Genomic DNA, 1,049,793 nt, shown 5'->3' on the forward strand with positions numbered 1-1,049,793 from the left:
TTGAAAATTCCGGGCTAAATAAACTATTTTGGGACAAGGTTTTTTAACAGTTCTGAACGTTTATTTTCACTGATTCTTTTGTGGGTGATTTGTGAGACGCTAAACTTTGATAACATGTAGGCCTATGCATTTTCAGTATTTCAACATAACTTTCTGGAGGGTTTAACCTCTACTGTACTGTAGCTATCGAAATCCTAACGTAAACAATGTGAATCTGATAGCACATAAACAGGCTAAATGGCCTACATTTCAAACATATACGTATAAGCATGCCCCATCAAATTTCTTAAAATATGTTTATATATTTCTGTAAAGAAACTCACCTTTGAAGTAGCTAATTTCCAGTTGAAATCCAATGCGTACAAGACGGTGTTGAACCCCTGCAAAATCTCTTCTGAAACCCCAATTTGAGCGATGCGTTGAAATGGGCATGCGCAAAGTTGTTGCTCAGGGGCAGACTGAGGGGCAGGTTTGCTAAGGAAGAATTGTAATATTCTGTGATGACTTGTCTTTGGAAATGAACCTCTTAAGAGTCGCTTACCTTTTGGTCACATTTAACAATTTTGTATCCCAAAAATTATTGGAGCACAAATTTGCATTGTGTGTCATACAGCTTTGGTGTGCTATACAAAGAATGTTTGCTTAATCATGTTACACATCACACATTGATTGCTTTTGTACATGTTTATAGTAAAGAATGAAAGACTAAATTATATTCCAGATTCAGTCTTATTTATTAAAGCTATGTTTCTGCATATGAGAAAATTGATGACCAATGACATGCTGGGGCTGAGCTGCACATGAATTACATGCATTGTCTACATTTATACGTGCTGGGTGCAACATTTAATATTGTGTGTGATTGAAATTAATGTAGACTATGGGTACATTGCAAAAGTGTCAGAACTGAGAGCAGTCCAGTGTGATCTCTCCATCTCTGGATAAACCACTATATGCACTCGAGATCCGTTGTCCTGCGACCAAAGAGCGACTTAGCCGCAACTTAACCCATGGTACCAAAATTAATGTATCCAGCCGACCAAGGTACAACGACACGGCAACGTTGTCCACGGGACCAAAAATAACGTAACCAGCCGACCAAGGTACAACGTCGCGGCAACGTTGTCCACGGGTCTAAAAATAAGGTAATTAGCCGACCAATGTACAACGTCGCGGCAACGTTGTCCATGGGACCAAAAAATAACGTAACCAGCCGACCATGGTACAACGTCGCGGCAACGTTGCCCACGGGTCTAAAAATAACGTAACCAGCCGACCAAGGTACAACGTCGCGGCAACGTTGTCCAGGGGACCAAAAAATAACGTAACCAGCCGACCAAGGTACGACGTCGCGGCAACGTTGCCCACGGGTCTAAAAATAACGTAACCAGCCGACCAAGGTACAACGTCGCGGCAACGTTGTCCAGGGGACCAAAAAATAACGTAACCAGCCGACCAAGGTACGACGTCGCGGCAACGTTGTCCACGGGTCTAAAAATAACGTAACCAGCCGACCAAGGTACGACGTCGTGGCAACGTTGTCCATGGGACCAACTGGCAACATTCCCTTTATAACGTTGCCACGACGTTGCCAGAAGGTAACGTCGCGGGTTACCAACTGAGCACTTACTGGCAACGTTGCCGCAACGTCATGTGTTAGCTGGGGTAGCTACTTTTCGAGTTCGGTTTTCCGTCACTTCAGAATCACGATCTAAAAGGTCTAAAAGTGCTAAACCTTCACCATAATTCAAGAGTAGTGTACTTTCACAAACCCAATCATTAATTCTAGCTTAAAATGTGTAAAAACAGGACTTACCAAAAGTGGCTGCCTCCAACACGGCTTTCACGGGACTCCAGTTGAAAACAACAATGGCCGCCGAAAAAGAATTTATATTCGTAACGGCGAGCTGCGATTGGAAGCGAAATGAAACAGGGGCTAAAAAACGAGGGTGGGGGCTTGGTCAGCACACAATTTCAATAAAGCATGCGTGTGTCAAGGGGCTCTGGTATGGAGTCAAATTAGGGTCAATAATAATTTGCAGTCGCAGAAAACGATTAGCAGTCGCAGAAAACGATTAGCAGTCGCAGAAAACGATTTGCAGGAGCAGAAATTGTTTTGCATCCGTACAAAAGTGTTGTATTATGCGAATTATTTTTGACGAACACATTTTTTTACGGATGCAAATCGTTTTCTGCTCCTGCAAATCGTTTTCTGCTCCTGCAAAACTTTTTCTGCTCCTGCAAATCTTGTTCTGCGACTGCTAATCGTTTTCTGCGACTGCTACTCGTTTTCTTTTCCTGCTTATCGTGTTCTGCTCCTGCAAATATTTTGCCGGGTCAAAATCGGGTCAAAAAGGTGTCCTATCAGCACGTTGCTTGTTGAGTATGGCGAGTAGCCAATCAGAATGCTGATCACCGACAAATTTAGATTATGAAATTAGGATGCATGTTTGACTGTGGGTAACATTCAAAATGATTTTCGACAATCTTACAAACGTTGTTAGTGTGAGGAAGATCTCGAAGCGTGTAGTCAACCTTTGTGTGATCCATATCTGCTGCGGTCGGTGATCAGCATTCTGATTGGCTACTCAACAAGCAACGTGCTGATAAGACACCTTTTTGACCCGATTTTGACACTGCAAAAGATTTGCAGGAGCAGAACATGATTAGCAGGAGCAGAACACGATTAGCAGGAGCAGAAAACGATTAGCAGGAGCAGAACACGATTAGCAGGAGCAGAAAACGATTAGCAGGAGCAGAACACGATTAGCAGGAGCAGAACACGATTAGCAGGAGCAGAAAAGATTAGCAGGAGCAGAAAACGATTAGCAGGAGCAGAAAAAGATTTGCAGGAGCAGAAAAAGATTTGCAGGAGCAGAAAAAGATTTGCATCCGTAAAAAGTGTTTGTCAAAAAATAATTCGCATAATACAACACTTTTTTTACGTATGCAAAACAATTTCTGCTCCTGCCAATCGTTTTCTGCTCCTGCAAATCGTTTTCTGCTCCTGCAAATCGTTTTCTGCGACTGCGAATCTTTTTCTGCGACTGCAAATTATTATTGACCCTAATTTGACTCCATACCACAGCTGCCTGCTAATGCATGCATAGTCTGTGTTTGATGTGATGCTAGTTCGGGAGTTCGATACTTAAAGGCCAACTTTTTTGGCCTTTATTTGAGCGTAAAATAGTTTTTTGAGCCTTGTGTAAAATAAAAATGACAGTTTTTTAATTGGTTAAACCTTGTCTAGTGAAAGTGATGTATTTTTTTCTCTTTATTTTTCAGCCCCACCCTTACGTTTCTTATCCTGGTTTTCCATCGTTATTCTTCTCCCGGTGTTCCCGATGGCCATGGCTATTCCGCGGTGGTGGATTTTAAAGTCATATCATTTTAAATTCTCGTGCTGTCAGGGGGTGCTGCAGCACCCCTAGTTCCCGCAGCCATAGGCCTACATAAATGTATGTATTTATTTAAACAAGTTTGAAGCTCATGATTCGTAGCCTACCCGATGTTTCTGGTTGGACTTGGACCTCGGTTGACGTGTCTGGCTCTGGCACACGCGTTCTTTTAGTGCCTTTCTGAAGCCACGCTAACATAATTACTTACAAACGAAAGTGGTTTAGTTTCTAGGTTTGAAAGCAGCAGTGAAAAATCAGTTTTACTCATGCATCAGTTGATGCTGTCTACATAACGTTTTCGAATCTAGCGTACCGGCACGCAAGAAAAGGTGCCGGTACGCTTAAAAGTAAAATGTAGAGGTGCCGGTACTGCGTACCGGTGAGTACCGGCCCACTTCGAGCATGTCTACAGAGAACCAATGTACACCCTGCAACATGGGCCTTAAGGATTGGGGCACATGCACATTTGCAGATACTCTGAACTCGTTCTAGAGTTGCTTTGATGGGCTTAACTTCAAAGTGCCAAAGTCAACAAAGCATTATGTCCTGAGAATGTAACCACATCTGTTGGGAATACAACTACTAAACAGGAGTAAATCCTTGATTCATACTGAAGATAATTAAATTCCACACACACACACAGGGTCCTGTCTTCTCCCCGGTCAATATACTTATGCAATGTACGTATTCTATGATTCATTTCATTATTTTATTCTATACTCCATTATACATAAATATCAAAGTTATCTGAGGAAATCTAAGTTCAACTGTAATCAGTTATACTTTATTTCATGTCATCATCCCAATAAAAAAAAAATCTTTGTGTGATGTGGGATGGATGGGGCTGTGGAGGATCCACCGCTTCCTGCTCTTCTGCTGCTGGTGGTGAACCTCTATGGTGGATGGATGGGCTGCATGAGGATGCTTCCTTTGGTGTGGATGGGCATGCTAGGACGAACTGTTTTGTATTGGACATGATTCAAAACATTGACCACACTCCAGTGGATCAGATCATCTTTCATATACCTGTAAATACTGCACATGCCTGTGTGCATGCCAATTTTGTATGTGTCTGACACCACAACGTTCTGGAAAAGTGAAGTTATTCTATTCTATTTGCTATGGCTTTTGCAGTCACTCAATCTCAACCACAAAAAGGTTTGAAATGGCTGTTCTATAGCCTAATAAACAAGAGTTGGTCGAATTTTTTAATGTTTTATTAACCAAGAATTGTTAGACATTACAATTTAAATACGTTCTTAGTTTCTTTACTTCAAATATGTTCTTATTTAACAAAATTCTCCATTTCAAATTTGTACTTTAACAAAAAGTTTATCCATCTCTAATGTGTTCTTATTGAACAAAAAGTTCCTCCATTTCAAATTAGTTCTTATAACAGTTTAACAAAAACAGTTTCTTCATTTCAGATTAGTTCTTAAATACTTTCCATTTCAAATTTTCTGAAGGCAAAAGGGGTCCAACTACTAGCAAGGTTTTCCTAAAGCGGTTGGTGAGTCTAGGAAAGTAAATAAACACATTGTCGTCAGGTTCTTAATTCCTGATTTCACTTTGATAATCCTCCATGCTGTTGCCCGAAGAGGTTTTTGAGTGCACTTTCAATGTCTTCATTGTCAAAAGTGTTTGCTTTAGTTTCGTTAACATCTTCTACAAAGGCAGCTGTGAAAACATTTGATCCAGAAAATCTCAGTTCAATATCTTCCTTTTCCAATAGTTTTGCAACCAAAACGTCCGGTTCTACTTTAGTCTGGCTGTCAAGGTTTAGTAGGCTACGTAGTACAGTGTCTTCTAGTACTATTTTGCTTGTTCCACTTTCAAATTTAACACGCAGAATTGCTTTAATTATCGTTGCTATGTCTTTTGTTCGACAATATGCCGCACATTCCTTACATCTTGTCATCAGTGTCTAGAAGTTCACACTGGTCAACTGGTGATTAAGTGGACAAAGGTGGATTATAGTTACCTCAGCGATTATTATTTTTGCTAGTCTGGTTTGGATGTCGTCCACAATTGGTGCTGCATCAGCGTCGTGTTCTTCCAGCATTGTGACGGTGGATTGAGCTGTTGTGGACAAGCATGTCACATTTTGGAAATTTCTGACGGATGCGTTTGTGATGGTGTACCATTTCTCAGTTGAAAGTGTGTCATTTCCCCAGACAGTCAGTGACATGCTTCCCGTGCTGTCTGCAATGTTGAAGGATCTTAGATGTAATTTTTCCTGATTTCGAGTGAACGCATCCTTCTCTTCCCTAAGTGAAACCAATTTCACTGTCACGTTGACCTGCAGAAGTAAACAAAATGTAACTACCAAATCTATTTTCTCCCGCAACAGTCTATGAATACACATCCTTTTGTAAATAACCATCAGGTTTGATACATCTTGACGGATGTAAAAAAAATATACAAACTATAGGGCCTATTGGTTTAACCATGTGTTGCGAATTGTGTTAATGCATTTTTTTCTGTCCAATTGGCAGTCTATAGGCCTACTGTTGTGCATCAATAAGTTCACCATCTTACAAATAAACTCTTATGTGAGTGGTTTGGTCTTGTCAAGTATTTAAATACTATGTATAAAAATAAATAAAATAAAAACTTACACGCTGATATTGACGTGGGTCAGTCAGAATATTTTCCAGGGTTTTTTCTTGAACCTCATCACGTTGGCCTATCCCGCTATCAAATGAAAAGTCAAGTGGCCTAATACACTGCAATTTTACTGACGTATTTATGAGGATGTCAAAGTCTCCAGTTCTTTGACGAGATGGGGAAAACTTGATATCGCACAGTTTAACTGGTGTTCTTAAGAATAAAAAAATTAAGTTAGAAGCAAGCCAAAGATTATGATTTTGTATAGTATGTAATTAACACAACTTACTTGTCTTTTTCTGCATTGCGGAATATGTTATGACGGTGGATATCAAAAACCACAAGTCGGGTATTTTTGTTATCCTCTTGAAGGATAGCAGTAAAAAATCTTGTCAGGTATTTGCCTTTAATTACTTCTGAAACTTGATGGACATATCCTTCCACTTCATTTTTTCTCCGCTTCTCCATTAAGCTTGCCTATTTAAAAAGGACAGGTTAATTATCCTTTGGTAACATTTTACATTGTTATGTCACACAAGTATTGCTTTTGTTAATCATTTTATAGACAACCCTTCAAGTATAGGTATGATACAAATGTACAAATGATAAATCTGAAAATGCACTAGCCTACCACACTTTTTAAAAACTAGATAAACACATCAAGAAGTTTGTGTGCTTGACAATGTTCAATGATCTAAAAGCCTCAACCTGGTGCGGGTTTGAAAATGTACAAATACTAGGTGGTATAACATATCTAGGAAAAGTGAAGAATGCAGGGTCGTGGAATGTAATCAAACTTGTGCAATGATACCAACCTTTTTTCTTTTAAAGTGCACGTTGTGTTGTTGTGTTGTTGTCCTCCTATCTTCTTATCTCCTTACTGCTTCGTGAAAACTCCTATCTTGTGCTGATACAAACTACGTTAATTGATTTCACTCAAGCTGCTTTATACGTCGGGGCGGGTGAGGTGCTGCACAATTAACCTCATACGGAATATTTGTGCGGTAGTCAATAGTATGAACCTGCAGAGCCGGAGACCCCCCGGAGACCCCCCCCCGGAGACCCCCCGGAGAGCTGCAGTTTCAGTTCAATTAACCTCATACGGAATATACGCTACTGACTTGTGGGAGGAAGCAATGTGCCGCGAGGCATCCAGACTGTTGGAAACAAGAAGTGCTGCACAATGCCAAACCTGGCCCAACCATAGACCGTAGTCCATGTGCCAAACCGATAAAGAAAACTCCCAACTCAAAGAAGGATAAGAAGAACTTTGACGAAACTCAGGTAGGATGCATCTTGGTATGTTTCAAGAAAATGTAACCAGTAGCCTGTGGCTAAGTAGCTTATTTAGTCATTTTAGTCTTTAATAATGTATGATAATATTTATAAATCAACTGTCAGTGAAATTGTAGGCTAATATTAAGTAACTAAGTGATGTCAATGACATCAACCATAGGCTACATATTGCATATCAGAAAGCACTGTTTCTAGTGTTTATTTGAGAAATACCAATTGCCCCGTAAATTGCCAATTGCTACTTAGCTCTATGCTTATTAGTTCTAATTGTTGGTTTGGGGCTTATCCTAAAGTTGAAGTTATTTAGCCTGTTGCATAGGGTATAGCAATTTAGGACACTTTTGGGGTAGATTACCAAGAAAACCACCAGAAAATCTGTAGACTGCCTTAAGTGATACTTTTAGGACTTGGTATGGATGTCTGCTATATTTCTATAATGAAACTATGATGCCAAGTAAAATAGTTTAGAAACGTTGGACCTTCAAATACACAGAGAACCCCTATCTTACTCCAGTGACACGTTCAGGTAAATTGGACGGCTTGTAAAATAAAATGAGACAGTGATGGTTAAAAAGGGCACCAAATAACTAAAATAAACTAGTTTAATTGGTTCAAACACCTCATCAGGGATTGCATTTATGCTCATTCAGGGGGAGCATTCTTTTACCCCTGAATCGTGCCTGAGCATTTTCAATGGGTTGCTATCTTGCTCCATGCCTTGCTGTAGAGTTTGAAGAACTCAGATTTCGGCAGCTTCAGTGCTGCTGTCCCTCAGTTCTTCATTGTCCCATCTTACCTGATTTTGCTGATTTCACCCCATCCCAAATTTGTCTAGCATTTCGAAAACTACTAGTAACGTTACTTCTGTTCCAGATAGGCCTACTGAAGTTGTGACTGCCTGAAGTTGTGACTGCTGCAGTGCTGTAAGGAAGGTAAGCATTAGTTACTGATGACAGTGGTATAGCCTACTGTCTATCAGTAACTGCAAGCAAGATTTAGACTTAAAGGGGCAAAGGTGTTAAGCTGCTATGTAGGCTAAATGTGTTTGGGTAATTATTACATTTCAGGAACATAACATAACTAAATATTCAACCTATTTGACTTGGGATTATTTGTAATGATAATGAGTTGGGTATTTTTTCATTCATCGATTCCTGCTCCATCGTCTTGATTAGGCCTTCCTCATTTACCTCCAAGAACATCTTATGTTTCATCATTTAAAGTGTTTATCAGGGTTGTGGCAGTATTTTATAAGTAAGGTTTGCTTATTTGTGACCAACTGACATGATATAGTAGAAAAGTTAATAGTTAGTCAGTCGTGTGGTTTGTCAGATATCACTGTTTCTGATGTGTTTTCTCTCTGTATTATAGATGCCACGTCCCAGCAGACGGTCAAAGGCAGCCAAGCAAAGGGTGGCTGCCATGACGCTTGCGCCAGAGGCCAAGCAGATACCAAATTCCGACAACCAACCGACTTTACCAAACTCTTACCAAGCCTACCAAATTTGCCAAATTCTTTCCAAACTTGTGAAAACTCTCCAAAGAACTCACTGTCAACTAATATGAAAAACTCTCCAACAAAATCACTGTCAAATACTGTGAAAAAACAACCTGTTACAAGTGATGATTGTTTGTCTTTGACTAAACCTGTTGATTTTCCAGAGAGATCTGCGTTAATGGGATCCTTTCATCAAGGTCATCCACAGTTTGGAGATGCACAAAACAAGCAGTGTGGTGCCATCAGTCTGACTGCAGTTATGAGGATCAAGGCAAAAAGCGTGTTGACTTGGAATACTCAAGATTTAGATGATGTTTTGGTGAAAGGGACTTGCCTGTATAGATCAATGAGAGCTCAGGGTAAGATAAGAGATCATGTCAGAGGAAGAGGTTACATTGCTGTGTCTGAACTGCCAACAAGACATAGATTGTGGAATTCAGATTTCAGAATATACTTTTATGATTCTTTCACTGGATTTGTTCATGTTGAGGATTACGACCATGCTGTACGTGATGTTGCCATGCCATTTGATGTAGCATTACAACGAACACTGTTGAGTAACGATGCATGTCTCTTAACCATTTGTGCTAATACATGTGCTATTGTAAAAGAGGGAACATGGTTTGCACTTATTGATTCACACGCTAATAGAGATGTTAACAAGAAACGACACAAGTCAAGTATTGTTGCTTATTTTAGCTCTGCTGAATCTCTTTACAGATATGTTTTTGACTTTGCAAGCTCAGTTGGGGAAATAACACCACACTTTGAGATAACTGGAGTTGAAGCAGTCATGATGGATGTCAGTGCAGAGCTGCATGGAATTCCTAATGATGCAGGTACGTCTTCCAGTTACATGGTCAACACGGCAAGCTCTCCAAGCAGCAGCCCGCTGTACAGTGATGTTGTGAAAGGAAATGGTAAGGTGCACAAACAACAGGTAAAGTCAAATGCTGTAGTGTCAACTATTGGGAACGGCTCAAAAGATCCTGTGCAGACGAAATCTGCTGCCACTTCCGATGTATTCTCAAGCACAGCACTCTACAGTGACGTTTTGAAGCGAAAGCGTAAACCTATCAAGGTTTGTGATGATGGGTTTTGTATTGGTGTTGCAAAACAAAGTGATGACATGTCTGAAGTATATGCTGCTAGTTCTGACTTAAACGCAAAGCAACACAGTGCACAAAGTAAGACATACAGCCGGGACGACAATGTCATTCAACCTACATGTATTCTTGAAAAGCCTCTTAACGACTCTGTACCAGAGAGTAAACCTCAGCGTCAACCGAATAATTCATTCCGTCTTAGGAAACGAGCCAGAGATATCACTGCTAGAGAGATGGTGTCCTCAACAACAAAGACAGACATACCAACATTAACAACAACCCCCATTCAAACAAATCAGGCAACAGATGATGTCATTATTAGCGATGTAAGAGTTCAGGAACAACCTTTTAAACCTCTAACGCGTCAGGATCAGGATGTTTTGTGCGCACGTTTAAAACTTGCTAATGAAAACGTTCAGACTACTGTAGCAACAAACGTTGATGTCATGGGTTGTCCTTGTAAAATAAAAAGTATAAAGCCGGATGGAAACTGTTTCTATCGTAGCCTATCTTACAGCATATGTCAAAATGAAGAGAAGCATCTGAAAATTAGACGGGCTGTCGAGAAACACCTTAAACAGAACAGTTCCAAATTTGAATTGTATTTGAGAGATGAGTACACATCTGTACAGGACTACGTGACCAAGTCAAGAATGTATTACAGTGGTTCGTGGGCAACTGAGATGGACATTTTTGCTGCAGCTGACTTTTTGGAAACAACTATAATGACTTTAAATGGTGGAAGATGGAATGCGCACCGACCAACAACTACAGATCCACAGTCATGCACAGAAAATGGTATCTTCTTGAACCACACAGGCAACCATTATGAAGTTGTACAATGTGTTAAACAAAGAGGTGCACTAAATGTTTGTGCAGGAATGTGTCAGCCTGGAGAGATTGATCATTTGAAGACACGTTTAAGAAAAAGGAAATTGAACGACGGACAAAAGTCTGTCAAACAGGCCAAGCGTGAAAATGAGAAGAGAAGAAACACAACGTATAAAAAATATAAGCTGGATAATTATTTGACCAAGTATAGGACAAGTCGTGAATTTGAGAAACTAAGACGTGAATACTCTAAAAGTAAATATAGGAAGAATCTTGACTTTAAAGAAGGTGTACGAGAATACTCTAAAAGTAAATATAGGAAGAATCTTGACTTTAGAGAAGGTGTACGAGCATACTCTAAAAGTAAATACAGGACAAATCTTAGCTTTCAAGCAACTGTGCAAGCATTTGCTAAAACCAAATACCAGACGAACAGGGAATTTCAGTCTTTTCTCTGTGATTATGGTAGTAATAAATACAGAAGAAATATAATATTTCAAAATCAAATCAAACAGCATAACACAAAGAAGTACCAAGAAAATGAAAATATCCGTTCAAATAAAACTCAAAGAAGCTGTGAGGACTATGCAAGGTGGCAAAAGAGAAAAGAAAACCTTGATGTCGCCATTAGTCATTTCCGCCAACAAGTCAGCAGAGGTCCAGAGTATGTATGCTGTGTGTGTCACCGTTTACTTTTCCGAAAACAGGTTGTTGAGTGTAAAAGACCTTCCTATGAAAACAAAGGACAGAACATTGCTGCACTGGCTAACAGGTGTATAACATGAACATATTTGCATGCGTGTGATGTTGAATGTGAGCATGGAAACCATTTGTGTGACAATCCATCAAGCAAGTTGTGGATTTGCTATACATGCCATCGAAAAATACTTGGTGGAAAACTTCCAGACCAGAGCGTTGCCAACAACATGCATTTGGAGGAAATCCCAGTGGAACTCAAGTGTCTCAACTCTTTAGAGCAACATTTGATCGCACGTCATATTCCTTTCATGAAATTGCTGTGTTTGCCCCGTGGTCGCCAGAGAGCTTGTCATGGCCCATGTGTCTCTGTTCCTATCAATAACACAGATGTAACAAACATACTTCCAAGACATGAATGTGACGACAAAATGATAAGAGTAAAACTGAAGAGAAAATTGACATACAAAGGGCATTATGAGTATATGTATGTCCATACTGACCGTGTCAGAAATGCTCTGAAATATTTAATGACGCACAATAAATGGTATGATGATGTGAAGTTCAATGAAGACTGGATTAATACTTTGAATGAAACTGATGGTGCTGAGAAAGAGGCATATAACAAAGATGAAACCGTAGAAGAGAGTGATGAAGAGAATACTCCTGAAGAGCCACCAGAGGAAGATTTGACATATATTAAAGGACAGAATGGACTTTTGTCAGATACATCATTACAGCCGGTTGATCTTGGTTCAGAGATCATTGATCAGCATTTCCAGGACATACTAAATGTGGCACCAGGTGAAGGCAACAGTCCTGTTTGGTTGCTATCAGATCAAACCAATGAAGCAAAATGTTTCCCTGTCCTCTATCCTACTGGTGGGTCTACTTTACATACTAAAAGAGAGGAAAAAATAACCCTGTTACGTTACATGAATACACGCATACTCAATGCAGATGGTCGTTTCGCACAGAACATGGACTTCATTTTTTATGCACAGTACATATCAGAAGTGAATCAAGTTGTGTCTAGTGTTTCAGTCGCATTACGCAAAGGGGAAGGCAATTCTCTGAAAAAAATGACACAAGACATGCTAACAAACTCAGACTCACTACGTCGAATATTACATAATAACGAAGGATACAAGTTCTTAAGAGGAATTCGTGGCACACCTCCATTCTGGATGTCAGTACAGAAAGACCTTTTTGCCATGATTAGACAACTTTCCATACCCACTTTTTTTGCATCTTTTAGCTCTGCTGATTTGAGATGGCCTGAAATGCTGAAGTCTATCCTAAAGATAGAAGGAAAACAGTTAAATGTTAATGAACTTGACTGGTCTGAAAAATGACTTATACGACGCAATCCTGTCACAGCAGCAAGAATGTTTGATCACAGATGGCATTGTTTTCTGCGTGATGTAATCATGTCTCCAGCTGAACCCATTGGGAAAATCAAAGATTACTTTTACCGTGTTGAATTTCAACAACGTGGCTCACCACATGTCCACTGTCTTTTTTGGGTTGAGAATGCTCCAAAGATTGACAAAGAAAGTGATGCCGAAGAAGCACATTTTATAGATACATACATCACTTGTGAGACTCCACCTGAGACTGACACAGAGCTTAATGAGACTGTGAATTGTTTGCAGAAACACAGCACAAGACATTCCAAGACATGCCGTAAGAAAAACACAGTGTGCAGATTTAATTTCCCACGACCACCATCCAACCATACTTTTGTCACAAGAGGAGGTAACTCAGAGGACTTGAATGGTGAAGATGAAAATACAAGTGCAACTGGAATTATGAAGAAAGTCAAAACTGCGTTGACAAAGCCTGATATGAATTTTAATTCAACAGATGTATTTTTTGAGTCTATTGGAATTGATCAAGGTTTGTTTGAAAAAGCATACAACATATGTTCCAAAAAGAAGAGCGTTGTGCTAAAGCGAAGTCCAAAAGACATTTGGGTAAATCAGTACAACAAAGACTTATTGCGTGCATGGCAAGGCAATATGGATATCCAGTATGTCACAGATGCTTTTTCAGTAGTGGTCTATATACTGACGTATATCACAAAAGCAGAACAAGAAATGGGGCTGCTGTTACAGCGTGCACAAAATGAGGGAATGAATGGAAATCTTGATGCAAAAGCAGCATTCAAACAGCTGGGAAGCGTATATCTGCACAACAGAGAAGTTTCAGCCCAAGAGGCAGTGTATCGATTAACACATATGCACTTGAAAGAATGCTCTCGTCAAGTACAGTATATACCCATTGGGGAGAAAGAACCCTGTTAGGATGAGTTTGCCTTTGCACATACTCCAAAATAAATCTCAACATCAAGGGAGTGATGATGAAAACAGTCTTTGGATGACCAATGCAGTTGAGAGGTATAAGAACCGACCGAGGACAGCACAATTAGAAAGTCTATGCCTTGCCAGTTTTTGTTCTGAATATAGAGTACTCTCAAAGTCACAAGTTTCCACAGAAAAAGATTCAGATTACATTATCAAGCTAAACAACAACTGTGGATTTTTGAAGCAGAGGACCCGAACTGAACCTGCTGTTGTGAGGTATCCCAGATTTTCTCCCACAAAAAACCCAGAAAAGTACTTTCATTCGTTATTGCAACTTTTTTTGCCATATTATTATGACTGTCACCTTAAGCCGGCCCAGTTTGATACATACGAGGATTTCTACAAGAATGGTGCAGTGAAATGTGGCAGTGATATCCAAAGAGTGCAGTTAATTGTTGATTCTAACAAAGCTTTATTCGAAAAAGAAAGCGATGAAATCGATAAAGCAAAACAGTTGCTGGAAGACAACATTGACTTAGAAGATGCCTGGGCTCAAATATGTCCTGAAACTGAAAACGAGTGTCTTCATTGTTTAGAACTGATGAAAGATAAGGTCATGCCTGATGACGATGATGATGAGGACCTCATTCCAGATCTGACAGCACGCCCACAAACCACATGTACTCTTGAAACAAATCATGTGACAATGCCCAGAGAGGATGCACTGCGTTTACTACGGTCATTAAATGAGGAGCAGTCTGCAATATTCTATCATGTTCGTCAGTGGTGTTTAGATAAATTGCTTGGACAAAATCCTGAACCATTTCGATTATTTATTACAGGTGGAGCAGGAACAGGGAAAAGCCATTTAGTCAAAGCAATACATTATGAATCCTCTAGAATGTTATCTCAACTTGCTGAAAGTCCAGATGATGCCACTGTCATTTTAACAGCATCAACAGGTGTGGCTGCATATAACATTGGTGCGGCTGCATATAACATTGGTGCAACAACCATTCACAACACATTCTCCATCGGTGCCAATATCAGATTGCCATATCAACCTCTAAGTGATGATAAAGTCAATTCTCTACGAACCAAAATGGGCAACTTGCAAATTCTCATCATTGATGAAGTGTCCATGGTTGACCACCGCCTTCTGGCCTACGTTCATGGTAGACTGCGTCAAATCAAGCAGACTGGCGATTACTCTGTTTTTGGAAAAGTCTGCATTGTTGCTGTGGGTGATTTCTATCAATTGCCACCTGTAAAAGGCACTCCTCTCTTTGCTGATAACAACGGAGCCAACTTGTGGGAGAACAACTTTGAAGTTGCAGAACTAACCAAAGTAGTTAGACAACAAAATGCAGACTTTGCAGAAATGTTGAATCGCCTGAGAGTTCGTAAAAAGAATGAACCTCTAAGCAGCCATGATGTTTTCACATTAAAGCAGTGCGGAACTGGTGAAGAATGTAGTGACATTCACATATTTGCAACAAACGCAGAGGTTGATGAATATAACATCCAGAGACTGCAACAGACCTGCCCTGACGCAATCAGTATACTGGCACAAGATTTTGTCAGAAATCCTAAAACTGGAAGAATGGAACAGAAAGTGGGCTTTCACACAAACATTTTTAATTCCTGTTTGTCGGATTGTGTTTCATTGGGTATTGGAGCGAAAGTGATGTTGAAGAAGAACATCGATGTGTCCGATGGTCTTGTCAATGGAGCATTTGGAACAGTTGTCCACATCAGTAAACGTCAACAAGATGATGATTTACCCACAGCTATTCATGTAGAGTTTGATGACCCAAATGTTGGCAAGATTCAGAGATCAAAATCAAATGTGAGGTTTTCTGAACGTTCAACGCTAATTGAAGTAGAAGAGGATAAAGTCACAAATGCTGGTGGTATACGCCGTCAATTTCCACTCAGACTGGCGTGGGCATGCAAGTCCAAGGACTCACTGTTGAAAAAGCTGTTGTATCACTAAAAAAGATTTTTACTGCAGGGCAAGCATATGTTGCTTTGAGTCGTGTGAAAACTCTCAGTGGACTGATAATTGAGGACTTGAAAGAGTCAACCATATATTGCAATAACAAAATAGACATGGCAATGAAAACCTTGACTCAGTTTACATTTGAAAAGTCTGTTTTCTCTAATGTTAACTGTACATATACACTAGCACTTCACAATGTACAGAGTCTGAAAGCTCATTTTGAAGATATTCATTCCCATAAAACTCTAATGAAAGCTGATTGTATTTGCCTAACTGAAACATGGCTCATAGGCACTGAAGATTTACCAGAACTTCCAGGATTTCGCTTCAACCACAATCCAAGAGCAAACTGTTACGATGACACAGAGCCACTCTTTACAGAACTGAAACAACAACAAAGAGGTGGAGTTGGTATGTATTATTCCGACAAGATTGACATGAACGTTTTGATTCCAGAACAATACAATTTAGAATGTTTGTATTTTGCAAAACCTCATGTAAATGTGACAGGTGCTGTGTTGTACAGGCCTAGCTCTTATCAAATTGACGTGTTTCGACAACAGCTGTTAAAGGTTATCTGTGAACTTGAGAAGCATCCAGGGAAGAAAGTTATCATGGGAGACTTTAACGAGGATGTCTTTGTATCATCTACAATTCTAAAGTTAATGGAACAACATGGATACACTCAACATGTGCAAGCAGCCACAACTGAAAAGGGTACACTAATAGACCATGTATACATTAAAGGCACAGAAGATGTTATTGTTGAAGTTGTGCAGACGTACTACAGTTTTCATGAAGCAATACTAGTTTCCTTTATGTAAATGTTCTTAATTGATATTTAAGATTGTGACCATTTAAGATACAGCCCGTATGTGTTCTATATAAGACCATTTAGATATATGATTTATGTCAATTACCGTCCACGTACTCAGGTTTTGGGGTGGGGGTGGTTGCAAGGAGAGCATAACATTGGACGGCTCCTTGAAGGGGGTGAGATGGGTATATATAACAGACACTGGGAATTAAATTATGAATTCATTGAGGCAGTGCAAATATACTTTTTTTATACAACACATTGTTAAATTGTAGATAGATCTTCTGTTTAATTAAGAATGTTAAACTTAAAATAGAGTTGTAAGTGTACTTTCTTAATTTAATTTATTTTCCTAAACTTTATACTATTTGGTTTCCATGTGTATTTTAATGTTTTGTATTATCGAATTTGCTTGGTTGTATTTTATTTTTCACCAACATGTTGCTAAATATTACTGTTGAATTTGTGAAATCAACCATATAACTATGGATTGGAAATTATTTAATGCTTGCGTTTGGGCTACAAGAGATTTTAGATAATTTTAGAAAATAAAGGAATTCAGGAAACCTTTGACCTTCTGAACCACGAGAGCAGAGGGAGCACCAGTCATGATATCTCCAGAAAGACACAGTGAGTATATTTGGTTTAACAGACAATTTTCCCCCCCAATATGGGTATGCTAAATCTGATCAGCTAAATCATGTGCAAATCCGTATATACAGTATTATACATCCTTAGTTAATGGGTATGTTGATGTCTTTAACCCGAATTCTCACACATATAGGGAAGCAATTTTGCTAAGTTTACATCTCTCTTCTAATTCACAAGTTTGAATGACCGTACAATTTTCTCAACCGTACAATGACGCTTCTGGACATAATAATGAAGTCAACGTCATCTCTGTCAGCATTGAACAGCCAAAGCATTGTGCCAAGTAAACCACATTCTGAACATTTAGCCTCTACAGTAAATCTGGCAAGCTACAACTCTTCATAAACTACTTTCACCTAAGAGAAGGAGTAGAAAACAACTAAATACACTGGAATCAAAGAGTTTGCAATTGTTTCTATGTTTTTACTGTTAATCCCATCTCCAAAAAGAAGCAATCATGTGAAGGATAATTTTTTTTTAAATGTCAGTGAATGGCAAATGACTGATATGAGGGATCGTTTTGTGTAAGAAACCACTGCACTTGTAAAATGCCTATTTTGCATTGTCTTAATATAGGCAATGTTAAAACGTGTCTAAAAGGTGATCATGCTTTTCCATGCCTCAGTGATGGTAAGAATGTTCATGTAGGGCGGCTGTGTCTCAAAGGATAGAGAGGATCAACCACAAGGTTGGTGGTTTATTCCCGACTCCTCTTCAAGTGTCCTTGAGCAAGATGCTGACCCAAGTTGCTCCTGATGAGCTGGCATGGACATTTGCATTGTAGCTCCACCTGTGTGTGTGTGTGGCTTTTATGCCGCTATGGTATAAAATAGCCATATAAATGCAGTCAATTTACCATGTACATTTCTAACTTAGCTCAAGTAAGATGTATAAGATATATTTTTGTTCTATACCACTAACTGTGAATCTAACCTAGATTATTTAACCCATGACTAGATCATTTGCACTGTATCAATTATATAATATTGATAGGCTACTATATATAACACAAAAAGGCTATTGCATAGTGTGATATTTTACATATTCCGTATACTGTTATATCTTTTGGTCTGTTATTTTCTTTTTTGCACCTGCAATAAATACATTATTTAGAGTATAAATATTGTATTTTAGAGTTTCTCTTCCCTGGAACAGATTTCATGTTCCAACCGAGGGGGGCTGGCGCTATCTTGGTGTCTAGGGCTGCATCAAATACCCTTTTTTGCTCTGCTAAATTGCAGCACTAGTCCACACTTGACCGGTGGGGGACCTCATTCTAATATTACTGTAACTGTAATATTGTGTACTGTAACCGATGTTAGTTTCCTCAAGGATCACAATGACTCTTGCTTAGAGACTTGTTGCTCTTGTGGTTAGTGGTAACTGATTTAAATTTTTGTACTCGCTGTGATATATTGTTTTTATTATTGTTGCTTGCTTTTTTCCACAGGTACACTTGCACTTATAGCAGTTCATGTTGTTTAATTGTAACTTGTTTAACTACATGCTCTTATGGTTCTTCCCTTTGGCACTTATTTTGGTTGTTCACAATGTGTGCTTCATGTTTTGGCTACTCGCAATGTTTTGTGGCTATCTCGTTGTTATGATCAGTGACCTATGCACTTTGTAAAGCTCTCTCTTGGAAGTCGCTTTGGATAAAAGCGTCTGCTAAATGAATAAATGTAAATGTAACTGTTCGTTTCTCCTTGCATTCTCTAATTCCTGCTCTCCTTTCTCTGTCCCCCCTCCACACATCCCCTGTGGTGTAGGGGGTTTGAGCTGTCAGCACCTGCCTGGTCGTCGGTGGACATCGATCTGTGACAGTCTGCCATCTGTCATCAAGTGGACACCAGTCTCCCTAACGGACAACAGCAGAGTTGCTGCTTGCAGCTATATTTGGTGGCCAAGCCACGAAGCGGCGAAGCCACTTAAGTGTTTCTACATTTTCTTATTAGGATTCCTCCGTAAGGAGGAAACCTATTGTTATTGTTAGTTTTATTGGGTGTGCTTTGCCTTCGGCAAGGGCACAACCTTTGTTCTCTCACATATATATTATTTTTATTATTCTTTTTGCCCCCCTAAAACTCAGTCAATATTTGGCCTACATAGACAACCTAGGTGTCAAAAGTTTCGTCTTGGTAGCGATTGAGTTGCTTCTATTGGGATTTACGTTCTGTTGCATGGTTTAAGTTGAAATTAAGTTTTTGTGGCGAAAAGTGAAGCTAACGGTGGCTAACTTGCTAGCCAGAGTCAATGACGCTACTTACGTCACTAACGTCATGAAAACTCGCGTGACTACCTCTAGCAGAACATTAGTTTAGCAGCTTGTTAACTTCTGGGAGATAGCTAAGCTAACTGCTTTACTGCAAGGCAGCTGCAGAAACGCCACAAGCAAAGAGGCCAGGGTGATAACTATTTACTATTTCAGTGAAGCATTAGCATGACATTAGCCTCTGTTGCCCGGGCAACACATACCACAGTGGTCTATGATGCATCTGTTTTCAATCGTTAAAATAAACATTCCTCACAAATACATTTTCTTTGTAGGATTTATTATGACATTACATTACAAGTAAACGATTTGTTGGTGAAATTATCATTACCTGTGGTTTCAAACCAGTGTTGCTCATTGCAACGCTGTAGCCTATGCGAGACACACGACAAAAACATCTAACTTACACAGCTGTTTAGGAAGTCAAACGGCGACAGAACATGTTCGGCACTCCCTGTTACTTAAATCAAAAGTCTTTCAATAGGTGAAACTATCTGACTACTAACCTGAACTTCATTGCCACAGCCTAAACTTTGTCAATCTGTTCATGAAAATAATTAATTTCAGCCTAAACCGTACAACGGAACGTTTAATCGAATTCAACCAACGCAATCGCTACCAAGACGAACACAGCAGTAGTCTAGTACTGTACTGTAGTAGTACAATTTACCGGGGAAGCTTCTCCACACAGGGCTATATCGCACTTGGCGTTGTTACTGACAATGATCGCTACCAGTGAGCTTTTTATGAATGAGCGATTTTCCACTAAATAAATGTCAAGCTTATTTACGTTTTTGGGGGCATTTTTTCAGTTAGCAGATGGTAATGTTTGAATCGCGATTCCATCTTCTACTGCCGGTAACGTCGTAGAATAATCTTCAAAGGGGGTTCTTTATTAATGAATGAATGCAATATGAGTAGGCTAAATGCCTGAAAATATCACGAGAAGGGAAAACTTAAAAGGACGTTTAAGTCATAGAGATTAGGTCAATTTTTACACCGGTCTGCCAAATTTATTCGTTTTGATTCAGCTATGAGGCTGCCTCTTGCAGGGGAAATGAGAAGACATATTTCATTCTACACTTCACTCGTATTTTGAGTTGTAAATGAGCAGCAAAAAAAAGATGCTTTTAAATCTATGTAATCTTTACAAATAATAAGTAGGCCCTATGCATTTTTATATAAAATATACAGAAATATCAGTTGTAAAAATGTCATAACAGACCCCTGTGCAACCGACGCAAGCAAGCACACCCTACAATTTCCCCAGAAATTGTACCCTCTCTAGTTGGGTGTGCTTTGCCTTCGGCAAGGGCGCAACCTTTGTTCTCTCACATATATAAAACTCAGTCAATATTTGGCCTACATAGACAAAGTAGGTGTCAAAAGTTTCGTCTTGGTAGCGATTGAGTTGCTTCTATTGGAATTTACGTTCCGTTGCATGGTTTAGGCTGAAGTTAAGTTTTTGTGGTGAAAAGTGAAGCTAACGGTGGCTAATTTGCTAGTCACAGTCACTGACGTTACTAACGTCACTACGTCACTAACGTCACGAAAACACGCGTGACTACCTTTGGCAGAACATTCGTTTCGCATCTGTTAACTTGGGGGATAGCTAGGCTAACTATAGCTTTACTGCAAGGCAGCTGCAGAAACGCCACAAGCAAAGAGGCCAGGGTGATAACTATTTACTCATTTTACTTTGTGATATAACACACAATAGTCATGTGTAATGTACAGTATAAGCTGATATTATTAAGGAAGTACATCTACTTTCGGAAACAGTAGTCTACTATTTCACTGAAGTATTAGCATCATGACATTAGCCTGTGTTGCCCGGGCAACACATACTACAGTGGTCTATGATGTAGCGTTATCTGTTTTCAAACGTTAAAATAAACATTCCTCACATATACATTTTCGTTGTAGGATTTATTCTGACATTAGTAAACGATTTGTTGGTGAAATTACCATTACCTGTGGTCTCAAACCAGTGTAGCTCACTGCAACGCTGTAGCTTACGTGAGACACACTACAAAAACATCTACACTACACAGCTGTTTAGGAAGTCAAACGGCGACAGAACATGTTCGGCACTCCCCTTACTTTTATCAAAAGTCCATCTAACTACTAACCTGAACTTCATTGCCACAGCCTAAACGTTGTCAATCTGTTCATGAAAATAATTAATTTCATCTTAAACCGTACAACGGAACGTTCAATCCAATTCAACCAACGCAATCGCTACCAAGACGAACACAGCAGTAGTCTAGTACTGTGCCGTAGTAGTACAATTTACCGGGGCAGCTTCTCCACACAGGGCTATATCGCATTTTGCGTTGTTACTGACAATGATCGCTACCAGTGAGCTTTTTATGAATGAGCGATTTTCCACTAAATAAATGTCAAGCTTATTTACGTTTTTGGGGGCATTTTTTCCGTTAGCAGATGGTACTGTTTGAATCGCGATTCCATCTTCTACTGCCGGGCAACGTCGTAGAATAATCTTCAAAGGGGGTTCTTTATTAATGAATGAATGCAATGAGTAGGCTAAATGCCTGAAAATATCATGAGAAGGGAAAAACTTTAAATGACGTTTAAGTCATAGAGATTAGGTCAATTTTTACACCGGTCTGCCCAATTTATTCGTTTTGTTTCAACGATGAGGCTGCCTCTTGCAGGGGAAATGAGAAGACATCTATTTCATTCTACACTTCACTCGTATTTTCAGTTGTAAATGAGCAACAAAAAAAGATGCTTTTAAATCTATGTCATCTTTATAAATAATAAGTATGCATTTTTATATAAAATATACAGAAATATCAGTTGTAAAAATGTCATTAAACGGACCCCTGTGCAACCGACGCAAGCAAGCACACCCTACAATTTCCCCAGAAATTGTACCCTCTCTAGTTGGTATATGGTACCTCGGCTCCAATATGTTGAGGAAGTATTGGAAGCCCTTGTTGTCTATAACACTGTAGGGATGGATATCTCTACAAATAAAGAAGGCGATGGCTTCGGTTATTGTCTTAAAACGAGCAGAGCTGTTAGCCAGTGGGGCATGAAAAAAAGTTGCAATACTTTGCTCACCACTCTACTTCCTAGGGGTACCGGTGGAGCCACTGACTAGCCCTGAATCCGAGGGGGAGGCAGACGTCTCCACACAAATGCCATGTAGCCTCTTTAGGTGAGGCTACCTAAATTAGCCGTGCTGCCTGTGTAATTTAGCAGCACGACATATCTTGACAATTGCATGGGTCGTCGAATTGCTCATCTTTTTGGAAAATCCGAGTGTTGCCAAACCTTGGATTTATTGCAATTCGTAGGACCGTGTAACGCCTGGAACACACTGGCTGCGAAGCGCTGCGATTAGCTGCAAAGCGCCCGGAAGTGCCACCTTTTTTCCTTCGTTGCTCATGTTATCAAATTCGACAGGCCACACAGGCAAAGCGTGATTGCCTGCAACCTGCAGCAAATGTTTCGGCAGCTGGTCGAATTTTTTCGCGAGACGCTTGCGAAATCGACTGCAGGATGATAAAATACACCATATTAGTTTATATATTTGAATAAAAAAACATGTTATTAAGATTTTACGACATTAATTGTAGACTGCGGTGAACATTTTTAAAGTTGTAGACTTTATAATATTTTTTTTAATATTACTTTGGAGGCCTACGGACTTTACCAATAATCACCCTATATAAAACCCAATGTTGGTAACGAACGGCCGTTTCATGTGGTTTCCCTGATAAAAACGAATGAAAATAAATGGATTGATCTGTTGAGCCAGCATGCCCGTAGTTGTTTTGTTTGTTTAAGAGAAACGAGTTGTCACACGTTGCACACAACACACGTGTGCAGACATAGCCTACCGAGAGAGAAACCCCAAATAGATTTTGGAAATCAGCTGAGAAATTCAAGGAAATGGACGACATCAAATTAATTCTCGAACTTGAAAAGCACAGGGAGTTGTACGACCCCCAGCACCAATTACAACATAAAGAATAATCAAAGCTGGGATGCTGTTGGGGCGGCTGTTTTAATAACACGTTTCCTAAATCAGGCATGTAAACAGGTCAGGGGTAAAAAAGGTGAGAACGATACAGCGAACCCCCGCCCCTCTGGGGGGGTCCGGGGGCATGCTTCCCAGGAAGAAAATTTCTTAAATTTTAAAGTTAAACGCATCAATCTAGTGCACTTTGAGAGCAAAATTAACAGGCTAGATCAATGTAGAAAACCTCTCCCCACTCTGTTCCTGATTGGCTGTGAGGTTTAGGCATTAAGAGTGACGATTGGTTCCAGACAGAGCCATAGAAAAAGAGAGTTGCGACACGCTTTGATCTCGCCGACACGTGATCACGTGGTTCATGTAGCTCGCTGTAGTTCCAAAAAAACCCACTGCTGTCAACCGGTTTGAATGGTTTTCAATGAAGCTGGCCAACGGAAGTCGCTTTCTCAGGCAAATGATGAATGAAACAGGCTCGGTTAAAGAAATCCGATATTCTGGCTATCTTCAGCAGACTCGTATAAAGGCAGTCCTCCCTGACGTGTTTGGTGTAGAATGGAGTGAAATACAACATTGTGAACACTCACTGCCAGTGAAACACAGGAAAAAAGCTAGAGCTTTTTTGTCACGTGGTTCCGTTAGCTCCCTGTAGTTAAACAAAACCCCCACTGCTGTCAACCTGTTTGAATGGTTTTCGGCGGGACAGACAGCAGCACCATCTCGATTCACGGACATTTTCGGTATATTAACACATAATGTCAATTGGTTACTAGTGTGTTGTATCATGTATGTCTGATACTTTATTACTTTATTCTGAAGCAGAGCTAGAAATGGCTATGCTAGCTGTACCATACTGTACATACCAAACAGTGGCCTAATGAGGACTATATTGTTCCACTTAACGTTTAACCTTAGACGGTTGAAGTAAATGGGTCTTGTTAAACGTTTTTTTATTCATGACCTATGACCTGGCAACACTGGTTGTATCCATGTGTTGTTGCTAACGTGTGCTGACGTTGTGACGTTGGCACTGAGTACCCTTTGTTGACACAAGGCACTTTTTGCCACAAAAACTTAAGTTCAGCCTAAACCGTGCAACGGAACGTAAATAAAAATACAAGCAATTCAATCTCTACCAAGACAAAACTTTTGACACTGACGTTGTCTATGTAGTCCAAATATTGACAGATCCTTATAGGGCCAAAAATAATAACTAGAAAGGTACATTTCCTGAAGAAAATGTGTGTGTTTGCTAAATGCAGTTGAAACGATTTTGTTTTGATGGCTTGAATAATGAAGGTTTTACAAAGATTTTAAAAGAGGTATGTGCTTTAAAAACAAAATGGTGAGAAAAAGTATTAAAAGTAGGCCTATATCTGTCATTGTTATGCATTGCAATATTTTCTTACTGTTGAAAAAAAAGTATCTTATTTATTTTCATACAATTAAAAGGGTTAAAAGTATTAAAGAATGAAAGACTGAGAAACAGAAAAAGTTTGAAGTTAGAAATATAGTATATAATATATAATATAGAAGCAAATATAGTGATGAAGAGTATATTGCATACCAGTTATAAATATCATAGCAGACAAAAGTATGTCAGCAGTACGAAGGTAAAAAAAAGTGTTGCTTTGAAACCAAAATGGTGAGACAGTGTTAAAAGTATATCTGTCATTGTTATGCATTGCAATGTTTTCTTGCGGTTGAAAAAGGAGAAAAAAGAGTGATGAAAAGGGTATCTTATTTAATTTCATAAATGTTAAAGCATTATGTTAGAGCTCAATGCTCTTAACCCTTGTGCTGCCTTCGGGTCACATGACCCAAAGGTTCACAACGAACCATCATTGTGTTGCGACAACTTTACCCAATACAAAAACAAATCAATTTATTTTAACCTTCGCGATGTGGGGGGTCTGAGAAAGCCCAACGGTTAAAAGAAAATGCTTCACTTTGTTTTTGTACGCGGTAAAGTTGTCGCAATACGACAGTGGGTCACAATGACTGATGGGTCAGAATGACCCGAAGATAACACAAGGGTTAAGACAGTCAACCCCATCACCCTGTGTGACTCCCCAGTCAACACTGTGGAGTCCTTCCGCTTCCTGGGCACTATCCTCTCCCAGGACCTCAAGTGGGAACTGAACATCAGCTCCCTCACCAAGAAAGCACAACAGAGGATGTACTTCCGACAGCAGCTAAAGAAATTCAACTTGCCAAAGACAATGATGGTGCACTTCTACACACCCATCATTGAGTCCATCCTTACCTCCTCCATCACCATCTGGTACACATTTGCCACTGCCAAGGACAAGAGCAGACTGCAGCGTATCATCCGCACTGCTAAGAAGGTGATCGGCTACAATCTGCATACCCTCGAGGACCTGCACACCTCGAGGACCCTGAGTCGAGCAAGGAAGATTGTGGCCAACTCCTCCCACCCTGGACACACTCTGTTTCAGCCACTCCCCTCCGGCAGAAGGCTGCGGTCCATCAGGACCAAAACCTCAAGCCACACAAACAGTTTCTTCCCATCCATCCGCTGCTGGCCTCTTCAACAAGGCCAAGGACTCACACTGACTTGACCACTTATCACTTTATCTGCACAAGACACCTTGCCATATTGCGCCATGTTGCCCTATTTGTATTTGTACTATAGCTATTTTATATTTGATTGTATTCTTAATTTTTTTTACATTTTTAGCCCCTTAGTATTAGTTAGACTTGTACACTTCTTATTTAAGATTCTTATATGTTAAATGTGTGCACCTTCCTGCCACAGTAAATTCCTTGTCTGTGTGAACTTTCATGGCGAATAAAACCCATTCTGATTCTGAAAAGTATTAAAGATGGAAAGATGTAGAAACAGAAACAAGTTTGAACAGTGGAACAGTGAAGAGCGTTGGCCAATCGGATTGGTTCTTTGTTTCTTGTAACGTAGCAACCGTTGGTCATTGGCAACATTTCTAACCTAGAATCTAGGTTTCAGGTTCAAGATGGGGGAGAAACTAATCATATGTGCCTGCACACCCAGTCCTGTTCAGACACTTAATTTAAAGATGACATCAAAATAATAATCCATAGTGCAGGGTTGCTGATGTTGTTGTTGTTCCTGGTGAGTTTTTTATACTTTTAAATTCAATCTCGTCACATTACGTGACTTGGTTGTGCAATTGCAAAAGCTACTCTAACTCAGATTAAAATGCTGCTGCAAAAAAAGATGAATTATTGTGGGTAGTAGATAAGATCATGCTACATCCAGCCAGTGGATTATTTCTTGCATCCAGTGCCAGTCCTTCCTATAGGCGACATAGGCAGCTACCTAGGGTGGCATGAAGAGGGGGGCGGCATTTTCCGAAGTGCATCCATTAATGAACCCTCCTGCACTACCAGCAAAGGGCGCCAACCGCGCCACGTCATATGTATGTTGTGGTTGGGGGGGAGGCACCCCCGGGGGGGAGGGCGGCACCCCGATTTGTGCTCCCGGGGGAGACTAGTGGACACTACAGCGTAGTGGTTTGCTGCACAAACATGGAATGACCCACAGGACAAGCTCAGGCTTAATCGTATAAATAATGTCACATTATGTTTTAACCCTTGTGTTATCTTCGGGTCATTCTGACCCATCAGTCATTGTGACCCACCGTCGTATTGCGACAGATTTACCGCATACAAAGACAAAGTGAAGCATTTTCTTTTAACCGTTGGGCTGTCTCAGACCCCCCACATTGCAAAGGTTAAAATAAAATTATTTTAATTTGTTTTTGTATTGGGTAAAATTGGGTAAACACAACGATGGTTCGTTATGAACCTTTGGGTCATGTGACCCGAAGGCAGCACGAGGGTTAAAACACATAATTTTCTGTCCCTATCTCTCCACCTATTTGGGATGACCCTGTGGCTTGTACTGTACTATGTGTATTAGGGGTTCACCGATACCAGTATCAGTATTGGGCCCGATACCAAGTTCATGTACTTGTACTCGTAAAAATACCCCCGATATCAAAGACAGATACCTCAATGGTAATTATGCCCTTTGACGGTTATTGGACACTGAAATTTGGGCTTTAACCCTTGTGTTATCTTCGGGTCATTCTGACCCATCAGTGATTGTGACCCACCGTCGTATTGCAACAACTTTACCGCATACAAAAACAAAGTGAAGCATTTTCTTTTAACCGTTGGGCTGTCTCAGACCCCCCACATTGCGATGGTTAAAAGACAATTATTTTTATTTGTTTTTGTATTGGGTAAAATTGTGTAAACACAACGATGGTTCGTTATGAACCTTTGGGTCATGTGACCCGAAGGCAGCACAAGGGTTAAGTTTGTGATAAGCACATAAAATAATAATGTTTTCATTTGAGTAACAATAAAGAAGCTGTCCTACATTCATTAGGCTCACTGTGTTGTGCTTGGAAAACTGCAACATTTTAAAAATAAATCTAATGTATAGGTATCGGTAAATACCAGAAAAAAAATATTGGTACTCGTACTCTGCCCTTAAAAAATTGTATCGGTGCATCCCTAATGTGTACTATTGTTTCCTTGTTACTTGGTATAAACAGTACTACCCCTAACCCTAAAACCTTATGGAAGATATTTTTTTATCTCCTTTATTATTCCCAACAAACACATGTTCTATGGATTATAATAAAGACTAGATTGCACCCTTATCTGATTTTTTTTTTTCTTTAACATTGGAGCCCATCTAGGCATTTTCTTTCTAGCTGTCTATTTGCCTGTGTTTGCCAAGCTTAACAATTCACCCTTACAGAGACAGTAATGTTTGGCTGATAAGGTTTATGTTGTATTACTACAACCCCAATGTGAACAACATTAGTCTATTCTAATATATGTACTAAACATAACATGGTGTTAATAATGCAGTCAACCAAATAAATGCATTTTCAATACACAGCCTTAAACATTGCAGACTGCAACTTAAAGGCTATCAGTGCAGACGTTGGAGGGACATAGTGTCTATTCACCTCTACGTCATGCTGTCTATGACAAAAAAAATCGCTTTGAAAGAAGAGGACGCATGCACTTGCAGGAAGTCAAGCCAACAGCTGATACTATACATTTTCAGCACCATGGACAGGGTCATTCTGCATTGTGAGCGGTTAGCGACGCATATAAAAGGATTGAGCATTACCCTCTCTGCACAATCCCATAGCAGGATTACAGCTGCAGCATGAGCAATAGAATGGAGCACAAATCGGGCTCTCCAAATAGGAGAACTCAAAGAAACTATTTGCAGTACCATTTAACCCTTGTGTTATCTTCGGGTCATTCTGACCCATCAGTCATTGTGACCCACCGTCGTATTGCGACAGATTTACCGCATACAAAGACAAAGTGAAGCATTTTCTTTTAACCGTTGGGCTGTCTCAGACCCCCCACATTGCAAAGGTTAAAAGAAAATTATTTTAATTTGTTTTTGTATTGGGTAAAATTGGGTTAACACAACGATGGTTCGTTATGAACCTTTGGGTCATGTGACCCGAAGGCAGCACGAGGGTTAAGATCTGAAATCCTCTCTGCATCGCGGAAAACTTCAGTGACACCCATGCCCTCACCTCTGTATAGAGGCAATGCAGTGAATGATGACTTCGATTTGGGACCGGTGAGCCTGGATCTTGCTAACCCTTTTTCTGTGGTGTTACAGTTAACGAAAATGAACGAGAAAGAGCAACTGCATGGACTAAACGACCGCTTTGCTGGGTTCATAGAAAAGGTGCGTAATTTAGAGCACCAGAATCAATTACGAGAGAGGGAAATCGAGGACATCAGACAAAAGGCGCAATCCCCCTCTGTGGCACAAGAATTCGAAGTGGAGCTCAGGGACCTCAGAAATCTAGTTCAAGACATTACCCTTCAGAAGTGTCAGATCGAAATGGAACACGAGAACCTGGAGGAAGATTTTCAGATCTTGAAGAAGAAATATGACAAAGAGGCGTGTAAAAGATCCGATGCCGATAACAGCTATGTGGTGTTAAAAAGGGATGCGAATGACGCATACCTGGCAAAACTTCAGATGGAAAAGAAAGCTCAGTCTCCCGTAGACGAGATTACGTTCCTTAAAAAAAGACATGAGGTTGAGGTGTCAGAGACGGTCGCCCAGATCAATGAGGCTCAAGTAAAGGTGAAATCACACAACTCTGGAAAACCAGACCTTAGTGCGGCTCTCCGGGACATCGGGCACAGCTGGAAGGTCATGCCGTATCTGACATCCAGCAGGTAGACGAATGTTTCCGTGCTCAGTTTGTAAAATTGACCAAGGCGACTGAGAGCAACAGAGAAGCGCTGAAAGCCACAACACTCGAAATCCAGGAGAACAGAAGACGCCTGCAGGGAAATAACATTGAGTTGGACTGTGCGAAAGGCACAAAGGAAGGTTTGGAAAGGCAACTTCGTGAATTGGAGGAGCGCCACAACAAGGAAATGATTCATTATCAGGTCAACTTTTATTTTGAAGACACATCCATAACCAGCATGAATGTATTATTGTATATTAAACATAGTCACTTTATTTTAGAAAAGAAACATCTTAATCCAGCTATTTTCTTTTTTTCATCATAGGGCAGGTCTCAAAGAGAAAGGAGAGATTTGAAGACTAAAATCAAGCATGTTTCCTCAGAAGTAGGCATACTCAATCATATTTATATTGTGTTTACAGGATGCCATTAAACAGCTGGAAAATTAGCTTATTAATGCCAAGTTTGACATGTCTGGCCACCTTAGAGAATATCAGGACTTGCTAAATGTAAAGATGGCACTGGATGTTGAGATCCTGTCTTACGGGTAAACCACATCAACACTCTGGAAAAAGTTTGAGCACAATGTAATTTATAGCAGTTATGTTTTGTTCACATGCACATTGTTCATGTCAACCCCTCATGTAGGAAACTCCTGGAGGGTGAGGAGACCCGCTGTCATGGAAATTTTGGAATACAGTTATAATATGTGTGTTTTATATGAGGAATGTGTTTTAAGGGAAGTCTAAAAGTTTGTTAACCCTTGTGTTATCTTCGGGTCATTCTGACCCATCAGTCATTGTGACCCACCTTCGTATTGCGACAGATTTGCCGCATACAAAGACAAAGTGAAGCATATTCTTTTAACCGTTGGGCTGTCTCAGACCCCCCACATTGCAAAGGTTAAAAGAAAATTATTTTAATTTGTTTTTGTATTGGGTAAAATTGGGTAAACACAACGATGGTTCGTTATGAACCTTTGGGTCATGTGACCCGAAGGCAGCACGAGGGTTAAGAAGCTTAATACAGTGACAGTTGATTCAACCCATTTGGTAGAGATGCCATTTGCAGTTTTATAACTAGGAGACGTGAAGTCTAAGAGACGGGAAGTCTGGGTGACCTGAGAGAGTTCTTGTCACCTGGGGAGGATGAGACAGCTGGCCTGGAGACAATGTGGATTCAATTGTATTGTTAACTGATCAAACTGCTCTGACCCTTCCTGTAGACTTGTTTGAAGTTGCCCACACAAAGGACAATTGACCATTTGACTGATCAACTTCTGTGGCTTTAGTATCTACTGATTTGGGGAGAGATGCCAGATCAAAGGACTGTGGGACAAATGGTACAGAGATGTATTGTTTCAAACTGTCACTGAATTGAGTTAGCCAATCATAGACTTGGTTACATTGATGGATTGACCTTATAGAATGCCATTTGATCTAACGTTTATATAAGGTAGCGTTTATGATTGTTCTTCATCACTCTGGCGAACGACCTGTGGCTAGCACCTCCTTTGTTATGACTGATCACAAAGTACTTTGTTAAATCTTGATTTGTACAAGCTAAATAAATTTATTGTAACCGCCATCTCTTGACTATTCAAATTTACACAGTGCCACTAGAATTCTTCCATAACACCCGCCTGTCCACCATGTCAGGTACCCACATCTCTATGCCGTACATCTATCACCAGTCCCCAGTCTACACCTTACCATGCCTTTCCAGGCAAGGGGGCCAACTCGCAGGGCAGAGCCCCAGTACAAATTTGTTGAGGAAATCATAACCGAGACCACCAGGGAGGTTGCGATATCTGAGTTCGAAGAGTCTGGGTCAGAGGAGAACATTGGCGGAGAGGCAGGGGACCAAGGGGAGGGTGGCGAAGCGCAGATGGGGAGCAGTGATGGGAAGCAGGGGAAGCATGCAGATGAGGAGGAAAGTCCAGAAGAGGAGGTTGAGAAAGTGACTAAAGTTCAGAAGGTAGAAATATCATCACAGGATATGGAACATGCAAATCCAGACAGCTCTGGTGAGGGAGAGGAAAACAAGGAAGACACTTATACACCAAAACAAAAAGACAACACTGTCCCAGATGTAAAACGTCCAAGAGAAATCAGATCAGAGGTCATCATGAGCAACGGGGAAAAGGAGAAAGGTGACACAGCAGATGCTGAAAGTGAGAACAAATATGGATATGAAGATCCACTGAAGAAAAAAGAAACCCAACCACAGGTTCTTGTGAGTGATGACGACAAAGATATGCTCCAAGAGGACAGCAAGTCCACTAAGAGTAGGCTAACCAAGGAAACAACAGAGTCAACTGAGTATAAGAAAGCACAAGATTTCACAACCAAAACACCTGAAAATAAGGAAAAAGTCACAGAAATCCGCAAGAAAGTAGAAAGCCAGAAAAAAGAGACTGTTAGTAAGGGGATGGCATTGTCAGTAGATGACAGAACAGTAAGTGAAGCAAAGACATCTCCCAATTCAGATGAGAATGAATAGATCAGCAGTGAGAGTCAAGCTAAAACAGGTCTGATAGAATCTCAAGAGTTAGAGAAACAGGTAGTTGCAGCTGTGGAAAACAAAGACCTGAGCAAGGTGGTGCCAGACAGCACCAGAACTACAAAAATATTAAAGATTGTCAAAGAACCTGAAAAGGTGAGAGATCCTAAAGATGCATCTTCAAACACAAAGAAAGCAATTTAATCTGAACATAATGAGGTTTCTATATCCAAGACACCTGCAGAGAAGCAAGATTTCTCAGCCAAAGCGAAGACATATGATTGGAGTGCAAGAGAAGAGGAACAATCAGTGGAAAACACCCTTGCTGAGAGAATTGTAAAGAAGTGAAAGAGTTGACAAAAATATTCCAGGGTCAAGCTGTGACTTCCGAAGACAAAGCAGATTCTAGCAGATTCTAACACCTCTGTTTAGAATATCCATTGGGAGGGACAGGTGATGGTTTCCTGTGGAACTGCATGATCAATACAAGCACAGGAGACAATATTAAAACCTCTTGCATATGCTTGGCTTTGGAATATTAACCAAAGCTAATGTTAGGCTGTCTTTTAGTGGATATGTTCCTCTCCATGAATGCAAGTTGGAAATCTTGAATGTGCTGAAAAATAAATGCTACTTGAAGTTCAGTCCTTTTTAAAGCTTTTAATTGTGACCAACTATATATTTCATGTATTCCAGAATGCAGGTTTACTCAAGAGTGATTATACAGTACCTTCCACCCAAGTCTTTATCAAATAGAGCAAGTGTCAGCACACCAACCTTGTAATCACAGTTCCCATTTACAGCTACACGACACCTGAAGAGGTGACCTTGACCACAAACATCAACTTTATTATGCAGATTAAAAGTCTGCTGACAAAATTCTTCGATTGCTTGATCAAACATCGCTCGACTATCTTATGGTTCCATGGTTTTCCTGACATTCCAAATAAGTCATCTTAGGACACTAAAATAGCAGACTTTAAAGTGACAAACACAAATGCAGTTCAAATACTTTATTGAAAAGTTAACACATAAGGACCTCCAAGGTTTCCTGTGAGAATGTCAGTTACCCTGTGACAAGATTGCCTGAGAGACCACACATCACATCTGGAAAATGATCCAGTTGAGCATTATTGTGAACCATAACACCTCAGGTCATGCCTGCAAACAGTAGAAAACAAAACAAAGTCTGCCTGGTTGGCCAAGTATTCAGGTTCCCCAAAACATACAGGCTACCAAGTTTAACCACCCCAAAACTACTTGGTTTAGTTTAAGGGAGGGCTCCGTGTTCATCTTTGAAATAACATGGCGAGACATGGGCAAACCATGGTACAACACAGCTTAAGCTCGTTCTTGTGTGCATTGAAAGAAAAAAGGTCCAATTGAATAAAAAAAATAGTTTTGTATACTCATGTTCTGAATACAAGTTTCAAATGGGAGATGTGAAGACAGCCAAGGGATATCAGATCTATGGATGATCAAATCAGAAGAAAGGTTATGTATAAACCCAAGCATAACCATGTACTTATGTTTTACCAAAATAAAACATGTTTCAGGAATCAACACAAAGGAGCCACAGCCAACCATATGGAGACGTGTAATTCACTGTCATGGAAATGCTATATGAGGATTTGTATTAATTGTTGACCCACTGGAGAGTGTCTTTGGATGGAAACATTTATAAAAGCAAAACAGATTCAATTGCAAGAGCACCTCTAGATGAAAATGAGTTTGTTGTAGCCTTTAAAACTGTCCCTCCCAGACTTCCCATTGCTGGTTTGAGATGGAAACACATTGATGCCAGATTCTTCTGATTCCCTTGTCCACTTTACCACAAAAAGTGCTTAGGCCTCAAGTTCCAAACCGAGACCCAGCTTGTGGCCTCCAGAGTTGATGCTTTTACCATCTACAAGGGCAGACAGGGTGAGCTTCACACCTGGTCAGGAAACAGGAATGGATAACATCAAGTCAGGACTATAATTTGGTGGGAGCTAAGAAGTTGTGTTTTTAAATAAGTTAACCCATTTTGCTAACTTATCTTCAAAGTCAAATAAAAATGAAAGCAGTTATATCTTAAACCATAAGGCAACATATGAGATATGTACCACAGTGCATTGACAGGTTGTATTTTAGAATGGAGCACAATTCAACAATGCACATGTAGACCACCCCTGATGAAAACAAGATACTGTACATACTAAACGTTTTGCCTCCAGGGCCAAAAACGTATTTATTAGCGAGCCACGTACTAAGCTAATGCTTCAAGCTTCTCTGATGCCGGATTCTGCTTCTAGGGTGTAATACTCATGCATGCATAGTAGAGGGTTTTCTATAGATAACCTACTACTACCACTACCTACAACTATCAGTGTGAATCAGGTTAAGAGCTTGAGGTCAAAGAGACCCGAGTAGCACACACTAGTGCTCCACACTGAGGTTACCTTTGGAATGAGTGATGAGAAGCATACAATCCTGGGTAAAGTAAACATAAATCAGGCATATTTGAGCCATTAGGCATCACACATGAGATGGCTTACCTGGTCTCAGTGTTTGGGTGTAGCCAACACCAACAAGGCTGGTGTTGTTCACTTTAGCCTGAAAAGACAAAAACAACGGGATCATCCTCAAGATAATCATGGCTCGTCACTGGCAAAAGCAGCCTAATTCACTATTGCGCTTATTCAGTAGTACTCACACTAATAACAGCATCCTTGTCCATCTGGTACTTGGCGGCAATTCCAAAGCGTGTGCTGTTGCTGCCTGCAGTCCAAGCCAAGTTGACCGCCGTTTCGAGCTTGTTGCTCACCTTCTGGTAGATGGAGCCTCCAAATTCTGATCCATCATTTCTATATTAAGGAGTCATTTAGGAGAATAGAAAAGGATGAAGTGTGTGCTAGTCCCCAAAAGCACAGTAATTTACTCATGAAATTGACATGCATGAGATATTTCATATAGTGTCATTGATAAAATGACCTAATATACACACACACATTGTACGTACTGATGCGCAAAAAATAACTATCAAGTTTTAAAAGTCTGACATATCTCACATACACATTGGTGTGCAGCTGGAAGTCTCCGGTTTTGTAGCCAATGGCAAAGTTGTTTTGTGTCATCTTAGACTTGGCGGTGTCAAAGGTCATCTGATAGCCAGCAAGCCAGCCCTCGTAACCAACCACAGCAGCTCCGTGGATGGCTGGACCAGCAAAGTCAAAGTCAACATCACACCCCAGGTTGACATACTCGCGCTTGTAGGCAGTCTTGACTTTGCCACTCTTCTTGCTGTTGGAAAGAAAAAAATAAAATCTTAAGCAAATAGTCAACAGGGACCTACAAGAACATCCGACATGTTGACATGAATTACATCCAGTTACAGAACACAAATTCAACCTACTGTCCACAGCTAAAATACTATCAGTTTCTTATGATCTACATCCAATACTAATGCATTTTTCTAAATGAATTGAATTACAAGTAGCATGAGCTTCTAGCTCTAACTGTTTATAACTTAGTTATCAGCTATGCAGGACAGAATGACAAGTGGACATGGCAGTTCCAACATGACAACCCCGTACCCAACCCCATACACATAGAGACGAAATGTTAATTCCCACATAAAATGACATGCCCAAATACTTGATTTTGGGAAGAACCAGTTTGAGTAAGGAAAGGAAAAAAATTAGATTACAGTGAAACAAAACTGTATGCATGGGAAGCAGATTACAACTTGCAATAATATAAATACATATATTTTGACTGGATTCAGTCAAATAATTCTACAATCGTTTTTACAGGGGCAACAATGTAAAATATAGCAAACAAGCTTTTGAATGGTGAGTACTTATTTTATCTTGCATATGAGAAAGTGCATCACCTACATTCACACAATGGTGTAGAAGTGCACTCCCCTCACTAAGAACCATGGCATCGCATCCTTCCTTTGAGGTCTCAAGTCACACCTCTTGAAGCTCCATCTGGATTAACAATTTTAGATTTGGCCTGAGGGCACCGGAATCTGCACATTACTTTTAGTGATACTTGTTAATAGGTACACTACCATTCAAAAATTTCCTTATTTTTCAAACAAAAGCACTGTTTTTTTTCAATGAAGATAACGTTAAATTAATCAGAAATACACTATACATTGTTAATGTGGTAAATGACTATTCTAGGTGGAAACGTCTGGTTTTTAATGAAATATCTACATAGGTGTATAGAGGCCCATTTCCAGCAACTATTACTGTACGTGTTCGAATGGTACATTGTGTTTGCTAATTGCCTTAGAAGACTAATGGATGATTAGAAGGATTAGAATTAGAATGCCAAAGGTCTGCAATGTTGTAATTGCTGCAAATGGAGCATTATTTGACGAAAGCAAAGTTTGAAGAACAAAATTTATATTTCAAATAAAAATAATTATTTCTAATAATAATAATAATTAACCTTGTAAATGTATTGACTATATTTTCTATTCATTTTGAAAGTTATTTGATAAATAAAAGTGTGAGTTTTCATGGAAAACACGAAATTGTCTGGGTGACCCCAAACTTTTGAACGGTAGTGTAATTTCTCTGTATGTTGTTTTTGAGATCCTGTTGTACAACTGTCTTGGTCAACTGTCAAAATTGTTTCATGTTGTACTTAAGATAGTACAGTTCAAAAAAATAGAGTCTTGTGATATTGTAGTTGACATGCATTTGTTGGACCATGCTGAGATGTTATTTTGCACTGTTGCTGATAGTGACAGACGGCCCTGACTAACCACTAACTGCCTCTACCGTTAGAACTTCTGATCCTTGACTTTCTAGATGCACTATTTGTTGGATAAAAAAAATCCACTAAATCAATTAAATGTAAATGCACACTTGACTGGCCTTGAAAGTTCCATTTGAGGACTGACCACCACTCACCCAGACATGTACAGACCTCCTAATCATGTGTTGTATCGGTTGTGGATTAAGTCCTTTAAGAAATATTAGTGCAGAGCAACTACAGGAATCAGATAATCATATGCATAAGTGTTTCCCACACAAACTAATTTGTGGCGGTGCGCCACAGAATCAACACCGGCCGCCACATATTGCGTTTCGTTATTCTTTAAAACATTTTGTTTACGCTATTTAAAACACACAGCGTATTCGTTCAGCTGTATTTCCTTTCCCTGCTCTCCCTCCGTCTCTCGGTCACTCACGCGTCTCTCTCACATACAGACACAGTCCAGGGTTTTTCCTGCATAGAAAATGTTGGCGCACGCCAAAGCCGTTTTCCGAGCGCCAATGACATATCCCGAGCGCCAAAGGCAAAAAAAAAGTCTGCGATGAAGAAAAGAAAAAAGCTGTGTTCATCACGCGTGCAATGCATGTCAGCGAATATGTTCTCAATAGTATGTTTCAAGTAGGCTACAGCCGAACCCTCGTTCTGTTTTGATCAATAGTAATCGAGTTGATAAGCGTCTTCTTGTCTGATCAATACGCAACTGTGAGGTGCGCGAATGGACAGAGTGGCCACTAAACGTTGTTCCACTGCGAGGGCCAGCCCGACGTGCACGAATACACCTGTACAAATGCAAATGAAATTTCCACTCAAAATGCTGACAAAAGTTTGATTTACGATTTCCAACGCAGCCTCCATTGGTATTCTTAACCTGGAATGATAATATATAGTGCAGTGTTTCCTCTATGGCTACATTTCTGCCGCCACGGTATCAGAAATCAGGCTGTACAAAATTTTAGGCCGTCTATCAGCAGTGATTGTTAGAGTGCATGTCGGAGAATTGCACGGACACGCGCTTCACACCGCAGTTGAGATTGCGTGAGTGCGTCCTTGAGAACTGTAAGTCGTATAACTTATGTTGTCAGTTCATTTAAGCCTGTTATTGTATAAGTCTATAGTTCTTGCAAATTTAAATCAAGTTAACTGGTGATTTTCGTTGTTTGGTAGGCCACTCTGAAGCATGTACACTGCCTGCTTCATTTGATCTTGATATGCTAAGCATTCTGTAGCAAATAATAACAATAAACCCACTTTTTATTCATTAAAACTACTTCAGCATAATAATGCTCCTAAAATACAAACCTGAGCAAGGGCAGCAATCGCTATCGAATCAACAGACAACTTAGCTAGCAGGGGAAGAATACAAACAACGAAAATCACCAGTTAACTTGATTTAAATTTGCAAGAACTATAGAGTAGATAAGGGAACTCATTTCTATTCTTCCGTTTCTGGCAGATAGGACTTGAATGGGGTGTGAATTTTGTATAGGGTGTTAAATGTGTGCATTTTGGGTTGGGCAAATTATTAACGAACAAACGAAGGAATTATTTTGAACCCCCCCGATCTGACATGGAACACCCCCTCCCACCACAAATTGCTTTCTAATCTGCGGGAAACACTGCATAGACATAAATGCATGATGGTAGAGAAACTCATCTTACCCAGTGTTGGGAGAGAATGTTGTGTCAAATGTCAGCTTCAGTCCCTTAGAAATCTGGAGGCAAAAAAGCTCATATTAAATAAACCGACTTATTTCGTCCATCTTAAACTATGAGATGTTTGCATGTTTCAGACTTGTGACCAACCTGGTCTTCAACTGTGATCTCGGTCCCCAAGGTATTATCAGTGTTCCACTTCTCTGTGAAGGTCAGGCCATACTCTGACCTCTTGTATTTGGTTTCCAGGCTCCCGACCACTTTGCTGGTGTCAGTATTGGACGAACCAGCAGTTTTGAATTCCTGTTGAAGACACCACACAGCAAACAATTTAACATGGACAAAGCATTGATGAGAACAAATTATCTGTTTAAAAACACAAACCTAAATGTTACCGAGTCAGATAGCTATTGTGATAAGTTTCAAAGTTCCAACTCCATATGCTCCCAACATAGGCCTACTCATAAAATGTGCACAGGATATTCCTACCCTCACGTACATTACATATATATATATATTTTATATACAGGGATTTAGTGGAGGCTAAACAAACGCTGTTTACGCACCTCCCAAAATTCCGAAATAGCGTTTATCCACCTCTAAATAGCGTTAATGCGTGTTTACGCACATATAAGTTCCCTGCGCCTCGTATTCTGTCGTTGGAATAATCCAAAATAAATTTGGTGTAATTTTAAAACACCAAAGACTTCATATTGTTGAACATATAAGCGCTGTAGTCTGAATAATTTCATCTGCGCTGTATATGGTCTGTGACCCTCCAATCAATGCGTTGCGGCGGCGGCGACACCAATCAGGATCCACGAAGTATGTAAACACATACACGTTGAGGATTAGCCTACCTGTTCGAAATGGATTAATTAGCCATGGATATCAGACGATTTTTGAAGAGACCATCTATTGCTCCCACTCCTACAGATGCCCGCAAAAGGCCTCAAGTACAACGTAAGATCAATTCACGTTTGTAAACGTTGTTTTGGTTCGCACAACATCGCATTAAGACAGGGACAAACGCTAGCGGCTAGCCTACTATTAATAACGTGCTTTCAAATACGATGATGCAGGTACAAGCCAACCTTACCGGTTCCATCTAAATAGGCCTAATGAAACGTAATCATAAATAAATAATACAATTCATAGTTTACCCACTAATTTTAAAACGACACCACTGATTATATACACTGACTGTGGAACAACCTTAATAGTTTACATAATCATATAAACCTGCTCTTCAAAAGGTCATCTCGCATTTAGTGGTACACAAATTTATATTGAACAGGTAAATTAACTGGTTCAGACAGCTCCTATTCACCAGGTACTTACATAAACAGATGTAATCTAACAAATCTCCACTGTTTTGGACTTGATTGGTGTGCTTTTATAAATGTTAGACAACATTAATACATCTTATGTCCAAACTCACCACTCCACTGGCCGACTTGGTCTTGACATCAAGTTTGACCAGGCCGAACCCTTCAAACAGAGAAGATATCATTGCATGAACCACATAACATTAACCAATTATTCCAATTGAAACTAGAGGGGGTACAATTTCTGTTTGCTTGCATCGGTTGCAGATGGGTCCCTTTATGAACTGTAATTATTACAACTGATATTTCTGTATATTTTATATATAAATGCATTTATTATTTATAAAAATTACATAGATTTAAAAGCATACATTTGTTGCTGCTCATTTACAACGCAGAATACTAAGCAGGGCTCAACTTTAACATTTGTGGGTTTGAAACTTACTGGCCCCAAGACAAATTTTACTGGCCCCCCTTCCAAAAGTTGTAATTTATAATTGTTACATGTTAACATGTTTAACCATTTATTAAACACATCCTGGATATAAAAAGAACAAAAATGAAATCACATTTCTAGTGATAAAAAATAAAAAGGTAAGTCAGCAAAACAATTGACTTTTAACCTCAAACATGACGTGCTCTCTTCCCTGATGACAGCCATCTCTGCACAACTCTGTCTGGCAGAAACTGAAACCTCTGGTCCCTCAATGCTAATATATAAAAGCTTCCATAGCATTTCATCAGTATGATACCAATTACCCAAGTTGACACCATTCTTCTGCTGCAGTTCAATAACCTGGGGGAACGAGGTGAACGGCTGGCCCGTCTTAATTACGTGATATGCCGTTGTTATAAGTCGTGCAATAACACGATGGGCATCTACATTTAAATTCCTGACCAGCATGGTCAACGGCCTGGAAGATGGATTGTCAACCATCCGCTTAGCTGTCACGCAAACCAGGTGCTGTCTGCTAGCATGGCTGGTCAGGGATTGCTTTCTAAAATTGTCGGTGCCTGTGTAAAAAGATCTACTTTTGTCCGCTTTAGACGGGAACATACGACAGACAACAGTGCGTCTTCTTCGTTCCATAAAAAGTTGCTTCCGTTTGAGCTCGTAGTTCTACTTTGCTGCCATCTTCACTTTGTCTCGCAACAGTTATAAAAAAATGTATTGAGATTAGAGAATTACAATTTGACAACCACTCGTCACTCACTACTCAACTCTTGATTTGCCAACTGTGCGCCCCACGGGCTGCAAAGTTATTTATGGATTTAGCAGTTAGCAAAACATATGTATGGAAGCAAATCGTTACCAAAATTAAATGTGGCTGCATTATTTGACTCAAATGAAATTAGTAATCAATCATCCTATTTGCATTTTAATTTTCTTCTTCAAGAGTGCTCAATCTTTCACTTAATTAAAATGAATAAGAAATAGACATTTGAGATTTAATTTTCAAAACATGCCCCAGCAAATAGATACCAAAATTCAATTTGAAATGTAAAATTTGAAAATTCAAATGCATTTCCAGAAATGCATTTTCATTTTAAGAACGTGGCTGCAAAATCATGACCACAATTCAAATTCAAATGCATTTCCAGAAATGCATTTTCATTTTAAGAACGTGGCTGCAAAATCATGACCACAATTCAAATTCAAATGCATTTGCAGAAATGTAAAATGAACGAAAAAGCATTCTGAGCGGCGCAGCAGAGTAACGTCAGTAACCTTCAGCTCCTGAAGTGGAATAATATCACACTGTTGTAATTATGAAAGATAGAGAATGAGTATGGATTATATGATTGAAGTATGCCTTTTAATCACCTTTATACTTTTATATGTTACACTACTGGAAAAGCCTGATGCAAAGCCATTGATTGTTTAGTATTTCCCCTAAGATATAGAAGGAAAATTAAGCCCCAAAAGTGTTATTTTGGATGATTGGGGCTGGGTGTGAAAGAAGGCTATAAGATCAGGTTCCTACCATAGAAAACAACAAAACGCCCAGTGTCTGGCCTTCAAGGTCAGAGTAAATCTAAAAAAAATAGATGATTTCTCTATGCATGTAATTTGAAGCCTCTAGAGAAAGAGACCAATAGAGTGTAAAATGAATTATGCATTTGTGATAAACAATATTGTACCAATAGCAAATGTACAGAACTGATAAGGTTTTGATATAAAAGGTTATGTCCGGAGAATATTTCTCAGTCTGATTCTGCAGAATTTGGCTCACGTTTGAAAGGAATCACCCTGTTTGTATTGGATTCTGATTAAACACTTTGCATCAAACTCTGGAAGTTTTTGTGCTGTTTTCAAACTTAGAAAAATTAACCCAAGGACTTAGTACTTTGATTTTCTTCATCACTCCCTGCTGACCGAGCTACCCATCTTGTTCGGTAGGGGGTGGTGTGCACATCTGCATTGCATTACATTGCAAATGTGCCGGGAAATTGATTGAATTGCCGGGTCTTTAGAGGACGCATCACAGACTGAGCAACTTGATGTCAAACAATGACTAAAACAGTGGCAGAGCTACTATTAATGTGTAAATCTGTGACGGCAGAGTATGCAGCCAAGCTCTCTATGACTTGTTCTACTCGGTCACGGGCATCAGACTCAGATATATTATTAGATTCTACCTGCTCAGCTAATTCTAACAGTGTTTGCACAATTTGAGGGAGCGCCATGATCTGTGATGCGTCCTCTAAAGCAGCGGTCCCCAACCTTTTTTGCGCCACAGACCGCTTTCCTGTAAGACTTATTTTCACGGACCGGCAGGGACGGACTGGGAGGAAAGATAGGCCCTGGACAGCTGCTCTGCTAATGCATGCACATTCTGGGTTTGATGTGATCCTAGTTAGTGACTTCCACACCTAATGCGATAGTTTAGTTGATTTGAGCGAAAAATAGTTTTTGGAGTTTTATGTAAAATAAACAGCCGTTTTTTCAATTGACAAAACCATGTCTAGTGAATGTGATGTATTTTTGTCTCTTAATTTTTCAGTCCCATCTTTAAGTTTCTTAGCCTGGTTTTCCATCGTTATATTGTTACTAGCTAGCTTTCGATGTGTCAGTTCCACTGTTGTGTGTGACTATAAGCTACGACAGTGACACCCGAAGTGCGTTCCTTATATCCAGTTCAGGCCTATTCCATAATTTTGTTTGATTGCTGTCACGACAGAAAATCCCGCTTGATGTTGGAAATGGAAGCAGGGTTTTCAGTGCTTTAGTGGCGATCTCAGGATAGCCTTCATCCAAAACACCGATAGAGTTGTTGTCTCAAACAGGCTCCATTGAGTGGTAACTATCACTTGTCATGTGTCAAGAGGAAGAGACGCGCATGATACCGCTCAATAAAGCCCACAAACTTGCTAAAAAATGAGTAAACACGCATCTTTGCAGAGCTTTTTTGCTCAGGGGAAAAGGCCCGCGGAGAAGGAGAGAATCAGGTCATTTTTGGAAATGCATTTTCAAATTTTACATTTCAAATTGAATTTTGGTATCTATTTGCTGGGGCATATTTTGAAAATTAAATCTCAAATGTCTATTTCTTTTTCATTTTAATTAAGTGAAAGATTGAGCACTCTTGAAGAAAATTAAAATGCAAATAGGATGATTGATTACTAATTTCATTTATGAGTCAAATAATGCAGCCACATTCTTAAAATGCAAATGCATTTCTGGAAATGCATTTGCATTTGAATTTTGGTAACGATTGCTTCCATACATATGAAGGATGTTAAGTTTTACAATGCTCATTTTTTTTCCAATCAATAATTTGCAGTGGCCCGATCGGGCCAGTGAGTTGCTAGTTTATCTGTCCCGAAGTTACTTTTAACTGGCCCCGGGCCATCGTTATTGTCGAGCCCTGCAAGAGTGTAGAATGAAAAACAGTTGTCTTCTCATTTCTACGGTGGCCGACATGTGCAACCGTGCTGCAAACTAAGAAAACACATGCAAAGACAAAACACAAGCAAATTAAGAAAACATCTTCATTAATTTGACAACACATGCGCAGCACTCAGCAAACGCGCTGCAAATACACACAACACAACCTCTCTGGCTGGTCTAAATAAGTGTGTAATCTTCGGGTGTTTTGCTCAAGCTTGTTCAGACAACAGGTTATTGCTGCGCTTTTGAACACCACTTGCATATTTTCTTTTACTCATGTCTCTACCGTCATCTAGCAAAACGTAATGATTAGCATCATAAAAAAAAAAACTACCATGAAGAAAAATAACAATGGTTCCCAGTTCCCCTTGCCCGGACGAGGGTCACCGGGCCCCCCCCTGGAGCCAGGCCCGGGAGTGGGGCTCGATGGCGAGCGCCTGGTGGCCGGGCCTTTTCCCATAGGGCCCGGCCGGGCACAGCCCAAAGAGGCAACGTGGGACCCCCTTCCAGTGGGCTCACCATCTGCAGGAGGGGTCATGGGGGTCGGGTGCAGTGTGAGATGGGCGGCGGTAGGGGTGGAACGGTACATGTATTCATACCGAACCGTACGGGTGTCACGGTTCGGTGCATGAAATTACACAGAGAATACACGGTATAAAAATAAATAAATAAAACTTGTGTGCAAATTAATTAATGTAATGCGGAACTACTGTTAGATACTCGTGTTCTTTCGGGACATCTAATCTGAAGTTCTGATTGGTGCCGCCGTGAGTCAGAGATAGGCTAGCTAGCAGCACTAAGGATGACTATGGCGAGTGGCGGCGACCCACTAGAGATAGAGGACCCACCGACCGTTTTAAGATTGCAAGTTTGGGAAAACTTCGGTTTCCCATTCAGTTACAGTAGTACAGGCGAGAGAGTTGTGGATAAGACGAGCACTGTGTGTCGGCGTGGTTCAGCAGTTATGGGCAGTGACGTGCAGTCTGGGTAGGCACTGCCTACCCTGCCAAAATTCAATCGTAAACATTTTTATTAAATCATTTTATTTAATAAAATTGTATTTTTACTGTTTATTCTTGTGATTTATATATGCAGTGTGTGTTATTGCAATTGTTTAGACGTTACGATGACGAATGTAGCAGTTACGCATAATCAAATACACAAAATAAATTAATTGTAGAATAAGCAGTGCTTTTACTGTCCGTTCACTGCGGATGACAAGCGAAAAACTCACTTGCGCACTTCGATTCTGTATTCTTCATGTCCTGTAGGCTACCAGTCAAACGTTTGGACACATTTTCCCATTTAAGTGCCTAGCCTCTTACTGACATCACCGCACATCACTGGTTGTGGGGTATGTGACTGGAAATACATCTAACATGCTAACGCATTTGGCGTGTGCTAAATTACAAAAAAATATCAGACGCCATCACCCAGGTGTGCCAATCACTGGAACGAGACAAATTTTTTTCAACTTCTCCCTACAGTACTTAACCAGCCATTAGATACAAAAATAGGGCCAAATAAATTACTAACGCAATCGGAATTTACATGTCTTCTTCAATGCCCCGTATTCACTCGTAGAGGAACCTGGTTTGTTTTGCTTTTCCCTCCGTTGTACCGAACTCGTACCGAACCGTGATGTCTGAACCGCGGTATAAACCGAACCGTGACTTCAGTGTACCGTTCCACCTCTAGGCGGCGGCCGAAGGCGGGGGCCTTGGAGGTCCGATCCTCGGCTGCAGAAGCTAGCTCTAGGAACGTGGAACGTCACCTTGCTGGCGGGAAAGGAGCCTGAGCTGGTGCGCAAGGTAGAGAGGTTCCGGCGAGATATAGTCAGCCTCGACACATAGCATCAACTCCGGAACCAGTCTCCTGGAGAGGGGCTGGACTCTCTTCCACTCTGGAGTTGCCCTTGGTGAGAGGCGTCGAGCTGGGGTGGGAATACTTGTTTCCCCTCGGTTCGGCGCCTGTACGTTGGGGTTCACCCCGGTGGACGAGAGGGTAGCCTCCCTCCGCCTTCAGGTGGGGGGACGGGTCCTCACTGTTGTTTGTGCTTACGCACCAAACGGCAGCTCAGAGTACCCACCCTTTTGGAGTCTCTGGTGAGGGGTGCTGGAAAGCGCCCCTCCCGGAGATGCCCTCGTCCTCCTGGGGGACTTCAATGTGGGCAATGACAGTGAGACCTGGAGGGGCGTGATTGGGTGGAACAGCCCCCCCAATCTGAACCAGAGCAGTGCTTTGTTGTTGGACTTCTGTGCTAGACACAGCTTGTCCATAACGAACACCATGTTCAACAAGCATAAGGGTGTCCATATGTGCAATGTCTTGGAAAGTCGGGTGAGGAGAGGGGCGGAGCTGTCAACTGATCACCACCTGGTGGTGAGTTGGCTACGATGGCCCAAACATAATGTGAGGGTCTGCTGGGAACGGCTGGCAGAATCCCCTGTCAGAAGGAGCTTCAACTCCCACCTCCGGGAGAGCGTCGATCATGTCTCTGGGGGGGGGGGGGGGGCGAGGACATTGAGTCCGAATGGGCCATGTTTCGGGCCTCCATTGTTGAGGCGGCTGACCGGAGCTGCGGCCGCAAGGCGGTCGGTGCATGTCGCGGCGGTAACCCTCGAACCCGGTGGTGGACGCCGGAGGTGAGGGATGCCGTCAAGCTGAAGAAGGAGGCCTATCGGACTTCATTGGCTGGTAGGACTCCAGAGGCAGCTGATGTGTACCGGCAGGCCAAGCGGAATGCGGCTTTGGCGGTCGCAAAGACCCGGGCGTGGGAGTTCGGCGAGGCCATGGAGAACGACTTCCGAACGGCTTCGAAAAGGTTCTGGACCACCATCTGGCGACTCAGGAGGGGGAAGCAGTGCACAGTCAACGCTGTGTATGGTGGGAATGGTGCGCTGCTGACCTCGATGGGGGGACGTCCTGGATCGGTGGAAGGAATACTTTGAAGACCTTAATTACACCAACATGCCTCCAACGTGGAGGCAGTCTGGGGACATCGGGGGGGGGCCCTTCTATCTCTGGGGCTGAGGTCGCTGAGGTGGTTAAAAAGCTCAGCGGTGGCAGGGCCCCTGGGGTGGATGAGTTCCGCCCGGAGTTCCTTAACCCTTGTGTCATCTTCGGGTCATTCTGACCCATCAGTCATTGTGACCCACTGTCGTATTGCGACAAATTTACCTCATACAAAAACAAAGTGAAGCATTTTCTTTTAACTGTCGGGCTGTCTCAGACCCCCCACATTGCAATGGTTAAAAGAAAATTATTTTTATTTGTTTTTGTATTGGGTGAAATTGGGTAAACACAACGATGGTTCGTTGTGAACCTTTGGGTCATGTGACCCGAAGGCAGCACGAGGGTTAAGGCTCTGGATGTTGTAGGGCTGTCTTGGTTGACACGACTCTGCAACATCGCGTGGACATCGAGGACCTCTGGACTGGCAGACCGGGGTAGTGGTTCCCCCCTTTAAAAAGGGGGACCAGAGGGTGTGCTTCAACTTTAGGGGATCACACTCCTCAGTAGGGATGGGTATCGAGAACCGGTTCTTGTTTAGAACCGGTTCCCAGTTAACCGATTCCTTGGAATCGGCAGCCAAATTCTTTAACGTTTCTGCTAACGGTTCTCTGTGCCGTTGCGCATGCGCAAACTTTTATAGTATATTCAGACTGCAGCAAACATGGCAAAGACGCAGAAGCATTCAAAAGTTTGGTTGTATTTCACACGACAAAATGACAACAACACCACTTGTAACGCGTGTAAAAAGTCTATTTCGTCAAAGGCAGGAAATACAACAAATATTGTAGCAGAGCCAACAGACAAACCACGTACCATCACACCTTTCCAATACCCTCGACAAGGAGAAAGGGGGTTTTCCCCCTTGTCCTTATCTCCAGAGCAGGAGCTTCAAAGCTTCATGGGGTCAGAAGGTAGACCAAAATGGCCTTACAGTATGGAGACAAAGGATTTTAAGGAAGAACTAACTTTTCTGGATTTACAAACATATTCTCAAGGACTACATGGCTCATGGACACTATTTCAATGTGTTATAATGTATGCTTTCCCTTTAATGCTGTGTTGATATAATTTGATGTTTTAATGTAACTTCCTTTCCTGTTATGATAAATCAGTCAATCTTGATATCAAAATGATTCTAATCTACAAACTAAACCATTTATTTATGTTGTATTGTTATATTTTGAAGTATAAGCAATACATGGACATTTGAAATAGCTGAACTCTGAAAAGTTATCAACCACTTCACACCCATACGTCAATCTCAGGATGGACGCCCTGGTGGGAGTAACTGACCAATCAAAGAGTTCACCTCCAAAAGGATACCCCCTTTCGCAAGGATTATAAAACCTCGACGCACAAGCAATCCTTGCTTTTTCGCAAGGATTCACCGGAAGTGTTCGCGACACATCTGACCTATCCTTCTCAATCAGCAACCCACTGGACCACTAGGAACTTGAACGAAAGATTCCTTTGCTCTAACCGTTTGACAACGACGAACGGAACTTTGACTCTTCTTCTTCAAACTGACTAACAGTAACTGCGATATTGCTACATTTCTTACTTGTGAACATTGGCATATTGGGATTTAATTTGTTACGTTTGATTTTAGTTTGCAAATGATTTAACCTAACTTTCGTTAGGATTAGTTAACATACTCTCCCATTGTTCTCCAGAAGCTCTCTCTCTCCCTTCCCCCTCCCCACGCGCTCTCAACCTACCATCTTGTACCAACCCTCATCATAGTTTAGGACCTACTGTATACAGTTCAACTCAACTCACTTTCAACTAACCTATAACTTCTCTGGTATTTGTTCATTATAATTACATTTCCTTAAATAAATCATTGTTTATAATACTCGCGTTATCCCTCACATTATCTGATCTGCTCTACTTTCATAGAAATTCACTACTTAAGATTGGACTGATTATTACGAAGGCTATTATTCAATAAGGTTTCCTCTGTCCCTTTAACAAATAAGAGGTGGTGCCCCCAAGAACTACATACTTTATTATAAATTAAGTATTGCTAATCTTAAACGAGCAAACCCCGCTACAATATGAAGAAGCAATTGAACACACAGCATGGAATGAAGTTACTGGAATGTCATGTGTTCGATGCATGCAGCAGCGCAACTAACGTTCGTGCTTCATCTCTAACTATCCAAGGTAGAGCTAAACTCCTCAAAAGTGATCACAACTACTTGTCACTGTGTGAAGCAATTTGCCTTTATTGTGTATAGTCGATTAAGTTATCTTCTGTCCTGTCGTTTAAAGCATACATTTTAGCTCCGGCATTCCTCTCCCATTATTGATCACTTCACGTTAATTATCGAAGTGCGCGTGTTATCAGCAAAAGTTTGCGTTGTCGTGTTAACCCATTATTAAACTTCGCATATCGATTTTTAATCCATTATTAAACTTCGCATTTTAATTGTTTAACAGAATGGCCGATGTTTGACACTGTCATATTATATGATTTGACCTTGGCTGAAAATGGAAGATTCTATAGCTAAGCTAGCGAAGCTAATAGAAGTGTAGAAGAAGAGCAACGGAAAAATGTAAATGTGGGTAAATTGTTTTGTGGGACGCATGTCATTGATGGACTGGCACATCAAACAGGTGTTACTTTAGATATGTGGGAGACTAGTTTTTAAGGGAGATAAGGTAGGTTGCGTAAAGTTAGATTCAACCCTTAAATCAGGGAGGGGAGAGCAGTACCGTAAGCCTCATCCGTACTTATTGATACAATACAATTAGTGTTTACTTTTTGTCCATCATAAACAAACAGAAGTGTTCAAATCAAGGTATTTGAAAAAAATGGGCAATGCCAATGTCACAACAAGCACCTAACACCCAAGCCCTGTTCAAGGTTAAATACACCCCAAAGTGGCCAAAAATTAACATTACAGCAGTAGCGCCAAACGTGACAAACATTTGCATTTTTGTGTTCTCGATTTAACATCATTATTTATAACGAAGTACCGGACACCGTTAGCTCGCAATGTACAAAGAATGTAAGTCATATTTCCCGCCCTGGCTAGAAGCAGAGCTCTGTGACGTACAACAATGGTGTTCTTAAAGGGAGCTTGACAGCCTCTCAGTGCCACAAAACTCAAGGCTTAAAGCGGTGGAACGTTATTTTTTTTTAACCTAAAATCACACCTAAAAACTGGATTTGTGAGAAAATTAATAGAGGTAACTGAAATCTGACTTCGGATTAGTTTAACCCTCGTGCTGCCTTCGGGTCACATGACCCAAAGGTTCATAACGAACCATCGTTGTGTTTACCCAATTTTACCCAATACAAAAACAAATTAAAATAATTTTCTTTTAACCTTTGCAATGTGGGAGGTCTGAGACAGCCCAACGGTTAAAAGAAAATGCTTCACTTTGTCTTTGTATGCGGTAAATCTGTCGCAATACGACGGTGGGTCACAATGACTGATGGGTCAGAATGACCCGAAGATAACACAAGGGTTAAGTTACGTTAGGTTACATACGGAATGGAAAAACAAACGGAGCAAAACTGATAGGAAACTTTCGGTCTGTCCCCCCTATACTAGGTAGTCACGCGTGTTTTCGTGACATTAGGGACGTTAGTGACTGTGGTTAGCAAGTTAGTAATTTCAGCCTAAACCGTGCAACGGAACGTAAATTAAAATACAAGCAACTCAATCGCCACCAAGACAAACCTTTTGACACCAACGTTGTCCATGTAGTCCAAATATTGACAGATCCTAGCAGGGCTCTAGAGTGCAACTAATTTGGTCGCACATGCGACCAAAATTTGTAAGGGTGCGACCAGAGCCTGTTTAAGGAGAGCCTGGCCACTCCCTATTAAGCCCCATTGTACCGAATTTTGTTGCAGTTCCACTGGGAGTGATCGCGGTCGAGTGCAAAATTAATGGGAGTCTATGGAGCTAAACGGCTAAATTGATCTCTTTCACCTGATTGTCGTTGAGAAATCTCAGATTTAATTGTAGTTTTTGCATGTTCAACATGGATTACAGGTCGAAAGTTGAATGAACGAGTACTTATGTCCTTTCAATTTCTTACAGGGTAAGTCGTTGTTGCCCATAACACGCTAGCATTCTGTTAACGAATGCTGATTGGTTAGTGAAGGACTGACTACGACTAGAGATCCCGCTTGATGGCATCCGAAGCAGAACCAGAATGTCAGAGCATTAGCAACATTAGCAACAACATTAAACCAAAACTCTAGCATGTGTATTGACAGGGAGAGCCTCCCCTGTCAGCTGTGTTTTCAATGCCTCGAGAGAAAAATGGAAGTGACCAGAGCTTGCCGTGAAGCAGTATCTCTGGCCGTACAATGTGTATGACGTCAATTACATTTTAAAAGGCTTTTTATAACAGAAAGGCAACTTTAAAAAAATCTAACACCCAGCAGTGTATTTTTTTGCCTCCCCTTTCGTATTCAGAATTCAAATTACTAGACAAAAAATTATATCCTGAGAAAAGTGGATTTTTACCATAGACCTCCATTCATTCTGCACTCGGCCGTTAGCGCCCTCATATGTAACTAGAGTGGAACTGCAACCGGTTCATAACCCGGAAGTTTCCCAAGAGTGGCAGTTCTCCCCATATTAGACATTCTCTGGTGTGAATAAAAATCTTAGGTCGCACCGGTGCACCTAATGCCCTCGCATCCGCTGCCTTTCCATGAACGAAGCGTTTGTTCTCCTTTGACGGAACTCACATATGGTTGGATCATATTGTGGACTAAACCAATCAGAGAAAGATGGGGAGGGTATTTGCCTCTGATTGGCTGTGGTCCAGATATTCCTGTAGGCCTACACCGCTCTGTGTACTGTGTGATTGAAATTGCGACCTGAGCACCAGAGAATCAGTTACGGCAATCAGCATCAGCAAAATAAACGAAAGAAAAAACAGATGACGAACAATGAAAAGAAAGACCCATAGAGTTTTTTCTTTAAGAAAAGTAGGCAGGCCTGGTCGCCCCCAACACTCTCCCCGGTCAATGCTCCGACAACAGCCCAGACATGGAGCTACTTCAGCCACCAGTCTCCCCAGTCCCTGGTAAGATACTTCCAGGGAGTCCTTCGTCTCAGTGAGTCCTTCGTCTCAGTGAAGCACTTTAAAAAAATATATTTATTTTTAAAAGTTTTTTGTGCTTCAAATTTAAAAAAGTATTTACCTACAACTTATTCTTGTTTAAAATCATTTACATAATATATATGAATGTATATGGAGCGTGATAAAAAGGTGACCTTGAAAATTGGGTGTTAAAGGCGACGCAAGGAAAAATTTGGGGCCACCTAAATTTTGTGCTGGTGCACCTAAATAAAAAAGTTAGGCGCACCAGTGCAACCAAGGCAAAAAGTTAGTCTGGAGCCCTGTTATGGGTGGGAAAATAAATAATAAATAAATAATACATATATATGAGAGAGAACAAAAGATTGTGCTCTTGCTGAAGGCAAGCACAACCAAATATCCTGTAGCTCTCTATATTATGTAGGAAGCATCAAACCACTTGTTTTTACCATTTATAAATTGTCACTTCGATGCCTACTTTAGAATAAAATAAAGGTACCATAGCCTTTGTTGAAAATATCCTTGGCAGATTTGCCCAGATCAGCATATGAGGGAGGCACAGCCATTCTACCTGCAGAATGAAAAAAGAGTTATTAAGCAGTCTAATGATCCTATACCTTACAATAACGGCATCAGACCTAGGCACAACTTAAGTAGACAATATTTCCAGTTGAGTTTGATAATGGCTGTGTGAACCCTTAATACTTTCTTCATTAATAACTCAGCGTTGGGTGGAAGAAATCATTACTGAGGTAGTTATTTGAGATCAGAAGGCCAGGTTCACCTGCTCAAAGGGTAAGGGGTAATGCAGTTTCTGTATTGCAGATGACAGAAGAGCTGGTAAACAGACGTTCCAGCGAACTTTTCTTTCCCAAAATGAATAAGTGTAGTGTACATCTACCACTAGCACAAGAGCTTGCGTGTATCAGACATTATATTAGTGATTAGAAAAGTTAGGCAGTAGTTAACATAAGTTTCGTTTAGGTGCATGTATGATATCTAGGGAGTTAATGTTCCATAGCTGCAGCTACTATTGGCGACGCAGAGCAACTGGCTCGCTTCATGTCAAGCAGTGCAGTGGGCAAGGTTAACAGGAAGCCATTTTAACATAAAAAGCTAGCAAACGTTATTTTGAAATGGCCACGTTCAAAACTGTAGGAAATGTGTCGAGAAAGATAGTAGACGTAAATACGTTTCCCTAAACAGAAATACAAGCGACTGCATATGCAAGTCTTATGAAATTACAGAATTCGGTTGAACTCAGCAGCCAGTGTTCCTTGAAAAAGCTGTAGTCTAACTGTGTAGCAAAAGAAGCTGTGTATTTGATAACAAGGTGGCCATGCTGGCATATATGATTGCACCGAAACCCAAAAACATTAGGGATACCCTTGGGGTCAGTCGTTTTTAACACATCGTCAAATCATCTCAGATATGACATGTGCTTCGGTTCGGACGCGCCCGTACTTTCTAGGCCCTGCTCTAGCTGCACTAGCTAGAAGTAGTACTAGCCGACTGTTGGTAGGCTACTACAGTACAGTAGCAGTTAGCTGCAGACAGTGACACACCTAGCTTAGCTTGATGTTAGAGCTTTCCGGCAAGCATGGTCATGCACTGCGACAATCGTTCCCCATAAGAGTGGATCAACAGTGGCGTGCAGGACTTTTTGCGTTGCTTACCCGTTGGAAATTTGTCTTGCGGGTTAACTAAAGCGACTTTTATCCTGGTGTTTCTGACACCACGGTGCTGTTTTTTGCTTCACCAGTTGGAGGGCGAATTGAAGGAGACTGCAATGTAACTCCAACCTATCATTATCATCCTAGACATTCAGGACCCCTCACAGGATCACAGCGCGCCTGCATAGAAATAACATTTTAGCAAGTATAAACTGGAAAGGGTTAAAGCTTTTACAACGGTAACTAGCTCTATATGTAAAACTAAGTGAAAACAGATTTGTAGAACTAGTGCACAGTGCCCGTGATGCAGTCGGTGTGATTAAGATGTCTGTGAAACAAATACCAGGGCTGCCAACTTTTACAAAAAGCTCGCGATAGCTTCACACACACACACACACACACACCCAGTACCATGCAAAGTTTCACCTTGATATGTCAAAATATGACTGAATTACAGCTGTTTGAACTTGGACCAAATCTGACAATGCTCGCCATTGGAGAAACGGCTTTTTTTAATTATCTAATTACTGAACTTTGTGAAATCCATGTCTGGCAATGGCTCAGATGTTGTGCTGGTAAGCAAAGGGTTGTAGGTTCATAACCAGTCAGAGGCATAGTTTTTATTTTTTATTCTGACAAAACAGTTTCTAGTCTTCCGATCAATCCTCCGGTTGTAAAACATAGCAATGCGTGTTTATTTGAGCCCATCACAACACTCCAATCATCTGTTTAGCAAGACTGTGTAAACCACTGCAAAACAAGCCAGGTTCACCACAGTAGCTAGCTACTTGTAGTCTACGTAGGCATAGTGTCATATTTACAACCAAGTTAGCTCGAATGAAGTATATTGATTGTTCAGGTGGATCCATTGCCTGCCGCAAATTCATTTCAGTTACCTAAGCCAGAACACATCGCCACTGATGCTAGGATTTGAAATTCCCTTCCAAACAACTTTTTTAAAGCACTACGAGTAAGCTATTCTTTACAGCAGCAACTCAATCCCAATGTCCCGTTTTTATAGGAAATGTACATATCTTGATTGTGGACAACTTTTTCTTCCCCAATCTCAACGAACAGCCAAACACAGCAACAAGATTGACATTGTTTAAAAAAATTACCACAGTAACTTTCTCACTTCTTATGCTTCTAAACTCCATCAATCATTAGCGCGTCTGAAACCGGAAGCTTTCATGGGCCAAATTTAATAAACGAAAATTCTGGAATGTTCATCAAAAAAGGTCTATAGACATTCTATACAAATTCAAAGTTTTACACATTGCTGGTAACATTTAGTCTACACTAAACACTTGAACAAGGAGATAGTCTACGAATAAAGAAGATAATTATTGACGTAAATTAGCTTTTCTTATCTTTTGACATTTACATCAACGGCCTAGTTTGTGTTTTTTGTGCAATACCGCAAACTTCATGTCCTCAACAATAGGTGGCGCATCACCTTTTCAACATCTGGCAAAGCTAAATGAAGAAGTAGTTCCAGTCAAGAACACGAAGAAAAAGAAAACGAGAAACGAGGTAGGTCATCAGTCCCAATTTGTGTTTGGTAAACGAAAGTTCTTAAGAATACTATTCTTGCTTCTTCATAATTATGAAAACGAACTATATAGCCTATTTGTACTGGTTATTGTTACAAGTTAAACACCTAGCTAGTCTAACTAGTGCTACAGTACTGTATTTCGATTTAGCTAGTAGGCTACACAGGGGTGTCAAACTCATTTTAGGTAAGGGGCCACATACTGCCCACTTTGATCTCAAGTGGGCCAGACCAGTAAAATCATAGCATAATAACGCGCACATAACGACAATATTTCTTGATGTTTAAATCATTGGTGAAGGTTTTTGATGATAAACCCTATTTTAAGGTCTTTCTACAATAAACTAGAAACATAAAGACCAAAAACTCAGACATCAGCCCACTGTTTATCTGCCTGGGCTCTCCTCTGCTGATTCCCTTGCTTTATGACGCGTTTGACGTCAAACGCGTCACAAAGCAAGCAGCGAGCGCTGCTGCCTGTGGCAATAAGCGCTTCCGCCTCCGGAGCAGACATCGCATTTACGCTGTTTTTGAAGCAATTACTGGATCGATTAAAAAAAAATCCTAAACGTTTCTACTCATAAATGTGGATATTCTTAATAGAAATTTGGATTGGGAATAGCAGTTACTTTTATAGAAATGCGATTTATGTCTTTATGTAATTTTCAAACTTAGCAAAGACATCCAACGGGCCAAACTGGACTCCCTGGCGGGCCGGATGTTTGACACCCCTGAGTAGAGACTTACACCTTAATGCTATCAAATGTTGGTTGCAATAAACATTGAGAAAGTTTATAGTTTTTGCAGCTTTGGCTACCTTTCATAGAAGGGAGACATACGAAAGAGTAGATTGTTTTCTTCAAAATAAGGTATATTTTGTCAATTTTAAAACATATACATTTTGAGAAATCAAGTTGAAAACATGTTGATGATAATCCCATATGAATGCATTGAAATCTGAACGATCTCATGAGAAAGTGTTTTTTCCTTTGTAACTTTTTCCAGCATGTCAGCACCACACTGACACTTCCTGAAAAGCTATGTTAGGTGGAAAAACGTAATCAGTCAAAACTAATTTTTTTAATCGAAAGACATACGTTTTGGGTTTTGTATGGGGCCATTATTGTATCAAAACTATTCACAAATGCACAGCACAATACACAAATGCACAGTACGATTCACAAATGCACAGCACGATCCACAAATGTGTACAATCCGCGATCCACAAATGCGTACCACGATCCACAAATGCGCACTGAGCCTATTTGTTTGCTTATTTTCCTACTTGTTTGCCTATTACATGTAGTTATATTGTTCTTCAATAGCTTTTCCTGTTTTTCAGATGCCACTTAAGAAGAAATGCAAAAGAGGGCGTAACCTCAAGGCTGCTGATGCTGCATGCAGCGCCTTGTCTGATTTTTCTCTGTCCCCTGCTCCCAATTCTACCCCTTGTGATACCCCTTCTGTATCCCCAACCCCAACTTTCACTGACTCTGATTTTACTCCTCTTCCAACCTCTCGGTCATCTGTCTTTAGGCCCTGTGACTCTCTTTCACAGTCTGTGCCTGCCCAGAGGTGGGAAAATATCTCCCACTCTCTTTCAAGGACCAGTGGTCCTCTTCAATCTATAAGGTGTGCTCCAATACCACACTGTTCTTATGGTGATCTTCACCATAAACCAAACTATTATGGGGATTCAATCCATAATGAACCATGCTCTGAACCATGCGCTGAACCATGCGCTGAACCATGCTCTGAACCATGCACTTATATTGTGCCATCTAACTCTGTAACTCCAAGTTGTATTAACAGGTTTGTACAAGGATCTTTTCATCAAGGACATGTTATGTTTAAAGAAAATGCAGGTGTACAATGTGTGACAAACAGTTTAACAGCAATTCTGATGAATCAACTGAAAGATGTATGCACATGGCAAAGTAGTGATGTTGATAATATTCTTGTGAATGGAAACAAGATGTACATATCATTGCAGAAATACAGTCAGATAAACCATACTCATCTTTTTGTAAGTGATTTACCAACACATCACGTGCTGAATAATGTTAATTTCACATTGAATCTTGGACAAGCGTTTTCTGGCATAGTAGGACAACATGATTATGATCCACAATTGATAAATGTGTCGATCAGCCTTTATCAAGCACTCCAGAGAGTCCTAATAGATGACAGCTGATTTTTGACATTGAGTGAAAGTACTTGTGCCATTATTAAATACGTCAATGGTTATGCAGTGTTTGATTCCCACTCACGCAGCTCTGATGGCCTTCTTCATCCAACAGGAAAAAGTATTGTGTGTTTCTATCAAACTTTTGAGGATATGTACAGTCAGCACATTAATAGACTTGCATGGTCACTGAATGCTTTTGGAGAATCTTTTGAGGTAACTGGAATCAGCGTAACAACGAGATGTGAAGACGGTGACACTACAGCACTACACAGGTCTAATAGACGGAAACGCAATGCAAATGCCATCAAACCACAAGTAACGACAGAGGTGTTTGTTGATGTGAATATTAATGTTACCGAGAGCACTTTGGAAAAACAAACAGAGCGTGGTCATGCATTGCCATCGCAAAATGATACTGATGATGTTATAGTTGGTGACGTGACTCTGTCAACATGGACGTTTAATCCCTTGACATGTATTAATCAAAGTGCGTTATGTTCACAGTTAGATTTGCAGAATGTAAATGACAACCATGCTTCAACCATTATTCAACAATGCACGCTATTAAGTTTTCCATGTGAATCAAAAGTTATCAGAAAAGATGGAAACTGCTTGTTCCAGTCACTGGCTATGGCAATTTGCGGCAATGAAAGCCCTCACATGAACATTCGCAAACATGTGGTAAGACACTTAATGAAAAATGAGGAAACATTTAAAAGGTTTCTGAGAACTGAATATACCTCTGTAGAAAAGTACATACCATCTTCCCGAATGATGTATTCAAACACGTGGGGCACTGAATTAGAAATAATAACAGCAGCAGATCTATTCCATACCGACATCTACACATTTAATTCTGACCACTGGAACATCTACAAAAGTATTTCAAGAATGAGTGAGGAGACCATATATTTGAACCATGTAAATGGAAACCGTTATGAAGTGGTAACTTGTATAACAGATAAACACTGTGAAGGTGCATGTGCATCATTTTGTCAAGCAAAAAACCCTATGCCAAAGTGGAATATGAATTTGCGGAAAAGGGAATTATCAATCAAAGATAAAGAAATATATGAAGTTATTGATATTCCATCAAAATCTGCCACAGGTATAATACAACAATCACAATACACAAATGATGCAGGAACCAGATATGTGAAAGCCGCCCATATAAAGGAAAAATATAATGAAGACAATACATTTAGAAAAAAATGCATTTTGTTACTACAGAAATTATATGCAAAAAATGAGAAATACAGAAAAACAAAAATGCTGTCCAGCCAAGAGAAGTACAGAACTGAATAAGAGTTCAATTTAAAAGTCAAACAGTACAGCCAAACTAAGTATAGAACAGATGAAGACTTTCAATCTAAAGTGAAACAATACAGCCAAACCAAGTATAGAACAGATGATGACTTTCAATCTAAAGTGAAACAATACAGCCAAACAAAGTATAGAACAAATTATGACTTTCAATCTAAAGTGAAACAATACAGCCAAAAGAAGTATAAATGTGATGCAGTTTTTCAAAGCAGAATAAAACAGCAAAGCGTGCAAACATATGTTGATAAGAAAAATCAGAAACTTTCCATGGATTTTGTCATAGAGTCATTTAGAAAAAATGTCAAAACAGGCCCTCGATTTGTTTGCTCAGTTTGTCATCGTCAGCTTTTTCGAAAACAAGTTGTTGAATGTAAACATGATCGGTATAGTAAAAATGTTGCTTTGGCTAAACAGTGTATTACAGATACATATTTACAGACTTGTAATGGAAAATGTGATGACAATTGTACAAAACATATTCCATCATCTAAGCTGTGGATATGTCACACATGTCACCGTAAACTTTGTTCTGGTAGAATGCCTCAAGAAAGTGTAGTCAAAAACCTTCTAAATTAGACTCAACTGTTGCAGTTCTTGATAATAACAATGATAACGTTGTGCCAATACAAATAGCTCTTGAACCAATCAATTCAACAAGCACTGGTGAGGACAAAACTAATAAGAAAATGGACAGTGATTCTGAAACTTATGAACCTGAAGAAGAGTTGACATACACTGAGCAAATACATGGGCTGTTTCTAGATACATGTTTACAACCAGTAGATATTGCTCAAGAAGTTTTGAATCAACATTTTGACTCTGTGTTATCAGTAGCTGTATAAAATGAAAATAATCATCCCATAAGACTGTTAGAAGACACTACTAATGAAGGGAAATGTTTTCCTGTGTTATACCCAACGGGAGGTCCTACTTTTCATGAGTCTCGCGAAGAAAAAATAAGCCTGTCAAGATATTTAAATACACGTTTACTTAATGCTGATTGGAGATTTGCTCAGAACACAGACTATATATTCTATGCTCAATACATATCAGAAGTACAACAAGTTAATTCAAATGTTTCAATAGCATTGCGCAAAAGTTCAGGAACAGAACCAAACTACAAAGATGATCCCAATATACTAACTGATGCAGAATCCTAAAGACGGGTATTTAAAAATGACGAAGGTTACAAGTTTTTAAGACCAATACGTGGAACACCCCCTTTTTGGCAATCTGCCCAGAAAGATTTGTTTGCTATGATACGACAACTAGGAATTCCAACATGGTTTTGTTCATTTTCCTCAGCTGACATGCGCTGGCCTGAAATGATGACAACACTCAGTCATGAACAAAATAAACATGTGCCTATAGGTGAACTGACTTGGTCAGAAAAATGTGCATTGTTGAAACAAAACCCAGTTACAGCTGCAAGAATGTTTGACCACAGATGGCACAGTTTCCTAAAAGATGTGATTATGTCTCCAGAAGCTCCTATTGGACAAATAACTGATTACTCTTACCGAATTGAATTTCAAAACAGAGGCTCCCCTCATTGTCATTGCTTGTTCTGGGTGAAATCAGCCCCTCAAATTGACAAAGACCTTGATGAGAAAGTTGTAGATTTCATTGACAAATACGTATCTTGTGAACTGCCTTCTTCAGATGACGAAGAACTGTATGAAATTGTAAACACTGTGCAAAAACATAGCACTAAGCATTCAAAAACCTCTGAAGAAAACTTTAATAGTCATTCACAACAGCCAGATCAATGCAATACTGAAGAATCACAAGCAATAAATGAGGAACAGGAATTGAGAAAACTCATGACACCAGACATTGATGAAAAGATTTTGAAATTAATCAGAGCAAGTTTATTAAATACTGACCACACATTTGAATCTACAGAGGAACTCTTTGAAAGCATCAACATTTCTCAATAGCTCTTTGAAATAGCAAACTCAAAACTAACGAATAAAACAAATGTGGTGTTAAAAAGAAAACCTGGTGACATTTGGATGAACCAATACAACAAAGACCTGTTACGAGCTTGGAATGCCAACATGGATATTCAGTACATTGTGGATGCATATTCTTGTGTTGTGTATATCATTTCATATATTTCCCAAGCAGAAAGAGAAATGGGATTGTTACTAGATAAAGCACAAAAAGAAGGAAATAAAGGCAATCTGGATGCTAAAGCTGCGTTCAAATCACTCGGCAGTGTTTACCTTCATAATAGAGAAGTGTCTGCACAAGAAGCAGTATATAGACTAACTGGAATGCATTTAAGAGAATCCTCACGAAAAGTAATGTTCATACCAACCGGAGAACACCCTATGCGCATGACTTTACCTCTCAGTATATTGCGAGAAAGGAAAAACAATGACAGTCAACAAGATACTATGTGGATGACAAGTGTAGTAGACCGGTATAAACATAGACCACAATCACCACCGTTTCAAAACATGTGCCTTGCCACGTTTTGTTCCGAATATCGTGTCTTGAGTAAAAGTGAAGTTCCAAGTAATCCAAAAGAAAGTACATCTGTTGTCGAACTTCAGGACAACTATGGCCGCATTAGAAAAAGATCACATACAGAACCATCTGTTATTAGATATGCAAGACTCTCACCCACAAAAGATCCAGAAAAATACCACCACAGCCAGTTGCAACTGTTTTGGCCTCATTATAAAGACTGAGTTGAAACCACATCCCTTAATGTCATATGAAGATTTTTACAATGTTGGTGTAGGTGCCATATGCACATCTAATGATTTTGGGATACAGGCCTCACTATATAATTGTTTATGAAAGGTATTTAGTATTAAGTTCATGATTTGATTATCGTTATTTATATTATTGTATAGTATATGTACTATTTAGTATTCATTCATTTCATGATTTACCTCCATTGATATATTGATTGATAATAGGTGCCTGTAGCTTTAAGGGCATTGTTTTGGTTTAACTGCGCTGCCGTAGCTAGGCAGTATATGACCTGTGGATGGCACGAGAAGTGAAGGAGTCTCACGGTTTTTCTGACCGTGTCGTGTCGTGTCGTGTGAACTTGTTAAGACAGTTAGTCAAGGATACATTCTAAGTTTTACATTACATTAGGTGGATTATTTAATGTTTGTTAATGTCTTTGCTACAAATAAATATTTAAAATTCATCTACATTGGAAGACACACCTTTTTGGAAAAGAACACGCGTCAGCCATAGGCTCCACTACGAATATAAGAAGTTTTATTGGAAAACCCTACAGTTGGGATTGTATATGAATTTAATGAAAACCAAGACACAGTTAAAGCAATTGTTGACAACAACAGGTCATTGTATGAACACAATTCTGACAAACTAGACTATGCACAATCTGTTATGGAGCAACAGGGCGAATTGGACAATGCTTGGGCACAGATTTGTCTCCAGTCTGAAATGGAACGCCTTCAATGTTTACAAACCCAGGTGACCATTGACCATGAAAATGATTTACAGTATATTTCAGAAAATATTCCAGATTTGACAGAAACTTTACCTACAACTGGTAACATAGAAGTCAGAAAAACGTTCATGACTAAAGACGTTGCTTGGAACATAATGAGATCCTTAAATGATGAGCAAGCACGCATTTTTTATAAACTACGTCAATGGAGTGTAGAAACAGTATGGAGACAAAATCCACAACAAATAAAACTTTTTCTTACTGGTGGAGCAGGCACCGGAAAAAGCCATTTGATTAAAGCCATACATTATGAGTTGTCTAGAATTTTAGCACAAACATGTACAAACCCTGATGACACTACTGTCCTATTAACGGCTCCAACTGGAGTTGCTGCATATAACATTGGCGCTGCTACTATACACAATACATTTTGCATTGGCACAAATGTGCAATTACCATACCAGCCATTAGGCGAGGAAAAGATTAACTCTTTGAGAGCTAAACTATCCAATTTAGGACTGCTGATCATCGATGAAATATCAATGGTAGACACCAGACTCTTTGCATACATTCATGGGAGACTGAGACAGATCAAACAATGTGGAGATCATTCTTTGTTTGGCAAAGTTAGCATTGTTGCTGTGGGAGGTTTATATCAGTTACCACCTGTGAAAGGAAAACCACTTTACAGTGATATGCCAGGACTGAATATTTGGAACAATCACTTTGAAATTGCACAGTTGACCCAAGTTGTGAGACAAAAAGATTCTACTTTTGCTGAGTTGCTAAATCGCATACGTGTCCATTAAAAATCAACTCCTATGTTCCCTACAGACATTGAAATATTGAAACAGTGCAAAACAGGAGAAAAAATAAACGTGTTGCACATTTATGCTACCAACAAACAGGTTTGCGATTATAACTCCAAAATGCTGAGTTCAGTTTGCCAAAATGATTGAAGCACAAGACTTTGAGCGTAATTCCAAAACTGGACATATGGAAAGAAAGAATGGCCACCACATTAACGTTTTTAATACTTGTCTAAAGCCAAGTGTCTGTTTGGGCATACAAGCTTGCATCATGCTGACTAAAAACATTGATGTTTCAGATGGACTTGTTAATGGTGCCTTTGGGACAGTTGTCCAAATAATGTATGATAATGACAAATATTTTCCATTTGTAATACATGTTGAATTTGATGACAACAAAATTGGACAGCACCAAAGAGCTAAAATACGCAAACTAAATAATACTACACACAATATAACAATCATTAACCCTGAAGAAGAGAAAGTATTTAACAATGGTGGCATACGGCGTCAGTATCCATTACAATTAGCATGGGCTTGTACCGTTCACAAAGTTCAAGGCCTAACAGTCAACAGCGCAGTCGTTAACTTGAAAAAAATATTTGCACCAGGACAAGCTTACGTAGCTTTGAGTCATGTTTCTTCTCTGTCAGGCCTAGTAATTGAAGAATTTAAAGAGTCAGTTATTTATTGCAACAACGACATCAACAATGTTCTTTCAACAATGCCTCCTTTCATATCTGACAACCTTTCTTTGACTTCACCCTTGTTCACAATTGCTTTGACAGATGAAAACATTGTCAAAACAAGTCAAGTCAAAACCCCATGCAATACAAATCTTGAATCATTAGTCTTCCACGTTCCACAGTTCAAATACTTGCTGCAGTTGTATACAGGCCCCAAACATACCAAGTTGACTTATTCAACGAAAATGTTTTACATCTTATTGACGAAATGAATACTTTTCCAGGTGGAAAGATTATCATGGGGGACTTAAACGATAATCTTCTCAATTCTAAAACAATACAAACATTATTTTATATTTTATTGTATAGTTTATTTTAATCTAATTCCATTGCTAGTTATGTACCCTTAGTTTGCTAGTTATGTACCCTTAGTATAGTTAGTCCTCATATTTAAATTTTAGATTCCTATATGTTTAATGTCCAAGCACTTGTCCTCTCCAAGTTGGACTATTGCAACTCGCTGCTCGCTGGTCTCCCAGCATGTGCAACCCGCCCTCTTCAGAGGATTCAGAACGCAGCGGCCCGCCTGGTCTACAATCTACCCAGACGCTCCCATGTTACCCCGCTCCTCATCTCTCTCCACTGGCTACCTATCATGGCCCGTATCAGATTCAAGACCCTGGTATTGACCTTCCGAGCAGTGAACGGGACTGCACCCGTCTACATCAAGTCTCTCCTGCAGCCCTACACCCCCACCCGGCACCTACGGTCTTCTTCAGACAACCGCCTGGTGGTCCCACCGCTCAAGACCGCCCGGTCCCAACACAAGCTCTTCTCCTGTCTGGCCCCCCAGTGGTGGAATCAACTCCCCACTTCCATCAGAGACACTGACTGTCTCTCCACCTTCAAGAAAAGGCTCAAGACGCACTTGTTCCGGGAGTACAACGGTACTTAGGAATGGTTCGCTTGACCCGATGTTAGTTTCCTCAAGGATCACAATGACTCTTGCTTAGAGACTTGTTGCTCTTGTGGTTAGTGGTAACTGACTTAAATGTTTGTACTCGCTGTGATATATTGTTTTATTATTGTTGCTTGCTTTTTTCCACAGGTACACCTGCACTTATAGCAGTTCATGTTGTTTAATTGTAACTTGTTTAACTACATGCTCTTATGGTTCTTCCCTTTGGCACTTATTTTGGTTGTTCACAATGTGTGCTTCATGTTTTGGCTACTCGCAATGTTTTGTGGCTATCTCGTTGTTATGATCAGTGACCTATGCACTTTGTAAAGCTCTCTCTTGGAAGTCGCTTTGGATAAAAGCGTCTGCTAAATGAATAAATGTAAATGTAATGTTTGCACCTTCCTGCCAAAGCAAATTCCTTGTCTGTGCAAACTTTCATGGCGAATAAAACCCATTCTGATTCTGATTCTGAACACTTCGAAAAACACAATTACAATCAATTAGTTGACTTTTCAACCATTGATGCTAACACTTTAATAGACGTATATACCAAAATTTTCTGATTTCATGTATCTTTTGAATTGTTGTCAACATACTACAGTCACCATAATGCTATTCTTATTCACATAAAGTAGCAAACCAATTTTCAGCAAAACAACAGATGTTTAACCAAAACTGACAAATTACTATTATAATTACTATTACTATGACCTATTTTACAATGTGTGCATGTATGCATGTCCATATTTTGTCCACTTTACACTTATCATTTCAATAATCCTCTGTAAAAATATCTTCCCAAACAACATCCTGGGGACTACAACACAACCACACACACACACACAGCCTCTCAATCTCACATACAAAATATTTACATACATACAGTTGTTTGCAATGTTTTGTGTATTTGTAAAAGGCGTTCAACCGTGTTCCTCGGGGGCTCATGTGGGGGGTGCTCCGGGAGTACGGGGTACCGGATTCCCTGATCGGGGCTGTCCGGTCCCTGTACGACCGGTGCCAGAGTTTGGTCCGCATTGCCGGCAGTAAGTCGAACCTGTTCCCGGTGAGGGTTGGACTCCGCCAGGGCTGCCCTTTGTCACCGATTCTGTTCATAACTTATATGGACAGAATTTCTAGGCGCAGCCAGGGCGTTGAGGGGGTCCGGTTTGGTAACCTCAGGATCGGGTCGCTGCTTTTTGCAGATGATGTGGTCCTGATGGCTTCATCGGGCCGTGACCTTCAGCTCTCACTGGAGAGGTTTGCAACCGAATGCGAAGCGGCTGGGATGGGAATCAGCACCTCCAAATCTGAGGCCATAATTATCAACCGGAAAAGGGTGGAGTGCAATCTCCGGGTCGGGGAGGAGATCTTGACCCAAGCGGAGGAGTTCAAGTATCTCGGATTGCTAATACACGCGGCCGAAATGAGTTTTCTCCGCAGGGTGTCCGGGCTCTCCCTTAGAGATAGGGTGAGAAGCTCGGTCATCCAGGAGGGGCTCAGAGTAGAACCGCTGCTCCTCCGCGTCGAGAGGGGCCAGTTGAGGTGGCTCGGGCATCTGATAAGGATGCCTCCTGGACGCCTCCCTGGTGAGGTGTTCTGGGCACGTCCCACTGGGAAGAGGCCCCGGGGAAGACCCAGGACACGCTGGAGGGACTATGTCTCTCGGCTGGCCTGGGAACGCCTCGGGGTCCCCCGGGAAGAGTTGGTGGAAGTGGCCGGGGAGAGGGAAGTCAGGGCCTCCCTGCTTAGGTTGCTGCCCCCGCAACCCGACCCCCGGAAAAGCGGCAGATGATGGATGGATGGAGTTGTTTGCAATGCTTTTCCCATGTGCACACTGAATCTTGTGCATTTAAATGTTTGACTACATGCAACCACCCAACATCTGAATACTTTCCAGCCCCCGTACCATATCAGGTGAGTTATATTACACATTATGTAGTGAGTGATTATGTGTGATTATCAAGTGATTATTTTTTTTAAATAATTATTGTTTACTGTAAAGCTCACATTGTAAATATTTGTTATATATTTCAGCAACTATTCAACTTCCATTGCTTTCATCATTCATCAATCCTGGTCTGGCAACACTAAAACAACGCCAGTGAGTTATTGTGTTACAACCACATGACAAAAACTACTCATCACATATGTGCTAATTTACCTACTGTATAGAGGATAATTGTAAACATTTGCTATTGTCACAGGTGCACATTTTAATGTCATATTGTTTACTTTATGTTTTCACACAGGCCAACCACAATGATCACAATCAATGTAGCACAACTCCATGGAACATCAACAACTGAATGTACAAAAGTCAAAGAAGTCTTCAACCCCTGGAGTTAAATTCACAAGGATGCTGATGGACTGTTCTTCAAAACCAACACTCTATTGAATGACAATGACAAACCTAATAGTGGACTTTTTCAATGTCAACCTCTGTAAACCTTTCTCATGCATGGGAATGTATTGCACTCAGCATAGCTAATCACACAATTGGAACATACAACATACACAATGTTTCTTATTTTACTGTGACACCATACAATATGTAAACAAATAACTAATTTACCAAATTGTACACTTCACATACATTCCAAAATAATTGTATTCAAAACAATGTTATTATTTTGTTTTAAATTGCATTATAATGTATGTCTCTCTATTTTTGCCTTCAAATATTAAACATCCTTCTTAAAGCCCCTTTTCCTGTTTTTATTTAGGATTCATTCTAAAATGGTCAACAACCAACACCATAGTCTTCAACTAAGCCAAAATTAACACCCACACCACATAGTGTACACCATTGCCCATAGGTGATTCAACAGGCCACATCCAAAAAGTATGCTTTCTCAACATTGATCAGACACAGCATTTTTCTAAATTTTTATTTTTGTTCATTATGTTTAAATTTTCACTGTATGCACCTACCCACCAAAGTAAATTCCTTTTTTGTGACCACTTACTTGCCGATTAAACATGATTCTGATTAATTGTTTTCTCCATGTAGGGCCCAATCCCAATGTCCAGCCTAAACCCTAAACATCATGTCACCTAATAAGTGATTGACTGCAAGAAGCTGCAAGGGCTCAAAAGCTAGAAATTGGAATGGGACAGCACTTCGGCATTTATCTGGAACGCTGGAATTTATCAACAAAGGACAAACTATAGCCTACACAGGTCTGACTATATTAACCATAAATGCAATTTGTGTTTAAAATTACACGTTAACCTTTATTAGGGGCCAAGCAGCGTATCCTGACAGATTAGAGGGAGACGTGATTTTCTTTCCATTTCCAAAGCCCAAGACACAAGAGGAACGGTGCCGACGGTGGATTAAACAGTGTGGGAGAACCCACTCCCAATTTAATTTAGCGAACATCAAGAAAATATGTCTGCTTCAATGTAGTGTCGAAACGAACGAGGCCGGGCTCACTGCGAGCATGCATGCACGGCGCCCTTCCGACGCCCTCACCTATCTCGCGCGTGACCCTACGCACTCGGCGCTCGGGGTCTATCGAATTTACATAGGCTGCGTGCGCGAGAACGCACGTTTGGTTCTGAGTTGGTCAGAGGCTCCCTTTCGAGAATCCCTGCACCCAACCTACCACGGTGTTGCGCTGGGCTTTGAATACAACATCAAGAGATCTTTATTACAGCAAATGTTTTTGGCCTTCCCTGGCAAACATCACTCTTTGTCGATCACTTATTCCTTTGTTATATTTCTAATTCATAACAAAATGGAAAAAAGTTCTAAAACATTTGCAAGCTTTTGCTAATCCATCCCGTCTCAATACACATATGGAAGCAAGTTCTAACACATCCTATGCAAATACACCAATTATCTAGTAAGCATTTATATTCATTATTTCTCCAAGGTGCATTCAAACAAAGGAGCCTTGAGGATCCTTTGACAGTTGCAAAGTTAAGCTGCTAGCGAACGATATCTAACAGAAAACATCCCCAAACAGTTATGGTCCATGTCAACTAGTATTATTACCATAGGGCTCTCAAGTTTTGAAGACAGGCAAGAATGACAGAATGATAAAAGGTGGATCCAAAATCCATTCGAATTTGAGAGTTCTTAGTATGTTCGACTTCATGCCGGCGGCGCTGCCTTGAAGCTGAGATTGCTATTGGCTGCTTCAAGTCAGCCGGGCTGCAGGCGGCTGCAGGCAACGCCGGCGCTGCATGAAGTCGAACGCATCTTTTGCTTGAGTTGACGCTTAAAGTGCGTTCACACTGCAGCGACGCAAATCGCTTGCCATCGCTCGCCTTCCCACAGTTCACCACGCTCGGGGGCGTTTCAAACAGATTAATGTAGAATTTAGTTGTCTAAAGTCACTGTTGTAGTTGTCATGGCCAAGTGTGCAGACTTGGGTTTACGTACTCGCAACATCGATCAAAATACAACTTGTATACAAAATACAAAACTGTTTAATAGACATACACGTTGACATGTGTAAAAAACGTTTTATTATATTACTCGAAGTCTGTGCTAATCGATACAGTAGGGAGTTCCAGCCGGGCTAGCTAGCTAGTTACCACAGAACGAAGTTACGTAATGTGACTAGACTGAATTTGAAAGTACAAGCACCAACAACTTGGGCAACCTTGCGCCATGCATCGTTTAAAAAAAATTAACATGCTCAAGCCTTCGGCGAGAGCACAACCTTTGTTCTCTCACATATATATTATTATTGTGAGAATGCTGTTCAGCATTCTCACTATTGTTTTTCAACTTCTTAGTTCTTCCGCCATTTTTTGGCCTTTAACTCGTTCTGCATACTTTAACCGATTCCTACAACTTTTGTATCAAAACGTTCAGCTCCTTCAGGAGATGATGGCTAACGTAACTACGTAACTACTTCAGCATACTTTCAGCTAGAGACACCATTCAACCTTTAAAATGTTCACAAGACATTCAGCTATTCCCAAATGATTCAGCTTTTTCAAATATTCAGCCAATTTTGAATTATGACAGTTTGAAATACATTAAAATGTTTGCTCCTTCTCGATTTTTATGAATAAGCAGCCAGCAGAGTGGCACACTCTGCTTGCTGCTCTTTTTCTGATATTCAACTAAATTGTCAAACAAATTCCTCTAACGTTCATATAGTTTAACTTACAGAAACAAGTTATACCTTAAAATGTAGGAAAATTTGTCCTCTTTCATCCAATGTAACTACTAAAGAGCTCACATTTACAGATTTTCAGCTATGAGCCTTGAAGCGAGAGCAGCCTTTCAAATTCTCTCACTAACTTCAATGGAGAGGTGAGTAAAATCAGTCAGAGAAAGCAAGAAGGAACAAGATTTTGAAACTGCCGATAGAGTCGTATTTCTGACCGCACAGACATATAAAGGACATCTCTGGTTTCGGCAGAGTCTTGGGTCTCGGAAAATATCCTTATATTTTGGATTGGACGTACAGTTTTGCGTCTAGGTCAACTTGTTTGAGGTGTGGATGCTAGGTAAATGTTCGTTTTTCTCTCTGCCTAGCTCGTTAGCTATCACAGCTGCGCCATCACCGTGGCAACCAAACAAACAAGCACCAGGAAAGCAAAAGGAACACGTTTTTGAAACTGCAGGTAGAGTCGTATTTCTGACTGCACAGACATATAAAGAATATCTCTGGTTTCGGCAGAGTCTTGGGTCTCGGAAAATATCCTTATATTTTGGATTGGACGTACAGTTTTGCGTCTAGGTTATCTTGTTTGAGGTGTGGATTCTAGCTACATTTCTCTTATTCTCTGCCCTCAGCGCGTTAGCAATCATAGCTGCACCATCACCGTAACGACAGACACGCACCACTCAGTCTCTCACACAGGTGATTGGTACGTTTACTTGACCATGAGAAACACGATTACTAGCAATTGTCGGTTTATGCCAATAATACCATTACTCCGTTTACATGTGTAATTAGTTATGCGATTACTCAATAAACACGTCTACATGATTCTTTTTTATTAATCGTTGTATGCTCCACGGACAAAACTTGCACCATCATCCTTCTGCAACAAAGTGTCGCCGTGTCTTCCTGTATCGGTCCTACTGCTGTATGTTTCATTCCATCAACACATTGAATCCAACTAAGAAAGCCGAGTAAACGCATAGGCTACATCTGCTACTGCTAATACTATCCCAACTATAATTTAATCTGTTAAAACGATAATATTCTTGTTATGACTAGCTAGCCTACTTCTTCTGTTTAACAGTTCAGCTTTCAGCTTCTCCCACATTGTAGGCTATTTTAGCTATTAGCTTTGTTAAGATGATGCAGTTCAGCTTCCACACTGCCTCTTTTGTGTGACTCACACATTTTTGAAATTCATTTCAGCTTGCGGGTATTTTCTCATTTCTCACTTTTATACTTTTTAAAATATTAAGGTTTTTGTGCAAATTATTCTCCCTTTAAAAGTAATGGTAAATCCTTTCAAATCATTGTTGGAATGCTGCTCCAGCCCCTTTCAAAAATACCTTTCGGTTGCTTTGAAGCTTCAGCTTATAACTTTCTACAAAATTTTCACTATTTTCAGCTTTTTTAGCATGGTCAGCTATCCCCATTCAGGTTTTCAGCATTCTCACTGCTGTTTCGCAGGAACAGCCGTTTCTAGTTTTTATTTCTTTTTGCCCCCCTAAAACTCAGTCAATATTTGGCCTACATAGACAACGTAGGTGTCAAAAGTTTTGTCTTGGTAGCGATTGAGTTGCTTCTATTGGAATTTACGTTCCGTTGCATGGTTTAGGCTGAAGTTAAGTTTTTGTGGCGAAAAGTGAAGCTAACGGTGGCTAATTTGCTAGCCACAGTCACTGACGTTACTAACGTCACTACGTCACTAACGTCACGAAAACACGCGTGACTACCTTTGGCAGAACATTCGTTTCGCATCTGTTAACTTGGGGGATAGCTAGGCTAACTATAGCTTTACTGCAAGGCAGCTGCAGAAACGCCACAAGCAAAGAGGCCAGGGTGATAACTATTTACTCATTTTACTTTGTGATATGACACACAATTGTGATGTGTAATGTACAGTATAAGCTGATATTATTAAGGAAGTACATCTACTTTCGGAAACAGTAGTCTACTATTTCACTGAAGTATTAGCATCATGACATTAGCCTGTGTTGCCCGGGCAACACATACTACAGTGGTCTATGATGTAGCGTTATCTGTTTTCAATCGTTAAAATAAACATTCCTCACATATACATTTTCGTTGTAGGGTTTATTCTGACATTAGTAAACGATTTGTTGGTGAAAAAACCATTACCTGTGGTTTCAAACCAGTGTAGCTCACTGCAACGCTGTAGCTTACGTGAGACACACTACAAAAACATCTAGCTTACACAACTGTAGGAAGTCAAACGGCGACAGAACATGTTCGGCACTCCCCTTACTTAAATCAAAAGTCTATCTAACTACTAACCTGAACTTCATTGCCACAGCCTAAACGTTGTCAATCTGTTCATGAAAATAATTAATTTCATCTTAAACCGTACAACGGAACGTTAAATCCAATTCAACCAACGCAATCGCTACCAAGACGAACACAGCAGTAGTCTAGTACTGTACCGTAGTAGTACAATTTACCGAGCAGCTTCTCCACACAGGGCTATATCGCATTTTGCGTTGTTACTGACAATGATCGCTACCAGTGAGCTTTTTATGAATGAGCGATTTTCCACTAAATAAATGTCAAGCTTATTTACGTTTTGGGGGGCATATTTTCAGTTAGCAGATGGTACTGTTTGAATCGCGATTCCATCTTCTACTGCCGGGTAACGTCGTAGAATAATCTTCAAAGGGGGTTCTTTATTAATGAATGAATGCAATGAGTAGGCTAAATGCCTGAAAATATCATGAGAAGGGAAAAACTTAAAATGACGTTTAAGTCATAGAGATTAGGTCAATTTTTACACCGGTCTGCCCAATTTATTCGTTTTGTTTCAACGATGAGGCTGCCTCTTGCAGGGGAAATGAGAAGACATCTATTTCATTCTACACTTCACTCGTATTTTCAGTTGTAAATGAGCAGCAACAAAAAAAATGCTTTTAAATCTATGTCATCTTTATAAATAATAAGTATGCATTTTTATATAAAATATACAGAAATATCAGTTGTAAAAATGTCATTCAAAAACGGACCCCTGTGCAACCGACGCAAGCAAGCACATCCTACAATTTCCCCAGAAATTGTACCCTCTCTAGTTTTTATTTGTTTTTGTATTGGGTAAAATTGGGTAAACACAACGATGGTTCGTTATGAACCTTTGGGTCATGTGACCCGAAGGCAGCACAAGGGTTAATTGATGTAGTCAAGTGAGCAATCAGCCTCACACTATAGCCTAGCCCAGCGTTATAATTTTGACGTATCCTAACTATGTTGTGTTTTCAGGAATCAAGAATGCAGGGGGCCAAAAGATCCAAGCTGGAGTTGGTGGGATATTTGCACCAAGTGTCCCCCATATGCAACCCAGGCCAGTCAAAAAAGTCCTATTTTACAGTCATGCTGCAGGTGGCCACAAAAAATTCTCGAGTGGTGGTGTTTTCTCCACAAAAGCACCAATGGTATCTTACAGCGGCAAGAGACCGGTGAGTTTTTAAGAACTGAATTGACTGGGGATATTATTGAAGATCAATGTTTTTATATTAATTAATGTATGTGTTGTGTGGTTTTAGATCTCCTATCAAGTTGGAGGACGTGGTGTTAACCACATCAATACAGCACGAAGGTCAGACAGATCTTGGCCAACAAGAGGACCAAAACCACATGCGTCTGCCATCTCAACTTCAACTATGACATGTTGGCAGACGAAAGTGTTCCAACAAGAACACTTGAAGAAGTAATCAATGAGTCGCGAGAGTTTCAAAAAGTAAGGTATTTATAGGGTTGCACACAATTTAGAACTTGTAACACAAACACTATCTTTTTTTTGCAAAGGGAGGGTTTCATGTCAAGTTGGGTTTATATATGAAGATGAGTTAACTCAGTTTTGCACAGTATAGCCTAGTGAATTCAAATGAATCATATTAAGTTAAACATGCACATATAAATAATTCATACATAGTCCCTCATAACAATAATTCTGTGAGCTAATTTGTATCACATTTTGTATCTGTAGGTAACCGTCTGTGTTAAAGTTATGGATGAGAGGGAAAGGGGAGAGGCGACTACACGCAACAAGAAGACTTTGCCAAAAACTGTGTATGCTGTGTCTGATGTAACTCGGTCCATTTCACTCAGTGTGGGGTGACACTCATTTGAAAATAGTACAGTGGTACACTGTCAAGGAAGCGTCTGTTCGGCTGTTTTTAGGCAAAACTGTCCTAACTACAACACCAAAGAGTTTGATCACTGAAGCCAATGATGCTGGACCAGCTGTACCTCCACCAGAAGATGATATGGAAAGAGTAAGTGGCGAAATAATCAGTGGAAATGTATTTTTTGAGTATGTTTGTCAAAACCGCCACAGTTTAACAGAAGTTAACACAGCTGTCCTTGTGACAAAATGTGAGAAATGTAATATGTTTTGAAAAACTAAAAAATTAACAAAACGCATCAGAGGAAGTTTTACCATGGACACAAAGGGAGACAGTCAGACATTTTCTTTAGAGGAACCTGTTCTGCGCCATATGTTGGCTTTGAGAGAGGATGTGGCTTATCAGTCAGGCCAGCTTGTTGATATGCTGTTGTAATATGATGTTGCACAGGTTCATTTTCGAGGACCGCAAGTTGTGGATGTTGTGCTTGGCTACCATGACAGTCCAAAGGATGCTGTAGGTGAAAATGGTGATGGTTGGTTTGAAGATGTGCCAGTGTAAGCTGTATGGCATAGTTTAAGTGTAAAACACTTGTTTATATTTTATGGTGCCTAGTTTTAGTGAAGTGTAAAACACTTATGTTGCATGTATACAGCTGTAGGTATATCATACTTTTATTTTCTTCCTACTGTGAAGAATAAGTTGAGGACCATTGAAGACTTTTTTGTTTATTTTTTTGAATACAGAAATTAAGCACTTACCATCTGGGAGTAAAAAAAAATACTTTAAGTATTTTGAAAAATTAATGGCTGTCCAATCTGTGCAGATAACATGTTTATGTGAATGAGAAAAAAGATTGTGATTGTTATCCATGTAAGGTGCACACTTTTTTTGTTGAGCAGTGGTCTTCTCACAGTTAATTTGACTATGTAAAAATAAATGAAGGAAATGTATTTGTTGTCCTTTTACAGTTTTTCTCGATTGCTAAGACACAAATGGTATGTGTAAGCAGGGGCGTAGCCAGAAAAATATTTTTGGGTAGGCCTAGATAAATATGGATAGGCATCTTTTCTGTTTTTTTACTTTGCGATGTGCACCCGGTGCATAATTTCTGAGATATTTTCGTTTTTGGGTAGGCCTTAGAACAAATTGGGTAGGCCTGTGCCTACCCGTGGCTACGCCCGTGTGTAAGCCATCCTCACAAAACCATTTGCCAGATCCCAGCAGAAAGACCATGTACCCCAGTCTTTAGACACAATTTACCTTTGACACATTTCTCAGGTTTGTTCACACTGTTTTGCAAAAGTCTAAACACCTCAATTGTCACCATTGTCATTCAAAAAACATTGCCGTTTGTTAAGTAAACTCAAACCAGCTCAATTCAAACACCCTTAACAACCAATTATCCATGTGTAAACACTAACAAGCAAATATACTCAACGAGCAATCAGGGGTTTGGAATGAATAAAAAGATTTGACAAAAATTGTAGGAGTAGGCTTTTAAAGGTTTTTGCTAAAACCGTAAATTGCGGAAAATCTATAGGCCCCTATACCCGGAAATTGACGCCAGGGTGTGCGTTGACCTCAGCTTAAGGAATCCAACGATACCTAATTTTTGACAATCGGACATACGTTCAAAAGCATGGTAGTGTCAGATTCACAACCAAGTTAGCTCGAATGAAGTACGTATATTGATTATTCAGGTGAATCCCTTGCGCAAATTCATTTCAGTTACCTAAGCCTGGACACATCGCCACTGATGCTAAGCATGATTTGAAATTCCCTTCCATGACAAGTTATGGCACCCCAAACAACCTTTTTAAAGCACTACGAGTAAGCTATTCTTTACAGCAGCAACCCAGTCCTCCCGTTGTCCCGTTTTTATGTCCCATATATAAATAGGACTAAATTACAACTGTTTGAACTTTAACCAAATCTGACAATGCTTGCCATATGGAGAAATGTCTTATTTTGTGATACAAAAACTGAACGCGCAACCATCTAAATCTGTGAATGGCTTAGTAGGATGAGACGCAGGGCTGCTATGTGAAGGGTTGTGGGTTCTAATATAGCCAGAGCCCTAAACTTTTTCTTTTTTTTTCTGACAGAAATTACAGTTTCAAGTCGGATTAACTAGAAGTGTAACTATCTCTATGTCAATTTTACAACATTTTGCCATCTTGAAGGAGGAATCCGCCATTGCTGCTTGCAGCTATATTATATGTTATATTTGGATAAATAAACATGTTATTAAGATTTATATATACTACGTTAGTTGTGGGCTATAGCCTATCACTTAACACACAACTTCTCTACGTTGGTAAAAAAGTTGTGAAGTTTGGCACACTCATTGGGGACAGTAGAGCCCGACCGATAAAGGATTTTTAAGGCCGATACCGATACAAATATATATATTTTTTTTATCCGATATATCTTATCCAGAGCGACTTACAGTAAGTACAGGGACATTCTCCCCGAGGCAAGTAGGGTGAAGTGCTTTGCCCAAGGACACAACGTCATTTTGCACAGCCGGGAATCGAACCAGCAACCTTCTGATTACTAGCCCAATTCTCTAACCGCTCAGCCACCTGACTCCAAATGATGATGACATCCCCTTACATTTACATTCAGTCATTTAGCAGACGCTCTTATCCAGAGCGACTTACAGTAAGTACAGGGACATTCCCCCCAAGGCAAGTAGGGTGAAGTGCCTTGCCCAAGGACACAACATCATTTGGTTGGCATAGCCGGGAATTGAACTAGCAACCTTCTGATTACTAGCCCAATTCCCTAACCACTCAGCCATCTGACTCCCAAACTCCTCCCCTTCATCCTCCTCCTTCTTTCTCTGCCAGGGAGACTGGATAAGAGCGTCTGCTACATGTAAATGTCTCATACTTGGGCACTCTAGCACCACCAACGGGTCAAAGTTGGAGTTGCGTCTACACAAGTAACTTTTGAACCGCATGTCCGATTTCTTGGATCAAGCCGAGTTCAACGCACACCATGACGTGAATTTCCGGTTATATAGACGTTCCGCCATTTCCGGTTTTATCAAAAACCTCTGAAAGCCTACTCCACCTACAATTTTGATCCTCACAACCGTTTGTCCGTGAGACAAATTCAGCAGAAAAGCCGCCAAACAGGAAGTGAAGTCATATCTCAGCAGTTCTTTGAGGCAGTGACACCTAATTTGGTAGACAGTCTCAGAACCTTATTGTGAGGATGTCCCCCAAAAATTGTGCCATGTGACTAAAAGGGGGCGTGGCCGGAAGCATAAACGTGTTTTGGCTAATAACTGTTGAAGTGTTTACCTTAATAAAGTCATTTCTTTGTCTCTTGATGTCTTGTGAGATTCCAAGCCTGACCTCGATAATATTTCAGAACCACCGATTTGACGCGACCGCCATTTTGGATTTCATGGAAAAGTGTAAAAACCTTTTGCACTCCCCAAATGTTATGTTTACCAAATTTGGCACAGATAATCTTCAGACCCAGCTTCACAAAGGTGTCAAATGGATTTTCCATTTTCAGAACCATTTGTTCGGTAGAGCCGATCAAAAGCGGCAGCAAAGCCGCCAAACAAGACGTGAGAACATATCTAAGCAACCATTTGTCCGATTGTCACCAAACTTAGGTTCCATCGTTCCTACGAAGAGCAGAGGGCTGGGGTGCTATACCAGAAAAATCACTGGTATGTTGGTAACTTGGTGTGTTGCATGAGTGCAACAGGTTGTTGTGACTTAACTGTTGCACAAGTGCTATGGAGGCTGTTGAAGGATTCATTTTCTATGTGTCTATTCCAATATGTAATGATGGTATCCAATGACACAAATCTGTGTTCTAGAAAGAGTGGTCTGGAGTCGCAGAGGTCCGATAATATCAGCTTTAATGCAGCAGTTGGAAATCAACAAGTACAGAGCTCTGGGGTTGTCTAAGTTTCCCTACCCGCAACAGAGTTTGGGCTGGTTCACGAAGTCCAACTGGCTATCTTTCCCTGCCCCAGCATATTATATACAATGCAATTGAAACACAAGTATCAAAAAGGTTTCAGCTTGTTCTCTCGTGCGTCAGGGAGTTGTTCTTGCCTACGCGTCCCACCTGCTCGGGTGCCGTCTCCACCCGGTTTCAAGGTTGTTTCTGAAAATGAAGAGATAGAGACACAAAGAACAGCCTGCTTCCCACACCCAGTGTGAGACCCAATGTTTGAGCCTGAGCACACTTCTAAGTTCATAACTTTAATAAGCACAATGCATAACTTTAATAAGCACAATATATTCTTTACTGTCCTGCTCTGGACTGCTTGGCCCCTCCATTGCTCATTGCAGCTACATTTATTATATTTGTTGGAATGCTGCTAGCTACATTAGTTATTCTCTCTGCCCAGCTCGTTAGCGATCACAGCTGCTCCATCGCCGTGGCAACCAAACAAACACGCACCAGGAAAGCAGAAGGAACACGTTTTTGAAACTGCAGGTAGAGTCGTATTTCTGACTACACATACATATAAAGAATATCTCTGGTTTGGGCCGGAACTCTCTGGACTCCCTCTTTTCAGCGTCGGGGTCACCATTTGAAGGATTCTTAATTCTATGTGTCTATTCCAATATGTAATGATGGTATCCAATGACACAAATCTGTGTTCTAGAAAGAGTGGTCTGGAGTCGCAGAGGTCCGATAATATCAGCTTTAATGCAGCAGTTGGAAATCAACAAGTACAGAGCTCTGGGGTTGTCTAAGTTTCCCTACCCGCAACAGAGTTTGGGCTGGTTCACGAAGTCCAACTGGCTATCTTTCCCTGCCCCAGCATATTATATACAATGCAATTGAAACACAAGTATCAAAAAGGTTTCAGCTTGTTCTCTCGTGCGTCAGGGAGTTGTTCTTGCCTACGCGTCCCACCTGCTCGGGTGCCGTCTCCACCCGGTTTCAAGGTTGTTTCTGAAAATGAAGAGATAGAGACACAAAGAACAGCCTGCTTCCCACACCCAGTGTGAGACCCAATGTTTGAGCCTGAGCACACTTCTAAGTTCATAACTTTAATAAGCACAATGCATAACTTTAATAAGCACAATATATTCTTTACTGTCCTGCTCTGGACTGCTTGGCCCCTCCATTGCTCATTGCAGCTACATTTATTATATTTGTTGGAATGCTGCTAGCTACATTAGTTATTCTCTCTGCCCAGCTCGTTAGCGATCACAGCTGCTCCATCGCCGTGGCAACCAAACAAACACGCACCAGGAAAGCAGAAGGAACACGTTTTTGAAACTGCAGGTAGAGTCGTATTTCTGACTACACATACATATAAAGAATATCTCTGGTTTCGGCAGAGTCTTGGGTCTCGGAAAATATCATTAGATTTTGGATTGGACGTACAGTTTTGCGTCTAGGTTATCTTGTTTGAGGTGTGGATTCTAGCTACATTTCTCTTATTCTGTGCCCTCACCGCGTTAGCAATCATAGCTGCACCATCACCTTGGCAACGACAGACACGCACCACTCAGTCTCACGCAGGTGATTGGTATTAGCTGATTAGTGGAGTCACAAGACAGAGTTTGATAGTATTTCAACCTAATACAATTTACAAGAGGTGACTCTGCAGGTGCTGCTAATATCTCCTTTACTACTATTGCTAATGGAACTGTTTTATTCTACTACGCCACTGAGTGCGTTTACTTGACCATGAGAAACCCGATTACTAGCAATTGTCGGTTTATGCCAATAATACGATTACTCCGTTTACATGTGTAATTAGTTATGCGATTACTCAATAAACGCGTCTACATGATTCTTTTTTATTAATCGTTGTATGCTCCACGGACAAAACTTGCACCATCATCCTTCTGCAACAAAGTGTCGCCGTGTCTTCCTGTATCGGCCCTACTGCTGTATGTTTCATTCCATCAACACATTGAATCCTACTAAGAAAGCCGAGTAAACGCACTCAATGCACACATCTGCTACTGCTATTACTATCCCAACTATAATTTCAGCTGTTAAGACTATAATATTCTTTTTATGACTAGCTAGCCTAGGCCTGCTTCTTCTTCTGTTTAACAGTTCAGCTTTCAGCTTCTCCCGCATTGTATTTCAGCTCTTAGCGATGATGCAGTTCAGTTTCCACACTGCCTCTTTTGTGTGACTCACACATTTCTTGACATTCATTTCAGCTTGCGGGTATTTTCTCATTTCTGTATTTTCTGCAATTTAAGAAAAATAATTTCATCTTCAGCATTCCAACGCATTTTCAGCAGGAAATGCCTTTCTAGTTATTATTTATCTTCTATTTCTTCCGTGGCACCTTTCAGCGCCTTCAAATCTTCAGCTATTAAAACCGTTCAGCTATCAAAAAATTCTGCAGTTTCAGGCCATGGGTGCTATGACTTTTCAGCTTTGTACCTCTTATGCTTGAATTAATATAAATCAATATTCATAATATTTTTAACATGGGTTTCCAATGGAGTTTTCTTTCAAATCCTCTCAAACTTCTTCAACTTCCAAATCTTTCAGCTAGAGCCACCATTTAAACTTTAAAATGTTGACAAAACCCTAAACTATTTTTTAATAATTCAGCTTTTTGATATATATTCAACTTTTTTCAATATCACTGATTATGTTTCATGACTTTTTCAAGCCGTTTCTGACATTTACATGGGTGTGTACGTGAAACCCTAGAGTGCAGACTGAAACGCTTACAGTGCGTGTCCACTGCAGCGACGCGAATCGCTTGCCATCGCTTGCCTTCCCACAGTGCACCACGCTCGGGGGCGTGTCAGATAGATGAATATAGAGTTGTAGTTCTCTAGAGTCACTGTTGTAGTTCGTATAACGTCATGGCAAAGTGTGCAGACTTGGGTTTACGACGTACTCGCAATATCGATCAAAATACTACTTTTACACACGTTAAGCAAAAATCAGATACACTGGCTAGCTGTTGCACGATTTTGTCTACTGCACACAATACCGATATCATTTTTTCCCAGTAAGATTGTAAATAATTGTATGCATAGGCCTAGCTGGAATTTGATAACCACACCCTGTATTCAGAACCAACAAATTACATTCCCTCCCGCTCTTTTATATATTTTTGGAGGGAATACATTGGTATAAATATAGACTCAGTCCAATATAGTCCAATGTCGGTGGCTATGGACGGAACAGTGACGGCGGGACCCTGGGGAACTTTGCATTTGGTGAGGCCCTGAAGTATGGGACCCTGGACCTCCCAGAGAAATGCATCCTCCCTGGAGCAGAGCCACATGGACCACTGCCACACGTCTTCGTGGGTGATGAGGCCTTTCCTCTGCGGAGCGACCTCATGCGCCCCTTCCCTGGGACAAACCTCGCCAGGGAGAAGAGGATGTTCAACTACCGCCTCAGCCGTGCCAGGTTGACAGTAGAGTGTGCCTTTGGCATACTCTCCAGCCAGTGGAGAATGTATCGGCGCGTCATTGGTGTCAACCCGGCAAAAGCGGAGGCGTGTGTGAAGGCCACCTGCATCCTCCACAACTACATCCGGAGGTCCAGGAGAGGTGCCAGGGGATGTCCAGCAGCCAGTCCTGGCCAGGAAGGGTCAGCAGGTCTCCAGGAGGCTCCACGAGTGGGCAGCAACAACGCTGCACGTGCAGCAATTCGTGTGAAGGACGCATTCACTGCATATTTCAATGCAGAAGGTGCAGTGCCCTGGCAGCAATCTGTTGTATAGCCCGTCTCATTAAGAAACAAAGGCTCTTTTAAGAGCCACCCACATTAATCACAAAAAAAGCATACAGTTCCAGAATGTTCTTTTCATAAAATATGAGCTTAAATCATAGTTTTTCTTATCATTATTAATTTTCACAACCAACAATTCATAGTAAATACCTAACAGCCCATTCAATAAAAGAAACACAAAGTTTTGTCAGTGACATTTTTTTTAATTACATGTCACTCTGTGTGGCCTGCCTCTCTGCCTCAAAAAACATGCGGTGAATGTTGAACTTTAATTCGGACCGCATAGCTGGTGGCAGTCTTTTGAGTGCAGGGAGAAGGCTTTAAAAAAAAAGCTCATCCTCGTCCTCTGCTTGAGGTGGTGGAAGAGGAGCAGGTGTCTGGGCCTGCTCCATAGCACCAAGCATCCTCTCCTCGAATTCGGTCAGCCTCTGTTTGCGCACCCTCTTTCGGCCAGAGGATGCTGGGGGCTGGCTAGTGGTTGCAGCTAGGGAAGCTCTGGCCTCACTGGCAGGGGTTTCTGGCTCGCTGTCTGGCTGTGTGGCACTGGCTGCTGTCTGCTCTGCATCTTCACTGGCCTGGCTGACTGGGGATGTGGTGGCAGGCCTCTGGAAGTTGCTGCTGGAGTCCCTGTACTCCATAAATGGAGCCAGGTACCCCATCACAGCAGCATACTTCCAAGTTTTGTGATTGGAAAGACCTGCTCAACTCTTTCTCCCTGTTCTTCTCCCTCTTGTAGCTGTCCCTCAAATTCTTCCACTTTTTTTTGCAAACCTCAGCTAGAAATACATTATTTGAAAACTGTTTAATAGACCTACACGTTGACGTGTAAAAACGTTGTATTATTACTCGAAGTCTCTGCTAGTCTGTCGATACAACTAGGGAGTCCCAGCCGGACTAACTAGGCTAGCTAGCTCTAGTTACCACAGAACGAAGTTACGTAATTTGACTAGACTGAATTTGAAAGTACAAAATACCCACCAGGAGCACCAACACCTTCGGCAACCTTGCGCCAAGCATCGTTTTTTTTATTTACAGCTCTGTACGAATACAGAGATGTGTCGTACAACACCGGGTAAGCAGCTACACAAGCAATTATTTTCTCCTCCATTCTGAAACTGAGAGCTAGAAATGTTTACCATGGTTGCTACGTTACGAGAAACAGGAAAACAATCCGATTGGCCATCGCTAGCGAAAATCGCTCCTCATTTGCATAAAGTTGAGAAAATCTCAACTCGAATCGCTTGAATCGCGTCGCTACCCACAATGCACCACGCAAGCGATTCGCCTGGCTCCATTGAAAATGAATGGAAAACATGTTGTCGCTCGCATTGCGTCGCTGCAGTGGACACGCACTGTTAGAGTGGAGGCCTGAGCTTCGGATGTTGTTGAAAAAATATTTCTAGTTTGCCAGCATTGCCACAATTTTCGCTCTTCATGCTTCGTTTTTGGATCAATAGATAGCTAATTTTGTGCTGGTCGTAGACAGTTGTCTGTTGAATCCAACAGACGTACACATTTGTTCAGAGCCCCACGAAAGCGAGACAAAGTCCAACTCTCGCCCCATAGAGACCAATGCAAATCTGGTGACAAAATCGTCAGAGAAAGCAAAAAGAACAAGATTTTGAAACTGCCGGTAGAGTCGTATTTCTGACCGCACAGACATATAAAGGACATGTAGTGGAAAAATTCTAGTGGCACTGTGTAGATTTGAATAGTCAAGAGATGGCGGTTTCAATAAATTTATTTTGCTTGTACAAATTAAGAATTAACAAAGTACTTTGTGATCAGTCATAACGAAGGAGGTGCTAGCCACTGGTCGTTCGCCAGAGTGATGAAGAACAATCATAAAACCCTGCCTTATATAAACTTTAGATCAAATGGTTCTTCTGATGGTCAATCCATCTATGTATCAAACTCTGTGATTGGTCAGCACTGCTCAGTGACAGTTTGACTCCATACCAAGTGTCCCACAGTTCTTTGATGTGGCATCTCTCCCCAAAACAGTAGATAGTAAAGCCACAGAAGTTGATCAGTCAAATGGTCAACTGTCCTTTGTGTGGGCAACTTCAAACAAGTATTTAACCCTTGTGTTATCTTCGGGTCATTCTGACCCATCAGTCATTGTGACCCACCGTCGTATTGCGACAGATTTACTGCATACAAAGACAAAGTGAAGCATTTTCTTTTAACAGCTAGGCTGTCTCAGACCCCCCACATGCAAAGGTTAAAAGAAAAATATTTTAATTTGTTTTTGTATTGGGTAAAATTGGGTAAACACAACGATGGTTCATTATGAACCTTTGGGTCATGTGACCCGAAGGCAGCACGAGGGTTAATTAACACCACTCATGGAACAGGAAGGGTCAGAGCAACTTGATCAGTTAACAATACAATTGAATCCACATTGTCTCCAGACCAGCTGTCTCATCCTCCCCAGGTGACAAGAACTCTCCCAGGTCACCCAGACTTCCCGTCCCTAGACTTCACGTCTCCTAGTTAGGTGTTATAAAACTACAGGTGGCATCTCTGCCAAATGAGTTGAATCAACTTTCATTGTATCAAGCTTCTCAACAAACTTTTAGACTTCCCTTAACCCTTGTGCTGCCTTCGGGTCACATGACCCAAAGGTTCATAACGAACCATCGTTGTGTTTACCCAATTTTACCCAATACAAAAACAAATAAAAATAATTTTCTTTTAACCGTCGCAATGTGGGGGGTCTGAGACAGCCCAACGGTTAAAAGAAAATGATTCACTTTGTTTTGGTATGCGGTAAAGTTGTCGCAATACGACGGTGGGTCACAATGACTGATGGGTCAGAATGACCCGAAGATAACACAAGGGTTAAAACACATTCCTCATATATAAAACACACACATTATAACTGTATTCCAAATTTCCACAACAGACATCTCTGGTTTCGGCAGAGTCTTGGGTCTCGGAAAATATCCGTATTTTTTGGATTGGACGTATAGTTTTGCGTCTAGGTTAACTTGTTTGAGGTGTGGATTCTAGCTACATTTCTGTTATTCTCTGCCCTCAGCGCGTTAGCAATCATAGTTGCACCATCACCGTGGCAACGACAGAAAGCCGAGTAAACACACTCAATGATAGGCTACAGCTATTACTACCCCAACTATAATTTCAGCTGTTAAAACTATAATATTCTTGTTATGACTAGCTAGCCTACTTCTTCTTCTGTTTAACAGTTCAGCTTTCAGCTTCTCCCGCATTGTAGGCTATTTAAGCTCTTAGCTTTGTCAGATTTCAGCATTCCAACGCATTTTCAGCAGGAAATGCCTTTTCTAGTTTTTATTATTGTTTATTTTCGCCCCCCTAAGGATCAGTCAATATTTGGACTACATAGACAACCTAGGTGTCAAAAGTTTCGTATTGGTAGCGATTAATTGCGTTGGTTGTATTTTTATTTACGTTCCGTTGCATGGTTTAAGTAGAAATTGCGTTTTTGTGGTGAAAAGTGAAGCTAACGGTGGCTAATTTGCTAGCCACAGTCACTGACGTTACTAACGTCACGAAAACACGCGTGACTACCTGTAGCAGAACATTCGTTTCGCATCTGTTAACTTGGGGGATAGCTAGGCTAACTATAGCTTTACTGCAAGGCAGCTGCAGAAACACCACAAGCACAGAAGCCAGGGTGATAACTATTTACTCATTTTACATTGTGATGTGAAACACAATTGTGAAATATAATGTACAATATTAGCTGATATTATTAAGAAAGTAGGCCCACATCTACTTTCGTAAACGGTAGTCTACTATTTCACTGAAGCATTAGCATCATGACATTAGCCTCCCCAGCTAACAAGGGACGTCCTGAGGACGTTCGGTGACGTTCCTATTTGGTCCCCTATAGGTTATACCGTGACGTTATCCTTAGGACGTTGTGTGGACGTTATTAAAGTTCCTAAAAGGTCACAATTTAGTCAGTTATAGACATTTATTTTTCAACTTTCAGGTTGCTTCCAGGAACGTCCCTGGTTGGTTATGATACGACGTTATGTTAAAAAATTTCGGGGACATTCGGGACGTTCCAGGAACGTTCCAGGAACGTCCCTGGTTGAATATGATATGACATTATGTTAAAAACTTTTGGGGGGTTCCAGAACGTCATTCGTTGGTCATAACCTAACCATCTAAATTCCAAACGTGACGTGTGATGTGACTTGCTCGAGCTATAGCCTACTGTCACTGTGGAAACTGTACAGCATTAAATCAATTGTTTATGTATGGTACCAATAACTTGCATTTGAGTGAAGTAATACATGAGTAATAAATAATTTGGGGGATGTACCATCACTGAAACAAAACATCTAAGCTGGATCCAGCCTATCCAAGCACCAGCTGCGTCTCTAGAAATGTTCCATACTAGCCTATTACAGCACATCTCTCGCGTACGTCACCGCTCGTGACGTGAAACCTGTTGTTGAGTGAAGTCGTTGAGAGACAGCAAAACTTTTTGATCCAGCATCCTTCATTTATAGCTATTACTATATAGGCCGTGTGATAATCAATTTGTGTAAATATATCTTCAACTTAAGTTTTAGTGTTGATAGTATGGTTCTTTGTTATTGTGTTTTTAATAGTGTTTTTTGTGTAGTTGGCTAGTTTAGAGTAATTTAGGGCACTCCTGTGAAGGTGGGCCACCCGAAGAACAGAATTTGAGGTAAATATGTTTTAGTACAAACTTTAGCTCTACTATATAGTTATGTATTTGTATGTTTATCCAACGTGAAAACGAAAATAAATGTACATTAATTTCTAGCCAATTTGAGTTGGCACTGGTTTTCTAATTCGGCTAAATTGAGACGTCGTACAGTATCGTCTTAATATGTACAGTACAGTAGCTAACAATCAGGCCAGTAAAGATTACCCCCGCAGCCCCCGCACCGCGGGGGGGCCTCGCAGGGACGTTTTTTTTATTTATTTATCCAATTTGAATTACATGGGATGTCTTATTGTCTTGTCTGTGTTTCCAGAGTTGATATAAAAATAAAGGAAAGTATATTTAATTGTGCTTTCTTTGTTAGCTAGGTAAGTGACATGACGAAGTAGGTCAGATGGTCACACAGACCGGCGAGCCCGCTGCAAATAGGTAGCTAACTGTAGCGTAGCGTAGGAAAAATGAAACGCACATTTAAAAGCGGTGCCCAAAAGCGGCATTCAAAACAGAACATTTCTGAATTAAATGCCAAACTTCCCAAAATTACAAATTTCTTTTTAGACCAGCCGGTGAAGGATGCACTCATCTGCCAGAAGAGACAGGTATTGTACTGTTTGCTATAGCTAACATTACTGTACCACGTAGCTAACGTTAGCATATACTTTGACAGCTGTACTGCTCTGTCTGTGTTGTGCTTCCTAGCGTTAACAGAGCCTCCTTTCCAAGAGCCAGGAAAATCAGCCTTGCTCCTTTATTGACTTCCTATCAAGCTGACAACATTGAAATGGAGTGAAACTACAAAAAAAAGAGAAAGTTGAAAAAGTGCTTAATTATAAAATATATTACATAACTGACATTATTAGCAAACATGATAACGTAACGCTATGCGACAGTAGTATCGTGCAGTTGCAGCGATTGCGTTTGACTATTTAAACATACAAAAAACAATCAAAGTTCAGTTATATACATATTATGATCGTGTAAAACGTACAGTCATTGCTTTCTACAAGATTCACACGACAAAAAATTGCTCCATTTATGATTTAGCGAACACGCTAATAATAAAACACAACTCCATACTATCAAGTGTGCCTGATGTAGCCACGGCCATCAAATTATTTCTGACAATACCCGTGACTGTCGCAAGCGCTGAAAGGTCATTTTCCAAGCTGAAACTGATCAAAACATATCTCAGAAGCTCCATGTCACAAGAGAGGCTGTCAGGTCTGGCCATCCTTAGCATAGAAAATGAATGTGCGCGCAGTTTAGATGTAAAGAGTGTGGTAAAAGACTTTGCACACAGATTTGCTAAAAGACGCGCACATGTGTAGGCTATTCACCTGCAAACCGTTTTTTTCTTATTGAATACATTTTCCTCACAAGACAAGCTTGAGTTTTGATATCTTGCATTTATTACACGGCTCTTCAAAATGTTCCAAAAAGTTCAGTTGATCGCGTCGGGGTCCTGTTCGTCCCGTCGGTATTTGTATTACATTATCCGTTACATATGTGGTGGGGGGGGGGCCTCTCAGGCTTATTCTGCGGGGGGGGCCTCATGTGTTTCCGTTATGGGCCTGCACTCATAACATTATTCGTGGTTAAACTAACTGAACAGAGGCTGGAACTAACAGTTTTAACTAAGCAGAGACCAGCATGAATACATTTACGTAGATGTTAAGTCCTCATAAGTCATCTTAGACACAGCCTTAGGACCAGTTTTAGACAATTTATAAAGCGACCGTTAGCATTGAGGCTAATGGTCGCTAACCGTTATTAGCCAAAAGCAGTCAAGTAACCGTGGCTCACGAACAAGATATTTTTGCAGTTTGTTGCTTTATTTGTATACGGTTTAAGCCTAAAACCAGTTATGTAACCCTTTTGAACAGCAAAAGGGTTCCACATCTCATAAAATTTGCATTGGCGACAGACCGAGTTAGAGGGCTATTTACCTGAGCAGACATTCAAGAAGAAGAATGTGCGTCGCTCGCAGACCATGACGCAGATACAATTAATGTCACTTGGAAAATCTACATACATTGATGCATAGACATACGTTTATGCATTGATGACCGTGTAGTGCAAATGTTTATCCCCCAGCTGGTCGAGAAAGATGTCCGCCCTTCCTGGTTCTGGTTCTGATGGAGGTTTCTTCTTTTCACAGCCTAAAGTACCTTTAGTGAACTTTCTCCAAAATATATGCAGTATTTTTAAAAAAAAATTGGGTTCAGTATTGTTCCGGGTGGGGCGATAATTGAGGTTGCGCACATTCAGACCCTCGTGTGGAAGTCTGTTACAGGGGAAAGCTGCATTCCTTCATTCTCCGTGAATGAAATTAATCAACATTGTCTATTTTGCAAAGTTTTCAATAACATGTATTTCTTTTGTGACCTAAGATTGCCTTTTATTACTTCCGATGATTTGTACCGTGTTAAATATACAAATTAATGTAATAAAATATGCAATTTGTGAATGGTTGTTTAGTCGTCGAGTAGAGGCTAACTGGCTAATTACATTCTGTAGGATGACTGTTGTTCTGCCCCTGTACTGTGTGTGATTGCTCCACTGTGTGTTACAGGTATGTTTTGCCTGTGTGTTAAATTACTTAACCTGTCATGTACTTTATCATTGCCCTTTCTGTAAATTATTACACTATACGATCAAGTGTTGTAGCATGTAGGCTGTAATGGGCTAACGGTGGGTAGCTTATAATCGCCTACACACAGCTATGTGTTACGCCCTCGTGTGGAAGTCTGTTACATTTAGTCATTTAGCAGACGCTCTTATCCAGAGCGACTTACAGTAAGTACATGTGAGTCAGGCGGAGGGCACGCTTTGCATTAGAAAAACGACTCCATGACATTGCAGACAACTCTCAGTTACCAGAACAGGCGGTAGAAAACAGGGCAGACCCATGTGTTAACACCAATGACAGCGATGGCAACCATGATTGTGACTCTACTCAGGTTGAGGATGACAATTCAGATGACCATCACACAGACATAGAATGGGGGGAAGAAGAAATGGTCTGATGCTGACACTGATGAAGAGCATGTGAGCCTTTTGGACAGCTTAGCCAATTGGGCTGTACAGTTCAGTATTTCTTTGGTCGCGCTCACAGCCCTCCTTACCCTGTTGAGGGTATTCCACCCAGAACTGCCAAAAGATGCTAGGACTGTCCTCAAAACTGAAATTAATTACAAAATACAAGAAAAATGTGGTGGGTTGTATCATCATACAGGTATCTTGGCAGCGCTTCGTAACACCTTATCTCAACATATACGCAATGTTGCTGATGGCTTTAAATTCAAGCTGCAGATTAATATTGATGGGTTACCACTGTTTAAAAGCACAAATATTCAGTTATGGCCTATTTTAGGACTTCTGTTAAGTGTTCCAATGAAGGAACCTGTTGTCATAGGCATTTTTTGTGGCAGTAAAAAACCTTATCCAGCTGAAGAATTTTTGCGAGACTTCACATGTGAGTTACAACAGCTACAGAGAGGTTTTGATTTCAGTGGGAAAAAAGTGTTCCTTGAACTGGTTTCTGTTGTGTGTGATACACCTGCTAGGGCATTTGTAAAAAACACAAAGGCTCACAATGGATATCACGGATGTGATAAATGTTCCCAGCCAGGTGTTTACATTAACAGACGAATGACTTACCCTTTAAATAATTACATGTTACGGACTGACTCATCATTTTCAGAGAGAGCTGATGAGGATCATCACCATGAAGTACCTCATGGATTTTCTAATTTAGATGTTGGTATGGTAACTCGGTTTCCCCTTGATTACATGCACCTTGCATGTTTAGGTGTAATGCGACGATTGCTAAACATTTGGCTGAGGGGCCCTTTGATGTTTCGTTTGTCCTCTAGTCTTGTTGACAGGATTTCAGAAAGTCTAACTCAGATGCGTAGGTATATACCAGCAGTTTGCAAGGAAACCACGATCCCCTCGAGAATTAGATCGTTGGAAAGCTACAGAGTTCAGACAATTTCTCTTGTATACAGGCCCTGTTGTTCTGGAACCATATTTAGACAGTAATTTATATAACAACTTCATGTTGTTATCTACAGGTATTTCAATCCTTGTCAGTCCACAGCTCTGCTCTATGTATAGTAAATATGCAAACACGCTGCTCACCACATTTGTTAGTCATTTTGGGGAGCTGTACGGCAGAGATGCCTTAGTGTATAATGTCCATTCCTTGGTCCACCTGTCTGCAGATGCAGATGTGCATGGTTGTTTGGACACTATCTCAGCTTTTCCATTTGAAAATTACCTTCATAAACTGAAAAGGTGTGTTAGAAAGCCTGAATTTCCTCTTGCTCAGGTAGTAAGAAGGTTATCAGAGGTTCAAAAGATCTTCAGCATTGGTTGTCAAGAGGGTCTAAGAAGGAAACATTATGTTGGACCTGTTCCTGATGGCCTTCAAGCTGAAACACAGTACAGAGAGCTACATACTAAAGAATGGGCAATGAAAGTGTCCACAGGCGATAATGTTTTTGCTATAGGCAGAGATATCTATGTTTTACATAACATCACTCAATCTGTGGAAGGAATTTATGTAGTATTCAAAGTTCTCAAAAATTGAAAAGTTCTTCAACTATCCCATGGGCTCAGATTTTCTTAGAACATTTATTGTGTCTCAACCAACAGGACCTTTTAAGGTAGCTAAAGTGTCAGACATCTCCTTTAAGTGTGTCCTCTTACCCTATAAAGGTTTGTTGTCATGCCTTTTTTACACATGCATAGTGACAGGGCATAGCTGGAGTGGTGGGTATAAGGAGGGAGGGTGGGGAGTTTGAGTAGTGGGAGACTAATGACTAATAATAAGACAAATGACTGCCAAGACCAACAGAAAAAACAGCACATTTACTCCAAATGAAAAAGGGCCACAAAGGGTTCTGGATACTTGTGAATTTTAATGATGTATGTATCTTCAACGAAAATGGTTGTTAAGACGTACAGAAACTAACTACAATAAGTGCACTCAATACGTGTTGAAAGTCAGACTCTAACAACAATACCTAACGACTACAAAGACAGACAATTAATGAATGGAAAACATTTTGGGTTATTATTTCCAAAGAAATTATGAAATAATGCTCATTTTAATCTGTAGCATTTTCTTTTTCAGATGTATATAGTTGTGTAATTTACTGAAACAAAAACAGTAAACATTATATCAGACTCGTGGTTTGAAGATGGTATGACTTGGTGGCCAAACTACAAAAGTGATGAACGCATCAATAGAGCTGTCCAAAAACGTGAGGAACCAGGACCAGACTGGAAACAGTATGATGTTCGAGTCCTCTTAAGAGCTGGTACGGAATCATTTAGAAAGTTAACTTAATAAGGCACTGAAATGATTAAATCATGAAATATTTGAAAGTTTACAGTTTATTATTTACTAACAATTCAGATTTTCAAAACTTTTATCAGGTGACTACATGAAGGCAAAAGAAAAGCTGAGGGTCTCACTGATCTGTAACACTTCAGAGTTACAAACTGATGACGAGGAACAAGTGATTATGAGGAAAAGAAAAAGTAAGCCAAGGTAAGAGAAAATCTGAGGGCCTCACTGATCTGTAACACTTCAGAGTTACAAACAGATGATGTTTTTAATTAGGATAAGTAATGAGCCAATGTTTTTCAATTCTAAACTAGTTTTACTACATGCTCTTATGGTTCTTCCCTTTGGGCACTTACTTTGGTTGTTCACAATGTGTGATTCATGTTTTGGCTACTCGCAATGTTTTGTGGCTATTTCGTTGTTATGATCAGTGACCTATGCACTTTGTAAAGCTCTCTCTTGGAAGTCGCTTTGGATAAAAGCGTCTGCTAAATGAATAAATGTAAATGTAGTTTTTATGTTGCACATACCAGATTGTTAGCTCTTTTGCTTTGCTTGTTAGGATCATTTTTGGTGATACAGACTCTGACAGTGAGGCAGATGAGTGGAACAAGAGAAGACGCACCTCCACTCCATTGCCTCCTATTCCTCCACCTACCCTCAATGAAGTTTGCCAGACCACTACTAGACCTCTGCCAGGCCCGAGGCATACTACAGCTCCTGCACCACTTGTCCCTAGCCCTCCACCTTACATTCTTCCAAGTCCTCCACACCACTTCTCTGCTGGAAATCGTCCAGATTTGAAGAGGCAATCTGACCTTGGTTGTGACACAGATAGGCCTACTTCAATAAACAATTTCATATCAAATGTCTTTGTTCTTAATGTGCTCAATTTACCTACCTGTCCTCAGCTCCAATGTCACTGGTTGACACCCCTACGCGTCTGCCCTCAAGTCCTGTGTGCCGGATCTCTGCCACCCCTCTGTCAGATGATGGCCAAGACCACCTTTTCGTCCCTAGCTTTAGACTGGGGAAGACCGGCACTGGACCGGTTCCTTGCTCTGGTACAATCATTTTAAAACAGACTGTGGCCATATAAATGGTTAAATAAGTCTATATGAAAAAATATTTGTACTTACATTATGTGCTCTTTGAAACTAAACCCTGGTCCTTGAGGGCTGCTGTCCTGCATGTTTTAGATGTTTCCCTGCTCCAACACACCTGATTCAATTAAATGGTTTGTTATAACGACCATTGATTCGAATCAGGTGAGCTGGATAAGGGAAACATCTAAAACATGCAGGACAGCAGCCCTCGAGGACCAGGGTTTGACACCCCTAATATATATCATACTTCATATGATAGATGGATAGATAATGAAGAGAGGAATAGCATGTAACAGCTAAAAGTAACACTTTTAATTGTTTCTTAACTCTTTCTGTAGCGGCTCAGCTGCACATCTTGACCCTGCTGGAACACATCAAGCAGCAGCAAATGCAACTTTCTGCTGCTGTCAACAGTCTTGCTGCAAGAGTGGGTACAGAAACTCCAGTGGCTGAGATGCCGGACAATATGAGTTTCCCACTGGCCACCATGTCTGAAGTGAAGGAGTTGGAGGAGTGGCTGAAAGACTCAAGGAATTCTCATGCTAAGCAAAACATGGTATAAAGCCAACAACTTCATTGTCTTTTTACATCATCACCTTTAAAGCGACATCCATCACTGCTGTTTAGTCCAGTGGTTCTCAACCCTGGTCCTCAAGTACCCCCTGTCCTGCATGTTTTAGATGTTTCCCTGCTCCAACACACCTGATTCAAATGAATGGGTTGTTATCTAGTTATGCAGAAGCCTGTTAACGACCATTCATTTGAATCAGATGTGTTGGAACAGGGAAACATCTAAAACATGCAGGACAGGGGGTACTTGAGGACCAGGGTTGAGAACCACTGGTTTAGTTTACTGGGTGTTAATATTGTTTAGCTGGTGTTGAGTGCAGGTTTCTGTTCAGATAAACCCAGCATTTGATGCAGAATTGCAAACTTCATGGAGTTCACAAAGCAACATTTTTAGACCTGATTCCTTGAGCCAACAAAACTGTGCATAATTGTAGCAAATATTTTGTCTTTTGATCTAGAAGAAACCTTTTTTTTTATCTTGTCAGATTTCTGCGCTTGGTGCTGTAGGAGGACAGAACACCAAGAGAATATCCTGGAATGTTCTATCAAAGATTTTCTCTGACACAGTGGCCAAAAGAATTAATTGGAAAGGAGTAAATGGCAAAAAATGCTTCAAAGAAATGCTCACAAGAACTCTGTTAATAAGTAAGTATTGTAAAATACAGTAAAGTAGCTGTCAAAACAATGGAGAATTAGCTGGAATAAGTGGAACATTCAGAATCTGTTAGTGACAGTTTATTAAGTGATGGACAATCTCCCTCAACAGAAGCTGTAAGGAAGAATCATCAGAGTGCACCGGACAGTGAGATTGACTCTTGCGCCATAAGATGGTTCAACCTGGCATCTGACCGGGGAGGCGGCCGCAAAGACAGGGCGATGGCCAAGGAAACATCAACCTCTTAAAGTTTGTGTCTTCTGTCTAACATTGTTCATTCCTGTTTTATGTGTGCTTTTAGTATTGTTAAAGTGAATCATTAAACTAGGACATGGTTTTCTTCCTCTTATCCATTTGATTTAATGAAAGATGTTTATTTGTATTTTATTTTTTTATATAAATGTGTGTTTTTTTTAATGTTTTAATTTTTGAGAATGTACATATATTTAAACTAATGGCTTGAAAATTAATAAAAGTTTTTGATTTGAAAATCTTCGTTTTTTTTTCCTTACTGAGAACTAACTGAGCATTAACTAACATATATGGGGAATATAACCTAAATAATCGTTGCCGTTTTGGAACTGGCCCAGTGTCGGTCCGGATGTGAACCACATCCGTAAAACGGATTCGCGCCAGTATTGGCCCATTGTGCCGTTGGACACCGGCCCGAGTCCGTTTTACGGATCTGATTTTTGCTATCTGGGCAGGGACAGGGGTTGACTGTTGTTCTGCCTGTGATCGCTCGACTGTGTTACAGAATTAAACTCGATGACAGCACAAGTCCACGACTCATCATCTTCTACATCACCATTCAGCCGACCACAAAAAGACACTATAATTGTTATTAATGTAGCAGACCTGTTAAAGTCCACTACACCTGCTTCAACACACCTGATTCAGATGAAATTGATCTATTCGAAAGATTGTTATGGACAAGCCTGCTAATGATCAAGGTTATTATCGTTAACGAAAACTAACGAAAAAACGAAAACGAGGTGTGATTTTTTTTTTCGTTAACTGAAATAAAAATAAAAACGAGCCTTTATAAAAAAAACGATAACCTGAAACTGTATTGTGTCTTTACAAAACGAACTAAAATAAAATAGAATTATAGAGAAAATGTCTTTAGTTTTCGTCTTTGTCAATGGATTGTCAATTTATTTCATACAGAGCCAGTCTATCTTCCGCTGTACCACTTTTAGTACACGCCCCTCGTCTGGTATCACGCCGGCAAAAGTCGGGAGAAAGCCACAGAGTCCTACTTGAGATTACTTCGAACAGTAACATGCTGTTCGTGGCTGGTTAGGCACTGATTCTTTCAGAGTCAGATTTACAAATATGTAAACCCAATACAGTATCTTAAATCACCATTCAGCTTGCACATTGACTACTGGTTGTTATTCCTAATCCTATCAGCATTCTTTACACACACATAGGTTAGGTAGCTACATACAGTTTGCAGCTGCTAGCTTGTGATGAACTCGCGTTAATATATGTGATTATGCACCCGTGAATATGAACACTTTCATACGAAGTTGCACAGGCACCCTGAGGGTTTTTACCTTTTCCCATTATAATTTTAGGAGTTAAATAGAGGAGACTATAACATCCGCTAGAAAACTAGCAATTATTTCATGCAAATTGAACTCTTCCATTTATATTGATTAAGGTTATTAAGTGTCCTTAGCTAGCTAATCAGCTAGCATAGCAACTAGATAACCATAGCAGGAAATGACCAGGAAACACAACTTTAGCTGCAATTTAAGTTTAATTTCTCAAAATCAGCTCACCAGTAAAAAGCAGTCTTGGGTTGAAAGTGACGATTTTGATTATAATAATGCTCGAAATGATTGGAATCATGCAGAAATTAAATTTATAGCACAGATCAGTAGAAAAATATTTATATATGCCTCCCCTGCCCCCCCCTGACGGCACGTCCTTGTCATAGATGTCAGTTTATTTCATACATAGCCTAAATCTATTTTAGTACACGCCCCTCGCCTTCAAACCGAGGTGAAATCAGTTTCATATTCGAGATTCAACAGACATTCATATTCTGAAATATTGGTGTTTTTATTGATTTATTGGCTATAGGTTAATCAATAATCAACTTTATCACCAAACCAAAGCTTGGACAACTTGGTCAGCTAGGAGTAGAAGAATGTGAAAGAGGTCTGAAGTTTCTATGTTCATTTTTGACAAAGTTATTGAGGAAATACTGAAATATTGGTGTTTTTGTTGATTTATCGGCTATGTGTTAATCAATAATCAACTTTATCACCAAACCAAAGCTTGGACAACTTGGTCAGCTAGTAGTAGAAGAATGTGCAACAAGTTTTAATTTTCTATGTTCATTTTTTACAAAGATATTGAAGAAACATTCTGACTGTCTACTCTTTTACCCCGGTCCCTAAATATGACGCGGAGCCTGAACGGAGGTACGAATATGAATGTCTGTTGAATCTCGAATATGAAACTCATTTCACCTCGGTCGCCTACAATCATGGCGGCAAAAGTCGGGAGAAAGCGACAAAGTCCAATTTGGGATTATTTTGAATATGAATGTGTCGCAAATAAGAGCAAGTGCCTTGTAATGGAAAATGGAAAGATATGTGGAGTATTTATCAAGGGGAAAAATCCCACAAATCTAAAAGTGCATTTGAAAAGCTTTCACAAGCAGGCTAACGTAGCTTACCTTGATAAGCTAACGGAGAACGCCCAGCCCCCCTTCCCCGAAACAGCTAACCCCAGGCCAGGCAGCAGCATGATGGAGCACGAGACAACCGTAGGCCAGAAAACTGGGGATGTTTTTGAGAGTGGGATGTCTACACGACTGTGTGAGTCGATTGCCTTCAAAAAGTTCAGCACTTCACTGGAACCAAAATTCAAAACACCTGGAGCTGCAAGAGTCAATAGCCTTATTGGGGCTAAGATGGATAAGGCAAAGCAGAAATTGAAAGAGATCGTAAGGGAGACGAGGAAGCTGACCCTATGTGTAGATGGTTGGAGCAAGAGAGGATTAACAGCATCTTTCATGGGTATCTCAGCTTGTTTTTATCATCCGCCTGGAGGCCAGGTTCACCACGCTCTGCTTAACCTGCACCGAATAGAGCACCCACACACCGGCGAGACCATTGCCCGCTGCATTGATCAGACATTAGATGCATGGGGTATAGGAGAAGACAAGGTGCTGCTCATTGTGACCGATAACGGCTCCAACATCGTCAAGGCTGTGCGGCTGCTAGGGGATAGAAGGCGAGAGCAAAGTAGCGAGTCAGAAGATGGTGATGTTTCTCAGGCTCAGCCAAGACGTGCTGGAGACGGGCAGGATGAAGTGTCAGAGTCGGATGAGTCGGACGCGGAGGGTGAGGAGAGTGGAGGCCTTGGTGAGTACCAACAGTGATTTGCTCTGAAGCCACTGAAATTAATGCAGCTTGCCTTCAAACAATGCTGTTCTGCCCAATTAGCCTACATCAGTAGCCAACAGTATGAAATAAGCCTACTCAAAATGTTCATGCTGGGGTCACAGCAATTTTCCAACCCAAGTAAAATACACCTGTAAGGTATAGCCTATTTTGCACTTTGACATCATAGTTATTGTCATTTCATATCATTTCATATCCAAGATTCAAAAATTACATGGAGACACAATATTAAACAATGTGTCATACTGTGGAAAAAAGTAAGTAAGCTTACATAAATATGATCCCTGCTCTAGAACCTAGGGTGAGTACAGTCAAAATCCCTAATGAATCAGTTTTTATTAAATCAAATACACAGCTTAAGTTGGATTTTAACAGAGCTGTAAGACTATTTTTTGTGCGTTTAACATTTGATGCTTAAATTATCTGATTGTTTGTCTGTTTTCTCTTTTTGCTTCGCTAAGAACTTGATGAGGAGAACAATAAGTTCCAAAGAATGCCATGCCTGGCCCACACCCTTCAGCTTGCACTGAAAGATGCCATGAAGCACCCAAGTGCTGATTCCGTCATAGCAAAAGCAAGAAAGCTGGTACACGCTGTGAGAAAATCGTCAGTGGCAAATGAAGGGATGGTCAAAAGGTGTGGCAAAACTCTGGTCCGGGATTGTAGCACACGCTGGAACAGTACTTTGGATATGCTGAGAAGACTGCTGGAGACCAGATCTGAACTAAACCAACTGCTTGAGGATTTGGGCATGGACAATCTTCTCACAAGCGACTGGGCTAAGATGGAGAACCTTGTCAAGCTGCTTGAGCCCTTTGCAATTCACACAGACCAGCTTCAGAGTGACAGCCAGTCACTCTCACAAGTAGTGCCATGCCTGCTCAACATTGAGGCACACCTGCTGACGACTACTGTTGGGAAGCAATTAGCTCAAGTGCTGCTGAAGTCCTTGCGAGAACGTTTCGCTGGCATTCTTAGCCCTGATTCCACACAGTTTGATGCTACACCAGCAGGAGCCTGCCTAATGGATCCAAGTGTTTCGCTGGTTCTTCAGTCACGAGACACAGAGCCACTGAAGAAGGCAGCACAGTCCTTTGTGCAGAACCTGGCAGCTCAGTATAACCCAGCTACTGCTTCTCAGTTAGATGTTGCCACTGGCACTGCAAGGGCCACTCAAACTCCAACAGGAGCCTCTCCTGCTGTCCTTCAAAAATACCGCTTCCTTGCATCCCGTATAGGGCTCAATGTGTCATCCACAAATCAGCCTAATATGACCGATAGACTGTTGACCGAAATGAATAAATATGTAAACGACGTCAAACAGGGTGTGTTTAATGAGACACCATTGCAGTTCTGGAGGTCAAGAGAGGCGGTCTATCCAAACCTTGCCCCTGTGGCATTAGATCTTGTAAGTGCCCCTGCCTCGCAAGCCTTTGTGGAGCGCATCTTCTCTGTGTGTGGACTGCTGTCCTCTGGCCTGAGAAACAGAACAACCACATCTCTGGAGCAACGTGTTTTCCTCAAGATCAACAAGAAATTGTTGCTTGACTGAAGTACACCCATCACACGTACACGCACACACACACACACACTTGAAAGCTGCTGAATCATGACACATATTTCCTAGTTCTTTTGTGGATGGCTGTTCATCTGTCCTAAATAAAACCATTTAAATGGTATGTTTTGTTGAGTTTTTATTACTTATTATAGCTTGTATCTACAATTCATTTTGAGCATTTTGTTTTGGAAGCAAAAAATGAAGCTTCCCTGACTGCGCCCCCCCCCCCCCCCCCCCGGTCTGTTACATTCTGAGGTAAAGACTAAAACTAATACTGAAACTAATAAAAACTAAACTAAAACTAAGCATTTTCAAAAAATAAGAACTAAACTAGCAAACCCGCTTTAAAAACTAATTAAAACTAAACTGAAATTGAAAACAAAAAGTCAAAACTAAATAAAAATAAAAACTAGTGAAAAATACAAAACTATAATTACCTTGCTAATGATGCACCGATGTGAATCAGGTGCGTTGAAGCAGTGAAACATCTAAACATAACTTGCAAGACAGCGGCCCTCGAGGACTGGATGTGGATCTTTCTTCTGACCTGCCCTCCTTCTGCATTAACCTCCCTGATCTCAAAGGCTCTCCCTGGTTCAGCCACGTCTCTACCTGGAACTCAGTTAACTAGCATTCCTCAATCGTCTACTCGCCTGCAGATTCCTGCATATACACTCCTGTGAGTCCCAATCCTTTTCATATCCAAATAACAAACATTATTTTGGTCAGTCCGCCAATTTTCATGTGTCCAGGCTCACCTGAAGAATGATCTTGATCGTGCTGTTATCAGCCGCTGGTCTCGGATTCTCCTGCAATCATTCTTTTGTCTCACTGTACAATAAATCTTTAAAACTTTCAGAATGCCTCACAGGTTTTTTCTTTTCTTTCTTGGGAGTCCTTCTGGCCATACTTGTTACATATGAGTGTGCTAAAACACTACAACTGAATCAAATTCTGAACTTAATATTTTATTATATAAATTATTTTATTATTGGGTGTGCTCAAGCCTTCGGCGAGAGCACAACCTTTGTTCTCTCACATATATATTATTATTATTATTATTTTTTTTTTTTTTGCCCCCCTAAAACTCAGTCAATATTTGGCCTACATAGACAACGTAGGTGTCAAAAGTTTCGTCTTGGTAGCGATTGAGTTGCTTGTATTGGAATTTACGTTCCGTTGCATGGTTTGGGCTTAAGTTAAGTTTTTGTGGCGAAAAGTGAAGCTAACGGTGGCTAATTTGCTAGCCACAGTCACTGACGTTACTAACGTCACTACGTCACTAACGTCACGAAAACACGCGTGACTACCTTTGGCAGAACATTCGTTTCGCATCTGTTAACTTGGGGGATAGCTAGGCTAACTATAGCTTTACTGCAAGGCAGCTGCAGAAACGCCACAAGCAAAGAGGCCAGGGTGATAACTATTTACTCATTTTACTTTGTGATATGACACACAATTGTGATGTGTAATGTACAGTATAAGATGATATTATTAAGGAAGTACATCTACTTTCGGAAACAGTAGTCTACTATTTCACTGAAGTATTAGCATCATGACATTAGCCTGTGTTGCCCGGGCACCACATACTACAGTGGTCTATGATGTAGCGTTATCTGTTTTCAATCGTTAAAATAAACATTCCTCACATATACATTTTCGTTGTAGGATTTATTATGACATTAGATTACAAGTAAACGATTTGTGAGTGAAATTATCATTACCTGTGGTTTCAATCCAGTGTATCACTGCAACGCTGTAGCCTACGCGAGACACTACAAAAACATCTACACAGCTGTAGGAAGTCAAACGGCGACAGAACATGTTCGGCACTCCCCTTACTTAAATCAAAAGTCTATAACTACTAACCTGAACTTCATTGCCACAGCCTAAACTTTGTCAATCTGTTCATGAAAATAATTAATTTCAGCCTAAACCGTACAACGGAACGTTAAATCCAATTCAACCAACGCAATCGCTACCGAGACGAACACAGCAGTAGTCTAGTACTGTACCGTAGTAGTACAATTTACCGGGGCAGCTTCTCCACACAGGGCTATATCGCATTTTGCGTTGTTACTGACAATGATCGCTACCAGTGAGCTTTTTATGAATGAGCGATTTTCCACTAAATAAATGTCAAGCTTATTTACGTTTTTGGGGGCATATTTTCAGTTAGCAGATGGTACTGTTTGAATCGCGATTCCATCTTCTACTGCCGGTAACGTCGTAGAATAATCTTCAAAGGGGGTTCTTTATTAATGAATGAATGCAATATGAGTAGGCTAAATGCCTGAAAATATCACGAGAAGGGAAAAACTTAAAAGGACGTTTAAGTCATAGAGATTAGGTCAATTTTTACACCGGTCTGCCAAATTTATTCGTTTTGATTCAGCTATGAGGCTGCCTCTTGCAGGGGAAATGAGAAGACATCATATGTAATTCTACACTTCACTCGTATTTTCAGTTGTAAATGAGCAGCACAAAAAAAATGCTTTTAAATCTATGTAATCTTTATAAATAATAAGTATGCATTTTAATATAAAATATAGATATATCAGTTGTAAAAATGTCATTCAAAAACGGACCCCTGTGCAACCGAAGCAAGCAAGCACACCCTACAATTTCCCCAGAAATTGTACTCTCTCTAGTTTATATTACTATTTTAAGTTTTCAAACGTAACAAACGTAACAAACGTTAAATTCTACTCTAATGGGGGGGGAGGGTTTTTGTACCGCCACCATTTGTATAATTTTTCTCCCTGCACATTTTACGGTGACATAAAGCCTGGCTTTTTCCAGGCAAGCCTCGAATGGCTCCCACAAACTCTCCTGGATGTCCAGGAGAGCTCCGTTGGACAGCAGGACCTCCAGCTGTCCTTCTGTGCTGCCCTCTGCGACACCCAGGACCTCCACCCCGACTGCCTCCTGTGTCACGGTCACCATCTGCCAAAAGAAATATTACTTATGTCTCATGACATCTTGCGATCAAATAGTAAACTCTTTTCTTCCTTTTTTTTCATTTCAATTATATCACTTGTCCCTTTATATCTGCATGATACATTTCAGTGTTGAAAACCACAACCATTTACATGGCTTAATGAAATATACTCAAAGCCCTGTCATGATCTGCTCAGGAGATTAATGCCTAACAAGGACACCTATGGTTGTATACCTAATTTTGGATACCTAATTCAACACATTCAAGTTTTTTTTCACATTATCCTGAATGTTGGTCTGTATTAACTACACATACCTCTGTTAAAATAGATTATTTTACATTTATTGCATTGAATTTAACCCACATTTATTTCCATCAATGTCCTTGTCAATAGGAATTGCGATTTACCTTTATGTTGGTGTGGGCCGTTGACTGCAGCTGACCCCCTGCAGTCCTATTTGTCAAATGAGAGAAGCTATATATGCTGCCAAGCACCAGCTCCTCAACGGCAGCATCACGCCACAAGTTGATGGTGACATCAGATGTATCCTGGAAATAACACAGAATGATATATTAGAACTACATAAGAGTTCTACTTTATATGTATATGTGTATATATATATATATATCCTATGCTTTGAAAGATGAAGATCTGGAGGTAAAATGGATAAAGATTGAGAAGAGTCTAATTGATTTGGTAATGCTAAAGCCTGAAGTCCTAAAAGAAAACAATGAACAATAGTTTTGAAAATCATGATAATGAATTTAATTCAGTATGTGTAACCATGTCTTTGCTTTCTGCTACAACACTTTTATAATTCAACACAGACATTCTGATATTGAGCAGGTCCTTGCCTTCACTGATATTTGTTGATCTAAAGATATTACAGTAAACGTATTCAGATATTTAGCAATCCAACAAACCTCCGACGTGTAATTTAACTGCTAAAGTTTCAGCTACTCCCACTAAGCAATGATGTGATATATTACATGGCTATAGTGAGCAACACACATTATAATGCTTTAGAAAAAGCAATTTCTATTGTGTTTGGCAGGAAACTGTTTAAATGCTTGGCACCATGGAGCTGTTTGAAAGTATGTATGACAACTCTTTTTCAAGGATGATGAAACAGGCAATTTAGCATTTTTTAACTGAAGGGGTAGTCCCTGTCTCATCCTCACATTCTCATGTCTTACCTGCCGGAGCTTCAGCTCTCTCAGTGGCACCTCCTCTCTCCCTCTGCGGACTTTTTTCACAGCTGAAAGCTGACAACAACAAGGTACATCACTTACTGATCTAATTAGACCTAAACATTTCACTGTGACATTTAAGTAAAAAAACATTTATAATATCGGTCTGGTTAAACAAAAACTACAGAAGATCCATTGTTTCAGATTCTTACTGTATTACTTTGTCTACCTAAAAACGTAATATCTCTGAATTACAACAGGATAAGCTAAGTACACAGACTGAAACTACTGGGAATGTAAATTTAGTGTATTACGCTTATGAACAGAATCAGCATACTTGCACAATGTCCCCCTCCACTGTGAGGAGGCCCTTGCTGTCCTTCACCTTCTCCAGTGTTGTCTTTAACGACGGGGGACAGAGGAGGGCTCTCGCCTGCTCCATAAGCCCGTCCTTGCAGACAACAGGCGAGCTCCTAAAGAACTTGGTGTCCCTGGTCACTAAAATAAAGTAAGGAGGGGACTCTCCCCGCAAGGAGTGCCCCCTCATAATGTAACTTTTCCCCTCCGTGATCTTGGAGGAGAACTCCTCAAAGATGGTGATTTTTGTCACCGTCTCCCCGTCCGTGATGGCCACAATTGTATTCGTCTTTGTGGTTTTAGCCACCGCAGAGCTCTGCCTGAACTCCCACGCGATGACTCGTGCCTGATCTTTCATTAACAGGACCTTGATCTGGAGCTCAGGGGGCCTGTAATACGGGCTGGGTTTGGTGGTGCAGAGGGTCGCTGTCAGTGCCATTCTGTAATTACAATAGAAAATAATGACTTGACATGTGACTCATGTATTATGTACATGAGTCACATGTCATATATATACATATAACATATAACACACATATAAACATATAACATTCTATACTGAGTTTCTATTACAAACTCAGTTTCTAATAGAACCCCCGTTTTATATCTCATTTTTCTGACAATTAACTTTTGTAGAAAGAGTTATGAGTGAATAAATCGAATTTGACAATTAGTTAAAGTCCAACGTATGTCGGCGTAACTGGGAGGCTATTTAAGTTAGTTTGTAAAAAATTATTTATCTTCTAACTGGCGTTACCGAACTATAAGGCCCTCGAAAAATCTTAGTAATTATTTTTATGTGAACTGTACTTCAATAGTTAACGAAACACATATAGCGTTAAACAGGTTTTGGCAAGAATGAGTTTTGAAAAAACGAACTTATTACTATAGCCCTTTCCTGCCGGATCATTCAAATAGCCTATGGGAAATAAAATTCCCACGGTTCCTGCTTTAACCCGTTAAGGAGTAGCGTCACACATATGTGATCGTTCGAAAGCGGGCCCCACAGAGTACCGTCACACATGTGTGATTCTGAACATTCCAACCGACTATTTTCCGATAGACAAAAACGATATGACAAACGGTATAGTATGGCTTCAAAATTTACAATTAGGAGGCTAACAAGTAACACTAGCAGGTAGTAGCATTGCTACGAGTATTATGCTAGGTTGCTAGGTAACGGCAGCTAACTAAAACTAGCTAGCTTCCGTTTTGGAAAAATAACTCACTCTGGTGGAAGCGTCGGTAATATTTAGAACTCACTCCTTAATTAATAGGCTTTGCCGTGCGCGAGAGAATGTGTGTAATGGCGAGAGATTTATTTATTTTTATGGCGAGAGATTTATATGATTAGGCCCTATACTAATATGCCGTCATAAAACTTCACATATGTGATGAATATTCAGCTTTGGAGTCTACCGGCTAAAAATTGCTTTATCGTCACTGGAAGGGTAAGTTTAAGTGTAGGCTACTAGTAACGTTACTACTAGTAATGTCAGTGTTATAACTTGTATAGCTAAAGCGTTAGCTAGTCTGTAACGTTTGCCAACGGTTAGCTACTAACGTTGGCTAACGTACATTATATCAGTGCACTTTTCATCACAAAAATGCCATTACATCTTTATTAGAGGCAGCATTACAATAGGAGCAACTAGCTAACTCGTAACGACTGGCGCTCCACTCTGCTCTCCACTCGGCTCCACTCTCCATTTGTACGACGTAGCAACAGTAACTAAGTGATCATGCGCGTCTGAGTCCGTAACCAGGACAACAATGACGTCAAATGGCAATGACAGCAACTGTCATTCTGATACTTTTCTCTCTAAACGTCTTGGTTGTACAGTAGCTCTAGCTGTTAAAAGTAGCTTCTGTAGAGCTAGACTAGAGCAGTAGCCTTCACCTGTCCAAAAGTAGCCAATTCAGCTGTTTTGTATTTTCTGTATCCTTAAAGGGGCGACACCACTAGTGTGTGGCATTCCTATTTAGTGCTATCGATAACATTGTTACTGTATACAAATTAAGACGATACGACGTCTCAATTTAGCCGACTTCGCCTTCACAGTTGGAGCTACTGTAGTAGTACCAGTACTGGCCAGAAATTAATATACATTAATTTTCGATATCCCTAGCTATTTCACGTTGGATAAACATACAAATAGCTCTACATACATACAGGTACAGTAGAGTTAAAGTTTGTATTAATCGGGTGTCTGTCCTTCCCACCTTCACAAAAGTGCGCTAAATTACAGTCTAAACTAGCTAACTACACAAAAACACTATTAAAAACACAATAACAAAGAACTATACTATGAACACTAAAACTGAAGTTAGATATATTTACACGAATTGATTATCAAATGGTATTATATAAAGGAAGGATGCGGGATCAAAAAGTTTTGCTGTCTCTCTCAACGACGTCTTCACTCAACAAGTTCACGAGCGTTGACAGGGACCCAACCAAGTAACCAGGCAGGTCCGCGAGAGATGTCCTGGAATAGGCTAGTATGGAACATTTCGAGAGACGCAGCTGGTGCTTGGATAGGCTGAATCCAGCGCAGATGTTTAGTTTCAGTGATACTACATTACTTTTTTATTGGATTATTTTTTACATAAGGACATTCACTTGACAACAAATCATCTATGGCAGTGGTTCCCAACCCTGGTCCTCAGGGCACCCTGCCTGTTATAGATGTTTCCCTGCTCCAACACACCTGATTCAAATGAATGGTCATAAGCAGGCTTCTGCAGAGCTGGATAACGACCCTTTCATTTGAATGATGATCCTTAGGATCCTTGGGTCCTAAGGACGTCCTAAGGATAACGTCACGGTATAACCTATAGGGGCCAAATAGGAACGTCACCGAACGTCCCCAGGACGTCCCTTGTGAGCTGGGATCAAGCCAACATTTTTATTGAGAAATACAATTTCACATTACAAGTTGTAAATTACTCATTTTACAAGCACGTATGTGTCACAATAGCCCTGCTCTGTTCATATTAGAGAACTAGGGTTTTTTTACGATGTGAATAAATATATTATTACTTAAGCCAAATCATCCTTTATCAAGGTGATTTCAGGCAGCCATTGTTTACAAAAATCTTCTCTGTCCACCATACCTCATCAGACAACTTAATTTTTAACCACTTTAATTACAAGATGGAGGAATACTTTGAGTAGATGGAATATCCACAAATCTGTGGGCAATGTAGAACAGAAGACAGATTAGAAATATCATATTTTGATAAAAAGTTATGACCATTCTAGTGATTAGTGGAAACATGGGGGAAACTGGAATTCCTCTCCCCCAAAAGTAGCTAGCGCTATGGCTGGATACTCTAAATAACTAAAAAACGTTCTTCCACAATCGACCGTATTGGCCAAACAAGGCATGTACATTTATCTGAAAGTTTACATAATCTAGCTAGTTCATGTTGCTTTTCTAAGTTTCACAGAAATCTGCTAAAATCGAGGCTAAACAGTGCTACTTCTGTCATAGCTGCCTGTTACAAACGGCCAAGCCAGACACGTAATTATTTCCTGAAATAACTCACGTCACTCCCACAAACACATTCTTCGTACGTAAAAAGTTAAGACTTTTAATTGACAATATTGACAACACATATTAAAGATCCTGTAAAGTGGACCTGGAAACGAGTTTTAAGTTCGCCACACCACAGAATAATGTGTTATTAACTACCCATCCAAATTCGAATGAAAAAATAACACCGACAAGTATGTTAAATTAGGCTTTGAAATCGTGAAAAAGTGAGCAGTCTTCTCTCCTTGAGACTGGGGGGGGCGTGTCGCCTGAAGGAGCTGAAGCTCCGCCCCTCGCTGCCTAGTGCCTACCTCCGACCCAGATAATGGACGCTATGTCAAGCCGAACAAAACCGTATAGAATTAGTATTTATTTGTTCAATGAGTGAAACATACAGATGCATATAAATGAAATGTTCCCCTGAGCTGTAACAGTAAAAATGGACACCAGAGACAGCAGAGCTCTCCAACTAGGCTACTTCTAACACATTAGCTACCATTTCACCAAAATACCATCATTCTACACCGAGTAGCCTAATATCAATTTAGCGGTTTGCACTAACTCATAGCAGAGATACCTCTGGAAAAGTTATCTAGTATAATTATAACAAGCACACAGAACTGAGTGATGAACTGCTGGCGGCGGTGGATGGTCCAGGTGCGACCGGAGGATGAACGGCCGGAGGGGCGATGCTCGGTACGGCTCCGCGCTGCAAGAGAAGCCGTGTGTTGGTGAACCCCGTCTGTCTGTGGTCCATGTTAAAACTGTCCGCTGTGAAATGGTCAGTGCAGAGGCGGCTGTTGGAGTTTATCCGAAGCTTTCCATGAGCGTGTCTCTTCACAAAATCTATCCACCTATTTTTCCTTTCATTAGCAATAGTGAACTTAAATGGCGTTGCAGCGCAACTGTAGTTCTTGCATCCAGGGAAGATGCAGTTGCGGGTGGTGGGAGACATCCTGAAGCTAGCTAGCTAGCTGATGTAGGCTACAATAACAGTACAGCAGGAGGAGCCATTCGGTGATCTGACGTAGATAGGGCGAAATGACGTAGATAGGGCATTTTTTGGCTCCGGCCATTAAAACCTGATCTGAAAACGGAAGAGAAACTGTTCTTCGGTTTAACTCCACATTTCAGTGTGACAAAGTTTTAGCGCTTTGCACATGCTTTCAGGAACTCATTTCACACGTATATAATGTACTTAGAAGCAAAACATGGAATTTACTTTACAGGATCTTTAAGAAACTTGTCTTTACTCATAATATCGTCTCCGATTTCAATCTAACACTGTAGGGAATCTCCCATGGTATCCTCTCTGGCTCCGCCTTGGAAAACAATGGCTGCCGTTGCTGACGATACATTTATTTTCCCCTCCAAGTAACCCCTTAACCAATGGTATGTGCTTTGAGCTTGAATTGTCATGAATATCTAGCAGTTTTCAGAAATAAAATGATTTTACCCACCTCTCCATTGAAGTTAGTGAGAGAATTTGAAAGGCTGCTCTCGCTTCAAGGCTCATAGCTGAAAATCTGTAAATGTGAGCTCTTTAGTAGCTGAAAGAGGACCATTTTTCCTACATTTTAAGGTATAACTTGTTTCTGTAAGTTAAACTATATGAACGTTAGAGGAATTTGTTTGACAATTTAGTTGAATATCAGAAAAAGAGCAGCCAGCAGAGTGTGCCACTCTGCTGGCTGCTCATTCATAAAAATCAAGAAGGAGCAAACATTTTAATGTAATTCAAACTGTCATAATTCAAAATTGGATAAATATTTGAAAAAGCTGAATCATTTGGGAATAGCTGAATGTCTTGTGAACATTTTAAAGGTTGAATGGTGTCTCTAGCTGAAAGTATGCTGAAGTAGTTACGTTTGAAAGAGGAGGAAGCTTTTTAATGATTTGAAAGGATTTACCATTACTTTTAATGGGAGAATAATTTGCACAAAAACTTTAATGTCTTAAAAAGTATAAAGGTGAGAAATACCAAAAGTCATAGCCAACATCTCCTGAATGAGCTGAACGTTTTGATACAAAAATTGTAGGAATCGGTGAAAGTATGCAGGACTAGTTAAAGGCCAAAAAACTAAGAAGTTCTCACAATAATAATAATAAAGAGAAACAGGAAAACAATAGTGAGAATGCTTAACAGCATTCTCACAATAATAATAATAAATATAGCTGCAAGCAGCAATGGAGGGGCCAAGCAGTCCAGAGCAGGACATGGCCTCCATGGCACTTTTGCAACAAGCAGGTCACAACGAGCTATTGCACTCATGTGACACACCCAGTTCGTTTGAAATATCTGTTTCTGCTCAGAAAAAGCTATCATGAATAAAAAAAATTAAAAAAGAAGTGGCTGTGACCTGTAGCACCACCTACGGTCGAATATGGGTCCTTTGTGGTGTGGGAGTTACACTTGGCCTGTACTTATAACGTGCAGTAACTTTATCCGCTTCTTGGCTTTGGTCAAATATATTGTTCTATACACCAAGGTGATTCCAAATTAGATTTGCTGTAACTGACAAACAATTTTAAAAATCCATCAGATAACTTTTGTCAGGCCAAAATGTATTTATATAACAAACACAAAACGACAAATGTTAGACTGACAATCTTTAAAAATAGTAATCACATAATCTTACTGTAGTCTTGATGTATACATTGTTGATGTGATAAACAAGTCAATTCAAGAAGTGGTGAGTGGAACATGTTCTTTCATGGCAGCAGTGGTTGAGAATATACAATTAGCAAAGTTACATAGTGTATCATTTTGGCCATCATGCAACTGCTGTATAGTAGCTTATATGATCTGTTTCTTTGTACTGCGCTGTTCCCAGGTCTTGAGTAGGATATCGTCAACACAAAGCTGTGTAGTTGCACTCTGTAGTAATCATGTAGAGCTTAGGCAATGATGTGGTCTCTTGTTCTGAAGTAATGGAAAAATCATTGAGGCATCAAATGTATATTCAGTATATTTGTTGCTAATACATATTATGTTTAAGTTTGAAATAACTCTGTCAGCAAACTTACTGCATCCTGTAGGGTGTTTTGAACAATCTTTGCAGGGTTTCTTTCCAAAAGGTTCCATTAGGTGATACTATACTATAAATGATATAAAGCTGTAGGTTATAAAATAGAATAATCAATCAATAATGTATTATAGCAGTATTTGACTTTGCCTTTGGGCTGTTGCATACCCACCATGTATTCCCTTCTTCTGACTGCATTTCATCTTCGGTTTCTGTTGACAGGTAGGCTCAGGCTTCATAGCCGCTGTTATGTTTTTTACATGTAAGTGTTCATGTGCTCTGTAATAAATGAGTGAAGGTTTCATACGTGATTTTAATTTAAGGACTGCTGCAATTCTCAACAGATTGTCTTTAGAAATGTGTATGGTCTCACATGCATATTTTGACCTTTGTGATGAAGCCGTTTGTATGTTTGACAAACTGATATGATCCTGCAACATACTAAAGCAACACAAACATTCAATAGGAATATTGATGCATATATTTGAGTAAATATAGTTGGATAATATGTTTGCAAATCATAACAGTGTATCTAGACTTACTTGTTTCTTTAGGACGTTGGGAATCTCAGAAGACCACAATGGATAATAGTTTGTTGTTCACAAACTAAATCTGAAAGACCTAAAAGTAAAACAATGGAAATTATACAGATGTGCTTATTAACTTCAATTCATTTAACTGGAACTTGTACGAAGTTCATACTTACACTTGATAATATTAAGGAATTGTCCCTGTAGTTGGTGTTTAAATTGATCAGCCATGTTTAAGATACTGGTGGTTGTTATGATCAGACAAAAAAAACAAAGTCTCTGGAAGATTTGTGGTGCATCTTCCGCTCATGTTTTATCCAGGAATAGTCAAACTGGCAACAACAGAAAAAAACAGACAATTAGAATAATTGTAAAATTAATAAATATACTTCATATGTATGTTTATATCAAAGGCTCAGAAGTTACAATTATTTTTCTGTATTTTATGGTGGAGGTAAGCTTAAGAAGCTTACACTTCTGATTCAGTGACATGCAAATACACACGTGTTGATTTAATTCTCATATTCAACCACAGCTGATGTAGTAAGGTGCTTTGAGACCCTGACCTTTTTGTTGCACAGAGGACTACTTTGTGCTGTGATCCCAACTCAATGTTTTGTGGGGTTATGTGAAAAGACAAATATACACAGTAACAATAACATTGGACAAATTGCTAAATGAAATACACATGCATGAAGATAAAAAAATAAATGAATAGATAAATAATGAATCGTCTAGTCAGAAAACTCACCAAACACACATTACAATTATAATAGTAAGTAGTCTTAGATCAGGGGTGCCCACACTTTTTTGGCTTGTGATCTACTTTTAAATTGACCAATTAAAAATGATCTACCACAAAACATGTTCATAAATAGAGACTGTGCATGGCTAAGAATATAATGTATAATTAACATAAGTTTAATTTCAAGAAGAAAAAACTGAACCTGAGGCCAAGACAGGGTAAAGGAAACCTCTATGGAGCACATGAAATAATATTTTTTTATTTATGATTTCCTTTTTTTTTTATGACTTTTTTGTTTTTTTTGATCGACGATCTACCACCATAAGCTTTTCCGACCGACGCATTGGGCACCCCTGTCTTAGATTATCTAATAAAGTAAAGTTTATTTGCGTAAAATTAAATAGTTGACATCCCTATGCTACCTCCCTGCATCCCACCACCCCCTACATTAGAAGACGGATAAAATATCCATGTAAATTTCATAACTGAATGTCCAAATTTAGTGGATAGAAATAATGATGGCATCATGAAAGCTGTAGTATGTCTGCACCACTTTAACACTGACATCAACTCCATCTTTTACATACACATGATCAATTAATGTACCTTTCTCAGTTGTGGCTTTCTGTACACACTGGCTGTATCCATGTTGTTCCATTACATTTACAATGGTAGACGATGTAAAAATGTCCTCATTGAAGTCTCCCATAACAACTTTTGTACCAGGATGTTTCTCTAGTTCTGAAATTATATTCAGTAGCTGCTTTCGAAATATGTCAATTGTGTACGAATTAGGTCTGTACAAAACGGCAGCAGTACAACCTACATGTGGCACAGCAAAGTATAAACACTCTAAATTACAAGTCTCTGGAAGCAAAACATCAGCTATGCTTTTTTCTGAATAGTATATTCCAACTCCACCTCTTGTCTGGTGTTTTAATTTGGCAAAAATAGGTTGACTGTTATCATAACAATTAGGTCTTGGGTTGTTCTTAAACAAAAAACCTGTCAACTGTGGTGCATTGTCTGTATTGTCAGAACTTAACCATGTTTCTGTTAAACAAATGCAATGAAGATCCAGAAAGTGAGCACTGAGGCTCTGGACATTATGAAGCGCTATAGTGAATGTAGAGGGGTTTATCAATCTGTCCTCTTCCAAAATGAATGCAGGCATGGTGTTAATGGCCTCTTGAATTTTTTCATTGGAAAATATGGTAGACTCTTTGAAATCCTCAATAATTAGTCCACTGAGGCTTCTTACCCGACTCAGTGCAACATATGCTTGTCCTGCAGCAAAGATTTTTGCAAGTGAAACAACAGCTTTGTCCACTGTCAGTCCTTGTACTTTGTGAACTGTGCAAGCCCATGCTAATCTAAGTGGAAACTGACGTCTAATGCCACCATCATTTGTCACTTGATCTTCCTGTAGTTCTATTACTGTACCAGTTTGGACTGATGTCGGGTGTGTTTTTGACCGTTGACGTTTTCCAACTCTTGCGTCATCAAACACCACATGAATAGCAGAGGGGAAGCCATCAGCACCATCTGATTTAGTTGATATCTGTTCAACTGTTCCAAATGCCCCATTAACAAGACCATCAGACACATCAATATTCTTCTTAAGCATAACTCGAGCACCAATACCCAGTGAAAGAGATTTTGACAAACATGAATTGAAAACCTTTTTATGATGTCCAACTTTCCTTTCCATTCTTCCAGTTTTGGGATTTCTGTTATAGTCTTGAGCGTCTATAGTGATGGCCCCAGGGCAACACTGATGTAGTCTTACGATATTGTATAGATCAACCTCGTTGTTGGTAGCAAATATGTGAAGTGCAATGGATGGCTCTCCAGTTGCACATTGTTTTAGCATTTGAATATCGCTGGCACTTAGTTTCTCCTTTGTATGTACCCTTAGGCGATTCAGCATCTCTGCAAAGGTCGCATCATTCTGTTGTCTTACAATTTTAGTCAACAGAGCTATTTCAAAATTATTTTCCCATAAGTTAACTGTTTTCACATCACTATACAGAGCGGTCCCTTTCACAGGTGGCAACTGATAGAAATCACCGACTGCAATAATGCTTACTTTCCCAAACAGGGAATAGTCTCCAGTCTGTTTAATTTGACGCAATCTCCCGTGAATGTAGGCTAAAAGGCGATGGTCTACCATGGACATTTCATCAATGATTAATATCTGTAAATTAGCCATTTTAGCTCGCAAAGAGTTGATTTTCTCATCACCGAGAGGTTGGTATGGCAATCTTGTATTTGCACCGATTGAAAAAGTGTTGTGAATGGTTGCAGCACCAATGTTATATGCAGCCACACCAGTTGGAGCTGTTAAAGCCACTGTGATGTCATCAGGGTTTTCTGACATTTGAGACAAAAGTCTGATTGATTCATATTGTATTGCTTTAATTAAGTGACTTTTCCCTGTACCTGCTCCACCAGTAACAAACACTTTTAATGGTTCTGGGTTTTTCCCCAAAATTTTGTCCAGACACCACTCACGAATCTTATAGAAAATGCTAGATTGCTCCTCATTTAAAGATTGCAGTAAGTGCAATGCATCCTCTCTTGACATTATGGCATTATTACTTTCAATTGTGCAAGCAATTTGAGGTTTTCCTGTGAGATCAGGGATATTTTCGTCAGCATCATGTTCATCCATTATCACCTCATTTCTTAGCTCAAGACACTCGAGACATTCTTTTTCTGTCTCAGAACAGAACTGAGCCCATGCATCCTCCAGTTCACCAATTTCTGCAAACAGTTGTTGAGCTTCATCTATTTTCTCGCTTTCCTTTTCAAAATTGGCTTTGTTAGCCTTAACGATTGATTCTACAGTTTGTAAGTCTCCACCACATGTTACAGGACCATCCCTGTAGAAATACTCAAATGACTGAAAGGGATGCGGTTTCAACTGACAGTCGTCATAGTATGGCAAGAAAAGTTGTAAGAGGGAGTGAAAGTATTTCTCAGGATCTTTTTGGTGTGCAAATCTTGGATATCTGACCACAGCAGGTTTTGTTCGTGTCCTCTGTTTTACAAATCCAAAATTATTTCTCAGTTGAATTATTCCACTTTCTTTTGCTCCTTTGTCTGCTGGGACTTCTGACTTGCATAACACTCTGTATTCGGAACAAAAGCTTGCTAGACATACATTTTCAAATGCATCTGTACACGGCCTGTTCTTATATCTGTCCACTAGACTTATCATCCACAAATGTGTGTCTTCATCAGATTCATTTTGAGCTTTCTTTTTGAGAACATTCAAAGGCAAACTCATTTTAATTGGATTTAATCCAACAGGAATGAATTCAAGTGCATGTTTGTTAACCGATACACAGCCTCTTGTGCACAGATTTCTCTGTTGTGTAGATAAACACTTCCGAGCTGTTTCATTGCCTCTTTAGCATCCATGTTACCATTACAACTCTCCTTTTGAGCTCGTTCAAGCAACAGTCCCATTTCTCTCTCTGCTTTTGTAATATAACTTAGAATGTAAACAACACAGCTGAAGGCATCAGTCACAAACTGAATATCCATGTTTGCATTCCATGTGCGCAACAAGTGTGGATTATATTGGTTGAGCCAAATGTCATTTGGATTACTTTTAAGAACAATACTTGTTTTTGTGCTACATGTCTTGTATGCAAATTCAAATAAACTCTGGGTTATTCCAATAGCAGAAAATAGTTCATCTGTTGAATTGAAACTGATGTCACCATTTAAAACGGTTTGTTTGACTTTTTCCAGAATTTGCTTTGCAAGTTCATTGGCACCTTCATCTTTCAAGTCTTCTTTATCTACTGGTGTAGTTATAAATGTGTGAGAAGAAACCGGACGTGGGAAATTGAATCTGCACACTGTTTTCTTCTTTCTGCATGTCTTTGAATGTCTTGCACTGTGCTTTTGTACACCATCAACAATGTCATTAAGTTCTACATCATGTCGAGACGGGTTTTCACATGTGATGTAACGATCAATGAATTCAGTATCTCTTCGTCTGTATTTTTATCAATCTGAGGAGCATCCTCAACCCAAAAGAGACAATGAACATGGGGAGAGCCTCGCTGTTGAAATTCAACACAATAGAAGTAATCTTTTATTTTACCAATAGGTGCTGCGACATGATTACATCTTTCAGAAAGCAATGCCATCTGTGGTCAAACATTCTTGCTGCTGTGACAGGGTTTCACTGCAAAACTGCATTTTTCTGACCAGTCAAGGTCTTCCACATTTATTTGCTTCCCTTCATGTCTGAATTGTATTGAGCATTTCTGGCCATCTAAGGTCAGCAGATGAAAAGCTACAGAAAAATGTTGGTATAGACTGTCGTATCATGGCGAAAAGATCTTTCTGAGCACATTGCCAAAATGGCGGTGTACCACGAATAGGTTTTAAAAACTTATATCCTTCATCAAAGTGCAATAGGGTCGGAGGTAGGCACTAGGCAGAGAGGGGCGTAGCTTCAGCTCCTTCAGGCGACACGCCCCCCCAGTCTCAAGGAGAGAAGACTGCTGATTTTTTCACTATTTCAAAGCCTCTGCTCTTAGAATAGTCACGCACGGACTGCTGAAACTCAGGATGGGTGGCATATTTTACCTTAGAGTATTCCTTCAGTTTTCTGAAAAAGTTTGTTAGTTTCATATTTTTCTTTGCTTGTTTCTCTTTTATAACTCCTGTAGTTTTCATCAAAATTATATTTAAACCTTTCAGTCTCAACCTTCATTTGCTTGTAGGTCTTGTCAGTATGATATTTTGTAGTGGCAGCTTCCTGCTTAATTTTTCGAATTGTCATATCTGTCTTGTACTGTTCTCTCTGTTTATCAGCTTTGGACATTTTATAGTTCTTTGTGCTCTCATTGACCTTAAATCTTTTCCGTAAATGCATTGAGGTGTTCTGTTGTTTCTCGACATCACATATTTCTGCACAAACACTAACATTACCTCTACCCTTCACACATGTGACAACTTCATAATGGCATTCATTGCAGTGGTTCAAGTAAATTGCATTGGAACTTTGAACAAATGTTGCAATGTCACCAGGGATATAATAACTGGGATAAGCATTCCATCTGTCAACATTAAAAGTCATGATGGTTGTCTGTAAAAGGTCAACTGCAGCAAAGATTTCCATTTCTGTAGCCCAAGACCCTGAGTAATACATACGTGATGTTGACAAGTATTGCTCTACTGATAGGTGTTCATCTCTCAAGTACATGTCAAACCTTGTACTGTTTTGCTTTAGGTGTTCAACTACAGAACGTCGCATTTTCAAATGCTTATTTTCATTACCACATACAGCGTATGCCAATGATCTGAATAAGCAGTTGCCATCTGCTTGAATAGTTTTGGTCTGACAGGGACATCCCATGGGCCCAAAGTCAATGGTTTCATTGAATATCTCTGTGTTGTCATTGGGTGCATTCAAGTGTTTACACAATGCAATCTTATCTGTTGTTGTAAGAGGTTTAAAACATAAACCTGGATTTTTACTGTCAAAAATTATTACATCTATTGTCCCTTCTTGTGTTCCAGTAGATGCATTTTTCTGGTTCTCATTGCACCACATTCTGGCTTCTCCAAAACACACTGAAGTTTGACTTTTTTGCTGTAACTTTGGTACATTTATCACTGCTTTACCTTTATCACCATGGGATTGTTGTTTACCTTGGAACAGTCCATTACACTCATCATCACTTAACCTCAATTTACCATTACCTTGCTGCACCTCCTGGTTAGCTGTCAAAACATAGTTTGGGATACTTGCTTTACGTTTACCTTTCAGCACCGAACTATAGGATTGAAGTCCGTCAAACAACTGAGATTGCTTAGATGAAGCACCAGTGACTTCAGAATTACCTTTCAACACAGAACTGTAGAGTGGACATGTGTCAGAGGATGTTGATTGGCTAAATGAAGCACTACTTGTCAAGCTTACCTTAGCACCGGTGACCTCAAATTGTGTTCTGCCAGAGTTTAATGAAGCAGCAAGGTTAACAACATGTGTGTACAGCATTTGAATGTTATCATAATAAGCCACAATGCTTGTTCCTGTACCAAATCCACACACACCACGACCACTGCGCTGATGAGAGTCAACAACCGCAAACCAAGAACCTTGTCTTATAACTGCACAGATGTTTTCCTTAATATTTAGCAAACATGCATCAGACTGCAGAAGTGCTCTCTGGAATGCTTCATCAAGAGACATGGAAACATCTTGCAATGCCTGATCATACATGTCAATTCCAACATAACCGCTGTAGGATTCCCCAGATCTTATTGAAAAGTTTTTGTTACAGAACGTTTGCATTGTGGGCAATTCAGCAACATAAATGTAACCTCGACCAGTTGGATCATTGATCTTTCCAAGGCATCTCATGTTGGTATACAGCTGATCTCCATGTAACAGTACACCATCCAGATCATGTGCTGTCCATGTCAACACATTCTTTAACTCACTCATCATTATTGCAGTTAAACTATTCAGTGCGCATTGCCTGTTTCTGTTGTAACCAAAGCGCCTGTCACCTTGATGAAAGGAGCCTCTTATGAAATTTATCTGAGGAAAGTCAACAGAGTCTGTTACATAGACAGATTAATTAAGATCATTGTCAAAGGTTTTGCCAACAGAATTGCCAGAGTTCAGACCAGAGTTCATGCCAGAGTTAAATCCAAGTTTTAATCCAAGTTTTAATCCAGAGTCCATCTTTTTTTTCAGAGGAGAAACAACCTCGTCAGTCATGTCAATTAACACCTTTTGTTTAAGGGGAGGTTTAACCCCGTCACAGGGAGCCTTTTTATGGTGAGGAGGCATAACCTCAGGGTCTGTCAAGTCAAGAGAGGTTTTACCAGTCTTACCACAGTGCTCAGCCATCTTCTTCTTGGCTGCCTGGGATCTTCTGCTGGGTCATGGCATCTGCAACACACAAAGAAAGAGCATCAGTACTGTTAAGTCTAACATACCACTAAACTACTATTAAACTATTTCATATATGCATACAGGATATTTATGTACAGGGATGCAAACAGGTAAGGAAATGTACGATGAAAATTGGTTAGCAATTTCGCCAAGCAAATACCAAGAAATAGGTTGCTGCAGTTCGTCTTTCAACTACAGTTGCAAAATCTGCGATGGGACTGAGCTTGAATAGCTTCTGTGACTTTTTGTAGTACAAAATTACTGTCAAACAAAAGGAGATGCAGTCTTTCGACAGACCCTCCAATCATCACGCGGAAGCCCAGCGTCCAGGCCAGCCCACTCCTCCATTCACCCCCAGAGACGCTGAGCGTCCGAGGCGGGACATAATCTCAGCATTCATCCAATGACCGTATAGTTTCGATGCACTGAAAAAAACTGGTAAAAGCAGCCCCATTGAAGTCCATGGAAGCTGAGCTTCAACAGGGAAATGCACTGTGACGCTACGGGAATGTATGAAAAGGAAATCAGTCAGTCGACCTGCTAATATATGTAGCTGATTCTGAAAGAACTCGTCTTCGATATGAACGTGTTCTAACGCATTTAAAATGTTAACACAATAGTAAGTATTTGACGATTAATTTTTTGAAATTTTAGGGGACGCTGAGCTTCCCTTGCAGTCTTAAAGAAATCGCCACTGATTGTAATACATTGTAACACGCACCCCTAGCCAGCCACAATGTCAAATAAATTGGAACATGCAGTCTAGCGTGCACACACACAACCCAGCGAACACATATATACAAACAACTCGATTGAACAATTTAATTATCTGGCTGTGGCCGCCTACTGAAAAGAACATAGGCTAGATAATCAGTGTGGGACTAGTTTAAGTCCACTCGTCTACTTTTTTGAAGGCAAAGTCACGAATCAAATCGTTGAAGTCAATTTGGCGAAGAAGGTCAAACTCGTTTGACATCACCTTCATGCGAAGCCATTGTTGTCTTGCATGCTTTGATACCGGCAACGAAACGTGACGCTAAGAGAACGTGGACTTCACTACAGGTGGGTAAATGCATCAAAAATATGTATTATTATTATTTAAAAAAATTATCTCCCTTGCCGGGGCCCCCTAGTGGCCGGGGCCCGGGGCAGCAGCCCTTCCTGCCCATTGCACAAACGCGGCCCTGGACCTGATCGACACTCCAAGTGTATTATACCCGGGAGAAGTTTGTCTTTTGCAACCTACATGCACAGTTGTATGGAGGACCAAACCTGCCAAAATTAAAAATAAATGAATAAATAAATAAATGTATAAATAAATGTATTTATACATAAAAAAATGTAAATATATAAAAATAAATGTATGAAAACATCTTAATTACGTATTTATTTATCTACATGGACATTTATTTCTGTATTTATTTATTTCTGTGTACATTTATTTCTGTATTTATTTATTTCTGTGTACATTTATTTCTGTATTTCCTTGTCCTTAAGCTAATGAGGTAAGCTGTCAATCAATGTATGTCACGGTGTCACCTTAACCCCATTGGTTGATCGGTATCAGAGTGCGAAGATGGACTTTCCATGCCTGGGTTTGCTATGACTACCTTAGTAAACAAAAGACTGCACACACGCAATAGATAGCGAGATATGAGAGTTTTGGCTAGCTAACCTTGCTAAAAAAAGTGCTAGTCAAGATGTTTAACTTTTTCGCGTTGATCGCTCTGGATACCAATTTGTACCATTTAGCTGCCTGCAGAGTCATAAAGAGAAAGAGTTGCGTCAATTGCCTTTACGTTCATGGTACTGTACTGTACTGTAGGCTAGTTAGAACTAGAGCGAGCTAGCATCAGTTTCAAACACAGCAGCATCGTCGTTGAGGAACAGTTGTACTGTACTGTATGATGGAGTTGTGCCAAGGTAAGAATGTGGAAGTTCTTGGCCCATTTTCTGGCATCTAGTACATTTAACATTTCAGTATCTTAAAGTGCCGAGATTTTTTGATGCTAGCTAGACATATAGAAGCCAGAACGTAGCAAAAACAATGTGCTACGAAGTGAGTGATGACCTGTTTATGTAATGATCAGTGTAGCTAGCTAATTTAGTGCACTATTTATATTTATTGAGAAACTAATGCCTACAAACAAGTTTGTGTGAGAGGAAAGCTGTATTTAATTATTAATGAAAAGGAGGCCCAGTGCCTTGGAGGTGGATGTCAGACCACTGGACGAAGGAGCGCTGGATGGGAGACCACTAGTTGAAGGAGCGCTGGATGGGAGACCACTGGATGAGAGATTTCTGGATGAGGGAAAATGTGATGGAGTGGGCTGTCTTATATTTAAACCACAGTATTTTTGTCATTACTATGCTTTTAATTGTGGTCGTTATTGAGTTATATTGAGTTTGCTCCTGTTGACTTTAGCAAACCACCTCTTTCTCCTCTCACTATCAGCTGGGAAGCCGTAGCCTACATCACAACTCCCTATTTGGAGCATGCAATACATCCCCATGCATCACACCCAACCATTATGAAATCCAAGATGCTAGGTGCAAGACCAAGACAGCGCGGTGTAGACAAAAGCGTTACCTTTATTGTGTCACCCTTTACACTCTTTTCATAGCAGAGACTAAAATAACGTGTACATATTTGAATAGTCATGTTGACTATCATGTAGTTGTACTGTAGCCTTTCACAACCAAGTCCTTGAGGTTTAATCATTGTGCACTACACATGCATAAAATGATACTATATAGTAGGGAAAGATTAAATAAAGATGCAGAACAAACTACTTGTTTCCAAGTTACATTTAATGACAACACATGAAGGGTATGAAGAGATTCTTAAAGAGATTCTTGAAGACATTCTTAAATTGGAATACAGCTCCTATTGCATCGGTTGATTTTCCAAATCCTGTTGATAATGACATGTGCAGCACGCTCCCTTACAAATGCACTGCTTGAACTATGAGTATCGGTGTACCTCAGTAAATTAGAATATTGTGAAAAGTTTGTTTATTTTGATTAGTAAATTCAAAAGTTGAAACTCATATATTATACAGATGCATTACACGCACAGTGAAATACTTCAAGCGTTCATTTTAATTTTGATGATTCTGACTTTCATCTAATGAAATCCCAAAATTCAGTATCTCAGAAAATTAGAATATTACACAAGACCAATAAACCTAAGGATTTTTAATACAGAAATGTCAGCCGACTGGAAAGTATGTTCATATAGGCATTCAATACTTGGTCTGGGTTCCTTTTGCATGAATAATTGCATCAATATGGCATGGAGGCGATCAGCCTGTGGCACTGCTGATGTGTTATGGAAGCCCAGGTTGCTTTGATAGCGGCCTTCAGCTCGTCTGCACTGTTGGGTATGGTGTCTCTCATCTTCCTCTTGACAATACTCATAGAGTCTATGGGTTCAGGTCAGGCAAGTTTGCTGACCAATCAAGTGATACCATGGTCATTAAACCAGGTTCTGTTACTTCTGGCAGTGTGGGCAGGTGCCAAGTCGTGCTGGAAAATGAAATCAGCATCTCCATAAAGCTTGTCAATGGAAGGAAGCATGAAGTGCTCTAAAATGTCCTGGTAGACGGCTGCATTGACTTTGGACTTGATAAAACTGTGGACCTACCAGCAGATTACATGGCTCTGCAAATCATCACTTGGAAACTTCAAACTGGACTTCAAGCAACTTGGATTCTGTGCCTCTCCACTTTTCCTCCAGACTCTGGGACTTTTATTTCCAAGTGAAATGCAACATTTACTTTAATCTGAAAAGAGGATCTTGGACCACTGAGCAAGTCCTTTCCCTTTTCTCCTTCGCCTGGGTAAGACGCTTCTGACGTTGTCTCTGGTTCAGGAGTGGCTTGACACGAGGAATGCGACAGTTGTAGCCCATGTCCTGGATACATCTGTGCGTGGTGGCTTTTGATGCACTGACTCCAGCCTCAGTCCACTCCTTGTGAATTTCCCCCAAATTCTTGAATGACCGTTGCTTCACAATCCTCTCAAGGCTGCAGTTATCCCTGTTGCTTGTGCACCTTTTTCTACCACAATTTTCCCTTCCACTCAACTTTCTATTAATATGCTTGGATACAGCACTTTGGGAACAGCCAGCGTCTTTAGCAATGACTTTTAGTGGCTTACCCTCCTTGTGGAGGGTGTCAATGATTGTCTTCAGGACAGCAGTCTTCCCCATGACTGTGTAGCCTACTGAACCAGACTTAGAGACCATTTAAAGGCTTAGGAAACCGTTACAGGAGATAATCAGCTGATTAGAGTAGGACATCATGAGTCTACAATATTTAACTTTTTCAGTCAAATGTTCTAGGATACTGAAATTTGGGTTTTCATTAGCTGTAAGCCATAATCATCCAAATTAAAAGAAATAAACACTTCAAATGTTTCACTCTGTGTGTAATGCCTGAATTTCACCTTTTTCCATGATATTCTAATTTACTGAGATTCACCTGTGTCGGTCTAACTGCAGAGTATAGTAGTATAACCATGCTTATAAACTAGACCGCACCATTTCAATGATATGCAATCTACATAATGTATTTGTGACCTGCTAGGGAAGTTACCCGGCTACTTATGTAATGTTACAACACTGGATTAAAATCAAAATGATTAGAGCTACGTATAAATTCATTTACACAAGTTTCTTAGTTTGACCCGTCTGACACACTCGTCGACACGAGTGTGGATTGCTATGGCATAATGCTTGTCTGAACGTCCTGCCCCGATCCCGCCCTGATCCCGCCCCAATCCCGCCCCCTAATTAGCTTAAGGATGAAGAAATACAGAAATAAATGTACACAGAAATAAATAAATACAGAAATAAATACAGACAGAAATAAATCTATCAATAAATATATTGCATACATAGAAATAATTTTACAATTAATTTACTATAGTCTTTTATTTTCTACGTAATTTATTTCTGTCTGTATTTATTTCTGTATTTATTTATTTCTGTGTACATTTATTTCTGTATTTCTTCATCCTTAAGCTAATTAGGGGGCGGGATTTATGACTCTGCAGGCAGCTAAATGGTACAAATTGGTATCCAGAGCGATCAACGCGAAAAAGTTAAACATCTTGACTAGCACTTTTTTTAGCAAGGTTAGCTAGCCAAAACTCTCATATCTCGCTATCTATTGCGTGTGTGCAGTCTTTTGTTTACTAAGGTAGTCATAGCAAACCCAGGCATGGAAAGTCCATCTTCGCACTCTGATACCGATCAACCAATGGGGTTAAGGTGACACCGTGACATACATTGATTGACAGCTTACCTCATTAGCTTAAGGACAAAGAAATACAGAAATAAATGTACACAGAAATAAATAAATACAGAAATAAATGTACACAGAAATAAATAAATACAAAAATAAATAAATACAGAAATAAATGGCCATGTAAATAAATAAATACGTAATTAAGATGTTTTCATAAATTTTTTATATATTTACATTTTTTTATGTATAAATACATTTATTTATACATTTATTTATTTATTTTTAATTTTGGCAGGTTTGGTCCTCCATACAGTTGAGCCAGCTTGACAGTCGTGTGATGTAGGGTGCAAATTGGTCTATTAGGCCCAAGCCCCCACCCCTCGCCCCTCGGCTTGAAGCATTTCTTGTTAGACTTCCGGCTCTTCCGGTCGTTTTTATTCCATTAACTCCAGTCAACATTTACAAAACTATCTCCCCAATAATTTGTGTTCGATTCTCGAACCTGGCTCATACTACTAGCTTTTTCATAGAATAATTTTTCCTGATTTTTGCTAAGTTTGAAACCAATCCGAAATGGGTAAACTAGCACCCCGTGTATTTGCTTACGTCAATAAAAGTTGCCTGCAAATGTGCTCGCGGATACTAACAGGGCACGAGCACAAAAGTTCACATTGGCCAATAGCCGATTTACCTGGAGCTCAAAGAAATGGCTTGAGTTGCCTGCCCTGTTGTAGCAAGTTTAGCAAATGGTTGTCACACGTACATGAAATGTTGTTAATATAGTTTATTCCCGTTATTTTAAAACAGATTTGATTTTTCGTAAAAACGTTCATGACATGATGGCAAATATTATATTATGTTAAGCATGAGCATAGATTGTTGACATGTATATCTGGAGCAAAGACGAAGATTAATACTTTAACTGATAACCACAATAGGAAATGATATATATTTAAATAATATTAGTCTTGCCTTCAGAAGCTTTTGTTAAACACACTCATTATTCTTTTTTTGATCTTGTCATCAAGCCAGACTGCTTTTGTGGGACAAGTGACTCTGTTTCACCCCCACTTATATCTGATGGAAACGTCTTGTATATAGTTCTGTTAATATTCCCCTTTCAAAGGCACATGTTGAATAAAGTAGACTATATTTTAGACACACTTCTCAATTTATTACATTATTACCAAGTCTTGTTAGATCACGTTATATCCATTAATAGGCGTTTGGTTTTGTAGGTTGAACATATAAAACACAGGCCAAATTTCTACACTGATGTTAAATTGAAGGCAGTGTGAATTTTGTGGCATTTCGTTTGAATATAAAGTTGACAGTAAGCTATGGTAAGTCTGCATTATGGAAGATTTCTGTTACAAAAATAACTTAAGCTTTCTTTGCCTGACGGACAACGACGGAGCTAAGTGTTCATGTTAACAGTTTATTTAATCCGATACAATGCGTTGGAAATCATACTCATATCACAAAGAAAAAAAGCAACATATGTGATGAGTTCCATCTAGAATAGCCCTATAGCCTATTTGGCCCTATAGCCTATTTCTAAAAACCAAGTGAAAGGAATACTATACAGTGACAGCATACATTTCCGTAAAGTTTGCATCATGTCTCTGATTCTTATCGGACTTGTACCCCATTCTGCCACTGCAATGCCTTAGCTCACACGCTCGCAACCATATAAATCTATGCTCGCGACTGGTTGTCGCAAAGTATGACGTGTACAGCTAGTTGCAAGCGTGCACAAGGTCTCGGAGCTAGGGAAAAAAAGAGCCACTGGTTAAAGCTAGACCGGAAGAGTCGGAAGTGGAAAGATGGAGCGGTCCAGTTTCGCGCTCTCGCTTGCCTCACTGCGCCACTGAGCACTTTTCATAGAAATGAATGGGGACGCCATCTTGGAAGACAAAAGTTTTTTTTTTTTTTTATTATGCAAGAAGAAATACAACAAATAAGTAGCCACATACATAACAAAGAAGATACATTTAAAAAAATATATATAAAAAAAATAAAAAAGAAAAAGCCAGATAATGCATAATTAAGTCAAAGTAAGTTATATTTCTTTAGGATAGCACGTTTTCCCTGCTTTTGTATTTAAAATGTTGCATAAAGACATAGTGTACATGTTAAAGTCATTAATAAAGTGTGTGAAATTTGGCTTGGACAATGACCACTTACATTTATGAATATGAAATTTACCCATCAGAATCAGTAGTTGGATAAAATAAATACAATCCGAATCAACATCTGGATTGATAAAATAAAAAATTATATCAAAGCTATTAATTGTTATAACATGACCTGTTATGTTATGAATATGACGAACCAAAGCAGACCAAAAGGATTTAGTATAAATACAATTGCAAAACAAATGAATAATAGTTTCATCCTCAGTAACACAAAAAACACATTTGGGATCAATATTCAGTTTAAATCTCTTATTCAAAAGGTGTGTCACTGGATATATCTTGTGTACAATTTTAAAGGACACTTCTTTAACTTTGTTGGTAATGCAAAATTTGTTAGAAATCTTCCAAACTTTCGTCCAGTCTATATCTTCAAAAACAGAAGCCCAATAAAATCTTGAATTCGGAAGGGATGATGCACACACTAAATTCCGAATATATTTATTACAACACCTTTCTTTCATAATATTAAACTTACCTAAAAATATGTCAGATGTGGCATACGTGGAGTATTGTGTAGGTGAAAATTTTCGGAGAAGCGCTAAAACCCCAAGTGGTATCGCATCAAACACAGTAGTATATTCTTCAGAAAATCTTTATAAGAAAGTAATACGTTATTGGCATCTAACAGTTGAAAAACATAAATTATATTGTTATCAAACCATTTGGGTAAAAATAATGATTTATTTTTGTATTTAATATCCTTATTATTCCAAATCATATATTTGTGTGGTGAAAAGTTATGTTTGTAGGCCAGAGACCAAGCCAACAGTGCTTGTTTATGAAAGTTGGATAGTTTAATGGGGATTTTAGTAGTATCAAAGTTACATTTTAAAAGGAATTTCAGACCACCGATTGTTTTAAATATATATTTTGGGAAGATGTGCCATATGCTGTTTTGATTCTTAAGGTATCTAATAATCCACATTATTTTAAAAGTATTATTTAGCGTATTCATATCTAAGACAGCTAAACCACCCTGCTCAATAGTGTTTCTTGTAACTGCTTTACTGAGGTAATGTGTTTTATTTCTCCATACAAAGTTATACAGTAACTTGTCAATTTCCTTAATGATTGTTTGAGGCATATCTAGAGAAAGTGAAACGTAGACAGATCTCGAGATACCTTCAGCTTTTGACAATAACACTCTACCATACAATGACAAGTCTCTTAACAACCATAGATTAAATCTTTTCTTATTTTTTCTATTTTATAATCAAAATTTAAATGGCATCTTTGTTTCTCATCCTTACATATGTTAACCCCCAAATATGTGACCTCTGTTTTGACAGGAATGTTTGCTATCTGTAAATGATTGCATTCTTTAATTGGGAATAGTACCGATTTATTAACATTCATAACTAGACCAGATGCAGCAGAGAATTCCTCAACACATTCAATAGCCTTAGTAATCTCTTCCTCACAACTAATGAATAACGCAGTGTCATCTGCCAATTGACACAGTTTCAGTTCCTTATCGCTAAATTTTATACCGACAAAGTTGGAGTTCTTAACGTGAAGAGCCATAATATGCATCGCCAGTAAAAACAAACATGGAGAGATTGGACAACCTTGTCTAATGCCACGATTTATATAAAATCTCTGTGACGTTCCATTAGAGAGTTTGACCGAGCTAGAGCAATTTTTATAAAGGGTTTGAATTGCATTCTGAAAGTATGTACCAAAACCAAAAAAAGACAAGCTTTTCATAATAAATTGGTGTTCTATCGTGTCAAATCAATAAAAAAGATAAAGCTATCAACCGGTATTAGATCACTATAATCTATAATATCTATAATAAGTCTGATATTATTACAAATATGACGCCCCTGCATGAACCCAGATTGTTCCTCATCAATAATAGAATCTAACCCTGTTTTTAGTCTTTTAGAAAATATATGAGCAAATAATTTAGCATCATTATTTAAAAGGCTAATTGGTCTCCAGTTATCTATATACACGGGAGTCAGATGGCTGAGTGGTTAGGGAATTGGGCTTGTAATCAGAAGGTTGCTAGTTCGATTCCCGGCTATGCCAACCAAATGACGTTGTGTCCTTGGGCAAGGCACTTCACCCTACTTGCCTCGGGGAGAATGTCCCTGTACTTACTGTAAGTCGCTCTGGATAAGAGTGTCTGCTAAATGTAAATATACAAGTTGTCCTTATTTGGTTTCGGAATTAATACAATTAAACTCTGTTTCATTGAGGTAGTAAGTTCCCCTTTAATCATCGATTCTTTAACCTTTTCATAATCCTGTTAAATTTGCCTGAAAACGCCTAAACAGCATACCCAAAGTAAATTGAAAGCTGTTCTTGAACCATTTGGAGTACATGCATGTAAATGATCTCTTTTGAAAGCTGACACTCTGAAGTTATTTCCCCTGTTGTCAGGACCCCTGTCAGTCCTACTGGTGTTGAGTAATAGAAGCTTGAACACAAGGAAAGTGAAAGTTTCTATTTCCGCCTAGATTTTGTTTTGAAAACAGAGGCCTGAAGAGGCCTAGAGGTGGTAGGTATTAGCTGGAAGACTAAATTGGACCACAGGTTGAAGCCTTATCCAATTCAAATCAAAAGTCAAACATAATACCACAATATATTCATATTTGACACATGTTTTTATAAGAGTACATCCAGGTGTTTTCTAAAAGGGCCTTTTGGAGACTCCAAAATGACCCTTTGTAACCAAGGTCAAATACTTAGGATAAAAAGGTATTATTTTTCATAATTGTTATCTCTAATGAAAGGTGGTACTTAGAACTATCATATATAATAGCTAAATCCCTAATTAGTATTACTGAAACACAAAAACTGAAGCATGAACACATTGGAGTGCTTTATCTGATTCCCAGGATTGGCGCACAAAGAACACTGATTCTGTCAACCATATTGCGCAATCGACTTTTATTTTGAAGGCTCCACAGACACATACAAATGAGGTATTGGCATTTTCTAGCTGACTATTTTTATTTTGCTAATAAAAGGATCCATATTAGATAGGAGTTGGGAAGATGTATATAACTTTTCATAAAAAATCCCAACAAAGTCAGAGATTTTCTTTGGGTCATCACAGAGGGTATCATCAATCATGAGTTTAGAGATAGACGCCAACTCGCCAGTTCTCTTTTCTAAATTGAAAAAGTATCTGGTATTTTTTTCACCTGCCTCCATCCATTTTTGCCTAGATCTAATAAAGGCTCCTTTAGCTTTGTCTTCATAAATGTCATTTAGTTGAGTGTGAGGGAATGACCAAGAAGGCACACGAGAACTGAGTAGGGTGCAAAATATTCAGGGGTTTATTACTTACATTTGAACGGATGGAACACATGGACAAAGTAAATAAAACCGAGTAGTGAAGATAAAAACAATACATGAGAACCAACCAATGCCTCATACGCACAGAGGTCTTCCTTCTAGGTTGGTTCTTCCTTTCTCCCCTCTGCTTGCTCCTCTCACAGTGATATAAGCCTGGGCTGCCACAATAAATATAGGGAGGGGACGCCATACATCCTCCCACTTAATAATCGGAGCAAAATTGGAGCAAACACCCCTACAGGCCAGACAGGGATGGGAGCTTCCCATCCACTCTGGAACCCCATTTAACCCTTGTGTTCTCCTCGGGTCGTTCTGACCCATCAGTCATTGTGACCCACCGTCGTATTGCGACAACTTTACCGCATACAAAAACAAAGTGAAGCATTTTCTTTTAACCGTCGGGCTGTCTCAGACCCCCCACATTGCGAAGGTTAAAAGAAAAGTATTTTTTTTTGGTTTTGTATTGGGTAAAATTGGGTAAACACAATGATGGTTCGTTATGAACCTTTGGGTCATGTGACCCGAAGGCAGCACGAGGGTTAAGCATCATGTTTTCCAGTCAGACACCCTTTACTGGAACACGGCATGATGATCAAAGAAAGAGGTAACAAAAAGGCTGAAACTAAACAAACAAAGATATGGTAAACCAAAGGCAATAAAGTTGATATGAGAACTAAGGAACAAAAGCTATGTGACGTGTGTTATTCATGTGAAGACAGTTGTATGGTGTTGCTGAATGTTAACATGTACATAAAGAAAATAAGGATGTTTAAGTCCCTGTGTGGGCCGCTGTTAGGCGTCCATCACATTGAGTTTGTAAAGATGATAGGTGCACAGATTCCTGATGTAATAGATTAGTCTTTTGGGAATAATCCATAATATTTTTTACGGTTTCAAATTCTTTTTTCCTTTTATTTTCTGCCAACCTTTTCCCAGTTACAATGGCTAATTTTCTAATTTCATATTTCATAAGTTCCCAATGATTTCCAAATGACTGAACTGTTTCTGATAGCTTCCAATATTTATCAATTATTTCTATTACCTGGGTCCTGAAAATATTATATCCTAACATGGCTTTGTTAAATTTCCAATAACTGTTCCTAATTGGAATATTTAAATGACTCAAGGTTCAATTGAGACATCAACAACTGAGTCTATCAAAACATCAGAAACCAACCAGTAGTCGACACGAGATTGGTTAGAAAGATTTTTGTTACTCCAGGTAGTCTTTTTTACTAGGGTTGTTATGTCTCCAAATGTCTCCAAAACCCAATCTTAACCCTCGTGCTGCCTTCGGGTCACATGACCCAAAGGTTCATAACGAACCATCGTTGTGTTTACCCAATTTTACCCAATACAAAAACAAATTAAAATAATTTTCTTTTAACCTTTGCAATGTGGGGGGTCTGAGACAGCCCAACGGTTAAAAGAAAATGCTTCACTTTGTCTTTGTATGCGGTAAATCTGTCGCAATACGACGGTGGGTCACAACGACTGATGGGTCAGAATGACCCGAAGATAACACAAGGGTTAAGCAAATATTCTTAATTGTAGTACCCGAATTATCCACTCTTGGAGGCCATCTATCAGTATGACTATCCAAAACCGTGTTAAAGTCTCCACCCCAAATCGTTTTGGTATTTGGAAATTTTGATGTCATAATATTAATTTGGTATTCTATGTGAGAACAGTTATTATTACTGGCATATACATTAACCAAAATAAAATTAGATTGGTCAACAGTTACTACTAATATAATCCACCTTCCAGCATTATCCTTCGTGTGTGTCAGTATTTTACCTCTGAAGTTACCCTTTAGAATAGCAACCCCTGCTGACCGAGTACTGCCATGTGAAAACCATACATCATTCCCCCATTGATTTCTCCAAAAAACCTTATCAGTGCAACTGAGTTTCTTGAATAAAAACAAAATCAGTGTGCTTACCTTTACAATATATAAAAAAAGATTATTTTCAGCATATTTTTTAAACCTCTGGCATTAACAGAAAATAGAGAAAGACATAAATAAAACTTTACAGAAAACAACAAAAAGTAGTGACTATTTAGAACTTGCTTACCTTTTAAGTAGGAGGAAAGCGGATGTAACGTAGTACACAAAACCTTAACTTAATGCATATTCTAAGTTAGCATGTGAAAGTCATCGAATAGAAATTATACATCCTATCATGTCCATCTGATACATTGGTATTGAAAAATATCTGTAAATGACCATAGGTCTACCTATATAAATCTCTTAAACGTATCAACGTGTGCAACCGTATAGAAAAAAGAACCTGAGAACCCAACTCGCAAAGACCTCCTATCATACTGATTATTTATGGCGTATTTCTTTTCTACCTTCTTTCCCATCTATGAAGGTTTTGGTGCCTACGAAGTACGCTTTGAGACCCTGTTCGCGTGCCGCCTTGACTGCTGGCCATAGCTGATTCCTTGATTCTTTGTCGGAGGACGTGAGATCTTCCTTGAATTGCAGACCATTCTTCAGGAGGTAGTTATTTTTCTTAGAACCTTTCCATATTGAATCCCTTGCCGTTCTGGAGGTGAAACGTATGATGACAGGACGTGGTAGTTGTCTGCGACAACAGTACCTTTCTGCAGATCTCTTTCGTTTTTTCTTTAACATTCTCTTCTGGCCCTTCGACCATACCGACAAGTCTGAGGCACCATCTACGGCTATAGCGTTCAGCCTCATTAGACTTATTTACTAAATCGGCGATTGTCTTCTCGTGTTGTTCTACCTTCTCTTGTAGATGGCTGTTCTCTTCTTTAACAGTCTTAACCTCTTCTATCGTGAAGTCAATGGTTTTTTGAAGATTGACAATGCTAACTGCGTTTCTTTTCACCATGTCTTCAATATGGTCAGCTCTTTCATTGATTTTGGCCGTGAGGATGCTGATAATGTTATCCTGTACATCACTCAAAGAGGGTTCACTTCTCTTCTTCTTTGGAGCATTCTGTTTGATTGGAGTGACTGGGGAAGAGTCACAAACGCCACCATCTTCAGCACTACAAGCATAAGAGTGGATATCCTTGACCTTTCTTTTTTCCAAAGCGATAGCGGTCTCCATATCTTCAATCCCGTCGGGGCGTTCCATTATAGAGATTTGGATTAGCCAAATATGCTAGCAACAAACACGTTGATATCAAAAGCTATCTTAAAAGATGTATAGGCTGTTTTAATGTATCAGAAAGTGGCAATTTATGACTTACAGATGAGTATTTTATGCAAACATCAATTTACAAAAAATTACTACGGTATATCCAAGGAAAAAAGTTTCAGCTCGACATAACACAACTTCTCATACCGACGCCATCTTGGCCCCCTTGGAAGACAAAAGTTGCTTCCTCTAGTTATATTAACTCTGAGTTCTCCCCATAGACATAATCAATCTTTATTATGTATATGGTTCTCCCTATATTAGACATTGTCTGGTTTTGTAAATAAATTAAACCAGGTCGCACAATAACGTTTATTTGCACTCGCACAAATGCTCCCAAATATATTTTGAGGTAGCACAGATACAATTTCGGGAGCATTTGGGACCAAAATGGTCGCAATTTCGAGCCCTGTTTCAGGGAGAGTTCACGTGGCCGTGAACAATGCGTTTTGCAATTGTGGATCGATATGATGTATGTTCCACCCGTCGGGCTGCTTACGAATGCTAAGTAGTAATCTCGACGAGTATTCTGACATGTGCTGCTTAGGTCTAAGTAAGGAAGTCGGGTGAATGTGAGTAATGGGAGGGACTAGCGAGTGTTAAAACGAAGTGGTTTAAAGTTTTTCTGTTTACCATTTTCAGAGATCACTACAAGGAATGGAGGGATAACCTACTTGGATAGTCGTCCTTAGATCATAGTTGAAAAGCGTCGATTTTCAATTAGAAATCATCATGTGTGATGCATAATTTCTACAGAACATGCGTTGAACTGGTGAGTAGTCTAGATATTTCCTTCGCTTCACTTCCTTCAACACAATACGTACAATCCCACTAAATATAGGCTACACAACCGAAAACGTATATGTATTTATGGCCGTGACTAAAGTAAGACTTAATCTATATTGCTTTTACGTAATGAGCAATAGTAGGGCCTACACAAAATAAACACAGAGAACAGATTTAAAGTAGGCTAGGTTATTGAGCTTAGCTGCCTGATTTATTAGGAAAGAAAGACTATAGCATGTATCGCATACTAAATGCATTTGTGTTGTGTATCAACTTTAATAAATACATACATTTTTTACAATTATGGTTTAAGTTTGATTGTAAAGTGTTTCCTCCATCACTTGGCTACAGCACAGACGCTAGATCAGCTCTTTAAAACTCACTTTTTTAACTTGGTCAGGAGACCTGGGTTACTCATATTGTGTAACAATGACATTTATCGGTGAACCGTGAGGAGTAGCTTTTTCTGCGGAGTTGCTGTGGCTAGTCATAAGGTTATCCTGTGACACCATACACCGTATATTTGGCCACTTGCTTTACTGTTATGGTGTCACGTGGCCATTTCACAAATCAGTCATGGATCGCATAGGCTACATGTCCATTTGTGTATTGGAGTTTTTCTTCCAAAGGCAGGGTTTTGTGACACAGTTCAAATAATCAATTAAATAACGCAATAAATTCACCAAATTACAATCCTTTGTAATCAGGTCTCTTATCATCCTGAAATTACAGACCATTACAAAGCCTATTCGATCAATCAGGATTTTATTTCCATTGGATACAAACAAAGAAAGTGACTTGAGTGTATTCAACATTTTATTGTGAATGATAATGTGAGGCAAAAAAATATAGAAAACTATTTTCCGCTCAAATTAATGTAAATTATTTGGCTTGTGTACATAACGTGTGAGGATTCTCTTTTCACATCCCAAACTTAGTTCAAATAAAGCCTAGTCAATGCCCATGTTAGGTTTGTGCTAAGCCCTGAATGTTAACGTCTGTCTACGCCCCTGGTGCAGACTGGTTTATTATTCTTAACAATTTCACACAAAGCAGAAAGAAAAGCAACAATATGCCTGTACAACTGTAAGCATATATTCACAGTATTATGAATGAATTGTGGTTTATTTGGTAGCATTTCGTACTGTCATATTTTACGTATTGCATTACTGTATAAAGTTAGTGGTTAGTGGTGGAGGTGCGCTATTTGATAAATGTTCCCCCTACCTCGGGCTTCCAGTAGGGAGACCTGAGGCCAACATATCCCCCACCCCCCTCCCCATCTTGTACTTCTGAGTTGGAGACCTGCAGGCAGCCTGCCTAGCTCCCAAACTAGAATCAGGGCGCCCACTCTGACCAGGTGAAATGACCCACAGTCCCACACAGTGACATTATTGACGTGATGTGCCGATTTCTTTTTTTGGTGCGGGTGCCCTTTGCCACCCCCGGCAAGATGCCCATGTCGCCTATGCCTAAATACGCCACTGGCTCTGAGTTAGGAGTAACATATGCACAACAAAAGTGCAATGCACTGTAACGTATACTCATGCACAGCTGAGTGCTTCTAAGTAATATCCCCATGATCGAGACAATGTGTATCTACTTTCAACTTTCAAAACAACTCAAAGTCTATGGATATTTCCACTGTCACAAAGGCTTCAGAGGGCCTATGCTTTGAGTGGTCAATTAACATAGCTAGCAAGTGTACTGATTTATTAGCAGAGTAGATTCTCTGTGTAATTGAGGGAGTCAGGTGGCTGAGCGGTGAGGCAATCGGTCTAGTAATCAGAAGGTTGCCAGTTCGATTCCCGGTCATGCCAACTGACGTTGTGTCATTGGGCAAGGCACTTCACCCTACTTGCCTCGGGGAGAATGTCCCTGTACTTACTGTAAGTCGCTCTGGATAAGAGCGTCTGCTAAATGACTAAATGTAATTGAAATGCCAATGTTGGATTTTGGAGAATGAATCAGTCACATTGCCATGAGACACTGTAACTAAGAGCCCACTAATCTGAAAGGAATTTGCCATCCTTCTACCACAGATACAAACAAGGACATGTCACAAACTGTGGCTGTAACTTTAGTCTAGATGCCATTATTAACCCTTGTGCTGCCTTCGGGTCACATGACCCAAAGGTTCATAACGAACCATCGTTGTGTTTACCCAATTTTACCCAATACAAAAACAAATAAAAATAATTTTCTTTTAACCTTCGCAATGTGGGGGGTCTGAGACAGCCCAACGGTTAAAAGAAAATGCTTTACTTTGTTTTTGTATGCGGTAAAGATGTCGCAATACGACGGTGGGTCACAACGACTGATGGGTCAGAATGACCCGAAGATAACACAAGGGTTAAAGACACATCCACAGCACTTTCACAGTTCCCATGCCAAGAGGCCCACAGGCATGGGGATACAGTTAAGGTTGAGGGATGTATAGATTCCACTGAGTGTGAAACAAGGGAAACCATTGTTGAATTGTTTCTTTCTCTCAGAAATGGGTAATCTCGCCATGACATCCTCTTTTAGGCTGTGTAAGATGCACTTATCATGACCTTTAAGTATGTCATAGGTGATGTACCTTAGCCATTATAGGGCTCAAAAAATGTTTTTTTTTTAATTGGTAGCACTGGTGCTCCCAACTTAAAGAAGTTAGGAGAACCAGCAAATAGTTTGGAGCACCCACCAAAAAATGAGTCAGTCTTTTCAGCTCTTAAAATTTTGAATGTGAGTTAGCTTCCTGTCACGTGACAACGGAGCGCAGTGTCAAAGAGTGATTGACGGCTTATTTTAACCAATCTCAAATCTGCATTAAAGTTAAGAACGTGAAGATGAAGTTTAACCGTAAAGTTGGATAGAATGGTAGACCGGTCAGAGCGTTTTGTAGAGAAATTAAAACGGGTCGCATCATAACAATTATTTGCACTTGCACAAATACTCCCAAATATATTTTGAGGGAACACAGATACAACTAGAAAGGGTAAAATTTCTGGGGAAATTGTAGGGTGTGCTTGTTTGCGTCGGTTGCACAGGGGTCCGTTTTGTAATGACATTTTTACAACTGATATTTCTGTATATTTTATATAAAAATGCATACTTATTATTTATAAAGATCACATAGATTTAAAAGCATATTTTTTTGCTGCTCATTTACAACTCAAAATACGAGTGAAGTGTAGAATGAAATAGATGTCTTCTCATTTCCCCTGCAAGAGGCAGCCTCATCGTTGAATCAAAACGAATAAATTTGGCAGACCGGTGTAAAAATTGACCTAATCTCTATGACTTAAACGTCCTTTTAAGTTGTTCCCTTCTCGTGATATTTTCAGGCATTTAGCCTACTCGTATTGCATTCATTCATTAATAAAGAACCCCCTTTGAAGATTATTCTACGATGTTACCGGCAGTAGAAGATGGAATTGCGATTCAAACACTACCATCTGCTAACTGAAAATATGCCCCCAAAAACGTAAATAAGCTTGACATTTATTTAGTGGAAAATCGCTTTCATAAAAAGCTCACTGGTAGCGATTGTCAGTAACAACGCAAAGTGCGATATAGCCCTGTGTGGAGAAGCTGCCATGGTAAATTGTACTACTACAGTACAGTACTAGACTACTGCTGTGTTCGTCTTGGTAGCGATTGCGTTGGTTGAATTGGATTTAACGTTCCGTTGTACGGTTTAGGCTGAAATTAATTATTTTCATCAAATCAAATCAAATGTATTTGTATAGCCCTTTTTACACGCAAGCATGTCACAGAGGGCTTCACATATGCCCATAGAACTGCCCCTCAACCAACCTAAACCCTCAAGGAAGACAAGGAAAAACTCCCAAAAAACTCAACAGGAGAAAAAAAATGGAAGAAACCTTGGGAGGAGCCATTCAGAGAGGGATCCCCTCCTCCAGAGACGGTTGGTGGGAGAGAGGAGCAGAACACAGGCTAAACATAGTCATACAGTGTCGATGGGTTTTTAAAACACCAAAATCCATTATTCAACTTTATAGATGTAGGACAGGACCGGGAGACTCGCGACCAGGTCCAGCGTTGGCTGACCGACGACCAGGCAGGTGCTGACAACTCAAACCCCCCACACCACAAGGGATGTGTGTGGGGGGGGACAGAGAGAGGAGAGCAGGGATTAGAGAATGCCAGGAGCAGCTAACAGTTACAGTCATAATAGAATGAGATCCCCACCGGTCAAGTGTGGACTGGTGCAGCAATTTAACAGAGCAAAAAAGGGGAATTTGATGCAACCCCACACACCAAGACAGCGACAGCCCCCCTCATTTGGAACATGAAATCTGTTCCAGGGGAAGAGAACTCTAAAATAAGTTATACTTAAAGAATAAGGATGGAAACAACCCGTCCCCCGTTGCCTCCAACTAGTAACATACTTACCTTTTAATAGTCGTAGAATTGACTAAACAATAACGTTTTTAACCTAATTTTAAACGTCGAAACAGTATCAGACTCAGATGGATAGCTTGAATTGTGGTCACGATTTTGCAGCCACGTTCTTGAAAATGAAAATGCATTTCTGGAAATGCATTTTCATTTGCAAATTTTACATTTCAAATTGAATTTTGGTATCTATTTGCTGGGGCATGTTTTGAAAATTAAATCTCAAATGTCTATTTGTTTTTCATTTTAATTAAGTGAAAGATTGAGCACTCTTGAAGAAGAAAATTAAAATGCAAATAGGATGATTGATTACTAATTTCATTTGAGTCAAATAATGCAGCCACATTCTTAAAATGCAAATGCATTTCTGGAAATGCATTTGCATTTGAATTTTGGTAACGATTTGCTTCCATAGCATGCATCGTCATCGTCGTCCATCTGACTTTAGCCGAAGCAAAGCTATAGAGAGGATGCATTGGGAGATTTCCTATAGTAAGCTAGATACTGCTTCAAATTGAAAACGGAGAATATATTTGAGTAAAGACAAGTTACTTAACATCTGTGTTCAATATCGTCAATTAAAAGTAAAAACTTTCCAGTTACGAAGCGTTTGTTCGTAGGATTAACGCCAGCTGCAGCAAACACTACAGCCCCGGTTTGGCTGTTCGTGACGGTCAGCTATGACAGTCTTGAGCCTCGATTTTTGCAGATTTCTGTGAAACTTGCTAAAATAAAAACGATCTAGCTAGATTATGTACACTTTAAGCTCAATGTACATACCTTGTTTGGCCAATTTGGTCGATTGTGGAAAATAAATCGAACCGTTTTTAGTTATGGAGAGCCATCGCGCTAGCTCGACTATAGGAGAGAATAACAGAAATTTAGCTAGAATCCACACCTCAAACAAGTTAACCTAGACGCAAAACTATACGTCCAATCCAAAAAATAAGGATATTTTCCGAGACTCTGCAAAACCATAGATATCCTTTATATGTCTGTGCTGTCAGAAATACAACTCTTGGCAGTTTCGAAAACGTGTATCCAATCCTGCTTTCATGGTGCGTGTCTGTTTGGTTGCCACGGTGATGGCGCAGCTGTGATAGCTAACGAGCTAGGCAGAGAGAAAAACGAACATTTACCTAGCATCCACACCTCAAACAAGTTGACCTAGACGCAAAACTACACGTCCAATTAATAAAATGAGGATATTTTCCGAGACCCAAGACTCTGCCGAAACTAGAGATGTCCTTTATATGTCTGTGCGGTCAGAAATATGTCTCTACCGGCAGTTTCGAAATCGTCTTCCTTCTTGCTTACTCTGGCGGATTTTACCCACCTCTCCATTGAAGTTAGTGAGAGAATTTGAAAGGCTGCTCTTGCTTCAAGGCTCATAGCTGAAAATCTGTCAATGTGAGCTCTTTAGTAGTTACATTGGCTGAAAGAGGACACTTCTTCCTACATTTTAAGGTATAACTTGTTTCTGTAAGTTAAACTATATGAACGTTAGAGGAATTTGTTTGACAATTTAGTTGAATATCAGAAAAAGAGCAGCCAGCAGAGTGTGCCACTCTGCTGGCTGCTCATTCATAAAAAATCAAGAAGGAGCAAACATTTTAATGTATTTCAAACTGTCATAATTCAAAATTGGTTGAATATTTGAAAAAGCTGAATCATTTGGGAATAGCTGAATGTCTTGTGAACATTTTAAAGGTTCAATGGTGTCTCTAGCTGAAAGTATGCTGAAGTAGTTACGTTCGAAAGAGGAGGAAGGTATTTAATGATTTGAAAGGATTTACCATTACTTTTAATGGGAGAATAATTTGCACAAAAACCTTAATGTCTTAAAAAGTATAAAAGTGAGAAATACCAAAAGTCTGAACGTTTTGATACAAAAGTTGTAGGAATCGGTGAAAGTATGCAGAACTAGTTAAAGGCCAAAAAACGGCGGAAGAACTAAGAAGTTGATATAACTAGAAACGGCTGTTCCTGCGAAACAGCAGTGAGAATGCTGAAAACCTGAATGGGGATAGCTGACCATGCTAAAAAAGCTGAAAATAGTGAAAATTTAGTAGAAAGTTATAAGCTGAAGCTTCAAAGCAACCGAAAGGTATTTTTGAAAGGGGCTGGAGCAGCATTCCAACAATGATTTGAAAGGATTTACCATTACTTTTAAAGGGAGAATAATTTGCACAAAAACCTTAATATTTTAAAAAGTATAAAAGTGAGAAATGAGAAAATACCCGCAAGCTGAAATGAATTTCAAAAATGTGTGAGTCACACAAAAGAGGCAGTGTGGAAGCTGAACTGCATCATCTTAACAAAGCTAAGAGCTAAAATAGCCTACAATGTGGGAGAAGCTGAAAGCTGAACTGTTAAACAGAAGAAGTAGGCTAGCTAGTCGTAACAAGATTATTATCGTTTTAACAGCTGAAATTATAGTTGGGATAGTAATAGCAGTAGCAGATGTAGCCTACCATTGAGTGCGTTTACTCGGCTTTCTTAGTAGGATTCAATGTGTTGATGGAATGAAACATACAGCAGTAGGGCCGATACAGGAAGACACGGCGACACTTTGTTGCAGAAGGATGATGGTGCAAGTTTTGTCCGTGGAGCATACAGCGATTAATAAAAAAGAATCATGTAGACGCGTTTATTGAGTAATCGCATAACTAATCACACATGTAAACGGAGTAATCGTATTATTGGTATAAACCGACAATTGCTAGTAATCGTGTTTCTCATGGTCAAGTAAATGTACCAATCACCTGTGTGAGAGACTGAGTGGTGCGTGTCTGTCGTTACGGTGATGGTGCAGCTATGATTGCTAACGCGGTGAGGGCACAGAATAAGAGAAATGTAGCTAGAATCCACACCTCAAACAAGATAACCTAGACGCAAAACTGTACGTCCAATCCAAAATCTAATGATATTTTCAGAGACCCAAGACTCTGCCGAAACCAGAGATATTCTTTATATGTATGTGTAGTCAGAAATACGACTCTACCTGCAGTTTCAAAAACGTGTTCCTTCTGCTTTCCTGGTGCGTGTTTGTTTGGTTGCCACGGTGATGGCGCAGCTGTGATCGCTAACGAGCTGGGCAGAGAGAAAAACAAACATTTACCTAGCATCCACACCTCAAACAAGTTGACCTAGACGCAAAACTATACGTCCAATCCAAAAAGTAAGGATATTTTCCGAGACCCAAGACTCTGCCGAAACCAGAGATGTCCTTTATATTTCTGTGCGGTCAGAAATACGACTCTACCGGCAGTTTCAAAATCTTGTTCTTTTTGCTTTCTCTGACGATTTTGTCACCAGATTTGCATTGGTCTCTATGGGGCGAGAGTTGGACTTTGTCTCGCTTTCGTGGGGCTCTGAACAAATGTGTACGTCTGTTGGATTCAACAGACAACTGTCTACGACCAGCACAAAATTAGCTATCTATTGATCCAAAAACGAAGCATGAAGAGCGAAAATTGTGGCAATGCTGGCAAACTAGAAATATTTTTTCAACGACATCCGAAGCTGCCCTCCACTCTAAGCGTTTCAGTCTGCACTCTAGGGTTTCACGTACACACCCATGTAAATCTCAGAAATGGCTTGAAAAAGTCATGAAACATAATCAGTGATATTGAAAAAAGTTGAATAGATATCACAAAGCTGAATTATTTAAAAATAGTTTAGGGTTTTGTCAACATTTTAAAGTTTAAATGGTGGCTCTAGCTGAAAGATTGAGGAAGAAGAAGGATTTGGAAGTTGAAGAAGTTTAAAGACGTTTGAGAGGATATGAAAGAAAACTCCATTGGAAACCCATGTTAAAAATATTATGAATATTGATTTATATTAATTCAAGCATGAGGTACAAAGCTGAAAAGTCATAGCACCCATGGCCTGAAACTGCTGAATTTTTTGATAGCTGAACGGTTTTAATAGCTGAAGATTTGAAGGTGCTGAAAGGTGTCACGGAAGAAATAGAAGATAAATAATAAAAATACGTTGAATAAAGATTCAAAGAACAATACTTGGAATGCTGAAGCAGCATTCCAACAATAATAATAATAATAAAGAAAAACAGGAAAACAATAGTGAGAATGCTTAACAGCATTCTCACTTCTCATTATTTTTGAAAGGGGCTGGAGCAGCATTCCAACAATGATTTGAAAGGATTTACCATTACTTTTAAAGGGAGAATAATTTGCACAAAAACCTTAATATTTTAAAAAGTATAAAAGTGAGAAATGAGAAAATACCCGCAAGCTGAAATGAATTTCAAAAATGTGTGAGTCACACAAAAGAGGCAGTGTGGAAGCTGAACTGCATCATCTTAACAAAGCTAAGAGCTAAAATAGCCTACAATGTGGGAGAAGCTAAAAGCTGAACTGTTAAACAGAAGAAGAAGTAGCCTAGCTAGTCGTAACAAGAATATTATCGTTTTAACAGATTAAATTATAGTTGGGATAGTATTAGCAGTAGCAGATGTAGCCTATGCGTTTACTCGGCTTTCTTAGTAGGATTCAATGTGTTGATGGAATGAAACATACAGCAGTAGAGCCGGTACAGGAAGACACGGCGACACTTTGTTGCAGAAGGATGATGGTGCAAGTTTTGTCCGTGGAGCATACAACGATTAATAAAAAAGAATCATGTAGACGCGTTTATTGAGTAATGGCATAACTAATTACACATGTAAACGGAGTAATCATATTATTGGCATAAACCGACAATTGCTAGTAATCGGGTTTCTCATGGTCAAGTAAACGTACCAATCACCTGTGTGAGAGACTGAGTGGTGCGTGTCTGTCGTTACGGTGATGGTGCAGCTATGATTGCTAACGCGCTGAGGGCAGAGAATAAGAGAAATGTAGCTAGAATCCACACCTCAAACAAGTTGACCTAGACGCAAAACTACACGTCCAATCCAAAATATAAGGATATTTTCCGAGACCCAAGACTCTACCGAAACCAGAGATGTCCTTTATATGTCTGTGTGGTCAGAAATACGACTCTACCGGCAGTTTCAAAATCTTGTTTCTTTCGCTTTCTCTGACGAATTTTACCCACCTCTCCATTGAAGTTAGAGAGAATTTGAAAGGCTGCTCTCGCTTCAAGGCTCATAGCTGAAAATCTGTAAATGTGAGCTCTTTAGTAGTTACATTGGCTGAAAGAGGACAATTTTTCCTACATATTAAGGTATAACTTGTTTCTGTAAGTTAAACTATATGAACGTTAGAGGAATTTGTTTGACAATTTAGTTGAATATCAGAAAAAGAGCAGCCAGCAGTGCTGCTCATTCATAAAAATCAAGAAGGAGCAAACATTTTAATGTATTTCAAACTGTCATAATTAAAAATTGGCTGAATATTTGAAAAAGCTGAATCATTTGGGAATAGCTGAATGTCTTGTGAACATTTTAAAGGTTGAATGGTGTCTCTAGCTGAAAGTATGCTGAAGTAGTTACGTTTGAAAGAGGAGGAAGCTTTTTAATGATTTGAAAGGATTTACCATTACTTTTAATGGGAGAATAATTTGCACAAAAACCTTAATGTCTTAAAAAGTATAAAAGTGAGAAATACCAAAAGTCATAGCCAACATCTCCTGAAGGAGCTGAACGTTTTGATACAAAAATTGTAGGAATCGGTGAAAGTATGCAGAACTAGTTAAAGGCCAAAAAACGGCGGAAGAACTAAGAAGTTGATATAATAACTAGAAAGGCATTTCCTGCTGAAAATGCGTTGGAATGCTGAAAGATGAAATTATTTTTCTTAAATTGCAGAAAATACAGAAATGACAAAATACCCGCAAGCTGAAATGAATGTCAAAAATGTGTGAGTCACACAAAAGAGGCAGTGTGGAAACTGAACTGCATCATCTAACAACGCTAAGAGCTGAAATACAATGCGGGAGAAGCTGAAAGCTGAACTGTTAAACAGAAGAAGAAGTAGGCCTAGGCTAGCTAGTCATAAAAAGAATATTATAGTCTTAACAGCTGAAATTATAGTTGGGATAGTAATAGCAGTAGCAGATGTGTGCATTGAGTGCGTTTACTCGCCTTTCTTAGGATTCAATGTGCTGATTGAATGAAACATACAGCAGTAGGGCCGATACAGGAAGACACAGCGACACTTTGTTGCTGAAGGATGATGGTGCAAGTTTTGTCCGTGGAGCATACAACGATTAATAAAAAAGAATCATGTAGACGCGTTTATTGAGTAATGGCATAACTAATTACACATGTAAACGGAGTAATCGTATTATTGGCATAAACCGACAATTGCTAGTAATCGGGTTTCTCATGGTCAAGTAAACGTACCAATCACCTGTGTGAGAGACTGAGTGGTGCGTGTCTATCGTTACGGTGATGGTGCAGCTATGATTGCTAACGCGCTGAGGGCAGAGAATAAGAGAAATGTAGCTAGAATCCACACCTCAAACAAGTTGACCTAGACACAAAACTTCACGTCCAATCCAAAATATAAGGATAATTTCCGAGACCCAAGACTCTACCGAAACCAGAGATGTCCTTTATATGTCTGTGTGGTCAGAAATACGACTCTACCGGCAGTTTCAAAATCTTGTTTCTTTCGCTTTCTCTGACGAATTTTACCCACCTCTCCATTGAAGTTAGTGAGAGAATTTGAAAGGCTGCTCTCGCTTCAAGGCTCATAGCTGAAAATCTGTAAATGTGAGCTCTTTAGTAGTTACATTGGCTGAAAGAGGACAATTTTTCCTACATATTAAGGTATAACTTGTTTCTGTAAGTTAAACTATATGAACGTTAGAGGAATTTGTTTGACAATTTAGTTGAATATCAGAAAAAGAGCAGCCAGCAGTGCTGCTCATTCATAAAAATCAAGAAGGAGCAAACATTTTAATGTATTTCAAACTGTCATAATTAAAAATTGGCTGAATATTTGAAAAAGCTGAATCATTTGGGAATAGCTGAATGTCTTGTGAACATTTTAAAGGTTGAATGGTGTCTCTAGCTGAAAGTATGCTGAAGTAGTTACGTTTGAAAGAGGATGAAGCTTTTCCTGTTTACGCTCCTGTTTCGCCCGCGAGACAAAAATGCTGCCTCCCCCTCCCTCAGTTACGACGCACTAAATTCTAACAAATATATTTTTTAGACGCTACACATGTTATACATCGTTGGAAAGCTACGATTCTTGTGCTTCCATTGAAATAAACCAATTCAAGATCAAGTCGCAATAGCAAGCAAAGTCAACGTCTTTTTCCGGTGAACATTCCTTCAACAATGCCAAAGAAAAAAGTTGTACTCACCCTAAGTTGTTCAAATAGGTCCAGGTGTGCAAATCATGCCATCAAAACTTGATCTGCGTAAGTCCCAAGGGTTCAAAGTATCTAACCATGTAAAGTAATTCGTCCAAATACAATGTTTTACGTTCATGAATAGCCATTATCCTTTGTTTCATTATGCAAGTTAGCCGACGGAAGAAACAACTTGTTCACATAAAAGTGTTATTTTCTCCGGTTAGCAACGGAGTATTTACAAAATGAAGGTATCAAAATGTCCGTTGAACCCTCCCCTTTTGATTGACACCTTGTTCGACCCAATAGGAGCTTCCATTCCCCGTTGACAGCCCTCTAAAGCCAACTAGGTCTGTGCGTCCTGCCCCCCCCCGCCCCCCCCCCCCCCCCCCCCCCCCCCCCACACTCGTTCTAAACAAATTTCTCGAACTGGCTTCGACTGGCTCTGAAATTAGCTCGTTAGCCTTGTAGCTGACAGCTAGCTGAAAATGCCAATACCTCATTTGTATGCGTCTGTGGAGCCTTCAAAATAAAAGTCGATTGCGCAATATGGTTGACAGAATCAGTGTTCTTTGTGCGCCAATCCTTGTAATCAGATAAACCACTCCAATGTGTTCATGCTTCAGTTTTTGTGTTTCAGTATTACTAATTAGGGATTTAGCTATTATATATGATAGTTCTAAGTACCACCTTTCATTAGAGATAACAATTATGAAAAATAATACCTTTTTATTTGACCTTGACCTTGGTTACAAAGGGTCATTTTGGAGTCTCCAAAAGACCCTTTTAGAAAATTCCTGGATGTATTCTTATAAAAACATGTGTCAAATATGAATATATTGTGGTATTATGTTTGACTTTTGATTTGAATTGGGTAAGGCTTCAACCTGTGGTCCAATTTAGTCTTCCAGATAATACCTACCACCTCTAGGCCTCTTCAGGCCTCTGTTTTCAAAACAAAATCTAGGCGGAAATAGAAATTTTCACTTTCCTTGTGTTCAAGCTTCTATTACTCAACACTAGAAGGACTGACAGGGGTCCTGACAACAGGGGACATAACTTCAGAGTGTCAGCTTTCAAAAGAGATCATTTACATGCATGTACTCCAAATGGTTCAAGAACAGCTTCCAATTTACTTTGGGTATGCTGTTTAGGCGTTTTCAGGCAAATTTAACAGGAACATGAAAAGGTTAATGATTTGAAAGGATTTACCATTACTTTTAATGGGAGAATAATTTGCACAAAAACCTTAATGTCTTAAAAAGTATAAAAGTGAGAAATACCAAAAGTCATAGCCAACATCTCCTGAAGGAGCTGAACGTTTTGATACAAAAATTGTAGGAATCGGTGAAAGTGTGCAGAACTAGTTAAAGGCCAAAAAACGGCGGAAGAACTAAGAAGTTGATATAATAACTAGAAAGGCATTTCCTGCTGAAAATGCGTTGGAATGCTGAAAGATGAAATAATTTTTATTAAATTGCAGAAAATACAGAAATGACAAAATACCCGCAAGCTGAAATGAATGTCAAAATTGTGTGAGTCACACAAAAGAGGCAGTGTGGAAACTGAACTGCATCATCTAACAACGCTAAGAGCTGAAATACAATGCGGGAGAAGCTGAAAGCTGAACTGTTAAACAGAAGAAGAAGTAGGCCTAGGCTAGCTAGTCATAAAAAGAATATTATAGTCTTAACAGCTGAAATTATAGTTGGGATAGTAATAGCAGTAGCAGATGTGTGCATTGAGTGCGTTTACTCGGCTTTCTTAGGATTCAATGTGCTGATTGAATGAAACATACAGCAGTAGGGCCGATACAGGAAGACACAGCGACACTTTGTTGCTGAAGGATGATGGTGCAAGTTTTGTCCGTGGAGCATACAACGATTAATAAAAAGAATCATGTAGACGCGCTTGAGTAATCGCATAACTAATTACACATGTAAACGGAGTAATCGTATGGCATAAACCGACAATTGCTAGTAATCGGGTTTCTCATGGTCAAATAAACGCACTCAGTGGCGTAGTAGAATAAAACAGTTCCATTAGCAATAGTAGTAAAGGAGATATTAGCAGCACCTGCAGAGTCACCTCTTGTAAATTGTATTAGGTTGAAATACTATCAAACTCTGTCTTGTGACTCCACTAATCACCTGTGTGAGAGACTGAGTGGTGCGTGTCTGTCGTTGCCACGGTGATGGTGCAGCTATGATTGCTAACGCGCTGAGCGGAGAGAATAACAGAAATGTAGCTAGAATCCACACCTCAAACAAGTTAACCTAGACGCAAAACTATACGTCCAATCCAAAAAATATGGATATTTTCCGAGACCCAAGACTCTGCCGAAACCAGAGATGTCCTTTATATTTCTGTGCAGTCAGAAATACGACTCTACCGGCAGTTTCAAAATCTTGTTCTTTTTGCTTTCTCTGACGATTTTGTCACCAGATTTGCATTGGTCTCTATGGGGCGAGAGTTGGACTTGGTCTCGCTTTCGTGGGGCTCTGAACAAATGTGTACGTCTGTTGGATTCAACAGACAACTGTCTACGACCAGCACAAAATTAGCTATCTATTGATCCAAAAATGAAGCATGAAGAGCGAAAATTGTGGCAATGCTGGCAAACTAGAAATATTTTTTCAACGACATCCGAAGCTCCACTCCACTCTAAGCGTTTCAGTCTGCACTCTAGGGTTTCACGTACACACCCATGTAAATCTCAGAAACGGCTTGAAAAAGTCATGAAACATAATCAGTGATATTGAAAAAAGTTGAAAGTTGAAGCTGAATTATTTAAAAAATTTAGGGTCTTGTCAACATTTTAAAGTTTAAATGGTGGCTCTAGCTGAAAGATTGAGGAAGAAGGATTTGGAAGTTGAAGAAGTTTTAAGAAGTTTGAAAAAAGGATTTGAAAAAAAACTCCATTGGAAAACCATGTTAAAAATATTATGAATATTGATTTATATTAATTCAAACATAAGAGGTAGAAAGCTGAAAAGTCATAGCAGTCATAGCCTGAAACTGCTGAATGTTTTGATAGCTGAACGGTTTTAATAGCTGAAGATTTGAAGGCGCTGAAAGGTGTCAAGGATTGTGAGAATGCTGTTAAGCATTCTCACAATAATAAATATATATGTGAGAGAACAAAGGTTGTGCTCTTGCCGAAGGCAAGTAGCCTGGCTCTGCCCTCCTACGTACTTCCGCATTTTATTTTTGCTTCTGTACATAGGTCTGGCCATGAGGTACGTAAGTCAGATTTTTCAGGTTGATTTTCTACCGGCGAATCAGCGAACAGAGGGAGTGGCTGAGAACGATGACGTTGATGTTGTGTGCTAGTTTGTGTTGTAGTTCCGTAATGGCGGCGGAGAAAGATGCGAGCAAAGCCATTCGGTCCGTTGTGGCAACGCTGCCAAATATCCAACAGCTAAAGCCGGAGCAAGAACAAGTTTTGCTGAGTTTTGTTGGTGACCATGATGTTGTGGCCCTCCTCCCCACGGGGTTCGGGAACAGTTTGATTTTCCAGCTACGGCAGCTAGCTCTGTTACAGTAGTGGTGAAGGAATTGGCTAAGGCGAACGCTAGCGATTGGTTATGGCAGATCAGAGTGGCTCTGGGCAGATCCAATAGTTTTAAACTTCAACAGAGTACCCGCCTACAAGGAAGTCAACGCTTGTCAATGGAGCGAGGCCAGACTCTCTGTACAAATGCTATGTACGAGAGTCTGGTTAGGACCAGGCTAGAAGGCAAGCACACCCAATTACAATTTCAGGAGCATTTGCAACAAAAATGGTCGCAATTTCAAGCCCTGCTTTATCACAGAGTGGTTAGAGAGGTAACAAGTCATGTGAGCATAAGGCAAAAATGTGTTTCATATGATAAGCAGTGTTCTTCCATATTCCATATATTTATTTTTCTTCATCTTTCTTCCTCTCTCTTTGTGGTGTCAGAATTACTTTTATTTCTTCTTTCTAGGTAGGGACAGTGTTTTAGCCAGTTGGACCCATTGCAGCTTTCCGGTCTATGCACTATGACTTGCAGTAAGGGGTAGTGGCTTAGTGTTGATATTCCTGACAAGTACACCACAGTTATAGGTAGGTGCGTATGTGTGCTTTGTCTTTTATTTGAGTATATTTTGGGCCTTATAGCCCTTGTTGTTACAATGTTTTAACCAACATTTGTTTTTGTTTTTTTGCAGTTACCCTCAGCTCATTCCCTTAAGATCCTGCCCCCCTCACACATACACACACACACACACACACTCTGTCTCCCCCTCTTTCTCCTCCTCCTTTTGGTCCCTCTGTATGTGCTGTCTTCTCACTGTCTGTGTGCATTGTAATGGATGGTGTGGAGGACAGTGTCAATTCTGCCTACGTGCCTGTTGCTCTCCACTCTCACATGTCTGAGGACGAGGAGGCTGAGTGCCAAGGCCCCGATGAAGATAGGGCTCCACTGTTGCCCAAACACCCCACAGGGCCTCTGGCTGTTCGTCATAGCCCAGAAGACTCGTACTGCATGGTATATGCCATATTCTTCCTCATGGGAATTGGCTCCTTACTGCCGTGGAACTTCTTTATCACAGCTAAACAGTACTGGCTGTTTAAGTTGAGCAATGGCTCTGACCCTGCTGGACACATAGAGCCTCGCTCTGACCTCAGCGTAAGTTTGAACGTATAGTCTGTAACTCTCTTACACAACTTTCTCTGTTGCATGTGCATGTTCAGTCCATGTTCATGTCTTTTCACATCTCACTCAGGTCCAGTTGAATGTGATTATATTATAGGGTGTATATTGAGGAGCAAGTGAGGACATTATTCTAGGTTCACTGTTATTGCCAATGGAGCTGAGGCTGCTTCAAATAAAGTTGATTGGTATGATAAAGATGGGTAGTTGCCCATATATGTTTTTACCAACCTTTTTTCTTCCTTTCAGGACTATTTTGAGAGTTATCTAGCCATCGCCTCTACTGTGCCATCTGTGCTATGTCTTATACTCAACTATCTGCTGATTAACAGGTCTGTTGTCTCTTGTTTTTGTTACTGTTTATATACAATATAATAAACATAATCAAGCTGTGGCATTAAACCATTATGCAGTATACACTATCATGTGATTATTTGTATTTCTCAAATCAAGAAATGACTGCATAATGTATGTAATGCGCTTGTCAAGTTCCCTTTTTAACATGTAGTTCTCTAACAGCTTAAATAAATATAATGAACAAACATTTGTAGCAAAGAAGAAGAGGAATTTAAAAAACTAAATGAAAATGGTGAGAGCGACTAGATTCAACCAGTCTCACTGTAAACATATGCCTCCATGCTAAATTGCACATTCCCATTTGCATAAACTAAGTTAAAGACTAGTCTTGTCCTAACCCTAAGGCCCAGTTTTCCAGGCATGGATTAAGCCTTGTCCTAGCCTAAAACGTTTTCAATGGAGATCTTCATAGAATCTTTAGACTAGTTTTAATCCATGTTGGGGAAACTGGGCCTTAAATTGTCAGGTTAGACTTGTCTAATTAAGCCTGTCTGTTGCATATATAGTAAGACTGACTTAATTTGGGGTAGAAAAGTTAGCCACCTCTCCCCTTGGCTAAGCCTGTGGTAAGAGCTTTGTTACTATTCCAATGTTCTGGTGGTAGGTCATTATCTTAGCATAATTTATTAGAAAAATAATTTAATTGGTTCATTTAAGTGCACAACATTTTTACTGGGTCTGCTTTTCCACAAAAATGACATTTTATTAAACGAGTGAGTAGATGACCATACAGTGCATCCAGAAAGTATTCACAGCGTTTCCCTTTTTCCACATGATACAGCCGTATTCCAGAAATTGATTAAATTCATTTTCCCCCTCAATTCTACACACAATACCCCATAATGATAACGTTTTTTAAATATTTGCAAATCTATTACAAACTAAAGAGGGTACAATTTCTGGAAGTGTGAGGTGTGCTTGCGTCCATAGCAGATGGGTCTGTTTTATTACTTACATTGTACAACTAATATTTCAGTATATTTAAAATAATTATGCATAGGCTTAGTTATTAGCCTATTTGTAAAGATTGCATAGATTAAAAAAAGCATACATTTGTTGCTGCTCATTTACACTTGAAAATACTAAGATTGAAGTGTAGAATGAAACCGGTTTTTCTTCTAATTTCCCTTAGTGCAAGAGGTAATGGTGATAGGCTTTCTGGCAGCCTCACAGTTGCATCAAAACGAAGAAATTGGGCAATCCTGTGTAAAAATGGTCGTAACCAACTATATTATGACTTAAACTTCCCCCCCAAGTTTTTTCCATCTAGTGATATTTTTTAATATATTTTATCTACTCATATTGCATTTCATTAATAAAGAACCCCATTTGAAACAAGATGATTATAACAACGTTCACTGGCAGTATCTTTGCTGGAATTGCGATTCTAGTACCTCCTGCAAAATGAAAATATGCCCCCAAAAATATAGCCTAAGCTTGAAATGTGTTTCTGGAAAACTGTCTAATATAAAAAGTTTACTGGAAGCAATCATTGTCAGTAACAACAACAGGAAAATGTGACCATTTGGTCGCAGTCTACAGCCCTGCCTGGAGAAGCCAGCTGTGCTCCGTTTTGTTCTTAGTTTCAAACTTCATCCCCGGTTAGTTGTACAGATGAGCTAGCTAACTGCTAGACACTACTGCTGTGTGGGAATCGCTGGAGCTAACCAGTCGAAGGGCGTACAATAATACAGGGTGTAGAAATCTCAGCCTGGAAACATAGCTAGCCACATGTTATCACCCTGGCCTTTGCTTGTTGTTTTTCTGCAGCTGTCTTTCCGTTTTAGGTAGCTAGCCTAGCGAATTTAGGCAGAATCCCAATACTCTGTCTTACCCCTTAGTTTTGCGCGTTCACGTGAGAGTAAGTGGTGTCCCAATACTCTTTTTGATCGAGGGGTAGGGCTAAGACGAAGGGGGTATACACCCCTTAAAACCAAGTGTTTTCGGGAGCTTACTTGAAACCTAGGGGTATGTGAATCCTGCTCAACCTACAACAATGGCGGACAGATCATCCAGAGAGTCCCATAAATGCAATATTTTCGGCTTAAATAATTGATTAAAAAATTATGACAGTTTTGTTTTGTGCTCTACACAGTCCTGTATGTATATGTATTTGCAACCATGTTCTTAATTGAAACGTTTTAAAAAATTGCTATTTTGCTACGCTAACATTACATTGCTGATTTGCACAATAGTCCCGCATTTCTCTGATTAGCCTTGAATGGACTCCATGCATGTCTACAGTTTTAACTAAACTCCTAAATTTCGTTTGATATCAGTGCATAACACTACTTGCTTTGGAGACATCGATATACAGTACTGTGCAGAAGTCTTAGGCACAATAAAAATAAAAAAGGTTAAGGAAAAATGCTTTAAGAAATAATGAAATAAAAAAATGTAACAAAAAGTTTAGCACAATTGCACTTTTATACTGCTGCACAAATAAAATAATTATATTACATATATTTCTTTGATTAAACGTTGCATTCAAATCTGATACACAAACGAAAAAATGCAGCAACATTACATTTAGATTTACTATAATTCTAATTTATTTTTACTACAAATAGGTACGGTACAAAACTTTCTGCATCACTATTAGTATCCTCATCTGCCTCCTCACCGATGAGACACCAGAGATGTCGCCTACTAATTAATAAACTGCTTTGCGCAATTCCTGTGCTGTTCTTAATTACGAATTAAATAATAATAGCTGCCCTCGTGTACACACCGCCCTCATCGAAACATATAATTCAAGAAAAGCTGTAGCATTTAATTTAGAGCCTCTAAGAAACAGTATAAGACATTATTTGTGTAAAAATCTTGGGTGCCCAAGACTTATGCACAGTACTGTACGTAACCAGAACCAAGTGGTGTCTCATTTCATAGGGCTAGGGGTAAACTAAGGGCTAGGGGTAAGGGGTAGGGGTAAGAAAGAGTATTGGGATTTGGCCTTAATGTTCTACAATAGGTAATCACCCGTGGATTAGTGATGTTAGTGACGTTAGTGATTGTGGGTAGCTAGTTAGCCACAGTTAGCTTCACTTTTCTCCACAAAAACTTAAATTAAACCTAAACGGAACGTAAAATCCAATACAAGCAACGCAATCGTGACCAATATGGACATTTTAACACCGACATTGTCTATGTAGTGGAAAAACTGAACGTCGAGTTAGGGTGGGAAAAGAAATGATTATAATAAATATAGCTGCAAGCAGCGATGAGGGTTCCTCCGCAAAATGGCAAAATATTACAAAAATGTCCATTGTAGAAGGTCAAGAGTTGGACAACGAGAGCAAAACTACTTCATGTTTGGCCAACAACAATAGGCTGAATGGGGATTTGAACTCATGAGCATAAGGTTACAAGTCAGTCTCTCTATCGTCTCTGCTACACACCAACTGTTGAGATTGTTGACTATTTTTTATGAATAGAAAGGGCAGTATTAGCTTTGGTCAGCTTTGGGACGAAGGTTAAGAAACGGTTGACATTTCAAGGTAAAATTGCATGAAATTGCGCATGGTACATCAGAATGATGTCACCTTGAAGCCAATAAGGTTTGAAAAACCATCAGTCAAAATGATATTTGATGTATTGACACAAAGATATTGAGGCAATGTGGACATTTACATAAATACACCCCTTTCAGACATTTTGTATTGCATTTCTCATTCCATTTCACCCTAATATAAAGACACATCTGCCCGGCCCGCACACTATCCCCATCCATGCTGTTTCCCTCTCCCAGCGCAGGTCACGCCAAAGGAGAAATGCTGCAGCAGCTGCATGAGGTTTAGATGTAGTCCAAAAATTGCCTCCAACAATCAAACATATTAACCACAACTCTGTTTTCAAACTTTCTCAAAGATCACTTGAAAACCATAGCTATTGACTCTCTTTTTGAGTAGATCTCTTTCCAGAACCTCAGTCAATCCACAATAACCTCGTAGGCAATGCGTCTTTCTGCCTTGAAGCTGCGTGCGCATCATCATCAAGACCCCATCTATATGTAAAGATAACATCCAAGCTAACAATTTCGCCAAATCTGACTGCAGCTTTGTATACCATATGTACTGTGTTATGGTTGTTTGAGTTAAACAACTTGCTAAATGAATTAAATGTCAAATCCAACTATAAATGTATAAAAGAGTTCCAATAAAATCTAAATTATTTTTACATTTACATTTATGCATTTAGCAGACGCTTTTATCCAAAGCGACTTCCAAAAGAGAGTTTTACAAAAGTGCTTAGGTCAATGATCATAACGAGATAGCCCCAAACGTACACGCCGGCAACAACTCACAGCCTAGCAGGGCAGGGGCAAAGTGAGCTTGAGCGAAGTTAGACGGTGTTTGCACAAGTTACAACCACTATGATGTAAAGGGAATTGTGTACTGAATGTAGAGAACAGAAATTGAAACTTAAGTATCGATCTTATCACGCCAGTATCAATCAATAGGCTACTGATACCAACATTGGTATCGATACTATCGGTCTTGAGATCGATTCGCCCACCCCTATGCTGTACCATCTCGCCGAGGATCGTGAACACATTTTCATTGATGTCTGTGTCACACCCAATAAACAACGAAAAAATGACATGACATGACACTCAAAATTGAGCTCAGTTGCATCCTGTTTCCACTGATTCTCCAAAAACATAAGAATTCTAAAGGCTGCAAGGCAACCGTCAAAGATCTAGAAATCCCAGTTTCAACAGTTCGGAATGTTATCAAGAAATTTCACAGTCATAAAAGTGTTAAGACAATTCAGGACAAGAAGAAACACAATGAGAGAAGTCTACGAAGATTGGTGCGGATTGTGGAAAAAACACCATGCACATCTACAGAGCTTCAGACTGACCTGGAGCAATCTGGAGTGGTGTTTCAGCTCAAACCATACAACGCACACTAAACAAAGTAGGGCTCCATGGGCAAAGACCAAGGAGGAAAGACAAATGTTTGCAAAAACTTTCATAGAAGAGCCATAGTCTTTCTGGGATAATGTTCTATGGACTGAAGAAACCAAAATGGAGCTCTTTGGGAATGCAGTGCAGCAGTTTGTTTATAGGAGACGAAATGAAGCCCATAAGGAAAATAACACCCTACCTACAGTAACACACGGTGGAGGTTCCATCATGCTGTGGGTATTGAATGCATCAAAGGAATAATGAAATAAGGGGATTACCAAGGCATCTTAGAGCGAAATGTCTTACCCAGTGTCAGACAACTAGGTTTGAGTCGAAGGTCTTGGGGCTTCCAGCAGGACAACGACCCAAAGCACACATCCAACAGCACAAAAGAATGGTTGAAAAGGAAAAGATGGACTGTTTTAAACTGGCCAGCAATGAGTCCTGACCTAAATCCCATTGAAAACCTTTGGAGAGAGCTGAAATCTGCCATTTCAAAGAGGAATGCAGCAAACTTAAGAGCTTGAACACATAGCAATGGAAGAGTGGCAGAAACTACCAGCAGTCAGGTGCAAGAAGCTTCTTGATGGCTACAAAAAACGTTTGAAGGCTGTTATTGTTGGCAACGGTTCTGCAATCAAATATTAGTCAGGGGTGCCATTAATTGTGTCTGGGGTATATTTTATGTTTGTATTTTTTATTTCACTATAATGCAGGCATTTTTGTGTGTTCACTAACTTTGGACATCTAATTAAAATATTGATGATACAAAATTGGTTAATTTGCATTTTATTTCTAAAGGTATTGTAGCGTCATGAGAAGAGCCGACTAGGGCAGGCAAGAGTGAGGCAGTGCTACAGGGCGGGAAGGACAACGCCAACACAGGTTCCACAGGAAGATGGCACTTTATTTTCCAGGAGCAGACTACAAAAAATGAAACTCAGGCAGATTCCTTCTCCAAACTTCCACAGTCCAACAAAAATCCACAAAAGTTAGACAAAAACGACTTTCCCCTTCAACGCCGTCCTTCACTCACCAAAGAGGGCTTACTATTCAACCTGCTGCTCTCTAGTCCAATCTAACCAGCCATGTGCCCACTGTCTCTCTGGTTTCCCTCCCCTGCTCTTTCCCCTCCCCCCCTATTCTAGTCCTAACTTAATTAGGTGGCTTACACATCTACACCTGTCCAATTGGTGAGGGATTCTGGGAGATAGTGTGGGCCACTGCCACCATTTTGGGGTGTTGCCACCTCTCTTGTCTAGGAATGTAACATCCCTCCACTACCTGTCCCCTTGTGATGTCACAATATTCTGTACTTAAAATTTTGCCATGACTGTACTTCATAATCTATCTACACAACATTGATAAATGTTTTTTTTAGTATATTACAATAAATTGGATACCAGGATTGACTGATTTATCATAACATGAGAGGAAGTTACATTTAAACATCAAATTAAATCACACAAAGTAAGAAGCATACATTATCACACATCCATTCCGATCATACCTGAAGTGTTCATGAAGAGTGTAGTCCTTGAGAAATGTTTTGTACATCCATAAAGTTCAGTATTGGATAGATCCCTTTGTTTGATCCAGAGTTTCTCTGAAGTAAGGAGAAGCTAAGAAGGGTGTGCCGTTTGGCTGGCCCTTCTCCCTCCCATGGGGAGAAGGAGACGCCAGGTCTAGTATAAGCACTTTGAAGCTCATCCAAAAAGATAGTGACATTGTATGAGGCGTCATAATGCAAAGTCGGGGGTTCTTGTGCTAATGTGGTTTGCAGTACCGTGTCTTACTGAGGTGCTCAGATTATCATCATGTTGAAGGTTTGACTCGCATAGATCACATACTCGTATAAATAATATTTTATATTGTAGTAGTTTGCAAGAATTTCTGCTTATGACCAAGCAAAATGTGTATATTCATATTTATGATACACTTTGTATAATTTGCGCTACATTTGCAATTCACTTCCTTTAAATTCCACAGCTTAACTTCCCATGGAAAGTTTCTGTAAATGTTCCGCCCCTTTGCAATCCTAGTCACAAAATGGGCAACCTCATGCTGGGTTTCCACCACTCAGCAAAAAAGGCATTACTCCAGGCAAAGGGGTGAATTTTAATTATTTTATTGATTTTAACTTAACATTTTTCACTTGCTGTCTACCATTTGTCTCTTCAAGGCTGTCCCCCGATGTACGAATCCTGTCCTCCTTGTTTGTAATCTTGGTGGTGTTCATTGTGACCACTGTGATGGTAAAGGTGGATGTGTCAGCCTGCATCAGCCAGTTCTTCACTGGGACTCTGGCCAGTGTGGCCCTGGTCAGTGGAGCCTCTAACCTCTTCTCTGGCAGTATGTTTGGAATCAGTGCACATTTTCCTATGAGGATATCGCAGGCTCTTATATCAGGTAGGCCTAATGCCCTGACAACTAATCTATTTACCATATGATATGCCATCTATTTAAACATAGATGGCATATCAAAACCATTTAGAGTTGACTCAATCTATCAATCTCAAGTGTAATTTGCTTCCAATGCCATAGCTTTTATTGTGATCCTCTTCTTCTGCCAGGCCAGGCAATGGGGGGCACCATAAGTGCTGTAGCATCCGTGTTGGACCTGGCTGTTGCCAAGGACGTGACAGACAGTGCCTTTTTTTACTTCCTGACTGCTGATATGTTCATCCTGCTCTGCATCATCATGTACCTGATTCTGCCTAAGCTGGCTTATTCACGGTCAGTATTAACAAGCCAGCAGGCATGCACGCGTACACACACACATACAAACACACAACATGACTCATGCTGTTGTGCTGCTGGGGTTTATTGCTTATGCTCAGCTTCACAGAGAGTGCTGGAAGAGAAAAGAGGAAGCAGGAATATAATGGCTGCGAGTCGTGTCCTGTTTAGGTCTACAAAACCACAGTTGGGTGAAACCTGGCACATCCCCGAAACTGCGGCACCTGCGTCTGGCTTGATCGAGGCTATGTGTTTTGGGGTTTTTCTACACCTTTTTTTTTGCGAATATGCAGCATTATGGAAAGACATTTATATAACACATTCCCTTGGCCTTGTTTTGACCTCAATCGGTATCATAACATCAGTATCACCCAAAATGCTTAAGCACACAATTTAGTTCCCAGGACAGCTAGTGTATTACATGACATCATCATACAGCAAACTCATGTATAACTGTGTGCAGTGAACTCCTTATTGTAATTAATTGGAGACACAGAGGATCTGATCATGGATACATGCTGCAGACTTTATGCAGTCAGTCCTACCCTTAAAATGTTAATCTGTCCATGTACTTTTGGTGCCCTAAAATATGGGTAGTAAGTAAAAAGGGTATTTTTATTCTCTTTAGGTACTACATGTTGGCAGGTTCATGTACCAGTCCAGGAGCTCTCTCAGAGGGATCTCTGCCCCAGGAAGACGCTGATGGGTTGAGGGCATCTGCAGGCACAGTGCCTCCTCTACGGCCCATCCTGAGGAAAACTTGGGTACTGGGTCTGTGTGTCTTTTATGTGTTCTATGTCTCCATCATGGTCTTCCCTGCTGTCTCCTCGGGCATTCAGTCAGTGCACAAGGATACAGGAAGTCCCTGGACTAACACTTACTTTGTGCCACTCACTAGTTTCTTCCTCTACAATGTGGCAGACTTCTGTGGGCGGCAGGCCACCTTCTGGCTACAGGTGCCTGGTCCGACCAGCAGGTGGCTTCCTACCCTAGTGGTGTTGCGTACCATCCTGATCCCCCTCCTTATGTTCTGTAACTACCAGCCCAGGGACCACCTTCACACAGTACTGTTTACCCATGACCTCTTCCCTGTGATCTTCACCTGCCTACTGGGTATTTCTAATGGCTACCTTGGCACCCTGCCTATGATCTATGGGCCCAAGGTGGTGCCACAGGAGCTGGCAGAGGCCACTGGGGTGGTCATGTCCTTCTTTCTAACTCTAGGATTGGCATTGGGCTCAGCCTTTTCAGTGATCATTGTCCACTGCATTTGAACTTGTGATGGAGGACTTCTTTATGAAAAGCAATACTACTGTACAGGAAATGTATTGTAACACCAATAACACAAAACCTTGTTATTGGTTATGACTAACTTGGCTCTGAGGGCATAAAGGCATTGAAATGATGAACTCTAAATTCATACTCTAAAGGACCCACTTCGGGCTATTATGTGCAATTTGCCAGGGCCGTACCAATTTTCCTGGAATAAGTGCTCCCTCTTCTGGTTAGTTCTTGGTGCACGGTGAACCAGCCAAGCGCGTATCATGAGTATGTGAGATGTATCTTCAGAGAACCCATGGAAGGGACTACGGCTCATTTCACGCCATAATGCAGTTGTATGCATGGGTGTATTTTAATGTGGTTATGAATATCCAAAATGGATACCTGTTGGTCATTTCAACAGATGTGTTAGGTCTGGTCTGCTGGTGTAATGAATGTCCTGATTTTATTATGGAATTTCACTCAGTTTAATAAAACTATTCCATCAACACGTTTTTGAGTGTGCTTTTCTTGTTTAGACTTAAATAGGGCTGACTGAATGAACACCTCCATTTAACGTAGTATTTGCTATGAAAAATTACTTATAGACTGAACATTCTAAATGTATAAACACGTTACCTTGATGCGGTGCCTATGTATAATTGTTTACACTTTCAGAAATAAGCTCACTTTGAATACCCTGTATGCAGAAAGACTCACCCCTCTCTTACTACTACCATCTAAAACAAATGAGAAACAGGAGCATGAAAGAAAGCAGGGTGAATCTAGTAGCAGAGGTGAAATCAGGTGGAAATATCCATGTTCTCTTTACTTATCCAGCCATGTAGAAACAGGAACCCGGAGCTCCATTCTCAAGTTGCTGCTCTCTGCAGCCTTTTCATCTAGAAGCAACCAGTGGAGTCTGGTAATTCACTGAGCAGGAATTTCCTATGCATGTAAAGTATGGTGTGAGGGAATTAAGTTGTATGCGTGATATCCCCTCAGTCAAAAAAACCCACACCATGTACTAATTCAGTCTATCAGAGTTAATCATGTGATGTGACTTACACATCGAATTAACCTGGGTGCTGCATGCATATCTGTGCCAAAATTGTGTGTACTTTCTGTAATAAACTAGGTGTGACCCATGTGATTAATATCTTTGTTGATGATTCCATTTGAGGCTATTCAGGCAATACATGGTGGTAGGCACAGCAACACTTGCACAATACTCAATTGCAATTGACTTCACTCATTCCATAGAGAGAAATATCTAGTGTCTCTCATTAAACCAGCATGGCGTACAGCACAAAACAATACTCTGCCAACCAATGTTGGCAGAGTATTGGGTTAACCCTAACCCTTCCTGGATGGAATATTCTTAGGTTTATTCTTATGTTTGACGTACATGGGCCAGACGTGACCATCGAACAGACCTGGGGGGTCTGGCACAGCGTAGTTCCTTGAGGTTCTATTAACAAGCATGATTCAACCAAAGGTGTCTTTGTCACACCATTACAATTCTATTTGACATTTTGTTTGTCAAAATATGATCAAACCTCTGATCTCTTAAAAGGAATACAAATTGATAGCCTTGCACCATACCACAGATAAAAGGTAATTTATCATGAGTGAAACTTTCAAAGTCAATCTTGTAGACAAAGTTGAATCAAAGTATTTGATGAATACAGTCCTCAGCTTTGGGAAAATACCAGTTGAAGACTTCCAAAGCTGTACGGCAGGGTTTTAGCAGGGTGTACAGTATCTTAATGAATCCAAAGGACATGACCCATCTTGACTCTTGTATCTGAAATCCAATACAAATGTCTGCTACTGAAAGACAAATCCCATTGGGAGAACTTATTAGTTAATAGCTTTACGAAAACGGCCAACCCCTTTTCAAGGTTACTGGTGAATAAAAACAAGGTAATTAGACATAACCTAATTTCTTCTCCACTCTCACCTGTTTGAAAGCAGGGGACTCACTTTCAGCACAACACATCGTAGATCTCATAATGTAATCATCCTACCTGCTTATTATAAACATTTCCTTGGGGCTTCCAACTTTGCATTCAGCCTCAATGCTGCAAAGTTAGGCAGCAGAGCCAACACTGTTACAAAGATCAAATTGCCCCAAAGTTCTGGAGGGCCTGCAACAAGTTCTACTTAGTCATACAATATATAGTCCAATTTTTATATTTCATCACTATGATCCTTTTTTGTATGTAATATGCTTTTAGCCTAAATAAGAATGCATAAGAATAAAATAACATTCGGACCCATTGAAATAAGCTCCTTATGCACCTAACAACAAGGGTATACAATTCAACATTTTAAGAAATTGAAAAATACTTCAGTTCAGTACAAGTAGTTCCGTTCATTCATCGGCTATCCAGAATATTTTGCAATGTGTAACTGTTCTTCTACTCTTTGAGATCATCTGATCAAAACTAAATATAATTTGTAATATCTTCTGTGCAATATAGTGTTTGTTAAAACAAACATCTTGGATAATTAATAATCTTCTGCAGTGGCAATTCCCAAAGATGGTGACATTAAAATAGTATTAACTGAGACTTTGTATTTAACCAATGGAAGATATCACTATAAACTGGGAATACGATCAATCCAGAAATCCAAAACATTTGAAGACAGAGATATCAGAACCGTCTAATACCAGTCCAATTCCCAACCCAACACTTATTCTCAAACACAGACATTTACCACACATGCTGTAACGCATTACACTTGTTACTGTATTCACAGTTTGTGTGGCGTAACATTACCATTACCTCTACTGATGCCCATGACAAGTAATTGTTATAACCCTACCTTCATCTCCCACTTTTTTCAGCTGTAATGTTCTTTATTTGTTTGCATCATTAAACAGGCAAAATAGTTTGCCTTGGTGAAACTTATTGCAAGTGTGTTTGAACAGAGTCTGGTGGGGGTACCCAAGGGGAGACTGATGACTGACTCAATATGGCCCAAAATCACCACCTCAAAGGAAAAATCTATCACCAGGAGTTGAAAGTGCATCAGGTCAGCAGACTAGAACAGAAATTGATTTGGCAGACAATAGTAATTCTACAGATGCTATGCTCACTGTTTTACTGTGATATAGAGAATGAGGGTTTGGTATACTGTTGATAAATGGGCTTTAGATTATGGAATTATAAGGACTCTCATTAATGTTTTCACATATGTTGAGTAGACATAACCATACTTGATAGCTTTTCCACGCCTCACAGGCTGTCTTTCCTTTGAATTAATGATAAGCTTTGTCACAGACTATGAATATGCTGCCATCAGTGCCACCATAAACTGACCCTTTCACTTTTTCTGCAAGAGTTTGACTAGAAAAGTCAACTGACAATGGTCAAACTTACATCATGAAAGGTTGTAGTTTTGCACCTTCAGTAGATAACTAGAAAATTGCATTGTGTGCAGTGCATTAACATGCTGAGGAAATGTTAGATAAAGCAGGGGAGGCTGAGCAAACAGAAGGGAGAGGAAGATGGCTTATTTCATCATCCTGGATGCGTTTTAAATTCGGGAGCCTGTGATGGCACAGATCTTCTATTTACTAAAGACTTTCAGTGTTAATTGCAAAGTGTATGTGATTGCACTGTGAATGACTGACCAGAATGAAAATAGCTCTTTCATATCTCATCCAAGAAAAGGGCCACAACAGTTGCCTAAAGGAACAGCTGTTTCTGGGTTTGCTGAATTAATGCAGTCATAGAGTATCTTGATAGGGAATGCATGTGACACTAATCAGAGTATCTGAATATCTTGAAAGACCATTTTTCTCTGGCAGAATTCACAAACTGGTAATTTACTTCACTGCCATCTCTTTTTTTCTAATTGCAAATCAGTCCTACTTTTATGGCTGGAAAGAAAACATTGTTTAACCCCCGGTAGACTAGTCCCTGTATGAAAGACGTCTTCATAGCTTTTACTGTCATGGATGCAGATAGCATTTCTAAATAGTTTACCTATACCGTATTTCTTCGAATAAACTCCGCCCTCGAATAAACGCTGCGCCAAAAATGAACGTTGTGTAATTAACGCCGCACCAAAAAAATCTGAAAAAGGTTAATTAATTGGTTAAATTCAACCCCAGTATTTATTACACATGTACATAACTTTCTGCACAGCTTTCTGTTTGAAAGCTAATGTGTATGAACGTTTTGGCATGTTGCTTCAGATTTCTACACAATGTAGAACACTTGTACATGAGACAGTTGTACTACCTACGCACACTTAATTCATTGCCAATGAGAAAGGGAGTTGCCGCACTCATAGACAAACAATAGACAAGGAGGTCAGCGGTAGTAAATGAAACATGCGTTTTAGCTGCGTTTTAGCCGCGGCGTTTATTCGAAGAAATATATGGTATTTGTTAGGTAGTAGTTTTTTAGGTAGTAGCAGGTGTTGTAGTAGCAGGCGCCTGGCGCTAGATGGCAGGACGGTTACATAGTTTTAAAGTTGCATTCAGATGAAACATTTACACAGAGCTGTCCTGTAGGATAGACATTTATTCGTTTAGTTTGGTTAGTTATGAAGATATCTCTGAAATACAAACACACACACAAATATCCGAAGACATGGAGACACGGCATTATTATTTTTAAATTCTGACTTGTTCACAGATATGTCTGAGCTTTATCTACAAAAATACCATCGCAACTGTAACAGCCTATGAAAGAAAATGTATTATGTCATGATTCGCATATATGATGATGCGCTCATCTGATCATCTCGGCTACACAATGTACCGTAAATCAACAAAAGAGAAAGATCACTCGAGTGATACTGAGTAGTTAACTAATAGTCAACTATTAAAGCCAAATCGATCGTATTCTTTAGCAAGACCCCTTGGAACAGGTTCTCATTGGAACAGGTTCTTCTGATTTTGTTTTTTGCGTTTGAATAGCGCATCTATTTGCACTTCTCGGTCTCTGTGTCAATGTGTTGTAGTCAAGTCTACCCACTCTCCGAGAAGCAAGCACTTGGAGTGTCTTTTCGTTCCCCTGTATCCCATATGATGGTTGAGTCCGGCTTTCCGTTAGATACAGGCGTCTTCTATTCCCGCTGTTACAGCATCCTAGTACACATCCTGTCTCTCTTCAGATCAAGAAAATCTGTTCGGGTACCCGCTCAACAATTTCGTATCTCTGTATAATTTCTTGATGATATGAGAGCCAATATAGGCGAAACCCAGCAGCATAGGCGTCACATCGTTTTGCCAAAGCTGGATCTCTATGCATTTTTTTGATCGTTGAACAAGACCTAAGAAACCGGTGGCTGTGTGGAATAACAACGAACATGACTGCAATGGGGACATTTAAGCATATCCTGCTTATTTTCGCAGGTCTAATTACCGCAGCCAACAGTAAGTTTGACTAATTATACTAAATATAACCCTACGTCTCTTATAATTATTATGTCTCGTTTGATAGGCTCGAGTCGAGTGGATGTGATTACCTGGCAGTAATTACTTCCAAAAACTTGAATGTATTCATTCATGTACTCAGTTTGAGCGAATGCTTTCAGTACGTGCTCACCTTCACTGCTGTGTCATGGCCATGATTTTGTATTGTTCTGGTATTATCTTGATCATTGACATTATGTTAATTTGGGCTCATACGTAGTAGCCTGTGAGATCTAACGGTCGGTCTCATTCCTTTATTTCCGTGGGAGACTGAAATGCCGTTGCACAAGACAGAACCACCCTCCATGCATGTTACTGGTCACTTTGAGGCACCTATGGCTTTAGGTGTTGTTAAATACATATATTAAACAACAAAACGTCGGCCCACGTCAGGTTTGCGCTGTTGAAGATTATTATTTAATTCATTATGCACAATGTACTTTTTTTTTTTTTTTACTATGCAGTGCGTACACGTTTTGTTTAAGCCTGTAGGCCTATACTTTATAAGAAAATATTTGATTGGACTGTCATTAGTCCACAGTATACATTAGAATGAGGATACAGGATATTTGTCTTGATCTAATTGTAGATATTTTGGCAGCGATGAAATACCTGGGTTTGATGTCTGCGTCATGTTGGTGCCTGACAGATAAAATGGATTTATGTGAGGAGAAAGGGGGGTTAAAATGGGTTATAAAGCAGAGCCCATATTGGCCTTGGACACCAATGAGGATTGGTTTTAAGTTTGTGTTTCTGAGATCTGGCTTCAATACTTGTCACACTGGTATAGTGATTTAAATGGGTCTACAAAGTCAAATGCCTCATTTTGGTATATGGAAAAACTGGTTGGCTACCATATAGGTCATAGATAAACACACAGACAGATAACTTAAATTAAAATGACATGGTCATGACATGAATACCATTAGTGATATTAAGATTAAACTCATATTTAGATTTTATTTTGGATTTTGGTCATTCGACAGTGTTGTATAATTGAACAGAGATGAGAAAGAGCTTTGCTTTAAAGGTTAAACAAATACTAAACATCCTTTCTATCGAGGCTAGCTGTTAAGTTGTTAAACACTGGTGGTAACTTCATTTGCCCACTCAACACAGCCGACCTCATGCAAGTTTGATTGTCCAAGACAGATAGATAGGTGCTGACAATTAGATGACATTGAGCCGTTGCCAAACTACAAGACATTGCGAATCAGTCAGGGGTACAAGGCTTGCATGCAAATGTGACATTCTAGACCTTGGAGGGAGGAACTGACTGCAGCCATAGCAGGCCACTGTTTATGGAAACAAGACAGTCCTTGTGGGTTGGTGGAACAACCTCATTAAAAGTGTCATCACAAAAGATTAATTCCTGTTCAAAATGTGAATTTAAATATTTTTCCACATATTGGACAGCCTTAGAGATAACAAATAATGTATAATAATAATAATTCTGCTGCATCACTGTTTCCAAGGACTTGTCTTGTTTTACATGTGTTGAGACCAGCCTTAATGAGGAATGGTCAAGCATAGAATAAGCAATGGCACAACAAATGCATGAAGAGAGATTACGGCAACAGAATCTGAAGTATTTTACACTGTAAAACTAGAATGAAGAAATTAGAATGCTAGTTATACATACACAGACATTCCATTGAAAGGCATTGATTAGCAGCGATGCAAAGTTAAAAGCCAAAAGCATCAATATTTTTTGCGACAGCTGGCTCTGTGGTTGGAAGCGCTCGTAATTTCTGTTCAGAGATGGGTCTACTCTCGGTATATTCCAGTCTCCAAGACACTGTCAATTACAGCCGTCTGCAAACTATTATACTCCAGTCAGTTATTTGGGATACTTGGCTGGATGTTGGAGGTCATTGTAGACCCCTCCCATTCTGAATAGAACAAATAAGGTCATTAACATTTCAAAGCTACCAGAGTCAGCAGAAATTAAGTTGCTGTTTCATCTATGAATGTGATTTTAAGGTTATGGAGATGAGCGGCAAAACAGAAGAAAGGCTTGATGGTTTGAAATGGGGAAGAAGTGCATATTAAGTAGTTGGCAGGTCGACATGGTTAGGAGATATGCTATTTCGGACTTGTTTTACACCAATTACTGCTGTTTGGTATTTGCAGTATTTGACAGCTAGATTGGTTTCCATACTAAAATGTTCATATCTGAGGAGTAGAAATTTTGAATAGATCTATCAGTCATATGTTCAGTGGGGCTCACAGCCATGTGCATTGTGGTGACTTGGGAAAAAGAGCTATGGTTGCATTCTTATCACATTCATGTTTAATGCCCTTTAAACAGAAGCTGGTTTCTGAATACACAACTGGGATTGTGAAATTTTACACAATGTCACCATACTGATCTGTCAAGAGTGTGGGAATCCATGGTGGGAAATTCTATGAGCTAGTGCAATACAGTATAGGACTGTAAATGTGATGCAATAATGCAACAAAGCAGTGAACCAACCTGGGCAGGACATGACCAATGGCCTAGCCTGTTTGCAAACTTTTGCTGTGGTGGAATGTCTAATATGAATTTAAAAATTCAGGCTCAGAAGTAAAATAGTATATTGTGAGTTCAACATCATGTTTTAAGACGTATCGTCTCTCAGGACTTCCCAGTTCAAAGAGCAGGTGGATCACTATTCTCATCATACTGCTCAAGTTAATTGTCAGTAATTCTGTGTAAGGTACTGCATGACAATATGCTAGAAACAATTATAAATATATCTTATGATACTACAAAACACACATACAATTTGACAAGACTTTACATTAAGGTTACTTTAGTAACAACACAGGGCTTGAAATTAACTTTTTTACTTGGTGGCACTGGTGCTCCCAACTACGACGGCGTATTAGGGCCAGTGCAGGTAAAAGAAAAAAATCGGAGCCGGAGGGGGGGGGGGGGTAATATTCCAAGATTAAAGATGTAAATTTGCAAGAAAAAAGTCTGAGATTCTCAGAGTTGATAAAAGTCACAAATTTGCGAGAAAATAACTCATAAATGTGCAAGAAAAAAACTTGGACATTCTCCGACATTATAAAGTCAAAAATATGGATTTTTTTTTTTTTTTTACAAGGAACCTCATCGCTTCACTTTGCATGGTCAACCTCGTCACAGCACAGATGCTGCCGTTTGCCATGTATAAAGCCTGCAGTAATGGATGACCTGATCAAATTATACTTTTCAATAGGTTTGTGGTTCAACAGGACACAGCCAAGACGCTGCGCTCTTTGAGGATCAATTAATTTGAGGATCTGTCTTGTGTCCTGTTGAACCACAAATCGAATTTGATTTGCCCGTAGATGTAACCAGCGATATCCTTGCATATGTCCATTGCATTGTAGTTCCTGATGCACAAAAGCTATCACCTCATCCAAATAAGTTTATGTTTTCTTCTGAATAGGCCCAAATCACGACAATGTCTTTTCAAAGTCTGAATGCTGATTACAATCTGGTGATTCTGGGCTAAAATCAAAAATAAATAAAAATGTCCTTATTGCTGAATCCTATTGAAAAGTATAATTCAGACTTGTTTTCTTGCAAATTTGTGACTTTATAAACTTGGAGAATCTCAGACCTTTTTTTCGCAAATTTACAACTTTAATCTCAGAATATTACCTCCCCTCCTCGGATTTTTTTTTTTACCTACCTGGCCCTAATATGCCGTAGTAGTAAAGGCTATAGGGGACCCAGCAAAATAAATGATATTTATAAGACATGTAACATCTATCAAACTAAGAGCAAAAATAAAATGGTATGCTGTATATCTACCCATATTTCAAATAGTTTTTTTAGATATTATACTTGAGAGGGATCTCTGAATGTATTGGTCACAGACAATTATTATTTAGTTTATTTTCCTCACAAACTTGTTCTTCGATGCATGAATAAGCTATAGCATTTGGATGATCAACAGAAACTATTGGGCCTATCGCTTTCTCCCTTCATCTCTTTCTATCTCTTTCTTTCTCATCCCCCAAATTTCCTCAACATGATCTAAGTGATTTCACATGAGGAAATGGCTATGCTTTTGGACAATCTGAAAAGAGAACATTTGTAGCCTTAGACAAGCCAGTTTTGTTTTCTGTGGTTCTGGCAGCAGAGATGCATTGACAGTAATTGGAGACAGAGATCTGAGGCGAGAGAATCTCAAAAAGAAGAGCTTCAGGAGCATCTTACATAACACTTAAAGAAAATGCCAGAAACCTAATAAAAATTCAATAAAGGGGCAAAATGTTGCCAGAAATAGTAGTTTCCAGGTGCTTGGTATTTGAAATTTACCTTCTGAAGGTGATTTCTACTGGACTACTGGCAACTCTAAACTTTAGTGGAAATGTTTACAACTCTATCTTACATTTACATTACATTTACATTTAGTCATTTAGCAGACACTCTTATCCAGAGCGACTTACAGTAAGTACAGGGACATTCCCCCGAGGCAAGTAGGGTGAAGTGCCTTGCCCAAAGACACAACGTCATCTGGCACGGCCGGGAATCGAACTGGCAACCTTCTGATTACAAGCCCGCTTCCCTAACCGCTCATCTGGCATCTTAGGCAACATAACATGGTTAGCTATACACAAAACATGGTTGCGATGTAATAACAGTCTGACATGTTTGCCAGCTGAAATCTTTCTCTGACACATGGAGTCTACCAGACCAGGATTTAAAGATCATGAAGATACCATCCACTCTCAGTCTTTTAGTGGCGCTATTTAATACATTACAAGATAAGCCTTTGATAACTACATGTATCATTTTGTCATTTGAAAAGGAATTCATTTCTATTTGCTGTAGCTAAGATGTAATGGTGCATAAAGGGTATGCCAACAAGGGGCAGGCTTGAAGGCCCCCTGTGGTGAAGTACCCAGATCCATCAGCTATAAAAAGCTGTTTGTTTTTGTCAGGGAATTGACTTTGAAAGTTACAACCTTTTCTTCGTGTTTTAGATGTATTATTTTAATGCCTGGTTAGCTTTGAGGCCTACTTCAGTGGAATTTAATGCCCAGCTAGTATGCCTTTTGTGAGCTTTAAACAACAAATGTTTTAAGTTTATTTCTCAGTGTGATCAGTTACCTTATGAGTCTGATTCAGACCTCATCATTGTTAATGTCTACATTGTGTGAGGAACTACAGGAACACAACCTGTGTGTTAAAATTACCAGAACAAACCTGTTGTTTTAAGAGGTTTCAGACCTAAGCCAGCGATTGGGTTCCCTATTTGTAATGACCTGTCAGAAAAGGATGGATGGGTTCATGTGGGCTATTTCTAAATTAAATTCACAGCTGCATGTAAATTGTTGCATCAAATGTAAAGCTAGAACTGGTTCATCAAACTGAGCTTGGCTGCTGTTTGGGATGATAAAATTTGAAGGCAGGACTGAGGTTATGATTGATGTTAACCTGTGGTCAGCTGTCTAGCTGCTAACTTAATTTATGGTCATGATTATGTAGATGGCCACACACCAACTGCTCTGTTTAACAGATTACATCAATGACTGGAATGATGACAAAATGGATGGTATTATACCACCAACATAAATAATCAGCTTTCCTCCACCCCCAAATCACACACAATCCTTGTGTTTACAACGTCACCATTAACAGCACAGTGTCCCTGAGGATGGCTGTGTGGAAGAACTGTCTTACTGGGTAGATCTATCATTGGCAGTGCCAGCACCTATGACTAAGACAAGTTATGAAAACCGGTTCCCTGCTTTTATATTGTAGAAATGGATCCCAAACAGTCATGTTAAAATAGGCATGAAGGAGAGACCCATACAGTGGCTCATGTCTAACTGTGTTGCCTCTACACTTCCGTAGAAAGAGATGACAAAAAAGGGAATGAATGGCAGAATGATAATACCCTTGAAAGAGGGAATGTTGGGAACATAGAGGCACACAAGTTCTATGACAGGTTCTGGGATATGATCGATATATGGAAGTCTGAACCAAAGGGTCTGATGTGGTGGCTAGTGGACTACGTGATTGTGTTGCCATTGCTGATAGTGAGAAAAATAAATAGATAGATGTGGAGATACATGTTTAAGGTTGGAGTTTTCATTCATCATTTAGTTGAGTCTTTACCGGGATTTTGCATAAGGTTTTTACCTCGAAGGTGTTTCCCGGCTTCCTCTGATTGCTTAACATGAGTAGGCCTTGATTAATTACATTTCTAAGAATAGTTGGAAGTGGAACATGGAAGAATGGGATACTGTGGTTACAGCTGATGGAGATTGCTGTTGGCTAAATCTTGTATTTATTTAGGAGATTTCACAGTTTAATCCATTTGTTGTTATTTTAAACCAGTGGGTTATCAATGACAGGAGCCTGACACTACAAATGTTTAAATAGTATATAGGGAAAGACATAGTGCTAAAGGGAGGATGTTTTAAAAGGCATCAAGCAGTTCATGTTGCTGTATATAACCAACCATCAAACCTCATCTGAGGGGAGAGAACAGGGCAGGAATGGAATGGGGGAGTGGAAAGAAAGGGAATGGAGGAAGGGGAAAATGAGAGAAGAAGATGAAAGAAAGTTGGGTGGTAAGAGGAGAAGAAATCTCAGGAGAATGGGTAAAGAGAAGGATTGGAAGAAGAATGCAGTTGTGAAGCTGAACCTAGTGGCATCTCCTTACTACACTTGGACTTGGAATAGAGTTGCAGTGCGGAAAGGATTGTGGGAATGTTCCAGTGATTAATGACGTTCCAACACCTCCTGCTGTTAGGAGACACAAATACTCTCTGGAAGAATGTCTAAATTATAGATATTTACAAGATGCATTTCTGTAGATCCCAAGCCTTACATACCATTTGACATGCGTTGCCTTGATGTTTACCTTGACCCCTAAACCACTGCTTTGCTGGTGTTGTGATTGTCACAGTGGTTAAAGAAACAAAACACTTGACCTTACAGTCATTTTTACAGTGTAAATACATATGTAGGATGTAGGTCTGTTTCTCTGAATTATCTGGAAGACTGGACTATCAAGAGGTGGGCTAAGGCTGACTTGAGGGACGAGAGGGCTTGAGTCACCCAAAGGCCTTGCAGTACATACAGGAAAGAGAAAGAAGATGAAAATAGGTCTTGGAATCAAAAACTGACAAAGCTCATCATATGAAAGCAGAGTAGCAATGAAAAAGAATTTTTAAGGAATTACAAGCAAGCAGTTATATCATTGGGTCTGGGGTGCTGGGTGCGATGGTTTAGATATCATTTTCAGCTTGAAGTTCAGCGGAAAAATCCTACTTGTGTTTTGAGCCTAGATCAAGAATGTGAAGCCACGGTAGAATGTCAAATGTGTTTAGAGCCCCCCTGCTGCTGTATAAAGAGAAGATCATGTTTACTCTTTTACTCTCCTCATCCACCTAATAGTCCAGCAAACTGTGCACATCTTCTGGCGGTTCACCTGAAAAGAGAGATAGAGAGAGACAGAGAATGACATTGAACCCATGGATTTATGAGTCAGGCCAAGTAAAGATGAACATGTTGGAAGACAGGAAGAAAGCCTATTCTTAGGAGTTGCTGGTGTTAACAGGCTCTGCATCTGCTGCAGATCACACATGCACTCACACACACAATGTTCTCATATCAGTGTGTGTGTGAGAGAATATGGTTTTATACTGCAGAGGAGGAGACACAAATAAAGACACTGGAGATACAACTGCACAAATGAGACTGGCTTCTTTTTTCTCTCTCCCACACCGTTTCTCTCTCTCTTTCATATGTATATACATACATATATACTAGGGGTGCAACAATTCAACAAGCCCACCGTTCGGTTCGGTTTTTTGGGTCACGGTTTCGGTTTTGTTTAGAAAATTAGGGGGAAGAAAAAAACATTACCATTTCAGTGTTTTCTCTGTATTTTCGGTGTATTTTCTGTATATCCGGCTAAGTGGGAGGTCCCGAAGCGCAGAAGGGGGGTGGATCCAGCGACTCAAAACGGGGGTTGGAGGAAACCGGAAAACCGAACACAAAAAAATACTGCTTGTACATCAGGGCAATGTATATTTTAATTTCAGAACATGCACTGCATGGGTGTGAAACTTTAAAAATAAACACAGCAACAATCGTTTTTACAAGCAGCAATTATCCATTGGATTAAATTAACCAAAAAACGCACTGGATGAGACAAACAGTCCATCATGTGACCATGACCATGTAAACAGCACAGGCTACTTGTGGGACTTATTTGAAAAAGTTAACCACATTTTGTCTTTTTGACATTTCTTCCTCTGAGGGAAACGAGGCTAACAGCTAGCCTACTCAACCAGCACAAACGCAAGTGTCACTTAAAGTGCCTCCCCCTCTGTCTTAACCTGAAAATTCACCTCAAAATGCATCGAAAATGCAAACACAAGATTTTTGTGAAACTTCAATGGGGGATAAAGACTAACAAGACATATAACAACATTAAACACTACACAAAAAGTATTATTTTTTCTTTCATTTAGGCAAATCATTTTCCATAGTGACAAAAGGTGCCTTATCCAATAAAAAAGGTTCCGGAATAGCCCTGGTTAGCATACTTTACACATGCCTGGCTTCGTATGATTTGCCTCTCTCCAGCAGCGTTGCCAACTCCTCAGTAACAGTGCGTTCACACTGCAGCGATGCGAGCGACAACATGTTTTCCATTCATTTTCTATGGAGCCAGGCGAATCGCTTGCGTGGTGCATTGTTGGTAGCGACGCGACGCGATCGAGTTGAGATTTTCTCAACTTTATGCAAATGGGGAGCGATTTTCGCTAGCGATGGCCAATCGCAGTGTTTTCTTGTTTCTCGTAACGTAGCAACCATGGTAAACATTTCTAGCTTTCAGTTTTTAAGATGGAGGAGAAACTAATCGCCTGTGTGGCTGCATATCCAGTCCTGTACGATACGTCTCTGTATTTGTACAAAGACATTAATAAAAAGAATGAGGCCAGATGCAGGTTTGCCGACGTTGTCGGTGCTCCTGGTGGGTTTTTTGTACTTTCAAATTCAGTCTCTCGTCACATTAGTTACGTAACTTTGTTCTGGTAACTAGCTAGTTACAGTAGTAGCCCGGCTGGAACTCTCTGGTCGTATCGACAGATTAGCATAGACTTTGAGTAATATAATAAAACGTTTTACACATGTCAACGTGTATGTCTATTAAACAGTTTTGTATTTTGTATACAAGTTGTATTTTGATCGATGTTGCGAGTACATAAACATCAACTACAACAGTGACTTTAGAAAACTACAATTCTACATTAATCTGTTTGATACGCCCCCGCACGTGGTGAACTGTGGGAAGGCGAGCGATGGCAAGCGATTCGTGTCGCTGCAGTGTGAACGCACAGTAACGGTGCGTTCACACTGCAGCGGAGCAGGCAGCGCGGGGCGTCGGCTTCCAATTCATTTTCAATGAAACCAGGCGTTGACGCTCGCGTAGGGCATTGTGGGAAGGCGAGCGGAGCGGAGCAAGTTGGATTTTCTCAACTTTATGTAAATGAGGAGTGTGAAAACGCTAGCGTTGGCCAATCGGATTGGTTTCTTGTTTCTTGTAACGTAGCAACTGTTGCTCATGGTAAACATTTCGAGGTTTTACAATTTCAAGATGGAGGAGAAACTTATCGTATGTGTCTGCACACCCAGTTCTGTTCAGAACAAAGTTACATAATGTGACAAGCCTGAATTTAAAGATTACATTAAACTAATAATACATGGTGCAGAGTTTCCGACGTTGTCAGTGTCACGAGTGTGTTTTTATACTTTTAAATTCAGTCTGGTCACATTACGTGACTGTTCTGTGCCGCTGCTAGCTTGCTAGCCCAGCCTACAAACAACTGGTTGAGTGACCGGTGGCGTAACGTGTATTCTACTGTAATCTTGCACTAGTAAAATTTTTGTATTTTTACACAAATGTTGTGTAAAAGTGGTATTTTGATCGATATTGTGAGTACATGAACCCAAGTCTGCACGCTTGGTCATGACTACAACAGTGACCTTAGAGAACTACAACTCTGTATTAACTTTTCGAACACGCCCCCGAGCGTGGTGTACTGTGGGAAGGCAAGCGGTGCAGCGCGTAAAAAAAACGCTGCAGTGTGAACGCACCATGCATTATTAGTTTAATGTAATCTTTAAATTCAGGCTTGTCACATTACGTAACTTTGTTCTGAACAGAATTGGGTGTGCAGACACATACGATAAGTTTCTCCTCCATCTTGAAATTGTAAAACCTAGAAATGTCACCCGATACAGTATGAATCAGTCGATTCACTGATGTGAATCGACTGATTCACTCGGGTGGAAATGTTTACCATGAGCAACAGTTGATCAAAATTACAGTTCTCTCTACAGTCAGAGCTCGCGCAAGAAGGTGGAACGTAAGGGAGATACCCTTTCCAAAACGTGTAAGGGCGTAATAGTTTGTGAAAGACCCAGAGAAACACAAATATCCGACGAGTCAAAATCCCAACAATTTTGGAATCCCTGCCGGACGCTTTTTTAAGGTCTCGAAAAGCGGACATGTCCGGGTAAAAGAGGACGTCTGGTCACCCTATCTTAGATGATATTAACCAAGTTTTGTCTCAATAGGGTATAACTTCACTTCCACTTTGGCATGCTGTCTGTCAAATTTGTTTGCACATTATTCAAGCATTATTCCATAACTTTTTGTCGGCATGCTCTGACAATAATCTGATTCGATTTTCGTGAAAATCGGAGCAACGGCCTAGGAGGAGTTTGGAAAAAGTTGGTTTTTCAGAAAATTCAAAATGACGGAAAGGTTTTCATGATGGAAAATGACATCATAGGGTGCAATGAAATTGTCTTGATCCAAGGAATACAACGATAGCCTGGTCCTAACCAGACCCTCGTACATATCATTTGTACAGAGGGTCTGGGATCGCTCCATTGACAGTTAACTTCCTTGAAAGCGGGTACTCTGTTGAAGTTTTAAACTATTGAATCTGCCCAGAGCCACTCTGATCTACCATAACCAATCGCTAGCGTTCGCCTTAGCCAACGCCTTCACCACTACTGTAACGGAGCTAGCTGCCATAGCTGGAAAATCAAACTTTTCCCGAACCCCGTGGGGAGGAGGGCCACAACATCATGGCCACCAACAAAACTCAGCAAGGATTGTTCTTGCCAGGCTAATACAACGATACCTCATTTTATAAAATTGGTCATTTGCTAAACACACTTCTAACTTTGACCCATTGGTGGTGCTGGAGTGCTCAAGTGGTAGAAATGAAACTTGGTGACGAGGATCAGGAGACTTTTTACCATACGGTTCTAGGGCCTGCCATAGACTCACATGGCAGAATGATAATAATAATAAAACAAAACAACAAAAACAAAAGGTGCCTTTGCAGCTTCGCTGCTTCTTCCCTAATAAAACTAACAAAAACAATAGGTGCCTTTGCAGCTTTGCTACTATTTTCTAGCATTGAATTCACAGGACTGCCATAAATTGGGAAAAATATAAAATACTTAGGGTTAGGGTTAGCTGCACTCTGCTGAGTGACAAGGTTTTACTCTACCTGCTGACTGCAGCCATGCCAATGTTATCACAGTAGCCACTCTTGAAAGTGTCTTTGCTTTGTTAGAGTAAAACTCCAACTGTGTTAGAGCAGATACCACCTGGCGTAGCTCTCAGTAAACGGTGTTGGGTCATAATGGAAGGTAAGAGTACTTCAGCCAAATCCCACCACCATCTTTGGGACTGAACAACAGGTCGAGAGTGATCAGTCGATGGGAGGGACTTTGTGAGTGGTATTCTGTGTGGAATTCTATGATTCCGTGTAATGCACATTTCAGTGTCTGTGTGTGAAGTTATTTAGTAGATTCCATCTTTTGACCAGGGTGATGGAGCCGTTTGACTGGTCCTTGTCCAACCCTTTGAAATGAAATTATGTGTCAACCGGAACTGTATTAATTGAATGAGAGGTAAAGCGTTGTTAAGCTGACTCACCTCTGACCCTGGGGATAATAACAGCCTTAATTGGTCCTCTGTCCTTACTTACTATCAGTGCATCTCTCCTTGAGATTCTTTTGCACACAAAACAGTCACACATAAACTCACAAGCACAGTATACCCTAAGCACCGGCTGCCAGACCGATGTAACAGAATCTGTTTAGACTGGTTTCTTTTTTCCAGCCTGAGCCAAAATTCTGAACATTCGATTTGCTTTCTTTGTTAGAATATGATATTAATATGCATATTCATATTTTTATGAATCTTCATATTAAACCATACACCTTAAATGTTTATACCATATTGAAGAGAAGAACAAAAAAAAAACAGTATTTGTGCTCAAATGAATGCGAAAAAAATGTGCGTGCTCGCATTAAGTATTGATGTCCTTGCCAAAGCTGATATCAAACTTGCTTACCTGAACTGTTGTATAGTGGGTTAAGCAAGGGGAGTTTCTATAGCCTAGTAGTGCATTATGCGCAGCAAGCTTGAAAGAAAAAAAGGGATATGAATAGGGGCCTGTTCCCCAGTAGAGTTGTATGTCTAACAACGCCTTTGTGATTACTTAAGGCAAATATCCTTTATCAAGGAGATTTCAGGCAGCCATTTTTTTTTACAAAGATCTTCTCTGACCGCCATTCTTCATCAGACAACTTCATTTTTTTTAACCACTTTTATTACAAGATGGAGGAAAACTTAGAGAGTATGTGAAATTTACATAACTCCGTGGGCAATGTAGAACAGAAGACAGATTAGAAATATCATCTTTTGATTAAAAGTTATGACCATTCTAGTGATTAGCGGAAAATGGGAAAAAACTTAATTCCCCTCCCCCAAAAAGTAGCTAGCGCTATGGCTGGATACTCCTCTCCATAACTAAAAAACGATTTTCTTCCACAATCGACCAAATTGGCCAAACAAGGTATATACATTTATCTTAAAGTGTACATAATCTAGCTTGTTCATGTTTTTTTTGCAAGTTTCACAGAAATCTGCAAGAATCGAGGCTAAACAGTGCTACTATCAGAGTGCAAATTATACAGGCCCATTCATATATCTCGGACCTCTTAAAATTGCACGCACCCATCAGGTCACTGAGGTCTGCGGACAAGCTATTTTTATACACTCCCCGATCACGCTGTATACGCACAGGGGATAGGGCTTTTGCAGTTGATGGTTCTTAAGGCCGCAATATGCTTCTGCGTCTCCGTTTACGGATGGGCGGGCGCACGGATACGCACGTATACGGACGGATAGACTGCGTTTATGGTTCTCCGTAGGCTGTGGGTGCTGAAAACAATTCACCGCCAGAAGAGTAGGTGGCGCAACTTTTTTTGTAAATCGTCGTGGAGTGTTTATTTACCTAGGTTATCGAGAAGTCGGAGCAAATTTACAAATTAGCCGTTTCATCAATAAAATACGCACATTTTCAGCAACTACACTGCCCATTTCTTGTCACATTTTAATTCAGATGCTGATTTACATGTACTGTTTAGCTGAAATATGAATTGTGAAAACTTACAGCAATGGCGGTCAAAGGATTCTGTTCGTCCTGTTTATCCCGGCAACCCCGCCCCCGCCCCTGACGCAAGCGATTCTTAATACTGACCAATCACAGCCAAGGGGGTCTCCGTAGCTCTCCGTCGCTCACGACGGATAGTTAGAAAATTCAGGAGGTGCACGTCGAGCTCTCCGGGGCTCTCCGAGGGCTGACGGAGAGCTCGTAGAGGGCGTTCCTCGGAGAAGAGGGCGTTCCCATGTGTCCGTTTTTCGAAAAACGCAGAAGCATATATAAGCCTTAAGCTGTGGAATCAGCTTCCCCTGTCTATTAGGCAGGCTCTGTCTTTGTCTATTTTTAAATCCAGGCGTAAGACCCACCTTTATGTTCTCGCGTTTCCCACCACTTGAGTTGTGCTGTTGCTTGTTTTTCTGTTGTTGACTGTTTTGTATTTTGTTTTACTGTGTATTTTATAGTGTTTTTTTTTTATGTATTTGGATTACTGTTTTTGTGCTTTTGTTCGGCACCTCCGTCAGCCTTGCTGTGTTGTGAGTGTGCTTTATAAATAAAATGTACTTACTTACTTACTTACTTATACAATGACAATCGGGGGGGTTAACTTCTTCTCCAGGGCTTAAAGTAATATTTACGATTACAATTACAACGATATATAAATGTATCGACCCCCCCGACCTGTTTTTTTTACCTCTTTTGGGGGGATCCAAGTCTTAATTAGGGGGGCCCCGTAATTCGAACCCTGGCTACTATCATAGCTGCCTGTCATGAACGGCGAATCTGAGTCACGTAATTCTTTCCTGAAATAACTCGCAAACAAATGCTTTGTAACTAAAAGGTTTTGACTTTTAATTGACAATATTGACAACACATATTAAGAAACTTGTCTTTACTCATAATATTGTCTCCGATTTCAATTTGAAGTGGTAAATCTAGCCTAACACTGTAGGCAATCTCCCATTGGTATCCTCTCAGGTCCGTTTCTGGTTCTGGTCCGTTTAGGCAAAAAATGGCTGACGTTCCTGAAGATACATTTATTATTTACTCCCAGTAACCCCTTAACCAATTATATGTGCTTTTAACTTATTTTCTCATGAATATGTGGCAGTTTACAGAAATAAAATTGGTGATTGGACGGCGAAGATATTAAGTTGTGAAATTCTCCGCTCAAGCAAACAGCGAAGGACGATCATGACGATACATTTATTATTTCCTCCCAGTAACAGCTTAACTAATTATATGTGCTTTTAGCTTATTTTTCTCATGAATATTTGGCAGTTTACAGAAATAAAATCGGTGATTGGACGACAAAGATATTAAGGGGTGAATCATGGGAAACTGGTTTCCCATATTTGAATGGTCCGGCTGCAAAGTGTTAAACTAATCATTAAAAATGTGCTACAATGAAGTGCATCTCATGCATTCGTGCATTAAGTTCTAGAGGTCTGCTTCACATAATCTAGTCACATGGCTAAAATGTGGATGTGTGGAATTTCAGCTATTTCACAGTTTATTTTTTACCTTTACCAGGTAATAATTGGAAGCATGCAAAGGGATTTTAAAAAGTAGACTTACTCACTGTACCTGCCATGAAGTTGGGCAAACTTTTGAATTCAAAAAGTATTAATCATCCATAATTAGGAAAGCTCAGGTACCTTCTGTTAAGTTCTACACAGCAGTCACTCCCAATACACTGTAAAACTAATATCTTTTCAAACACCAAAACAAGTAACTGAATGGAACGGACTCTTGGAACTTTTAACTTTGCTACTGAAAAACATTGAGGATTATGAAACAGGACACAGTGTTTTTTAAGACCAGTATAACAACAGATGTAATACACAGCTGTTCTGTGACTGGGAAACCAAGTCAGGTTTATGGTTAAAACACTACAACACTACAGGAGTGTTTGGGTGCAGCACTTAAACTCCTAAAATAATTTGTTAGTTTCTCTTGAGTTTCTAAATTCAAGTTTCAAGCCCTGTTGTTGTTTATGTGTTTTACAAATAGGCTAATGGAAATGGACATCCCAGCTCTACATTATTTTGTCTGTTGATATACTGTAGTCTTTATTTGTCATTGTAAGTTCAAATGTAAAGTGCAGTGTTGTAGTCAAGACCAACTAAACCAAATCTTCTCATACATGGTGTCGGAAAAAATTATGTTCAACCTTAAAAGGAAGCCATATCTCTTTGATAAATGTTTGGTCTGTCTGGTTTTAAGAACTATATAGATGTATAGATTGTTGGATGCCTGCCTGTCTATGAATATGGGGTGGGGAGAAAGGTTTTGGGATGGGGGGGGAGGAGGAGAAGGAGGAGGCCATACTTTTTTTATATCCCTGCAAATCTATGATCTCTTCAAAGAAATAGGGTGGGGCAACGGGGTGAAAAGTTTACAACTGTGTATTTTCATTTGTGATGTCTGTACTTATGTACGTATGTTGTAAACCAAAAATCAATAAATACAATGTAAAAAAAAAAAAAAAAGACCAACTAAACCGAGACCAAGTAATGACCAAGACCAGAGTGTATGGACACCAAGTCAAGACCAAGACCAAGGCAGGGCGATACCAAGTCAAGACCAAGACCAAGGCAGGTCGAGACTGGGTCAAGACCAGACCACTCAAAATACACAAGCAGTAGGGGTTGACTAGGTAAAAAGTTCCAAAATCTGGCAAGCAACTGAAACTAACACCCTGAAACATACAGTATGTTACATAGCTAATACTCGCTAAATCTGTTTGTGTAATGGAGGAAGAGGTTTCGGAAGAGTTTTCGGAAGAGTTTTGGTACAGAGCGCAGATTGCAAACGTTAGGTAGCTAGCTTTGCTAGCGTCACTTACGCCTAGCTTACCTTTTTTATGTTTTCTTTCTAAATGCTGGTTTGATGTAAGTTTGATGTAGGCCTAGTCCTAGCCGTCTCAGTGATCGTCTCTTTGCAGAATTTACACAAGCTGTGTGTTTTCTTTTACATTTACATTTAGCAGACGCTCTTATCCAGAGCGACTTACAGTAAGTACAGGGACATTCCCCCGAGGGTGAAGTGCCTTGCCCAAGGACACAACGTCATTATGCATGGCTGGGAATCGAACCAGCAACCTTCTGATTAATAGCCCGATTCCCTAACCGCTCAGCCATCTGACTCCCCTTTTGGAAGTTATTGTAAACTCTTTGTGGTTCAGGTAACCAAATCTAATTATAGCAGATTTGGCCAACATCTTCAGACAGCCACTTTTTCACCTATCTTCCTCATTCACTTTTGAGGTGCGAGGAGGGGTGATGGGTAATTTCAAATGAGAAATTAGTTAAAGATGCGGTAAAGCAAATTCCATGATTTGCTTCTCAGTACATTATATACGTGTGAAATTAGTTCCCGAAAGCATGTGCAAAACGCAAAAACTTTGGCGCACTGAAATGTGGAGTTAGACCGTTGAAAAGTTTCTCTCCCGTTTTCAGCTCAGGTTTTGTATAGGCGGGGCCAAAACCCAACCTATCTACGACACTGAGACCTTCAAAATGTGAGACCAAGACAGGGTCTGGATTAGCCTGGTCCTAACCAGACTCTCGTACATTGCATTTGTACAGAGAGTCTGGCCTCGCTCCCTTGACAAGCATTGACTTCCTTGTAGGCGGGTACTCTGTTGAAGTTTAAAACTATTGGATCTGCCCAGAGCCACTCTGATCTGCCATAACCAATCGCTAGCGTTCGCCTTAGCCAATTTCTTCACCACTACTGTAACAGAGCTAGCTGCCGTAGCTGGAAAATCAAACTGTTCCCGAACCCCGTGGGGAGGAGGGCCACAACATCATGGCCACCAACAAAACTCAGCAAAACTTGTTCTTGCTCTGGCTTTAGCTGTTGGATATTCGGCAGCGTTGCCACAACGGACCGAATGGCTTTGCTCGCATCTTTCTCCGCCGCCATTACGGAACTACAACACAGACTAGCGCACGACATAAACATCATCATTCTCAGCCACTCCCTCTGTTCGCTGATTCGCCGGTAGAAAATCAACCTGAAAAATCTGACTTACGTACCTCATGGCCAGACCTATGTACAGAAGCAAAAATAAAATTGAGTGGAAGTACGTAGGAGGGCAGAGCCAGGCTAGGTCTGGAGTAGGCTACTACAACACTGGTAAAGTGTCATGTTCATAGACCACCATACTGATTCTAATCTTCTAGTTTTTCCAATTGCTGAGTTTTTACATGTTTCTTTTTTACATATTTTACATGACAATTGAAGTAGAATCTTACACGTAGAATCTTACATAGCTGTAATTCATTTTGCATTCCATATTTGGAACTGTCAGTTGCTCTAATTCAAACTGCGTTGTACGTACAACCTAGAGGTCGAACAATTTATTTTAAATTTTGTAAAATTTGACATTAAACACTTGGAACATGTTCAGACTAACTTACCTTAGAAGAGTGGGTAAGATGGTTTTATTTGGGGTAAAATGGTTATCACAGTGTGCTTGGTGACGCTAGGCCCAAAACCCAACCTATCTACGTCACAGCGACCTATCTACGTCAGATCACAGATGGTTGCATTCCGTTACTCAGCTGGTACGATGCAAAGACAAAGTAATTAACACATAAAACACTCTGAGACTGCAGGTAGGTCTGTTCTGATATCTGCAATTGATTTAGCTAGTGTTGCTGTTGTTGCTAAATTCAATAAATTAGAGGGGGCGGAGTTTCAGCTCCTTCAGGCGACACGTCCCCCCAGTCTCAAGCAGAGAAGACTGCTGATTTTCTCACGATTTCACAGCCTAATTTAACATGTCTGTGGGGTTTTTTCATTCAAATTTGGATGGGTAGTTAACAACACATTCTTCTGTGGTGTGATGAACTTAAAACTAATTTTAAATTCCACTTTACAGCATCTTTCAGTTATTGGTTGCATTTGACAAATAAATTAAACAATGCACAGGCAATTTAGTGATATTCCCGCAATTGTGGTCTTGACCGTTCTGAAATAACATCCCGAGTCCTCTTTGTCCGAGACAAGACCGAGTAAAAATGTGTCCAATTCCGAGACGACACCGAGACCTTCAAAATGTGAGACCAAGACAGGGTCTGGAGTAGGCTACTACAACACTGGTAAAGTGTCATGTTCATAGACCACTATACTGATTCTAATCTTCCAGTTTTCCCAATTGCTGAGTTCTTACGTTTCTTTTTTACATATTTTACATAACAATTGAAGTAGAATCTTACATGTAGAATCTTACATAGCTGTAATTCATTTTGCATTCCATATTTGGAATTGTCAGTTGCTCTAATTCAAACTGCGTTGTACGTACAACCTAAAATTTGACATTAAACATTTACATTTAGTCATTTAGCAGACGCTCTTATCCAGAGCAAAATTAAACACTTGGAACATGTTCAGACTAACTTACCTTAGAAGAGTGGGTAAGATGGTTTTATTTGACGCTAGGCATACAGAGAGAGTATGTCAAAATATCTTTATGATGCAAGTTATTCTACAATTTTCTTTCTCAATAGTGTCTTTCTATTGTCTGCTGAAAAAACTAATTAGTATCCCTCACACACACACACACACACACACACACACACACACACACACACACACACACACACACACACACACACACACACCAGGCACCAGTGCTTATATCACATTCTTCTGGAACTCATTTGCTTACATCAGAAGAAGTACCTAGAACATAGTTATAGACCTTGTTTGAATGACAGTGTTTCTTTGGCATATCCTGGATCTAAGTGAATACATATCTTATTAGCATCTTATCAGCAGCCCGCCCTTGACTGTGTACAATTCTGAGGCGTAAACTCTTCATTGAAGAAGGTTCTATTGTGTTATTGAGAGAGCTGTCCCTTACAGCTCCTGATTGTGTGAAATAATACTCATACAATAATGGTTGTTGGGAGGACTTCTTTCTGAGAGGTTGGGTTGAGTAACTAAAAGGGTACAGTCTTTTAGCTCTGTAATGCAGCAGGAATTAATTAGTTACAACCATGTGGAGTGGTTATGGTAATCAGACAATATGGTATCAGAGTCAGAGCAGGAAATAAAGAGGTTGTGACAGATATCCCACACGTCAAGGCCAAGCAGTTTGTGTTCTCAGCTGATATGGATCCACAGCATTACACACTTTTTCATCTCATCTGCCAACAGAGAGAAAGTAACATTGCCATCAAATACTTTTCTGATTGACAGTACTTAAATATCTAGCTAAAACCATTAAGACCAGAAGCCTCATGCTTCACCAAGGAGCAGAAAAGCTTGAAAAAAAAGTATCCCTCTTTGATTTTTAATAACTGAATGAAGAGGATGCTGCTCATCTACTTTATTCATACCCCTGCATTTGAGCTGTATGTTGACAGGAACACTGGAATAAAGTGTCATAACAACAGAGGCTGTTCCTGTGAACTGTTGTCTCCCACACATAAACCTAAAATGGTTATCATTAGACCAAGTGAATCATTTTAGTTCAAGAGGCCCTAGGGCATATACCATGGTTGTTTAACCTGGATAATATTTAAGAGGATTGTCACAGTTTGAAGCACTTATAAAATGTACATGAAATAGCCATCTCATGAGGCTATCCATATTTAATCAGGACAGTTTTTTTCAGAGTGGAAAGTTTATTTTATTCCAAAACTAATAAGCTTATGGGTCCCAAAAGACACAACTTTGGCAGATACTAGTAGTATGACATGTCACTGAGGTTTGAAACCATCATGGCATCTGGGTTGGAAACGTGTTGGACACAGGTTCCAAACCATCTCAGTTTGACCTCCTGTTACTGCTGCTGATCATGGTGTAACTACATTGGAGTAATCTGGATCAGTTTGTGTACATGAGTGTTTAGTCAGTGCCTCCCCAGCTCAGCTGTCCATATCTGTAGTTTAGGGGGGCGAAGCCTGTGTCCAGGCACCATCTGGCTCAGAATAGATATCAGAGGAGACCCATACACCACGTGCTCCTGTTCCCAGGGGTTAGTTTCGCTGGCTGGACATCATCTGCAGCCTTAAAGCTTTCTGTCTTAATGATAGACTAACCTGGGACCAACAGAAGACAAGCCTGTCAACCACAAGCTTGTTCATAAGAATGGGGCCAGAAATCAACATTGATCAAAATGTAATTTTCCAGCTGTGACATTCGTTGGTGCCATAACTTTGGCCAGCCATCGGGATAAAAGTCAGGGAAAAGACTAATACTTTGTGCTTTTATTCATATTTACAAATGTGTGCCAATTTCTAATTCACAATGACCCACTTCCTAATTCTTAAACTTTTCAGAACAATTGAGTCCCTTTTTTCTATTCTAGTAGCACCTAGTGTAGGCTACTAACTAGTTAACTATCTTACACTTGTCTCAGTCTCTACAAGAAATGCTATTAGTTTCCATGGAGACCAGTTTTTGCCATAGCATCAAACACAGGAGGAATTCACTGTTTTCAGTAGATAAATATAGTCAGAATGGAAACAACCTGTTCTGTTAGTCTTGTCATGAGTTGGAGATCTGACAACACTTCCTTCAAATGAATTGACAATGACTGATGTGGAGGATGACAGTACACACTGACATGTAGATGCAAAACATTATGAAGGTTGTCAAGTAAGGGATAATGCCCAACGAGGTGTCCATTATTATAAAATAATGGACGATATGGAGGCGTGAACCGTTTGACGCGCGTCGGATGGTTGCTTCTGCGTGGTCCAGCATGGCCATATGTAGGCCCTACTGTCGGCCACAGCCTGAAGCAGCGAGTTGAATAGCAAATGGGATGTGAGATGATTGCATCAAAGTTGACATTCTCCAAGCAATAAATATAATTTGACAGTACTAGCGCACAGTGCCCGTAATGCAGTCGGTGATTAAAATGTCAGTGAAACACACAAATACATATTACTTGAACAATAGATGGTGCACAGTGCCCGTGATAAAATTGGTGGCACAGAGATGCACACACAAACATACACACACACAGATTACTGGAATTATAGATAGGCAGGTCTGGACTGGGACAAAAAAATGGCCCTGGCATTTTTGCTCAGACCGGCCAACCACAATCGGTCGGACACCACTGGAGCCTGTTAAGAGATGTGATTGGGCCAGCCAAGTGTCAGTATGGAAAATTAACCAATGGGCCACTGTCCCTGCTTTATGGGCCGGTCGTTGGCAAATTTTACGTTTATTAAAAAATAAATTAAAAATAAATTAAAATTATATAAAGATTTATATATATTAAATATCATATCGCCCCCAAGTGCGTCGGCCCACCGGGCATTTGCCCGGCATGCCAGATTACCAGTCCAGGCCTGTAGATAGGGCACAGTGACTGAGATGATGTCGGCGACACACATTTTCTGGAATTATATGTATGGTTGATGTAAGATTAGTTAAGTTCCGAAAATGTTTATTCTCTTCATAAATCTTTCAATAAATTGTAAACGGGGGTTAGGGTTAACATTCGTTCACTTCTCGACTGTGTCTGGGGTACGACTCTTTGGTTCCCTTTTCACTTGACTGTTGCTTAGCTCAGTAGAGGAAGCCGAAAGGATTCGTTCACCTCTCGACTGTCAGCCTATGCAGGTCACGCGAAAAATTATCCAAACAAATGATTCGTTCACATCCCGACCGTGTCTTCGGGTAAAAGATTCATTCATCTGTCGACCGTGTTTTCGGGAAAAGGATTTGTTCATCTCCCGACTGTGGCCGTTTATCAATCCATGTTTTTTTCCGTTATTGTGTTCTTGTGACCTCGTTTGACGTCATCTTTCATTGTCCAAGTAGGGTTCCAATCCAAAGAACACAAGTTACCAAGAACTCCAAAAATAGCCGGAAGTGTTCTTGATCCGCCCCTTTTATCGAGGATGCATCGGATGGTGACTTGGTCAGCAAGAACGCATCAGAATTCCCAGAAGTCATTGCAAGAACACACGCATCTCAAATCGTTCTCCGTCCTCGCAGTCTTGCAAGACCGTTCTCGCAAGACGCTTGGCAAGAACGTTCTTCTCAAGAACGCAAGTACGTTCTTAACGTTCTTCGGATTGATAAATATTGTCTTCGGGTACAAGTCTTTGGATAATTTTTCATGTAACCTGCATACGCTCAATACTGGTTGAGAAAATCGAAAGGATTCGTTCATTTCCCGACCGTGTCTTCGGGTACGAGTCATAGACTTATATACAGTAAACACATCGAGCCTGCTCTTTAAATATGGCGTCCCCATTCATTTCTATGGCTGTTTATCAATCCGACACATTTCCTTGCCTCCACCTCTGTTGTTAGAACCTCGATCTCACAATCTGTGAAATGTTTCTTTTTTGTGTGTTTAGCCATTTTAATTCAGACAAAGAAATTACCTCAGGGGTGCATTTATAGGTCATCTGCATATTAATTTATGGGAGGAGGCAAGGCGGGGTCAGCGGCTCGTTCACGTGCGGTCAATCTCACTTTGATTGTGATTTATAAAGGGTATGGTGCGCAGGACCTGGCCTACGACTGTTTTTTCCATACACGTGAATATTTCTGTGCGTAGGTACTTTTCAAGTTTTGGCCGTACGCCATCTTCTGTTATGTAAGCTGCGCAATCTTTTATACATGAGGCCCCAGGACCCGGCTTTCTTGACTTTTCCTAGATATGTGTTGTAGCGGGGTTTGCTCGTTTAAGATTAGCAATACTTAATTTATAATAAAGTATGTAGTTCTTGGGGGCACCACCTCTTATTTGTTAAAGGGACAGAGGAAACCTATTGAATAATAGCCTTCGTAATAATCAGTCTACATTTACATTTAGTCATTTAGCAGACGCTCTTATCCAGAGCGACTTACAGTAAGTACAGGGACATTCTCCCCGAGGCAAGTAGGGTGAAGTGCCTTGCCCAAGGACACAACGTCATTGGCACGGCCGGGAATCGAACTGGCAACCTTCAGATTACTAGCCTGATTCCCTAACCGCTCAGCCACCTGACTACTTAAGTCTAATCTTAAGTAGTGAATTTCTATGAAAGTAGAGCAGATCAGATAACGTGAGGGATAACGCGAGTATTATAAACAATGATTCATTTAAGGAAATGTAATTATAATGAACAAATACCAGAGAAGTTATAGGTTAGTTGAAAGTGAGTTGAGTTGAACTGTATACAGTAGGTCCTAAACTATGATGAGGGTTGGTACAAGATGGTAGGTTGAGAGCGCGTGGGGAGGGGGAAGGGAGAGAGAGAGATAGGCTTCTGGAGAACAATGGGAGAGTATGTTAACTAATCCTAACGAAAAATAGGTTAAATCATGTGCAAACTAAAATCAAACGTAACAAATTAAATCACAATATGCCAATGTTCACAAGTAAGAAATGTAGCAATATCGCAGTTACTGTTGTCAGTTTTAAGAAGAAGAGTCAAAGTTCCGTTCGTCGTTGTCTAACGGTTAGAGCAAAGGAATCTTTCGTTCAAGTTCCTAGTGGTCCAGTGAGTTGCTGATTGAGAAGGATAGGTCAGATGTGTCGCGAACACTTCCGGTGAATCCTTGCGAAAAAGCCAGGATTGCTTGTGCGTCAAGGTTTTATAATCCTTGAGAAAGGAGGGGTATCCTTTTGGAGGTGAACTCTTTGATTGGTCAGTTACTCCCACCTGGGCGTCCATCCTGAGATTGAAGTATGGGTGTGAAGTGGTTGATAACTTTTCAGAGTTCAGCTATTTCAAATGTCCATGTATTGCTTATACTTCAAAATATAACAATACAACATTAACTAGAGAGGGTACAATTTCTGTGGAAATTGTAGGGTGTGCTTGCGTCGGTTGCACAGGGGTCCGTTTTTGAATGACATTTTTACAACTGATATTTCTGTATATTTTATATAAAAATGCATACTTATTATTTATAAAGATGACATAGATTTAAAAGCATTTTTTTTTTGCTGCTCATTTACAACTGAAAATACGAGTGAAGTGTAGAATGAAATAGATGTCTTCTCATTTCCCCTGCAAGAGGCAGCCTCATCGTTGAAACAAAACAAATAAATTGGGCAGACCGGTGTAAAAATTGACCTAATCTCTATGACTTAAACGTCATTTTAAGTTTTTCCCTTCTCATGATATTTTCAGGCATTTAGCCTACTCATTGCATTCATTCATTAATAAAGAACCCCCTTTGAAGATTATTCTACGACGTTACCCGGCAGTAGAAGATGGAATCGCGATTCAAACAGTACCATCTGCTAACTGAAAATATGCCCCCCAAAACGTAAATAAGCTTGACATTTATTTAGTGGAAAATCGCTCATTCATAAAAAGCTCACTGGTAGCGATCATTGTCAGTAACAACGCAAAATGCAATATAGCCCTGTGTGGAGAAGCTGCCCCGGTAAATTGTACTACTACGGTACAGTACTAGACTACTGCTGTGTTCGTCTTGGTAGCGGCATAGGCTACAGCGTTGCAGTGAGCAACACTGGTTTGAAACCACAGGTAATGATAATTTCACCCACAAATCGTTGTGTAATGTAATGTCATAATAAATCCTACAACGAAAATGTATTTGTGAGGAATGTTTATTTTAAAGATTGAAAACAGATGCATCATAGACCACTGTAGTATGTGTTGCCCGGGCAACAGAGGCTAATGTCATGATGCTAATGCTTCAGTGAAATAGTAGACTACCGTTTCCAAAAGTAGATGTGGGCCTACTTCCTTAATAATATCAGCTAATATTGTACATTACATTTCATAATTGTGTTTCACATCACAAAGTAAAATGAGTAAATAGTTATCACCCTGGCCTCTTTGCTTGTGGCGTTCCTGCAGCTGCCTTGCAGTAAAGCTATAGTTAGCCTAGCTATCCCCCAAGTTAACAGATGTGAAACGAATGTTCTGCTAGCTACAGGTAGTCACGCGTGTTTTCGTGACGTTAGTGACGTTAGTAACGTCAGTGACTGTGGCTAGCAAATTAGCCACCGTTAGCTTCACTTTTCACCACAAAAACGCAATTTCTACTTAAACCATGCAACGGAACGTAAATAAAAATACAACCAACGCAATCGCTACCAAGACGAACCTTTTGACACCGCCGTTGTGTATGTAGTCCAAATATTGACTGATCCTTAGGGGGGCGAAAATAAACAATAAATAAATAAATATATATGCGAGAGAACAAAGGTTGTGCTCTCGCTGAAGGCTTGAGCACACCCAATAAATGGTTTAGTTTGTATATTAGAATCATTTTGATATCAAGATTGACTGATTTATCATAACAGGAAAGGAAGTTACATTAAAACATCAAATTATATCAACACAGCATTAAAGGTAAAGCATACATTATAACACATCAACTACTGTCATTGAAATAGTGTCCATGAGCCATGTAGTCCTTGAGAATATGTTTGTAAATCCAGAAAAGTTAGTTCTTCCTTAAAATCTTTTGTCTCCATACTGTAAGGCCATTTTGGTCTACCTTCTGACCCCACGCTGGGCCAGAAGCTTTGAAGCTCCTGCTCTGGAGATAAGGACAAGGGGGAAAAACCCCTTTCTCCTTGTCGGGAGTAGGGGAAAGGTGTGATGGTAAGTGGTTTGTCTGTTGGCTCTGCTACATATCCCCCTGCTGGCAACGTCCGATGACTCGACGTTGTTGGGCTGTTGGCACGTAAGAAGAGCAGAGAAAAGACAAACACGACACTATGACAGCATTTCTACTGTAAACATTGGCATGAGTGGACACTAAACAATGTAGGAATCAATGGGCGCCAACTTGGGTCCTATTACTACGTTTCTTAGAATGAAAGGAAAGAAAAGAGAGAGAAGTGGAAGTGGGTGCCTTGACTTCCTGGAGTCATGGTTTTATTTGTCAGGGGCCAGGGAAGGTGGCTTATGCGGCGGTAGCTCTAAGGCATTCCTTTTGACAGTACCTCAAAGTAAATCATGTTGGGTTTCTGGTAACAGATTTAAGAAATAAAAATATGAATATTGGTAGATTGGTGGAGCCATATTCGTCTTGTGACGGTGTTTGCCTATTATTTTGGTTTAGAGGAGGGTTTGTTTTTGTGACTTTGAGACACTTTGGTCAAGGCACCTGTTGTGCACCTGTTTCATCAGCAGTTTGACAGGGTCAGGTTGCTGGTATAAGGCCAGGCCTCTGTGCATGGCCTGTTGTCCGCGAGTAGCGGTGTTTTCTTCCGGGGGTTGTGCCACCTTGTCACAGTTGGGGTGCTTATTCTGGGATGCTTGTCGGCCATGGTAGGTTTTCCTACTTTCTGCACTCTCATCCAGTTGGCATCATGTGACTTCTTTTGGACCTGTGATGCTTCTCGTCGCAGGTGGGTTTCTGATGGCACCCGACGGTCATGGCGTTGTGCTGATTCTCTTTGAACCTTGTGTCTCGATGGGTGAGTGGCGTAGCTCTGGGGCGGTCTGGAGCGGCCATCTAACCCATGGATCGGGTCCTCTTCTGAGAGATGTGGATCAGACGTGGGATGTCCCCCCCCCTTCCACTGTGAAGACTGTGTTCTGGACTTCAGGGTGAGGCAGTGGATAGGGCTTCTTGACGTGGGTCCACATCTGGTTTTGTTTGAAGTCAATGAGGGGTTTCAGTCTGTTGAGTAGATCGTGTCCAATCAGCAGTTTTTCAGTCTCAAGCGGAGAGACATGGATGGGGTGGATTAGGGACATTTCCCCAAATGTTAGCTTCAAGTACAGTGTCTCTGTGACTGGAGCTTTGTTTTGGGTGAAGCTTGTGATGTTGAATTCACTATCTTCACTTTTAATCCATCTTCTGTTTGATCTGGCTATTCCTTTTAGCTGAGCGGCCATGGTGGGTGCGATTAGGCAGATTTCTGCACCTGTGTCCAGCAGTCCTTCGCAGGGGACTTCATCTTCAAGGGTGACTGACACATAGATCCGGTTCGCTCTCCCTTTCCTGGAGAGGTCTCCTAGAAATTTGTGTAACTGTGGGGCTTGGAGGGATGTTGGTGTCGATGGAGGTCGTCTTATTGTGGGTTTGTTTTGTTCTTTTCTCGTTTGTCCTTTTTCCCATCCAATGAGGAGCACCTGAGGTGACTTTCCAGTGTTGGGGCCTTCTAGTCATGCTGGTTTTGATGGATCTTTTTTCTTTTCTTCATTCAATTGTCTTTGTAGGTCGATGAGGCTTTTATTTATGATTTCCATGTCCTCTTCATGTTTATCTCTTTTTTGTTGGTACCCTTGGTGTTTGTTTGTTTTTTTATAGTTGTCCTGGGGTCGTCCAGGGTTGTTGTGTTGTTGTCTGTCATATTCGTTTTGGTATTGTTGGGGTCTTGTTGAATAGTCTCTTGCTTGATGGGAGTGCTGGGTGTAGCCGTAGTTATTGTGGCGTGATCTGTTTTCGTTTTGGTATTGTTGGGGTCTGGAGTTGTCTCCATTTTGATGGGTGTGTTGCTTGTAGGTGGGTCTGGGTTCATAGGGTCTCTGGAGTTCTCTTCCTTCTAGTTGTAGGTGTGAATCTGATTCCACCGCATAGACGTTTTGTTCTTGAGGTTCGTTGTTCGTCCATGATTTATATGCCAGGTCTCTTAGCTGCAGAGCAGTCATGGATTCCTGGTGTGCAAGGGCCATCATGAAGGTTCTTATGGATTGGGAGAGGTTGTTTATGAACATTGACTTGAACATGGGAGTTTCTTCTCCTCCAGGTTGGTTTTCTGTTGCAAAATAGGCTTTTCGGAACCTCTCATAGAATACTTTTGGGTTTTCGTTTGCCTTTTGTCTTGCGTTCATGGCGGCAGTGCAGCCGGAGCTTTTAGTTTCTGAGTGCCACGCCTTGAGGGTCCGGCAAGCCATGTCATAGCTGTGGTGTTCTCCAGCTGGTTGCCTGTCAAGCAGGGCTCTGATTGAGCTGGAAGAGGTGCTCTTCAACAGGTACAGCTTGTCTGCGTCTGTAGCTCTAGGTAGGCGATCAAGATTAAAGTTCAGTTGTTCCAGATACATCTCAATGCTTTGAGTGGGATTGTCTGGATCGAACTTTTCTATGTCCCTGCTCAATTTCAATAGCAGATTTAGTGACACTGCTGGTGGCAGGTCATGCATTTCCCATGCATTTTGTGGATAGGCTGAACGTGAGGGTTCATCATCGTTATCCCATCTGTTTGGGGCTGTGGTCTGAGCGCGTCGTTCAGGTTGGGATTGTAGTTCCATTTTCTGGTCATCCCGTTTCCTGCTCAGCTGTTCCGCATCTTCTGGTCTCCTTCTTCCGTCAGTGTTTGGATCATCTATGGGCTGGATTGTGGCGGTCGCTTTGTACAGCTTTTGAAGGGTAGATAGTTGTTCAGTTCTTGCTTCAAGTAACTCGTCCCTCATTGTCCCCCGATCAGCTGTGGCGTGCGCGAGATCTTGGTACAGGAGTTGGATTTTTGTGTGGAGAGCGTGCCATTCTTCTTTTAAGTGGTCGTAGTCTGCTATTTTTCCATTAGTTTCATCCAATACCTTCTCTGTGTTTTTCAGTAGTGATGCTGAGTCCTTGTTGCTTTTCTGAACCCCCTGCATTTCTTCTTTCAGTTCTTCCAGTTCCTTTTCTTTTGCCTTGAGGGCATCCGTGAGGGTTATTTCTTGTTGCGTTAGCTGTGCTTTAGCTCTATACAGTTCTTCAGACAGGCCGCTGGTTTCCTGTTCCCGTCGGTCCTGTTCTCTTTCTTTCGCTTCGAGGGCATCTTTGAGAGTTATTTCTTGTTGCGTTAGCTGTGTTTCTTGTTCCGTTAGCTGTTTTCTAGCTCTATCCAGTTCAACAGCCAGGTCGCTGGTTTCCTGTTCCAATCGTTTCCTGTGCTTTTGTTCTCTTTGTGCTGCCTTGAGAGCATCTTCTCGATCCTGGAGAGCTTGTGTTCTAGCCGTTTCCAGTTCTTCAGACAGGCAGCTGGTTTCTCGTTCCAGTCGTCTTTGTTGGTCTCCTCCTTTCGCTGTTGTTCTGAGAGCGTTCATGAAGGCGTTCATGAAGGCCATTTCTTGTTCCGTTAGCTGTGCCTTAGCTCTATCCAGTTCTTCCGACAGGCCATAGGTTTCCTGTTCCAGTCGTCTCCGTTCTCTTTCTTTTGCTTCGAGGGCATCCTTGAGGGTTATTTATTTATCTTGAAGAGCTTGTGCCCATTGCGTTTCGATTTCTGATATCGATAACCTGAGTTGTGCAGCATAGTTTAGACCGAGGCTGGATATGCATTTGATGGTTTGGTCTTTGTTCAATACTTGGCCCACATTTTGTGCAACCACTTCCAGGGTTTTCCTGGTGACCTCTTCGAAAGGTAGTCCGGTCAGAGTTTCCACATATCCTGGATTTTCTTTCCTGGATAGGTAGACCATCAGTTTCTCAGCTTCCGTGAGGTGAGACATGTTTGGTTCGGCTACTGGAAGTTATTAACACAATGCTATTGTGATAATGTCGATAGGCACTTTAGTTTTGTAGTGGTTTTCTTTTTGGTAAATTCTTTTTTTTATTTTTTTTTATTAATATTCAAAGATTAACAATCAAAAACGTAAATTAATATTCAAAATTAAAATTAATATTAAAGTCACCATCCAGGATCAAAGATTCAAATAAAATTAGTTTTAGGCCTATATTAAATCTTAATTTCAGTAATCTTGTTATATTATCTATAAACGATTAGAGAATTTAGATTGGGTAACTGTTGATTTGTTTTAGCCTAAACTGGACTGAGGAAAGTACAATGTATTTAAATAATAGAGCACATTACATTAGCCGGTTTAGCTTGTAGAATCAAACAGATAATGAACCAAATTGTTGCTGCATCTATAATGTAGCTTTAAATTGGGCAAGGGTTTTACATTCACCTCGAATTGAATACAAAACAGTAAAGCTTTTTTCGAAAAGCTAGGTTTATCAATTTAAGAATTGTTTAACAATATTGTGGCAGTACAGGCTGCGTTGTTCGGCTACTTCCAAACAAAAGTCCTTTTGGACTGATCGCAGATAGAGTGGGCAAACCAAAAATAATACACTTTACGTTTAATTATTATTTAGTGATTGTTGTTAAAGTTGGATACTGATGAGGGGTAAATAGAATTACAGTTCAGTATGGTCAACAGCGCCGATATTCTGAAAACTTCCACTTTTAAGTGCGCGGAATGAAAATCAAATTACAGGTCTTTGTTGACGAAAGGTAACTATTTCCGGTTAAGCGACAATAAAAGTCCTTAAATAAGCAGCTTCTCCTGTCTCAATAATTATTTTACTGTTACTTTACTGATTCTAGAAAGTTGAGTGTTTACATTAATGTTGAATTATGCAAAACAATATGAAGCTTTTTCCGAAAAGCTAGGTTAATCAATTTACCAATTGTTTAACAAGGTAGAAGCATATAGCTTAATGTAGAGAACTGCGTAGTCTCCTTCAAAATCAAAGTCCTTTTGGACTGATCAATGTCTGTTATCTTCCTATAACTAGACAATGGCAACTTATCAGTTGCTTGGTTGATTTACTCAACCCAAATGGCCAACACTACTATAATACACCTTTCGAAGCGTGTATGGTACCAATATAAGTAGTGGTTATTGTTGTAATGGTTCTTTTGTTATACCACCAGGGGGGAGCTCTAGTATAAATTCACACCAGTTTAGCACTTCCTCTGATTCTCGTATGCATGAGGAAAGTACCTGAGTATACCCTATATGGCACCTCGGCTCTTTCATATAAAGCTACCGCTTGATATATCCTTCTTCGTGGTCCGTGTCCTTGGCTAGGTTACCACATATTTTGGCGACAAGGTAAATTGGAAGATGTTTTTTTACATTCCGTGTTGTTTGTTAGCGTTAGCTAAAAACAGTGTGCGAGTTAGGCGGCTATCTCCATGAGTGGAAGCAGTGAAGAGGAGCTTGGAGACGGGAGCCAACAGCTCAGGGTACCAGTGGCGGCAGGAGAGCCTCGTGTTCAGATGGCTACGTTTGGGACGATCGGTGAATTTGTGGAGGGGGACGAGGACTGGACGGAGTATGAGGAAAGGTTGGGACACTTTTTCGCGGCTAATGGAGTTACAGAGGAGGCTAAACAGCGCTCAATTCTCCTGAGTGTGTGTGGGGCAAGGACTTACAAATTGATAAGGAACTTAGCCACACCGAGGAAACCGGGGGAAATTCCATATGCTGACCTGGTCAGGCTCGTTGGGAACCACCACAATCCAACGCCATCGGTAATAGTCCAGCGGTTCAAATTCCACAACAAGTTTAGGAAGTCAGGTCAGTCTGTAGCTAACTTTGTTGCAGAATTACGGCAGCTATCAGAACATTGTGATTTTGGGGCAGTTTTAGATGACATGCTCCGGGACAGATTAGTGTTCGGCATTAACGATGACGCCATTCAGCGCCGGTTGCTGGGGGAACCCCCACCATTGAGTTTCAAGAAGGCACTGGAAATGGCGCGAGGGATGGAAGTGGCGGCGAATAATGCCAAGGACATTCAAAGTGGTCAGGTGGGATCGCCATCAAAAGGCTGTGCACCACGTCAAGAGAGAGGCTGTCAAACCAGCAAGGAGAGTTGAATGTTTTAGGTGTGGAGGGGCACACTATGCAAATGATTGCAAATTCCAAGAAGCTGTATGTCATGCCTGTAATAAAAAGGGACACTTAGCGAAAAAATGCAGGGGTGTTGAAAATAGGCCGAAGAATGAAAGATGGATAAGCCAGCAGAATCAAGCGCCCACCCAGTATCTTGAAGGAGATGAAGGAGAGGCAGCCTGTGCCTTCAACATGTTTGCTGTGGATACCAATGAGGAACCGTCCATGCCCTATTATGCAACAGTGACTGTCGAAGGAAAGGACATAATGTTTGAAATTGATTCTGGGGCTACAGCATCAGTCATCAGTGAGGAGACCTACAGGAGGACATGGGGACACAAGCCACCTCCTATTAAGCCATCAACACTCCGACTAAGGACATACACAGGTCAGGCTATACCTCTTGTGGGGGTGTTGGATGTGAACATTTCAGCTGGAGGTCAGAGGGCTCAAGGCAGATGTGTAATAGCCAAGGGTAAGGGGCCTAGTTTATTGGGTCGGGACTGGCTTCGCAAAATTAAACTGAATTGGCATGAGGTTAAGTATGCTCACACGACAGAGGACATTTTGCAGCGCTACAGTGAGGTGTTCAGACAAGAACTGGGCACACTTAAGGGCGTGGCGGTGAAGTTGCATGTGGACCCCGAGGCAGCGCCACGTTTCTTTAAGCCCAGAGTGGTGCCCTATGCCATGAAAAGCAAAGTGGAGGAGGAGCTGGAACGTTTGCAGGTGCTTGGCATCGTGGAGCCTGTCCAGTTTTCAAGGTGGGCAGCGCCCATCGTTCCGGTTTTGAAGGCAGATGGAACTTGATTTGCCAACTGTGCGCCCCACGAGCTGCAAAGTTATTTATGCATTTAGCAGATAGCAAAACATATGAAGGATGTTAACTTTTACAATGCATTTTTTTATTGGGGGAGATAGTTTTGTAAATGTAGACTGGAGTTAATAGAATAAAAATGACCGGAAGAGCCGGAAGTCTAACAAGTAATGCAATACCAGCTACATCCACCGGGGCCGTTGCTTCAAGCCGAGGGGCTAGGGGTGGGGGTCTGTCTCTGACTCACGGCGGCGCCAATCAGAGCTTCAGAGCTACAGATTAGATGTCCCTAAAGAACACGAGTATCTAACAGTAGTTCCGCAGTACATTAATTAATTTGCACGCAAGTTTTATTTATTTTTATACCGTGTATTCTCCGTGTAATTTCATGCACCGAACCGAACCATGATGCCCGTACCGTACGGTTCGGTATGAATACATGTACCGTTCCACCCCTACTTTAGAGTATTCAAAGGTATACTTTGAAGTACTTTAGGAAGTATACTTCATAAACTAAAAGTGCACTACACAGGCTACTTTACAGTATTCAAAAGTAAGACTCAAATACACTATAAGTGTACTTAAGGTGTACTAAATGACCTAAAAAGTGGGCCTATTCAGTTTACTTAGTACAAAAATTGTATATAAATAAGTAGTGCTAGTATACTTTAAGTACCATGATAATAGTATACTTTTTATACTTAAGTATACTTACAAATTAAACTTCTTTTTTGTAAGGGTATCCAAACAATTTGCTCTCATTTTTGCAATACTTGGACTGTGTTATGACAATAAATGAAGAACATTACATGTTTTGCAAGTATAACTGGATCTAATTAGACCATTGAATGTTTATGATGTCCCTCTGTGTTTGTTTATACTTTTCACTGGTGAAAACAACGGCATCTTGTCAGCCGACTATAAAATGTTGATATGTCGGGCTACTAGACCAACTGCAGTCTAGCCTAACCCGCAACATGTTTGACATTCTTTAGCCAATAAATTACATTTTGCTGAATGATTGAAGGGCTAGACAACAAACACTCCAATGAAATAATCACCGACTAACAACACGGAAATAAATGACAGATTACCGAAGACACGTTCATTTTAAGAGTGCAATAAGCGCCATCTAGCGATCATTACATGTCAGTAACAACGTCCCTGTCTGTAGACTCATGGGTCAATTTGACTCCTAACGGCGCCTCTAGTAGGGCAATGTGACTCGGCTTTTAGTGAAAAGGTCTAAAATCTTTGAAGTCGAATATCTGGGCTAGAGCTTTCCAGGTTTACCAACATTCAGATACGCGTATCTTCTTCAACTATTTTCAGATTTCAATGTATGACACACATCATTTGAAAGCTTACAAGCCGCACTTTCACAATTTGTAAGAAACTGAGAAATTACCTCTGCCGACAATGTCCCCTTTTTATCAGACTGTGTGAATTGACAACTGTTGCACATATTCCATCCATAAATTAATGTCACATTGACCTATGGACTTGGTATGTCCCACACATGAGAAGAACACTACTTCAGTCAAGACACTCACGTGATTGATTTAACCATTTATTCATATACATGAGAATACCAGCCCAATACACCAACCATCTCTCCGGTACACTTCTCATCCAACGGCGGGCAGATACCTCTAGAGCAGCACTGACACTCTAGCGGCCCATCGTCATTGAGCCCAGGATGTACACAAAGGCAGCACAAAGTTGGCTATGTTGGAACACAGGATATGTTATCTAGTGGGAAGGAAACAAGGTGTGTGTGTCAGCAGCATGCTGTTCCCTGGCCGGTATCCGGGGTATCTCCTGAGATACCTCCAGAAAGATTGCTAGTACATGCAGCATGCATGCGCATTTGGCAACAGAGATCCTACGGAGATATTCTAGCATTGTGATGATCCGGCAGCCTTCTCATCCATACAGGGCAGATTTATGCTACCTCTACAGGCCCTCTAGCGCCGGTCGACAACCCAAAGGATGTACGCAAAGGTGCCTGTGTGCGCAGACATGGGATGCTACATGAGGATGTGAGAACAAATGTGTCAGCAGAGCATCTGCTGTTCCCTGGAAGTCCAGGGGCCAGTTGTTCAAAAAGTTTAATCTGGATCAGAATTATCTGGATTTTGAAAACCCATGTTTTGCAATCCAGGATCAGGTAACCCATTTTACATTTGTACTGGGTTGGATCACCCTGATCCAGATACAAACTTTTCAAGATGACCAAATTCCCAGTGTTGTAAATGGGACTACGTATAACAATGTAGGCCAATGTAGTAGGCTAGCCAAGTAAAGTAAAGTGTTTTGATTTGAAGACACAGAAAATGTCAATATAAAACAATCCAAACAGTCAGAGCCATCATCTGACCCACAAACAATTGAAAACAAACAAATATACATTCTTCTCAAATACAATGTAAATATTTTGAACATGTGTTTCAAAATCAGAAAAGGCTAAATGACCAATAGTTAACAAAATTAAAGAACTTTCAAAGTTAGTCTTTGGTTGTGGAGAGACCAGCTTTTTGAAACTCTCCTTATAGGAGGTGTATCTCAAGTGGGGTTTTGGTTTGCTGAAGTTGGGAAAGAGTGATTTGTTCCTCTGCCATAATAATCTGTACTTCTACTCTTAAATAAACGTATATGAATTACATGCTTTATTTGACCAATTTCAAGTTTTATTAGATTTTGTTCCTGAAATCCAACTTGAATCCACCCTTCTGCTGGGATCAGAATTATCTGGATTTTTTAGATCAAACGTCCTTTTAAAAAATAAATCCTACTAAAAAGTTTTGAACAAAACATATTGAAGGTTTGATCCAGATCAAAACCTAGGCTGTGTCTACTACCGCGCACTTATGCACTTCGAGCACTGACTTTCAGTGCTTAGGGTGCTTACACTGACAGAACCAGCAGAATTCAGTGCACTGAAAGTACCCGGATGACGCACTGCAAACGGTCAAAAAATGCAGTGTACAACGATGGACACTACTCGCCCTAAACGGGCGCCATATTGGCTACGTACCGGAAGAGGAGGAGCCCTTTCGGCAGCTTTTCATTTCATTTCTAAAATAATGGCCGACGAAATGACTCGCGAGCAGATTCGCCTTAGATTCGCGGGTGTCACAATCAGATTTGCGTCCGTCACTTCCCGCCAAGTGGTTAACTTAAGTGTTCCATTTGAGACAACACTACTCAGCGACGGAGTGCACTACAGATGTAAGTGCACTGTATTGCAGTGCACTGTATTGCAGTGTACTTAGTAAAGTGCGCGGTAGTAGACACAGCCCAAGGCTGGATTACGTGATCTAATCCATTTTTGATTTTATTTTTGATTTTATTTTGAACAACCCATTTACACTGTGGATTCTGATGGCTGTCTTAGCGCATCAAAGCACGTCTGCGGATCACCACAGCTACATGGAGATCCGAAGAGACATTCTAGCATTAGAAATGTACGAAGCCACCCAGCCACAGGATGCATGCGGAGCACATTGGTGGCCGGAGGTCTCAGACCCGCTCGGCTTGAGCGCTTGTTCAGCTTGAGCACTATGCCTAGAGTAATCGAATGCAAGCCTCTGTATTGTGTACCAGCTGCGTAAACATTGCCCGTTATACAGTCTCCGTTCTCAAGCGTTCATGAGTTTCTGCGCTTCCACGATTTCCGGCGCGGATGTGGACACCAGAAGCAGAGGTGGCCGCCCCAATCTGGAAGGAATGTGCCGTATAAAGCCCCAGGGACAAGCCACAGCGCTCGCACAGAATTCTGAGGCGTTGCATGAGCCACGATTTGGTCATGGCCTTGCCGGCTGCGTCACTGGTAAACATGCTCATCAGGTGTTGCCCGGGGGTGTCATAGCAGGTACCGGCACATGAAGGAGAGGGGACAAAAGGTACAGTTAGCTTGGCCAATCACAATGGGGGTGCCTTTACATGTCACATCAGTTTTGCAGTGCTTCCGTATAACAGTGAACGTCCCACTTCCCATTATGAAATCGGACATGCATGGTGAAATCGCAAGACGAATAGAAAGTAGCGCATTTAGAGGGGCATGGCCTATTCACCATTCCGCAGAAACCCGTGAGAAATTGTGTCGACATAAAGCCTGAAGCACGTATCAGAGCGGACACTACAATAGTTTGTGCAGTAAAGGGAGAGTGATAGGAAGACGTTTATCTTTGCTTTTGGGCCGCTGCTTCCGTACACCGCTCATGAGAAGATGGATAGACGGGCTCCCCAGAAAGCTGCATGATGAAGGATCCGCACACCGAACGTACAACTGGACACCTGCCACCAATGCTTTGATGGACAATGGTTGCAGCTTGCCTGACTCGAAACGGTGCAACATGAAAACGCACAGCACGGACATGTTACAGGCAGAGGGCTCACAGAACGCACCACAGCAGGTTTAAGAATATTGAAGCCAGGCAGAGTCATAGGATTTTAATGTGGAAGCGCACACACCCGACCTCATGTAGTGACAGGCGGATAATAGCTACGTGCTGCTGCAGAATCGGAATCAAAATCAATTGCCTTGAAACCTACTGAGCTCCCGACACTGCAAAGGCTGGCTTCAGTAACAAGAGCTTCAAGACAGTCTACACTATAGGAAGCACCTTGATGCTGTACCTAGACATACGCATGTGAAATTAATTCCATTGTCACAGCAGCTGCCAGATTAAAGTCTAAAGATTACTCTAACTATAATACAAGGCAGCAACCTAACCAGACCCATTATGAGAAGTATCAAAAAAGAACTAGATGAAAATAATTTTATAATTTCACCTGACTGGGGACAATTCATCAAGCCAGGCAGGAATAATGATGTCTAATAAACTGTTGTTGGGCTGATAAAGTCAGCTTGACTGCACTCCTAAGACGTTAGGCAAAATCAACATCCATGAAAGAAAATTCAATTTGTTTGAATTAGAATGCAGTGCAGACAACAATGTTAAAGGGAGTCAGGTGCTGAGCGGTTAGGGAATCGGGCTAGTAATCTGAAGGTTGCTAGTTCGATTCCCGGCCGTGCAAAATAACTGTGTCCTTGGGCAAGCCACTTCACCCTACTTGCCTCGGGGGAATGTCCCTGTACTTACTGTAAGTCGCTCTGGATAAGAGCGTCTGCTAAATGTAAATGCAATTCTAAATGAAAGTCTACCACCTTTTCCTATCACTATTACAGCTGAATTCACAACTTCACTTCAAAAACAAGAAAAGAAGGACACATCAACACTTTAATAATATGCATGTCTAAAATCTAAGCTCTTGCTGAACAACAGACACCTAAAGAGTGACAGATGACTTGGGGATACTCCTCTCGGGAATTTTGTAACCCCGGGGAAACACCAGCATGAACCCATGTGACAAACCTTTTAGAGTGACTGTGTATGGACTGAACAAGCCCCATTTGTTTGGCACTTACTATATTTGAATTATCACTGTCAACACTGAGACCACAAATCCTCAAGCTGTTCACTCAAGCTGGACCTGGTGATTACATCTACTTGTACAGCAATACATATATCAACACAACATTCAGTGGTCAGAATTATTAACACAAGCTAGAAGGAGCTTTGTGATAAAGAGCTTGAGGGATTGAGATGGTCAGTCTTATGAATAATAACAAGGCAGAGGTAGCTGAAAAAAAGCTAGACTGAGCTGTGTAGGTAATGGTCTGTATTATAAAGCAGAACTGAGCAGGTAAGTGGCTTGACAGTGGTGTTGTTTTTGAATCCGGGATTCCCATGCAGGCTTGGAGGCGATGAGTCGCCACCGACTGATAAGAGCATGTGTCATGCTCTCACACATGCAAACCATCTCTGTTGCCAGGCAGCAAGCCAATAATGTCTCAGTGATGAGGTCATGACATTATTCTTTAGATGGTTCCCATAGCCAGACCTCACATGGTAAGAAAAATTACTCACATATTGTAACTTAAATGCCACAGGTCAAGTAGATGCTGTCATCGTTGATCAAGAATGTCAGACCTGTTATGAAATGTGAAATTGTCTCCAGAAACTGTAGAAATGAGACAACATGTGTTTTGAGAATACTGACTGTAACCATTACAGGATTATCTGTTGGATGAGGCTAAACTGGTCCTCTGTGATGTAATTACAAAGAGATGGCTCCTCTGTGACTGACACCACAGCTACTCTAAACACTCTGTGACCCAGAAAGCAGCATGCACCCCTCACAGCTCAGAACGCAGCTGTGTTTGACAGAGTTTAGAAGAACATCTATCTGAACTTGTTGATCACTGAAGGAAAAAAATAATATGAAGTCTTACTGCAGTAACCCGATTAACAAGACAGCAAAAACACATACAGCCCCTCAATCTTCATTTTTCTTGCACTTATTTGATACAGAGCTACTTTAGCATTAGTCTTCAATACTGGCAATCTCTGTTTTAGAGGCTGGTTCTACGATACCCATGATATTTACAGAAATGACAGCGACAGGACTTACCACACTCTTAATAAACTTGGTTTACAATTAGTTAAAACAATTGCTCATGTGGCTCAACATGGTGTCTCAGATTGAAGAGTAGGATGTCACAGTGTCTGCCTCAGCATTCACCGCGTGACAAAGCACTTGATTCTCTGGCATTGTCAAGGTGCAATCTGCTCTGAGCTCAAACAAACACTGAGCACTGTAATTCACATGTGAATATCAACCTTCTGATGCACTTTCCTACCTTGAAAGGCTAAGAATTTCCATTTAGTCTTCTTTCATCCTGACCACAGCTGTGCCTATATAGTCTGTAGGGAACACACTCCAATTCAAACAATAATGCAATGCAGTATGCTTTCACAAATAGGGATGGGTATCGAGAACCGGTTCTTGTTTAGAACCGGTTCCCAGTGAATCGATTCCTTGGAATCGTTAGCAAAATTCCTTAACGATTCTGTTAACGATTCTCTGTGCCGTTGCGCATGCGCGAACTTTTATAGTTTATTCAGACAGACTGCAGCAAACATTGCAACTAGGAAGAAACGTTCTAAAGTTGTATTTCACACGACAAAATGACAACAACGCCACTTGTAACGCGTGTAAAAAGTATATTTCATCGAAGGGAGGAAATACTACAAATATGAAGAAACATTTGAACACACAGCATGGAATGAAGTTACTGGAACGTCATGTGTTCGATGCATGCAGCAGCGCAGTTAACGTTCGCGCTTCATCTCTAACTATCTAAGGTAGAGCTAAACTGCTCAAAAGTGATCACAACAACTTGTTACTGTGTGAAGCAATTTGCCTTTATTGTGTGTAGTTATCTTCTGTCCCGTCGTTTGAAGCATACATTTTAGCTCCGGCATTCATCTCCCATTAGTATTGATCTTATTGGTCATTTCACGTTATCGGGGCGGCGTGTGTTATCAGCAAACGTTCGCGTGTCCCATTATTAAACTGAGCATATTGATTTTTAATCCATTATTAAACTTAGCATTTTAATTGTTTAACCTTTTAATAGTCCTGTTAAATGTGGCTGAAAGCGCCTAAACAACATACCCAAAGTACATTGAAAGCTGTTGTTGAACCATTTGGAGTACATGCATGTAAATGGTCTCTTTTGAAAGGTGACACTGAAGTTATTTTCCCTGTTGTTAGGACCCCTGTAAGTCCTACTGGTGTTGAGTAATAGAAGCTTGAACACAAGGAAACTGAAAGTTTCTATCTCCGACTAGATTTTGTTTTCAAAACAGAGGCCTGAAGAGGCCTAGAGGTGGTAGGTATTTGCTAATTTCAGAGCCAGTCAAAGCCAGTTTGAGAAATTCGTTTAGAACGAGTGTGTGTGTGGGGCGGTGCAGGACGCACAAACCTAGTTGGCTGTAGAGGGGAGAATCGATAAGAGAATCGATAAGGAATCGAATTGATAAGCAGGAATTGATAAGGAGTCGGCATCGTTAAAATCTTATCAATACGCATCCCTATTCACAAACCATCCTTAGGACACAATCCTTATTTTCTTTGTTTGTGTTCAATTTTACTGAAATCTCTTCTTTATGTCACTAGTTGCTAGACTGAATTGGAGTGACCGTGACTCATGCTGTAAGGTTGCATGCTCATGAAAAGAATGTAAATGTAAGAAAGGATACAATTATAATTTTTGTAGTTTGTTTGAGAGGGAGATGACTGCATGGGAGATATGGCACAATATTTAGCAATCTGTAGTCTGTGAATCAAACAGTTGAATGTAATCAGGGCTGGAGTGGGTAATCGGAGAATTCCCGGTGGGCCGCTTCACTTTTGGGCCGAGGATTTTGTTGTTGTTGACATTTGTCACGTTAGTCTATCTTCTCTTTAAGTATGCTACACACGTTCCGCATTCTTACACTGCAGCCTCTGCATGGGTTATATACCATGTGAGGGAGTTGTCCCCTTCCAAATAGAGTTGGTTGGGTCCAAAGCCCGTCTTTCCAAAAAGTTTTCTCAGATAGGCTACCGATAGCTGGGCCGGGCAGCCCTACCGTAATGATACGTGTCAGGGAGGATGGATGGGAGGAAGAGGCCAGGAGGGGCTGAAAAAGCCAGGTTAAAAAAAAGAAAGGCATTGGAGGAAGACGCTGCCAAATGTTCCAAGCTTACTGATTCATTTTCAAGAGGACAAACACAAGTGGCAACTGGTATTGAGAGATATAGGCCTAATGATTAGCATTAGCAACGTAATTGTGTTGCGGCCTGGGGAAACCCTTCACATGGTGAAAATTTGAATTTCTGGGTGGTATACATCTTTGGAATGGCACACTACACACTTTCCTGAATACAAATATGTTTAAGTCACTCAGATATCTTTATCACAACTGAAGTTACATCATTTTAAAGTTGACCTGTGTCAAAAAGTGATAAGGGAGAAAACTGCATTCAAAGATTCCACTCCGTTTCATTCTAATTCTATTGTGATGCATGAGGGAAACACCAACACTCAACTCGACTGTTTCAAACAGATTGTCAATCTGTTTACATTAGTAACTTCTCAGCAAGTTATTTTAAAGTTTAACAGCCTGACTTCATTGATCAGTTGTTTGGGGCTGCTGCAGCACTCAAAAGAGCAGGCAAACTGGGCATTTGATTTGACATGGCTTGAAACTCTTGCTAGCTAACATGTCCAAAAGCCGTTGAAATGTTTTTCATAAGAAATCATATACTATTTGTACATTACAATTAAGTTTAGGATGTTAACTATACAACACATAAAAAATCAAAATTTTGACAGAAAACTGATTTTCGATCTTTTTTGGCTTATAGCCAACAATGAGCGTCCGCGACATCCGACGGGTTCTTGCAGACCGCCACACAATTCGGCTAATATTGTTGTAGCGATGTCAACTACGGCAGCTTATTGCTGCCACACCATAAAAAAAAAGTTGAGCAGTATCACGTTATAACGTGATACGTTTCTGGTTATAACAAGATGTTTATTATGTTATAACAAGTTATTTTCACGTTATAACATGAAACATATTACGTTATAACGTGGAACTTATCACGTTATAACGTGGAACTTATCACGTTATAACGTGAAACTTTTTAAGTTATAACAAGATAAGCTATCTTGTTATAACGTGTCACGTTGTAACATGAAGTGCTGGGTAGACGCCCCTTCCCCCAGTATCCGGTTGTGAACTGTGCACTAGTTATTGGCACTTATGGTCTTTTGCAATGAACTACCATTACCATGGCCCAAAACACTGACACACCACTGTTGAGATTTCTACGAAATCGCGGTGTACCAGAAGAGTACCTCTCACGCATGGAACAAGAACATGTAAGTACATGTTTACTTAGGCCAGTTCTTGTAAAAACCTGTATTGTATTCCTTTATTCCAATGTTATGTGGTGCCTGGTTAGCATAAGTTAGCTAGCCAGCCAGCCTGAGTGGCTCAGTCCAGTATGTACACTTTTATTTTCTAGGCGCTGGCTAGATGAGAAGGTCACGCAACATAGCCTATAGGTTATGTAAATACGTTGGATCAGCTGTGTAGTGTTGGTTAGGGTAGCCTACTGCCATCACCAGAGTGAAAGTAAGCCGGTGCTTCAAGCACAAATTGCTGAAGGCGATGTTTGATGTATTGTTCCCATACGTGACTATTGGGAGTCCAGGACTGATGCGCTTTGCATTGCGGATACATAATAATAATCAAAAGGAGTTAAAAGTGCGCAGATAAAAACTCACGGCTCCAGTAGGCCTACAGTTATTAAGGGCAGCCAAACCCTGCCAGAACACCACCTACGTGGTGTCTTTCCTTTCGGTGTGTGTGCATGAGGGTGTACATAGTGTGGTGGGGGAGGGTGTCCCAGGTCTTCCCAGTTTTGTCTTGAGTTGTAATAATATTGCATGTCTCCACAGATTGATGCGTTGATCATTGACTGTATGGACGATGAGACTCTGGCTGGCTACATCCCTGCATATGGCAATCAAATAGCAGCAAGACGCTTCTGTTTGGAAAAACAAGGTCCAAGTGCAAAACAATCACAAAAACATTCACTGTTTGAAAAACTAAAGAAAAGCATGGGTATCGGTGAGAATGATGATAGGAAATCTGAATGAGGAGGCTTCTGCTTAAAAAAAAAAAATGCTTTGCAAAAAACAGATGGGCTGAAAAGACCAGAAAAGTTGAGTTAGGGTGGATTCATGAAGGTAAACCGGTAAGAAAACGCAGAGGAGGGGGAACAAGGAGCCTCGATGTACCCAAGGAATCCAAAAAAGATTACATATTACAGTATGCTAAAGACCTTTTTTCCCAAATGGGCAAAGTAAATTTGGAAGATGTGAGACACTCAGTCATGACATATTAGACTATCAAGAGGAAGCTGTATTTGATGAAGATATCACAGTTGGGGAACTATACACAGCACTAGGAATGGGAGAGTTAAGATTCTACCTGTGTACTAAGCCTGACAGATGAGGATGAAGGAGGATATGATGGGGAAAAATCTGATGTAAACAATGATGTACAACTGATAGACACACATGAAGAAAATGAGCAAGTTACTCAGACCGTTGTCATCCTGTCACCAGATTGTAAGGAAGTTGATGCGACTGCATTATCAGACACATCTGAAGTGATGTTTAGCCCCTTCTTGGAGAACCCATGGCTTGTCAACTGGATGACACTTTGATACACTTTGAAGAAGATGAGTTGTTCATCACATCCATCATGCTTCCCCCAACAAGCACAGCACCCATTACTGCAAACACAGTATCTATAAGTGACGAAGCAAACAGTCCTACAGCTTCATATGATGTTGCATGTGTCAACATCAAACTTCACAGGGTCGATCTTCTTGAGGAGATGATTAGCCAGTTCAAGGATCCAACACTCCTCAAACACCCCCTGAAATACACTTATATAGATGAAAGAGGAGCTGACGCAGATGGTGTCTACAGATGTGTATGCAGCATTCTGGACAGAGTTTATGGACCACACAGCTGATGGGGAAGACCGTAGGGTTCCATCACTGTCTCCTAAATGGCAGGAAGAAGAGTGGAAATCCATTGGCCGAATTCTACTAAAGGGATTTCAAGACCATGGATACTTTCCCTGTCGTCTTGCCCGTCTTCACAGTGGCACTTATTTTTGGTGAGAATAAAGTTTCGGATGAAATGCTGTTTGAAAGTCTTCTCCTGTACATAATTCAGTCAGATAGAGATCTGATAACTACTGCATTAAAGGAAGATCTTTTAGATGAGGACAGGGATGAACTACTTGATCTTTTGGACCTCTTGGATGTAACAACGCTTCCAACACAAAGTAATTTGAAAGGCCTCCTTCTAAAAGTGGCACACAAGCAGTTAATCCAAAAACTAATATATGCAGCAGAAAAAAATTCATTAGTTGCTAGCCACTTCCTAAAAGAAGCGTTTGTGAGGCCACAAGAAGTACTACAAATGTATGAGGATAAAAAGCCAACAACAATAAAGCTTTTGATGTTGCTGCAAGCGTCTCCTAAAACTCCAGCAGAAAACCAGAGCTACCGTTTCCTGCAACAGTACATCCGAGGACTGGATGATGCAGGACTCAGAAGGATGTTAAGGTTTGTCACAGGCTCAGATATTATTTGTGTTAACAAGGTTGAGATCCTGTTCACATCAGTAGACGGACTGGCACGACGACCAGTCGCGCATACATGTGGGCCAGCTCTGGAACTGCCTTGGACATACACTTCCTACCCAAAACTATGTACTGAACTGGACAGTATACTGGCTGCTGAAAGCTCCTACACGTTCAGCATACTGTAGCTTAGGTCAGTAATAAGTTCATCTTTCTGGTACCAAGTCATACAATGAAAAGCATTGTTTAGTTCAACATGTACATGAGTTACATGAGTTCAGGGCCGGGGTGGGTAATCGGGAGAATCGGGAGAGTTCCCGATGGACCGCTTCACTTTTGGGCCGGTGGAGGAATTTTTTTGTTGTTGACATTTGTCACGTTAGTCTATCTTCTCTTAAAGTAGGCTACACACGTTCCGCATTCTGACACCTCAGCCTCTGCATGGGTTGTACCATGTGAGGGAGTTCTCCCCTCCCAAATAGAGTTGGTTGGGTCCATAGCTGACTTTTCCAAAAAGTTTTCTCAGATCGGCTACCGATAGCTGGGACGGGCGGCCCTACCGTAACGATACGCGTCAGGGAGGATGGCCGTAGTGATGGCATCACTAGACAAGGTTTTACCAATTGAAAAACGTCTGTTTATTTTACATAAAGCTCAAAAAACGATTTTGCGCTCAAATAATGGCCAAAGAAATTGTGCGCGCTCGGATTAAGTGTAGAAGTCCCTATCTTGCATCACATCAAACCCATACGTCCTAAATTGGGGCTCCGAATGTTTACAACGTCTGGCTCCGTGCCTGATTAACACTCGGATCGTTAAGCAGTCTCAAAAATGGTATCAATATAAAAAATAATACGATCCATTTCTGTAATCATGATACCCCCCAGAAAGGTTCACTGCACCCCCAGTCAAAGCAGGCTGCATCCGGCCCTGTTTGGTATACAAAAAAAGGGCCGGTCTTGGGCCTGAAACTCCCGGGCTGAAAAGTGCCCCCACTCCGGCCCTGCATGAGTTATAAGATAAAGCCATTGTTACATAAAAAAGGAAAATTCGGAGGGAACATGTATTTGTGAGTATTTGAATGTATCAAAATGTATCAATAACAAAGACAAAGGGATAACTTTGGGTAGTATAATGCACTCCTGAAAATTGGATGTTGAGTTGTTTTGAACAGTTTCATTAAATTAAAGTTTTAAAATAGGTAATTAATAATGCAGCATCTGACTTTTGTTTTTGAGGGTACTGTTTGACATTTCAAAGTCTAACCTGTTAGAGAAATGTTTACCAAGTATGTTGAAGCAGTCTGGTACCTGTCTGTGCTGGTTTTGCACATAATGTTTTATAGAAATACACACGTTTTATAAACTGTTTGTTTAAAACACCTGGGGTCTCATTTATAAAGCTTGCGTAAGCACAAAACAGGGCTGAAAATGTGCGTACGCCACTTTCCACGCAAAGGTGCACATTTTGGAAACAGTTGGAATTGGCGACGCAGATGACCGTACTGTAGTCAGACTGCAGAAAGTCAATGTGGGAAGAACGATTATTCGTAATATTTATATATTTTGTTTTCCTCACACACGTTTTTTTCACTCGATTTCATCATTATCTGAAGATTAAATCCATCAGTGTTATTTGCGCTTGTACTGAGTGATAATTGTTCAATAAACACCTTGTACAATCCAACTCTCCAAAATTCAGCGCTGTCTGTCTCACCATCAGATTGTCCATTATGGGAGTGCAGGAGGACGAAAACACATTGTATAACTACATATATTTTTTTAATACTGTGCATATATTATCATATGTCAAAAACTGGAAATACAGTCATTAAGCTCCCGCGCAATCACTACACTCTACGCCCTCGTTATCAGTCCAGACTTCAATAGACTACTGTTCATAACAAAACGCTTTGGTTTTCAAATGTTATCTCGACTCGCGGTATCACTGGCACAGTTGACGCCACTCGCACTGTTTTTTTTATTGGTGATCCACCGGCCACCAAATAATGTGGTTTTCGGGCCTCCGCCAATAGGCTAACAGTGTCTGAGAAGTTGTCATGCGCTATGATTCACCGTAAAAAACAATCGCATGCCAGGGCCATTAATATACTGGATTAGCATTCATGAGGTGCTTTGCATTGACCATTTATGGTTAAAAATGGGCGTGTTCAGGGCGGGGTAAAATGCAGATTCACGTACGCACACTTGTGGGTAGTCTGTGATTTATAAAGGGAACATTGCTTACAGGTGTGCGTATGCACAGTTTTATAAATCAGATTTTTTTGGGTGTACGCCATTTTAGGCTTTTGGGCGTACGTACACTTTTAAGAAGAATTTTACGCAGTTTTATAAATGAGACCCCTGTTCCTTTTAAAGCTGTTACCCAATGAGTTCCTAAAGATAGCATTAAGTCCTGTGTGTGTGGGGGGAGATTTGTATTTGGACTGTTATTGCTTTGTTGTCCTAACTTGTTTTCGTAAAGTGTTGACCTTAACAGCAGTCTATGGTTTTAGACTTTTGGGGACACAAATCTATGTGATATTGTAATGGTTGCTCTGCATAATGATATTATAATTAACTGGAAATAAATGCACAGTTGCACTTTTCAAACTGAAGAATGAGTCATTTTTGGTCTGTCAAAAAATTGTGTGGGGGGGGGGGGCATGAGGCATGAAATCATATCAAGAGTCAATGCCACTCTATATAAGAAAATAAAGTTACTTGATCTCTAAATTTGTTTATTTTTTACAAAATACTTCCATTTCATTTATTTTCAATTTAGCAGTTCACAAACATCAATAAGTGAGGCTGATAGTAGTTTCACTGAATATTGTCATCCCACATTGAACATTGAAACCAATCCGCATTGGAAACGCAAGAGTTTATGTATTTGTCCTCACAAATTCAGTAAACCGTTCAAAACTAGCCAAGGTATCAGTTTACATCATGCAGCCCCGCCTTAATGCTCCTGAGCTCTTGGGGTAATTTATACATGTTTAAGGATGTATGCTCTCAGGAAGAGATACAGCTCTATGGCTTCATCTGCTGTGGTAGGTGAGAGTAAGAAGTTCTCTGCCATTATAAGGCAACATAAGCTGAATACAGTTTCATCGCAAGGAAATGGTCCTCTCAGTTGGCATTCTTGTTTGCAAGCCTCCACTGCTTCCTGAGAAACCCCTTTCAGGTGATCTTGTCCTCCAAATAGACGAGGGATAGTGTACATTAGAATTGGACGTCCACTTGGAGCTACTGCATGTCTGCTGTTGCAGATAATGTGGGTATTCCACAAATGTGTGACTTGCTGCAGCTCTTCCTGTAGAAGGAAAATACAGGCGATAACAAAGATAAATGTAATGCTTTTCATTTTGGTCAATATAATACATGCAGTTAGCTACATACTCTCTCAGACAAAAAAGAGGGTGAGTGGGAGTATCTCTCAGACACGCACTCACACAGGGACAGAATAAGAGGTCTTTGACAGACCTAACCTACCTTGATGATGTTCAAACAAGTAAACAATACAAGTTGCTTGTCCAAGAAGTCTCCTGAGAAACGGTCATTGTCTTTTAGTTCCTGGAAACGATTACTTATCCAATACTGGGCATGATGCGTTCTTAAAAAGCCCCACCAGCTTTCGATCCGTTGGTTGTGATTACTGGACCAGGAAATGTAACTATTACTGATGTGGCGATCCGTACTCCATTGTAAGAATCTCTGCATCTCTGCCATTGTGACATTTTCTGTTACGAAATCTGCGCAAATTCTGGCAGCTGTCCCCATCCTCTTCTCAACTTCTGCTATGAAATAACTAGCGATGATTTTGGGATTGTTGTTTGTTGAATAGGCATGAAGCCAAACCATAAGTCTTGAAAATACATCAATTGCTCCATTTATGCATATACCATATGGCTTTAGTTCGTCATACGAGTCAACGTGCCACATAAAATTAGCCCCAGAGTTAACGTACATGCCTCGCCTCAGGCGATTTCTCTGTCTTTGCTCAACACCACGGGGGTCTAGAAACTTTAACAAATGCCTCACTGTACTTTGGGTCACAACATATCCATCTTTGATGCAGTTTAGATGGTGTAGCTTGTATCCATTAAGCCTCCTGTGCCCCTCCAGCTGATCATTGAGAAATTATGCTACCTCCAGTGTCGGACTCAATCCTTCTGTACAGTCGCATGCATTTTAAAATTATTCTTAATGTACACATACTTATCGCAATATCATTCGCCATGTCTCAGCCCAAGCATGAAGTAAAACTTAACCAAGTCTTGTAAATGAGCCATGTTCCTCAATTTATCCCTTCTCTGCACACCGGATACTAACTATTGAAATAATGTGATAAGTTTGTTTCACGTTATAACGTGATAAATATGTTTCTTGTTATAACGTGATACGTTTGCATCACGTTATAACGTGAAAATAACTTGTTATATAACATGATAAACATCTTAACAAGAAACATATCATGTTATAACGTGATACTGATCCGTTTTTTTTTCTGGTGTGGCAGCAATACGCTGCCGTAGTCAACCTATTCGCAAGCAAAATATTACATTTTATAAAAATATTACCCTTTTTGTATCACCCAATATGATAAAAAAAAAGAAAAGTGGGCCGGTCTTGGGCCTGAAACTCCCAAGCTGAAAAGTGGCCTCACTCCGGCCCTGCTGCCATCCAACTACTACATTGATATACAATACTGTCGTAACATGATGGCAATTCATTAAAACTGTAAACTACAACCTAGATGTTTTATTAATCTAGAATTGTTTTTCATTGCATCTCTGTGTGACAGTTTGAAGACTTTGACAAGCCCAACTGTTGTTAAATTTAGTGTACATCTGGCCTAGTGTTCATTATGCACTGATTGTATGTTCATAAGGCAGTAACTTGGAAAGTAGAACATCATTATCAATCTCACCTTGTCAGAGTGCATCCATCTTCAGCTAGTGCTTGGATACTGCTGTCCAGATGTGAGCTGGCAGGACAGGGTAGAGTGTTTTTTATGGAATATGTTTGTGCGTGGGTGTGGACGTACATTTGTATGCGCTCCTGTGTGTGTGTGTCTAAATGCAGGGAAGTTAAAATTGTGCAATAGACTACACCAGTCAACAGGCTAGAAATGAGACAGACTTCAGTCTATAATGGATGAAGTTGTATGTGGGTGGTGTGAGATGTATTTTCTCAGTTTATAGTCTTGTGTGAGACAGACCAGCTTGAGGACAGGATATAGAATTTGATTTTTCCTATGGGAACTGTAGCGGAAAAATTCTAGTGGCACTGTGTAGATCTGAATAGTCAAGAGATGGCGATTTCAATAAATTTATTTTGCTTGTACAAATTAAGAATTAACAAAGTACTTTGTGATCAGTCATAACGAAGGAGGTGCTAGCCACAGGTCGTTCGCAAGAGTGATGAAGAACAACCCTAAAACCCTGCCTTATATAAACTTTAGATCAAATGGTTCTTCTGATGGTCAATCCATCAATGTAACAAACTCTGTGATTGGTCAGCACTGCTCAGTGACAGTTTGACTCCATACCAAGTGTCCCACAGTTCTTTGATGTGGCATCTCTCTCCAAACCAGTAGATAGTAAAGCCACAGGAGTTCACCAGTCAAATGGTCAACTGTCCTTTGTGTGGACATCTTCAAACAAGTATTTAATTAACCCCACCCATGCAACAGGAAGGGTCAGAGCAGCTTGATCAGTTCATCTATCTTAAACTGCTCCCTCAGATCACAATAACAATACAATTGAATCCACATTGCCTCCAGACCAGCTGTCTCATCCTCCCCAGGTGTCATAAACTGCAAATGGCATCTCTACCAAATGGAGTTGATTCAACATTCATTGTATCAAGCTTCTTAACCAACTTTAGACTTCCATTAAAACACATTCCTCATATATAAAACACACACATTATAACTGTATTCCAAATTTCCACCACAGAACATGGTGACTGGCTAGCTATTGGAGCATGTCCATATAATAGAGCTTAACGGTTCAGTAATTGACAGTGTATTAGAGGGAACTGTAAGAGTATTAACTTCAGTCACCTTAAAGGGCTTAGGAGTTTCCCTGATTGACACAGTGTGATCTGAAATGTCTATTGAGCCCCTCATTAACAGTGAGAGAGTGAGTGTTGATATTCAGAGGGTAGAACCCTCCATTAATAATGGTCTCTTATCAACTCAAAGTACTGTATCATCTGCATGCATCTCACTTTGCAGTTTCAATGATCAGAAATAATAATAAAATAAAATTGAATTAACCTGTTTACGCTCCTGTTTCGCCCGCGAGACAAAAATGCTGCCTCCCCCTTCCTCAGTTACGACGCACTAAATTCTAAAAAATATATTTTTTAGACGCTACACATGTTATACATCGTTGGAAAGCTACGATTCTTGTGCTTCCATTGAAATAAACCAATTCAAGATCAAGTCGCAATAGCAAGCAAAGTCAACGTCTTTTTCCGGTGAACATTCCTTCAACAATGCCAAAGAAAAAAGTTGTACTCACCCTAAGTTGTTCAAATAGGTCCAGGTGTGCAAATCATGCCATCAAAACTTGATCTGCGTAAGTCCCAAGGGTTCAAAGTATCTAACCATGTAAAGTAATTCGTCCAAATACAATGTTTTACGTTCATGAATAGCCATTATCCTTTGTTTCATTATGCAAGTTAGCCGACGGAAGAAACAACTTGTTCACATAAAAGTGTTATTTTCTCCGATTTATCAACGGAGTATTTACAAAATGAAGGTCTCAAAATGTCCGTTGAACCCTCCCCTTTTGATTGACACCTTGTTCGACCCAATAGGAGCTTCCATGCCCCGTTGACAGCCCTCTAAAGCCAACTAGGTCTGTGCGTCCTGCCCCCCCCCGCCCCCCCCCCCCCACACTCGTTCTAAACAAATTTCTCGAACTGGCTTCGACTGGCTCTGAAATTAGCTCGTTAGCCTTGTAGCTGACAGCTAGCTGAAAATGCCAATACCTCATTTGTATGCGTCTGTGGAGCCTTCAAAATAACAGTCGATTGCGCAATATGGTTGACAGAATCAGTGTTCTTTGTGCGCCAATCCTTGGAATCAGATAAAGCACTCCAATGTGTTCATGCTTCAGTTTTTGTGTTTCAGTATTACTAATTAGGGATTTAGCTATTATATATGATATTTCTAAGTACCAGAGATGGGCCAGAGATAACAATTATGAAAAATAATACCTTTTTATTTGACCTTGACCTTGGTTACAAAGGGTCATTTTGGAGTCTCCAAAAGACCCTTTTAGAAAATTCCTGGATGTACTCTTATAAAAACATGTGTCAAATATGAATATATTGTGGTATTATGTTTGACTTTTGATTTGAATTGGGTAAGGCTTCAACCTGTGGTCCAATTTAGTCTTCCAGATAATACCTACCACCTCTAGGCCTCTTCAGGCCTCTGTTTTCAAAACAAAATCTAGGCGGAAATAGAAATTTTCACTTTCCTTGTGTTCAAGCTTCTATTACTCAACACTAGAAGGACTGACAGGGGTCCTGACAACAGGGGACATAACTTCAGAGTGTCAGCTTTCAAAAGAGATTATTTACATGCATGTACTCCAAATGGTTCAAGAACAGCTTCCAATTTACTTTGGGTATGCTGTTTAGGCGTTTTCAGGCAAATTTAACAGGAACATGAAAAGGTTAAAGACCTGGACACTGGTTTGTAATAAAGAAACTGATGTTTATTTATCTCTTCATTACATGACAGCTACTAGGTTCTATTGAAATATCTGGAAACTTCCACACTTCATTCTTCCCATCAACAGATTATACAACAGTGAATCATAAGATAAAGCATGATTAGGATAAGGATATCTTTCAAATGGGAGAACTTGAAGATGATGTTCTCTTCTATAGGGAATGTCTAAAGGACAAGGTTCTCTTCACAGAAGATGGCTTGAGGACCATTGATCAATACTCAACAACAAAAATCTCTGACCCGAGATCAAGGCCTGATGCAAGCAGTGATAGAAAAAAGGTTCAGTTACTACAAAACTTTGTGTTTGTCAAATGACCTTGAGTGAGAGCCCTTTCTGACTCCCCTTTGTGCATGGCAAAGTAAAAGGCTGTTCAGGCACACCATTGATGACATTATACTGATCTTTCAGTATTTTAAAGACGTTGACATGTTTGAAGTGTTCATTTTAAAAAGGGAGGACAGAGAAAGGTGGGTTGAGAAGGGTGGGTAGAGCATGGCATGTTGAGAAAGGTAAACTTTCAGGTCGAACATATCTCTTAACCCTCGTGCTGCCTTCGGGTCACATGACCCAAAGGTTCATAACGAACCATCGTTGTGTTTACCCAATTTTACCCAATACAAAAACAAATTAAAATAATTTTCTTTTAACCTTTGCAATGTGGGGGGTCTGAGACAGCCCAACGGTTAAAAGAAAATGCTTCACTTTGTCTTTGTATGCGGTAAATCTGTCGCAATACGACGGTGGGTCACAATGACTAATGGGTCAGAATGACCCGAAGATAACACAAGGGTTAAGAGCGGTGTATAGTACACGTTTTAGCGTGAAATTGTCTCCAGATGTAATCTGTATAAACATTTCATATGGTATGCATGTGGCAGTGGGGGTTTTGATTTAATCTAACTTCCTCCATCTAAACAGTATTGTTCGCATTTTCAGCATCATCATCATTTCAACATAATTGACAGTGTGCTGTCGAGCTGCATGTTGGTCTTGTTGTCTTTGAGTGGTTTATATGGTCGGCAATAGGGGAATCCTGCAGGGCTTAGTGTGGAAGCAAGGCTCTAGAATCCTCTGTTCTGGTCTGATAACCTCCTAAGACCACCCAAAACCAGCCTTTAACACCCTTCAAGTCATTGTGGATGCCTTCAGGATTAAATAAAATGTACCCTCCTCTATCTCTATAGAATCACACATGGTGATTCTATACTAAAGAGACTCAAGATAAAGGGTGGGGTGTATATGTGTGTTTGTGAATGTGAATGTGTGGTTCTCTATAGTATCTGTCAGCATGTGTGTTTATGTGTTCATTGGTGCTTAATATATGGGTAAGGGAATATCTGTCGGTAATTCCTTTCTGACAGACTGTCATGGCCACCTTATTAGTCATGAACATACCACAATTACTCACATATCTGTAATGATCGGCACTTCATTTAATAATGTATAAATATAAATATTAGACTATCATTCAAAATGATTTTCTGTGAAGGAGTCTGCATAATATTAATGCAATGTTGTTAGCTGGCAATCTACCATGAAGATATTTTGACTAATTGTTACATGAAACAATGGGTGACACTAGTAAGACTATGAGACTAAAATGTAACATTCTTCTATAATTGGCATGAGATGGATCTATTAAAGCAGGGGTCACTAATTGGCGGACCGCGGTCCTGACCAGGACCAAGGCGGTTCCCTATCCGGACCCGGACCTATAACCGATATATTATTATGGAATTAATTTTGATGGAACGTTTAAACCGGCACATCTTTTTGTTCATTTGGTTTCTATCTTCCGTGTCCAGTCCAAAGGTCCAATCAGGAACTGTTTTACTGTCATCACCATGACAACTCACTCACTCAACGTTGGCCGCAACCTGTGGGTCACGCAGGTTATGTGTGTCATTTGCAACATCGCAGGCTAATCGATTTGCTAACGGTACCTGTTTCTTCCTTAGCGAAAGACATGGCGTGCTTTTAACCTGACAAAAAGCGAAAAGTCAATCGCTAATTTCAGACAAGTATGCATTTGTGCTGCCGGTATTGGACCTTTTGGGTTTCTAATTGAGTACCCCTGTATTAAAGGTAATCAGATGTGGAAAATTTCTGGTTTATCTGGGACAAAGTGGTTTTAAATAAGACAGTTTCAATCTTGAATTCATAAATAAATAAAGGATATATCTCTAGTGGATATACAGTATCTTTCTCTGTGTGCGCATGTAAGCACCTACGTGCAGCTCTATGTAATTACGCCAGGCATTTTTTATATTGTAGAGCCTAAACATGTTCACAATGCCGTAAGAGTCTCTGCCTTCTTCCAGTGATGAGTTTATGTGCTCACTCCACACACAGGAGTTAAGATACCCTCTCCTCACACACTCCTAATGTTGAATCAGTCATGAGCTGATGTTCCATGTTCATAAGTAGTAAAAATGTTACTCGCTTTTGTCACTTTTAATATATTTTTATTGTCCACCTTTGTGTGCTTTATCCCCAAGTTTCAATGCAAATATAATGTAAACAGGTCTATACATTTAGTCTGTTTAATGATGTGGGAAGTTGTTTGAAAATGTAATACCTTTGTAATAAGCATGCATTTGAAATCCCTCCCCTAAAATTTTAGTCGCTGGTGTTATGACATTGCATAATATTTAACACTGAATTTTACTGAACAGTGGCTGATGTAACCATGGAAACGTAGGATTGAAGCAGCCTGTGCTGCAACTTTGTTCTTGTGAGGCAGAATCCAAGTTGCACTGCAAACAAAGAAATATGTACCAACACTTACCCCTACCCACACTCCTTTCACACTATACATCCATACTGCTCTCATACTCCTGCTATACCCCACAAAATACCACATTTGCTAGTCTATCCTATTCTGTAATGCTACAAAAGTACCATAGGCTCTATAGACTATAGTGTGTCTAATACAGAAATTGAAGCAGTTCATTTGTGATCTAAATGACTGCAAATCACGAATCGAACCAGCGGCCTTCTGATTACTAGCCCGATTCTCTAACCCTTCAGCCACCTGACTGTTTGTTTGTGAGAGAGTGTAAAGTGGGTTAACACGTGTGACTAGTGTGTGTGTACTGTGTGTGTGTGTGTGAATTTGTTTGTATGAGAGAGTGTAAAGTGGGTTCTTAGTTCCTACCTGACTGACTGCATGTGTACTAGGAAATCCCTTGTTGGCCAAATACTGTAGCTAGTTTTGTCATTCAATAGCAATCACACTGAACTGAATTTGGCATCAACAACATAACTTTGAATAGCCTACCTTATTCTAGACAAATAAGTGTTTCCCACACAGACTAATTTCTGGCGGTGCGCCACAGAATCAACACCGGCCGCCACATATTGCGTTTCGTTATTGGTGGCCAAGCCGCAAAGCGGCGAAGCCACCTTAAGTGTTTCTACATATTATTATTATTGTTAGTTTTATTATTATTATTATTAGGGGCCAAGCAGCAAAGCTGCTACTGTTATTGTTAGTTTGATTATTATTGGTGGCCAAGCCGCGAAGCGGCGAAGCCACTTAACCCTGTAAGACCCAAACATAAAAATAATGTCAACATTTTTTTTTTTTTTATTCAGATGATGCTGTAAGAGTCTTCCAATGAAGATAAAGAAGGATTAATTCAAAAAATATGTTTTTGTAAGTTTTTAGGGAAACGTTGTAATAATGCAACGTTGGGCCTATTTGGGAGCAGAATTTCAGCATTTGCTCTCAAACTGTCAAAACAAATACACAAAACAACTAATGGTTAATTTGGAGTGTGGATTGCTTACATAGCACTATAACGGTACATTTAATTAATAATAATCACCCAACAGTCATATTTTGATGAATCAGAATTTATGAAAAATAAAAATAAAAATTGATAAATATTATAAAAACAGAATGAAAACTTGAAAGACCACGGGGTCCATTGTTCATGTGCAATGGTAGTCCCAAAAGCAGTTCCTTTCTTCTGAAAAGCAGAGACGGAGATTGCACTTTCTGCAGAGCATATTAGAATATCCTTTTATGCAGTGTCTGCAGCGTCCTCTCGTTGTCTTCACCGGAAATGTGCGACCATGTCCCTGCGCACATCCGTTGGTGGTTCACATGCCCTCTTGGCTGGGACCCCATTTGGTGGACCCCATTACCTGAGGATAGTCACTTCTGAGCAGTCACAGGTCTCTGGGGTGTCACAGTTATCGATGTCAAAGGGCTCCCACTGGCTGAATATGGCCACCCTCTCCTTGGTGTGTTGACAGCTGTGTTTGTCAGGATGAGAGAGGAAGCTAGTTGCGCCTGAAACAGTCTCCTGTTCAACATCTTTTTCTTGGGAATATTGAGAGCCTTGCAGTCCCGTTTGTAGAGGAGACAGGAATTGATCACAGCAATGATAAGTGTGCCAGAAGATATAACTATCAGCGGCGCAATTTCATGAGGAACTTAGATTTGGCTCCAAATGAGTCCAGCAAATCCACACCGCCCATGTATTTGTTGTATGCACCCACAATATGAGGTCTCTCAACTTCAATGTAAGATTTGGTGGCTTTGTTCCAGCGTTGAATCTTTTGCACAGGATCAATGCCAGCAAAGGATGACAAGTGTGACTGCCCTGTTGTCATATCACTTGACAGCGCATATGTTGTGGTTTGGTTGGCTTGTGTTGGTTTGCTCGATGTCCTTACCATCATCATCATTAGTTGGACAATCATTGGGTCTCTGATTCTTTTTCCATTTCCTCAACATTTTCAACCACCTGCTCGTCACTCGAATCACTGGTGTCTGATTCCATGTCAACATCACTTTCTCCATTTTGGATAGCATCAATGACATCATTCATACTGAAGTAAACTCTCCTTGCTGGTGTCATTCTGAAATGGAAATAATAGTTAGAGTATGTTCAAGTATACCTATACCTTATTCATGCAATACATTCCACTGAAGGCACACAATACTGTCTGGCTAGCCTAATGTGCTCTCTACTTAACATTCTAAAAGGAAGATACAACCCCCCAGACCTCTTACATCCCCATATTGCAGAACATTCACACCTGTCCCTGAACAATGCACCATACATGCAACCCCCACATTCCAAAACATTTACACTTGTCCCTGAACAACCATCCTCCAAAGCATTCCACAAACAGTATCTGCCTTGTGCAACAAGCAGATATTTGGGCAAACAAACAAAGTCCAGATTAAAAAAAACAGTTGACTATATTTAACTTGTAACATAGAAATAACATTGATTTAAAAATCTTCAAATCTGGTCTAAACTGAAAAGTATAACAAATAACCCATTTGTAAAGTGTGAATCATCAAATACATTATATTTCTGTAAGTATTTATCCTATATCTGAACATTCGAGAAGTGTAATGTCTCCATGTAGAGTGCAAGGTGCAATTGCTATTTTAGCTACCATTTTGACCCAACGTTGTAAAATTACAACAAAGACAAAACAAGCTGAAAATCAAATGTGATGCATGAATTCCACAATAACTTAGTATTTACATGAACTACATATTCTAACAACAATCACCCAAAAAATTATTTCATGGAATTTACTTACTTTAATGTTGATATATCCAGTCTAATGAAACAAGGAGATTCGCTTCCAGGAAAGTTGGCTGGTGGAATGAGTTCATGGCCTTATAGCCAGATCTATATACACATTTAGTATCTAATGGCATTGCAAGGCAATACAATAAGACCCAATGGCTATGAAAATGTGGTCTTTCAAAAACAAAATGGAAAATGTGTTTTTTGGACAACTAAACTTAAGTGTTTCTACCTTTTCTTATTAGGGTTCCTCCGGTAGGAGAACCCTATTTAGGATTCCTCCGTGAGGAGGAATCCTAAATAGGGTTATTGTTAGTTTTATTGTTAGTTTTATTGTTTTATTGTTTTATTGTTAGTTTTATTGTTTTATTGTTAGTTTTATTAGGGGCCAAGCAGCGAAGCTGCTATTGTATTGTATTTGTTAGTACTATTATTATTATTGGGTGTGCGCACGCCTTCGGCGAGCACAACCATTGTTCTCTCACAGTGTGCGAAATACCCGTCAATATTCGGGGGGGTCCCCATCTCTCGATTGTTGCGCAATACCGATCTAAATTTGCTCAATATGCAGTAGGCAGGGACGGACTGGGATTAAAAATAGGCCTTGGACTTTCATCCAGACCGGCCCACCAGAACCGGCCCCGTATACGACACCAAAGTGCCCTGCTAATGCATGCACATTCTGGGTTTGATGTGATGCTAGTAGGGAGTTCTACAGTTAATGCGAGCGCGCATGGCGCACGAGCAGAATTTTTTGGGCTGATTTGAGCGAAAAATGGTTTTTGGAGCTTTATGTAAAATAAACATGGCGCTACCGATGGTCAGTCCGCTACTGGCAGTAGGTATAACATTACAGTAACTATTTTATGGATGCAAGCCAAGACAATCAGTCTATAGCCTACATGACAACACACACACGCACACACTTAACCATTTTTGATAATCCGATATGCTATTATTCTAGTATTCTACTATTATTCTATATGGTAGGCTAGTATTCGTAAAGCAACACTGACATAAGAGGTTGCATTGGCTAAAGTTGTTTGGATGCACGTTGTTTTATAACAAGGAGGCAAAGTTGTGCATTACAATGCAGACATGACAATGATTGGCACCAATCTGGCGCATTTACAAGAGCAATTAACTGAATAAATGCCAGGTATAGCCTATCGGAGACAGTTGCGGTCTTTCCATGCGCCCACCTGCTTCGTTGACCAACCAGCCGGCAAGTCACTTGTGCTAGCAGCAGTAGCAGCTAACGTTACCTCAGCACCTGCTGCGTCTTCGGAGCACTCGGCCTCGTTTCTTCTGGGGAATCACTGGGTGGGAGATGATCCTCTGTTCTGGTAGTGAGTGGGCCCACTGTGCTAGCTGCAACAGCATTGTCATTCGGTGCCTCTTCATCTCTGAGTGCCACCTTTTTGGATGTGAACCCAAAGTGTGTGAATGATACACTCTGGTTAGCTTTCACTTGCTAGCCATTGACTTCTCAACGTTTCTGTTTGGCGCACAGGACTGGCTGGAGAGACAGAGTCCGGCCCAGCTGCTTTGCGGGGATTCTGCCTCTTGAAAATTCTGTTAACTTCACCCTCCTGAATGGAGAGAGTCGTCACTGTAGAGGGGGGTGGGTGGGAGGCCTCCTGGGTGGGAAGGGGTAGTTCAGGACTGTCCAATTGTCTTTCAAATCTGCAGTAGAACTCATTCAGGTCGTTGGCCAGGCGGGAGTCGTTAGTGGAGTGGGGGGCTCTGAGCTTGTAGTTGGTAATCTGCCTGAGCCCTCTCCAGACAGAAGCAGAGTCGTTTGCAGAGAATTGGTGTTTTAGTCTCTCCGAGTACAGTCGTTTAGCCTCCCTCACCGCCTTGCTAAACCTGTTCTTCGACTCCTTGAAACTGTCTCTGTCCCCACTCCTAAACACGGCCTCTTTCGCTGACTTCAACCTTCTGAGTTTAGCTGTAAACCAGGGTTTGTCGTTGTTGTAGCTCACCCTGGTGCGTGTTGGTATACAGCAGTCCTCACAGAAGCTGATGTATGATGTCACAGCCTCTGTGAGCTCATCCAGACTATTGGTAGCAGTCGTGAACATGTCCCAGTCAGTGCAGTCCAAGCACGCCCGCAGATCCTCCATAGCTTCACTGGTCCACTGTTTCAATGTCCTCACAGCAGGCTTACAGCGCTTTAGCTTCTGCCTGTATGCAGGAATCAATTGGACCATGGTGTGGTCAGAGTGACCCAGTGCTGCTCGGGGGACCGCATGGTATGCTTTGCTGATGGTAGAGTAGCAGTGATCCAAGGTGTTTCCTTCTCTGGTAGGGCATTTGATGAATTGTCTGTATTTGGGGAGTTCTTGAGTGAGATTGCCTTTGTTAAAGTCGCCTAGCACAATAACCAAGGAATCCGGATTTTCATGCTCCAGTATCTGGCTGGCGAGCACACGTTGAGCCTCGTTGACGCTAGCCTGCGGAGGCATGTAGACGCCAACCAGAATGAATGATGCAAACTCTCGTGGCGAGTAAAAAGATCTACAGTTAATAAAAAATGATTCCAGATCAGGAGAACAGTGCTGCAGAATCACTGTCACATCCTCACACCAGCCACTGTTAATGTAAAAACAAATACCACCGCCTTTTGTTTTGCCAGAGAGCACAGGGTCATGATCCGCTCTCAGCAGTTTGAAACCTGCTAGCTGTAGCACAGAGTCTGGGATCAGTTCACTCAGCCACTCAGTCAGTAAAGATATTGACCCAAGTCATGTATTTTTCTCCAGTAGAAAAACGCAAAGAGACAACATTTTGTTGTATCACGAGTGGTGGAGGTGAATAACCCTGCTTTAGCTCAGCATGCTGTAATCACTCATTGGCCCGAACCTAATATATGACCACTAATAGCATGTTTACTGGGCTTTAATAAAAAGGTAATTTTCTGTTGCTTTTACAGCCCCCTGGGGAGACACAAATAACTGGGTATTAATCATAGCAGGACCCTTTCTTTCGTCTTGCATGGATTGATACACTTGTTTATTCAATGCCATCTATTTCAATATCTGACCCCTGCCATGGTTGTTATTGAATCCTAGAGTGGGGATTTATCGAGCGTGGTCCCTCAGCTGGCAACTGCAGTGATAACGTTAATAAATCAATAGAGAGGGCTATCAGAGGCACAATTAAGGCAGTATTTCATGTTGCACACAACAAGGTGTTCCTGTGCAAGGGCAGCCTTTGTGTCTGTCAGTTTAGACTAGTGCATTCATCTGTATTAGCTTGACACTGCTCAACTCACACATCTCATCATTTTTGCATGGGGTGGAAAAAAATAACTGTTTGAGGAAGACACGTAGTCTATTTTTAGTCCTTATGTCCTTATGGGGCTCAATACAAAAGCAGCTAACCTGCATGATCTCAAAATCATTGCCAATTTTGTCATTAGAATTTTCCACCACTGTTATTGTGTTAATAACTTTAATAGTGAAATCAGTAAATATTAATAAAATACACAATAATAATGCCAGGAATCTTGGTGTGTGTATCAGTGTGAGTATCTGTGTATTTATGTGAATGGGATTTTAGGGCAGCGAGTTTTCCAGTTCCGGCTAGTCCGGTCTTGCGCAGAATGGCTCGCCTTTTTTATTTTTATAGACAAATTTAAATACAAAATTGGCAATGTACAAACAATATTAAAAAAGAACAACTTTCAAAAGGCAGACACAGTTGGAAATTACAATAGTAGCAGCAGTGAAGTCTCAAATCAAGATACAAAAAAGAAGAAACATTTATAGCAAAGTAAGTTGTTGCAAGGAGCTATAGGGTACAATTAGCTACTGCAGTAGCTTTTTCATTTGAGAGGGTACAAAGAGAAATAGCAAAAGCTTTCAGGTCATTAAAAAAAAACAAGGAAAGGATGGAGGGGTCTTCAAAAATCTGCATTTATGAATGAAGAATTTAGCAAATACAAAAAGGTTATTGACCATTAAGTGTTGTGAATCTTTTTTCAATACACCAAATGTAATTTGTTTGTATTCAAGGGGGTTCACATTCGTAATAATATATGAGCTTTTACTGTACAACTGTGACCAAAACAACTTTGAAAAATCACAAAAGAAAATATGTTCTGTGGTTTCAATATCAATTCCACAAAACTGACAAGAGTTTTATCCAATATCAAACTTTGAATTAAGGAATTCTTTAGATAAGTATATAGCCCATCTTTTCCCAAAAGTTTTCTCAGATAGGCTACCGATAGCTGGGCCGGGTGGCCCTACCGTAATGATACGCGTCAGGGAGGATGGATGGGAGGAAGAGGCCAGGAGGGGCTGAAAAAGCCAGGTTGAAAAAAAGAAAGGCATTGGAGGAGGACGCTGCCAAATGTGCCAAGCTTACCGATTCATTTTCAAGAGGACAAACACAAGTGGCAACTGGTATTGAGAGATATAGGCCTATTGATTAGCATTGGCAACGTAATTGTTCGGCAGCCTGGGGAAACCCTTCACATGGTGAAAATGTGACTTTCTGGGTGGTATACATCTTTGGAATCTACAAACTTTCCTGAATACAAATCTGTTTAAATCACTCATATCTTTATCACAACTGAATTTACATATTTTTTTAGTTGACCTGTGTCAAAAAGTGATAAGGGAGAAAACTGCATTCAAAGATTCCACTCTGTTTCATTCTAATTCTATTCTGATGCATGCGGGAAACACCAACACTCAACTCGACTGTTTCAAACAGATTGTCAATCTGTTTACATTTACATTTAGTCATTTAGCAGACGCCCTTATCCAGAGCGACTTACAGTAATTACAGGGACATTCCCCCGAGGCAAGTAGGGTGAAGTGCCTTGCCCAAGGACACAACGTCATTTGGCACGGCCGGGAATCGAACCAGCGACCTTCTGATTACTAGCCCGATTATTTAACCGCTCAGCCACCTGACTCCCTGTTTACATTTTTAAGTTTAATGAAAACGCCTAAACAGCATACCCAAAGTAAATTGAAAGCTGTTCTTGAACCATTTGGAGTACATGCATGTAAATGGTCTGTTTTGAAAGGTGACACACTGAAGTTAATTCCGCTGTTGTCAGGACCCCTGTAAATCCTACTGGTGTTGAGTAATAGAAGCTTGAACACATGCAAACTGAAAGTTTCTATCTCCGCCTAGATTTTGTTTTGAAAACAGAGGCCTGAAGAGGCCTATAGGTGGTAGGTATTAGCTGGAAGACAGAATTGGAACACAGCTTGAAGCCTTACCCAATTCAAAAGTCAAACATAATACCACAATATATTCATATTTGACACGTTTTTGTAAGAGTACATCCAGGCGTTTTCTAAAAGGGCCTTTTGGAGACTCCAAAATGACCCTTTGTAACCAAGGTCAAATACTTAGGATAAAAATGTATTATTTTTCATAATTGTTATCTCTAATGAAAGGTGGTACTTAGAACTATCATATATAATAGCTAAATCCCCCATTAGTATTGCTGAAACACAAAAACTGAAGCATGAACACATTGGAGTGCTTTATCTGATTCCCAGGATTGACGCACAAGAAGTACAGCTTGTGTCTATCTATATTACGCCCGGGACTTTTATTTTGAAGACTCCACAGATACCTAGCATGTTGGGCATTAGCATTTTCAGCATCTCATTAGCTACAAGGCTAACAAGCTCATTTCAGAGCCAGTCAAAGCCAGTTTGAGAAATTCATTTTCCCACGAGTGTGTGTGTGTGTGTGTGTGTGTGGGGGGGGGGGGGGCAGGACGCACAGACCTAGTTACATTACATTTATTCATTTAGCAGACGCTTTTATCCAAAGCGACTATCAAGAGAGAGCTTTACAAAGTGCATAGGTCACTGATAATAACAACAAGATAGCCACAAAAACATTGCGAGTAGCCAAAACATGAAGCACACATTGTGAACAACCAAAGTAAGTGCCAAAGGGAAGAACCATAAGAGCATGTAGTTAAACAAGTTACAATTAAACAACATGAACCGCTATAAGTGCAAGTGTACCTGTAGAAAAAACAAGCAACAGTAATAAAAACAATATATCACAGCGAGTACAAGTTGGTGGCTGTAGAGGGCTGTCAACCGGGCATGGAAGCTCCCACTGGGTCAAACAAGGTGTCAATCGAAAGGGCAGAGTGTAGCGGCCATCTTTACACTCTCCGATTGTAAATATTTGAATCACAGCTCTTTGTATGAGCGATAGTGCGTGAGAGAGTGCGAAAATTGAAATGGCGGAGGAAGAATGAAGCAACAACTTCGTGGCTAAGTTGTATATAATGTCGAACTCCTCGACTTGTTAGATAGTTTGGACCTTTGGGAATGTAACCAGTCAATTTTTGTTCGGATTATTTGCATACCTGGACCAGGCGAAACCTTTTAGGGTGAGTAGAATAGTGTGCGTTTGCTTTGTTGACATATTTGTGACTGGACAAAGACGTTGGTAATACTTGCTGTTGCGACTTGATCTAAATTTTGATTAAATGGTTTCCATAAGTACAAGTACAAGAATCATAACCATCAAACGATGTATTACATGTGTAGCAGTCTAAAAAATATATTTGTTAAAAGTGAGTGAGCAGTAACTGGGCGAGGAGGGGGCAGCGTTTCGGGCCCGCGGGCGGGCCCAGACCGTAGTCAGGTTAACAGCCAGACTTCATTGATCAGTTGTTTGGGGCTACTGCAGCACTCAAAAGAGCAGGCAAACTGAGCATTTGATTTGACATGGCTTGAAACTCTTGCTAGCTAACATGTCCAAAAACCGTTGAAATTAACTGTTTTTGATAAGAAATCATGTACATTACAATTAAGTTTAGGGTGTTAACGATACAAAACATCAAAAATCTCTGCCCGCGGTATTAGAAGATGGCAACGTCGTTATTCCAGCAGAATCCAGAGAGGACCACGAGTGTCTGAAAAGAAAGTTTCAAGAAATATGTAACCCTGAAACAAACATGATAATGGAGAGGCACAACTTCAACACCAGACACCAAAAACCTGGCGAAACAATTGAGGCATATGTGAGTACACTGAGAAATCAGGCTAAAAACTGCAATTTTGGTGCACTGGAAAACAAACTGATAAGAGACAGACTGGTCTGTGGAATAAGTAGAGACGGTGCCAGACGCACACTGCTAAAAGAGACTGACCTAACACTGTCCAAAGCAATACGCATTTGCCAAATTAGCAAACTCACTGAAAAACATAGCAAAACCCTCTCCACGCTAAAGACTGCGACAACCGCCAGTGTGGATGCTGTAAAAAAAAAACAAAGTCTACAGCAAAATGAAGCGCACTATGAAAGAAAATTCAGCTATCTACAACTGCCGGAATTGTGGGGGAACCCATCCAGCGAAACGTGACCAGTGTCCAGTTTTTGGCCAACAGTGCCACAACTGCGGGAAGCAGAACCAGTTCAAGAGCCAATGCAGGTCTACCAAGTCGAGCAGACCACACAGACAGGTAAACCAGCTATATGCCGAAACAGACTCCGGCAGTGAGACTGAAGACACATTCACCATTGAAGGCTTGTCCTTGCATGATGATAAAAAACATTTTTACAGGGAAGGACATTGTTTTGTGACTGTTAATGACAAACAACTAAACCTAAAAGTGGATACAGGGGAGAAATGTAACGTTATATCCCTACACACATACAAACTTTTCAGGCACACTGAAGAACTGCACATGCCAATCAAGCAGGTCAATCTTGTAGCATTTGGCGGATCTATGATCAAACCAGTTGGCCGAGTGACATTACCATGCCAGCTAAATGAACAGCTGTACAACCTACAGTTTCAAGTGGTGAAAGACAATGGGCCTCATTCTCGAACATTTTCTTAAGTTTCTTCTGAAATGTTTCTTACGGGCTTCGGAAAAACAACGTAAGAAAAATACATCCGCCAAATTCATGAACGCTTGAAAATGTGTTCCTACGCAGCAGAAGTTTTCTGAGCTGTGCTCCCTCGAAAGAGTTTTCTTAAGTTGAAAGCGCGTCCTCGTGCTCCTGAATTTGCATACATACACGCCCGACAGCTCCTTATAAGGGCACGCAATAGCAGTGACGTATGCAGTCAGAATCGACACAATTAGGAAAGCAACAGGAACGCACGTTATGTCCAAACGAAAAGCAATTGTGCCATATTGTATGCCTAGGGTGCACATTCGTCCCTTTTAAATAGGTCGAGTGATCAGTGATAATTGGATGGCCTTGTTGAATTTATATGATGTTCAAGTCCAAGTGCAATTTAACGGTTTTATTTGTCACATACAGCATCATACCAGTAAGATGAGCAGTGGAATTGTTCTCCACTGGATCTAACAGTGTGCACACTAAGCAAGGTAAATTATTATAATTATTTTAATCCGAGGATGTCTGCAGAGTTGATGTGAACGCAATCACCAACGATTTCTCACAAATTAATTAACACGTCTAACACGGAGAGTTTTCTTAAATGCAATTCCCCTTGTGGTTTTTTAAGGAATCGCATTTGAGACAACTCTGGCCGATTTACGACTGCTATTTCGAGTTCGGAAAGTCTTCTGAAATTCAGAACAAATCCCAGATGAGAAACCTTTCATGAATGACAAATGTTTTCCTAAATCCAATTCAGAAGAAATTCCTTCTTAAATTCTTCTTAACTGCGTTCGAGAATGAGGCCCAATGTTCACTCCATTCTTGGCCTACAGGACAGCATACATATGAAGCTGGTCACCTTCAGCAGTGAGGTATTCCACCTATACTGTGTAAACGATCACACCCTGTCACAAAAAAATAATTCAGGAATATGCAGACCTATTCAAGGATTAAGTCGGTGACTTACCTGTAACGTACTCAATGAAGGTAGATCCAGAGATAACACCGGTCGTCAGCCCTCCACGTCGCACCCAGCTGCGATGCAAAAAAAAGTGGAACAAGAGCTCCAAAGAATGCAAACTTAAGTAATTGAACCGGTGGATGAGCCCACAGAATGGGTTTCGAATTTGGTGGCCACACACAAGAAGGAGACAGGTAACGTGCACATCTGCATAGACCCCAGAAACCTACGGATTGGACGGATCATCAACAGAATGCTTTTGACAGGCTCAAGACCTGCATCAGCAGCCCACCTGTACTCCAGTACTATGACGTGAGGCAACCAGTGACACTCACCTGCGATGCATCACAATATGGTTTAGGGGCTGCTTGCCTCCAAGAGGGGAATCCCGTTCTTTTTTATTTTTTCAAATTTAGGATCGGGGGTAGACTGCCCCATCACCTTGAGTGTGTCAAGGGATTATTCTGCCCTTCACTTGAGACCACACTCTACCTGAACAGCTCACAAATCATTCACCCATTGATTACAGAGTCAGTCTCTCTGGTGGTTTGCGGTTCCGGCTCGGGTACCTGCTTAGTGTCTGTTGGGGTATTGCTGGAGTGTCAGTGGGGGTGATGTCTGACTGACCGGATGGAGGATTGTCCCCCTCCCTGACTGGGGTGGAAGCCTCCATCTTTTTACCTGTGTCAGAGGGGTCTGGCCAGCTGTCGGTGCTGAGTGTCAGTTGTTCATCAGCTGGAGATTGGATGACATTGGGATGACCAGACAACATTTGATCTGCATGCCGGATCCACCTATGTGTTGATCCAACACTGATCTGGTAGGATACTGGGCCCGCCTGAGATGTAACAGTTCCCGGTGTCCACTTTTCCTCCCCCTTCCGGTAATCCCGGACCAGGACTGGATCGCCGACGGCGAACAACCTAGCTTTAGAGTGCACAGCTCGGTAACTGCGCTGGGCGTCTTGCGCCTGATCCACCACCGCAGCCACACTCGGTTTCTGCAGATCCAGACGAGTGTGAAGCTTGCGGTGTAAAAACAGCATAGCTGGTGCTTCCTTAGTAGTTAAATGGGGAGTGTTCCTATACTGCAGCAGAAAAGCCTCCAGCCGCCTCTGAACTGAGTACGTCCCCTTGGATTTAAGAGAATGCTTGAAAGTCTGTACAAAGCGTTCAGCCAGACCGTTCGTTGCCGGGTGAAAAGGTGCAGAGCGCACATGCTTAATGCCATTTGACTTTAAAAAGGTGGCAAACTCCTCTGATGTGAACTGTGGCCCATTATCACTGACGAGCACCTCTGGTACTCCATAGTGGCTGAACAGACCTCTTAGTGCCTGGATAGTCTTCGCTGAAGTGGTTGCTTCCATTAAGATGACCTCTGGCCACTTGGAGTGGGCGTCAACCACTACGAAAAACCTGCAGCCCTCATATGGACCAGCAAAATCAACGTGAATACGCTGCCATGAGGCTGTGGGCCATAGCCATGGGTGAAGAGGAGTGAGGCATGGTGTTTTCTGCGTGCGCTGACAAGGCAAGCAGGTCTTGCATTTCTCATCGATTTGGGCATCGAGGCCCGGCCACCACACGTAGCTTCGCGCCACGGCTTTCATCTTAACCACTCCGAGGTGCCCTGTATGAAGTTCCTCTAACACCTGTTGACGCAACTTTGGAGGCACAATAACTCTATTACCCCACAGGAGGCAGCCCTGACTCGTTGTCAGCTCATCCTTCCTTACTAGATATGCACTTAGGCTACTGTCAGAGCCTTTGGTGGCCGGAAAACGGCCAGTTGACACCATCTCCATGACTTGTGTGGGGGGTTTGAGTTGTCAGCACCTGCCTGGACGTCGGTCGGCCAACGCTGGACCTGGTCGCGAGTCTCCCGGTCCTGTCCTACATCTATAAAGTTGAACAATGGTTTTTGGTGTTTCAAAACCCATCGACACTGTATGACTATGTTTAGCCTGTGTTCTGCTCCTCTCTCTCACCAACCGTCTCTGGAGGAGGGGATCCCTCTCTGAATTGCTCCTCCCAAGGTTTCTTCCATTTTTTCTCCTGTTGAGAGTTTTTCTGGGAGTTTTTCCTTGTCTTCCTTGAGGGTTTAGGTTGGTTGAGGGGCAGTTCTATGGGCGTATGTGAAGCCCTCTGTGACATGCTTGCGTGTAAAAAGGGCTATACAAATAAATTTGATTTGACTTGTGAAAGGGTGATATCCAACCTGGTTTCTCTTCTTACATCAGTACAGTGAATTGGTAGACATTCTAGGTGGTTAACAAGGAACGTGTCAATTGTCTCTGGTTTTTCCTTATGTTTCACCGGAAGCGGCAGGCGAGACAAACCGTCAGCGTTGCCATGGTCAGCAGCACGTCTGTACTTGATAGTGTAGTTATGTGCTGCTAGTAAGAGTGCCCACCGCTGCAGTCTCGCTGCCGCCATTGAAGGAATTGCCTTGCTAAGGCTCAGTATGGTCGTCAAAGGACGGTGATCTGTGAGCAACATGAAGTGCCGTCCATACAGATAAGAGTGAAAACGCCTGACTCCAAAAATGATTCCCAAAGGTTCTCGTTCAATTTGGGCATTATTTAGTTCAGCTTTGCTCAGCGTTCTAGACGCGAAGGCTATGGGTCTTTCTTCCCCACCTGGCATTCGATGGGAAATGACCGCTCCAACCCCATAAGGCGAGGCATCACAGGCAAGTATCACCGGAAGTTGCGGATCATAATGGGTCAAGATGCTCTTGCTAGAGAGCTGCTCCTTCGCCTTGCGAAATTCCTCCTCACATTCCATTGACCATTCCCACTTCATGTCTTTGTGCAGTAACCCATTTAAAGGGTGGAGAAGCGTGGACAGATTCGGAACAAATCAAATTGAATTTATTTGTATAGCCCTTTTTACACGCAAGCATGTCACAGAGGGCTTCACATACGCCCATAGAACTGCCCCTCAACCAACCTAAACCCTCAAGGAAGACAAGGAAAAACTCCCCAAAACAAAGCGGCCATAGTAATTAATGAGTCCTAGGAAAGAGCGCAACTGGCTTGTATTGGTCGGCACTGGAGCATCCACTATGGCACAAATTTTGTCAGGTGACTTGTGAAGTCCTGTTGCATCAATGATATGGCCTAGGTACTCTAGAGAGTCTCTGAAAAACTCACACTTCTCCTTCTGGACTCTCAGTCCGAACTGTTACAAACGACTGAGTACAGCCGCCAGGTTTTCCAGATGGTGGGCATCATTTCGTCCTGTGACGAGGATGTCGTCCAAATAGCAATGAGCACTGGGGAGCCCTTGTAGTACTTGGTCCATGATCTTTTGAAAAATTGAGGGTGCAGATGTAATTCCAAATGGTAAACGATTGAAGCAAAACATGCCCTTGTGAGTGGTGATTGTGAGAAATTTCCGCGAGTCTTCGCTCACCGGCACCTGCAGAAACGCCTGTGATAGATCCAGCTTGCTAAAACGAAGCCCTCCAGACAGCGATGCAAACAGATCCTCAATGCGAGGTATTGGATAATGTTCAACGCATAAAGGTGGGTTTACTCTCACTTTGAAATCCCCACAAATTCGTACGCCCCCATTCTTCTTTATGACAGGGACGATGGGGGTCGCCCACTCACTGAATTGTACTGGGGAGATCACTCCCTGTCGGAGCAATCGTTCAATCTCCGCTTCCACTCTTGGTCTTAATGCGTATGGGACTACACGCAATTGACAAAACTTGGGCTGTTGATCCGGTTTTAGTGTCAGCGACGCTTGCGAGCCTTTCAAAGTTCCTAAATATTCCCTGAAAACGTTTTCATGGCGATTTAGGATGTTCTTAAGAGTCTCCTTATCTTTGTGCAGTGTTTTCACTGTCTTGATTTCACACCACTGCAGATTTATATTCCTTAGCCATTCACGACCAAACAGTGGCAGTGCTTTCCCTTTCACCACATAAGGGCAATTGAACTTTCTGTTTATTCAACTTCACCCCTACCTTCAACATTCCCTCGGGAAGCAACAACTCTCCTGTGTACGTTCTCAACACTACATCCGTCTTGCGTAACTATATCTGGGCGAATTTGGATTTGTACAGCTCCAGGGAAATAAAAGACACAGCTGCTCCGGTGTCAAGCTCCATATCAATTACATGGCCTTCAATCTTTGGCCTAATAATGATCGAAGAAGAGGCTGCATTGCCTTCTCTTACTGCCCTCACCACCTCACTGTCGCTAACCACTGCTGAAACCATATGCAATCTTAATTCCGAGTCTGAATCTGAAGCAGAGTCCCCTTCACTATCAGATGAGTTAGCCTCAACCTTATAAATCTTTCCTGTCCTACCAGTTCCATGCCTTTGTTTACTCTTTGCCTCAAATCTTTGCTTTGTGTATTTCTGCTCACTCCTTTTATCTTTACATACCCAAGCAATGTGGCGTGTTTTCTTGCAATTGTGGCATTGCTGTTCCCTAAAGTAGCAATCCCGTTCGTTGTGATTTGTCTTGCCGCATCGCAAGCATTGGTGCCCTTGTGACGATGAGAATGACACAGCGTGCACTCTCAGCGAACTTTTCAAATTCTGAGCTTCTCTTGCCACCGCTTCCATCGACATTGCAGTGTCCACAGCACGCTGGAATGTGAGCACTTCCTCAGTCAACAATTTCCTTTGACTATTTTCATTGCTTAGTCCAGACACAAGTCTATCTCTCAAAGCATCCAGCAAATGAGCGCCAAAATCACAATGTTCTGAGAGCTTCTTCAGAACAGCCACATACTGTGCAACACTCTCCCCCTCCTCCTGATTACGTTTGTGAAAACTGAATCTTTCCGCGATAATAATGGGCTTCGGAGAAAAGTGAGCATTTAGGGTGTCCACTATATCCTTGTATGTTTTAATTGCTGGTTTTGCAGGAGCTAGCAAGCTCCGCAGCAATCCATACGTAGTGACCCCCATTACACTCAGAAAAACAGCCACCAGTTTCACTTGAGGGACCTCATTAGCACTGACAAAATGTTCAAACCTCTCGACATATGTCGACCATTGCTCCGTGGCTTCATCGAAGGCATCAAGGCGTCCGATGAGCGCTGCCATTTTCGCAATCGTTCCCTTTGAATATCGCGTTGAGGCCCAATCACGTCTCTCTCTTCCTCATCCGACGGCATGAGTAGGTTACCTTTCTCGTCGCCAATTTGTAGTGACTGTCCTAGTCATCTATAGGACACTTTGTACAGCAGCAGGATGTGAGACAATTCAGAGTAACGACCGACCACGCTTTATTACAGTTCCACACTGGTTTATTTCTTAATGCGCACATCCACTCTTAAACATACGATAGCCCCCTACTGGTGTGGTGTGTCAATACTAAACCCAATACATCACACTGCTCAAGTTTATTGAATCCAAAATTTCAGAAATAATACTTTGTTCTTCGAGATCTGCATAATGTTTTATTCTGTTGACAATGCATTTAGTTGTGGGACACTCATAGTTACTTTTAAGTAAACCAGATCATATTTACATTTCTATTATAAAACTGCTGTTAGTACAGAAGTGTGTGATTCTATTTTTCTCATGTTCAGGAGCTGCAGCTAAAGAAGGGGGATGTAGATAGCTGGGATGTAGATACTGTTTAACTGTTTGACCCTAAAGTGTTACCGTACTGTGAGTGTGTCTCGCGGGATTAACTTCACGTTAGGGGTGGGCGATATGGCCAAAATCTTCTATCACGGTATGAGTAATTTTATATCACGGTTACAGTATATATCACGGTATAGTAATTGTTCTGTAAATTCAATTAAGAAATGGTACAAAATAACCATACTTCATCATCACACTCGATTATTTATTACAAACAAAAACATCTGCCTCACATGAGACAACACTTCAGTTAAAAACAAAAGACTCAAAAGTTACGAGTACGAGCGTTCCGATTGGCTGATGTGCAGTCATGCCATCCGCGTGGTGACCTACTCACAGCTCAATACGGATCCGTAATGACCTCCAACGAAAATTTCAAAATGAGCGAAAGCGATCAGTCTGAGTTTTACTATCCATATCTAACTTCGGTTTCAGTGTATCAACCACGTTAAAGCTCGGTCGATATGTTAAAGCCTCAGTTTGATATTTCCCGGCATGACCTCACTCTCAGTAAGTAGTTAGCCTTCACTAGTCATCCTAGATCAAGAATGCTAGCAACGCCACCAGTGTAATTTTACAACAATAATTTTACAGCATGAGACATAAAACTTGAACAACAAATCGAATTGGATACCTGCCGAATGGGTCATCAAATATATAATTAATTAGCATCGGCATGAATGTAGTCCGCTTAGACAAAATACACTCCACATCGAAAATTCCGTCAGACCAACGCAAATGTGCTTCAAGGTCAAACGAAAATAGCAAATCAAATAAAAGTTAAACTACAATTCTAAATATCGCAAGAATGCTATTTATATGATGGCTTATATACAATACAACAACCAGACATTTAATTGACACGTGTAATACAAAAATATAGTAGAAAAGTATACCGCGGTTGAAACGGTATAGCCAAATTTCTCCCAGTAGACACATTTCTACCGTTGCACGGTATATACCGTCATACCGCCCAGCCCTACTTCACGTGATTGGTTATATTAGGTGTGTTCGACATGGACTGCCGCTGCATGAAACGACAGGCGAGAGTAGCCGCTTGCAGTCGGGGAGGAGTTAAAAACGGTTCTGTGAAGTCGGACATTCCAGCTTCTCGTAGTTTGCTGAGTTGATGTCAGTCATGGCCGATCAAGCGCTGTTTGCTTACTTTATTTATAATTAAACTTAGTCTTTCCGTTAGTGAAGAGGTGGACTAAAACCCTTTCTTCAACACATTTTTTATTCAATTAAACTGTTTGGTCCGGATTTGAGCATTGGCGAACTTGAAGGTTTCAGAATAATTACAAAACAAGCGTCCAAGTCGTTGACCGTGTCGTGTGTGAGTCTGGCCAATCATGAAATACCTGTGTCGTCATTAGAACCGGTGCAGTTGCTCTTGAGAAAATGCGCTCGGCTACACAGCCGACAGTTCTCGAATCGATCTCACGGTACTTTGATGGCTACGTCACAGTGACCTAGCCTCAGCGCTGTTTCAAGTCGGACAAAAAGTCTAACCAGAAATCACTGTTTCAAGTCAGCCGCCTGCGGCGCTCCATGAAGTCAGTCCATGTCGAACGCACCTGTTGTTAGCTAGAACTCAAGACAGATTCTTATGTGTTAAACTGTGGTCGTAAATAAAGAACGTTCTAACTTTCATTTGGATGCTTTATTACGCAAACAGGCCTGAAAGTGAAATATTAAATGTAATTAAAATATTAGCCTTTTTGTATCACCCAATATGATACAAAAAAAAGTGGGCCGGTCTTGGGCTTGAAACTCCCGGGCTGAAAAGTGGCCCCACTCTAGCCCTGGATGCGGGGCATTGAAATCAACTGTCCTTGACGATCCGGGTACCTTCCTATGTAGCCATAGGAACCATGGTAGTATGCTTTCTTCCCTGCAGCTCTAGCCTCACTAATCCTCAGCCATAATGCAGCGCGGGCTTCACGATCTTCTTAGATAAATCTTCGGTGAACTTTATTCCCCTGAGTTTACAGACATCCGAGACTTTAGTGGAGCGCCAGAACTCGTCTCTGTATTTCCGCATGCAGAACTGAGAACTCCACGTAGGTTTGAAGGAGGTCTTTCTTTTTGGCACTGAAGCCCACGCAAGTGGTAAATTGTGACGGTGGGCAGGAAGGATCAAAAAGGAGGACATGCAACAGCGGTCTGGACAAAGGGCTGGAAAACCGGACTGTCCGGATGAAATCCGGACGTCTGGTCACCTTTCTTCCATGACGTACTCGTGATCAGCAAGAGCATCCAATGTTTTTGTAGCCACCCCTTTTTGTCCTGGAATCACTATTTTCATGATATATACTTATATATCCTGAAATATATATATACTTATATATACTTTTTTTGCTGCCATCGCACAAATGCACACTGAGGCGTAATAATTGGGATGATAAAAGTTGAATTCTAATATAAATTCAAGATTTGCTGGAGAGCCAAGAAACTTACATGTGCCGAGCCCGCCATCTTGTTCACCTCCACAATGGCTTGCCTTGCTCCGAGCTCCGAGACTCGTGCACGCTTGCAACTAGCTGTACACGTCATACATCGCGCTCTGGCAAGCGTGTGAGCTAAGGCATTGCAGAAGAGTCAGAAAACTTGCAGAATGGGGTACAAGTCCGGTTAAGAATCAGATACATGATGGGAGTTTTTCCTTGTCTTCCTTGAGGGTTTAGGTTGGTTGAGGGGCAGTTCTATGGGCATATGTGAAGCCCTCTGTGACATGCTTGCGTGTAAAAAGGGCTATACAAATAAATTTGATTTGATTTGATGATGCAAACTAAATCAAAATCAATTCTATCACTGTATAATATTCTTTATAATATACTTTTACTTGGTTTTTAGTAATATAAGGCTATTCTAGATGGAACATACGTTCCACATATGACTCAGACTCACCACATATACGTTGTTCTTTTTGCTTCGTGTTTTTAGTATGACTACTTAAGTAGCCTATTGTATCGGATTAAAACAAACTGTAAACTTGAATATCTGGCTCCTTCGTTGTTGTAGCTCGGCAAATAAAGCTAAGTTAAATAGTCCTATATTTACAGTACCAGTCAAAAGTTTGTACACATTTTTCCTTGAATGGGAAAATGTGTCCAAACTTTTGACTGGTACTGTATGTTACTATTATAATGATCATGAGTGTTGCTTTACTATTACTAGCTTACTGTTATTGTTAATGCCATCATTATGGTGTTAACTGACTTAACGTTGCATAACCATAACAATATTGTGGTTATCAGACAATCTTCGTCTTTGCTCCAGAAGAACATGTCAACAATCTATAATGACGCCACAATATCACTAATTATATTCGGCTATAATTGGGTGTGCTTTGCCTTCGGCAAGGGCAAAACCTTTGTTCTCTATCATATATATTTAGGGGCCCAATAGTAGGGAACCTATTGTTATTGTTGGTATTCTTATTAGGGTTCCTCCGGTAGGAGGGAACCTATTGTTATTATTGGTATTATTATTATTTTTCTTCTCCTTGCGCCTCAATATCTCAAAAAGTCCCTGGTCATAAATTTTCAAATTTGGCACATTGATACTACATCCAAGTGGGTACCCCCACACCAAATATGGGCCACATCAGACCATAGGGGGCGCCACAGGCCACGCCCAAAAGTCACATTTTCAAAGTGATGGCATTCCCACCTCATTGCTCCAATTCTTCTGAATCTTGGTGTGCATGCCTCATTTTTCATGAGGAACAAAAAAGCATCAAGGACCCATAAGGTCCGCCATGATGGATTTTCCTGTACAGTGATAATTTTGGAAAACCGTAAAAATTCCTCTTCTCTTGAACCAAAATCTAATTGACTTGAGATTTTGTACAGATATGTATCATTGACGTATTTAAAAATGTTACTTAAGACAATTGAATCAAATACAAAATGGCTGACAGGGGTGTATTTATGTAAATGTACACATTGCCTCAATATGTTTGTGTCACTAAATCAAATGTATTTTGGAAGGATGGTTCAAACTTAATAGGCTTTAAGGTGACATGCCCCTGAAGTACCATTTCACCTTGATATGTCGAAATATGACTGAATTACAGCTGCTTGAACTTCGACCAAATCTGACAATGCTTGCCATTGGAGAAACAGCTTTTTTATTATCCAATTTTGTGTATTCCATGTTCTGGGAATGGCTCAATTGGCTGAGATGTTGTGCTGGTAAGCAAAGGGTTGTAGGTTCAAAACCAGTCAGAGGCATAGTTTTTAATTTTTTCATTCTGACAAAACGGTTTCTAGTCTTCCGATCAATCCTCCGGTTGTAAAAACATAGCAATGCGTGTTTATTTGAGCCCATCACAACACCCTGATCATCTGTTTAGTGAGACTGTAAACCACTGCAAAACAAGCTAGGTTCACCACAGTAGCTAGCTACTTGTAGTCTACGCATGTTAGAGATAACTCTAATGGTTAGCTCTAATGAAGTAAATTGATTGTTCAGGTGGATCCCTTGCCTGTTGCGCAAATTCATTTCAGTAACCTAAGCCAGGACACATTCCCACTGATGCTAGGCATGATTTAAAATTCCCTTCCATGACAAGTTATGGCACTCCAAACAACCTGTTTAAAAAAACAATGAGAAAGTTATTCTTTACAGCAGCAACCCAGTCATCCCGTTGTCCCGTTTTTATAGGAAATGTACAAGCAGTTTCAACTTAGGCTGAATCTAACAACGCTTACCACAGGAGAAACAGCTTACTTTTTTACACAGTAACTGAACATGACAATATTCAACACTGAGAATAGTTCAATGGGCTGGGATGGTGACCTGTAAAGTATAAGGTCGTAGGTTGGAATCCAGCCATAGTCTTTTGGCCTGTCATTATTTGTATTATCTGTTTAGTTCAACAGGATGACATCTTTCTGAAGTACCACAAACAATTTCACCTTGGTATGTCAAAATATGATTGAATTAAAGCTGTTTCAACGTTGGCTGAATCTAACAACGCTTACCAAAGGAGAAACACCTTACTTTTTTATACAGTAACTGAACATGACAATATTCAACACTGAGAATAGCTCAATGGGCTGGCATGGTGACCTGTGAAGTATAAGGTAGTTGGTTGGAATCCAGCCATTATCTTTTGGCCTGTCATAATTTTGATTATCTGTTTAGTTAAACAGGATGACATCATTCTGAAATACCATGCACAATTTCATGCAATTTCACCTTGAAATGTCAACCGTTTCTTAACCTTTGTCCCAAAGCTGACCAAAGCTAATACTCTGCCCTTTCTATTCATACAATCTCAACAGTTGGTGTGTAGCAGAGAGGATAGAGAGACTGACTTGTAACCTTATGCTAATGAGTTCAAATCCCCATTCAGCCTGTTGGCCAAACATGAAGTAGTTTTGCTCCCTTGTTGTCCAACTCTCGATCTTCTACAGTGTACATGTTTATAATATTTTGCCATTTTGCGGAGGAACCCGCATCGCTGCTTGCAGCTATATTTATTATTTCTTTTTGCCCCCCTAAATCTCAGTCAATATTTGTCCTACATAGACAACCTAGGTGTCAAAGGTTTCGTCTTGGTAGCGGTTGAGTTGCTTGTATTTTTATTTACGTTCCGTTGCATGGTTTAAGTTGAAATTACATTTTTGTGGTGAAAAGTGAAGCTAACGGTGGCTAACTTGCTAGCCACAGTCACTGACGCTACTAACGTCATAACGTCACGAAAACACGCATTAGCAGAGAATGTCTAATATAAACAGGCTCTGACATTAGTTTAGAAGCTCGTTAACTTCTGGGAGCTAGCTAGGCTAACTATAGCTTTACTGCAAGGCAGCTGCAGAAACGCCACAAGCAAAGAGGCCAGGGTGATAATAACTATTTACTCATTTTACTTTGTGATATGAAACACAATTGTGAAGTGTAATGTACAATATAAGCTGATATTATTAAGGAAGTACATCTACTTTCGGAAACAGTAGACTACTATTTCACTGAAGCATTAGCATCATGACATTAGCCTCTGTTGCCCGGGCAACACATACTACAGTGGTCTATGATGCATCTGTTTTCAATCGTTAAAATAAACATTTCTCACAAATACATTTTCGTTGTAGGATTTATTATGACATTAGATTACAAGTAAACGATTTGTTGGTGAAATTATCATAAACTGTGGTTTCAAACCAGTGTAGCTCAATGCAACGCTGTTGCCTACGCGAGACACACTAGTAGCTAACAAAAACATCTCCACAGCTGTTTAGGAAGTCAAACGGCGACAGAACATGTTCGGTACTCCCCTTACTTAAATCAAAAGTCTTTCAATATGTGAAACTATCTGACTACTAACCAGAACTTCATTGCCACAGCCTAAACTTTGTCAATCTGTCATGAAAATAATTCATTTCAGCCTAAACCGTACAACGGAACGTTACATCAAATTCAACCAACGCAATCGCTACCAAGACGAACACAGCAGTAGTCTAGTACTGTACTGTAGTAGTACAATTTACCGGGGCAGCTTCTCCACACAGGGCTATATCGCATTTTGCCTTGTTACTGACAATGATCGCTTCCAGCAAACTAATTTTGAATTAGCCATTTCCCCCTAAATAAATGTCAAGCTTATTTACGTTTTTTGGGGGCATATTTTCAGTTAGCAGATGGTACTGTTTCAATCGCGATTCCATCGATTACTGCCGGTGACAACGTTGTTACTTATAATAGCTTGTTTCAAGGGGGTTCAGCTTGTTTCAAAGGTGGTTCTTAATGAATGAATGCAATATGAGTGGGCTAAATGCTTGACAATATCACTACTGTAGAAGGGAAAAACTTAAGGTGACGTTTAAGTCATATAGCTTAGGTTCATTCATTCTACATTTACATTGTCATTTAGAAGACGCCCGTATCCAGAGCGACTTACAGTAAGTACAGGGACATGCTACACTTCACTTTTTGTATTTTGAATTGTACATGAGCAGCAACAAATGTAGGCTATGCTTTTAAATCTATGCAATCTTCATAAATAATAAGTAGGCATTTTTATATAAAATATACAGAAATTTCAGTTAATAAACAGACCCATCTGCAACCGATGCAAGCAAGCACACCCTACAATTTCCCCAGAAATTGTACCCTCTCTAGTTAGGATTGTTATTGTTAGTTTTATTATTTTTTCTATTTTTATTCTTGTACCATGGGAGTCAATGGCAGCCCCTAGAACCCTTCGATAACTTTTTGTGAAATTTGGCACACTCATTAAAGACAGTTCCTTCTATACCTAGACCAAGTTTCATGTCTCCCATTAGACCACTCTAGCACCACCAACGGGTCAAGTTTGGACTTGTGTTTACACACGCAACTTTTGAACCGTATGACTGATTTTAAAAAAAACACACCCTATGACGTCAATTTCCGGTTATATAGATTTTCCGCCATTTCCAGTTTTATCAAAAACCTTTGAAAACCTACTCCTCCTACAATTTTTTTCCAATCTTCCCCTGAATTGGCACACATCATCGTCAGAGCAACCCTCACTCAGGTATTACTTTTATATTTGATTTTCAAAACCGTTTGTCCGGTACAGCCAATCAAATTTGGCAACAAAGACACACCAACTTGCTTAGTGTGCACACTGTTAGATCCTGTGGAGAACAATTCCACTGCTCATCTTACTGGTATGATGTTGTATGTGACAAATAAAACCTTTAAATTGCACTTGAACATCATATACATTCAACGAGGCCATCCAGTTATCACTGATCACTCGACCTATTTAAAGGGACGAGTGTGCACCCTAGGCATACAATATGGCACAATTGCTTTTCGCTTGGACATAACGTGCGTCCCTGTTGCTTTCCTAATTGTGTCGATTCTGACTGCACACGTCACTGCTGTTGCGTGCCCTATAAGGAGCTGTCGGGGCGTGTATGTATGCAAATTCAGGAGCACGAGGACGCGCTTTCAACTTAAGAAAACTCTTTCGGGGAGCACAGCTCAGAAAACTTCTGCTGCATAGGAACACATTTTCAAGCGTTCATGAATTTGGCGGATGTCTTTTTCTTACGTTGTTATTCGGAAGCCCGTAAGAAACATTTCAGAAGAAACTTCAGAAAATGTTAGAGAATGAGGCCCAATGATCGCTACCAGTGAGCTTTTTATGAAGCGATTTTCCACTAAATAAATGTCAAGCTTATTTACGTTTTTGGGGGCATATTTTCAGTTAGCAGATGGTACTGTTTGAATCGCGATTCCTGAACATAATAACATTCATTACGAAATTGTTAAATCTGCTTTAAAATAACGTAAATAAACTCTATAAACAACCGTCACGTATGTGTGCAACCATTTGTAAAACTGGCTACAGAAGGGCAGGCAACTGTAGATTATCAAGCCCTTTCTCCTTGTGCTCATTCAGATCAGGTAAATCAGCGATCGGCTAATGTTTCCCTTTTGTGCTTGTGCCCTGTTCGTACCCGCGAGTACTGGCTAGCTAATAGAACGACAATATAAAGTGGATACTTTCAGTATAGATTGTTACATAAATCAATGTGTTTACTGATGTCAAAACTGCCTGCACATTGCAAATGTGCACAAAACTCTCAACACAAAATCAACTACGACATTATAATCACCAGTGCGCATTACGGACATGGGCACTATTCCGACCCCTTAAAGGGGTCATTGATTGCAGAACCGAATTTACCTTGTCACAGTTGAATAACGACAGTTCAGTGGGTAAAATGGACATACAGTGAACCTCAAAGCCCATTGACACCTCTTTCCTATGTAAATCTCACAATTAAAAATTGTAGCTATAAAACAGTCGCAGTGTTTCCCACACATAGACTAATTTGTGGCGGTGCACCACAGAATCAACACCGGCCGCCATATATTGCGTTTCATTATTATTGTAAATGTTTACATTATTTAAAACACGCAGCGTATTCGTTCAGCTGCATTTCCTATCCCTGCTCTCCCTCCGTCTCTCTGTCACTCACGCGTCTCTCTCACATACACAAACACACACACTCACAATGTCAGCACACGTTAGCAAATGTTAGCAACGACGCATAGCCCTACTTACCCGTTGTCATGGAGCCGACCAGGTAAATTGTTATTTAGCACTAGCGTTGCTACCTGCATATATACAGAAATTGTTTACAATATTTTCAGGCTTCAACCAGTGATGCTCAAGCAGAAAGACAGGGTCAGGGAGAGAAAGAGATAGATTTGTTAGGCATTGAAGAAAGAGTAGGAGTAGAGGACAGCATCCAACATGCTGCGGTGATAGAGCCAGCTGAAGCAACAGGTGAGGTGGACAAACAGATGTAGAAACAGGCAGATAAGAAAGCAGATCTCAGGACAAGGGAACTCATTTCTAATCTTTGGTTTCTGGCAGATAGGACTTGAATGGGGTGTGAGACACGGGGTGACCCCCCACAAATTGCTTTCTAAACTGTGGGAAACACTGAGTCGGTTTTGAAAAATCCCCTGTTGTGACGTCACAACGGGACTCCACCTTTTTTCGCTCTGGTCTGTACCTTTGTCACGCTCCAAAATTTGCTGCGCGCTGCTTTGTGTACTTCCACAGAATTACAAAGAAGAATGTTTTTCTAGCATATTGAAAATGGACTACGTTGGTAAATGCAGTGTTCCAGGCTGTACAGGGAATGCTGACACTTTTCAGAGTCTTCCTACGGAACCAAACACTTGCAGGCTGTGATGTTTGTCTAAGAGAAGATCCCTGTGCAGTTCGACCCTCAATTACACATTTGCTCGAACCATTTCACGGAGGACAGTTTTGAATGAAAACCTTGGACAATTTAAAGAAGGATTTTCTAAGCCGCTGTTGCTGAAAAGGGGTGCTGTTCCAACCGTATGCTCATCACAAACGCAAGCTGTAAGTATGATTTTGTCGCTAACAGTTAGCCTATTAGCAATGCTAACGTCTCCTGTATCTTGCATAGGTAGAATGCTAAATACGTTTCTAAACACATCAACATACCTTACTTGGCAAATGACTCTAGCTAGACTAGCTGTAGTCGGCATTAGAAGGGAAGCTTCCGAAAAAATAGCCAGAAAACGAATAGCAGTCTATCCTATTGCTAACGCCTGTCTAGATTATCTATTTGAAAGAACTGGAGGAAGGCAGGCGCTAGATACAGGATACGTTAGCATTGCTAAATATAGCTGCAAGCAGCAATGGGGTGGCCAAGGAGGTCAGATGACCCAGAAGAAACTTTAGACATCCTCAGAGTGTTCCGAGTACACGCAGCAAGATTGGCGTGAATCCATCAAAGATTTGCTGAGATACGACACAACTTTCTGTTTGGCGGCTCTGCTGCCGATTTCGATTGGCTGTACCGGACAAACGGTTTAGAAAATCTAAAATCATTTTGATAGTTTGTGTGAGGATTGCATATACTATAGCTTGTAGCTTGACTACAGGTAGCTAGCGACTGCGGTGTATCTGGCTTCCTTTGCAGTGGCTTACAGTGTCGCTAAACAGAGAATCAGAGACATGACAAGCTCATCGGCTTTGGCTGGATTCGAACCTCTGACGTTGCCGTTGCCAGGACACCAACTTATCCTAGTGAGCGATTCTCAGTGCTGCAAATCACAGTTCAGTTACTGGGTAAAAATATCAGCAGTTTTTCCTGTGGCAAGCGGTTGTCCGATTTGGCCCAAGTTTAACCCTTGTGCTGCCTTCGGGTCACATGACCCAAAGGTTCATAACGAACCATCGTTGTGTTTACCAAATTTTACCCAATACAAAAACAAATTAAAATAATTTTCTTTTAACCTTTGCAATGTGGGGGGTCTGAGACAGCCCACGGTTAAAAGAAAATGCTTCACTTTGTTTTTGTATGCGGTAAAGTTGTCGCAATACGACGGTGGGTCACAATGACTTATGGGTCAGAATGACCCGAAGATAATACAAGGGTTAAACAGCTGTAATTCAGTCCTATTTTGACGTCAAGGTGATTGTGGTCTGAAGATAATCTGTCCCAAATTTGGTGAATATTTGATATATTTTGTAGGAGGAGTAGGACAAAAACGTTTTATTAATTCATTCAAAATGGCGGCATCAATTCGGCTGGTATCACAAGTTAACATGTGTCAGACATGGGATCGCCCCCCTAGAGGTTAGAGGACACATATCTACAAAGCACAATAAATCTGACTCTTCTTAAGTATAGATCCCCTGAGAATGAAACATTATCATTACCATTGTACTGTTAGACAGCTACTGTGGCATACCTGGCTTCACTAAACAGATAAACCAGTATCATGACATGCTTGATGACTGTGGCTGGGTTCGAACCTATGACCTTGCACTTCAGAGGAACCCGTCTTATCCCAGTGAGCTATTCTCACTGCAGGGAAATGCTGTGTTCAGTTACTGTATAAAAAAAAGTAAGCAGTTTCTCCTGTGGGAAGCGTTGTCAGATTTGACCCAAGTATAAAAAGCTGTAATTCAGTCCTATTTTGACATGTCAAGGTGATTGTGGTCTGAAAATGATTTGATTACATGTCCATGAAAATAGGAGCAACGGCGAACGAGGAGTTTGTTTTTATGAAAATTCCAAATGGCCGACGCCCAAAATGGCAGACACGGGACAGTGTGATATATTTTGACTTAGTATGCCACGTAGAATCAGAAGAGACCAATCTTGTGATTTATGACAAATCTTTTCAGAAATTATGATGCAAGAAATCCGATGCACTGGCTAGATGTAGCATCACTATATCGACAAAGCACAATATATCTGACTCTGAGTATAAATCCCCTGAGAATGAAACATTATCGTGACCATTATGATTATACTGCTCGACAGCTACTGTGGCATACCTGACATCACTAAACAGATAAACCAGTATCATGACATGCTTGAGACTTTGGCTGGATCCGAACCTACGACCTTGCACTTCAAAGGAGCCTGTCGTATCCCAGTGAGCCATTTTCAGCGCTGGGAATTGCTGTGTACAGTTACTGTATACAAAAAGTAAGCTGTTTCTCCTGTGGCACGCGTGGTCAGATTTGGCCCAAATTGTTGCCCCAACAGCTGTAATTCAGTCCTATTTTGACATGTCAAGGTGATTGTGGTCTGAAGATAATCTGTGCCAAATCTGGTGAATATTGGATACATTGTGTAGGAGTAGGAAAAAAAGTTTCATTCATTCAAAATGGCGGCCTCATCAATTGGTCTGGTATCATGCGTTAACATGCGTCAGACACGGGATCTCCTAAGATATCACGAGACATAGGAATCACTTAAATACGACAAACAAATCAACAGTTATTGGTCAAAACACAGTTTTGCCTATTGTAGCGCCCCCTAGAGCTCAAATGACCCTACCTTTTTCGGACCTCTTAATAACAGGGTCATGAATCCATACACCAAGTTTGGAGTCAATGCATCAAAGATTCACTAAGATATGACCTCACTTCCCTTTTTCCGGATCAGTTGCTGAATTTGATTGGCTGTAACTAACAAACGGTTGCGAAAATCAAAGCTCCAGGGGATAACTTTTGTGAGGCTTGGTCTGAAGATCATCTGTGGCAATTTTGAAGAAGATTCGTCAAGAATTGTAGGAGGAGTAGCGAAAAAACGCTTTTCGTTAACATTCAAAATGGCGGAGAATCTATATGACTGGGTATGACGTCATAGAGTGCGTTGAACTTGTCTTGATCCAGGGAATCCAATGATACCTAATTTTGGAAAATGCGGCATATGGTTCAAAGGTAACGTGTGTAAACACACCTTCAACTTTGACCCATTGGTGGCGCTAGAGGGTTGAAAGGGGAGACATGAAACTTGGTGAAAGTGATGAGGGGACAGGTCCCAAAGAGTGTGCCAAATTTCACAACTTCTGAGCATGTGGTTCTAGGGGCTGCCATAGACTCCCATGGCAGATGTATAATAATAATAATAAATATAGCTGCAGGCAGCAATGGCGGGTTCCTCCTCAGCATTGCAAACCATTACAAAATTGACATGACACAGACATTTATTTCATACATGTACACAACATTTCAATACAATTGGATCAATGGCTGATTTGAAGTCATTTTTTGAAATTCTTCACAAATTGTCACTGTAGAGAAATATCCATGCTGCCGACATTATGGGTTCTTGAGACTTCTTTGTTCCCCATTGGCAATAAGGCATGCGTACCAACTTTTAGACATTTTGGACTGACAGGGTTAAAATGCCACCCTTTTGAAAGTGACAACTTTGAAGCGTGTTCTGTCAGGCCACCTGTGCTCTGGTCAGGCCCATCATGCAGAGATCCATTCTTTAAAAGCTTTGATTACAACAATAACTTTATGAAAGTCAGAATACACTTTAGTAAAGGACGTGTGTAGTTTATGTACTACTACTGCTTGCTCTGCCCACACACTTTCCCCATCCATGCTGTTTCCCTCTTTGCCAGTGCGGGTGGTGCGGTGGCCGCATGAGGTTTAGGTGTAGTCCAAAAGTTGCCTCCCACAATCAAAACATATTAACCGCAACATTGTTTTCAAACTTTCTCAAAGATGGCTTGAAAACCACAGATATTGACTCTCTTCTTGAGTAGATCTCTTTCCAGAATCTCAGTCAATCCAGAATCAAGATTAGCCTCATAGGCAATTGGTCTGGTCTAGGGCACAGCCCACGTTCAGCTCCTTGCAAGTATAGCCTGTGATAGTAAAATGGCCGACTCTCTGTTCCCATTAAACTACACAGCATGCACACTCAAGGTGACCAACAAGATTATATTAACTAACAAACAATGGCCGGGTTTCCCAGATTCGTTAAGAAGCTCTTAACGCTAAGAGCTTCTTAAGAGCGTTCTAAGAACGCTCTAGAACGCTCTTAGAACGCTCCTAAGAAGCTCTTAGCGTTAAGAGCTTCTTAACGAATCTGGGAAACCCGGCCAATAACATTACAAACATCTAACTGAACGAACACAACAACTGAAATCCCTTGCGTAGCTGTTGTTTTTTTAACATGCCGCACTGCATGCTGGGTACCCAAGAGCGCTGACGCTGATTATCTAGCTGTGCTCCGACTGCGTGATATGACGAGATGCTAGTGGTGCGCTGAGGTCTCAGAGTCTCCTGCCCGAGTTCAAGTTCTGCCCGATTAGCAAGATATTTTTACTAATGTTTTGTTAGCAATTGAATGGTAATGCAAGCTAGCTAAAAACAATGTTAGTTAGCTTGGCTAAACTGGTTTTCATAGCAACAGAAATCAACAAATCAGATCAGTCGAACTTTATTCAGAAATGGGGGGATGGCGGGAACATTAAAGGTGTAGGTACAGTAAAAGTGAAATGGAACGCGTCTTTCTGCCTTGAAGCTGCGTGCGCATCAACAAGACCCCATCTATATGTAAAGATAACATCCAAGCTAACAATTTCGCCAAATCTGACTGCAGCATTGTATACCATATGTACCGTGTTATGGTTGTTTGAGTTAAACAACTTGCTAAATGAATTAAATGTCAAATCCAACTATAAATGTATAAAAGAGAGTTCCAATCAAATCTGAATTTGTTTTAAACCTAGAGGTTTAAAAGGTTACCTTTGCCTAAACTGACATGCACCAACTCAGTTTCAACAGCCATTTACACATTTAGTCTCTATTTGTTACTCTATTCTTAACCCTTGTGTTATCTTCGGGTCATTCTGACCCATCAGTCATTGTGACCCACCGTCGTATTGCGACAGATTTACCGCATACAAAGACAAAGTGAAGCATTTTCTTTTAACCGTTGGGCTGTCTCAGACCCCCCACATTGCAAAGGTTAAAAGAAAATTATTTTAATTTGTTTTTGTATTGGGTAAAATTGGGTAAACACAACGATGGTTCGTTATGAACCTTTGGGTCATGTGACCCGAAGGCAGCACGAGGGTTAAGGCATGTTTAACTTAATGTCTGCACCTCTCTGTCACCAACTGTCTCTGCAGTGGGGGCTTCACAGGGTGTCTACAGGTATAAACAAGTTAAATGTAAGACCTTTTAATACCACTTCCAAATGAAATTAAAGACCAAACTTACGATGGAAATACAAATCAAAAGTGGAAATATACAGTCATCTTTCCAAGTAAACACTGATGTCTGTTCAATATGAACAGTATGGTAAAATGACAATAATCGGTTGAGTTTAAGAACATTGACTAAATGTGTGTAATGCGGAAGGATAACACAAAAATGTAATTGCTGTCCTAAATTATACTTATTATTACACTAGGGTGGAAATGGTGGAGCAGAAACTAACAATTCAATGAATCCCATGGAAACAAAGGCAAATGTGTGAGATGTACTGATGTGGAGCACAAATGCTCCAAGAAGCAGTACTTTTCTTGAGTGGTTTTTATTCAGATGAATAATCATTGGATTCAGGTCAAAAGTCTATCACTTGAACTAGTTTCATCACTTAACCCTTGTGCTGCCTTCGGGTCACATGACCCAAAGGTTCATAACGAACCATCGTTGTGTTTACTCAATTTTACCCAATACAAAAACAAATTAAAATAATTTTCTTTTAACCTTCGCAATGTGGGGGGTCTGAGACAGCCCACCGGTTAAAAGAAAATGCTTCACTTTGTTTTTAAATGCGGTAAAGTTGTCGCAATACAACGGTGGTTCACAATGACTGATGGGTCAGAATGACCCGAAGATAACACAAGGGTTAAGACACAAAGTCAGCAGCTTGGCATACTGGCACATGGAAAGGATTAAACATTTAGACTTTCATCAAAGTAATGCTGGCTTGTCCTTTTTCATCAATGTCCTCAAAAAAGCAGGCTGCAGAGCTACTGTGTCTGTGGGGTGACTGTCTCTGGAGGGCTGGCAGGCAGGGGCAAGCAGGGCCTGCAGGCAGGCAGGCAGGCAGGCCAGCTGGATCAAGCTGTTCTGGGGTCAGGGCTGAAGAGAAGCTGTCCAGCTAGAGAGGGGTAGTCCAGCAAGGGGTCTGTGTGGATCTCACCATCCTCGAGTCTGTTGCATCCTCTGTTGAACTCTGTTGAGCAGGCCTCTGCATGACCCTCCAGACCTGTCAAAGTGAAGAAAGGGTCCATGTCAGTTGTGAAAAATGAAGCTTTTCCCATCTACACTTGATACAGACTTCAGTTTTGACTGTGAAATGCAGTGTCATTACTTGAACTTGAATCCAAATGTGTTGACGTCATGGAGACCCATGCAGTCACTCAAAACACAGGTTCGATTCCAGGCTCTGGCAAGAGTATTTACCTCTAAACTGGTCAATATATACACATCTGACAAAAGACCAGCTCGACCTTTGCTTGTAAACAGTGATTCTGACTGTAAGAGACCTTTAAATAGCCTGACTTACCGAAATTGGCAAAACTAGCCTGGCTAACGTAGGTCGCTTTCTCAGGGCATATGACGAATGAAACAGGCTCGCCTTGAAAAAGTCTCCCTGCCGCATAGGCTTATTACAAAGACTTTCACGCCAAAAATCACCATTATGAGCCGACAGGTCTGTGGGGAATTGCTTTTTCTCCTAAAGGCTGCTCTCCTCGACCTTTTTGATGAACAATTCGCCGAGATGCAAAATGACTCACTAATTAAAAACACAGAGGAAAAAAGCTAGAGCTACAGTAGCTACTTTTCGAGTTTGGTTTTCCGTCACTTCAGAATCACGATCTATAAAGTCTAAAAGTGCTAAACCTTCACCATAATTCAAGAGTAGTGTACTTTCACAAACCCAATCATTAATTCTAGCTTAAAATGTGTAAAACCAGGACTTACCGAAAGTGGCTGCCTCCAACACGGCTTTCACGGGAGACGACTTTCACGGGACACGGGAAACAACAATGGCCGCCGAAAAATAATTTGTATTCGTAACAGCGAGCTGCGATTGGAAGCGAAATGAAACAGGGGCTAAAAAACGAGGGTGGGGGCTTGGTCAGCACACATTTTCAAGAAAGCATGCGTGTGTCAAGGGGCTCTGGCCCCTTGTGTGTGAGAGAATGTGGAGCACGCGCGCACAGGAGCAAAGGGAGAGAGGATTTGGGGAAACAGCCCTAGAAATTAGCCAAGCATGCTTGTTTCAAATATTCACTAAAAATCGAGTTTTCATGTTACAGTCAACTTTTTCTCAGATTTGTGTACTCAACATTCTCAAGAGTCTTCATATGAACTAGTGATTGAATCAGAGTATCAGTTTTTGGCCGGCGGATGTGTAAAGCATTATTTTAGCATTAGCAATAAATTCAATTTGCTTTATATCAATCATTTTTAGAGGTATGAAGTTGCCTTTGCACATGTTAACATGTTGTAGTGTCTTCCACGTGACATACCAAGTTTGGTGTTGATATCTCAAAGATTTGCTGAGATTTGACCAAACGTCCTGTTTGGTTGCTTTGTTGCAGATTTTGATTGGCTCTACCGGACAAACGGTTTTGAAAATCAGAAATCCCTACGATAACTTTTGTGAGGCTCAGCCTGGATATCATCTATGGCAATTTTGAAGAAAATTCGACCAAAAATGTAGGAGGAGTAGGGAAAAAACGCGTTTCCTTAATCTTTATTGTACAGACAAATTCAATATGGCGGCCGTTATAGCTTCTTGAGGCTTTTTTATTCCTCATGAGAAATAAGGCATATGTAATGAATTTCAGAATTTTGGGACTTATGGCCTGCAAATGGCATCAATTTGAAAATTGACATATTGGGGCGTGGCCTGTAGCGCCACCTATTGTCTCACATGGCCCATGTTTGGTATGGTAGTTACTAATGGTCTGCAGTTTCAACATGCCAAATTTCACAACTTTTTACGGTACTGGTCTAGGTGCTGCAATTGACTCCCATGGGTAAAACATAATAATAATACCACCAATAACAATAGGGTTCTCCTACCGGAGGAACCCTAATAAATATAGCTGCAGGCAGCAATGGCGGGTTCCTCCTCAGCATTGCAAACCATTACAAAATTGACATGACACAGACATGTATTTCATACATGTACACAACATTTCAAGACAATTGGATCAATGGCTGATTTGAAGTCATTTTTTGAAATTCTTCACAAATTGTCACTGTAGAGAAATATCCATGCTGCCGACATTATGGGTTCTTGAGACTTATTTGTTCCCCATTGGCAATAAGGCATGCGTACCAACTTTTAGACATGTTGGACTGACAGGGTTAAAATGCCACCCTTTTGAAAGTGACAACTTTGAAGCGTGTTGTGTCAGGCCACCTGTGCTCTGGTCAGGCCCATCATGCAGAGATCCATTCTTTAAAAGCTTTGATTACAACAATAACTTTATGAAAGTGAGGATACACTTCACTAAAGGAAGTGTGTAGGTTATGTACTACTACTGCTTGCTCTGCCCACACACTTTCCCCATCCATGCTGTTTCCCTCTATCCCAGCGCAGGTCATGCCAAGGCATAAATGCGGCAGCCGTATGAGTATTAGAAGTAGCCCAAAAAACATACCATACACAGTCACACTGTTTTCAAAACTGAAACTGGTTAGAAGACCATGGCTATTAGAACTCTACCTGAATTGAGCTCTCTCTAGAGTCTCAGTCAAACAACTGTCAAGAGTCATGTAGGGAACTGGACCAAGGTATAGCTAATGTCCAGCTGTTAGCAAGTGTACCTTGTGATGGTACAGCAGCTTAACAATACTTTGTCATGGTCAGACTCTCTGATCCCATTAAACTACACAACATGCACAATCAGGGTGACCAACAGTATTAACTTAAGTAAAAAACAATAACATTACACACATTTAAGTGAACGAACACAACAACTGAAATCCCTTGCACAGCTGTTGTAACCAAACTATTTTCCACAGCTATTTGCGTTTTTGGTGTGCACTGCATGCTGGGTACCCAAGGGCGCTGACGCTACAATATTTATTATCTAGCTGTCTTCCGGCTGTGTAATATGACGAGATGCTAGCGATGAAAACATGAAAGCTTGTCTTGGGGGGTCATGCATGTGATCTCACTACAAGCTTTTGATTACACGTGAGGACTGTTAGCAAAGTATTTCTATTCGTGTTTTGTTAGTGATTGAATGGTAATGTCAGCTAGCTAAAAACAATGTTAGTTAGCTTGGCTAAAATGGTTTTCATAGCAACAGATATCAACAAATCAGATCAATCTAACTTTATTCAGAAGGGGGGGGGGGGGGGTGGGAACATATAAACTAGAGGTGAAATGGTAGGCATTGTTCTGCCTTGAAGCTGCATGCGCATCCTCATTGTTTGTAACCACCAACCCATCTATATGTAAAGATAACATCCAAGCTAGCAATTTCGCCAAATTTGACTGCAGATTTTTTACACCATATGTACTTCGTTATGGTTTTTGAGTCAAACAACTTGCTAAATGATTAAATGTCTGTTAAATGTCAAATCCAACTTTAAATGTATAAAAGAGAGAATTAAACCTAGAGGTTTAAAAGGCTACGTTTGTCTAAACTGACATGCACAAACTCAGAGCACTGAGTTTCAACATCCATGTACACATTTTGTCTCTATTTTTTACTCTACTCTTTAACGCATGACTATGTTTAACTTAATGTCAGCACCTCTCTGTCATCAATTGTCTCTGGAGTGGGGGATGGGGGCTTCTTATCCAACAAATTACATCCCTGAACTTTTAAAACATATCAATGGCCTACTACAATTGTAAACATCCTTTGGCCTTCCCATGCTGGGAAGAAAACTACAGTTTTTCTTTGATTAAACGTTGACCTTGAATAAACGCTGCACCAAAAATGAACATTGTGTAATAAATGGCACCTTCGATTAAACGCCTCCCCACAAAAATCAGAAAACGGTTATTTAATTGGTTAAATTAAAACACAGTATTTATTACACAAGTAATTTACAAGTGTAGCATACTATTATCCCATGAAACACTGGCAGGCACAAGTGTCTTTCTTGCTACAGATTTATTTGAAGCTTTTTCTCCAAATCCACCGTTAAAACTAAACTCACGCTGTAATGAGAAAATAAAGACCACTTTAGCTTAATATGAACATGCAATGACATGCGCAGCATGTAAATAACATTCACCAAAGTCAAATACAGACACAAAACAACATACTTTGTTGGCTGCATGCTGTAGCCTACACAAGGGAATAGAGGTTTCCTTAGATTGCTAACAACCTCTATAACAACCTTAAACTTATCACTTAGAGTGAATGTGCATAAAGCTCCAGGACCTGACAACATCCCTGGCTGTGTTCTCAAGGCCTGTGCTCCTGAACTGGCAGGTGTTCACTGACATCTTTAACCTCTCCCTGTCGCAGTCTGTCGTCCCCAATAGGTTCAAGGGGGCCACCATCATCCCAGTCTCTAAGAAACCATCAGTGAACTGTCTCAATGATTACCGCCCTGTTGCCCTGTTGTGATGAAATGCTTTGAGACGTTAGTCAAAGACCACATTACATCCTGCCTGTCACCTGCATTAGACCCACTCCAGTTTGCAAATAGGCCGAACAGGTCTACAGATGATGTTGTAGCTTTGGCCTTGAACACTGCTCTCTTTCACTTGGATCAGAACAACATATACGTGCGGATGCTCTTCATCGACTTCAGCTCCGTTTTCAACACCATAGTACCATCAAGGCTCATCATAAAACTACAGGACCGGAACATCAGTCCTTCCATGTGCAGCTGGACAGGACACAGGCAGTACGGCTAGGTAACATCACCCCACCAGTCTAACACTCAGCACTTGTGCCCCACAGAGTTGTGTGTTAAGCCCACTGTTGTACTCTCTGTTCACCTATGGTGTGCAGCCACAAACAGCTCCAACACTATCATTATGTTTGCTGATGACACCACCATTATCGGCTGCATCAAGAATGGTGATGAGTCTGCCTACAGAGCAGAGGTGGCAACAATGACATCCTGGTGTCAGCATAACAGCCTGTTGCTTAATGTAGCAAAAACCAAGGAGTTGATAGTGGACTACAGGCGGCTGCAGGGAGAACATGCACCCATTCACATCGAGGGCACAGCTGTGGAGAGTCAAAAGTTTCAGATTTTTTGGTATCAACATCAGTGAGGATCTGAGCTGGACCACCATATTGGTGTGGTTACAAGGACAGCGAAACAGAGGCTCTTTTTTCAGCGGCGACTGTGGAAATTTGGCATGGACTGCACTATACTGACCAATTTTTACCGGTGCACCATTGAGAGCATACTGACTGGTGGCATTACAACATGGTTTGGCAACAGCACTGCCCAGGACAGGAAGACACTACAAAGAGTGGTCAAATCTGCACAGCGTATTACAAGGACTGCATTACCATCCATTCAGGACCTTTACAGCCAGCGGTGCAGGAGAAAGGCCAAGTGGATCATTTCTGACCCTAGTCATCCCTGCCACAGTCTTTTCTCCCTCCTGCCTTCTGGAAGGCGATACAAGAGTATAAGGTCCTGTACCAGCAGATACAGGGATAGTTTTCTCACACATGCCATCAGGATGCTGAACTGTCCTTGAAATATCTTTTTGCACTACAATTTTTCTTATTTTTTCTACCCTTTTTCCCCATTCTTTAGTATTGAATTTTTTTATTCTGCAAGTTGAACGGACATTGAGCACAAAGAATTTCATTACTTATAAATGCTGTTTATGAGTATATGATAATAAACTTGAACTTGAAACTTATCAGAGCTTTAAATTGTCTGTGCTTCGCTTGCTGTTAGGTTGTCGACTCTCTCACTCATGAGCGTCCCAAAAGGCCTTCAAAATAAAGTCACGTAATAATTCTGAATACAATTATATAATTCTAAATTAAGACATTGCTTGAAAAAAAATTATACATTATTATAATGCAATTGCGACAATTGCATTCAGGCCTATAGATAGTTACACATATTGTATACAATATGGCGAGGTAGCTGACTTAACCATTCCTGAATGTGCTTTTCATCAACACCAAGTTTGCGTGCTATAGATCTGTTGCTGGTGGTGAGTGCTTTCTGCACAGGTTTCTGTTTGAAAGCTAAAGTGTAAGAATGTTACAGCATGCTGCGTCAGATTTGTACACAAAGTAGAGACACGCGCGGCATACATTTTACACTGGGCTTTTGTTTGACTTCCTTGTCTATTCTGTGTTTGTCTATGGCTGCACTGCAGCTACAATTCACTGAATCTCTCTTACCAATTAAACGTTGCCCTTGAATGAACGCCACCCTCGAATAAACGCTGCACCACTAACTGCTCTATTAAAAGGGTTCACTATGAAGCAAACCATTCTAACAAAATAATAAAAACATTTACAATGATTTCAACAAGAAGTCTCTCTGACTTGACAACTCTCTAAACAAGCAACTTTCCAAAGCAATCTCTGAAACAGCTGACCAGTGTGGTAATTTTATGTTGACAACTAAACCGCTGATTGGAAGTGCGCGGCTGATTGCCAATCACGAGATAGGGAGACTGATAGCCAACCGCCAACAAACGCTGACTAGACCATACCTGCATGCAGCGAATAGAAAGAAAGAGGGGAGAAAAGAAAAAACACACAACCACAACTATACAGACTGAATTAGGACATTTTAAACATGGGTCCGTAACAAAGACGTTGTTAAAAATGCTCATTCACATTCATTTTTCTCAATTAATCTTATCACTTAAACACACTGGTTTAGCATTTTTTCCCACAAGGAAGTCTAACCTCAACAGTGGATCCTTGGTCCCTGGATCTCTTGCTGGAACATGGCATCTAAAAAACACATAGAAAAACCATCAAAAACTATGAAATGTAACATACCACACTACTGCTTAACAATTTCATAGTCTTACATTATCATAACTTCATACTCAACAGTTCTAGTATACAGACCTTTAAGAAAATATTGAAAGGGTTAGGATTCTCAAAACACCAATCTCTGTACTTAAAAAAAATATTTAGACATCCATTATTTACCTTTATTCAATTTACACTGTCTACATTCAAATTTAAGTCTGTAAAATGTAAACATAGAGAAACGGACTCGACTATAAATACAAATTAAGACCAATTGAGAACAATTTATCTTGCAAATGGTTTTTACTTTAAATTCATGTTTCACCAAAAGAATCATCACAGTTTAACACAAATAACCAAACCTTACTGTTAAAATACTGCCAAGCCACTGACTCACATTAGAAAATTAAAACAAATAAACATAGCCTAGAAGATGTACCTGTAGGTCAATTACATAATCAAGAGCATGGAGTAGGAATGGATGGATGACAAAATACCCCGCCGAGCCCAATCCATTAAATATTTCCTACCCATAAGTTAATTTCCTGAAATGCAATAATTCACCAACATTTTGACAATTTCATGCTCCAAACTTTGTGGGAACAGTTTGGAGATGGCCCCTTCCTGTTCTAACATGACTGTGCAACAGTGCACAAAGCAAGGCCCATAAACACATGGATGAGCGAGATTGGTGTGGACGAACTTGAGTGGCCTGCACACAGTCCTGACCTCAACCCAATACAACACCTTTGGGATGAATTAGAGCAGGGACTGCGAGCCAAACCTTCTTGTTCCACATCAATGTTGGACCTCACAAATGCACTTCTGGAAGAATGGTAAAACATTTCCATAAACCTCTTAAACCTTGTGGAAAGCCTTCCTAGACGAGTTGAAACTATTATAGCTACAAAGGGTGGTCCGACATCATATCCTATGGTTTAAGAATGAGATGTCACTCACGTTCATGAGCGTGTAAAGGCAACCGAGCGAATACTTTGGCAATTTAGTGTATAAAATTGATACAAATATAAAATGTTATCAAGAGATGGGAAATCGTGCAGCATAGTACAACATGCCGATTACAAACGTATTGTAGCTCTATAGGCTTTCAATGGAACTCCTAAACGATCAAACCATGAACCCAAACAAAGCTAGCAAGCAAAACAACCATGGTACCATTGCTACTTGTTTAATGCTAGGTAGCTCTATCTGTGCAGCAAACTAGGCTACCTAGCTACAGTTTGGAAAAGAATAACTTACGATGTGAAGACCGTAGAAATAGAACAACCCAACCGCATAGTTACGCACAGTATACAAATTTCAAACGCGTCTCACAGAAGCAAGTATAATGTTAAAGATTGTACGGCTTGCTAGCCTGTAATACTGCCTGTACAAAGAGAAATCCTTAGCTCAGCTAGCCTAGATAGATTAGCTGCTATCCTGTTTACAACAGTATAAAAGTCTTCAAGTTATCATACGAATACAAACGCTAAAATACATGTTTTGTACTGCCGTTGTAGGCTCTTATTACTCACTGTCAAATGTAACAATGAAAATCTCTGAGGGCTGCAGGAGTCTCGTCAGTCGTTGTCTTCAAGTCTTCTCCAACTATAAAATGGCCTTCTTCTTGTGCGTCGTACCAAGCTCGCGCGTGTGTCAAGGGGCTCTGGCCCCTTTTGTGTGTGAGAATGTGGAGCACGCGCGCACAGGAGCAAAGGGAGAGAGGATTTGGGGAAACAGCCCTAGAAATTAGCCAAGCATGCATGTTTCAAATATTCACTAAAAATCGAGTTTTCATGTTACAGTCAACTTTTTCTCATATTTGTGTACTCAACATTCTCAAGAGTCTTCATATGAACTAGTGATTGAATCAGAGTATCAGTTTTTGGCCGGCGGATGTGTAAAGCATTATTTTAGCATTAGCAATAAATTCAATTTGCTTTATATCAATCATTTTTTGAGGTATGAAGTTGCCTTTGCACATGGTAACATGTTGTAGTGTCTTCCACGTGACATACCAAGTTTGGTGTTGATATCTCAAAGATTTGCTGAGATTTGACCAAACGTCCTGTTTGGTTGCTTTGTTGCAGATTTTGATTGGCTCTACCGGACAAACGGTTTTGAAAATCAGAAATCCCTACGATAACTTTTGTGAGGCTCAGTCTGGATATCATCTATGGCAATTTTGAAGAAAATTCGACCAAAAATGTAGGAGGAGTAGGGAAAAAACGCGTTTCCTTAATCTTTATTGTACAGAAAAATCCAATATGGCGGCCGTTATAGCTTCTTGAGGCTTTTTTATTCCTCATGAGAAATAAGGCATATGTAATGAATTTCAGAATTTTGGGACTTATGGCCTGCAAATGGCATCAATTTGAAAATTGACATATTGGGGCGTGGCCTGTAGCGCCACCTATTGTCTCACACGGCCCATGTTTGGTATGGTAGTTACTAATGGTCTGCAGTTTCAACATGCCAAATTTCACAACTTTTTACGGTACTGGTCTAGGGGCTGCCATTGACTCCCATGGGTAAAAAATAATAATACCACCAATAACAATAGGGTTCTCCTACCGGAGGAACCCTAATAACAATAGGGTTCTCCTACCGGAGGAACCCTAAATATAGCTGCAAGCAGCAATGAGGTGGCCAAGCAGTCGAATGACCCATAAAACATGTTGTACATCCTCAGAAGAGGGTTACGAGTACACGCAACAAGTTTGGTGTGAATCCATCAAAGATTTGCTGAGATACGACCCAACTTCCTGTTTGCTGGCTTAACGGCACATTTTGATTGGCCGTAACGGGCAAACGGTTTTGAAAATCCAAAAAACATATGATGGCTTTTGTGAGGCTTGGTCTGAAGATGATCTCTGCCAAATTTGGTGAAGATTGGAAAACATTTGTAGGAGGAGTACAGAAAAAACGTTTTTTCAGTAATTCAAAATGGCGGCCGCATCAATTCGGCTGTTATCACAAGTTATCATGTGTCACACACGGGATGTCCCAAGATATCATGAGACAAAGGAATCACTTAATAAAGGCAAACGAATCAACAGTTATTGTCCAAAACACATTTTTGCATCCTGCGGCCACGCCCAGTGATCACATGACACCAAATTGTTTGGACATCCTCAGATGAGGGTTGAGTCATCATACCAAGTTTGGTGTTGATTTCTCAAGGATTGGCTGAGATATGACCCAACTTCCTGTTTGGTGTCTTTGCTGCCGATTTTGATTGGCTGTACCGGACAAACGGTTTTGAAAATCAAAAATCTTTGGATAACTTCTGTGAGGGTTGCTCTGACGATGATGTGTGCCAATTCTGGGGAAGATTAAAGAAAAATTGTAGGAGGAGTAGGCTTTCAAAGGTTTACGATAAAACCGGAAATGGCGGAAAATCTATATAACCGGAAATTGACGTCATAGGGTGTGTTGAACTCGTCTTGACCCAGGGAATCCAACGGTACCTCATTTTTGAAAATCGGTCATACGGTTCAAAAGTTACGTGTGTAAACACAAGTCCAACTTTGACCCGTTGGTGGCGCTAGAGTGCTCCAATGGGAGACATGAAACTTGGTGAATATAAAGAGGGGACTGTGCTTAATGAGTGTGCCAAATTTCACAACTTTTTACCATACGGTTCTAGGGGCTGCCATAGACTCCAATGGCAGAAGAAGTGTAATAATAAATATAGCTGCAGGCAGCAATGGCGGGTTCCTCCTCAGCATTGCAAACCATTACAAAATTGACATGACACAGACATGTATTTCATACATGTACACAACATTTCAATACAATTGGATCAATGGCTGATTTGAAGTCATTTTTTGAAATTCTTCAGAAATTGTCACTGTAGAGAAATATCCATGCTGCCGACATTATGGGTTCTTGAGACTTCTTTGTTCCCCATTGGCAATAAGGCATGCGTACCAACTTTTAGACATTTTGGACTGACAGGGTTAAAATGCCACCCTTTTGAAAGTGACAACTTTGAAGCGTGTTCTGTCAGGCCACCTGTGCTCTGGTCAGGCCCATCATGCAGAGATCCATTCTTTAAAAGCTTTGATTACAACAATAACTTTATGAAAGTCAGAATACACTTTAGTAAAGGACGTGTGTAGTTTATGTACTACTACTGCTTGCTCTGCCCACACACTTTCCCCATCCATGCTGTTTCCCTCTTTGCCAGTGCGGGTGGTGCGGTGGCCGCATGAGGTTTAGGTGTAGTCCAAAAGTTGCCTCCCACAATCAAAACATATTAACCGCAACATTGTTTTCAAACTTTCTCAAAGATGGCTTGAAAACCACAGATATTGACTCTCTTCTTGAGTAGATCTCTTTCCAGAATCTCAGTCAATCCAGAATCAAGATTAGCCTCATAGGCAATTGGTCTGGTCTAGGGCACAGCCCACGTTCAGCTCCTTGCAAGTATAGCCTGTGATAGTAAAATGGCCGACTCTCTGTTCCCATTAAACTACACAGCATGCACACTCAAGGTGACCAACAAGATTATATTAACTAACAAACAATGGCCGGGTTTCCCAGATTCGTTAAGAAGCTCTTAACGCTAAGAGCTTCTTAAGAGCGTTCTAAGAACGCTCTAGAACGCTCTTAGAACGCTCCTAAGAAGCTCTTAGCGTTAAGAGCTTCTTAACGAATCTGGGAAACCCGGCCAATAACATTACAAACATCTAACTGAACGAACACAACAACTGAAATCCCTTGCGTAGCTGTTGTTTTTTTAACATGCCGCACTGCATGCTGGGTACCCAAGAGCGCTGACGCTGATTATCTAGCTGTGCTCCGACTGCGTGATATGACGAGATGCTAGTGGTGCGCTGAGGTCTCAGAGTCTCCTGCCCGAGTTCAAGTTCTGCCCGATTAGCAAGCTATTTTTACTAATGTTTTGTTAGCAATTGAATGGTAATGCAAGCTAGCTAAAAACAATGTTAGTTAGCTTGGCTAAACTGGTTTTCATAGCAACAGAAATCAACAAATCAGATCAGTCGAACTTTATTCAGAAATGGGGGGATGGCGGGAACATTAAAGGTGTAGGTACAGTAAAAGTGAAATGGAACGCGTCTTTCTGCCTTGAAGCTGCGTGCGCATCAACAAGACCCCATCTATATGTAAAGATAACATCCAAGCTAACAATTTCGCCAAATCTGACTGCAGCATTGTATACCATATGTACCGTGTTATGGTTGTTTGAGTTAAACAACTTGCTAAATGAATTAAATGTCAAATCCAACTATAAATGTATAAAAGAGAGTTCCAATCAAATCTGAATTTGTTTTAAACCTAGAGGTTTAAAAGGTTACCTTTGCCTAAACTGACATGCACCAACTCAGTTTCAACAGCCATTTACACATTTAGTCTCTATTTGTTACTCTATTCTTAAGGCATGTTTAACTTAATGTCTGCACCTCTCTGTCACCAACTGTCTCTGCAGTGGGGGCTTCACAGGGTGTCTACAGGTATAAACAAGTTAAATGTAAGACCTTTTAATACCACTTCCAAATGAAATTAAAGACTAAACTTACGATGGAAATACAAATCAAAAGTGGAAATATACAGTCATCTTTCCAAGTAAACACTGATGTCTGTTCAATATGAACAGTATGGTAAAATGACAATAATCGGTTGAGTTTAAGAACATTGACTAAATGTGTGTAATGCGGAAGGATAACACAAAAATGTAATTGCTGTCCTAAATTATACTTATTATTACACTAGGGTGGAAATGGTGGAGCAGAAACTAACAATTCCATGAATCCCATGGAAACAAAGGCAAATGTGTGAGATGTACTGATGTGGAGCACAAATGCTCCAAGAAGCAGTACTTCTCTTGAGTGGTTTTTATTCAGATGAATAATCATTGGATTCAGGTCAAAAGTCTATCACTTGAACTAGTTTCATCACTTAAGACACAAAGTCAGCAGCTTGGCATACTGGCACATGGAAAGGATTAAACATTTAGACTTTCATCAAAGTAATGCTGGCTTGTCCTTTTTCATCAATGTCCTCAAAAAAGCAGGCTGCAGAGCTACTGTGTCTGTGGGGTGACTGTCTCTGGAGGGCTGGCAGGCAGGGGCAAGCAGGGCCTGCAGGCAGGCAGGCAGGCAGGCCAGCTGGATCAAGCTGTTCTGGGGTCAGGGCTGAAGAGAAGCTGTCCAGCTAGAGAGGGGTAGTCCAGCAAGGGGTCTGTGTGGATCTCACCATCCTCGAGTCTGTTGCATCCTCTGTTGAACTCTGTTGAGCAGGCCTCTGCATGACCCTCCAGACCTGTCAAAGTGAAGAAAGGGTCCATGTCAGTTGTGAAAAATGAAGCTTTTCCCATCTACACTTGATACAGACTTCAGTTTTGACTGTGAAATGCAGTGTCATTACTTGAACTTGAATCCAAATGTGTTGACGTCATGGAGACCCATGCAGTCACTCAAAACACAGGTTCGATTCCAGGCTCTGGCAAGAGTATTTACCTCTAAACTGGTCAATATATACACATCTGACAAAAGACCAGCTCGACCTTTGCTTGTAAACAGTGATTCTGACTGTAAGAGACCTTTAAATAGCCTGACTTACCGAAATTGGCAAAACTAGCCTGGCTAACGTAGGTCGCTTTCTCAGGGCATATGACGAATGAAACAGGCTCGCCTTGAAAAAGTCTCCCTGCCGCATAGGCTTATTACAAAGACTTTCACGCCAAAAATCACCATTATGAGCCGACAGGTCTGTGGGGAATTGCTTTTTCTCCTAAAGGCTGCTCTCCTCGACCTTTTTGATGAACAATTCGCCGAGATGCAAAATGACTCACTAATTAAAAACACAGAGGAAAAAAGCTAGAGCTACAGTAGCTACTTTTCGAGTTTGGTTTTCCGTCACTTCAGAATCACGATCTATAAGGTCTAAAAGTGCTAAACCTTCACCATAATTCAAGAGTAGTGTACTTTCACAAACCCAATCATTAATTCTAGCTTAAAATGTGTAAAACCAGGACTTACCGAAAGTGGCTGCCTCCAACACGGCTTTCACGGGAGACGACTTTCACGGGACACGGGAAACAACAATGGCCGCCGAAAAATAATTTGTATTCGTAACAGCGAGCTGCGATTGGAAGCGAAATGAAACAGGGGCTAAAAAACGAGGGTGGGGGCTTGGTCAGCACACATTTTCAAGAAAGCATGCGTGTGTCAAGGGGCTCTGGCCCCTTGTGTGTGAGAGAATGTGGAGCACGCGCGCACAGGAGCAAAGGGAGAGAGGATTTGGGGAAACAGCCCTAGAAATTAGCCAAGCATGCATGTTTCAAATATTCACTAAAAATCGAGTTTTCATGTTACAGTCAACTTTTTCTCAGATTTGTGTACTCAACATTCTCAAGAGTCTTCATATGAACTAGTGATTGAATCAGAGTATCAGTTTTTGGCCGGCGGATGTGTAAAGCATTATTTTAGCATTAGCAATAAATTCAATTTGCTTTATATCAATCATTTTTAGAGGTATGAAGTTGCCTTTGCACATGGTAACATGTTGTAGTGTCTTCCACGTGACATACCAAGTTTGGTGTTGATATCTCAAAGATTTGCTGAGATTTGACCAAACGTCCTGTTTGGTTGCTTTGTTGCAGATTTTGATTGGCTCTACCGGACAAACGGTTTTGAAAATCAGAAATCCCTACGATAACTTTTGTGAGGCTCAGTCTGGATATCATCTATGGCAATTTTGAAGAAAATTCGACCAAAAATGTAGGAGGAGTAGGGAAAAAACGCGTTTCCTTAATCTTTATTGTACAGACAAATCCAATATGGTGGCCGTTATAGCTTCTTGAGGCTTTTTTATTCCTCATGAGAAATAAGGCATATGTAATGAATTTCAGAATTTTGGGACTTATGGCCTGCAAATGGCATCAATTTGAAAATTGACATATTGGGGCGTGGCCTGTAGCGCCACCTATTGTCTCACATGGCCCATGTTTGGTATGGTAGTTACTAATGGTCTGCAGTTTCAACATGCCAAATTTCACAACTTTTTACGGTACTGGTCTAGGGGCTGCCATTGACTCCCATGGGTAAAAAATAATAATACCACCAATAACAATAGGGTTCTCCTACCGGAGGAACCCTAAATATAGCTGCAAGCAGCAATGAGGTGGCCAAGCAGTCGAATGACCCATAAAACATGTTGTACATCCTCAGAAGAGGGTTACGAGTACACGCAACAAGTTTGGTGTGAATCCATCAAAGATTTGCTGAGATACGACCCAACTTCCTGTTTGCTGGCTTAACGGCACATTTTGATTGGCCGTACCGGGCAAACGGTTTTGAAAATCCAAAAAACATATGATGGCTTTTGTGAGGCTTGGTCTGAAGATGATCTCTGCCAAATTTGGTGAAGATTTGAAAACATTTGTAGGAGGAGTACAGAAAAAACGTTTTTTCAGTAATTCAAAATGGCGGCCGCATCAATTCGGCTGTTATCACAAGTTATCATGTGTCACACACGGGATGTCCCAAGATATCATGAGACAAAGGAATCACTTAATAAAGGCAAACGAATCAACAGTTATTGGCCAAAACACATTTTTGCATCCTGCGGCCACGCCCAGTGATCACATGACACCAAATTGTTTAGACATCCTCAGACGAGGGTTCCGAGTCATCATACCAAGTTTGGTGTTGATTTCTCAAGGATTGGCTGAAATATGACCCAACTTCCTGTTTGGTGTCTTTGCTGCCGATTTTGATTGGCTGTACCGGACAAACGGTTTTGAAAATCAAAAATCTTTGGATAACTTCTGTGAGGGTTGCTCTGACGATGATGTGTTCCAATTCTGGGGAAGATTGAAGAAAAATTGTAGGAGGAGTAGGCTTTCAAAGGTTTTTGCTAAAACCGGAAATGGCGGAAAATCTATATAACCGGAAATTGACGTCATAGGGTGTGTTGAACTCGTCTCGATCCAGGGAATCCAACGGTACCTCATTTCTGAAAATCGGTCATACGGTTCAAAAGTTACGTGTGTAAACACAAGTCCAACTTTGACCAGTTGGTGGCGCTAGAGTGCTCCAATGAGAGACATGAAACTTGGTGAATATAAAGAGGGGACTGTGCTTAATGAGTGTGCCAAAATTCACAACTTTTTACCATATGGTTCTAGGGGCTGCCATAGACTCCAATGGCAGAAGAAGTGTAATAAATATAGCTGCAAGCAGCAATGGAGGGGCCAAGCAGTCCAGAGCAGGACATGGCCTCCATAGCACTTGTGCAACAATTAAGTCACAACAACCTGTTGCACTCATGCAACACACCAAGTTTGGTTGAAATATTTTTTTGCGTTCAAGAGTACTGATAGTTCAAAGTTATTTTTCTGGTATAACACTGCAGGCCTCCTCTGCTCCTCATGGGAACGATGGAACCCAAGTTTGGTGACAATCGCGCAAATGGTTGCTGAGATATGTTCTTGCGCCTCGTTTGGCGGCTTCGCCACCGCTTTTGATCGTCTCTACCGAACAAACGTTTTGGAAAATTGAAAATTAATCTGATTGCTTTTGTGAAACTGGGTCTAAAGATCATCTTTGCCAAATTTGGTAAACATTGGACAAAAATTGTGGCGTGCAAAAGGTTTTTACACTTTTCCATGAAATCCAAAATGGCGGCCACGTCCGTTCGAATTTTATGAAAAGTTATTAATAGTCAGGCTTGATATCTCACAAGACATCAACAGACAAAGAAATTACTTTATTAAGGTAAACACTTCAACAGTTATTAGCCAAAACACGTTTATGCTTCCGGCCACGCCCCCTTTTAGTCACATGACACAATCTTTGGAGGACATCCTCAGAATAAGTTTCCGAGGCGGCCTACCAAATTTAGTTTCACTGCCTCAAACAACTGCTGAGATATGACTTCACTTCCTGTTTGGTGGCTTTTCTGCTGATTTTGATTGGCTGTCACGGACAAACGGTTGTGGGTATCAAAATGCTATACCATAACTTTTGTGCGGCTTGGTCTGAAGAGCATATCTGGTAATTTTGAAGAAGATTTGACAAAGATTGTAGGAGGAGTAGGCTTTCAAAGGTTTTTGATAAAACCGGAAATAGCGGAAAATATATAAACCGGAAATTGACGCCATGGTGTGCATTGAATTCGGCTTGATCCAGGGAATACAATGGTACCTCATTTTTGAAAATGGGTCATACGGTTTAAAAGTTGCGTGTGTAAACACAACTCCAACTTTGACCCATTGGTGGCGCTAGAGTGCCCGAGTATGGGACATGAAACTTTGTGAATTGGACCAGGGGACTGTCCCCAATGAGTGTGCCAAATTTCACAACTTTCGACCAAGCGCTTCTAGGGCCTGCCATAGACACCCAGTCTTAAGAAGTATAATAATAATAATAATAATAATACTAACAATAACAATAGGTGCCTCGCAGCTTCGCTGCTTGGCCCCTAATAATAAAACTAACAATAACAATAGGTTTCCTCCTTACGGAGGAATCCTAATAATAATAATAAAACTAACAATAACAATAGGTTTCCTCCTTACGGAGGAATCCTAATAATAAAACTAACAATAACAATAGGTTTCCTCCTTACGGAGGAATCCTAATAATACCACCAATAACAATAGGGTTCTCCTACCGGAGGAACCCTAATAATAATAATAATAAAACTAACAATAACAATAGGTTTCCTCCTTACGGAGGAATCCTAATAATACTAACAATAACAATAGGTGCCTCGCAGCTTCGCTGCTTGGCCCCTAATAATAATAAAACTAACAATAACAATAGGTTTCCTCCTTACGGAGGAATCCTAATAATACCACCAATAACAATAGGGTTCTCCTACCGGAGGAACCCTAATAATAAAACTAACAATAACAATAGGTTTCCTCCTTACAGAGGAATCCTAATAATAATAATAAAACTAACAATAACAACAGGTTTCCTCCTTACGGAGGAATCCTAATAAATATAACTGCAAGCAGCAATGGCGGATTCCTCCAAACATTGCAAACCATTGAACAATGTATATTCTTTACAAATTGTCACTGTAAAAATCCATGCTGCAGACTTACCAATGGAATACCAAATCTGAAATGCAATACCATCAAGATCCACAAGGGCTTTTATTTCAAGCCAAGGAGTGAAGGGAGGGGGCTTGGTGAGCCTACCCATTCCAGAAAGCCTTGTATCTTTGTGTATCAGGGCGTGGCCTGTAGCTTCACCTATGGGTGATATTGGGCCATTTGTGGTGTGGTAGTTACTCTTGGCCTATACTATCAATGTTTCAGGATTTTGGGAACTTTTTACCATTGCACACATAATCGGAAATGCAATACCATCAAGATCCACAAGGGCCTTCACTTCAAGCCAAGGAATGAGTGGGGGCTTGGTCAGCCTACAACGACATCAACGACATCCGAAGCTGCCCTCCACTCTAAGCGTTTCAGTCTGCACTCTAGGGTTTCACGTACACACCCATGTAAATCTCAGAAACGGCTTGAAAAAGTCATGAAACATAATCAGTGATATTGAAAAAAGTTGAATAGATATCAAAAAGCTGAATTATTTAAAAATAGTTTAGGGTTTTGTCAACATTTTAAAGTTTAAATGGTGGCTCTAGCTGAAAGATTGAGGAAGAAGAAAGATTTGGAAGTTGAAGAATTTTAAAGAAGTTTGAGAGGATTTGAAAGAAAACTCCATTGGAAACCCATGTTAAAAATATTATGAATATTGATTTATATTAATTCAAGCATAAGAGGTACAAAGCTGAAAAGTCATAGCACCCATGGCCTGAAACTGCTGAATTTTTTGATGGCTGAACGGTTTTAACCCTTGTGTTATCTTCGGGTCATTCCGACCCATCAGTCATTGTGACCCACCGTCGTATTGCGACAAATTTACCTCATACAAAAACAAAGTGAAGCATTTTCTTTTAACTGATGGGCTGTCTCAGACCCCCCACATTGCAAAGGTTAAAAGAAAATTATTTTTATTTGTTTTTGTATTGGGTAAAATTGGGTAAACACAACGATGGTTCGTTATGAACCTTTGGGTCATGTGACCCGAAGGCAGCACAAGGGTTAATAGCTGAAGATTTGAAGGCGCTGAAACGTGCCACGGAAGAAATAGAATAAGAAGTTGAACTAGAAAGGCATTTCCTGCTGAAAATGCGTTGGAATGCTGAAAGATGAAATCATTTTTCTTAAATTGCATAAAATACAGAAATGAGAAAATACCCGCAAGCTGAAATTAATGTCAAAAATGTGTGAGTCACACAAAAGAGGCAGTGTGGAAACTGAACTGCATCATCTAACAACGATAAGAGCTGAAATACAATGCGGGAGAAGCTGAAAGCTGAACTGTTAAACAGAAGAAGTAGGCCTAGGCTAGCTAGTCATGAAAAGAATATTATAGTCTTAACAGCTGAAATTATAGTTGGGATAGTAATAGCAGTAGCAGATGTGTGCATTGAGTGCGTTTACTCGGCTTTCTTAGTAGGACTCAATGTGCTGATTGAATGAAACATACAGCAGTAGGGCCGATACAGGAAGACACGGCGACACTTTCTTGCTGAAGGATGATGGTGCAAGTTTTGTCCGTGGAGCATACAACGATTAATAAAAAGAATCATGTAGACGCGCTTATTGAGTAATCGCATAACTAATTACACATGTAAACGGAGTAATCGGGTTTCTCATGGTCAAGTAAACGCACTCAGTGGCGTAGTAGAATAAAACAGTTCCATTAGCAATAGTAGTAAAGGAGATATTAGCAGCACCTGCAGAGTCACCTCTTGTAAATTGTATTAGGTTGAAATACTATCAAACTCTTGTGACTCCACTAATCACCTGTGTGAGAGACTGAGTGGTGCGTGTCTGTCGTTGCCACGGTGATGGTGCAGCTATGATTGCTAACGCGCTGAGGGGAGAGAATAACAGAAATGTAGCTAGAATCCACACCTCAAACAAGTTAACCTAGACGCAAAACTATACGTCCAATCCAAAATATAAGGATATTTTCCGAGACCCAAGACTCTGCCGAAACCAGAGATATTCTTTATATGTCTGTGCAGTCAGAAATACGACTCTACCTGCAGTTTCGAAAACGTGTTCCTTTTGCTTTCCTGGTGCGTGTTTGTTTGGTTGCCACGGTGATGGCGCAGCTGTGATGGCTAACGAGCTAGGCAGAGAGAAAAACGAACATTTACCTAGCATCCACACCTCAAACAAGTTGACCTAGACGCAAAACTATACGTCCAATCCAAAAAGTAAGGATATTTTCCGAGACCCAAGACTCTGCCGAAACCAGAGATGTCCTTTATATTTCTGTGCGGTCAGAAATACGACTCTACCGGCTGTTTCAAAATCTTGTGCTTTTTGCTTTCTCTGACGATTTTGTCACCAGATTTGCATTGGTCTCTATGGGGCGAGAGTTGGACTTTGTCTCGCTTTCGTGGGGCTCTGAACAAATGTGTACGTCTGTTGGATTCAACAGACAACTGTCTACGACCAGCACAAAATTAGCTATCTATTGATCCAAAAACGAAGCATGAAGAGCGAAAATTGTGGCAATGCTGGCAAACTATAAATATTTTTTCAACGACATCCGAAGCTGCCCTCCACTCTAAGCGTTTCAGTCTGCACTCTAGGGTTTCAAGTACACACCCATGTCAATCTCAGAAATGGCTTGAAAAAGTCATGAAACATAATCAGTGATATTGAAAAAAGTTGAATAGATATCAAAAAGCTGAATTATTTAAAAATAGTTTAGGGTTTTGTCAACATTTTAAAGTTTAAATGGTGGCTCTAGCTGAAAGATTGAGGAAGAAGAAGGATTTGGAAGTTGAAGAAGTTTAAAGAAGTTTGAGAGGATTTGAAAGAAAACTCCATTGGAAACCCATGTTAAAAATATTATGAATATTGATTTATATTAATTCAAGCATAAGAGGTACAAAGCTGAAAAGTCATAGCACCCATGGCCTGAAACTGCTGAATTTTTTGATAGCTGAACGGTAATAGCTGAAGATTTGAAGGTGCTGAAAGGTGTCACGGAAGAAATAGAAGATAAATAATAAAAATAAGTTGAACTAGAAAAGGCATTTCCTGCTGAAAATGTGTTGGAACGCTGAAATCTGAAATTGTTTTTTTTAAATGGCTGAAAATACAGAAATGAGAAAATACCCGCAAGCTGAAAGCTGAAATTGATTTAAAAAATGTGTGATTGATATGGAAAAATTCTAGTGGCACTGTGTAAATTTGAATAGTCAAGAGATGGCGGTTACAATAAATTTATTTTGCTTGTACAAATCAATATTTAACAAAGTACTTTGTGATCAGTCATAACGAAGGAGGTGCTAGCCACAGGTCGTTCCCCAGAGTGATACAGAACAACCCTAAAACCCTGCCTTATATAAACTTTAGACCAAATGGTATTCTATAAGGTCAATCCATCAATGTAACCGAGTCTATGATTGGCTAACTCAATTCAGTGACAGTTTGAAACAATACATCTCTGTACCATTTGTCCCACAGTCCTTAGATGTGGCCTCTCTCCCAAACCAGTAGATAATAAAACCACAGGAGTTCACCAGTCAAATGGTCAACTGTCCTTTGTGTGGGCACTTCAAACAAGTATTTGATTAACCCCACCCAATGCAACAGGAAGGGTCAGAGCAGCAGATCACAATAACAATACAGTTGAATCCACAATACACAGACAGCTGTCTCTTCCCCCCAGGTGTCATAAACTGCAAATGGCATCTCTACCAAATGGAGTTGACTCTTCTTAATCAACTTTAGACTTCCGTTCCTCATATATGAAACACACACATTATAACTGTATTCCAAAATTTCCACGACAATTCCACAATTTTTTGTTTTTTTTGTTTTACAATAGCATAAACCCAAACAATTAATCAAGAAAAATTAAATTCAAACATTAACATAAGAAATGCTAGTCTCAAGACAAAACCCATTGTACCCCGTACACCACAAAGTCCAGGTTGTCGGAACGGATGCCATCTTCAGTTGGCTTGTAGACAAACTTCTTTCAGTCAGTGTAGTCGAGTCCAACCAATTTCAAACGACGATCAAATTGCTCAGGGCAACTTTCAACGACACTGCACTTCGCGTACAGCTCGGAAATTTCCTTGGTACTACGCAGAACGCGTATCCTCTGCTTCCGTCTCCAGACAAGGTGCACGCTTGCAATGGTTAGCGTGTATCCACGTTGCTCTCCCCTCGATCTTAACCGCCGGATTAGTCGTCAGGAGAATCTGGTATGGCCCCGTCCACCTTGGGTTTTACCAGGCGTTTCAGGTCCTTCACCACGATCCAGTCATCTGGTATCAAATCATGCAGCGGTCCAGTCATAGGAATAGCCTCCTTCACCTGCCTGTGAATCTCACACAAAATAGACTCCAAAAAGGTTGCACAGTGATAAACAAGCACATTCTCACAGAGGTCAGTTAAAGGTAACTGACTTCTTGTCGTCTGACTTAGTCTTCAAAGTTCTGTTCTCTCATTCAACTGAAGTGATTAACCTGTTTACGCTCCTGTTTCGCCCGCGAGACAAAAATGCTGCCTCCCCCTTCCTCAGTTACGACGCACTAAATTCTAAAAAATATATTTTTTAGACGCTACACATGTTATACATCGTTGGAAAGCTACGATTCTTGTGCTTCCATTGAAATAAACCAATTCAAGATCAAGTCGCAATAGCAAGCAAAGTCAACGTCTTTTTCCGGTGAACATTCCTTCAACAATGCCAAAGAAAAAAGTTGTACTCACCCTAAGTTGTTCAAATAGGTCCAGGTGTGCAAATCATGCCATCAAAACTTGATCTGCGTAAGTCCCAAGGGTTCAAAGTATCTAACCATGTAAAGTAATTCGTCCAAATACAATGTTTTACGTTCATGAATAGCCATTATCCTTTGTTTCATTATGCAAGTTAGCCGACGGAAGAAACAACTTGTTCACATAAAAGTGTTATTTTCTCCGATTTATCAACGGAGTATTTACAAAATTAAGGTCTCAAAATGTCCGTTGAACCCTCCCCTTTTGATTGACACCTTGTTCGACCCAATAGGAGCTTCCATGCCCCGTTGACAGCCCTCTAAAGCCAACTAGGTCTGTGCGTCCTGCCCCCCCCCGCCCCCCCCCCCCACACTCGTTCTAAACAAATTTCTCGAACTGGCTTCGACTGGCTCTGAAATTAGCTCGTTAGCCTTGTAGCTGACAGCTAGCTGAAAATGCCAATACCTCATTTGTATGCGTCTGTGGAGCCTTCAAAATAACAGTCGATTGCGCAATATGGTTGACAGAATCAGTGTTCTTTGTGCGCCAATCCTTGGAATCAGATAAAGCACTCCAATGTGTTCATGCTTCAGTTTTTGTGTTTCAGTATTACTAATTAGGGATTTAGCTATTATATATGATATTTCTAAGTACCAGAGATGGGCCAGAGATAACAATTATGAAAAATAATACCTTTTTATTTGACCTTGACCTTGGTTACAAAGGGTCATTTTGGAGTCTCCAAAAGACCCTTTTAGAAAATTCCTGGATGTACTCTTATAAAAACATGTGTCAAATATGAATATATTGTGGTATTATGTTTGACTTTTGATTTGAATTGGGTAAGGCTTCAACCTGTGGTCCAATTTAGTCTTCCAGATAATACCTACCACCTCTAGGCCTCTTCAGGCCTCTGTTTTCAAAACAAAATCTAGGCGGAAATAGAAATTTTCACTTTCCTTGTGTTCAAGCTTCTATTACTCAACACTAGAAGGACTGACAGGGGTCCTGACAACAGGGGACATAACTTCAGAGTGTCAGCTTTCAAAAGAGATCATTTACATGCATGTACTCCAAATGGTTCAAGAACAGCTTCCAATTTACTTTGGGTATGCTGTTTAGGCGTTTTCAGGCAAATTTAACAGGAACATGAAAAGGTTAACACAATGTTGAATCCTATCAACACCAAAATAACTTCCTTAAACAAGTGTGACCCATTATCATTACATAACCTAAAAGAAAAATCCCATCGAAAATAATCTAAATTAACAAAAGCTTGATCACTGAGCCCCTGAGAAGTCTAAAACTTCTTCACATCAACAATCATTAAACAGTATCACTTCTCCAAAAATTGAACTCTACAAAATCCATCTATCAATACCCAAATAGTTTCTCTAACCTTAACTGTGAAGCTTATCGTGTTTAAATTCCTTTTCTCATAATACTTGTCCCACATATGAAATACTGACAAAAAATGACTATGCATCCATTACAAATCCTCTTGTATGCTAAAATAATGGATTCTTGTTATCACACAAACTGTAGAGGCATGATCTTTCCATGTGTTAACCCTCGTGCTGCCTTCGGGTCACATGACCCAAAGGTTCATAACGAACCATTGTTGTGTTTAAACAGTATCACTTCTCCAAAAATAATTTTCTTTTAACCATTGCAATGTGGGGGGTCTGAGACAGCCCGACAGTTAAAAGAAAATGCTTCACTTTGTTTTTGTATGAGGTAAATTTGTCGCAATACGACAGTGGGTCACAATGACTGATGGGTCAGAATGACCCGAAGATAACACAAGGGTTAAGACAAAAGAAAATATAAACTCTCTCTTTTTCTTTTTAAACCTTTAAATTCACAATTTAACATAAACCCGTAAAACAAAACCTTATTCTTTAACTCCTCAAAAGTTTTATCAAAGCATGTAATGTATACACCTTTGAATATTCCTATATTTACCAGCTATCTCAATTACTCTTTGTTAGTGAATCAACTCAAATAAACAATCGCGCATTTCAAAACTTGAATCAAACAAACCCCTCTGGAACAAAGCAAAAAAAACTCTCAACCTTTTTTCTCTTTTTTGCTTTTAAACAACACAGATGGTTGGCGTTTACCATCTATTCACTTAATTTTGCTAAAGTATAACTTATCCAATCCAATTAGAACTAATTTATGAACCAGGGGTCCAATTTCTGCATTTTTATGGATACCATCACACATCACAGATTTTCCGCTCGTAAATACAAGTTCTGGTCTGAAAGGCTTCTACCTCCCTGTTTGGCTAGGAATTTAGAACAAATGTTAAATCATACATTTGTAAACCACCAAACTTCGAATTCATCTAAACGGACACATCTTTCACCATTAATACTCACATAATTATGCAGAATTATACCCTCTGGGATCACCTTTGTAAGACTCAACGTAACGGGACTCTTTTAGCCCCCACCTTTCCTCGGAATTTCTGAAACTCATTTAAAATGTCCTCAAACAAACAAAACCTTGTTAGCAAATGTCTCAAAATACTCATCACCCAACATATTTCAAAAATAACCAAATTAATATGTAAAATTCGCTCCAAATGTATCTATTTCTCTAAATTTGCGTCTTTGTAAATTTCTCAACTTCCGTCTGCGCATGCGTCATGCGGTTACTCCTGGATCTCAAATGTCAAGCTGCAATTCCTTTACTAGCCTGTACCCGCCTGTCGGTCTGTTAGTTTGTTAGCCAATGTCGTTGCCATAGTTGCAAATTCAACTTCCTGGACTCTCCTTTCTCTCAGGACAGAACAAAATGCACTTCCACGTTTTCACCATTAGCCATTAACCAACAGTCACAGCCTGGATTTTCTTTACAAGTCTATCAACCATTAGTACTATTTCAATTTCCATATAAAAATTAGGCTCCGAAATCTACATATGCACCTAATATCACTCGTCAGAGAATGACAGTTTACCCATGTATTAGCATTCTGGTTGGACAAAGCTTCAACTTCAAGTCCATTTAAATAGGTAAATATGAATACCACCAAACCCAACACATTTCAACAAATCATCTCAGCGGCAATAAACACACATATGTAGCACCTTTGCTCTTAACAACAATCGCAATTCAGTCTCTCTAACTAGTTCCCCTTGTATACACTTCAGTCCCTCGGACTGGCTCAATCTTTCTAATCACTTCTTCATAACCCTTTACATATTTCTTTAAACAACAGTCATATCTGTGAACTCCCACAAAATTAAAAATAAAACCATCGAACATTTCCAGACATAAACAAAAATATTCCTTAAACAACATAACATTTCCTTTTGAACACATAACTTTATATAAAAGTTTCAATAACCCCGGGATTGTAATTCTTCAAATGAATATCGCTTTTGTTGCCAAAACTGGCCTTTTACCAATTATCCTACCCAAAAACTAAATTTCCAGCGCATTATTCAATAACGAATCAAGCTCATAATATAGAAAATCGGTCTGTACATAATTTCCAAATCAAGAGTATGGCAACTCACAATATTTTCTTAAGTTTGACAAAGAAACAGAAACACACATCTGTTTTCCAACCAATATACTTCTCAATTCAACGTCAAATTCTCTATAAAATGAGTGATTTTTTTTGTTTTTTGTTTTTTTGCACTCATGTTTGGGCCACTGCACGCAGAATGAGCTTCACTGAAAGAATCAACTTCCGCTAGGCTCAAGCGCATGCGCCTCTTTTCAAGTGGAGAATTCAGTCAAAGAATTAACATGAGCATTTTTAAAACAGAATGTCTCCGTCTTCAAAAACAAATGCCTTCTGGCGGTAATCAGACCGATGTAAAGTCTAACATCAAATATATAACGGTTAACACAGAGTTGTAAAACAATATAACAAGTCAATCGTCTCTCCTCTACTAACAGTGTCATAACCGATAAACATTGTACGTCACCAGTTCGGAACTCAACTTCCGGTCACGAACCCCTCTGATTTGAGAGTTCGCTCACAATTTCTAGAAAACTTTCAACAAAGATGACACATCTCCGGACATTCACGTACATTTTGCTCAAATTCCCACAACTAAAGCACGCATTTTGGATTGACCTAGCAATTCGTGTTGGCCTACATGTTTTTCAACAGCATGTCAACACGCTCTGCATCAGCTTTGACCATAGCCCACAACACCACTTATTCCAAACACAACAGGGACTCAAACCCTTTGTTCCGGAGAGGACTTTAACCTCTCCTTCTTTGAAACACAATGGCAATTGCAAGTCAAGGCACAAGCTTCAATCTTTGCGGGAATCCAAAGCAAATTTATAAAGATGGCAGATGTCAGAAGATATCTGACCTATCTCCATCCAATCAGAAAAAGCTCTCCAATCAGGCTAAAATCTATTCTTTTCTCCACTTAAAAAAAAATTGTGTATCTATTTCTCTCCACGAACCTATTTCGCAATACAATAAGGTCCTTAAAACAAAACGACTCCACTCTCGAAAATCCACATTTATCAATCCATATTTGCATTTGCAATAAACTATCGTTACCATACTTTTGTTTCATGTAATCAATGTTTAGACAGGTCAATTCTGCCTCCAGACCATTCATTTTTAGAATTACAATCCATAAACGATAACCAACAACGGAAAATAAAGACACAATTACCCCTTTTCTTTTCTAAAAACAATTAAATTCCGACTTCACAACTTTCAATGAAAATAACTGCACAATAATAAATTACAAATATTCAAACCGAAAAATAATTAAAATGTTGAAAAATAATTAAAATTTTGATTTTTGTAATTTGTATATAGGTTGAATAATAGACACCATTAGTTACTCATACTTCTTTTAACCTAAAAAAAAAACATAACTTGCAATTAAAACAAAAAATGAACACGCGTGTTGCAAACTTAAAACCTCTACTTTGAAATTTCACAGGCCCATACTTCCTAACTTTTTTTTTTTCTTAAACACTCAGCTGACTAGTATACTTTTCTCTCGGGACTTAGAATCACGTTTAGGCCGTAAATAAATAAGAACTGTTATGACCACCAAAGCCAATACAATTTCTCAAACTATCACTAACCCAACGTATTCTAATCCTAGGGTCTCAAAAGACACATAACACGATATAACATGTGAATTTATCACCCTTTTGTGCGCTCGTCAGCACACTTTCCCTGCATGCTTTTTTACGACTTTCACGTAAAGGATAAGTTCTCCGGCCTTACCCGATTAATTTGTACGACTTGCACGTACAGGACAAAAGCTCTCCTCCGGTCTCTGCCCTATTAATTTCGTACGACTTGCACGTACAGGACAAAGCTCTCCTCCAGTCTCTGCCCTATTACTAACTAAACCGAATTATTGACCATAGTCTAAACAACACACATTTAGACAACTCAAATTACACAGTGGCCAAAAAGGATTTCTCACCGGTTCTGTCAGGATCCCGCGTCAGCCACAAAACGTCCAACGGGCGTCCCCCCTGGCCCTGCTGTCTCACGCATGGCGGAAGGAAAGGCGGCTTTTGCCGGAAGATCAATTCGCTGAACGCCGTAGACCAATGAGGATCCCCATACGGGCCACCAAGTGATATGGAAAAATTCTAGTGGCACTGTGTAAATTTGAATAGTCAAGAGATGGCGGTTACAATAAATTTATTTTGCTTGTACAAATCAAGATTTAACAAAGTACTTGTGAGTACAAAGTAAGTGTGATCAGTCATAACGAAGGAGGTGCTAGCCACAGGTCGTTCGCCAGAGTGATACAGAACAACCCTAAAACCCTGCCTTATATAAACTTTAGATCAAATGGTATTCTATAAGGTCAATCCATCAATGTAACCAAGTCTATGATTGGCTAACTCAATTCAGTGACAGTTTGAAACAATACATCTCTGTACCATTTGTCCCACAGTCCTTAGATGTGGCCTCTCTCCCAAACCAGTAGATAGTAAAACCACAGGAGTTCACCAGTCAAATGGTCAACTGTCCTTTGTGTGGGCACTTCAAACAAGTATTTGATTAACCCCACCCAATGCAACAGGAAGGGTCAGAGCAGCAGATCACAATAACAATACAGTTGAATCCACATTGTCTCCAGACCAGCTGTCTCTTCCCCTCAGGTGTCATAAACTGCAAATGGCATCTCTACCAAATGGAGTTGACTCTTCTTAATCAACTTTAGACTTCCGTTCCTCATATATGAAACACACACATTATAACTGTATTCCAAAATTTCCACGACAGTGATTCACACAAAAGAGGGAGTGTGGAAGCTGAACTGCATCATCTAACAAAGCTAAGAGCTTAAATAGCCTTGCAGGTATTTTGGGTCATTATTTGACTTGCTATTTTTACTTTGTCTAGGTCAGAGTTGGTGAACTCTGATAGCGTACAAGAACTCTGGTCGCGTGAAGTATTTAAACAAATATGTAAAACAATCTGTATTCTTGATCTGAGGCAAAGGATCTGTTAACAGAGAATACGGCCCATACTCTTGACCTGGGGAAAGGATATGTTAACAGAGTGTATGGTTTTATATATACAGACCAGGGGTGAACCAAATGTATGTGTGTTACTTGTAATCCTACTTTTATTAGTTATTTTATTGTAGAATCTTGGTTTAGTAAATTTGGGTCATTATTTGACTTGCTATTTTTACTTTGTCTAGGTCAGAGTTGGCGAACTCTGATAGCGTACAAGAACTCTGGTCGCGTGAAGTATTTAAACAAATATGTAAAACAATCTGTATTCTTGATCTGAGGCAAAGGATCTGTTAACAGAGAATACGGCCCATACTCTTGACCTGGGGAAAGGATCTGTTAACAGAGTGTATGGTTTTATATATACAGACCAGGGGTGAACCAAATGTATATGTTACTTTTAAGATGCATGTTTAAAGTTGGTTTCTCTCTTGAACAGAGATCTTATTGGGATTTTTATTTTTGTTTTAATTGTTTATCACTTGTATTATTGTTTTTATTGATTTTATGTAAAGCACCTTGAGCTGCAATTCTTGTATGAAATGTGCTATAAAAATAAAGTCTAACTTACTTACAATGCGGGAGCAGCTGAAAGCTGAACTGTTAACCCTTGTGTTATCTTCGGGTCATTCTGACCCATCAGTCATTGTGACCCACCGTCGTATTGCGACAACTTTACCGCCTACAAAAACAAAGTGAAGCATTTTCTTTTAACCGTTGGGCTGTCTCAGACCCCCCACATTGCGAAGGTTAAAAGAAAATTATTTTTATTTGTTTTTGTATTGGGTAAAATTGGGTAAACACAACGATGGTTCGTTATGAACCTTTGGGTCATGTGACCCGAAAGCAGCACAAGGGTTAAACAGAAGAAGTAGGCTAGCTAGTCATAAGAATATTATAGTTTTAACAGCTGAAATTATAGTTGGGGTAGTAATAGCTGTAGCCTATCATTGAGTGTGTTTACTCGGCTTTCTTAGTAGGATTCAATGTGTTGATGGAATGAAACATACAGCAGTAGGGCCGATACAGGAAGACACGGCGACACTTTCTTGCTGAAGGATGATGGTGCAAGTTTTGTCCGTGGAGCATACAACGATTAATAAAAAAGAATCATGTAGACGCGTTTATTGAGTAATCGCATAACTAATTACACATGTAAACGGAGTAATCGTATTATTAGCATAAACCGACAATTGCTAGTAATCGGGTTTCTCATGGTCAAGTAAACGTACCAATCACCTGTGTGATAGACTGAGTGGTGCGTGTCTGTCGTTACGGTGATGGTGCAGCTATGATTGCTAACGCGCTGAGGGCAGAGAATAAGAGAAATGTAGCTAGAATCCACACCTCAAACAAGATAACCTAGACGCAAAACTGTACGTCCAATCCAAAATCTAAGGATATTTTCCGAGACCCAAGACTCTGCCGAAACCAGAGATATTCTTTATATGTCTGTGCAGTCAGAAATACGACTCTACCTGCAGTTTCGAAAACGTGTTCCTTTTGCTTTCCTGGTGCGTGTTTGTTTGGGTGCCACGGTGATGGCGCAGCTGTGATGGTTAACGAGCTGGGCAGAGAGAATAACTAATGTAGCTAGAATCCACACCTCAAACAAGTTAACCTAGACGCAAAACTATACGTCCAATCCAAAAAATAAGGATATTTTCCGAGACCCAACTCTGCCTAAACCAGAGATATTCTTTATATGTCTGTGCAGTCAGAAATACGACTCTACCTGCAGTTTCGAAAACGTGTCCCTTTTGCTTTCCTGGTGCGTGTTTGTTTGGTTGTCACGGTGATGGCGCAGCTGTGATGGCTAACGAGCTAGGCAGAGAGAAAAACGAACATTTACCTAGCATCCACACCTCAAACAAGTTGACCTAGACGCAAAACTATACGTCCAATCCAAAAAATAAGGATATTTTCCGAGACCCAAGACTCTGCCGAAACCAGAGATGTCCTTTATATTTCTGTGCGGTCAGAAATACGACTCTACCGGCAGTTTCAAAATCTTGTTCTTTTTGCTTTCTCTGACGATTTTGTCACCAGATTTGCATTGGTCTCTATGGGGCGAGAGTTGGACTTTCCCAGCTAACACAGTTACGTTGCCCTTACGTTGCCGCAACGTCACTCGATGACCAAACATACGTTGCCGTAACGTCTTTGGCGACGTTGCGGGACCGTGCATCTGTGGGACGCCAGAACGTAACCGCAACGTAATCTTGTGACGTTGCCAGTCCGTAACCGCGACGTCGTGGCAACGTTATTTTTCCGACGTTGCCAGTCTGTAACCGCGACCTCCAAGCAACGTCATTTTCCGACGTTGCCAGTCCGTAACCGCGACCTCCTAGCAACGTAATTTTCCGAAGTTGCCAGTCTGTAACCGTGACCTCCTAGCAACGTCATTTTCCGACGTTGCCAGTCCGTAACCGCGACCTCCTAGCAACGTAATTTTGTGACGTTGCCAGTCCGTAACTGCAACGTTAACTAAGTAACCTATATTTCTCAATTCTACTGCTTATATTGGGGCGGTTCATATGCAGACCTCATTTGCCCCAAATGCTACTTGTTCTTGTATAATAGGCTACATGGTAGCCAACTTTAGGAGGTTTGTGTGATGTGTAGCCTAACTCCAGCTAATCATAAACAAGGCAGCATTTCCATGTAACATTGTCATTTTATTTCAAACAAAGTGCCAAACAGTGAATTAACCCTTGTGTTATCTTCGGGTCATTCTGACCCATCAGTCATTGTGACCCACCGTCGTATTGCGACAGATTTACCGCATACAAAGACAAAGTGAAGCATTTTCTTTTAACCGTTGGGCTGTCTCAGACCCCCCACATTGCAAAGGTTAAAATAAAATTATTTTAATTTGTTTTTGTATTGGGTAAAATTGGGTAAACACAACGATGGTTCGTTATGAACCTTTGGGTCATGTGACCCGAAGGCAGCACAAGGGTTAAGTAACTGTGAAGGTGTGCTTGCATCTGTTGTAGCTGGGGCCATTTTCATTTGTTTACTGTATCACCTCCAAACCTATTGTTTTAACTAATATCAAACATCCAAACATTTGTAGAAAGACAATTTTTTTCATGGGCGGTAGACTACATTGAAAGGATTCTGTTGCGACCAAATCCATTGATTCACGCTATCCACACTTAGAACTGGAATCCCAATGTTACAATAATGGGTCCTGAGGCTAGACCAGTTGAGAACTACTGCTCTACAGGATTTATGATTATCATTTAATACCCCTCTCGTGGTTTATTGCTTTGATAATCTATCTGTCCCACCACAATACTAGCTCAACAGCACAAATTGAGCTCCGGAAGTTTATGTCACGCAATCCCAGCATGCACCGGTCATCGCCATTTTGTCAGGAAAGTGGAGAGCCAAGTGGAGCGCCAGAGTGTACATACATATATACTTACATACATATTATACATAGTTTAATTAGCTGCCTATTTCAATAAACGTTGATTCAACATGGTGGATAGCTGCTGTGCGCCGGGATGCCTGAACCATCGGGGAAAAGATAAAGGGAGAGCATTTTATAGGATTCCTAAGATCCAGAGAGAAGAACCCCATAATTCCTGACAACCACCCATGGCTTCAACTGAGGATCATTCAGTCTCTTGTAATGACTTATCTGTAATAAATATGTAATGGCATTTTTGTGATGAAAAGTGCACTGATATAATGTACGTTAGCCAACGTTAGTAGCTAACCGTTGATGAACATTGCTAACGCTAGCTAGCAATTTGTAGCGGTAGACTTCAAAGCTATGGAGGATTATAGGGGCCAAAACTAAAGAAATAAATACGTAAATAATTAAATGGTTAAATACTTGGATAAATAAATAATTATATAACACAAAGATTAAATAAATGACTAATTATATAATTTCATGCCTAATTGACATACAAAATAGATATATTACAAATTAAATGAGACGCAAAATATATAAATGTTACATGTTTTTGTGTGTATATATATATATTTACGTTTTCATGTGTTCAAATTTATTTATTTATAATTACATTTATTTATTTATACTTACATTTATCCACGGTGAAACTTTAGGGCCGATATCATTGCTATAATTTCAGCGAAGCTCTCAATATGATGTTAAAAAAAAAGTGAATTGGCAGTTGCCTCCATCTCTTCAGCTTCCGCCAAAATTTCGACCACTGTAGCATGCAATATTTCATTCATTGAATCCACACTAGGTGCTCGTTGAACCACCAATCAGAGGCTTTAACCCGCCCCCTGACTTGGTGACGGGGGACGACAGATTTATTTTGCTGCAGAAAGTTAAACCGTGGATAAATGTAAGTATTAATAAATAAATGTAAGTATAAATAAATAAATTTAAGTATAAATAAATAAATGTGAACACATGAAAACTTAAATATATATGTATACACACAAATACATGTAACATTTATATATTTAGTGTCTCATTTAATTTGTAATTTATATATTTTGTATGTCATTTAGGCATTATATTATATTAAGCTTTGTGTTGTATAATAATTTATTTATCCAAGTATTTAACCATAAAATTATTTAATTATTTATTTATTTAGTTTTGGCCCCTATAATCCTTCATACAAAGCTGAATATGCATCACTAATCCATCTGATTGCATCCATTTATATCCCTCCAGGCTTTTGTAGGCTTTCAAAGACTCTCCAGAGTAGGACGAATGAAAGTTGATAGAGAGTTGTAGCTAGTCTAAATATCTGGATACAGAAGGTCAGGGAAGCCTTCCGTTTCACTCGTAAAGGTCGTAAAAATAACTCCGGGAGCATTATATGGATCACTAATGTTTAATCGATCAAGTTTTGCTTTATAGCTGCCTATGTCTTTTGAATTAAAGTGCGCAGTGAACTTGGACAGGTTGAAATCCGTGCTGGCGCCGTTCATTTTTGCCACTACTTTCCTGCCAAAATGGCGACGTAAACAGTAAAGTCACGTGGCGTCCGGAGCGCTATACAAGGAAAACAAAGCTGACAAAGTATTAGGCTAACTAACTGGTTGGGAGCTGGTTGGCTACCAGCTGGTATCCGGTGTTGTGTCCCTACTGGTTCCCGAACTAACTGGTTTCAAAGCTGTGCGTGCACCTATCAGTCTGCCTCTATCACCAGATTCGTCACAAATTCACAAACATATTACTGGCTATTTTCAAGTCGGATGTCATATTTGCTGCGGCGAGTATGAAAGTATAAGCTACGTACGCGCTACATTACCATTCACGACAAAATAAATGGAGACAAAATAAAACATTTGCAGGCTCGCATGAAGTGGGATTCGATCGCACTAGAGAAAAAACACATAGTACACCAAAGCTCATTGATTTACGATCAATCAGCTCTGAAAAGTTTCTTAAATCGTTACGTATTTATGAACTACGTTGGCCTTCAGGTAACATCTTGATTTGGCTTCTTCTGAATTGACTGGTTCCCATAGACACTACCCGAATTTAGGCTACTAATGACGTATTTGGGGTTGTTTCGAGACAATAGCCGTATTTTCCACAACATCACAGCTCCTTCTGACACCACATATTAAAAATTCATACTAAGAACGTCGTTGCTAAGCCAGACAATACGATCAAAATACGCGTAACACAACATGGAAACATTCATTTCCTATGCGATTTCGTGTAGCCTATGGCTGAGTGTTTCTTCGCTATATCTTTTGAAATCAATTCATTTCATAATTTTATATTCTAAACAAATGTAGTGAGCACTACATTACAGCCATTCACGCCATAATAAATGGAAACTAAGAAAATAAAAGATGCGAGTGGGATTCGATCCCACGACCAAAAACACATCCATTGTTGTAATCCATTGCATTACACTGCAAGCTACTGAAGCACATAGGTATATTAGGAATTCAGTCCCAAATGTATTAACTACGTTGGCCTTCAGGCAACATGTTGTTTAGTTTTTTGTGAATTAACTAGTTGCCGTAGACACTACCCGAATGTAGGCTACTCATCACGTATTTGGGGTTGTCTCGAGGCAATAGCCATATTAACCACGATATCACAGCCCCTTAATGACACCACATATTGCAATGTAATACTTAAATCGTCGCTGTTAACCCAGACAATACGATCAGCTTTAATGCGAACACTGCCGAGTAGTATATGCAGCGCTTGACATTAAAATGTTTGCTCACCAGCCACTGTGGCTAGTGATTTTCCAAAATTACTAACCACTCAGTAATTTGGTGCAGCAATTTTGATGTTGGGAAATTAAGTTTTATTTGATTAAAGTTGACTACGGTTTGCTACAATATACTTGAATAACTAGTTTTACAATCCTTTCACATGTAAATGACCATTGTCAACACCCAAATCTAGATTACATAAAATGTATATGTACAAAATATATGAACTAAACTGAAAAAAACCCACAAGCAAAACTTTGTCAACTTAAATATTTATAACATCATTATTGTTGTCTAATCAACTCCGATTCGCAAATGTCCTACAAACAAAAACCGCGTTGCAAAAACGAAAGCACGCAAACCAAAAACGCTGCAAATACATAAACGCGTTGCAAAAACGAAAGCACGCAAACCACAAACGCTGCATCCAGTTTTCACAACAGAAGTTGTGAGCATAATGTACCATTTTGCTCACTTGGAGAAGCCGACTGTGCTCCGTTTTGCTCCTAGCTTCAGACCTGACCCCCAGACCGGTAAGTAACCTACATTTACATTTATGCTTTTAGCAGACGCTTTTATCCAAAGTGACTTCCAAGAGAGAGCTTTACAAAAGAGCATAGGTCACTGATCATAACAACGAGAGAGCCCCAAACATTGCGAGCAGCCAAAACATGAAGCATACATTGTGGAAAACCAAATAAGTGCCAAAGGGAAGAACCATATGAGCATGGGTTAAACAAGTTACAATTGAACAACATGAAACTCCCCACAAGAGTGCAAGAGTGTACCTGTAGAAAAACAACAGATCAACAGTAAAATATTTCACAGCGAGTACAAGAATTTGAAACCGTTACAACTAACCAACGAGAGCAACAAGTTTCTCAATACGAGTCATTGTAAGGCTGAGCTACTTGTAGTACATCCGAACTTGTAAGGCTGAGCTAACTAGCTCTAGCTCTACTGCTGTGTGTGATTGCTAGAGCTAACTAGTAGGCTACAAAGGGCGAAAATACAGGGTGTTGATATCCATGGGCGGCGCTAAGGATGGGCTAGCAGGTGCTTCAGCACCCCCAACAAAGACCAAAGCAGCCCGATAGCACGCACCCTCAAAAATAATTTCTGGAAAATCCGATCACGAAATCCGACACGGAGCAGTCCGCGGATGCGTTTGCCGCGGATGCGTTTGCCGCGGATGCAGAGACTGCAGCTTGCACAACTGCAGTTCCATTCAAATCAGCATCACGAGTGGCCGAGTGTTGCTCATTTATTTATAATATATATAGTATATATATAATTGCGCAGTTCCCCCTGTCAATGATAGCACCCCTCAGCACCTACATTAAAAATTATCTGCCGCCGCCCCTGTTGATATCACACTCTGTGGTGTTTCTGCAGCTGTCTCTGCAGTTTTAGCTAGCTAGCTATCTCCCAGAAGCTAACAAGCTACTGATCTGATGTTCTACATAATCGCTTGCAGGTTTGTGACGTTGTGACATTTGTAACTAAAGATAATTATTATTTTTTGTTTCCTTTGTCAACAGTGAAGTCCATCTATTATGTCAATTTTACAATATTTTTCAATTATGAGGAGGAATCCGCCATTGCTGCTTGCAGCTATATTTTATATATTATATCGTATACAGGCTTAATTTTTCTCTCAATAAGTAACCAGTAGCTTATAAAATACACTTGTTGATTATGTCACAACTAAAAGTGTGATTTCTTTTTTGAAAGGCGTAAGCATACAAATCTTTTCTGCTCCTTTGAAAATCGGGTTTCAAAGATACAAATATTTTCTGTACTAATAAAAATCGGATTTCTATGATGGCGTATTAGGGTTCATTGTAGAAAAACAAATCTAAACATGGAGCTGGGGAACAGGGTAATATTCAGAAAAAAGGTAATTTGCATGAAAAAACAACAATGTTTTCTGAGATTAGTCACAAATTTCCTCGAAAAAAATTATGAGATTCAAAAGTCTTTTTTTTCTATCGTCAAGGCACCACATTGCTTTCTTTGCAAGGTCAGCCTCATCACACCACAGATGCCGCCGCTTGCTGTGTATTAGCTTAAGTACGGATGCTCAACAAAGCACCCCTAACACAAATTATAACAGGCTTGTGAGACATGACAAAAGCACAGGAAACACTTTCAAGCTTGAATGCAGAGAAAAGTAACACAGAGACATAAATACCTGGAAATTAACCTAGGCACAGGTGAAACGCCTCAGTTCATCAATTATACAATCAAGTATACAAGTGTTTTCATTTTGAGCAAGGTATTTTTATCCTTTGGGTACTGAAATAGTAGCTTCTGGCATGGCTACCCTTTATGTAGCAGATAACTTATAAATGTTTAATAAATAGCTTATATACATTTTAGATCAGGAATAATTAGCGCAGGATTCGTTTATTTATTGGAGGTTTGAACCAAAGAATTCCAATGTACCTACCTGTACTTATAATTGGCAATAATCTTGAACTAAGACATGGACAGTTCTCACTTTTGATTAGGTCACGCAAAAGTCTTAACTAACAGTTAGTAAATGCTTTACAAAAAGCTTTAGTAAGCATTGGTTGCAGCATTAGGAAATCATTTATATTAAGGACACGTTAATTAAAAACACGTGTGTTGTATTGTTGTTAATAATGTACTTCTGCACTCTAACAGGTATGTTAATTGTTTTTGAACAATTTACTGATGCTTTCTAAAGGATATCATGTACTATTAACAGCTTCTTTACCACTGGTTTGCAACTATTAAAATACTTACTGTACATATGGTAAACAAATATTCTTATAAATGGCAATATTAATTAAAAAAAATATATATATAACAATATTTTTACATGCTTAATGTAGTGTTTGATAATATCTCAGTAATGATTTAATAGTTTATTTTTCATGTTTAAGCGGCAATTAATTTATTATTAACTAATACGTTGTAAATGCTTTATAGTATTTAGTTATTATAAAGTGTTATATAATAATATAATAAAACAGTAACTTACATTAGTTTTTTGGATGGTTTTGAACTTTTAAGTCTAGACAGTTAAAACATGCCTGCTTAGCTTATTGTTCACATACTCCAGTGTAGTTTTTGATGTGTTCACAGAGAGAACCATTTCTGGACAAGAGTGACTGGCACAAAGCCAACGTGTTAAACCATTATATCACGAACTTGATTAGGAAGTCATTTAATATAAATACATTTTGAGTATCTACATTCTGTGTTTATTCGTGAATATTAAGGTTTTAGTTTTAATGTTTGGATTCCGTGATTCGTGGAAAGCAAAAATCATATTGACCTACCACAGAGGCACTGTTCACTCACCTCTTAGGTTCACTTAACAATAGTTAAGGCTTACATGTCTCTCTATGAGGTGATGAGTAGGATAAGGGTCAGACTTAGGTGGCAAGAGTATGGTTTGATGTTTTCATGGATTGTGAGATGTTGATGTTTATACTCCTTGACGGTGGTTGGGGGTATTGTGATGGCATAGTGAAAGAGTATAGTGAACGTTGAATTGGGGTACCATGTCTGAGTGTGATGAATGAGTCAGCTTTTGAGCAGGCCTCTCATTAAGTTGTGCTATCCCTTCACAGTGTGCAAATGTGCTGATTTGTGCAGTTTTACACTTCACGTGAACAGAAAGGCATGTCTTCGACTGTCCTGCAAAACTCTCAAGTCTACAGAGACGATAGGAATAGCAGCTCACTAAAGGTTGAACAATGGGACATTCTTCACATTAGGGCAATGCTACAACGTGACTGACAGTGATGGTGTCTCTTCTGTTGACAGGCGTAATCATAGAACCAGCAGTGTGTATATTACCTCCTATAAATTTGTCATGGAAGCAGGGTTTTTCCTGGGTCAAAATGGGTCTTCGGTGCTCCAACAAAAAAAAATATATGTGTATATATATATGCTTAGCCTGCATGTTCTAAATGGCATAAATGCTGCCAATTAATAATTGATGTAACAACTTATTGTAAATGGTCAGTAGCCTATATAGCCTATCGATTAAGGTAGGCCACTCTGAAGCATGTACACTGCCTGCTTCATTTGATCTTGATAGGCTAAGCATTCTGTAGCAAATAATAACAATAAACCCACTTTTTATTCATTAATTCATTCAAAACTACTTCAGCATAATAATGCTCCTAAAATACAAACCTGAGCAAGGGCAGCAATCGCTATCGAATCAACAGACAATTTAGCTAGCAGGGGAAGAATACAAAATCACCAGTTAACTTGATTTAAATTTGCAAGAACTATAGACTTATACAATAACAGGCTTAAATGAACTGACAACATAAGTTACACGACTTACAGTTCTCAAGGACGCACTCACGCAATCTCAACTCCCAAAATTTTCTCTATGCAGGAAAAACCCTGGGAAGAATTTAGGTAAGGCACATACTGTATACCTCATGTCTGTTTTTCATGTGCAGGTCAAACTTGTGGTGGTGTGGTTCAAGGTCTAAATGGCACCATTGAGAGTCCCGGCTTCCCCCATGGCTACCCAAACTATGCTAACTGCACCTGGCTGGTCATCGCAGGAGAGAGGAACAGGATACAGCTCTCCTTCCACACCTTTGCTCTGGAGGAAGACTTTGACATAGTCTCTGTCTATGATGGACAGCCGCTGCCTGGCAACTTGAAGATGAGGTACGTAACTGCACTTCTTTTGTTCGTGCTTACATTTTTACATTTTATTCATTACCTAGTGCTTCATGCGAGATATTCTTCTATGTTTACTGAATACAACCTAGTCGTAAACCTACTGTTTGTATAAAAGTAAAATAAAAAAAGGTCTGGTCTTTGAAGAGAGTTTTATATGGTTAAAAGCCTGTCCACATTTTAAGTGGTATGGTAAGTCCTGCTAGAGGGCTCAATAAAATTCTCCCTTATCCTCTTCAAAAGAATAATTGATATCTTCATTATGAAGAAGGATTATGATATTAAATATCACTCAATTTAATCAAGTAATTAAGTCATCTTCTCTATCACCCTATTTAAGAGAGTGATTAGCCATGATCCATCCTCCCATCTTTCAAAACAGATTATTTTATGGAGTGACACAATTCATAATAACTGTATTATGAATTGTTTCATAGGATTCACATCCATACTAATCTAACCAGGGGTACATATCCACACTAACCTAACCCAGAATTCATGTTCATACTAACCTAACCCAGGATTCATATTCATACTAATCTAACCCATTTTGGGTTCTCAGGGCTGTAGCTATTGTGTGTTACCAATTGGCTAATTAATACTGACAGTTACTTTCTACTGAGTGGATGGCCACATCTCTGACCACCAGGTGTCAGTGAAACCTAGACTCCTGTGCTTTATCATAATTACATGCAGCATACATATAGAACAGAATAGCTTACATTCAGGGAGGGAAATAGGGCAGGCAAAGATGACCAGTGACTTGAACAAATCCAGCGCTGGGGATAGGGAGTCAAGCTAGCATCACTAAGTCACCTTTGGTAGGATGGGGAAGTGTCTCTGCCCTGTTGGGCCTATTGTTGCGCTCAGATAATTCTATACGCTGCTTTCTATCATATAAATATTTGAGGAGAGAAAGATAACTAACATTGTATGCCATAAACTGCATCTGTGGTCAAATATGATTAAACTAGCTCTTCAATAAATTGTTCAAATCTTTGACCAGTTTTAGCTAATCCCACTGATCATAATATAGGGTCATATGTGATATTGAAGCTAGTATTAGTATTTCCACAACAGAAGTGTGAGAATGAAGGGAGAGGTACTCTATACGGTTGACTAGTAAAAATGGACAGGGTAAAGGTGGCTGCATAGTATGGCTCCAATTAAAACCCTTACTGTACTTTTCTGGAAAAATACAGTTATAATGATGAGCAAACAGGGAATATGGAAATACTGCCATTACCCTTAAATGTAGACTTGATACAGACAGAAGTCTCTTAATTTCTTTGAGAGTTCTGGGTGTGATAGCATTGTAGAGTGCAGTGTTAGCAGCCTGGTGCACAGACAATTTACAACAGAGCTTGTGAGCTTGTCAGCTTGTAATTGCTTCTGCCACATAATATGTACAGAAAAAGAGCACAAACTGCAAATCCACAGACATCATCGCAGTGAAGAGGTCCATGGTGAATGCCACATTGTACAAGGCCATTTTACAGCTTCACTTCCCTTAATATTCTGTATCAGAATCTCCTTTACTGCAATCAAGCCTTGTACTGTGAATCCACCTGGAGTAAGCAGAGATGTTATCCAACATACTCAGCCATGCTTTCTGAAGCTGGCTTCTAGGACGTCCACCAGCAATCTCAGGGGAGTGCTGTAGGCTTTGGGGCCTGTTGTCTTCTAGAATGAAGTTACCCTAAGGGAGAGGCTCAAGGCTGGCGTGGGAGGGGAACATACTCCACAGATATCCCAAGGTAAGGCTGTGCTGAAGTTGAGGTATTCTGAAGCTAGGACTAGTTTAGTTTGACTGGCAATATACTGATGTTGCTTGTCCAATAATGCCCTAGTAAACTAGGGCGCTGTAGCGGGCACTGTAGCGGGGTGTGGTCGTTGAAGAATAGATATACTTAATTTCTAATTAAGTATTAGTCGGGGCACCACCTCGAAATTGGTTTAGGGAGATCGAGGAAACCGAGTTATTATGCATCCTATCAGTATCATGAAGGAATTACTTTGTTCCAAGCGTAGAGCGGATCAGATAACATGAGGGAATAGATTACGCAAGTAAAAATTATACACAATGATTCATTGAAGTAAATGGAAATATAATGAACAGTACTGGATATATTTGTTATTGGTATTTGTAAGAGTTTGATAGGCTAACAAATTAAACAGAGCAACAAATGATGGATCAGATGAAAAGAACGGGACGTTCGTCGTACGTCGCTAACTCAGCTGGATTTGATTCTTGACAATTTGTCATGATCTTGGATTGTTAGGTTCTTTGACGCTCATCCTGGACTTGATGTCAGCAACAAGTCTGTTAGCTTAAACTTCCTCGGGAGCAGGCTTATGTTATTTAAACAAGATTTGATTGCGGCTTTATAAGCAGAGGCAGGGCTCCACAATAACGATGACCTGATGGCCCGGGGCCAGTAAAAAGTTACGTTGGGACAGTTAAACTAGCATATGTTTTGCTATCTGCTAAATGCATAAATAACTTTGCAGCTCGTGGGGCGCACAGTTGGCAAATCAAGAGTTGAGTAGTGAGTGAGTGGTTGTCAAATTGTAATTCTCTAATCTCTATACATTTTTTAACAACTGGCGCGAGACTGGCGCGAGACAATAAAGTGAAGATGACAGCAAAGTATAGCTACAAGCTCAAACGGAAGCAACTTTTTTTATGGAACAAAGATGCACTGTGTCGTCTGTCGTATGTTCCCGTCTAAAGCGGACAAAAGTAGATCTTTTTGCACAGGCACCGACAATTTTCGAAAACAATCCCTGACCAGCCATGCTAGCAGACAGCACCTGGTTTGCGTGACAACTAAGCGGATGGTTGACAATCCATCTTCCAGGCCGTTGACCATGCTGGTCAGGAATTTAAATGTAGATCGTGTTATTGCACGACTTATAACAACGGCATATCACGTAATTAAGACGGGCCAGCCGTTCGCCTCGTTCCCCCAGGCTATTGAACTGCAGCAGAAGAATGGTGTCGACTTGGGTACTTAGTATCATACTGATGAAATGCTATGGAAGCTTTTATATATTAGCATTGAGGGACCAGAGGTTTCAAGTTTCTGCCAGACAGAGTTGTGCAGAGATGGCTGTCAGCAGGGAAGAAAGCACGTCATGTTTGAGGTTAAAAGTCAATTGTTTTGCTGACTATTACCCTTTTATTTTTTATCACTAGAAATGTGATTTCATTTTTGTTCTTTTTATATCCAGGATGTGTTTAATAAATGGTTAAACATGTTAACAGAATAACACAACTTATAAGTCTTTGGTTTTGTTGTAACAATGATAAATTAAAACTTTTGGAGGGGGGGCCAGTAAAAATTGTCTTGGGGCCAGTAAGTTTCAAACCCACTGGCCCGGTGGGGCCAGTGCCAAAAGAAGTTAATGTTGAGCCCTGTGAGGTGATACAGAGGCCTGTCCCATAAAGTTTTTTTCGAGTTCGAGTTTACCGAATAGGTCAGGCTTATGTCAGTTAGTCCGACTCATAAAGCCAGCTTAACGTAGTTCGAACTCAGTTACTATGGCAACTTATGCTGCGAAACTAGCCTGGTCGGGGGCAGGCTAATTGTCAGGCTAAGCCCATGTTGTTGCTTAACCAGACGTTCCTGTAACACTGACCCAATGGGAAAAAGATGATTTACCACAGACATTCTCTTTTTTTTTTCACTATCAGTTCAATATGTAGGCTACATTTATAGAAAATCAACTTAAATACATTAGACTACAACATTTAGCCTACTGAATTAAACAATGATGAACAATGATTTCAGAATGATACAAACCTACATAGCTTACGTTAAACGTATGGCTATATGGTAGTTTGTGATTTAAAATGTTTAGGCATCAGGCATAGGCCTATATCTCAATCTAAATGATCCCAGTATAATTATCATAGCTACATAATTGTTAACAGTAGCCTACAATTGCAAAACAAACCTAAATCCATACATCTATCCTCCATTTTCCAGACCAAAAACCATGTTAAAAAGTTAGGCTACTGGATAATGTATTGATTAATAGTAGGTTATTTATTTAAAACAATGTCAAAAAAGTCAATTTAGATGTTTTTTAGTTCGGTTTTTTTAATCAATGAAGTAAAGGTCTATAAAAAAGGACCTTGACCTATGTCAATCATGGCGTGTCATTTTATTTTGATGAAGTGGTGGATGAGGGAGCTGTACACGGCTCAAAGGGAACGTTCTTACGTTCACGTGGCTGTCACGTGGCCGTGAACATTGAGTTTTGCTGTGGTGGATCGATATGATCCATGTTCTACCTCTCGGGCTGCTCAAAAATAGGGTTCACGCGCAATTATCTTGACTTCATGAATCTGACTTGAATTAGTCGGATTGCGTGAACTAGAATTGTCCTTTATGGAACCGCTTTAGCCCCGACTGACTGAATTCAAGTCAGGTTTGGGATTTAAGTCCAGCTTTTTTGAGCGGCATTTATGGAACAGGCCTCAGGAAGTCTGTCACAGCCACGTCTTGTCCGTTTTGACGACAAAAACCTGTTGCGGAAGGTGCAAGGATAATTAGCAGAATTTAACATGAACCCGAATGAATCACATATTGCATGATAGACAAGATCCTTTAGCACAGCACAATACTATACTTTTGGAGTTTTGGTTCTATAGTGAGGGTGTCATTTACATCATTACTTTGTTGGAACCACATTAAATTATATGACATTAAAGTTCATAAACAAAGTAATTATGAAAATACAAAAACATATAGGCCTAGCCTACTGTAATAAGCAATAAAACATCTAATGTAGTCACAACTATACATTTAACTTTTACTTTTTGCCAGGCCTCTCTCCTGGAGAGTAAGGTTATTTATATAAATTTGACTTACTGAAACCTGCAAGAACCCTGCATGGACTCCGAGTGGGCCATGTTCAAATACTCTGTTGTAGAGGCGACTGGCAGGATCTGTGGTCATAAAATCATCAAACAACCTAAGAACCCGCTGGTAGACACCACTGATGAAGGAAGCTGTCAAGCTAAAGAAAGCTTTTTGGGTTTGGTTGGCCCAGGGGTCTTTGGAAACAATTGAGCCGTTGCTACGAGCCATCCGATCCCGGTATGACTAACACTAAACACGTCTCCAGTGTATGTTGGACAAAGTTGCCCCTTGTCTCCAATCCTGTTTGTGATATTCATGGACAGGGTCTCAAGGTGCAGCAGGGGTGAGGAGAATTTCCAGTTTGGAAACCTCAGAATTGAGCCTTTGGATTTTGGCTTATGTGGTTCTGTTGGCTTCATCAGACCGTGACCTTCAGCATGCAGTGGTTTGCAGCTGAGTGTGAAGCAGGGATGACGGTCAACACCTCCAAGTCTGAGGTCATGGTTCTCTGCCGGAAAACAGTTCACTGCTCCCTCCTGGTTGGGAGTGAGCTGATGCTCCAAGCAAAGGAGTTTAAGTATCTCAGAATCTTGTTCACGAGTGATGGGAGAAAGTAACGGGAGATTGACAGGTGGATTGATCCAGCGTCAACAGTGATGCGGGCATTGTACAAGACCGTTGGAAGGAAGAGGGAGCTGAGCCGAAAGGCAAAGCCAGATTTACCAGTCGATCTACGTTAACCAACCCTCACCTATAGTTAAGACCAAAAAAAATAGATTGTGGATACAAGCGGCCGAAAGGCATTTCCTCCATAGGGTGGCTGGGCTCCGCCTTAGAAATGAGGTGAGTAGTTTGAACATCTGGAGGGAGTTTGTAGTAGAGCCGCTGCTGTCGAAACAAACCAGTTGAGGGGGTTCTGTCATTTGACTAAGATGCCTCCTGGGCACCTTCCTTTTAAGGTTTTCTGTGCACTTCCAACTGGGAGGAGCCCCCTGGGTTGACACAGAACTCCCTGGAGGGATTATATATCTCATCTGGCCTGGGAACGCCTCACAATCACCCAGGAGTAGCTGGAAAGCGTTGCTGGGGAGAGGGACGTTTGGAATAGGCCTACCCTGCTAAGCCTGCCACCGCGACTCGACCCAGATAAGCAGATGAAGATGGCTGGATGGATAAATTACATAAATTGAATCAGTTGAAGATTTTGTCAGTGTTGGGAATAATTCCACTACTTTTAGCGGTAACGAGCATGTAACAAAGTATTTTTTTAAATCAAGTAACGCAGTTACAATTACTGAAATTTAAATGAGTTTCTTATAAACTAGTGTAATAATTGGACCAATACGCTGTTCCTATTGGTCCAGAAGACGTTCTCAAAAGTTAATAAATCCGTTTATATACCTCCTGAAAGTTCGCAGAGGTAAATAAACCTTTTTACGGACCTAGCAACAAGCGGTTGCCTTGGAGATGTAGCCATTGACCTTAACAACGTGGCATCTGCTCGGCAACAAAGTAGCCTAAATTGCCTTAAAAAAAAAAAAAAAAAAAAAAAAAATGGTTTTTGCGGGGGTCCGAAAACGCCCCGCAATTGCTTCCCGTTTTAAAGAAGTATCTGAAGCAGACAGAAGAAGAATTGATGTTGTTGATATGTTGCCTTGGAAATGTAGTGACATCACCAGTGCAAGTGCAGCTGATTGCTCTGACAACATGGCGTCTGCTCCAGATTCGACCTGTTTGATTTGTGATCTTCCTACGTATTGTTGTAGTATATAAGAAACCAAATGTTTACTCCTCGACAAGTCAGCAAACGCTTTGTCGCCTCGATTTGTTAAAACGATTTGTTTGTAAACCTCGACCTACGGTCTCGGTTAACAAACGTTTTAACAAATCTCAGTTTACAAAGGCGTTTGCAGACCTATCGAGGAGTAAACATTTGCTGTTTGTTACTCGCGTTACTCTCGTTTGTGAAAAATGAACACTTGCAGACAAGAAGACAAGATATGCCTACTTTAGCTGCTTCTGATCTGACATCGTAGGACCTTGGTGGCGCAATGATACACCAATCGAATCAATCAATGAGCATTAAACCACATCATGGCCGACAGTGCGGATAGAATGAGCTTTCTCTCCTGGAAGAATGGAAATTACTTTTCCCTGTCGAAATTCAAGACAAAAATGTAGTGGTGAGTTGTAAATTATGTGCAGGTGCAAAGAAGCTATCCACAAATCTAAGAGTAGCAATTCAAATCTTATGAAGCAGCTGTTGAAACAACACGCGTCGAAAAGCTAGTAGCAGAAGACCCCGGCCATACAGATGCTGAAGGCGCCACTCCATGCAAACAACCAACCCAGCTAACACAGTTACGTTGCCCTTACGTTGCCGCAATGTCACTCGATGACCAAACATGTTGCCGCAACGTCTTTGGCGACGTTGCGGGACCGTGCATCTGTGGGACTCCAGAAGGTAACCGCAACGTAATCTTGTGACGTTGCCAGTCCGTAACCGCGACGTTCTGACAACGTAATTTTTGTGACGTTGCCAGTCCGTAACCGCGACCTCCTAGCAACGTAATTTTGTGACATTGCCAGTCCGTAACTGCGACGTTAATTAAGTAACCTATATTTCTCAATTCTACTGCTTATATTGGGGCGGTTCATATGAAGACCTCATTTGCCCCAAATGCTACTTGTTCTTGTTTAATAGGCTACATGGTAGCCAACTTTAGGAGGACTAAGTTTGTGTGATGTGTAGCCTAACTCAAGCTAATCACAAACGAGGCAGCATTACCATGTAACATTCAGTCATTTTATTTCAAACAAAGTGCCAAACAGTGAATTAAAAACTTCTGCCAGTCCCCTCTATAGGTCATGTCTGTTGGCCCTGACAATGAAGCACAAAATAAGTTAGTGTCCTATCAACATAATTGCATGTGTGAAAGGGGCTATACAAGTCATAAATCACATCTAAAATAATATGCATCATCAAAAAAATATTATGGGATTCTAGTTTTTTGTCACATAGCCATGTGAAAGGTTGGATATGGATGCTGCAATCATGATTCATTCACCTTGCTTGTTTTGAATGGGCTGCCGGGGCGTGTTTGAGTGTCTCCGCTATGACGAGCTCCACAGCCTTCTCTCCCAGTCCCGTCTTCCACTTCATCACAGCGTCTGCAATTAGAAGTCATGCGAGACTTATTGTCAGCACCAATTTGAACGCTGCGTATAAGCCATAGTTCATGGCATCTCCAAACACCTACCACTCTCTTTCGGAACTCCAGCACCTAAGGCCCTCCTCAAGGTCTTGGAGTTCAGCCTGTGTTTGGGCCACCTGTGTGTCTGCCCTGTAGTCGCCTGAATAGGAGAGCCTCTCGCTGGTTCTCCTCCAATGTCTCCATCTTCCGGAGCATAACCTGTAATGGGTCTGTAATTACGGACAAGTAAAACGAGTTTACAAGAGTTTGCTTGATTGGCATACACTGTGGTTCTTCTAGATTAGCTGTAACATTGATGGAAATAACAAATGTTACCTTGAATGGTCTTTGCCCAAGATGGTACAGCTGAATGGGGTATACAAAGCATTAGTATGACAACATTTGTTGTTTTGACAAATATGTTTCCCCCACGATCAGAACAACTTAGGTATGCCTTACAATGAGTTGGAAATGGTTTGAATATTTTTTTGTGTCTTATATTTGCACTTGCCTGGCTGCCAGCTGTTTTCCTGGGCCCCCAATGGGTTCTCCTCCACCAGACCAGAGTTGACACCTAGGGGTATTGCATTTGGTGATGCAAACGTTTTAAGTCATGCTTTTGCTTCAAAACATAGCCTTTAGGGTTGCCATGGCTCATACAATTATTGTAACTGTTATAAACGGTCATTCATCACTTTACCATCATTTCCCAGGGACACAGTGCTAGGCCGTGTGACGGTGGTAGGATAATCTGTACAGAAATGAAAGTGGAATGTAGTTTATGTACATAGTATTAGCATATTGATATTAAAACTAATAAACTTAATCCAAAAACAGATGTCATGTACAACTTGGAAGAATTAGTGACATGATACTCTTATAGATTTAGTATACTTTTTTAAAGGTCCAGCATTGGGCTACAATCCCAACCAGTCCTTCTCCACGACATTATACATCCTGTTATCAAGATATATCCTGTTATATAAGTCAAGCGCTTTTACAGTAAATTGTTATTGCATCGGTGTAAACAGTATTCCTCAAAAAATGTAACATACTCATTTCATGAAGAAAAGCCATGAAAACTTTTTTCTCCAATGGGAATTCTAATTGCACCTCTGTGCTAGCTATAATACTTAGGAGTAATATAGATAGCAAAGCATTTCGTAACTCACTCAATTAATTTAAGGTGATTTTGAATTAGATGGCTCAAACATAAGGTCCTTACTAAGGAGCGACAACGCAGTTTTTTATAACGCCATGACCGACTGTGATCACAACGTGATCAGCCACGCGCTAGCTCCACAGTCTTTGAAAATTCAGGACTAAATAAACTATTTTGGAACAAGGTTTTCTAACAGCTCTGAACGTTTATTTTCACTGATTCTTTTGTGGGTGATTTGTGAGACGCTAAACTTTGATATCGTATATGCATTTTCACTATTTCAACATAACTTTTTGGAGGGGTTTAACCTATTAGCCTACCTCTAGCTAGCGAAATCCTAACGTAAACGTGAATCTGATAGCAGATAAACAGGCTAAATAGCCTACATTTCAAACCTATACGTAATAGCATGCCCCATTCAATTTCTGCAAATATATTTATATATTTAAAACTATTTCTGTAAAGAAACTCACCTTTCAAGTAGCTAATTTCCAGGTAAAATCCAATGCATGAAAGACGGTGGAACCCCTGCAAAATCTCTTCTGAAACCCCAGTTTCAGCAATGCGTTGAAATGGGCATGCACAAAGTTGTTGCTCAGGGGCAGACTGAGGGGAAGGTTTGCTAAGGAAGAATTGTAATATTCCGTGATGACTTGTCTTTGGAAATTAAACTCTTAAGAGTCGCTTACCTTTTGGTCACATTTAACAATTTTGTTTTACAAAATTATTGGAGCACAAATTTGAATTGTGTGTCATACAGCTTTGGTGTGCTATAGGGCTGTCAAAATTGATCAAAAATGACGTTTGAATATTCCCTTTTAAAAAAACATATATTCGAATATATTCGAATTTCTGGTTGCCCATTAGGCACGTCAATAATAGCACACATTAATACAACGAGATACAACTACTTGTATACTGTAGGTAGGCCTAATTTATTTAAGTTTAAACATATTTAACAACATATTACCTACACAAAAAGAAGTAAATTAACTAATGGCCAAGACCGCAGACCTTGGCCTCTCGCTCGCACACACGCACTCTTTCTTTCTCTCTCTCTCCTGCACCGTCGCGCTCTCTGCTACTGTGATAATAAATGACCAAATCATACAAACTGTCATGATACATTATTTTAATGCAGGAATTTCTTTTAAAATAGTATCTGCTGGTGCACATGTCATGCACTAACCTACATGAGCATATGATACGTGTTTGCAGTGGACGGATAGCCCCCCCCCCCCATTGAAATGAACGAATGACTCGAAAAAAGATTTGTTCATTTTACTGAACGAGATTCAAAGAACCGAGTCAGTAAAATGATCCGAACTTCCCATCACTACCATCTTCCACGCAAGTCAACTGTCAGCAGTGACGCTGAGGCGCGCGCGCGCCACCCGCAAAGCAGACAGACGCGCCGCTGCTGCCGCGGTTGTGTTTTTACTTTTTTACATTCGAATATTAATTTTCACATTCGAATTTCTGTTTTTAATCACTATTCGAATATATATTCGAATATAGAATATTCGTTGACAGCCCTAGTGTGCTATACAAAGAATGTTTGCTTAATCATGTTACACATCATACATTGATTGCGTTTGTACATGTTTATAGTAAAGAATGAAAGACTAAGTTATATCAGTGAAGTATTTTATTTATTAAAGCTAATGTTTCTGCATATGAGAAAATTGATGACCAATGACATGCAACATTTAATATTGTGTGTGATTGAAATTCATGTAGACTATGGCTACATTACAAAAGTGTCAGAACTGAGAGCAGCAGTGGCGCCTTAATGCACAGGCTTACCTGGGCTTAAGCCCGGGGCCTCGACCAATCAGGGGCCTCTTAATAATAATACAAAATAATAATGACGATAAACGTCCGTACTCGCGGTGTCATTACTCTGCTCTACAGTGGCATCTGGTGGTGTATGTGGAGGGAGCCCCCTCCCCCTTATCTAAACAAAATGTAACAAAATGTAACAAAAACTAGAGAGGGTACAATTTGTAGGGTGTGCTTGCTTGCGTCGGTTGCAGTTGGGTCCATTTAATATGAAACAAGCTGAACCCCCTTGAGACAAGCTATTCTAATAACGTTGTCACCGGTAGTATTTTTCAGATGGAATCGTGATTCAAACGGTACCATCTGCTAACTGAAAATATGCCCCCAAGCGCAACTTTTTGGTCTAAGTCTAGAGCCCTGCGTGGAGAATCTGAATTGTGAAAAAATTGAGAAAAAAACATCCATAGCCCAGGGGCCTCAAGTGCTATTAAGACGCCCCTGGAGAGCAGTCCAGTGTGATCTCTCCATCTCTGGATAAACCACTTATAATGCACTCGAGATCCGTTGTCCTACGACCAAAGAGCGACGTAATGGCAACGTAACCCATGGTACCAAAATTAACGTATCCAGCCGACCAAGGTACAACGTCACGGCAACGTTGTCAGAGCTCAACACTCAGAGCGACAAAATTGTCTTGGGGCCAGTAAGTGGCTGTCAGCAGCCACTTATCTGCTAAATGCATAAATAACTTTGACATCAGACATATATAAAAAATATATAGATAAAAGCTTTCTAGGTGTAACTGCACACTGGATTAATCCGAACAACATGCTACATGGGAAATCAGCCCTGGCATGCCAGAGATTCAAGGGCCGACATAGCCTACGTATGACATTATTGCAACCGAAATAGACAACATCCACTCATCCTATGGCCTATCTTTCAAAGTGACAGCAACTGTTACTGACAATGTCTCTAATTTTGTCAAGGCGTTTCAAATGTACCAGCCAACTGAGTCAGACACTGAAGATCATTTGGAGGAGGATGAGGCAACTTTTACAAACATTGGGGATGTGCTAGATAATGCTGTCGATGTCACGACGTGGTTTTACCCCCGCATCACTGATGCGCATCGCACACATTGAACCTCATCTTATGCACTGATGTCGATAAGTGGCTAATGTCATATCCGGAAACGAAATCTATCTACAGAAATGCTACCACAAAATGCACAGGGCTGTGGAACAAGGCAAGTCGGTCAACGGTGGCTTCGGAGATTGTCAACGACGTTATTGCTAAGAAGCTGCTTGTACCTTGCACCACCAGGTGGAATTCGTTCTATGATGCGGTAGCTCGAATTTCTGAGATACCTGTGGCCAAATTGAATACAATATCCTTCCAACTTCAGATGAAATGCATCAGTGAAAGGGAACATCACCTTAAAGAGTATTGTGTTGTGATGTAGCCACTAAAGGCCGATTTAAACTTCTCCATTTTTACGGAGACGGACACAGGGAACGCCCTCTCCGTGCCCTCTCCGAGCCCCTCGGAGAGCTCTACGTGCACCTCCTGATTTTCCTGACTGTCCGTCATTTTACGGATACCCCTTGGCTGTGATTGGTCCGTATTAAGAACCACTTGCGTCAGGGGCGGGGGCGGGGTTGCCGTGATAAACAGGACGAACATAATCCTTTGACCGCCATTGCTGTAAGTTTTTACAATTCATATTTCAGCTTAACAGTACATGTAAATCAGCACCTGAATTAAAATGTGACGAGAAATGGGCAGCGTAGTTGCTGAAAATGTGCGTATTTTATTGATGAAACGGCTAATTTGTACATTTGCTCCGACTTCTCGATAACCTAGGTAAATAAACACTCGACGACGACTTACAAAAAAACGTTGCACCACCTACTCTTCTGGCGGTGAATTGTTTTCAGCACCCACAGCCTTCAGAGTACTATAAATTCAACCTATCCGTCCGACTCCGTCTGTCCGTAACGGAGTCGGAGAAGTATAATTCGGCCTTTACTGTGGCTCTTGACATTCTGCAAGGAGAGGACAATTGTTTTTACGGAACACTCTTGCCCGCTCTGGAGACGTTGATGTCTAAGACTCTGGAATTAAAAAAACACCTTGCAATCCTTGATGACCTACCAGAGGCAATTGTTCAGGTAAGAGCTGCTATTTTATTTTGCATTTATATTTATCCAATCAATAGCTCAGTTGCATTTATTTGTGTCTAGATAATGTGACGTATTTATAAGTGCAGGTCAATTTAGTAGTGACTGCTCTGTCAGATTTATGCTATGCCAAATATGCATATTGTATAATACACTTGTTGTTGTTTTAATACTCTTGTTATGTCTTTTGTGTCTGGTTTTTCAGGCAATCAAAACAATATTTGCACGTGTTCTTGAGGATAATGATGCTTTACTGGCTGCTGCAACCCTACCCAAGTTCAAGTTACGTTGGCTGCTTGACCAGGAGAGGAAGGACCTGGAAAAAGCAAGTCTAGTAGCAGAATTCAGAAAATATGTCCCAGAGCAGGATGAGCACCCAGGGGAAACCCCAACAACACAGCGCCGGTCATCTACCAAAGAGGATTCATTCTTTAGCTTTGACGAGAGTGAGGAGGATTCCTATGTCTCTGTTGAAAATGAAGCCACAGGGATGGATGCTCTGAATCAGTTTCCCATAATAAAGAAAGTATCACTTAATGCAGCCACTCCATCCAGTGCCCGATGGAAAGACTCTTTAGCCTTGGGAACCTGATTCTCTCCAAAGAGGAATAGGCTCTCAGATCAAACGTTTGAGAAGCTTCTCCTCTTGAGGTACAATAACTGGTTTGAGAGCTAGCAATGTTGTGGCTACTGATCAGAGGTGAGAGATGAGACTTGTTAGCCCATTTTAACGTTTGTTGAGAATCTAATCTCATCTCTATTTAGCTTTGCCTTATGAGGCATGTTTGTTAAATCATTTTGTTAACCTTTTGTTAAATCACATATTCAATTATATGCAGCACCTCAAGGCACCTTTGTTTTCTCTTTTAATTAGCCTAGTGTTAATACTGTAGGCCAATCACTGTTATTTCATTGGGCCAAATGTGGTAAAAAATTTTTTTTAAATGACTGAGACAGTTATTTTGTATCAAGTTAAGTATTAAAAGGGACTTTTGTACTACTGCTTGATTTGAAGGCCTGTTGCCCTGTTGATTACAATAAATAGGTCTAAAAAATATGTTTATTGTGTTTGACTGTTCAGTACTGTTCATATTCATTACATTTAAAAAGCAGCCATAAAAGTAAATTAAAAGTTACTTTCCCTAGTAACTAATTACTTTTAATATACAGTAACTGGTGAAGTAATTCAATTACCTTTAAAAGAAGTAACTAGTAACTGTAACTAATTACTAATTTTCCTTTTGTATCATCGGGCCTCTGATTGCTGATATGGACAAATTACTCAATGCAATTTTCCCACCCACATGAAGGAGCTGGTCTCACCGACTTCCAGATTCATTGTGTGAGACCAAATTCTTAATTTTTGTCTAGCTTTAAACAATAGCGTTAGACTATTGTAGGGTTGGGGTTACAGTGCCTTAGCTGTATCCTGGAGCATTAGCTGGTACCCCAGATCCTTTGTCAGGGTTCCCACGCTTGCCTTGAAAAAGAATTCCATGCTACCTCCTGATTTTCCAGGTACCATATTAAGTGATGATCTATAGGCCCCAGAAGCTTTCCGCCCCCATCCGCGCCCCCCTCCCCTCACACACACACACACAACCCCCTAGGACACCTGACTACTTACTTGATTTAAAAGATGTGCCAGTCAAGTCTACATTGTAAATTGTAGATTATGGGCCCTATCTTGCACCCAGCGCAATTGACTTTGTCAACAACGCAAGTATCATTCCTAGTTTGCACTCGACGCAAAGCGGGCTTTTCCCTCCACAGACGCACATCGGTAAATTAGGGAATGACCTTGCGCTCCCGGGGGTTCCGAGAAAAAAGGAGGCGTGTTCCGGCGCAAACTTTCCCTGGTGCTATTTTGCAGTTTCAGAAAAACAATTCCGGCACAGACCAGGAAAAACGTCTGAAAACGTCTAAAGTCAATGGTGCATTTTTCAAATGCTATTTTAAGGGCGCATGCTTGGCCCGTGCGCACTGCTGTCGAGGCCAGGGTCTTCTTGGTACTGCGAAGCTACTTACATTGTTTTGATTTATTGTATGGCTGTGTTACATTTCTTTCATGTCAATGATTAAAAAGATTTTCATGAGAAATCTCTATGTATGTGAACTTGATTTGTAACAATTGTGGCATTTTCCTCCCACGCCTGTTTAACCGAAGCTAATTTTGGTGGGTTTCTTCTCCCATCAGAATCAGAAATCGGTTTATTCGCCATGTAGCCTTTGTAACACAAACACAGAATTTATTGTGGCAGGAAAGTGCAAACAATAAATATATACGGGTCTTAAATTAAAGATCCTGTAAAGTAAATTCCATGTTTTGCTTCTAAGTACATTATATACGTGTGAAATTAGTTCCTGAAAGCATGTGCAAAGCGCTAAAACTTTGTCGCACTGAAATGTGGAGTTAGACCGAAGAACAGTTTCTCTTCCGTTTTCAGATCAGGTTTTAATGGGCGGAGCCAAAAAATGCCCTATCTACGTCATTTCGCCCCATCTACGTCAGATCACTGAATGGCTCCTCCTGCTGTACTGTTATTGTAGCTTACATCAGCTAGCTAGCTAGCTTCAGGATGTCTCCCACCACCCGCAACTGCATCTTCCCTGGATGCAAGAACTCCAGCTGCGCTGCAACGCCATTTAAGTTCCCTGTTGATAATGAAAGGAAAAATAGGTGGATAGATTTTGTGAAGAGCCACGCTCATGGAAAGCTTCGGATAAACTCCAACAGCCGCCTCTGCGCCACTGACCATTTCATGGCGGACAGTTTTAACATGGACCAGAGACAGACGGGGTTCACCAACACACGGCTTCTCTTGCAGCGCGGAGCCGTACCGAGCATCGCCCCCCCCGGACGTTCATCCTCCGGTCGCACCTGGACCATCCACCGCCGCCTGCGGTTCATTACTCAGTTCTGTGTGCTTGTTATAATTATACTAGATAACTTTTCCAGAGGTATCTCTGCTATAATTAGTCCAAACCACTAACTTGATATTAGGCTGCTGTCTCTGCTGTAAATGTTTACTCTTGTGTTACAGCTCAGGGGAATATTTCATTTATATGCATCTGTATGTTTCACTCATTGAACAAATACATTCTAATTCTATACTGTTTTCTTTGGCTTGACGTAGCGTCCATTAGGTTCTTAGGTAGCTTACTTGAGAGAGGCGGCGCCTTCCAGCGAGGGGGCCGAGCTTCAGCTCCTTCAGGGGACACGCCCCCCCAGTCTCGAACAGAGAAGACTTAAGCCCAATTTATTCTTATGTCGCAGACACTTTTGAAAAGGTCGCCGACAGAAATGACGTCTCGGTCGACACTTTTAACCGTCGCTTAGAAGTGTCGCCTACCAGGAGAAATTTCTACTGGCGCGGATGTCGTCACATAGTGAAAAATTAAAATGGTCAGTTTCTCCGATTGATCACCTAGGCTACAAAGCGTTAACAATGTAACCATAGCTATGAATGTAACGGTTCTGTTTACGTCACGCGAACCTTGAGCACAGGCGACTGTTTGCCGAAGTATAAATGCAGCTGCCTGAGCGACACTTTTTTTTTTCCGTCGGCGACCATTTCAAAAGTGTCCGCGACCTAAGTATAAATTAAGCTTTAGCCTTAGACTTATTTTCTTACGATTTCAAAGCCTAATTTAACATACTTGTCTGTGTTTTTTTTTTCATTCGAATTTGGATGGGTAGTTAATAACACATTATTCTGTGGTGTGGTGAACTTGAAACTCGTTTTTAATTCCACTTTACAGGATCTTTAAGTCTTTGAGAACGGGTTTCTCAAGCCAGGTGGAGCATTAGACCAGGAGCTCATCTCCTGTTTCCAAAATGCATCACAAACTGCTTGAGAAAGCTGTTCTACAATGATAATTGGTGATGAAAATAAATTATGTTCAATAAGATGTACTTGTGTTTATTAACTGTTTATTAGATTAGTTAGCTTGGCTGATAGAGCTGTGCTGACGGGCTTGCCTCGGTTACATCAGTGCTTGGCCCGGCATCTTCCGCATTAGCTAAGGGATGCTTTGCGTTTAGGTGGTATTTGAGACTGGAAGAACTCCTACAGTAAACTAATTCCGTATAGCACAAGGTGCAAACAACCTTAGTCTTGTTGAGGTTTCCATTGGGAAGCTTCTTAAAAATAAATTTTCCCTGAAGCCAACCTAGGCGGCTTCATAGCTGCATCCATGTTAGCAAATCACGTTTGATGTGATTATTTCATACACAAGGCATACACACAGGTTCGAAGACTCGTTCTCTCCCCCTACAGTGCAATTCGGCTAGGCATACATCCGCGCTAAAATATCAAGGTGAAAGTCATCATAGCTTGCGTAGTATAGACCCAGCTCCCAACCTAACTTTGAGAATAGATTAACGGCTATATTTTTTTTATTGCCCATAAGAGTCTCACGCCGATAACGGCCCACCACTAATTTAAACTCAAGCTTGTGTGGTGCGTCGCTGGCTTCAGTGCCACAGCCTAAACTTTATGTTAAAAGAAACATTCTCACAAATGTTCCTATTTAGTAGCATCATAAAAACAAAACATAACAAAATAGCTAAAAGTAGATGTAAGAATGAATGTTACAAAATTGATCAAGACTAGACTGGTCATGTCAACTAGTATAGACGTAATGTCACAGCCTAATGTGAAAATGTATTGGTAGTTAGCTAGCATTGCAAGCTAGCCAACACTCGCTAGTTAGTTAGCAAGCTGAATGTTAGCTGAATGCTAGCTAGCAAGTTGCAGCTAGCTAGTTAGCAAGATTGCACTGCTTACTAACTAACGTTGATAAACCCAGGTTTACCACACAGTTAAAACACAGCTACTTACATTTGAGGATAAACTTGAAAAGAAGTTTCACTGTAGATGTCAAGGCTCCCGTGTTGGCTGGGAAATGCATGTATTTGACCCCTTCTATTGAGATCGCGAGTAACGTTTCTCGGTTATTATTCCCGAAGTCCACCAATCCGAAACTATACTTTTAAAGTACATATCACCAGGTTGCCTGCAAATTCCAACATCCAATATACCAGATAGGATGCCAAGAGCATGCTCTACAACATGGGACCATCCATTTCGATATACAGTAAAAGCTGTTCACATGTAAAGGGTTTTTATAAACTAATCTTAATTCTGTGCTCAATAGTAATTTTATTACTATTTACACATCATCCAATAACATTTTCCAGGACAACTGTTTCAATTTCCATGTAAGTGTTCACTTTTGCTCAGTTTCCATTACTTTTCCAAACCTGGAAAATGAAAAAATAAATTCCATGTTTTCCAGGTACCGTGGGAACCCAGTTTGTGGTTCCATGTTCTTGGCCAATGATTTAGATATAGATGGAGATAGACAGACAGTAATATAGAAAAATACAAAGTAGTTAAGAGAGAGATGTGTGTGTATGTGTAATAGAGATAGAAAAGGAGAAAGAAAGATAAAGAGATTGTAAACTGGTCTATAGGATATTTGACTTCGGTGCAGGGGTGGTGTGGAGTATGTATTTGAATCACAAGGTCTTTGTTGTGTGTGAATGTATACGTGTGTGTGTGACTCCTGTGATTGATGCAGTAGCGCTGAGAGTCAAGGAGAGTCTTGCCTGCTGGGCCATGTGATGGATCTACCAATATATTGTGACTACAGCACTAGAGGCTCCAAAGCATGCTCACCTTAAAGCATGACAGATGGCACAGATGTTGAACACTGATTATTTAGCCTGCTCATGTATATACTAGATACACACCCAATATTAGAGCATAGCAACCCATTTATGGAGAGCACCATCCGGATATTATATGGTAAACTGCATTTCAGTGTAGTGTATGTGTGTATGTGTCTACATCTGTGGCGGCTGGTGACTCAAAAAATTGGGGAGGATAGGAGGGTTTTGTGTTTCTTTACACTAGTGGGCTACTTATCTCTACTTTCTTCTGTTCTGTCACGTGTGTGCAGCAGAGAACGTGGATCCATATGCAGGAGAGCAGGCAAGCAGGATCAAAAGAACAAGGATTATTAAATCAACCCAAAAAAATAAAACATGAAGAGCAGACTACTCACACGATGGGACCAGACCAAAAAAAGACAAATGATTAGACACTACACCAGCGAAGCAACCATAAATACTAAAGGACTAAACTAGACACAGGTGCATGGTACTCATTGTAACACAGACACTTAGCAAGACACAGGTGCAGTAAATCTCTTACACTTAATAAGACAGGGAGAACACACTGGGTTCTTATGTTCAAATATAGAAATAATCAGTCTTCCAATTTAATGCAAACTCACTATACAACTAAGGTAAGGTAATGCAGTTATGTTAAGTCCCTATCTTTTTATCCCTATCTTCCATAAATATTTTTTTGATATCATATACCATATTACCACAAAAAGGATGGAAAAAAGTGGCCAGGTGAACAAGATGGAAAGATCTAATCACTGTAGGCATTTGATGGAACTAAACCTTGTGTGTGCGTAATGTGTCATTGTTGAGGAGTGGATGCAGCACCTCCGTACGTTGGAGTAAAAATTTTAGACACCTCTGATTTAAAAAGGAAAAACAAAAAACATTCAAATCTGGAATTATTAAAAACAAAACAAAAATTAAGTGTGTTATGAGTTATTCTGCCTGTGGGAGGGTTCCACTCACTTGCAACAAGCTAATGTTGCGTTAGCTGTGCAAGTATCCAAAAAACAGGAAAAATAAATCTGAAATCTGTTTGTGTTTATACGTGTATTGCTGTATACTCTGTCTGTGCTTCTGTTTGTGGTAAATCAACAGGAGGAAGGGGACTGGCTTTGAGCAAGTGATGTGTGTGGACTTAAAGTAAAACATTGGAAAAATTGAATTTGTGCACGGTGGGGTTTGTTAGGGTTAAAATTTGTGTTTTGGGGTTAGGAGCTAGGGTTCGGGTTCAGGCAAGGTTTTAGAGTTAAGGTTACACCAGAAGTCCACCCAGGAATACATTTGCATTTATTCATTTAGCAGACGCTTTTATCCAAAGCGACTTCCAAGAGAGAGCTTTACAGAAGTGCATTGGTCACTGATCATGACAACATTGCAGGTAGCCAAAACATGAAGCATACATTGTGAAAAACCAAATAAGTGCCAAAGGGAAGAACCATAAGAGCATGTAGTTAAACAAGTTACAATTAAACAACATGAACCTCAAAAAGTGCAAGAGTGTACCTGTAGAAAAGCAAGCAACAGTAAAATATTTCACAGCGAGTACAATCATTTTAAATCAGTTACAACTAACCAACAAGAGCAACAAGTCTCTCAATAACAGTCATTGTGATCCTGGAGGAAACTAACATCAAGTCCAGCAAATCATTCATAAGTACTGTTGTACTCCTGGAACAAGTGTGTCTAAAGCCTTTTATTGAAGGTGAGGAGACAGTCAGTGTCTCTGATGGAGGTGGGGAGTTGATTCCACCATTGGGGGGCCAGACAGGAGAAGAGCTTGTGTTGGGACCGGGCGCTCTTGAGCGGTGGGACCACCAGACAGTTGTCAGAAGAAGACCGTAGGTGGCGGTGTAAGGCTGGAGGAGAGACTTGACGTAGTCGGGTGCAGTCCCGTTCACCGCTCGGAAGGTCAGTACCAGGGTCTTGAATCTGATACGGGCCGTCATGGGTAGCCAGTGAAGGGAGATGAGGAGCGGGGTAACATGGGAGCGTCTGGGTAGGTTGAAGACCAGGCGGGCTGCTGCGTTCTGAATCCTCTTGAGAGGGCGGGTTGCGCATGCTGGGAGACCGGCGAGCAGGGAGTTGCAGTAGTCGGGAGCCAGATGGCTGAGCGGTGAGGGAGTCGGGCTAGTAATCTGAAGGTTGCCAGTTCGATTCCCAGCCGTGTCAATTGACGTTGTGTCCTTGGGCAAGGCACTTCACCCTAGTTGCTTCGGGGGGAATGTCCCTGTACTTACTGTAAGTCGCTCTGGATAAGAGCGTCTGCTAAATGACTAAATGTAAAATGTAGTCCAACTTTGAGAGGACAAGTGCTTGGACTAGCAGCTGGGTGGAATGCTCAGACAGGTATCTCCTGATCTTCCGGATGTTATAGAGGGTGAATCTACACGACCGGGAGACTGCAGCAATGTAGGCTGTGAGGGAGAGCTCATCATCCATGGTAACCCCGAGGTTACTGGCAGAGGATGAAGGGGTCACCGTCGCAGATCCCAAGGTAATTGAGAGATCGTGGGAGATGGAGGGTTTGGCAGGATGATGAGAAGTTCTGTTTTGGTGAGGTTCAGCTGGAGGTGGTGCTTGGTCATCCAGGCGGAGATGTCTGTGAGGCAGGCCTCGATCCTAGCTGAGATCCCCGGATCAGTCGGGGGGAACGACAGGTACAGCTGCGTGTCGTCAGCGTAGCAGTGGTAGGAGAAGCCATGGGAGGTGATGATTGGTCCAAGTGAGGTGGTGTACAGGGAGAAGAGGGGTCCAAGGACAGAGCCCTGTGGGACACCAGTGGAGAGCTGGCGGGGGCCTGACACTTTGCCTCCCCAAGAGACCTGTAGGATCTTCCCGACAGGTAGGATGAGATCCACTGAAGTGCAGTGCCAGTGATGCCCATCTCAGAAAGTCTGGCAAGGAGGATCCGATGGCTAACCGTATTAAATGCTGCAGGAATAGTAATAGTAAACTAATAGGAATTGTAAACTAAGGGAAAAATATACTTGTGAGGACATTTTCTTGGTCTTGTTATGTCTTGTTTTTATTTTCTTATAGGGTGTTAGGGTTAGAATTACATTAAGGGTTGGGGTTTAAGTTAAAGTGGGATAGTTGCAGGGTCAAGGTAAGGGCTAGGGTTAGGTTTAGGGCTAAGGAAAACTGGATTTGAAGGAGTCAAAATCATTGAGTCAAAAAACTAAATTTGAAATACAACCTTGTGTGTCTCACCTCCTACTGAGGACAGGCTCTTTTTGTGGCCTGCTCTTGTAGGTGTTTTGGTACCATAGGGTTAGAACCTATTACCTGTCCATTAAGGTGACAGGTGAGCCTCAGTGTGCGGTTTTCCATGAGCATGGTTCTGATGTGTACAGCCCCTTACATCTCCATGGCTAAAATAGCCGACATCCACAACCATTAGAGATGGAGCAGATCAGGCACTTGATTCTTTGCAGGGTTAGCAGGTATGTGTGCGTGTCTAGCTCTGTTTGTGCGTGCATGTGCGTGTATTGAAAGGTATAAAAGATGCAGGGCTGCCATATCTCCAGCCAACACAACAAAAGATTCATACACTACTCAATTCTGAAATGAGAAACACCGAATGGCATGTAGAACAAACAAACAAACAACAAATTAGTGGGAATGTCATTGGACATAACAATAGGGAAAATTAATGATTGATTAAAGTACTTACTAGAGAGAAGACCAAAGTGGTGTGGCTTGAGGTAATGCTATTCCACATTGACATGTAGAATGTGATTTTAACAGCAATGTAATGTTGTTACATGATATACACGATAATGTGTATTATAATACACATAATATTATAATATCTCTGTCTGTGCAGGTTGTCAGGGTTCATGTTGCCGTCTCCCATCGTCAGTACAGGATCTGTCCTGGCACTCTGGTTCACCACAGACTTTGCTGTGAGCGCCCAGGGCTTCAAAGCCATCTATGAAGGTGAGTGAACATCAGCTGCTTTTGATTTTCCATCATGTTGCCATAAGGAATCAATAATAGCTTGTGTGGTTGCTGTCATATTCACTTTGATACCAGCCACGCAATTCCTGACAAACCTTTGTTATCTGCAAAAGTCGAACCACATATATGATAATTCACCCCAAAAAGATGTTGCCTTTTCCTCACCTTTTGAATAAATGGCTCTTTGTGGCCAAAGATGTAATGAACTGACACTACAAGTATTCTATTTAACTGTGTCTGTTTCGATGGTGCTTGTTTTTCATTGACCCAAAGGTTACAGCATAAGGAGATTCCAGTAGCTGTTTGTGCAGATCCACTTGGTTACAGTTATAATATTCTGGGGCTGTTGACCCTTCAAACCACTTTGACCTTACACTGTGTTTGTTATTGTTGTGTTGAGCTTGCTTATAAGCAACAATGTTGAGCAGTCATTCAGTAGCTACTGTAAAGTACTGCATATGTGAGAGTTTGAGGGTAGCTGTGTCAATGCACGGTCATGTTGCAGCTCGGCATCTCTGCTTAGAACATCTTAGGTGGAGTTGGCCGAGTATGAAGAGCTTCTCATCTATTTACCATGAGGTCTAAATATCTCGGGTGTTTCACCTGCTAGGAAATAGACCTGAGACTAGAGAATCTCCCTCAGGAGAGCAGCTGCATGAATGATGCTCTAGCATGGCACTTAGCTTGAACCTTTCTAAGGACTGCCTTGTTGATGTTTTTACTCTGCTCTTTAAGGGACACATACCATACAGTAGATTAGCCATTGCTATGGTGTTGTGATGTGCCATTTAAAGTCACTCTTCTGCATGTATGATATACTGAGGCCTATTGTCATGTGCTAAGACTGAAAAATGGCTTGTCAGAGAGAAATGTACATTGCATTTTATAGAAAACAAACTGTCCATGGGGATAAGTACATTTGTGTAGAGTTGGCAAACAAACGACACATCTCAGTTATCAAAAGTCAAAAACATTCATGCAGGACAGTATAATGGTTTGTGTCAAATGTTCGTTTAGATATCCAATGTACATTTGTTTAGGATATACAGAACTAGTGTAAAATAATGCTGCTACGTCATTTGACAACACTTTACATAAATCCCTTATCCCTTATATCCCTCCCCCATACTGTTCCTTCATACACTTTTTTTAATAACCTTTACTGCTAACCAGTGATGCCGGTAAGTAACGCGTTACTCTAATCTGACCACTTTTTTCAGTAACGAGTAATCTAACGCGTTACTATTTCCAAACCAGTAATCAGATTAAAGTTACTTGTCCATGTGACTGTGCGTGACTATTTTGTCATTAATAGTAAAATATATATTTGATTTCTTCTTGCGTCTCTGAGAGTGAAGTCGGGGGCCGGTTCTGGTGGGCCGGTCTGGATCAGATCCAGGGCCTATTTTTACTCCCACATATACGTAAACCACCTCCGTGGATGCGGGGGTCGCGAGTCACTGGCACCATTATTTTAGGGGTCGTGGGCTGAAAAGTTTGAGAACCCCTTATGTAGCCTATGTGACAATTAAGTCACGTTTTCAGCATGAGGGTCACGTCACGTGTATATACATAGACCTACCACACAGCGACACAAACAACAATGGAGGAGGAGAGAGAGAGATGCGCATTTTCGAGTTGGAAATACAGTCCAGACATCCCAAGAGACTCATTTCCGGGAGGTGGCTTCCCCCCCCCCCCCCGGGACGCACACGCAATCAGGACGCGTGATATGCACCTGTTTCGAACAGAAATGACCATTGCACAGTCTCGCGCTCGCTCTAAATACAAAATCCCCGAATTCCGGCGGAAGATTGTATAGCATTTGCGGTCGTCCGTGAGCCGCTATTGAAATGCGGGAGACTCGACTTGGGATGTCTGACAATCACTATTTTGAGTATTTGTCAGCTAAAGATTGAAATATCAAGGTTCGTTGAACACTCTGTGCTGGTGGCGACAAAGTGCTATCAAGCTACAAAAACAGACGTCAAATTTGAAGAAACATCAATAAAGTGAGTGTTGGCAAAACCGGTTGTCATTTTTATGTTGTCGGCAGCTGCTGAATGTAACTAATAAAGTAATTTGTAATCTAATTTAGTTACTTTTAAAATCAGGTAATCTGTAAAGTAACTAAGTTACTTTTAAAGGAGTAATCAGTAATCAGATTACTTTTTCAAAGTAACTGTGGCAACACTGCTGCTAACACTTAACACCTCCCCTTAATAAAAAGTTTTGCCCATCCCTTTCTCTTTTTTATTTATATTTTCTCTAATTTAACCCTATTAATAATAAAAGTTCTGCCCCAAAGCTTATTTTAGCATCTGCATTTTACATTACATTTAGTCATTTAGCAGACACTCTTATCCAGAGCGACTTACAGTAAGTACAGGGACATTCCCCCGAGGCAAGTAGGGTGAAGTGCCTTGCCCAAGGACACAACGTCAGTTGGCATGACCGGGAATCGAACTGGCAACGTTCGGATTACTAGCCCGATTCCCTCACCGCTCAGCCACCTGACTCGACCCTTATTGCCACAACTTAAAACAAATGGGGACAGATGGGGTATGACAGCACATTGCTTTTTGCACTGCATCCCAAATTGTATCTTGTACCATTTGTATTTTTTAAAATATTTGTATTTTTATATTGTAAAAACTAATTAATAATAATAATAAATGTTATATTTATTGTACTTTTTACTTTAATTCTAATTCCACTTAGTTACTGCTAGTTATGTACCCTTAGAAATAGTTAGTCCTCATATTTAAATTTAAGATTCCTATATGTTTAATGTATGCACCTTCCTACCAAAGCAAATTCCTTGTCTGTGCAAACTTTCATGGCGAATAAAACCCATTCTGATTCTGATTCTGAAGGCTTAACCTATCAGCTACTGAGTAATTGGGACACAAAACCCCAACTTAGAATGATTAAAATATAACTAATAATGAAATAATAATGTCCAACCTTTTTTCTGATCAAATAATGATGACCATGAAACAAAAAATAAACTTTGACTTGATGATCTTGGGTACGTCATCAGACCATGGTAAGTGTACAGTGAGCTGCCACCTATCTTCCCTCAACTACATGTTACACATGAAGAGGATACAGGGGATGTGTAACAGATTATGAAAGGGCTGTATTGGGACTGAGCGAGATGCAATCTTTTAGCTTTGCCACCTGTAATGTCTGCAGACCCCGGTCAATCCAGTTGCCCATTTTTTTTATGTTTAATTTACAGGTTAACGTCTGAGGTCTGGAACAGGTCTACCTGTAACAAGAACTGCCAGAACTTGCACTAGTGGGGGCACTGCTGAGTGTTAGCCTGTATACTATGCAATATGAATACTACTACCGAGAATCTCTGCTGACAGAAGAGAGCAATGGGTCTTGTGTTGCATTCTGGTTAAATGTCACTTGTCCTTCTATGATGCAGTAGTGTGTGTGTGTGTTCAACCCTGGGGATGCCCATCCACCAGGAGAGTGACATTAATACGGTGGTCTGGGCTCTGTGCTCTGTCTGTACAGAAAAGGATCTGTCTTTAGAGATGAAAATTGCTTCAATGCTGTTGAAATCAGATTGACGTCAGGCTTAAATTTTCATTTAACAAAACGGTACAAAGGAATTTAACTCTATGAGTTTTCATTAATCTTTTAGGTACTGTAAGAACAACCAAATGCCAATATTTTGTAACACCCATGGCAATGATCCATAATATGTTTAAAGAAGAATAGTGTAACAGTTTGGTAATGTCTGCAATGGAAATGAACAGTTAACATTTAAGGAAATTAGTTATGTTATCAAGATCCTTGTGGTGCAGATTTTCCCAGCAGCCTGTGCTTTTCTGCATGGAATTACTCCCATTACAACAGATCAATTGTAATCAATGTAGTCTTCTGTGTTCTGCTGTGTTGTGTGCAAACTACTGTAGCAGCATATGTACATCACTTTATGCTCTCAGAAAGAGGTCAGCCAACCCTGGCTGGCTGAATAGTATTGATAAGAACAAGATAAAACACTTCCACAATTCAATTCCACATGAATCTCCTCCAGTTTGATTCCCCATTGTCAAAGTTACAGCAGCAGCACATTAAGTATTTTAGACAAAAACAGAATTTCAGATTTAGACCCTTGGTAGTGAGAAAGAGCTGAGGTATTTATATGTTCCTGTAGACATTAAGCTTCCATGTCACAGAATGATTAATTGTTGGAATGCTGCTTCAGCATTCCAAGTATTGTTCTTTGAATCTTTATTGTTGGAATGCTGCTTCAGCATTCCAAGTATTGTTCTTTGAATCTTTAATCAACTTATTATTTTTCTTCTATTTCTTCCGTGGCACCTTTCAGCGCCTTCAAATCTTCAGCTATTAAAACCGTTCAGCTATCAAACAATTCAGCAGTTTCAGGCCATTCCTGCTATGACTTTTCAGCTTTGTACCTCTTATGCTTGAATTAATATAAATCAATATTCATAATATTTTTAACATGGGTTTCCAATGGAGTTTTCTTTCAAATCCTCTCAAACTTCTTTAAACTTCTTCAACTTCCAAATCCTTCTTCCTCAATCTTTCACCTAGAGCCACCATTTAAACTTTAAAATGTTGACAAAACCCTAAACTATTTTTAAATAATTCAGCTTTTTGATATCTATTCAACTTTTTTCAATATCACTGATTATGTTTCATGACTTTTTCAAGCCGTTTCTGAGATTTACATGGGTGTGTACGTGAAACCCTAGAGTGCAGACTGACACGCTTAGAGTGGAGGCCTGAGCTTCGGATGTCGTTGAAAAAATATTTATAGTTTGCCAGCATTGCCACAATTTTCGCTCTTCATGCTTCATTTTTGGATCAATAGATAGCTTATTTTGTGCTGGTCGTAGACAGTTGTCTGTTGAATCCAACAGACGTACACATTTGTTCAGAGCCCCACGAAAGCGAGACAAAGTCCAACTCTCGCCCCATAGAGACCAATGCAAATCTGGTGACAAAATCGTCAGAGAAAGCAAAAAGAACAAGATTTTGAAACTGCCGGTAGAGTCGTATTTCTGACCGCACAGACATATAAAGGACATCTCTGGTTTCGGCGTAGTCTTGGGTCTCGGAAAATATCCTTATTTTTTTGATTGGACGTATAGTTATGCGTCTAGGTTAACTTGTTTGAGGTGTGGATTCTCGCTACATTTCTGTTATTCTCTGCCCTCAGCGCGTTAGCAATCATAGCTGCACCATCACCGTGGCAACGACAGACACGCACCACTCAGTCTCTCACACAGGTGATTGGTATTAGGTGATTAGTGGAGTCACAAGACAGAGTTTGATAGTATTTCAACCTAATACAATTTACTAGAGGTGACTCTGCAGGTGCTGCCAATATCTCTTTTACTACTATTGCTAATGGAACTGTTTTATTCTACTACGCCACTGAGTGCGTTTACTTGACCATGAGAAACCCGATTACTAGCAATTCTCGGTTTATGCCAATAATACGATTCCTCCGTTTACATGTGTAATTAGTTAGATTACTCAATAAACGCGTCTACATGATTCTTTTTATTAATAGTTGTATGCTCCACGGACAAAACTTGCACCATCATCCTTCTGCAACAAAGTGTCGCCGTGTCTTCCTGTATCGGCCCTACTGCTGTATGTTTCATTCAATCAACACATTGAATCCTACTAAGAAAGCCGAGTAAACGCACTCAATGATAGGCTACATACCGAGGTGAAATCAGTTTCATATTCGAGATTTAACAGACATTCATATTCGTACCTCCGTTCAGGCTCCGCATCATATTTAGGGACCGGGGTAAAAGAGTTGACAGTCCGAATGTTTCTTCAATATCTTTGTCAAAATCCACCATACAAACTTCAAACTTGTTGCACATTCTTCTACTACTGACTGACCAATTTGTACAACCTTTGGTTTGGTGATAATGTTGATTATTGATTAACCCATAGCCAATAAATCAATAAAAACACCAATATTTCAGTATTTCCTCAATATCTTTGTCAAAAATGAACATAGAAACTTCAGACCAGTTTCACATTCTTCTACTCCTAGCTGACCAAGTTTTCCAACCTTTGGTTTGGTGATAAAGTTTATTTTTGATTAACCTATATTGCCAATAAATCTATAAAAACACCAATATTTAAGTGTTTCCTCAATATCTTTGTCATAAATGACCACAGAAACGTCAGACCTGTTTCACATTCTTCTACTCCTAGCTGACCAAGTTGTCCAACCTTTGGTTTGGTGATAAAGTTGATTATTGATAAACCTATATTGCCAATAAATCAAGAAAAACACCAATATTTCAGTATTTCCTCAATATCCTTGTCATAAATGACCACAGAAACGTCAGACCTGTTTCACATTCTTTTACTCCTAGCTGACCAAGTTTTCCAAGCTTTGGTTTGGTGATAAAGTTGATTATTGATTAACCCATAGCCAACTTTATCAACTTTATCACCAAACCAAAGCTTGGACAACTTGGTCAGCTAGTAGTAGAAGAATGTGCAAGTTGAATGTTGAAGTTTCTATGTTCATTTTTGACAAAGATATTGAGAAAATACTGAAATATTGGTGTTTTTATTGATTTGTTGGCAATGGGTTAATCAATAATCAACTTTATCACCAAACCAACGGTTGGACAACTTGGTCTGCTAGGAGTAGAAGAATGTGAAACAGGTATGAAGTTTCTGTGGTCATTTTTGACAAAGATATTGATGAAATACTGGAAAATGTGTGTTTTTATTGGCTATGGGTCAATCAATAATCAACTTTATCACCAAACCAAAGCTTGGACAACTTGGTCTGCTAGTATTAGAAGAATGTGCAACAAGTGTAAAGTTTCTATGTTCATTTTTTACAAAGATATTGAGGAAATACAGAAATATTGGTGTTTTTATTGACTTATTGGCTATGTATTAATCAATAATCAACTTGGTCACCAAACCAAAGCTTGGACAACTTGGTCTGCTAGTATTAGAAGAATGTGCAACAAGTTTGAAGTTTCTATGTTCATTTTTGACAAAGATATTGAGGAAACACTGAAATATTTGTGTTTTTATTGATTTATTGGCTTTGGGTTAATCAATAATCAACTTTATCACCAAACCAAAGCTTGGACAACTTGGTCAGCTAGTAGTAGAAGAATGTGCAACAAGTTTGAAGTTTATATGTTCATTTTTGACAAAGATATTGAAGAAACATTCTGACTGTCTACTCTTTTACCCCGGTCCCTAAATATGACTCGGAGCCTGAACGGAGGTACGAATATGAATGTCTGTTGAATCTCGAATATGAAACTGATTTCACCTCGGTAGGCTACATCTGCTACTGCTATTACTATCCCAACTATAATTTCAGCTGTTAAGACTATAATATTCTTTTTATGACTAGCTAGCCTAGGCCTACTTCTTCTTCTGTTTAACAGTTCAGCTTTCAGCTTCTCCCGCATTGTATTTCAGCTCTTAGCGTTGTTAGATGATGCAGTTCAGTTTCCACACTGCCTCTTTTGTGTGACTCACACATTTTTGAAATTCATTTCAGCTTGCGGGTATTTTCTCATTTCTGTATTTTCTGCAATTTAAAAAAAATAATTTCATCTTTCAGCATTCCAACGCATTTTCTGCAGGAAATGCCTTTCTAGTTTAACAAAATGTCCTTGAGTTCCCTCTATCTCAGCCCTTAATATTGACTTTCTCATTAAACATATCATTTCAAACCTTTATTGAAAAGATTCAAATAAATGACAAAGCTTGTAGATAACAGGCAGCTCCAGCAGAGCGCAGCTCCAAAGATACAAATCAATTAATTTCCCAAAGCAGAGAGAAAGCTTCCTATAGAAGGCTGTTGAGGCTCCACCACTCAACTGGCCAGCATACAACCAGCCAGCCAGCATTCAACAAGCCAGCCAACATTCAACCAAATTCAAAAAGGAAATTGCCTTAGCTTACTATAGGTATGAAGCAAAAAATTTCAAGTCAGCGAGTATACAAGTCAGCGAGTGACATGGCGGTACAGCTTGGGAGCTAGTGCTATTTAGGTTTTCTCCAGAACTGCTACTTTGACACTTCTCAGAATGTTCCATATTGTGGGCTGGAAATATTTTGACCAGCTGGCTTATATTTAGGATGCGTAGGATTTTATTCCTAACTGTATAACATACAGTATAGCACAGTGCAGGGGCATATATTTCCTTATACACATTTTGAAAATGGCAAATATGCCCCCCCCCTACTCTTTATTACGACTTATATTTAACTGCGGCATCCTCAGTTATTTTAAAAAGCTGTCCCCTACATTTGAAAACAAACCTACGCCCCTGGCTCAGTGGTCCATATGTAATTTTCCAATGTACATTGTTTTATAAGATCCTGGGCCAAATGTATAAAACTCTTGCGTAAATTCCTCTGTAAAAGGATTCAAGAAGACTTAGATTAATAAACCCTGGGTACACACTTTTGTCTTTATAGACCCCAATTTACTTGTGATTGTGCACACCTGAACTGCTTGCTCTGATGGATAAGTGCATGTCAACCATTCTTGTCAACATCTGTTGGCCTATCAGTGGAATAGAAGAAGTATACACAGCCACTCAGATTCCTGCCTTAATTGTTAGGTGTGTATAATGCCCATAGATCAAATGATTAGTCCAGACTAGTGTCTTCGAACTTCATTTGAAGGTCATAAGTGACTGAGAAGTGCATAGGGTACATATTGATAATTCTACCACTGGAGAGCATAGATGGATGAGCATCCCAGGATGAGCGGTAGCCTAAACTATTATTATGTTAGCATTGATGGTTTCATCGATACATTCATACATGTAAAGCAATTAAACTGGCAGTATTAATGCACTTTCTCTCTTTGCCTTTTGGACACAGTGTCGACATATCACAATGACTCAAAACATAGCATATAATGTAAAGACCTACACAAGGTGTCTAAACTGTGTAAAGTCTTGAGTTTTTTTATTGTTTACATGCATTTGAAACTGTGTAGAAACAGCCGGAAGCATGTTTCGGATTTAAGCGTACGCTTTGTTATACTTGTTACGATGCACGTTTAGTTTGAGGCAATTGTATGTATATTTTGTATTGTGCCTGTAACGAATGCGATGTTCCATTTGGCTTTTGTACCCAGGTAGTTAGGCTAGGCTGGTTGCTGGTTAGCAACTAGGCTGTTGCTGTGTGTTATTGCTGAGTGTGCTGTATATACAGTTGTTGGATGTATGTAGAAACTTAGTTACTGTGTGCTGTTGTGTAGTTGCTGTCTGTATTTGGTGTGTGTAGTAGTGCAATATTGTAGCGTGTGTACTTATTGTGTTGTTAATGTGTGTAGTTGGTAAGTGGTTGTCGTGTGTAGTTGCCGCCCTTTTAAATAAATGCCATTATTTCCCCGCTGTCGTAGTCTCAGGGGATTAACATTATTTTCTTTGTTAATGTGTTAAGAATCAGTAATTAAGTAGTGTGGTTGTGGTACCATCCAAACTCTGGGTAGTTTTATCTGGTTTTGAACTCACTGAATCATTCCATTGTTAGCACAAACACATTAATCCAGATGAATTGTGGGAGCTAGAAGCAGGAGGGTTGACATTGCCACTGAGATCAATGAGGTTGACCGCTGGAGTGGACGGCCGAGAGATCTCTATATTGACACTCAAGGACAAACTGTACACACAGCACCCCTCCGAATATCCCATAAAATTATATGGATCCATCATATACTCACCACTGCCTTGTATTATGCTTCTGAACAAAGAACACCAGTAAAATTCAAGATACATTTAAAGTGAACATTTCTCAACCCATACATTCAATTGGAAATAGTTTGTGTATGTCACCAAAAGTAGCTTAAGTAAACTAAACATATACTCCCTTTCCCCATACAATGTTGTTCCATTAATCAGCCCTCTGTTGCTTGTATGTCACCGCTGCTTGCAGTGGTAGCTAGTGGTGTTTTTTTGTGGTCTTTTTCATCCTCTGTCGCAGTAGGAATGCATAGCGTGTGTAGCTTGTATTGATATATATCAGTCTGTGTAGTAGTGTGTAACAGGGAATGCATTAATAACGTTCTGTGTGTCTAGCATAGCATGCCAGGCAAGTCACCATCAGTATTAGTATTCTGAGAAGCAGTGTGTGGAGTCTCTACTCCAAAAGCTACATGCTGCCAGATGTGAAAGGCATTAACTTGTGTTTAATTGCAGAACCTTCTCACCCTGTCACCCCTGTGAGCTAATGTATGCTAAGCAGTGTAGGATTTGCAGTCTGAGCATGGCTGTCTCTGTCTGCTGCCTGGCCTCTCCTCTCTCATGTCAATATCACAAGAGTGGGAATGCTCTCTAAACCATGCTGATTTCACAACTCCAGTAATAACCTTCAGGAGGAGATATCCAGTCTTAATTCTATGTTGGTAACTTGATCAATATTTTGGAGACGCTCCTTATTATACACATACACAAGCGTGCATGCGCACACACTCACTCTAAAGAAGCTCAATATGTATAGCTATTGTTATAGTAAAATTAGTATTTATCCAGCCTTCAGACTTCTGGAACAAACATAGAATTTCAAATATCACGAGCAGCCTGCAGCACCAATTAACTCTCAATGCCTTAATTGAAAGTCTCTATATTGGACTGTTGCTCACACATGCGGGCACAATTTGCGATTGATGACAGAAGCTATAACCCACCCTCGTTCATGTTCTTGACATTGTAAACAATAGAAATACTATTAAGATATGCCTGTTCAAAATACTAACTCTACAAAAAATGTGAATGCAATGAGGTCTATAAACAATGATTACAAACTTTTGTCTTGTGTGGAAGATGTACATTATGTGGCCTTCACTTTCACCCATATGTACAGTACATTAGTTTGTTCAGTTCTACTCGTTTAGTAGTATGGAGTGGGAGTGAATATCCAGACTCCACGAGGGATATTTACAAATGTCTTAATAAATGATGACCCACCACCTTTACTTTGCCTCCTCATTAATTTTAAAATGCTCATACTCAACATTCACATACGTACAAACTGTATATTTCTGTTAACATGAACTATCTGCATTCATATTCCTTACGGTTTTGTTAAAGTGGTTCCACATTATGTTTCTTAAAAAGAAACTGTTCAAACCAAAGATCTGGTTTTGGATTGAATCTTTAAAATATTGGCAATATTATATGTGGAAGGTGGCAGTCCCAATGGTCAGTGATGGTAGTGGATGAGTTGTGATCAGGAGAGGTTAGAGAAAGGAACAGGTCTACAGCACAGTTGGTGCCTGTGGCATGTTGTCTTTGGGGTGGGGGTGACATTTCTGGTAGGAAGAATTGACCCATACTCCTGACATAAGATATAGCCTACTGGAGTGGACACATGCTTTCTGTGGTGTGTTCGCAGCATGCTATACACATCCCTGCACAGCCCACTAACAACATCCGGCTAAATTGTATTTGACAAAAAGTGTAAAGTGAAAATACTTTATATTACTCATATTCACGTGTTGAAGCCCTCAACATCTTTTACAATCAATTTGAGAAAAGTATTGTTAATAAACCTTTCAACAGATTGTTTAATATTTTGGTGGCAACTAGAGCAGAAACACCAAATAGTCACTATTTTTTTTTTAACCAAAAATATCTAAATGGGCTTTTTTTTTTTACAGCCCAAATGCATCAGCTACCATTCATCTTCATATTGTGTGTGACATGCTTTGAGGCACGCCCCCTTGATTTGCTGCTAGTTTGGGCTAAATTTATTCAGCCCACAGGCCACTGACTTTTGACCAATGACAGCCGGGGGTGCTACTGTACAAGAGTGGGGACTTGTAAGTGGCAGGTGTCTTGCACGCCCTCTTGATTTGTTGTCCATTTGGGCTCAATTCATTCAGCCCACAAAGGCTGTTGACTTTTTGACATGTGACGTATCAGTACAGTCAGGTGCTAGTGGCTACTGTGTGTGATAGAGTGGGGTCTGTGGGGAACGTCATTGTTGACATTGCTGGTGCTAGCAACATTTTGAATGAGATGGATTATTTACTTTCTAATCCATTTTCTTTGGAAGAAAGAGAAAGCGTCTTTGGACACAACCTCCAAACGTTCAAATTACACAAAAAGACAAACAGCAAAATCGTACATTGTGTAAGTTGGTTTGAAAGAAAGGACTGGCTAACGGCAAGTTTAGCTAAGAATTAGTTTTCTGTTGTTGTACTAGTAACTTGGTATCTCAGTGTCGAAGTATAATAATCCAAATTTGTATCCAATATCCAAGTTTTCATCCAATATCCAAGTTTTTAAAACAGCACGGAAAAGGCAGCAAGGTATGATGCAAAGTGTTTATTAGAATCCAACACAGAGGAACGATTCCAACAAACGTGAATAGACCCCGGAGTCTGACTAACTTTTTCTACGGACGTTTGTCTATATATCTGCTTTCCATTATTTTGAGATCTTTTGTCATTGGTACATTATCTCTGGTCACAGATGCATGTATGCATTTCACGCCTGGTTGGTCAATGGTCACAAAATTTACATTGCTCGTACTTTCCCCCTACTTTCTCTTTCCAAGGCCCACGTGGGGCTATGCAGCCCAGCTGCACAGGGACACTGAGTCTAAGGACATAAATCTGTCCCCTGATATCAGGCGGTTGTAGTTCTCAATATCTGGGCTATGTAGTCCTTCATGGGAGAGGCCTACACACATTATTTCCTCTCTGGCACTTAAACCCCATGTATCTGGACTTCCACATTTGGCCATGTTTTAGTGGCAATTCTAATCCATCAACAGCTTTGCATCTGGTTTTCAATAATATAGCGTATACAAGTAAAAAAGGTGATTAAGTGGTTCTATATCAATCTTATAAACCATGATCATTTCTCCATCGTCATAATTACAGCAGTGTGATGTTTTTTCTACAACATCAGATTTAATTCTGTGTTTGCTGCAACATGAACTACTGATGAATGTAGCCTATAATAGCCTACACTTTTTTATCCCACCCACCCACCCAATATCACCATCAACCATCACTGATTTTCTCTAAACAGGAACTGAATCTCCAGACAGACAGTCTGAATGACATAACATACAAGATGTTTTATCTATTGGATTTAAAGAGGTAATGTGTTTGTGCGTGACCCTTTAGCCATAATAATGTGTTTTTGTCAGCCTGACCCAAGAGAAGTGGCAAACTGTATTGATCAGGCATGTTGTAGGTATACTAAGGTAGGCCTAAAATGTAAATGCTGATGGGATGTGTAAACGCTGGGTGCAGATCTCTCCTGTCTGTGCATAGAAGAGACACACCAGGGAATTTAGAAGCCTTATCAGACACACATTGAACTGCTGAATTAAAGGAACACTGGCAAATTCAGCTGACACTTGGAATCACATGAAATGCTTGAAAAAATGCTTTTTTCCTACTTCAGAGTAGGCAAAATTGCAAGGTGAATTTGTATCAGATGACTGTGTTGTTTTTGTTGTGGTAAAAGTCTCTTATAAGAGACTAAATGAAACCTGACACAAGACCGACTTTAATCAATTGCCATAATTTCTCCCACTACCTGACAGTTGGCTTTGCAGTTAGCGATGTGCTTACATTTCCCCCTCTTCCAAACCTAGCGGTGGGCTGCTAGGAGGCCACCGGAGGCCCCAATTGACTTTAAACCTAAGTGGTGAAGTTTGTTTGTTTGTTTCAAAGAAGAATCAATAACATGAGTTGAATTTATCTGGATCTGGGGTCTTTATCCAACCTTAACAGCTCTGCTTTGTCCCAATCATTTCCATTTAGAATCCACTCCAGCACTACATCCCTAGCATTTAAATGGATGGCTTCCCTTAAAATCTGCATAAACAGCCCAATGGCATGACCATGGAATGTAAGAAAGAGAGCGACACCTCACAAGTTCTGATTTTTGTGTATCGTGGTGATGTGGAGACAGCCTCCTTGCAGACAGAATTATCTCTCCAAGGGGAGGTTTGGAAAATGATGTGAGCCCAGGTTCACTCATAAGAGACTCTCAACTATGCTTTCTTTATTGCATGTGCACAGCTCATTTACAATAGTTTGACTAAAAGAGGAGTTGTTTCTAGTGATGTGTTGTTCGTGAACGATTCGTTCATTTTGAACGAATCCTTACAAGGACTCGGGAGTAACGAGTCCTCTCAAAGAGTGATTCGTACATTTTCTCGTGGCCGCGCATCGGGACTGTTGCACAGGCTCGTCCAAGTAAACAGAAATTATTTGTTCATTTCCCGACTCGGTCTTCGGGTACGAGTCTTTGGATAATTTTTCACGTGACCTGCATAGGCTCTGTAGTGGAAGAGGAAACGAACGATCCGTTCATTTCCCGACTCGGTCTTTCTACGAGTCTTTGGATAATTTTTCACGTGACCTGCATAGGCTCTGTAGTGGTAGCTAGAGGAAACGAACGATTCGTTCATTTCCCGACTCGGTCTTTCTACGAGTCTTTGGATCATTTTTCACGTGACCTGCATAGGCTCTGTAGTGGTAGCTAGAGGAAACGAACGATTTGTTCATTTCCCGACTCGGTCTTTCTACGAGTCTTTGGATCATTTTTCACGTGACCTGCATAGGCTCTGTACTGGTAGCTAGAGGAAACACTAGAGGGAACGATTCGTTCATTTACTGACTCGGTCTTTCTACGAGTCTTTGGATCATTTTTCACGTGACCTGCATAGGCTCTGTAGTGGTAGCTAGAGGAAACGAACGATCCGTTCATTTCCCGACTCGGTCTTTCTACGAGTCTTTGGATCATTTTTCACGTGACCTGCATAGGCTCTGTAGTGGTAGCTAGAGGAAACGAACGATTCGTTCATTTCCCGACTCGGTCTTTCTACGAGTCTTTGGATCATTTTTCACGTGACCTGCATAGGCTCTGTAGTGGTAGCTAGAGGAAACGAACGATTCGTTCATTTCCCGACTCGGTCTTTCTACGAGTCTTTGGATCATTTTTCACGTGACCTGCATAGGCTCTGTAGTGGTAGCTAGAGGAAACAAACGATTCGTTAATTTCCCGACTCGGTCTTTCTACGAGTCTTTGGATAATTTTTCACGTGACCTGCATAGGCTCTGTACTGGTAGCTAGAGGAAACGAACGATTCGTTCATTTCCCGACTCGGTCTTTCTACAAGTCTTTGGATCATTTTTCACGTGACCTGCATAGGCTCTGTAGTGGTAGCTAGAGGAAACGAACGATTCGTTCATTTCCCGACTCGGTCTTTCTACGAGTCTTTGGATCATTTTTCACGTGACCTGCATAGGCTCTGTAGCTTCTCTGAGCTTTCCTTTTATACATGTAAAGCTGACATGGTACATAAACATGGCATAGGCTACAGGCTAATTAGGCAACTTGTTGCTCCAACAACCGTCGCAACAGCATCCCATTCCCAACATAACGTGGCAACGTTTGGCTTTTGTTGCCGTAGTCTTTGTAAAATATGTATTTTGAGAATTGATCGGATATCGTTTTTATGGACAACATAGCCTACATGGCCAGGCTGGCCGACCTCGTTGAAAACAAAGATTTAATTCACCATATGATATTTGGATAAACAAACATGTTATAAAGATTTGACTACGTTAGTTGTGGGCTATCACTTAACACCCAACTTCACTACGCTGACCGGCCAACCATGTGTTTACCCCGATAAAAACGATATCCGATCAATTCTGAAAATGTAAACATTTAAAAATAAAAAATCCTGATTGTTGATTGTCAAACCAACATTTTTGTCCTGTGTGTAAGAGCGAGATAGACGATCTGTCATAGCCCCCAATCAAGCAGAAGAGAAATTTGTGAAGATTGAAGATGAAATGGTGGTCCTACATGGAGTTGTATGCCCCACAGCACGTATTTTACAAAGACTACGGCAACAAAACCAAACGTTGCCACGTTATGTTGGGAATGGGATGCTGTTGCAACGATTGTTGGAGCAACAAGTTGCCTAATTAGACTGTAGCCTATGCCATGTTTATGTACCATGTCAGCTTGACATGTATAAAAGGAAAGCTCAGACAAGGTGAAAGGCTTGGTGACCGGCGTGGAGAAATGCGCGTCTAGTGTGAACAGCATCGCGCCATTCGGAGCAGATTGTGGCGCTTCAGGGCGCTTCGCAGCCAGTGTGTCCCAGGCGTTAGCTAGATTGAATCTATGGCTCTGGAATGATTGCAATGTCTGAACGTCAGTTTCCACGCCTACTGGCCTCCTCTCATTATCATATTGGGAACAATGAATGAATAAATGAATGAATTGTCCAAGTCACTGTGCGTTACTATTTTGTCATTAATAGTAAAATATATATTTGATTTCTTCTTGTGTCTCTGGGAGTTAAGCCTATGCGACAATTAAGTCACGTTTTCAGCACGAGGGTCATGTCACGTGTATATACATAGACCTACCACTCAGCGACACAAACAAAAATTTAGCTAGCAGGAGAGAGAGAGATGCACATTTTCGAGTTGGAAATACAATCCCTATTTTGAGTATTTGTCACCTAAAGAAGGAAATATCAAGGTTCGTTGTACACTCTGTGCTGGTGGCGACAAAGTGCTATCAAGCTACAAAAACACGACGTCAAATTAGAAGAAACATTTGGAGTCGCAGCACTGCACAGTCAAATTTATAGATCTCTCCTGTCTGTGCATAGAAGAGACACACCAGGGAATTTAGAAGCCTTATCAGACACACATTGAACTGCTGAATTAAAGGAACACTGGCAAATTCAGCTGACACTTGGAATCACATGAAATGCTTGAAAAAATGCTTTTTTCCTACTTCAGAGTAGGCAAAATTGCAAGGTGAATTTGTATCAGATGACTGTGTTGTTTTTGTTGTGGTAAAAGTCTCTTATAAGAGACTAAATGAAACCTGACACAAGACCGACTTTAATCAATTGCCATAATTTCTCCCACTACCTGACAGTTGGCTTTGCAGTTAGCGATGTGCTTACATTTCCCCCTCTTCCAAACCTAGCGGTGGGCTGCTAGGAGGCCACCGGAGGCCCCAATTGACTTTAAACCTAAGTGGTGAAGTTTGTTTGTTTGTTTCAAAGAAGAATCAATAACATGAGTTGAATTTATCTGGATCTGGGGTCTTTATCCAACCTTAACAGCTCTGCTTTGTCCCAATCATTTCCATTTAGAATCCACTCCAGCACTACATCCCTAGCATTTAAATGGATGGCTTCCCTTAAAATCTGCATAAACAGCCCAATGGCATGACCATGGAATGTAAGAAAGAGAGCGACACCTCACAAGTTCTGATTTTTGTGTATCGTGGTGATGTGGAGACAGCCTCCTTGCAGACAGAATTATCTCTCCAAGGGGAGGTTTGGAAAATGATGTGAGCCCAGGTTCACTCATAAGAGACTCTCAACTATGCTTTCTTTATTGCATGTGCACAGCTCATTTACAATAGTTTGACTAAAAGAGGAGTTGTTTCTAGTGATGTGTTGTTCGTGAACGATTCGTTCATTTTGAACGAATCCTTACAAGGACTCGGGAGTAACGAGTCCTCTCAAAGAGTGATTCGTACATTTTCTCGTGGCCGCGCATCGGGACTGTTGCACAGGCTCGTCCAAGTAAACAGAAATTATTTGTTCATTTCCCGACTCGGTCTTCGGGTACGAGTCTTTGGATAATTTTTCACGTGACCTGCATAGGCTCTGTAGTGGAAGAGGAAACGAACGATCCGTTCATTTCCCGACTCGGTCTTTCTACGAGTCTTTGGATAATTTTTCACGTGACCTGCATAGGCTCTGTAGTGGTAGCTAGAGGAAACGAACGATTCGTTCATTTCCCGACTCGGTCTTTCTACGAGTCTTTGGATCATTTTTCACGTGACCTGCATAGGCTCTGTAGTGGTAGCTAGAGGAAACGAACGATTTGTTCATTTCCCGACTCGGTCTTTCTACGAGTCTTTGGATCATTTTTCACGTGACCTGCATAGGCTCTGTACTGGTAGCTAGAGGAAACACTAGAGGGAACGATTCGTTCATTTACTGACTCGGTCTTTCTACGAGTCTTTGGATCATTTTTCACGTGACCTGCATAGGCTCTGTAGTGGTAGCTAGAGGAAACGAACGATCCGTTCATTTCCCGACTCGGTCTTTCTACGAGTCTTTGGATCATTTTTCACGTGACCTGCATAGGCTCTGTAGTGGTAGCTAGAGGAAACGAACGATTCGTTCATTTCCCGACTCGGTCTTTCTACGAGTCTTTGGATCATTTTTCACGTGACCTGCATAGGCTCTGTAGTGGTAGCTAGAGGAAACGAACGATTCGTTCATTTCCCGACTCGGTCTTTCTACGAGTCTTTGGATCATTTTTCACGTGACCTGCATAGGCTCTGTAGTGGTAGCTAGAGGAAACAAACGATTCGTTAATTTCCCGACTCGGTCTTTCTACGAGTCTTTGGATAATTTTTCACGTGACCTGCATAGGCTCTGTAGTGGTAGCTAGAGGAAACGAACGATTCGTTCATTTCCCGACTCGGTCTTTCTACGAGTCTTTGGATCATTTTTCACGTGACCTGCATAGGCTCTGTAGCTTCTCTGAGCTTTCCTTTTATACATGTAAAGCTGACATGGTACATAAACATGGCATAGGCTACAGGCTAATTAGGCAACTTGTTGCTCCAACAACCGTCGCAACAGCATCCCATTCCCAACATAACGTGGCAACGTTTGGCTTTTGTTGCCGTAGTCTTTGTAAAATATGTATTTTGAGAATTGATCGGATATCGTTTTTATGGACAACATAGCCTACATGGCCAGGCTGGCCGACCTCGTTGAAAACAAAGATTTAATTCACCATATGATATTTGGATAAACAAACATGTTATAAAGATTTGACTACGTTAGTTGTGGGCTATCACTTAACACCCAACTTCACTACGCTGACCGGCCAACCATGTGTTTACCCCGATAAAAACGATATCCGATCAATTCTGAAAATGTAAACATTTAAAAATAAAAAATCCTGATTGTTGATTGTCAAACCAACATTTTTGTCCTGTGTGTAAGAGCGAGATAGACGATCTGTCATAGCCCCCAATCAAGCAGAAGAGAAATTTGTGAAGATTGAAGATGAAATGGTGGTCCTACATGGAGTTGTATGCCCCACAGCACGTATTTTACAAAGACTACGGCAACAAAACCAAACGTTGCCACGTTATGTTGGGAATGGGATGCTGTTGCAACGATTGTTGGAGCAACAAGTTGCCTAATTAGACTGTAGCCTATGCCATGTTTATGTACCATGTCAGCTTGACATGTATAAAAGGAAAGCTCAGACAAGGTGAAAGGCTTGGTGACCGGCGTGGAGAAATGCGCGTCTAGTGTGAACAGCATCGCGCCATTCGGAGCAGATTGTGGCGCTTCAGGGCGCTTCGCAGCCAGTGTGTCCCAGGCGTTAGCTAGATTGAATCTATGGCTCTGGAATGATTGCAATGTCTGAACGTCAGTTTCCACGCCTACTGGCCTCCTCTCATTATCATATTGGGAACAATGAATGAATAAATGAATGAATTGTCCAAGTCACTGTGCGTTACTATTTTGTCATTAATAGTAAAATATATATTTGATTTCTTCTTGTGTCTCTGGGAGTTAAGCCTATGCGACAATTAAGTCACGTTTTCAGCACGAGGGTCATGTCACGTGTATATACATAGACCTACCACTCAGCGACACAAACAAAAATTTAGCTAGCAGGAGAGAGAGAGATGCACATTTTCGAGTTGGAAATACAATCCCTATTTTGAGTATTTGTCACCTAAAGAAGGAAATATCAAGGTTCGTTGTACACTCTGTGCTGGTGGCGACAAAGTGCTATCAAGCTACAAAAACACGACGTCAAATTAGAAGAAACATTTGGAGTCGCAGCACTGCACAGTCAAATTTATAGAGCCGGTTGTCAATAGGTGTGTTCGACTTCATGCAGCACCGGCGGCGCCGACAGCCGGCTGCCTTGAAGTTGAGAATGCCATTGGCTGCTTCAAGTCAGCCGGGCTGCAGGCGACGCCGGCGCTGCATGAAGTCTAAATCTAACTTTGTTACTTTTAAAATCAAGTAACTTGTAAAGTAACTAAGTTACTTTTTAAATCAAGTAATCTGTAACGTAACTAAGTTACTTTTTCAAAGTAACTGTGGCAACACTGACAGTACACTAGTTAAGACAAGTTCGTCAGCAACGTAGGAAAGATGAATATCACATTTACATTTAGTCATTTAGTAGACGCTCTTATCCAGAGCGACTTACAGTAAGTACAAGGACATTCCCCCCAAGGCAAGTAGGGTGAAGTGCCTTGCCCAAGGACACAACGACATTTTGTCACGGCCGGGAATCAAACCGGCAACCTTCTGATTAATAGCCCGATACCCTAACCGCTCGACATCTGACCCCTAATATCAGATTAGGTGAACCAAAAACAAATATGAGGATTTAGCAATTCATACATCGTCTGGGTTGCATTTACTTTGCCCGTACATTACAGAATTAATTATCTGTGAATATATTTTGCTTCACACAAAAAAACAACACTTCCACCATTTCTTTATATGTCCTGTATCGTTTCAATTTTGTAATGTTAATCAAACACTAAACCAATACAATTAGATCTGGATAGATGTTCCCAATGCCTGTGAGCTGTCTATTAACCCAACCTAAACAGGTACCAAGAAAGTGAGTATCCCAAATAAACCAGAGGAGTGATGGGAAGATAGTATAGTTGAGATGTGAAATCAGAAGAGAGGAGAGGAAAGGAGAAGAGGATAGGAGACTCTGACTGTGGTTCTGACTGTGACAGGCTGGTCTGAGGGAACCTGGGGGAACAGTTCTATTTTCAGATCTCTTAGCAAAAAGCATGTGGAGAGCAGTGGCGAGTGAGGCGTGGATGATATCTCGGGTCAGGTCCATCTGAGCAGGCTCCGTATTCTAGGACTTGTCCTCCTCCGCTGCCCTGAGGGCCTAGACAGTACCTGTGGAGTGGCCTTCACTCTGCAGACAACTGGCTCTGGAGACAGACTGCCAGCTCTAGAGACATACGGTTAGCTTTGCATCGACAGTTATCTTTGCAGAGAGACGTTGTCAGACTGCAAAGTGGCAGCAGGGCTCCAGACTGAAACTGTATTTTTGACAACTACTAGCACATGTGTGACCTGCAAATTTGACAAACACACTTGTGTGTCTCACTTTCATGGTGTCACACTCATCGTCCATAAAAGTCAACCATAGTGATTAAAATGTGACTGAACTTAAGGGCTGGGTCATATAATATATATCTAAAATCTGCATTAAAGTTAAGAACCTAAAGATGAAGTTTAATTGGTTATGTAACATTGGATAGAACAGTGGACCGGTTATTGTATTAGCTCACAGCAGGCACACTACTGTGCAATTAGTGAGAATTTTGTACAGAAATGAAAACATGTCACGCCACAACAATTATTTGCACTCGCACAAATGCTCCTGCAAGGAGACGGAAAGACAGGATGTCGGCCCTTTTGGAACACAACTTTGTATGTCGTTTATTCAAGTAGGCCTACAAGGACAATACTTTTTGAACACAGTGGCGCCCCCCAAAAAATGTCATACTGCTCATACTGTCCATATTACTTAGCAATGGTCCTTTGCAACATTTCACACGTTGAGGTGAATATAAAGAAAACACAATTATCATTCAATAAACTCGAAACAATAGTCACAAATGCTAAATACATTTGTAGACTCTTTGTGTGTAAGCCAGGGGCGTAGCCAGTATTGGGCCAGTGCCGCCCGCCCAGGCAAGTTTGATCAAAATGCATTTTTAGTTTTTTTTTATATTATTCGAATGTATTTAAGAAAATATATTTATATAAACCTGATTTATAGTTGACTGGTGTGTGTGTGCTTAATTTGTTTTCCGAATAAAATGTAACTGTTGAAGCAAGTTGTAGAACGTAAATGGAAAAGAGCGTCTGCTACAGTAAATGACTAAATGTTATTGGTAGCTATGGTTGCTAGGCGTTCCGAAGACTCTGGGCGGCCTTTAGCCAGCTAACTTTGCTAGACTAGCTGCTTTTTAGCCAATGTACTAACATCGCCACAATTATGGCTAAACAAGTGACCTGCCCCGGACCATTTTTGCCCTGGATTCCTCTACTTGCCCTGTCATCCTGCCTCAGCGTGTAACGAACTCTGCCTAGATTCATTGCCTTCTGCCTGCTCCATTTTGTGCTCTGTGCTTGTATCATCTACCCCAGTCTCCACTGAGTATTCGTTCCACTATGCTGGTTTGTCCAGCTTTTATTGAGCTCTGTTGGTTGAACATGATGTTTAGATAGTGTTTTGTTGTTGCCTTTGCTGAATATTGCAAAGTAAAGCTGTCACTGTTTTTACAGTTGGTCTATTCTTTTTTCCTAACTGGATGCGAGTGTACGACTGTCGCGTAGCATCGGCGCTCTCTTTCCACACTGTATCCGTCAAATTCACTTCTGTTACGTAAACTAACCACGTGAGCTTTCAACACGAGCGACAAAAAAATTATAATAACAAGGCGTCCAACAAATTTCATCCAAAACGTCGCGCTAATTATTATTTCAGTCATTTTTTTTCTAGGAAAACTAGAGGCCCACTCACTTTTGCACTGGCCCGCCCAAATTTTGCCTATGCCCCTGGTGTAGGCCTATCTCACAAGCGCGCAAGCGAAACTTTTTAGCATTCATTTGAGCGCAAAAACTTTTCTTAGGCTAGGCTATACAGTTGCAATCTGAAATATTCAACCCCCCCAAAGATGTTAAGGAATTATAATTTCAAGTTTTCTCAAAGAGCAAGATTCTGCTTCGGATGACTTCTTTATGAGTTGATTAAATCAACACAGAAAATGCATGATGTAGTATTTGTGTGTCACAATTGTTCAACCCCTATATGATTTTATTGTTTTTAAAGCGGTCTGTCTGAGATTATCCCATCAAACCCGAAGGGCCCTGGGTATAAGAAGATGTCCAAAACATGTAATATTCCAAGAGACACCATTGGGAGCATTATGGAAGTTTAAAACTTATGGAACAGCTGCAAATCAGCCTGGCCATGGCAGAAAGCCCAACATTTCATCAAGGGCCCTTAGCAACTTAGTCAGAACAACTAAGTGAAACCCCTGTGTGACTGAGACACCTACAGGATGACTTGATGAAGGCTGGTACAAGTGCTTCAGTGGCAACTATAAGACATGCACTGAATAAACAAGGACTTCATGGCCAGACTCCAAGAAGTACCTCACTCTTCACCGCAAAGAACATCAAAAGTCGACTCCAATATGCCAGGAGGAATTTGGATAAGACTACAGTGTTTTGGGAGACAGTTCTATGGACTGATGAAACCAAACTGGAACTGTTTTTAGATATGGTCTAGCGGTTTGTCTGGCGTGCGAAAGGCCAGGCTTCTGACCAGGAGAATCCCATCTCCACAGTCAAGCATGGAGGTGGGTTGATTGACAAATTAAACGTTGGTGATCATTGGACTTTCCAGCAAGACGATGATCCCGAGCACCCCTCCAAGTCAACCAAAGCTTGGCTGAGAGAAAGATCCTGGAATGTCCTGAAGTGGCCTTCTCAGTCACCAGATATAATCCCATTGAAAACTTTTGGGATTTAAAGAAGGCAGTGGCAGCACGGAAACCACCAAACGTCACTGAGCTAGAGGCTTTTGCACGTGAAGGATGGGCAAAGATTCCGATCGAGAGGTGTAAGAAACGTTACAGGACTTACCGAAAATGTTTGTTAGAAGTTATAAAAGCTAAAGGATGCCCCTCAAAGTATTGAAGCTGGGGGTTTAATAATACTGCACATGCACGTGTTAAAATAGATACATTTTTTATTTGAACGTCAAAGTTAAGTAAACTTCTGTTGTAAAAATAACTTAAATAATGTAAATATTTTTTGTTGTTTAATGAGGTTTAATTTCCAAGGTCATTTGTCATTATCTTTCATCCACATCACTAAAATGTCTTTTGAGGTGAGGGGTTGAACATTTCTGATTGCAACTGTAATTACAGACTCATATTGTTATCCTGACTGTCAGTAGGTGTCAAACCCGGTTTCCTATCATAAATCAACAGGACATTTGAAAAGTTTCTTTCTAAGCTAGATTCTTACCTTTAGCCCACTCCTCTTTTGGAAAAAACAAAAATACCCAGTTGTTATTGCTTAGATCTGCCATTTCTCCTCTAGTCTCTTCCTGATGACTCTCTTCCCGCCGTCACTGACTAGTGTCACTCAGCGCGGACCATCAGACCCACACCCCCTCAGACAGTTTGTTAGACCTAGAGACATGACACTGCATTTATTTTGACAGACTGTTACAGCATGTTGCGAAAACTCACAACACCTTTTTGTCGAGATATAACTCAAAAGGTTCTGGGCTGCAGCCCCACAAAAATGGCTGGCGACGCTGCTGGTGGAGATACGTTTTACAGAAATGCGTAAACAACCTAAATATGTTTTTAAAATAAATTGATTTTGAAGTTGATTGGTCATACAGTCATAAAATAACTCCCAATATGTCAAGATGAATTCCCACTTTCTATTCTTGGAAGAAAAGGCTCTCCAGGTGGTCCTATATATAAAATATATAAATATTTATTCATTGAATTAAAGAAAATGCTCCATATTGTGATATGTAGGCTCTCGGGATATGAAAGGATCTATATCAGGATATGAGATTTTGGTCATATCGCACATCCCCTACTATGAACTAAAATAAAACTGCACATTGTAGTTTCTTTATTTATTACCAAAGCATCAGTAATACAGTTAAAATGTGAAAAATTGCATTGCAGGTAGATTTCAATGTGTGCGCCCCAAAATGTTATTCCTGTGCCCCTAACATTTTCAGTTAGGAGCTACATTGCTACTAGTAAAAAATGTTAGTCTGGAGCCCTGGACAGTGAGATGAACACAGAATGGTAGCTGTGCAAACAGACAGCCTTGCACTTCAGTTAGTCCAGTCCACATTCCCATTCCGCCTTTCCGGTCTCTCCCAGTCCTCAGCAGCCATTTAGTGACAGTACTTCATGACAGCATCACACGCTAGATCAGAGCAGCCCACACTTGTGCCAATCTAATCTACCCTGTCAACACAGAGAATTATAGCATCTGCTTAATTAAGAGGGACAAACAGCAGTCTGTGCACTGCTCACAGCTTTAACCTCTGGTGACTCTTAAATTCAGCTTTACAATACGTCTGTGCCACAGGGGCTGGGGGACAGTGGTAAACGATGAGCTGTCGACTCTTTTTTTCATCAACAACTGTCTATGGCTGAAAGGATGACAGTTATGGGCTGAGCACGAACCACTGACTACAGCTCAAGAGATGTAGTCAATAAATGTTACCTACAGTCTCACTTAATAAGGCACTTCCAAAGCACAATGTGTTGTCACTATATTTACTGTACCGACCTCCTATTCCTTAATAGGACTGGAATGGGGATGCAAGAGTTTGCTTTAGAGCTAGAGGCACATTTAGCAGTGTGCCACAAAGCTAGCCTCAGGCTACACTGCTCTACTTTGTCACTTTAACAGCATTTACTAATTGGTGTTTCAAGGACTTCATGTAGTTTTTGTTACATTTCTATATATTCCAGACTAAATCAAAGGTAGAGGTTAGATATCTGTGATGTCACGAGAAAAGTAATATGATTTATCTTGACTTCAATGCTCTTGATTCAGTTCTCTAAATGTTACCTCAGATTCTTATTTAATCTTTTATTTATTTTTTTATACCCCCATTTGCATATACAATATTATATTTTCTTAATTCTAAATTGTTTTGAGTTGTACTGTACTGATATATTTGAGTGTGCATTATAAGTTGACATTTGTTATATTTGACTCAAGACATTGAGATTAGTTCAACTAAAAGTACTTCTATGTATTCAGCATGAATGGCTATTGAATATTATTCAATATCCATTATGTACTGTAAATGTCAGAGATGGCCCTGGGTGCTTCTTGGCCATGGCTAGCTTGGCTAGCCGTCTCATCTTCACCTTGAAACAGACTGGGACTGACTGACATCTTGCTGTCAGTGACATCCTGCATCTCACGAGCTAACTGCTCTGTTCTCATGCTAATAAGGTGTTGAATAATGTCTGAAAGGTTTTTTAAGCCATGAGAACTTTGTATATTTTACTCTCTTTTCTCTCATTCTTTTTCACTCACTCACTCTCTCTCTTTCTTGCAAATTGTCACCAACCAGACATGTCAAATCTGTCTTAGTTTGGCTATCCTCAGAATAGAGTCTGGTGCAGTTCAGCTCGACTGGGCATAATCTGACAGGTTCTACAGGAAGTCTTTATGGAAACCTGTCTTCAATGACACTGATACCACCAGTTTCCGTCTGACAACTTTTTGTTGTTGATGTAATTAGTACGAATTGAATTTGGTTCAAAATAATCTTCATGCCAGTGTATAGTATTGCCAAACCACTTCTAGTACAGTTCACTACTGCTTCACTAGTGGACTCCCCAGTTTTCATAAAGCAGCTATTCTTACTTCCTGGGTTGTTATCCAGACACATTGAGTAACTCTTTCATGCACGATCTGAACCATTTTCTAAAAGTTTTAGCACACTAGACATTCGTTAGTTCACTTTACACTTAATTTGTTTGTTCATTTGAGTAAACAAATCTTTCATTAAAGTGAGTCAAGATTGCATTTGAAGTTAATTAGTGAAGAGCTGCCAGATCCTTTAATTAAAATTAGAATTAAAAACAAATAATAGTCTTGTTAAGTAAATGCAATACAGACCTTCTTTGTCAAGGACAGATACCCTCTGTCCATTTGAAACTTGTTTCATCAGTAATGCTTTACAATAGTTCCAAGGTAAATGTTTAAATGTTTAGAATGAGTTTGGTCTTTACTTTGCAGAGTGAAGACAGACATTTCACTTGGTCAAGCACTTACCTGTCTATGGAGAGCAAGAGAAATGCACTGCAGTATTAGGATGGCTTTTGTATATAGACTGAGTATTAAAAGGTTTGGCAATTAAAATTGACCATCCATAATTATTTATGCGTGTATACAGCTTATACTGACTGTCATCATAAACAACAACCAGTACTGTTTACAAAACACAGTACTATAATACTACCAGAATAGTAACCACTATTTGCAATTAGGATGACTCTGGTACTTTTGTAACAGTACTAGCCAGTATTAGGATGACTACTATTATAGACTACTATTGACTATATATACTATATGACTATATAGACTATTCCCCAAATATTGGAAAAATAGTATACTATTTTTCCAATATTTGGGGAATTATTTTTAATGGACAGCTTGGGGCTGAAATGTGCTCTATTTAACCAACCACTTTAGTCATCAGGATTAAGACCGAAACTCATGCATCCATATCGCTATTAGCAACTGCACTTCAAATGCACATCAACGTGTCAGCTCAGATTGTGTTTTTGAAGCCTAAGATTAAGTTGCAAATTCTCTACAACTGCCAGACTCAATTTGTCAATGCCTGCCAACTTTGGTTTACAAACAACTGAGAAAATCAATTATTGTTCTTTGAAGTAACTTAAATATGTTTACCTTAAAGGGCTTCTTAAGAATTCATTCCTACCATGTTCTCAATTGATAATGTGTCAAAGCAATGGTGTTTAAATTTTTTGCGTGTTTAGCCATTTTAATTCAGACAAAGAAATGACCTCAGGAGCGCATTTATAGGCCTTCTGCATATTCATTTATGGGCATGGGTGGCGCTAGGGAGGGACTAGCAGGTGCTTCAGCACCCCCAAGAAAGACCAAAGCACCCCAATAGCACCCCCAAATATATTGTCATTTCTTTGTCTGCGCAGGCCCGGAGTGGCCATCGGGAGAATTCGTGGCGGGCCGCTCTGCCCACTGATAAATTGGCCCAGCAGATCGCCTGCTTTCTCTTTGTTTTTTCACACACCGAATAAAACGATATGTGTTAAGTTTGTTAAGTTACTGTGTGACTGATAAGTAACCTAATAGGCTACACTAGGTTGTAATCTAAATAAGCGCATGATCAGACTGTGCATTAAAAAGTGCCGTTTTCAGTTTGCGCATGCTCTCCTTCTCAAACACAAGTGTGTGTACAAAGGTTGTTGCCATGGAGACAACCCTAAACCATAATTTATTGGTGTGGATGGAGTTAGCAAGATTAAGCTGATGTGAAAAGAATAAAATGGATGCCAGGAGGAACTGAAAAAGCCAGGTAAAAAAAAGAAAGATCTGTCACTTCATAAATCTAGGTTCCTGCAAGGGTGAGAAAAATATGTTTTCTCAAAAGCCCTGAATCCTTCAGGTAAAAATTTGGGTTGTAATTTCCGGAAAATATAACAATGAGTCCAACGTAATGTTTATATTACATAAAGCTCAAAAAACTATTTTGCACTGAAATAAATGCCAAAAATCTCGCTCGGGCGCTATGCGCGCTCGCATTAATGTGAAGTTCCGATTTCAGCTCATATCAAAACCTTGACTAGGTGCTAGGTTCGGTTTAAGCCCCGAATGTTCAACGTATGGCTCGGCCCCTGGTGGGGATGGGCTGGTTTTGGCCATTACACTCCCGGGCTGAAAATGGGTCCCACTCCAGCCCTGATAGTATTTATATAAAATATATATATATATACTTGCGCAGCTCCCCCTGTCAATGATCTAGCACCCCCATAGCACCTGCATTAAAAATTATCTGGCGCCGCCCCTGTTTATGGGAGGAGGCAAGGTAGGGTCAGTGGCTCGTTCACGTGCGGTCAATCTCACGTTGATTCTGATTTATAAAGGAAAGGTGCGCAGGACCTGGCGTACGACCGGTTTTATGCATGTGAATATTTCTGTGCGTAGGTACTTTTCAAGTTTTGGCCGTACGCCATCTTCTGGTATAAAAGCTGCGCAATCTTTTATACATGAGGCCCCTGGTCTTTCTAAGCAACAATCAATAAATATAAACATCAGTCACACAAACCTTCCCCACAATGAATTTCTTGGTTCAGAGCACACCTAAAACAATACAATCTGAATACATCAGAGTTGAAACAATAGTTCCCCCAGACTTACTGTCTCCAAACCTTCTATCTCACAGAATCCTCCCTTTGCAGAAAACCCCATCATAAAACTCCAGGGGGCATCCATCTCAAATGGTCAAGTGTTCTTTTGCAGGGATCCACAACCTCAGAATTCATCTACTCTACAACAAACAATCCCCCTTTCCTATATGCAGCAACAGCTGGTCAAACCTGTCTCTTAACCATGAACATAGAAGCCTTACAAATCAAATCACATTTAAACCACATTAATTTTACTTAAAACCTAAAATTCCATATCAATACCCTTGTCGTGACCTTCTCAGTATTCAAAAGCACTACAGGTTTAATTTCCTGGAGAAGTAATTTAAATTCATTGAGATTTGCTTGAGATATTTTTCAAGAAATACATCAAGACCTGTGTTATTTATAGCAGTCTTTTAGAGCGATCCAGATGATGTTTCATGATCCATTCTTATGATGGATGTCCTGAGCAGATTGGAGAGGCGGGCTGTTCAATACAGACTGATTGGTCTGATTACAGAGCCATTGTGTGCTCTTTAGACATTCAAAAACAAATGGCCAATCAGAATTATTTACATTACATTTATTCATTTAGCAGATGCTTTTATCCAAAGCGACTTCCAAGAGAGAGCTTTACAAAAGTGCATAGGTCATTGATCATAACAACAAGATAGCCCCAAACATTGTGGTTAGCCAAACAATGAATAATACATTGTGAAAAACCAAATAAGTGCCAAAGGGAAGAACCATAAGAGCATGTAGTTAAACAAGTTACAATTAAACAACATGAACCTCAACAAAGTTGGGTCTGCATGGCACCAAGTACCCAGGAACTCGATCGCTAGCTAGCTACTTATTGACCAATTTAGCTGCTATCCCCTTAAGCTCTGCCTGTGAGACTAAGTTTTAGCTAAACACAATAAATGAAACAAAGTCTGATTACTCACAGGTAAGATGACAGTCACGATATACTCAGTAAGACACAAATGCGCTCTACCCACATAATCTACATAAGATTCCTCATCAGAATTTAGCTGACAATGTTTTAAACCTTAATTATAGAGCTCACTTGGTTGTGTGTGTATACATGTTCTTAGAGCAGAGGAGTAGATGCTAAGATACAACTTTCATTTACATTTAGTCATTTAGTCATGTATTTAGTCATTTCAAACTGAGCATTAGTATGAAGTAAGATTTGCTCTTAGAGTCATCTTAGAAGAGAAGACATAGGTAGGTAATTACATAGTTGTCTTGAATGTCTACTGTAGGACTATATTCAGAAAGATACTCCAGGTCACGACAATTTTAATGGCTTCTTCAAAGCTTTAGTTCTAAAGCAGTCCAACTAATGTCTGAATCAGATTGTGTGGAGAAGGAACATGGCCTTTAATAATTTCTGATGGGAGCCTTAGTTCCTATATTCGCTGAATCTGTTTTTCTGAGTGTTAGTGACTGTTAGTGAGAGTCACTCTGTACTGTCACTGCTGATGGGAAAAAACTATGATATGTTCCTATGGTGTATAGTGTGCATTGTAATGTCTAAAGTGGATGTTCAAAATTAAAATCATTTCTAAAATACACCTAATCTTATGATCCTATCCACTGCAACTGTCTCCCATACAATCTCCTGAAAATGTAAGGTGATCCTAAATCAGCACTCCTATTCTGAGATCTTAGAAGTCCAGATAGAGAGAGGAGGTGACTTGAAAGCTGTTGGAGAATAGCTCAGTGGAAATTAGGTGATGTTTCTGCTGTAAATCAGCAGCTCCGCGCCTCCCACTCTCTGTGATGAGGAGGGGAAGCATACTGTGACAGAGGAGAGATACTGCTGCGAGGCGTGGTTGTGTGTGTGTGTGCAAGTGAGTCTCGTTGTGTGTATGTTGACAGACAAAGTCACATACACACAACGTGCATGCGTGCCTGACTGTGTGTATGTATCTAATCAATGGAAGCTTTTACACACCAGCTCTTTCATTCCCATGTTAATGCGGAGGCTCAGACAGAGCTTCAGGAGATTTTCTAGCGGGTCTGGATCTGGGATGTACTGACATGGTTTAGTTGAAGGACTGGCTCTGGGATATACTGACATGGTTTGCAGGAAATACCAACATGGTCTGTCTTAAGGAAAAACTGTGGGATAAACATGCTCTGGCTTTAGGATTAACTTTGCAATGGATTAACATGGTCTGGCTGGAAGACTGGTTCTGGGATAGACTAACATTGTCTGGCCAGAGAAAGACTGCGGGACATAATAACATGCTTTTGTTAAATGACAAAAGGAAAAACATTTAGCTAGAGAAACAAACACAAAGAAAGCCTGGAAAAGGGATATCTAAAGGTAGAGAGGGAGAAAAGGTTGGGGAGTGAGAGATGGAATGATGGAGTGGAAGGCTGAAGTGCAGCCTGTGTTGTGATACGTGAATGTCGGTTCAGGCAGGAGGACTCAGTATGACTTTACGAATACTTTATTTCCCACTATACAAACACGATTGTACATTTGATTTGATTTGGCATTGTGGTTCTGCTCGCATCGGCTCCCTGCCGCATCCGACGAGACACCGTCTCGACCTCCGAGCAGAGAGCGGCGACGCATTCCCCCTGAAACAGGAAACAGAAAACAGAACCAAGGGTGGAGGCCGGGGAGGCGGAGGCAGCAGGAAGACTGAAGTCTATGTCGCACTAGCGATGCATATGCCGGGAATCCCTTATATACCCCGCCCTATTAGGAGGGAGTGCCCTGCGCATAAAATGACGCGTTGCTAGTGGCGCGCTATGTCTCACGTCCTCCTTCATGAACCAGCTCCGCTTGTTTACATGCATCTTTGCTCACTGTCAGAATCTCAAAATCTGTGATGTACGATGTAAGACGTAGAGATTGAGAAATCTATCCTTTTACATCACTGTCTTATATGTCTCTTGAACTCGTCATCTCTTGCTGTTGATATTTATTTGTGTATGAGGTGAGATGTAACCCCACCATTCCTCCATTTAATAAACATGACGTAGAATTATCATTAATTATTAGTACATTGTTGTTCTTTATCTCTCATTACGTGTTTCTCCCTCTCTCTTGACTTTCTCTGTCACTCTCTCTCCTGGCTCTATCCGACAGTAATTTATTCCCTCCTCAGATTGTTAGTATTGAGCTGTTTTACGCATTAGCTCAATCCTAACCAGGGGGGTATTCCAGGTAGCGGGTTTAACAAACTGTGAGCCTAACCCTGAACTCTGAGTTGATCTACTCTAAAATGGGAAACTTCGACTTTTCGGTTACAGAAAAGCTGATTTTAATTTGTTAAGTCAACTCCTCGGCGTACGTCCACTCTGAGTTAAGTGTGGGCATGAGAACTATTCAAAGCCAACATCAATGGAGCTCCGATACTTGTGTAAGGTATTTTGTTGTGGGCTAATTGTGACAAGGGGGGTTTGGTTCTGACGGTTTCTCTCTGTGGAGTTGATTAAAGTGAGACGTGCAGTGCCGTCTTGGTTCCGGCATTGGAAGCCTGTGTACTTCTTTTAAACCCAAAGCTAAGTTTAAATATAGCTGCAAGCAGCGATGCGGGTTCCTCCACAAAATGGCAAAATATTATAAACATGTACACTGTTGGACAACAAGAGAGCAAAACTACTTAATGTTTGGCCAACAACAATAGGCTGAATGGGGATTTGAACTCATGAGCATAAGGTTGCAAGTCAGTCTCTCTATCCTCTCTGCTACACACCAACTGTTGAGATTATATGAATAGAAAGGGCAGAGTATTAGCTTTGGTCAGCTTTGGGACAAAGGTTAAGAAACGGTTGACATTTCAATGTCAAATTGCATGAAATTGCACATGGTACTACTTCAGAATTATGTCATCTCGAAGCCAATAAGGTTTGAAAAACCATCCATCCCATCCATCCCATCATCTTCCGCTTATCCGGGGGTCGGGTCGCGGGGGCAGCAACCTAAGCAGGGAGGCCCAGACTTCCCTCTCCCCGGCCACTTCCACCAGATCTTCCTGATTGAAGTGCTGGCTTCCTGGTGGAAGTGCTGGTTGACTGATGGTTTGAAAAACCATCAGTCAAGGCAGAAATGCTGAAATTCTGCGGCGGCCGCATGAGGTTTAGAGGTAGTCAGGTGTCAGGAGTCAGGTGGCTGAGCGGTGAGGGAGTCGGATTAGTAATCCGAAGGTTGCCAGTTCGATTCCCGGTCATGCCAACTGACGTTGTGTCCTTGGGCAAGGCACTTCACCCTACTTGCCTCGGGGGAATGTCCCTGTACTTACTGTAAGTCGCTCTGGATAAGAGCGTCTGCTAAATGACTAAATGTAAATGTAGTCCAAAAACATGCCTCCCACAATTGACACATTTCAACCACAGTACTCTTTTCAAACTTTCCCCAAGATGGCTGAAAAACCACAGATATTGTAACTATTCTTGAGTTGATCTCTTTCAGTCAATGCACAATTAACAATAGTCATGTGGGCTAGGGCAGAGCTCATGTTCAGCTCCTTGCGAGAATAGCGTATGGCAGTACAGCAGCCGACTCTCTGGTCCCATTAAAATACACAACATGCACAATTAGGGTGACCAACAAGATTATATTAACTGATAAACAATAACATTACAAACATCTAACTGAACAAACACAACAACTGAAATCCCTCGCACAGCTGTTGTAACCGCACTATTTTCCACAAGTCTTTACCTATTTGACATACCGCACTGCATGCTGGGTACCCAAGGGGCGCTGACGCTGATTATCTAGCCGTGCTCCGACTGTGTGATTTGAGTATTAGCTTTGGTCAGCTTTTGGACAAAGGTTAAGAAACGGTTGACATTTCAAGGTGAAATTGCACATGGTATTTCAGAATGATGTCATCCTGTTTAACTAAACAGATAATCAAAATGATGACAGGCAAAAAGACTGGCTGTCTGGATTTGAACCTGTGACCTTGCTCCTTGCAGTGCACTGTCTTAGCCTAGTGAGCTATTCTCAGTGTTGATAACCATTGTGGTCAGTTACTGTATAGAAAAGTAAGCTATTTGTCCTGTGGCAAGCATTATAAGATTTGGCTGAAGTTTAAACAGCTGTAATTCAGTGATCTTTTGAGATATCAAGGCAGGGGCAGGCAGGCAGGGCAGGCCAGCTGGATGAAGCTGTCTTGGGGGCAGGGCTGAAGAGAAGCTGTCCAGCTAGAGAGGGATAGTCCAGCAAGGGGTCTGTGTTGCTCTCAGCATCCTCTGTCGCATCCTCTGTTACACTCAGCATCCTCTGTTGTTGCTCTCAGCATGCTCTGTTGCACTCTGTTGAGCAGGCTTCTGCATGACCTGTAAAAGTGAAGAAAGGGTCCATGTCAGTGGTGAAAAATGAAGCTTTTTCCATGTACACTTGATACAGACTTCAGTTATGACTGTGAAATGCAGTGGCACTACTTGAACTTGAATCCAAATGTGTTGGAGACCCATGCAAAGTCACTCAAAACACTAGTTCGATTCCAGGCTCTAGCAAGAGTATTTAGCTCTAAACTGGTCAATATACACATCTGACCAAAGACCAGCTCAACCTTTGCCTGTAAACATTGATTCTGACTGTCAGAGACCTTTAAATAGCTTGACCTAGTGAAATTGGCAAAACTAGCCTAGCTAACGTATATCATTTTCTCAGGGCGCATGACGAATGAAACCGGCTCGCCTTGAAACATCCGAGATACTGGCTATCTTTAGCAGGCTCTTGTCTACAAAAAACAGTCCTCCCTGACGTTTTTGGAGTAGAAATTAGTGAAATACAAAATTGTTTACACACTGCCAGTGGGCGAGCCGAATCTGACTCTGAGGCTAACGTCAAAACAATGTACAGTATCCCGGGACGCAGTCTCACTCCACTTGCACGTTTTGCACAAATCACAAAAAAAACATCTGGCTAAAAGCACAATTCCCACATCTCTTGAAGGCTGCCCTGCTCGTCTTTTTTGGTGTAGACCGAACTGTAAAATGGTGAATTTATGAACATGACGCGACTAAAGCATGGCTGCTGCCTAAGCCTCCCTTGCGTCCGAACTCAATCCAATTACAAAGACTTTCACGACCCAAATCACAATTCTGAGCCTACGGGTCTGTGGGGAATCGCTTGTTCTCCTAAAAGCTGCCCTCCTCTACCTTTTTGATGAAGAATTCGCAGAGATGCTAAATGATTCACTAATTATAAACACAGAGGGAAAAAGCTAGCTACTTTTCGAGTTCGGTTTTCCGTCACTTCAAACTCACGATCTAAAGGTCTCAAAGTGCTCAAACCTTCACCTTAATTCAAGAGTAGTGTACTTTCACGAACCCAATCATTGATTCTATCTTAAAATGTGTAAAAATAGGACTTACCGAACGTGTCTGACTCCAACACGGCTATCAGGCGATTCCAGTTGAAAACAACAATGGCCGCCAAAAAAGAATTTATATTCGTAACGGCGAAATGAAACAGGAGCTAAAAACCGAGGGTGGGGGCTTGGGCAGTACACAATTTCCAGAAAGGATGTGTGTGCGTCTTGCACCAAGCTTCCACGTGTGTCAAGTAGGGTGACCACCTGTCCTGCTTTGCGCTGTATCGCACAGCATTTTCAATATGCGACATGCGGGGCAAGGGGTGATAATGCTGTGCGACACAACGCAAAGCGCGACAGGTGGTCACCCTAGTGTCAAGGGGCAGGATGAGTCTGAGAATTTGGAGCATGCGCGCTATGGAGCAATTCAATTGAATTCAATCATGTATTGACATATCAAGGTGAAATTGCGTATGGTACTTCAGAATGATGTCATCTTGAAGGCACAAAGGTTTGAAAAACCATCAGTCAAAATTATATTTGATTTATTAACACAAAGATATAGTGGCAATGTGGACATTTACATAAATACACTTCTTTCAGCCATTTTGTATTGCATTTCTTATTCAATTTGACCCTATAGAAATACATGTGTTCTACAAATCTGTAACAATTTTCAAGTCGATTGGATCTATGGTTCATGAGGAGAAGGGTTTTGAAGGTTGTACCAAATTTGGACAGTACAGCAAAATCTATCATGGCAGACCTTATGGGTTCTTGAGGCTTTTTTGTTCCCCATGAGAAATAAGGCATGTATACCAATTTTAAGGCATTTTGGAATAATGGGGCGCTGGGGAAATCACGTAGACTTTGGGCGTGGCTTATAGCGCCACCTATGGGCGTACATGGGCCATTAGCGGTCTGGGAGTAGTGAGTGACCTGTTGTATCATTGAGCCAAATTTGAAAAAATCGGGTCAAGGACTTTTTGAGCTATTGGGCCATTTAGCGGAGAAATATAATAATAAGAATACTAACAAAAACAATAGGTTTCCTCCTACCGGAGGAACCCTAACTAATGTCTAAAACCTTCGGCTACACTAGGATTCACCAAAAAAAACGTTGTCATACTTCACCACACTTCAGATAAGTTTTATTACGTGTTTATGGTCAATCTGAGCACATAGCCTATTCCCAGGGATGTAGTGTGGGCTAAATGCACGTAAACGCCGTTTACGCACCTCCCGAAATTCGGAAATAGCGTTTGTCCACCTCTAAATTGCAGAAATTGCGTTTATCCACCTCTAAATGAGCGGAGCTAGTTCAGGCATGGCACTCGGGCAGCGCGGCAAATCACCCATCGCCGTAGCCGACAGCCATAGGCTTAGCTCAATAGGCGGCGCTATAAGACGCTCACATACACGCACTCGCATCCTCGCTGACCTTAGTTCTGCACTGCTGCCGCCCACCACCTACCCCTTTCACCCACTGTGTTCTGTTCTCCCCGTGGGGGAGTTCGCTTCCCCATGTACATCCATTCCACCAATGCTAAACCATTTGTCATGTGTATGAATAAATGGTGAAATCAATCACGTGAGTGTCTTGACTGAAATAGCGTTTATGCGCGTTTACACACATCTAAATTCCCTGCGCCTCGTATTCTGCCGTTGGAATAATCCGAAATAAATGTGGTGTAATTTCAAAACACCAAAGACTACATTTCATATTGTTTAATATATAAACGCTGTAGTCTGAATCATTTTATCTGCGCTGTATGATCTGTGACCCTCCAATCAATGCGTTGCGGCTGCGACACCAATCAGGATCCACGAAGTACACACATACGTTGTGGATTAGTCTACCTGTTCGGAATGGATTAATTAGCCATGGATATCATGCGATTTTTGAACCATCGAGTGCTCCCACTCCCACAGATGCCCGCAAAAGGCCTCAAGTACAGAGTAAGATCAATTCACGTTTGTAAACGTTGTTTTGGTTTGCACAACATTGCATTAAGACAGGGACAAACAACTATCCTACTATTATTAAGGTTCTTTTAAATACGATGATGCAGATACAAGCCAACCTTACCGGTTCCATCCAAATAGGCCTAATGAAACGTAAAAATAAATAAACAGGGTAAAATAAATAATTAATAAATTCATAGTTTACCCACCTCTATTTTTATGGAAGCAAATCGTGACCAAAATTAAAATGCATTTCCAGAAATGCTTTTTCACTTTAAGAATGTGGCTGCATTATTTGACTCATAAATGAAATTAGTAATCAATCATCCTATTTGCATTTTAATTTTCTTCTTCAAGAGTGCTCAATCTTTCACTTAATTAAAATGAAATAGAAATTTGAGATTAAATTTTCAAAACATGCCCTAGCAAATAGATACCAAAATTCAATTTGAAATGTAAAATTTGAAAATTAAAATGCATTTGCAGAAATGCAAAATGAACGAAAAAGCATTCTGAGTGGCGCAGCAGAGTGACGTCAGTAGCCGCACTTCAGCTCCCTGCTGACCGAGCTACCCATCTTGTTCGGTAGGGGGCGGTGTGCACATCTGCATTGCATTACATTGCTAATGTGCCGGGAAATTGATTGAATTGCCGGGTCTTTAGAGGACGCATCAGAGACTGAGCAACTTGATGTCAAACAATGACTAAAACAGTGGCAGAGCTACTATTAATGTGTAAATCTGTGACGGCAGAGTATGCAGCCAAGCTCTCTATGACTTGTTCTACTCGGTCACGGGCAACAGACTCAGATATATAATTAGATTCTACCTGCTCAGCTAATTCTAACAGTGTTTGCACAATTTAAGGGAGCGCCATGATCTGTGATCCTCTAAAGCAGCGGTCCCCAACCTTTTTTGCGCCACGGACCGCTTTCATGTAAGACATATTTTCACGGACCGGCAGGGACGGACTGGGAGGAAAGATAGGCCCTGGACAGCTGCGCTGCTAATGCATGCACATTCTGGGTTTGATGTGATCCTAGTTAGTGACTTCCACACCTAATGCGAGCGCACAGAGAAAAATAGTTTAGCTGATTTGAGCGAAAAATCGTTTTTGGAGTTTTATGTAAAATAAACATAGCCGTTTTTTCAATTGACAAAACCATGTCTAGTGAACGTGATGTATTTTTACCTCTTAATTTTTCAGCCCCATCTTTAAGTTTCTTAGCCTGGTTTTCCATTGTTATATTGTTACTAGCTAGCTTTCCATGTGTCAGTCCCACTGTTGTGTGTAAACGAGACTATAAGCTACGACAGTGACACCCGAAGTGCGTTCCTTATATCCAGTTTAGGCCTATTCCATAATTTTGTTTGATTGCTGTCACGGCAGAAAATCCCGCTTGATGTTGGAAATGGAAGCAGGGTTTTCAGTGCTTTAGTGGCGATTTCAGGATAGCCTTCATCCAAAACACCGATAGAGTTGTTGTCTCAAACAGGCTTCATTGAGTGGTAACTATCACTTGTCATGTGTCAAAAGGAAGAGACGCGCATGATACCGCTCAATAAAGCCCACAAACTTGCTAAAAAATGAGTAAACAAACGTCTTTGCAGAGCTTTTTTGCTCAGGGGAAAAGGCCCGCGGAGAAGGAGAGAATCCGGTCATTTTTCAGAATAAAACGTCTTTCAGACTCTGATAATCAATTAAAAGGAAATAATGTTATTAATTCTTTTTTGTGCGGCCCGGTACGAAATGACCGACGGACCGGTGGGCACCGGTTGGGGAACGCTGCTCTAAAGACCCGGCAATTCAATAAATTTCCCGGCACATTTGCAATGTAATGCAATGCAGATGTGCACACCGCCCCCTACCGAACAAGAAGGGTAGCTCGGTCAGCAGGGAGCTGAAGAAGAGCGGCTACTGACGTCACTCTGCTGCACCGCTCAGTATGCTTTTTCGTTCATTTTGCATTTCTGCAAATGCATTTTAATTTTCAAATTTTACATTTCAAATTGAATTTTGGTATGTTCATTTTGCATTTCTGCAAATGCATTTTAATTTTCAAATTTTACATTTCAAATTGAATTTTGGTATATATTTGCTGGGGCATGTTTTGAAAATTAAATCTCAAATTTATTTTTCTTTTTCATTTTAACCCTTTGACGCGTACGAACACACCGGTGTGTTGAGTCCTGGCTGGTCCCTGGAGCGTACCAACACACCGGTGTGTTGGAACGCGTCCTTTAGAATGTCCAGTTTGGCTTATTACGTAACAATAAACTCTTCAGCATTAGCCTACGCGTATGTTATAAACATGAATCTCAATTTACTGTATATTTTGAGAAAGTTTACCTTTATTATCCATAAGAAAACGTTCAAACAATTTTGTTTAGCTAATGTTAGCTAACAGCTAACCAAAAATAACTCACGCTTTACTCACGCCACCTAGTAAACCATAATATTATCCGTTTTCCTTGACTTGGCTATCGCTTTCAACAGATTTTACTATTGTACAACCAACCAGAGATCGAAATAATAGATATACGTTCACAAATATGCATCTAAAACATCTGACATTCGTCTGTCTTTCGTCTCGTTTTGAGCTACTAGAGGCCATCTTTGATTTTTTTGTCTTCCGGCAACAAATATGACCCTTGATGATGTACCCCTTGACCCCGTACACCTCAGTATTTTCTCGTGAGAAGATAAGGTCATCTCGTTGACCATTTGACACCCACAATGCAGAGTACTGATCAAAACAAAAAACATGGCAGCCTACATTATCGTCATTAGCCAAGTTAGCTTCTCGAAAGCTACACTACGATAATATATCATATCAATTCACTGTGGATTCACCTGTGTGAATATTTAAAAATCGGAACAGTAATGACAGTACTAAGTTATTTTTATAAATATTTTAATAAGTTAAAAAGCCCACACCAACACGTTTCTTAATTTTTAACACGTATCCTTTTACTCATTTCAGGTAGCTAATTACATGTCCAGGAAAGGGTACAATCTCGTCATTGTCACGTTACATATCAATGAATATCATTAGCACACAGCTATAAAAAATATCACATCAAAATTATTTAAAACCTTACTGTGTAGGGGTAGGCAAAGCTTCCGTCAACATATCGGCAAAAAGGTACAGCATGTTTGAGTTGTGTGATGTACTGGCTATGTTTAGGACATGATCCTTTACACAGGATCCACTATGGACATCCAGGATCATGAAGGGCTTGGGATTTCTGGATCTGTTGTCATGACAAGTCAACTGGTATTTATTGTCATCATATACTTACAGTACACAATGAAACAAAACAACGTTCTTCCAGGACCTAGACATAACCTAGACAACTACAACAACTGTGTGGAATTAGGTCAATAAAATTGGTCCAATAAGACAAGATGAAATTTGTGACAAATGCCTCAAAACACCAAGAAGTGGGGATACTGTGAATGTAAACAAGTAAGCTAGTGCAAGGGAAACTGAATGTAAACATAACATACTAATACCATAATACATGGACATCAGTTATTGAGGTAGCAGCAATATGCAAAAATATTGAGTTTGATGATGTACAGGAGCGTGTGGGGTGCATGGGTTTGTCCACAATGCGTGTGGGTTTGGGGATGCAGCATTTGGTATAGATGTTTGTGAGGGAGGGCAGAGAGATCCTGACTATCTTCTCAGCTGTCCTCACTGTCCTCTGCAGGCCGTGATGCAGCTCCTTGGGATGCTCTCTACAGTCCCTCTATGCAATGTGGTGATGGTGTGGGATGGGAGATGGGCTTTCAGCCTTTGCAAAAAAATAAACATGCTGCTGGTACATCAAGGAATTAGGTGTTTGACGGTCTCGTTGATGTTCAGCAAGGAATGGTCACTTTGTGCTGACCGTACTTGCTCGACACCTGAGAGAAGGCCATGTACTATACATGGACAATTTGTACAGCAGTGCTGTCATGTTCTGTTTCTTGGAACGGGGCCTGTGCAGGCCAACATTCACCTGTAAAATTATAGGGAGATGTTCAAGATATAGAAAACGGTCAACAGCAGGCAATCAAGTGGTATGACAAGTGGTGCGTTTCATTACCCTATGAAACATTACAGTCATACATTGCCGTCTTGTCATTTCAATAGGTTGTTAGACTGAATAAGCATAAAGTCTGGTTTATTCTACATGTCGTCCATCAACTAGCCCTAGCCCAGATTTTCCAAACAAATTACACTTGCCTCTCATTTTTGCTTGAACTGTGGCCTGACAATAAATGAGGAATACATTTTCTATCAACACGGAAATTAATGACAGTAGATGGTAGCAAGAGATCACAAAACATAGCCAACAATATAGAATGGATGTCTGAATTATTGTGTTTGCTTTAATTTGACTAAACATGGCAAGTTAGTAATCGCTAGTTACCTGAATAATACCCTTTACTACGAGCTAGCTAGTAAAAACATCAGATAGTGGAAAACAACCACAGGTCATGCTTTCGTCTCAATATCATGCCACAGGTATGTGTATATTTTGTGGGTATAAATAATCTACTCACCAGAAAAGTTTCCCAGATAAAGATGCCAACCAAAAAGGTTTGAAGGTATCCAAGCAGCATGAGCTTGCTTGATCGCCTTTCGCCGAGGTGTGTGGGAGTCATGTTCCAGTCTCGCCTATAGCTCAATTTGGTTGACGATCAACAGTTGCTGCTAATTTACTTGGCTATGTTACGTAGTTTGTGTAGTAGGATTATAACAAAGTAATGCAAGTGCATCTAGTCAGTCTAGCGTATTACTAGGATTGTAATGTATCGTTTTGTTTTCGTTTAGCTGGCTTCCATCCAGTAACTTATTTTGTGAACACTGGCTGCGTTGCCAACTCAGAAGGTTTACGAGATGGAAGCCAGCTAGAGAAAACAAAACGATGAATATAAATCAAATTAGACTGACTGGATGTATCCAAATTATTTTGTATTCGTTATAATCCGACCACACAAACAACGTAACATAGCCTAGTAAATTAGCAACAGCTAACTTGTTGATTGACTCTTTACTACACTACGAGCTAGCTAGTTTGGCAAAAACATCACCTCGTGAAATACAACAGTTCATGCTTTCATCTCAGTATCGTGCAAACTATATGGGTGGTATAATTTGAGTTATACAAATACTTCAGTCACCAGAATAATAGCCAAAATATCTACTTTGAAGGTTTCCGCCAGTCCCCTGAAGCGGAAGAAATACGTAACGAGAAGGTGGATAAACAAAACAACCAATGAATGGAGTATTCGTCACTAATACGGGGTGCAAACTAGGTCAATGGAAAATGCGAACCGAGAAATACTTAAATTGTATAGCAATTCGATTTTAATGCGTCATAATCAATTTCTGGAACGTTGAGATTGATCCAAACTCACGCGCATAAAAAACTCACTCTGGGGGACCAGTCAAGGAATTTAGAACCTACGTGTGAAAGGGTTAATTAAGTGAAAGATTGAGCACTCTTGAAGAAGAAAATAAAAATGCAAATAGAATGATTGATTACTAATTTCATTTATGAGTCAAATAATGCATACACATTCTTAAAATGAAAAAGCATTTCTGCAAATGCATTTTAATTTTGGTCACGATTTGCTTCTGTAACCCAGGTAAAACAATGGACCAATTAAAAGCAAAACTATATAAAAGTAAATATGTATATAATTTGTAAAAATATTATAAATTTGTCCAAAACTGATAAATTAATAATAATATTAAATTTGAATAAAATACAGAAAACGGACAGTTTCACTGGAAGTCATGTGACTGATCTGTGGCGTGTCGGAATTGACGTGCGGACACCTGTCAGAGATTGATTGAGAGAACCAAGAGAGGCACGCAAGACGGTGATCTCTGAAACATTTGGAAACTTAACAAAAATACTTTTTAAAAACTATTCAGTTTTAAATGAATATCAATCGTAGAGTAACAATCCATGTTGGTTACTTTTATTGATGTGGATGGAAGCGGATTACAGAAATTGTTGCCATGCGGACTTTAGTGTTGTAGCCTAAATTATCCAACTTGGTGAGTCAACATACATATGTATTTTATTTTTCAAATTAATGTACTTTGTTTTGGTTGAAAATATTGTAATTGGTGTTAGAAATAACATTTCAATTGTTTAGTGAAATGTAAACCTGTGAACATGTGGAGTTTAGCTACACAGCTAATTCAATGTGTTCTAAGATAGCGGCTGAATGTCTGAAACCAGAAACTTATTATTTCGATTGGAAAGTTTAATACAATTTTATGGTCCTGTTGTTTAAATAAATAACAGGCCAGGTTTTTGATCTGGGATCGAAAGAGAAGAAAAGCCTTCTGAAAACGTCGAATGAAGACCTTGCTGGAAACCAACGGTTTCTTTGAACCCGAGATGGCGAGCCACCCACGCGAGTGAAACCTTCTGGAGCGAGAGTGCAAACTCTAGACGACGATAAGTGAACTTTATGCCAGAACCAATCATACAGAAAAGAAGTGATTGATCATTTATTTTGTTTACAATTCGAATCTTTTGTAATTGAATGCACTTTGATGGTTTTGAGGACCCGTTAGTTGATGTAATGTTGTTTATTTTTCTTGTTTTTGATATTATATATTCTACTGTGTACCTTTTAAGGGAAACTAAATACCGTAGTGTGGTTTAAACATATTTAAGGGTTTACTGAATAACCAAGCTAAACCAAACAATCTTAACTGAAGTAAGGTTTAAAAGATAATTAGGAAATCTACATTTAAAATTAATTTCTTTAATGAATGAATGATAAGTAAACTAAAAGTATACAGTTAAATATCATTCTAAATTAGGAAAACCATGGTAAATAAATAGATATCAAATTAAGAAATTCCAAGTCAATTTACATTCATAACTAAACAGATATATAGCAGGATATAAAAGAATAACCACATTTACTTCAAACAAAATTCATTGGATTTATTATTTTTCATACATTCTGTAAAGTACTAAGTTGTAGTAGATTTCAGAGTAGTTGGTTTGCTACAGAAAATAAATCTTTGTAATCATCCACCGTATCAAATCTGTTCTCTCAGGAACCTAGAGACCTGGTCCTTCTACTTGTACTTGTTACACTTCCATATATTTTTACCACTACACCACTGCCTATTCCGGAAAAAAGCAACACGGCTGTAGCAGCGTATGCAATTGGCATGGGCATTGGCATGCTGAATCAATGCATACATTTGAATGCCAATAGCCAGTCCATACATTGAACATTTAACCCCACTGACCGTTAATATTACAGGAGAAAAAGTGTTTGACTTAATAAAATAGCATGTTCAATGTTATATTAAATATAAAAACATACTACAAACAGGTAAGGCATATTTTGCTTAGGCCTATACGCTCGTGATTGTAGCCTCTACGTCACCTTGGTTTTAATCATATTCGACATGATACAAAGTAAATATCAGTTGGTGCCTATTTCAAGTTGTAGTAGCAGTTACCCCCAACAGAATGCTTTTCATCACAGAATGATGATGATGATTACGATGACGAAGAGACATTGACTGCTGCTGCAGAAATGGATGCAGAGAATTATGTAGCTACTGGTAGTTCTCTCCCCATGTACTTTTATTTCCAGGCTTGTGTGGAATTGTCAGTTACACTGACATTATGAGAATAATGAATATAAAAACGATTTGCACATTCTGATTCTGTTGAACAGAGCATGGATGCTGTATACAGTGAGATGTTCATTTAATGGCAGGTGAATTTTGCATGTGGAACTGTGAAATTGAATGTAATATCATGAATTAAGTAAATGATTTGTACAAACTGCATCTCAGTGCCAAAAACTGTCAAAGAGATGGTGTAGGCCTACTTATGGTAGAAGAATAAAGGCTAATCTTGAAAAAGATTTACTGGAACACAAGTTACAGGACGGTACATGGTCACAGGTGAATCATGTAAATTGTCGGAACAATAGCCGATAAAAATACTAATTGTTGGATTTCTATTTGTAGACAATGAAGAAGACCAAATACAATTTCAATTATTTGTCTTTATTTCAGTGCCAAAAAGCATTTGGCCAGTTCTGAGTGCACGTCCACGGTGTGTAACATTAGCGATGTAAGGGCTGAGAATGTATGCTAAAATAAATTACAGATTGTGACTATTGTTAGGTATTCATCAGGGAATTAAAGCACATCGAATCGCAGTCTTAAAATCCTCTCCCGGCGTATAACTAATGCTGGGTACACACTAGAATATTTTTTAAATATTTTACGATTTTCAAAATGTCAGAGACCACAAACATGAGGACAAACAAATCCTAGATGTAACCGTTTTGCTCCTATAGTGTGTGGTGTTTGTCCTCAGGGATATCCCATGTCTGCCAACGCTATCAGGCTCAGAAAGTGGGAGGGGATAGGTAGAAACGCAGAGTTTGTCATGGAAAAGCAGGTTAGGTTCACGGAGTAAGTTACCATGGACACTGACCAAAAGTTTTCATTACCTCTCTTTCTGGAACGGAAAACCAGAGTATGCCTCTTTTCAGGGTTAACCAACTCAAACGTTTTCACTAAACCCGCTACCTGGAATACCCCCCAGGTAACCGTGGTTGTATGTTTTCAAACAGCACTCTTGAAGGCATTCTGGTGCTTCATAATTTCTTCTCATTGTGTATTGTAGGGACTTCTTGGACAAAAAAATACCTAACATCCCAGAATGCAGGACGCCCAGTGCTAAACTCAAAGTGAATAACATTTTAGCTCCATATTAATGGTGGGGTCCTGGAAACTAGGGCTGAACGATTAATTGCGTTTGCGATTAATATCGCGATGGGACAGAACGCGATTTTGTAATCGCAAAGGCTGCGATTTTACTTTGGTCACTTGACACACGAGAGTAATGCAGTTTGCAGACGAAGGATCAACTTTGCACGCCACACTGTACCTTGACCTGTACGATCATGGCCTCAGGCTCGACAGAACCTGAGACTACAGCCAATTTTGCCTTAAAGATCCTGTAAAGTGGAATTAAAAACGAGTTTCAAGTTCACCACACCACAGAATAATGTGTTATTAACTACCCATCCAAATTCGAATGAAAAAATACACAGACAAGTATGTTAAATTAGGCTTTGAAATCGTAAGAAAATCAGCAGTCTTCTCTGTTCGCGACTGGGGGGGCGTGTCGCCTGAAGCTGAGCGGAGCTGAAGCTCGGCCCCCTCGCTGGAAGGCGCCGCCTCTCTCAAGTAAGCTACCTACGACCCAGATAATGGACGTTACGTCAAGCCGAACAAAACAGTATAGAATTAGAATGTATTTGTTCAATGAGTGAAACATACAGATGCATTGAAATATTCCCCTGAGCTGTAACACAGGAGTAAACATTTACAGCAGAGACAGCAGACAGTGAGCTCTACAACTACTTCTAGCACATTAGCTACCATTTCACCAAAATACCATCATTCTACACCGAGTAGCCTAATATCAAGTTAGCGGTTTGCACTAATTATAGCAGAGATACCTCTGGAAAAGTTATCTAGTATAATTATAACAAGCACACAGAACTGAGTGATGAACTGCTGGCGGCGGTGGATGGTCCAGGTGCGACCGGAGGATGAACGGCCCGGGGGGCGATGCTCGGTACGGCTCCGCACTGCAAGAGAAGCTGTGTGTTGGTGAACCCCGTCTGTCTCTTGTCCATGTTAAAACTGTCCGCCCATTAAAACCTGATCTGAAAACGGAAGAGAAACTGTTCTTCGGTCTAACTCCACATTTCAGTGCGACAAAGTTTTAGCGCTTTGCACATGCTTTCAGGAACTCATTTCACACGTATATAATGTACTTAGAAGCAAAACATGGAATTTACTTTACAGGATCTTTAAAAAAAAGATGCTGCGCAGTGTCAAGTATTGTGTAAAACCTGCCTGGCTAACGTTGCTACCTCACGGGGCAACACCACCAACCTAATTCGGCCCTAAAAAAACACCACAGGCCTTGTACGATGTACATAGCTAAAATTCTGAACACCAGTGTGTCAAATAAGCCACATAACACCCGACAGGATCACTGATCGAAATGTTTCAAAGCCTAACTCAATGTAGCCTACTACAAAATTACTCAAGCAGTAAGCGTTCATCACGAAATATATGATACCCCTCGGTGATACACATACAGTAGGATCACTATGACTGACGGTGCCATACTGTTTCTGTTAGGCTACTGAGTGGATCAGAAATGTTCAGACAGTGTCTCTTTTTCTTTTAAGATGAAACCTTTAGATGCGTGTGAGTTCTAACAGGCCCGTAACGGAAACACATGAGCCCCCCCCCGCAGAATAAGTCTGAGAGCCCCCCCCCCCCCACCACCACCACATATGTAACGGATAATGTAATACAAATACCGACGGGACGAACAGGACCCCGACGCGATCAACTGAACTTTTTGGAACATTCTGAAGAGCCGTGTAATAAATGCAAGATATCAAAACTCAAGCTTGTCTTGTGAGGGAAATTTATTCAATAAGAAAAAAACGCTCAAACGGTTTGCAGGTGAATAGCCTACACATGTGCGCATCTTTTAGCAAATCTGTGTGCAAAGTCTTTTACCACACTCTTTACATCTAAACTGCGCGCACATTCATTTTCTATGCTAAGGATGGCCAGACCTGACAGCCTCTCTTGTGACATGGAGCTTCTGAGATATGTTTTGATCAGTTTCAGCTTGGAAAATGACCTTTCAGCGCTTGCGACAGTCACGGGTATTGTCAGAAATAATTTGATGGCCGTGGCTACATCAGGCACACTTGATAGTATGGAGTTGTGTTTTATTATTAGAGTGTTCGCTAAATCATAAATGGAGCAATTTTTTGTCGTGTGAATCTTGTAGAAAGCAATGACTGTACGTTTTACACGATCATAATATGTATATAACTGAAATACAATGACTTATTGTAACTTTGATTATGTTTTTTGTATGTTTAAATAGTCAAACGCAATCGCTGCAACTGCACGATACTACTGTCGCATACGTTATCATGTTTGCTAATAATGTCAATTATGTAGGCTAATATATGTTATAATTAAGCACTTTTTCTACTTTCTCTTTTTTTTGTAGTTTCTGTTGTCAGCTTGATAGGAAGTCAATAAAGGAGCAAGGCTAATTTTGCTGGCTCTTGGAAAGGAGGCTCTGTTAGCGCTAGGAAGCACAACACAGACAGAGCAGTACAGCTGTCAAAGTATAGGCTAACGTTAGCTACGTGGTACAGTAATGTTAGCTATAGCAAACATTACAATACCTGTCTCTTCTGGCAGATGAGTGCATCCTTCACCGGCTGGTCGAAAAAGAAATTTGTAATTTTGGGAAGTTTGGCATTTAATTCAGAAATGGTCTGTTTTGAATGCCGCTTTTGGGCACCGCTTTTAAATGTGCGTTTCATTTTTCCTACGCTATGCTACAGTTAGCTACCTATTTGCAGCGGGCTCGCCGGTCTGTGTGACCATCTGACCTACTTCGTCATGTCACTTACCTAGCTAACAAAGAAAGCACAATTAAACTTTCCTTTATTTTTATATCAACTCTGGAAACACAGACAAGTTAATAAGACATCCCATGTAATTCAAATTGGATAAAAAAAAAAAAAAACGGGGGGCCTGCCACGCGAGGCCCCCCATCCCTGCAAGGCCCCCCCGCGATGCGGGGGTAATCTTTACGGGCCTGTGTAGCTAACTAACAAGATCAAGAAGAAGCAGACAAAAGATAAATAGCTGCACAATTTACATTTAGCAGACGCTTTTATCCAGAGCGACTTACAGTAAGTACAGGGACATTCTCCCCGAGGCAAGTAGGGTGAAGTGCCTTGCCCAAGGACACAATGTCATTTGTCACAGCCAGAATCAAACCAACAACCTTCTGATTAATAGCCCAACTCCCTAACCGCTCAGCCATCTGACCCCTGAATTTCAGGCTTGCTAGATATACATGTAGACCAAACAATAAAAAAATTGTTTGCTTTGCAACAAACAAGTATATTTGTCCCATTTATTAGGAAAAAGGGGACTACAGTATTGTGTTTTAGCCTTGCAGACATACTGCTTCGCCTCTCTAATGTCTTCTAATTAGCTAATCATTTTCTGGTCTAAGATACTGTATGTGACTGAGTTCTAGTTCAGAGATTTAACAGGAAGTCACGTGATGTAGACATGATATATGGTTCCAAATATAGGTTATCCACGAAGGACTGGATGGGCAGGAACTGATGAGCCATTGCCTGAGTGGAGACAACTGACACACACACAGGACACACAAAAACACAAGCATAAACACATACACACACAGAACCTTAATGCATCTTCATTTAGCAGGCTGCCCTCCAGTCACATTTACATGTGTCATCCTAGCTCAGTGTGGATGGATGGTTTGCACCTGGATACAACCACCCCAACGGAAACACAGAGGGTCCAAACAGCAGCTCCAAACTGACAGCACAACTAGGAAATCAGAACACACTCAGAACACAGAATTCTAGTATTGCCACAGGTAGAGAACAAAATGAAGCAAAGGAAGTGTTAAGGTTGTTGAGAATTGTACGTGTACTTGTCACCTTCATCTATCTAGTTCTCTGTATCATACTTGTATCTAATTAGTACTTTTTGTTTGACATGTGTTAGTGTATGTCCCATAAAAAAGACACTTCTACATCCATATCCACTGGGGCCGTTGCTTCAAGCCTAGGGGCGAGGGGTGGGAGTCTGCTTAGGAGATGCTGAAAATGCTAATACCCAACATGCTAGGTATCTGTGGAGCCTTCAAAATAAAAGTCCCGGGCGTAATATAGATAGACACAAGCTGTGTTTCTTGTGCGTCAATCCTGGGAATCAGATAAAGCACTCCAATGTGTTCATGCTTCAGTTTTTGTGCTTCAGAAATACTAATGGGGGATTTAGATATTATATATGATAGTTCTAAGTACCACCTTTCATTAGAGATAACAATTATGAAAAATAATACCTTTTTATCCTAAGTATTTGACCTTGGTTACGAAGGGTAATTTTGGAGTCTCCAAAAGGCCCTTTTAGAAAACGCCTGGATGTACTCTTATAAAAAAGAAAGCTTTTGACTTGAATTGGGTAAGGCTTCAAGCTGTGGTCCAATTCTGTCTTCCAGCTAATACCTACCACCTCTAGGCCTCTTCAGGCCTCTGTTTTCAAAACAAAATCTAGGCGGAGATAGAAACTTTCAGTTTCCTTGTGTTCAAGCTTCTATTACTCAACACCAGTAGGACTTACAGGGGTCCTGACAACAGGGGAAATAACTTCAGAGTGACACCTTTCAAAAGAGACCATTTACATGCATGTACTCCAAATGGTTCAAGAGCAGCTTTCAATTTACTTTGGGTATGCTGTTTAGGCGTTAATTCATCATAAAAAAAAAAAAATACTCAAATGTATTACATACTGTAGTCTACTCTAAACATGAATTTACAACAGCTACTTCCATTAAATTAACCGACACCAACTGCTACTGCTGTGTCCAACTTTTCACTCGCTGGCTGTCTGTGTACTGCCACTGTAAGTAGGTGTTCTATTCTCATCTGTGTAGGAGGACAAAAACTCAACTGCATTTGTCAGATAAAAGCGGAGATGAGAAGATGGATGAAGATTGTTCTATTCCCCTTTGTTCTGTTCTGTTTTGCATGGCTAAGAGAAGGGGTTACATACTCTGGTTGATGGAGGAGGTACTGGAAGTACTCCATTCTGATAGAGAAGACCTGATTTTTTTCTTTTGTCTGTGTGTGTCTGTGTGTGTGTGTACGTGTTCAAACAAGTGCTCCCGAGCCACACATGTGGGAACCCAGGGTTGATCCCTAATGGGGTGATCCAGGGATCCAGGTACAACATTGGGGACAAGATTCGCTATAGCTGTGACTTGAGTTTCCTGCTCGAGGGCCACGCTGTGCTCACATGCCTCGTCAGCCCCGGAACTGGGGCATCCTGGGACTTTCCAGCACCCTTCTGTCGAGGTAAGACCACTATACCAATCTCTCAGCAGTTGTTTAAGTGCAGGATTAATAATATATCAATGATATGTTGTACAGTAGACTTCAGCTGTTATCAAGTGGAAATTGTTCAACCTATACATTGTGTTCTGTACTCAATGTGTTTTCTAAAACACTTTTGATTTAATCTATAAGCCGAGGGCTCGTGTGGTGGGACTCTAAGAGGGACAACTGGGACCATATCCACCCCCCACTATCCCGCAGAGTACGAGAACAATGCTGACTGTACTTGGAGTGTCCTGGCGGAACCTGGAGACACCATCGCCCTGGTATTTTCAGACTTCCAGCTGGAGGACCGATACGACTTCCTTGAAATCAGTGGAACTGAAGCCCCCTCCATATGGTAAGACCCATTAAGGCCTCGGTATACTTGAGTTTCATACGTGTACGTATGTACGTATGCGAAAGCTACGTGTGCATTGCTGTTTACATACTCCACTGCGTTCTTTGTCAACATGGATGTTTTAAAGCTATGTCCACTAGGAGGCAGGTCAGCAACAAAACATTTTGTGACTAAATATGTCAACATCTACTTCAGATTTTGGTGACATAGGAGATATTGTTAATGTATGTCTAATTGCAAGCCAGCTCACACATCTGCTTTTTAAAATATACCGCCTTTGTGTATTACCACTACTTAGCTGTTTTCAGTTTTTGTCTCGCAGCACGTCAGAGGATCTTTGATATACTGCCCCACGATTTCTGTTGGTATTGCACCTTGCGTATGTGTATATTTAAGGGCCAGGGAGACATGCACAAAGTACACACCAAAAAAATGCAGGATACGTTCGGCAACCATTCAGCGTATGTATACTCAAACATAGTGTGAAGTATATTTTGGCCTTTATAATGCACTATTCCTGTAATCGCCTCCTTAAGGTACAACTCATTATATTCCAACTTCTCGGAAATCCCCTATGTATGATACATCCTATTCTGCATTGTTGTGAAGACTCCTTCCATAAGGTACAAGGACAGGAACGTAGAAAAGAGGGTAGGAGAGAAGATGAGTGGAAAGCAGAGTAGAGAAGGACATCAAATAGAGGAGTGCAGAGAATGGAGCAAAAGGGGGGAGGATGGAGGGGAATATGCCTGTTTTAAGTCTTGTCAGTACCACAAGTGTGACACAAACCATTTCAGAGTGTTAAGTGGAATCCTGACACTTTGAGTATCGCTCCATTTGTCTACTCCTTGACAAAATAATGTTCAAGGTCTGTTGTCAACCAAATGTCTTAATGTCTGCAATGGCATTGCAGAGAGATATTGTGTGTGTGTTTGTGTGTCACTATAGCATATGGCTCAGTATATCCAGGTATAAATGTACCCAGAGGAATAAAGGCGGCCTATTTGGTATTCTGGTGAAGCACACCTGGTCTGTAGGTGACTGCTCCATCCATAGACTCCCTGCAGAGACTGGGGTCTATGGTGGCATTTTACCTTCCTTATTTTACTGGCTAATGTGCCGAAACAGTACCTTTACATCACTGGTTATGGTGGTGTAGTCAGAGTATGATTATATATAATAAATAACATTCACTCACACAAGAAGACTGGATGGGACGTCAGAATCATGTTGTTGATTACAACATTTGACAATATATTATTACAGTCTGTTTTGTCTGTTATATATTTAAGGTAGATAATCAGGAGAAAGATCCATTAATGGTAGGGTGAGTAAAAAATAGATGGATAGGACAGTTTGAAGGGCTTTTAGAGCTAGATTGTCAACTGACAGCTGGACAAACAGCTGCAGTGATGGGTTTTTCCTGTTCTTACTGAACCTCCTGATTGGCACTCCTAAAGCAATTTCCTCCTCATGTCCCCCTGCAGTCCGTTACCTGCCAACTTGTCATGTTTCTCCTGTCACCCTGGAGGACCATTTCCACTTCTCTCTCTCTCTCTCTCTCTCTCTCTCTCTCTCTCTCTCTCTCTCTCTCTCTCTCTCTCTCTCTCTCTCTCTCTCTCTCTCTCTCTCTCTCTCTCTCTCTCTCTCTCTCTCTCTCTCTCTCTCTCTCTCTCTCTCGTCATACTATATACATTCAACCAAATAATTTCTTCAGTAATGTGGCAGGGTATGTTTATATCACTGTCGCATAATGCTATCTGTGAAACAGCTCTCTACAATGTATTAGACGTGCAGCAGACATAGCTGCAATGATCATGAGGTAGAGAGTGTTTGAATAACTTGCAGATGAGGGTTATAGAGGAAGTGGTGTCCCAATACTCTTTTTGATCAAGGGGTAGGGCTAAGACGAAGGGGTATACACCCCTTAAAACCAAGTGTTTTCGGGAGCTTACTTGAAACCTAGGGGTTTGTGAACACTGCGCTACCTGCAACAATGGCGGCCAGATCATCCAGATTCCCATACATGTAATATTTTCGTCTTAAATAATTGATTATGACAGTTTTGTTTTGTGCTCTACACCATTGTTTCCCAAAGACTGGGTCGCGACCCTCAGGTGGGTCGCAAGATATTTTTGGGGGGTCGCCTTGTCACGATCTGCATCTCTGCCAGTGGCGATTTCTTAAACAAATTAATGGTCAAATATTTACTATTGTGTTAACATTTTAAATGCGTTATAACACGTTCATATCGAAGACGAGTTCATTCAGAATCAGATACATATATTAGCAGGTCGTCTGACTGATTTCCTTCTCATACATTCCCGTAGCGCCACAGTGCATTTCTACGGTGGCCCTGAAGTGCAAATCACATCCACTAATATGAGCGCATCCCCCAAATGAAAACACTCCCCCCAAATACGAATCAACTTCCCCCAAATAGGACGACGTGCTCACCTCCCCCCAATACAAAGACACGCTCCCCCAAATGGGAAACGACATTACATTAACTCAAAAACACATTACATTAACTCAAAACGGAAAGGGTAAGAAAACGATCGACAGAAGTACAAAATGCAATAGCCTGACAGAGTTACGTGCAGGACATTTGTTTGGCTATCGAAGCATGTAGCAAATAGTAGGCTACTTATGCAAAAGTATAAATTGCGTGTTAAACGTAAAAATCGATAGCCAAACAATTATCCTATATTCAAACTCATGTCGTTGCGCTTATTGAGAACTTTGATCGCTATTTTCCAACAGAGAGGTATGCCATTCTGAATGATAAAAGGTGGATGCAAAATCCCTTCGAATTTGAGAGTCCTGAGGCTTTGCTTGAGTTGACGCTTATTAGACCTGCAGAAGAAACCGAGTTGTTGCAGCTCAGCTGCGATCGCACTGACGCTATGGATCTGTGACCTTATCATTCTGGATAAGCATTTCGTCAGAATATCCTGTTCTCAGTAGGGCCAGTATTTCTATGCTTATTCCTTTCACTACCACGTACATGTGCGAATTGGGATTTTCTGTGCTCACAAAAATGAAGACAAAGCACAGAAACAGACTGAATTCTGCGCCTGATATGCGTGTTGCGCTCTCCTCCTGCACCACGGACTGAAACGCACTACAAAAACGCAGACAGGCCGACCTATCCCATTAGCAATGTTGAAATGGTACAACATGTTTTGTATAATTTGTAATCTTTTTGTAATTATTGTGAGAATGCTGTTCAGCATTCTCACTATTGTTTTTCAACTTCTTAGTTCTTCCGCCGTTTTTTGGCCTTTAACTCGTTCTGCATACTTTAACCGATTCCTACAACTTTTGTATCAAAACGTTCAGCTCCTTCAGGAGATGATGGCTATGACTTTTGGTATTTCTCACTTTTATACTTTTTAAGACATTAAGGTTTTTGTGCAAATTATTCTCCCATTAAAAGTAATGGTAAATCCTTTCAAATCATTAAAAAGCTTCCTCCTCTTTCAAACGTAACTACTTCAGCATACTTTCAGCTAGAGACACCATTCAACCTTTAAAATGTTCACAAGACATTCAGCTATTCCCAAATGATTCAGCTTTTTCAAATATTCAGCCAATTTTGAATTATGACAGTTTGAAATACATTAAAATGTTTGCTCCTTCTTGATTTTTATGAATGAGCAGCAAGCAGAGTGGCACACTCTGCTGGCTGCTCTTTTTCTGATATTCAACTAATTTGTCAAACAAATTCCTCTAACGTTCATATAGTTTAACTTACAGAAACAAGTTATACCTTAAAATGTAGGAAACATTGTCCTCTTTCAGCCAATGTAACTACTAAAGAGCTCACATTTACATATTTTCAGCTATGAGCCTTGAAGCGAGAGCAGCCTTTCAAATTCTCTCACTAACTTCAATGGAGAGGTGAGTAAAATCAGTCAGAGAAAGCAAGAAGGAACAAGATTTTGAAACTGCCGATAGAGTCGTATTTCTGACCGCACAGACATATAAAGGATATCTCTGGTTTCGGCAGAGTCTTGGGTCTCGGAAAATATCCTTATATTTTGGATTGGACGTATAGTTTTGCGTCTAGGTCAACTTGTTTGAGGTGTGGATGCTAGGTAAATGTTCGTTTTTCTCTCTGCCTAGCTCGTTATAGCTATCACAGCTGCGCCATCACCGTGGCAACCAAACAAACACGCACCAGGAAAGCAAAAGGAACACGTTTTTGAAACTTCAGGTAGAGTCGTATTTCTGACTGCACAGACATATAAAGAATATCTCTGGTTTCGGCAGAGTCTTGGGTCTCGGAAAATATCCTTAGATTTTGGATTGGACGTACAGTTTTGCGTCTAGGTTAACTTGTTTGAGGTGTGGATTGTAGCTACATTTCTGTTATTCTCTGCCCTCAGCGCGTTAGCAATCATAGCTACACCATCACCGTGGCATCGACAGACACGCACCACTCAGTCTCTCACACAGGTGATTGGTACGTTTACTTGACCATGAGAAACACGATTACTAGCAATTGTCGGTTTATGCCAATAATACGATTACTCCGTTTACATGTGTAATTAGTTATGCGATTACTCAATAAACACGTCTACATGATTCTTTTTTATTAATCGTTGTATGCTCCACGGACCAAACTTGCACCAACATCCTTCTGCAACAAAGTGTCGCCGTGTCTTCCTGTATCGGCTCTACTGCTGTATGTTTCATTCCATCAACACATTGAATCCAACTAAGAAAGCCGAGTAAACGCATAGGCTACATCTGCTACTGCTAATACTATCCCAACTATAATTTAATCTGTTAAAACGATAATATTCTTGTTACGACTAGCTAGCCTACTTCTTCTGTTTAACAGTTCAGCTTTCAGCTTCTCCCACATTGTAGGCTATTTTAGCTCTTAGCTTTGTTAAGATGATGCAGTTCAGCTTCCACACTGCCTCTTTTGTGTGACTCACACATTTTTGAAATTCATTTCAGCTTGCGGGTATTTTCTCATTTCTCACTTTTATACTTTTTAAAATATTAAGGTTTTTGTGCAAATTATTCTCTCTTTAAAAGTAATGGTAAATCCTTTCAAATCATTGTTGGAATGCTGCTCCAGCCCCTTTCAAAAATACTTTTCGGTTGCTTTGAAGCTTCAGCTTATAACTTTCTACTAAATTTTCACAATTTTCCACTTTTTTAGCATGGTCAGCTATCCCCATTCAAGTTTTCAGCATTCTCACTGCTGTTTCGCAGGAACAGCCTTTTCTAGTTACATATTTTGTTCCAATATTTCTGGTTCAATTGAATGTTGAAAATAAGAAGAAATGGGCTATATGTTTTTTTTTATAGCCTACATTTAATGTCCAATTAGGCACTTATTGGATACCTTCTTTAAATATTGCTGGTTCAATTGTTCAGCGAGAAGTGATCACTCAGTCTGAGATAGTTTATTAACAATGGCAGTAGGCCTACAAGTTCTGAAATAACAATAAAATAACAATAAAATATCTTCATTATTGTTCAATAATGGTGAAATCCACCTTAATTTTGTGATTTACGAATAATGTCTATTGGCTTGGGTCGCGAAGGCTTGTGACTTTTAAAATATGGGTCCCCAGAAAAAAAGTTTGGGAAACACTGTTCTATACTGTCCAGTACATATGTATATGCAACCATGTTCCTAATTGAAACGTTTTTACAAATCGCTAGTTTGCTACGCTAACGTTACATTGCCTTGAATGAACTCCACGCATGTGTACAGTTTTAACCAAACTCCATTAGCAGCATATTTCGTTTGATATCAGTGCATAACACTACTTGCTTTGGAGACATCGATATATACGTAACTGTAACCAAGTGGTGTCTCATTTCATAGGGCTATGTAGCCTTTACCCCTCAGTTTCAAGGGACAAGGGCTATGGGTAAACTAAGTGATAGGGGTAAGGGGTAGGGGTAAGACAGAGTATTGGGATTCGGCCTTAGGCAGTCTGCGGTGGAGGTGTACATATCTGTGTTGTTCTGACTACAGGCTGCAGTAGGGTATGTGGTCTGTCATAAGTAGGTGAAAACAGGCCTATAGAGGAACGAACAGTAATTAACACGGCAGACACAGGTGTTTTCTCCATTCCTCTTCAGCACTGCTCAATTAACCCTTGTGTTATCTTCGGGTCATTCTGACCCATCAGTCATTGTGACCCACCGTCGTATTGCGACAGATTTACCGCATACAAAGACAAAGTGAAGCATTTTCTTTTAACCGTTGGGCTGTCTCAGACCCCCCACATTGCAAAGGTTAAAAGAAAATTATTTTAATTTGTTTTTGTATTGGGTAAAATTGGGTAAACACAACGATGGTTCGTTATGAACCTTTGGGTCATGTGACCCGAAGGCAGCACGAGGGTTAAGCAAAGAGGCCAGACTGGAAGAGAGAAGCAGCACTGTGTGCGTGTGTGTGCATGTGTCTGTGTGCATGTGAGTGTGCTAGAACAGAGTTTCTTGTACAAGCTTCTACCTAAGTAACACAAATATTATCAACAATTTAAAGGGCTATTACACTGTTGGCAGGGTACTGGACACAGAAGAGAACAAGGAAGTGAATAGAATTCTTTAACACCTCCCTGGAGACATGCCATGTGCCAGCCTGTCTCAAGTCCTCCACCATCATCCCTGTGCCCAAAAAGCCAAGGCCAACAGGACTCAATGACTACAGACCCGTCGCCCTGACCTCTGTGGTAATGAAGTCTTTTGAGCGCCTTGTGCTGGCACACCTCAAAGCCATCACAGACCCTTTCCTGGACCCACTGCAGTTTGCCTACAGAGCCAACAGATCTGTGGATGACGCCGTTAACATGGCCCTCCACTTCACCCTACAGCACCTGGACTCTCCAGCATCCTATGCCAGGATCCTGTTTGTGGACTTCAGCTCTGCCTTCAACACCATCATCCCTGCCCTGCTTCAGGACAAGCTCTCCCAGCTGAACGTGCCCGACTCCACCTGCAGGTGGATCACAGACTTCCTGTCTGAAAGGAAGCAGTGCATTAAACTGGGAACACAAGTCTCTGACTCCCGGTCTATCAGCACCGGATCTCCTCAGGGCTGCGTCCTTTCCCCTCTGCTCTTCTCCCTGTACACCAACAGCTGCACCTCCAGTCATCCGTCTGTCAAACTTCTGAAGTTTGCGGACGACACAACCCTCATTGGGCTCATCTCTGACGGGGATGAGTCTGACTATAGGTGGGAAGCTGACAACCTGGTGACCTGGTGTAGCCAGAACAACTTGGAGCTCAATGCTCTTAAGACAGTGGAGATGGTTGTGAACTTCAGGAAGAATACAGCCCCACTCACCCCCATCACCTGTGCGACTCCCCAGTCAACACTGTGGAGTCCTTCCGCTTCCTGGCCACCATCCTCTCCCAGGACCTCAAGTGGGAACTGAACATCAGCTCCCTCACCAAAAAAGCACAACAGAGGATGTACTTCCTACGGCAGCTGAAGAAATTCAACCTGCCAAAGACAATGATGGTGCACTTCTACACAGCCATCATTGAGTCCATCCTCACCTCTTCCATCACCGTCTGGTACGCTGCTGCCACTGCCAAGGACAAGAGCAGACTGCAGCGTATCATCCGCACTGCTGAGAAGGTAATCGGCTGCAATCTGCCTACCCTCGAGGACCTGCACACCTCGAGGACCCTGAGGCGTGCGAGGAAGATTGTGGCCGACCCCTCCCACCCTGGTCACTCCCTGTTCCAGCTACTCCCCTCTGGCAGAAGGCTGCGGTCCATCAGGACCAAAACCTCACGCCATAAGAACAGTTTCTTTCCATCTGCTACTGGCCTCTTCAAAAAGGCCAAGGACTCCCATTGACATTCATTCACTTATTTAACTATTATAAGTCCATCTAATGGCAATTCAGTATGCATAAGCCACTTTATCTCAGTATCCGATTGCACTATGTTGACCATTCACGCTGCTCATTAGGTTCCTCCGGTAGGAGGGAACCTATTTTTATTGTTGGTATTCTTATTATTATTTTTCTTCTCCTTGCGCCCCAATATCTAAAAAAGTCCCTGGTCATAAATTTTCTAATTTGGCACATTGATACTACATCCAAGTGGGTACCCCCACACCAAATATGGGCCACATCGGACCATAGGGGGCGCCACAGGCCACGCCCAAATGTCCGATTTTCAAAGTGATGGCATTTCCACCCCATTGCTCCAATTCTTCTGAAACTTGGTGTGCATGCCTCATTTTTCATGAGGAACAAAAAAGCCTCAAGGACCCATAAGGTCCGCCATGATGGATTTTCCTGTACTGTGATAATCTGGGAAAACCTTCAAAATTCCTCTTCTCTTGAACCAAAGGTGAAATTGACTTGAAATTTGGTACAGATATGTATCATTGACATATTTAAAAACGTTACTTAAGGCAATTGAATCAAGTACAAAATGGCTGAAATGGGTGTATTTATGTAAATGTCCACATTGCCTCAATATGTTTGTGTCACTAAATCAAATGTATTTTTGAAGGATGGTTCAAACCTAATAAGCTTTAAGGTGACATGCCTCTGAAGTACCATGCAAAGTTTCACCTTGATATGTCAAAATATGACTGAATTACAGCTGTTTGAACTTGGACCAAATCTGACAATGCTCGCCATTGGAGAAACAGCTTTTTTTTAATTATCCAGTTATTGAACTTTGTGTATTCCATGCCTGGGAATGGCTCAATTGGCTGAGATGTTGTGCTGGTAATCAAGGTTCAATACCAGTCAGAGGCATAGTTTTTAATTTTTTATTTTGACCAAACGGTTTCTAGTCTCCCGATAAACCCTCCGGTTGTAAAACATAGCAATGCGTGTTTATTTGAGCCCATCACAACACTCCGATCATCTGTTTAGCGAGACTGTGTAAACCACTGCAAAACAAGCCAGGTTCACCACAGTAGCTAGCTACTTGTAGTCTAGACATGGTAGAGATAACTCTAATGGTTATCTCTAATGAAGTAAATTAATTGTTCAGGTGGATCCCTTGCCTGTTGCACAAATTCATTTCAGTAACCTGAGCCAGGACACATCCCCACTGATGCTAGGCATGATTTGAAATTTGACAAGTTATGGCACTCCTAACAACCTTTTAAAAAAAACTATGAGTAAGTTATTCTTTACAGCAGCAACCCAGTCATTCCGTTGTCCCGTTTTTATAGGAAATGTACAAGCAGTTTCAACTTTGGACGAATCTTACAATGCTTACCACAGGAGAAACAGCTTATTTTTTTAGACAGTAACTGAACATGACAATATTCAGCACTGAGAATATCTCAATGGGCTGGGATGGTGACCTGTAAAGTATAAGGTCGTAGGTTGGAATCCAGCCATAGTCTTTTGGCCTGTCATAATTTTGATTATCTGTTCAGTTCAACAGGATGACATCATTCTGAAGTACCACAAACAATTTCACCTTGTTATGTGAAAATGATTGAATTAGAGCAGTTTCAACGTTGGCTGAATCTAACAACGCTTACCACAGGAGAAACAGCTTACTTTTTTATACAGTAACTGAACATGATAATATTCAACACTGAGAATAGCTCAATGGGCTGGGATGGTGATCTGTAAAGTATAAGGTAGTAGGTTGGAATCCAGCCATTATCTTTTGGCCTGTCATAATTTTGATTATCTGTTTAGCTAAACAGGATGACATCATTCTGAAATACCATGCACAATTTCATGCAATTTCACCTTGAAATGTCAACTGTTTCTTAACCTTTGTCCCAATGTTGACCAAAGCTAATACTCTGCCCTTTCTATTCAAAGAAACAGTTCTATATCTCAACAGTTGGTGTGTAGCAGAGAGGATAGAGAGACTGCTTTGTAACCTTATGCTCATGAGTTCAAATCCCCATTCAGCCTGTTGTTGGCCAAACATGAAGTAGTTTTGCTCTCTTGTTTTCCAACTCTCGATCTTCGATAGTGTACATGTTTATAATATTTTGCCATTTTGCGGAGGAACCCACATCGCTGCTTGCAGCTATATTTATTCTTATTTTTATATATATATTATTTTATATTTAAATTGTTGTATTCTTAGATTGTTTAGTTCTTAGTTCGGTTTATTCGCCACATACATGGCGAATAAACCGAATTCTGATTCTGATTCTGAATAGGTGTAGTTTCAGGGGACAGTTTACTGAACAATTGATTTCATTTTATTTCGGTGCTGGCTGAAGTAGGAAATACATAGCAATACAGATATTCCAATCCACAAACGCTAAGACATTGTTGTTATTGTTGTTTTGATGGACGTGTGGTCTCACTCAGCTGTGTGTGTGTTCGCGCGTGTGTGTTTCCCACAGGCTGACAGGCATGCATTTGCCATCCCCTGTCATCAGCAGTAAGAACTGGCTACGGCTGCACTTCACCTCAGACAGCAACCACCGCAGGAAAGGCTTCAGCGCCCAATACCAAGGTAATAGTCCAGTACCAAGGAAATAGTCAGGTACCATGGTAATAGTCTAGTACAAACTAATGGTTCAAGTACCAGAGTTACATAATCTACTGTACATGCACAATAAACTGTTAAGTATTTCCCCAAAATCTAAAATGCTATGGTACATTTTTGGGTTTTTTTCAGCAAATCCTGAAAACCACCCAGCATAATTTAATATGGCTGGCTTCTTTGTTCAAATTCTCTTTCTGTTATATTGTAATGTAAAGTTATGCTAATTGTTCAAGTATTACTACCTGTTGATTGGACTTACTGCTTGGGAAAAGCCATTAAGCAGCTGAACCCATTACTGTTTTCTCACACTGTAATTGGCTGCCTGCATGAGATAATTACCAGATTCGATTTTCCGTCATATATCTGCTTTAATTGGCTCTTGCTGACACTATCCAAAAGCTATGGGAACAGTGCAATTCACGTTAGAAACTTAGCCCACTGCTGGAGGATCACTCCGCCCTCCCGCCCGGTCCTCCCCCCAATCCCCACTACCCCCCCACACACACACGCATGCATCATAGTCATCTCTACTACACCCACCTCTGACGCATGTACACATATTCCACTCTACCTCCTGACTCCCCCACTCTCACCTTGCCCCTCCACTAGAGTTGTGACTGTTGAGGGGTAATTGCAGTATTTATTGCAAGAGTAAAATGTCATCCTAAGTGATGGCTGCTGCCCCCAGCTTCAGTGTGTAGGATGGGGTGTCTCTGTAATGACCTGGAGGACATGCTCTGTATCACTTAGAGTGCCTCCAGCACCACAAGCTTCAAAGACTTGGGAGGGAGAAAAAGCAAATGCTTTTCTTGGAGCGGTTTGCATGTTGTGACACAGATCCTCTCAGCTTTTGCTTTTAGGCTGTTTTGTTAATTACATTAATGGATTCTAATGTGTTACGCTTTCTTTGGCTGCAGTGAAGAAGGCCATCGAGCTCAAGTCCAGAGGGGTGAAAATGCTTCCAAGCAAAGATACAAACCATAAGAACGCAGTGTGTAAGTAGCATAAATACTTAAATCACAGACACAAAACATACACACACACACACACTGGTATATATGTATGCACATATGCATCACACAGGCATACAGGAAACACAAACTTGTGTGCTGAATATCTCACAGCCCAATCGGTTGTTTACCTTTGTAGTAAGCCTTCAGAGTTGGCCTGGCTATTTGCTGCATTTCCATAATGTGTTTTCAGAAAGGACACCCTTGATGGTATCTATTATGCTATGAGGAAATAATCCACAGGTTAACAGCACATTAAACTGCATTAAAAATTTGTGCAATGCTATGCTTCACCAAGCATGTTGCAGTAGCAATTAGCATCTGAGAGTGGCTGAGTGTGGAGCACTAGGGCCCCGTGCCTAATATGGAACTATGCCTGTGATTTATGGAGATAGAAAATCCTGTATGGATGCACAAACGGCAATTATAAGTACATGATTTTGTGACGCTGATGTCAAATAAACAATTTTATTTCAATATCACGGCATGTGAAAGACACAAAGGAAGCAGTAGCACGGGGAATCATAAAGGTAGCATAACTCCAATCCTTAACATAGTGTGTAAATCTTATAAAACCTTAGATGGAAAGGGATTTGTGGATATTGATGCAGTGATATGTAGATGATGGCCTTGGATCTTACAGACCTATAGACCCTGGACACTGCTGAACACAATCTGACAGACCTATACACCCTGGACACTGCTGAACATAATCTCAGACATTTAGACATCTGGTCACTTTCTTTTCTTTTTTCTGGTTCGATATGGCAAAAGTGAATGACCCAAAAAACTTTTTAATTTAATTTAATTGGCTAAAATTGGGCCCCTCCCTCCACATACCAGCATGTTATCTAGATTTCAATTGTTATATCCAGCCAGGGAAATGAAATGTTCCCTGTGGATGGTCCCCTGGATCTACAGTAAGGGTATACCAAATCAGACCAAAGCAGTGAATTTAAACTGTCTATCCATTTAAGTAGGCGAGCCAGTGAAGTACTTACATTTGTAAACTACTTTGAGCCTGTTCATTTATTGAATACATTTTCCCATGGGAAACTGTGTCCAAACTTTTGACTGGTACTGTAGGTCTAAGTATGATCATTTAAGGTCAAACATTTTGCGACTTACTAGATAATGCACCCTATATAATCTATAGCTTTGTGATGTCGCTGTAATTCTAGTTATTGGGTGTGCTTTGCCTTCGGCAAGGGCACAACCTTTGTTCTCTCACATATATATTTTTATTATTATTTTTTAAATTTCTTTTTGCCCCCCTAAAACTCTGTCAATATTTGGCCTACATAGACAACCTAGGTGTCAAAAGTTTCGTCTTGGTAGCGATTGAGTTGCTTCTATTGGGATTTACGTTCCGTTGCATAGTTTAGGCTCAAGTTAAGTTTTTGTGGCGAAAAGTGAAGCTAAAGGTGGCTAATTTGCTAGCCACAGTCACTGACGTTACTAACGTCACTACGTCACTAACGTCACGAAAACACGCGTGACTACCTTTGGCAGAACATTCGTTTCGCATCTGTTAACTTGGGGGATAGCTAGGCTAACTATAGCTTTACTGCAAGGCAGCTGCAGAAACGCCACAAGCAAAGAGGCCAGGGTGATAACTATTTACTCATTTTACTTTGTGATATGACACACAATTGTGATGTGTAATGTACAATATAAGATGATATTATTAAGGAAGTACATCTACTTTCGGAAACAGTAGTCTACTATTTCACTGAAGTATTAGCATCATGACATTAGCCTGTGTTGCCCGGGCAACACATATTACAGTGGTCTATGATGTATCTGTTTTCAATCGTTAAAATAAACATTCCTCACATATACATTTTCGTTGTAGGATTTATTATGACATTAGATTACAAGTAAACTATTTGTGGGTGAAATTATCATTACCTGTGTTTTCAATCCAGTGTATCACTGCAACGCTGTAGCCTACGCGAGACACTACAAAAACATCTACACAGCTGTAGGAAGTCAAACGGCGACAGAACATGTTCGGCACTCCCCTTACTTAAATCAAAAGTCTATCTAACTACTAACCTGAACTTCATTGCCACAGCCTAAACTTTGTCAATCTGTTCATGAAAATAATTAATTTCAGCCTAAACCGTACAACGGAACGTTAAATCCAATTCAACCAACGCAATCGCTACCAAGACGAACACAGCAGTAGTCAAGTACTGTACCGTAGTAGTACAATTTACCGGGGCAGCTTCTCCACACAGGGCTATATCGCATTTTGCGTTGTTACTGACAATGATCGCTACCAGCGAGCTTTTTGTGAATGAGCGATTTTCCACTAAATAAATGTCAATCTTATTTACGTTTTGGGGGGCATATTTTCAGTTAGCAGATGGTACTGTTTGAATCGCGATTCCATCTTCTACTGCCGGTAACGTCGTAGAATAATCTTCAAAGGGGGTTCTTTATTAATGAATGAATGCAATGAGTAGGCTAAATGCATGAAAATATCACGAGAAGGGAAAAACTTAAAAGGACGTTTAAGTCATAGAGATTAGGTCGATTTTTACACCGGTCTGCCAAATGTATTCGTTTTGATTCAACGATGAGGCTGCCTCTTGCAGGGGAAATGAGAAGACATCTATTTCATTCTACACTTCACTCGTATTTTCAGTTGTAAATGAGCAGCAAAAAAAATGCTTTTAAATCTATGTAATCTTTATAAATAATAAGTATGCATTTTTATATAAAATACAGAAATATCAGTAGTAAAAATGTAATAAAAAAAACGGACCCCTGTGCAACCGACGCAAGCAAGCACACCCTACAATTTCCCCAGAAATTGTACCCTCTCTAGTTACATTTGCTGTAGTTCTGTGCAAAACGTTTACTTGCCCAAATACTAAAGTATATATTTTTAATGGATGTTTAACTTACAATGTATTTTTGAAAACTTTGTCTGTGTGTGACGGGGCATTTACAAGACTTGAGGTGCCAGCGTTAGCCATCTTATGTTAGGGATAGGTTCATTCCTGGATGAGGAGCAAAGGAGTATTTGAGGGTCATTCTTTGGATCTGGTTTCGACCAGAGTGAGATGCCCAATGAGAGGGCTGGCATTTGAAGAGCAGATCAAACAGAAGGACATGACAGCTGATCAAACAGCCAAACTCAGCCTTGCCACACTGCACTGACCACACACACACACACACTACAGGCAAATACACTGACTTTGTCCTCAGGCCAGCACTAGAATTGTTAAGGATGCTTCCGTTTCAGATTGATAACCCATCTAGTTCAGCATCAGCAGTACTTTGTCAATACTTCCACCAAGATGATGTCTCCCCCCAGTTCATTTGATCCTAGATGTTGTTTTCCTGCTGGCAACCTACGTTCTCTGTCTGCAGTGAGCCAATCAGGGCTGGCTGGGGATGTGTGTCCTGACCCGGGGATTCCAGAAAACGGCAGGAGGATGGGTTCCGACTTCCAGTAAGTTCCAGAATGTATTTTACTTCAATCAGTTGCCGTTTGAAAGGTTTTGTAGCCCTATCAGGTGCACTGATGGGAGTAGGGGTTCTTCTGGAGAACCAGCAGAGGATTCTTCAACTCCTGCAGCTTCAACATCCCCATTAATAACTGCTAAAATTTTTGCTCAGTAGTTGATCGGACCGTGTAGGATAAGGTGGTTGGGTGAGAGATAAGAAGGCACAGTTAGTCATCACCATTAAACACCATGCAGCTGAATAGAAGAATTGACACAGGGGAAAAACTACTTCAAAACAACAAATGGGGGGAAATAGTTGAGCAGCGGTTTATTTATAAAGTCCCCTATGGATTATCTGCTGATGTTCAAAGTATGAGACACAATTATGTTAATATGCATTAACTGGTTATGGCTAGAATAATTGGATAGCAGATAATAGTGTTGATAGGACTAGATTGTACTGTGAAGCATTTGCTATAATACTATACTAATATACTCTACAGATATAGGCTCTGTAAAGAGCAATTCATAGTTTTCAGTCACGTGACATGCTCGGTGACCTGGAGGGCAGAAAGCTGCTGGCTATAGCGGCTCACACCGTTGAGACGCAGTAAAAGCCGGCAAATTTACCTTCCCACGTTTCTTTGGATCACCTCTCAGCTAAAGAAAAGGAAAGATATGGACACAAACTGCAAGTGTTCCCGTCTAACACAACAACCCAACAATTTATCTCACTAGCAAACTTTAACTCACTACGACCACTGCAGTTGGTCACCTCGATACACAACAAACTATGTCAAACCGATTACATAAAGATGTGTTTTATGGCTAAAAATATAATAATTAAGATACCTGTATATACTTGTGTTTAACTTTACTTGTGCTTCGCTTTGATGAAGTGTTAGCTGCAAATACGTGTATATTTGGACGGCTGGCATTGTTTGCCCTCCCCGGAGACAGAGGTAACGTTAGGTTTAATGGCACAAATCCATAATCTCCTCCTCTCTGGGTTTTCTTTATCGGACAAAATTCTAAAGAAACACAGCCCAAGCTTGTCTCCTCTTCGATTACTGCATCCGATAGAACAACAACTATCCGACATTTTGGCAACACAAAAGCAACAGACTCTAAGCAAATGTATGACTTTATAATGGGTGGCGGGCAGCGGAAAGTATTTTTTTGCCCTCCAAGGGGGCGTGCCCCTTGGAACGTGATGTCACGTGAAAACTATGAATAGACTTTGATGGAATATAAAAGCTATTGTTTAATGTTTTAGAATCCCTGCTGCCTTTCAGTTAAGATACAAATAGATTGCCTTGCAGTTATCCTGCATTGTCAGTCTGAATGTAAAACCCCTCTCCAAATCCACCATATCAGTCCATGCAAACTGAGCAAGGAGTGTATGCATTTGTCCCCACAACTTCAGGTGCTATTTCTATGGGTTTTTAGGAGGTTTAAGGTTAGGGTAGAATTAATGTTAGGGTTACATTAAGGGTTGGGGTTAGGAGTTGGGGATAGTTTTATGGTTAGGAGCTAGGGATAGGCTTAGGTTTAAGGTTCAGGTTAGGTTTTTGGGTTTAGGTGAGGATTAGATTTAAGGTTAGATTTAGAATAAGGATTTGGAATGTGACTGAATTCAGAGTCCCCGCAAGGATAGCTGTACACAACATATTTGTATATGTGTTGCAGGGTTGGAGCCAGTATCCAGTTCTCCTGTGATGACAGTTATGTGCTGCAGGGGTCGAAGAGCATTACCTGCCAGAGGGTGACCGAGACACTAGCAGCCTGGAGCGACCATAGACCCATTTGCCGTAGTGAGTAAATATGCACACACAAACACACATGTACACATGTTCTCAATCATAGAATAATAGTAAGAGGTCTTAAACAGTCAGTAATTAAAGTTATGTAAATCATCAGTAACATAGCATTAACAGTCAGTAACAGAGCACTAACAGTTAGCAGCAGACAGTCTTTATTGCACCAGTCAGTGTGAGTCAGGCCTGTCTCCCAGCCAGACGGTTGTTGTAGGGATGATGTCACATCGTGTTACAGCAGACGGACCACGCCACAGGCTCTGAGTTTGGAAGGGCTCTGTGGAGCGGTTAGGGTTAGTCAGTCTGGGGAGGGTAGCTGGGCGATTAAGCAGACAGTGGCTTGCTGTGACTGCTGCCTACTGTTATCTGTCCTAACGCCAGATCAAAGCCGCTGAGTTTCTGCATGCTAGTGCTAGACCATCCATGGCTCTGTTGAAGATCTCCAGACCTAATGATCTAAAGTCATTAGTACTTCTCTTTTTTCTTCTGTGTAGTCTTGTTTGTTCCTGTTTGCCATCTGTGAGAGGCAGTAACTGCAAGCTGTCGGCTTTGAAGTGTTAATAGCTGTGATCAATACCAAAGGAGTGAGCTCCCAACCTGTCAGCTCTGCATTGCACATTTATGCCAGCTCCTACTGGGAGCAATATGCAACAGAAGCATCACAGATATAGGATAGCAGCTACCTACCAACCCCTGTCCTTTTACACCGGTAGCACACAGATGGAACGCTGCAGCTGTCACAACAACCGATCAACCCAACAAAAGAACCAAACAGAGATGCATAGAGCAAAGTAGTTCTGCGAAAAAATCCATTAAAGATAATTTCAAACAGAACAGAATGAAAGCATATGATGGAGTGACCCTGATGGCAAATGGAATTAAGCTTGCTGTGATGAAAGGTATGGATGCATAGATAGGCTCTCTACTGCAGGGACAGAGGATAAAGCCAGCTTACATGCACACCTGAGGGGATGGGAGATAATGGCCAGACATGGGAGGGAAGAGAAATGAAAATAAAGAAGAGGGAACTGAGGCCAGGCCAGATGAATTGGAGCAGAGGAAAGTGAGAAACGGATGAGGAAATGTTTGAGAAGGATGAAAAAAGAGGCAAAGTGGAAGAAAACTGTAGAGGACACTGTCCTCCAGATGACAATAGTCAAATAGAAACAGAACAAGGGTTGTCAAGGCAGCAGGAACCACAGTAACCATGTTTGACAATTCTTTAGCAGGACTTCAGCAAGTTCCTGATTGTCTCGGACACCTCTAGCCTCAGCATCACTAGTAAACCCAGAGAGTATCATTCTAATAAGACTCACACACTGCAGTGTATAGGGCAGACTCCAAACAGGCAGAAGCGTGTTGAGTTAAAAGCCTTCCATTGCAGAGGTCTGAGATCCATAGTTTTCTGGATCCCAGGTGATTATTTAGAGTTAATTATAGAACTTTTCACACTTGTAATTAAGGATGCGTTGATTCTCCTGTGCTCATCAGAGCCCTCTGACTGGTAATTAACAAACTTGCAGTGCAGTCTTCAGAGATTTCATAATTCATAATTTTTGCTAATTTCTCTGGGGCAAGGGTCACGCTCAACTCTGCTGATCTCACCATTGATTCCTCTCACTGTATTTCAACAGTTAAGCAGTAGATAAGACTAACACATTTACTGTTTAGTAAACAGAGGAGCCTGGCTCTGGAGTATTCAAGTGAGAATGTGTCATTCTAACCTGTCAGTGTTCTCCACTAGCAAAAACACTTGTGTTGTCTTTCTTAGCAAGAACCTGTGGTTCTAACCTACGGGGACCGAGGGGATTCATCACATCTCCTAACTACCCAGTCCAGTATGAGAACAATGCACACTGTGTCTGGGTCATCACCGCACTGGACTCTGGGAAGGTGAGTACCCATCTTGTTTGATTTCCCTTTCTTGATTTTGGAATAGTATACCGTATTTTTGGGAAAATAAGCATAATTTTCTATAAACCGCATCCCATCAGAATGGGAGCTTTGTGTTTGTAAATCTGAGTATAACCCTCACTGGAATATATTCCGCACTTGATACGGAAACAATGATAGCCTACCAAGCAATGCACGAGTATAGGCGATCTTACAGCATGCCATTGAACTAATATTTACCTTTAGACGCTTGAGTTCTAAATATTTCAGACGTAAGTTATTTTTCCGAAACGGTCAGTAGCTAGTTTTAGTTAGCTTCCAGGCTAAGTTAGCTAGCATAATACTCGTAGCAATGCTACTACCATGCTAGTGTTACTTGTTAGCCTTCTCATTAGTACATTTTGAAGGCATACTAAAGCGTTTGTGGCATTTTTGTCCATCGGAAAATATTCATTTGGAATGTTCGAAATCGCATACCGTATTTCTTTGAATAAATGCCGCCATCGAATAAACACCGCCCTTGAATAAACGCCGCACCAAAAATGTACGTTGTGTAATAAACGCAGCCCTCAAATAAACGCTGCACCAAAAAAATCTGAAAACGGTTATTTAATTGGTTAAATTAAACCCCAGTATTTATTACACATGTACATAACTTTCTGTTTGAAAGCTAACGTGTATGAACATTTAGGCATGCTGCTTCAGATTTCTACACAATGTAGAACACCTGTATTTGAGACAGTTGTACTACCAACGCACACCTAATTGATAGCCAATGAGAAAGGGAGTTGCCGCACTCATAGACAAACAAAGAATAGACAAGGAGGTCAGCGGTAGTAAATGAAACCTGCATTTTTAGCAGCATGATTCATTTATCAAAATGCCAGCAACGAAGTTGTCTATGGCTGCACTGCAGCTACAATGTACGAGATCACCCTTACTAATTAAACGGCGCCCTCGAATAAACGCTGCACCAAAAATGAACGTTATTTAATAAACGCTGCAGCGTTTATTTGAAGAAATATGGTATATGCGACGTTACGCTGTGAGACCCGCATTCGAATGATCACATATGTGCGATGCTACTCCTTAACGGGTTAAATAGCATTCACCAAAAAAGTGTTTCTGCTGTTGTTTTGTTATAAAAACATGCTATAAGCCGCTTCGAAATATAAACTGCACCACCACGAACATTTTAAAATCGGGGTATAAACCGCGGTTTTATTTCCGAAAAATACGGTAATCCAACTGTGTATGCAGTTAGATAAAGTATTGTGGTCAGGTCCATTGTGGTTGTGTGACTGTGTTGTGAGTTAGATTAAAAAAAAATGGTCGTTATGATCAGGTCTGTAGAAGCCAACAACTGACCAACACATGCTAGTAAAAAGAAAAAAGTGGCAATCGTCAAATTGTACTAGGACGCCATTTAGGAAGACATTTTTGTTACCACTTACCTTTTTTCATATTTTGTATGTTATAATTATAAGACTTTATATAGCACATTTCATACAAGAATTGCAGCTCAATGTGCTTTACATAAAATCAATAAAAACAATAATACAAGTGATAAAAGTAATTAAAAAAATAAAACAAATACGAAAAAAACCAAAATGTAACTCAACAAAATACAAGCCGCAGTCTTTGCGGGAATCAAAACACATATGCCGCAGTCTTTGCGGTATCTCGAATCCGGCTTAGACTCGAGCTGCCTTTGCAGTTTCCAAAACATAAAACAACCCAGACTAGCCGCAATCTATCTACCGCGGTCTCTCTAATCCAAAAAACAATAATAAAACTAAATATAGCTGCAAGCAGCGATGCGGGTTCCTCCGCAAAATGGCAAAATATTACAAAAATGTACATTGTAGAAGATCAAGAGTTGGACAACAAGAGAGCAAAACTACTTTATGTTTGGCCAACAACAATAGGCTGAATGGGGATTTGAACTCATGAGCATAAGGTTACAAGCCAGTCTCTCTATCCTCTCTGCTACACACCAACTGTTGAGATTTTATGAATAGAAAGGGCAGAGTATTAGCTTTGGTCAGCTTTGGGACAAAGGTTAAGAAACGGTTGACATTTCAAGGTAAAATTGCATGAAATTGCGCATGGTACATCAGAATGATGTCACCTTGAAGCCAATAAGGTTTGAAAAACCATCAGTCAAAATGATATTTGATGTATTGACACAAAGATATTGAGGCAATGTGGACATTTACATAAATACACCCCTTTCAGAAATGTTGTATTGCATTTCTCATTCCATTTCACCCTATATAAAGACATCTGCCCGGCCCGCACACTATCCCCATCCATGCTGTTTCCCTCTCTCCCAGCGCAGGTCACGCCAAAGGAGAAATGCTGCAGCAGCCGCATAAGGTTTAGATGTAGTCCAAAATTGCCTCCCACAATCAAAACATATTAACCACAACTCTGTTTTCAAACTTTCTCAAAGATCACTTGAAAATCACAGCTATTGACTCTCTTCTTGAGTAGATCTCTTTCCAGAACCTCAGTCAATCCACAATCAAGAATAACCTCGTAGGCAACTTGGCTAGGGCATGGCCCACAATCAGCTCCTTGAGAGTACTGCTTGTGATAGTAAAGAAGCTGACACTCTGTTCCCATTAAACTACACAACATGCACACTCAGGGTGACCAACAAGATTATATTAACTAACAAACAATAACATTACAAACATTTAACTGAACGAACACAACAACTGAAATCCCTCGCATGGCTGTTGTAACCTAACTATTTTCCACAAGTCTTTGCGTTTTTTGACATGCCTCACTGCATGCTGGGTACCTAAGAGCGCTGACGTTGATTATCTAGCTGTGCTCCGACTGCGTGATATGACGAGATGCTAGTGACGCGCTAAGGTCTCGGAGTCTACTGCATTAATCAACAAGTTCTGCCAAGCTATTTTTACTAATGTTTTGTTAGCAATTGAATGGTAATGCAAGCTAGCTAAAAACAATGTTAGTTAGCTTGGCTAAACTTTATTCAAAAATGGGGGGATGGCGGGAACATTAAAAGTGTAGGGTACAGTAAAAGTGAAATGGAACGCGTCTTTCTGCCTTGAAGCTGCGTGCGCATCATCATCAAGACCCCATCTATATGTAAAGATAACATCCAAGCTAATGATTTCCCCAAATCTGACTACAGCTTTGTATACCATATGTACTGTGTTATGGTTGTTTGAGTTAAACAACTTGCTAAATGAATTAAATGTCTGTTAAATGTCAAATCCAACTATAAATGTATAAAAGAGAGTTACAATCAAATCAGATGTTTTTTTTACCGAGAGGTTTAAAAGGCTACCTTTGCATAAACTGACATGCACTAACTCAGATAACTGAGTTTCAACATCCATTTACATTTAGTCTCTATTTTTTACACTACTCTTGAGGCATGTTTAACTTAATGTCTGCACCTCTCTGTCACCAACTGTCTCTGGAGGGGGGGGGGGGCTTCACAGGGTGTCTACAGGTATAAACAAGTTAAATATAAGACTTTTTAAGACCTTTTAATACCACTTCCAAATGAAATTAAAGACCAAACTTACGATGGACATCAAAAGTGGAAATATACAGTAATCTTTCCAAGTAAACACTGATGTCTGTTCAATATGAACAGTATGGTAAAATGACAATAATCGGGTTTAAGAACATTGACTAAATGTGTGTAATGCGAAAGGATAACACAAAAATGTAATTGCTGTCCTAAATTATATGTATTATTACACTATGGTGGAAATGGTGGAGCAGAAACTAGCAATTCCATGAATCCCATGGAAACAAAGGCAAATGTGTGAGATGTACTGATGTGGAGCACAAATCATCCAAGAAGCAGTACTTCTCTTGAGTGGATCATTGGATTCAGGTCAAAAGTCTATCACTTGAACTGGTTTCATCACTTACTGGGACATGGACAGGATTAAACATTTAGACTTTCATCAAAGTAAAAAATGCTGGTTTGTCCTTTTTCATCAATGTCCTCAAGAAAAAGCAGTCTGCAGAGCTACTGTGTCTGTGGGGTGACTGTCTCTGGAGGGCTGGCAGGCAGGGGCAAGCAGGGCCTGCAGGCAGGCAGGCCAGCTGGATGAAGCTGTCCTGGGGTCAGGGCTGAAGAGAAGCTGTCCAGCTAGAGAGGGGTAGTCCAGCAAGGGGTCTGTGTTGCTTTCAGCATCCTCTGTTGCATCCTCTGTTACACTAAGCATCCTCTGTTGTTGCTCTCAGCATGCTCTGTTGCACTCTGTTGAGCAGGCCTCTGCATGACCTGTAAAAGTGAAGAAAGGGTCCATGTCAGTGGTGAAAAATTAAGCTTTTTCCATCTACACTTGATACAGACTTCAGTTTTGACTGTGAAATGCAGTGTCACTACTTGAACTTGAATCCAAATGTGTTGGAGACCCATGCAAAGTCACCTGGTTGGATTCCAGGGTCGAGCAAGAGTATTTAGCTCTAAACAGGCTCGCCTTGAAACATCTGAGATACTGGCTATCTTTAGCAGGCTCTTTTCTACAAAAAAACAGTCATCCCTGACGTTTTTGGAGTAGAATTGAGCAAAATACAAAATTGTTTATACACTGCCAGTTAGGGCTGGGCGGTATGACGGTATATACCGTGCAACGGTAGAAATGTGTCTACCGGGAGAGATTTGGCTATACCGTTTCAACCGCGGTATACTTTTATACAATATTTTTGTATTACACGTGTCAATTAAATGTCTGGTTGTTGTATTGTATATAAGCCATCATATAAATCGCATTCTTGCGATATTTAGAATTGTAGTTTTAACTTTGATTTGATTTGCTATTTTCGTTTGACCTTGAGGTACATTTGCGTTGGTCTGACGGAACGGAGTGTATTTTGTCTAAGCGGACCACATTCATGCCGATGCTAATTAATTATATATTTGATGACCCATTCTGCAGGTAACCAATTCGATTTGTTGTTCAAGTTTTATGTCTCATGCTGTAAAATTATTGTTGTAAAATTACAATGGTGGCATTGCTAGCATTCTTGATCTAGGATGACTAGTGAAGGCTAACTACTTACTCACTGAGAGTGAGGTCATGCCGGGAAATATCAAACTGAGGCTTTAACATATCGACCGAGCTTTAATGAGGTTGATACGCCGAAACCGAAGTTAGATATGGATAGTAAAACTCAGACTGATCGCTTTCGCTCATTTTGACATTTTCGTCCGAGGGCATTACGGATCCGTGTTGAGCTGTGAGTAGGTCACCACGCGGATGGCATGACTGCGCATCAGCCAATCAGAACGCTCGTACTCGTAACTTTTTGGAGTCTTTTGTTTTTAACTGAAGTGTTGTCTCATGTGAGGCAGTTGTTTTTGTTTGTAATAAATAATCGAGTGTGATGATGAAGTATGGTATGGTTATTTTGTACCATTTCTTAATTGAATTTACAGAACAATTACTATACCGTGATATATACCGTAACCGTGATATAAAATGACTCATACCGTGATAGAAGATTTTGGCCATATCGCCCACCCCTACTGCCAGTGGGCGAGCCGAGTCTGACTCTGAGGCTACTGTCAAAACAATGTACAGTATCCCCGGGACGCAGTCTCACTCCACTTGTAAGTTTTGCACAAATCACAACCATCTGGCTAAAAGCACAATTCCCACATCTCTTGAAGGCTGCCCTTTTTTGGTGTCGACCGAACAGTAAAATGGTGAATTTATGAACATGACGCGACCAAAGCATGGCTGCCGCCTAAGCCTGTGCGGTCTCCCTTGCATCCAAACTCACTCCAATTACAAAGACTTTCATGACCCAAATCACAATTCTGAGCCTAGGTCTGTGGGGAATCACTTGTTCTCCTAAAAGCTGCCCTCCTCTACCTTTTTGATGAAGAATTTGCCGAGATGCTAAATGATTCACTAATTATAAACACAGAGGGGAAAAGCTAGCTACTTTTCGAGTTCGGTTCTCCGTCACTTCAAACTCACGATCTAACGGTCTCAAAGTGCTCAAACCTTCACCATAATTCAAGACTAGTGTACTTTCACGAACCCAATCATTGATTCTAACCCTTGGGTCAGAATGACCCGAAGATAACACATCAGTCATTGTGACCCACCGTCGTATTGCGACAACTTTACTGCATACAAAAACAAAGTGAAGCATTTTCTTTTAACCGTTGGGCTGTCTCAGACCCCCCACATTGCAAAGGTTAAAAGAAAATTATTTTTATTTGTTTTTGTATTGCTTAAAATTGGGTAAACACAATGATGGTTCGTTATGAACCTTTGGGTCATGTGACCCGAAGGCAGCACAAGGGTTAAAATGTGTAAAAATAGGACTTACCGAACGTAGCTGCCTCAACACGGCTATCATAGCTAGATAATCAGCGTCAGCGCTCTTGGGTACCCAGCATGCAGTGCGGCATGTCAAAAAACGCAGACTTGTGGAAAATAGTTTGGTTACAACAGCGTTGCGAGGGATTTCAGTTGTTGTGTTCGTTCAGTTAGATGTTTGTAATGTCATTGTTTGTTAGTTAATATAATCTCGTTGGTCACCCTGAGTGTGCATGTTGTGTAGTTTAATGGGAACAGAGTGTCGGCTTCTTTACTATCACTAGCAGTACTCGCAAGGAGCTGATTGTGGGCCATGCCCATTTTTCCATCTTGCGGAGGAACCCGCATTGCTGCTTGCAGCTATATTTCCCCATGCAGCTGTTCCCCATGAGAAATAAGGCATGTCTACCAATTTACAGGCATTTTGGACTAATGGGACGCTGGGGAAATCACGTAGACTTTGAGCGTGTTTTATAGCGCCACCTATGGGCGTACATGGGCCACTAGCCGTCTGGGAGTAATGAGTGACCTGTTGTATCATTGGGCCAAATTGGAAAAAATCGGGAGCAAAATAAGAATAAGAATACTAACAAAAACAATAGGTTTCCTTCTACCGGAGGAACCCTAATAAAAGTTGTAAAATCCTTGAGATAAAATTAGTTAAATGCTTTGGTAAAAAGATAGGTTTTAAGCTGTCTTTTGAAAATGTCTAGCATGTTAGCTTCCCTAATATTTATGTATAATTTGTTCCATAGTTTTGGGGCGTGATTGACAAAGGCCGCATCACCAAAGTTAAAGTTTTAAAGAAGTCACTCAATATAATAAACATAATTTTTTGGATTATTGAGTACTCTGTCAGAAAAGTAGTCTTTTTATGCATGTTTTCTAGTTTTGGGGGCGTGATGGGGCTTGAGTTTGATTAGCATCTTTGGTTTTGTTGGCTATTGTCACTTAGTTTGGGTCTGGGCCACATGACTAAACAAGTATTAGAAAATTAGCAAAAAAATCAGTTAATTAACAGACAGCTATCAACTCGGCCTAAAACTTGCATCCGTATGCCTGCACCTTGTCGAATGCGTGAGACTCACGGCGAATGCGTGAGACTTGAGAGCCCTGCATTAGCTGTGTTACAGACTCTGAAACGGCGAAAACTAGAATTAGCGTACATCTGACGAACAACTGAGCAATAAAACCTTGCCTGTATGTGATTGCTTACACACGCGATGATACAAATCACATACAGCTCAACCTAGCAACAGGAGAAAACGTAATTGTTTCGCGCACTCGCGCGGAAGGGGGGAACTGAATTCTCCGAACACCTGCCGCATGTAGCAGAGCACAGGCGTGTCATCACACGCAGGCTGTTTATCAATCCACGGTTCTTGTGTTCTTGCGAACTCGTTTGACATCATCTTTCATTGCCCAAGTACGGTTCCAATCCAAAAAACACAAGTCACCAAAAATACCCGGAAATGTTCTTGATCCGCTCCTTTTATCAAGGATGCATCGGATGATGACTTCGCCAGCGAGAACGCATCTGATTTCCCAGAAGTCATTAAAAGAACATACGCAAGACGGTCGCAAGACGCTTGGCAAGAACGTTCTTCTCAAGAACGCAAGTACGTTCTTTAGGGATGGGTATCGAGAACCGGTTCTTGTTTAGAACCGGTTCCCAGTGAACCGATTCCTGGGAATCGTCAGCCAAATTCTTTAACGATTCTGCTAACGGTTCTCTGTGCCGTTGCGCATGCGCAAACTTTTATAGTTTATTCAGACTGCAGCAAACATGGCAACTAGGCAGAAGCGTTCTAAAGTTTGGTTGTATTTCACACGACAAAATGACAACACCAGTTGTAACACGTGTAAAAAAGTATATTTCGTCGAAGGGAGGAAATACAACAAATATGAAGAAGCATTTGAACACAGCATGGAATGAGGGGTCAGATGGCTGAGCGGTTAGGGAGTCGGCCTATTAATCAGAAGGTTGTTGGTTCGATTCCCGGCCGTGCAAACTACGTTGTGTCCTTGGGCAAGGCACTTCACCCTACTTGCCTCGGGGAGAATGTCCCTGTCCTTTAAGTCGCTCTGGATAAGAGTGTCTTCTAAATGACTAAATGTAAATGAAGTTACTGGAATGTCATATGTTCGATGCATGCAGCAGCGCAGCTAAATAGGCCATAAGGTGAACCCTGTTATCGTTTCAACCCGCTCCACTGACTGGCATCTACACAATCTTTAGCTCATAAAAAAGAACGAGTCCTGCTAAGCTACCAAAAAAAAGTTTGTCGCTGAAATTCCAGTCGATTGTCAATGCGTCTATGTTTTATGCAGAACTAGTTTCTTCAGAGCGTAATAGGATTTTGGTGGCACGGTTCGACACGTGATCCTTCTACACCACTAAGGTAGCTGCTTTTTGTTGAGTTTGTGCGTCTTTGAGAAGTCGTATAGCTAACTTGTCAGTTAATTTAAGCCTGTTATTGTATTGTCTATATTCTTGCTAATTTAAATTAAGTTAACTGGTGATCTTCGTTGTTTGTATTATTCCCCTGATAGCTAAATTGCACATGTCTGTTGATTGCAGCGATTGCTGCCTTTGCTTACGTTTGTATTTTCGGTGCATTACTATGCAGAAGTAGTTATCATTAATAAATAGTGGGTTTATTGTTATTATTTGCTACAGAATGCTTAGCCTATCAACAGTGTACATGCTTTCGAGTACCTTAATGGATAGGCTAGGCTACTGACCAACGTCAATTATTAATACGTCAATTAATAATTGGCAGCATTTATGCCATTTAGAACATACTTTATGAGTGGAAGGTCTCTAAGTAGCCTAACCTTATTGCTTTAGGGGAAATAGTACGAAAATATGTGCAATATTACATTAGTTATTAAACTAGGCTATTACATTAACCTGGGGGGGGGGGGGGACAGACAGACTTATGTCGTTGTTGTAACATTCATTCATTCATTCTTCCACAAATGAAAACACTGATCAACCATAAAAACAAACGTAATGAAAAATATGAAATATGATATATAAAACTGTACAAAACAGAATAAGGAATAACAGATTAAGGACACTCAGTCCTCACTGTCAGTGTCAGGACAGTTATCTTCCAGTTCCTCAGTTTCTTTTGTGTTGGCACAATTACAACAACGACATAAGTCTGTGCAACACAGTCCTGCAGAAAAACATGAACATCTGCCTATCTCACACGCACTTTTGCAGCCGCAGTGTATCAAATGCAAAACACTGTCAGGGGCCGAATTTCTGTTACGTTCAAGGTCCCATCCTCTATTTGCCAAACATATCCATCCATGTTGACAAAAAGCAGCTACCTTATTGGTGTAGAACGATCATGTGTCGAACCGTGCCACCAAAATCCTATTACGCTCTGAAGAAACTAGTTCTGCATAAAACATAGACGCAACGATAATCGACTGGAATTTCAGCGACAAACTTTTTTTTGGTAGCTTAGCAGGACTCATTCTTTTTTATGAGCTAAAGATTGTGTAGATGCCAGACTGTGGAGCGGGAATCATTTTCTAAAAGACTTTTCGTGGTTCACCTTGCGGCCTAAAAGTTCGCGCTTCATCTCTAACTATCCACGGTAGAGCTAAATTCCTCAAAAGTGATCACAACCACTTGTCACTGTGGGAAGCAATTTGCCTTTATTGTGTATAGTCGATCAAGTTATCTTCTGTCCCTTCGTTTGAAGCATACATTTTAGCTCCGACATTCGTCTCCCATTATTGATCACTTCACATTAATTATCGGAGGGCGTGTGTTATCAGCAAACATTCGCGTTGTCGTGTTAACCCAATATTAAACTTCTCATATTGATTTTTAATACATTATTAAACTTCGCATTTTAATTGTTGAACAGAATGGCCGATGTTTGACACTGTCATATTATATGATTTGACCTTGGATGAAAATGGAAGATTCTATAGCTAAGCTAGCGTAGCTAATAGAAGTGTAGAAGAAGAGCAACGGAAAAATGTAAATGTGTATGTATACATACTGTATATGGTGTGCAGCATTATAGAAAATTATATAAAAGAAAATTAATGTAAATAAACCCGTTTGTGCTCTTCCCCCCCCCCCCCCCCCCCCCCCTTGCCCAATAAGAATCGATAAGAGAAATCCATAAGGAATCAAATCGATAAGCAGGAATTGATAAGGAATCAGAATTGTTAAAATCTTATCAATACTCATCCCTAACATTCTTAGTGTTCTTCGGATGGAACAGCCGCAGATCCGCTTTCCTTGGAGACACAGTGGCATAGGCTATATTTTGGAAACGTGTTATTCCAACAGCCGCCCCAACAGCATCCCCGCATTGATCCTTCTTTACGTTGTCCTTGTAAAATTGGTGCTGGGGGTCATACAACTCGCTGTGCTTTTCAACTTCAAGAATTAATTTGATGTCATCCATCTCCTTGAATTTCTTTGCTGATTTTCAAAATCAACTTGGGGTTCTCTATCGGTATGTCTGCACGTGTGTGTGTTGTGTGCAAGATGTGACAACTGTTGCATCAACTCTAGCTCTTGAGGTTAAGATTTTCTTAGCAGGAAACACAATGTTAATTTATTTTTAGACTCTGTTTACTTGTTTACTTAACCTGTGTCGTTTTGTGTCACCTTCATGTCAAGTGTTTAATGTTTTGTGATGTTATACCCTTGTCCCAGAAGACAAATACCTATTAAATAAGAGAAAAAGTATTGAATCCTGTAATTATCCTTTTGTTAGTTTATTATTGCAAAGTCATGGCTTACATTAGCAGACAAATACCATTAGAAATACTGAATTATCGGCACAAATAAGTAAAATGCAACAGAGACTATTTCTAGACAATAATTAAGAAACCTTTCTTGATGCAATGCTTTGTGTGCTGCTCTTTAACATCCTTTGTGAACAAAGAGGTCAGAGATGTGAAAATAGAGCAACCATTAGCCATCTCTGTTGCTGAAGGGTTGGCTGCATGCAGGAGCACCTTCAAGGAAACAAAGCCCTTCAAAAAGAGCAGAGCTGAGTAATCAGTCCCTGTTTATAATGCATGCGAACATGAACATGCAAACATTCACAGACCATTCACGTACTGTATGTACATTTACATTTAGTCATTTAGCAGTCGCTTATATTCAAAGCGACTTACAAGAGAGAGCTTTACAAAATGTGTATAGGTCGATGATCATAAACAACGAGATAGCCCCAAAAACATGCGGGTAGCCAAAACATGAAGCGTAAATTGTGAAAAGCAAATAAGTGCCAATGGCTGGAACCAGAAGAGCATGTAGTTAAACAAGTTACAATTAAACGACAAGATCCTCGAAAGTGCCCAGAGTGTACCTGGAGGAAAGCAAGCAACAATAATATAATTCACAGCGAGTACAAGTAGTTAAATCAGTTACAACTAACCAACAAGTGCAACAAGACCGGTCATTGTGTTCCTGGAGGAAATAAACTAACATCTGATCCAACAAATCTTTCCGTACCGTTGTACTCCCGGAACAGGTGCGTTTTTAGCCTTTTCTTGAAGGTGGAGAGACAGTCAGTATATCAGATAGAGGTGGGGAGATGATTCCACCATTTGGGGGCCAGACAGGAGAAGAGCTTGAGTTGGGAGCGGGTGGTCTTGAGAGGTGGGACCACCAGATGTTCAGAAGAAGACCGTAGGTGGCGGGTGGGGGTGTAAGGCCGGACAAGAGACTGGATGTAGTAGCGTGCAATCCTGTTCACCACTCGGAAGGTCAGTACCAGGGTCTTGAATCTGATGCGGGCCGTGATGGGTAGCCAGTGGAGGGAAATGAAGAGCGCGGTAACATGGGAGCGTCTGGGTAGGTTTAAGATCATGCAGGCTGCTGCGTTCTGAATCTTCTGGAGAGGGCGGGTTGCGCATGCTGGGAGACCGGCGAGAAGTGAGTTGCAGTAGTCCAAGAGGACAAGTGCTGGGACTAGCAGCTGGGTTTAAAATTGTTAAACATTGTTTCGGTCTGAACTGTGTTGAGTTGGAAATTATTATTTAATTATTAGTGCTGATTTGGCATTTGTGGGATTCTTGCAACGTGTGTTTCTCTCTAATTAGAAAAGGAGGGTATGAAACATTGGTTTCTGACTGAGAGAAAGAACCAGAGATTATTAAATAGCTAGACAGAAAGAGATTGGCAGAAGAGAGAATAGTCCAGTTTTTCAGTGTGTTATTTATTATTAAATACATATATCTGACGTGAAGGGGATGATTTTTAAAAGCTGTGTCTGTTACAGACCAAGTTTGACATCTACAGATTGCTTGTCCTAATACTTCACTTAAGCCTATAGCGGAATGCTAACTGCGCAAACGAGAAGCACATGTGGTGTCTTACCCCAGAGTTAGGGGCAGGGAAGAATGGAACACTGCTGAGTTTATTGTTTTTTTATAAAACCAGTCTGCACCAGGGGCGTAGACTGACGTTGTTAACGTTCGGGGCTTAGCCCAAACCTAGCATTGGGCCTTCAGCTAGGGACGACATAAATTTGCAAAATTGTTTGCTGGCCGGTTGTTTGCCCAGGGAGCCATACAAGCTAAAACAGCCACTGTGCACAGTGCCCGTTATGAAGTAAGTGATTCCTGCGGCCAAATGTACGGAGGCGTGTACGCATGAAAATGGGCGCCTACAGGTGTTTCTACAGAGTTTAAGATTTATGAAAAAACAAGTGGTGTGAGAATCTACTTAGCCTGCACATTTTAGAACCAAGCCCCCACCCCTCGCTCCTCGGCTTCAGGCAATGGCCCCGGTGGATCTTAGTGGTATTGCATTTCCAATTAGGGACCCGGTTCGTTCCGGCAATTTTATTCTATTAACTCAAGTCAACATATTCAAAACTATCTTCTCCCCAAAAATAATTATATTCTCGAACCTGCCTCAAACGACTAGCTTTTTCACTGACTGAGCACAGGGAGAAAAAGCTTTCTAATCTACAGTCGCCTGTAGGGATGAGTATTGATAAGATTTTAACAATTCAGATTCCTTATCAATTCCTGCTTCTCGATTCGATTTCTTATCGATTCTCTTATCGATTCTTATTGGGCAAGGGGGGGGGGGGGGAAGAGCACAAACAGGTTTATTTACATTTTCTTTTATATAATTTTATATAATTCTGCACACCATATACAGTACGTATACATACACATTTACATTTTTCCGTTGCTCTTCTGCTACACTTCTATTAGCTACGCTAGCTTAGCTATAGAATCTTCCATTTTCAGCCAAGGTCAAATCATATAATATGACAGTGTCAAACATCGGCCGTTCTGTTAAACAATTAAAATGCGAAGTTTAATAATGTATTAAAAATCGATATGCTCAGTTTAATAATGGGTGAACACGACAACGCGAACGTTTGCTGATAACACACGCCCTCCGATAATTAACGTGAAGTGATCAATAATGGGAGACGAATGCCGGAGCTAAAATGTATGCTTCAAATGATGGGACAGAAGATAACTTTATCGACTATAAACAATAAAGGCAAATTGCTTCACACAGTGATAAGTGGTTGTGATCACTTTTGAGGAGTTTAGCTCTACCGTGGATAGTTAGAGATGAAGCGCGAACGTTAGCTGTGCTGCTGCATGCATCGAACACATGAAATTCCAGTAACTTCATTCCATGCTGTGTTCAAATGCTTCTTCAGATTTGTTGTATTTCCTCCCTTCGACGAAATATACTTTTTTACACGCGTTACAAGTGGCGTTGTCATTTTGTCGTGTGAAATACAACCAAACTTTAGAATGCTTCTGCCTAGCTGCCATGTTTGCTGCAGTCTGAATAAACTATAAAAGTTCACGCATGCGCAACGGCACAGAGAACCGTTAGCAGAATCGTTAAAGAATTTGGCTGACGATTCCAAGGAATCGGTTCACTGGGAACCGGTTCTAAACAAGAACCGGTTCTCGATACCCATCCCTAGTCGCCTGCCCTTCAGTAGACAGTTTTGCACATGGTTGCACACATACATGAAGGTTAGAGTTTATTCCCATAATTTTAAATGACTATTTTGACTGACATAATTAAACGTTTATCTAGAGCAAAGACGACGATGAAATGGTTTTACAACCACCAGTGCCGCTGCTAGCTATTTTGGTGCCCTAAGCATAATTCCTTTATGATGCCCCCCCCCCCCCCCCACACCCCGAGAATTTGTTTTTGCCAGTTTAACTTTTTATTACCAAACATATAACTCAATACCAATAACACAATGTAACATCTATTCAGAGGTGGTGGTTCTCTGCTGTGTATCTGTCCCTAAACTGCTGGTTGAGGGTGGTTGATCAGGGCTTGGTACTGTTGTGGAGTCTACAGACATGCTGGCTAGCTGGGGTTGATGTGTGCCTGAACTGCTTGTAGATGGTTGCTCGTCGTCTGTATCTTCCTCTTGGCCATGTGCTCCTCCTTGTACATATCTCAGCCTTTGACCCTGCATTCATTTAGAAATACTAAGAAAAAGGATCAGTATAGAAAGAGACAAGATATTCAAACAAAGAATCTTATACTGAAAAAACGAATAAACATATAAAACTGAAAGCATGCAGCCAAGGAGCTCTCCACCTTTATTACTTATTTATAAACAATTTGATCAATCTAATATTAAAGCAGTGGTGTATAGTAACAAAGTAGAAGTCTTTTGTTACTAATTAAACGCCGCCCTTGAATAAACGCCACCCTCGAATAAACGCCAAAAATGATTATTGTGTAATAAACGCTGCGGCGTTTAATCGAAGAAATACGGTAATTGAAATAAAACATACATAATACATTAAGACACTTTAAATAACAAATAACAATATAGCTGCAGGCAGCAATGGCGGGTTCCTCCTCAGCATTGCAAACCATTACAAAATTGACATGACACAGACATGTATTTCATACATGTACACAACATTTCAATACAATTGGATCAATGGCTGATTTGAAGTCATTTTTTGAAATTCTTCAGAAATTGTCACTGTAGAGAAATATCCATGCTGCCGACATTATGGGTTCTTGAGACTTCTTTGTTCCCCATTGGCAATAAGGCATGCGTACCAACTTTTAGACATTTTGGACTGACAGGGTTAAAATGCCACCCTTTTGAAAGTGACAACTTTGAAGCGTGTTCTGTCAGGCCACCTGTGCTCTGGTCAGGCCCATCATGCAGAGATCCATTCTTTAAAAGCTTTGATTACAACAATAACTTTATGAAAGTCAGAATACACTTTAGTAAAGGACGTGTGTAGTTTATGTACTACTACTGCTTGCTCTGCCCACACACTTTCCCCATCCATGCTGTTTCCCTCTTTGCCAGTGCGGGTGGTGCGGTGGCCGCATGAGGTTTAGGTGTAGTCCAAAAGTTGCCTCCCACAATCAAAACATATTAACCGCAACATTGTTTTCAAACTTTCTCAAAGATGGCTTGAAAACCACAGATATTGACTCTCTTCTTGAGTAGATCTCTTTCCAGAATCTCAGTCAATCCAGAATCAAGATTAGCCTCATAGGCAATTGGTCTGGTCTAGGGCACAGCCCACGTTCAGCTCCTTGCAAGTATAGCCTGTGATAGTAAAATGGCCGACTCTCTGTTCCCATTAAACTACACAGCATGCACACTCAAGGTGACCAACAAGATTATATTAACTAACAAACAATGGCCGGGTTTCCCAGATTCGTTAAGAAGCTCTTAACGCTAAGAGCTTCTTAAGAGCGTTCTAAGAACGCTCTAGAACGCTCTTAGAACGCTCCTAAGAAGCTCTTAGCGTTAAGAGCTTCTTAACGAATCTGGGAAACCCGGCCAATAACATTACAAACATCTAACTGAACGAACACAACAACTGAAATCCCTTGCGTAGCTGTTGTTTTTTTAACATGCCGCACTGCATGCTGGGTACCCAAGAGCGCTGACGCTGATTATCTAGCTGTGCTCCGACTGCGTGATATGACGAGATGCTAGTGGTGCGCTGAGGTCTCAGAGTCTCCTGCCCGAGTTCAAGTTCTGCCCGATTAGCAAGCTATTTTTACTAATGTTTTGTTAGCAATTGAATTGTAATGCAAGCTAGCTAAAAACAATGTTAGTTAGCTTGGCTAAACTGGTTTTCATAGCAACAGAAATCAACAAATCAGATCAGTCGAACTTTATTCAGAAATGGGGGGATGGCGGGAACATTAAAGGTGTAGGTACAGTAAAAGTGAAATGGAACGCGTCTTTCTGCCTTGAAGCTGCGTGCGCATCAACAAGACCCCATCTATATGTAAAGATAACATCCAAGCTAACAATTTCGCCAAATCTGACTGCAGCATTGTATACCATATGTACCGTGTTATGGTTGTTTGAGTTAAACAACTTGCTAAATGAATTAAATGTCAAATCCAACTATAAATGTATAAAAGAGAGTTCCAATCAAATCTGAATTTGTTTTAAACCTAGAGGTTTAAAAGGTTACCTTTGCCTAAACTGACATGCACCAACTCAGTTTCAACAGCCTTTTACACATTTAGTCTCTATTTGTTACTCTATTCTTAAGGCATGTTTAACTTAATGTCTGCACCTCTCTGTCACCAACTGTCTCTGCAGTGGGGGCTTCACAGGGTGTCTACAGGTATAAACAAGTTAAATGTAAGACCTTTTAATACCACTTCCAAATGAAATTAAAGACCAAACTTACGATGGAAATACAAATCAAAAGTGGAAATATACAGTCATCTTTCCAAGTAAACACTGATGTCTGTTCAATATGAACAGTATGGTAAAATGACAATAATCGGTTGAGTTTAAGAACATTGACTAAATGTGTGTAATGCGGAAGGATAACACAAAAATGTAATTGCTGTCCTAAATTATACTTATTATTACACTAGGGTGGAAATGGTGGAGCAGAAACTAACAATTCCATGAATCCCATGGAAACAAAGGCAAATGTGTGAGATGTACTGATGTGGAGCACAAATGCTCCAAGAAGCAGTACTTCTCTTGAGTGGTTTTTATTCAGATGAATAATCATTGGATTCAGGTCAAAAGTCTATCACTTGAACTAGTTTCATCACTTAAGACACAAAGTCAGCAGCTTGGCATACTGGCACATGGAAAGGATTAAACATTTAGACTTTCATCAAAGTAATGCTGGCTTGTCCTTTTTCATCAATGTCCTCAAAAAAGCAGGCTGCAGAGCTACTGTGTCTGTGGGGTGACTGTCTCTGGAGGGCTGGCAGGCAGGGGCAAGCAGGGCCTGCAGGCAGGCAGGCAGGCAGGCCAGCTGGATCAAGCTGTTCTGGGGTCAGGGCTGAAGAGAAGCTGTCCAGCTAGAGAGGGGTAGTCCAGCAAGGGGTCTGTGTGGATCTCACCATCCTCGAGTCTGTTGCATCCTCTGTTGAACTCTGTTGAGCAGGCCTCTGCATGACCCTCCAGACCTGTCAAAGTGAAGAAAGGGTCCATGTCAGTTGTGAAAAATGAAGCTTTTCCCATCTACACTTGATACAGACTTCAGTTTTGACTGTGAAATGCAGTGTCATTACTTGAACTTGAATCCAAATGTGTTGACGTCATGGAGACCCATGCAGTCACTCAAAACACAGGTTCGATTCCAGGCTCTGGCAAGAGTATTTACCTCTAAACTGGTCAATATATACACATCTGACAAAAGACCAGCTCGACCTTTGCTTGTAAACAGTGATTCTGACTGTAAGAGACCTTTAAATAGCCTGACTTACCGAAATTGGCAAAACTAGCCTGGCTAACGTAGGTCGCTTTCTCAGGGCATATGACGAATGAAACAGGCTCGCCTTGAAAAAGTCTCCCTGCCGCATAGGCTTATTACAAAGACTTTCACGCCAAAAATCACCATTATGAGCCGACAGGTCTGTGGGGAATTGCTTTTTCTCCTAAAGGCTGCTCTCCTCGACCTTTTTGATGAACAATTCGCCGAGATGCAAAATGACTCACTAATTAAAAACACAGAGGAAAAAAGATAGAGCTACAGTAGCTACTTTTCGAGTTTGGTTTTCCGTCACTTCAGAATCACGATCTATAAGGTCTAAAAGTGCTAAACCTTCACCATAATTCAAGAGTAGTGTACTTTCACAAACCCAATCATTAATTCTAGCTTAAAATGTGTAAAACCAGGACTTACCGAAAGTGGCTGCCTCCAACACGGCTTTCACGGGAGACGACTTTCACGGGACACGGGAAACAACAATGGCCGCCGAAAAATAATTTGTATTCGTAACAGCGAGCTGCGATTGGAAGCGAAATGAAACAGGGGCTAAAAAACGAGGGTGGGGGCTTGGTCAGCACACATTTTCAAGAAAGCATGCGTGTGTCAAGGGGCTCTGGCCCCTTGTGTGTGAGAGAATGTGGAGCACGCGCGCACAGGAGCAAAGGGAGAGAGGATTTGGGGAAACAGCCCTAGAAATTAGCCAAGCATGCATGTTTCAAATATTCACTAAAAATCGAGTTTTCATGTTACAGTCAACTTTTTCTCAGATTTGTGTACTCAACATTCTCAAGAGTCTTCATATGAACTAGTGATTGAATCAGAGTATCAGTTTTTGGCCGGCGGATGTGTAAAGCATTATTTTAGCATTAGCAATAAATTCAATTTGCTTTATATCAATCATTTTTAGAGGTATGAAGTTGCCTTTGCACATGGTAACATGTTGTAGTGTCTTCCACGTGACATACCAAGTTTGGTGTTGATATCTCAAAGATTTGCTGAGATTTGACCAAACGTCCTGTTTGGTTGCTTTGTTGCAGATTTTGATTGGCTCTACCGGACAAACGGTTTTGAAAATCAGAAATCCCTACGATAACTTTTGTGAGGCTCAGTCTGGATATCATCTATGGCAATTTTGAAGAAAATTCGACCAAAAATGTAGGAGGAGTAGGGAAAAAACGCGTTTCCTTAATCTTTATTGTACAGACAAATCCAATATGGTGGCCGTTATAGCTTCTTGAGGCTTTTTTATTCCTCATGAGAAATAAGGCATATGTAATGAATTTCAGAATTTTGGGACTTATGGCCTGCAAATGGCATCAATTTGAAAATTGACATATTGGGGCGTGGCCTGTAGCGCCACCTATTGTCTCACATGGCCCATGTTTGGTATGGTAGTTACTAATGGTCTGCAGTTTCAACATGCCAAATTTCACAACTTTTTACGGTACTGGTCTAGGGGCTGCCATTGACTCCCATGGGTAAAAAATAATAATACCACCAATAACAATAGGGTTCTCCTACCGGAGGAACCCTAAATATAGCTGCAGGCAGCAATGGCGGGTTCCTCCTCAGCATTGCAAACCATTACAAAATTGACATGACACAGACATGTATTTCATACATGTACACAACATTTCAATACAATTGGATCAATGGCTGATTTGAAGTCATTTTTTGAAATTCTTCACAAATTGTCACTGTAGAGAAATATCCATGCTGCCGACATTATGGGTTCTTGAGACTTCTTTGTTCCCCATTGGCAATAAGGCATGCGTACCAACTTTTAGACATTTTGGACTGACAGGGTTAAAATGCCACCCTTTTGAAAGTGACAACTTTGAAGCGTGTTCTGTCAGGCCACCTGTGCTCTGGTCAGGCCCATCATGCAGAGATCCATTCTTTAAAAGCTTTGATTACAACAATAACTTTATGAATACACTTTAGTAAAGGACGTGTGTAGTTTATGTACTACTACTGCTTGCTCTGCCCACACACTTTCCCCATCCATGCTGTTTCCCTCTTTGCCAGTGCGGGTGGTGCGGTGGCCGCATGAGGTTTAGGTGTAGTCCAAAAGTTGCCTCCCACAATCAAAACATATTAACCGCAACATTGTTTTCAAACTTTCTCAAAGATGGCTTGAAAACCACAGATATTGACTCTCTTCTTGAGTAGATCTCTTTCCAGAATCTCAGTCAATCCAGAATCAAGATTAGCCTCATAGGCAATTGGTCTGGTCTAGGGCACAGCCCACGTTCAGCTCCTTGCAAGTATAGCCTGTGATAGTAAAATGGCCGACTCTCTGTTCCCATTAAACTACACAGCATGCACACTCAAGGTGACCAACAAGATTATATTAACTAACAAACAATGGCCGGGTTTCCCAGATTCGTTAAGAAGCTCTTAACGCTAAGAGCTTCTTAAGAGCGTTCTAAGAACGCTCTAGAACGCTCTTAGAACGCTCCTAAGAAGCTCTTAGCGTTAAGAGCTTCTTAACGAATCTGGGAAACCCGGCCAATAACATTACAAACATCTAACTGAACGAACACAACAACTGAAATCCCTTGCGTAGCTGTTGTTTTTTTAACATGCCGCACTGCATGCTGGGTACCCAAGAGCGCTGACGCTGATTATTTAGCTGTGCTCCGACTGCGTGATATGACGAGATGCTAGTGGTGCGCTGAGGTCTCAGAGTCTCCTGCCCGAGTTCAAGTTCTGCCCGATTAGCAAGCTATTTTTACTAATGTTTTGTTAGCAATTGAATGGTAATGCAAGCTAGCTAAAAACAATGTTAGTTAGCTTGGCTAAACTGGTTTTCATAGCAACAGAAATCAACAAATCAGATCAGTCGAACTTTATTCAGAAATGGGGGGATGGCGGGAACATTAAAGGTGTAGGTACAGTAAAAGTGAAATGGAACGCGTCTTTCTGCCTTGAAGCTGCGTGCGCATCAACAAGACCCCATCTATATGTAAAGATAACATCCAAGCTAACAATTTCGCCAAATCTGACTGCAGCATTGTATACCATATGTACCGTGTTATGGTTGTTTGAGTTAAACAACTTGCTAAATGAATTAAATGTCAAATCCAACTATAAATGTATAAAAGAGAGTTCCAATCAAATCTGAATTTGTTTTAAACCTAGAGGTTTAAAAGGTTACCTTTGCCTAAACTGACATGCACCAACTCAGTTTCAACAGCCATTTACACATTTAGTCTCTATTTGTTACTCTATTCTTAAGGCATGTTTAACTTAATGTCTGCACCTCTCTGTCACCAACTGTCTCTGCAGTGGGGGCTTCACAGGGTGTCTACAGGTATAAACAAGTTAAATGTAAGACCTTTTAATACCACTTCCAAATGAAATTAAAGACCAAACTTACGATGGAAATACAAATCAAAAGTGGAAATATACAGTCATCTTTCCAAGTAAACACTGATGTCTGTTCAATATGAACAGTATGGTAAAATGACAATAATCGGTTGAGTTTAAGAACATTGACTAAATGTGTGTAATGCGGAAGGATAACACAAAAATGTAATTGCTGTCCTAAATTATACTTATTATTACACTAGGGTGGAAATGGTGGAGCAGAAACTAACAATTCCATGAATCCCATGGAAACAAAGGCAAATGTGTGAGATGTACTGATGTGGAGCACAAATGCTCCAAGAAGCAGTACTTCTCTTGAGTGGTTTTTATTCAGATGAATAATCATTGGATTCAGGTCAAAAGTCTATCACTTGAACTAGTTTCATCACTTAAGACACAAAGTCAGCAGCTTGGCATACTGGCACATGGAAAGGATTAAACATTTAGACTTTCATCAAAGTAATGCTGGCTTGTCCTTTTTCATCAATGTCCTCAAAAAAGCAGGCTGCAGAGCTACTGTGTCTGTGGGGTGACTGTCTCTGGAGGGCTGGCAGGCAGGGGCAAGCAGGGCCTGCAGGCAGGCAGGCAGGCCAGCTGGATCAAGCTGTTCTAGGGTCAGGGCTGAAGAGAAGCTGTCCAGCTAGAGAGGGGTAGTCCAGCAAGGGGTCTGTGTGGATCTCACCATCCTCGAGTCTGTTGCATCCTCTGTTGAACTCTGTTGAGCAGGCCTCTGCATGACCCTCCAGACCTGTCAAAGTGAAGAAAGGGTCCATGTCAGTTGTGAAAAATGAAGCTTTTCCCATCTACACTTGATACAGACTTCAGTTTTGACTGTGAAATGCAGTGTCATTACTTGAACTTGAATCCAAATGTGTTGACGTCATGGAGACCCATGCAGTCACTCAAAACACAGGTTCGATTCCAGGCTCTGGCAAGAGTATTTACCTCTAAACTGGTCAATATATACACATCTGACAAAAGACCAGCTCGACCTTTGCTTGTAAACAGTGATTCTGACTGTAAGAGACCTTTAAATAGCCTGACTTACCGAAATTGGCAAAACTAGCCTGGCTAACGTAGGTCGCTTTCTCAGGGCATATGACGAATGAAACAGGCTCGCCTTGAAAAAGTCTCCCTGCCGCATAGGCTTATTACAAAGACTTTCACGCCAAAAATCACCATTATGAGCCGACAGGTCTGTGGGGAATTGCTTTTTCTCCTAAAGGCTGCTCTCCTCGACCTTTTTGATGAACAATTCGCCGAGATGCAAAATGACTCACTAATTAAAAACACAGAGGAAAAAAGATAGAGCTACAGTAGCTACTTTTCGAGTTTGGTTTTCCGTCACTTCAGAATCACGATCTATAAGGTCTAAAAGTGCTAAACCTTCACCATAATTCAAGAGTAGTGTACTTTCACAAACCCAATCATTAATTCTAGCTTAAAATGTGTAAAACCAGGACTTACCGAAAGTGGCTGCCTCCAACACGGCTTTCACGGGAGACGACTTTCACGGGACACGGGAAACAACAATGGCCGCCGAAAAATAATTTGTATTCGTAACAGCGAGCTGCGATTGGAAGCGAAATGAAACAGGGGCTAAAAAACGAGGGTGGGGGCTTGGTCAGCACACATTTTCAAGAAAGCATGCGTGTGTCAAGGGGCTCTGGCCCCTTGTGTGTGAGAGAATGTGGAGCACGCGCGCACAGGAGCAAAGGGAGAGAGGATTTGGGGAAACAGCCCTAGAAATTAGCCAAGCATGCATGTTTCAAATATTCACTAAAAATCGAGTTTTCATGTTACAGTCAACTTTTTCTCAGATTTGTGTACTCAACATTCTCAAGAGTCTTCATATGAACTAGTGATTGAATCAGAGTATCAGTTTTTGGCCGGCGGATGTGTAAAGCATTATTTTAGCATTAGCAATAAATTCAATTTGCTTTATATCAATCATTTTTAGAGGTATGAAGTTGCCTTTGCACATGGTAACATGTTGTAGTGTCTTCCACGTGACATACCAAGTTTGGTGTTGATATCTCAAAGATTTGCTGAGATTTGACCAAACGTCCTGTTTGGTTGCTTTGTTGCAGATTTTGATTGGCTCTACCGGACAAACGGTTTTGAAAATCAGAAATCCCTACGATAACTTTTGTGAGGCTCAGTCTGGATATCATCTATGGCAATTTTGAAGAAAATTCGACCAAAAATGTAGGAGGAGTAGGGAAAAAACGCGTTTCCTTAATCTTTATTGTACAGACAAATCCAATATGGTGGCCGTTATAGCTTCTTGAGGCTTTTTTATTCCTCATGAGAAATAAGGCATATGTAATGAATTTCAGAATTTTGGGACTTATGGCCTGCAAATGGCATCAATTTGAAAATTGACATATTGGGGCGTGGCCTGTAGCGCCACCTATTGTCTCACATGGCCCATGTTTGGTATGGTAGTTACTAATGGTCTGCAGTTTCAACATGCCAAATTTCACAACTTTTTACGGTACTGGTCTAGGGGCTGCCATTGACTCCCATGGGTAAAAAATAATAATACCACCAATAACAATAGGGTTCTCCTACCGGAGGAACCCTAATAACAATAGGGTTGTCCTACCGGAGGAACCCTAATTAGATTGTTCCACCCATTTCAACAGTATGGCAATATTATACAACTGTACCACAATAACTTTTTAATAAACCATAACCATATTTCTGGGTTACAAAGGCATAGATGAAAAAGCATGTTTCTTGCTGTTCATTTACACTTGTGTTAGCTGGCTGACACAGTTGGTACATCCTGTGCTTTGGAGAACTGGATTATCTGCCACAGAAGAGCATCCCCTAGCATGCATAATGTACCATTATCCTCACCTGGAGAAGCCGCCTGTGCTCCGTTTTGCTCCTAGATTGAGACCTGCCCCCGGACTGGTAAATTGTACCTTCTAGCGAACTAGACGAGTACCGCTCTGGGACTGCAGCGGCTTACCAGTACGAATGTACCTTATGCTCACCTGGATGAGGCTGAATGTAATCGTTGTGCTCCGCTCCATGCCAGGGGTAGGTAGAGATTCAACTATTTAACTATGAGTTAATTGAGGCCAGCACAAAGGCAAGCACCCAAATATATTTGAACGAGAATATAAGTTTTGCCAGGGGCGTTGTTAGACATAAAACTCTACTGGGGCACAGGCCCTATATTCATATCAATTTTTTTTCTTTCAAGCTTGCTGCGCACAATTTTACAAGTTTTGTACGTTTGTTTTCACCTACCTCAATTCTGACTTGTGTGCCGAGTCCGACACCTGGATTTCTGTGTGCGTGCTGCAGTGGCTATTTGGCAAGCTCAAAAGAGCGCATGGAATTCTGCGGATATCGGTTTGGGTTTTCGGTTAAACTGCTTTGATTTTACAAGCGTTTATTGCGATACTGCGTGTATTTTTTCCGGGATTATCAATCTAAATTAATGCACTGACTAATAAAGTAAATTGTTCAAACTCAAACTATTGATTTTACTGGGGCACAGAAGGCACGTGCCCCAGTACAAAGGGTCTAATGACTAGGGATGGGGATCGATACCCGGTTCTGTAAGGACCCGGTTCCAAATTTCTCAAAACCCGAAGATCAATAAAGTCTGAGCTTATCGATACCGTTATCGAGACTAGGTAGGCTAATATAATGTAACTTGAATGGCCTGCCAACCGCCTTTAAACGAAAAGAAAAATAATTTAATTGGCTCACGCCCTACTTCGCTTTATTTCTCATTTTGTTGCTAGCTACGATGGCTGAACGTACGAAGCGGTCAAAGGCTTGGCTACATTTTAATAAAGCCAAAGATAAGGACGAAGCGACGTGTAATACATGTTCGAAGATCATTTATTGTAGGGGGGGGGGGGGGGGGGAACACTACTGTAATGAATAAGCACCTCAACGTTGTGCATCAGCTAAAGGTAAAATGCATTAGACTGTCTTCGAGAATCAACGGTGCCAACTCCAGCTGCCGGACAATCCTCCTCCTCAACCCAAGTTTGCATTATGAGCGCAGTCAGCGCAACCCAACATCGTAGCAAGTATCCATCGTTGACAATAATAAGCCTCAATAATAAGAGCCAGGGCTCTACAGCAGGGGTGCAGATGGAATTTTTGAACTGGGGGGGACCAAGCTGTCAGCAAATGATTCCAACTCAATTAGTTATTTTGTGTAATATATATGTATATATACTGACGCTGCAATAAACATTAGTATGTCAATCACGCACCAAAGCTTCATGCCCTCAGCAGGATGTAAATGATTACAAATATAAAAATGTGTATGAAAACGGAAGTATAAACACTTAAACAGATTTACATATATAAAAATAAGTATTGCCTACATAGCATGAAATGTGAAATGAAATTTACACTTTCAATTAAATATTCGGAATTCGCTCTGCAAGTATGACTTTTCATTGTACATTACAATAACAAAATTGATAAAAAATAAATAATAATAATTTCCCCTGCAGCCAAACAAATTTACCCTCTAGAAACAGACTCAATAGGTCCCAAAAACATCTCTCCTTTCATTTCCCTGAAGATATTGCTGGGCAATATCTTGTCTGTCCAGTTTGTCAAGTATGTCTTGGTGAATATGGCACACAGCAATGCCATTGAGTCTTTTTTGTGTTATGGTTGATTGCAACCATGTTTCCAATCTGCGTAACGCACTGAAACTGCACTCTGCCTCCGCAGATGATATGGGCACCACCATCAGCAACCTTACTAGTGTCTCTACCTGCTAATACACGCTAACAACGTTACACATGCTATTACACGCTAACATCGCCTAATCAGCTGTGCAGTTATTAACTGATGCTTGTGGCCTTACGTAGGGAGAGTGGTGGGGACGGATCAGGGTCACTATGAATCTGGGGGGGACATGTCCCCAGTGCCATCTGCGCACATGCTCTACAGTGCAACTATTTCACTCGCCTATGCCGCTAAAATTTGATGCGTGCGCGAGTTTACGAGCACAGTCAGTGTGTGAGTAAAGACTAGCCTCCCCCGCCCGCAGCTGATCATTGAAAACATAGTCACCAGGAGCATGGCTCTGTGGGCTGCTTAACCCTCGTGCTGCCTTCGGGTCACATGACCCAAAGGTTCATAACGAACCATCGTTGTGTTTACCCAATTTTACCCAATACAAAAACAAATACAAATAATTTTCTTTTAACCATTCCAATGTGGGGGGTCTGAGACAGCCCGACAGTTAAAAGAAAATGCTTCACTTTGTTTTTGTATGAGGTAAATTTGTCGCAATACGACGGTGGGTCACAATGACTGATGGGTCAGAATGACCCGAAGATAACACAAGGGTTAAGCATCTTGTTAAACAATAACAGAGATGGAACAAAATAGGGATGAGATAAGGAGGGTTTGGGTTTGGTTAGCTGGGGCCTGTTGCACAAAACTAGGATAAGGGATTAAGCCAGGATATCTTGGTGATCCTGGCTCAATTGATCCGTAATCCGGTTGCACTAAAGATGGATAGGGGGCAGGAGGATATGTTATGGTATAAATTACCATGGAGATTTATTCTGTGGAGCTAGCCTGCTCCAGACCAGGCTAAATTCCAGGATCTATTTAATCTCATCCCTAATGTCAGTCAGCAGTCACCACAAATGGAAACCAATAGTTATTTCACTGCTCACTATACATTGTTATCACATATAACTAGACCCACTGTCATTATTTAAACGTTTGTGATCATTAATTTCAATGATTTTGGATAAAAAATGATTTTTAGATGATGTTGCTATCATTAGATAATTTACAGTTTCCCATAGACTATAAGGCTATATATAAAATGATAGAATATTAGGGCCACAGAGGGGAAAAAAACACAAGTCATTATATTGTAACCAGTTGTTTTAAAGGAGGACAGTTGTTAAAATGACAGATGTGGGGCATTTCGTGAAATTGTACTTCAGTATGGTTTCATAAACAAAGACATGCTGATGTGCCAGAATATTAAGTATCACATTGTCATAAGTATCAAAACTGTAAAAACAATATGTAGCTTTTCTGCAGAAAGAACCAGCCTCATAAATTTATGACTTTATCCTTTTTCTTCAGTGTGGCCCTAGTACTCTGTCATATAAACAAATACACATTCCATATGAATATAAAAACACAATGTGTAACATTATGTTCCTTTATTGAATAAGGACAAAACAAAGCAGGTAAACCATCAGCTCCTTTCGAAACTGAAGTCACAGTGACTCTACAAGATGGAAAGCACAGAATCCAAGCATATTATACAAAATGATACATACACATTCAAAGGTCTGTATATAACACACCCTGCATGTCTGCACACTAAAATAAATGCAGGACAAATCCATACACATCAACTGAACAGACAAATGAATGGATGCAGTAGCCTCCCTGCAGCCTTGTATTACACACAGTATACCGCACAAACATCATAAGAGGCCAAATTCGTAAAAAAACGAACCCAAAAAAACCCAAATTCCTCTGCCACCGCAGGACATATTTAACCAAAATTGAAAGCACACATACTAACTAAAATAATTCAACACATATTGGTCCCTCAGCAGCCGACCACTGTCGTCATCAGGGAAGATTGCCGGATTGTCCCAGTCCATGGCTGGTGGCACTCTGGGGGCCCTCTCCTTCCTCAGGCAGGCCACATTGTGGAGGACAGCACAAGCCACAGTAATATCACATGCCCTAACAGGGCTGACCCTTAATTTGTGAAGGCAGTGAAAGCGTGCCTTCAGGAGGCCAAAGGTCATTTCAACTCTGGCCCTGGTCCTGGCATGGGCATGGTTGTAGGCCTGCTGTGCTTCCTGGGGGTCTGTGAAAGGTGTCAGGAGAAAAGGCTGGCAGCCATACCCCCTGTCTCCCAGCAACACACCAGAGAATTCACCTGTCAACACAAAATCTCATCATTACTACCTCATAAACACAGTGATATTCTTGACACAGCCATGATGGTTATAAATAGGGGTTGTGTGGCTTACCTTGTGATAGGCACTGATAGATTTCAGAGGCCCGAAAGATTCTGGAGTCATGGACTGAGCCAGGCCATTTTGCCACAACATTGCTGATCACACAGTCAGCATTGCAGACCATCTGAAATCATAAGATGAGGAATATTACACCAATCAATGCACATCACTGGCAATGCAGAGTGTTCGTCAATGGACAATATCAAAAAGTTATGTTCACCTGAACATTAATGCTGTGAAAGGATTTCCTATTCACAAAATCGGCCTCATGGGCACCTGAGGGGGCTTTTATCCTTATGTGTGTGCAGTCCACTGCACCAATGACATTGGGGAAACCTGTCACACAAAGTAATGAGTATCCTACTATGTGTTAACAGTTGTCCTGTAATTTGTAGATCCTCTTACCTGCAATCCTATAGAACTCCTCTTTGATGTCACAGAGTCTTCTGTGGCCAGGGAAGGAGATGAAGACATCTGCTAATGCTTTGATAGCCAGACACACACTCCTTATTGTGCGGCAAATTGTGGCCTTGTTCAGCTGTTCTGCATCCCCCACTGAGTACAGGAAGGCTCCACTAGCAAAAAAGCGCAAGGCCACACAAACCATTTGCTCCACACTCAGTGCATGGCTCCGTGCAGTGCGGTGCTTAATCCTGGGACCCAGTAGTCTGCATAGATACCTGATGCCATCTGCAGAAAACCTGTATCTTTCATATAGATGGTCATCAGGGAAGGCCAGTGGGTCCAACCGGTCCCTGAAGACCCTTTCTCGCCTGAAGGCTCTCCTCAGCACAAGTGCTTCTTCATCCACCACATCTCGCACGAATGGGCATGCCATTGTCAGAGCAGAAAGGAACACACAATTTTGGGCCTTCATATAGGCTAGTGGCCACACCTGGTGCTGGGGGGGTGGGCAAAAGAGGGCGATGCCTTATAACGATGACTTGGTTGTACTGATTGCTGGGAAAGTTAAAAAAAACCTTAGAAAGATGCCACCGTCCTGTGTGCTCACAATAAGAGCTCATATGTCATGGCTCACTTCACTTTACGAGAATATACCTAATTTTTATTTTCAGCTGTGTCATCTTCTTGGAGCTGGGGGAGGAAAGAAAAATAATGATTAATACATTTGTGTTACAGTTAGCATACAGTGTACATTGAAGGCATATCTCACCTCCCTCTCAAGTTTTTTTATTTCAAGGTCCAGTTTCCTAATTGTCCTCTTTTTTATTTCGGACTCCAGGGCAAGATTTTCCATCTTTTTCTTCTTGTACTGAATGTCTATGTCTGCCAGTTCTATTTGGCGCCGGAGGTGGTTGCCATACAACTTTCTGATAGCTTGTGAGCTCTGTGAACACAATACAATTAGCGCAGCTGGAATTTGGCAGGATGTGGTGTCCTTTTATTAATACGCACTATGTTGCCAGGCTGGTTTTCCCACTGTATAGCATCTGGGTCCTGTAAAAGAAATTAGATTTTTTGATTTTGATGAGGACTCCTCACCATTGTAGAGTAAATAGTACTTTCACAGTCTTAACATGATACCTCATGCCTTCTGGAATCCAGAGAGATGGTCTCCTCCTCATCATCGTCTCCATCATGTGCTGTTGCTGCTGCACTGGGGCCTTCACCCTATCACATTTAATCGGATTCATATTGAAGCTAGTAGACAAGACATGCCAGGCCTACAGTATGCCTTTGATGGAGTACTCACTGGATCAGCATCGTCTGGTGCTTGTGCTGGTGGCTCTAACAGGAACACAGTGCTGCCAGACACTGCAAGGCAATAGGTAAACCAAAGTCAGACAGTCCAAATTGATTCAATATGAATGTGGTTGTATCCCATGTAGAGATGGAAGGACATACCTTGAATGAAGCGGGTGGCATCTTGGGAGGAACCTATGCTCGTCTCTTTCCCCCCAGGGATCCCCTCTAAGACGGGCCTGCCTTTATTTAGGTCCAAGGCCATGTCCTCTGCTGGGGTAAGGTCAGCCTTTGGTGACCCACCACCCGTGCCTTGTCTGTGGGTATTCTTTTTCACTGCTAAAACAGTACAGACAATGTGTGAGCAGGCACCTTCTGGGTACAATATATGCTTGTGCTTTGTTAAATATTAGTCAGGGACCATAACATTCTGCAGAATGTTCTTGTATTTGATTTTGACCTGCTGCCATGTCCGTTTTGGCCCGTTCATGTTTAATCTACACACACACACACACACACACACACATTTAATGGAGTCACACTGCAAAAAATTACTTGGTATTTTTGTCTTGTTTTCAGTAAAAATATAAAAAAAATTATCATAGCTTTATACAGTGTGATGGAGTTACTTTACACAATTTCACTCATATCTGCAGTGCATTTCAATTAAAAATTTAACCGTTTCATAATTACAGTACAACTGCATTTTTGGAGATGTGAATTAAATATTTGAATTGTAATTGTGATGTTTCAGCGGAGCGGTGAGTGTGTAATTGTGCACTACTTACGCATTCAGGCGGTCTGCAATACTTTGCCACGCTTTTTCTCTTTGCTTTATCACTGTGGCGGTGTTGCCTTTCTTCTTAATTATATCTTTTACCTCCTCGTATGCCTCCATGAGGATTTGTGCTTCCGACGGGGAAAAGTACGCGGCTCTAGTTGCCATGGTAAATCAGTTAATCTGTGATCTGTGGCGGGGTCTATTTGAGTGAGCCGTGAGCGCGCACCTATCCAGGATTGGTTTCACCTGGCTTAATGAATCCGTGTCTGCTCATCCTGGCTTGGTCTTTGTGCAACCAATTAAGCCTGGACGCACATGTTTTGGCTTCATTGATCTCAGCTGAGTCATTTATCCCGGATGTCTTAATTCTACTTTTGTGCAACAGGCCCCTGGTCATTTAGCTAGATCACGTGCCTTTTGTTGAAACGTGTTAAACTTTTCATTCTTTCTTTTCAGTCTTTCTTTTCAGTCTTGAACAATGACGGCTTGTCAATGTCACTTTTTGTCAACCAACCAATCAGTCATTTATACTATTTACTCATCCAGGTTGTGGATAGTACATCTGTAGTGGACAATTGTAGATTTAGCCAGAGCCAGGATCCATTGTGCAAATATGTGCTCCTTTTATCCAGCCTCACCTGAGAGCAACACATTCCCCTTGTTCTATTTGACATCTGTTTTACTTAAGTTATTGTTATAAATGTTGTTCAGTAATCTTCTTTACATAAAGTGTGGCGGGGTTGTGTGGGTGCTGCTATATGTTTAACGTTTACCAAATTCATTCATTTAGATGGTGGTTAGCTCAAGCTCACCCCAGAAAAGTATCGATAGTGGTATCGATAAAGACTCAGATCGTTAAGCAGTCTGAAAAATTGTATCAATATCGATAAAAATGTACAATCCCCATCCCTACTAATGACACCCCTGGGTTGTGCCTTTGCAAAGGTTCACCTAATGAACCTTTTATTTATGATTATGTTAATTTGTCCAATTGCATTTGAGCCCCCGCAATAAGAAGACTATACAAACTGTTGCAATTCCTAAACATTTCATACAATATTTTTGTTCAACCCCTTGAATTAAAGCTGAAGGTTAGCATTTCAATTAGCCTGTCTTGGTTGTTTCATTTCAAAATCTTTGTGGTGGCCAGTGACGTGCGGTGAGGTTCGTGGCTGGGGAGGCACTGACTCTTTCAAAGTCAGATTTACAAATATGAATTCAACAGAGCAGCATCAATTCACCATTCAACTGGCTGCTTGCACATTGACAAATGGTTATTTTCATATCCCATATCAGCATTCTTTACACACACATATTTGGCCAAAAAAATGCGGTAAATTTATAGAGGCTCAGAGAGAGCGCATTTGCTCCACATTTTGCCATCACAATTCCACAATTCATACTCATTCAATAGAAATGAAAGTATATACAGTCCATAACAAAAAGACAAATGTTGTTTTATTCTTTAAAATAACTTTTCTTATCTGGTTTTATATAATTGTGTTATCTTCTTTCCCGTCGTTTGAAGCAAATCTTTTAGCTCTGGGCATCGATCTTCCATGATTTATCACTTCCAGTTTTGATTGAAAGTCCAGTTTTGAGAAATGTTAATCTTATATATATGCAAGATATGCAAGATTATATATAATCTTATAATCAGTCAGGGCAAAAAAAAATACAAATAAACAATAGGGTGCACTTTTTCTATTTCACTTTTTTAGCTAGGAACAACCATACAATGGCATTTGTCTGTAATACATGAAGAACAATAGCAGAACAAGCCTGTGTGCTCACACACACCCCCTTCAGTGAGGCAGAGGTACTGGATGCCTCCCCTCCTGCTTTTTCACTGCGGCGTTATGTACGATCAGCAAGACTAATATGTTATACATGACCAAAACTATTAAATGTGAGGACATATAATAAAAATGTGTACAAACATTACATTGGTGACATACAGAGAGCTCAAATTGAGCAAAAAAATTAGCAGCTCAGCCCAGTTTGTGTGGGATTGCGCAATCCAAAAGGAGGCACAGCTAGTTACTGCCTCCTTCCGCTTCTTTCCCCGTATTTGAACAGGAAAATACACAAATTCAGCGATATTGGCTATAAAAATCATTGGAATCATCCAATAATTATATTTGTATCACAGATCAATGGACAAATATTATTATTTTACATTATTCTTTTTTACATTTTCATGATGACACTGGCTCCCCTGACCGCACGTCACTGGTGGTGGCGTATAAAGCCTAAATTATTAAAATGGTGTCACTGTCCAAATATTTGTACCTAACTATGTCCTCTGTTAAATTGTCTTACCTCCACAAACATCTAGACATTTAGATAATTACATAAACATATGTCATTACATGCACAATGGTTGAGCAAGCTGTCATAAGGCGAAAAATGCTAAATATAAGGCGAAATAAGGCGAAAAATGGCGCCGATGATGGCTGCCTTGGTTGCTAGGTGTGCTCTGTTTTGTCTTGTTTTGTCTGTTAATTCAGTGTTCTGCCAAGATTTCCGGGGTTCTCTAACAAGAGAAGTACTTCTAAACATCAGGACTACAACTCCTGTGGATTTATTTCCCACTTTTCTGCTTCCAGCGGCAGATTTAGTGGGAATTCTAGCCAGTGCCGCGCTAGGCTTTGCCCATGCAGTGAAACGCCGAAGAAGGGGAAAGCGAGCGGGAGCGCTAGTTCGGCTACGCAGACGTGGAATCCGAACAGTGCTTCCAAGTTTTTTCCTGTCCAACGTACGTTCACTGTGCAATAAAATGGACTAACTTCAGATACTGATGGTGAAAAACAGAGACTTTCTTTCATCTTTGGTTTTGTGCTTCACAGAGACATGGCTGTGCAATTTGATCCCGGACACCGCATTACATCTGGCAGGCTTTCAACTCGTGAGAGCTGACCGGGACACTGCACTCTCCTTTTTATTAACTGTAAACCTTTTTACTCGCCACGAGAATTTGCGTTACTCATTTTGGTCGGAGTTTACATGGCACCGGGTCCACAGGTTAAAGAGGCCCAACACATGCTCGCCGACCAGATTCTGAGTGTGGAGCGAGCAAACCCGGATTCCCTTGTTATCGTACTTGGCGACTTTAACAAAGGTAATCTCAGCCACGAACTCCCTAAATACAGACAATTCATCAAATGCCCAACCAGAGAAGAGAACACTCTGGATCACTGCTACACTACAGTCAGTAGAGCCTACCACGCCGTCCCTCGTGCAGCACTGGGTCACTCTGACCATACCATGGTCCATCTGATTCCTGCATACAGGCAGAAATTAAAGCTCTGTAAAGCTGTTGTGAGGACATCAAAACAGTGGACCAGTGAGGCTATGGAGGATCTGCGGGCATGCTTGGACTGTACTGACTGGGATATGTTCACGACTGCTACCAATGGACTGCTACCTGCTACGGATGAACTCACAGAGGCTGTGACATCATACATCAGCTTCTGTGAGGACTGCTGTATTCCAACACGCACCAGGTGTCAATTTCAACAACAACGACAAGCCCTGGTTCTCAGCAGAGCTCAGAAGGTTGAGGTCAGAGAAGGAGAAAGCATTTAGGAGTGGGGATAGACAGATTCAAGGAATCGAAAAACAGGTTTAGCAAGGCGGTGAGAGAGGCTAAACGACTGTACTCAGAGAGACTGAAGCGTCAGTTCTCTGCTAACGACTCTGCTTCTGTCTGGAGAGGGCTCAGGCAGATTACCAACTACAAGCCCAGAGCCCCCCACTCCACTAACGACTCCCGCCTGGCCAACGACCTGAAGTCGTTCTACTGTAGATTTGAAAGACAATTGGACAGTCCTGAACTACCCCTTCCCACCCATGAGGCCTCCTCCCTCACCCCCTCTACAGTGACGACTCTCTCCATTCAGGAGGGTGAAGTTAACACTTTTCAAGAGGCAGAACCCCCGCAAAGCAGCTGGGCCGGACTCTGTCTCTCCTGCCACCCTCAAGCACTGCGCTGACCAGCTGTCTCCGGTGTTCACCTACATCTTTAACACCTCCCTGGAGACATGCCATGTGCCAGCCTGTCTCAAGTCCTCCACCATCATCCCTGTGCCCAAAAAGACAAGGCCAACAGGACTCAATGACTACAGACCCGTCGCCCTGACCTCTGTGGTAATGAAGTCTTTTGAGGGCCTTGTGCTGGCACACCTCAAATTGACATTTATGCTTTTAGAAGACGCTTTTATCCAAAGCGACTTCCAAGAGAGAGCTTTACAAGAGAGCATAGGTCACTGATCATAACAACGAGATAGCCCCAAACATTGCGAGCAGCCAAAACATGAAGCATACATTGTGGAAAACCAAATAAGTGCCAAAGGGAAGAACCATAAGAGCATGCAGTTAAACAAGTTACAATTGAACAACATGAACATCAACAGTAAAATATTTCACAGCGAGTACAAGAATTTGAAACCGTTACAACTAACCAACAAGAGTAACAAGTCTCTCAATACGAGTCATTGGCTGTGTCTACTACCGCGCACTTGTGCACTTCGAGCACTGACTTTCAGTGCTTAGGGCGCTTACACTGACAGAACCAGCAGAATTCAGTGCACTGAAAGTACCCGGATGACGCACTGCAAACGGTCAAAAAATGCTGTGTACAACGATGGACACTACTCGGCCTAAAAGGGCGCCATATTGGCTACGTAGCGGAAGAGGACGAGCCCTTTCGGCAGCTTTTCATTTCATTTCTAAAATAATGGCGGACGAAATGACTCGTGAGCAGATTCGCCTTAGATTCGCGGGTGTCACAATCAGATTTGCGTCCGTCACTTCCCGCCAAGTGGTTAACTTAAGTGTTCCATTTGAGACAGCACTACTCAGCGACGGAGTGCACTACAGATGTAAGTGCACTGTATTGCAGTGCACTGTATTGCAGTGTACTTAGTAAAGTGCGCGGTAGTAGACACAGCCAGTGTGATCCTGGAGGAAACTAACATCAGGTCCAGCCAAGGATTCCTAAGTGCCGTTGTACTCCCGGAACAAGTGCGTCTTGAGCCTTTTCTTGAAGGTGGGGAGACAGTCAGTGTCCCTGATGGAGGTGGGGAGTTGATTCTACCATTGGGGGGCCAGCCAGGAGAAGAGCTTGTGTTGGGACCTGGCGCTCTTGAGCGGTGGGACCACCAGACGGTTGTCAGAAGAAGACCGTAGGTGGCGGGGGGGGGGGGGGGGTGTAAGGCTGGAGGAGAGACTTGATGTAGTCGGGTGTAGTCCCGTTCACCGCTCGGAAGGTCAATACCAGAGTCTTGAATCTGATACGGGCCGTGATGGGAAGCCAGTGGAGGGAGATGAGGAGCAGGGTAACATGGGAGCGTCTGGGTAGATTGAAGACCAGACGGGCCGCCGCGTTCTGAATCCTCTGGAGAGGGCGGGTTGTGCATGCTGGGAGACCGGCGAGCAGCGAGTTGCAGTAATCCAACTTTGAGAGGACAAGTGCTTGGACTAGCAGCTGGGTGGAATGCTCAGATAGGTATCTCCTGATCTTCCGGATGTTGTAGAGGGTGAATCTACACGACCGGGAGACTGCAGCAATGTGGGCTGTGAGGGAGAGCTCGTCATCCATGGTCAGTCACCCCGAGGTTCCTGGCAGAGGATGAAGGGGTCACCGTCGCTGATCCCAGGGTGATTGAGAGATTGTGGGAGATGGAGGGTTTGGCCGGGATGATGAGGAGTTCTGTTTTGGTGAGGTTCAGCTGGAGGTGGTGCTCGGTCATCCAGGCGGAGATGTCTGTGAGGCAGGCCTCGATCCTAGCTGAGATCCCCGGATCAGTCGGGGGGGAACGACAGGTACAGCTGCGTGTCGTCAGCATAGCAGTGGTAGGAGAAGCCATGGGAGGTGATGATTGGTCCAAGCGAGGTGGTGTAGAGGGAGAAGAGGAGGGGTCCAAGGATGGATCCCTGTGGGACACCAGTGGAGAGCTGGCGGGGGCCTGACACTTTGCCTCCCCAGGAGACCTGGTAGGATCTTCCCGACAGGTAGGATGAGATCCACTGAAGTGCAGTGCCAGTGATGCCCATCTCAGAAAGTCTGGCCAGCAGGATTTGATGGTTAACCGTATCAAACGCTGCAGAAAGGTCCAGCAGAATGATGACGGATGACCTCGAAGCCGCTCTGGCAGACTGGAGGGCAGTGGTGACTGACAGGAGGGCAGTTTCTGTGGAGTGGCCAGTCTTGAAGCCCGATTGGTTGGGGTCAAGCATGTTGTTCTGAGAGAGGAAGTTTGACAGTTGGTTAGATACAGCGCGTTCAAATCCATCACAGACCCTTTCCTGGACCAACTGCAGTTTGCCTACAGAGCCAACAGATCTGTGGATGATGCCGTTAACATGGCCCTCCACTTCACCCTACAGCACCTGGATTCCCCAGCATCCTATGCCAGGATCCTGTTTATGGACTTCAGCTCTGCCTTCAACACCATCATCCCCGTCCTGCTTCAGGACAAGCTCTCCCAGCTTAACGTGCCCGACTCCACCTGCAGGTGGATCACAGACTTCCTGTCTGACAGGAAGCAGTGCGTTAAGCTGGGAACACAAGTCTCTGACTCCCGGTCCATCAGCACCGGATCTCCTCAGGGCTGCGTCCTTTCCCCTCTGCTCTTCTCCCTGTACACCAACAGCTGCACCTCCAGTCATCCGTCTGTTAAACTTCTGAAGTTTGCGGATGACACCACCCTCATTGGGCTCATCTCTGACGGGGATGAGTCTGACTATAGGTGGGAAGCTGACAACCTGGTGACCTGGTGTAGCCAGAACAACTTAGAGCTCAATGGTCTTAAGACAGTGGAGATGGTTGTGGACTTGAATACAGCCCCACTCACCCCCATCACCCTGTGCGACTCCCCAGTCAACACTGTGGAGTCCTTCCGCTTCCTGGGCACCATCCTCTCCCAGGACCCAAAGTCTTGCTTTGAAACCAAAATGGTGAGACAGTGTTTAATGTATATCTGTCATTGTTATGCCTTGCAATATTTTCTTACGGTTGAAAAAGGAGAAAAAAGAGTGATGAAAAGGGTATCTTATTTAATTTCATAAATGTTAAAGCGTTACGTTAGAGCTCAATGCACTTAAGACAGTCCCCCCCATCACCCTGTGCGGCTCCCCAGTCAACACTGTGGAGTCCTTCCGCTTCCTGGGCACTATCCTCTCCCAGGACCTCAAGTGGGAACTGAACATCAGCTCCCTCACCAAGAAAGCACAACAGAGGATGTACTTCCTACGGCAGCTGAAGAAATTCAACCTGCCAAAGACAATGATGTTGCACTTTTACACAGCCATCATTGAGTCCATCCTCACCTCCTCCATCACCATCTGGTACACTTTTGCCACTGCGAAGGACAAGAGCAGACTGCAGCGTATCATCCACACTGCTGAGAAGGTGATCGGCTGCAATCAGCCTACCCTCGAGGACCTGCACACCTCGAGGACCCTGAGGCGAGCAAGGAAGATTGTGGCTGACTCCTCCGAGTCTGGACACACTGTTTCAGCCACTCCCCTCCGGCAGAAGGCTGCGGTCCATCAGGACCAAAACCTCACGCCACACAAACAGTTTCATCCCATCCGCTGCTTGCCTCTTCAACAAGGCCAAGGACTCACACTGACTTGACCACTTTATCTGCACAAAACACCATGTTGCCCTATTTGTACTATAGCCATTTTATATTTTATTTCATTCTAAATCTTTTACATTTTTAGCCCCTTTGTATTAGTTAGACTTGTACACTTCTTATTTAAGATTCTTAAATGTTTAATGTGTGCACCTTCCTGCCACAGTAAATTCCTTGTCTGTATGAAGGTTCTTTGCGAATAAAAACCATTCTGAAAAGTATTAATAATTGAAAGAAACAGAAAAAAGTTTTAACAGTGGAACAGTGAAGCGTTGGATAATCGGATTGGATTCTTGTAACGTAGCAAGCGTTTGTCATTGTCAACATTTCTAACCTAGAATCTAGGTTTCAGGTCCAAGATGGAGGAGAAACTAACCATGTGTGCCTGCACACCCAGTCCTGTTCAGACAATTAATTTAAAGATGACATCAAAATAATAATCCATAGTGCAGGGTTACTGATGTTGTCATTGTCCCTGGTGAGTTTTTTATACTTTTAAATTCAATCTCGTCACATTACGTGACTTTGTTGTACAACTGCAAAAGCTAGAGCTAGTTAGCTACTCTAACTCAGATTAAAATGCTGCTGCAAAAAAAGATGAACTATTGTGGGTAGTAAATAAGATAATGCTTCATCTAACCAGCGGATCATTTATTGCAAGTGTGTCAAAGTGGTATTTTTACAGACTGTATTAACACCGTAGGCGTGAATAATGCATGCATCCTCATCGTCGTCCATCTTTAGCTGAAGCGAATCTAGAGAGAGGATGCAATGGGAGATTTCCTACAGTAAGCTAGATCTACTGCTTCAAATTGAAAACGGAGACGATCTTTTGATTAAAGACAAGTTCCTTAACCTCTGTTGTCAATATCGCCAATAAAAAGTAAATACTCTTATATTATGAAGCATTTGTTTGTAGGTAACGAACGATAGATGTAGCTAGCTATGTGACCGGGTTTCGTAGCGTGTATGCACTCGTCACTAGAATGGCCACAGCTAACTACAGAAAGACAACAGATCATATTTTGAATCTGTCTGCTGTTCTACATTGCCCACATAATTACGTATATTTCATCAACTCTAACATTGCCTGTATCTAGTATTGAAAGTGCTTGAAAATTAGGTTGTCTAATGTAGTATGGTTGACTGAAAAAACATTTATTAGTCTAAGCGGAGCCAGTTCATGTCGTGGGAGATTTCCTACTGTGTTAGATTAACTGCTTGAAATTGAAAACGGAGAAGATATTTAGAGTAAAGACAAGTTTCTTAACATCTGTGTTCAATATTGCCAATTAAAAGTAAAAACTTTTCAGTTACGAAGCATTTGTTCGTAGGAGTAACGCCAGCTGCAGTAAAACACTTGTGACCACGGTTTCGCTGTTCGTGACGGTCAGCTATGACAGTGTTGAGCCTCGATTTTTGCAGATTTCTGTGAAACTTGCTAAAATAAAAATTATGTAGCTAGATTATGTACACTTTAAGTTCAATGTACACACCTTATTTGGCCAATTTGGTCAATTGTGGAAAAAAGTAGAACCGTTTTTAGTTATGGAGAGCCATCGCGTTATTTCGATTATGCGAGAAATTGCGTTTACACTCATCACTTCAGTGGTCATAACTTTCTAAACAAGATGGTCTATCTTAAATCTGTCTACTGTTCTGAATTCACCATAAAATTACGTACGTTTCAAAGTCTAACATCTCCTATATCTTGTATTAAAAGTGGTTAAAAATTAGGTTTTCTAAAAAAGTATTGCAGACGGAGAAGATTTTTGTCAAAATGGCTCAGTGAAATCGTCTTGATAAAGGATGATTTGCCTTACATAATCATATAAATATTTACATCATTAGAAAGCCCTACTTCTTGTCTCCAAAATGGTATAAACAGTTCAGGTATATTATTTGAAAAAGTATGCATATTCAGGCAGGAAAGTGTTAAACAGTGTGAAAATGGACTCGTGAGAAACAGTTCTGTCTGTACATGACATCACAATGGAATTTGACTTGAACGTTCTGAACCATTGAAACCCTTTTTTTTTTTTTGCACTTTAACCCTTTGACGCGTACGAACACACCGGTGTGTTGAGTCCTGGCTGGTCCCTGGAGCGTACCAACACACCGGTGTGTTGGTGACGTTACTGCTAATTTACTTGGCTATGTTACGTAGTTTGTGTAGTAGGATTATAACAAAGTAATGCAAGTGCATCTAGTCAGTCTAGCGTATTACTAGGATTGTAATGTATCGTTTTGTTTTCGTTTAGCTGGCTTCCATCCAGTAACTTATTTTGTGAACACTGGCTGCGTTGCCAACTCAGAAGGTTTACGAGATGGAAGCCAGCTAGAGAAAACAAAACGATGAATAGAAATCAAATTAGACTGACTGGATGTATCCAAATTATTTTGTATTCGTTATAATCCGACCACACAAACAACGTAACATAGCCTAGTAAATTAGCAACAGCTAACTTGTTGATTGACTCTTTACTACACTACGAGCTAGCTAGTTTGGCAAAAACATCACCTCGTGAAATACAACAGTTCATGCTTTCATCTCAGTATCGTGCAAACTATATGGGTGGTATAATTTGAGTTATACAAATACTTCAGTCACCAGAATAATAGCCAAAATATCTACTTTGAAGGTTTCCGCCAGTCCCCTGAAGCGGAAGAAATACGTAACGAGAAGGTGGATAAACAAAACAACCAATGAATGGAGTATTCGTCACTAATACGGGGTGCAAACTAGGTCAATGGAAAATGCGAACCGAGAAATACTTAAATTGTATAGCAATTCGATTTTAATGCGTCATAATCAATTTCTGGAACGTTGATATTGATCCAAACTCACGCGCATAAAAAACTCACTCTGGGGGACCAGTCAAGGAATTTAGAACCTACGTGTGAAAGGGTTAAACTTTAATATCTTAAAAATTTTAAGAGTTATCAGTGAGAAAAGTAATAGCACACTAGAGGAGTTCAGACTTTATCAAATAAAGTTTGAATGGCGTTTCTAGCTTAAACGGTGTGAAACTAGAAGGCAAGCAAAAAAAGTATGCAGAACTAGAAAAGGCTGTTCCTGCGAAACAGCAGTGAGAATGCTGAAAACCTGAATGGGGATTTACCAATTACCAATTAATTAGTAATTACCAATTACTTTAAAAGTAATTTACCATTACTTTTAAAGGGAGAATAATTTGCACAAAAGTATAAAAGTGAGAAATGAGAAAATACCCGCAAGCTGAAAGCTGAAATGAATTTCAAAAATGTGTGAGTCACACAAAAGAGGCAGTGTGGAAGCTGAACTGCATCATCTAACAAAGATAATAGCTAAAATAGCCTACAATGCGGGAGAAGCTGAAAGCTGAACTGTTAAACAGAAGAAGTAGGCTAGCTAGTCGTAACAAGAATATTATCGTTTTAACAGCTGAAATTATAGTTGGGATAGTAATAGCAGTAGCAGATGTAGCCTACCATTGAGTGCGTTTACTCAGCTTTCTTAGTAGGATTCAATGTGTTGATGGAATGAAACATACAGCAGTAGGGCCGATACAGGAAGACACGGCGACACTTTGTTGCAGAAGGATGATGGTGCAAGTTTTGTCCGTGGAGCATACAACGATTAATAAAAATAATCATGTAGACGCGCTTATTGAGTAATCGCATAACTAATTACACATGTAAACGGAGTAATTGTATGGCATAAACCGACAATTGCTAGTAGAAGTAGTATATTCGTCTTAGTAGCTGAAATTATAGTGCTCTTAGTCTTTTAATGAGACGAGTTGAATGAATAGCTCTGTCTTGTGACTCCACTTATCAGCTAATACAAATCACCTGTGTGAGAGACTGAGTGGTGCGTGTCTGTCGTTGCCACGGTGATGGTGCAGCTATGATTGCTGACGCACTGAGGGTAAAGAATAACAGAAATGTAGCTAGAATCCACACCTCAAACAAGTTAACCTAGACGCAAAACTATACGTCCAATCCAAAAAACAGGATATTTTCCGAGACCCAAGACTCTGCCGAAACCAGAGATGTCCTTTATATGTCTGTGCGGTCAGAAATACGACTCTATCTGCAGTTTCGAAAACGTGTTCCTTTTGCTTTCCTGGTGCGTGTTTGTTTGGTTGCCACGGCGATGGAGCAGCTGTGATCGCTAACAGTGCGTTCACACTGCAGCGGAGCGGGCGGCGCGCGGCGTCGGCTTCCAATTCATTTTCAATGAAACCAGGCGTTGACGCTCGCGTAGGGCATTGTGGGAAGGCGAGCGGAGCGGAGCGGAGCGTTGCAAGTTGGATTTTCTCAACTTTATGTAAATGAGGAGCGTGAAAACGCTAGCGTTGGCCAATCGGATTGGTTTCTTGTTTCTTGTAACGTAGCAACTGTTCGTCATGGTAAACATTTCTAGGTTTGACAATTTCAAGATGGAGGAGAAACTTTTCGTATGTGTCTGCACACCCAGTTCTGTTCAGAACAAAGTTACTAATGTGACGAGCCTGAATTTAAAGATTACATTAAACTAATAATGCATGGTGCATGGTTGCCGATGTCGTCATTGTTCCTAGTGTGTTTTTATAGCCTACTTTTAAATGTAGTCGTCACATTACGTGACTGTTCTGTGCCACTGCTAGCTCGCTAGCCCAGCCTACAAACGACTGGTTGAGTGACCGGTGGCGTAACATGTATTCTACTGTAATCTTGCACTAGTAAAATCTTGCACTTACATAAATGTTGTGTAAAAGTGGTATTTTGATCAATATTGTGAGTACATTAACCCAAATCTGCACGCTTGGCCATGACTACAACAGTGACCTTAGAGAACTACAACTCTGTATTAACTTGTCTAACACGCCCCCGAGCGTGGTGTACTGTGGGAAGGCAAGCGATGCAGAGCGTTAAAAAACGCTGCAGTGTGAACGCACTGTTACAGTGCGTTCACACTGCAGCGTTTCATGGCCAAGCGTGCAGATTTGGGTTAATGAACGCACTGTAACGAGCTGGGCAGAGAGAATAACTAATGTAGTTAGAATCCACACCTCAAACAAGTTAACCTAGACGCAAAACTATACGTCCAATCCAAAAAATAAGGATATTTTCCGAGACCCAAGACTCTGCCTAAACCAGAGATATTCTTTATATGTCTGTGCAGTCAGAAATACGACTCTACCTGCAGTTTCGAAAACGTGTTCCTTTTGCTTTCCTGGTGCGTGTTTGTTTGGTTGCCACGGTGATGGCGCAGCTGTGATGGCTAACGAGCTAGGCAGAGAGAATAACGAACATTTACCTAGCATCCACACCTCAAACAAGTTGACCTAGACGCAAAACTATACGTCCAATCCAAAAAATAAGGATATTTTCCGAGACCCAAGACTCTGCCGAAACCAGAGATGTCCTTTATATTTCTGTGCGGTCAGAAATACGACTACCGGCAGTTTCAAAATTTTGTTATTTTTGCTTTCTCTGACGAATTTGTCCCAACATTTGCATTAGTCTCTATGGGGCTTGAGACAGACTTTGCCTCACTCTCGGGCTCCTCACGCAAAAAGTAAATAACTGTGTGTTTCCCATACCCATATGAGTCCGACCAGCACAAGCACGGCATCGTTTTGATCCAAAATGAAGCTTGAAAAGTTAATATTGTGGCCGTGAGGGCAAAAGTGCCATTTAAAAAAAAAAACGGTTTCGGACTCTGCTGTCACTCTGAATTTGCGCAACATTCCAATGCCTCACTCTAGCTCTCTACATAGAAACCCATGTAAATCTCAGAAACGGGTTGAAAAAGTCATGAAACATAATCAGTGATATTGAAAAAAGTTGAATAGATGAATTATTTAAAAATAGTTTAGCGTTTTGTCAACATTTTAAAGTTTAAATGGTGGCTCTAGCTGAAGCAGCATTCCAACAAATATATATGTGAGAGATGGTTGTGCTCGCCGAAGGCTTGAGCACACCCAATTATACATAGCCTACTTCAACCTGCTTTACCATAGGGGACTGTGGCAAACATCAAATAGGACAGGCGGTTATGCTTACCTGCAATGTTACTGGCAGTTGTTTTTTTTTTTACACAAAAGATTTAAAATATGTGAGATTTCCGGAAAATATTTAAATGTAAGGACAGATTGATGGGTAAAGAAAGCAAGAATCTCGGGAAATGGGAGGTTTGATAGCACTGTGTAGTATGGAAAAATAGGATAAACCAGCACCAGTAGAACCACTGAAACCCTTAATTTGCTGTATCATTGGTTAAGCATTGATGCACTCTTATCACAACATTAATGCTTCCTGGATTGGCACTGCAACCTAAAACATACAAGTTTGTCGAACTGATAAAAGTAAGCTAATTCATTTGCACAATGAAAATAAATATGGATGAGAATGATGGTTCCTTAATGGTCCAATTGAGAGACTTTGAGGATGTTGATAATGGCCTTGTCCTAATTAAGATTTATTTCTTCCCTTCAAGCCATCTATGCTACAATCCAATTTCCTGTTAACGGCATCTCCTAGCACTCTTTGCGCAAGAGGCCCCTAATCGCCTCTCCTCTTCTCCTTTTCTCTCCCTCTCCTTGCCTGAAATGTCCTTGGCAGGGTTTCCCAGATTCGTTAAGAAGCTCTTAACGCTATGAGCTTCTTAGGAGCGTAAGCTCTTAGCGTTAAGAGCTTCTTAACGAATCTGGGAAACCCGGCCCTTTTCTGTTCCCCTCTCCTGCCTCTCACCTACCACACACCTTCAACAGCCTTTTCTTTTGTCTGGGTGCATGTCAGAGCATGCTAATATCTGCTCTTCTTTCAGAGTCTCATAAACACCCTGACACACTGTCTCCATCAGTGGTTATATTTCATAGTCCTTCTGTTAGATTTACCAGGGCCAGACAACACACACAAATTATCTCTGTGTGTGCTTGTGTGAGTGTGTGCATCTGTTCTGAGCATGAGCGATCTAGAGAATGCAAACGCTGGTCAAGGATCTGGTCGTTCTTCATTATCAGGCCTCACAAAACAGGGAATTGGGAGTAATCCATAAACTGTAGTTACTATAGTTACATACCAGTGTTGTCACTTCTTCTCTCCTGCAGGTGATCAAGCTGTTATTCGAAGAGTTTGACCTGGAGAGAGGATATGACACACTGACTGTGGGTGACGGAGGGAAAATTGGTGACGCCAGGAGAGTTCTCTATGTGTGAGTATGTCATACACAGTATGACTATATTAACCCTTAAACAAACTATACTTCTTAGTACCAGGTTACTCAGGTCACTTTAAAGCATTGTTAGGCAAATTATTTTTACAGAAGAGATTAATTACTGCTTCATGTGTGTGGTTTCAGTCTGACAGGTTCCAGTGTTCCTGATCTGATTGTCAGTATGACAAATCAGATGTGGCTTCATCTGCAGTCTGACGACACCATTGGCTCCCAGGGATTTAAGGCCATGTATGAAGGTAGGCCATTCTCTCTGACATACTGTATTTACTATAGTTGAACCTCACAGACAGGCACATATGCATACACAAACACACTATCTGGATTATCTTGATTAGACGTGTTATGTTAAATGTATGTTAAAAAATATTCATATTAGCACTTATATCATACTAGCAATCTAAATTGTAAAAGTGCTTAAAGCACATAGCTCAGCATATGTTCACACACACACATTCCGATCAAGTGGCTGAATAGGCTAACTAATTTCATCAAAGCTGGTCCCATGAATTTATCGGAGCATCTGTTCCAATAAAAACGAATATGCAAAAGTTGCTTCCACCAGCGTTGCACTATTTCATCTGCTGGATCAGATGGTGCCTCTGATTCTGCCCCGCTGATGAATATCAATGAACCAGCACTGATCACTCATGTGTTGACTGGGCATGCTAGTGACTAACCACATTTTGTGGGCACATTCAGACAAGTCAAAACTGAAACTGACATGGCATGGCTTTCTTCAAAAGGTTGAAGGGGTTGGAGTATAAACACCAGCTTATGGAGTGTTTAGCTTTCTTCCTCTTGGCAGCTAAGGTTTTCAGAAAGTTATGTAAGTTGAGATATGTCAATATGAATTCTTTATTGGGTTGCGGACATTGTTGCACCTCTCATACTGTCTCATCTTTAAAAGGTATATTTTCCACCTCTTTTGTCTCAAGTGGAAAACCTTTGGCATTTTACCTGACTGTTTACGCAGCAGACAACTCACACAGTAACACTATGTCCACCACTCACAATGACAGAACCTCAATTAGCCTGGTGAAAACTCGATTGCACACTGCTGCCTGTGGCGGCCTGTTGCTGGGCGGTGACAGCCTGGAAGCCTTGGAGTGTGACAGTCAAACCACTGAGGAGGGGCAGTCCTTTCAATTGTCACCATAAAGGTAGTGTGCTGCAAACCATGAAAATATGGGTCCAGATTCCACCAAAATTCCCCCTGTAAAAAAATAGAAATCCCCTGTAATCTAATATATTCTCGGCTTCTCAATTGTGTTCAATTTCCATGCATACACATGTAAATAGGAGCATTGCCTGGGACAGGTTGGTCAGTATAGAGCTGGTTCATATGACTCACATTGTCTTTCAGACAACAGGTCGTGATGAGCCTCACTTGCTTGCCACATCTGAGCCAAAATATTTTATTTGGGGTTGGGTTTTAAACTGAGCTCTGGGTGAAAGGAAGGATAAACAGGGTGGCAGGGTGTTGGTGGGTGTTTTTTTTTCCTGCTTTGCTCTCCAAGGACTTGGCTGAGTTATTCAATGTTATCCTACAGTCTGCTGCACAGCTATATTACAACAGGAGATCAGACTCAGGGAGAAACATTGCTATGAAATAATAGGAATATGTATATTTGTTGTCAATGCTTTAGTGCAAGTCAAATCTCTGCAAAGCTCTAAATAATGGATCTGCAGTCCCCTGGATATCATTTTACACACACAGGAAATCTTAGACACCTGGCTGCACACATAGAATATAGACTAGCCACAGTCATATCTCTGTTGAGGATTTTAACTCTAAACTTTTTAAGAACTGTCTCGAGTCCATTTAGGATCTGTAAAGTCTGTCCTCTGTGCACACACATTTATATGTTTATATTGGTGCTGTCTTATATTGTTTTTATTGTATTTCAGTCAAGACACTCACGTGATTGATTTCGCCATTTATTCATATACATGAAAAATAGGTTTAACATTGGCGGAATGGATGTACATGGGCAAGTGCTCCCTGCCTTCACTGCAGCATGCATGACATGAGGCAGGGAGCAACAAGTTAAATACCCCACGGGGAGTAGACAGCCAACATGGGGGAGAAGGGGATGGTGGTGGGTGGCAGCAGCGCAGAACACAAAGGTAATCGAGGATGCGTGTGCGTGCATGTGTGCGACTTTATAGCGCCGCCTGTGTGTGATGTGATGCGCGCTGCCCGAGTGCCATGCCTGAACCTGCTTCGCTCATTTCAGTCAAGACATTCACGTGATCGATTTAATCATTTATTCATACACATGAAAAATAGGTTTAACATTGGCAGAATGGATGTTCATGGGGAAGCGCTCCCTGCCTTCACTGCAGCATGAGGCAGGGAGCAACGAGTTAAATCCCCAAAACACCGACACTCTGCCAGTCTATACTATGTGTAGAGCGGAGCGTCGCTCCTCCTGAGCCACAGGAGGACCACATGGCATCCCACTATTTACTAGTGATGAAAAACAAGGTGTTTTCTGGATGCCCAGGTCATGCTATCATTAACGATGACTAAGGCTATGTGTGCACATCCGTCATGTTGCATACCATCTGATGCGCGGTCTGCGGAACCGTCCCACGTGCACGTCCCGTCCAGACTCAGTGCACGACGAGAAGTGCGCCCGCAACCAGCCCCGTACACCGATCATCTCTCCGGTACCCTTCTCATCCAACACGGGCCGATGCTACCTCTAGAGCAGCGCTGACACTTAGCGGCCCATCGTCATTGCGCCCAGGTTGTACACAAAAGCAGCACAAATACGGCTATGCTGGAACACGGGGATATGTTATCTAGTGGAAAGGAAACAAGATGTGTGTGTGTCAGCGGCCGGTATCCGGGGTATCTCCTGAGATACCTCCAGACAGATTGCCATAGTGCATGCAGCATGCATGTGCATTGGCAACGGAGATCCTACAGATATTCTAGCATTGTGATGATCCGGTAGCCTTCTCATCCATACAGGGCAGATTTATGCTACCTCTAGAGACCCGCCCTCTAGCGCCCATTGGCAACCCAAAGGATGTACACGAAGGTGCCTGTGTGCGCAGACATGGGATGTTACATGAGGATGTGAGAACAAATGTGTCAGCGGAGCATCCGCTGTTCCCTGGGAATCCAGGGCATCTCAACAGATATCCCCATGTAGACACTGTGGATTCTGATGGCTAGCTTAGCGCATCAGAGCACGTCTGCGGATCACCACGGCTATGGAGATCCGAAGAGACATACTAGCATTAGCAATGTACGAAGCCACCCAACCACAGGATACATGCGGGCCACATTGGTCGCCGGAGGTCTCAGACCCGCTCGGCTTGAGCGCTTGCTCAGCTTGAGCACTATGCCTAGAGTAGAGACAGTCGCTGAGCGTTATCCAATGCAAGCCTCTATTGTGTACCAGCTGCACACATTGCCCGACACATAGTCACAGTCTCTGTTCTCAAGCGCTCATGAGTTCCGCGCTTCCACGACGTCCAGCGCGGACGTGGACACCAGAAGCAGGGGTGGCCGCCCCGATCCGGAAGGAATGCACCGTATACAGCTCCGGGGACAGGTCACAGCGCTCGCACAGAACTCTGTGGCGTTGTGTTAGCCACAATCTGGTTGTGGCCTTGCCGGCTGCATCATTGGTAAACAGGGGCTCATCAGGTGTCGCCCGGGGGTGGTATAGCAGGTACCGGCGCATGAAGGAGAGGGGACAAAGGTAGTTAGTTTGGACAATCACAATGGGGGTGCCTTTACATGTCACATCAGTTTGCAGTAGGCCCTACTCCATATAACAGTGAACATCCCACTTCCCATTATGAAATCAAACATGCATGGTGAGATCGCAAGACGGATAGAAAGTAGCGCATCTAGAGGGGCATGTAGACATATTCACCGCGCCACAGAAACCCGTGAGAAACACTATCGAGCAGGGTGTCGACATTGCACAAAGCATCCGTCTCGGAGCAGACACTACAGTAGTTTGTGCAGTAAAGTGAGTGTGTTAGGAAGACGTTTATCTGCTTTCAGGCCGCTGCTTCCGTGCGCCGCTCATGAGAGGACGGATAGACGGGCTCCCCAGAAGGCTGCATGATGAAGGATACACTGCATGATGAACGTACACTGGACAACGGTTGCAGCTTGCAGGACTCGAAACGGAGCGCCATGAAAGCGCACAGCACAGACATGTTTACAGGCAGAGGGCTCACAGAGAACGCACCACAGTATGTATAAGAATATTGAAACCAGGCAGAGTCATAGGATTTTAATGTGGACACATCCAACCTTATGTAGTGACAGGCGGATTATAGGCTACGTGCTGCTGCAGAATCAGAATCAGCTTTATACGTCATGAAAGTTCACACAAACAAGGAATTGACTGTAGCAAGAAGGTGCACACAATAACCATCTATGGATCTAAAGATGAAAAGTAGAGCCGCACTGTGACGGAACCACCCGGCCCTACTACAGCACGGAAATGCAACCAAAGGAGAACACGGAAAATCCGCCACTAAAATTGTCCAGCAGTGCAGAACGCTCGTTCAACAAATCCAACTCGGCGCTCCCAACAGCGTGTCGAAGATGCGCGGACTGCTGCGGCAGCCGAATGTCAACCGAACAGAAAACTGTTACCACGCCAGCGCACACTGAACAGCCGCTGATTTTATCATATGGATGGCGTTGTCCACACTAGCGTAACACAGAAAAAAGCCTGCGTGGAATCTAGCCGTTAATGCTGGCCACTGCGCCGGCAGGTCGCTTGTAAGGTGCCCTTGCCCGACTGTTGTGGCTATGCCTATTGACTAGCCTGAACGAACAGAGAGGAGATACCTGAAAAGGCCCCATCATGGCTTGGCTACCTCTTTTGGACGAATGCATCCACGCTGCTGGCTCTCGGAGCGCAGGCTATTGCACACATGACTAACCGTTGGCAGCTCAGACAGACCGGCATTAAACCCATGAGTCAGGACATTAGCAGGTACACAAACAACGATTGGGATGCATCTGATGCAGCACAAAGTCTCCAACTTTCACAGGGGTTGACGGTATTCACTTGCCCTTTTGACGAGGGCACAGATCGGGGAGCGTCCCCCGCAGGCTAACTGCAGCATGCAGATACCTATTGCAATCGGCATAGCGACAAACATTTACGTTGATATCGATACACAGCATTGGGCCAACAGCAGATGACTGGTTGTGACCGTCCTCCGCCTGCCCTTGATACGGCCTGTGTGGTCCCTCATTGTTTTACAGCTGACACATAGGCCTATATGCAGTTCTTTGACCTTGGTTTTACCGAGAGCCAGGGATTCGCAATGAAGAAGGAGGGCGGCCCGGTGCCCGGTAAACAGTCTGCTCAGTTGAGGTTCCTGCCGACCGGTCTAGTTCCGCATTATTCCTGGAGGTGCAGGCATGTATTCCGGCCTTCGCAGACAGACATTGTGGTACGCTACTACTCTCAGAACACAGTTCCGCCGTAATGTAGTAGGCTATTGGAGTTCTGTTAGGACTTCCTGATTAGTAAGCCTGGCAATTTGATTGCTCATGCCTGTTGTTACATCAATTCACGTTCTGTAATCGTAGACGCTGGCTTTCATGCAGACCGTCTCACAAGCTTCTCGAGTATGAAAAACATTAGGCTACAGGCCAGATCGGACATTCATGCCAGGTAATCGTCCAGCTCGATACATTACTCGGGAAAGACATCGCACAGCGTATCGCGAACGTTCAATTCGTCCAAAGTTCTTAGACATCTCAAGGTTGCTGCCTTTCAGTAATACGGATTCATAGAAAGTACGCTGACTTATTGCATTCCTCTTCTCACGAAAGGACACATTTCTTGAAAATGGCCCTCTCTCAGACAGTCGCATTGTGGAACATAATCACGTGGAATATAGGTTCATCATTATTGTTACTTATTTTATCTGAAGCATTGATTATATCTGGAATATATGTGTTCAGCATTGTCATTACACATTTGGTATAAAGGTGTAAACTAAGCCCTGGGTATTCTTCTCCGCCTTTGAGAAAATGAAGCTCAACGCTCCGATTTGAAAATGTTCCTCTTATGTCGTCATAAGACAACATGCGTGCAAACGACCGAAGCATGGCAGTTAGCCCCGCCTCTCTCCTCCTCATAGCATTTAAAGCTACAGACACAGAAATGGCACATCCTAAGGAAGCTCATTGTGGGACTGCTAGTAGTGGCTGTAATTCTGCACCAAGTCTGAATTTCGGGAAATAGACTTCAGATACAGTATTAGGGGACCGCTATGGCCTATATAAAGCATCCAAAAACAGCATGTCATGGGACCTTTAAGTATTGATTGTCTCTTAATGTAAGAGACATAGAACAAATGAAATAGCAGCAGGATTAGCATAACAGATTAATTCTTTCACAGGACACATTCCCGCTAGGGATGTTCATGAATTATCATTAATCGATTCTTTGCCGTTCAGAATTTATCCGGTTAAGCTTAAGCTATTAACCGACAACGTTTGCCGTCTCCATTGTTACTTTAGAAATTTCACAAGGCCGATGTGCATGTGCTCCAGTGTTTCCGCTATATCCATCATTACCGCTGCTTCAGTTTTGAATGAAATGTTATCAAATGCAAGCGATTAGATTAGATCTGCTACACGATTCTAACAAAGGTCTCCGTTCTCTCTCCACTGGAGATGATGAGCAACTGGAACCGTGAGAAGACTTCAATCACTAGCAAAGTCATGACAACCAATTAAACAGCGCGAATACAGCAAAGCACTTCTGTTGGGCTCAGTCAAGCAGTGACAAACAGGGCAGAGATACTATAAGAAACAATAAAACTGCTAGGCTAAGTAGGTTATCTAGTGAACTCTGGCTGCTCCTTAAAATGTGTGCTTGTGAAGCAGTGCATCTCGTAATGCCCCTATTATTGTTTACTACTATTAAACTGAGAAGGCGTGCACATTTGCATTGAGCACCTTACATGACATGTCCAACCCTACTCCCCGCAATCGATCAGACGCATGTCAACAGGTCAGTGCACTGAGACAATGTGAACGTGATTCACGTCCGTACCTGCAAATGTCTCTCCTCAGATATGATAGATATGCCGCAAGTGCTCGTGGTCGGCTCCTGGACGGGAGCACGCAGGGGCTCGGATGAAAAGGCCTTGCCGCACTCGAGGAACAAACAGGAACAGCTCCTCGTGGCCAAACCCCATCTTGTACAACGGACAGTCCTTAATGTTGTCCGATCAAGGCTAAATGGGAACTGCGCCTGACTCGGCGCCCCGAGTTTTCACAGACCCCATAGGTGCAAGGCTCCTCGGACGGAGAACCATCAGGGAGCAGCTCGAAACCTTCCAGATCCCAAAAACACGCACACACCATCCAGGTCCGAAGACACGGAAAGGCAAACGCGAACAACATATATGCAAACACAGATAGGGACGCGACCAGCAATGGCAGCAGCGCAGAACACAAAGGCGATCGACGATGCGTGTGCGTGCATGTGTGCGACTTTATAGCGCCGCCTATCGAGCTAAGCCTAACAGTGCGTTCACACTGCAGCGGAGCGGGCGGCGCGTGGCGTCGGCTTCCAATTCATTTTCAATGAAACCAAGCGTTGACGCTCGCGTAGGGCATTGTGGGAAGGCGAGCGGAGCGGAGCGTTGCAAGTTGGATTTTCTCAACTTTATGTAAATGAGGAGCGTGAAAACGCTAGCGTTGGCCAATCGGATTGTTTTCTTGTTTCTTGTAACGTAGCAACCTTTGGTCATGATAAACATTTCTAGGTTTCACAATTTCAAGATGGAGGAGAAACTTTTCGTATGTGTCTGCACACCCAGTTCTGTTCAGAACAAAGTTACTAATGTGACAAGCCTGAATTTAAAGATTACATTAAACTAATAATGCATGGTGCATGGTTGCCGATGTCGTCATTGTTCCTAGTGTGTTTTTATAGCCTACTTTAAAATTTAGTCTTGTCACATTACGTGACTGTTCTGTGCCACTGCTAGCTCGCTAGCCCAGCCTACAAACGACTGGTTGAGTGACCGGTGGCGTAACATGTATTCTACTGTAATCTTGCACTAGTAAAATCTTGCACTTACATAAATGTTGTGTAAAAGTGGTATTTTGATTGATATTGTGAGTACATGAACCCAAATCTGCACGCTTGGCCATGACTACAACAGTGACCTTAGAGAACTACAACTCTGTATTAACTTGTCTAACACGCCCCCGAGCGTGGTGTACTGTGGGAAGGCAAGCGGTGCAGAGCATTAAAAAACGCTGCAGTGTGAACGCAGCGTATGGGCTAAGAACACGGCGATGGCTGATATGACGCACACTGCCCGAATGCCATGCCTGAACGTGCTTCGCTCATTTTGTGTATTGTATATGTACCACACACGAGGAGGACACCACAGTATGTTACCATGTACAGTGGCAACGTCATATCCAACGTCAAGACAATAAAACTAAAGGAAAATATTATAAAAATACAAAAATAATGCTTTACATAGTCCTTTGCCCTAAACCGATACTCAGATTCAATCACCAGTTCATATTAAGATTCTTGAGAATGTTTAGAGAAAAAGGTGAATGTAAGATGAAAAACTTGTTGGTTAGTTGTAACTGAGTTAACTACTTGTACTCGCTGTAAATTATATTATTGTTGCTTGCTTTCCTACAGGTAAACTCGCACTTTTGAGGTTCATGTTGTTTAATTTGTAACTTGTTTAACTACTTGCTCTTATGTTTCTTCCCATTGGCACTTGGTTGCTTATCACAATGTATGCTAATGTTTTGGCTTCCTGCAATGTTTTTTGGGGCCATCTCGTTGTTTATGATCATTGACCTATGCACTTTATGTAAAGCTCTCTCTTGGAAGTCGCTTTGGATAAAAGCGTCTGCTAAATGAATAAATGTAAATGTTAAATAGATCCATTGTGAATATTTGATATGTGCCCTCAGCTAAATGCTAGTGCAATCTACAAGTTGACGTCAGCACTTTTCCACTTTCACGTGCTCCAAAAACTCACTGACACCATGGCCCTTTGCACATGTTCAAGCTTGAAGCCACGCACACACATTCAAGTCTTTCTGAGGCCGGGTGGGCTCACTGTTTGTTACGCAGACATAATGGCCCACTTTCCCAGACTTGGATTAAGCCTACTCCTAGACTAAAAACTTTTAAATGGAGATCTTTGTATAATCTTTCTCTTACTTAAGGACTAGGCTTAATCCATGTCTAGGAAACTGGGCCTTAGGGCCCTATTTTAACGATCTGAAACGCAAGTATCAAAACGCAAAGCGCAAGTAACTTTGTGGGCGGGACTCCGTCTCGGTTGCTATTTTGGCGGCGGGATAAATGACTGCGCCTGGCGCAAATCTAAAATGGGTTGGTCCGAAGTAGCTACATTACTAATGGGCGTGGTTTGGGCGTAACGTGCAATAAACCAATCAGAGCGTCATTTCACATTCCCTTTAAGAGCAGCGCTTGTTCCATGGCGGATTGCTATTATAACGGCGGATTTGCCAGGCGCACGCCAGAAGCGGTTCATAGCCGAGGAGACCGACGTTCTAGTCAGGGGCGTAACAGATAGAGAAGTGACATTGTATGGGAAAGGCAGGGCAGTTTTCTCATTGCACTAAATTGCCCGCTCATGCAAATTCTTACATATATTTTATTTTTTTAATTAGTTCTTAGAATTTGTTTAACTATTGTACTTTATTTAACCCTTGTGTTATCTTCGGGTCATTCTGACCCATCAGTCATTATGACCCACCGTCATATTGCGACAACTTTACCGCATACAAAAACAAAGTGAAGCATTTTCTTTTAACTGTTGGGCTGTCTCAGACCCCCCACATTGCAAAGGTTAAAATAAATTTATTTTTATTTGTTTTTGTATTGGGTAAACACAACGATGGTTCGTTATGAACCTTTGGGTTATGTGACCTGGGGGGTATTCCAGGTAGCGGGTTTAACAAACTCTGAGCCTAACCCTGAACTCTGAGTTGAGTTACTTTAAAATTGGAAACTCTGAAAACTCGGTTCCAGAAAAGCTGATTTGAATTTGTTAACTCAACTCGGAGTACGTCAACTCTGAGTTAAGCGCGCGCATGAGAACTATTAAAAGCCAACATCAATGGAGCTCCGATACTGGGATCAACCATGGCACCCAGCAACAAAAAACCTTGTCCTACTTCACCACACTTCAGATATAAGTTTTATTTCGTGTTCAATCTGAGCACATATTACGGAAAAAAAGCAACACGGCTGTAGCAGCGTATACAATTGGCGTGGGAGACAAACTGCCAAGTCAATGCATACATTTGATGTAATAGCCAGTCCATACCGTTAATATTACAGAAGAAAAAGTGGGAGACTTAATAAAATAGCACGTTCAATGTTATATTAAATATAAAAACATACTACAAACAGGTAAGACATATTTTGCTTAAGCTATACGCTTGTGATTGTAGCCTCGAAGTCACCTTGGTTTTAATCATATATCGACATGATACAAAGTAAATATCAAATTGGTGCCTATTTCAACTTGTAATAGCAGTTTCCCCCAACAGAATGCTTTTCAAATCAAATCAAAATGTATTTGTATAGCCCTTTTTACACGCAAGCATGTCGAGGGGTTCACATACGCCCATAGAACTGCCCCTCAACCAACCTAAACCCTCAAGGAAGACAAGGAAAAACTCCCAGAAAAACCCACTGCAGGAGAAAAAATTGAAGAAACCTTGGGAGGAGCAATTCAATGAGGGCAATTCAATGAGGGATCCCCTCATTGAATTGCTACAAAATACAGGATTTTTTGTATTTTGGCTATATTGACTATATTACGTAGATGGAAAAATGCAGTTCTGGTAATTTGCTTAATATTTTCATCAAAGGATGATGACGATGATGATTAAGATGACGAAGAGACATTGACTGCTGCCACAGAAAATGGATGCAGAGAATTATGTATGGTAGCTACTGGTAGTTCTCTCCCCATGTACTTTTATTTACAGGCTTGTGTGGAATTGTCAGTTACACTGACATTATGAGAATAATGAATATAAAAAACGATTTGCACATTCTGATCCTGTTGAACAGAGCATGGATGCAGTATACAGTGATATGTTCATTTAATGGCAGGTGAATTCTGCATGTGGAACTGTGAAATGTAATGCAATCCCATGTATTCCCAGTTACACGTAAATGAGTTGTACAAATTTCACCTCATGAAGAATTGCCAAAAACTGACCAAGAGATGGTGTAGGCCTACTTAGGGTAGAAGAATAAAGGATAATCTTGAAAAAGATTTACTGGAACACCAGTTACAGGAGGATGCATGTAACAGGTGATAATTGTAGAAACAATAATCTATATCAATATTGTTGAATTTGCTGAATTTCTATTTTGACCAAGAGATGGTGTACTTAGGGCAGAAGAATAAAGGCTGATCTTGTAAGGCTATCAACCTGCCCCCACCTCTCATATGGTAAAATCTGGAGTTACTGGATGGAGTCTCAACTTGATGGCTCTCACACATCATTGTGTAACTTACTGTGGCATTGCTAGTCATGTTGATAAGTAAGGGTCAAGATTGTGGTGTTATTAGTTGTTTTGGGTATAAAAGGAATTGTGAAGCATCTGTGGATTCTTGATCTCCTGAGACCTTCTCAGCTCTGGCTTGTCCTACTCCTTCTTCCTCACCTCTTGCTTTCTATCTCTGGTTTACAATAATCATGGTAGAGTAGGTAAGAGTTAACCTTCATTGATTTCATTCATTTGCAATATGATTAAATTATATTATTTAACCTTACTTTGACCATTCTTGCTCTGATTTAACCCATAAGAGTCGAATAACTGTAATTCCATTGGTATTGGCATTATTTGGTTAATGTTAATACACTGTTCAGTTTCCCATCTTCCTTTCCAATTAGTTTCAGTTGTTTGGCCAATATTGACCCCCTACAATGTTGAAATAGATTTGCTGAAACACCAGTTACAGGATGGTACATGGTCACAGGTGAATCATGTAAATTATAGGAATAGCCAATAAACATACTCATTGTTAGATTTCTATTTGTAGGCAATGAAGAAGACCAAATACAATGTCAATTATTTGTCTTTCAGTGCCAAAAAGCATTTGGTCAGTTCTGAGTGCACGTCCACGGCGAGTAACATTAGCGATGTTGGCCTAAGGGCTGACAATGTTGCTAAAATACATTACAGATTGTGACGGGAAACGGTAACGTTAACCTAGGTATTCATCAGGGAATTAAAGCACATCGAATCGCAGTCTTAAAATCCTCTCCCGGCGTATAACTAAGCGAATTACATTTTGTTCGAGATCGGTTGGCTGAACCAGGAAAGGATATCCCTAGTCTGCCAACGCTATCAGGCTCAGAAAGAGGGAGGGGATAGATAAAACGCAGAGTTTGGCATGGAAAACCTTCTAGCGAGCAGGTTAGTTCACGGAGTAAGTTACCATGGAAACTTACCAAACGGTTTCGTTACCTCTCTTTCTGGAACGGAAACCTCGGAGTAAGCCTCTTTTCAGGGTTAAACAACTCAAAGTTTTCACTAAACCTGCTACCTGGAATACCCCCCTGAAGGCAGCACAAGGGTTAAGACCCGTATGTTTATTGTTTGCACCTTCCTGCCACAGTAAATTCTGTGTTTGTGTAACAGGCTACATGGCGAATAAACCAAATTCTGATTCTGATGGAGATGGGAGAAGAAACCCACCCAAATTAGCTTCGGTTAAACAGGCGTGGGAGGAAATTGCCACAATTGTTACAAATCAAGTTCACATACATAGATGTAGCGCCCTCAAGCCAGTTGACTACGCCACCCCTTGAAGTGGGCTAAATCATATCGGAGCAAGGGGAACTCAATAATGCTATTGCACTGTTTCTTTTTGAGAAAGTATAAAATGTCTTTATTAATAAATATTACACAACAGTGGAGTTGGTTGGTCACCAGATAATAATAACATAGGCCTATATGGACACAGTCCAATAGGCTAGAGAAACTTAAGCCGACACAATAAAGTAAAGAATCTACGAGCGGCACCAATGCATCAAACACACATAAAACAAAAGAAAAAGAGAACAGCAACTAGCACTCCTGTGTAGCTGCGAGGGTCTGACACTGAAAGCATATAATACAAACACTGGTAAAGATACAAACACTACATCATGATTTGCCCATATTATACTATAACCAGAATAGTACAAGACTGCGGCTACGTTTAATAACGTACCTTGTTACGCACAACAACAACACGGCGTCACTTCCCGGACAGGCACATCGACATACAGCGGCTCCGCCAACGTCTGCCTTCCTATACAATAGTTAAAGTGGACACTTAGCAAGCTAGTCATCAGTGACGGAAAAACTTAAAGAAACCTTTGCTCAGACATACCTGTCGATTTCACGCAGCACCCGTTTCTGCTACACAGCCCCAGAACCAGTGGTGTTGACAATGAGCTACCGGCTTTAGGACCCCGGGTGTCTATTTATAAGCCTGTGGATAATACGTCAGGTAGCCTAATTAATCGCATCCCCTTTCCCAATTAGTGACGCACTGCTGTATGACAGGAAGAGAGAGACAGAGAGAACCAACTGTGCCACTGGAGAGGGGCAGGGAGTGGGCACCAAACTACTACTTCTTGCCCACTTGCTACATAGAGATTTCTCATGAAAATCTTTTTATAATCATTGAAGAAATGTAACACGCCATAAATCAAAACAATATAACGTAGCTTCGCAGAAAGAAGACCCTGGCCTCGGCAGCAGTGCGCACGGACCAAGCTTGCGCCCTTAAAATAGCATCTGAATAACGCGCCATTGACTTTAGACTTTTTTCCTGGTCAGTGGCGGAATTGTTTTTCTGAAACTGCAAAATAGCACCAGGGAACGTTTGCGCCGGAACACGCCTTCCTTTTTCGCTGAACCGCCCCCGGGAGTGCAAAGTCATTCCCTAATTTACCGACGTACGTCTGTGGAGGGAAAAGTCTGCTTTGCGTCGAGTGCAAACTAGGAATGATACTTGCGTCGTTGACAAAGTCAGTTGCACTGGGTGCAAGATAGGGCCCTTAGGTGTCTAATTTGTGTCCAAATATCATGCTACAGTTTAGTCAATTTTATTTTACTTTTGCACACAAAATAGAGACTAGACTTACACTTCTCAGAAAGAATGGGTCTGATCAGAGCATAGGTGGTGCTACAGACCATACCTCAAAGTTGTAACTTTCAAAATGATAGCATTTCGACCCAATCGGGCCGAAATGTCAGAAAGTTTATGTAACAGGGTAGTCGCACTGCTCATCAGTCACTTACACTAGAGCTTTACCCACACCAGGCCTCAAACTCAGGACCTCAGACTCGCACGCGTGACAACTAACCAGCTACGCCTCCAACAAGCTAGCTTTTCACTGGCTTGGGTAGACTGTACTTATACTGAGGAGTGTGTTTACCATCACATCGGTTACACATGCATGCCTTATTGCTCATGGGGAACAAAAAGTCTCAAGAACTCATGAACTTAAAATTGCCCATTGATCCAATTGCCTTATATATTTGTTATATACAATTGGGTATTTGCCTTTGGCAAGGCACAACCTAAATTCTCCCTCAGTTATATTAATTACTATTATTTTCCCACCCGTAATTAAATAAACGTGATTTTTTGCACTAGGCCTACATAGACAATGCTTGTATCCGGGCGAAAGTTCCATTTGACGGTTTAGGCATAGTAAAAAAAAAAAAAAGAAGATAAAAGTGAAGCTAACGGTAGCTAACTAGCTAACCACAGTCACAAACGTCACTAACATCACAACATCACAAACCAACGTTTAGCAGCTCGTTTACTTCTGGAAGATAGCTAGTTAGTTACCTAAAACGTCAAGACAGCTGCAGAAATGCCACAGACAAAGGCCAGGGTGATAACATGTAGCTAGCTATGTTTCCAGGCTGTGATATCAACACCCTGTATTATGATGATCATAATTCCTTTTGAGCAATTGTTGGAAAAATTGAAGATGTAACTGTTATCCTGTATAAGAATGATTCTGAGTTCAGTATTCCTTGGGTGCAAAGAGAGGCCTACCGCCAAATCTGAACTCTGGGTAAACATACAAGACCCTTATCTTGGGGCTGAGGACTTAGAAGAGGGGGCTGTGGTTGTTTTAAAGGGGTGATTGACTGGGTTTTTGGGGTATTTCACACTGTTCCTTAAGGTCTCCGAATAGGGTATGTAACATTGGTTGGGTTGAAAATGGCCCCGGTGCTGTTCTATGCCCCCTGATAGATCCTCTGAAATTTTCCCGGGAAAAAACACTAGCTTTTACTCCTTTTATGGTATGCTCATTACTATTTAGATGAGCTGCGCGCTGATTGGTTGGTTTTCAACGAGTGAAGCTGGGGAGCAAAAACGCAACACGGCCAACAGCACTCACTGAAACACTGAAGGTGGAGAATTGAAATAAAAACGTGCAAATAAATCTATTGTGTCTACACAACAGTTTAACAGATTGACTAGATATCATTTGAAATGATAACGTTAGTTGTTTCTACTTCTGTTGTCGAAGCAAACTGTATTGACTTAGGTGGGTAGAACGTTACAGTTTATAGCAACCAAACTATATCGTGATTCAACTCAGCTTCAGTTAACTAGCTCTAGACATCTTGCTGAAAAATAACCTGACAAAGATCTGGACAAACATGCATCGTGAATTGTAGATTTACATAACAACACAGGTTATTTATTTGAATGAAACAGTAAGGAACATGAAACAACGTTAGCCCCATTGCCAATAAACTAGGCTAAATCATCACACATTCTACCTATGCTCTTGCGTTAGCAAGCTAAACTAGTTTAAATGCCTGCAGTCTAGGTGTTTTCGCTATCTAGCTTTTCTTGCATTCCTTGCAAATCAGCGTTAATAAAAAGCAGATGAGCTAGAGTCTAGCTAACATTGACTAGACGGGCATGGCTGACGTTTGTCTATACCGTAGCGTAAAAGATCCCTGTGCAGTTCGACCCTCGACACATTTGCGCGAACCATTTCACCAAGGACGGTTTTGAAAACCTGGGACAATGTAGCTAAAGCAGGATTTGCTATGAAGCTGTTGCTGAAAATAGGTGCGTTCCGACCTTACGTTCATCGGAACCGCAAGCTGTAGTATGATTTCGTCGGTAACAGTTATTAGCAATGCTAACGTATCCTGTATCTAGCACCTGCCTTTCTCCAGTTCTTTCAAATAGATAATCTAGACAGGCGTTAGCAATTGGCCATGACTTCGCCGGGATCTTCTCATAGACAAACAGCAGCCATGCCTGTCGAATGTTTGGCTCCTTGGGAAGACTATGAGTGTTAGCCTTCCCTGTACAGCCTGGAACACAGCATTTACGACCGTGGTCCATTTTCAATATTCTTGTTATATTTCAAAACGTTATTCTTTGTAATTGCTTAGAAGTAGCCTACACAGAGCAGCGCGCAGCTAAACTAGCATCGGAGATCTATGCTACCTCGGACTGGTCTGGATGTACATTTTGGGGCGTGACAAAGATACAGACCAGAGCCAAAAAAGGCGGTCCCGGACTGACGTCAGTCCGGTGGCTTTGTTGAAAAGCTAGTGTTTTACAGCCAATTTTTTTCATTTGCATAGGAAAGAGGTGTCAATAGACTTTGAGGTTCACTGTATCTTCATTTTACCCACCGAACTGTCGTTATTCAACTATGACAAGGTAAAATCGGTTTTGCAATCAATCACCCCTTTAAGATACTGTGCGACAAGGACTATAGGTGGAGATGCAAGGTCTGGTGACCATTTGTTGACACATGTGAAGGAGCTTTTACGACATCAGGAGATCCTGTTGTTGTGTTTCAATCAGGGTTGATGTCTTAAACACGCACACACGTAAACACGCGCGCCAGGTCTATGCAAGGGAGCCAATGAAGAAGAGCCATGGGACATTTGCATGCCTTTGTTTTAACCAATGACTGTCAAGAGCGGTTCTGTTTAAATAGCTAGCTAGCACAACATGCTATCAGACAAACTTGTAGCACAATGGCGTGTGTTGTTTTTGTCTCCTTGTGCGCTGGCCGCAAGCAATAAAGCTTTCTTAAACTTGTTCACCGACTGACTGTGCAATGCTTGATAGATTAATATTCCTGACAGCAATCGACGCCATTCAATATTCCAATGATTGGAGTAGATAAGAGCAAGGCGGTTTTCCCTACTTACAGCGCGGATAGCCGGTCACATCTCATGACCCCCTAGTCTTCGGAACAGGAACGTTGTTATTGACACATAATGATCATTCTACATTGGCGGATATCCCGGAGGGGACACAACACCCCCAATCCTTGGCAAAATACGATTTGTCCCCCCCAATATACATTACAATAGGGATGGGTATCGAGAACCGGTTTTTGTTTAGAACCGGTTCCCAGTGAATCGATTCCTTGGAATCGTTAGCAAAATTCCTTAACGATTCTGTTAACGATTCTCTGTGCCGTTAAACAATTAAAATGCTAAGTTTAATAATGGATTAAAAATCGATATGCTCAGTTTAATAATGGGACACGCGAACATCTGTCTGAATAAACTATAAAAGTTTGCGCATAAGACAGACTGCAGCAAACATGGCAACTAGGAAGAATCGTTCTAAAGTTTGGTTGTATTTCACACGACAAAATGACAAAAACGCCACTTGTAACGCGTGTAAAAAGTCTATTTCGTCGAAGGGAGGAAATACTACAAATATGAAGAAGCATTTGAACACACAGCATGGAATGAACTACTGGAACGTCATGTGTTCGATGCATGCAGCAGCGCAGCTAACGTTCGCGCTTCAGCTCTAACTATCTAAGGTAGAGCTAAACTGCTCAAAAGTGATCACAACCACTTGTTACTGTGTGAAGCAATTTGCCTTTATTGTGTGTAGTCGATCTAGTTATCTTCTGTCCCGTCGTTTGAAGCATACATTTTAGCTCCGGCATTAGTCTCACATTAGTATTGATCTTATTGATCATTTCACGTTATCGGGGCGGCGTGTGTTATCAGCAAACGTTCGCGTGTCGCATTATTAAACTGAGCATATCGATTTTTAATCCATTATTGGGTGTGCTCAAGCCTTCGGCGAGAGCACAACCTTTGTTCTCTCACATATATATTATTATTATTATTTTAATTTCTTTTTGCCCCCCTAAAACTCAGTCAATATTTGGCCTACATAGACAACGTAGGTGTCAAAAGTTTCGTCTTGGTAGCGATTGAGTTGCTTGTATTGGGATTTACGTTCCGTTGCACGGTTTAAGTAGAAATTACGTTTTTGTGTCGAAAAGTGAAGCTAACGGTGGCTAACTTGCTAACCACAGTCAATGACGCTACTTACGTCACTAACGTCACGAAAACTCGCGTGACTACCTCTAGCAGAATATTAGTTTAGCAGCTCGTTAACTTCTGGGAGATAGCTAGGCTAACTATAGCTTTACTGCAAGGCAGCTGCAGAAACGCCACAAGCAAAGAGGCCAGGTGATAACTATTTACTAATTTTACTTTGTGATATGATACACAATTGTGATGTTTAATGTACAATATAAGCTGATATTATTAAGGAAGTACATCTACTTTCGGAAACAGTAGTCTACTATTTCACTGAAGTATTAGCATCATGACATTAGCCTGTGTTGCCCGGGCAACACATACTACAGTGGTCTATGATGTAGCGTTATCTGTTTTCAATCGTTAAAATAAATCAAATCAAATTTATTTGTATAGCCCTTTTTACACGCAAGCATGTCACAGAGGGCTTCACATATGCCCATAGAACTGCCCCTCAACCAACCTAAACCCTCAAGGAAGACAAGGAAAAACTCCCAAGAAACTCTCAACAGGAGAAAAAAAAAATGGAAGAAACCTTGGGAGGAGCAATTCAGAGAGGGATCCCCTCCTACAGAGACGGTTGGTGGGAGAGAGGAGCAGAACACAGGCTAAACATAGTCATACAGTGTCGATGGGTTTTTAAAACACCAAAATCCATTATTCAACTTTATAGATGTAGGACAGGACCGGGAGACTCGCGACCAGGTCCAGCGTTGGCTGACCGACGACCAGGCAGGTGCTGACAACTCAAACCCCCCACACCACAAGGGGTGTGTGGGGGGGGACAGAGAGAGGAGAGCAGGGATTAGAGAATGCCAGGAGCAGCTAACAGTTACAGTCATAATAGAATGAGATCCCCACCGGTCAAGTGTGGACTGGTGCAGCAATTTAACAGAGCAAAAAAGGGGAATTTGATGCAACCCCACACACCAAGACAGCGACAGCCCCCCTCATTTGGAACATGAAATCTGTTCCAGGGGAAGAGAACTCTAAAATAAGTTATACTTAAAGAATAAGGATGGAAACAACCCGTCCCCCATAAACATTCCTCACATATACATTTTCGTTGTAGGGTTTATTCTGACATTAGTAAACGATTTGTTGGTGAAAAAAACATTACCTGTGGTTTCAAACCAGTGTAGCTCACTGCAACGCTGTAGCTTACGTGAGACACACTACAAAAACATCTAGCTTACACAACTGTAGGAAGTCAAACGGCGACAGAACATGTTCGGCACTCCCCTTACTTAAATCAAAAGTCTATCTAACTACTAACCTGAATTTTATTGCCACAGCCTAAACGTTGTCAATCTGTTCATGAAAATAATTAATTTCAGCTTAAACCGTACAACGGAACGTTAAATCCAATTCAACCAACGCAATCGCTACCAAGACGAACACAGCAGTAGTCTAGTACTGTACCGTAGTAGTACAATTTACCGGGCAGCTTCTCCACACAGGGCTATATCGCATTTTGCGTTGTTACTGACAATGATCGCTACCAGTGAGCTTTTTATGAATGAGCGATTTTCCACTAAATAAATGTCAATCTTATTTACGTTTTGGGGGGCATATTTTCAGTTAGCAGATGGTACTGTTTGAATCGCGATTCCATCTTCTACTGCCGGGTAACGTCGTAGAATAATCTTCAAAGGGGGTTCTTTATTAATGAATGAATGCAATGAGTAGGCTAAATGCCTGAAAATATCATGAGAAGGGAAAAACTTAAAATGACGTTTAAGTCATAGAGATTAGGTCTATTTTTACACCGGTCTGCCCAATTTATTCGTTTTGTTTCAACGATGAGGCTGCCTCTTGCAGGGGAAATGAGAAGACATCTATTTCATTCTACACTTCACTCGTATTTTCAGTTGTAAATGAGCAGCAAAAAAAAAATGCTTTTAAATCTATGTCATCTTTATAAATAATAAGTATGCATTTTTATATAAAATATACAGAAATATCAGTTGTAAAATGTCATTCAAAAACGGACCCCTGTGCAACCGACGCAAGCAAGCACACCCTACAATTTCCCCAGAAATTGTACCCTCTCTAGTTAAACTTAGCATTTTAATTGTTTAACCTTTTAATAGTCCTGTTAAATGTGCCTGAAAACGCCTAAACAACATACCCAAAGTACATTGAAAGCTGTTGTTGAACCATTTGGAGTACATGCATGTAAATGGTCTCTTTTGAAAGGTGACACTGAAGTTATTTCCCCTGTTGTTAGGACCCCTGTAACGCCTGGGACACACTGGCTGCGAAGCGCCCGGACACGCCGCGCAGCGCCACGATCGGCTACAATCTAGCAAAAGCTGTTCACACCAGACGCGCAGCTACTCTGAGCTTTCCTTTACGCTGACATGGTACATAAACATGGCATTGGCTATATCCCAGCATTGATCCTTATCTACGTTGTCCTTGTAAAATTGTTGCTGGCATACAACAACTCCCTGTGCTTTTCAACTTCGAGAATTCATTTGATGCTGATTTTAGAAATCGACTTGGGGGTTCTCTCTCAGTAGGCTATGTCTGCGTGTGTGTTGTGTGCAACGCGTGACAACTCGTTTCTCTCAAACAAACAAAACAACTACGGGCATGCTAGCTCAACGGATCAATCCGTTTATTTTCATTCGTTTTCATCAGGGTAAACACATGTAAAGGACGTTCGTTACCAACATTGTGTAATTATAAAGTCTACAACTTTACAAATGTTCACCGTAGTCTACAATTAATGGAGTAAAATCTTAATAACATGTTTTTTTATTCAAATATATCAACTAATATGGTGTATTTCATCATCCTGCAGCCGATTTCGCAAGCGTCTCGCGAAAACATTAGACCAGCTGCCGAAACGATCGCTGCAGATCGCAGGCGATCGCAGGCAATCGCAGGCAATCGCGGCGCTTCGCAGCCAGTGTGGTAGGTCCCATTTGATAACATGGGCGCCGAAAGAAAAAAGGAGGCGCTTCCAGGCGCGTCGCAGCAGATCGCAGCCGATCGCAGGCAGTGTGTCCCAGGCGTAAGTCCTACTGGTGTTGAGTAATAGAAGCTTGAACACAAGGAAACTGAAAGTTTCTATCTCCGACTAGATTTTGTTTTGAAAACAGAGGCCTGAAGAGGCCTAGAGGTGGTAGGTATTAGCTCATTTCAGAGCCAGTCAAAGCCAGTTTGAGAAATTTGTTTAGAACGAGTGTGTGTGTGGGGGGGTGCAGGACGCACAGACCTATGGCTGTAGAGGGGAACATCGATAAGAGAATCGATAAGGAATCGAATCGATAAGCAGGAATTGATAAGGAGTCGGAATCGTTAAAATCTTAGCAATACGCATCCCTACATTACAACGTCGGTAATGTGTCACAGCACTTCTTTTGGTGTCCCCCCTCAAAATTAGCTCTTGATAACATTTCATGTAATTGTCCCCCCTCCAAAGTATATATGAGATTTTCGCCCCTGCACTTCTTGTAAATTTGTTAGGCCTATATTAGCCAGTTTTCCAGAAATACATTTCAAGCTTATTTACGATTTTGGGGGCATTTTTCAATTTGCAGAGTGACAACGTTGTTAGATATAGGATAGGACCATTTTTACACAGGATTGCCCAATTTCTTTGTTTTGATGCAACGTTTTCAACTCTGTGAGGCTGCAAGAGGGAATGGTGATAGGCTAAATGGAAATTACAAGAGAACCCTGTTTCATTCTACACTTCAATCTTAGTATTTTGAAGTGTAAATGCCATCTTCATAAATAATAAGAATGCATACTTATACAGAAATATCAGTTGTACAATTTCAGTAACAAAACAGACCCATCGGCAACCAACACAAGCACACCTCACAATTTCCCCAGAAATTGTACCCTCTCTAGTTTTGTATATATTTGTGAGATACATGTCTCTACAATGTCAATTTTAAAATTGTCCTCAGTTTTCAAGAGGATTCCATAATTGCTGCTTGCACCTATATTTGTTGCTGTCTTTGTTCAAATGTTTATATTGTTTAAAGATCCCATGACATGCTGTTTTTGGATGCTTTTGTATAGGCCTTAGTGGTCCCCAAATACTGTATCTGAAGTCTCTTTCCCGAAATTCAGACTTGGTGCAGAATTACAGCCACGACGAGCAGTCCCACAATGAGCTTTCCTCAGGAAGTGCCGTTTCTGTGTCTGTAGCTTTAAATGCTATGAGGAAGAAAGAAGCGGGGCTAACTGCCATGCTTCGGTCTTTTGCAAGCCATGATGTCTCTCTCTATGATGGAAAAAAACCTAGCTCATTTTCTCATTGGTGGGCCAAATTCTCCGTGCGGGCAAAGCAGAGAAAGGGGAGGTAACCTTCCCTCTTATGACGACATAACATTTACATTTAGTCATTTAGACATAAGGAGAAGGTTTTCAAAACCGAGCGTTTGAGCTTTAATTTTCTCAAAGGCGGAGAAGAATACCCAGGGCTTGGTTTACACTTATCAAAATTTCTAGCCACTGCAGGACCAAAGGCAGGCTAGGAGAATTCATATTCATGTTAAATAACCTCCTAAAGTGACATTTTCATGTCATGGGACCTTTAAACGTTGTATAGTTTAGTTTAGTTTTTTGTCTGTTGTATGTGTTATTTTCTTCTTATTCATTTCTGTATTACCTTTTATTTTTCCTGTCACTCTGCTACTGAAACATTCAAATGTTCCCGCTTGTGGATCAATAAAGTGTTATCTTATCTTACACACACCAACATACACCAGAGGCGCTGACCTTCATGCTTTGTGATAATACTACTGGTTACTGATCAGCTGTATATGGTGCATGACAATCAGTAACTTTAGGACAAGCATAGTAACTGTGTGTGGTCTATGTTCCAGAGATAGAACGCGGGAGTTGTGGAGACCCGGGAGTGCCTGCTTACGGAAAAAGAACTGGGGTCAGGTTTCTCCATGGCGATACATTGACGTTTGAGTGCCAAGCGGCCTTCGAGTTGGTGGGGGAGAGGAGCATCTCCTGCCAGCAGAACAACCAGTGGTCCGGCAACAAGCCCTCCTGCGTCTGTAAGACCCAAGGCTAAATAGGAACTGGAAAACAGATTTGTTGTGTCTGACAAACCATGTGGGTGTGTGTCAATTTGTGAATGTTAGTGTGGATGTGCTTGTGCGTATGGTTGCCTGTGTGTCATAATGAATTTGAATGTAATTCCTCAATTTAAAAAAACAACAACTAAAAAGTGTGTTTGTGTCCCCCTCAGTTTCCTGCTTCTTCAACTTCACGGCCCCGTCAGGCACCATCCTTTCCCCGAACTACCCAGAAGAGTATGGCAACAACATGAACTGTGTGTGGCTCATCATCTCGGAGCCGAGCAGCAGGATCCACCTGCTCTTCAGCGACTTTGAGCTGGAACCACAGTTTGACTACCTGATCGTCAAGGATGACGGGTTGACAGAGACCACCACCTTTGGGACATTCTCTGGTAAAGACGTCCCATCTCAGATTGCCAGTAATGGACACATCATGAGGCTGGAGTTTCAGTCGGACCACTCCAATACTGGAAAGGGATTTAACATCACGTATACAAGTAAAGTATAGTCTCTTATTAGACTACCATTACTGTATTACCAGATGCAAATGAACGAATGAAGTGAAGTGAATGAAGAATGATCTTTTATGCTCTTGACCAAAAGGCCTTTGAGTTGTCTTAATTCCACTTAATATTCAGAAAAGAACATATGACAAATGAAAACATGATTGAGCTTTTTTTCCTCCCAATACAACAGTGTTTAAACCCCTGGGAATTGTCTACCTTTGTATTAACATTTTAATGCATATTTTAATGCAAATTATGTTTTTTGTCGGCCTTCAGACATTTTGAAATTGTAAACAAGAGATAATAGATAGATACAACATAACCGGAGGGCTGCTTTACACCCGGGAGGTAAACAGGATACAGGACAGATCTCTCTCTCTCCGTCTTTTCTTTTTGGTGTTTTAAAGAAAAAGTAAATAGCGGAGCAGGGGTCTCCCTCGGGCTTCTAGTACAGGCATCGACAGGCCCTCACAGTGGTGGGGGAATGGCGGGAAGTTAATGGATTTATGTTGTGGACACCCTGAGCTGAAATGAGGTCTGAGTATTGGCTGTCCCCAACCCCTGCAGATATCCTGTGATAACACATTTACCTCTCTCTCTCTCTCTCTCTCTCTCTCTCTCTCTCTCTCTCTCTCTCTCTCTCTCTCTCTCTCTCTCTCTCTCTCTCTCTCTCTCTCTCTCTCTCTCTCTCTCTCTCTCTCTCTCTCTCTCTCTGCCTGGTATTATTTTCTCTTTCTACCTCATCTCCTATCTCTCCACTCACTTCACTCTCTCTTCACTGTATCCTCTCACTCCTTTCCTTTCTGTGGAAGCTCTTCTATCTACCTCATGCTGCATTAAGGCATTGAAATAGAATACCTTCCAATACACTCCAGTCATTTTAGGGATGCAGAGAGCTGTCATGAATGAGGTTGTGTGTGTATTTCCCTGCAGCATTTGGTCAGAATGAGTGCCACGACCCTGGCATCCCAGTGAACGGGCAACGTGTCGGTGAGCATTTCCTTCTGGGAAGCTCAGTGGTTTTCAGCTGTGACGAGGGCTTCATCAAGACGCAGGGCTCTGAGGTCATCACCTGTATCATCCAGGATGGCAACGTGGTATGGAGCGCTACCGTGCCCCGCTGTGAAGGTAAGCAACGGAACACACTCATGCTTGCACGCATGCACACACATGCACAGTCTTGGTGAAAAGGTATTTGTGTATCTGTGTGTGTGTGTCAGCTCCCTGTGGAGGCCACCTAACAGCTCCTACAGGTGTTCTACTGTCTCCTGGCTGGCCTGGCTACTACAAAGACTCCCTAAGCTGTGAGTGGGTGATTGAGGCCAGGAGAAACCACGCCGTGAAGATCTCTTTCGACCGGTAAGCCTCACCTCAATCATATACATTTCTCTCTCTTCTCTCACACTCTCTTGCTCTCTCTCCCTCTTTTTTATCTTTAGCTTACCTTTGAGTATTTGTTTTTGTGCGTATGAGCAGGTTCCAGACAGAGGTCAATTATGACACGTTGGAGATAAGGGACGGCCCCTCCAACTCCTCCCCTCTGATTGGTGAATATCATGGCACGCAGGCCCCCTACTTCCTGATCAGCACCTCCAACTACATGTACCTCTTGTTTACCTCCGACAACAGCCGCGCCAGCCTTGGATTTCAGATACGCTACGAAAGTACGTCATTACCACCAGGGGTCATGTTCAGGATTAGATTCAGAGATAGCACTGGAATCCTGCTACATATGACAATAGGTTCGTCAAGAAATTGCCTGAAGCTGTACTGACCCAGTTCTGTCTCCTGATAGGTGTGATGATGGAAACAGATTCATGTTTGGACCCAGGGATCCCCGTGAACGGGAAACGTCATGGCAACAGTTTTGTGATTGGCTCGAGGGTGTCCTTCAGCTGTGATCCAGGCTACACCCTAAGTGATGACGAGCCAATTGTCTGTGAGAGGAACCATCAGTGGAACCACGCTCTTCCCAGCTGTGATGGTATGACCACATTTTGGTGTTTGTACCTCCTGTCTCCTTTCTCTTATTCACAGCATACATTCAGTCATCATCCAGTCCCCTCACATCCAGACAGGCAGCAGAGGGAGTGTTTGCTTATAGCTAACGTACAGTCTTCTGATCCGGGTGGGGGGGGGGTCAATTTCCTTCTTCAATTTCCTTTTCTCCTGCTCTTTGGGGAGCTGAGGTCATTTATTGTTGATGAGGGAACTGACAGGAATTATTTACCAGCAGAACACCACTGACTAGATAGACATACAGACTGTGAGAGAGAGAGAAAGAGTGAGGGAGTGAGAGAGGGATATTATAATGAAGACAATGAGAGAGAAGAAGAGAAATGGTAGGAGGAGTATCATCCTGGCAGATTATCATAGTGCTCCCCAGGCATGTTGATAACGCGTGCTGCATGAGTCCGTTTAATCACCAGCATTTCGCTTGCCTGCTGGCTCAGGGCTAATATAGAATGTCAATCCATACATTATTTTGTGACCTATTCACATGCCTTACTATAACCCCAGTGCACACATATACACACTCACTCTGGTTTTCTCTTCACCCCCCCTCCACATTCTTACCCTCCTCCACAGTAAACACATATACACCGTATTTAAACATGGGTGTTTATAGCAAACACATTTACCCCACTAAAGATGGGGTAATCATGGTAATTGTTCCATATTAGCCTTTTTCCTGTATTGTATCCCTGTGAGAAATCCCTGCTGTGCAGATACTGATTGATTGGTGATGCTGTAAGACTTTGCTGTTCTGGTTGTATATGGAATGAGGTAACTTCTCATTTCATTCCCAAGCCTGGCCTTTTCCTCAAAATGTCCAGCCCCCTTCTTCATGTTTGGTTGAGCTCCTATCTATCTTCCAACCACAACCTGATTTCTCTTATCATCACTAGTAGTCTCGGCTCCACTCGCACAGCACTGATACACAGCTGCTAAAGTTTGTTTCTAAACTGTACAAAGTGCAGGGAGACCCCCTCCCCACACACACGTGCCCTACTCGTCCTCCTCTTCTCTCTCCCCTTTTCTCCCCTACTCTCCCTCACTTACCGTAGTTGCTCTTCTCAGGCTCTGACCCAGTTTCAGAAACCCTGATGGAGCACTTCTAATGTTGCTGTTGCTCTGTGCTGCTTTCACTGCTATTGACATAATCATCAACATCATGATTTTTACTCATCGTCTTCAGCATCTGTATTTAAATTCTCTTTCATTTGTTCCAAATATTCCCCAAATTGATATATGGACACTCATTAATTAAGCATTCACTGTGAAAACTTGACATGTGATATGTTAAGGTTGTACTGTATTTTCTCTCCGAGCCAGTTTCTAACTGTCATGTTTTCTCAATCAAGCATTATGTGGAGGCTACATCTATGGTAAAACAGGAACCATCCTGTCTCCTGGCTTCCCTGACTTCTACCCCAACTCCCTGAACTGCACCTGGACCATAGAGGTGTCCCATGGAAAAGGTACAATCAAACCTACATGATGACATTAAGATAGCCAGATAACAGTTATAACTCAATTAGTCAGATAGTTGGAAATGCACTGTAGCTTATTAGTAAGTCAGTTTGTTAGCTAGTTTCCAGTGTTTTTATTTCCTGCATCTTCAGGTGTCCAGATGGTGTTCCACACATTCCACTTGGAGGAGAACCATGACTACCTTCTGATCACAGAGGACGGAAGCTTTACAGAACCGGTGTCCAGGCTCACTGGCTCCATCCTGCCTCCCTCTGTCAAGGCTGGTCTCTACGGCAACTTCAGTGCTCAACTGCGCTTCATCTCAGACTTCTCCATGTCCTATGAGGGCTTCAACATCACCTTCTCAGGCAGGCCAATGAATTCCTGCTCTGATATGACGAGTGTCAGGCTTTTGACTATTAGATTCCTCAAATAAATCAAGTCTGTCTTTTTGTTTGTCTGTGTGTGCCTGTCTCTGTGAATATGAACATTGGAATCTGCTAGAATTTAACACAAACTATACACAATTTGGGATAATACCCTTGTTTTACAGTTTTTCTCGATTGCTAAGACATATTTCTTGAAACAGTCACCCATTTTCTCAAACTGTAAACACAAAACCAAATCTTCAAACTAAATTTCCAAAAGGGTCTCTTCTGGCAAAATCAAACACTCGCCCCTAAACCATTTAACTTGTGCTCAAAATCAAACAATGCTTTCAGATCATAAACACAGCAAATCAATATATAAACACTATGGAGCAATCATTAGACACAACACAATAAAATTGAGAACACAGCATCCAGGGCATGTAGTTACATGTAAAGACACATTTGTTTAAGTATACACAGTAAATGCATTTATGTAGCAATAAAGAAAATGGATTTTGGATTTTGAAACACTGGATTTTGGTGTTTCAACACCCATTGACACTTTCCTGATGTATGACTATGTTTAGCCTGTGTTCTGCACCTCTCTTTCACCAACCGTCTCTGGAGAAGGGGATCCCTCACTGAATTGCTCCTCCCAAGGTTTCTTCCATTTCTTCTCCTCTAGTGAGTTTTTCTGGGAGTTTTTCCTTGTCTTCCTTGAGGGTTTAGGTTGGCTGAGGGGCAGTTCTATGGGGGTATGTGAAGCCCTCTGTGACATTGCTTGTAAAAAGGGCTATACAAATACTGTAAATTTGATTTGAAAATATTACAGTAACCATCACAACTTAGTACTGTCAACAAAGAACAAAGAAAAATGGGATAAAAACCCTCTGGTGTACTGGATCCAGCCTTGAAAACACTCCACACCTATGTCACCACAGGCCAGTTCAGTTTTGTATTTATTTTTTACCCTGGTATATGGGTTTTGGTCATAGACCTTCCACCGCCACACAAAGAAAAACTCTTAAATTTGATTGATAAAAGGGCTGTATGGTGGAAGGTAAACATTTATAGTAGAAAATGTTGATTGATGTTGAACTTTTCACATATACGGACACGACGGTGAAAGCTGACATTGTCCAAAACCACCATTAGAAACAAGTGTGAACAATTTTGAGTCATTGTGTTTCACAGATGACAACTGTGTTGTAGTTGTGTTTACTGTTTGCAGCCTGTGTTTACAATTTTGCATCACAAGTGCATCACAGTGCAAAATGTTTTTAGTGAATGAGAATGTGTTTAGAGTTTTGCCAAAAGAGTGTCTGATTCGACAAATGGGTTCAGGCCACTAAACATTTGATTCAGAGAATGGGGTTTAGTGTTTTAGCAATTGTGAAAAACTGTAAATAAAGTTATCAAGTCTGACACTATACAAATGAACCATACAGTAACAACAACATATAAATCAGCCCCACTCACCTGTCTGTGTGCCTGCCCTCTACCAGAGTACATTCTGGAGCCATGTGAGGACCCTGGCGTGCCTGCCTACAGTCGAAGGATGGGTTTCCAGTTTGGGGTGGGAGATTCTCTTATCTTCTCCTGTTTCCTTGGTTACCGTTTGGAAGGGGAGCACAAAATCAACTGCTTGGGGGGTGGACGCAGGGTCTGGAGCGATGCCCTCCCCAGGTGCGTGGGTATGTATACACAGTCTGTTATACACATAAACAATTATGCACATCTGCACAGTGCAGGAATGCTTATATCAAAGTGCATTGTGGGTTGCCAGGCAACATCTGGGTCCTTACCTGCAGCACTACACCTGAATACCAAACAACTTCCTAAACAAAACGCACAATACTTTTGTTCTGTGCTCTTTGGGGCAGCGCATGATTGGTCCAGAGATGTAGAAAGAGAGCAATAGCTGTCAAGAGATTCTGCTTCAAACTAAATGCTAGTATCCTCTTCATCCTTGCTCTCCATCTCTCATGCTCTCTCTCTGTCTTTCTTGCTGTCTCTCAATTTCTGTCTTGCTTTTGTCGTGAAAAAGTTTGTAAGTTCTCCTTTAGTGTGGAATATTCTAAGCCTTGAAATGAAGAATAATTCTAAGTCTTGAAGTGAAGAATAATTCAAAGGGCCCTATCTTGCACCCAGCGCAATTGACTTTGTACACCGACGCATGTATCATTCCTATTTTGCACCCGACGCACAGCAGACTTTTCCCTCCACAGACGCACGTCGGTAAATTAGGGAATGAACTTGCGCTCCCGGGGGCGGTTCAGCGAAAAGAGGAGGCGTGTTCCGGTGCAAACGTCTGGTGCTATTTTGCAGTTTCAGAAAACAATTCCGCCACAGACCAGGAAAAACGTAGTCTAAAGTCAGTGACGCGTTATTCAGATGCTATTTTAATGACGCATGCTTTGCCATAATGTTGGGTATACACAACGCGCATACACTTTGCTTCTCTCATCTACACAGACGCAACAGTTCCCATTTTTGCAAATCATACATAATTACAAGGAAAACTAGAGAGGGTACAATTTCTGGGGAAATTGTAGGGTGTGCTTGCTTGCGTTGGTTGCACAGGGGTCCGTTTTTGAATTACATTTTTACAACTGATATTTCTGTATATTTTATATAAAAATGCATACTTATTATTTCTAAAGATTACATAGATTTAAAAGCATTTTTTTTTGCTGCTCATTTACAACTGAAAATACGAGTGAAGTGTAGAATGAAATAGATGTCTTCTCATTTCCCCTGCAAGAGGCAGCCTCATCTTTGAATCAAAACGAATAAATGTGGCAGACCGGTGTAAAAATTGACCTAATCTCTATGATTTAAACGTCCTTTTAAGTTTTTCCCTTCTCGTGATATTTTAAGGAATTTAGCCTACTCATATTGCATTCATTCATGAATAAAGAACCCCCTTTGAAGATTATTCTACGACGTTACCGGCAGTAGAAGATGGAATCGCGATTCAAACAGTACCATCTGCTAACTGAAAATATGCCCCCAAAAACGTAAATAAGCTTGACATTTATTTAGTGGAAAATCGCTTTCATAAAAAGCTCAGTGGTAGCGATCATTGTCAGTACTATAACAACGCCAAGTGCGATATAGCCCTGTGTGGAGAAGCTGCCCCGGTAAATTGTACTACTACGGTACAGTACTAGACTACTGCTGTGTTCGTTCGTCTTGGTAGCGATTGCGTTGGTTGAATTGGATTTAACGTTCCTGGCTGTGGCAATGAAGTTAAGGTTAGTAGTTAGATAGACTTTTGATTTGAGTAAGGGGAGTAACATGTTCTGTCGCCGTTTGACTTCCTACAGCTGTGTACAGTAGATGTTTTTGTAGTGTCTCGCGTAGGCTACAGCGTTGCCGTGAGCAACACTGGTTTGAAACCACAGGTAATGATCATTTCACCCATAACATCGTTTACTTGTAATGTAATGTCATAATAAATCCTACAACGAAAATTTATTTGTGAGGAATGTTTATTTTAACGATTGAAAACCGTTTCCGAAAGTAGATGTGGGCCTACTTCCTTAATAATATCAGCTAATATTGTACATTACATTTCACAATTGTGTTTCACATCACAAAGTAAATAGTTATCACCCTGGCCTCTTTGCTTGTGGCGTTTCTGCAGCTGCCTTGCAGTAAAGCTATAGTTAGCCTAGCTATCCCCCAAGTTAACAGATGCGAAACGAATGTTCTGCGACAGGTAGTCACGCGTGTTTTCGTGACGTTAGTGACGTAGTGACGTTAGTAACGTCAGTGACTGTGGCTAGCAAATTAGCCACCGTTAGCTTCACTTTTCGCCACAAAAACTTAACTTCAGCCTAAACCATGCAACGGAACGTAAATAAAAATACAAGCAACTCAATCGCTACCAAGACGAAACTTTTGACACCTAGGTTGTCTATGTAGGCCAAATATTGACAAAGATTTAGGGGGGCAAAAATAAATAATAATAATAAATATATATGTGAGAGAACAAAGGTTGTGCTCTCGCCGAAGGCTTGAGCACACCCAAATATTACCACACAAGGGAAATCATTGTGGATGTGGATGAAGATGTGAAAAAAAGCATAAATCTAGCATACACATTTACCCAAATTATTCAGGCTAATTGCAGTAATGGTAACGGTAAAAAGCAATGGTTAAAAATGCCTGTTTAACCTAAGCTAATTTAGGTGAGTTTCTCTTTTACGGCTATGACGAGAACGTCGGTCTCCTCGGTTGTGAACCGCTCCTAGCGTGCGCCTGGCAAATCCGCCATGGAACAAGCGCGCCTGCTTTTAAAGATCCTGTAAAGTAAATTCCATGTTTTGCTTTAAGTACATTAATACGTGTGAAATGAATTCCTGAAAGCATGTGCAAAGCGCTAAAACTTTGTCGCACTGAAATGTGGAGTTAGACCGAAGAAGTTTTCTCTTCCGTTTTCAGATCAGGTTTTAATGGGCGGAGCCATAAACTACCTATCTACGTCATTTCGACCTATCTACGTCAGATCACTGAATGGTTCCTCCTGCTGTACTGTTATTGTAGCCTACATCAGCTAGCTAGCTAGCTTCAGGATGTCTCCCTCCACCCGCAACTGCATCTTCCCTGGATGCAAGAACTTCAGCTGCGCTGCAACACTATTTAATTTCCCTATTGATGAGGAAAGGAAAAATAGGTGTATTGATTTTGTGAAGAGCCACGCTGATGGAGAGCTTCGGATAAACTCCAACAGCCGCCTCTGCAGTGACCATTTCACGGCGGATAGTTTTAACATGGACCAGAGACAGACGGGGTTCACCAACACACGGCTTCTCTTGCAGCGTGGAGCCGTAGGGAGTCAGGTGGCTGAGCGGTTAGAGAATCGGGCTAGTAATCAGAAGGTCACTGGTTCGATTCCCGGACGTGCAAAATGACGTTGTGTCCTTGGGCAAGGCACTTCACCCTAATTGCCTCGGGGGAATTTCCCTGTACTTACTGTAAGTCGCTCTGGATAAGAGCGTCTGCTAAATGACTAAAATGTAAATGTAATGTAAATGTACCGAGCATTGCCCTCCCGGCCGTTCCTCCTCCGGTCGCACCTGGACCATCCACCGCCGCCAGCAGTTCATCACTCAGTTCTGTGTGCTTGTTATAATTATACTAGATAACTTTTCCAGAGGTATCTCTGCTATGAGTTAGTGCAAACCGCTAACTTGATATTAGGCTACTTAGAGTAGAATTATGGTATTTTGGTGAAATGGTAGCTAATGTGCTAGAAGTAGTTGGAGAGCTCACTGTCTGCTGTCTCTGGTGTCAATTTTTACTCCTGTGTTACAGCTCAGGGGAACATTTCATTTATATGCATCTGTATGTTTCACTCATTGAACAAATAAATTCTAATTATATACTGTTTTGTTCGGCTTGACGTAGCGTCCATTATCTGGGTCGTAGGTAGCTTACTTGAGAGAGGTGGGGCCTTCCAGCAAGGGGCAGAGCTTCAGCTCCTTCAGGCGACACGCCCCCCACAGTCTCGAACAGAGAAGACTGCTGATTTTCTTACGATTTCAAAGCCTAATTTAACACACTTGTCGTTGTTTTTTTTTCATTCGAATTTGGATGGGTAGTTAATAACACATTATTCTGTGGTGTGGTGAACTTGAAACTAGTTTTTAATTCCACTTTACAGGATTTTTAAAGGGAATGTGAGATGACGCTCTGATTGGTTTATTGCACGTTACGCCCAAACCACACCTATGAGTAATGTAGCTACTTCAGACCAACCCATTTTAGGTTTGCGTCGGGTGCAAGAGACATTTATCCCGCCGGTATACTTAAGTCTTGACAAGTGAAAAATAATTCAAAGTCTTAACAAGTGAAATATTTGTAAGTGTTGAAGTGGGCCTGATCCAAAAGACGCACTGGAACTCAGAGTTTGATGCAAAGTTATTTGACACAGGGTGACAAAGTATCCAACTGTGTTCCCGGGAGCAGACTGCCCGTTTCTCACAAGACAGTCCCTTATATACTGTATTTTCTTCCCATTATTTGTGTCAATTTTGCTATTGGTACTTTTCTGTTGGTGACAGTTTCTACGCTTTGTCATCCAATTGGCTCCTGTTCTGGGGTTTCTGATTACAAATGCTGTACCACGTTGGCATCTCTGACCTTACATAAATTTGACCATGTCCAGGCCCCTGTTGGGTGTACACCAGGGGTGTAGCCACGGATAGGCCTGGGTAGGCACAGGCCTACCCAATTTGTTCTAAGGCCTACCCAAAAACGAAAATATCTCCAAAGAATTATGCACCGGGTGCACATCGCAAAGTAAATAAGTAAAAAAACTGAAAAGATGCCTATCCATATTTTTCTAGGCCTACCCAAAAAGATTATTCTGGCTACACCCCTGGTGTACACACATCAACTTTCTTCTAATTGGTATAGGATGCTCATGCTTTCTAAACATAGAAAGTCCCCTCAACACAGGCCTAGTGCTGACCTTGGTTTGACAGCTTCAGACATGCCTGTAGGAGCTCCAGGAGTTGGGCCATAAATGTATGTCCTAATTTATAGCTAGGCCTCTGCATTCCTATGAGTGGTTTTTCCCCCATCCTCCACTAAAACCAATATCCCACACTTCTATAGTTCATAATCAGTCACAGCTTAACATAAGGTTTCCAAAAATATAATATAAGGGTTAACTGAGACATTCATTTTCAATCAGATAGTTCCATAATTGTAACCCATCTTCATCATTTCAGCAGTGTGACATCAATTTCTTCATCACTTTCTATCTCTTTCTTTTTCTCTTTCTCTTCCTGACTCCCTCCCACTTGTTGGCTAGTCTATAGTGCAGTGAAGGGGAATTTGATAGTCCACAAGATAATACTAGTACTCTAGTTAATTAAGACATTTACTGCCCTGAAACGCAGATGCCATGAAATGTCTTCAGAATATATTATCTCCCTGTCTTATTCTCATCCCTCTCCTTTCTCTTACTGTCAAATTTTTTACTGCCTTCACACCTTTCCCTACTTTCCCTCTCCTGGCCAGCTGAATGCGGAGCCAACGCAGTTGGATTGGATGGAGTTCTTCTCTCCCCTAACTATCCCTCTTATTATGACAACAACCACGAGTGTATCTACCGCGTCCATACAGAACCTGGTAAGGGCATCACGATCACCACCAGCAACTTCCTGCTGCAAGATGGAGACTTCCTTAAGGTAAGAGTCAGATCCTTACACTCCTATATACCAGTGGCATGTGGTTCAACTTGGCAGGGAAAGGCAATACACATCTCAGTATTTTGAATGAAATGGTTTGTTGAGGGAGCTTTTCTCCTAGAAAAACACTCCTAGTGCATGCCCACACAGCTCTATTGACTATTAATAGGGTAATATGGTTTCCATGTTGTGAATTTGTGGAATATATACATTTATATGGAAACCAACATGCTGCTGGTCTGATAGACAGACCAGCAGACAGGAAGAAGGCAAGCTGACAGGGTGGAGGACAGGTAGATAGGCCAGCAGACAGTTAGACAGGCAACTAACAAACCACTATCTCTGGACCTGTACACAGAGTTCGGCCCTGCTGAAGTCAGGGCTGTAAGGAGACTGCTGCCATAGTGATGAGAAGCACTGGATTGTGACAGTGATGTATAACCTCTGATGGTTTTCATTAAGCAGCCAACTCTGCTGTAAAGTCCATATAACCTTACCAACAACCTATCGCCTACACTAAGTTCTGCAGCATACATCTTACTCTACTGAAGCTCACTGTTGTATGTTTTATAAACTCACTGTAACCTAGCCTATAATCTATATACACCTACACTAACCTAGTGTGCAATTATTAGCAAGAAAAATCTTAGTTCCCTCTGATATAGGCTGGTATTCTACACACACTTATTTCCCTCAAGACTTGTGTCTCCATACATAATTAAATGTATGGGTTTTAAATATGCACAGAATCACCCTGGAATGTACAAATCAATTGATTATATTTACTTAAAAAACTGTATTCTCATATGTCTCCTCTCCGTATCTTCAGGTGTACGATGGAGAGGACAGCACATCCCGTCTCCTTGGTAACTTCACCAGCAACGAGATGTCCAATGTGGTCATCAATAGTACATCCAATCACCTGTGGCTCGAGTTCAACAGCAATGGCACAGGAACTAATAAGGGCTTCAGACTCTCCTACACCAGTGAGTTAGCACTCTCCGTGTGTTGCTAATATCTTTGTTCTAGCAATGAGAACACATTCTTCAAAACAAATATATTTGATTTATACCAGTGGGTTATGTGTTAAGAGCATCATTACTGAGCTCCTCCCCATTACTGTGTGTTTACATCTGTGTGCACATCAGAGTATGTGTTCCAGCATCACCCTCCACTTTATATAACCTCATCTTAATATCCAGAGGTATGAAATCAATAAAGGGAGTTGTGGGAAGGGCAGTAGTTGTAACCTTGGATTGTAGCTGTGCCAGAGCAGGCCTAGGGCTAATAAGATATATGTAGACCTAATTTATCACCAGAAACAACATGAGGTTACAGTTTTTCCACAATTGTTAAAACACATTTCTTGAAACAGTCACCCCGTTTTTCAAAACTGTAAACACAAAACCAAATCTTCCAACTAAATTTCCGAAATCTCTGACTCTTCTGGCAAAATCAAACACTCGCCCCTAAACCATGTAACCTGTGCTCACATAAAACAATGCTGTCAGATCATAAAGACAGCAAATCAATATATAAACACGATGCAGCAATCATTAGACACAACACAAAAAAATGGAGAACACAGCATCCAGGGCATGTAGTAAAGACAAATTTGTTTATGTATACACAGTAAATGCATTTACGTAGCAATAAAGAAAAATGTATTTTTCTGGATTTTGGTGTTTCAACACCCATTGACACATTCCTGATGTATGACTATGTTAAGGCCGAATCCCAATACTCTGTCTTACCCCTACCCCTTACCCCTACCCCTTAGTTGTGCGTGTTCACGTGAGAGTAAGTGGTGTCCCAATACTCTTTTTGATCGAGGGGTAGGGCTAAGATGAAGGGGTATACACCCCTTAAAACCAAATATTTTCGGCTTAATTAATTGATTAAAAAATTAGGACAGTCTTGTTTTGTGCTCGACACAGTCCTGTACATATGTATTTGCAACCATGTTCTTAAAGTTTTTCACGATTGCTAAAACAAATTTCTTGAAACAGTCACCCATTTTCTCAAAACTGTAAACACAAAACCTCATCTTCAAGCACTATTTACAAAACCTCTGAATCCTCTTGCAAAATGAAACTTTCGCCTCAAAACAGTTTTAACTGGGCTCAAAATCAAACTTTCGCCTCAACAGATTTACCTGTGGTAAAATCAAACACTGCTCTCAAATCATAAACAAAGTGATCAAAATGATATACACTATCAAGCAGTCAGTAAACAATACACCAAAAATAGAAAACACATTGTTCAAACATATAGTTCCCAGAGCACTTCGTCGACATCACAAGCAATATTTTCTCACCTTCAACAACCTGTTTCCACTCTGAACTGGCATCATTTCAAACAAGTGAAATCAATTTTGAGTAGTTGTGTTTAGTCAATGACATGTTTTCTCAATTTGTATTTGATTGTCGCCATTTGTGTTTACCAGTATGGATGACATGTGCATTAGAGTGCAGAATGTGTTTTGAGAATGAGAATGTGTTTAGAGTTTTGCTGAAAAGTCAAAGTGAGATCTGCAAATTGTGTTTTACCATGTGAAATGGTTTAACGTATTGACAACAGACTGCACAATTAGCTACATGAGTTCAGGCAACTGAGAACTTTGTTCAGCCAATGGGTTTTAGTGTTTTAGCAATTGAGAAGAACTGTAATTGAAACTTTTTTAAAATCGCTAGTTTGCTACGATAACGTTACATTGCTGATTTGCACAGTCCCGCATTTCTCTCATTAGCCTTGAATGGACTCCATGCATGTCTACAGTTTTAACTAAACTGCATTAGCAACGAATTTCGTTTGATATCAGTGCATACCACTACTTGCTTTGGAGACATCGATATACATAACCGTAACCAAGTGGTGTCTCATTTCATAGGGCTATGTAGCCCTTACCCCTCAGTTTCGAGGGACAAGGGCTAGTGGTAAACTAAGGGGTAGGGGTAAGGGGTCGGGGTAAGACAGAGAATTGGGATTCGGCCTTAGCCTGTGTTCTGCACCTCTCTTTCGCAACCGTCTCTGGAGGAGGGGATCCCTCACTGAATTGCTCCTCCCAAGATTCATTACATTTTTTTCTCCTCTGGAAGTTTTTCCTTGTCTTCCTTGAGGATTGAGGTTGGGTGAGGGGCAGTTCTATGGGCTTATGTGAAGCCCTCTGTGACATTGCTTGTAAAAAGGGCTATACAAATACTGTACATTTGATTTGAAAATATTACAGTAACCATCACAACTTAGTACTGTCAACAAAGAACAAAGAAAAATGAGGTAAAAACCCTCTAATGTGCTGGATCCAGCCTTGAAAACACTCCACACCACAGGCCAGTTCAATTTTGTATTTATTTTTTACCATGGTATATGGGTTTCGGTCATAGACCTTCCACCACCACACAGAGAAAAACTCTTCAATTTGATTGATAAAAGGGCTGTATCGTGGAAGGCAAACATTTACAGTAGAAAATGGTTGATGTTGAACTATTCTCGTATACGGACACAACGGTGAAAGCTGACATTCCAAACCAGCATTAGAAACAAGTGTGAACAATTTTGAGTCATTGTTTTTTACAGATGACAACTGTGTTGTAGTTGTGTTTACTGTTTTCCGCCTGTGTTTACCATTTTGCAGCACAAGTGCAAAATGTTTTTAGTGAATGAGAATGTGTTTAGAGTTTTGCCAAAAGAGAAGATTCAACAAATGGGTTTAGGCCTCTGAACATTTGATTCAGAAAATGGGGTTTAGTGTTTTAACAGTTGTAAAAAACTGTAAATATGCTGCAGTAGTCAATTGGGTTTCTCTGCACAGATCTGCTTTTTACCATCCTCCACTTTACCGTAATGAAAACTGGACATATTCCCTATAAGACTAACTACTTTGACTAGATAGAAGCTATCTGCAGGTTATATCATAAAGTGAATATATAAATGCAAGTATGAGGTGTGTGTGTGCTTCCCAGGATTTGCATCTGCATGTGTATTTTCTAATAGTTGTACTTTTTCCATGCAGGTTTTGACCTGGTCAAGTGCGAGGAGCCAGGAACTCCCAGCTATGGCTACAAGATACAAGATGATGGACACTTTGCCAACACCTTTGTCCTTTACAGCTGTAATCCTGGTTACAGTCTCCATGGTAGCAGTACACTCACTTGTTTGAGTGGGGAGCGCAGGGTTTGGGACAAACCTCTACCATCTTGTTTAGGTCAGTGCACAATTGTTTTTAAACATCCCTCTTTATAAAGGTTAGTAATAAACAAACAAAATATTCAAACCTTGTCTGACACGTTGCTGAGTCCACAACATGAGACTGGTACATTGCATGTCCATGTCATCTTCAATTACTTCATTTCTGTTTAGTGTGTGTAATTCCTTCTCCATTTCTTAAAAAGCTCTTTGATGTGGTAACACACCTCCAAATGGCTATGTACGCTAACAGGTTTGAACATAAATTCATGTAATGCCTACCCTAGAGAGAGAGAGTTTCTGTCTGTCCTCTGCCCTTTTTATCTCTCTTTTCTCCCATCATTTTTGGTTTCTCCCTCATCTCTTTCCTTCCATCAGTCAGTGATTAGTCCAGCAGATAGGCAGTGTGGAGAATGGATGCCTTTGCCCTGGGCTGTCATTGTAGTTCTTCTTTTATTGAGTGAAGCACCAGAGCAGGGAATCCTTTGCTCTTTAGGCCTCTACATACACTAGAACCAAATCAACCCATTCAACAGAGTTCAGTAGCTCGATGGTCTCTCCAGAATGATTTCTGCTTAACGTGCTGAATGTACCTGTGGAATGGAGTTCAGTGTGCAGTGTTTCCCCTACCATTATATTAGGGGGGCGCCCCGCCCCCCCAACGGCACCCCCCCTTGGAAGGTCAAGTTAATAAAAGTTAATACAATTTTATATAGCGCCCAATCACAAAAGCTGTAAACCTAGGGGAAACACTGGTGTGCATTAAATGTGTGTGTGTAAGGGAGAGGCTGATTCAGGTAAACTTAGCCCAAGGACCTGCATTTTAGTTAGTTTTCTGAAACCATGTGTCTGATATGTCTGATGCCCTGACTGTTCACACAATCAGCAGTGCCAGAGATATTTGAGAAGATTGTGTGTGAAATTGTGACCATGTTGTGTGTTTCAAGCGGAGTGTGGAGGCCACATCACTGGCGCAGTGTCTGGGCGTATCCTGTCACCTGGTTACCCTGTGCCCTATGACAACAACCTACACTGCACATGGACCATCGAGGCAGACACTGGAAAGACCATCAGGTAATACGCCTTGGAATAGGAATGGCACTGGGACATCTGAAACATCAGATAACACTGGATGTCTAAACAACAAATGCTTCTATCCATCCAAATACAACTTTCACCCTCTACCCTCTCATTCTGCTAGAGGAAATGTTCCAGTGAATCAGGAAGTATCAAGCCCTGCAAGGCGTGTCTGCTGCGACAGAGCAATTGTTCTGCTTGGCAGTTAGGAGATGAGCTGTTATTAAATATGCGTCTCTGATTTCATCCCGAGGTCCTGATCGCTTCCTGTTGTTAATATTTTCTCTGGTTGTTTTAGAACTCTCAACGAACCACTTATGATAAACCAATTTGGTCCAGCTAGCTGTTCTTTAGTCAGACCGTTTTATCACTGCATGTCACTTCCTGGCATCTTCCTGGCATCATAGTGGACGAGGTGAGATGTGCAGGGTGATGCTGTCTCTACAATCCACTTGGTGGTGGAGGGCAGTATAATCATAATGGTAACGATAAAGTTTAATCATCTTCCTACCACAATCGTCTTGATATGTCAAAATATGACTGAATTACAGCTGTTTATACTTGAGTCAAATCTGACAAAGCTTGTCACGGGAGAAATGGCTTCATTTTTTTATAAAGTAACCGAACACAGTGTTTCCCAGCAGCGAGAATAGCTCTGGGATTAGACGGGCTCCTTTGAAACATAAGGTCCTAGGATTTAATCCAGCCACAGTCATCAAGCATGTCATGTTACCGGATTATCTGTTTAGCGAAGCCAAGTATGCCACAGTAGCTGTCTGGCAGTATATTCATAATGGTAACGATAAATTTTCATTCTCAGGAGATTTATATTTATACTTAGGACTAGGAGTCTATGGCAGCCCATAGAACCGATTGGTGAAAAGTTTTGAATTTTGGCACGCTGATTGGGAACGGTCTCCTGATTATTGTCGCTAAGTTTCATGTTGACCACTGAAGCACTATAGCGCCACCAAGGGGTCAAAGTTGGAGGTGTGTTTACGCCCATAACTTTTGAACCGTAAGACCGTTTTTCTTAATTGAGGTATCATTGGATTCCTTAGATGCAGACGATTCGACTGAACGTCATTGTTGTCCTGAAGTTTTTTCCGTCATTTGTATTTTAAGAAATGGCAACTCTTTCAAACTCCTCTTAGCCCGTTGCTCTGATTTTCATGAAAATCGAAACAGATCATCTTCAGACCATGCCGACTAAAAATCTTTAGAATTTTATCGATAAGTCAAACCATTCACGAATAACATGCAAACGATTTTGACAAAGAGCACGCCAAAGCAGACGTGAGGCCTTGACTCTGCGACGGTTTACCGTATGGAGACGAAACTTTGGAAATGTCATCGAGAGCATGTCATCTAATCATCTTCCTCCCACAATCACCTTGATATGTCAAAATATGACTGAATTACAGCTGTTTGTACTGGGGTCAAATCTGACAACACTCGCCACGGGAGAAACGGCTTCATTTTTTTAAATAAAGTAACCGAACACAGGATTTTCCAGCAGCAAGAATACCTCACTGGGACAAGACGGGCTCCTTTGTAACACAAGGTCGTAGGATCGAATCCAGCCACAGGCATCAAGCAAGTCTTGATACCGGATTATCTGTTTAGCGAAGCCAGGTACACCACAGTAGCTGTCTAGCAGTTTAATCATAATGGTAACGATAACATTTCATTGTCAGGGGATTTATAGTCAAGAATAAGCTTATTTATTGTGCTTTGTAGATATAACGCTGCTACATCTAGCCAGCGCATTTGGTCTCAAAATGACATATTTACCAAACGCATCGGCTTATCGTTACAAAACTCGGTATACGTCTTTTGCGCAACGCCGTGAAGGTAATCAAAAGTTTCGGGGTAGCGCCACCGCGTTGCCGAAAAGTAAATTGCGATTTTAAAAAAGCAAATAATTTTTATTAAAAGTTTTGTTGTGCTTCTTTAGCTACTGAATTTCCATATCGAATGCTGCTTGGCCCCTTCATTGCTGCTTGCAGCTATATTTGGTGGCCAAGCCGCGAAGCGGCGCAGCCACTTAAGTGTTTCTACCTTTTCTTATAATTGGGTGTGCTTTGCCTTCGGCAAGGGCACAACCTTTGTTCTCTCACATATATATTATTATTATTATTCTTTTTGCCCCCCTAAAACTCAGTCAATATTTGGCCTACATAGACAACCTAGGTGTCAAACGTTTCGTCCTGGTACCGATTGAGTTGCTTCTATTGGGATTTACGTTCCGTTGCACGGTTTAAGTAGAAATTAAGTTTTTGTGTCGAAAAGTGAAGCTAACGGTGGCTAACTTGCTAACTACAGTCAATGACGATACTTACGTCACTAACGTCACGAAAACTCGCGTGACTACCTCTAGCAGAATATTAGTTTAGCAGCTCGTTAACTTCTGGGAGATAGCTAGGCTAACTATAGCTTTACTGCAAGGCAGCTGCAGAAACGCCACAAGCAAAGAGGCCAGGGTGATAACTATTTTACTAATTTACTAATTTTACTTTGTGATATGACACACAATTGTGATGTGTAATGTACAATATAAGCTGATATTATTAAGGAAGTAGGCCCACATCTACTTTCGGAAACGGTAGTCTACTATTTCACTGAGGCATTAGCATGACATTAGCCTCTGTTGCCCGGGCAACACATAGCTACTACAGTGGTCTATGATGCATCTGTTTTCAATCGTTAAAATAAACATTCCTCACAAATACATTTTCGTTGTAGGATTTATTATGACATTACATTACAAGTAAACGATTTGTTGGTGAAATTATCATTACCTGTGGTTTCAAACCAGTGTTGCTCACTGAAACGCTGTAGCCTACGCGAGACACTACAAAAACATCTACACAGCTGTATAGTAGGAAGTCAAACGGCGACAGAACATGTTCGGCACTCCCCTTACTTAAATCAAAAATCTATCTAACTACTAACCTTCAGCCTAAACCGTACAACGGAACATTCAATCGAATTCAACCAACGCAATCGCTACCAAGACGAACACAGCAGTAGTCTAGTACTGTACCGTAGTAGTACAATTTACCGGGGCAGCTTCTCCACACAGGGCTATATCGCATTTTGCGTTGTTACTGACAATGATCGCTACCAGTGAGCTTTTTATGAATGAGCGATTTTCCATTAAATAAATGTCAAGCTTATTTAAGTTTTTGGGGGCATTTTTTCAGTTAGCAGATGGTAATGTTTGAATCGCGATTCCATCTTCTACTGCCGGTAACGTCGTAGAATAATCTTCAAAGGGGGTTCTTTATTAATGAATTAATGCAATATGAGTAGGCTAAATGCCTGAAAATATCACGAGAAGGGAAAACTTAAAAGGACGTTTAAGTCATAGAGATTAGGTCAATTTTTACACCGGTCTGCCAAATTTATTCGTTTTGATTCAGCTAGGCTGCCTCTTGCAGGGGAAATGAGAGAGAAATTGAGTTGTAAATGAGCAGCAAAAAAAAGATGCTTTTAAATCTGTAATCTTTATAAATAATAAGTAGGCCCTATGCATTTTTATATAAAATATACAGAAATATCAGTTGTAAAAATGTCATTAAAAAACGGACCCCTGTGCAACCGACGCAAGCAAGCACACCCTACAATTTCCCCAGAAATTGTACCCTCTCTAGTTATTATTCTAGTTCCATGGGAGTCAATGGCAGCCCCTAGAACCCTTGGATAACTTTTTGTGAAATTTGGCACACTCATTAAGGACAGTTCCTTCTATACCTACACCAAGTTTCATGTATCCCATTAGACCACTCTAGCGCCACCAATGGGTCAAAGTTGGAGTTGTGTTTACACACGCAACTTTTGAACCGTATGACCCATTTTCAAAAATGAGGTATAAAATAATTTTGATCCTCACAACCGTTATTCCGGTACAGCCAATCAAATTCTGCAGAAAAGCCGCCAAACAGGAAGTGAAACCATATCTCAGCAGTTCTTTGAGGCAGTGACACCAAAGTTGGTACGCCTACTCGGAACTTTATTCTAAAGATGTCCTCCAAGAATTGTGTCATGTGACTAAACGGGGGCGCGGCCGGAAGCATAAACGTGTTTTGGCTAATAACTGTTTAAGTTTTTACCTTAATAAAGTAATTTCTTTGTCTGTTGATGTCTTGTGAGATATCAAGCCTGACTATTAATAACTTTTCATAAACTTCGAATGGACGTGGCCGCCATTTTGGATTTCATGGAAAAGTGTAAAAACCTTTTGCACGCCCCAATTTTTGTCCAATGTTTACCAAATTTGGCAAAGATGATCTTTAGACCTAGTTTCACAAAAAGAATCAGATGAATTTTCAATTTTCAAAAACGTTTGTTCGGTAGAGACGATCAAAAGCGGTAGCAATTTCTTGCATCATAACTTCTGAACAGATTTGTCATAAATAACAAGATTGGTCTCCTGATTCTACGTGGCATACTAAGTCGAAATATATCACACTGTCCCGTGTCTGCCATTTTGGGCGTCGGCCATTTGGAATTTTCAAAAAAACAAACTCCTCGTTCGCCGTAGCTCCTATTTTCATGGACATGTAATCAAATCATTTTCAGACCACAATCACCTTGACATGTCAAAATAGGACTGAATTACAGCTTTTTATACTTGGGTCAAATCTGACAACGCTTCCCACAGGAGAAACTGCTTACTTTTTTTTATACAGTAACTGAACACAGCATTTCCCTGCAGTGAGAATAGCTCACTGGGATAAGACGGGTTCCTCTGAAGTGCAAGGTCATAGGTTCGAACCCAGCCACAGTCATCAAGCATGTCATGATACTGGTTTATCTGTTTAGTGAAGCCAGGTATGCCACAGTAGCTGTCTAACAGTACAATGGTAATGATAATGTTTCATTCTCGGGGGATCTATACTTAAGAAGAGTCAGATTTATTGTGCTTTGTAGATATGTGTCCTCTAACCTCTAGGGGGGCGATCCCTTGTCTGACACATGTTAACTTGTGATACCAGCCGAATTGATACCGCCATTTTTAATGAATTAATAAAACGTTTTTGTCCTACTCCTCCTACAAAATGTATCACCAAATTTGGGACAGATTATCTTCAGACCACAATCACCTTGACATGTCAAAATAGGACTGAATTACAGCTGTTTAAACTTGGGCCAAATCGGACAACCGCTTGCCACAGGAAAAACTGCTTTTATTTTTACCCAGTAACTGAACTGTGATTTGCAGCGCTGAGAATCGCTCACTAGGATAAGTTGGTGTCCTGGCAATGGCAACGTCAGAGGTTTGAATCCAGCCAAAGCCGACGAGCTTGTCATGTCTCTGATTCTCTGTTTAGCGAGACTGTAAGCCACTGCAAAGGAAGCCAGGTACACCGCAGTCGCTAGTTACCTGAGCTACAAGCTATAGTCAATGCAATCCTCACACAAACTATCAAAATGATTTTAGATTTTCGAAACCGTTTGTCCGGTACAGCCAATCGAAATCGGCAGCAGAGCTGCCAAACAGAAAGTTGTGTTGTATCTCAGCAAATCTTTGATGGATTCACGCCAAACTTGCTGCGTGTACTCGAAACACTCTTCTGAGGATGTCGAAAGATTCTTCTGGGTCATCTGACCTGCTTGGCCACCCCATTGCTGCTTGCAGCTATATTTAGGGGCCAAGCAGCGAAGCTGCGAGGCTCCTATTGTTATTGTTAGTATTATTATTAGGATTCCTCCGTAAGGAGGAAACCTATTGTTATTGTTAGTTTTATTATTATTAGGATTCCTCCGTAAGGAGGAAACCTATTGTTACTGTTAGTTTTATTGGTGGCCAAGCCGCGAAGCGGCGAAGCCACTTAAGTGTTTCTACCTTTTCTTATTGGTGGCCAAGCCGCGAAGCGGCGAAGCCACTTAAGTGTTTCTACCTTTTCTTATTGGTGGCCAAGCCGCGAAGCGGCGAAGCCACTTAAGTGTTTCTACCTTTTCTTATTATTATTACACTTCTTCTGCCATTGGAGTCTATGGCAGCCCCTAGAACCATATGGTAAAAAGTTGTGAATTTTGGCACACTCATTAAGCACAGTCCCCTCTTTATATTCACCAAGTTTCATGTCTCTCATTGGAGCACTCTAGCGCCACCAACTGGTCAAAGTTGGACTTGTGTTTACACACGTAACTTTTGAACCGTATGACCGATTTTCAAAAATGAGGTACCGTTGGATTCCCTGGATCGAGACGAGTTCAACACACCCTATGACGTCAATTTCCGGTTATATAGATTTTCCGCCATTTCCGGTTTTATCGAAAACCTTTGAAAGCCTACTCCTCCTACAATTTTTCTTTAATCTTCCCCAGAATTGGAACACATCATCATCAGAGCAACCCTCACAGAAGTTATCCAAAGATTTTTGATTTTCAAAACCGTTTGTCCGGTACAGCCAATCAAAATCGGCAGCAAAGACACCAAACAGGAAGTTGGGTCATATCTCAGCCAATCCTTGAGAAATCAACACCAAACTTGGTATGATGACTCGGAACCCTCATCTGAGGATGTCCAAACAATTTGGTGTCATGTGATCACTGGGCGTGGCCGCAGGATGCAAAAATGTGTTTTGGCCAATAACTGTTGATTCGTTTGCCATTATTAAGTGATTCCTTTGTCTCATGATATCTTGGGACATCCCGTGTGTGACACATGATAACTTGTGATAACAGCCGTATTGATGCGGCCGCCATTTTGAATTACTGAAAAAACGTTTTTTCTGTACTCCTCCTACAAATGTTTTCCAATCTTCACCAAATTTGGCAGAGATCATCTTCAGACCAAGCCTCACAAAAGCCATCATATGTTTTTTGGATTTTCAAAACCGTTTGCCCGGTACGGCCAATCAAAATGTGCCGTTAAGCCAGCAAACAGGAAGTTGGGTCGTATCTCAGCAAATCTTTGATGGATTCGCACCAAACTTGTTGCGTGTACTCGTAACCCTCTTCTGAGGATGTACAACATGTTTTATGGGTCATTCGACTGCTTGGCCACCTCATTGCTGCTTGCAGCTATATTTGGTGGCCAAGCCGCGAAGCGGCGAAGCCACTTAAGTGTTTCTACCGTTTCTTATTGGTGGCCAAGCCGCGAAGCGGCGAAGCCACTTAAGTGTTTCTACCTTTTCTTATTACTATTACACTTCTTCTGCCATTGGAGTCTATGGCAGCCCCTAGAACCGTATTGTAAAAAGTTGTGAAATTTGGCACACTCATTAAGCACAGTCCCCTCTTTATATTCGCCAAGTTTCATGTCTCCCATTGGAGCACTCTAGCGCCACCAACGGGTCAAAGTTGGACTTGTGTTTACACACGTAACTTTTGAACCGTATGACCGATTTTTAAAAATGAGGTACCATTGGATTCCCTGGGTCAAGACGAGTTCAACACACCCTATGACGTCAATTTCCGGTTATATAGATTTTCCGCCATTTCCGGTTTTATCGAAAACCTTTGAAAGCCTACTCCTCCTACAATTTTTCTTTAATCTTCCCCAGAATTGGCACACATCATCGTCAGAGCAACCCTCACAGAAGTTATCCAAAGATTTTTGATTTTCAAAACCGTTTGTCCGGTACAGCCAATCAAAATCGGCAGCAAAGACACCAAACAGGAAGTTGGGTCATATCTCAGCCAATCCTTGAGAAATCAACACCAAACTTGGTATGATGACTCGGAACCCTCATCTAAGGATGTCCAAACAATTTGGTGTCATGTGAACTGGTCGTGGCCGCAGGATGCAAAAATGTGTTTTGGCCAATAACAGTTGATTCGTTTGCCTTTATTAAGTGATTCCTTTGTCTCATGATATCTTGGGACATCCCGTGTGTGACACATGATAACTTGTGATAACAGCCGAATTGATGCGGCCGCCATTTTGAATGACTGAAAAAACGTTTTTTCTGTACTCCTCCTACAAATGTTTTCCAATCTTCACCAAATTTGGCAGAGATCATCTTCAGACCAGGCCTCACAAAAGCCATCATATTTTTTTGGGATTTTCAAAACCGTTTGCCCGGTACGGCCAATCAAAATGTGCCGTTAAGCCAGCAAACAGGAAGTTGGGTCGTATCTCAGCAAATCTTTGATGGATTCACACCAAACTTGTTGCGTGTACTCGTAACCCTCTTCTGAGGATGTACAACATGTTTTATGGGTCATTCGACAGCTTGGCCACCTCATTGCTGCTTGCAGCTATATTTATTATTATTATACATCTGCCATGGGAGTCTATGGCAGCCCCTAGAACCACATGGTCAGAAGTTGTGAAATTTGGCACACTCTTTGGGACCTGTCCCCTCATCACTTTCACCAAGTTTCATGTCTCCCATTCCAACCCTCTAGCGCCACCAATGGGTCAAAGTTGAAGGTGTGTTTACACACGTTACCTTTGAACCATATGCCGCATTTTCCAAAATGAGGTATCATTGGATTCCCTGGATCAAGACAAGTTCAACGCACTCTATGAAGTCATACCCAGTCATATAGATTCTCCGCCATTTTGAATGTTAACGAAAAGCGTTTTTTCGCTACTCCTCCTACAATTCTTGACGAATCTTCTTCAAAATTGCCACAGATGATCTTCAGACCAAGCCTCACAAAAGTTATCCCCGGGAGCTTTGATTTTCGCAACCGTTTGTTAGTAACAGCCAATCAAATTCAGCAACTGATCCGGAAAAAGGGAAGTGAGGTCATATCTTAGTGAATCTTTGATGCATTGACTCCAAACTTGGTGTATGGATTCATGACCCTGTTATTAAGAGGTCCGAAAAAGGTAGGGTCATTTGAGCTCTAGGGGGCGCTACAATAGGCAAAATTGTGTTTTGACCAATAACTGTTGATTTGTTTGTTGTATTTCAGTGATTCCTATGTCTCGTGATATCTTAGGAGATCCCATGTCTGACGCATGTTAATGCGTGATACCAGACGAATTGATGAGGCCGCCATTTTGAATGAATGAATAAAACGTTTTTTACCTACTCCTACACAATGTATCCAATATTCACCAGATTTGGCACAGATTATCTTCAGACCACAATCACCTTGACATGTCAAAATAGGACTGAATTACAGCTGTTGGGGCAACAATTTGGGCCAAATCTGACCACGCGTGCCACAGGAGAAATGGCTTACTTTTTGTATACAGTAACTGTACACAGAAATTCCCAGCGCTGAAAATGGCTCACTGGGATGCGACGGGCTCCTTTGAAGTGCAAGGTCGTAGGTTCGAATCCAGCCAAAGTCTCAAGCATGTCATGATACTGGTTTATCTGTTTAGTGATGCCAGGTATGCGACAGTAGCTGTTGAGCAGTATAATCATAATGGTCACGATAATGTTTCATTCTCAGGGGATTTATACTCAGATTTATTGTGCTTTGTCGATATAGTGATGCTACATCTAGCCAGTGCATCGGATTTCTTGCATCATAACTTCTGAACATATTTGTCATAAATCACAAGATTGGTCTCTTCTGATTCTACATGGCATACTAAGTCGAAATATATCACACTGTCCCGTGTCTGCCATTTTGGGCGTCGGCCATTTGGAATTTTCATAAAAACAAACTCCTCGTTCGCCGTTGCTCCTATTTTCATGGACATGTAATCAAATCATTTTCAGACCACAATCACCTTGACATGTCAAAATAGGACTGAATTACAGCTTTTTATACTTGGGTCAAATCTGACAACGCTTCCCACAGGAGAAACTGCTTACTTTTCTTTATACAGTAACTGAACACAGCATTTCCCTGCAGTGAGAATAGCTCACTGGGATAAGACGGGTTCCTCTGAAGTGCAAGGTTATAGGTTCGAACCCAGCCACAGTCATCAAGCATGTCATGATACTGGTACACAGTAGCTGTCTAACAGTATAAAGGTAATGATCATGTTTCATTCTCAGGGGATCTATACTCAAGAAGAGTCAGATTAATTGTGCTTTGTAGATATGTGTCCTCTAATCTCTAGGGGGGCGATCCCGTGTCTGACACATGTTAACTTGTGATACCAGCCGAATTGATGCCGCCATTTTGAATGAATTAATAAAACGTTTTTGTTCACTCCTCCTACAAAATGTATCAAATATTCACCAAATTTGGGACAGATTATCTTCAGACCACAATCACCTTGACATGTCAAAATAGGACTGAATTACAGCTGTTTAAACTTGGGCCAAATCGGACAACCGCTTGCCACAGGAAAAACTATATTTTTACCCAGTAACTGAACTGTGATTTGCAGCACTGAGAATCGCTCACTAGGATAAGTTGGTGTCCTGGCAACGGCAATGTCAGAGGTTTGAATCCAGCCAAAGCCGACAAGCTTGTCATGTCTCTGATTCTCTGTTTAGCGAGACTGTAAGCCACTGCAAAGGAAGCCAGGTACACCGCAGTCGCTAGTTACCTGTAGTCAAGCTACAAGCTATAGTCAATGCAATCCTCACACAAACTATCAAAATGATTTTAGATTTTCGAAACCGTTTGTCCGGTACAGCCAATCGAAATCGTCAGCAGAGCCGCCAAACAGAAAGTTGTGTCGTATCTCAGCAAATCTTTGATGGATTCACGCCAAACTTGCTGCGTGTACTTGGAACACTCTTCTGAGGATGTCGAAAGTTTCTTCTGGGTCATCTGACCTGCTTGGCCACCCCATTGCTGCTTGCAGCTTTATTTTTATATAATGTTTTAGTCCATATCGCCCAGCCCTAATGTGATGGTAGTTGATGTGTGATGGTGGTTGAGGTGTGATGGTGGTTGAGGTGTTAGACAGTTGTCAGGTGTGAGACAATTCAGGCTGGACCATCAACGTTTACTTACAAGACAATGGTCGTTTACTTAGTAGACTATGAACGTTTACTCTTTCAGCCTCCATTTCATTGTGTTTGACACGGAAGTGGGCCATGACATCCTGAAGGTGTGGGACGGTCCAACGGAGGGGGGTATCCTGCTGAAGGAGTGGAGTGGTTCAGCTCTGCCAGAGGACACTCACAGCACCTTCAATATCCTCACCTTGCAGTTTGACAGTGATTACTTCATCAGCAAGTCTGGTTTCTCCATACAATTCTCTAGTAAGCATATTAATTTGTTTTCATCTACGTACCTACCTACCTGCCTGCCTGCCGACTGCCTGCCTGCCTGCCTGTCTGTCTGTGTCTGTTTTTCTCATTGTTCTTCTCCACATATTGCTCTTTGGGCCCATTTATGCACTGTGTCATGCAGAAGCAAACCACTGTTATGATAAACAACATTTTGCCATCTAAATATTTCAGGCAAGTATATGTAAATAAATGGAACATTACATTAGAATATAAATGGCTTTTTTCTGAGTTTGAGTCTCCACAAATGAGTTGCTTGCCATTCTGCTAGTTTACAATAATAACACCATGTTTGTGCCATCATCAAAATGAGCCTCAGAGTAAAGAATGTAGTATAATTTCAGCATGCACTGCTTGTATTTTTATGTATCGATTCATGGCTTTATGACTCCAGCTACCACGGCAACAACCTGTAACGACCCAGGAACACCCCTGAACGGTAGTCGTTATGGTGACAGCCGGGAGCCTGGTGACACCATCATGTTCCAGTGTGACCCTGGATACCAGGTGCAGGGCCAGGACAAAATCTCCTGTGTCCAGCTCAACAATCGCTTCTACTGGCAGCCTGACCCCCCCACCTGCATTGGTACATCCAATAACATGAACCATAACATAGAAGTGAGGGATGTTAAAATAAATGCACTGTGGGAGCTGTAAAGACTGTCAGGCCAGCAGGTAGACAGGCAGGCAGATAGGGAGGGAGGCAGACAGATAGAAAGAGACAGATAGACATGTACAGTAATACTGTTAGAACTGCGTACTTTTAGTCCTTGATTATCTGCTGCACTGACTATATACATTTTTGTACTTCACTTTAGACAAAACTGTCTACAAAATTAATAAACGGAATGTAAACGTCAACATGCAGGCACGTGTTCCAAAACCAAGTGTTTCTCTGCATGATGGAGAATTAACTTGTTACAGTGAAGTACAGATATAGTGACAGACTCATGTAGCTTTGTGATAATGACCCCCAGCTTGGTCACTGCCACCATTCTCCTAGTTGACAGCTGCCAGTGTTGTCGTACTAAACTGTTTAGTGATCTTTATCCAGTGGAATCTCATTTTGTGGCAACATGTGGTGTTGAAGAGCCTTGCTGCGATAGTTAAAGATGATATGTTGTGATCTGTTTTCTCCCCCCCACCCCCCGGGTGACAGCTACCTGTGGAGGTAACGTGACAGGTCCCTCAGGTGTAATTCTATCACCCAACTACCCCCAGCCATACCCACCAGGGAAGGAGTGTGACTGGAACATCAAAGTCAATCCTGACTTTGTTATTGCCCTAATTTTCAAAAGGTACAGTATGTTGTCACTGTTATGTTTCTACAAGCTGTTAAGGATTAAGGAGCTACAGTACCAGTCAAAAGTTTGGACACATTTGGTATGTAGGATATGTAGACTGGGAGCCACAGCATAAATTCAGGAGCACATGGAGAGGATGAAGTATGGTGGCCCTGAAGTGCAAAACACACCCACTAATACAAGTACATCCCCCAAACGAAAACACTCCTCCCAAATACGAGTCAACTCCCCCCAAATAAGATGACTTGCTCAACTCCCCTCGAATACAAGGACACGCTCCCCCAAATGGGAAACGACATTACATTAAATCAAAACGGAAAGGGTGGATACAACACTTTCGTCGCTGATTGGATGCACAGTAACTAACAGGAAATAAGAAATTGATCGACAGAAGTACGAAATGCAATATTGACATTACGTGCACCAGACATTACGTGCACCAATTCACATTCGATTCGCGATTCAGTCTTCTAGCGCAGTGGTTCCCAACCCTGGTTCTCAGGGTTGGGAAATGAATGGTCATAAGCAGGTTTCTGCAGAGATGGATAATGACCCATTCATTTGAATCAGGTGTGTTGGAGCAGGGAAACATCTAAAACATGCAGGACAGGTGTCCCCTGAGGACCAGGGTTGGGAACCACTGTTCTGGTGATTCACATCGATTCACAAATTTCAAAAAGTTTGTAATTTATTTTTTTATCTTAGAAAATTTGTGAATCGATTTTTAATCGAATGGTGACCCCAAGAATCGATTCGAATCGTGAGGTACCAAAAGATTCCCACCTTTAATTACTTGCCTACATCTACTTTCGGAAACAGTAGTCCACTTTTGCTATTTCACTGAGGCGTTAGCATCATTGGCCTTACAGCGGTCTGTGATAGAGCTAGCTTCATCATTTTAAATCGTTAAAATAAACATTCCTCACAAATAAATGTTTGTTTTAGGATTTATGACATTAGATTGCATGTAAACGATTCGTTGGTGAAATTATTATAATATAGTCCTACCTGTAGTTTTAAAACCAGTAGCTCACTGTAACGGTGCGTGTACACTGCAGTGATGCGAATCGCTTGCCATCGCTCGCCTTCCCACAGTGCACCACGCTCGGGGGCGTGTCAGACAGATTAATGCAGAGTTGTAGTTCTCTAAAGTTACTGTTGTATTTCGTATAACGTCATGGTAAAGTGTGCAGACTTGGGTTTACGTACTCGTAATATCGATCAAAATACAACATGTATACAAAATACAAAACTGTTTAATAGACATACAACACATTGACATGTGTAAAAACTTTTTATTATATTCCTCAAAGTCTCTGCTAATCTGTCGATACGAATAGGGAGTCACAGCCGGGCTAGCTAGCTAGTTACCACAGAACGAAGTTACGTTTTGTTCCGAGACTTAATTTAAAAGTACAAAAAAACCATCATCCTAACTAGGCTTAGGCCTAGTTAACTTTTTTTTTACTGATTAACTAATGATTGGTTATCGTAGTTATAATTGCTCTTCACGGGTGCTGATCTTGATCTATTTTGATTCTTTGTTCTTATCTTCAATTAAAAACTACTTTTACATTTGTTCAATTTGTTCCGTTAACCTGTTGAATTTGTCTTTTCTATCTTTTAACGCTAGGGGGATGCAAAATACGATTAAAAGAAAAGCACTATTTCTATGCTAGACAATACAGGGCTGATTTCTGTTATATTCAAGAATCTCATTTGCTTAATGATGATGCCAAATTCTGGAATTCGTTGGGGGACTTCGATATGGTTTTCACATGGTTCTGAACATTCAGCCGGGGTGATGACACTGAAAAATATGTTTAATGGTGAAGTTGTGCATTCATTTTGTGATTCAGACGGGCACTTTGTTTGTTTTCTACTCAATTGTAATGATACTTTTATTATTACAGCTAGTGTTTACGGATACAATAGGAAGTTAGACAATGATAATCTTCTGGAGGTCATAGAATGTTCAAGTTTATAGAATGGTTGGACAAACATAAAGATATAAAAATGTAATTTTTTATGAAAAATCAACAACAAGTGGGACACAATCATGAAGTGGAACGAAATTTATTGGATATTTCAAACTTTTTTAACAAATCAAAAACTGAAAAATTTGGCGTGCAAAAGTATTCAGCCCCTTTACTTTCAGTGCAGCAAACACTCTCCAGAAGTTCAGTGAGGATCTCTGAATGATCCAATGTTGACCTAAATGACTAATGATGATAAACAGAATCCACCTGTGTGTAATCAAGTCTCCGTATAAATGCACCTGCTCTGTGATAGTGTCAGAGGTCCGTTTAAAGCGCAGAGAGCATCATGAAGAACAAGGAACACACCAGGCAGGTCCGAGATACTGTTGTGGAGAAGTTTAAAGCCGGATTTGGATACAAAAAGATTTCCCAAGCTTTAAACATCCCAAGGAGCACTGTGCAAGCGATAATATTGAAATGGAAGGAGTATCAGACCACTGCAAATCTACCAAGACCCAGCCGTCCCTCTAAACTTTCAGCTCATACAAGGAGAAGACTGATCAGAGATGCAGCCAAGAGGCCAATGATCACTCTGGATGAACTGCAGAGATCTACAGCAGAGGTGGGAGACTCTGTCCATAGGACAACAATCAGTCGTATACTGCACAAATCTGGCTTTTATGGAAGAAGAAAGCCATTTCTTAAAGATATCCATAAAAAGTGTTGTTTAAAGTTTGCCACAAGCCACCTGGGAGACACACCAAACATGTGGAAAAAGGTGCTCTGGTCAGATGAATCCAAAATCGAACTTTTTGGCAACAATGCAAAACGTTATGTTTGGCGTAAAAGCAACACAGCTCATCACCCTGAACACACCATCCCCACTGTCAAACATGGTGGTGGCAGCATCATGGTTTTGGCCTGCTTTTCTTCAGCAGGGACAGGGAAGATGGTTAACATTGATGGGAAGATGGATGGAGCCAAATACAGGACCATTCTGGAAGAAAACCTGATGGAGTCTGCAAAAGACCTGAGACTGGGATGGAGATTTGTCTTCCAACAAGACAATGATCCAAAACATAAAGCAAAATCTACAATGGAATGGTTCACAAATAAACATATCCAGGTTTTAGAATGGCCAAGTCAAAGTCCAGACCTGAATCCAATCGAGAATCTGTGGAAAGAACTGAAAACTGCTGTTCACAAACGCTCTCCATCCAAACTCACTGAGCTCGAGCTGTTTTGCAAGGAAGAATGGGCAAAAATGTCAGTCTCTCGATGTGCGCAACTGATAGAGACATACCCCAAGCGACTTACAGCTGTAATCGCAGCAAAAGGTGGCGCAACATAGTATTAAGTTGAATAATTTTGCACGCCCAATTTTTCAGTTTTTGATTTGTTAAAAAAAGTTTGAAATATCCAATAAATTTCGTTCCACTTCATGATTGTGTCCCACTTGTTGATTTTTCACAAAAAAAATCATTCTTATATCTTTGTTTGAAGCCTGAAATGTGGCAAAAGGTCGAAAAATTCAAGGGGGCCGAATACTTTCGCAAGGCACTGTATCTTGATAATTGGTGCCCTATTTGCTTATTAAACAATGATTATAAATTGCTGGCCCTAATACTGGCTAGAAGACTTAAAAACAATTTTGGACTCACAATCGGGTTTCTTGAAAAATCGGCACATAGAGAGAGATCAAAATAACCCAATCAGCCGATGACACTACACTTTTCATTCAGAACCAAAACCAAATTTCTGTGGACACTGACTTAATCAGTACATTTTCAAGGGCATCTGGTGTATACCTGAATTTGGCAAAATGTGAGCTTATGGCCGTCAATGCTTGTTCTGAAACGTCTTACTATGGTATTCCTCTTAAAAATGAGGTTCAATATTTGGGAATAGTGATTACTAAGTATCAACATAGAAGATGTTTACTAAACTTCAATCCTATTGTTGAAAAAACTAAAAGGAAATTAAATCAGTGGCTTACAAGATATCTTTCTTTAAGAGGCAGTGTTTACATTACAAAGGCAGAGGGTATTTCGAGACTGACTTATAAAGCAATGGCTTTGCATCTAAATATTTTGAAACATTAAATAATACATCAATTAATTGGCTTCATCAGATTATCAGAAATTCTGTTTCCATTTGGAACTTTATCCCCTCCCATATTTGTTCAAACCTTGGTAGTATACAATTTTTTTTTAAATACCGGTGAAACTGTCTGAATTTCATCGCCAAGCCTTTTTGTCGTGGTCTTTCATTTTCAAATATAACTTTTCACCTCATATGTATTATGTATGGAACAATAAGGAAATCTTTTTTTCTGAAACATTGGTTTGGTAATGGCATCGCAGTGGTAGATCAGTTATTTAATGAAAATGGTTTAGTTTACACTTATGAAGAGTTTCTGGCAAATTATAAGATTCCTGTAACACCGGGGGACTATGCTAGAGTTTTAGGTGCAATATCTTCAAAAGTGTGTATGCTGTTTAGACAGGGGAAAAGAATAGACCTTCAACACTGGTCCCCACCTACTATACTAAACTTATGTTGGTAATATTTGTTTCTCTTTTAACTCACGTAACAGATCCATAAGAGAGTTACTTCAAAGGGACTCTGTATCTCTGCCTTATATTTATTCATATTAGAATAGTTTAACAGACAATATTATGTGTTAAAAGGTTTGGCTTATACCGAATCAATATTTAGTTACGAACAAGTTAACAAGTTAAAGGGGTATCATTTAGAATTATACATAGGATTTACCCGGTGAAACATTATTTTCTTAAATTTACAGTTAGAATTGATTATAGTTGTACCTTTTGTGACAGTCACCCTGAAACTAGTCCGTCTGAAAAATCGGTCCGTCGTGGTGAAGAAGGAGCTGAGTCGAAAGGCGAAGCTCTTTATTTACCAGTCGATCTACGTTCCTACCCTCACCTATGGTCACAAACTGTGGGTAGTGACCGAAAGAACGAGATTGCGAATACAAGCGGACGAAATTAGCTTTCTCCGCAGGGTGTCCGGGCTCTCCCTTAGAGATTGGGTGAGAAGCTCGGTCATCCGGGAGGGGCTCAGAGTAGAACCGCTGCTCCTCCGCGTTGAGAGGGGCCAGTTGAGGTGGCTCGGGCATCTGATAAGGATGCCTCCTGGACGCCTCCCTGGTGAGGTGTTCTGGGCACGTCCCACTGGGAAGAGGCCCCGGGGAAGACCCAGGACACACTGGAGGGACTATGTCTCTCGGCTGGCCTGGGAACGCCTCGGTGTCCCCCAGGAAGAGCTGGTGGAAGTGGCCGGGGAGAGGGAAGTCTGGGCCTCCCTGCTTAGGTTGCTGCCCCCGCGACCCGACCCCCGGACAAGCGGCAGATAACGAACGAACGAACCCTGAAACTGTGGTTCATTGGTTTTGGCACTACCCGTTTGTGAAACCATTTTGGCAGAATGTTTGTGATTTTATTACAGAGAATATTGATGTGCAATTTATGTTGTTGTGGAAGCACTTGGTATTCGGTCTTTTAGAAGCTGTGGAGAGAATCGTAATCAGGTTTATTTAATGAATTTTATTATTTTAATGGCAAAGTTCTATATTCACAAACGTAAGCTTTCACGTAAAAAAACTGTTTTATTTCTTTCAAGAAAAAACTGCAAAAAGCTGTGAAAACTTTGAAGACCTGTAAACATTTAAATATTTGTATTTAATTCTACAATAAGCACCCCCTAGTGGACAATTTGTTGATATATCTTTGTAATATATTTTTCGAAGATATGGCATAATCTTTCAGTTAATACATTTTTTTAAGTGTTATCATAAATAAACAGTGAGCAAAACTCCTTTTCATGAGCCAGGATAGGCTACTGAGCGCACTTGCTCCTTTATTGAAGTCACAGTTAACATGACCACGATGAATGAATAAAAAGACAAAATCAAGCTCAATCAACTGCAATAAACAACAGCTAATTTAAAACTGACAGTTACAAAATATGCCACTCGTTGAGTAGGCCTATGTTACAGTACAGCATTAGCATATCGATAGCCTAAACACAAAGAATTAGATTTATCCAAATTTGGAATTTGCCCAAAATATCAAAATCAACGGTAAACTTTCATGTAACGCCTGTTCCGCTTTACCGCTTATGAACAGCGCCCAAGTTCGCTTACTTACACTCTAAACTAAGTAGACTAGTCTAATAAACCCCAGTATGAGTGTGTAACTAATGTGTAAGTATGTATAATGTCTAAAATATGTGTAGAGTGCGTGACAGGCTACTTCAATCGAATACACCTATGAGAGAAGATGGTGCAAGCTTAACTCTAAATAGGAACGAAGAAACAATAGGATTACATTGAAAAGGATGACCCATTTAATGATTCGGTGGGTCGTAAAACTATTAACCAAGGTCAATAGTCACAAGATGATTAAAGATAATACTTTTCTAGTATCATATACAGAAAGAACTTTAACCATCCATAAGTGCTAGTAATCACAAACAGTAGGTTATCACATGAACATCATTACACAGTAATTAACACAGTTAGGGGCCCCCAATAAACAACACATCAATTACACATTACTAAAGCCGGCAATGTTATAAATCAATAAATGTCAATACTCGGTACCGAGTGCTAATAAAGGTCTCTGACGGTGCAGGCCTGATTTGGAGAGTCGAAGCATCCCAAGCTGCTGTACGATGGCGGCTACTGTTACACGCCCAAGAGCGTGTACTCACCAACCCCGAAGGTTGTAATGGCGCTCCGGGTGCGGGAAGAAAGTGGCGCGAAACCACAACTCCGGGGAACAAAGCTCTGCCAAACTTCCAGCGTTGACCTCGCCGGGTGGATTTAGATAGCCTGGTCCTAACCAGACTCTCGTGCATCGCATTTGTACAGAGAGTCTGGCCTCGCTCCATTGACAAGCGTTGACTTCCTTGTAGGCGGGTACTCTGTTGAAGTTTAAAACTATTGGATCTGCCCAGAGCCACTCTGATCTGCCATAACCAATCGCTAGTGTTCGCCTTAGCCAATTCATTAACCACTACTGTAACAGAGCTAGCTGCCGTAGCTGGAAAATCAAACTGTTCCCAAACCCCGTGGGGAGGAGGGCCACAACATTAAGGCCACCAACAAAACTCAGAAAAACTTGTTCTTGCTCCAGCTTTAGCTGTTGGATATTCGGCAGTGTTGCCACAACGGACCGAATGGCTTTGCTCGCATCTTTCTCCGCCGCCGTTACTACAACACAAACTAGCGCACGACATCAACGTCATCGTTCTCAGCAACTCCCTCTGTTCGCTGATTCGCCGGTAGAAAATCAACCTGAAAAATCTGACTTACGTACCTCATGGCCAGACCTATGTACAGAAGCAAAAATAAAATTGAGTGGAAGTACGTAGGAGGGCAGAGCCAGGCTAGGATTTAGCAGGCTGGAGCAAACAATCCAGTGCGGTCCTCACAGGTGCTAGGGCACACGGGTCCAGCGTTGTCCTCAGGGTGTAGGAGATCTTCTGCTCTAGGCTAAACCGACTACAACTCCAGCCACAGTCACAGTTACAGCGGGACTATGGCTAGGCAGGAACACGGTACCAACTGAACAGTTCTCGTAACTTCAACTGAGGCAACAGTCCGTTAACCGTTTTCCATAGAGGCTGGCTATACAAAAACATAGAAGCTAGGTTTAGCTAGCTTATACACTAGGCATCGAAGCTACGTTTAGCTAGCTTATACACAAGGCCCAACGTCGACGCGCCACGAGAGCTTGGAGTCCAGCTTCTCCCGTGAGCGGTCGCGTTGCAAGAGAGAAAAGAAAAGTAACATCTCGACAGTGAAAGTAGACCAGGGCGTAACTTCCGCCCTAACAATCAACAGAAAACCAATTAAAACAGTGGAATTTTGCTATTGCCCTTGATTGACAAGTTTGTTGACCAAACACATAATACAAATGTACTGGTAGTAGTAAATAATAGGTGTTTTAGAATAACAAAAAGGACACTATTACAGATTGTAGGACATGTAAGGAATGTAGATATGACTCACTAAAGGTGAACATGTGTTTAACAGTAAATGTTAAGGGTTATTAATATTTGTGCACACATAAAATAACCCAGGGGGTTACATTCACAAAATACAACACCTACAGTCATTGCTCTCTGAAGGCTTCAAAGACCTGGGGGGTATTCCATCAACGTAAATTAAGGCTTATTTCGACAAGTCTCGCTTACTTCAGCTAGAATTTCATTTACATTTATGCATTTAGCAGACGTTTTTATCCAATGCGACTTCCAAGAGAGAGTTTTACAAAAGTGCATAGGTCACTGATCATAACAACGAGATAGCTCCAAACATTGCGGGTAGCAAAACATGATGCATACATTGTGAAAACCAAATAAGTCCCAAAGGGAATACCAATAAATGCATGTAGTTAGACAAGTTACAATTAAACAGCAAGAACCTCAAAAGTGCAAGAGTGTACCTGTAGAAAAAAAAACAATCAACAGTAAAAATATTTCACAGCGAGTACAATAATTTGAAACCGTTACAACTAACCAACAAGAGAAACAAGTATCTCAATAAGAGTCATCCTGGAGGAAACTAACATCAGGTTCAGCCAAGCATTCCTAAGTGCCGTTGTACTCCCGGAACAAGTGCGTTTTGAGCCTTTTCATAAAGGTGGGGAGACAGTCAGTGTCCCTGATGGAGGTGGGGAGTTGATTCCACCATTGGGGGGCCAGACAGGAGAAGAGCTTGTGTTGGGACCGGGCACTCTTGAGCGGTGGGACCACCAGATGGTTGTCAGAAGAAGACCGTAGGTGGCGGGTGGGGGTGTAAGGCTGGAGGAGAGACTTGATGTAGTCGGGTGCAGTCCCGTTAATCTGTTTTCAAAACAAAATCTAGGCGGAAATAGAAACGTTCACTTTCCTTGTGTTCAAGCTTCTATTACTCAACACTAGTAGGACTGACAGGGGTCCTGACAACAGGGGAAATAACTTCAGAGTGTCAGCTTTGAAAAGAGACCAGTTACATGCATGTACTCCAAATGGTTCAAGAAAAGCTTCCAATTTACTTTGGGTATGCTGTTTAGGCGTTTTTAGGCACATTTAACAGGATTCTTAATTAAGGTTAGTAGTTAGATAGACTTTTGATTTAAGTAAGGGGAGTGCCGAACATGTACTGTCGCCGTTTGACTTCCTAAGCAGCTGTGTAGATGTTTTTGTAGTGTCTCACGTAGGCTACAGCATTGCAGTGAGCAAGACTGGTTTGAAACCACAGGTAATGATAATTTCACCCACAAATCGTTTACTTTTAATGTAATGTCATAATAAATCCTACAACGAAAATGTATTTGTGAGGAATGTTTATTTTAACGATTGAAAACAGATGCATCATAGACCACTGTAGTATGTGTTGCCCGGGCAACAGAGGCTAATGCATGATGCTAATGCTTCAGTGAAATAGTAGACTACCGTTTCCGAAAGTAGATGTGGGCCTACTTCCTTAATAATATCAGCTAATATTGTACATTACATTTCACAATTGTGTTTCACATCACAAAGTAAAATGAATAAATAGTTATCACCCTGGCCTCTTTGCTTGTGGCGTTTCTGAAGCTGCCTTGCAGTAAAGCTATAGTTAGCCTAGCTATTCCCCAAGTTAACAGATGTGAAACGAATGTTCTGCTACAGGTAGTCACGCGTGTCTTCGTGACGTTAGTGACGTTAGGAACGTCAGTGACTGTGGCTAGCAAATTAGCCACCGTTAGCTTCACTTTTCACCACAAAAACGCAATTTCTACTTAAACCACGCAAACCTGAATGGGGATAGCTGACCATCCTAAAAAAGCAGAAAATTGTGAAAATTTTAGTGGTGGGCATAGATTAATTTTTTTTAATCTAGATTAATCTCACTGTAATATTGGCGTTAATCTAGATTAAAATGGCTCATTTGAATTCCGCCGAAGGCATTCAGAATATGTGTGCTACCCAAATAATGACTAAAAGTAAGTCTTTGAGAACGGGTTTCTCAAGCCAGGTGGCGCATTAGACCAGGAGCTCATCTCCTGTTTCCAAAATGCATCACAAACTGCTTGAGAAAGCTGTTCTACTATGATAATTGGAGATGAAAATAAATTATGTTCAGTAAGATGTACTTGTGTTTATTAACTGTTTATTAGATTAGTTAGCTTGGCTGATAGAGCTGTGCTGACGGGCTTGCCTCGGTTGCACTCAAACATCGTAGTTTGACGACGACTCTTCTCCTGCGCTACATCAGTGCTTGGCCTGGCATCTTCCGCATTAGCTAAGGGATGCTTTGCGTTTAGGTGGTATTTGAGACTGGAAGAACTCGTACAGTAAACTAATTCCGCATAGCACAAGGTGCAAACAACCTTAGTCTTGTTGAGGTTTCCATTGGGAAGCTTCTTAAAAATACGGACCTGGAGCAAGATGAACGCAGAAAACAGAAGAAAATAGAAGGAAAGAAGAAAAATGCAAAACAATAAGGGCAAAAATTCAGAAAGATGAGCTGCAGGAAAATGTGAAAATTTAGCAGAAAACCAGTTGCTGAAGTCTGGGCCAAGGACAATAGTGGAATGACTAGAACTTGCTGGAAAAACGTAGCAACCGTAGGTCATTGGCAACAGACTGGCAACATTTCTAACCTAGAATCTAGGTTTCAGGTTCAAGACGGAGGAGAAACTAATCATGTGTGCCTGCACACCCAGTCCTGTTCAGACACTTAATTTAAGATGACATCAAAATAATAATTCATAGTGCAGGGTTGCCAATGTTGTCGTTGTCCCTGGTGAGTTTTTTAATACTTAAATAATAAGATCATGCTACATCTAACCAGCGGATCATTTCTTGCAAGTGTGTCAAAGTGGTATTTTTACAGACTGTATTAACACCGTAGGCTTGAATAATAACCGAAGGCGTGAAGCTAGAGAGAGGATGCAATGGAAAATTTCCTACATAAGCTAGATATACTGCTTCAAATTGAAAATGGAGACCATCTTTTGATTAAAGACAAGTTCCTTAACCTCTGTTGTCAATATCGCCAATAAAAAGTAATTACTCTTCAGTTACGAAGCATTTGTTTGTAGCTAGGTACTGAATGATAGTTATTAGACCGTATGTGACCTGTTTCGCCGTTCTATTAGCAGCCATGATGACAGTAGAGTCACTAGAATGGCCATAACTAACAAAAGTTCAAATATCGAATCTGTCCGCTGTTCTACATTGCCCACATAATTACGTATATTTCATTCCAAGACAGCCGAAACCATAGATATCCTTTATGTGTCTGTGCGGTCAGAAATACAACTCCTTTGGCAGTTTCAAAAACGTTCATGGTGCTTGTCTGTTTGGTTGCCACGGTGATGGCGCAGCTGTGATAGCTAACGAGCTAGGCACAGAGAAAAACAAACATTTACCTAGCATCCACACCTCAAACAAGTTGACCTAGACGCAAAACTACACGTCCAATATATAAAATGAGGATATTTTCCGAGACCCAAGACTCTGCCGAAACTAGAGATGTCCTTTTCAGTGGTTCTCAAAGTGGGGGTCGCGACCCCTCGGGAGGTCACAAGACAACGAGGGGGGGTCGCGAGATGATTTCCAGAAATCAAGGAACATTTTAAAACAATTAGAAATAGCATATTTTAGGCAAAATTTTAACAAGTTAAAAATAGTAGTTAAATTAATGCATGCAAATAAAAAAGCCATCAGCCTTTTGATTTTCCATTCACTGTAAGTACGGCAAACCATCTGACATCCAAGCAGCAGGACGCATTAGTTGAACTGTCAAGCGACCAAACGTTAAAGACAGCGTTCTCAGCCAAGACACTGGCTGAGTTTTGGATTTCAGTGGAGAGGGAATACCCATGGCCGTGGGAACTAGGGGCGATGAGGGTGCTGCAACACCCCTTGATAGCACGAGAATTTAAAATAATATGACTTGAAAATCCACCACCGCGGCACAGCCCTGCAGTAGCGGACTGGCCATCGGGAGCACCGGGAGAAGAATAACGATGGAAAACCAGGCTAAGAAACGTAAGGGTGGGGCTGAAAAATTAAGAGACAAAAATACATCACCATCACTAGATAAGGTTTTACCAATTGAAAAAAAGCTGTTTATTTTACACTAAAGCTCAAAAAATATTTTGCGCTCAAATACAGGCCAAAGAATTTGCGCACGCTCGCATTTACTGTCGAACTCCCGAACTAGCATCACATCAAGCATTGCATGCATTAACAGGTTAGCTGGGGTGGCGTATACGGGGGCCGGTTCTGGTGGGCAGGTCTGGATCAGATCCAGGGCCTCTTTTTACTCCCACGTACGTAAACCACCTCCGTGGATGCGGGGGTCGCAAGTCACTGGCACCATTATTTTAGGGGTTGTGGGCTGAAAAGTTTGAGAACCCCTGCTTTATATGTCTGTGCGGTCAGAAATATGTCTCTACCGGCAGTTTCGAAATCATCTTCTTTCTTGCTTTCTCTGACGGATTTTACCCACCTCTCCATTGAAGTTAGTGAGAGAATTTGAAAGGCTGCTCTCGCTTCAAGGCTCATAGCTGACAATCTGTAAATGTGAGCTCTTTAGTAGTTACATTGGCTGAAAGAGGACAAATGTTCCTACATTTTAAGGTATAACTTGTTTCTGTAAGTTAAACTATATGAAAGTTAGAGGAATTTGTTTGACAATTTAGTTTAATATCAGAAAAAGAGCAGGCAGCAGTGTGCCACTCTGCTTGCTGCTCATTCATAAAAATCAAGAAGGAGGAAACATTTTAATGTATTTGTTGGAATGCTGCTTCAGCATTCCAAGTATTATTCTTTGAATCTTTATTCAACTTCTTCATATTCTTCTTATTCTATTTCTTCCGTGGTACGTTTCAGCGCCTTCAAATCTTCAGCTATTAAAACCGTTCAGCTATCAAAAAATTCAGCAGTTTCAGGCCATTCCTGCTATGACTTTTCAGCTTTGTACCTCTTATGCTTGAATTAATATAAATCAATATTCATAATTTTTTTAACATGGGTTTCCAATGGAGTTCTTTCAAATCCTCTCAAACTTCTTTAAACTTCTTCAACTTCCAAATCCTTATTCTTCCTCAATCTTTCAGCTAGAGCCACCATTTAAACTTTAAAATGTTGACAAAACCCTAAACTATTTTTAAATAATTCAGCTTTTTGATATTTATTCAACTTTTTTCAATATCACTGATTATGTTTCATGACTTTTTCAAGCCGTTTCTGAGATTTACATGGGTGTTTACGTGAAACCCTAGAGTGCAGACTGAAACGCTCAGAGTGGAGGGCAGCTTCGGATGTCGTTGAAAAAAGATTTCTAGTTTGCCAGCATTGCCACAATTTTCGCTCTTCATGCTTCGTTTTTGGATCAATAGATAGCTAATTTTGTGCTGGTCGTAGACAGTTGTCTGTTGAATCCAACAGAAGTACACATTTGTTCAGAGCCCCACGAAAGCGAGACAAAGTCCAACTCTCGCCCCATAGAGACCAATGCAAATCTGGTGACAAAATCGTCAGAGAAAGCAAAAAAAAACAAGATTTTGAAACTGCCGGTAGAGTCGTATTTCTGACCGCACAGACATATAAAGGACATCTCTGGTTTCGGCAGAGTCTTGGGTCTCGGAAAATATCCTTATTTTTTGGATTGGACGTATAGTTTTGCGTCTAGGTTAACTTGTTTGAGGTGTGGATTCTAGCTACATTTCTGTTATTCTCTGCCCTCAGCGCGTTAGCAATCATAGCTGCACCATCACCATGGCAACGACAGACACGCACCACTCAGTCTCTCACACAGGTGATTTGTATTAGCTGATTAGTGGAGTCACAAGACAGAGTTTGATAGTATTTCAACCTAATACAATTTACAAGAGGTGACTCTGCAGGTGCTGCTAATGGCCGGGTTTCCCAGATTCGTTAAGAAGCTCTTAACGCTAAGAGCTTCTTAGGAGCGTTCTAAGAGCGTTCTAGAGCGTTCTTAGAACGCTCTTAAGAAGGTCTTAGCGTTAAGACCTTCTTAACGAATCTGGGAAACCCGGCCAATATCTCTTTTACTACTATTGCTAATGGAACTGTTTTATTCTACTACGTCACTAAGTGCGTTTACTTGACCATGAGAAACCCGATTACTAGCAATTGTCGGTTTATGCCATACGATTACTCCGTTTACATGTGTAATTAGTTATGCGATTACTCAATAAGCGCATCTACATGATTCTTTTTATTAATCGTTGTATGCTCCACGGACAAAACTTGCACCATCATCCTTCAGCAACAAAGTGTCGCCGTGTCTTCCTGTATCGGCCCTACTGCTGTATGTTTCATTCAATCAACACATTGAATCCTACTAAGAAAGCCGAGTAAACGCACTCAATGCACACATCTGCTACTGCTATTACTATCCCAACTATAATTTCAGCTGTTAAGACTATAATATTCTTTTCATGACTAGCTAGCCTAGGCCTACTTCTTCTTCTGTTTAACAGTTCAGCTTTCAGCTTCTCCCGCATTGTATTTCAGCTCTTAGCGTTGTTAGATGATGCAGTTCAGTTTCCACACTGCCTCTTTTGTGTGACTCACACATTTTTGACATTCATTTCAGCTTGCGGGTATTTTCTCATTTCTGTATTTTCTGCAATTTAAGAAAAATAATTTCATCTTTCAGCATTCCACCGCATTTTCAGCAGGAAATGCCTTTCTAGTTCAAACTGTCATAATTCGAAATTGGCTGAATATTTGAAAAAGCTGAATCATTTGGGAATAGCTGAATGTCTTGTGAACATTTTAAAGGTGGAATGGTGTCTCTAGCTGAAAGTATGCTGAAGTAGTTACGTTTGAAAGAGGAGGAAGCTTTTTAATGATTTGAAAGGCTTTACCATTACTTTTAATGGGAGAATAATTTGCACAAAAACCTTAATATCTTAAAAAGTATAAAAGTGAGAAATACCAAAAGACATAGCACACATCTCCTGAAGGATCTGAACGTTTTGATACAAAAATTGTAGGAATCAGTGAAAGTATGCAGGACTAGTTTAAGGACAGAAAACGGCGGAAGAACTAAGAAGTTGGAAAAACAATAGTGTGCTGAACAGCATTCTCACAATAATAATATATATGTGAGAGAACAAAGGTTGTGCCCTTGCCGAAGGCAAAGCACACCCAATTAGGTGGATTTGTGCCAGATGTGCTATGTTAGTGTGCTACAACAAGTCAACGATACACCCTTTCACTGGATGGCTTGAAAACGACTTTTAAATGTTTATATAATTCGTTTGCCGGTCAAATCGCTGCCCTGCGCTCTGCTGTGATAATCAGGCGTTACATTAGCCACAAACATAAGATGTTCGATTTCACTGCAGGGCATATGCATTTGCTATACTGTGTTTAAAAGCTTAGGTCCTCCAGAATTCAGTCGTGTGATTAATTTTACAGTACATGTATTTGAGATTCCCCTGCAAAACCGACCAGCTAACATTGTTAGCAGTAGAACGTTAGCTTCTTGTTTATCTACTTGAGGCTCTAGTTTTTCATCAGGTCTCTGCTATTAGCCATAAACTGCAAATGTATTACATTTACATTTAGTCATTTAGCAGACGCTCTTATCCAGAGCGACTTACAATAAGTACAGGGACATTCCCCCGAGGCAAGTAGGTTGAAGTGCCTTGCCCAAGGACACAACGTCAGTTGGCACGGCCGGGAATCGAACTGGCAACCTTCGGATTACTAGCCCGATTCCCTCACCGCTCAGCCACCTGACTCCCCTGTATGAGTGTAAATAGTAACAACTTTTTCATCAAGGGTCTTTGGTACAAGCTTTATGCAACGTGTTAAAACTTACATGATATAGGGTGTGCACTAGTAATCAATTCCCTCCTATTTAACCCTTGTGTTATCTTCGGGTCATTCTGACCCATCAGTCATTGTGACCCACCGTCGTATTGCGACAACTTTACCGCATACAAAAACAAAGTGAAGCATTTTCTTTTAACCGTTGGGCTGTCTCAGACCCCCCACATTGCAAAGGTTAAAAGAAAATTATTTTTATTTGTTTTTGTATTGGGTAAAATTGGGTAAACACAATGATGGTTCATTATGAACCTTTGGGTCATGTGACCCGAAGGCAGCACAAGGGTTAAGGCAATTAGAAAGATGCATCTATTAAATAATTTGATTGCTGCGTTGTTTCAAAAGCTTTACATTACATTTAGATGCACTGCAGCAGTTTTGCTCACAGCCATGCCCATACATTTTGTTATAATCTACTAATATCGTAAATTGAGAATACTAAAACATACTAAAATATAGCTAGTTTATCTCTTATTACACACTTTATGTTGCAAGTGATACGAGCAGACAAAAGGAAACGTCTGTGGGTCTTTTAACCCTTGTGCTGCCTTCGGGTCACATGACCCAAAGGTTCATAACGAACCATCGTTGTGTTTACCCAATTTTACCCAATACAAAAACAAATAAAAACTAGAGAGGGTACGATTTCTGGGGAAATTGTAGGGTGTGCTTGCTTGCGTCGGTTGCACAGGGGTCCGTTTTTGAATGACATTTTTACAACTGATATTTCTGTATATTTTATATAAAAATGCATACTTATTATTTATAAAGATTACAAGACCGGTGTAAAAATTGACCTAATCTCTATGACTTAAACGTCATTTTAAGTTTTTCCCTTCTCATGATATTTTCAGGCATTTAGCCTACTCATTGCATTCATTCATTAATAAAGAACCCCCTTTGAAGATTATTCTACGACGTTACCCGGCAGTAGAAGATGGAATCGCGATTCAAACAGTACCATCTGCTAACTGAAAATATGCCCCCCAAAACGTAAATAAGCTTGACATTTATTTAGTGGAAAATCGCTCATTCATAAAAAGCTCACTGGTAGCGATCATTGTCAGTAACAACGCAAAATGCGATATAGCCCTGTGTGGAGAAGCTGCCCCGGTAAATTGTACTACTACGGTACAGTACTAGACTACTGCTGTGTTTGTCTTGGTAGCGATTGCGTTGGTTGAATTGGATTTAACGTTCCGTTGTACGGTTTAAGCTGAAATTAATTATTTTCATGAACAGATTGACAACGTTTAGGCTGTGGCAATGAAGTTCAGGTTAGTAGTTAGATAGACTTTTGATTTAAGTAAGGGGAGTGCCGAACATGTTCTGTCGCCGTTTGACTTCCTAAACAGCTGTGTAGTGTAGATGTTTTTGTAGTGTGTCTCGCGTAAGCAACAGCGTTGCAGTGAGCTACACTGGTTTGAAACCACAGGTAATGGTAATTTCACCAACAAATCATTTACTAATGTCAGAATAAATCCTACAACGAAAATGTATATGTGAGGAATGTTTATTTTAACGATTGAAAACAGATAACGCTACATCATAGACCACTGTAGTATGTGTTGCCCGGGCAACACAGGCTAATGTCATGATGCTAATACTTCAGTGAAATAGTAGACTACTGTTTCCGAAAGTAGATGTACTTCCTTAATAATATCAGCTTATACTTTACATTACACATGACAATTGTGTGTCATATCACAAAGTAAAATGAGTAAATAGTTATCACCCTGGCCTCTTTGCTTGTGGCGTTTCTGCAGCTGCCTTGCAGTAAAGCTATAGTTCGAAGGCTTGAGCACACCCAATAATTTTCTTTTAACCTTCGCAATGTAGGGGGTCTGAGAGCCCATCAGTTAAAAGAAAATGCTTCACTTTGCTTTTGTATGCGGTAAAGTTGTCGCAATACAATGGTGGGTCACAATGACTGATGGGTCAGAATGACCCGAAGATAACACAAGGGTTAAATTCAGTGCCTTCAGCCAGGGACGCAGATCCGGACCTCTTCTTTCCATGGTCAAAACAATGATAATACAGGGTCTGATTCCGTTTTCTCCAGCTGTTAAGGCAGCCACGAACTGCACAGTTGACGCTGGGTATCTCTATTAGCCTTTAGTTAATTAGTACCAGAGCCTGTTTAACCCTTGTGTTATCTTCGGGTCGTTCTGACCCATCAGTCATTGTGACCCACCGTCGTATTGCGACAACTTTACCGCATACAAAAACAAAGTGAAGCATTTTCTTTTAACCGTTGGGCTGTCTCAGACCCCCCACATTGCGAAGGTTAAAAGAAAATTATTTTTATTTGGTTTTGTATTGGGTAAAATTGGGTAAACACAACGATGGTTCGTTATGAACCTTTGGGTCATGTGACCCGAAGGCAGCACGAGGGTTAAGACATTCTCTTTTAGTACCGTTTTAAGCGGAAAGTATCTAAACCGGAAATGAGAATACGCGGATGGCCGCGCCCATCGTGACTTCCGGAATAAGGTGAATAGAATTTGCGGGCGTCAGGGAGCCGCTATGGAAATGCGGGAGACTCCCGGAACTTCCGGGAGACTTGGGATGTCTGCCTACTTAGCAAGTAAATAAATAGTATGAATGTTTATGCAGGCTGTATATGCCTATATAATAGTTTAACACATGTTATTTCGGTAGAGACATTAAATATATGGCGATCCAATATAGATAATTTAGTTTGTACATTGATTTGTTCGAGTGACATTCACAGTCCAAAATGGCGGATGTGTAGGACCGCTGCTGGGCGCAGATTTTGCAATGGGACATTCTATTGAGGTTCGTCTCTTGTCTTCTTTGATATTAGTACTTGCGCACAAATTCAACAACCAAGAGCAGCTAAGCAGAAATTCACTGCGAGATAAAAACTCTGGTCCGTGAGCAGAACTCCACTGTTTGCAAGCAGAATTTCACTGCGTGAGCAGATTTAACCTTTGAGTGCGTGCCAGGCTCTCGCTCGCAGCTACCTGTACAACTCTCGGTTGTTGAATTTGTGCGCGAGTACTTAGGGTTATATCTAGGGTGACCACCATCAAATAAACCAAATGTGGGACGATTACTAAGTTTGTGTGGGACAATGTGGGACATGTTACCAACACTAAGAACACCTGAAACTGTTATATCACATGTCTATCTAACTTAATAAAAACATTTGTATTATGCTTTGTTCTTTAGTACCTTCCAGAAAACACCATTACATCACAATGTAACATAACATGTCTTAATTTAAATTCAACATCCCTGAGCCCAAAGGCAGCAGGCATCATGCAGATAACTATTTTTGAAACACTTCTGACCAAGTCCAACTAACCCTAAACCCTTCTATCGGCCTCACCCAGGTATGTCCTAACCCAGTCTTTACTAAAAGAACATTTTCTATTTTGTGTTGCCATTATGCCACCATTTTACATTTTAATTTAACAAATTATCCAGTTATTTTCTGACAGGGAACACATGGAACGAATCACCGCTCCACATTTTGATTGACAGCCGTCACAACCCATAGTGACCGTATTTACTCCTTTCTTTTCAACCATTGGATAGGATTAAAAAAACGGCTGTTGTATTTGTACTTCTGAAGAAGCGCTGTTAAAAATAGGTGAAAAACTACGCTGCAAAAATGATAAATAAAATGCTTTCTTAAAAAGACAAAAAAACGCATGTACGTTTTCTTAATATGATCATAAAAAACCAACAGACTGATGAAAATGCGGGACATTTTCTCAATATGCGATGTGCGGGACAAGGAGTGAAAATGCTTTTGACACAAATCTGACGCCATACCAATCCCAATGTCCACCCTCACAGACTCACGGATGGGTGTCTTCCAAGCTACTGTAGAAAGGGGTGACAACTTGTGTTCGTACCCTAATGTATTAGCACATGGACCAACACACCTACAATGCTCTACCTTCCGGTATTCTCACCATTCTGTTTCGTTTTGTGAAAAGGTAGCTAGCGTTGCACGTCTTCGTCCTGTTCACATGTTGCAAATGTGCGCCAGACCCTACAACAAGCTGTCACCAATATTTAGATTTGGAATAGCCTACTCTATATTGTCTATAATTTGATAAATTATTTTATTTTTGTAGTAAAATGTAGTAGCTATTATTTTGTTAATGGTCCTAGTAATTATTTAGCTTGGCAGACGGAATTGTAAGTCTCTGGCCGAGTCATGTAAAAGTAAACTCCTCTCCTGCCCTGCCAGTGTACTGTGTAGCATGGATAGTCCAGTCCAGTAGCCTAGAAGGGGTTTGCAGACAGTTGGAGTAGCTGTAAGTGCGAACCTTCCTGACAGAGCTCTCAAGTCTCACATATTCGCCGTGAGACTCACGTAGATCAACCAGATCACACGCTCTCACGCAACACCTTGTATTTTTCATCCTGATGGTGCTAACCACTACAGCGGAGCGGCACGGAGCGTCGGCTTCCAATTCATTTTCAATGAAATCGGGCGTTGACGCTCGCGTATGGCATTGTGGGAAGGTGAGCGGAGTTGAGCGTTGCAAGTTGGATTTTCTCAACTTTATGTAAATGAGGAGCGTGAAAACGCTAGCGTTGACCAATCAGATTGGTTTCTTGTAACGTAGCAACTGTTCGTCATGGTAAACATTTCTAGGTTTTACAATTTCAAGATGGAAGAGAAAATTATTGTATGTGTCTGCACACCCAGTTCTGTTCAGAACAAAGTTACGTAATGCGACGAGCCTGAATTTAAAGATTACATTAAACTAATAATGCATGGTGCAGGGTTGCCGACGTTATAAGTGTCCCTAGTGTGTTTTCATACTTTTATATTCAGTCTCGTCACAGTACGTGACTGTTCTGTGCCACTGCTAGCTTGCTAGCCCAGCCTACAAACGACTGGTTGAGTGACCGGTGGCGTAACATGTATTCTACTGTAATCTTGCACTCGTAAAAATTCTGTAATTTTACACAAATGTTGTGTAAAAGTGGTATTTTGATCGATATTGTGAGTACATGAACCCAAGTCTGCACGCTTGGCCATGACTACAACAGTGACCTTAGAGAACTACAACTCTGGGACACTGTGGGAAGGCAAGCGGTGCAGAGCATTAAAAAACGCTGTAGTGGACACATACCGTGAGAAGTAAGGGATAACTTGTCCCACTATATACAATTAATTGTATATAGTTGACAGGTATGTGGTAATTCCAATCCCAATGTCCACCCTCACAGATTTACAGACTTTGAAGCGTGTTCTCGCTAAGTCCATAAGGGCTTAGGGCTGTCCCACTTTCATATCATCAAGTGTGCGAGGGCTCTTTCTCAGACATTTGGAGCCCTTTTTGCACCCTTTTCGTAAGTCAGCATTTTTGCAGACTTTGCCTCAGGGAATTGCCCGCAATTCACAGCGTTGTGACGTGAAACACAAAGGTTACAAGGGGAAGCCCAGAAGGGAGAGAAAAATCCCGGTGTCGCCTCGATTTGTTAAAACGATTTGACCTACGGTCTCGGTTAACAAACGTTTTAACAGATCTCGGTTTACAAAGGCGTTTGCAGACCTGGCGAGGAGTAAACATTTGCTGTTTAAACACAAAGCTCACTGATGTTTAATACAGTATTGCTGATAAATTCCAAATATTCTTCATCAGATTTGATCCAACCACATTACTATTTTGCTGATAATGCCCCATAATGAGTGCTGTCCAATTCCAATTTATAGCATTTTGAGCCCTTGCAGCCTCTTGCACTCAATCACTTACTAGGCGACGTCAATCTGTGAGGGTTCAGGGTTAAGGGGGGACATTGGGATTGGGACCTACATGGAGAAAAGTTTGCGCTTTAACCATTGGGGAAGTGCACATTTTTATAAAAACTGGTTACATAGGCCTAACCCTAGTTTTGCACTGTGGTTAGAACAAGTTCATGGCAGTATAAGTTCCATTGTACATTTTGAAAGAACATTTTAAAACAAAGCTTTCAGTGCAGTCACTGCCTAATGTTTAGTCCTTTTGCTCAAAGACTTGTGTTGCAATTTATTTTTATATACATCAATAAACAATGTTCCATAAGGATGGTAATTGGTGGTATTGTGTGCTCTTTACAAAATTGTGATCTTAAATTTCATTCTGCGTGGTATTAAAAAGGTCTTAAGAAGTCTTTAATGCAACTGTCCTAAACCTTGCAGATACCCTGCATACAGTACACACACCAACATACCTATTTCTGCTCTAACCCATGGCAATTCTATGAACCCATTGTAATGGAATGTCTGTATTTATTGTGTGTTTTTGTGTGTGGTAGCTTCAACATGGAGCCCAGCTATGACTTTCTCCACATCTACGAGGGCGAGGACTCCAACGGGGCCCTGTTGGCCAGTCTCCAGGGTAACCAGGCGCCAGATCGCCTAGAGAGTAGTGGAAGCAGTTTGTTCTTGGCCTTCAGGAGCGATGCCTCCCTGGGCATGTCTGGCTTCGCCATCCACTTCAGAGGTGAGGAGGAGGTCTGGGTCAATACAGAATTGGCTTGAATTACTGACCACTGTCAACCAAGCCAGCCTCAGTCGCAGACAGTTTCCTGTATCTGTTGTCTTCAATCTGGAAGTTTGTTGGAAAATAGACTGGTACATTTACATTTCGTCATTTAGCAGACGCTTATCCAGAGCGACTTGCAGTAATTACAGGGACATTCCCCCTGAGGCAAGTAGGGTGAAGTGTCATGCCCAAGGACACAACATTTTGCAAGGCCGGGAATTGAACCGGCAACCTTCTGATTAACAGCCCGATTCCATAACCGTTCAGCAATCTGATCCCCCAGGGTCATATTTAGAGACTTAGTAGTCAATGAGAACAGTTAATCAGCAAACATACATGCTAGGTGAGGCTCAGCTGTGGTTCTCTCATCTCCATCCAATAGAAAAACATAATCCAAGTTCTTTCTTATGCAAATCAATTCACGCTCACATTGTTGTGGTTTTCCTACCTCCATGCACCAGCAACCACAATCATTTACTCTGTGATCAGTTGATAACAGAGGCTTGGAGAAAAAGGGAAAAAAGACTGGCATTGTGCCAATGTCATCTGTTTTCAAACTGTAATTCACTTCAGAACATTTTCTCCTGGTGGTCTATTCTCTCCCCCAGATGTCGGTGTGCGTGTCTAGCTTCAGGTTGTGAGGGATGGCATGGACAAGCGTTTGCTATGCTCTTGCCTGTCTGTCCGTGCTGTGAAATGCAGGTTGAATTGTGATGCACTCTCGCAATTTCACTGATAGAATCTCCCTTTGCTCTTCCACTAAAATGAAGAAATGAAAGGAGGGGGGAGTGAGGAAAAAAAGAGATAGAAGTAGGGAGGCAGAAGGAGAGAGAGGGCAGGGAGCTTTCTTTTGTTTGTATGTTTGTGTACGTGAGTGTACTGTATATGTCTCTGTGCATGTGGTTGTGTGTGTTTTTGTGTGTGACTGCATTTGTACATACATGAACACATTTTTTATGTGTGCATTCCAGTGAGTGTGTGTAGCCCGAAGGACAGTGTCTGTCTACCTTCCTCCCTTCCACACACTTTAAGCACCCTCATCCCACCCAACCCCTCCAGCAGCAGCTTTAGGCTTGTCTGATATGATGTCCTGGAGCTGAGAAACTTTGTCTGCTTGCGGTCTACTCTCTCCCTCTCTTTCTCACTCCCTCTGTCTCTCTCTCATTATGGCTCTCATTTTGACTTGTGTTCTCTCTCTGTCTCTTTATTATTGACTGTGTATATTCTTACACCAGTATGTGTTTGTGTTGTGCTCTACAGAGAAGCCCAGAGAGGCATGCTTCGACCCGGGCAGCATTATGAATGGGAGCAGAGTGGGCCAAGACTATAAACTTGGATCCACAGTCACGTACCATTGTAACTCTGGATACACCAGTGTGGGTCCAGCAACTGTCTCTTGCGTGATGGGCATGGATGGGAAGCCTGTATGGGACAAGGCTCTGCCCACCTGTAAAGGTAAACTCTTATCCTCCTGCACTCATACATCTCAATAGAAACTTAGTATAACCCTCCTAGACACCAGGAAAGGAAATTATTGTGCTGGAGGACATAAAGGAGCAGTACAGAAAGCAATAATACCAAATACCAATGAAAAAAGAGCAATTGGTAGGATTACTAGGCATGTACGATATAGATTTTTTTGCCAGACGATACCAATAATTACCTGCCTCTCATGGCCGATACGGATAAGATAACCGATAATTTCACTTGGCGGTGCTATAACTTGTCTGAGCACTTAAACATTTTAAGGCAGCTATAACATGTCAGTCCCAGACTCTAGGACATTTCCAGGACATTCAGAACCGGATAAACTGTTGTTCAAAGTTTATAATGGAGAGATTTCAAACGTACATCACCTATTTTGGGGGGGGATTTACCCGTGTTTAAAAATATACACGCTAAATAGGGTAGAAGAAAGGCTAAGAGATAATGAGCTTTGACCAAACAAAATCAAATAGTTCTGGTCTAACCAAATGTAACTGCAAAAAAAAGAACAGTTTTTACTCTAGTAAAGTACATCAAAAAACTGTGCAAATTGCAAACAAGGTGTCTTCTTCTGAAAATGTGACAAACGTCCACACCGGCGATGACATGTTAGGCTCTCTTGTCTATAGGCAAACAATTCTTTGTTTACACTGTGGTTCTACCTACCCTGGTGCAGCAGTTTGACGTCATGAGCGTCAACAGCGTGCTGCACTTCTTAAGTCAATGAAAGAAATATTGGCTTTGTAAAATCTGCTGTTTTTATCATTTATTGTACCAATATATATGGTGCATCAGTATAATCTTACATTGAGCAGGACAGGAAGTGGTTGTAGTCCTTCAGTAATAAGGATAAGACGTGACTGTTGTTCTTAAAGAGGAAATTGATTTGTTGTTGTTTTTCTGGAAGAAGAGCTTATCTTTTAACCCTTGTGTTATTTTCGGGTCATTCTGACCCATCAGTCATTGTGACCCACCGTCGTATTGCGACAAATTTACCTCATACAAAAACAAAGTCAAGCATTTTCTTTTAACCGTTGGGCTGTCTCAGACCCCCCACATTGCAAAGGTTAAAATAAAATTATTTTGATTTGTTTTTGTATTGGGTAAAATTGGGTAAACACAACAATGGTTAGTTATGAACCTTTGGGTCATGTGACCCGAAGGCAGCACAAGGGTTAGAGAGTAGGCAAAAAATAATTTGTCTTCTAAAGAGCGGGACAAGAAAAGGTTTGTAGTCTTTTAACCCTTGTGCTGCCTTCGGGTCACATGACCCAAAGGTTCATAACAAACCACAGTTATGTTTGCCCAATTTTACCCAATACAAAAAAAATATATTTTCTTTTAACCTTCACAATGTGGGGGGTCTGAGACAGCCCGACAGTGAAAAGAAAATGCTTCACTTTGTTTTTGTATGCGGTAAAGTTGTCACAATACGACGGTGGGTCACAATGACTGATGGGTCAGAATGACCCGAAGATAACACAAGGGTTAAAGAGGAAGAGGGAAAAGTGGTTGTAGTTCTTCAAGGATCAGGACGAGAACTGGTTGTTGTACTTCAAAGAGCAGGGTTGGTTAAGGACAGCAGAGAGGGTATGGGAGGCTACTCCTGCCACACTTCCAGTCCCATTTCCATTTCTCTTTCATCACTTGCTCCATACAGTGCATCGGGAAAGTTTTCATATCCAGTGGCGGAACTAGAATTTTATACATGGGGTGGCCAAGGCTACTTCAGGGGGTCCATAGTCCAGAGTCTTGGGTCACTGTTTTCATTAATATATACAGTATAATCTGGGTCTATAAGTGCTGGAACATCCAAAATATTTTTTTAGGAAAGAAAGCTCAAGTACCAGGGACTTATACAGTTTTTTCCAATTGCTTAAGCACAATTTTGAAAACAGGGCTCACTTTGTCAAAACACAACACACGATTCACACAACTAGACATACAAGTATCAGAACACCTCCAATCTTTTGCAAAATGAAACACTTCGTTCAAAACTATACAATCATGTATAAAAACCCATTTCTGTCACCGTATGCCACACACATGGTTCATAAAATTGGACTGTTTGAACCAGTTACACACTGTAGTTCAACATTTAAAACACTTTTACAACATTCTTTTCTAATGATAGAACCTGCTTGATTTTGGCAGAGATATTGTTCCAGTAGAGTACATACAAGTACATGAATATGTTGACCAAACACAACACACAAGACCAGTACTGCACACTGCTGAAAATATTTACTGTATTTTTCCACTACTGTCTACGTAAAGGTTGCATTTTGTGCAGAAAATCAGAACATATTTCAAATCAAATACTGTAGTAGGCTACATAGTAGTCTATAAACACACCAAATACATTTGTGGAGACAAAAGAAAGAATACAGCAAATGAAATACAGTACATTATTTCAATCATGGACTGCAGTGAATATGTACAAAAAAAGTACTGATGTAGTGCATATAGCTGTAGCTACATGTAGCTACATTTTACTGTACTGTACTGTAGACAGTAGAGAATAGTAGTTTTCACCTGTGCTCTTGTCGAAATGTCCAAATTACTGTTGCAACAGTATATCTGCTGAGGTTGGGCTGAACTCTCTGTCCAGCCTCTCTCAATGTTGCCCCATGGTTCACAACATGGTCAACTAATGTTCAATGTTGTTTGAATTTCATTAGATACTGTAAATGTGTGCCTATTCTTCCACGGCCTCCAGGTCTACCTCTCCCTCTTCCCACCTTCCTCCACGGGCTCCCCCTCTCATCCTACCTCTCCCTCTCCCTCTTCCTCTACCTGCAACATTACCTTCCATTTTTGATGAGGACAGGTACACTGACCTGTTGCCTTTTTATAGTGCTTACACCTGATTGGTATTTTTACAGTTTAGCACTTTAGTGCTTGTACACCTGACGCCCGTGTTTGATCCATCTGTTCACATGTGTGGCATTTTACAAGGCAGTGTCTAAAAAAGGCAATGAAGTGACATAATCTTAAATTTCTGTGTCTAATGTAGAAAAGTGTGTTTAGTGATTTGCAAAACACTGTGTGTAGTATTTTGCAAATATAGTGTGAGGATGAGAATGTGCTTATAGTTGTGCAGGTCTGGCCTTCTGTTGTGCTCCTTGAGTGTCAGATTTCACTAACTGTGTGTTATTTGACATTTTTGTGTCTAAGCAATTGGAAAAAACTGTAATAGCATTTCTGTGTTACAGAAATAACACAGTGCATAGTTTATTTACAAAACAAAGTGAATTTACACACCCAAAAAAACAATTTGACTTGACAGGTAGTAGAAATCAAGCAGAAATGGACTTGAAAATTATAAATAACTTGGTGCCCAACCACATTACAAATTTATAGTATAATATTTATGTTCATATGTATTATGTTAACTAATAGCAAATAAAAGTTTTGGAATTGGCCTAAACAAGACCAAATTAAATCTGTGTGATAAGAAACCCTTTGGATGTATAATTTTAGAATGTCAGTGTACAAGCTAGTACACAGTGCAGGTATTATTTATTATACCTACTAACACAGATGTAAACACAATGTTAGGCTAAATTGGGAACCGATCTCTTGTCTAAAAGTTTTCGCGCTTTGCACATGCTTTCAGGAACTCATTAAACACGTATATAATGTACTGAAAAGCAAATCATGGAATTTGCTTTACAGGATCTTTAAATAAATAAAAATGCTAAAAATTCTACACATCTCAGAATCAAAATTGAGCTCAGGTGCGTCCATGTTTCTACAACTTGATTGGAGTCCACCTCTATATAACGTTCCACAGTTGACAGTGCAAGTCAGAGCACAAACCAAGCCATGAAGTCCAAGGAATTGTCTGTAGACTTTTGAGACAGGATTGTATCGAGTCACAGATCTGGGGAAGGGTACAGGAAAATGTCTGTAGCATTGAAGGTCCCAATGGCCTCCATCATCCGTAAATGGAAGAAGTTTGGAACCACTATTACTTCCTAGAGTTGGCCGCCCGGACAAACTGAGCGATCGGGGGAGAAGGCCCTGAGTCCAGGGAGGTGATCAAGCATCCGATGGTCACTGACAGAGCTCCAGCGTTGCTCTGTGAAGAGAGGATAACCTGGAGTGGCCAGACGGAAGCCATTCCTCAGTAAAAGGCACATGACAGCCTGCCTGGAGTTTGCCAAATGGCACCTGAAGGACTCTCAGATCATGAGAAACGAAATTCTCTGGTGATGGTACTGCATAGGGGGGATACGTTTTTTGCTGAGTTGATAGCTATCTCAAGTTATACATAGTTAATGCCGCCAATCAGAAACACCAGCTGCACCGTTGACAGGTATGTGGTATGCCCAATCCCATTATCCACCCTCAAAGATTTACAGACTTTGAAGCGTGTTCTCGCTAAATCCGTAGGGCAGGGCTCTTCAATAGGCGGCCCGCGGGCCGAATCCGGCCCCCGAGCAGCTTTGGACTGGCCCCCGGAGTGTGGTCCGGTAACCTCATTCAGTTTGTGACTATGAAAAAATAAAAATTCACTCGTGACCAGGGCCGGACTTACCATTGGGCTTGACTGGGCTCCAGCCCATGGGTCCCGTCCTGTAGGGGGCCCCGCCCGTTTACGTGCAGCGGAGGACTGAGCTATTAGCTAGAAAGCTAAGTTATGCTAGCAAGATTCATAGACAAGAACATTGTGTACGGTTGACAAACCGTAAATATAATTTGACAATATGTTTGACAAGAAGACTAGCTAGCTAACAAGCCATGTCATTGTCCCCAAATCAATATCAAGGTTTTCACGAACAAGGTATCGGCCATATACTAGTACTAGGCTACAGTACGGCCGCAGCATGTGTAGCGGGTTGAATAGCAAATGGATGTGAGATGATCGCATCAAAGTTGACATATTCTCCAAACAGTAATTATAATTTGACAGTATGTTTAACAACAAGACTAGCCAACAATCTAGCCATGTCATTGTCCCCAAATCAAATCAAGATTTGTATGTGTTGGCCGCAGCATGTCTGAAGTAGAGCTAGGTTGACTAGCGAGGTGAATCGAATGGGATGTGAGATGAGCGGTTACGTGACACTGACTGACACAGTAAATTCAGAAAAGTAACATTTTCCAAATAGGTTAAAAGAAATATTGAAGTCACTCATTGTTGTAATTACATGTTTGCTTGGTAAAGTTTCTTAAAATTGTAAACAGAGGTTTTGACTGCGTGACTGCGTCCCTGATATTATTGTTACTTTTTTCAGACACTTTGTACAGGCTCATACCAAGGAAAGATGTTCTTTGCTCATACAACGTAGCCCGCTCAATAATTTAGAACGGTGAACAGTTTTGCTGGAACTACTTGGCTGATTGGCTGCAGCCAATCAGAATCGAGTATTCACCCAGACCATGGTATTTTAGATTCGACTTCATGCAGCGCTGGCCTCGTCTGCAGCCGCCTGCAGCCGGCTGCGGTGCTGCATGAAGTCAGTCCATGTCGAACGCGCCTAATAACTTAAAAAATTGTTTTGTCATTGGGGAACATTTAGTCATTGAATCGTTAATTCAGGAGATTCGTGATTACTCATATCCTCCGGCCCCTGACTTTGCCTCAGTTTCAAGAACCGGCCCCAGCTCCAAACTAATTGAAGAGCCCTGCCGTAGGGCTTAGGGCTGTCCCACTGTCATATCATCAAGTGCGCGAGGGCTCTTTCTCAGACATTTTAAGCCCTTTATGCACCCTTTTCGTAAGTCAGCATTTTTACAGACTGCCTCATGGAATTGCCCACAATTTATAGTGTTGTGACGTGAAACACAAGGGTTACCAGGGGAAGCCCGGAAGCGAGAGAAAAATCCCGGCCAACCTACCTCATAAGAAAAGAAAGAAGAACTATAAACAAACAACCATGGAAGGGCAACCAACCCTGACGTAAACATAAATAAAAGTTAACATTTAAGTTTAAACATAAAGATCACTGATGGTTAATATAGCCAGAACTGTGTAGTTTGTCCTTTTCTGATAAATTTCAAATATGCTTCATCAGATTTGATCCAACAACATTATTTTTCCGATAATGCCGCAAAGTGCTGCCCCATCCAATTTATAGCATTTTGAGCCCTTGCAGCCTCTTGCATTCAATCACTTACTATGTAACGTCAAGTAAATCTGTGAGGGTACAGGGTTTAGGGTTTTGGTTGGACATTGGGATTGCGCCGTAATTTTGAGGCCTGATGATAACTTCAGTTAATTTTTTGTTTCGTTAATGAACTAATGTGATCAACAAGGGAGTCAGGTGGCTGAGCGGTTAGAGAATCGGGCTAGTAATCAGAAGGTTGCTGGTTCAATTCCCGGCCGTGTTAAATGACGTTGGGCAAGGCACTTCACCCTACTTGCCTCAGGGGAATGTCCCTGTACTTACTGTAAGTCGCTCTGGATAAGAGCGTCTGCTAAATGACTAAATGTAAATGTAACAATGGCATTCGCAAGTAAATGAAACAAAGCGCTTAAGCATTGGAGTTCGTAGTAAAGAAAATAGGGACATTTTGTTTTGAATATTTAGAAGCAAGTTTGCTATTACCACCGATATGACCAGGACCCTGTTCGTCGTAAGGGTTGAAGCTAAGTTAATCAATTGTCCCTTTAGCCCGTTAACATTAGCGAGATGAGTGAGAACAGCAAATATCGGTTCGTCAACGGCTGATCCGCATCCAAATCATGTGGTTAATTTCAATCAGGCTAAACTTATCAGGGAAATTGCACGTGCACGTTCTACTTCAAAAGGCAGGAAAGGTCGATCACCAAAACCGTGATTTTCTAACAGTATGATGGCGGAAAAGACGAAAGAGAGAGCGGTGATAGGCTATTCTCGCCATCCGAGCAAACTATTATAATGAGTCTCTACGAAGACAATAAGCATATTATCATGGCTAAGTCAAACACCGCAGCTGCCAGAGCAAGACATGCACCTTGGCAAAAAATTGACGATAAGCTATAAATGCGAAAGTTTTGGGGAAATGTATAGGCTCATCTTAAGTGCCTCATTACCCCAATCAATCAGATCACATTTCTTTAAATGTGCCTGCTGGCAGTAGGCTTAATGGAAATCAATAATCGAATGAGATCTTGCTAACGAAAATAATGATCTCAACTCTTTCAGAATAAGTAGGCTAGATAAAAACAAGGCCAAAGACCAAATTGTTTTATTTAAATTCTTTATTCATTCCTTATTTATTCTTTCTTTAATGTTTATTTATCCTTTCTTTTCATTCGTTATTACATCTTTATTATTTCTGTATTATTTCTTTATCAATTCTTTATTTCTTTATTTAACACCAACTATTTATTCTTCCTTTTAACGTTTATTTATCCTTTCTTTATTCATTCGTTATTATATCTTTATTTCTGTATTATTTCTTTATCAATTCTTTATTTTTTTATTTAACACCAACTATTTACACACAGTACTTAGACACGCTAATGCAAATAGCTACTTATTTTGTACACTTTCATTGTACTGTGCAGCAGCTTGTTTGGCAGCTTTCAGCATTTTTTGGGAAGTCTCAACCTCGTAGCAGTCTGTGTCAATAAATTTGTTGATTTTGCAAGACATCAGATTCACAAGAGTTGTGTGAGACAGCTGACTTCTGTATTCTGTCTTAATGTGACGCACAATGCTGAATGCCCTTTCCACATCACAATTGGAATTTGGCAGCACCAAAAGCAGCTTCATCAACTGGCAGAGCTCTTTGAATCTCAACTGCCCTGTGCTCACAGATTTGACTTTGGACAGCTTCCCCCAGAATTCATCAACTGGCAAACTTTTGTACTTTGGCACCAGTCCCTCAAGGTTAGTTGAGACATAATCCAGGACTTCCAAGTGGAGCTGTTCTCTGGCATCTTCCTTGATCACATTTGCAAATCTCTCTGCCAAAAACAAAATCAGCTCTGGAGTCACCTCATCTTGGTTCTCCATATTGACCACTGACAGATTCTTCAAGATTTGGTCTGTCATTGGGAACTTCTCCAAGATGTTTTTTAAAGCTCCTGACATAGAATGCTCTGGCATCTTTAAAGAACTGCTTTGTCTTGTAAGGGGGTATCTCTTGTCCTTCTTCACTTAGCAACTGCCAGGTTGCATATAACGCAAAGGACCCCCCACTTTAGAAGGCACCGTGAGAGGGCAAAGCCCGGTAGGATGGGAGAATGAACCACACACATGGTAGAGGGTGAAGCCCAGTGAACGTGCAGCTAACTAGCTCCAGATCCAACACAGACCAGTCCAGATGCAGATTGAACCGCTGAACAGCCTTTGCAGAAAAACACTTGTGATATTCGTAGAACAGGGCCCCCCCGTAGGAGAGCGACAGGTCTGCGATGATGGCCAGATAGGTGTCCAGTTTGACGCGCCTCTCGGGGGAAACCTTCGCACATGACGTCACGGAAAACACCAAAACCCACAACAAATTTGGACATTGTCAGTCTTGGTCAGCCTGGGATCGGCGTCCCGCAGAAACACGGCCACATTCCCACATTCCACCAAACGGCTTTCAAATGATTCAGGCCCACATAGTAGAATTTTACATCTTTACCTGACAAGATCTGCTCGCGAAGATTCTACCTCCTGCACAGCAAGCACACCCATCGGCTAGGCTATGGGAGCGGCGACCAAGGCCCTGGCTCCCTCGAGGTGCTGAATGCGGACATCCATGGTGATGAGCGTGCTCTGCAGATCGATCAAAGTCGCCAGCACGGCATCCGACTGTTGCCCGACCGGGACGGCTGCGGATCCCTGTCTGGGCTTCTTGGCCACGCTAGCATCCACGGCTGAACCCCGCCTGCTCTTCCCCTGAGTTTGCGGGGGACGGGATCCACCGGCTCCTCCTCGCAAACGTCCATGAAATGGAGGTACAGATCTTTGTGTGACAGGCCGACCGGAGAAGTAAGTCCCTTAGTGTAGAAGCCGGCCAGAAGGCGAGGAATAGCCCATTCCTCGATCGGCACCGGCTGCCTCAATGCCAATGCCAAGAACTCCGGCGGGGTTTGGACCCTCCGGCTGAAGTGATTTCCACGCCATCGCCGACCAACGAATCCTTATTAAAACCATCCACCTCGGAAACGGATTGATCGGTTATCGACTCTCACTCTTGAAATCAGCGGGATCACTGACGTCTGTGTCGCCCTAGCAATGCATATGCTGGGAGACCCTGCTAAATACCCCACCCTGTTAGGAAGGTGTGCCTTGACAGCGTGTTATGACGAGTTGCTTGTGACGCGTGTTATGACGAGTTGCTTGTGACGCGCTATGTCTCGGAGTCTCCTGCATGAACTAGCTCCGCTTGATTTCAGGGACTCGGGACCAGGTTATAAAGGGGTCCAAGAGAGGTTGTGTCATTTTAACTCTAGGGCAGGGGTTCTCAAACCTTTTGGGGCCAGGGACCCAGACCGTAACGGAAGCATCTGAGGCCCCCCCCGCAGAATAACCCTGAGAGCCCCCCCCCCCCCCCCCCCCCCCCAATATGTAAGGGATAATGTATTGTCCGGCAGTTGTTATCCAAAGATAAATCCCGACGGGACGAACAGGACCCCGACGCGATTAACTGAACTTTTTGGAACATTCTGAAGAGCCGTATAATAAATGCAACATATCGAAACTCAAGCTTTTCTTTTGAGGGAAATGTATTCAATCAGAAAAAACAGCTCAAACAGAGAACACATGTATTCCAACAGAAAAAAAACAAAGGCTAGGGCCTATCAAACAGCTCAAACAGAACATATGTTACAACAACATAACAAATATGCCTACATATAGTCGATACACCGGTAGGCTACTTTCTACAGGTTTGCAGGTGAATACACATGTGCGCGTCTTTTAGCAAATCTGTGTGCAAAGTCTTTAACCACGCTCTTTAGATGTAAACTACGCGCACGTTTATTCTCTATGCTAAGGATGGCCAGACCTGACAGCCTCTCTTGTGACATGGAGCTTCTGAGATGTTTTGATCAGTTTTAGCTTGGAAAATGACCTTGACGGCCCAACAATAACACCAGTCCGCGTAGCAGGATCCGAGCTACGCTACAGTTAGCTACATATGCTGCGGGCTTGCCGGTCTGTGTGACCATCTGACCTATATCGTCACGTCACTTACCTTGCTAACAAAGAAAGCACAATTAAATATACTTTTCTTTATTTTTATATCAACTCTGGAAACACAGACAAGACAATAAGACCATAGTGTGCATCGCATGTAATTCAAATTGGATAAAAAAATAAATTAAAAAACTTTTTGCTATTCTTTTTTTCGGCAAAGGGAATCAGTGCAAGCATAACGTCATAACGTCAGCACACGTTAGCAACGACTCAAATACGACGTGCATAAAAAAATACATAAAATACGACGTGCATAGATCTACTAGTAAGACTGTGACTTTAATGTCACATTAAAATGTTTTATTTAAACTCAAGCTTGTTTGGTGTGTCGCTGTTTTCAATGCCACAGCCTAAACTGGATGTCAAAAGAAACGTTTTTCATTTCCGGCGCATTCAAACAATCCCCTCAGTGAATTTTGGCTAGCAACAGCAGCTAGAATAGCTAGCTTGCTTGTAGCACAATTTACCGAGGTCAGCTTCTCCACCGTGCAGGGCTCTAGACTGAGATCAAATGGTCGCATTTGGCATTGTTACTGACAATGATCGCTTCCAGCAAACTTCTTTTGAATTAGCCATTTCCCTCTAAATAAATGTCAAGCTTATTCACGTTTTTTGGGGGCATATTATCAGTTAGCAGATGGTAATGTTTAAATCGTGATTCCATCTACTACTGCCGGTGACAATGTTGTTACTTAGAATAGCTTGTTTCAAGGGGGTTCAGCTTGTTTCAAAGGGGGTTTGTGGTGGCTAGCTTTTCTAGCGGAACAGGTTGCAATAAAGCGTGGAAGAGTCTGGTCCAAGTTCAGATGCAAAGGTAGTTTTATTGATCAAGACGGGATACATTCGGTTAGGTCTCCTCAAGCACCAGAGAGAGAGCCTAACCTAATCTCATTTATAGTCAGCATTTATACATCATGAAACACCCCACAATTCGTCATATCTAACCTTCGTATGAGCTATCTCCCTAAACACTAAATGTCAGTCTGCCCTGCCCTTTGTCTTATTTGTATAAGGTTTGGTTTCCTGCGAATGTCTCCCTTTATCTACTGTAAGCGTTTTGTAAATATGTGATGTTCTCGTTGTGACCGCTGATACATGATTATCTCAAGTCACATGATCGCCCCTTCGTACTATCCCCTGTTTCTCTGCTGAGAGACCAAATGTCAAGACAAGGTTTGTCCAACCTGTGGTTTTCCACTTAGGCCTCAACAGGGGTATTTCATCCAGTTCTGGCCCACGACAGGTTCTTAATGACTTAATGCAATATGAGTGGGCTAAATGCTAGAAAATAGCACTCATCAAATATCACTCATAAATCATAGAGGTTAGGACAATTTTTACACAGGATAGCCCAATATCTTCGTTTGATACAATTTTTCAACTGAGGCTGCTATAGCTCATCACTATTCCCTCTTGCAGGGGAAATGAGAAGTCAACCGTTTTATTCTACAATTCACTTTTTTCTATTTTGAATTGTAAATGAGCAGCAACACATTTATGCTTTTAAATTTATGCAATCTTCATAAATAATAAGTAGCCATTTTTATATAAAATATACAGAAATATCAGTTGTAAAAATTTGTTATTAAAGGGACCCATCTGCAACCGACGCAAGCAAGCACACCCTACAATTTCCACAGAAATTGTACCCTCTATTTGTTTTCACTTTTTAATGATACAGCACAATTGATGGCACAATTGATGGCACATTATTTTGCAGACCCCCTGGCTATGGAACCACTACTCTAGCGGATGCTGCAATAAACAAAAGTGCATTTTGCCCAATAACTGTTGATTTGTTTGCCTTATGTGATTCCTTTGTCTCGTGATATCTTGAGAGATCCCATGTCTGACACGTTAACTTGTGATACCAGCCGAATTGATGCAGCCGCCATTTTGATCTCATGAAATAACACATTTTGTCCCATCTTCACCAAATTTGGCAGAGATTACCTTCAGACCATGCCTCACAACAGTTATCACACTTCTTTCTTTTTTTTACTGTCCGGTACATCCAATCAAAATTGGTAGCAGCAAACAGGAAGTTGGGTTATATCTCAGGTAATCATTGATGGATTTACTTCAAACTTGCTACATGTACTCAGATGCTTGTTCTGAGGATTTCAACAACAAAAAAAGGGTTGTTTGATCTGCTTGGCCCCCTCATTACTCCTTGCAGCTATATTTTATGGTGGGTCACACCGTCCCTCCATACCACCCTACAACAACCTGCTGCCATTCCCTTGCCATCCCCGGTAAAATTGTCTAGATCCGCCACCTTTCACAAACAACCTGAACATTATGTAGCATCCCCGGTTGAAAAGATGGTCTCTTTAACTGATGGTTCACAATTCCTTTTATTCAAACCTTGTTTTGCGAACACACCGTAAGAGCTGCAGATACAAATACATTAACATTAGTGACTCTTACATGATGTGCTTCAAAAACCTTTTATTGCTAGCAACAAACACGACACGCGTTATCAGTAGCATTAGCCATAACCATTGGCGCATAGCAAATTACAAACATGAAATATGAACAACTTAAACTTAGACATATTAATCAAACAAACCTTGTTCCATCATCAACCAGTTGCTAACTATCCTTATATATATTGTACTGCTAATTAATTATCTTTATCTTATCTCCGTATTTACTAAACTTAAATATTCTGTGAGCTACACGTGAGTGCGCTATCCTTCCATACTTCTTCTTCTTCTGCAGGTACTAGTGATGTGTCGTTTGTGAACGATTCGTTCATTTTGAACGAATCCTTACAAGGACTCGGGAGTAACGAGTCCTCTCAAAGAGTGATTCGTTCATTTTCTCGTGGCCGCGCATCGGGACTGTTGCATAGGCTCGTCCAAGTAAACAGAAATGATTCGTTCATTTCCCGACTCGGTCTTCGGGTACGAGTCTTTGGATCATTTTTCACGTGACCTGCATAGGCTCTGCAGTGGTAGCTAGAGGAAACGCTAGAGGGAACGATTCGTTCATTTCCCGACTCGGTCTTTCTACGAGTATTTGGATCATTTTTCACGTGACCTGCATAGGCTCTGTAGTGGTAGCTAGAGGAAACGAACGATTCGTTCATTTCCCAACTCGGTCTTTCTACGAGTCTTTGGGTAATTTTTCACGTGACCTGCATAGGCTCTGTAGTGGTAGCTAGAGGAAACGAACGATTCGTTCAGTTCCCGACTCGGTCTTTCTACGAGTCTTTGGATCGTTTTTCACGTGACCTGCATAGTCTCTGTAGTGGTAGCTAGAGGAAACGAACGATTCGTCCATTTCCCGACTCGGTCTTTCTATGAGTCTTTGGATCCTTTTTTCACGTGACCCGCATTGTATTTTTTAGTAGAGGAAACAGTTTTCTCATTCCCTTTCGCGTGGCCGCTGTTTTAGTAAGACGTGAATGATATTCGATCAAGTCATCATACTGACTGGTTTTGTTATTTTTACATTTACACTTACAGTTTAGTGCAGTGTAATTGTTTGCCGTGATAATTAAATGCTAGTGTGATAATAAATGACCAAATCATACAAACTGTCATGATCAGGGATGTAGTGGGGGCTAAACGCACGTAAACGCCGTTTACGCACCTCCCGAAATTGGGAAATAGCGTTTATCCACCTTTAAATTGCGGAAATTGCGTTTATCCACCTCTAAATAGCGTCTAAGTTCTCTGCGCCTCGTATTCTGCCATTGGAATAATCCGAAATAAATTTGGTGTAATTTTAAAACACCAAAAACTTCATATTTCATATACTAATAATAAATAAATAATAAAATTCATAGTTTACCCACCTCTAATTTTACCACTACACCACTGCTAGCATGGTACTGCATAGCATAGTAACAACATTGCAGTTAGGAACTGCGATTTAGTTGCAATTTGACACTAATTGTCTGAATCATTTCATCTGCGCTGTATATGGTCTGTGACCCTCCAATCAATGCGTTGCGGCGGCGACACCAATCATGATCCACGAAGTATGTAAACACAACGTTACACGTTGTGGATTAGCCTACCTGTTCGTAATGGATATATTAGCCATGGATATCAGGCGATTTTTGAAGAGACCATCAAGTGCTCCCACTCCCACAGATGCCTGCGAAAGGCCTCAAGTACAGAGTAAGATCAATTCACGTTTGTAAACGTTGTTTTGGTTTGCACAACATCGCATTAAGACAGGGACAAACGCTGGCGGCTAGCCTAATAACGTGCTTTCAAATACAATGATGCAGGTACAAGCCAACCTTACTGGTTCCATCTAAATAGGCCTAATGAAACGTAATAATAAGTAAATAAATAATAAAATTCATAGTTTACCCACCTGTAATTTTACCACTACACCACTGGTCATGATACATTATTTTAATGCAGGAATTTATTTTAAAATAGTATCTGCTGGTGCACATGTCATGCACTAACCTACATGAGAATATGATACGTGTTTGCAGTGGACGCCCCCCCCCCCCCCCCCCCCCGTTGAAATGAACGAATGATTCGAAAAAAGATTTGTTCATTTTACTGAACGAGATTCAAAGAACCGAATCAGTAAAATGATCCGAACTTCCCATCACTAGCAGGTACTAGCGGTGTGTCGTTCGTGAACGATTCGTTCATTTTGAACGAATCATTAGTATGACTCGGGAGTAACGAGTAGTCTCAGAGAGCGATTTGTTCATTTTCTCGTGGCCGAGAACAAATAAAAGTGAAAATAACTAAACCTATAATTATCACTTGTAAACGAATATCATTCACGTCTTACTAAACCTAGTCACGCAAAAGTGAATGAGGTAAACAAATCCTTTTCTGTTTCCTCTTCTGAGCCTATGCAGGTCACGTGAAAAATGATCCAAAGATCCGTATCCGAAGACCCAGTCAAAATGAACGAATCGTTTCTGTTTCCTCTACCAGTACTGAGCCTATGCAGGTCACGTGAAAAATGATCCAAAGACTCATACCCGGCAGATGAACGAATCATTGATCCGAAGACACGGTTGGGAGGAACGATTCGTTCATCTGCCGGGTACGAGTCTTTGGAACGTTTTTCACGTGACCTGCATAGGCTCAGTACTGGTAGCTAGCAAAAACAAAAACAATTAGTTCATTTTGACTGGGTCTTCGGATACGGATCTTTGGATCGTTTTTCACGTGACATGCATAGGCTCAGTACTGGTAGCTAGCAAAAACAGAAACGATTCGTTCATTTTGACTGGGTCTTCGGATACGAATCTTTGGATAATTTTTCACGTGACCTGCATAGGCTCAGAAGAGGAAACAGAAAGGATTTGTTTACCTCGTTCACATTCGCGTGACTAGGTTTAGTAAGACGTCAATGATATTCCTTCACAAGTAATAATTACAGGTTTTGTTATTTTCACTTTTTTTTTACTTTACTTATAGTTCAGTGCAGCGTAATTGTTTTCTGTGATAATCAAATGCTAGTGTGATAATAAATGACCATTTCAAATCATACAAACTGTCATGATACATTATCTTAATGCAGGAATTTCTTTTAAAATAGTATCTTCTGGTTTACATGCACTAACATGAGAATATGATACGTGTTTGCAGTGGACGTATTTAGGCCAGGGAATTGGCTATAAAATGTTGAGCAACCCCCCCCCAGTTGAAATGAACGAATGACTAGAAAAAAGATTTGTTCATTTTGCTGAACGAGATTCAAAGAATCGAATCAGTGAAATGATCCGAACTTCTCATCACTAGCAGGTATGTCCGATCACAGCAAGTAAATGCCATATAAAACGGGAACAACAGGAAACAAAGCACATAAAACATTTGCAACAGTAGAAAATGGTTGTGAAGTCATTTACTGGAGGGAGGTAGCTCCCCCCCCCCCCCGGGACGCAATCCGGACACATGATGTACCCCCTCAACCTGCACGTACCCCCCCCCCCCCCCACACACACACGCAATCAGCAGGCGCGATATGCACCTATCTCTACCAGAAATGACCATTAGACAGTCTCTCACTCGCTCGAAATACAAAATCCCCGATTTCCGGGAGATTGTACAGCATTGGCGGGCGTCGGGGAGCCGCTATTGAAATGCGGGAGACTCCCGGACCTTCCGGGAGACTTGGGATGTCTGCAGACAAAAGCAGGAGTAAAATGTTTCCCTTTGTGTGTGTGCTGTATGTGTGTGAATTGTTGAGGGGTGCTCATGATGTTTCATGGACCATTTCATCAGATCTTCTGTCTGTTGTGTTGGGGTGTAATCTCTTAACCCTTGTGTTATCTTCGGGTCATTCTGACCCATCAGTCGTTGTGACCCACCGTCGTATTGCGACAACTTTACCGCATACAAAAACAAAGTAAAGCAATTTTGTATTTTTGTAAGCATGCGTCAGACCCCCCACATTGCGAAGGTTAAAAGAAAATTATTTTTATTTGTTTTTGTATTGGGTAAAATTGGGTAAACACAATGATGGTTCGTTATGAACCTTTGGGTCATGTGACCCGAAGGCAGCACAAGGGTTAATCTGTTCCTTTTGTCAAATAGCACGGCGGGTGTGTGTTTCTGCAGCACGCTCCTCTGCAGCCAGCTTCACTATACACATAAAAGGAGACTGACTGACTTCTCTTTCACAGTTTTTGAATCACTACTTGTTCAACGTCATGCAGGGACTTTTGAAGAGAATGTATTTTACATTCATATTGCACACATACACACATACACACATGCCCACACAGACACACCAACTAATTTATCCAAGCATTAGACTTTCATTTATGTGCATGTGAGTGACAGTAAGAAGCGTTGGTGCCATGTGGGCTCTATGCAGAGAAGGGAAACCGAGACAAGGAGGCTTGGGTGTGAATCTTAACCCTTGTGTTATCTTCGGGTCGTTCTGACCCATCAGTCATTGTGACCCACCGTCGTATTGCGACAACTTTACCGCATACAAAAACAAAGTGAAGCATTTTCTTTTAACCGTTGGGCTGTCTCAGACCCCCCACATTGCGAAGGTTAAAAAAAAATTATTTTTATTTGGTTTTGTATTGGGTAAAATTGGGTAAACACAACGATGGTTCGTTATGAACCTTTGGGTCATGTGACCCGAAGGCAGCACGAGGGTTAAGCTGCTGCTGTTCTGAGGAAGTGAGTCCTGATGTTCCCAGAATCAGCCTCTAATGAAAGGAATGGTTATGTATTCAATAAGGACGAGTTGAGGGGAGGGTTGTTGTGGGGGAAGACGGGGGAGGGGGGCAGAGGGAATATTTGGCACAGAAATCCGTCCAGCTCCCAGCTCATCATAGTGGAGTAGAGGCCTTGACAGTTGACTCATCCCAGTCTTCACCACAACAGACAAATAGACAGACATGGCCATGGGATGCAAAATCAACAATGCAATCTGTAAAATTATTGTATTCTCACGACACCTGATCTAATTATTCATTTAGTCTGGTTGTCAAACTCCTGCTTTATTAACCTGTAGGTAGGCTCACAAAGACTGTGAGGCATGAGCCTGGCATGTTAGGGGAGTGTTCTTGGTGTGTTAAAGGCATGTTGGTGTGAACGTTTCTGCTTCTTGAGGGTCCTTAATTTTCTAGAATACTGATGCTCTAAGGCACATCCGCAGGCTTTCAGACAAAACTCATTAGAACGGGGTGAGATCCCTTTAAATAATACAGGATTTTTACCCCCCATCTCTCTCTCTCTTTTTCTCTTTCTATTATCTCTGCTTCTCACCCAAACAGCTCTTTAATTCGTTTCCATAGTAACTAAGAGACTGTCTCGGCACAGTTGAATGAGGAGTCGTCCACGGCTGCAGAGGGAGGAGAATTGGGGGGAGGAGGGTGCGGGCTAAAAGCGTGGAGTGTAGCGCCTCTTAGAGGCAACTCTCACACTCCACCTGTAGACCTACACAAGAGTTAGAGCAGTTCCTCCTCAGGAAATCGATCTCATGTCCTACCTTCTCCCCGCCCCACCCACACACATATGTTCAACTTTTCTTTACTCATTCCTCTCCCTCTGTTTATTTGGATATTAAGTGCTGATAGTCTTGTGGATGAGACACCAAGGTCAGGCTGCTGTCAGCCTGGTTCCCATGGTGCTTGTGAGAGTATCTCACATGACCTGCTCTTTAAACTACAGAATACAGTCTCTGTAGTATAGATCCTCTCTCTGCTGTTGAGGAAATAATAGAGAATCTCTCTGTTGTGGAACTACAAGTAAAAATATGAAAAGTTCAAGGGTCTCATCTCCAAATGTCCAAAGCCAGATGTTCCGACAGAGGAGTTGCAGGCTTGTTTAGACAGTTGTGTAAACTGAAACAATGAGGACGTGAAATTTGTGTCAGCTGGTGTGCAATGAGTTTAGGCTTCTATTTTGTTCCCTGTAGCAGTGAGAGGTAAGGATGACATGATAGAAGCTGGGAGAGGATTTGGATATGTAGACTGCCGCCCTGACACCTGGGTTAGCAGCTCCACGAGGGATTCTAGGTACATGAAGGAGCAGGCCTAAGGGAGCGAGCGCCAAGAGGCTTATCCAGCTGAAGATGCGACAGGAATCTGAATTAATCAGCGCTGTATCGAGCAGTGAGGGTAAAGCAGCATCAGAAGATCACAGAAAAGACCAGGGATACGGGGATCATCTTGTAGAGTCTGTTTGGAAAGATGGTTAGAACAATATGACAGAAAGTGACATGAGGGGTTAACAAGAGACCCAGGCTTGTGTTGAACCAGGGAAGGTCAGCACTGCACTCCCCAATGGCTGACTCAGTTCCCTTTTGTTCCCTGTGCCCTGTCATATCATGTGTTGGGTTACAAATGTGTGTGTATTGCTGCCCAGAGACCATGTATGATAATAGAAACCTGACATTGACAGATGCCTTCCTGTGTGTTGTGCTTCCACTGACCTTAACATTCTAAACCTACATTCTTACTGAGTGTTGCCCTGTTTGTGTGACTTCTGTTGCAGATCAAATTTGCAGATAGGGTAAGGTTGGTTGCATCTTTTCTCTTAGAGGCCACCTAAGGCACAGGCAGTACACATATATACACACAAGAAAGCCAAGGAAAAACACGTACACAAAATGAACTAGATTGACTTCTAGAAACACAGGCTGACATTGTACAGGCAGGTGGATGCACCAGCAGGTAGGAAGACAGAATTGAAGACAGGCAAGGCATGCAGGATGAAAACAAGGTAGACATAATAGCAGACAGACATGTAAGTAGGCACTCAGACAGGTTAGAAGGTAGACAGTCAGGTTAGAAACAATGCAAATAGACAAGAAGGTGGACAGAAAGGCTAGCAGCAGTTTTGGGGGTAACAAAGTAACGCGTTACTGTAATCAGATTACATTTTTCTGTAATGCAGTAATGTAACGCATTGATCTTGATAACTTCAGTAATCGCAATACAGTTACTAATAAAAAATGTATTGCGTTTCTTGCATTACTGCGATCTGCATATCGTGAGGAGATTAAACAACAACAAATCAAACCTCCCTTTACAGTATGTGTGTTTGCGTAACACCCATCACTTGACTTAGCCCCAGAGTTCAAGAGGCGAAACAAGAATGGCAGAGCCGCTTAGGACGTTTTTTGAGGGATGGAGGTATGCACATTACTTCGTATTAGTTGCGCGAAAGGACAAAAACGTAACTGTACAATGTACATTGTGCCCAGGCCAAAAACAGCTCTCCACCGCCGCAAACACAACTTCTAATCCAGGGGTGTCAAACTAATTTTAGGTAAGAGGCCACATACTGCCCACTTTGATCTCAAGTGGGCCAGACTAGTGAAATCATAGCATAATAACGCATACATAACGACAATATTTCTTGATGTTTAAATCATTGGTGAAGGTTTTTGATGATAAACCCTATTTTAAGGTCTTTCTACAATAAACTAGAAACATAAAGACCAAAAACTCAGACATCAGCCCACTGTTTATCTGCCTGGGCTCTCCTCTGCTGATTCCCTTGCTTTGTGACGCGTTTGACGTCAAATGCGTCACAAAGCGAGCAGCGAGCGCTGCTGCCTGTGGCAATGAGCGCTTCTGCCTCCGGAGCAGACATCGCATTTACGCTGTTTTTGAAGCAAATACTGGATCGATTAAAAAAATTACAAAACGTTTGTACTCATAAACCTGCATATTCTTAATAGACATTTGGATTCGGAATAGCAGTTACTTGCGATTTATGTATTTTTTGTAATTTACAAACTTAGCAAAGACATCCGACGGGCCGAGATGGACGCCCTGGCAGGCCGGATCCGGCCCGCGGGCCGTATGTTTGATACCCCTGCTTTAATCTGTCAAACAGTGGCGGCTGGTGAAAATTATTGTAGGTGGGGCTGTGAAATATTCAGTCAATTCAGTAACCATCCTAATACAATTGAACACAAACTGCATGATACAAGTTCTCTGTGAAATAGTAATTATTTAATTAATGCACACAGCTATAGGCAAATGTCCACATTTGTGGACTATAAATATCATTACACTCAGTTCAGAAATATTGAAAACCACGGACATTTGGGAACTTGAGCCACTCTCCCTGGTATTATTAGGAAACACAACACAACTATTACTGTAAAACTAAATATTAAGGATTTATAGATGAATTTAACACAATCAATTATCTTTGATAGAACGTGCCTGTTCTTATCCACTTCGTTGAGTTTCCTCATCCCAATCCGGTGACCTTAGTCCAGTTGCATAGCGATATTGTCTCTGCCTAGCATGGCTAGCTTGATTGTATTCTGCATTTGTGTGCCTTTGTGCACTTGTTTTGTTTTCTCAGATAAATGTTTAATGTCCTTAATTCCTGTAACAGTCCATGCTGTATCTGTTCCGAATGTTATAAAAAGCAAGCACAGGAAATATTGGAGATACCACACACATTTTCTGGGATTGTCCATTAATACAAGGATTTGGGGACAATATTAAAAAGGAAATAGATATTATCTTGGAAGTAGATGTTGTTCCAGAACCTATGTTGTTTTTGTTGGGAGCCATACCTAAAGATCTATATAATGCAGATCAGCAATATGTACTGAGGGTTCTACTGCTAGTGGCAAAGAAAATGATTACGGTGAACTGGAGAGATGTAAAATCGCCTACAATAGGTCAATGGGTCCAGAGACTGAACTTTTTTTACATAACGGAGCAAATGACTGCAAGTCTACAGTTAACTATGGACACTTTTGTGCAAAGATGGACTTTATTTCACGATACTTGGGTGTCTGATGGATGGGGTGATGGGATAGAATACTGTTGGACAGAGATACCTCTTGGACTTCCTCTTTGATACATCTTGCTTAGACATCATTGACAGATATCGTCCCCTCTGCCTGTTGTTGTTAATATTGTTAATAATTTTGTACTTTTGATGTTTATTATGTCACTTACCACAATTACTATGTCAGGAAATGTTATGTAAAATGTTTAAAATTCTTAAATAAAAGTTTAAAAAATTAAAAAATTAAAAGCAAGCACGGGAAGCAAAATAAGGCATTGACATGACTGCATCCAGCTAGCCAGGCCTTTCTGTTGTAGCTTACCAATCGTGGGAGAAACCTCTCGTGTATGATTTAGCTCTACCCTTTTCGCTCGCCTGTTGTGTAATTTTGATGTCAGGTTGATCTGGGCCCAACTCTTTTATTTTTATTTTCTCCACTAAAGTTCTCCTCTCAAAAGGATTTTGAAGAGGATATCTGACAGAATTTGAGAACGGCTGAAGTCCGGTCCGGAGTTAAACTTGGGGCCGATTGCCTCCCCATGCCCAGTCAATAACGTAAAGTAGGCCCTACAGTTACAAAATCACTTCTATACTCTAACTCTTTGCTAGGGCGAACGAAATAGGCTTTATTGTGCATAATAATTACTCCCATAGGACATGCTCCTGCCAACCAGTCTCCCAACTGTGCTGTGCAGCACACCTTTATTCACCTGGGCGATACCATATGACGTGCGTCACAATCAATTAACATGCTCACCTGGTTTTCCCCCTTTAACACCATATTGACATGACACATTTCACACATACATTATGTCTTTATCACGGACTGCCATAAAATCACTTCATACATTAGTTGCTTTAAAACAGTGCGCACCCCTGCTCCCCGGATCGCTCTCCTCCCCCGGTGCGCACAATACCCCGCCCTGCACCCTGGTTTGCCCCCACCTCACATGGCAGACACGGCAACAGGGAAGGACACCGCCACACCCGCCGGAACTGGTCAGTTCCATGGAATCGGCCGAGAGCCACCGTTTTACGTGGCAGACGCCTTGCGTTCTGTCACATTACTCCCCCCTCAAGAGTGTCCGTCCTCGTACACTCGAGAAAGGCAGTCTGCCACAATGTTGTCTGAACCAGACCAATACTTCACAGTGAACCTAAATGGCTGTAATGACAAATACCATCTAGTCACTCTAGAGTTAGTGTCCTTCCTTCTGTCCAGCCACTGAAGGGCCCGATGGTCTGTCTCCAGAACAAAGTCTTTCTCCACCAGGTAATATTTCAGAGACTCTAAAGCCCATTTAATGGCAAGGCACTCCTTCTCCACGGTAGAGTACCTCGTCTCCCTTGGAAATAACTTCCTGCTCAGGAACACCACAGGCCTTTGCTCCCGGGGTGGCCCTTGCAACAGGACCGCCCCCAGCCCTACTCCCGACGCGTCCGTCTGCACCAGGAAGGGCCGAGAGAAGTCAGGACTCTGTAGAATGGGACCCTTGGTCAAACAGGTCCGTAGATCCTCAAAGGCCTTGGAGCATTGGTCACTACAAACCACTCTGGTCGGAGTGGACTTGCGTGTGAGGTCAATCAAGGGAGCCGCCCTTGTGGAGAACTGGGGGACAAACCGCCTATACCAACCCACCACGCCCAGGAAGGACCGAACTTGGCGTTTGGTGGTTGGCACCGGGGTCTGCAGGATGGCGCCAACTTTCCCCACCTGAGGCTTGATGGCCCCTCCCCCGATGAAGTAGCCCAGATACTGCACCTCTTGCTGGGCCATCGCACACTTTTGAGGGTTGATGGTCAGTCCTGCGTCCTTCAGCCGCCTCAGCACCTCCTTCACCTGGACGAGGTGCTCCTCCCATGACCGGCTGAAGATGACAACATCGTCGATGTACGCTTAAGAGTAGGCCTCCGCCCCCTCCAACATCTGATCCATGAGGTGCTGAAACGTTGCTGGCGCCCCCTGCAGGCCAAAGGGAAAATGGTAAAAGCCAAACAGTGTTCTAAAAGCTGTCATTGCTTTCGAGTCCTCTGCCATGGGCACTTGCCAGTACCCTTTGCTCAGGTCAAGCGTTGTCAGGTACCTGGCACTGCCCAGGCGGTCAATCAAAGTGTCTATCCTTGGCATGGGATACGGATCAAAGGTAGAAATTGAGTTTACCTTTCTGAAGTCCATGCAGAACCTTAAGGTCCCATCTTTCTTTGGCACAAGCACCACTGGACTTGACCACTCACTGTCTGATGGTTCAATGATGCCCATGTTCCGCATGGCTTCAATTTCCTCCTTGATCTTTGGGAGCAGCTGGGTTGGGAGCCGAATTGGACCCGGTGACTTCAGCCCAATGTGATGCTTGACCCGCGGCGTCTTGCCCGGCCTGCCACTGAACACCCCCTCCGGAATACATGCCCTCAGCTCCTGCTGCTGGGCCTTGGAAAGGTGGTCCAGGTTGATCTCCGCTGTTCCTTCCTGCTTGACCGGGAAGTACTGTTCTTCCACCTCTTCCTCCTCCCCCACAGCCCTCACAAAAAAATGCTGCTCCACTGGTCTCTCCCTGTCATGATATTGTCTTAGCAAGTTGATATGAAAAATCTGGCTTTTTCTCCTCTTCTCCGGTGTGCTGATTTCATACGTGACCTCGCCTGCTCGCCGCTGTACCAAGTATGGCCCCTGCCACTTTACGAGATTGCTGCTTTCAGATGTAGGTAGCAACACTAACACCCGCTGGCCTGGCTGCAGCGACCTGTCTCTGGCTGTGGCATCATACCACTTCCGCTGCTTGGCTTGAGCTGACTGCATATTCTCCTGCACCCGCTCAGTCAGACCTTGCATGTGGTCCCGCATCTTCAGGACGTACGTCAGGATGTTCATCTTCCATTCTGGCGCCTCCCCCTCCCAGGCCTCCTTCAGGACGTCGAGTGGACCCCTCACCTTCCGACCATACAAGAGTTCAAATGGAGAGAAACCCGTGGAGGCCTGTGGGACTTCCCTGTAGGCGAATAAGAGGTAGGGCAGCCAGTCATCCCAGTCAGACCCAGAGTCTGACACAAACTTGCGGAGCATGCTTTTTAAGGTCTTGTTGAATCTCTCGACAAGCCCATCAGTCTGAGGGTGGTATGGTGAGGTCCTAATGCCTTTGATTCCTAGGTACTTATACACTTGCTTAAGAAGTTTAGACGTGAAATTAGTTCCCTGATCAGTAAGCACTTCCCTCTGAACCCCCATCGTGAGACCAGCTGAAGAAAATCATTAGCTACCTGCCTTGCCTTGATGTTGCGTAGAGGGAACACCTCTGGGTACCTAGTTGCATAATCTGCAACGACCAGAATGTACCTATTGCCTTTGCGACTGCGTTCTAATGGGCCCACTATATCCATTGCCACTCTGGTAAAGGGAACATCTATGATAGGCAGGGTGACTAATGGCACTCTATCCAATTTCCTTCCTGGGGCAGTTAACTGACATGCTGCACAGGATTTACAGAACTGAACTAGTTCTGCATACATATTAGGCCAATAAAACCGGTCAACAACCCTGTCCCATGTCTTATTCTGGCCTAAATGCCCCCCCCCCCCCCCCCCCCCTTTAGCTTAAACTTGGGGCCGATTGCCTCCCCATGCCCATCTTCAACCAACCCTGTGTAAAATGGTTTCAGGGACATATCTGCTCTTTGAGCTTTACCTATGTCTGCAGGGATGGCCTTACTCAACTCACTGTCAAACTCAGGGTTTGGATCCAATGCTACCAGTTTAGTACCCCTAAACTTCTCTCTTCTCTTCTGGCTCCTTGTCTTGCATCTCTTTGAGTCCGCAAGAGGTAACATGTCCCATGAACTATCCCTGTCTTGTATTTTCGTCTGTGAGCGGGTGGCTGCTACGTTGCAACTCTGCTCCTGATCTACCAGTGTTGCTAACCCTGGAATATCCTCCCCCATGACTACTGGGTATGGTAGCTTCTCTGCCACTGCCACTGTGATCAAATAAGAAACGTTATCCACCTCCAGGTAAACTTCTGCAGTAGGGTAGGGTACCTCATCCCCATGTACACAACGGATAAACACCTCCCCATTTAACAGTGTGTTACGTCTGGCCACCAGGTCTGCCCTTACAATAGTCTGGCTACTTCCCGTATCCACCAGAGCCTGAGCCTGTTGCCCATCCACCCGTACATCTATTAGGGACTCCCATTGATCTAGAGTGGCTCCCCCCTTACTGGTCTTTGGGATAAACGCAACCTGTGCATCCTTTGGCTTTTTGCGGGGAGTTTCATATGCTCTGCCTGACCACAATAATAACACACAATTTCCTCTGGACTAACACTGAAAGTTCTAGGGCTTTTGTTACTCTGACCACCATCCCGACCACCCTCAGACTTACCTGGCCATGCAGCGTGGCTCTCCTTCCCCCCGGCCATCTGGTAAGGTCTTAAGTCTCTGCGTGCAAAAATGAAAGACTCGGCCAGCACCACTGTCTCTTTTGCCGTGTTCTTTAATCCAGAGCTTTACGTCGCTGTTCACCATCCTCAGGAACTGCTCCAGGACACACCCATTTCTCAAACAGCTCCCACAGTCTGGTGAAAAGTTCCTTACATGACTCATCCGGTAGTATGTGTGTGGATTGAAACCGCTGCCGGTAGGTCTCTGGATTGATCTCAAACTTCTCCAGGATCCCTTCTTTGATTTTTCCATAGTCCATTGAGTCCGTAAAGTCCATTGCGATATATATGCCGCTCTCGCTTTGCCGGTGAGTAGCGGCACCAGATTAAGTGCCCACTCTGTCTCTGGGCACAGACTTGCTGTTGCAATGCGCTCAAATGTCACTAGGAAATGCTCTATATCTTCATCCTGAGTGTACTGTTGCATTTTAAGGCCTCTCCAACCCGTGAATTGCACTGGCGTCCTTCCCGGCCACTCTGGAGCCGCTGCCGATGAGCCTGGAGCTGCCCTTGCCCCTTGGCTCGTACTGAACGCTCCTCTCTCCTGCCACACTTCCTCTTGGAGCATATTGAAGTGGTGCACCATGCCTTTCCACAACTGCTCTTGGCGCGTTTGTTCCTGCTTGGCCCGTTCCTCCGGTTTCTCCTGGGTAGTCAATAGAGCTTTGCACATTTTCTGGAGTCCCTGAAGTGAGTTCTCCATGGTTGACTGGGCATCGTCCTCATCTCCAGCGCTTTGCTGCTTCTTCTTCGGCATCTTTCAGTCTGACCTGAGCACCCTAGTAGTTTTCGCTGCCACCAAATGTGAGAGAGTGAACCCGAGCAGTCGTTTCGGTCAGAGGTGAAGAAGGCACGCAAACACTGCCGGAATTCCATGAACGAAATAGGCTTTATTGTGCATAATAATTACTCCCATAGGACGTGCTCCTGCCAACCAGTCTCCCAACTGAGCTGTGCGGCACACCTTTATTCACCTGAGCGATACCATATGACGTGCGTCACAATCAATTAACATGCTCACCCGGTTTTCCCCCTTTAACACCATATTGACATGACACATTTCACACATACATTATGTCTTTATCACGGACTGCCATAAAATCACTTCATACATTAGTTGCTTTAAAACAGTGCGCACCCCTGCTCCCCGGATCGCTCTCCGCCCCCGGTGCGCACAATACACATAAATCACTTTCCCCGCCCTGCACCCTGGTTTGCCCCCACCTCACATGGCAGACACGGCAACAGGGAAGGACACTGCCACACCCGCCGGAACTGGTCAGTTCCATGGAATCGGCCGAGAGGCACGTGGCAGACGCCTTGCGTTCTGTCACAGTTCCTGTCAATCATATGCGCAGTGTCAACCAATTATACTGCATGAGGGAGGGCCGAGCCAACTCACACACACTCAGTTAGAGGAGTAGTCGAAACTCGGAGGAGAGCCATAACAAATCAATGCATTTTTAAAGACATTGTGGTTAAGGTAGGGTATGATTTCATTTAATAATTTAATTGAAATTGTTTTCACACCTATCATAGTCAAATTCATAGTTAAAACATTTATTTTTTAAAGAGCCGTTCGGGAGCCAAAAGAGCCTCTTTTCAGTAAGCTGAGCCAAACGAGCCGGCTCACGAAAAAGAGCCGGAATGCCCATCACTAAGACAGACTAGCAAGCAGGCAGACAGGCTATCCAACTGCTGATTATGGCATCCTTATCGTGGTTACCTTTCAACAGGTGCTGGCTACTACGCTCTGTTGATATTCTGTACAGTGGGTTTTGATCAATAAGTAATAGGTCAGAAAAACGTGTTGTGCCTGTGGAAAAAGGGCAAACCCAACCTAATTTAGAGGACCTGTAGTGAACCAGCAGGGATTCTAACACGTGGATTGAAACAATAAACTCTGCGTTGGCACTTTGAAATTCATTGCAACTTGAATTTTTTGTCTAATAGGGTGCAAGATTGTAGGACTTGCAAGCCAGTATTTTGAGACAAAATTGTAGCTTGGCAACAGCAGCTTAGCATCAGCATCTTTGAGACCATACAAACGGCAATGGAGACACCTGCTAGAAACTATTATGTTTTACACTCTTCCTTCTCAGTTAATAAAGTATATATATATATATACCTATTACATTTTAACAACACAATTTACTTTATCTACTTAGAACTTTCTATGGACAGTCATTGAACCTCAGCAAGTGATTGTCACCACAACCGGTTTCTGTATTGTGAATCAGAAGCTACATGTATGTCCTCTCTGTTCCAGCTCCTTGTGGAGGACATTACACAGGCTCTGAGGGTGTGGTCCTGTCTCCTAACTACCCCCACAACTACACCAGAGGCCAGACTTGCACCTATTACATCACTGTCTCTGCTGAGTTTGGTAATACTCCTCACTTTCCTTTCTCTAAACAGCTTATAAGTAATATCTCAGTCATTGATCATTGTAAACCAGATACTTTTCCCAGTGGTGCTTTAACCCGGTGTTGTCGGTCTGTCTGGAACCTGAGTGTTAATTGTTAACCAGGTCTCTTTCTTCTCCTCTGCCTAGTGGTATTTGGACAGTTTGCCTTCTTCCAGACAGCCATGAATGACTCTGTGGAGTTGTTTGACGGGGCCAATCAGATCACACGCCTGCTCAGCTCGCTAGCCGGTTCTCACTCAGGTAAGAGCTGTTGGCTGCTGTTGAACACAACACAAAGGGCCCTTGTTTGAGGAGTCATTATTACAAACCAGAACTAGATCCATTGATCTAGGATTGATAAATGTTGCTGCTGCCAGCTTCTGCTGCCAGCTTCTGTGGTGTACACAGCCTTATTATTTCCTTGATTAGCAGTGAGACAAGAAAATTATAATTGCTGGTGGCATAATACCATAGACCCAGTTTATATTTGCTGTACATACTGTTGCTATATTGATCTGGGATCCAATAAAACATAGATCTACTCATAACATATTTCTATCTTTAATGGTTGGAACATTTTGTATTTTTTTTTTAAGCTTAAGATTTGCTGATCAAAGATTGCATAACTACTGTAATAAACATTTCTACAGTGACTCACGGTTCTGTCAGGCTCAGGGTTCTTTTCCTCATAGCCCATTTCTCCCTCTATTTTACCCTTTCAAATGAGGAGGCTCTGTAGCTTTTTGAGCATAGAACTATGGCTGGCACTGCTGACATAAAAGAAGGTCATAAGGGGTCACCGAAGGGTGACTCCTTCACCCTCTGTCAGGAACCTTGGGGTTACCATGGACGACAAGCTCTCCCTCACGGCCCACATTGCTGCGGTCTCCCGGTCGTGTAGATTCACCCTCTACAACATCCGGAAGATCAGGAGATACCTGTCTGAGCACTCCACCCAGCTGCTAGTCCAAGCACTTGTCCTCTCCAAGTTGGACTATTGCAACTCGCTGCTCGCTGGTCTCCCAGCATGTGCAACCCGCCCTCTTCAGAGGATTTAGAACGCAGCGGCCCGCCTGGTCTACAATCTACCCAGACGCTCCCATGTTACCCCGCTCCTCATCTCTCTCCACTGGCTACCTATCATGGCCCGTATCAGATTCAAGACCCTGGTACTGACCTTCCAACAGTGAACGGGACTGCACCCGTCTACATCAAGTCTCTCCTGCAGCCTTACACCCCCACCCGTCACCTACGGTCTTCTTCAGACAACCGCCTGGTGGTCCCACCGCTCAAGACCGCCCGGTCCCAACACAAGCTCTTCTCCTGTCTGGCCCCCCAGTGGTGGAATCAACTCCCCACCTCCATCAGAGACACTGACTGTCTCTCCACCTTCAAGAAAAGGCTCAAGACGCACTTGTTCCGGGGGTACAACGGTACTTAGGAATGGTTCGCTTGACCCGATGTTAGTTTCCTCAAGGATCACAATGACTCTTGCTTAGAGACTTGTTGCTCTTGTGGTTAGTGGTAACTGATTTAAATTTTTGTACTCGCTGTGATATATTGTTTTTATTATTGTTGCTTGCTTTTTCCACAGGTACACTTGCACTTATAGCGGTTCATGTTGTTTAATTGTAACTTGTTTAACTACATGCTCTTATGGTTCTTCCCTTTGGCACTTACTTTGGTTGTTCACAATGTGTGCTTCATGTTTTGGCTACTCGCAATGTTTTTGTGGCTATCTTGTTGTTATGATCAGTGGCCTATGCACTTTGTAAAGCTCTCTCTTGGAAGTCGCTTTGGATAAAAGTGTCTGCTAAATGAATAAATGTAATGTAATGTAATGTCATCAAGTAGAGGACAGAAATCAGACTTAGTTTTACATCCCACTGGCTATTGATGACGGTTGTAGGATATAAAGTGTCGATATGGCACTTTTACGTTCACATTATCCGCTATTCAGTGCCACGCTGTAGAACCCCAGGAGCCATGCAGATTGTTAGACTCTGCATCCACAAACAGGAACCCCTACCCCCCTATGTAGCCTGCAGACTGGGTGGTTTTGAGGCATCGGAGCAGCCACGTCTCAATTTCTCCCCTTGCTGCTCAACTGTTTGTCTACCCTAAGGTCGTCAAATGATCAAATGTTGCTCTATGCTCTGTATTGTTTGCAGCATTCCCTAGTGCATATATTCTGTGCCAATATGGTGAAGCACTTGTTTTTATAGAATCGGAAGTTCCACACCATTTTCCTCCATTTGTGATTTCATTTTTTATAATAATTGTGTTATGTCATTAACGTGCATTAGGGAAAGAACAGTTGCCAGTTAAGTAGAAGCTGATTATCCACCTACATACTTTCTCCACCTCTAGACTGATACACAGTATCTAATTATGGATTCTAAATGTCATTTAGCCTGTTACACCTTGCAGACAACTCTCTCTCTCTTCCCAGTGTCATATATCACCATAGATACTATCTCTCACTGGACAGCAACATCCCCCATACACGATTGGACAGGGAAGCAGTCATAGCCATGGCTTGGCCGACATCCTAGTTACTGATAGGACATCTGGTAGTCAGAACAGTTGAGGTGGTGATGTTTTTAAGTTCAAAATAGATGAGCCCAGGCCAGTATGAGAGCTACCGGAGAGCTACAGGGCTAGGGTTTGGTATGGCCTAAAATGTATATCACGGGTTAGGGAATATTTGAAGCATGGATGGTAATGGTATTACATGGACGCTGGCGTGGGTACACTCTTCCATGCTATGTTTTTGACGTACAAGTCTTTGTAGGCTAAACATCAAACGTTGTAATCGAAGGGTAAAGCCTGAAAATGATTGCGTGAGATTGCTTGCTATGTTTTCGTAGATTGATAGCGATTTTTGCGTTAATGCTCCGTACGGTAATTTTATGCCATGCCTGGTGTGAATGGGTCTGGAAGGCTCAACCGCGGTTACACGGTATAGTCATCCATATCGTAGGCCAAATTCATACCGGTATATTGCTATACTGTTCATACCGTCCACCCCTATACAGGGTTACCGTTTTAAACCATATCAGATACCTTATCTCACTTCTCGATTTTGTTTGCTTATAGTCTGTATGTCGGTTTCACATTTGTGTTTTGGTTTGCTTTGTTGTGTGTTTTGCTGGTGTTCCAGGGGAGACCTTGCCCCTGGCCACATCCAACCAGATTATGTTGAGATTCAGCGCCAAGAGTGGTCCATCTGCGAGAGGCTTCCACTTTGTCTACCAAGGCACGTTAGCAAGCACCAGTGTTATAATGTTCTCCCACTTCATTAAAATTGATCACATTAGCAGAACGTTTTCTGCATTTCAGTGGTCCTAAACTCTGACCTCTGTGTCCTGACCTCTGTGTCCTGCACAGCGGTTCCCAGGACCAGCGACACCCAGTGCAGTTCTGTTCCTGAGCCTCGCTATGGCAGACGGATCGGTTCGGAGTTCTCCGCTGGGTCAGTGGTCCGGTTTGAATGCAACCCAGGCTACCTGCTCCAGGGTTCAACTGCCATCAAGTGCCACGCAGTGCCCAATGCCCTGGCACAGTGGAATGACACTGTTCCCACTTGCGTAGGTGAGTCTGCATCAAAATGCTTTTGCAGATGGATTCAACAGAAATAAAGAGAGTTTGGAGGGTTGAAAGGATTGTTGAGGCTGTAGAAAAAATAAAAGGATACCAACTTGAGCTGAGTAGCCATGTAACCATAGAAACTGTACACAGGCGAAAACAGGTTGTGTGAGATGAATCATGTGTTTTTGGGAGCAGCAGTGAGTCATGTCTGACCTGTCCTAAGTGAAACTAGCAGCATGGGCACTTAGCTCTGACATTGCCCTTCTCTGTAGGAGTCCAGTACCCTGGTGTATGAACCCTGTGTGTGTGCGTGTGGGGGCGTGTTTGCATGCATGCTTATGTGTGTGTCTTTGTGACCCCTAGTGCCGTGCAGTGGGAACTTGACCGAGAGGAGAGGTACCATCCTGTCCCCTGGATACCCAGAGCCATATGGGAACAGTCTTAACTGTGTTTGGAGGATCATCGTCAGTGAGGGAGCAGGCATACAGGCCAGTACTACAACCCATCTTTGTAATCACTGGCAATAAACTGCTCTGACACACACAAAGCCATCTGATTGATAGGTTATAGCACATTCAGAACTGCCAATCATCCTGCCAATCATCCTGAATAGAGGAGGAGAGAATGAGCAGTTCTAAATTTAGGCTGAATTAGTGTAGCGGGGTTTGCTCATTTAAAGATAGAAATACTTAATTTATCATAAAGTCTCGGGGCACCACCCTAATATTGGTTTAGGACATTAGGGAATCCTATGTTTAATATGTAATAATCAGTCTCATCTTTAGGAATGAATTTGTTCTAAGTGTAGAGCCAATCGTAACATCAGTGAACACGCACGTCAAAATATCTTTACAATGAATTTATTCAAGTAAGGTAAACAGATCTTATGAACCAGTTAGATTATGGGTTTGATATGAGAGATTGGTTTCAATGAACAGAATGAAATGGTCGAACTTAAAGAAAGACAGAAATTGTACAGTCAATGATTACATCCTTACAAATCATAAACAGAGCTCACACCAATGCCATGTCGAGGAGGAAAGAGCGTTAGCCATAGTTACGTTTGATCAGGGGTTGATCAATGAGGTTGAGGGCGGTTTGCGCCAAAGGTCCATTTGAAGTATCTGAAGTCAAAGCACGGCTGCGCTGGGTCATGTGACTGAGTCTGCGGGATGTCAGTGAAGTCGCAATTAGAATTGCGTTTTTGGTTCTTCTGTTGAAACGTCCAGATAGTGTCGCGATCACTATAAAGTTGAATCAAAATTTTAGGACGTCTATGTGATTGTTAGAGTGCATGTCGGAGAATAGCATGGATACGCGCTTCACACCGAAGTTGAGATTGTGCGTCTTTGAGAAGTCGTATAGCTAACTTGTCAGTTAATTTAAGCCTGTTATTGTATTAGTCTATATTCTTGCTAATTTAAATTAAGTTAACTGGTGATCTTCGTTGTTTGTATTATTCCCCTGCTAGCTAAATTGCACATGTCTGTTGATTCGATAGCGATTGCTGCCTTTGCTTACGTTTGTATTTTTGGTGCATTACTATGCAGAAGTAGTTTTAATTAATAAATAGTGGGTTTATTGTTATTATTTGCTACAGAATGCTTAACCTATCAAGCTCAAATGAAGCAGACAGTGTACATGCTTTCGAGTACCTTAATGGATAGGCTAGGCTACTGACCAACGTCAATTATTAATACGTCAATTAATAATACGTCAATTAATAATTGGCAGCATTTATGCCATAAATGCCGAAAATATGTGCAATATTACATTAGTTATTAAACTAGGCTATTACATTAACCTGGGGGGGGGGGACAGACAGACAGACTTATGTCGTTGTTGTAACATTCATTCATTCATTCTTCCACAAATGAAAACACTGATCAACCATAAAAACAATCGTAATGAAAAATATGAAATATGATATATAAAACTGTACAAAACAGAATAAGGAATAACAGATTAAGGACACTCAGTCCTCACTGTCAGTGTCAGGACAGTTATCTTCCAGTTCCTCAGTTTCTTTTGTGTTGGCACAATTACACCAACGACATAAGTCTGTGCAACACAGTCCTGCAGAAAAACATGAACATCTGCCTGTCTCACACGCACTTTTGCAGCCGCAGTGTATCAAATGCAAAACACTGTCAGGGGCCGAATTTCTGTTACGTGCAAGGTCCCATCCTCTATTTGCCAAACATATCCATCCATGTTGACAAAAAGCAGCTACCTTATTGGTGTAGAACGATCACGTGTCGAACCGTGCCACCAAAATCCTATTACGCTCTGAAGAAACTAGTTCTGCATAAAACATAAACGCAACGATAATCGACTGGAATTTCAGCGACAAACTTTTTTTTGGTAGCTTAGCAGGACTCGTTCTTTTTTATGAGCTAAAGATTGTGTAGATGCCAGACTGTGGAGCGGGAATCATTTTCTAAAAGACTTTTCGTGGTTCACCTTTCGGCCTAAAGGGAGAGATAACCTAACTAGTTGCTAACACGGTTGTTTCATTAGTAGACTATGGTCACTGCTCCCTGATCTAGTAGGCTACAAGTATCAGTGTATTGCAGTGGCAGCGCCAGACATATTTTTCTGGGGAGCTCTGCATTTTAGCGAGGGTGCTATGAAATGAGGGTGATAGCCTATGTGTCACATGGTTCTCTACTACACCTCCCCACCATATGTCTATCATCTGTACATGTTTGCTCTCTTGCGTCTTGGGGGTCCATGAAAAGCGCTAAACAAACCGATTGTATTATTATTATCATTATCTAGGCTACTTCCGACGGACGCGCACAGTCTGCGACAGTCACTGACAAAATGCATAGGCCTACAGCATGTTAGAGTCCGCAGGTGACCACTAGCCTACCATGTCAGACAGAGTGAAATGAATCTTGGAATAGCAGATAGAATTAACTAAAACAGTCAGAAATGCGTTAAAAAGGTATATATTATTTCAGTTCACAATCATCAATAATCACATTGAACCTTATGTAGCCTATACCTAGCACACAGACAGACTGCTTGTCCTAGGCTAAAGAGCCAGATTTTTTTTAAGGCGGCTCCAAAAAAATAAAAAGGAAAAAGGAAAAAAGTTAAAATCTTCGGCAAAAAAGGGCCTCTTCGTTGCTAATCAACCGAAACTAGTCTTCAGCGACACTGCAATCAATGCACGCAACAAATCAGACAGCATTCATTAATGTTACACAGCTAACTGTTACCACGCAAACTGTTCCAACTAGCTTTTACAAAAACTTTCTTGGATTCCAAACATGCGAGGTGGATATTTCTGGAGTTTTGGTCTTCTCGGACCATCCTTAGCGTCCATGCTAATGTCACTGATGCTGCTATAGCACCATGCACCCTCAGTAGTGGTGGAGGGTTGACCTCCTTGACCACAACGTTCCTCTCCTTAAAAATCCACACCAGATACCCCAGCCATTTCTTCTTTTTCTACGTCACTCTCGTTTATTAATAGTTTTTCCAAACGTGGACATTTAGGTAGCAAAAACCGATGCATTGTTGAAACTATCATGCACTAGCTCGCTTTCTCCTTCAACCGTCCGGTAACGTCAACGTTTACGCGTGCGACGTGAAAATCGGGTCATACGGTATGACAGAATGATTGCTCTGTGTCTAAAACAATCTGTTAATTTCAATAATTATAATTTCAATAGTTATAATTTTATTTTGTGAGTTAAATATTATTATCACACAATAAATAACGCAGAATGACGTTGATCTTAAAATGATACTACAACACACAGAAAAAGTAATTAGCTCGCTGAAAAAAGTCTGTCACTGTCTGAGCAGTGTGGAGCTGGCATTGGTTTTCTGTACATTCTAAAGACAATCACCAACAACTGCCAACTTTAGAATGGTGGGATTTGTTGGAGTTTGTTGGGGCAGTGTGCAAGCTGCTTTAGGGGCTGTCCGTTGACAGATGTCGCATGAAGTACAGTACCTAGCTACGTCTTTCGTCACTCCCGGCCAGTAGAAGCGGGCCAGCACTCTTTCTGCCGTCTTCTCTCTCCCTAGGTGTCCCCCAAGGACGTGCGAATGTGCCAGGTTGAGAACGGTATCCCTATACGTGCGCGGGACCACCAACAGGTTGCGCTTCTCACCCCTGCGTTCACAGACCCAGTACAACAATCCTTTGGTTAAGGAATAGAATGGGTATTTTAACTCACCCTCGGCTATGAGTCGTTCTCCATCCACCATCACCACTCTGCCCATCGCGTTGCTCAGTGGTCTCCATGACCACTGAGGACCTGTCGTAGTCTGTCTTCCTCTTCGACCCCCTCGTCCTGTGAACTCCCAAAGCCCTTCCATTCTTCCTCCAGCGAGGCCTTGGCAAACAACTGTCGTAGGCGTTCTGGAGTATCCGCCTCCTGTTCGTTGTTACACGCTGTCTCTCTTTCCCCCAGCAAGCCGTCCCATTTATGGCGCCTGTCAACCCCTCTCCTCCCGGGTCGTCGGTGGCCGTTCGTCGGGTGGGCCAGTCCGATACGTGTAACCGGGTTTCTCTTCTTCTTCTGGTCTTGGGTGCTCCTCTCTGCCTTTACCCATAGCGCACTGAACCACGGGCAGTCCCGCCCCAGCATCACTGGCACCATTAGGACAGGAGACACCCCCATTAACATTGTCGTTTTTCCCGCTGGGGTGTTGAGCTTGACTTTAGCGATATGGTAGTCACTGCTGTCCCCGTGGATGCACGAGACCGTCATATCCTCAGCCACTCCCTTTGTAGGTCCTCTCTGATCAAGGATACCATGCTCCCTGAGTCCAAAAAGGCATGCGTGTCTACGCAGCCCATCCTCACCGGTACAGACCGGGCTGGTGTTACCTCCGCGTGCCAGCATGGGGCAGGAGTTGGGGCCGGCCCCTCCCTCCGCGTGGGGGTGGAAGCCTCTGTTGGCATGGGTTCATCCCCGGTGGTACAGTGACGGGCTATGTGTCCAAAGGCCCCACACCGGTAACATTGTGTCTGCCTGGTATGAACGCTACTCCTGGGTTCTTGCACTGGGGAGTGCGTCCTGTCAACGTTCTTAGGAGGTCCCATATTCCTCTCGTGCTGCTCGCACTAGGGCTTCTGCGGCCCCCGCCGTTTCTATTAACTGGACCAGCCTGTCCACGGTGGTAGGGTTCCCGTGGCTAACCGTCTCTAACCCGTGGCTAACCGTCAGTTCCCTAAGACATTTGTCTACCACCATGGTTTCAAACACCTCTTCGATAGTGTTGTCAGGTCCTAGCCATCCCTTTATCAGCCGAATGAGCTGGTGTAGCTGGCCTCTTGGGGACACACCCTCGCAGTACTTCCACTCGTGGAATCGACACGCCCTTTCCCTGGGGCTGAGGTGAAACCGGGCCAGGATCTCCTGCTTCAGGGTGTGATAGTTTTCTGCTCCTTCCTCCCCCAGGTCATAATAGGCTGCCTGGGCGGGACCAGTCAACTGTGGGGCAATGAGCCCCGCCCACTCTCCAACCGGCCATGCCTCCCTCCTCGCAGTCCTCTTAAAGGCCGTCAGTTAGGCTTCCATGTCATCCTCCTTCGTGAGACGGGGTATCAGGCTACTCAGGTTAGGCATGGGCCGTCCCCGCGGTTCCCTTTCCAACATCTGCCTGATGACGTTCAAGGTCGCGGTCTGTTGGGCCGATAGGGCGGCCAGCTGCGCCACCACTTCCCCGCTTGTCATCTTGGTTACTGCAATTGGACCGTCAGGGTGTGTAGGGGATGCGTCTCCACTTACATTGCCCGCATTCTCCACCAGTTGTGACGATTCGCTATATCCGTCACCGAATACATTCCCCCCCCCCCAGGTGCAGGACAGCAAAAACGTAATGTTGAGACGGACAAATGCAGCAACACTTTGGTTATATTTTTGGTTCAGAGGAGCCAGATCACTAGCAGGCACACTGCCGTACTAGGATTTCCAAAACGGTAAAATAACACTTTACGACAAAATCACAGGTTGTCCCTCAACCGCCGTCTGCATGAGTATTCTCCGGCTCCATTCTGTCCTCTCCTTCACCTAATCGGGACCTTTTAAAGAAAGCACAATCAAGTATATGCGTTTCACCTGGTTACTCGATCATACCAGTTAGGTACCTTGGGCCTACCTCCCAAGAGAGGGTGCCCACGGACCCTGTATTCCACCTGACCCCTCACACAGTATTAAATTAAACCTTTAGACTCAAGCACTACAAGCAATATTCCTTGAAGGACAAGAAGTACTGTACAGTGCCCGATTTAGTGGAATTGTACATGGAGAACTTGTTACATCAGGGTATATACTATATATTGTCATTATTGTTTCATGCCATCAATATCATTTTAGTTTTAATAGATAGTTAGTGGTAGCATGTGTATGAGCAACATAATGTGCAGGTTGATATATTTACAGATGAATGTGGATTGTGTTTTTTTGCTGTTACAGATCCAGGTGATGAGCTTTGCTACAGAACACAACTGGGACTCACTGGAGATCTATGATGGAGTGGACATGACGGCTCCCAAACTAGGAAGTTTCTCAGGTATTTAAGACATTAGGCTTTGAACCAGACAGTTTCACAGTTATGGGAGGCTTCATTAAGCTCAAAGTTTCTTTCTTACAGTAGACTCTATGTGTGTTCAATATACAGTCCCTCTAGACAGCAGGTTGAATGTTGACTCTAAACTAGAACTTGCTTAGATAAAGTAGTCTTCTGTTACTGGCTCTTAACAAGGCAGTTTCACAGTAGTTATTTACCCATCACACACAACGTATGCACTTAATAACAGAATGAACTATAATGCATTTTACTAATTATTTCATGTATTCTACTGCATTCTTACAACCCCATCATTGTTAACAAGATCATTAAAATGAAACTCAGTCATTTGTATTTACTACAATTCCTGGGAACTAGAGTTGATCTTGGTCCAGAGTTTTTCATGCCCTGCTTTCCTCAGCAGTCAAATGTTCCTGTTTTCATGTTGGATGCTATCTCAGCCTCACCTCTGGGGACCTCCTCACATCCAACTGGCATCCATCCTGCTTCTGGTGCCTGCTTGCTAGTTCCCTCCAACAACTGAATTCCCTGATCTCAACATCTGTGTGCTATTTAACAAAGACAGGGGCCGTTAGCACTCTATTGAGCTTCTGTCTTAACTAAATGTATGGCATCACTATCCTATAAACACAGAAAGGTTTTGGTTAGTTATTGTGGTAATTACTGGATATTTGTCAGTCTAGGTGCTACCACTGCTTCTAGGACCCCTGCAACCAGTGTACTGGTCTTTTACAATGTAGACAACATACAAGTTTCACCACAGACTGCTCCAGACCATATTTTGATAGGATAAGGAACTGAAATGGACACTAGTGAGGAAAGCTTGGATCTCATTACTGACACAGTCCGAAGGAAATGTATTGGCATTGTCTGGCAGGAGTTTAACACACAAATACACATTATTGATATCATGTGTCCAAAATTAACAAATTACCCTCTCTGTGTTGTTAGGTTCTGAGATTCTGAGAGCTGTGATGGTCATATTGTCCACTCGTGTAGTGAATGCCGCAAAAGCCAAGAAGGGGGATTGAACTGCAAGCTCTAGTATAAAATGAACAAATCACTAACTCTGAGGTGAATCCTGATTCAGTCAGTAAAAGATTAGCTCAAAAAGTTTCCCATCACTGATGGGCACGAAGATTCGAACTGGTGGTTTAATTTTAGTAATAATTGTCTGAGAGCTGTGAGTAAACATTGGCTAGCCTACATTTAAAATAGCTTCATTAGCCTCAATTTGTTTGGCTGGTATGTGGCTCTGTATAACCAAATAGTATATAAGACGAGGCAAAGCTCAATAGAACATCCATTGCATCTGCACCCAGCAGCGGTCCTACACATCCGCCATTTTGGACTGTGAATCCAGTAAAACGTCACTCCAACAAATCAATGTACAAACAAAATTGTGAATCCATTAAAACGTCACTCCAACAAATCAATGTACAAACAAAATTATCAATATCGTATCGCCATTTATTTAATGTCTACCAAAATAATGTGTTAAATGTAGCCTGCATAAATATTCATACTATTTACTTGCTTAGTCGGCTACATTTGTTTACAGAATCAAAGCCAAAATGTGAAAAACATTCATACAGAATTTCACTGATTACATAAACAACAGATATTAACAATATTAATTCCTTTTTGAATTCTTTGAATTTATCTCTCAAGAGTTACTTACCCAAGCTATTTGCTGGCAATCTTATATTTGGAAAAACAAATGTCACTACGTAAGATGCTAAAAAGTGCTAAAATTAAAATGATTGCAAATTGTTATTAAAAATGAAACATCATTTTGGTATAACATTTGTTTGTCAGTATTGAAAGCATTTGGGGGTATTACATTTATTTTACAATGTGACTTATTATTTCTAAGCTGACTTTTCACCAACAGGTCTTTCAATACTGGAAACTAATATTGAAGCACAATTTTAGCCCACATAATATGTCAATTTGGAAGATGTATATTATCAAATAGAAAATCTTTATTTATAGAAATGACTAAATGTAAAATGTAAATGTAAAATAGAAGACTGGTGGGATAGAGGAATATGGTAAATTTTACATATTATGGACATGGGGTATAACATCTTGGATTCTAAAAACTGTTGTAGCAAATTAAAAATAAACAGCTTACAAAAGATTTATAACACATAAAAAAAATATCCCTTTACAAATGATTAGACTAATAAGAGAACACATAAATACACAGTGGAAAATCCAATGAGCCTTAGATGAACCAAGTGCTTTTTCCAGAGCTTTCTGAGGAAATGTCTGGTATAAGAATGCTATCTGGGCGCGGCAAGTTGATCTTACATTCTTAATCATCATAATCATCATCTTAAACATTGTACATTCTTATAGAGGCAGCAAGTGCTTTTATACTCTTTGGTGGCCATAAGTTTTGGCAATGACATGTTGCGTTATGAAAGTTTGAAAGTTTGCTGGTTCAGTATTTGAGGAAAATGTTTTCATCTTTCTATAGAATACTGGAATACAATAAGGCACATTTCATATTTTCTAAAGCTTTTTTGGGCAAACATTTTCAATATATGAAAATAGTCTTTTACAGCTGTCAATCTGCTCTTAAAATCCAATCAGAATGATAGTGATTTCACCTGGCTAGAACTAGTTCACACTCTCCCCTGTGCTGATGATATGACTTACTGAAATTATGTTAGCAGTCGTTTTATGCCATGGCCCAGCAAGCTTTGCAAACACAAAATGTATGTCGCTCCCAATACTTTTGGCCACAGCTGTAACAGTGCGTTCACACTGCAGCGTTTTTTAACGCTCTGCATCGCTTGCCTTCCCACAGTACACCACGCTCGGGGGCGTGTTAGACAAGTTAATACAGAGTTGTAGTTCTCTAAGGTCACTGTTGTAGTCATGGCCAAGCGTGCAGATTTGGGTTCATGTACTCACAATATCGATCAAAATACCACTTTTACACAACATTTATGTAAGTGCAAGATTTTACTAGTGCAAGATTACAGTAGAATACATGTTACGCCACCGGTCACTCAACCAGTCGTTTGTAGGCTGGGCTAGCAGTGGCACAGAACAGTCACGTAATGTGACGAGACTGAATTTAAAAGTAGGCTATAAAAACACACTAGGAACAATGACGACATCGGCAACCATGCACCATGCATTATTAGTTTAATGTCATCTTTAAATTCAGGCTCGTCACATTAGTAACTTTGTTCTGAACAGAACTGGGTGTGCAGACACATACGAAAAGTTTCTCCTCCATCTTGAAATTGTGAAACCTAGAAATGTTTATCATGACCAAAGGTTGCTACGTTACAAGAAACAAGAAAACAATCCGATTGGCCAACGCTAGCGTTTTCACGCTCCTCATTTACATAAAGTTGAGAAAATCCAACTTGCAACGCTCCGCTCCGCTCGCCTTCCCACAATGCCCTACGCGAGCGTCAACGCCTGGTTTCATTGAAAATGAATTGGAAGCCGACGCCACGCGCCGCCCGCTCCGCTGCAGTGTGAACGCACTGTAACTCACAGTCCAAAATGGTGGCATCGCTACATTTGCGCCATCTAGTGGCGGTTGTCAAAGACACACCAGAGCTTTGCTTATAAAGACTGACAAACGGACGGAGTCGGACTGATTCGTTGAATTTATAGTACTCCGAAGGCTGTGGGTGCTGAAAACAATTCACTGCCAGAAGAGTAGGTGGCGCTGCACTGCGATGCTAGCTAGGTTATCGAAAAGTCGGAGCAAATTTACAAATTAGCCGTTTCATCAATAAAATAAGCACATTTTCAGCAACTACACTACCCATTTCTCGTCACATTTTTATTCAGATGCTGATTTACATGTACTGTAAACAACACTGCATCACCCCCACCCCCACTAACCACTAACACTGATGCAGTGTTGTTAGATGTACATCAAATGCCCAACCAGAGAAGAGAACACTCTGGATCACTGCTACACTACAGTCAGTAGAGCCTACCATGCCGTCCCTCGTGCAGCACTGGGTCTGACCACAGGGCTCTCAAGTTTTGAAGACAGGCAAGAGTGACATTCCCCCCCATACCCCCCCCCCCCCCACCAGGGGGTCAAAATTAATTAATTAATTGCTTTTTACCTGACATCTTTGAAAGGCAGCAATGATTAATGCATTCATGGCCAGGATATAATTATAAAATATGACATTATTTTAAAAGTGACCTATAACATCGACTATGCAAAACACATACAATTATTACGCGTATTTGGAAAGAGATGTTTATAATGTGACAATATGTCAGTCATCGTGTGATAACGAAAATATGACTAGGCCTATTATATGTATCAGACGAAATATTGCAAGCTCCATCAAAGGTATCAGGCCTATGTTCGTCCCGCACTGGGTTCGAAGCTGCCACCTCTGACATTCCAAGCGCCACCACTACCAACTAGGCCAACGAAAAGCTAGCTAACCGTCGACGCGGGTGGCCTTTTACATACCTGAGGAGTGAGTTTCACCGATACACACCGGCTACATCTATGAACTACTTGTTCTGAGCAGGTGTTGTCAGTGAACAGGCTGTAAAACTGTTGGTTAAGACACTCATGAAAAACTGATGCTAATTGTCTGGGAAACATTTTCTAACAGCAGTCAAGTTGTCATTGTTTGTCTCAAACAAGTTGTGAATTTGTTGTAACATTAAAACAGGATATCATGACTGTGCTCAAAGTGATGCTCGAGCTCCAGTGGTTTGCTCTGTAGGTGAACGAAACTTTTGGAAGACGTTGTAGCAGAATCACGTAAAAAATTACAGGATATGCTTTTTTTCCATTGGTTGTTGCATTAAATCTTACCCAGATACAATGGTGCTATTTTCCGATTGGCTATTGTATAGACCCTTTCTTTTTTTTGATTGGCTGATAAGTGGCAGGCTCGACTAAGAACTCCAGGGGAGACGCGCTTGATTCCTGCCGGTTCCATAGTGAGAGTGGCGCGGCCAGAGGAATTTTGTTTGGGTGCTGCGGCATATTAAATATATTATAAATATTTTTTTTCTGCGTGAGAAATACAATGTGTGGCGGGAGGGCGTGACAAAAGACCGAAATGAGTGACTGTCACGCTCAATGCGTGACACTTGAGAGCCCTGTGACCATGCCATGGTCCATCTGATTCCTGCATACAGGCAGAAATTAAAGCTCTGTAAACCTGTTGTGAAGACATCAAAACAGTGGACCAGTGAGGCTATGGAGGATCTGCGGGCGTGCTTGGACTGTACTGACTGGGATATGTTCACGACTGCTACCAATAGTCTGGATGAACTCACAGAGGCTGTGACATCATACATCAGCTTCTGTGAGGACTGCTGTATTCCAACATGCACGAGGGTGAACTTCAACAACGACAAGCCCTGGTTCTCAGCAGAGCTCAGAAGGTTGAGGTCAGAGAAGGAGGAAGCTTTTAGGAGTGGGGAAAGAGACAGATTCAAGGAGTCGAAGAACAGGTTTAGCAAGGCGGTGAGAGAGGCTAAACGACTGTACTCAGAGAGACTGAAGCGCCAGTTCTCTGCTAATGACTCTGATTCTGTCTGGAGAGGGCTCAGGCAGATTACCAACTACAAGCCCAGAGCCCCCCACTCCACTAACGACTCCCGCCTGGCCAACGACCTGAACGAGTTCTACTGTAGATTTTAAAGACAATTGGACTGTCCTGATCTACCCCCTCCCACCCAAGAGGCCTCCCCCCTCCCCCCCTCTACAGTGACGACTCTCTCCATTCAGGAGAGTGAAGTTAACAGACTTTTCAAGAGGCAGAACCCCTGCAAAGCAGCTGGGCCGGACTCTGTCTCTCCTGCCACCCTCAAGCACTGTGCTGACCAGCTGTCTCCGGTGTTTACCAACATCTTTAACACCTACCTAGAGACATGCCATGTGCCAGCCTGTCTCAAGTCCTCCACCATCATCCCTGTGCCCAAAAAGCCAAGGCCAACAGGACTCAATGACTACAGACCCGTCGCCCTGACCTCTGTGGTTATGAAGTCTTTTAAGCGCCTTGTGCTGGCACACCTCGAATCCATCACCGACCCTTTCCTGGACCCACTGCAGTTTGCCTACAGAGCCAACAGGTCGGTGGATGACGCCGTTAACATGGCCCTCCACTTCACCCTACAGCACCTGGACTCCCCAGCATCCTACGCCAGGATCCTGTTTGTGGATTTCAGCTCTGCCTTCAACACCATCATCCCCGCCCTGCTTCAGGACAAGCTCTCCCAGCTGAACGTTCCCAACTCCACCTGCAGGTGGATCACAGATTTCCTGTCTGACAGGAAGCAGTGCGTTCCCGGTCCATCAGCACCGGATCTCCTCAGGGCTGCGTCCTTTCCCCTCTGCTCTTCTGCCTGTACACCAACAGTTGCACCTCCAGTCATCCGTCTGTCAAACTTCTGAAGTTTGCGGACGACCCTCATTGGGCTCATCTCTGACGGGGACGAGTCTGATTATAGGTGGGAAGCTGACAACCTGGTGACTTGGTGCAGCCAGAACAACTTAGAGCTCAATGCTCTTAAGACAGTGGAGATGGTACTGGACTTCAGGAAGAATACAGCCCCCCACTCACCCCCATCACCCTGTGCGACTCCCCAGTCAACACTGTGGAGTCCTTCCGCTTCCTGGGCACCATCCTCTCCCAGGACCTCAAGTGGGAACTGAACATCAGCTCCCTCTCCAAGAAAGCACAACAGAGGATGTACTTCCTACGGCAGCTGAAGAAATTCAACCTGCCAAAGACAATGATGGTGCACTTCTACACAGCCATCATTGAGTCCATCCTCACCTCTTCCATCACCATCTGGTACGCTGCTGCCACTGCCAAGGACCAGAGCAGACTGCAGCGTATCATCCGCACTGCTGAGAAGGTGATCGGCTGCAATCTGCCTACCCTCGAGGACCTGCACACCTCGAGGACCCTGAGGCGAGCGAGGAAGATTGTGGCCGACCCCTCCCACCCTGGTCACTCCCTGTTCCAGCTACTCCCCTCCGGCAGAAGGCTGCGGTCCATCAGGACCAAAACCTCACGCCATAAGAACAGTTTCTTTCCATCTGCTACTGGCCTCTTCAACAAGGCCAAGGACTCCCATTGACATTCATTCATTATTTATCCCAGTATCTGATTGCACTATGTTGACCACTAATGCTGCTCATTCTTATTCTTATATATATTTTATTTTATATTTAAATTGTTTTATTCTTAGATTGTTTAGTTCTTAGGAATAGTTAATCTTCTGTACCTTTACTTAATTTAAGATTCGTATATGTTTAGTGTTTGCACCTCCCTGCCACAGTAAATTCCGTGTTTGTATAACATACATGGCGAATAAACCGAATTCTGATTCTGTTTAGCTGAAATATGAATTGTAAAAACTTACAGCAATGGCGGTCTGTTGTAAAAATTGAAGATGTAACTGTTATCCTGTATAAGAATGATTCTGAGTTCAGTATTCCTTGGGTGCAAAAAGATGGCTACCCCCAAATCTGAACTCTGGGTAAACATACAAGACCCTTATCTTGGGGCTGAGGACTTAGAAGAAGGGGTTTAGGATTCTGTTCGTCTTGTTGGTCACGGCAACCCCGCCCCTGACGCAAGCGGTTCTTAATACGGACCAATCACAGCCAAGGGGTATAGCGAAAGCATAGTCAGGAAAATCAGGAGGTGCATGTAGAGCTCTCCGAGGGGCTCGAACAGGGCTCGGAGAGGGTGTTCCCTGTGTCCGTGAAAACGGAGTAGTATATTTCGGCCTTAACTCGAGACTAGTGATGGGAAGTTCGGATCATTTTACTGATTCGGTTCTTTGAATCTCGTTCAGTAAAATGAACGAATCTTTTTTTGAGTCATTCGTTCATTTCAAGGGGGGGGGGGCTATCCGTCCACTGCAAAGACGTATCATATTCTCATGTAGGTTAGTGCATGACATGTGCACCAGCAGATACTATTTTAAAAGAAATTACTGCATTAAAATAATGTATCATGACAGTTTGTATGATTTGGTCATTTATTATCACACTAGCATTTAATTATCACGGCAAACAATTACACTGCACTAAACTGTAAGTGTAAATGTAAAGTGAAAATAACAAAACCAGTCAGTATGATGACTTGAGCGAATATCATTCACGTCTTACTAAAACAGCGGCCACGCCAAAGGGAATGAGGAAACTGTTTCCTCTACTAAAAAATACAATGCGGGTCACGTGAAAAAAGGATCCAAAGACTCGTAGAAAGACCGAGTCGGGAAATGAACGAATCGTTCGTTTCCTCTAGCTACCAGTACAGCAGGTCACGTGAAAAATGATCCAAAGACTCGTAGAAAGACCGAGTCGGGAAATGGACGAATCGTTCGTTTCCTCTAGCTACCACTACAGAGCCTATGCAGGTCACGTGAAAAATGATCCAAAGACTCGTAGAAAGACCGAGTCGGGAAATGAACGAATAATTTCTGTTTACTTGGACGAGCCTATGATGAACGAATCACTCTTTGAGAGGACTCGTTACTCCCGAGTCCTTGTAAGGATTCGTTCAAAATGAACGAATCGTTCACGAACGACACATCACTACTCGAGACTGCTATCTCTTGTGAAGGCGTGAAGCCTGGGACACACTGGCCACAAAGCGCCGTGATTGCCTGCGACCTGATAGTTTCGGCAGCTGGTCGAATTTTTTTGAGAGACGCTTGCGAAATCAGTTGCAGGATAATAAAATACACCATATTAGTTCATATATTTGAATAAAAAACATTTTACGACATTAATTGTAGACTACGGTGAACATTTGTAAAGTTGTAGACTTTATAATATTGTTTTAAATATTACTTTGGAGGCCTACGTACTTTACTAGTATTCACCCTATATAAAACCTAACTACACAATGTTGGTAACGAACGGCCGTAACGTAAGAAACAAGTTGGTACGCGTTGCACACAACACACACGCGTGCAGATTCAGACATCGAGAGAGCCCCCCAAGTCGATTTTGAAAATCAGCGAGAAATTCGAGGAGATGGACGACATCAAATTAATTCTCGAAGTTGAAAAGCACAGGGAGTTGTATGACCCCCAGCACCAATTTTACAAGGACAACGTAGAGAAGGACCAATGCTGGGATGCTGTTGGGGCGGCTGTTGCGACGGTAGTTGGAGCAACAAAAAGGTTCCTGTTGTTTAATTTGTAACTTGTTTAACTACATTCTCTTATGGTTCTTCCCATTGGCACTTATTTGCTTTTCACAATGTATGCTTCATGTTTGGCTACCCGCAATGTTTTGGGGCTATCTCGTTGTTATGATCAGTGACCTATGCACTTTTGTAAAGCTCTCTCTTGGAAGTTGCTTTGGATAAAAGCGTCTGCTACATGAATAAATGTAAATGTAACAAGTTGCCTAAATATAGCCTATGCCATGTTTATGTACCATGTCAGCTTTACATGTGAAAAAGGAAAGCTCAGAGAAGGTGAAAGGCTTGGTGACCGGCGTGGAGAAATGCGTGTCTAGTGTGAACAGCATCGCGCCATTCGTCGTGTCCCAGGCGTAAGACTTTAGCACCTTTCAAAATAAAAGCACACCGTCAGAAGTTCGGTAAATTAAAGTTCGATTTTTTGACGGAAGCGAAGCACACGTCCGAGACCCTCTCCACGACCCACATGTTGAGAAACACTGGTCTAAATTTAAAAAGTAGCCTAATGCAGGCATCATGTGTCTCTACCGCACTTAAGGCGATTATCCTACCACAGCTACCTAAGGACTGATGCCAAGGAGTTTCTTGGACAAAGAATATAATTTTAAACTGAATGAATGAGTATACCAACAGTAAAGGAAACCAGTCTCTTCTAGACTATGCTAAGCTACAACAGGCTAGGGCAGGCTAAGGTAAGGACACCAGTCTCCTTCAGGCTGCATTACACTTGGGAAAGCTACAGTAGAGTGTCCTCCAGGCCAGTGGGATCTAAGTGCAGCGTTAACCTTTCATGTGTCCCAGAGGTGGCTCCTACGTTCACGCCCCTGGCAACACCTTCCCACGCGCCTGCATTAAAGTATTCTAAAGGTCAAAGAGCCAGGGAGCTGAGAGTGACTGAAGCACTGGCAGGCCACCAGCACACACCAGGAACATCTGACACTGGCAGTCTCTTCTACTTCTCTCTTTCTGTCTACCCCTGTTTTGTGAGCTCAGTAGGGAGTCACCTGTCAGCTACAGTGATGCCTGTCAAAAATAGGTGGGGAGTTGGGGGGGCACACAAGCCAACATTGCTGCAACATTTAGATGCAGGTCTCTTCGTCTACCTCTTCCTCACCTTTCTTCTTCTCTCTTCTTCTTTGCTTTACTGTCCCCCTCCTCTCATCTCTCCTTTTGTCTCATTGTCTCTCTTTCCTCTCAACTCTCCCATTCTAATCAACTTTTTTTTTGCTCTCTGTTGCAAATCAATTAGGATAATTCTCATAATCAAAACTATCTGAACTCTGTCTGCTCCCTTTCTTTGTGTCTCTTTCTTTCTTCTGATTTTCCTGTTTTACTGTAGTTTGTCTTCACCAAGCACAGTTGAACACATCCAATCACTGCTATTTTCCATTGTTTTACCTTTAGCTGTAGTTCAAAACCAGCCGCATGGTGTGTGTGTGTGTGGGGGGGTTCTCTTTCATTTATCATTCCATTGTTAATATCATATGTTCCATTAAGCATTTCCATCTCTAACATACTGGAATCTGACCATAGTGCACTGAGAGACAAAACAATTTTTCTGCTTCCTGTGTCTCTCCGGAGTCACTTGAACAATGTCCCCAATCAACACAGGCTACAGAATCCTAATGAAATGTAGACCTCTAAATATCTGATTAAATCCATCTGAGTATGTGTTCTGGTTAATGAAAGGGATAGGTTTTTGTGTGTGTGTGTGTGTGTTTGGTATGAGGTGCTGTGGAGCTGTCAAATTTCATCAAAAAATTATTAGTCAAGTCCCTGAAGCGTAACGAAGCATTTTACTGAGAGCACTCATCAGCATAATGCACTGAGACCATGTTAGACTGGCATGGCATGCCTTTACTTCTGCAAGAGACTGATGCACTTAAACACAGGCATCCATCTCACCATACAGGCTATCAGTAGGCTAACCTGGTCAGATTAACCCTTGTGCTGCCTTCGGGTCACATGACCCAAAGGTTCATAACGAACCATCGTTGTGTTTACCCAATTTTACCCAATACAAAAACAAATAAAAAGAATTTTCTTTTAACCTTCGCAATGTGGGGGGTCTGAGACAGCCCAACGGTTAAAAGAAAAGGCTTCACTTTGTTTTTGTATGCGGTAAAGTTGTCGCAATACGACGGTGGGTCACAATGACTGATGGGTCAGAATGACCCGAAGATAACACAAGGGTTAAATATATAGCTGTCCAAGGAAGTTCATGTGTTGGTATGTGCAGTGAATGTCTGTGGGGGGAGCGGTTAGGGAATCGGGCTACCAATCAGAAGGTTGCTGGTTCGATTCCAGGCTGTGAAAAATTAAGTTGTGTCCCCGGGCAAGGCACTTCACCCTACTTGCCCCGGGGAAATGTCCCAGTACTTTAAGTCGCTCTGGATAAGAGTGTCTGTTAAATGTAATTTAATGTGTCTGTCTATATTATGGTTTTGTGTAAATTAATTTTAAGATTGTGAGAGCCAATTATGATTTACTCTTTATTGACTGTTCATCAGCCTCACTATAAGACACACATGCGCACACACACTCAAAGGTAAGATGACCTTGGCTCCATTTGATATTACACAGGTCTTCTTTGTATTCCTCTCTTCTCACAAGAAGGAAGAACTTCAATGACTATCAAACCCTCAAAGTAGTTTTTATTTCAACTTTTTCTTTTTTTCTATCTCTAATTCTTCAATGTTGTCGACCTTTGGAAAGGAGAGTCTTTCATGAGGGACAGGAACCCTAAGGCAGCCAACCAGTTACTCAGTCAGCCAGTCAGTCAGCAGTTAATCAGGATAATGGGCTCATAATTCTTACAGCTCATACATTCATATTGTGCACTGGCCTGCTTCTCAACCTCTGCACTGATGGTACTGCAAAAATACTAAACGTTATCCAGTAAAAGCCAGTATATTTTACTCAACAAAACCTAATTAAATATTAATACATTATTTTAACTTTAATAACACTTTGTAAATATAGCTGCAAGCAGCAATGGCGGATTCCTCCTTCAAAATGGCAAAATGTTGTAAGATTGACATAATAGATAGTTACACTGGGATTAACCAGAAGACTTGAAACTGTAATTTATGTCAGAATAAAAATTATATATGTTTATACCTCTGACTGGATAAAAACCCACCACCCTTTGAACATCAGCAATGCGTCTCATCCTACTAAGCCATTCACAGACTTAGACATTTGACTGTTCAGTTTTTGTATCAGAAAATAAGATGTTTCTCCAATGAGTTAGGGTTGAAAAAGGTGATGCGCCACCTACTGTTGAGGACATGAAGTTTGCGGTATTGCACAAAAACACAAACAAGGCCGTTAAAAGTAGTGGTGGGCCGTTATCGGCGTTAACGTGCTGCGACTCTTATCGGCGATAAATAAAATATTGGCGTTAATCTATTCTCAAAGTTGGGTTGGGAGCTGGGTCTATACTACCCAAGCTATGATGACTTTCACCTTGATATTTTAGCGCGGATGTATACCTAGCCGAATTGCACTGTAGGGGGCGAGAACGAGTCTTCAAACCTGTGTGTATGCCTTGTGTATGAAATTATCACATCAAACGTGACGTGCTAACATGGATGCAGCTATGAAGCCGCCTGGTTTGCTTCAGGGAAAATGTATTTTTAAGAAGCTTCCCAATGGAAACCTCGACAAGACTAAGGTTGTTTGCACCTTGTGCTATGCGGAATTAGTTTACTGTAGGAGTTCTTCCAGTCTCAAATACCACCGAAACGCAAAGCATTCCTTAGCTAATGCGGAAGATGCCAGGCCAAGCACTGATGTAGCGCAGGGGAAGAGTCGTCGTCAAACTACGATGTTTGAGTGCAACCGAGGCAAGCCCGTCAGCACAGCTCTATCAGCCAAGCTAACTAATCTAATAAACAGTTAATAAACACAAGTACATCTTATTGAACATCATTTATTTTCATCACCAATTATCATAGTAGAACAGCTTTCTCAAGCAGTTTGTGATGCATTTTGGAAACAGGAGATGAGCTCCTGGTCTAATGCGCCACCTGGCTTGAGAAACCCGTTCTCAAAGACTTACTTTTAGTCATTATTTGGGTAGCACACATATTCTGAATGCCTTCGGCGGAATTCAAATGAGCCATTTTAATCTAGATTAATGCCAAGATTACAGTGAGATTAATCTAGATTAAAAAAAATTATCTATGCCCACCACTAGTTAAAAGATAAAAAAAACTCCTTTACTTCAATAATTATCTCCTTCAGACGCGCGAATGATTGTTTTGATGGAATTCTGCGAGTTTAGAAGCAAAAGAAGTGAGAAAGTTACTGTGGTAATTTTTTTTAAACAATGTCAATCCTGTTGCTGTGTTCGGCTGTTCGTTGAGATTGGGGAAGAAAAAGTTGTCTACATTCAAGATACGTACATTTCCTATTAAAACGGGACAACGGGATGACTGGGTTGCTGCTGTAAAGAATAGCTTACTCGTAGTGTTTTAAAAAGGTTGTTTGGAAGGGAATTTCAAATCATGCCTAGCATCAGTGGCGATGTGTCCTGGGGGGTGTTCCATCAACGTCGCTAACGCAAGTCGCGCTTACACGAATAAGTCTCACTTGGGTAAACGTCAATTTAGACTTAAGCCTCAAGCCGTTCCACTAACGTTCCGTTCCACTAACAGGCAACGCTAATTCAAGCTAGACCTCAATAAGCTTAGACTGTGCTGCCCAGATCAGGCGATCGTCGAAAAGAGTTGTTATGTCGCAAAAAGCAAAGCGTAAACCAGCAGAGGGGCGTTATTTTCAGCAGCGTAATTTTTTTTATCATAACTATATGCAGTTAGGCCTACTGATAATTTGCGTAATTTGATGAACTGTCTGAAACCGTTCTGACAGTAGCCTATGGCCAATATTCTCAACAGGAGATTGAGAATAATAGCCCAAAAAAGAACGTGGCAGCAATTGAAAATTGTAGGATAAAATTCAAAACACTGAAGAAGGCCATGGCACTTGATGTGGGCTAATAATGTTTTTGTCTTCACATCTTGAACAAAATTAATAAATTAGCCTACTTCAAAATATCTTTGCCACACACATTTATTAACTGATAGGCTAAGTGCTGAGCTTTAAGATAAAAGGGAAAGATAACCATGACTAAAATGGGGATTCACTGAAATAAGTATTATTGCACAGATCCAGCACAAACTTTCAGATCAGAAGGTGACCCAAACTGTAGCACACTTTGCTTGGCAGTTAAAATTGCTCAGCATGACTAAGAATATATAATTATTATATTACACGTGCATATTTAATCCAAATCCAATGATTACTATTCTGGCTGACAGTGTATGGACAGCTGCCCCATATTTCCAGATTTCCAATTAACATAGTATGCCTCCACAGATCCAGAGGGGGCTTGGACAGTGGCAAACTGTGGCTGTTTGAAGGGCAGGGGCAGAAAAATTAAAAGGGCTGCTACTGCACAACATGGGCTCTCACCAGTGTAACAATGGGAATGGGACGACACCCCAAGTGTCGTCACAGCCTCACTTTGGGAAAGCATGTCCTAGTGGGCACATTGTAGGGGACACTGTTGGGCACAGCATCTAATCGTCTTCTTTAGAAAGGGCACCATTTGGGACACTGTCATGTAGGGGTAGCATAAAGGGCACTTCATAACAGCACCCTTTTCCATTGTAAGTAAGGGCACGGGAACAGTCAAATATAGACCATTGTAAGGGCACCTTATAGGGTACTGCATCTCTCTACTATAAAGTTTCTCTACTATAAAGGAACTCATTAAGACATGTTTTGAAATTTATAGAGGGCACACTATCATTTATTGCGTTATGGGGCACCCTGGGCACTCAAGCATATTTCACAATGTGAATGGCAGACAGTAGGGCACTTGGTCTCATTTTTGCCACTCTAGAGAGCATTTTAGAAACGCTTTTTCAACCATGGGGGCACCAGACAGTCATCCCCTGAGTCTTCCAGTGGACCTGGATACACCCATGGGGACAGTATATTGCACCTATAATATTGGGGAAGCCAGAAGGAGAGGTAATATAGAGGCTTGTCAACATATAGGCTACTTTAAACAATGAAAATACTTTATACAATGAATTGTATAAAGTATACATGAATAAAAAGTCTGCTTTGGAGCAAGGTATACCCTTCATATTTCCTGGCAGAGTTATCTCTACCATGCATAGACTACAAGTAGCTCGCTACTGTGGTGAACCTAGCTTGTTTTGCAGTGGTTTACACAGTCTCGCTAAACAGATGATCGGAGTGTTGTGATGGGCTCAAATAAACACGCATTGCTATGTTTTACAACCGGAGGATTGATCGGAAGACTAGAAAACTCAGAATAAAAACTAAAAACTATGCCTTTGTCTGGTTTTGAACCTACAACCCTTTGCTTACCAGCACAACATCTTAGCCAATTGAGCCATTCCCAGACATGGATTACACAAAGTTCAGTAACTGCATAATAAAAAAAAAGCAGTTTCTCCAATGGCGAGCATTGTCAGATTTGGTCCAAGTTCAAACAGCTGTAATTCAGTCATATTTTGACATATCAAGGTGAAACTTTGCATGGTACTTCATGGGCGTGTCACCTTAAAGCCTATTAGGTTTGAACCATCCTTCAAAAATACATTTGATTTAGTGACACAAACATATTGAGGCAATGTGGACATTTACATAAATACACCCCTTTCAGCCATTTTGTATTTGATTCAATTGTCTTAAGTAACTTTTTTAAATACGTCAATGATACATATCTGTACAAAATTTCAAGTCAATTAGAGCTTTGGTTCAAGAAAAGAGGAATTTTTAAGGTTTTCCTAAATTATCACTGTACAGGAAAATCCATCATGGCGGACCTTATGAGTTCATGAGGCATGCACACCAAGTTTCAGAAGAATTGGAGCAATGGGTTGGAAATGCCATCACTTCGAAACTTGGACTTTTGGGGCGTGGCCTGTGGCGCCCCCTATTGTCCGATGTGGCCCATATTTGGTGTGGGGGTACCCACTTGGATGTAGTATCAATGTGCCAAATTAGAAAATGTATTACCAGGGACTTTTTTAGATATTGGGGCGCAAGGAGAAAAAAAAAAAAGAATAAGAATACTAACAAAAACAATAGGTTCCCTCCTACCGGAGGAACCCTAATAAGAATACTAACAAAAACAATAGGTTCCCTCCTACCGGAGGAACCCTAATAAGAATACTAACAAAAACAATAGGTTCCCTCCTACCGGAGGAACCCTAATAAGAATACTAACAAAAACAATAGGTTCCCTCCTACCGGAGGAACCCTAATAATAATAGAATACTAACAAAAACAATAGGTTCCCTCCTACCGGAGGAACCCTAATAATACCAACAATTACAATAGGGTTCCTCCTGATGGAGGAATCCTAATTATTGCTACTTTTAAGAAAGAAAGAGGTTTTACTGTTCTGTAAAGTTGTACTGTTACTAACTTTTGAGGTGAAACAATTAGCAGAGAAAAGGTCTTTTGTTTTCAACTTTTGGTGAACTTAATACTTGTTTATCTTTTGTTTTGTTGTCAATGTAAGAAATTCAACTAAGTAAAATGATCTCCCCACACTGTAAGATAGTTTGCTTGATTTAAGAATTACCTTCCCAAACTGGGTTAGGGTCTTTAAACATTTAAAGGTATTGTTGTGTGCGTGTTTTTGGTGTGTCTCAGGTACAACAGCCCCTGCCCTATTGAACAGCACATCAAATCAGCTCTACTTGCACTTCCAAAGTGACATCAGCGTAGTGGCGGCTGGCTTCCACCTGGAATATAAAAGTGAGTAAAGCCACAAACCTGAGGTGTTCACATCATCCAGAGACATATAGAGTCCTACATCACAGTCTCATCTCAGACTCCATCTACATGAGCTGGTTTATAGCAGTAGAGTGCATGAGTAATGTGTCCCCGGCTGTGCAAAAGGAATCCGTGCAGGGGACCAGAGTGACGAGCAAGACTAACCTTGTCATCTACTGTCTCAACCCAATAATTTTTTTTATGTCTTGCAACTACATGTAATTGAGCTCATATGCTCTATCTCAGTGGTTCTCAAACCTGTCCTCAAGTACCACCTGTCCTGCATGAGGTTTCCCTGCTCCAACACACCTGATTCAAATAAATGGGTCGTTATCTAGCTCTGTAGAAGCCTGGTAACGTCCAAAACATGCAACAAACATGCATTTGAATCATGTGGAAACATCTCTCTCTCTTTCCCTCCCATTCACATTTACACATTGTGTTTGCTGCAATATATTATTATAATATTATTATAATTTTCATCATTATGTTTTAGAAATAGTAAGAATCATTATCAGTTGTCACAAATATGTGATGTAATTTGAGTAGCCGCAATGTGTGAAGCTGCTGCTTCCCCTCCTACACTTCCCTCCTCTCCCTCTGACACCAACACAGAGCCTCAGGTGACAAGTGCACCTCCACAGAAATGATTTTAACTCAAAATAAAGACACTGGAAATAGGATGACAAAGTCCCCTGCCTTGACAACTGAGTCTAGTGCTAGTGGGAGGTGGCTATGAGATCCTATTTAGTCAGAAGGGGATAAAGTCAGTGAGTGAGTGAGTGAGTGAGTGAGTGAGTGAGCGAGCGAGTGAGCGACTGCCTGTGCCTGTGAGTGTGTCCGAGTGTGTGATAACATCAAGATAGTTTGTGTTGAATGCTGGCCTCTTCTGGTTGTGTATTCACACTATTGCAGGTCTGTAGGCAGTAAGACAGTCTGCTGTAGACCCCCCTTCCTTACCTCAGACCTAACAGCCCCTATTACTCTGCTGCTATCTCTACCTCTCTTCCTGGTCCCCCTATTTTGTCTCTTTCTCTCTCTCTCTCTTTCCATCATGCAGGTGGGAAAGTCTTGAGTAACTGGTGGCCTATCAACCCCAGAACACATTTTTTCCTCTAAAGTTCTGTGCGACAATTCCTATTAACCCTTGTGTTATCTTCGGGTCATTCTGACCCATCAGTCATTGTGACCCACCGTCGTATTGCGACAACTTTACCGCATACAAAAACAAAGTGAAGCATTTTCTTTTAACCGTTGGGCTGTCTCAGACCCCCCACATTGCGAAGGTTAAAAGAAAATTATTTTTATTTGTTTTTGTATTGGGTAAAATTGGGTAAACACAACGATGGTTCGTTATGAACCTTTGGGTCATGTGACCCGAAGGCAGCACGAGGGTTAAAGTGTCTTGTCTGTCATATGGGGGCTTCATCATACCTGTTATGGTCGTCGTTGTCTAGGGGGACAGTAGTAGACTGTCACCGATGCTAGGGCTAACAGCGGCGGGCCCCGTCAGGTGAAAACTGGGAAGGAGAAGCAGGAACACTCACCCCGCCAGGTAGACTCCCACCCCGGTTTCCGGGACAGCTCAAGCCGCCGTTCCGTGCGGCTTACCTGGGCCCCAATCAGGACACAGGGCGTAGTCCCACTCCCCTTTCCATCACCACCATGTGCAAGGCCGCAGCGCCACTAAAGTGTTATATTTAAAAGTTAGTCCCGAGAAAGGGATATGAACCTCCCTCTAACACCCTGCCATTAGGTGTGCACATAACATAGCCTTATCTAAGCTGTAGATAGATAATGCTCTCTCTTTCTTCCTCTCTCTCTTTGCCAGAGGTAGTATCCCTCCTCAGAGTCAGCTGTACTCAGTCTCTTTCGCACACTGTGATCGCTGGTGGTCGGTGAGGGGAATATCTGCCAATCTGTGAATGTCACACGTTTGATAAGTGTTGAACCCCCCATATTCTTGGATGCATTAAACACTTGCAGCTCTGTCATGATGTAAAATTCTGCAGAAAAGTAGGAGTTGTAAGCACAGTGTCATTTGTTTATCTCAGGAAATGGGCACAAAAATAATGTAAGAGAAGAACATGGAATTATTTGAAGTAGTTATTTCGTAAATCTCTTGTTTTGTTACCCATGAACATTTGTCTGTATTCAACAAAATTGTGATTGGCTCAGTCAATAGCATATTAATGTATTCCCATTTAGCCATAAGTGTTGGTCATGTGATATATATATATATATTATTTTATTTTTTTGCCTGGTGCCAGCTGTTAGCAGAATCAAGTAAGAGCCATATATAGATATTTTTTACACATTCCACATGCATTCCAGATCTGCTTGCTGACTTGACTGCCTGCATGTGTGGACAGACTTCACTCTCTTCTGTCACACATCACTGGAAGGCTGTCACAAGAAGACCAATGATTGCACTCGACAAAATGACATGTGGTCTGTAGTTAATGATGAGTTGAAAGAGATTCTCTGCACTCTCCAATCATCTTTTTTTGTTTTGTTTTGGAGCAGTTTGTAAGGTTGTAGGTAAAAATTTGTTTTTCGGGTCGTAGGAAAGTTTCTATGTCCACTTTCAGGTTTAGTTGGAGACCAGAGGGAAATATGGGTCTCACTGTTTTGGGTGAACCCTTGTCTCCCTGACCTGAGAGAGGGTTGTCTCTCTCACTTTCATCTCTGATTGGGCAGGTGAAAGTTGATGTCCCACAGCTCCAGTTCTTATTGTACAAGGGAGAGTGTTGACTCCCTCAGACCCTCTCTGATTGGACATAGAAGATTGTGTTGCATTTGCACCCTCGGCATAGGTGTTCCATGCAGCCTGGTGGCCAGCTATTGATCTGGTTTGGAGAAAAACACTGGGAAAGCTGCTGTGTGCAATGTGAGCGTCAGGCAGATGGAATTGGAATGTACAAGTGATATTGATCAACATAAGTGATCTGCTGCAAGTTTGGTAAAAGACAAGCCGCTCAGGGCTCTGACCATGCCAGGTCGCGCAGTTGTTCACTTTGTAGGTCACCATTTCTTTTCATCCAGGTCATATACAACCTACACACAAACACAAATGCTAGTGGTATTACCTGGATGAATTTTATAGATTAGCAGAGTGAGTGATATGTCGGCATCACAGTTCTTTGCTGTTGATAGAGGGGATAGATAATGAGATTGTTGTTCACACTCATTCACATACTGCAGTGCAGCGACCCCTGCCGGATTACATGTGCATAAAGGATCTTCTTTCTTTAACTTGACTTTGATGGTTGTCATGGCAACATGTTCTCAGGCAGTTCCCTGCAATGAACATTTTCAACCCACAGAAGGATGTTTAAAGAAAGGCACAAAACACCATACTTACTTGATCCTTGCATAGCATGGATCAGTGCATATTCTCATATAGTTTTGTTGTCTTTAGCAGATAAAAAATAAATAAATAATTGTGAGATATGCATTATAAAACAGCGACTAAAACGAAGACAAAGCCTAAAAAATCCATGCCATCGCTGAACAGTTTACAGTTGCTAATGGCCATTAGTTTCTGAATGGTGCTATTTTAGCTGAGCTAGTCAGTCAATACAGCATTATAGCAGTACATTATACTTCACACGGGAGCCTCGTTTGTTGGCCTCGTTTGGCCGTCCTGCGCTAGTTAATACTAGATTATGTATTAATCTACAAACACCTCGCATACCCCTTGCAGAACATGTGTAACCCACTAAGCTATACCGTATTTGTGTTCTTTGCTCTCACTCAAGGATGGATTCCAAACTTTGTTTAGACAGAGTTGAGTCGAGTGCTTTGGGTCTATATTATTGAGGCTATTCAAAATTGTTTACTAATGAATCTATCTGTATGAGTGCGACAAAGTGTTTACATCAGCAAGATGCCATTTTGATACCAGTTCTGATGCCAGTTCTGTTTCTGCCTCCAGCGGTGGGTCTGACCACCTGTCCAGAGCCAATGGTCCCAGCCAATGGGATAAAGACAGGAGATAGGTACATGGTGAACGAGGTGGTGGCCTTCAGCTGTGAGCCAGGATACATACTGCAGGTGAGACACACCCTGTCTTTGTGTCCATTCTTTGTCATCTGCCTGTCTGTCTGTTCGCCTGTCTGACTAACTGTATGTCCATCTGTCAGTCTGCCTGCAGTTTCTATATCTTATTTGTTTGTCAATACTTTTCTTATATATAGTGGCCTTGTGTATTATTGTGTATTCTGGTACATACAATGGATATAAAAAGTCTACACACCCCTGTTAAAATGCCAGGTTTTTGTGATGTAAAAAATTAGACAAAGATAAATCATGTCAGAACTTTTTCCACCTTTAATGGGACCTATAACGTGAACAACATTCATTCAAAGTGACTCTGATTAATGACAAATAAAGGTCATCTGTGCCAGTAAGATTTTCCTGACAATTTCTGAGTTGCATCTCAGAGCAAAAGCCATGGTCCACAGAGAGCTTTCAAAGCATCAGAGGGATCTCATTGTTGAAAGATATCAGTCAGGAGAAGGGTACAAAATAATTTCCAAGCATCACATATACCATGGAACACAGTGAAGACAGTCATCATCAATTGGACAAAATATGGCACAACAGAGACATTACCAAGAACTGGACGTCCCTCCAAAACTGATGAAAAGACGAGAAGAAAACTGGTCAGGGAGGCTTCCAAGAGGCCTACAGCAACATTAAAGGAGTTGCAAGAATTTCTGTCAAGTAATGTCTGTGTGCTACATATGACAACAATCTCCCGTATTCTTCACATGAATGGGCTAAGGGGTAGGGTGGCAAGACGGAAGCCTTTACTTTAGAAGAAAAACATCCAAGCCCGGCTGAAGTTTGCAAAAACCAACATCAAGTCTACCAAAAGCATGTGGGAAAATGTGTTATGGTCTGATGAAACCAAGGTTGAACTTGTTGGCCATAATTCCAAAGGGTATGTTTGGCCCAAAAACAACACTGCACATCACCCAAAGAACACCATACCCACAGCGAAGCATGGTGGCAGCATCATGCTTTGGGGCTGTTTTTCTTCAGCAGGAACCGGGGCCTTAGTCAGGGTGGAGGGAATTATGAACAGTTCCAAATACCAGGACATTTTGGCACAAAACCTTGAAGAAGTTCACCTTTTAGCACGACCCAAAGCACACATCTAATCCACAAAAGCATGGCTTCACCAGAAGAAGATTAACGTTTTGAAATGGGCCAGTTAGATCCCAGACCTGAATCCAATTGAACATCTGTGGGGTGATCTGAAGAGGGCTGTGCAGAGGAGATGTCCTCGCAATCTGACTGATTTGGAGCGCTTTTGCAAAGAAGAGTGGGCAAATATTGCAAAGTCAAAATGTGCCATGCTAATAGAATCCTACCCAAAAGGACTGAGTGCTGTAATAAAATCAAAAGGTGCTTCAACAAAGTATTAGTTTAAGGGTGTGCACACTTATGCAACCAGGTTATTAGGGGCCATTGTGGCACCTGTTTTTGTTAGTTTTATTAGGGGCCAAGCAGTTAGTTAGTTAGTTTTATTATTATTATGCATAGTGATTGGTGAAAAGTTTTGAAATTTGGCACACTGATTTGGAACGGTCTCCTGACTATTTATCACCAAGTTTCATGTCGATCCATGAAGCACTATAGCGCCACCAAGGTGTCAAAGTTGGAGGTGTGTTTACGCCCATAACCTTTGAACCATGAGACCGTTTTTCTTAAGTGAGGTTTCATCGGATTCCTTAGACGCAGACGATTCGACTGAACCCTATGGCGTCATTGTCGTCCCAAAGGTTTTTCCGTGATTTGCATTTTAAGAAATGCCAACTTTTTCAAACTCCTCCTAGGCCGTTGCTCCAAAGAGCACGCCATAGCGGACGTGAGGCCTTGTCTGCGACGGTTTACCGTATGGAGACGAAACTTTGGAAATGTCATCGCGAGCATGTCATCTAATCATCTTCCTATCACAATCACCTTGATATGTCAAAATATGACTGAAATACAGCTGTTTATACTTGGGTCAAATCTGACAAAGCTCGCTACGGGAGAAACGGCTTCCTTTTTTTAATAAAGTGACCGAACACAGCATTTCCCAGCAGTGAGAATAGCTCACTGGGATAAGACATGCTCCTTTGAAACGCAAGGTCGTTGGATCGATTCCAGCCGCAGTCATCAAGCAAGTCTTGATACCGGATCATTTGTTTAGCGAAGCCAGGTACACCACAGTAGCTGTCTAGCAGTATAATCACAATGGTAACGGTAACGTTTCATTGTCAGGGGATTTATAGTCAAGAAGAAGTGGATTCATTGTGCTTTGTAGATATAACGCTGCTACATCTAGCCAGCGCATTTTGTCTCAAAATGACATATTTACCAAACAAAATTTACATTTATTCATTTAGTAGACGCTTTTATCCAAAGCGACTTCCAAGAGAGAGCTTTACAAAGTGCATAGGTCACTGATCATAACAACAAGATAGCCACAAAAACATTGCGAGTAGCCAAAACATGAAGCACACATTGTGAACAACCAAAGTAAGTGCCAAAGGGAAGAACCATAAGAGCATGTAGTTAAACAAGTTACAATTAAACAACATGAAACGCTATAAGTGCAAGTGTACCTGTGGAAAAAACAAGCAATAATAATAAAAACAATACAGTTAGGTCCATAAGTATTTGGACATTGACACCATTTTCATCATTTTGGCTCTGTATACCACCACAATGGATTTGAAATGAAACAATAAAGATGTGTTTTAAGTGCAGACTTTCAGCTTTAATTTCAGGGTATTTACATCCAAATCAGGTGAACGGTGTAGGAATTACAATACATTTTATATGTGGCCCCCCCCTTTTTAAGGGACCAAAAGTAATTGGACAATTGGCTGCTCAGCTGTTCCATGGCCAGGTGTATGTTATTCCCTCATGGGAGTTCGTAATTTCATTGGCAAGGAGCAGATAAAAGGTCTAGAGTTCATTTCAAGTATGGTATTTGTGTTTGGAATCTGTTGCTGTCAACTCTCAATATGAAGTCCAAAGAGCTGTCACCATCAGTGAAGCAAGCCATCGTTAGGCTGAAAAATCAAAACAAACCTATCAGAGAGATAGCAAAAACATTAGGTGTGGCTCAATCAACTGTTTGGTACATTCTTAAAAAGAAAGAACGCACTGGTGAGCTCAGCAACACCAAAAGACCCGGAAGACTACGGAAAACAACTGTGGTGGATGACAGAAGAATTCTTTCCCTGGTGAAGAAAAACCCCTTCACAACAGTTGGCCAGATCAAGAACACTCTCCAGGAGGTAGGCGTATCTGTGTCAAAGTCAAAAATTAAGAGAAGACTTCACCAGAGTAAATACAGAGGGTTCACCACAAGATGTAAACCATTGGTGAGTATCAAAAACAGGAAGACCAGATTAGAGTTTGCCAAAAAACATCTAAAAGACCCTGTACAGTTCTGGAACAACATCCTATGGACAGATGAGACCAAGATCAACTTGTACCTGAATGATGGGAAGAGAAGAGTATGGAGAAGGGAAGGAACTGCTCATGATCCAAAGCATACCACCTCATCAGTGAAGCATGGTGGAGGTAGTGTTATGGCGTGGGCATGTATGGCTGCCAATGGAACTGGTTCCCTTGTATTTATCGATGATGTGACTGCTGACAAAAGCAGTAGGATGAATTCTGAAGTGTTTCTGGCAATATTATCTGCTCAGATTCAGCCAAATGCTTCAGAACTCATAGGACGGCGCTTCACAGTGCAGATGGACAATGACCCGAAGCATACTGCGAAAGCAACCAAAGAGTTTTTTAAGGCAAAGAAGTGGAATGTTCTGCAATGGCCAAGTCAATCACCTGACCTAAATCCAATTGAGCATGCATTTCACTTGCTAAAGACAAAACTGAAGGGAAAATGCCCCAAGAACAAGCAGGAACTGAAGACAGTTGCAGTAGAGGCCTGGCAGAGCATCACCAGGGACGAAACCCAGCGTCTGGTGATGTCTATGGGTTCCAGACTTCAGGCTGTCATTGACTGCAAAGGATTTGCAACCAAGTATTAAAAGTGACAATTAGATTTATGATTATGTTAGTTTGTCCAATTACTTTTGGTCCCTTAAAAAGGGGGGGGCCACATTTCAAATGTGTTGTAATTCCTACACCGTTCACCTGATTTGGATGTAAATACCCTGAAATTAAAGCTGAAAGTCTGCACTTAAAGCACATCTTGATTGTTTCATTTCAAATCCATTGTGGTGGTATACAGAGCCCAAATGATGAAAATTGTGTCAATGTCCAAATATTTATGGACCTAAGTATGTATATGTATATCACAGCGAGTACAACATTTTTAAATCAGTTACCACTAACCACAAGAACCACTTATTGTTACAAAACTCGGTGTACGCCTTTTGCGCAACACCGTGAAGGTAATCGAAAGTTTTGGGGTAGCGCCACCGCGTTGCCGAAAAGTATAATGCGATTTTAAAAAAGCAAATGTTTTTTATTAAAAGTTTTGCTTTGCTTCTTTAGCTACTGAATTTCCATATTGAATGCTGCGTGGCCCCTTCATTGCTGCTTGCAGCTATATTTAGGGTTCCTCCGTCAGGAGGACCCTATTGTGTTTGTTGGTATTATTAGGTTCCTCCGGTAGGAGGGAACCTATTGTTATTGTTGGTATTCTTATTATTATTTTTCTTCTCCTTGCGCCCCAATATCTCAAAAAGTCCCTGGTCATAAATTTTCTAATTTGGCACATTGATACTACATCCAAGTGGGTACCCCCACACCAAATATGGGCCACATCGGACCATAGGGGGCGCCACAGGCCACGCCCAAATGTCCGATTTTCAAAGTGATGGCATTTCCACCCCATTGCTCCAATTCTTCTGAAACTTGGTGTGCATGCCTCATTTTTCATGAGGAACAAAAAAGCCTCAAGGACCCATAAGGTCCGCCATGACGGATTTTCCTGTACTGTGATAATCTGGGAAAACCTTCAAAATTCCTCTTCTCCTGAACCAAAGGTGAAATTGACTTGAAATTTGGTACAGATATGTATCATTGACATATTTAAAAACGTTACTTAAGGCAATTGAATCAAGTACAAAATGGCTGAAATGGGTGTATTTATGTAAATGTCCACATTGCCTCAATATGTTTGTGTCACTAAATCAAATGTATTTTTGAAGGATGGTTCAAACTTAATAGTCTTTAAGGTGAGATGCCCCTGAAGTACCATGCAAAGTTTCACTTTGATATGTCGAAATATGGCTGAATTACAGATGTTTGAACTTGTTTGATGTTTGAAATCTGACAATGCTCGCCATTCGAGAAACAGCTTTTTTTATTATCCAGTTTTGTGTAATCCATGTCTGGGAATGGCTCAATTGGCTGGTAAGCAAATGGTTGTAGGTTCAAAACCAGTCAGAAGCATAGTTTTTAATTTTTTATTCTGGCAAAACGGTTTCTAGTCTTCCGATCAATCCTCCGGTTGTAAAAACATAGCAATGCGTGTTTATTTGAGCCCATCACAACACTCTGATCATCTGTTTAGCGAGACTGTGTAAACCACTGCAAAACAAGCCAGGTTCACCACAGTAGCTAGCTACTTGTAGTCTACGCATGGTAGAGATAACTCTAATGGTTTTCTCTAATGAAGTCAATTGATTGTTCAGGTGGATCCCTTGCCTGTTGCACAAATTCATTTCAGTAACCTAAGCCAGGACACATTCCCACTGATGCTAGGCATGATTTAAAATTCCCTTCCATGACAAGTTATGGCACTCCAAACAACCTGTTAAAAAAAACGATGAGAAAGTTATTCTTTACAGCAGCAACCCAGTCATCCCGTTTTCATAGGAAATGTACAAGCAGTTTCAACTTAGGCTGAATCTAACAACACTTACCACAGGAGAAACAGCTTAATTTTTTATACAGTAACTGAACATGACAATATTCAACACTGAGAATAGCTCAATGGGCTGGCATGGTGACCTGTAAAGTATAAGGTAGTTGGTTGGAATCCAGCCATTATCTTTTGGCCTGTCATAATTTTGATTATCTGTTTAGTTAAACAGGATGACATCATTCTGAAATACGATGCACAATTTCATGCAATTTCACCTTGAAATGTCAAACGTTTCTTAACCTTTGTCCAAAAGCTGACCAAAGCTAATACTCTGCCCTTTCTATTCATACAATCTCAACAGTTGGTGTGTAGCAGAGAGGGTAGAGAGACTGACTTGTAACCTTATGCTCATGAGTTCAAATCCCTATTCAGCCTGTTGTTGGCCAAACATGAAGTAGTTTTGCTCCCTTGTTGTCCAACTCTCGATCTTCTGCAGTGTACATGTTTATAATATTTTGCCATTTTGCGGAGGAACCCGCATCGCTGCTTGCAGCTATATTTGTTGGTATTCTTATTAGGTTCCTCCGGTAGGAGGGAACCTATTGTTATTGTTGGTATTCTTATTATTATTATTATTTTTCTCCTTGCGCCCCAATATCTCAAAAAGTCCCTGGTCATAAATTTTCTAATTTGGCACATTGATACTACATCCAAGTGGGTACCCCCACACCAAATATGGGCCACATCGGACCATAGGGGGCGCCACAGGCCACGCCCAAAAGTCCGATTTTCAAAGTGATGGCATTTCCACCCCATTGCTCCAATTCTTCTGAAACTTGGTGTGCATGCCTCATTTTTCATGAGGAACAAAAAAGCCTCAAGGACCCATAAGGTCCGCCATGATGGATTTTCCTGTACTGTGATAATTTGGGAAAACCTTCAAAATTCCTCTTCTCTTGAACCAAAGGTGAAATTGACTTGAAATTTGGTACAGATATGTATCATTGACGTATTTAAAAACGTTACTTAAGGCAATTGAATCAAGTACAAAATGGCTGAAATGGGTGTATTTATGTAAATGTCCACATTGCCTCAATATGTTTGTGTCACTAAATCAAATGTATTTTTGAAGGATGGTTCAAACCTAATAGGCTTTAAGGTGACATACCCCTGAAGTATCATGCAAAGTTTCACCTTGATATGTCAAAATATGACTGAATTACAGCTGTTTGAACTTGGACCAAATCTGACAATGCTTGCCATTGGAGAAACTGCTTTTTTTAATTATCCAGTTACTGAACTTTGTGTCATCCATGTCTGGGAATGGCTCAATTGGCTGAGGAGCTCAATTGGCTGGCTAAATTGGCTTACATTTGAATACCTGTTTTGTTAAACAGGATGACATCGTTCTGAAGTACCATGCGCAATTTTACCTTGATATGTCAAAAGATCATTGAATTGCAGCTGTTTAAATTTTGGCTGAATCGAACAATGTGTGCTACAGGAGAAACGGCTTCTTTGTTATATACAGTAACTGACCACATGTTCTCAGCCTTGACGGTAGCTCAGTGGATTGAAACGGTGTCCTGCAAAGTGCAAGGTCACAGGTTTGAATCCAGCCACTGCCTTTGGGAATGTCATAATTTTGATTATCTGTTTAGTTAAACAGGATGACATCATTCTGAAATACCCTGCGAAACTGCAATTTTACCTTGACATGTCAACCGTTTCTTAACCTTTGTCCCAAAGCTGACCAAAGCTAATACTCATATCACGCAGTCGGAGCACAGATAGATAATCAGCGTCAGCACCCTTGTGTACCCAGCATGCAGTGCGGCATATCAAAAAACACAAAGACTTGTGGAAAATAGTTGGTTACAACAGCCGTGCAAGGGATTTCAATTGTTGTGTTCGTTCAGTTAGATGTTTGTAATGTTATTGTTTGTTAGTTAATATAATCTTGTTGGTCACCCTGATTGTGCATGTCGTGTAGTTTAATGGGACCAGAGAGTCGGCTGATGTACTGTCACAGGCTATTCTCGCAAGGAGCTGAATATGAGTGCTGCCCTAGCCCAGTTGCCCACATGACTATTGTTTATTGTGCATTGACTAAGAGTCTGGAAGGAGATCAACTCAAGAAGAGTTTCAGTATCCTATAAAAAGTTAATAATCAGCCCTTACTAATCATAAAATCTCAGCAGTTGGTGTGTAGCAGAGAGGCTAGAGAGACTGACTAGTAACCTTATGCTCATGAGTTCAAATCCCCGTTCAGCCTATTATTGTTGGCCAAACATGAAGTAGTTTTGCTCTCTTGTTGTCCAAGTCTCGATCTTCTACAGTGTACATGTTTATAATATTTTGCCATTTTGCGGAGGAACCCGCATCGCTGCTTGCAGCTATATTTGTACTTGTTTTTTGTTTTTCTCTCAAAGAAAGTTTGTTTTTCAATTTAATTGTTCACGTCACATTAAAGGTGGAAAAAGTTCTGACATTATTCATTTGTCTAATTTTTCACAAAAAAAATTGCATTTTAACAGGGTTGTGTAGACTTTTTATATCCACTGTATATGTGTGCTGTTGTGAGCTGATATTCTCAGTGCCGGGATGATAAAGCCCTCTTTAAGTCAGGAACTCCTCATGCTTGGTCAAAGGGATGAATTTTATGGGTAATGTTTTTTTGTCGAGTGCTGCGTTGGCTATTAAGTCTATTTGCATGGGAAACCTGGCACCCACAGCAAACACAAGAGTAACAGTTTGCTATTGAATTCCTTGCATGCTCTATGCCCAGTTGTCTCTCTTCTAGCATTTAACGTGTCTTTCTGATGTCACTTATTAATTGAACCCTCCCTCCAAAGTAATTTTATGCATCTACTTTCACGTGTTACCAGGGCCATTCCCACATATCTTGTATGCCGGGTACAGTTCGCCGTTGGAACTACCCTCCTCCTCTTTGCATTGGTAAGAATCCCTGAACACCTTTATGACCAGTTAGAACCTCTCACAAGGTGTTTAATTTAACTGTCAGTTTGATCACACTGTGTTCTGTTTGTGTTGTCTTTCTCAGCAAAGTGTGGGGGGACCCTTCATGATATGACCAATGTGATATTAAGCCCCGGTTTCCCTGGTAACTATCCTGGTAATCTAGACTGTACATGGAGGATTATTCTACCTGTGGGATATGGTGAGCTTGTGTTTACCTATGTTTTACCCAGGTCAATCAGTAAAATAATCTAGGTATACTAAAACCAGGTTTTACATAGTCTGTAGTTTATAGCTACAGTGTGTTCATATATTGTATATTGTTCAGGATGTTCAAAATAGAAAAGACATTTCATAACTTTTCATCTATTAGCATTTAGAGTACACAACCTCAACCTTTCAGTAACTTTTTAAATTCAAGTTAGCAGGGCTTCATTGGTTTCAGTCTGTTCAATTAAGACAGGGGCGCTTTCATTCTTATCAGAATCATACTTTTGATAACAGCATTGTGATTTACCTCTTCGGAGATGGGACTATGGATAAGTTCTAAACTCATGCACACATGCACCTATGAATTCTGTACACAGCTTTTGTCCATTACAAAGTTGCTTTATTTGTTGCTTCTTTCAGAAACCTTTGCAGTCGGTCCCAATTTTTTAAGCAATTCACCTCAAAGCTGTTTGTGCTGGCTACTTATTTGTGGTGTTTCATAGTTGAGATGGGGACAGAACAAAACTAGTCAAAGGGAACAAAGCAGAACAAAGTCAGATGTTAACAAGGTAATTGTGAGTGATTTAAAAATCTATTCAGGCTCGTCTCCTTGCACAAAGGCCTTCTACGCCCAACATTAAAGAAATATAGTAACACATGGAGATATTCAAAGGCAATTTTCTGGTTTATCAACCACCCCCGCTACAAGTAGGAATAAGGATGATCATTTTGTGCTGCATGCTCCAAACTGGCATTAGCTAGCACTGTTAACACTCTCCAACATTATAAATAAGACACACAAATGGCTTGCAGCACTGATTACAGCTTTCAGGGCAGGCAGAGTGGGGAAGAAATCTTTGTGAGAGAGAGGTACACAGCAGCATAACAACAAGATAATCCCTCATAGAATTGTCCTAAGCTTCAGCAAGTGTCAGACACGTCTCTTCTCAAAGATGCTATACTGCTAGTTTCAGAACACAGCACTTTAAAAGCAATAAATACTGCAGCTATTCATGATATTTCCCCACAAATTAGGACAATGTGTTACTCTGGATAGATAAGAATCAATAAAAGGACAGTCAACATAAAAACACGCTTTAAATGTTGTTAATACATACATACATACATACATAAATACTTCCATGACAAGTTACCATCAAAGCCAATACTTTGTACAATACTGCAGGACAGTATTGTACAACACCTGCACTGAGGCAACTGATCTTCACTGATCTTCTGTGTGTTTCTATCTCAGGTGCTCATATCCAGTTCCTGAACTTCTCGTCGGAAGACAACCACGACTTCCTGGAGGTACGAAATGGGCCGCAGCACAGCAGCTCCTTAATTGGTCAGTACAGCGGCAACCAGCTCCCGCCCAGCCTGCTTAGCACCACGCATGAGACGGTGATTCACTTCTACAGCGACCACTCAGAGAACAGACCTGGAATTAAACTGATCTATCAGGGTGAGTGACATGTCCACTTCCAGCTATAACAATAAAAAACGTTTTTAGACCTCTGTCCATCATCTATCCATCCTGGAGTAAGATGCTGGAAAATGTCAAGAAACAAATCTCAGCTATCTTAAGTGTTTTCTCCTTAAAATGTTTTGCCCCTCCAACAATACATAAAATATATTTTCTCAGCTACTGTACTGAAAGTAAAAAAAGGAATGGAATGCCCCTTCACATTTCAGTGCACATCTAAGGTATACCCACGTCATGGATTTCAAAACTGTAATATATATATCTGCCGGTTGAGCTGAAGTGAGGAAGTGATCAGCTGTCGAGAAGTCTCAAGACTTAAATGTATAGTAAAGTTTTGTGCTCTGGGAATTATTGAGAGCGAGTATGTAGAGGCCTTCCTCTCGCTTGCAGACACAAGTCCAGGGTAATTCCAACAGGAGGCATTCAGATGCAAAGAAACCACAAAGAAAAAAACTGAGTAGCATGTCAGGACATTTACATCAAGAGAGTGTTAGATTCACTCCCCTCCATTCACACAAGCCATGTGTTCTCAGAAAACACAACACATGCATGGACAAACTTAAAGTCACAGCATTCGCTTGACTGGAAAGGCTTAGAAAACACATGACAGAATACACAATAACACACATGGATGATTGCGGTGGCTCAGAAAACATACATGCATACATGGCAACAGGGACACACACACATAAGCATAGTGTTGTACAAGAAATTTGCTACATACTTCCTCCAGATCTCCTGGGATCCCAATACAGACATGACTCGGCCCAGCCTACATATCTCAGGGCTTGGAGAGCAACTCAGGACAGGTTCAGGTCTCCAAACGGTTCTGCACTATATATTCTGCAACTCCTCAGTGACTTTCAATATTTGACCTCTTGTTCTCACTGTTTGTTTTCATGTTTGTTTAGCCTATGAGCTCCAGAACTGCCAGGATCCATCTCCGTTCCTGAACGGTTACATTATCAACAGCGACCACACTGCTGGCCAATCCATAGCATTTGAATGCTTCCCTGGCTATGTTCTGATTGGCCACTCTGTGTTGACTTGCCAACATGGAACCAATAGGAAGTGGAACCACCCGTTTCCACGTTGTGAGGGTGAGACTTGTGGATGAATCATCTACATTGTTTAGCCACAGACTATAGTAGTGTCTCTGGAGACCCTGTATCACTTCATAATTGGCTTTGGTTGGTTGCTTATTTCTTGCCACAGACTAGTATTGTAGCATGTTACCAGTGGCGCCTTAATGCATGGGCTTACCTGGGCTGAAGCCCAGGGCCTCGACCAATCAGGGGCCTCTTAATAATAATACAAAATAATAATGATGATAAACGTCCGTATTCGCGGTGCCATTACTCTGCTCTACAGTGGCATCTGGTGGTGTATGTGGAGGGAGGGGAGCCCCCCCCCCCCTCTCCCCCTTATCTAAACAAAATGTAACAAAATGTAACAAAAACTAGAGAGGGTACAATTTGTAGGGTGTGCTTGCTTGCGTCGGTTGCAGATGGGTCCATTTAATATGAAACAAGCTGAACCCCCTTTGAGACAAGCTATTCTAACAACGTTGTCACCGGCAGTATTTTTCAGATGGAATCGCGATTCAAACGGTACCATCTGCTAACTGAAAATATGCCCTCAAACGCGACTTTTTGGTCTCAGTCTAGAGCCCTGCGTGGAGAAGCTGAATTATGCTACAGTACGAGCAAGCTACCCTAGCTGCTGTTGCTAGACAAACTTCACTGAGGGGATTGTTTGAATGCGCCAGAAATTAAAAACGTTTCTTTTGACATAAAGTTTAGGCTGTGGCATTGAATACAGGGACGCACCACACAAGCTTGAGTTTAAATACATAATTTATTGTGACATTACTTACTGTACATGCAATTCTTGAATTTCTTAAATGTATAATGCTGCTAGTACACCACGGCACGATACGATACTTGCTGTGCAACAGCAATGCACGTTGTATCCATGCGTCGTTGCTAACGTGTGCTGACGTTGTGACATAGGCTAGCACTGAGTTCCCTTCGTTGACACAAGGCACTTTTTTGAATTTCAGCCTAAACCGTGCAACGGAATGTAAATAACAATACAAGCAACTCGTGCGATTAGCGTGTGGAGGGCCTCAAAAAATGAAAAAAAAGTCAATAGCCCAGGGGCCTCAAGTGCTATTAAGACGCCCTTGCATGTTACTCCTAGATCACTCAGCATTAGTGCATTTAGTGCCTTCGTAAATCTAGAATAAAAACATCTTAACACTTCTGAATATTGATAGTCCACATTACCCATAAATAAAACTCTTAAGGGTTAGCATTCAACATGTACTCATGTTGACTATCTCCTTGGGCTTCCCTGTCTGGCCACAGCTCCTTGTGGCTACAACATCACAGCTGAGAATGGGACCATCTATTCTCCTGACTACCCAAACGAGTATCCCAACTCCCAGGACTGCTCCTGGCTCATCACTGTACCCCATGGACATGGTGTCTACATCAACTTCACACTGCTGCAGACTGAGCCTGTTACCGACTACATCGCCGTCTGGTAGGAAGGATGACACACATATACGTGCACATACACACCGAAAACCTGCCGATCACCACATCACCCCATTCTGTATCCAACATAGTACTGAGGATGCTGTTGAATGTGACTGTAGTCTCAAAGAACGTCATGGTGTAATATGCAGCTCTTTCTTCTGGATTAAAAAGATGTATTTCAGAGAAAAAAACACACTGTGTGCTCGAGCTGGTCCCTGTGTGACTCCTGTAGGTTATTAATCTTCAGAGAGCATTAACAGAGGCCAGTGCACTGGACACTCATAATTTTCTGCTGTTTTCATTTCTTGCAGTCCTTTAATGGAATGTTTTTTGATGAGTCAGCACAAAATACACGATAGATTTGGAAGCAAATCAATTGAAGCCAAGCGTGGTGAAAAGCAGGGAATTACTGCAGAATTGGATGTTATAAATGTAATGCATTTCAAATGTGCTGGTATGTGTGGTTGTGTGTGAGTATGGTTGTGTCTTTTGTGTGTGTGTGACTGCGTATGTGTGTATACGCAATTGTGCGTGTCTCTAGGGACGGTCCAGATCCGAGCAGCCCACAACTGGGTGTCTTTAGTGGGAACACGGCCCTGGAGTCTGCCTACAGTTTGTACCACCAGGTACTCATCAGGTTCCACAGTGACTTCTCAACCAGCGGGTTCTTCATCCTAAACTTCCACGGTCAGTTTTTCTCTGATATGTCTAAGATCGCTACACGATCGCCCCTTTTCTGTTGTTCATAACCCATGAGGGAGACCCATAAAACCTATGAAATGATGAGACCCATAAAACACCTTTTCAATGTAAGGCCTTGTGAATGGTGTTGCTTACTTAACCTTAAATAAAACCTCTCTTAGTCCTTGGCCAGACTCTGTGTAAATAGGGAAAACCGCCTCGCTCTTATCCACTCCAATAGTCCGGATATTGAATGCCATAGATTGCTCCTGGACTTATGGTCATCATTTATACCCCTCTCGTGGTTCATTGCGTTAATAATATATCCGTCCCACCAAAATAGTATTTTCAGGGAAAACAAAGTATTAGTTAGCTAACTGGTTGGTAGCTAGTACTGCAGCTGGCTAACATAGCTGGTACATCCTGTGCTTTGGAGAACTGGATTATCTGCTACAGAAGAGCACAACCTAGCAGGCGTACAGTAATGTACAATTTTCCTCACCTGGAGAAGCCGGCTGTGCTCCGTTTTGCCCCTAGATTCAGACCTGACCCCTGGACTGGTAAGTAAGTTGTACAGCTGCGCTAACTAGACTACCGCTGAGTGGGAATTATAGGAGCTAATCAAGTTGAAGGGCGTAAAAAAATACAGGTTGTTGATATCACAGCCTGGAAACATAGCTAGCTAACGTTACATGTTAACCCTGGCCTTGTTTCTGCAGCTGTCTTGCAGTTTTAGGTTCGTAACTTCTCCCATAAGTTAACAAGCTACTAAACGGATGTTCTACTAGGTAGTTAATTGCGTACGGGTTTGTACGTCAGTGATGTTTGTGACTGTGGCTAGCTAGTTAGCCACCTTTAGCTTTATTTTTCTCCAGAAAAACTTAAATGATGCCTAAACTGGACAATGGTACCTTCCAGCCGATACAAGCAACACAATTGTGACCAAGACGAACATTTTTACACCAACATTGTCTATGTAGTTCAAACATTCAATTTTTTCCCCACAAGTTTTAAGGATGGGGAAATAAATAATATAGGTTGTGCAAGACCCAATGAGCAGAATGACTAGAGAAAAAGTACTGAAGAGTAAAACGTTTGTAACACCTTTTGATTCCTCCCCCAGCCTACCGTCTGAAGAAGTGCCCCCCTCCCCCGGTCGTGGAACAGTCTGAGATGATGTACGAGGATGACGACTATGAGATAGGTGGGTGTTCTATGAGATGGAAGTGATCTGGTCATGAGTAATCAGTACAGTGCAGCTGTACAGTGATGAACTGGGCTATTTTGTTGCGCAACAGTGGCTCAACTAATTACTTAGACTAGTGAAGTGCCCATGCCGGTGATGCAGCCAGTGGTTGAGATATTGGTTAGTTGATTCGGTGACACACACACACACACACACACAGATAGAAGTACAGTGCCCGTCGTGGCTTTCGCTAGTGCTGTACAATTTTCAGAAAAACACCTCAATTTGTCAACTCAGTTTGTATAAGGTCATTAGGAGTTCTGAATTATAGTTTTCAATTGACACAATTACCAAAAGTGTAACCTCATTCTCTAAACCAGGGCTCTTCAATTAGTTTGGAGCTGGGGCCGGTTCTTGAAACTGAGGCAAAGTCAGGGGCCGGAGGATATGAGTAATCACGGTAACAAATAAAGAAATTACAACAACATACTGAAGGAGTCAATATATTATATTTTGTAAGTGCATATAACAACATATGCCCAAGAGGCCGCATAGGCCCAAGGATTCAAAAATCTTATATTAACAGACAATTGGAGAAAATGCAATTAACTAACAAACATGGAAGACTAAGGGCGGTGGGGGTCATTTTAGGGCCCTACCAACTATACATGACTTTAAATAGAACAAAATGATACATACACAAGCTACTATATGTATTTAGAGATCACGATTCTGAACAAACAACTAAACAAAATAACATTATTTATGTGAATTGCTGAAGTCTATTTAAAATGTTTAATTAATCTGAATTATAAAAAAAAACGGTTTGAATGCATGATTCAACTACTCAAATACTTCACTTGTTTCATTGATGAATCAGCATTTTTGAACGAATCTCCTGAATTAACGATTCAATGACTAAATGTTCCCCAATGACAAAACATTTTTTTAAGTTATTAGGCGCGTTCGACATGGACTGACTTCATGCAGCACCCTTGAATCTGAGAATGCCATTGGCTGCTTCAAGTCAGCCGGGCTGCAGGCGGCTGCAGACGACGCCGGCGCTGCATGAAGTCGAACGCATCTAAAATACCATGGTCTGGGTGAATACTCGATTCTGATTGGCTGCAGCCAATCAGCCAAGTAGTTCCAGCAAAATTGTTCACCGTTCTAAATTATTGAGCTGGCTACGTTGTATGAGCAAAGAACATCTTTCCTTGGTATGAGCCTGTACAAAGTGTCTGAAATAAGTAACAATAACATCAGGGACGCAGTCACGCAGTCAAAACCTCTGTTTACAATTTTGAGAAACTTTACCAAGCTAACATGTAATTACAACAATGAGTGACTTCAATATTTCTTTTAACCTATTTGGAAAATGTTCCTTTTCTGAATTTACTGTGTCAGTCAGTGTCACGTAACCGCTCATCTCACATCCCATTCGATTCACCTCGCTAGTCAACCTAGCTCTACTTCAGACATGCTGCGGCCAACACATAAAAATCTTGATTTGATTTGGGGACAATGACATGGCTAGATTGCTGGCTAGTCTTGTTGTTAAACATACTGTCAAATTATAATTACTGTTTGGAGAATGTCAACTTTGATGCGATCATCTCACATCCATTTGCTATTCAACCCGCTACACATGCTGCGGCCGTACTGTAGCCTAGTACTAGTATATGGCCGATCCCTTGTTCGTGAAAACCTTGATATTGATTTGGGGACAATGACATGGCTTGTTAGCTAGCTAGTCTTCTTGTCAAACATATTGTCAAATTATATTTACGGTCAACCGTACACAATGTTCTTGTCTATGAATCTTGCTAGCATAACTTAGCTTTCTGGCTAATAGCTCAGTCCTCCGCTGCACGTAAACGGGCGGGGCCCCCTACAGGACGGGGCCCATGGGCTGAAGCCCAGTCAAGCCCAATGGTAAGTCCGGCCCTGGTGACGAGTGAATTTTTTTTTTGTCATAGTCACGAACTGAATGAGGTTACTGGACCACACTCCGGGGGCCAGTCCAAAGCTGTTTGGGGGCCGGATTCGGCCCGCCTATTGAAGAGCCCTGCTCTAAACTGTGCCTCAAAACCTCACCATTAACACAATTGATTACAACACTATGTCTAGTTGCTAGTTCTAACTATTTAAGTCTATTTAGGGTCAGATGGCTGAGCGGTTAGGGAGTCGGGCTAATAATCAGAAGGTTGATGGTTTGATTCCCGGCCATGCTAAATGAAGTTGTGTCCTTGGGCAAGGCACTTCACCCTACTTGCCTCGGGGGGAATGTCCCTGTACTTACTGTAAGTCGTTTTGGATAAGAGCGTCTGCTAAATGACTAAATGTAAATGTAAAAGGGTACATTAGTCGATCGCTGATTTACCTGGTCCTGACTAAGCACAAGGAGAATATTTTCTTGTAAAAACATTATACACAACAACTGAGTACCGTAGCCAGTTTTGCACATGGTTGCACACATACAAGAAGGTTGTTGAGTTAATGAATACATTAAATTCTGATAACCACAAAACGGTTATGCAACTTTGTCAGTAACACAACAACAATGGCGTTAACAATAACAGTGATAGTAGTAACAATACAAAGACAAATAATAATAATCCAACGTAACATTGTATAATATAATACATTTAACCTTTAGTTTAGTGAGTTCCAAATATTTCCGACGGTCCCCACAGCACAAGTTATTTTTATCGAAATGGTAGCTAGCTAACTTAGATAGCTGCCTAAGTTACCTAGCATTAAACTCATAGCAATGCTACTACCATGCTAGTGTTACTTGCTAGCCTTCTAATTAGTACATTTTGAAAACATACTAAAGCGTTTGTAGCATAGTTTTTGTCTATCGGAAAATATTCTATTGGAATGTTCAAATCACATATTTGTGATGTTACGCTGTGGGACCCACATTCGAACAATCACATATTTGTGACACTACTCATTAACAGGTTAATCATCATCACCACCACCATCACGTTGTGTGTGTGTTTTAATAGGCCACCATACAGCGCTTGTACATTTGCAATGTGCAGGCAGTTTTGACATCAGTGAACACATTCATTTATGTAATAAAATTAACTGATCTATACTGAAATTATATCCACTTTAAGTTCAAGTTCAAGTCTTTTATTGTCAGGTACACAGAACAACACAAGGTCAGACTGGGCACTGAAATTCTTAAGACAAGACAACGCAAGCACCTGGCATGACATAACAAATAAGTACACAGAACATAATTTACATCTATGCTAAATAAGTAAAACTTCCTAAATATACAGATACCAATAAATAATACACTATACTAACCCTAAATACTAAAACTTCCTAAATATACAGATAACAATAAATAATACACTATAATAACCCTAAATACACATAAAACCTATTACAACCCTATAACCTATTCTAACCTAGGTGGAGTACAGTGAGTGCAATAGTGCAAAATTACAGATAGTGCAACCAGCAGCTGAAAGTGACAGTGTGTAAGTAACTATTAAGAGGTCAAGCAATGACTGTCAATGACCATACAGGAGCCTGATGGCGAAGTACAGTAGTGCAATGTTACTGATCGTGCAACCAGTAGCTGAAAGTGACAGTGTTTAAAGTGACTAGTGTGAAGTGAATCAATGTCCATATCAATGTCCATTCAGATGCCTGATGGCCCTTGGGTAGAAACTGTTGTCCAGTCTGCGTGTGCGCGACCGAATGCTGCGGTAACGCCTGCCAGAAGGCAACAGGGTAAAGAGACTGAAGGATGGGTGGTAACAGTCTCTTAGAATCCTGCCAGCTTTCCTTTATATTGTCGTTCTGTTAGCTGGCCAGCCTCTTTGAAAGCAGCTGAACATCGGTTGTAAAAGCAAATTTGCTTCTAAATAACGAAACTGAATTTCCTTTTAGTCCTTACTACGTTTAGTTTCATTTCATTGCGAATGCATTTGTTAATTGCATTAGTTCAATTGCGTCACTGCACTCTGTTGGATTATAAAAAGGACACCTGCAAAATATTAACTTTGCAGAGTTCCCGGTTCTCGAGGACCAATCAGAGTGAAGGAGCTGGGACACGAAGAGAGCAAGCCAAACTGGCGGTGATTTCTTTTTGTCATTATTTTTCATTATTTTATATTGAAATGGTTATCCAAACAATGTCAATCATGGCACTGCACTACATTGGGTTATAAAGAGGACATATGCAGAATATGAACTTTGCAGACTGCCCAGTTCTTGAGCTGATCGTGGGTAACTAAACCCATTCTAATTTGTACGCACACACACACGCACAGATTCCTGGTATTATTAGAGAGATTAATTCCCATCTAGTATATATTTATAACAATCTGATTTTTGTAAATTCATCAGAATTTTCATATGAAACAGTATATGCTTCTTAACACTAGAAGCGCCAAGCCATCCCCTACTTATTGCGCCATTAGGGGTCAAATTGACCTTTGAGTCTACAGACAGGGATGTGTTTACTAACATGTAATGATCGCTATATTGGGCTTGTTGCATGGAGCAAAGGCACGGTCGGAAAATAAACATGCCTTTGTCAATCTGTAATTTACTTACGTGTTTTTAGTCAGTGATTATTTCATTCGAGCGTTTGTTGTCCAGTCTCTCAATCATTCAGCAAAATGTGATTTTTTGGCTAAAGGATGTCAAACACGTTGCGGGTTAGGCTAGCCTGCAGTTGGTCTTTAGTAGCCCGACATTATCCTGACAAGATTGCGATGTTGTCCCCGGTCAAAAGTATAAACAAACACAGGGACATCATAAACATTCAATGGTCTAATTAGATCTAGTTATACTTGCAAAACATGTAATGTTCTTCATGTATTGTATTGAGCAATGTAATTTGTTTGGAAACTCTAGGCTATAGGCTTACTTGATGTTAGCTTGTTGATGCTTAGCCTATTCAATTTGACAACTTTCGGAATGAGAAGACATAACGTCCAAAATATATACTGGTTGAGAATGTATATTTTGGTTTCATGTTGGCTATTACTGGGACTCATTGGGACATTGGGACTCCGGTTTCAAGTGTATATTTACATTTACATTTAGTCATTTAGCAGACACTCTTATCCAGAGCTACTTGCAGTAAGTACAGGGACAGGAATCGAACTGGCAACCTTCTGATTACTAGCCCGATTCCCTAACCACTCAGCCACCTGACTTCCTGGCGGGTGTTGTAACATAAAGCACCATCTAGTACTCTAGAGTGGAACCGGAGAATCCTGGAGACACCAGCACTTCTCAGCTGATGGCCCTGAACTCCCAAGAACATCCTTCAACACACCATTTTATTGTGCACAGTTCTCAAAAATCATTGGTCCCATCCACAATCACAATACAGACATGCAGCTGTCATTGGCCCACTCCTTAAAAGAATAACATCATTCAGTGCAATCAGAGTTGAAACAATAGTCCTTCAGATCAACTGTCCCAAAGCTCCTTCCCTCCAGGTAATAAAACACCCAAACTGGAAGTCTCTCCAAGTCAGGCAGTCATAAAACTCCAGGAGGCATCTACCCCAAATGGTCAGATATCCCTTTTGGATGGGTCAGCTAGCTCAAAAGTAATTAAACCAATCTACCACAAACAAACCCCCAACATCTTCGAGTCATCAGCAACACCTTACAATCCTTTGAACTCAACTTAATTATCTGCCCTTCCTGTAAGCTGCAACAAAAGTTGTCACAGAATTTGTCTCATATCAATAAACATAAAAGCTTACAAATCAAACCACATTAATTTAAAATACAACCTAAAATTGTACTACATGGGTTATGCAAGGGCATTAGTGCATATAAAACAAAAGTTGCATTTGATAAATCAAGTAGGCGGCCTATCTACTACAACTAGCCTGACAGATACGTTTTGTTCCCTTTACATCTAAATAGAATAAATAGGCTAATCTTGGGTATTGCATTGTGCACAGGATTTTTTTTCTTTCTTTTAGCTGGTAACCCGTGAATGCATCTTTCAGACTGTTTGAAAGATGTGATTCCATACCCCCTAATGATTGATTGTGTAGTGAATCTATGCATTTGGTCTCAACAGTTCCTTTCAACGGTTTCTAGTGAACTCAAATCCAGTTACCCAACATTCCTAGCATTCTATTCTGATAGGCCTACTTACAGCTTAAAAATACATTTAATTTAGCTTATTGTTACGTTCACACATTCTTTCTACAAAATATGGGCATTTGTTGCAGCCAGATGTGTAAGAGGTTGTAAAATGCTAATTTACTCATTTATACCTCTCGATATTTCAGAAATGCTATTGTAAGATATTTCATTTAGTAGGCTGCTATAATGTTAGACAGGAATTAGAAAAGAGGGACTTGGATTGTGAAGGAGGAAGTTGTGTGCGAGTGGAGACAATGGCTGTTTATCAATACACATTTTTTTCCGTTCTTGTTTTCTTGCGAACTCGTTTGACGTCATCTTTCATTGCCCAAGTACGGTTCCAATCCAAAGAACACAAATCACCAAGAACACCAAAAATACCCGGAAATGATTTTGATCCGCCCGTTTTATCAAGGATGCATCGGATGGTGACTTGGTCGGCGAGAACGCATCTGATTTCCCAGAAGTTATTGCAAGAACACACGCATCTCAAATCGTTCTCGGTCCTCGCAGTCTTGAAAGACCGTTCTCGCAAGACGCTTGGCAAGAACGTTCTTCTCAAGAACGCAAGTACGTTCTTTGGATTGATAAATGGCCAATAAAGGTTGCCCGGCCGAATCGAGTCACGGAGCCCCGTTGTCTGTCCGTGTCTCAAATTAGTTTAAATTATAAGCTTTCAAGAGCCATTGGTTACGCTATGTGTATCCAATGATCACAACAACCCCCACCCATGCCGTCATCTCCTTTTATTATTCCTACTTTATTTTATTCATGGCTTAGCTTACCATTTGCAAAATAGTTGCAAACTATGAAAGTCATATTTTTGTTTTGCTCATGTGTGAATATGCTAAATGCATTTATTATTATTTATTAATGTTTATCTGCTTTACAAAACATATTTGAATTTTACGATTACAATTATTGTTCTCGCTTTGTCATGAGATAATTGCGCCTAGCAGTCAACACACAAACGCACATGTGAAGCTGATACACTTCATAGAATTCACTTACATTTTTGTCATCATTTTGCACATAATTATAGACTATATAGGCCTGTGAACTATACATATTTCGCTAAATGTATCCTATTTAGACTTTATAGGCCTTTGTCTGAATGACAGAGTTGTACAAGAGAACCCTTGCGACATCTGCTGATAGAAAGGTGAATTGCAGCCTTGAAAGGCAGGGAAAAAATGTCTGAATGTGCAATTATTGCTGGCTATAGCTTAGATCAGTGGTTCCCAACCTCGCCAATTATTTTGTTGTTGAATTGTATCAATAACAATTATAATATTAAGTATTATTAAAACACCACACGCACGCTTTAAACAAACGAAACGCATCTAATATCTTCCACTTTCCCTCATAAAAATTGAGGACTTGACTAAACTCAGCATACGTTGATTAACGTGATCACACGTGACGAGGCTAACATATTTTGAGCGCAAAGTTTGAATGGAAATCAGAACCGCGTAAAACAAAAAAGAAAATGGAAAGATTTCTTCACCGACCTGTGTTTTCAACGGACCCTTCAACTACAAATAAGAAACAGACATGTAAAAGATAAAGAAAATATGATGACACGTTCCTTCAGTATGGATTAACTAGCATAACAGAAAACAACGAGGAGAAGCCTAAATGTCTGTTGTGTGGTAACGTCTTGTCAACAGAGAGCATGAAACCCAACAAGCTCAAAAGACATTTTGAGACAACACACAAAGAATATGTGGGCAAATCTATATCTTTCTTTGAAAAGAAACTTGCCGAACTGAATCAGCGAGTCTATTTCAAAAAGGCAATGACTGTCAATGAGCGAGCCTTAAAAGCATCTTTTGAGGTGAGCTATCTTGTTACAAAGGCTATGAAGCCCCATACCATTGTAGAAACTTTAGTTTTGCCAGCAGCTATGGAAATGGTAAAAACGATGTGTGGGGAGGGAGAAGCACAAAAACTGAAGGCAATACCAGTGTCTGATAATACAATAAAAAGAAGAATCGATGCGATCGCTAACGATCAAGAGAGCACGCTAACGGAACGGTTGCGAAATTCCCCAGCCTATGCTCTACAAATGGATGTTAACACAGAAGGGAAAAATGCCCATGTTTTGACATTTGTTCGTTACATGCAGCATAATGCTATTCACAAGGATATTTAGTGTGTTTGCTGCAAGCAAAAACACTATTGTTATTCTGCATACTTATTAGTGTGTTTGCTGCAAGCAAAAACACTATTATTATTCTGCATACTTATTATTATTTTTTTAATTAGTGTGTTTGCTGCAAGCAAAAACACTATTGTTATTCTGCATACTTATTATTATTATTTATTTTTTTAATTTTCCTCCCACATTTTTCCGTCGCCTACTCCTTTCACACCGTTTAAGCTAGAAACACCGTTCAAACTTCATTTGTTAAAGTCTGAACTGCTCTAGTGTGCTATTACTTTTCTCATTGATAACTTTTAAAGTTTTTAAGGTATTAAAGTTTAGTGCTAAAAAAAAATGAATGGGTTTCAATGGTTCAGAATGTTCAAGTCAAATTCAATTGTGACGTCATGCACTGACAGAACTGTTTCTCACCGCGTCAATTTTTGACACTGTTTAACACTTTCCTGCCTGAATATGCAGACTTTTTCAAATAATATACCTGAACTGTTTATACCATTTTGAAGACAAGATTTAGGGCTTTCTAATGATCATTTATATGATCATGTTAGGCAAATCATCCTTTATCAAGACGATTTCACAGAGCCATTCTGACAAATCTTCTCCGTCTGCATTACTTTTTTAGAAAACCTAATTTTTAACCACTTTCACTACAAGATAGAGGATATGTTAGAGCGTATGAAATGAGCGTACCTTTGTCGTGAATTCAGAACAGCAGACAGATTTAAGATAGACTATTTTGTTTAAAAGTTATGACCACTGAAGTGATGAGTGCGATAACGCTATTCTAATCTAGCGCGATGGCTCTCCATAACTAAAAACGGTTCTACGTTTTTCCACAATCGACCAAATTGGCCAAACAAGGTATGTACATTGAACTTAAAGTGTACATAATCTAGCTAGATTATTTTTCTTTAAGAAAGTTTCACAGAAATCTGCAAAAATCGAGGCTCAACACTGTCATAGCCGACTGTCACGAACAGCCAAACCGGGGTCACGAAAGGTTTACTGCAGCTGGCATTACTACGAACAAAAGCTTCGTAACTGACGATATTGAACACAGACGTTAAGAAACTTGTCTTTACTCTAAATATATTCTCCGTTTTCAATTTGAAGCAGTAAATCTAACACATTAGGAATTCTCCCACTACATCCGCTCGCTCTGCTTTGACAAATATGTTTTCTCAGTCCACCATACATTAGACGAGCTAACTTTCTAGCACTTTCAATACAAGATACAGGCCATGTTAGAGTTGATATACATAATTGTGTGGGCAATGTAGAACAGCAGACAGATTTGAAATATGATCTTTTGTTTTAAAGTTCTGGTCATTCTAGTGACGAGTGCTTACAACTCTAGCTACGACTGTCATCATACAGTACTGTACTAGCTGCCATAGAACGGCGAAACTAGCTACGTCTATCGTTCGTTACCTACAAACAAATGCTTTGTAACAGTATTTACTTTTTATCGGCGATATTGACAACAGAGGTTAAGGAACTTGTCTTTAATCAAAAGATAGTCTCCGTTTTCAATTTGAAGCAGTATCTAGCTTACTGTAGGAAATCTCCCATTGCATCCTCTCTAGCTTCTTCGGCTAAAGATGGACGACAATGACGATGCATGCATTATTCACACCTACGGTGTTAATACAGTCTGTAAAAATACCACTTTGACACACTTGCAAGAAATTATCCGCTGGTTAGATGTAGCATGATCTTATTTACCACCCACAATAGTTCTGCTTTTTTTGCAGCAGCATTCTGAGTTAGAGTAGCTAGCTTTTCCAGTTGCACAACAAAGTCACATAGTGACGAGATTGAATTAAAAAAACTCACCAGGGACAACAACAACATTGGCAACCCTGCACTATGGATTATTATTTTGATGTCATCTTTAAATTAAGTGTCTGAACAGGACTGGTTGTGCAGGCACACATGATTAGTTTCTCCTTCATCTTGAACCTAAAACCTAGATACTAGGTTAGAAATTTTGACAATGACCAACAGTTGCTACGTTACAAGAAACAAGGAACCAATCCGATTGGCCAACGCTCTTCACTGTTCCACTGTTCAAACTTTTTTCTGTTTCTACATCTTTCAATTATTAATACTTTTCAGAATGGGTTTTATTCGCCAAGAAACATCACACAGACAAGGAATTTACTGTGGCAGGAAGGTGCACACATTAAACATATAAGAATCTTAAATAAGAAGTGTACAAGTCTAACTAATACTAAGGTTTAAAAATGTAAAAGGTTTAGAATTAAATAAAATGGCTCTAACATAACGCTTTAACATTTATGAAATTAAATAAGATACCCTTTTCATCACTCTTTTTTCTCCTTTTTCAACCGTGAGAAAATATTGCAATGCATAACAATGACAGATATACTTTTAACACTGTCTCACCATTTTGGTTTCAAAGCAACACTTTTTTTCACCTTCATACTGCTGATATACTTTTGTCTGCTATGAAATTGATAACTGTTATGCAATATACTCTTCATCACTAAATTTGCTCATTTTTCTAACTTCAAACTTTTTTCTGTTTCTCAATCTTTCATTCTTTAATACTTTTAACTAGTGGTGGGCCGTTATAGGCGTTAACGCGCTGCGTTAACGTGAGACTCTTATCGGGTGATAAAAAAAATATCGCCGTTAATCTATTCTCAAAATTGGTTTGGGAGCTGGGTCTGTACTACGCAAGCTATAATGACTTTCACCTTGATATTTTAGCGCGGATGTATACCTAGCCGAATTGCACTGTAGAGGGCGAGAACGAGTCTTTGAACCTGTGTGTATGCCTTGTGTATGAAATTATCACATCAAACGTAACGTGCTAACATGGATGCAGCTATGAAGCCGCCTGGATTGCTTCAGGGAAAATGTATTTTTAAGAAGCTTCCCAATGGAAACCTTGACAAGACTAAGGTTGTTTGCATCTTGTGCTATGCGGAATTAGTTTACTGTAGGAGTTCTTCCAGTCTCAAATACCACCTAAACGCAAAGCATCCCTTAGCTAATGCGGAAGATGCCGGGCCAAGCACTGATGTAGCGCAGGGGAAGAGTCGTCGTCAAACTACTGTTTGAGTGCAACCGAGGCAAGCCCGTCACAGCACAGCTCTATCAGCCAAGCTAACTAATCTAATAAACAGTTAATAAACACAAGTACATTTTATTGAACATAATTCATCACCAATTATATAGAACAGCTTTCTCAAGCAGTTTGTGATGCATTTAGGAAACAGGAGATAAGCCCCTGGTCGAATGCGCCACCTGGCTTGAGAAACCCGTTCTCAAAGACTTACTTTTAGTCATTATTTGGGTAGCACACATATTCTGAATGCCTTCGGTGGAATTCAAATGAGCCATTTCAATCTAGATTAACGCCAAGATTACAGTGAGATGAATCTAGATTAAAAAAATTAATCTATGCCCACCACTACTTTTAACGATTAAAAATGTAGGAAAGTCAATAAGATACTCTTTTCATCACTGTTTTTTCTCCATTTTCAACAGTAAGAAAATATTGCAATGCATAACAATGACAGATATACTTTTAACACTTTTTCTCACCATTTTGTTTTTAAAGCACATACCTCTTTTAAAATTTTTGTAAAACCTTCACTATTCAAGCCATCAAAACAATCGTTTCAACTGCTTTCAGCAAACACACACATTTTCTTCAGGAAATGTACCTTTCTAGTTTGTACTGTCTCCCTCTTCCTGAGAATGAGACTGCCAAGGCCATGTATGATGTCCTCCACAGCTATATGGAGAAAAACAACATTCCATGGGAGTGTATGGTAGGATTTTGCACAGACGGGGCTCCGTCTATGGCGGGACGGCGAGCAGGCTTACGGACGTTAATCGTGGAACTGGCCCCCTCTGCAGTATGGAATCATTGCATGATTCATCGTGAGCAACTGGCATCTAAGGAACTGAGTGTGCCCATCGCAAACATATTGCAGCAGGTTGTAACCATGGTTAACTACATCAAGCCACATCCACTGCGTGCACGTCTGTTTGCTAAATTATGCGATGATGTGGGATCTGAACACGACAATTTGCTCTTTCACACAGAAACACGGTGGTTATCCAGAGTTAGGGTGCTGGAGCGATTTTTCAAGCTGAGAAATGAACTTTTAGCGTTTTCCATGGATGTGAAAAATACAGATTTTGTCAACTTTTTGTGTGACCAGCAGAAAATGTGCCTCCTCGCATATGTAACGGATATCTTTGGAAAACTTAATGAACTTAACGTAAGCATGCAGGGGAAAAACAAGAGTATCCTGCAGATGAGTGACCGTATTGACGGATTCAGGGGGAAACTTTCATTCTGGAGAGAAAACCTTTCAAAAGCAAACTTTACCCCTTTTCCTCAGCTGAATAAGTTTCTGACAGACTACAACATCGATGACTAGTGCTCCACAAAGGTAATGTGTGACCACCTGAAACGCCTAGAAGAGCACTTTGCCACCTACTTCCCAGACTTGGATATGTCAAAGTTTGACAGGGTGAGGGACCCATTCCACTGTGATGCAAGCTCAGTGGATCTGCCTGTCATCGCTGTTGAACAGCTGATTGAACTATCATGTGACAGAACGCAACAGGGCCTGCATTCGCGAGTGGCGGTGGAAGAATTCTGGTTTGGAGCAAGGGAAGAGTACCCAAATATCTCACAGTGTGCTTTAAAGATTTTGGTACCTTTCGGAAGCACATATTTGTGTGAAGCTGGATTTAGTGCTCTTGTGTGCATGGAATCAAAATACCGTTCGCGGCTGGATGTAACGGCAGAGATGAGATGCGCTCTGTCAACTACATCACCTGACTTTGAAAGGCTGCAGCGAGATGCACAAGCTCAACCGTCCCATTAAGTGTGGACATAATAAAGACATAATACAATTAAATAATAGAAAATTATTTCTGCAGTAAGGTAGTGTCTGTTTATGAACTAAGTTAAACTGAATTGGATCCAAAATTAAAAATTCACTTTGATCACTAATATGTGTCTTGTCCTGGCTACACAATAATCATAAAATAACCTAAATGCGTTTCATTCGTTTTTTATTTTACAATTAACATTTACTTAAATATATAATTACAAGTTATATTACATGATTAAAAACACTTCTGTAATAGATTATGTTCTGAATGTTTGGGGTCACTTGAGTTTTGTGACATCAAATTGGGGTCACAAGCCAAAAAAGGTTGGGAACCACTGGCTTAGATTATCACAATCACTCAAATTGTGATAAACCTTTAGAAATTAAAAGGCAAAATTAATTACAACCTTGATGCAAATATGTTAGTTATTAAATTCCGTGTTTTTTTCACCACCATCAGGTATGTGACCTCTGTCAGATTAATATTTTATTATTTATTATTATTTTATATTTAAGGTACACAGTAAAATGTGTGAAAATGTCTCCAAACATGAGGAAGTGTTTTGAAATCTTAAAAACATCTTGATTGCTGTTAAAGATCCTGTGAAGTAAATTATGTGATTTACTTGTCAGTACATTATATACGTGTGAAATGAGTTCCTGAAAGCAGGTGCAAAGCGCAATAACTTTGTCGCACTGAAATGTGGAGTTAACCCTTGTGTTATCTTCGGGTCATTCTGACCCATCAGTCATTGTGACCCACCGTCGTATTGCGACAGATTTACCGCATACAAAGACAAAGTGAAGCATTTTCTTTTAACCGTTGGGCTGTCTCAGACCCCCCACATTGCAAAGGTTAAAAGAAAATTATTTTTATTTGTTTTTGTATTGGGTAAAATTGGGTAAACACAACGATGGTTCGTTATGAACCTTTGGGTCATGTGACCCGAAGGCAGCACGAGGGTTAAACCGTAGAACAGTTTCTCTTCCGTTTTCAGCTCAGGTTTTGTAAGGCGGAGCCAAAAAATGACCGATCTACATCACTTTGACCGATCTACGTCAGATCACTGCATGGCTCCTCCTCTTACCCGGTGAAACGGTATAAAAGCCTGGAGCTCATTTGCATAAGAGGTCCTCCAACTCCACTTAATTTACGACTCCTGCTATATTGTTATATATACTTATATACTCTGCAGTGACCTTTCACGGCGGGTAGTTTTAACATGGACCAGAGACGGACGGGGTTCACGGACACACGGCTTCTCTTGCAGCGCGGAGCCGTACCGAGCATCGCCCTCCCGGCTGTTCCTCCTCCGGTCGCACCTGGACCATCCACCGCCGCCAGCAGTTCATCACTCAGTTCTGTGTGCTTGTTATAATCAAACTAGATAACTTTTCCAGAGGTATCTCTGCTATGAGTTAGTGCAAACCGCTAACTTGATATTGTGTAGAATGATGGTATGGTAGCTATGTGCTAGAAGTAGCCTAGTTGAAGAGCTCACTGTCTGCTGTCTCTGGTGTCCATTTTTACTCCTGTGTTACAGCTCAGGGGAACAAGCTTAATTTATATGCATCTGTATGTTTCACTCATTGAACAAAGAAATTATCTGGGTTGTAGGTACTTGAGACAGGCGGTGCCTTCCAGCGAGGGGGCGGAGCTTCAGCTCCTTCAGGCGACACGCCCCCCCAGTCTCAAGCAGAGAAGATTGCTGATTTTCTCACGATTTCAAAGCCTAATTTAACATACTTGTATGTGTTTTTTTTCATTCGAATTTGGATGGGTAATTAACAACACACTCTTCTGTGGTGTGATTAACTTAAAACTAGTTTTCAATTCCACTTTACAGGATCTTTAAAGGTAAAGTAAAACATTATATTACACAGTTCATTTAACGAAACAGACAGAAGTCTTTATAATATATAAAGATAAGTGATAGCAAGGTAAAAAGCACATTTCATTAAAAAAATAGAGAAAGGTTGGGAGGTTGTATCAAAGCGTAGCTCAGTACATGTCAGTGGTCCGGAACGCTAAGCAGCAAACCTGTGTATATAATTGTATTTATTTAATCAACACACACATAGTTGGGGAGTCATAGTTAGAGAAAGGCAGGAATCGCTACCTGTCTGTGTATGTGGTTTGATTACCTTGTGAACGAGGCACTGTACAGTTTTTTTCTCACCAGAAAAATATGATAATGTCAATTACCCACCAGGGAACAGACATGTAGTCAGTATCAGCCGGTTTGTTACTAACCCATGACTGTAGGGCTCGGGTCCTGTTGTTGAGACTGAACCTGTCTCCTCCCAAAGCTAAATTGGAGAATATTATTCTATTAACATGCCACAAACTTGTTTGATCAATAGTACTGCAGGTCCCATTAACCAGCCTTTATTGTTGGACGTTGGATGTTTCCTAGACCAATACGCTCAGAGGATTGTACCCATGATCCACAGGAATGTAGTTGCCACATTTGAATAAGCACAACGTTCTTCTGCCTGGACAGCTGCAGGGCAGGTCGATCAGGATCAGAATATCTGGCAGAAGATGCTTACGTCTGAATTAATGATGCACATTTACTGTCCTCAGGTGACATCGTCAGGTACCACTGTTTACCAGGATATACTTTGGTAGGGAAGAGTGAGCTCACCTGCCAACTCAACTCTCACCTGCAGTTTGAGTCTCCTCCCCCCACATGTGAAGGTAAGATGAGGTTCACACGCAGTTCCTCTGAGTCCTACTCACTGTATTTTTCTCTATCGCTATCCAACCCTCTTCCTCTGTGCTGTAGTAGCATTCTCAGCATTTCAAACATCTGCCGTGTGGTTATGTGATTTTTGCAACATATCAAGAGTGCCTTCTCTGCATTCCAAGTGATGTTTCACCCTCCTGTCCCTGTGATGACTCCTCAAGCATGGTTCCATAAATTATTACTTTGCAAATAGGAGGCCAGCACGTGTGTATATGTGTTTCATTTGTTTATGTGCTGTGTATTGTGTGTGATCAGAACTAAAACAGCAGTGAACACATGGTCTGTCTTATTCCCACACATCAGGTCTAATTATAGAGTCAGTGCTGTCATACAGATGTAGCAGGAGCAGACTCCATTAGGTTTGAGCACAAAGCACTAACAAGCCTTTTCTGTGGAGATATGAAGATAAGCTCTGCACATGTCCCCCTCAAAGCTCCACTACTATAATGCAACTTGGCAGCTCTGCTTCATTTGGCAGGCTGCCATTATCACACACCCACAAGGCAGACCGAGAGAATGCCTTTACTTTGGTTCATAGATTACCAACAGTCCCTTTAGTTCATAGATTACCAACAATTAGTTTCAAACATAGATAACCAGTTTCTTAAGCAAAGAAGTTCAAACCCTGGAGGTATATGTAGGCCACAGCAGATGTTGTTGTTGTCCCTGAATAACAAATTGTTGATGTTGTTGACCTGCAGCTCAGTGCCCAGCTAATGAGGAGCATTCATGGTCCTCTGGGGTGATCCTGAGTCCAGGGTTTCCCAAAAACTACCCTAACTCCCAGACGTGCTCCTGGCTGCTGCGTGTCCTGCCCTCCTACACGATACACATTTACGTGGAGATGTTTCACAGCGAGAAGCAGTTTGACGAGCTGGAGATCTTTGATGGTATGAACGTTCTCTACTAACATGCAGTTATATTAGATCTTTATAATCCAGATTTATTTCATTGATTGTAATGCTTGTCTCTTGGTGGAACCAGCACTTTTATGTTATTAATTTTTAATTGTATTTTTGTCAGGTCCATCAGGCCAGAACCCCCTACTGGTGGCATTGAGTGGTAACCACTCCACCCAGTTGAACTTTACCAGTAAGACTAATCAGCTCTATTTGCGCTGGTCAACCGACCATGCCACTAGCAAACGAGGCTTCAAGATCCGCTACACAGGTCAGCCCCCCCATCACATGCACAAACACACACACATACACTGTAGCAGGTAAAACAGTAGGCGGACACAAGATACACAGTCTGACTTGTAAGGTCTTTTGTATGCTTACTTGTCTTTGTTCAGGCTTTCTGGTTACATAAGAAGACACAGAGGTTGGTCCTGTAGCAAGTTTCTTATCTCTTTACCTGGGCTTTGCCACCAGGTTTTTTTTGTAGCCTCGCTAATGGATTGGCTGCAGCTGTGGGTGTGAATAGGTGCCTCTGTCCATGGTTCTAAGTATCTTCTCTTGCTGGCAGCTGTGGTGGGAGCACTAGGCACTGTCCATTGTCCTGAAACCTGTTCGCAATAGTGCTTAATTGGGCTTGTGACCGATGGCTGAGTCATTGATCGGCCATACCCTGCTATTACATATGCACTAGAGTGTACTAGAGATCCTATGTTACTATCCTATGTACCCAGTTAAATGTGTGAATGGTTGTTATAGCAGTGTTTCTTCTGAGTACATCTGTGAAGCCTAACCATATGTGGCATGAGAGAAGTTTAAACCCCAATGCAGTGTGATTTCCCTGCCCTCTTACATCTCTAGGTTCTATCAGAGATTATTACCAAGCATGTTTGCTGCTTGCAGGCACACCGTCATTCTGCATCTATTTTAAGTCACAGGCAGACAGGAAGTGATGCTTTTGGTGTTAGCGTTCATTAGCTAGCATTAGTGTAAGCCCGGTCCCAGCCGCAGCTACCTGCAGGCAACAATGCTAGGCCTCAGTAATGGAGGTCAATCATCCAGCAGTGCATCAGGGTGAGGAAGGACACCTCAGGGTGACGTTTCCATCAGTGACCAATCAGGATTTAGATCTCTTCCTCAGTAGCTACTTTTCTTTCTATTTCTCGTTTTCTCTTCCACACCACCCCACCTCTCTTTCTTCCTCATTCTCTCCATCTCTGACTGCCTGTCACTTCTCCTCTTTTTATTCATTTCAGTTGATCCTGTAGCCGTTCCAGCCACTGTTCAGCTTATTATTTCAGTTTGTTCCCTCATGTTTCTCCATTTATTCAATCTGCCAGAGAGAGGGAGAGAACTGGTGACTGCTGGTGAAATACAGTTCTAGTAATATTGAGGTTTGCCATGTCCGGGCAAAGGATGGCCGGGTACAATTGTAGTTGCTGCCTAGTTGGAGAGCTCGCTGTCTCTGGTGTCCATTTTTACTCCTGTGTTACAGCTCAGGGGAACAAACTTCATTTATATGCATCTGTATGTTTCACTCATTGAACAAATAAATTATCTGGGTCGTATTCCTCCAGTCTCAAGCAGAGAAGACTGCTGATTTTCTCACAATTTCAAAGCCTAATTTAACATACTTGTCTGTTTTTTTTCATTCAAATTTGGATGGGTAGTTAACAACACATTCTTCTGTGGTGTGATGAACTTAAAACTCGTTTTCAATTCCACTTTACAGGATCTTTAAGCTGAGTGGATTTAGACACATCTGAACTGTTATCTTGAAGGATTAACACACCCTTGCCTTACCCTCAGGGCTTGAAATTGCGACCATTTTGGTTGCAAATGCTCCCGAAATTGTATATGTGCAACCTCAAAACATATTTAGGAGCATTTGTGCGAGTGAAAATAATAGTTATGATGTGACTTGTTTTCATTTCTTTACAAAACGCTTGCTAATTATCCTACTGCACAGTATGTGCCTGCTGTGAGTTGATACAGTGACCTGTCTACCATTCTCTCCAACTGCACATTACAAGTTAAAAACTTCATCTTTACGTTCTTAACTTTAATGCAGATTTTAGATTGGTAAAAATTTGCCGTCAATCACTCCTTGTCACTGCGCTCCGTTGTCATGTGACAGGGAGCTAACCGCGCTCAAAATTTGAAGAACTGAAACAACATTAACATTTTTGGTGGGTGCTCCTAAATTTGAGCACCAGTGCTACCAAGTAAAAAAAGTTAATTACAAGCCCTGCTTACCCTGGAGTAAGTAGTGGTGAAAACCCAATGGTATAATGAAGCCAGGGAGGTTATAGGATTCATACTGAACACTCACAATCAACTGTGTCTTATGGTGGCCAGTGCATCACATCACTGATTGAAAAAAATGCTCACCACCAAGTGGATAGAATGCTGATTTCTGAATCCTGTTTGTCCGTCTACTCTCCTTCCCTCAGCTCTGTACTGCAGTATTAATAACCCTCCGGTAAATGGGGGTGTTGTTAACCGGACACGCTTGAGACCAGGAAGCAGACTGCAATACTACTGCAATCCTGGTTACCGTCTTGTAGGCTTTCGAAATTCCACTTGTAGACTCAACAGCAATGGACTGTACAACTGGGACTCTCCACCACCCCTCTGCCAAGGTGAGTAGGAAATCAGAGTACAAACATTTTAGACATCCTCAGAAGAGGGTTCAGAGTACATTCAGCAGCTTTGGTGTGAATCCATCAAAGATTAGTTAATATACGACCCAACTTCCTGTTTGACGGTTTTGCTGCAGATTTTGATTGGCTGTACTGGGCAAACGGTTTAGAAACTCAAAAAACGTCTAACTTTTGTGAGGCTTGGTCTGAAGATAATCTGTGCCACGTTTAGTGAAGATTGGAAAAAGTTTGTACGAGAAGTAGCACATTTTATTAATTCAAAATGTCGGCCGCATCAATTCAGCTAGTATCACAAGTTAACAAGATCACAATATATCACTACACAAAGGAATCTCTTAATTAAAGTTTTTACCCTTGTGCTGCCTTCGGGTCACATGACCCAAAGGTTCATAAAGAACCATCGTTGTGTTTACCCAATTTTACCCAATACAAAAACAAATACAAATAATTTTCTTTTAACCTTTGCAATGTGGGGGGTCTGAGACAGCCCAACGGTTAAAAGAAAAGGCTTCACTTTGTTTTTGTATGTGGTAAATCTGTCACAATACGACGGTGGGTCACAATGACTAATGGGTCAGAATGACCCGAAGATAACACAAGGGTTAAAAAATCAACAGTTATAGGCCAAAACAAAATTTTGCTTAGTTCAGCGCCCCCTAGAGGTCAAATGACGCAAACTTGTGGACCCTTTAAGAACCGGGTCCAGAGTCCCTGTACCAAGTTTGGTGTCAATGTATCAAAGATTTGCTGAGATATGACCTCACTTCCTTTTCGGCGGCTTCGTTCATGTGTGCAAAAATGGCAGAGAATCTATATAACTGGAAATGGCGCCATTGAACTCTTCTTGGTCCAGGAAATCCAACAATACCTCATTTTTGAAAATGGGGCTTACGGTTCAAAAGTTTGCTGATTTCTGTGAAACTTGCGAAATAAACATTAGCTATTCTATATACCCTTTAAGCTAAATATCTATACCTTGTTTGGCCAATTTGCTCGATTGTGGAAGAAAGTCAAACCTTTTCAGTTATGGAGAGGAGTATAGCCAGCTAGCGCTAGCTATTTTTGGGGGAGGGGAATTGATGGTGATGAGGGGACTGTTCCCAAAGAGTGTGCCAAATTTCACAACTTTTTACAAAACGGTTCTTGGGACTGCCATAGACTCCAATGAGAGAAGAAGAAGGTGCGTAATAATAGACGACGTAATAGGTGTTAACTTCGCTGCTTGGCCACCAATAAGGAGAATAGAATGAACATAGCAGACAATTATGATTTGAGTGGGATAAAGCTCTGTCAGTAGTTTACAACAAGTCTCCTCAGTCTTAGGCAGTGTGTACAAATTTTATGAGAACATTCTCTAGAAATGAGTTGGCTATATTCTGTGATAAGTGTCTTTGAAGGATCATTGCTTTGAAGTCTGTCATTGAGTGTTATGTAAGGGTCCTGTTTAGAAAATAAAATAGAACTTGTAATGACTGCTTGGCTTCACCGTACTGTGAAATCCATGACTGACTTACAGAGAGGCAGTGCATCAATAAAGACAATTAGCAGGTAACATGCACCCAGCCCAGTTTATAGTGTGGAAGTGCTATTATACTAAACAGTAGCTACTATACTGAACAGTAGCTGCATCACAGACAAAAGGCTTGTGACTGTACATATCCTGTTCTTGTCTCTCACAGCAATTTCATGTGGAATCCCAGAACCTCCCGGCAATGGTTCTTTCTATGGTTACCAGTACACTGTCGGTAGCCAGGTAACCTACCAGTGTAACCATGGCTTCCGCCTGGACCCCAGCATTGCCATGACAGCTGTGTGTTTGGAGGATGGGACCTGGAGCAACGCTGCACAGTCACCACAATGTCTTCGTAAGAATACACCCTGAGTTACTATGACAACATGTGTCAAATGTAACTTGGAGTCTGTAAGACAATGTGATGATAAAACATTTGCTTGTTCAAATAACTACTGTATAATCCCACAGCATTGGCCTCTATGGAGACATCAGGTCTACCGTAGTGTTAGACATGTTAGCCTTCCCACGTCTCGTATCTTGCTTGGGAACTTTTGTCCTGCAGTCATGAGAAGCTAATGCTGATATATGCTTTTGATATAAGTTAGGGTAGTTGGAGTGTTTGGAGAACTGTCATAAGCACCGTGGCATTTTAAGATACATATAGAAATAGCAAAGGTAATTCACAATATGGATCTTCCCAAGATTTCTTTGTTGGTGCATTTTTTACCAACCATAGTGTGTAGTTTTGACCGTTAAATGTGTAGAAGAACTTGTACTTGCCATGCCTCTTTATTAAGTTATCAGATTGAACTACCTAGATGAAACAAACTGAATTGATACCACTCTGTTATCGAATACAAAGCTTAGCCTATGATATCATTCTACCCCTTTGATGAACATATAGTGGGATACAGTTCTCTGAATAACAAGCAAATCAAATGATAAAGTTGCAATGGGTACTGTCATTACAGTCTTCACACAATTTCAGCAAAAATGTAAAGGCTGCAAAGGAACTGTGCTGAAGACGAATCAGCAAAATGGATGAATAAAAGAAAAAAAAGAGAAAGTGGCCGTCCTATTGTGCTAGTCTTTATGTCTGATCGTTTTGAAATGAAGGCCAGGGTTACAGTATTCTATTAACTGTTCCCTCTCTCATCACCCACTCCACCATCTTCCTCCCTATTCTCTCTCTTTCTGTCTTTCTCTCTCACACTCACTACAACAGCCATTCAATGCCCTAGCATCGACAGCCTGCTTTCAGATCACATGACGTGGAGGCTGCTCTCTGGTTGGCCTACTGAATTTGGGGCACAGCTTATGCTAGGCTGTGCCCCAGGCTACTACCTGGGGGGACGGAGGACCATCCATTGTCAAGCAAACGGGACGTGGGCAGGGTTTGAGGAGCGCTCCACCTGCAAGAGTAAGATAAGATACCCTGGATATACCATTCAGGACTAAAAGCAAACTGCTTTAGACAGGATAACAGTAGCCACACATTGATGTTATAGATGCCAGTAGATTAATGACACGCCTGCCAAGAATGAGTCAAATACAAAAGCCTAATTTTATGGATTGTAATTCAGCATTATGTGTTGCCGTCAGACCCATATCTGTAATCCACATAGCATAATGCAGTTTTAGAGACTAATCCAGGGCCGGCCTGACCCAATAAACAAACTAAACATTAAAGGAGACATGACATGCTGTTTTTGGATGCTTTTATATGGGCCTTAGTGGTCCCTTAATACTGTATCAGAAGTCTCTTTCCCGAAATTCAGCCTTGGTGCAGAATTACAGCCACTACTAGCAGTCCCACAAGGAGCTTTCCTCAGAACGCGCTGTTTTGGTGTCTGTAACTTTAAATGCTAATGAGGAGGGGAGGGGCGGCACCATGCGCTAATGTTTACAATGGATGTATCGCAATGGCTGTAGCCCCGTTGCTGTAAGATGCCTCGAATTTGCCCATTCTCATCTGATAACCCTGGTTTGCAGAGGTACACAGTCAGTCATTTCAATGAGGTGAAAGGCGGATATCGCGCGCGCCATAACACCAACAGCAGAACGGTTATCCAAATAACAAAGAAGTGTACAACACTCACATTACAGCATGTGTATTCACACACATACTTGATGCTATATACCTTTCCATTAGCGACAGTAACTCAGCTGTTAGCTGCAGACCTAATGTTACAGCCACATGCTAAGGGTAGCAAGCTAGGTAACCATATACAGTAAAGCTACAAAATGATATAGCGTTAGTTAACTTACTTGTCCGAGGTTAGTAGCTGGACGAAGGAGAGTTAGTTACTGATCCAGAATTTAATTCCAGCAAGGCCAGTTTTGTATTAGCTCAAGTTGAGGAAACAGTCGTGGCTAAAGTGTTTGGCGCAGACATACAAAACAAATGCGCCTACAACAGAAGTTGTGTAGGCGCATTTCCAGAGAAAATAAAATTAAGATACTGGGTCTTCATAGGCTTGGATGAAGGAACTGTAAAAAGATTTTTGTTTTCCTTTGTACATCCAAACTGAGAAAATGTAATGCTTCGTTCGTTTGCAAGCCATGATGTCTCTCGAGGATAAAAACACTTGCACGGTCGTAGCTCAGTTTCTTATTGGCGGGCCAGATTCTCTGGGCGGGCAAAGCAGGGAGAGGGGAGGTAACCTTCCTCCTTGTGACGTAACAAAGAGGAGATTTTCAAACAGAGCAATTGAGCTTTCATTTTCTGAAAGGCGGATAAGAACACCCAGGGCTTGGTTTACACCAATCGAAAATTCTAGCCACTGGGGGACCAAAGGCAGGCTAGGGGAACTCATATTAATGTTAAATAACCTACGAAAGTGAAGTTTTCATGTCATGTCACCTTTAAAAAAAAGGACAAAGGGCCCCCATAACCCAAGGGCCGGCCCTGGACTAATTGCCTATTCACACCAGACCAGTGACGTGCTGGGTTCGTGGACCAGTTCGTGGCTGGGGAGGCACTGACTCTTTCAAAGTCAGATTTACAAGTATATGAATTCAACAGAGCAGCATCAATTCACCATTCAACTGGCCGCTTGCACATTGAAAAATAGTTATTTTCATATCCCATATCAGCATTCTTTACACACACATATTTGGCCAAAGAAATGCGTTAAATTTATAGAGGCTCAGAGAGAGCGCATTTGCTCCGCATCATCCGTGTTCTTAATTTGCCATCACAATTCCACAATTCATACTCATTCAATAGAAATGAAAGTATATACAGTCCATAACAAAAACACAAATGTTGTTTTACTCTTTAAAATAACTAAATTTATCTTATCTGGTTTTATATAATTTTGTTATCTTCTTTCCCGTCGTTTGAAGCAAATCTTTTAGCTCCGGGCATCAATCTTCCATGATTTATCACTTCCAGTTTTGATTGAAAGTCCAGTTTTGAGAAATGTTAAGCTTATATATATGCAAGATTATATATATATAATCTTATAATCAGTCAGGGCCAAAAAATACAAATAAACGATAGGGTGCACTTTTTCTATTTGACTTTTTTAGCTGGCAACAACCATACAATGGCATTTGTCTGTAATACATGAAGAAGAACAATAGCAGCACAAGCCCGTGTACTCACACACGCCCCTTCAGTGAGGCAGAGGTACTGGCTGCCTCCCCTCCTGCTTTTTCACTGCGGCGTTATGTACGATCAGCAAGACTAATACAGTCAGGGCTCTAGAATGCGACCAAAATGTGTACGGGTGCGACTACATTTTTTCCTAGGTCGCACCGGTGCACCTAACCTCCTCGCATCCGCTGTCTCTCCACAAACGAAGCGTTTGTTATCCTAAGACGGAACTGACACTCATGGTTGGATCATATCGTGGTCTAAACCAATCAGAGACAGAGATGGGGCGGGTCTTTGCCTCTGATTATTGATATACTATATTACTATATAGTAAATACTATATATTATTGATTATTTGCCTCTGATATTCCTGTAGCTCCGTGCTGTGTGATTGAAATTACGACCTGAGCACCAGAGAGTCAGTTTAGCAGACCTGGGCATTGTATGGCCCGCGGGCCATAACCGGCCACAGGCTGTCTCAATCCGGCCCGCGTGAGGTAAATCAAAAATTTAAAATAAATAAATTTGTTGAGCGGTAGTAAATATGTAGTCCTGAAAGACTACAGTGATCAGGCGATTTACATATGTGCGCTTGCGCAACCTCACCGACAGGAGAGTTAGCTGTTGGTTAGCCCTCGAAAATGAAAAAATTTGCCACTGATTAACTTTTAACAAGACATGGACTTCTAACGCTGCGTTCACACTGCAGCGGAGCGGGCGGCGCGGGGCGTCGGCTTCCAATTCATTTTCAATGAAACCAGGCGTTGACGCTCGCGTAGGGCATTGTGGGAAGGCGAGCGGAGCGTTGCAAGTTGGATTTTCTCAACTTTATGTAAATGAGGAGCGTGAAAACGCTAGCGTTGGCCAATCGGATTGGTTTCTTGTTTCTTGTAACGTGTTCGTCATGGTAAACATTTCTAGGTTTGACAATTTCAAGATGGAGGAGAAACTTTTCGTATGTGTCTGCACACCCAGTTCTGTTCAGAACAAAGTTACTAATGTGACAAGCCTGAATTTAAAGAATACATTAAACTAATAATGCATGGTGCATGGTTGCCGATGTCGTCATTGTTCCTAGTGTGTTTTTATAACCTACTTTTAAATTTAGTCTCGTCACATTACGTGACTGTTCTGTGCCACTGCTAGCTCGCTAGCCCAGCCTACAAACGACTGGTTGAGTGAACGGTGGCGTAACATGTATTCTACTGTAATCTTGCACTAGTAAAATCTTGCACTTACATAAATGTTGTGTAAAAGTGGTATTTTGATCGATATTGTGAGTACATGAACCCAAATCTGCACGCTTGGCCATGACTACAACAGTGACCTTAGAGAACTACAACTCTGTATTAACTTGTCTAACACGCCCCCGAGCGTGGTGTACTGTGGGAAGGCAAGCGGTGCAGAGCGTTAAAAAACGCTGCAGTGTGAACGCAGCGTAAGTATCTGTTTACTGAGGTCAAAGTGAAAGCTGTGAAGAAAAAAAACTAACGCGGACATAATAAGAACTTGACTGATTCAGTGGGCGCGGCCTGATGGTTTGCTAGTTGAACTGCAGACCCTGATCATTACCTGTCAGCTGTCCTTCGCATATCCACCTCAGACATTCAGACAGATTTCGATGCACTTGTTCAAGCCCACTGGATTTCTCTCACAGAACAAAATGAACTGAAAAAACGTATTGCTTTTTGTATAAAGTTGATCAATTCCACATCTTTAACATACTGCAAAACAACTTTTCAGTGTTTGTGAAGATTAACTGGTTACAAATAAAATGCAACACTGTTGTTGCTGTTTATACTGTTTATTACTTCTATAATCTTTCCTATTTGACCTACACCATCTAAAATATTTATATAAATATTTACCGAATATCCTTATTCTTCTGATAACCAGTAGCAGCTAATCAAAATATATACTTTACTGCTTTTTACAATGGGAGAAAATGAATAGTGAGCAAATAGATGAGGCCCTCCAACACATTTCAGGTTTCTCATGTGGCCCCTTGTAAAAATGAATTGCGGACCCCTGAGTTACAAAGCTGGGCCATGGAGCTAACCCATGAAGCTAGGATTTTGATGCTAGGGAGAGTGTGGCAAGATGATTTAGCCAAGGCCATAGGGCAAGAAGGCCAAATTACAGGTGTTGGCCATCTGAAGGGCATGCGACAGCAAGGTGGGACCCGCTATAAGACTTTGAGCCATGAAATGTTAGGTCTCAGTTCAGGGAAGCACTTTTAAACAGTAGCACTTTCTATTTTGAAATGTTTTATTTTGCTTAAAATGTTTTAGTTTGGTAGCTCAGTGAAGCACTTAAAATATATTTTTTTATATATATACAGTATGATTGTGCTTCAAATAAAAAATATATTTACCTACACCTTATTCTTGTTTAAGATCATTTACATAATATATATGAATGTATATGGAGCGTGATAAAAAGGTGACCTTGAAATTGTGGCGACGCAAGGAAAAATTTGGGTGCACCTAAATTTTGTGCTGGTGCACCTAAATAAAAAAGTTAGGCGCACCAGTGCAACCAAGGCAACAAGTTAGTCTGGAGCCCTGTAGGGCTCTCAAGTTTTGAAGACAGGCAAGAGTGACATATCCCCTCCCCCAGCCCCCCCTCAAAATTAATTAATTAATTGCTTTTTACCTGACATATTTGAAAGGCAGCAATGATTAATGCATCCATGGCCAGTATATAATGATAAAGTATGGCATGATTTTAAAAGTGTAAAAACATCGACTATGCAAAACACTTAAATGTATTTAGTGCTAATAAAATTATTAAGCCTATTTTGAAAAATATGTTTATAATGTGACAATATGTCAGTCATCGTGTGATAATCAAAATATGACTACGCCTAGACTCAGGGGCGATTCTAGGATCAGACCTTTAGGGGTGCTCAGCCCCCAATGACAATGTGACATGAATACAGTGCCTTGCAAAAGTGCAAAAACCCCTTGCTAATAACAGGCATGCAAACAGGTCAAGGGTGAAAAAGGTGAGAAGGATACGGCGAACCCCCGACCCTCTAGGGGGGTCCGGGGACATGCTTTATTTTTAAACTTTTAAACTTTAAAATGTAATACATTTTTAAGTTAAACGCATGAATCTGGTGCACTTCGAGAGCAAAATTAAGAGGCTAGATCTATGTAGAATCTGTGCTCAATGTCAATGCTCAAGTTAAACAATGTCATGTTCTTTTAACCATAAAGAGATTTTTTGTATAACATTGGTTCCAGAGCCAGTTGTAAAGTTGGGAAGCACGGGTAAAATGCTGTGTTGGCCACGGCCACGAACATAGGTTATTTTGGTTTCAAAAAGGTGAGGAGTTTGCATGCCTATAAATCCCTAATTTCACTGGATAACCATTTATGCATTATTATGCAAAATATTGAATGAATGAAAAAACTAAAGATGTCCCTTTCTTCATTAACTTTTTAATTATTATTATTTTTAGGGGTGCTGAGATTAAATTTAGGGCTGCTTGAGCAATAGTGCTATTTTCTGATTAGCTATTGTGTAGACCTTTTCTTTTTTTTGATTGGGTGATAAGTGGCAGGCTCGACTAAGAACTCCAGGGGAGACGCGCTTGATTCCTGCCGGTTCCATAGTGAGAGAGGCGCGGCCAGAGAAATTTCGGTTGGGCGCTGCGGCATATTAAATATAAATAGTTTTTCCGCCTGAGAAATACGATGTGTGGCGGGAGTGCGTGACAAAACACCGAAATGAGTGACTGTCACGCTCAATGCGTGACACTTGAGAGCCCTGCTAATATGTTATACAAATACATAAAATACATGACCAAGACTATGAAATGTGAAGACATATAATAAAAATGTGTACAAACATTGGTGACATACAGAGATCAAATTGCACATGCTCAAATTGAGCAAAAAAAGCTCAGCCCAGTTTGTGTGGGATTGCGCAATCCGAGAGGAGGCACAGCTAGTCGCTGCCTCCTTCCGCTTCCAATAATTATATTTCTATCACAGATCAATAGACAAATATTATTATTTTATTTTATTCGTTTTTTACATTTCATGATGACACAGGGGAGGCACTGCCTCCCTTGCCTCCCCTGACCGCACGTCACTGCACCAGACGCTTCTGTGGCGTGTTACGGTGAAGCCCCACTATACGCGCATCGCACAGCAAATTCCGCCTCTATTCACTTTCTATTGGACGCGAGCAAATCCGCTGTGCAAAGCAAACTGGGATTACTGAGCCAGCTCGTGGCGCAGTCAAAAAAGTTTAGAAAATCTAACTTTATGCAAAGGTGCATTGCGCAAAGCCATGCGGGCACCAATAAACGTATAGGATGTAGGTGGGACCATAACGTTGACCTTTCTGTTTACCTCTCACTTTTATTATCAATGGCAATGGAAGATAAAATTAAGCCATTTTGGGATTTCACGTTTTTCTGATCCGAGTCTCTATGGGCGGTTTTAGCTAATTGGAGGCCATGGGCAAAGAACAATTTGGAGCCTGCCCATAAACCGCACCCCACCAGAATGAGCACTTTCTGTTTGAAAATCTGAGTTTTAATCGCACTTTTAAGCAAACAACGTCACCGTTGCGCCGGCTAACGTTGAGCGGACCAGTAGGCTACTCATGATTGATTACTTGCCCAGACGCACTGTCGTAGCGGACAGCTTAGATACCGATCTAACTAAACAACATTCCCAATCAAGGTGAACACTCAAATTATCTAAACCAGTGGTTCTCAAAGTGGGGGTTGCGACCCCCCGGGGGGGGACAACAAGGGGGGGTCGCGAGATGATTTCCAGAAATCAAGGAACATTGTAAAACAATTGGAAATAGCATATTTTAGCCAAAAATTTTACAAGTTAAAAACAGTAGTTAAATTAATGCATGCAAATAAAAAAGCCATCAGCCTTTTGATTTTCCATTCACTGTAAGTACGGCAAACCATCTGACATCCAAGCAGGAGGACACATTAGTTGAACTGTCAAGCGACCGAACGTTAAAGACAGCGTTCTCAGCCAAGACACTGGCTGAGTTTTGGATTTCAGTGGAGAGGGAATACCCATGGCCGTGGGAACTAGAGGCGATGAGGGTGCTGCAGCACCCCTTGATAGCACGAGAATTTAAAATAATATGACTTGAAAATCCACCACCGCGGCACAGCCCCGCAGTAGCGGACTGGCCATTGGGAGCACCGGGAGAAGAATAACGATGGAAAACCAGGCTAAGAAACGTAAGGGTGGGGCTGAAAAATTAAGAGACAAAAATACATCACCATCACTAGATAAGGTTTTACCAATTGAAAAACAGATGTTTATTTTACACTAAAGCTCAAAAAGTATTTTGCGCTCAAATAAAGGCAAAAAAATTTGGCTTGTGCGCTATGCGCACTCGCATTTACTATCAAACTCCCGAACTAGCATCACATCAAGCATTGCATGCATTAACAGGTTAGCTGTGGTGGCGTATACGGGGGCCGGTTCTGGTAGGCCGGTCTGGATCAGATCCAGGGCCTATTTTTACTCCCACGAATACGTAAACCACCTCCGTGGATGCGGGGGTCGTGAGTCACTGGCACCATTATTTTAGGGGTCGTGGGCTGAAACGTTTGAGAACCCCTGATCTAAACTATAGACCATAGCATTACACATATCAAAACAGAACGAACACAAGAATAGAACTCCAAACAACGCTTATTTTACTATGCTAATGCCCTTAACTTAGTAGCTTTTCAGCTTGCCGCAGGGCATTCTGGGTACCAAGAGTAATGCACATTGTGTAACACACTTCGGTTGTGGATAGTATGTCCAGAAATAAAGCCAAGTCACTCATTTAGTGGCAGAATCCATTGTTATGACTACTAAATTATTTTAGATATAGTATAATTTTAACTAGCTTGCAAATCCTGAGGATAGCCTACTGTAGCAGACCTTTCTATGTGACAACGGACATGGGTGTTTTGTCCCCCGGGAGTTGCCGTATGCTTGATGCTGAAAGCATTAGTTAACCCTTGTGTTATCTTCGGGTAATTCTGACCCATCAGTCATTGTGACCCACCGTCGTATTGCGACAGATTTACCTCATACAAAAACAAAGTGAAGCATTTTCTTTTAACAGCTAGGCTGTCTCAGACCCCCCACATTGCAAAGGTTAAAAGAAAATTATTTTAATTTGTTTTTGTATTGGGTAAAATTGGGTAAACACAACGATGGTTCGTTATGAACCTTTGGGTCATGTGACCCGAAGGCAGCACGAGGGTTAAATCAGTGAGGGCTGTTCGAATGGCGATGTCAAGAAGAGCAGTGGTAAAATACAAGTTATGAAAAGAGACCGCGTCCGTGTCCACGCAATCATATACAATTATATCTAAAACGAACTTACAAAGAGCTCGGTTACACTACCAAAGTTGGATTAGTAATGTTGTTAGCGATGCTAGCGTTATTTTGCTAGCTAGCCTATAACATTTCACTGGGTCTTGCAGCTGTTTGATTAACTGAAATTATTATGAAACGTTATGTTCTACAAGACCTGAAAGCGGCTCTCGCCGGTCGTTTCATGCAGCCGATGTCGAACACACCTAGTGAAACGAGTCGGGAGTGGTTCAAGCCCCCATCCCTCGCCCCTCGGCTTGAAGCAATGGCCCCGGTGGATGTAGGTGGTATTGCATTTCTTGTTAGACTTCCGGCTCTTCCGGTCGTTTTTATTTTATTAACTCCAGTCAACATTTACAAAACTATCTCCCCCAATAATTTTTGTTCGATTCTCGAACCTGGCTCATACTACTAGCTTTTTCATAGAAGAATTTTTCCTGATTTTTGCTGAGTTTGAAACCATTCCGAAATGGGTAAACTAGCACCCCATTTATTTGCTTACGTCAATAAAAGTTGCCTGCAAATGTGCTCGCGGATACTAACAGGGCACGAGCACAAAAGTTCACATTGGCCGATAGCCGATTTACCTGGAGCTGAATGAGCCATATTGAATGAGCACAGGGAGAAATGGCTTGAGTTGCCTGCCCTGTTGTAGCAAGTTTAGCAAATGGTTGTTACACATACATGAAATGTTGTTAATATAGTTTATTCCCGTTATTTTAAAACAGATTTGATTTTTCTGTCAAGAACGTTTTTACGTTCATGACATGATGGCAAATATTATATTATGTTAAGCGTGAGCATAGATTGTTGACATGTCTATCTGGAGCAAAGACGAAGATTAATACTTTAACTGATAACCACAATAAGAAGTGATATAAATATGATTAGTCTTGCCTTCAGAAGCTTTTGTTAAACACACCCATTATTCTTTATTTTAATCGTTTCATCAAGCCAGACTGCTTTTTGTGGGACAATGAAGGTCCTCAGTGACTATGTTTCACCCCCACTTATATCTGATGGAAACGTCTTGTATATTGGCCTAGTTCTGTTAATATGCCCCTTTCAAAGGCAAATGTTAAATAAAGTATATTTTAGACACACTTCTCAAGCTTTTATTTATTACATAATTTCCAAGTCTTATTAGATCACGTTATATCCATTAATAGGCGTTTGGTTTTGTAGGTTGAACATATAAAACACAGCCCACATTTCTACACTGATATGTAAATTGAAGGCAGTGTGAATTTCGTGGCATTTCGTTTGAATATACAGTTGACAGTAAGCTATGGTAAGTCTGCATTATGGACGATTTCTGTTACCAAAATAACTATTAAGCTTTCTTTGCCTGGCGAGAACAACGACGGCGCTAGGTGTTCATGTTAACAGTTTATTTAATCCGATACAATGCGTTGGAAATCATACTCAAATCACAAGAAAAAAAGCTACATATGTGATGAGTTCCATCTAGAATAGCCCTATATTTAGCCCTATAGCATATTTCTAAAAACCAAGTGAAAGGAATACTATACAGAGACAGCATACATTTCCGTAAAGTTTGCATCATGTCTCTGATTCTTATCGGACTTGTACCCCATTCTGCCACTGCAATGCCTTAGCTCACACGCTCGCAACCATATAAATCTATGCTCGCGACTGGTTGTCGCAAAGTATGACGTGTACAGCTAGTTGCAAGCGTGCACGAGGTCTCGGAGCTAGGGAAAAAAAGAGCCACTGTTTAAAGCTAGACCGGAAGAGTCGGAAGTGGAAAGATGGCACGGTCCAGTTTCGCGCTCGCGCTGAGAAAAAAATCCACAAGCAAAACTTTTTCAACTTAAATATTTATAAACAATATCATTAATCAATTCCGATTCCCAATTGTCCAACAAACAAATGTTTATCTTATATTGTATGTTTATGTATGTGTGAAAGTGATAATGAATGTTGAAATGCGTGTGTCTCACGGTCAATGCGTGAGGCTTGAAAACCCTGCAATGAGTTTATTATTTTGATTATATTGATATGTTTTGAGAAGACGAACCTACAACAGGGTTGCAAACTTTTCAAAAAACCTTGTAGTGAGATTTGGTGGGGCTGTCACAGTTTTACAGTGAACCCGGCTCCACCCGTGCAGGGTTTAGATCTTGGCACACGGCAACACAGAAGACTAGTAGAGGCCAACGTCCAAAAAGATATTTTATTAGTATCTCCAGCCCCCCTCAGCCTGATTTGCAACCGGTGCGTCGAAACCCTCCCTCTCCCGTTCCACCCCGCGACAGGGCCAACCAAAATGTTGCTGCGCAACCCAACCCAGCCCCGAAACGAGATTTTACGGGTGTTCCGAGTTTGCGCGTCGTGAGCTTGAGTATTGCTTCACTCTGTGTATTTGCGCCTCGTTCATTACTCGTTACAACGTTATCAGAACTACTTGGTCGTCTCCTTCTCAGCGTGAGAAATACAATGTGTGGCATGTGAATTGGTTGAAATGCGTGAGAGTTGGCAGCCCTGCTACATTAAAAAAAATATATAGAGACAGGGCCGGTCCTTCCTATAGGCGACATAGGCAGCCGCCTAGGTCGGCATGAAGAGGGGGGCAGCATTTTCCAAAGTGCATCCATTAATTAAACCTTCCGCACTACCAGCAAAGGGCGCCAACTGCGCCACGTCATGTGTCCGTGTTGTGGCTGGGGGGGCGGCAACCCCGAGGTTGCTCGTGATAAATCTTAATCTGGGTTTGGGTATTGTGAACCGTGTTGAAAGGATTGGTCTGTAAACTTCTTGGTTAGTTGCAACTTTGAATTGACAATATTGACAACACATGTTAAGAAACTTGACTTTAATTGAAGGTAAATCCAACGCTATGGGTAATCTCTTGAATGGTCTGGCTTCACTTCCGGTCTCACTAGATGATAATACCGACATGGCATAATGGTGAGGCTAGTAGTTATAGCTAGCTGCCTTCTTATCGACCTAGCTATCCACATAATGGCAGACATAGCGACGTAGGGGTGGCAGTGATTGTCTGCTTTGTTAGGTGTAGAAACGGTTGCTACGATCAGCTCCAGCAGTCATGTCGGGCCACAGAGGTGTCTGGTGGGAAATAGGGGTTAGAAGCTGATACATTTTACTTACATTTAGTCATTTAGCAGACTCTATTATCCAGAGCGACTTACATTAAATACAGGGACAGTCCCCCCGAGGCAAGTAGGGTGGAGTGCCTTGCCCAAGGACACAACGTTATTTCGCACAGCCGGGAATCAAACCGGCAACCTTCTGATTAATAACCCGATTCCCTAACCGCTCAGCCATCTGACCCCCACTTCAGCAGCTTCAGTTTTACTTGAGTTGTAGTTCACAATGTTAGACTACGTAATCATTCAATCTGTCGACCTTTCTTAGTAACAATGCAACCAAACAGATAATTTCTGCAACTTTATGGCTCTATACACGCAAATACACAGAGCAGTGTATACAGTGTATTTGTGATGAGGTACTCAGGGGTCAGAGAGGGATTGTTGATGTCATAGTCGAGGAGGACGATTGATACACATTCAGTTACTTATGATAACATACAAATAAAGCTTTGAGTGGGCTTGACCCTTTGTCCATAAAGTACAGGATGTACAAGTGGGTGAATAAAGAATACTATGCAGACTGTACAGCCATATTCAGGTTCTTAGGTGAAATTGTAGACACACATATTTAGTGAAAAATCATCTTTGGCCCTATTTACTTTGATTCTTTGTTTGTGTGTGTGTTTCCTTTAGTTATTTCGTGCGGAGATCTGCCATCCCCTCCTTATGGCACCAAGCTCGGTACACTGACTACATATGGTGCCACCGCCATCTTCATGTGTAACACAGGATACACTTTAGTAGGGTCCCATGTCCGGGAGTGTAGTGTTAATGGACTTTGGAGCGGCACTGAGACAAAGTGTCTAGGTAAAGTTCACTGGAACTGTTTATAAACTTTACTAAACTACATAATCTTGGTACTTCATAGCACTAATCTCTCTCCATCAGCAGGTAAATATGATTCTAATGATTGTTTCCCACCGTCTTCCCTCCTAGCGGGTCACTGTGACTCCCCTGACCCTATTACCAACGGACACATCAGTGGGGACGGTTCTAGTTACCGAGATACTGTGGTCTATCAGTGCAATCTGGGTTTCCGCCTCATTGGGACATCAGTGCGTATCTGCCAACAGGACCACCGCTGGTCTGGACAGGCCCCCGTCTGCGTCCGTAAGTCTGCCTTCTTCTCCCCTGTCTGTGTCTGCTCAGTCTGACTGTTTGATGTTGAAAAGGTCTATTACTGTACAGATTTACACAGTTATCTTCATACACACACTGTGTGGCAGACCGTGTAAATCCCCTTCACTTTGACCCTACAGCCATCACCTGTGGCCACCCGGGCAACCCTGCCAACGGGCGGACAAACGGGAGTGAATTCAATCTGAACGACATGGTCAACTTCACCTGCGCTCGCGGCTTCCTGCTTTACGGTGCTTCCAGGGCACAGTGCCGCATCAACGGACAGTGGAGCAACACATTGTCAGTCTGCAGAGGTACACAATGAAACACAAACATGCACAGGTAAAGCACATGCTCTTATACACAATTACGCTTGCTCATATGCAAAAGCGGAGTGGGAGTCAGGTGGCTGAGTGGTGAGGGAATCGGGCTAGTAATCCGAAGGTTGCCAGTTTGATTCCAGGTCATGCCAACTGACGTTGTGTCCTTGGGCAAGGCACTTCACCCTACTTGCCTCGGGGGAATGTCCCTGTACTTATTGTAAGTCGCTCTGGATAAGAGCGTCTACTAAATGTAAATGTAAAAGCAGTATTAAAAAATATTTTTACAATTGTATGTCTGGGTAAGGCAGAAACTTTTTTTAATCACTAGACACCAACACACACACACATTTGCAACATGTTTAATACAGTACACAAACACACACACTAGATGTCTTGAAAATATGTGACGCTGAAAATGAAAAGGGGTGGAAAAGGGGCTCCAATGAAAAGGGGCGGTTGTCGGCCAACTCACTTCACTCATTTTACAGATTGTGAAAGTGCAGATTGTATACTTTCAAATAATCTCATACATTGAAATCTGAAAATAGTTGAAGAAAATACGCATATCTGAATGTTGATAAACCAGGAAAGCTCTAGCCCAGATATTCAGCTTCAAAGATTTAAAACCTTTTCACGCTTTAAGAGAGATGAGATTGTGTTGTGTTAATCATTAGAACCGTTGAGTGCCGGTTATTTCACTGCAGCGAAGAAAAGAAAACGATATTCACATTCGATCAAATTCCAGGATCCTGCTTTCTTGACTTATCCTAGAGGTGTGTTTTAACACCCAGTATTATTGTACTGACTACATTGCACTGTACCTGGCCCTATTATGGTTCAAGTTATGTGTTAACTTGTTGGTGGTCAAACAAAGAAACATTTTCGCATTTAAGCTGATCGTATTGTCTGGGTTAACAGCGACGATTTAAGTATTACTTTGCAATATGTGGTCAGCCTATCATTAAGGGGCTGTGATATCGTGGTAAATATGGCTATTGCCTCGAGACAACCCCCAATTCGTGATGAGTAGGTAGTAGTAGTTCAGGTAGTGTATACGGTAACCATTTGTTTCAGAACAACCAAAACAAAGTGTGCCTGAAGGCCAAGGTAGTTAATACATTTGTGACTGAATTGATAAATTTTCCATGTGCTTCAGTAGCTCGTGTTGTAATGCAACGGACTACAATGATGGATGTGTTTTTGCTCGTGGGATGGAATCTCACTTCATGCGAGCTAGAGAATCTTTTATTTTCTTAGCTTCCATTTACAGGGCTGCCAACTTTCACGCATTGGCCGTGAGACACACGCATTTCAACCATTTCACACGCTCTCACGCCACACCTTGTAGCCTATATCTCACGCTGAAAAGGCAACGCCAACCAACTAGCCCTGTTAACGTTGGGGACCAAATACCAAATCTCACTCCAAGGTTTTTGCAAAAGTTGGCAGCCCTGCATTTATTATGGCGTGAATGGCTTTAATGTAGCCTAGTGCTCACTACATTTGATCAGATTATTAAATTATGAAATGAATTGATTTCAAAAGACATAGCGAAGAAACATGGCCATACACGAAATCGCATTAGAAACAAATAGACCGTGTTTCAAAGGGTTACGCGTATTTTGATCGTATTGTCTGGGTTAGCAGCGATGTGGTGTCAGAAGGAGCTGTGATGTTGTGGTAAATACGGCTATTGCCTCGAAACAACCCCAAATACGTGATTAGTAGTCTACATTCGGGTAGTGTCTACGGTAACCAGTTGTTTCAGAAGAAGCCAAAACAAGATGTTGCCTGAAGGCCAAGGTAGTTAATAAATACGTAACTCATTTAGCAATTCTTCTATGAGCTAGAATAGCTCGCAGTGTAAAGCAATGGACTTTAGTGTACTACGTGTTTTTGCTCTAGTGCGATCGAATCCCACTTCATGACAGCCTGCAAATGTTTTATTTTGTCTCCATTTATTTTGTCGTGAATGGATGTAATGTAGTGTGCACGTATCATTTCATATTCGCTGCAGCAAATCGCAAATCTCCAGTAATATGTTTGTGAATTTGTGACGAATCTGGTGATAGAGGCAGACTGATAGGTGAACGCACAGCTGGGAAACCAATTAGTCTGGAAACCAGTTGGGCGATAACACCGGCAACACGACAAACATGCTAACTCACCTGAAACGGCACCACCTGAGTGTGAATATCAATGCTACAAGAAAAAAAAACACCTTAATGCAAAGGCAGCTGACTTCGGCATTCAAGCAGCCTCTCCCTAGCAATTCAGATCGGGCCAAAGCTATAACAACTGCCATCTGAGTTTTTATAGCAGTGGATCTAAGACTGTTTTGTTTATTTGAGAATATTTTATAAGCTATAAAAAAATACATAAAATAAGATCAGATTGCCCTGACAGTCTAATTGGAAGTAATATCGCAAGGTCTTAGTCCAGCTAAAAAGATACAGCTGTGGTTTCTGATTTTAGTTTTGAGCTCAGGATAGAGTTAGGCCCTGATTGCCTATATTATCCTATGTAAAATGCATGGTACTGGTTAGGAAGTGTTATGAAGGCAAAGGAAGCAGACATGGAGATGACATACCATCTGCAGTATGTTAACTTCTCACACCAGCCCTGTAGCCAGTTCTTTAGTGTGTCATTGTGTTCTCTGTGTCTTCCTCTTGTCCTCATTTTATGCTGCTCTGTCACCATTTCTTCCTCACACAGGTATAGTAATGGCCCCTCTAACAATGGTCTGTCTTCAGGCGGCTGACCAGAATAATGATATCTATTACAGGCAGGAACGGGCCAGGAGCAGCTGCCAATTATGAGTTTGGGGGGGGGGGTTCCCAGAGGGCTTGGAGAGGGAGGAGACTTTGACAGGTCTTGTTGCTGTCTCTACTGCACACTAAAAGACTGGTGCTACTGTCCATCTCCGTGTCTTTTACTTAACTGTCTTTTTCTTTTGATCTTTCTCCCATTCTTCTCTTTTTCCTGCACTGTCTCCAAATATGTATTTCTGTCTTTTCTGTTGCTGCTGAAGGGCACTGAGTGAAAGCAATGTTCTGTCAAGTCTGTAAGGCAACAAATGCACTTGGCTGTCTTATTACTAGCTCATCTTCTGCAGCAGCACAGAGGAGGGGGGAGATATGACGAAAGAGATGAAGCGGGAATGTAAGGGAGATGTGGATTGTTAGACAGAGGAAAAGGGGGGAGTTCAAGCTTGACGCTGCAGCTCAAGCTTCCCCATCTATTGATTTCCATCCATCTTCCATGTTCCCTCCCTCCTCCTCTCCTTCCCTCTTAAGCATTCATCTGCTTTCATCTCACAGTGGTAAACTGCTCCGATCCGGGCTTTGTGGAGAACTCTGTGCGTCAGTCTGGCCAGCCACAGCGCCACCAAGAAAGCTTCAGCTTCGGGAGCTCTGTGGTATTCCACTGCAAGGCTGGCTTCTACTTGTTGGGCTCGTCACTCCTTACCTGCCTAGCAGATGCTCGCTGGGACAGAGCCCTGCCCAAGTGCCTTGGTGAGCCCACCCCCCCACCCCCCCCCCCCCCCCACTGCAGCTATTGGCTGTATCTCTGCTTACATTTTAGTAAAGATACTAATAATAATGGAGTGTGAAAACCTCAATAATATATATCCATTATCAGCAATCCATCAAAAAACTGTAACCCATGCTAAAAATAGCCAAACACATCTAATAGAATATACCACTCAAGCTCCCTTTTTACCTGCAGCCATTTCCTGTGGCGATCCTGGGACTCCGCCTAATGCAGTGATATCAGGAAGACAGTTCACACAGGGCTCCCTAGTACAGTACAGCTGTGTCCAAGGGAGGACACTATTGGGCAATGCCACACGCTATTGCCAGGAAGATGGGCGCTGGAGTGGGACGCCACCTTACTGCACAGGTACTGATAAACACATATGCACACACATCTGGATGTCTTGTCATCTACCTACCGTTAATGTTTTACTTTTAGACTGACAGTAAAAGACTCAAACACAAAGTCAGTGACTACTGCTGTCATTCATCCAATGCCTACTCCCAGGCTTCCTCTATGTATATATGTGTATGTGTGTGTGTGTGTTTGTGTGTGTTTACTGACCCCTCTCTCCTCGTCCCAGGTGGTAGTACAGGTGTGTGTGGTGATCCCGGCATCCCTCCCCACGGCTCCAGATTGGGGGAGGAGTTCCGACTGAAGAGCCTGTTGAGATTTAACTGTGAGGCAGGCTACACTCTGATTGGCTCAGCTGAGAGGACTTGCCTTCACAATGGTTCCTGGAGTGGAACCCAACCAGTGTGTGACGGTAAGAGCTGCCATAGCAACAATATCATATACACAATATGGAGTTTTACACGCACTGTTTTCAAACTGTTACAGTATTATTCTCAACACTATCCACTCTGGGGATAATGCAGGTTATTTAATTGGTATTATCAAGGCAGGATGTGCTGTCCACTATCGTTGGTGGGGATGGGGAATGTAATGCATTGCTTAAATGTACAGTGTTCAAGGTCAAGTCTTTTATTGTCAGGTATACAGAACAACACAAGGTCAGACTGGGCACTGAAATTCTTAAGACAAGACAACGCAAGCACCTTGCATAACATAACATAACAAATAAGTACACAGAACATTATTTACATCTATGCTAAGCTTAAATAAGTAAAACTTCCTAAATATACAGATAACAATAAATAATACACTATACTAACCCTAAATACTAAAACTTCCTAAATATACAGATAACAATAAATAATACACTATACTAACCCTAAATACACATAAAACCTATTACAACCATATAACCTATTCTAACCTAGGTGGAGTACAGTGAGTGCAATAGTGTAAAATTACAGATAGTGCAACCAGCAGCTGAAAGGGACAGTGTGTAAGTAACTATTAAGAGGTCAATCAATGACGATGTCAATGACCATACAGGAGCCTGATGGCAATTTTCATGGAGAATAGTTTTTTCTAGCACATATTATATTCTGCAATTACCTTTATGGTCAACTATTCTGGTCCTTGGCCAGGTGAACACCAGACGATGATGTGTGTATGGGTTGTTGGCTGTGGTTCAGCAGGCCATGCTGCAACAGCCAGCCAGCCTCTCCTTTAACACTCTGTGTTTAATTCGTAACATGATGAGAGTTCAGCTGCCAAGCCATGCGGGAGCCTTATTGGCACTCTCATATTAAGTATGAAACACACACATACTGTAAATATATATTATATATACTGTAGCAAGGTCAGCCAGACCACACAGAGCCGACATCCTGTCACTGACACTTATGGCAGAGCTGCCAACATACACGATTTTGGCGTAGCAGATACGATTTCCAGACCCCAATTACGCTGCTACGCTTGACTTGAACATCCTACGCATCCTACGCATTACCCAACAAATCGATGTAATTATTTTAGCAGGCAGCCACGTGCATGTGTTGACATCCAAACAGCCGTAAAGCTTACATATAACTTATATATAGCTTTTAATAAGCCGTCTTATGATTTGTCCCCTTGCGTCGGCAAAGAGCCAATACGATCGGCCGTACTTAATTTTTTTTAATGCCGTCACTACTTTTAACAGGATGCAATACAATTGGCAGCTTGCACATTGACTACTGGTTGTTTTTCATATTTCATATCAGCATTCTTTACACACACATAGGTAAGGTACATACAGTTGGCAGCTGCTAGCTTGTGATGAACTTGTGTTAAAGGGGTCATTGATTACAGAACCGAGTTTACCTTGTCACAGTTGAATAACGACAGTTCAGTGGGTAAAATGGACATACAGTGAACCTCAAAGTCCCTTGACACCTCTTTCCTATGCAAATCTCACAATTAAAAAATGTAGCTGTAAAACGGTAGGTTATGAAAAAGCCACCGAACTGGCGTCAGTTCGGTGGCTCCACCTTTTTTAGATTATCTATTTGAAAGAACTGGGAAAGGCAGGATACGTTAGCGTTGCTAATAACTGTTACCGACAAAATCATACTACAGCTTGCGGTTGTGATGAACGTAAGGTCGGAAACGCACCTCTTTTCAGCAACAGCTTCATAGCAAATCCTGCTTTACATTGTCCCAGGTTTTCAAAACCGTCCTTGGTGAAATGGTTCGCGCAAATGTGTCGAGGGTCGAACTGCACAGGGATCTTCTACGCTACTGTATAGACAAACATCAGCCATGCCCGTCTAGTCAATGTTAGCTAGACTCTAGCTCATCTGCTTTTTATTAACGCAATGATTTGCAAGAACAGCTAGATAGCGAAAACACCTAGACTGTAGGCATGTCAACTAGTTTAGCTTGCTAACGCAAGAGCATATAGAATGTGTGATGATTTAGCCTAGTTTATTGGCAATGGGGCTAACGTTATTTCATGTTCCTGACTGTGTTTCATTCAAATAAATAACCCGCGTGGTCATGTAAATCTACAATTCAAGATGCATGTTTGTCGAGATCTATTTTTCAGCAATATAGCTAGAGCTAACTGAAGCTGAGTTGAATCACGATAGTTTGTTTGCTAAGCTGTAGTATACCCAGTATAACCCATACGTTACCCACTAGCACTGCAATCCTGTTTGCTTCGACAACTGAAGTGGAAACAATTAACGTAATCATTTCAAATGATATCTAGTCAATCTGTTAAAAACAGTGTTGTGTAGACACAATAGATTTATTTGTATGTTTTTATTTCAAGTCTCCACCTTTGTTGTTTCAGTGAGTGTTGTTTTTGCCCTGCAGCTTCACTTGTTGTAAACCAACCAATCAGCGCGCAGCTCATTTATATATTCATGAGCATACCATAAAAGGAGAAAACCTAGCGTTTTTTCCCGGGAAAATTTCAATGGATGTATCAGGGGGCATAGAACAGCACGGGCCATTTTCAGCCCAACCAATGTTACATACCCTATTTGGAGACCTTAAGGAACAGTGTGAAATACCCCCAAAAACCCAGTCAATCACCCCTTTAATGAGTGTGCCAAATTTCACAACTTTTTACCATACGGTTGTAGGGGCTGCCATAGACTCCAATGGCAGAAGAAGATTTGTAACTAGAGAGGGTACAATTTCTGGGGAAATTGTAGGGTGTGCTTGTTTGCAGATGGGTCCGTTTATTAACTGCTATTTTTACAATTGATATTTCTGTATATTTTATATAAAAATGCCTACTTATTATTTATGAAGATCGCATAGATTTAAAAGCATAGCCCACATTTGTTGCTGCTCATGTACAATTCAAAATACAAAAAGTGAAGTGTATCATGTCCCTGTTACTGTAAGTCGCTCTGCATACAGGTGTCTGCTAAAATGACTCAATGTACTGTAAATGTAGAATGAACTTAACCTATATGACTAAAACGTCACCTTAAGTTTTTCCCTTCTACAGTAGTGATATTTTCAAGCATTTAGCCCACTCATATTGCATTCATTCATTAAGAACCACCTTTGAAACAAGCTGAACCCCCTTGAAACAAGCTTTTCTAAGTAACAACGTTCTCACCGGCAGTATTATTAGCTAGATGGAATCGCGATTGAAACAGTACCATCTGCTAACTGAAAATATGCCCCCAAAAAACGTAAATAAGCTTGACATTTATTTAGGCGGAAATGGCAAATTCAAAAGAAGTTTGCTGGAAGCGATCATTGTCAGTAACAATGCCAAATACGACCATTTGATCTTAGATTAGAGCCCTGCACGGTGGAGAAGCTGACCTCAGTAAATTGTGCTACGAGCAAGCTACCCTAGCTGCTGTTGCTAGTCAAACTAGTGATGTGTCGTTCGTGAACGATTCGTTCATTTTGAACGAATCCTTACAAGGACTCGGGAGTAACGAGTCCTCTCAAAGAGAGGGTACGAGTCTTTGGACCATTTTTTACGTGACCTGCATAGTCTCTGTAGTGGTAGCTAGAGGAAACGCTAGAGGGAACGATTCGTTCATTTCCCGACTCGGTCTTTCTACGAGTCTTTGGATCATTTTTCACGTGACCTGCATAGGCTCTGTACTGGAGGAAACAAACGATTCGTTCATTTCCCGACTCGGTCTTTCTACGAGTCTTTGGATCCTTTTTTCACGTGACCCGCATTGTATTTTTTAGTAGAAGAAACAGTTTCCTCATTCCCTTTCGCGTGGCCGCTGTTTTAGTAAGACATGAATGATATTCGCTCAAGTCATCATACTGACTGGTTTTGTTATTTTCACTTTACATTTACACTTACAGTTTAGTGCAGTGTAATTGTTTGCCGTGATAATTAAATGCTAGTGTGATAATAAATGACCAAATCATACAAACTGTCATGATACATTATTTTAATGCAGGAATTTCTGTGTGTTTATAATCTCTAGCACCGGACCTGAGACACTATCAAACACTCGCTTAAAGAAGTCACAGAACTATCCATATTCTTCCAACAGATTTATCTACCCCTGTTTTATCTGTTAATACCCCACAGATGAAACTGGCCCTTCTAAATGTTAGATCACTAAATAACAAAACATTTCTAGTTAATGATCTGGTCAAAGAAAACAACTTAGACTGCATCTGTCTAAGTTGTCTATGTCCTGGCTAAACAATGACACGGCAACAGCAACTTTGATAGAAGCGTGTCCGCCCGATTACAGCTTTCACCAAGTTTCTAGGACATCAAAAAAAGGTGGAGGAGTCGCAGCTATTTTCTCCTCTAAACTGTTGTTCAAAATCACTGAGCTAGGTGAATTCACATCATATGAATATCTTGCTATAGAGCTCAAAACCGAATCAATACTTTTTGATCGGCCACCCAAGCACTCGCCAATATTCATACAAGAATTCTCTGAACTATTATCACTATGTGTCACTAGATATGACAAAGTAGTTTTAAACGGAGACTTAAATATCCAAGTAAATAAAAAAGCAGACCCAAGAACTATTGAGCTCTTAAATCTCCTTGACAGTTTCAATCTAACTCAACACATAACAGACCCAACACACCGGCACGGAAACACACTAGATGTAGTGATAACAACTGGACTAAATAATAATATTTCAATAACTGATCTAACCCTCTCTTATATACTTTTTAATGTGGAAATTATCCTAAGAAATACCAAAAAAGAATTCTTAGTCCATAGAAGATATTTAGACGATACAGCTATGATGACATTTTCTGAACAATTTGCTCTATATGAGCCGACTAACCATGATTGCTCTCTGAATGAAATGGTAGAGAACCTCAATGATGCACTGTTATCTGTGTTAGACTCTGTTGCACCGAAGTCCTACTATGTGGCCCCAAATCCAAAAGAGAGATGCTTACTAAGAATCTAGGAGGCTTAACCCCCTGTCTTAAACCAGAGGTGACGAGTCTAGGTGTGACGAGTCTCGGTGTACTCAGATTTGAATTTCAACTCTCACATTAATAAAGTGACCGAAACTGCTCTCTTTCACCTGAGGAATATAGCAAAGGTACGACCATTCATAAACCAAAATGATGCAGAGAAGTTAATTCATGCTTTTATATCCAGCCGGCTGGACTACTGTAACGCACTTTTCACTGGTCTTCCCAAGAAAACCACTGAAAGACTACAGCTCTGTCAATTACGCCCCAAAACTATGGAACAAATTACCCATAAATATTAGGGAAGCAAATACGCTAGACATTTTTAAAAGACAGCTTAAAACCTACCTTTTTACCGAAGCATTTAAGTAATTTTATCTCAGAAGGGTTTTACTACTTTTATTAGTTACATTATTGTTTTTATAATTTGCTATTTTAATTATTACTTTTATCACTTGTATTATCGTTTTTATTGATTTTATGTAAAGCACCTTGAGCTACAATTCTTGTATGAAATGTGCTATATAAATAAAGTCTTACTTACTTACTTAAGTTTCAATTTATGTTCTCTACATTCAGTACACAATTCCCTTTACATCATAGTGGTTGTAACTTGTGCAAACACCGTCTAACTTCGCTCAAGCTCACTTTGCCCCTCCCCTGTTGCCGGCGTGTAATTGCAGTAACACGACTCAGCGGCACACACTAACAGTATTTTTGACTGTGTTTTATTATGATCATAATCATGAACAAGTAATTAAAGGAAAAATCATTAAATGATCATGAAAATTCAAATTTTAAATTTTAATTCAAATTTTCATATTGATGTTGCATTCACTTCATAAATGGAGGCATTGTGCCCTCGACACGAAAGTAGATAAACTGCTGTTCTAAGTAAAAAGTAATATTACAAATCAGCAATATTGATATTGGCAGGGGCGCCGTATGGCCCTGTATTTACTCCTTGGTATCGGATCAATACTACATTTTGCAGTATCGCACACCCCTAGCAGCTGCAGAGTGAGGCGATAGAGGATCCCTCTAGATCGAAGACAGCTTGATCGACTGGTTGAGCCTGCCTGGTGCGTAATACTGTTCATTCACCAATTAGAGGCTTAAACCCACCCCCTGACTTGGTGACGCAGACAACGGATTTATTTTGCTGCAGCAAGTTACATTTACATTTAGTCATTTAGCAGACACTCTTATCCAGAGCGACTTACAGTAAGTACAGGGACATTCCCCCTGAGGCAAGTAGGGTGAAGTACCTTGCCCAAGGACAGAATGTCATTTGACACAGCCGGGAATCGAACTGGCAACCTTCAGATTACAAGCCCGATTCCCTAACCGGTCAGCCACCTGACTCCCTACACCGTGGATAAATGTAAGGATAAATAAAAAAACGTAAGGATAAATAAATAAATGTAAGTATAAATATATGTGAACACATTAAAACGTAAATATATATATATATATACACACACAAATATATGTAACATTTATATATTTAGTGTCATTTAATTTGTAATTTATATATTTTGTATGTCAATTAGGCATTTCATTATATAACTAGAGAGGGTACAATTTCTGGGGAAATTGTAGGGTGTGCTTGCTTGCGTCGGTTGCACAGGGGTCCGTTTTTTAATGACATTTTTACAACTGATATTTCTGTATTTTATATAAAAATGCATACTTATTATTTATAAAGATGACATAGATTTAAAAGCATTTTTTTTTTTGCTGCTCATTTACAACTGAAAATACGAGTGAAGTGTAGAGGCAGCCTCATCGTTGAAACAAAACGAATAAATTGGGCAGACCGGTGTAAAAATTGACCTAATCTCTATGACTTAAACGTCCTTTTAAGTTTTTCCCTTCTCGTGATATTTTCATGCATTTAGCCTACTCATTGCATTCATTCATTAATAAAGAACCCCCTTTGAAGATTATTCTACGACGTTACCTGGCAGTAGAAGATGGAATCGCGATTCAAACAGTACCATCTGCTAACTGAAAATATGCCCCCCAAAACGTAAATAAGCTTGACATTTATTTAGTGGAAAATCGCTCATTCATAAAAAGCTCACTGGTAGCGATCATTGTAAGGTAACAACGCAAAATGCGATATAGCCCTGTGTGGAGAAGCTGCCCCGGTAAATTCTACTACTACGGTACAGTACTAGACTACTGCTGTGTTCGTCTCGGTAGCGATTGCGTTGGTTGAATTCGATTAAACGTTCCGTTGTACGGTTTAGGCTGAAATTAATTATTTTCATGAACAGATTGACAAAGTTTAGGCTGTGGCAATGAAGTTCAGGTTAGTAGTTAGATAGACTTTTGATTTAAGTAAGGGGAGTGCCGAACATGTTCTGTCGCCGTTTGACTTCCTAAACAGCTGTGTAAGTTAGATGTTTTTGTTGTGTGTCTCGCGTAAGCTACAGCGTTGCAGTGAGCTACACTGGTTTGAAACCACAGGTAATGGTAATTTCACCAACAAATCGTTTACTAATGTCAGAATAAATCCTACAACGAAAATGTATATGTGAGGAATGTTTATTTTAACGATTGAAAACAGATAACGCTACATCATAGACCACTGTAGTATGTGTTGCCCGGGCAACACAGGCTAATGTCATGATGCTAATACTTCAGTGAAATAGTAGACTACTGTTTCCGAAAGTAGATGTACTTCCTTAATAATATCAGCTTATACTGTACATTACACATCACAATTGTGTGTCATATCACAAAGTAAAATGAGTAAATAGTTATCACCCTGGCCTCTTTGCTTGTGGCGTTCCTGCAGCTGCCTTGCAGTAAAGCTATAGTTAACCTAGCTATCCCCCAAGTTAACAGATGCGAAACGAATGTTCTGCTACAGGTAGTCACGCGTGTTTTCGTGACGTTAGTAACGTCAGTGACTGTGGCTAGCAAATTAGCCACCGTTAGCTTCACTTTTCGCCACAAAAACTTAACTTAAGCCCAAACCATGCCACGGAACGTAAATTCCAATAGAAGCAACACAATCGCTACCAAGACGAACCTTTTGACACCGCCGTTGTGTATGTAGGCCAAATATTGACTGAGTTTTAGGGGGGCGAAAATAAATAATAATAAATAAATATATATGTGAGAGAACAAAGGTTGTGCTCTCGCCGAAGGCTTGAGCACACCCAATAAATTGGGCAGACCGGTGTAAAAATTGACCTAATCTCTATGATTTAAACGTCATTTTAAGTTTTTCCCTTCTCATGATATTTTCATGCATTTAGCCTACTCATTGCATTCATTCATTAATAAAGAACCCCCTTTGAAGATTATTCTACGACGTTACCCGGCAGTAGAAGATGGAATCGCGATTCAAACAGTACCATCTGCTAACTGAAAATATGCCCCCCAAAACGTAAATAAGTTTGACATTTATTTAGTGGAAAATCGCTCATTTATAAAAAGCTCACTGGTAGCGATCATTGTCAGTAACAACGCAAAATGCGATATAGCCCTGTGTGGAGAAGCTGCCCCGGTAAATTCTACTACTACGGTACAGTACTAGACTACTGCTGTGTTCGTCTTGGTAGCTATTGCGTTATTTGAATTGGATTTAACGTTCCGTTGTACGGTTTAAGCTGAAATTAATTATTTTCATGAACAGATTGACAACGTTTAGGCTGTGGCAATGAAGTTCAGGTTAGTAGTTAGATAGACTTTTGATTTAAGTAAGGGGATTGCCGAACATGGTCTGTCGCCGTTTGACTTCCTAAACAGCTGTGTAAGTTATATGTTTTTGTCGTGTGTCTCGCGTAAGCTACAGCGTTGCAGTGAGCTACACTGGTTTGAAACCACAGGTAATGGTAATTTCACCAACAAATCGTTTACTAATGTCAGAATAAATCCTACAACGAAAATGTATATGTGAGGAATGTTTATTTTAACGATTGAAAACAGATAACGCTACATCATAGACCACTGTAGTATGTGTTGCCCGGGCAACACAGGCTAATGTCATGATGCTAATACTTCAGTGAAATAGTAGACTACTGTTTCCGAAAGTAGATGTACTTCCTTAATAATATCAGCTTATATTGTACATTACACATCACATTTGTGTGTCATATCACAAAGTAAAATGAGTAAATAGTTATCACCCTGGCCTCTTTGCTTGTGGCGTTTCTGCAGCTGCCTTGCAGTAAGGCTAAAGTTAGCCTAGCTATCCCCCAAGTTAACAGATGCGAAACGAATGTTCTGCCAAAGGTAGTCACGCGTGTTTTCGTGACGTTAGTGACGTAGTGACGTTAGTAACGTCAGTGACTGTGGCTATCAAATTAGCCACCGTTAGCTTCACTTTTCGCCACAAAAACTTAACTTCAGCCTAAACCATGCAACGGAACGTAAATTCCAATAGAAGCAACTCAATCGCTACCAAGACGAAACTTTTGACACCTACTTTGTCTATGTAGGCCAAATATTGACTGAGTTTTAGGGGGGCGAAAATAAACAATAATAAATAATATATATGTGAGAGGACAAAGGTTGTGCTCTCGCCGAAGGCTTGAGCACACCCAATAATATATATGTGAGAGAACAAAGGTTGTGCTCTCGCCGAAGGCTTGAGCACACCCAATAATAATAATAATATATATGTGAGAGAACAAAGGTTGTGCTCTCGCCGAAGGCTTGAGCACACCCAATTAGTCATTTATTTAAGCTTTGTGTTATATAATTATTTATTTATCCAAGTATTTATTTATTTAGTTTTGGCCCCTATAATCCTCCATAACCACACAATGTTGAGTTTAAATACATTATTTATTGTGACATTTCATACTGTACATGCAAGTCTTGATTTGCTTAAATGTAACCTACATGTGCTGCTAGTACACCACGGCACGATACGATACTCTCTGTGCAACAGCACATCTATGCACGTTGTATCAGAGCCTGTTTAAGGAGAGCCTGGCCATTAAGCCCCATTGTACCGAATTTTGTTGCAGTTCCACTGGGAGTGATCGCGGTCGAGTGCAGAATGAATGGGAGTCTATGGAGCTAAACTGCTAAATTTGTCTCTTTCACCTGATTGTCGTTGAGAAATCTCAGATTTGATTGTAGTTTTTGCATGTTCAACATGGATTACAGGTCGAAAGTTGAATGAACGAGTACTTATGTGCTTTCGATTTCTTACAGGGTAAGTCGTTGTTGCCCATTACACGCTAGCATTCTGCTAACGAATTCTGATTGGTTAGTGAAGGACTGACTACGACCAGAGATCCCGCTTGATGGCATCCGAAGCAGAACCAGAATGTCAGAGCATTAGCAACATTAGCAGCAACATTAGTAAACCAAAACTCTTTCTAGCATGTGTATTGACAAGGAGAGCCTAACCTGTCAGCTGTGTTGTCGATGCCTCGAGAGAAAAGTGGAAGTAACCAGAGCTTGCCGTCAAGCAGTATCTCAGGACGTACAATGTGTATGACGTCAATGAGATTTTAAAAGGCTTTTTAGAACAGAAAGGCAACTTTAAAAAAATCAATCACCCAGCAGTGTGTATTTTTTTTGCGTCCCCTTTCGAATTCAGAATTCAAATTACTAGACAAAAAATTATATCATGAGAAAAGTGGATTTTGAGAGGTATAGCTCCATAGACCTCCATTCATTCTGCACTCGACCGTTAGCGCCCTAATATGGAACTAGAGTGGAACTGCAACCAGTTCAGAACCCGGAAGTTTCCCGAGAGTGGCAGCTCTCTCAAAATTAAACATTCTCTGGTTGTAACATAGAGTTAATATTACTAGAGGAAGCAACTTTTGTCTTCCAAGATGGCGTCCCCATTAATTTCTATGAAAAGTGCTCAGTGGCGCAGTGAGGCAAGCGAGAGCGCGAAACTGGACCGCGCCATCTTTCCACTTCCGACTCTTCCGGTCTAGCTTTAAACAGTGGCTCTTTTTTTCCCTAGCTCCGAGACCTCGTGCACGCTTGCAACTAGCTGTACACGTCATACTTTGCGACAACCAGTCGCGAGCATAGATTTATATGGTTGCGAGGGTGTGAGCTAAGGCATTGCAGTGGCAGAATGGGGTACAAGTCCGATAAGAATCAGAGACATGATGCAAACTTTACGGAAATGTATGCTGTCACTGTATAGTATTCCTGTCACTTGGTTTTTAGAAATATGCTATAGGGCTAAATATAGGGCTATTCTAGATGGAACTAATCACATATGCAGCTTTTTTTCTTGTGATTTGAGTATGATTTACAACGCATTGTATCGGATTAAATAAACTGTTAACATGAACACCTAGCGCCGTCGTTGTTCTCGCCAGGCAAAGAAAGCTTAATAGTTATTTTGGTAACAGAAATCTTCCATAATGCAGACTTACCATAGCTTACTGTCAACTGTATATTCAAACGAAATGCCACGAAATTCACACTGCCTTCAATTTACATATCAGTGTAGAAATGTGGGCTGTGTTTTATATGTTCAATTTACAAAACCAAACGCCTATTAATGGATATAACGTGATCTAATAAGACTTGGAAATAATGTAATAAATAAAAGCTTGAGAAGTGTGTCTAAAATATACTTTATTTAACATTTGCCTTTGAAAGGGGCATATTAACAGAACTAGGCCAATATACAAGATGTTTCCATCAGGGAGTCAGGTGGCTGAGCGGTTAGGGAATTGGGCTAGTAATCAGAAGGTTGCTGGTTCGATTCCAGGCCGTGCCAAATTACGTTGTGTCCTTGGGCAAGGCACTTCACCCTACTTGCCTCAGGGGAATGTCCCTGTACTTACTGTAAGTCGCTCTGGATAAGAGCGTCTGCTAAATGACTAAATGTAATGTAATGGGTGAAACATAGTCACTGAGGACCTTCATTGTCCCACAAAAAGCAGTCTGGCTTGATGACACGATTAAAAAAAAGAATAATGGGTGTGTTTAACAAAAGCTTCTGAAGGCAAGACTAATCATATTTATATCATTTCTTATTGTGGTTATCAGTTAAAGTATTAATCTTCGTCTTTGCTCCAGATAGACATGTCAACAATCTATGCTCACGCTTAACATAATATAATATTTGCCATCATGTCATGAACGTAAAAACGTTCTTGACAGAAAAATCAAATCTGTTTTAAAATAACGGGAATAAACTATATTAACAACATTTCATGTATGTGTAATAACCATTTGCTAAACTTGCTACAACAGGGCAGGCAACTCAAGCCATTTCTCCCTGTGCTCATTCAATATGGCTCATTCAGCTCCAGGTAAATCGGCTATCGGCCAATGTGAACTTTTGTGCTCGTGCCCTGTTAGTATCAGTCTAACAAGAAATGCAATACCACCTACATCCACCGGGGCCGTTGCTTCAAGCCGAGGGGCGAGGGATGGGGGCTTGGGTTGTATCCATGCGTCGTTGCTAACGTGTGCTGACGTTATGACGTAGGCTAGCACTGAGTACCCTTTGTTGACAAAAGGCACTTTTTGCCACCAAAATGTAATTTCAACTTAAACCATGCAACGGAATGTAAATAAAAAAACAAGCAACTCAATCGCTAGCAAGACGAAACTTTTGACATCAACGTTGTCTATGTAGTCCAAATATTGACAGATCCTTAGGGGTGGGAAAATAAATAAGAACTAGAGGATACAATTTCTGGGGAAATTGTAGGGTGTGCTTGCTTGCGTCGGTTGCAGATGGGTCCATTTAATAAACAAGCTGAACCCCCTTTGAAACAAGCTATTCTCACCACGTTGTCACCGGCAGTATTTTTCAGATGGAATCGCGATTCAAACAGTACTAGTACCATCTGCTGACTGAAAATATGCCCCCAAACACGTAAATAAGCTTGATATTTATTTAGGGGGAATGGCTAATTCCAAAAAAGTTTGCTGGAAGCGATCATTGTCAGTAACAAAGCCAAAAGCGATTTTTTGGTCTCAGTCTAGAGCCCTGCCTGGAGAAGCTGAATTGTGCTACGAGCAAGCTACTGTAGCCTAGTGCTAGCTGCTGTTGCTAGCCAAACTACACTGAGGGGATTGTTTGAATGCGATGGAAATTAAAAACTTTCTTTTGACATAAAGTTTAGGCTGTGGCATTGAAGTCAGCGACGCACCACACAAGCTTGAGTTTAAATACATTATTTAATGTGACATTACTTACTAGGGCTGCAACAACGAATCGATTAAATCGATTAAAATCAATTATTAAAAGCGTTGGCAACGAATTTCATTATCGATTCGTTGTGTCGCGCGATTATTACGCCACTCAATATGTCGCGGAGATGTTTGAGTATTAAAAAAAAAAGTTTAGTTGAGTGCGTAGCGAAGGTAGAGGAAAGGCCATCGGAGAGACGTTGTTGAGTAACGTTGTTCTGAAACACATGGCGGAGGCAGAGAAATCAGTACGACCCAAGTCATCCAAGGTGTGGGAGCATTTCACACTAAATACATCGAAACAGTGTGTTAATTGGCCGAGGTGAAGTTATTTTCATATTCCACATTCCTCTCACATTCGGAAGACACTACTTTGCAGCATCGCGTTAGGGACCGGTGAAAACAACCCATACCATTTTGAAAAATTTAGACTTTTATAATATTTTTTGGAATATAAAACCTCAAACAGACACCAGAGTATCTTAACAATGTCTGGTATACTTCCACAGCCTTTACTTTTTCAATGAAGTTTCAAATAAAATGATAGAAAATCACTAATCTTTGAAAATAGCTTAATCCTCGCAAATCTTAACTTTTTTCAAAATTGTGTCAAAAAATCTTAAATATACACCAGATTATTCTAATAAAGTCTGGCCTACTTCCACAACCTTTCAATTTTCATTAAAGTTTTAAACAAAACTCAAATAAATTGCTCATCTTGGAAAATAGCATTAAATCCACGCTAATATTAATAACTTTTTCAAAATTGTGTGCCTGTTTATGCACATTCTGAAGATTTTTTGTACTGTGAATTTGCACTGTCAGTTCTGTTTTTGAATAAAGGGTTGGAAATTAATGCTTTTTTGTTTTTGTTTTTTTATCTGATTCATCGATTAATCGAAAAAAGAATCGACAGATTAATCAATTATTAAAATAATCGTTAGTTGCAGCCCTATTACTTACTGTACATGCAAGTCTTGAATTGCTTAAATGTATAATGCTGCTAGTACACCATGGCACGATACGATACTTGCTGTGCAACAGTCTCTATGCACGTCGTATCTAATGCGTCGTTGCTAACGTGTGCCAACGTTGTGACGTAGGCTAGCTAGGGATGGGGATTGATACCCGGTTCTGTAAGCACCCGGTTCCAAATTTCTCAAAACCCGAAGATCAATAAGGTCCGAGCTTATCGATACCGCTATCGAGACTAGGTAATATAATGTAACTTATGTCTCGAGAGATAAGTCAGGTCATTTAAATCAAATCACTGGTGCACAAACATACATCGATTGTCTAATAAAATTACTACCTGGCGGTTGTCCTGCCAACCGCCTTTAAACTAAAAGAAGAAGAATTTAATTGGCTCACCCCCTTCTTCGCTACATTTCTCATTATACAGCCAAGCTCTCTATGACTTGTTCTACTCGGTCACAGGCATCAGACTCAGATATATTATTAGATTCTACCTGCTCAGCTAATTCTAACAGTGTTTGCACAATTTGAGGGAGCGCCATGATCTGTGATGCGTCCTCTAAAGCAGCGGTCCCCAACCTTTTTTGCGCCACGGACCGCTTTCATGTATTTTCACGGACCGGCAGGGACGGACTGGGAGGAAAGATAGGCCCTGGACAGCTGCGCTGCTAATGCAAGCACATTATGGGTTTGATGTGATCCTAGTTAGTGACTTCCACACCTAATGCAAGCGCGCGGAGCGTGCGAGAAAAATAGTTTAGCTGATTTGAGAGAAAAATCGTTTTTGGAGTTTTATGTAAAATAAACATAGCCGTTTTTTCAATTGACAAAACCATGTCTAGTGAATGTGATGTATTTTTGTCTCTTAATTTTTCAGCCCCATCTTTAAGTTTCTTAGCCTGGTTTTCCATCGTTATATTGTTACTAGCTAGCTTTCGATGTGTCAGTCCCACTGTTGTGTGTAAACGAGACTATAAGCTACGACAGTGACACCCGAAGTGCGTTCCTTATATCCAGTTTAGGCCTATTCCATAATTTTGTTTGATTGCTGTCACGGCAGAAAATCCCGCTTGATGTTGGAAATGGAAGCATGGTTTTCAGTGCTTTAGTGGCGATCTCAGGATAGCCTTCATCCAAAACACCGATAGAGTTGTTGTCTCAAACAGGCTTCATTGAGTGGTAACTATCACTTGTCATGTGTCAAGAGGAAGAGCATGATACCGCTCAATAAAGCTCACAAACTTGCTAAAAAATGAGTAAACAAACGTCTTTGCAGAGCTTTTTTGCTCAGGGGAAAAGGCCCGCGGAGAAGGAGAGAATCCGGTCATTTTTCAGAATAAAACGTCTTTCAGACTCTGATAATCAATTAAAAGGAAATAATGTTATTAATTCTTTTTTGTGCGGCCCGGTACGAAATGACCCACGGACCGGTACAGGTCCGCGGACCGGTGGGCACCGGTTGGGGAACGCTGCTCTAAAGACCCGGCAATTCAATCAATTTCCCGGCACATTTGCAATGTAATGCAATGCAGATGTGCACACCGCCCCCTACCGAACAAGATGGGTAGCTCGGTCAGCAGGGAGCTGAAGAAGAGCGGCTACTGACGTCACTCTGCTGCGCCGCTCAGAATGCTTTTTCGTTCATTTTGCATTTCTGGAAATGCATTTTCAAATTTGAGTCCATTAATGCAGCCACATTCTTAAAATGAAAAAGCATTTCTGGAAATGCATTTTCATTTTCAAATTTTACATTTCAAATTGAATTCTGGTATATATTTGCTGGGGCATGTTTTGAAAATTAAATCTCAAATGTCTTTCTTTTTCATTTTAATTAAGTGAAAGATTGAGCACTCTTGAAGAAGAAAATTTAAATGCAAATAGGATGATTGATTACTAATTTCATTTATGAGTCAAATAATGCAGCCACATTCTTAAAATGAAAAAGCATTTCTGGAAATGCATTTTCATTTTAATTTTGGTCACGATTTGCTTCCATAACATGATAGGTATCTGTGGAGCCTTCAAAATAAAAGTCCCTGGCGCAAAATGGATGACAGAAGCAGTGTTCTTTGTGCGTCAAACCTGCTAAATCAGATGAAGCACTCCAATGTGTTCATGCTTCAGTTTTTGTGTTTCAGCAATACTAATGGGGGATTTAGCTATAATATATGATTGTTCTTAGTAGAGATAACAATTATGAAAAATAATACCTTTTTATCCTAAGTATTTGACCTTGGTTACAAAGGGTCATTTTGGAGTCTCCAAAAGGCCCTTTTAGAAAACGCCTGGATGTACTCTTATAAAAACGTGCCAAATATGAATATATTGTGGTATTATGTTTGACTTTTGATTTGAATTGGGTAAGGCTTCAAGCTGTGGTCCAATTCTGCCTTCCAGCTAATACCTACCACCTCTAGGCCTCTTCAGGCCTCTGTTTTCAAAACAAAATCTAGGCAGAAATAGAAACTTTTTTGCGCCCGTGGGATTACATTCCACCACTTTTTCAACTGTAATATTAACAGACAGTGTGGTTAAATGTTCAATGTATGGACTAGGCTACTGCATTCAAATATAAGCATCGACTCAGCCAGCAATTGTCTCCCATGCCAATTGTCTCTCCTTTGCTGCTACAGCCGTGTTGCCTTTTTTCCGTAATATGTGCTCAGATTCAGCATAAACGCGTATTAACACTTCTAACTGAAGCGAGGGGAAGTAGGAGGACGTTTTTTTATCGCCGGGTGCCATGTTATGCTATTTGAAATAATTGTGTGTGTATGTGATTGTGCCTGTATATAATAATGTTCCCAATTTAATGCTGAATCTTGATTCTGAATGATCTATCTATACATCTACGAATCTCATGCTTGACCACAAACAAGATGTATTACGAAAGACTTGTGTTTACAACTCTTACTCATGTGTGTTGCTATGGTAACCCATCTATGATTGTTATGGTGACACTGTATGGTTGTCCCCTTTAGCGGTGTCTTGTGGTAACCCCGGTACCCCGGCTCATGGTAGGATTGTGTTCAGCGATGGCATGGTGTTCTCCAACTCTGTGGCCTATGCCTGCTGGGAGGGCTACAAGACCTCCGGACTCACCACCCGACACTGTACCACCAACGGCACCTGGACCGGACACGCCCCCGACTGCACAGGTATTTCCCCAACTAGACAAGCGTCCATCACTGCACAGAACAGACACATTAACGGGCCATGCCCACCAAAGCACAGGTAGACAGACACCTTGACAGCCCACACCCAACACACAGTATAGATATGGTGGCCTGGCTTGCTGGACTTGGTGGACTTAGGGTCCAGATACACTAAAAGACAAGAACAGCACACAGAATAAATGACAAACACAATCAATTATCAAGGTTTAGACAACTCTAGCAGTGTCTCTTAGCTTGGATTGGTAAAGGGTAGTGCTAAACATTGTTTGTTACAGCCACATTGCCTATAAATATCATCATCTGTCACAATGTTTCAAGTAATTTTACACACCAAGCACTATTTGGACTGAAGACTACAAGATCACCTGCATGCATAATAATATACCAATAACAATCATGCACTCTTTATTACAGATTTTCAATTGCACAAACAGATCATCCATACGTAAAAAATAACAGGGGACACCAATACTAACACCAAATGGGGCTGAGACACTATTGCCACATTTTACTTACATGGTCTGGTGGACATTCCAATATGCAAGAATTCTTGCAATATATTTGGGCACCCCTCTTTGACTCAATTTAACAACTTTTTATGATTAACACGATCAAAAGCATTGCAGTCATCAATAAAATACAATAAGAACTGATGATGCTCTTAGGTTGAACATGCGAAAATGGCTAGTATTTATTATCAAGCAGATCTGTGGCTTTATATGAGCAATGTGTAAACTGCAGGTGTGTGAGAGTAAGATTTTATTGATTTGCAGTTAAAGTTGAACTATTTGCTGTCTCTCTGCCTCCCCTCTAGTGATCAGTTGTGGCGACCCTGGTCCTCTGGCAAACGGCATATACACAGGAAGTGACTTCTTCTTCAACAGCACAGTGGAGTACCGATGTAACCCAGGCCATCTAATGGAGCCAGCAAATGGTGCTCTGTTGCTCTGCACCAAGGAGGGCTCCTGGAACCAAACCAAGCCTAGCTGCAGAGGTACAGGATGTCACATACAGTTAAGGTCACAATTATTAGCCCTTTATAAAATGAAACAAAACCCTTAGCTTTTCCAAGGAAATGACCAGTACCAAAGTGCTTATAGTACATTACTTCCAAAAGAACAAAGACAATTTCAAATAAGTTTGAAGATATTTTACTGATGCATTGAGTTGAAAGAAGAAAGAATATGACTAGGGCAAGATTCCTAGTGTAGGGGGTTTAAGATTTGCCAAACAACCAAAAATATTCCCCTATGGTTTAAAGGAAGAGGGAAAACTGAACAGTGTATTAACATTAACCAAATAATGCCACAATAATAGTTGGTTGAGTCTATGGGTTAAATCAGAACAAAAATTGTCAAAGTAAGTTGAACAAGTGCATCTTAAGCCTTTTCTTGAAGGTGGGGAGACAGTCAGTGTCTCTAATGGAGGTGGGGAGTTGATTCCGCCATTGCGGGGCCAGACAGGAGAAGAGCTTGTGTTGGGACCGGGCGCTCTCGAGCGTGGGACCACCAGACGGTTGTCAGAAGAAGACCGTAGGTGGCGGGTGGGGGTGTAAGGCTGGAGGAGAGACTTGATGTAGTCGGGTGCAGTCCCGTTCACCGCTCGGAAGGTCAGTACCAGGGTCTTGAATCTGATACGGGCTGTGATGGGTAGCCAGTGAAGGGAGATGAGAAGCGGGGTAGCATGGGAGCGTCTGGGTGGGTTGAAGACCAGGCGGGCCGATGCGTTTTGAATCCTCTGGAGAGGACGGGTTGCGCATGCTGGGAGACCGGCGAGCAGCGAGTTGCAGTAGTCCAACTTTGAGAGGACAAGTGCTTGGACTAGCAGCTGGGTGGAATGCTCAGACAGGTATCTCCTGATCTTCCGGATGTTGTAGAGGGTGAATCTACACGACCGGGAGACTGCAGCAATGTGGGCTGTGAGGGAGAGCTTGTCATCCATGGTAACCCCGAGGTTACGCAAGTTAAGACAATAAATAGGCTGCTACTGCTAGGGGCAGCATAAAGGGCACTTCATAACAGCACCCTTTTCCATTGGAAGTAAGGGCACGGGAACAGTAAAATTTAGACCATTGTAAGGGCACCTTATAGGGTACTGCATCACATTTTTTCTACTATAAAGGAACTCATTAAGACATGTTTTTACATTTATAGAGGGCAGACTGTCATTTATCGCGTGGGGCATCCTGGGCACTCAAGCATATTTCACAATGTGAATGGCAGACAGTAGGGCACTTGGTCTAATTTTTGCCACTCTAGAGGGCATTTTAGAAACACTTTTTCAACCATGGGGGCACCAGGCAGTTGCTCCCTGAGTCTTCCAGTGGGCCTCCATGGGGACAGTATATTGCACCTATAATATTGGGGAAGCCAGAAGGAGAGGTAATATAGAGGCTTGTCAACATATAGGCTACTTTAAACAATGAAAACACTTTATACAATTGAATAAAAAGTCTCCTTGATTCTTTGTGTTTCAAGATTACCTGAAAAACTGATGATAATATTCAGGTACTGCTTTGGAGCAAGGTATAACCTTCATATTTCCTGGCATAGTTGCCCGTTCAAGAATGTCCCACATGCAAAGACACACAGAGATGCAGACAGACTGAACAGTGTCAAGGCTTGGCTCCAGTGAGTTTGCTTCCTTGTGTGATTCCAGCAGACTACATAGTCTAGGCCTACCTACATAGACTGCAGTCTACTACCCTCCTTTCTACTATTATAGTCTACTACTCTCCTTTCTATTACTTTCTACAAAGGATGGTAGGCTGCTCTTATGTGTTCATTGCCATCCTTAAGAGTTGCTAAAGTGTTTTTCTATGTAGCCTATATATCTTTTAAGAATTACAATAAAAACTATCAAGATAAACTATGCTGGGCCTGCTGAATCTATACTTCTTCCACAGATACTGGTCAGGGAAGCATACTGTCTCTGAAGACCCTTGGGGCTGGTGGGATAATTGTCTTTGTATAATCTGAGCACCTTCATCCACCACAGGGTTGTCAAAGAACGGATACGTCATAATTGATTGTAACTTGTCTAGAGGCTCTGCTTAGTTTCTAAGGCCTTATTTTATGTCAATTAACCAATGGCTTTTGAAAACAGTTAAAGTGACATTATTTCTTAACTTGTTTATTTAAATTAATATATTTTTTGGAGGTGAAGTAAACACGTAAATCATTCATGTCTGCACTTCAAAAACTCTGAATTAACGTTTCCGAACACGGACTAAAGTGCTTTGCGAGCAGGAATTTACTCGACGGAACTGTCTTTTGAGATTCTGTTTCCGCCAGTTTGAAATTATTTGCAACACATTTTAGTTTAGCTTGACCAGAGAATGTTTAATACAGGGGTGCCCAACCTCACAGCCATCAAAACAAGAACACTCATGAATCAACAACCAACATTTTAAAGTGAGGCTTACTCTGAAAAAAAAACTTTTGTGTAGGCTTACGTGTGGCCTACAAACACAAGCTAAACTTGGCATGTGACTGACTGCCTAGTATTCTCTGACCTGGTGCCTGTAGCCTTGGGGAGGGAGCTGCTCTGAGGTCTTGGGGTGGTGTAAGGACTGGGATCTATTTCCACCTGATCCTGTTTGCTCAGCTTTTTTGAAGAAGTCTGCTATCTTACCCTTTAATGTTTGAAGTGAACCCTAAGCAAAAATAACATGTAGGCCTACACATCCAATTACCCACATTTGAGTCCAATCTCAATCTTAAACATATCCCCATTATTATCTTCAATCAACTACCAAGTTACAAGATCATGGCTAGCCCTACTCTGAAATACGTATTTCAAACAGCCATAGGCTACAATAGCAAACAGGGTAGCTATTTGACTACAGTGTTAATCTATTGTAATGTTAATAGATTGATAAGGCATGATCTCATCAAGTAATCTTAGCAGTTAAAGTACAAAAATAGTGTAGCGACCCACACCGAAAGACGTGTGTTATGTTAGGCTGTTAGTTGTTTGTTTACTAGTGTTCGCGGGGTCCGACATCAACCTGCTGTCTGCTAATCACGGGAATACCCAGAATGTTTGGATGCCGGGCATCCTGGTGGTTGGTGAAGGGGTATGAAGGGGGGTTGGGCAGGGGGGATGGAGCATTCAAAGTTAAGGTCAGGGGGTTCATCAACGTTGATTAAGGAAAAGCGAGACTTATTTCGCCAAGTCTCACTTACTTTAGCGAGAGTTCCGTTCCATTAAGGTGGCTTATTCTAGTTCTAGCTACGTAACCAAGGTAACTTATACTTCGGAACTAGCCTGATCCGTGTCAGGCTAAAAGTCAAGCCAGAGCCTGTTTAAGGATATTATATATATTAGACCAGGGGTGCCCAACCAGTCGATCGCGGTCTACCAGTCGATCGCGGGCTGAGTTGCAGTCGATCGCGGGCTGAGTTGCAGTCGATCGCGAGAAATGTTGTGTCACTCGTTGTGTGTAGCCTATTTCTACTGTTGTGTAAAATACATTAAAACTTTCAACTTAAACATCTTAAATAGGCACAATGAATTGCCGATCGTGTGAAGCAGCAGTGTGTAGATTTGTAGCCTACAATAGTAGGCTATATCAGGCATAATGAAAATAAAATCTCACGCGCTTCTTTCTATCTGTGCATGCAGGGTATGGTTACTAGGTTGTAACTAAGGACTCGAAAGGGCGCGAGAAGCTAGACTAGAGCAAGTGGATAGGCGCTACTACCATGGCAGAAGCTAAAAAATCTAAAACGTAGCATTTTCATTCAGAGTGGGAGGAGGATTATTTTTTCGTGTATTCGAATGCAAAGTCCATCTGTCTTATCTGCAATGCAAACGTGGCTTTACCAAAGAAAGCTACGATACAAAATTCCCAGCTAAATCACCTCTGCGCGTCCGAAAAGTCCAGGAATTGAAAAGTCAGCTAGCAGCACAACAGTCCGTTTTTACCAGGCCCAACACCAAAAGTAAGGCTGCAACCATAGCATCGTATCGTGTCAGTCGCGTTCTTGCAAAAGGAAATAAATCTTTCAAGGATGGTGAGATTGTGAAAGAAGCGTTCATGGAAGCCGCAGATGTGCTCTTTGCCGATTTTAAAAATCGAAAGGAGATTGTGTCTGCTATTCAGGACTTGCAGTTATCAAGAAATTCTGTTACACGGCGATGCAAGGGAATGGCGGAGGATGTTGAACAGCAATTGAAGAATGATCTTGACACGTGAGGGTTTCTCTCTCCAGTTCGATGAATCCACTGATGCTGTGGACGTGGCTCAACTATGTGTTTTCGTTAGAATGGTTTTTGACGACCTGACTGTAAAAGAAGAGCTGCTGACCATTTTGCCTTTGAAAGGGCACACGAGAGGCATAGATATTATACCCAGCCATAACGAAAGCCGTCGAGTAGCCACAATTTATTGTTTGACACTGTTTTCTGACACATAGATAACGTTTTAACAATAATAATGAATTTACTGAAGTAAATGTGAATGTGCATGGTGCAAAGAATAACCACAAGTAGGCCTAGGACTGGACTGTAACAACACAACAGACAAACAACCCAAATAATACAATGCCTAATTCAAGTTGGAAAAGTGGTATTTCGCTACCTTAGTGGGATTTCTGGCACTGAGAGGAGGAAGCTAGTCTCTCATAGTCCGGATAGTAGGAGCTGAGTGCCAGCCGTTAGCAGACCGCAAGCTGGTCATCAATCATGGTGGATCTGTGTTTTGACTTGATGATTTTCATATGTGACAAGGCAGACTCACACAAATATGTTGATCCAAAAAGTGCAGTCAAATTCTTTGCAGTTTTCTGAGGTTGGGGTACTTCTCTTTCTGCATTAGATTCCAGAATTGGACATTCATGTCAGGTGTTGCTCTGGATTTGAGCTCAATGTCATTTTTCAGTGTGAGGATCTCATTCTCAATAGCACAGCTATCCAGGTTGAAGAGTGATGCCACTTTGGACGTTATACAATCCACATTTATATTTTCCCCAAATGAAAAACAGAGATAACTGACAACAGGCTCAATGGATGCAAAGTCAGTAAAGCGCCTGTCAAATTCTAACAAGATGCTCTGCACTTGATCATCATAACGTGCACTCTCAAGCTCTGAACAGTCTTTGCCCTGACGCTTAAGTTCTGTGTCCATGTGTGGAAAGTTCCGCAGATCACACTGTTGCAGCCGACTTGATACCAGATGTAACTTGCTTTTAAACGTGTTCACGGAACTGATCATGTTCATGATGTGTTTCTCCTTACCCTGCAGCTCTAGATTCAAGTTATTTAGATTCTCGGTCAGATCGGTAAGAAAGGCTAAATCCAAGAGCCACTGACTGTCTTCTAGCTGTGCATATTCAGCATGGTTTGAACGTTTCAGAAATTCTTTAATTTCGGGCAACAATTCAGAAAACCGTTCCAGAAATTTACCTCTGCTGAGCCACCTAACGTCTGTGTACAGCAGCATATCTGAGTGTTCTGCACCTGTCTCCTCCAGCTTCGCACGGAATAATTGCCTCTGCAGACTCCTGGCCCGAACAGAACACACAATCTTGTTAGCCACATCCATCACGTCTTTCATGTTTAAAATCTTTCCGCACAACTCTTGCTGGTGAATTATGCAATGATAAGTCAGGAAATCCGGGAAGGATTCACACTGTTGAGCCACGTCCACAGCATCAGTGGATTCATCGAACTGGAGAGAGAAACCCTCACGTGTCAAGATCATTCTTCAATTGCTGTTCAACATCCTCCGCCATTCCCTTGCATCGCCGTGTAACAGAATTTCTTGATAACTGCAAGTCCTGAATAGCAGACACAATCTCCTTTCGATTTTTAAAATCGGCAAAGAGCACATCTGCGGCTTCCATGAACGCTTCTTTCACAATCTCACCATCCTTGAAAGATTTATTTCCTTTTGCAAGAACGCGACTGACACGATACGATGCTATGGTTGCAGCCTTACTTTTGGTGTTGGGCCTGGTAAAAACGGACTGTTGTGCTGCTAGCTGACTTTTCAATTCCTGGACTTTTCGGACGCGCAGAGGTGATTTAGCTGGGAATTTTGTATCGTAGCTTTCTTTGGTAAAGCCACGTTTGCATTGCAGATAAGACAGATGGACTTTGCATTCGAATACACGAAAAAATAATCCTCCTCCCACTCTGAATGAAAATGCTAAGTTTTAGATTTTTTAGCTTCTGCCATGGTAGTAGCGCCTATCCACTTGCTCTAGTCTAGCTTCTCGCGCCCTTTCGAGTCCTTAGTTACAACCTAGTAACCATACCCTGCATGCACAGATAGAAAGAAGCGCGTGAGATTTTATTTTCATTATGCCTGATATAGCCTACTATTGTAGGCTACAAATCTACACACTGCTGCTTCACACGATCGGCAATTCATTGTGCCTATTTAAGATGTTTAAGTTGAAAGTTTTAATGTATTTTACACAACAGTAGAAATAGGCTACACACAACGAGTGACACAACATTTCTCGCGATCGACTGCAACTCAGCCCGCGATCGACTGGTAGACCGCGATCGACTGGTTGGGCACCCCTGGTCTAATATATATAATATCCTTAAACAGGCTCTGTCTTGACTTTTAGCCTGACACGGATCAGGCTAGTTCCGAAGTATAAGTTACCTTGGTTACGTAGCTAGAACTAGAATAAGCCACCTTAATGGAACGGAACTCTCGCTAAAGTAAGTGAGACTTGGCGAAATAAGTCTCGCTTTTCCTTAATCAACGTTGATGAACCCCCTGACCTTAACTTTGAATGCTCCATCCCCCCTGCCCAACCCCCCTTCATACCCCTTCACCAACCACCAGGATGCCCGGCATCCAAACATTCTGGGTATTCCCGTGATTAGCAGACAGCAGGTTGATGTCGGACCCCGCGAACACTACTGGTAAACAAACAACTAACAGCCTAACATAACACACGTCTTTCGGTGTGGGTCGCTACACTATTTTTGTACTTTAACTGCTAAGATTACTTGATGAGATCATGCCTTATCAATCTATTAACATTACAATAGATTAACACTGTAGTCAAATAGCTACCCTGTTTGCTATTGTAGCCTATGGCTGTTTGAAATACGTATTTCAGAGTAGGGCTAGCCATGATCTTGTAACTTGGTAGTTGATTGAAGATAATAATGGGGATATGTTTAAGATTGAGATTGGACTCAAATGTGGGTAATTGGATGTGTAGGCCTACATGTTATTTTTGCTTAGGGTTCACTTCAAACATTAAAGGGTAAGATAGCAGACTTCTTCAAAAAAGCTGAGCAAACAGGATCAGGTGGAAATAGATCCCAGTCCTTACACCACCCCAAGACCTCAGAGCAGCTCCCTCCCCAAGGCTACAGGCACCAGGTCAGAGCATACTAGGCAGTCAGTCACATGCCAAGTTTAGCTTGTGTTTGTAGGCCACACGTAACCAACACTGAGATTATATATTCATGAAAACAGTACAGTGTGTGTAAGAAAGAAATGAGTTGCAATTCAGATGTAAAGACAAGTCATAGTAAATGTAGAATTTGATTAAAGTAACCCTTGTGGACCATACTAGGCCACACTGAAGAACTCAGGCTTAAATGAATTTGAAATTCTCATCAGCAATCATGTGAATAATTTACACTGCTTAGATGCCAGGCTAAGGTTACACACACGTTTTCAGTCTTGGTCTGTGGACCCCCTGAAGTAGCCCTGGCCATCCCTTTGCCACCCCATATATAAAAGTCTGGTTCCGCCACTAGCGCATAGCCGGTCACATGACCCCTTAGTCTTCAGACAGGGACGTTGTTACTGACATACAATGATCACTTCTAGTAAACTTATTATAATAGACAGTTTTCCAGAAATACATTTCAAGATTATTAATAAAATGCAATATTATTGCTTGAAAATATCATTAGGAAAAAACTTGAGGTGAAGTTTGTCATAATATAGGTTAGGGCCATTTTTACACAGGATGCCCAATTTCTTAATTTTGATTTATCTGTTTTAACTATGTGAGGCTGCCACATAGCCTATCACCATTCCTTCTTGTACTAAGGGAAATGAGAAGAGAACCTTGTTTCATTCTACACTTCTCTCTCAGTATTTTGAAGTGTAAATGAGCAGCAACAAATGTGTGCTTTTTAAGATATGCAATCTTCATAAATAATAAGTATGCAAACTTATTTAACATATACAGAAATATTAGTTGTAAAATTTAAGTAAAAAAACGGACCCATCTGCAACGAACATAAGCACACCTCACAATTCCCCAGAAATGGTACCCTCTCTAGTTGATATATGTTTTACTTTGTAAAGTTTTAGGAATGATGTTACCATTGGACAGAATTTTTGGAAAATGTTCCATATCTCTTTAGCGGCTAATAATTTTGACCTGAACTTGAATCCTCTTATCACTGTTACTGTTAATCCTCTTAGGATCATTGTCCCATTAATACTCAGAGGCACTTCACCTGCCATCCCACCTTGCATTTGGACAAAAGTCAATTATTTACTTTTCTCCTGTTAAGATTGTGAGCTTCCACTCACAATTCTGCTCATTATTAATGAAAGGTTTTTGGTTGTGACAATTTTGAAGTGATTTTTTTTTTGAAGGTGACAAAGCCAGCATGAGATCATAAGAGCTTCCTGCTTCATCTCCTGCACTGCTTGTAGAGATGAAAACAGAGGAACCTATAAAGTATAAATACATCACAACAACTTCCCTGAATTTTAAGTATTCTGAGATCAAAAGATCTCAGAATGCATTTTTTATATATATAAACAAATCCTCATCTTGTTTGGCGTAGCAAGCAAAATAATTCAGTTACAGACAGACAAAAGGTATTCTGGGTGTCTAATGTAAGACGGGAGCAGTAAGATGTCAAGAGTGTAATCCTATCAGGGGAAGTATGTAGCCAGTTTGCAGTGAGGAGTTGGGAAACAGGGAGTAGCTACTGTAGCTGCTCCATAAAGTATGTATATGTTTGATAGAGACACACTGTGTTTCTCCCAGGTTTACGTTCTACTTGCATGGTTGTTTTAGTCAACATACTGTGTTCTGTTCACATCCTACTTCTGTTCTTAGTAATCCATTGCGGGGCACCTCCTGCTGTGCACCATGGAAGGGTGGAGGGTTCTGATCACACCTGGGGCTCCAGTGTGTCCTACAGTTGCTCCGAAGGCTACCAGCTGTCCATCCCAGGAGTCCTGGCCTGCGAGGGCAATGGCACCTGGCGCGGAGAGATCCCCCAGTGTCTACGTAAGTAAGCTCCAAGCCAGGCCGAGATCCTTCTTTTCAATGTTCCCAGAACCTGTCATGCTCCAGCGATGGTTAGTTGACTTCCTCCACACCATCTTCCATATGTATTTTGAGCTTTCAAGATTAAGATACATCAACTCTACAACAACTAAATTGGTTTTCAAAGAAACACAGCCTGTACCAGCCACCCTTGACATGTTTCCAGACAGTTGTGACATGTTGGGAGAATGCACAAAGACCATCAACAGCTCCTTACTTGCTCCCTGCAGCAGGGGCAGTCGGGTCTGGCCATAACATGAGCATTACATGCTACATAGGCAGGGTCTGGCAGTGGGGCCTGCAGCCCTGATCATAAGCCTGTGACATGCTGTCAGAGAGAGAGAACAGAGGAGCATAGTGCATTCGACTGGAACTTGAGAACTGTGTATCATGAGAAATTTCGCCTTGTATTTTTGTGTGTTTGTGTTTATGTATGCTCTGAAGCGGTGCTGTGTGGAGACCCAGGGACACCTGCGGAGGGCTACTCTGAGGGGAAGCAGTTTACCTACAAGGCAGAAGTCAGATTCTACTGTCGGGCCCCCTTCCTCCTGGTGGGCTCTGCCCTCCGACTTTGCCAAGCGGACAGCACCTGGAGTGGCATACAGCCGTCCTGCATAGGTACCACCGCTTTGATGATATCTGTAGACACTGTATTTTTTGTGATATAAGTGTCAACATTGCAGATTTGCTGGAATTGTAATATGTGAGTTTGTTTGTATAGACCCTGCTTACAACACTTGTCGAGATCCCGGAACTCTTGTTAACGGCATGCCTGTCCTAGCTCAAGGCTTTGAGGTAAGAACACTGTTAATTTGTGAGCATGCTTACGTCCACATAGCTAGTTTATAAAAAACTAAATTACACAAGACTGCAGAGGCTGAATGAAGAGATTTGAAACAGATTATATGTTATGAATTCACCTGAGTTACAATATGTTTATTTCTATTTCAGGTTAGGAGTAAGATCTCCTTCAGGTGTCGTAAGAACTACCACATCCTGGGTTCTACCACTAGAACCTGTCTGGAGAACCTGACCTGGAGCGGAACTCAGCCAGAATGCATTGGTGAGGAGAACAGTTAAATTGAACATCAATCCCCTACTCTATAGAGGAAACTGACAGTGAAATGGATATGTATGGATCCAGTTGATCCCATCTCTCTGAACAGAGGCACATGTGGTCCTGTGCGAACAGAGAGTGATGATGCAGTCAAGTGACTCTTTAGGCTAATATAATCCTGTGAATTTGAGTTGTCGTCATGCCTCCCTTTCCCCCCATGGCTCTGTAATTTGTATTTGTCTCGCTGATGATTTTGGACCTGTAGTTGTTGTGTGAGTGTGTGTGCACACATGCTTGTGTGTGTGTGTGTGTATGTTTGCAGGCATGTGTGTGTACATATATCCATTGCATTACAGTAGACCATGTGAAGGAACACAAGAAACTAGAGAGGGTACAATTTCTGGGGAAATTGTAGGGTGTACTTGCTTGCAGATGGGTCCGTTTATTAACTGCTATTTTTACAACTGATATTTCTGTATATTTTATATAAAAATGCCTGCTTATTATTTATGAAGATCGCTTAGCCCACATTTGTTTCTGCTCATGTACAATTCTAAATACAAAAAGTGAAGTGTAGCATGTCCCTGTACTTACTGTAAGTCGCTCTGGATACGGGCGTCTGCAAAAATGACTAAATATACTGTAAATGTAGAATGAACTTAACCTATATGACTAAAACGTCACCTTAAGTTTTTCCCTTATACAGTAGTGATATTTTCAAGCATTTAGCCCACTCATATTGCATTCGTTCATTAAAAAGATCCTGTAAAGTAAATTCCATGTTTTGCTTCTACGTACATTATATGTGTGAAATGAGTTCCTGAAAGCATGTGCAAAGTGCTAAAACTTTGTCGCACTGAAATGTTGAGTTAGACCGAAGAACAGTTTCTCTTCCGTTTTCCGATCAGGTTTTAATGGGCGGAGCCAAAAAATGCCCTATCTACGTCATTTCGCCCCATCTACGTCAGATCACTGAATGGCTCCTCCTGCTGCACTATTATTGTAGCTTAAATCATCTAGCTAGCAAGCTTCAGGATGTCTCCCACCACCCGCAACTGCCTCTTCCCTGGATGCAAGAACTCCAGCTGCGCTGCAACGCCATTTAAGTTCCCTGTTGATAATGAAAGGAAAACTAGGTGGATAGATGTTGTGAAGAGCCACGCTCATGGAAAGCTTCGGATAAACTCCAACAGCTGCCTCTGCGCCACTGACCATTTCACGGCGGACAGTTTTAACATGGACCAGACACAGACGGGGTTCACCAACACACTTGCAGCGCGGAGCCGTACCGAGCATCGCCCCCCCGGCCGTTCATCCTCCGGTCGCACCTGGACCATCCACTGCCGCCAGCAGTTCATCACTCATTTCTGTGTGCTTGTTATAATTATACTAGATAACTTTTCCAGAGGTATCTCTGCTATAATTAGTGCAAACCGCTAACTTGATATTAGGCTACTCGGTGTAGAATGATGGTGTTTTGGTGAAATGGTAGCTAATGTGCTAGAAGTAGTTGGACAGCTCACTGTCTGCTGTCTCTACTGTAAATGTTTACTCCTGTGTTACAGCTCAGGGGAATATTTCATTTATATGCATCTGTATGTTTCACTCATTGAACAAATACATTCTAATTCTATACTGTTTTGTTCGGCTTGACATACCGTCCATTATCTGGGTCGTAGGTAGCTTACTTGAGAGAGGCGGCGCCTTCCAGCGAGGGGGCCGAGCTTCAGCTCCTTCAGGCGACACGCCACCCCAGTCTCGAACAGAGAAGACTGCTAATTTTCTTACGATTTCAAAGCCTAATTTAACATACTTGTCGGTTTTTTTTCATTCGAATTTGGATGGTTAGTTAATAACAAATTATTCGGTGGTGTGGTTAACTTGAAACTCGTTTTTAATTCCACTTTACAGGATCTTTAAGAACCACCTTTGAAACAAGCTGAACCCCCTTGAAACAAGCTATTCTAAGTAGCTAACATCGTTGTCACCGGTCGTACAGGGACCGGACAGCCCCGATCAGGGAATCCGGTACCCCGTACTCTCGGAGCCCCCCCCACATGAGCCCCCGAGGGACACGGTCGAACGCCTTTTCCAAATCCACAAAACGTGTATACTGGTTGGGCGAACTCCCATGTACCCTCCAGGACTCTGCCAAGGGGTATAGAGCTGGTCCACTGTTCCACGGCCAGGACGAAAACCACATTGCTCCTCCTGAATCCGAGGCTCGACAATCCGACGGACCCTCCTCTCCAGGACCCCTGAATAGACTTTCCCAGGGAGGCTGAGGAGTGTGATCCCCCTAAAGTTGGAGCACACCCTCTGGTCCCCCTTTTTAAAGAGGGGAACCACCACCCCGGTCTGCCAGTCCAGAGGCACTGTCCCCGATGTCCACGCGATGTTGCAGAGTCGTGTCAACCAAGACAGCCCTACAACATCCAGAGCCTTAAGGATCTCCGGGCGGACCTCATCCACCCCAGGAGCCGAGTGCACCAGCTGGGCGTAAAATAGTTGGTCTTAACTCCTACGTCGGTCTTAGTTACGTCCGACTTACACCGAGTGCACCAAGCTTGACAGACCACGGTCATAGCTACGCCTGGTTTTAAGATGCGCGTCCTTGTGAAAATGCGAAAGCGTCGATCGTTGCCAAGCAACACATTTAAGAGCCTATCCAAAGCGCACTTAGCTAGCCTATCTCCCTTCAAAACAAGCCATGGATTTTAAAAAGAAAGAAAAGGAAAATACATTTTACTGATAGAGGAATTAGAAAACTTCTAGTTGTTTACTCAGAATAGAAGCGTGCTCACAGGGAAATGTAATAATATCAACACAAACAAACAGAAACAATCAGCTTGGAAATCGATCACCAATAAAAATTAACAGTGGATTTGTGCGATCACGGACAACTTTTTCTCGCCTTAATGCCCTTTCCATATGTTGCCTATAAACAAGACGCGCTGCATGTGCGATCAAACTGTTGTACATTATAATTACCATGGATATTAGTCCGATTTTCCAACTTACGCCTGCTCCCCACTAGGCGTAAAATGTACACCCAGGTGCAGCACATAAAGGGCTTAAGTCTAACTGGTGCGCTAGTCGTAACTTTCAGTTCTATGTCGGACGTAGCGTTACACCCAGGCGTACGCCCAGCTGGTGCACTCGGCTCCAGGGGCCCTGCCACCGCGGAGCTTTTCAACCACCTCGGCGACCTCAGCCCCAGAGATAGAAGGGCCCCCCCCCGATGTCCCCAGACTCTGCCTCCACGTCGGAAAGCGTGTTGGTGGAATTAAGGAGGTCTTCGAAGTATTCCTTCCACCGATCCAGGACGTCCCCCGTCGAGGTCAGCAGTGCACCATCCCCACCATATACATTGTTGACAGTGCACTGCTTCCCCCTTCTGAGTCGCCGGATGGTGGTCCATAACCTTTTCGAAGCCGTTCGGAAGTCATTCTCCATGGCCTCGCCGAACTCCCATGCCCGGGTTTTTGCCTCCGCGACCACCAAAGCCGCGTTCCTCTTGGCCTGCCGGTACACATCAGCTGCCTCTGGAGTCCTACCAGCCAATTAAGTCCGATAGGCCTCCTTCTTCAGCTTGACGGCATCCCTCACCTCCGGAGTCCACCACCGGGTTCGAGGGTTACCGCCGCGACATGCACCGACTGCCTTGCGGCCGCAGCTCCGGTCAGCCGCTTCAACAATGGAGGGCCGGAACATGGCCCATTCGGACTCAATGTCCCTGCCCCCCCCCCCCCCTCACCCCCCCCCCCCCCGAGACATGATCAAAGCTCTCCCGGAGGTGGGAGTTGAAGCTCCTTCTGACAGGGGGTTCTGCCAGCCGTTCCCAGCAGACCCTCACATTACGTTTGGGCCTGCCAGGCCTGACCGGCGTCCTCCCCCCCCCATCGTAGCCAACTCACCACCAGGTGGTGATCAGTTGACAGCTCCGCCCCTCTCCTCACCCGAGTGTCCAAGACATTCGGTCCCAAGTCCGACGACACGACTACAAAGTTGATCATCGAACTGAGACCTCGGGTGTCCTGGTGCCAGGTGCACATATGGACACCCTTATGCTTGAACATGGTGTTCGTTATGGACAAGCCGTGTCTAGCACAGAAGTCCAATAACAAAACACCACTCGGGTTCAGATCAGGGGGGCCGTTCCTCCCAATCACGCCCCTCCAGGTCTCACTGTCATTGCCCACATGAGCATTGAAGTCCCCCAGGAGGACGAGGGAATCTCCGGGAGGAGCGCTTTCCAGCACCCCTCCCAGAAACTCCAAAAAGGGTGGGTACTCTGCACTGCCATTTGGTGCATAAGCACAAACAACAGTGAGGACCCGTCCCCCCACCCGAAGGCGGAGGGAGGCTACCCTCTCGTCCACCGGGGTGAACCCGGATGTACAGGCGCCGAACCGAGGGGAAACAAGTATTCCCACCCCAGCTCGACGCCTCTCACCAAGGGCAACTCCAGAGTGGAAGAGAGTCCAGCCCCTCTCAAGGAGACTGGTTCCGGAGCCTATGCTGTGCGTCGAGGCGAGGCCGACTATATCTAGCCGGAATCTCTCTACCTCGCACACCAGCTCAGGCTCCTTTCCTGCCAGCGAGGTGACGTTCCACATCCCTAGAGCTAGCAGCTGCAGCCGAGGATTGGACCGCCAAGGCCCCCGCCCGTCTCACACTGCACCCGACCCCCATGACCCCTCCTGTAGGTGGCTATCTCCCAGAAGTTAACGAGTTGCTAAACTAATGTTCTGCTAGAGGTAGTCACGCGAGTTTTCGTGACTTTAGTAACGTAAGTAGCGTCATTGACTGTGGCTAGCAAGATAGCCACCGTTAGCTTCACTTTTTGCCACAAAAACTTAATTTTCTACTTAAACCGTGCAACGGAACGTAAATAAAAATACTAGCAACTCAATCGCTACCAAGACTAAACTTTTGACACCTAGGTTGTCTATGTATTCCAAATATTGACGAAGGGGTGCGAAAATAAACAATAACTAGAAACGGCTGTTCCTGCGAAACAGCAGTGAGAATGCTGAAAACCTGAATGGGGATAGCTGACCATGCTAAAAAAGCAGAACATTTTGAAAATGTAGTAGAAAGTTAGAAGCTGAAGCGCCTGAAAGGTATTTTTGAATGGGGCTGGAGCTGGACGAAGGTATAAAACTACAGAAAAGAGAAGAAAATGCAAAAAGATAAATAATTCTGAAGAATTAAAAAAATTAGCCGAAAATTATTTGCTGGAGTTTCAAAAGGCCTTAAATGTATGTTAGAAAGGACCTGCAGCAAGATGAAGGCAGAAAAGTACAGAAAAGAGAAGACAAATGCAAAAGTACTGGCAGTTGGAAGGTACTGCTGTGAAAGGTATTTTTGAAAGGACCTGGAGCAAGATGAAGGCAGAAAACAGAAGAAAACAGAAGAAAAGACGAAAAATGAAAAACAATAAGGGCAAAAATTCAGAAAGATGAGCTGCAGGAAAATGTGAAAATTTAGCAGAAAACCAGTTGCTGAAGTCTGGGTTGAACAAATTTGAAGGTAAAAGGACAACACTGGAATGAATTGAACTTGCTGGAAAAACGTAGCAACCGTTGGTCATTGGCAACAGACTGGCAACATTTCTAACCTAGAATCTAGATTTCAGGTTCAAGACGGAGGAGAAACTAATCATGTGTGCCTGCACACCCAGTCCTGTTCAGACACTTAATTTAAGATGACATCAAAATAATAATTCATAGTGCAGGGTTGCCAATGTTGTCGTTGTCCCTGGTGAGTTTTTTATACTTAAATAATAAGATCATGCTACATCTAACCAGCGGATCATTTCTTGCAAGTGTGTCAAAGAGGTATTTTTACAGACTATATTAACACCGTAGGCTTGAATAATAACCGAAGGCGTGAAGCTAGAGAGAGGATGCAATGGAAAATGTCCTACATGAGCTAGATCTACTGCTTCAAATTGAAAACGGAAACCATCTTTTGATTAAAGACAAGTTCCTTAACCTCTGTTGTCAATATCGCCAATAAAAAGTAAATACTCTTCAGTTACGAAGCATTTGTTTGTAGCTAGGTAATGAATGATAGTTATTAGACCGTATGTGACCTGGTTTCGCCGTTCTATTAGCAGCCATGATGACAGTAGCGTCACTAGAATGGCCATAACTAACAAAAGATCAAATATCGAATCTGTCCGCTGTTCTACATTGCCCACATAATTACGTGTTTTTCATTCCAAGACTGCCGAAACCATAGATATCCTTTGTGTCTGCCAACTCCTTTGGCAGTTTCAAAAACGTTCATGGTGCTTGTCTGTTTGGTTGCCACGGTGATGGCGCAGCTGTGATAGCTAACGAGCTAGGCAGAGAGAAAAACGAACATTTACCTAGCATCCACACCTCAAACAAGTTGACCTAGACGCAAAACTACACGTCCAATCAATAAAATTAGGATATTTTCCGAGACCCAAGACTCTGCCGAAACTAGAGATGTCCTTTATATGTCTGTGCGGTCAGAAATATGTCTCTACCGGCAGTTTCGAAATCGTCTTCTTGCTTTCTCTGACGGATTTTACCCACCTCTCCATTGAAGTTAGTGAGAGAATTTGAAAGGCTGCTCTCGCTTCAAGGCTCATAGCTGAAAATCTGTAAATGTGAGCTCTTTAGTAGTTACATTGGCTGAAAGAGGACACATTTTCCTACATTTTAAGGTATAACTTGTTTCTGTAAGTTAAACTATATGCAGGGCTCTCAAGTTTTGAAGACAGGCAAGAGTGACATTTCCCCTCCCCCAGCCCCCCCTCAAAATTAATTAATTAATTCCTTTTAACTGACATCTTTGAAAGGCAGCAATGATTAATGCATCCATGGCCAGGATATAATGATAAAGTACTAGTATGACATGAAAGTGTAAAAACATCGCAAAACACTTAAATGTATTTAGTGCTAATAAAATTATTAAGCCTATTTTGAAAAATATGTTTATAATGTGACAATATGTCAGTCATCGTGTGATAATGAAAATATGACTACGCCTAGACTCGGGCGATTCTAGGATCAGACCTTTAGGGGTGCTCAGCCCCCAATGACAATGTGACATGAATACAGTGCCTTGCAAAAGTGCAAAACCCCCTTGCTAATAACAGGCATGCAAACTACAAAATTTTAAAATTTAATACATTTTCATCCGGGGGAGCATTCCCCCGGATGAAAATGTATTAAATTTTAAAATTAAACGCATGAATCTGGTGCACTTTGAGAGCAAAATTGAGAGGCTAGATCTATGTAGAATCTGTGCTCTTGTAAACAATGTCATGTTCTTTTAACCATTAAGACATTTTTTGTATAGCATTGGTTCCAGAGCCAGTTGTAAAGTTGGGAAGCACGGGTAAAATGCTGTGTTGGCCACAGCCACGAACGTAGGTTATTTTGGTTTCAAAAAGGTGAGGAGTTTGCATTCCTATAAATCCCTAATTTCACTGGATAACAATTCATACATTTATGTATTATTATGCAAAATATTGAATGAATGAAAAAACTAAAGATGTCCCTTTCTTCATGAACCTTTTAATTATTATTATTTTTAGGGGTGCTGAGATTAAATTTAGGGCTGCTTCAGCAATAGTGCTATTTTCTGATTAGCTATTGTGTAGACCTTTTCTTTTTTTTTATTGGGTGATAAGTGGCAGGCTTGAGTAAGAACTCCAGGGGAGACGCGCTTGATTCCTGCCGGTTCCATAGTGAGAGAGGCGCGGCCAGAGAAATTTCGGTTGTGCGCTGCGGCATATTAAATATAGTTTTCCGCGTGAGAGATACGATGTGTGGCGGGAGTGCGTGACAAAAGACCGAAATGAGTGACTGTCACGCTCAATGCGTGACACTTGAGAGCCCTGCTATGGCTTTACTGCAAGGCAGCTGCAGAAACGCCACAAGCAAAGAGGCCAGGGTGATAACTATTTACTAATTTTACTTAGTGATATGACACACAATTGTGATGTGTAATGTACAATATAAGATGATATTATTAAGGAAGTATATCTACTTTCGGGAAACAGTAGTCTACTATTTCACTGAAGTATTAGCCTCATGACATTAGCCTCTGTTGCCCGGGCAACACATACTACAGTGGTCTACGATGCATCTGTTTTCAATCGTTAAAATAAACATTCCTCACAAATTTTCGTTGTAGGATTTATTATGACATTACATTACAAGTAGGCCGAAACGATTTGTTGGTGAAATTATCATTACCTGCGGTTTTAAACCAGTGTTGCTCACTGCAACGCTGTAGCCTACGCGAGACACTACAAAAACATCTACACAGCTGTTTAGGAAGTCAAACGGCGACAGAACATGTTCGGCACTCCCCTTACTTAAATCAAAGGTATATCTAACTACTAACCTGAACTTCATTGCCACAGCCTAAACTTTGTCAATCTGTTCATGAAAATAATTAATTTCAGCCTAAACCGTACAACGGAACGTTAAATCCAATTCAACCAACGCAATCGCTAACAAGACGAACACAGCAGTAGTCTAGTACTGTACTGTTGTAGTACAATTTACCGGGGCAGCTTCTCCACAAAGGGCTATGTCGTATTTTGCGTTGTTACTGACAATGATCGCTACCAGTGAGCTTTTTATGAATGAGCGATTTTCCACGAAATAATTGTGAGGCTTATTTACGTTTTGGGGGGCATATTTTCAGTTAGCAGATGTTACTGTTTGAATCGCGATTCCATCTTCTACTGCCGGTAACGTCGTAGAATAATCTTCAAAGGGGGTTCTTTATTAATGAATGAATGCAATATGAGTAGGCTAAATGCCTGAAAATATCACCAGAAGGGAAAAACTTAAAAGGACGTTTAAATCATAGAGATTAGGTCAATTTTTACACCGGTCTGCCAAATGTATTAGTTTTGATTCAACTATGAGGCTGCCTCTTGCTGGGGAAATGAGAAGACATCTATTTCATTCTACACTCGTATTTTCAGTTGTAAATGAGCAGCAAAAAAAAAAAAAGATTTTAAATCTATGTAATCTTTATAAATAATAAGTATGCGTTTTTATATAAAATATACAGAAATATCAGTTGTAAAAATGTCATTAAAAAACGGACCCCTGTGCAACCGACGCAAGCAAGCACACCCTACATTTTCCCCAGAAATTGTACCCTCTCTAGTTATTATTATTGTGAGAATGCTGTTAAAGATCCTGTAAAGTGGACCTGGAAACGAGTTTTAAGTTTGCCACACCACAGAATAACTGGGGGGGCGTGTCGCCTGAAGGAGCTGAAGCTCCGCCCCTCGCTGCCTAGTGCCTACCTCCGACCCAGATAATGGACGCCAGAGCCATAGAAAAAGAGAGTTGCGACACGCTTTGATATCGCCGACATGTGATCACGTGGTTCATGTAGCTCGCTGTAGTTCCAAAAAACCCCACTGCTGTCAACCGGTTTGAATGGTTTTCAATGAAGCTGGCCAACGGAAGTCGCTTTCTCAGGCAAATGATGAAACAGGCTCGGTTAAAGAAATCCGATATTCTGGCTATCTTCAGCAGACTCGTATCTACAAAAGGCAGTCCTCCCTGACGTGTTTGGTGTAGAATGGAGTGAAATACAACATTGTGAACACGCACTGCCAGTGAAACACAGGAAAAGAAGCTAGAGCTTTTTTGTCACGTGGTTCCGGTAGCTCCCTGTAGTTAAACAAAACCCCCACTGCTGTCAACCTGTTTGAATGGTTTTCGGCGGGACAGACAGCAGCACCATCTCGATTCACGGACATTTTCGGTATATTAACACATAATGTCAAGTGGTTACTGGTGTGTTGTATCATGTATGTCTGATACTTTATTAACATGTATGTATTACATGAACTTATACATAACGCAATATTGTGAAGCAGAGCTAGAAATGGCTATGCTAGCTACCATACTGTACATACCAAACAGTAGCCTAATGAGGACTATATTGTTCCACTTAACGTTTAACCTTAGACGGTTGAAGTAAATGGGTCTTGTTAAACGTTTTTTTATTCATCAGCCCACTTACAATTTAGCCTACCACATTAACAACACTTATATTTGTAGTACTTGATGCAAGTTGAATCTAACCATTATCACCAGCAACTGCTCAATTTAAGACAAGAAAGGAGTTTGGTAAATAGAACAGAATAAACAAGGCAACCAACTGCATTCAATAAAACATTTTATTGTACAATATGTCCTGTGTTCTTCCACTCCTTTTGTTTGTAGTGATCCGGTGATCTTCTGGCTATGATACATGTACAGCTAGCTAGAGTAAAAGTATTGCTTACGTAGACCTACAGTCTAGCTCCAACTGCATTTAGAATCTAACAAGCTTACGATAAACTTTAACTAAAGCTGGCTATATAAAATACTACTAATAACAATTGATATGTGGTGGTCGAAATATGAAAAAATGCAGGATTTTCGTGAATTTACCAGCTAACTTGCTTCGGAGACACTGAAAATGAATGGGGTTGGACGGACCCCTTAATCTGCAATTCATTGTTGCTAGCTCTACTAACTAGGCTAATAAGAGCTATATATAGAAGACTTACTTTGTATGCCAACAAACACCAATAATTAGAACTAATTTGACAGACTATAAGCCAACTGACTTCTGGTTATGATACACGTGCTCTCTAGCTAGCTTCAGTAAAAGTGTTGCTTATGTTAGATACTAGCTAGACCTACAGTCTAGCTCTAACTGCGTTTCGAATCAAACAAGCTATAATCTTACGATAAACTTTATCTAAAGCTAGCTATATGAAATACTACTAATAACAATTGATGTGGTGGTAAAAATATGAAAAAATGAAGGATTTTCATCAATTTACCAGCTAACTTGCTTCGGAGACACTGAAAATGAATGGGGTTGGACGGTGGAAAATGCAATGTTTGGAACTACAGGTCGCATGTGACACGCTTTACTTCCGCATTCCTCGATAACAATGGGAGTCTATGGAAGTGTCGCAACTCTCTTTTTCTATGGCTCTGATGGATGCTATGTCAAGCCGAACAAAACCGTATAGAATTAGAATGTATTTGTTCAATAAGTGAAACATACAGATGCATATAAAAGAAATGTTCCCCTGAGCTGTAACAGTAAAAATGGACACCAGAGACAGCAGACAGTGAGCTCTCCAACTAGGCTACTTCTAACACATTAGCTACCATTTCACCAAAATACCATCATTCTACACCGAGTAGCCTAATATCAATTTAGCGGTTTTCACTAACTCATAGCAGAGATACCTCTGGAAAAGTTATCTAGTATAATTATAACAAGCACACAGAACTGAGTGATGAACTGCTGGCGGCGGTGGATGGTTCAGGTGCGACCGGAGGATGAACGGCCGGAGGGGTGATGCTCGGTACGGCTCTGCGCTGCAAGAGAAGCCGTGTGTTGGTGAACACCGTCTGTCTCTGGTCCATGTTAAAACTGTCCGCCGTAAAATGGTCAGTGCAGAGGCGGCTGTTGGAGTTTATCCGAAGCTTTCCATGAGCGTGGCTCTCAAAATCTATCCACCTATTTTTTCTTTCATTATCAACAGGGAACTTAAATGGCGTTGCAGCGCAGCTGGAGTTCTTGCATCCAGGGAAGATGCAGTTGCGGGTGGTGGGAGACATCCTGAAGCTAGCTAGCTGATGTAGGCTACAATAACAGTACAGCAGGAGGAGCCATTCAGTGATCTGACGTAGATAGGGCGAAATGACGTAGATAGGGCATTTTCTGGCTCCGCCCATTAAAACCTGATCTGAAAACGGAAGAGAAACTGTTCTTCGGTTTAACTCCGCATTACAGTGTGACAAAGTTTTAGCGCTTTGCACATGCTTTCAGGAACCCATTTCACACGTATATAATGTTCTTAGAAGCAAAACATGGAATTTACTTTACAGGATCTTTAAGCATTCTCGCTATTGTTTTCCTGTTTCTCTTTATTGTTGGAATGCTGCTTCAGCTATTAAAACCGTTCAGCTATCAAAAAATTCAGCAGTTTCAGGCCATTCCTGCTATGACTTTTCAGCTTTGTACCTCTTATGCTTGAATTAATATAAATCAATATTCATAATATTTTTAACATGGGTTTCCAATGGAGTTTTCTTTCAAATCCTCTCAAACTTCTTTAAACTTCTTCAACTTCCAAATCCTTCTTCTTCCTCAATCTTTCAGCTAGAGCCACCATTTAAACTTTAAAATGTTGACAAAACCCTAAACTATTTTTAAATAATTCAGCTTTTTGATATCTATTCAACTTTTTTCAATATCACTGATTATGTTTCATGACTTTTTCAAGCCGTTTCTGAGATTTACATGGGTGTGTACGTGAAAGCCTAGACTGCAGACTGAAACGCTTAGAGTGGAGGCCTGAGCTTCGGATGTCGTTGAAAAAATATTTCTAGTTTGCCAGCATTGCCACATTTTTCGCTCTTCATGCTTCATTTTTGGATCAATAGATAGCTAATTTTGTGCTGGTCGTAGACAGTTGTCTGTTGAATCCAACAGACGTACACATTTGTTCAGAGCCCCACGAAAGCGAGACAAAGTCCAACTCTCGCCCCATAGAGACCAATGCAAATCTGGTGACAAAATCGTCAGAGAAAGCAAAAAGAACAAGATTTTGAAACTGCCGGTAGAGTCGTATTTCTGACCGCACAGACATATAAAGACATTATTTTTTGGATTGGACGTATAGTTTTGCGTCTAGGTTAACTTGTTTGAGGTGTGGATTCTAGCTACATTTCTGTTATCCTCTGCCCTCAGCGCCTTAGCAATCATAGCTGCACCATCACCGTGGCAACGACAGACACGCACCACTCAGTCTCTCACACAGGTGATTTGTATTAGCTGATGTAATAGTGGAAATTCAAGTGGCACTGTGTAGATCTGAGTAGTCAAGAGATGTGGTTTTAATACAATTTATTTAGATTATACAATTACGTAATATTAAACAAAGCTTTGCTGATCAATCATTACGAAGGAGGTGCTAGCCACAGGTCGTTCGCAAGAGTGATGAAGAACAACCCTAAAACCCTGCCTTATATAAACTTTAGATCAAATGGTTCTTCTGATGGTCAATCTATCAATGTAGCAAACTCTGTGATTGGTCAGCACTGCTCAGTGACAGTTTGACTCCATACCAAGTGTCCCACAGTTCTTTGATGCCCCAGCTCCCTCTCTAAAGGAGGAGATGGTTAATGATACACAAACAGGACACAGGACACAATCTCCTTGGCCAAAAGGTTAGGTCAGCTCGCTCAACTGAGATAACAATCTCCCCCAACCCCCAGACCTAACTAAGACCCTCTGGTTCTTAGTTAGGTATCATAAAACAACACCATAAATACCTTAGGACAATCTAAGTGTCCATTCTACAGAGTAAACCACACCACAGAGCCTCAGTTTCTAACATTCGTCTGTCTATAACAAAGGAACTTACTTTTTACCGCTTAAAGAAACATAGATATTGTAACTATGTCAAAAACTGCCATAACATTCCTCAATTTTTTTTTTTTTAAACAACATGAACCCAAACAGTCCATTAAGAAAAATAAGACTCAAACCTCAACAAAGTAGCAAACACATTAATACCTTCATCTGTAAATCTGATTTCATACTATCATTCACATTAACCTCTTCTTCCTGAAACCCAGTCAGAATTCTCTAAAGGACTATAGTTCACCATCTGAATTGAAAAGTCTTAGCCCTTGTTCTCTAACCCAGAAATCGTATCCATCATGTAATTAATAAAACGTTTCTGATTATAATATGTATAATTGATACAATCCACATTTTGCTAGCCGTACGCAAAAACATCATTCTAATCCTGCAGCTACCTGATTTCTAGCTTTAAACTTCGTAGGCACATCTCTTTTTAACAGCTGCATCATTACTGGTGAAACAATTGAAGTCATTACATTTGTCGTCATAATATCATTAGAACCTTGGAAACACAATAAGAAATGCCATTCCCAAGACAAAACCCATTGTACCCCGTATACCACAAAGTCCAGGTTGTTGGAACGGATGCCATCTTCAGTTGGCTGTAGGTAAACTTCTTTCAGTCAGTGTAGTCGAGTCGAACCAATTACAAACGACGATCAAATTGCTCAGGGCAACTTTCAACTGCACTTTGCTTACAGCTCGGAAATTTCCTTGGTACTACGCAGAACGCGTATCCTCTGTTTCCGTCTCCAGACAAGGTGCACGCTTACAATGGTTAGCGTGTATCCATGTTGCTCTCCCCTCGATCTTAACCACCGGATTAGTCGTCAGGAGAATCTGGTATGGCCCCGTCCACCTTGGGTTTACCAGGCGTTTCAGGTCCTTCACCACGATCCAGTCATCTGGTATCGAATCATGCAGCGGTCCAGTCATAGGAATAGCCTCCTTCACCTGCCTGTGAATCTCACACAAAGTAGACTCCAAAAGGTTGCACAGTGATGAACAAGCACATTCTCACAGAGGTCAGTTAAAGGTAACTGACTTCTTGTCGTCTGACTTAGTCTTCAAAGTTCTGTTCTCTCATTCAACTGAAGTGATTAACACAATGTTGAATCCTATCAACACCAAAATAACTTCCTTAAACAAGTGTGACCCATTATCATTACATATCCTCAAAGAGAAATCCCATCGAAGAATAATAAAACTTGACCACTGAGCCCCTGAGAAGTCTAAAACTTCTTCCCATCCAACAACCATCAACAATCATTAAAACAGTATCACTTCTCCAAAAATTGAACTCTACAAAATCCATCTATCAATACTCAAATGGTTTCTCTAACCTTAACTGTGAAGCTTATCGTGTTTAAAATCCTTTCTCATATTACTTGTCCCACATATGAAGTACTGACAAAATGACTATGCATCTATTACCAATCCTCTTGTATGCTAAAATAATGCATTCGTGATATCACACAAACTGTAGAGGCATGATCTTTCCATGTGTTAACTGAGCAAAATCTCAAGATAAATGTTTTATGCATTTAGCTTCAGTAGTTTGGCTTTGTGATAGGACTGTGAGGGTTTGATATGATACTGCTGAGTTGAAAGTATTGGACTGTATTTAACCCAGAGTGAGAATTTTGTTTTTGTTTGAGTATATTTGATAAGAATTACAGAATACAGCGGACAGATGGAAAAAGGAATGGTGGAATGGAGATTCGAACTTGGACTAGAAAATGCGTTTTGGAAAAAGGAAGGATATGGGAATAAAAATGGAGGTTGTGGTCAACCTCCATTTTTATTCTCATATCCATTCCACCATTCCTTTCTCCATCTGTCCGCTGTATTCTGTAATTCTTATCAAATATACTCAAACAAAAACAAAATTCTCACTCTGGGTTAAATACAGTCCAATACTTTCAACTCAGCAGTATCATATCAAACCCTCACAGTCCTATCACAAAGCCAAACTACTGAAGCTAAATTCATAAAACCATAAAACCCCCCTAAGTCACTCTCTGTTTGGATCAGTCAGTCATCAGTCAGTCATAAATTCCTAAACGTCATCTCTTCCTCTCTAAGAAGCCTGCGCTTCCCTTAAAGAATCTGTAACAAATGTTGTATCAAGTTCACACAACAATTTTCCTCAAAAGAGTCCTGTAAGCCCAAATTTGTCAAGTTAGGCTCATCCGGACATAGCAACATCATCTCATCACTTCCTGTAAACATATCAACATCAAAAACATATTCTGGTTAGTTCATCAATGCATGCAGGCAATCTAGAAACTTCTCCAGCTAGTATCAGCACTAGCATTTTCCCTGTGGAATAATCATCATTGTTAGAGTGAATTCCACATTTGCATACAGCAAGTTGTTCTATAAGTGAAAATAAGAAACTTCCTGTTTCCATACCTTTCCCAAAATCATATGTAACACCAATGATGTATTTAACTATCAGTAAATATTTTAACTCTTTTCCCATTTTATGAATTAACAAGCTTACACTGAAGCAACCAACTTTTGAACCAATTTGTATAAAATAAAACTATTTTAGAAAACAACCAAATTACGAATAACCTCAACTTTTAGTCTCTTATTATCTTTTCTTCAAAAAACCTTTAGGAACAGTTCAAATGAATACCTTTATGTTTCAGATTCCCTTTGACTTTTTTCTGTATTTAAATTCACCAAATCAAATCTCTCTTTATCCAAGACATGTAGAAAACTAGCATCACTGCCCTAAACCAGAATTTAGTCTGTATGATTCCAAAATGAAACATAGACCATAAAATGTTCTTAATGTAACCATTAACCAAACTTATACCCCATCTATATTTCTATATAGGTTAGATAGGTAGAACTTCATAACTTGCTTTGGCTGCAGTCCAGAACAAGCTACTTAGCACAAACCATCATAACCACAATTTATCAGACTTAATAAGTCTTCCCAAATTATTTCAAAACCAAGTTATAATAACCCTCTTTATGAACCAATAGCATAATGATACAACCTCATCACAGCCTAACTGTTTATCCCAAAACATTGTACCATGCCCTGATAAAACTCTCAAAGAAAACTTAAAATCTAATTACAGTCAAACTCCAAACAAAAGTACATTGCAATCATTTTCTCTTATTTCACAACCACATTGCATCTAATACCTTTATCAAAACTCTTAAAAACCCTCTAGATTTTAGTATTCTGATTTAAAACGTTTGCCCATATACCTCTTCAAAGCATATGCATAGTTCCCTTTTCAGAACATCAAAGTGTTTAAACCAATCATCTCTTCACATCCACAAAACGTTCTCTTGTTTCATTAAATCCATGTTCGCACACTTAAAACTGCTCTTAGAATAAGTAATTCATGCTAGAATTACGCTACGACTCGCAATCACATCAATCAAACAATGCCCTTAAGACAAAAGAAAATATAAACTCTCCCTTTTTCTTTTTAAACCTTTAAATTCACAATTTAACATAAACCCGTAAAACAAAACCTTATTCTTTAACTCCTCAAAAGTTTTATCAAAGCATGTAATGTATACACCTTTGAATATTCCCATATTTACCAGCCATCTCAATTACTCTTTGTTAGTACTCAATGAATCAACTCAAATAAACAAACGCGCATTTCAAACTCGAATCAAACAGCGCGCTATGGAACAAAGCAAAAACTCTCAACCTTTTTTTTCTTCTTTTAAACAACACAGATGGTTGGCGTTTACCATCTATTCACTTAATTTTGCTAAAGTATAACTTTTCCAATCCAATTAGAACTAATTTATGAACCAGGGGTCTAATTTCTGCATTTTTATGAATACCATCACACCACAGATTTTCCGCTCGTAAATACATGTTCTGGTCTGAAAGGCTTCTACCTCCGTTTGGCTAGGAATTAGAACAAATGTTAATCATACATTCGTTAACCACCAAACTTCGAATTCATCTAAACGGACACATCTTTCACCATTAATACTCACATAATTATGCAGAATTACACCCTCTGGGATCACCTTTGTAAAACTCAACGTAACGGGACTCTTTTTTTTTTTTTGCCCCCACCTTTCCTCTGAATTTCTGAAACTCATTTAAAATGTCCTCAAACAAACAAAAACCTTGTTAGCAAATGTCTCAAAATACTCATCACCCAACATATTTCAAAAATAACCAAATTAATATGTACAATTCGCTCCAAATTTATCTATTTCTCTAAGTTTTCGTCTTAGTCAATTTCTCAATTTCCATCTGCGCATGCGTCATGCGGTTACTCATCCTGGATCTCAAATATCAAGCTGCAATTCCTTTACTAGCCTGTACCCGCCTGTCGGTCTGTTAGTTTGTTAGCCAATGTCGTTGCCATAGTTGCAAATTCAACTTCCTGGACTCTCCTTTGTCTCAGGACAGAGCAAAATGCACTTCCTCCACGTTTTCACCATTAGCCATTAGCCAACAAAGTCACAGCCTGGATTTTCTTTACAATTACAACCTTTACAATTCTATCAACCATTAGTACTATTTTAATTTCAACATAAAAATTAGGCTCCGAAATCTACATATGCACCTAATATCACTCGAGAATGACAGTTTACCCATGTATTAGCATTCTGGTTGGACAAAGCTTCAACTTCAAGTCCATTTAAATAGGTAAATATGAATACCACCAAACCCAACACATTTCAACAAATCATCTCAGCAGCAATAAACACACATATGTAGCACCTTTGCCCTTAACAACAATCGCAATTCAGTCTCTCGAACTAGTTCCCCTTGTATACACTTCAGTCCCTCGGACTGGCTCAATCGTTCTAATCACTTCTTCATAACCCTTTACATATTTCTTTAAACAACAGTAACATCTGGGAACTCCCACAAAATTAAAAATTAAAACCATCGAACATTTCCAGATAAATTCAATACATAAACAAAAATATTCCTTAAACAACATAACATTTCCGTTTGAACACATAACTTTCTATAAAAGTTTCAATAACCCCGGGATTGTAATTCTTAAAATGAATACCGCTTTTGTTGCCAAAACTGGCCTTTTACCAATTATCCTACCCAAAAAACGAAATTTCCAGCGCATTATTCAATATCAAATCAAGCTCATAATATAGAAAATCGGTCAGTACATAATTTCCAAATCAAGAGTATGGCAACTCACAATATTTTCTTAAGTTTGACAAAGAAACAGAAACACACATCTGTTTTCCAACCAATATATTTCTCAATTCAACGTCAAATTCTCTCTAAAATGAGTGTTTTTTTTGTTGTTGTTGTTTTTTTTTGCACTCATAACGGGTGTGGGCCACTGCACGCAGAATGAGCTTCACTGAAAGAATCAACTTCCGCTAGGCTCAAGCGCATGCGCCTCTTTTCAAGTGGAGAATTCAGTCAAAGAATTAACATTAGCATGTTCAAAACAGAATGTCTCCGTCTTCAAAAACAAATGCCTTCTGGCGGTAATCAGACCGATGTAAAGTCTAACATCAAATATATAACGGTTAACACAGAGTTGTAAAACAATATAACAAGTCAATCGTTTCTCCTCTACCAACAGTGTCATAACCGATAAACATTGTACGCCACCAGTTCGGAACTCAACTTCCGGTCACGAACCCCTCTGATTTGAGAGTTCGCCCACAATTTCCAGAAAACTTTCAACAGTGATGACACATCTCCGGACATTCACGTACATTTTGCTCAAATTCCCACAATTAAAGCACGCATTTTGGATTTACCATACCTAGCAATTCGTGTTGGCCTACATGTTTTTCAACAGCATGTCAACACGCTCTGCATTAGCTTTGACCAACATAGCCCACAACACCATTTATTTCAAACACAACAGGGACTCAAACCCTTTGTACCGGAGAGGACTTTAACCTCTCCTTTGAAACGCAAAATAATAAGTATAGGCAATTGTAAGTTAAAGCACAAGCCTCAATCTTTGCGGGAATCCAAAGCAAATCTATAAACAAACTCCAGGATCCTACTTTCTTGACCTTTCCTAGATATAACCGGCTGTCAGAAGACATCGGAGTCATAGAGAAATGGCAAATGTCTGACCTCATGTTCATATTCTGTTCTCGCATTCCCGCAAAACCTCATGCGCCTGCGCATCCTGCCGCAACACCCCTGGCTGCGGATGAGGCGAAATTTGTTTGCGGAACAGCCAGAAAATCTCAATCGTGAATCTGTGGGGAAATAGATGAAAAATTCCCCACACTATTCTGTCCTAATATTTCTTTATCTCTCTACCTATCTCCATCCAATCAGAAAAAGCTCTCCAATCAGGCTAAAATCTATTCTTTTCTCCACTTAAAAAAAAATTGTGTATCTATTTCTCTCCACGAACCTATTTCGCAATTCAATAAGGTCCTTAAAACAAAACGACCCCACACTCGAAAATCCACATTTATCAATCCATATTTGCAAAAAACTATTGTTACCATACTTTTGTTTCATGTAATCGATGTTTGGACAGGTCAATTCTGACTCCAGACCATTCATTTTTTAGAATTACAATCCATAAACGAACAATAACCAACGACGGAAAATAAAGACACAATTACCCCTTTTCTTTTCTAAAAACAATTAAATTCCGACTTCACAACTTTCAATGAAAATAACTGCACAATCATAAATTACAAATATTCAAACCGAAAATTAATTAAAATTTTGATTTTTGTAATTTGTATATAGCTTGAATAGTAGACACCATTAGTTACTCATACTTCTTTTAACTTCAAAAAACATAACTTGCAATTAAAACAAAAAATGAACACGCGTGTAAAAAACTCAAACCTTTGTTTTGAAAATCTCTCAGGATACATCCTAACTTTTCTTTTTTTTTGTTCTCCACCTTCAGGGACTCAAACCCTTTGTAAACACTCAGCTGATTACCTCACTAGTATACTTTTCTCTCGGGACTTAGAATCACGTTTAGGCCGTTAATAAATAAGAACTGTTATGACCACCAATGCCAATTGTAATGGAGGAAATTCAAGCGGCACTGTGTAGATCTGAGTAGTCAAGAGATGTGGGTTTATTACAATTTATTTTGCTCATACAGATCATGATTTAACAAAGTACTTTGTGATCAGTCATAACGAAGGAGGTGCTAGCCACAGGTCGTTCGCCAGAGTGATCCAGAACAACCCTAAAACCCTGCCTTATATAAACTTTAGATCAAATGGTTTTTCTGAACTCTGTGATTGGTCAGCACTGCTCAGTGACAGTTAAGACAAAATAACCCCCCAGGTCAAGTGACCAAAGTCTTTTGATGTCACGGCTCTTTCTCTAAATGAGGACAGTAAAGATACCCTTAATGAAACACAAACAGGACACAGGACACAATCTCCTCGGCCAAAAGGTCAGGGCTGCTAGATCAACTGACCCATCTCCCTTTAGGCCACAGAACTCAAACATCCCCCAACCTCCGTGCCCCTAGCCTCTCAATCAGGCATCATAACCCAACACCATAAATACCTTAAGACCAACTGCAACATCCATTTGTTTAAACACAACCTCAGTCTATTAAAAATACATTCTTAGTAACTATATCAAAAAATGCCATCATACCAATACAATTTCTCAAACTATCACTAACCCAACATATTCTAATCCTTAGGGTCTCAAAAAGACACATAACACGATATAACATGTGAATTTATCTCCCTCTATGTGTTTGTTCGTCAACAACACTACCTCTGTGTGTCCGTCGACACACTTCTGCAGACGTTTTTTTACGACTTTCACGTAAAAGATAGGTTCAACAACCTTACCTTATTAATTCGTACGACTTTACACGTACAGGACAGTTTTACCTCTGCCCAATTACTTACTTAACCGAATTATTGACAATAGCCTAAAAAACACACATTTAGACAATTCAATATCACACAGTGACCAAAAGATCCCGCGTCAGCCACAAAACGTCCAACGGGCGCCCCCCCTGGCCCTGCTGTCTCACGCATGGCGGAAGGAAAGGCCGGAAGATCAATTCGCCAAGGGGAGCCGCCTGCTGAACGCCGTAGACCAATCGAGGATCCCCGTACTCGGCCACCAAATGTAATAGTGGAAATTCAAGTGGCACTGTGTAGATCTGAGTAGTCAAGAGATGTGGTTTTAATACAATTTATTTAGATTATACAATTACGTAATATTAAACAAAGCTTTGCTGATCAGTCATTACGAAGGAGGTGCTAGCCACAGGTCGTTCGCAAGAGTGATGAAGAACAACCCTAAAACCCTGCCTTATATAAACTTCAGATCAAATGGTTCTTCTGATGGTCAATCTATCAATGTAGCAAACTCTGTGATTGGTCAGCACTGCTCAGTGACAGTTTGACTCCATACCAAGTGTCCCACAGTTCTTTGATGCCCCAGCTCCCTCTCTAAAGAAGGAGATGGTTAATGATACACAAACAGGACACAGGACACAATCTCCTTGGCCAAAAGGTTAGGTCAGCTCGCTCAACTGAGATAACAATCTCCCCCAACCCCCAGACCTAACTAAGACCCTCTGGCTCTTAGTTAGGTATCAAAAAACAACACCATAAATACCTTAGGACAATCTAAGTGTCCATTCTACAGAGTAAACCACACCACAGAGCCTCAGTTTCTAACATTCGTCTGTCTATAACAAAGGAACTTACTTTTTACCGCTTTAAGAAACATAGATATTGTAACTATGTCAAAAACTGCCATAACACTGATTAGTGGAGTCACAAGGCAGAGCTATTCAGTCAACTCGTCTCATTAAAAGACTAAGAGCACTATAATTTCAGCTACTAAAACAAATATACTACTTCTACTACTTCTACAGTTTAACAGTTCATCTTTCAGCTTCTCCCGCATTGTAGGCTATTTAAGCTCTTAGCTTTGTTAGATGATGCAGTTCAGCTTCCACACTGCCTCTTTTGTGTGACTCACACATTTTTGAAATTCATTTCAGCTTTCAGCTTGCGGGTATTTTCTAATTCTGTAGCCTATTTTCAGCAATTTAAAAACAAATAATTCATCTTTCAGCATTCCAACGCATTTTCTGCAGGAAATGCACTTTCTAGTTGTCAACTTCTTAGTTCTTCCGCCGTTTTTTGTCCTTTAACTAGTCCTGCATACTTTCACGGATTCCTACAATTTTGGAATCAAAACGTTCAGCTCCTTCAGGAGATGTGTGCTATGACTTTTCTAATTTCTCACTTTTATACTTTTTTATGTATTAAGGTTTTTGTGCAAATTATTCTCCCATTAAAAGTAATGGTAGATCCTTTCAAATCATTAAAAAGCTTCCTCCTCTTTCAAACGTAACTACTTCAGCATACTTTCAGCTAGAGACACCATTCAACCTTTAAAATGTTCACAAGACATTCAGCTATTCCCAAATGATTCAGCTTTTTCAAATATTCAGCCAATTTTGAATTATGACAGTTTGAAATACATTAAAATGTTTTCTCCTTCTTGATTTTTATGAATGAGCAGCAAGCAGAGTGGCACACTGCTGCCTGCTCTTTATCTGATATTCAACTAAATTGTCAAACAAATTCCTCTAACTTTCATATACAGGGCTCTCAAGTGTCACGCATTGAGCGTGACAGTCACTCATTTCGGTCTTTTGTCACGCACTCCCGCCACACATCGTATTTCTCACGCAGAAAAACTATATTTAATATGCCGCAGCGCACAACCGAAATTTCTCTGGCCGCGCCTCTCTTGCTATGGAACCGGCAGGAATCAAGCGCGTCTCCCCTGGAGTTCTTACTCGAGCCTGCCACTTATCACCCAATCAAAAAAAAGAAAAGGTCTACACAATAGCTAATCAGAAAATAGCACTATTGCTGAAGCAGCCCTAAATTTAATCTCAGCACCCCTAAAAATAATAATAATTAAAAAGTTCATGAAGAAAGGGACATCTTTAGTTTTTTCATTCATTCAATATTTTGCATAATAATACATAAATGTATGAATTGTTATCCAGTGAAATTAGGGATTTATAGGCATGCAAACTCCTCACCTTTTTTAAACCAAAATAACCTACGTTCGTGGCCGTGGCCAACACAGCATTTTACCCGTGCTTCCCAACTTTACAACTGGCTCTGGAACCAATGCTATACAAAAAATGTCTTTATGGTTAAAAGGACATGACATTGTTTACAAGAGCACAGATTCTACATATATCTAGCCTCTTAATTTTGCTCTCGAAGTGCACCAAATTCATGCGTTTAACTTTAAAATTTAATAAATTTTCTTCCGGGGGAGCGGACCCCCCTAGAGGGTCGGGGGTTCACCGTATCCTTCTCACCTTTTTCACCCTTGACCTGTTTGCATGCCTGTTATTAGCAAGGGGGTTTTGCACTTTTGCAAGGCACTGTATTCATGTCACATTGTCATTGGGGGCTGAGCACCCCTAAAGGTCTGATCCTAGAATCGCCCCTGAGTCTAGGCGTAGTCATATTTTCATTATCACACGATGACTGACATATTGTCACATTATAAACATGTTTTTCAAAATAGGCTTAATAATTTTATTAGCACTAAATACATTTAAGTGTTTTGCATAGTTGATGTTTTTACACTTTCATGTCATACTTTATCATTATATCCTGGCCATGGATGCCTTAATCATTTCTGCCTTTCAAAGATGTCAGGTAAAAAGCAATTATTAATTAATTAATTTTGAGGGGGGGCTGGGGGAGGGGAAATGTCACTCTTGCCTGTCTTCAAAACTTGAGAGCCCTGGCCATAGTTAGCCTAGCTATCTCCCAGAAGTTAATGAGCTGCTAAACTAATGTTCTGCTAGAGGTAGTCACACGTGTTTTCGTGACGTTAGTGACGTTAGCAACGTCAGTGACTGTGGCTAGCAAGCCACCGTTAGCTTCACCTTTCGACACAAAAACGTCATTTTTACTTAAACCATGCAACGGAACGTAAATAAAAATACAAGCAACTCAATCGCTACCAAGACGAACCTTTTGACAGCGACGTTGTCTATGTAGCCCAAATATTGACTGATGCTTAGGGGGGCAAAAAGAAATAATAATAATATTAGTGGTGGGCCGTTATGCCAACAACGGCGTTTTTATCGGGCGATAAAAAAAATATTGCCGTTAATCTATTCTCAAAGTTGGGTTGGGAGCTGGGTCTATACTACGCAATCTATGATGACTTTCACCTTGATATTTTAGCGCGGATGTATACCTAGCGAAAACGAGTCTTCGAACCTGTGTGTATGCCTTGTGTATGTAATTATCACATCAAACGTGACGTGCTAACATGGATGCAGCTATGAAGCTGCCTGGTTTGCTTCAAGGAAAATGTATTTTTAAGAAGCTTCCCAATGGAAACCTCGACAAGACTAAGGTTGTTTGCACCTTGTGCTATGCGGAATTAGTTTACTGTAGGAGTTCTTCCAGTCTCAAATACCACCTAAACGCAAAGCATCCTTTAGCTAATGCGGAAGATGCCGGGCCAAGCACTGATGTAGCGCAGGGGAAGAGTCGTCATCAAACTACGATGTTTGAGTGCAACCGAGGCAAGCCCGTCAGCACAGCTCTATCAGCCAAGCTAACTAATCTAATAAACAGTTAATAAACACAAGTACATCTTATTGAACATAATTTATTTTCATCACCAATTATCATAGTAGAACAGCTTTCTCAAGCAGTTTGTGATGCATTTTGGAAACAGGAGATGAGCTCCTGGTCTAATGCGCCACCTGGCTTGAGAAACCCGTTCTCAAAGACTTACTTTTAGTCATTATTTGGGTAGCACACATATTATGAATGCCTTCGGCGGAATTCAAATGAGCCATTTTAATCTAGATTAATCTAGATTAACGCCAAGATAACAGTGAGATTAATCTAGATTAAAAAAATTAATCTATTCCCACCACTAAATAATATATTTGTGAGAGAACAATTGGTTGTGCTCGCCGAAGGCGTGAGCACACCCAATAATATATATGTGAGAGAACAAAGGTTGTGCCCTTGCCGAAGGCAAAGCACACCCAATTGAAAGCAAGGACGGCTGTCTTCATCAGAAACTATCTGTAGTAGCCAATTGTAAATTGTGTGTGTGAGCAGTGTATAACCTGGTAATGTGTGAGAGTTAGAGTTATATTAATGTGCCATTTGGGTAGCTCACCTCTCAAGATTCCCTAGGCAACTCCTGCAGGCCGTAGCTGGTTTCCTGCAAGGGATGAGTAGAGAAAATATTAAGCTTTTCTGCCTCTCTCTCCTTCTTTCTTCTCAATCAATCTCACCTCCTTCTCTCTTTCTACAATTCTCTTTCTCTCCCCTTCTTTCTCTTTCTCTCTCCAGCCCATGCATGCAGACAGCCAGAGACTCCCTCTAATGTAGATGTACGTGCCATAGATCTTCCCACGCTGGGTTATACCCTCATCTACACCTGTCAAGAGGGTTTGTACCTGGCGGGGGGATCTGAACACAGGACCTGCCGGCCAGATGGGAGGTGGTCGGGCAAATCCCCAATCTGCAAAGGTACTGTGAAGGAAAATTCTAGCGGTACTGTGTAGTTTGAATAGTCAAGATGGTGGTTTCAATACAATTTATTTAGTTTGTACAAATCTTAAGAATGAACAGAGTACTCTGTGACCAGTCATAACGATGGACACGCAGGCTATAAGCTACAGGTCGTTCGGAAGAGTGGTAAAGAACATCCATAAACACTGCCTTATATAAACTTAGAACAAATGGTCTTCTAGATGGTCAATCAATCAATGTAGCAGTCTCTATGATTGGCTAACTCTATTTAATGACAGTTTGAAACAATAGCCTCAGTGCCTCGTGTCCCAAAGTTCTTTGATGTTGTATCTCTCAAGGACCATTAGATAATAAAGCCACAGGAGTTGGCCAGCCAAATGGTCAACTGTCCTTTGTGTGGTCATCTTCAAACAAGACTTTTAATTAACACAAACAATGAAACAGGAAACAGTCCTTCTAGACAAATTTCAGAGCAGCTGCCTCTTTGACCCCTTCTACAACTTCTCCCCCAGGTCATAAATACCTTAAAACAATCTGACTTCTTTCCCTACAAGATAGTCATATAAGATTCTACACCCATCCTCCAGAGCCTCAGTTTCTTACATTCACTATCTATAACAAAGGAGCTTACAGATTACCGCTTATAAAACATATACATTGTAACTAAACTATACGATTACCCTGTGTGCATCTCTCCTGCTGGACATCTCTGCAGTCACAGTTACATTAGTGTAGTCATTAGTGAGCTGCCACTTCCCCATGGCACTCAGGACCATGCACACAAATGTCATATTATTATTATGTTCCTCGGTTTCAGTCGGTCCCAAAAGAAATGGCAAAGCTAAGGCAGGGGAGTCGGATGTGCAAAAAAACAAGATCAGAGGTGAGCTCATTTTTTTATACACGTCTGTTTGGGCAGCTGCTGGAATGGAAAGTAACGAGTGTGTGTGTTTGTGTTCTAGTTCCAGTTGATGTGTTTTCCTCCAACTCTGACTGGAGTGGTTTCTACGAGTTCCTCGGGAAGAGACAAGTTACCACAGTAACAGTGAATGGCTTCAATGCTACAACGGGTAGGGTAAACGTCACCCTGTTAGAGCAGAGCGGTGTCCAAATCAAACTGGCAGGTAAACAACAACCGCAGCAACAATGCACTCTCCAGACTACACTTCCACACTGCATTATAGAGATGGTTTCTGTGAATCCATGTTTACTGTAAAGACTTTTCCTTCCATAGTAAACAGTCTGTCTGCCTATGTTATGGTCTTCAGGCACCTATAAGAAGGAGGAGAATCATCTTCTGTTGAAGGTCTACCAGATCACAGGGCCAACCGAACACTACTTCAGTAAATTCAAGAATGACAACTGGGCAATGGATGGATATGTACGTCTGCTCATTGTATAGGCTAACTGAATTCAGCTCATGAAATGTTTTAAGGCTGTACAAATGTGCAGGGCTCGACATTAACATTTTGAGGCACTTGTCCTTTGGACAAGTACATTAACGTTTCACTTGTCCATGCACAAAAGTCACTTGTCCGGGTAAAGATTTATAATTTTATAATTAATTTTTAAATTATAAAATGATAGCATCGGCAGCTGTGTACCTAGCAAGCATTAACAGCATTTGTATCGGTTACATTTACAAAGTTAAATATCAGCTACTGTAATATTCAACTGTAAAGTATACACCTTTTAACCCTTGTGTTATCTTCGGGTCATTCTGACCCATCAGTCATTGTGACCCACCGTCGTATTGCGACAACTTTACCGCCTACAAAAACAAAGTGAAGCATTTTCTTTTAACCGTTGGGCTGTCTCAGACCCCCCACATTGCGAAGGTTAAAAGAAAATTATTTTTATTTGTTTTTGTATTGGGTAAAATTGGGTAAACACAACGATGATTCGTTATGAACCTTTGGGTCATGTGACCCGAAAGCAGCACAAGGGTTAAAGGACCCCTTGGTAAATCAGCCTCTGCCGGGTAGAAAGTGAAATTGTAGAAAAAATAAAAAGTTAACACCAACATTTAGTGGCAAAATACATTGTTATGTCTACAAAATTATTTTAGATATAGTATAAGTTTAACTACCTTGCAAATACTGAGTATAGCCTACCGAAGTTGAGTTAGCCAATGTCGTTAGCGATGCTAGCTAACGTTAGTTTGCTAGCTGTATAACATTTCACTGGGTCTTGCAGCTGTTTGATTTACTGAAATTATTATGAAATGTTATGTTCTACTAGCCATTTGCCACAGTATTTCCAAGCCCTGATAGTGTAACTGAGACGCATTAAATTAGCTGCCCGATCTGTAGAGATCTTGGGACAAAGCCACTTTTTTTGTGTTTTGCTAATGCAGAATTCGGTAAAATAAAATCGGTAAAATAGACGTAATGAGTGGCACATAACATGAAGTAACATGGCATTTTATTTTGTTTGAGTTTAAACTTGTCTAGTGCAGACCCCCCAATCCGAGACGCATTCAAAACGCGCAATTTGCACCTGTCTACCAGAAATGACCATTGGACAGTCTCTTGCTCGCTATAAATACAAAATCGCCGATTTCCGGGAGATTGTATAGCATTTGCGGGCGTCAGGGAGCCGCTATTGAAATGCGGGAGACTCCCGGAACTTCCGGGAGACTTGGGATGTCTGCTAGTGGGGCAAGTACATTTGTCTTCCACTTGCCCTACGAAAAAATCCACTTGTCACGGACAAGCCTTAATGTCAAGCCCTGCAATGTGTATCTTGTGTTCAGGGCAAAACTTGTATAGACAGATTTGACATCTTTGCTGTTCCATTATTTTAGTATTTTGACAAATATTAAATTATCATTTAAAATATGAACTTATTGTTTCTAAACAAGGTAACACAGGAAGGGATCTTGACAGATATTTATTTGTGTACTGTTTGAGGACAGAGGAGAAAGAAGAGGGAAAAGTATGTTTGAGCTCATATACCAATCACTTTTAATCTGCTGGCTTCTATTGTTTTAGGTAACAGCAGAATCTGACAAGAAGACCTTTGTTTATCAAGGCCACATTCACAACAAAGACTTTGGGAAGTTTTTCTTAACCAGACAAGGTACAGCCCCTGCTTCGTGAACTTCATTTTCTATATTGGACTACACTTTACATTTACATTTAGTCATTTAGCAAACGCTTTTATCCAAAGCGACTTACAAGAGAGAGCTTTACAAAAAGTGTATAGGTCAATGATCATAAACATTTACATTTACATTTAGTAGACGCTCTTATCCAGAGCGACTTACAGTAAGTACAGGGACATTCCCCCCGAGGCAAGTAGGGTGAAGTGCCTTGCCCAAGGACACAACATCATTTTGCACGGCCGGGAATCGAACTGGCAACCTTCTGATTACTAGCCCGATTCCCTCACCGCTCAGCCACCTGACTCCTTCTCATAAACAATGAGATAGCCCCAAAAACATTGCGGGCAGACAAAACATGAAGCATACATTGTGAAAAGCAAATAAGTGCCAATGGGTGGAACCAGAAGAGCATGTAGTTAAACACATTTCAATAACACAACATGATCCTCGAAAGTGCTAGAGTGTAACTGGAGGAAAGCAAGCAACAATGATATAATTCACGGCGAGTACAAGCAGTTAAATCAGTTACAACTAACCAACAAGTGCAGCAAGTCCCTCAATAAGTGTCATTGTGTTCCTGGAGGAAATAAACTAACATCTGATCAAACAAATCTTTCTTAAGTGGAAGGATACATCCTTACCTGTATGTCCTTCCATTGTGATCTGTTAAGAATTTTACATATACCATAAAATGATTTGATTGTGAGAGCTGAGCCTGTGTTGATCTCATTCCCTTGGTCCTCAAGGGCCCACCACAACAGCTCCAGACCCGGGCAACCCCTACACCAACAGCAGTTCAGTGGCAGCTGCCATCTTGGTTCCCTTCTTTGCTCTGATCCTATCAGGATTTGCCTTTTACCTCTACAAGCACAGGTAGGCCACTCGTCTGGCTGTCGCCGTGGTAACTTACCAAGCTGTACGTGTGCTTAGCTGTGTCTTTCATATCAGTTATGGGAAACTCCTGTGCCGCCTCCCAAATACCACTGATCTACAGTATAAATACAAATTCTGCTACACTTACAACAACAAAGAGAACAGCTATTGTACACACAAAAATTATCACAATTGTAAGAGCATTGGAGTTTTCCAAAGCTAACTGAACAAGCAAAAAGAAAGAGAATACAGTATGTGACTATTGTTAGATTAAATGGCCATGACCCGGTATTAAAGTCCATAAAAATCGGCAGGGTACTTTCACCTGACACTGATGACAATGAGAGAGCCAAAGACGTAATGAGGGCTGCCGTCAGGTAAGACCTCTTATCATCCTGGCAACCAGGCCTCGACAGACACATCCTCATCCTCTCTTTTCCTTTCTCATGCTGTGGAAACAGACTAAAGTTAAGATATAGGAAGTAAACTGACTTATGGTATAATGCTGTCCTACCAGCTCATTGGACAATTGTGAAAATAACTTGGTTAAAACTTGCTTGGCCAATACAATGGAGACCTTCTATTATCAGCTTGTTAGACCAACAGAATATGTAAACAGAAGGCCTAGTGAAAAAAGTTGTGTTCTTTGACCTCATATTGTCATCTCTCTGTCAGCACACCAACCAGCCTCAATGTTGTTGTAATATTTGTTTTAAGGTCATTTGGGTCTGGTTATTGTTGTGGTTTTTACAAAAAACATGAGGGGAGCTGTCAATTAAGCTGCTTGGTTAGACTATTACACCAAATCATGGAATCTTGCAGTTAATTATCCACACATCCAAATGTAAAGTATTAAGACTAAGAGATGACTGTCCTCCTGACTGTCTCACAGCATCATAACCATGCAAAGTGTCATCAAGTTGGTAGAACCTGGTAGAACTGGTATACTATTTATTCATTTCTCAGCTTCTTTATTGAATTTTGCATATAATTTAGAAAATGTTTCTCCACTGGACTTTCTCCACTCCATTTATTCAGCTACTCGGCCTGCAGGAAATATATTTTGATTTGTCAGATGGACCCTACTGGCAGACACTCACAGAAAGAGACATCCTTAAACTGCTTATACAGAGATTTGCTGCCGGTTTGTTATACCAAAATGTTTGTGTGTGTGGTGGTGATGGGGGGCGGAGGGGGAATATTTTATGGAAATGGGGTTGAGGTAAGGCAGATGGAGGTGAGAAAGGGATGTGGAAGATTCTGTGTATAACATTAGGGAGAGGCTTACTCCAGGGTGGAATCAAGTTCTTCAAGTTGAACTTTAAAACAAGGTTACAGAGCTTTGGCCAGATCTCCTCCATCTCCTCTAAGTAATATCTACAGACTGCTTGCTAATGGAGGCTAAATACCAGGCTCGCAAGATAGGAAACCACTCCCTTATCCATAAACATTGCTTGTGCTTTTTTAACAGAGTTGAAGAATTCACCTGCCATGTCTGATCTATTTGGTGATTCAATTTCTCATTCTACTTACGAGTAATTGAACTGGTAGCTTAGAGTCAATTTTGTAGTAGCCATAGTTTTCTGTAATAACATGACTGTGAGACCACTGAGTTCTCTCTTTAATTCATTTTCTGTGATAGAGTAACATCCCAAAACATCCCATTTCAACATGAAACTGGGTCCATCCATACCCTGAACATGTAACAATGTCCTGCCTTTTTTTGTGAGGTTAAACCACCATTACCATAACTGTCTGTGTTTCTCTTTCAGAACTAGACCCAAGGTCCAGTACAATGGCTACGCGGGCCATGAAAGCACCAATGGACAAGCCTCATTTGAGAACCCAATGTACGACACCAACATGAAGCCCACAGAAGCCAAAGCTGTGAGGTTTGACACCACACTGAACACAGTCTGCACTGTCGTATAGCTCTCCATTTCTGACTCCACATGGATCATTCTAATATCAGATCCACAGCAAGACTTCCATGCAGTGTACCTACAGCAAACCCTCCCTACAATGGACTGAAAATATACCCGGTCCAGTGCAAGTCTTCACTCCAGTGGACTAGTCCAATATCTGGTCCACAGCAAGACTTCCCTGCAATGCCTGTCTTATCAACCTTTACAATACCTGTATATTCCAAGGAAAATTTATATTTAGCTTGGTGGAAAGGTCATTAACAAGACCTTCCCTGTACTGGAAAGATACACAAATGTATCACTAGATACTGGCAAGATACTGGTCTATAGACTGCTTATTGACTGGTCTGTCACCAGATAGACACATTCAAGCCTCTTGGTTCTAAGTGAGCCTACAGACACCCCTGGTTCTGCACCTGGTACTAGACCTGTTACTGAGCTAGCCCACACACAGCTAGACTCATGCTTCAGATATCTGGTTCTGGGCCAGCCTATGGCTAGACCTGAGGGGGTAGGTTTGTTTTCTCTAGGTGCCAGTTTTCTTTTAACTGTTCCTCTCTCTTAAACAAGTGGAGAAGATGGAACATACACCATTAAATCACCAACTCTGATGACTCAACAATACAACTAACAGTATTGGTGTTGGGTAGACCAGAGATCATATCTATAGCTGGGAAATACAGGACAGCAGATCTTTTCTTCTCTGGATCAAGGACTCCTGCCTTTCATGGCTGCCCTGGAGATACAATGTTTTCACTCGCCTATTTCTTTCCCTTTTTTCTTTCCTCCCAAAGTCCCTTCCTGGGGAACTATTGACGTGTCTTGCAAAGCCACATAATTGTTGATACAAGTATTTTCTTCAGTGAAGATGAACCCTAGAGGAGAGCCCTCTCTCCTGTCCAGAGAAGATATGCCACAGCTGCACCATGCTGCAGGGGGACTCTGGCTGGCTCCACGAGCTGGAGTTGGAATCTCCCCAGCTGCTGTGCTAACAAATTACTTTATTGCACAAATGTTGCACTATTGTGTATGAATGGATATGAAACTTAGCATCAAAAGAGGAATTTTCTATCTGAAAAGTGTCTGAGAAGATGACATACAGGGTTTTGATCATGTGTACATAGACATGTTAAATCCATCTCATAAGGAGAGTGTTCTCATGTCAATCGTTGATTATTGCAGAGGCTGACTGACCTTTGTTTATGTGTTGCTGATGCTGATACTAGGGACTACGCCTCTTACTATCAGATACGTGACAGAAGCCACACAGCTTCTAGTGATCACATACATTCCATATGAGATTTGAAGATCAGGTGGTTCACATCTGTCACCTAATCTCCATGAAGCGTGATGCTGTTCCAGAACAGTGATACCCTTGACGTTTCTGCTCTGACTGATCTGCAGTGAAAAGTCAGTGACAGTGGAAATACAGATGACTGTGACTGTAGTCTGTATCTGACAATGACAGTGTGAATCACATCAGATGTGAGTTGTTTGTGTTGGCCATTGTAGCCAGTTTCATGTTGCCACAGGCCCACACCATGTTTTGCATCAGTAAACCATTAAAAAAGTTCACAGTTCTCCCATCTGGCTCATGTTTCAAAAATACCTCTAATGCAGAACGACATTCTTTTCTATGATGCTGGAGCTAATTAAATGTTTATTTTTCATAAATGCTGCTCTTGCTTTAAATCAGTTTTAATCCACAAGTGTTAGTTTATTTTATTTGTGCCATACAATTTTGTCATGTCTCATCTCACACTGACTCACATAGCAACAATTCCTTGGCAACCATGACTATAGAGATGGCTTCAGGAAATTCATAGGTGTGGCCTCATTAATAATCACTTTCCCTAAACCTTATGTTTTTTCTGATTGGCCCCTCCTACCCAAATGGTCAAGGATGATTAAATTAAGATAGAGAACAGTTGACTTAGCTCCACTCTGAGAGACACTGCCTTATCTAATACCAAGCATGATTAAACTATCAACTATGATATTACAACTCTATTGTGCTTGAGAGTGTAGGGCTACTTGAATGCATCTACTGAACAGTACACTGTGATTCCAAAGTCATGGGTTAGTTCAGTGTATTTCCTAATCATTTTGTTAATGCATGTATCCCATCTTATTTAGAACAGTACAGTAGTTCTATCCATACAGAAGAACTACCTTAGCTTAGTTGTCAGATACCTGTCTCTGTTATGCACTTGCTTTGAGATTAATGTGTTGATGACTAAACTGTGTGATATTGTTCTGGGAGACGTTCCTTATCATATTAGTTGTGTGTACCTGTCCATTGTATCACTACAAGATGTGTGTGTGTGTGTGTGTGTGTGTGTGAGAGAGAGAAACAGAAAGCATTTGTATGTCCTCAAATTTTATACAAAATGAAACTATTTTGTATTTTACATACTTGTTGTTGACTGCACACCTATGTACTGCCCTGCAGTGTCAATCCTTTTAGGAAGTAAATATATAGATGAGTCCAGCTCCTCTCCCCCCCCCCCCCCCCCCCACACACACACACCACTCCCAGAATTTGTCACAAAAGTCCCCTGCGTACCATCCCATCCTGCCTTCTGTTGGGCTTGCTGCAATAACATCTCTATATCAGACCCTGTTATAAAGAGCTGTATAACTGCATCCAACATCACCATTACCATATCATGTGCTGCTGACTTGAAGTAGGTGCAAAATAACATGTTTTTGTACAGAAATATATTTTTTATGAAGATTTGTAACATTATTAAATATGCTGTACTTTTTGATTAATGTAGGTACAAAACTAGTTAAAATACATGTTTTTACTAAATTATCGTCTGAGTATGAATATAAAATGTATATTGTCGAAGGTTTAAACATTGTTTGCACATGTGGATATATACAAGCTGTTATTTGAAGACACCGCTGGTATATATTTGTTAATGTGAGAGAATATAAACCTTAGAGACATTGTACACACAGATTGTTCTATGACACACGTTCTATGACATATTTTGAAAACATTATTTGAGAATAAAGTTTTTTACATAATAACCCATTTACTTATTTGCTCTTGTCAACTTTTAGTACAACAAAGTTTAAGACTTTTAATTCTGTAATTAATACATGGTTGCACAACAAGGACATCGATTTCCTATCATTAGAACACTACTCATACTAGAAATGTGATTCTTACATGCTCTTCTGAAGACACCTCAGGTTATAGGAGTGTCAACCAAATGGACATTTTAACAAAGACACTTCCCAACTAAATGTATTTAATTTTATGTTTAAGAAATATTCCTGTCTTCATTTTACTAATCCTTTTCAATCTCTGTGTTTGTCACATTAATTTCACGATAAATCCGCAAACATATCCCCATGAACATGTTTGCATGTGTTGACATACTTCAGGTTTAGTCCATGCAAAAATATGGTGGTCAAATAGAAATGTTAAGTCCAATAATGTAACTATTTTAAATCAATACCTTCATTGTGAATAATTTCGAAATTCAATAATTAGCATTTATTAACTAGCTAGCCACAAGAAGAAACGTCGCATACGTAACGTCACAAATTGGCAAGCTTTAACAAAGCCTAAAAGTCAAATAAGCCTTATCAGTGCATGAGAGATGCATAAACATGTGCATCCAGTATGAAGGTGAGCTACTACTGCGTAAGGTTATGTGGCTGTACAGATGTAGGAAATTATGACATTGTTTCCTATGGTACAACCATTATGTCTGCTCACAATGTGTGATAGCTACTATCATGTACAGTGCTTCCGGAAAGTATTCACAGCGCTTCACTTTTTTCCCCGCATGTTACAGCCTTATTCCAAAATGGACTCAGTAAATTTTTTCCCTCAAAATTCTACACACAATACCCATAATGTCAAAGCGAAAAAAGTGTAGTTAATGTTTTATATTTTCAATAGATTTGCAAAAGTTAATAACAAAAATATAACATGTAAATAAGTATTCACAGCCTTGGCTCATTCTTTGTTGAAGCACCTTTGGCAGCAATTACAGCCTCAAGTCTTTACGAGTATGATGCTACAAGCTTGGCACACCTATTTTTGGTCAGTTTCTCCCATTCTTCTTTGCAGGACCTCTTAAGCTCCACCAGGTTGTATGGGGAGCGTCGGTGCACAGCCATTTTCAGATTTCTCCAGAGATGTTCAATCGGGTTTAAGTCAGGGCTCTGGCTGGGTTAGTCAAGGATATTCACAGAGTTGTCCCGAAGCCACTCCTTTGTTAACTTGGCTGTGTGCTTAGTTGTTCTGTTGGACGATGAATCTTCACCCTAGTCTGAGGTCCAGAGAGCTCTGGAGCAGGTTTTCATCAAGCATGTCTCTGTACATTGCTGCATTCCCTCGATCCTGACTAGTCTCCCAGTTCCTGCCGCTAAACAACATCCGCCCAGGGTAATGCTGCCACCACGCTTCATTGAAGGGATGGTATTGGCCAGGTGATGAGCAGTGCCTAGTTTCCTCCAGACGCATGGCATTCAGGCCAAAGAGTTCAATCTTTGTTTCATCAGACCAGATAATTTTGTTTCTCATGGTCTGAGAGTCCTTCAAGTGCCTTTTGGCAATCTCCAGGCAGGCTGTCATGTGCCTTTTACTGAGGAGTGGCCTCCGTCTGGCCACTCTACCATACTGGCCTGATTGATGGAGTGCTGCAGAGATGGATGTCCTAGAAGGTTCTCCGCTCTTCACAGAGCAATGCTGGAGCTCTGTCGGATTCCAACCGCTCAGTTTGGCCGGGTGGCCAACTCTAGGAAGAGTCCTGTTGGTTACAAACTTCTTCCATGCCTCGATGCGATCCTGTCTCGGAGGTCTACAGACAATTTCTTCAAAATCAGAATCTGTTTTGATTGCCATGTGAATTTAAACAAACACATAATTTACTGTGGCAGGAAGGTGCATACAATAAACATATATGGATCTTAATTTTTTTTTAAGTAAAAAACGTTGAATGTATAAATACGTAGTCTAATCCTAAAATAAACAATATACTAAAGAGCTAAACAATGAGATATAAAATATATTGAGAGACTTGTTGCTCTTGTTGGTTAGTTGTAACGGTTTCAAATTCTTGTACTCACTGTAAAATATTTTACTGTTGATTGTTTGTTTTTTTCTACAGGTACACTCTTGCACTCTTGTGGGAAGTTTCATGTTGTTCAATTGTAACTTGTTTAACTGCATGCTCTTATGGTTCTTCCCTTTGGCACTTATTTGGTTTTCCACCATGTATGTTTCATGTTTTGGCTGCTCGCAATGTTTGGGGCTATCTCGTTGTTATGATCAGTGACCTATGCTCTTTTGTAAAGCTCTCTCTTGGAAGTCGCTTTGGATAAAAGCGTCTGCTAAATGCATAAATGTAAATGTATCAGTGCGAGTCCTTGGCCTTGTTGAAGAGGCCAGCAGCGGATGAGAAGAAACTGTTCTTATGATGTGAGGTTTTGGTCCTGATGGACCGCAGCCTTCTGCCGGAGGGGAGTAGCTGGAACAGAGAGTGTCCAGAGTGGGAGTAGCTGGAACAGAGAGTGTCCAGGGTGGGAGGAGTCGGCCACAATCTTCCTCGCTCGCCTCAGGGTCCTCGAGGTGTGCAGGTCCTCGAGGGTAGGCAGATTGCAGCCAATCACCTTCTCAGCAGTGCGGATGATACACTGCAGTCTGCTCTTGTCCTTGGCAGCAGTGTACCAGATGGTGATGGAGGAGGTGAGAATGGACTCAATGATGGCTGTGTAGAAGTGCACCATCATTGTCTTTGGTAGGTTGAATTTCTTCAGCTGGCGTAGGAAGTACATCCTCTGTTGTGCTTTCTTGGTGAGGGAGCTGATGTTCAGTTCCCACTTGAGGTCCTGGGAGAGGATAGTGCCCAGGAAGTGGAAGGACTCCACAGTGTTGACTGGGGAGTCGCACAGGGTGATGGAGGTGAGTGGGACTCTATTCTTCCTGAAGTCCACAACCATCTCCACTGCCTTAAGAGTATTGAGCTCTAACATAACGCTTTAACATTTCTGAAATTAAATAAGATACTCTTCATCACTCTTTTTTCTCCTTTTTCAACTGTAAGAAAATATTGCAATGCATAACAATGACAGATATACTTTTTTTTTTTATTATCACCATTTCGTTTTTAAAGCAACACTTTTTTTTACCTACATACTTTCACACTGTTTAAAAAACAGTTTTCCAACGTTATTGCTGACATACTTTTGTCTGGTATGACTTTGATAACTGTTACACAATATACTCTTTTCTCACTATATTTGCTCATTTTTCAAACAAGTGTTACGTTTACATTTAGTCATTTAGCAGACGCTCTTATCCAGAGAGACTTACAGTAAGTACTGGGACATTCCCCCCGAGGCAAGTAGGGTGAAGTGCCTTGCCCAAGGACACAACGTCATTTGACACGGCCGGGAATCGAACTGGCAACTTTCAGATTACTAGCCCGATTCCCTAACCACTCAGCCACCTGACTCCCTGAAGTGTTCCAACGTTCAAATTTTGTTCTGTTTCTCAATATTTCAATCTTTAATACTTTTAACCCTTTTAAAATGTATAAAAATATATAAGATACTCTTTTCATCACTCCTTTTCAACAGTAAGAAAATATCGCAATGCATAACAATGACAGATATACTTTCAACACTTTCTCACCATTTTGTTTTTAAAGCAACAATTTTTTTCACCTTCTTACTTTCACACTGTTTACATCCTCTCACACTGTTTAAGCTAAAAACACCTTTACAACATCATTGCCGACAGGGGCGTAGCCAGGACATTATTTCTTGGGGGGCCAGCTCTGACCAGTCCTTTATGTGGGGTGGCACTTGATTGTCAAAAACTACTATTTTAAAACTCACACACTGCATCACTCAGAGCAGCAGTTTTCTAACGGTATCCAGTGGTTAGCTGGTAGTCTCCATTGAAACCCTGTTAGAATGCAGGTACGTTGGTTTGCGTCTTGCGCTGTTGATGGGGGCGTGGCCCAACATGTTGCGAATATGGGGCTTGTAGCGTAAGTGACAAATGACAATATAAGATGACTTTATAAAAAGATAGTAATGCATTTTTTCAGCTTTATACCTTTTCTGTACAGGAGTTTTTTTTTTTTTGTGAGGTTAGGGGGGGCCGGCAGGGTGGCCATTCTCTGACCAATGGTGGCCGTGGCCCCCCCTGGCCACCACGTGGCTACGCCCCTGATTGCAGACATACTTTTTGTTGATGTCATTCAATACTTTCAACACTTTCTCACCTACATACTTTCACAACATACTCTCCTATCACATTGTTTATTGCACATACCTCTTTTAAACCTTCTTCACTATTCAAGCCATCAAAACAAAATCTTTTCAACTGCTTTCAGCAAACACACACATTTTCTTCAGGAAATGTACTGTTATTGAATGAATATGGTAACTATATTGTGATATTTACGATTACAGGTAAGAACGATATATAAATGTATCGACCCCCCCGACCTGTGGTTTTTACTTCTTTTGGGGGGGTCCGAGCCTTAATCGGGGGGGTCAGACCCCCCCAAACCCCCCCGTAATTTGCACACTGACTTTACACTTTAAAATAGTAAGATTGAAGTGTAGAATGAAACAGGGTTCTCTTGTCATTTCCCTTAGTGCAAGAGGGAATGGTGATAGGCAGGTCTGGACTGGGACTGAAAAATGAAACAACTTTGACTTTGAAACGCAGACCAGCCCACGACCGTGTATTATTATTATATATATATAATTTTATTTGCATTATGCCGCAGACGTTTGACCGGCCGTTCGGAAAATCTCACAATGGCTAGTCCGACCCTGGTGATAGGCCATGTTGCAGCCTCACATAGTTTCAATGAAACTTTTTCAACTAAGAAATTGGTCAATCCTGTGTAAAAATTGACCTAACCTGTATCTAACAACTTTGTCACTGGCAGTGTCTTAGCTGGAATCGCGATTCAGACAGTACCCTCTGCAAACTGAAAAAATGCCCCCAAAAACGTAAATAAGCTTGAAATGTATTTTTGGAACACTGGCTAATATAACAAGTTTAGTAGAAGTGATAATTATGTGTAACAACGTCCCTGTCTGAAGACTAGGGGGTGATGTATCCACGCTCAAGTAGGGAAAACTGCCTTGCGCTTATCCACTCGTTCGGATAATGAATGGCATTGATTGCTCACATGACTTATGATCATCATGGGTGTTGATATCTAGGGCTGCAACAAACGATTATTTAAATAATCGATTAATGCTCTATTTTTTCACAGATTAATCAGTAGGCTTTGAAAGATTATTCAGCTTTTGCAATTCGTTAAAACATTGAGTTATACTTATTCTAACTAATAAATAAAACCAGGAATTCACTTCAGCTTTTGAAAAAAATATTTTGATTGCACTTTGAGCCAACTGAACAGGGCTGCGTTTCCCGATAGCGATGGATCGTAGCAATGATCGAGCAAAAAACGAAACCATTGATATTTCTTACGTGCGTTTCCCAAACATGCTCGTAAGTAGGCTAATCTATGCGCTTTCAAAAGCTAAACATTTTCAAGAGACACTTTAGCTACGATGGCTTTGGGAACGGCCCGTAAAACTAAGATTTGTTGTACGATGGATTCTACGATCAATTTAGGCTTACGACGCTTTCAGGAAACGCAGCCCTGGCCAATCTCTTGTTGTCCAATTTTGTCCAAATCAAATCACAAATGCTCTCTAAGCACTGTTTCAATCATTTTGTTGCAGCATTAAGAGCTTCATTTGTAAGACAACAGGGTTCTGTTCAATGAAAGACGGTGAGTAACAGTATCATTTCTGGACTGGCTTTTTGTTCAAATAAGCAAATTAAAATGAAGAAAGGTCAGCATATCAACATGCTCACGTGACAAGCTTGCTCTTTTTTGTGAGCAAATGTTTCCTGCAGCAGAGAAGATCCGTTTGCTGGAGTGGATGTGGCAGGAATGCAAAGAAAATATATTGCAAGCTTTAATAGGTTAGGAAAACGCCCCCCATTTTCCTTCCACCAACCTAGGGGATCTTCTTTTTGGGGTATTTGTGATTCTGAGAAATACATCTGTACTTCTTTTCTCACCACCTGAATCTTTTTGTCATCGTGTTCTCCTCTTCATTGAGGCTGTCTGTGTCAGACTGGAGGAGGTTTTCTAGCATTGACTGTTGCTCTCTCCTTGGAACAATGACACTCTGACCTCCTTCTGTAGGTTTCCAGGACTCTTTTGCTGTTTTGATAGCAAGGACTTTGACAGTGCTTTGAACCTCTATCCTCTGTTCAGCAGGCATAAACTTGAGCTTTCTAAATCTTGGGTCTATGGCTGCTGACAGAAGAAATGTGTTGTCTTTGTCCTTGAAGAAAGTGCTGATATTCCCCCACCTTTCTGTTAGCTCTTTAGAAGCTTTGGCTAAAAAAGCTTTTCCAGGTGTTGTTTCAAAGCTAAGGGATTGTTCCACAGACCTATGTAGCCTTTTTGCAAGTTGAGGAAGGCATGACAGTGTTGCATTCTCTTGACCACTAAGGAACTCAGGGCCTCATTTACTAACATTGCGACCGCAGCTTAATCTGCGCCTTTGCCCAACCGCAAATAGCGCACAGTGTATTTCCGCATTTTGCGTGGTATTTATCAAACCAGATCCTTGTCGGGAAATCAGCGCCTTACTCCGCCCTTTAGTGTTAATTAGCGCGCCGTTAAAAGACGGGAGAAATCGCCTGCATGCTACTGCCACCATGGGTGATTCGAGGAAAAGAAAAAGAAGGTTCAGCGAACAGGAGATAGCAATATTGGTTCACAAAGTTACAGCTAACATTAACATGTTACAAGGAAGAAATACACCTCTCCTCCCATCTCTTTGCGGCACTCGCCCACTTTCCCTTATACCCTTCCCAGCAGTGGTAATCTGCGTTTTTACTCAAGTGCACTGCCTTTGTAAATACGGTGTTATGTCTTTACCCGCTATTTTACGCCTGAAATGGGCGCAATCCTGTTAGTAAATGAGGCCCTCAGTGGCACATTGAAAAGGCTGCAACCCTGGGTCAGCTCATCAAGTAGTGACCACTGATCAGTATGGGTGGGGGAAAAAAATCGATTCAAATTGGGCCGTTTATTTTTTATTTTTTTATGAGGTACCAACAGATTCCCACCCCTACTGATCAGGCTTCAAGTCAAAGTACTGTTTGCCCATTGGTGTCACCCTCAGGATCAGAAAGTGTGGCAGTAATTGGCCAGCGCTGCTCCAGTAGTCTCTCCACCATAAAATAGGTGCTGTTCCATCGGGTGCTGACATCTTGGATCAGATTATGCTCTGGTGTGTTCATCTGCTGCTGATTTTCCTTCAGCTTTGTATGGGATACAATTATGGAACTATCTGATTGAAAAATGAATGTCTCAGTTATTCTGTATATTATAATCTAAGTTGTATTATTGGAAATTTGATGCTAAGCTGTGACTGATTATGAACAGTAGAAGTGAGGGACATTGGTTTTAAAGGAGGATGGGGAAATACCACTCAATGGAATGCAGAGGTCTAGCTGTAAATTAGGATGTACATTTATGGCCCAACTTCTGGAGCTCTTACAAGCTCAGTCTGAAGTTGTCAGACCCAGGTCAGCACTAGGTCTGTGTTGACGGGTTTCTATGTTTATAAAAGCCTGAGCATCCCATACTAAGTAGAAGAAAATCGATGTGTGTACATGTCAAGTGTACTGTAATGATTTAGTGTAAATGCCATGTGTATTATGTGCTGGACTTTTATGTGTTGACTCTGTCTGTTATGGGGGCGTTGCTATGGGCTACAAACGCTTGCTGCGAATCTAATTGCCAATTACCTGGCAATTAGCTTGATGGGAAGGGAGTGGTGTTGTGAGTGGGGATAGGTACCTTCCCTGTATAAGAGGGGAGCCGAGAGATGAGGTGGGGAGAGGAACCGGACGGTGGACAAGGATACGGTGGATGAACGTGAAGGGGAGATCCACACGACGGACGGGAGCAATCGCAACTCAACAGCTCTGGCGACGACGGAGTGAGTAAGGACCCTGGTGATGCTCCGGACGCGGTGCATGGTCTGGTTCTGAGGCTGACTGTCAAACTGCTCTATGTTTGCCTTGCCAAGGGAAGTTCATTACTCCACCCCACTGTGCTTCTGTGCCACTAGATCAGTCTGCTGAAGGGCGTGAGTTTGCCTAAGCACTCCTGTCCCGCATTTTGTTTTCTGCAGCTTGGGGAGTCCTCGAGGTGGGCGGAGTGGCCCGTCACCAGTGCTATTGCGGAGGCATTCACAACGGACAGCGGTGCGCAGACCAGGTTCTGCGCTGGAACGGCGAAGGCGTGTCTGCCGTACTGGACAGTGACTGCACACCTCGCCTACAGTATTCAGCGCGGGGCTGACTGCATGGACTGCCTGTTTCATTGTTTTTAATACTGGTCGGTGAGGACAGACCGACCAGTACCTATTTGTTAGTGCTGCAGGCTGTTGGGGAGGGCAAGGGACTGTTGGGTGTGGGAGCAGGGATCACCATGGTCGGCTATTGCCCAAGACTACTCTCCTCTTTGTGGTGACTTTGCTGTACTCTGCTGTGGCTTTGTTGTGGGGCCTTAGTACCTTGCTGTGGGGTGATATTGTTCTGTGGGGGGGGGGGCACTCCGGTCAGGGCACAGCTGGCCAGAAAGGGGGGGGGGGGGGGGTCTATGTCTAGCACCTAGTGGGGTCCCAGATCCAGCTGTTCTGTGCCACAGTCCTGCCTTTTTGTAAAATAAACTTTTGTATAAACTAGTGGTGGGCTGTAATCTTGGCATTAATCTAGATTAAAATGGCTCATTTGAATTCCGCCAAAGGCATTCAGAATATGTGTGCTACCCAAATAATGACTAAAAGTAAGTCTTTGAGAACGGGTTTCTCAAGCCAGGTGGCGCATAGACCAGGAGCTCATCTCCTGTTTCCAAAATGCATCACAAACTGCTTGAGAAAGCTGTTCTACTATGATAATTGGTGATGAAAATAAATTATGTTCAATAAGATGTACTTTTGTTTATTAGATTAGCTAGCTTGGCTGATAGAGCTGTGCTGACGGGCTTGCCTCGGTTGCACTCAAACATAGTAGTTTGACGACGACTCTTCCCCTGCGCTACATCAGTGCTTGGCCCGGCATCTTCCGCATTAGCTAAGGGATGCTTTGCGTTTATGTGGTATTTGAGACTGGAAGAACTCCTACAGTAAACTAATTCCGCATAGCACAAGGTGCAAACAACCTTAGTCTTGTCAAGGTTTCCATTGGGAAGCTTCTTAAAAATAAATTTTCCCTGAAGCAAACCAGGCGGCTTCATAGCTGCATCCATGTTAGCACGTCACGTTTGATGTGATAATTTCATACACAAGGCATACACATAGGTTCGAAGACTCGTTCTCGCCCCCTACAGTGCAATTCGGTAGACCTTTTAGCGCGGATACATCCGCGCTAAAATATCAAGGTGAAAGTCATCATAGCTTGCGTAGTATAGACCCAGCTCCCAACCCAACTTGAGAATATATTAACGGCGATATTTTTTTTTATCGCCGATAAGAGTCGCAGCGCGTTAACGCCGATAACGGCCCACCACTAGTATAAATGTACTCTGTTTCTGGGTATTGTCTGTGACCTGGGAGGATCTGGTACGTGAGCGTGATGCTAGGCACGACATACACCCAACAGTAATCAGAAACCCTAGTACAGGAGCCAATTTACATTTAGTCATTTAGCAGACACTCTTATCCAGAGCGACTTACAGTAAGTACAGGGACATTCTCCCCGAGGCAAGTAGGGTGAAGTGCCTTGCCCAAGGACACAACGTCATTTGGCACGGACGGGAATCGAACTGGCAACCTTCAGATTACTAGCCCGGTTCCCTAACCGCTCAGCCACCTGACTCCCAATTGGGTGACTGTGGTGGAAATTTAGAATACAGTTATAATGTATGTGTTTTATATATATGGAATGTGTTTTAAGAGAAGTTTAAAGTTGGTTAAGAAGCTTGATACAATGAATGTTGAATCAACTCCATGTGCCTGTCTGTAAGTTTTTTTTGAGATGCCATTTGCAGTTTATGACACCTGGGGAGGATGAGACAGTTGGTCTGGAGACAATGTGGATTCAATTGTATTGTTATTGTGATCTGAGGGAGTAGTTTAAGATAGATGAACTGATCAAGCTGCTCTGACCCTTCCTGTTGCATGGGTGGTGTTAATTAAATACTTGTTTGAAGATGTCCACACAAAGGACAGTTGACCATTTGACTGGTCAACTCCTGTGGCTTTAGTATCTACTGGTTGGGGGAGAGATGCCACATCAAAGAACTGTGGGACACTTGGTATGGAGTCAAACTGTCACAGATCAGTGCTGACCAATCACAGAGACTGCTATATTGATGGATTGAGCATCAGAAGAACCATTTGTTCTAAGTTTATATAAGGCAGGGTTTTAGGGTTGTTCTTCATAACTCTTGCGAACGATCTGTGGCTAGCACCTCCTTCGTTATGACTGATCACAAAGTACTTTGTTAATTCTTAATTTGTACAAGATAAATAAATTATATTGAAACCGCCATCTCTTGACTATTCAAATCTACACAGTGCCACTAGAATTCTTCCATGTCATTTGGTGGCCAGTACGGTATCCTCGATTGGTCTATGGCGTTCGGCAGGCGGCTCCCCTCGGCGAATTCACCATGCGTGAGACCAGGGGTCTCCGGCAGGGCCAGGGGGGCGCCCGTTGGACGTTTTGTGGCTGACGCGGGATCCTGAAAGAACCGGTGAGATATTTTTTTTGGTCACTGTGTGATTTGAATTGTATAAATGTGTGTTGTTTAGACTATTGTCAATAATTCGGTTAAGTTAGTAATAGGGCAGAGACCGGAGGAGAGCTGTGGAGAGCTGTGTCCTGCAAGTCGTACGAAAGTCGTACGAAATTAATCGGGTAAGGCCGGAGGAAAACTTATCCTTTACGTGGAAGTCATAAAAAAAGCATGCAGGGAAAGTGTGCTGACGAGCGCAAAAAAGGGTGATAAATTCACATATTATATCGTGCTATGTGTCTGTTGAGACCCTAGGATTAGAATATGTTGGGTTCGTGATAGTTTGAGAAATTGTATTGGCTTTGGTGGTCATGCCAGTTCTTATTTCTTATTTACGTGGCCTAACATGATTCTTAGTCCCGAGAGTATTGGAAAAAGTATACTTGAGAAATTGGTACTGAGTGTTTAAGAAAAAAAAAGAAGTTAGGAAGTATAGGCCTGATCTATGAAATTTCAAAATTAGTAAACGCGCGTGTTCATTTTTTGTTTTAATTGCAAGTTATGTTTTTTGAGGTTAAAAGAAGTATGAGTAACTAATGGTGTCTACTATTCAAGCTATGTACAAATTACAAAAATCAAAATTTTAATTATTTTTATTTCGGTTCGAATATTTGTAATTTACGATTGTGCAGTTGGGGTATATTTTCATTGAAAGTTGTGAAGTCGGAATTTAAGAGTTTTAGAAATGAAAAGGGGTAATTGTGTCTTTATTTTCCTTCGTTGGTTCTTGTTGGTTTAATGTGGTCAAATATGGATTGTAATTCTGAAATGAATGGTCTGGAGGCAGAATTGACCTGTCCAAACATCGATTACATGAGACAAAAGTATGGTAACGATAGTTTATTGCAAATGAAAATATGGATTGATAAATGTGAATTTCCGAGTGTGGGGTCTTTTTGTTTTAAAGACCTTATTGAATTGCGAAATAAGCTTGTGTAGAGAGAAATTGATATACGATTTGAAAAAAGAAAAGAAGAGATTAAGATAAGTCAAGAAAGTAGGATCATGGAATTTGTTTATAGATTTGCTTTGGATTCCCGCAAGGATTGCGGCTTGTGCTTTGACTTGCAATTGCCTATAATAATTATTTTGCGTTTCAAAGAAGGAGAGGTTAAAGTCCTCTCCGGTACAAAGGGTTTGAGTCCCTGTTGTGTTTGGAATAAAGAATGTTGTGGGCTTGGTTGGTCAAAGCTAATGCAGAGCGTGTTGACATGCTGTTGAAAAACATGTAGGCCAGCACGAATTGCTAGGAATGGTCAATCCAAAATGCGTGCTTTAATTGTGGGAATTTGAGCAAAATGTACGTGAATGTCCAGAGATGTGTCATCACTGTTGAAAGTTTTCTGGAAATTGGGGGCGAACTCTCGCAAATCAGAGGGGTTCGTGACCGGAAGTTGAGTTCCGAACTGGTGACGTACAATGTTTATCGGTTATGACACTGTTGGTAGAGGAGAGACGATTGACTTGTTATATTGTTTTACAACTTTGTGTTAAACGTTATATATTTGGTGTTAGACTTTACATTGGTCTGATTACCGCCAGAAGACATTTGTTTTTGAAGACGGACAGTCTGTTTTGAAAATGCTAATGTTAATTCTTTGACTGAATTCTCTACTTGAAAAGAGGTGCATGCGCTTGAGCCTAGCGGAAGTTGATTCTTTCATTGAAGCTCATTCTGCGTGCAGTGGCCCACACCCGTCATGAGTGCAAAAAAACTAACAAAAAAAACCCACTCATTTTAAAGAGAATTTGACGTTGAAAAGAGAAATTTATTGGTTTGAAAAATTGGTTTGAATTTGACGTTGAAAAACAGATATGTGTTTCTGTTTTCTTTGTCAAACTTAAGGAAATATTGTGAGTTGTCATACTCTTGATTTTGGAAATCATGTACAGACCGATTTTCTATATTATGAGCTTGATTCAATATTGAATAATGCGCTGTTAAATTTCGTTTCTTGGGTCAGATAATTGGTAAAGGCCAGTTTTGGCAACAAAAGCGATATTCATTTGAAGAATTACAATCCCGGGGTTATTGAAACTTTTATAGAAAGTTATGTGTTCAAACGGAAATGTTATGTTGTTTAAGGAATATTTTTTGTTTACGTATTGAATTTATTTGGAAATGTTTTGTTTTTGTGTTATGAGAATGGGGTTACAATATCTGCATTTGATTTCAACACATAGTGATATCGATTGACATGGAAGCAATTGATTAGAAAGGTTGACATGATTTTAGTTCAGTTTTAGGCCAGCCTGTTGAACAAAGTCTGTTAGGATAGCTTTGGGATCTGAGAGGAAAAGATCCAGGCTGTGACTTTCTTGGCTAATAGCTAATGGCTAACGGTGAAAACGTGGGGGAAGTGCATTTTGCTCTGTCCTGAGACCGAGGAGAGTCCAGGAAGTTGAATTTGCAACTATGGCAACAACATTTGTAGCTAACAAACTTACAGACAGACTCAACAGCGATGGCGGCGGGTTACAGGCTAGTAAAGGAATTGCAGCTTGACATTTGAGATCCAGGATGAGTACCGCATGACGCATGCGCAGACGGAATTTGAGAAATTGACAAAGACGCAAATTTAGAGAAATAGATCAATTTGGAGCGAATTTTACATATTAATTTGGTTACTTTTGAAATATGTTGGGTGATGAGTATTTTGAGACATTTGCTAACAAGGTCTTTTGTTTGTTTGAGGACATTTTAAATGAGTTTCAGAAATTCAGAGGAAAAGTGGGGGGCTAAAAGAATCCCGTTATGTTGAAGTTTTACAAAAGGTGATCCCAGAGGGTGTGGTTCTGCATAATTATGTGAGTATTATTGCTGAAAGATGAGTCCGTTTAGATGAATTCGAAGTTTGGTGGTTAACAAATGCATGATCAACATTTGTTCTAATTCCTAGCCAAATAGGGAGGTAAAGCCTTTCAGACCAGAACTTTTATTTATGAGTGGAGAATCTGTGATGTGTGATGTTATTCCATAAAAATGCAGAAATTAGACCCCTGGTTCATAAATTGTTTCTAATTGGATTGGAAAAGTTATACTTTAGCAAAATTAAGTGAATAGAAGGTAAACGCCAACCATCTGTGTTGTTTAAAGAGAAAAAAGAGGTTGAGAGTTTTTGCTTTGTTCCAGAGCGCGCTGTTTGTTTGATTCGAGTTTGAAATGCGCGCTGATAGACATTGTTTTTTGAGTTGATTCATTGAGTACTAACAAAGAGTAATTGAGATGGCTGGTAAATATGGGAATATTCAAAGGTGTATTCTGTATTACATGCTTTGATAAGACCTTTGAGGAGTTAATGAATAAGGTTTTGTTTTACGGGTTTATGTTAAATTGTGAATTTAAAGGTTTAAAAAGAAAAAGGGAGAGTTTATATTTTCTTTTGTCTTAAGGGCATTGTTTGATTGATGTGGTTGCGAGTCGTAGCGTAATTCTAGCGTGAATTACTTATTCTAAGAGCAGTTTTAAGTGTGCGAACATGGATTTAATGAAACAGGAGAACGTTTTGTGGATGTGAAGAGATGATTGGTTTAAACACTTTGGTGTTCTGAAAAGGGAACTATGCATATGCTTTGAAGAGGTATATGGGCAAACGTTTTAAGTCAAAATAGTAAAATCTAGAGGTTTTTAAGAGTTTTGATAAAGGTATTAGATGCAATGTGGTTATGAAATGAGAAAAAGAAAATAATTACAAAGTACTTTTATTTGGAGTTTTGAGGTAATTTGATTTTAATTTTTCTTTGAGAGTTTTATCAGGGCTTGGTACAATGTTTTGGGGTAAACAGTTAGGCTGTGATGAGGTTGTTTTATTATGGTATTGGTTCATAAAGAGGGTTATTATAACTTTGGTTTTGAGATAATTTGGGAAGACTCATTAAGTCAGATAAATTGTGGTTGTGATGGTTGGAACTAAGTAGCTTGTTCTGGACTGCAGCCAAAGCAAGTTATGAAGTTCTACCTATCTAACCTATATAGAAATATAGATGGGGTGTAAGTTTGGCTAATGGTTACATTAAGAACATTTTATGGTCTATGTTTCATTTTGGAATCATACAGATTAAATTCTGGTTTAGGGTAGTGATGCTAGTTTTCCTCATGTCTTGGAAAAAGAGAGATTTGATTTGGGGAATTTAAATACAGAAAAATAAAAAGGGAATCTGAAATATAAAGGTATTCATTTGAACTGTTCCTAAAAGTTTTTTTAAGAAAAGATAATAAGAGACTAACAGTGCGTGTCCACTGCAGCGACGCGAATCGCTTGCCATCGCTCGCCTTCCCTCAGTTCACCACGCTCGGGGGCGTTTCAAACAGATTAATGTAGAATGTAGTTCTCTAAAGTCACTGTTGTAGTTGTCATGGCCAAGTGTGCAGACTTGGGTTTACGTACTCGCAACATCGATCAAAATACAACTTGTATACAAAATACAAAACTGTGTAATAGACATACACGTTGACATGTGTAAAAAACGTTTTATTATATTACTCAAAGTCTCTGCTAATCTGTCGATACGATAGGGAGTTCCAGCCGGGCTAGCTAGCTAGTTACCACAGAACGAAGTTACGTAATGTGACTAGACTGAATTTGAAAGTACAAGCACCAACAACTTCGGCAACCTTGCGCCATGCATCGTTTTTTTTGGTATTAACATCTCTGTACGAATACAGCTATGTATCGTACAGGCCTGGGTAAGCAGCCACACAAACGATTAGTTTCTCCTCCACCTTGAAACCTAGAAAGCTAGAAATGTTTATGATGGTTGCTACGTTAGGAGAAACAAGAAAACACTCCAATTGGCCATCGCTAGCGAAAATCGCTCCTCATTTGCATAAAGTTGAGAAAATCTCAACTCGGTCGCGTCGCTACCCACAATGCACCACGCAAGCGATTCGCCTGGCTCCATTGAAAATTAATGGAAAACATGTCGCTCGCATCGCGTCGCTGCAGTGGACACGCACTGTAAAAGATGGGGTCATTTGGTTGTATCCAAAATAGTTTTATTCTTTACAAATTGGTTCAAAAGTTGGTTGCTTCAGTGTAAGCTTGTTAATTCATAAAAGGGAAAATAGTTAAAATATTTACTGATAGTGAATACTCCATTGGTGTTACACATGATTTTGGGAAAGGTATGGAAACATGGGAAGTTTCTTAGTTTCATCTGGGACACAACTTGCTCTATGCAAATGTGGGGCTCACTCTAACAATGATGATTATTCCACAGGGAAAATGCTAGTGCTGACCTAGCTAGAGCAGTTTCTAGATTGCCTGCATGCAATGATGAACTAACTAGAATATGTTTTGATGTTGAAATATGTTTACAGGAAGTGATGAGATGGTGTTGCTATGTCCGGATAAGCCTAACTTGACAAATTTGGGCTTACAGGACTCTTTTGAGGAAAATTGTTGTGTGACTTTGATACAATATTTGTCACAGATTCTTTAAGGGGAAGAGATGATGTAGCCCATGTGAATTTGGGTCACTAGAAAACAAAACATGTGTGATGGTGATAATGTGATCTGCGAGAAAAGCTGAAGGATGATGCAAACACGGGTCCCTTGTTTTCAAAAAATCTACCTCTGTGTGCTGTGATTAATTCCCAAATTCTGCTCAGAAGACGAACCTTTACTAGTCCAAACATTTTGCATACTTTGAGTTTAAATAATAAGTGTGACAGGTTACAATGACGTTTAGGAATTTATGACTGACTGATGACTGACGGATCCAAACAGAAAGTGACTGTGAGGGTTTGATATGATACTGTTGAGTTGAAAATATTGGACTGTATTTAACCCAGAGTGAGAATTTTGTTTTTGTTTGAGTATATTTTACAAGAATTACAGAATACAGCAGAGAGATGGAGAAAGGAATGGTGAAATTGAGAGTCGAACTTGGACTAATCCACAAGAAAATGTGTTTTGGAAAAAGGAAGGATATGAGAATGAAAATGGAGGTTGTATGGTCTGCATAAAACATTTATCTTGAGATTTTTCTCAGTTAACACATGGAAAGATCATGCCTCTAAAGTTTGTATGATATCATGTATGCATCATGTTTCCATTATGTTAACATACAAGAGGATTTGTAATGAATGCATTGTCATTTTGTCAGTGCTTCATATGTGGGACAAGTAATATGAGAAAAGGAATTTAAACACGATAAGCTTTACAGTTAAGGTTAGGGAAACCATATGAGTATTGATAGATGGATTTTGTAGAGTAAAATTTTTGGACAAGTGATACTGTTTTAATGATTGTTGATGGTTGTTGGATGGGAAGAAGTTTTAGACTTCTCAGGCAGATTTAGGTTCAGTGGTCAAGCTTTGTTAATTTAGATTATTCTTCGATGGGATTTTTCTTTGAGGATATGTAATGATAATGGGTCACACTTGTTTAAGGAAGTTATTTTGGTGTTGATAGGAGTCAACATTGTGTTAATCACTTCAGTTGAATGAGAGAACAGAACCTTGAAGACTAAGTCAGACGACAGGAAGTCAGTTACCTTTAACTGACCTCTGTGAGAATGTGCTTGTTTATCACTGTGCAACCTTTTGGAGTCTACTTTGTGTAAGATTCAGAGGCAGGTGAAGGAGGCTATTCCTATGACTGGACCGCTGCATGATTTGATACCAGGGGACTGGATCGTGGTGAAGGACCTGAAACGCCTGGTAAAACCCAAGGTGGACGGGGCCATACCAGATTCTCCTGACGACTAATCCGGCGGTTAAGATCGGAGGGAAGAGCAACGTGGATACACGCTAGCCATTGTAAGCGTGGACCTTGTCTGGAGACGGAAGCAAAAGATACACGTTCTGCGTAGTACCAAGGACATTTCCGAGCTGTACGCAAAGTGCAGTGTCGTTGAAAGTTGCCCTGAGCAATTTGATCGTCGTTTGCAATTGGTTCGACTAGACTACACTGACTAAAATAAGTTTGCCTACAGCCAACTGAAGATGGTCACTACTGATGCACAACCATGGCATCCGTTCCGACAACCTGGACTGTGGTATACGGGGTACAATGGGTTTTGTCTTGGGAATGGCATTTTTTTAATGTTAATGTTTGAATTTTATTTTATTGATTAACTGTTTGGTTTTATGGTATTGTAAAACAAAAAGAGGAATTGTGGTGGAAATTTAGAATACAGTTAAAATGTATGTGTTTTATATATAAGGAATGTGTTTTAAGAGAAGTTTAAAGTTGGTTAAGAAGCTTGATACAATGAATGTTGAATCAACTCCATTTGGTAGAGATGCCATTTGCAGTTTATGACACCTGGGGAGGATGAGACAGTTGGTCTGGAGACAATGTGGATTCAATTGTATTGTTATTGTGATCTGAGGGAGTAGTTTAAGATAGATGAACTGATCAAGCTGCTCTGACCCTTCCTGTTGCATGGCTGGTGTTAATTAAATACGTGTTTGTCCACACAAAGGACAGTTGACCATTTGACTGGTCAACTCCTGTGGCTTTAGTATCTACTGGTTGGGGGAGAGATGCCACATCAAAGAACTGTGGGACACTTGGTATGGAGTCAAACTGTCACAGATCAGTGCTGACCAATCACAGAGACCGCTATATTGATGGATTGAGCATCAGAAGAACCATTTGTTCTAAGTTTATATAAGGCAGGGTTTTAGGGTTGTTCTTCATCACTCTTGCGAACGATCTGTGGCTAGTACCTCCTTCGTTATGACTGATCACAAAGTACTTTGTTAATTCTTAATTTGTACAAGCTAAATAAATTATATTGAAACCGCCATCTCTTGACTATTCAAATCTACACAGTGCCACTAGTGTAGCAGGGTTTGCTCGTTTAAGATTAGCAATACTTAATTTATAAAGTATGTAGTTCTTAGGGGCACCACCTCTTATTGTTAAAGGGACAGAGGAAACCTTATTGAATAATAGCCTTCGTAATAATCAGTCTAATCTTAAGTAGTGAATTCTATGAAAGTAGAGCAGATCAGATAACGTGAGTGATACACGAATATTATACACAATGATTTATTTAGGAGAATGTAATTATAATGAACAAATACCAGATAAGTTATGGGTTAGTCAGAGTAGTACAGTGGCTGTATGCAAATGAGGGCGAGCAACACAATGGCTGTGTAGAGCGCGTGTGAAGGGGGGAGGGAGAGAGAGAGTGGGAGAGGGGTAGAGAGGGACAGGTAGGCCTTTCTGGTAACAATGGACGAGCAAGGGCAACTGACTTAACAAGGGTTAAGTTAACTCATTTGTAAAATACAATCAAACATCAACAATTTAATCACAACATGCCAATATGTCACAAGTAAGAAATATTGCAAATCGCAGTTACTTTTGTCGGTTTGAAGAAGGAGTCAAAGGTTCGTTATGTCCAACGAATAGAAAGCGGAATCTCTCGTCAAAGTTCCGGGCGCTCAGTGAATGTGCCAATTGAGAGGAATAGGTTAGAGAGTGACGCGTTCACCTCAGTTTAATCCTACGAACAAGCGGGGGTGATTGTACGTTTGGGGGTTTTATACTCCAAAGAACAAGGGGGGGGTCCCCGTGAAGGTGACCTCTGTCATTGGTCAGTTTCCCCCCATCTGGGCGTCGTCCTGAGATCTGCCTAGGTGTGAAGTGGCTGTACCTTTTGAGTTCCGTTATTTCAACTGTCCATGAAATGCTTAAACTTCAGAATATAACAATACAACATTCATAAATGGTTTGGTAGTATGGTACAATCATTTTGATATCAAGATTGGCTGACTTAACTATACTTGAAGGGAAGTTATAATCAAACCTCAAAACAACGTTCTAAGTAAATGAGAAAAACACATTATAACACATCAACTACTGTCATTGAAATAGTGTCCATGAGCCATGTAGTCCTTGAGAATATGTTTGTAAATCCACATAAGAAAGTTCTTCCTTATAAATCCTTTGTCTGATACTGTGGGCCGTGTGGCCTCTGTTTCTGACCCCATGCTGGGCCAGAAGCTTTGAAGCTTCTCCTCTGGGAGAAGGACAAAGGGGGAAGACCCTTTCCTTGTCGGGGGTAGGAGAAGGTGTGATGGTACCGTGCTTTGTCTGTGGACTGTGCTACACTAGAATTCTTCCATGTCATTGACAAAGCGTAGAAATTATCACCAACAGCAAGGTACCAATAGCAAAATTGACACAAATAATAGGAAGATAATATATAAGTGAATGTCCGGAGAAAACTTGCCAGTCTGCTCCCGGGAACACACTCACTTGTTGGATACTCTGTCCAATAAACCTTTGCATCAAACTCTGAGTCTGTTTAGGACTTAGGATCTAGCCACCTCAACACTTAGAATAATTTTCAACGTTTGGACTAAGCCTTATTTTTTACTTGTCAGGACTTTTCAACGTTTAGTGTGTCCAGCACAGTGGACAGAGACCCAGTTATATTTGTCTGCCAGCAATTTAATTGCAGCCACAACATTGGGTCCATTGTCATGGATGACTGCTTTAATTTTGTTTACTAAAATGCTGAATTTTGCATTAATCAAGCAGAGCTGGTTCATGTAGGAGATGCGAGACATAGCGCGTCTCTCTAGCAACTCATCGTATCACGCAGTCGGGGCACACCTTCTTAGCAGGGCGGGCTATTTAATCAGGATATCGCTGCACTCTGCATTGCTAGTGCGACAAAGGATGCTCTCTGTTTCAATCTGCTGATTCTCGTGTCAAATGCTATGTCCGATCGATCTGGTTCCTAGGTGGCGTGAGCAAAATGTGTCTTCAGGTAAGGACGTTAATTGGTGGATTTCTGCTGTGTGGGCCTGAATCTTTTAGAAACGCTTGGTCGAGTGTGGGAATGTGGCCGTGATTCGGCGGGACAACGTGCAATATGTCTGTTCTGCGAGTAGCACAGCGTTTCTGCAGAAGCTGCCCTGTATGTCTATCTGGTCATCGATGTCTGGACTGGTCCGGGTTGGATCTGGAATGGTTAGCCGCGCGTCGCTGGGCTCAGTAAGTTACCGTCTGGTGCGGTTGTTTCTCCCTTTCTACTGGGCTGTGCCCTCCCAAACTGGTCTAGTGTCGTGGAGTATCGCTCGTCAAATGCTGGTGTCTACTACGAGTCCACTAATGTTGTATGTGTATGTATTTCACTGAGTGGGTATACATAAATGGACGTTCCTAATTATAGATTAATTCACGTTTAAGGTCGGTGCTGCTCGGCCATCATCCGAGGTCGACCTGCCTGCGTCGGTTCGACCAGCGGGCGGGCCATGAATGTTAAACATCCTTCGCCCCCACTTGGCATTGGACATCTGAACCCCCGAGCTGACAAACAATGTTTTGTGATCTATCTCGATGGATGGGTGAGGGATTTATGGCTGGGTTGAATTGTCGGCTCAGTGTCACCATGTGTGTGCTAACTGCAAACTGCTCTCAGGAGCCCGACGAGTCGCTAGGTCTAGCCAAGGAGTCCAGCAAGGGGTATATGTGGGGCCGTGGATTAGTCGCGGATGTCTTCTATGCTCGTCTGGCTTTGGCGTCGTAGCGGGCCACGCATTTAGACATTCTGTCCGAGTCCGTGTTGTGTCAGCTGGAAAATCGATCACTAAATTGTCTGGCAGGTGCTGCCTGCCAGACAATTTAGTGATTGATTTTCCGTCCTCGCACCAGCTTGGTGCGTTTCATTCGGCGTTACTCGGGCATCTTAATTTCGCATGCGCATCCTTCCTCACGGTCAGTCGTTGTTCCCGTCTGTGGATGTGGCTAAATCGGTTCAGGCACTGCATGATCTCATTCTTGGATGAGGGTTGCAATCCGATTTGCGTTCTGGGCCGTGCTCTGCGGGCGTTGGAATGGTTGTGGTTTTCAAAATGAAGATGTGGAACTCGAGCTCCCTGACTTTGTACATTGTGTTGGGGGTCCGACGCAAACAAAGGGGTTGTGAGTCGTGGCTCGTTGGACTCGAGTTCGGCGGGTGACTGCAAAGTCACAGCACTGTTCGAACTGTATCCCACTAATTGTACCCACTTGTCTTAGGTTATAGGTATTAGGTTAGTATGGGAAATATGTGTATTAGAGGTTTAGTATACTGTATTGTATATTAAGAGGTTTATTATGTTATATTTTAGCTCATCATAGGTATAATCTACGTCTGAGTACTTATACGTCATGTTATGCAGGTTTCTTGCGTCGTCTTGCCCTAAGAATTTCAGGGCCCAGTCGGACCTTGTGTTGTTTTGTGCATCTGACTATAAATACTTGAATGTGAATATGTATCCTATCGTTGTAGCTATCTGTCGTGGGGTAAATATGGTGCAGGAAGAGGATCGTCGTGTCTTGTGATAATGAGGCCACAGTGATTATAATCAGCAAGGGTAGATCCTCTGTGGCATTTGATTAACAGTTAGTGAGACGTCTGACCTGGACGTGCATCACGGGCAACTGTTTTGCGGGCTGCGTTGATTCCCGGGTCAGTTAACAACATAGCTGACGTCAAAAGTTGGTCAAGCACATTCCAAACTTTGCACAATCTCGCCTGGCGACTTAACCATAGACACACGCATGTACACAAGGGTACTTAAACATAGTAATAGTTTGAAAGCTTGTGTGGGTACTCTTGTTACAGGGCAGATTAACTCCGCTTTCTGTCTCCTCTATTACATGATGCAATTTCTCCGCTGCATGCTATTCATCGACCGCAATGAGCGAGCCCTGTCGTCACCGATGCCAGGGAACCATGACTACATAACGGTTCACCGGGAGGCTTGGAATCCTGTGCCGGCGCTGTGGTCCGGTGTTGGAAAAATTGAAGATATAACTGTTATCCTGTATAAGAATGATTCTGTGTTCAGTATTCCTTGGGTGCAGAGAGGCCTACCCCCAAATCTGAACTCTTGAGTAACACTAGGCTTACGTAAACAAGGGGACCTGGGCTTGATCACAATCTTACTGGAGAGGCCATAAAAGAGTTGGTCAAGCTTAGAGGGGTCAGAGAGCGCACACATGCACGCACACACTCAAACACGCACACACACGTGCCAGGTCTATGCAAGGGAGCCAATGAAGAAGAGCCGTGGGACATTTGCATGCCTTTGTTTTAACCAATGACTGTCAAGAGCGGTTCTGTTTAAATAGCTAGCTAGCACAACATGCTAGCAGACAAACTTTGTAGCACAATGGCGTGTGATGTTTTGTCCCCTTGCGGCCGCAAGCAATAATGCTTTCTTAACCCTTGTGCTGCATTCGGGTCACATGACCCAAAGGTTCACAACGAACCATCGTTGTGTTTACCCAATTTTACCCAATACAAAAACAAATAAATAGCATTTTCTTTTAACCTTCGCAATGTGGGGGGTCTGAGACAGCCCGACGGTTAAAAGAAAATGCTTCAATTTGTTTTTGAATGCGGTAAAGTTGTCGCAATACGTCAGTGGGTCACAATGACTGATGGGTCAGAATGACCCGAAGATAACACAAGGGTTAAACTTGTTCACCGACTGACTGTGCAATGCTTGATAGATTAATATTCCTGACATCCGGACCCTAAACAACATTGGCGTCTGAAGTGGTCTCCGTTTCACCGCTCAAAGCTTTGAGTCGTTGGCCATCTGCAACGGTTCAACGTTACATTAGACCAAATGCAGTGATGTCAGGAATGCAGAGGAGAATGGGTTCTACCCTCCCTACCTCCTAATAATCTACCGTTAAGTCTTTCATGTTTCGCGTATTGCATGCTTAATATTCACAAATTCATGTTTCGTCAGGTGGCTGGCGGGCGCGTATTACAGCAGCACATGGCGCGTCAGGTGACGCAGTCACCGTCAACGTGGGATGCCAATGCAGTGCCTCAGTCAGCAAGTCGTGGCCGTGCCTCAGTCGGCATGTCGAGGCTGTGCCTCAGTGGGGATGTCGAGGCCGTGCCTCAGTGGGGATATCGAGGCCGTGCCTCAGTTGGGGATGTCGAGGCCGTGCCTCAGTTGGTAAGTCGAGGCCGTGCCTCAGTTGGTAAGTCGAGGCCGTGCCTCAGTTGGTATGTCATGGCATGAATTTACATTCGGTGTATATATACCTTTTGACAGGATTTTTCATATTTTTGTTCCATTAAACTTGTAACATGTGTTCTTGATGGAAGGATATATCCCGGGTTGAAAGCAGAAACCATTTCATGAAATCCTTCTCCATCCACAATGGAAAGAGGCCTCATGTCTTTAACAATCATGTTCAGAATTCACTCTGTAAGAGCGGCGGCTTGCAACATGTGTTCTTGATGGAAGGATATATCCAGGGTTGAAAGCAGAAACCATTTCACGAAATCTTTGTCCATTCACAATGGAAAGAGGCCTCATGTCTAAACAATCATGTTCAGAATTGACTCTGTAAGAGCGGCGGCTTGTTGAGGAGTACAAGAATTCCTCCTCAAAAGAAACTCATCAATAGGCTAAAATATTAGAGGGAGTCAGATGGCTGAGCAGTTAGGGAATCGGGCTATTAATCAGAAGGTTGCCGGTTCGATTCCAGGCCGTGCGAAATAACGTTGTGTCCTTGGGCAAGGCACTTCACCCTACTTGCCTCAGGGGGAATGTCCCTGTACTTACTGTAAATCACTCTGGATAAGAGCGTCTTCTAAATGACTAAATGTAAAATGTAAATTAATCTAGAAACAATTTTTATAACTATCTAAATGTGTCTCATTACAATGGTCGTATACACTGAACTGTCTAACTGCTGTCTGTGGACATGTTGCTACTGTGTTAGTATGCGTGAAATACTGTGTAATGCGTTTTTATCAACTGGTGTCGCTAACTGGCCATCTTGCTTATTTCCAGCTGGAGCACACTCACCGTTTCCATCTCCTCTCGTGCCGGGATGTTTCCTTTTTAATGCAGAATGCACGTTGTGCTCCCATGGAAAGCAAGTTCCGCCTTGCACGCATTACAGTATTTTTAGTTTGAACTTAAGTGAAACTTTCCCACACGCGACTTGTTCTGCTCCGTTTGCACGCTGACATTTTAGCGCTGTTTTCTTCTTAGATTGCATACGGGAGGGCTGCATTACAGTCTAGCGCTACAGCGCCGCACTGGTCAAATCACGTTATTGCAGGCACTTAAAATAGGTCCTATGAGATCAAACGACTTGTCGACAAAAAAAATATGTGTAGACAATTGTTTTATTGTCAACGTTGTCGATAACGTTGACTTATCGTTTCAGCCCTATTGATATCACAGTCTGGAAACATAGCTCGCTACACGTTGTCACCCTGGCCTTTGCCTGTGGTGTTTCTGCAGCTGTCTTGCCATTTTCCCACAAAGTTACGAGCTGCTAAACTAATGTTCTAGGCTATTATAGGTAATTGCGCTTGGGGTAGTGACGTTTGTGATGGTGGCTAGCTAGTTAGTCACCGTTAGCTTCACTTTTCTCAAAAACGCCTAAACAGTCAAACGGAACGTTCACGCGGATACAAGCAACGCAATCGGGCCCAAGACGAACAGTTTGACACCGACATTGTCTATGTAATTATCACACCTATTAAGGGTGGGATAATAATTTATAACTAGAGAGGGTACAATTTCTGGGGAAATTGTAGGGTGTGCTTGCTTGCGTCGTTTGCACAGGGGTCCGTTTTTTAATGACATTTTTACAACTGATATTTCTGTATATTTTATATAAAAATGCATAGGACCTACTTATTATTTATAAATATTACATAGATTTAAAAGCATCTTTTTTTGCTGCTCATTTACAACTCAAAATACGAGTGAAGTGTAGAATGAAATATGATGTCCTTTTAAGTTTTCCCCTCTCGTGATATTTTCAGCAATTTAGCCTACTCATATTGCATTCATTCATTAATAAAGAACCCCCTTTGAAGATTATTCTACGACGTTACCGGCAGTAGAAGATGGAATCGCGATTAGTACCATCTGCTGACTGAAAATATGTCCCCAAAAACGGAAATAAGATTGACATTTATTTAGTGGAAAATCGCTTATTCATAAAAAGCTCACTGGTAGCGATCATTGTCAGTAACAACGCAAAATGCAATATAGCCCTGTGTGGAGAAGCTGCCCCGGTAAATTGTACTACTACGGTACAGTACTGTACTAGACTACTGCTGTGTTCGTCTTGGTAGCGATTGCGTTGGTTGAATTGGATTTGTGTGGCAATGAAGTTAAGGTTAGTAGTTAGATAGACTTTTGATTTAAGTAAGGGGAGTGCCGAACATGTTCTGTCGCCATTTGACTTCCTACAGCTGTGTAGATGTTTTTGTAGTGTCTCGCGTAGGCTACAGCGTTGCAGTGAGCAACACTGGTTTGAAACCACAGGTAATGATAATTTCACCCACGAATCGTTTACTTGTAATGTAATGTCATAATAAATCCTACAACGAAAATGTATTTGTGAGGAATGTTTATTTTAACGATTGAAAACAGATGCATCATAGACCACTGTAGTATGTGTTGCCCGGGCAACAGAGGCTAATGTCATGATGCTAATACTTCAGTGAGATAGTAGACTACTGTTTCCGAAAGTAGATGTACGTCCTTAATAAAATCAGCTTATATTGTACATTACACGTCACAATTGTGTGTCATATCACAAAGTAAAATGAGTAAATAGTTATCACCCTGGCCTCTTTGCTTGTGGCGTTTCTGCAGCTGCCTTGCAGTAAAGCTATAATTAGCCTAGCTATCCCCCAAGTTAACAGATGCGAAACGAATGTTCTGCCAAAGGAAGTCACACGTGTTTTCGTGACGTTAGTGACGTAGTGACGTTAGTAACGTAAGTGACTGTGGCTAGCAAATTAGCCACCGTTAGCTTCACTTTTCGGCACAAAAACTTAACTTGAGCCTAAACCATGCAACGGAACGTAAATTCCAATAGAAACAACTCAATCGCTACCAAGACGAAACTTTTGACACCTAGTTTGTCTATGTAGGCCAAATATTGACTGAGTTTTAGGGGGGCAAAAAAATAATAAAAATAACTAGAGAGGGTACAATTTTTACAACTGATTTCTGTATATTTTATATGAAAATGCATAGTTATTATTTATAAAGATTAAATAGATTTAAAAGAATTTTTTTTTGCTGCTCATTTACAACTGAAAATACGAGTGAAGTGTAGAATGAAATAGATGTCTTCTCATTTCCCCTGCAAGAGGCAGCCTCATCGTTGAATCAAAACGAATACATTTGGCAGACCGGTGAAAAAATGGACCTAATCTCTATGACTTAAACATCATTTTAAGTGTTTCCCTTCTCGTGATATTTTCAGGCATGTAGCCTACTCATTGCATTCATTCATTAATAAAGAACCCCCTTTGAAGATTATTCTACGACGTTACCCGGCAGTAGAAGATGGAATCGCGATTCAAACAGTACCATCTGCTAACTGAAAATATGCCCCCCAAAACGTAAATAAGCTTGACATTTATTTAGTGGAAAATCGCTCATTCATAAAAAGCTCACTGGTAGCGACCATTGTCAGTAACAACGCAAAATGCGATAGAGCCCTGTGTGGAGAAGCTGCCCCGGTAAATTGTACTACTACGGTACAGTACTAGTAGACTACTGCTGTGTTCGTCTTGGTAGCGATTGCGTTGGTTGAATTGGATTTAACGTTCCGTTGTACGGTTTAGGCTGAAATTAATTATTTTCATGAACAGATTGACAACGTTTAGGCTGTGGCAATGAAGTTCAGGTTAGTAGTTAGATAGACTTTTGATTTAAGTAAGGAGAGTGCCGAACATGTTCTGTCGCCGTTTGACTTCCTAAACAGCTGTGTACTGTAGATGTTTTTGTAGTGTGTCTCACGTAAGCTACAGCGTTGCAGTTAGCTACACTGGTTTGAAACCACAGGTAATGGTAATTTCACCAACAAATCGTTTACTAATGTCAGAATAAATCCTACAACGAAAATGTATATGTGAGGAATGTGTATTTTAACGATTGAAAACAGATACATCATAGACCACTGTAGTTAGCCTAGCTATCCCTTAACAGATGCGAAACAAATGTTCTGCCAAAGGTAGTCACGCGTGTTTTCGTGACGTTAGTAACGTCAGTGACTGTGGCTAGCAAATTAGCTGCCTTGCAGTAAAGCTATAGTTAGCCTAGCTATCCCCCAAGTTAACAGATACGAAACGAATGTTCTGCCAAAGGTAGTCAGTAACGTCAGTGACTGTGGCTAGCAAATTAGCCACCGTTAGCTTCACTTTTCGCCACAAAAACTTAACTTCAGCCTAAACCATGCAACGGAATGTAAATCCCAATATAACCCAGAGCGAATAGTGTCTTACTGAGTGTACTTCGTGACTGCCATCTGACTGTAAGTAACCAGAGTTTGTTTCATTCATTTGTGTTCTGCTAAAACTTTGCCTCAAGGACAGAGGGTAAGGGTATAGCAGCTAAATTGGTCAATAGGTAGCTAGCTAGAGATCGAGTTTCAGGGTACTTGCCGCCGAGTGAGACCCTGGCTTTGTTTACATAATTAGGGCCATTGTAGAATTTGGTTAAATCAGCCCTGACTTCTGTAATCAGATTCAGAGCGAATAGTGTCTTACTGAGTGTACTTCGTGACTGCCATCTGACTGTAAGTAACCAGAGTTTGTTTCATTCATTTGTGTTTTGCTAAAACTTTGCCTCAAGGACAGAGGATAAGGGTATAGCAGCTAAATTGGTCAATAGGTAGCTAGCTAGAGATCGAGTTTCAGGGTACTTGCCGCCGAGTGAGACCCTGGCTTTGTTTACATAATTAGGGCCATTGTAGAATTTGGTTAGCTGCGCCTTTAGCATATTTAAGGCGGCTAGCACTGCAGAGGCAGCCTCATCTGGCAGCCTCGGTGCACGAAGACTCGGTCGAACAAAGACAGGGAGTCTTCCTGCGGGAGTCCACCGAGGATGGCAGACGAGGCGGATCACCTCTTCTGATAAGTATCACCCTATTTGTATTATATTCTACCTAGAACATCTTCATAGCTAATATGTGTTTCTTCAGCATTCCTGTTCATTACACTACTCGTAGACGTAGATATATCACAAAGTATATACGGTCAACTTCTAACCTTCACTACCTATCCAGATCTTCTCCACCTGCCCTCTCTCTTTCTATAGGGCTCTGGAACTGCCAGTCTCTTTCTATAGGGCTCTGGAACTGCCAGTCTGCTGTGAACAAGGCAGACTTCATCCCAGCGTTTGCATCTCATGCTTCTCTTCATGTCCTTGCGCTGACAGAGACATGGATCCGCCCTGAGAACACTGCAACTCCAGCTGCTCTCTCTGTCAACCACTCCTTCACTCACTCACCCCGCTCAACCTGGCGGGGTGGTGGGACAGGGTTGCTTCTTTCCCCACATATTAAATACACATCCACACCACTCCCTGTTACTGCCAAATCATTTGAACACCATTGTGTGATGCTAACTGATCCTATCAAAGCATGCTTAATTGTTCTTTATCGCCCACCAGGCCCGCTAGCCGACTTTGTGGAGGAGCTGGACATGCTCCTCAGCGTCCTCCCGGATGATGGAACCCCCCTGATAGTCCTTGGGGACTTCAACATCCACCTCCAAGGAACTCAGGCCGTCGACTTCTTGTCTCTCCTGACCTCCTTCGACCTGACGCTGCTGAGCACACCGGCGACCCACAAGGCAGGCAAACAGCTAGACCTCATCCTGACACGTAACTGTATCACTGACTTAACCTCTGTAACCCCACTGCATATTTCTGATCACTACTTTATCCAATTCTCTATCTCTCTCCCTCCAACTCCTTCTACCTCCCCTCCCCTTGTAACTTTCCGGCGCAACCTCCGCTCCCTATCCCCCTCCCATTTCTCCTCTATTGTAACATCCTCCCTCACCCCCATTGACGAGTTCTCGTCCCACCCCACTAACACTGCCACCGACACCTTGTTAACCACTTTAACTGCATCACTTGACTCTCTGTCCCCTGTCAACCAGGCCTGCACGATCTTCTCCCTCCTGCCCGTGGCTTACGGATGTTATTCGTGAAGAACGGTCCACCCTTCGGGCAGCTGAGAGGAGATGGCGCAAGTCCAAAGGCGGTCTGGACCTTGATAAGTATCACTCCCTCCTCAAATCCTTCTCTTCTCACATAACTGGTGCTAAAACCCTCTACTTTCTGAACAAAATTAACTCTGCTTCAAACCCCCACAAGCTTTTTTCTACCTTCTCCACCCTTCTTAACCCACCTCCCCCACCCCCTCCCTCCACCCTGACAGCAGATGACTTCTCCTCCTTCTTTGAGAAAAAAGTCGCTGACATTAGCAGTCGGTTCCCTAAACCCACCTTTCCTACCATCTCACCCTCCATGACTGACCCAACTAAATGTCTAAACTCTTTTTCTCCCCTGTCTGAGGCAGAGATCTCTGACCTCATTCTCTCTCATCGCCCCACCTCCTGTCCCCTTGATCCTATACCCTCCCCTCTCTTTCAAACCATCTCCCCCTCCATCATAACTTTTCTTCTCCATGTCCTAAACTCCTCTCTTACCTCTGGCACCTTCCCCTCTGCCTTCAAACAGGCTAGAGTTACCCCTCTACTCAAAAAACCCTCCCTTAACCCTGCCGTTCTCCAGAACTACAGACCGGTATCACTGTTACCCTTGCTTTCAAAAACAATTGAACGTGCTGTATCTAACCAACTGTCTAACTTTCTCTCTCAGAACAACCTGCTTGACCCCAACCAATCAGGCTTCAAGACTGGCGACTCCACAGAGACTGCCCTCCTTTCAGTCACCACTGCCCTCCAGTCTGCCAGAGCGGCTTCCAGGTCATCCGTCATCATTCTGCTGGACCTTTCTGCAGCGTTTGATACCGTTAACCACCAGATCCTGCTCGCCAGACTTTCTGAGATTGGCATCACTGGCACTGCACTCCAGTGGATCTCATCCTACCTGTCGGGAAGATCCTACCAGGTTTCCTGGGGAGGCAAACTGTCAGGCCCTCGCCAGCTCACCACTGGTGTCCCACAGGGCTCCGTCCTTGGACCCCTCCTCTTCTCTCTGTACACCACCTCACTTGGACCAATCATCACCTCCCATGGCTTCTCCTACCACTGCTACGCTGACGACACGCAGCTGTACCTGTCGTTCCCCCCGACCGATCCGGGGATCTCAGCTAGGATTGAGGCCTGCCTCACAGACATCTCCGCCTGGATGACCGAGCACCACCTCCAGCTGAACCTCGCCAAAACAGAACTTCTCATCATCCCGGCTAAACCCTCCATCTCCCACAATCTCTCAATCACCCTGGGATCTGCAACGGTGACCCATTCATCCTCTGCCAGGAACCTTGGGGTTACCATGGACAACGAGCTCTCCCTCACGGCCCACATTGCTGCGGTCTCCCGGTCGTGTAGATTCACCCTCTACAACATCCAGAAGATCAGGAGATACCTGTCTGAGCACTCCACCCAGCTGCTAGTCCAAGCACTTGTCCTCTCCAAGTTGGACTATTGCAACTCGCTGCTCGCTGGTCTCCCAGCATGTGCAACCCGCCCTCTTCAGAGGATTCAGAACGCAGCAGCCCGCCTGGTCTACAATCTACCCAGACGCTCCCATGTTACCCCGCTCCTCATCTCTCTCCACTGGCTACCTATCATGGCCTGTATCAGATTCAAGACCCTGGTATTGACCTTGCGAGCAGTGAACGGGACTGCACCCGTCTACATCAAGTCTCTCCTGCAGCCTTACACCCCCACCTGTCACCTACGGTCTTCTTCAGACAACCGCCTGGTGGTCCCACCGCTCAAGACCGCCTGGTCCCAACACAAGCTCTTCTCCTGTCTGGCCCCTCAGTGGTGGAATCAACTCCCCACCTCCATCAGAGACACTGACTGTCTCTCCACCTTCAAGAAAAGGCTCAAGACGCACTTGTTCCGGGAGTACAACGGTACTTAGGAATGGTTCGCTTGACCCGATGTTAGTTTCCTCAAGGATCACAATGACTCTTGCTCAGAGACTTGTTGCTCTTGTGGTTAGTGGTAACTGATTTAAAATTGTTTGTACTCGCTGTGATATATTGTTGTTTTTTTTTTATTTATTTTTTTATTATTGTTGCTTGTCTTTTTTTCCACAGGTACACTTGCACTTATAGCAGGTCATGTTGTTTAATTGTAACTTGTTTAACTACATGCTCTTATGGTTCTTCCCTTTGGGCACTTACTTTGGTTGTTCACAATGTGTGCTTCATGTTTTGGCTACTCGCAATGTTTTGTGGCTATCTCGTTGTTATGATCAGTGACCTATGCACTTTGTAAAGCTCTCTCTTGGAAGTCGCTTTGCATAAAAGCGTCTGCTAAATGAATAAATGTAAATGTAAATAGAAGCAACTCAATCGCTACCAAGACGAAACTTTTGACACCTAGGTTGTCTAGGTAGGCCAAATATTGACTGAGTTTTAGGGGGGCAAAAAGAAATAAAAAAAGAAATAATAATAATATATATGTGAGAGAACAAAGGTTGTGCTCTCGCCGAAGGCTTGAGCACACCCAACTAGAGAGGGTACAATTTCTGGGGAAATTGTAGGGTGTGCTTGCTTGCGTCGGTTGCACAGGGGTCCGTTTTTGAATGACATTTTTTTTTGCTGCTCATTTACAACTGAAAATACGAGTGAAGTGTAGAATGAAATAGATGTCTTCCCATTTCCCCTGCAAGAGGCAGCCTCATCGTTGAATCAAAACGAATACATTTGGCAGACCGGTGTAAAAATTGACCTAATCTCTATGACTTAAACGTCATTTTAAGTTTTTCCCTTCTCATGATATTTTCAGGCATTTAGCCTACTCATTGCATTCATTCATTAATAAAGAACCCCCTTTGAAGATTATTCTACGACGTTACCCGGCAGTAGAAGATGGAATCGCGATTCAAACCGTACCATCTGCTAACTGAAAATATGCCCCCCAAAACGTAAATAAGCTTGACATTTATTTAGTGGAAAATCGCTCATTCATAAAAAGCTCACTGGTAGCGATCATTGTCAGTAACAACGCAAAATGCGATATAACCCTGTGTGGAGAAGCTGCCCCGGTAAATTGTACTACTACGGTACAGTACTAGACTACTGCTGTGTTCGTCTTGGTAGCGATTGCGTTGGTTGAATTGGATTTAACGTTCCGTTGTACGGTTTAAGCTGAAATTAATTATTTTCATGAACAGATTGACAACGTTTAGGCTGTGGCAATGAAGTTCAGGTTAGTAGTTAGATAGACTTTTGATTTAAGTAAGGGGAGTGCCGAACATGTTCTGTCGCCGTTTGACTTCCTAAACAGCTGTGTAGTGTAGATGTTTTTGTAGTGTGTCTCGCGTAAGCTACAGCGTTGCAGTGAGCTACACTGGTTTGAAACCACAGGTAATGGTAATTTCACCAACAAATCGTTTACTAATGTCAGAATAAATCCTACAACGAAAATGTATATGTGAGGAATGTTTATTTTAACGATTGAAAACAGATACATCATAGATAGACCACTGTAGTATGTGTTGCCCGGGCAACACAGGCTAATGTCATGATGCTAATACTTCAGTGAAATAGTAGACTACTGTTTCCGAAAGTAGATGTACTTCCTTAATAATATCAGCTTATATTGTACATTACACATCACATTTGTGTGTCATATCACAAAGTAAAATGAGTAAATAGTTATCACCCTGGCCTCTTTGCTTGTGGCGTTTCTGCAGCTGCCTTGCAATAAGGCTAAAGTTAGCCTAGCTATCCCCCAAGTTAACAGATGCGAAACGAATGTTCTGCCAAAGGTAGTCACGCGTGTTTTCGTGACGTTAGTGACGTAAGTAACGTCAGTGACTGTGGCTAGCAAATTAGCCACCGTTAGCTTCACTTTTCGCCACAAAAACTTAACTTGAGCCTAAACCATGCAACGGAACGTAAATTCCAATAGAAGCAACTCAATCGCTACCAAGACGAACCTTTTGACACCTACGTTGTCTATGTAGGCCAAATACTGACTGAGTTTTAGGGGGGCAAAAAAAATTAAAAAAAATAATAATATAGATGTGAGAGAACAAAGGTTGTGCCCTTGCCGAAGGCAAAGCACACCCAATAAATGCCGTTATCGATACCGTTAGTTACCGTTTATACCTAGCTATCACTACAGCGGCTAATATAGCTAATCAACCCCATCACTTTAGCCAGCTAACGTTAGCTAACTATTACAGTAGGCTATGGCACGTCAAAGAGGTTCTAACTTTTCAACATTTGAAAAGATGTTGGTGACCGAGTTAATGCTAACCCTAATGGAGGAGTTTGGGGTAACGATAGAAGATAAAAGGACTGACAGCAGTACTTTAGAGAAGAAGGAGAAGAGCTGGGTCCAGTTAGCTGACCGCTTTAATGGCTCTACCGGAATCAAAGAGACGAGGGACAGGGCACAACTTAAAGCCTGCTGGAAAACTCTTAAAGCTAAAGCAAAAAAAGATGCGGCATAAGAGAGGCGTAGCCAATTTCAAACCGGCGGAGGACCACCGACCAATGCTACGGATCCTCTGTCAAAGAAGATCATTGATATGATCCCGCAGCAGATTTCGCCCCTCCCCAACCCCTACGACGATGACGGCGCATTAGATGACAGTACAGCCACAGAAGCTGCAAGTAAGTAACTACGAACTCCAACGCCGTTGGTTTCAGCAATAACATAACAAAAATGACGAAATAAGGCTATAATTTTGCCTACAAAGCATTTGTTAGAGCCTATGTATTACTGTACATACCCCTCAGATGTTCATAAATTTCAAATTGAATAGCACATCATACTACAGAAATAACAGTTCCATGTTCTCTTTAGTAGCCTATGGTAATTTATTAAATTAGTTATTTCCTATGTCATTGGACCTCAAGAGACCTCAAGAGTAAAGTGCATTGTGCATATACAGTTGTAGGTCGCCTCCTAATGTGTTTATGTTTTTTTTGTTTTGTCTAGCTGACACTATCATCATACTGGAGCAAGTGGAGCCTCATGGAAACATCGAAGCAGCAGCATCACCTGTGAAACCACCTGCTAAGCACCCTAAGCTTAGCTCTCACCAGGAGCTTCTCACATTAGAGAAGGAGAGATGCATGCTCGACATTGAAAATGCAAAAATTAAAAAAGATGTCCTGTTGCTACAGAAAGAGGTCCTAACTCTTCAGAAGCAGAGGCTACTGGATCTATGCCAGTCACAAGAAATAGAAAGATTTTTGAATGAATTCTGAAACTGAAATTGTGTAATGTATTTGTATTTATTGGAGTAAAATGTTTCTTTCAATCAAATTGGCAGTCCCCTTGTCTTGCTGTTCTTATTAGTTCCTCCCTGTATGGATGAGAAAGTAAGAAGCATATTAGTTAATAAGTATGGGTTAAGGTAATCTATTGTATACGTGCACATATCAATCAAAATATAACAATATTCTGCCAATACTGACCTTAATTACGCTGCAAAGTGGTTTTCAATCAGTGTTCTCCTGACAGCATTGCCATTTGCGTTTGCAGCATTGTGCACTTGAGCATCTTCCAGATCATCCTCAAGTGGGTGCTCATCCTCCTCGGGTAGCTCATCTCCTACTCTCTTCCCAAAGTTGTACAAAACAGCTACTGCAACAATGATGGTCAGGGTCTCCAATTTTGTGCGGAGTCCCTCCTGTATACATGGGAATCTCCGCTTCCACACCCCAAACACTCTCTATTACCCCTCTTGTTTGAATATGAGAGTAGTTGTAGTTTTTTTCGGCCTGGGTCTGAGGGTTCAAAAGAGGGGTCATCAGGTATGGGCCACATGCATAGCCATTGTCCCCCACTAGGTGTCCACGGATCTCCCATCTCTCCAGCAGTGCACAAAGTTGACTGTTGTCAAAGATTCGGCTGTCATGTGTGGATCCTGGCCATCTTGCAACAACGTGTGTGATCTGGGCCTGGTCATCACACACAACTTGGACATTATTTGAGCAGTAGCCCTTTCGATTCCGAAACAGTTCCCCATTCTCACCACCTGGGTTGGTAATGGGAATGTGGGTGCAGTCGATAGCCCCAATTACTCATGGAAAACCTGCTCTCCCATAAAATCCATCTGTTGTCTCTCTCCTTGGTTCAAAGTGAATGTACTGAGCCTTTAAACTTGCAATTGCCTTGGACACTGCTGAAAATTCTGCAGACTGTGGATTTATGAACTCCGAAAAGATCCCCATCAACCATCTGAAAACACCCTGTAGCATAAAATCGCAAAGCTACTAGGAGCTGGAGAAGCGGTGGCACAGCAAAATTCCTCTCACTTCCATGCTTGATTGCTGGTCCAACCTTCCCATTCAGGTATATGACAGACTCCTTTGTAAATCTGTACCGCTGTGAAAACTCGCTGTTGTCATAGAATTCAATTGGGTTTAACCTATCTCTAATTTTCCTACGAGGAACTCTTTCCTCTAACCTCATCCAGCGAAGATATGCAGCCATGTTGTCAATAAAACTGAGATAAACCTCCTCCAGGGGTGGTTTAAATATAACTGCTAATCCAGGTTTAGACTAGGTTTAAAATGACTGGTGCAACAGATTTAAATTTAATCTAGATTTAAATGGAAATTAAACAGAGATTGCCAAAGTGTTAGATTTACCCAGGATTAATTGTAAACTAAGGTTAAACTAGGTTTAAAGTTTGGTGCAACTGGATTAAAAGACAAACCTGGTTTAAACCTAGTTTAAGAGTTAATCCTTGTTGGTGCAACCCAGCCCTGGAGTGTCGATCAGGTCATCATATATCTCTGGCCACTGGATTTCAGAGCTTGACATGAACTTTTTGAGGCACTTGTCCTTTGGACAAGTACATTTACGTTTCATTTGTCCATGCACAAAAGTCACTTGACCCCCGATACCTTTAAATAGCCTGACCAAGTGATAGGGCAAAACTAGCCTGGCTAACGGAGGTCACTTTCTCAGGAAAATGACAAATGAAACAGGCTCGGTTAAAGAAATCCGAGATGCTGGCTATCTTCAGCAGGTTCGTATCTACAAAAGGCAGTCCTCCCTGACGTTTTTACTGTAGAATGGAGTGAACGGGCAAAACTAGGCTGGCTTGGGCAAAACTAGCCTGGCTAACGAAGGTCGCTTTCTCAGGCAAATGATGAATGAAACAGGCTTGGTTAAAGAAATCCGAGATGCTGGCTATCTTCAGCAGGCTTGTATCTACAAAAGGCAGTCCTCCCTGACGTTTATAGTGTAGAATGGAGTGAAATACAACATTGTGCACACTGCCAGTGAGCGACCTGAATCTAACAGGCTAACAACGTCAAAACAGTGTAACGGGGACGCAGTCTCACTCAGATTGCCAGTTTTACACAAATCACAAAAATAATTGGACCAGCTGGCTAAAAGCAGAATTCCCATATCTCTTTAAAGCTGCCCTGGTTGACTTTTTTGGTGTATAATTGACTAAAACTGTAAAATTATGAACTTTGTGACATGACGTGAAGACATGGCTGCCGCATAAAACTATGCGGTCTACCGGGCGACATTCTCACTCAAATTTAAAGACTTTCGTAACCCAAATCAAAATTCTGATGTGACAGATCAATGGGGAATCGCCTTTTCTCTTAAAGGCTGTCCTCCTTGACCTTTTTGGTCTTTTTAAATCGAACTATTTTTATAATCCGTGTACTTCTCTAGCCATTATAAAGGCTATCCTTTCCCGGTTTTCTGCAGCCACATTGCGTGCGCATCCCGAATGTTTACAAACAAATAATTTTGAGAATGCTGTTAAGCATTCTCACTATTGTTTTCCTGTTTCTCTTTATGATTGTTTTCCTGTTTCTCTTTATTATTATTATTATTGTGAGAATGCTGTTAAGCTTTCTCACAATAATAATCTGACATGAAACTGTCATGGTTGCTATACTGGTTACTAGGTAAGAAGTTTTGTATTTAGGCTTATTTAAACCAGTTTATTCTACTCTACGGTTTAAAGTTTTCACTTGTTCGACATTCCCGAGACAGCAACGCGCGCAGGTAGAATACTATACGTGTTGCCTTCCCGGTCTGTTAAAATTGATTCTAAATAAGTAATTTTTTCTACGAAAACAACTAGCTAGCTAGCACTAGCTATCGAAGGAGTGAAAACTTTAAATCATACAGTAGAATAAACTGGTTTACATAAGCCTAAATACAAAACTTCCTACCTAGTAACCAGTATAGCAACCATGACAGTTTCCTGCTAGCACACGTAGATATCTAGGAGTCAGGTGGCTGAGCGGTGAGGGAATCAGGCTAGTAATCCGAAGGTTGCCAGTTCGATTCCCGGTCATGCCAACTGACGTTGTGTCGTTGGGCAAGGCACTTCACCCTACTTGCCTCGGGGGAATGTCCCTGTACTTACTGTAAGTCGCTCTGGATAAGAGCGTCTGCTACATGATTAAATGTTATTATCTCAGGAATTTAAGGTCGGCATAGCGACGGACGCGTCCTTGCATCGGAACGGCATTGTGACGTCAGGTAGGACACTATTTGACCCTGTTTGGTCTGACAACACCATTCAACCTTTAAAATGTTCACAAGACATTCAGCTATTTCCAAATGATTCAGCTTTTTCAAATATTCAGCCAATTTTGAATTATGACAGTTTGAAATACAAAAATGTTTGCTCCTTCTTGATTTTTATGAATGAGCAGCAAGCAGAGTGTGCTGGCTGTTCTAACTGATATTCAAACTAAATTGTCAAACAAATTCCTCTAACGTTCACATAGTTTAACTTACAGAAACAAGTTATACCTTAAAATGTAGGAAATATTGTCCTCTTTCAGCCAATGTAACATAGTTTAACTTACAGAAACAAGTTATACCTTAAAATGTAGGAAATATTGTCCTCTTTTAGCCAATGTAACTACTAAAGAGCTCACATTTAGAGATTTTCAGCTATGAGCTGAAACAAAGCGAATATCTGGTTTCGGCAGTCTTGGGTCTCGGAAAATATCCTTATTTTTTGGATTGGACGTATAGTTTTGCGTCTAGGTTAACTTGTTTGAGGTGTGGATGCTAGGTAAATTTCTGTTATTCTCTCTGCCCAGCTCGTTAGCGATCACAGCTGCGCCATCACCGTGGCAACCAAACAGACACGCACCATGAAAGCAGAATTGGGTACACGTTTTTGAAACTGCCGTATTGTATTTCTGACCGCACAGACATATAAGGGTATCTCTGGTTCCGGCAGAGTCTTGGGTCTCGGAAAATATCCTTATTTTTTGGATTGGACGTACAGTTTTGCGTCTCGGTTAACTTGTGTGAGGGTAGATTCTAGCTACATTTCTGTTATTCTCTGCCCTGAGCGCGTTAGCAATCATAGCTGCACCATCACCGTGGCAACGACAGACACGCACCACTCAGTCTCTCACACAGGTGATTGGTATTAGCTGATTGGTGGACAAGACAGAGTTTGATAGTATTTCAACTTAATACAATTTACAAGAGGTGACTCTGCAGGTGCTGCTACCCAGCTAACACATGACGTTGCGGCAATGTTGCCAGTAAGTGCTCAGTTGGTAACCCGCGACGTTACCTTCTGGCAACGTCGTGGCAACGTTATAAAGGGAATGTTGCCAGTTGGTCCCATGGACAACGTTGCCACAACGTCGTACCTTGGTCGGCTGGTTACATTATTTTTAGACCCGTGGGCAACGTTGCCACGACGTTGTACCTTGGTCGGCTGGTTACGTTATTTTTTGGTCCCATGGACAACATTGCCGCGACGTTGTACCTTGGTCGTCTGGTTACCTTATTTTTAGACCCGTGGACAACGTTGCTGCGACGTCGTACCTTGGTCGGCTGGTTACGTTATTTTTTGGTCCCGTGGACAACGTTGCCGCAACGTCGTACCTTGGTCGGCTGGATACATAAATTTTGGTACCATGGGTTAAGTTGCGGTTAAGTCGCTCTTTGGTCGCAAGACAACGGATCTCGAGTGCAATATAGTGGTTTATCCAGAGATGGAGAGATCACACTGGACTGCTCTCAGTTCTGACACTTTTGCAATGTAGCCATAGTCTACATGAATTTCAATCACACACAATATTAAATGTTGCACCCAGCACGTATAAATGTAGACAATGCATGTAATTCAGGTGCAGCTCAGTCCCAGCATGTCATTGGTCATCAATTTTCTCATATGCAGAAACATAGCTTTAATAAATAAAAGACTGAATTTGGAATATAATTTAGTCTTTCATTCTTTACTATAAACATGTACAAAAGCAATCAATGTGTGATGTGTAACATGATTAAGCAAACATTCTTTGTATAGCACACCAAAGCTGTATGACACACAATGCAAATTTGTGCTCCAATAATCTTTGTAATACAAAATTGTTAAATGTGACCAAAAGGTAAGCGACTCTTAAGAGTTTCATTTCCAAAGACAAGTCATCACAGAATATTACAATTCTTCCTTAGCAAACCTGCCCCTCAGTCTGCCCCTGAGCAACAACTTTGCGCATGCCCATTTCAACGCATCGCTGAAACTGGGGTTTCAGAAGAGATGTTGCAGGGGTTCAACACCGTCTTGTACGCATTGGATTTCAACTGGAAATTAGCTACTTCAAAGGTGAGTTTCTTTACAGAAATAGTTTTAAATATATAAACATATTTTCAGAAATTGGATGGGGCATGCTAATACGTATATGTTTGAAATGTAGGCTATTTAGCCTGTTTAAGTGCTATCAGATTCACATTGTTTACGTTAGGATTTCGCTAGCTACAGTACAGTAGAGGTTAAACCCTCCAGAAAGTTATGTTGAAATACTGAAAATGCATAGGCCTACATGTTATCAAAGTTTAGCGTCTCACAAATCACCCACAAAAGAATCAGTGAAAATAAACGTTCAGAACTGTTAAAAAACCTTGATCAGCGTGGCTGATCACGTCTTAATCCAGTAGCGGTTAGAACCGAAACTGCACTGTACTGTAGCGAGTGGTACGTGACAGTGGAGCGAGTGGTACGTGACAGTAGCTAGTGGTACATGCCAGTGCCTCCACTGGTACGTGACAGTAGCTAGTGGTACTTGCAGCTTTTGTTTACTGTCGTGTAACTGCCCCGCGGCCATTTTAGAATAGGAGAACAGGCTATAAACTTTTAGGTTAAAATGTTCGTGCCAACAGACTCCAAACCATACTTTTGATGTCTCACTACAAAGTAGTCGATTTAAACATTATATTGCATATAGTGTAATGGTGTGACTGTAATGTAAAGCAGACTTGTACACACGTAATGATTTAGTAACAAATTATTTTACTCAGAGTAACTGAATTTAAGCGTGCACATGAGCCACCGTTGTAGACTCTCGTCTCTAATGCACATCGTTGTGTTGTTATCAGCGCCTGCTAGTGGCGTATATCATTAATTGTAATAACTGAAGTCAATATAGGTAGCCTACATTTGCATTTCGATACTCTGAGTAAATATAGTTGTTAATAATAGTTCATTATTTTCATATGAAGAACCTTGTCAATTAATGACACCCTATACATATTGGAAACTACAAGTCCTCTCCTGGATACAAATCTGTTTAAATCACTCAGATATCTTTATCACAACTGAAGTTACATCATTTTAAAGTCGACCTGTGTCAAAAAGTGATATGGGAGAAAATCCTTTTGTTCGTAATGACATTGTGAATGTAAATGTCAGTTTAAGTATAGGCTACATTAATAACTTCTCAGCAAGTTATTTCATTGATCAGTTGTTATGGGCTGCTGCAGCACTCAAAAGAGCAGGCAAACTAAGCATTTGATTTGACATGGCTTGAAAATCTTGCTAGCTGACATGTCCAAAAACCGTTGAAATTAATAGTTTTTCATAAGTAATCATATACTTTTTGTACATTACAATGAAGTTTAGGGTGTTAAAGATACAAAACATCAAAAATCTCAATTTTGACAGAAAACGATTTTCGATCTTTTATGGCTTATAGCCAACAATTAGCGGCCGCGACATCCTCGGGTTTCCGCAGGCCGCCACACATACTTAAACAATTCTATTCTAAAATGGCCGCGGGGCAGTTAGGCTACATGACTGTAAACAAAAGCTGCAAGACACCCAATGCAACTGCCACAAGACACTTGCATACCACTATCAACAGAACAGTAACTGTCATGTACCAGTGGAGGCGCTGTCACATACCACTAGCTACTGTCACGTACCAGTAGCTCCACTGGCACGTACCACTAGGTGCCAGTAGAGGCACTGGCATGTACCACTAGCTACTGTCACGTACCAGTGGAGGCACTGTCACGTACCACTAGCCACTGTCACATGCCAGTGGAGGCACTGGCATGTACCACTAGCTACTGTCACGTACCACTCGCTCCACTGGCATGTACCACTAGCCACTGTCACGTACCACTCGCTCCACTGGCACGTACCACTAGCTACAGTACAGTTTTGGTTCTAACTGCCTCTCTTTTAATCACAGTCGGTCGCATGCACAGCAATGGCGTCTATAAAAGTATCATGTCACTAATTTTTCCAATTTGTACATGACATCTGTTTTTGGATAAGTTTATTCGTTTTAACCTTTAGATGCGTGAGTTCTAAATATTTCCGACGCTTCCACCAGTTATTTTTCCAAAACGGCAGCTAGGTAGCTTTAATTAGCTTCCGTTACCTAGCAACCTAGCATAATACTCGTAGCAATGCTACTACCTGCTAGTGTTACTTGTTAGCCTACTAATTGTAAATTTTGAAGCCATACTATAGCGTTTGTCATATAGTTTTTGTCTATCGGAAAATAGTCGGTTGGAATGTTCAGAATCACACGTGCGACGCTACGATGTGGGGCCCTGCTTTCGAACGATCACATATGTGCAATGCTACTCCTTTAATATCAATATGCTAAAACTATGTACATAAACTACATTCCACTTTCATTTCTGTACAGATTATCCTACCACCGTCACACGGCCTAGCACTGTGTCCCTGGGAAATGATGGTAAAGTAATGAATGACCGTTTAAAACAGTGACAATAATTGTATGAGCCATGGCAACCCTAAAGGCTATGTTTTGAAGCAAAAGCATGACTTAAAACTTTTGCATCACCAGATTCCATACCCCTAGATGTCAACTCTGGTCTGGTGGAGGTGAACCCATTGGGGGCCAAGGAAAACAGCTGGCAGCCAGGCAAGTGCAAATATGACAATAAGACACTCAAAAAAATATATGCTTTGTATACAACCATTCAAGGTAACATTTGTTATTTACATCAATGTTACAGCTAATCTAGAAGAACCACAGTGTATGCCAATCATGCTAACTCTTGTAAACTTGTTTTACTTGTCTTTAATGACAGACACATTACAGGTTATGCTCCGGAAGATGGACACATTGGAGGAGAACCAGCGAGAGGCTCTCCTATTCAGGCGACTACAGGGCAGACACACTGAAGAGGTGCCAGTGATGGACCTACAGGTGGCCCAAACACAGGCTGAACTCCAAGACCTTGAGGAGCGCCTTAAGGTGCTGGAGTTGCGAAAGAGAGTGGTAAGTGTTTGGAGATGCCATGAACTATGGCTTACACGCAGCGTTCAACGTTCACATTGGTGCTGACAATAAGTTCATGACTTCTAATTCCAGACGCTGTGATGAAGTGGAAGACGGGACTGGGAGAGAAAGCTGTGGAGCTCCTCATAGAGGAGACACTCAAACACACCCCGGCAGCCCATTCAAAACAAGCCAGGTGAATGAATCATGATTGCAGCTTCCATATCCAACCTTTCACATGGCTATGTGACAAAAATCTAGAATCACATATTTTTTTGATGATGTATATTATTTTAGATGTGATTTTTTTATGACTTGTATAGCGCCTTTTTACACGTGCAATTATGTTGATAGAACACTAACTTATTTTGTGCTTCATTGTCAGGGCCAACAGACAGGACCTGTAGCGGGGACTGGCAGAAGATTTTAATTCACTGTTTGGCACTTTGTTTGAAATAAAATGACAATGTTACATGGAAATGCTGCCTTGTTTATGATTAGCTGGAGTTAGGCTACACATCACACAAACATAGTCCTCCTAAAGTTGGCTACCATGTAGCCTTTTATACAAGAACAAGTAGCATTTTGGGCAAATGAGGTCTGCATATGAACCGCCCCAATATAAGCAGTAGAATTGAGAAATATAGGTTACTTAGTTAACGTTGCAGTTACGGACTGGCAACGTTGGAAAATGACGTTGCTAGGAGGTCGCGGTTACGGACTGGCAACGTTGGAAAATGACGTTGCTAGGAGGTCGCGGTTACAGACTGGCAACGTCGGAAAATAACGTTGCCACGACGTCGCGGTTACCTTCTGGCGTCCCACAGATGCACGGTCCTGCAACGTCGCCAAAGACGTTGCGGCAACGTAACTGTGTTAGCTGGGTAATATCTCTTTTACTACTACTGCTAATGGCACTGTTTTATTCTACGACGCCACTGAGTGCGTTTACTTGACCATGAGAAACCCGATTACTAGCAATTGTCGGTTTATGCCAATAATACGATTACTCCGTTTACATGTGTAATTAGTTATGTGATTACTCAATAAACGCGTCTACATGATTCTTTTTATTAATCGTTGTATGCTCCACGGACAAAACTTGCACCATCATCCTTCTGCAACAAAGTGTCGCTGTGTCGTCCTGTATCGGCCCTACTGCTGTATGTTTCATTCAATCAACACATTGAATCCTACTAAGAAAGCAGAGTAAACGCACTCAATGATAGGCTACAGCTATTACTACCCCAACTATAATTTCAGCTGTTAATGTCGCGGGTCATAAGGTGTTGATGGGATAATTGGTTGAGGGAGTGTTGGGTTGGATGATTGTCAACAGGTGCCGATTCCGGAGGGGGGCGTGGTCGCTCGGCGCATAAACCCAGAAAAGAGGGACGCAGCACGAAGAGGGGGGATTCCGGTAGACGAAGGACTCTACAACCCCTGTGACAACGAGAACCGCCGGACGAAGGGACGTTCCAAAATTTAAGCTGGTGTAAAGCCTATTATTTAAGCAGCCTGTACTAACCGAACTATCATTATATCTTGCTAGTTCCGGAGAGCGACGCGCATCAGACCGCAACAGCATCGGAGGTTCCAGCTATCGTCTCGGGCTATAGTGGACTTATCCACGAGCTGGTGTGGGAGTGCCGACCTGGTTCGGGATTATAACAGACGCTTTATTGGCGACCAACTGCCGGTGCTGGGATGAGGACACCGCTTCAGAACTCTGAGGTTGGAGGTTGCAGCGGCATTGACTATTGCTTTCATGGGAAGCGGACCTTAAATCCATTTATATTTTAGATAAATATTAATTGTAACTACTTGCGTGTGTGGGATTTGGGTGGTTTAAACCCAGGAGAGGGTTCCACTAACTGGACAGGGGTAGGGATTGGGGTCGGAATAAATTCAAACTGTGGCCTGACAGACCCCGGCGCCTGGCCTGCGGCCTACCCTGTGTGGAGAGTGAATTGCAGACCTTGGTTTTAACATGTGCGCATGATAGCGGTGCAGTGCAATATTCTGGTCTTCTAATTGAGTGCAGTGAGCTTCTTAGTCTAGTCATTGGGTGGGTGTGACAGTTTGCAGTGCATAGGAGAGTCTAATTGTGGCAGCACACTTCGTGGGCAGCAGGTGGCTAAGGAGGGGCTAGGGCTTCTTTGGGCTGGTTCCATCCTAAACCCTGGTTCTTATGCCACACAAGGAACATTTGTGTCTATTCCAGCATTGTATGCTCTCTTGGAGTTTACCATACCAAAGCCTTGTATTATGAATTTTTGTACCAAATAAAGTATAGTGATTTTTGCTACTTCTGTGTTCATCTGAGTTGTTGGGGATTACACCGAGGGCCCAGTGTTGTGGTAGAGAAGGTTGTTTGTAATTTACATCTCAAAGCCTTACCTCTCTGCGCGACATTAAAACTATAATATTCTTGTTATGACTAGCTAGCCTACTTCTTCTGTTTAACAGTTCAGCTTTCAGCTTCTCTCGCATTGTAGGCTATTTAAGCTCTTAGCTTTGTTAGATGATGCAGTTCAGCTTCCACACTGCCTCTTGAAATTCTATTTCTTTGATTGCTTCACAACGTTCAAACTTATTCTCCCGCATTGTATTTAAGCACTTAGCTTTGTTAGATGATGCAGTTAAGCTTCCACACTGCCTCTTTATGTGACTCACACATTGAAATTCATATCAGCTTTCAGCTAGCGGGTATTTTCTAATTTCTGTAGCCTATTTTCAGCAATTTAAAAACAAATAATTCATCTTTCAGCATTCCAACGCATTTTCTGGAGGAAATGCGCTTTCTAGTTTACATTAATTTTCTAGTTCACTGGCTAGTTCATCCCTACAACACTAGCCTAGCCTACTGTATATGAATGAATCAATGAAGGAACGATCAACGAAACAATATTAAACTCAAAGAAAATGTGAGAATTAGGTTAAACTGAAACAAGGCATGTGGTGTAGCTATAATTGTATGAAATGTATGATGAAAATTTGCTAGCAACTTCGCCAAGCAAATACCAAGAAATAGGTTGCAGCAGTTTGTCTTTCGACGAATCCGCGATGGGCATGAGCTTGAATAGCTTCGGTGACTTTTTATAGTACAAAATTACTGTCAATCAAAAGGAGATGCAGTCTTTCGACAGACCCTCCAATCATCACGCGGAAGCCCAGCATCCAGGCCAGCCCACTCCTCCATTCACCCCCAGAGACGGTGAGCGTCCATGGGCGGGACATAATCGCAGCATTTATCCAATGACCGTATAGTTTTGAAGCACTGAAAAAAAACGTTCAAAGCTGCCCCATTGAAGTCCATGGAAGCTGAGCTTCAACAGGGAAATGCACTGTGGCGCTACGGGAATGTATGAGAAGGAAATCAGTCAGTCGACCTGATAATGTAGCTGATTCTGAATGAACTCGTCTTTGATATGAACGTGTTCTAACGCATTTAAAATGTTAACACAATAGTAAATATTTGACCATTAATTTGTTTAAGAAATCGCCACTGGCAGAGATGCAGATCGTGACAAGGCGACCCCCCCAAAAATCTCTTGCGACCCACCTGAGGGTCGCGACCGAGTCTTTGGGAAACAATGGTCTATATGATCCCAGTCAGCAAATGTACGTCTGTAAGACGTCTTGCTGATGTACGCAAAAGATCTGTGGAACATCTGTAAGACGTCTTCTAGACATCGTTTGCACACAGGGAAAGCGTCTCTGAGACGTTTATATTCGATCTTTAAACGACCTTTAGTCGATGTATACCAGATGTATATGAATACATCATAATAGAAGCTACATCGTTTTATCGTCTTTTAAAGGTTGTTTGCACATCGGATAAGCGTCTCTGAGTCGTCTGTATTAGATCTTTAAACAACGTTTAGCCGATGTATTCCAGATGTTCATGATGACGTCATAATAGAAGCTACATCGTTCTTTCGTCTTATAAAGGTCGTTTGCACATCGGATAAGCGTCTCTGAGACGTCTGTATTAGATCTTTTAGCCGATATATTCCAGATGTATAATCAGCCTGTAGTGAGTGGTAAATAAGACAGCATGTACAATAAATTATATATCAAATGTTTATTAAATAAATTGGAGGATTAGGCTATTTCCGTCCGGGTGCCAATCTTAAAAAATCCTGGAGACACTTCTCAGCCTCGGCCTCAGTGGCATGCACCATGGGGTTTCTCATGGCAGTCCCTGCGAATGATAGAGGAGAGAAATAGGATTATTATAACAAAGCATGTTTCCATCAAGGCTACCCCAGCTAACACATGACGTTGCAGCAACGTTGCCAGTAAGTGCTCAGATGGTAACCTGTGACGTTACCTTATGGCAACGTTATAAAGGGAATGTTGCCAGTTGGTCCCATGGACAACGTTGCCACGACGTTGTACCTTGGTCGGCTGGTCGCCCAAAAAATGTTTGGCAGTGGCTTGGCTAAACAGCTGAACTGGTGTGGCCGGGGAGACAAGAGGGGCCTGAAAGCCTCAAGGTGTGCGGCAGTAATTATTGGTAAGCACATAAGAATGTCTGTGTCTTATTATGTTTCTGCGTGATTTCCTTTGCCGCCAAATACTCACTTTCCCAGAACCTAAATTTATCTTCCTAAACACCTGACCTGTTACCGAGCCTCAGAGCAAACAGACAAGCAAACCCAGCTACACAGCAGCTAGCTCTATGACTTATCTTTTGCTGGCTAGCTAAATTAGGCAGTATGTGGGTAAGTCATTGGGCTAAGTCTAGCATCTAGCTATAATTTACTGAACTATGCGCATATGGAGGTCAGATGGCTGAGCGGTTAGGGAGTCGGGCTAGTAATCAGAAGGTTGTTTGTTTGATTCCCGGCCGTTCCAAATGACGTGTCCTTGGGCAAGGCACTTCACCCTACTTGCCTTGGGGAGAATGTCCCTGTACTTACTGTAAGTCGCTCTGGATAAGAGCGTCTGCTAAATGACTACATGGAAATTATGTAAATATAGCTAACCATGATTCTCCAGACAGTCTTTGAGATGGTCTGCCCTCCACTCTGGGACAGTACATTGATCTGAGAAAAATAATGTTCCAAACAAAGCAAAAGCTTTAAAAACAGTTTAGAGTAGTGATGCCCTTAGACACAAAGTAGCTATAATATTAGCTACTGTAATAATTTGTGCAAATGTATTATTTATTGAAGAATATTCAAGTCTACAATCTTACCATCTTCTTATTTTCTGAGCTTTGGAGATGCTCCTCAAATCTGTCCATGAGGGGAATTTGGAGGCAGTCATCCTCTTGCTGTGGCTGACCTCTGTGTCCACTTTGCACCAGGCTCTACACCATGGATGTTAGATGGCCTATTCGAATGTCCATCTCCCGGATAGCCTCTAGTAGGACTCTTTCGAAGGCTGCATAAACAAGATGTAAGAATTAAATTACTTTTTCTTCTGGTTTATATTTTGGTTCATCAGCCAATTCAATTATTTATAACTATAATATTTTTGGTTCAGGAAGAAGGGATTAAATATATTACAATTTGATAACATTTTAATACATTTACATGGATTCACAATAATGACAACAAACATGGGACCCCACATTTTCAGTGTGTTACACTTACGTGTGCACTGTGTGGTGGGATAACGCCGCCATCCCTGCTGGGTGTTGTCCCTCGCAGTGTGTTCTTCAATAACTGAAACCAAGACAGATTTGTAAATTTACAATATGAGAACTATACCCATTTCAATGAACTACAGTGCTATCCAAGTTTCTACCCGTCACATACAATTGTGCAATGTAAATGCAATGTATTTATTCCAATTCATATATCACTTATTTCTCTTATGACTTGCTTCGGTTTGGAAATGGCCAGTTGGGTTGGCCTGGCCTTGCATTTAGTGCTGTCGAACAGAAAGTTGATAATTGAATGATTCTTTTTAGTTTGGAAAATGGATAGCTTCAGTGGAATGACGACTACAAAAAAAGTTTAATTACACTGTAATGCTTGCCACAGTGGTAATTATCACGCTCAGAATATGAAGATGAAGTTTAAGTAAATACTCACGGGTGTTTGATGGGGTGGCTGCCCAGTCTTGAAGTGTAGCTAAGTCGATAATTTTTTTGAAATGACAGAGAAGCATACAGAAAAGAAACATGTAAATGGTTTCTTAAATAGTGAGACAGTTTGTGTCCTAATTGCTTAAATATAGGTGCAGTCACATAAGGACACCATGTTTACAAACGATACTGATTTAGTTCCCACCATTTCGCTCTAGTTGTGGTGGTGAGGGGGGTGTTGGATAGCCTGGCTCTGCCCTCCTACGTACTTCCGCTCAATTTGGATTTTGCTTCTGTACTAGGTCTGGGATTTCAGTGCATCAGTCGGTTTTCAGAAACACATTTTTTGTAAGTCCAATCAGCAAACAGAGGGAGTGGCTGAGAATGATGACGTTGATGTTGTGCACTAGTTTGAGTTGTAGTTCATTAATGGCGGCGGAGAATGATGTGAGCGAAGCTATTCTGAGGTTGTGGCAACGCTGCCACAATCCTTGCTGAGTTTTGTTGGTGGTCATGATGTTGTGGCCCTCCTCCCCACGGGGTTCGGGAAAAGTTTGATTTTCCAGCTATGGCAGTTTGATTTTCCAGCTATGGCAGTTTGATTTTCCAGCTATTCCCAGCTATGGCATCCGTGGTGAAGGAGTTGGCTAAGGCTAACGCTAGTGATTGGTTATGGCAGATCAGAGTGGCTCTGGGCAGATCCAATAGTTTTAAACTTCAACAGAGTACGAGTACGAGTATGAGGAACATTTTGCCTTCTGCCTGCATCACCCATGGGCCACACCAAGAGATTACTGGATTTTAAAGAGGTAAAATGCATTGGGTTGTCAAAAAAAAATAATAATTGGAAATTATTTCCACTGTCCAAAAAAAAAAAGTATTTATCTTTCGTTGCAGTGCAACAGGGGAATGGAAATTAAATCTGTTTGACTTGGTGTTACAAAGGCCTTTCTATAAATATCTTGGAGTCTGCATATTTTCAGAGTTGTAGATAATTTGCTACATTTAGTCATTTAGCAGACACTCTTATCCAGAGCGATTTACAGTAAGTACAGGGACATTCCCCCGAGGCAAGTAGGGTGAAGTGCCTTGCCCAAGGACACAACGTCATTTTGCACGGTTGGGAATCGAACTGGCAACCTTCAGATTATTGGTCCGATTCCCTAACCGCTCAGCCACCTGACAGCCGCTAACCACGTAGATGTTGAGTAGTGATGATGAGAGTGGATATTCAAAAAAGGGTTTGTGCTCCTCAAATTCTGTGTACACCACAAACACAGTATTGTCCATGTTAAAAAAAATCTGACCCTCTTGACTTTTCCACCCACATAAAAGTAGCAGTTGGCCTCATCTGTCTTCAGGGTTAATTTAGGTGATTCAATTTTTTTGTGCTGTGTCGCATTTCCAAAATCTGGTGGAAGAGGGCCATGGCTGTGTTCTTTTCTCAGGTGAACTTTGGTAGACTTGGTGCTGGCAGAAAAGGACCTCTCTGACAGTCTCCTTACAATTTGGCTGACAGGCCTGACAGGTTTTCTTATCAAATGATTTTCCTATTGAAAAGCGCTAAAGTTGTCGAGGGTGCCATGGTTCTTTACATCTTCCGCCATGGGAATTAGGTTGTGGACATTATATGTCAGAAATTTCTGACCATAGAGCTTGTTAAAATGAGTCACAAAAATACACAAAATGTCATTGGCATAATTTAAATAGTCTCCAGCCAGACTTGCATCGCTTAAAATATAGATGCCGACAAACAATAAAAGAACGTTTTTGTAAACTTCAGGGGTGACGTTGTCTTTCAATAGTGCTGGACCGGTGTACAGGAGAAATTGCCTAAACTCTGTGGCTATTTCCTTTAGAGGCCTTAGTTTTCTTGCAAATTCTGACGGGATATTTTTCTGTATTTCTACCAACCTCGCTGACAGGTTTGTGACTTGTGATCCGGACAACCGACACAACTGAACCCAAACGAAGCCACAGGAGCAGAAGGCGTCTAACCACACCGAGGCATACACTAAATGCATCCCCATTCCAGTCCTCTCCAGAGATGATACCCCATGGTGGTGATCAGCATCTGACTTCTCACAAAAACTCTTGTCAGACCGTCTAGGTAGGTCGTTTCTGGGAAATGTCATTCTGTGTTCCATATATTCCCCTTCCTGGACACACTTTTCACACCCATGATACCCAGTGTGTCCTTTAACAGACTTGAGAAAAGGACGTGCAGGGGCATCACACACCATGGACAACAGCTTCAGCTTTAATTGAAATCCCTCAAGGGTAAAACCATCCTGTAATTGAGTAACTTCCTCCACAAAGTCATCCAGAAACTCTCCAAGTGAGTTTGGCTTGCTGGTACCACAGTATAGGCCAATGGTGACTGGGTCTGTCTTGGGCAGGTTAACAATTGTGCCTAGGATTGGCCAGAGCTGGGTTCCAGAACTTTTGAACAGAGGCAGTCCATCGACATTAACCTGAAGCTGCAGCTGGTTGACTGTGGTGAGTATCTTTGTTTTCTAGTAAAATGTTACTGAGGGACTCCAGCACTCCAAAATAGTAGTAGTGACCACCAGCTTTTTCACACACCTTCAGATTGGTGGAACGTGCTGTACCCAGAAGAGTTTGTGCATCTTTTGGCAACGAAGGGTGATGCTTGCCAAGCACAGCCAGCAAACTATTAATAGCAGTATGGGTTATCCTATGTCCAGCAGCCCATCTGGACAATTTCTCGAACAATTCATCTCCCTCTGATTCTGATTCAGTGTCAGACAAGTGATCTTCGCAGTCAAAAAATGAGTCTGTATCAGACACAATGGATCCACAGTCCAGGAAGTCCATATCATTGTCATCAATGTCATTGTTTTCAACCCCCTCCCACTCTGTGCCTGGCAATGACTGCAAATCTGTGTCAACCCTAGCCTTAGCCTTTCTCCTTAGAGTCCAGTAGGATGGCGTGCGAGAAGAGGACATGCTTGCTTTTTGTGTGCAAAGTCTGCCAGGTAAGGTTTGACCTGGTAAAAGAGGGGGGGGGGGAATAAGGTAATGAGCAATTGTATTAATTTATTTGTAGGACAATATTGTAACTGTGGCCAAAATGACAACCAGCATTTCATGCAATCATGATCTGAAGGGGTTAATAACGTAAATAATTACGTTTTGCGACAGATTGCAGATTATTGACGGCATTGCCGGAAGTGGCGAACTGAGTCAACCTGATTGAGGGGTATTGTTTGTGATGAACACGCGGGACTGGTAAGTAGTTTATCACACAGTAGGCTGTTCTTCGGTTAGATTAGATATTTTATTATCAAGTTAATATTCGTATATACGTAACAATCTCTATAACAGGTCAAATTAGACTAACTGCTTTGTCAGTTTCGTAAGGCTATACTTTAGTCAGGATTTCGGCTCGTTAGTTCCACAGTTGTCTCTTTTCATGGGTCTTTTGGCTAGTGTAATTTAACTGTCATTAGCATTAAGAAACCTGACTTAACCAAAAAATACATTTCTAATTGGGTGTGCTTGCTGTTACAAGCAAGGCAGAACCTATATTCTCATTTATCATTTTTGCACTACATAGACACTGTCGGTATCAAAATGTGCGACTTGTTAAGGAAAGCGTTGCTTGTCAGCTGTGGTAGCCAACTGCTACTAGCTACGAGACAGCTAGCTAATTCTTCTGTTTGTTTTCATTAATCGGGGTTTAGCTGTATTGTAGAGGGACTGACTGATAGATTATTAAAGCAATAAACCACGAGATGGGCATCAAATTATAATAAGTCCTTAACGCAATCGATGCCAACCAATACGAACAATTGAATAGATTAACCAGATACTAAGTATGATGAAGGGAAGCGAGACCGTTAAGTTCTCATTTCGGGAAGTCGGTAAACTCGACAAGGTTTTAAGTAAAATAAACTTGGAGGTAATATAATGCATAGAGCCTATTATATGTAGCCGGGTGGTGAATTTGGTGTAACACCCCCATCACATTTATTTCTGGGTACATAAAGTATATATATATTTTGTGTTATAAACCTGAAAGAAGGTACATTTTCAGTTATTTATTTCAGGCACTAGGTGGCAGTGTCACAAGGCAAGTAGTAACGCGGTGCATCTTGGTCGTTCTCTTTTTCTTTCTGTCCGAGCATGGAAGCAGCAGGGTTTTTTTTTAATGTAATCAATTCATGACATGTATCAATTTACTCTTTAAAACCTAATTAGTTGTAAGACATTTCAGTACATTCAAATAATAAATATAATTTTATGCTTTGGCATCTCAAGCCTACGGAGCCCCTAAAGGGACATGAAAAAAAAAAATTATTGTGCTCACGAGAAACTTTCTCGTGCTCACGAGAAACTTTCTGGTGAGCACGAGAAACTTGTCGTTGTGTGGTGCGTCTGTTTTGGCTCAAGGGATACACCCGTCTTGACCAGGTGTCTGATTTATAAACGTGGCGTACGCATAAAACGGGTCTGAAAATGTGCGTACACTACTTCCCACGCAAAGGTTGTGATTTATAAGAAACAAACTTGACGGGAGCACATTTTGGAGACAGTGGGAATTGGTGACACAGATGACCGTACTGTAGTCAGACTGCAGAAAGTAAATGTGGGAAGAACTATTACTCATAATATTTATATGTTTTGTTTTCATCACACACGTTTTTTTCACTCCATATCATCATTATCATGAAGATTAAATCCAGCAGTGTTATTTGCGCTTGTACTGAGTGATAATTGTTCCACAAACACCTTGTAAAATCCAACTCAAATCTTAAAGATCCTGTAAAGTAAATTCCATGTTTTGCTTCTAAGTACATTATATAAGTGTGAAATGAGTTCCTGAAAGCATGTGCAAAGCGCTAAAACTTTGTCGCACTGAAATGTGGAGTTAGACTGAAGAACAGTTTCTCTTCCGTTTTCAGATCAGGTTTTAATGGGCGGAGTCAAAAAATGCCCTATCTACGTCATTTCGCCCCATCTACGTCAGATCACTGAATGGCTCCTCCTGCTGTACTGTTATTGTAGCTTACATCAGCTAGATAGCTAGCTTCAGGATGTCTCCCACAACCCGCAACTGCATCTTCCCTGGATGCAAGAACTCCAGCTGCGCTGCAACGCCATTTAAGTTCCCTGTTGATAATGAAAGGAAAAATAGGTGGATAGATTTTGTGAAGAGCCACGCTCATGGAAAGCTTCGGATAAACTCCAACATCCGCCTCTGCACCACTGACCATTTCACGGCGGACAGTTTTAACATGCACCAGAGACAGACGAGGTTCACCAACACACAGCTTCTATTGCAGCGCGGAGCCGTACCGAGCATCGCCCCCCCGGCCGTTCATTCTCCGGTCGCACCTGGACCATCCGCCAGCAGTTCATCACTCAGTTCTGTGTGTTTGTTATAATTATACTAGATAACTTTTCCAGAGGTATCTCTGCTATAATTAGTTCAAACCGCTAACTTGATATACTCGGTGTAGAATGATGGTATTTTGGTGAAATGGTAGCTAATGTGCTAGAAGTAGTTGGAGAGCTCACTGTCTGCTGTCTCTGCTGTAAATGTTTACTCCTGTGTTACAGCTCAGGGGAATATTTCATTTATATGCATCTGTATGTTTCCCTCATTGAACAAATACATTCAAATTCTATACTGTTTTGTTCGGCTTGATGTAGCGTCCATTATCTGGGTCGTAGGTAGCTTGAGAGAGGTGGCGCCTTCCAGCGAGGGGGCCGAGCTTCAGCCAGATCCTTCAGGCGACACGCCCCCCCAGTCTCGAACAGAGGAGACTGATGATTTTCTTGCGATTTCAAAGCCTAATTTAACATACTTGTCGGTGTTTTTTTTTCATTAGAATTTGGATGGGTAGTTAATAACACATTATTATGTGGTGTGGTTAACTTGAAACTCGTTTTTAATTCCACTTTACAGGATCTTTAATATGGGGACGGTTGGTGTGTGAGAGAGAACATTTCTGGAATATTCGGTTTAAAGGGTGAGAACCACATTTATCAATTTATAAAGAATGTCTTTAGCTAACAGTCTAAGTTAGTACAGCAACTGTAAACGGTAAAATGAGGTTAGTATGTTTTAATATAACGTTAAAACATGTGCTTAGAGATAACGGTGTTTAAGAAAATCAAGGTCTGGTCAGTGTTTTACACTACAGTAACGTTTAAATAGGTTGAATGATCAGTGATAATTGGGTGGCCTGGTTGAATTTATATGATATTCAAGTTCAAGTGCAAGTTAAAGGTTTTATTTGTCACATACAACATCATACCAGTAAGATGAGCAGTGGAATTGTTCTCCACTGGATCTTGTTTTAAGGAATCGCATTTGAGACAACTCTGGCCGATTTACGACTGCTATTTCGAGTTCCGAAAGTCTTCTGAAGTTCAGAACAAATCCCAGATGAGAAAACTTTCAATGCCAAATGTTTTCCTAAATCCAATTCTGAAGAAATTCCTTCTTAAATTCTTCTTAACTGCGTTCGAGAATGAGGCCCATTGTCAGTAACAACGCAAAATGCGATATAGCCCTGTGTGAAGCTGCCCCGGTAAATTGTACTACTACAGTACAGTACTACTGCTGTGTTCGTCTTGGTAGCGATTGCGTTGGTGGAATTGGATTTAACGTTCCGTTGTACGGTTTAGGCTGAAATTTATTATTTTCATGAACAGATTGACAAAGTTTAGGCTGTGGCAATGAAGTTCAGGTTAGTAGTCAGATAGTTTCACCTATTGAAAGACTTTTGATTCACGTAGAGCTAAGGGGAGTGCCGAACATGTTCTGTCGCCGTTTGACTTCCTAAACAGCTGTGTGGAGATGTTTTTGTTAGCTACTGTACTATACTAGTGTGTCTCGCGTAGGCTACAGTACAGCGTTGCAGTGAGTTACACTGGTTTGAAACCACAGGTAATGATAATTTCACCAACAAATAGTTTACTTGTAATCTATTGTCATAATAAATCCTACAACGAAAATGTATTAGTGAGTAATGTGATTGAAAACATGCATCATAGACCGCTGTAATATGTGTTGCCCGGGCAACAGAGGCTAATGTCATGATGCTAATGCTTCACTAAAATAGTAGCCTACTGTTTCCCAAAGTACATGTACTTCCTTAATAATATCAGCTTATATTGTACATTACACTTCACATTACACTTCACAATTGTCACAAAGTAAAATGAGTAAATAGTTATCACCCTGGCCTCTTTGCTTGTGGCGTTTCTGCAGCTGCCTTGCAGTAACGCCATAGTTAGCCTAGCTATCTCCCAGAAGTTAATGAGCTGCTAAACTAATGTTCTGCTAGAGGTAGTCACGCGTGTTTTCGTAGGCTGCCTTTCATCTGCATGCCATGCAGGCTTAGAATTGCGAAACATTAATTCTTATAATTGACATTTCTCTGGGACAATCTTAGCACTTGCATCAGAATCTTGAACACACAGCGTCAACTGAGCTCGCCATTGAATGAGACGCCTGGCTACCACGCAAGTCTGATGGAATGGAAGAAGGCTTATTGATAAATTCAAGGTAAGTCAAGCTTTTTGGAGCAAAAACAACAGCTATTTGTTTGCTTGATTCAATTAACATTAGCTACATCTTTTTTGAGATATAATTTACAATAATATTGTATTGTCGTCATACCTATGGCATTAGCTAGGCTTATCGTTAGCCGGGTGCTCTGCCCTGAGTTCCGAGATATACGGCTACTACTCGAATTCTGAGCTACCCTATTAATAATATTAATATTATCAGTCAACCCAGAGATGGAACGAAGGAGGGAGTTTGACTGCCAGCCATCCTCAAGTGCTGCCGCAGCAAGAAGAGCCAAGGCAGAAGAGGAGGCGCTGACCAGAAGGCGACATGCAGCCAGGTGCAAGACAGCTTGTGAAACACTCGTCCAAGCTAAGAGACAAAAAAAAAAAATGTTTTTCATGTCTGTCAGTCTTTAATTTATTTGTGTCATGCGTCACAACACTTCCTTGAGTTCCAGGCGTTTCCGTGTATTTAATAAAATCATTTTTAAAATATTAAATGTGTCAGTCTCTTTAAGTCACGCTCAGAAGTGTGTCATTTGCATATTAAAAGCACAAAAAAATCGAGCCGGGGGCATGCCCCCCCGCGACACTGTCACCATTTTTACTGTGAGGAGTTTGCAGGTCAGGGGCCCGTTCTCCGTACGTCGCTTATTACATCCGAGATTAAATGACACATCCAAGATGACATCATCATGCTAATCATGATCTGGCTAATTCGGTTCTTCCAACACCCTTGTTGTTTATGATTAGTATAGCTGGATTGAGTTATGCGTTGGTCTAAAAGGGGGTATGTATCGATAGTAGAAACCTTGATCAGCAACGCTGCTATTGGCTGCTCACATAAGTTTATGGCTGCTCACCATGGCCAAAAAGACCCCCCCCCGTGTTTTCCGCAACAGAGCAAGAGCTTGCTCGAAGGTTACTCCAAATTGGAAGATTTAACCAAACTCCAGGGAACACCTCAAAATCTGCAAAATCCAGGAGGGCTGGCAAAAAGTAGCAGACAAATTAAATGTAGTGACCACGTTAGATGTTTTATCGTGTATTACAGTAGGCTATTTGTCTTTGTATTTTCTTATTTCTTTCTTTTACTTTGTTTATCATCTAATGTCATAATAATTTAATGTGGTTCCAACAAATTAATGATGTAAATGACACCCTCACGAGAAAACCAATAGGCTATCTCTCAAAAAGTAGGCTATAGTAGCCTGTCTCACTGTGCTAATTGGATCTATCTATCACGCAATGTGCGATAAATATTAAATTCTGCTCATTATTTGTGCACCTTCTGCAACAGGTTTTTGTCGTAAACACGGACAATACATGGCTGTGACAGACTTCCTATATCACCTCTGCTTGTAAAGCCGCAATCAGCTGTTTACATAAAATAAACCTGCTCCCGAGCAGGTTCAAGCTTACGGACCTGTTGCTATGACAGCAAGTCCTGGATGAGCTTCGATGAACCGAAAAATCCAAGATCATGACAAATCGTCAACAATCAAATCCAGCTAACTGAGTTAGCGACGTACGGAGAACAGGCCCCTGAACGTTCTCACCGGCATTATTATTAGCTATTGGTAGTTGGAATCTCGATTGAAACAGTACCATCTCCTAACTGAAAATATTCCCCCAAAAAACGTAAATAAGCTTGACATTTATTTAGGCGGAAATGGCTAATTCAAAAGAAGTTTGATGGAAGCGATCGCTGTCAGTAACTGCCAAATACGACCATTTGATCTTAGACTACAGCCCTGCACGGTGGAGAAGCTGACCTCAGTAAATTGTGCTACGAGCAAGCTAGCCTAGCTGCTGTTGCTAGCCAAACTTAAGGGGATTGTTTGACTGCGCCGGAAATGAAAAAGTTTCTTTTGACATAAAGTTTAGGCTGTGGCATTGAAGACAGCGACACACCACACAAGCTTGAGTTTAAATACATTATTTAATGTGACATTACTTACTGTACATGCAAGTCTTGATTTGCTTAAATGTAACCTAGTACACCACGGCACAATACGATACTTGCTGTGCAACAGCACATCTATGCACATTGTATCCATGCGTCGTTGCTAACGTGTGCTGACGTTATGACATAGGCTAGCACTGAGTACCCTTTGTTGACAAAAGGCACTTTTTGCCACAAAAACGTAATTTCAACTTAAACCATGCAACGGAATGTTCGCGCGAATACAAGCAACTCAATCGGGACCAAGACGAACATTTTGACACCGACGTTGTCTATGTAGTGCAAATATTCAAGTTTTTTTAGGGGTGGGAAAATAATAAAAAATAAATATATATGTGAGAAAACAAAGGTTGTGCCCTTGCCGAAGGCAAAGCACACCCAATAATAATAATATGTGAGAGAACAATGTTTGTGCTCGCCGAAGGCGTGAGCACACCCAATAATATATTTGTGAGAGAACAATGGTTGTGCCCTTGTTGAAGGCAAAGCACACCCAATAATATATGAGAGAGAACAAAGGTTGTGCCCTTGCCGAAGGCAAAGCACACCCAATAATAACAAAAGTTTGCAGGGCCAAGGACAGTTATTTTCTCTTATCTGAATGAGGATCTTCTGTCCTTGGTTACAGTGGTCTCTCCCTGGTGGATCTGCTGTTGTTGCAAAATTACCGTTGCCAGAAATCTCTGTCTGCAATACCGCTCTCGGCCTCTACGCAACTTCGGCGCTCTCACACTTGCCAGGCATAGACAGTAGAAGAAAGCACACGCAGCGATTGACTGGTTGGGCAACCCTGGATACAGGACTGTTAACGGTGTGTTTTTTACGGTGGCCGACATGTGCAAACTCACAAAAACACAAGCAAATTAAGAAAACATCTTCATTAATTTGACAACACATGCGCAGCATTCAGCAAACACGCTGCAAATACACACAACACAACCAAATACATAAACGCGATGCAAATACATAAACTTTGTTGCAAAAAACGAAAGCACGCAAACCAAAAACGCTGCAGTACATAAACGCGTTGCAAAAACGAAAGCACGCAAACCAAAAACGCTGCATCCAGTTTTCACAACGGAAGTTTTCCAAGCCTCTATGGGGAGCGCTAAGTGGAACAGCTTGATTTTCGGCCCCACGGAGCGAGAGAGAGCATATGAGAAGTTTGTTTTGGAAATGGGACCAAAATCGAAGTTGCTCTTTTGAAAAACTGTAAAAGAGGAGGGCCACATGTAAAAATCAATAGTAACCTTTTTATGTCGCCTCTTTACTTCGATGTTGGTCCAAACTTCTAATATGCTCTCTAGCTCCGTGGGGTCGGAAATCAAGCTGTTAAAAATTATGAACGAGTCCATGAACTTTCGCTCAATGAACGCGTTCAGACGCAACACTGCTAGTGGCTATGGATACTATAACTTCCCAGCTAACAAATTGACGTCCCCAGGACGTCCCCTGAACGTCACCGAAAGTTATCAGGACGTCGCAAGGGAACGTCCCCATGACGTCTTTTTGTAGGGTTCCCTAAAGGTCCCGGGGACGTCGCAGACAAACATCCCCGGGACGTCCATGTAACGTCCTCATAACATTTAGGGGACGTTTGTCTGGGACGTCATGGGGACGTTCATTTGCGACGTCCTGATGACTTTCGCATACCAAATGCAGAATCAATTTCTCAACCTTAATTTATAGTCACATTTATGCATTTAATGGATATTTATTGTATACAAAGTATAAAATGCATATTACCTAGTAAAATGTAGCCTATAGTGTAAAACTAAACTGAATGTGTTCACTTAAACTCAACAATGTAATTTAACTTCATTATTTAAAAAAATTAACTTTAAGTATGACAGGCTGCTGCTATGTATTGTGTATTATTGTGTATGCTTATAGAAGAAAAAACACGATTTACAGTATAAACAAACACTTTATTTAAGTGCATTTTAAAAGCCTGAATTAATTTTCTTATATTTTAATTGTGTCGACCCGTCCTCCTCCCCCTACTCCTATTCCCCCCTCTCCTCCTATTCCTCATCCTCGTCCTCCTCGTCCTCCACCAGTTCGTCCGGAATCAACACCTGCAACATGAATTAGCTACAGTTAGACAGCAGATCAAATGCAAAGAAGATTAAGTGGAAGTGTATTTTATCCATATAATGCTCCTGGAGTTATTTTTATGACCGTAACAAGTGAAACGGAAAGCTTCCCTGACCTTTTGTTTCAGTGATGGTACATCCCAAAATTATTTATTACTATAATGTATTACTTCGCTCAAATGCAAGTTATTGGTACCATACATAAACAATTGATTTAATACTGTACAGTTTCCACAGTGACAGTAGGCTATAGCTCGAGCAAGTCACATCACAGAATGACACACAAACGAAAATATCGTTAGGAATTTAGGTGGTTACGTTATGACCAACAAATGACGTTCCTGGAACCCCCCGAAAGTTTTTAACATGATGTCATATCATAACCAACCAGGGACGTTCCTGGAACGTCCCGAATGTCCCCCGGAAGTTTTTTACATAATGTCATATCATAAACAATCAGGGATTTTCCTGGAACGTCCCCTGAAAGTTTAAAAATAAATGTCTATAAGTGACTAAATTGTGACCTTTTAGGAAGTTTAATAACGTCCTAAGGATAACGTCACGGTATAACCTACAGGGGACCAAATAGGAACGTCCCCAGGACGTCCCTTGTTAGCTGGGTTTGACTTGAATTAAGCATCTGGAACTAGCCTGTCTAATGAACCATGTTGCATGTTCCAGTTCAAGAACCCCACAAGGCTTGAACTGGGAAATCGTTTTGTGTCAAATTTAAATCAAAGCAAACAGAACAGTACTACAGATTTCGATGGGACAACTGCAATTTTATGTGGGTAAAAGGTGAAGGACATGGAAGAAAGGTCAAGGCACAGATAGAGACCGACACAACACAGACTGAGAAAGAACTAGGGAAGGACATCTATGAAAGAGAAAGAGAGAGCCTCCATCTCCTCTATGTCTCCTGTCCTCCTCCTTTCCTCCCTGTTGCTGTCTGCACTGCAGGTTAATGTGCAGTAGTTTCTGCACCAAAATATTTGTGTTTACATCTGGCCCTGCTACACATACAGAGTAAAGTTTGCTCCACTGATCTAACAGCAGGAGAGTCCCAATAGAGAATGCGAAGTTACATCACTGTAGGTTAACGATACGTCACGCCTTGTTGCATATTTGGGATCGCTGCCATCTTTGCAGGCTGGCAGCCGGCCAGTCCGAATATGGGAACTTAAATTTCCATGGCTCCTGCCTCAATATCTTCGCCATCCAATCACCTATTTTATTTCTGAAAACTGCCAGATACTCGTGACAAGATAAGCTAAAAGCACATCTAATTTGGTAAAGGGGTTAATGGGTGTGAATTAATAAATGTATCGTTATCCATCTTTTGCCTAAGCAGTCAGAGAGGATACCATGGCATGGGAGATGTCCTAAAGTGTTAGATGTACTGCTTCAAATTGAAAACTGAGGCAATATTTCGAGTAAAGACACGTTTCTTAACATGTTGTTAATTTTGTAAATAAAAAATCTAAACTTTTTTTGTTACGAAGCATTTGTTGGAGTCAGGACAAAATTACACAATCCGGTTTATGCGTTTGTGACAGGCAGCTACTGACCGTAGCAGCCTGTATAAGCCTCGTTGTTTGCATATTTCAGTGAAACTTGCTAAATAAACATTAGCTAGCTACACTATGTAGGCTATCCTTTAAGCTAAATATCTATAACTTGTTTGGACAACTGGATTGTCAAAGAAAGTCAAACCTTTTTAGTTATGGAGAATTACTGTTTATCCACTAATTACTAGAAGGGTCATATCTTTCTAACCAAATAATATATTTATAATCTGGCTGCTGTTCTACATTGCCCACAATTATGTATATTTCATATGAACTAAGTTGTCCTCTATCTTGTAATAAAAGTGGTTGAAAATGAAGATGTAGCCTACGGACGGAGATTATTGTAAACATTGATGCATGAAATGTTATTGTTTTCTCATGATTTCACTTAAATAATCATACATATAGGCTCTACTACAGTGCGCCCAAAAATGTGTGCAAGCGCGGTAAAATATTTGGGCGCACAGGTGCGAGCAAGTTTTAACCATAGACATACCGTCTATGGTTTTAACGTATTGCAGCTGTCAGAAAAGAGGTGGTGGAACACGAAAATACTCAAACCATTATTTGCAATGGGAAATGTTTATTCCTTTCATCTAACGTTAGCAATAAACCTCATAGGCTGCATCCTGCGATAGACTGCATCTGCCCTGCGCTAACAGCCTGGCTAGCGATCTAGCTAGCTAACCTTCACCTTCAGTGTGAACAATCGAACTAAGCAAACTAACATCCAACACTACACATATCAAAATAAACACAAGAGTTCAACAATAGAAACTTAAAGTAACAATGCTTCCGTGAACAAAAAAATTCACTTCTGTCTGCTGCAGGCCAGGGTGAAAACCAAGAGCGCTGACCGTTGCGAATAGAACATAAAAAACACATTTTCCATTAATGATTAGTTTGAACCATTGACTGTAAAAAAAAAAAAAAAAAGTTTGAACTAGTGCTGTCAAACGATTAAAATATTTAATCGTGATTAATCGCATTAATGTCATAGTTAACTCGCGATTAATCGCACATTTTTATCTATTCTAAATTTCTAAATGTCCCTTGATTTCTTTTTGTCCAATTCTTTTTTCTAATTTTAATGCTCTTATCAACATGGAAAAGTGGATCGGATTGCTTGGTGCAAATGTTTTTTTTTTTTATTGAAAACAACATTGCAATCGCCTGGCTTTGACGAGGGGGCGGAGAATTCGCATCAGCTGTGTGCTTGCCATCAAGTGGTATTTCAGACTGGACATCTGTGATGATAGCTCAGTTCACAACGACAAAACACACAGATCACTTTGGTCTTGTCAATGGAACCATTTGGCAACTTTTTAAAAGTAAACTTTCCATTCAGAACTTATTGGCATCCATTTCGGCGTCTCGCGCTCGCCATCCACTCAAAACATAACGTTAGCCTATTACTCTTTAGCTGGCTCGCAAGCCCAAACAAGTGTGTGTGGCGTGCTTGTTGTTTTGTTTCCGGTCTAGCTAGATCCGGTGTGGTGTTGTAGTTTTTCTAACGTCAGTAGTTGTTGCAACAGCATGTGAACGTTTGCTAGGCCAAAAAGTAACGTTAATCGCGCGATAAAAAAATTGACGTTGTTAAAATGGGTTTGCGTTAACGCCATTATTAACACGTTAAACTGACAGCACTAGTTTGAACCCATCCACCCCCGATGACCTCATTCGGATCAGCACAGAGGGACCCTCCCTGGAAATGTTTGATGCCTCTAAATGTACTGATCAAGACGCCCACTGATGTATGTTGTATGTCCGTTGACCTCACAAGATGTCGCCCAAACAAAACGGTTTTGCCATTTACCCAGAATTCAACGCGGCGTGACGTGAACTTCGCATTCTCTATATGCAGTATATAGGAGAACCTATAGATAGGTAGCAAGGAGGCACACACTAAATAGTTTGACCTTCTAAAACCTCATTAACTAAGTATTGAAACTGAAAACCCAAGTCAACAAAAGCTACAAACATTGAAAATAATAATAAAATAATTCTATAAGAGCATAATTTCAGATTTCAAAGAGCTGAATATCAGCTGTCATTTCCAATCCAGACATGAGCAGTAGTGATGTGTCGTTCGTGAACGATTCGTTCATTTTGAACGAATACTTACAAGGACTCGGGAGTAACGAGTCCTCTCAAAGAGTGATTCGTTCATTTTCTCGTGGCCATGCATCGGGACTGTTGCATAGGCTTGTCCAAGTAAACTGTAGCAGAGCCAACAGACAAACCACGTACCATCACACCTTTCCCCTACCCCCGACAAGGAGAAAGGGGGTTTTCCCCCTTGTCCTTATCTCCAGAGCAGGAGCTTCAAAGCTTCTGGCCCAGCATGGGGTCAGAAGGTAGACCAAAATGGCCTTACAGTATGGAGACAAAGGATTTTAAGGAATAACTAACTTTTCTGGATTTACAAACATATTCTCAAGGACTACATGGCTCATGGACACTATTTCAATGACAGTTGATGTGTTATAATGTATGCTTTCCCTTTAATGCTGTGTTGATATAATTTGATGTTTTAATGTAACTTCCTTTCCTGTTATGGTAAATCAGTCAATCTTGATATCAAAATGATTCTAATCTACAAACTAAACCATTTATTAATGTTGTATTGTTATATTTTGAAGTATAAGCAATACATGGACATTTGAAATACAGTTAGGTCCATAAATATTTGGACATTGACACAATTTTCATCATTTTGGCTCTTTATACCACCACAATGGATTTGAAATGAAACAATCAAGATGTGCTTTAAGTGTAGACTTTCAGCTTTAATTTCAGGGTATTTACATCCAAATCAGGTGAACGGTGTAGGAATTACAATACATTTTATATGTGGCCCCCCCCTTTTTAAGGGACCAAAAGTAATTGGACAATTGGCTGCTCAGCTGTTCCATGGCCAGGTGTATGTTATTCCCTCATGGGAGTTTGTTATTTCATTGACAAGGAGCAGATAAAAGGTCTAGAGTTCATTTCAAGTATGGTATTTGTGTTTTGAATCTGTTGCTGTCAACTCTCAATATGAAGTCCAAAGAGCTGTCACCATCAGTGAAGCAAGCCATCGTTAGGCTGAAAAATCAAAACAAACCTATCAGAGAGATAGCAAAAACATTAGGTGTGGCCAAATCAACTATTTGGTACATTCTTAAAAAGAAAGAACGCACTGGTGAGCTCAGCAACACCAAAAGACCCGGAAGACCACGGAAAACAACTGTGGTGGATGACAGAAGAATTCTTTCCCTGGTGAAGAAAAACCCCTTCACAACAGTTGGCCAGATTAAGAACACTCTCCAGGAGGTAGGCGTATCTGAGTCAAAGTCCAAAATTAAGAGAAGACTTCACCAGAGTAAATACAGAGGGTTCACCACAAGATGTAAACCATTGGTGAGTCTCAAAAACAGGAAGACCAGATTAGAGTTTGCCAAAAAACATCTAAAAAACAGTTGTACAGTTCTGGAACAACATCCTATGGACAGATGAGACCGAGATCAACTTGTACCAGAATGATGGGAAGAGAAGAGTATGGAGAAGGGAAGGAACTGCTCATGATCCAAAGCATACCACCTCATCAGTGAAGCATGGTGGAGGTAGTGTTATGGCGTGGGCATGTATGGCTGCCAATGGAACTGGTTCCCTTGTATTTATCGATGATGTGACTGCTGACAAAAGCAGTAGGATGAATTCTGAAGTGTTTCTGGCAATATTATCTGCTCAGATTCAGCCAAATGCTTCAGAACTCATAGGACGGCGCTTCACAATGCAGATGGACAATGACCCGAAGCATACTGCGAAAGCAACCAAAAAGTTTTTTAAGGCAAAGAAGTGGAATGTTCTGCAATGGCCAAGTCAATCACCTGACCTAAATCCAATTGAGCATGCATTTCACTTGCTAAAGACAAAACTGAAGGGAAAATGCCCCAAGAACAAGCAGGAACTGAAGACAGTTGCAGTAGAGGCCTGGCAGAGCATCACCAGGGACGAAACCCAGCGTCTGGTGATGTCTATGGGTTCTAGACTTCAGGCTGTCATTGACTGCAAAGGATTTGCAACCAAGTATTAAAAGTGACAATTAGATTTATGATTATGTTAGTTTGTCCAATTATTTTTGGTCCCTTAAAAAGGGGGGGGCCACATATAAAATGTGTTGTAATTCCTACACCGTTCACCTGATTTGGATGTAAATACCCTGAAATTAAAGCTGAAAGTCTGCACTTAAAGCACATCTTGATTGTTTCATTTCAAATCCATTGTGGTGGTATACAGAGCCAAAATGATGAAAATTGTGTCAATGTCCAAATATTTATGGACCTAACTGTAGCTGAACTCTGAAAAGTTATCAACCACTTCACACCCATACGTCAATCTCAGGATGGACGCCCAGGTGGGAGTAACTGACCAATCAAAGAGTTCACCTCCAAAAGGATACCCCCTTTCGCAAGGATTATAAAACCTCGACGCACAAGCAATCCTTGCTTTTTCGCAAGGATTCACCGGAAGTGTTCGCGACACATCTGACCTATCCTTCTCAATCAGCAACTCACTGGACCACTAGGAACTTGAACGAAAGATTCCTTTGCTCTAACCGTTTGACAACGACGAACGGAACTTTGACTCTTCTTCTTCAAACTGACAACAGTAACTGCGATATTGCTACATTTCTTACTTGTGAACATTGGCATATTGTGATTTAATTTGTTACGTTTGATTTTAGTTTGCAAATGATTTAACCTAACTTTCGTTAGGATTAGTTAACATACTCTCCCATTGTTCTCCAGAAGCCTATCTCTCTCTCTCTCCCTTCCCCCTCCCCACGCTCTCAACCTACCATCTTGTACCAACCCTCATCATAGTTTAGGACCTACTGTATACAGTTCAACTCAACTCACTTTCAACTAACCTATAACTTCTCTGGTATTTGTTCATTATAATTACATTTCCTTAAATAAATCATTGTTTATAATACTTGCGTTATCCCTCACGTTATCTGATCTGCTCTACTTTCATAGAATTCACTACTTAAGATTAGACTGATTATTACGAAGGCTATTATTCAATAAGGTTTCCTCTGTCCCTTTAACAAATAAGAGGTGGTGCCCCTAAGAACTACATACTTAATTATAAATTAAGTATTGCTAATCTTAAACGAGCAAACCCCGCTACAAAACATAAATGATTAGTTCATTTCCCGACTCGGTCTTTCTACGAGTCTTTGGATAATTTTTCACGTGACCTGCATAGGCTCTGTAGTGGTAGCTAGAGGAAACGAACGATTTGTTCATTTCCCGACTCGGTCTTTCTACGAGTCTTTGGATCATTTTTCACGTGACCTGCATAGGTTCTGTAGGCCTACTGGAGGAAACGAACAATTCGTTCATTTCCCAACTCGGTCTTTCTACGAGTCTTTGGATCCTTTTTTCACGTGACCCGCATTGTATTTTTTTGTAGAGGAAACAGTTTCCTCATTCCCTTTCGCGTGGCCGCTGTTTTAGTAAGACGTGAATGATATTCGCTCCAGTCATCATACTGACTGGTTTTGTTATTTTCACTTTACATTTACACTTACAGTTTAGTGCAGTGTAATTGTTTGCCGTGATAATTAAATGCTAGTGTGATAATAAATGAACAAATCATACAAACTGTCATGATACATTATTTTAATGCAGGAATTTCTTTTGAAATAGTATCTGCTGGTGCACATGTCATGCACTAACCTAGATGAGAATATGATACGTGTTTGCAGTGGACGGATAGCCCCCCCCCCCCCCTCCTTTGAAATGAACGATTGACTCGAAAAAAGATTCGTTCATTTTACTGAACGAGATTCAAAGAACCGAATCAGTAAAATGATCCGAACTTCCCATCACTAATGAGCAGTGAGTGTGTGTGTGTGTGTGTGTGTGGGGGGGGGGGCGGGGGGGTGGATATGGATAGGTGTTACTGAAGGATGGCAGTTAATTGATCAATCTTGACAGTGGATCTGCCAAAATCCTTGTGTGTGTATGAGGGTGGGGGGGTTGGGGGTTGTCTGTAGCTGTCTGTTTAATCGGTGCCTGTCTGCTGGGGATAACGCTGTTATCTTCTGAAATTAGTACAGAACACATCTAGTCTGACTGAGCTGTTCAATAGAATATTCACATACGGAAAAGACTTGAGCCAAGGAGCTGATGATGCTGTCCTGTAGGAAGACACAGACTCCAGTTTATTTTACTCATTGCCTTCACTGCTTACTGGGCTGTGGTCTTCCTATACCAGTATACCAATCTTCATGTGAGCATATTTGGAAATGTGTCCATGTCTGTGGTACTGAGGTAGAGACGTGTGTGTCTCTTGGGGGTTCCTGCGTTGTGTTGTTCTAGTACTGTAAAAACAGCTGTTTAACTTAGCTGGAGATGAGAACACAGACACACTCTACTACTGTATCTTGTATTATATTACATAAGCTCTGCAAAAACAAACCAAAAAACACTTGCCTGCCAGCCAGACCTATCAGTCTGTTTGCTGTCCTGCTTGCTGTGTTTTGGAAAGTAGGGTGAGTGTGTGTATTATTTTTGTCTAGGATGGTCGTCCATTGCTCCCAGGTCATTATAGGAAGGAGAGTGGAAGGAAGGAGAGGGAGATTTCAAATGGAAGATACACCAACAAAGGGGGGAAGAGAGGAGGATGTATGGGGAGAGAAACAGAGACCAAAAAAACTACCCACATTCTCTAATCCCTGTATTGTCTGCTACTACCTCTGCTGCTACTGGGGGAACAGAGGCAGGGCACAGAAACAATGCAGCAGGATATTTTGCAGCTCAGGAGTGGTCTCTTCTTCCTGTCCCTTCTCCCCCTTTAATAGTCACTGTCCTCTCCCCTATCTTTGTCTTTCAATTTCTGAAACCTTGTTTCTCTCTTTTCATCTTGATACATATTTGTATTTATTTATCTACATTTATCTGTTCTTCTTCTCTTTCCTACAGCAGTGTCTGCCCCAGGTAATGTCAAGCTTTTTGCAGGGAATCAACGTTTGTTTCCATCTCACACAGGGTTCGTGTTGTTTATTAGTTAGTTATTTATAAGTGGGGCAGAGATCATTGATGCTTGATCTTGTTACTAAATGTTTGATTGTCAAATGTCACAATTGAAGACACTTTGAGAGGTCCATATTAAGTTACGTCTTTCTTACCCCTCTCTGGACAGAGCATATGCTTAAATTATTATTGTCAATCCTACTATCTTAGACTACCCCTGGGTAGAAGAAAGGCATTCCCCAGGGGACGTCACTCCAACAAACAAAATCCAATTTCCTTCAGTGAGATTTATTTAATTACCTCTACACTTCAAAACAAAGAACATTTAATTCATTTTCATTCATAGATATATTGGTAATTGTGATCAACTGGTCATGAAACTGCTGGATTTGCTCATTATTGAGTAACTGATCTCTGGAGTCCCAACTGGCAAAACAGTGTGTTGGCCTCATCCAAGTAAGTGTGTAGGTTGGTGTTGGTGATTGGATTAATCTTAAAGTTGATTGAAGGGTGGTGTTGGTGTATCTCATTCTTATGTTGACTGAAGGTTAGTGAATCTGTATGAGGGGCCGTGAGGGACATTATTCAGAATACCCTCTCACGCACACAACTGAAATGCTCTCACACACTACTGAAAAACTATACGCTCACACACACAACTGAAATGCTCTCACACACACTACTGAAATGCTCTCACACACACTACTGAAAGACTATACGCTCACACACACTACTGAAATGCTCTCACACACACTACTGAAATGCTCTCACACACACTACTGAAATGCTCTCACACACAATACTGAAATGCTCTCACACACACTACTGAAATGCTCTCACACACACTACTGAAAAACGATATGCTCACACACACTACTGAAATGCTCTCACACACACTACTGAAATGCTCTCACACACATATATGAAAAACTATACGCTCACACACACTACTGAAAAGCTCTCACACACACTACTGAAATGCTCTCACACACACATGAAAAGCTCTCATACACACATATGAAAATTTCAGTTAAAACGGAAGGTGTTTCAGTTGAAACGGAAGGTGTTTCAGTTGAAACGGAAGGTGTTTCAGATTAAGCGGAAAGTGTACAAGGATGTCAGCGCAACCATGTGCTGTTGAGCCCTCAAGCAATCAAGCCGAAGCAACGGCGTTACTAAACAACATATTGGCCTCTGCGGAGACCATCAGAACACTGTCTAATGCCTTAACTGTTCGGCAACAGCCGATCGTTGCAGCAGCTCCTGGTGTGGATACACCAGGTCACCCATGTTTGAGGGAAAAGAAAACAGCAAGAACTTGGCTCTGGACAGTGCTGGTAATGACCATTTTAATTTATGGGGATTTTTTTTACATACAACTGTTAGCTTTTGAACTGATTTACAATTTATTTAATGGCACAATGAAATCCATGATTGATCAATATGTCCTTTTATCCCGTTGTTTTGAAGCTCTTAGAGAGGACCGGTACTACACAGCTGGCAGAGCCATTGCTGTAAGCTTGGTCCATGGCGGTCCGCCACCAAACTTCCTCTCACCAACAGTATTTTCTCTTCTGGTTCATGGTTCAGCAAAACCAGTGCTAGAAGACATAGCTGACATGGAACTTTTGGAAAAAGTCAAAAAGGTCAGTTGGTAATTTAATGTTATCTTGCATTACAATTAGGTTACTTTACAATATTCTCTTGCCGTTTTCCATTTTGAGAGGGAGTACCAATCCAGCCCAGTCTGCTCATTGCTGAATGCTCACTTCCTACAGTTTGAATTCCACCACTATTCAACGGACCACTGTAGTCGGCAAAGTGTATTTTCCTTATTGTTTATCATATTGTAGCTATGTGGAAGAAAACAAGTTAGGGCACCCTTAGACACCATTGGTAATTATGCAGACGTCCAGTGTCTGGGTCCTTACTAATAAGTTATTAAACTAATAAGTAGCCTCAATAACAAGCCATTCTGATGCTCCTTGTGATGCTAGGTATCTGAAAGTACAACCCTTGAGGACCTTGAGATGTCAAATGCACCTCTGCTTGACAACTTGGCCAATGCAGGATGTCTGAGGCCTATGCGATCTATAAGAGACAGGGATTTGCTGGTACATGACATTGTCATGTTCCAGGTCATCCACAGGGTTCAAGGTCCATTTCAGAGGTATTCAGAAGTGTTGGTTGTTTGCAGTCAGATTAATCAGAATAGCAATCAGAATTTGACCCATAGACCAACAAAATCAATTATTTTTCTATAAAACTAAGCAAATTGACAATGCACAAGTGAATTAGGAACCCTAATTAAATTCTGCAAAATTCCATGTTATTTGTACAGATTCTGTGAAGGACTGAAAACTCTTGGCGTTCTCGAGAAAATCCGTAGGCATCCAGACAGCTTTCGCCCCCTGTTCTGCTATGAGCCAAGCACACTGACTGCTGACCATGTGGATGATGTTTTCAGCATTTGTCTGTCTCCAGAAGGGAGCAACAAGAGAGCTGCTGAGGAGATGGTTGTTACCTTCTGGAATTACCCTCTGCATCTCCAGGATGCAGAGGGTAATTGACAGTTTAGTGTACAAGTAAACTTATGTGTCTCTTTATATTTTAGTGTTATTGTTTTTTTTGTTTTACAAAACATACTTGTATAACAAAAACATTATAGCTTAAACTTACTTACTTTCTTGGTTGTAATGTCATCAAGTAGCACCTTGACAAAAGATGAAAGGTGTTTTATACATGTATTGCTATAAGTTATTCAGTTTTTTCAAGTACAATACTCTTATTTGACCATTTATTTAGTATCAGCTGATTCATATACATGTTAATTGGACCAACTACCACTTACAATGTTTTTCTGTTTTTATAGAGGAAGAAGGGCCATCCAAACTACAGAAAATATTGTCCTTTGCAACTCGAGCATCTGTGTTACCACCTATTGGCTTTTCTCCAACTCCCTCCGTCCAGTTCATTCATAAAGAAGATGACGACTTCTCTACACCAATGTTCCCTGTGGCCAACACATGCGTTAACTGCATCAAGTTGACACTACATGTGTCATACCAACTGTCCAAGGAGAAGTTTGACTTTGCATTAGGAAACACATATGGGTTTGGCAGGGCATAAACCTATGCTCTGTCTATGAAAAAAGTAAAAAATACAACCGTTGCATTTCTGAATGCCCACTTCCTCTTAAAATGTTATTGCCTTCTGCAGTTAAGTGTTCAATTATAAAAGAATATTGAGTCATGGTGTATTTTATATTTCCACCGCAATTCAACTGACTCAGGAAACTTATGTTTGAAACAAATGTTCACATTTATGTCTCGTATTCATACTGTTGACTGTTCATACATACGATTAGAATTTAGGCAATTAGGCGTGAACATAGTATCATGCTCTGTATCTCTTTCTGTGTCTCATGTTATCTGTCTCTTGTATGTCTCTCTCCTTATGTCTGTGTCTGTCTGTCTCTCTCAGTCTCTCCCCCTGTCTCTTATCTGTCCGTCTCTTGTGTGTCTGTTTCTCCCTCTGCCTGTCTCAGTCTCCGCTTGTCTCTCAGTCTGTCTTTTTGAAAAAATGCTTTGAACAAATGCTTGTTAGTTTTAAACATTTGTTTTTAATAAAACAGTGTTAAAACTTTAACATAATTGTTGTAATTAATCAAGTGAAGTAAACACAACAATGTTTTAACAAAACCTTGCATAACTCCCATGTTTTTCATAGAAGAAAATGCAGAAGAGAAGAAAACACATCTATTCCATGGTTCCCATCATTTTCAAGTGGATTCACTTGTTGAATACTGTTCATTGTGGTCTCATTAATGGTTACATCAATGTCTGGAATTCTAACATTATTATTTGTTTGAAGTTCAGGTAATGGCCCTTCTTCGTCAATGACATAGTAGTTATCGTCATCAAAAATGTCATTTATAATGGGATGGATTCCTATATTGTTTATGACCCCTGTATGCCACAGCTGAAGAGGAGTCGCCCCCCCTTGTGTGGACAGGCCGTGGTTGTTCCACTGGTTGATAAATTCTGTTACTGTCCTTTCAATTCTTGGTAAATAAACATAATGCAGACAAAATAGATGTAGTTCATTCAATGAATCCAGTATACCGTGTTCCTCCATGAAGTTAAAAATATTAATAAAGTGTCTAGATACAACTCTATTCAATTCTGCCCATAGTCTCTCAATCCTTTGGTTGTGTACTGAAACACCTGTAATAACACTACGACTGTTCAGTCCTCTTCTTTCCAACATAAATTGGGCAACACGTATATTTTCCATACCATGATCACATCTGACCCGTAAGGGCAAACCAAAGTTCTCTACTCCTCCCAAAAATAATGACAAGACACTTGAGGCTCTGTTGTTAGATAAGCACCATGTATATAATGGTCCGACTGAAGCCATCAACACAGCCATGAAAGACCATCTGCCATCTAATCAGCTTGTGGTTGCCGTCAAAATGCCTGTTGGGAGATATAAAGTACATTAAATAAAAAAAGATATAGGTAAAACTTGCCAAGTATATCAAAGTGTTGATTACCTTTATTGATAATACAAAACAGTTACAAGTCAACTTACCATAATTGGTTGGGGGCCTGAACACTATAGACCCTTCGGCGTATGGCATGACGGCGTCTAAATGACCACCCAATTGGATCCACTTGATCGAGGCTCTGTCTGACCCGCCAACGCTGAACCCTTAAGCCACGTGATCTCAGGCTTCCAAGAACGTATGCTTCACCTGCATTTGGAGTGTTCTGTAGTATATTAGTCACAACGCTGTCCAGGTCTTGATTTGACAATATTGCATATCTTAATGGCTCAACTCCCAGTTTGTCTGTGTCTGTATAGGGTTCTTCGACTGATTCCAAAGCACGATGCAATTCTCTGCCATGTCATACCAATGGATACACAGTGAGCAATCTGTTCGGCGGCTATGTTGTATCGGGGCCGACCTGGATGGCCAGTCAAGATTGTTGGGGGTATCAAATTGTTGGTCACATCACTGGATCCCTGTCTGGCCTCTTGTTCATGAAGCAAGTTGCGATCTATACAATGATCCTAGTAGATTACTCACATCACTATCATCATGATCATATCTGGACACAGCAAGAAATGCAGATAGAGTTAGTGTATGATCACCAAGCTCTCTATAAAGCCTTTCCTGACTGAAATTGTTGGACTCAAAGAGGATCAGGTGAACATGCATTGTGGTTGAAGTACTACTTCAAATCCAGTAAAAGCACATGCACATCCTGGTGTGGACTTCCTGTTTCCTTCAGTTGAAAGGAAGGCCTTCCTTTTTAATTGTAATGCTCGTATTCACCACTGAACTGTTATATTCCACAATATTATGCAAGAGCATTTCAGTTGTGTATATGAGCACGTTTCACTAGTATGTGTGAGAGATTTTCAGTAGTGTGTGTGAGAGCATTTCAGTAGTGTGTGTGAGAGCTTTTCAGTACTGTGTGTGAGAGCATTTCAGTAGTGTGTGTGAGAGCTTTTCAGTAGTGTGTGTGAGAGCATTTCAGTAGTGTGTGTGAGAGCATTTTAGTAGTGTGTGTGAGAGCATTTCAGTAGTGTGTGTGCGTATAGCTTTTCAGTAGTGTGTGTGAGAGCTTTTCAGTAGTGTGTGTGAGAGCATTTCAGTAGTGTGTGTGAGAGCTTTTCATTTGTGTGTGAGAGCTTTTCATATGTGTGTGTGAGAGCATTTCAGTAGTGTGTGTGAGATCTTTTCAGTAGTGTGTGTGAGAGCTTTTCAGTTGTGTGTGTGAGAGCTTTTCAGTAGTGTGTGTGAGAGCATTTCAGTAGTGTGTGTGAGAGCATTTCAGTAGTGTGTGTGAGCGTATAGCTTTTCAGTAGTGTGTTTGAGAGCTTTTCAGTAGTGTGTGTGAGCGTATAGCTTTTCAGTAGTGTGTGTGAGAGCTTTTCAGTAGTGTGTGTGAGAGCATTTCAGTAGTGTGTGTGAGCGTATAGCTTTTCAGTAGTGTGTGTGAGAGCTTTTCAGTTGTGTGTGTGAGAGAGTATTCTGAATAATGTCCCTCACGGCCCCTCATAAATCTGCACCAACTGATGAAAACATTAACTTTGTTCCCAAAGGTATATTTGAGATCAATTATCTATTCTATTTCAGGAGAAAATCTCAGTGTGGGAGGAGACTTCTTAATAATAGCTTAATAATCCTCTTCTAAATAGACGGCTGGCTTCCACTACATCCTGGAGTACACTGAACATAAGATGCAGATCTTTACAGGAATAGCTTACTGCATCGATCATCATAGAGAATCAACTCTTTTTTCTTTTGTTTCTGAGTTAAACTGTTCTGATGGTGAGGTTGTGTTTGAGGCGAAAGCCATTTCTCTGCTTGTTGATTGATTTTTCTGCAGAGTGAATTAACCCTGCAGCTCAGCACTCAACACTTCAATCTGATCAAACCGCTCCTCCAGCATCACCTTTGAAGACACAGTGCACATTCTTCTCTCCAGGTCCAACCTGTGCTCCCTGAGATGAGAAAACATTAGCATTTAGCTGTTAGCCTTGTCACACTGGTTTAGTGTCTTCACGGGCCAACTGCTCTCTGCTCCTGTCATGTGTGAGAGTGGAGAGGGCCGAAGTTGTTGTAGTGAGGGTAGGGATGAAAAGAGAAGAGGAAAGAGGGTCAGAGTTATGTTGGTTTTAGACGGTAATGAAAAATGACAGGAAAATGCACTGGCTTGTAGCCAAAGGGCTAGCGTTCTGCCAGTGTGTGTTGGCAGGACCACACTCTGACCTCATCGTAATGACATTTCAGCAAACTTCAGAACTCTTAAGAAAATACAAATGTTTAAAACATTTGTTTTAAACTATGAAGCAGTGTAGCACTGGTTCTGTTTTCAATTTCAGCTGTTCTACACCCACACAACATGCCTGCTAAAACTATAAAAATAACAAACGTGCAGATGTGGATGTTTGTATCTTCACACGATCTGGCCAAAAGAATGTGAACACCTGCTCAATATAAGGAAACCATCTTGTCAAACCTATCAGTACATCATCCTGGGCATTGATATAGAGTACATCCCCACGTCATTGCTATAATTGCCTCCGCCTTTCTGGGAAGGTTTTCCAAAAGTTTCCAATGGATATGCAAGATTTTCTTTTATTGAGCACTGATGTTTGGTAATTTGGCCTGGTTCACAGTGTCAGAATTCATCCAAAATATGTTTGATGGTGTTGAGATCAGGGCTCTGTACAGTCTGCACAAAATTCAACTTACCATTTCTGTATGGATCTCGCTTCGTGGAGTGGGACATTATCATGTCTTCCCCAAATGATTGCCTCAAGTTCAAAGCAAAAAACCCACCTGAAATGCAATTAAAAGCCAAACAAATCCCAGAGTATTATCCCTCCACCAAACCGTACATTTGGCACTATGCATTCAGTCATTTAGTGTTACTGGCATCAGTTTGATAGTGAAGCACATTTATTATTCCAGAAAAATTTGTTTCTGCTGTTCTATAGTTTGATGACTGCGCATTTTACACCACTCCAGTCAACACATGGCATTGCACATGAGAAGGCAGTGAAAACCCAATTCATGAAACTCCTGAAAAACTGTGGTTTTGCTGACTTTGCTTCTAGAGGTTTGCGACTCGGTACTGAGTGTTTTCTTTTGAGATCTAAACTATGTCCTCCCTACTTTTTCTTTGTTGGCTATACCTGCCTCCAAGCAAAGCGTGGATCCCCATCCCTACCATACACCATCTTGCTCCTTCTGTGCCCTGCTTCAGTTTAGAGACCACAGTCTCCTGTTTATGTTGTGTGTAGGGGAATTGTAAGGCTGGGTGTCAAACCTGCCCCCACCTCTCATATGCTTAAGTCTGGAGTTTCTGGATGGTCTCAACTTGATGGCCCTCACACCCCATTCAAGATGTGGTCTGATTGGTTGTCCTTGTGTATAAAGGGAATTGTACTGCATTGTTCTGTGGATTCTTCATCTCCTGAGACCTTCTACCTCAGTTCTCCCTTGTCCTACTGTCCTACTCCTTGCTCACCTCTTGCTTTCTCTCTGATTTACAATGATCATGGTAGAGTAGGTAAGATTTAAAGTAGTGGTGCACCGATGTATCGGCCGTACATCGGTAGCGGCCGATATTCGCCTTGTTTAATGTCATCGGCACATCGGTAATAAACTTGACTTTCACCGATGGCACTGGCCGATGTTCACATGTGTGCACAACAGGTAGCCTACTACATGTGCTTCATGTTTACATACAGGGTGTGTTCGAAAACTCTTAAAATGCTGTCTTACTACGGTTCGAAATCCGTTATTCTATCTCTTCCGTGTTTATAAGACACCTTCAAATCTTTAAAAAAAAATCTTAAAACATTTTTCAAGGTGAGGTCATCGATGCAGACTTGATGCTGCAAATTGTAAACAAAGATGGCGGACCAAAACTCCGCTGAGGGCTGTGTTTTGTATGTAAATGTACATCTTTTGGCGTTTTCTCGCTTAGAATTGTCAAAAGTTACCGAGAAACAAACACTGTACTTTCCGATAACACTGTTATTGTAACCAGCAATAATGGTTGATGTGATTTGCGAGGCATCAGTCAGCCAACTTTCTAAAATTAGCACGTTAGCCTACGTTACATTAGCCTAACTTTCTTTCAGCGTTGTCATACCAACGTTACACGCTATCTTAAAAGACCATTCGAAATCAACGGGCTTTTTTTAGATACCTTCACGCGTAACAATATCTCGCCTCAATCTAAAAAAAAAAAACGTTGATTTCACGCGCAACAATATCTCGCCTCAGAACAGCAGAAACAATGTCGGTAGCATCAGCTGTGTGGGATTTCTTCACTGTGTCAGAAAAAGATCGCCGCTTAGCTATTTGCAGGACATGTTAAGCCGACATTTCAAGAGGGGGTAATACATCAAAGGACTTCAACACCACAAATTTTAAGTGTCATTTAAAAAGCAGACACATTGATGGATACAATGAATTCCTGAAAGCTGATAAGAAGCGGACAGATGCTATGGCTAACAAGAAAATTCAATCCACCAGTAATTATAAAACTCAGTCAATAGCAACAGCATTTGAGAAAGGGAATAAATTCCCCACGGATAGTGTCAAAGCAAAAAACCTCAACAAGAAAGTTATGGAGTTCATCGCATTAGACGACCAGCCTTTCTCTGTTGTGGGGGATGTGGGTTTTCGAGGCCTGGTGGAGTATATGGAGCCCCGCTACACACTGCCCAGTCGCTGTCATTTGGCCGAAGTCTGTCTACCCGAATTATACAGCGTTGTGGCTGACCACATTCATCATCTACTGTCTGGAGACGTCCCTGCCATCAGTTTCACCACTGATATTTGGAGTTCAGACTGCAGCCCTGTGAGTATGCTTAGCCTCACGGCACAGTGGATCGACACAAAGTTTAACCTGGTGAAAGCAGTGCTACACTCCCAGGAGTTCACAGGCTCCCATGCCGCAAATGTTATATCAGAGACTTTTGAGAAAATGTTTGAGACATGGAAGATACCAAAGTCCAAAGTCCATGCTGTTGTAAGGGATAATGCCAGAAATATGGCGAAAGCGATGAGAGACAGTAAGCTGACTAGCTTTGGTTGTATGGCGCACTCTCTGCAACTAGGTATACATGATGGCGTTCTGACCCAGCCCAGCGTCGCGAAAGCGTTGGCGATATGCCGAAAAATAGTCGGCCACTTCAAGCATTCGCCGCTTGCCTACTCGCGCCTTCAGGCTGTACAGACGAAGGTCAAAAGATTACAGCAAGATGTCCCCACTAGGTGGAACAGCACATTTTTCATGATGGAAAGCCTTCTAGAACAAAAACATGCACTAGCTGCATATGCCGCTGACCACGACCTCCCCGCAAACCTCACTGCGCAACACTGGGGATTAATTGAAAATGTTATCACTCTTCTCTCCCCATTTGAACAACTGACACGAAATATCAGCTCATCAGAGGCCTCGGTTGCTGACGTGATCCCCTCGGTGAGAGCTCTGAGACGCCTTTTAAGCAAGGCTGCTGATACAGACCATGCCGTTAAAACAACAAAGACTGCATTACTAGAGTCTGTGAACAAACGGTTCAGTGAGTACGAGTTTAATGACACTTTCTTAATTGCAACGTTACTGGACCCCCGCTATAAGGACCGCTACTTTGATGAGGATGTTAAAGTACGAGCTCGAGCAGCACTTGACGCCCTGGTGAACACCTCTGCTGGGGATGAGACGCATACAGAGTCTACCGATGAAGATGACCACCCAACGAGTGACGGCCCACTGCAGAAGAGGCCACGAACAGACGAGGAACAAGGGGAACGGCCCAGTCTGCACGACATGTTTGAGGAGATTCTGCAGGAAAAGGGACCAGAAATGCCAAGGTATATTACTTTATTTTATTATTAAGCAATAGGGTACGAAAGGCAGTACTGTATCGTCAATAATGTACTGTACAGCGGAGAGACGGCTAACCCTTGAACAGTACATTATTGACGATACAGGACTGCCTCGAGTACCTTATTGGTTTTATAATACGGTTGCCAGCGACATTATAAATTAAGCTGCCTTTCAGCACAAAATAGTTGTAGCCACCAAACGTTGTGTATCGCATTTCAGTAGCCTAGAGAAAATAGTCCCCGTATGTGTGGCTGTTGCTATGACAGACACACATCATTGGGAACGTCACGTTTGTTAGCCTAGCACCAAAAGTTTGTTGATGATTAGCTAGGAGATCGACATTAATTTGTGCGTCGTCTGAAAATATCCCAGGTCTCCTTGTTAGATCTCACACCATCTCATTAATTCACATCACTGTCAAGCTTGAAATGACAACTAACGGTCGCGCAAAATCTACCGTTATTTTGAATGCGCACTGATATGGAATGCTTGGGTAAATGTCAACAGGTGTACAGTACATTATGGCTCAATACAGTACACCCCGTGACTCACTCTCAACCAATCAGAATGCTTGATATCATGTACCCGTATTATAATTGTTGTTATTATGTTGCTGTTAGAACAGTATTGCGGACCACACTTGCATTTTTACTGCTTGCCTTGTAGCCAACCTGTATGGATAATGAGTGAGTCAGTTAAGTAACCTCTCGATTCTTTATTCTTAAAGGACGAGGGTGTCAGAGCAGGTGGATAGTTTCTTCGCAGAGGCCACCATTCCCAGAAATGAAGCTGCACTCAGATATTGGCAGGAACATCACCAGCGTTTTCCAGCATTGGCGCAAATCGCCCGCAAATACCTGAGTGCCCCATGCACAAGCGTGGACAGTGAGCGGCTCTTCAGCACTGTGGCTCACGTTTTGGATGAGAAGAGAAATAGACTGGCCCCTGACAAGGCAGAGATGCTCGTCTTTGTAAAGAAAAACATGCATCTTATTAGGAAGTAGAGGCCCACTATAAGGGAAGGCTTTTTTTTTGTGTCTATTTAGTTTTGTTAAAGACTGAGGCCCATGTTCAACTCCGCCAGCCTACTGCAATGGATACACAAGAAGGTGAAACTGTGAAAGATAGCCCTATTTGACTTTGTATTTATCTTATTTTTCATACTTATTTAATTGTATGTTGCGTTTCTAGTCACTTTTACATTATTTAAGTGAATTTGTTTAACAAAATATTTTTATTGGGTTGTTATTTAATTTAACAAATATAATATATTTACTGTAAGTACAGAAAGTCATTTTTTTTGTCATTGAGTAGGTAGTTGTATGGCAGGCAGTTTTCACAGAAAAATATTTTTATTTTATTTGTTTTAATCTTGAATTTATATGGCATTCCCTAAGGGTTTATGCTAGTGTTTTGTAAGGCTGCATTGCAAGCATCTGTTTACAGTTAAGATGATGTCTTGAGTAAGCCTGGTGATATTATAATTATATTAAATAAAGTTTAGTTAAACTAAAGATTGTTTCATAAATCTGATTGAATTTGTGCTCATTAAAAGATAAGAGTGATAAAGGGCTGAAATCATTTAAAATAGTGCTTTTTAAATAATGATTTCATTATTTTCCTGGCACAAAAGGGTGAATGAATAACAACAAAAACAAAATAAACAAATATCGGTATCGGCTATCGGCTAGATTGTTGTTTTAAACATCGGTATCAGTATCGGCCAAGAATTTCCATATCGGTGCATCCCTAATTTAAAGCTTTCATATTGTAACATGTTTGCCTTGTAATTGATTTCATTCATTTGCAATGTTATTAAATGCGTATTTCATTTAACCGTACTTTGACCATTCTTGCTCTGATTTAACCCATAGAGTCAAATACCTGGAATTCTATTTGTATTGGCATTATTTGGTTCATGCTAATACACTGTTCAGTTTCCCATCTTCCTTTAAACCATAGGGGAATTCGTTTTGGTTGTTTGGCCAATATTTAAGCCCCTACAGTTTTGGTGACCCCGACTACGTGATATGTTTCGAGCAATTCAGTTACAGTTTGGTATACCGGCGTTTCAAACCATGGTGCGGTGAGTAAGCATTTACAAATGTACATTAATTGTGTTCCGCCTGGTTCTGTTGGTAGAAGCCTATTACTAGTTTCTGATATTAGCTCCTGCATAAAAAGAACAAAAAATGGAATGGGAAACTGAAGTTAACAAATTACTTAACCTATGGGAAGAAGTTAGCGTTAACCGAACTTTATCTGAATTGAGCAAGAAAGACAAGAACGGTCTTAAAACTGATTTTACACTAGCTGAAATAATTGAACAGTGGCGAACTGTAGGAGTCCATAAAAAGAAAGCAGAAAAGAAACAAGAAACATTGTTCATGCAGCATAAGCTGAGCCTTTATCAAGACAAACAAACCTTAAACTTTTTAACGTGATTACATGCAATTCCAACTATCTTTTACATTTACTTAATTCAGGTCCAAATTGTGATATTGCTTCATTCCTACTGTATTACCCCTGTGTTTAGTCTTTGTTGTAGTTCAAAGATTCGTTGGGGACAGTTTATTTGTTGCTGCTCCAGTTCCTTTAGCTGCATATGCATAGTGCATATGGTTTGTCCATCCATGAGTTCCTATGTTGGTTTGTGTGGATGAGTATTGGGTATTGTGGATCAGTATGTACCTTTGTGTGTTTTATAGAGTTGGTGGTAAATGTTCTAGGTTTTAGCTAAACTCACAATGGTTCCTGACCTGTAAATGTAGATTGGTATAACTTGTATTTAATTTTATTATTGCTGTGTAATTTATGTTTTGTTTATTTTGGACCCAAGAACACTGTTTTGCTTTAATTGCCATTTTCATCTATGCTAGATGACAAAAAATGACTAAATGTAATGATATGTTTGTGTACCTACCTTCTACCTCAGTTCTCCCTTGTCCTACTGTCCTACTCCTTGCTCACCTCTTGCTTTCTCTCTGATTTACAATGATCATGGTAGAGTAGGTAAGATTTAAAGCTTTCATATGTAACATGTTTGCCTTGTAATTGATTTCATTCATTTGCAATGTTATTAAATGCGTATTTCATTTAACCGTACTTTGACCATTCTTGCTCTGATTTAACCCATAGAGTCAAATACCTGGAATTCTATTTGTATTGGCATTATTTGGTTCATGCTAATACACTGTTCAGTTTCCCATCTTCCTTTAAACCATAGGGGAATTCGTTTTGGTTGTTTGGACAATATTTAACCCCCTACAGAATACATTTAGATCACCTCCCAGGCTGCAAGGTCCTGTTGCTCAGTGTTGTAGGAAATGGCCTAGTGTCTGAGAACAAGTACATCATCTCCATAATCTGACAGCGAGGTGGGGTATGGCTGTTCTCACCTTGGCAACCATATGGCTGGTTAATTCTGGGATGCAGAGAATATTTTTTTAAGCTTCAGACCTGTGAGACACTGAGACACCGTCTCTGCAGCTTGAGCTACAGATACAGATATCACAACTGCTACATACAGGTTCTATAATAAGTGAGCTGGAGGACTAGGATTGAATTTAATCTCAGTCACAAAAGTACATAGAAATCCATTTAATTGTAAATTAGGACATTCTGAAACATTACTTTTTGATGGCTGATCTATATTACAAGTGCACAGTGCCCATGATGCAGTCGGTGTTTAAGATGTCAGTGAAACACACACACATTTCTGGAATTATAGATAGATAGTGCCATGCCCGTGATGCAGCTGATGATGTCAGTTCTTCTCAGTGGTTTTGGTACCTATATTTCTCAGATCACAAATTAAATTCTCTGTCATCTCTTAAGTAGTTGTTCAACCTCCACATCATCTACTCTAGTCAAATTGCCAATGCTGTGGTAGCCTACATTCATGCAAATGATTAAGTAGCCTTCATTTGTCTGCTGTTTCCTACGTTATCAATTGCTTATGTTATGTTGATCAAAATGTATTATATTGATTCTCTGTTAGATTGACTTACGACATTTACCGTATTTTACGGTAAATAAGCCGCATCGTGTATAAGCCGCACCCCCCCCAGAATGAGCACTTTGTGTTTGTAAATCAGAGTATAAGCCGCACTGGAGTACAAGCCGCACTTTATAAGCAAACAATGTTACCGTTGCGTGGCCCAAGGCTGACAAATGATCACTTGCACGTTCACGCCATGGCTGCGGACAACTTGGATAGCGATCTAACTAGGCAACATTCCCAATCAGGGTGAACACTCAAATTATCTAAACTATAGACCATAGCATTACACATATCAAAACAGAACGAAAACAACAATAGAACTCCAAACAATGCTTATTTAACTAAGCCAATGCCCTTAACTTAGTAGCTTTTCAGCTAGCCGCAGGGCATTCTGGGTACCACGAGCAATGCACGAGTATAGGCGATCTTACAGCATTGTGTAACACACTTCGGTTGTGGATAGTATGTCCAGAAATAAATACAAGTCACTCATTTAGTGGCAGAATCCATTGTTATGTCTACAAAATTATTTAGATATATTATAAGTTTAGCTAGCTTGAAAATCCTGAGGATAGCCTACTGTAGCAGACCTTTCTATGTGACAACGGACAAGGGTGTTTTGTCCCTCGGGAGTTGCCGTAGGCTTGATGCTGAAAGCATTATGTGAAATCAGTGAGGGCTGTTCGAATGGCGATGTCAAGAAGAGCAGTGGTAAAGGTCCGTGTACTTTGAGGCCAATGGATTTTCGTTTTGAAATAAGAAAACCAAAATCAGGAAACAAGCTGTTTCCCGACTACCATTTATAAATAGGAAAACGGAAAACGACACAGTTTCCGTTTTCTGTTTTGATAATAGAAAACGGAAAACGAAAAAACGTTATCTGTTATCTGATTTTCTTTGATGTGCTTAAACATGGAAATCGGGAATTAAAATAGTGTGTGGAAATCTTCTTTCTCAATTTTGCCTAGATTTTTGTGTTGTGACCCGGAAGTTGCTCCCACGAGCTTGACAGTCACATATTCAGGATGTCAGCAGAGGGCGCATAGCAGAGCAGATGAACGATAACATCGCTCGCAGAGCAATCAAGCCTCAATGCAACATTGGATTAGGCCTACATCGGACTGAAGCATGGTTCCAGAGTCTTATCAGCCACCTCACAAAATAAAGAAGGTTCTACACCAAATTTGAATATTCTTCTAAGAAAGTCAGCGACCGGATATAGGCCTATTTTATAAATTATTTAAAAGTGATTCTCTTTGACTTTTGGGGAAATGGGCCATTTAATGTTTGTTTGTTTTTTATGGACAATGCAACCATATTCGGAACCTGTACACACAATCCTCTGTTATCAAAAACATATTTAGATTTCAAAGCATCACTAATATGTATTATTACATTTACTGTCAAATAAAGTACAATCATTAATAAAAACATTTCGTAAAGTTGTTAAGGGTCTTATTCTTACATGTAACAATGTGCTTTGAACTAACTGTAATAATGGTATCGGTATTGCTTTACAGATCTTGTTGTATTCTCTATAAGTACAGTTTATATTTGTCGAAGAAAGCTTTATATTCCAAAAGGTTACCAGACATCTATAACATAATTCACAAACACAATGCCCTTTTCATACCAATTATATTTAAACAATGATTTCCTATTGATTACAATGACCCTATGGTTCCATAAGGCTCAAATTCTTTAAGATATAATTTTTTTTTGGCACAAAGTTGATAGGCTCGAAATTTTTAAGCTCAAAATTTTTGGGGGGCTCGAATTTGTGCAACCTGAATTTCTGAGTCTTGAATTTTGGGGTCAGATTTTTTTTTTTTTATTGAAATATATATTCATATGTGAATTTGGTGTTGTTTAAATTTCAATATTAAGTATTCAATGCCTTTTAAAATTCAAAACATGTCACTGATTTGCTTCCATACAAATGGCAGCGCGCCTTCTGCTGACATCCTGAATATGTGGACCAGAGTGACTGTCAAGATCGTGGGAGCAACTTCCGGGTCACAACACAAACATCTATGCAAAATTTAGAAAAAAGATTTCCACACACTATTTTACTTCCCAATTTCCATGTTTAAGCACATCAAAGAAAATCAGATAACGGGTCGTTTTTTCCGTTTTCTATTATCGAAACAAAAAACGGAAAATGGGTAGTTTTCCATTTTTGGTTTTCCTATTTCTAAATGGTAGTCGGGAAACAGCTCGTTTCACGATTTTGGTTTTCTAATTTCAAAACGAAAATACATTGGCTGCAAAGTACATGGACCGGTAAAATACAAGTTATGAAAAGAGACCGCGTCCGTGTCTTATTGTCCACACTATCATATACAATTATATCTAAAACAAACTTACAAAGAGCTTGGTTAGACTACCAAAGTTGAATTAGTAATGTTGTTAGCGATGCTAGCGTTATTTTGCTAGCTAGCCTAGCCTATAACATTTCACTGGGTTTGCAGCTGTTTGATTAACTGAAATTATTATGAAATGTTATGTTCTAATTGCCATTTGCCTACTTTAGCAAGTCACTGTATTTCCAAGCCCTGATAGTGTAACTGAGAAAACAGTAAATAATTCCTCTTTCAAGTAATAAGCCCACGTTCAAGTGTTGAGCATAAAATTATCTGCACGGTCAGTAGAGATCTTGAGAGAAGCCACTTTTTTGTTCTAAAACCGGACTATAAGCCGCTTCGAAATATAAGACGCACAAGCACAAGAAAACTGTAAAATCGGAGTACAAGCCGCGGCTTATTTTCTGTAAAATAAGTCATTACATGCACAATGCTGGAGCCAGTTGTCATTATTGTGTGGAACTGCAACCAGTTCAGAACCCGGAAATTTCCCGAGAGTGGCAGTTCTCCCTATATTTACGGAGTCCCAGGCATGACAGCTGAAAAAAAAAAGAATGCTAATTCGTTCCCACAAAATGCTAATTCGTGGCCACGAAATGCTATTTTGGGGATAACGATGTAGCCTAACTATATTGCAGGCAGTGTGGGGCACATATACCCAGAGCAAGCTAAAGGTGCAGTCTCATGGACTGAGATGATTTGATTGTATTTGTATTGTATTTTAGGCTGGTGTATGACCGTGATGAAGTTGGTTTGAAGTTTGATATTCAACAGATATTCTGACGCCCAGTATTGTGTTATTTTAACCGGTGTTATCACCGCTACGACCTGCCGCTTAGCCAATGCTTTTGGCTGCCTTAAAGATCCTGTAAAATAAATTCCATGTTTTGCTTCTAAGTACATTATATATGTGTGAAATGAGTTCCTGAAAGCATGTGCAAAGCGCTAAAACTTTGTCGCACTGAAATGTGGAGTTGGACCGAAGAACAGTTTCTCTTCCGTTTTCAGATCAGGTTTTAATGGGCGGAGCCAAATGTAGCGCCCCCTAGCATGTCTTCTACTTGTTTGGAGTGCGCTCCCCGAATTCTTCTTGTAGTGAGAGATCTCTCTCTCTCTTTAATTAATTAATGCCCTACAGTGTTTCCCACAGATTAGAAAGATATTTGTGGTGGGGGTGGGGGGGTCAAAATAATTCACAAAATCAACAACAACAAACAAATAATTTCTGCATATGCAGGTAGCGACGCTAGTGCTAAATAACTATTTAACTGGTCGGCTCCATGACGCCGGGTAAGTAGCTAGCTCCTGAGACTTCTCACCAAAAGAACGAAGGGGAACCTTCGATTATGTCCGTAGGTACCTAGCGAAAAGTAGGGAAAGGAAATGCAGCTGAACGAATACGCTGCGTGTTTTTACCTAAATAGTGTAATTTTTTTGTTTGTTGACGAAACACAATATGTGGCGGCCGGTGTTGATTCTGTGGCGCACCGCCACGAATTAGTCTATGTGTGGGAAACACTGCCCTAGTATTAAGCTTTATAGATTCCTTTTTAACTTTTACTTATTACTATTTTCCCAACAAGAACATACACATTAACAGTAAATGAAATACACACTTGCAAGTTTCCAGTACATTCACGTTTAGTGTACTTTTAGCAACATCAAACAGATTGACCATACATTACTTTGTATGCAAAATACACAAGTCACATTCACCCACACAGGCCGGCACATACAGAACGATCCCCAACTAAAACCCGTTGCAGGCCTGATACGATGCTCGGGGGCGGTGAGACCTAAAACCAATGTTCACTTCACTCTATTGAGCCAAACAAAATAATGGTACCGTGTGTAGTGCTGTGTGTGTCTGTCTATCAGTGATACCTCCCTCCGACCGCAGGACAACGAGGAATGGCAGTTGTTCGATGAGTAGCGAGCGTTGGTGTCTACGTTCTTCCTCCAACGTGGCCAGAGGAACCGTGAGCATCCACGTAGCTCACGGCGCTATCTGGTTTTCTAACGGTTTTAACAAAAAAACTCCCGTGCAAATTGTCCCCGCGCAGGCAACAAACTTGACTTGCTGTATTCAGCCGTGTTGGCTAACAGCTAGCTAGTTAATTCACTGAGTTAGTGAATAAAACACTCAGTGCTAGCTAGCTAGCTTACACACAGTAAGTTAGACTAGCTTGAGCATATATTCTTTGCTTCTTGTCCGTAGAATTAATGTCTGTGTCTTTACTATCTCGCCGATAATAAAACAACAAACAACAATATCATACACGTTCTCTTCTCTTACACTCACACGCGGACTACTAACTCTTTCGCCATTCTCCTATTTCGCATTCCCCCCTTTTCTCCTTCTTCCTCCCCCTCTCTCTCTTCACTCCACTCTACCAATCAACAAACAGCAGACACAACATCATCACTCCCAACCCTTCACAATAAAATATGTACCGTTCTAAATTATTAAATGTACCATATTGTTTCTTACACAATAACCTTTTTAACTGTTAAACATATCTTTTGAGATATAACATTTTAAACATATTTAACATTATAAATCGTACAATTTCAAATAAAATAAACAAATGACAATACAATGATTGTGGAAATACCCCAAAATCCCACAGGGCTACACAAAAAATGCCCTATCTACGTCATTTCGCCCCATCTACGTCAGATCACTGAATGGCTCCTCCTGCTGTAGGCTACTGTTATTGTAGCTTACATCAGCTAGCTAGCTAGCTTCAGGATGTCTCCCACCACCCGCAACTGCATCTTCCCTGGATGCAAGAACTCCAGCTGCGCTGCAACGCCATTTAAGTTCCCTGTTGATAATGAAAGGAAAAATAGGTGGATAGATTTTGTGAAGAGCCACGCTCATGGAAAGTTTCGGATAAACTCCAACAGCCGCCTCTGCGCCACTGACCATTTCACGGCGGACAGTTTTAACATGGACCATAGACAGACAGGGTTCACCAACACACGGCTTCTCTTACAGCGCGGAGCCGTACCAAGCATCGCCCCCCCGGCCGTTCATCCTCCGGTCGCACCTGGACCATCCACCGCCGCCAGCAGTTCATCACTCAGTTCTGTGTGCTTGTTATAATTATACTAGATAACTTTTCCAGAGGTATCTCTGCTATAATTAGTGCAAACCGCTAACTTGATATTAGGCTACTCGGTGTAGAATGATGGTATTTTGGTGAAATGCTAATGTGCTAGAAGTAGGTGGAGAGCTCACTGTCTGCTGTCTCTGCTGTAAATGTTTACTCCTCTGTTACAGCTCAGGGGAATATTTCATTTATATGCATCTGTATGTTTCACTCATTGAACAAATACATTCTAATTCTATACTGTTTTGTAGCGTCCATTATCTGGGTCGTAGGTACACTCTTAAAACGAATGTGTTAGAAATCAACACAATGTTTGTGTAATGATGATTTTAACAAATATTGTGTTAAATCGCAGCATCTCTGGGGTTTTTGGGTACACAGATGTCCAACATAACATTGTGTAAATAAATTGGCCAATCAAATCACTAGATCCGTCACGCGCTCCCTCGCCTCAGTTTGAAATGAGCTTGAGAGTGCAGTGCAGTGGCTGCAGCAGTTTGGTCTTTTCTTCATTAAGGTAAGTTCAGTAAAGTAAAGGTTATAATATTTATATATTTTGTTAAAAGAAAATAATATCACGTATGAGTTTTACTGCGGGATTGTGCCAGGTGTAGCTAACATAAGAAAACAATGTTCGTTTTATGTTAGCGAACTCAGAAACGTTGACTTAGTTAGCCTAAATATGCCAACACAACGGTTAGCGTTAGCTACTTTTGCTAAGCATCAAGAGAAAATATGTGAAAACAACTTTCCGAATTTCCCGTTTATTTTCCCGATAATAGCAAGGGGTGTAAAACATAACACGTTGTAACTAACGTGTATAGTAGTTAGCCAATGGCACTAAAACAGAAATCACATATTCCTGGCTAGCTAGTCTAAAGTTAGCAAGTTGCCTTTTTTGTGGCGCTTGTATGTTCACCTCAGTCTAGCGAAGCACGAGCTTCGCGCCGTTTTAGCCAAATGTACTGTAAAGGTAAAGCTACCTAGGGTTACCTAGTTAGTTAGTTTGAAAATGCATATTCAACTGGCATATCATTAGCAGTTTTACGACGTTAGGATGTGAAACAAAAAGGTACATAGCTTCAGTCTTGAATTCAATTTACTTATTTTCTTATTTGCTAGTGTATTCTCGGAGGTGATCAACACCCTACAGTAGGCTAGGTACGATAGCATCCCTTGGTTTTACGCTTCTGTAAAAACAACTGCTAGTTAAATTAATGCGTAAGAACATGAATAATGTTTGTGTGAAACCATATTCATAATTTTCCTTTCATGTTTACAGTAAAATTATGGATTCTCCAAAATCCCTCACTGCTGTGTTCTTGGATGGGCAAGAAATCTGCAAAAAGACACACACTGTCAGGACCGCCAAGGAAGTCATTGATGCCAGTACATCATTATTGCCTTGCCAAGCAGAAATGATTAGAATTCTTAAATTCTGCTCTGACTGCCTGGTCACTAGCCCGCGGTGTTTCTTGAGTTTTATTGGGCACTGGTCACTCGCGCTGTGTTTATTGAGTGAATATTGACTATGGCAGTCAGTGTAATAGTGTGTGATATTCCCTGCCATAAAGTCAACATTTTTGTGTATCGCCAACCTGTTATTGAATGAATATGGTAACTATATTGATATATTTACGATTACAGGTAAGAACGATATATAAATGTATCGATCCCCCTGACCTGTGGTTTTTACCTCTTTTGGGGGGGTCCGAGCCTTAATCGGGGGGGTCAGATCCCCCCCAAACCCCCCGTAATTCGCACACTGCCTCAAATCCATTTCAGAGTGTTCACTGACTATGCATACATGTTGCACAGCCTTTAGGTTTTTCGTTTTTATCTCATATTATTTTAAGCAAATTTTGGAAAATGTCAAACCACCACCTCAGAGGCTTTTTCCCCTCATAGGGCTTGTGCCTGCATATAATACAATAAAAACAAGGATTGTTTATTTCACCATGGAACTGATCTTTGGAGTCTTCTTTCACATGTTCTATACTTGTATGTGTTTAGCATGCGATATGCTCTTGTTCAGAGTGTTTTTTCATGTTTGATGAGATCACCATCCTCCATTGAAGTGAAAAGTACACATGTGTTGGAACACAGGAAGGGCTTCATCCATGCTTGTGCTGTATCAAAATTGCAAAGCAATATGTGACATACTCCTTCAGTCCTTTGTCTTGCATCCTTTCCCCAAATCCCTGTGAGACAGCTTTTACAATGTGGGCAGAGCAAAGGTGTAAAACTGTGAACTTATGAAGGTCACTGTTGATTTTCTGAATTTCTACGACAATATGGGCTCTTTCAAGATAGGCAGATATAGTCAGGTGGCTGAGCGGTGAGGGAGTCGGGCTAGTAATCTGAAGGTTGCCAGTTCAATTCCCGGCCGTGTCAATTGACGTTGTGTCCTTGGGCAAGGCACTTCACCCTACTTGCCTCGGGGGGAATGTCCCTGTACTTACTGTAAGTTGCTCTGGATAAGAGCGTCTGCTAAATGACTAAATGTAAATGTAATAGTCTCCCTGTTAAAGGACAGCAGCATCAGGGCCCAGCTGTAGTCTATCTCTACCTGTCGTACTCTGCACGATGCGCACTTGGAGACTTTTCTGACAGTTTCCATCAACCAATATGTTAATGTTGGTATAGAATGTTCATTGGTGATGAGCTCAGAGATGGGGACAGGTGGCTCCCCAACTGGAGCACTATTTGATATGATCATTATGGATTCTCATACTTTTTTGTTTACTTCAGAGGAAATAATTTTCAGAACATCTTTTGTAAGACTCCTGGTGATATTACCACCACATAGTTCGTCTTTTGGAGTCTTCCTGAGCTGCTGATAGTTGTAGTTGCTCACACCTTTGTGGATCAATCTGGCAATTTTACCTCTTCTCGGGAAGCTTGCATACCTACATTTTCTTTCCTTTTTGCATGAGTGACGTCTCCTAATCACTTTGATGGTTATGCATTTTTGTTGTGATTATGGGCTACTGTTTTCTCCTGAACACATACACGGCTTTGCATGTCTCCAATGTGCAAACTGCAGATACATGCAGTGACATTCTTTTACAGTAGTGTGTAGCTTTAACATGTTGATATCAGACCTGCAAACTTGTCGCTTTTCGGCGACAATCGCCGTTTTCTTGGTCAATTGGATCATTTACGTGAATCGTGTAGAACCGGAGAGTTTTTTTTTTGAGGGGGGGGGGGGGGGGTGTAGGCTGCCCTTCTTCTGCATGCCATACAGTCTTAGAATTGCAAAACACTATTGGATAATTCTTATAATTGACATTTCTCTGGGCCAATCGGAATCTTAGCACTTTTTCTCCTGGCCAATCGGAATCTTAGCACTTGCGTCAGAATCTTTAAGCACACAGCGTCAACTGTTACTTGCACTGGCCAGCTTGCCTACCGAAGTTGAGTTAGCAAATGTCGTTAGCGATGCTAGCTAACGTTAGTTTGCTAGCTGTATATAACATTTGTGTGTTTATCAAGTCGCAGTATTTCCAAGCCCTGATAGTTTAACTGAGATGACGCAGTAGATACGACGTGCATATATGTGCTAGGCTGGATTGAACTAGTAGCACTATATGGGATAGACTGTTGCACAGTACTACTAGTACTAGTAGATAGTACTTAAGCTACTAATATCTATCGTGCCGTGGTGTACTGGCAGCATCATACATTTAAGCAATTTAAGACTTGCATGTGCAGTAAGTAATGTCACATTAAATAGTGTAGCTATTTAAACTCAAGCTTGTGTGGTGCGTCGCTGTCTTCAATGCCACAGGCTAAACTAGGTTATGTCAAAAGAAACGTTTTTCATTTCCGGCACATTCAGTGAAGTTTGGCTAGCAACATAAGCTAGGCTAGCTGGCTCGTAGCTTCTTCATGCATCTTCTCCATGCAGGGCTCTAGACTGAGACCAAATGGTTGGCTTTTTTTTACTGACAATCATCGCTTCCAGCAAACTTCTTTTGAATTAGCCATTTCCCCCTAAATAAATATCAAGCTTATTTAGTGTTTGGGGGCATATTTTCAGTTAGCAGATGGTACTGTTTGAATCGCAATTCCATCTGAAAAATACTGCTGGTGACAACGTTGTTAGAATAGCTAGTTTCAAAGGGGGTTCGGCTTGTTTCATAACAAACGGACCCATCTGCAACCGACGCACGCCCTACAATTTCCCCCAGAAATTGTACCATCTCTAGTTCCTCTTTCAAGTAATAAGCCCATGTGTTCAAGTGTTGAGCATTAAATTAGCTGCATGGTCTGTAGAGATCTTGGGACGAAGCTCCAATAGCGTACATAACAGAATGTGTTACATTCTGGAGAAATTGTGTAATGTTTTATGTAGTTAGATGGTCCGAGGAGAATGAGTGGAGTTGGTGAAGTGCCCTAGTGAGTTGCAGTCATTCGCCATAGTTCTAGTACTAATCTGAGGCTAGTCTCCATAGATATCTATATTATGTCTATGGATATCTATGCCTTGTCTCCTCCACGTCTCCCCAACGTGACGTCATCACCAAATTGCGCTAATATGCTAATGCTAACACCAAAAACGACAAAAACGTGATATACATATCTTGAGTGCTTCATGTACCCATTTATCATCAGTGATGTTTAACCTGCAATATGGCCTTTAAGTCACGCTCAGAAATGTTTCATTTGCATATTAAAATCACAAAAAAATCGAGCCGGGGGCACGCCCACCCCCCGCGACACTGTCACCTTTTTTTACTCTGAGGAGTTTGCAGGTCTGTGATATTTAAATGACAAGAGTACAGCAGGGCTGGACTGGGACAAAAAAATTGCCCTGGCATTTTTGCTCAGACCGGCCCACCACAATCGGTCGGACTCTGCATCTGACACAAGAAACAGCGGGAGAGGGGTGGAGCCTGTTAAAGGAAGTGATTGGGATATCCCAGTGTCAGCATATGGAAAGAACCAATGCCGTCCCTGGTTCATGGGCCGGTCAATGGGCAATGTATTATTCTTTTTATTACACCGGCCCAAAAGGTGCCTCAGCCAGCCGGTTATTTGCCCGCTGTGACAGATTACCAGTCCAGGCCTATTTGACTTTACAGTTGGCCTTTGGGTTTTACACCTGACTCCACTTTCTAGGAGTAGAAGTTTGGATATGTCACTGTCATTAACACAAATTGTGATTAGATAAGAGAAAGTCTCAGCCTCCAAATGGACATGTACAAATTTACTTTCTTAGCAGTTAAACAGGTCTTTGAAATGTACAGGTCACATGACCAAAAAGCTATTGAAGTTTGAAATATCGTTTTATATATAGTTTTGAAAAAATTCATCTAAAATAGTGTGAGGTGAAAATGAACAAAATAAAGGCTGTGCAGCATGTATGCATAGTCAGTAAATACTGAAATAAATGTGAGGATTATAGGTCACATGACCAAAAAGCTATTGAAGTTTGAAGGTTTGTTTTGAATAAAGAATTACTAATAACTTGAGATAAAAATGAATAAAATAAAGGCTCTGCAGCATGAAGGTGTATGCATTCATGCTGCAGAGCCTTTATTTTATTCATAGAAAGTTTAACATTATTTTGATGCTCCTAGTTCATGTTGTTGAGAAGCTATTGACTTTTGAAACGTGTAATTTGTTGATGGTCCTTAACCCTCGTGCTGCCTTCGGGTCACATGACCCAAAGGTTCATAACGAACCATCGTTGTGTTTACCCAATTTTACCCAATACAAAAACAAATTAAAATAATTTTCTTTTAACCTTTGCAATGTGGGGGGTCTGAGACAGCCCAACGGTTAAAAGAAAATGCTTCACTTTGTCTTTGTATGCGGTAAATCTGTTGCAATACGACGGTGGGTCACAATGACTGATGGGTCAGAATGACCCGAAGATAACACAAGGGTTAAACATACGCGTTGTTTAGGCAGCCAAAAGCATTGGCTAAGCGTCCGGTCGTAGCGGTGCTAACACCGGTTAAAATAACACAATACTGGGCGTCAGAATATCTGTTGAATATCGAACTTCAAACCAACTTTACCCCGGTCATTCACCAGCCTAAAATACAATACAATCAAATCATCTCTGTCCATGACACTGCACCTTTAGCTTGCTCTGGGAATATGTGCCCCACACTGCCCGCAATATAGTTAGGCTACATCATTATCCCCAAAATAGCATTTTGTGGCCACGCATTAGCATTTCGTGGGCACGAATTAGCATTTTGTGTCCACGAATTAGCATGTCGTGGGAACAAATTAGTATGTCGTGAGAACAAATTCTTTTTTTTTCGGATGTCATGTCTGGGGCTCCGTATATATTAGACATTCTCTGGTTGTGCTTTTCAACGTATATGTTGAAGAATACAGGTGCGCATGCGCAACATGAGTTTTTCGCCTGTCGTCTGCAGTGAATGGACAGTAAAAGCACTGCTTATTCTACTTTTTATTTGATTATTTGATTATGCGTAACTGCTACATTTGTCATCGTAACGTCTAAACAATTTGAATAACACACATATTGCATATATAAATCACAAGAATAAACAGTAAAAATACAAATACAAGTTTAATAAATACAATTATTTAATAAACATTTTTAAGTTTGAATTTTGGCAGGGTAGGCAGTGCCTACCCAGACTGCACATCACTGTCTACAGGTCACGGATCATGTCCTCCTGTGTGGCTGGAATAGAGATGACTACAGCCTGAAACTAAGACATGCAGACAATTAATCACATCACCTGTCTCTCCCCCTCTGCCCTGTTTTTATAGCCTCATCTCCTTCTCTTTCTGTCTCATACCCTTCCATCTCTAATTATTTTAATTTCTCTTCTCACTTGAATCTGATACGGGCCGTGATGGGAAGCCAGTGGAGGGAGATGAGGAGCGGGGTAACATGGGAACGTCTGGGTAGATTGAAGACCGGGGGTCAGATGGCTGAGCGGTTAGGGAATCAGGCTACCAATCATAAGGTTGCTGGTTCGATTCTGGCCGTGCCAACATGACATTGTGTCTCTGGGCAAGGCACTCCACCCTACTTGCCTCGGGGGGAATGTCCCTGTACTTACTGTAAATCGCTCTGGATAGGAGCGTCTGCTAAATGACTAAATGTAAGACCAGACGGGCTGCTGCGTTCTGAGTCCTCTGGAGAGGGCAGGTTGCGCATGCTGGGAGACCGGCGAGCAGCGAGTTGCACTAGTCCAACTTTGAGAGGACAAGTTCTTGGACTAGCAGCTGGGTGGAATGCTCAGACAGGTATATCCTGATCTTCCGGATGTTGTACAGCAGGAATCTACACGACCGGGAGACCGCAGCAATGTGGGCTGTGAGGGAGAGCTCGTCATCCATGGTCACCCCGATGTTCCTGGCAGAGGATGAAGGGGTCACCGTCGCAGATCCCAGGGTGATTGAGAGATCATGGGAGATTCTGGGTTTGGCCGGGATGATGAGGAGTTCTGTTTTGGCGAGGTTCAGCTGGAGGTGGTGCTCGGTCATCCAGGCGGAGATGTCTGTGAGGCAAGCCTCGATCCAAGCTGAGATCCCCGGATCGGTCAGGGGGAACGACAGGTACAGCTGCGTGTCGTCAGCGTAGAAGTGGTAGGAGAAGCCATGGGAGGTGATGATTGGTCCAAGCGAGGTGGTGTACAGGGAGAAGAGGAGGGGTCCAAGGACAGAGCCCTGTGGGACACCAGTGGAGAGCTGGCGTGTGCCTGACACTTTGCCTCCCCAGGAGACCTGGTAGGATCTTCCCGACAGGTAGGATGAGATCCACTGAAGTGCAGTGCCAGTGATGCCCATCTCAGAAAGTCTGGCGAGCAGGATTTGATGGTTAACCGTATCAAACGCTGCAGAAAGGTCCAGCAGAATGATGACCGATGACCTCGAAGCCGCTCTGGCAGACTGGAGGGCAGTGGTACTAAAAAAGTACTTCTTACTACAAAAGAAGTACACCGTAAAAAAAAAAACTAGTAAAAAAACAGGAACAATCTGGCAGCTAGGACACCAGATTAAACCCATTAAATTACAGTAAAACATTATTTTTTAATTAACATTAATTAACCGTAAAATAATTGTAATTTTCCTGTACCAAATTTACAAGATATATCTGTAATATTACCTTACAGGCTGTTCTTTGCCGGTAAATATGACTTTTATTAATTGAACTTCTCTGTAAAAAAAAAAAAAAAAAAAAACAATTATAATTTTAAATGTGTACCATTATCCTGAATAAACCAGATTTGCGGGGGGAAAAACTATTTGTAATTGTACAAACATATACTTTGTGTACACATTATAAACCCATGTTATGACACGTTCCAGTACCAAATTTACAAGAAATATCTGTAATATTACATTACATGCTGTTCTTTACCGGTAAATAATACTTTTATATAAAATATAAAATATATATATCAATATAAAAATACAGCATTTTCAATATTAAATAAAGCCAAAACAATACATCACGATTTAACATGTTCATTCAAAACAAGTCGTGTGCACAACATACAGCATCCAGATGCTGTAATCAGTATCCAGATATTTACAACTGTAGCGCTGGCTAGCTGTACGAAATGGACAGGAATATTGTTCTCCGCATGTTATTTTATAAGACAGTTTAAATCGCCATCTAACAACATTCACACTCAGGGTGAACACTTAATTTATCCAAACTACAGACCATGACATTACACATATCAAAACAGAACGAGCACAACAACAAAACTCCAAACAATGCTTATCTAACTAAGCTTAAACCTTTAACTTTGTAGCTTTTCAGCTTGCCGCGGGGAATTCTGGGTAACAGGAGCGTTGCCGCTACACAACTATTTAATCAACTTTCCTTCGTCCTACTCTGGAGTCTTTACATTTATTCATTTAGCAGACGCTTTTATCCAAAGCGACTTCCAAGAGAGAGCTTTACTAAAAGTGCATTGGTCAATGATCATAAACAACGAGATAGTCCCAAAAAGGCTTTTGCAGGCTTTTGTAGTGTTTGATATTGACTGGTGCATGCTGGGATTGCTTGACGTCAGCTACCCGAGCTCAGTTCACAATTCAAGAAGTTATTTGTCCGTGGGATGAAAGTAAATATCTGCAGAATAACTGTTAAAATAGCTCGTTTTGAAATTATGTGTTTTAACAGAACATTTTGGTGAAAATGTTATTCATATTTTTTTTTAAACAGACATTTTAGTGTATTTTTAAGTAACAACATTTGGCTGTAATATTTATGTAAAAATAGAAATGTATAGATTGCCATTGTCTTTCTATCTGTATTTCCTGTAATTCAGAAATACAGAAAAAAACACGTATAATTTACAGAAAAAGTGCGGTAATTTATTTAAAAGTTATTTTTTTTACAGTGTAGCAGTAACTCAACTTCCTTTAGAAGACTAAGAAATATGCAAACACATTTGTTCTGCTACATGAACAACTGTGTAAAACCTGTAAAACATCAATAATACAACACTATAAAACATTAGAATTAAATATGGTCTGTAAAATAAGAAACAAAAGCATATGGCCATTAAAGGCTTTCCAAAACAACATTTAAAGAAACATAGCAGTGTGTCACTGCGTCCCCAGTGAACAGAGGAATAATACTAAGATACTTCTAGACAGCAAAGATCAATATCAGCCTCAATACAATACCCTCTGTGACAATACACTCAGGCATGTTCACGTCCTTCAAAAACTGATATTATATATATATATATATACTGAAATTGTATTTCGCATAGCTGAATTAATGAACCTGCTATGGTAGCCACAGTCTAAATATCTGTGGAAGTTAAGTGTCTCACTCTGTCATCTAAGAGAGTTTTATTTAGGTATTTCTGGAGCTGTATCTGTGGAGACACCAGTGCGCATATTGGCATCATCCCTTTGTTCTGCAGAGAAAGAGCTAGCGTATCTTCAAAGGGACTTCACCCACACTCACTTTATCTGAGAGGAGAGAGGCCTGCTGCTCCATGCTATGATAACAATGGCTGAGTTTCTACTTCAAAGTTATCTCTACTTTCTCCACTCTCACACTCTAAAACCAAGATGCTGCCTCCCTGAAATGAATTATATCTCAAGTGCCAAAATAGAAGCTGCTGTAGCACTTCGCCTTTCCAGTCTATGAGCTATCGTCTCCTTGCATGTACTTAAATTTGATTACATTAAATAAATGTAATCAAAGTAATTCCCCTCATTTCATAGATCCCCATTGTCCTGAGTGTTCAGGGACTATTATCATAATTGTCTGTGTTTATTGAAAATGTTCTTGACATATTGTCCCAGACATGTTCAACATGGAACAACAAATGAACATGGTTCAACAAAATTAACTCATGAGGGGGGAAGGCAAGGCTAACTAGCCTTCCCCCCTCATGAGTTAATTTTGTGTCTTCATGTTGAAATGAAGCCCAATTAGATCATTATTTAGACTAGTCCAACCCTCTATGTGGTGGTATTCCTTGTTTCTGAAGAATTATAGGAGATTTTTGTCCTTAGGGTAATCTTGTATTCACTGGGTTAGTGTGTGTGTTTGTGTTTCTTTGTGTGTCTGTGTGTGTGTGCTTGGACCTGTGAGCTGTGTATGTATCACCAGTGCCCCCTACTGTTTGACTGTGTTAGCAGGTCCTGGTCTATCTGTGGTTATGAACAGTCAAGCCATGGTGAGGATACAAAAGTATTCAGAATTTAACACAGTCCAAATTCTGTGTTTCTGTTTGCTGAGGTTATTTTATGGAGCCAGAAGATAAATAGATAAATAAGCTACAAAGACTTGATTGATGATTCAATAAAATCATATCAAATTACTCGCTACACAAGACGCTAAACAAGATCAATTAATTTTGTTTAATTTATTGTATCATCTCCCAACCGGAAAATGGAAGCATGCCATTGGAAGACACTCCTGCTCCGCAACACAAACTTTCAAGTGAGTCAAACCGTTGTTCAGTGAAGAACCCAGATGGAGAGAGCAAAGGACAGTAGATGAAGCTCATCTTGAACTGGCTGGTACTTGATGTCTTTTGTTCTCTAAAAAGTTAGTTGAGAGAACTATGACATGACAACAGCAGGAAGAAGGGGAGTGCATGTGATACAATGTGATACAATGACAGACCTCTCACTGCAAGGTCACAAACACACATCTACAACTTCCATCTATAAGTGGCAGTGTGTCCTGGGGGGGTGTTCCTTCAACCTAGATTAAGGAAAAGCCGGTCTCATTTCAGTAAATCTCGCCAATTTCTGCGAGAGTTCTGTTCTATTTTCTCAATTGTTTACACACAAATACTGGTACTTGAGACACAATGACCACAACATGTAACTCATGCACCAACCCCATGAACCAATTCTGCTAAACTACAAGCACAATTCCTGCTTTACACTCAAATTGCAGTTCTAAAACACACTTTTTTCAAAACACTACACACAATTCTCTGCATTTGGCACAATTTTCATGAATAAAATCTTTTGTTTTCACAAGGAACACACTGCCATTCAAATACGCACACTGACTCATCGCATGGACAAACACCTGTCACACAGTTTTACAATTAGCAATCAGAGCTTTAGCATAAAAGGGCAACAGTTGACCTCTTCTGTTTTTGAGCAATGGATGCCAACATTGGAAACAGAGGCAGAGGCAGAGGAGTGAGAGTAAGAGGAGGAGGACGGGGAGGACGAGGATAAGGAAGGCCAAGGACCATAATCTCTGATGAGATCCGAGCCGCTTTGGTTGACCATGTGGTCAACCATGGTCTGACAATAAGGGAGGCTGGGCAAAGAGTAAAGCCAAATTTGAGCAGGTACACTGTAGCATCCATCATCCGGACTTTCCAAAATGAGAATAGGTATGAAATCTACTCTCACTACAAAATTGCAGTAGGCCTACTGCATATCAATACAGTACTCAATGAGTACAGTAGTACAGTATTGCCTGTGGACTGTTCTGTATGACTGTAAAAATAATGTTTTTTACTTGAAATAATGTTTCAAGTATTTGGAAAATGTATTCCTACTTTGTATTCCTACACAGTATTTACAGTATTTTACTATTTGTTTGGCAGAACTGAAAGATTACCAACACAAGGTGGTCGGGAACGTCTTCTGTCTCCTGAACAGGAAACTGAAATCATGAACATGGTCCTAGAAAATAACGCCATAACATTACGGCAAATTCAAAGAAAAATAATAATAATGTAACTGTATACACTATACAGTAAATTATTCTGTTGTTTTGTATGTTGACCACTGTATGTGCAACTTTGTGTTGGTTGGGATGTACACTGTGTACATAGTTTTTCTGGGAAAAATACGTAAAATATATTTGTTACCGTGTATTTCTGTGTTCTGGGTATAAAAACAATATTTTCAAATATTTTACAACACACTTATGTATGTACTGTCTGTAGTAAGTGTAACACTGAACAAAAAAGGCCTAACTCACTATGATGAATGAAGAAGAAGTGTTTTCCATTCATCATAGTGTTTTACATTGAGCACATCAGTGTTCAAATGGTTCTTATAAATGTCTATTCATATGATGGTTTGTGTTTGTCATTTGAAAAAAAAATACCATTTTGAGATTAAATAACATTGTTTTGAATGTTAAGTTTAATTTTGCAGGAGAAGTGAGGGGTTTTGCCCATTGTGTGTGTGTTTTTTTGATTTGTGTGTAGAGTTCTGAGAGTATGAGGTATGCATTCAGAAAATGTGTGTAACCAATCGAGAAAAACTGTAATATACATCTACTGTATAGAAACAACTGGACAGCCAGCGCCATCATCAATCAGGGTTTTTTATTTGAAAATGTTCGAATTTTTAAATTGATCGGATAGTTTTTATCGGGGTAAACACATGGTTGTCAGTTTGTTACCAGTGTAGTGAAGTTAGGTCTTACAGTTTTTCACAATTGTTAACACACGTTTTTCAAAACAATAACATCTTTCTCAAAACTACACACACAAAACTGAAAACCTCACACACAAAATGCTAAACCTGACACTCCCTTTGCAAGATGACTCTTTGCCATCAAATCTCTTACCTGTTCACAAAATGCAACTCGTTTTCTCATTTGGTACACACAGCCATATTTTCATAAGCATTTGCTGCACACTACCAAGCATTCACAGCACACAGTAGTGCAAAATTGAAAACACAATTCTAGAAATGGAACACTCCATACGAATGACTCTGGGGAATGAGCCATTTCAACTTTTGTAAAATGTCTCAGTGTAGGCCTAATTTTTTCAAACATAAAACAGCACACATATGCGGCAACATTTTTTTATTTCTGAACAGTACCGTACTGTCAACGGGCCTGCTCAACCCATTGCAGCACACAAAGTGATGTTCCCATCACGCTGGCCGTGGACCTCAACAATGGCGCGCTGGCCAATGACATTTCTGCCCTGGCGCCTCCTCTTCACCAGGTGGAATCCAACCTCATGAATGAATATGTATTCATATAGCTCATTAGCTGTGTTATACTCCTGGATCCGCTGTAACAAACAGCATGGTAATGCAAGTTATAGTATGGACACAGATGGGTCAACACAGTGGGCTACAGTGAGACACTGTAGAAAAGGAACTATTGGATTACAGGTACAATACATGCATGTGTCAGTGCTGAATGTATGGGACTTACAAGCACAAACTCATTCCTGGGGCATTCCATTCCCCCATGTTTCTGAATGTGGCATGGTCAGCCAGGATCCTGGTTTGTATCTGTCGGAGTGTGATAGTGTTGTTTTCACAAACCATTTTCACAATGTTAGTCTCCTGTTCGGCTGTGAAAGTACATGTTCTTCCTCCCCGGCGTGGTTCTCTTTTAGTCCTGCAAAATACAAATAGAGTGAGCCCACTGTATTCTATTGATATGCAGTATTTCAGTACACAAGGCAAATATAATTCATACCTGTTCTCATTCTAAAAGTTCTAATGATGGCAGCAACTGTGAAGCGGCTGAGATTTGGTTGGACCCTCTGGCCAGCCTCCCTCATGCTCAAAAAATGGTTGAGCACATGGTCTACCACAGTGGCCCGAATCTCATTAGAGATGACCTCCTTCTTTCTCTTTCTCCTCATTCTTCTCTTTCTTGTCCTCCTCTTCCTCTCCTCCCTCCTCCTCCTTGTCCTCTTCCTTGTCCTCTTCCTCTCCCTCCTCTTCCTTGTCCTCTTCCTTGTCCTCTTCCTTGTCCTCCACTCACTTTTACCCCTCTCCTTCTCTGGTTGTTGATATGTTTTAAGTTCTCCATTGGTTACCAAACAAAACAGAGGCTCAAGGCCCTTTTATGCTGCAGTCCTGATCGCAAATTGCTCACCAGACCTGAGTGTTTAGAGATTTGAATATTTGTGTGTTGTAGGTTTATGCTTTGAGACTTTACTTGAGAAGTGTGTGCAACAACTGAACATTGTGTGTAGTTTTTTGACAACAAGGTGATGAGTAATTGACATCAGTGTGTAAAAAAGGAAAGTCAGAGTCTAATGCAGATAAGGGAGTGTGAAGTAGTGCCAAATTGGGTTGAGCAATTGGTACATGAAGTTAAGGTTGTGCCAAATGTTTGCTTTTTGTCTGTTAACAGATGTGAAAAACTGTAAGTGATAGGCTATAGCCTACAACTAACATAGTAAAATCAGTATAACATGTTTTAAAACATCTTAAAATACCAAATAACGTGGTGTGTTTTATCATCTTCTAGCTGAAGATCATCATCTCCCGGGAAATATTAGACCAGCTGCCGAAACGATCACTGCAGGAGCGCGAGCCGATCGCGACGCTTCGCAGCTAGTGTGTCCGGTCCAATTTGTATAATACGGGCACTGAAGGAAAAAGGCTGCGCTTCCAGGCGCTTCGCAGATGGTGTTCCAGTTTACAGTTTTTCTCGATTGGTTACACACATTTTCTGAATGCATACCTCATACTCTCAGAACTCTACACACAAATCAAAAAAACACACACACAATGGGCAAAACCCCCCTTTTTTGTTCAGTGTTACACTTACTACAGACAGTACATACATAAGTGTGTTGTAAAATATTTGAAAATATTGTTTTTATACTCAGAACACAGAAATACACGGTAACAAATATATTTTACGTATTTTTCCCAGAAAAACTATGTACACAGTGTACATCCCAACCAACACAAAGTTGCACATACAGTGGTCAACATACAAAACAACAGAATAATTTACTGTATAGTGTATACAGTTACATTATTATTATTTTTCTTTGAATTTGCCGTAATGTTATGGCGTTATTTTCTAGGACCATGTTCATGATTTCAGTTTCCTGTTCAGGAGACAGAAGACGTTCCCGACCACCTTGTGTTGGTAATCTTTCAGTTCTGCCAAACAAATAGTAAAATACTGTAAATACTGTGTAGGAATACAAAGTAGGAATACATTTTCCAAATACTTGAAACATACTTTATTTTTACAGTCATACAGAACAGTCCACAGGCAATACTGTACTACTGTACTCATTGAGTACTGTATTGATATGCAGTAGGCCTACTGCAATTTTGTAGTGAGAGTAGATTTCATACCTATTCTCATTTTGGAAAGTCCGGATGATGGATGCTACAGTGTACCTGCTCAAATTTGGCTGTACTCTTTGCCCAGCCTCCCTCATTGTTAGACCATGGCTGACCACATGGTCAACCAAAGCGGCTCGGATCTCATCAGAGATTATGGTCCTTGGCCTTCCTCATCCTCGTCCTCCCCGTCCTCCTCCTCTTACTCTCACTCCTCTGCCTCTGTTTCCAATGTTGGCATCCATTGCTCAAAAACAGAAGAGGTCACCTGTTGCCCTTTTATGCTAAAGCTCTGATTGGGTGTGCTCAAGCCTTCGGCGAGAGCACAACCTTTGTTCTCTCACATATTTATTTATTTATTATTATTTATTTTCGCCCCCCTAAAACTCAGTCAATATTTGGCCTACATACACAACGGCGGTGTCAAAAGGTTCGTCTTGGTAGCGATTGCATTGCTTCTATTGGAATTTACGTTCCGTTGCATGGTTTGGGCTTAAGTTAAGTTTTTGTGGCGAAAAGTGAAGCTAACGGTGGCTAATTTGCTAGCCACAGTCACTGACGTTACTAACGTCACTACGTCACTAACGTCACGAAAACACACGTGACTACCTGTAGCAGAACATTCGTTTCGCATCTGTTAACTTGGGGGATAGCTAGGCTAACTATAGCTTTACTGCAAGGCAGCTGCAGGAACGCCACAAGCAAAGAGGCCAGGGTGATAACTATTTACTCATTTTACTTTGTGATATGACACACAATTGTGATGTGTAATGTACAATATTAGCTGATATTATTAAGGAAGTAAGCCCACATCTACTTTCGGAAACGGTAGTCTACTATTTCACTGAAATATTAGCATCATGACATTAGTGGTCTATGATGTATCTGTTTTCAATCGTTAAAATAAACATTCCTCACATATACATTTTCGTTGTAGTATTTATTATGACATTAGATTACAAGTAAACGATTTGTGGGTGAAATTATCATTACCTGTGGTTTCAATCCAGTGTATTACTGCAACGCTGTAGCCTACGCGAGACACACGACAAAAACATCTAACATACACAGCTGTTTAGGAAGTCAAACGGCGACAGAACATGTTCGGCACTCCCCTTACTTAAATCAAAAGTCTATCTAACTACTAACCTGAATTTCATTGCCACAGCCTAAACTTTGTCAATCTGTTCATGAAAATAATTAATTTCAGCCTAAACCGTACAACGGAACGTTTAATCGAATTCAACCAACGCAATCGCTACCGAGACTAACACAGCAGTAGTCTAGTACTGTACCGTAGTAGTAGAATTTACCGGGGCAGCTTCTCCACACAGGGCTATATCGCATTTTGCGTTGTTACCTTACAATGATCGCTACCAGTGAGCTTTTTATGAATGAGCGATTTTCCACTAAATAAATGTCAAGCTTATTTACGTTTTGGGGGGCATATTTTCAGTTAGCAGATGGTACTGTTTGAATCGCGATTCCATCTTCTACTGCCGGGTAACGTCGTAGAATAATCTTCAAAGGGGGTTCTTTATTACAGTTTTTATCGATTGCTAACGCACATTTTTTGAAAGCCTACCCCGATTTCTCAAAACTCTAAACACAAACCCCAAAACCACTCACACAAAATTCAAAACACTTCATAACTCCTGCAAAATGCCACTTTGGTTTCAAAACAATGTTATGTCACCTCAAAATGGTATTTTGATTTCAAACAACAAACACAGACTATTATTTGAGTAGACTTTTCAAGCATCGATTGAACACTGATGTACTCAAGTGAAAACACTACGATGAATGGGAAAACACCATGTATGAAGGCCTTATCAGGAGCATTTTGCCTTTTCATGTTCAGTGATACCATAGGCTTACTTAGGCTTAGTACATATTGTTATACTGTAAAATGTAACTGTAAAATGTTTTTACTCCAATATGAAACAACACACAAATATACAGTAACAAAAATATTTATTTGTTTCAAAAGTGAAATAAAGAATAGGCCAGTACAGTCAACAACAAAGAAGAAAAGTAAAATAAAAATATATATACTGTAAAACACTGTAAAAAAGGAGGACAAAATAATTAGGCTGCATCCTGTCTTCGGATCCTGTCTGGCCAGAGGACCTCATCAACATCACAGGCTATGTTCTCTCTGGCCAGACAGCGGGGAAAGTAACGCCTGGTGTGGCGAATCCAGCCCTGAAAGGCCTCAGGGGCTATATTGCCACATGCCTCCTCCATGGCCTGTATCAGGGGCATCTGCGCCTGCGGATTGCGTTCGTATACCTTCCATCTCCAGGCAGAAAAAAACTCCTCTATTGCGTTTAGAAATGGAGAGTATGGTGGGAGGGGAAGCACCAAAAACCGTGGGTGGTTGGTGAACCAATTGTGGATCAGAGCAGCCCGGTGGAAACTTACATTGTCCCAGATAACAACATACCTGGGCTGCTCTGCATGGACTATTTGGTCGGGTGGAATAAGTGTGTTGTGGAGTGTGTCCAGGAATATGAGGAGACGGGCAGTGTTGTAGGGGCCAATGATTGAGTGGTGATGGAGGATGCCGTTGTGGTTTATGGCAGCACACAGAGTGATATTCCCTCCCCGCTGGCCAGGGACATTGATAATGGCGCGTTGTCCAATGATGTTTCTGCCCCTGCGCCTTGTTTTGGAGAGGTTGAAACCAGCCTCATCAATATAAATAAATGTATTCCGACTCCTCAGCTGCCTCTAGCTCAAGAACTCTCTGAAACAAACATGACAATATTACAGTAGTTATCAGAAATAGGCCTACACATTGTTGTAAAACACTTGAAAATACTGTAACATTGAATTGGATTACAATATAGTCTACTAATGTGTCAGTGCTACAGTAATAGGACGCAATCAGCTGTAACAATATATAGAGTAAGACTTACTTGCACATAGTCATGGCGCAAATCTTTGACTCTGTCAGAGTTTCTGTTGAACGGCACTCTGTATATCTGCTTCATTCTTAGTGCGTTCCGCCTCAGAACACGGTCCACTGTAGCCTGGCCAACTGTGAGAATGTTGGGGAATGTGACTTGGTCATTGATTATTGTATTCCTTATTTGTCTTATGGTTAATGCGTTATTTGCCATAACCATGTTGACTATTGCTGTTTCCTGTGCATCTGAGAAGGTATGCTCCCTCCCACCACGCCGGGGTAATATTTCAGTTCTGCAAAATGTACAAATACAGAACAATGGAAAATACTCTAAATACAAAAATACAACCGTTTTTCTGTCATAGTAGGCCTAGTATTTCTTACCTATTTTCTCTCCTGAACGTCCGTATGATGGATGCAACGGAGTAGCGGCTAATATTTGGTTGCACCCTCTGGCCTGCCTCCTGCATGGTCAAACCATGGTTCATGACATGGTCGACCACTGTGGCCCGAATTTAATCAGTGATTACTGCTCTCCTTCCACCTCTTCCTCCTCCTCGTCCGCCTCCTCGTCCTCCTCTTACCCTTACTCCTCTGCCTCTCTGAAATGCTTGTGCTTCCATGTCGTTCATTGCTCTCCAAACCAGGAGCTCACCTATGTCCCTTATATTGCTAAAACCTTGATTATAAATTGCACAACAGCCTTGGAAATTGAAGTTTTATTAATTGAATAACAATGTGTTCTGTCTGAAAACAAGGAGCTTTTGGCATGGATGAAGTGTTAAAAATAAAGAGGATTGTGTGTAGTGTTTTGGAGACTGTGTGGTTTACCAATTGAAATCTGTGTTTAAAGCAGATAATTGTGTGTTGTGTTTTGAGGAAAGTGTGGCTCGCAATTGAAATTTGTGTCTAAAGCAGCAAAATGTGTTTATAGTTCAGCAGAATTGGTTAAAAGAGTTGGCACATGAGTTACAAGTTGTGGTGATTGTGTCATATGTTCCTATTTTTGTGTGTTAGCAATCGATAAAAACTGTAATGAATGAATGCAATGAGTAGGCTAAATGCATGAAAATATCACGAGAAGGGAAAAACTTAAAAGGACGTTTAAGTCATAGAGATTAGGTCAATTTGTACACCGGTCTGCCAAATTTATTCGTTTTGATTCAACGATGAGGCTGCCTCTTGCAGGGGAAATGAGAAGACATCCATTTCATTCTACACTTCACTCGTATTTTCAGTTGTAAATGAGCAGCAAAAAAAAATGCTTTTAAATCTATGTAATCTTTATAAATAATAAGTATGCATTTTTATATAAAATACAGAAATATCAGTTGTAAAAATTTCATTAAAAAACGGACCCCTGTCCAACCGACGCAAGCAAGCACACCCTACAATTTCCCCAGAAATTGTACCCTCTCTAGTTGCTAATTGTGAAACTGTGTGACAGGTGTTTGTCCATGCGATGAGTCAGTGTGCGTATTTGAATGGCAGTGTGTTCCTTGTGAAAACAAAAGATTTTATTCATGAAAATTGTGCCAAATGCAGAGAATTGTGTGTAGTGTTTTGAAAAAAGTGTGTTTTAGAACTGCAATTTAAGTGTAAAGCAGGAATTGTGCTTGTAGTTTAGCAGAATTGGTTCATGGGGTTGGTGCATGAGTTACATGTTGTGGTCATTGTGTCTCAAGTACCAGTATTTGTGTGTAAACAATTGAGAAAAACTGTAACAAAGAGCGAGATAGACGAGCTGTCATAGCCTACAATCAAGCAGAAGAGACACTGAAACCCATAGGCTACGGCCCAAAGTTAATTGTTGAAGTTGAGAAGTTAGGGCCTACATGGAGTTGTATGACCACAGCACGTATTTTACAAAGACTACGGTAAAAAAAAGACTAATGTTGCCACATTATGTTGGCTTGGCTCTAAAGTGTCACGCATTGAGCGCGACAGTCACTCATTTTGGTCTTTTGTCACGCACTCCCACACATTGTATTTCTCACACGGAAAAACAACTTATAATATATTTAATATGCCGCAGCGCCCAACCGATCAAAAAACAGAAAGGGGCTTTTTGTTCACCCACAGAATTTTGAATTTTGTTCACCCACAGAGGAAACCACTGGAGTTCGAGTATCACTTTGACCACAGAGTAAGTCATTATCTCCTGTTTTAATGTTACAACAAATTCACAACTTGTTTGACACAAACAATGGTAACTTGACTGCTGTTAGAAAATGTTTCCCAGATAATTAGCATCAGTTTTTCATGAGTGTCTGTACATTTACATTTATTCATTTAGCAGACGCTTTTATCCAAAGCGACTTCCAAGAGAGAGCTTTACAAAGTGCATAGGTCACTGATCATAACAACAAGATAGCCACAAAACATCGCGAGTAGCCAAAACATGAAGCACACATTGTGAACAATCAAAGTAAGTGCCAAAGGGAAGAACCATAAGAGCATGTAGTTAAACAAGTTACAATTACACAACATGAACCGCTATAAGTGCAAGTGTACCTGTGGAAAAAGCAAGCAACAATAATAAAAACAATATATCACAGCGAGTACAAAAATTTAAATCAGTTACCACTAACCACAAGAGCAACAAGTCTCTAAGCAAGAGTCATTGTGATCCTTGAGGAAACTAACATCGGGTCAAGCGAACCATTCCTAAGTACCGTTGTACTCCCGGAACAAGTGCGTCTTGAGCCTTTTCTTGAAACTGAGTAACTTCTGAGAAACTTGAGTCTGTAACTTATCCAACAGTTTTACAGCCTGTTCACGACAACAACTGCTCAGAGTATTCTATAGTAAGTATATATAGTAAGTATTCTAGGCCTAGTCATATTTTCGTTATCACACGATGACTGACATAATGTCACATTATAAACATCTCTCTCCAAATAGGCTTAATAATGTTATTAGCACTAAATACATTTAAGTGTATTGTAAAGTCGTTATAGGTCACTTTTAAAAGCATGTCATATTTTATAATTATATCCTGGCCATGGATGCATTAATCATTGCATCTGTCTTTCAAAGATGTAAGGTAAAAAGCAATTAATTAATTAATGTATTTATTTGGCGAATCAGGTAAAGGCAAGCAGTCGGCCCACCCTATCAGAAGTTCGCTTCTCCACGGACGCTGTCTGATGGCTGTGTAAGTGTGTAACAGATTTTTCACTGCTGAAAACCTAAAAAATAAAAAAGTGTGTTGAGTTTCTGAGTTTGTAAGTCATTATGTTAGCCTGGCTTCAGAAAGGTACTAAAAGTAAATTACGTTTTTTTAAAGTAAAACTAGTTTTGTTTTTCACTGTACAAATCTCAAATGTTATAATGATTTGCCAATGCAAGAGAGTACCGGCACCTTTTTTCCCCCACTTCAAGCACTGGTTATTGTACCATATATGTGTGGCGGCCTGCGGAAACCCGTCGGATGTCGTGGCCGCTCATTGTTGGCTATAAGCAATAAAAGATCGAAAATCGTTTTCTGTCAAAATTGAGATTTTTTATGTTTTGTATAGTTAACGCCCTAAACTTCATTGTAATGTACAAAAAGTATATGATTACTTATGAAAAACAGTTCATTTCAACGTTTTTTGGACATGTTAGCTAGCAATATTTTCAAGCCATGTCAAATCGAATTATGAGTGGAATCTTTGAATTCAGTTTTCTCCCTTAACACTTTTTGACACAGGTCAACTTTAAAATGATGTAACTTAAAGATCCTGTCAATAAAATTTCATGATTTACTTCTCAGTACATTATATGTGTGAAATGATTTCCTGAAAGCATGTGCAAAGCACAAAAACTTTGTTGCACTGAAATGTGGAGTTAGACCGTTGAACAGTTTCTCTTCCGTTTTCAGCTCAGGTTTTGTGTAGGCGGAGCCAAAACCCGACCAATCTACGTCACAGCGAGCGATCTACGTCAGATCACAGACGGTTGCATTCTGTTACTCACAGGGCTGCCAACTCTCACGCATTGGCCGTGAGACACGCATTTCAACCAGTTCACACGCTCTCACACCACACCTTGTATTTCTCACGCTGAAAAGGCAACGCCAACCAAGTAGCCCTGCTAACGTTGTAAACAGTAATGGACGAGGCGCAGGTAAATGGAGTTAGGTGGCTGAGCGGTGAGGGAATCGGGCTAGTAATCCGAACGTTGCCATTTCGATTCCCGGTCATGCCAACTGACGTTGTGTCCTTGGGCAAGGCACTTCACCCTACTTGCCTCGGGGGAATGTCCCTGTACTTACTGTAAGTCGCTCTGGATAAGAGCGTCTGCTAAATGACTAAATGTAAATGTCTAAACGTAAATTGAGTGAATCAACATACCCGTATACCCGTGAAAACTCGCCTAGGGAGGGGGGGGAGGGGATTTTGCTTTGCAGCAACATTTTGGTTGGCCCCACCAAATCTCACTCCAAGGTTTTTGGAAAAGTCGGCACAAGGCTGGAATGGGCTACAAGACCCAAGGCTAGATTAGCACCCCCCATATTACACTGGATAAGTAAGTTTCGTTTTATATAATACAACATATTTTACTGTATATTCTGCACAAATACGCTTTAGTTTGATTTACAAAAAAAACATGTTTTGTTCCATGTTTCACTGAATCAGATCAGATAGCTCCATTTGTAATGGTATAACATTGTTTTTACATAGCCATAGCACATAGTATTTCCTCTAGCACCATAACAAATATGTGTATATATAGTATAATAAGTTACAACAGAAGTTCAAGTTGTGTGTGTGTTTCAATTATTGAACTGCATTTGGGGGAGGTGTGTGTCTCTTTGTTGTAAGGTTCGAACTGAGTCTGTGGGGGTGTCTTTGTGTCAATGTGTGAACTGCTGATGTTTGAGGCAGTAACCTGTGAAATGAGAATACAGAAAATATGGGAATGTTTTGTAACTGACTGTTTATTTTGTCATTATAGGAAAACATCTGATGAGGACTACGAGCCAGATACTCCTGCTCAAGTCAGCAAGCGGCCCCGTACAGCAGCAGGACAGCAGCAGGAAACAAGTAGCTCATCAAGTGATGACCCTCCACAGAGAGGTTCTGCCAGCAGGAGAAGGCCAAGAGGAAGAGGACGGGGGAGGGGCAGCAACAGAACCAAAGCTGGAGCGTCAACGAGCCCATCTGGAGAGAGATGGAATGATGTTGACATTCCTGACATAACTCCAGCTCAACCTACTTTCAACCCAACAAACCCACCTGGACCCCAGCTAATTCGAACAGCGACCTACACAGCCCTGCAGCTTTTCCAACTTTTTTGGACAAACTCAGTTTTACAGACTATCCTTCTAAACACCAATGAGTTTGGCTCGACTCACCACTCCACACCCACTCACCCCTGGATTGACCTGACATTGCAGGACATGTTTACCTTCATGTCCATGGTCATCTACATGGGTCTAGTAAAATGCTCTGCATTTACTGATTACTAGTGAAAGGACAAACTGCACAGCTTCCCTTTCCCAAAACAGGTGATGACCGGGAAGAAGTTCCTCCGAATCACCCGATCCCTTCATCTCAGTAGCATGGCGGACGATGCTACTAATGAGCAGAAGAGAGGCACAGCAGCCTTCAACCGCCTTTGCAAGATCAACCCAGTTTACCAGGAGATTAGAGAGGCCTGCAAAAGGAACTATCACCCAGGCCAGAATATTGCCATTGACGAGAGGATGGTTGCCTCCAAAGCACGCATCGGCCTAAAACAACATATGAAAAATAAGCCTGTTCGGTGGGGATACAAACTGTTTGTTCTGGCTGACTCGAAGAACGGTTACACATGGGACTTTTTTGTGTATGAAGGAAAGCTCCAGGGAAACACTGGCAAGGGTCTGAGCTATGAGTCAGTGATGGAGCTAATGGACACACAGTTGCTGGGCACCGGGTACAAGCTCTTTGTTGACAATTTTTACACAATCCCACCCTTTTCCGAGACCTCCTTCAGAAGAGGATCTGGGCATGCGGAACCATCCGCACAAACAGAATTGGATTCCCGAAAACGAAAGAAAACTGTTTGGACTCTAAATCTCCCCGCGGCAGCATTCGCTGGATAAGGAACAACTTCCTCCTCTTTGTCCAGTGGCGAGACACAAGGGACGTCTTCCTGTGTTCAACGCTCCACACGGCACATGCACAGGACACAGTGCAGAGGAGGGTCAAAGGAGCAGATCAGCGCTGGATACTGAAAGACATCCCAGTTCCGCCAGTGGTAAAGGAATACAACCAGTGCATGGGTGGAGTGGACCTTTCTGATGCACTGATAGGATACTACAAAGTACTCCACAAGACCCAGAGATGGTACAAGACCTTCTTTTATCATTTCCTGGACATTGGGATTGTGAACGCCTTCCTCCTTCACAAAGACATTGCAAAAGGAAAAGGACAGGTACCTCTGACCCAGAAGGCCTTCAGAGAGACCCTTGCTGTTGAGCTGGCAGAGTTGGGGTCTCAACCCTTACCCGGTCCCTCATCTTCCATTGTGCCTCAACCCACAGCTAGTCACAGGCCAGTGCATATCAGTGGAGACAGCACCGCTGGTCGGCGGAGGTGCAAACACTGTGGTTTACAGACACCAGTGAAGTGTTCAACCTGTGATGTGACTTTGTGCTTTGTCCCCAAACGTGACTGCTACAATAACTGGCATGTTGCCCAAAATATTTTGTGAAATTGTAAATAATTAGCATCACAATTCACTGTATGTAAATAGTTTGGTGTGTTTTTCTTATATAATCAAGCTTTTCCACAATAGCTCTTGATTTGACTCTTATTTGCACACAGTTTAGTTTGAAGAAGGTAAAAAGCACTCTTATGCCTCAGTTACTCAGTTTCAAAAACACTAATGGTGAATATGGGATATGATAGCTCTGAGTGTCACCTTTCATTATAGCCCAAACTTATGACTGTACGTGAAAGAGTTCAAAAGTTGTAGCCTTTTTATGCTAGATATGTGGCCATGGTTATCAAGGGTCTTTTTGGAGTCTCCAAAGGGCACTTTTAGAAAACGCCTGGATATACCCTTAGAAAAACATGTGTATAACATTAATTTATCATGGTATTATAATCTACTTTTGAGTTGTATTGGGTCAGGCTTCATGCTGTGGTCCAATTTTGTCTTCCAGCTTATACCTACCACTTCTAGGCCTCTTCAGGCCTCTGTTTTCATAACAAAATCTAGGCGGAAATAGAAACTTTCACTTTCCTTGTGTTCAAGCTTCTATTACTCAACACCAGTAGGACTGACAGGGGTCCTGACAACAGGGGAAATAAATTGAGAGTGTAAAAAGAGTGTCAACTTTCTAAAGAGACCATTTACATGCATGTACTCCAAATGGTTCAAGAACAGCTTTCAATTTACTTTGGGTATGCTGTTTAGGCGTTTTCAGGCACATTTAACAGGATTCTTAAGAGGTTTTAAGGCCCACCTTAATTATTTGACCCTCCAGCCTTGCATGTCAAATCACACACCTGTTGGTCCAAAGCTGAATGACTAATCCAGCTCAGCAGGCAGCAAGTATGCCCGTCCAATTCGATAAACCGTACTGCAATCTCACTCACAAATCAAAAGACAATGATACAATTTATTAAATCATCTCAAGGCAGTGTATGGCTCAAGACTATGGCAATATATTGTTCACTGAAAATCACCCAAGCAGAAAGCACACTAGTAATTCTGAAAAGTGACTGACTGAAGATACAACGATGCCATCACACAACACAGATGAGTGCAAGTAGCAAAAGAACAGTCACTAAGTGAGCAAGGCAACACAGGGCAAAAGACAACACTGCACTTGACAAATTAACTCTCACACATGCCTATACACAGGCGTCACACAATAATTATGCATAAATGCAATAAATACACCTGTTATGATAACAGCATATCAAATAAACTCATCAAAATACATTATCTGGGGGTTGTTCCATCAACATCGCTATGCAAGTCGTGCTTACACAAAAAAGTCTCACTTAGGTAAACGTCAACTTACACTTAAGCCTCAAGTCGTTCCACTAACGTTCCGTTCCACTAACAGGCAACGCTAATTGAATCTGGACCTCAATAAGCTAAAGGCCCCGTCACACCATAACGTTATGGTCAATGTTCTATGACGTTAGAGGAAACGTTGGTAATCGTCCATGGTCGCCAGAAGAGCGTGTGACGCTGGTAATCGTTGGTAATCGTCGGTGATCGGCGGAGAAAAAAGTTTTGAACATACACAAAAGTTCTTATGGAGACCAGCGTTCTTCAACGTTTAATTTTAAACGCTGGATAACGCTGAAGAACGTTTCTGGAACGTTTGACTAACGTTGCACGCTTTTGGCTATCGTTAGTCAGTCGTTACCCTAGCGTTACTTGGTTGTTATTCATCGTTTGCTTTGCAGTGAACAACTCACTGGCGACCTGTCAACGACACTGAACGGACCCTTAGCGCACGCAGCGTGTGACTTACGTTAAACGAACGTCATATGGTGTCCAATGAGCGTCATTTGAGCGTTTCCCGAACGTCCATGCATTTGGGTATTTAAACCAATGCTTTTTAAGCAGGGCTTAGTTGATTTTGGGCTACCGAAGGGAACACCCACTATGGAGGATCCGCAAACATTAAGGAGGTTGTATTTGATTGCTATGGCCCAGCATGAATTAGATTTACTGAAATGAAACATAGCTGAGCACATCGAGGGAACTCGCCTGCAGAGAAAAAACCCCAGATGAAGACGACAGTGCTGGACTAAATTATGGATCTTGAGGCGCAAAGAGTTTGGCATGTACGACCAACTCATGGTTGAGCTTCGCCGGGAGGACCCCAGGTCGTTCACAAACTCATGCGCATGCCACCTGAAATGTATGATGAGATCCTTGAGCGTGTCAGAGGCAGATTGACAAAGCAGCACACCTTCTACCGAGAGCCCCTCGAACCTGGCCTGAAACTGGCGCTGACACTGCGACATTTGGCCTCTGGATCTAAATATGCTGACATGAAGTTTGGGTGGCGCATTCCATCCAACACAATCTCCGTCTCGTCCGTGAAGTGTGCCGGGCGATCATTCACGAGTATCTGGATGAGGTGATGACCCCTCCAAGCATTCCTGAAGCCTGGCGTGAGATTGCCAACCAGTTCAGGACAAGGTGGAACTTCCCTCACTGTTGCGGTGCCCTTGATGTCGAACATGTTGCCTGCAGATGCCCTAACTCTTCAGGATCAACATAAGAGATAAGATAATCCTTTATTTGTCCCACAGTGGGGAAATTGCAAACATACTATAACTACAAGGGATTCTACTCTGTGGTGATGCTGGCCCTGGTGGACGCAGATTCCAAGTTCATCTTGGCAGATGTTGGTGGTAAGTGTTCATGACTCTTGTTCTATACAGGTTAGTAACCAACTTATTACTTACTACATAATGTCTTTAATTGAGATTGAATTTGATTATTTTTGGTGTTATTATTTGTAGTTGCTATTTTAGGGCCAACGATTTTCCGCGATAACGGAAAACGGACGGAATTTGCGGAATGTTCAACGGTTTTACGCACATACCTCCACTACAGCCTGTCACATTTATTGGCTCATCTTCCCAATCGCCTGCAAATATATATATTTTTTGTCTTCTGTTCTGTTGATGGCTGTCAAACAACAATCTTAGAAGCTTTGGGTCACTTGTGGAACATATTATTTTAAGCCATCAATACCTCAAGGTGAACTAAATGAGCCGAAACGGAAGAAAACGGAATTCACCACAATGTGTAAAGGAAAATACATTTTTTTGAAACAGAAAATCATTGGCCCTACTATTTGTACTGTATGTTTATGTTGATGTAATTTGGGTTTTCCAGGGAAAGGAGCAGCATCCGACGTGCAGATCTACAACGCGTCTGAGCTGAAAGACTGCATCAATGATGGCTCCATCGGCTTCCCACCAGGAACCCCTGCCCTACGATAACGAGGATGTGCCCCACTCACTGGGAGGTGGCTGCCAACCTCCGTGCTGTGACTGGCACTCGCCTTGACTCTGACTCGGCCTCTTGCTCGGGTGGTGTTGAGACGAGGTTGTGTCACCAGTGACACTGAAAATACACCATAAGGAAAATGGTCAGATGACTTCCTAGAGTGGAGACGAGTGATTTTGATCAATGTTTGAACCGACCCAACTAGATCTAATTGTACTTTTGATCAACTTTCGTGCCAGGTGTTGGTCAATTTCAGTAATGAGGCAAGTCGGGATATACCACGCGTTGGCTTGGCCAACGCACTGTAGTGAGGTCAGCAAGACCACACGGAGCCAACATCTTGCCACACCTGAAAAGTGATTCAATCACATCAGACAAACCTAATCAGCCCTCGTGACACTCTCAGTATGCTGATTACCCACCAAACGCCAATGCAAAGGAACTATAGAATTGGGGGAGGACCTCCCCAATCTACCTAATCAGCCCTCCTGCTAGCGTGCAAGCTTCAAAGGGCCTGCTTGAGACAACACGTCTCCAGCAACCATTTGCTATCCGTTTCGGCGGCGATTTGAACAAAGAACATACCTTGATCAGAACTTTTGAGGAAAGTTCTTGAGACTTCACCTTTACCACAAGAGTACAAGGTGGAGAATTATGAGAGGGATATTTGTGTCATGTTTGTTACTTTGTTTTAATGTTGTGTTCACTGAAATCTTGATTCTAGTAACAACTCCTTCTTCCTGAAAGATAACCACGTCATTCTTGGTATCTACACAAAGCTATCATAATAAAACAATCATTAAACTATATTTTGAGCGCCCTTCCCCCCATCGTCTCTGTCGGAGGAAATGAGCGCCCTTCCCCCTCGCCTAGGTTGCAGTAAATGAGCGCCCTTCCCCCTCGCCTAGGTTGCAGTAAATGAGCGCCCTTCCCCCCTCGTCTTGGTCGGCAGAAGGAGCTTGGTTGCGATCCTAGTCTATCACACCACTCTCGTGCTGTTTCCAAGTCGTTGTGAGTCACAGTGATGTTGTGAAATTTTTTCACAATAAAAAGATAAAGTGAAATATTTGTATTCCTTGCTTTGTCTACCTAGTCATTTAGGTGACTCTTGTGCTGTTTTCAAGTTGTTGAGACTCGCCGATCTTAGTCTATCACACCACTCTGTTGCCGCTTTGAGGTCGTTGTGAGTCAAAGTCATGTTGTGACAACTTTTCACGATAAAAAGATAGAGTAAAATATTTGTATTCCTTGTGTTGTCTACTACCTCGTCTGTTACGTGACTCTCGTGCTGTTTTCAAGTTGTTGAGACTCTGATGAATTGAGCGCCCTTCCCCCCTGCAACTAGGTTGGACAAATGAGCGCCCTTCCCCCCATCGTCTCTGTCGGAGGAAATGAGCGCACTTCCCCCCTCGCCTAGGTTGCAGTAAAGTCTATCACATAGTCTGTCACGCCACTCTCGTGCTGTTTCCAAGTTGTTGAGACTCGCCGTCACTAGTCTATCAAAATTTAATGGACTGACTTTCTTTCCACTCCAGGAGTGATGTCCAAATATGTCAGCAGCGTAGCTCGAGTCGGTGCCACTCCTTTATGGCTGCAACTTCTGCCTTCACTCCTCCCTGTACAGCCACCTCTCATTCCCTATACACTGTAACAGTTGGTGGACTCATAGTTGTTCATCTGTCTACCCCTGAAAACTGTTGACAACTGACAACAGGCCCATTTTCACAGAGAACCACCCACTGTCATGCCAGGAAACAAGTTGACATAGACTCTGCCTTAACTAACAGCTGCAGAGTGAGACGTTCCCTTATTTAGAGGGATCAACGACAGCATCCTGCGTATGCCAGGCCAATGCAAACTTTTATTCATAATATTTTGTTCTCTTTTTCCTTACCGAAGTGGAGCCAGAGGATGATGCTATGTACACTTTGATCACCATGTTCTTGAATCCTTGACACAGACGACGGTCCAGTAATGTAGTTTGGGTTTTTTCCTTTGAAAGAAGGCGATTTTGAATTAGTCTTGAAGAGATGACTGACTCAGATAAAACAACTTGAAGTCAAATCCTGGGAGCAACAGCGCAGACTAAATGCTACACCAGAGGTGTCAAAAGTATTCACATTCATTACTCAAGTAGAAGTATAGATACTAGGGTTTAAAAATACTTTTGTAAAAGTTGAAGTATCAACTCAAGCTTTTTACTCAAGTAAAAGTATAAAAGTACTGGTTTCAAAACTACTTAAAGTATAAAAGTAAAAGTAGTAATGCAAGGGGAAAAAAATGCCATTAAGGATAAAAGCTTAGGCCACACCACATGGGCCTATAATGCACGACCCCACCACCCAAAAAAAATAATTTTTCTAAAGGCAATAATGACTATAATGTTATATTGAAATGTTAATATTGACAAATTTGGGCTGCACCTGTTTATGCCCATTGAAAATGAACACATTTTTGTACAATGCAAATACATTAAAGAACCATATATGTTTACTACTTAGCATTAACATGTGTTTCATGGAGCAGATGATATAATGACTAGTTGACTATAAATATTGTAATGGTGCAAAAGTCAAATTTCAGAGGCATGTTATCAATAGCCTTTATTGGAATGTAAATGATCATCAAAGCTTAGCTGCAGGAATCTGTGAAAGCAACAGATGTAAGATAACAAAACTGGACAAGAAGATGGTGTACCCAGGGCAGGCTTAGTAACAATTACCCTTGTATGGTTGTCTATATACAGTATACATTAGTTCTGTCAATTAATTATTAATTCAAGTGATTAATCAAAAAATAAAATAATAACTCGTGATTCTCGGCCTGACAGTCCAAGTGGCTTCTGATATAGTCAAGGCCTGTGGAATAAAAAACTAAAATCAGGACAATTTAGACCATATGACAGTACTGTAATTGTGTATTAGATAATGGTGTGTGTGTGTTTGTGTCATTAAATGTAATTTCAAACTCACTTCACTGTCTCCATAGAAATTACACAAATTAAGGGGAAGTTGAGAAGTGAGACACTTACCAAGCTTGAGGATATGTTCGTCACTTGTCCAGCAGGTCTTAAATTTGGGAACTAAAATGGCTGCGGCTATCAGCTCTGGATCTGCCAGCATCTCTCCGAAGCGTTTTTCAAGGCCTGAAAGAAGTGCAGCAATCAAGGGCTCACAGAACTTGGAGGCAATGTGAAGGTGCTGGAGCTTGGTCCTTAGTAGAGTTATGGTGGGGACCAACCATCCCATCTGCACACTGGTTTCTCCCTGAAGAAGATCAAGTGCCTTTGCAACTGGGCTCATTGTCTTCGCATATTCTGCCAGAAAAGCAAGTTCCACTGGAGTAAACCTGTACATAGAAGAAAAGGAAAACAAAACATGGAACATTTAGCCTACTTGATGCAGCACCTTAAACTGGAGGAACTGATAATTGAAAAGGAAAAATATTGTCATCTGAGACCTTTAGAAATGTAGCTGTGTTGCTACAAATCACATCCATAGTAAATATGGGGACTGCATATTATTGGCATAGTGCATACATGTGTTCTACAGTATTCAAAGTATAAAACTGACAATCTATTGTTAATCACTTCATTAACTGAAAGGCAGAAAACAAGCACTTACTTGGGTGTATCTAGTTCACTGCAGACAGCTGCAAGGGCTCCTTCACCTTGTTCTCTTGTTATTCTCACTATTCTTTCTACGGCTGAGAAGAGTGAATTCCACCTTGTAGCAACAGGCCTTACGAGTTGGAGTTTGCAGTGGTCTTCCATTACTTCAGATGCAGTGGTTGATCTTGAACTTTTGTTCCACAGGCTAGAGCATTTGGCAAATGTGGATGTCACACTAGTGACACGGTTAAAAGCAGGTGTTATCCTTGGGCCACAGTCACACAGCCGAGAGACAGATGCAGAAAATGTTTTTTTAATTATATAATAAAGGATAAAAATGTCCAAATACTAAAAACAATGTAAATGTCTCGTAGCCTATGGCTACTTTGGCGTATGTCCCCTCCGATCCAAGAACGCCGTCGGCTCCGCGCGTGCAGTGCGTAGGCCTGCCTGGACAAGAATAATAATTGGCTACTTTTGATTCGCACAGTGACAAGTAACTGTGTAGGGGAGATTCAAGTACTTCCCTTTACGTTCATCGGACGAGCCGTGGTTGTGCCTCCGGAGTCCGAATGGGAGCAGCGGAATTTTGATCGTCGCTTCTCTGTGCTCCTGCGTGTGTCCCAGTAGAATCCTGCCTTCTGTTCAATCTCCGCTCCTTTTTGAAGGAGTTCCTCTCATTGGTTGGCCAATCAGTTGGGGATCATTTAGCAGTGATGGGCTGCGTCCCTGTCAGCTGGGGAGTTCCCTCCCCCCGTCCCTGACGTCAAACAGCACACACAACACCATGCACACAATCACAGCAAACAACACGAAAATACCACAGCAACCAATATGAAAACACCACAGCAAACAATAGTCAAAACCAAACCAAAACAACAGACAACATAGGCTGGCCAACTGACATCTGTGACACTTCCCCCCCGTTTCTTTTGTTGTCGTCCCGACAGCAGGCCATATCTACTCTCCATACCTGTGGGGTTTCTGTCCTCTGCCTGGTCGTTGTGACCGTCTTAATACCTGTCCTTGCTCTGGCACTTCCTCCTGGACTAGGGGTAACCTTACTTCCTCTCCAACTACTGCATCAGGAACACCTGTTCTTGCATGAGGGGATACCACTCTTGGGGGCAAAAACAAAGGCATGAATAAAGGTCTACTTATTGTCCCATTTCCTTTGACCATACCTGGCCCTGCTGCTTCCTCAGATATAGCAGCTGGTTCTGAGGCAATTGTGCAGAGCATCAAGTTGTTATGATGGGTGGTTCTTTCTGGGCCCTGCTGTCCTTCTGGTTTGATCCGGTACACCGGTTGACCAGGTTGGATCTGTGCCCCCACAACGAATGGTTTGGTCTGCCAACGTGGGGCCAGTTTGTCCTGATCGTGCCTACGAAAGTTACGAAGTAACACTCGCTCTCCTGGCAGAAGGGACATCCGTTTTGTTGTGCGGTCGTACCTGTCTTTATCCCGTTGTTGTTGTTTCTTTGCGTGGTCTGCCACATGGTTGTAGGCTTGCAAAAGTATTTGATGGTGGTGGTGAACCCACCCCTCCAGATTGTATCTCCTTTCTTGGTGCGGTGCTCCTGTCACCACTTCCACCGGTAACCTGGCGTGGCGGCCATGCAACACAAAGTGAGGGGTTAAACCTGTAGTACTGTGAATGGTGTTATTATAAGCTTGTAGTAGGGCCGGGAGATGATCCGGCCAGTGTGGTTTCCTGTCATCCTCTAAAGTTGCTAGAAGGGACAGTAATGTCTGGTTAAACCGTTCACATGCTCCATTACCCTGAGGGTGATAGGGGGTGGTACGAGTCTTCGTACAACCATACAAGGAGCAGAACTGGGCCATGAGCTGGGATTCGAAAGCTGGGCCACGGTCAGATAAGATTCTCTCTGGACATCCCCAGGTCTGAATAACTGTTCGCCACAAAGCCTGGACTGTGGTCCCCGCCGTTTGATCCCTAGTTGGCACTGCCCATCCAAATCTTGAAAAAAGGTCAGTCATGACTAGGATATAGGGATAACGATCGTTAGGTCTCCCAAGGGATAAGTAGTCAATGGCTATTGTTTCTAAGGGGTAGGAACTCACAATAGGCACCAGCGGTGCCCTTACCTCTGGCCTTGCCTTGCTGTAGGTACATTGTGGGCAGCGTGCTGCCCAGTTCTTGATGTCATCGCCAAGTCGGGGCCAAAAGAAAGTTCTCCGCAGGGCCGCCTCAGTCCGAGTTGTGCTCATGTGTCCTGTAGCAGCATGGTACTTTTCCCACAAAGAAAAAGTGCAGGCGGGGGGCACCACAATCTGTGCCCGCCATTCTCCAGTGTGTCTTTCCTTAATGTTCCTACACAAAACCCCATCAGTTATTTGTAGCCTTACCCAGTGTCGCAACAGCCTCTTTGCTAGTGGGGCGGCCATCCTCCTCTCCAATGCATCTGGTTTTGTGCCCTTTTTGAGCCAACCGCAGACTAGTTTCAAGGTGGGGTCTGCTTGTTGGTGAGCCTCCCAGGTTTCATCCGGTTGGTCAGTTTGTGTCAAGGGGTCCACCATTTGAGCCTTGGTTACTCCCACCATCACTGCTCCTTCGCTCGTGTCTTCTCCAAATGGCAGCCTGGATAGAACATCTGCATTTTTGTTAGCCACACCAGGACGATACTTGATACAGAACTGGAAATTTGCCAGCTGTCCAACCCATCTTTGTTCAACTGCTCCCAGTTGGGCCGAGTCGAGATGCACCAAGGGGTTGTTATCTGTGAAGCATGTGAAGTTTGCCCCCCAGAGGTAATCCTTAAACTTCTCAGTTACTGCCCATTTGAGCGCCAAAAGTTCAAGCTTAAACGAGCTGTAGTTGTGATCATTTCTTTCGGTTACGTGTAGGCTCCTACTAGCAAAAGCGATCACCCTTTCCTTTCCATCCTGTACCTGTGACAGAACTGCACCTAAACCCCCCAGGCTGGCATCTGTATAGAGATTGAAAGGCTGATTAAAATCTGCAAAGGCCAGAATAGGGGCAGTAGTAAGGGCTTGTTTTAGTTGCTCAAAAGCAGACTGGCAGTCCGCTGACCAGATGATGGACTTTGTTTTCTATCCCAATGTAGCAGTCCCAACTAAAAGTGCGTGCAGGGGGGCAGCCACTTTAGCAAATGCTGAAATAAACCTCCTGTAATACCCCGCTAACCCTAAGAATGATCTTACTTCCTTAACTGTGGATGGTGGAGGCCAATTATGTACTGCTGAAATTTTGTCTGGGTCTGTTGATATCCCCTGTTCGCTAACAATGTGGCCTAGATACTTGACCTTCCTTTGGAGAAGCTTGCATTTTCGCGGTTGAAGCTTGAGGCCATGTCTATCCAGTTTTTCGAACACCTGTTCTAAGTGAGTGAGATGAGAGTCAAAGTCAGGGGAGAAAACCAGTACATCGTCCAAATAGATGAGTAGCGTATCGTTCATCATTCCCCCTAAACATCTCTGCATAAGCCGCTGGAATGTTGCAGGTGCGTTGCAGAGACCAAAAGGCATCCTATCAAATTCATAGAGTCCCAGCGGTGTGGTAAATGCAGTCTTCTCTCTGTCCTTTGGGTCCATTTCTACCTGCCAGTACCCACTAGCCAAATCTAATGTTGAGTACCACTGAGACTGTTTAAGACAAGTGAGGGATTCCTCAATGCGAGGGAGGGGGTAGGCGTCCTTGTGGGTTGCAGCATTAAGTTTTCTATAGTCCACACAAAACCGCCATGAACCATCTTTCTTTTTCACGAGAACGATGGGAGCTGCCCATGGGCTAGAACTCTCCCTGACTACTCCAGTGTCCAACATACTTTGTAAGAGGGTTCTCAGATCAGCAAAAAGACTTGGGGGTACGGGGCGGTACCTTTCTCTGCTAGGGGCAGCTGTTCCAGTGGGGATTTGGTGTAGCACTGCATCTGTCCGGCCAAAGTCCTCATCGTGAGCTGCAAACACTCTACTCCACCGTTGCAGGAGAGTGTCCATCTTTTGTTGTTGTTCAGCAGTCAGGTTCTCCCCTTGGAGGGAGTGCACTGGGATTCCAGTGGGCTCCACCCCCTGCACCGTTTGTACGTCCACTTCCACCGTTCCCGGGGATGAAGGTCGAAGCACTAGCTCCCTTTCACCTCTGACCTGCTGGGGGTCAATTTGGTAGACAGTAGCTAGGGGGCGCCTGGTGGGGACAGAGATGGGGTAAGGGTTAGTGTTCTGGATACGAATAGGAACCTTCCCATCTTTTACCCAAGCTAGGGTCCGAGCCACCTGCCACTCCGTTTCCTCTTCTGCCCCTTCCACTAAAACACAATATTGAGGTAACTTTGGTGAGGTGCATACCTGGGTCCACAGGATCATTTCGCTTCGTGCAGGTATCTCCACCACTTCTCTTCGTGTTAGTCTAGTGACCCCCACCTTACCATCTGTTGATTCGTCACAGTTGGTCTTATTACATACCGCAAAAGCTCTGTCCCATTCTTCACTGGCTTTAGCTGACACCGTAAGGCCAAAAGCAGTCCGTCCAGGATGGGTGCTTTGAAACACAGCTTTCCAGCATTCTGAAATGATGTTCATCCCTAGAATTCCCTTCTCTGCGCTTAGGCAGCCATCTTCAACGATGAGCACCCCCTTTCCAGGTACGGACACCCCTCCTATGACAAAGTCCAACATTACATATCCTGTATAGGGTATTTTTAGCCCATTGGCTGCTTTAAGAGACAACCAATTCAGTCCCTCCGCTTCTTGTAAGTCGATATGGCTAAGCCATTTCTTAAAAAAGGACTCACTAAACAGTGTTACCTGGGAGCCTGTATCTAATATACATGGAAGTTTTACACCCCCCACTTCTACCTCTACCCCTGGGCAAACTCCTACAAGATCAGGCCCTAAGATCCCACTCCTCTCAGCCCACTCCTCAGCCACTCGCCCTTCAGTAGCTGAGGATGTTAGTTTAAAGGAGCCCTCCCCTGTTGGCCTTGAGGGCAGTAGCGTTGAACATGCCCAACTTGGTCACATATTCTACATATGGGTCGACCTTGATGATCCCACCTGAATGTTGCTGTGGGTTGAGGAGAACGGGGGTATCGGTCTGGCCGCGTAGGTCTGTGTTGGAAGTTCTGAGTTTCTCCAATTGGGCTAGTAGAAGGAGCAGGTGACATCTGCCTACGAATCTCTTCCACTAGGGTTTTGCTCAGAGTGGTCAGGTGATCTTGTATATCCGACCGCAACTCTAACCTTACAGTCTCTTTCCATTTCTCCAGGTCTTGTTTTGGGTCACTCTGCAAATTGGTGTTGTGATTGGGTACCAACACTCTAGAGGACACTGCTGACTCTCCTACGCACCTCAACCTCAAGAGCCAGAGCTTCTGTACAGACAGCTGTATAAGCAAGTTCTGGTTGTCGTCTAAGAAGTCTGGATAACTCTTCCTCTACTGTTCCCGGTCTTAGGCCTAATACAAGCTGGTCTCGGACTGTCTTTTCATCTTGGGCCGACCCCATCGGTTCCAACTCCCGCCATCTGTTAAACAATTCTTGTAGACGTAGAATAAAATCCTCTACACTTTTTCCCTCTAACTGTCTGCACCTGAAGAACTGTATTCGGAGTTCAGCTAATGGGGTAACTTTTCCAAACAGTTCTTGCAAGGATTTAAAAAGGACCTCTGCAGTTTGTCTTTTTGTAATGTCCAACAACATTACTTTCCTTTCAGCTTTACCCTCTAAAGCCCCCAAAATAAAATCAATCTTCTGTCTCTCACTTAGCCCCTGAGCCCGTAACATGGCCTCCATCTGCTTAACCCACGCTTGAAATTTAATATTGCCATTTCTTTCTCCAGAAAATTTGGGTATCCATGCAGCACCCATAAACCATGGCATTACCATTGTGTTTACAACCCCACCTTCATTAGCTAAAGGATTCTGTTCATCTGCCATCTCGTATGATAGACTGTAGAAACCAAGGATCCTGCCGACTACGCCACTTATGTCACACTAGTGACACGGTTAAAAGCAGGTGTTATCCTTGGGCCACAGTCACACAGCCGAGAGACAGATGCAGAAAATGTTTTTTTAATGATATAATAAAGGATAAAAATGTCCAAATACTAAAAACAATGTAAATGTCTCGTAGCCTATGGCTACTTTGGCGTATGTCCCCTCCGATCCAAGAACGCCGTCGGCTCCGCGCCTGCAGTGCGTAGGCCTGCCTGGACAAGAATAATAATTGGCTACTTTTGATTCGCACAGTGACAAGTAGCTGTGTAGGGGAGATTCAAGTACTTCCCTTTACGTTCATCGGACGAGCCGTGGTTGTGCCTCCGGAGTCCGAATGGGAGCAGCGGAATTTTGATCGTCGCTTCTCTGTGCTCCTGCGTGTGTCCCAGTAGAATCCTGCCTTCTGTTCAATCTCCGCTCCTTTTTGAAGGAGTTCCTCTCATTGGTTGGCCAATCAGTTGGGGATCATTTAGCAGTGATGGGCTGCGTCCCTGTCAGCTGGGGAGTTCCCTCCCCCCGTCCCTGACGTCAAACAGCACACACAACACCATGCACACAATCACAGCAAACAACACGAAAATACCACAGCAACCAATATGAAAACACCACAGCAAACAATAGTCAAAACCAAACCAAAACAACAGACAACATAGGCTGGCCAACTGACATCTGTGACATGGACCTTGACAGGCGCTTGTACAATGGGTTCACCTCTGCTTTTGAAGCATCAACTGTGGACACTAAATTGAGGAGGTGGCAGGCGCAGCGATGGTGCTAGGGTAGCTGGTATTCCAAGCAGTCATCTTCTTTCAACACGGCTACGGCATCAACAAATTCAACACCCTCAACGTTTTCCTCTTTTTCATCATTTTGTCCACCATCATCCTCTTCTCCATCACCCTCTCCTACAGGTTCAGGATTGTTGTTCTCGCCATTCTGTCCATAAACTCTGAAGGCTTTCAGAAAGTTTGATCCGTTGTCAGTTGTGGTGACACAATCTTCTCTCTGATATTAAATTCTATGTGAATATCATTTAGGGCAGTGTTTCACAAACTTTTTTTCTGGGGACCCATATTTTAAAAGTCACACGCCTTCGCGACCCAAGCCAATAGACATTATTCGTAAATCACAAAATTAAGGTGCATTGGACCATTATTGAACAATAAGGAGGATATTTTATTGTTATTTTATTGTTATTTCAGAACTTGTAGGCCTACTGCCATTGTTAATAAACTATCTCAGACTGAGTGATCACTTCTCGCTGAACAATTGAACCAGCAATATTTAAAGAAGGTATCCAATAAGTGCCTAACTGGACATTAAATGTAGACTATAAAAAAAAACATATAGCCCATTTCTTATTTTCAACATTCAATTGAACCAGAAATATTGCAACAAAATATGTAATAATTACAAAAAGATTACAAATTATACAAAACATTTTGTACCATTTCAACATTGCTAATGGGATAGGTGGGCCTGTCTGCGTTTTTGTAGTGCGTTTCAGTCTGTGCATGCAAGAGGAGAGCGCAACACGCATATCAGGCGCAGCATTCAGTCTGTTTCTGTGCTTTGTCTTCATTTTTGTGAGCACAGAAAATCCCAATTCGCACATGTACGTGGTAGTGAAAGGAATAAGCATAAAAATACTGGCCCTACTGAGAACAGGATATTCTGACGAAATGCTTATCCAGAATGATAATGATCCATAGCGTCAGTGCGATCGCAGCTGAGCTGCAACAACTCGGTTTCTTCTGCAGGTCTAAGCGTCAACTCAAGCAAAGCCTCAGGACTCTCAAATTCGAAGGGATTTTGCATCCACCTTTTATCATTCAGAATGGCATACCTCTCTGTTGGAAAATAGCGATCAAAGTTCTCAATAAGCGCAACGACATGAGTTTGAATAAGTGCAGACGGCTGCTGGTCTTTCAAATAGGGGAAGCTCATTTTCGGCCTAAATCACATATATTTTACATTAATTTTCTAGTTCACAGGCTAGTTCACCCCTACGACACTAGCCTAGCCTACTGTATATGAATGAATGAAGGAACGATCAATGAAACAATATTAAATTCAAGGAAAATGTGGGAATTAGGTTAAACTGACACAAGGCATGTGGTGTAGCTATAATTGTATGAAATGTATGATGAAAATTTGCTAGCAACTTCGCCAAGCAAATACCAAGAAATAGGTTGCAGCAGTTTGTCTTTCGACTACACTTACAAAATCCGCGATGGGACTGAGCTTGAATAGCTTCGGTGACTTTTTATCGTACAAAATTACTGTCAATCAAAAGGAGACGCAGTCTTTCGACAGACCCTCCAATCATCATGCGGAAGCCCAGCGTCCAGGCCAGCCCACTCCTCCATTCACCCCCAGAGACGCTGAGCGTCCATGGGCGGGACATAATCGCAGCATTTATACAATGACCGTATAGTTTCGAAGCACTGAAAAAAAATGTTCAAAGCTGCCCCATTGAAGTCCATGGAAGCTGAGCTTCAACAGGGAAATGCACTGTGGCGCAACGGGAATGTATGAGAAGGAAATCAGTCAGACGATCTGCTAATATATGTATCTGATTCTGAATGAACTCGTCTTCGATATGAACGTGTTCTAACGCATTTAAAATGTTAACACAATAGTAAATATTTGACCATTAATTTGTTTAAGACATCGCCACTGGCAGAGATGCAGATCGTGACAAGGCGACCCCAAAAAAATCTCTTGCGACCCACCTGAGGGTCGCGACCCAGTCTTTGGGAAACAATGATTTAGGGCACCAGCCAGGGCAGAAAAGGTATGTGACCCTTTAAGTTGCTTGCATGCCAGGGCAGCACAGGATCTCTGCATGGTCTGAGGGTTAAACCAGTGCGCAGTGACACCAATGAAACCGCAACGGTGTGCCGTCCAGCAGTCTGTTGTTGTTGCTATGAACTCAATTTCACTAAGGGCAGCTTTCAGTTTACTTTTCATTTCAACAGAGGCCTTTGTGACTTGGTTTACAACAGTATTGCGTGTCATGACATTTGTATTTGGCTGAAGATGTTGCACAAGATCAATGAAGCCCTGTTGCTGAACAATGTGGGGTGGGTGCAAGCCTTGGACAACGAATTGAGGACCACTTTATCCACACTTGCCTGGGACACTCTTCGAGTCTCCCACAGCTGGGTTTGTTTGCAGGGTGGGTTCAAAGAACCTTCAGTGGATGACTTCCTTTTGAGGGCTGCTGAAGAAAGTTGTGTGTACCTTGTGTGTAAGTTGGGTGTTTCTTCTGTGGAGAAAATGAATGCAGGCACAGATTGAGATTCATATTATTTCTCTCAAACCACAAGCTCAGACTATCTAGGACTTCCAATCAAAGTATTAAATTAATCAAATTCACTCTATCCGGATCGCGCGATTTATCTGGACGTTTTTTTTTTTTTTTTGAACGATGACAAGCGGAATTAAAACAAGATATACTGATTATATATATACTTTCTTTATTTATTTCTTCCGGAGCGGCGTTTGCTGTCAAGTTAGACAGTGCCAGCTGGATTACATGGGCTGCCTATACAGCTGCCAAGGAGAGCGTGAGGGTTAAAGCAATAAAAAACTGAAAGTCTCAAAAACGTATTCTGAAGCCAAAATCTTGTCTGAAGATGTTCTCAGAAGTAAACATGATATTACTGACTAGTAACATTCAATTTCGATGCCAAAACCCTTTTCTCTTGTATAAACCACCAAGAGATTAACACGGTAGAATAGTCATAGTGATGGGAAAACCATTCACCTAGAAAATTCATTAAAAACATTGCAAAAGCATTGAAAACGCTATTCAGGAGCTGAAAAGCACTTCGAAGCAATAAAAAACTGAAATACTCAACAAAGGATTCTGAAGCAAAAATCTTGTCTGAAGATTTTGTCAGAAGTACAAGTGATATTACTGACTAGTAACACTCAATTTCGATGCCAAAACCCTTTTCTCATGTATAAACCACCAATATTAACACAGTAGAATAGTCATAGTGATGGGAAACCATTCACCCAGAAGTTTCATACAAAACATTGCAAATGCACTTTAAAGCAATAAAAAACTGAAAGTCTAAAAAACGAATTCTGAAGCCAAAATCTTGTCTGAAGATCTTGTCAGAAGTAAACATGATATTACTGACTTCTAACACTCAATTTCGATGCCAAAACCATTTTCTCATGTATAAACCACCAATATTAACATGGTAGAATAGTCATAGTGATGGGAAACCATTCAGCCAGAAGTTTCAGACAAAACATTGCAAAAGCATTGAAAACGCTATTCAGGAGCTGAAAAGGACAGTAAAGCAATAAAAACGTGAAAGTCTAAAAAACGGATTCTGAAACCAAAATCTTGTCTGAAGATCTTGTCAGAAGTAAACGTGATATTACTGACTTCTAACACTCAAATTCGATGCCAAAACCATTTTCTCATGTATAACCACCAAGATTAACATGGTAGAATAGTCATAGTGATGGGAAACCATTCACCCAGACGTTTCATACAAAACAATGCAAAAGCATTGAAAACGCTATTCAGGAGCTGAAAAGCACTTCAAAGCAATAAAAACGTGAAAGTCTCAAAAACGGATTCTGAAGCCAAAATCTTGTCTGAAGATCTTGTCAGAAGTAAACATGATATTACTGACTAGTAACATTCAATTTCGATGCCAAAACCCTTTTCTCTTGTATAAACCACCAAGAGATTAACACGGTAGAATAGTCATAGTGATGGGAAACCATTCACCCAGAAGGTTCATACAAATCATTGCAAATGCACTTTAAAGCAATAAAAAACTGAAAGTCTAAAAAACGGATTCTGAAGCCAAAATCTTGTCTGAAGATCTTGTCAGAAGTAAAAATGATATTACTGACTAGTAACATTCAATTTCGATGCCAAAACCCTTTTCTCTTGTATAAACCACCAAGAGATTAACACGGTAGAATAGTCATAGTGATGGGAAACCATTCACCCAGAAGGTTCATACAAATCATTGCAAATGCACTTTAAAGCAATAAAAAACTGAAAGTCTAAAAAACGGATTCTGAAGCCAAAATCTTGTTTGAAGATCTTGTCAGAAGTAAACATGATATTACTGACTAGTAACATTCAATTTCGATGCCAAAACCCTTTTCTCTTGTATAAACCACCAAGATTAAAACGGAAGAATAGTCATAGTGATGGGAAACAATTCACCCAGAAGGTTCATACAAATCATTGAAAATGCACTTTAAAGCAATAAAAAACTGAAAGTCTAGAAAACTGATTCTGAAGCCAAAATCTTGTCTGAAGATCTTGTCAGAAGTAAACGTGATATTACTGACTTCTAACACTCAAATTCGATGCCAAAACCATTTTCTCATGTATAACCACCAAGATTAACATGGTAGAATAGTCATAGTGATGGGAAACCATTCACCCAGAAGTTTCATACAAAACAATGCAAAAGCATTGAAAACGCTATTCAGGAGCTGAAAAGTACTTCAAAGCATTAAAAACGTGAAAGTCTCAAATACGGATTCTGAAGCCAAAATCTTGTCTGAAGATCTTGTCAGCAGTAAGCATGATATTACTGACTAGTAAAACTCAATATCGATGACAAAACCCTTTTCTCATGTATAAACCACCAAGAGATTAACACGGTAGAATAGTCAATAGTGATTGGAAACCATTCACCCAGAAGTTTCATACAAAACATTGCAAATGCACTTTAAAGCAATAAAAAACTGAAGGTCTCAAAAATGGATTCTGAAGCCAAAATCTTGTTTGAAGATCTTGTCAGAAGTAAACATGATATTACTGACTAGTAACATTCAATTTCGATGCCAAAACCCTTTTCTCTTGTATAAACCACCAAGATTAAAACGGTAGAATAGTCATAGTGATGGGAAACCATTCACCCAGAAGGTTCATACAAATCATTGCAAATGCACTTTAAAGCAATAAAAAACTGAAAGTCTAAAAAACGGATTCTGAAGCCAAAATCTTGTCTGAAGATCTTGTCAGAAGTAAACGTGATATTACTGACTTCTAACACTCAAATTCGATGCCAAAACCATTTTCTCATGTATAACCACCAAGATTAACATGGTAGAATAGTCATAGTGATGGGAAACCATTCACCCAGAAGTTTCATACAAAACATTGCAAAAGCATTGAAAACGCTATTCAAGAGCTGAAAAGCACTTCAAAGCAATAAAAACGTGAAAGTCTCAAAAACGGATTCTGAAGCCAAAATCTTGTCTGAAGATCTTGTCAGAAGTAAACATGATATTACTGACTAGTAACATTCAATTTCGATGCCAAAACCCTTTTCTCTTGTATAAACCACCAAGAGATTAACACGGTAGAATAGTCATAGTGATGGGAAACCATTCACCCAGAAGTTTCATACAAATCATTGCAAATGCACTTTAAAGCAATAAAAAACTGAAAGTCTAAAAAACGGATTCTGAAGCCAAAATCTTGTCTGAAGATCTTGTCAGAAGTAAAAATGATATTACTGACTAGTAACATTCAATTTCGATGCCAAAACCCTTTTCTCTTGTATAAACCACCAAGAGATTAACACGGTAGAATAGTCATAGTGATGGGAAACCATTCACCCAGAAGGTTCATACAAATCATTGCAAATGCACTTTAAAGCAATAAAAAACTGAAAGTCTAAAAAACGGATTCTGAAGCCAAAATCTTGTTTGAAGATCTTGTCAGAAGTAAACATGATATTACTGACTAGTAACATTCAATTTCGATGCCAAAACCCTTTTCTCTTGTATAAACCACCAAGATTAAAACGGAAGAATAGTCATAGTGATGGGAAACAATTCACCCAGAAGGTTCATACAAATCATTGCAAATGCACTTTAAAGCAATAAAAAACTGAAAGTCTAGAAAACTGATTCTGAAGCCAAAATCTTGTCTGAAGATCTTGTCAGAAGTAAACGTGATATTACTGACTTCTAACACTCAAATTCGATGCCAAAACCATTTTCTCATGTATAACCACCAAGATTAACATGGTAGAATAGTCATAGTGATGGGAAACCATTCACCCAGAAGTTTCATACAAAACAATGCAAAAGCATTGAAAACGCTATTCAGGAGCTGAAAAGTACTTCAAAGCATTAAAGTGCATTTGCAATGATTTGTATGAACCTTCTGGGTGAATGGTTTCCCATCACTATGACTATTCTACCGTGTTAATATCTTGGTGGTTTATACAAGAGAAAAGGGTTTTGGCATCGAAATTGAATGTTACTAGTCAGTAATATCATGTTTACTTCTGACAAGATCTTCAAACAAGATTTTGGCTTCAGAATCCATTTTTGAGACCTTCAGTTTTTTATTGCTTTAAAGTGCATTTGCAATGTTTTGTATGAAACTTCTGGGTGAATGGTTTCCAATCACTATTGACTATTCTACCGTGTTAATCTCTTGGTGGTTTATACATGAGAAAAGGGTTTTGTCATCGATATTGAGTTTTACTAGTCAGTAATATCATGCTTACTGCTGACAAGATCTTCAGACAAGATTTTGGCTTCAGAATCCGTTTTTGAGACTTTCACGTTTTTAATGCTTTGAAGTACTTTTCAGCTCCTGAATAGCGTTTTCAATGCTTTTGCATTGTTTTGTATGAAACTTCTGGGTGAATGGTTTCCCATCACTATGACTATTCTACCATGTTAATCTTGGTGGTTATACATGAGAAAATGGTTTTGGCATCGAATTTGAGTGTTAGAAGTCAGTAATATCACGTTTACTTCTGACAAGATCTTCAGACAAGATTTTGGCTTCAGAATCAGTTTTCTAGACTTTCAGTTTTTTATTGCTTTAAAGTGCATTTGCAATGATTTGTATGAACCTTCTGGGTGAATTGTTTCCCATCACTATGACTATTCTTCCGTTTTAATCTTGGTGGTTTATACAAGAGAAAAGGGTTTTGGCATCGAAATTGAATGTTACTAGTCAGTAATATCATGTTTACTTCTGACAAGATCTTCAAACAAGATTTTGACTTCAGAATCCGTTTTTTAGACTTTCAGTTTTTTATTGCTTTAAAGTGCATTTGCAATGATTTGTATGAACCTTCTGGGTGAATGGTTTCCCATCACTATGACTATTCTACCGTGTTAATCTCTTGGTGGTTTATACAAGAGAAAAGGGTTTTGGCATCGAAATTGAATGTTACTAGTCAGTAATATCATTTTTACTTCTGACAAGATCTTCAGACAAGATTTTGGCTTCAGAATCCGTTTTTTAGACTTTCAGTTTTTTATTGCTTTAAAGTGCATTTGCAATGATTTGTATGAACCTTCTGGGTGAATGGTTTCCCATCACTATGACTATTCTACCGTGTTAATCTCTTGGTGGTTTATACAAGAGAAAAGGGTTTGGGCATCGAAATTGAATGTTACTAGTCAGTAATATCATGTTTACTTCTGACAAGATCTTCAGACAAGATTTTGGCTTCAGAATCCGTTTTTGAGACTTTCACGTTTTTATTGCTTTGAAGTGCTTTTCAGCTCTTGAATAGCGTTTTCAATGCTTTTGCAATGTTTTGTATGAAACTTCTGGGTGAATGGTTTCCCATCACTATGACTATTCTACCATGTTAATCTTGGTGGTTATACATGAGAAAATGGTTTTGGCATCGAATTTGAGTGTTAGAAGTCAGTAATATCACGTTTACTACTGACAAGATCTTCAGACAAGATTTTGGCTTCAGAATCCGTTTTTTAGACTTTCAGTTTTTTATTGCTTTAAAGTGCATTTGCAATGATTTGTATGAACCTTCTGCGTGAATGGTTTCCCATCACTATGACTATTCTACTGTGTTAATCTCTTGGTGGTTTATACAAGAGAAAAGGGTTTTGGCATCGAAATTGAATGTTACTAGTCGGTAATATCATTTTTACTTCTGACAAGATCTTCAGACAAGATTTTGGCTTCAGAATCCGTTTTTTAGACTTTCAGTTTTTTATTGCTTTAAAGTGCATTTGCAATGATTTGTATGAACCTTCTGGGTGAATGGTTTCCCATCACTATGACTATTCTACCGTGTTAATATCTTGGTGGTTTATACAAGAGAAAAGGGTTTTGGCATCGAAATTGAATGTTACTAGTCAGTAATATCATGTTTACTTCTGACAAGATCTTCAGACAAGATTTTGGCTTCAGAATCCGTTTTTGAGACTTTCACGTTTTTATTGCTTTGAAGTGCTTTTCAGCTCCTGAATAGCGTTTTCAATGCTTTTGCAATGTTTTGTATGAAACTTCTGGGTGAATGGTTTCCCATCACTATGACTATTCTACCATGTTAATCTTGGTGGTTATACATGAGAAAATGGTTTTGGCATCGAATTTGAGTGTTAGAAGTCAGTAATATCACGTTTACTACTGACAAGATCTTCAGACAAGATTTTGGCTTCAGAATCCGTTTTTTAGACTTTCAGTTTTTTATTGCTTTAAAGTGCATTTGCAATGATTTGTATGAACCTTCTGGGTGAATGGTTTCCCATCACTATGACTATTCTACCGTGTTAATCTCTTGGTGGTTTATACAAGAGAAAAGGGTTTTGGCATCGAAATTGAATGTTACTAGTCAGTAATATCATTTTTACTTCTGACAAGATCTTCAGACAAGATTTTGGCTTCAGAATCCGTTTTTTAGACTTTCAGTTTTTTATTGCTTTAAAGTGCATTTGCAATGATTTGTATGAACCTTCTGGGTGAATGGTTTCCCATCACTATGACTATTCTACCGTGTTAATCTCTTGGTGGTTTATACAAGAGAAAAGGGTTTGGGCATCGAAATTGAATGTTACTAGTCAGTAATATCATGTTTACTTCTGACAAGATCTTCAGACAAGATTTTGGCTTCAGAATCCGTTTTTGAGACTTTCACGTTTTTATTGCTTTGAAGTGCTTTTCAGCTCTTGAATAGCGTTTTCAATGCTTTTGCAATGTTTTGTATGAAACTTCTGGGTGAATGGTTTCCCATCACTATGACTATTCTACCATGTTAATCTTGGTGGTTATACATGAGAAAATGGTTTTGGCATCGAATTTGAGTGTTAGAAGTCAGTAATATCACGTTTACTACTGACAAGATCTTCAGACAAGATTTTGGCTTCAGAATCCGTTTTTTAGACTTTCAGTTTTTTATTGCTTTAAAGTGCATTTGCAATGATTTGTATGAACCTTCTGCGTGAATGGTTTCCCATCACTATGACTATTCTACTGTGTTAATCTCTTGGTGGTTTATACAAGAGAAAAGGGTTTTGGCATCGAAATTGAATGTTACTAGTCGGTAATATCATTTTTACTTCTGACAAGATCTTCAGACAAGATTTTGGCTTCAGAATCCGTTTTTTAGACTTTCAGTTTTTTATTGCTTTAAAGTGCATTTGCAATGATTTGTATGAACCTTCTGGGTGAATGGTTTCCCATCACTATGACTATTCTACCGTGTTAATATCTTGGTGGTTTATACAAGAGAAAAGGGTTTTGGCATCGAAATTGAATGTTACTAGTCAGTAATATCATGTTTACTTCTGACAAGATCTTCAGACAAGATTTTGGCTTCAGAATCCGTTTTTGAGACTTTCACGTTTTTATTGCTTTGAAGTGCTTTTCAGCTCCTGAATAGCGTTTTCAATGCTTTTGCAATGTTTTGTATGAAACTTCTGGGTGAATGGTTTCCCATCACTATGACTATTCTACCATGTTAATCTTGGTGGTTATACATGAGAAAATGGTTTTGGCATCGAATTTGAGTGTTAGAAGTCAGTAATATCACGTTTACTACTGACAAGATCTTCAGACAAGATTTTGGCTTCAGAATCCGTTTTTTAGACTTTCAGTTTTTTATTGCTTTAAAGTGCATTTGCAATGATTTGTATGAACCTTCTGGGTGAATGGTTTCCCATCACTATGACTATTCTACCGTTTTAATCTTGGTGGTTTATACAAGAGAAAAGGGTTTTGGCATCGAAATTGAATGTTACTAGTCAGTAATATCATGTTTACTTCTGACAAGATCTTCAAACAAGATTTTGGCTTCAGAATCCATTTTTGAGACCTTCAGTTTTTTATTGCTTTAAAGTGCATTTGCAATGTTTTGTATGAAACTTCTGGGTGAATGGTTTCCAATCACTATTGACTATTCTACCGTGTTAATCTCTTGGTGGTTTATACATGAGAAAAGGGTTTTGTCATCGATATTGAGTTTTACTAGTCAGTAATATCATGCTTACTGCTGACAAGATCTTCAGACAAGATTTTGGCTTCAGAATCCGTTTTTGAGACTTTCACGTTTTTAATGCTTTGAAGTACTTTTCAGCTCCTGAATAGCGTTTTCAATGCTTTTGCATTGTTTTGTATGAAACTTCTTGGTGAACGGTTTCCCATCACTATGACTATTCTACCATGTTAATCTTGGTGGTTATACATGAGAAAATGGTTTTGGCATCGAATTTGAGTGTTAGAAGTCAGTAATATCACGTTTACTTCTGACAAGATCTTCAGACAAGATTTTGGCTTCAGAATCAGTTTTCTAGACTTTCAGTTTTTTATTGCTTTAAAGTGCATTTGCAATGATTTGTATGAACCTTCTGGGTGAATTGTTTCCCATCACTATGACTATTCTTCCGTTTTAATCTTGGTGGTTTATACAAGAGAAAAGGGTTTTGGCATCGAAATTGAATGTTACTAGTCAGTAATATCATGTTTACTTCTGACAAGATCTTCAAACAAGATTTTGGCTTCAGAATCCGTTTTTTAGACTTTCAGTTTTTTATTGCTTTAAAGTGCATTTGCAATGATTTGTATGAACCTTCTGGGTGAATGGTTTCCCATCACTATGACTATTCTACCGTGTTAATCTCTTGGTGGTTTATACAAGAGAAAAGGGTTTGGGCATCGAAATTGAATGTTACTAGTCAGTAATATCATGTTTACTTCTGACAAGATCTTCAGACAAGATTTTGGCTTCAGAATCCGTTTTTGAGACTTTCACGTTTTTATTGCTTTGAAGTGCTTTTCAGCTCTTGAATAGCGTTTTCAATGCTTTTGCAATGTTTTGTATGAAACTTCTGGGTGAATGGTTTCCCATCACTATGACTATTCTACCATGTTAATCTTGGTGGTTATACATGAGAAAATGGTTTTGGCATCGAATTTGAGTGTTAGAAGTCAGTAATATCACGTTTACTTCTGACAAGATCTTCAGACAAGATTTTGGCTTCAGAATCCGTTTTTTAGACTTTCAGTTTTTTATTGCTTTAAGGTGCATTTGCAATGATTTGTATGAACCTTCTGGGTGAATGGTTTCCCATCACTATGACTATTCTACCGTTTTAATCTTGGTGGTTTATACAAGAGAAAAGGGTTTTGGCATCGAAATTGAATGTTACTAGTCAGTAATATCATGTTTACTTCTGACAAGATCTTCAAACAAGATTTTGGCTTCAGAATCCATTTTTGAGACCTTCAGTTTTTTATTGCTTTAAAGTGCATTTGCAATGTTTTGTATGAAACTTCTGGGTGAATGGTTTCCAATCACTATTGACTATTCTACCGTGTTAATCTCTTGGTGGTTTATACATGAGAAAAGGGTTTTGTCATCGATATTGAGTTTTACTAGTCAGTAATATCATGCTTACTGCTGACAAGATCTTCAGACAAGATTTTGGCTTCAGAATCCGTTTTTGAGACTTTCACGTTTTTAACCTCTTAAGCCTCCTGTTAAATGTGCCTAAAAACGCCTAAACAGCATACCCAAAGTAAATTGGAATCTGTTCTTGAACCATTTGGAGTACATGCATGTAAATGATCTCTTTTGAAAGCTGACACTCTGAAGTTATGTCCCCTGTTGTCAGGACCCCTGTCAGTCCTTCTAGTGTTGAGTAATAGAAGCTTGAACACAAGGAAAGTGAAAATTTCTATTTCCGCCTAGATTTTGTTTTGAAAACAGAGGCCTGAATAGGCCTAGAGGTGGTAGGTATTATCTGGAAGACTAAATTGGACCACAGGTTGAAGCCTTACCCAATTCAAATCAAAAGTCAAACATAATACCACAATATATTCATATTTGACACATGTTTTTATAAGAGTACATCCAGGAATTTTCTAAAAGGGTCTTTTGGAGACTCCAAAATGATCCTTTGTAACCAAGGTCAAGGTCAAATAAAAAGGTATTATTTTTCATAATTGTTATCTCTGGCCCATCTCTGGTACTTAGAAATATCATATATAATAGCTAAATCCCTAATTAGTAATACTGAAACAAAAAAACTGAAGCATGAACACATTGGAGTGCTTTATCTGATTCCAAGGATTGGCGCACAAAGAACACTGATTCTGTCAACCATATTGCGCAATCGACTGTTATTTTGAAGGCTCCACAGACGCATACAAATTAGGTATTGGCATTTTCAGCTAGCTGTCAGCTACAAGGCTAACGAGCTAATTTCAGAGCCAGTCGAAGCCAGTTCGAGAAATTTGTTTAGAACGAGTGTGGGGGGGGGGGGCGGGGGGGGGGGCAGGACGCACAGACCTAGTTGGCTTTAGAGGGCTGTCAACGGGGCATGGAAGCTCCTATTGGGTCGAACAAGGTGTCAATCAAAAGGGGAGGGTTCAACGGACATTTTGAGACCTTCATTTTGTAAATACTCCGTTGATAAATCGGAGAAAATAACACTTTTATACACTTTTAAGTTTCATACAAAACAATGCAAAAGCATTGAAAACGCTATTCAGGAGCTGAAAAGTACTTCAAAGCATTAAAAACGTGAAAGTCTCAAAAATGGATTCTGAAGCCAAAATCTTGTTTGAAGATCTTGTCAGAAGTAAACATGATATTACTGACTAGTAACATTCAATTTCGATGCCAAAACCCTTTTCTCTTGTATAAACCACCAAGATATTAACACGGTAGAATAGTCATAGTGATGGGAAACCATTCACCCAGAAGGTTCATACAAATCATTGCAAATGCACTTTAAAGCAATAAAAAACTGAAAGTCTAGAAAACTGATTCTGAAGCCAAAATCTTGTCTGAAGATCTTGTCAGAAGTAAACGTGATATTACTGACTTCTAACACTCAAATTCGATGCCAAAACCATTTTCTCATGTATAACCACCAAGATTAACATGGTAGAATAGTCATAGTGATGGGAAACCATTCACCCAGAAGTTTCATACAAAACAATGCAAAAGCATTGAAAACGCTATTCAGGAGCTGAAAAGCACTTCAAAGCATTAAAAACGTGAAAGTCTCAAAAACGGATTCTGAAGCCAAAATCTTGTCTGAAGATCTTGTCAGCAGTAAGCATGATATTACTGACTAGTAAAACTCAATATCGATGACAAAACCCTTTTCTCATGTATAAACCACCAAGAGATTAACACGGTAGAATAGTCAATAGTGATTGGAAACCATTCACCCAGAAGTTTCATACAAAACATTGCAAATGCACTTTAAAACCTCTTAAGCCTCCTGTTAAATGTGCCTAAAAACGCCTAAACAGCATACCCAAAGGAAATTGGAATCTGTTCTTGAACCATTTGGAGTACATGCATGTAAATGATCTCTTTTGAAAGCTGACACTCTGAAGTTATGTCCCCTGTTGTCAGGACCCCTGTCAGTCCTTCTAGTGTTGAGTAATAGAAGCTTGAACACAAGGAAAGTGAAAATTTCTATTTCCGCCTAGATTTTGTTTTGAAAACAGAGGCCTGAATAGGCCTAGAGGTGGTAGGTATTATCTGGAAGACTAAATTGGACCACAGGTTGAAGCCTTACCCAATTCAAATCAAAAGTCAAACATAATACCACAATATATTCATATTTGACACATGTTTTTATAAGAGTACATCCAGGAATTTTCTAAAAGGGTCTTTTGGAGACTCCAAAATGACCCTTTGTAACCAAGGTCAAGGTCAAATAAAAAGGTATTATTTTTCATAATTGTTATCTCTGGCCCATCTCTGGTACTTAGAAATATCATATATAATAGCTAAATCCCTAATTAGTAATACTGAAACAAAAAAACTGAAGCATGAACACATTGGAGTGCTTTATCTGATTCCAAGGATTGGCGCACAAAGAACACTGATTCTGTCAACCATATTGCGCAATCGACTGTTATTTTGAAGGCTCCACAGACGCATACAAATTAGGTATTGGCATTTTCAGCTAGCTGTCAGCTACAAGGCTAACGAGCTAATTTCAGAGCCAGTCGAAGCCAGTTCGAGAAATTTGTTTAGAACGAGTGTGGGGGGGGGGCGGGGGGGGGGCAGGACGCACAGACCTAGTTGGCTTTAGAGGGCTGTCAACGGGGCATGGAAGCTCCTATTGGGTCGAACAAGGTGTCAATCAAAAGGGGAGGGTTCAACGGACATTTTGAGACCTTCATTTTGTAAATACTCCGTTGATAAATCGGAGAAAATAACACTTTTATGTGAACAAGTTGTTTCTTCCGTCGGCTAACTTGCATAATGAAACAAAGGATAATGGCTATTCATGAACGTAAAACATTGTATTTGGACGAATTACTTTACATGGTTAGATACTTTGAACCCTTGGGACTTACGCAGATCAAGTTTTGATGGCATGATTTGCACACCTGGACCTATTTGAACAACTTAGGGTGAGTACAACTTTTTTCTTTGGCATTGTTGAAGGAATGTTCACCGGAAAAAGACGTTGACTTTGCTTGCTATTGCGACTTGATCTTGAATTGGTTTATTTCAATGGAAGCACAAGAATCGTAGCTTTCCAACGATGTATAACATGTGTAGCGTCTAAAAAATATATTTTTTAGAATTTAGTGCGTCGTAACTGAGGAAGGGGGAGGCAGCATTTTTGTCTCTCGGGCGAAACAGGAGCGTAAGCAATAAAAAACTGAAGGTCTCAAAAATGGATTCTGAAGCCAAAATCTTGTTTGAAGATCTTGTCAGAAGTAAACATGATATTACTGACTAGTAACATTCAATTTCGATGCCAAAACCCTTTTCTCATGTATAAACCACCAATATTAACATGGTAGAATAGTCATAGTGATTGGAAACCATTCACCCAGAAGGTTCATACAAAACATTGCAAATGCACTTTAAAGCAATAAAAACGGAGTCTCAAAAACGGATTCTGAAGCCAAAATCTTGTCTGAAGATCTTGTCAGAAGTAAACATGATATTACTGACTAGTAACATTCAATTTCGATGACAAAACCCTTTTCTCTTGTATAAACCACCAAGATTAAAACGGTAGAATAGTCATAGTGATGGGAAACCATTCACCCAGAAGGTTCATACAAATAATTGCAAATGCACTTTAAAGCAATAAAAAACTGAAAGTCTAAAAAACGGATTCTGAAGCCAAAATCTTGTCTGAAGATCTTGTCAGTAGTAAACGTGATATTACTGACTTCTAACACTCAAATTCGATGCCAAAACCATTTTCTCATGTATAACCACCAAGATTAACATGGTAGAATAGTCATAGTGATGGGAAACCATTCACCCAGAAGTTTCATACAAAACATTGCAAAAGCATTGAAAACGCTATTCAGGAGCTGAAAAGCACTTCAAAGCAATAAAAACGTGAAAGTCTCAAAAACGGATTCTGAAGCCAAAATCTTGTCTGAAGATCTTGTCAGAAGTAAACATGATATTACTGACTAGTAACATTCAATTTCGATGCCAAAACCCTTTTCTCTTGTATAAACCACCAAGATTAACACGGTAGAATAGTCATAGTGATGGGAAACCATTCACCCAGAAGGTTCATACAAATCATTGCAAATGCACTTTAAAGCAATAAAAAACGTAAAGTCTAAAAAACGGATTCTGAAGCCAAAATCTTGTCTGAAGATCTTGTCAGAAGTAAACATGATATTACTGACTTCTAACACTCAATTTCGATGCCAAAACCCTTTTCTCTTGTATAAACCACCAACATTAACATGGTAGAATAGTCATAGTGATGGGAAACCATTCACCCAGAAGTTTCATACAAAACATTGCAAAAGCATTGAAAACGCTATTCAGGAACTGAAAAGCACTTCAAAGCAAAAAAAAACTGAAATACTCAAAAACGGATTCTGAAGCCAAAATCTTGTCTAAAGATCTTGTCAGAAGTAAACATGATACTAGACGAGTAACATTCAATATTGATGCCAAAACCCTTTTCTCATGTATAAACCACCAATATTAACATGGTAGAATAGTCATAGTGATTGGAAACCATTCACCCAGAAGGTTCATACAAAACATTGCAAATGCACTTTAAAGCAATAAAAACGGAGTCTCAAAAACGGATTCTGAAGCCAAAATCTTGTCTGAAGATCTTGTCAGAAGTAAACATGTTATTGCTGACTTCTAACACTCAATTTCGACGCCAAAACCATTTTCTCTTGTACAAACCACCAAGATTAACATGGTAGAATAGTCATAGTGATGGGAAACCATTCACCCAGAAGGTTCATACAAATCATTGCAAATGCACTTTAAAGCAATAAAAAACTGAAAGTCTAAAAAACGGATTCTGAAGCCAAAATCTTGTCTGAAGATCTTGTCAGAAGTAAACATGATATTACTGACTTCTAACACTCAATTTCGATGCCAAAACCCTTTTCTCATGTATAAACCACCAATATTAACATGGTCGAATAGTCATAGTGATGGGAAACCATTCACCCAGAAGTTTCATACGAAACATTGCAAAAGCATTGAAAACGCTATTCAGGAGCTGAAAAGCACTTCAAAGCAATAAAAACGTGAAAGTCTCAAAAACGGATTCTGAAGCCAAAATCTTGTCTGAAGATCTTGTCAGCAGTAAACATGATATTACTGACTAGTAACACTCAATTTCAATGCCAAAACCCTTTTCTCATGTATATACCACCAATATTAACATGGTAGAATAGTCATAGTGATGGGAAACCATTCACCCAGAAGTTTCATACAAAACATTGCAAATGCACTTCAAAGCAATAAAAAACTGAAGGTCTCAAAAATGGATTCTGAAGCCAAAATTTTGTTTGAAGATCTTGTCAGAAGTAAAGATGATATTACTGACTAGTAACACTCAATTTCGATGCCAAAACCATTTTCTCTTGTATAAACCACCAAGATTAACATGGTAGAATAGTCATAGTGATGGGAAACCATTCACCCAGAAGTTTCATACAAAACATTGCAAAAGCATTGAAAACGCTATTCAGGAACTGAAAAGCACTTCAAAGCAATAAAAAACTGAAATACTCAAAAACGGATTCTGAAGCCAAAATCTTGTCTGAAGATCTTGTCAGCAGTAAACATGATATTACTGACTAGTAACACTCAATATCGATGACAAAACCCTTTTCTCATGTATAAACCACCAATATTAACATGGTAGAATAGTCATAGTGATGGGAAACCATTCATCCAGAAGTTTCATACAAAACATTGCAAAAGCATTGAAAACGCTATTCAGGAACTGAAAAGCACTTCAAAGCAATAAAAAACTGAAATACTCAAAAACGGATTCTGAAGCCAAAATCTTGTCTGAAGATCTTGTCAGCAGTAAACATGATATTACTGACTAGTAACACTCAATATCGATGACGAAACACTTTTCTCATGTATAAACCACCAATATTAACATGGTAGAATAGTCATAGTGATGGGAAACCATTCACCCAGAAGTTTCATACAAAACATTGCAAATGCACTTTAAAGCAATGAAAAACTGAAGGTCTCAAAAATGGATTCTGAAGCCAAAATCTTGTTTGAAGATCTTGTCAGAAGTAAAGATGATATTACTGACTAGTAACACTCAATTTCGATGCCAAAACCCTTTTCTCTTGTATAAACCACCAAGATTAACATGGTAGAATAGTCATAGTGATGGGAAACCATTCACCCAGAAGTTTCATACAAAACATTGCAAAAGCATTGAAAACGCTATTCAGGAGCTGAAAAGCACTTCAAAGCAATAAAAACGTGAAATTCTCAAAAACGGATTCTGAAGCCAAAATCTTGTCTGAAGATCTTGTCAGCAGTAAACATGATATTACTGACTAGTAAGACTCAATTTCGATGCCAAAACCCTTTTCTCATGTATAAACCACCAATATTAACATGGTAGGATACTCATAGTGATTGGAAACCATTCACCCAGAAGTTTCAAACAAAACATTGCAAATGCTCTTTAAAGCAATAAAAAACTGAAATACTCAAAAACGGATTCTGAAGCCAAAATCTTGTCTGAAGATCTTGTCAGCAGTAAACATGATATTACTGACTAGTAACACTCAATATCGATGACAAAACCCTTTTCTCATGTATAAACCACCAATATTAACATGGTAGAATAGTCATAGTGATTGGAAACGATTCACCCAGAAGTTTCATACAAAACGTTGCAAATGCACTTTAAAGCAATAAAAACTGAAAGTCTCCAAAACTGATTCTGAAGCCAAAATCTTGTCTGAAGATCTTGTCAGAAGTAAACATGATATTACTGACTAGTAACACTCAATTTCGATGCCAAAACCCTTTTCTCTTGTATAAACCACAAAGATTAACATGGTAGAATAGTCATAGTGATGGGAAACCATTCACCCAGAAGTTTCAAACAAAACATTGCAAAAGCATTGAAAACGCTATTCAGGAACCAAAAAGCACTTCAAAGCAATAAAAAACTGATATACTCAAAAACGGATTCTGAAGCCAAAATCTTGTCTGAAGATCTTGTCAGCAGTAAACATGATATTACTGACTAGTAACACTCAATATCGATGACAAAACCCTTTTCTCATGTATAAACCACCAATATTAACATGGTAGAATAGTCATAGTGATGGGAAACCATTCATCCAGAAGTTTCATACAAAACATTGCAAAAGCATTGAAAACGCTATTCAGGAACTGAAAAGCACTTCAAAGCAATAAAAAACTGAAATACTCAAAAACGGATTCTGAAGCCAAAATCTTGTCTGAAGATCTTGTCAGAAGTAAAGATGATATTACTGACTTCTAACACTCAATTTCAATGCCTAAACCCTTTTCTCATGTATAAACCACCAAGATTAACTTGGTAGAATAGTCATAGTGATGGGAAACCATTCACCCAGAAGGTTCATACAAATCATTGCAAATGCACTTTAAAGCAATAAAAAACTGAAAGTCTAAAAAACGGATTCTGAAGCCAAAATCTTGTCTGAAGATCTTGTCAGCAGTAAACATGATATTACTGACTAGTAACACTCAATATCGATGACAAAACCCTTTTCTCATGTATAAACCACCAATATTAACATGGTAGAATAGTCATAGTGATTGGAAACGATTCACCCAGAAGTTTCATACAAAACGTTGCAAATGCACTTTAAAGCAATAAAAACTGAAAGTCTCCAAAACTGATTCTGAAGCCAAAATCTTGTCTGAAGATCTTGTCAGAAGTAAACATGATATTACTGACTTCTAACACTCAATTTCGATGCCAAAACCCCTTTCTCATGTATAAACCACCAATATTAACATGGTAGAATACTCATAGTGATTGGAAACCATTCACCCAGAAGTTTCATACGAAACATTGCAAAAGCATTGAAAACGCTATTCAGGAGCTGAAAAGCACTTCAAAGCAATAAAAACGTGAAAGTCTCAAAAACGGATTCTGAAGCCAAAATCTTGTCTGAAGATCTTGTCAGCAGTAAACATGATATTACTGACTAGTAACACTCAATTTCAATGCCAAAACCCTTTTCTCATGTATATACCACCAATATTAACATGGTAGAATAGTCATAGTGATGGGAAACCATTCACCCAGAAGTTTCATACAAAACATTGCAAATGCACTTCAAAGCAATAAAAAACTGAAGGTCTCAAAAATGGATTCTGAAGCCAAAATTTTGTTTGAAGATCTTGTCAGAAGTAAAGATGATATTACTGACTAGTAACACTCAATTTCGATGCCAAAACCATTTTCTCTTGTATAAACCACCAAGATTAACATGGTAGAATAGTCATAGTGATGGGAAACCATTCACCCAGAAGTTTCATACAAAACATTGCAAAAGCATTGAAAACGCTATTCAGGAACTGAAAAGCACTTCAAAGCAATAAAAAACTGAAATACTCAAAAACGGATTCTGAAGCCAAAATCTTGTCTGAAGATCTTGTCAGCAGTAAACATGATATTACTGACTAGTAACACTCAATATCGATGACAAAACCCTTTTCTCATGTATAAACCACCAATATTAACATGGTAGAATAGTCATAGTGATGGGAAACCATTCATCCAGAAGTTTCATACAAAACATTGCAAAAGCATTGAAAACGCTATTCAGGAACTGAAAAGCACTTCAAAGCAATAAAAAACTGAAATACTCAAAAACGGATTCTGAAGCCAAAATCTTGTCTGAAGATCTTGTCAGCAGTAAACATGATATTACTGACTAGTAACACTCAATATCGATGACGAAACACTTTTCTCATGTATAAACCACCAATATTAACATGGTAGAATAGTCATAGTGATGGGAAACCATTCACCCAGAAGTTTCATACAAAACATTTGCAAATGCACTTTAAAGCAATGAAAAACTGAAGGTCTCAAAAATGGATTCTGAAGCCAAAATCTTGTTTGAAGATCTTGTCAGAAGTAAAGATGATATTACTGACTAGTAACACTCAATTTCGATGCCAAAACCCTTTTCTCTTGTATAAACCACCAAGATTAACATGGTAGAATAGTCATAGTGATGGGAAACCATTCACCCAGAAGTTTCATACAAAACATTGCAAAAGCATTGAAAACGCTATTCAGGAGCTGAAAAGCACTTCAAAGCAATAAAAACGTGAAATTCTCAAAAACGGATTCTGAAGCCAAAATCTTGTCTGAAGATCTTGTCAGCAGTAAACATGATATTACTGACTAGTAAGACTCAATTTCGATGCCAAAACCCTTTTCTCATGTATAAACCACCAATATTAACATGGTAGGATACTCATAGTGATTGGAAACCATTCACCCAGAAGTTTCAAACAAAACATTGCAAATGCTCTTTAAAGCAATAAAAAACTGAAATACTCAAAAACGGATTCTGAAGCCAAAATCTTGTCTGAAGATCTTGTCAGCAGTAAACATGATATTACTGACTAGTAACACTCAATATCGATGACAAAACCCTTTTCTCATGTATAAACCACCAATATTAACATGGTAGAATAGTCATAGTGATTGGAAACGATTCACCCAGAAGTTTCATACAAAACGTTGCAAATGCACTTTAAAGCAATAAAAACTGAAAGTCTCCAAAACTGATTCTGAAGCCAAAATCTTGTCTGAAGATCTTGTCAGAAGTAAACATGATATTACTGACTTCTAACACTCAATTTCGATGCCAAAACCCTTTTCTCATGTATAAACCACCAATATTAACATGGTAGAATACTCATAGTGATTGGAAACCATTCACCCAGAAGTTTCAAACAAAACATTGCAAATGCTCTTTAAAGCAATAAAAAACTGAAGGTCTCAAAAATGGATTCTGAAGCCAAAATTTTGTTTGAAGATCTTGTCAGAAGTAAACATGATATTACTGACTAGTAACACTCAATTTCGATGCCAAAACCCTTTTCTCTTGTATAAACCACAAAGATTAACATGGTAGAATAGTCATAGTGATGGGAAACCATTCACCCAGAAGTTTCAAACAAAACATTGCAAAAGCATTGAAAACGCTATTCAGGAACCAAAAAGCACTTCAAAGCAATAAAAAACTGATATACTCAAAAACGGATTCTGAAGCCAAAATCTTGTCTGAAGATCTTGTCAGCAGTAAACATGATATTACTGACTAGTAACACTCAATATCGATGACAAAACCCTTTTCTCATGTATAAACCACCAATATTAACATGGTAGAATAGTCATAGTGATGGGAAACCATTCATCCAGAAGTTTCATACAAAACATTGCAAAAGCATTGAAAACGCTATTCAGGAACTGAAAAGCACTTCAAAGCAATAAAAAACTGAAATACTCAAAAACGGATTCTGAAGCCAAAATCTTGTCTGAAGATCTTGTCAGAAGTAAAGATGATATTACTGACTTCTAACACTCAATTTCAATGCCTAAACCCTTTTCTCATGTATAAACCACCAAGATTAACTTGGTAGAATAGTCATAGTGATGGGAAACCATTCACCCAGAAGGTTCATACAAATCATTGCAAATGCACTTTAAAGCAATAAAAAACTGAAAGTCTAAAAAACGGATTCTGAAGCCAAAATCTTGTCTGAAGATCTTGTCAGCAGTAAACATGATATTACTGACTAGTAACACTCAATATCGATGACAAAACCCTTTTCTCATGTATAAACCACCAATATTAACATGGTAGAATAGTCATAGTGATTGGAAACGATTCACCCAGAAGTTTCATACAAAACGTTGCAAATGCACTTTAAAGCAATAAAAACTGAAAGTCTCCAAAACTGATTCTGAAGCCAAAATCTTGTCTGAAGATCTTGTCAGAAGTAAACATGATATTACTGACTTCTAACACTCAATTTCGATGCCAAAACCCTTTTCTCATGTATAAACCACCAATATTAACATGGTAGAATACTCATAGTGATTGGAAACCATTCACCCAGAAGTTTCAAACAAAACATTGCAAATGCTCTTTAAAGCAATAAAAAACTGAAGGTCTCAAAAATGGATTTTGAAGCCAAAATTTTGTTTGAAGATCTTGTCAGAAGTAAAGATGATATTACTGACTAGTAACACTCAATTTCGATGCCAAAACCCCTTTCTCTTGTATAAACCACAAAGATTAACATGGTAGAATAGTCATAGTGATGGGAAACCATTCACCCAGAAGTTTCAAACAAAACATTGCAAAAGCATTGAAAACGCTATTCAGGAACTGAAAAGCACTTCAAAGCAATAAAAAACTGAAATACTCAAAAACGGATTCTGAAGCCAAAATCTTGTCTGAAGATCTTGTCAGCAGTAAACATGATATTACTGACTAGTAACACTCAATATCGATGACAAAACCCTTTTCTCATGTATAAACCACCAATATTAACATGGTAGAATAGTCATAGTGATGGGAAACCATTCATCCAGAAGTTTCATACAAAACATTGCAAAAGCATTGAAAACGCTATTCAGGAACTGAAAAGCACTTCAAAGCAATAAAAAACTGAAATACTCAAAAACGGATTCTGAAGCCAAAATCTTGTCTGAAGATCTTGTCAGCAGTAAACATGATATTACTGACTAGTAACACTCAATTTCAATGCCAAAACCCTTTTCTCATGTATAAACCACCAAGATTAACTTGGTAGAATAGTCATAGTGATGGGAAACCATTCACTCAGAAGGTTCATACAAATCATTGCAAATGCACTTTAAAGCAATAAAAAACTGAAAGTCTAAAAAACGGATTCTGAAGCCAAAATCTTGTCTGAAGATCTTGTCAGAAGTAAACATGATATTACTGACTTCTAACACTCAATTTCGATGCCAAAACCCTTTTCTCGTGTATAAACCACCAATATTAACATGGTAGAATAGTCATAGTGATGGGAAACCATTCACCCAGAAGTTTCATACGAAACATTGCAAAAGCATTGAAAACGTTATTCAGGAGCTGAAAAGCACTTCAAAGCAATAAAAACATGAAAGTCTCAAAAACGGATTCTGAAGCCAAAATCTTGTCTGAAGATCTTGTCAGCAGTAAACATGATATTACTGACTAGTAACACTCAATTTCAATGCCAAAACCCTTTTCTCATGTATAAACCACCAATATTAACATGGTAGAATAGTCATAGTGATTGGAAACGATTCACCCAGAAGTTTCATACAAAACGTTGCAAATGCACTTTAAAGCAATAAAAACTGAAAGTCTCCAAAACTGATTCTGAAGCCAAAATCTTGTCTGAAGATCTTGTCAGAAGTAAACATGATATTACTGACTTCTAACACTCAATTTCGATGCCAAAACCCTTTTCTCACGTATAAACCAACAATATTAACATGGTAGAATACTCATAGTGATTGGAAACCATTCACCCAGAAGTTTCATACAAAACATTGCAAAAGCATTGAAAACGCTATTCAGGAACTGAAAAGCACTTCAAAGCAATAAAAAACTGAAATACTCAAAAACGGATTCTGAAGCCAAAATCTTGTCTGAAGATCTTGTCAGCAGTAAACATGATATTACTGACTAGTAACACTCAATATCGATGACAAAACCCTTTTCTCATGTATAAACCACCAATATTAACATGGTAGAATAGTCATAGTGATGGGAAACCATTCACCCAGAAGTTTCATACAAAACATTGCAAAAGCATTGAAAACGCTATTCAGGAGCTGAAAAGCACTTCAAAGCAATAAAAACATGAAAGTCTCAAAAACGGATTCTGAAGCCAAATTCTTGTCTGAAGATCTTGTCAGCAGTAAACATGATATTACTGACTAGTAACACTCAATTTCAATGCCAAAACCCTTTTCTCATGTATAAACCACCAATATTAACATGGTAGAATAGTCATAGTGATGGGAAACCATTCATCCAGAAGTTTCATACAAAACATTGCAAAAGCATTGAAAACGCTATTCAGGAACTGAAAAGCACTTCAAAGCAATAAAAAACTGAAATACTCAAAAACGGATTCCGAAGCCAAAATCTTGTCTGAAGATCTTGTCAGCAGTAAACATGATATTACTGACTAGTAACACTCAATTTCAATGCCAAAACCCTTTTCTCATGTATAAACCACCAATATTAACATGGTAGAATAGTCATAGTGATGGGAAACCATTCATCCAGAAGTTTCATACAAAACATTGCAAAAGCATTGAAAACGCTATTCAGGAGCTGAAAAGCACTTCAAAGCAATAAAAACATGAAAGTCTCAAAAACGGATTCTGAAGCCAAATTCTTGTCTGAAGATCTTGTCAGCAGTAAACATGATATTACTGACTAGTAACACTCAATTTCAATGCCAAAACCCTTTTCTCATGTATAAACCACCAATATTAACATGGTAGAATAGTCATAGTGATGGGAAACCATTCATCCAGAAGTTTCATACAAAACATTGCAAAAGCATTGAAAACGCTATTCAGGAACTGAAAAGCACTTCAAAGCAATAAAAAACTGAAATACTCAAAAACGGATTCCGAAGCCAAAATCTTGTCTGAAGATCTTGTCAGCAGTAAACATGATATTACTGACTAGTAACACTCAATTTCAATGCCAAAACCCTTTTCTCATGTATAAACCACCAATATTAACATGGTAGAATAGTCATAGTGATTGGAAACGATTCATCCAGAAGTTTCATACAAAACATTGCAAAAGCATTGAAAACGCTATTCAGGAGCTGAAAAGCACTTCAAAGCAATAAAAACATGAAAGTCTCAAAAACGGATTCTGAAGCCAAATTCTTGTCTGAAGATCTTGTCAGCAGTAAACATGATATTACTGACTAGTAACACTCAATATCGATGACAAAACCCTTTTCTCATGTATAAACCACCAATATTAACATGGTAGAATAGTCATAGTGATGGGAAACCATTCACCCAGAAGTTTCATACAAAACATTGCAAAAGCATTGAAAACGCTATTCAGGAGCTGAAAAGCACTTCAAAGCAATAAAAACATGAAAGTCTCAAAAACGGATTCTGAAGCCAAAATCTTGTCTGAAGATCTTGTCAGCAGTAAACATGATATTACTGACTAGTAACACTCAATTTCAATGCCAAAACCCTTTTCTCATGTATAAACCACCAATATTAACATGGTAGAATAGTCATAGTGATTGGAAACGATTCACCCAGAAGTTTCATACAAAACATTGAAAAAGCATTGAAAACGCTATTCAGGAACTGAAAAGCACTTCAAAGCAATAAAAAACTGAAATACTCAAAAACGGATTCTGAATCCAAAATCTTGTCTGAAGATCTTGTCAGCAGTAAACATGATATTACTGACTAGTAACACTCAATATCGATGACAAAACCCTTTTCTCATGTATAAACCACCAATATTAACATGGTAGAATAGTCATAGTGATGGGAAACCATTCATCCAGAAGTTTCATACAAAACATTGCAAAAGCATTGAAAACGCTATTCAGGTACTGAAAAGCACTTCAAAGCAATAAAAAACTGAAATACTCAAAAACGGATTCCGAAGCCAAAATCTTGTCTGAAGATCTTGTCAGCAGTAAACATGATATTACTGACTAGTAACACTCAATATCGATGACAAAACCCTTTTCTCATGTATAAACCACCAATATTAACATGGTAGAATAGTCATAGTGATGGGAAACCATTCACCCAGAAGTTTCATACAAAACATTGCAAAAGCATTGAAAACGCTATTCAGGAGCTGAAAAGCACTTCAAAGCAATAAAAACATGAAAGTCTCAAAAACGGATTCTGAAGCCAAAATCTTGTCTGAAGATCTTGTCAGCAGTAAACATGATATTACTGACTAGTAACACTCAATTTCAATGCCAAAACCCTTTTCTCATGTATAAACCACCAATATTAACATGGTAGAATAGTCATAGTGATTGGAAACGATTCACCCAGAAGTTTCATACAAAACATTGAAAAAGCATTGAAAACGCTATTCAGGAACTGAAAAGCACTTCAAAGCAATAAAAAACTGAAATACTCAAAAACGGATTCTGAAGCCAAAATCTTGTCTGAAGATCTTGTCAGCAGTAAACATGATATTACTGACTAGTAACACTCAATATCGATGACAAAACCCTTTTCTCATGTATAAACCACCAATATTAACATGGTAGAATAGTCATAGTGATGGGAAACCATTCATCCAGAAGTTTCATACAAAACATTGCAAAAGCATTGAAAACGCTATTCAGGAACTGAAAAGCACTTCAAAGCAATAAAAAACTGAAATACTCAAAAACGGATTCCGAAGCCAAAATCTTGTCTGAAGATCTTGTCAGCAGTAAACATGATATTACTGACTAGTAACACTCAATATCGATGACGAAACCCTTTTCTCATGTATAAACCACCAATATTAACATGGTAGAATAGTCATAGTGATGGGAAACCATTCACCCAGAAGTTTCATACAAAACATTGCAAAAGCATTGAAAACGCTATTCAGGAGCTGAAAAGCACTTAAAAGCAATAAAAACGTGAAAGTCTCAAAAACGGATTCTGAAGCCAAAATCTTGTCTGAAGATCTTGTCAGCAGTAAACATGATATTACTGACTAGTAACACTCAATTTCAATGCAAAAACCCTTTTCTCATGTATAAACCACCAATATTAACATGGTAGAATAGTCATAGTGATTGGAAACGATTCACCCAGAAGTTTCATACAAAACGTTGCAAATGCACTTTAAAGCAATAAAAACTGAAAGTCTCCAAAACGGATTCTGAAGCCAAAATCTTGTCTGAAGATCTTGTCAGAAGTAAACATGATATTACTGACTTCTAACACTCAATTTCGATGCCAAAACCCTTTTCTCATGTATAAACCACCAATATTAACATGGTAGAATACTCATAGTGATTGGAAACCATTCATCCAGAAGTTTCATACAAAACATTGCAAAAGCATTGAAAACGCTATTCAGGAACTGAAAAGCACTTCAAAGCAATAAAAAACTGAAATACTCAAAAACGGATTCCGAAGCCAAAATCTTGTCTGAAGATCTTGTCAGCAGTAAACATGATATTACTGACTAGTAACACTCAATTTCAATGCCAAAACCCTTTTCTCATGTATATACCACCAATATTAACATGGTAGAATAGTCATAGTGATGGGAAACCATTCACCCAGAAGTTTCATACAAAACATTGCAAATGCACTTCAAAGCAATAAAAAACTGAAGGTCTCAAAAATGGATTCTGAAGCCAAAATTTTGTTTGAAGATCTTGTCAGAAGTAAAGATGATATTACTGACTAGTAACACTCAATTTCGATGCCAAAACCATTTTCTCTTGTATAAACCACCAAGATTAACATGGTAGAATAGTCATAGTGATGGGAAACCATTCACCCAGAAGTTTCATACAAAACATTGCAAAAGCATTGAAAACGCTATTCAGGAACTGAAAAGCACTTCAAAGCAATAAAAAACTGAAATACTCAAAAACGGATTCTGAAGCCAAAATCTTGTCTGAAGATCTTGTCAGCAGTAAACATGATATTACTGACTAGTAACACTCAATATCGATGACAAAACCCTTTTCTCATGTATAAACCACCAATATTAACATGGTAGAATAGTCATAGTGATGGGAAACCATTCATCCAGAAGTTTCATACAAAACATTGCAAAAGCATTGAAAACGCTATTCAGGAACTGAAAAGCACTTCAAAGCAATAAAAAACTGAAATACTCAAAAACGGATTCTGAAGCCAAAATCTTGTCTGAAGATCTTGTCAGCAGTAAACATGATATTACTGACTAGTAACACTCAATATCGATGACGAAACCCTTTTCTCATGTATAAACCACCAATATTAACATGGTAGAATAGTCATAGTGATGGGAAACCATTCACCCAGAAGTTTCATACAAAACATTGCAAATGCACTTTAAAGCAATGAAAAACTGAAGGTCTCAAAAATGGATTCTGAAGCCAAAATCTTGTTTGAAGATCTTGTCAGAAGTAAAGATGATATTACTGACTAGTAACACTCAATTTCGATGCCAAAACCCTTTTCTCTTGTATAAACCACCAAGATTAACATGGTAGAATAGTCATAGTGATGGGAAACCATTCACCCAGAAGTTTCATACAAAACATTGCAAAAGCATTGAAAACGCTATTCAGGAGCTGAAAAGCACTTCAAAGCAATAAAAACGTGAAAGTCTCAAAAACGGATTCTGAAGCCAAAATCTTGTCTGAAGATCTTGTCAGCAGTAAACATGATATTACTGACTAGTAAGACTCAATTTCGATGCCAAAACCCTTTTCTCATGTATAAACCACCAATATTAACATGGTAGGATACTCATAGTGATTGGAAACCATTCACCCAGAAGTTTCAAACAAAACATTGCAAATGCTCTTTAAAGCAATAAAAAACTGAAATACTCAAAAACGGATTCTGAAGCCAAAATCTTGTCTGAAGATCTTGTCAGCAGTAAACATGATATTACTGACTAGTAACACTCAATATCGATGACAAAACCCTTTTCTCATGTATAAACCACCAATATTAACATGGTAGAATAGTCATAGTGATGGGAAACCATTCATCCAGAAGTTTCATACAAAACATTGCAAAAGCATTGAAAACGCTATTCAGGAACTGAAAAGCACTTCAAAGCAATAAAAAAATGAAATACTCAAAAACGGATTCTGAAGCCAAAATCTTGTCTGAAGATCTTGTCAGCAGTAAACATGATATTACTGACTAGTAACACTCAATTTCAATGCCAAAACCCTTTTCTCATGTATAAACCACCAATATTAACATGGTAGGATACTCATAGTGATTGGAAACCATTCACCCAGAAGTTTCAAACAAAACATTGCAAATGCTCTTTAAAGCAATAAAAAACTGAAATACTCAAAAACGGATTCTGAAGCCAAAATCTTGTCTGAAGATCTTGTCAGCAGTAAACATGATATTACTGACTAGTAACACTCAATATCGATGACAAAACCCTTTTCTCATGTATAAACCACCAATATTAACATGGTAGAATAGTCATAGTGATGGGAAACCATTCATCCAGAAGTTTCATACAAAACATTGCAAAAGCATTGAAAACGCTATTCAGGAGCTGAAAAGCACTTCAAAGCAATAAAAACGTGAAAGTCTCAAAAACGGATTCTGAAGCCAAAATCTTGTCTGAAGATCTTGTCAGCAGTAAACATGATATTACTGACTAGTAACACTCAATATCGATGACGAAACCCTTTTCTCATGTATAAACCACCAATATTAACATGGTAGAATAGTCATAGTGATGGGAAACCATTCACCCAGAAGTTTCATACAAAACATTGCAAATGCACTTTAAAGCAATGAAAAACTGAAGGTCTCAAAAATGGATTCTGAAGCCAAAATCTTGTTTGAAGATCTTGTCAGAAGTAAAGATGATATTACTGACTAGTAACACTCAATTTCGATGCCAAAACCCTTTTCTCTTGTATAAACCACCAAGATTAACATGGTAGAATAGTCATAGTGATGGGAAACCATTCACCCAGAAGTTTCATACAAAACATTGCAAAAGCATTGAAAACGCTATTCAGGAGCTGAAAAGCACTTCAAAGCAATAAAAACGTGAAAGTCTCAAAAACGGATTCTGAAGCCAAAATCTTGTCTGAAGATCTTGTCAGCAGTAAACATGATATTACTGACTAGTAAGACTCAATTTCGATGCCAAAACCCTTTTCTCATGTATAAACCACCAATATTAACATGGTAGGATACTCATAGTGATTGGAAACCATTCACCCAGAAGTTTCAAACAAAACATTGCAAATGCTCTTTAAAGCAATAAAAAACTGAAATACTCAAAAACGGATTCTGAAGCCAAAATCTTGTCTGAAGATCTTGTCAGCAGTAAACATGATATTACTGACTAGTAACACTCAATATCGATGACAAAACCCTTTTCTCATGTATAAACCACCAATATTAACATGGTAGAATAGTCATAGTGATGGGAAACCATTCATCCAGAAGTTTCATACAAAACATTGCAAAAGCATTGAAAACGCTATTCAGGAACTGAAAAGCACTTCAAAGCAATAAAAAAATGAAATACTCAAAAACGGATTCTGAAGCCAAAATCTTGTCTGAAGATCTTGTCAGCAGTAAACATGATATTACTGACTAGTAACACTCAATTTCAATGCCAAAACCCTTTTCTCATGTATAAACCACCAAGATTAACTTGGTAGAATAGTCATAGTGATGGGAAACCATTCACTCAGAAGGTTCATACAAATCATTGCAAATGCACTTTAAAGCAATAAAAAACTGAAAGTCTAAAAAACGGATTCTGAAGCCAAAATCTTGTCTGAAGATCTTGTCAGAAGTAAACATGATATTACTGACTTCTAACACTCAATTTCGATGCCAAAACCCTTTTCTCGTGTATAAACCACCAATATTAACATGGTAGAATAGTCATAGTGATGGGAAACCATTCACCCAGAAGTTTCATACGAAACATTGCAAAAGCATTGAAAACGTTATTCAGGAGCTGAAAAGCACTTCAAAGCAATAAAAACATGAAAGTCTCAAAAACGGATTCTGAAGCCAAAATCTTGTCTGAAGATCTTGTCAGCAGTAAACATGATATTACTGACTAGTAACACTCAATTTCAATGCCAAAACCCTTTTCTCATGTATAAACCACCAATATTAACATGGTAGAATAGTCATAGTGATTGGAAACGATTCACCCAGAAGTTTCATACAAAACGTTGCAAATGCACTTTAAAGCAATAAAAACTGAAAGTCTCCAAAACTGATTCTGAAGCCAAAATCTTGTCTGAAGATCTTGTCAGAAGTAAACATGATATTACTGACTTCTAACACTCAATTTCGATGCCAAAACCCTTTTCTCACGTATAAACCAACAATATTAACATGGTAGAATACTCATAGTGATTGGAAACCATTCACCCAGAAGTTTCATACAAAACATTGCAAAAGCATTGAAAACGCTATTCAGGAACTGAAAAGCACTTCGAAGCAATAAAAAACTGAAATACTCCAAAACTGATTCTGAAGCCAAAATCTTGTCTGAAGATCTTGTCAGAAGTAAACATGATATTACTGACTTCTAACACTCAATTTCGATGCCAAAACCCTTTTCTCATGTATAAACCACCAATATTAACATGGTAGAATACTCATAGTGATTGGAAACCATTCACCCAGAAGTTTCAAACAAAACATTGCAAATGCTCTTTAAAGCAATAAAAAACTGAAGGTCTCAAAAATGGATTCTGAAGCCAAAATTTTGTTTGAAGATCTTGTCAGAAGTAAACATGATATTACTGACTAGTAACACTCAATTTCGATGCCAAAACCCTTTTCTCTTGTATAAACCACAAAGATTAACATGGTAGAATAGTCATAGTGATGGGAAACCATTCACCCAGAAGTTTCAAACAAAACATTGCAAAAGCATTGAAAACGCTATTCAGGAACCAAAAAGCACTTCAAAGCAATAAAAAACTGAAATACTCAAAAACGGATTCTGAAGCCAAAATCTTGTCTGAAGATCTTGTCAGCAGTAAACATGATATTACTGACTAGTAACACTCAATATCGATGACAAAACCCTTTTCTCATGTATAAACCACCAATATTAACATGGTAGAATAGTCATAGTGATGGGAAACCATTCATCCAGAAGTTTCATACAAAACATTGCAAAAGCATTGAAAACGCTATTCAGGAACTGAAAAGCACTTCAAAGCAATAAAAAACTGAAATACTCAAAAACGGATTCTGAAGCCAAAATCTTGTCTGAAGATCTTGTCAGAAGTAAAGATGATATTACTGACTTCTAACACTCAATTTCAATGCCTAAACCCTTTTCTCATGTATAAACCACCAAGATTAACTTGGTAGAATAGTCATAGTGATGGGAAACCATTCACCTAGAAGGTTCATACAAATCATTGCAAATGCACTTTAAAGCAATAAAAAACTGAAAGTCTAAAAAACGGATTCTGAAGCCAAAATCTTGTCTGAAGATCTTGTCAGCAGTAAACATGATATTACTGACTAGTAACACTCAATATCGATGACAAAACCCTTTTCTCATGTATAAACCACCAATATTAACATGGTAGAATAGTCATAGTGATTGGAAACGATTCACCCAGAAGTTTCATACAAAACGTTGCAAATGCACTTTAAAGCAATAAAAACTGAAAGTCTCCAAAACTGATTCTGAAGCCAAAATCTTGTCTGAAGATCTTGTCAGAAGTAAACATGATATTACTGACTTCTAACACTCAATTTCGATGCCAAAACCCTTTTCTCATGTATAAACCACCAATATTAACATGGTAGAATACTCATAGTGATTGGAAACCATTCACCCAGAAGTTTCAAACAAAACATTGCAAATGCTCTTTAAAGCAATAAAAAACTGAAGGTCTCAAAAATGGATTCTGAAGCCAAAATTTTGTTTGAAGATCTTGTCAGAAGTAAAGATGATATTACTGACTAGTAACACTCAATTTCGATGCCAAAACCCCTTTCTCTTGTATAAACCACAAAGATTAACATGGTAGAATAGTCATAGTGATGGGAAACCATTCACCCAGAAGTTTCAAACAAAACATTGCAAAAGCATTGAAAACGCTATTCAGGAACTGAAAAGCACTTCAAAGCAATAAAAAACTGAAATACTCAAAAACGGATTCTGAAGCCAAAATCTTGTCTGAAGATCTTGTCAGCAGTAAACATGATATTACTGACTAGTAACACTCAATATCGATGACAAAACCCTTTTCTCATGTATAAACCACCAATATTAACATGGTAGAATAGTCATAGTGATGGGAAACCATTCATCCAGAAGTTTCATACAAAACATTGCAAAAGCATTGAAAACGCTATTCAGGAACTGAAAAGCACTTCAAAGCAATAAAAAACTGAAATACTCAAAAACGGATTCCGAAGCCAAAATCTTGTCTGAAGATCTTGTCAGCAGTAAACATGATATTACTGACTAGTAACACTCAATTTCAATGCCAAAACCCTTTTCTCATGTATATACCACCAATATTAACATGGTAGAATAGTCATAGTGATGGGAAACCATTCACCCAGAAGTTTCATACAAAACATTGCAAATGCACTTCAAAGCAATAAAAAACTGAAGGTCTCAAAAATGGATTCTGAAGCCAAAATTTTGTTTGAAGATCTTGTCAGAAGTAAAGATGATATTACTGACTAGTAACACTCAATTTCGATGCCAAAACCATTTTCTCTTGTATAAACCACCAAGATTAACATGGTAGAATAGTCATAGTGATGGGAAACCATTCACCCAGAAGTTTCATACAAAACATTGCAAAAGCATTGAAAACGCTATTCAGGAACTGAAAAGCACTTCAAAGCAATAAAAAACTGAAATACTCAAAAACGGATTCTGAAGCCAAAATCTTGTCTGAAGATCTTGTCAGCAGTAAACATGATATTACTGACTAGTAACACTCAATATCGATGACAAAACCCTTTTCTCATGTATAAACCACCAATATTAACATGGTAGAATAGTCATAGTGATGGGAAACCATTCATCCAGAAGTTTCATACAAAACATTGCAAAAGCATTGAAAACGCTATTCAGGAACTGAAAAGCACTTCAAAGCAATAAAAAACTGAAATACTCAAAAACGGATTCTGAAGCCAAAATCTTGTCTGAAGATCTTGTCAGCAGTAAACATGATATTACTGACTAGTAACACTCAATATCGATGACGAAACCCTTTTCTCATGTATAAACCACCAATATTAACATGGTAGAATAGTCATAGTGATGGGAAACCATTCACCCAGAAGTTTCATACAAAACATTGCAAATGCACTTTAAAGCAATGAAAAACTGAAGGTCTCAAAAATGGATTCTGAAGCCAAAATCTTGTTTGAAGATCTTGTCAGAAGTAAAGATGATATTACTGACTAGTAACACTCAATTTCGATGCCAAAACCCTTTTCTCTTGTATAAACCACCAAGATTAACATGGTAGAATAGTCATAGTGATGGGAAACCATTCACCCAGAAGTTTCATACAAAACATTGCAAAAGCATTGAAAACGCTATTCAGGAACTGAAAAGCACTTCAAAGCAATAAAAAACTGAAATACTCAAAAACGGATTCTGAAGCCAAAATCTTGTCTGAAGATCTTGTCAGCAGTAAACATGATATTACTGACTAGTAACACTCAATATCGATGACAAAACCCTTTTCTCATGTATAAACCACCAATATTAACATGGTAGAATAGTCATAGTGATGGGAAACCATTCATCCAGAAGTTTCATACAAAACATTGCAAAAGCATTGAAAACGCTATTCAGGAACTGAAAAGCACTTCAAAGCAATAAAAAACTGAAATACTCAAAAACGGATTCTGAAGCCAAAATCTTGTCTGAAGATCTTGTCAGCAGTAAACATGATATTACTGACTAGTAACACTCAATATCGATGACGAAACCCTTTTCTCATGTATAAACCACCAATATTAACATGGTAGAATAGTCATAGTGATGGGAAACCATTCACCCAGAAGTTTCATACAAAACATTGCAAATGCACTTTAAAGCAATGAAAAACTGAAGGTCTCAAAAATGGATTCTGAAGCCAAAATCTTGTTTGAAGATCTTGTCAGAAGTAAAGATGATATTACTGACTAGTAACACTCAATTTCGATGCCAAAACCCTTTTCTCTTGTATAAACCACCAAGATTAACATGGTAGAATAGTCATAGTGATGGGAAACCATTCACCCAGAAGTTTCATACAAAACATTGCAAAAGCATTGAAAACGCTATTCAGGAGCTGAAAAGCACTTCAAAGCAATAAAAACGTGAAAGTCTCAAAAACGGATTCTGAAGCCAAAATCTTGTCTGAAGATCTTGTCAGCAGTAAACATGATATTACTGACTAGTAAGACTCAATTTCGATGCCAAAACCCTTTTCTCATGTATAAACCACCAATATTAACATGGTAGGATACTCATAGTGATTGGAAACCATTCACCCAGAAGTTTCAAACAAAACATTGCAAATGCTCTTTAAAGCAATAAAAAACTGAAATACTCAAAAACGGATTCTGAAGCCAAAATCTTGTCTGAAGATCTTGTCAGCAGTAAACATGATATTACTGACTAGTAACACTCAATATCGATGACAAAACCCTTTTCTCATGTATAAACCACCAATATTAACATGGTAGAATAGTCATAGTGATGGGAAACCATTCATCCAGAAGTTTCATACAAAACATTGCAAAAGCATTGAAAACGCTATTCAGGAACTGAAAAGCACTTCAAAGCAATAAAAAAATGAAATACTCAAAAACGGATTCTGAAGCCAAAATCTTGTCTGAAGATCTTGTCAGCAGTAAACATGATATTACTGACTAGTAACACTCAATTTCAATGCCAAAACCCTTTTCTCATGTATAAACCACCAATATTAACATGGTAGAATAGTCATAGTGATTGGAAACGATTCACCCAGAAGTTTCATACAAAACGTTGCAAATGCACTTTAAAGCAATAAAAACTGAAAGTCTCCAAAACTGATTCTGAAGCCAAAATCTTGTCTGAAGATCTTGTCAGAAGTAAACATGATATTACTGACTTCTAACACTCAATTTCGATGCCAAAACCCTTTTCTCACGTATAAACCAACAATATTAACATGGTAGAATACTCATAGTGATTGGAAACCATTCACCCAGAAGTTTCATACAAAACATTGCAAAAGCATTGAAAACGCTATTCAGGAACTGAAAAGCACTTCAAAGCAATAAAAAACTGAAATACTCCAAAACTGATTCTGAAGCCAAAATCTTGTCTGAAGATCTTGTCAGAAGTAAACATGATATTACTGACTTCTAACACTCAATTTCGATGCCAAAACCCTTTTCTCATGTATAAACCACCAATATTAACATGGTAGAATACTCATAGTGATTGGAAACCATTCACCCAGAAGTTTCAAACAAAACATTGCAAATGCTCTTTAAAGCAATAAAAAACTGAAGGTCTCAAAAATGGATTCTGAAGCCAAAATTTTGTTTGAAGATCTTGTCAGAAGTAAACATGATATTACTGACTAGTAACACTCAATTTCGATGCCAAAACCCTTTTCTCTTGTATAAACCACAAAGATTAACATGGTAGAATAGTCATAGTGATGGGAAACCATTCACCCAGAAGTTTCAAACAAAACATTGCAAAAGCATTGAAAACGCTATTCAGGAACCAAAAAGCACTTCAAAGCAATAAAAAACTGAAATACTCAAAAACGGATTCTGAAGCCAAAATCTTGTCTGAAGATCTTGTCAGCAGTAAACATGATATTACTGACTAGTAACACTCAATATCGATGACAAAACCCTTTTCTCATGTATAAACCACCAATATTAACATGGTAGAATAGTCATAGTGATGGGAAACCATTCATCCAGAAGTTTCATACAAAACATTGCAAAAGCATTGAAAACGCTATTCAGGAACTGAAAAGCACTTCAAAGCAATAAAAAACTGAAATACTCAAAAACGGATTCTGAAGCCAAAATCTTGTCTGAAGATCTTGTCAGAAGTAAAGATGATATTACTGACTTCTAACACTCAATTTCAATGCCTAAACCCTTTTCTCATGTATAAACCACCAAGATTAACTTGGTAGAATAGTCATAGTGATGGGAAACCATTCACCTAGAAGGTTCATACAAATCATTGCAAATGCACTTTAAAGCAATAAAAAACTGAAAGTCTAAAAAACGGATTCTGAAGCCAAAATCTTGTCTGAAGATCTTGTCAGCAGTAAACATGATATTACTGACTAGTAACACTCAATATCGATGACAAAACCCTTTTCTCATGTATAAACCACCAATATTAACATGGTAGAATAGTCATAGTGATTGGAAACGATTCACCCAGAAGTTTCATACAAAACGTTGCAAATGCACTTTAAAGCAATAAAAACTGAAAGTCTCCAAAACTGATTCTGAAGCCAAAATCTTGTCTGAAGATCTTGTCAGAAGTAAACATGATATTACTGACTTCTAACACTCAATTTCGATGCCAAAACCCTTTTCTCATGTATAAACCACCAATATTAACATGGTAGAATACTCATAGTGATTGGAAACCATTCACCCAGAAGTTTCAAACAAAACATTGCAAATGCTCTTTAAAGCAATAAAAAACTGAAGGTCTCAAAAATGGATTCTGAAGCCAAAATTTTGTTTGAAGATCTTGTCAGAAGTAAAGATGATATTACTGACTAGTAACACTCAATTTCGATGCCAAAACCCCTTTCTCTTGTATAAACCACAAAGATTAACATGGTAGAATAGTCATAGTGATGGGAAACCATTCACCCAGAAGTTTCAAACAAAACATTGCAAAAGCATTGAAAACGCTATTCAGGAACTGAAAAGCACTTCAAAGCAATAAAAAACTGAAATACTCAAAAACGGATTCTGAAGCCAAAATCTTGTCTGAAGATCTTGTCAGCAGTAAACATGATATTACTGACTAGTAACACTCAATATCGATGACAAAACCCTTTTCTCATGTATAAACCACCAATATTAACATGGTAGAATAGTCATAGTGATGGGAAACCATTCATCCAGAAGTTTCATACAAAACATTGCAAAAGCATTGAAAACGCTATTCAGGAACTGAAAAGCACTTCAAAGCAATAAAAAACTGAAATACTCAAAAACGGATTCCGAAGCCAAAATCTTGTCTGAAGATCTTGTCAGCAGTAAACATGATATTACTGACTAGTAACACTCAATTTCAATGCCAAAACCCTTTTCTCATGTATATACCACCAATATTAACATGGTAGAATAGTCATAGTGATGGGAAACCATTCACCCAGAAGTTTCATACAAAACATTGCAAATGCACTTCAAAGCAATAAAAAACTGAAGGTCTCAAAAATGGATTCTGAAGCCAAAATTTTGTTTGAAGATCTTGTCAGAAGTAAAGATGATATTACTGACTAGTAACACTCAATTTCGATGCCAAAACCATTTTCTCTTGTATAAACCACCAAGATTAACATGGTAGAATAGTCATAGTGATGGGAAACCATTCACCCAGAAGTTTCATACAAAACATTGCAAAAGCATTGAAAACGCTATTCAGGAACTGAAAAGCACTTCAAAGCAATAAAAAACTGAAATACTCAAAAACGGATTCTGAAGCCAAAATCTTGTCTGAAGATCTTGTCAGCAGTAAACATGATATTACTGACTAGTAACACTCAATATCGATGACAAAACCCTTTTCTCATGTATAAACCACCAATATTAACATGGTAGAATAGTCATAGTGATGGGAAACCATTCATCCAGAAGTTTCATACAAAACATTGCAAAAGCATTGAAAACGCTATTCAGGAACTGAAAAGCACTTCAAAGCAATAAAAAACTGAAATACTCAAAAACGGATTCTGAAGCCAAAATCTTGTCTGAAGATCTTGTCAGCAGTAAACATGATATTACTGACTAGTAACACTCAATATCGATGACGAAACCCTTTTCTCATGTATAAACCACCAATATTAACATGGTAGAATAGTCATAGTGATGGGAAACCATTCACCCAGAAGTTTCATACAAAACATTGCAAATGCACTTTAAAGCAATGAAAAACTGAAGGTCTCAAAAATGGATTCTGAAGCCAAAATCTTGTTTGAAGATCTTGTCAGAAGTAAAGATGATATTACTGACTAGTAACACTCAATTTCGATGCCAAAACCCTTTTCTCTTGTATAAACCACCAAGATTAACATGGTAGAATAGTCATAGTGATGGGAAACCATTCACCCAGAAGTTTCATACAAAACATTGCAAAAGCATTGAAAACGCTATTCAGGAACTGAAAAGCACTTCAAAGCAATAAAAAACTGAAATACTCAAAAACGGATTCTGAAGCCAAAATCTTGTCTGAAGATCTTGTCAGCAGTAAACATGATATTACTGACTAGTAACACTCAATATCGATGACAAAACCCTTTTCTCATGTATAAACCACCAATATTAACATGGTAGAATAGTCATAGTGATGGGAAACCATTCATCCAGAAGTTTCATACAAAACATTGCAAAAGCATTGAAAACGCTATTCAGGAACTGAAAAGCACTTCAAAGCAATAAAAAACTGAAATACTCAAAAACGGATTCTGAAGCCAAAATCTTGTCTGAAGATCTTGTCAGCAGTAAACATGATATTACTGACTAGTAACACTCAATATCGATGACGAAACCCTTTTCTCATGTATAAACCACCAATATTAACATGGTAGAATAGTCATAGTGATGGGAAACCATTCACCCAGAAGTTTCATACAAAACATTGCAAATGCACTTTAAAGCAATGAAAAACTGAAGGTCTCAAAAATGGATTCTGAAGCCAAAATCTTGTTTGAAGATCTTGTCAGAAGTAAAGATGATATTACTGACTAGTAACACTCAATTTCGATGCCAAAACCCTTTTCTCTTGTATAAACCACCAAGATTAACATGGTAGAATAGTCATAGTGATGGGAAACCATTCACCCAGAAGTTTCATACAAAACATTGCAAAAGCATTGAAAACGCTATTCAGGAGCTGAAAAGCACTTCAAAGCAATAAAAACGTGAAAGTCTCAAAAACGGATTCTGAAGCCAAAATCTTGTCTGAAGATCTTGTCAGCAGTAAACATGATATTACTGACTAGTAAGACTCAATTTCGATGCCAAAACCCTTTTCTCATGTATAAACCACCAATATTAACATGGTAGGATACTCATAGTGATTGGAAACCATTCACCCAGAAGTTTCAAACAAAACATTGCAAATGCTCTTTAAAGCAATAAAAAACTGAAATACTCAAAAACGGATTCTGAAGCCAAAATCTTGTCTGAAGATCTTGTCAGCAGTAAACATGATATTACTGACTAGTAACACTTAATATCGATGACAAAACCCTTTTCTCATGTATAAACCACCAATATTAACATGGTAGAATAGTCATAGTGATGGGAAACCATTCATCCAGAAGTTTCATACAAAACATTGCAAAAGCATTGAAAACGCTATTCAGGAACTGAAAAGCACTTCAAAGCAATAAAAAAATGAAATACTCAAAAACGGATTCTGAAGCCAAAATCTTGTCTGAAGATCTTGTCAGCAGTAAACATGATATTACTGACTAGTAACACTCAATTTCAATGCCAAAACCCTTTTCTCATGTATAAACCACCAATATTAACATGGTAGAATAGTCATAGTGATTGGAAACGATTCACCCAGAAGTTTCATACAAAACGTTGCAAATGCACTTTAAAGCAATAAAAACTGAAAGTCTCCAAAACTGATTCTGAAGCCAAAATCTTGTCTGAAGATCTTGTCAGAAGTAAACATGATATTACTGACTTCTAACACTCAATTTCGATGCCAAAACCCTTTTCTCACGTATAAACCAACAATATTAACATGGTAGAATACTCATAGTGATTGGAAACCATTCACCCAGAAGTTTCATACAAAACATTGCAAAAGCATTGAAAACGCTATTCAGGAACTGAAAAGCACTTCAAAGCAATAAAAAACTGAAATACTCCAAAACTGATTCTGAAGCCAAAATCTTGTCTGAAGATCTTGTCAGAAGTAAACATGATATTACTGACTTCTAACACTCAATTTCGATGCCAAAACCCTTTTCTCATGTATAAACCACCAATATTAACATGGTAGAATACTCATAGTGATTGGAAACCATTCACCCAGAAGTTTCAAACAAAACATTGCAAATGCTCTTTAAAGCAATAAAAAACTGAAGGTCTCAAAAATGGATTCTGAAGCCAAAATTTTGTTTGAAGATCTTGTCAGAAGTAAACATGATATTACTGACTAGTAACACTCAATTTCGATGCCAAAACCCTTTTCTCTTGTATAAACCACAAAGATTAACATGGTAGAATAGTCATAGTGATGGGAAACCATTCACCCAGAAGTTTCAAACAAAACATTGCAAAAGCATTGAAAACGCTATTCAGGAACCAAAAAGCACTTCAAAGCAATAAAAAACTGAAATACTCAAAAACGGATTCTGAAGCCAAAATCTTGTCTGAAGATCTTGTCAGCAGTAAACATGATATTACTGACTAGTAACACTCAATATCGATGACAAAACCCTTTTCTCATGTATAAACCACCAATATTAACATGGTAGAATAGTCATAGTGATGGGAAACCATTCATCCAGAAGTTTCATACAAAACATTGCAAAAGCATTGAAAACGCTATTCAGGAAATGAAAAGCACTTCAAAGCAATAAAAAACTGAAATACTCAAAAACGGATTCTGAAGCCAAAATCTTGTCTGAAGATCTTGTCAGAAGTAAAGATGATATTACTGACTTCTAACACTCAATTTCAATGCCTAAACCCTTTTCTCATGTATAAACCACCAAGATTAACTTGGTAGAATAGTCATAGTGATGGGAAACCATTCACCTAGAAGGTTCATACAAATCATTGCAAATGCACTTTAAAGCAATAAAAAACTGAAAGTCTAAAAAACGGATTCTGAAGCCAAAATCTTGTCTGAAGATCTTGTCAGCAGTAAACATGATATTACTGACTAGTAACACTCAATATCGATGACAAAACCCTTTTCTCATGTATAAACCACCAATATTAACATGGTAGAATAGTCATAGTGATTGGAAACGATTCACCCAGAAGTTTCATACAAAACGTTGCAAATGCACTTTAAAGCAATAAAAACTGAAAGTCTCCAAAACTGATTCTGAAGCCAAAATCTTGTCTGAAGATCTTGTCAGAAGTAAACATGATATTACTGACTTCTAACACTCAATTTCGATGCCAAAACCCTTTTCTCATGTATAAACCACCAATATTAACATGGTAGAATACTCATAGTGATTGGAAACCATTCACCCAGAAGTTTCAAACAAAACATTGCAAATGCTCTTTAAAGCAATAAAAAACTGAAGGTCTCAAAAATGGATTCTGAAGCCAAAATTTTGTTTGAAGATCTTGTCAGAAGTAAAGATGATATTACTGACTAGTAACACTCAATTTCGATGCCAAAACCCCTTTCTCTTGTATAAACCACGAAGATTAACATGGTAGAATAGTCATAGTGATGGGAAACCATTCACCCAGAAGTTTCAAACAAAACATTGCAAAAGCATTGAAAACGCTATTCAGGAACTGAAAAGCACTTCAAAGCAATAAAAAACTGAAATACTCAAAAACGGATTCTGAAGCCAAAATCTTGTCTGAAGATCTTGTCAGCAGTAAACATGATATTACTGACTAGTAACACTCAATATCGATGACAAAACCCTTTTCTCATGTATAAACCACCAATATTAACATGGTAGAATAGTCATAGTGATGGGAAACCATTCATCCAGAAGTTTCATACAAAACATTGCAAAAGCATTGAAAACGCTATTCAGGAACTGAAAAGCACTTCAAAGCAATAAAAAAATGAAATACTCAAAAACGGATTCTGAAGCCAAAATCTTGTCTGAAGATCTTGTCAGAAGTAAAGATGATATTACTGACTTCTAACACTCAATTTCAATGCCTAAACCCTTTTCTCATGTATAAACCACCAAGATTAACTTGGTAGAATAGTCATAGTGATGGGAAACCATTCACTCAGAAGGTTCATACAAATCATTGCAAATGCACTTTAAAGCAATAAAAAACTGAAAGTCTAAAAAACGGATTCTGAAGCCAAAATCTTGTCTGAAGATCTTGTCAGAAGTAAACATGATATTACTGACTTCTAACACTCAATTTCGATGCCAAAACCCTTTTCTCGTGTATAAACCACCAATATTAACATGGTAGAATAGTCATAGTGATGGGAAACCATTCACCCAGAAGTTTCATACGAAACATTGCAAAAGCATTGAAAACGTTATTCAGGAGCTGAAAAGCACTTCAAAGCAATAAAAACATGAAAGTCTCAAAAACGGATTCTGAAGCCAAAATCTTGTCTGAAGATCTTGTCAGCAGTAAACATGATATTACTGACTAGTAACACTCAATTTCAATGCCAAAACCCTTTTCTCATGTATAAACCACCAATATTAACATGGTAGAATAGTCATAGTGATTGGAAACGATTCACCCAGAAGTTTCATACAAAACGTTGCAAATGCACTTTAAAGCAATAAAAACTGAAAGTCTCCAAAACTGATTCTGAAGCCAAAATCTTGTCTGAAGATCTTGTCAGAAGTAAACATGATATTACTGACTTCTAACACTCAATTTCGATGCCAAAACCCTTTTCTCACGTATAAACCAACAATATTAACATGGTAGAATACTCATAGTGATTGGAAACCATTCACCCAGAAGTTTCATACAAAACATTGCAAAAGCATTGAAAACGCTATTCAGGAACTGAAAAGCACTTCAAAGCAATAAAAAACTGAAATACTCAAAAACGGATTCTGAAGCCAAAATCTTGTCTGAAGATCTTGTCAGCAGTAAACATGATATTACTGACTAGTAACACTCAATATCGATGACAAAACCCTTTTCTCATGTATAAACCACCAATATTAACATGGTAGAATAGTCATAGTGATGGGAAACCATTCACCCAGAAGTTTCATACAAAACATTGCAAAAGCATTGAAAACGCTATTCAGGAGCTGAAAAGCACGTCAAAGCAATAAAAACATGAAAGTCTCAAAAACGGATTCTGAAGCCAAATTCTTGTCTGAAGATCTTGTCAGCAGTAAACATGATATTACTGACTTCTAACACTCAATTTCGATGCCAAAACCCTTTTCTCGTGTATAAACCACCAATATTAACATGGTAGAATAGTCATAGTGATGGGAAACCATTCACCCAGAAGTTTCATACGAAACATTGCAAAAGCATTGAAAACGTTATTCAGGAGCTGAAAAGCACTTCAAAGCAATAAAAACATGAAAGTCTCAAAAACGGATTCTGAAGCCAAAATCTTGTCTGAAGATCTTGTCAGCAGTAAACATGATATTACTGACTAGTAACACTCAATTTCAATGCCAAAACCCTTTTCTCATGTATAAACCACCAATATTAACATGGTAGAATAGTCATAGTGATTGGAAACGATTCACCCAGAAGTTTCATACAAAACGTTGCAAATGCACTTTAAAGCAATAAAAACTGAAAGTCTCCAAAACTGATTCTGAAGCCAAAATCTTGTCTGAAGATCTTGTCAGAAGTAAACATGATATTACTGACTTCTAACACTCAATTTCGATGCCAAAACCCTTTTCTCACGTATAAACCAACAATATTAACATGGTAGAATACTCATAGTGATTGGAAACCATTCACCCAGAAGTTTCATACAAAACATTGCAAAAGCATTGAAAACGCTATTCAGGAACTGAAAAGCACTTCAAAGCAATAAAAAACTGAAATACTCAAAAACGGATTCTGAAGCCAAAATCTTGTCTGAAGATCTTGTCAGCAGTAAACATGATATTACTGACTAGTAACACTCAATATCGATGACAAAACCCTTTTCTCATGTATAAACCACCAATATTAACATGGTAGAATAGTCATAGTGATGGGAAACCATTCACCCAGAAGTTTCATACAAAACATTGCAAAAGCATTGAAAACGCTATTCAGGAGCTGAAAAGCACTTCAAAGCAATAAAAACATGAAAGTCTCAAAAACGGATTCTGAAGCCAAATTCTTGTCTGAAGATCTTGTCAGCAGTAAACATGATATTACTGACTAGTAACACTCAATTTCAATGCCAAAACCCTTTTCTCATGTATAAACCACCAATATTAACATGGTAGAATAGTCATAGTGATGGGAAACCATTCATCCAGAAGTTTCATACAAAACATTGCAAAAGCATTGAAAACGCTATTCAGGAACTGAAAAGCACTTCAAAGCAATAAAAAACTGAAATACTCAAAAACGGATTCCGAAGCCAAAATCTTGTCTGAAGATCTTGTCAGCAGTAAACATGATATTACTGACTAGTAACACTCAATTTCAATGCCAAAACCCTTTTCTCATGTATAAACCACCAATATTAACATGGTAGAATAGTCATAGTGATTGGAAACGATTCACCCAGAAGTTTCATACAAAACATTGCAAAAGCATTGAAAACGCTATTCAGGAACTGAAAAGCACTTCAAAGCAATAAAAAACTGAAATACTCAAAAACGGATTCTGAAGCCAAAATCTTGTCTGAAGATCTTGTCAGCAGTAAACATGATATTACTGACTAGTAACACTCAATATCGATGACAAAACCCTTTTCTCATGTATAAACCACCAATATTAACATGGTAGAATAGTCATAGTGATGGGAAACCATTCACCCAGAAGTTTCATACAAAACATTGCAAAAGCATTGAAAACGCTATTCAGGAGCTGAAAAGCACTTCAAAGCAATAAAAACATGAAAGTCTCAAAAACGGATTCTGAAGCCAAAATCTTGTCTGAAGATCTTGTCAGCAGTAAACATGATATTACTGACTAGTAACACTCAATTTCAATGCCAAAACCCTTTTCTCATGTATACACCACCAATATTAACATGGTAGAATAGTCATAGTGATTGGAAACGATTCACCCAGAAGTTTCATACAAAACATTGAAAAAGCATTGAAAACGCTATTCAGGAACTGAAAAGCACTTCAAAGCAATAAAAAACTGAAATACTCAAAAACGGATTCTGAATCCAAAATCTTGTCTGAAGATCTTGTCAGCAGTAAACATGATATTACTGACTAGTAACACTCAATATCGATGACAAAACCCTTTTCTCATGTATAAACCACCAATATTAACATGGTAGAATAGTCATAGTGGTGGGAAACCATTCATCCAGAAGTTTCATACAAAACATTGCAAAAGCATTGAAAACGCTATTCAGGTACTGAAAAGCACTTCAAAGCAATAAAAAACTGAAATACTCAAAAACGGATTCCGAAGCCAAAATCTTGTCTGAAGATCTTGTCAGCAGTAAACATGATATTACTGACTAGTAACACTCAATATCGATGACAAAACCCTTTTCTCATGTATAAACCACCAATATTAACATGGTAGAATAGTCATAGTGATGGGAAACCATTCACCCAGAAGTTTCATACAAAACATTGCAAAAGCATTGAAAACGCTATTCAGGAGCTGAAAAGCACTTCAAAGCAATAAAAACATGAAAGTCTCAAAAACGGATTCTGAAGCCAAAATCTTGTCTGAAGATCTTGTCAGCAGTAAACATGATATTACTGACTAGTAACACTCAATTTCAATGCCAAAACCCTTTTCTCATGTATAAACCACCAATATTAACATGGTAGAATAGTCATAGTGATTGGAAACGATTCACCCAGAAGTTTCATACAAAACATTGAAAAAGCATTGAAAACGCTATTCAGGAACTGAAAAGCACTTCAAAGCAATAAAAAACTGAAATACTCAAAAACGGATTCTGAAGCCAAAATCTTGTCTGAAGATCTTGTCAGCAGTAAACATGATATTACTGACTAGTAACACTCAATATCGATGACAAAACCCTTTTCTCATGTATAAACCACCAATATTAACATGGTAGAATAGTCATAGTGATGGGAAACCATTCATCCAGAAGTTTCATACAAAACATTGCAAAAGCATTGAAAACGCTATTCAGGAACTGAAAAGCACTTCAAAGCAATAAAAAACTGAAATACTCAAAAACGGATTCCGAAGCCAAAATCTTGTCTGAAGATCTTGTCAGCAGTAAACATGATATTACTGACTAGTAACACTCAATATCGATGACGAAACCCTTTTCTCATGTATAAACCACCAATATTAACATGGTAGAATAGTCATAGTGATGGGAAACCATTCACCCAGAAGTTTCATACAAAACATTGCAAATGCACTTTAAAGCAATGAAAAACTGAAGGTCTAAAAAATGGATTCTGAAGCCAAAATCTTGTTTGAAGATCTTGTCAGAAGTAAAGATGATATTACTGACTAGTAACACTCAATTTCGATGCCAAAACCCTTTTCTCTTGTATAAACCACCAAGATTAACATGGTAGAATAGTCATAGTGATGGGAAACCATTCACCCAGAAGTTTCATACAAAACATTGCAAAAGCATTGAAAACGCTATTCAGGAGCTGAAAAGCACTTAAAAGCAATAAAAACGTGAAAGTCTCAAAAACGGATTCTGAAGCCAAAATCTTGTCTGAAGATCTTGTCAGCAGTAAACATGATATTACTGACTAGTAACACTCAATATCGATGACAAAACCCTTTTCTCATGTATAAACCACCAATATTAACATGGTAGAATAGTCATAGTGATGGGAAACCATTCACCCAGAAGTTTCATACAAAACATTGCAAAAGCATTGAAAACGCTATTCAGGAGCTGAAAAGCACTTCAAAGCAATAAAAACATGAAAGTCTCAAAAACGGATTCTGAAGCCAAAATCTTGTCTGAAGATCTTGTCAGCAGTAAACATGATATTACTGACTAGTAACACTCAATTTCAATGCCAAAACCCTTTTCTCATGTATAAACCACCAATATTAACATGGTAGAATAGTCATAGTGATTGGAAACGATTCACCCAGAAGTTTCATACAAAACATTGAAAAAGCATTGAAAACGCTATTCAGGAACTGAAAAGCACTTCAAAGCAATAAAAAACTGAAATACTCAAAAACGGATTCTGAAGCCAAAATCTTGTGTGAAGATCTTGTCAGCAGTAAACATGATATTACTGACTAGTAACACTCAATATCGATGACAAAACCCTTTTCTCATGTATAAACCACCAATATTAACATGGTAGAATAGTCATAGTGATGGGAAACCATTCACCCAGAAGTTTCATACAAAACATTGCAAATGCACTTTAAAGCAATGAAAAACTGAAGGTCTAAAAAATGGATTCTGAAGCCAAAATCTTGTTTGAAGATCTTGTCAGAAGTAAAGATGATATTACTGACTAGTAACACTCAATTTCGATGCCAAAACCCTTTTCTCTTGTATAAACCACCAAGATTAACATGGTAGAATAGTCATAGTGATGGGAAACCATTCACCCAGAAGTTTCATACAAAACATTGCAAAAGCATTGAAAACGCTATTCAGGAGCTGAAAAGCACTTAAAAGCAATAAAAACGTGAAAGTCTCAAAAACGGATTCTGAAGCCAAAATCTTGTCTGAAGATCTTGTCAGCAGTAAACATGATATTACTGACTAGTAACACTCAATTTCAATGCCAAAACCCTTTTCTCATGTATAAACCACCAATATTAACATGGTAGAATAGTCATAGTGATTGGAAACGATTCACCCAGAAGTTTCATACAAAACGTTGCAAATGCACTTTAAAGCAATAAAAACTGAAAGTCTCCAAAACGGATTCTGAAGCCAAAATCTTGTCTGAAGATCTTGTCAGAAGTAAACATGATATTACTGACTTCTAACACTCAATTTCGATGCCAAAACCCTTTTCTCATGTATAAACCACCAATATTAACATAGTAGAATACTCATAGTGATTGGAAACCATTCACCCAGAAGTTTCAAACAAAACATTGCAAATGCTCTTTAAAGCAATAAAAAACTGAAGGTCTAAAAAATGGATTCTGAAGCCAAAATCTTGTTTGAAGATCTTGTCAGAAGTAAAGATGATATTACTGAATAGTAACACTCAATTTCGATGCCAAAACCCTTTTCTCTTGTATAAACCACCAAGATTAACATGGTAGAATAGTCATAGTGATGGGAAACCATTCACCCAGAAGTTTCATACAAAACATTGCAAAAGCATTGAAAACGCTATTCAGGAGCTGAAAAGCACTTCAAAGCAATAAAAACGTGAAAGTCTCAAAAACGGATTCTGAAGCCAAAATCTTGTCTGAAGATCTTGTCAGCAGTAAACATGATATTACTGACTAGTAACACTCAATTTCAATGCCAAAACCCTTTTCTCATGTATAAACCACCAATATTAACATGGTAGAATAGTCATAGTGATTGGAAACGATTCACCCAGAAGTTTCATACAAAACATTGCAAAAGCATTGAAAACGCTATTCAGGAACTGAAAAGCACTTCAAAGCAATAAAAAACTGAAATACTCAAAAACGGATTCTGAAGCCAAAATCTTGTCTGAAGATCTTGTCAGCAGTAAGCATGATATTACTGACTAGTAACACTCAATATTGATGACAAAACCCTTTTTTCATGTATAAACCACCAATATTAACATGGTAGAATAGTCATAGTGATGGGAAACCATTCATCCAGAAGTTTCATACAAAACATTGCAAAAGCATTGAAAACGCTATTCAGGAACTGAAAAGCACTTCAAAGCAATAAAAAACTGAAATACTCAAAAACGGATTCCGAAGCCAAAATCTTGTCTGAAGATCTTGTCAGCAGTAAACATGATATTACTGACTAGTAACACTCAATATCGATGACGAAACCCTTTTCTCATGTATAAACCACCAATATTAACATGGTAGAATAGTCATAGTGATGGGAAACCATTCACCCAGAAGTTTCATACAAAACATTGCAAATGCACTTTAAAGCAATGAAAAACTGAAGGTCTAAAAAATGGATTCTGAAGCCAAAATCTTGTTTGAAGATCTTGTCAGAAGTAAAGATGATATTACTGACTAGTAACACTCAATTTCGATGCCAAAACCATTTTCTCTTCTATAAACCACCAAGATTAACATGGTAGAATAGTCATAGTGATGGGAAACCATTCACCCAGAAGTTTCATACAAAACATTGCAAAAGCATTGAAAACGCTATTCAGGAACTGAAAAGCACTTCAAAGCAATAAAAAACTGAAATACTCAAAAACGGATTCCGAAGCCAAAATCTTGTCTGAAGATCTTGTCAGCAGTAAACATGATATTACTGACTAGTAACACTCAATATCGATGACGAAACCCTTTTCTCATGTATAAACCACCAATATTAACATGGTAGAATAGTCATAGTGATGGGAAACCATTCACCCAGAAGTTTCATACAAAACATTGCAAAAGCATTGAAAACGCTATTCAGGAGCTGAAAAGCACTTCAAAGCAATAAAAACGTGAAAGTCTCAAAAACGGATTCTGAAGCCAAAATCTTGTCTGAAGATCTTGTCAGCAGTAAACATGATATTACTGACTAGTAACACTCAATTTCAATGCCAAAACCCTTTTCTCATGTATAAACCACCAATATTAACATGGTAGAATAGTCATAGTGATTGGAAACGATTCACCCAGAAGTTTCATACAAAACATTGCAAAAGCATTGAAAACGCTATTCAGGAACTGAAAAGCACTTCAAAGCAATAAAAAACTGAAATACTCAAAAACGGATTCTGAAGCCAAAATCTTGTCTGAAGATCTTGTCAGCAGTAAGCATGATATTACTGACTAGTAACACTCAATATCGATGACAAAACCCTTTTTTCATGTATAAACCACCAATATTAACATGGTAGAATAGTCATAGTGATGGGAAACCATTCATCCAGAAGTTTCATACAAAACATTGCAAAAGCATTGAAAACGCTATTCAGGAACTGAAAAGCACTTCAAAGCAATAAAAAACTGAAATACTCAAAAACGGATTCCGAAGCCAAAATCTTGTCTGAAGATCTTGTCAGCAGTAAACATGATATTACTGACTAGTAACACTCAATATCGATGACGAAACCCTTTTCTCATGTATAAACCACCAATATTAACATGGTAGAATAGTCATAGTGATGGGAAACCATTCACCCAGAAGTTTCATACAAAACATTGCAAATGCACTTTAAAGCAATGAAAAACTGAAGGTCTAAAAAATGGATTCTGAAGCCAAAATCTTGTTTGAAGATCTTGTCAGAAGTAAAGATGATATTACTGACTAGTAACACTCAATTTCGATGCCAAAACCATTTTCTCTTGTATAAACCACCAAGATTAACATGGTAGAATAGTCATAGTGATGGGAAACCATTCACCCAGAAGTTTCATACAAAACATTGCAAAAGCATTGAAAACGCTATTCAGGAACTGAAAAGCACTTCAAAGCAATAAAAAACTGAAATACTCAAAAACGGATTCCGAAGCCAAAATCTTGTCTGAAGATCTTGTCAGCAGTAAACATGATATTACTGACTAGTAACACTCAATATCGATGACGAAACCCTTTTCTCATGTATAAACCACCAATATTAACATGGTAGAATAGTCATAGTGATGGGAAACCATTCACCCAGAAGTTTCATACAAAACATTGCAAAAGCATTGAAAACGCTATTCAGGAGCTGAAAAGCACTTCAAAGCAATAAAAACATGAAAGTCTCAAAAACGGATTCTGAAGCCAAAATCTTGTCTGAAGATCTTGTCAGCAGTAAACATGATATTACTGACTAGTAACACTCAATTTCAATGCCAAAACCCTTTTCTCATGTATAAACCACCAATATTAACATGGTAGAATAGTCATAGTGATGGGAAACCATTCATCCAGAAGTTTCATACAAAACATTGCAAAAGCATTGAAAACGCTATTCAGGAACTGAAAAGCACTTCAAAGCAATAAAAAACTGAAATACTCAAAAACGGATTCCGAAGCCAAAATCTTGTCTGAAGATCTTGTCAGCAGTAAACATGATATTACTGACTAGTAACACTCAATATCGATGACGAAACCCTTTTCTCATGTATAAACCACCAATATTAACATGGTAGAATAGTCATAGTGATGGGAAACCATTCACCCAGAAGTTTCATACAAAACATTGCAAATGCACTTTAAAGCAATGAAAAACTGAAGGTCTAAAAAATGGATTCTGAAGCCAAAATCTTGTTTGAAGATCTTGTCAGAAGTAAAGATGATATTACTGACTAGTAACACTCAATTTCGATGCCAAAACCCTTTTCTCTTGTATAAACCACCAAGATTAACATGGTAGAATAGTCATAGTGATGGGAAACCATTCACCCAGAAGTTTCATACAAAACATTGCAAAAGCATTGAAAACGCTATTCAGGAGCTGAAAAGCACTTAAAAGCAATAAAAACGTGAAAGTCTCAAAAACGGATTCTGAAGCCAAAATCTTGTCTGAAGATCTTGTCAGCAGTAAACATGATATTACTGACTAGTAACACTCAATATCGATGACAAAACCCTTTTCTCATGTATAAACCACCAATATTAACATGGTAGAATAGTCATAGTGATGGGAAACCATTCACCCAGAAGTTTCATACAAAACATTGCAAAAGCATTGAAAACGCTATTCAGGAGCTGAAAAGCACTTCAAAGCAATAAAAACATGAAAGTCTCAAAAACGGATTCTGAAGCCAAAATCTTGTCTGAAGATCTTGTCAGCAGTAAACATGATATTACTGACTAGTAACACTCAATTTCAATGCCAAAACCCTTTTCTCATGTATAAACCACCAATATTAACATGGTAGAATAGTCATAGTGATGGGAAACCATTCACCCAGAAGTTTCATACAAAACATTGCAAAAGCATTGAAAACGCTATTCAGGAGCTGAAAAGCACTTCAAAGCAATAAAAACGTGAAAGTCTCAAAAACGGATTCTGAAGCCAAAATCTTGTCTGAAGATCTTGTCAGCAGTAAACATGATATTACTGACTAGTAACACTCAATTTCAATGCCAAAACCCTTTTCTCATGTATAAACCACCAATATTAACATGGTAGAATAGTCATAGTGATTGGAAACGATTCACCCAGAAGTTTCATACAAAACATTGCAAAAGCATTGAAAACGCTATTCAGGAACTGAAAAGCACTTCAAAGCAATAAAAAACTGAAATACTCAAAAACGGATTCTGAAGCCAAAATCTTGTCTGAAGATCTTGTCAGCAGTAAGCATGATATTACTGACTAGTAACACTCAATATCGATGACAAAACCCTTTTTTCATGTATAAACCACCAATATTAACATGGTAGAATAGTCATAGTGATGGGAAACCATTCATCCAGAAGTTTCATACAAAACATTGCAAAAGCATTGAAAACGCTATTCAGGAACTGAAAAGCACTTCAAAGCAATAAAAAACTGAAATACTCAAAAACGGATTCCGAAGCCAAAATCTTGTCTGAAGATCTTGTCAGCAGTAAACATGATATTACTGACTAGTAACACTCAATATCGATGACGAAACCCTTTTCTCATGTATAAACCACCAATATTAACATGGTAGAATAGTCATAGTGATGGGAAACCATTCACCCAGAAGTTTCATACAAAACATTGCAAATGCACTTTAAAGCAATGAAAAACTGAAGGTCTAAAAAATGGATTCTGAAGCCAAAATCTTGTTTGAAGATCTTGTCAGAAGTAAAGATGATATTACTGACTAGTAACACTCAATTTCGATGCCAAAACCATTTTCTCTTGTATAAACCACCAAGATTAACATGGTAGAATAGTCATAGTGATGGGAAACCATTCACCCAGAAGTTTCATACAAAACATTGCAAAAGCATTGAAAACGCTATTCAGGAACTGAAAAGCACTTCAAAGCAATAAAAAACTGAAATACTCAAAAACGGATTCCGAAGCCAAAATCTTGTCTGAAGATCTTGTCAGCAGTAAACATGATATTACTGACTAGTAACACTCAATATCGATGACGAAACCCTTTTCTCATGTATAAACCACCAATATTAACATGGTAGAATAGTCATAGTGATGGGAAACCATTCACCCAGAAGTTTCATACAAAACATTGCAAAAGCATTGAAAACGCTATTCAGGAGCTGAAAAGCACTTCAAAGCAATAAAAACATGAAAGTCTCAAAAACGGATTCTGAAGCCAAAATCTTGTCTGAAGATCTTGTCAGCAGTAAACATGATATTACTGACTAGTAACACTCAATTTCAATGCCAAAACCCTTTTCTCATGTATAAACCACCAATATTAACATGGTAGAATAGTCATAGTGATGGGAAACCATTCATCCAGAAGTTTCATACAAAACATTGCAAAAGCATTGAAAACGCTATTCAGGAACTGAAAAGCACTTCAAAGCAATAAAAAACTGAAATACTCAAAAACGGATTCCGAAGCCAAAATCTTGTCTGAAGATCTTGTCAGCAGTAAACATGATATTACTGACTAGTAACACTCAATATCGATGACGAAACCCTTTTCTCATGTATAAACCACCAATATTAACATGGTAGAATAGTCATAGTGATGGGAAACCATTCACCCAGAAGTTTCATACAAAACATTGCAAATGCACTTTAAAGCAATGAAAAACTGAAGGTCTAAAAAATGGATTCTGAAGCCAAAATCTTGTTTGAAGATCTTGTCAGAAGTAAAGATGATATTACTGACTAGTAACACTCAATTTCGATGCCAAAACCCTTTTCTCTTGTATAAACCACCAAGATTAACATGGTAGAATAGTCATAGTGATGGGAAACCATTCACCCAGAAGTTTCATACAAAACATTGCAAAAGCATTGAAAACGCTATTCAGGAGCTGAAAAGCACTTAAAAGCAATAAAAACGTGAAAGTCTCAAAAACGGATTCTGAAGCCAAAATCTTGTCTGAAGATCTTGTCAGCAGTAAACATGATATTACTGACTAGTAACACTCAATATCGATGACAAAACCCTTTTCTCATGTATAAACCACCAATATTAACATGGTAGAATAGTCATAGTGATGGGAAACCATTCACCCAGAAGTTTCATACAAAACATTGCAAAAGCATTGAAAACGCTATTCAGGAGCTGAAAAGCACTTCAAAGCAATAAAAACATGAAAGTCTCAAAAACGGATTCTGAAGCCAAAATCTTGTCTGAAGATCTTGTCAGCAGTAAACATGATATTACTGACTAGTAACACTCAATTTCAATGCCAAAACCCTTTTCTCATGTATAAACCACCAATATTAACATGGTAGAATAGTCATAGTGATTGGAAACGATTCACCCAGAAGTTTCATACAAAACATTGAAAAAGCATTGAAAACGCTATTCAGGAACTGAAAAGCACTTCAAAGCAATAAAAAACTGAAATACTCAAAAACGGATTCTGAAGCCAAAATCTTGTCTGAAGATCTTGTCAGCAGTAAACATGATATTACTGACTAGTAACACTCAATATCGATGACAAAACCCTTTTCTCACGTATAAACCACCAATATTAACATGGTAGAATAGTCATAGTGATGGGAAACCATTCACCCAGAAGTTTCATACAAAACATTGCAAATGCACTTTAAAGCAATGAAAAACTGAAGGTCTAAAAAATGGATTCTGAAGCCAAAATCTTGTTTGAAGATCTTGTCAGAAGTAAAGATGATATTACTGACTAGTAACACTCAATTTCGATGCCAAAACCCTTTTCTCTTGTATAAACCACCAAGATTAACATGGTAGAATAGTCATAGTGATGGGAAACCATTCACCCAGAAGTTTCATACAAAACATTGCAAATGCACTTTAAAGCAATGAAAAACTGAAGGTCTAAAAAATGGATTCTGAAGCCAAAATCTTGTTTGAAGATCTTGTCAGAAGTAAAGATGATATTACTGACTAGTAACACTCAATTTCGATGCCAAAACCATTTTCTCTTCTATAAACCACCAAGATTAACATGGTAGAATAGTCATAGTGATGGGAAACCATTCACCCAGAAGTTTCATACAAAACATTGCAAAAGCATTGAAAACGCTATTCAGGAACTGAAAAGCACTTCAAAGCAATAAAAAACTGAAATACTCAAAAACGGATTCCGAAGCCAAAATCTTGTCTGAAGATCTTGTCAGCAGTAAACATGATATTACTGACTAGTAACACTCAATATCGATGACGAAACCCTTTTCTCATGTATAAACCACCAATATTAACATGGTAGAATAGTCATAGTGATGGGAAACCATTCACCCAGAAGTTTCATACAAAACATTGCAAAAGCATTGAAAACGCTATTCAGGAGCTGAAAAGCACTTCAAAGCAATAAAAACGTGAAAGTCTCAAAAACGGATTCTGAAGCCAAAATCTTGTCTGAAGATCTTGTCAGCAGTAAACATGATATTACTGACTAGTAACACTCAATTTCAATGCCAAAACCCTTTTCTCATGTATAAACCACCAATATTAACATGGTAGAATAGTCATAGTGATTGGAAACGATTCACCCAGAAGTTTCATACAAAACATTGCAAAAGCATTGAAAACGCTATTCAGGAACTGAAAAGCACTTCAAAGCAATAAAAAACTGAAATACTCAAAAACGGATTCTGAAGCCAAAATCTTGTCTGAAGATCTTGTCAGCAGTAAGCATGATATTACTGACTAGTAACACTCAATATCGATGACAAAACCCTTTTTTCATGTATAAACCACCAATATTAACATGGTAGAATAGTCATAGTGATGGGAAACCATTCATCCAGAAGTTTCATACAAAACATTGCAAAAGCATTGAAAACGCTATTCAGGAACTGAAAAGCACTTCAAAGCAATAAAAAACTGAAATACTCAAAAACGGATTCCGAAGCCAAAATCTTGTCTGAAGATCTTGTCAGCAGTAAACATGATATTACTGACTAGTAACACTCAATATCGATGACGAAACCCTTTTCTCATGTATAAACCACCAATATTAACATGGTAGAATAGTCATAGTGATGGGAAACCATTCACCCAGAAGTTTCATACAAAACATTGCAAATGCACTTTAAAGCAATGAAAAACTGAAGGTCTAAAAAATGGATTCTGAAGCCAAAATCTTGTTTGAAGATCTTGTCAGAAGTAAAGATGATATTACTGACTAGTAACACTCAATTTCGATGCCAAAACCATTTTCTCTTGTATAAACCACCAAGATTAACATGGTAGAATAGTCATAGTGATGGGAAACCATTCACCCAGAAGTTTCATACAAAACATTGCAAAAGCATTGAAAACGCTATTCAGGAACTGAAAAGCACTTCAAAGCAATAAAAAACTGAAATACTCAAAAACGGATTCCGAAGCCAAAATCTTGTCTGAAGATCTTGTCAGCAGTAAACATGATATTACTGACTAGTAACACTCAATATCGATGACGAAACCCTTTTCTCATGTATAAACCACCAATATTAACATGGTAGAATAGTCATAGTGATGGGAAACCATTCACCCAGAAGTTTCATACAAAACATTGCAAAAGCATTGAAAACGCTATTCAGGAGCTGAAAAGCACTTCAAAGCAATAAAAACATGAAAGTCTCAAAAACGGATTCTGAAGCCAAAATCTTGTCTGAAGATCTTGTCAGCAGTAAACATGATATTACTGACTAGTAACACTCAATTTCAATGCCAAAACCCTTTTCTCATGTATAAACCACCAATATTAACATGGTAGAATAGTCATAGTGATGGGAAACCATTCATCCAGAAGTTTCATACAAAACATTGCAAAAGCATTGAAAACGCTATTCAGGAACTGAAAAGCACTTCAAAGCAATAAAAAACTGAAATACTCAAAAACGGATTCCGAAGCCAAAATCTTGTCTGAAGATCTTGTCAGCAGTAAACATGATATTACTGACTAGTAACACTCAATATCGATGACGAAACCCTTTTCTCATGTATAAACCACCAATATTAACATGGTAGAATAGTCATAGTGATGGGAAACCATTCACCCAGAAGTTTCATACAAAACATTGCAAATGCACTTTAAAGCAATGAAAAACTGAAGGTCTAAAAAATGGATTCTGAAGCCAAAATCTTGTTTGAAGATCTTGTCAGAAGTAAAGATGATATTACTGACTAGTAACACTCAATTTCGATGCCAAAACCCTTTTCTCTTGTATAAACCACCAAGATTAACATGGTAGAATAGTCATAGTGATGGGAAACCATTCACCCAGAAGTTTCATACAAAACATTGCAAAAGCATTGAAAACGCTATTCAGGAGCTGAAAAGCACTTAAAAGCAATAAAAACGTGAAAGTCTCAAAAACGGATTCTGAAGCCAAAATCTTGTCTGAAGATCTTGTCAGCAGTAAACATGATATTACTGACTAGTAACACTCAATATCGATGACAAAACCCTTTTCTCATGTATAAACCACCAATATTAACATGGTAGAATAGTCATAGTGATGGGAAACCATTCACCCAGAAGTTTCATACAAAACATTGCAAAAGCATTGAAAACGCTATTCAGGAGCTGAAAAGCACTTCAAAGCAATAAAAACATGAAAGTCTCAAAAACGGATTCTGAAGCCAAAATCTTGTCTGAAGATCTTGTCAGCAGTAAACATGATATTACTGACTAGTAACACTCAATTTCAATGCCAAAACCCTTTTCTCATGTATAAACCACCAATATTAACATGGTAGAATAGTCATAGTGATGGGAAACCATTCACCCAGAAGTTTCATACAAAACATTGCAAAAGCATTGAAAACGCTATTCAGGAGCTGAAAAGCACTTCAAAGCAATAAAAACGTGAAAGTCTCAAAAACGGATTCTGAAGCCAAAATCTTGTCTGAAGATCTTGTCAGCAGTAAACATGATATTACTGACTAGTAACACTCAATTTCAATGCCAAAACCCTTTTCTCATGTATAAACCACCAATATTAACATGGTAGAATAGTCATAGTGATTGGAAACGATTCACCCAGAAGTTTCATACAAAACATTGCAAAAGCATTGAAAACGCTATTCAGGAACTGAAAAGCACTTCAAAGCAATAAAAAACTGAAATACTCAAAAACGGATTCTGAAGCCAAAATCTTGTCTGAAGATCTTGTCAGCAGTAAGCATGATATTACTGACTAGTAACACTCAATATCGATGACAAAACCCTTTTTTCATGTATAAACCACCAATATTAACATGGTAGAATAGTCATAGTGATGGGAAACCATTCATCCAGAAGTTTCATACAAAACATTGCAAAAGCATTGAAAACGCTATTCAGGAACTGAAAAGCACTTCAAAGCAATAAAAAACTGAAATACTCAAAAACGGATTCCGAAGCCAAAATCTTGTCTGAAGATCTTGTCAGCAGTAAACATGATATTACTGACTAGTAACACTCAATATCGATGACGAAACCCTTTTCTCATGTATAAACCACCAATATTAACATGGTAGAATAGTCATAGTGATGGGAAACCATTCACCCAGAAGTTTCATACAAAACATTGCAAATGCACTTTAAAGCAATGAAAAACTGAAGGTCTAAAAAATGGATTCTGAAGCCAAAATCTTGTTTGAAGATCTTGTCAGAAGTAAAGATGATATTACTGACTAGTAACACTCAATTTCGATGCCAAAACCATTTTCTCTTGTATAAACCACCAAGATTAACATGGTAGAATAGTCATAGTGATGGGAAACCATTCACCCAGAAGTTTCATACAAAACATTGCAAAAGCATTGAAAACGCTATTCAGGAACTGAAAAGCACTTCAAAGCAATAAAAAACTGAAATACTCAAAAACGGATTCCGAAGCCAAAATCTTGTCTGAAGATCTTGTCAGCAGTAAACATGATATTACTGACTAGTAACACTCAATATCGATGACGAAACCCTTTTCTCATGTATAAACCACCAATATTAACATGGTAGAATAGTCATAGTGATGGGAAACCATTCACCCAGAAGTTTCATACAAAACATTGCAAAAGCATTGAAAACGCTATTCAGGAGCTGAAAAGCACTTCAAAGCAATAAAAACATGAAAGTCTCAAAAACGGATTCTGAAGCCAAAATCTTGTCTGAAGATCTTGTCAGCAGTAAACATGATATTACTGACTAGTAACACTCAATTTCAATGCCAAAACCCTTTTCTCATGTATAAACCACCAATATTAACATGGTAGAATAGTCATAGTGATGGGAAACCATTCATCCAGAAGTTTCATACAAAACATTGCAAAAGCATTGAAAACGCTATTCAGGAACTGAAAAGCACTTCAAAGCAATAAAAAACTGAAATACTCAAAAACGGATTCCGAAGCCAAAATCTTGTCTGAAGATCTTGTCAGCAGTAAACATGATATTACTGACTAGTAACACTCAATATCGATGACGAAACCCTTTTCTCATGTATAAACCACCAATATTAACATGGTAGAATAGTCATAGTGATGGGAAACCATTCACCCAGAAGTTTCATACAAAACATTGCAAATGCACTTTAAAGCAATGAAAAACTGAAGGTCTAAAAAATGGATTCTGAAGCCAAAATCTTGTTTGAAGATCTTGTCAGAAGTAAAGATGATATTACTGACTAGTAACACTCAATTTCGATGCCAAAACCCTTTTCTCTTGTATAAACCACCAAGATTAACATGGTAGAATAGTCATAGTGATGGGAAACCATTCACCCAGAAGTTTCATACAAAACATTGCAAAAGCATTGAAAACGCTATTCAGGAGCTGAAAAGCACTTAAAAGCAATAAAAACGTGAAAGTCTCAAAAACGGATTCTGAAGCCAAAATCTTGTCTGAAGATCTTGTCAGCAGTAAACATGATATTACTGACTAGTAACACTCAATATCGATGACAAAACCCTTTTCTCATGTATAAACCACCAATATTAACATGGTAGAATAGTCATAGTGATGGGAAACCATTCACCCAGAAGTTTCATACAAAACATTGCAAAAGCATTGAAAACGCTATTCAGGAGCTGAAAAGCACTTCAAAGCAATAAAAACATGAAAGTCTCAAAAACGGATTCTGAAGCCAAAATCTTGTCTGAAGATCTTGTCAGCAGTAAACATGATATTACTGACTAGTAACACTCAATTTCAATGCCAAAACCCTTTTCTCATGTATAAACCACCAATATTAACATGGTAGAATAGTCATAGTGATTGGAAACGATTCACCCAGAAGTTTCATACAAAACATTGAAAAAGCATTGAAAACGCTATTCAGGAACTGAAAAGCACTTCAAAGCAATAAAAAACTGAAATACTCAAAAACGGATTCTGAAGCCAAAATCTTGTCTGAAGATCTTGTCAGCAGTAAACATGATATTACTGACTAGTAACACTCAATATCGATGACAAAACCCTTTTCTCACGTATAAACCACCAATATTAACATGGTAGAATAGTCATAGTGATGGGAAACCATTCACCCAGAAGTTTCATACAAAACATTGCAAATGCACTTTAAAGCAATGAAAAACTGAAGGTCTAAAAAATGGATTCTGAAGCCAAAATCTTGTTTGAAGATCTTGTCAGAAGTAAAGATGATATTACTGACTAGTAACACTCAATTTCGATGCCAAAACCCTTTTCTCTTGTATAAACCACCAAGATTAACATGGTAGAATAGTCATAGTGATGGGAAACCATTCACCCAGAAGTTTCATACAAAACATTGCAAAAGCATTGAAAACGCTATTCAGGAGCTGAAAAGCACTTAAAAGCAATAAAAACGTGAAAGTCTCAAAAACGGATTCTGAAGCCAAAATCTTGTCTGAAGATCTTGTCAGCAGTAAACATGATATTACTGACTAGTAACACTCAATTTCAATGCCAAAACCCTTTTCTCATGTATAAACCACCAATATTAACATGGTAGAATAGTCATAGTGATTGGAAACGATTCACCCAGAAGTTTCATACAAAACGTTGCAAATGCACTTTAAAGCAATAAAAACTGAAAGTCTCCAAAACGGATTCTGAAGCCAAAATCTTGTCTGAAGATCTTGTCAGAAGTAAACATGATATTACTGACTTCTAACACTCAATTTCGATGCCAAAACCCTTTTCTCATGTATAAACCACCAATATTAACATGGTAGAATACTCATAGTGATTGGAAACCATTCACCCAGAAGTTTCAAACAAAACATTGCAAATGCTCTTTAAAGCAATAAAAAACTGAAGGTCTAAAAAATGGATTCTGAAGCCAAAATCTTGTTTGAAGATCTTGTCAGAAGTAAAGATGATATTACTGAATAGTAACACTCAATTTCGATGCCAAAACCCTTTTCTCTTGTATAAACCACCAAGATTAACATGGTAGAATAGTCATAGTGATGGGAAACCATTCACCCAGAAGTTTCATACAAAACATTGCAAAAGCATTGAAAACGCTATTCAGGAGCTGAAAAGCACTTCAAAGCAATAAAAACGTGAAAGTCTCAAAAACGGATTCTGAAGCCAAAATCTTGTCTGAAGATCTTGTCAGCAGTAAACATGATATTACTGACTAGTAACACTCAATTTCAATGCCAAAACCCTTTTCTCATGTATAAACCACCAATATTAACATGGTAGAATAGTCATAGTGATTGGAAACGATTCACCCAGAAGTTTCATACAAAACATTGCAAAAGCATTGAAAACGCTATTCAGGAACTGAAAAGCACTTCAAAGCAATAAAAAACTGAAATACTCAAAAACGGATTCTGAAGCCAAAATCTTGTCTGAAGATCTTGTCAGCAGTAAGCATGATATTACTGACTAGTAACACTCAATATCGATGACAAAACCCTTTTTTCATGTATAAACCACCAATATTAACATGGTAGAATAGTCATAGTGATGGGAAACCATTCATCCAGAAGTTTCATACAAAACATTGCAAAAGCATTGAAAACGCTATTCAGGAACTGAAAAGCACTTCAAAGCAATAAAAAACTGAAATACTCAAAAACGGATTCCGAAGCCAAAATCTTGTCTGAAGATCTTGTCAGCAGTAAACATGATATTACTGACTAGTAACACTCAATATCGATGACGAAACCCTTTTCTCATGTATAAACCACCAATATTAACATGGTAGAATAGTCATAGTGATGGGAAACCATTCACCCAGAAGTTTCATACAAAACATTGCAAATGCACTTTAAAGCAATGAAAAACTGAAGGTCTAAAAAATGGATTCTGAAGCCAAAATCTTGTTTGAAGATCTTGTCAGAAGTAAAGATGATATTACTGACTAGTAACACTCAATTTCGATGCCAAAACCATTTTCTCTTGTATAAACCACCAAGATTAACATGGTAGAATAGTCATAGTGATGGGAAACCATTCACCCAGAAGTTTCATACAAAACATTGCAAAAGCATTGAAAACGCTATTCAGGAACTGAAAAGCACTTCAAAGCAATAAAAAACTGAAATACTCAAAAACGGATTCCGAAGCCAAAATCTTGTCTGAAGATCTTGTCAGCAGTAAACATGATATTACTGACTAGTAACACTCAATATCGATGACGAAACCCTTTTCTCATGTATAAACCACCAATATTAACATGGTAGAATAGTCATAGTGATGGGAAACCATTCACCCAGAAGTTTCATACAAAACATTGCAAAAGCATTGAAAACGCTATTCAGGAGCTGAAAAGCACTTCAAAGCAATAAAAACATGAAAGTCTCAAAAACGGATTCTGAAGCCAAAATCTTGTCTGAAGATCTTGTCAGCAGTAAACATGATATTACTGACTAGTAACACTCAATTTCAATGCCAAAACCCTTTTCTCATGTATAAACCACCAATATTAACATGGTAGAATAGTCATAGTGATTGGAAACGATTCACCCAGAAGTTTCATACAAAACATTGCAAAAGCATTGAAAACGCTATTCAGGAACTGAAAAGCACTTCAAAGCAATAAAAAACTGAAATACTCAAAAACGGATTCTGAAGCCAAAATCTTGTCTGAAGATCTTGTCAGCAGTAAGCATGATATTACTGACTAGTAACACTCAATATCGATGACAAAACCCTTTTCTCATGTATAAACCACCAATATTAACATGGTAGAATAGTCATAGTGATGGGAAACCATTCATCCAGAAGTTTCATACAAAACATTGCAAAAGCATTGAAAACGCTATTCAGGAACTGAAAAGCACTTCAAAGCAATAAAAAACTGAAATACTCAAAAACGGATTCCGAAGCCAAAATCTTGTCTGAAGATCTTGTCAGCAGTAAACATGATATTACTGACTAGTAACACTCAATATCGATGACGAAACCCTTTTCTCATGTATAAACCACCAATATTAACATGGTAGAATAGTCATAGTGATGGGAAACCATTCACCCAGAAGTTTCATACAAAACATTGCAAATGCACTTTAAAGCAATGAAAAACTGAAGGTCTAAAAAATGGATTCTGAAGCCAAAATCTTGTTTGAAGATCTTGTCAGAAGTAAAGATGATATTACTGACTAGTAACACTCAATTTCGATGCCAAAACCCTTTTCTCTTGTATAAACCACCAAGATTAACATGGTAGAATAGTCATAGTGATGGGAAACCATTCACCCAGAAGTTTCATACAAAACATTGCAAAAGCATTGAAAACGCTATTCAGAAGCTGAAAAGCACTTCAAAGCAATAAAAACGTGAAAGTCTCAAAAACGGATTCTGAAGCCAAAATCTTGTCTGAAGATCTTGTCAGCAGTAAACATGATATTACTGACTAGTAACACTCAATTTCAATGCCAAGACCCTTTTCTCATGTATAAACCACCAATATTAACATGGTAGAATAGTCATAGTGATTGGAAACGATTCACCCAGAAGTTTCATACAAAACGTTGCAAATGCACTTTAAAGCAATAAAAACTGAAAGTCTCCAAAACGGATTCTGAAGCCAAAATCTTGTCTAAAGATCTTGTCAGAAGTAAACATGATATTACTGACTTCTAACACTCAATTTCGATGCCAAAACCCTTTTCTCATGTATAAACCACCAATATTAACATGGTAGAATACTCATAGTGATTGGAAACCATTCACCCAGAAGTTTCAAACAAAACATTGCAAATGCTCTTTAAAGCAATAAAAAACTGAAGGTCTCAAAAATGGATTCTGAAGCCAAAATTTTGTTTGAAGATCTTGTCAGAAGTAAAGATGATATTACTGACTAGTAACACTCAATTTCGATGCCAAAACCCCTTTCTCTTGTATAAACCACAAAGATTAACATGGTAGAATAGTCATAGTGATGGGAAACCATTCACCCAGAAGTTTCATACAAAACATTGCAAAAGCATTGAAAACGCTATTCAGGAACTGAAAAGCACTTCAAAGCAATAAAAAACTGAAATACTCAAAAACGGATTCTGAAGCCAAAATCTTGTCTGAAGATCTTGTCAGCAGTAAACATGATATTACTGACTAGTAACACTCAATATCGATGACAAAACCCTTTTCTCATGTATAAACCACCAATATTAACATGGTAGAATAGTCATAGTGATGGGAAACCATTCATCCAGAAGTTTCATACAAAACATTGCAAAAGCATTGAAAACGCTATTCAGGAACTGAAAAGCACTTCAAAGCAATAAAAAACTGAAATACTCAAAAACGGATTCTGAAGCCAAAATCTTGTCTGAAGATCTTGTCAGCAGTAAACATGATATTACTGACTAGTAACACTCAATATCGATGACAAAACCCTTTTCTCATGTATAAACCACCAATATTAACATGGTAGAATAGTCATAGTGATGGGAAACCATTCACCCAGAAGTTTCATACAAAACATTGCAAAAGCATTGAAAACGCTATTCAGGAGCTGAAAAGCACGTCAAAGCAATAAAAACGTGAAAGTCTCAAAAACGGATTCTGAAGCCAAAATCTTGTCTGAAGATCTTGTCAGCAGTAAACATGATATTACTGACTAGTAACACTCAATTTCAATGCCAAAACCCTTTTCTCATGTATAAACCACCAATATTAACATGGTAGAATAGTCATAGTGATGGGAAACCATTCACCCAGAAGTTTCATACAAAACATTGCAAAAGCATTGAAAACGCTATTCAGGAACTGAAAAGCACTTCAAAGCAATAAAAAACTGAAATACTCAAAAACGGATTCTGAAGCCAAAATCTTGTCTGAAGATCTTGTCAGCAGTAAACATGATATTACTGACTAGTAACACTCAATATCGATGACAAAACCCTTTTCTCATGTATAACCACCAATATTAACATGGTAGAATAGTCATAGTGATGGGAAACCATTCATCCAGAAGTTTCATACAAAACATTGCAAAAGCATTGAAAACGCTATTCAGGAACTGAAAAGCACTTCAAAGCAATACAAAACTGAAATACTCAAAAACGGATTCTGAAGCCAAAATCTTGTCTGAAGATCTTGTCAGCAGTAAACATGATATTACTGACTAGTAACACTCAATATCGATGACAAAACCCTTTTCTCATGTATAAACCACCAATATTAACATGGTAGAATAGTCATAGTGATGGGAAACCATTCATCCAGAAGTTTCATACAAAACATTGCAAAAGCATTGAAAACGCTATTCAGGAACTGAAAAGCACTTCAAAGCAATAAAAAACTGAAATACTCAAAAACGGATTCTGAAGCCAAAATCTTGTCTGAAGATCTTGTCAGCAGTAAACATGATATTACTGACTAGTAACACTCAATATCGATGACAAAACCCTTTTCTCATGTATAAACCACCAATATTAACATGGTAGAATAGTCATAGTGATGGGAAACCATTCACCCAGAAGTTTCATACAAAACATTGCAAATGCACTTTAAAGCAATGAAAAACTGAAGGTCTAAAAAATGGATTCTGAAGCCAAAATCTTGTTTGAAGATCTTGTCAGAAGTAAAGATGATATTACTGACTAGTAACACTCAATTTCGATGCCAAAACCATTTTCTCTTGTATAAACCACCAAGATTAACATGGTAGAATAGTCATAGTGATGGGAAACCATTCACCCAGAAGTTTCATACAAAACATTGCAAAAGCATTGAAAACGCTATTCAGGAACTGAAAAGCACTTCAAAGCAATAAAAAACTGAAATACTCAAAAACGGATTCCGAAGCCAAAATCTTGTCTGAAGATCTTGTCAGCAGTAAACATGATATTACTGACTAGTAACACTCAATATCGATGACGAAACCCTTTTCTCATGTATAAACCACCAATATTAACATGGTAGAATAGTCATAGTGATGGGAAACCATTCACCCAGAAGTTTCATACAAAACATTGCAAAAGCATTGAAAACGCTATTCAGGAGCTGAAAAGCACTTCAAAGCAATAAAAACATGAAAGTCTCAAAAACGGATTCTGAAGCCAAAATCTTGTCTGAAGATCTTGTCAGCAGTAAACATGATATTACTGACTAGTAACACTCAATTTCAATGCCAAAACCCTTTTCTCATGTATAAACCACCAATATTAACATGGTAGAATAGTCATAGTGATTGGAAACGATTCACCCAGAAGTTTCATACAAAACATTGCAAAAGCATTGAAAACGCTATTCAGGAACTGAAAAGCACTTCAAAGCAATAAAAAACTGAAATACTCAAAAACGGATTCTGAAGCCAAAATCTTGTCTGAAGATCTTGTCAGCAGTAAGCATGATATTACTGACTAGTAACACTCAATATCGATGACAAAACCCTTTTCTCATGTATAAACCACCAATATTAACATGGTAGAATAGTCATAGTGATGGGAAACCATTCATCCAGAAGTTTCATACAAAACATTGCAAAAGCATTGAAAACGCTATTCAGGAACTGAAAAGCACTTCAAAGCAATAAAAAACTGAAATACTCAAAAACGGATTCCGAAGCCAAAATCTTGTCTGAAGATCTTGTCAGCAGTAAACATGATATTACTGACTAGTAACACTCAATATCGATGACGAAACCCTTTTCTCATGTATAAACCACCAATATTAACATGGTAGAATAGTCATAGTGATGGGAAACCATTCACCCAGAAGTTTCATACAAAACATTGCAAATGCACTTTAAAGCAATGAAAAACTGAAGGTCTAAAAAATGGATTCTGAAGCCAAAATCTTGTTTGAAGATCTTGTCAGAAGTAAAGATGATATTACTGACTAGTAACACTCAATTTCGATGCCAAAACCCTTTTCTCTTGTATAAACCACCAAGATTAACATGGTAGAATAGTCATAGTGATGGGAAACCATTCACCCAGAAGTTTCATACAAAACATTGCAAAAGCATTGAAAACGCTATTCAGAAGCTGAAAAGCACTTCAAAGCAATAAAAACGTGAAAGTCTCAAAAACGGATTCTGAAGCCAAAATCTTGTCTGAAGATCTTGTCAGCAGTAAACATGATATTACTGACTAGTAACACTCAATTTCAATGCCAAGACCCTTTTCTCATGTATAAACCACCAATATTAACATGGTAGAATAGTCATAGTGATTGGAAACGATTCACCCAGAAGTTTCATACAAAACGTTGCAAATGCACTTTAAAGCAATAAAAACTGAAAGTCTCCAAAACGGATTCTGAAGCCAAAATCTTGTCTAAAGATCTTGTCAGAAGTAAACATGATATTACTGACTTCTAACACTCAATTTCGATGCCAAAACCCTTTTCTCATGTATAAACCACCAATATTAACATGGTAGAATACTCATAGTGATTGGAAACCATTCACCCAGAAGTTTCAAACAAAACATTGCAAATGCTCTTTAAAGCAATAAAAAACTGAAGGTCTCAAAAATGGATTCTGAAGCCAAAATTTTGTTTGAAGATCTTGTCAGAAGTAAAGATGATATTACTGACTAGTAACACTCAATTTCGATGCCAAAACCCCTTTCTCTTGTATAAACCACAAAGATTAACATGGTAGAATAGTCATAGTGATGGGAAACCATTCACCCAGAAGTTTCATACAAAACATTGCAAAAGCATTGAAAACGCTATTCAGGAACTGAAAAGCACTTCAAAGCAATAAAAAACTGAAATACTCAAAAACGGATTCTGAAGCCAAAATCTTGTCTGAAGATCTTGTCAGCAGTAAACATGATATTACTGACTAGTAACACTCAATATCGATGACAAAACCCTTTTCTCATGTATAAACCACCAATATTAACATGGTAGAATAGTCATAGTGATGGGAAACCATTCATCCAGAAGTTTCATACAAAACATTGCAAAAGCATTGAAAACGCTATTCAGGAACTGAAAAGCACTTCAAAGCAATAAAAAACTGAAATACTCAAAAACGGATTCTGAAGCCAAAATCTTGTCTGAAGATCTTGTCAGCAGTAAACATGATATTACTGACTAGTAACACTCAATATCGATGACAAAACCCTTTTCTCATGTATAAACCACCAATATTAACATGGTAGAATAGTCATAGTGATGGGAAACCATTCACCCAGAAGTTTCATACAAAACATTGCAAAAGCATTGAAAACGCTATTCAGGAGCTGAAAAGCACGTCAAAGCAATAAAAACGTGAAAGTCTCAAAAACGGATTCTGAAGCCAAAATCTTGTCTGAAGATCTTGTCAGCAGTAAACATGATATTACTGACTAGTAACACTCAATTTCAATGCCAAAACCCTTTTCTCATGTATAAACCACCAATATTAACATGGTAGAATAGTCATAGTGATGGGAAACCATTCACCCAGAAGTTTCATACAAAACATTGCAAAAGCATTGAAAACGCTATTCAGGAACTGAAAAGCACTTCAAAGCAATAAAAAACTGAAATACTCAAAAACGGATTCTGAAGCCAAAATCTTGTCTGAAGATCTTGTCAGCAGTAAACATGATATTACTGACTAGTAACACTCAATATCGATGACAAAACCCTTTTCTCATGTATAACCACCAATATTAACATGGTAGAATAGTCATAGTGATGGGAAACCATTCATCCAGAAGTTTCATACAAAACATTGCAAAAGCATTGAAAACGCTATTCAGGAACTGAAAAGCACTTCAAAGCAATACAAAACTGAAATACTCAAAAACGGATTCTGAAGCCAAAATCTTGTCTGAAGATCTTGTCAGCAGTAAACATGATATTACTGACTAGTAACACTCAATATCGATGACAAAACCCTTTTCTCATGTATAAACCACCAATATTAACATGGTAGAATAGTCATAGTGATGGGAAACCATTCACCCAGAAGTTTCATACAAAACATTGCAAAAGCATTGAAAACGCTATTCAGGAACTGAAAAGCACTTCAAAGCAATAAAAAACTGAAATACTCAAAAACGGATTCTGAAGCCAAAATCTTGTCTGAAGATCTTGTCAGCAGTAAACATGATATTACTGACTAGTAACACTCAATATCGATGACAAAACCCTTTTCTCATGTATAAACCAATATTAACATGGTAGAATAGTCATAGTGATGGGAAACCATTCATCCAGAAGTTTCATACAAAACATTGCAAAAGCATTGAAAACGCTATTCAGGAACTGAAAAGCACTTCAAAGCAATAAAAAACTGAAATACTCAAAAACGGATTCTGAAGCCAAAATCTTGTCTGAAGATCTTGTCAGCAGTAAACATGATATTACTGACTAGTAACACTCAATATCGATGACAAAACCCTTTTCTCATGTATAAACCACCAATATTAACATGGTAGAATAGTCATAGTGATGGGAAACCATTCACCCAGAAGTTTCATACAAAACATTGCAAATGCACTTTAAAGCAATGAAAAACTGAAGGTCTAAAAAATGGATTCTGAAGCCAAAATCTTGTTTGAAGATCTTGTCAGAAGTAAAGATGATATTACTGACTAGTAACACTCAATTTCGATGCCAAAACCATTTTCTCTTGTATAAACCACCAAGATTAACATGGTAGAATAGTCATAGTGATGGGAAACCATTCACCCAGAAGTTTCATACAAAACATTGCAAAAGCATTGAAAACGCTATTCAGGAACTGAAAAGCACTTCAAAGCAATAAAAAACTGAAATACTCAAAAACGGATTCCGAAGCCAAAATCTTGTCTGAAGATCTTGTCAGCAGTAAACATGATATTACTGACTAGTAACACTCAATATCGATGACGAAACCCTTTTCTCATGTATAAACCACCAATATTAACATGGTAGAATAGTCATAGTGATGGGAAACCATTCACCCAGAAGTTTCATACAAAACATTGCAAAAGCATTGAAAACGCTATTCAGGAGCTGAAAAGCACTTCAAAGCAATAAAAACATGAAAGTCTCAAAAACGGATTCTGAAGCCAAAATCTTGTCTGAAGATCTTGTCAGCAGTAAACATGATATTACTGACTAGTAACACTCAATTTCAATGCCAAAACCCTTTTCTCATGTATAAACCACCAATATTAACATGGTAGAATAGTCATAGTGATTGGAAACGATTCACCCAGAAGTTTCATACAAAACATTGCAAAAGCATTGAAAACGCTATTCAGGAACTGAAAAGCACTTCAAAGCAATAAAAAACTGAAATACTCAAAAACGGATTCTGAAGCCAAAATCTTGTCTGAAGATCTTGTCAGCAGTAAGCATGATATTACTGACTAGTAACACTCAATATCGATGACAAAACCCTTTTCTCATGTATAAACCACCAATATTAACATGGTAGAATAGTCATAGTGATGGGAAACCATTCATCCAGAAGTTTCATACAAAACATTGCAAAAGCATTGAAAACGCTATTCAGGAACTGAAAAGCACTTCAAAGCAATAAAAAACTGAAATACTCAAAAACGGATTCCGAAGCCAAAATCTTGTCTGAAGATCTTGTCAGCAGTAAACATGATATTACTGACTAGTAACACTCAATATCGATGACGAAACCCTTTTCTCATGTATAAACCACCAATATTAACATGGTAGAATAGTCATAGTGATGGGAAACCATTCACCCAGAAGTTTCATACAAAACATTGCAAATGCACTTTAAAGCAATGAAAAACTGAAGGTCTAAAAAATGGATTCTGAAGCCAAAATCTTGTTTGAAGATCTTGTCAGAAGTAAAGATGATATTACTGACTAGTAACACTCAATTTCGATGCCAAAACCCTTTTCTCTTGTATAAACCACCAAGATTAACATGGTAGAATAGTCATAGTGATGGGAAACCATTCACCCAGAAGTTTCATACAAAACATTGCAAAAGCATTGAAAACGCTATTCAGAAGCTGAAAAGCACTTCAAAGCAATAAAAACGTGAAAGTCTCAAAAACGGATTCTGAAGCCAAAATCTTGTCTGAAGATCTTGTCAGCAGTAAACATGATATTACTGACTAGTAACACTCAATTTCAATGCCAAGACCCTTTTCTCATGTATAAACCACCAATATTAACATGGTAGAATAGTCATAGTGATTGGAAACGATTCACCCAGAAGTTTCATACAAAACGTTGCAAATGCACTTTAAAGCAATAAAAACTGAAAGTCTCCAAAACGGATTCTGAAGCCAAAATCTTGTCTAAAGATCTTGTCAGAAGTAAACATGATATTACTGACTTCTAACACTCAATTTCGATGCCAAAACCCTTTTCTCATGTATAAACCACCAATATTAACATGGTAGAATACTCATAGTGATTGGAAACCATTCACCCAGAAGTTTCAAACAAAACATTGCAAATGCTCTTTAAAGCAATAAAAAACTGAAGGTCTCAAAAATGGATTCTGAAGCCAAAATTTTGTTTGAAGATCTTGTCAGAAGTAAAGATGATATTACTGACTAGTAACACTCAATTTCGATGCCAAAACCCCTTTCTCTTGTATAAACCACAAAGATTAACATGGTAGAATAGTCATAGTGATGGGAAACCATTCACCCAGAAGTTTCATACAAAACATTGCAAAAGCATTGAAAACGCTATTCAGGAACTGAAAAGCACTTCAAAGCAATAAAAAACTGAAATACTCAAAAACGGATTCTGAAGCCAAAATCTTGTCTGAAGATCTTGTCAGCAGTAAACATGATATTACTGACTAGTAACACTCAATATCGATGACAAAACCCTTTTCTCATGTATAAACCACCAATATTAACATGGTAGAATAGTCATAGTGATGGGAAACCATTCATCCAGAAGTTTCATACAAAACATTGCAAAAGCATTGAAAACGCTATTCAGGAACTGAAAAGCACTTCAAAGCAATAAAAAACTGAAATACTCAAAAACGGATTCTGAAGCCAAAATCTTGTCTGAAGATCTTGTCAGCAGTAAACATGATATTACTGACTAGTAACACTCAATATCGATGACAAAACCCTTTTCTCATGTATAAACCACCAATATTAACATGGTAGAATAGTCATAGTGATGGGAAACCATTCACCCAGAAGTTTCATACAAAACATTGCAAAAGCATTGAAAACGCTATTCAGGAGCTGAAAAGCACGTCAAAGCAATAAAAACGTGAAAGTCTCAAAAACGGATTCTGAAGCCAAAATCTTGTCTGAAGATCTTGTCAGCAGTAAACATGATATTACTGACTAGTAACACTCAATTTCAATGCCAAAACCCTTTTCTCATGTATAAACCACCAATATTAACATGGTAGAATAGTCATAGTGATGGGAAACCATTCACCCAGAAGTTTCATACAAAACATTGCAAAAGCATTGAAAACGCTATTCAGGAACTGAAAAGCACTTCAAAGCAATAAAAAACTGAAATACTCAAAAACGGATTCTGAAGCCAAAATCTTGTCTGAAGATCTTGTCAGCAGTAAACATGATATTACTGACTAGTAACACTCAATATCGATGACAAAACCCTTTTCTCATGTATAACCACCAATATTAACATGGTAGAATAGTCATAGTGATGGGAAACCATTCATCCAGAAGTTTCATACAAAACATTGCAAAAGCATTGAAAACGCTATTCAGGAACTGAAAAGCACTTCAAAGCAATACAAAACTGAAATACTCAAAAACGGATTCTGAAGCCAAAATCTTGTCTGAAGATCTTGTCAGCAGTAAACATGATATTACTGACTAGTAACACTCAATATCGATGACAAAACCCTTTTCTCATGTATAAACCACCAATATTAACATGGTAGAATAGTCATAGTGATGGGAAACCATTCACCCAGAAGTTTCATACAAAACATTGCAAAAGCATTGAAAACGCTATTCAGGAACTGAAAAGCACTTCAAAGCAATAAAAAACTGAAATACTCAAAAACGGATTCTGAAGCCAAAATCTTGTCTGAAGATCTTGTCAGCAGTAAACATGATATTACTGACTAGTAACACTCAATATCGATGACAAAACCCTTTTCTCATGTATAAACCACCAATATTAACATGGTAGAATAGTCATAGTGATGGGAAACCATTCATCCAGAAGTTTCATACAAAACATTGCAAAAGCATTGAAAACGCTATTCAGGAACTGAAAAGCACTTCAAAGCAATAAAAAACTGAAATACTCAAAAACGGATTCTGAAGCCAAAATCTTGTCTGAAGATCTTGTCAGCAGTAAACATGATATTACTGACTAGTAACACTCAATATCGATGACAAAACCCTTTTCTCATGTATAAACCACCAATATTAACATGGTAGAATAGTCATAGTGATGGGAAACCATTCATCCAGAAGTTTCATACAAAACATTGCAAAAGCATTGAAAACGCTATTCAGGAACTGAAAAGCACTTCAAAGCAATAAAAAACTGAAATACTCAAAAACGGATTCTGAAGCCAAAATCTTGTCTGAAGATCTTGTCAGCAGTAAACATGATATTACTGACTAGTAACACTCAATATCGATGACAAAACCCTTTTCTCATGTATAAACCACCAATATTAACATGGTAGAATAGTCATAGTGATGGGAAACCATTCATCCAGAAGTTTCATACAAAACATTGCAAAAGCATTGAAAACGCTATTCAGGAACTGAAAAGCACTTCAAAGCAATAAAAAACTGAAATACTCAAAAACGGATTCTGAAGCCAAAATCTTGTCTGAAGATCTTGTCAGCAGTAAACATGATATTACTGACTAGTAACACTCAATATCGATGACAAAACCCTTTTCTCATGTATAAACCACCAATATTAACATGGTAGAATAGTCATAGTGATGGGAAACCATTCACCCAGAAGTTTCATACAAAACATTGCAAAAGCATTGAAAACGCTATTCAGGAGCTGAAAAGCACGTCAAAGCAATAAAAACGTGAAAGTCTCAAAAACGGATTCTGAAGCCAAAATCTTGTCTGAAGATCTTGTCAGCAGTAAACATGATATTACTGACTAGTAACACTCAATTTCAATGCCAAAACCCTTTTCTCATGTATAAACCACCAATATTAACATGGTAGAATAGTCATAGTGATGGGAAACCATTCACCCAGAAGTTTCATACAAAACATTGCAAAAGCATTGAAAACGCTATTCAGGAGCTGAAAAGCACGTCAAAGCAATAAAAACGTGAAAGTCTCAAAAACGGATTCTGAAGCCAAAATCTTGTCTGAAGATCTTGTCAGCAGTAAAAATGATATTACTGACTAGTAACACTCAATTTCAATGCCAAAACCCTTTTCTCATGTATAAACCACCAATATTAACATGGTAGAATAGTCATAGTGATTGGAAACGATTCACCCAGAAGTTTCATACAAAACGTTGCAAATGCACTTTAAAGCAATAAAAACTGAAAGTCTCCAAAACGGATTCTGAAGCCAAAATCTTGTCTGAAGATCTTGTCAGAAGGAAACATGATATTACTGACTTCTAACACTCAATTTCGATGCCAAAACCCTTTTCTCATGTATAAACCACCAATATTAACATGGTAGAATACTCATAGTGATTGGAAACCATTCACCCAGAAGTTTCAAACAAAACATTGCAAATGCTCTTTAAAGCAATAAAAAACTGAAGGTCTCAAAAATGGATTCTGAAGCCAAAATTTTGTTTGAAGATCTTGTCAGAAGTAAAGATGATATTACTGACTAGTAACACTCAATTTCGATGCCAAAACCCCTTTCTCTTGTATAAACCACAAAGATTAACATGGTAGAATAGTCATAGTGATGGGAAACCATTCACCCAGAAGTCTCATACAAAACATTGCAAAAGCATTGAAAACGCTATTCAGGAACTGAAAAGCACTTCAAAGCAATAAAAAACTGAAATACTCAAAAACGGATTCTGAAGCCAAAATCTTGTCTGAAGATCTTGTCAGCAGTAAACATGATATTACTGACTAGTAACACTCAATATCGATGACAAAACCCTTTTCTCATGTATAAACCACCAATATTAACATGGTAGAATAGTCATAGTGATGGGAAACCATTCATCCAGAAGTTTCATACAAAACATTGCAAAAGCATTGAAAACGCTATTCAGGAACTGAAAAGCACTTCAAAGCAATAAAAAACTGAAATACTCAAAAACGGATTCTGAAGCCAAAATCTTGTCTGAAGATCTTGTCAGAAGTAAAGATGATATTACTGACTTCTAACACTCAATTTCAATGCCTAAACCCTTTTCTCATGTATAAACCACCAAGATTAACTTGGTAGAATAGTCATAGTGATGGGAAACCATTCACCCAGAAGTTTCATACAAAACATTGCAAAAGCATTGAAAACGCTATTCAGGAACTGAAAAGCACTTCAAAGCAATAAAAAACTGAAATACTCAAAAACGGATTCTGAAGCCAAAATCTTGTCTGAAGATCTTGTCAGCAGTAAACATGATATTACTGACTAGTAACACTCAATATCGATGACAAAACCCTTTTCTCATGTATAAACCACCAATATTAACATGGTAGAATAGTCATAGTGATGGGAAACCATTCATCCAGAAGTTTCATACAAAACATTGCAAAAGCATTGAAAACGCTATTCAGGAACTGAAAAGCACTTCAAAGCAATAAAAAACTGAAATACTCAAAAACGGATTCTGAAGCCAAAATCTTGTCTGAAGATCTTGTCAGAAGTAAAGATGATATTACTGACTTCTAACACTCAATTTCAATGCCTAAACCCTTTTCTCATGTATAAACCACCAAGATTAACTTGGTAGAATAGTCATAGTGATGGGAAACCATTCACCCAGAAGGTTCATACAAATCATTGCAAATGCACTTTAAAGCAATAAAAAACTGAAAGTCTAAAAAACGGATTCTGAAGCCAAAATCTTGTCTGAAGATCTTGTCAGAAGTAAACATGATATTACTGACTTCTAACACTCAATTTCGATGCCAAAACCCTTTTCTCGTGTATAAACCACCAATATTAACATGGTAGAATAGTCATAGTGATGGGAAACCATTCACCCAGAAGTTTCATACGAAACATTGCAAAAGCATTGAAAACGTTATTCAGGAGCTGAAAAGCACTTCAAAGCAATAAAAACATGAAAGTCTCAAAAACGGATTCTGAAGCCAAAATCTTGTCTGAAGATCTTGTCAGCAGTAAACATGATATTACTGACTAGTAACACTCAATTTCAATGCCAAAACCCTTTTCTCATGTATAAACCACCAATATTAACATGGTAGAATAGTCATAGTGATTGGAAACGATTCACCCAGAAGTTTCATACAAAACGTTGCAAATGCACTTTAAAGCAATAAAAACTGAAAGTCTCCAAAACTGATTCTGAAGCCAAAATCTTGTCTGAAGATCTTGTCAGAAGTAAACATGATATTACTGACTTCTAACACTCAATTTCGATGCCAAAACCCTTTTCTCACGTATAAACCAACAATATTAACATGGTAGAATACTCATAGTGATTGGAAACCATTCACCCAGAAGTTTCATACAAAACATTGCAAATGCACTTTAAAGCAATAAAAAACTGAAGGTCTCAAAAATGGATTCTGAAGCCAAAATTTTGTTTGAAGATCTTGTCAGAAGTAAAGATGATATTACTGACTAGTAACACTCAATTTCGATGCCAAAACCATTTTCTCTTGTATAAACCACCAAGATTAACATGGTAGAATAGTCATAGTGATGGGAAACCATTCACCCAGAAGTTTCATACAAAACATTGCAAAAGCATTGAAAACGCTATTCAGGAACTGAAAAGCACTTCAAAGCAATAAAAAACTGAAATACTCAAAAACGGATTCTGAAGCCAAAATCTTGTCTGAAGATCTTGTCAGCAGTAAACATGATATTACTGACTAGTAACACTCAATATCGATGACAAAACCCTTTTCTCATGTATAAACCACCAATATTAACATGGTAGAATAGTCATAGTGATGGGAAACCATTCATCCAGAAGTTTCATACAAAACATTGCAAAAGCATTGAAAACGCTATTCAGGAACTGAAAAGCACTTCAAAGCAATAAAAAACTGAAATACTCAAAAACGGATTCCGAAGCCAAAATCTTGTCTGAAGATCTTGTCAGCAGTAAACATGATATTACTGACTAGTAACACTCAATTTCAATGCCAAAACCCTTTTCTCATGTATAAACCACCAATATTAACATGGTAGAATAGTCATAGTGATTGGAAACGATTCACCCAGAAGTTTCATACAAAACATTGCAAAAGCATTGAAAACGCTATTCAGGAACTGAAAAGCACTTCAAAGCAATAAAAAACTGAAATACTCAAAAACGGATTCTGAAGCCAAAATCTTGTCTGAAGATCTTGTCAGCAGTAAACATGATATTACTGACTAGTAACACTCAATATCGATGACAAAACCCTTTTCTCATGTATAAACCACCAATATTAACATGGTAGAATAGTCATAGTGATGGGAAACCATTCACCCAGAAGTTTCATACAAAACATTGCAAAAGCATTGAAAACGCTATTCAGGAGCTGAAAAGCACGTCAAAGCAATAAAAACGTGAAAGTCTCAAAAACGGATTCTGAAGCCAAAATCTTGTCTGAAGATCTTGTCAGCAGTAAACATGATATTACTGACTAGTAACACTCAATTTCAATGCCAAAACCCTTTTCTCATGTATAAACCACCAATATTAACATGGTAGAATAGTCATAGTGATGGGAAACCATTCACCCAGAAGTTTCATACAAAACATTGCAAAAGCATTGAAAACGCTATTCAGGAACTGAAAAGCACTTCAAAGCAATAAAAAACTGAAATACTCAAAAACGGATTCTGAAGCCAAAATCTTGTCTGAAGATCTTGTCAGCAGTAAACATGATATTACTGACTAGTAACACTCAATATCGATGACAAAACCCTTTTCTCATGTATAACCACCAATATTAACATGGTAGAATAGTCATAGTGATGGGAAACCATTCATCCAGAAGTTTCATACAAAACATTGCAAAAGCATTGAAAACGCTATTCAGGAACTGAAAAGCACTTCAAAGCAATACAAAACTGAAATACTCAAAAACGGATTCTGAAGCCAAAATCTTGTCTGAAGATCTTGTCAGCAGTAAACATGATATTACTGACTAGTAACACTCAATATCGATGACAAAACCCTTTTCTCATGTATAAACCACCAATATTAACATGGTAGAATAGTCATAGTGATGGGAAACCATTCACCCAGAAGTTTCATACAAAACATTGCAAAAGCATTGAAAACGCTATTCAGGAACTGAAAAGCACTTCAAAGCAATAAAAAACTGAAATACTCAAAAACGGATTCTGAAGCCAAAATCTTGTCTGAAGATCTTGTCAGCAGTAAACATGATATTACTGACTAGTAACACTCAATATCGATGACAAAACCCTTTTCTCATGTATAAACCACCAATATTAACATGGTAGAATAGTCATAGTGATGGGAAACCATTCATCCAGAAGTTTCATACAAAACATTGCAAAAGCATTGAAAACGCTATTCAGGAACTGAAAAGCACTTCAAAGCAATAAAAAACTGAAATACTCAAAAACGGATTCTGAAGCCAAAATCTTGTCTGAAGATCTTGTCAGCAGTAAACATGATATTACTGACTAGTAACACTCAATATCGATGACAAAACCCTTTTCTCATGTATAAACCACCAATATTAACATGGTAGAATAGTCATAGTGATGGGAAACCATTCATCCAGAAGTTTCATACAAAACATTGCAAAAGCATTGAAAACGCTATTCAGGAACTGAAAAGCACTTCAAAGCAATAAAAAACTGAAATACTCAAAAACGGATTCTGAAGCCAAAATCTTGTCTGAAGATCTTGTCAGCAGTAAACATGATATTACTGACTAGTAACACTCAATATCGATGACAAAACCCTTTTCTCATGTATAAACCACCAATATTAACATGGTAGAATAGTCATAGTGATGGGAAACCATTCATCCAGAAGTTTCATACAAAACATTGCAAAAGCATTGAAAACGCTATTCAGGAACTGAAAAGCACTTCAAAGCAATAAAAAACTGAAATACTCAAAAACGGATTCTGAAGCCAAAATCTTGTCTGAAGATCTTGTCAGCAGTAAACATGATATTACTGACTAGTAACACTCAATATCGATGACAAAACCCTTTTCTCATGTATAAACCACCAATATTAACATGGTAGAATAGTCATAGTGATGGGAAACCATTCACCCAGAAGTTTCATACAAAACATTGCAAAAGCATTGAAAACGCTATTCAGGAGCTGAAAAGCACGTCAAAGCAATAAAAACGTGAAAGTCTCAAAAACGGATTCTGAAGCCAAAATCTTGTCTGAAGATCTTGTCAGCAGTAAACATGATATTACTGACTAGTAACACTCAATTTCAATGCCAAAACCCTTTTCTCATGTATAAACCACCAATATTAACATGGTAGAATAGTCATAGTGATGGGAAACCATTCACCCAGAAGTTTCATACAAAACATTGCAAAAGCATTGAAAACGCTATTCAGGAGCTGAAAAGCACGTCAAAGCAATAAAAACGTGAAAGTCTCAAAAACGGATTCTGAAGCCAAAATCTTGTCTGAAGATCTTGTCAGCAGTAAAAATGATATTACTGACTAGTAACACTCAATTTCAATGCCAAAACCCTTTTCTCATGTATAAACCACCAATATTAACATGGTAGAATAGTCATAGTGATTGGAAACGATTCACCCAGAAGTTTCATACAAAACGTTGCAAATGCACTTTAAAGCAATAAAAACTGAAAGTCTCCAAAACGGATTCTGAAGCCAAAATCTTGTCTGAAGATCTTGTCAGAAGGAAACATGATATTACTGACTTCTAACACTCAATTTCGATGCCAAAACCCTTTTCTCATGTATAAACCACCAATATTAACATGGTAGAATACTCATAGTGATTGGAAACCATTCACCCAGAAGTTTCAAACAAAACATTGCAAATGCTCTTTAAAGCAATAAAAAACTGAAGGTCTCAAAAATGGATTCTGAAGCCAAAATTTTGTTTGAAGATCTTGTCAGAAGTAAAGATGATATTACTGACTAGTAACACTCAATTTCGATGCCAAAACCCCTTTCTCTTGTATAAACCACAAAGATTAACATGGTAGAATAGTCATAGTGATGGGAAACCATTCACCCAGAAGTTTCATACAAAACATTGCAAAAGCATTGAAAACGCTATTCAGGAACTGAAAAGCACTTCAAAGCAATAAAAAACTGAAATACTCAAAAACGGATTCTGAAGCCAAAATCTTGTCTGAAGATCTTGTCAGCAGTAAACATGATATTACTGACTAGTAACACTCAATATCGATGACAAAACCCTTTTCTCATGTATAAACCACCAATATTAACATGGTAGAATAGTCATAGTGATGGGAAACCATTCATCCAGAAGTTTCATACAAAACATTGCAAAAGCATTGAAAACGCTATTCAGGAACTGAAAAGCACTTCAAAGCAATAAAAAACTGAAATACTCAAAAACGGATTCTGAAGCCAAAATCTTGTCTGAAGATCTTGTCAGAAGTAAAGATGATATTACTGACTTCTAACACTCAATTTCAATGCCTAAACCCTTTTCTCATGTATAAACCACCAAGATTAACTTGGTAGAATAGTCATAGTGATGGGAAACCATTCACCCAGAAGTTTCATACAAAACATTGCAAAAGCATTGAAAACGCTATTCAGGAACTGAAAAGCACTTCAAAGCAATAAAAAACTGAAATACTCAAAAACGGATTCTGAAGCCAAAATCTTGTCTGAAGATCTTGTCAGCAGTAAACATGATATTACTGACTAGTAACACTCAATATCGATGACAAAACCCTTTTCTCATGTATAAACCACCAATATTAACATGGTAGAATAGTCATAGTGATGGGAAACCATTCATCCAGAAGTTTCATACAAAACATTGCAAAAGCATTGAAAACGCTATTCAGGAACTGAAAAGCACTTCAAAGCAATAAAAAACTGAAATACTCAAAAACGGATTCTGAAGCCAAAATCTTGTCTGAAGATCTTGTCAGAAGTAAAGATGATATTACTGACTTCTAACACTCAATTTCAATGCCTAAACCCTTTTCTCATGTATAAACCACCAAGATTAACTTGGTAGAATAGTCATAGTGATGGGAAACCATTCACCCAGAAGGTTCATACAAATCATTGCAAATGCACTTTAAAGCAATAAAAAACTGAAAGTCTAAAAAACGGATTCTGAAGCCAAAATCTTGTCTGAAGATCTTGTCAGAAGTAAACATGATATTACTGACTTCTAACACTCAATTTCGATGCCAAAACCCTTTTCTCGTGTATAAACCACCAATATTAACATGGTAGAATAGTCATAGTGATGGGAAACCATTCACCCAGAAGTTTCATACGAAACATTGCAAAAGCATTGAAAACGTTATTCAGGAGCTGAAAAGCACTTCAAAGCAATAAAAACATGAAAGTCTCAAAAACGGATTCTGAAGCCAAAATCTTGTCTGAAGATCTTGTCAGCAGTAAACATGATATTACTGACTAGTAACACTCAATTTCAATGCCAAAACCCTTTTCTCATGTATAAACCACCAATATTAACATGGTAGAATAGTCATAGTGATTGGAAACGATTCACCCAGAAGTTTCATACAAAACGTTGCAAATGCACTTTAAAGCAATAAAAACTGAAAGTCTCCAAAACTGATTCTGAAGCCAAAATCTTGTCTGAAGATCTTGTCAGAAGTAAACATGATATTACTGACTTCTAACACTCAATTTCGATGCCAAAACCCTTTTCTCACGTATAAACCAACAATATTAACATGGTAGAATACTCATAGTGATTGGAAACCATTCACCCAGAAGTTTCATACAAAACATTGCAAATGCACTTTAAAGCAATGAAAAACTGAAGGTCTAAAAAATGGATTCTGAAGCCAAAATCTTGTTTGAAGATCTTGTCAGAAGTAAAGATGATATTACTGACTAGTAACACTCAATTTCGATGCCAAAACCCTTTTCTCTTGTATAAACCACCAAGATTAACATGGTAGAATAGTCATAGTGATGGGAAACCATTCACCCAGAAGTTTCATACAAAACATTGCAAAAGCATTGAAAACGCTATTCAGGAGCTGAAAAGCACTTCAAAGCAATAAAAACGTGAAAGTCTCAAAAACGGATTCTGAAGCCAAAATCTTGTCTGAAGATCTTGTCAGCAGTAAACATGATATTACTGACTAGTAACACTCAATTTCAATGCCAAGACCCTTTTCTCATGTATAAACCACCAATATTAACATGGTAGAATAGTCATAGTGATTGGAAACGATTCACCCAGAAGTTTCATACAAAACGTTGCAAATGCACTTTAAAGCAATAAAAACTGAAAGTCTCCAAAACGGATTCTGAAGCCAAAATCTTGTCTGAAGATCTTGTCAGAAGTAAACATGATATTACTGACTTCTAACACTCAATTTCGATGCCAAAACCCTTTTCTCATGTATAAACCACCAATATTAACATGGTAGAATACTCATAGTGATTGGAAACCATTCACCCAGAAGTTTCAAACAAAACATTGCAAATGCTCTTTAAAGCAATAAAAAACTGAAGGTCTCAAAAATGGATTCTGAAGCCAAAATTTTGTTTGAAGATCTTGTCAGAAGTAAAGATGATATTACTGACTAGTAACACTCAATTTCGATGCCAAAACCCCTTTCTCTTGTATAAACCACAAAGATTAACATGGTTGAATAGTCATAGTGATGGGAAACCATTCACCCAGAAGTTTCATACAAAACATTGCAAAAGCATTGAAAACGCTATTCAGGAACTGAAAAGCACTTCAAAGCAATAAAAAACTGAAATACTCAAAAACGGATTCTGAAGCCAAAATCTTGTCTGAAGATCTTGTCAGCAGTAAACATGATATTACTGACTAGTAACACTCAATATCGATGACAAAACCCTTTTCTCATGTATAAACCACCAATATTAACATGGTAGAATAGTCATAGTGATGGGAAACCATTCATCCAGAAGTTTCATACAAAACATTGCAAAAGCATTGAAAACGCTATTCAGGAACTGAAAAGCACTTCAAAGCAATAAAAAACTGAAATACTCAAAAACGGATTCCGAAGCCAAAATCTTGTCTGAAGATCTTGTCAGCAGTAAACATGATATTACTGACTAGTAACACTCAATATCGATGACGAAACCCTTTTCTCATGTATAAACCACCAATATTAACATGGTAGAATAGTCATAGTGATGGGAAACCATTCACCCAGAAGTTTCATACAAAACATTGCAAATGCACTTTAAAGCAATGAAAAACTGAAGGTCTAAAAAATGGATTCTGAAGCCAAAATCTTGTTTGAAGATCTTGTCAGAAGTAAAGATGATATTACTGACTAGTAACACTCAATTTCGATGCCAAAACCCTTTTCTCTTGTATAAACCACCAAGATTAACATGGTAGAATAGTCATAGTGATGGGAAACCATTCACCCAGAAGTTTCATACAAAACATTGCAAAAGCATTGAAAACGCTATTCAGGAGCTGAAAAGCACTTCAAAGCAATAAAAACGTGAAAGTCTCAAAAACGGATTCTGAAGCCAAAATCTTGTCTGAAGATCTTGTCAGCAGTAAACATGATATTACTGACTAGTAACACTCAATTTCAATGCCAAGACCCTTTTCTCATGTATAAACCACCAATATTAACATGGTAGAATAGTCATAGTGATTGGAAACGATTCACCCAGAAGTTTCATACAAAACGTTGCAAATGCACTTTAAAGCAATAAAAACTGAAAGTCTCCAAAACGGATTCTGAAGCCAAAATCTTGTCTGAAGATCTTGTCAGAAGTAAACATGATATTACTGACTTCTAACACTCAATTTCGATGCCAAAACCCTTTTCTCATGTATAAACCACCAATATTAACATGGTAGAATACTCATAGTGATTGGAAACCATTCACCCAGAAGTTTCAAACAAAACATTGCAAATGCTCTTTAAAGCAATAAAAAACTGAAGGTCTCAAAAATGGATTCTGAAGCCAAAATTTTGTTTGAAGATCTTGTCAGAAGTAAAGATGATATTACTGACTAGTAACACTCAATTTCGATGCCAAAACCCCTTTCTCTTGTATAAACCACAAAGATTAACATGGTAGAATAGTCATAGTGATGGGAAACCATTCACCCAGAAGTTTCATACAAAACATTGCAAAAGCATTGAAAACGCTATTCAGGAACTGAAAAGCACTTCAAAGCAATAAAAAACTGAAATACTCAAAAACGGATTCTGAAGCCAAAATCTTGTCTGAAGATCTTGTCAGCAGTAAACATGATATTACTGACTAGTAACACTCAATATCGATGACAAAACCCTTTTCTCATGTATAAACCACCAATATTAACATGGTAGAATAGTCATAGTGATGGGAAACCATTCATCCAGAAGTTTCATACAAAACATTGCAAAAGCATTGAAAACGCTATTCAGGAACTGAAAAGCACGTCAAAGCAATAAAAAACTGAAATACTCAAAAACGGATTCTGAAGCCAAAATCTTGTCTGAAGATCTTGTCAGCAGTAAACATGATATTACTGACAAGTAACACTCAATATCGATGACAAAACCCTTTTCTCATGTATAAACCACCAATATTAACATGGTAGAATAGTCATAGTGATGGGAAACCATTCACCCAGAAGTTTCATACAAAACATTGCAAAAGCATTGAAAACGCTATTCAGGAGCTGAAAAGCACGTCAAAGCAATAAAAAACTGAAATACTCAAAAACGGATTCTGAAGCCAAAATCTTGTCTGAAGATCTTGTCAGCAGTAAACATGATATTACTGACTAGTAACACTCAATATCGATGACAAAACCCTTTTCTCATGTATAAACCACCAATATTAACATGGTAGAATAGTCATAGTGATGGGAAACCATTCACCCAGAAGTTTCATACAAAACATTGCAAAAGCATTGAAAACGCTATTCAGGAGCTGAAAAGCACGTCAAAGCAATAAAAACGTGAAAGTCTCAAAAACGGATTCTGAAGCCAAAATCTTGTCTGAAGATCTTGTCAGCAGTAAACATGATATTACTGACTAGTAACACTCAATTTCAATGCCAAAACCCTTTTCTCATGTATAAACCACCAATATTAACATGGTAGAATAGTCATAGTGATTGGAAACGATTCACCCAGAAGTTTCATACAAAACATTGCAAATGCACTTTAAAGCAATAAAAACTGAAAGTCTCCAAAACGGATTCTGAAGCCAAAATCTTGTCTGAAGATCTTGTCAGAAGGAAACATGATATTACTGACTTCTAACACTCAATTTCGATGCCAAAACCCTTTTCTCATGTATAAACCACCAAGATTAACATGGTAGAATACTCATAGTGATTGGAAACCATTCACCCAGAAGTTTCAAACAAAACATTGCAAATGCTCTTTAAAGCAATAAAAAACTGAAGGTCTCAAAAATGGATTCTGAAGCCAAAATTTTGTTTGAAGATCTTGTCAGAAGTAAAGATGATATTACTGACTAGTAACACTCAATTTCGATGCCAAAACCCTTTTCTCTTGTATAAACCACAAAGATTAACATGGTAGAATAGTCATAGTGATGGGAAACCATTCACCCAGAAGTTTCATACAAAACATTGCAAAAGCATTGAAAACGCTATTCAGGAACTGAAAAGCACTTCAAAGCAATAAAAAACTGAAATACTCAAAAACGGATTCTGAAGCCAAAATCTTGTCTGAAGATCTTGTCAGAAGTAAACGTGATATTACTGACTTTTAACACTCAATTTCGATGCCAAAACCATTTTCTCATGTATAACCGCCAAGATTAACATGGTAGAATAGTCATAGTGATGGGAAACCATTCACCCAGAAGGTTCATACAAATCATTGCAAATGCACTTTAAAGCAATAAAAAACTGAAAGTCGTTTTTTTTTTTTTTTTTTTTTCTTTGCTCTCTCGACGAAGGCGGTCGCATTTTTCTCTCCTCCCCTCCCTGACCTTCCCTGCTTGGCTGTGTCTTGTCTTGTCTCAAGATACTCTCTCATCATCACTATCCGAAACTAGAAGCATGGAATTAATTAGCTGGTCTCTCAATGCTATTGACACCATCTTCTCAAAGAGAAGCTCGGGTTCGGGGGAACCCAACTGTCCGGACGGGACGTTCGCAGCTGGCTACACGATGGACGCGTGGGAGAATTGGCGTGTCGTGTGTCTAGCGGCTCTTTCCGTGGAGGACGTTGAAGACATCTTCATATTCGGTACCATGATTACAGGCTTTCTGCTGTTTGGAATATGCGCTGGCTTTGTAAATCGGAAAATCAAGGAAACGGCTGCAGCCATCAAAAGCCCCGTTAGGCTGCCCGACATGATTGATGCGTTGGGCAGAGCTGTTGGAGCTCAGACTGTGAACTTACAACGCAGCATATATTACAACAGGGATAAGTTTGCGGCTCTGCAAAGGAAGATGGAGGACATGGAGACATTCCTGAAGGGTGGACGTGAAAATTGAGTTGCGGCTACTCGTCAAAACAACTACCCCAATCTTATCCACTTTCGGCCCCGTAACCAGCACAGGCCTTGGCCAAGGCCGTCGCTGGAAAACAACTCCCCTGGAGAGCGCTGAAGCGAGACTATCTTGCTCCTCCCTTCCCCCCCCCACCCCCACCGACATCTGTGGTTTGGTCTCTGCCTGGGTCATGACCAAGGATGTCTCCTGGCCAACACAATCTGCATAGGGAGAATCGGACTGATTGTGGCCTAGGTTGAGGGCGCCAACCCAGACCTACTCACACATTAACTTTCACCTACTACAGATATCACCACCCCCCCACCCCCATCCAACGCCTTCGCCTGTTTTTGTAAATGTTGTTGTACTTATGTGCTGAGGTTTTTGTCTGTTCCCACACTGTACTCCTCTAGGAGCATTGTCTGGGTGTTGCCTTTTTTCCTCCTCTCTCCTCATGTTTACCTTGTCTTGTCCTGTCTACCCCCTTGTCATGTTTGTGTATTAGAAACTGCAAGTGGCAGCTCGGATCTAAGATGGAGTCGAGAGACCGCAGATAGAGTGCGGCTAGTTTAGATCAACACTTGTATTATTGTTTTGTTGATTTTATGTAAAGCACTTTGAGCTGCAATTCTTGTATGAAAAGTGCTATATAAATAAAGTCTTACTTACTTACTTACTAAAAAACGGATTCTGAAGCCAAAATCTTGTCTGAAGATCTTGTCAGATGTAAACATGATACTAGACTAGTAACACTCAATATTGATGCCAAAACCCTTTTCTCATGTATAAACCACCAAGATTAACATGGTAGAATAGTCATAGTGATGGGAAACCATTCACCCAGAAGGTTCATACAAAACATTGCAAATGCACTTTAAAGCAATGAAAAACTGAAGGTCTCAAAAATGCATTCTGAAGCCAAAATCTTGTTTGAAGATCTTGTCAGAAGTAAACATGATATTGCTGACTTCTAACACTCAATTTCGATGCCAAAACCCTTTTCTCTTGTATAAACCACCAAGATTAACACGGTAGAATAGTCATAGTGATGGGAAACCATTCACCCAGAAGGTTCATACAAATCATTGCAAATGCACTTTAAAGCAATAAAAAACTGAAAGTCTAAAAAACGGATTCTGAAGCCAAAATCTTGTCTGAAGATCTTGTCAGCAGTAAACATGATATTACTGACTAGTAACACTCAATATCGATGACAAAACCCTTTTCTCATGTATAAACCACCAAGATTAACATGGTAGAATAGTCATAGTGATGGGAAACCATTCACCCAGAAGTTTCATACAAAACATTGCAAAAGCATTGAAAAAGCTATTCAGGAGCTGAAAAGCACTTCAAAGCAATAAAAAACTGAAATACTCAAAAACGGATTCTGAAGCCAAAATCTTGTCTGAAGATCTTGTCAGAAGTAAACATGATATTACTGACTAGTAACATTCAATTTCGATGCCAAAACCCTTTTCTCATGTATAAACCACCAATATTAACATGGTAGAATAGTCATAGTGATTGGAAACCATTCACCCAGAAGTTTCATACAAAACATTGCAAATGCACTTTAAAGCAATAAAAAACTGAAGGTCTCAAAAATGGATTCTGAAGCCAAAATCTTGTTTGAAGATCTTGTCAGAAGTAAACATGATATTACTGACTAGTAACACTCAATTTCGATGCCAAAACCCTTTTCTCTTGTATAAACCACCAAGATTAACACGGTAGAATAGTCATAGTGATGGGAAACCATTCACCCAGAAGGTTCATACAAAGCATTGCAAATGCACTTTAAAGCAATAAAAAACTGAAAGTCTAAAAAACGGATTCTGAAGCCAAAATCTTGTCTGAAGATCTTGTCAGAAGTAAACATGATATTACTGACTTCTAACACTCAATTTCGATGCCAAAACCCCTTTCTCTTGTATAAACCACCAAGATTAACATGGTAGAATAGTCATAGTGATGGGAAACCATTCACCCAGAAGTTTCATACAAAACATTGCAAAAGCATTGAAAACGCTATTCAGGAGCTGAAAAGCACTTCAAAGCAATAAAAAACTGAAATACTCAAAAACGGATTCTGAAGCCAAAATCTTGTCTGAAGATCTTGTCAGTAGTAAACATGATATTACTGACTAGTAACACTCAATATCGATGCCAAAACCCTTTTCTCTTGTATAAACCACCAAGATTAACATGGTAGAATAGTCATAGTGATGGGAAACCATTCACCCAGAAGTTTCATACAAAACATTGCAAAAGCATTGAAAACGCTAAGCACTTCAAAGCAATAAAAAACTGAAATACTCAAAAACGGATTCTGAAGCCAAAATCTTGTCTGAAGATCTTGTCAGCAGTAAACATGATATTACTGACTAGTAACACTCAATATCGATGACAAAACCCTTTTCTCATGTATAAACCACCAATATTAACATGGTAGAATAGTCATAGTGATGGGAAACCATTCATCCAGAAGTTTCATACAAAACATTGCAAAAGCATTGAAAACGCTATTCAGGAACTGAAAAGCACTTCAAAGCAATAAAAAACTGAAATACTCAAAAACGGATTCCGAAGCCAAAATCTTGTCTGAAGATCTTGTCAGCAGTAAACATGATATTACTGACTAGTAACACTCAATATCGATGACGAAACCCTTTTCTCATGTATAAACCACCAATATTAACATGGTAGAATAGTCATAGTGATGGGAAACCATTCACCCAGAAGTTTCATACAAAACATTGCAAATGCACTTTAAAGCAATGAAAAACTGAAGGTCTAAAAAATGGATTCTGAAGCCAAAATCTTGTTTGAAGATCTTGTCAGAAGTAAAGATGATATTACTGACTAGTAACACTCAATTTCGATGCCAAAACCATTTTCTCTTGTATAAACCACCAAGATTAACATGGTAGAATAGTCATAGTGATGGGAAACCATTCACCCAGAAGTTTCATACAAAACATTGCAAATGCACTTTAAAGCAATGAAAAACTGAAGGTCTAAAAAATGGATTCTGAAGCCAAAATCTTGTTTGAAGATCTTGTCAGAAGTAAAGATGATATTACTGACTAGTAACACTCAATTTCGATGCCAAAACCCTTTTCTCTTGTATAAACCACCAAGATTAACATGGTAGAATAGTCATAGTGATGGGAAACCATTCATCCAGAAGTTTCATACAAAACATTGCAAAAGCATTGAAAACGCTATTCAGGAACTGAAAAGCACTTCAAAGCAATAAAAAACTGAAATACTCAAAAACGGATTCTGAAGCCAAAATCTTGTCTGAAGATCTTGTCAGCAGTAAACATGATATTACTGACTAGTAACACTCAATATCGATGACAAAACCCTTTTCTCATGTATAAACCACCAATATTAACATGGTAGAATACTCATAGTGATTGGAAACCATTCACCCAGAAGTTTCAAACAAAACATTGCAAATGCTCTTTAAAGCAATAAAAAACTGAAGGTCTCAAAAATGGATTCTGAAGCCAAAATTTTGTTTGAAGATCTTGTCAGAAGTAAAGATGATATTACTGACTAGTAACACTCAATTTCGATGCCAAAACCCCTTTCTCTTGTATAAACCACAAAGATTAACATGGTAGAATAGTCATAGTGATGGGAAACCATTCACCCAGAAGTTTCATACAAAACATTGCAAAAGCATTGAAAACGCTATTCAGGAACTGAAAAGCACTTCAAAGCAATAAAAAACTGAAATACTCAAAAACGGATTCTGAAGCCAAAGTCTTGTCTGAAGATCTTGTCAGCAGTAAACATGATATTACTGACTAGTAACACTCAATATCGATGACAAAACCCTTTTCTCATGTATAAACCACCAATATTAACATGGTAGAATAGTCATAGTGATGGGAAACCATTCATCCAGAAGTTTCATACAAAACATTGCAAAAGCATTGAAAACGCTATTCAGGAACTGAAAAGCACTTCAAAGCAATAAAAAACTGAAATACTCAAAAACGGATTCTGAAGCCAAAATCTTGTCTGAAGATCTTGTCAGCAGTAAACATGATATTACTGACTAGTAACACTCAATATCGATGACGAAACCCTTTTCTCATGTATAAACCACCAATATTAACATGGTAGAATAGTCATAGTGATGGGAAACCATTCACCCAGAAGTTTCATACAAAACATTGCAAAAGCATTGAAAACGCTATTCAGGAGCTGAAAAGCACGTCAAAGCAATAAAAACGTGAAAGTCTCAAAAACGGATTCTGAAGCCAAAATCTTGTCTGAAGATCTTGTCAGCAGTAAACATGATATTACTGACTAGTAACACTCAATTTCAATGCCAAAACCCTTTTCTCATGTATAAACCACCAATATTAACATGGTAGAATAGTCATAGTGATTGGAAACGATTCACCCAGAAGTTTCATACAAAACGTTGCAAATGCACTTTAAAGCAATAAAAACTGAAAGTCTCCAAAACGGATTCTGAAGCCAAAATCTTGTCTGAAGATCTTGTCAGAAGGAAACATGATATTACTGACTTCTAACACTCAATTTCGATGCCAAAACCCTTTTCTCATGTATAAACCACCAATATTAACATGGTAGAATACTCATAGTGATTGGAAACCATTCACCCAGAAGTTTCAAACAAAACATTGCAAATGCTCTTTAAAGCAATAAAAAACTGAAGGTCTCAAAAATGGATTCTGAAGCCAAAATTTTGTTTGAAGATCTTGTCAGAAGTAAAGATGATATTACTGACTAGTAACACTCAATTTCGATGCCAAAACCCTTTTCTCTTGTATAAACCACAAAGATTAACATGGTAGAATAGTCATAGTGATGGGAAACCATTCACCCAGAAGTTTCATACAAAACATTGCAAAAGCATTGAAAACGCTATTCAGGAACTGAAAAGCACTTCAAAGCAATAAAAAACTGAAATACTCAAAAACGGATTCCGAAGCCAAAATCTTGTCTGAAGATCTTGTCAGCAGTAAACATGATATTACTGACTAGTAACACTCAATATCGATGACGAAACCCTTTTCTCATGTATAAACCACCAATATTAACATGGTAGAATAGTCATAGTGATGGGAAACCATTCACCCAGAAGTTTCATACAAAACATTGCAAATGCACTTTAAAGCAATGAAAAACTGAAGGTCTAAAAAATGGATTCTGAAGCCAAAATCTTGTTTGAAGATCTTGTCAGAAGTAAAGATGATATTACTGACTAGTAACACTCAATTTCGATGCCAAAACCCTTTTCTCTTGTATAAACCACAAAGATTAACATGGTAGAATAGTCATAGTGATGGGAAACCATTCACCCAGAAGTTTCATACAAAACATTGCAAAAGCATTGAAAACGCTATTCAGGAACTGAAAAGCACTTCAAAGCAATAAAAAACTGAAATACTCAAAAACGGATTCCGAAGCCAAAATCTTGTCTGAAGATCTTGTCAGCAGTAAACATGATATTACTGACTAGTAACACTCAATATCGATGACGAAACCCTTTTCTCATGTATAAACCACCAAGATTAACATGGTAGAATAGTCATAGTGATGGGAAACCATTCACCCAGAAGTTTCATACAAAACATTGCAAATGCACTTTAAAGCAATGAAAAACTGAAGGTCTCCAAAACTGATTCTGAAGCCAAAATCTTGTCTGAAGATCTTGTCAGCAGTAAACATGATATTACTGACTAGTAACACTCAATATCGATGACAAAACCCTTTTCTCATGTATAAACCACCAATTTTAACATGGTAGAATAGTCATAGTGATGGGAAACCATTCATCCAGAAGTTTCATACAAAACATTGCAAAAGCATTGAAAACGCTATTCAGGAACTGAAAAGCACTTCAAAGCAATAAAAAACTGAAATACTCAAAAACGGATTCTGAAGCCAAAATCTTGTCTGAAGATCTTGTCAGCAGTAAACATGATATTACTGACTAGTAACACTCAATATCGATGACAAAACCCTTTTCTCATGTATAAACCACCAATATTAACATGGTAGAATAGTCATAGTGATGGGAAACCATTCACCCAGAAGTTTCATACAAAACATTGCAAAAGCATTGAAAACGCTATTCAGGAGCTGAAAAGCACTTCAAAGCAATAAAAACTGAAAGTCTCCAAAACTGATTCTGAAGCCAAAATCTTGTCTGAAGATCTTGTCAGAAGTAAACATGATATTACTGACTTCTAACACTCAATTTCGATGCCAAAACCCTTTTCTCATGTATAAACCACCAATATTAACATGGTAGAATACTCATAGTGATTGGAAACCATTCACACAGAAGTTTCATACGAAACATTGCAAATGGTCTTTAAAGCAATAAAAAACTGAAGGTCTCAAAAATGGATTCTGAAGCCAAAATTTTGTTTGAAGATCTTGTCAGAAGTAAAGATGATATTACTGACTAGTAACACTCAATTTCGATGCCAAAACCCTTTTCTCTTGTATAAACCACCAAGATTAACATGGTATAATAGTCATAGTGATGGGAAACCATTCACCCAGAAGTTTCATACAAAACATTGCAAAAGCATTGAAAACGCTATTCAGGAGCTGAAAAGCACTTCAAAGCAATAAAAACGTGAAAGTCTCAAAAACGGATTCTGAAGCCAAAATCTTGTCTGAAGATCTTGTCAGCAGTAAACATGATATTACTGACTAGTAACACTCAATTTCAATGCCAAGACCCTTTTCTCATGTATAAACCACCAATATTAACATGGTAGAATAGTCATAGTGATGGGAAACCATTCACCCAGAAGTTTCATACAAAACGTTGCAAATGCACTTTAAAGCAATAAAAACTGAAGGTCTCAAAAATGGATTCTGAAGCCAAAATTTTGTTTGAAGATCTTGTCAGAAGTAAAGATGATATTACTGACTAGTAACACTCAATTTCGATGCCAAAACCCCTTTCTCTTGTATAAACCACAAAGATTAACATGGTAGAATAGTCATAGTGATGGGAAACCATTCACCCAGAAGTTTCATACAAAACATTGCAAAAGCATTGAAAACGCTATTCAGGAACTGAAAAGCACTTCAAAGCAATAAAAAACTGAAATACTCAAAAACGGATTCTGAAGCCAAAATCTTGTCTGAAGATCTTGTCAGCAGTAAACATGATATTACTGACTAGTAACACTCAATATCGATGACAAAACCCTTTTCTCATGTATAAACCACCAATATTAACATGGTAGAATAGTCATAGTGATGGGAAACCATTCATCCAGAAGTTTCATACAAAACATTGCAAAAGCATTGAAAACGCTATTCAGGAACTGAAAAGCACTTCAAAGCAATAAAAAACTGAAATACTCAAAAACGGATTCTGAAGCCAAAATCTTGTCTGAAGATCTTGTCAGCAGTAAACATGATATTACTGACTAGTAACACTCAATATCGATGACAAAACCCTTTTCTCATGTATAAACCACCAATATTAACATGGTAGAATAGTCATAGTGATGGGAAACCATTCACCCAGAAGTTTCATACAAAACATTGCAAAAGCATTGAAAACGCTATTCAGGAGCTGAAAAGCACGTCAAAGCAATAAAAACGTGAAAGTCTCAAAAACGGATTCTGAAGCCAAAATCTTGTCTGAAGATCTTGTCAGCAGTAAACATGATATTACTGACTAGTAACACTCAATTTCAATGCCAAAACCCTTTTCTCATGTATAAACCACCAATATTAACATGGTAGAATAGTCATAGTGATTGGAAACGATTCACCCAGAAGTTTCATACAAAACGTTGCAAATGCACTTTAAAGCAATAAAAACTGAAAGTCTCCAAAACGGATTCTGAAGCCAAAATCTTGTCTGAAGATCTTGTCAGAAGGAAACATGATATTACTGACTTCTAACACTCAATTTCGATGCCAAAACCCTTTTCTCATGTATAAACCACCAAGATTAACATGGTAGAATACTCATAGTGATTGGAAACCATTCACCCAGAAGTTTCAAACAAAACATTGCAAATGCTCTTTAAAGCAATAAAAAACTGAAGGTCTCAAAAATGGATTCTGAAGCCAAAATTTTGTTTGAAGATCTTGTCAGAAGTAAAGATGATATTACTGACTAGTAACACTCAATTTCGATGCCAAAACCCTTTTCTCTTGTATAAACCACAAAGATTAACATGGTAGAATAGTCATAGTGATGGGAAACCATTCACCCAGAAGTTTCATACAAAACATTGCAAAAGCATTGAAAACGCTATTCAGGAACTGAAAAGCACTTCAAAGCAATAAAAAACTGAAATACTCAAAAACGGATTCTGAAGCCAAAATCTTGTCTGAAGATCTTGTCAGCAGTAAACATGATATTACTGACTAGTAACACTCAATATCGATGACAAAACCCTTTTCTCATGTATAAACCACCAATATTAACATGGTAGAATAGTCATAGTGATGGGAAACCATTCATCCAGAAGTTTCATACAAAACATTGCAAAAGCATTGAAAACGCTATTCAGGAACTGAAAAGCACTTCAAAGCAATAAAAAACTGAAATACTCAAAAACGGATTCTGAAGCCAAAATCTTGTCTGAAGATCTTGTCAGCAGTAAACATGATATTACTGACTAGTAACACTCAATATCGATGACAAAACCCTTTTCTCATGTATAAACCACCAATATTAACATGGTAGAATAGTCATAGTGATGGGAAACCATTCACCCAGAAGTTTCATACAAAACATTGCAAAAGCATTGAAAACGCTATTCAGGAGCTGAAAAGCACTTCAAAGCAATAAAAACGTGAAAGTCTCAAAAACGGATTCTGAAGCCAAAATCTTGTCTGAAGATCTTGTCAGCAGTAAACATGATATTACTGACTAGTAACACTCAATTTCAATGCCAAAACCCTTTTCTCATGTATAAACCACCAATATTAACATGGTAGAATAGTCATAGTGATTGGAAACGATTCACCCAGAAGTTTCATACAAAACGTTGCAAATGCACTTTAAAGCCATAAAAACTGAAAGTCTCCAAAACTGATTCTGAAGCCAAAATCTTGTCTGAAGATCTTGTCAGAAGTAAACATGATATTACTGACTTCTAACACTCAATTTCGATGCCAAAACCCTTTTCTCTTGTATAAACCACCAAGATTAACATGGTAGAATAGTCATAGTGATGGGAAACCATTCACCCAGAAGTTTCATACAAAACATTGCAAAAGCATTGAAAACATTATTCAGGAACTGAAAAGCACTTCAAAGCAATAAAAAACTGAAATACTCAAAAACGTATTCTGAAGCCAAAATCTTGTCTGAAGATCTTGTCAGCAGTAAACATGATATTACTGACTAGTAACACTCAATATCGATGACAAAACCCTTTTCTCATGTATAAACCACCAATATTAACATGGTAGAATAGTCATAGTGATGGGAAACCATTCACCCAGAAGTTTCATACAAAACATTGCAAAAGCATTGAAAACGCTATTCAGGAGCTGAAAAGCACTTCAAAGCAATAAAAACGTGAAAGTCTCAAAAACGGATTCTGAAGCCAAAATCTTGTCTGAAGATCTTGTCAGCAGTAAACATGATACTAGACAAGTAACACTCAATTTCGATGCCAAAACCATTTTCTCATGTATAACCACTAAGAGATTAACACGGTAGAATAGTCATAGTGATGGGAAACCATTCACCCAGAAGGTTCATACAAATCATTGCAAATGCACTTTAAAGCAATAAAAAACTGAAAGTCTAAAAAACGGATTCTGAAGCCAAAATCTTGTCTGAAGATCTTGTCAGAAGTAAACGTTATATTACTGACTTCTAACACTCAATTTCGATGCCAAAACCATTTTCTCATGTATAACCGCCAAGATTAACATGGTAGAATAGTCATAGTGATGGGAAACCATTCACCCAGAAGTTTCATACAAAACATTGCAAAAGCATTGAAAACGCTATTCAGGAGCTGAAAAGCACTTCAAAGCAAAAAAAAACTGAAATACTCAAAAACGGATTCTGAAGCCAAAATCTTGTCTGAAGATCTTGTCAGCAGTAAACATGATACTAGACAAGTAACACTCAATTTCGATGCCAAAACCATTTTCTCATGTATAACCACCAAGAGATTAACACGGTAGAATCGTCATAGTGATGGGAAACCATTCACCCAGAAGGTTCATACAAATCATTGCAAATGCACTTTAAAGCAATACAAAACTGAAAGTCTAAAAAACGGATTCTGAAGCCAAAATCTTGTCTGAAGATCTTGTCAGAAGTAAACATGATATTACTGACTAGTAACATTCAATTTCGATGCCAAAACCCTTTTCTCTTGTATAAACCACCAAGAGATTAACACGGTAGAATAGTCATAGTGATGGGAAACCATTCACCTAGAAGGTTCATACAAATCATTGCAAATGCACTTTAAAGCAATACACAACTGATAGTCAAAAAAACGGATTCTGAAGCCAAAATCTTGTCTGAAGATCTTGTCAGAAGTAAAAATGATATTACTGACTAGTAACATTCAATTTCGATGCCAAAACCCTTTTCTCTTGTATAAACCACCAAGAGATTAACACGGTAGAATAGTCATAGTGATGGGAAACCATTCACCCAGAAGGTTCATACAAATCATTGCAAATGCACTTTAAAGCAAAAAAAAAACTGAAAGTCTAAAAAACGGATTCTGAAGCCAAAATCTTGTCTGAAGATCTTGTCAGATGTAAACATGATACTAGACTAGTAACATTCAATATTGATGCCAAAACCCTTTTCTCATGTATAAACCACCAATATTAACATGGTAGAATAGTCATAGTTATTGGAAACCATTCACCCAGAAGTTTCATACAAAACGTTGCAAATGCACTTCAAAGCAATAAAAACGTGAAAGTCTCCAAAACTGATTCTGAAGCCAAAATCTTGTCTGAAGATCTTGTCAGCAGTAAACATGATATTACTGACTAGTAACACTCAATTTCGATGCCAAAACCCTTTTCTCTTGTATAAACCACCAAGATTAACATGGTAGAATAGTCATAGTGATTGGAAACCATTCACCCAGAAGTTTCATACAAAACATTGCAAAAGCATTGAAAACGATATTCAGGAGCTGAAAAACACTTCAAAGCAATAAAAAACTGAAATACTCAAAAACGGATTCTGAAGCCAAAATCTTGTCTGAAGATCTTGTCAGTAGTAAACATGATATTACTGACTAGTAACACTCAATATCGATGCCAAAACCCTTTTCTCTTGTATAAACCACCAAGATTAACATGGTAGAATAGTCATAGTGATGGGAAACCATTCACCCAGAAGTTTCATACAAAACATTGCAAAAGCATTGAAAACGCTAAGCACTTCAAAGCAATAAAAAACTGAAATACTCAAAAACGGATTCTCAAGCCAAAATCTTGTCTGAAGATCTTGTCTGCAGTAAACATGATATTACTGACTAGTAACACTCAATTTCGATGACAAAACCATTTTCTCATGTATAAACCACCAAGAATAACACGGTAGAATAGCCATAGTGATGGGAAACCATTCACCCAGAAGGTTCATACAAAACATTGCAAATGCACTTTAAAGCAATAAAAACTGAGTCTCAAAAACGGATTCTGAAGCCAAAATCTTGTCTGAAGATCTTGTCAGAAGTAAACATGATATTGCTGACTTCTAACACTCAATTTCGATGCCAAAACCATTTTATCTTGTATAAACCACCAAGATTAACACGGTAGAATAGTCATAGTTATGGGAAACCATTCACCCAGAAGGTTCATAAAAATCATTGCAAATGCACTTTAAAGCAATAAAAAACTGAAAGTCTAAAAAACGGATTCTGAAGCCAAAATCTTGTCTGAAGATCTTGTCAGCAGTAAACATGATATTACTGACTAGTAACACTCAATATCGATGACAAAACCCTTTTCTCATGTATAAACCACCAAGATTAACATGGTAGAATAGTCATAGTGATGGGAAACCATTCACCCAGAAGTTTCATACAAAACATTGCAAAAGCATTGAAAAAGCTATTCAGGAGCTGAAAAGCACTTCAAAGCAATAAAAAACTGAAATACTCAAAAACGGATTCTGAAGCCAAAATCTTGTCTGAAGATCTTGTCAGAAGTAAACATGATATTACTGACTAGTAACATTCAATTTCGATGCCAAAACCCTTTTCTCATGTATAAACCACCAATATTAACACGGTAGAATAGTCATAGTGATGGGAAACCATTCACCCAGAAGGTTCATACAAAACATTGCAAATGCACTTTAAAGCAATAAAAAACTGAAGGTCTCAAAAATGGATTCTGAAGCCAAAATCTTGTTTGAAGATCTTGTCAGAAGTAAACATGATATTACTGACTAGTAACACTCAATTTCGATGCCAAAACCCTTTTCTCTTGTATAAACCACCAAGATTAACACAGTAGAATAGTCATAGTGATGGGAAACCATTCACCCAGAAGGTTCATACAAATCATTGCAAATGCACTTTAAAGCAATACACAACTGATAGTCAAAAAAACGGATTCTGAAGCCAAAATCTTGTCTGAAGATCTTGTCAGTAGTAAACATGATATTACTGACTAGTAACACTCAATATCGATGCCAAAACCCTTTTCTCTTGTATAAACCACCAAGATTAACATGGTAGAATAGTCATAGTGATGGGAAACCATTCACCCAGAAGTTTCATACAAAACATTGCAAAAGCATTGAAAACGCTAAGCACTTCAAAGCAATAAAAAACTGAAATACTCAAAAACGGATTCTGAAGCCAAAATCTTGTCTGAAGATCTTGTCTGCAGTAAACATGATATTACTGACTAGTAACACTCAATTTCGATGACAAAACCATTTTCTCATGTATAAACCACCAAGAATAACACGGTAGAATAGCCATAGTGATGGGAAACCATTCACCCAGAAGGTTCATACAAAACATTGCAAATGCACTTTAAAGCAATAAAAACTGAGTCTCAAAAACGGATTCTGAAGCCAAAATCTTGTCTGAAGATCTTGTCAGAAGTAAACATGATATTGCTGACTTCTAACACTCAATTTCGATGCCAAAACCATTTTCTCTTGTATAAACCACCAAGATTAACACGGTAGAATAGTCATAGTTATGGGAAACCATTCACCCAGAAGGTTCATAAAAATCATTGCAAATGCACTTTAAAGCAATAAAAAACTGAAAGTCTAAAAAACGGATTCTGAAGCCAAAATCTTGTCTGAAGATCTTGTCAGCAGTAAACATGATATTACTGACTAGTAACACTCAATATCGATGACAAAACCCTTTTCTCATGTATAAACCACCAAGATTAACATGGTAGAATAGTCATAGTGATGGGAAACCATTCACCCAGAAGGTTCATACAAAACATTGCAAATGCACTTTAAAGCAATGAAAAACTGAAGGTCTCAAAAATGGATTCTGAAGCCAAAATCTTGTTTGAAGATCTTGTCAGAAGTAAACATGATATTGCTGACTTCTAACACTCAATTTCGATGCCAAAACCCTTTTCTCTTGTATAAACCACCAAGATTAACACGGTAGAATAGTCATAGTGATGGGAAACCATTCACCCAGAAGGTTCATACAAATCATTGCAAATGCACTTTAAAGCAATAAAAAACTGAAAGTCTAAAAAACGGATTCTGAAGCCAAAATCTTGTCTGAAGATCTTGTCAGCAGTAAACATGATATTACTGACTAGTAACACTCAATATCGATGACAAAACCCTTTTCTCATGTATAAACCACCAAGATTAACATGGTAGAATAGTCATAGTGATGGGAAACCATTCACCCAGAAGTTTCATACAAAACATTGCAAAAGCATTGAAAAAGCTATTCAGGAGCTGAAAAGCACTTCAAAGCAATAAAAAACTGAAATACTCAAAAACGGATTCTGAAGCCAAAATCTTGTCTGAAGATCTTGTCAGAAGTAAACATGATATTACTGACTAGTAACATTCAATTTCGATGCCAAAACCCTTTTCTCTTGTATAAACCACCAAGAGATTAACACGGTAGAATAGTCATAGTGATTGGAAACCATTCACCCAGAAGGTTCATACAAATCATTGCAAATGCACTTTAAAACAATAAAAAACTGAAAGTCTAAAAAACTGATTCTGAAGCCAAAATCTTGTCTGAAGATCTTGTCAGAAGTAAACGTGATATTACTGACTTCTAACACTCAATTTCGATGCCAAAACCATTTTCTCATGTATAACCACCAAGATTAACATGGTAGAATAGTCATAGTGATGGGAAACCATTCACCCAGAAGGTTCATACAAAACATTGCAAATGCACTTTAAAGCAATGAAAAACTGAAGGTCTCAAAAATGGATTCTGAAGCCAAAATCTTGTTTGAAGATCTTGTCAGAAGTAAAAATGATATTACTGACTAGTAACATTCAATTTCGATGCCAAAACCCTTTTCTCTTGTATAAACCACCAAGAGATTAACACGGTAGAATAGTCATAGTGATGGGAAACCATTCACCCAGAAGGTTCATACAAATCATTGCAAATGCACTTTAAAGCAATACACAACTGATAGTCAAAAAAACGGATTCTGAAGCCAAAATCTTGTCTGAAGATCTTGTCAGAAGTAAAAATGATATTACTGACTAGTAACATTCAATTTCGATGCCCAAACCCTTTTCTCTTGTATAAACCACCAAGAGATTAACACGGTAGAATAGTCATAGTGATGGGAAACCATTCACCCAGAAGGTTCATACAAATCATTGCAAATGCACTTTAAAGCAACAAAAAAACTGAAAGTCTAAAAAACGGATTCTGAAGCCAAAATCTTGTCTGAAGATCTTGTCAGATGTAAACATGATACTAGACTAGTAACATTCAATATTGATGCCAAAACCCTTTTCTCATGTATAAACCACCAATATTAACATGGTAGAATAGTCATAGTTATTGGAAACCATTCACCCAGAAGTTTCATACAAAACGTTGCAAATGCACTTCAAAGCAATAAAAACGTGAAAGTCTCCAAAACTGATTCTGAAGCCAAAATCTTGTCTGAAGATCTTGTCAGCAGTAAACATGATATTACTGACTAGTAACACTCAATTTCGATGCCAAAACCCTTTTCTCTTGCATAAACCACCAAGATTAACATGGTAGAATAGTCATAGTGATTGGAAACCATTCACCCAGAAGTTTCATACAAAACATTGCAAAAGCATTGAAAACGATATTCAGGAGCTGAAAAACACTTCAAAGCAATAAAAAACTGAAATACTCAAAAACGGATTCTGAAGCCAAAATCTTGTCTGAAGATCTTGTCAGCAGTAAACATGATATTACTGACTAGTAACACTCAATATCGATGACAAAACCCTTTTCTCATGTATAAACCACCAAGATTAACATGGTAGAATAATCATAGTGATGGGAAACCATTCACCCAGAAGTTTCATACAAAACATTGCAAAAGCACTGAACACGCTATTCAGGAGCTGAAAAGCACTTCAAAGCAATAAAAAACTGAAATACTCAAAAACGGATTCTGAAGCCAAAATCTTGTCTGAAGATCTTGTCAGAAGTAAACGTGATATTACTGACTTCTAACACTCAATTTCGATGCCAAAACCATTTTCTCATGTATAACCGCCAAGATTAACATGGTAGAATAGTCATAGTGATGGGAAACCATTCACCCAGAAGGTTCATACAAATCATTGCAAATGCACTTTAAAGCAATAAAAAACTGAAAGTCGTTTTTTTTTTTTTTTTTTTCTTTGCTCTCTCGACGAAGGCGGTCGCATTTTTCTCTCCTCCCCTCCCTGACCTTCCCTGCTTGGCTGTGTCTTGTCTTGTCTCAAGATACTCTCTCATCATCACTATCCGAAACTAGAAGCATGGAATTAATTAGCTGGTCTCTCAATGCTATCGACACCATCTTCTCAAAGAGAAGCTCGGGTTCGGGGGAACCCAACTCTCCGGACGGGACGTTCGCAGCTGGCTACACGATGGACGCGTGGGAGAATTGGCGTGTCGTGTGTCTAGCGGCTCTTTCCGTGGAGGACGTTGAAGACATCTTCATATTCGGTACCATGATTACAGGCTTTCTGCTGTTTGGAATATGCGCTGGCTTTGTAAATCGGAAAATCAAGGAAACGGCTGCAGCCATCAAAAGCCCCGTTAGGCTGCCCGACATGATTGATGCGTTGGGCAGAGCTGTTGGAGCTCAGACTGTGAACTTACAACGCAGCATATATTACAACAGGGATAAGTTTGCGGCTCTGCAAAGGAAGATGGAGGACATGGAGACATTCCTGAAGGGTGGACGTGAAAATTGAGTTGCGGCTACTCGTCAAAACAACTACCCCAATCTTATCCACTTTCGGCCCCGTAACCAGCACAGGCCTTGGCCAAGGCCGTCGCTGGAAAACAACTCCCCTGGAGAGCGCTGAAGCGAGACTATCTTGCTCCTCCCTTCCCCCCCCCACCCCCACCGACATCTGTGGTTTGGTCTCTGCCTGGGTCATGACCAAGGATGTCTCCTGGCCAACACAATCTGCATAGGGAGAATCGGACTGATTGTGGCCTAGGTTGAGGGCGCCAACCCAGACCTACTCACACATTAACTTTCACCTACTACAGATATCACCACCCCCCCACCCCCATCCAACGCCTTCGCCTGTTTTTGTAAATGTTGTTGTACTTATGTGCTGAGGTTTTTGTCTGTTCCCACACTGTACTCCTCTAGGAGCATTGTCTGGGTGTTGCCTTTTTTCCTCCTCTCTCCTCATGTTTACCTTGTCTTGTCCTGTCTACCCCCTTGTCATGTTTGTGTATTAGAAACTGCAAGTGGCAGCTCGGATCTAAGATGGATTCGAGAGACCGCAGATAGAGTGCGGCTAGTTTAGATCAACACTTGTATTATTGTTTTGTTGATTTTATGTAAAGCACTTTGAGCTGCAATTCTTGTATGAAAAGTGCTATATAAATAAAGTCTTACTTACTTACTTACTAAAAAACGGATTCTGAAGCCAAAATCTTGTCTGAAGATCTTGTCAGATGTAAACATGATACTAGACTAGTAACACTCAATATTGATGCCAAAACCCTTTTCTCATGTATAAACCACCAATATTAACATGGTAGAATAGTCATAGTGATTGGAAACCATTCACCCAGAAGTTTCATACAAAACATTGCAAATGCACTTTAAAGCAATAAAAAACTGAAGGTCTCAAAAATGGATTCTGAAGCCAAAATCTTGTTTGAAGATCTTGTCAGAAGTAAACATGATATTACTGACTAGTAACACTCAATTTCGATGCCAAAACCCTTTTCTCTTGTATAAACCACCAAGATTAACACGGTAGAATAGTCATAGTGATGGGAAACCATTCACCCAGAAGGTTCATACAAAGCATTGCAAATGCACTTTAAAGCAATAAAAAACTGAAAGTCTAAAAAACGGATTCTGAAGCCAAAATCTTGTCTGAAGATCTTGTCAGAAGTAAACATGATATTACTGACTTCTAACACTCAATTTCGATGCCAAAACCCCTTTCTCTTGTATAAACCACCAAGATTAACATGGTAGAATAGTCATAGTGATGGGAAACCATTCACCCAGAAGTTTCATACAAAACATTGCAAAAGCATTGAAAACGCTATTCAGGAGCTGAAAAGCACTTCAAAGCAATAAAAAACTGAAATACTCAAAAACGGATTCTGAAGCCAAAATCTTGTCTGAAGATCTTGTCAGTAGTAAACATGATATTACTGACTAGTAACACTCAATATCGATGCCAAAACCCTTTTCTCTTGTATAAACCACCAAGATTAACATGGTAGAATAGTCATAGTGATGGGAAACCATTCACCCAGAAGTTTCATACAAAACATTGCAAAAGCATTGAAAACGCTAAGCACTTCAAAGCAATAAAAAACTGAAATACTCAAAAACGGATTCTGAAGCCAAAATCTTGTCTGAAGATCTTGTCTGCAGTAAACATGATATTACTGACTAGTAACACTCAATTTCGATGACAAAACCATTTTCTCATGTATAAACCACCAAGAATAACACGGTAGAATAGCCATAGTGATGGGAAACCATTCACCCAGAAGGTTCATACAAAACATTGCAAATGCACTTTAAAGCAATAAAAACTGAGTCTCAAAAACGGATTCTGAAGCCAAAATCTTGTCTGAAGATCTTGTCAGAAGTAAACATGATATTGCTGACTTCTAACACTCAATTTCGATGCCAAAACCATTTCATCTTGTATAAACCACCAAGATTAACACGGTAGAATAGTCATAGTTATGGGAAACCATTCACCCAGAAGGTTCATAAAAATCATTGCAAATGCACTTTAAAGCAATAAAAAACTGAAAGTCTAAAAAACGGATTCTGAAGCCAAAATCTTGTCTGAAGATCTTGTCAGCAGTAAACATGATATTACTGACTAGTAACACTCAATATCGATGACAAAACCCTTTTCTCATGTATAAACCACCAAGATTAACATGGTAGAATAGTCATAGTGATGGGAAACCATTCACCCAGAAGGTTCATACAAAACATTGCAAATGCACTTTAAAGCAATGAAAAACTGAAGGTCTCAAAAATGGATTCTGAAGCCAAAATCTTGTTTGAAGATCTTGTCAGAAGTAAACATGATATTGCTGACTTCTAACACTCAATTTCGATGCCAAAACCCCTTTCTCTTGTATAAACCACCAAGATTAACACGGTAGAATAGTCATGGTGATGGGAAACCATTCACCCAGAAGGTTCATACAAAACATTGCAAAAGCATTGAAAACGCTATTCAGGAGCTGAAAAGCACTTCAAAGCAATAAAAACGTGAAAGTCTCAAAAACGGATTCTGAAGCCAAAATCTTGACTGAAGATCTTGTCAGCAGTAAACATGATATTACTGACTAGTAACACTCAATATCGATGACAAAACCCTTTTCTCATGTATAAACCACCAAGATTAACATGGTAGAATAGTCATAGTGATTGGAAACGATTCACCCAGAAGTTTCATACAAAACATTGCAAAAGCATTGAAAACGCTATTCAGGAACTGAAAAGCACTTCAAAGCAATAAAAAACTGAAATACTCAAAAACGGATTCTGAAGCCAAAATCTTGTCTGAAGATCTTGTCAGCAGTAAACATGATATTACTGACTAGTAACACTCAATATCGATGAAAAAACCCTTTTCTCATGTATAAACCACCAATATTAACATGGTAGAATAGTCATAGTGATGGGAAACCATTCATCCAGAAGTTTCATACAAAACATTGCAAAAGCATTGAAAACGCTATTCAGGAACTGAAAAGCACTTCAAAGCAATAAAAAACTGAAATACTCAAAAACGGATTCCGAAGCCAAAATCTTGTCTGAAGATCTTGTCAGCAGTAAACATGATATTACTGACTAGTAACACTCAATATCGATGACGAAACCCTTTTCTCATGTATAAACCACCAATATTAACATGGTAGAATAGTCATAGTGATGGGAAACCATTCACCCAGAAGTTTCATACAAAACATTGCAAATGCACTTTAAAGCAATGAAAAACTGAAGGTCTAAAAAATGGATTCTGAAGCCAAAATCTTGTTTGAAGATCTTGTCAGAAGTAAAGATGATATTACTGACTAGTAACACTCAATTTCGATGCCAAAACCCTTTTCTCTTGTATAAACCACCAAGATTAACATGGTAGAATAGTCATAGTGATGGGAAACCATTCACCCAGAAGTTTCATACAAAACATTGCAAAAGCATTGAAAACGCTATTCAGGAGCTGAAAAGCACTTCAAAGCAATAAAAACGTGAAAGTCTCAAAAACGGATTCTGAAGCCAAAATCTTGTCTGAAGATCTTGTCAGCAGTAAACATGATATTACTGACTAGTAACACTCAATTTCAATGCCAAAACCCTTTTCTCATGTATAAACCACCAATATTAACATGGTAGAATAGTCATAGTGATTGGAAACGATTCACCCAGAAGTTTCATACAAAACGTTGCAAATGCACTTTAAAGCAATAAAAACTGAAAGTCTCCAAAACGGATTCTGAAGCCAAAATCTTGTCTGAAGATCTTGTCAGAAGTAAACATGATATTACTGACTTCTAACACTCAATTTCGATGCCAAAACCCTTTTCTCATGTATAAACCACCAATATTAACATGGTAGAATACTCATAGTGATTGGAAACCATTCACCCAGAAGTTTCATACAAAACATTGCAAATGCTCTTTAAAGCAATAAAAAACTGAAGGTCTCAAAAATGGATTCTGAAGCCAAAATTTTGTTTGAAGATCTTGTCAGAAGTAAAGATGATATTACTGACTAGTAACACTCAATTTCGATGCCAAAACCCCTTTCTCTTGTATAAACCACAAAGATTAACATGGTAGAATAGTCATAGTGATGGGAAACCATTCACCCAGAAGTTTCATACAAAACATTGCAAAAGCATTGAAAACGCTATTCAGGAACTGAAAAGCACTTCAAAGCAATAAAAAACTGAAATACTCAAAAACGGATTCTGAAGCCAAAGTCTTGTCTGAAGATCTTGTCAGCAGTAAACATGATATTACTGACTAGTAACACTCAATATCGATGACAAAACCCTTTTCTCATGTATAAACCACCAATATTAACATGGTAGAATAGTCATAGTGATGGGAAACCATTCATCCAGAAGTTTCATACAAAACATTGCAAAAGCATTGAAAACGCTATTCAGGAACTGAAAAGTACTTCAAAGCAATAAAAAACTGAAATACTCAAAAACGGATTCTGAAGCCAAAATCTTGTCTGAAGATCTTGTCAGCAGTAAACATGATATTACTGACTAGTAACACTCAATTTCAATGCCAAAACCCTTTTCTCATGTATAAACCACCAATATTAACATGGTAGAATAGTCATAGTGATTGGAAACGATTCACCCAGAAGTTTCATACAAAACATTGCAAAAGCATTGAAAATGCTATTCAGGAACTGAAAAGCACTTCAAAGCAATAAAAAACTGAAATACTCAAAAACGGATTCTGAAGCCAAATTCTTGTCTGAAGATCTTGTCAGCAGTAAACATGATATTACTGACTAGTAACACTCAATATCGATGACAAAACCCTTTTCTCATGTATAAACCACCAATATTAACATGGTAGAATAGTCATAGTGATGGGAAACCATTCATCCAGAAGTTTCATACAAAACATTGCAAAAGCATTGAAAACGCTATTCAGGAACTGAAAAGCACTTCAAAGCAATAAAAAACTGAAATACTCAAAAACGGATTCCGAAGCCAAAATCTTGTCTGAAGATCTTGTCAGCAGTAAACATGATATTACTGACTAGTAACACTCAATATCGATGACGAAACCCTTTTCTCATGTATAAACCACCAATATTAACATGGTAGAATAGTCATAGTGATGGGAAACCATTCACCCAGAAGTTTCATACAAAACATTGCAAATGCACTTTAAAGCAATGAAAAACTGAAGGTCTAAAAAATGGATTCTGAAGCCAAAATCTTGTTTGAAGATCTTGTCAGAAGTAAAGATGATATTACTGACTAGTAACACTCAATTTCGATGCCAAAACCCTTTTCTCTTGTATAAACCACCAAGATTAACATGGTAGAATAGTCATAGTGATGGGAAACCATTCACCCAGAAGTTTCATACAAAACATTGCAAAAGCATTGAAAACGCTATTCAGGAGCTGAAAAGCACTTCAAAGCAATAAAAACGTGAAAGTCTCAAAAACGGATTCTGAAGCCAAAATCTTGTCTGAAGATCTTGTCAGCAGTAAACATGATATTACTGACTAGTAACACTCAATTTCAATGCCAAAACCCCTTTCTCATGTATAAACCACCAATATTAACATGGTAGAATAGTCATAGTGATTGGAAACGATTCACCCAGAAGTTTCATACAAAACGTTGCAAATGCACTTTAAAGCAATAAAAACTGAAAGTCTCCAAAACGGATTCTGAAGCCAAAATCTTGTCTGAAGATCTTGTCAGAAGTAAACATGATATTACTGACTTCTAACACTCAATTTCGATGCCAAAACCCTTTTCTCATGTATAAACCACCAATATTAACATGGTAGAATACTCATAGTGATTGGAAACCATTCACCCAGAAGTTTCAAACAAAACATTGCAAATGCTCTTTAAAGCAATAAAAAACTGAAGGTCTCAAAAATGGATTCTGAAGCCAAAATTTTGTTTGAAGATCTTGTCAGAAGTAAAGATGATATTACTGACTAGTAACACTCAATTTCGATGCCAAAACCCCTTTCTCTTGTATAAACCACAAAGATTAACATGGTAGAATAGTCATAGTGATGGGAAACCATTCACCCAGAAGTTTCATACAAAACATTGCAAAAGCATTGAAAACGCTATTCAGGAACTGAAAAGCACTTCAAAGCAATAAAAAACTGAAATACTCAAAAACGGATTCTGAAGCCAAAGTCTTGTCTGAAGATCTTGTCAGCAGTAAACATGATATTACTGACTAGTAACACTCAATATCGATGACAAAACCCTTTTCTCATGTATAAACCACCAATATTAACATGGTAGAATAGTCATAGTGATGGGAAACCATTCATCCAGAAGTTTCATACAAAACATTGCAAAAGCATTGAAAACGCTATTCAGGAACTGAAAAGCACTTCAAAGCAATAAAAAACTGAAATACTCAAAAACGGATTCTGAAGCCAAAATCTTGTCTGAAGATCTTGTCAGCAGTAAACATGATATTACTGACTAGTAACACTCAATATCGATGACGAAACCCTTTTCTCATGTATAAACCACCAATATTAACATGGTAGAATAGTCATAGTGATGGGAAACCATTCACCCAGAAGTTTCATACAAAACATTGCAAAAGCATTGAAAACGCTATTCAGGAGCTGAAAAGCACGTCAAAGCAATAAAAACGTGAAAGTCTCAAAAACGGATTCTGAAGCCAAAATCTTGTCTGAAGATCTTGTCAGCAGTAAACATGATATTACTGACTAGTAACACTCAATTTCAATGCCAAAACCCTTTTCTCATGTATAAACCACCAATATTAACATGGTAGAATAGTCATAGTGATTGGAAACGATTCACCCAGAAGTTTCATACAAAACGTTGCAAATGCACTTTAAAGCAATAAAAACTGAAAGTCTCCAAAACGGATTCTGAAGCCAAAATCTTGTCTGAAGATCTTGTCAGAAGGAAACATGATATTACTGACTTCTAACACTCAATTTCGATGCCAAAACCCTTTTCTCATGTATAAACCACCAATATTAACATGGTAGAATACTCATAGTGATTGGAAACCATTCACCCAGAAGTTTCAAACAAAACATTGCAAATGCTCTTTAAAGCAATAAAAAACTGAAGGTCTCAAAAATGGATTCTGAAGCCAAAATTTTGTTTGAAGATCTTGTCAGAAGTAAAGATGATATTACTGACTAGTAACACTCAATTTCGATGCCAAAACCCTTTTCTCTTGTATAAACCACAAAGATTAACATGGTAGAATAGTCATAGTGATGGGAAACCATTCACCCAGAAGTTTCATACAAAACATTGCAAAAGCATTGAAAACGCTATTCAGGAACTGAAAAGCACTTCAAAGCAATAAAAAACTGAAATACTCAAAAACGGATTCTGAAGCCAAAATCTTGTCTGAAGATCTTGTCAGCAGTAAACATGATATTACTGACTAGTAACACTCAATATCGATGACAAAACCCTTTTCTCATGTATAAACCACCAATTTTAACATGGTAGAATAGTCATAGTGATGGGAAACCATTCATCCAGAAGTTTCATACAAAACATTGCAAAAGCATTGAAAACGCTATTCAGGAACTGAAAAGCACTTCAAAGCAATAAAAAACTGAAATACTCAAAAACGGATTCTGAAGCCAAAATCTTGTCTGAAGATCTTGTCAGCAGTAAACATGATATTACTGACTAGTAACACTCAATATCGATGACAAAACCCTTTTCTCATGTATAAACCACCAATATTAACATGGTAGAATAGTCATAGTGATGGGAAACCATTCACCCAGAAGTTTCATACAAAACATTGCAAAAGCATTGAAAACGCTATTCAGGAGCTGAAAAGCACTTCAAAGCAATAAAAACTGAAAGTCTCCAAAACTGATTCTGAAGCCAAAATCTTGTCTGAAGATCTTGTCAGAAGTAAACATGATATTACTGACTTCTAACACTCAATTTCGATGCCAAAACCCTTTTCTCATGTATAAACCACCAATATTAACATGGTAGAATACTCATAGTGATTGGAAACCATTCACACAGAAGTTTCATACGAAACATTGCAAATGCTCTTTAAAGCAATAAAAAACTGAAGGTCTCAAAAATGGATTCTGAAGCCAAAATTTTGTTTGAAGATCTTGTCAGAAGTAAAGATGATATTACTGACTAGTAACACTCAATTTCGATGCCAAAACCCTTTTCTCTTGTATAAACCACCAAGATTAACATGGTATAATAGTCATAGTGATGGGAAACCATTCACCCAGAAGTTTCATACAAAACATTGCAAAAGCATTGAAAACGCTATTCAGGAACTGAAAAGCACTTCAAAGCAATAAAAAACTGAAATACTCAAAAACGTATTCTGAAGCCAAAATCTTGTCTGAAGATCTTGTCAGCAGTAAACATGATATTACTGACTAGTAACACTCAATATCGATGACAAAACCCTTTTCTCATGTATAAACCACCAATATTAACATGGTAGAATAGTCATAGTGATGGGAAACCATTCACCCAGAAGTTTCATACAAAACATTGCAAAAGCATTGAAAACGCTATTCAGGAGCTGAAAAGCACTTCAAAGCAATAAAAACGAGAAAGTCTCAAAAACGGATTCTGAAGCCAAAATCTTGTCTGAAGATCTTGTCAGCAGTAAACATGATACTAGACAAGTAACACTCAATTTCGATGCCAAAACCATTTTCTCATGTATAACCACTAAGAGATTAACACGGTAGAATAGTCATAGTGATGGGAAACCATTCACCCAGAAGGTTCATACAAATCATTGCAAATGCACTTTAAAGCAATAAAAAACTGAAAGTCTAAAAAACGGATTCTGAAGCCAAAATCTTGTCTGAAGATCTTGTCAGAAGTAAACGTTATATTACTGACTTCTAACACTCAATTTCGATGCCAAAACCATTTTCTCATGTATAACCGCCAAGATTAACATGGTAGAATAGTCATAGTGATGGGAAACCATTCACCCAGAAGTTTCATACAAAACATTGCAAAAGCATTGAAAACGCTATTCAGGAGCTGAAAAGCACTTCAAAGCAAAAAAAAACTGAAATACTCAAAAACGGATTCTGAAGCCAAAATCTTGTCTGAAGATCTTGTCAGCAGTAAACATGATACTAGACAAGTAACACTCAATTTCGATGCCAAAACCATTTTCTCATGTATAACCACCAAGAGATTAACACGGTAGAATCGTCATAGTGATGGGAAACCATTCACCCAGAAGGTTCATACAAAACATTGCAAATGCACTTTAAAGCAATGAAAAACTGAAGGTCTCAAAAATGTGTTCTGAAGCCAAAATCTTGTTTGAAGATCTTGTCAGAAGTAAACATGATATTACTGACTAGTAACACTCAATTTCGATGCCAAAACCCTTTTCTCTTGTATAAACCACCAAGATTAACACGGTAGAATAGTCATAGTGATGGGAAACCATTCACCCAGAAGGTTCATACAAATCATTGCAAATGCACTTTAAAGCAATACAAAACTGAAAGTCTAAAAAACGGATTCTGAAGCCAAAATCTTGTCTGAAGATCTTGTCAGAAGTAAACATGATATTACTGACTAGTAACATTCAATTTCGATGCCAAAACCCTTTTCTCTTGTATAAACCACCAAGAGATTAACACGGTAGAATAGTCATAGTGATGGGAAACCATTCACCCAGAAGGTTCATACAAATCATTGCAAATGCACTTTAAAGCAATACACAACTGATAGTCAAAAAAACGGATTCTGAAGCCAAAATCGTGTCAGAAGATCTTGTCAGAAGTAAAAATGATATTATTGACTAGTAACATTCAATTTCGATGCCAAAACCCTTTTCTCTTGTATAAACCACCAAGAGATTAACACGGTAGAATAGTCATAGTGATGGGAAACCATTCACCCAGAAGGTTCATACAAATCATTGCAAATGCACTTTAAAGCAATACACAACTGATAGTCAAAAAAACGGATTCTGAAGCCAAAATCTTGTCTGAAGATCTTGTCAGAAGTAAAAATGATATTATTGACTAGTAACATTCAATTTCGATGCCAAAACCCTTTTCTCTTGTATAAACCACCAAGAGATTAACACGGTAGAATAGTCATAGTGATGGGAAACCATTCACCCAGAAGGTTCATACAAATCATTGCAAATGCACTTTAAAGCAACAAAAAAACTGAAAGTCTAAAAAACGGATTCTGAAGCCAAAATCTTGTCTGAAGATCTTGTCAGATGTAAACATGATACTAGACTAGTAACATTCAATATTGATGCCAAAACCCTTTTCTCATGTATAAACCACCAATATTAACATGGTAGAATAGTCATAGTTATTGGAAACCATTCACCCAGAAGTTTCATACAAAACGTTGCAAATGCACTTCAAAGCAATAAAAACGTGAAAGTCTCCAAAACTGATTCTGAAGCCAAAATCTTGTCTGAAGATCTTGTCAGCAGTAAACATGATATTACTGACTAGTAACACTCAATTTCGATGCCAAAACCCTTTTCTCTTGTATAAACCACCAAGATTAACATGGTAGAATAGTCATAGTGATTGGAAACCATTCACCCAGAAGTTTCATACAAAACATTGCAAAAGCATTGAAAACGATATTCAGGAGCTGAAAAGCACTTCAAAGCAATAAAAAACTGAAATACTCAAAAACGGATTCTGAAGCCAAAATCTTGTCTGAAGATCTTGTCAGCAGTAAACATGATATTACTGACTAGTAACACTCAATATCGATGACAAAACCCTTTTCTCATGTATAAACCACCAAGATTAACATGGTAGAATAATCATAGTGATGGGAAACCATTCACCCAGAAGTTTCATACAAAACATTGCAAAAGCACTGAACACGCTATTCAGGAGCTGAAAAGCACTTCAAAGCAATAAAAAACTGAAATACCCAAAAACGGATTCTGAAGCCAAAATCTTGTCTGAAGATCTTGTCAGAAGTAAACGTGATATTACTGACTTCTAACACTCAATTTCGATGCCAAAACCATTTTCTCATGTATAACCGCCAAGATTAACATGGTAGAATAGTCATAGTGATGGGAAACCATTCACCCAGAAGGTTCATACAAATCATTGCAAATGCACTTTAAAGCAATAAAAAACTGAAAGTCGTTTTTTTTTTTTTTTTTTTCTTTGCTCTCTCGACGAAGGCGGTCGCATTTTTCTCTCCTCCCCTCCCTGACCTTCCCTGCTTGGCTGTGTCTTGTCTTGTCTCAAGATACTCTCTCATCATCACTATCCGAAACTAGAAGCATGGAATTAATTAGCTGGTCTCTCAATGCTATTGACACCATCTTCTCGAAGAGAAGCTCGGGTTCGGGGGAACCCAACTGTCCGGACGGGACGTTCGCAGCTGGCCACACGATGGACGCGTGGGAGAATTGGCGTGTCGTGTGTCTAGCGGCTCTTTCCGTGGAGGACGTTGAAGACATCTTCATATTCGGTACCATGATTACAGGCTTTCTGCTGTTTGGAATATGCGCTGGCTTTGTAAATCGGAAAATCAAGGAAACGGCTGCAGCCATCAAAAGCCCCGTTAGGCTGCCCAACATGATTGATGCGTTGGGCAGAGCTGTTGGAGCTCAGACTGTGAACTTACAACGCAGCATATATTACAACAGGGATAAGTTTGCGGCTCTGCAAAGGAAGATGGAGGACATGGAGACATTCCTGAAGGGTGGACGTGAAAATTGAGTTGCGGCTACTCGTCAAAACAACTACCCCAATCTTATCCACTTTCGGCCCCGTAACCAGCACAGGCCTTGGCCAAGGCCGTCGCTGGAAAACAACTCCCCTGGAGAGCGCTGAAGCGAGACTATCTTGCTCCTCCCTTCCCCCCCCACCCCCACCGACATCTGTGGTTTGGTCTCTGCCTGGGTCATGACCAAGGATGTCTCCTGGCCAACACAATCTGCATAGGGAGAATCGGACTGATTGTGGCCTAGGTTGAGGGCGCCAACCCAGACCTACTCACACATTAACTTTCACCTACTACAGATATCACCACCCCCCCACCCCCATCCAACGCCTTCGCCTGTTTTTGTAAATGTTGTTGTACTTATGTGCTGAGGTTTTTGTCTGTTCCCACACTGTACTCCTCTAGGAGCATTGTCTGGGTGTTGCCTTTTTTCCTCCTCTCTCCTCATGTTTACCTTGTCTTGTCCTGTCTACCCCCTTGTCATGTTTGTGTATTACAAACTGCAAGTGGCAGCTCGGATCTAAGATGGATTCGAGAGACCGCAGATAGAGTGCGGCTAGTTTAGATCAACACTTGTATTATTGTTTTGTTGATTTTATGTAAAGCACTTTGAGCTGCAATTCTTGTATGAAAAGTGCTATATAAATAAAGTCTTACTTACTTACTTACTAAAAAACGGATTCTGAAGCCAAAATCTTGTCTGAAGATCTTGTCAGATGTAAACATGATACTAGACTAGTAACACTCAATATTGATGCCAAAACCCTTTTCTCATGTATAAACCACCAATATTAACATGGTAGAATAGTCATAGTGATTGGAAACCATTCACCCAGAAGTTTCATACAAAACATTGCAAATGCACTTTAAAGCAATAAAAAACTGAAGGTCTCAAAAATGGATTCTGAAGCCAAAATCTTGTTTGAAGATCTTGTCAGAAGTAAACATGATATTACTGACTAGTAACACTCAATTTCGATGCCAAAACCCTTTTCTCTTGTATAAACCACCAAGATTAACACGGTAGAATAGTCATAGTGATGGGAAACCATTCACCCAGAAGGTTCATACAAAGCATTGCAAATGCACTTTAAAGCAATAAAAAACTGAAAGTCTAAAAAACGGATTCTGAAGCCAAAATCTTGTCTGAAGATCTTGTCAGAAGTAAACATGATATTACTGACTTCTAACACTCAATTTCGATGCCAAAACCCCTTTCTCTTGTATAAACCACCAAGATTAACATGGTAGAATAGTCATAGTGATGGGAAACCATTCACCCAGAAGTTTCATACAAAACATTGCAAAAGCATTGAAAACGCTATTCAGGAGCTGAAAAGCACTTCAAAGCAATAAAAAACTGAAATACTCAAAAACGGATTCTGAAGCCAAAATCTTGTCTGAAGATCTTGTCAGCAGTAAACATGATATTACTGAGTAGTAACACTCAATATCGATGCCAAAACCCTTTTCTCTTGTATAAACCACCAAGATTAACATGGTAGAATAGTCATAGTGATGGGAAACCATTCACCCAGAAGTTTCATACAAAACATTGCAAAAGCATTGAAAACGCTAAGCACTTCAAAGCAATAAAAAACTGAAATACTCAAAAACGGATTCTGAAGCCAAAATCTTGTCTGAAGATCTTGTCTGCAGTAAACATGATATTACTGACTAGTAACACTCAATTTCGATGACAAAACCATTTTCTCATGTATAAACCACCAAGAATAACATGGTAGAATAGCCATAGTGATGGGAAACCATTCACCCAGAAGGTTCATACAAAACATTGCAAATGCACTTTAAAGCAATAAAAACTGAGTCTCAAAAACGGATTCTGAAGCCAAAATCTTGTCTGAAGATCTTGTCAGAAGTAAACATGATATTGCTGACTTCTAACACTCAATTTCGATGCCAAAACCATTTTCTCTTGTATAAACCACCAAGATTAACACGGTAGAATAGTCATAGTTATGGGAAACCATTCACCCAGAAGGTTCATAAAAATCATTGCAAATGCACTTTAAAGCAATAAAAAACTGAAAGTCTAAAAAACGGATTCTGAAGCCAAAATCTTGTCTGAAGATCTTGTCAGCAGTAAACATGATATTACTGACTAGTAACACTCAATATCGATGACAAAACCCTTTTCTCATGTATAAACCACCAAGATTAACATGGTAGAATAGTCATAGTGATGGGAAACGATTCACCCAGAAGGTTCATACAAAACATTGCAATTGCACTTTAAAGCAATGAAAAACTGAAGGTCTCAAAAATGGATTCTGAAGCCAAAATCTTGTTTGAAGATCTTGTCAGAAGTAAACATGATATTGCTGACTTCTAACACTCAATTTCGATGCCAAAACCCTTTTCTCTTGTATAAACCACCAAGATTAACACGGTAGAATAGTCATAGTGATGGGAAACCATTCACCCAGAAGGTTCATACAAATCATTGCAAATGCACTTTAACCTGTTTACGCTCCTGTTTCGCCCGCGAGACAAAAATGCTGCCTCCCCCTTCCTCAGTTACGACGCACTAAATTCTAAAAAATATATTTTTTAGACGCTACACATGTTATACATCGTTGGAAAGCTACGATTCTTGTGCTTCCATTGAAATAAACCAATTCAAGATCAAGTCGCAATAGCAAGCAAAGTCAACGTCTTTTTCCGGTGAACATTCCTTCAACAATGCCAAAGAAAAAAGTTGTACTCACCCTAAGTTGTTCAAATAGGTCCAGGTGTGCAAATCATGCCATCAAAACTTGATCTGCGTAAGTCCCAAGGGTTCAAAGTATCTAACCATGTAAAGTAATTCGTCCAAATACAATGTTTTACGTTCATGAATAGCCATTATCCTTTGTTTCATTATGCAAGTTAGCCGACGGAAGAAACAACTTGTTCACATAAAAGTGTTATTTTCTCCGATTTATCAACGGAGTATTTACAAAATGAAGGTCTCAAAATGTCCGTTGAACCCTCCCCTTTTGATTGACACCTTGTTCGACCCAATAGGAGCTTCCATGCCCCGTTGACAGCCCTCTAAAGCCAACTAGGTCTGTGCGTCCTGCCCCCCCCCGCCCCCCCCCCCCACACTCGTTCTAAACAAATTTCTCGAACTGGCTTCGACTGGCTCTGAAATTAGCTCGTTAGCCTTGTAGCTGACAGCTAGCTGAAAATGCCAATACCTCATTTGTATGCGTCTGTGGAGCCTTCAAAATAACAGTCGATTGCGCAATATGGTTGACAGAATCAGTGTTCTTTGTGCGCCAATCCTTGGAATCAGATAAAGCACTCCAATGTGTTCATGCTTCAGTTTTTGTGTTTCAGTATTACTAATTAGGGATTTAGCTATTATATATGATATTTCTAAGTACCAGAGATGGGCCAGAGATAACAATTATGAAAAATAATACCTTTTTATTTGACCTTGACCTTGGTTACAAAGGGTCATTTTGGAGTCTCCAAAAGACCCTTTTAGAAAATTCCTGGATGTACTCTTATAAAAACATGTGTCAAATATGAATATATTGTGGTATTATGTTTGACTTTTGATTTGAATTGGGTAAGGCTTCAACCTGTGGTCCAATTTAGTCTTCCAGATAATACCTACCACCTCTAGGCCTCTTCAGGCCTCTGTTTTCAAAACAAAATCTAGGCGGAAATAGAAATTTTCACTTTCCTTGTGTTCAAGCTTCTATTACTCAACACTAGAAGGACTGACAGGGGTCCTGACAACAGGGGACATAACTTCAGAGTGTCAGCTTTCAAAAGAGATCATTTACATGCATGTACTCCAAATGGTTCAAGAACAGCTTCCAATTTACTTTGGGTATGCTGTTTAGGCGTTTTCAGGCAAATTTAACAGGAACATGAAAAGGTTAAAGCAATAAAAAACTGAAAGTCTAAAAAACGGATTCTAAAGCCAAAATCTTGTCTGAAGATCTTGTCAGCAGTAAACATGATATTACTGACTAGTAACACTCAATATCGATGACAAAACCCTTTTCTCATGTATAAACCACCAAGATTAACATGGTAGAATAGTCATAGTGATGGGAAACCATTCACCCAGAAGTTTCATACAAAACATTGCAAAAGCATTGAAAAAGCTATTCAGGAGCTGAAAAGCACTTCAAAGCAATAAAAAACTGAAATACTCAAAAACGGATTCTGAAGCCAAAATCTTGTCTGAAGATCTTGTCAGAAGTAAACATGATATTACTGACTAGTAACATTCAATTTCGATGCCAAAACCCTTTTCTCTTGTATAAACCACCAAGAGATTAACACAGTAGAATAGTCATAGTGATGGGAAACCATTCACCCAGAAGGTTCATACAAATCATTGCAAATGCACTTTAAAACAATAAAAAACTGAAAGTCTAAAAAACTGATTCTGAAGCCAAAATCTTGTCTGAAGATCTTGTCAGAAGTAAACGTGATATTACTGACTTCTAACACTCAATTTCGATGCCAAAACCATTTTCTCATGTATAACCACCAAGATTAACATGGTAGAATAGTCATAGTGATGGGAAACCATTCACCCAGAAGGTTCATACAAAACATTGCAATTGCACTTTAAAGCAATGAAAAACTGAAGGTCTCAAAAATGGATTCTGAAGCCAAAATCTTGTTTGAAGATCTTGTCAGAAGTAAACATGATATTGCTGACTTCTAACACTCAATTTCGATGCCAAAACCCTTTTCTCTTGTATAAACCACCAAGATTAACACGGTAGAATAGTCATAGTGATGGGAAACCATTCACCCAGAAGGTTCATACAAATCATTGCAAATGCACTTTAAAGCAATAAAAAACTGAAAGTCTAAAAAACGGATTCTAAAGCCAAAATCTTGTCTGAAGATCTTGTCAGCAGTAAACATGATATTACTGACTAGTAACACTCAATATCGATGACAAAACCCTTTTCTCATGTATAAACCACCAAGATTAACATGGTAGAATAGTCATAGTGATGGGAAACCATTCACCCAGAAGTTTCATACAAAACATTGCAAAAGCATTGAAAAAGCTATTCAGGAGCTGAAAAGCACTTCAAAGCAATAAAAAACTGAAATACTCAAAAACGGATTCTGAAGCCAAAATCTTGTCTGAAGATCTTGTCAGAAGTAAACATGATATTACTGACTAGTAACATTCAATTTCGATGCCAAAACCCTTTTCTCTTGTATAAACCACCAAGAGATTAACACAGTAGAATAGTCATAGTGATGGGAAACCATTCACCCAGAAGGTTCATACAAATCATTGCAAATGCACTTTAAAACAATAAAAAACTGAAAGTCTAAAAAACTGATTCTGAAGCCAAAATCTTGTCTGAAGATCTTGTCAGAAGTAAACGTGATATTACTGACTTCTAACACTCAATTTCGATGCCAAAACCATTTTCTCATGTATAACCACCAAGATTAACATGGTAGAATAGTCATAGTGATGGGAAACCATTCACCCAGAAGGTTCATACAAAACATTGCAAATGCACTTTAAAGCAATGAAAAACTGAAGGTCTCAAAAATGGATTCTGAAGCCAAAATCTTGTTTGAAGATCTTGTCAGAAGTAAACATGATATTGCTGACTTCTAACACTCAATTTCGATGCCAAAACCCTTTTCTCTTGTATAAACCACCAAGATTAACACGGTAGAATAGTCATAGTGATGGGAAACCATTCACCCAGAAGGTTCATACAAATCATTGCAAATGCACTTCAAAGCAATAAAAAACTGAAAGTCTAAAAAACGGATTCTGAAGCCAAAATCTTGTCTGAAGATCTTGTCAGAAGTAAACATGATATTACTGACTTCTAACACTCAATTTCGATGCCAAAACCCCTTTCTCTTGTATAAACCACCAAGATTAACATGGTAGAATAGTCATAGTGATGGGAAACCATTCACCCAGAAGTTTCATACAAAACATTGCAAAAGCATTGAAAACGCTATTCAGGAGCTGAAAAGCACTTCAAAGCAATAAAAAACTGAAATACTCAAAAACGGATTCTGAAGCCAAAATCTTGTCTGAAGATCTTGTCAGAAGTAAACATGATATTACTGACTAGTAACACTCAATTTCGATGACAAAACCATTTTCTCATGTATAAACCACCAAGAATAACATGGTAGAATAGCCATAGTGATGGGAAACCATTCACCCAGAAGGTTCATACAAAACATTGCAAATTGACTTTAAAGCAATAAAAACTGAGTCTCAAAAACGGATTCTGAAGCCAAAATCTTGTCTGAAGATCTTGTCAGAAGTAAACATGATATTACTGACTAGTAACACTCAATATCGATGACAAAACCCTTTTCTCATGTATAAACCACCAAGATTAACATGGTAGAATAGTCATAGTGATGGGAAACCATTCACCCAGAAGTTTCATACAAAACATTGCAAAAGCATTGAAAAAGCTATTCAGGAGCTGAAAAGCACTTCAAAGCAATAAAAAACTGAAATACTCAAAAACGGATTCTGAAGCCAAAATCTTGTCTGAAGATCTTGTCAGAAGTAAACATGATATTACTGACTAGTAACATTCAATTTCGATGCCAAAACCCTTTTCTCTTGTATAAACCACCAAGAGATTAACACGGTAGAATAGTCATAGTGATGGGAAACCATTCACCCAGAAGGTTCATACAAAACATTGCAAATGCACTTTAAAGCAATGAAAAACTGAAGGTCTCAAAAATGGATTCTGAAGCCAAAATTTTGTTTGAAGATCTTGTCAGAAGTAAACATGATATTGCTGACTTCTAACACTCAATTTCGATGCCAAAACCCTTTTCTCTTGTATAAACCACCAAGATTAACACGGTAGAATAGTCATAGTGATGGGAAACCATTCACCCAGAAGGTTCATACAAATCATTGCAAATGCACTTTAAAGCAATAAAAAACTGAAAGTCTAAAAAACGGATTCTGAAGCCAAAATCTTGTCTGAAGATCTTGTCAGCAGTAAACATGATATTACTGACTAGTAACACTCAATATCGATGACAAAACCCTTTTCTCATGTATAAACCACCAAGATTAACATGGTAGAATAGTCATAGTGATGGGAAACCATTCACCCAGAAGTTTCATACAAAACATTGCAAAAGCATTGAAAAAGCTATTCAGGAGCTGAAAAGCACTTCAAAGCAATAAAAAACTGAAATACTCAAAAACGGATTCTGAAGCCAAAATCTTGTCTGAAGATCTTGTCAGAAGTAAACATGATATTACTGACTAGTAACATTCAATTTCGATGCCAAAACCCTTTTCTCTTGTATAAACCACCAAGAGATTAACACGGTAGAATAGTCATAGTGATGGGAAACCATTCACCCAGAAGGTTCATACAAATCATTGCAAATGCACTTTAAAACAATAAAAAACTGAAAGTCTAAAAAACTGATTCTGAAGCCAAAATCTTGTCTGAAGATCTTGTCAGAAGTAAACGTGATATTACTCACTTCTAACACTCAATTTCGATGCCAAAACCATTTTCTCATGTATAACCACCAAGATTAACATGGTAGAATAGTCATAGTGATGGGAAACCATTCACCCAGAAGGTTCATACAAAACATTGCAAATGCACTTTAAAGCAATGAAAAACTGAAGGTCTCAAAAATGGATTCTGAAGCCAAAATCTTGTTTGAAGATCTTGTCAGAAGTAAACATGATATTGCTGACTTCTAACACTCAATTTCGATGCCAAAACCCTTTTCTCTTGTATAAACCACCAAGATTAACACGGTAGAATAGTCATAGTGATGGGAAACCATTCACCCAGAAGGTTCATACAAATCATTGCAAATGCACTTTAAAGCAATAAAAAACTGAAAGTCTAAAAAACGGATTCTGAAGCCAAAATCTTGTCTGAAGATCTTGTCAGCAGTAAACATCATATTACTACCTAGTAACACTCAATTTCAATGCCACAACTCTTTTCTCATGTATAAACCACCAAGATTAACATGGTAGAATAGTCATAGTGATGGGAAACCATTCACCCGGAAGTTTCATACAAAACATTGCAAAAGCATTGAAAACGTTATTCAGGAACTGAAAAGGACTGTAAGCAATAAAAACGTGAACGTCTCAAAAAAGGATTCTGAAGCCAAAATCTTGTCTGAAGATCTTGTCAGCAGTAAACATGATATTACTGACTAGTAACACTCAATGTCGATGCCAAAACCCATTTCTCATGTATAAACCACCAAGATTAACATGGTAGAATAGTGATAGTGATGGGAAAACCATTCACCCAGAAAATTAATAAAAAACATTGCAAAAGCATTGAAAACGCTAATCAGGAGCTGAAAAGCACTTCAAAGCAATACAAAACTGAAAGTCTCAAAAATGGATTCTGAAGCCCAAATCTTGTCTGAAGATCTTGTCAGCAGTAAACATGATATTACTGACTAGTAACACTCAATTTCAATGCCAAAACCCCTTTCTCATGTATAAACCACCAATATTAACACGGTAGAATAGTCATAGTGATGGGAAACCATTCACCCAGAAGTTTCATACAAAACGTTGCAAATGAACTTTAAAGCAATAAAAAACTGAAAGTCTCCAAAACTGATTCTGAAGCCAAAATCTTGTCTGAAGACATTACTACTTTAAGGCTACTTTAAGGGTGACAGTGGATGGTAAGCAGAAGAGATTCGACTCTCCGAAGGACGCCGCATTGCTTGCACAGTCATTAGAGGAAGGACGCAAAGGAATGTCAGACTGAAGACTGGACTCAAGTCACTGATTGTTGAAGATTTATGCGGTATGCGGGTACCTCCTGTTTGAGTTTATCTATACAGAAACGTTATATTCTGTTAGCCATATGTAGCCACTGCGAGTAAGCTGACGTGTTGTTGTTTTTCTGATGATGGTGATGGTGATAAAGAATGAAGATGGGGTGACAAGATCTTTAGTCTTGCCATGGGCGATGTTTGTTACTCCCTGCAGGTTAGGTAGCAGGGACAACCCCCTTGAAATTGTAAGTTTAATTTGTTTATTTTTGTATAGAACTACACTAACTATAATGACTTCCTGCTGAAAACGCACTGCTTTTTGCACTGCATTACAAAATTGTATCTTGTACATTTGTATTTTTTGTAATATTTGTATTTTTGTATTTTTATATTGTAAATTACGGCAACTTATATTTTATTTTATTGTATATTTAATTTAATTCTAATTCCACTTAGTACTGCTAGTTTATGTACCCTTAGTATAGATAGTCCACATATTTAAATTTTAGGTCCCTATATGTTTATTGTATGCACCTTCCTGCCAAAGCAAATTCCTTGTCTGTGCAAACTTTCATGGCGAATAAATCCCATTCTGATTCTTTTCTGCACTTCATGGTTCTCACAGTAGGATTGACTATTTCTTCTTGTCAGGTCTAACGATGCACAGGGTTTTGTCTTGCTCTATTGGCAGTATTCTGATTTATGATCATGCCAAGGTAATTTTGGACCTCTCCTCCAAGGGTGTAAATAGTGGAGAGAAGTTCTGGAGACTGGACACGTCCATCTTGAAAGATCATACATTTGTTACTTATTTTACCACTGAATTTCAGTACTTTATTTCCATTAACACTTGGTCCACGGACAGCCCTGCCTTACTATGGGAAACTGCTAAAGCATATGTTAGGGGGTTGTTTATTTCCTTTTCAGCAAGTAAAAAAAGAGAAAAGCAGAATTTTTTAATGACTGAACTTAAAACTAAAGAAAATGCTTATGTCGAGTCCCCGTCACCCACTACTTTGACAGAAATATCTGCAATCAGAACAACCCTAGACAACCTTTTAACACAAGATGAGGAAGTCAAAGTCAAATTTAGACAAAAATGTTATGAACATGGGGATAAACCTGGGAAATACCTGGCATATCTCACAAAATGTCAGACCAGTCACAAACCATTGCGGCCCTTTGTGATGCTCAAGGCAACCGTATATATGATAATAAGCTTATAAATAACACCTTTAAGACATTTTATCATAGTCTCTACAGTTCTGAACAGCCAAGTGATGCGTCTGTTTTGATGGATAAGTTCTTTGACCATCTAAACTTGCTCACTATACCATCAGAGCATAAACTTGCCCTTAATTCTCCCATTTCCAGAGAAGATGTGGTTAATGCCATAGGAACTTTTCAGAATGGAAAAGCTCCTGGACCAGATGGGTTCAGCAGTGAATTTTACAAAGAGTTTTCAGACGTATTAGTAGACCCTTTAGTCAACATGTTTAATGATGCTTTCTCAAATGAAGAGTTACCTCAGACCTTGAGAGAAGCAAATATCTCACTCATACTGAAAATGGGGAAATGTCCAGAGTCCTGTGCCTCTTATAGGCCCATATCTCTTCTAAATGTAGACCTAAAGATATTGGCGAAAATTCTGGCTATACGCCTTGAAGGGCTCCTGCCTAAAATTAGAAAAGAGGATCAAACTGGTTTCATAAAGGGGCGAAACTCTTATAACAATGTTAGGCGTCTGCTCAATATCATTCAGGTTTTCAAGCGTAGACGAGTTGATGGTTTAGTGCTTTCCCTGGATGCAAAGAAAGCCTTTGACCGAGTTGAATGGTCATATTTATTTTACTGCTTGGATAAATTTGGTTTAGGGGATAATTTTATTAGATGGGTCAAGGTCTTGTACAGTAATCCTCAAGCAGCCTGTAAAGTAGTGTAGCTCAAACGTCCAGGAATGTGGTTCAAGATGTTCTTCACTCCAAGAACCAAAAGAAACATAAGCCAAATAAACAAAACTAATTGACAGAATTAAATCATAATAACTCAAACAAAGTTACCTGGTTGTGGCAGCACAACCTTCCCCCCTATTTTATTTTTATTTAACCAGGCAGAATCATTTAAGAACAAATTCTTATTTTCAAAGACCTTCACTGGCCTCTTCAGACCGCACAAACCAACATGAAGGCGGGGTAACATGGGAGCGTCTGAGTAGATTGAAGACGTTTGCAGCGTTTGATACGGTTAACCATCAAATCCGGCTGGCCAGACTTTCTGAGATGGGCATCACTGGCACTGCACTTCAGTGGATCTCATCCTACCTGTCGGGAAGATCTTACCAGGTCTCCTGGGGAGGCAAAGTGTCAGGCTGTCTGGTGTCCCACAGGGATCCGTCCTTGGACCCCTCCTCTTCTCCCTCTACACCACCTTGCTTGGACCAATCATCACCTCCCATGGCTTCTCCTACCACTGCTATGCTGACGACACCCAGCTGTACCTGTCGTTCCCCCCGACTGATCCGGGGATCTCAGCTAGGATCGAGGCCTGCCTCACAGACATCTCCGCCTGGATGACCGAGCACCACCTCCAGCTGAACCTCGCCAAAACAGAACTCCTCATCATCCCAGCCAAACCCTCCATCTCCCACGATCTCTCAATCACCCTGGGATCGGCGACGGTGACCCGTTCATCCTCTGCCAGGAACCTCGGGGACCATGGATGACGAGCTCTGCCACAGCCTATGACACAGGCTATGACACAGCCTCAGAGCAGGGTGGCCATCAACCACGTATCGAGACTCAAGTTCACGTTTTTTTTTTAATCTACCCTTTTTGTTGTAGGTAATGAAACACTTATATCTCAATAAACTAAACATTTTCTATTAACATTTTTCTCCTGTGTGTAGTTGTTAGTAAATGGTCACATCCTTAATCTAAATTGAGCATCCCACATATGGGATTTCCCTATTGCAAATTATGATTTATTCTAATGTATTTATAATTATTTTCAACAGTCTAGAAATTAGTCTACCGTTTCTTCGATGGATTGCGTAAGTTCTACCAGTCATACACGTCAGAAACATTCTAACTGCAAACTTGAAATGACAGATTTATTATTTGTAGGCCTACTCATACATTTAGAACCATTTATTCAGTAATTTTACCATTATTTATCAGAATGGGATTTATTCGCCATGAAAGTTTGCACGGACAAGGAATTTGCTTTGGCAGGAAGGTGCATACAATAAACTGTCAGGGTGTGAGGAGGGGTAGGACCCAAATGCAAGGGAGTACACAGCCATACTGAAAACAAAGGGTTTTAATCTCAAACCGGGGAACAGAGGGTACTCACACGGCACAGGTAGTAATGACAAGACAAAGACTGGACACAAAACAGAAACCTAAATACACAGAACCAAACGACACAGGTGGACACAATGACGCTAACGAGAACGAGACACAGGTGAAGACAATGACAGGGAAACACTAGGGCAGGGCAAAAAACTGAAACTGGGGGGGGCACGGCTGTGGCCGTGACAGTACCCCCCTCTCAAGGGACGTCACCGGACGTCCCACAAGGCCGGAGCAGGTCCGGAGGTCGGCCCGGAGGCAGGGCAGAGGCAGGTCCGGGGGTCGACCCGGAGGCAGGGCAGAGGGTCGGGGCAGGTCCGGAGGTCGGCCCGGAGGCAGGGCAGAGGGCCGGGTCAGGTCCGGGGGTCGACCCGGAGGCAGGGCAGAGGACCGGCGCAGGTCCGGGGGCCGGCCTGGAGGCTGGGCAGAGGGTCGGGGCAGGTCCGGGGGTCGACCCGGAGGCAGGGCAGAAGGCCGGCGGCCGGAGCAGGTCCAGGGAACCACCCGGGGCAGGACTGGCACAGGGGACAGGAGGCGCCTGGGAGCGCGAACGAGGGGGCGCCTAGGAGCGCGGACGAGGGGGCGCGGACGAGGGGGCGCCTGGGAGCGCGGACGAGGGGGCGTCTGGGAGCGCGGACGAGGGGGCGCCTGGGAGCGCGGACGAGGGGGCGCCTGGGAGCGCGGACGAGGGGGCGCCTGGGAGCGCGGACGAGGGGGCGCCTGGGAGCGCGGGCACGGCAGCAGGCTGCGGCCAGGAGTCCTCGGGCGGAGGAGGCGGCGGCCAGAAGTCCTCGGGCGGAGGAGGCGGCGGCCAGAAGTCCTCGGGCGGAGGAGGCGGCGGCCAGAAGTCCTCGGGCGGAGGAGGAGGCGGCCAGGAGTCCTCGGGCGGAGGAGGAGGCGGCCAGCAGTCCTCGGGCGGAGGAGGAGGTGGCCAGCAGTCCTCGGGCGGAGGAGGAGGTGGCCGGGGCACAGGGCAGGACCGAGGCTGGGGCACAGGGCAGGAACGAGGCAGGGGCACAGGGCGAGAACGAGGCTGGGGTACAGGGCAGGACCGAGGCTGGGGCACAGGGCAAGAACGAGGCAGGGGCACAGGGCAGGACCGAGGCAGGGGCACAGGGCAGGAACGAGGCTGGGGCACAGGGCAGGAACGAGGCTGGGGTACAGGGCAGGACCGAGGCTGGGGTACAGGGCAGGACCGAGGCTGGGGTACAGGGCAGGACCGAGGCTGGGTACCGGCGGCAGGTGGCCGAGACTCCCCGGCAGGAACAGCCTCGGTGCTCTGGGTGCTGGGCGGCACAACCTTGTTCGTCCGGGCGCAAGGCGGCACAACCTCAGGATGAGGCAGGGGCAAAAGGCAGGATCGAGGCAGGGGCCCAGGGCAGGACCGAGGCTGGAGTACAGGGCAGGAACGGGGCTGGGTACCGGCGGCAGGCGGCCGAGACTCCCCGGCAGGAACAGCCTCGGTGCTCTGGGTGCTGGGCGGCACAATCTTGTTCGTCCAGGCGCAGGGCGGCACAACCTCAGGACGAGGCAGGGGCACAGGGCAGGATCGAGGCAGGGGCCCAGGGCAGGACCGAGGCTGGAGTCGGGGTTCAGGCTGGGGCTGGGGCCGTGGTAGGAACCCGGACTTTGGGTGGGCCCTCCGCTGCAGGCTTCGGGGTCCACCAGAGGCAAGTCGGGTCCCTAGGAAAGGGTTGCGTGTACTCTCTGCTGGGTCCTTTCTTGGTCTTGTCATTCTGTCAGGGTGTGAGGAGGGGTAGGACCCAAATGCAAGGGAGTACACAGCCATACTGAAAACAAAGGGTTTTAATCTCAAACCGGGGAACAGATAGGGTACTCACACGGCACAGGTAGTAATGACAAGACAAAGACTGGACACAAAACAGAAACCTAAATACACAGAACCAAACGACACACAGGTGGACACAATGACGCTAACGAGGTCCTCGAGGGTAGGCAGATTGCAGCCAATCACCTTCTCAGCAGTGCGGATGATACGCTGCAGTCTGCTCTTGTCCTTGGCAGTGGCAGCAGCGTACCAGACGGTGATGGAGGAGGTGAGGATGGACTCAATGATGGCTGAGTAGAAGTGCACCATCATTGTCTTTGGCAGGTTGAACTTCTTCAGCTGCCAAAGGAAGTACATCCTCTGTTGTGCTTTCTTGATGAGGGAGCTGGTGTTCAGTTCCCACTTGAGGTCCTGGGAGAGGATAGTGCCCAGGAAGCGGAAGGACTCCACAGTGTTGACTGTGGAGTCACACACGGTGATGGGGGTGAGTGGGGCTGTGTTCTTCCTGTCCACAACCATCTCCACTGTCTTAAGAGCATTGAGCTCTAAGTTGTTCTGGCTGCACCAGGTCACCAGGTTGGCCGCTTCCCACCTATAATCAGACTCGTCTCCACCAGAGATGAGCCCAATAAGGGTGGTGTCGTCCGCAAACTTCAGGAGTTTGACGGACGGATGACTGGCGGTGCAACTGTTGGTGTACAGGGAGAAGAGCAGAGGAGAAAGGACGCAGCCCTGAGGTGATCCGGTGCTGATGGACCTGGAGTCAGAGACTTGTGTTCCCAGCTTAAAGCACTGCTTCCTGTCAGACAGGAAGTCTGTGATCCACCTGCAGGTGGAATCAGGCACGTTCAGCTGGGAGAGCTTGTCCTGAAGCAGGGCGGGGATGATGGTATTGAAGGCAGAGCTGAAGTCCACAAACAGGATCCTGGCATAGGATGCTGGGGAGTCCAGGTGCTGTAGGGTGAAGTGGAGGGCCATGTTAACTGCATCGTCCACAGACCTGTTGGCTCTGTAGGCAAACTGCAGGGGGTCCAGTAGAGGGTCAGTGATGGATTTAAGGTGTGCCAGCACCAGGCGCTCGAAAGACTTCATTACCACAGAGTCTGTAGTCATTATGTCCTGTTGGCCTTGGCTTTTTGGGCACAGGGATGATGGTGGAGGACTTGAGACAGGCTGGCACATGGCATGTCTCAAGGGAGGTGTTAAAGATGTAGGTAAACACCGGAGACAGCTGGTCAGCACAGTGCTTGAGGGTGGCTGGAGAGACAGAGTCCGGCCCAGCTGCAGTCCGGCCCAGCTGCTTATAGATTCCTAGAGTAATAACAGACATAAACAATATAACTGATATCATACCATACTGTGTTACATACTTATTCAATCTTACTGATGTTCAGAGGACATACCTTGATGAGCAGACACTGCATCAGGCACTGTTGGGGGCTCATTGCTGCCTGTGTCAGTCATTTCTTTGTTCTTTCAATAATATTATGTTCACCTCTCGTCAGCCCTATGTAGAATTCCAAAGAATTTTTCTTTTGTATTGTATGTGGAAGTAGGCCAGACATTATTAGAATAATCTGGTGTATATTTGAGAGTTTTTGACACAATTTTGAAAAAGTTATTAAGATTTGTGAGGATTAAGCTATTTTCAGAGATTAGTGATTTTCTATAATTTAGTTTGAAACTTAATTGAAAAAGTAAAGGCTGAGGAAGTAGGCCTACACCAGACATTGTTAGAATACTCTGGTGTCCGTTTGAGGTTTTATATTCATAAAAATATTATAAGTCATAATTTGTCAAAATTGTATGGGTAGTTTTTACCCGGTCTAACGCGACGCTGCAAAGTAGCGTGTTCCAAATGTGAGACGAATGTCGAATATGAAACTAACTTCACTTCGGTCATCTTATGACTGAAGTAAGCCAGGATCATGATTTCCACTTATTAAGCTTGGCAGAATAACAATACAATGCATTGCGTTACTTACGTTAACTACTCTACAAACCAATTATCATGTGAAACACTTACAGACAAATGGGTATTTAACCCATTTTATTTATCTTATAAATAAAATATCTCACATATCGTGAATGCTTGCTAGCTAGCATGCTATTTAGCAAAGCAAGCTACAGTCTGTAGAGACTTAACATCAGGCTATTTTTGGAATACAAACTGTATTCCATACACCGAAAGTAAAGGGGCTGCATGGTGTTGAATAACATCATACAAATTTCTAGCTCATTGTAGCGGGGTTTGCTCGTTTAAGATTAGCAATACTTAATTTATAATAAAGTATGTAGTTCTTGGGGGCACCACCTCTTATTGTTAAAGGGATAGAGGAAACCTTATTGAATAATATTTAAATAATAACCTTCGTAATAATCAGTCTAATCTTGAGTCGTGAATTCTATGAAAGTAGAGCAGATCAGATAACGTGAGTGATACGCGAATATTATACACAATGATTTATTTAGGAGAATGTAATTATAATGAACAAATACCAGATAAGTTATGGGTTAGTCAGAGTAGTACAGTGGCTGGATGCAAATGAGGGCGAGCAACACAATGGCTGTGTAGAGCGCGTGTAAAAGGGGGAGGGAGAGAGAGAGAGGGGTAGAGGGGGACAGATAGGCCTTTGTGGGAACAATGGACGAGCAAGGGCAACTGATTTAGCAAGGGTTAAGCTAACTCATTTGTAAAATACAATCAAACATCAACAATTTAATCACAACATGCCAATATGTCACAGGTAAGAAATATTGCAAATCGTAGTTACTTTTGTCGGTTTGAAGAAAGGTAGAGTCAATGGTTTCGTTATCGTCCAACGAAAATAGAACAACGGAATCTTTGGCCAAAGTTCCGGGCGCTCAGTGAATTTGCAGGTTGAGAGGAAAGTTTAGAAATGTAGCTAGCACTTCAGTTTAATCCTACGAACAAGCGGGGGTGATTGTACGTTTGGGGGTTTTATACTCCAAAGGAAAAGGGGGGGTCCCCGTGAAGGTGACCTCTTTCATTGGTCAGTTTTCCCCCACCTGGGCGTTGTCCTGAGATCTGCCTAGGTGTGAAGTGGCTGATAACTTTTCAGAGTTCAGCTATTTCAAATGTCCATGTATTGCTTATACTTCAGAATATAACAATACAACATTCGTAAATGGTTTTGTTAGTATGGTACAATCATTTTGATATCCAGATTGGCTGACTTAACTATACTTGAAGGGAAGTTATAATCAAACCTCAATTAAACAACGTTCTAAGTAAATGGGAAAAACACACATTATAACACATCAACTACTGTCATTGAAATAGTGTCCATGAGCCATGTAGTCCTTGAGAATATGTTTGTAAATCCTTTAAGAAAGTTATTCCTTGTAAATCCTTTGTTCTGATACTGTGGGCCGTGTGGCCTCTGTATCTGACCCCATGCTGGGTCAGAAGCTTTGAAGCTTCTCCTCTGGGAGAAGGACAAAGGGGGAAGACCCTTTCCTTGTCGGGGGTAGGAGAAGGTGTGATGGTACCGTGCTTTGTCTGTGGACTGTGCTACATATCCCCCTGCTGGCAACGTCCGATGATTCGACGTCGTCGGGCTGTTGGCACGTAAGAAGAGCAGAGAACAGACAAACACGACAGTACGATAGCACTTCTACTGGACACATTGGCATGAGTGGACTCTAAACAATGTAGGAATCAATGGGGCTAACTTGGGTCCTATTACTAAGTTTCTCTGGGCTAAGGTTTTATGCCTAAAAATGAAAGGAAATAAAAGGAAAAAGGAAAGGGAAAGAAAGGAGAAAGATTAAAATAAAATGATAGGAGTGGGAGTGGGCTTTGACTTCCTGGAGTCATAAACCTCATTTGTCAGGGGCCAGGGTAGTTTGGTTATGAGGCGTTGTAGCCTATTATTTTGACAGTACCTCAAGGTCATTCATGTTGGGTTTTCTGGTAACAGATTAAAAAATTTGATAGATTGGTGGAGCCATATTTGTCTCATGACAGTATTTTCCTATTATTTTTGGTTTAAAGGAACATTCATTCTTGAACTTTGAGGCATTTTGGCTAAGGCACCTGTTGTGCACTTGTTTCGTCAGCAGTTTGACAGGGTCAGGTTGCTGGTATAAGGCCAGGCCAGGCCTCTGTGCATGGCCTGTTGTCCCCGCGAGTAGTGATGGTTTCTTCCGGGGGTTGTGCCAGCTTGTTGCAGCTGGGGTGCTTCTTCTGGGATGCTTCGTGGCCATAGTAGGTCTTCCTACTTTCTGCACTCTCATCCAGTTGGCATCATATGACTTCTTTTGGACCTGTGATGCTTCTCGTCTCAGGTGGGTTTCTGATGGCACCCGACGGTCATGGCGTTGTGTTGATTTTGTTTGAATCTTGTGTCTTGATGGGTGAGTGGCGTAGCTCTGGGGCGGTCTGGAGCGGCCATCTAACTCATGGATTCGGTCCTCTTCTGAGAGATGTGGATCAGACGTGGAATCTCCCCCCCCTTCCACTGTGAAGACTGTGTTCTGGGCTTCAGGGTGAGGCAGTGGATAGGGCTTCTCGACGTTTGTCCACATCTGGTTTCGTTTGAAGTCAATGAGGGGTTCCAGTCTGTTGAGTAGATCGTGTCCAATCAGCAGCTTTTCGGTCTCAAGCGGTGAGACATGGATGGGGTGGATTAGGGACATTTCCCCAAACGTTAGCTTCAAGTACAGCGTCTCTGTGACTGGAGCTTTGTTTTGGGTGAAGCTTGTGATGTTGAATTCACTATCTTCACTTTTAATCCATCTTCTGTTTGACCTGGCTATTCCTTTTAGCTGAGCGGCCAAGGTGGGTGCAATCAGGCAGATTTCTGCACCCGTGTCCAGCAATCCTTCGCAGGGCACTTCATCTTCAAGTGTGATGGGGACATAGCTTCGGTTAGCTCTTCCTTTTCTGGAAAGCTCACCCAGAAATGTGTGTAACTGTGGGGCTTGTTTGTGTGTTGTTGTTTCTGGAGGTCGTCTTCTTGTGGGTTTGTGGTGTTTTCGGGTCCTGTTCCCTTTCTTCCATCCAATGGGGAGCATTTGAGGTGTGTTTTCCGTGTTGGGGCCTTCTAGTCATGCTGGGTCTGACGGATGTCGTCCAGGGCTGTTGTGTTCGTTTTTGTATGGTGTGGGTCTTGTTGAGTGGTTTCTTGCGTGATAGGAGTGTTGTTTGTATTAATAGTTGTTGTCGGGTTGTCTGTTGTAATTGTTTTGATATTGTTCGGGTCTTGTTGAGTGGTCTCGTGCATAATAGGAGGGTTGCTTGCAGGCGGGTCTGGGTTCGTAGGGTCTCTGGAGTTCTCTTCCTTCTAGTTGTAGGTGTGAGTCTGATTCCACCACATGGACATTTGAGTCTTGGGATCGATTGTTGTTCGCCCATGATTTATATGCCATGTCCCTCAGCTGCAGAGCCGTCATGGTTTCCTGGTTCGCGAAGGTCGTCATGAAGGGTTTTATGGATTGGGAGAGGTTGTTGATGAACACTGACTTGAACATGGGAGTTTCTTCTCCTCCGGGTTGGTTTTCTGTTGCGAAATAGGCTTTCCGGAGCCTCTCATAGAATGTCTTTGGGTTTTCGTTGGCCTTTTGTTTTGTGTGCAGGGCGATAGTGCAGCAGGAGCCTTTACTTTCTGAGTGCCAAGCCTTGAGGGTCCGGCAAGCCATGTCATAGCTGTGGCGTTCTCCAGCAGGTTGCCTGTCAAGCAGGGCTCTGATTGAGCTGGAAGAGGTGTTCTTCAACAGGTACAGCTTGTCCGCGTCTGTAGCTGTAGGCAGGCGTTCGAGATTAGAGTTCAGTTGTTCTAGATACATCTCAATGCTCTGAGTGGGATTGTCTGGATCGAACTTCTCTATGTTCCTGCTAATTTTCAATAGCAGATCTAGTGACACTGCTGGTGGCAGGTCATGCATTTCCCATGCATTTTGTGGATAGGCTGAACGTGAGGGTTCATCATGGTCATCCCATCTGTTTGGGGCTGTGGTCTGACCGCGACGTTCAGGTTGGAATTGTAGCTCCATTTTCTGGTCATACAGTCTTCTGCTCTGCTGTTCCACATCTTCTGTTCTCCTCATCCTTCGTGGATTCGTGTCAGCTTGGTACAGAGATTGGCTGGGAGGGGATGTATCCCTATATGGTCTTCTTGTTTCGTATTCTGAGTGGAGCGGTGCTTCAGGTGATTGCAGCTGTCTTGGGTTTTGGTTTCTTGAATGCCGATCTACTTCTCTGTCGTCTCTTCCCCACCTTCGGTTGGTGTTGGGGTCTTCTGTGGACTGGATTGTGGCATTCGCTTTGTTCAGCTTATGAATGGTAGATAGTAGTTCCACTTTTGTTTCATGTAACTCCTCCTTCATTGTCTCCCTGTCAGCTGTGATGTGTGAGAGATCTTGGTCCAGGTGTTGGAATTTTGTGTAGAGAGTGTGCCATTCTTCTTTTTGGTGGTCGTAGTCTGCTACTTTTTCATTAGCTTCATCCAACATCTTAATAGTGTTTTCCATGAGGGCGGTTGAGTCCTTTTTGCTTTTCTGAACCCCCTGCATTTCTTCTTTTAGGTCTCCCAGTTCCGTAGCGAGTTCCTTGTTCTCCTGTTGAAGTGTTTCCCGGATATCTCGTTCAGTTTCTTTCGCCTTGAGGGCATCCCTGAGGGTTGTTTTCTGTTCCATTAGCTGTTGTCTAGCTCTATCCAGTTCTCCAGTCAGGTCACTGGTTTCTTGTTCCATTAGCTCCCGTCGGTCCTGTTCCTTTTCCTTTTCTTTGAGGGCATCTTTGAGGGTTATTTCCTTTTCCATTAGTTGTGTCTTAGCTCTTTCCAGTTCTCTTTGTGCCATTTGCTCCCGTCGGTCCTGTTCCTTTTCTTTTTCTTTGAGGGCATCTTTGAGGGTTATTTCCTGTTGTATTAGCTGTGTTTCCTGTTCCGTTAGCTGTGCTTTAGCTCTATCTAGTTCAACAGCCAGGTCGCTGGTTTCCTGTTCCAATCGTTTCCTGTGCTCTTGTTCTCTTTGTGCCGCTTTGAGAGCATCCTCTCGATCCTGGAGAGCCTGTGTCCATTGTGTGTTGACTTTTGTTATTGATAACTTGAGTAGTGCAGCATAGTTGAGACCGAGGCTGGATAGGCATTTGACAATTTGGGATTTGCTCAATATTTGGCCTACATTTTCTATGACCACTTCTTGAGTTTTCCTGGTGATCATATCGGAATTTAGATCGGTCAGCGTTTCCACATATCTTGGGTTTTCTTTTTCGGATAGGTGGACAATCAGTTTCTCAGCTTCCGTGAGGTGAGACATGTTTGGTTCGGCTACTGGAAGTTATTAACACAATGCTATTGTGATAATTGTTGATAGGCACTTTAGTTTTGTAGTGGTTCTCTTTTTGGCAGCAATATATATACTTTTCTTTTCCTTTTTGTTTACCAACTTAATATTAAAATTAAAATCAGAAGTCAATATTCAAAGATTAACAATCAAAAACTGAGATTAATATTCAGAAATTAAAATCAATATTAAAGTCACCATCCAGGATCAAAGATTCAGAAAATAAATAAAATTGTTTACCAAATTAATATTAAGGTTAAAATCAGAAGTTAATATTCAAAGATTAACAATCAAAAACTGAGATTAATATTCAGAAATTAAAATTAATATTAAAGTCACCTTCCAGGATCAAAGATTCAAACAAATTATTTATTCTTTTAGGCCTATATTAAATCTTAATTTCAGTAATCTTGTTATAGTATCTATAAACGATTAGAGAATTTAGATTGAGTAGCTGTTGATTTGTTTTAGCCTAAACTGGACTGAGAAAGTACAATGTATTTAAATACTATAGCACATTAAGTTAGCCGGTTTAGCTTGTAGAATCAAACAGATAATGAACTAAATTGTTGCTGCATCTATAATGTAGCTTTAAATTGGGCAAGGGTTTTACATTCACCTCGAATTGAATGCGAAACAGTGAAGCTTCTTTTCGAAAAGCTAGTTTATCAATTTCGGAATTGTTTAACAATATTGTGGCAGTACAGGCTGCGTTGTTCGGCTACTTCCAAACAAAAGTCCTTTTGGACTGATCGCAGATAGAGTGGGCAAACTAAAAATAATACACTTTACGTTTAATTATTATTTAGCGATTGTTGTTAAAGTTGTATATTGAAGAGGGATAAATAGGATTACAGTTCAGTATGGTCAACAACGCCGATATTCTGACAACTTCCACTTTTAAGTGCGCGGAATGAAAATCAAATTACAGGTCTTTGTTCACGAAAGGTAACTATTTCCGGTTAAGCAACAATAAAGGTCCTTAAATAAGCAGCTTCTCCTGTCTCAATAATTATTTTACTGTTACTTTACTGATTCTAGAGGTTGAGTGTTTACATTAATGTTGAATTACATGCAAAACAAAGTGAAGCTTTTTCCGAAAAGCTAAGTTAATCAATTTACCAATTGTTTAACAAGGTAGAAGCATATAGCTTAATGTAGAGAGCTGCGTAGTCTCCTTCAAAATCAAAGTCCTTTTGGACTGATCAATGTCTGTTATCTACCTCTAACTAGACAATGGCAACTTATCAGTTGCTTGGTTGATTTACTCAACCCAAATGGCCAACACTACTATAATACACCTTTCCGAAGCGTGTATGGTACCAAAATAGTAGTGTTGTGACTCTATAAAAAGGTTCTTACGCCTTCATGTAGAAGCGCTGCCTTTGTTTCACAAGATGAAATGAGACGGGTCGCAGTGTCACTGCGCACGCGCGTACCTCCGCTCAAGTCTAGCTTTTCCGAAGCTAGTTAGCTACACACAAATAGCCAATTGTTCACGACAAAGCCAATTCAATGAGTACACAGCACAGTATTCAAACAGTGTTTAAAACCGTAGCTATCTGGGGGAATAGTTAAATACAACGGAGCGTTAATTTAACCAAAAGGGTGGGAGGGTGGGTTTCAGACGGAAAATGTATCTCCGTTATAGATCGCTCATTTCAATCTGTTTCAAAGCCTGTCACGGGGCTCCAATATGTAGCGGGGTTTGCTCGTTTAAGATTAGCAATACTTAATTTATAATAAAGTATGTAGTTCTTGGGGGCACCACCTCTTATTGTTAAAGGGATAGAGGAAACCTTATTGAATAATATTTAAATAATAACCTTCGTAATAATCAGTCTAATCTTGAGTCGTGAATTCTATGAAAGTAGAGCAGATCAGATAACGTGAGTGATACGCGAATATTATACACAATGATTTATTTAGGAGAATGTAATTATAATGAACAAATACCAGATAAGTTATGGGTTAGTCAGAGTAGTACAGTGGCTGGATGCAAATGAGGGCGAGCAACACAATGGCTGTGTAGAGCGCGTGTAAAAGGGGGAGGGAGAGAGAGAGAGGGGTAGAGGGGGACAGATAGGCCTTTGTGGGAACAATGGACGAGCAAGGGCAACTGATTTAGCAAGGGTTAAGCTAACTCATTTGTAAAATACAATCAAACATCAACAATTTAATCACAACATGCCAATATGTCACAGGTAAGAAATATTGCAAATCGTAGTTACTTTTGTCGGTTTGAAGAAAGGTAGAGTCAATGGTTTCGTTATCGTCCAACGAAAATAGAACAACGGAATCTTTGGCCAAAGTTCCGGGCGCTCAGTGAATTTGCAGGTTGAGAGGAAAGTTTAGAAATGTAGCTAGCACTTCAGTTTAATCCTACGAACAAGCGGGGGTGATTGTACGTTTGGGGGTTTTATACTCCAAAGGAAAAGGGGGGGTCCCCGTGAAGGTGACCTCTTTCATTGGTCAGTTTTCCCCCACCTGGGCGTTGTCCTGAGATCTGCCTAGGTGTGAAGTGGCTGATAACTTTTCAGAGTTCAGCTATTTCAAATGTCCATGTATTGCTTATACTTCAGAATATAACAATACAACATTCGTAAATGGTTTTGTTAGTATGGTACAATCATTTTGATATCCAGATTGGCTGACTTAACTATACTTGAAGGGAAGTTATAATCAAACCTCAATTAAACAACGTTCTAAGTAAATGGGAAAAACACACATTATAACACATCAACTACTGTCATTGAAATAGTGTCCATGAGCCATGTAGTCCTTGAGAATATGTTTGTAAATCCTTTAAGAAAGTTATTCCTTGTAAATCCTTTGTTCTGATACTGTGGGCCGTGTGGCCTCTGTATCTGACCCCATGCTGGGTCAGAAGCTTTGAAGCTTCTCCTCTGGGAGAAGGACAAAGGGGGAAGACCCTTTCCTTGTCGGGGGTAGGAGAAGGTGTGATGGTACCGTGCTTTGTCTGTGGACTGTGCTACATCATGTTTAGTTTCTGAATGTTTATATCCTTACGAATATCTCCCAGCACACATGGAAAAATCGACGTTAGTATCATCAGTCTTCTTTCATGCTTCTCCAGTGTAGTTGTTGAACATGCCGCTCAGCCTGAACTCCCCCTCATATTTTCAATGGCCAGTATTCATGCATATGGACAATGGTAGGGGTGGCACCAGAGGTGGCCAATCACTTTTCAGTGGTGGCCAGTGACACCCCTGGCCACTCCCTGGACACGCCCCTGGTGGAATGCTCAGACTGGTATCTCCTGATCTTCGATGTTGTAGAGGGTGAATCTACACGACCGGGAGACTGCAGCAATGTGGGCAGTGAGGGAGAGCTTGTCATCCATGGTAACCCCGAGGTTCCTGGCAGAGGATGAAGGGGTCACTGTTGCAGATCCCAGTGTGATTGAGAGATTGTGGGAGATGGAAGGTTTGGCTGGGATAATGAGAAGTTCTGTTTTGGCGAGGTTCAGCTGGAGGTAGTGCTTGGTCATCAACTCAACTTCAACACACATAATGCATTAATAATAAATGCACATAATCTTATCCAAAAAACATAAACACTAATAGTTCTGGCTCTTTTTATGTAGTCTAGCTTGTAAAACATAAAAGTTATGACTATATGGGTTATGTTTATGGCATAAATGTGGTTCTAGCTAGAACTTTTTTTTAAACATAATATTTTGTGATAATATTCGCTATACGTAACGCTAGCCACAATGCACATTTTCGCTATGTTAAACACTATTGACTTAAGTTAAAACCGACGTTTAAGTAAGTCATAGGCTACATATAAATGCAATACATCCTCTAACTAGCGTTGGCGAGATACCACTCGTACAAATCCCATTGGCTTATGTATATAAATGCAACACAATACACCTGAGGAGAGAGTTCTGGCTTCAGGGGCCTGAGGAGAGAGTTCCGGTTTAGAGGGGCCTGAGGAGGGAGTGCTGCAATTGGACCCTTCTCATTAATTGTGGAAATATTGCCCTTTTTGGTGATAACTCCAAAAAACTCCAATAAGGCAGTTACGCTTATGAAAATAACACCGCTCTGCTGGTTTACCCTCTGTTTTTGCGACATAACTCTTCTTTTCGATGATTGCCTGGTCTGGGCTGCTTCTGTTCCATGTGTGTGCACAATCAAAGTGTATTGAGTTCCATCTTAAATTAGAGTTGATTGTTTGTGGAACGGAACATTAGTGCAAAGGCTTAAGTCTAAATTGACGTTTACCTAAGGGAGGCTTTCTGCATTTTTATTTTTAATTATTGGAGAGGTGAAACACAGTGACCCACCAAACCCCTTAATTATATGTATATCTGTCACCTTGCACAATCCTGTGTGACAGTATGTATCTCGTAGACATAATTCCATAACTATATAAATATATGTATACTATGCAATACTTAAAGGGGTGATTGATTGCAAAACGGATTTTACCTCGTCATAGTTGAATAACGACAGTTCGGTGGGTAAAATGAACATACAGTGAACCTCAAAGTCCATCGACACCTCTTTCCTATGCAAATCTCAAAATGAAAAAAATTGGCTGTAAAACGCTAGCTTTTCAACAAAGCCACCAGACTGACGTCAGTCCGGGGACCGGCTTTTTTGGCTCTGGTCTGTATCTTTGTCACGCCCCAAAATGTACATCCAGACCAGCCCACTCACTGGTGTTCTTGCCCAGTCCGAGGTAGCGTAGATCTTCGATGCTAGTTTAGCTGCGTGCTGCTCTGTGTAGGCTACTTATAAGCAATTACAAAGAATAACGTTTTGAAGTATAACAAGGATATTGAAAATGGACCACGGTCGTAAATGCTGTGTTCCAGGCTGTACAGGGAAGGCTAACACTCATCGTCTTCCCAAGGAGCCAAACATTCGACAGGCATGGCTGCTGTTTGTCTATGAGAAGATCCCGGCGAAGTTCGACACTCAATTATTCATTTGCCCTGAACATTTCACCCAAGACAGTTCTGACAACCTTGGACAATTTCAAGCAGGATTTGCTAAGAAGCTGAACCTGAAAAGATGGGCTGTTCCGACCGCACGCTCATCGCAACCGCAAGCTGTAAGTAGGCTACAGTATGATTTTGTCGGTAACAGTTATTAGCAATGCTAAAGTAGAATACTAAATACGTTTCTAAACACATCAACATACTTTACTTAGCAAATGACTCTAGCTAGACTAGCTGTAGTCGGCATTAGAAGGGAAGCTTCCGAAAAAATAGCCAGAAAACAAATAGCAGTCTGGCCTATTGCTAACGCCTGTCTAGATTATCTATTTGAAAGAACTGGAGAAAGTGCTAGATACAGGATACGTTAGCATTGCTAATAACTGTTACCGACAAAATCATACTACAGCTTGCGGTTGTGATGAACGTAAGGTCGGAACGCACCTCTTTTCAGCAACAGCTTCATAGCAAATCCTGCTTTAGCTACATTGTCCCAGGTTTTCAAAACCGTCCTTGGTGAAATGGTTCACGCAAATGTGTTGAGGGTCGAACTGCACAGGGATCTTCTACGGTACGGTATAGACAAACATCAGCCATGCCCGTCTAGTCAATGTTAGCTGGACTGAAGCTCATCTGCTTTTTATTAACGCCGATTTGCAAGGAATGCAAGAACAGCTAGATAGCGAAAACACCTAGACTGTAGGCATGTAAACTAGTTTAGCTTGCTAACGCAAGAGCATAGGTAGAATGTGTGATGATTTAGCCTAGTTTACTGGCAATGGGGCTAACGTTGTTTCATGTTCCTGACTGTTTCATTCAAATAAATAACCCGTGTTTTTATGTAAATCTACAATTACATTTACATTTAGTCATTTAGCAGACGCTCTTATCCAGAGCGACTTACAGTAAGTACAGGGACATTTCCCCGAGGCAAGTAGGGTGAAGTGTCTTGCCCAAGGACACAACGTCAGTTTGCATGACCGGGAATCAAACTGGCAACCTTCGGATTACTAGCCCGATTCCCTCACCCAGTGGCTCCTTAATGCACGGGTTTACCTGGGCTGAAGCCCGGGGCCTCGACCAATCAGGGGCCTCTTAATAATAATACAAAATAATAATGATGATAAACGTCCGTATTCGCGGTGTCATTACTCTGCTCTACAGTGGCATCTGGTGGTGTATGTGGAGGGAGGGGAGCCCCCCCCTCCCCCTTATCTAAACAAAATGTAACAAAATGTAACAAAAACTAGAAAGGGTACAATTTGTAGGGTGTGCTTGCTTGCGTCGGTTGCAGATGGGTCCATTTAATATGAAACAAGCTGAACCCCCTTTGAGACAAGCTATTCTAACAATGTTGTCACCGGCAGTATTTTTCAGATGGAATCGCGATTCAAACGGTACCATCTGCTAACTGAAAATATGCCCTCAAACGCGACTTTTTGGTCTCAGTCTAGAGCCCTGCGTGGAGAATCTGAATTATGCTACGAGCAAGCTAGCCTAGCTGCTGTTGCTAGCCAAACTTCACTGAGGGGATTGTTTGAATGTGCCAGAAATTAAAAACGTTTCTTTTGACATAAAGTTTAGGCTGTGGCATTGAATACAGGGACGCACCACACAAGCTTGAGTTTAAATACATAATTTATTGTGACATTACTTACTGTACATGCAAGTCTTGAATTTCTTAAATGTATAATGCTGCTACTGTAGTACACCACGGCACAATACGATACTTGCTGTGCAACAGCAATGCATGTTGTATCCATGCGTCATTGCTAACGTGTGCTGACGTTGTGACGTAGGCTAGCACTGAGTTCACTTCGTTGACACAAGGCACTTTTTGCCACAAAAACTGAATTTCAGCCTAAACCGTGCAACGGAATGTAAATAACAATACAAGCAACTCGTGCGATTGTGCGATTAGCGTGTGGAGGGCCTCAAAAAATGAAAAAAAAGTCCATAGCCCAGGGGCCTCAAGTGCTATTAAGACGCCCCTGCCCTCACCGCTGACAACTGACAATTCACGATGCATGTTTGTCCAGATCTTTAACAGGTTATTTTTCAGCAAGATGTCTAGAGATAGCTAACTGAAGCTGAGTTGAATCACGATATAGTTTGGTTTCTATAAGCTGTAACGTTCTACCCACCTAAGTCAATCCAGTTTGCATCGACAACAGAAGTGGAAACAACTAACGTTATCATTTCAAATGATATCTAGTCAATCTGTTGAAAACAGTGTTGTGTAGACACAATAGATTTATTTGCGCGTTTTTATTTCAAGTCTCCACCTTCGGTGTTTCAGTGAGTGCTGTTGGCCGTGTTGCGTTTTTGCTCCCCAGCTTCTCTCGTTGAAAACCAACCAATCAGCGCGCAGCTCATCTAAATATTAATGAGAATACCATAAAAGGAGAAAAGCTAGTGTTTTTTCCCGGGAAAATTTCAGAGGATCTATCAGGGGGCATAGAACAGCACCCGGGCCATTTTCAACCCAACCAATGTTACATACCCTATTCGGAGACCTTAAGGAACAGTGTGAAATACCCAAAAAACCCAGTCAATCACCCCTTTAATAGCAACAATGGAGTGTGAGAGGGGCAGAGAGATGGGTGCATTGGCCTGTAGCTACTGTAACGCTGACATATTTAATACTGCTGAGCCATTCAGACACCTTTAGCTTGAGTGTGTGTGTGGTAGTCAGCACAGGTACAACACCATGATTTCTGCTCATTTTATTAACAACAAAGGAGGGAGACAGTAGGCTAGCAGACCAGTAGCTAAAACTGATTTATCTGACCATTGCAAGAGGGGAGGGACAAAAAGGGTTGGGTGGAGAGTTGAGAGAGGGTGGGTAAAGAGGGTGTAATAGAGGACCAAACAATTAGGCTTATCTAACCTGTGGGTAAGCCTGTAGTTCAATGTCCTGCTGTAAGAGCAGTTTTGAAAACAGTGATTTGACAAATGAATCACCAGAGCTCATCAAAGGCAACAGAGAAGGAGGAGGAAAGAGCAGAAAGTATGAGACAGATAACCACTCCAAAACAAATCACTGGTATGTAACACAACACCACAATAGATCTATACTGACTCATGCTCCAGTCCAGGGTAAGAACTGGTTGTCGTGATGGCATAGCAACATGGTGAGAGTTTACTTCTTCTTGGTGGGGGTGGGGCTCTTCATGCTGCGGGCAGGGCTAGGGGACTTGGTTCCCTTTGGGGGAATAGGGGACTTAGCAGCGGCAGGGGCTGCAGGAGTGGGTGCTGCCATCTTAGAGGTGGGGATCTCGATGGGGCCTTTGGGAGGGATAATGGTTATAGGCGTGGGGGCTGGCTTGGCCTCAGGTATCTTCTCTCCATGTTTGTACACACTGACTACGATGTCGATGGACTCGCCACCATACTTGTTCTGAACAATCATAGTGTAGCGGCCTGAGTCCTCAAGGGACACACCCTTGATGGTGAGGCTGGCAAATTTGCCAGAGTCCAGAGAGACCACGTACTGGTCATCAGGCTCAACCTCCTGGCCATTCTTCAACCAAGTCACCTGGGGCTTGGGGTCACCACACACTGTGCATGTTAGACTCAGGGTCTGGGGGCAACAGAATGGAGCAAATTGATTTAATAAACACGGACAGACGCACACACACACAGTACCTGTCTGTCAATACATAGCAGGTTTTTAGCACCATAACTCCTACTGTCTAGAGTAAAAATCAAATATGAGCTCATATAACAGTGTTTTTATGTGTCCCTTTCTCTCTCTAGGAGGTCGAGGACTACAATATCTTTAGGCTTAATTTTCCAGGTCTCTGTGTTCCACAGACTACTTTCATACCTTTTTCTCCATGATGGTGACCACATCAGGAAGACCACCTACAACCTTGCCACGGTCTGAGGATAAAACACAATGTATCATTATCATCTCAGGTCAACACACATTCCTGATTGAGAAGCGATACGTCAGAATCAACTAAGAACCCTGATCCGAAACAAACTTACTCTTCTCAGCATACGCTTCCGCTCTAAAACACAGGAAAGCAAGAGCATTAGGGAGGTCATCAGCACAAGTCCGCCCATCGCACATCACATCATTGGGTTTTCATTAGAATATTATATTACTGCTGGCTTCTTGAAACAATATGGCAGTGCCTCAATGTCTCTTAAAAAGTGCAAACTAGAGGTTCTGCTTTTTACAAGCTGTTTTCAGCGAAGATGATGACAACTTGTTTGAGTTTTAAACAGAATAAAAAGGACATAAAGAGATATATGATACATGGACATTAGCGATGTGATTCCGGTAAACTGACAGACAAGTAACATGTAAATATTTGATTAATGTGAGCACGGGTAAATTACACCTCATTAATGAGGTAGCAGGTGAAGGGAAGGGGGTGTATTGTGATTATCTTACTTGAGTCTCTGGAACTCTGCATAGGCTTTTTCATAAACTGTAGAATTGAAAAACAATACACACAATTGAGCTAATAATAAGTACAGTAATATCATGTAATTGTGTTTCATACTAAACCCATTTCTCTTTCTCTGTCTTGCTGTCTCACTCACTCTCCGTGCTTACTTGTTTGACCTGAAATAGCTTTCCACCCAAGTCTCTCTCTCTTTCTCTGATTCTAGTTAATGTTTACAGTACACTAATCCCCAACCTTTCAGAGACTAGTCGTAATCATGTTTGTCATACAAACTGTAAGAGCCACAGCAGATGACTTTGGTATAACAGGTTGTGTCTTTACCCAGACAGGTCTAGTATTTGTGGTAGACTAGTAAGAATGTGGTACTGATGGTCACCAGACAGCTACAGAGTGTGGGTGCACTGCAAAAATGCCCTATCAAATTTAAATTCACAAATTTGAGCTTGCTTATCCTTTAAACAAGTAAATTTGTCTGCCAGTGCAGTAAGACAATTCTACTTGATATGATAATGTGCTGTTTACTTATTAAGTCATTAGATAAACCATTTATACTAGAAACAAGTCCAACTAGATAAAAAAAAATAAAAAAAAGATTATCACCTCAGATGTAGTTTTGTGAGTACTTAAATATGTACTTCAATATAGTTTTGGGTGTAAGTGTAGCCACAGTAGCAGGCAAGTAATATATAGTTAAGCTGTTGGTAGGTTATACACAAGATGTAGGTACTGTATATGCAGTCTCCTGACAGCTCCAGGGTTATCGAGTGTAGGTGTGCAACTCTATAGGGGGATGGAATGTGTACTCAGTTTGCATACCTTCTCCAGAAAGGTCTAGGGTACGGGTGTAGGTCTTCTCAGCATCAGATATCTGGATGGAGTATACACCCTTGTCCTTATCAACTGGCTCAATAATCTCCAAGACAGCCATGGATGGTGTTCCTCCAATCACCACCTTCTCTGAGCTGGAAAGCTTAGTCTCACTGATGGGCATAAACATTTTTGTAAACAAAAATTGCCTGGATGTTTACAGTACAACACAGTCAACATTACATTATACAATTTGACCAGTTACTTTTGCTGGCATAAGCCTGGCTTATTAGGTCAACTTGCTTTATGGGGCATGTCCCAGCAGTGATGACTTTATTGGTTTACTATAAACAAATCAATGGTGGGTCTGAACATGCTTTCTCTATCAAACGTGTGTCAGTATTGTAGCATGTTTCTACTGTTGTGTGTCAATAGCTGGAGCCCTAGATCTAGAAGTGGGTGTTATAGTGGGATTGTATTGCTTTGGGAAAGTGAGAGATAGGCATAGGGAGCTGTATTTACTGATATGAAAATGTGTATGGGGAAGCTATCTCTTAGTCTAGCGTTTTCAATAAAAGCATGTCAGTAGTGAGTCATGGTGGAGAGGCTCAGTTTAAGACATAATCTCACATCATGTTAACATGCCTGTTTCATTTTATCCCTTGGGATACAACCTTAATTTCCATAATTATTTCCATACAGTTTTATTGTTTACATAATTTAATGTGATAAAAAACACTCCCTCCACAACACAAACATCTAACGTACAAACATCCATGAAACTCTTTCAGAAAAATGCACACACATCCTTGCTCTCTGAGTCTTACGTGTGCAGCCAACAGATGTTCATCTCTGAGGTGTAGTATTTCATGTGGCACTGAAGTTGGATGCCTGTAGCAGTGCAGTGAATGGACAGCTCTGCAGCAGTGGAACCTGGACAGATATCTCATCATATTATTTTGAGGCCCAGATAACACATAAGAGATCACTAACACACAACTAGAGATCGTAATGAACTCTGTTTAGTATTATCAGTATTGTATATTGTATTTACACTCATGTTATAGAGCTCCTTTAACATGCACTGAGAAGGTGGCTGGTGGCGGAAAGAGGGGCAGAAGTGATGAGAGTTGCAGAGCTCCTAAACTTACCAGCAAGTTTAGAAATCTCGTCGATGATGTCAGCAAAAACTGTGTGAACAAAACAGATGTAAAGTCTAATTAAGCCATTCTACATCTTCTACTATCTTCTACATCTCTACTATCATCAATAATTAGTTTAAGTGATATGATAGAGATGATACCTTGTCCAGAGATGTCAATCTGGGACAGGTCCTTTCCTCTGTTGTCACTGATGGAAGCTTTGTATATTCCTGTGGATTTATTGGAGAACTAGAAGGAATAGAGGTGAAGAGGAGGTCAGAGATTAAGAAAATAACTTAATGAGGCTGTCTACCAGAAGTACAAGACACTTCCCCGCCCTATCCTCCATTTCTCCCTCCATCATTCCTGCCATTAGGTTTTGGTATAATGGAGTAATCCTTCAGGTCACTTCCTTGTGAACAAAATGCCTATATTACCAATAGTTTCTATTAATTTTAGAAAAGAAAATGCAATGTACTATTTACCATTAAAAACAGACATGTTAAACATGAAATCAAGTTAAAGATGAAATCAAAGCAACTCGGAAAGCAAGAGACTAAGGACAACGACTATGGATTGGTCTCCATTTGTGCATTTATTCATCACACTGAAATGTTGACTTTGTGCCACTATCCCTGTGCCCAAAAAGCCAAGGCCAACAGGACTCAATGACTACAGACCCGTCGCCCTGACCTCTGTGGTAATGAAGTCTTTTGCGCGCCTTATGCTGGCACACCTCAAATCCATCACAGACCCTTTCCTGGACCCACTGCAGTTTGCCTACAGAGTCAACCGATCTGTGGATGACGCTGTTAACATGGCCCTCCACTTCACCCTACAGCACCTGGACTCCCCAGCATCCTATTCCAGGATCCTGTTTGTGGACTTCAGCTCTGCCTTCAACACCATCATCCCCGCCCTGCTTCAGGACAAGCTCTCCCAGCTGAACGTGCCCGACTCCACCTGCAGGTGGATCACAGACTTCCTGTCTGACAGGGAGCAGTGCGTTAAGCTGGGAACACAAGTCTCTGACTCCCGGTGCATCAGCATCGGATCTCCTCAGGGCTGCGTCCTTTCCCCTCTGCTCTTCTCCCTGTACACCAACAGCTGCACCTCCAGTCATCCGTCTGTCAAACTTATGAAGTTTGCGGACGACACCACCCTCATTGGGCTCATCTCTGACGGGGATGAGTCTGACTATAGGTGGGAAGCTGACAACCTGGTGACCTGGTGTAGCCAGAACAACTTAGAGCTCAATGCTCTTAAGACAGTGGAGATGGTTGTGGACTTCAGGAAGAATCCAGCCCCACTCACCCCCATCACCCTGTGCGACTCCCCAGTCAACACTGTGGAGTCCATCCGCTTCCTGGGCACCATCCTCTCCCAGGACCTCGAGTGGGAACTGAACATCAGCTCCCTCACCAAAAAAGCACAACAGAGGATGTACTTCCTACGGCAGCTGAAGAAATTCAACCTGCCAAAGACAATGATGGTGCACTTCTACACAGCCATCATTGAGTCCATCCTCACCTCTTCCATCACCATCTGGTACGCTGCTGCCACTGCCAAGGACAAGAGCAGACTGCAGCGTATCATCCGCACTGCCGAGAAGGTGATCGGCTGCAATCTGCCTACCCTCGAGGACCTGCACACCTCGAGGACCCTGAGGCGTGCGAGGAAGATTGTGGCCGACCCCTCCCACCCTGGTCACTCCCTGTTCCAGCTACTCCCCTCTGGCAGAAGGCTGCGGTCCATCAGGACCAAAACCTCACACCATAAGAACAGTTTCTTTCCATCTGCTACTGGCCTCTTCAACAAAGCCAAGGACTCCCATTGACATTCATTCACTTATTTAACTATTACAAGTCCATCTAATGGCAATTACAGTATGCACAAGCAAACCTCAGTATCCGATTGCACTATGTTGACCACTCACGCTGCTCATTCTTATTGTTATTTTTATATATTTTTTATTTTATATTTAAATCGTTGTATTCTTAGATTGTTTAGTTCTTAGAAATAGTTAAACTTTTGTACTTTTACTTATTTTAAGATTCGTATATGTTTAGTGTTTTGCACCTCCCTGCCACAGTAAATTCCGGGTTTGTATAACTTACATGGCGAATAAACCAAATTCTGATTCTGATTCTAAGCAGCGATCTGGCTGCAAATTTTAAGTCACAGTAGGCCATGGTGTCAGCCAATCAGCTTACAGGATGGAAACAACCTTAAAGGTTTTTTATGTTTGAATGGATAATAACATTTGAGGAATAATCTGAGGTAGTTAACTATTGTAGTCAACACCAAATGTTATTTAGCCATCATGTCCTTTGAAAACAAATTAACTACCTATGATTGATAGCAAATAGCTAGCTAAGTATTTATATTTGGTATCTTTTACTGAGAAAACCCTGTTACACTTTATGTACATACATAGGGTTTTGTTAATCATTATTGTGGATGGAGCGTTAATAGGAGGGACGCATCTTTTGACTATTAACCATTAAAGTCACTAGTGCACAGTGCCCATGATGCAGTCAGTGATTATTTGCAGAGTGCCTGGGTCCCAGTATATCAGACAGGACTTGCTGCAGACCAGAGGACCAATCAGAGTGAAGGGACTCGGACGTGAAGAGAACAAGCCAAACTGGCGGCAAATTATTTTTTCATTATTTAATGTTGAGATGCTCATCCAAACAACGTCAATTGCGGCACTTCACTGCGTTGGGTTATAAAGAGGACACGTGCAGAATATTAACTTTGCAGAGTGCCCAGTTCTTGAGCTGATCGTAGGGAACTAAACCCATTCTAATTTGTACACACACACATTCCTGTAATTATTAGAGAGATAATGTTTTTATAATTACCACTTTGACATTTGTAACTGACTGACTCAAGGGGGGAACTAGCTTACATCACTGGTAGGAAACAGTATGTTCTATTTGCTTGTTCATTTGTATTACAAAAATTCGGACAGATCGCTGTTAGGAGACACGGATTATTCAATAAAGACTTGCATCTGAGATGTAAAATAAATAATATTTTGACGAATGAATGTCCCACCCTTTTAACGCCCGTATAACCTAACAGCAAAATAAAAATTCATCCACACTGACTATCCATACTGATTGCATGACAATGATGGCAAATCCCACCATAAATTTCCAGATGTGGTAATTACTCTGAATGTAACTGACAATAGGCCAATTTGAGATAAGATAGGTGGACACAGCACCGATCGCTGCCTGGTTCAGTGCAGTGTATGCCAGTTAGAAATGTTGTCTGATGCATTGAGTTGTCACCGGTATTGTCATGGTGACACGGGCCACAATAACATCACAAGAGCAGGTATTAGGCATTAGGCAAATCGAATCTCAAACAAGACTAATGACAGGGCCATCCTCCAGGGATGTGACTTTTCTGGATTAATCCAGAATTCCATTAACCTTGCAAGACAGCTGGTTTAGCAAGATCACAAACATGCGGGAATCCATCTGGCCGAGCTCCAAGTCGTTTATGTCTGACCAACAGTGGTTTGGACAAATCAGTGTCCTATGAGGAACTACTGACAACACAGGTGTGGTTGAAGTGTGCTTCACGTGCTATCGGAATTATGGTAAACTTGTGTACAGTGCCTGTAATGCAGTCGGTGAAGCACACAAATACAGATTACTTGAACTATAGATAGTGCATAGTGTCCGTGACACAATTGGTGGCACACACACAGATTTCTGGAATTATAGATGGTGCAGTGCTCGTGATGCAGCTGGTGATGTCAGTTCTGCCCTACAAAGGCAAAAGACCTTACCTCAACAGAGGGTAGAACTGAGAAAAATGACAGGTTTTGAGTTGTCCAGCCAAATGTAGGACACTGGAAATCTGTCAATTAGATGTTTTAGTAATGATTTTTTTTTTTTTATGAGCTCAAAAGTCACTTTTGACCCCTATTTACATTTACATTTATGCATTTAGCGGACGCTTTTATCCAAAGCGACTTCCAAGAGAGAGCTTTACAAAAGAGCATAGGTCACTGATCATAACAACGAGATAGCCCCAAACATTGCGAGCGGCCAAAAACATGAAGCATACATTGTGAAAAACCAAAAAAGTGCCAAAGGGAAGAACCATAAGAGCATGCAGTTAAACAAGTTACAATTAAACAACATGAAACTCAAAAAGTGCGAGTGTACCTGTAGAAAAACAAACAGTAAAATATTTCACAGCGAAGTGAAAGTTACTGTACTCTGCCTTTGCATTGTCTGCAAAATAATACGGGGTCATGCTAAGGCAAAATACACTAACTTCCATTTCATTGCTCACTTGGTTGCTTATCCCTATATTAAAATCAGAATATGATAATAATAATTATAACATCTACACAAAATATTTGATCATCAAACATACATATATTATAAAGCAAATAAACATTATAGATATGCATAGGAATTTAATATTGTATAAGCAGGGCTGGACTGGCCATCTGGCATACCGGGCATTTGCCCGGTGGGCCGACGCACTTTTGGACCGAATCGCCAATATAATTTATAGGCCTTTTCTTTTCTTTCTTTTTTTTGGGGGGGGTCGGGCCGGCCCATAAAGAACTGACAGTGGCCCATTGGTTAATTTTTTTGGGTCGGGCCGGCCCATAAAGAACTGACGGCGGCCCATTGGTTAATTTTCTTTATTGGCACTGGCCTGACCCAATCAAATCCAGGAACCCCCTTTCCCCTTCCTTTCATAATATCGCCTCCCGTAGGCCCTGAGACACGAGCTGTTGGCTAATGCGTATGCTGGTTTAGCATTGGTAACGTTTAGCATCGCTAAAATGGATAAACGAACACCAAAGTGCAAGGGAGGCGCAGAAAAGTGAAGGGAGAAAAATATAAAAAATCTACAGGCGAATGCCACAAAATGTGCAAAAAATTCGAACATGTTTGGGGGGCTTTAGCTGCTTCAAAATCAGCATACCTGTAGAGGAAGGAGGGAGGCGGCTGACTTAGAGAGGCAGAAACATACTGACAGGGTCAGGGAAGAAGCCGGGAGGAGAGTGACCATGACAGGGCCATGGGAGCGAGTGAGGAAAAGATGGAAGAAAAAGTAGTTGACGATGTGGTAAATTGCGCTTTACCGTGTCATGCATATGCATTCACGGGAGGGTCATTGGGAAAGTGGGACTTTTCCATAAAGAGATGGGAAGGGATGCGTAAAGTGCGCCTAATTATGTATTCCGTGGTATGTATAAAAAACGCCCGTGAAAGTGCGCATCTATTTTGCGGTGAAAATTCTGCGCCTCTTAAAAGCAGGTGTAAACCTGGGTGCACGCAGGTTCCCTTGCATATGCCTCCTGGTGAAATGACAGCAGTAATACGAGCAAGACGAAGACATAGGCCGAGGAGACGATCTGAAAGGATTTTTGCCACAAGGATCACACTTTTTCAGTTGAGTGAACACATAATAATTACGTGTTACAGATTAAGCAGCCATGCAATATTACATTTACTGGAATTTGTAATTTCGGTCCAGATTGCATTTTTTTGTGTCGGTGTGGAATTCCGGCCATGTATAATATTTAAATTGAAAATGAGCTGTTACCTTATGAACAAGCACATCAATTTCGTTATCACTAAATCTTTGTTTTCACTGTTTTGACTTTGGTGGCTGATCCATGATAGAAAGAAATAAGGCCCATTCAATTGCACGTTTAAATGCTCGCAATTTAAGATATAGTGGCCGGAGAAACTGATTACGCTGATTACCCGATGAACTGCAGGTTTCGTAAATACGACGTAAACTGAAGTATCACAGCTTGCGCAATCTGTGGGTTGGCCATGGCGCTAATAACGCTATGTTTGCAAATGTACGTATATGAGTCCTTAATTTCATTTTCTCTGCAAATGCGCCGACACAACTTCCCAAAGTTTTGTATTTGTGCATAACATTTCAGGCACGACTGTTTCCTCAATTTGGGGCAATACAAAGCTGGCCTTGCTGACCGTCTGAAATTTAATTCTGGATCAGCACCAACTCTCCTTGGTCCAGCTACAAACCTCAGACAAATAAGTCAACTAACGCTATATCATTTTGTTGCTTTACTGTATATGGTTACCTAGCTTGCTACCCTTAGAATGTGGCTGTAACATTAGCTCTGCAGCTAACAGCTCAGTTACTGTCGGTAATGTAAAGGTAGATAGCATCAAGTATGTGTGTGAATACACACACTGTAACGCGAAGTTACAGTGTGTGTAAGAAGAAGTGTTGTACACTTCTTTGTTATTTGGATATCCTATTTGGATATCCTTTGGATATTCATGGGACCTTTAAGGTCCCATGAAAATTTGAGGTAACTAACACTCACTAACACTCAATTTCGATGCCAAAACCCTTTTCTCATGTATAAACCACCAATATTAACATAGTAGAATACTCATAGTGATTGGAAACCATTCACCCAGAAGTTTCAAACAAAACATTGCAAATGCTCTTTAAAGCAATAAAAAACTGAAGGTCTAAAAAATGGATTCTGAAGCCAAAATCTTGTTTGAAGATCTTGTCAGAAGTAAAGATGATATTACTGAATAGTAACACTCAATTTCGATGCCAAAACCCTTTTCTCTTGTATAAACCACCAAGATTAACATGGTAGAATAGTCATAGTGATGGGAAACCATTCACCCAGAAGTTTCATACAAAACATTGCAAAAGCATTGAAAACGCTATTCAGGAGCTGAAAAGCACTTCAAAGCAATAAAAACGTGAAAGTCTCAAAAACGGATTCTGAAGCCAAAATCTTGTCTGAAGATCTTGTCAGCAGTAAACATGATATTACTGACTAGTAACACTCAATTTCAATGCCAAAACCCTTTTCTCATGTATAAACCACCAATATTAACATGGTAGAATAGTCATAGTGATTGGAAACGATTCACCCAGAAGTTTCATACAAAACATTGCAAAAGCATTGAAAACGCTATTCAGGAACTGAAAAGCACTTCAAAGCAATAAAAAACTGAAATACTCAAAAACGGATTCTGAAGCCAAAATCTTGTCTGAAGATCTTGTCAGCAGTAAGCATGATATTACTGACTAGTAACACTCAATATTGATGACAAAACCCTTTTTTCATGTATAAACCACCAATATTAACATGGTAGAATAGTCATAGTGATGGGAAACCATTCATCCAGAAGTTTCATACAAAACATTGCAAAAGCATTGAAAACGCTATTCAGGAACTGAAAAGCACTTCAAAGCAATAAAAAACTGAAATACTCAAAAACGGATTCCGAAGCCAAAATCTTGTCTGAAGATCTTGTCAGCAGTAAACATGATATTACTGACTAGTAACACTCAATATCGATGACGAAACCCTTTTCTCATGTATAAACCACCAATATTAACATGGTAGAATAGTCATAGTGATGGGAAACCATTCACCCAGAAGTTTCATACAAAACATTGCAAATGCACTTTAAAGCAATGAAAAACTGAAGGTCTAAAAAATGGATTCTGAAGCCAAAATCTTGTTTGAAGATCTTGTCAGAAGTAAAGATGATATTACTGACTAGTAACACTCAATTTCGATGCCAAAACCATTTTCTCTTGTATAAACCACCAAGATTAACATGGTAGAATAGTCATAGTGATGGGAAACCATTCACCCAGAAGTTTCATACAAAACATTGCAAAAGCATTGAAAACGCTATTCAGGAACTGAAAAGCACTTCAAAGCAATAAAAAACTGAAATACTCAAAAACGGATTCCGAAGCCAAAATCTTGTCTGAAGATCTTGTCAGCAGTAAACATGATATTACTGACTAGTAACACTCAATATCGATGACGAAACCCTTTTCTCATGTATAAACCACCAATATTAACATGGTAGAATAGTCATAGTGATGGGAAACCATTCACCCAGAAGTTTCATACAAAACATTGCAAAAGCATTGAAAACGCTATTCAGGAGCTGAAAAGCACTTCAAAGCAATAAAAACGTGAAAGTCTCAAAAACGGATTCTGAAGCCAAAATCTTGTCTGAAGATCTTGTCAGCAGTAAACATGATATTACTGACTAGTAACACTCAATTTCAATGCCAAAACCCTTTTCTCATGTATAAACCACCAATATTAACATGGTAGAATAGTCATAGTGATTGGAAACGATTCACCCAGAAGTTTCATACAAAACATTGCAAAAGCATTGAAAACGCTATTCAGGAACTGAAAAGCACTTCAAAGCAATAAAAAACTGAAATACTCAAAAACGGATTCTGAAGCCAAAATCTTGTCTGAAGATCTTGTCAGCAGTAAGCATGATATTACTGACTAGTAACACTCAATATCGATGACAAAACCCTTTTTTCATGTATAAACCACCAATATTAACATGGTAGAATAGTCATAGTGATGGGAAACCATTCATCCAGAAGTTTCATACAAAACATTGCAAAAGCATTGAAAACGCTATTCAGGAACTGAAAAGCACTTCAAAGCAATAAAAAACTGAAATACTCAAAAACGGATTCCGAAGCCAAAATCTTGTCTGAAGATCTTGTCAGCAGTAAACATGATATTACTGACTAGTAACACTCAATATCGATGACGAAACCCTTTTCTCATGTATAAACCACCAATATTAACATGGTAGAATAGTCATAGTGATGGGAAACCATTCACCCAGAAGTTTCATACAAAACATTGCAAATGCACTTTAAAGCAATGAAAAACTGAAGGTCTAAAAAATGGATTCTGAAGCCAAAATCTTGTTTGAAGATCTTGTCAGAAGTAAAGATGATATTACTGACTAGTAACACTCAATTTCGATGCCAAAACCATTTTCTCTTGTATAAACCACCAAGATTAACATGGTAGAATAGTCATAGTGATGGGAAACCATTCACCCAGAAGTTTCATACAAAACATTGCAAAAGCATTGAAAACGCTATTCAGGAACTGAAAAGCACTTCAAAGCAATAAAAAACTGAAATACTCAAAAACGGATTCCGAAGCCAAAATCTTGTCTGAAGATCTTGTCAGCAGTAAACATGATATTACTGACTAGTAACACTCAATATCGATGACGAAACCCTTTTCTCATGTATAAACCACCAATATTAACATGGTAGAATAGTCATAGTGATGGGAAACCATTCACCCAGAAGTTTCATACAAAACATTGCAAAAGCATTGAAAACGCTATTCAGGAGCTGAAAAGCACTTCAAAGCAATAAAAACATGAAAGTCTCAAAAACGGATTCTGAAGCCAAAATCTTGTCTGAAGATCTTGTCAGCAGTAAACATGATATTACTGACTAGTAACACTCAATTTCAATGCCAAAACCCTTTTCTCATGTATAAACCACCAATATTAACATGGTAGAATAGTCATAGTGATGGGAAACCATTCATCCAGAAGTTTCATACAAAACATTGCAAAAGCATTGAAAACGCTATTCAGGAACTGAAAAGCACTTCAAAGCAATAAAAAACTGAAATACTCAAAAACGGATTCCGAAGCCAAAATCTTGTCTGAAGATCTTGTCAGCAGTAAACATGATATTACTGACTAGTAACACTCAATATCGATGACGAAACCCTTTTCTCATGTATAAACCACCAATATTAACATGGTAGAATAGTCATAGTGATGGGAAACCATTCACCCAGAAGTTTCATACAAAACATTGCAAATGCACTTTAAAGCAATGAAAAACTGAAGGTCTAAAAAATGGATTCTGAAGCCAAAATCTTGTTTGAAGATCTTGTCAGAAGTAAAGATGATATTACTGACTAGTAACACTCAATTTCGATGCCAAAACCCTTTTCTCTTGTATAAACCACCAAGATTAACATGGTAGAATAGTCATAGTGATGGGAAACCATTCACCCAGAAGTTTCATACAAAACATTGCAAAAGCATTGAAAACGCTATTCAGGAGCTGAAAAGCACTTAAAAGCAATAAAAACGTGAAAGTCTCAAAAACGGATTCTGAAGCCAAAATCTTGTCTGAAGATCTTGTCAGCAGTAAACATGATATTACTGACTAGTAACACTCAATATCGATGACAAAACCCTTTTCTCATGTATAAACCACCAATATTAACATGGTAGAATAGTCATAGTGATGGGAAACCATTCACCCAGAAGTTTCATACAAAACATTGCAAAAGCATTGAAAACGCTATTCAGGAGCTGAAAAGCACTTCAAAGCAATAAAAACATGAAAGTCTCAAAAACGGATTCTGAAGCCAAAATCTTGTCTGAAGATCTTGTCAGCAGTAAACATGATATTACTGACTAGTAACACTCAATTTCAATGCCAAAACCCTTTTCTCATGTATAAACCACCAATATTAACATGGTAGAATAGTCATAGTGATTGGAAACGATTCACCCAGAAGTTTCATACAAAACATTGAAAAAGCATTGAAAACGCTATTCAGGAACTGAAAAGCACTTCAAAGCAATAAAAAACTGAAATACTCAAAAACGGATTCTGAAGCCAAAATCTTGTCTGAAGATCTTGTCAGCAGTAAACATGATATTACTGACTAGTAACACTCAATATCGATGACAAAACCCTTTTCTCATGTATAAACCACCAATATTAACATGGTAGAATAGTCATAGTGATGGGAAACCATTCACCCAGAAGTTTCATACAAAACATTGCAAATGCACTTTAAAGCAATGAAAAACTGAAGGTCTAAAAAATGGATTCTGAAGCCAAAATCTTGTTTGAAGATCTTGTCAGAAGTAAAGATGATATTACTGACTAGTAACACTCAATTTCGATGCCAAAACCCTTTTCTCTTGTATAAACCACCAAGATTAACATGGTAGAATAGTCATAGTGATGGGAAACCATTCACCCAGAAGTTTCATACAAAACATTGCAAAAGCATTGAAAACGCTATTCAGGAGCTGAAAAGCACTTAAAAGCAATAAAAACGTGAAAGTCTCAAAAACGGATTCTGAAGCCAAAATCTTGTCTGAAGATCTTGTCAGCAGTAAACATGATATTACTGACTAGTAACACTCAATTTCAATGCCAAAACCCTTTTCTCATGTATAAACCACCAATATTAACATGGTAGAATAGTCATAGTGATTGGAAACGATTCACCCAGAAGTTTCATACAAAACGTTGCAAATGCACTTTAAAGCAATAAAAACTGAAAGTCTCCAAAACGGATTCTGAAGCCAAAATCTTGTCTGAAGATCTTGTCAGAAGTAAACATGATATTACTGACTTCTAACACTCAATTTCGATGCCAAAACCCTTTTCTCATGTATAAACCACCAATATTAACATGGTAGAATACTCATAGTGATTGGAAACCATTCACCCAGAAGTTTCAAACAAAACATTGCAAATGCTCTTTAAAGCAATAAAAAACTGAAGGTCTAAAAAATGGATTCTGAAGCCAAAATCTTGTTTGAAGATCTTGTCAGAAGTAAAGATGATATTACTGAATAGTAACACTCAATTTCGATGCCAAAACCCTTTTCTCTTGTATAAACCACCAAGATTAACATGGTAGAATAGTCATAGTGATGGGAAACCATTCACCCAGAAGTTTCATACAAAACATTGCAAAAGCATTGAAAACGCTATTCAGGAGCTGAAAAGCACTTCAAAGCAATAAAAACGTGAAAGTCTCAAAAACGGATTCTGAAGCCAAAATCTTGTCTGAAGATCTTGTCAGCAGTAAACATGATATTACTGACTAGTAACACTCAATTTCAATGCCAAAACCCTTTTCTCATGTATAAACCACCAATATTAACATGGTAGAATAGTCATAGTGATTGGAAACGATTCACCCAGAAGTTTCATACAAAACATTGCAAAAGCATTGAAAACGCTATTCAGGAACTGAAAAGCACTTCAAAGCAATAAAAAACTGAAATACTCAAAAACGGATTCTGAAGCCAAAATCTTGTCTGAAGATCTTGTCAGCAGTAAGCATGATATTACTGACTAGTAACACTCAATATCGATGACAAAACCCTTTTTTCATGTATAAACCACCAATATTAACATGGTAGAATAGTCATAGTGATGGGAAACCATTCATCCAGAAGTTTCATACAAAACATTGCAAAAGCATTGAAAACGCTATTCAGGAACTGAAAAGCACTTCAAAGCAATAAAAAACTGAAATACTCAAAAACGGATTCCGAAGCCAAAATCTTGTCTGAAGATCTTGTCAGCAGTAAACATGATATTACTGACTAGTAACACTCAATATCGATGACGAAACCCTTTTCTCATGTATAAACCACCAATATTAACATGGTAGAATAGTCATAGTGATGGGAAACCATTCACCCAGAAGTTTCATACAAAACATTGCAAATGCACTTTAAAGCAATGAAAAACTGAAGGTCTAAAAAATGGATTCTGAAGCCAAAATCTTGTTTGAAGATCTTGTCAGAAGTAAAGATGATATTACTGACTAGTAACACTCAATTTCGATGCCAAAACCATTTTCTCTTGTATAAACCACCAAGATTAACATGGTAGAATAGTCATAGTGATGGGAAACCATTCACCCAGAAGTTTCATACAAAACATTGCAAAAGCATTGAAAACGCTATTCAGGAACTGAAAAGCACTTCAAAGCAATAAAAAACTGAAATACTCAAAAACGGATTCCGAAGCCAAAATCTTGTCTGAAGATCTTGTCAGCAGTAAACATGATATTACTGACTAGTAACACTCAATATCGATGACGAAACCCTTTTCTCATGTATAAACCACCAATATTAACATGGTAGAATAGTCATAGTGATGGGAAACCATTCACCCAGAAGTTTCATACAAAACATTGCAAAAGCATTGAAAACGCTATTCAGGAGCTGAAAAGCACTTCAAAGCAATAAAAACATGAAAGTCTCAAAAACGGATTCTGAAGCCAAAATCTTGTCTGAAGATCTTGTCAGCAGTAAACATGATATTACTGACTAGTAACACTCAATTTCAATGCCAAAACCCTTTTCTCATGTATAAACCACCAATATTAACATGGTAGAATAGTCATAGTGATTGGAAACGATTCACCCAGAAGTTTCATACAAAACATTGCAAAAGCATTGAAAACGCTATTCAGGAACTGAAAAGCACTTCAAAGCAATAAAAAACTGAAATACTCAAAAACGGATTCTGAAGCCAAAATCTTGTCTGAAGATCTTGTCAGCAGTAAGCATGATATTACTGACTAGTAACACTCAATATCGATGACAAAACCCTTTTCTCATGTATAAACCACCAATATTAACATGGTAGAATAGTCATAGTGATGGGAAACCATTCATCCAGAAGTTTCATACAAAACATTGCAAAAGCATTGAAAACGCTATTCAGGAACTGAAAAGCACTTCAAAGCAATAAAAAACTGAAATACTCAAAAACGGATTCCGAAGCCAAAATCTTGTCTGAAGATCTTGTCAGCAGTAAACATGATATTACTGACTAGTAACACTCAATATCGATGACGAAACCCTTTTCTCATGTATAAACCACCAATATTAACATGGTAGAATAGTCATAGTGATGGGAAACCATTCACCCAGAAGTTTCATACAAAACATTGCAAATGCACTTTAAAGCAATGAAAAACTGAAGGTCTAAAAAATGGATTCTGAAGCCAAAATCTTGTTTGAAGATCTTGTCAGAAGTAAAGATGATATTACTGACTAGTAACACTCAATTTCGATGCCAAAACCCTTTTCTCTTGTATAAACCACCAAGATTAACATGGTAGAATAGTCATAGTGATGGGAAACCATTCACCCAGAAGTTTCATACAAAACATTGCAAAAGCATTGAAAACGCTATTCAGAAGCTGAAAAGCACTTCAAAGCAATAAAAACGTGAAAGTCTCAAAAACGGATTCTGAAGCCAAAATCTTGTCTGAAGATCTTGTCAGCAGTAAACATGATATTACTGACTAGTAACACTCAATTTCAATGCCAAGACCCTTTTCTCATGTATAAACCACCAATATTAACATGGTAGAATAGTCATAGTGATTGGAAACGATTCACCCAGAAGTTTCATACAAAACGTTGCAAATGCACTTTAAAGCAATAAAAACTGAAAGTCTCCAAAACGGATTCTGAAGCCAAAATCTTGTCTAAAGATCTTGTCAGAAGTAAACATGATATTACTGACTTCTAACACTCAATTTCGATGCCAAAACCCTTTTCTCATGTATAAACCACCAATATTAACATGGTAGAATACTCATAGTGATTGGAAACCATTCACCCAGAAGTTTCAAACAAAACATTGCAAATGCTCTTTAAAGCAATAAAAAACTGAAGGTCTCAAAAATGGATTCTGAAGCCAAAATTTTGTTTGAAGATCTTGTCAGAAGTAAAGATGATATTACTGACTAGTAACACTCAATTTCGATGCCAAAACCCCTTTCTCTTGTATAAACCACAAAGATTAACATGGTAGAATAGTCATAGTGATGGGAAACCATTCACCCAGAAGTTTCATACAAAACATTGCAAAAGCATTGAAAACGCTATTCAGGAACTGAAAAGCACTTCAAAGCAATAAAAAACTGAAATACTCAAAAACGGATTCTGAAGCCAAAATCTTGTCTGAAGATCTTGTCAGCAGTAAACATGATATTACTGACTAGTAACACTCAATATCGATGACAAAACCCTTTTCTCATGTATAAACCACCAATATTAACATGGTAGAATAGTCATAGTGATGGGAAACCATTCATCCAGAAGTTTCATACAAAACATTGCAAAAGCATTGAAAACGCTATTCAGGAACTGAAAAGCACTTCAAAGCAATAAAAAACTGAAATACTCAAAAACGGATTCTGAAGCCAAAATCTTGTCTGAAGATCTTGTCAGCAGTAAACATGATATTACTGACTAGTAACACTCAATATCGATGACAAAACCCTTTTCTCATGTATAAACCACCAATATTAACATGGTAGAATAGTCATAGTGATGGGAAACCATTCACCCAGAAGTTTCATACAAAACATTGCAAAAGCATTGAAAACGCTATTCAGGAGCTGAAAAGCACGTCAAAGCAATAAAAACGTGAAAGTCTCAAAAACGGATTCTGAAGCCAAAATCTTGTCTGAAGATCTTGTCAGCAGTAAACATGATATTACTGACTAGTAACACTCAATTTCAATGCCAAAACCCTTTTCTCATGTATAAACCACCAATATTAACATGGTAGAATAGTCATAGTGATGGGAAACCATTCACCCAGAAGTTTCATACAAAACATTGCAAAAGCATTGAAAACGCTATTCAGGAACTGAAAAGCACTTCAAAGCAATAAAAAACTGAAATACTCAAAAACGGATTCTGAAGCCAAAATCTTGTCTGAAGATCTTGTCAGCAGTAAACATGATATTACTGACTAGTAACACTCAATATCGATGACAAAACCCTTTTCTCATGTATAACCACCAATATTAACATGGTAGAATAGTCATAGTGATGGGAAACCATTCATCCAGAAGTTTCATACAAAACATTGCAAAAGCATTGAAAACGCTATTCAGGAACTGAAAAGCACTTCAAAGCAATACAAAACTGAAATACTCAAAAACGGATTCTGAAGCCAAAATCTTGTCTGAAGATCTTGTCAGCAGTAAACATGATATTACTGACTAGTAACACTCAATATCGATGACAAAACCCTTTTCTCATGTATAAACCACCAATATTAACATGGTAGAATAGTCATAGTGATGGGAAACCATTCACCCAGAAGTTTCATACAAAACATTGCAAAAGCATTGAAAACGCTATTCAGGAACTGAAAAGCACTTCAAAGCAATAAAAAACTGAAATACTCAAAAACGGATTCTGAAGCCAAAATCTTGTCTGAAGATCTTGTCAGCAGTAAACATGATATTACTGACTAGTAACACTCAATATCGATGACAAAACCCTTTTCTCATGTATAAACCACCAATATTAACATGGTAGAATAGTCATAGTGATGGGAAACCATTCATCCAGAAGTTTCATACAAAACATTGCAAAAGCATTGAAAACGCTATTCAGGAACTGAAAAGCACTTCAAAGCAATAAAAAACTGAAATACTCAAAAACGGATTCTGAAGCCAAAATCTTGTCTGAAGATCTTGTCAGCAGTAAACATGATATTACTGACTAGTAACACTCAATATCGATGACAAAACCCTTTTCTCATGTATAAACCACCAATATTAACATGGTAGAATAGTCATAGTGATGGGAAACCATTCATCCAGAAGTTTCATACAAAACATTGCAAAAGCATTGAAAACGCTATTCAGGAACTGAAAAGCACTTCAAAGCAATAAAAAACTGAAATACTCAAAAACGGATTCTGAAGCCAAAATCTTGTCTGAAGATCTTGTCAGCAGTAAACATGATATTACTGACTAGTAACACTCAATATCGATGACAAAACCCTTTTCTCATGTATAAACCACCAATATTAACATGGTAGAATAGTCATAGTGATGGGAAACCATTCATCCAGAAGTTTCATACAAAACATTGCAAAAGCATTGAAAACGCTATTCAGGAACTGAAAAGCACTTCAAAGCAATAAAAAACTGAAATACTCAAAAACGGATTCTGAAGCCAAAATCTTGTCTGAAGATCTTGTCAGCAGTAAACATGATATTACTGACTAGTAACACTCAATATCGATGACAAAACCCTTTTCTCATGTATAAACCACCAATATTAACATGGTAGAATAGTCATAGTGATGGGAAACCATTCACCCAGAAGTTTCATACAAAACATTGCAAAAGCATTGAAAACGCTATTCAGGAGCTGAAAAGCACGTCAAAGCAATAAAAACGTGAAAGTCTCAAAAACGGATTCTGAAGCCAAAATCTTGTCTGAAGATCTTGTCAGCAGTAAACATGATATTACTGACTAGTAACACTCAATTTCAATGCCAAAACCCTTTTCTCATGTATAAACCACCAATATTAACATGGTAGAATAGTCATAGTGATGGGAAACCATTCACCCAGAAGTTTCATACAAAACATTGCAAAAGCATTGAAAACGCTATTCAGGAGCTGAAAAGCACGTCAAAGCAATAAAAACGTGAAAGTCTCAAAAACGGATTCTGAAGCCAAAATCTTGTCTGAAGATCTTGTCAGCAGTAAAAATGATATTACTGACTAGTAACACTCAATTTCAATGCCAAAACCCTTTTCTCATGTATAAACCACCAATATTAACATGGTAGAATAGTCATAGTGATTGGAAACGATTCACCCAGAAGTTTCATACAAAACGTTGCAAATGCACTTTAAAGCAATAAAAACTGAAAGTCTCCAAAACGGATTCTGAAGCCAAAATCTTGTCTGAAGATCTTGTCAGAAGGAAACATGATATTACTGACTTCTAACACTCAATTTCGATGCCAAAACCCTTTTCTCATGTATAAACCACCAATATTAACATGGTAGAATACTCATAGTGATTGGAAACCATTCACCCAGAAGTTTCAAACAAAACATTGCAAATGCTCTTTAAAGCAATAAAAAACTGAAGGTCTCAAAAATGGATTCTGAAGCCAAAATTTTGTTTGAAGATCTTGTCAGAAGTAAAGATGATATTACTGACTAGTAACACTCAATTTCGATGCCAAAACCCCTTTCTCTTGTATAAACCACAAAGATTAACATGGTAGAATAGTCATAGTGATGGGAAACCATTCACCCAGAAGTTTCATACAAAACATTGCAAAAGCATTGAAAACGCTATTCAGGAACTGAAAAGCACTTCAAAGCAATAAAAAACTGAAATACTCAAAAACGGATTCTGAAGCCAAAATCTTGTCTGAAGATCTTGTCAGCAGTAAACATGATATTACTGACTAGTAACACTCAATATCGATGACAAAACCCTTTTCTCATGTATAAACCACCAATATTAACATGGTAGAATAGTCATAGTGATGGGAAACCATTCATCCAGAAGTTTCATACAAAACATTGCAAAAGCATTGAAAACGCTATTCAGGAACTGAAAAGCACTTCAAAGCAATAAAAAACTGAAATACTCAAAAACGGATTCTGAAGCCAAAATCTTGTCTGAAGATCTTGTCAGAAGTAAAGATGATATTACTGACTTCTAACACTCAATTTCAATGCCTAAACCCTTTTCTCATGTATAAACCACCAAGATTAACTTGGTAGAATAGTCATAGTGATGGGAAACCATTCACCCAGAAGTTTCATACAAAACATTGCAAAAGCATTGAAAACGCTATTCAGGAACTGAAAAGCACTTCAAAGCAATAAAAAACTGAAATACTCAAAAACGGATTCTGAAGCCAAAATCTTGTCTGAAGATCTTGTCAGCAGTAAACATGATATTACTGACTAGTAACACTCAATATCGATGACAAAACCCTTTTCTCATGTATAAACCACCAATATTAACATGGTAGAATAGTCATAGTGATGGGAAACCATTCATCCAGAAGTTTCATACAAAACATTGCAAAAGCATTGAAAACGCTATTCAGGAACTGAAAAGCACTTCAAAGCAATAAAAAACTGAAATACTCAAAAACGGATTCTGAAGCCAAAATCTTGTCTGAAGATCTTGTCAGAAGTAAAGATGATATTACTGACTTCTAACACTCAATTTCAATGCCTAAACCCTTTTCTCATGTATAAACCACCAAGATTAACTTGGTAGAATAGTCATAGTGATGGGAAACCATTCACCCAGAAGGTTCATACAAATCATTGCAAATGCACTTTAAAGCAATAAAAAACTGAAAGTCTAAAAAACGGATTCTGAAGCCAAAATCTTGTCTGAAGATCTTGTCAGAAGTAAACATGATATTACTGACTTCTAACACTCAATTTCGATGCCAAAACCCTTTTCTCGTGTATAAACCACCAATATTAACATGGTAGAATAGTCATAGTGATGGGAAACCATTCACCCAGAAGTTTCATACGAAACATTGCAAAAGCATTGAAAACGTTATTCAGGAGCTGAAAAGCACTTCAAAGCAATAAAAACATGAAAGTCTCAAAAACGGATTCTGAAGCCAAAATCTTGTCTGAAGATCTTGTCAGCAGTAAACATGATATTACTGACTAGTAACACTCAATTTCAATGCCAAAACCCTTTTCTCATGTATAAACCACCAATATTAACATGGTAGAATAGTCATAGTGATTGGAAACGATTCACCCAGAAGTTTCATACAAAACGTTGCAAATGCACTTTAAAGCAATAAAAACTGAAAGTCTCCAAAACTGATTCTGAAGCCAAAATCTTGTCTGAAGATCTTGTCAGAAGTAAACATGATATTACTGACTTCTAACACTCAATTTCGATGCCAAAACCCTTTTCTCACGTATAAACCAACAATATTAACATGGTAGAATACTCATAGTGATTGGAAACCATTCACCCAGAAGTTTCATACAAAACATTGCAAATGCACTTTAAAGCAATAAAAAACTGAAGGTCTCAAAAATGGATTCTGAAGCCAAAATTTTGTTTGAAGATCTTGTCAGAAGTAAAGATGATATTACTGACTAGTAACACTCAATTTCGATGCCAAAACCATTTTCTCTTGTATAAACCACCAAGATTAACATGGTAGAATAGTCATAGTGATGGGAAACCATTCACCCAGAAGTTTCATACAAAACATTGCAAAAGCATTGAAAACGCTATTCAGGAACTGAAAAGCACTTCAAAGCAATAAAAAACTGAAATACTCAAAAACGGATTCTGAAGCCAAAATCTTGTCTGAAGATCTTGTCAGCAGTAAACATGATATTACTGACTAGTAACACTCAATATCGATGACAAAACCCTTTTCTCATGTATAATCCACCAATATTAACATGGTAGAATAGTCATAGTGATGGGAAACCATTCATCCAGAAGTTTCATACAAAACATTGCAAAAGCATTGAAAACGCTATTCAGGAACTGAAAAGCACTTCAAAGCAATAAAAAACTGAAATACTCAAAAACGGATTCCGAAGCCAAAATCTTGTCTGAAGATCTTGTCAGCAGTAAACATGATATTACTGACTAGTAACACTCAATTTCAATGCCAAAACCCTTTTCTCATGTATAAACCACCAATATTAACATGGTAGAATAGTCATAGTGATTGGAAACGATTCACCCAGAAGTTTCATACAAAACATTGCAAAAGCATTGAAAACGCTATTCAGGAACTGAAAAGCACTTCAAAGCAATAAAAAACTGAAATACTCAAAAACGGATTCTGAAGCCAAAATCTTGTCTGAAGATCTTGTCAGCAGTAAACATGATATTACTGACTAGTAACACTCAATATCGATGACAAAACCCTTTTCTCATGTATAAACCACCAATATTAACATGGTAGAATAGTCATAGTGATGGGAAACCATTCACCCAGAAGTTTCATACAAAACATTGCAAAAGCATTGAAAACGCTATTCAGGAGCTGAAAAGCACTTCAAAGCAATAAAAACATGAAAGTCTCAAAAACGGATTCTGAAGCCAAAATCTTGTCTGAAGATCTTGTCAGCAGTAAACATGATATTACTGACTAGTAACACTCAATTTCAATGCCAAAACCCTTTTCTCATGTATAAACCACCAATATTGACATGGTAGAATAGTCATAGTGATTGGAAACGATTCACCCAGAAGTTTCATACAAAACATTGAAAAAGCATTGAAAACGCTATTCAGGAACTGAAAAGCACTTCAAAGCAATAAAAAACTGAAATACTCAAAAACGGATTCTGAAGCCAAAATCTTGTCTGAAGATCTTGTCAGCAGTAAACATGATATTACTGACTAGTAACACTCAATATCGATGACAAAACCCTTTTCTCATGTATAAACCACCAATATTAACATGGTAGAATAGTCATAGTGATGGGAAACCATTCATCCAGAAGTTTCATACAAAACATTGCAAAAGCATTGAAAACGCTATTCAGGAACTGAAAAGCACTTCAAAGCAATAAAAAACTGAAATACTCAAAAACGGATTCCGAAGCCAAAATCTTGTCTGAAGATCTTGTCAGCAGTAAACATGATATTACTGACTAGTAACACTCAATATCGATGACAAAACCCTTTTCTCATGTATAAACCACCAATATTAACATGGTAGAATAGTCATAGTGATGGGAAACCATTCACCCAGAAGTTTCATACAAAACATTGCAAAAGCATTGAAAACGCTATTCAGGAGCTGAAAAGCACTTCAAAGCAATAAAAACATGAAAGTCTCAAAAACGGATTCTGAAGCCAAAATCTTGTCTGAAGATCTTGTCAGCAGTAAACATGATATTACTGACTAGTAACACTCAATTTCAATGCCAAAACCCTTTTCTTATGTATAAACCACCAATATTAACATGGTAGAATAGTCATAGTGATTGGAAACGATTCACCCAGAAGTTTCATACAAAACATTGCAAAAGCATTGAAAACGCTATTCAGGAACTGAAAAGCACTTCAAAGCAATAAAAAACTGAAATACTCAAAAACGGATTCTGAAGCCAAAATCTTGTCTGAAGATCTTGTCAGCAGTAAACATGATATTACTGACTAGTAACACTCAATATCGATGACAAAACCCTTTTCTCATGTATAAACCACCAATATTAACATGGTAGAATAGTCATAGTGATGGGAAACCATTCATCCAGAAGTTTCATACAAAACATTGCAAAAGCATTGAAAACGCTATTCAGGAACTGAAAAGCACTTCAAAGCAATAAAAAACTGAAATACTCAAAAACGGATTCCGAAGCCAAAATCTTGTCTGAAGATCTTGTCAGCAGTAAACATGATATTACTGACTAGTAACACTCAATATCGATGACGAAACCCTTTTCTCATGTATAAACCACCAATATTAACATGGTAGAATAGTCATAGTGATGGGAAACCATTCACCCAGAAGTTTCATACAAAACATTGCAAATGCACTTTAAAGCAATGAAAAACTGAAGGTCTAAAAAATGGATTCTGAAGCCAAAATCTTGTTTGAAGATCTTGTCAGAAGTAAAGATGATATTACTGACTAGTAACACTCAATTTCGATGCCAAAACCCTTTTCTCTTGTATAAACCACCAAGATTAACATGGTAGAATAGTCATAGTGATGGGAAACCATTCACCCAGAAGTTTCATACAAAACATTGCAAAAGCATTGAAAACGCTATTCAGGAGCTGAAAAGCACTTCAAAGCAATAAAAACGTGAAAGTCTCAAAAACGGATTCTGAAGCCAAAATCTTGTCTGAAGATCTTGTCAGCAGTAAACATGATATTACTGACTAGTAACACTCAATTTCAATGCCAAGACCCTTTTCTCATGTATAAACCACCAATATTAACATGGTAGAATAGTCATAGTGATTGGAAACGATTCACCCAGAAGTTTCATACAAAACGTTGCAAATGCACTTTAAAGCAATAAAAACTGAAAGTCTCCAAAACGGATTCTGAAGCCAAAATCTTGTCTGAAGATCTTGTCAGAAGTAAACATGATATTACTGACTTCTAACACTCAATTTCGATGCCAAAACCCTTTTCTCATGTATAAACCACCAATATTAACATGGTAGAATACTCATAGTGATTGGAAACCATTCACCCAGAAGTTTCAAACAAAACATTGCAAATGCTCTTTAAAGCAATAAAAAACTGAAGGTCTCAAAAATGGATTCTGAAGCCAAAATTTTGTTTGAAGATCTTGTCAGAAGTAAAGATGATATTACTGACTAGTAACACTCAATTTCGATGCCAAAACCCCTTTCTCTTGTATAAACCACAAAGATTAACATGGTAGAATAGTCATAGTGATGGGAAACCATTCACCCAGAAGTTTCATACAAAACATTGCAAAAGCATTGAAAACGCTATTCAGGAACTGAAAAGCACTTCAAAGCAATAAAAAACTGAAATACTCAAAAACGGATTCTGAAGCCAAAATCTTGTCTGAAGATCTTGTCAGCAGTAAACATGATATTACTGACTAGTAACACTCAATATCGATGACAAAACCCTTTTCTCATGTATAAACCACCAATATTAACATGGTAGAATAGTCATAGTGATGGGAAACCATTCATCCAGAAGTTTCATACAAAACATTGCAAAAGCATTGAAAACGCTATTCAGGAACTGAAAAGCACTTCAAAGCAATAAAAAACTGAAATACTCAAAAACGGATTCCGAAGCCAAAATCTTGTCTGAAGATCTTGTCAGCAGTAAACATGATATTACTGACTAGTAACACTCAATATCGATGACGAAACCCTTTTCTCATGTATAAACCACCAATATTAACATGGTAGAATAGTCATAGTGATGGGAAACCATTCACCCAGAAGTTTCATACAAAACATTGCAAATGCACTTTAAAGCAATGAAAAACTGAAGGTCTAAAAAATGGATTCTGAAGCCAAAATCTTGTTTGAAGATCTTGTCAGAAGTAAAGATGATATTACTGACTAGTAACACTCAATTTCGATGCCAAAACCCTTTTCTCTTGTATAAACCACCAAGATTAACATGGTAGAATAGTCATAGTGATGGGAAACCATTCACCCAGAAGTTTCATACAAAACATTGCAAAAGCATTGAAAACGCTATTCGGGAGCTGAAAAGCACTTCAAAGCAATAAAAACGTGAAAGTCTCAAAAACGGATTCTGAAGCCAAAATCTTGTCTGAAGATCTTGTCAGCAGTAAACATGATATTACTGACTAGTAACACTCAATTTCAATGCCAAGACCCTTTTCTCATGTATAAACCACCAATATTAACATGGTAGAATATTCATAGTGATTGGAAACGATTCACCCAGAAGTTTCATACAAAACGTTGCAAATGCACTTTAAAGCAATAAAAACTGAAAGTCTCCAAAACGGATTCTGAAGCCAAAATCTTGTCTGAAGATCTTGTCAGAAGTAAACATGATATTACTGACTTCTAACACTCAATTTCGATGCCAAAACCCTTTTCTCATGTATAAACCACCAATATTAACATGGTAGAATACTCATAGTGATTGGAAACCATTCACCCAGAAGTTTCAAACAAAACATTGCAAATGCTCTTTAAAGCAATAAAAAACTGAAGGTCTCAAAAATGGATTCTGAAGCCAAAATTTTGTTTGAAGATCTTGTCAGAAGTAAAGATGATATTACTGACTAGTAACACTCAATTTCGATGCCAAAACCCCTTTCTCTTGTATAAACCACAAAGATTAACATGGTAGAATAGTCATAGTGATGGGAAACCATTCACCCAGAAGTTTCATACAAAACATTGCAAAAGCATTGAAAACGCTATTCAGGAACTGAAAAGCACTTCAAAGCAATAAAAAACTGAAATACTCAAAAACGGATTCTGAAGCCAAAATCTTGTCTGAAGATCTTGTCAGCAGTAAACATGATATTACTGACTAGTAACACTCAATATCGATGACAAAACCCTTTTCTCATGTATAAACCACCAATATTAACATGGTAGAATAGTCATAGTGATGGGAAACCATTCATCCAGAAGTTTCATACAAAACATTGCAAAAGCATTGAAAACGCTATTCAGGAACTGAAAAGCACTTCAAAGCAATAAAAAACTGAAATACTCAAAAACGGATTCCGAAGCCAAAATCTTGTCTGAAGATCTTGTCAGCAGTAAACATGATATTACTGACTAGTAACACTCAATATCGATGACGAAACCCTTTTCTCATGTATAAACCACCAATATTAACATGGTAGAATAGTCATAGTGATGGGAAACCATTCACCCAGAAGTTTCATACAAAACATTGCAAATGCACTTTAAAGCAATGAAAAACTGAAGGTCTAAAAAATGGATTCTGAAGCCAAAATCTTGTTTGAAGATCTTGTCAGAAGTAAAGATGATATTACTGACTAGTAACACTCAATTTCGATGCCAAAACCCTTTTCTCTTGTATAAACCACCAAGATTAACATGGTAGAATAGTCATAGTGATGGGAAACCATTCACCCAGAAGTTTCATACAAAACATTGCAAAAGCATTGAAAACGCTATTCAGGAGCTGAAAAGCACTTCAAAGCAATAAAAACGTGAAAGTCTCAAAAACGGATTCTGAAGCCAAAATCTTGTCTGAAGATCTTGTCAGCAGTAAACATGATATTACTGACTAGTAACACTCAATTTCAATGCCAAGACCCTTTTCTCATGTATAAACCACCAATATTAACATGGTAGAATAGTCATAGTGATTGGAAACGATTCACCCAGAAGTTTCATACAAAACGTTGCAAATGCACTTTAAAGCAATAAAAACTGAAAGTCTCCAAAACGGATTCTGAAGCCAAAATCTTGTCTGAAGATCTTGTCAGAAGTAAACATGATATTACTGACTTCTAACACTCAATTTCGATGCCAAAACCCTTTTCTCATGTATAAACCACCAATATTAACATGGTAGAATACTCATAGTGATTGGAAACCATTCACCCAGAAGTTTCAAACAAAACATTGCAAATGCTCTTTAAAGCAATAAAAAACTGAAGGTCTCAAAAATGGATTCTGAAGCCAAAATTTTGTTTGAAGATCTTGTCAGAAGTAAAGATGATATTACTGACTAGTAACACTCAATTTCGATGCCAAAACCCCTTTCTCTTGTATAAACCACAAAGATTAACATGGTAGAATAGTCATAGTGATGGGAAACCATTCACCCAGAAGTTCCATACAAAACATTGCAAAAGCATTGAAAACGCTATTCAGGAACTGAAAAGCACTTCAAAGCAATAAAAAACTGAAATACTCAAAAACGGATTCTGAAGCCAAAATCTTGTCTGAAGATCTTGTCAGCAGTAAACATGATATTACTGACTAGTAACACTCAATATCGATGACAAAACCCTTTTCTCATGTATAAACCACCAATATTAACATGGTAGAATAGTCATAGTGATGGGAAACCATTCATCCAGAAGTTTCATACAAAACATTGCAAAAGCATTGAAAACGCTATTCAGGAACTGAAAAGCACTTCAAAGCAATAAAAAACTGAAATACTCAAAAACGGATTCTGAAGCCAAAATCTTGTCTGAAGATCTTGTCAGCAGTAAACATGATATTACTGACTAGTAACACTCAATATCGATGACAAAACCCTTTTCTCATGTATAAACCACCAATATTAACATGGTAGAATAGTCATAGTGATGGGAAACCATTCACCCAGAAGTTTCATACAAAACATTGCAAAAGCATTGAAAACGCTATTCAGGAGCTGAAAAGCACGTCAAAGCAATAAAAACGTGAAAGTCTCAAAAACGGATTCTGAAGCCAAAATCTTGTCTGAAGATCTTGTCAGCAGTAAACATGATATTACTGACTAGTAACACTCAATTTCAATGCCAAAACCCTTTTCTCATGTATAAACCACCAATATTAACATGGTAGAATAGTCATAGTGATGGGAAACCATTCACCCAGAAGTTTCATACAAAACATTGCAAAAGCATTGAAAACGCTATTCAGGAACTGAAAAGCACTTCAAAGCAATAAAAAACTGAAATACTCAAAAACGGATTCTGAAGCCAAAATCTTGTCTGAAGATCTTGTCAGCAGTAAACATGATATTACTGACTAGTAACACTCAATATCGATGACAAAACCCTTTTCTCATGTATAAACCACCAATATTAACATGGTAGAATAGTCATAGTGATGGGAAACCATTCACCCAGAAGTTTCATACAAAACATTGCAAAAGCATTGAAAACGCTATTCAGGAGCTGAAAAGCACGTCAAAGCAATAAAAACGTGAAAGTCTCAAAAACGGATTCTGAAGCCAAAATCTTGTCTGAAGATCTTGTCAGCAGTAAAAATGATATTACTGACTAGTAACACTCAATATCGATGACAAAACCCTTTTCTCATGTATAAACCACCAATATTAACATGGTAGAATAGTCATAGTGATTGGAAACGATTCACCCAGAAGTTTCATACAAAACGTTGCAAATGCACTTTAAAGCAATAAAAACGGAAAGTCTCCAAAACGGATTCTGAAGCCAAAATCTTGTCTGAAGATCTTGTCAGAAGGAAACATGATATTACTGACTTCTAACACTCAATTTCGATGCCAAAACCCTTTTCTCATGTATAAACCACCAATATTAACATGGTAGAATACTCATAGTGATTGGAAACCATTCACCCAGAAGTTTCAAACAAAACATTGCAAATGCTCTTTAAAGCAATATAAAACTGAAGGTCTCAAAAATGGATTCTGAAGCCAAAATTTTGTTTGAAGATCTTGTCAGAAGTAAAGATGATATTACTGACTAGTAACACTCAATTTCGATGCCAAAACCCTTTTCTCTTGTATAAACCACAAAGATTAACATGGTAGAATAGTCATAGTGATGGGAAACCATTCACCCAGAAGTTTCATACAAAACATTGCAAAAGCATTGAAAACGCTATTCAGGAACTGAAAAGCACTTCAAAGCAATAAAAAACTGAAATACTCAAAAACGGATTCTGAAGCCAAAATCTTGTCTGAAGATCTTGTCAGCAGTAAACATGATATTACTGACTAGTAACACTCAATATCGATGACAAAACCCTTTTCTCATGTATAAACCACCAATATTAACATGGTAGAATAGTCATAGTGATGGGAAACCATTCACCCAGAAGTTTCATACAAAACATTGCAAAAGCATTGAAAACGCTATTCAGGAACTGAAAAGCACTTCAAAGCAATAAAAAACTGAAATACTCAAAAACGGATTCTGAAGCCAAAATCTTGTCTGAAGATCTTGTCAGCAGTAAACATGATATTACTGACTAGTAACACTCAATTTCGATGCCAAAACCCTTTTCTCTTGTATAAACCACCAAGATTAACATGGTAGAATAGTCATAGTGATGGGAAACCATTCACCCAGAAGTTTCATACAAAACATTGCAAAAGCATTGAAAACGCTATTCAGGAGCTGAAAAGCACTTCAAAGCAATAAAAACGTGAAAGTCTCAAAAACGGATTCTGAAGCCAAAATCTTGTCTGAAGATCTTGTCAGCAGTAAACATGATATTACTGACTAGTAACACTCAATTTCAATGCCAAGACCCTTTTCTCATGTATAAACCACCAATATTAACATGGTAGAATAGTCATAGTGATTGGAAACGATTCACCCAGAAGTTTCATACAAAACGTTGCAAATGCACTTTAAAGCAATAAAAACTGAAGGTCTCAAAAATGGATTCTGAAGCCAAAATTTTGTTTGAAGATCTTGTCAGAAGTAAAGATGATATTACTGACTAGTAACACTCAATTTCGATGCCAAAACCCCTTTCTCTTGTATAAACCACAAAGATTAACATGGTAGAATAGTCATAGTGATGGGAAACCATTCACCCAGAAGTTTCATACAAAACATTGCAAAAGCATTGAAAACGCTATTCAGGAACTGAAAAGCACTTCAAAGCAATAAAAAACTGAAATACTCAAAAACGGATTCTGAAGCCAAAATCTTGTCTGAAGATCTTGTCAGCAGTAAACATGATATTACTGACTAGTAACACTCAATATCGATGACAAAACCCTTTTCTCATGTATAAACCACCAATATTAACATGGTAGAATAGTCATAGTGATGGGAAACCATTCATCCAGAAGTTTCATACAAAACATTGCAAAAGCATTGAAAACGCTATTCAGGAACTGAAAAGCACTTCAAAGCAATAAAAAACTGAAATACTCAAAAACGGATTCTGAAGCCAAAATCTTGTCTGAAGATCTTGTCAGCAGTAAACATGATATTACTGACTAGTAACACTCAATATCGATGACAAAACCCTTTTCTCATGTATAAACCACCAATATTAACATGGTAGAATAGTCATAGTGATGGGAAACCATTCACCCAGAAGTTTCATACAAAACATTGCAAAAGCATTGAAAACGCTATTCAGGAGCTGAAAAGCACGTCAAAGCAATAAAAACGTGAAAGTCTCAAAAACGGATTCTGAAGCCAAAATCTTGTCTGAAGATCTTGTCAGCAGTAAACATGATATTACTGACTAGTAACACTCAATTTCAATGCCAAAACCCTTTTCTCATGTATAAACCACCAATATTAACATGGTAGAATAGTCATAGTGATTGGAAACGATTCACCCAGAAGTTTCATACAAAACGTTGCAAATGCACTTTAAAGCAATAAAAACTGAAAGTCTCCAAAACGGATTCTGAAGCCAAAATCTTGTCTGAAGATCTTGTCAGAAGGAAACATGATATTACTGACTTCTAACACTCAATTTCGATGCCAAAACCCTTTTCTCATGTATAAACCACCAAGATTAACATGGTAGAATACTCATAGTGATTGGAAACCATTCACCCAGAAGTTTCAAACAAAACATTGCAAATGCTCTTTAAAGCAATAAAAAACTGAAGGTCTCAAAAATGGATTCTGAAGCCAAAATTTTGTTTGAAGATCTTGTCAGAAGTAAAGATGATATTACTGACTAGTAACACTCAATTTCGATGCCAAAACCCTTTTCTCTTGTATAAACCACAAAGATTAACATGGTAGAATAGTCATAGTGATGGGAAACCATTCACCCAGAAGTTTCATACAAAACATTGCAAAAGCATTGAAAACGCTATTCAGGAACTGAAAAGCACTTCAAAGCAATAAAAAACTGAAATACTCAAAAACGGATTCTGAAGCCAAAATCTTGTCTGAAGATCTTGTCAGCAGTAAACATGATATTACTGACTAGTAACACTCAATATCGATGACAAAACCCTTTTCTCATGTATAAACCACCAATTTTAACATGGTAGAATAGTCATAGTGATGGGAAACCATTCATCCAGAAGTTTCATACAAAACATTGCAAAAGCATTGAAAACGCTATTCAGGAACTGAAAAGCACTTCAAAGCAATAAAAAACTGAAATACTCAAAAACGGATTCTGAAGCCAAAATCTTGTCTGAAGATCTTGTCAGCAGTAAACATGATATTACTGACTAGTAACACTCAATATCGATGACAAAACCCTTTTCTCATGTATAAACCACCAATATTAACATGGTAGAATAGTCATAGTGATGGGAAACCATTCACCCAGAAGTTTCATACAAAACATTGCAAAAGCATTGAAAACGCTATTCAGGAGCTGAAAAGCACTTCAAAGCAATAAAAACTGAAAGTCTCCAAAACTGATTCTGAAGCCAAAATCTTGTCTGAAGATCTTGTCAGAAGTAAACATGATATTACTGACTTCTAACACTCAATTTCGATGCCAAAACCCTTTTCTCATGTATAAACCACCAATATTAACATGGTAGAATACTCATAGTGATTGGAAACCATTCACACAGAAGTTTCATACGAAACATTGCAAATGCTCTTTAAAGCAATAAAAAACTGAAGGTCTCAAAAATGGATTCTGAAGCCAAAATTTTGTTTGAAGATCTTGTCAGAAGTAAAGATGATATTACTGACTAGTAACACTCAATTTCGATGCCAAAACCCTTTTCTCTTGTATAAACCACCAAGATTAACATGGTATAATAGTCATAGTGATGGGAAACCATTCACCCAGAAGTTTCATACAAAACATTGCAAAAGCATTGAAAACGCTATTCAGGAACTGAAAAGCACTTCAAAGCAATAAAAAACTGAAATACTCAAAAACGTATTCTGAAGCCAAAATCTTGTCTGAAGATCTTGTCAGCAGTAAACATGATATTACTGACTAGTAACACTCAATATCGATGACAAAACCCTTTTCTCATGTATAAACCACCAATATTAACATGGTAGAATAGTCATAGTGATGGGAAACCATTCACCCAGAAGTTTCATACAAAACATTGCAAAAGCATTGAAAACGCTATTCAGGAGCTGAAAAGCACTTCAAAGCAATAAAAACGAGAAAGTCTCAAAAACGGATTCTGAAGCCAAAATCTTGTCTGAAGATCTTGTCAGCAGTAAACATGATACTAGACAAGTAACACTCAATTTCGATGCCAAAACCATTTTCTCATGTATAACCACTAAGAGATTAACACGGTAGAATAGTCATAGTGATGGGAAACCATTCACCCAGAAGGTTCATACAAATCATTGCAAATGCACTTTAAAGCAATAAAAAACTGAAAGTCTAAAAAACGGATTCTGAAGCCAAAATCTTGTCTGAAGATCTTGTCAGAAGTAAACGTTATATTACTGACTTCTAACACTCAATTTCGATGCCAAAACCATTTTCTCATGTATAACCGCCAAGATTAACATGGTAGAATAGTCATAGTGATGGGAAACCATTCACCCAGAAGTTTCATACAAAACATTGCAAAAGCATTGAAAACGCTATTCAGGAGCTGAAAAGCACTTCAAAGCAAAAAAAAACTGAAATACTCAAAAACGGATTCTGAAGCCAAAATCTTGTCTGAAGATCTTGTCAGCAGTAAACATGATACTAGACAAGTAACACTCAATTTCGATGCCAAAACCATTTTCTCATGTATAACCACTAAGAGATTAACACGGTAGAATAGTCATAGTGATGGGAAACCATTCACCCAGAAGGTTCATACAAATCATTGCAAATGCACTTTAAAGCAATAAAAAACTGAAAGTCTAAAAAACGGATTCTGAAGCCAAAATCTTGTCTGAAGATCTTGTCAGAAGTAAACGTTATATTACTGACTTCTAACACTCAATTTCGATGCCAAAACCATTTTCTCATGTATAACCGCCAAGATTAACATGGTAGAATAGTCATAGTGATGGGAAACCATTCACCCAGAAGTTTCATACAAAACATTGCAAAAGCATTGAAAACGCTATTCAGGAGCTGAAAAGCACTTCAAAGCAAAAAAAAACTGAAATACTCAAAAACGGATTCTGAAGCCAAAATCTTGTCTGAAGATCTTGTCAGCAGTAAACATGATACTAGACAAGTAACACTCAATTTCGATGCCAAAACCATTTTCTCATGTATAAACCACCAAGATTAACATGGTAGAATAATCATAGTGATGGGAAACCATTCACCCAGAAGTTTCATACAAAACATTGCAAAAGCACTGAACACGCTATTCAGGAGCTGAAAAGCACTTCAAAGCAATAAAAAACTGAAATACTCAAAAACGGATTCTGAAGCCAAAATCTTGTCTGAAGATCTTGTCAGAAGTAAACGTGATATTACTGACTTTTAACACTCAATTTCGATGCCAAAACCATTTTCTCATGTATAACCGCCAAGATTAACATGGTAGAATAGTCATAGTGATGGGAAACCATTCACCCAGAAGGTTCATACAAATCATTGCAAATGCACTTTAAAGCAATAAAAAACTGAAAGTCGTTTTTTTTTTTTTTTTTTTTTTCTTTGCTCTCTCGACGAAGGCGGTCGCATTTTTCTCTCCTCCCCTCCCTGACCTTCCCTGCTTGGCTGTGTCTTGTCTTGTCTCAAGATACTCTCTCATCATCACTATCCGAAACTAGAAGCATGGAATTAATTAGCTGGTCTCTCAATGCTATTGACACCATCTTCTCAAAGAGAAGCTCGGGTTCGGGGGAACCCAACTGTCCGGACGGGACGTTCGCAGCTGGCTACACGATGGACGCGTGGGAGAATTGGCGTGTCGTGTGTCTAGCGGCTCTTTCCGTGGAGGACGTTGAAGACATCTTCATATTCGGTACCATGATTACAGGCTTTCTGCTGTTTGGAATATGCGCTGGCTTTGTAAATCGGAAAATCAAGGAAACGGCTGCAGCCATCAAAAGCCCCGTTAGGCTGCCCGACATGATTGATGCGTTGGGCAGAGCTGTTGGAGCTCAGACTGTGAACTTACAACGCAGCATATATTACAACAGGGATAAGTTTGCGGCTCTGCAAAGGAAGATGGAGGACATGGAGACATTCCTGAAGGGTGGACGTGAAAATTGAGTTGCGGCTACTCGTCAAAACAACTACCCCAATCTTATCCACTTTCGGCCCCGTAACCAGCACAGGCCTTGGCCAAGGCCGTCGCTGGAAAACAACTCCCCTGGAGAGCGCTGAAGCGAGACTATCTTGCTCCTCCCTTCCCCCCCCCACCCCCACCGACATCTGTGGTTTGGTCTCTGCCTGGGTCATGACCAAGGATGTCTCCTGGCCAACACAATCTGCATAGGGAGAATCGGACTGATTGTGGCCTAGGTTGAGGGCGCCAACCCAGACCTACTCACACATTAACTTTCACCTACTACAGATATCACCACCCCCCCACCCCCATCCAACGCCTTCGCCTGTTTTTGTAAATGTTGTTGTACTTATGTGCTGAGGTTTTTGTCTGTTCCCACACTGTACTCCTCTAGGAGCATTGTCTGGGTGTTGCCTTTTTTCCTCCTCTCTCCTCATGTTTACCTTGTCTTGTCCTGTCTACCCCCTTGTCATGTTTGTGTATTAGAAACTGCAAGTGGCAGCTCGGATCTAAGATGGAGTCGAGAGACCGCAGATAGAGTGCGGCTAGTTTAGATCAACACTTGTATTATTGTTTTGTTGATTTTATGTAAAGCACTTTGAGCTGCAATTCTTGTATGAAAAGTGCTATATAAATAAAGTCTTACTTACTTACTTACTAAAAAACGGATTCTGAAGCCAAAATCTTGTCTGAAGATCTTGTCAGATGTAAACATGATACTAGACTAGTAACACTCAATATTGATGCCAAAACCCTTTTCTCATGTATAAACCACCAAGATTAACATGGTAGAATAGTCATAGTGATGGGAAACCATTCACCCAGAAGGTTCATACAAAACATTGCAAATGCACTTTAAAGCAATGAAAAACTGAAGGTCTCAAAAATGCATTCTGAAGCCAAAATCTTGTTTGAAGATCTTGTCAGAAGTAAACATGATATTGCTGACTTCTAACACTCAATTTCGATGCCAAAACCCTTTTCTCTTGTATAAACCACCAAGATTAACACGGTAGAATAGTCATAGTGATGGGAAACCATTCACCCAGAAGGTTCATACAAATCATTGCAAATGCACTTTAAAGCAATAAAAAACTGAAAGTCTAAAAAACGGATTCTGAAGCCAAAATCTTGTCTGAAGATCTTGTCAGCAGTAAACATGATATTACTGACTAGTAACACTCAATATCGATGACAAAACCCTTTTCTCATGTATAAACCACCAAGATTAACATGGTAGAATAGTCATAGTGATGGGAAACCATTCACCCAGAAGTTTCATACAAAACATTGCAAAAGCATTGAAAAAGCTATTCAGGAGCTGAAAAGCACTTCAAAGCAATAAAAAACTGAAATACTCAAAAACGGATTCTGAAGCCAAAATCTTGTCTGAAGATCTTGTCAGAAGTAAACATGATATTACTGACTAGTAACATTCAATTTCGATGCCAAAACCCTTTTCTCATGTATAAACCACCAATATTAACATGGTAGAATAGTCATAGTGATTGGAAACCATTCACCCAGAAGTTTCATACAAAACATTGCAAATGCACTTTAAAGCAATAAAAAACTGAAGGTCTCAAAAATGGATTCTGAAGCCAAAATCTTGTTTGAAGATCTTGTCAGAAGTAAACATGATATTACTGACTAGTAACACTCAATTTCGATGCCAAAACCCTTTTCTCTTGTATAAACCACCAAGATTAACACGGTAGAATAGTCATAGTGATGGGAAACCATTCACCCAGAAGGTTCATACAAAGCATTGCAAATGCACTTTAAAGCAATAAAAAACTGAAAGTCTAAAAAACGGATTCTGAAGCCAAAATCTTGTCTGAAGATCTTGTCAGAAGTAAACATGATATTACTGACTTCTAACACTCAATTTCGATGCCAAAACCCCTTTCTCTTGTATAAACCACCAAGATTAACATGGTAGAATAGTCATAGTGATGGGAAACCATTCACCCAGAAGTTTCATACAAAACATTGCAAAAGCATTGAAAACGCTATTCAGGAGCTGAAAAGCACTTCAAAGCAATAAAAAACTGAAATACTCAAAAACGGATTCTGAAGCCAAAATCTTGTCTGAAGATCTTGTCAGTAGTAAACATGATATTACTGACTAGTAACACTCAATATCGATGCCAAAACCCTTTTCTCTTGTATAAACCACCAAGATTAACATGGTAGAATAGTCATAGTGATGGGAAACCATTCACCCAGAAGTTTCATACAAAACATTGCAAAAGCATTGAAAACGCTAAGCACTTCAAAGCAATAAAAAACTGAAATACTCAAAAACGGATTCTGAAGCCAAAATCTTGTCTGAAGATCTTGTCAGCAGTAAACATGATATTACTGACTAGTAACACTCAATATCGATGACAAAACCCTTTTCTCATGTATAAACCACCAATATTAACATGGTAGAATAGTCATAGTGATGGGAAACCATTCACCCAGAAGTTTCATACAAAACATTGCAAATGCACTTTAAAGCAATGAAAAACTGAAGGTCTAAAAAATGGATTCTGAAGCCAAAATCTTGTTTGAAGATCTTGTCAGAAGTAAAGATGATATTACTGACTAGTAACACTCAATTTCGATGCCAAAACCATTTTCTCTTGTATAAACCACCAAGATTAACATGGTAGAATAGTCATAGTGATGGGAAACCATTCACCCAGAAGTTTCATACAAAACATTGCAAATGCACTTTAAAGCAATGAAAAACTGAAGGTCTAAAAAATGGATTCTGAAGCCAAAATCTTGTTTGAAGATCTTGTCAGAAGTAAAGATGATATTACTGACTAGTAACACTCAATTTCGATGCCAAAACCCTTTTCTCTTGTATAAACCACCAAGATTAACATGGTAGAATAGTCATAGTGATGGGAAACCATTCATCCAGAAGTTTCATACAAAACATTGCAAAAGCATTGAAAACGCTATTCAGGAACTGAAAAGCACTTCAAAGCAATAAAAAACTGAAATACTCAAAAACGGATTCTGAAGCCAAAATCTTGTCTGAAGATCTTGTCAGCAGTAAACATGATATTACTGACTAGTAACACTCAATATCGATGACAAAACCCTTTTCTCATGTATAAACCACCAATATTAACATGGTAGAATACTCATAGTGATTGGAAACCATTCACCCAGAAGTTTCAAACAAAACATTGCAAATGCTCTTTAAAGCAATAAAAAACTGAAGGTCTCAAAAATGGATTCTGAAGCCAAAATTTTGTTTGAAGATCTTGTCAGAAGTAAAGATGATATTACTGACTAGTAACACTCAATTTCGATGCCAAAACCCCTTTCTCTTGTATAAACCACAAAGATTAACATGGTAGAATAGTCATAGTGATGGGAAACCATTCACCCAGAAGTTTCATACAAAACATTGCAAAAGCATTGAAAACGCTATTCAGGAACTGAAAAGCACTTCAAAGCAATAAAAAACTGAAATACTCAAAAACGGATTCTGAAGCCAAAGTCTTGTCTGAAGATCTTGTCAGCAGTAAACATGATATTACTGACTAGTAACACTCAATATCGATGACAAAACCCTTTTCTCATGTATAAACCACCAATATTAACATGGTAGAATAGTCATAGTGATGGGAAACCATTCATCCAGAAGTTTCATACAAAACATTGCAAAAGCATTGAAAACGCTATTCAGGAACTGAAAAGCACTTCAAAGCAATAAAAAACTGAAATACTCAAAAACGGATTCTGAAGCCAAAATCTTGTCTGAAGATCTTGTCAGCAGTAAACATGATATTACTGACTAGTAACACTCAATATCGATGACGAAACCCTTTTCTCATGTATAAACCACCAATATTAACATGGTAGAATAGTCATAGTGATGGGAAACCATTCACCCAGAAGTTTCATACAAAACATTGCAAAAGCATTGAAAACGCTATTCAGGAGCTGAAAAGCACGTCAAAGCAATAAAAACGTGAAAGTCTCAAAAACGGATTCTGAAGCCAAAATCTTGTCTGAAGATCTTGTCAGCAGTAAACATGATATTACTGACTAGTAACACTCAATTTCAATGCCAAAACCCTTTTCTCATGTATAAACCACCAATATTAACATGGTAGAATAGTCATAGTGATTGGAAACGATTCACCCAGAAGTTTCATACAAAACGTTGCAAATGCACTTTAAAGCAATAAAAACTGAAAGTCTCCAAAACGGATTCTGAAGCCAAAATCTTGTCTGAAGATCTTGTCAGAAGGAAACATGATATTACTGACTTCTAACACTCAATTTCGATGCCAAAACCCTTTTCTCATGTATAAACCACCAATATTAACATGGTAGAATACTCATAGTGATTGGAAACCATTCACCCAGAAGTTTCAAACAAAACATTGCAAATGCTCTTTAAAGCAATAAAAAACTGAAGGTCTCAAAAATGGATTCTGAAGCCAAAATTTTGTTTGAAGATCTTGTCAGAAGTAAAGATGATATTACTGACTAGTAACACTCAATTTCGATGCCAAAACCCTTTTCTCTTGTATAAACCACAAAGATTAACATGGTAGAATAGTCATAGTGATGGGAAACCATTCACCCAGAAGTTTCATACAAAACATTGCAAAAGCATTGAAAACGCTATTCAGGAACTGAAAAGCACTTCAAAGCAATAAAAAACTGAAATACTCAAAAACGGATTCTGAAGCCAAAATCTTGTCTGAAGATCTTGTCAGCAGTAAACATGATATTACTGACTAGTAACACTCAATATCGATGACAAAACCCTTTTCTCATGTATAAACCACCAATTTTAACATGGTAGAATAGTCATAGTGATGGGAAACCATTCATCCAGAAGTTTCATACAAAACATTGCAAAAGCATTGAAAACGCTATTCAGGAACTGAAAAGCACTTCAAAGCAATAAAAAACTGAAATACTCAAAAACGGATTCTGAAGCCAAAATCTTGTCTGAAGATCTTGTCAGCAGTAAACATGATATTACTGACTAGTAACACTCAATATCGATGACAAAACCCTTTTCTCATGTATAAACCACCAATATTAACATGGTAGAATAGTCATAGTGATGGGAAACCATTCACCCAGAAGTTTCATACAAAACATTGCAAAAGCATTGAAAACGCTATTCAGGAGCTGAAAAGCACTTCAAAGCAATAAAAACTGAAAGTCTCCAAAACTGATTCTGAAGCCAAAATCTTGTCTGAAGATCTTGTCAGAAGTAAACATGATATTACTGACTTCTAACACTCAATTTCGATGCCAAAACCCTTTTCTCATGTATAAACCACCAATATTAACATGGTAGAATACTCATAGTGATTGGAAACCATTCACACAGAAGTTTCATACGAAACATTGCAAATGGTCTTTAAAGCAATAAAAAACTGAAGGTCTCAAAAATGGATTCTGAAGCCAAAATTTTGTTTGAAGATCTTGTCAGAAGTAAAGATGATATTACTGACTAGTAACACTCAATTTCGATGCCAAAACCCTTTTCTCTTGTATAAACCACCAAGATTAACATGGTATAATAGTCATAGTGATGGGAAACCATTCACCCAGAAGTTTCATACAAAACATTGCAAAAGCATTGAAAACGCTATTCAGGAGCTGAAAAGCACTTCAAAGCAATAAAAACGTGAAAGTCTCAAAAACGGATTCTGAAGCCAAAATCTTGTCTGAAGATCTTGTCAGCAGTAAACATGATATTACTGACTAGTAACACTCAATTTCAATGCCAAGACCCTTTTCTCATGTATAAACCACCAATATTAACATGGTAGAATAGTCATAGTGATGGGAAACCATTCACCCAGAAGTTTCATACAAAACGTTGCAAATGCACTTTAAAGCAATAAAAACTGAAGGTCTCAAAAATGGATTCTGAAGCCAAAATTTTGTTTGAAGATCTTGTCAGAAGTAAAGATGATATTACTGACTAGTAACACTCAATTTCGATGCCAAAACCCCTTTCTCTTGTATAAACCACAAAGATTAACATGGTAGAATAGTCATAGTGATGGGAAACCATTCACCCAGAAGTTTCATACAAAACATTGCAAAAGCATTGAAAACGCTATTCAGGAACTGAAAAGCACTTCAAAGCAATAAAAAACTGAAATACTCAAAAACGGATTCTGAAGCCAAAATCTTGTCTGAAGATCTTGTCAGCAGTAAACATGATATTACTGACTAGTAACACTCAATATCGATGACAAAACCCTTTTCTCATGTATAAACCACCAATATTAACATGGTAGAATAGTCATAGTGATGGGAAACCATTCATCCAGAAGTTTCATACAAAACATTGCAAAAGCATTGAAAACGCTATTCAGGAACTGAAAAGCACTTCAAAGCAATAAAAAACTGAAATACTCAAAAACGGATTCTGAAGCCAAAATCTTGTCTGAAGATCTTGTCAGCAGTAAACATGATATTACTGACTAGTAACACTCAATATCGATGACAAAACCCTTTTCTCATGTATAAACCACCAATATTAACATGGTAGAATAGTCATAGTGATGGGAAACCATTCACCCAGAAGTTTCATACAAAACATTGCAAAAGCATTGAAAACGCTATTCAGGAGCTGAAAAGCACGTCAAAGCAATAAAAACGTGAAAGTCTCAAAAACGGATTCTGAAGCCAAAATCTTGTCTGAAGATCTTGTCAGCAGTAAACATGATATTACTGACTAGTAACACTCAATTTCAATGCCAAAACCCTTTTCTCATGTATAAACCACCAATATTAACATGGTAGAATAGTCATAGTGATTGGAAACGATTCACCCAGAAGTTTCATACAAAACGTTGCAAATGCACTTTAAAGCAATAAAAACTGAAAGTCTCCAAAACGGATTCTGAAGCCAAAATCTTGTCTGAAGATCTTGTCAGAAGGAAACATGATATTACTGACTTCTAACACTCAATTTCGATGCCAAAACCCTTTTCTCATGTATAAACCACCAAGATTAACATGGTAGAATACTCATAGTGATTGGAAACCATTCACCCAGAAGTTTCAAACAAAACATTGCAAATGCTCTTTAAAGCAATAAAAAACTGAAGGTCTCAAAAATGGATTCTGAAGCCAAAATTTTGTTTGAAGATCTTGTCAGAAGTAAAGATGATATTACTGACTAGTAACACTCAATTTCGATGCCAAAACCCTTTTCTCTTGTATAAACCACAAAGATTAACATGGTAGAATAGTCATAGTGATGGGAAACCATTCACCCAGAAGTTTCATACAAAACATTGCAAAAGCATTGAAAACGCTATTCAGGAACTGAAAAGCACTTCAAAGCAATAAAAAACTGAAATACTCAAAAACGGATTCTGAAGCCAAAATCTTGTCTGAAGATCTTGTCAGCAGTAAACATGATATTACTGACTAGTAACACTCAATATCGATGACAAAACCCTTTTCTCATGTATAAACCACCAATATTAACATGGTAGAATAGTCATAGTGATGGGAAACCATTCATCCAGAAGTTTCATACAAAACATTGCAAAAGCATTGAAAACGCTATTCAGGAACTGAAAAGCACTTCAAAGCAATAAAAAACTGAAATACTCAAAAACGGATTCTGAAGCCAAAATCTTGTCTGAAGATCTTGTCAGCAGTAAACATGATATTACTGACTAGTAACACTCAATATCGATGACAAAACCCTTTTCTCATGTATAAACCACCAATATTAACATGGTAGAATAGTCATAGTGATGGGAAACCATTCACCCAGAAGTTTCATACAAAACATTGCAAAAGCATTGAAAACGCTATTCAGGAGCTGAAAAGCACTTCAAAGCAATAAAAACGTGAAAGTCTCAAAAACGGATTCTGAAGCCAAAATCTTGTCTGAAGATCTTGTCAGCAGTAAACATGATATTACTGACTAGTAACACTCAATTTCAATGCCAAAACCCTTTTCTCATGTATAAACCACCAATATTAACATGGTAGAATAGTCATAGTGATTGGAAACGATTCACCCAGAAGTTTCATACAAAACGTTGCAAATGCACTTTAAAGCCATAAAAACTGAAAGTCTCCAAAACTGATTCTGAAGCCAAAATCTTGTCTGAAGATCTTGTCAGAAGTAAACATGATATTACTGACTTCTAACACTCAATTTCGATGCCAAAACCCTTTTCTCTTGTATAAACCACCAAGATTAACATGGTAGAATAGTCATAGTGATGGGAAACCATTCACCCAGAAGTTTCATACAAAACATTGCAAAAGCATTGAAAACATTATTCAGGAACTGAAAAGCACTTCAAAGCAATAAAAAACTGAAATACTCAAAAACGTATTCTGAAGCCAAAATCTTGTCTGAAGATCTTGTCAGCAGTAAACATGATATTACTGACTAGTAACACTCAATATCGATGACAAAACCCTTTTCTCATGTATAAACCACCAATATTAACATGGTAGAATAGTCATAGTGATGGGAAACCATTCACCCAGAAGTTTCATACAAAACATTGCAAAAGCATTGAAAACGCTATTCAGGAGCTGAAAAGCACTTCAAAGCAATAAAAACGTGAAAGTCTCAAAAACGGATTCTGAAGCCAAAATCTTGTCTGAAGATCTTGTCAGCAGTAAACATGATACTAGACAAGTAACACTCAATTTCGATGCCAAAACCATTTTCTCATGTATAACCACTAAGAGATTAACACGGTAGAATAGTCATAGTGATGGGAAACCATTCACCCAGAAGGTTCATACAAATCATTGCAAATGCACTTTAAAGCAATAAAAAACTGAAAGTCTAAAAAACGGATTCTGAAGCCAAAATCTTGTCTGAAGATCTTGTCAGAAGTAAACGTTATATTACTGACTTCTAACACTCAATTTCGATGCCAAAACCATTTTCTCATGTATAACCGCCAAGATTAACATGGTAGAATAGTCATAGTGATGGGAAACCATTCACCCAGAAGTTTCATACAAAACATTGCAAAAGCATTGAAAACGCTATTCAGGAGCTGAAAAGCACTTCAAAGCAAAAAAAAACTGAAATACTCAAAAACGGATTCTGAAGCCAAAATCTTGTCTGAAGATCTTGTCAGCAGTAAACATGATACTAGACAAGTAACACTCAATTTCGATGCCAAAACCATTTTCTCATGTATAACCACCAAGAGATTAACACGGTAGAATCGTCATAGTGATGGGAAACCATTCACCCAGAAGGTTCATACAAATCATTGCAAATGCACTTTAAAGCAATACAAAACTGAAAGTCTAAAAAACGGATTCTGAAGCCAAAATCTTGTCTGAAGATCTTGTCAGAAGTAAACATGATATTACTGACTAGTAACATTCAATTTCGATGCCAAAACCCTTTTCTCTTGTATAAACCACCAAGAGATTAACACGGTAGAATAGTCATAGTGATGGGAAACCATTCACCTAGAAGGTTCATACAAATCATTGCAAATGCACTTTAAAGCAATACACAACTGATAGTCAAAAAAACGGATTCTGAAGCCAAAATCTTGTCTGAAGATCTTGTCAGAAGTAAAAATGATATTACTGACTAGTAACATTCAATTTCGATGCCAAAACCCTTTTCTCTTGTATAAACCACCAAGAGATTAACACGGTAGAATAGTCATAGTGATGGGAAACCATTCACCCAGAAGGTTCATACAAATCATTGCAAATGCACTTTAAAGCAAAAAAAAAACTGAAAGTCTAAAAAACGGATTCTGAAGCCAAAATCTTGTCTGAAGATCTTGTCAGATGTAAACATGATACTAGACTAGTAACATTCAATATTGATGCCAAAACCCTTTTCTCATGTATAAACCACCAATATTAACATGGTAGAATAGTCATAGTTATTGGAAACCATTCACCCAGAAGTTTCATACAAAACGTTGCAAATGCACTTCAAAGCAATAAAAACGTGAAAGTCTCCAAAACTGATTCTGAAGCCAAAATCTTGTCTGAAGATCTTGTCAGCAGTAAACATGATATTACTGACTAGTAACACTCAATTTCGATGCCAAAACCCTTTTCTCTTGTATAAACCACCAAGATTAACATGGTAGAATAGTCATAGTGATTGGAAACCATTCACCCAGAAGTTTCATACAAAACATTGCAAAAGCATTGAAAACGATATTCAGGAGCTGAAAAACACTTCAAAGCAATAAAAAACTGAAATACTCAAAAACGGATTCTGAAGCCAAAATCTTGTCTGAAGATCTTGTCAGTAGTAAACATGATATTACTGACTAGTAACACTCAATATCGATGCCAAAACCCTTTTCTCTTGTATAAACCACCAAGATTAACATGGTAGAATAGTCATAGTGATGGGAAACCATTCACCCAGAAGTTTCATACAAAACATTGCAAAAGCATTGAAAACGCTAAGCACTTCAAAGCAATAAAAAACTGAAATACTCAAAAACGGATTCTCAAGCCAAAATCTTGTCTGAAGATCTTGTCTGCAGTAAACATGATATTACTGACTAGTAACACTCAATTTCGATGACAAAACCATTTTCTCATGTATAAACCACCAAGAATAACACGGTAGAATAGCCATAGTGATGGGAAACCATTCACCCAGAAGGTTCATACAAAACATTGCAAATGCACTTTAAAGCAATAAAAACTGAGTCTCAAAAACGGATTCTGAAGCCAAAATCTTGTCTGAAGATCTTGTCAGAAGTAAACATGATATTGCTGACTTCTAACACTCAATTTCGATGCCAAAACCATTTTATCTTGTATAAACCACCAAGATTAACACGGTAGAATAGTCATAGTTATGGGAAACCATTCACCCAGAAGGTTCATAAAAATCATTGCAAATGCACTTTAAAGCAATAAAAAACTGAAAGTCTAAAAAACGGATTCTGAAGCCAAAATCTTGTCTGAAGATCTTGTCAGCAGTAAACATGATATTACTGACTAGTAACACTCAATATCGATGACAAAACCCTTTTCTCATGTATAAACCACCAAGATTAACATGGTAGAATAGTCATAGTGATGGGAAACCATTCACCCAGAAGTTTCATACAAAACATTGCAAAAGCATTGAAAAAGCTATTCAGGAGCTGAAAAGCACTTCAAAGCAATAAAAAACTGAAATACTCAAAAACGGATTCTGAAGCCAAAATCTTGTCTGAAGATCTTGTCAGAAGTAAACATGATATTACTGACTAGTAACATTCAATTTCGATGCCAAAACCCTTTTCTCATGTATAAACCACCAATATTAACACGGTAGAATAGTCATAGTGATGGGAAACCATTCACCCAGAAGGTTCATACAAAACATTGCAAATGCACTTTAAAGCAATAAAAAACTGAAGGTCTCAAAAATGGATTCTGAAGCCAAAATCTTGTTTGAAGATCTTGTCAGAAGTAAACATGATATTACTGACTAGTAACACTCAATTTCGATGCCAAAACCCTTTTCTCTTGTATAAACCACCAAGATTAACACAGTAGAATAGTCATAGTGATGGGAAACCATTCACCCAGAAGGTTCATACAAATCATTGCAAATGCACTTTAAAGCAATACACAACTGATAGTCAAAAAAACGGATTCTGAAGCCAAAATCTTGTCTGAAGATCTTGTCAGTAGTAAACATGATATTACTGACTAGTAACACTCAATATCGATGCCAAAACCCTTTTCTCTTGTATAAACCACCAAGATTAACATGGTAGAATAGTCATAGTGATGGGAAACCATTCACCCAGAAGTTTCATACAAAACATTGCAAAAGCATTGAAAACGCTAAGCACTTCAAAGCAATAAAAAACTGAAATACTCAAAAACGGATTCTGAAGCCAAAATCTTGTCTGAAGATCTTGTCTGCAGTAAACATGATATTACTGACTAGTAACACTCAATTTCGATGACAAAACCATTTTCTCATGTATAAACCACCAAGAATAACACGGTAGAATAGCCATAGTGATGGGAAACCATTCACCCAGAAGGTTCATACAAAACATTGCAAATGCACTTTAAAGCAATAAAAACTGAGTCTCAAAAACGGATTCTGAAGCCAAAATCTTGTCTGAAGATCTTGTCAGAAGTAAACATGATATTGCTGACTTCTAACACTCAATTTCGATGCCAAAACCATTTTCTCTTGTATAAACCACCAAGATTAACACGGTAGAATAGTCATAGTTATGGGAAACCATTCACCCAGAAGGTTCATAAAAATCATTGCAAATGCACTTTAAAGCAATAAAAAACTGAAAGTCTAAAAAACGGATTCTGAAGCCAAAATCTTGTCTGAAGATCTTGTCAGCAGTAAACATGATATTACTGACTAGTAACACTCAATATCGATGACAAAACCCTTTTCTCATGTATAAACCACCAAGATTAACATGGTAGAATAGTCATAGTGATGGGAAACCATTCACCCAGAAGGTTCATACAAAACATTGCAAATGCACTTTAAAGCAATGAAAAACTGAAGGTCTCAAAAATGGATTCTGAAGCCAAAATCTTGTTTGAAGATCTTGTCAGAAGTAAACATGATATTGCTGACTTCTAACACTCAATTTCGATGCCAAAACCCTTTTCTCTTGTATAAACCACCAAGATTAACACGGTAGAATAGTCATAGTGATGGGAAACCATTCACCCAGAAGGTTCATACAAATCATTGCAAATGCACTTTAAAGCAATAAAAAACTGAAAGTCTAAAAAACGGATTCTGAAGCCAAAATCTTGTCTGAAGATCTTGTCAGCAGTAAACATGATATTACTGACTAGTAACACTCAATATCGATGACAAAACCCTTTTCTCATGTATAAACCACCAAGATTAACATGGTAGAATAGTCATAGTGATGGGAAACCATTCACCCAGAAGTTTCATACAAAACATTGCAAAAGCATTGAAAAAGCTATTCAGGAGCTGAAAAGCACTTCAAAGCAATAAAAAACTGAAATACTCAAAAACGGATTCTGAAGCCAAAATCTTGTCTGAAGATCTTGTCAGAAGTAAACATGATATTACTGACTAGTAACATTCAATTTCGATGCCAAAACCCTTTTCTCTTGTATAAACCACCAAGAGATTAACACGGTAGAATAGTCATAGTGATTGGAAACCATTCACCCAGAAGGTTCATACAAATCATTGCAAATGCACTTTAAAACAATAAAAAACTGAAAGTCTAAAAAACTGATTCTGAAGCCAAAATCTTGTCTGAAGATCTTGTCAGAAGTAAACGTGATATTACTGACTTCTAACACTCAATTTCGATGCCAAAACCATTTTCTCATGTATAACCACCAAGATTAACATGGTAGAATAGTCATAGTGATGGGAAACCATTCACCCAGAAGGTTCATACAAAACATTGCAAATGCACTTTAAAGCAATGAAAAACTGAAGGTCTCAAAAATGGATTCTGAAGCCAAAATCTTGTTTGAAGATCTTGTCAGAAGTAAAAATGATATTACTGACTAGTAACATTCAATTTCGATGCCAAAACCCTTTTCTCTTGTATAAACCACCAAGAGATTAACACGGTAGAATAGTCATAGTGATGGGAAACCATTCACCCAGAAGGTTCATACAAATCATTGCAAATGCACTTTAAAGCAATACACAACTGATAGTCAAAAAAACGGATTCTGAAGCCAAAATCTTGTCTGAAGATCTTGTCAGAAGTAAAAATGATATTACTGACTAGTAACATTCAATTTCGATGCCCAAACCCTTTTCTCTTGTATAAACCACCAAGAGATTAACACGGTAGAATAGTCATAGTGATGGGAAACCATTCACCCAGAAGGTTCATACAAATCATTGCAAATGCACTTTAAAGCAACAAAAAAACTGAAAGTCTAAAAAACGGATTCTGAAGCCAAAATCTTGTCTGAAGATCTTGTCAGATGTAAACATGATACTAGACTAGTAACATTCAATATTGATGCCAAAACCCTTTTCTCATGTATAAACCACCAATATTAACATGGTAGAATAGTCATAGTTATTGGAAACCATTCACCCAGAAGTTTCATACAAAACGTTGCAAATGCACTTCAAAGCAATAAAAACGTGAAAGTCTCCAAAACTGATTCTGAAGCCAAAATCTTGTCTGAAGATCTTGTCAGCAGTAAACATGATATTACTGACTAGTAACACTCAATTTCGATGCCAAAACCCTTTTCTCTTGTATAAACCACCAAGATTAACATGGTAGAATAGTCATAGTGATTGGAAACCATTCACCCAGAAGTTTCATACAAAACATTGCAAAAGCATTGAAAACGATATTCAGGAGCTGAAAAACACTTCAAAGCAATAAAAAACTGAAATACTCAAAAACGGATTCTGAAGCCAAAATCTTGTCTGAAGATCTTGTCAGCAGTAAACATGATATTACTGACTAGTAACACTCAATATCGATGACAAAACCCTTTTCTCATGTATAAACCACCAAGATTAACATGGTAGAATAATCATAGTGATGGGAAACCATTCACCCAGAAGTTTCATACAAAACATTGCAAAAGCACTGAACACGCTATTCAGGAGCTGAAAAGCACTTCAAAGCAATAAAAAACTGAAATACTCAAAAACGGATTCTGAAGCCAAAATCTTGTCTGAAGATCTTGTCAGAAGTAAACGTGATATTACTGACTTCTAACACTCAATTTCGATGCCAAAACCATTTTCTCATGTATAACCGCCAAGATTAACATGGTAGAATAGTCATAGTGATGGGAAACCATTCACCCAGAAGGTTCATACAAATCATTGCAAATGCACTTTAAAGCAATAAAAAACTGAAAGTCGTTTTTTTTTTTTTTTTTTTCTTTGCTCTCTCGACGAAGGCGGTCGCATTTTTCTCTCCTCCCCTCCCTGACCTTCCCTGCTTGGCTGTGTCTTGTCTTGTCTCAAGATACTCTCTCATCATCACTATCCGAAACTAGAAGCATGGAATTAATTAGCTGGTCTCTCAATGCTATCGACACCATCTTCTCAAAGAGAAGCTCGGGTTCGGGGGAACCCAACTGTCCGGACGGGACGTTCGCAGCTGGCTACACGATGGACGCGTGGGAGAATTGGCGTGTCGTGTGTCTAGCGGCTCTTTCCGTGGAGGACGTTGAAGACATCTTCATATTCGGTACCATGATTACAGGCTTTCTGCTGTTTGGAATATGCGCTGGCTTTGTAAATCGGAAAATCAAGGAAACGGCTGCAGCCATCAAAAGCCCCGTTAGGCTGCCCGACATGATTGATGCGTTGGGCAGAGCTGTTGGAGCTCAGACTGTGAACTTACAACGCAGCATATATTACAACAGGGATAAGTTTGCGGCTCTGCAAAGGAAGATGGAGGACATGGAGACATTCCTGAAGGGTGGACGTGAAAATTGAGTTGCGGCTACTCGTCAAAACAACTACCCCAATCTTATCCACTTTCGGCCCCGTAACCAGCACAGGCCTTGGCCAAGGCCGTCGCTGGAAAACAACTCCCCTGGAGAGCGCTGAAGCGAGACTATCTTGCTCCTCCCTTCCCCCCCCCACCCCCACCGACATCTGTGGTTTGGTCTCTGCCTGGGTCATGACCAAGGATGTCTCCTGGCCAACACAATCTGCATAGGGAGAATCGGACTGATTGTGGCCTAGGTTGAGGGCGCCAACCCAGACCTACTCACACATTAACTTTCACCTACTACAGATATCACCACCCCCCCACCCCCATCCAACGCCTTCGCCTGTTTTTGTAAATGTTGTTGTACTTATGTGCTGAGGTTTTTGTCTGTTCCCACACTGTACTCCTCTAGGAGCATTGTCTGGGTGTTGCCTTTTTTCCTCCTCTCTCCTCATGTTTACCTTGTCTTGTCCTGTCTACCCCCTTGTCATGTTTGTGTATTACAAACTGCAAGTGGCAGCTCGGATCTAAGATGGATTCGAGAGACCGCAGATAGAGTGCGGCTAGTTTAGATCAACACTTGTATTATTGTTTTGTTGATTTTATGTAAAGCACTTTGAGCTGCAATTCTTGTATGAAAAGTGCTATATAAATAAAGTCTTACTTACTTACTTACTAAAAAACGGATTCTGAAGCCAAAATCTTGTCTGAAGATCTTGTCAGATGTAAACATGATACTAGACTAGTAACACTCAATATTGATGCCAAAACCCTTTTCTCATGTATAAACCACCAATATTAACATGGTAGAATAGTCATAGTGATTGGAAACCATTCACCCAGAAGTTTCATACAAAACATTGCAAATGCACTTTAAAGCAATAAAAAACTGAAGGTCTCAAAAATGGATTCTGAAGCCAAAATCTTGTTTGAAGATCTTGTCAGAAGTAAACATGATATTACTGACTAGTAACACTCAATTTCGATGCCAAAACCCTTTTCTCTTGTATAAACCACCAAGATTAACACGGTAGAATAGTCATAGTGATGGGAAACCATTCACCCAGAAGGTTCATACAAAGCATTGCAAATGCACTTTAAAGCAATAAAAAACTGAAAGTCTAAAAAACGGATTCTGAAGCCAAAATCTTGTCTGAAGATCTTGTCAGAAGTAAACATGATATTACTGACTTCTAACACTCAATTTCGATGCCAAAACCCCTTTCTCTTGTATAAACCACCAAGATTAACATGGTAGAATAGTCATAGTGATGGGAAACCATTCACCCAGAAGTTTCATACAAAACATTGCAAAAGCATTGAAAACGCTATTCAGGAGCTGAAAAGCACTTCAAAGCAATAAAAAACTGAAATACTCAAAAACGGATTCTGAAGCCAAAATCTTGTCTGAAGATCTTGTCAGTAGTAAACATGATATTACTGACTAGTAACACTCAATATCGATGCCAAAACCCTTTTCTCTTGTATAAACCACCAAGATTAACATGGTAGAATAGTCATAGTGATGGGAAACCATTCACCCAGAAGTTTCATACAAAACATTGCAAAAGCATTGAAAACGCTAAGCACTTCAAAGCAATAAAAAACTGAAATACTCAAAAACGGATTCTGAAGCCAAAATCTTGTCTGAAGATCTTGTCTGCAGTAAACATGATATTACTGACTAGTAACACTCAATTTCGATGACAAAACCATTTTCTCATGTATAAACCACCAAGAATAACACGGTAGAATAGCCATAGTGATGGGAAACCATTCACCCAGAAGGTTCATACAAAACATTGCAAATGCACTTTAAAGCAATAAAAACTGAGTCTCAAAAACGGATTCTGAAGCCAAAATCTTGTCTGAAGATCTTGTCAGAAGTAAACATGATATTGCTGACTTCTAACACTCAATTTCGATGCCAAAACCATTTCATCTTGTATAAACCACCAAGATTAACACGGTAGAATAGTCATAGTTATGGGAAACCATTCACCCAGAAGGTTCATAAAAATCATTGCAAATGCACTTTAAAGCAATAAAAAACTGAAAGTCTAAAAAACGGATTCTGAAGCCAAAATCTTGTCTGAAGATCTTGTCAGCAGTAAACATGATATTACTGACTAGTAACACTCAATATCGATGACAAAACCCTTTTCTCATGTATAAACCACCAAGATTAACATGGTAGAATAGTCATAGTGATGGGAAACCATTCACCCAGAAGGTTCATACAAAACATTGCAAATGCACTTTAAAGCAATGAAAAACTGAAGGTCTCAAAAATGGATTCTGAAGCCAAAATCTTGTTTGAAGATCTTGTCAGAAGTAAACATGATATTGCTGACTTCTAACACTCAATTTCGATGCCAAAACCCCTTTCTCTTGTATAAACCACCAAGATTAACACGGTAGAATAGTCATGGTGATGGGAAACCATTCACCCAGAAGGTTCATACAAAACATTGCAAAAGCATTGAAAACGCTATTCAGGAGCTGAAAAGCACTTCAAAGCAATAAAAACGTGAAAGTCTCAAAAACGGATTCTGAAGCCAAAATCTTGACTGAAGATCTTGTCAGCAGTAAACATGATATTACTGACTAGTAACACTCAATATCGATGACAAAACCCTTTTCTCATGTATAAACCACCAAGATTAACATGGTAGAATAGTCATAGTGATTGGAAACGATTCACCCAGAAGTTTCATACAAAACATTGCAAAAGCATTGAAAACGCTATTCAGGAACTGAAAAGCACTTCAAAGCAATAAAAAACTGAAATACTCAAAAACGGATTCTGAAGCCAAAATCTTGTCTGAAGATCTTGTCAGCAGTAAACATGATATTACTGACTAGTAACACTCAATATCGATGAAAAAACCCTTTTCTCATGTATAAACCACCAATATTAACATGGTAGAATAGTCATAGTGATGGGAAACCATTCATCCAGAAGTTTCATACAAAACATTGCAAAAGCATTGAAAACGCTATTCAGGAACTGAAAAGCACTTCAAAGCAATAAAAAACTGAAATACTCAAAAACGGATTCCGAAGCCAAAATCTTGTCTGAAGATCTTGTCAGCAGTAAACATGATATTACTGACTAGTAACACTCAATATCGATGACGAAACCCTTTTCTCATGTATAAACCACCAATATTAACATGGTAGAATAGTCATAGTGATGGGAAACCATTCACCCAGAAGTTTCATACAAAACATTGCAAATGCACTTTAAAGCAATGAAAAACTGAAGGTCTAAAAAATGGATTCTGAAGCCAAAATCTTGTTTGAAGATCTTGTCAGAAGTAAAGATGATATTACTGACTAGTAACACTCAATTTCGATGCCAAAACCCCTTTCTCTTGTATAAACCACAAAGATTAACATGGTAGAATAGTCATAGTGATGGGAAACCATTCACCCAGAAGTTTCATACAAAACATTGCAAAAGCATTGAAAACGCTATTCAGGAACTGAAAAGCACTTCAAAGCAATAAAAAACTGAAATACTCAAAAACGGATTCTGAAGCCAAAGTCTTGTCTGAAGATCTTGTCAGCAGTAAACATGATATTACTGACTAGTAACACTCAATATCGATGACAAAACCCTTTTCTCATGTATAAACCACCAATATTAACATGGTAGAATAGTCATAGTGATGGGAAACCATTCATCCAGAAGTTTCATACAAAACATTGCAAAAGCATTGAAAACGCTATTCAGGAACTGAAAAGTACTTCAAAGCAATAAAAAACTGAAATACTCAAAAACGGATTCTGAAGCCAAAATCTTGTCTGAAGATCTTGTCAGCAGTAAACATGATATTACTGACTAGTAACACTCAATTTCAATGCCAAAACCCTTTTCTCATGTATAAACCACCAATATTAACATGGTAGAATAGTCATAGTGATTGGAAACGATTCACCCAGAAGTTTCATACAAAACATTGCAAAAGCATTGAAAATGCTATTCAGGAACTGAAAAGCACTTCAAAGCAATAAAAAACTGAAATACTCAAAAACGGATTCTGAAGCCAAATTCTTGTCTGAAGATCTTGTCAGCAGTAAACATGATATTACTGACTAGTAACACTCAATATCGATGACAAAACCCTTTTCTCATGTATAAACCACCAATATTAACATGGTAGAATAGTCATAGTGATGGGAAACCATTCATCCAGAAGTTTCATACAAAACATTGCAAAAGCATTGAAAACGCTATTCAGGAACTGAAAAGCACTTCAAAGCAATAAAAAACTGAAATACTCAAAAACGGATTCCGAAGCCAAAATCTTGTCTGAAGATCTTGTCAGCAGTAAACATGATATTACTGACTAGTAACACTCAATATCGATGACGAAACCCTTTTCTCATGTATAAACCACCAATATTAACATGGTAGAATAGTCATAGTGATGGGAAACCATTCACCCAGAAGTTTCATACAAAACATTGCAAATGCACTTTAAAGCAATGAAAAACTGAAGGTCTAAAAAATGGATTCTGAAGCCAAAATCTTGTTTGAAGATCTTGTCAGAAGTAAAGATGATATTACTGACTAGTAACACTCAATTTCGATGCCAAAACCCTTTTCTCTTGTATAAACCACCAAGATTAACATGGTAGAATAGTCATAGTGATGGGAAACCATTCACCCAGAAGTTTCATACAAAACATTGCAAAAGCATTGAAAACGCTATTCAGGAGCTGAAAAGCACTTCAAAGCAATAAAAACGTGAAAGTCTCAAAAACGGATTCTGAAGCCAAAATCTTGTCTGAAGATCTTGTCAGCAGTAAACATGATATTACTGACTAGTAACACTCAATTTCAATGCCAAAACCCCTTTCTCATGTATAAACCACCAATATTAACATGGTAGAATAGTCATAGTGATTGGAAACGATTCACCCAGAAGTTTCATACAAAACGTTGCAAATGCACTTTAAAGCAATAAAAACTGAAAGTCTCCAAAACGGATTCTGAAGCCAAAATCTTGTCTGAAGATCTTGTCAGAAGTAAACATGATATTACTGACTTCTAACACTCAATTTCGATGCCAAAACCCTTTTCTCATGTATAAACCACCAATATTAACATGGTAGAATACTCATAGTGATTGGAAACCATTCACCCAGAAGTTTCAAACAAAACATTGCAAATGCTCTTTAAAGCAATAAAAAACTGAAGGTCTCAAAAATGGATTCTGAAGCCAAAATTTTGTTTGAAGATCTTGTCAGAAGTAAAGATGATATTACTGACTAGTAACACTCAATTTCGATGCCAAAACCCCTTTCTCTTGTATAAACCACAAAGATTAACATGGTAGAATAGTCATAGTGATGGGAAACCATTCACCCAGAAGTTTCATACAAAACATTGCAAAAGCATTGAAAACGCTATTCAGGAACTGAAAAGCACTTCAAAGCAATAAAAAACTGAAATACTCAAAAACGGATTCTGAAGCCAAAGTCTTGTCTGAAGATCTTGTCAGCAGTAAACATGATATTACTGACTAGTAACACTCAATATCGATGACAAAACCCTTTTCTCATGTATAAACCACCAATATTAACATGGTAGAATAGTCATAGTGATGGGAAACCATTCATCCAGAAGTTTCATACAAAACATTGCAAAAGCATTGAAAACGCTATTCAGGAACTGAAAAGCACTTCAAAGCAATAAAAAACTGAAATACTCAAAAACGGATTCTGAAGCCAAAATCTTGTCTGAAGATCTTGTCAGCAGTAAACATGATATTACTGACTAGTAACACTCAATATCGATGACGAAACCCTTTTCTCATGTATAAACCACCAATATTAACATGGTAGAATAGTCATAGTGATGGGAAACCATTCACCCAGAAGTTTCATACAAAACATTGCAAAAGCATTGAAAACGCTATTCAGGAGCTGAAAAGCACGTCAAAGCAATAAAAACGTGAAAGTCTCAAAAACGGATTCTGAAGCCAAAATCTTGTCTGAAGATCTTGTCAGCAGTAAACATGATATTACTGACTAGTAACACTCAATTTCAATGCCAAAACCCTTTTCTCATGTATAAACCACCAATATTAACATGGTAGAATAGTCATAGTGATTGGAAACGATTCACCCAGAAGTTTCATACAAAACGTTGCAAATGCACTTTAAAGCAATAAAAACTGAAAGTCTCCAAAACGGATTCTGAAGCCAAAATCTTGTCTGAAGATCTTGTCAGAAGGAAACATGATATTACTGACTTCTAACACTCAATTTCGATGCCAAAACCCTTTTCTCATGTATAAACCACCAATATTAACATGGTAGAATACTCATAGTGATTGGAAACCATTCACCCAGAAGTTTCAAACAAAACATTGCAAATGCTCTTTAAAGCAATAAAAAACTGAAGGTCTCAAAAATGGATTCTGAAGCCAAAATTTTGTTTGAAGATCTTGTCAGAAGTAAAGATGATATTACTGACTAGTAACACTCAATTTCGATGCCAAAACCCTTTTCTCTTGTATAAACCACAAAGATTAACATGGTAGAATAGTCATAGTGATGGGAAACCATTCACCCAGAAGTTTCATACAAAACATTGCAAAAGCATTGAAAACGCTATTCAGGAACTGAAAAGCACTTCAAAGCAATAAAAAACTGAAATACTCAAAAACGGATTCTGAAGCCAAAATCTTGTCTGAAGATCTTGTCAGCAGTAAACATGATATTACTGACTAGTAACACTCAATATCGATGACAAAACCCTTTTCTCATGTATAAACCACCAATTTTAACATGGTAGAATAGTCATAGTGATGGGAAACCATTCATCCAGAAGTTTCATACAAAACATTGCAAAAGCATTGAAAACGCTATTCAGGAACTGAAAAGCACTTCAAAGCAATAAAAAACTGAAATACTCAAAAACGGATTCTGAAGCCAAAATCTTGTCTGAAGATCTTGTCAGCAGTAAACATGATATTACTGACTAGTAACACTCAATATCGATGACAAAACCCTTTTCTCATGTATAAACCACCAATATTAACATGGTAGAATAGTCATAGTGATGGGAAACCATTCACCCAGAAGTTTCATACAAAACATTGCAAAAGCATTGAAAACGCTATTCAGGAGCTGAAAAGCACTTCAAAGCAATAAAAACTGAAAGTCTCCAAAACTGATTCTGAAGCCAAAATCTTGTCTGAAGATCTTGTCAGAAGTAAACATGATATTACTGACTTCTAACACTCAATTTCGATGCCAAAACCCTTTTCTCATGTATAAACCACCAATATTAACATGGTAGAATACTCATAGTGATTGGAAACCATTCACACAGAAGTTTCATACGAAACATTGCAAATGCTCTTTAAAGCAATAAAAAACTGAAGGTCTCAAAAATGGATTCTGAAGCCAAAATTTTGTTTGAAGATCTTGTCAGAAGTAAAGATGATATTACTGACTAGTAACACTCAATTTCGATGCCAAAACCCTTTTCTCTTGTATAAACCACCAAGATTAACCTTTTCATGTTCCTGTTAAATTTGCCTGAAAACGCCTAAACAGCATACCCAAAGTAAATTGGAAGCTGTTCTTGAACCATTTGGAGTACATGCATGTAAATGATCTCTTTTGAAAGCTGACACTCTGAAGTTATGTCCCCTGTTGTCAGGACCCCTGTCAGTCCTTCTAGTGTTGAGTAATAGAAGCTTGAACACAAGGAAAGTGAAAATTTCTATTTCCGCCTAGATTTTGTTTTGAAAACAGAGGCCTGAAGAGGCCTAGAGGTGGTAGGTATTATCTGGAAGACTAAATTGGACCACAGGTTGAAGCCTTACCCAATTCAAATCAAAAGTCAAACATAATACCACAATATATTCATATTTGACACATGTTTTTATAAGAGTACATCCAGGAATTTTCTAAAAGGGTCTTTTGGAGACTCCAAAATGACCCTTTGTAACCAAGGTCAAGGTCAAATAAAAAGGTATTATTTTTCATAATTGTTATCTCTGGCCCATCTCTGGTACTTAGAAATATCATATATAATAGCTAAATCCCTAATTAGTAATACTGAAACACAAAAACTGAAGCATGAACACATTGGAGTGCTTTATCTGATTCCAAGGATTGGCGCACAAAGAACACTGATTCTGTCAACCATATTGCGCAATCGACTGTTATTTTGAAGGCTCCACAGACGCATACAAATGAGGTATTGGCATTTTCAGCTAGCTGTCAGCTACAAGGCTAACGAGCTAATTTCAGAGCCAGTCGAAGCCAGTTCGAGAAATTTGTTTAGAACGAGTGTGGGGGGGGGGGGCGGGGGGGGGCAGGACGCACAGACCTAGTTGGCTTTAGAGGGCTGTCAACGGGGCATGGAAGCTCCTATTGGGTCGAACAAGGTGTCAATCAAAAGGGGAGGGTTCAACGGACATTTTGAGACCTTCATTTTGTAAATACTCCGTTGATAAATCGGAGAAAATAACACTTTTATGTGAACAAGTTGTTTCTTCCGTCGGCTAACTTGCATAATGAAACAAAGGATAATGGCTATTCATGAACGTAAAACATTGTATTTGGACGAATTACTTTACATGGTTAGATACTTTGAACCCTTGGGACTTACGCAGATCAAGTTTTGATGGCATGATTTGCACACCTGGACCTATTTGAACAACTTAGGGTGAGTACAACTTTTTTCTTTGGCATTGTTGAAGGAATGTTCACCGGAAAAAGACGTTGACTTTGCTTGCTATTGCGACTTGATCTTGAATTGGTTTATTTCAATGGAAGCACAAGAATCGTAGCTTTCCAACGATGTATAACATGTGTAGCGTCTAAAAAATATATTTTTTAGAATTTAGTGCGTCGTAACTGAGGAAGGGGGAGGCAGCATTTTTGTCTCGCGGGCGAAACAGGAGCGTAAACAGGTTAACATGGTATAATAGTCATAGTGATGGGAAACCATTCACCCAGAAGTTTCATACAAAACATTGCAAAAGCATTGAAAACGCTATTCAGGAACTGAAAAGCACTTCAAAGCAATAAAAAACTGAAATACTCAAAAACGTATTCTGAAGCCAAAATCTTGTCTGAAGATCTTGTCAGCAGTAAACATGATATTACTGACTAGTAACACTCAATATCGATGACAAAACCCTTTTCTCATGTATAAACCACCAATATTAACATGGTAGAATAGTCATAGTGATGGGAAACCATTCACCCAGAAGTTTCATACAAAACATTGCAAAAGCATTGAAAACGCTATTCAGGAGCTGAAAAGCACTTCAAAGCAATAAAAACGAGAAAGTCTCAAAAACGGATTCTGAAGCCAAAATCTTGTCTGAAGATCTTGTCAGCAGTAAACATGATACTAGACAAGTAACACTCAATTTCGATGCCAAAACCATTTTCTCATGTATAACCACTAAGAGATTAACACGGTAGAATAGTCATAGTGATGGGAAACCATTCACCCAGAAGGTTCATACAAATCATTGCAAATGCACTTTAAAGCAATAAAAAACTGAAAGTCTAAAAAACGGATTCTGAAGCCAAAATCTTGTCTGAAGATCTTGTCAGAAGTAAACGTTATATTACTGACTTCTAACACTCAATTTCGATGCCAAAACCATTTTCTCATGTATAACCGCCAAGATTAACATGGTAGAATAGTCATAGTGATGGGAAACCATTCACCCAGAAGTTTCATACAAAACATTGCAAAAGCATTGAAAACGCTATTCAGGAGCTGAAAAGCACTTCAAAGCAAAAAAAAACTGAAATACTCAAAAACGGATTCTGAAGCCAAAATCTTGTCTGAAGATCTTGTCAGCAGTAAACATGATACTAGACAAGTAACACTCAATTTCGATGCCAAAACCATTTTCTCATGTATAACCACCAAGAGATTAACACGGTAGAATCGTCATAGTGATGGGAAACCATTCACCCAGAAGGTTCATACAAAACATTGCAAATGCACTTTAAAGCAATGAAAAACTGAAGGTCTCAAAAATGTGTTCTGAAGCCAAAATCTTGTTTGAAGATCTTGTCAGAAGTAAACATGATATTACTGACTAGTAACACTCAATTTCGATGCCAAAACCCTTTTCTCTTGTATAAACCACCAAGATTAACACGGTAGAATAGTCATAGTGATGGGAAACCATTCACCCAGAAGGTTCATACAAATCATTGCAAATGCACTTTAAAGCAATACAAAACTGAAAGTCTAAAAAACGGATTCTGAAGCCAAAATCTTGTCTGAAGATCTTGTCAGAAGTAAACATGATATTACTGACTAGTAACATTCAATTTCGATGCCAAAACCCTTTTCTCTTGTATAAACCACCAAGAGATTAACACGGTAGAATAGTCATAGTGATGGGAAACCATTCACCCAGAAGGTTCATACAAATCATTGCAAATGCACTTTAAAGCAATACACAACTGATAGTCAAAAAAACGGATTCTGAAGCCAAAATCGTGTCAGAAGATCTTGTCAGAAGTAAAAATGATATTATTGACTAGTAACATTCAATTTCGATGCCAAAACCCTTTTCTCTTGTATAAACCACCAAGAGATTAACACGGTAGAATAGTCATAGTGATGGGAAACCATTCACCCAGAAGGTTCATACAAATCATTGCAAATGCACTTTAAAGCAATACACAACTGATAGTCAAAAAAACGGATTCTGAAGCCAAAATCTTGTCTGAAGATCTTGTCAGAAGTAAAAATGATATTATTGACTAGTAACATTCAATTTCGATGCCAAAACCCTTTTCTCTTGTATAAACCACCAAGAGATTAACACGGTAGAATAGTCATAGTGATGGGAAACCATTCACCCAGAAGGTTCATACAAATCATTGCAAATGCACTTTAAAGCAACAAAAAAACTGAAAGTCTAAAAAACGGATTCTGAAGCCAAAATCTTGTCTGAAGATCTTGTCAGATGTAAACATGATACTAGACTAGTAACATTCAATATTGATGCCAAAACCCTTTTCTCATGTATAAACCACCAATATTAACATGGTAGAATAGTCATAGTTATTGGAAACCATTCACCCAGAAGTTTCATACAAAACGTTGCAAATGCACTTCAAAGCAATAAAAACGTGAAAGTCTCCAAAACTGATTCTGAAGCCAAAATCTTGTCTGAAGATCTTGTCAGCAGTAAACATGATATTACTGACTAGTAACACTCAATTTCGATGCCAAAACCCTTTTCTCTTGTATAAACCACCAAGATTAACATGGTAGAATAGTCATAGTGATTGGAAACCATTCACCCAGAAGTTTCATACAAAACATTGCAAAAGCATTGAAAACGATATTCAGGAGCTGAAAAGCACTTCAAAGCAATAAAAAACTGAAATACTCAAAAACGGATTCTGAAGCCAAAATCTTGTCTGAAGATCTTGTCAGCAGTAAACATGATATTACTGACTAGTAACACTCAATATCGATGACAAAACCCTTTTCTCATGTATAAACCACCAAGATTAACATGGTAGAATAATCATAGTGATGGGAAACCATTCACCCAGAAGTTTCATACAAAACATTGCAAAAGCACTGAACACGCTATTCAGGAGCTGAAAAGCACTTCAAAGCAATAAAAAACTGAAATACCCAAAAACGGATTCTGAAGCCAAAATCTTGTCTGAAGATCTTGTCAGAAGTAAACGTGATATTACTGACTTCTAACACTCAATTTCGATGCCAAAACCATTTTCTCATGTATAACCGCCAAGATTAACATGGTAGAATAGTCATAGTGATGGGAAACCATTCACCCAGAAGGTTCATACAAATCATTGCAAATGCACTTTAAAGCAATAAAAAACTGAAAGTCGTTTTTTTTTTTTTTTTTTTCTTTGCTCTCTCGACGAAGGCGGTCGCATTTTTCTCTCCTCCCCTCCCTGACCTTCCCTGCTTGGCTGTGTCTTGTCTTGTCTCAAGATACTCTCTCATCATCACTATCCGAAACTAGAAGCATGGAATTAATTAGCTGGTCTCTCAATGCTATTGACACCATCTTCTCGAAGAGAAGCTCGGGTTCGGGGGAACCCAACTGTCCGGACGGGACGTTCGCAGCTGGCCACACGATGGACGCGTGGGAGAATTGGCGTGTCGTGTGTCTAGCGGCTCTTTCCGTGGAGGACGTTGAAGACATCTTCATATTCGGTACCATGATTACAGGCTTTCTGCTGTTTGGAATATGCGCTGGCTTTGTAAATCGGAAAATCAAGGAAACGGCTGCAGCCATCAAAAGCCCCGTTAGGCTGCCCAACATGATTGATGCGTTGGGCAGAGCTGTTGGAGCTCAGACTGTGAACTTACAACGCAGCATATATTACAACAGGGATAAGTTTGCGGCTCTGCAAAGGAAGATGGAGGACATGGAGACATTCCTGAAGGGTGGACGTGAAAATTGAGTTGCGGCTACTCGTCAAAACAACTACCCCAATCTTATCCACTTTCGGCCCCGTAACCAGCACAGGCCTTGGCCAAGGCCGTCGCTGGAAAACAACTCCCCTGGAGAGCGCTGAAGCGAGACTATCTTGCTCCTCCCTTCCCCCCCCACCCCCACCGACATCTGTGGTTTGGTCTCTGCCTGGGTCATGACCAAGGATGTCTCCTGGCCAACACAATCTGCATAGGGAGAATCGGACTGATTGTGGCCTAGGTTGAGGGCGCCAACCCAGACCTACTCACACATTAACTTTCACCTACTACAGATATCACCACCCCCCCACCCCCATCCAACGCCTTCGCCTGTTTTTGTAAATGTTGTTGTACTTATGTGCTGAGGTTTTTGTCTGTTCCCACACTGTACTCCTCTAGGAGCATTGTCTGGGTGTTGCCTTTTTTCCTCCTCTCTCCTCATGTTTACCTTGTCTTGTCCTGTCTACCCCCTTGTCATGTTTGTGTATTACAAACTGCAAGTGGCAGCTCGGATCTAAGATGGATTCGAGAGACCGCAGATAGAGTGCGGCTAGTTTAGATCAACACTTGTATTATTGTTTTGTTGATTTTATGTAAAGCACTTTGAGCTGCAATTCTTGTATGAAAAGTGCTATATAAATAAAGTCTTACTTACTTACTTACTAAAAAACGGATTCTGAAGCCAAAATCTTGTCTGAAGATCTTGTCAGATGTAAACATGATACTAGACTAGTAACACTCAATATTGATGCCAAAACCCTTTTCTCATGTATAAACCACCAATATTAACATGGTAGAATAGTCATAGTGATTGGAAACCATTCACCCAGAAGTTTCATACAAAACATTGCAAATGCACTTTAAAGCAATAAAAAACTGAAGGTCTCAAAAATGGATTCTGAAGCCAAAATCTTGTTTGAAGATCTTGTCAGAAGTAAACATGATATTACTGACTAGTAACACTCAATTTCGATGCCAAAACCCTTTTCTCTTGTATAAACCACCAAGATTAACACGGTAGAATAGTCATAGTGATGGGAAACCATTCACCCAGAAGGTTCATACAAAGCATTGCAAATGCACTTTAAAGCAATAAAAAACTGAAAGTCTAAAAAACGGATTCTGAAGCCAAAATCTTGTCTGAAGATCTTGTCAGAAGTAAACATGATATTACTGACTTCTAACACTCAATTTCGATGCCAAAACCCCTTTCTCTTGTATAAACCACCAAGATTAACATGGTAGAATAGTCATAGTGATGGGAAACCATTCACCCAGAAGTTTCATACAAAACATTGCAAAAGCATTGAAAACGCTATTCAGGAGCTGAAAAGCACTTCAAAGCAATAAAAAACTGAAATACTCAAAAACGGATTCTGAAGCCAAAATCTTGTCTGAAGATCTTGTCAGCAGTAAACATGATATTACTGAGTAGTAACACTCAATATCGATGCCAAAACCCTTTTCTCTTGTATAAACCACCAAGATTAACATGGTAGAATAGTCATAGTGATGGGAAACCATTCACCCAGAAGTTTCATACAAAACATTGCAAAAGCATTGAAAACGCTAAGCACTTCAAAGCAATAAAAAACTGAAATACTCAAAAACGGATTCTGAAGCCAAAATCTTGTCTGAAGATCTTGTCTGCAGTAAACATGATATTACTGACTAGTAACACTCAATTTCGATGACAAAACCATTTTCTCATGTATAAACCACCAAGAATAACATGGTAGAATAGCCATAGTGATGGGAAACCATTCACCCAGAAGGTTCATACAAAACATTGCAAATGCACTTTAAAGCAATAAAAACTGAGTCTCAAAAACGGATTCTGAAGCCAAAATCTTGTCTGAAGATCTTGTCAGAAGTAAACATGATATTGCTGACTTCTAACACTCAATTTCGATGCCAAAACCATTTTCTCTTGTATAAACCACCAAGATTAACACGGTAGAATAGTCATAGTTATGGGAAACCATTCACCCAGAAGGTTCATAAAAATCATTGCAAATGCACTTTAAAGCAATAAAAAACTGAAAGTCTAAAAAACGGATTCTGAAGCCAAAATCTTGTCTGAAGATCTTGTCAGCAGTAAACATGATATTACTGACTAGTAACACTCAATATCGATGACAAAACCCTTTTCTCATGTATAAACCACCAAGATTAACATGGTAGAATAGTCATAGTGATGGGAAACGATTCACCCAGAAGGTTCATACAAAACATTGCAATTGCACTTTAAAGCAATGAAAAACTGAAGGTCTCAAAAATGGATTCTGAAGCCAAAATCTTGTTTGAAGATCTTGTCAGAAGTAAACATGATATTGCTGACTTCTAACACTCAATTTCGATGCCAAAACCCTTTTCTCTTGTATAAACCACCAAGATTAACACGGTAGAATAGTCATAGTGATGGGAAACCATTCACCCAGAAGGTTCATACAAATCATTGCAAATGCACTTTAAAGCAATAAAAAACTGAAAGTCTAAAAAACGGATTCTAAAGCCAAAATCTTGTCTGAAGATCTTGTCAGCAGTAAACATGATATTACTGACTAGTAACACTCAATATCGATGACAAAACCCTTTTCTCATGTATAAACCACCAAGATTAACATGGTAGAATAGTCATAGTGATGGGAAACCATTCACCCAGAAGTTTCATACAAAACATTGCAAAAGCATTGAAAAAGCTATTCAGGAGCTGAAAAGCACTTCAAAGCAATAAAAAACTGAAATACTCAAAAACGGATTCTGAAGCCAAAATCTTGTCTGAAGATCTTGTCAGAAGTAAACATGATATTACTGACTAGTAACATTCAATTTCGATGCCAAAACCCTTTTCTCTTGTATAAACCACCAAGAGATTAACACAGTAGAATAGTCATAGTGATGGGAAACCATTCACCCAGAAGGTTCATACAAATCATTGCAAATGCACTTTAAAACAATAAAAAACTGAAAGTCTAAAAAACTGATTCTGAAGCCAAAATCTTGTCTGAAGATCTTGTCAGAAGTAAACGTGATATTACTGACTTCTAACACTCAATTTCGATGCCAAAACCATTTTCTCATGTATAACCACCAAGATTAACATGGTAGAATAGTCATAGTGATGGGAAACCATTCACCCAGAAGGTTCATACAAAACATTGCAAATGCACTTTAAAGCAATGAAAAACTGAAGGTCTCAAAAATGGATTCTGAAGCCAAAATCTTGTTTGAAGATCTTGTCAGAAGTAAACATGATATTGCTGACTTCTAACACTCAATTTCGATGCCAAAACCCTTTTCTCTTGTATAAACCACCAAGATTAACACGGTAGAATAGTCATAGTGATGGGAAACCATTCACCCAGAAGGTTCATACAAATCATTGCAAATGCACTTCAAAGCAATAAAAAACTGAAAGTCTAAAAAACGGATTCTGAAGCCAAAATCTTGTCTGAAGATCTTGTCAGAAGTAAACATGATATTACTGACTTCTAACACTCAATTTCGATGCCAAAACCCCTTTCTCTTGTATAAACCACCAAGATTAACATGGTAGAATAGTCATAGTGATGGGAAACCATTCACCCAGAAGTTTCATACAAAACATTGCAAAAGCATTGAAAACGCTATTCAGGAGCTGAAAAGCACTTCAAAGCAATAAAAAACTGAAATACTCAAAAACGGATTCTGAAGCCAAAATCTTGTCTGAAGATCTTGTCAGAAGTAAACATGATATTACTGACTAGTAACACTCAATTTCGATGACAAAACCATTTTCTCATGTATAAACCACCAAGAATAACATGGTAGAATAGCCATAGTGATGGGAAACCATTCACCCAGAAGGTTCATACAAAACATTGCAAATTGACTTTAAAGCAATAAAAACTGAGTCTCAAAAACGGATTCTGAAGCCAAAATCTTGTCTGAAGATCTTGTCAGAAGTAAACATGATATTACTGACTAGTAACACTCAATATCGATGACAAAACCCTTTTCTCATGTATAAACCACCAAGATTAACATGGTAGAATAGTCATAGTGATGGGAAACCATTCACCCAGAAGTTTCATACAAAACATTGCAAAAGCATTGAAAAAGCTATTCAGGAGCTGAAAAGCACTTCAAAGCAATAAAAAACTGAAATACTCAAAAACGGATTCTGAAGCCAAAATCTTGTCTGAAGATCTTGTCAGAAGTAAACATGATATTACTGACTAGTAACATTCAATTTCGATGCCAAAACCCTTTTCTCTTGTATAAACCACCAAGAGATTAACACGGTAGAATAGTCATAGTGATGGGAAACCATTCACCCAGAAGGTTCATACAAAACATTGCAAATGCACTTTAAAGCAATGAAAAACTGAAGGTCTCAAAAATGGATTCTGAAGCCAAAATTTTGTTTGAAGATCTTGTCAGAAGTAAACATGATATTGCTGACTTCTAACACTCAATTTCGATGCCAAAACCCTTTTCTCTTGTATAAACCACCAAGATTAACACGGTAGAATAGTCATAGTGATGGGAAACCATTCACCCAGAAGGTTCATACAAATCATTGCAAATGCACTTTAAAGCAATAAAAAACTGAAAGTCTAAAAAACGGATTCTGAAGCCAAAATCTTGTCTGAAGATCTTGTCAGCAGTAAACATGATATTACTGACTAGTAACACTCAATATCGATGACAAAACCCTTTTCTCATGTATAAACCACCAAGATTAACATGGTAGAATAGTCATAGTGATGGGAAACCATTCACCCAGAAGTTTCATACAAAACATTGCAAAAGCATTGAAAAAGCTATTCAGGAGCTGAAAAGCACTTCAAAGCAATAAAAAACTGAAATACTCAAAAACGGATTCTGAAGCCAAAATCTTGTCTGAAGATCTTGTCAGAAGTAAACATGATATTACTGACTAGTAACATTCAATTTCGATGCCAAAACCCTTTTCTCTTGTATAAACCACCAAGAGATTAACACGGTAGAATAGTCATAGTGATGGGAAACCATTCACCCAGAAGGTTCATACAAATCATTGCAAATGCACTTTAAAACAATAAAAAACTGAAAGTCTAAAAAACTGATTCTGAAGCCAAAATCTTGTCTGAAGATCTTGTCAGAAGTAAACGTGATATTACTCACTTCTAACACTCAATTTCGATGCCAAAACCATTTTCTCATGTATAACCACCAAGATTAACATGGTAGAATAGTCATAGTGATGGGAAACCATTCACCCAGAAGGTTCATACAAAACATTGCAAATGCACTTTAAAGCAATGAAAAACTGAAGGTCTCAAAAATGGATTCTGAAGCCAAAATCTTGTTTGAAGATCTTGTCAGAAGTAAACATGATATTGCTGACTTCTAACACTCAATTTCGATGCCAAAACCCTTTTCTCTTGTATAAACCACCAAGATTAACACGGTAGAATAGTCATAGTGATGGGAAACCATTCACCCAGAAGGTTCATACAAATCATTGCAAATGCACTTTAAAGCAATAAAAAACTGAAAGTCTAAAAAACGGATTCTGAAGCCAAAATCTTGTCTGAAGATCTTGTCAGCAGTAAACATCATATTACTACCTAGTAACACTCAATTTCAATGCCACAACTCTTTTCTCATGTATAAACCACCAAGATTAACATGGTAGAATAGTCATAGTGATGGGAAACCATTCACCCGGAAGTTTCATACAAAACATTGCAAAAGCATTGAAAACGTTATTCAGGAACTGAAAAGGACTGTAAGCAATAAAAACGTGAACGTCTCAAAAAAGGATTCTGAAGCCAAAATCTTGTCTGAAGATCTTGTCAGCAGTAAACATGATATTACTGACTAGTAACACTCAATGTCGATGCCAAAACCCATTTCTCATGTATAAACCACCAAGATTAACATGGTAGAATAGTGATAGTGATGGGAAAACCATTCACCCAGAAAATTAATAAAAAACATTGCAAAAGCATTGAAAACGCTAATCAGGAGCTGAAAAGCACTTCAAAGCAATACAAAACTGAAAGTCTCAAAAATGGATTCTGAAGCCCAAATCTTGTCTGAAGATCTTGTCAGCAGTAAACATGATATTACTGACTAGTAACACTCAATTTCAATGCCAAAACCCCTTTCTCATGTATAAACCACCAATATTAACACGGTAGAATAGTCATAGTGATGGGAAACCATTCACCCAGAAGTTTCATACAAAACGTTGCAAATGAACTTTAAAGCAATAAAAAACTGAAAGTCTCCAAAACTGATTCTGAAGCCAAAATCTTGTCTGAAGACATTACTACTTTAAGGCTACTTTAAGGGTGACAGTGGATGGTAAGCAGAAGAGATTCGACTCTCCGAAGGACGCCGCATTGCTTGCACAGTCATTAGAGGAAGGACGCAAAGGAATGTCAGACTGAAGACTGGACTCAAGTCACTGATTGTTGAAGATTTATGCGGTATGCGGGTACCTCCTGTTTGAGTTTATCTATACAGAAACGTTATATTCTGTTAGCCATATGTAGCCACTGCGAGTAAGCTGACGTGTTGTTGTTTTTCTGATGATGGTGATGGTGATAAAGAATGAAGATGGGGTGACAAGATCTTTAGTCTTGCCATGGGCGATGTTTGTTACTCCCTGCAGGTTAGGTAGCAGGGACAACCCCCTTGAAATTGTAAGTTTAATTTGTTTATTTTTGTATAGAACTACACTAACTATAATGACTTCCTGCTGAAAACGCACTGCTTTTTGCACTGCATTACAAAATTGTATCTTGTACATTTGTATTTTTTGTAATATTTGTATTTTTGTATTTTTATATTGTAAATTACGGCAACTTATATTTTATTTTATTGTATATTTAATTTAATTCTAATTCCACTTAGTACTGCTAGTTTATGTACCCTTAGTATAGATAGTCCACATATTTAAATTTTAGGTCCCTATATGTTTATTGTATGCACCTTCCTGCCAAAGCAAATTCCTTGTCTGTGCAAACTTTCATGGCGAATAAATCCCATTCTGATTCTTTTCTGCACTTCATGGTTCTCACAGTAGGATTGACTATTTCTTCTTGTCAGGTCTAACGATGCACAGGGTTTTGTCTTGCTCTATTGGCAGTATTCTGATTTATGATCATGCCAAGGTAATTTTGGACCTCTCCTCCAAGGGTGTAAATAGTGGAGAGAAGTTCTGGAGACTGGACACGTCCATCTTGAAAGATCATACATTTGTTACTTATTTTACCACTGAATTTCAGTACTTTATTTCCATTAACACTTGGTCCACGGACAGCCCTGCCTTACTATGGGAAACTGCTAAAGCATATGTTAGGGGGTTGTTTATTTCCTTTTCAGCAAGTAAAAAAAGAGAAAAGCAGAATTTTTTAATGACTGAACTTAAAACTAAAGAAAATGCTTATGTCGAGTCCCCGTCACCCACTACTTTGACAGAAATATCTGCAATCAGAACAACCCTAGACAACCTTTTAACACAAGATGAGGAAGTCAAAGTCAAATTTAGACAAAAATGTTATGAACATGGGGATAAACCTGGGAAATACCTGGCATATCTCACAAAATGTCAGACCAGTCACAAACCATTGCGGCCCTTTGTGATGCTCAAGGCAACCGTATATATGATAATAAGCTTATAAATAACACCTTTAAGACATTTTATCATAGTCTCTACAGTTCTGAACAGCCAAGTGATGCGTCTGTTTTGATGGATAAGTTCTTTGACCATCTAAACTTGCTCACTATACCATCAGAGCATAAACTTGCCCTTAATTCTCCCATTTCCAGAGAAGATGTGGTTAATGCCATAGGAACTTTTCAGAATGGAAAAGCTCCTGGACCAGATGGGTTCAGCAGTGAATTTTACAAAGAGTTTTCAGACGTATTAGTAGACCCTTTAGTCAACATGTTTAATGATGCTTTCTCAAATGAAGAGTTACCTCAGACCTTGAGAGAAGCAAATATCTCACTCATACTGAAAATGGGGAAATGTCCAGAGTCCTGTGCCTCTTATAGGCCCATATCTCTTCTAAATGTAGACCTAAAGATATTGGCGAAAATTCTGGCTATACGCCTTGAAGGGCTCCTGCCTAAAATTAGAAAAGAGGATCAAACTGGTTTCATAAAGGGGCGAAACTCTTATAACAATGTTAGGCGTCTGCTCAATATCATTCAGGTTTTCAAGCGTAGACGAGTTGATGGTTTAGTGCTTTCCCTGGATGCAAAGAAAGCCTTTGACCGAGTTGAATGGTCATATTTATTTTACTGCTTGGATAAATTTGGTTTAGGGGATAATTTTATTAGATGGGTCAAGGTCTTGTACAGTAATCCTCAAGCAGCCTGTAAAGTAGTGTAGCTCAAACGTCCAGGAATGTGGTTCAAGATGTTCTTCACTCCAAGAACCAAAAGAAACATAAGCCAAATAAACAAAACTAATTGACAGAATTAAATCATAATAACTCAAACAAAGTTACCTGGTTGTGGCAGCACAACCTTCCCCCCTATTTTATTTTTATTTAACCAGGCAGAATCATTTAAGAACAAATTCTTATTTTCAAAGACCTTCACTGGCCTCTTCAGACCGCACAAACCAACATGAAGGCGGGGTAACATGGGAGCGTCTGAGTAGATTGAAGACGTTTGCAGCGTTTGATACGGTTAACCATCAAATCCGGCTGGCCAGACTTTCTGAGATGGGCATCACTGGCACTGCACTTCAGTGGATCTCATCCTACCTGTCGGGAAGATCTTACCAGGTCTCCTGGGGAGGCAAAGTGTCAGGCTGTCTGGTGTCCCACAGGGATCCGTCCTTGGACCCCTCCTCTTCTCCCTCTACACCACCTTGCTTGGACCAATCATCACCTCCCATGGCTTCTCCTACCACTGCTATGCTGACGACACCCAGCTGTACCTGTCGTTCCCCCCGACTGATCCGGGGATCTCAGCTAGGATCGAGGCCTGCCTCACAGACATCTCCGCCTGGATGACCGAGCACCACCTCCAGCTGAACCTCGCCAAAACAGAACTCCTCATCATCCCAGCCAAACCCTCCATCTCCCACGATCTCTCAATCACCCTGGGATCGGCGACGGTGACCCGTTCATCCTCTGCCAGGAACCTCGGGGACCATGGATGACGAGCTCTGCCACAGCCTATGACACAGGCTATGACACAGCCTCAGAGCAGGGTGGCCATCAACCACGTATCGAGACTCAAGTTCACGTTTTTTTTTTTATCTACCCTTTTTGTTGTAGGTAATGAAACACTTATATCTCAATAAACTAAACATTTTCTATTAACATTTTTCTCCTGTGTGTAGTTGTTAGTAAATGGTCACATCCTTAATCTAAATTGAGCATCCCACATATGGGATTTCCCTATTGCAAATTATGATTTATTCTAATGTATTTATAATTATTTTCAACAGTCTAGAAATTAGTCTACCGTTTCTTCGATGGATTGCGTAAGTTCTACCAGTCATACACGTCAGAAACATTCTAACTGCAAACTTGAAATGACAGATTTATTATTTGTAGGCCTACTCATACATTTAGAACCATTTATTCAGTAATTTTACCATTATTTATCAGAATGGGATTTATTCGCCATGAAAGTTTGCACGGACAAGGAATTTGCTTTGGCAGGAAGGTGCATACAATAAACTGTCAGGGTGTGAGGAGGGGTAGGACCCAAATGCAAGGGAGTACACAGCCATACTGAAAACAAAGGGTTTTAATCTCAAACCGGGGAACAGAGGGTACTCACACGGCACAGGTAGTAATGACAAGACAAAGACTGGACACAAAACAGAAACCTAAATACACAGAACCAAACGACACAGGTGGACACAATGACGCTAACGAGAACGAGACACAGGTGAAGACAATGACAGGGAAACACTAGGGCAGGGCAAAAAACTGAAACTGGGGGGGGCACGGCTGTGGCCGTGACAGTACCCCCCTCTCAAGGGACGTCACCGGACGTCCCACAAGGCCGGAGCAGGTCCGGAGGTCGGCCCGGAGGCAGGGCAGAGGCAGGTCCGGGGGTCGACCCGGAGGCAGGGCAGAGGGTCGGGGCAGGTCCGGAGGTCGGCCCGGAGGCAGGGCAGAGGGCCGGGTCAGGTCCGGGGGTCGACCCGGAGGCAGGGCAGAGGACCGGCGCAGGTCCGGGGGCCGGCCTGGAGGCTGGGCAGAGGGTCGGGGCAGGTCCGGGGGTCGACCCGGAGGCAGGGCAGAAGGCCGGCGGCCGGAGCAGGTCCAGGGAACCACCCGGGGCAGGACTGGCACAGGGGACAGGAGGCGCCTGGGAGCGCGAACGAGGGGGCGCCTAGGAGCGCGGACGAGGGGGCGCGGACGAGGGGGCGCCTGGGAGCGCGGACGAGGGGGCGTCTGGGAGCGCGGACGAGGGGGCGCCTGGGAGCGCGGACGAGGGGGCGCCTGGGAGCGCGGACGAGGGGGCGCCTGGGAGCGCGGACGAGGGGGCGCCTGGGAGCGCGGGCACGGCAGCAGGCTGCGGCCAGGAGTCCTCGGGCGGAGGAGGCGGCGGCCAGAAGTCCTCGGGCGGAGGAGGCGGCGGCCAGAAGTCCTCGGGCGGAGGAGGCGGCGGCCAGAAGTCCTCGGGCGGAGGAGGAGGCGGCCAGGAGTCCTCGGGCGGAGGAGGAGGCGGCCAGCAGTCCTCGGGCGGAGGAGGAGGTGGCCAGCAGTCCTCGGGCGGAGGAGGAGGTGGCCGGGGCACAGGGCAGGACCGAGGCTGGGGCACAGGGCAGGAACGAGGCAGGGGCACAGGGCGAGAACGAGGCTGGGGTACAGGGCAGGACCGAGGCTGGGGCACAGGGCAAGAACGAGGCAGGGGCACAGGGCAGGACCGAGGCAGGGGCACAGGGCAGGAACGAGGCTGGGGCACAGGGCAGGAACGAGGCTGGGGTACAGGGCAGGACCGAGGCTGGGGTACAGGGCAGGACCGAGGCTGGGGTACAGGGCAGGACCGAGGCTGGGTACCGGCGGCAGGTGGCCGAGACTCCCCGGCAGGAACAGCCTCGGTGCTCTGGGTGCTGGGCGGCACAACCTTGTTCGTCCGGGCGCAAGGCGGCACAACCTCAGGATGAGGCAGGGGCAAAAGGCAGGATCGAGGCAGGGGCCCAGGGCAGGACCGAGGCTGGAGTACAGGGCAGGAACGGGGCTGGGTACCGGCGGCAGGCGGCCGAGACTCCCCGGCAGGAACAGCCTCGGTGCTCTGGGTGCTGGGCGGCACAATCTTGTTCGTCCAGGCGCAGGGCGGCACAACCTCAGGACGAGGCAGGGGCACAGGGCAGGATCGAGGCAGGGGCCCAGGGCAGGACCGAGGCTGGAGTCGGGGTTCAGGCTGGGGCTGGGGCCGTGGTAGGAACCCGGACTTTGGGTGGGCCCTCCGCTGCAGGCTTCGGGGTCCACCAGAGGCAAGTCGGGTCCCTAGGAAAGGGTTGCGTGTACTCTCTGCTGGGTCCTTTCTTGGTCTTGTCATTCTGTCAGGGTGTGAGGAGGGGTAGGACCCAAATGCAAGGGAGTACACAGCCATACTGAAAACAAAGGGTTTTAATCTCAAACCGGGGAACAGATAGGGTACTCACACGGCACAGGTAGTAATGACAAGACAAAGACTGGACACAAAACAGAAACCTAAATACACAGAACCAAACGACACACAGGTGGACACAATGACGCTAACGAGGTCCTCGAGGGTAGGCAGATTGCAGCCAATCACCTTCTCAGCAGTGCGGATGATACGCTGCAGTCTGCTCTTGTCCTTGGCAGTGGCAGCAGCGTACCAGACGGTGATGGAGGAGGTGAGGATGGACTCAATGATGGCTGAGTAGAAGTGCACCATCATTGTCTTTGGCAGGTTGAACTTCTTCAGCTGCCAAAGGAAGTACATCCTCTGTTGTGCTTTCTTGATGAGGGAGCTGGTGTTCAGTTCCCACTTGAGGTCCTGGGAGAGGATAGTGCCCAGGAAGCGGAAGGACTCCACAGTGTTGACTGTGGAGTCACACACGGTGATGGGGGTGAGTGGGGCTGTGTTCTTCCTGTCCACAACCATCTCCACTGTCTTAAGAGCATTGAGCTCTAAGTTGTTCTGGCTGCACCAGGTCACCAGGTTGGCCGCTTCCCACCTATAATCAGACTCGTCTCCACCAGAGATGAGCCCAATAAGGGTGGTGTCGTCCGCAAACTTCAGGAGTTTGACGGACGGATGACTGGCGGTGCAACTGTTGGTGTACAGGGAGAAGAGCAGAGGAGAAAGGACGCAGCCCTGAGGTGATCCGGTGCTGATGGACCTGGAGTCAGAGACTTGTGTTCCCAGCTTAAAGCACTGCTTCCTGTCAGACAGGAAGTCTGTGATCCACCTGCAGGTGGAATCAGGCACGTTCAGCTGGGAGAGCTTGTCCTGAAGCAGGGCGGGGATGATGGTGTTGAAGGCAGAGCTGAAGTCCACAAACAGGATCCTGGCATAGGATGCTGGGGAGTCCAGGTGCTGTAGGGTGAAGTGGAGGGCCATGTTAACTGCATCGTCCACAGACCTGTTGGCTCTGTAGGCAAACTGCAGGGGGTCCAGTAGAGGGTCAGTGATGGATTTAAGGTGTGCCAGCACCAGGCGCTCGAAAGACTTCATTACCACAGAGTCTGTAGTCATTATGTCCTGTTGGCCTTGGCTTTTTGGGCACAGGGATGATGGTGGAGGACTTGAGACAGGCTGGCACATGGCATGTCTCAAGGGAGGTGTTAAAGATGTAGGTAAACACCGGAGACAGCTGGTCAGCACAGTGCTTGAGGGTGGCTGGAGAGACAGAGTCCGGCCCAGCTGCAGTCCGGCCCAGCTGCTTATAGATTCCTAGAGTAATAACAGACATAAACAATATAACTGATATCATACCATACTGTGTTACATACTTATTCAATCTTACTGATGTTCAGAGGACATACCTTGATGAGCAGACACTGCATCAGGCACTGTTGGGGGCTCATTGCTGCCTGTGTCAGTCATTTCTTTGTTCTTTCAATAATATTATGTTCACCTCTCGTCAGCCCTATGTAGAATTCCAAAGAATTTTTCTTTTGTATTGTATGTGGAAGTAGGCCAGACATTATTAGAATAATCTGGTGTATATTTGAGAGTTTTTGACACAATTTTGAAAAAGTTATTAAGATTTGTGAGGATTAAGCTATTTTCAGAGATTAGTGATTTTCTATAATTTAGTTTGAAACTTAATTGAAAAAGTAAAGGCTGAGGAAGTAGGCCTACACCAGACATTGTTAGAATACTCTGGTGTCCGTTTGAGGTTTTATATTCATAAAAATATTATAAGTCATAATTTGTCAAAATTGTATGGGTAGTTTTTACCCGGTCTAACGCGACGCTGCAAAGTAGCGTGTTCCAAATGTGAGACGAATGTCGAATATGAAACTAACTTCACTTCGGTCATCTTATGACTGAAGTAAGCCAGGATCATGATTTCCACTTATTAAGCTTGGCAGAATAACAATACAATGCATTGCGTTACTTACGTTAACTACTCTACAAACCAATTATCATGTGAAACACTTACAGACAAATGGGTATTTAACCCATTTTATTTATCTTATAAATAAAATATCTCACATATCGTGAATGCTTGCTAGCTAGCATGCTATTTAGCAAAGCAAGCTACAGTCTGTAGAGACTTAACATCAGGCTATTTTTGGAATACAAACTGTATTCCATACACCGAAAGTAAAGGGGCTGCATGGTGTTGAATAACATCATACAAATTTCTAGCTCATTGTAGCGGGGTTTGCTCGTTTAAGATTAGCAATACTTAATTTATAATAAAGTATGTAGTTCTTGGGGGCACCACCTCTTATTGTTAAAGGGATAGAGGAAACCTTATTGAATAATATTTAAATAATAACCTTCGTAATAATCAGTCTAATCTTGAGTCGTGAATTCTATGAAAGTAGAGCAGATCAGATAACGTGAGTGATACGCGAATATTATACACAATGATTTATTTAGGAGAATGTAATTATAATGAACAAATACCAGATAAGTTATGGGTTAGTCAGAGTAGTACAGTGGCTGGATGCAAATGAGGGCGAGCAACACAATGGCTGTGTAGAGCGCGTGTAAAAGGGGGAGGGAGAGAGAGAGAGGGGTAGAGGGGGACAGATAGGCCTTTGTGGGAACAATGGACGAGCAAGGGCAACTGATTTAGCAAGGGTTAAGCTAACTCATTTGTAAAATACAATCAAACGTCAACAATTTAATCACAACATGCCAATATGTCACAGGTAAGAAATATTGCAAATCGTAGTTACTTTTGTCGGTTTGAAGAAAGGTAGAGTCAATGGTTTCGTTATCGTCCAACGAAAATAGAACAACGGAATCTTTGGCCAAAGTTCCGGGCGCTCAGTGAATTTGCAGGTTGAGAGGAAAGTTTAGAAATGTAGCTAGCACTTCAGTTTAATCCTACGAACAAGCGGGGGTGATTGTACGTTTGGGGGTTTTATACTCCAAAGGAAAAGGGGGGGTCCCCGTGAAGGTGACCTCTTTCATTGGTCAGTTTTCCCCCACCTGGGCGTTGTCCTGAGATCTGCCTAGGTGTGAAGTGGCTGATAACTTTTCAGAGTTCAGCTATTTCAAATGTCCATGTATTGCTTATACTTCAGAATATAACAATACAACATTCGTAAATGGTTTTGTTAGTATGGTACAATCATTTTGATATCCAGATTGGCTGACTTAACTATACTTGAAGGGAAGTTATAATCAAACCTCAATTAAACAACGTTCTAAGTAAATGGGAAAAACACACATTATAACACATCAACTACTGTCATTGAAATAGTGTCCATGAGCCATGTAGTCCTTGAGAATATGTTTGTAAATCCTTTAAGAAAGTTATTCCTTGTAAATCCTTTGTTCTGATACTGTGGGCCGTGTGGCCTCTGTATCTGACCCCATGCTGGGTCAGAAGCTTTGAAGCTTCTCCTCTGGGAGAAGGACAAAGGGGGAAGACCCTTTCCTTGTCGGGGGTAGGAGAAGGTGTGATGGTACCGTGCTTTGTCTGTGGACTGTGCTACATATCCCCCTGCTGGCAACGTCCGATGATTCGACGTCGTCGGGCTGTTGGCACGTAAGAAGAGCAGAGAACAGACAAACACGACAGTACGATAGCACTTCTACTGGACACATTGGCATGAGTGGACTCTAAACAATGTAGGAATCAATGGGGCTAACTTGGGTCCTATTACTAAGTTTCTCTGGGCTAAGGTTTTATGCCTAAAAATGAAAGGAAATAAAAGGAAAAAGGAAAGGGAAAGAAAGGAGAAAGATTAAAATAAAATGATAGGAGTGGGAGTGGGCTTTGACTTCCTGGAGTCATAAACCTCATTTGTCAGGGGCCAGGGTAGTTTGGTTATGAGGCGTTGTAGCCTATTATTTTGACAGTACCTCAAGGTCATTCATGTTGGGTTTTCTGGTAACAGATTAAAAAATTTGATAGATTGGTGGAGCCATATTTGTCTCATGACAGTATTTTCCTATTATTTTTGGTTTAAAGGAACATTCATTCTTGAACTTTGAGGCATTTTGGCTAAGGCACCTGTTGTGCACTTGTTTCGTCAGCAGTTTGACAGGGTCAGGTTGCTGGTATAAGGCCAGGCCAGGCCTCTGTGCATGGCCTGTTGTCCCCGCGAGTAGTGATGGTTTCTTCCGGGGGTTGTGCCAGCTTGTTGCAGCTGGGGTGCTTCTTCTGGGATGCTTCGTGGCCATAGTAGGTCTTCCTACTTTCTGCACTCTCATCCAGTTGGCATCATATGACTTCTTTTGGACCTGTGATGCTTCTCGTCTCAGGTGGGTTTCTGATGGCACCCGACGGTCATGGCGTTGTGTTGATTTTGTTTGAATCTTGTGTCTTGATGGGTGAGTGGCGTAGCTCTGGGGCGGTCTGGAGCGGCCATCTAACTCATGGATTCGGTCCTCTTCTGAGAGATGTGGATCAGACGTGGAATCTCCCCCCCCTTCCACTGTGAAGACTGTGTTCTGGGCTTCAGGGTGAGGCAGTGGATAGGGCTTCTCGACGTTTGTCCACATCTGGTTTCGTTTGAAGTCAATGAGGGGTTCCAGTCTGTTGAGTAGATCGTGTCCAATCAGCAGCTTTTCGGTCTCAAGCGGTGAGACATGGATGGGGTGGATTAGGGACATTTCCCCAAACGTTAGCTTCAAGTACAGCGTCTCTGTGACTGGAGCTTTGTTTTGGGTGAAGCTTGTGATGTTGAATTCACTATCTTCACTTTTAATCCATCTTCTGTTTGACCTGGCTATTCCTTTTAGCTGAGCGGCCAAGGTGGGTGCAATCAGGCAGATTTCTGCACCCGTGTCCAGCAATCCTTCGCAGGGCACTTCATCTTCAAGTGTGATGGGGACATAGCTTCGGTTAGCTCTTCCTTTTCTGGAAAGCTCACCCAGAAATGTGTGTAACTGTGGGGCTTGTTTGTGTGTTGTTGTTTCTGGAGGTCGTCTTCTTGTGGGTTTGTGGTGTTTTCGGGTCCTGTTCCCTTTCTTCCATCCAATGGGGAGCATTTGAGGTGTGTTTTCCGTGTTGGGGCCTTCTAGTCATGCTGGGTCTGACGGATGTCGTCCAGGGCTGTTGTGTTCGTTTTTGTATGGTGTGGGTCTTGTTGAGTGGTTTCTTGCGTGATAGGAGTGTTGTTTGTATTAATAGTTGTTGTCGGGTTGTCTGTTGTAATTGTTTTGATATTGTTCGGGTCTTGTTGAGTGGTCTCGTGCATAATAGGAGGGTTGCTTGCAGGCGGGTCTGGGTTCGTAGGGTCTCTGGAGTTCTCTTCCTTCTAGTTGTAGGTGTGAGTCTGATTCCACCACATGGACATTTGAGTCTTGGGATCGATTGTTGTTCGCCCATGATTTATATGCCATGTCCCTCAGCTGCAGAGCCGTCATGGTTTCCTGGTTCGCGAAGGTCGTCATGAAGGGTTTTATGGATTGGGAGAGGTTGTTGATGAACACTGACTTGAACATGGGAGTTTCTTCTCCTCCGGGTTGGTTTTCTGTTGCGAAATAGGCTTTCCGGAGCCTCTCATAGAATGTCTTTGGGTTTTCGTTGGCCTTTTGTTTTGTGTGCAGGGCGATAGTGCAGCAGGAGCCTTTACTTTCTGAGTGCCAAGCCTTGAGGGTCCGGCAAGCCATGTCATAGCTGTGGCGTTCTCCAGCAGGTTGCCTGTCAAGCAGGGCTCTGATTGAGCTGGAAGAGGTGTTCTTCAACAGGTACAGCTTGTCCGCGTCTGTAGCTGTAGGCAGGCGTTCGAGATTAGAGTTCAGTTGTTCTAGATACATCTCAATGCTCTGAGTGGGATTGTCTGGATCGAACTTCTCTATGTTCCTGCTAATTTTCAATAGCAGATCTAGTGACACTGCTGGTGGCAGGTCATGCATTTCCCATGCATTTTGTGGATAGGCTGAACGTGAGGGTTCATCATGGTCATCCCATCTGTTTGGGGCTGTGGTCTGACCGCGACGTTCAGGTTGGAATTGTAGCTCCATTTTCTGGTCATACAGTCTTCTGCTCTGCTGTTCCACATCTTCTGTTCTCCTCATCCTTCGTGGATTCGTGTCAGCTTGGTACAGAGATTGGCTGGGAGGGGATGTATCCCTATATGGTCTTCTTGTTTCGTATTCTGAGTGGAGCGGTGCTTCAGGTGATTGCAGCTGTCTTGGGTTTTGGTTTCTTGAATGCCGATCTACTTCTCTGTCGTCTCTTCCCCACCTTCGGTTGGTGTTGGGGTCTTCTGTGGACTGGATTGTGGCATTCGCTTTGTTCAGCTTATGAATGGTAGATAGTAGTTCCACTTTTGTTTCATGTAACTCCTCCTTCATTGTCTCCCTGTCAGCTGTGATGTGTGAGAGATCTTGGTCCAGGTGTTGGAATTTTGTGTAGAGAGTGTGCCATTCTTCTTTTTGGTGGTCGTAGTCTGCTACTTTTTCATTAGCTTCATCCAACATCTTAATAGTGTTTTCCATGAGGGCGGTTGAGTCCTTTTTGCTTTTCTGAACCCCCTGCATTTCTTCTTTTAGGTCTCCCAGTTCCGTAGCGAGTTCCTTGTTCTCCTGTTGAAGTGTTTCCCGGATATCTCGTTCAGTTTCTTTCGCCTTGAGGGCATCCCTGAGGGTTGTTTTCTGTTCCATTAGCTGTTGTCTAGCTCTATCCAGTTCTCCAGTCAGGTCACTGGTTTCTTGTTCCATTAGCTCCCGTCGGTCCTGTTCCTTTTCCTTTTCTTTGAGGGCATCTTTGAGGGTTATTTCCTTTTCCATTAGTTGTGTCTTAGCTCTTTCCAGTTCTCTTTGTGCCATTTGCTCCCGTCGGTCCTGTTCCTTTTCTTTTTCTTTGAGGGCATCTTTGAGGGTTATTTCCTGTTGTATTAGCTGTGTTTCCTGTTCCGTTAGCTGTGCTTTAGCTCTATCTAGTTCAACAGCCAGGTCGCTGGTTTCCTGTTCCAATCGTTTCCTGTGCTCTTGTTCTCTTTGTGCCGCTTTGAGAGCATCCTCTCGATCCTGGAGAGCCTGTGTCCATTGTGTGTTGACTTTTGTTATTGATAACTTGAGTAGTGCAGCATAGTTGAGACCGAGGCTGGATAGGCATTTGACAATTTGGGATTTGCTCAATATTTGGCCTACATTTTCTATGACCACTTCTTGAGTTTTCCTGGTGATCATATCGGAATTTAGATCGGTCAGCGTTTCCACATATCTTGGGTTTTCTTTTTCGGATAGGTGGACAATCAGTTTCTCAGCTTCCGTGAGGTGAGACATGTTTGGTTCGGCTACTGGAAGTTATTAACACAATGCTATTGTGATAATTGTTGATAGGCACTTTAGTTTTGTAGTGGTTCTCTTTTTGGCAGCAATATATATACTTTTCTTTTCCTTTTTGTTTACCAACTTAATATTAAAATTAAAATCAGAAGTCAATATTCAAAGATTAACAATCAAAAACTGAGATTAATATTCAGAAATTAAAATCAATATTAAAGTCACCATCCAGGATCAAAGATTCAGAAAATAAATAAAATTGTTTACCAAATTAATATTAAGGTTAAAATCAGAAGTTAATATTCAAAGATTAACAATCAAAAACTGAGATTAATATTCAGAAATTAAAATTAATATTAAAGTCACCTTCCAGGATCAAAGATTCAAACAAATTATTTATTCTTTTAGGCCTATATTAAATCTTAATTTCAGTAATCTTGTTATAGTATCTATAAACGATTAGAGAATTTAGATTGAGTAGCTGTTGATTTGTTTTAGCCTAAACTGGACTGAGAAAGTACAATGTATTTAAATACTATAGCACATTAAGTTAGCCGGTTTAGCTTGTAGAATCAAACAGATAATGAACTAAATTGTTGCTGCATCTATAATGTAGCTTTAAATTGGGCAAGGGTTTTACATTCACCTCGAATTGAATGCGAAACAGTGAAGCTTCTTTTCGAAAAGCTAGTTTATCAATTTCGGAATTGTTTAACAATATTGTGGCAGTACAGGCTGCGTTGTTCGGCTACTTCCAAACAAAAGTCCTTTTGGACTGATCGCAGATAGAGTGGGCAAACTAAAAATAATACACTTTACGTTTAATTATTATTTAGCGATTGTTGTTAAAGTTGTATATTGAAGAGGGATAAATAGGATTACAGTTCAGTATGGTCAACAACGCCGATATTCTGACAACTTCCACTTTTAAGTGCGCGGAATGAAAATCAAATTACAGGTCTTTGTTCACGAAAGGTAACTATTTCCGGTTAAGCAACAATAAAGGTCCTTAAATAAGCAGCTTCTCCTGTCTCAATAATTATTTTACTGTTACTTTACTGATTCTAGAGGTTGAGTGTTTACATTAATGTTGAATTACATGCAAAACAAAGTGAAGCTTTTTCCGAAAAGCTAAGTTAATCAATTTACCAATTGTTTAACAAGGTAGAAGCATATAGCTTAATGTAGAGAGCTGCGTAGTCTCCTTCAAAATCAAAGTCCTTTTGGACTGATCAATGTCTGTTATCTACCTCTAACTAGACAATGGCAACTTATCAGTTGCTTGGTTGATTTACTCAACCCAAATGGCCAACACTACTATAATACACCTTTCCGAAGCGTGTATGGTACCAAAATAGTAGTGTTGTGACTCTATAAAAAGGTTCTTACGCCTTCATGTAGAAGCGCTGCCTTTGTTTCACAAGATGAAATGAGACGGGTCGCAGTGTCACTGCGCACGCGCGTACCTCCGCTCAAGTCTAGCTTTTCCGAAGCTAGTTAGCTACACACAAATAGCCAATTGTTCACGACAAAGCCAATTCAATGAGTACACAGCACAGTATTCAAACAGTGTTTAAAACCGTAGCTATCTGGGGGAATAGTTAAATACAACGGAGCGTTAATTTAACCAAAAGGGTGGGAGGGTGGGTTTCAGACGGAAAATGTATCTCCGTTATAGATCGCTCATTTCAATCTGTTTCAAAGCCTGTCACGGGGCTCCAATATGTAGCGGGGTTTGCTCGTTTAAGATTAGCAATACTTAATTTATAATAAAGTATGTAGTTCTTGGGGGCACCACCTCTTATTGTTAAAGGGATAGAGGAAACCTTATTGAATAATATTTAAATAATAACCTTCGTAATAATCAGTCTAATCTTGAGTCGTGAATTCTATGAAAGTAGAGCAGATCAGATAACGTGAGTGATACGCGAATATTATACACAATGATTTATTTAGGAGAATGTAATTATAATGAACAAATACCAGATAAGTTATGGGTTAGTCAGAGTAGTACAGTGGCTGGATGCAAATGAGGGCGAGCAACACAATGGCTGTGTAGAGCGCGTGTAAAAGGGGGAGGGAGAGAGAGAGAGGGGTAGAGGGGGACAGATAGGCCTTTGTGGGAACAATGGACGAGCAAGGGCAACTGATTTAGCAAGGGTTAAGCTAACTCATTTGTAAAATACAATCAAACATCAACAATTTAATCACAACATGCCAATATGTCACAGGTAAGAAATATTGCAAATCGTAGTTACTTTTGTCGGTTTGAAGAAAGGTAGAGTCAATGGTTTCGTTATCGTCCAACGAAAATAGAACAACGGAATCTTTGGCCAAAGTTCCGGGCGCTCAGTGAATTTGCAGGTTGAGAGGAAAGTTTAGAAATGTAGCTAGCACTTCAGTTTAATCCTACGAACAAGCGGGGGTGATTGTACGTTTGGGGGTTTTATACTCCAAAGGAAAAGGGGGGGTCCCCGTGAAGGTGACCTCTTTCATTGGTCAGTTTTCCCCCACCTGGGCGTTGTCCTGAGATCTGCCTAGGTGTGAAGTGGCTGATAACTTTTCAGAGTTCAGCTATTTCAAATGTCCATGTATTGCTTATACTTCAGAATATAACAATACAACATTCGTAAATGGTTTTGTTAGTATGGTACAATCATTTTGATATCCAGATTGGCTGACTTAACTATACTTGAAGGGAAGTTATAATCAAACCTCAATTAAACAACGTTCTAAGTAAATGGGAAAAACACACATTATAACACATCAACTACTGTCATTGAAATAGTGTCCATGAGCCATGTAGTCCTTGAGAATATGTTTGTAAATCCTTTAAGAAAGTTATTCCTTGTAAATCCTTTGTTCTGATACTGTGGGCCGTGTGGCCTCTGTATCTGACCCCATGCTGGGTCAGAAGCTTTGAAGCTTCTCCTCTGGGAGAAGGACAAAGGGGGAAGACCCTTTCCTTGTCGGGGGTAGGAGAAGGTGTGATGGTACCGTGCTTTGTCTGTGGACTGTGCTACATCATGTTTAGTTTCTGAATGTTTATATCCTTACGAATATCTCCCAGCACACATGGAAAAATCGACGTTAGTATCATCAGTCTTCTTTCATGCTTCTCCAGTGTAGTTGTTGAACATGCCGCTCAGCCTGAACTCCCCCTCATATTTTCAATGGCCAGTATTCATGCATATGGACAATGGTAGGGGTGGCACCAGAGGTGGCCAATCACTTTTCAGTGGTGGCCAGTGACACCCCTGGCCACTCCCTGGACACGCCCCTGGTGGAATGCTCAGACTGGTATCTCCTGATCTTCGATGTTGTAGAGGGTGAATCTACACGACCGGGAGACTGCAGCAATGTGGGCAGTGAGGGAGAGCTTGTCATCCATGGTAACCCCGAGGTTCCTGGCAGAGGATGAAGGGGTCACTGTTGCAGATCCCAGTGTGATTGAGAGATTGTGGGAGATGGAAGGTTTGGCTGGGATAATGAGAAGTTCTGTTTTGGCGAGGTTCAGCTGGAGGTAGTGCTTGGTCATCAACTCAACTTCAACACACATAATGCATTAATAATAAATGCACATAATCTTATCCAAAAAACATAAACACTAATAGTTCTGGCTCTTTTTATGTAGTCTAGCTTGTAAAACATAAAAGTTATGACTATATGGGTTATGTTTATGGCATAAATGTGGTTCTAGCTAGAACTTTTTTTTAAACATAATATTTTGTGATAATATTCGCTATACGTAACGCTAGCCACAATGCACATTTTCGCTATGTTAAACACTATTGACTTAAGTTAAAACCGACGTTTAAGTAAGTCATAGGCTACATATAAATGCAATACATCCTCTAACTAGCGTTGGCGAGATACCACTCGTACAAATCCCATTGGCTTATGTATATAAATGCAACACAATACACCTGAGGAGAGAGTTCTGGCTTCAGGGGCCTGAGGAGAGAGTTCCGGTTTAGAGGGGCCTGAGGAGGGAGTGCTGCAATTGGACCCTTCTCATTAATTGTGGAAATATTGCCCTTTTTGGTGATAACTCCAAAAAACTCCAATAAGGCAGTTACGCTTATGAAAATAACACCGCTCTGCTGGTTTACGCTCTGTTTTTGCGACATAACTCTTCTTTTCGATGATTGCCTGGTCTGGGCTGCTTCTGTTCCATGTGTGTGCACAATCAAAGTGTATTGAGTTCCATCTTAAATTAGAGTTGATTGTTTGTGGAACGGAACATTAGTGCAAAGGCTTAAGTCTAAATTGACGTTTACCTAAGGGAGGCTTTCTGCATTTTTATTTTTAATTATTGGAGAGGTGAAACACAGTGACCCACCAAACCCCTTAATTATATGTATATCTGTCACCTTGCACAATCCTGTGTGACAGTATGTATCTCGTAGACATAATTCCATAACTATATAAATATATGTATACTATGCAATACTTAAAGGGGTGATTGATTGCAAAACGGATTTTACCTCGTCATAGTTGAATAACGACAGTTCGGTGGGTAAAATGAACATACAGTGAACCTCAAAGTCCATCGACACCTCTTTCCTATGCAAATCTCAAAATGAAAAAAATTGGCTGTAAAACGCTAGCTTTTCAACAAAGCCACCAGACTGACGTCAGTCCGGGGACCGGCTTTTTTGGCTCTGGTCTGTATCTTTGTCACGCCCCAAAATGTACATCCAGACCAGCCCACTCACTGGTGTTCTTGCCCAGTCCGAGGTAGCGTAGATCTTCGATGCTAGTTTAGCTGCGTGCTGCTCTGTGTAGGCTACTTATAAGCAATTACAAAGAATAACGTTTTGAAGTATAACAAGGATATTGAAAATGGACCACGGTCGTAAATGCTGTGTTCCAGGCTGTACAGGGAAGGCTAACACTCATCGTCTTCCCAAGGAGCCAAACATTCGACAGGCATGGCTGCTGTTTGTCTATGAGAAGATCCCGGCGAAGTTCGACACTCAATTATTCATTTGCCCTGAACATTTCACCCAAGACAGTTCTGACAACCTTGGACAATTTCAAGCAGGATTTGCTAAGAAGCTGAACCTGAAAAGATGGGCTGTTCCGACCGCACGCTCATCGCAACCGCAAGCTGTAAGTAGGCTACAGTATGATTTTGTCGGTAACAGTTATTAGCAATGCTAAAGTAGAATACTAAATACGTTTCTAAACACATCAACATACTTTACTTAGCAAATGACTCTAGCTAGACTAGCTGTAGTCGGCATTAGAAGGGAAGCTTCCGAAAAAATAGCCAGAAAACAAATAGCAGTCTGGCCTATTGCTAACGCCTGTCTAGATTATCTATTTGAAAGAACTGGAGAAAGTGCTAGATACAGGATACGTTAGCATTGCTAATAACTGTTACCGACAAAATCATACTACAGCTTGCGGTTGTGATGAACGTAAGGTCGGAACGCACCTCTTTTCAGCAACAGCTTCATAGCAAATCCTGCTTTAGCTACATTGTCCCAGGTTTTCAAAACCGTCCTTGGTGAAATGGTTCACGCAAATGTGTTGAGGGTCGAACTGCACAGGGATCTTCTACGGTACGGTATAGACAAACATCAGCCATGCCCGTCTAGTCAATGTTAGCTGGACTGAAGCTCATCTGCTTTTTATTAACGCCGATTTGCAAGGAATGCAAGAACAGCTAGATAGCGAAAACACCTAGACTGTAGGCATGTAAACTAGTTTAGCTTGCTAACGCAAGAGCATAGGTAGAATGTGTGATGATTTAGCCTAGTTTACTGGCAATGGGGCTAACGTTGTTTCATGTTCCTGACTGTTTCATTCAAATAAATAACCCGTGTTTTTATGTAAATCTACAATTACATTTACATTTAGTCATTTAGCAGACGCTCTTATCCAGAGCGACTTACAGTAAGTACAGGGACATTTCCCCGAGGCAAGTAGGGTGAAGTGTCTTGCCCAAGGACACAACGTCAGTTTGCATGACCGGGAATCAAACTGGCAACCTTCGGATTACTAGCCCGATTCCCTCACCCAGTGGCTCCTTAATGCACGGGTTTACCTGGGCTGAAGCCCGGGGCCTCGACCAATCAGGGGCCTCTTAATAATAATACAAAATAATAATGATGATAAACGTCCGTATTCGCGGTGTCATTACTCTGCTCTACAGTGGCATCTGGTGGTGTATGTGGAGGGAGGGGAGCCCCCCCCTCCCCCTTATCTAAACAAAATGTAACAAAATGTAACAAAAACTAGAAAGGGTACAATTTGTAGGGTGTGCTTGCTTGCGTCGGTTGCAGATGGGTCCATTTAATATGAAACAAGCTGAACCCCCTTTGAGACAAGCTATTCTAACAATGTTGTCACCGGCAGTATTTTTCAGATGGAATCGCGATTCAAACGGTACCATCTGCTAACTGAAAATATGC

The 1,049,793-nt window shown here is 40.3% G+C and overlaps 7 protein-coding genes, 4 long non-coding RNA genes and 1 pseudogene across 16 annotated transcripts; 7 read left to right on the plus strand and 5 right to left on the minus strand.

Moving 5' to 3' along the window:
• Positions 1-9,595: 9,595 nt before the first annotated feature.
• On the plus strand, positions 9,596-32,593 carry LOC134022748 (neurofilament medium polypeptide-like; annotated as a pseudogene).
• Positions 32,594-33,243: 650 nt separating this feature from the next.
• vdac2 (voltage-dependent anion channel 2) lies at positions 33,244-53,814 on the minus strand. The gene is made up of 9 exons (XM_062463251.1): positions 53,659-53,814; positions 52,482-52,553; positions 40,116-40,165; positions 38,825-38,977; positions 38,681-38,733; positions 35,300-35,527; positions 34,941-35,091; positions 34,783-34,840; positions 33,244-34,181 (listed from the first exon to the last, which is right to left on the minus strand). The coding sequence occupies exons 2-9, from the start codon at positions 52,546-52,548 to the stop codon at positions 34,090-34,092; spliced, it is 852 nt and encodes a 283-aa protein (XP_062319235.1). The 5' UTR covers positions 52,549-52,553; positions 53,659-53,814; the 3' UTR covers positions 33,244-34,089.
• Positions 53,815-72,941: 19,127 nt separating this feature from the next.
• LOC134022832 (uncharacterized) lies at positions 72,942-74,110 on the plus strand. Its single transcript, XR_009930680.1, has 3 exons — positions 72,942-73,209; positions 73,297-73,490; positions 73,740-74,110. It is a non-coding gene; the product is annotated as an uncharacterized LOC134022832 (long non-coding RNA).
• Positions 74,111-91,385: 17,275 nt separating this feature from the next.
• Positions 91,386-93,305, plus strand: LOC134022717 (uncharacterized). Its single transcript, XM_062464468.1, has 5 exons — positions 91,386-91,608; positions 91,727-91,841; positions 92,200-92,445; positions 92,592-92,701; positions 93,082-93,305. The coding sequence occupies exons 1-5, from the start codon at positions 91,494-91,496 to the stop codon at positions 93,303-93,305; spliced, it is 810 nt and encodes a 269-aa protein (XP_062320452.1). The 5' UTR covers positions 91,386-91,493.
• A 16,279-nt stretch (positions 93,306-109,584) lies between these two features.
• On the minus strand, positions 109,585-110,788 carry LOC134022833 (uncharacterized). Of its 2 annotated transcripts, none has more exons than XR_009930682.1 (6): positions 110,712-110,788; positions 110,548-110,617; positions 110,379-110,446; positions 110,178-110,284; positions 110,007-110,078; positions 109,585-109,902 (listed from the first exon to the last, which is right to left on the minus strand). It is a non-coding gene; the product is annotated as an uncharacterized LOC134022833 (long non-coding RNA). The 2 variants fall into 2 exon arrangements; XR_009930681.1 differs by having other exon boundaries at positions 110,007-110,095.
• Positions 110,789-132,677: 21,889 nt separating this feature from the next.
• Positions 132,678-159,058, plus strand: slc29a3 (solute carrier family 29 member 3). Of its 4 annotated transcripts, none has more exons than XM_062463289.1 (7): positions 132,678-132,724; positions 148,577-148,695; positions 148,800-149,260; positions 149,534-149,616; positions 156,733-156,959; positions 157,124-157,286; positions 157,918-159,058. In XM_062463289.1, the coding sequence occupies exons 3-7, from the start codon at positions 148,940-148,942 to the stop codon at positions 158,561-158,563; spliced, it is 1,440 nt and encodes a 479-aa protein (XP_062319273.1). In that variant the 5' UTR covers positions 132,678-132,724; positions 148,577-148,695; positions 148,800-148,939; the 3' UTR covers positions 158,564-159,058. The 4 variants fall into 4 exon arrangements, with proteins under 4 accessions (XP_062319273.1, XP_062319272.1, XP_062319271.1 ...); XM_062463288.1 differs by lacking the exon at positions 132,678-132,724 and adding an exon at positions 132,734-132,924 and having other exon boundaries at positions 148,577-148,699; XM_062463287.1 differs by lacking the exon at positions 132,678-132,724 and adding an exon at positions 132,735-132,924 and having other exon boundaries at positions 148,552-148,695.
• A 4,516-nt stretch (positions 159,059-163,574) lies between these two features.
• Positions 163,575-686,102, plus strand: LOC134022079 (CUB and sushi domain-containing protein 1-like). The gene is made up of 70 exons (XM_062463297.1): positions 163,575-163,947; positions 292,285-292,501; positions 315,233-315,345; positions 366,548-366,742; positions 366,914-367,121; positions 377,458-377,570; positions 378,521-378,598; positions 381,998-382,079; positions 383,764-383,888; positions 385,663-385,784; positions 431,436-431,539; positions 431,687-431,799; positions 454,809-454,991; positions 455,186-455,512; positions 456,455-456,649; positions 456,742-456,880; positions 456,998-457,185; positions 457,317-457,505; positions 458,887-459,003; positions 459,148-459,363; positions 460,872-461,060; positions 466,402-466,571; positions 467,401-467,557; positions 470,584-470,775; positions 471,704-471,830; positions 482,718-482,920; positions 483,342-483,533; positions 484,107-484,245; positions 506,394-506,581; positions 507,884-508,078; positions 536,156-536,272; positions 536,441-536,554; positions 539,457-539,552; positions 539,684-539,887; positions 540,248-540,372; positions 546,328-546,424; positions 563,341-563,445; positions 567,401-567,519; positions 576,202-576,271; positions 576,378-576,494; positions 577,758-577,967; positions 578,900-579,088; positions 580,358-580,535; positions 581,073-581,218; positions 582,336-582,416; positions 598,185-598,298; positions 599,049-599,237; positions 599,371-599,517; positions 601,697-601,885; positions 603,586-603,771; positions 604,645-604,839; positions 617,153-617,326; positions 617,456-617,629; positions 617,779-617,952; positions 621,282-621,476; positions 621,691-621,864; positions 622,082-622,264; positions 639,391-639,567; positions 640,400-640,579; positions 649,653-649,826; positions 650,310-650,483; positions 650,587-650,660; positions 650,817-650,928; positions 676,714-676,893; positions 677,714-677,779; positions 677,859-678,020; positions 678,165-678,277; positions 679,890-679,977; positions 680,749-680,875; positions 682,648-686,102. The coding sequence occupies exons 1-70, from the start codon at positions 163,881-163,883 to the stop codon at positions 682,805-682,807; spliced, it is 10,692 nt and encodes a 3,563-aa protein (XP_062319281.1). The 5' UTR covers positions 163,575-163,880; the 3' UTR covers positions 682,808-686,102.
• On the minus strand, positions 413,395-416,177 carry LOC134022063 (putative nuclease HARBI1). 2 transcript variants are annotated; one of them, XM_062463252.1, is made up of 10 exons: positions 416,095-416,177; positions 415,943-416,004; positions 415,774-415,860; positions 415,645-415,686; positions 415,403-415,576; positions 415,288-415,323; positions 414,634-415,188; positions 414,449-414,564; positions 414,241-414,352; positions 413,395-414,146 (listed from the first exon to the last, which is right to left on the minus strand). In XM_062463252.1, exons 7-10 carry the CDS (start codon positions 415,103-415,105, stop codon positions 413,776-413,778), a joined length of 1,071 nt encoding a protein of 356 aa, XP_062319236.1. In that variant the 5' UTR covers positions 415,106-415,188; positions 415,288-415,323; positions 415,403-415,576; positions 415,645-415,686; positions 415,774-415,860; positions 415,943-416,004; positions 416,095-416,177; the 3' UTR covers positions 413,395-413,775. The 2 variants fall into 2 exon arrangements, with proteins under 2 accessions (XP_062319236.1, XP_062319237.1); XM_062463253.1 differs by having other exon boundaries at positions 415,403-415,686.
• Positions 686,103-728,960: 42,858 nt separating the features above from the next.
• LOC134022849 (uncharacterized) lies at positions 728,961-729,589 on the plus strand. Its single transcript, XR_009930695.1, has 3 exons — positions 728,961-729,109; positions 729,203-729,305; positions 729,495-729,589. It is a non-coding gene; the product is annotated as an uncharacterized LOC134022849 (long non-coding RNA).
• Positions 729,590-756,641: 27,052 nt separating this feature from the next.
• LOC134022834 (G2/M phase-specific E3 ubiquitin-protein ligase-like) lies at positions 756,642-759,516 on the plus strand. The gene is made up of 5 exons (XM_062464582.1): positions 756,642-756,695; positions 756,829-757,004; positions 757,356-757,528; positions 757,700-757,920; positions 758,231-759,516. Exons 1-5 carry the CDS (start codon positions 756,647-756,649, stop codon positions 758,485-758,487), a joined length of 876 nt encoding a protein of 291 aa, XP_062320566.1. The 5' UTR covers positions 756,642-756,646; the 3' UTR covers positions 758,488-759,516.
• Positions 759,517-806,702: 47,186 nt separating this feature from the next.
• Positions 806,703-814,266, minus strand: LOC134022835 (uncharacterized). The gene is made up of 3 exons (XR_009930683.1): positions 813,944-814,266; positions 807,290-807,511; positions 806,703-807,014 (listed from the first exon to the last, which is right to left on the minus strand). It is a non-coding gene; the product is annotated as an uncharacterized LOC134022835 (long non-coding RNA).
• A 145,649-nt stretch (positions 814,267-959,915) lies between these two features.
• LOC134022064 (M-protein, striated muscle-like) lies at positions 959,916-963,856 on the minus strand. The gene is made up of 8 exons (XM_062463254.1): positions 963,736-963,856; positions 963,584-963,622; positions 963,260-963,365; positions 962,442-962,605; positions 961,610-961,646; positions 961,198-961,220; positions 961,034-961,089; positions 959,916-960,787 (listed from the first exon to the last, which is right to left on the minus strand). The coding sequence occupies exons 3-8, from the start codon at positions 963,301-963,303 to the stop codon at positions 960,347-960,349; spliced, it is 765 nt and encodes a 254-aa protein (XP_062319238.1). The 5' UTR covers positions 963,304-963,365; positions 963,584-963,622; positions 963,736-963,856; the 3' UTR covers positions 959,916-960,346.
• Between the last annotated feature and the right edge of the window lie 85,937 nt (positions 963,857-1,049,793).

The sequence above is a fragment of the Osmerus eperlanus genome, chromosome 6, assembly GCF_963692335.1.
Source record: "Osmerus eperlanus chromosome 6, fOsmEpe2.1, whole genome shotgun sequence".
Classification (NCBI taxonomy): Eukaryota; Metazoa; Chordata; class Actinopteri; order Osmeriformes; family Osmeridae; genus Osmerus; species Osmerus eperlanus.

What these genes read in the sequence shown, in the direction of transcription:
- vdac2 (XM_062463251.1), bottom strand. Translation starts at nt 52,548, where the DNA reads ATGGCTGTGCCTCCCTCATATGCTGATCTGGGCAAATCTGCCAAGGAT. An exon ending in TATTTTCAACAAAGGCTATG is followed by an intron (nt 40,166 to 52,481) that starts GTACCTTTATTT and finishes CTCTGTTTGAAG; the next exon opens with GGTTCGGCCTGGTCAAACTT. An exon ending in ACAAGGATGCTGTTATTAGT is followed by an intron (nt 34,841 to 34,940) that starts GTGAGTACTACT and finishes TTGTCTTTTCAG; the next exon opens with GCTAAAGTGAACAACACCAG.
- LOC134022717 (XM_062464468.1), top strand. Translation starts at nt 91,494, where the DNA reads ATGACTTGGTGGCCAAACTACAAAAGTGATGAACGCATCAATAGAGCT. An exon ending in AATCGTCCAGATTTGAAGAG is followed by an intron (nt 92,446 to 92,591) that starts GCAATCTGACCT and finishes TCTGCCCTCAAG; the next exon opens with TCCTGTGTGCCGGATCTCTG. An exon ending in TGGACCGGTTCCTTGCTCTG is followed by an intron (nt 92,702 to 93,081) that starts GTACAATCATTT and finishes CTCTTTCTGTAG; the next exon opens with CGGCTCAGCTGCACATCTTG.
- slc29a3 (XM_062463289.1), top strand. Translation starts at nt 148,940, where the DNA reads ATGGATGGTGTGGAGGACAGTGTCAATTCTGCCTACGTGCCTGTTGCT. An exon ending in AGCCTCGCTCTGACCTCAGC is followed by an intron (nt 149,261 to 149,533) that starts GTAAGTTTGAAC and finishes TCTTCCTTTCAG; the next exon opens with GACTATTTTGAGAGTTATCT. An exon ending in ATCGCAGGCTCTTATATCAG is followed by an intron (nt 156,960 to 157,123) that starts GTAGGCCTAATG and finishes TTCTTCTGCCAG; the next exon opens with GCCAGGCAATGGGGGGCACC.
- LOC134022079 (XM_062463297.1), top strand. Translation starts at nt 163,881, where the DNA reads ATGACTGCAATGGGGACATTTAAGCATATCCTGCTTATTTTCGCAGGT. An exon ending in TCCTCCCCCCACATGTGAAG is followed by an intron (nt 598,299 to 599,048) that starts GTAAGATGAGGT and finishes GTTGACCTGCAG; the next exon opens with CTCAGTGCCCAGCTAATGAG. An exon ending in AGCCCTGCCCAAGTGCCTTG is followed by an intron (nt 621,477 to 621,690) that starts GTGAGCCCACCC and finishes TTTTACCTGCAG; the next exon opens with CCATTTCCTGTGGCGATCCT.
- LOC134022063 (XM_062463252.1), bottom strand. Translation starts at nt 415,105, where the DNA reads ATGAAGGCCCAAAATTGTGTGTTCCTTTCTGCTCTGACAATGGCATGC. An exon ending in GGAGTTCTATAGGATTGCAG is followed by an intron (nt 414,565 to 414,633) that starts GTAAGAGGATCT and finishes TTTGTGTGACAG; the next exon opens with GTTTCCCCAATGTCATTGGT. An exon ending in CTATCAGTGCCTATCACAAG is followed by an intron (nt 414,147 to 414,240) that starts GTAAGCCACACA and finishes TTGTGTTGACAG; the next exon opens with GTGAATTCTCTGGTGTGTTG.
- LOC134022834 (XM_062464582.1), top strand. Translation starts at nt 756,647, where the DNA reads ATGTTTGAGGGAAAAGAAAACAGCAAGAACTTGGCTCTGGACAGTGCT. An exon ending in CTTGGCTCTGGACAGTGCTG is followed by an intron (nt 756,696 to 756,828) that starts GTAATGACCATT and finishes GTTGTTTTGAAG; the next exon opens with CTCTTAGAGAGGACCGGTAC. An exon ending in GTTCAAGGTCCATTTCAGAG is followed by an intron (nt 757,529 to 757,699) that starts GTATTCAGAAGT and finishes TTATTTGTACAG; the next exon opens with ATTCTGTGAAGGACTGAAAA.
- LOC134022064 (XM_062463254.1), bottom strand. Translation starts at nt 963,303, where the DNA reads ATGAAATACTACACCTCAGAGATGAACATCTGTTGGCTGCACAC. An exon ending in CCTAGACCTTTCTGGAGAAG is followed by an intron (nt 961,647 to 962,441) that starts GTATGCAAACTG and finishes TCAATTCTACAG; the next exon opens with TTTATGAAAAAGCCTATGCA. An exon ending in GCAGAGTTCCAGAGACTCAA is followed by an intron (nt 961,221 to 961,609) that starts GTAAGATAATCA and finishes CCTGTGTTTTAG; the next exon opens with AGCGGAAGCGTATGCTGAGA.